Genomic DNA, 970,308 nt, shown 5'->3' with positions numbered 1-970,308 from the left:
AACCCTAACCCTAACCCTAACCCTAACCCTAACCCTAACCCTAACCCTAACCCTAACCCTAACCCTAACCCTAACCCTAACCCTAACCCTAACCCTAACCCTAACCCTAACCCTAACCCTAACCCTAACCCTAACCCTAACCCTAACCCTAACCCTAACCCTAACCCTAACCCTAACCCTAACCCTAACCCTAACCCTAACCCTAACCCTAACCCTAACCCTAACCCTAACCCTAACCCTAACCCTAACCCTAACCCTAACCCTAACCCTAACCCTAACCCTAACCCTAACCCTAACCCTAACCCTAACCCTAACCCTAACCCTAACCCTAACCCTAACCCTAACCCTAACCCTAACCCTAACCCTAACCCTAACCCTAACCCTAACCCTAACCCTAACCCTAACCCTAACCCTAACCCTAACCCTAACCCTAACCCTAACCCTAACCCTAACCCTAACCCTAACCCTAACCCTAACCCTAACCCTAACCCTAACCCTAACCCTAACCCTAACCCTAACCCTAACCCTAACCCTAACCCTAACCCTAACCCTAACCCTAACCCTAACCCTAACCCTAACCCTAACCCTAACCCTAACCCTAACCCTAACCCTAACCCTAACCCTAACCCTAACCCTAACCCTAACCCTAACCCTAACCCTAACCCTAACCCTAACCCTAACCCTAACCCTAACCCTAACCCTAACCCTAACCCTAACCCTAACCCTAACCCTAACCCTAACCCTAACCCTAACCCTAACCCTAACCCTAACCCTAACCCTAACCCTAACCCTAACCCTAACCCTAACCCTAACCCTAACCCTAACCCTAACCCTAACCCTAACCCTAACCCTAACCCTAACCCTAACCCTAACCCTAACCCTAACCCTAACCCTAACCCTAACCCTAACCCTAACCCTAACCCTAACCCTAACCCTAACCCTAACCCTAACCCTAACCCTAACCCTAACCCTAACCCTAACCCTAACCCTAACCCTAACCCTAACCCTAACCCTAACCCTAACCCTAACCCTAACCCTAACCCTAACCCTAACCCTAACCCTAACCCTAACCCTAACCCTAACCCTAACCCTAACCCTAACCCTAACCCTAACCCTAACCCTAACCCTAACCCTAACCCTAACCCTAACCCTAACCCTAACCCTAACCCTAACCCTAACCCTAACCCTAACCCTAACCCTAACCCTAACCCTAACCCTAACCCTAACCCTAACCCTAACCCTAACCCTAACCCTAACCCTAACCCTAACCCTAACCCTAACCCTAACCCTAACCCTAACCCTAACCCTAACCCTAACCCTAACCCTAACCCTAACCCTAACCCTAACCCTAACCCTAACCCTAACCCTAACCCTAACCCTAACCCTAACCCTAACCCTAACCCTAACCCTAACCCTAACCCTAACCCTAACCCTAACCCTAACCCTAACCCTAACCCTAACCCTAACCCTAACCCTAACCCTAACCCTAACCCTAACCCTAACCCTAACCCTAACCCTAACCCTAACCCTAACCCTAACCCTAACCCTAACCCTAACCCTAACCCTAACCCTAACCCTAACCCTAACCCTAACCCTAACCCTAACCCTAACCCTAACCCTAACCCTAACCCTAACCCTAACCCTAACCCTAACCCTAACCCTAACCCTAACCCTAACCCTAACCCTAACCCTAACCCTAACCCTAACCCTAACCCTAACCCTAACCCTAACCCTAACCCTAACCCTAACCCTAACCCTAACCCTAACCCTAACCCTAACCCTAACCCTAACCCTAACCCTAACCCTAACCCTAACCCTAACCCTAACCCTAACCCTAACCCTAACCCTAACCCTAACCCTAACCCTAACCCTAACCCTAACCCTAACCCTAACCCTAACCCTAACCCTAACCCTAACCCTAACCCTAACCCTAACCCTAACCCTAACCCTAACCCTAACCCTAACCCTAACCCTAACCCTAACCCTAACCCTAACCCTAACCCTAACCCTAACCCTAACCCTAACCCTAACCCTAACCCTAACCCTAACCCTAACCCTAACCCTAACCCTAACCCTAACCCTAACCCTAACCCTAACCCTAACCCTAACCCTAACCCTAACCCTAACCCTAACCCTAACCCTAACCCTAACCCTAACCCTAACCCTAACCCTAACCCTAACCCTAACCCTAACCCTAACCCTAACCCTAACCCTAACCCTAACCCTAACCCTAACCCTAACCCTAACCCTAACCCTAACCCTAACCCTAACCCTAACCCTAACCCTAACCCTAACCCTAACCCTAACCCTAACCCTAACCCTAACCCTAACCCTAACCCTAACCCTAACCCTAACCCTAACCCTAACCCTAACCCTAACCCTAACCCTAACCCTAACCCTAACCCTAACCCTAACCCTAACCCTAACCCTAACCCTAACCCTAACCCTAACCCTAACCCTAACCCTAACCCTAACCCTAACCCTAACCCTAACCCTAACCCTAACCCTAACCCTAACCCTAACCCTAACCCTAACCCTAACCCTAACCCTAACCCTAACCCTAACCCTAACCCTAACCCTAACCCTAACCCTAACCCTAACCCTAACCCTAACCCTAACCCTAACCCTAACCCTAACCCTAACCCTAACCCTAACCCTAACCCTAACCCTAACCCTAACCCTAACCCTAACCCTAACCCTAACCCTAACCCTAACCCTAACCCTAACCCTAACCCTAACCCTAACCCTAACCCTAACCCTAACCCTAACCCTAACCCTAACCCTAACCCTAACCCTAACCCTAACCCTAACCCTAACCCTAACCCTAACCCTAACCCTAACCCTAACCCTAACCCTAACCCTAACCCTAACCCTAACCCTAACCCTAACCCTAACCCTAACCCTAACCCTAACCCTAACCCTAACCCTAACCCTAACCCTAACCCTAACCCTAACCCTAACCCTAACCCTAACCCTAACCCTAACCCTAACCCTAACCCTAACCCTAACCCTAACCCTAACCCTAACCCTAACCCTAACCCTAACCCTAACCCTAACCCTAACCCTAACCCTAACCCTAACCCTAACCCTAACCCTAACCCTAACCCTAACCCTAACCCTAACCCTAACCCTAACCCTAACCCTAACCCTAACCCTAACCCTAACCCTAACCCTAACCCTAACCCTAACCCTAACCCTAACCCTAACCCTAACCCTAACCCTAACCCTAACCCTAACCCTAACCCTAACCCTAACCCTAACCCTAACCCTAACCCTAACCCTAACCCTAACCCTAACCCTAACCCTAACCCTAACCCTAACCCTAACCCTAACCCTAACCCTAACCCTAACCCTAACCCTAACCCTAACCCTAACCCTAACCCTAACCCTAACCCTAACCCTAACCCTAACCCTAACCCTAACCCTAACCCTAACCCTAACCCTAACCCTAACCCTAACCCTAACCCTAACCCTAACCCTAACCCTAACCCTAACCCTAACCCTAACCCTAACCCTAACCCTAACCCTAACCCTAACCCTAACCCTAACCCTAACCCTAACCCTAACCCTAACCCTAACCCTAACCCTAACCCTAACCCTAACCCTAACCCTAACCCTAACCCTAACCCTAACCCTAACCCTAACCCTAACCCTAACCCTAACCCTAACCCTAACCCTAACCCTAACCCTAACCCTAACCCTAACCCTAACCCTAACCCTAACCCTAACCCTAACCCTAACCCTAACCCTAACCCTAACCCTAACCCTAACCCTAACCCTAACCCTAACCCTAACCCTAACCCTAACCCTAACCCTAACCCTAACCCTAACCCTAACCCTAACCCTAACCCTAACCCTAACCCTAACCCTAACCCTAACCCTAACCCTAACCCTAACCCTAACCCTAACCCTAACCCTAACCCTAACCCTAACCCTAACCCTAACCCTAACCCTAACCCTAACCCTAACCCTAACCCTAACCCTAACCCTAACCCTAACCCTAACCCTAACCCTAACCCTAACCCTAACCCTAACCCTAACCCTAACCCTAACCCTAACCCTAACCCTAACCCTAACCCTAACCCTAACCCTAACCCTAACCCTAACCCTAACCCTAACCCTAACCCTAACCCTAACCCTAACCCTAACCCTAACCCTAACCCTAACCCTAACCCTAACCCTAACCCTAACCCTAACCCTAACCCTAACCCTAACCCTAACCCTAACCCTAACCCTAACCCTAACCCTAACCCTAACCCTAACCCTAACCCTAACCCTAACCCTAACCCTAACCCTAACCCTAACCCTAACCCTAACCCTAACCCTAACCCTAACCCTAACCCTAACCCTAACCCTAACCCTAACCCTAACCCTAACCCTAACCCTAACCCTAACCCTAACCCTAACCCTAACCCTAACCCTAACCCTAACCCTAACCCTAACCCTAACCCTAACCCTAACCCTAACCCTAACCCTAACCCTAACCCTAACCCTAACCCTAACCCTAACCCTAACCCTAACCCTAACCCTAACCCTAACCCTAACCCTAACCCTAACCCTAACCCTAACCCTAACCCTAACCCTAACCCTAACCCTAACCCTAACCCTAACCCTAACCCTAACCCTAACCCTAACCCTAACCCTAACCCTAACCCTAACCCTAACCCTAACCCTAACCCTAACCCTAACCCTAACCCTAACCCTAACCCTAACCCTAACCCTAACCCTAACCCTAACCCTAACCCTAACCCTAACCCTAACCCTAACCCTAACCCTAACCCTAACCCTAACCCTAACCCTAACCCTAACCCTAACCCTAACCCTAACCCTAACCCTAACCCTAACCCTAACCCTAACCCTAACCCTAACCCTAACCCTAACCCTAACCCTAACCCTAACCCTAACCCTAACCCTAACCCTAACCCTAACCCTAACCCTAACCCTAACCCTAACCCTAACCCTAACCCTAACCCTAACCCTAACCCTAACCCTAACCCTAACCCTAACCCTAACCCTAACCCTAACCCTAACCCTAACCCTAACCCTAACCCTAACCCTAACCCTAACCCTAACCCTAACCCTAACCCTAACCCTAACCCTAACCCTAACCCTAACCCTAACCCTAACCCTAACCCTAACCCTAACCCTAACCCTAACCCTAACCCTAACCCTAACCCTAACCCTAACCCTAACCCTAACCCTAACCCTAACCCTAACCCTAACCCTAACCCTAACCCTAACCCTAACCCTAACCCTAACCCTAACCCTAACCCTAACCCTAACCCTAACCCTAACCCTAACCCTAACCCTAACCCTAACCCTAACCCTAACCCTAACCCTAACCCTAACCCTAACCCTAACCCTAACCCTAACCCTAACCCTAACCCTAACCCTAACCCTAACCCTAACCCTAACCCTAACCCTAACCCTAACCCTAACCCTAACCCTAACCCTAACCCTAACCCTAACCCTAACCCTAACCCTAACCCTAACCCTAACCCTAACCCTAACCCTAACCCTAACCCTAACCCTAACCCTAACCCTAACCCTAACCCTAACCCTAACCCTAACCCTAACCCTAACCCTAACCCTAACCCTAACCCTAACCCTAACCCTAACCCTAACCCTAACCCTAACCCTAACCCTAACCCTAACCCTAACCCTAACCCTAACCCTAACCCTAACCCTAACCCTAACCCTAACCCTAACCCTAACCCTAACCCTAACCCTAACCCTAACCCTAACCCTAACCCTAACCCTAACCCTAACCCTAACCCTAACCCTAACCCTAACCCTAACCCTAACCCTAACCCTAACCCTAACCCTAACCCTAACCCTAACCCTAACCCTAACCCTAACCCTAACCCTAACCCTAACCCTAACCCTAACCCTAACCCTAACCCTAACCCTAACCCTAACCCTAACCCTAACCCTAACCCTAACCCTAACCCTAACCCTAACCCTAACCCTAACCCTAACCCTAACCCTAACCCTAACCCTAACCCTAACCCTAACCCTAACCCTAACCCTAACCCTAACCCTAACCCTAACCCTAACCCTAACCCTAACCCTAACCCTAACCCTAACCCTAACCCTAACCCTAACCCTAACCCTAACCCTAACCCTAACCCTAACCCTAACCCTAACCCTAACCCTAACCCTAACCCTAACCCTAACCCTAACCCTAACCCTAACCCTAACCCTAACCCTAACCCTAACCCTAACCCTAACCCTAACCCTAACCCTAACCCTAACCCTAACCCTAACCCTAACCCTAACCCTAACCCTAACCCTAACCCTAACCCTAACCCTAACCCTAACCCTAACCCTAACCCTAACCCTAACCCTAACCCTAACCCTAACCCTAACCCTAACCCTAACCCTAACCCTAACCCTAACCCTAACCCTAACCCTAACCCTAACCCTAACCCTAACCCTAACCCTAACCCTAACCCTAACCCTAACCCTAACCCTAACCCTAACCCTAACCCTAACCCTAACCCTAACCCTAACCCTAACCCTAACCCTAACCCTAACCCTAACCCTAACCCTAACCCTAACCCTAACCCTAACCCTAACCCTAACCCTAACCCTAACCCTAACCCTAACCCTAACCCTAACCCTAACCCTAACCCTAACCCTAACCCTAACCCTAACCCTAACCCTAACCCTAACCCTAACCCTAACCCTAACCCTAACCCTAACCCTAACCCTAACCCTAACCCTAACCCTAACCCTAACCCTAACCCTAACCCTAACCCTAACCCTAACCCTAACCCTAACCCTAACCCTAACCCTAACCCTAACCCTAACCCTAACCCTAACCCTAACCCTAACCCTAACCCTAACCCTAACCCTAACCCTAACCCTAACCCTAACCCTAACCCTAACCCTAACCCTAACCCTAACCCTAACCCTAACCCTAACCCTAACCCTAACCCTAACCCTAACCCTAACCCTAACCCTAACCCTAACCCTAACCCTAACCCTAACCCTAACCCTAACCCTAACCCTAACCCTAACCCTAACCCTAACCCTAACCCTAACCCTAACCCTAACCCTAACCCTAACCCTAACCCTAACCCTAACCCTAACCCTAACCCTAACCCTAACCCTAACCCTAACCCTAACCCTAACCCTAACCCTAACCCTAACCCTAACCCTAACCCTAACCCTAACCCTAACCCTAACCCTAACCCTAACCCTAACCCTAACCCTAACCCTAACCCTAACCCTAACCCTAACCCTAACCCTAACCCTAACCCTAACCCTAACCCTAACCCTAACCCTAACCCTAACCCTAACCCTAACCCTAACCCTAACCCTAACCCTAACCCTAACCCTAACCCTAACCCTAACCCTAACCCTAACCCTAACCCTAACCCTAACCCTAACCCTAACCCTAACCCTAACCCTAACCCTAACCCTAACCCTAACCCTAACCCTAACCCTAACCCTAACCCTAACCCTAACCCTAACCCTAACCCTAACCCTAACCCTAACCCTAACCCTAACCCTAACCCTAACCCTAACCCTAACCCTAACCCTAACCCTAACCCTAACCCTAACCCTAACCCTAACCCTAACCCTAACCCTAACCCTAACCCTAACCCTAACCCTAACCCTAACCCTAACCCTAACCCTAACCCTAACCCTAACCCTAACCCTAACCCTAACCCTAACCCTAACCCTAACCCTAACCCTAACCCTAACCCTAACCCTAACCCTAACCCTAACCCTAACCCTAACCCTAACCCTAACCCTAACCCTAACCCTAACCCTAACCCTAACCCTAACCCTAACCCTAACCCTAACCCTAACCCTAACCCTAACCCTAACCCTAACCCTAACCCTAACCCTAACCCTAACCCTAACCCTAACCCTAACCCTAACCCTAACCCTAACCCTAACCCTAACCCTAACCCTAACCCTAACCCTAACCCTAACCCTAACCCTAACCCTAACCCTAACCCTAACCCTAACCCTAACCCTAACCCTAACCCTAACCCTAACCCTAACCCTAACCCTAACCCTAACCCTAACCCTAACCCTAACCCTAACCCTAACCCTAACCCTAACCCTAACCCTAACCCTAACCCTAACCCTAACCCTAACCCTAACCCTAACCCTAACCCTAACCCTAACCCTAACCCTAACCCTAACCCTAACCCTAACCCTAACCCTAACCCTAACCCTAACCCTAACCCTAACCCTAACCCTAACCCTAACCCTAACCCTAACCCTAACCCTAACCCTAACCCTAACCCTAACCCTAACCCTAACCCTAACCCTAACCCTAACCCTAACCCTAACCCTAACCCTAACCCTAACCCTAACCCTAACCCTAACCCTAACCCTAACCCTAACCCTAACCCTAACCCTAACCCTAACCCTAACCCTAACCCTAACCCTAACCCTAACCCTAACCCTAACCCTAACCCTAACCCTAACCCTAACCCTAACCCTAACCCTAACCCTAACCCTAACCCTAACCCTAACCCTAACCCTAACCCTAACCCTAACCCTAACCCTAACCCTAACCCTAACCCTAACCCTAACCCTAACCCTAACCCTAACCCTAACCCTAACCCTAACCCTAACCCTAACCCTAACCCTAACCCTAACCCTAACCCTAACCCTAACCCTAACCCTAACCCTAACCCTAACCCTAACCCTAACCCTAACCCTAACCCTAACCCTAACCCTAACCCTAACCCTAACCCTAACCCTAACCCTAACCCTAACCCTAACCCTAACCCTAACCCTAACCCTAACCCTAACCCTAACCCTAACCCTAACCCTAACCCTAACCCTAACCCTAACCCTAACCCTAACCCTAACCCTAACCCTAACCCTAACCCTAACCCTAACCCTAACCCTAACCCTAACCCTAACCCTAACCCTAACCCTAACCCTAACCCTAACCCTAACCCTAACCCTAACCCTAACCCTAACCCTAACCCTAACCCTAACCCTAACCCTAACCCTAACCCTAACCCTAACCCTAACCCTAACCCTAACCCTAACCCTAACCCTAACCCTAACCCTAACCCTAACCCTAACCCTAACCCTAACCCTAACCCTAACCCTAACCCTAACCCTAACCCTAACCCTAACCCTAACCCTAACCCTAACCCTAACCCTAACCCTAACCCTAACCCTAACCCTAACCCTAACCCTAACCCTAACCCTAACCCTAACCCTAACCCTAACCCTAACCCTAACCCTAACCCTAACCCTAACCCTAACCCTAACCCTAACCCTAACCCTAACCCTAACCCTAACCCTAACCCTAACCCTAACCCTAACCCTAACCCTAACCCTAACCCTAACCCTAACCCTAACCCTAACCCTAACCCTAACCCTAACCCTAACCCTAACCCTAACCCTAACCCTAACCCTAACCCTAACCCTAACCCTAACCCTAACCCTAACCCTAACCCTAACCCTAACCCTAACCCTAACCCTAACCCTAACCCTAACCCTAACCCTAACCCTAACCCTAACCCTAACCCTAACCCTAACCCTAACCCTAACCCTAACCCTAACCCTAACCCTAACCCTAACCCTAACCCTAACCCTAACCCTAACCCTAACCCTAACCCTAACCCTAACCCTAACCCTAACCCTAACCCTAACCCTAACCCTAACCCTAACCCTAACCCTAACCCTAACCCTAACCCTAACCCTAACCCTAACCCTAACCCTAACCCTAACCCTAACCCTAACCCTAACCCTAACCCTAACCCTAACCCTAACCCTAACCCTAACCCTAACTCTAACCCTAACCCTAACCCTAACCCTAACCCTAACCCTAACCCTAAACCCTAACCTAACCCTAACCCTAACCCTAACCCTAACCCTAACCCTAACCCTAACCCTAACCCCTAACCCTAACCCCTAAACCCTAAACCCTTAGGCTTCGTTCACATGCAATGTCTATTCGCGCTATCTTATGATCACGGTCTGTGCACTATTTTATTTACTATAGTAAACTGGCTCGCGCTGCCAGTAATTACGCGGCGGGATATTCAGTGCACAGACCGTGATCATAAGACATGCCGCAAATAGAAAATAGAATTTAGAAAATAGACATTGCATGTGAACGAAGCCTTAATGCCGACAAGTATAAAGCTTGTATTTGCTATCTTTTACATATTTCTGTCACAGTTGCGAGTTCTACAAATCCCGTTGTGCAGGTGCTGATATAGGAGGCCGCTGGAAAATTTGCAAGCCTGAAACTCTAAAACCGTTTGTTCTGAATTTTGTACGTCGTTAAAAGCGGGCGAAGACTGTCCGGAAATATGGAATCAAACATTTAGGGATGTGATATTATGTGGTTCGGATGGCAAGGTATACAGGACTAGGTGGGTTATACCTCAATAAGTTTAGAGATTTGATATTATGCGGTTCGGATGGCAAGGTATACAGGACTAGGTGGGTTATACCTCAATCAGTTTAGAGATGTGATATTATGTGGTTCGGATGGCAAGGTATACAGGACTAGGTGGGTTATACCTCAATCTTTTTCTATCCGATGATCCATTGGGTTCATTACTCTGAATGCATAGCAATAAAGTGTCATATAATTATTTCTTATTGCTAGTCAACTACATTGACATAGGTGTGAGTGCTACCTGTGTGTGTATCTACATGGTTGTCTTTATACTTTTGCCAGGTGCCCCGTTGAAAAAGCCAAGTGCGATGACCAGCTGCTGTCTTTTACACATCCTGCAAGGGGCGTCATATGTGTTAAACCAACACAGCCCCCGGTAGATGGCAGTGGCAACTGGAGCAGAGAAGAGGCTTAAGTCTACTGTATCCACTCCTTCAACACGAACTAAAACACTTCAGATACACAAGGACATGAGTCCATAAAACTTATCTGACAAAATGGTTTACATCATCCTCTTTCTCTCTCAAATTTTGTTCGCTAACACTGTCATACAGGAGACGAAAAACTAGAATAATTTCAAATAAACAGTCTGCAGATGTTCTGTTTTTTACGCGCTGAGGCAAATTCTTTTCGATGAAACCTTTTTCAGGCGTACGTGAACGAAATGCAGGCTCTGATTTGGATATTTTTCTTCGGTGTCACTTCATTTACGGGTTTAAAGTATTTAATACAGACACATTTTTCAAACCAGTTGATTTTTTGTCGCTTCGATAGTTATCCCTTACTATCCATTGTCGCATCTCCAAATTTAAAGATTTTTTTCTTGGTCAGGGCATGCGAAGTAACTTTTTCTAAAAACATGTTGCGCCACAGTTCCCATAAGTTGATAAATAACACAGGACTTAGTTCGAATATTGATTTATACCAAACAATTTTCGAACAAAAAATTCTTACGAACTCCCAAACCAAAGAAATCGAGGGGGAAACGATGTAAGCCTACTACAGCCGAGATTTAATTACTGTACCCCGCAGGGACGACGTGTGGGGAGGCGAGTGAGAGGCGGAGAGACTATTAAAAGATTAGGCGGTTTTTCTTTCATGTACGTTCGCCATTTTTAGTACTCAAGATTTGTAAAGCCTGGCTCAATTCGTTGAGAATGCGGCCTTACACTAGTTATGTCTCTTAATTCCATTGTGTATCCGGTACACTAGCGAGGACTGTAGTTCTACACGAGTTATGTCTCTTAATTCCATTGTGTATCCGGTACGCTAGCGAGGACTGTAGTTCTACACGAGTTTTGTCTCTTAATTCCATTGTGTATCCGGTACGCTAGCGAGGACTGTAGTTCTACACGAGTTGTCTCTAATACACTAATATTTATAAACATAGTATCACGTTTTCAATAATTAATATTTTAAATTATGATTCATGTCTTACATCACGACGACCTAACAACAACGTTGAGTCAAAAATAAAACTGAATTAATTCGAACTTGAATTCAGTTTTTAAGGCATATACAGTATAGAAATACAACAAAAATCCACAACTGTCTCAATTTAAATTCAAATTTTAATTTTTACCATGCCTTTACATTATGCAAAGAGCCCTAAATGGTAACGTGTGTTCCGGGTCATTTAATTTTAATACTGCATTCCGATATATTTTGTAGTGAGTCAGTCATGGTAAATTAGACATGACGTAAGGATGTTTTTATAAATATATAAACTGTAACTCAAGGGGCTGCACGCCGTAAGTTTTGAAAAATGCTTACAGAATCCTTTATCTTTCAGAAAATCTTTTCTCTAAATTTGCAACTTTGTCACAGAATCATTCTCTAGAATTGTTTCATAAATTTCTAAAATAATTTGTAAAATGCACACTTGGTTTAAGTTTCTATGATTTTATTCTCCAAACAACACAGTTTCCTGTCTGTAACACAAGAAACACCACAAGGTCATCTTCAAATTTAAACATCTTCTACAAGGTAAAATGTTCACCTTTTGTTTTTATGTAATAACACACCTTCCACCAGGTAATCTTATGCACAAACAAGTTTTGGGGGTACATCCTTTGTATCTGCTAATTAATAGTTTCTCTTATGCACAAACAAGTTTTGGGGGTACATCCTTTGTATCTGCTAATTAATAGTTTCTCTTATGCACAAACAAGTTTTGAGGGGTACATCCTTTGTATCTGCTAATTAATAGTTTCTCTTATGCACAAACAAGTTTTGGGGGTAGATCCTGTGTTCCTGGAAATAAAGTCTCTATAAAGGCAGATTCTGCCATGCCCCAGACGAATGTTGGATTTGAAATTTCAGTATTGAGAATAGTCAATATTCCAAGATCTCTGAGGATTAGCCAGCAGACTAAGATAGTAGACTAGAGGACTAGCCAGCAGACTAAGATAGTAGACTAGAGGACTAGCCAGCAGACTAAGATAGTAGACTAGAGGACTAGCCAGCAGACTAAGATAGTAGACTAGAGGACTAGCCAGCAGACTAAGATAGTAGACTAGAGGACTAGCCAGCAGACTAAGATAGTAGACTAGAGGACTAGCCAGCAGACTAAGATAGTAGACTAGAGGACTAGCCAGCAGACTAAGATAGTAGACTAGAGGACTAGCCAGCAGACTAAGATAGTGAACATTCTGTTTGCAGGGGTTTATCCTGATACCATAAATAACTCCAAGATGAATGATCAGTGCAATTCTCCCATTAACATTTTGTTCTCACATCTGTGTTGTTTGTACTTATTTGTGTATTTGTTATAGGTGAAAACGCACCTTCAATTAACACATTACAACTATTAGAAGTTGACTGTTACAGTAGCTAACATAATTTTTTTTCACAACAGTTTTTGTCAAGAGAGTTCTTCTATCAACTTTTTCTTCTTATTCCGTGGTGGCTGGCTCCCACCCCAATGTTTTTCTAGATGTGATTTGCACACATTGTGGGTCTCATCTTCCACAGCTAAGTTTGCTGAAAAACAAACAAGAAAAAAAATGTTTATATTTGAACAAGAAGTCTGTTGTTGTTGGATGATTTAGTTTCTGAAAGGATATATCAGGCTTATCAACAACAACTTGCTATGAACCATGTACAATCCAACTCATTTTAGCTGCTATAAATACATTATTATTATCATAACTTTATAATGCATGAATATATTACTGTGTTTATAATGGATACATTACTGCAGTTATATGACTTGAATACATTACTGTAGTTATATGACCTGAATACATTACTGTAGTTATACGACCTGAATACATCACTGCAGTTATATGACCTGAATATAATTCTGTAGTTATACGAGCTGTATACATTAGTGTATTATGCAAGTTTCACCTTGTTCAAGTGATAAAGGTGCCACCAGCTCCTGGACACATGAACCAAAGGCCAGGCACCAGCTCAGCAAGAATTCCACCTTCTTCTCTGCTTGGAACAGTTTGTGCCGCAGTTGCTTCAGTTCCTCTAGTTGTGGATCAGCTTTGAATAGTTTCTTTTTGTCTGGAAATAGCAGTATAGGACAAGTGTTTGCCTGATTTAAAAAATATAAAAGAGGTGTTTGTCTGGAAAAAGAAGTAAAAAGAAGTATTTGTCTAGAAAAAGAAGTACAGAAGAGGTGTAAGTCAAACACTGGTGCCCCCAGCAGGCCAAATATTTCTCTAGACTATTGACATGTCCGACTAGGTATTTGTATTAAAACTTTTACTTTAACCTAAAGCCTAAATATCAATAGTGGTTATCTACTTTCTGCTGATCAGTCACTCCTGAAACCCCTCTCTCAGTCAGGCTAGGGAGTCATTTGATGTGTGGGGGTGGCCCTGTCTTGCTGGAACCACTGTCCATCTTGATTTATCCCTCTGAATCATCCCAGTGATGTCCAAAACTTTCTCAGCACTGCCAAATAGTGATTTTAGGAGAGACTAATCAGCAGGAAATGTGATGTTGAGTGGGCACAGCATTCACCAGACTTGAACGACCCCCAATATTTTCTGTGGGGGTATCTCAAGGATAAAGTGTACCAGACCAACCTTCAAATGATGGGTGAACTGTGGGCAGAAACCATAGCAACAATCTGGGAAATCTCACAGAAGCATTGTGTTCCAGTAATTGCAAGTGGCCCCTAATGCCATGGAGGCAATTTGGAGCATATTTTTAAAAAGATCATAGTTTTTATGCAAAGCAACTAAGAAAATTGTAACTTTGAGGAAAGTTCATGCACATATTGAAGTTTATGCCCAGGAAGTTTCTTGAAATTTGATAGATATTCACCCTGTACTTATCCAGCTATATTATTAGACCAGTCTATGACCTATGTAAGGGCTGATAATAGTGATATGTCATATTTATCCAGCTATATTATTAGACCAGTCTATGACCTATGTAAGGGCTGATAATAGTGATATGCCATATTGATCCAGCTATATTATTAGACCAGTCTATGACCTATGTAAGGGCTGATAATAGTGATATGCCATATTTATCCAGCTATATTATTAGACCAGTCTATGACCTATGTAAGGGCTGATAATAGTGATATGTCATATTTATCCAGCTATATTATTAGACCAGTCTATGACCTATGTAAGGGCTGATAATAGTGATATGTCATATTTATCCAGCTATATTATTAGACCAGTCTATGACCTATGTAAGGGCTGATAATAGTGATATGTCATATTTATCCAGCTATATTATTAGACCAGTCTATGACCTATGTAAGGGCTGATAATAGTGATATGTCATATTTATCCAGCTATATTATTAGACCAGTCTATGACCTATGTAAGGGCTGATAATAGTGATATGTCATATTTATCCAGCTATATTATTAGACCAGTCTATGACCTATGTAAGGGCTGATAATAGTGATATGTCATATTGATCCAGCTATATTATTAGACCAGTCTATGACCTATGTAAGGGCTGATAATAGTGATATGTCATATTGATCCAGCTATATTATTAGACCAGTCTATGACCTATGTAAGGGCTGATAATAGTGATATGCCATATTGATCCAGCTATATTATTAGACCAGTCTATGACCTATGTAAGGGCTGATAATAGTGATATGTCATATTGATCCAGCTATATTATTAGACCAGTCTATGACCTATGTAAGGGCTGATAATAGTGATATGTCATATTGATCCAGCTATATTATTAGACCAGTCTATGACCTATGTAAGGGCTGATAATAGTGATATGTCATATTGATCCAGCTATATTATTAGACCAGTCTATGACCTATGTAAGGGCTGATAATAGTGATATGTCATATTGATCCAGCTATATTATTAGACCAGTCTATGACCTATGTAAGGGCTGATAATAGTGATATGTCATATTGATCCAGCTATATTATTAGACCAGTCTATGACCTATGTAAGGGCTGATAATAGTGATATGTCATATTTATCCAGCTATATTATTAGACCAGTCTATGACCTATGTAAGGGCTGATAATAGTGATATGCCATATTTATCCAGCTATATTATTAGACCAGTCTATGACCTATGTAAGGGCTGATAATAGTGATATGTCATATTGATCCAGCTATATTATTAGACCAGTCTATGACCTATGTAAGGGCTGAGAATAGTAATATGTCATACTGATCCAGCTATATTATTAGACCAGTCTATGACCTACGTAAGGGCTGATAATAGTGATATGTCATATTGATCCAGCTATATTATTAGACCAGTCTAGGACCTACGTAAGGGCTGATAATAGTGATATGCAATATTGATCCAGCTATATTATTAGACCAGTCTAGGACCTATGTAAGGGCTGATAATAGTGATATGCCATATTGATCCAGCTATATTATTAGACCAGTCTATGACCTATGTAAGGGCTGATAATAGTGATATGCCATATTTATCCAGCTATATTATTAGACCAGTCTATGACCTATGTAAGGGCTGATAATAGTGATATGCCATATTTATCCAGCTATATTATTAGACCAGTCTATGACCTATGTAAGGGCTGATAATAGTGATATGTCATATTGATCCATTACCAACCTCTGTTCACAGCTTTTCCTCCTAGCTGTAACAGTTGTAGTACATGTGACAGGGCCGCCATCACATAAGCCTGAGCCCTGAACCTGCTTGGTCCAACCAGAATCTTCTGGACATCCTCCACAATTCCAATACTATAAGACTGAGATACAAACAGATCATTTGCTCTCTGAAAGATAACAAAATGTTGTCAGCTAAATAACTATAGTACAATACTATAAGACTGAGATACAAACAGATCATTTGCTCTCTGAAAGATAACAGAATGTTGTCAGCTAGATAACTATAGTACAATATAATAAGACTGAGACACAAACAGATCATTTGCTCTCTGAAAGATAACAAAATGTTGTCAGCTAGATAACTATAGTACACTATTATAAGACTGAGATACAAACAGAACATTTGCTCTCTGAAAGATAACAGAATGTTGTCAGCTAGATAACTTATGTGTTTTCTTTATGGTGCCAAGTTAATTACTTTGTTAATTTTCTATGGTGAAGCACAAACCACTGGACATTAATTATATATATATATATATCACTCTTCTTTTTGTTTTGTTTTTTGATGCACCTATTAATGCAGATAAATTTATTTTCTAACTTAAAAATGAGAGAGAGAGAGAGAAAGAGATAGGGAGAGCAAGAGAAAAGATCCTGTCAACATACCTCTTGTAAACACTGTAAACATCCATGAAGTGCTTCCACAGCATTTGGATAATTTTGGCTTTCATTCAAACTAGGTGATAAAGACAGGATTTCCTAAAATAGAAAATTTGAGAAAAAATATGAAAATGACATATCAGTTGCTGAAAGAGGCAGGCCATTCTCAGCAACCTTGGACCTTCTGCCCTCAAATTGAATAGGGTTCATCTGCATTTGAAGAAAAAAACCCAAATTGTTGTCCAATTATTAGAAGGACAAGAACTGATTACTAACAGACTACCACGTGCAAAGGAGAGGGGTCTTAATTTAAAAAAAAATTAAAATGTGTTGCCAATTAAAATATCAATTATAAGTGTGTGTGTGTAGCTAATTGGGTAGGCGTGACAGACATTTAAGCCAGTTGGTTGATAGCAATTTAGTGAGACTCCCCAGGGAGTTAGACCGATCCAGATGGATTGATCTAGGCATGGGACTCCAGTCTAATATTGGCTAATATTGTACACTCCAACTGATGCTATTATGAAATCAGTTCTTTTAGACGAGATGAATACTGACCTGAGTACAATCCTGTGTAGATACTTCTATGATGAATACTGACCTGAGTACAATCCTGTGTAGATACTTCTATGATGAATACTGACCTGAGTACAATCCTGTGTAGATACTTCTATGATGAATACTGACCTGAGTACAATCCTGTGTAGATACTTCTATGATGAATACTGACCTGAGTACAATCCTGTGTAGATACTTCTATGATGAATACTGACCCGAGTACAATCCTGTGTAGATACTTCTATGATGAATACTGACCTGAGCACAATCCTGTGTAGATACTTCTATGATGAATACTGACCTGAGTACAATCCTGTGTAGATACTTCTATGATGAATACTGACCTGAGTACAATCCTGTGTAGATACTTCTATGATGAATACTGACCTGAGCACAATCCTGTGTAGATACTTCCAAATCTCCATTGTGTAACCTAGCAACATAAGCATAAGAAAACAAGATGTCCACCAGGGAATACTTGACACACTCGGACACTTTGCCTTTCTGAAAGAAAAAGGAGAATACAGGAATGGAATACATCATCATCTAGGCCCAGATTATCCAAATAAAAAATACAAGGTAAAAAAAGAAAAAAAGAAAACAGTTCTACAGCCATATGACCTATACTTCAGTTGTAAAAACTTACAGGCAGCAGTGAAGTTATCTATGGAATGTTCACACCAGTTTTAATATTGTACAGTTCTATAGTTATATGACCTATACTTCAGTTGTAAAAACTAACAGGCAGCAGTGAAGTCATCTGTGGAATGTTCTCTGCTATCTTTGGAAGTGCTGGCCTCAACGATATCCTGTCTTCTTCAATGAGATCACTTTCCTAGAAAATGGAGCACAACACTGAATTTCTAGTGCTTCTGCATTGAAATACAACTACTGATGACTACATTAGACTTTTTTAAAAACTGCCATAAACATCAAAAATATGTCAACTGCCTCCCTTCCCATGTTTCATGGGATTTATCATGTGATATGTGTGTCACTAAGTTTCTTTAAAATATAACACGACGCGAGATGTAGGACTGCACTCTTTAGATGCTAAGACTTTGCTTGCTGGCCTTTCAGACAAAATCCCAGTCCAACTTCAACTTACAACCAAGTCTCGTTTAACTTTAAAGTTCTATATGAAGATCAACATTCTATATGGAAGACCAATGTTCCTCTATAGAAGACCATTGTTCTATATGGAAGACCAACGTCCTATATGGTAGACCAACGTTCCTCTATGGAAGACCAACGTCCTATATGGAAGACCAACGTTCCTCTATGGAAGACCAAAGTCCTATATGGTAGACCAACGTTCCTCTATGGAAGACCAACGTCCTATATGGTAGACCAATGTTCCTCTATGGAAGACCAACGTCCTATATGATAGACCAACATTCTACAAGGAAGACCACTGATCTTCTATGAAAGACCAACATTGTGTATAGAAGAGCATCATCCCATATTGAAATACAATGTCCTATATGGTAGAACATCATCCCATAGTGAAATCCAATGTCCTATATGGTAGAACATCATCCTATAGTGAAATCCAATGTCCTATATGGTAGAACATCATCCTATAGTGAAATCCAATGTCCTATATGGGAGCACATCATCATACCTACCTTTATATTCCACCAAGGGTCCCACTGTTCTACTAAGTTAAGCAGCCTGCCATCTTTAGCCATCTCCTCAAATTCTTGTTTTTCCCACTGAGTGAGTTTTTCCCAAATTTTTTCTGTGTCTTTGTCTAGAATAAGATATAACACATGAGACAAATTATTCAATAATTTGGTAGTTGGATCATATATAGTTCTTATTGAACACAAGCTGAACATAATTTCATGGATAGCTTACTGGCAAGCTAGACATAAAGTTTCAACATAAAGGCCTATGTCCATGTTGGCTGCAAGCTCAATTTAAAATTATTGTGTATTGGACACAGTGAGTGACTTGTTGTAACTACAAGTTAACTCTTTAAGTACTAGGTATCAAGTCATTCTGCTTACCCAAGTCCAAACCTTGGATTCTATCTGCTTACCCAAGTCCAAACCTTGGATTCTATCTTCTTACCTAAGTCCAAACCTTGGATCCTAAGTCCAAACCTTGGATTCTATTTGCTTACCTAAGTCCAAACCTTGGATTCTATTTGCTTACCTAAGTCCAAACCTTGGATTCTATTTGTTTACCTAAGTCCAAACCTTGGATTCTATTTGCTTACCTAAGTCCAAACCTTGGATTCTATTTGCTTACCTAAGTCCAAACCTTGGATTCTATCTACTTACCTAAGTCCAAACCTTGGATTCTATCTGCTAGACTTGGAAACTCTTCTGCTTCATCTTCATTGTCTTCACTCTCTGCAAATATAAACTCAATTGTACAGAATCATGTTTGGCAAATGTGGCATTTACAGAAACATACCTACATGGGACATCTGTTACTTGTGTAAAAAAATCAGCAAATCTTAAATTAAGTGTACAAACATCTTAAGACAATGGGTCACCAACCCTACCTGAGCCATATCCCAGCTAAGTTATTGCTTACCTAAGGTTACCTGTAAATGTTTCCCTATCACACTATTTCAACACACAGGTGAATCATAGCCAAGCTATATACACTCATCATAATGTCTGCACCGAGTTCTTACCATGATCCTCCCCGTCTCCCAGCTGATCTGTGTTTAACCTCTGTGTATGTACCGAGTTCTTACCATGATCCTCCCCGTCTCCCAGCTGATCTGTGTTTAACCTTTGTAGCATGTCCCGAACCTTCAGTTTATCTTCTTTGCTGTTTAAAAAAAAAATTCTTGAAAAGAAATTAACATACTGATGGACCATGTAGGTTACTTTTTAATAGAAAAAAAGACTGAGACTATTCCAAAATGAACCACATGTTCTGTGTAATCTGTTGCTGTGTTTGATGTCATCTAAGTTTCGATATGGATCATTTACTAGATGTTCTGAAGCTGTAGTCTTTATTTTATAAATACTATGGGAGGCAGATATGACACATATTCAACATCACCCTCAGTTAAATTAGGGACAAATCTGAGCTGAGACTAAAATATATCCATCTCCTGGTTACCACTAGTTAGGTTGTACCTTGAGCCATAATCTTTGAGTCCTTCCATGACGCAGTCCCTGTAGAAGCTCTCACTGCAGTTTTCATGGTGTGGGCTCCTGTAGCAAGTCACACTGCAGTATTGGAGGTGACAGCGAGGACATATGTACTTAGAAACAGTCTTCAAACACCTGAAATATATCAAAGATCACTCAATAAATATAATTTGGACCATAATTACAGTAACTCAATATGTCAATGCCCCCCTCCCCCCAACTGTTTTTTAAGAGTACATACCATTTTTTAATATTTTCAATGTGTAGACACTAACTGTACAAGAGAAAACCATGCTTGTGACTTTCTCCCTTTTGTCCCTAAATAAAAATGTGAAGGGACTGCCAGATCATAGAATACACATACATAAGACATGATGTAAGTTATATCAGAAGAGCAAAACTCTAGCAGAAAACAACTTAAATGTTAACTGTATCAGGTGAAGTGAGTTTCACTGCTCCTAAGTTCCGAAATGCAGTAAATGTATGGGCGTTCAATTGGACAAAACACTCCACCCTGTACTCGCCTATTTTATCCTTATGCTTATTAAAAAATCGAAGATTCCTCAGACCAGTTTTACACTGTCTGTGCAAACGCTGCTGTTTACGCATAGAACTTGAAATCAAAGGCCTAAAAATTGTATAATGGCAACCAGTTTGCACGTCCTCCATGATACGGGTGCTCTCAAATCTTTATCCTACCTCTCATCTCCTCAACTCGCAAACTCATGTAAAGCAAACCAATATGCCCGTCCAGCGGGCCATGAGTAGGGTAAAGTAAGCTTCATCTGTCTTTCATGGTAGACCCCCCCCCCTAAAACCTCCACCGCCCAACACCAAGACCATCCTCGCATTAATATCACACCTTTTTCATATATTCTATATATTTTACGCTACGACATCCATACATCTAAGTTTTCTAGAAAAATACGTATCACTGACGTTAGCGTTTACTCACACACGACAAATTGCCTCCGTTTTCGAAATGTTTTGATCGTCCTCCATCCTGTGTTGCAGATATATAGATGGCGATACAGTCGTTTCCGAAATGAGGCAAAAGCAAAGACAATTTTGATTGGGCATTTTTAGTACACAATTTTTATACTATCGTTTGCAAAATTATGAAATCACAACACATTTCTTGATTATATTCGATAGTGTTATTTTTATGTATGTCGTCTATCATATTCGAGATCATATTACTTTACAGTCATTTGTCACCTTTATTTTCTGCGGCACTGCTAGAGTTACGAGTTGTTTTGGTATGGCGAAGATTTGACCAAAGAAGGAGCGAGTAGTTGAAAAAATTCCGTCCATTTGTACGTATGGCAAAGTTTTGTGATAGTTTATGATATATTTTGCTTAGTGTTATTACAGTAGAATTGAAAAATAGTAATTTGATTGAGAGTGTTGGGTGAAAATAGCCACAAACCTTGCTGTCGACGCGTTGTCATACGACGCTTACGACATGTGCGTGATATGGTGTGACATGTTAAAAACGTTAAAATATCCTTTTGACCAAATTTTACAATTAAATTTGCAGTAGAACTGAGTAATCTTCTACGTGTAACTAAATTGTCCTCTGTTATCTGCACTCTCTATTAAACAGACGCTCGTTGTCAATTTTTTTGTACCTGGAAATAACTGACAGTCGTCAAGGAGTGTAAACAGTAGCAAGAAGTCTCACTTGGATGACTAGATGAACAGTTTTTGTGATATTTGATTAATGGTGATGAGCGTAAATGTTCACCAGCATTGTTTATTACTGAAACATGCAAATATTATCGTCTTTTGTTTATTTTTTGGATGGTTTCAAAAGCAATTATGCCTATAGATGGTTTTCATTACTCATTTTAAGTGCTTGTACTTTGTTATAGTTACTGTACATTTTAGTGTGCATGTATTTTACAGATATAGTTTTCTCACAAATTTATTCATTTTGCCAGTATTAGTTTACTAAATGTTGATATGATCTGAGGCCTTTTACTAGAAGGCTTATTTGTCAAAATAAAATAGCCACAGCCTTGCATGGTTATTAGTAACTGTTTGGTAGAAATATTTTGGGATAAGACTGTTTCAGTTGTTAAAGTCATAATAACTCTTCATTTTGGTCAAAAATTGGATTTTCCTGGAGTAAACGGCAATTTTCCCGTACTTACCAATGGTCAGCAACCCCATTCCTGTATTCAAAGTTAATCCAGGGTTTTTTTCCTAAACGTACGGTTTTTTGTTAAAATCTCTTAAGAGATTTTAACTGACGGAGCTCTCTCTGACATCGCATAGTCACTGTTGACCTACTTAAAACCACGGGAAAAGCAGACAACAACAACACTATATAAGATTCATGAGATATATTCGTCTTTTTGTTAAAAATACATTAATATCCACAATGTGTGCCATTCTGGGCTTTTCGTTATCCGACGCACTGTATAAAAACTTGCAACTTACATCTGCGTCTGCATTAATGCGTTTGGTGCCATATGTTATTTTGGTCTCGAATGAATGCGAGAATCTGCGTGACACCATTACGTCATTTACAACAAATGCCTTGATGACTGGGAAGAAAAGCATCGAAAGCCCTATTGACAAGCACAGATTTTAGTTTTACTACAATAACGGCCCTTTTAGTGGTAAAATACAATAGAATATATTTCCATGCGTTGTTTACAATGTATTTCATGCGGAATTTTGATTCTCAAAGGAAGAGTTATTTTTGCTTTAATGTTAGACATTTGTTAACAAGAAATATGATTAGTTTATATTTATTTTTCAGGAACAAGATCCATTATCTCTGTTAAACTTCCGTAGAAAATTTGCTCAAAACAAACAAGATGGCTGTCCCCTTTTCCAACACCAAGCTGCGTGTTCCTCGTGGGTTCCAGAATCTATTGGAAGGCCTTGCACGAGAGGTTCTGCGTAACCAACCAGAAGACATCCACTTATTTGGCGCCAAATATTTTGAAGAGTTGATGAAGATACGGGAAGGTATGTTGATTGATTTTGACATTGTACAGATTGTTTGTTATACAGTGTTTATAGTTATCTAAATAAAGACACAGGAAATCCTTTGACTTCCCATTTTTCATTTACAAAACTTGGCACTGAGTTTATTGTTAAGTGTTGCCTCTTGATAACCCTGTAAATGCATTGTGCTGACACCTCTTATCCTTATTGCTGACAAATATACGAGGTGATATGAGGTGATATCAGATTGTTTTATCAGTTTGGCAAGAAAGATTTTTTTAGGGTTCAAAAGATCTTTGTAAAATAAATTGCCAATTCACCTTACTAAACCTTGTAAAACTGTTTTAAGTTTATCAACCAAATCACCTTACTAAACCTTGTAAAACATTACAAGGCTGCCAAAATGCACAGGTCTTCATTTCTTGTCATAATCAGTAAAGTGAAAAAAATATAAATTTGTATATTTATTTGTCTCTTGCTTTTGTTCCATGTTGATTTTCAAGGAGATGGGGTGGTTTATATATGTGTGTGTGTGTGTGTGTGTGTAATATATCTGATTGTGATGGGAAGATTCTGTGGTATTGATATAAGCCACTATGTGACCATATATGTGTGTAATATATCTGATTGTGATGGTAAGATTCTGTGGTATTGATATAAGCCACTATGTGACCATGTATATGTGTGTAATATATCTGATTGTGATGGGAAGATTCTGTGGTATTGATATAAGCCACTATGTGACCATATATGTGTGTAATATATCTGATTGTGATGGGAAGATTCTGTGGTATTGATATAAGCCACTATGTGACCATGTATATGTGTGTAATATATCTGATTGTGATGGGAAGATTCTGTGGTATTGATATAAGCCACTATGTGACCATGTATATGTGTAATATATCTGATTGTGATGGAAAGATTCTGTGGTATTGATATAAGCCACTATGTGACCATATATGTGTGTAATATATCTGATTGTGATGGGAAGATTCTGTGTTGGTCTCATCTGAAGCAATTCATCTGGGTTATTTTTGACTGGGTTTTGTATTCTCTGTATGTTGACCTTATCCTAATTATACATCACTGAAATAATCTACAGACAATTACTGTAACAATCTTTCAGATACATAATTTTGGAATCAAGGATTATATTTTTTCTATATGGCATTATGGTGCTTTCACTGCATTGAATAGCAAAATACTTTTCAATTTTTGCTATCCCTCAATAGGTATGTTTCACTTTTAAAATTTTATTTCTGAAAGTAGTACAGTATCTATAAATTTCAAAATTTTCCCCATTGCAGAGATTGAGTCATTAACATAACGTTTATATGTCTGGACAGGGAGAGCTAGAATGATAAATATTCTGTATTTGTGATCTTGTTGTATATACTAAACACTGAGACCTTTTTATTCTAAGCGCTAATAATTTGTAATTCTATTCATTTATTTATATATTTATTTATTTATTTATTTATTGCCAAACATGTTTTGAAATTCAGTCTGTTTACAAAATTTTTAATTTTGAAAAGATTTAGTCTGATTATTGAAACTTAGTTTTAAAGAACTGTTATATGACAATTCTTATAGGCCTTCAGGATTAACTTAAATGTCCTACTATATATGTATGCTACCATCCAAAATTACTAATTCAAATTTAAACTTCAGGTATAAGTTTAGATTTGCTCTCTGTTTAACCATTGCTACATAAAACTGCCAGCTGGTATCATTGGCTTCTAGATGTTGCTCATTGCCCTTTTCTATTGTATTAAGGCTTTGTGATGGGCCTCTTTCCCCCACACCTCTTATAAGCTTTTAACTTGTATTTCTACACTCTGTGCCATAGTTTGAGGTTTCCCTATTCTTCTTGTTACTGTGCACATGTGCACTAGAACATCCGCATCCATTATTATGTCAAGTTATCCGTAACAAATGAATAACTATATAATAATAATAATAATAATAATAATAATAATAGTAATAGCCTATACAGTATTTTAAAGTGTTATAACAATTATTCTAGAGTCATATCATTAGGAGTATTCAATTACTCTCTCTACAGTAAAATCCCATCAATGTTAGCACATTTCCCATGACGCCATAGTAATATTATGGCACATTTCACATCAATCTTGGTAAAAGTAATAGGAGATTCAGATTGTCCATATAGGTCCCTCCACACACTAACAAGAGAAGGCAATCTCCACTGGGGAAAATTAATCTAGATTTTTTTCCTGGTAATGTTATTGTGTGCATTAAGAAAATCATTACCACAGGGAATGGCCAAGTCTGGCACAGAAGCATGCAATCTGGACTTGGTGTAATTCCTGCCCTCATCAGATATGCTTGCTGGCCAGGTGCTTGAAGTTAGCTAGAAGTTCAAATGAAGTGGAATAATGTGTTCATTAATTAACAGAGAGAGCCAAAACAGAAGAAAACTAAATGACATTGTGAGATACAATGTATATACATCAAAAACATTCTGTAGGCCAAGACTGTATAAAACTGACACACATAGTACAACTTCAAGTCTGTGAACATTTTTGTTGGAATGAATCTACTTTTTCAGATGGTTGTGCTGGAAAAGTTGAAAATACAGTCTCTGTTGGATTATTTTTATTTATTTATTATTAATTATTTTTTGCAGAACTTTATTTATCACATAGGATGTATCATAGAGGCTGTGACTTTTAAATGACAAGTTAATTAGTTTGTCTTTCAGATATGAAGTTTGAATTATCAGGAACAATGGTTTTCACTTCATGCAATGTCCAAGGTGAAAAGCAATACCCTGACTGGGAACTGACTATGAGAATTGTTATATAACAGTTCTAGCTATTGGAGCTGTCTATAAGATTTGTTATAGAACAGTTGGAAATATTGCTGTTATATTAACATGATGCTGTGACAGGGTTTATTGGAATCTTACATAATACTCACAGTAAAGTAGTTCTGTGATAAGAAGGATTTCCTGGGGTGTCTTCACTTCTTACCAGCGTGAGACTTTAATCATAGGCTGTATTTAGAAATAATACCATACTTAACACTCACTTGTAATATGGCCCACATATCATGTATGGTTATGAAGGTCACTAGTATTAATATGTTCTTTCATCACTGAAGCAAATAAGATTTCCAAGGAGACTTCGATTTGTCTTTGCATACAGTTGGAGTTCTTCAGCTTTAATTTATCATTGAAAGCAAGCAAGTTAGAGCAGCTAACCACCACCATTGGTGTACATTTTCTGTGTCTACTGAACACTGATGATGCTTGTCACTGTAATTAATTCTCTCACTTGATATGGAAGGCATATAGATTCCAGACGCCTTATGTTTGTCATAGAGACCCAGTAGCCAGCAGATCTCAGAGACTTATGTTTGGCCTAGAGACCCAGTAGCCAGCAGATCTCAGAGACTTATGTTTGTCATAGAGACCCAGTAGCTAGCAGATCTCAGAGACTTATGTTTGTCCTAGAGACCCAGTAGCCAGCAGATCTCAGAGACTTATGTTTGTCCTAGAGACCCAGTAGCTAGCAGATCTCAGAGACTTATGTTTGTCATAGAGAGCCAGTAGCTAGCAGATCTCAGAGACTTATGTTTGTCATAGAGACCCAGTAGCCAGCAGATCTCAGAGACTTATGTTTGTCATAGAGACCCAGTAGCCAGCAGATTTCTGAGACTTATGTTTGTCATAGAGAGCCAGTAGCCAGCAGATCTCAGAGACTTATGTTTGTCCTAGAGACCCAGTAGCCAGCAGATCTCAGAGACTTATGTTTGTCATAGAGAGCCAGTAGCTAGCAGATCTCAGAGACTTATGTTTGTCATAGAGACCCAGTAGCCAGCAGATCTCAGAGACTTATGTTTGTCCTAGAGAGCCAGTAGCCAGCAGATTTCAAAGACTCAAACACACTTCTACTTCTTTGTTATTGAGTTACAGAAAATTATAAAGACAGTATCAGACCATCCTGGTGAATGTATCATCAGCAGTAGCCTGGTCATGGGTTGTGCAGCCAGCAGTGCCAGAGGTACTAGTACAGGGGTGCTAGAAAATTCAGCCGCAAGGGAACCTGACCAAATAAGTGGTGCAGAACATGGTGCTATCTCTACAAAAATGCCTGCAAATATCCACACTGGCAATGAGTTGAAAAGAAATGGTAGTAATAGTAGTAAAACGGTTGTGGTACAAAACTCCAAGTTAAGAGGACGAGAGCCCTGTACCCCTGTAAGGGAACTGCAAGCTAAAGGTGACCAGCAATCTGACTGTGGACTTCTTGGTTTGTCTCCCATTGACAGGGGCCAGGCAGGCAGGGGGCAGTTTATTCAGTCAGTGGAAGAGGATGGTGATAGTGGTGATGATGGTGCCTCAAACAGAGTCACTGTTTTCTCTCAGGGATCATCTGAGTTATCCCCAGGTCATGCTAGTAATTGTGAAGGAGATGATCAGTTCACACCATGCAAGATGGTTCGCCTGCCCAATTCTATGTTGGTTTGTTTGCCTTCACAAAGAGACACTGTTTGGTCAGACTATGAGAATGTCACTGATATCAATGAAAGTGTGGAGACTGGGAGGCAACCAGATGAAAGTGGCCAAGTCAGTGAGGTATTACAAGATAAAAGGGATATGTCAGGTAAGTTAGGTGTGCTGTATGGTTATAAAGGGGAAAGGCACGCACTCCCCTTTACTTTCTCTTCACCCCCATCCTCTTGTGAACAAACCATAGAATAGCTAGTAAGTGTCATTGACAAAGGTTTACAAGTAGTATTAAACCATGAATTGTGGCACAGCTCTGCTCAGCCTTGTTTCTCTGTAATGGATCATTTAAGACAAGTTTCCTTTGCAAAACGTGTTCTGTTGGCCATTTCACAGGTATTATTAGAGAAATCACTTTGAGTAAGACCATTTCAGACAGGCCTGCTGTCTTTACTCTTAATAATTGATAGACTATTTCACAGGTCTCATTTGGGTGATGTCATTTTTATGGACCATTGTACAGGTCTGTGTAGACTAATGCATGTTTTATGGGCACTTTTGTGTTAAATAATTTTGTTAATTTGGACAAGAGCTAAGATGATAACACCAATGTGTCTGTCATCCTGTAATGTATTGATTATATTAATTTATATCTCAATTATTTATAAATTCATTCTTTATCCACTCTTCATTGAAACATAATGTGAAGCCAAATAGAGAAGGCTAAACCAAAATTACAAAGATTTTCTTGGGTTTTTTTTCCCAATCCTGCTCTGACCTCAAAGATAGTTCTGTTGATTAAGGGTATGTGAAATCCACAATACAAAGGCATTGGTTTCCAAGAGACCATTCCCACAGATATTTAAATCGATCTGTCCCCCTAGGGAGTCTCACTAGATTGTTCTCAGCCTGACCGGCTTAAATGTCTGTCCCACCTACTAAAGCTATAAGGGGGTAATTAACTTTTGTGCACCTTTGACTCTCGGAAGCTGACGGCAATTTAGCGTGAACCCCCAGGGAATTGGGTTGATCCAGATGGATCGATCTAAATGTGTGAGAACCCAGTCGAAGACTCTCACTCTCTCTCTCTCTCTCTCTCTCTCTCTCTCAACTGAATTGACCTATTCAGCATGCTGTTATAAGAGAGGCATGTCCAAGATAGGTTTGGACCTACAATGCGTAGGACCTTCGTCAGCCTACATTGTAGCTGCTCTTGTAGAACAGTTTCATTAGATAGGTGTTATTAATACACAAATAAAGTTTCATTTGTCCATACTGGAGGGGTTGTAGATGTTAATATCTATCAACCCCTTTATTTCTTTGATGAAGTCCACTTTCAGAAGACAAAATATTTGCTGGTAAATCTCAGTTAACTTTTCCATAGCTTTGTCAGTCTAGCTACTAGTATTTCCATGGTAATAGAGAGTTGGTTGGAGGTGAATATAATACCTATAAACTTGGTCAGCCTAGCTACTAGTATTTCCATGGTAATAGAGAGTTGGTTGGAGGTGAATATAATACCTATAAACTTGGTCAGTCTAGCTACTAGTATTTCCATGGTAATAGAGAGTTGGTTGGAGGTGAATATAATACCTATAAACTTGGTCAGCCTAGCTACTAGTATTTCCATGGTAATAGAGAGTTGGTTGGAGGTGAATATAATACCTATAAACTTGGTCAGCCTAGCTACTAGTATTTCCATGGTAATGGAGAATTGGTTGGAGGTGAATATAATACCTGTAAACTTGGTCAGCCTAGCTACTAGTATTTCCATGGTAATAGAGAGTTGGTTGGAGGTGAATATAATACCTATAAACTTGGTCAGCCTAGCTACTAGTATTTCCATGGTAATAGAGAGTTGGTTGGAGGTGAATATAATACCTGTAAACTTGGTCAGCCTAGCTACTAGTATTTCCATGGTAATAGAGAGTTGGTTGGAGGTGAATATAATACCTATAAACTTGGTCAGCCTAGCTACTAGTATTTCCATGGTAATAGAGAGTTGGTTGGAGGTGAATATAATATCGGGGATTGATTCCAACACAATGGAGATAACAGTATTGAGGTTCAACTGCCATAATCAGGGATTGATTCCAACACAATGGAGATAACAGTATTGAGGTTCAACTGCCACAATCAGGGATTGGATCCAACACAATGGAGATAACAGTATTGAGGTTCAACTGCCACAATCAGAGATTGATTCCAACACAATGGAGATAACAGTATTGAGGTTCAACTGCCACAATCAGGGATTGATTCCAACACAATGGAGATAACAGTATTGAGGTTCAACTGCCACAATCAGGGATTGATTCCAACACAATGGAGATAACAGTATTGAGGTTCAACTGCCACAGTCAGGGATTGATTCCAACACAATGGAGATAACAGTATTGAGGTTCAACTGCCACAATCAGGGATTGATTCCAACACAATGGAGATAACAGTATTGAGGTTCAACTGCCACAATCAGGGATTGATTCCAACACAATGGAGATAACAGTATTGAGGTTCAACTGCCACAGTCAGGGATTGATTCCAACACAATGGAGATAACAGTTTTGAGGTTCAACTGCCACAGTCAGGGATTGATTCCAACACAATGGAGATAACAGTATTGAGGTTCAACTGCCACAGTCAGGGATTGATTCCAACACAATGGAGATAACAGTATTGAGGTTCAACTGCCACAATCAGGGATTGATTCCAACACAATGGAGATAACATTATTGAGGTTCAACTGCCACAATCAGGGATTAGATCCAACACAATGGAGATAACAGTATTGAGGTTCAACTGCCACAATCAAGGATTGATTCCAACACAATGGAGATAACAGTATTGAGGTTCAACTGCCACAATCAGGGATTGATTCCAACACAATGGAGATAACAGTATTGAGGTTCAACTGCCACAATCAGGGATTGATTCCAACTCAATGGAGATAACAGTATTGAGGTTCAACTGCCACAGTCAGGGATTGATTCCAACTCAGTGGAGATAACAGTATTAGAACTAAAGATGCCACAATAAAGGTTGGAGTGTCATTTTTAGTTTTGCCATTTTTCCAGGTACTGTCATGCCTATAATTCACGCGACAACTAATTGATCATTTTCTGACATCTGTATGCGTACATGGTGACGAGATAATTATAGGGCAAAACACAATAGCAATGAAAATGAGAAGACGTCAAGCCCGCCCTATGTTCGCTAATATGCAAATCAACCCCGCTTGTCCATCGGTGGCGGCTTGTCACCCTGTTTATGCTCGACGGGGAGTTAATTGCCGCTTGCTGTAAGCCGACGTAATTACATAGTTGCTTATCTGCCGGTACTGTTCCTTTCTCTAGGCTGACACAGGGCCTATCTCCTGCCTTGCTAACGGGTTTTTCTTCACTTTGCAAAGTTTTGTTTGAAAGATTTAATATTTATTCTACTTGTGAGTTTTTGTCCTGCTATTCACAATTTTCCCACATAACAGCCAACGTTAATTTGAAAATGACGTAATGCAGTATCGGTCACAAACCACGGAGCGTGCCGTCTGAGGTAATGAGGAAAAATAAAATAAACTACTTCAGACGTTGTGAAGATTATCTGTATATTCGCTTCTTTAACGTCTTTTACCGTGACATTATATGCTGATCTCATTTGAAAGTTTTTCGCGTATTATTAATTTCGGTCAACTTATTCTGTCAAGCCATACGGGCCTGTCACTGCACGTGCGCCATCTTGAGTTTTATATGTAGAGGGAGGCAGGTCGACAGCCATTGCGAAAAAGGACTCTGTGCGCGCGGAGAAGTGAAAGTGATACCTTTTTGAAAAACGATATCATTAAAAAATACATTCATAAGAATTTAAACTTTGCTCGTCGGAGGCTGATACCCCATAAAGCGCTCAAGCTGCTTTGCACTGAGTTATTTATAAGTGGGATCTATTTATGTCCTGGAGTGGTTCATCGTAGAAATATAATTTTGTAAAATTGCAGTAATAACAACATTCTAATTCATTGCTTCTTTGTACAAGCAAGATGCTCTTTTCAAATGAATAATGAAATGAATAAATCATGTAATTAAGTTGAGAGAAAGCAGCTCGTTATCTATAAATGGGTCTGTGTTAATTTTTTTTTTTCAGGTCGATCCTTAGATTGTGTCTATTGGCTGGTAATGTAGTTCTGTCTTTTTAAATTGATCAACAACTAGTTTTTAAATTTTCTTTAATAAAATACAAATAACAAGTTTGAAATTGAAAATCTAACATGCATGAAAAGCCAATTATAGTTCAAGTGTTATACTATTAAAATCCTATTTCAGCATGCAAAATATAGGCCCTATATTTAAAAAAGTTTGCATCGATCATGTTTTGTTTGCTTAACCTTTTTGTTTTAGACTTTGAACACATGAATGGAATTTGTAAATATTCTACACAATATAATTCACTTTCATTAGTTTTGAATTTAAATATATGGACAGTATTAATTAGATAAAATGTTACTTATTAAGAAAACGTAAATTTATTGAGAATAAAAATGCCCTTCTGTAAGCGTATTTTTGAGAGATGATTCTGTACAGTATTTACGAGTGTAAATAATATGCGTTTGACAGCATTTTCTTTCAAATGTGATTCTTTAGAAATGTGTGCATTAACTTTTTTTGTCTTACAGACAGACACAGAGAGGACTTAAGGTCCGAAATCAGAAGAAACATTGAAAATACATCTTAGGTCTACAAAAGGCTGCCTCCTTTGTAGGGTCTTATCTAGCGCACGAAAATCTTTATTAATAATGCGATTTGATAAATTATCACAGATGATGATTTAGTCTAATTGGTGTGCTACACGGATAAGAAGGGCGCGTAGAAAGTTGCCTAGGTCTGTAAATATATGCATTTTGGTGTCGGGGGGGGGGGGGGGGGGTGTCTCCTTTACTTGCCACAGTATTTAAATATTTTATCTGGAAATTATTCGATCACCAATCGTCAAGCTGTCTATGCAGAAAGATATTTTTTAAACTAGCGGAGAGCACCTGCATTGGAGAAGACGACCTGGCAGAGAAAGACGGAAGATAAAGATCACTCTCTCATACTTTTTTCCCGTAAATATTTTGATATTAAAGACTCCCGTCCCTCTTCTCTTGTTCGTGTCCTTCTTTTCTACATTTACTGCATTTTATCACTTGTTTTCCCCGAAGTAAGAATGAATTGTTTGAGCAAGCGGGCTTGGTAGAAAAAGAGGGGAGATATGGACATCAATCTTATTTCCCGTAAATGTTTTTAATATTAAGGATTCCCATCACTTTTTCTTGATAGTTTCCTCTCTCCTCTATTTCTTTTCGCTGCACTTTTATCTGTTGACTTCTCTTAAATGAAATGAATCAAATCTAAATAAAACAAATAACGAAGAGCAGATTCTTTGGTGAAATTATTTATCTGTCAAAAACCTTATAAAACGTTAAAACATTCTTTATGAATAACGACCCATGCAGTAGTGTAAAATATCCATTTTGTAGAAGGTTGCACAGGATTAAATTCTCGATGCAATAAACGATTATTTCCTAGTCTTTCATTAGCCTACCAGCACCTAATTGAGAAAATTTTGATTCACCCCAAGAAGTTATAACTTCTTGTTCACCCTGACACTGCAAACGAAAAAGTTCTTTAGTTTACTGGTGTCTCTTGAATATTTAGGCACTGTTGATGGCCTCAAAGATTGAAATTTGCTGAAACCGATGCTTTATCGCTATTGTTTAATGATTAACAATTGCTGCCTGAGAACGCTCTTGGGATGTATACTAGTAGACATAGACAAAGAATGGAATAGTTTGTAATATAAAGGTCACTTACAACCCAGACATTAAGTAACACTGGACAACGAAACAAAGGGGCGACTACCAGTTGTAACTGCCATTGAATGAAATGTAAAAGGTGCGAAATCGGCCACCCCTTAATGCGATCATTAACCAGCAAACAAAGCGTTGTATTGTAATCTCCACCGCCGACAAGCGGGATATCAAAAAAGAATGACAGTCTTTTTACTTCCACCATCCATCCCTAGGACGTACATGTACACATGAAAACAACATTGATTATTATTCTTGTTATAATACATGAAGTAAATTGAAAAAATTAAAACTTTGTTAATTTGGACTTACTTCATACATGATGTTATTGTGTTCACGACAAAGGCTAATCAAATGCCATTTACCCTTAATGATTTGTTTGGGCGAACTCTCCTCCACATCATTTGCACACGTATCAGTTAAAGATCTTCTTTTAAATAATCTATTTCGTAGTTGCAGTAAGCGAATGCAGTTATGTGACCGATCTGCACAAACACTTAGGCCCTTGCCGTTAGGCAAATTGGCACACTCCTAAGTCATTTTTGATAATTTTTTCTAATGCCCAATAAGAATTTTTGCATGGAATTAATTTTCCACCGCTCAGCTGGCATTCAGTAATATATCGCGAGGACATTGCACTAACCGATGAGAGGCTGTGGTTTAAGCTAGATACAACACTCCCACCGAGCTGTACCCGAAAATTACTCAACCTGTGGCTCGACAATACGCTCGTTATATTTCAAGTTCGGCTCTGCGACTTGTATCTATCACTTATTACAATGTCCAGGTAGCTTGCCCAGCTGTGGTTTTATATTATCGCTATTTAGGTTCCTTTCGAAACCAGCTTCGTTTCCACGAAAACAACATACATGTACAGTGTTTTGGATGTTACTCACACGAAGACCTGGCACGGCTTTGTCGTTGGTAATTTCTTTTTATTGTTTAGTGCTATCTATACCCCTATCACTTAACCTGAGAAGTTTCCAAACGTAAGGACAAAGAGAAAAGTGTGATGTATCGAGACAAAAGGGAGATCGGTAGATACGTCCAAAATTAGGGAGACTTCTGCCAAGTTCGGAAGGGTTAATTGGTATGGGCCACAGACTGATCGCTCGAGAAATTCACCAAAACTACAAAAAAATCCTTCAAATGTATTAAATAGCAGAGGCCCATTCCCCTGATTGTAAGAAGCAAACAAAACAACGAGACGGCAGGTCGACATTCAGCCTAGAGCAAGGTGCAATACTGCCAAGTTGAAAGCTGTTAATTAAGTCGGATTATAGCGCGCATCAATTTACTTCCCGTCGCGCTTGGCGAGGACGAACTCCCGTCTCCAAGGGTCGCCCGTACAATAATTTACATATGCGCTCCTCCCCCTGTGCGCTTAGGCCCTGTATGAGTCCACGTCGCTATTGTTTGCTACCCGCACAGGCTTTTGTAGTTTATCAAAACAACCCATTGTCTCTCAGGGGGCGTGAGTACAGAGTTAATACGTACATGGAGTATACGCATACGGATTGTCGCGCGAATTATGAGCACAACCAGTAGTGTCAATTAAAATTTGCCATTACATTAGGATTCAAATACATAGTTTTGTGCCTTTCTTACTTATGGAAGCATTTATAGTAAGTAATATGTCTTTTTACCAATAGAAACATAATCAGACCTTTTTATGTTCTGTTGATGTATTATGAATCCAGTTGGACAAATGTTTACATAGGATGAGGTTTGAATTATTAATTAAGGTGCAGGTTACAGCAAAATCCATACTACATTGAGCTCTGACTAGTTATGGGAGAGGAATTCCCAATAATTTATTGACTGGAACAATAATCCTAACCACTGGATCATGTGCTGACAGTGTAAATTTACACCTCTTTGCTCTGTTGTATTTTGTAACTATTAAAAACTTACAGAAAATGTAACAGTCATTTAAAATTTGAACTATTTTCAAATACCTACTTTCTATCCAAGGAGAAAATGCAGAATTCAATGATGTGAAATGATGGATCTTTACCGTGACATTATAAGTATTACAATATATGGGTATGTGATCCTTTCCTTGACATTATAAGTGTTATAATATGCTTAATTACGTCTGGACATTTCTTCAATTTTGGGGAAAAGGGCCATAAAACAGATTTTCCTTTGCTAAACAACCATTTTCCCATACTTACTAATGGTTATGAATAATCCCTTAAATACAGTTAGTATTATAAAGAATAGGACAATACGATTATGTAAGCTACTTCTCTATAGTTAGATAGATGACTACTAGCAGTAGAAAGTGATTAAATTATCTCAAGTGAGTAACTTTATTTCCACAGAAATCAAATAAATATAATATGCTTCATTTCATATCAGTATGATAAAGGCACTCAATAAATTATGTTGTTAGGTTTACACATTGAATGAACCTGAGAAAGGAGAGAGAGACAGAGAGAAAATGAACATTTTTTTATGGAAAAGATCAGTGGTACAAACATACGAATAACATGTGTCCATTATATCATTGCATGAACTCACACATTACTGTAATTTAGGTCTTAAATTCTCCTTCCTATCCAATCAACATCTGTTTAATAGTTCACTGTAGCCAGATCAATAAGAGCATATGCCTCAGCATGCCATTGGTATTTTCAACTCTTTGTGGACGTCTATTCCCATTCTGCTTATTATATCAGTACTAACTGCCCACTGGGAACATCTTTTTCACCCATTCTGCCAATTATGTCAGTACTAACTGTTCACTGGGGACATTTGGTAAAGCCAGAGAGAGTGGCTGTTTTGTTGATAGGGGTATCCCTTCCCAACATTCTGTTTTGATAACTTTTCTGGTAAAAACTGCTTTTTTCCATTTTTTTTTTTAAATAATAATAACATTTTCTGTTGAATCCTTAGATCATTGACCCTCTAAAGAGTCTTTCCAAATATGGTCAAGATTTGGACAAAGCTTCCTTAGACCACAAAACTGTGTGTCTATTAACCTCAACATTGTCAAGACTATATTAAAAGGAAAAAGAAATCAAACAACTGGATTGGCGGTTGTGTTTGACCTGGATGTATACTTTCCATGTAAAATATTGCTGCCACACAATGTTTAGTCACATATGAAGTAGCATATTACATGTCATTGACAGTGAACTCTCATGCTGGAGGCAGAAAATAAACTCATTCTTGAGCACTCCATACTGTGTTTACATGCCAAGTTTTCATTGAATTGTAGTTCTCCAAATAGATTAATTATTTAGAAGCTCCTAGTCACGGATGGTGGGTATTATTGAATGGAAAGATGGCTGGCAGCACATCAATAATTGACCCCAGTTCAATAGTAATTTAATCTCTTGCTGTGCAGGTCACGAATTGTTTTGGTGCTTCTATCAGTCAGAGTATTTAAGTTTACAACATAATATTTGTCCATGGACATACTTTGTTCACCATTGTTTTGGTGCTTCCATCAGTCAGAGTATTCAAGTTTACAACATAATATTTGTCCATGGACATACTTTGTTCACCATTGAAGATTAAACGTTTCTAAGTATATTTTGGATTTTTTTTAAATGCATTCTTTTAATAGAAATAGAGTTATTGCCTACAATTAAGATGTTTTTGGGAGATTTAGCCCCTTTAGTATTATATAATAATAATTTATTCTGTTGTTTATCAGAGTACCAAATGTACCTGTTACTTTTTTCCCTTTTTTCTGATTCTTTACTTGTGATACCTGAAAACAAAATATTGAAAACTTTATGAAGATGGAAATGAATAATGATTTGTCTGCAGAAGTTCATGTAATTGATTCCTGTTTACATTTTATGAAGCCAACTTAGTCTCCTCCAGATCTTTACAAAAATAGATGGCACTCTAGGAAAAGATCAAGAATGCCACTATTTACTAGAGCTTCTAATCAACTTGACATTTGTTTACAAAAGTAACTGCCATACATGAAGGTTTAGATGGCAAACTGCTGTGCTGTTCAATAACATAAAAGCTACAGTCAGGTGTGTTTCCTGTAGATTACCTTGCAGCCAAGTATTTCCTGCTCTTGACTTCTTCCCCAGCAGTGCAATCAACAGCAGAAACTTGAACAGAAAACCTCATTGAAAGTTCAAAGAACCATTTACTAGTACTTCTAAATAGACAGCAGTGTGTTAGTGCTAAGCATGAAGGAACAGGGCAAGAGCAACCCCCCCCCCCCCCCCACCTCCAACTGGCCAGGTATCAAGTCCTTGAGCTTTGTCCTTCACCAACTTTGTTATTGAGTTGAACATTACTACTGCTTAAGTGTTTTTTCCCCAGTGTTTTCTTACACTGAGCTGTATTTTGTCTGTATTGATACTGCTATAGAAAGGTATAGATCTGTGTCAGTGTTGCTATATAAACCACACAGTACAGTAGTCTCCAATGATGACTTCTTTGGAGCTTAGAGAGAGCTGCAAATCCCAGTAGTCTTACAGAGCCCAGAGACATCCCATTGTTTACTGTACAGATATCAGGTGATACTTGTCTTGTGGTGACAGAATGTAATTTACTAAATAAAAACAAGAATACTAGAGCCCTGTTGGAAGTTTGTTCAGGAATTGATTGGTGGCCATTGGCATGGTATTGTATTGATCTCTCTGTGTTGGTAGTATTGGAGCGTGAGGTGCTAGCAGAGAAGGCTTTGTCCCACATGACTTCTGGTCTGATACGGCTGGTAGAATTGGCCTCCTCACAGCTGCTGGGCATAGAGTACTGAGCAGGTAGGAGGAGAAGAAGCAGAGTCTGATACAGCTGGTAGAATTGGCCTCCTCACAACTGGGCAAAGAGTACTGAGCAGGTAGGAGGAGGAGAAGCAGAGTCTGAAAGGTAAACACCATCTTTACAGCCAGTGGGACTAAAACAAGCTTAGGATCTGACTTCCACTTCTCCCTGACAAATTTTTCAGAGGTGTTCTGGTATCAGTTTGGACATTGAAACACCCCCACATTGTAAGGTTGACATAATTGTGTGATACCAGCTCTCCTAGGAACACTGACTTCGTGGGGAAGACACACACGTGTGGAGCTGTCTGTTAAAGTACATAGGAAAGACATTTCAGACCCTGGGATCTCATTCCTGCTGTCACTATACATATATCATAACATATGGCTGGCCATCTTTGGACAATAAACTTGATAAAAAACTAAAAAGCAGAGCTGTTTGAATTCTAATATTCTTAATATTGGAATTTTATGGCAGGGAATTGTACCAGTTGCTCTCTTTTGGAGTTGTATCCCACTCCTCTTGACTAACCACTGGAATACAGTGACTCTGTTGCTATTGAATAGTACCCAGCATCTTAAAGATCTATAGTCATGTTACATAGCTGTCACAGTTGAATATATCTTCAGGTTGTTATCCATGTACTGTTGTATATGTCACAATTGATACAGACTCTGTGGGATAGATACTTTGGCCTTTAACATACATGTAGATGAAGTTTGGAAAATTTACAGAAAGTATTTCAGTTCATTGCAAGGAGACCACATATTCAGGATATCTTATAATTTTTCTGTGATGTCTACTGATAATTAAGTGACACCACTATGCACACATATTGAAGGTGGATAGTATATCAGTGTTAAGGCTTATGATTCACAGTGAATGGTGAAAAGAAGGATGTCTATGTGAACACAGGCTTGCTAGTAAAATTTCAGGAAAGCATATTACTAGTTTATCTTGAAGGTGCACAGGTTGGAGACTCCATGTAGCCAGAAGAGGCTCTGGTATTAATTCAATAACTTTTAAAAAGTCAATTCCTTAAGAGTGTCACATAAGTCAGTGATGGGGAACAAACTGGACCATGTAAAGCAAGACCTGGAGGACTGGACGGAAGATGTCACGGAATTTAAACAGGAGCTAAAACAAGCTTGGCAGGAGAAAAAGTTGAAACAGTTTTTATCTGAGAGGGTCCATAAGGACTCTAGCTCAGAATATGATGACTCTGGGCCTGAGGAGGAAAGGCAGGGGATGGAGGAGGAGGAAGGAGCTCCTATCTTTTTAAATGGAGGTGGGTCCAGTGATGAAATGTTAATGTAGCCAGGAGGGTCCATAGCAAATCAATCTCTCTCTCTCTCTCTCTCTCTCTCTCTCTCTCTCTTTCTCTCTCTCTCTCTCTGTTCTATAATGTAATATCATGGATTGGTTTTTGAGTATCCCCTGGCATTAATTGTAAGTCAATAAGGCTTAAAGATTTACACTAAGGACTGTATAGAACAGTTGGGTGCTTAATTGATTGAAGTCTCTTGATGTATTGAAGAGTTGGACAGCAAACTAGCATGTAATGTATTGTGTTCATGATGTGAACATGTTCACTACAAATACCATATTATTGCCAGGTACTACACCTGACTTAATTCACCTCCATTACCAGAATTATTGCAAGTTATGCTCACTGCAACTGCATGTAAATATCATATCAAGTATAAATTAGCTGGATTGATCAACCAAAATTAGTACAATAAGATGCACCTTAAATTGTACTTCTATCCAGAGGCAAGGATCCATTTTTGGTACCTGTGAACTCCTAAAGGTTTTAACTTTCCATAGCAGTGCTATTTAACTTTGTTACAAGCATAAATCTATATATATAATTAATGTTTTAAAATGGCTATAAAAGGTAAGTTGTAGTCTTTGCTGTTGGCCTTTGGACCTCTTGAGACCCAGGTATAAGTCTATTAATATAAGTGTTAATAGACACTTTTCTTCTACACCAAACTAGCTGCATACATACATATTCCTAAGTCTGCCTAGGGAATAATGTCACACCACAGACTCTGATTGGAGTGTATTTATAGCTTTTAATTAACTGGCATGGACTTGGCTGTTTGAGCACTTATAGAAAAGGCTAGAAACATTTTAAAGCTGTTTTCAAACATCAGTTTCATTTGCAAACCTTCTGTACGTCTGGCAATAAATCTACACACACATTTTCATAGTCTATTTTGACCATTTTGCTTCAGCATTTTTGGTAATACATGTGTTCTTGATCAAAACTTTTACTATCTAGGACACAGATATTTTTTACCATTAAGTGGGTGATAAACAAATTTTAACTGCCTTGACAGCTAAGATATTTACTTACTTGTTACTAGTGTTTTTTAAAAAAATTTTGTTAAACTTGACTTACTTTTCCCATGCCCTATATATACAGTGAACAGAGCCTGGTTTTATGTTGTTGACTCCATTTACAAAATAGAAGAAAAGCTTTGGTGATAAAAACTGCATTCCCACAGATTTAGATCTATCTATCTATATTGACCTAACTCCCTGGGGGTTCATGCTAAATTGCTGTCAGCCGAGCGTGCACTATAGTTAATTACCCCCTTACAGCTTTTAGTAGGCGAGATAGACATTTAAGCTGGTTAAGCTGACACCAATCTAGTGAGACTCCCCAGGGGGATAGAACAATCTAAAAATTTGTGGGAATGCAGTCTAAGAGAGTAATGATCAGAATGAGAAAAGCTAATAGTGCTGTGTTGATCCTCTTGACATGGTGCTAAGTGTGGTATAATAGAGAGTGTCTACATTGACATGATGTTGAAGTGTGGTATAATAGAGTGTCTACATTGACATGATGTTGAAGTGTGGTATAATGGAGAGTGTCTACATTGACATGATGTTGAAGTGTGGTATAATAGAGTGTCTACATTGACATGATATTGAAGTGTGGTATAATGGAATGTCTACATTGACATGATGTTGAAGTGTGGTGTAATGGAGAGTGTCTACATTGACATGATGTTGAAGTGTGGTATAATGGAGAGTGTCTACATTGGCATGATGTTGAAGTGTGGTATAATGGAGTGTCTACATTGACATGATGTTGAAGTGTGGTATAATAGAGTGTCTACATTGACATGATGTTGAAGTGTGGTATAATGGAGAGTGTCTACATTGACATGATGTTGAAGTGTGGTATAATGGAGTGTCTACATTGACATGATGTTGAAGTGTGGTATAATAGAGTGTCTACATTGACATGATGTTGAAGTGTGGTATAATGGAGAGTGTCTACATTGACATGGTGCTAAGTGTGGTATAAAAGAGAGTGTGTCTACATTGACATGATGTTGAAGTGTGGTATAATAGAGTGTCTACATTGACATGATGTTGAAGTGTAGTATAATTGAGAGTGTCTACATTGACATGATGTTGAAGTGTGGTATAATGGAGTGTCTACATTGACATGATGTTGAAGTGTGGTATAATAGAGTGTCTACATTGACATGATGTTGAAGTGTGGTATAATGGAGAGTGTCTACATTGACATGGTGCTAAGTGTGGTATAAAAGAGGGTGTGTCTACATTGAAATGTTGTTGAAGTGTGGTATAATGGAGTGTCTACATTGACATGATGTTGAAGTGTGGTGTAATGGAGAGTGTCTACATTGACATGATGTTGAAGTGTGGTGTAATGGAGAGTGTCTACATTGACATGATGTTGAAGTGTGGTATAATAGAGTGTCTACATTGACATGATGTTGAAGTGTGGTATAATGGAGAGTGTCTACATTGACATGATGTTGAAGTGTGGTATAATGGAGTGTCTACATTGACATGATGTTGAAGTGTGGTATAATGGAATGTCTACATTGACATGATGTTGAAGTGTGGTATAATGGAGAGTGTCTACATTGACATGATGTTGAAGTGTGGTATAATGGAATGTCTACATTGACATGATGTTGAAGTGTGGTATAATGGAGAGTGTCTACATTGACATGATGTTGAAGTGTGGTATAATGGAGTGTCTTCATTGACATGGTGTTGAAGTGTGGTATAATGGAGAGTGTCTACATTGACATGATGTTGAAGTGTGGTATAATGGAGTGTCTACATTGACATGATGTTGAAGTGTGGTATAATGGAGAGTGTCTACATTGACATGATGTTGAAGTGTGGTATAATGGAGAGTGTCTACATTGACATGATGTTGAAGTGTGGTATAATGGAGTGTCTACATTGACATGATGTTGAAGTGTGGTATAATGGAGAGTGTCTACATTGACATGATGTTGAAGTGTGGTATAATGGAGTGTCTACATTGACATGATGTTGAAGTGTGGTATAATAGAGTGTCTACATTGACATGATGTTGAAGTGTGGTATAATGGAGAGTGTCTACATTGACATGATGTTGAAGCGTGGTATAAAACTTTGCTATATGTTCTTTTTCAGAGGAAGGCATTGACCATGTAGATTCATATTTTATATAAAACTTTGCTATATGTTCTATTCCAGAGGAAGGCATTGACCCTGTCGAGCATGGTGCCAAGCTTGAAGACAGGTTCTATAACAACAAAGCTTTCAAGGTAATGTGTATGTGTATGCATGTACTGTATGTGGGGGTTTATAGTCACCCGTGTCTGCAAGAAAAGGAAAAGGTATCAGAAGAAATGAGGGGATCCACCTTTGTGAGTGATTTAGTGGCATATAGTTGGAAAGAGGTTGGGCAAAGGAGGAACTGCCTTTGTTTTACTTCTTGTGTTACAGACAGTGCAGATATTCTTAAAACATCTGCATGAAACAGTTCTTCACTTAGTATCACTGAGACCTGCAGAATTACTGTAAAATCTGCAAGGCCCTACTACTACTATATTTTAACATTCATACCTGTTCCAACACTTTCAGTGAAAGGTTGAGTTGAATGGATAAGCCTATGGTTTTCACTCTTCTAAATTTCTATGTCTGCAGAAACCTGACATAGACAGTGGCGACCCCCAGCAGCAAGAAGCTGCGGTGAAGATTCAGACCAAGTATCGTCAGCATGCTGCCACACAGGAGGTGCAAGAGATGAGGGAAGACCAGGCAGCCATCATGATCCAGTCAGGATACCGGGGATTCCAGGGCAGACAGAGAGTGCTCAAGATGAAGTAAGTTTGCATGAACACACACACACACACACACACATCAGGGTATTAATCATCATTACTTTTAAGTGAGACAGCCATATTTAGTCCATGGATCTTGTTAGTGAACTTGTTCTGAATGACATCTGTTTGGTGCTGTAAAAGGAACTTGGAACATCTTCTTTGAGCTTTTGTAAATTTGAATTAAGCCTCTTAATTTGTGTTGTGTTTATTTATCTCTGTATAAGTTATAACATTCATGTAGAAAAAAACAGCAAACACTGTGAAGACAGACATTACCTGGATTGTATTATGCTGTCTGAAATGATAATTAGATCCCTTCATAAACAGTGTGAATCTTAATTGTTTGAATGTCTGTGTGTAAAAAGCTCAGATCAAACTATGATTTCTTATGAAGTTGTTTTGTTATGAGGAAATGAAGTTGTGTTAAATTTAGCTTCATGACATTATATAGCTCAGAGGATGAACAGCAAGATGGGTAAGGTGATTTTATTATTATTCCATTTCTGTTTATTTTCTCACAGCAACTTTTTTTAACGTAGACAAAGTCAGGAACAGTTCAGTCACATCGGGTCAGATTGTATCGAGAACTTTGAAAACACTATGTGCTAACCACTGATAATGATTGTGAGAGGAACGGTGAGATGCCTCAGTGCTGGTGTATAGAGATCCCTCTAAACCTTAAATCATAGGAAGATACACATTTCCATCATCTGCTGCTTACTGTTTTTAGACCTGTATCCGTGTTAAAGGCTGTGGCTGCTGTCACCTATCATGTGGAATTGCTTGTCAGTACTTTGATAATTCCGTATTTTTCATAGTGTGACACGACACATTTGGCCATTCTGCAATTATGGCATAACATTGATGATTCTATAAAGAAAACTCAAAGGATTTGTAGTTGACGAAAGTTGTGTCCGTGTTCATGAAAAAATGAAAAAAAAAATCATTCTAAATATTATTGAAAGTTGATGAAGTACCTTCTCTTGATCTTAGCAAAAATGTTTTTATTTTTTATTTTAGAGGCCTAATTATGATTTTGCTTCTTATCATAATTGATATAATATATTTTGCTTTTTATTATAATTGATATAATATATTTGGAATTAAGTCTTTTTATATTTCAGCAGACATTTACCTTGTTTTCACACTGCAAAGTTTTCATACCAGTTATAAGTTGAATGATCTGTCTGATATACATGTAGATGCAGCTAACATCTGCTGTTAACATATAATTGCCTGTTATAAATGTTGTTGAAATATATTATAATTGCCTGTTATAAATGCTGTTAACATAATTTTAATTGCCTGTTATAAATGCTGTTAAACTGTTGTAAACTTGCCTGTTACAAATACAGTTTACATATTATGTTATAAATACAGTTCTAAATGCCTATTTTAAGTGCTGTTCTCATATTATAAAATTCCCTGTTATATGACTTAAAACTAAGTATCCAGTTGTTAGTACCATTTTGGCAAAGTGTTAATAATTAAAAATAAAGGCACCACATAATTAAATAGTTTTATAGTCTGCTTTACTTTTCCAACTAAATTATTTGTGATGGATGCATGATATCCAGGTTAAGGTTAGTAAGTGAAGGTGGAATCGCAATATAAAGAAGAGGGAGAGGGGGATGATATTGCCAAAGTTCAACAAAATAATTGTTATGAAGGAGATAGGCATGTACTTAATTGTTACAAGATTTATTTTCCTTGCAAAGAATGACATGTCGGTAATAGATTTTCTTCTTTATGAATTTTCCAGAGACCCAGAAGAATATGAAAAACAGAAGCAAGCCAGAGATGCCAGGAAGAAGAACAAAGCAGGTGCTGCCCCAAGTGCCGAGGACACGCCCCAGGCAGAGGAGGAAGTGGACATTGACCTCACTGACCCAGAGGTGGAAAAAGCTGCAACAAAAATACAGGTAAGCCAGAGATGGATGTAGAAATGGTCAAATTTATTCTCTCCGAGGTAGAAAATGTTTTCCATATCAATATCAGAAGAAAGAAAATTTCAAAGAAGAGGATTTCTCAAACCAAGTACAATAATGCTTGTATTTCAGGTGAAATTTATAGTAAATGTAATTTTTTACCATTTATTGTTTCTGTGAAAACAAACTATATTTCATTTATAACCACAATTCTTATAAAGCTGTGGAATATGTAGACTATTGTATTAGGTACTGCATAGAGAGACTCCCACATCTTGTAATCTTTGGCTTTCTTATAAAGTGGTGTCCCTGAGAGAAATAATTTATAATAATAATAATAATAAATAATAATAATAATTTATTAAGATTGCAACCCAGTGGGTTGAAGTTGTCCACAGAATGTTAAAAAAAAAAAAATTAAAAAAATAAAAAAAAAAAAAAATATATATATATATATATATATATATATATATATATATATATATATATAATGAGTATAAAATGAATATTTGCATGAATAAAACTGAGTTAAAAGACTGCTAACTGAACTTTAAAATTATTGTACTTAGGATAAAAGACAGCATAATACTATTGGATATTTAAAAGTGCATATGGAATAAAAGAGCATCGGAATCTGTCTGTCTTAAATTTTGGCACTTTGTATCTATTGTTAGATCTTAAAAGACGATTGGGATGCTCAATTAAGATGTGATTCAATTTGTCAGAGGATTCAGTCATTTTGTAAAAGAAAGTTTTGCACAGATCTTCCCTTCGTTTTTCTAAAGTGCTTTACTCCAATACATGAAGGTGCCATTGATTCCCTGGCCTCGAAAGACAATTGATGCCTGTACCAGATAAGATAAACCCATAGGTCAGGGGTAGCAATTTTTTAAATTTTATTGTTCATCAAAAGAAAGAAAAAGAAAAGAAAAAAAGGTTGAAAACTTTTAAGTAATTTATTTAAAAAGCCAAAATAAGACAGGTACATGCTGGTATATGATGGCAGGAAAACATTACAAATTGGCTCCATATATTTTGGATATAGTTCAATCAGTACCTCCCACTGTTGTTAATTTGACATGTGCCTCTGATGTTGACACCAATGTGGCGCAGTGACGTACAGACTGATGTTGACACCAGTGTGGCACAGTAGTTGTACAGACTGATGTTGACACCAGTGTGGCACAGTAGTTGTACAGACTGATGTTGACACCAGTGTGGCACAGTAGTTGTACAGACTGATGTTGAAACCAGTGTGTTGCTGTGACGTACAGACTGATGTTGACACCAATGTGGCGCAGTGACGTACAGACTGATGTTGACACCAGTGTGGCGCAGTGACATACAGACTGATGTTGACACCAATGTGGCGCAGTAGTTGTACAGACTGATGTTGACACCAGTGTGGCACAGTAGTTGTACAGACTGATGTTGACACCAGTGTGGCACAGTGACGTACAGACTGATGTTGACACCAATGTGGCGCAGTGACGTACAGACTGATGTTGACACCAATGTGGCGCAGTGACGTACAGACTGATGTTGACACCAGTGTGGCGCAGTGACATACAGACTGATGTTGACACCAATGTGGCGCAGTAGTTGTACAGACTGATGTTGACACCAGTGTGGCACAGTAGTTGTACAGACTGATGTTGACACCAGTGTGGCACAGTGACGTACAGACTGATGTTGACACCAATGTGGCGCAGTGACGTACAGACTGATGTTGACACCAGTGTGGCACAGTAGTTGTACAGACTGATGTTGACACCAGTGTGGCACAGTGACGTACAAACTGATGTTGACACCAGTGTGGCACAGTGACGTACAGACTGTTGTTGACACCAATGTGGCACAGTAGTTGTACAGACTGATGTTGACACCAGTGTGGCACAGTAGTTGTACAGACTGATGTTGACACCAGTGTGGCACAGTAGTTGAACAGACTGATGTTGATACCAGTGTGGCACAGTAGTTGTACAGACTGATGTTGACACCAGTGTGGCACAGTGATGTACAAACTGTTGGAAAGTAGTGGCCACATGTACAAGTACGTAGAATATTGTATTATTTTGTAAAGTTAATTCTAACTTATAATACTCCCTAATCTGTTAATTACAGGCAGGGTTTAAAGGGATGAAGGCAAGGAAGCAAGTCAGTGATATGAAAACAGTAAGATACCAGTTCTCTTTTGACTTCTGAGCCAGAGACCCACTCTTTATGTTTTCTTTATGTAGATCTCCTGTCTTGTGAATGATCTGAAACTTTCATAGTCTTTTTTAACAGTGTGAATCTGCAAATAGTGTTTTCTAGTGCTCTGTCTGTACGTTTCATGTGGCTGCTGTTAACAATGTGGATCTACAAATATTTAAGTGATTGTTTTCTAGTGCTCTTTCTATACATTTCATGTGGCTGTGGTTAACAATGTGGATCTACAAATATATAACTGAATGTTTAATTTCTAGTGCTCTGTCTGTTATATGTGGCTGCTGTCTTTTGTCTCATCTGTTTTAATTGTTACCACCTGTCACAATGAGTGTCACCATTTCTTCACCAACCCTCTTACCATGGCTGCCTGCTCTCTCTCTCTTGACTTGTTCCTGTAGATGGCCCTATGTCTCTAGTTTTCTATCCTGGTTCCCCTTATATGTTATTTTTGGTGTGTTTAAGTCTGTTCTTGTTCTGTGAATGTTTTTTTCATTCTGTTTTTCTTCACTATTATATAGACTTTTAATATTTTTTCCACAAATTTTATTTTCATTCTTTTAAGTTTTGGTACTTTGCAATTTTTCTGTCAATCTATTTACCGCTTTAACAATTGATTGTTGTAATGATATCAGTTCACTGGTTTACCCATTGTCACTTATTCTGAGTTTGTCAGCATCCACAATTCAACTAAGCTAAGAAATTTCTTGTTTTCAAAGTTTGTTCTGTTATTATTATTGTTATATAAACTTTGTTTTTGTAAAATGTTTACATTTTTAGTGTAAGTGGAATGCAATTAAGCAGACACGTGTTCTTATGTTAAATGCTTGATTTGTATATAAATACATTGTGAGCTACTGCAAAATTTTAATCATTTGTTTGATTGTTTTTGCATGGCTTTGTCTAAATCATGAAAATGTATGCTGTTTTTTTTTTATTTTGCACAAATTGCACATTAACATGACTTGAAATTTTGTTGTTGTTTGCATAATATTATTGCATATATTTAGTTAATCATCTCCAAGTTTTCACTGTAAGCATGTCACCATCCAGATGATAGTGCACTATTATTATATTAACCAATAGCTTTGCATTGTTTAGTATTGTTTTGCTTCTGCTTTTTCCAACCAGTCAGCACATGATGACGCTAACATGGCACCCTCACAGGAGCCTGCTTCTGCCACTGTAGAGGAGGAAGAGGAGGAGATAGATATAGATCTTAATGACCCAGAAGTAGAGAAAGCGGCAACTAAAATCCAGGCTGGCTTTAAGGGCATGAAAGCACGCAAAAATGTGAAGGCTGTTAAGGTTTGTGATTTTGAAGTGGGATGTCTTCTGTCTTGACTGGAGATATGTGATTTTGAAGTGGGATTATCTTCTGTCTTGATGTCCTTCCTGTGCCCTTATGCCAACCCATTTTTTTCACTAACAGTTAGACTGCATTTACATGTACAACGAGTTAAGCCATGGTTCTACAAATCCACGATCTAAATATGGCGGACGTACATGAAAGAAAAACCGCCTAATCTTTTCATAGTCTCTCTGCCTCTCACACGCCTCCCCATGTGTCATCCCAATGGAGCAGAGATTTAATGACTGTACCCCCGCAGGGACGACACATGGGGAGGCGCGTGAGAGGCGGAGAGACTATTAAAAGATTAGGCATTTTTTCTTTCATGTACGTCCGCCATATTTAGTTCGTGGATTTGTAGAGCCATGGCTCAACTCGTTGTGAATGCGGTCTTAGATACATGGATGCAATAATTTTGAATGAGCCACTACTAACACATTGGTACTAGGTTTTGGGAGTTGACAACTATTTGCTCACTTCTTGAATATTTCAGATGTAAGTTTAGTTTCCTGCATTATTTACATTTCAGTGAAGGCATTTATGGATGTTGATATGCATGGGCAGATCAGTTTCAATTTTAACTGATTTTACTTGTCATAAGTAATGTGAAAAATCTGTGTACAGTACATTTGTCTAAAATGTCAATGAATTGAAGGAAATTAAATTTTCAATGATATTCATTGATAGGTACCAATTTCACTCACAACAGTGAACAGGTTGTCTCTGACTTTTTATAAAATGAACAAATCAAGTGTACAATCAAAAAGAACTTAGTGATGAGTTTCTGTTGGTGGTATATACATAGAATCCTAGTTGATTAATTCAAATCAATTATCAAAGAATATAGAACACCATGACTTGTGGATTTACATCATTATACCAATTCTCTGTGATATTAAAAATGCAGATTTTAGTTTTGCATCAACATTAACAGTCACTGTGACCTTACGTGTTATTGTATTTGTCAGGCTCAGACTGCAGCAGTAACAGTAACTGTGACCTTATGTGCTGTTGTATTTGTCAGGCTCAGACTGCAGCAGTAACAGTCACTGTGACCTTATGTGCTGTTGTATTTGTCAGGCTCAGACTGCAGCAGTAACAGTCACTGTGACCTTATGTGCTGTTGTATTTGTCAGGCTCAGACTGCAGCAGTAACAGTCACTGTGACCTTATGTGCTGTTGTATTTGTCAGGCTCAGACTGCAGCAGTAACAGTCACTGTGACCTTACGTGCTATTGTATTTGTCAGGCTCAGACTGCAGCAGCAGTTAAAATCCAAGCAGGCTTTCGGGGCATGAGGGCCCGCCATAAAGTCCAAGCTCTCAAGGTTTGGGAGATACAATTTGCATGAGTTCACTGTTTAGACTTAATATGAAAGATATATCATTACTTTTTTTTTTCTTTTTTTTTTGGCTATTTTCAACCTTGAAACTTTTTTGATTCCCTTAAAAGTTGCATTTTACAGATGTACTAGCTAGCTGTCTCTTGATGTCTTGTACTATTTTTTTTCTTTTTTATTCTTTTGTTTTTCTCTTTTAGGCTTTAAGCTATTCTGTATACTATTTGCTTCTGTCACCATAGGTTCGTAGGTCTGCAGCAGTCAAGATTCAGGCAGGTTTTAGGGGTATGAAAACACGAAGACGAGTCAAGGTCTTGAAGGTCAGATGTTACAGTAATGAGGCTTTTTCAGTGGCACATATCCATTGATTGGCATGTTGAAATATGAAGGGTTTTGGATAGAAAAAAGTCTGCAATATTTCAACTACTTATGCCTTTAGGTGTTTTAGAATGTTGTTTTGCATTTTGATATAATTTTCTCTTTGTCTTTGCAGTTATTTGAACTAGAACTTTGGAAAACATGGTTGAACAACCATCTTACATATGCATGTATGCAAAAGATATTATGCTTAAAAGGGTTTTGGTGGTGAAACACAAAGCAAAGAAACAAAGTTAATTTATCTGAAATTTTTCCAATTTTCTCATAAATACCATGAAATATCTGACACAGATTTTTGAGAAAATTAAGAGAGGATAATGCATTTTTTAGCTCAATTTTAGAAAAATATTACATCTTTTTTTTCCTGGAATATTATTTATGGAATACAGTTTGCATGCCATTTATTCTGTAAATCAAAAGCAGTCAGTTTTGTTTGAGATCATGAACTTAATGCATTACAGTTCGTTGTCAATATGTTTTGTTTTGGTACCTTTCACCAAAATCCCTATTGCTTTAGGTGTATATTGGAACATAATGAGTGGAAAAAGCTTTAAACTGAATGGCCTTTGGTGGATGAATTTTCCATGTCTTGAGCATGGTATTAAGATTTGTTTATGGCTTGGTTGTGAGTTTAATTGAAGTATGCCTAAATTTGAAATGATAAGTTTTAGAATGACATCACAGTGTAAGCATGCGGATGGTTTGCAAATGACATTGAGATTTTATATGGATCATTTTGATACATAGAAAAATAATAAAGAGCCAATAAAACAAGTTATGTTATTGATAAAGACTTGCTGAAAGGTCATCTTGGTATGACAATATAACAAGATTAATTCTGATACTGGTAATTAATTAACTACAATGTATTTTCAGTCAGTGTGACTTGGTATTTTAAATGTTATGAGATGCAACTGCATGTTAAATGAACAGGTATATGCACCTTGTCAATGTAACAGTTACTTGTAATGAAAACATCCACAAAATATTCCATCACTCATTATTCAAGATTTACTTTCAATTTGTATTTTTATTAAGAAGATTAACTTATATAGTAGCAAGTAAAAAATACTTTAATATATTATTTTTTACATGGTAGTCTTTAAATCTATTTTCCTTTGCCTTATTATGGCAATCAAATCTAAATTCCACTGATTTAACTAGCATGAACTTGATAAATATATGAAACACCTTTTATTATCCCAGGCTGTTAAAACAGAAGCTGCAACAAAAATTGAGGCAGGTTTTCGTGGTATGAAAGCCAGAAAAGAAGTCAAACATAAGAAGGTTTGAGAAGCTCTCTAAAACTTCTGCTACATTTGAAATTGATGATATAGGATTTAGCTCTTAAAGAAAAAAGCATTTACAAAAAAATTATATATTGATGCAAAAAAAAAGGATATTTTGGTTAAGTGATAAATTTCCTGAATGATTCTAACTATTCTGTCTCTCATTGCATAAGTCTGTTATTCTAGGAAGTAGAAACAGAAGCTGCCACTAAAATTGAAGCAGCATTCCGTGGAATGCATGCCAGAAAAGAAGTTAAACTAAAGAAGGTTTGAGAAACTGTCTAATACTTGGGGCATGTTTGAAATAAATGAGATAGGATTAAGATTGAGATTTTAAAGAAAAAAAAAGTATTGATGCAAAGAATGATATTTTGGTTTACTGATAAACTACTTGAATGATTCTGTGTAGTCAGTATCTAATATCTTGTTTGTCATCATAGGAAGTAGAAACAGAAGCTGCCATTAAAATTGAAGCAGCATTCCGTGGAATGCATGCCAGAAAAGAAGTTAAACTAAAGAAGGTTTGAGAAACTGTCTTATACATGAGGCATGTTTGAAATAAAAGAAATAGGATTTAGGTCTTAAAGAAAAAAGCATTTATGAAAGAATTATATATTGATGCAAAAAAAGGATATTTTGGATAAGTTATAAATTTCCTGAATGATTCTAACTATTCTGTCTCTCATTGCATAAGTCTGTTATTCTAGGAAGTAGAAACAGAAGCTGCCACTAAAATTGAAGCAGCATTCCGTGGAATGCATGCCAGAAAAGAAGTTAAACTAAAGAAGGTTTGAGAAACTGTCTAATACTTGGGGCATGTTTGAAATAAATGAGATAGGATTAAGATTGAGATTTTAAAGAAAAAAAAAGTATTGATGCAAAGAATGATATTTTGGTTTACTGATAAACTACTTGAATGATTCTGTGTAGTCAGTCTCTAATATCTTGTTTGTCATCATAGGAAGTAGAAACAGAAGCTGCCATTAAAATTGAAGCAGCATTCCGTGGAATGCATGCCAGAAAAGAAGTTAAGCATAAAAAGGTTAGAAAAAAAATGAATTTGAGTTTATTTGTAACAGTCTTCTTGTGCACATTATGAAAGGTTGTATTAAATTCTGAAAAGTAAGAGATACAAATACTTATCTTTTTAGATTTCTTCACTGATAGGTTCTGTCATTTATTTTCACCAATATCCTTTATAATGAATGAGATTACATTTACTTTCCATCACTCACTATAAAATAGTCAGATGCAGGAACTATATATAACAATAAATACTGGGTATCTTTGTATGAAGGCAAGAAAATAATTCAAACACAGAAGGATTTTAAAATACAACAGAAATTATACAAAATAATTTTATTTATAAGTAGAAAGTAAAAAGAGAGTCTACTGTAATATAAGAGTTAAATGGTAGAAACTGTCATTTTTCAAGAATTTTAACCCACTTTTTGTGTGAGTAGAAGACAAAGGTTTTGATGCAAAAGATATTTACTGTTTGCAATCACAGATGGTAGAGACAGAAGCAGCCACAAAAATTGAAGCAGCTTATCGTGGTATGAAAGCCAGAGAAGAAATCAAACATAAAAAGGTGTGAAAATTTGACTAATGTTACATATAAAACTTTCAGGAGATTTGAGTGAAATTCCAAGTATAAATATATCAGAAGAAAGCCTTAATTAAATACAGAGGCACAACCTAAAGCCTCTTTATTTAAATATATACTGTTCTCTTATCTGATTTGATATAATCACAGGAAGTAGAAACAGAAGCAGCTACAAAAATAGAAGCAGGCTTTAGGGGAATGAAGGCCAGAAGAGATGTCCGGCATATGAAGGTTTGTTTTTACACCTACTGAGATACATTAAGCAGACTATTGTTAGGTGGGAATTACATGATTGACTACAGATAACCTGTAATCTGTGGTTTAAAATTAATATCAGCTTACCAACATTTTTATTGATTTAAATGATCCAATTTGAAGTCTTAATTGTACACCCAAATATTGGAATGTCATTGCACACATGGTTCTAAGAATATTTTTGTCTGCAGGGTAAGGTTGCTATTTGGGTTACTATAAGCACTGTGCACTGTTCAGTTAACACAAAAGTGGTATCTTATGGTTGTTAAGCATTCTTCACAGACTTGTGCATATTGTGTTCTTTCACAGCACTATAATTCCACAGAATGGCTGAAAAATATTGACAGATGCAGGTTTCTAGCATTCTCTTTTCAGAACTGGTCATTAATGTTATAACTAATAACTACAGTTATGTGTGCTACCATTGATATCACAGGAATTGTGGAGTAAATAATGATGGTTGTCTGAAACATTTGTTCACTTTGCCACATTTTATCTTCCAACTGGCAAAATATCTATTAAATACAGAAAAATAGTTCTCAGCATAATGTATTTGAACACTTAAACATGGATTTCTGATTGAAAGTATATCTAGCTTGCTTCTTATTAACTTATTATAATTTATATGTACATGCATAATATCAGGTGACTTGTTAAACATTCATACAATAGGAAAGAGAGGTTGAAGCAGCAACCAAGATCCAGGCAGGATTCCGTGGCATGCATGTCAGGCACCAGGTCCAGGTTATGAAGGTCTGTCTCACCTGACACATTGATAGCATGGGACTTAGCTCACCCAGTGTGGTCCTGGGTTATTAAATATCTCACCTGACACATTGATAGCATGGGACTTAGCTCACCCAGTGTGGTTCTGGGTTATTAAATATCTCACCTGACATATTGATAGCATGGGACTTAGCTCACCCAGTGTGGTCCTGGGTTATTAAATATCTCACCTGACACATTGATAGCATGGGACTTAGCTCACCCAGTGTGGTCCTTTGTTATTAATTATCTCACCTGACACATTGATAGCATGGGACTTAGCTCACCCAGTGTGGTCCTGGGTTATTAAATATCTCACCTGACACATTGATAGCATGGGACTTAGCTCACCCAGTGTGGTCCTGGGTTATTAAATATCTCACCTGACATATTGATAGCATGGGACTTGGCTCAGCCAGTGCTGTCCTGGGTTATTAAATACTGAAGTATGCATTTTACTAGTTTTACAAAGGCTTATTTTCTTGAGATTCCTTTTCATCTACATCCTTGAGAGGTCAGTAATCTGTCATTGTTCGAAATTACCACTTTGCATGTGATTATGTATAAAGTGGATTTAAATCCTTTTCCTATCGTGAAAAAGCATGAAAATGGTATTTCACATCATATGTATTTGACAATGAAGTGGATAAAGAAGGTAATTCTGCTTGTTGTCCTTTTGTGTGACAGAATGTTGTTTCTCGTGTGCATTTTCCACTCTGCCCCCGGAATTGTTTGGGTATTTCAAATGGAATTAATTCCAGGATATTTTGATGGCAGGGTAATACTGCTTAAAGTCAAAATATTATCCTTGTTATGTACCCCCTCCCTAAAGTTCTATAGTTTCATTTTGTCTTATATTGAATGATATTGAATATCTGAAACAGTTCCAACTAAACTTTATATATATTTTTCATAAAAAATAACATTTTATCATCTTTTAAAAGAACTAAACGATTACATAGTTTATAGTGTAATATGATGGGTTATGGTAGAGCATATCATATGATATTCTATGCAGGAGGTGGAGTCAAAAGCAGCTACAAAAATTGAGGCTGGTTTTCGAGGCATGAAGGCCAGAAAGGAAGTGAAGAAAATGAAGGTGTGTTTTTTATATTTGGTGGTACAAATTATGATGTCATTTTATTCTTTAGATGCAATGAAATATTGCTACATCTTAAGAACATTTCTTATTGATCTGGTTATATTGTGATATTTTAATCTCATTTCACTTTGCCTTATTATAATATCTAGTATAAAGGTTTCTCTGATAGTAATGATGATAAATTTTTTAATATGCTTTTAATTTAAATCTTAATTCTCCTATACCTTTTTTGAAGGTGAATGGACTGTTTTGATGAATTCAGTCTTTTTCACACAATTTTGGCAATATAATAATCAGAATTATAGGATTTTGTGGAAAGTATTTTGTAACAATTTTCAATCAGATGAAAGCAGGTGTTGTCATTTACATAGGCAGCAGAAAGCCATGCTGCCACAAAGATCCAAGCAGGATTCAGAGGCATGCATGCCAGACAGAAGGTCAAGGTCATCAAGGTCTGTCTCACCCAACAACACATTTGTGTCTCACCTACCGCACTTTTCAAAGTGTTTGTTTCATCTGAAGTCTGTTTTATTCAGTGGGTATTTCAACCAGAGCATGTATGTTATCCCTGGGACATGGTTCCTGATCTCAAACATTTGTCTCATGGTGTGCTGTTTGTCTCAACCAAAGCATTTGTATTTCATCCCAAGAGTTGGTGTTTAATTGGATCCACTTTTGACACAGCTGTCATATTTGTGTTCTATCATTAGGATTTAGTTTTCAACCTTAGTGTATATTTGCTTCTATTTATCCCATATTTTCTCTCTCTTACTCCTTGCTGTTCAGTGTTATGTTGTGCAATATATGATACCATGTTAACAATCCTTTAAAATGACCAATTGAATTGTGATGCCTTGGTCTTTTTAAACCTTCTTGTTGGCATTTCACATATTAACATAACTTCCCTGTCTTACTATTATTTAATCTTTATATCATGTTTTACATTAAAGCATTGGACAGGTCAATATGTTAACATAAGCACATAGCCTTGTTTATTAAGGAAATGCATTGGTTTTGATTACACATGAGCTTTGAGAACCAAGTCAAACAGATAATAAAACAGTATGTATTTAAAGTGTTTAAAAACTGCATTTAAAGTGAGTTAGCATGTCAAATCATTGCCACTTATCCCAACCGAATACTACCATGTAATTTCAAATAACAAAACCAAAGCTCATCCTTTTATATTTCCTGATAAATAATATGTAAATATGCTGTTACACCTGCAGCAGTAATATGCATACATTACTACATCATTTGGCAGACTTTTATAAACTGGAGGAACAGATAAATAAGTCATAATTATCACCAGAATTTTGAAAAAGTGAAGTTTGAACCTCCTATTTTTTTTTTTTTTTTTTTTTTTTTTTTTTTTTTTTTTTTTTTTTTGCTGACTGAGTGATTTATCCCTCTGTATGTGGACTTTATATGAGATTTATAAGTAACTTGTCGAAGTGATTTACATGCATTAAATGCTGTGCTGCCTTCATAAGGCAAATGCGTGTGCCATACAGTTATCAGTAATTTTTGTGAAGAAAGTGAAAGCATGTCTCCCTTGGAAACAAGAGATCTGCATCTTGTGCTGTTGTGAAAATTCTATGGAGAGTGGTCTCCAATCTTCACTTAGCATGCTTCTGATTTGTGAATCTCTTTCACATCGTTCTGATGTGATTTCCTGGACAATCGGTACTTTAATTTGAGGGTAGTTTATCTTTTGTAAGGTGTTATTTGGGAGAGATTAAATGTCTTTGCAAGATATGCACATATACAAATTGTGACTTTTGGACATTTTAAAACTTGCCATTGGTAGTTTACCTTAAAACTACTATGCAGCTCTAAGCAAAATATCCTACTTTTATTTAAAATAATAATAATAATAATAATAACTGTGTTTTTATTTAATGAGACTATAATCCCATGTAATTCATTAGAGATCAATCTTTGGTGGAGATTATGGTTAACTTACTTTTTCATTTCCTGGCAGGAAACCAAGGAAGCAGCTGCGTGTAAAATCCAAGCAGGTTTCCGAGGAATGAGAGATAGAAAACGAGTCAAAGAAATAAAATCTGGTGTAAGAAGTTGCCTTTAATATCCCTTTAAAATGGTAGAACCTAGTCTGGTTCCATGCTGCTTAGCTTCTGCTCCTTGTAGTGACTGCTACGTAATCTATTACCATACGTCCCATCTGGTCATCTGCAATGCTTTCATATACCAATTTTGCTAGTTGTCCAGCATTAAGTATGGATAATGTACTAATTCTGAATTTTAAGTGTATTTATTTTTTAATTGAAATGTATTTGCAGTTAGTAAACTTTCATCATCAAGTTGACATGTTGGGTGGGAAAGAATACCTTTTTTTTTACTTGTCTTACTAGTCTTGGGCTGCTTTATTGACATTTTGCAAGCTTCTGAACATACGCTATAGTGGTACTAGTAGATCATGTGCTGATAAACTATCTGTAGCTGTCGGCAATAGAACATTATATTACTGGATACATTTAGATATCCATTGTTAGGCGCTTTATCTGTATTCTACCTGGATATCCCTGTTATAGTTTGGAGGATGTAGCAATGTATTCTCTCTGCATGGGGTTTAATAGGAAAGTATCCATGTGTATGAGCTAAGCAAATATGGCTTCAGATGTTTTCTCTCAGGGTTTTTCATTATGTACACAATTGTTTGCTGATATATAATTGTTGACATCTCAATGTTTTTCAGTGAGTGGCAAACACATTGCACGGCATTTATCTTGTTGGCACACTGCATCTCATTATATTATATTATATTATATTATATTATATTATATTATATTATATTATATTATATTATATTATATTATATTATATTATAGCAGGCATTTAATAGTTTATTCCAGGAAAATTGTTCACACAGAGGGGGTAGAACTGAAAGGACAGTAAAAAAATCACATACAATACAGGGTGTGGGGGAACTAGAAAAATTACACTATACCTTTTTGACTAAACTTTTCAGTTATTTGTTGAATTATTTTCACCATACATGTGTAGGGTGATTTTCAAGAGTCTTAGGTTTCTTGAAAAAGTGTAATGTGATTAATGTGTGATATGAGTGAATTTGAAGAACTGAAAACAAGATAGCCAAGCTTGATGACTAGAGACAGACTTTTTTTTTACTGATGAATATATTGTTGTTTACAATCTACCATTATTTCCCTTAACAGTTCTTAGTACAGTATTTACACCTCTCCATACAACTGATGTCATGTATTCTGAGACATAGATATCATCAATATTTACACCTCTCCATACAACTCATATCATGTATTCTGAGACATAGATATCATCAATATTTACACCTCTCCATACAACTCATATCATGTATTCTGAGACATAGATATCATCAATATTTACATCTCACTTTACAACTCATATCATGTATTCTGAGACATAGATATCATCAATATTTACACCTCTCCATACAACTCATATCGTGTATTCTGAGACATAGATATCATCAATATTTACACCTCTCCATACAACTCATATCATGTATTCTGAGACATAGATATCATCAATATTTACACCTCTCCATACAACTCATATCATGTATTCTGAGACATAGATATCATCAATATTTACACCTCTCCATACAACTCATATCGTGTATTCTGAGACATAGATATCATTAATATTTACACCTCTCCATACAACTCATATCATGTATTCTTAGACATAGATATCATCAATATTTACACCTCTCTATACAACTCATATCATGTATTCTGAGACATAGGTATCATCACTATTTCTAGGAGGAAAAAGCAGAGGCAGCTGCCACAGAGGCACTTAAGGAGCCTGAGCCTGCTGCTAAAACAGAAGAAAAAGAAGAGATAGATATAGATCTGAATGACCCTGAAGTGGAGAAAGCAGCCACTAAGATCCAGGCAGGGTTCAAGGTGGGAACTGCTGCTGTCACTACTGTCATCTCCTCACTTTAGCTTCTCTCAGTTTTCTCCAGTCTTCTTGTACTGTACTTTTATCTCTAGTTGACCACTCTGTTATCTACACTACTGCTGTCACTACTGTCATTTCACTTTAGCTTCTCTCAGTTTTCTCCAGTCTTCTTGTACTGTACTTTTATCTCTAGTTGACCACTCTGTTATCTACACTACTGCTGTCACTACTGTCATTTCACTTTAGCTTCTCTCAGTTTTCTCCAGTCTTCTTGTACTGTACTTTTATCTCTAGTTGACCACTCTGTTATCTACACTACTGCTGTCACTACTGTCATTTCACTTTAGCTTCTTTCAGTTTTCTCCAGTCTTCTTGTACTGTACTTTTATCTCTAGTAGACCACTCTGTTATCTACACTACTGCTGTCACTACTGTCATTTCACTTTAGCTTCTTTCAGTTTTCTCCAGTCTTCTTGTACTGTACTTTTATCTCTAGTAGACCACTCTGTTATCTACACTACTGCTGTCACTACTGTCATTTCACTTTACCTTCTTTCAGTTTTCTCCAGTCTTCTTGTACTGTACTTTTATCTCTAGTTGACCACTCTGTTAACTGCACTACTGCTGTCACTACTGTCATTTCACTTTAGCTTCTCTTAGTTTTCTCCAGTCTTCTTGTACTGTACTTTAATCTCTAGTTGACCACTCTGTTATCTACACTACTGCTGTCACTACTGTCATTTCACTTTACCTTCTTTCAGTTTTCTCCAGTCTTCTTGTACTGTACTTTTATCTCTAGTTGACCACACTGTTATCTACACTACTGCTGTCACTACTGTCATCTCCTCACTTTAGCTTCTCTCAGTTTTCTCCAGTCTTCTTGTACTGTACTTTTATCTCTAGTTGACCACTCTGTTATCTACACTACTGCTGTCACTACTGTCATTTCACTTTAGCTTCTCTCAGTTTTCTCCAGTCTTCTTGTACTGTACTTTTATCTCTAGTTTACCACTCTGTTATCTACACTACTGCTGTCACTACTGTCATTTAACTTTAGCTTCTCTCAGTTTTCTCCAGTCTTCTTGTACTGTACTTTTATCTCTAGTTTACCACTCTGTTATCTACACTACTGCTGTCACTACTGTCATTTAACTTTAGCTTCTCTCAGTTTTCTCCAGTCTTCTTGTACTGTACTTTTATCTCTAGTTTACCACTCTGTTATCTACACTACTGCTGTCACTACTGTCATTTAACTTTAGCTTCTCTCAGTTTTCTCCAGTCTTCTTGTACTGTACTTTTATCTCTAGTTTACCACTCTGTTATCTACACTACTGCTGTCACTACTGTCATTTCACTTTAGCTTCTCTCAGTTTTCTCCAGTCTTCTTGTACTGTACTTTTATCTCTAGTTTACCACTCTGTTATCTACACTACTGCTGTCACTACTGTCATTTCACTTTAGCTTCTCTCAGTTTTCTCCAGTCTTCTTGTACTGTACTTTTATCTCTAGTTTACCACTCTGTTATCTACACTACTGCTGTCACTACTGTCATTTAACTTTAGCTTCTCTCAGTTTTCTCCAGTCTTCTTGTACTGTACTTTTATCTCTAGTTGACCACTCTGTTATCTACACTACTGCTGTCACTACTATCATTTTCTCACTTCAGCTGCTCTCAGCTTCCTCCAGTATTCTTGTACTATTTTTTGTCTTTTCTACTCTAATTCTTGTCTATTTACTATAATTCACATTATTCTGCTCTACCTGTAGACTTTTCTGCTCTAAATTTATTCTACACTACCCCACTATTCTTCTACCATAGTATACAGTACCATAGTTTTTGGCAAAAAAGTCTACAGCACCATAGTTTATGGCACCATAATCTACAGCACCATAGTTAATGGCACCATAATTAACAGCACCATAGTTAATGGCACTATAATCTACAGCACCATAGTTTATGGCACTATAATTAACAACACCATAGTTAATGGCACCATAATTAACAGCACCATAGTTAATGGCACTATAATCTACAGCACCATAGTTTATGGCACCATAGTTAACAGCACCATAGTTTATGGCACCGTAGTCTACAGCACCATAGTTTATGGCACCATAGTTAACAGCACCATAGTTTATGGCACCATAGTCTACAGCACCATAGTTAATGGCACCATAGTCTACAGCACCATAGTTTATGGCACCGTAGTCTTCAGCACCATAGTTTATGGCACCGTGGTCTACAGCACCATAGTTTATGGCACCGTAGTCTACAGCACCATAGTTTTTGGCACCGTAGTCTACAGCACCATAGTTTTTGGCACCGTAGTCTACAGCACCATAGTTTTTGGCACCGTAGTCTACAGCACCATAGTTTACAGCAATGTACTCTTTAGCACTGTTGTTCACCGCATGCTGTTATTTGTATTAAACATTTCCTTCTTTTTCGTGAAAATGTTTTTTGGAAGATTTAATTTTGAGCAAACTTTTTTTTTAATTATCAGGGATTTAAGGCACGAAAGGAAGTTGAAGCTAAGAAGTCTGAAGCAGGAGCACCTTCTTCTGGGGCGACACCAACTGCAGAGGCAGAGGCGACACCTGCTGACACAGAAGCACCTCCTGCAGAGGAGAAGAAAGAAGAGGAGGAAGAAATTGATATTGATCTGGAAGATCCTGAAGTGGAAAAAGCTGCAACTAAAATTCAGGCTGGTTTTAAAGGTAGTTTGATGTAATTTGTGTATATGTGTTGGGCTGTGTTTGTGCTTCTGATGTGTTGATTGTGTTAGTGTACTAAATATACATTGTGTTCTTCTTTTTGCATCTTGTTTGTGTATCTCTATTTATATACATTATTTTAATTGTGGATTTTTTTGTATGTATCTTTTAGGACTTAAGGCCAGAAAAGAGGTTGCTGCCATGAAGAAAGAGTCTGAACCAGATACTTCCCAGACCACTGAAGGTGAAGGTCAGGGTGAAGGTCAAGGTGAAGGTCCAACAGAGGGTGAGAAACCTGCTGAAGGTGAGAAGAAGCCAGAGGAAGAAGAAGAAATTGACATTGACTTAAATGACCCAGAGGTCGGAAAAGCTGCAACTAAAATTCAAGCTGGATTCCGTGGCATGCAGGCAAGAAAAGAAGTTGCCACAAAGAAAACATCAGAGACAGCTGCTGAGGAGGGTGAAAAAGCTACAGAAGAACAACCTCCAGCAGATGTAGCACCAGCAGAAGAACAACCAGCAGAACAACAACCAGCAGAAGAAACAGCAGCAGAACAGCAACCAACAGAAGAAACACCAGCAGACGCAGCTACTGAGGAGACTGGATAAATATACCTTACCTTAAAACTGACCTTGACCTTGAACAGAAAGTCAGATCTGTATATATGGACATGGCAGTTGATCCACACATGTTATACCATGTGTAGTATCCCTGTACAGTGTACAGGTATATAATTATCTATGGCAGTACACAAGAAAATGGTGCATAGTAACACCATTTACTACTTGCAGAAACCCCAAAACAATACTGCAACTTTATTTATAGTTTAGAAGGTCTTTGTTTTCTGGCTCTTTTCAATAATTTATTATTGTCATTATGATCACTTTTTTGATAATTTCCAACTTATCAAACTTTTGGTTGGGGCAAATGAGAAAAAAAAAACTTTTATTTTTCAGAGATATAAGAAAAAGTGGACATTTCTAGATGTGAACAATTGAAATTTCAATACTTTGTTTCTAATGTTGGTATTATTTTAAATAGTTATGAAATCATGAAGAGATGCAGATTCACTCTCTAAAACTGTTATAAACATTTGATTTAAGGATAAACATTACCATCCAATGGGTCTTTTACCCCAGATAGGAATGTTATTGCACATGTATAGCACCCCAATTTAAATTTTTATTCTCAAATTTCCTTAATTACCCAGCAGTGTTATGGCCAAAGAATTTGGTTATTCTGTTTATTTACATACAGTGGTCAAAGGAAAAAATACCACCTCTCTCATTGTGAAATTTATGATTTATAAATGAACATAAGAGAATTTTAGATTGTTTTGATTGTTGATTTTGGATTGTTTCATGTCTTTGAGGGGGGCAGTAGAAAGTGGCATAAGCCTGCAATCATTTTCCTCATTTGTTGAGATTGAAAACATACTTCAAGTAGCTACTATTTAGAGTTAAATTTTCAACAAAAAAAATCATAAAAATTTAAACAACTGAACATCTCAAACAATTCTCTGACAGTGTAAAACAAGTTTAGCAGTTTCTATCCTTTTTGTTTGTATTTTATATTGTAAAGTATGTGCATTTATTACTATGGGTTTATTTACATTTAAAGACATATTTATGGATTTGGATGTCTATCTTGAACACAGTTCTGTACTACACACAAATTCAAACACTATTCATATTTCATTAATATTTTGTTTTCAAGTTTGATAATTTGATAAAGTATCTTGCCAAAACAAATATCTTCAAATAAAAAGAGGTCACTTTTGCAAACTTTTAATCACACTACACATGTAGCTGTCGTTACAAGTATCTGCAAAACAGGATTTTGGAATTGATTAATCAATTTAAGTTTGTTTAAAATGCCTTTACACCTCACTGGTATAAATAAGAATGCCAGAGACTTCTTCAGACATTTATAGCTACATTGTAAATTGCATATGCTTGTGTTCAATAATTTTGAAAGTTGAAATATTTCATATATTATCAATAAAGTTCCTTTTCAAAAAAAAAAGCGTCTGAATTTTTCACAAGCCATTCTTTCCGATAGGACCCTTTTTCCAACGCAAACTTACTCTCTACATATATCTTTATACCTCAAATGGAGAAGTTGCTTTCTTTTAAAAAAAGCAGAAGCACTAACTTTGTGTTCTGATGTCTACTAACAATAACTGGGGCTTCATTCCACGAAATTTTGGAATGAGAGAGGCCGGGAAAAGCGATTCTGGAGGATGTCAGTGGCATGAAGTCTATTAGTACTTAGATAAGATCGTCGTTCTTTTTCTTAATAAAATATTTTATACTTGGTTCTGTTCTAATGTACTGGTGGGTATCACAAGGTCGCCATTGCTATCGTGCAGTATCCATTTTTTTCCTTTTTTAGATATTTTTATGTACAGACATACTGCCATCATCGTCATAAGTTATTTAGACTACGGCGCTGTATGGACCCCGAATTAGTGTTCTACTGTCAATAACTTTATTGCAGTGAAACTGCTGAACTCTCAAAAGCTCAGAAAATTTTAGTTCAGTAGAAAAAGAAAAGTAAAAAACTTACCTGTGGGCAGGTGGTTGACTGCTGTCAAAGGAAAAGGTCCATTTAGGATCAGCATATAGGATCAGTTGTCACTTATGAACCAAGTTAGTCGAAAATTTATGCCTCCCAGGAGGATATCCACTCGTGAGTTGACGATACCATAATTTTGTAATTTTCGAGAAAACCCCGTTGACCCGTGTTTTGAAAGGTGCATCGCCTCGAGGATGATATTATTGTGTGGAAAGTTTCTTAAATGATGAGGGAATATGACCGCTAAGTCATTTTTCATATTTACTGAATTTTGACAATAAAAGAAATCACCCTTCAATTTTTAAGATCAGGTAATGACTGTAGGAAAACGACAAAACCAAACCTCTCTCTCTCTCTCTCTCTCTCTCTCTCTCTCTCTCTCTCTCTCTCTCTCTCTCTCTCTCTCTCTCGCACACACACACACACACCACTTTCCAAAGGTGAGAGACTCGTTTGTTCTTAACATCTACCATGATGAAGCAGAACAAAATGTTTCAAGTAATATGATTGCGTTGGAGAAAAACACACATAATTAACCTGCGGCCCTTGTAGCGGGTAGATGTTTGTCATCTTCATAAAACACAACACCTTCAGTGTGGTTTTTGCAGGCTTAGACTGGTGAATACAAGCAGTGTATTGGTAAAGTTTGGGCTACTTTTTAACGTAACTTGCTTGGAAAAAAAAACCCTCATTTCACTCAACTGTAGCTTGACATGATAGTCTTTAGAGGACGATACGCAGTTTATACAAATGGTTGGGTAATTTCAAAAAGGTAAATTTATGGAGAGAAAGGTGTTTTTGACATTCATTTATGTAGATAAACAGAGGAAAGCCTTATGTTTGTCTTCATAGATAAAATAAGGAAATAATGATATAGTAAGCTTATCGTAAGGAATGAAGATAATTGTCCGGTAGTTGGCCGTTAAATGTCAGAACGCCGTATGAATGGCGACCGAGAATGACGAGTAGTTGTTTATGGGGCATTAAGTCTTAACATTACAACAGTGAGGAATGCCTAAAATGCAGACAGCTCTCAAAGAAGTATTTTCTGCTTTATTATCAGGTGAGATTTCTATTCTGATAGGAAAATCTTTAATTAGGAAAAAAACGCACTTGTCAACTCGTGACAAAGGGTGCGGTTTTCTTTTCTTCTTCGTGGTAAAATCTGGCATAAAGAAAAGACAAGAAATTGGTTGAAAAGGAACTAATTTTACTCTACACTTAAACCAATGGCCATACATTTCCTAATGTGACGTGTTGGTATGTGTCTTTGAAAAGGGTGTCACTTCAGAGCCAGCAGGCTTCTCTCGGGTAAATGATCAAAATTGTCTTCCACGGGTGCAGGTTTTTAATTTGCATCAAATTTGCGCATTTATTTTTAATGAAGACGTCTAGTAAATGTAACTGAAAAATATTGACAAATTCAATTTCAAAATTCAAAATGATAATTATGTGCAATGTGTAAATACAAACACCTTATGTGATCAACTATCCTTGCCTTTGCTGCGATTTATCTATACTTTCATTGATCGATTTAAAACATTCGCTTCGATGTGGAACATCACACAGACAACCAGTTAATATATGATAAGAACTATATTCAGGTTCAAAATTTTCATCAGCAGTATCTGATTAAGTGTACTCTAAAAGGCGGCAGCTCTGTCGGGCGGTCGAACTGTGTTTTAATAACTTAAATAATCTCCTTGATGTCATTGATGTCATGGTGTTTTGGCACCAATGTGATATCTACTCCAAAAACTGATGCCGTCAATAACCTTTGTCACTCTAGATGCGGTACACGCTTCGTCGTTGGCCTTTTCAGGATGTCTGTAAACTCTACTTTGACTACTTTAGCGGTACAGGTGAAATCTGACCTCAACAAAGAGAGCCACGTGGTTTCAGTGTTCTACTCAGAAACGGTTGTGAGAGAAACGATCATGAGAGTAACAGACGATGACATTTTGTTGTTTACATTGGCTTCCTCAGTGGATTCATTTTAACCTGCTAAAACCAGTCCAGTGTTCGGTTTTGCCCATCATTTTGAACGGAAAAGGTGGTATTCGTTTAGTTGCAGCAGTATATCCGCATAGACAGAGAGTCCTGTATCCTGTATAGGTGGCATCGTCGTTAAATTAAGTATCTTATTTCACATCTGTGGAAATTGTTCCGGAAGGTAGGGTTGATTTATTGTTCTCATTAACGTAATTGGCCGGCCAGGTGTCGGAGTATTTTCACCTGCAAAGTTCAGCCAGAAGAGACACCGTCCTACCACACTAAAGCCGGGGAGCTGGAGCTTTGTCATTAGATAAATAAAGAAGGCGAGAACTATCTGAAGGATCGTGGGGAAATGTTCCTTTTTGGAATTACTTTCAATCCACAATACCTCACTGTTTTAAAAGCTCTGTCCAGGCTCCATTTGTTATGTCCATGTGTACAGCTGCAATGCACTAGTGGAGATTTATGCCTCCTCTGTGTTGTCGTACCGAGGTGTACAGGACCTTCAATATCTGCGGCATTTCTTTAAAAAGTGAAAATTTGAGTCACTCCAGCGATGCAGCAATTTTGTGTGATATATGGATAATAATGACTTGCACCATTAATTTCGCTGTTTTCATTCTATATAGCGTCCAATATAGAAAGAAATCGTCTCAGCGTTCACGTATCTCTCAGAGTAACAGACGCCATGACAACAACTTCATCAGTGGTGACAACCAGTGAACCATGACAACAGCTTCATCAGTGGTGACAACCAGTGAACCATGACAACAGCTTCATCAGTGGTGACAACCAGTGAACCATGACAACAGCTTCATCAGTGGTGACAACCAGTGTACCATGACAACAACTTCATCAGTGGTGACAACCAGTGAACCATGACAACAGCTACATCAGTTGTGACAACCAGTGTACCATGACAACAGCTACATCAGTTGTGACAACCAGTGTACCATGACAACAACTTCATCAGTGGTGACAACCAGTGAACCATGACAACAGCTTCATCAGTGGTGACAACCAGTGTACCGTGACAACAGCTACATCAGTGGTGACAACCAGTGTACCATGACAACAACTACATCAGTTGTGACAAACAGAGTACCATGACAACAGCTACATCAGTTGTGACAACCAGTGTACCATGACAACAACTTCATCAGTGGTGACAACCAGTGTACCATGACAACAGCTACATCAGTTGTGACATCCAGTGTACCGTGACAACAGCTACATCAGTGGTGACAACCAGTGTACCATGACAACTGCTACATCAGTTGTGACAACCAGTGTACCGTGACAACAGCTGCATCAGTTGTGACAACCAGTGTACCGTGACAACAGCTGCATCAGTGGTGACAACCAGTGTACCATGACAACAGCTTCATCAGTGGTGACAACCAGTGTACCATGACAACAGCTACATCAGTTGTGACAACCAGTGTACCGTGACAACAGCTACATCAGTTGTGACAACCAGTGTACCGTGACAACAGCTACATCAGTTGTGACAACCAGTGTACCGTGACAACAGCTTCATCAGTGGTGACAACCAGTGTACCATGACAACAGCTACATCAGTGGTGACAACCAGTGTACCGTGACAACAGCTGCATCAGTGGTGACAACCAGTGTACCGTGACAACAGCTTCATCAGTGGTGACAACCAGTGTACCATTGGCTATTCCAACTCCCAACCTCCCACCCCCACCGACTTTACGCCACCCCCCACCTCACGTTACACCCCACTCAGCCCCAGCCCCACCTTACACCTCCACCCCTAATCATATATACAAGGAACGAGTGGTAACACAATCAGAATCATGACAATATTCTTGGTAAATGTTGCATTACTTAAAAAAAGAACTTTTAGATAAAAAGGTATGCATTCATTTACAGTTAAACGTAAATTACGTCTAACAGTCTCGTTGCATTTCAAAAACATTCCTTGCACGTTAATTTGAACTTTTGTTTCTTGGTTTGAAAACTCAAACACTTGCAGAGATATTGTAAGGTAGCTATCAATAAATTTCTCTCAGCTTGAGGTGTTAAAGTTAAAAGTCAATTGTCAGGACTCTGAATGGATAGAGTGTCACGGTATTAACCAAGGTTTAACTGGACATAGATATTCTTTTGTCGTTAGTTTTACCTTGTCCGCCCGCGAGGAGGGTGGAGAAAGGGGGGCCCCGACGTCTGTACTCGGATATCATACCATACAGCAGCGTTCATGATGTTCACTCACTGAATACGACCAGTCATTGTTTTATCTGTTCTCCGGATTCTAGTCCAGTATACTTTGGGATCCATTATTGTATCGGATATATATGGTATTTTGGTTATAGAAATGGGCGCGATTGGATAATGTTCACTATAAAAAGAAACTGCTACTACATTTAACTTGATGACTAAGATAACCGCATTAAATTTATACATGATATTCTGAGAGACCGACATTGACTAATAGCCAACTCCTGTCTCCCTCTCCTAACCCCCCTCAATAACGGGGGCTTTAAAGCCACACTGTGGTCAACACGTGTGACAGTTGACTGGGTTCAGTTTGCGCAGACGACACCGTCTCTCTGAGCAGACGACATCGACATCGTTGAACGCGGTAGTGAAATAAAGAGCTTCATCTGAGCCTAATACTGATGGTCGACAGTCGGACATTAGCCTTTCCCACGCTGGACGCTTAAAGGTGGTCAAGTCTTTAAGTGACCATTAGTGACCAGAATAAAGCCTGACCCGTAGAGCAGCCCCGTGCCACGCCAGCGACATGTTATCCCAGGGATTTCCTTGGATTTAACAGAAAAACGAAGATAGTGAACGTTCATGTCGTTGCTGTAGCAGTGTCGCAAGAATCAAACGCTGAGGAAAGACACGAAGACAGAAGCAGGTAGGCACGGCAAGTTTTTTTATTTATGTCAAGTGGATCATGTTTGACGGGTGTTCAGCCATTAAAATGGCTCTAAACAAGTTCCAGAAGGCTGTCTCTGTATAGTGCACTAGATAGGATGTACAATCTAATCACGGAATATATCACAGGTTAAACCCCATATTCACATCATGAACAGATAACAGGGGTAGAAATTTCGAGCCCAAAGCGATATTTAATCTAATCCAAGATATCCCTAAACTGGGGTCTACATTGAACTGTCATGTCACGTGTTTATCACCACCGAGATCTGCGCTGTTTGTCCACTTGTGAGTTCTATAGCTTAAAACTTTACAGGAGATTTTATGTTTCAAACTGAAGCAAGTTTAATGGTTGATTACCAACACCATAATTCAAACTGTTAGAAAAGAGCTCGTACTTCCAGCTCACGCCGAGATGTAGGTAATCTGTGGACATTCCATCTTCCACTTTTTTTTATTACACCAACTTAAAATATCAACGCACTTAGACAACCTACTTAGATAGCGAGATTAATTAGATAAAGCAAATTAAGTGGTTTTTTCACTATAATTGTGAAAACAATTAGTTGGGAAACTGATCATTTAAGCCCGTGAATGTTTCGTGCGACATGAATGGTAAAATGGCTGATTTCTTGTGACGTCTGCGACATGCCAGAGACATTTTGCGATGTTCTGGTTGGCAAACATGAGGGGAAAGATTAAACATGTGCTCAGAAAATACATTGGTGGGCATTGCTTTTGTTCTAGTGTAATTCTCTTTCTCTCAGAGTATTCCATTTCTCTCTCTCTCTCTCTCTCAGATTATGGTGCGACATGCACCCGAGGCAGATCATTGCAGTTCCTTGAAGACAGACGGTCGAACAGAAATAAGAAAACTAATGTACAATAAATCTTCGATATCCGTTCTACTTTACAATCGTCCATGTGCTCTGTGTCTGTGGCTTCTGTAGCTAAAAAAGACACAAAAATCGTTTTCTTTAATTTTTTTGATAGCCCACACAATAGCAGATCCAGATGGCCCTGTGGTATAACTACATTTTAACAGCCCAATTGAAAACAGTATGAAGCAGTAAATGTCAGAAGACGCAGGCGTCACAGTAAATCTATTTGACTGCAGACCGCGTCACAACGGTTACTACACGAGAATCGAAAGACAATTTAAGGCTTACGAATTATGGGCTATATTGCGACAGTTATTTCAATATAATTATCTTAATCGTCGTACTATAGAGAGAGTGTGCGGAGTTGAACATGGTGAATTAGGAGTTGTACAATTTTGTGTATTGCAATCTGGGTGTCAATTCGTTTTCCTCAAATGATTGGATCGACCATTATAAAAATGTTTAAATTAATGAAGATGGTTTATTTGACGGTATTTGCTAGGGTAACTTGGCTAGGGCTTGGTTCCCACATGGTACCTGACACACGTACAGATGTAGAAGGGATTTTGGAAGACAGACAAGTATTTCCAACTAAAATTAGGATTTGCTCTTTATACTAAACCAGTAGATAGCGGCCAGACATTGGACCGAGGGGTTGTATGGGCGTATTCAGATTCCAACATCGCACTAGCTGAGGAGTTTTACGCTTGACTGCAATCAGTGGAATCGGTTTGATCAGCGTACGATAGTTAATTACTCCCTAGCTGCTCGGGAAGGCGTGTCAAAAAATTGAACGCTGATAAACTGATTCCACTGATTGCACTTTAGCGATATCCCCTGCAGAGTTGAAACGAACAAGCTGGTAGGATGGGTGGCTCAGAATGCGGTCTTTGTGTCCATCTCACTGGTTGACGCTTTATATTGACGGCCTGTAGAGCGCTTCAGAATAAAATACAATATCTATAAATAATCGAAATACAGTAACAGTTGTAGTGGAAATCACACTCCCATATTTGATTGAAATAAGCTACAACATTATTTCACATTTCCGTGGTTTAAAAGCAAGTCGTCTGTACCAAATCGTAAACACCACAACAATTTCTATTGGTGTATCAAACAAAAGAAAGACCCCAGAGAACATATTTTCATGGCTAAGCTTCTTAAATTGTTCACATCAGTAAGCATCGCGTTTTTTTCCCTTTCGTCACATTGTTGAGCCCCCTACATTACAACGACGGTCACTGGCGGCCGCTGTGAGCCACAGATGATTAAGTTCAATAGTAAGGTCAGGAGTTCAACCCAAACCGGTTCATTGGCTACTATCTTCACGCCAGTTAAGCAGGGACAGCAAGCGCTGGTCACCTAGGCAGGGAGCTCTCTTCACTGGGAGATATGTCAGCGACAGTTTACAATCATTTATGTTCAGCAATGTTGAGAGAGAGAGAGAGAGAGAGAGAGAGAGAGAGAGAGAGAGAGAGGGGGGGGGGAAGAGAGAGAGTAATACGATTTGGATCTACAAGGTATTTTTTAGCGAGAAAAGTTTTGTAAAAAGGAAACAGAAATAAAATACTCAATCCAGGCGTTTTGCAGCGTGAAGAATAACGAAATAAAACCTCATTTTACAACAGGAGAATATTCCCAATAACCAGGCTAACCCAGCAGCGGTTGTATTCTTACCATTCTTTGCTACAACTGTGCTACAGTTTTATTTCTGCAACAAAAAATGTTACTTCTTACAAATCGGTTGTATTACCGGTGTCATGTGTCGGTTTAACTACCGCAAGTTTCTTCTATATAACAAGACGCGCGCATTGAACGATTGACCGTTTTGTCCGTTGTAAAAGGTTTGTCCGTAGAACCCCTCAATAGTTAAATGGGGTTTAAATGCACGACAGAGTCATCAGCGTTTCCTGTTAGAACTCGTTTGGGTGGTAGGTTTTTGGATAGAATAGTTTGAATAGAAGAGTGATACCAAACAGTGTTTCTTGGGCATGGCATGGGCGCTCTCTGCACGCTGTACAGCAATGGCATCTAAAACTGTTGTGGATTAAAAAGGGATACATACACAAAAGCGATAAATGAGTATAAAAGTGAGAATTCATAATCAAAAGAATAAGTATATACATATCTTTAAAATATATTTTCCCTTGATCAGAGCGCACTGTAGGGTGCAGTCACCACAAGGGGGAAAGTGATCACATTCAGTGACACTCTGCTCATACAAATTCATCAGTTGCATGTTTTTTAAAGTCTCTTCACATCACTGATTTCGTTGCATTGCTTCTGAAATCTTTATGACTGATGACTCGTTACTGCACAAAAATGCTCTGAAATTAATGAAAATGTGCATCTGAAAGAAGAGCGCTAAATGGCCTGAATCGACGCCCTAGCTCACCGAACATATGACGTATGAAAATCAAAGGCATCAATTACTAACAATTGTATTTGATAATAAAAGCTTCCATTAAAAAAAATTACTAAAATCGGCGTTAAGAATGCGATCACGAGGAGGTCAGGTATTTTATTGTTATTTTAATATTGTTAACGGTAATATTATGTGCGTTCACAGCTCAGGTGATTTGCTCATTAGCAGGCGGTGAAAGTCAAAGAGTAAACTACAAGCGTAGTCTGTTCCTCTCAATATTTGATTTTGTGTCGCATAATTTACTACAGTTTAAAAACTGCCAATGGCCTCACTGTTATCCATGTAAGATATATATATATACACTCTGAAGTTAACATACATAGTTAAGCATATTCTGAAAGAACCGTGCAAAAAGCCATTAACAACCAGAAGAAAGTTGCGTCTTTAATGTTCATGTCTTAAAATGGCCTCTTATCTTTTCTTGTCTGGTGTTCAGATTAATGTTGAATTAAGCTCACAACGCGTCTTCACCTTTGATGTCGTTATTTGTGCTTTCCCACAGCATCCCAGCAAACAACGAACGTTTTAGAACGGTACTATAACTTTTATTTTTTTGTTATATAAGTGTTTTTAAGGTAATAATAATTATGTTATGTGTTTGCTGAGATAATCTCAGTCAGCGCCTTAAATGTTTACGGTTCAGGGTCAGGTTATTCCATGAAGGACAATTCCGTTGTAAAACGTATTCATTGAAAAATCATTCAGCCAATTTATGATGGATGTTTGAAGAGTCTTTGTCATGGATTTTGATGAAAATTTCGGATTTGGTCAGAAATAGGCTATATTTGGGTGGTGATGTAGTAATTAGTTAGTCAATTTGTATATTAATTATTCAACCGATTAATTACAAAATTGATATATTAAAATAATATGCAAAAATAAGTATTTAGCTTATGAACCAGTCAGTTAATAATTGATTTTTTAATCATGAGAATTGGGTTAATTAATAATTGATACACTAATTAGTAATGATAAATGACAATGATGACCGAGTTTCCATGGCAGACGTCTGCGTTTTCTAAGTGCTTTTCACGTTTACTGATAGTAAGTTTTTTGTAATAGGAATGTAAAACTAAGGTAAAAAGGTCGTCTTGAATTTTGTTGTATTTTTTTATGTATGCAGACGACAGAGCGAAAGGAAAAGATGTCAGTGGTCCTTGTCGACGCCTGTATAACCACAGGGTCCATGCTGTCAACAATATTGCCGTATTTTTATATACACGTATTGCATTTATGTGTGTGTGTGTGTGTGTGTGTGTGTGTGTGTGTGAGTGTGTGTGTGTGTGTGTGTGTGTGTGTGTATGTGTGTGTGTGTGTGTGTGTGTGTGTGTGGTGAGGGGTTGTACGAGAGAGAGAGAGAGAGAGAGAGAGAGAGAGAGACTGTGTCATACACCAAAATTTTAAGATAATTAGTTCCTAGTAAGTTACAAGATACAAGTTGCGGAGTTGCAGATGGCTAGAAGATTTAGTTCCAGCTGTTGAGGAAAGGCTTACATAGTAGGAATAGTATTTTCTAACACCATTAGATAACTTCTGATCATTACAAAATAGCAGTTCAGAGTCCAAATAAATATGATCATGTAAATAAGTGACAACTATAGTGTCATATCGTGGGTCTTCGTTTAGACACAGCAAAATGCAAGTAGTGGCAGTCAGACACGTTGACATTTTCACCGGCGTCCTCTTTTTGTGTTACAAGGTATTGAGTCACGTTATGGGGTACTTGAGAGAAAGATGGTGTAATCTGGAAGTCAAACAAGCTGTGATGTTTGTGTCACTGTGGGGTTACACGCACACTACTTGCTCAGCTGTGGACTGAGGGACCGTGTCAAAATAGCAAGGGTTGAATTGAATTACATTTACCAGTAGGATGGTACTGAAACGTAAACCAAATGGATTTATCTGTGCTGCCGAACTAGTACCAAGAAATAAACCAATGTGAGAAAGGTCGTATTTATTTTGATATCTCAGCAGAAAATATCAATGAATATGAAGCTGATATTTTGATTAAGTCCCTGTCAATCGAATTATTGACTCATGTTTAACTCTTCAAAGGGATAGATTTTACCAATGTTAGTTAAGTGTACCCTTCATTCTGCTTAAGAACGCATGGATTACAGACGCTCCCTGCTCCATGCTGTATTCAGGGGACAGACATATGTACTAAACATGATCAAGTCTTGTCATTAGGTGTGGTCGAGGGACAACAGACCCAGAAAAACCTCGTCTACCACGGCCGTTCTTACTACAATAACCACGGAGAAGACGGTGACTCTGCCCCAGGGCCCAGCTGTGAAAACTTAGAGACATTTATGTTGGTGGTGCTGATATAACTGTGAAGCTCTATATAGAGATAACTCCCGTGGTCCTTGCAGAGGGAGCAGTGGTCCCCATGGAGAGCTGGTCGGCGAGGTAGGGAATATTAGGCCCATTATATTTCGGCAATTTCTATTTTAGGTCATTTATTAATGCAACATTCTCTCCCATTATACCTGTGTGCTAGGCAAAGCTAGAATGACAGGTGACCTGGGTGACATCTTGACCACTGTCAGTAGTGACAGGTGACCTGGGTGACATCTTGACCACTGTCAGTAGTGACAGGTGACCTGGGTGACATCTTGACACACTGTCAGTAGTGACAGGTGACCTGGGTGACATCTTGACCACTGTCAGTAGTGACAGGTGACCTGGGTGACATCTTGACACACTGTCAGTAGTGACAGGTGACCTGGGTGACATCTTGACCACTGTCAGTAGTGACAGGTGACAGGTGACCTGGGTGACATCTTGACCACTGTCAGTAGTGACAGGTGACCTGGGTGACATCTTGACCACTGTCAGTAGTGACAGGTGACAGGTGACCTGGTGACATCTTGACCACTGTCAGTAGTGACAGGTTACAGGTGACCTGGGTGACATCTTGACCACTGTCAGTAGTGACAGGAAACCTGGGTGACATCTTGACCACTGTCAGTAGTGACAGGTGACCTGGGTGACATCTTGACACACTGTCAGTAGTGACAGGTGACCTGGGTGACATCTTGACCACTGTCAGTAGTGACAGGTGACCTGGTTGACATCTTGACACACTGTCAGTAGTGACAGGTGACCTGGGTGACATCTTGACCACTGTCAGTAGTGACAGGTGACAGGTGACCTGGGTGACATCTTGACCACTGTCAGTAGTGACAGGTGACCTGGGTGACATCTTGACCACTGTCAGTAGTGACAGGTGACAGGTGACCTGGTGACATCTTGACCACTGTCAGTAGTGACAGGTTACAGGTGACCTGGGTGACATCTTGACCACTGTCAGTAGTGACAGGAAACCTGGGTGACATCTTGACCACTGTCAGTAGTGACAGGTGACCTGGGTGACATCTTGACACACTGTCAGTAGTGACAGGTGACCTGGGTGACATCTTGACCACTGTCAGTAGTGACAGGTGACCTGGGTGACATCTTGACCACTGTCAGTAGTGACAGGTGACCTGGGTGACCTGGGTGACATCTTGACCACTGTCAGTAGTGACAGGGGAATGTTGCAATGGAAGGTCTGCTTTACTGAATGCGTTCCAATACTGGTTCGAATGAGGACTCGGTAAGTTCAGTACTATACAATGTCAGAAACAGATTCATCTCTCTCTTGCTGTCTGTCTGTCTGTCTGTCTGTTTGTGCACCCATGCATCCATGCATACATTTATCTCTCTATTTGTATGTTTTGTCGACGTTTTCTGATACAGCAGAGGTTTTGGTGAATGAGGTGACACACTCCTCAGAGTATACAGAACTATGTCAACCATACATGTCACCTTCCTGTGCTGTGTTAATGAAGCCCGCAGCTCGCGCCCTGTTTCACCTCACTGCTGTCACTGTCAATGACACCACATTAGCGCTTGTGATACCCGCAGATATGAAAACAAAATAAGTGACTTTTGAAATGATGTTAATGAGGTTAACTTAAATGTAATGGATACCTTGATTAAGTTCAGTACTATACAAATTTAAACTTTTGAAACAATACTCTATAGGACCATTCCCACAGATATTTGGATCGATCTATCTCCCTGGCGAGTCTCGCTAAATTGCTACCAACGTGACCGGCTTAAATGTCTGTCACGCCTAGTAAAGCTATTAGGGGGTAATTATCTTTACCCCTTAGCTGATTCGGATAGCATTTTAGTGAGACTCTCCAGGGAGTGAGACCGATCCAGATGGATCGATCTAGGCATGGGAACCCAGTCTATGACAACAGAAGGTGTGAAGCAATGTTTACTGCCAAGAAAATGATAATCACTGTAAAAATATAATTATTTATATGTCTCTTCTAAAATCGTTATTTGTCTTCATTGTATAGTGCTACAAGTGGTTTTATTCTTTGATTTAAATTCACATTGTTTAGTAAACATGTTTTAGTTCTCTGGATAACAAAGGTCCTTCTTAGCGTCTTGTCTCCGATCCACCTGCTGCGGCGTAGGCCAATTAAGTGAGGGTCGAAAGTTCTCGCCACGATTTGTTCATTGAAGGGGATGATCCTTCAAGTATTTGTAGGACGTTTCTTTTTATTCCTGAAAGGTCATAACATACAGTTTGTGACAGTGTGCTGCCTATTTCTATACCAAATCAATCGAAATTTACGTCAGCAGTTCAGCACTGTGTATAATACCTGGGTAGACAAAGAGCATGTTTATATTTAGTATTTGAGGATGTAAGAATAGCTCATTTTGTGTGCGATTTGTTCCTCCGTGCGTCACTGGATCAGGATAAGCTAAGAATAAATCTCGGTAAATCTGTTTTAATTAACGTCTCAAATGAGCAGTGCTTGTTTAATTGGTGACTTCATCATCCGGGGATTTACTGTTTCAGCGCACCTGGAATGCATCAACAGACGGAGGTTTTATCACGAGTTTTTATTCGACCACTTGGACATTTATAGAATAAATACACAGTCAACTGAAAGGGATAAGCACCTTCATGTCAGTTACTTTATGAATGTCAATATTAATAGTACATGCAAATGAATACGTGTCTTAAATACAAATAAACGAAAATAGTCGTTTATTAGAAGCCATAATTATCCATTTGTGAAGGGCATTTTCATCATTACTTGTTACTGCTCTCGCTTCAGTGTGTGACAAGGTTCTCGTTATCCGCGAGGTGACATGCGGGCAGTGCGTATAAGACATTCTTTATTTGTAGATCTTTGCCCGTAAGATTTTTGAAATTTTATGAATTTTATTATTATTATTATTATTAATTTGTTTTAGAACGAAGACTGCTTACTGATGTAGTGCCATTTCCTCAGACAGAGGGCCATTATATTTCTACTTCAATATTCTCCTCCACATTGAAGATAGTGATTAACCTGGATGACATAAACCTTAATTAAGTACCTCCTGCTTAGCGTTGACACTACAGAACATCAAGAGGTGGTCAACGTAAGATGAATGACCCTTAAACTACATAAATATCGAAACAAACCCCGTTATATCTAACCTCCGCGTTGCGTGACCGACAGAACAGTCTGCCGTCATGAAATTCTTAAAACTTGCTTCAAGTTTTAGGTGAGAGGTGGACGCTTCAGTTTGATGTGGGGGTAAAGAATGTGTACCTGTCTTTCAGGACAGTTTGGACATTGAGAGAGACAGTCAGTATCACGGTCAGTAAGGGCAACTTTGGAACATAGCCGCCAGGCGGCGTTTCTTATGGTGAAGACTTCCATTTCACTTGTTGTTGCTAATGTTACTGGTAGTGCTGTGCTGCTGATGTTTCTGGTAGTGCTGTGTTGCTGATGTTTCTGGTAGTGCTGTGTTGCTGATGTTTCTGGTAGTGCTGTGTTGCTGATGTTTCTGGTAGTGCTGTGTTGCTGATGATTCTGGTAGTGCTGTGCTGCTGATGTTTCTGGTAGTGCTGTGTTGCTGATGTTTCTGGTAGTGCTGTGTTGCCGATGTTTCTGGCGGTGCTGTGTTGCCGATGTTTCTGGTAGTGCTGTGTTGCCGATGTTTCTGGTAGTGCTGTGTTGCCGATGTTTCTGGTAGTGCTGTGTTGCCGATGTTACTGGTAGTGCTGTGTTGCTGATGTTTCTGGTAGTGCTGTGTTGCTGATGTTTCTGGTAGTGCTGTGTTGCCGATGTTTCTGGTAGTGCTGTGTTGCTGATGATTCTGGTAGTGCTGTGTTGCTGATGTTTCTGGTAGTGCTGTGTTGCTGATGTTTCTGGTAGTGCTGTGTTGCTGATGTTTCTGGCGGTGCTGTGTTGCTGATGTTTCTGGCGGTGCTGTGTTGCTGATGTTTCTGGCGGTGCTGTGTTGCTGATGTTTCTGGTAGTGCTGTGTTGCTGATGTTTCTGGCGGTGCTGTGTTGCTGATGTTTCTGGTAGTGCTGTGTTGCTGATGTTTCTGGCGGTGCTGTGTTGCTGATGTTTCTGGTAGTGCTGTGTTGCTGATGTTTCTGGTAGTGCTGTGTTGCTGATGTTTCTGGTAGTGCTGTGTTGCTGATGTTTCTGGTAGTGCTGTGTTGCTGATGTTTCTGGTAGTGCTGTGTTGCCGATGTTTCTGGTAGTGCTGTGTTGCTAATGTTTCTGGTAGTGCTGTGTTGCTGATGTTTCTGGCGGTGCTGTGTTGCTGATGTTTCTGGCGGTGCTGTGTTGCTGGTATTGCGGCGGCAGAAGTGGGTGAGTCCCTACTGATGGTAAGCTCCTCTTTATGACTAGAGCACAGTACCTAGTTAGATAGAGTTGTCATACATATGAAGGAGAATTAATCGTTTTAATGGAAATAGTGAGTGAGAGAGACAAAGCACTTCTCATTTATCATCATAAATTATCATATTCGTATCAAACAAAAATAATAATAAAGCCGGACAGCCCACTTAGATCTACGTAAACGTGAGAACTGCTAATGGCTGTGTTCTTACCTTATAAACAAAACGTACAGCATCCCTTTAAGGGTGCCTCTCAATGAATAGTAATGAATTAAAATCTACGATAAAAGGCGCCCAAAGTCACAGCATTCAGAAAGGCGCATTTTATCGTATTTGTACAGAAACGCCGTCGGCTGTGCAAGGTACTTGAGCCAGGTTGAGGAGAGGTACGACCGAATTGATCGGTTCTATTAATGAATTTTACATGAAATAGAACACAAAACGTATTTCAGCAGTTGACATTTACTATGATACATTAGTGACAAAAACACGTCATGTGGGATGACAATAATGTCATATATGGGTTAACAACTTCACGGTAAATGTGAACATGTCAGTTGAGAGGGTTAAGCCAAGTGTGCGCTGAATAGACGCCGCTGAAACGAATGCCCACACCTAGGTAAGATTCATTACGTATCTAGATATCTCAAGTCGTACAAAATTACAACGTAACAGAGATGAAAGGTTTAGCTGCTTCACAGAGTTTTAAGTTTTATCGCTTTGTGCTATGTTTCTATTTAAGCGCTTGCATGTGTGTGCAGGCAAAGATAACACGGCAGAAAAAGGAACAATTCGTTTTTATCTAAAATCAACAGAATGTAAAACACGTGAAATTATTTTGCTTTGAAGACTTACATCGAGACATTTAAAAAAGAACAATTTACTGAGGTGAGAGACAAAACGTCTGCTAAGATAGTGCTGTAATTGTGCGCGTTGTGAAACTAATATTGTAGTTATCATGCTTATGACGCTATATATATAGGCTAATGTATGTGACACATTTGTCATGTACCAGTACTTACTGAGGTGTATTTAGAGAGGAACAAACGCTTGTCAGCATTCTACTTTGTTAGTTGTAATCTTGGAGATCAAACGTTTATATCAGTAATGCCGCAGCATGCCGCAGTTGAGTATAGGCGGGTTCATGCACCGTAAAATACCCAGAAGTGTGTCATGCTTTCTCAACTTCCCTTACGAGTAATAGTGTGTGTGTGTGCGTGTGTGTGGGTGGGTGGGTGGGGGGGGGGGGAGGGTGAAGGAGGGGTTAAAACTCCACTCCGCGTTCTGAAGGCACGACCTGCCTCTGTCAGCGTGTCATCCGAATATTGCAGGGACTCGTCAACCTACAAAGGTAGATGTTCATTAAGGATGCACTAATTCTAGGTTTGCATGAGACGTAAAACGAACCGCTTCTCTCATTTGTTGTGCTGTGTCTTTGAAGATTTAACTGGTTACCTAAGATCTCATTGTCTTCATACCGGCACGGGAGTGGACATCATTTGTAATTGGTTGTACACGTGTCAGGCGCGCTGTCGCTGTGAAGAGAGTTGTTCATATGATATTCTGATTACATTTGACACGAAAATAAGCAGTTTAAATAACAATATCGTGGTCAAGACAGATAGTGTAATTTAATTACAGTAGGAATTCTCACTTTTGTCTGGGTTTGTAGTCTTTTTGTGAGCGAAATGTTGCACCACTGAACAGGTTGGACAGTTGAAGTGAAATTTAGTAAAAGTTCAGTAAAATAGAAGTTTCACCAACTCTCTCATTAAAATTGCTTTTTTGTCATACCACTAGTCAAAGAAATGAAAAGAAAACTTAGGCCATACTTAAGCTGCCATTTCAGCTGTAACGATTTCGCACCAACGTGAAATGCAATGATTACAAAGCGGCATCTCCTCGACAAAGTGAACGGTGTCCCATTACAGACCAACTAACCATTAATTCCGTTATCAGTATGCGATAAACACCGGTTAGTCATCCATGACACACGACAACGGCACCTCGAAGTAAAAATCTTTTCTGTCGTCAGAATGGTAGCATCTGCCTTTGAAGAGCGTTACGGCGGTGGGATTGTTTGCCGTTTTAGAAACGTGTTATCAACGCCGCACGTGTGACAGCTACAATGCGGTGCCGCGGCAACAGTTACACAACACTGGCGTTCAGCACAATGGACGCTGTCGGTGAGGACTAGACCCCCTACAGAGAACGGACACTGATTGATTTTGACAAGGAAACCAAAAGATGACAAAGATACATTCTTAGTGTCACGTCGGTTGCGTATGTGGATGGCTGTATTAAACAGTTCGTTATACCTCATCTACTGACTGTGCAAAGCTTTATTATAAAGTGCGAAGCTGGAGGGGGGGGGGGGGGGGGGGGCGGCACCGGACAGAGTGGTATGATAGCCCTAACCCGAACCCTAACTATATTTATGTCAACATAATGTATACATATACAACTGTTCTTGCTGTGTTCTCAGACCTTTCCTAAATACCGCCAATTATCACCACCATGTGTAGCCTCCTTATCTCCAGCCAGTATACACCCCCTCCCCCACCCACCCCAACTCCCTGCTCATACAGAGGGAGCGCCAAGGAGGCTGAGTGGTACTTGAAGGCGTGGAGACCTCAAGATGCCTGTTTGGAGTTACAGTGAGATAGGGAAAGATAGCGCGAGAAGAGAAGTCAAGGGCTCTCAAAATTAATTTTTTCACTATAATTGAAAATTTCGTTATTTCACTACTCCCTTTTTTCCCCTCTCTCTCTCTCACATACACACACACGCGCGCGTGCGCACACATACAAACAGAGAGAGAGAGAGAGAGAGAGGTAAGGAAAAAATATAAATCCCGTGGACTGGTGAGCCATTTTTACCACATTGTGTAACGCGATTTCCGTCTACGAACATCACAATTAATTAAGAAACAGTGTGATTACCTTGTAGGTAAGAAAATTATGTAATAATCTATCGAGTCCTACATGTAGGTTTGCGGCTTAATTAGATTGGAATGTATAGTCAATGCATAATGCGTGCTGAAAATGGAAAACAGTGTGGCTGGCAGTCTGATTTTGCCTTCCTTTACGTATTAGAACCTTTGTTAGAATTTCTGTTACTCAATATTGCCTGCAGACACAGATTGGAAAACCGTCTCTAAATATAGACCCTATTCACTGTGTTGCTTCCCCAGCACCAAGGAACAATGAGGCGCAATACCAGCTTTTCAAATTGTTATATTTTTCACCTTTGAATTGTAAAATGTCAAAGGAGGGAAAGGAGATCAGTCCATTCACTAGAATGAATAGTTTACCTCCACCAGATATACTTAACAAACGCATGCCGATACCATGGTTTGATAACTGACAGCATTTGGATTCAAAGAAAAAGATATATTGCGGTTTTGCTCCATTGTACCATTGGAGCAGGTTCCCCCAAGGTGAAGGGGATCCTTGATAACATCATCAAAATTCTGTGATATTATCCAACACACGACGTCCTTTTATCCAAAAGCTCATGTTATGTCGATAAAACGCTCAACCTAGAGCTTTGCTATCAATATAACCCCAGCACACAAAATACTGCTAGTTACAGCAATGTCCAAATTCTATTTTAATAGATCTCTCTTGATACACATAACTCTAGGATACGTTTCTGATAAAACACGGAAAATTGTACAGCATGAATATATATCTGATTCTGAAACGATAGGAGCGAAGGCTGACAGAGGGAGGGCTCCGTCCGCTATCTCCTTGTATTGAGGGTATTCTTCAGATCCGTAGGATACCTCTACATGTACATAGATGATCTTAAGATAGCTAAGTCCATGGTCATTATAATTTAACTATGTGATGTGCAGACGCCGTACCTGAAGTGTAATGACCATTACTATGATGTGTTTGCTGGCAGAGATAGCCGGCTATTCTGTAATGATGTGTTTACTGGCAGAGATATAGCCGGCTATCTGTAATGATGTGTTTACTGGCAGAGATATAGCCGGCTATCTGTAATGATGTGTTTACTGGCAGAGATATAGCCGGCTATCTGTAATGATGTGTTTACTGGCAGAGATATAGCCGGCTATCTGTAATGATGGGATCGATAAGTCCGGGACAATCGCAGGCCTCTGATCACATCGAGTGAGATAACGTGGCGCATCCTCCCCCGGAGATTGGTATCAGGAGGTCAGTAGCCCCGGGGGGTGGCTGATGGAAGGCCTTGTTTTGGGGAGACAAATGTGATCTTGGCTAAGATTGTGTAAGTGAAGTGTTTTACCTGTGGGCTTAGACCCATTCTAGACTGGGGACGCGGACGTGAAGTTTATGTCAGTCGCTTCTGGCAGAGTGGTGCGTGTAGGGGGGGTGTATAAAACAGAGGATTGAGAGAGAAAGAGAAAGAAGACAGAATAAGCGTGGTGAGTTTTGGTATCAGTGGAAACTCAAGATTTTTGGACTTAATATTTGAATACCGTGGCTTACATTAATTGGTGATTCGTCATTTCTGATTAAAGGGAAAATGTCAGTTTCGTAATGTAAGCTTTAATGTCAATGTGAATACTGGATTTTTAATACTCAGTGGTAAAATACGAAACTGAGTCAGTTCGTAAAACCGAAATCTTGTATATTAAATTGTGGAGAAAAAAGAAAACTCGGATATGATGCCAAATTCGCACTGTTCGAATAAAGACTTTTATGGACAGATATGTTTGAGTGGGTTAAATTAAACAAGAAATTTATCTTTTCTATCACCAGAATTACCATATGAGTATCATATTAGTATCAGACTAAGGACGTTCATGGACAGATCTGTATCACTTGGTTAAATTCTGTATTTGTTCACGGCAAGCGCCAATTCTACGTTAGCGAAAAAAAAAAAAAAAAAGAACGGTGCCACTCACCAGTCGTCGACAAAGATCGATCTAGAAAGTAAACACAATATTGACAATAGTGTGTTGAAATTGTGTGTGGCATTTGAATATCATTGTTATCTCCTCTGTAAAGAAACTGTCATCATATCCAGGAGGAGCGGTAATTTAGGTCGCATCGCAGACAAAACATAGTTCCTTTATTCATTGAAAGTTTGTCAACATTTGTTTTGGAACAATACCATTCCCTTTACAACAAATTGTCCAATATCCAGTGTACTGGTGTAACTGGTTGTTTTCCCCGACGGTTTCTTCACTGTCACAAGACAGACCAAGTTAGCGAGTAGTTGGTCGTCTGGTGCGGTGGAATATCAGGCAATTTTCGAAATGTTTACAATTTATTTTAATACCTTAAACTATATTTCTGTAATACCCTTACCTGTGTCAACATCAGTAAGAAAACGAATACTTAACTAAGAACAACAGCAATAAGAACCAAGGATGAAATGGGGAATGGGGCGGTTACATATGGAAAGGGGGGGGGGTTAGGGTTGACGACCCCTTTGACTAAAACTTTGATTTAGGTATGTTTAGTTTAGGCATTTAGATAGAAATGTCATGGCATATTATACATATTGTTAGCTAGTTCAACATATCATCCACATTTGTTAACATTTGTTCGTATATGTCTGAAATGCGGGGGATTCCGTCTCAAAAAAGACACAAACGTACATGCCGCATGCGATGGGCGCTTTCTGGGCAGGACTTTACGGGTCAGGACTTACTGGGCAGGAGTTTCTGGGCAGGAGTTCGGTTCTCACGGTGAAATAGAGTTAATTTTGATCATAAATAATAATCTGCAGTGTGAAAGGTAATGCACTGAGTACAACATCAACGTTGCGCAACTCTTAACCACAAACTTGGACTAAGATATAACGTGTTTTGTTTCTTCCACGTGAGCTGTTTTGATTTGATTGTATTGATATTTTATAGCAGTGTATACTCCACTGACAAGCAGACAGTAAGCGAACTGATATAGAGTTAAATAAGTGGAGTTACCCTGTGTTCATGAAACTGCGTATAACAGTTAACACTCGGAGATGGAAGTTGAGTTACCGACTCCAACATGGCTGCTCAGGTCGCTCACTTCATTTTGATAACATTTTTAGGGCACTGGAGGCAAACGCGTCTAATATTAATTTTAGTATTCTTTTTCCTTATGTGGGTAACTCAGCTAATAGCCCTGGTTGCGCTCCGGGCTTTAGTTTGAACGCTTCCAGTATTACCCGGATTATAAATCCGATCAGATTAAATCAATTGGTCGATAATGTTGGTCTTAATCTCTATGACGTCACGTTGGTCAACGATTCAGCTTATTTGGCTTTGTATGAACTCACTTAAGAAAGTTTGTTGTTTGACATAACAAGGGCATGTCGCTGGCATTTTAGCACATATCAGGAAGGGGTTGTCCTCTTCGCCATGGCGTGATGGAAAATGATGGCAATGTTTTGGCAAAAGTTGCGAAAATACCTGGCTGGTCAGAAAATAGCTGTCTGGGCTAAAAAAAGCGTAAACTGGACAGAATGCTGGTGCGATCCGCAAGCGTCCAGTAGCAATTGGTCAGCTGTTAAGTTTCTCTCCTAGGTGAGTTCTTTGGCTTTTTTTGTCAAAACAGTACTGATGCTTCGGGATGCCATGTATTTAGATCTGAGCAATTGAACTTGTGTTCAAATATTTGATACTGATAAATAATTGACTGTGAACATCTCAAAACGATAATCATAAAGTAAATAGGGGCCTTTGTGAAATTTTCACTTGAAGAGTTGAACATGACATTCTAAATATTTATTGAACATTCAATATTACTAACTGTAAGATATTTCTTGTGCATCTAAAATTTGAGAAATAAAGAATCAGTCAACTTGGTAATTGCTACGACACCAGATAGCATGAACAGGCCACTTAGGTGACTATTTGATCTTAGTTCACTGGTAACCCGATGTCGCAGAGAAGAATTCTGAAATAATCGACACAAAGACCACAGACGCGCTTGAGAGCGTCGGCAGGGTGTCGTATTTGCCAGCACTGTAGTGATAAGATTTAAAACGGCAAAAAATTCGACTTGTCTACTCTCCGTGCGGCGCTAGGATGCCCCTCTTATCCACAACTAACTGGTGTTATTTGAGGTACTTGGCACCTTTACCTCTGACGTAGCTGTTAACTTGTCTGTCTCTGTCACCTCGTCATCCCGCTGTGACCCGAAATACCGCGTGCAGAGATTTCTGTCCATTTTACTCCAACATATCTTTTAATTGCTATTGAATGTCAAGCGACCTTTGATCATTTGAGTCATTTTAGAGTGAAGAGGATTTAGGAAAATGAAAGTATTAAGACTGAGGTGAAGCAGGTGACCGAGCTGGTGTTTAGAATATGAAATATCGGTCCGTACATTTCTTTTATTTTAAGATTGAGCTTTCTACAGTGGCAGCCATCCACTCTAAAGTTGATATTTCTTGTTTTACAGAGCTTTACCAGAACATAAGAGAGTTGACCTTAAATAAGAACTGAGAACAAGAATTCAACCGGAGGTTTTACAAGGTAGGTTTGACATAGTTCATATTTTCACCCTTGATCAGTTTTTTTTTTTTTTTTTGGGGGGGGGGGGGATGGAGCATGCTTGATGATGTTGTATTTACATGGAGGAAAGACGTTAAACAGTGAGAGGAAGGAGAGTTTACATAATAACCCGAGTTATACGTGTTCCCCACCTGGGCAGCTGACGCTTTGATATTCAGTATGTGATTGGAATTACATTTAAGATCGCAGATCGCTCTTCATCAACGTTTCAACACCCGGAGCGACAGATTTGGGGGACAATCTTATTTCAGGAAATGAAAATACTGTTGTTGCATAATATTGAGGTTACTTCTGATCACGGTACTGAGGCATGTTTATACTGGAGTAAGAATTCTAATGTCTTGTGTTTCCAGTCAGTAGAAATGCATCTTATATTTGTCTGAAAGTTATTATGAATATTTGCATCTGGTACATTCGATTACAATTGGTTTTTATAAAATAACGCACACAACTGTAGTCACGTCACTGTCTCCTCTGTGAGTTCGTCATATGCTCTTCAATTTGTCCTTTGTATGATACAAGTAATGGATTGGGTTCGTTTACAGAAAAATGATTTTCACTGAGCAGGAAAAAGATTACCCTTGGCCGCTTTTCTATGAAAGATGTATAATAATTACCCTCTACCAGGGGGACAGATTGATTTTTCACAGATATTCACAGATATGTCTCTAGATAAATAGACAGTCATTTGGCTCTTTCCATTTTTCCCCATATAATGTGCCACCCTGGTAATGGGTATATAATTATTATGATCCCGTCATACGTTGCTTACACCACCACGTAGTTAATGCATAGAAAACATTTTATTCAACGAGCTATGCCTTTTACTAGTTCGCTATATAGTATATAGTAATGCTATCAAATTCCACATTCTCTAAACCCTTAATCATTCGTTCTTTTCAAGTCTTCTGTACTTATTAAAACTTGATAGGGCGTTTAAATTTCACACCTCTGTATTGCTAGACGTTAACCCTGTACCCTGTTAATCTCTAAAGAAAAGAAAAGCACTCACGCGGAGCGTTAAGAAAATAAAATACCTTGGACCGTGGGGATGATGATATTTTACGGTATACAACTAATAGCGTTAGAAATTTCTTTAATATTGTCTTCCTTTAAAGTGTTTTAAGTGCCTACTTACAATGAGGACAGTTATACAAATTAAGCTATGGGGAAGGGGGGATGTGGGGTTTGACGTGCAATCTTTATGTCATGTAAGAGGTCAGTTTTAGATGCAGATACCACGTTTATCTTATCTTGTGAAGTAATTTTTAAATTATGTGCGTTTAACGATTCTGACAAAACACACAGACACACAACAGTGAACTACTACCAAATGTCCCATGTGACCGTTATGTTAGTACACCTGAGGTGCCATAGGACACTGGGTGTAGTTATCACTAACCAGAGTGTATAGCTCTCTCCGTCGTCTTCAAATGTGAAGACTGAGAACAGTGCTGCGAATGCTTTAGGTGTGAAAAGAGCAGCGTGCAGGCATTCTGGTTCAAGTGGTCGTGTTAAGAAGGTTAGTCTGCAAGAGGGCACTACTACTAAGTGGGGAGTAGTTAAAAAGAACGCACAGTTGTTTTATAAGCTGGGTCTAATGTCGTGAAGCGTACCAGCGGGATGTCGGCGTGAAGACGAGGACACGTGACAACTGCAGTGGAAGTGATGGACAAATGTACGTATATTAACAACAGTTATAAATAACAACATGTATATTAACAGCAATTAAGGGACATGAACGCCCCTCTGTATTGAATACAATGTTACGCGAATAGGGCTGTCAACAGCAAAGACAGCATTTGAAAGTTCACCGTCTGCATTGCTGTCCTCTGGGGTATTCCCTCTTCATGTTCTGTTTAATTATTTTCATGTTATGTGAAACCCCGTGTGTCTGTTGGCTTCTTGAATTTGGCTTTCTGGTAATCATTGCTGTTTACAATTGCCAAAGACTTCAGTTCACACTTTCAAAGTAGATTTACAATATATAATCATGGGTTTATCACCGCTCAGTGTGTGAAGTAAGAGCGGAGACGCTTCAGTTGCAGTCTGACAGTTTTGTAGCTGTTGTGGTGTCGTTTAGGCTCAGAGGGCAGAGCGGCTGTCAGAGCCCGGATGTAGTCAGAAGTCAGGTTTTCAACACTGGACTTTCCTTACGACATAACAGGGATTGAAAAGTAAAAAAAAATGCATTTTAGCCTGCTTTACCTTTGTTTTAATAATAACTATTTCACTTGAACAGAAATACTCAGTTGAAACTTGTTAAAACAGGGAGGTAGGGGCCGTTAATAAACCCCACAAATGGCGGACCGCCCTTGTAATGTTACTCGCTTGGACGCTTTTCATGTGCAATTGTTTCAGTCTAGACCATTTGAGGTTTAAATTCAATACGTTAAGTGTGTTAGGAACTAGTTGTTGTGAATTTTAACATGCATCACCAGACTTAACAGATTCAAAGGTAAGGCACACGAGTTGCATCTGAGATTTATTTTACGTTACAAGTGAAATCTTCTCTTGGTCCAGTTTCCCTTCCTTCTTAGTTATTTTTTATTTTGATTTGGATAATAAAAAAAAGAACTGCTGAACCTTTTAGTTTAAAATTTTGAAAAATGATTTCACATAATAAAGTAAAAGACGAAGTGATGCACACTGTGAGATTGTCTTAGTGTGTTGTGATGTTATCTTTCTTCCCAAGGCTGCCGAGGATACAGAGGCCTCTGGGTAAGAGCTATTTGTCACATTTTGTCCTGTGAAAACGGACAACCCTCCTCCGTAACATCTCATGTTTTTACCACTATGTATCTTATATAGACGTAAGTCCCAGTAAAGTCCACTTACCTTGAAGGTAACGACTGGGCATAAACTGACCGGCCTACGCTATTTTCTGGTTTGTTGGAGATAATAAAGTTTTATAAATATTTTATTTATTTTAGTCAACCCTATGTATATATCACTGTCTATTTGATTGCCGCCTTTTTCTTCTCTCTCTCTTTCTCTCTCTCTCTCTCTCACTCACACACACACACACACACACACACACACACACACATTTTGCAATGGAAAGCACTATTCTGTGAAAGAAAAGTTGGCAAAATATCGACAAGTAAAAGCAGTATTTAGCAAACAAGCTACTCAAAACACATTCCAGAATTGAGAAAGAAAAACCAGATACTGGCATCAATTCATTGCTGTGATCGCGAAACTATACCGCATTATTGAATCAACAAAATTCCACCGCATATAGAAATTACCAAAATATTCGCCCTGCCAGCTGACTGTAATAGAGTCTCCGTTTGGCCCACCTGTTTACATTTATGTTATTCTACACTGAGAGGGTATTTTGTTAACTCTACACCAAAAAAGACGCTGGAAACTATCAAATAAATTCCAACCAACCCCTCCACGACCTGGTTTGGATTTACAAACATTGATTTGTAGCCCTGCACCCGGGTTTTGTTGATGTTATAAAATGCAAGCAGCCGAGAGCCGCTGCCTGGGCACGTAAACCGCAGCTCGATCTCGGCAACAGGTGGGTTAACATGCGCACTTTTACTCTCACTTCTTTATAACGTTTCCTGCGCTTGTAGTACATTTTCACACTATTTCCTCTCTGCGTATTAGTATATAAGGTTGTTTTTCCTTTGCAAGGTAAACGTTTACATTAACTATCTCTCCACACTTTATAATAATGATTTTCTTATTAAAAAAAGTATTTATTTTACTGATGTAAGTTTCACAATAACAGATTTTCACATCTTGTCAAGATGATAGCGGTAATGGTAAAAATTTTTTCACATAAGTTCTTCGAGTTCATTGGAACGTTGTTCCAAACATGTCGTTCACACGGTCACACATAGTACGGTGAGAGTAACGGTTCCCCTAGGGCTTGACAAACAGGCCGAGACACTGGCGAGAAGAGAGCATATTGCCCGTGAAAGAGGCTTCTATCAATAGGTGGCAAAGCAACAAACCTAATTTGAGGCTAATTTGGAAATAATGCTTTCTATTGAGGTTCATGTTGACTTGGCTGTCGCTGCCTGTTGTCCGTGCCGTATTCGCGCTGTATGAGATTAGCTCCCCAAGACAAAGGCGTAACTAGCTAGAGTGGCTTTCACAGCACTGGGGCGGACGTTCCTATTCATGTGGCTGTTTTTATTGCGGGATTAGCGACAGCGGTGTATTCTCACCCATGTGTCTGGAATTCACACTTAACAAAGCGCAGTGGTGTACACTTGCCTTGTTTGTTAAATGATTCACAATAGGAACGCACAGATGTTGGTTAAAAGCCGGTTAGTTATTTAGTTGCCTTTCGGACAGCATTGGGACAGTCCACGTAGAGCGTGGCATAGCGTCACGATGAAAGAGGTATAGAGACACGTGGAAATAAGCGATTCACACCGAAAACGTCCATCGGGAATTTCCCAGTCCACTGAAAGGTATGTTTGAACACATTCATATTTTTTAAACAACACTTGATTGACAAAGTGCAGAAAATGAAAATGGTCGGGGTTTTCGTCCCTCACTTTGGGCTATATAGTTTTCCTTTATTGTCTGACTCACAGTGTAGTTTTACAAAGAAAAACCTCGCATTAACAGCCGAGAAAAGAGCGTCATTCTGATGCTTTACACTGTAGTTACTACAGGATACTTTTTACTACTTTTATTATAGGATACTTTTTACTACTTTTACTAGAGGATACTTTTTACTACTTTTACTAGAGGATACTTTTTACATATTGCGAATAATCCAGCCATGTCATGTTATTGACCTACGTGTCTTTATTTATTTATTTATTTATTTATTTTTTTGTTTACTTACTTCTCAATCTGACATTAATTCAAAGAAATCAGTCCACTTAATTTTTAAGTTAAAAACAGGATAAACATGTCTGCTTTATTAAATATCATTTTGACAAAAACATAAACGATTTCTTTTTTTACAAAATAGGCATTATATTTCATTAAATTTTACTAATATTGGTTAATCGTCATTTGAAGTAGTCTGAAATAATTTGTCTAAAAGTAGATACCAAAAGGCTTTAGTAAAAAAAAAAGTAACATTGCAATTGCTTATGTGAACCACATTGATTCAAATCAATGCTATAATTTTTAAAACAAATCACGTTTGGGCAATCGGTAAAGGGAATTCTAAAGAAGCTGGAATGTTAGTCGCATGCACTTACATGATTATGGGTTGGTTATAGTTGAAACTTGAGCCTCGCCCAGTGTGTGTAATTCCTAATTATTCAAAAACGCTTCGTCAAGCATTATGACCTACTCGAAGACGGTAGGAATGATTAAAATGCCGCTTTGAGTGTGTTAAATAACATGCTTCCTCCTCCCCACCTTTTACTCCCCCCTCCTCCCCGCCCCTCTCTCCTCCTACCTTCCACCCCCTCCACCCCCGTCCCTCTCCCCCTCTCCTCTCCTCTCCCCCTCCACCCCCGTCCCCCTCTCCTCTCCTCTCCCCCTCCACCTCTCCCCCCCGTCCCTCTCCCCCTCTCCTCTCCCCCTCCGCCCCCGTCCCTCTCCCCCTCTCCTCTCCCCCTCCGCCCCCGTCTCCGCCCCTCTCCTCTCTCCCTCCACCCCCGTCCCTCTCCCCCTCTCCTCTCCCCCTCCGTCCCCGTCCCCGCCCCTCTCCCGCTCTCGTCTCCTCTCCTCCTAAATTCTCTCCCATATGAACTGGTCGTAGGGTGACATTGAGGGTATATATGACACTAATAAATTCTCTCCCCACCATCCATATCAACTGGTCGGAGGGCGACGTTGCGGACATATATGACGCTTATAAATCCCATCTTTACAACCTGTTATGACCGGGGTGAGTGATGTCTACAAGAGGTACTCACTAATGATAACGGACTAGTGGAGTGTACAGAGGTGTGATTTGGGACGCCTGCATTGTCATCGTAGTTAGAAATCTCTTAAGTTTATTGGGAGATGTAGGAGGGTTGTTTGTAATATATCAAAATCAAGTATCATATCTTGAAACAGGATTATTCAAACCTGACTTTGATTATCTTTATTGGGGAAATAGCATCTTGAAAAGCCGTCAACGAGTAGAAGATATTTTCCGATCGAGATGACAATTACAATTCCTGCGGATCTATCCGCTGTCATAAAATCAATAAGAAGTAGTAGAAATGGTGATAAAAGTATTCACCTTACTATATCAACTGCCATATAGTCCCAGTAAGCTGTATGCTTTCCCATTATTAGCTTCATCCTAATTTTTCTTACATTTAATTAGCATCTTCCTTAGCATCTTCCACGTGCTGCTTGGGACTAAATAAAGTCTCAGTAAACGCAATATTTTAATATAATAATAATAATAATAATAAATGTACTTTATTAGACATAAACCGTATACAGATACATGTTATAGGGTCTCTACTAAATTGACATATGTGTATAAATTACAAACTTACATTTGAAGGTACAATATAGTGGTCATTAACCGCAGAATAGGCTAATATTGACGGGAGTAATAAAGAATCAATTTACAGGATTTGGCGTTTATAATAACACCGCGGGACTAAGTGCGTTCAGACGGCGTGATTAACTGCGCCGAATCTGCCTCCTGTCACTGTGTAGACCTGGAGGAGTAAACGCCGTGTGTTTCCGCAGACATCTCCCCAATTATCAACCTCTCAAGTGAATTCATGTAGCCAAATAGTGCTGTTTGGAATGGACTGTGTTACGTAAGCGCTTACGAATTCTGATTCACGTTAGAACCGAGACTAATATGTACTCTTCCCTCCTTGCCGAGTTGTAATCGACATTAAGCGTTCAAATATTTGCCGATTGCCCGCGAAAATTGATCTTACTCGGGGTGATTAGGACGAGGGGGTCAATAGTGGCAGAACTAGTCAAATATGTGAAATGTAAGTGACGCGGGGTAATGCAATCGGTATTTGCTCCCCCAATCATTGTCTTGGGGGTAACATGCTGAACATAGTTTGGTACTTGTTAAAATGTTTATAGGAAAGTCAACATGAACACCTTAGGCTCTGTGAACGTCCTCCTCTCTTAAATACATACAGGTAAAGGTTTTAATCAGTCACTAGTGGTCACCTTATGCTGGACACTGAAGCAGACGGTTACTTGTCATCATGGTCAGCTCGAGAAAACAAATGCCGTGACTGCAGGTGACGTACGTGTCATCGTGGTACGTGACCACGTGCAGTGTTTTCTAGTCAGGATGCCGCGGCTCAGGTAAAGCTTGGCGTGCAGGGTGGAAATGCATGGCTTAGTACAGAACATTTCATCCTTTTAGCTGCTTATTTTTTCATGTTTTAATAAGTTATGGAGTGTTTAAAGAGTTATTAATCGGAAAGGCAGAATTGAACAATATTTGATTTAAGAAGGGAGTCACCAGAAGATACGGTAGTATTTTTTCCTGAAACGCTATGTAGGGCTGTAGAAAGTTGGTCAAACATTTCGGTTGGTGAGCAAGTGGAAGGTGAACAGTTTTGCATTGTCTTCGAGGTAAAACGCTGATACCCCAGAAAATATTTTACGGTAAGCAAACACAATAAAAGGAGTATCAGATAATACCGGCTAAAGGCACCAGTAATTTATTCTCCAACTTTGTGTTTATTTCTCTGTGTTAGTGCCAGGGGGGGTGTAGGGCGACCTCTGCCCTGCTGTTACATACGGCTGCTGGTGCGTGACTAGCTCGGCATCCTAGAACAACTTCGTCCATTCACAACACTCTGGCACAATATTTGACAAGAAAAGAATGTTGCATTACAAGGATTCGATCTCGTTGTCGGTATGTTTTATGCTGTTGGGTGATGTGTACCGGGTCAGATATGATGTTTGCTGACTTTGGCTTTAATTGATCTTCAGCAAAGTGACTTTCCGACGTCTGCCGGGGGGGGGGGGGGGGGGGGGGGGGGGAGGGAGGGGGGAGGGGGGTCTGTATAGACTCTTGTAGACACCTTGCCATCACGAATTTATTTTAGTAGAATTCAATCTGCTCAATAATGTGGCTCAATAATGTAGTTTTTGTTTTGATTATTGTCTTCAACCGCCTCTGTCATTGTTAACCTAACTGATTTAACATCTCGAAATCAGTTTAAATGATAATAAGAAATCACACGGCTTATCTTAATCAGCTCATCCTGGTTAACTGATAAAATGACTCAACATCGTCTCAAACCCATGTTATTTCCGAATTATAGTAAGCTCGGATTATCCAATTTTAAGTCGTAAAGAAATTGACCAATTCTGAAACTATTTAGGACCCCCCCTTCAAGGAATTTTAAAGTGATTAACAGAGTACTTGACTGCCTGACTCACAGGTGGTTTAATTAAATGTGTTCATAAACTCTCACATAAGGCGGTCGGTAAGAAGTTGAAGGTGAGATGTCATGACGTCAGTTATTGCAGTTAAATCAAGTTTGTGGTCGAGTGACGCAGAGATCCGCGGAATTTAACAAGCAGCTCTGCAGTCGTTATGGCAACGGTCTGAGGATTTTTACATTAGATATCTATCACAGTAAGTTTCACCGGTGTTAATGAAGTAGTCATTTCTACATTAGATATCTATCACAGTAAGTTTCACCGGTGTTAATGAAATAGTAATTTTCAAGTGAGTCATTATGGCTTACATCTGACTTTTGAAATTTCCTCTGTGTGTGTGTGTGTGTGTGTGTGAGTGTGTGTGTGTGTGTGTCACTCTGTATTGGTATCAGTATATCATTTTATGAGTACAAGTACTGGTATGTTTTTCCTATTATCACACGTGTAGATATAAAAGTCACCGCCTTTGCTACTAATTAGGATTTAATTTGATTACAATAGGTCAGTATTAGCCGTTCATTCACTGCCATATGGCAGTACTGGAGTGCTCTGTATCACAGCTAGTGGACAGGACGTTTGATCGTTTTGCTCGGAAGGTAAATCAACTCTTGCTATTATTAGCAGGAAACAACTGTGAAAACCTGAGAATAACACTTAAGAAGAACTCCAGAGATGGTTAATCCGCCAGTTGAGTTTAGATTTCAGCACGTGCCGTGGTTGGTGTTAATTAGCGGGACAGAAGGTGGTTTGTAGTCAATTAATACCACAATAACAAAGCCAAGAAGCCACATGTTTTACAAACTGAGTCGATTTCCATGATCAAAACCTACTACACAACACACGGTCACGTCCTGCAGGTAAGTGGTCACCGCGACCCCAGGTCTGTCTTCATATACAGTACCTGGGAACATCGAGACACAGAGTACACTAACGATGTAGAGCACCAACCTAGTCCATCACAGACGCCGAGATGTTCAGTAGGCTTTAATTAGTCTAAAAAGGATCTTGCGATATGTTATCGGGGTCTGAAGTGTATTTTGATTGCAGAGTGGTTCTGCAGATTGCAAGCAGACGTCTTGCTAGGGACAAATAAACGACTTGCCGAGGTGCTCTCAACTTAGGAGTTTCGTTTACTGGTAAAAGCTTTTTAAAGTGAATCGATTCGGTTGCATATAAAAGACAAATAAATACATAACGTGGCAGATCTTCCCGTCCCCTCGGGGCAGATGAATCATTTGACAGTTACTGTAAAAAACTTGGAAGGTTTTTTAACCGCGGAGTCTGTAAATTTAAGAAAAAAAATTATCATATTCAGATAACTAAAATAGCTTCCCTTTATTTGTTATTTATGTTAAGAAAAGAACTTTTGACTATTCGCCTCACTCTTTATAAATTGAAGTGTTCAAAAGAGGCTTTTAGCTGAACTCTGTTGTACAACACTCGACAGAAGTCATGGTATAAATACGGTTTATAACTTTAGTTTTATTTTAGCTGAACTCTGTTGTACAACATTCGACAGAAGTCATGGTATAAATACGGTTTATAACTTAAGTTTTATTTTAGCTGAACTCTGTTGTACAACACTCGTCAGAAGTCATGGTATGAATACGGTTTATAACTTAAGTTTTATTTTAGCTGAACTCTGTTGTACAACACTCGACAGAAGTCATGGTATGAATACGGTTTATAACTTTAGTTTTATTTTAGCTGAACTCTGTTGTACAACACTCGACAGAAGTCATGGTATAAATACGGTTTATAACTTAGGTTTTATTTTAGCTGAACTCTGTTGTACAACACTCGACAGAAGTCATGGTATAAATACGGTTTATAACTTAAGTTTTATTTTAGCTGAACTCTGTTGTACAACACTCGACAGAAGTCATGGTATAAATACGGTTTATAACTTAAGTTTTATTTTAGCTGAACTCTGTTGTACAACACTCGACAGAAGTCATGGTATAAATACGGTTTATAACTTAAGTTTTATTTTAGCTGAACTCTGTTGTACAACATTCGACTGAAGTCATGGTATAAATACGGTTTATAACTTACGTTTTATTTTAGCTGAACTCTGTTGTACAACACTCGACAGAAGTCATGGTATAAATACGGTTTATAACTTAAGTTTTATTTTAGCTGAACTCTGTTGTACAACATTCGACTGAAGTCATGGTATAAATACGGTTTATAACTTAAGTTTTATTTTAGCTGAACTCTGTTGTACAACACTCGACAGAAGTTTTATTTCAAGGCAAAAAGAAGGGTTCGTGGCGCGTGTTTCGATACATTGCATTTACTGCCTACTGTTTGATGTACTTAATTTATTGTAGAAATATAACCAAACGCGTCTACCAGATTATATTGTTACTTTGATAGAGCGTTGACCCATTACCACCTCTCATCGCTTTCCACTGCCACCATGCCGAAGTTCAGTGAACTGTCTCAACTAAGGAAGGTTTGATGCTTAAACAAGTCATATAAAAGTCACGTAAAAGTTATCAATCACAAGACCTGCTTTATTTTTTTATAGGTAAAAAAGCTCCTTAACTCTATTTACGAGTGCAAGGTTATGAGCAGTGTTAATGGATGAGTCCCCAGGGACAATGATTAGAGGAAGAATCAAAGTTTCGGAAATCTAATTAGCAGGTATATGCTAGCGTGTGTAATGAAGTTGTAAGCTGACGTAACGTGCTCGTGCAGGCTAAGAAGGCGACGTAACTTGTAATGGAGGGGCGGAACGCATGCGGAGTTGTTAATATTCCTAGTCACACTGCCTGAGAGGTCTAAAGAAAGAGTGCCCGGACATCGTGGGGCACACACATGTTTACAACAGACAACGCCGTGAAGATACCGTGTCCCTGGCGAGGAGCACACTGAGCAAGGCATCTGTCACCAAACGCTTTGTGCTGGCATATGTAAGATGTCATATGTTTGACCGACAAGTTTGAATGCTGTCGGCAGAGAAACAGGCGGGTGGGAGGGGCAGTGACAAGCTCACATTTTCAATAAAACATTCGTGGGTTTTGGTATTGGAATAGATATTGTTAACAGACGGAGTTTCCTTCGTCGGCTTTTTAATGCACTTGCACGGGTCAGTTCCTCTGTCTGAAGTGCACCGACCAAATGACCTTTTAAACGTTCTACGTGTTGAGTGGTGCATTGCTTTCTCCATTGACCGTTCACTTGTTCTACGACACTGCCTTTGACCGGTTGATATATCATACTATTCTAACAGAGGTTGTTCTGGTCTTTTTGACACACCGTGTATAGCCCTATGTCGCAGAAAATCAAAGGGAAGGTATCAGTGAACTTGAGCGGAGATAGAGAGAGCACGTAAGTGAAAGTAGCCAGTCCAGTTAAAATGCGTTGTTATAAGGACACGCTTTATGTTTACAGAATATAGGTGCTCACTGATATGTTTTACTACTTATCCCAATTAATGAATTACTAATTTTCAGATATTTCGAATGATCTTAATCTGGTTTTGTTTTCCTTAAATAGGGAAATAAACCAGAAGCCCCAGAATCCCGTGATCTCCCGTATCCTAGAGCCGGGTATCTTGGACACCCCGGAGACCGGAGTCTTAATCCGCTATAATCCCTTCTAAGTCAACCCCAACAGGGTGTTACTGCCCAAGAACTGAGCCAGTGGAAGCAAAGTTGCCAGCAGTTTAACACGTGTATTCTTAAGTCCACCTGATTCTTTGAAAAGGAAGCTGGGTATTTTATGAGCGTCATTTTCATATTTCAGACAGAGGACTCTCTATTCTGCACGACTGTGTGTGCCCGCCGAAGACATTCACAGACGTTTGTGCGGCAACACAGGTAAGATTACACATCGACTTTTTAACTCAGATGTTTGTCAAATTGGTGTTTGTGATAGTTATAATAATGATAATTTACCCAGCTTACAATGTTACATGTTTAAACAATATTCGCTGTCTAGGCTACTTCTGTGTTTTTTACATAAGAGAAAAATAATGAATGACAGACGGGTGGTAATAGATGTATCAGTTAGCTATCGTAAACATAGAGGGCAGAAATTCATATTGGTTTTTGAAGGAGGGATACCCACATTTTGCTTCAAATCCAAACCAACATGGTCTATGATTTAGTGGGGCGAAGTTATCGTCTGCCCGGAAATCTTCCCAATCTTTGTCGTTTACTGAAAACAGCAACATGTCTGTTCTTGTCTGACTGAGTAATTTTGGAATTGTGAGAGAATACAAACCGGTTGTTTTCACAGTTGTGTGCCGACATCAGCAATATGCAATTGTTACGACACCGCAGTGTCAGGTGACGTTCTTTAGATGTTTTACTGGGAGTATTTTACCTATGAACCTAGATTTTTGTGGCTTCCCACGTTATTCTACTACATCAGATAATTTGGTGAAAATTAGCAGTAATTGGCTGTCTTAAGATCGACTAGCTCAGATGCCGTCTGGTGACCTTTGGAAAATGTTATTTTATCAATCTTGGGGTTTGCAAGGTAGGTTGATTTTCACGAGGTTATCAGAGAAGGTCTGGTAGACTGCAGAATAATGATTGAACCGTGGGATTCCAACAAGTAAACAAGTACAGATGCAAATGTCTGTTGTTGGAAATTTTGTCAACAATGCAGCCGCACTCTAACGATGTAGAGCAAAAACTTCGATTTTCTCACACTTGATAATTACGCCGCGAGACTCGATCTATAATATTAAGCCTACTTGACGGTAACCACTGAACAAAGTCAGATTTTCATATCCTTGACGAGGGCAAGATGTCAAAAGAGACGGCTAGAACATGGAGTTTCATAGGCAGAGCTTGCATGTTGTTACTTTCTATGGAACCTTCAGTAATAGCAAAAATACGAGTCACGGTGGTGAAAGTTCTAGTGCGGTATTGCGTAGTTTTAGCAGTGCCACTCTGAAAGTATATATACATATGGTAGTATATATACATATGGTAGTATATATATATACATATGCCCTCTTCTTTACTGGAAAATATCCCATGTCGTTTATAGCTCGTGTTAAGATTGTTCATTCGATTTTAACACTCCAGGGAGTAATGATGGAAATTAACGCTGAAAGAAAGTGTGAAATATTAAACACACCGGAGTGGGAAAGTTGGACGCGATAAAGCACTTGATGAAGGGGAGAACTGGATGTAGGCAGTAAGAGTAAGAAGCGTTGCGGTCGTGCCAAGATGGTTCTATGTTGTGTACTTATAAAAACATGAAATCACGAAGACATTTTGTAAAATATATATCGACATCATTCAGTCTTTTTCTTTTTAAGTCCATCTGTGGCACGCTGCGGGACAATCACACGGTCACACTTGAAAGAGAAAAGTGTGAAAGATGTGACAGAAAATTGATATTCAAAACAGCGTAATTCACTATTTTATTACACAGCGGGCGGTAGTGCTGTAACATCTAAGAGAGTAACACAATCAACCTGCCCCTGCCTCGCTGCCTCCTCCCCCCTTCACCTCCCCCCCCCTCCCCCGTCGATACTGACCTGGCTCCCAGTGCATGACAACATTACGGTATTATTTACACAACATTCTTCATTATAGAGACGTAACACCTGTAAACTGGAGTATTCAGCATTGTCACGTCCCTAACCTGCAGAAGACACTTGTTTATATCCATAAATAGGGCCTGATGGAAATATTGTAGCTATTTTACATGCCCTAAGCATGGATTGTCTTCGTTGACAACGTTTTTGGGATGAAGACGTTACATCATCCATGTTGACGTAGTTAGTGTAGTAGATGGGGCCAGGAATAGGAATATTGGGTTCTTCTCTCACAGCTGCCGTGTGAAGTGGTTTGGGTTTGCAGTGTAATCTGTCATCACTGAGTTATAATAGCCGGATAATACGCTGAATAGTGAACTCAGCCTGGAGAGTGTTTTAGAAGTGGGGCCAGGGCAGGTACATTTAAACAAGTTCAGCTGACGGCTTCTCGGCGGCCACCCAGATCTCTATTTGAAAACAGTACAAGGGTGCTCGATGTAACTGTACGAGGCAGCAGCGGCTTAGAACTGTGTCTCCTGGGGATGAGCAATTTAGAATTTTGTGTCACAGTGCGTCCCAGGGAGAACGAGCGCTGGATAACGGGACATGCAGGCAAGGTAGGTGAGGGAAAGTGAATTACCTAGAACTATATTTGCAATAGATAGGTTGGGTGAGCGACCATGTCGTGTGAGCTGCGTTGTTTTATTCTGCGGTCCAGGGATATATGAACAGTTTTTTTACACGTTAAACGGTTTTCTACTCTGGCCATAGTTCATGCCGTGTTTCCTGTAGCTGTCTCACACTGACCACGAACACAGGGCGTTTCTAACACCAGCATCTGCAGAGCAGCTTAAGCTAATTATTTTCACATTAACAAAAAATCAGCAATTCATCAACTTCCTATTTCTCTAGCAGAGCAGCTGACCGTGTAAGCAAACGCCGGTTGCTAATTAAAAGACAAAGCGATAGTTATAGTGAAATAGCCTTGACTGGTCACTGCATTGTTTTAATGGCCGGATAAAAAGCGAGTGTCCTTCCCATTGAGTCATTAACCAACATGGTTGGTGTTCTTGATAATGGAATTGTTAGTTGGGTTCTCAGTCATGGAAGTCGATTAATTGACCATTTGCATGTTGAAGACATGTAGCAGGATTGGGGGGGGGGGGGAGAGGTGGTGTGCCGGGGAAGGGGGTGCGGGGGGGGGGGGTGCGGGGGGCGTGTGCAGAGACTGGCATGTAGGATTATTGCTTACACCTAGTGTAATGTGTCAGATTTACTCCCAAATGTACCTCCATGAGGGTTAAGGAAGAGTTGTTCCAGTGAACACAGTGCCATTATTTGAAGTCGTACGTAGGAATACATCCCCAAATAGACAACATCTGTTTTATTTTGAACGTGGATTGACTGTTGGGTTTCTACAGGCTCTGGCACACTGTAAAGTATAGAGGTATGTATGAGTATCGTTTGTGAGAATCGCTTATACGCACAATTTTGAGTGTATGTAATCACCCTTTTTCCAGCGTATGAAAACGAACATATAAGCAGCGTATGAAGATGCTCTTGATCATGTTCAAAACATTGTATTTCCCTTCGCGTATGCGAAAATATACCAACGTTTGTTTGCGTACTCGAGACGTATACGACGTAACTCTAATGAACCCCTTGCGTTTGTCTGCGTTATGGACATTTTTCATCTACGTTAGTGCTATACGCCAAGTGTAACAGTACCTGAACCAACTCATGTTTCCTATCAGCGGCTAAACTGTGTCCGTGGACAGCATCTTTGGGGAAACGTATAATTTAAGCAAATCATTGTTTGAAAATTATCATATTAATTAAAAACCCTTCACTATTGCCTTTTAGTTCAAGTATCTAACTTGAAGTTGTTTTTTTTTAATTCAGTAATGGTTGCATTTCGTACCTCTCGAGGCAAACGTGGTATCTTTATTTACAAGTTGTCGCTAAGAGTTAGGAATTTGTGCACACACACACACCTAGGGAGTATTAGTGGACTTAAAGACGCGGTAGTAACACGGTGGACTGAGACATGGTATTAACGTTCATGACAGTCATACCGTGTGCTCAGCGTTTGTTTCATCTTATCCGAAATGGCTATTAACAGCGGGGTGAATTTGGAGTATAATGATCCGTGTGGGTTCCACATGACAGCTCGTGTTTCGTGGTGCAGTCAAGGACCTGCACTGGTAAGTAGGTTGTAGATAGCATACAGTAGGCCTATATAGGCCCAGTAGGCGGGCAGAGTCATGCTTCACGCAGGATTTCCAGCTATTATTGGATGACCCAAAGCAAAGTCAGTGTGAAATCTGCTATCCGCAAAGAAGCCACACAAAGCTGGTCAATGCAGGACGCTGACAAGACTCCATCTCAACTCGGTGTTTGTAAAATGAAGTAATTGTGAAGTCTACCTGCCAATTATGCTTTATTAAAAATTGTACTTAATGATCACTTTGTTGCACCCAGCAGTACCCAGGTTAAGGTACGAGATCTCGTGCTTTAACCACAAATGATGGTACATGAGCACGACCCACGGTAACCAAGCGATTTGTTTCTACCTCGTTAGGATAATCCGACAACTAAATGTCAAGATAAAAGATACAATAGCACTAAGAAATTAGGTGGTAAACCGGCAGCCATGTCGTTAAAATATCAATGGTTTCCCCCCCAGTTCTTGCTGACGTGTGATAATGGAGTTACAGTCGGGCAGGCAGTGTCAATATTAACAGATCTGCGGTCACCCTGCCACATTGTCATCCTGTTGTGTGTTAGCGGTGGTACGCTTCGTGTTACCTCTTTGTCAGAAAGACATTTTTCAATTTTATAAAGATTTCTTTATTCTTCGTACGCAGTGCCCTCGGATAGCGGTCTTCCTGTTTTCCGAGTAACAGCCTCACTGCTCTGATGATCTCGTCACAGGATGATATTTGGCTACTGACAAGAACGAAAAAAAAAAAAAAAAACCCGGGAAATGTCAGTTATGAAAATATGACAACAATAGAGGTATCAGTATCCTGAAGCTTTTTCCATGCCTTAGACCGAGAACAAACCCGCCGTTGAAGCCGTACAAAGAAGTGTCCACCGCTGTGCCGGGTGACGAAGTGCCCGGTGACGTAGTGACAGGGATCGTGGTAACATAGCAGTACCTATTTTATACCAGTCTCAGTGACATGAGGTATATTTACTCTCTACATTGACAAGTTACGTTTAGAACACTTTGCACTTCAACCTCTGCTCCAAGTTGAAAACAGAACAGCACTGTCAGAATGTTGGACAAACAGCAGTGTGAGGTGGGCGACACACATTTATTATAACATAATTTGACAAAGCATTTTTACCTTTATTTCTTTGTCCGGTAACAAATTATAAACTTTAACATGCACATTTGAAACAACAGGGCTGAATACAGTCCCGTAGCCAGGGGGGGTCAGGGGGTTCGAAAGACTACTTTCTAAGAAAAGGTCCACTCTGGGTGATTTTTTTTTTGGCACACATAGGTTTCATGGAAAAAGGTCCACTTTTTCAGAGAAAAGAACCCCCCCTCTTGAAATTCCTTGCTACGGTCCTGGCATAGAAAGCTAACTTCAGATTCCTGTGGCCAAAAAGCAGGAATGGAAATACTGGACATAACTTTATAGTTCGTCAGTGCGTATTTCTTTATAAAACTAATGCTAAACACTATGGCGGTGAAATGCTGCAGGCAGCATCCTGTGATATCATAAAACCCATGTATAAAGAGCAGACGTGACAACGGCACGCGGCGCAATGTGAGCACAATGCTGGCACACCTATCGCAATTCACTCAGCTAGATTCAACGTAGACTTGTCTCTGCCATATCTTATGAAGCAGTTGTCTCAACCAGCTTGAATGTAGCACTCTTGCAAATGGATTAACCAGGTGGAGCATATTGTGCTAATGAACCAAACAAATGTCATATGTAAGCTCTATGTTGTCGGGCTAGTACAGCATATATACATTTTATTGTTACTTAAAGGTCAGTACAGTTTATATTCATGTAGATAGTCATAAGAATGGTCCAGTTAGATCAGCTGTGTTAGGGGCTCTCTCTCTCTCTCTCTCTCTCTCTCTCTCTCTCTCAGCTCAATAGCTAGTAAAATAGCATCACGTACTATGTTTTATAAATCTCCTCTCTGGATTTACCAAAGTTATTCCCACCTTCCCCTCCAGGGGTCGTCTTGGTCACGACATCCGCCGCAAATATGAAAATTGGAGCTGCATCATTTGATGACGATATTTGAGCTGGAAGCGATGAAATTCCACCACTTCGTTTTTCAGGGTGCAAGTAATGCAAAATATTGGAGGATTTTTCAAAACTCGCAGGGTTATTGAGAAAACATGTTTTAAAGCGCTCTTCGTGTCTACGGGTTGTTGTCAAGAGAGTTGGTGTGTGCTGGAAGTGTTTGAAGTGCTCTGAGCGTCTGAGAAAGTTGGTGAAATGAAGGCCGAAGGCTGGACACCAGTGCTGTATCAACATTGACTCTGTTGTTTGTAATGCTGGGATGTCTTTTTTGATAATCTGGACTTAATTGAGTGTTTCATATTGGAGAACGCGTTTCCGTGCTCACTGAGTTAAATGTTATTACACACCCATTGTGCATCATGTTACAGAGGTATTTTCTTCATGATGAACTAGCGCCTTCTTGCAGCCATCAATCACAAATAATAATAACTAAATGTGGTATGTTGTCTTTTTCATTTTTTAAACCGATTCTCAAGGGTGTCGTCAATCCTTATTGAATCCTCAGTGATTCATACATTACTAGGTGGCAGTTCTTAATTAGTGATGATTTCTCTGGTGTCCCATGTCCGTGGGGAGAGTTGATACACCGCATTCAGTTATATATGTCTAATACATTTTACTAACAAAACTATATTATCAGGAACACCCATGGGCGAACAAGGAAGGGAAAGCGAGAGAGAGTGTGTGTGTGTGTATGTGTGTGTGTGTGTGTGTGTGTGTGTGTGTGTGTGTGAGAGAGAGAGAGAGAGAGTGATTTCCGTATTTCAACCAGAATGTATCACCAGTGTCCTGAGTTTTGTCGTGACAGTTACATTCAGCTATGTAGATACGGTAATAGTACAACTTATCTCACAGTTATCACGTCGTTATCTTTTATAACAAACAAAGCGAGAAATCACTGAAAAAACACAGCCACAACCAAAGAAAAAAGTAACCTTTCCAAATATCTGAACACAAAGACTTATGATATAGTAATAAGCAGTTAGATGGCGAATTATATGCTTGGTGGCTGATTTCCCGAAGGTAAGGTGGTAGAGGTCGCTGTTGACGACCCAAAACTTCTCGTGTTCGCATTCTTTGCTAACCAGTCTTTTGTGAACTGTTTCCTGGGGGGATACGTCTACTGGGAAAATAAGCACTGTCTCCGGTCGCTGTCACACTATTCCACGCAGTCAGTCTGCTTACAGGCAGGACCGGCTGGATTGCTTTAACACTGAGCTGGAGACTACATGTAGATGATATCTTAAGGTGATCTCTCTCTCTCTCTCTCTCTCTCTCTCTCTCTCTCTCATTCATCAGGTTTGAAGACTATTAAGACAGTTTGCGCCCATGTAGCATAGGACTGCTTGTTGTCTTGTAACAACGACGGCTGAGAAAATGATCGCTTATCGATCACTTGAGAGGAATTTGATGTTTTCGTAGGTTAATCCTTTTTATTACAGTGTTCTTATCGGAAATATGACAACAATAACAATTCTGTTGATCATTAAGCCAGGATTTAGTGAGGGCAGGTAGTGCAACGTCAGTCTTAAGGCATTAACAGTTACGATATGAGAGAGAGAGAGAGAGAGAGAGAGAGGGAGAGAGAGAGAGAGCACTTGTTGGCGTCCCAAAATCAAATTATTTAAGTTTAAAAGGGAACTCCAGCAATAAACAAATACTTAAACTGTTTTGGATAAAGTAAAAAGGACACACATTTATGTCCTTCTTGAGTGCAAATAAATCAATGCAGTAAAATATTTCGTTTCAATTATTCAGTGTTTTCCTCTGGGCCTTAAGATGGTTTCACGGAGTATAATTCTCCTGAGCTACAGCAAATAAATGCCAGACTGGATCTGTGTGTTCCTGCAATGCCGTCACATCCATCACCTGGTAGCAGTAAGGAAACTAATGTGACCGTGAGATCGCGTGAGGGACTAGGTTTTGTTTTGTTTTGCAAAATAACGGCTTTGATGGGAAAAATAATTTTCCCTACGTTTTGATTTAGGACTCGAATGTCAAAGCTTTTGAAATACAAGTTTTATTAAAAAGTTGTCCATCAGGTGGCTTTGTGTTCTTTAGGTGTTTATAGCACTCCTGGTAGATAGAGTACAGCACATATTTTGCACTTTCATGTTCATTTAATGCGTTGTGAAGGTTATAAATGTCGCTGTTTTTTATCGTGACTGTAATTACATTTGGATATGGGGCTCGAGGAGAAAGTACAGGGCTCTCCAAATTTTTCAACCCTTATTTTCTCTCAAATTTACCCAAAACTATTCAGGATATTTTATAAGTTAGTTAGGCATAAGTAATCTGATCACTTTTTAAGCTCATTGGTAATAGTTTAGATTGTTCATTGCGTAAAACAAAGAGCATGACTTTGGGCACTGTTGACAAACATTTTGGGTCCTGTGTATGTTGCTCCTTGTGGCATGCAGGTCAGGTGGTAATGGGACAGAGTGCAATTATAGGTGATTTGCAATTAATTTCAATTTATCTTCCCTGACATGTGTCTCGTAAAATGGAAGAGCACATGGTCTGGTTTTTTTGTTGCTGGTAATGGACATGTGTATGCGGGATAGAAAGGGGTGGCTTGTTGTTCAGTTCTACCACAGCTATCTACTTCCGATGACTGAAGCCTGGAAGTTCGGTAAGTGCTCGGTGTCATGGCTAGGACAGCAGTCACTGTGGACTTGATGGAGCGATAGTCAATAGATGTACTACCAGTCTTTGTCTTGTTTGTATTCAAAACGTCTTCTTCGTATCAGACGGACGTTTATGAAAATGTTAAAATTGGGAAGCGAACAACTGGGTGGTATGGAGCAGAAATGACCGACTTCTGAAACAAGTTTTTAACCTTAATTTCACATATGTAAAGGGCTTTATTGCAGTGAGAAATAGAGCGCGTCAATACAATTCATGCTGATAGGTTTTTGTTTAATGGCACCCAGGAACGTGATATCCGACAATCGACCAAAAAATCCGATCATTTTAATTAAGGGCCCATCACGTCAACGTCCCATCCATCATCAATACACCTCTAATTACTGCGCGTCCACGACGACGACAGCGTCTGCAGGCACTGCCAGTGCTAGGTAATCACTGCACACACAGCAGCAGCTTCAGAGTATCGTTTGCAAGAAGACGGCGATGATGGGGAAAGTGAAGGGCACGTTTCTTCCATATTATTGTCTTATGTTCTAAGATATGAAGCTCGCAGGCGTGAAAGTTAAATCTGTTAAGTTACGACTGTCGTGGAAGACAAAAAGGGTGCGAGAAAAGCTGGTTTCTACCTGTCCCACCGTGGCAAGAGAGGAGGGAGGGAGGTCCCCACGTGCGGCGTCATGTCACCACAGGTCAAGAAGCCTGGATCTGGGGCAATGGACGCCAGGTGGGTCATTAAGAGGAGAGGAGGGCCTTGCTTGATCTGTTATCTTGTTAATTGAAGCGTGCGAGATGTTAGCCGAGAACGTGACCGCGATGTTGATGGTGTCAGTGCCGCGTTCTCACTCGTATTCTCTGACAGGGGCCTTTGTCTACGACTGGCACTAATACATGCACAGAACCAGGAACATAGATCTAAACTAATCTGGGCTATTTTCAAAGTCTTCATTCAAATACCTTCCTTGTCTCTGCCTTAAATTCATGTGAGAACTATCCGCGTTGTTATTATTTTTACTCGCGTTGACGCAGACATCATCTTCAAATAAGATAATGTCCCTCGGGGACGTCTTGCTTTACTTTGTAACGTTTAAATATAGATGTCACAATTATGTTCCGCTCTAGTATATTGCAGGGAGTTTTTTGTTTGTTTTAAATTTTGTGTCTTTTTCACAAAGTTGTTCCCCTTGGTGTCGTAGTTGGCGGCTTTTCATCCCAATAAACACCATAGATAACGGTAGAGGCGGGGGGGGGGGGGGGGGGGGGGGGGGAGGGGGGGGCGGGAGGAAGGGGGAGGGACAGGCAGAGGAGTCTTATCTTACCAAGCAGATACTCGTAGCTGCATCCACGTCTGCTGTATAACAGATAATTTTAAGTAACAACAGAACTCAAGCACCGAGCTTAGAAAAAAAAAATGTATCAAAGGGAGATACTAGTCAACAGCAAACCAATGTCACAAAAGGATATGTAATAAATAAATGTATTAACAGTAACATGCGTGAATTGTATATGATGTCATGATGTAAGACACGATAACATCTGTAGTGTGGTTTGAAAAGATAAACTCATGACATGTTCATGACATGTTCATGACATCCGTGAAGACAGCCAGAGAGGTGCGGAGAACTGCAGTTTCCTGCTACACTGGTTGTAAACAAGGAGGTTCATTCTTAACTTAACTGCCACCTTAGTTTTATCATTCCTGAAGGCCAAATACATTAATCTTTACGTTCAGAATTAATAACCAAACTGCACCCGGAGGATGCTGGGAATTATTTAACATAAATTAGCTCTAGAGAAACCAACAAGGTTATTTCTGACGTATAAATGACACATTTAACCCGGAAGGCCTGAAAACGTCCAGCCAAGTAGAAAAAGATAATGAGCACCTGTCATATTTTTATTCCAGCTGATTATACTCTGGCTGTGCTCGTATCACTACTGCAGGGCAAAAGGCGGAAAATATTCCAAATACACAGCTTCTCTTTAACTCTCCATATGGATGACTTTACGGTTAGATACCAGATGAAATTCAGGATATACATGATGCTATCAGTGTTATACTAAAGCAGGGCTTCTAAGATGAGACTAACATATGTGGTACGGACCGTGCTGTGTATAGTTATAACCGTCTATTATAACGGTACCTTGAGGCGTGAAATTGTGGTCCCCATATGATCTCATGCTTACTAATATCAGCTGCTCCTCATACAGTGACACGATGACTACATACTAGTAGCTTCAATTTCGAACATTTTCCTCAGTTTTTTATATATGTCAAATTTACCTAGCGCGTCGTTTTCCTTGTTCCTCATTTAATTATGCAGTTTGGTAGCATTGGTGGTATTACTGTGTTATTTCTTTAATCCCACTATCGCTCTCTCTCCTCCTTCCCTGCGTCCAGCCCCCCTCCCCCTTACCGTCCTCCTCCATCCCTCCCACACTCCCTCCATCCCACTCACACCAGGCCACATTTACCCGTGATTCACTGGACGACACTGGACACTTCCCCCGTCCACCATGGGAACTGGCCAATGTCCAGCACTGGCCATTCAGTCTAAAAAAATCTTCCCACAATTATCTTCAGATCCCATAATTGTTTTCGGAACCACAACATATATCGCTACATTGTGTGGCAAGTTTTTTCTATAGGCCTCGAGTACTGCTCATATTTCATGTGGCAGCAGGAGTATCTTCATGGCTCTGTTTTGACCACTGATGGCGCGGGGCACGCAACTCACAGAGACATAATGATACACGACTGGCCAAATATACGGGGGCTGACATACCCTTCTATTGTTTTATTATGTGATATCTTTTGGGTGGAGAAAAATGAATTGTGCCGAGGAATTATATGTGATTGAGCATTTCATACACAATGTGGCTGGTTTTGGGTGGAGGAAGAATATTATGTAAAACCTATCAATTTTACAAACATGATACAAGTACATATCGTTCAAAGTTCTTTTGTTCAGTTAGTGTGATACGTAGAATGTCCCAATGAAAAAGAAACCCGAAAAGGGATGTGTTGTGTAGGCGTATTGCTTATTATGAAATGTAAAGAATGAAAATGATGGTTTTCCTATCTATGACAAAATTGGCGGTCTTTGCTGAGTCTTCAAGGTCGATTTCCTTCCACAACTCTTGGTGTTTGGTTAACATACATCACATATGTCATTTCTACCTCTGTATCGTTACTGCTGCCAAAGAAGTTCAAATGAGTATTGTTACCGATCAGCATGTCACAGTTCTAATGGCTGGCGAAGTCTCGTCATTCTCTCACTGAAAGAGTCAGCAGGGTTGTCTGTGTGTTGAGGGGTGTTCCCATCAACATGCTGTCCACCGTACGTTTTTTTTTCTCTTCCATGTTGTACGTTCCTGGTGGAAATCAGTTCACATGGGCTGTCAGCTGGATATTATCTTGTTTTACACCTACATTGTGGTTTTGTCTGCGCTGTTAAACAGCTCTGCCCAGTGTAGAACCCGCGGCCAGTGGCAGGCAGCTTTGTCCTGGCGTCCAGTATGTGGCCAGTGAGGTCCCAGTTTGACATGTCTCGCTGACATTGTTGACGGACAGTAATTAGGCAGATCTTTTTCTGTGACATTGTTAATGGATAGTAATGAGACTTACCCTTTTCTGTGACAAAGGTGACGGACAATAATTAGTCAGATCTCACTTGTGGATTGTTAATTGGGTCGTTTGTTTTTAGCCTTGATATAAGGACAGGTGGAAAGTTGACTTCAAGGGGTTTATTTATTGGTCTTTGTGTTCTTTGTCTCCTTAGTGCCCCAGGGCTGGTGGGAAAACTGAAGAGCCAGATGCTGCCCCCGCAGTCAATCCCATAGATTCATGGAGGCAGTTTCAATCCGGTGACCTTAGGAAACTTTTAAAAATTAATTTTTTTTGTTTTTCCATCCGTGACGTCTTCTGGTCCCTGTTTTAGGGTAAACCCTGACCATGTAACCTGGATGTCTTCCTCTGTTGACTACGACACTCACCACAATCAGGGTATTTTTATATTATCAGTGGTCGATAAAGATTATTAATACATCTTTACACCGCTGACGGCCCTACCCCTGTCAGTAAAAGCGGTTTTAAACCTTCAGAATGTAACTATTACGTCTAGAGGGCAGGCTAACCCCAGGTCTGGCCACGTCTTTGCTTCCTGTGGGGTCGAAGATTGATGTTTTTTAGGATCTGAAGAAAAAAAATAAACTTTTTTGAGTAACCAAATCAAAACACAACTCTTAGATGTGTAGGTTGAATTGTTAGCGTTCGCAACGACAATCCCTCCATCATTTTTTCACACTAATTTGTTGATTGGTTTAGCGATGTAAATAAGATAGTGGTGACGTCCAAAATATCACACAATTTTTTTAAACATCTTTATTCTCAAGAGGGTTAAATATTGATACAGTATAAATAAAGGTGGCAATTCGCCTAGGCATTATATGCTCACCTTTGAAATTTAATAATAATAATAATAATAATAATAATAATAATAAATGTACAGAGAAACTTAATTACTTAAATGTATAAAATCCACACAAAAGGGACATGCTTGTGTCAACCTATTCCGTTTATTATGCTTGAATTACACCTGTTCTATAGTTACATATTTCGACTTATGTTAACGACTCAAAAGTATTTCCCGTTTGTTTAAAATCTCTGTATTTGGACAATATTGTACCATGTTACTAGCAGTTAAAGTAGAAGACGCCCTTGCCTTGTATGTGTCTGGTATGTCTTGCGACAACCGTCCGCTGGTACTGGAAGTATTTAGATGTCGTGTCTCACTGTGATTCTCGTTATAAATCGTTATCTATTTAAAGGTGTTTTTGAATGAAACACCCTCCTGTGCAAAGTCTGAGTGTTTTTTTTTTACATACTCACTAAGGTTCTAACTTCGACAAGGGAGAACATTTTATACTGGTTCCCTTATTTCATGTATCAGACGGGTCGTTTGCAGAAAATATTTTTCCAGTGTTAGAATGCTGCCGCCTTCGCATATTGGAAACTTTTGAGTTTTCGGAATAAGAGGCTCCAGAAGTTATTTTGCACAGGTGGCAAACTCTTACGTATGTATGACATAAATTCTTACGTATGTATGACGCGAGTTATCATTGCTTCTGTTATTATTGCTTTAGTACCGACCAACTTTAGTTAAGTTTTTGTCAGTCTATGTAAGAATCAGAAAAATAACACCGGGGCATTGGAACATAAGCCTCTCAGATTTTGCTTTATTTTAATTTATTGTGTAGAATTATTTCAAAAACTAAACAGGGCCAAACAAGGTGGGGGGGGGGGGGTATTGTGGCACTTACTGAAAATCCCGGTACGAGCTCAAAACAATGAAAATTTCAAGAAACTGGCACCTGAAGGATTTATATGATGTGGAAGTTAAATGAAGATAAAGTCAACTGCGTTAGGATAATATTCTTACAGATATTAGTAACGTGCCTGGGTGCATTTAGTTCGTCGATGTTAAGTTCTGTTATTGCTCAACAATACAAGACCAGTTTCCGGACATGGTGTCTGCCGTCACACCTGAAATGTGTCTTCTGTTTGGCTTCTTTAGACGCTGTGCGGAATAATCTTATCGCCATGAGTTGCTGTTTTACTACAATTTATATCCCCTTTTTGACATTTCGGTGTGTAGAAGTTACTAGATGGGTATGCGGTATGATGTGTGAGAGATGTTTTAGATTAACGAGGAGACAGCATTTTGAGGAACATTTCTTCAGATTCTTGTAAATGGTACATATGTAAAATACCACTGTTGTTGTACATGCATCATCTGTCACGAGAAAAATAATTTGATCGCAAATAAAAGAGGTTATCTCACAACAAGGGAAAAATTAAAAAACACCCTGGCGCAGCGAGATTATCGTGCAGATTACACTGCCAATAATTGCTAGTGTCACATGACCTATTGTTTGTTTTCCCGGCTCCGTTCTCCCACCCATCCACGCTATGATAATATGTAAGCCTGTCCCCAGCTAGGGAACTGAACATTACCCTTCACATGCAAGACAGGCACCGCGAGATGGTCAACCCTGGCTAAACGTACACCGGGGCTTTCCCTGCTGCAGATCTCCCTATTCATAGCTCTAATAAGTGGAGTAGATCTAGCGCGACAGGTAGGATATGTCACCTGGTCACGTCAACTCTGGCTGTACCAGGTGTACGATAGGTGCGTTTTAACCGTGTGAGGAGGAAAGAACGCTAGCGCGTATCTGAGTCAGAAAATAATAGGTCCCGAGTGTAAGGAGATAGCAATCAGTGGTGAGACACGGGGCTGCTAACAGCCTATGAAGGCTGACGAGGAAGAGAAATGAAAGGCAATTTGTTATTGGTTGGTGGATTCAAGCCACTATCTGTGTGACGAGGACCAGCTGAGATCAGTCATAACGTGGGATTCACTTCACTCTATGGTACACTTTACCTCGAACCTTCACAGAGAGAAGACCTCTAGAGCTCTGAGTCTGGGATAGAGGTTGGATTTGCAAGTATTTCTACAAACTGGAATTGTGTTTAGCTTTTTGAAGAACCAACTCAGGACCAATTGTTTATCAGGTATGCGGAGTGTAAAACAGAGTAGCGCAGTGTACGAGGGTCTTGTTATAATGTGATTGTCTTCTGTTGGAGTATAGAGAGGCGTGAGGTGACTGTAACTAAGGACTCCCTGTTTGTTACAAACAGTGACGTCTTATCAAAGACAATCCCTTGGTGTATTTGTTACAATAACTGCACCAATGTGATGGTTCAGTTGTAACATCTGCCCCAGTTCCAGGTTATTTTGCGTGTTTATTACTGTATTAACCACAAGGTCCAGTGGTGTGTTCTTGTGGTACCTAAAAACTTGGTATAACACCATATACACATAATTCCTGCTGGTTGCCATACTATTCAGATGTCCAGAATTTGTTGAATACATACCAGCATATAAATAATTCACGATCTCGTTTTTATTTGTAGGTTGCTATGGTAACAAGCCTTTAAAGACACACCAATGAAACAAACCAAGATGTCGTCGTCTAACTTGCCCAAACTGATCAAGTGGATCAAGCGCCGGAAACAGCCAAAAGTCAGAATCGCCGCAAACGCCTCCTCAGCAGAATCAGACTCCAGTCTCTCCCCGCAGCACCCTGCTGGTCTTCAATCCTCCTCAGTGCCCGATATGCTGGACACCCGCCGCTCCTCGTCTCAGCTCCAGAACGACCTGTTGATGCACATCTATGAAGAAATCCCAGCGCTCTCTAGGGAAACCTTACCTGACTATCCCGCTGTGGATGATAATAATAGGCCCCCCTTTCCTGACTTAGACTTCTGCCGTGCCGCGGAGGTAGGTCCGTACTTAGTTGTCCCCATAGTTGGGAAGCAGGGAGTGTGTGGTCACACAAGGGAGGATAATGCTACATTTCACACCTCCTGCAGCACAACTCCTGAAAAACCAGACAGAACCAGTACAGTAAGCCGCGTGAACAGCGTCTGCCCGCCAGACTTGGAGTTACGGATGAACAAACAGTGGCTGAGAATGCGAGAACAGCGTATGAAGAGAAACAGCATTGACTCTTGTAAAGATGAGCAAAATCACAACCAAATCACATATGATGCTAAACAATCACATAACGATCAGTGCAATGATCGGTTTGTACAATGTTGCCATGGTGACGACTCAGATATGATGGATCTGGGTTGTCATGGTATCATTGAATCACAGGAGAGTTTAGTTGACATTAAAAGCGAGGACGCGTTCGATGATGAGGAGGAAATCTACTGCTCCATCTCCGGGATGTCAGTAATGACACTGGGGGAGGAAGATGGCGGAGGCGCTGTCGCCATCTTGGATACTGCACACTTTGACAACTCACAGGAGGTTAACAGGCAGTCCGAGGTGACCCCAACAATGCTCAAATCAGACGCTCTGGCGTCCCTACATGAACTCATACGTGAGTCTATTGAGATTATTAATAAACAGAAGAAAAATAATACATCGTTGAATTCTCAGGGATCTGCACCGTCTCCTAGGAAACGGTCACCAAGGAAACGCCACCAAAAGTGTGTCAGAGACACAGGTTGTATGGACAGGGACAGTGTCTCCAGTTCAGACACTGGCAGCACGTACGGCTCTGCAGACAGCAGTGTATCCTCTGGCTCTGACAGCATGGATGCCTACGAATATTTCTTGTCCAAATGTCGCCAGAATTTAGAGCTGAAACAAGACGTGATGCGTATCATACGCGAATCTGAGACAGAAACAGACGACGCGCAGTCGGTGTCTACAACATATGCAACTTACGCTGCGTCGCAAGCGTCCACGGCGGCCGACACGGTCTCCCTGACGACGGTGACCACTGTGTCAGACAATTCCACGGACTCCGGACATTACACAGACTCTCCCCTCTCGGAATTTGACGACTGCAGCCATTATTACGGTGTCAAAGCAAACTCCTGCCAAGATCAAAATACGAAATCAACTACAAAACTTGACACCAAGACGCATGCGCTCACAAAGACTGTTACAGCCGATGTGCATGTCTGTTCTCCTTCCGAGGAAAATAAAACCCAAAGCAAAAGCAAAGACTCGCGATCGCAAATCAAATCAAACAAGCGTTCTTCCAGGGATAAGTTGTATAGTTCTACAATGGATAAACTTTCATGTCGAGCGACAGCGTTTACTCCAAAGACTTTAACGTCGGTAGAGAAGCAGGCAAGAACGCCATCTATCGTGGTGTCGAACTCTGTCATCTACTCAGGCCGAGCAACCTCACATAACAAACTTCTCCAGGACATGATGAGAATCAACCACGACAGGCAGTTATTCACTGTGCCTATCTAGAGAACTTACCAGTGAACATTATTCTGGTGCCTACATGAAGCAGAAACCATGATTGATAGAAAAGACAAATGCCAGTTGGGGTGTTAGTCGGTATTTATGGTGCCCGAAGTTGAAACTCATGTTGATGTGCAATGCCACACGTTGTATTTTATGCATGTTTTATTACTAGTTATACCTCACGCTCAAGTGCTGTGTATGTACTACTTACAGCGGTGAAACTTGTCTACCTGTTAAATGACATGGTGAATTGTGTTTAAAGAGTGGTATAATGTTTATCAGTGTCAATAATCAGTGTTGGTTGTTAAGCAGCTATGAAGAACTGAACAATATAGTAAAAAAAAAAGGTGAACGCCATCAGATTATTTTGATTCATACAGCGTTACAGCAGCTAGACTAAAGTAAATATAAAGGATAACCTCCAAAGGCGGAGGGATGTAATAGTAAGTGTTATAGCTGAAAATGTTTCACGAAAAGATTAAAATTTATGTCGTGTCAAATCGCCAGAAATTTTGGAGGAATCTTGGGCAAAAATTGCCAAACTATCCCTCCTTGTTCCCAAGAAGAATTTCTTAAGAGGGCTGTCTTATCTACATAGTTAAACGCCGTCATTAGGCTAACGTGGTCGGCAATTAAATCTGCACGCGTCGGCGTCCAGAATGCGGAACTTAGTGGACAAAATAGCATTGTCCCAGCAATTAAAATTAAGACTCAGATGCAGAATGCCGTGACTTGTCTTAAACTGCCCTGTATTATTCATACTTAGCTCACAATGTTCCCAGTTTTAAATTTATTTATATCTATCTTGCTGTGTCTCACGAAAGGGAGAGCAAAATTAGATTATAATCACTGTGAAATTAAATCATCAGTTTTACAGAGACATTCAAATGGGTTATCATTTTTCTGTCTGTGTTTGTGGCAGATTCAAGTTACAGTCTCACTTCCACAGAACATTTGGAGGAGAGATTTGCCACTTTTTCATCGCATCACTTTAAACATTCAGAAGCAGTTTGCAATGATATTTTATTTGTGTGAAGTTTGAGGACATTACTCTTAACTACTGTATACTCGACAGCTACCTCAGCCTAAAAATATATCGCAAGAAAAAGAAGTCAGCTCTTTTAAAAAACGTAAATGTAAAAATCCACTATGAATAGTTAAATTCTCACGTCAAAAATAAATACTCTGTGTATTCTGAATATATTCCGTTGTTTGTCTTTGTCAGTCTACACCAACGTGTGTGCGTGTGTGTGTGTGTGTGTGTGTATGTGTGTGTGTGGAAGAGAGAGAGGTTTCCCAACGTCGAAAGCGAACAATTTGCAAGATGTTGAGGTAATTCAGGCGACTGCTCATTAACGGACAGTCGTGAAGAAGAATAAAAAGAATAAAACAAATGTCGTGGCAATAATAACTTCTAAAGAGAAAAAATGATGTATTACGCAGGTTCCGAACAAGAGAAGACGATCAATCACGAGTCTGGATAATTTAATGATAAATATTACATCAAGGCTCTTGTGAAATAATATGTGTAACATCTGCGAACAGCTCTTTCTGTAAATGTAAACCGAGAGTTTGGTGGTCTAACACGAACCTCGACTTTCACGTTATCACACACAATTAACTGTATGGCCACACTAGGAGTTCAAACACACTCGAGGGCAATTTGTCACAACCGTAACTTACGTTCTCTACAAATGCAATGTGAACTCTAGGGCCTGGCAGTAGTGAGATTGCTTTAGGTGAGACACGCTCACATTGTCACATCTGCACTGCTCTGTAGCACTGCGCAGGCACTACACGTTCATGGAAATAAATAAAACATTTCTGCCCATTGTTTTGTACACAAAGTCCGTCAACACTGGGTAGCTAGGTAAACTGGGTAGCCATGCCAGCATCCAATAAACTGTAGGCCATAATATAAAAAATATGAATCAAACTTTGCAGATCATTTATTTAAACGTGTCATTGTCTTCATTGATATTCCGAGGCCTGTTTCCCTTCACCGTTGTTGTCCAAAGCCTGCACTCTCTCCAACCTTTTCCTGGACATCCCGCACCACGAGGCCAGGCCCTGTTCCCCTGCCTGGACTACTGCGTTTGAGGGACGGAGACTGGACATGACGCGGTACTCGGGGATAGGGGGTGGTACGTGGGGGTGATCTCGCCGCTCTCCATGTCTTGACGGCATCAGGTCGGAGGCACCAAGAGATCGTGACCGCCGCCTAGGACCAGCGCCATGGAAAGGTTCGTGATGTTGATACCTGCCGCCAGGGGAGTCATGACAGTAGATGTGGAAGAATTCAGGGTAAAGATGGGCTGGTATCCCCCTGTGGTGACTGGGGTCATGGCGGGGCCGTAACCGGGCCATTGCAGCCTCGCCAATCGTCTCAAGTCTTTCAAAGGAACCCTTGTACCCCTCAGGCGATAGTCGGTGAAGATGGCGCCCAAGGTCAGCAGAAACGTCGATGGAGTGTCGTCTGCGTGCAGGAGCAATGGGAGGGAAGAGACAATCTTCGCCAAGTTTTGCCGTGGGGGTGACGCCCGCTGACAGCTCAGTGACAGTGACTGCGGTCGCAGTTTGTACATCACCAGGACAAACTTCCCGTGTGCGTGTCGATCGTTTCAAAGCGGAAAGCGTGTCTGGTTCATCTTCAGGGATGTTAGTCGTTTGGCTGAGTGTCACACAATGGGTTACGGTATGTGATTTGTGACGTTGCCGAGGAAGATCCCCCTCAGATATGGAATGGCGCCGAGGTTGGACAATACTGTTCGTCTCCATGTCTTGCTGCGAGTTCTCAGTTGGCAGCCCAAGTAAATCCATTTGCATTGTGCTCGATTCTTGGGACCGGCTTTCATTTGGAACCACTCCTTCGTGAGACTTCCTCCTTCTACGGAATCCTCCATGCGTAGAGAGGTTTTCATAAGCGTTGGATATCCTTTCAAAATTATCCAGTGATATTGACGTTGTGCTGCCATCTAGTTTGTCAATGTTGGTGGTCAGTGTCTGCAGCCTAGCCTGGAGGTCGTGGTTTTGTTTGCCTAGCAGACATAACCGCTGGTCTGAGGGGGGTCGGGGGGTGGTGGGGGAACAAGGTGGTGGCATGGTCAGCACATCTGGCTGGAAGTAAAAAATGAAAAAATATGTAACATAAATATTTATCCTTTCTTTACAATAACTCTCTGACTAAATTTGAAATGCTCAGTGAATACAAGCAATCGTTCCATTATATATCTAACAACTGTTCTATTATTTTTAACAAGTACTATCTATTTTAGATGTGGAGGTATAAAATGTATCAAAGTACAAAATGTAGAGAAAAATCGATGCAAAGATAGCAATCACAAGACCTTTACCCGGTATATTGTAATGGCCGCACGCCATGATGAAGCAAAGATTAACCTTTCAGGTACCATTTAAACTTCTCCTCAAGACAATATGCCTATAGAATCATACCGGTTTATCTTATCTGTATTTGCTCTGTCCCCTGTGGCTTAAATTAATTCTCCTGTTCATCAACAGCAACTTTTTCCCCAATCAATCAGATCACGAGGATTATTATGTAAAAAAGAAACGTTAGTTCAACATATTTCTATACTTCTGTTTGATGATATTTTCAGGCCGACCGGCTTTAATGCTGAGTAAGTGTTTTTTTTTCGTTTACAATGTAAGAGAGGTTGTCGCGTCGTATTATGTTCACTTTCACTGTCCAAATAAAGGTTAGATAGGATAAGCTTTGAAAATCGATATTCCTCTCGGCAAGAAGGTAGAAAATCCAAGTAGGCCGATGCACTGTCCGGAAGAATTAAAGGTTAAATTTGGATCAGATTAAGTCGAATCAAACATGTCGGTATTCGCTAATCTAAAGAGGAGCGTTCAAGTGCGATTCTTCTAAACTAAAAGGTGCCTTAATGGCTTATTAATCAATAATCATTTCACGAATAATCTTATCTCCCGCTCATGGCTAGAGGGTTTATATGACAATCATCCACTATCAATATTGCATACTAAGTAACGGCCTATCTAAGGGGTGCATAACTTTCAATTTTATAAAAAAGAACAACGTGAGTTATCAGAGCTTAGCAACCACAAGTGGTGTACAGAAAGCAAAACAAGAACCTACTTTCCTATCCAGCAGCCTATATATAGGTGTAATCAGTTGAAAGACTAAACTAGCTAAAGGTCACCCGCGTTCACCGAAATACGGGTCAGTACGGGGGGGGACTGGGACAGTAACGCCAGCTCTGTGTTTTCAGTAACCCTTAGCGTACTGTAGTGTACTGGTATTGTAAACCGTATACTGTAAATAATAATATCATCCACTGTGTTATGCACCTAAAGTTATGAAAATAATTCAAAGATGTTCTTCCGACATACAGCCTAACTCGCCGGTGAAGGGTGCCTTGTGAGACATTGAAATAAAGGAGTGGTACATTTTAACAATCTTGATCTAAAGTTGTTGTTGGAAAAACATTTTATCATACAACAGAATTGTCTCATCTCTCTCTCTCTCTCTCGTAATGGTACTTACACTTTCTTTCTAATAGTAGCCTTTTTTAAGCTTCTCTTTCTTTTCCACTCCTACTCGAACCCTTTACTTAGTGGTAATTCATTAGAACGCGCGTCATTTCTTAGACTTGTGGATTAAACCGGTGATTTTAATCGATATGTCATCTCAGGGTCAGAGATTGTACGTGATTAGAATCCAACTGTTATCAGGACGCATTGATACCAACCAAAGTAAAACGTATTCTGAGCTTTGCTGGCGTCTATGGTCTTGACCAGACGGTCGACAGCCCAGCAGAATTCCACCTGATCTCTTATAGAGAAATTGGTGGCTGACATGGTATGAAAACTGCAGTCGATAGAAAAAAAACGGTCCAGAGCCTGCTGTATGTTTGGCTGTGTGAGCGAGCACATCTTTATTCAGAAGTGATCAGCAAGGTGCTGGTAATGCAGTCTGTCAGAATGTCAACTTGAAGTGTAGAGTAGGCCTTATCAAACCGAACAAATCAAATTTTGTCGATTATGGAACAAGAGTCAAGAATAATGCGAACACAAGTTGGATTATAGAGGGTTAATATCTTGTTGTTCATATCTTACCCAGTCAAATATCAGTAAAAACGAGATGGGAGACAAGCACAATGTCAACAAGATTGAAGTGAAACAGATATAGCACTTCGTTTTCTCTGTCCTCTGAAGCGTTATGTAGTTCAAACATTAGCGACAACACGACAGGAACACGACACAAATACACGTACACAACTTTATCTGGCTGTACGGTCATGTGGGTCGTTCTCTTATCTGTGAGCACTTTATCTGGGTTGTATTAATAATAAAACGTAAACAGACTATAACTAGTAATAAGTTAAGGTAGCGCATATATGCAACTCCCTTTTGACAGGGAAAGTCAGCAAGCGGAGTTTGATTCGCTATGGGAAGGAATAATTGCAAATGAAGAAATACGGGGTAATACGATTATGTGCTTAATTCCACATGAACTTAAGATAATGAAACACTAGTGTAATGAAGACAAATTGACGGTTTCATTATAATGTCAAACCTTCATTAGGTTTATAAATCAGATTTGTTCGTACTAATTATGCTGTACTAATTAACTGTACTTACGTCGTGCGTACTTGAGACATCGGTTGAATCTGTTAACAGTAGGAGAATGGTCTACAAGTTGGCAGGTATATACTGCTGGGCAGGTTATTGGAGTAGCCTGCACACGCCTGCTCACTGCTTTTGTTATTGCGTTGTTGCAAAGGTTTCGCGGGCAGTTCTTGACCTCATTTCAACTCCACGTCAACAAGCGGGTTATCTCACCCAGCAGATAGAGTGCTTTGGTTGAACAATTGCGCTTGAAGAAATCATTTAGCGATCGCCTTTCACTTTTAAATGTGTGATTGAAAATACTATGGAAATTAAACTTAAAACATTCAGAAAAATGCTTATTTCTTCATAAGACATTTAACGTGTTTCCATGCATCTGTCTGGAAGTTGTATGTGTGTAGTCGTTACTTTAAGTAGTCTGTGATTGTTAAATTAAGCAGGTTACTTTACTTTAACTCTCCCTTATTACATGTTTATCATGTCATTTCTGATAAGTTGTATGATAGCGTACTAAGCAGTAACGCACAGAAAAGCACTAGAAGCTGCGAGGTCAGGTTGTTAGCGTTATCGAGATTAAGGTCACTGCTTAATTCAAGTTAGATTAATGAGATTTTGATTTAACCTTAATGGTCTGTAGTATTTCAAGATCGAGGTTTCTCCAGGAGATGAACAAACTGTAGAGTATATATTGAATTGAAGTTTGTTTAAGGGATAACAGTCGAGTACTTTGGCCCAAAATGGATTTTCATGTTGAAAACGACAATTTTCCCATGCATACCAATGGTTAACGAATTTTCGACATTCAAAGTTAGTACAAAATTTTCTAAAAAGTTAACTTTTTTGTAATAATGTCATAAGAGATTATTACAGAGGTATGGCCATCTATGAAGGTCCGCGTGGTCTGATGGCAAGCACAGATTCCAGAATAATTGTGATAACTGATGTTTTGATGGTAAACTGGAATTAATTATATTTCTATGAATTGTTTACAACATTTCCTATTGTGAAATATGAATTTCATACGAACAGTTGTTATCTCTTTATCACTAAAAAAAAAAAGAAAAAGAAAAAAATCTTGTTGTTGTTAAACGTGAAATATAAAGGTGGACTGACGGAAAAACTCACCTCATGGTAAGCGTGCGATTTCACCGCAGTTACCTTCAGGGTTTATAAACGGATAATACTTGATAAACGGATAATACTTTATAAACGGATAATACTTTATAAACGGATAATACTTTTGCACAAATGGCCAAATTGTTACAATGTTATCGTATTTTTGTAGTTTAATTTTTCCCTTTAAGAACTGATAAAAGTGAGTCGAACCGAGAGTTTCTGAGTTTATTTCTTTAAAGAATGTAGCTAATGCCCCAGGGGTAGGGTGGGTGGTAAGGTGGGTGGTACGGTGGGTGGCAAGGGGGGTGTAGACATCATACGGGAAGGTTTAAGTGTAAGCGGGAAGCGGGCTGTAGTCCACGGAGCTCCAGTGCTGTGCCAGCGGGTTGTCCGGAATGTTGTCCGCCACGGGGTAGTTCGGAATGTTGTCCGCCATAGTGTCGTGCGGAACGTTGTCCGGTGCTGCTTACACTGCGCATACAACTGGAAGATAATACAGACGTATATTTTGAAACTTCTTGTTCGTTAACCTGAACTACAGTATTGTTGTAAAATATTCGGAATCAGAAGATAATATGTATAACAACGGGCAAAATGTGGAACGGGGGATTTATTTTCAATATTCCCTATATATTTATTACCATAGCAGTTTTCTGTTTGTTCAGAAAGGAAATGGTCCAGTCTTTAAGTTTAGCTTTTTGCTTTGAGGAAAGTCAGCATGATAATGTAAGATAACTGAAAGCAGTACATGCATGTATTCTTTACCTACATTGTTTTAGAGAAAGTAACCTCCTGTAGTAAGTAGAGGAACCATGGTGCCACTTATTTACCTTCATCAACTGGTCAAACAGGTTTTTCTTGAATTCTATCTCCAGATCCAGGTCGAGCGGTAAGACAGCACGGCGCCCAATCAGCATGACGTGTTCTGGGGCAGGGTCGACATGGCCACTACACTCTGCCTTCAGCTTCCCTGTGATGAGGGAAATGTGAGCTTCCAGTTGAAATATCTGCAACTTTTTGCTGAAAACATCTTGGTCCCCTCTTACTTGGAGGACGACAAGGGCAGTAATGGCCAGGAATACCGCACACAAATCACTCAACATGGGCAGTATGGTGCCTTCAATGAGATGTACAACTAAATTAAAAGTAAATATCTGGAAGTCGTAGCTGAGGGTGAGAGGAGTATCAGCCTGTCTGCTAATGTCATATCAAACCAATATCCAATTTAATACAAATCTTTGGCCGGCTCACACAGGGTCACTGATAAACCGCTTTCGTCCTATAATGCTTCTCCAGACGACTATTTTAATTTTCAGACATTTGGAAAGCTTTACTGCAGTAGAGTTATTCAGACAGATTGTTGGAGGTAGAAAGCGTGGCTGGGGAGTTATAAGTCTTAAATGCATCAGACGCTTACTGCCGTGTTAAGAACCAAAACAGTTGATACCAAACACGCCTGAAGAGACCTAATGTTGAACTTCGTACGAACTCTTTGCAGTATGCCCCTCCCCCCCTGTACCGGTCAATCTGCTATGTGAACTTTACCGTCTGCGTCGCGTTTGTTGATGAAAATTCGTGAGTGAGATAAGATTATTAGATGACCATACATACTGTACATCCAAGTACAGGGGCGGACCCAGATGTATTTTCTGATAGTCTTTCACATTATCTTTGTTGATCCAACCTCCATTTTAGACCGTCTTCTTACAGCAAACGTTACATGTCCTTTAATGTAAACTAAGAGTTTGACAACTTGTATACCGTGGTCATTGTAAACTAAGAGTTTGACAACTTGTATACCGTGGTCATTGTAAACTAAGAGTTTGACAACTTGTATACCGTGGTCATTGTAAACTAAGAGTTTGACAACTTGTATACCGTGGTCATTGTAAACTAAGGGTTTGACCATTTCTATACCGTGGTCTATGAGACAGCTGTACTAGCCGGTACTTTCATGTCAAAATACTTGATATATCTCAAGAAATAATAAGAGAAGTTTTAAGCGTCAACTACAAATCTTATGTCAAAACAAAATATTAATTGTTTATGAGTTTTTTTTACAGATGATAGACAATTAAGTTGATTTCCGTCACCAAAGGGAAGAGCTATGCTAATAATTGCAGAGATATCCCCATACAGAGATATCCCCATGGTATATCAGAGCGTAAACAGACAAATGTCACACGTACAATCACATAGGTAAGGTTTTTACTGAAACATGTTTGAGCTTTCCAATAATGTAAAAAAATCATTTCTTTGCCATCAATCCTGTGTCTCGGGAGGGGATGAAGACAATTCAACAAAGAACGAGTTGTGAAAAGTAAAATTGGATATATTGAAAACGTACTCTTTGACACCACACTTCAACATTTTGAAAGTTTTCCCTAAGTTAAAATGAAAGCTGGCAGCCATAAAGTACACAGATCAGTCGAGGATGTAGTTATGTTGATAATTACACACCAGCAGAGATTATAGAATCTCTCTCTTCCACAGTACTGAGCAACCGGCCATGTTGTGAACTGAATTAAGTAGTAAGAACGACCACCTTTTTATATATCAAACACCACACGACAATGGAACGCTTTAAAAAACATTTTAACAACGTTGTCGTATTTTTGTGGTTTTATATTTTCCCGTAAGCACTACATGATTGTGAGTCACACCGACGGTTTCTGAATTTATCTCTTATTTCTTATTAAAATGAGGTAGCTACGACAAGTAGTGTACCATTTGTGTGGTGGTCGTTGGCGGGGCAGGTGAACGTGAAGGTGTAGGTGGGGCAGGTGTAACCAGGGCAGGTCTAGGCGGGGCAGCTGTAGGTGGAGGTGTAGGAGGGGCACGTGTAGTCCATGGGGTGCCAGTACGGTGCCAGGGGGTTGTCCGGAACGTTGTCCGCCACGGGACGGCAGTGCGGCGCCAGGGGTTCTTCCGAATTGTTGTCTGCTGTAGCCTGCACTCCGCATACAACTGGAAGATAATACGGACATGTAATTTGAAAGTATTTTTCAATATTGTCGTAAACTATCCAGAATGAGAAGATAATAGTATAACAATTGGCAAAATATTGAACAGTGAAATTATTTTCAGTAACAATTCATTTCCACTACAGTGTTCTTTCCTTTCAGCTTGGGAATGGTCCTGATTAAATTTAAAAAGTTTTTTTTTCGTTGGAAAAAGTATGCAGAGCAATGCATTATAAATTACAGATGCATCAAAAGTCAATTTTTGCCATTAAACTCGTTCAAATGCCGCCATATAGTTCCATATATCATAACTTAATTGCTTCGTTTCCTATTTCCCGAAATAGGGTATTTGAACAAGCCTTTTCTGCTTTTTTTCTTTCTGTGCTATATACATGTATATAAGCCTCAGAGTTTACGGTAACTCATTTTTAATAACTGCAGGTGCAGCAGTAATAATGTGCCATACTTTACTACCTCATTTGACGGACTTTTACGAACTAGAGGGACAGAAAATTCGGTAGCTTTACGACCAGAAATTCTAAAAAGGTGCGGTTTTAATTGTTGCTAATGGCTGATTGAGTGATTAATTTTATTTATGCCTTGGCATGGCGACTTTATTTAAGTCGTATAACAAACCAATAGAAGTGGTTTATACAGTGTATAGGGAATGTGCGCTGACTTCATACGTACTTTATAGTAAATATATATGTACTCATTATCCACATTGCTTTAAAAAAAGGTATTGTCGCCCCTTATTTACCTTTACTAACTGGTCAAACAGGTTTTTCTTGAATTCTATCTCCAGATCCAGGTCGAGCGGTAAGACAGCACGGCGCCCAATCAGCAAGACGTGTTCTGGGGCAGGGTCGACATGGCCACTACACTCTGCCTTCAGCTTCCCTGTGATGAGGGAAATGTGAGCTTCCAGTTTAAATATCTGCAACTTTTTGCTGAAAACATCCTGGTCCCCTCTTACAAGTGGGACAACAAGAACAGTGGCCAGAAAGACGGCACACAGAACACTCATCATAGACAGTATGAGATGTAGAAATGATTTTTAAGTTAATATCTAGATGTTGTAGGCGGGGATGAGAGGTATCAGCCTGTTTGGCCACATACAGAACAGGTGATCCGCTAACTGGTCCACGGATCAAATATGGCATATCCCACTTGAAAGCGACCCTACCACTGCAGGGGGCCTAGCAATTAAACAGATTAAATCTTCGCTCCGAGGTTAAATTGCTAGGACGGCGCGCGTGGGAAGCAGGGGGCCCATTAAATAATAAGCGGCATTTCTTTTAAATGGGTCGGCCATATTTGATCAGTAAGACCGCGGTTAACTTGTTCTGAGAGCGCCCTTTTGGAATGTCATATCAAGAACATTTTCAACTGAATACAGATCCTTGGCCGGCTCACACAGGGTCAGTGATGAACCGCTTTGGTCCTAAAACGTTTCTCCAGACGACTGTTTTAATTTTCAATTTGAAAAGCTTCACTGAAGTACAGTCATTCAGACAGCTTGTTGGAGGAGAGAGGTGGGAAGCTTAAATGGGGAATTATAAATCTTGAATGCATCGACGTAGACGATTACTGTTGTGTTAAGAACTAAAACAGTTAATGCCAAATGCGTCTGAAGAGTCCGAATACGAAGTGTTTGCACTCTACCGGTAGGCCCCCTGTGGGAGTAAATGAACTGTGGGGACTTCACCGTCTGTGTTGCTTTGTTAAAAGACATTCGTGAGTGAGATAAGATTATGAGAGGCCAATTTGTACATTTAGGTGTGAGTTATGTCCAATAAATATGTAGTTTTAAATATAATCTTAGAATCTTATTATAAAACAAAATATTAATTGTTCATGAGTCATTATGATGCACAGGACATTTTCTGTCACTCAAGAGGAGTGCTTCTTTGCTAAAAATATCCCCATACATGGTGTATCAGAGCGTAAGCAGATAAATGTCACATGTACAAACATAAGGTGAAGGCTTTTACAGAGACATATTTGAGCTTTCAATAAATGTAAAAAAATCATTTCTTTGCCATCAATCCTGAGTCTCAGGAGAGGATAAAGGCAACTCAACAAAGAACGAGTTGAGAAGTAAAATTGGATGGATTGAAAACTTACTCTTTGACACCACACCCCAACATTTTGAATGTTGTCCCTAAGTTAAAATGAAAGCTGGCAGCCATAAAGTACACAGATCAGTCGAGGATGTAGTTATGTTGACAATTACACACCAGCAGAGATTATAGATTCTTTCTATGCTCCAGACATGATTAAAAACGCATTTAAGTATTGTGAAACTGAATGCTAAAACAAAGCTATTTAAATACCCTTTACAGAACTGCGAAACAGAAATGGTACGCACGTGACGGAATGTTCATAAGAAACCTCATGCTACCCCATTACATGTGTACAACACTTTCTTTTTCTTCTAATTTATTCTAAAATGCCCATGCTGTAAAATGACGACCCAGTTATCACAATGGCAGTGTTATCTGGTGGAAAAGAAGATACCTTTAACGGTTATTAGATTGACCAGACTGCGGTGAGCATTGCAATGGAGCTGGTTTGATTTCCCCCAGGGCAGTAACTGACGCGTGTGCCAAGACCCAGTAGCCTCTATAAGTATGAGTTCTGGTAGAAACTGGGCGCCGCGTGTCCTGCCATGGACAGCACACGATAGCAAATATACATGTACTACTGTCATTTTAAAATAATCGAGTAACGTTAACAGTTGATTACTTAGCATGATGTATTTGACAGTAATTTTAAGTCATATTTGAAATCGGATCGGTATCTATCTAAATATTATCAATAGTATTAGCTCATTATAGTATTCTTGAAGGGCTAAAGGTGAATCAATACGTTAGGATCTATTTCCTTATCCGGTTAGATTATGCAGAAATAAGCATTGCCGTGTTATAGGGTAATGTTGTCATATTGGGGGGGGGGGGGGGGAGGGTAATTGTGTTTTTTATTTCAAACAGATCTCCCCCACATGAACAGTTAAAGACTCCGGTTTAACACCTATTTAATCACAACAATAACTATTACATCAACAATCTGGTGTTGGGGAATCTTTTTTATAGGCTTACTTCTGATTTTGTCAGACAGAGGCAAAATGATGTTTTGTTTTCTGGAGCTAAAAAATTCAAAAGCAACCACTGGCACCAGATTGTACGGCACACCTTTGTCGTAAAACAATGACCATTTCCATGTTGATATCTTATTTAGTTCCAAACGCAAATCGTTCACTATCTTGCATCGATTTACACAGCGGTTAAATTTACGATAAACAATGGGCAGAGCTTTAAAGAAGAAGGATGGGATGGCATATTAACGTCAGCATGTCTTACAAAATGTACATATTATGGGATAAATTACGACAAATGTTACATGTTTTACATAATATTCACATATTATGGGATAGATTACGACAAAAATAACATGCAGCAATTTTTGCGGAAGTGGACAGAAGTCTGAATTCTAATTACAAGACCAATACATTCAGCAATAATTATACGATCAATGCATACAGCAAGATTATAAGTTAAATCCTAAACAATATTTCTGTAGAAGCAGACATACAGTTATGTTGTGTTGTGTTGTGTTCTGACAATTAATTAATTATAAATAGACTATGAGAATAGAAGCTGTGCATTACGTTAGGTCTGCCGACTAGGTACCACATAGTGGTGAAGATGACCGCTACCAGGACTGAACAGCAACTCTCATGACATTTATAATTCACCAGAGAAGTGACAATGAGATGCATTCTGAGGAGCCTCAAACTTATTGTTAATTAAAATAGCTTGCGTGTCCATTGCTATTAACAATGGTCTGTTTTCTATGGTGATGTATTTTCATTTAGCAGTAAAATCAACATAAATGGCTTATCGCAACTGTTCACGTAGACGTCATGTGCATAAGCGGCTTAGAATCTGAGAAACACCTCCTGGAATATTCACGAAGTGTACCTTTGGTGTGTCTTGGTAGACATGAAGTGGTAATGAAGGCACGTGTGAACGATTTTGCTGTCTGTAGTCTCATCCTGGCACGCTCATACTTGATACATGTACAAAGAGGAAGTCCGCTCATTGCTGTGAACATAATGGAACAAATAAGATTTCCCAACAGTACAGAAACCATGCAGCATTTGACAATGTCTTTCTTTAACGTGTAGTGTTAGTTTTCCTCTTCTTAGTTGATCATATACACTGGCATTATAGAAATCCTTCACAGGAGTGACAGGAATGGTAGTCCTAGGAATGGAAGTCCAGGGGTTGGGGGGTCGTTGACACTGCAGAGGTGCCAGTCTCAGTCGGTTCAGTTTTTTCCCAAATTTATGTGGACATTTTTTCAACTATTCTCCAAATTCAACTTAATGATGATAAACGCATTGATAGCAGGCGATCATTTGGTGTTTAGTTAATATTTTCAGACAAAAAATAGGAGCATCTAGGTTATTACATTTCTTTCTGTGAAATCAAATTCATTTCTGTGTAAATTATCTTAAAGCACTATTAGTTTTAATCTTCCGAGGCAACATTGTCAACAACTCACAGGAAAGGGAAAAGACTTGGTAGCGTGTTAAGATAAGGTTATTAGAAGTTCAAAAGAAAATTAATGCCAAAAATGAGATAACTTGTCCTTCCCTTGAACTGATATCGATGCCATTTTTTTCTTGAGACGCGGAGGAAGCTACTGACTTCAAAGCCACCATGGATCACACAGGCGGTATCACATTTACATTAATACAATTTTAATAACGTATCTTCTATGACCTCCTGTTCTGAATGAATGCTTTGAAGTTTTCTGTTTAATGGCATGTCTCACTGTGTACCTAATGTTCCCAGAGAAGAGTCATGCCCTCGTTTTCTATCATTCTGGTACAGTATGTCATCAATACATCCCACATTGGTCAGGAATTAGAACAGTGCTTAAACCGTGCTTGAATGTGTTTAAACCACGTGAGTTGGGGAAAAACTTTTGCCGGGTTAAAAATATGAGGGTTCAGAGCTCTATAAGTATAACCAAATATGTGTTGTTACATTTGTAAATGCCATCTTTTGAACGAGACACTACAAAGTTTTAAATCAAAAGTGTCACAATATTATCACTATTATGAAGCAGATTAATGAAGCGTTTCGCTGTGGGCGAATAGACGAAATTGATTAGTACCCAGGAACTAAAGTGCCTGGTAGTATAGCTCACACTGGGCCAGTTAGATACACGACGGACACTGTGTTTATTGGGTTCTTGTCTTTTCCAGAGTATTGTATGATTTTAACAACCCTGGTTGAGATTGCAGTTATTACATTTCCTAGAATCTACTGTTATTCAATCAACTTTATCCGTTTCTTAGAACTTGTTTTGTTCAAGGTTACAGCATGAAAACTTATTCTCAGAAAACAGATTTTGAATTGCCCTTAAACTATATCTGTCGCTAATTAATATAGACTTATTTGCTATCAAAGTGAGAATAAAAACTAATTGAATGGTTTGCAACCAAAACCAACTGCTATGGTAGATATTTTCTGTTGCCAGTGTAAATGGAGAATTTCCATTATCAGAGTTACTGCTTTTGTTTTATATGTGTGTGTGTGTGCGTGTGTGTGCATGCGGAGTTTTTAATGTAATTAACACTATTCAGCTGATAAGAATGTCCAGCTGTCACGTTTCTTTTTACTTTGTTCTGTTTCTCACTTCCATTGACATTGTCACGCTAATCAAACTAACGCATATTTGCCTAAAATTTCAAACCATTACCGCAACCTTAAAACGGGAAAAGAATTCATACTATTTCGTCCCAGTGGCCACTTCAAAACTCCCCGTCCCTTTTTTCTGTTCCTTGTTGGCGCATAACTGTTAATATGAGGTATTACATAAGTAAATCAATGACCACGAGCTTTATACAAAACACAGAGGGACGATCTGATCGGGTTGCTTACATTATTTATTTCTCATCAACAAGGCATTCATCTGCGTGGTCGTACTGCAGAACTTTCAGAACTGTCAACTACACTCTCTCTTTTTTCATTGTTCTCCTACCTCCAAGCATCTCCCCAACCTTGTTGATGAGCGTCATATGTATGTATGTGGGCAAAGTGAGCTCCAACCCAAACAAGTGGCCAGACCAACGCTGAGGAAACAGGCAATAAAGATATTTTAAAATATTAGGAAACCTGGGTTTAGCCGAAATCGCGATTATTTCTTTCATTTTTGTTCACTGCGACCCTAAATATCCACAAAATATGTTAAAACATTTTGAGGTAACTTGTCTACCAACAGCCATAGCAACATTGCCCCCATCCTTTGCTGAAGTCACGTGAACAGTGATAGATTCAGAACAATCTATATTCTTGCCCCCATCCTAACCCCCTCCTCTCTGTGTAGCGTTATGTGACCAGTTGAGAGCGCCATGGAAAAGGTCAGTCACCCAACTGTGTGGCTATTATAGCCATGAAATAACCTGATTAATTACCAGTTTAGCCAGAAGCTTTGCTGCAAGGAAAACAGACTCATTATTTACCACAGGACTTATATACATGGGCGTTATGACTCCAGTCCTAAGAATTAACAAGACCTGGGTCTACAGTGATGTGATCCACAATGTATTGTTGTTCCTTCTGCACTGAACTCACATATTATTGCATGTGGCAAACCAGGCACATGGGAAGGTCAATGACTGGGAAATTTGAGATTAATGGCAGGCTAACAAGCCGAAATTACAAAAAAAAGAACTTTCCGTTTTTCTTTTCGGGGTGAACACGGCCAATATGTTTTTAAGGACTAAGTGACTATCAAAAATTCATCGAACAAACTGCCATGAAAGTAAGACACGGTAAGTTTTTGATGTTTCTTTCAGATAGTAATTGTTTTATTGTTGGCATTGACGTGGAAACACGATAAGATTATGTCTAAACCACCTAGTATGCTTCACAAACCCTTTTTGAAAACTCAACGACGCACATGTCAAGCAACCCCAAAGCTTTCCTCATTAACCCCAAATGAAGTGTAACCGAGTGTGCGGGGGGAGGGGGGGGGGTATTCCCAATCTCTTGCTCATTGATGTCCCAAGGTAACGTAATCTAGTGGGCAGTGGGGGGAGGGGGGTCCAAATATCTTACTCATTGACCCAAGGTATCACAATTCAGTGGGCAGTGGGGTATTGATGGTAATCTTTGACACGCTTTGCTTACAGGACGCTATTGTGCCAGAGTACAGTTGGAAGGTGGTTTGCGTTTAAATCTCCATCAAGCTTTCTATTGATAATATCGTTGGAGGTAAATTATGGCAATTTCTAGTCAGAAAGTTTTCATTTATGATAGATCCTGAAATTTTGATTTACCTGTTGACTGTTTTGTCTGTTCACTCTGACAGACGTGGTCACAACTGAATTACCTGTTCAGGTGAAGGCGAATTTTATGCGCGTTACTTTAAATGCGCTTGTCACTTGGTTCAGCGATTTCAAGCAAGATTCAGGCAAAATATTCGGTTAACAGACAAAATGTTAAGAGAGAGTTCTTTACGCCCCAGAACGTTTAGATAACAATATACGTTCTGCTCTGCTTCTCCTCACATCCAAGGCGCTCTTTGATCTGATGGTGGATTAAATCAGAGATTCAAATCATGCGCGCGCAGTTCAGAAGTACTTCACTGTACTGCGACTTCGCCAGGAAGTAAATTTAGACGCAGCGGGTGTCTGTACTTATAGATCTTATTGTTGAACTGTGTAGCGATACATTTGGCTTTTTGACATCGGCAAAAAAACCAACAGAATTTTCTAGAGAGATTAGAGGCTTATATCTCTGGACGCTATCTCGAACTTCTACATGTTCTATTTGGTGATGGACAGTCATCATCCATTTCAACCAGTGCAGTTTTCCGTTCTTATCTGCTCGCTGATAGCATTCCGGAATTTCTCTCAGTACCATGCTCAGGAGCATGAGCGCCAGTGGTAGAGAACGGTACGAGTGCTGGTGGGGGTGTGGCTCTTAGCACCTTTTGTCGACCTGACTTTGCAGTGAAGCGGATGCGACCAGGTAACGTGTACCTTAGTGAAATTATTTGCATGTATTTATAGTACGTATTGTGCACGTCCTTTTAAGGTATTTTCAGTCGCGTTGTGTTTTAAAATAGGCACTCTCAGAAAACTGTTCTTTACCATGATAAGAAAATCAATGTTTGACTTTCCTTGAGCGGGACGACAGAGTGATTTTAATGACCACCCAACGGTTTCGCCCACGGTAAGCTGATAGCGTACGTCCCAGGTAAAACCTACATAACAGAGAGGACTGCCCAGAGTCTTTTGATGGCCGTAAATGATTATGTTTTGAATTATCTCATGTTGAACAGTGCTTGCGTACTTTCTAACCTAGCAAGACACAAATCAAACTAATATATTTAATACACTTATAAATTATAACGATTATATAATTATAGCGTTTAGAGCGTGCTTTAATACACCTTACTGTTTCAACAGCCCACAGTAGGTATAATTAGGCAAATGCTGATCAACACATTTAATTCCTTAAGTGGGGATCACAATATACCATTGTCCCATGTAACGAAATTAACCTACTACTGCCTAGAGGTACAAAAATGATAGTAAAGAGACACGCCTTTGTACGAAGAGCACAAGGTAAGGGAGGCGGGGCAGGACCCGCATGTGATATATGTATATGTATGATTGTAGAGCACATAGCCGTGAACTAAGATACCATAATACGCCACTGTAATGAGCATGTTTTCACTACTTATGTATGGTTTAGAGATGCAACTATACCGACATGAAGCATTATTGTGGAGAAATGCTGGCAAAAATTTATTGGTTTAATATCCATGATCTTAAAGATGCATTTGTAGACAATTTTCGCCAGAAAAGTCGACAAATTGCCACCACATACTTTCAGATAGTACAATACTAAAAGACATCGTTTCATATTACCATGAAAAGATATTTGAATATTTTTTGTGCTATATATTAAAGGAAGATTAGTAGGTCACAGTTATGACCAGAAATCTGAAAAAAGTGCCCTTTAAAGCTCTTTTATGCCTGATCGAGTGATTAATTCGGTTTATTCATTGGTATTTGAATTGCATAGCATACAAATAGAACTGGTTCATATGCATTACTGGAAATCCACGCTTGACCGACGCTTGGTTCAAGTGTTCCTATAAGCTCTGGATAGTTCGTTTTTGTCATGATGGCTATAATCCAGTAGTTTGCAGAGCATAAATAATGTATGATTCTTGCTGGTATTGCGTATTGCGAGCTGATTACACCTGTGGTGATAACAAGCTTAATAAACAATATATCGAGACTATGCTTTTTATACATTTACTACAGCAAGCCCCTTAATGCATTATTTAAAGAGATATTTAATGTATTATATTTTATAGCTTCTAATGTTTTTGATGATGTTATATCTGTTGATAAGAAATGATCACCAGCAAGAATCTTATAACTCATGTCCATATCTGCTCAGTTTTTCACAATTGTCCCGGAAATTGTCTTTTCTCATTCAAAGTAATACAATCCCCCCATGACCTTCTCAGAGCCAGGGTTCAAGACAAGACTCAACACCCATTTTGTCTAAAAGAGAGAAATCAGCCGGGAAAAGTTTTCTTTCTGAGCCGTCTACTCAACTCTGCTATGATGTATAGATAATACGTCAGAAATCATTCACATTTAGCTTGTCTTGTTATGCTTGGCCTCCGACAAGTAGGGCATCTTTATGTAATGCAGCAATGATAACCCTCTGTAGACCAGTCTCATCGGAGAATGAAGATAAGACTTTTTGGCAGTCCATCCAAACACTGTTCCAACTGGCACTTCGCTCACGCAGATAAGGCAGTATTGGTCTAGGGGGACGGATCCAGGTAGATACTTTCCTATGATATCAGTATACAGAACTTAAGTATGAGCCTCTCTGGAAAAAAACCATCAAATTTGACTGTAATGACACTAACTCGCACTTACACCTCTTAAACTGATCAGCGGTTGCTATTTGCCATGATCTGTGTAATCACCCAGCTGGGAATCTGGAGTAAGTCAAAGGCCATGCTTGACTTGTCTTATGTAACATAGACAGGGATGTACTCTTTCAGCACCTTCATGTAGGTGTGAAATCGCCCCACTGACAAATACATATACAAATGGTATATCTGGCGAGGAATGATTCCCGTTGATTACTTGAAATTACACAGGGTGCCATACAGTGGTTTTATGACAGATTACCAGCACACCCAGTGGACAGGAAGTAAGTAGATTCTGCTTTAGGGAGCATTCCCAGACCCTATCGTACTAACTGTGGAACGATCTATCTCCAAGAGGATTTTTGCTAAATTGCAAACAACCTAAGCGGCGTAGATGTCTGCCACGCCTACTGAAGCTTCTAGAGTGTAATTTATTATCGTTGAACTGCTTCAGTAGGCATGCCACACATTTAAGCGGCTTGAGCTGAAAGTAATTTAACAAGCAACACCTTGGAGATGGATCGATCCTGTTAGATCGATCAAGGTATGGGAACCCAGTCTTACAGTGCTCATAAAATGTCAACGACAAATGCACTAGTCACATCTCTGTACATTCCAAATGGCTTCACTCCCGTTTTGTCCGATGGTTTAATTAAGATTGCCCTCCGATTCAAAGGATTCTTCAACCAAAAATTCGATATCTGCAATGAACCAGAATAAAGGGTACGTCGCATCCAAGCGCGTACTTTCTGTAGTGGCTATTGAGATATATGCGTTAACGTAAACGGGTTGTGTCTGATTCAATGTAATGGCAATTCACTCGCAGGGTTTCAATATTTACTAAAAAACAGCAACTCGCTATTTTATTTTTGTCTGTTAAATTTTAATTTTCTGGAGGTGATCTTCTCCTGGATACTGTCAGCTACAGAGGTCTTCACACCAATTGCATCTGCAGTCCTCGTAGTCATAAACAGGCGGCTGTCTTCTCATGGTTATTAATACTTATTACAGTCTAGTTGAACCGTTACTGACAAACTGGCAGGTCCCTGCTTATTAATGTATGTAATCAGATAGAGAAATGTAGGCGGGTTTGGTATAAGGGAGCAAAAGATAATGGCTACTTAAAAACGTCAGTGCGCGTAATGTGAGGTTTGAACTCCAGGGAAAACAAATCACGAATTCATCAGCATCATCGAAAATAGAACAATTATATCAAGTGATTGACATTTATATGACGTTTGGAATAGTGATATGTAAACTTATGTTGTAGTTTCACCCCCAGAAGTTCGATAATTAAGTAGAATACGGCACAGCTTTGTTGACTGTCGGAGGGGCGACATTACTGTACAATGACAACAGATTTTTGCCACGATTTGTGGCAAAACTTTGATCCCATTTTATTGAGAAGATACGTTGTCGCTGCCATTTCATTACGTGACGCTATTATCCTAGACAAGTTAAATCAAATTGTTGAACAATGAGGAATTTTAGTTCAAAGTCAGAGTGTACAGATAACTTTTATAAATATAACTCTGACTACAAAGCAAACCAAGGTCGTTTAGAGTACCAACCCTTGCCATTATGTAAATATACCACGAATACAGAGAAACAGATGTACAGATGGCGTTGAATAATTAAATAATGTTGCAGTAATGTATAATTAATTGGAACGCTTATTGTGGGTATTGTTTTAGCCACATTAAGTGCGCCATTATTTAATAGGTATTATTGTAAAATGAACTTTTGAAAAAGTGCATTGCCGTTTTAAGCGGTGAACGTCAACGGGCGCTGTTCATTACTCTACCTGACAGGGGATCGGTGTGATCATCAGGGAGATAAAAAGCTTAAGACACTGTTGCCTTTGGAAATGAGACTAATGATACATGGAAGCCAATAAGTGAATGGTAAGCACAGCCTCCGTATAGATAATATCTTGTCACCTTTGTAGAGAGAATCACCACACTGGTCAATACAATGACGCTCGTTTCTAAACATTCAGTGTAATATATGGTTTCCTTTATTTATAAATTTCAACTATCTGGTAATCTAAGTTAACTATTTTATTTGTGAATAAACACAGCTGATTTAATATGTATGCATATTTCTCTATCGTTAATGCGCGCTTTTTAATTTGTATGCTAATAGAAGGCCTTCCAACTATGGAATCGTGGTATTTCATTTAAGCAGGTTCTGGCCCCCATCTCATTATATTGATTTCGTCAAACAAAAACAGAACTCTAGTGAGCTTTGAAACACCGAGCAAAAGAAATCCGTTTTTGACCTGCATATGAAGGGTACCCCATTGGTTTCAGCGTGATTTGCCGCTGTTTTCACCACATGGTCCCACAGTGTGGTACATATGGCTCCCGTTTACTCCCAAGATCGGTTCAAAGTGCAGTCCACTTTGATAATGAAGCCACCCAAAGTTCAACCAGTCTGGTATAAACCTGCCTAACCCGGATGTTTTCGTCCGCATAGGGTTCAACTGAAGTGCGTCAGCATCAAATCAAATTTAACACTTTGCTACTGGTCTGTTTGTGGTTAAATTTATACGTGCTGAATAGCGAAGTAAAAATGTCATGCCTTATTATAAATAGTTTCTTTTAATTGGCCTTTACGTGTTAAGATGCTTTGATGTTGAAAACTTATGAAACCATAAACCAGAAGAAATATTTTATTCAAATGGCGTCAAAGAAGAACAAACGGTGTCAGGCAGTGCGCAGAAATCTGCGGAGGATGAAAGTCACGTGACTGACTTCCGGTACGTTATAGCAATATATGGTGAAACAGTGTATTTACAGGTATTGAGAGGACAGAAGTGATATAATATGTCTTTAAGCTGAGACACCAGCCTTTCATCTATAACTCATGGCTTTAAAAGTTAAACAATTACTCCATAAAAATGTAAAAAAGTATTACATCAAACGTTTATGTGTCATTTTAGTAGATATATGTTGCCACAAAATGACGTCCTAGGTGTGTATGCAGTAAACATAATGATTATAATGTTATTTATTGATGAAAAACGTTTAAGTAAGCATAGTAACTGTATGCCAACTTATTAAACTTAGGTAGAATGTGTTTGTGTATGAAGGAGGAAACCACCCGCCCTGGTGTTGAACTTTTAGTTTCTACATATTGCTAGAGTGGAGTTCATTCACTTTCCGTTTCTATATGTAGCTAGCACGGAGTTCAGTAACCTGGTATGTGTCAAGAATGTAAGACAACCGCAACACATGTTAAGCAACCAAAGGAAAACATGAAGACGCATTTTGCGAAAGCAATGGACTTTGACGCCATATTTTTCAGCCACCGAAACTTTTCGATAAAAGATAATAGAAGTAGGGTTGGGGTGGGGTTACCGTGACATCGCCAATCAAACTGAATCATCCACCCGCAAGCCTTAACCCCCTACACCCCCACCAATAAAATACTGGCTATTGTGCAGTCCTAATTTATTCCCCAAATTCCCCAAATGTTAAGTTCTTCACTCTGTCTTGTTTATGATATACCCCATGACTTAAAAAAATGGTTGGAAAATGCCGATCAACAGACGCCATACACTTTTGTTGGCCATACACTTTGAATATACAGGTATCCTGGGGTTCATATATTCCCTTTACATCATTGACGACATACACTTTCAAGTACCGGGTAGAATCCACTAATGTCATTACAAGAAACTCCTCGGGCTGAAATGTTTAGAGTTGAACGCGCGCCCTAGGGATAGCAGCTTTAACTCTTAGTCTATAAGATATCCCTCGATCCCTCGATATAGTTTCCAACCATTTCCATAATTGCGAGTGTAATATATGTTAATACATTTTGTTCAATAAATTCTAACATATGAAATATTGAAGTCCGCTAAGCACGTGAAATATACCAATTTTTCGAAAGTAGACAGCAAAAAGCATAACTCTTTGTCCTTGTACTTTTTAACCAATTGGAAGGTTGATTTGACCATGATCTTTTTGAATCGTCTGCTGATCAGTACTCCCAAGCGATCTCTTAGCTTTCCTTATAATACTAATGGCCAAGATTTCAAACGAGGATGAGACAATTTGACTGCTCCATTTAGCTGGTCAACTCACCACATTGATAAAAAGTCCCGGTCTTAGTGCTCAAATCATGGCATAATGACAACGAAAATGAGGTCAACGGACCCCAAAGTAATTACTTTGGGGCATTTGGGGATTATAATACTCCCAATATTTTACACTTTACACAAAAATGGAATAGCATGTTCATTTCTAAGCGTATTTTCCGGCCATACCTAATGGACTATCTAGCACCACACTATTTGTTTGATGGAAACAACCTAATTAGGGGCTCATATCTCATAAACTAAACAGTATGAGATCAAATACCGGCATGAGATTGTGGTTCGCACCGTAATTGTCAATCGTGCCATTTTTCATGATTACACTTTACTAATTAGTTACGGAAATTGGCGAATAAAGCTTGGCTATGCACACTCTGTGGCTTAGCGGGTTTGTTAGTTAAAGAAGCAAACAAAAAATGGACTTTGTGCTATAATAGTGTTTATTCATCATTTTTGTAATAACATGAAGATAAGTATTTCAGAGAAAAGGATAAGTAAAAACGACTTTTCACAGCCGAGGTATGTGAAGAGTGCATGGAGTTCTTAACATACATCTATACCACTCACGGTGGACACGGGTCTGTAACAATCATTGCATGCCACAATTGAGCTTTGGTTTATAACAATCCAATTACTGAAAATCAAACTAGAAAACAGATAGGGATTGCTGACGATTTGCCTTCAAGATGCCATAGCACCCACCGAGGAATAAATATCGCTCGACCTCAAGAACTGTATTGGTTGAAATGAAATGAATCCTAAAGGCCGTTGATTATGATCGATCACAAAATACCAAAAGAACCCTAGTTACATAACCCTAATAATGAGCCAATAATGCGCCTGTGGTATTCTAGCACGGGACATAAAGTGTTTATTAAAGAGAATCAGTGAAAGATTTACAGATTGAAAGACTGACCATAAACTAATTACCGGAGAGATTGGAGTGTTTTTTCTAAAGGTAGAGTTAACACATAAACGCAGTTCTGAACTGATGCCCTCTGTATTCAATTGGTGATTCTCCGAAGAAAGTAGGTGACGCTCACATGTATTTTCAGGCATTTGCAGGATTTCTATTACCAACAATGCATGCGCACAAAGGATCCCAGGAAAGGTATGTGTATTGTTTGGTGTTTTTTTGGAACAGTTCAAAGTTAACACAGTGGGGTAAACGGTGAAACAACTTCCTGATGTTAATGGAGCATGTTAATGGATGTGCATTGAAGCGACATATAATGTTTCATGTTCTATGTGTAACGGTGACTCCGTGTACAAAACTGTTATAAACATGAGTCCCCAACACCGCCACATGAAGTAACAGTACGCCAAGTGCATCACCCTCCCTTTAAGTTGGATTTTTTTGTCTCTTTTGGTGTCAAATTTTATTTTGTCAACCGATTGACATAACTTCATGAAGAGCTAATGACTATGAAAGAGCCAGTGCCTAGCCGTGTAACGATGTTTAATTGCAGGGTAGCGGAACAAACCAATAGATATGTTATAGCTATTTGGAACCGTTGTCTTGCTTTCTATTAGATATTGGAAACCCAGACAAAACTAATAAGACTACTGTCACCAACCAAATCAGAAAAAATCCGTCTGTTGTCGGAGAGAGACATTAAGGGACTTCATTATGTGGACAGCAGCAATAACTGATTTATTTCAGTCCAACTCAGTCACCAATAGTATAGAATTACCGCTAGTTTATTGGCCTGAAATGATAGTATATTAAGTTTTTGGTCGATTTATTTACAAAGACTTTTGTGAGATATTGGTTCATTTGGGCCAATTATGTAATGGCTTGTTATATTGTTCTTCGCTGCAACTTCGTCCCGTTTGGAAAAAGAAGCATTGCTGTTTGGATATTTTGACAATTATGTACAGTACTAACTGCTTTGACCTATCAAAAAAGTCAAACAAACTAAAATAAGATAAATTAAACTCAAATTAAAATATATTTTATATTGGTAAACAAAATACTTTTGTCGCCATCATGATCACTTTCCTTTGGAATTATGTAAATGGCGGATAAGTTACTTTCGAGCACTATTATTTTATCTGTGCAAAGTTGAGACTGTCAATAAATTAACCTTTATGTACATTAAATGTCCGGGGAGATGAAAAGCACTGGGTTATTTTTCTCCTAATAGCAGCATGGTTTATTCCGTTCACCATAAATAATAAATTGTATATACTGGGTCTTTGATACGGAATGCTTCCTACGTGTGTATCCAGATGGTAGTGGGTGCTATGATGATGTTTTGAGGGGTTTTACATATATTATCAGTGACGTTGATTATATATGTCTGTTATTGAATTATATGTACCATGTTGACGTGAAGATCCACCAATATATTTGATTGTACTTTATTGTACCGTCAAGTAAAGTAAGAGCACTTGTACCATACGGAGTAGTATAAAGAACAAAGGGATGGCCTGACAGATATAGTATTGATCGGCGATACTTTGACGCACCAACTGATCTGATGCCCTGTATATTTATGCTTAAATTATCCGCTATGTTAGCTTTTTAACTTCCTGATGTCAACCATATCGAGAAAGGTAATAGACACTGTTGCGTGACTCAGAAACATCATCCCTAGTTAATTGTTATTAAACAGTATGGCAGATAAGTGCTGATACTAGGGTTCTAAGTAAACACATACTTTCAAAATGGCTACCGTCAGTCCAGATATGTAGTGCACTTCACGTGTGTGCGGAAAGTTAGCAGAAAGGGAACATATTAAAGAAATAAAAAAGACAAAAAAGCGACCTGCAAATGCCCTAAACGCTTTTTAAGTTATAAGAGCCCAAAATGCACCATCCATCCATAATTGTATACAGTAGCAGCATTCGATCTTTTGCTCCGAGGGTCGCGTCTCTACCTCGAAGCCTTTCCTAATGGAGGTAATTAAATTTAATGCCACTAAAGGTCTCTATTAACGTGTCCTAGATGAAAACTTAAATAAGTTGCCATAAATATCGTTTTCGGTAATCGGAATACCAGATTATCCCTTGTGAACGGACAATTGGGACATCATTAAAGTGATCTGAGTTTATTACATAGCAAGGAAACAGGGACAGTTTTCACGCAGTATGCAGGTGACCAAGTGCGTCTTAATAACAGTAAAAAGAGCAAAATTTAAATCAAAATGTTGGCAGTCGAAACCTTAACTGCCAAGCATATCCTTCAATATTGCAAACACTAGAAGTATGTCATGTGAGAAATGCATGTGTTAGAGACAGCTGTGAATTTAGTATGTATTCAAGGTACTATATCAAATATGTTTTTGACCAACTTTGTTTTCAGTGGCTATTGGCTCACAAGTGTTTAGCTAAGGTACCCCCCACAGGCTGTTAACAAGACATATCTCCTTCAGTGTTCACGATAGGTTAAGCCAATTGTCCACAACCTGATTACACATATACATATAGAATTTCCATCACGTTTAAGATCTAGAGGGGAATCACAACAGACAAGAGGATACAAGTGGTATTGTTGCCTCTACACCCGACAAAGTTTATCATAATAGAGAGAAAAATACAGTCTATTGGAATGGTGCCAACTTCGCCATATAATAGTCCTTTTTTAACTGACTTCAAGACATAAAGTTCTGACAGGTAAACAGTATAAATCTACTTAAGTTAAGCATGTTAAAAGTCTTGCAAATTGGATATTTAGTCTTTACATCTCTTCACGAGAGCGGTTGCGGATTAGAGACCTATGGCACTGTTCTGTTTATCATTTCCGCTGGAAATGACTTAATTAAGTGAGGCCCGCAGGCTCAGGTCAATACACTGCTGACTGCAATGCTGGCAATTGTCATGTTTTGAACAATTTGTTATCTTGTAAGTTCTTTTGAGTATGTTACCATTTTACACGCAAAGGGTAATACATACAACCTTCAGTGCGACTCTCGTCTCATGGGAACCTTTGCTGTTTGATTTCATTTCCTTCGACGTACATCATAATGTTGTTGTTATATGTTCTCTGAAAAGGCGAACACTTTGGTGTCTACCTCTTGTGAATGTCCTTGATCAGTGGCAACATGAAGTTTGTCAGTAAATGCCATCCATTTTGTTTCATCAGCAAGAACTTAACAAATCGAATTATTCTCATTTTACTCATTCCGAAACTGTTGATAATAAGAATACCGTGTTCACATACTGCTGTTAGTCCATAATTGAATTGGTAAATAATTCAAGGACATCAACCTGTCAACTTGTTTGCGTGTTTTCCCTGTCGTTTGGCGGTCTTATTATTTGTTTTATTAGATAATCACAACTGATTGAATGTGTGCCGATATGCAAGTTCCACTCGTACAGAACTCTTTACGTTGCAAAACTTCTGGCGAAAAGACGCCTCGTTTCAAATACACGTCATGCAGTCACGTGCTTTACATTTTGTTTTGGTCACAGGTTAACATTGTGTATGGTTGTCATGGAGCCCAACATTATGTCCTGGTCTGCGGTTAACGTTCAAGAGAGCCGTATTGTACGGTTGTAATATAAAGCACAACTGTTGCAATCACACTGGAGATAGCTATGTGCAGCTCCTGTATTTGCACGAAACTAAAAAAGGCGATCAATTCCTGCTGCCATCATCCATGTTATGTCAGAGGAGAAAGTTATTTCCACGTTAGATATTCTGCAATTAACGTCGCCCGTAACAAGATATATGACTGACGTAAACTTGCTTGAAAGCGCAAGCCTTATATTAGCGTCAGGTAATTTTCCAATTCTGCACGGCGATGGATTTTTCAAGATGCTAATTTTTCATTTTGCTTGAGGCTTAAGAAAACTAAGCCCACTTCCGGTTGACGTCATGGTAATGAAAATGTTTACAACGCGGTGTTCAAAGGGTTGAATATTTAAGGGAATGGATTGAAGTTGAAATTGACGTACTGTTGAATAATAAAATCAGGCACGTTACTTCGTGATGGGCATCACTAACATAACTTCCGTTCGGTGTGCTGCATTAACGCCATACTTCCTCTCTGTACAAAGGTTGATGAAGTGAAGAATCCAGTACACCGGTTATTAGCGGATGTTACAGATTTTGAGCTCGGGAAAATATCTAGACTTTATATCCGAACTGATAGACCACCTATTTCATTTGTACTAAACAATGAATGGCAATATTACTAATATAAAGTTCGGGAAATAAGTGCATTTGTTTAGAAAATAACAGAATTACGTGGGACAATGACATTCCTGGATAACCGTGCTATGTACCGTATTAGTGAAAATTTATATATAACGTTGCGTGAGATGAGAATGTTTTGTACTCGGTGTGTATATGTGCCGCTATAAAAGCGAGGACATTAGAGCACAAGAGTAAAGGTTGCGTGTGCCCAAATTATGCAATGCATTACAGCAGCAGTTTGCGGTCCTTTGCCTGTTTATATTGTGGCGCTGTTTGCAGTGGAAATAACTTCATGGGTTTGGTTTTCCTTAGGGTTTTGAATATGCACAGCATTTTAACTCGTACGATTGGTCCTAGGCTTTTCTTATGTTTTTGTTTGTACTTTGCATTTTCTCGTGCATATTGGGTCAAGTTAATGTTAGTGAAGAAAGGGCGATAAATTGTACACAAAATCATTCCGGGTAATTGATGCTCCATAAGATTCCTGGAAAGAAATACAAGAGCGATTCACAAACATTAAACTGATGGCCCGTGAATTAGCTCCGCATAAAATGATAGCAGCATTGTAAATGCCAAAACACTGTACAAGTCTCACGTCTCACAATTCAGTCAATTGTTGGGTTCACATTGACGCCAAGTTTGTACTAAGCTATTTTATCTTATGCGTACGTCTATCCTTTTGCTTTCAGTGATTTGGAAACTTTCATGCATTCTCTGGGCAATCTGTAGCACATAATTTTCTTTTGTGCAATTGAAAAAAAGCACTGCTTAATGTGTGACTACTTTATGTGAAGTGTGTATAATACAAACACATTTCAAAAACCTACTAAAGCCCATTAAGTTGTAACATATACCTGTGTTTCAATTCAAGCCCCAATTCTAAAACCTCGACAATTGATTTTTTTGGTATGAAATATCATCTAAAGTGAGGAAATAGATAACTGTCAACGCGGCCCAAATGATGTCTTTTTGTACACTTGGGAGGTAGAAAAAACACAATACGCCTAGGTGACTGTGAAAAGCAAGAACATTAAAACCCTCTGGCTTGGTCTCATCTCACTGTTAGAAACTACTGGGCATTGGGTTTGGTGTAAAACGCACCAGAACTTGTACATAATAGCATAGGCCGTATTAATAAGATGCTGGGAAGGGAAGTCCTTCTTTGGTGTATTTTGTTTTTAGACGGTTACGTAATTGACGTTGATTTCAAAACTTAACGGCATCTTTCGGTGTGCTCTTTGTTAAGGAACTTATTCTTTGACAAATAGTAAAGCTAAACTCGGCAGACCAAAACACGGTGTCTGCAGATAGTGGGGGGGGGGGGGGGGGTGATTACCAACCTTTACAACCAACGTGTGTAGATGTAACATGGTTCAGGGAACCTTATCGTTTCCTATCTAACACGTCCCGAATGCTCCTTATTCCGCACACTTGTTATGCCTTCATACCAGGCCCAGTGCAGCATTAAGAGACATTGAACGCCATGTGGGGTACTAAGTACAATTGATAATAGAAAGGAAACCACCTAAGTGAATTGGTGCTCTAGTGTATTCTACGTAATGAACCAGCATCTCGTCTTATCCAGAGTGACGGATAATTCAATCGGGATGCTTTGTACTTTGTCATGGAAATATCTACTGGGAACGACACAACCCTTCTTAACATTGACTAGAAATCAACCTATGCGTACCTTTTAGAAGTACGGTTACCTTCATCATAATTAACCTATGCGCACCTTGCAGAAGCATGCGTTACCGTCATCACTCCCCTAGCCTTTAAAATCACCTGGTAATATTCTAAATTATACCATGTTGTCGTCATATAATTATAGTCCTAGGTTGTGATGTCTAATAACCCACTTCTCAGTATTCTGTCCCCGTGACCCGCAAAAATTTCAGATTTAGCAGTCCTCCATTTTTTATCGATTCGTCTAAAAAGAGTTTTTAATTCTGCTTGGAAACCTATGCTGTGTCAGTAAAACGCAATTGCGTTGATTGCTGTTTTATTTTTCGGGCACAGGTATGCAAGGGCAGTGGTCTGTTACAGTCTTTACAGCACCAAATCAAAGCGAAGGTAAATAGTTTCACTGTGGTAGTGGACATAGTACACCACCCTTATTACATATTAATATAGCGATTCGTTCCATGCGTAACAGTTCATCAGAATGAGATAAGATCCAGTGAGCTGAAACACAAAGGAGAAGGCTTCGTAGTAAAGAGGTAAGTTTCATGCATGGTGAACGCCACATACCTGTACCTGTCGTTAGGTGTCGATATGGTCGCGAGGCCTTCACTAAAACACGTCCGTCACTTTGAGAGAGAATTTTAACTACACTGAACTTGTTTCCATGCTTCTCCCATCCATGTAATGTCCAAGGCCTTACAGATAGTTTGTACGTAATAGAAATACCCAACCCTTAAGGGACGTTGATCGTATCTTTATGAACACGGGTTGTATATAATCATGTAAAGTGTTTTAAAGACTGACTTGTGTAGATCATTTGGATATGGCTTTATGGTGCTGTCGGAACTCCGTCGAATCGGTGTAAGTCTTGGGATAGGCAGAAGTAGGCTGAAAAAGCTATGCCATTGGGTACTGTAATAACTGCGTAGAAACATGGGCAGGTAACAGTAACCTTAGTTTTATGTTTATACAAATGTAGAGACCAATGGTCTGGAAACTTATTGTCGTTACACAGCAACTGGCTGACACCAGAGGAAAGTACTGGTATAACATCAACACAAAGCAGGTAAAGGTAAAACAAAGCAGGTAGATTTAATCTACGAAGGGTAGGTGATGTTTTCAAGGCAGAATACAAGTATATACTGTGCATTCAAACCTCCGATCCTAGGGTAAAGATCGAAAGATGTGATAATGGAAGATATGCTATGTTAGATATTTAGAAGTTAGTAGTTTAGATATACTGTGATAATGGAAGATATGCTATGTTAGATATTTAGAAGTTAGTAGTTTAGATATACTGTGATAATGGAAGATATGCTGTGTTAGATATTTAGAAGTTAGTAGTTTAGATATACTGTGATAATGGAAGATATGCTATGTTAGATATTTAGAAGTTAGTAGTTTAGATATACTGTGATAATGGAAGATATGCTATGTTAGATATTTAGAAGTTAGTAGTTTAGATATACTGTGATAATGGAGGACATGTCTTGTTAGATTCCAATATCAACAGATATTACGTCATTGGTAGAAAAACTGATACGCAAAGTGGAAAGCTTTCTAAACTCCATTTTGTGAAGTGCCACACTTATTGAATTTCTCAATCCCCCAAACCTTGTTAAGTCATCTAGGATAGGTATCTTACAGGCATCAAATATGGTGGCAATAGATTGATTTTATTGGTATCCGTGTCCATTTATCTGGCTGAGTTATGAAATTATCCCACCGGCTGTTAGTAATTTTTCCTGCTGACACATTAGTTGGAACAGAAAAGAGATGTTTATGACGAATGATATTTATAAATCCGTGCTCGCCAACCACCTGTAACACTACATCCGCCATACTGTCTAATAATAATAATAATAATAATAATAATAATAATAAACTTTTTAAGGATAAAACATTTAAAGTGTGTACAATTATCTTACACATGGTCCTTTGAGGAATTAGAATAAAATATTGTTTTAATGAACAAAATGTTATATATAATTTAAAATTTCATTAAAAAAATTAAAATTATAAAAATGAAAATCAATATGTTGGTAAAAATATAAAAACTACATAACTTAACAAGAATATGCATACAGTATATAAAATCTGTCAGATGTGATAGCGACTTTCAGCAGTATTTACCATATCTTTATACATCCTGTCTTCTACCCATTAACGTGGCAGGCGAACATAGGTATGAAGAATACGTAACAATGCTGTTGTAGAGCTTCATTTTCTATATGGCCATTATCAAGTCTATAATATATAACAATTAATTCCTCCCTACAAAATGGTTGATTTCTGTTGAATTTTTTCTAAAATCTAAAATATTTTACTTGTAAACTGTGTATAACAAGGCCATACGTTTATGTTTTCCTGCATTTACGTGAAGTAGCAAACATTCCGTGTTCATAAAGCATGCTACAAATACATGTCACCCGTGTTGTCTCAAGCTAGAGTCGTGTTTCAGACAGTGTCTAGAGACATACTGCATCGACAGAATACTGTAGTTCATATTTCTGCAAACGTTCTCCAAAGTGAGACCTTTAAATTTTTTTAGTTCTACTCATCAATTCCCATTATGACACTAGGGCCCTGGAGTGCCCTTGGTAATACAGACAAACACAATTTGGCACGATGAAATCGAAGGTCTTCGCCTACATATAAATGTAGCAAAATGGAAAAATAAAAAGTTACCAAGAAACTGTCGGCAGGATATTGCAAGAAGAAGGTTTTGCTGCAAATTTGCTATATTTGCAAGAACATTTAAAGTTTGCAGCAAGTGTGCAAGATATTTTCTTATCATTTCAAAATTTAAAAACAGTACCTCATTTGCATCGTAATATTTCTGCTTCTTTATTTGCGGCAACAGTTTGCAAGAACCTATAAGTATTGCTGAGGTTTTCCTGTAATAATAGGGCGCAACTGTCGCTTTATTTTTATCAGACAGCGATTCTTCCAGCTAGATAACGTGTATCTTCATTTAATAACATTACCATGGAGGAGGACCAGACTCTGAAAGCCTCCGCATACAAATCCAATTGGAAACGGGCATGTATGGGGACAAAAAAGAAATACGTTTCTCGGTAGTGGGTTATTTTTACTAAGGAAAGGTACTCCACCAGACCGGGGTATGTACTTTTAAACTATAACAACACATCTGTCACTTTCATCAGTAAGTGGATCATTTGAGCGAAGGCACGGTGGTTTGTTCTTCATTTTAGAGGCAGTTGTTTGTCCTGCATCCACATGCAAGTATAGAGGGAAAGTCTTGATAAGCAGTGCTCTGAAGACTTTGATACGTTGGGGAGAACTAGATACTGTCACAGCTGACTTCTTCTTGAAACAACGTACTGTTGTTGTTTTTTTTTTTTAAACAGCAGTCACTGACATGTTTATTCCATAAATGTCACTGCTATTTAGCACGATATAATGGTGTAGGTGGTTCCTAATAACGAGTGGGAAGGGTATCTGAGGTCACATATGTCAACTTAAACAATTATCTCTAATGGTCGACTGATGACCAAGAGTGAACGCAGCGCTGTGTTCTGTATACAGTGGAAAAAGACTACCATGTTGATGACAAAGGTATATGGTGCTCTTTGTAGTCGGCAAAAGTGACAAAAGTAAGACTTCAGAGGTCCTCCACACCTAGTCTTACTTCAGTCACAGCTATTTGTCGATGTTAACTCGAATAATTGATAATTAATGAAATACCCAAGATGCCTGAGGTGAAGTAAAGTCATTTGACATGGAGTTAATCTTTGAGGAAACATCGTCCTTCAGGCAATTTTGAAGTAATTTTGTTGTGCTTTGAACTGCAGTTTTCCTGAACTGTAGAAAAAAAACACGAAAAACATCAGTGATCAAATAAATCCTCAATGCACAGCGATCGCTTGTCCCCCATTATTTCTTATACTTATCTACTTTAAATCCCGTGAAATCTCGTTTTTGAAGGTCACCACAAGGTGTATGCGGAATGCTAGTCCAGTGGCGGGTTGACAGGGTGGTCAAGGGGGGTCTTGGCCCCCATCCCTTCGGTTTCTAAAAAAATCACACTAATATTCCCTGTTGGAATTAGAATTTTGAATAGCTGATTTTTAGTTCGAAACCGCACCAAATGGCACCGTTTGCCATTGAGAGGGGGGTCAGGGGGCCCTGCCCCCCCTTCGGTTTCTGAAAAAATCACACTTATATTCCACCGTAGGAATTAGAAATAGCTGATTTATAGTTCTAAACCGTACCAAAAAGCACCGTTTGCCCTCCAAAACACGCTAAGGGGGCCGAGGGCCGGTTTCTTATCCGAGGCTTGTCATTCCTAAAAATCGGACCCCCCCCCCCTTTCAAATAATCGTGGATCTGCCCCTGTAGCCAGCCTCATGTTAACGTCAGGAGGCTACGCCGACTTTTTGAAACACAACAGAGTTTGTCACAACAACAGCGTTTCCCACCACTTCGTTGAACTGCCTTTTCAAATACGAGACTGAACCAACAGATCACCTAGCTATTTGACATTGATACACATATAATTTGATCTGTTGATGTCATTTCTGTTGTTAAATCTGAAGGGAAATGGACTTCAGTAATTGTTTAAAAGTGAGTTTTGGTCGGCATATCGCTTCTGAGGTCAGTTGGAAACTCAATTAACTGTAAAGGAAGATTCAAGATTTCAGCTCACTGACGTCTCTCCTATGCTAACCAGATTATAAAACAGCGGGTTGTTTTTATGATCAAATAACACTTAGCCAGCAAATATGGTTTACCCATTTATATAACTAATAATGATGATATGCCATTTTACAGTTCAGAGAAACGATATTTCTGTTTTTATCAGTAAGAACAATACACTTGGTCGACATATTAACAGCCAACATCCCGCTGGTTCAACGCGTCCATTATGCAGGCTAGCCATTAGTTTTATTAAATTATCCACAACCCGTGAGTACATTTCTCTCCTCATAAAATAATAAACTAAATCCCTGTAGAATGTTTGCTATCTCAGATGTAAAGTGTATGTGATGTGGTGTAAATGTTAACTTACAACATTAATAGGTGAGGGTAATGGGTTAGGACAGGCTGGTTGTAAACTGTGGAAAGACGCCTCAATAACTCTATGGTAACTTCCGTTAGGGTTTAAGTATAGGTGTTGGGTATTGATATATGGGTTAAGGGTATTGATGATTAGTCAGTGAACCAAAAAAGAGATTGTGAACAGGAATAAACATTAACTTCTTCCAGACAAAAAAGAGGTGGACATTTTTTACAATTGTGAAACCCCTTCGCCGTTTATCTTGCCTAGTTATTATTGAATCTGTTTCATTGAATTTATTAATTTAATAATTTTGTTTGCAACCATTGTTGCAATGTTTTTGCTGTTTGGTATCTGTATATTTGCAAGCTTTGCTGTCTAGTTCCCTCTGACTGTTTATTCTTAGTAGGTACGGTTCCTATTCTTCCATACTTCACTAGATTAACCTTTGTCCACCCATGCGTATGATGATTGACCATGGACATTGCACCGATGCTTTGCACTCATCAGGAGGTTTAATAATGTAGAACCATTGTACACCGGTACATGGAAGCACATGACGTTGTAGACACAGCAAGTACAGTAGTGTACTGCACAGAATATGGGACGTCGATATGGTTTCTCTTTACACGAATGTCTTTTTCAGGGATACACTGATGCTCATAAGTTAAGCAACACTTTCTTATTTCTCGAATTTCTCAGCAACCAAAAATTTTATTGAGGCAAAATTTGTACAATGGCTAGATATTTCTCTTGTTTTTACTTTGACTTACTGGACCTGGACATTATAGTACTATTTACTGTTGGACACGATAGAATATGCAATGGGGGTCCCACTTGCGAAAAACACAGTTTGGCCATGCCATGAGGAGCTTCCAGTTTGGCTAGTTTCATGGGCACAATTTGTTATTATGGACCAACCAATGGTTAGAAGAGGACTCAACGAGGTAATCAGATGGCAAATAATGGGAAGCCATCGTGCTGGGGTGCCAAAGAGACAGATTGCAAGGCAACAAAAAGTAGCACCAAGTCAAGTGTCCAAGCTGGTAGCAAAATGGCGCCAAACTCATCATGTATTGGACAAGCCTTTTTCTGGTAGAATTATATTAACCGACGCAAGAGATGAAGATATCTGGTTCGATTATGCCACCAGGACCAGTTCATATCAGCCAAACAATGAAAAATTGCCACCGAACGTCATTCAAGAGAGGTGCCCCGGTCAACAATACAGAGACGAAAGACCATTGGGGTGCATACAATCACACATTCAAGCAAATCCAGAAAGAAAAATCATTTTGGTGCAGGACAATGCGCCCATCCAGAAAGCATGGTCCGTGCAAGACGCGCTGCAACAGCGCGGTATCCCACATTTGGATTGGCCTGCATATTTACCAATTCTCAATGTAATAGAACATGCTTAGGATATGATTGACAGGGCAGTAAACGAAAGACAACCTCCAGTTAGAAACATTAGAGAGGTCCAGCAGGCAGTAAATGAAGAATGGAACGGCTCTCAAAGCAAGATTGGCAGAATTTGATGGCAAGTTGCAGGAGACAATGTGAAGCTGTTGTTCAAAACCAGGGAAGGCACACCCGATATTTATTGCATAATAGAGGATTAATCATCTATTATCTACAGTCTTCTTTTATTAAAACTGATTCTTAGATGATCGAACTTTATTTTTTCATAATAAGCTGTTTTAATCAGCACGTACTTTTTGCTGTGTGAGCATACTTTTTTGACACATGGTTTGGCATATTTTAGTACCGTTTGGTTAATAAAGTTATTTTGATTATTACAATAAGCTATGTTGTGTATATATTTAACAGAAATATTCAACTTGAATAAGTTATTTATAAAATATGAAAGAAATATGCACAACCCCACCAACAAATGAAATAATGATCATGATAGAAGAAACTTTTGAAAAAATCGGGGTGTTGCTTAACTTATGAGCATCAGTGTATGTGTTTTTATCAAAATATTCAATGTTGTCGATTCACAGAAGTCTGCCCTATGACACTTACATTCTCTCCTTAAAATTCGTGATTCTTTTAGCTAAACTAACCCGAGACCACTGGACAATGATCAATCAAATTAACGTACCCTCATTCTAAAACATATGATCTTTTCATTTTAGGCCACAAAATGAGCGGTTTTTTCCCCATTGTAGTTGGCAAAATTGTAAACAAATGTATTCCCTGGCTTCTAAACTATTTTCTTAAAAGTGGCTTTACCTTTGTTCAGTATTACATGTAGCAATTACACATCTTACAAGTTTCTAAGTTACCCAGATTAAAAAATATGCCCATCTCAGTACCCTTTCACACTTGGGCCATTTTGTACTTTGGCACCTCGCCACGGGCGGATTTTGTTATCAAGTTTTCCGTCTTATATTTGGACATCACTGAACCTATTTATGTTGAGAATCCTGTATTTACATTTTTTTATAATTCTTCTTCAAGTATAATTGAGCTTATTGAGCGGCGCGTAAGTAATGTTAAGAAGGTTGAAAGCCACGTTATTGACTAGTGCCAAGGATTGCCAGTTTTGTATTTTGTCATTTATCTTTAATTATCTGGAAATTATCGTTAGGTTCCAGGAAATAGAACATTAGCTTTAAAAAGGTCGGCTTTATGGGTATGGAGTGATTGATCGGCTATATGAAGTCCTCGGTATTAAATCTCCTCTCACAGACTGTGTGCGGTCTGTCTACCTGGATAACACCTTCTACACCAAGGAATTCATTGGGACATGTACTGTCCCCACTATGGGAATTTGAAACCTGAGGTTTTGCAGTTGAAAGAATGTCCTGCAAAGAAAATGTTGTTGGTTTAATACCGCAGTATTTCTATGTCCAACTATCGTCAAAATTAAATAGTGCCTTTATCTAGAGTAAGATGTAATAGAACCTTTTATCAAAGCAGTTTTCTGTATTCAGACCAATGTCTAATGTACGGCTTCTGTTGTCATTATCATAGGTCTACATATGCTGTAAAAGTACATGCACATCTTAAGGGCAACTTATGCCGAAAATACTATTGTTTTCTTCACCCTCTGACTAACATATGCACAGAACTTGTTTCTCTGAAGTCGGAACATATTGGTACGTATTCATGAAATATCTATTACCAGACACAAACCACTGAAGTATACATACAGATCTTGATCTGTTATTTTCCGAGATTTATAATAGACGGTTCTTTTTGGACACTGTAACTTTCGATTTCAAAAATATTATTCTAAACGAGATGGCAAATTAAAAAATAACATTTACTAGTAAAATCAATGTATTCCACCATGTTCAGTTGAGATGAGCTTTTCTTTCTCTTTGCATACACACTAATATGTTTGATGTAGTTATCAAATAACGGCAATCTCCAAGTGGTCCGTGATCGCCACAGTTCATACTGGATCACGCACTTTTACTTAGCAATATAATTATATGTACAGTTTTATACTTATCGAGCAGCTACTTAGTTGACGACCAATCTGTTGTTGAACTGTAAAAAGTGCAGAAACGCAGTAAAGCTGAAGATGTACATCAGGCTGTCTCAGGTAAGCAGATATGTTTGAAAAGGGATATGTTACAGTTTTTACACACAAAAAAAAAAAAAAAAAAAAAAAACTGATGTTACGTCAACATGACTTGTCAAATTCACCCCAACGTATTTTTGATCTGACAGCTATATGCCATAACATGAGTGTTTATTTTCACTTTGTGTAACCGGATAGGGAAAATTCCTAACACACCGATCTCCCTTAAGGACATAATTTAATATGGCTTCAATGTTTACGTTAACATTGCTATAGTGCTCTGGAGCCTAAAGCCCGAAGAGGCGAGCTCGGTGTGGCTTAGAACAAAAAGGCAAAAAGACGGATCTCATATTTTTAAAATCACTTAAATCATAAAAGGTCACGATTTCCTCTCAGGTATTCAATTATATTTTTGTTACTTCGCTGTTCTTCTGACTTCAGGACATCGTGCTGTGAACATGCTTGCACAATATGGTGAAGCTTAGGTGATTTGCCAGATATTGCGGTCGATATTTTTCAACTGTTTTATATACAAATACAATGACAGAATGCAGGGGAACTGGACATTGTAACCTGATGTATTTTAATTAACATTGTAGAAACTCGGTAAATCAGTCAGATATTTCAGTTAAATATTTGTCTTCCAATGGATAAGACTGCCAATGTCTTCAAGTTCATACAAGTATATACTAAGATCGTTTGGACATTGTCTTTAAACACAGGAACCTTCGCCAATTGACAACGGAATGTCTGTTTTAGGAGAAATATTGCGATAATCAAATTGATAAAATGGTAGTTGAAAATATAAAGGTTTATTATAGGGATAATAGAAAGAAACAAAAATTGGGGGTTTATCTGTAGATAAATGTTTATATACTTATAGTGACTCTTCCTTAATATTTTCAGTTATGGTTTCGCACAAAAAAAAAAGAAAAAAAAAAAATTCGCCAGCTTCATGGCACTATATTAACAGTGCGGCTGCCTCGTCTCAGAGGAGCTATAAAAGAGATATACTGAGCACTTTATTAAGACGCATACTTCTTTTCTGACGATGGTATCGTTTCAATCTAGTTTATGCACCCAACGGGGCATTTGAACCGACCCAGCAGGTGATTGGTAAACTACGATCCTTCTTAATGAAGATATAAAATTGCTGTACCATTTTGCAAGTACTGTTTTCAGGTGAATTACCCAGTTGATTAAGTGCAGATAAATAAAACAGCCATCGTGATCGGTCCAGGGTCTTCCCAAGTAAGATTGAACGAGAAATGGACTGAGTCTTCTCGGAGTTTATGACATTAGTACTTATTTGTGACTTATTATCCTAATATGGATAATTTTGCAAAGTGGTTCTGGTGTTATGGTTAAGTTCGGTTTCTACATCATTTCTCTGTCTGATTGTATGTATGTATGTATGTATGTATGTCTTCATATCTTTCTGCATGCCGTGCTAGTAGTACTTTTAGTACTGATAGTTGCCCGCATTTTTCCATTGAACGGGTAAACGCCGTGCTCTAGTCTTACGGTAGAAAATAGTTCGCTACTTAACCAGAAATGGTTGTACAGTGCCGATACAGTGCTTGGAAAAATATTATTTGAAAAGGTGAATGTGGTTATGTTGCCCAACATGTGGTTGTTCTTTCCTCCCTGAAACCAATTTAATAACTCCCGAGCTGACCACTCTGGGCTGGAAAAGGTGATCCATTTACTAGAACTTGAGGTTGAACTCTGATATAGGGTTCCATGTCTATCAACGTCATCTTTTCACAAAAATTGTTGTGCTACATTTTTTTTATATATTTCATTGGTCTTAGAAAAGTGTCCGGATAAACGTACATGTATTATCGTGTTTCACACTATACCAAAGGGACATTTATTTCAGAGAATGTCAAGGTATTCAGAAAAGGCTCATCAGTATATAATTCCTGGGGGAACCCGATGATACTATCGCAAGAACAATGACTTCGACACACACGTCTACAGTGTCAGGGTTAGGTGTCCGGGGAACAGATTAATCTGACTCTTTTCAGGCGGTCATAGTGTGACTCTTAGCCATAGTAGCACATTTGGTCCACCTCCATTTTCAGAACTACTGCCCATATGCGTATGTGCGAATGCATAGTTCAGCCGTCTTTTGCCTCTCCATGTTGAGCCATGGTACAAAGACATGGCGGCGCATGCAACAAGCGGGAAACACAGCGAGAAGCACCTATTTTATAGAATTTGCTTGTTTGACTGCGGTTCATTATAATGTTATATTTTTAATTGAGCGTGTCTCTACATAGCCTATTTTGATCAGGGGGGTCCAGTAAGGTGAATCCTGTAGACGGAACGGGACAGGGGAGGTGTCCGTATCAGGCCATATACTAAATGTGGACAAGAAAAAATAGTTCATAATGAAACTTCCGTCATGCGTTTTCATAAAAGGTCTTCTTACCACCGGCGTGGTATAATTCAGGGACGCGCGATGACAAAGAAAGACGGCCCGGAGGAAGACTATTTGTTACCAGGACAAGCCCTTTTGGCAAAGTCAAATCTTCGGAGTATTTTGCTGTTATTTTGTTAAAACAATATCTGTCTGTCTGAAGTCTATGTGATTAGATATATCGACTAAATTAGTGTTTTATTGCCGCTATTTGTCTACCGTTACTCCCAAGGGATTACAGGCACCCTAGATATATAAACTGATCTATGTCATGCATGTCTGTTTTGAGGCTTTATGGCACAGGTCTCTCTGGAACACAAACATTCCTAAATATGTAAATAATACTTTTAGTGATATTTAGAACAGGAAATGATTAGATACGAAATACACTCGGTAAATTTGCATTCGTATTTGAAGAGTTGAAGGCCTATTTCAGATATCAAAATACTGTAATACACAATGGAGGCTCTGGTGTGCAAGTGTTTTCACACTAGGTATAAAAAATAATTATATCATTTAACGATGCCATTGTTTAGACAGGAAATGATAAGATCCGAAATACACTTGGTCTCCACAAACCGCTGGCAATCAGGAAATTAACGCCAGTAAATCTCCGTTGTCTACGGTTTCCTTCCTTCTTTTGCGGTGTCTCAACCCTGATAAGGGAGCTGCAGTATTTTTTTCACCTTAGCTCGCTATCGACCACCGTTTTCCTGTCAACAGTTCACGACCCCAGAGACACGCAATTAGTGTAAACATTGCGGTGGCTTACGAAATATGTTCTTGGAAATTTCAATATTTTCCCTAAATCGCGAAAATACAACAAAAACGATTAATAATAAAAAATCTTAACCTGTATTTGAGCTCGAGGTTTCAGATGTCTGAGTCTCTCTCGAAATTAACTGGTAGATTGTTGAATTTAACCCGCTCGTTACAGTAAAAAGTCGAATAGTATTTCCGGCAGTTTAGCCTTTTTATCGTTACTGTATTCAAAAACTGATGGGATAGTAAAGATGCGCTGACTATTAAGGAAATGCAATTTAAATACAACAAATGTTTGGATGATACATCAAAACCGTGCTGATTTGTAAATTGTATGGATTTTCAGCACAACTTCGGGGATTGTGATTGTGTATAGACTATGACTAAAACTCATGAAAACTCTTTTATAATGCGCACACACAAACACTTCCTTATTTAGTTTATTGCTTCATTATATGGAGCAGCTGCCCAAAACTAAATGGCATACGCAAACTTCGAAATCAGAATCATTTCGGTATCCTAGAAAAGGAATTCAAGAGCCATCCATCAACTAAACTATTTCAGTGACTGAACTAGCAAACAATTTATGAACGAACAGGATTAAAGAAAGCAACGCTAGATTTGAAATTACTAAACGAATTTTCACCAAAATAAATTAGAGATGTACTGGCTTTTACGGCCATAAACATGACAGGTAGAATTACTTCATTATTTTTATCGTTTTATTTGTTTATTTATTTATTTAATTTGATTCTTTTTAATATTCAACTATTGTTCATGAACACTACATTTTATTTTAACCCCTCAGAGGGCCAATTTTAAGACAACTTAAACGTGTTTACGCTTAATTAACATGTTTTAGCCCTCTTTAAATAAACTTTATTGTTATTGTTTGGAGAATATATATATATATATTCCAAACAATAATAATAAACTATATAACAATAAAATATATATACTGATGTTCGCCAACCACCTATAACAGTACATCTGCCATATTTATAAAGTTTTTTTTTGGGGGGGGGGGGAGAGGGGGGGAATATCATCGTTGATTTTGTGTTTTGGAGCTTTTTTGTCAGTAAATGTATCTGTTCAGGTCATGATTCATTTCTGCATTTTGTAAAGCAGCTTTAGTAGAAGCTGTTTAAAATCAGCAGCACGTTACCTTTGCCATTATTAAACAATCACATACTAAAAAAACTTTGAAAGTGACTTTCGCTCACTTTATCTTGTTCTGTGTCGTTCCCAACGTGTTACTCTAACAGCGTATTTAAATGCGTCTTGCAATTATATACTCCACAACCTGTTTTGCTACATGTAAAACTTTTATTGTGTAATCAGCTGTAATGCACCTCAGATGGACCGTTCACGGTATAGAAAATGACAAGTAGAACGACATTATTGATATAACACACCTAGAAACATTATCCATTGCTATTTATTTGGTGAAATCGATGTGTTCGCCAGTTGACGTAATAGAAGCGCTTTGGGATCAAATTGTCATTTTCGGGTTTTTTTTTTTTTTTTTTTTTTTTTTTTTTTTTTTTTTTTAGAACAGCCAACAGTGAAATGATAAACAATGTGTTGCCAGAAGACAGGACAACCAAACTTTATTTTGATATTGCAGTCGTCAGACGATTCCACGAACGAGAAGCGTTGTATCTTATTACCGCAGCATAAGATTGTCGCTGTCGACACATGTGCCCCTTCAATTCTGATATGTCCTCAGATTAATGTTAGTGAAAAAACCTGCTCCAGGAAATTGGTGCGACCCCCCCCTCCCCTGCTGTACTCTCCCCCCTGCCCTCACTCCTACCCCTCCCCTCACATCCCTCACACCCTCTCAACCCCCCCCCTCCCCCCCGTACAGTAAGCTATTGCTCCTGTCTTGCAGTCCCCTATTTTTTAGTTGGGATTTCTGTTGTCTGGAATCAGTTCCGACCACAGGGACAGGGGAGATCGTATGATGAGATGGTTGCATGCACTTGTCATATAATACTGAAATAGCGTGATATAGCTATGATTAGGTGCTCAAATTGGAAAGGCATGTATTGTATTTCAGTGAGTCATGCCTCTACCAGCTTTCTCTTTTGTTCATGATGACGAGTGAATACCTCTTTAGAAAACACAAAATTTGATACTTAAGCACAAATATAAGATTAAGTATGTCCCTGTTGTTTGTAACATCGTGAACCAATAGGTAAATGCCAATATATTACCACACGCAAGACCAAATTAATAGGCGTGTGACAGTCAGCACGCCTAAAGCTTTTTTTCCATGCTTTGTTTTCAATTCAACTGAAGCTCCTCCTAGGTATGTCAGGATACTATATGTTATGTTTGTGTCTTGTAACATTTCTTTCTTGATTACGTCTGCAAACAAAAATAATGTGAAATAAAAAGAATACCTAAATGCTGAGTGTCACCTATTACAATACACGTGGACAACAATGCACTCAGTAAACTCATTTCTTCGCTGTGAAACCCCACAGGTTACGTTAAGTCTTCGCCAGAATTTACAAAGACAAATGATTGATTTGAATACGTTTGCAGATAACGCTATAGTCTCCTTAGTAATTTGCGCTTTTTCAATTTAGAATAATCGGATCAAGACTATTTAATAAGGGTTCAGCTTGTGTGTGAAATTAACGGTGGGTTGAATGAAGGGCATAGGCAAGACGCTATGCCTCGGCTACATGTAGTATTTAGTGCTTAAGTAACAGAGCAAAGAAACTACAGTATCAGGTAAGCAATGTTTGTGACCAGTCATAAAGTTAACTAAGGTTTCATGAAACCATGGGATTAGCTAAAACTGCCGCTCTGGTCAACAATAAGGCTTCATATAAAACAGAGCTCCGCAGGTGCGTGCTGCTCACTGGCAATGGCGGCAATTGTTTTACCAAATATTCTCCGCTGCCCTGAATTATATTAGTACTTAGGGTGAACAGGGTGAAAACACTTCTCATAAAGTCATCAAAGTTCACCTAAAACTCGGTTAATTCTAGCATAATAAAAAAAATGTCGGAAGTACAAACCTCCTTGAAGAAATTCTATCATAATATCTTTGAATGTTACTGAAAAAATAAGTTGCAAACTTGCAGCGGTAGTTGATACTTTTTGAACTCTAGATGTCCGATGGCAGCGTTCCTACACAAGCTAATGGTTCACTGTTATTTTGATCTTGCAAACGCCATGTCTTGTAAAATTTTAGGGATTTCCAAGTCCTTTCGTGAAACAGGGGTCTTCGACTTCGACTGAATAGTCTCTGTTATATTACATTGCTCACTGGTTCACCCCGAGGTACCACACAGGACAAACATATTCAAGAACAGGGCGAATTCAATACACTTGTACAAGATCTGGTGAGGGCAGTGTGACACGCTTAAGTTATAGGTCTTTTGTGGTTATAAGCAACATGTTTAGACCATTTAAGTTTGTTAGTGATAAATACACCCAAAAGTTTGCAATGAGACAATTCACTGACTAAGTATCTCTAACATCAACTGACGGGAAATTTGGCACGGACGGGGTAAAATTTACAGGCATAGATTTTCTGTTATGGAAAGTAAGGTTGCTGTTTCATTAAAGCAGTACACAGACATATCTTAAAAATTGGCCCGCTTTCAATTCTTGTTGCATTTGCACACCCTCAGGAAACACAAGTACAATTGCTGTTTGATTGCAATTTAACGGCAAATCAATGTGAAGCATCTTTTATCGTGCATCAAACGTGGTGACTAGAAATCACTACTGGGCACGGAAGTCAACATAGATGTCGTGCCAGTCACTGTTTCTCGGAGTTTGCTCCCTATTTTCTCAACTTTTTCAAGGTCTTGATTTGTTGGTTTTCTTTTTCAGAGCGGGAATTGACCTATCTTTCGGTTGATCACTTTCCGAACTGAGCACAAAGTGTGACAATGGGTTCGTGTGGTTCGACAACACGCTAAGGTCTTCTTGTGTTCACATTACGAGCTGCTTAATGAGAATATAACCGCACTGGCATTTTATTCGATACAGCGCCTCAGTGGAACAATGCTGCAGTTTTTCATCAGAAAAAATGGCAATTGTTATATGAGCTCAACAAAAAGACAGGTACAATAGGAACCACCAGTGTTTACCTGTCTCTAGATTGCTTTGCTGTAAAGGTCATACAATCTACCAAGCGCTAACATGTGGCATATACCCTGGGGACGGCAAAGAATACAAAAATAGGCGTCAGCAGTTACTCGTTACTAGTACGATGAGGTGTGTTCAAGTAATTTGTAAGGAAGCGTTCGTTATACCCCCTTTACACTGGACGGCGTCCTTTCTGCGTCCTCTCTGCGACCATGAAATTTGGCATCGCTGTGGTCTTAATAGGGAGGCACGAGCATTAATTTTGTATCAGAATGAATGCTCAATGATCGGCCAGTTGTCGGCACGTAAAATATTATAATTTTTAAACTCTCAAATGGGGCCGGACTGCTGGACGCAGAAAGGACGCCGTCCGGTGTAAAGGGGGCTTTAGTCTTGAATAAAGCTCTAGTTACTGTTGTCGAATTCCCCCTGGAAGACTCACTGCAAATAATTATTTCAACTCTACTGATATCTTGTGCCTGTTGTTCAAGGTAATTACTTAGACCAAATATCTCATAACAAACAACCGTCTGTGACACGGTTAGTGTTTTTATCCTTCACATTGTATTTCTTATTGCCTCTAGTCTGTAGCCTGACAGCCCACATATTATATTAATTCACTTTAAAACAATATATTAACCTTTCCAGTGCCGACTCTGTTTACCAATGGTAGAATACATTCGGTCGTGTAGAAGATCAAAGTAAGGGGGAATGACGAAGTCATGCATGAATTTTATTATTAGTATATTTGTTATTATTCGTTTGACTCATAGTTTAAATAGTTAAGGCCATTCATTAAACCATCGTGATGGCAACTTACGAGTTCAAATTTGAATTTTTAATATTATTTCCTCTTACTTAAGGGTTAGATCATTTACATCTTCAGTCATCTTGCCCAAGTTGAGGAGGTGATGAAAAAATATTTTTTGTATATCCGTCTATAGGTCCGTCCGTGTTTCTCTCTGTCTATAGGTCCGTCCGTGTTTCTCTCTGTCTATAGGTCCATCCATGTTTCTCTCTGTCTGTAGGTCCGTCCGTGTTTCTCTCTGTCTGTAGGTCCGTCCGTGTTTCTCTCTGTCTGTAGGTCCGTCCGTGTTTCTCTCTGTCTGTAGGTCCGTCCGTGTTTCTCTCTGTCTATAGGTCCGTCCGTGTTTCTCTCTGTCTATAGGTCCGTCCGTGTTTTTCTCAGTCTGTAGGTCTGTCCGTGATTCTCTCTGTCTGTAGGTCCGTCCGTGTTTCTCTCTGTCTATAGGTCCGTCCGTGTTTCTCTCTGTCTGTAGGTCCGTCCGTCTTTCTCTCTGTCTGTAGGTCCGTCCGTGTTTCTCTCTGTCTGTAGGTCCGTCCGTCTTTTCAGTTATTCTTCCATTACATTTTAAAAGAAGGGAAATTTTATAAACGTGCAAATAGTACAGATTATCTGTTACTCATTTCTTCAGCGATACAACGAACAGACAGTCGCGTTTGAATAGCTTATGCAACTTGATATCTTTTCATTAAAGCTTTTACCTTGCCTTGTGAAAATTCACAACCCTAGAAAATCCTTTGCTTCTTTGCTAACTCGAGATTGATATATCTGCATTCTGTGTCATTTAGAAGAAGGAATGAGCGTACTGTAATCATACTTTCCTGGCACTGTCAGTAGATCTGCTCCGAGAAAAGATTGAATGGAGACGGTTTAACTGGAGGTCCACACTACATCATGTATTTATCTGTTTTAAGTTTTCCTTATTTTCTGTTAATAAACCTTCCCTATATTACCTCCACATACCCTTACACTGAATACCTCCTAGACGGATGCTAATCCAATCTTCAAGTTAACGGTATCCCAAATCACATCTAGTAATTCGTCGAAAAATAAAAATTCGGTTAACAGTTGTTTTTTTTCCACACGGCGGTACGTATCACGTGTCAACCAAATTGTTACCATTGAACAGATGTCACAACATGCACCTTAAGTTACAAAAGTTCATCTTTCAACTAATATCACTCTCATAGTCACAGAATTCGATAAAACCAATGCCATTACGATATGTTGCTATTTACGTTACACCCACGAAATACCAGTTTGTAGCCTACCTTCATATACTTTTTTATTTTCAGTCGGCAAAAAGGCGGATTAGACAACAAAGAAGCGCTGAATAAATAAACAGCGACTTATGTGTACCGCACTGTGAACTTAATAAGTACAGGACAGAAAAGAAATATACAAAGTTCCGCTCTCTCAGACAGCATTTGAGGACAAGAGAGCGTGACAGTTATACGGTTTATCTTAGGAGGAGGATTTTGTTTTTTCAGAACACCGTTGCTGCAACGTGACACGCAGCGCTCAGGTTATTTTCCTCCAATCACCATAGCGCTAACTGAAGCAGAGAAGATCTGTCAGATCTTGTTGTCAGTCACTTACAATAACCCGCTGTTTCACAGTGGTCAGAATGACGTCAGCAGCCCACTTAGTGACAAATATTACCAATGAGGTGACACGATGAATAGGAATATTTACCAGTTAACTCGTATAATAACATAACTTCATTCCAAAGAATTCTTAAAGCACAAGTCAAAAAGAGAGAAGTTTCCAGTAAATGAACTCAACATTTTCAGTGAGTTGAAACTGTGATCTGAGCTGAGATCTCTTGCCGTATCAGTGAGCTATGGAGTACCACCAGGAAGTCCTGCCACTCATGTTTAATATCTCTGGAGACACTTCAACAGACTCTAGGTATCTAGCCAAGGGGACCGTACTTGACGACCCTCTTAACGCTAGTGTCACAGGAAACCACTCACACTCTGACCCATACAAGGACTTCTACGTCACTGCCAGGACGGTGACGGGACTCTACTGTTTCCCTGTATTGTGTCTTTTTGGCATCGTTGGGAACTTCATTGCACTGATTGTTTTAAATCAGAAGGAGATGAGGACGTCGACAAACGCCTACTTCTCAGCGTTAGCAGTATCAGACACGGTGAAGTTAATAAATGACGCTCTTTATTTTGTGACTATTCTTCTATATGAAAAGTCGCCCAAGGATGGCCAGAAGTTATACGGTCATCTGTATCCGTACTCTCACTACATTTTCAACATGTCAGTCTGCGTGTCTTCTTGGCTTGTTGTATCAGTGGCAACAGAGAGATATTTTCTTATTTGTCACCCGGTGCTGGCTAAAACTTTGTGCACTCGTCGACGCGCCATTATAGTTAGCTCGTGTATGTTTATAGCAATGAGCTTTATGGCTATTCCCTCTGCCTTGAGATACAAAACCGTTCACTTATTCCGCAACGACACCCAGGAGGTGGTGGACGATGTGGAGTTGACGGACCTGTGGCGGAACACGGACCTGGTGGGGACCTACACCTGGATACAAAACTTACTGCGCTCCGTGATTCCGCTTGTTATCTTACTATTCATGAACACGTGTATCCTGCGCGCAACACGAGCGCACCTGCGCAGTTTCCAGCGCCAAGGCATGCGCTTTGCCCAGGCCCAGTTACGGATCACGGCCATGTTAGTGAGTGTGATCGTGGTGTTCCTTGTCTGTATCACACCTGACGCTTTCATGTCTACTTTCTTTGGCTTCGGCTACCACGAGAGTAATAATAACTTAGTCAAGGGCGTCCGGGAGATCACAGACATGCTGTTAGCAGTCAATGCAGCAGTTAATGTGATCATTTACATGTGTTTTAATCCCCAATTTAGAACATCGTTTGTGCAGGTGTTTTGTATCGGCAGGGGGGTACCTGGCATATGTAGGACAAGGACCACGCAGAATCACAACGGAAACCGTCGGCTAGTCACAAAATACAACACCGTCGTCGAAAATGGGAATAACAATACCCATCCTAGTGATTATAACGGGACCCCTCATCAAACACAAACGCTAACGTTGCCATTAAGATCAGTGGGTCTACGCAATACGTACACTAGTGTCACGCAGTTAACAGACGCCGACTTACTACCCCTACAGTCGACCAGTTTATAGCTTTTAACAATGGCGTTTTCTTCTTTCAAATTTTCCGCGAGGTTTTGTCACTTTAACTTAACGTTGTTTTTTTCCTTTTTTTTGTGTTTAATATGCGAATGAATGTTTCAAAAACGTTCATCCTTTTTAGAGAGACGAAATGTCATGAAAACAAACCACGTCTTATTGGTGGGAAAGTTATAGGGATAACAACCGTTCGTTTAAGATTCATATTTCATATAAAATACACTGTAAAAAACTCACAGAAATATAATAAATTTCATTTTACCACCAAAACAGCGGTTATCGAAATTATTCTGGAATCTGTGCTTGCCATCATACCACATGGACTTTAATGGATGGCTTTACGCCAAAATGATCTCTTCAGATTCTCTTAAGAGGTTATTACAAAAATATTCAGAAAATAAATTGGACTTACTATGAATATCGGAAGATTCATTAACCATTGGTAAGTATGGGGAAATCGTCATTTCCCCCAGGAAAATCTTTTTTTGACCAAAAAGAACGGTTGTTATCTCTCAAATTGTCTACAGAAATAATGTACTATTGTACCATCATAAAACAATGTACAATGAAGAAATGAGTTCGCCCTTTACCTATATATTGTTATGATAAAAGCAATAGAATTTTAATGAGTTTTATTGCACGTCGTTTAAGCGTTAAACATTTCATTGAATAAACATTTTCCTCTGTTAAAACTGTTCGAATAATTTCTCTCTCTCTCTCTCTCTCTCTCTCTCTCTCTCTATATATATATATATATATATATATATATATATATATATATATATATATATATATATATATATATATATATATATATTATAATGTGTGTGTTTTGACAAAAACGTCTGACCGGCATATATTGAAAGGAAAATGCTACACAGAACAAAATTATCCACTTTTAGACGGAATCAGCAATATAGCTATCAAATCGACCCAGTTTTGTGAATAAAATTATAAACTGCTATCTTTGGACGGTCACTGTGGCCTTTTTCTTGAGATCGTCACTTGAGATCGTCACTGACATTCTTTGGAAACAGCCCGTCCAAAAATGAGCTATTTGTGGCACGCTGCAAATCCGTTGTTGGATATGCACAACTATTTAGTAAATAGACAGGCATCATTTTTAATTAATTTATAAAAAAGAAAGGACTAATATAATTCACTGTACATATTTACTCTACAGGCGGACAATGAGAGCTGCATGCAGAGTAAACTGCTTTCAATAAAATACATATTACGTCACACGATCACACTCACCACTGTCCACTCAACCCCAGAAACCCTGACCCCCCCCCCCGCCCCACCATGCTACCTTGGTTGGGTGGACTAGGTGTGCACTCTGTAAGATACCAGCCCATTTACTACAATAACGTCCTGGTAAAGTCTGTATGTTGCTTTATATCTGATGTCTTGGGTAGAATTAGGAGTTTTGCCATGTACATGTACTCTAACAATGCTGTCAACAGTTTATCTTTTTTATTCCAATTAATTAATCTACCTCAGATATTTATGACATGAAGAGAAAAGCACATGTATAATGGCTCTTTGTCGAGTAATAGTAAGTTCGTTCTATTCATTCCATGCAAGTCAATTCATATCATTGCGCCTATGGATATTTGATACAGGAAGTAAAGTGATTAAAAAGAGCCAGCCGCCGTTTCTTACCATGAATTTGCCAGATAATCGACTGAACAATGAGTTTAGTTTCCTATCAAGCATACTATTTCTTGAAGGTCAGTGACTTCATGGACAATTAGACGCAGAGACGTTCAAAAGAAGTTAATTGATGCTATCCATCTTAAAGAAACGTTGCTCTGAAGAAAAAAGTCATGGACATCCACGCTTTGTTTTGGTTTGTGTTTGTTGCGGCATTGGTGACAAGCAAATTTGACTAGAGAATAACGCCCCTCTTTGGGAGAACGCCTCAGCAAACACAGCGTTTTATGACGTTACCACAACGTTACTGGTCAGTACGTTATTTGGGCGATATAAACGCCATGGTTACGTTATTACAACGCTCTGTGTTTGCTAGGACGACTATTATGAAACGTCTGATGCCATTAACGGTTTCTTGCACTCATAAATGCAGTCAGTGACATTTTGACAAAATCTACGTGCAAGTACTGAATGAAGATCATATAGTTTACAGCGCGTCATTTTTCTATCATGTTTGCCATTAATCACTGTACGCTTGAATACCTTCTTCTACAGTGGAATCACAAAGCCGGCAGGAAAGAAAAGCAGGCGTCCCTTCACGCAATGCTATCACGGGGAATTTAGGTCAAAATTCAAAGCAATAAAATCATAATTATCGAGAATGCTAGGTATCATCTATTAACCTTTTTAATGCTGAATTCCATGTCATATATGTTTTTATCCATATCGAACAGAGACAATTATTAAAATCCTTGTATATTATAAGAAAACGTCTATTTGAGATATTTTCATATAAAAAACACCGATGCCGTTACGGCTTGCAAATTATTGCTCACATTGTGTTCATTATGACGGCTATTTATTGAAATATTTGAACTGCTTGCCGGTGACAAAGTAGAAGTATACATTTGTACGTTTTGCATGCAATTGATAGTAGAGAAAACTTGTCTTGGAATGCGGCCCCAATGGCAGAAAGGTTTCTTTATCAAAGGCGTTATACACAACTGTCACAAATAACCTTTCAGCAACCTTACATGTACACTGAAACTACGCCGTTCTCGACATGTGAGAAGATGATCTGTAGTTTGTGTGAACTTTAGAGGTCTCATGCCGCGTTTCTTCTCGTAAGACATGCTTCATTCTAGCCAGTTTCATATCCTGGCCTTGAAGCCGACAGATAATGTCCCGAAGTCCAACGATGATACTCCAGAACCAAGGAAAACTCTGCAGTTCTTTTAACAAGCGTGCCAAAAGATAACAATACTCATTTTATCTAAATTATCTAAACGTAAAATATTGCTTGCTAGCACTTCGTTTAATGGGCATAAGGAAATCCTCATGGGATCAGATTTGTCTGTTATGATTTCTCATTTTCAATACGGTGCTGTCTTTGGGAATTGTATAAATCATTTAGAACCTCACCTGGGAGCGTGTGTGCTACTTCATTCTTGCAGCGTTATTTTATCTTTTGATTAGGTTATCACACAACACGTCTATTTCAATGAGACCGTTATATTTAGATCCGTCCGTAAAAGCTAACAAGGACAGCACTGCATATCTGGTTTAACACATTATAACACTTGTAATATTGTAAACCTCACTGTATTCAAGACAGTGTTCTCAGATTTGGTTTGGTATAAAATCCTTTATATAAACCGGTCACTGAACCAAGGCTGGGGTGATTTTGACCAGACTGACGTCCAATGAGACGTCAGCACACTATGATCTGCAGGGCACCCCACAGTTATGCCCGTGTTAAGTCCATGCGACATTAAATTTTAGAGGGATAACAAGTCTTTATTTTGAAAAAGGTTTCATTAAACGGATTTCCCTGGGGTAAAGACCATTTTTCATACTTTACAATGGTAAATGAATCCGTTCCGAAATTCAAATTTTGTGGATTGTTTTTTAAATGTGCTTTTTATACCTGTAGCCACCTATGACGGTCCACGTGGTCCGATGACCGTTGTTTTTGTGGTGAAATGAAACTTATTTTATTTCTATGTGTTGTTTGCAATATATTTAATGTGGAATTTTGGATCTCATATGAAGAGTTGTTATCGTTTTAGTTGGCTGTGGCTTGGAAGGTGACACTAAATACACTTTAATTTAACGGCTGTATTCGTACCTGCATCAGCGATAGTAACAAAATGTAAGGGAAAATACCTGAAGAGACATTTTATGTTCAGAATATCCCTTTCATTACCTATAAGTAATTTAAATCATGGATACCACAACTATATAGTTCGATGCAACAGTCAAACCTCTGTACGTTGATTGTATAGGTGACAATCTCCTACATGTATGCCTCACAATATTTTTCATATGGTCCTATAAACCCGATATCACTTCACAGAATACAACTTATATAGTTTTGCGGAGGGAGGTTGGGTCAGCAGAAACTTGACAACCTTTCTGCACTTCCTGTCCTTCAAAAAAGTCGGTAATATATGAAAAAATCAGTGCCACACTTAGTAATAAATTAACAATAGATGTTTGCATGTATCCAATGACGCATTTTCTATCGAGTTTCCTAAGATCACCAGAAACTGCGGGTTTATGAAACAAAACCCAACTAAGTTATTATGCAGGCAACCATTGTCCACAAACAACTTAAATGCCATCTCCAGATCACAAGATCACAAGCAGTTCCTAGAAAAAAAAAAAACGCCATGTTAATGATCAAATATCTTATCTGTCGCTGGCATGTCCCTCAACACGGCCCTAAGTGGCAGTGGTATCATCTAGCCAATCAGTGACCAGTAGTTCCTGCCACTCAGGGAGCCACGCCATCTTGTTCTATTGGTCGTAATGTTTACATTCAGTTAAAAGTGGCAGGATAAACTATATTCTTTAACATATTTAAATTGGGCTTATTTATTTATTTCCTCCATGTAAAACGAAAGACAGTTTCAATCATCTCGGGTAATTATTCCATGTCAATGTCCCATACTGTACTTTGACTTGGCCTTGGCTTACTGTAGAATGTTTGAATCTATTCGTACGGTGCGGACCTGCGTTTCACTGTCAATCTAAATGTCTCAATTGTTTTACTTATGGGTTGTATTAGAACAAAATACAGATAAAGAGAAAGAAAGAACAAACTATTCAAAATGAACAAGTGAAAACTGGAACTGTCAGTTTCCATCAATTCACATATTTCACGGTGTTACGGTCGCTAAAAGTGGTTCCAAACTTGATTTCCAATAAATCGATTAATGGAGCGGTCCAAAATTTAATGTCAAGAGCCTTCTCTTTCCCTTCGGTACTGATTAGCCAGTCTACATAGCGGGAGAAAGAGCGTGCTTTGAAATATAATGATATCCTTTTTCTTCTATCAAGGTAGAGCGTCTAATTGTAAATCAACGGAGGACCACTGCGTCCTTTAATACATCAGATAATAGTTCGCAAATTTACGGCAATTATGGCTCCGTTGCTATAACATGTCCTCAATATACCTAATGGTTTTAAACAAGTCCATGGGTCGTGACACAGAGAGTAATCACAGTTTATACATAGGGATATTAGATACGTGTGCAAAACATTTGATCTTCAATCGATGGAGGCGACTATGTTTCTCGCTTTTTCTTCCCTTTAAAATTAAAGTTAAAACAAGGTAATAGGCGGTGTAAGAGCATATATCTCGCAAGACAATAAACTGTAAGATGCCATAACCTCACCCCACTCCAATTAGTATATGGAATGGCCTAGTTAATATTACACAACAAAAATGCATATACATCTACCGGTATGCAAGTGTACTGGATAAATTATCAATAATTATTATATTTATTAAGACTCCCGCCGTGTTAGAAAAAGCGGGTACTTGAAGTGCAGTGTTTTCAGCAGCAGTTCGTGATTGGAATATCATGATACATCCACCCTACAAAACTCAGCACACGCACCCACACAACTTGGCACACGCACCCACACAACTCAGCACACGCACCCCGTACATCTTCGCACATCTTGTCCACAAAACTCAAAACATGCCTTGATGAAGTTAACAAAAACAAAATGGTCGAATGACAAAGTATCTTGTCGGTCGGATTGTCGAGGAAATCATGTTTTTTTTTTTTTTTTTTTTTTGTGCATCGGTGTTATGAGCACTTTTTCTCAGAGTTGTATTGAATTACCAATTATGTATAGGCAATATGACAATTATACGTTATATCCATAGCAACATAAATGAAATGAGGTGAAATTAACCGTCTGCTGCAGGCAATTCGTCAAGTGATTCCAAACCTTTTCCAGTTATCAGGGCTGACCCAGTAATTTGGTAGAGGAGAAGGGAAGTGCGTGTTTGGGGGCAGATATACACCTACAGGCCTACGTATTTGGCACTTCATAAAGCGTACACACCGTATTTCACACAGTGTACACGCCGTACATCAGACAGCGTACACGGCCTATACGCGCAGAGGCCCTCACGTCCACGTCCACTTGACACAGAACAATATTGCAATGACGCACGAATTGCCTACCTTTGGTCTCAAAGCCACTAATTGTGGACAATGTATGATACGATTGGGGATTGGGATGTAAACTGAAAAGTGTAATTGAATTAATATTTCCCTTGTGCAGGAAATTTGTGTGTTGATGATTGGAATTCGTGATGCTGTTTGCACTGCATTTTTTTTTTCGAAAAAAGTGGAGAGAGAAAGTATCGATACATTGAAACATTCACAGCGGTTAGAAAGAGTAGATACAAAATCATCTTGAACGTAAGGTTACAATAACCCGATGGCCACGATTTATATTAACCATGATTTCACCCTGAATGAATAAAGTTAAACAAATTAATTAATTAATAAAATAACCCTAAAACAAGTTCATTGACCTTTTTGGGAGATAACTGTAGTCTTTGATCCTACAAAAGGCGCCATGGAGGCTGTATGGTTGTTTTGATTTTTCTGCTTCAGGCGCCATAGCAGTCTATTGAGAATGCTTTATTGAGGTAAAACTTTGAAGTGCAGGCGACAATGCCGTGAAGCCGTTCTTTAAATTATGGTGGATAGGTTTTCAGGACTAAGATTCGAAAACTGAGACTGTACATTCAGCCGAAAGGCCTTCATTAGAGGGGATCTTACATGGCAATTGTGGAATGTGAATTAATCAAAACAAAGTTGATGGGAAATGTGCAGTCATCTGTTTCACAATATTAATTACAACTCAGCGACGTTATAACGGAATACACCGGAAATGATGGAGATAAATTACAAATAATTCGCCAATGTGTCTTGCTAATGCTGACCAGTGACAGAGCTCATAAAAACTGTAGGACAATTTAGAAATACGTCATTTTTCTTCTTTACCTTATTTAACAGATACCTGTCCTTATCAATTCACATCATCTTACCCGTGCTGTCACGTGACCAAGATAAAGCTCCTCCAAATGTCATTTTTCGTTTATTAACCAATTAACTGCGATTTCTAAGATACAAACAGTTACTTAAAGAAAATATGGCGATCGTGTATTGATTCATATTTCTTTCCACCACAGCCTCTGATCGGGCAGGTGTGATAAAGCAAATATATATTATTAACTACGTACTTTACCAATAGATAAGTAGGCCTACAGCTTCTGCAGTTTATAAATCACATGCCAAATTAGCTATTAACTTTTGTCATGTATATAGGGAGAGCGGGGTTGGTTGGAACAGTTTTCACCTTTTTTGCGATATCTCAGCAGTCAAAGCTTTGGGGACAAAAATAAAAAATCTGATAGGGGAAAATTATATGCCGCACTCATCTATGAAATAAAACATCAAGTAGGTCTTTTCATTTAAGAGTAATAAATGCTCAAAGTTGCCTCCTAAAACGTTCCATCTCACCCCACCCACGGGGTGAGTTGGAACAGGCAGTGGGGTGAGTTGGAACAAGAGGGCGAGTTGGAACGCTTGCATATAAATTCAAAGTATAATTCATTTTAAGAGTAGGATTATCTATATTAATTTCCCAACAAGTACATGTTACTTTGTATTCGTATCTCCATAGTTTGTAAGCATTTTTTACGTTTACAATTTGTTTTCAAATAGTCTTTTCGATGTATAAACCATATCCAGTTACACTTCATTTCATAATGATAACAAAAGTGGTTTAGTTTAAGAGAAAATAAGTTGAATTCACACAACTCAACCTCTCAACAACAGTATGTTAGACCTACAAATAAAAACTAGCTGTATCTCTTTCAACTAAACCTCAGAATCAAAATTGCAGTTCTGACATATGTACACTTGGTCACCTTAGTACAGTCTTCATGTGACCACTTCAGACAAACAATGCATTGTACCCATTTCTCTTTTGGCCAGCTGTTACTGAACGGCTCCCAACAAACCAGACATTGCCACTCTTCTTCTGACTCAGAATAGCTAGTCATCTTTAATATCATTTTTCTTCATTTTCTCTGTCGACTAGAAATCTTTAACTTTTTTTTTTTTTTTTTTTTTTTTTTTTTTTTTTTTTTTTTTGTTGCGCTTGTCCTTTTTAATTTTGTTGGGCTTGGCCTTTTCTTTTTCGAGTAGCTCTTTTTCAGGTGTGTCAGTAAGAACTGCACTGCATCGTTTTCTTCTTTTAATGATTGGACTGCGACGTTGAGCCTTTGGAAGCGGTCTAATTTCTCGAAGTGGTATTGCTGGACTTGAGCTGTTTTGGGGTTTTCTTAAGTGCGCTATAGTGTGCTGTAGCACCTCTTCCGGTGAGGGCAAATGAGATTTCAACTGGATTTTTGCTTAAGTTACGAGGTGAATGTTTGTCTTTTCTGACGGATTCTGTACCCTCGTTCACTAACCATTAAGAGCAACCCCCAATCCATTTCACAAAGCATTTAAAACAATATCGACAGGATTGGTGTTGTATAGTTTATCCATAACGTAGGCTCTCATGTCAGCTAGAATATTTTTTTGCCGCAAAAAACAGAGTAATAATCGACATTTCCTTTCACTTCTAAAAGCAATTTATCGCAAAGAGCCACAATGGACATGCAAACCCCATTTCGACCAAACAGATAGCAACTGCATTTAACAAGCAGTGACCATCCCCCTCCCCCCCCCCCCTTGTATTTTCTACACGCATGTACATTCTGGCACCTTGGAGATGTTCTTTCAGCTGGATTTTGTCTCCAGTTGGAGTTGTACTGGGTGCGTCGCTATTTAGAGAGATAAAAAATTGAAAAACACCGTGCGGGGTAGGTTGGAACACCCCTGACAGTGTTCCAACTGGCCCCATGTCAAATGTTCCGACCAGCCCCCACGACGTCATGGCCAACTTATGACACTGTATTTCTTTAACACGTGTGAGGCGATTAAAAAAAACTACAGCTTTTTGAACATCAAGGTGGTCCTAAACGCTATGCACATTTTCAGTGATATAATCCTTATACTTTAGTTTACAGCACGATGAATGTCAAAAATATGAAAACTTACTTCGAGTGGCGAAAATACGTTTTTTTCGCATAAAACTTTTACCGCATTTTCGATACTTCCAAAAGTTTCCTGGATTAAAGACCATGCCATGTGACATTTTTATGCTGAAGGAGCACATGATCGGTCTCGTGATTTAAGAAATAAAGCCAATGTTCCAACTTACCCGCGTTCCAACCCACCCCGCTCTCCCCTAATTACTTCTAGGATCCTGCGTCTATCTCAGACAGCAATTGTATCTATCTAAAGTACATGAGACGCCACATTTAACACACTGCTATTAAATTATCTTCATTTCTTTGTCCCGGTGTGCCCTATATCGCCATGTTAATGCCTGACTAGCACCTGCCACATGTACATGTAGAGTATTCTGTGCGGGTAAATGAGACTTAACATTGTTATTCTCAAAATCATTCAAACAATTTAATCAAAACATATACCCTGAGTGCCAGGGCACTGTAAAGCTAGCTTGCTCACTATAACTTTTCATGTGTTGGCTTAATATATGAAATCGAGATCGAGCTGGCAATAACGAAATCTAGAACCTATAGGGTATCAAAACACGAAATCTGCAATAAAAAAATAAGTAAATAGGCCTAAATAAAAGTTTGTAATTAACAAGGCCCTACTTAAATTCTTAAATTTAGATATTTGAGACATAAGAACATGAAAATTCTATTTTAGAGACTAGAATATGAAAGTAAGATCGCAAACTTCTGGCAATCACCAATATAAGATTTTCTAAGATGAAATCATCCAAAATTAAACTGGAAGGTAATAAATGACAGAAATGTATCGTTTTTTTCATTTCTACACAATTTCAAGAATTGCTCATTACTCCTTAAATAGTAGCTTTGCGTGTCTTGTTGTCTTTTTATGTGTGAAAATTGGTGTAAATTAACGGGTGTAAATTAAGTGGAACGTAGACCCTTCTTGACATCACCGTGGAAATCACAGCTCTGCCACCTAGCGGTGTGTTATTAAATTATGTTCCAACTGGAAAAGCACGAAGCACCGAAGGACATTGTGTTTGGGAACGGATGGTTTTTTACACCAAAAAGTAAATATCACTGGATATTTAGACCTTGGGACCGTCTTCTTGGATGAATTAATTAAGCTTCTTTATTTGTATCTGCAAAAATGTAGGCCTCAAAACCAGCCCCAATCTATTTTCCATTCAGATTCAGTTTTCATCAATCTTTTCCCATTTTCGGGATTGTTTATTTATTTATTTATTTATTTATTTTTGGTCAGCTGAAAGCTACGATATTGGATACGATATAAGCCGAGAATAGCCGAGTAAGCGCGATTCATTTTCTGTCCTCCAATCATTAGAGATCGTTTAAAGTCGACTCCTCCAGGCCAGTGTGACTGTGGACTGAGAAAATGCAGTTAGTTTATCGCCGATATTGATCGAAAACATTCCCCAGGTAAGATTGTTTTTACAGAAAAGATAAGCGCACGGGCTTACATAACCCAATGAAGTGTGAAATTGAGGGACGATAACCTGAAACTCGACCACAGTACTTTGACTCAATCAGGAGCGGATTACGTGCATTGTAGGCTAGTGAGGTACAAGAAGTACTATATGTAGTTTATGTGAGGCAGTGAAGCCTTAACTTAAAAGCTACAATTGTAAAATTCTTTGCATTTTGTGCCTCATATTTGCCTAATCTTTTTGACAACCAGGATCGTAGCATATACATATCACATGTCATAGACAGTTCTTGTAATTATAATTAAGTTACTAGCTGTAGACTTAGTTCAGGTAAAAATTCATTTAAAAGGTAAAAATTCATTCATCAAAATCTAAACTGCATTACTTAATAGTGAATTGATATTGTAGGATGTAGAGCGTATTATCGATCATGAAATAATTTGAATCAAAAGCAGAGACAGAAATACATCTCTCTTTTGTGTAGTATTTATTTGAACTTGAAAACATACATACCTAGTATGGTCACAATAGATTTGATTTGTCTCCATTCTAAACTGAAATTAACATAAAAAAGATAAATTAATAAGTTCCCTTCACATTTCAAATTGTCCTTCTTCCTCTGTGAAGATGGCCCAGGATGCAGTAGAAGTGAGGAGTGTCTACAAGAGATATGGATCCAAGAGAAATGGCGTCCAGGCTTTACAGGACTGTTCTCTCACTGTACCACAGGGATGCATGTCAGTATGACAGCAGTTACAGCTCTCTTGAACATCAGACAATTTGTCCTAGTAGTCCTTAGAATAAAAACACTGCAGTAGTTGAAATCTGGGAGTAGATGTGTGGATGTACTAGTAGCTTACCTAGACATGATAGCTGTATTTACTGAGCGTGTGGAAGCCATTCATTTATCTATGTCAGAATAAAGCAATACTTGATTAATTGCTGTGTTATCCCTCACTGATGCCAGTGATTTGTAATCAGGTAAAGAAAGATAAATTTCTTTAACATTTGTTAATCATTCTGTTTTTTAGCTATGGGCTCTTAGGTCCTAGTGGGAGTGGTAAAACCACTCTATTACGAGCTCTAGTTGGCCGTCTGGAGGTGGATGCAGGTCATGTGACAGTTCTAGGTCAAAAGCCGGGGGCCAGAGGTCACGAGGTGCCTGGAAAGCTGATTGGCTACATGCCTCAGGTACTTAAAGAGAATGTCATTTCTGTCTACATAAGTGTGTTGTATAAGAGGGGGGGGGGGGGGGGGGTAGCCTGTGACTTCTCTGCTACTCCCTCATACAACCATTACTAATGTACTCCCCTTATACAACTTACTTATGTGCACAGAAGTCACAAGCTACTCCCATACAATTAACCAATACATATGCAACCCCCTATTAATTCTTGGAAGCTTTGATATTTTGCTTTTAAATATATGTTTCTGAACTCAATTTCATATTAAACTAGATTGAGCTCATCTTGCATTTGAATTTTCTGTCCTTTTTTTCTTTTCATTTTTTGCCATTCCAGGACACAGCGCTGTTTGAGAAGTTGACCATTGAAGAAACGTTGGCCTACTTTGGAAGGATTCTCGGAATGTCTAGGGAAAATGCTGTGATAAGAACCGATTTCTTGGTAAAATTTCTGGACCTCCCATCTAAAGGGAGACAAATACAAACTCTAAGGTAGTGTGTGGAGATTAAAAAGGTCACACTAAAATTGTTTGACCAAATATAAGAGACACAATAAACAAAAAATAGACAAAAAGAAAAATAAAGAATAAAAATGATAATTAAATTTATTGACTGTTTGACTTATTAAGTGTTTGATGGGTGAATGGAATATCAGTGAAGGATGAAAATAATTGTTTTTTGTTTGGGCTTAAATAAAGATATTAATTAAATGTGAAATTCAATTATTAATTTGCTACATGAATATGAACAATTTTGTAATTTTAGTGGAGGACAGAAAAGAAGAGTATCATTTGCTTGTGCCCTAATTCATGAGCCAAGACTCCTTATTTTAGATGAACCCACTGTTGGAGTAGACCCCCTGCTGAGGCAGAAGTAAGTGTGGTGAGGTTGTGAATTTTTTTCAAATAAAATGTTGGAGAGAAATGCATATAATCTCCTGTTGCAGAGTAATAGATATAACAGTAATGTGGTATTTATCTTCAGGATATGGGAGCACCTGTTAGAAATAGCCAAGACAGGCCACACTACCATCTTGTTGACCACTCATTATATAGAGGAGGCCAGACAGGCTGACATGGTAAGACTCTTGACTTACTGTGGTATATATATATATATATATATATATATATATATATATATATATATATATATATATATATATATATATATATATATAGAGGAGGCCAGGCAGGCTGACATAGTAAAAATCTGGACTTACTCTGCTATATGTATATGTAATATGTTGTCTTACTCTGGTATAAATTTATTCTGATGTAGATAAAAATTAAAACCTAGTTGTTTTAACCAGAACTCTGACAAGCTGCTAATATGCTTAGGTATATATCAGTTGAGACATGAGCACAGATATATACCTTGTAATGTTGTTATAATCTGGTGAGATGTTGGTATATGGAGTGAGACCTGATCACAGATATATACCTTGTAATATTGTTATAATCCAGTGAGATGTTGGTATATGGAGTGAGATGTGAGCACAGATATATACCTTGTAATATTGTTATAATCCAGTGAGATGTTGGTATATGGAGTGAGATGTGATCACAGATATATACCTTGTAATGTTGTTATAATCTGGTGAGATGTTGGTATATGGAGTGAGACCTGATCACAGATATATACCTTGTAATATTGTTATAATCCTGTGAGATGTTGGTATATGGAGTGAGATGTGAGCACAGATATATACCTTGTAATATTGTTATAATCCAGTGAGATGTTGGTATATGGAGTGAGATGTGAGCACATATTTATACCTTGTAATATTGTTATAATCCAGTGAGATGTTGGTATATGGAGTGAGATGTGAGCACATATATATATATACCTTGTAATATTGTTATAATCCAGTGAGATGTTGGTATATGGAGTGAGATGTGAGCACATATATATATATACCTTGTAATATTGTTATAATCCTGTGAGATGTTGGTATATGGAGTGAGATGTGAGCACAGTTATATACCTAGTATTAATAGGCCCAGTGGCTGGTAGACTTGTAGTGATGAAGTACCTTTAAACTGCCCATATTGCTATTTGTTGAAGTATATAAAGATATCAGTTATAGTGATAGCTGTGTTCCAGGTGGGATTGATGCGACAGAGAAAACTTTTGGCTGAATCCAGTCCTGAACATCTTCTCATAACACACAGAATGGAGGTCAGTATAAGAACAGAGGGCACTGGGAGTTGACCATTAGATTTGGTATGATCTTGTAAAATGGATGTCTCAAAGTAGAGCAATTGTTTAACTGGTGGAAACAGTTGTTTAATATTGTTTTCCTTTATCTGTAGATTTAATCTTTGGACTAGTTCATTTTGGTCCATGCTGTTCTGAGTGACCAGAGGGTTGACCATACAGGCTATATATAGTTCCTAGTTAAACAAGCTAAAACCAACAACAAGATTCCTTTTTTGTAAAGTTTGTATTTTGTTGCTGTTCTAGACTCTGAAAGGTGTGTTTCTGTTGTTGTTCTAGACTCTGGAAGATGTGTTTCTCAAGCTTTGCCAGCAAGACAGCACTCTGGCAGATACAGCAGAACCTGGTGTTACTACAGATGGCTTACTGCTGAACACCACAGACAACACTGTGTACACTGACGACAGCTTGGTCTTTCAGGTAACTGACCAGTATAACTGGGCAACACACTAGGGCATTTTAGTTTTATTTCATTTTTAGTAGATTTGAATGTACAATCTCATGATGTATTCAAGTTATATTCCTGCAGAGTTTATTTTTATCTCTTGAAGTATGTTTGACTTTACTTAATAATATCAAATATATTTACAGAAGTTGCTTAGAAAATGGTTTTGTTTGAGAGTCATGTGGACAGTAGACAAATGTGCTTGCTGGTTCGACTAGAGTTATGTTGTTAGATTACAAAAATTTTGATGACTTAATCTTCAACACTTCCGTCTGTCTTCAGGGTGCTGAGACCAGTGCGTACAGTATAGAATTCCGTCACCATGGAGACAGAAGCCAGCTGTTGGAGGATAGCCAGCGTAGTTCAACTTCCAAACATTATAGACATTTACAGCCTGGCGAATTCTCCACCAATACACATTCCACTGGTAGGTACAGTATAACTGATATCATATCATTTACAACCTGGTGAAACAAATGATTTATGTGAATTAACAGCCTGTATATTTACCCTTCCAGACTTAGAGCACAGCAGTAAGTGTATATTAACAGCCTGTATATTTACCCTTCCAGACTTAGAGCACAGCAGTAAGTGTATATTAACAGCCTGTATATTTAACCTTCCAGACCTAGAGCACAGCAGTAAGTGTATATTAACTGTCTGTATATTTACCCTTCCAGACCTAGAGCACAGCAGTAAGTGTTGTACCAGGTGCTGGTCTTGGTTTTCTCTTCCTAAACCTACCAACATCTTAGCCCTGGTGATCAAGAACCTGATTATCATGAGCAGAAACCTTGGGTGAGTCCAGGAAGACATCTTCTTCAGATTGAACTTGTTGCTTGTCTAAAACATGACTAATTTAGGAATAAAGTAATTTTTCTTCAGTCAACAGCTTAATATTGACGTAGTTTTTACGTCCAATATTTTGATGTCTAGCATAATATCTTCGTCAGGGAATGAGGCTGTCCAGGTGAATAGCCTCTTTTCAAGAATTATACCATTTTAGACTATTTTAGCAATCCTCCTTCACATCACTGCTGTTATAAATGTGTCTTTCCAGGTTTCTATTCTTTGAGTTCATGCTACCTTCCATCCAGATTATTCTGTTCTGTCTGTGTATTGGTCCAGAGCCACGTGACCTCACCGTTGCCATAGTGAACCAAGACCAAGGCATGCTGGGAATGAACTGTGGGGCTATGGTCATAAATCACTTGAGTAATGAGACCTTTGCAAAGGTAGCTGATTCAGAAATAATAACATGTCAAATAGTGATAATGTCAGAAAATTATTGGCGTTTGTTGTGTTGTCAAAGCTTTATGGTGAAATGTTTGAATTTGTTTTTAGGTGGTTATCAGTAAGATATCTGACAATCAAGATTTTAATACTGTAAATAACAGTAAAAAACAAAATTAATGGCAGAGCACGCTGACTTTACATTTTTCTAACATCATTGTAGCATTATAACTGTAAATTCTGTGTCTTCTCTCCTCAGGTCAATTATAGTGATCTTACCTCTGCTTTGAACACTGTCAAGCAAGGAGACGCCTGGGGGGCAGTGTTTGTTGGCAAGAATTTCACTCAGGATCTTTTTCTTAGGTAATTGTTATAGTTTGCCAATGTTATGATGGTCTGAGTTGACGTATCACGAGTAGATATGAAGTTACACACTTTCACAAACTTAGGTTGTGATAAATTATAAAAGTAATGTAATGTGTGTGTATCACATTGAAAAACAGGCTGTACATAAAGATGGGGTTAAATTGGCCATAGTAAAATGAAGACATTAGCACTTTGTTTCCCATGAAAAATGTAAAATAAACATTCTTATGTCTTGTTTTTCCAGAGTTAGTAATACCAGCAGTGTGGACAACAAAACAATAGATGGCAGCAGTGTCAAACTCTATCTGGATATGACAAGTAAGAGAGAATTTGGGGATATTGACAGTTAAAACTGCAAATAACGCTGCATATTTATAATTATATGTAGCATTTTTTACAGAATAAAGAAATATATTGAATCACCTGCCTGATGTTTGTCAGCTAAATGTTGAGGTGAAGTAGATGGTGGATTAAACACATTTTTTTGGTGTTTTCTATGAATGTCATATATACTAGTATTGTGTGTTTAGACCAGCAGATAGCCCTGTCTATCACATCATATATACTGATATTGTGTGTTTAGACCAGCAGATAGCCCTGTCTATCACATCATATATACTAGTATTGTGTGTTGAGACCAGCAGATAGCCCTGTCTATCACATCATATATACTAGTATTGTGTGTTTAGACCAGCAGATAGCCCTGTCTATCACATCATATATACTGATATTGTGTGTTTAGACCAGCAGATAGCCCTGTCTATCACATCATATATACTGATATTGTGTGTTTAGACCAGCAGATAGCCCTGTCTATCACATCATATATACTGATATTGTGTGTTTAGACCAGCAGATAGCCCTGTCTATCACATCATATATACTGATATTGTGTGTTTAGACCAGCAGATAGCCCTGTCTATCACATCATATATACTGATATTGTGTGTTTAGACCAGCAGATAGCCCTGTCTATCACATCATATATACTGATATTGTGTGTTTAGACCAGCAGATAGCCCTGTCTATCCAACAGGAGATCATGACAGGGTTCCAGGCATTCACCACCGACATGTTGAGGAGTTTGGGACTTAATGTTCACGCAGCAGACTTACCAGTGAAGGTTAGTTTTTGAGAGAGAGAGAGAGAGAGAGAGAGAGAGAGAGAGGGGGGGGGAGGAAGAGAGAGGAGTTAATATAGAGAGTAGAGAGTTTGGATGAAAGGGAGGGAGAGTGAGGGAAAGGGTGAAAAAGATACAGAGAGAGGAACAGAGAGAGAGAGAGAGAGAGAGAGATGAATGGGAAAGAGGTGAATGGAGAGAGGGGGAGCGGCATGGCAGAGTGTGTGCCTGTGAATGGGAGAGAGACAGAGAGAAAGTTTGAGATGGGGTTATGTGAGAGTTCTTTTATGTGTGTGCTAAAAATAGGCTGATGAAGGAAATATGGTCAGTTTGAACAGTCATATATATTTCCAGTTGGAAGAGCCAGTTTATGGTGACAGGAAGCCCTCCTTTACCAACTTCATGGCCCCTGGGATAATCATCAGGTAGCAGCTTTAATAGTTTTGAATAGAAGTATAGATATGGAGGTTTATTTATATGTCTAAATCTTTATTTGTTTATTGGTACAAGATATGTATGTTAATAATCCTCATTACTTTTCTACTTATTATTTTATTATAATTATTATTGAGAGGCAAATAATTTAATGTTAAAAAGTTTCAAAGTATAGTTATCATAAATTTAAGTGGCTCTTCTCTAAATGTGTCTCATCTAACACACTAACACAATGTCACACCCAGCTGCTGTTATAGTGATAATACTTTTCCAGTATTACATTCTTCATGGCCTGTGATCTCATCTAACAAACTAACACAATGTCACACCCAGCTGCTGTTATAGTGATCTCATTTTTCCAGTATTACATTCTTCATGGCCTGTGGACTCACAGCTTTGGCATTTGTACTGGAAAGGAAGGAAGGACTGTTGGACAGGAGTCTGACAACAGGTATGCTCATTTTTGTTTGCATGTGTGTGTGTGTGTGCGTGTGTGTGTGTGTGTTTGTGGGTGCCTGTTAACTCACTTATGCAAGAATTTATATTTAGGAAGCCTGTTGATTATTTTAAAGTTGTTACTATTATTTCTAAAACATACTATAACAGGGATGCTAGTCTTCCGGTTTTTACCGGAATTCCGGTTTTTTGCGTCCAGTTATAAAATTTTCTGGTACTATATTTTGTTCTGGAATTCTCGTTTTTAACGTGGTCGCGGACTGGACGAACGATGCGTCAGAGGAACGTCGCATTTCAACCATTGCGACAGAGCTGCGTTTCAACACAATATCTAGTCACAACCGTAGCACGTGATTTATTTATGGCGCTTGATTGGTTGGAAATGTAGGCTTTAATGTCGGCACCCATGTGGAAAGTTTTGACACCGCGTGCGCGGAATTTTGAACTAAACCAAACTAAATGGATTTCGCGGAGAGGGGAACAGACGATATTAGAAACATCGACATTACTGTCAAAAATAGATTTAGTTGGAGTTTTAGAAACTTTGATTAATGAGACTGCAGTTGGAGCCCCACTGTTGCTTGGGCATTACCACGAAAGCCATTACCAATCTTTGAAAATGATAAATGAAAGGGATTAACATTTAGTGACTATCATTATCATGCTGGTGATTATCAAGCTTACGTGAAGGATCATTACTGTCTACTATGGGTGGTAGGTGTTTATGTACTGATGGCACTTCCATCTTGTCAATGTCAAGATTATCCTTGGAAACAACTGTTGAAAATTACCATGAAGTTGTGATGACATATATTGCAATATATTTATTAAATAAAATTTGAAATATAGTAATTGTTTCATAATCAATTTGTACCCCCCCCCCCCCCCCCCCGGTCTTTGCCAAAAGAAAAGTTCAGGTTTTCTTTCCAGACCCCACTAGCATCCCTGCTATAACTTCTGCCTTGCCACAATTTATCACAAATAGATATCACTTATAAATGGCTGTTTCAGTTGTAATATTTTATTGCCTGCTCTTTATGTGAATTAAAAAGTAAACGTAGCAGAGATCATGCTGTCACTGTCCACCAGCACACTCAGTGTCATGTTCTCTGTCTTCCACTGTCAGGAGTCAATGTGATGGAAGTGATGGTGGCTCATGTATTGACACAGTTCCTGGTGCTCATAGTACAGATGGCGCTGCTGTTTGTCTTCACACTGCTGGTCTTCAAGGTAAATCTTTGGATAAATGTTCTCTTTAGTTTGTGGTTCTTGTCTTCAAGGTGAATCTTTGGATAAATGTTCTCTTTAGTTTGTGGTTCTTGTCTTCAAGGTAAATCTTTGGATAAATGTTCTCTTTAGTTTGTGGTTCTTGTCTTCAAGGTAAATCTTTGGATAAATGTTCTCTTTAGTTTGTGGTTCTTGTCTTCAAGGTAAATCTTTGGATAAATGTTCTCTTTAGTTTGTGGTTCTTGTCTTCAAGGTAAATCTTTGGATAAATGTTCTCTTCAGTTTGAGATGTGGTACCTTTTGAAATTATTTTAGTTGAACACTTAAAAAATTTTTATTCAGTGCTGGATACTAGAACAAGGGTTTAAATACTGATATAATTTGTTTGTAATTTCTTACAAAGTATTATTTTCATTAATTACTTTCAGTTACCTTCTGGCACATTTATTAAAATTGCAAAAGATAGTGTGTTTGTACAACATATTTATTTATTTTCCAGGTTCCATCGCGTGGTCCTGTCATCTGGGCAATATTACTGGTGTTGATTGAGGGCTTTGCAGGCATGTCTCTGGGTTTACTCATATCAGCTGTATGTGACAAGGAACAGTCTGCCATACAAGCTGCTCTAGGCACAGCATATCCTGTTATAATACTGAGTGGTAAGGTATTGCTCTCTGTCTCATTTAATTGTGAATCTGCTGGGATAAAAGGAGTTTTTTTCATCAGCCCCAGTCTGTATATGTACATGTGTATTTCAGGTATAATTTGGCCTCTAGAAGCTATGCCACCTTGGCTGAGATATGTCAGTATATGTAGATGTGTATTTCAGGTATAATATGGCCTCTAGAAGCTATGCCGCCTTGGCTGAGATATTTCAGTATATGTACATGTGTATTTAAGGTATAATATGGCCTCTAGAAGGTATGCCGCCTTGGCTGAGATATGTCAGTATATGTAGATGTGTATTTCAGGTATAATATGGCCTCTAGAAGCTATGCCACCTTGGCTGGGATATGTCAGTATATGTACATGTGTATTTAAGGTATAATATGGCCTCTAGAAGCTATGCCGCCTTGGCTGAGATATGTCAGTATATGTAGATGTGTATTTCAGGTATAATAAAGCCTCTAGAAGCTATGCCGCCTTGGCTGAGATATGTCAGTATATGTACATGTGTATTTAAGGTATAATATGGCCTCTAGAAGCTATGCCGCCTTGGCTGAGATATGTCAGTATATGTAGATGTTTATTTCAGGTATAATAAAGCCTCTAGAAGGTATGCCGCCTTGGCTGAGATATGTCAGTATATGTAGATGTGTATTTCAGGTATAATATGGCCTCTAGAAGCTATGCCGCCTTGGCTGAGATATGTCAGTATATGTAGATGTTTATTGTACCACCAGCGTTAGCGCTGGCGGTACACATGGTTTCGGTCCCGTCCGGATCGTTCCGCCGGCTCCGCCGGCTCCGTTGGCTCCGCCGGCTCCGCCGGACGGCTACCGTTACCGCTTCTCCTCCTAGACGGTAAGGGCCCCCGTACCCATCTCATGGATTTAGGTCACCTATAATCTCAACTCGTTCCACGTAAAATTTGGGCTTTGTCGGTATTGGGGTCTGGGTGTGGCACTCATTGCAATGCACCCTTGTCTAAAAATGGCAAAATTAAATGCTAATTATCTACCCTACGGAAGGAGTTATGGGAAAAATTTCTATAGACAGCTTTCCAAAAGTCATATGTGTAGATTTCAAATATACCCTTGGATTTGACCTTTGACCTTTACTTCAAGGTCAAATGGGCCAAAATTTTCAAAAAAATGAAATTTTTTACGAAAAAAAATTTTTTTGCCCTGTTATTCAGACACCACACAGACTTAACCAATAATATTATTGGAAAGTGTTACCCTTCAGGTCATCTTTCATCTCCATGAATTTGGGGTCAATCGGTGCATTTTCACGGGAGTAGCGACCATAAGATACCGAAACTGAAAACTGTCTCTAATTCGGGAACCGTTAATGCTAGAGACCCATTCTTTTTTGCATTTTGTAGAGCATGTAAAGCCCAACACTGGAGGTGGTCTCGGTTTTTTTGTATTCCATACGGTTTTCGAGTTACGCTGTATCAAAAAGTACATAGTAGTGGTAAAAGCATAATGTGCAGTACGGTAATGGATAATAAATTTTGAACTCTGGAAAAATAAAACATAAGGCTTGGCAAAGCAGACAACTTGTGTTCAAAAATGACATTATTTCATCAAATTTGAACTTCTGAAACTTCAGAGCACCTCCTATTTCAAGAATTTTGACCAAAATGACATTTTCTTTATTTTAATTAATTTTTTCTGTACGAAATTTAAGGCACATTATGGTAACTCCAAAATTATAACATTTAGTCCCTTATATCTCCAAAACTGGCAGAGATAGGTCCATAGTTACTATTGAACTTGAATAGGAAGTCATATACTGGCAATCTTCCTATGACCTTGAAAGTGACCTTTGACCTACTTTTCACCATGAACTGAACTTTGCAAATTTTTCTTCCCTTTTATCTCCAAAACTGGCAGAGATAGGTCCATAGTTACTATTGAACTTGAATAGGAAGTCATATACTGGCAATCTAAATGTGACCTTAAAATTGACCTTTGACCTACTTTTCACCATAAACTGAACTTTGCAAAATTTGCTTCCCTTTTATCTCCAAAACTGGCAGAGATAGGTCCATAGTTACTATTGAAGTTGAATAGGAAGTCATATACTGGCAATCTTCCTATGACATTGAAAGTGACCTTTGACCTACTTTTCACCATGAACTGAACTTTGCAAAATTTGCTTCCCTTTTATCTCCAAAAGTGGCAGAGATAGGTCCATAGTTACTATTGAAGTTGAATAGGAAGTCATATACTGGCAATCTTCCTATGACCTTGAAAGTGACCTTTGACCTACTTTTCACCATGAACTGAACTTTGCAAATTTTTCTTCCCTTTTATCTCCAAAACTGGCAGAGATAGGTCCATTGTTACTATTGAACTTGAATAGGAAGTCATATACTGGCAATCTAAATGTGACCTTAAAATTGACCTTTGACCTACTTTTCACCATAAACTGAACTTTGCAAAATTTGCTTCCCTTTTATCTCCAAAACTGGCAGAGATAGGTCCATAGTTACTATTAAACTCTAATAGGAAGTCATATACTGGCAATCTAAATGTGACCTTAAAATTGACCTTTGACCTACTTTACACCATGAACTGAATTTTGCAAATTTTGCTTTCCTTTTATCTCCAAAACTGGCAGAGATAGGTCCATAGTTACTATTGAACTTGAATAGGAAGTCATATACTGGCAATCTAAATGTGACCTTGAAATTGACCTTTGACCTACTTTTCACCATGAACTGAATTTTGCAAATTTTGCTTTCCTTTTATCTCCAAAACTGGCAGAGATAGGTCCATAGTTACTATTGAACTTGAAAAGGAAGTCATATACTGGCAATCTAAATGTGACCTTAAAATTGACCTTTGACCTACTTTACACCATGAACTGAATTTTGCAAATTTTGCTTCCCTTTTATCTCCAAAACTGGCAGAGATAGGTCCATAGTTACTATTGAACTTGAATAGGAAGTCATATACTGGCAATCTAAATGTGACCTTGAAATTGACCTTTGACCTACTTTTCACCATGAACTGAACTTTGCAAATTTTGCTTTCCTTTTATCTCCAAAACTGGCAGAGATAGGTCCATAGTTACTATTGAACTTGAATAGGAAGTCATATACTGGCAATCTAAATGTGACCTTAAAATTGACCTTTGACCTACTTTACACCATGAACTGAATTTTGCAAATTTTGCTTTCCTTTTATCTCCAAAACTGGCAGAGATAGGTCCATAGTTACTATTGAACTTGAATAGGAAGTCATATACTGGCATTATAAATGTGACATTAAAATTGACCTTTGTCCTACTTTTCACCATAAACTGAACTTTGCAAATTTTGCTTCCCTTTTATCTCCAAAACTGGCAGAGATAGGTCCATAGTTACTATTGAACTTGAATAGAATGTCATATACTGGCAATCTAAATGTGACCTTGAAATTGACCTTTGACCTACTTTTTATCATGAACTGAACTCTGCTAATTTCTTTCTCTTTTAACTTCAAACTTGACAGAGATAGGTCCATAGTTACTCTTGAACTTGAATAGGAAGTCATATACTGGCAATTTACTGTGACCTTGAAATTGACCCTTGACCTACCTTACGAAGAACTTAAATTTGATTGTACCATATATATTTTTTGCAATAGTTTAAAAATTCTTGTTGATTGCATTTTTACAGCTTGTCAAGCACAAAACTGGTGGCTGTGTCCCTTATTTTGTGTATGGGGGGGTCTATACGAATGCGCTTGCTCCAGCTGGTGGTACAATATTCGGAGGCGGTATCGCCTCTCTGATCCTCTAGTTTCAGGTATAATAAAGCCTCTAGAAGGTATGCCGCCTTGGCTGAGATATGTCAGTATATGTAGATGTGTATTTCAGGTATAATATGGCCTCTAGAAGCTATGCCGCCTTGGCTGAGATATGTCAGTATATGTACATGTGTATTTCAGGTATAATATGGCCTCTAGAAGCTATGCCGCCTTGGCTGAGATATGTCAGTATATGTAGATGTGTATTTCAGGTATAATAAAGCCTCTAGAAGGTATGCCGCCTTGGCTGAGATATGTCAGTATATGTAGATGTGTATTTCAGGTATAATATGGCCTCTAGAAGCTATGCCGCCTTGGCTGAGATATGTCAGTATATGTACATGTGTATTTCAGGTATAATATGGCCTCTAGAAGCTATGCCGCCTTGGCTGAGATATGTCAGTATATGTAGATGTTTATTTCAGGTATAATAAAGCCTCTAGAAGGTATGCCGCCTTGGCTGAGATATGTCAGTATATGTAGATGTGTATTTCAGGTATAATATGGCCTCTAGAAGCTATGCCGCCTTGGCTGAGATATGTCAGTATATGTACATGTGTATTTCAGGTATAATATGGCCTCTAGAAGCTATGCCGCCTTGGCTGAGATATGTCAGTATATGTAGATGTTTATTTCAGGTATAATAAAGCCTCTAGAAGGTATGCCGCCTTGGCTGAGATATGTCAGTATATGTAGATGTGTATTTCAGGTATAATATGGCCTCTAGAAGCTATGCCGCCTTGGCTGAGATATGTCAGTATATGTACATGTGTATTTCAGGTATAATATGGCCTCTAGAAGCTATGCCGCCTTGGCTGAGATATGTCAGTATATGTAGATGTTTATTTCAGGTATAATAAAGCCTCTAGAAGGTATGCCGCCTTGGCTGAGATATGTCAGTATATGTAGATGTGTATTTCAGGTATAATATGGCCTCTAGAAGCTATGCCGCCTTGGCTGAGATATGTCAGTATATGTAGATGTGTATTTCAGGTATAATATGGCCTCTAGAAGCTATGCCGCCTTGGCTGAGATATGTCAGTATATGTACATGTGTATTTCAGGTATAATATGGCCTCTAGAAGCTATGCCGCCGTGGCTGAGATATGTCAGTATTGCTATGCCCTCCACGTATGCAGCAGAAGCAATGAGGTGTATCCTTAGTAGAGGTGAGAACCTTAATGATTACAGTTGAACAGAAAATATCATGTTAGCATTAAAGAAAATAGCAGAAGCTTTTAAAACTGCCTTTCTGTATTACTGTGCTGCATTATATTTTTGTATAAAGAATAATGGAAACATTTACACCATGTGAAGGAAAAAAAATACCATTCATAAAGAGAACTTTCTAAGAGAGTTACATGGGCTGCTCTTATTTAATCATTTCTCAAAAACATATGAACCAATAATTTTATAACTTGAGACACAGCAGTAAGACTCCCCACCCCCACGTTCCTTCATTCATTCTGGTATTTTTCAGTAACTCAGTGCTTTCCTCCTTCAGGTTTTCATCTAAATTCAGCCCCCCATTCATTCATTCTGTATGTATTTAGTGGCAAATTTCCTACTATAAAATGTGCATTTCTGAACTAGCCACTTGACCGCCCTCAGGTTGATTCCGGTCCACTGTCCACTCCCTCCAACAGCAGCCCTCAGGTTGATTCCAGTCCACTGTCTACTCCCTCCCATAGCCGCCCTCAGGTTGATTCCAGTCCACTGTCTACTCCCTCCCACAGCCACCCTCAGGTTGATTCCAGTCCACTGTCTACTCCCTCCCACAGCCACCCTCAGGTTGATTCCAGTCCACTGTCTACTACCTCCCACAGCCACCCTCAGGTTGATTCTCGCCCACTGCCTACCCCCTCCCACAGCCACCCTCAGATGTGCCAGACCCTCCAACCCCCCCTGTAATCAACTTATTTTTAAAATTATCATTTCAGTATTTATCATAATATGACTTTTTTCTTTTTTTTTCTCAATAATGAATATACATTTATTAGTTAATTGGTTACATTTTAGATTTATTATAAGATGAGGACATATACTTATAGCGATTTGCCATCTCCACATACAGTATATATACTATTTATAATTCTCATAAACTAATAAATGTATTTAAAAAATTCCCTGGTTGTAATTTCAGGCTGGGATATCACCTACATGGAGGTATGGCGCGGGTTTCTGGTGGCTATAGGTTGGGGATGGGGACTCTGCGCCATAGCAGCCATCATCATCAAAATCAAAAAGTGGTGAACTTCATGAAGAACATTTAACATTGCAGATGAAATCTCTACAAAACTTCTTAATTAGAGCATAATAGATCACACACACGCAATGGGTCAGCTTGCGAAACTTGTTGCTGTTATCAATACTTACTGAAGTAAAACATTCATTGCTTGGTATGTTAAAATAAGTTTAAAATGGCAAACTAATAAATAACGGAAAACTACTGTTCATCATGAAATTGACTCTGCTTCTTATGCTGAAAGCTTTCTGGAGTTATCATTATTTACTTTTTTGGCATATATCATGTAAAAGGGGGAGGGGGGCGTGTGTGTTCTTGCTTGAGATATAGGTTGGTATGTGGTCCATATTACTGTCACAGTTTTTATTTCCTGATTTTAGTTGGTATGATAATCAAGTACTGGTATTTATTATTACTTAATATTATCAGATATGATATTTAAAGTCCAATTTTTTTGAAAAAAATCTCATCATGGGTGAAGTGCAATTAATGAAATGTAAACCAAATAATGAAACACATTTGGAAATAGCATCATTGTGTGGATTAACATTTGAACTGTGTACAAAGAGTACAATTTGGGCATATTTGCCAGCTGGAGAGAATATTGTGTGGCTGTTTAGTACAAATACAGACTTATTTATAAGTGCAGATATTCACTGTACACCTACATGCATATACAATGTATTTACAAATACAGCGCAGCATGTTAATTGTGATCGTGATTTTTTGTAGGATTTCAGTATCAGTATTAATGAATGGTCCTCTACACAAAAAAATCTACATACTGGTAATGTATTTATACTTCAGGTTACTTTCAGAAGTACTGTATGTATGTTTTTTAGTTCTAGCCTCATGTGTCTAGTTTATTGTGTGTAGAACTGGAAGTGAATACCAGTTACTAGTACTTGTTTGTCTACAGTTTACTATGTGAAGTACTCTAGGATTGTACTTGGATCTGCAGAAGAGCACGTAGTCACGTATTCAACAGACTTAAGTTCAAATACTTGACTTGACTTAACCTCAGTCTCTAGATTTACTCAGACATGCTTGATAATGAAGTGATAATATTTAGGCAGCTAGTCCTGTATACATGTACTCTGTAACCCAGTGGCAGGGGGGAAGTTTATTTGTTCTTATAATGCAGTATTGTTGTACGCTTTTTAGTTGGTGACAAAAAGCAAAACGTGATTGTGTACAATGCAATTTTTTAAACAAATAAATTTAATTGCATCAAATATTAACGACATTAACATGAGTAAGAGTTTGTGGAGTCTCGTCTTAAAACGCAGCACATTACCGGTAAAATGACCAGTAGTGTCCAGCAGCTTTAGGGGAGGAGGGGTCTACGAATATATATTTATTTAATAATAGGATCAAGGAAGTACTGAATTTCGTCAATGCCTACCGAGCCAGGCTGAAGTCAAGAAGGGGTCAAAATGCTACAGTCTAGGAAGGAATTAAAGCAACCTTTATTTCACAATCTTATATACTTAAAAAGCATTTTAACCTAGATCTACGCGGAGATCCGCAAGTTTGGTGTAACTATGAAAATCGTTCCACTGATATTTTTATGTAGTCAGCAGGGTCACTAACGCTACAAACAAGGATTCAAAAAGAACTGTATGTTGGAATAATCTGCACACAATCCAAAGTCGAACCTGAAACGTAACAATGGCCAATGCGCGTACAAGTTTCCGAGAGCCGAAACCTGATTATATAATATCATATTTAATCTACGATCTTTGTTATAATGGATTTCATACACAACCTTGAGCGACATTTTCTTTGCCTTTCATAAATATTGCTTCGCGCTCAACCTTAGGAACTAGTCAGGCACTGATGGTCACCAGGTGGCAGTAGTGTTCAGGAAAGCCTATTTCCCGCCTAAAAATATGTTAAGACCAATAAACTGAGTAATGCTTAAAAATAAAGTGATGTTTTTTATTTGGATAATAATAATAAGCATTGGAATTGGAGAGTTTAATGTAATAATGTAATGAACATTTTGATGTAGGAATTTACTGACTAGTATTATAAAAGCAGTCAACAAACTTCAACGCCCCCGTGGCCTAATGGATAAGGCGTCGGTCTCCTAAACCGAAGATTGCGGGTTCGAGTCCCGCCGGGGGTAGATGTTCCAACTTTTTTTTCCTGAACCAACGTCAAATTTTAGGGTTGACTATTTATATTGCAATTTGCCGTCAAAGAAGAAAAAAAATCAATTGATTTTGACATGGGTGAAAAAAATTATAACCGTGTACAAAGAATAGGATATTGAAAAGCGCTACTCTGCCGTAGGTTGAAAGTGTAAAGAACAAACCACCGAAAAGGAAAAAAAATCCAACTTGGATCAACTTGGTGTATATAAGAGGCAAAATCCGCCACTGAGTAAACTCCATTCTCTGTGACTTTATCGATAGCCTTGTGATCAGTGTCCTTCTCCGGAGCGGGAAAGTGTGAGTGTGCCCCCGTCCTGTACCTACAGTACCTGTTGTTTCCCCGCTTGGCACTCAGTAATTAGAGATTGAAGCAGAGGTAAAGTTTACACGAGAAGCCTGGTAGCTTAGCAGAGACAGATATTGTTCGTTTGCTAGCTTTCAGTGTCTCGCTAATATTGCATGCAAGGCTTTATCCTCCCCAGAGAGGTGAGAGCGTTTACACCCTGTCTCTATCAGCACAAAAAAAAAAAAAAAAAAAAAAACAAAAAAAAAAAAAAAAAAACGCTACTAATTGTTAACCGCGCTGAGCAAGTGTAGGGCGGTGCTCCGGTATATAGGAAGGTAAATGAACTTTTTAAAAACTTTTTCATTGTAAAATGTTACCTTCTTGGACAAGAAAGATTGGTTCAGAAGGGGTGGAAAGTAATCCATATATGAGCGGAGAGAGCCGCCGAGCCTTAACAAACAGGAGGTAAATGAAGTTTACATGTACAGGGCATGGGGAGGGGGAGGGGGAGGGGGAGAGGGGGGAGGGGAGGGGGGATTAAAGGAATAAGTAACAAGGCCCAGAAAAGATCAGAAAAGGGCGCTTGTATTTTCAACAGACCGGCTGAAATCGCCGAGTGGTAGACGCAGCGCACGTCGTCAACCAGACCAAAACTTTAAGACCAGGATTAGTATTAGATTTGAAATTAAAGGTACTTTATACAAGCAGCTTTTTGTTTCTCGTTGCCGCACACGTCAATTGAAACTTAGCCCACCATTCCTTTTCCACTGGTTTTGGTTGAAGACGTCGAGTGGGTTTTAGCGCAGCGGAGACCGGCAAAAAACCTGTATGTCGACCGGGACGCTAAAACCTCGAGGACTGGTAGACATACCAATAGGGACGTGAATGGTTGCTTCTGGATTTTAAAGTAAAATGAAGTACAGTTCTAGTATACTGCACGCTACATGCCTTCCAGTGCGGGTTACATAAGATGCCTGGTCATTTTTGGACCCGGCACAGATAAAATTGCAAACGTAAACTTAAGGTAACTTTAATTCTCCCAGCGGAACTATAGGCACCTTGGTCCGTTTTCGTGATCTGTATTACGATGTCTCTTACATTCACAACGGTATCCAATCAAACATGAAGTAAAAATCAAGCTCACTATAATTAACATTTGATAAATATCCTTTATTTTATGGAAAATGATACGTAGAATATCGAGAAAAATACATCTTTACAGCACGATGACTCTGAAAACTCAATAACCAGTTTAATTTTCAGAACAAAGCGTCATCATGGCATAAGCATTTACAGCTAAGTGTTTCGGCGAAATGGAAATAAGTTTTATACTTTACTATGTAATCCATACATTTATAATGTTTTTATGTATAAAACTTTCTGCATAAGATTTATTTAAAATATGAAATAAATCAAATCAAATGAAATCAAAACGTCAGTGATCCAATGTTGACATATGGCTACATGGGCCATCAATAAGTGGCATAAATGAAAATGTACAATGATGTTGTCACTATTTCCAGAGCAGTGTTCCACTTCTATAACAGTGTCCCGTATGTTGTGCAGCAGTAGACAGAGTGACAATATATAAGTGAGGCTCATTCGTCAAGGATTTCCAAGTGCACGAATAAACTTGCCATAGGAATATGGTCCCCGTGTTTTGTGAGGAGTTCAACGTGTCGGTAACCTAGAATAACGATAAAGAGAATGTATTTATCTTGCATTTGAATAAAAGTAGCTCCGAAATACATACTTCGGCCTGACAGATTTCAAAATGAATACTAATAAGGTTAATAAGGTAAAATATATATTTTGGAATAACGACGATTAAGATGGAGGTGAAAGGATTTTGGATGATGAACGAGTTAAGACATTTTACGTACAGTTTGGAATATGACCTTTTGAAAATTCAAACACGAAACCTTTTCATTCCACGCAGACACCTGCAACAGCTTTAACACAGCGTCCACACAATGTTAACGTGCTCGTGTATGTTAAGCCAAACTTACCGGGTTGCATACTTGTGACTGGAAAGGCATTATAACCAATGAATTCGTCCCCAGATCGTTTGTCCTTATCACGAATTGTAAACATGATCACAGCCAGATCAGGGCATCTTATTTTGAATTCGGCCTTGTGTTTCCAGATTGGATTCAGACCTGCAAGAGTTAACAGAAATTGTTAAAAGTAATGCAATAGCTGTGTAAGCCGTTATATAGTATGTATAACGAAATGACACGTCATTACACTAGGTCAATTTCCAGGATTCTTACAGTTTGCCTTTATTTTTTGAAAAAATAATCTTGTCCACTTCTTTAAATATTTTTACCGTATCTGTGCGTTTTTATTTCCATTTCGTTATCTTATGAATTGGACTAATAGTGCTTTCAAATTTAATACTGATGTTGTTCCAAACAAGTCAACTGCGAGAAGCTATGACATCCTCTACTTCGTTCGTCCACACGTCACCTTACCGTTATTACTGACGTAGTTTGTGGTCTCCGCCTGACAGTCGCTGGGAATGCCCTTAACGGAGACCTTAACGTAGGGGTCAATGATCTCACTCTTCTCGCTGGCACTCTGAGGCTTGGGCAGCTGCTGTGCACTGAGAATTGTGACAACGTACTTCTGGGGGGCACAGAACTTTGTGAGATCGTTCGAGTTGGGATCGAAGTTTGTGTTTTCTGGAAACCAAAACGCAATTAAAATATTTACTCCGAGAATAGTGAGAGATTGTAAAGCGCTTTGAAGGAGGATGCAATTTGCCTAAAGCGGCGACTGCGAATCCTTCTGTAATTTTCCATGTCATTTGTCTTAAAGCACACTAATTATTAATTTTTGTATGAAAATACAAACATACATTCTCTGTTTTATTGTCTGGCAGGGAATGAAAGCCAGGATGTGCATAGTCATTCTCACCTTTCTGCATATAGGTCGGCTTTAAAATGTACCCACATCCACCATTATCCTGGAACTTGCCCAGGTAGAGACGCATGGGGTAGGCACCTGTCGTCTGGAAGTTCAGCGCAACTGGAAGGCAAAGAAGAATTAAAACATTTATGAGTTCTATCTCATAGCTGATGGCAGTCAAGGTCACAGCACGTGTTCAGTGTAAAAACGCCCTTTCTACAAGGTATTTATACAACATAATCGGATGACAAATACCTTTCTTCTTTCCGTAAAACTAAACGACGTGCTTTTAGTAACTGACAGATGCTACTGACCTATCTGAGCCCCGACAGTCCAGAATGGGTGTGGCTTATAGTTGCTAGAGTCAATTCTCCCGCCCTTCGGGTACGTTCTGACTAATTGGAATGCGCAATGCCGTGTAAATGACAGGGCGTCGTCGTCTACAAGGCCCAACCCTTTCACTTCTGCTATAGAAGACATCTCGTAGAACTTATCTATAAAATAAAAGCATTAAGGGATTTGATTAAACAGAATAACTAGTAGTATTAATATTTATCTCTTTTATTCAAAACTTGAGGATTAATTTATGGAAAAAATATTAAAAGACTCATATGTGATAATTTCCCTCTTGTAAAAGCATTTCTGAATTAATTTTTAGGGTAGGGGAAACATTGCAGAGTGAGACTAACCATTCATACGCAATAGTCATTGTGTTTTGCTTACAATTTTTCCTGGAATGCTCAAAGCTCTTCATCGATACTCCTTTCAGCATCACTAGGTCAGAGAGCTCCTTTGACAGCTTCACTTTTTCCGTCGACTTTTTCTGCACCTCTGTTTGCACGTTCTCGTCGACTTCCGCCATTTCTTCAGCCTCGTCTTCGTCTGACACGTCACCCTCGTCCACAACGTCTGCCGGCAGTTTCTTTCCCTGGAGAAGAAAGATTCGCGTTTTTGCTAAGTATGAATTCTTTTTTCTGATAAGGCTGAAAGATTTCATCACATGATCTAAGATGTACGGAATTCTTTTTTCGAAAACCAACTGCAGATACGACTGAGTACTCAGCAAGGTCATAAAGCAAAGCTGTCATTAACACTGAAAAGATTTTCATTTGCATTGTGGATGCTCTAACCGTCCTGTTTGTGTAAGCCAAATGCAACTGTTGCACCCAAATGGCAGCACATGAGGCGGGAATGAACTGCAAACTTTTCTGTTACTTCACAATACAACCACATTCACCCCACTCCGTAATATACCCCTTCTACTCTCCATGCTTTGCCCGATAGGGCCTATTAGACGAAATACCAAATCTAGGGTTTAGCTGGTCTCCACACCTACCTAACTCCCTGTTACAACAGACATCCATCACAATTTACTGAAGTTAACGTATTTTAAAAACACGCGCTCACAATACAAATCGCACACATCTTACGAGCAAATAACTTTAATCTGTTTCCAGTCACGGTGAACCCATCTCTCTTAAAACGTCCCACATCATAAGTCTGTGTGAACGATAAGATCGAGGCGATGGGATCTAGTCCTTCTGCTATCCCACACACCATCACTTGGCTGAGGTATCAATACTTTGGCCTTCTGTGGGATACTGATTGTAATCAGAATACTGATTGTAATCAGGGATACTGATTGTAATCAGAACTCCAGCTAAGATGGGCATACTAAGTTATGTCGGTTCAACGTGACTGGGAACACTGCTTACCTTTATCACCTCAAACCATGCGTTCGTGCGTTAAATCTTATGAAAACCATTCTTTGCCAGTGCGAGTACAACCCAAAATGAATGATGACACACACTCAAGCTCAAGCATGTTTTTATTTTAAAAATCCCAAGCAAACTTTCACCTCGATTTCCGCATTATACTCAATATTTAGGCGAATTATAAAGTTATAAAACCAAACGCATGCAAATTAGTTAGAGTCACACCTTCATTCCCACAGCTACTAATTTATTATGTAAAATACTCGTGATCCTGCAGTAAAGCCCTACACGCTGATAACCAATGACATGCTTCGCTCTTAGCGGCAAGCACTGCCCGCCTGTTGTAGCGCGCGGTAATATGAACAGGGAATGACGTACCGGCAAATATTAAAGGGTCAAGCCTGGGTTATCAAATTTTTGTGTCACTAACTTTGATTAAAATTTAAAACAATTAATTTCAGCACTACCAGGTAATAAGTAAAATACCAAACACTCTAAATAAAACGGTAATGGATACCGGTAAAGTCAACACATCTAATGTAAACTGGTGGAAAAAATGAACGCATGGCATGGTTAACATGACCAGTAATCTGACACACTTGGGTCCCATACACGTGGACCTGTCTTACCTGAGGCGGCAGTTTCTTTCCCTACAAAGTGGTGTACATATGTTAAATAACGCTAAATACATTTATCATACTAAAACACCTACAACTTAATGCATTGAAACCGTGGTTAGGCTGAACAAGAAAAATATGGCGTTTTAATCCAAACGCGAAAAAATATAATCATTGCAAAAGTGATCAGTTTGCATGGCTTCTAGGAAGAAGTAAAGCGACAATAGGCAAAATTATTTCAAATAAAAATTTAAGCTGGTATTGCAAATATAAAATAGTTTGTTAGTAGATTAATATAGGCATTTGCCAAAAGTAATGCACATGTCAGCCTCTTTGACTCGCTTAACTGCATACAAATTGTGGTCAACAGTGAAAAAGTGCAAAGAAGGCACATACTAGCGTATATGATAAGAATTATATGATAAGAATTATGGATACCTTGATTATAATTTTCTCTATGAGGTCTTCCGGAGAAGGAAACTCTTTCAAGCTCTCAATGCCCCCCGGAGGTGAATATAGGGTGTCTGAAATCACATCAATAGGCTGCAAAATTTCATCATATAATTTAATTCACATTTGTAATGCTAACCACGACCATAATCTTTCTTTTCTGTTGGAGTGTTTTTTTTTTTTTCATGAAAAGGTCATCAGAAGTTCGTAGAGACATTTATATCCAACCAACATAAAAGAAGACGTCAATACGATCACACGTTTCTTAAACCAAGTATTTAGAAGGTGTAGCGTGCCAGTATTATCATAAATAGAAAACGATACAAGGGGGTCAAAAAAGACCCCCCCTCCCCCCGATGAGCCCAAGTTACCTCCTAGGATAGTCTTCATGTGCTTTGCCATTACCGTCTGCTGAGGTACAGAGCAGTGGTTCTCCAGGGACAGGATCACTGGGTATCTGGAATGGGGGGGACAGTTTGTTTTACCATAATTTATAGCAAAGCAACCTAAATCTGGGGCAAATAACACAATTATCAACAAACTTCCAACAATGGCGGGAGAATAATTCAATACAACATGTTCTTGATAAGGCAGGTTACTTTTAATGAAAAAGATTACGGAATCGTACAAGAGAGGCACAGAAATTAACAAACAGTTCTCTTGGCTTTACATTCTTTCATTCCAATACCCAATAATAAAGTTTATAAATACGTACTTTGATGCCACGAACGCAAAGTTCTTAATAGCCACGATGGCGTCTTTGAAGAGGATTTTGGACGTGAGAGTGTGACCGTGGTAGATAATAGGCTCATTATTTGGTCCGTCCCAACAGTCCACTGGAAATGGGATTGAAGCATTTACATTACTCCGATATTTTAAGCAATAGTTTTGTCTCACTTTTTGTTGTAGGTTGGTGTAGTTCAAAGACATGTGCTTTTTAAAAATCTGTTAAAACATGTAAAACATACACCACAATGATCGAATCATAGAACATTATGAGGTGGTAATATTCTCCACCATAAGGAGCCACTTAAGTACCGTTATACCGCAGACAATACATTTCCTAATGATACATTCTTGATCGAAATATATACATATTCCCTAGTTGTTCTAATATTCTTGTGTGAAGGCCACTTACGCTCCACACAACGACAGCCTTTCTGAAGTGCCCGGATGTACCCCTCCACGCTGCTGGGGCCTTTTAACTGGTCTTCAGTAAGATATCTACAAGGAAACATAACGTCAGTAAATCTGATACTCAGCACCAGTTTGACAATTTCAAATAGAAATCGAAAGTATAAAACAGCTGTCATGATTTTATTTCATCTACATGCACATGTTTCAGTGAACCGCATTTTGGTGGTGTTGAGGAAGTGTACTCATGTAGATTGCGTTGGAGAAGTGGCCCTAAATACACTGTTTTACCTAATGAAGAATAGACAGATATTTTATAGGGAAATATCCCCCGCCATGTAAGCTACTTACGTGTTGTGGGAACTGTTAATGAAGTAATGCTGTAGCGGTAGTGTCATGTCTTGATAAATCAACCGGTGTGCAACGTTGAACAAACATTGACTTTCGGACAGAAGAAACTTCTTGAAACCTGCCAAAAAAGGGTAGATTCACGTGTTTGTTTTATTATTATAATTTTTCTATACATACTTTTATATTTATTTAGACATTTCTAACTGTAACGTTTGCTAAACAATTTCTAGAAATATCTTACACTCCACAAAATCTACTGTGAGAGGAAACGTAGAATTGATCTCTGATAAACTTAACAGCTGCTGATGAAGAAAAGTCACGTGACAGGTTGTGCCCTGTTCTACCTTCCACTGTCATGAGGGTCTGGTCGCTGTCTTCTTGACACGTGACAGGTTGTTCTGACTTACCTTCCACTGTCATGAGGGTCTGGTCGCTGTCTTCTTGACACGTGACAGGTTGTTCTGACTTACCTTCCACTGTCATGAGGGTCTGGTCGCTGTCTTCTTGACACGTGACAGATTGTTCTGACTTACCTTCCACTGTCATGAGGGTCTGGTCGCTGTCTTCCTGACACGGGTCAAACTCCTTTATCAGTTTCTCGCAGTCTTCTATGCTCTTTTCCACCTGAAAATACAAAACCACACACACCCTAATAATATGTTCAGATATCTTGTATAATTGTGTTGAAAAAAAAACGGGAATATTGCTCCACTCACTGACATAAAAGAATCACAATTCTTTATACCGAGGGATAAAAAGTGGTATCTTTCTGGTTCTACTCACCTTTTGTTCTGTTTCTAAGAAAGTCTTGAGAACCTCTGCGCTCATATTCTCACCTCCGCCAGTATAACTATAAGCATAGATAAAACAGGGAATGTGTACAAACAAACGCCTATGTCACGGTGGAGTCTCTATTAATTAAACATTGAATTTCAGCACATACGCTGTCGCTGTTCTGCGAGAAATGATATTATAAACATCTTCATCGAAACTTGTATGAATAGTCTACCTTTTCCTGAAAAGCAAATTTAATTCAATTCAAATTATAGACGAGAATTCTTTCTACAAAGCAAATTAAAGTCTTGCAAACCTTTTGAATAACTCTTCCAGCTCTTCCCTGTACGTGAGGAGTTCGTAGAACTTAACGAATTCCTCCAGATCCAGAACATCTCTGCCGTGTTCGTCTTTGTCGTCACGGAAATTGGCTTTCTGTAATCAATATGAGAAGAAGACATTTTAATTCGGTTCCTTTACAACTTGAAGAGCATACACAAACGTCACTGACGTTACTAACAATAAATTTGTTTAAATATGGTTGAATTTCTAACAAATTTGTCATACCCTCCAATGTGTCGCGAAACTAAAAATGATTTATGTACGACTTACATCAAACATTTCAGAAATTGTCACTTTATCTATCCCAGCGTTCATTGCGTCCATCAAGTCAACGACCTCTTTCCTGGTCAGGCGGCCATCTTTGCTCCGATCCGCCTTGCGAAAGCACCGGGCAATCCAGCTGTCATACACTGAGGAAATGTAACCTGTTAAATTCTGATGTGTTTATTAATCAAGTACTCTTTCATGCACAAATTCACAAAAGAAAATCATTAAAGATGCAAAGTGTGATGTTTTCAAACGTGCGGCGTGGAAGAAATACGCCATAAAATACAAGTACTTTGTCACTGTTCATTCTACAGCCTTTTGTGCATAATCAATATTAGGCCTATACCATTGATCCTCTAAGATACCGTGCACTGTTTAAATTTCACAAGCCTGCAGTGGCATCCATCGTTATCAGTACAATTAAATCAACAGATTACACGATAAATTAATCAAATAAATGATGTTGTAATCAAAACAGACAGGCCCATACATATATCGGTTTTGTTGACGTTTAGATCTGACAGACTGATGAAGTTAAAGGATACGCCTTCCGTATATTCTCATAGTCTTTGTGTATTGGCATCTTCTGTTTAAGAAGTTTGCGAAGGCCTGTGACCCAAGCGTTTCGTTCATCGCTATTTCTTGCAATAAAATCGTATGACTTCTTCCCGCGAATTAACGAGAAACAAAACTCGTCCTGTATGGAAAAGGGTGATAAGATTGGCAAGTTAAACATTTGAATATCTATACTGAGAAAGTAAACAGCAAATGAAGAACAAATATTTCAAACTGCAAACAAATGAAATGTATAAGAAATGTATAAAACGTCGCAGAATGTAATTTATATTAGATCACATCTCTGTCGGAGTTTTCATAAATTCATTTTATTCTATCAATCACAAATATATTCTGTTGTTACTTCACTTGTTGTATCAAAAGTCAGTAATTACCCTTGGTTTGGGTTTCAGTTTCTGCAGTGCATCTGTCAACTTGCCTTCCCTAATGTCGTCAATGTCGTTTAGTTTACCTGGAACAACAACAGACCATTGCTGACTGACATAACGACAGACTTATATAAAGGGGCAAATGCTTACTATAACTGAAGTTCTCTGTCACTTAAAATATAGCAAAATATATAAACAGAACAGTTATCACGATAATAATGCAAGTCTCACGCTACATGCACTTTTACAATAGGAATTCAACCATGTTATAAGACATCGGTGGCTTAAAAGGTTTCATTGCGGTGGGTGAAATTAAAATATTAATCTGAAGGAGATATACGTGTAACACCGCTAGTCTTCTCGCGTTATTCTATAATAAGTATAATATAGTACTACCCTGGAAACAATCAAACTCAACAGTGAACTTACACATATGTACAGTAGAATGTCCAAACTTTCGCGACCCTCTGTAGCAAATGTGTTTCATGTCTCTGGCCACATAGAAGAAGCGGCGGTACGTCTTCTTATGTCGAATTTTCAGGAGTGGCGTCCCATTCTGCAGGGTCTTAATGTCACCTGAAGTATACAGACACAAACTGAGCTGCCGCCAGGAAATAATAATAATAATAATAATAATAATAATAATAAATGAGAAATTAGAGCGTGTATGTAGGCTGTAGTCTTTAGGCTGAAATCAGTGGTCGGTTTTTCCCCGTGCATGAACAAAATGCACTTTTATTGCAGAGTACCATCACCAAATGTGGGAAAGCTTCGAGAATTCGAATTCATATGATAACAAATGAAATTATTTTTAATAAAACCTTATCAAACTAACAAGAAAATAATATCTGTATCTGAACTACGGCAATCACTAAAAAGAGAACGTTCTAAAAAGAGAACAAATTAGGTGTAACACGTGAGTCTACAAAACCAAATATAAATATCACATCAGACCGAAACCACAAGGCACTAAAATCAACAAATGAATGTAACGGTTAAAGTTTTTTTGAACAAATACATATCATAGGTTGTTCCTACTAAAGTTCCTAATCTACCTTTTTACTGGTTGCAGTACCTCTGGGAGAGAGGGGGAATACATCACATATTAGTACAATACATATCTAAACATACTTAACTAAATAATAATAAACTAAATATTACACCATACCACCCAATGCTGGTAGTACTGTTAGTAGTGTCAGTAAAGATACGTGTCCGTAACATACACGTGTACTGAGTGGAAGTATTCTTTTCAGCACAAATGGCCCACGCTAGTAAGGAGAAAAATAGACGTACAGAAAAGAGGTCGCCTATATCGCATGAGGACAATTTCCTTATTATTCTTAAAGTAGATGAATTTTGTAATGAGTCAAATTGTACTACAATATAAGTTATGCCGAAACGTCAGATATTCAAACAAAATTTTCATTTAAGGCAATGTTATAATTTAATAGGGATGCAAGTAATATAGGTGGGGTTTCAGAAAACTGGAAAGTTACTGTTCCCGGTGGTTTTCCAAGTAGTGGCATGTTTTATTTTCAATATATCAATTGCTTTTATTACTTTAAGTAGCAAACATTTTACCACTGTATGAACAAGGACATAAAATGTGGGCCATTATCCACTGTAGGGGAAAATATGAGGATAAAATGACATAAAACTGTACAAATGGGTCCCATGGTGTCGGTTTACTGTGTTTTCCACGGTACATTATTATGAGAAATAGCCCTTATACAAAGTGCATATGGCGTTTCACATATTGCTTTCATATCCAGGAGTTTCAGCTCGTTGCTGCACAAACTGCAACAAAATATACAACACGTTAGAACAGCAGGATCCAATATAAAAAGGATAAAAGAGTGTACTTTAGACAAGAAATCACACAAGTGCAAAGAAACGAAGAAAAGATTTAAAAACCATCTGTGATTCCACACGTGTAGAGCGAGTGTGCTTGAAGCAATGCTCAATCACGTGTAGTTTGAACATACGAGGTGTGACGTCATCTGTATCACGTGGTTTTACGGCAAGCAGCAATACTCCATTTTTCTTATGTCCTGGCGTTGGGAAGATAAAATCAACTGAGATAAAATCATTCTAATCCTTCTATATACATGGAAAGCACAGTCTGTCATCATAACTGCATTTACCAATTTTAAGTACGAAATTTCACAATACTTCAAGTTAAAACACAAAAGTCTGAAATAAAACGTATTAAAGTGTTTGATCTCATTTGCTAGCAAGATATAAACGCTTATGCCGGGTGAGGTATAAGGACCACTATTTGCATAAAAAATTACCATATCCATTTTTCATAAAAGTATATGGTTGAAATTATTTAAGAATTTATCATGTTAAATGCGTATGATTAAAAGACAACAAAATTTCTGTGATTTTTAAAAAGGCATTCTCATAGCAAACAGCTGTTTTAGACCCTCTCCCCGTTTTCTGCCACTGGATTGTTCATCAAAAAAGAAATAATAATATGCTGATTAAAAAGGAGATATGAACAAAACCAAGAGCGCTATTGTCAAACTGATGCCAAGCAGGGAAATCTTACAGAACGTTAAACTTAACGCCCTCCGCCCCCCCCACCCCCACCCCCCCCCCCCCAAAAAAAAAAAAAGTCTAGTCCAACACAACATGCTTCATAAAAGTATTTGATTCTAGATATTACCCAACAGAACTGCAGAGATAAAAAAAGTTATGACGGCAGAGAAATGGGACAAAAATTATTTAAAAAAAAAAAAAACAACTGTCCAAAATCAGAATTTAATACTTATTGATATCAAGACTTATATCAAGTTATCATAAAATGAATATCAGCAGGCCAAGAATGCAACCAAATAAATAGATTATACAATACTAAACTGAGATATAATTATATAAATGTTATACAAGCATAAATTGCATGCTTCAAATAAAAGATAAATCACGTGACACGCCAGTATTTGAGACGTATTTGTCATATTGTATGAGCAGTATATGTGTGAAGTGTTTTAGTGCATGTCTAGCGGTCTACATACCGGATCCACGGATATCTGTATATCAAGACAAAGAAATCGAAAAAAATTAGTATAATTATACAATTAAGAGAATGCCACGACGAAATATCTTCCACATAAATGTTGTTACTGTTTCAACCAATGTTTAACAAAATGACTTTCAGAAATGGTGAAGTTATCTATTCGATCTAATTGGGCAGGTTTTATTTCTCTTTCCATTCCCTACTGGGATCTTCAGAGGTTTACGGGTAGACTTGGTCTCTAATGGACTATAACGGAACTGGAGCTCAATCTATCTTACCTATTTTATTACTCATATACTTCGTTGAATCATGCACACACTGTAAACATTACAATCACCTGTCTAAGTGCTCATCATATCCTGTAATCTGCATAAAATGCACTCTGGTTTTATGTCTATTGTTCTAAGTACACACTCCTAATAGTGCCATCAGTGATAAGTTGACAGTGGAAATCTCTACGATAACCTGCGCGGTGCCATTACATTGAGCATTAAGGATTCCCCAGTTCTTTAACCCTAACATGTACATTGCAGCAGCAGAAAAAATTAATGGGGCGAAGTATAAAAGTGTCTGAGAACAGAAAACAAGAAACTACTGAGCGATCGGATACAGATAGTCTTCAAATGCAGCAGTTGAGATCTACGATCAGTAAAAAAAAATGTTGACAACTTATGACATACCACATCATGCCTGGAACCTTATTCAGATTACTGTCTTCCTGCAATAACTGACTTCCATATGGAGAGTTTTTAGAGCGGATATCATGTATTTGAAATGTAGGTCGACAGAAATGAGTTAGCGTATTCCTGCAGTTCGTCTACCAAATTACAGCCAGATTTAGATTCTGCTGCCTTTTTTGTGGTGTGTTCTCTAATTTAAAATCTCTTTTCAACAAATAAACGGTGCATGTTTTGCTCCAAAGTTTGTCTCTTTACGCGGCATGCGGGCCAAATGTGTGTCTTCGTGTTAATTTACTATTCACATCGCATCATGGGCATTTAGTCGTACACATTTTGTACATTATCTTCCCCTATACACCAGTATACTATGTAGATTAAAATACACCACGTACGTGGTTTAAAACTACACGTCACTTCAGGTGTAATAGTAGCACACCTTGTCCCGTAACAGATGTGATATTGTACATTATTGTTAATGACAAGTGTTTGTAAGTAAATTATATGTGCTCGAAATACAAAAACCTGTCACGTAACCCTGTCATGTTAGCCAGCAAGTTGTTGACCTGTGAAAATAGGAGAACCGACAGGCTTTCGTTTGTACTCGTGTCTTGCACACCCATCCACTCGTACTCTCTCTCTCTCTCTCTCTCTCTCTCTCTCTGTTTATAGCTTCTACAGTTCTCAATATTCCCCATCCCACGTGGTCAAAGGTTCACCGTCTCATCGTGCCGGACCTCATTAGAACGGAACACTAAAACATTTAAAATACAAACACTGACCTTTTTTAGCGTCCATTTCGGCAGGTGTCCGGCAGAAATAGCTCACCAGGTACTGTTTGCGTATCTCTTAGCTCTTCTCACCAGTCAAACACCTCGCATCTGGAATAACAAAAATACCAAAACATGAGTACAGTTCCCCAGTGATTACATCTAGGTCACATAACTTGGCTGGTACTCCCTACACGTACTAGTAAACATCAGCCCGCAGTGTATGTAGTGTGTAGAACACGGCCCCGTAGCTCGAAAGCATCGTGCATTGCGAATAGCGATATAGAGGTTACAATGTATTATATGGGACGAGTATGGGCGAGTTATGGAATCAAGACACTTGCGCTCGGTCGCAATGCGCGATGCTTTCGAGTTACGAGGCCCAGGGCCACACACGGGAAGGGGAAGGGTGGTGTGTCAGTATGTCAATAGTTAAGATATCTGAAAGATTTGACTTGGGCAAATGAATGTATACAAATATTCAGGCCCACACATATACATACAGGTGCGCGCACGCAAGCATACGTCTGGAACACGGTCACGTTCAGAGCATGGACTAAGTAAGCAGACGCGCACACACACACACACACACGAACGTCTCCACACTCTGTGTCACAAGACGGTCGTTTTGTCATCCACAGGGAACACGTTGACAAGATGAAAGATAACACAGATATATGGCCGTGACACTTAATAACCGGTTTCTGCTCTATGTCCAGTTTTACAGAACAACAATGGGTCTGTTCCGGTCCGCTGTTGTCTGGACAGTAAACTGCGGCATACTAAGTTCTGCCACGCTCTTATCACAGCACACACTGAATGTGAACGTTGCAGGATATACAGAAGTGTTCACAAGGTTTTAATTATCGGGGGAAAAACTGTGCTGATGGCATTACGCCAGAAGTAGACCCTTCCTGTGTTTTATAACAACATAACAGAGAAAACAGAAAACTTTATACCTCAAAGCAACGAGACAAACCAAAAACCCAGAAAAACGAAAATGTCTGACCTCGTGGGTTTCTTCACACAACTTACTGAAGGAAGAACTGAGTTGTGACCAAGCCTGTCATAGTGAACAGACGAAACTGTCAACAGGTAAATCACATGTGTGAATCTATCATAAATTAAAACTTTTCAATCATTAAAACTGAGATCCAGTGAAACTGTATTTTCACATTTGAGAACTTACAGTGCGCAGTGCCCAACCCTAGAGAATGTTGAATGCTGACGCGAGACCTCTAAATACAGGTGACGATTGCCGGGATTAAGACGCTCATTCCACGCATTAGGATATAATTACCTATGTCATAAGCCAAGTATTTAGTTATTAACATACCTCCACGATGGTCTAATGGTGTTATTTCATAGTGGTATGTGTGTGCTGGTCACTGCAGCAATATTAACCAGTACATATGACGGTGATTGTCCTCAGTTCTTATGACAAGGCCCTCTTAATAAATCATTCTGAAGTCGCATATTCCCAATATGAACTGTATATTAATTCATAGAAGTCAATTATTATCCCACAGAATGAAGAATAACAATAGTATCTCTCTCAGATCAAGGAACTCTATGTTAAAACTCCTTGCTCAGATTCACACACACACAAACACGCGAGCGAGCATCCATGCACGTACAAAAAAGCGCGTGACCAGTGCATTATTACATCGATTTATGCTGTATATGTCCAGTTACAGTATGTGTGCCTTCACCCTGTATACATTGTCTTCAGGGTAAAGATGATGTCCGCCCAGTGATTACATCTGGGAGTGTTGGTCAACATGTTAGCTAGCTTATCCAAGATAATATATTGAACGGGTCGTCAAAGTTTGCCTATGTGCATATTTGCCTGTTGTGTGGGTCCACGGGTGATTTTCTTTCGGCTTAACGATGATAAAATTTAATCTCTCAGTTTCTTAGAAAACCTAAGTATGACATGTAACAGAACTACTTTTCAATAAAAAAGACACCCCGGATAACAGAAATTGTCGAGAGAATTCCACTGAATATATCATCGTGTATCAAAGCTATGGTATTGGTGTATACGGTCCTTACATTAGAATTAAAATTAAAAAGTATTGACAGGCACCTGGTAGATGCTGTCCAATATATCACTCCAATCAAGAGGACGAAAGATGTCACTAATGAACCCTGTTTATTTACATTCCATTATAAATACCTTTGATACACGTGTGAAATTCGACACAAATTGCCTCCACTTTAGCACTACACCGTCAAGAAAGGAAACCAGGGGTTTTACCTCAATTTATTGTGGAGAGCAATGACCTTTATGAATAATAAATTGCCTCCACTTTACCAATGCGCAGTCAAAAAAGGAAACCAGGGGTTTTACCTCCAAGTTTCCTCAATGTATTGTGGAGAGTAACGATATTTATGAATAATAAATTTGATAAACGCTGTTTAAAAGGATACTTTTTTTACGGAAGATAAACATGAAATAAACCATTAAATCGACTTCAGTCTAAGGCCTAAAATGGTTTAAAATCGCATATTCATTAGTGTATGAAGTGTTTTCTTTATTTTGAGCGGCAAAGAAGCTATATTTTATTGGAAGAAATTTGTTGAGGATGCCACAAAAAAACATAAGCAACCTTATTTTATAGCGAGGAAATTAGTAGCCTCATTAGCTTAGGTATTAGACACCCACCCACGTACCCCACCGGGACTAACCACTTTGTTAATTTTCATTCAAATAATCTAAATATTGTTAATCATTCAATCCACTATTCCGTTAGTGTGGCAGACAGAACGGGACACGAGTATTGGCAGGGTGTTATCGTGCGTCAGGAGATCTCCGAGTGAGACTAGCAAACGTGTTGACGCGTACAGCTTGATTAAGTATGCTATTTCTGTCTATTGGACTAGGAAGAGGAATCATCAGCGTCAGATTACCTGAGCCAGTAAATGATATGTTCTCTGCCCTGTGCAGTGTGGGGAATATATAACGTTTCACTAAGAACTGCTAGGTGCCTCTACCTGCTGTGATCCCACACCGATCTGATGAATGCCAAACTACATGTATTAATAATTAATAATAATTTATTGAGCACATGAAATGAGTGTACATTTATAGGCTCTCTACACTACTAATTATAATATACTTAAGTTTAAATACATGTACATAGTAATAATAAAGTTACAGGTGTTATCTCAATTTAGATAGCTTCCGTTTTCTCATAGCACTGTGTATAAACTTTACAAGTGCGGACACACCTCTCTCATTTGTATTATTACTTGTACTTGTACACCGTGCTAACCTCCATTGTTATTTACCTTCGTTTGAACCTTTAGACCTACATAGTGTCAACCATGGAAAAGCTATATCAGACGTAATAGCAAGTGTCATATGGTAGATTACCGGGCGCAATAAATAAATAAGTGTTGACAAAGTCATAGGTGTAGACAACTAGCCAGTTGCCAACTAAGCCCAGACTGAGCGTCTTTCACTTCCTCGTCTTGATCACCCCATCTCAGGGGCGGATCCAGAGATATTTCCTGACAGTCTTCCAAATTATCTTTGTTGATCCGTTCTTCATTTTTGACCGTCTTGCGACAGAAAAAATTAGATACCCGCCAATGTAAACTTGAAAATCTGACCGTCTTCTGGAAGACCCAGAAGACGCCCTAAATCCGCCTCTGCATCTCACCCTTTTCAACAAGCACTCTCTACCAGTGACCAGTAGAGTGATAAGAAGTGCAAAGAACCATCTAGAAAAATATCTGTAAATATCTAGCGATAAACAACAACCTGGTGGGCCTGGTAGAAGGTAGTCAACAGTGCCGGTGTAACGAAACGGAAGGTCCGTGTGAAAGAAAGTCCGTCCTCCATATAGTTACAATGGTTAGGGTTTGGTTAGGGTTAGTCTGACCTAAGTGGTTCAAAACCTAGGGCGAGGTGGGCTGGCAGTGACCATGTTTACACCTCCCCCACTCCACTACCACTCACAGCACTCCAACACACAAGTTACGTAGCTGCTACAAGTTCAACTAATACAATGTTATGTGGGGCACTGTGAAGTCTGTACTCTGATCACTCAAGGCTTACCGTGGCTTATATTGTTTTGTCACCTCTGGACCGTCCCCATCATGCAATAACTGTCCAGTTGGTGACCGCGAGGTGTCAAGTTCTCTGGATATCAACATCATAACAGGTGTGGCACTGAATGTCAATTAGCTGACCGCAACACAAATGATCTGCAGACATCCAGGCCCGGTATTCACAGCGCGTTATACAGGGAGACGATGTGCGCGAATGAGCATGATTCAGTCACAGGTAAACAGGCCAGCTCAGCACTGCTTGTATTTAAATTAAAAAAGAAAGACTGAAAATGATCCACCCCTGTTTCGATACTACGGCGTGGTTTTGCAACCCAAGTAGACACACATCAAATGCCTAGGGACGTTTTGAACAATACTTCCTCAACCTTAACCAAGGTAAATCAGTAATATTACACTTTAATAAATAAATGCGCTGCCGCAAAAATAAAATATTTGACACCTTACTTTGGAGCAATAGCTACTTTGTTTACGTAAACCACTACGGACTGATCCTAAATTAAAATTAGACCAAACCTCTAGGTCTCAAGGTCAAACACCGGTTCCCGGTCCTTATACATATCATAATACAAGAAAGGCACGGTATCAGGAATGTCAGTTTTGAGTGGAAGGTGCACGTGGTTCTAGACACTGGTGTAAAATATACGTATCACCTGCTGAAATTATACACAATGTGCTACCTTTACCAAAGTAAACAGCTAGATCTAGAACAATACACACAAAAGTGTACATAAAAGCTACAGAGACGCCCGATTCTTCGTTATCGCACTCCCACCCAATGTCAGTACGTCAAACTGTTCGCCGACTGCCGTAAAGAACTTTAAGACAGTCTACACTGCTGAGCGTCTGTGGAAGGGGACACGGGGCGCGGTACACGAGTACCAAAAGACGGGGAAGCGGGGGGAGGGGGGGGCTAACCCGACTTGAAGGCTTTCATGATGATTAAAAGTTACGGAAATGAACAACTATTTCTACATAAACGGACGACCACTAGAGAGAAATTGCTCGTATGGAAATTAAAAGTCATTTTTTTAATAAACTAATTTTGACATAGCAAGTACAGCCAATTTCCTTAATATGCGCTTGGACGAATAATGGGAATATCTGCATTATGCGACCACCGTATACGCCTAATATTGATAAAATAAAGTTACACAAACAATGTTATTGATGTTTTCTGCTTATTTTTTACCTCAAAACAACTGAAGCACAGCAACGAAAAACATATTAAAGTTAGCATTAGTTACCATTTGTGGTTAATTGCCTGAATTACTTAGAACCAGGTAAGCACGGCAAGGGTCCGTTATTACTGCCTAGTGACTTCTCACCGAGAGGTTGTTAATGTTTTAATGCCTTTAAACCTGATTATATACCAAATCTCTGTTCAATCATTACACCTGATATTTGTAGAACTGTGTTTAATCGGAATGTTTAGTGGTATACTTCAGTCCATAGGTGAAGAATTTATATTTCAGAGAGATAGGAGTGGAGGAGACGGAGAGAGAGAGGTGAAGTGGAGATAGAGAGAGGGGGGGAGAGAGAGGGAGAGAGAGAGAGAGAGAGAGAGGTGAGACAGAGACAGACGACTTAAGACCCCTGTCATCATATGCCACCTCCCGTGCTTCAGTGACAAGCAATGTCACCTAATACCTGGATAGGGAGTTTTACAGATCTCCACAGCGCCAGCACACGTTAGCTACATTACCCTCTACCAGGGTTTCTGATTTTTCACTAGAAAGCCACAGATATGTCTCTATATTCATGACAATTGCCCTACTGTCCAACGAGATATTTTGCATTTAATTTGTGATTTTGTCCATGGGATCTTTTACTACTACTCGGTGTAAATAATAAGCCCAGACAGCAAGGACTACACCGCTCACCGAGTAACAGAGTATACTTAGGTCCTGCTTACATTAGGAAAACTACAGTTAAAACTGGTCTACTGCCCTCAACACAAAATGTTCACTGTGCAAATATCGATTGTGTGAATTTCTTTACAAGTAGTTCCAACTGTACCTTCGATTATTCAAAAGCGAATATTTCTAGTGTATTTGTTTTAAGAAATATAAACATGTCTGTAAATACGCGGCTAAGAATGTTTTTAGCACTAGTACTATATCCATGCAGTGTTACACGTGTTTCTGTTTGTTGTTAAAGGTGTGTGTGTGTGTGTGTGTGTGTGTGTTGGGGGGGGGGGGGGGGAGGTGATGTAGCCCCAGGCTAAGGGGACTGGGGTTAGCCAGCACGAGACGAGGGACTGTCACTGTAACTTAGGCCTTAGTGGACGGGTACACAGACTACGAATGTGTTCAGATCCTACAGCGGGAGTTTTCACACCATATTAACAGGTTGAATGTATATATAACTCAGAAGAAGGTATTGCTTTCATGACTTCAATAATATAGTGTCGGATAACCCGGCGTGTACCTGGCCGTGGTCACAGTCCAGTTAAACAGAACTGTATAGGTTGTTGTTGTACTGTTACCCACCTGTGAGGTGCCGCAGTCAAACTCTAAACCAGTCTCTGACTTCAGCTCAAGCAGTGCGTCTATTAATCACTGTTATGTCAGGGGAGTGTATGCACTGCAGCTAAAAGACCGCAAGACCGATAAAACTGAATGCACGAAAGAGGAAAAACTGGTTTACCTGATACGATCGTTTAAGTTGCTGGAGTCACAGCGTCCCACGCTACCAAGCTTGTCTACTGTCAAAGTTAAGTAATTGTGCAGCGGCGTTCCTTGAGATATGGTAGAAGATGAGACAGGTGAGAGCGGATACTAACTTAGCAGAAGTGTTCCCCTATGTTTTGATCGTAAAGCCGATCAATGCTCTCTCTCGCAGAGCTCGGGGACTGATGCTGCCGCCCGCTGAAATCTAGGTCACCAAAGCCAAGCCACTCGGTCAGGTGGAAATCTAACTAACGTCATGCTTGGTGGTGACCCAACAGTGGCTCTCCTCACAGATCCCGTCCTCGGGGAAAACTCCTAACATATCACAGGGTTCTTTTATTTTGGGTGGCAAGTAAAACAGATAATAATGATAATAATAATACACTGTAAGACTTAGATTTGCCATATTTTTTTGTCTCCTTTTACACACACACGCACACACACACACACACACACACACACACAAGCAACCATCTCTATTCACCTATAATGCATGTTACACTATAGATGCCGTAATGCCGTATATAAAGAAAGAAATGGCTCTAAAATTTTGACAAATAATTTTAATAGACTTTAAACGATGTGTTCGGAATGTTTTTTAATTAATTAATTAATTTTTTTACTTATTGAATTATAGCTAGATGTTAATGTATTTCTAAAAATAATATAATTATTATAGAAACAGGCCTTCATCACCAAAGCATTAACACAGGTTAATATACAGGGACAATGCCAAGACACGACAAAGCCTTATCTTGATTGCGATAGTTGTGCTGACAGCACGAAGATAGTTTGACTATTTTTATTTCAAATTGTCGGTGAAATATAAGGAAACAAGTGAAAAGCTAATTCAAAACATGGTAGTGGCAAGTGGGCTGAGTAATCATTATGTTTTGCGTAAGCGTTCAGTTTCACTTTGTCCCAGCGGGTTGAGTGCAGGGTAATTCGCCATATGCATTTCAAAACAATTCCGATGTTCAACTGTGTCATTTGCTGTGCTAATTGAAAACAATGGCAAGTAATTTATCATCTCGTGTAAAAGTTAAATCCGAACTACATTTGTAAAACAGTGCTTCCATAACTTAGGTCAAATCAACCAACCACGACAGGAGATGAACTGAAAAAGACTGGGCGGACTTTCATTTCCGATGTCTTCATGGACAGATACCCTCTAAATCTGCTCCAAATGACACCCTCAGCTTTAGCGGGATTGTCGTTCCCCAGCTTGTAGAGGCCGTTCAGATTGGCTCCGTGGCAGTGATCATACCACCACGCACCACTGTGTCTCACCGCGCAGTTTGCTGAACTCTCATCGTTGTCGTTATCCTTGGTGGTAAAGAACTGACCTGTGTGGTGAGATATGGCGTCCCCTGAAGTTCACAGAGAGACACTGTATTACAAACTGAGTATATCCAGTGAGTTAACATGTATATACATACTTTTCATTGAAGTTTTTGAGACATACAGAACGTTCATAGCTTTGCTATCGCGACCCTGAACTGATTCACGTGAATAAAATTCTAACACTGAGAAGTTTAAGCATCAGCTGAGTAAATCTCTAAATTACCAGCGGTTCCGGAATACGTGCCAAGAGACAGGCGGTATTTGGCAGCTTCATCTCCTATAGTGAAGTAGGCGTATTTGGCGTATCTCTTCTCTCTTGTGGCGTCCTCCAGATCCACGCGGAGTTCGTAAGGGGCTTGGTTAGTCAACAGGTGTATAAACTTGTTTCCTAAAAAAGAGCACAGAATGACAGTCAAAGGTATAGCAGCAGGCCCGTAGCCAGGGATTTCAAAAGGGGTGTTCTTTTTCTGAAAAAGTGGACCCTTTCCATAAAAAACTTCATGTACATAGATAAAATTTTACCCAGAAATGGACCTATTCCCAGCAAAAGGGGCAGTTCTTTCGAACCCAAAGAACCTTCCCCCCCCCCCCCCCCGGCTACGGCCTGTCATTCTTACACCTACCTAGCCAATATTCCCCGTTCAGATTCCCAAAGCCATATTTATAAGCTGCCCAGTCTCTGTAGAAATCCACGCTGCCGTCCATACGTCTCTGGAACACCTGGTAACAAACAAAGATTCTGTCAAACTTTGAGCACACAATGCCACGGAAGTGATGTATACACACGGTTGACTTTTGGATCACTCACTGTACACTATATTGAAAAAAAATTCAAACACAAGATATTATAGATTTGTGGTTTACTCTCTACAAGATGTTCTCATTATAGCTGTGGCAAACTTCTAAGAAGTACGTCCTCAGCTGGGGTTCAGTTTTGTACCAGCCAGAAGGGCACCTGCTAGAGAGCACTCAACTGGCTCACCATCCAAGCAGACACGTCCACTGATTGCAATATGTGGTGAAAAACACACAAGTTATGTCATTGAACGTTTTGAGCAGAATCCAGAATTCATCATATCCTTTGGTTAATTACAGGATCACTAACTAGATGTATAAATATGAGTCTGTACATATAAAAACCTTGTTTGGATTTAAGAACCATTGTTTTTCATCTAAGCCGCACCTTACCGTCCACTCTCCACCGTCTGTTTTCATGTCACAGTACACGTCCACGGCATCTGGACTGTATGTGTCCAACCCCTAGCTTACCGTCCACCCTCCCCCGTCTGTTTTCATGTCACAGTGCACGTCCACGTCACCTGCACTCTATGTGTTCAACCCCTAGCTTACCGTCCACCCTCCCCCGTCTGTTTTCATGTCACAGTACACGTCCACGTCACCTGCACTCTATGTGTTCAACCCCTAGCTTACCGTCCACCCTCCCCCGTCTGTTTTCATGTCACAATACACGTCCACGTCACCGCCGCCATTTAGGAGGTTGATGGTGTACACTCCACTGCGGCGGATACCCCCTTTATACAGCTCAGCACAGTCCTTGCCCTTAGCTGCATCATGTAAAAGAAAATATTTTATTAGTTGATTTGTTCAAGAATAAATTGAGTTGTTCACTGCATTTTAATAACATTTGTCAAATCAAACCCTACTAAATTAATTTTAAAAAGCACGACTCCAATTCTGACATTTTGGAGAATTGGTACCCAAAATATAATATAATATAATATAATTCTGACATTTTGGAGAATTGGTACCCAAAATATAATATAATATAATATAATATAATATAATATAATATAATATAATATAATATAATATAATATAATAGCAGAATTCTACTTTTGATGTACAATAATTGTTAGTAGTGGTACCTTTGTAAGAGAAATGTTTGTCATCTCTCTCTCTCTCTCTCTCTCTCTCTCTCTCTCTCTCTCTCTCTCTGTGTGTGTGTGTGTGTGTGTGTGACTTTCTCCATTTTTTTTTCAAACTTAACGTACAATATAGACCTAGGGGTTGATTAAACTGGAGTACTAACCGGTCTGCTGGTCTGTGAGGAGTGCTTTCAGTGTAGTGGAGATATCTGTACACTGTTGTTGAATGCAATACTGGACTGGAGCTCCGGGTCTAAAACGAGAGATTCGGTAAATTAAAGATAGCATTTCAAAACTGCCACGGTTAATAAACTAGTGCTGGCATGCGATACGTCCCTTACCGTAAAGAGCTTCATACTCTGTTACAGAAATCCTACAGTTATATTTCCTGAAATGAATCTTATAAGAGGTTATTTCACATATACTAATTACCTGAAACACAATAAAAATCGATTTAATTGCAACTTTACTATGTTAATCTCACGTTAACTTTTCATAACCGTCCAGTAAAACAGTGGGCAGTTTATCAGTTCAAATAAGAAAATACAATTGAGCTCACTGAAGAGTCGGTGGAATACTTTCACTTGTCCTAAACAAGCCTAAACCGATCACAAGCCAAAAGATAGACATTATATACTTTGTGAACTACATGTAAACTTGGTTCTTCAATGAATACGTCTGCAAGAAAACGGTGTTATTTAATAGGTCTTGTTGAGAACCTGCACACATGTCCTTTCATGACTTCTCAAGTAACCCTTGTAAAAGATACGACGTGAAGGTGGCGTTTCCTCGTGTGACGCAAAACTTGTGCGTGGGCCACTCCAACTGTCACGTGCGTACACGTGCGTGTGTTCCCAGTACAGCCAGCTCTATATAGTATACAACGGTGCGTTCACGGCCAGGTATCTTTGGTTGTTGTTTCGCGATATTAAAAAGTTTGTTTAAAAATGCATATTTTTTCTTTTGTGGTCGGTTTGGGCGTGGTCTGGTTGACTGAGGGCAACATGGATCTTCTATTGTGAGTTGCGTGATATTTTCTGATATTTTCACTGAACATATATAAAATTTTTACATGTAGCTAATATGATTTGGCACTAGGTAGCTGCTTCATAATCGAAATTTTAAGGTTGATTTGGTTACAAAAATATTTGTTTTCAAGTCTTCCCTAAATCCGTGCTGGAGCCACGACGTTTGATGTCTGGGCACTGAAGGCAAGGGTTGCACTGTGTCCACCATCCGGCCTCAGTGCATCTACAGACTTGACATTTAATATGGAATATTTTTTCCAAATCATAATTCTTCAGTTTTTGTCCTATTTGAAGACTGATAAATGAAAATAAGGATTAAAATCGTGTTTAAATAGCTTTTGATAACTTATTTGATGTCATTGTGACATCAGTTCGTTAATTGAATTTGCCAGTGAAGCAAACAAAAGTACGTTGCCTATTCTATGTCATACGACAACCATTAAAAGAGAGATTTTTGATCTCCATATTTTTCAAATTATTGTCTTTAAAAGAGTTACACTCCCCACAAAGGCCCCTCATGTCAGTGTCTAGTCACAGCAATGGTCACTGTCACGCCGGACCTCATCTTGCTGCTACCAGAGCTTGAAAGCGGCAAGGCATTCCTTAGGATATGTTTTCAGAGTTTAATCTGGAATAAAATTCCAGGCAACAATCAAAACCTATCCTGTTTGGTTTAGATATGTTGTAGGACATGCAGGGCGTTGATTAGGCGAGTAATGACCTACGCACATATTGTATATGTGGTTCAAATATGGCGATTTTGATGACCAAGGTAGCTGCTCATTCCCTTGGTTCTGCAAATTATCTGCTATTAAAATTGTTCTCTGTGAACCAGCAATCTCATAGTGCAACTTAAAATTGTTCCTAAGGTACCCTCTATCAAATGGTAGTCTAGTGGTCCCCAGATTATTCCTTTATTTGATCTGGTTTAGGTTTTCATCGATGACTGCCATTGGTGTTTTGGCACCAATGTGGTATTCACTCAAAATATTGACGCTGTCAATGACTCTAGTCACTTCAGAAGGGGCACACGCCTTGTCATAGGCCTCGTCAGGATGTCTGTAAACTCTGACACAATTATCTGTCTGGAAATGTTTGTTTTATTCCGCCATTCTAGCGCATATTAACACTTTTGTAAAATACTGCTTATCTCTTTTTATGGACTGCAAAACCCACCATTTGCATGCAAAATTTCAAATTCTTTGATGCCATAGTTGTCGACATATGGATACTTTTTTGACAGAACCATGCTTCGCCAAAGTCAAGCTTTGACCACCCCAAAGGAGGACTACCTAACTAAATCACTGCATATTAAACAATGCAGTAGTGCAACAGACTTGGTAGTCAGTTAATTGGTAACGACACACCTGAATTCACACTTCTCCAGTCAAATATCTTATATGAGATCCGAGTTTTTTTTAAAAAAAGAGCGCATTTTTACCTATGCATACCTTTGAAACTAAAATATTCCATATTAAATGTCAAGTCTGTTCATGTGATAGTCTAAAAACTGGATCTTAGTTCACTCTAGCTGTCGCTCTAGACGCCAAACTCTGTGATAGGCTTAAACTGGTATTTAGTTCACTCTAGCTGTCGCTCTAGACGCCAAACTTTGTGATAGTCTAAAAAGTCTGTCACTAATTTCGCTCGAACTGTCGCTCTAGACGCCCAATCCCTCAACAGTACTGTAATCTACAACAATGCACAGATATCTCCAAGACGCTGGAGGCACTCTTAGAGGACAAACAATCTGGTAAGTGCGCCGTTTTACTCAAAATTTAGGCGCGTGATAAAGAAAAAGAAAAAAAGGAAATGAAGGAGATGACTCTCCTACTCAGGTACTCCCTGTGCTAATCGTGTACGTCGTACGTCGACGCCTAAAGTAGAAAATATATTGATTATTAAAAGAATTAGGCCAGACAAACATAATAAGTTGGTTAACCTACCCTTATTTTGCAGAAACCTAATTTTTTGGACACTTTTTTAAAACAGGGTATACATTGGGTAAATGGATGTTAAGAAAGAGTTTTTTCCCATGAATATCTTACAATGTGCATCTTCAGCGTAACAATGTTATTATGCCTCTGTTGCGGTTACTATAAGACCTTTTCCTCTATATCTGATCCAGCTAAGGGCAAGGACTGTGCTGAGCTGTATAAAGGGGGAATCCGCCGCAGTGGAGTGTACACCATCAACCTCCTGAATGGCGGCGGTGACGTGGACGTGTACTGTGACATGAAAACAGACGGGGGAGGGTGGACGGTAAGCTAGGGGTTGAACACATAGAGTGCAGGTGACGTGGACGTGTACTGTGACATGAAAACAGACGGGGGAGGGTGGACGGTAAGCTAGGTGTTGGACACATACAGTCCAGGTGACGTGGACGTGTACTGTGACATGAAAACAGACGGGGGAGGGTGGACGGTAAGCTAGGGGTTGGACACATACAGTCCAGATGACGTGGACGTGTACTGTGACATGAAAACAGACGGAGGAGGGTGGACGGTAAGCTAGGGATTGAACACATACAGTCCAGATGTCGTGGACGTGTACTGTGACATGAAAACAGACGGAGGAGGGTGGACGGTAAGCTAGGGGTTGGACACATACAGTCCAGATGACGTGGACGTGTACTGTGACATGAAAACAGACGGAGGAGGGTGGACGGTAAGCTAGAGGTTGGACACATACAGTCCAGATGACGTGGACGTGTACTGTGACATGAAAACAGACGGAGGAGGGTGGACGGTAAGCTAGGGGTTGGACACATACAGTCCAGATGACATGAAAACAGACGGGGGAGGGTGGACGGTAACTAGGGGTTGGACACATACAGCCCAGGTTACACAATAGTAATAAATTCGTTCCAATTTATAGTTGGATTGTACACATTAAGCACTTATTATTGGTGACATGTCCATGTCTCCTTGTCCACTTGATGGATCCCAATTCAAGAATACTCCAAGCTGCACTGCAGCATACCTTATTAAGCCACCACCTAAAACAAACTTTTATATAACTAACACTTATGTAGTTTAGGCATTGATTGGAGCATAACGTCTTACAATAGGCTACTATTTTAACCGAAGGTTTAACAAGTATCAACTGATGTTATGATCCGATTTACAAATGTATGTCCTTCTTGCTGTTCACGAGTAACTGTTTACAGGTGTTCCAGAGACGTATGGACGGCAGCGTGGATTTCTACAGAGACTGGGCAGCTTATAAATATGGCTTTGGGAATCTGAACGGGGAACATTGGCTAGGTATTGTTAAGATTTTTGTTTTAAGGAAAAATTGTATACAACAGGTGTCTTATAAGCCCGAAGAGCTGGGTGTTCTATACACATGACACGCTAATAAATGATGAATGAATGATACGACAAATTACTTTGTGTTTAATCTATATTTATCAGTCTGACAGATAATGAAAAAAAATGAACTGACAACTCGCCTTCTCCTTTGATTTTGTGCCTATGAACACCTTTTATTTGTGTGACGAGCTCTCTCTATATTTTCTTCCAGGGAACAAGTACATACACTTATTATCAAACCAAGCCCCTTACGAACTCCGCGTGGATCTGGAGGACGCCACAAGAGAGAAGAGATACGCCAAATACCCCTACTTCGCCATCGGAGATGAAGCTGCCAAATACCGCCTTACTGCCGGGGCCTTTTCTGGAAACGCTGGTAAATATGCGTTGAGTTACAGAATGTAAAAGCAATCACCCTTACAATTGGGGTTTTAACAGTATTATGATATATTTCTTTCTTTGTTTTTTGCTGTTTTTTCAACTCCTTTTCTTTTTATCTCTTCCATTGCTTGCCTCAATGGCACATAACTGTAGTCAATGAACTTGCCATATATTATATTATATTATATTATATTATATTATATTATATTATATTATATTCGAACTAAGCACGATTGATTATTTCCAGGCGACAGTCTTTCCCGTCATAGTGGAGATCCATTCAGCACAAAGGACCGTGATAACGCAAAATACTCTGTAAATTGTGCGGTGAAGTACAAAGGCGCATGGTGGTACGACTCCTGCCATGCTTCCAACCTGAATGGTTTGTATCTTCTCTGTGACAACGCTCCCGGTGCAGACGGTATCATTTGGAATGGCTTTAAGGGATTTCAACATTCTCTGAAAGCCTCTGAAATGAAGGTGCGACCTATCGGTTTCCAACCAAACGCGGCTGTGCTTGGTTAATAATATTGGATATGTAATGAGTAAATGCATTCACTCTATTTTTTTTTTTTTTTTGTAATATGTTGGTAAATAAAAACGCTCAAGTTTCAGTACAGAGAGTGTGTATTGAGGCAAGCATAGGGGGCATGTTACGTGAAATGTAATAAAAAAGTCGCTGTGATGGTTGACAGCGTCCTTAAGCTTGATACTGACAGAAATGCCGCAGTATGCGATGACAGGTTTTTAGTAGAAATCCCTTTCCCCTCATTGGACAGCCGAACGAAATTCAAGACAAAATTTATTTTTTTTAAAGGACGCCTACGAAAATCCCCGAAACATCGACATCCTGTTTATAGATGGCATTCAACTTTATTCAAATCGCATGCAGCACACGAAATTCTTTCAAGCAAGGTTGTACCCCACCCACCCCCTGATGTTTTCTTGCGTTGCGTTGTTGTATCCACTGCTGGCACGATAGGAAATCTATGAGTGAAAAAAGGCAGACATGGACAATACCTAGGGCAAAAATAAATAATGTAATATAATATATAAATAATATATATTGAGTTGTATTACATGAAGACTGCTTTGTGTAGGACTTGTGTTCTGTCCGCACATTTAATGACAGACACTCCTGTGATACGCTTAAAACAGATGTACACAATGTTGTAGTGTAAAAAGAAATCAAAAGAAAAGACCGTCAAAAGCATTAAGGGGAGATATATACATGTATATCATGTATGCCTGAGAAATATACACGGACATGAGTGAGGACTGAAAAAGAGACATAGAAATCCGAATATTTTGACTTTCCTTTAAACATCAACATTAAGAACATCAGCGTCACGCGCCTGCCCTGTTAGTACAAAGGTGCTAGAGCGCGTGACAATTGTCACACAGCTGTGACAGTTATTGTGATGACATTGCATGTCAAACATTATCTGTGGCGCGTGCAAGTAAACCTCTCCAACAAAATAGCTCTAATACGCCACAATATCAGGAACTAACAGTTCACACCAGCCCAGTTTAATGGCTTCCAGACTGTTTTCCTCTCCCCAATCAATCTCCTGGTCGCTGTTTAGTTCCTTTGTTGTACAGTATATCGTGGTGGTTTTCATGGCGTGTTAAGATAACGAGTCGCATTCAAGCGGTTTGACAACAGATAAGAAATACGTAGAGAACGTAACAGTGAAAAACAGGGGACCCTCTTGGACAGGCGACCCTCTTGGACTGGCAACCCTCTTGGGCAGGGGACCACCTTCGACAGACCACCCTCTTGGCACAGGCAACCCTCTTGGAACAGGCGACCCTCTTGGACTGGCAACCCTCTTGGACAGGGGACCACCTTGGACAGACCACCCTATTGGAACAGGCAGCCCTCTTGGAACAGGCGACCCTCTTGGACAGATGACCCTCTTGGATAGGTGACACCCTTGAACAGGCGACCCCCTTACACCAGCCCCAGGGCCCCTTTGCCCCTTGAAAGTTATGTTAGCATGCCTCGGTATGTTCAAAATGTAGGCTTCAAACGTCAAGTTGACGGTCTTGCACAGCTGTAAAATTAGGGTACAAGAAGTCAATAACATTTAAAAAAATCATTGTTGGCGCGTTGCAGTTTTTGTTTTCATGACCATGTAGTCCGATTTTAGATGGGCATTGGCGTCCTCAGTGGTTTCAGCGGTAGGAAAGGTTCGTGAATCATACCATTTACTGACAGAAAGACCACGTGTTATACCGATAAATGCAGTTTTATCAGTGGAAAAAAGCGAAGATTAGCCCAAGTGCATTGTTCATACAATACTTAAGCCGAACTTTATCACGAGATTCGGGACTGACCTTGACAAGGTATATTTTAGCTTTAAGTTTAGGTAGGTTACGTAAGTATTCACGTTTTTTAACAATCAAAACCATCCACGGTAAGCAGCTTAGAACAGCTAAACACTGTCGCCATTGTGTTCATTGTGGCTGATAGTTCCTCATGCTCCAACCTGCCTTCTGATGGCTAATGTCTTTTTGTGGTCACTTTGTTGAATTTTTTTCAAAAATGCTAAAACGGTTGTTAGAAGATATAAATCTTTTGCGCGTATTAAAGTAAAATTGTGTTTGTCTCTGCCCATACCTTAATAGCTTGCTGTTCTGAATAATAATAAATATTCGTTTAATGATGAAAGCGCTGCACGCTATAGTTAGGTCTACAGGTTCACCATCTAATAGTACGTCGTTTTTTGTTGGTGTTTATTCTGCAAATTCAATTTATAAATGGAAGGAAGAAAAATTTGGAGGCTAAAGTATTAAGGCGAGTTTTGGTGACACCAAGCGACGTTCAGGGAGACTCCAGTAATTACAAATCCGCTGTTCAAGCATCTCTTTACACACATGTACGTGTGTTAACCACGACATCGATTGTTATAGATATTTAATTAAGTCGTCAGATATAGTCTAAACGTACATCAAATATAAAATGATAGCAAGTAATTACGACAACAGATGAGTATAATCGCAATGAGCTAATGCAATTCACGTTATTTGTTTTGATATATGTACGAATTCCAAAACAAAAAGGGCTCAGTTAACATTTGTAGACTTTTCAAAAAAAAAAAAAAAAAAGCGTATTTTTCACATTAGTGTATACGCTAACCAGTTATCGGGTGTTTTCTTTCTTTTATTAGCCTGTCCAGTCAAGGAAATACTTCCATCATTATTTTCGTATACTTCCACGATTGCTCATCTCTACTATTTGTCCTCTTGTACTTCCTCAATATCACTTCAATTATCATGTCCATTGACATGTCCAAGCTGTTCAAATAATCAAACAAGTGTTTTACACGCACACGTTAATCAACGCGTGTGCCGCCCACGAGGTGAAGAATCCTCTTTAAGAATGTTGCTCCTTTTCCTTGTAGTAAATGATGATGTCTTTTCACACGAACGCCGCAGCAGGTGAAATGATCTCTTCACACGCGCTGTAGTGAGGTGTATATATAGGGGACAATTTCTTGATTTCCTTGCTTTGTTGATGTTTGTCACCTGTTCTAGCACGGCAATGGCTTCACTGAGTCTCGTGTTAAGTCTTCTGGTCTTAATGACAGCCCCCACAGCTGATGGCCAGGCACTGTGTAACATCGCTAACAGACTGGCTCAGTTCTTCCCCAGGGCGTTCTCCAACCGTGTGACTACACTGTGCAGAGCGTGGACTTCAGAAGCCATTACAACCCATAGTTTTTCTGGGGTCGGTATCCAGTCCAGTGTTAGGGGAGGTGTAGGGGAAAACCTCCTCCCTGTTTACTCCCAGACGCCCCAAGTCTGTCGCAGCCCCGTGGTTAGGAAAGAGGTACGAACGCTGACAGACGCCGAGTGGCGACGTTTTGTGAACGCCGTTATTCAACTGAAGCGCACCCCGCAGGGACAGAGCAACGCTTACGATGAGTTTGCTATAATTCACAATGCCACCACTGCACCACAGGCACACTTTACAGCCATGTTTTTACCGTGGCACAGAGAATACCTCTTCCGGTAAGTGCGGGCACTCTGGTGACAGGGTAACGGTTCACGACAGACCCTATAAGGGTGCAGTCCTTCGTTAATTTTACACTGATAACAAGTGTCAGCCGTATAATGCATAAATTAATAAATTAAGTTATAAAATTTCTTTTTCTACTTTGACTTCAAGCAGGTAAGGAGTGTTAAATTGTTCGCTTTACTTATTAGCATGTCATGACATTTTGGTGCTGAGCCACACCCTCATGACGCTTTGCATATCTTAAACTGCAATGATACAAATCTATGTCTACAATATATTTATATATTTGTCTACAATTTATTCATATCTATGTCTACAATTTGTTCATATCTATGGCTACAATTTCAGATTTGAGAACGCTCTGCGGCAAATTGATTGTAGCATTGCCATTCCTTACTGGGATGTGACACTAGACGCCCCTCTGCCCGAGGGTCGGGATTCCATCCTCTGGACCGACTACTACTACGGCTCCAGTGTCGGTCCGGTCACTTCAGGCCCCTTCAGGAACTGGCGGATCCCACCAGAAGTGGTGCAGTGGGTGGCTGACACCGGTGTAGAGAGAGGAGAGAACTTCAACTATGGCGACATCTTGTATCGGACCTTGGGCACACAGGGCGGCGGCTTCTTCCCGAATGATATCGTTCAGGAAATCTTCCGAGCTCGGCGTTTTAGGGAGCTGACGTGGGCGGTGGACCCACTGCTGGAGGCAGTTCATGCCGGGCCACACGTGTTTACCGGCGGACACCACGCTATATTGTTGTCGGCCTCATTTGATCCCATCTTCTGGATTTATCACTCGTTTATAGATTGTCTATGGGAGGAATGGAGACAGAACTACCAGCAAGCCGACCCTGAAACTGATTACGTCACTCTGGACAGTGAACTAGCTTCTGACCAGGAGCTGGCCCCGTACGCACGTGCCAACGCCCCGATGTTACCGTTTGGTCCTCCTCTACGAAACAGCGACGGTCTACGCAATATCTACACACAGAGATATTACAGATGTGCCAGGAGACCCACGTGTTCGGCAAACTCTCTGGACTGTGGCTCCCCCTATCTATTCTGCGACACGAGGTCCTACAGCTGTGTGTCTCAGATCCAGCAAGGGGGCAATTGCACTGGGTTTGAAGGGAATTCCCGCTCGTGCTTCAGCTCCGTCTGTTGTAATGGGGTGTGTTCTGCGTCGTGTGGACCTCCCCCTCGTGAGCCTGTCCCTGCCCCGGGGACAGACTGTGACAGAACTGGGTGTAAAATAAACGCTAGGGACGATTATAATCGGCAGAGAACTTCAAATAATAGACCACCGACATTTATGGACCACATTCGTCGTTTAGATAATTTTGTGTCTAATTTGGAAAGAAGAATCTTTTAATGCTCGCAATTTCGTTTTTACAACCGGTATGTGAATTTTTTGTTTGTTTGATGTTTTGATTTTGATAAATAAATAAATAAATATTTCACGTGAAATTATAATGTCTAATTCATATCTGTAATGTAACTTATAAAACGTGAATGGTGTATCGAGATGAAATAAAATTCTTCATTTTGTTACGTATGAAATTTACACAAGTGTGGCAAAGAAGGTGTTTTTAATGTTAACTATAACTGTATGCAAATCATACATAAAATGAAAGTAATGACCGCTATTGCTTTGACAATGCTAAAGCATGTCTTGTTCATTTTTTGGTTATAATTGTCAAATATAATATTGTTTTTCGGTCAAATCGTTTACAATGATTGAAAGGACGTAATGTACCGACATAATGCATATGCATTTGATAACTGGGTTTTAAACCGTAAAATAATTTTGCAGATGACTAAACTGATATAACACTCTCCAGTTCATATAGGACTGCTGATTGCTACAGAGAAGCAATAGTGGCCTCCCTTAACACAACAACTGCAGCCAGGTGATTTCCTCCGCTCCCCGTAACATAAACGCCTTAATGATCAATCATCCATGAATAAGTGGTCTATTTTTATTTCTGTTATTCATTGGGCGAGAGAGAGAGAGAGAGAAAGAGGAAGAGAGCGGCCGAGTTGTTTTGTATAGATCTGATGACTACAAGCCACACGCAGATAAATTGACTTCACCACCGCTGGCTGAGTCGAGTGTAAACCGTACATTTGTTTAAGTCTATGTGCAGTAAACATGGTAACCGCTGGTGTGCTATATAGCTAGCTAAATGGTGGCTGATATTTCCGGGACGACAGTAAGTACATGTTTGATATAACGGTTATGTTCGTCCCCGTTCGAAGTGTGGGTGGGGGGTGGGGGTGGGGGGTGGGGGTGGGGGAAGGAAGGCATTCTTACCGGTGTACGTGTGTCACGCTAGCGGACAGAAACGTGTCATTAATTACTTTTTTCACTCATATAAAGACGGAACCAGATCCGCATTCTGCTCATTTAAGTCATGATCGATCCAAACCTCCATCTGCATACGCATGCGCATTGCAACATATGTAAAGCTACATTGAGCACACTAGTGTATTCGTGGTTTGTGTAACGCAGTACAAGTAACGCAGTACAAGTAAGGCATAACGGTGGTAATATATGTACATTTACTTAAACATAAAGAAAATACCTTGACATGCTAGCGTATTGGATTAACAGTATCTTCAAACAGTTGTATTTAAACCAGTAGGCCCACATAAGAAGGGCCACACTGGGTTTTTTCGTCAAAGCCACATATTTCATTAAGCGTGATTTGTGAATCACCTCATTCACGTGACTCGTGAATACGACCTTTATTCCTCGCCCTCTTTGAAACGAAGTCAATTTTCCCGGTGATTCCTGATTTTCAGGATTTTCGACTAGCATAATCAGTGAGATTTAAATAACGTGTTATTTACTGTAATTTGTGAATGTTTTTTATTTCCCGTGAACTGTGATCACTACCCCTCCCCCATGGGACCCTCTGTAGTCCAGAGGTTATTTCAATATATTAAATTATTGCTGATATTCACATGTATACTTTACATATAATGTAGGGGCGTAGCTAGGGTAAAATGAAGTGTACGCAACATTTTTATGTGTGTAGATTCAAGGACCGTAGGGGGGGGAGGGTTTGGGCATCCTCCCTCAAGAAAATGTTGAAAAATGCAGCCTAAAATGGTGTGTTTAAAAGAGATTTAAGAGAAAAATTTAAGCTAAAATATATAAGCGAATCCACCGCGTGCGTAAAACTGAGAAAATTCTGAAACCACAGTTGGGCAGCAGGGGCTAGTTCTCAAAAATCCGTTATTTAAACAATTTTGCTCTTAGTTGTCCCCGAGCGAAAGCATTTAAACTGTGTTTAAACATTAAAGGGATAAAAACTCTTCGTTTTGGCCAAAAAATGAATTTTCCTGGAGTAAACAACAATTTCCCCATACTTACCAATGGTTAATGATTCCATTTTACATTCAAAGTTAGTCCCTGGTTTTTTTTTCTAAAAAGTTTGGTTTTTTGTTAAAATCTCTTAAGAGATTATAACAGAGTGTAGCCATGAATGGAGGTCACGTGGTCTGAAGACAAGCTCAGATATCAGAATAATAGCTATTACTGCTGTTTTTGTCGTAAATCAGAATATATTATACTTCTATGAGTTATTCACAATGTTTTTATTGTGAAATATAGACCTCACACAAAGAGTTATTATCCCTTTAAACATACTGTTGTTTTTATTACTATGAATGTGTACGCTCGCTGCGTACGAGCGCACGGGGTGCCACGCCCTCGTATTATGCAGGAGCCCCCTACCAGCACCTCCCTCCCAGCACCTCCCTCCGTAACTGACCCCACCACTCCCGTCTTCTTGCCACGTCTTGGGGGATCTAACACCTAAGGGAGCAAAATTCATTTCTCAGTACGCCTCATACTGTTCGCATAATAGATAGATGATAAGATAAATGTTATTTATTTATTTATTTATTTATTTATTTATCTTTTATTTACTTCCAGTTAATGGGATGAAGGTGCTTTCCCTAAACAACAAATTAATTCTCCGCAGGAATTGGACACTGTTACGTGACAACATCGGCGCCCGGGACAAGCCCCTTCTCGGCAGACTGTTCACAGAGGGTGCTATTAGCCAGGATGAGCGGGCCGACATAGAGACACGAGCAGAAAGAAGTACGCTGGAACAGAATGAAGAGTTACTAAACGTTCTCATACGATCAGATGACCAGCGGTTTGAGACTTTTAGATCAGTGCTAGCAGAGAGCTACCCGTGGCTCACCAGCAGCTTGCAGGCTGACCAAGTCAGTGAGGAGGACAGACGTACTTATCTCAGTGAGTGTGAACAGTTCTCATGTCATTAAACCTTCACATATATGCACAAACCACCATGAGATGGTGGATAAATGGAAGTGTCACATTACATGCCAATATGTGTTTAAATTGATTTTGTTTCATGTAAGTAAATATCAAAAGGTTTATCCAGCCCCGAATATTACGCGAAATATTTCACCTAAGAGTAAACATAGCTAGAATATTTCAAACGTTTCTTCGTAGTTTGTCAGCGGAAGATTCACGTACCGGTATAAGTGTACACGTGTTAAGCAATGACCAATTAATGTATCTGTAGCGCTAGCGTTGAACCTCAAGGTTGGTGGCTTCCCGACGATGCACTTCCCAGTTAGATCATTTAAAGAAGACTATAGCAACATGGCAAGTTATGGGGATTCTCCTTCACGTGCAATGATATTTTGTGGATTAAAAACTCCGTGCACTCCAGCACCTGATATCGCCATAAAATGGACGAAATCATAATAACTGATTAAGAAGTTAAAAGTGCAATGCGTGTTGTTATCACAATGTTTTAACCTTGATCCTAACCCCACTTATCAGACTACTTATCACGGTATTTTACCTGTAAAATTGTCATTTCAGGAGAACTGCGACAGAATTCCTGCCTTCCAGATATCCCAGAATATTTTGTGGGCCGCGAGACCGAGGTCAACCAAATCGTCTCGTCCTTCACCGGTGATGGCAGGATTCTGTATGTCGTCCAGGGAGCAGGCGGGTTTGGTAAAACTACCATAGCGTTGGCAGCTGGTCACAGGTTTATGGAGAAGTACGGTGCTCTTGTCATTATGCTAAACCTGGATAACATAGCAAGCGCCGAAGATGTCGTATTGTCCCTGGGGTCCATTCTCAAACTTCAGCTCATTTCCTCGGGGCGGACACTACGGCTACTGCTGTGTGACTTGGTTCAAAGGTTAAACTCCACGCACGATCCTGTCTGTGTTATATTTGATGCCTGTGAGAGCGCTCTATGTGACAAGACAATAGAGGAGGGATTCCTTAAAATACTGGAGACGCTACATCAGAGGTGCCCTAACACCGCCATACTTTGCACCACGCGCGAGGCTCTGACCCCGAGGAACGCCACATTGCACACACAGCAGCTGGTAGAACTGTCAGAAGATGCCTCGGTGTCACTCCTGAAAACATACTGTACCGAGATGAACAGCACGGACGCTGTCACACTGGCTAACAAATGTGGTCACATGCCGCTCATGCTTCACGTAGTGGGGGGTATTCTGTCACATGGCATGAAGCCATCCGTCTTGATTGACAGACTTGGAACCACGATTGAAAAATATCTGAAAGTCCGATCTTCTACTTACTCCAGCGTCCAGGCGTGTATTGACATGTCTTATGATCGCCTGGACAACCCTGAGAAGCAAGATTTTCGGTTTCTGTCACTTTTCCCTGGCTCGTTTACTCTGGAAGACGCACAGCTCCTTTTCCAATCAGATGACTTGGAAGTTTTGGATCTGTTACAGAATCTCTGCAAACGCTCTCTCTTGAATTTTGATTCCAGTGAGAAATGTTATTCCCTCCATGCAATCATACGTGCGTATGGGTTACAAATGCTCGTTTCTGAAGGCGACCATGACGAGGCGCGGTGTCAGTTTATCCTGTCTCTCGAGTCCACTGTGAAGAAACTATTAGCCATGTGTGACGAAAACAACATTCAAGACGCACGACTCTTCTACAACAACCATGCTGTGAATCTCACGGAGGGAGCACGCCTGTTTAAAAGTTTGACAGACTCCAGTAAGGCAACCGCCCGCCATGTTCTCTATCTTCTCTCACGTCCACTGTTTGTAATGGGTTATTTTCCTTCTTTGGGGTATTGTGAAGATTTATTTTCCGCCTACCAGGACGACCCACGCCGGCTGGCAGACCTCCATTTCAGACTGGCTTACGTTAAAGCCTATGAAGTTGATATAGAGGCCGCACATCTTCACAACACGAAGGCGTTAGCTCTGTATGAAAACATTCCTGGCTGTGAAGCAGATGCTGTCAGTTGTTGTTTTGAGCTGGACAGCACACACTACCTCAGGAATGATTTGGCGGCCGCATGTGGAGCTGTAGAGAAGGCAATTCGTATATGTGACACCCAGGGTGACACGAGGCGGCGCAGACAGTTTGAGGTTCTGCTTCATGCCAGACAGTTAGAGCTGACCAGAAGCAATGAAGATCTTCAACAAATACAAGACGCCATCAGGAAACTGCCACAAATCTTCCCGGAAACGGCATCGGAAGCCAGTGTCATTCTAAACAATATTGCCTTTTCTGTGGAGAAATGCAAGCATCCACAAGAGGCCTTGGCTTTCTATAAAATGTCATTATCCATGGGGGAGACCCTGTACGGAAGCACGCACTCCGAAATGGCGATAACACTTTACAATACAGCACGGGTGTTACGGCAGTTGGAGAGAGACGAGGAGGCCCTGGCTCTTTATGAAAAATCTTTCAAAATTCGCGAGGCGGTCCTTGGTGACCACGCCACGACAGCCAAAACGCTGACTGAGATGGCCAGTATATTGGCTCACCGTGGGGACCTGGACAGGTCGCTGGACATGTACTTTGAGGCTTTGGCTATTTGGGAACGGGTGGAGAAAGCAAACGGCGATGGCAAGTTAGATGGTGACATGGGCACCACTTTGTTTGGACTGGCCGATACATTAAAACATAAAGGGGAGCTATCTACAGCGCTTAAAATGCACCAAAGAGCGCTCAAAATCAGACAGCGAGGAGCTGGTGAAAGTTTAGACAGCGTAAAGTCTCTACATGAAATCTCATCCATACAAAAAAAATTGGGGTGTCTGGAAGACGCTGAGGGGGTACTTCAAAAGGCACTTGGCATATGTGAAATCATTTACCAGAAGAAGCCAGACGCTACATTGGCTGACACTCTGGTTCTCCTCGGTGATGTGCACCAAAAGCAAGATAACTTGCAGTTGGCTTTGAACGTTCACCAGAGGGCGCTGGACATACGGAGACAGGTGTTTGAAGTTGGAGACAGTTCCATACTGGAATCTGAGCAAACAATAGAAAACATTCAGTCGCAAATTTCAGAATCTACACCAGTCAAAAAGATTAGATTGACATAATTGCTTAAATAATTAAACAATGTGATCTATGTACTCTTAATAAACTAGTTCCATCCGTTTTCAGTTTTGACTGCGCTTGGTTTTCCGTTTGATCCTGTACAAACATGTAGATGGGGGGTTTGAAAGAAATGATATAGACAACTTATACTGAAAAAAATGTATGGAAAAAGAAAGAAAGTGGAATATGAAAGACTTATTGATAAACTATTTCATTTAACCGAAATTTGAAAACCTAAATACACACGCCGGACGTGTTTTATAAACAAGTAAGAATTTATGTTATCTTGTTGTTTTCGATAAATTGAAAAACTTCAACTCGTAATCAGAAAATTTACTGTAATATGGTTATATCGGTGCATTTATTTTACCCATAGTTGATATAGCCCCGACGTGTCAAGGTCAAGCTACCAGCGATAAGTTTTGTGCTGTCCCATTTAAAGTTAGATCTCTGTAATACACGGCTTTATCTAAGGAGAACGCACAGACGCTAATAGCACTGGACGTAGGTTAGGACAAATAAGATTTGGAGAGACAATGGCGTCGACTCTTAAGGGTATGTTTATGTCCTTTATAAAAGCCACCGTGAAAATGAACACACCCGTGAAAATGAACTGACGATACCTAAATGCACAGCATAAAAATGACCTTATTTAACCCATGTTATGTTTGCTGTCGTACAGACTTGCATGATTACCTGCGCTGTATAAGTGATCTAGGCAATGTTTAAACTAACGTATAAAAGAACGACTGCAAATTGTGACGTCTAACAAGACTGTGTTATCACCGTGGTCAGTGAAGGGTGGCAGTTGGTCACCACGTGCACTCTTTTTTTCTGGTCTCTGAGAAATAATTTCAATACTTAAGAATCCTCAATTACATTCCACCATGACACGTCTGCTTCAGAGGTCATAACTCAAGCTTTTCTTTCCGTATATCTTGTCCAATGATTCAAAAAGTCATTTCATTTTGTTTTGCTTAAACAACTGACTTATTTTCATTTTACCTTTCTATATCCCGTGTAGAGTTCCAAGCATCTGGACAGTTTAAAGTGACCGACGACATGAAACAATGTTTTAAAGACGAAGGCTATCTTTTGGTGAGGTAAAATCCCCCCCCCCCTCTCTCTCTCTCTCTCTCTCTCTCTCTTCGTACACATGCAGCCTTCCGTGTACATATACAGCGTCTCTCTCATTCTATCTGAAGCTTACATAAAGAGGTTCAGTGTATGTGCCTGCAGGAATGAAAGTATTGGCGTATTCATCAGTTTGATTCGATATTAGCCATTGTGGGTAGTTGCCCTCTATTAATACAGTTCTGTTCGCAAAATTCATGCAAGTTCACAATTTCCCAAAACGTGTTGCAAATTGCATTCATTTGCAGAGGTCTTCTGGATGAACAAGAAATGGGGAAAATATTAACCGCGTTTGAAAACGACGATGGAGTGGCAAAATACTCGTTTGGTCGGGATGATGGTCATGGGCGGAAGTCCAAGTATTACGCCTGGAACCAACCCGGAAATGACTTAACAGGAATGGTTGCTAGGAGCGAGAAAGTGGCGGGAACATTTGAACAGGTTCTCATATTAATTCATTGCTTTTCTCGTTATTCCAATATTGCGTTAATGGAATATTTCTCCCCGGTCAGTGTTGTGTACTATATGCACTGGAGTAAATTTTAAGTTTACACTGTCCACTTTTGTATGTGTGTGTGTGTGTAGAATCCATATTATGTACTGTTTAGTCTGTCTGTTTGTCATCTTACCTAGTTACTTGGTGGCGAGGTGTATCACTATCATACCAAGCTTACAATGAAGGATCCGTACACAGGGGGCAGATTTAACTGGCACCAAGATTACGGGTGAGTGTAGAGGCCTATTTGGCAAACAGTGGCATCTAGCGTGGTGCAGGGGGTCGGGTGACAATGTTAACTTGACGGCTCGTCATCTGCTACGTCTGTAAAATAAATAAGAATGACCATTAGAGATGAGACATTTTCAACTCCGCCTATCACCTATATAGCGACGTGATATTTAACGCGTAGCATGGGATGTGGCGCGAAAATAGGGACAAGAACTTATAAACGTGGATTTTTTTTTACTTGCAGTATCTTTCATGCTGTGATTTACTGGGCACAGCAACCTGCTTCCATTTTTCGCCATCTGCTTTAACAACCATGTAAATTTTATTATTATATTATATTATATTATATTATATTATATTATATTATATTTCCCCAAAGAATCTGGACCTTGCACTAGTTATGAAGTATGTTTATCAAATATGTGTTTCACCAGGTACTGGTACTACAACGGGTGCCTGTTCCCAGACATGGGGACTGTCTTCATTGCCTTGGATCACACGGATAAGGAAAACGGCTGCCTGCAGGTAGTGCCACGGTCGCACAAGATGGGCCGAATTGCCCACGTGACCACAGGAGAGGAAGTTGGCGCGGACCTTGAGCGTGTTGAGCAGGTGCTCAAGGTAAGGCAGCACTATACAGTCAGCAGCACTAGTCAGCAGGTCTGAGGATATAGAAATACTGGTGGCATGTCATTCCTGCGCACAGCATGTGATAATCCAACACCGCTCATATTTATATATATGAATGTAGCGCCTCAGAGGCCCCATTCAGAATAGGGAACTAAGACAACAATTAAAACTTGCCATCTAATCGCTAAGAGACACTGAATAGATATCCCGCGGAGAAGTATGCAAGTGGGTCGACCATATTAGTTAGTCCCCTATTCTGAATTGGGCCCGAGTTGCAATTACTCTAGACTGCAAGCAAAGCTCGCCCAAGGACGTTTTTTAAAGATGGAAATATAAATAGATCTACTATAACGATTGTCTTGGTCTTCTATTGCATAAAGTACTCTGGTATGAACTTATGGATGACACTGTCGAGGCATGCAAAAGTCGGCGGTCAGGTTAAATACAACTTACTATGTCTGTGGCGTAGGTTCTTCCAGTGGTCCACGTGGAGATGAACCCAGGAGACGCGCTTTTCTTCCATAGTAACGTGCTCCACCAAAGCGACCAGAATAATAGCGCTAGGCGGCGTTGGGCATACCTCATAGCATATAACCGTGCCAGTAATAACCCCGTCACTCCTCACCACCACCCACAGTACACCCGGCTACACAAGGTGGGTACCTCTCTAAACTCTTCCTCTGTGAGAATAGGTCTATAGATGTACTCCTTCCACTGTGTATCAAGTATTATGCCTGCTGGCTTTAACCTCAAGTTAGCAGAATAGTCTATTCTTTCACTTTCTTTTTCTCCCTTTTCTTTTATTTTTTAGTAATTTTGTTTTTCTCTTTCTTGGTTATTTTCTAATTGCTGTTTTTTTCTCATCAAAACCATTTCTCTTAGCCCTAAATATTTTTTCACCTCCTTTTTTAACCAGTTCACATACCTTTTGAGTCTGCAGTCATTAAGTGGGTGCCTTTAAATACAAAAAAGCGATTTTATACCTTTATACATCTCATTACGTCACCCGGTTACAGGTGCCCGACTCGGCCATATTGGCGGCCAGCCCCGTGGTGGAGGAGGCAGGGAAGGATTACTTCTTAGGAGACGGCACCGAGTACAAGGCACTGACCACCAAAGTTGCTGGTTAATTGGTGCCATGCCGAAATTAAGCACACGTCGATTGTGCCCCAAGACATTCATTTACTTGCAAGTTCTACTGGATATTTTTAGAACAATATTCTTTTAAATGAAATGCATATATAGTTTAAAGGGGACAGTATCATCACACAATACAAAATGTGTGTCACAAATGGCGTGGAAGGTAAACAGAAAATCCCCAATGTTGACATATACATGTGAAACAAGAAAAAGCGTAAGACCTACCGTACGACGTTCATAGGAAACTCTTTAAAATGCCTGTTGAAACTACTGGTAGGCCTATGCTTTTGCTTCTTCCACAATAACTTAAAACGACCACAAAAACTTGAAGTGACCCATACATTTTTACCTATCAAAATTTTGAATAAAAAGCTCATTTTTTTCATATTCCAACCCTTTGTTAATGAATTTGAAAATGCGTAATTCCTATAAATTCAGTCTTCAGATGTCATTATTGTGTTACGCACGGCGCAAGCTCGCGGAACTAAACGTCACTGTTTAACTGTGCGGAATCCACAAGCTGTGCTTTCCTGAGGCTATATAGTCTCAGCCTGCAGTGCATTTATCGTCTCCTTTGTTTTCCGTCCAAAGCAATTAAAATTAATTTCAATCACCATATCTTCGTCACTAAGGCGCGATGTACCGAAAGCTATTACTGTTTACTTGTCATTAAAATTGAACTTCTGATGATTCTCCAACAAGGCTCGCATTTTTAAGCTGTTCATGAAACCCCCTGGTCTCGTCTCCGCGTGGTAACAAGAGGACAGCAACGGAGTCACGCAATCTTAGCGCAACTACTGCAATGACGTACTCAGAGATTTTAATTGATATTCATGCCATTGTTAACGAGGTGATCATGAAGTTAAACTACTATTGTTCATGCAGAGCTGAAAGTTTAATGTGAAAGTAAACATTTGAGTTCTCACTTATTTCACGCCAGGTATCCGATTTCAATCAAACGTCCTATTTAGGGAATTAAAGGAAGTTTCCTCTGGTATGTTGGTCTGCTGACTCAGTTTTACGCATTCGGAAGAGCTGCCGGTATTACCAGGAAGCCTTCGTATCCCGTCTGACTGAGACTCCTGGATATTAAGGACGTAAATTGATAAACACTCTTTGTAAGATCCGCGGAGTAGGTCTGAACACGTTAAAGCTTGTTGGAGAAGAGAGATCGTGTACGTAGTTTGAGCTGTGAGAGATGTCTTGGTTCAGCTGCGGTATATGTTGGCTGCCGTTGGTAACCCTCATGGTAGGAGTCCTAGATGTCGATGGTCACGCCAGGTTACTGGAACCGCCGTCTAGATCCTCCATGTGGAGGTTTGGCTTCGCGACACCGAAAAACTACGATGACAACGCACTAAACTGCGGGGGTTTTAATGTAAGTACCGTTACTTGGAGGTATTCGTGCGAGAGAGAGAGAGAGAGAGAGAGAGCAGGAAATGTTTTGTAAAATGTGTTGTTCATGCACCATGCAGTCTATATTCATTGTTCATTTTTTTTTACAATTTTAATACTAACTTAAATAAGGCATTGTTAATTAAGGGCACCTTTAAGATTACATGAAAGGTAGAAAGCTGTAGGAACAAAACCCATTTCAGCCCAGCTGCATGGCTGACTCCAGTAAGCACCGTAACTGCAGTTTTATTGCTAGGGTTTGAGTCACCAGATGGGATAAACAACATTTGTTTCCTTCATAGTGGAAAAAATTCCAAATCTTACATTTAAAGGCTTCACGCGTCATTCCCTCCGTTTCACGCTTGTCATTACAGGAAATATTTTATAGCAAAGGATATATACTCTACACTTCTGTGCTGATAATATATACTGAACAACACTGAATTCAACAACTGAGATGATTTTAACACAGCCAAGGTTTCCTTCCCTATCAAATTTTAATGAAAAATGGCATGTATTCATTTCTTACAATTAAGGTTCAATGTCAGCGCCCCTACCAACCAAACTGTATTACTGTGTACGCATACCGCATTCCCCATGTAACGTTAATAGCACAAATTGCTGAGTAACACAAGCTCCACACATGTCAAACACAAGTCGGTTTGATTCACATCTGTTCAATGGAACTAATTAACTCGATCTGTGCGTCCCGTTAGCAATGCAACAGCTGATGGATGGTCACTCTCCACGACAAGTGAACAACGCAACAGAAGTGGTTTTATTGCCATATATGAATATATAAACTCTTTCTTGTATATGTCGAAGGCCCGGATCAAATCTATAGCAAGTCCCATGCATAAAAAGCCCAGACCCCATGTTTATTTCGCCCTGGCTGGGCCCGTTCTTTATGGTGTCATTGTTAACAGCATAATGGGCAAGTTAAGTGACCAAGTTAATTGACCAAGTTAATTGACCAAGCTGCCAGTTTGTTTGTATGGCATGTGCAGGGGATTTCTTAGATCAAGGCACAAATGAAGCCCACCTTTAATTTAACATTTCTTTAGTAAATGTTACTAAATCAATCTACATGTCTTTTCTTTAAACATTAAACTTCTTTAATAGTATCATCCTCTGATGTATTTTACAAATCAAAGGTAATGAAATACAAGTATATCTCATTTGCCACACCTGTAAGTATCATAATATGTACCTTGATCTAAGACCTCCCCTGCCCATGTCATACAAACAAACCGGCAGCTTGGCCAACTAACTTGGTCATTTAACTTGCCCATTATGCTGTTATCAATGCAAAGACACCATAAAGAATGGGCCCAGCCAGGGCGTAATAATCATAGGGTCTGGGCTTTTTATGCATAGGACTAGATTTGATTGCGGGCCTTTGACATATACATATTTATACCACAGCGCTTTCAAAGGTGTGGATTCGCGTTCTTCTTAGTCCAGATTTAACCAATTAACTGTATTTTGCATTACATTGCATCAAATTGACTCCACTGGTACAACTTTCGAACAATTGATACACTCTGATTATGTACGAACTTCCATTACGTACTTCTCAATGTATCTCGATTTTTGCAATTTAGCTTATGTTACCGTAATAAGGAACCGGCAAAATCTTAAACTGCGCCATATAAATTAAAGACTCAGTATAGTAAAGCTTAATTAGTATCACTATTTACTTTCACAAGTACTAGAGTTTATGTACCCTGTACTCATGTAAATTATACAAACAGCGGGCCAATATTCAAACGTCTCCACGGCAACGCTCTGACGATCACAAACACCTCTAGCTGAAGTGCAAACTAGTAGAATTTGTGTACGCTCTCTGAATATCATATAGTACATGAAAATACATGTACCACAAGATGTAGAATTTTGATTATTTACCACGAAATAATACATTTATATAAAATTTCTCAACATGTTTATATAATATGTCCATTTGAGCTTCACCTGACTAACGAATTTCACTTTAAAGAAGGTTCACACACTTCATCATGGTTTTTCTAACCACCAGGCAAATCAGCCAAAAAGCGGCAAGGTTGGGTTCTCACAGAATACACTCATTTTGCTCACATTTAATCACCTTTGTGACCTTAATTAAACTGTAAAATATTAAAGCTTTCCGTTGCGTTATTATTGTCAGAAAATTGGGATAAATCCCCTGAAATACAGTTTTGGGGCATAACATTTGGCAGAAGTTAAAAGTATTCTCAGGCAAGTATTTCAGCCCAATAAGGTCAAATTCTGTGAACCCCCACCTTGCCGCACTTGTCTGGTGCTTAAAAAAATTGGCACTTTTATTTAAAATGTAACACCCAGGCCTCGGTCTTGATCATGCGTGATGTCTTTGCTTTGTGTTTGAAAGAGTTGTATAAAATACAGGTCAAGTTTTTGATTTGGCCATTAATGGCACTGTATATGAAGACCTTTTTTGCGATCAATAAAGATAATTACCTATGTCTCTTCCTAGAACCAATGGGGATTGCATGGAGGGAAGTGTGGAGTATGTGGCGACCCCTACCAGGGACCTCGCCAAAACGAGGCTGGCGGGAAATACGCCAATGGAATCATAGTTAGGAACTATGCTCGTGGCCAGGTAAATATATACCAGAAAAAGTAAGAGTTTTCCTCGTCCTTATTTGGAGCGTTTACCAATAAACTATTGAATGAGAACTTACAGCTATCAAAATGCTGTAAGGCAGTTTTTTATGTTACTGCTCAATTAAATGTTGTAAGAAAAAGAATGACACATTCTTAATATTCCAGTTTAAGCATGGCATTGACATTTCAATTCTCAATATACTGTATGTAGCAGTATAGCTTGAACACTGAGTCATACGTATTATCTTTTTCATAAAGGAAATTGAGGTGAAGGTCGAAATAACCGCTAACCATAAAGGTTGGTTTGAGTTCCGACTGTGTCCTCACAACAGTCCTAGAACTCGTATCAGTCAGCAGTGTTTGAATCAACATCTCCTGCACATCACGGGTCACGGCACCAGGTTCACCATCCCCACAACGCTCGGAGTGGTGGCTCTCCGCGTGCAGTTACCACCGGAAGTGACGTGCAGGCAGTGTGTGTTGCAGTGGAAATGGCACAGTGGTGAGTGAGTTGATTAGAGAGTAGATGAGAAATATAAAACGTAGTGATCAGTACTATGCAACACTTAATTTTTTAAGACTAAAGGTAAAAAGCACTTCAAATTTTCATAAATAGCGAAAATAAGCATGTATCTTTGAGTACCAACGTAATTAAAGCCACCCCATGTGTAGAAATGTGCAAATGACCAAGCACATTCTTTGAGAATAGGCCCTATGTCATTCCTAATCCTTACAATTGCTCATCGATACCTAATCCCTTCTTTTTTCCCAGTAAATATAGGTTGTCATTAGTGGTCGGCGAGTGGTGTTGTTGTTTTCCGTATTAATATCAGCAATATGATTTTAATCATAGGAAATAACTGGGGCACCGACCGCCAAGCAGGACAGGGATGTCTTGGGTGTGGGCCCCAGGAGGAATTCTACGGCTGCGCAGACGTATCAATAGGCGGCGACACCGGCAATGGCGGGTTGGTACTGACAGAAACATCCGGTAGCAATGGTGTAAATTCTCTCAATGTGGGGACAAAGATAAAAGAAGGAAGAGATAGCACAGATACTAGAGTATCTCACGGTCACGCGGAAGCTGACGTGGAGGAGAAATTGCGCACTGAGTCCGACCCATCTAGAACGGTCGTTAGAGGGCGCTGTAAAGCTGCAGGTGTATATTGGAATGTAGATGGCGTTACGCGATGGTGCCAGTTGAACTGCGAGTTGGGGTTCTGTCCCCGCACGCACTGCGCATGCATATAGTTGATTAAATGCACCTCACATGATGTTGCTTCAGTGTCCAGAAGAAACCGAATTGAGATGGGTTTTGTCAAAGTGCAGTTCAAGTTTTATCATAGTTAATGTTTATACAAAAATGCAACCGTACAGTGTAAATGACTTCTCATTCACTTTTTTAAACGTATATATAACATGTATGCATGTCTGCTCTATACAAGTTAACATACCCTGTAGTAGCCATGTTTAATTTTGTGAATATACTAGTAATCATTTACTCCTGAATATGTGTGTGTGTGTGTGTGTGTGTGTGTGTGTGTGATGACGAAATACGCGTGCCACGTGTAACAACTTTTTAATATTGGGTTTAATTTATCAGTTTTCTATTGATAAAATTGTGGAAATTGAGATTTAACGGCCTGGGAGAAATTACTTTGTTTCACTGATAATAAAAACAGAACAGTTTATAGAAGTCCTTCACTGGAAGGTTTCAAACGTGGAAATGGCGCAGTTCATCAATTGTATATTGCAAACCCAATGTATTTCATAAGTGTATGGTACGAATTAGTCTAATTTTCCTGTGTGACCTTATGTGAACTTAACATTATGTTGGTGTCTGCTAATATTATCTATGATTTTTATAATCCTTCTCTGAAATGATAAACCCTTTTTGTCAAACCACTGTCACTACAAATAAAACTTAACTTTTTACACCGGAAAAAGAAACGGAATGTCGACCAGCATTTTTGCGGTACTGTCAGACATACTGGTATGCTGTAAAGATCAAACAGGCTTTTCTTTCAAATTTAAGGAAAAAGTAATTATTTGCTGATGCTTTTCAAACTCAGTTGGTTTTATCTTTGCATAAGCAAACACGAAATCAATACATTATTATTTACGGCAATATTTTTTGCCAATTTCGTTCACTTTTTTGTGTCAAATTCATCCAAACTGATCATGTCGTCTCCATTTTTATCTTTCTCTGTAAATTCAGCATGGATGTCCTCAGATCTTGTGTTTCTGTTCAGGTTGATTGCAGCACGAATGTATTCATCTCTGGACAGCTGCTCATTTCTGTAATAAAAAAGTTTGTTATCAAAATCCGTTGTACAGTTCTAGTGAATTATGAGGCATTGCGGCTTATATTTGACTCTTAATTCTATAACTATACACGCCTTAAATGTGTATTTGATCTTCTGTCGCACACCTTTGTCCGATTAATCCAATTTAACAAAATAAACAGAAAGAGGCCAGAACTTCTACGACCCAAAGTAAAAAAAAAAGCCCTGTGTGACCTTCTACAATGGTATGTGTAGAGACTCTTGATTGTATAGGACTACTGTTACACACCTTACACACCTGCTTTATTACAATTTTGCTACATTACTTACCTGTCTGTATAAGTGTTACTGAATACTACACTAGCGTCAATGCTGTAATCCACACCTATATCACTTACCTGTCTGTATCAGTGTTACTGAATACTACACTAGCGTCAATGCTGTAATCCACACCTGCATCACTTACCTGTCTGTATCAGTGTTACTGAATACTACACTAGCGTCAATGCTGCAATTCACACCTGCATCACTTACCTGTCTGTATCAGTGTTACTGAATACTACACTAGGGTCAATGCTGTAATCTACACCTACATCACTTACCTGTCTGTATCAGTGTTACTGAATACTACACTGGCGTCAATGCTATAATCCACACCTACATCACTTACCTGTCTGTATCTGTGTTACTGAATACTACACTGGCGTCATGCTGTAATCCACACCTACATCACTTACCTGCCTGTATCAGTGTTACTGAATACTACACTAGCGTCAATGCTGTAATCCACACTTACATCACTTACCTGCCTGTATCAGTGTTACTGAATACTACACTAGCGTCAATGCTGTAATCCACACCTATATCACTTACCTGCCTGTATCAGTGTTACTGAATACTACACTAGCGTCAATGCTGTAATCCACACCTATATCACTTACCTGCCTGTATCAGTGTTACTGAATACTACACTAGCGTCAATGCTGCAATTCACATCTACATCACTTACCTGTCTGTATCAGTGTTACCGAATACTACACTAGGGTCAATGCTGTAATCTACACCTACATCACTTACCTGTCTGTATCAGTGTTACTGAATACTACACTGGCGTCAATGCTATAATCCACACCTACATCACTTACCTGTCTGTATCTGTGTTACTGAATACTACACTGGCGTTAATGCTGTAATCCACACCTACATCACTTACCTGCCTGTATCAGTGTTACTGAATAGTACACTAGCGTCAATGCTGTAATCCACACCTACATCACTTACCTGTCTGTATCAGTGTTACTGAATACTACACTAGCGTCAATGCTGTAATCTACACCTACATCACTTACCTGTCTGTATCAGTGTTACTGAATACTACACTAGCGTCAATGCTGTAATCTACACCTACATCACTTACCTGTCTGTATCTGTGCTACTGAATACTATACTAGGGTCAATGCTGTAATCCACGTCTTCACCCGCAGACCTCTTGCGTGCACGTTCGCAATGACATTTGCGCCTACCATTGAAAAGAAATTTTTGTTACATATACACAGCATACACAGCATATAAACCACAACCTGTAGTTTCTTACACGACAGCTAGTGTAGTATTCTTTAATTGTTTGTTCGTAAATTGTTTTATTTATGCATCCCTCCAGTTGTTACAAAATCCCACAAATGATGTAGTGCTCTGAGCACATTACATACATGTAGTCATCACTGTCACACCCACGATATGGCATACTTGTTCAAATGAGACTGTTTATAGCACTTAAAGAAAGCATTAACAATTTGTTCAAATATCATTTCTCTTAAAAATGAAACGATAGCCTTTGGTATTTCTTTTGAGTACATTCTTTTCCTCAAAAATATGAAAGCTATGGTGCAAAATAAGCTTTAAGCTTTTTTTCAAGTCATCACTTTCAAAGAAGTTGTTCAATTAACACCATAATGGTTCATATACATTTTCAAAAATAAATTGTTTATAGTACCTACAAATTAAACGCATTATAAATTGAAAAAATACTTCTTTCTTACGACCAAACTCCGGTAACGGTCACTTTTGAGCAACCAGATCTGCATCCTCCTTCACAGTTGCACATCAGTCTGTCACAGCTTCCTACTCCACAATGATACCATGTCTGAAGTTAAAGGAGAAATTCTTAACCCAGCATTCTCTTATCCAAGGAAATAGATTGAAAATAAACTACTTGAAAATTCAAGAAATAATTCTCACTTCCAATTACCATAACAATTTATTCCTAGTGTTAATGGGCAATTTGTTTTCAATGTTATTTTATACGTTGACTTAAAATAAAGATCAATGTCCTTTACTTCCTGGTCTCTGATTTCCAAAGACAAAGTGTTGTTTCCCCGATTATGTTTTGAGGATTTTCTAGGTAGAAAAGGTGTTTTGTGTTTATGTTAACTCAAGTGTAACTGTGCTTCCCCTAACCATTAGCAGTCTTTTTATAAATACAACTTACAAAACTACAGTCCCCGCAATAATCAGACACAACCGGATAGCAGCACACAGCGTCCGCTCTTTCAATTACGATGGACAAACTCACAGTAACTAGGATTGTCACGAATCCAATATACATTTTCTAAAATAAAGGTATTTATATTGTAAAGTCATTTATATAAAAGTCACTTCCTAAAGTAAGAGTTTGAATGTATGCTAGCTTTGGGCTTTCCTTGACGCATTCCATGCCGGTAGCAGAAAACATAACAGCAAAGAACAGTGCATTACAGCATACCCTAACAGAAAACATCCCCGCATAATATACAAGAAAGCATGACAGCATACCATAACAAAAAACATTACTGTTAAACGTAACAAAATAAGACAACATGCTAGAAAGGAAAACATAACAACATGCTATAACAGGAAACGTCACTGCATAATATAACTGACAACACGACAACACACTATAAAATGACAACATGACAACTTACTATAACAGAAAGAAAAACTGTTAACTATAACAGAAAACATGGCAACACATTATGATGTAATGATAGAGCTAAGAGAATGAAATAAATAACGGTAGGTTTTACTCTAAGTTTAAATTATGTACCACATTAGAAAGACCTTAACACCTTACCTTGACAGTTGCATCTAATGCAATGATTCAGTTAGCAGTAAGTGGCCCCTTTATCGGGGTAACCAGCCAATCAGAACAAGCTATTCCAACTGTTGGAATGTGTGTTGCAAACAATATACAGAGGGTGACAAAAGTATTGCATCATCTGTGTGGATAGTCGCTATGTGACGGGGAGGGGGGATCCGTACGTAAAAAAAACATAGCATCAGCAGGGTGGACTGGCCTGCCCTTGCGATCACCAGACGCAAACATCATTGAAAACATCTTGAATGAGGCTAGAATCAAACGCTCTGACTCATAGTTTCTTTACAGATTGGGCCAACAATGCCCCCAAATTTTGAACAGCTATGAAGCTTTGCCCATAAAATTAATGTTTTGTACTTTTAAAGTTGAAGATCAATAGGTGTTTTATATTACCCATGCGACGAAGGAAACTACTGTAGGCCTACATGAGATGTGTGTTGCAGGGTCAAACCTGTCTGTTTTAAAAGTCAGTCAGCTATTAGAGGTTTGAACTAACTGTGGTAATACAGTAAATCCGAGGACGGGGCTTGGCATAGACATTATTTAATACACTAAAACGTCATCTGTGTATTCTGCATGTTCTTTAAGATGTAAAGAGTGACCAGGACCCTCACTGGAAGCAGTGAATGCAAAGGACAAGACTTTACACCATCCCTCGGGTACGTGTAGTTGATGAATTGAATACGTTTGCGCACCTTATATTTCCAAACTTAACTGACAATAAACTTTAAGCATATTTTAATAAAGGAAATATTTCAATTATTGTTTCAAACTTAACTGACAATAAACTTTAAGCATATTTTAATAAAGGAAATATTTCAATTATTGTTTAGAGATTCAGTGACGGTTATATGCATTTTTTTTCTTTTTAAGAAGCTTACTGAATGCAATGTTTTTTTATCAAAAGTCTGCAGCAACACACCGCCATCGCTTTTATGTCGGTGATAGATGCTGGGTGTCTACTATTACCATATAATAACACAAATGAATAGCTGCCCATAGATGAATACATTCGTGCTGCAATGAACCTGAACAGGAACACAAGAACTAAAGACATCCATGATGAATTTACGGAACAAAGACAAAAATATCGACGACATGATCAGTTTGGAAGAATTTGACGCAAATAAGTGAATGGAACTTGGAAGATTATTGTTGTAAATAATATTGTGTTGATTTCATGTATACCTATACGAATATAAAAACCATCTGAATTTGAAAACCGTCAGCTAACGTTTTTTCCCTTACCTTTGAATGAAAAACTTGTTTTATCTTTACAACATACCAGCATGTTTGTCAGTTCCGTAAAATGCTGGTCCACATTTAGTTTCTATTCCCAGTACAAAAACGTATTTACACATTAATTTTAATTTGTTGTGACATTGGTTTGATTAAAAAGGTTTATCATTTCAGAAAAGGATTATTTATATAAATGCCATAGATAAAATTAGCAGAAAACTACAACAACGTTAAGGTCACATAAGGTCACACTGTCAGGACAACAAGGCTAACCAGTACCAGACACATTAAAATGTACTCTAGGGGTCCATGATCCTCCCTACACATTTTCTTGTAAAATTTCGCTTGTCAGGAGAGGGAATATAACAACAACCTCACATCTTCAGTTCCAAATCTGAAGTGTCCTTTATCAATTGTGTTCTACTACTTTATGTGTCCTTTTTATGTTGATGATCAACAGGTGTTATAATAAATTAATCACGTGTTGAAGGAAAATACTGTACATGGGATGTGTGTTACAGGGCCAATAAAACCTGACTGTTTTAAAAGCCAGATAATAGAGTTCTGAACTAACTGTGGTATTGCAGTAAATCCCCAAGATGGTGCTCGACATAGGCATCATTTAACACGCATGAACGTCATCCGTGTATTCGGAGTGACCAGGGGCCGATTTCACAAAGCAGTAGTTAGTTCTCTCGCTCGTTATTGTCTCGTTGTTGCCTTGGATATTTAACGACTGGTCAGACCAGTCGCTAACTCTAGAGTTTCATCGTACGCATGCGTAATGAGTGAAATAAAAAGGTTGCTTAGTTACCGTTGTCTGTCGTCTGTCTTTGTATCCAATATGGCGGCTACCTTTCTTGCTAACCGTACCGCCAGACGGCAACGTAGACTACGACGTTTTCATGAAAGGCAGAATCTATTAGAATATACGCACGATGATGCAATTTACGAGAGGTTGCGCCTAGCTGTGACAAAAAGAGCGGCAAAAAGGTGGTGGAGATCCTTTACGACGACCTCAAAGCAGACGTTCTTATGCATTTCCAGCCACCAAAAATTGGAGAGTTAGTGCTTTCGTGACACTTTTACGCAAGAGTTCCACTTCCGGCAGACGGTTTCGAGACTACGGTGAGTAACGAGAGAACTAGCGACCGAACTTTACGACTGAACTTAGCGATAAGTTAACTACTGCTTCGTGAAACACCCCTCGAAAATCGCTAAGTTTGCTCGTTAGCGAGGTAGTTCAGTAGTTAGTTGTTCTAACTAACTACTGCTTTGTGAAACCGGCCCCAGAACCTCACTGGGAGCAGTGAATTATATGCAGATGACAAGACTATACGCCAATCCTTCAGGTACGTGTAGTTGATGAATTGAATCTGATTGGCCTCCATGTAAATCCAAACTTTACTGACATTTAACTTTAAACATATTTTAATGTAGAAATTATATAATTTATACTTATAATTTATAATTATATAATTTAATGTAGATTTGAATTTATTCTGTAGTAATTCACAGACATTCATATGCACTTTTATTCTTTTTTAGGAGCTTACTGAATGCAATGCTTTTTATCAAAAGTCAGCAACACCGCCATCGCTTTTATGTCAATGTTAGAAGCTGGGTGTCTACTGTTACCAGCATTTAAATCTTCAGTCAGATGTATGATGTAAACATCATTCAGTCTTGCTTTCATATTATAAAACATTATCATACATTTTTTTCTTTTTGTAAATTGGAATGTATAACTGAGTTATTATTGATTTAAGCCTAACGAATTGCATAAATGACCTAACAGATTTTTTTATAAATATGTCAATCCTTAAGCCCTCGTCACACTTATTCGGAATCAGCAGTAATCAAACAGAATGAGCTAAAATGAAGAATTTTCAAAATTCACGCCACGTTTTGGAGGAAATTTCAAATTGATCAAAATTCTTGTAAGAATACCATTGGCATTCTAATCGTATTATAAACTGCACTGTGGTTACGCAATGGTGCCAGTTGAACTGCGAATTGGGGTTCTGTCCTCGCACACACTGCGCGTGCTCATAGTTGATTAAATACTCCCCACAAAATGTTACTTCAGTGACCAGAAGAAACCGAGTTGAGATACATGTATGTTTCATCAACTTGCAGTTCAAGTTTGATCATAATAAATGTTAATACTGTTAATCGATTGCCAATTTAAAAAACCTCTCATTCACGTTTTTTAAACGACGTATAAATTATACGTATGCATGGCTGGTCCTTATCATTGAACATAGTGGCCATGTTTAATTTTGTAGAGCCATTTACTACATGATATATTGATATTGTTCCAAAAATCTATTTTGTACAAATCAAACGAGAAAGTCTGCAGCCGTATGTTTTGCTAATACAGGGGTACATGACTGACCAATTTATGTTACGACGGAATATGCATGGTGCATGTATCGACTTTTGTCATACTAGTTTTCATTCGTTATTGGTAAAATTTTAGGAAATTGACATTTTACCGCCTGGGAGAAATTACCTTCCTTTTCTTTTAATAAAAAATAACAAGTTATACAAGTCCTTAACAAGAAGGTTTGAAACGTGGAAATGGATATTCGTGACTTGTATGTTGCTATCACAAAGTATTTCATACGTGTTTGGTACGGATTAGTCTACTTTTCCTGATTGTGTTACCTTATTTGACCTTAACATTATGTTGGTGTCTGCTAATATTACCTATGTTTTTTTACATAATCCTTTTCTGAAATGATAAACCCTTTTTATCAAATCTCTGTGACAAGAAATAAAAATTAAAATTATGTTTTTATTCTGGAAATAGAAATTTAATATCAACCGGCATTATACGGCACTGTCAGACATACTAGTATGTTGTAAAGATCAAACAAGTTTTCTTTCAAAGTTAAGAAATAACCATATACTGATGATGTTCAAAGTCAGATGGTTTTTTATCTTTGTATTGGCATACATGAATCCAACATATTATTATTTACGGCAATAAAATTTGCCAGTTTCATTCACTTTTGTGCGTCCAATTCATCCAAACTAATCATGTCGTCGCCATTTTTGTCTTTCTCCGTAAATTCAGCATGAATGTCCTCAGACCTTGTGTTTCTGTTCAAGTTCATTGCAGCACGAATGTATTCATCTCTGGACAGCCGCTCATTTCTGTAATAAAATGGTTTGTGATCAAAATCTGCTGTTCAGTTCTACTATGTCATGCACTCAGGTATTTTCAGCTTTTGCCTCTACACATTTATTCCACGATTAATCCAATTCGACAAAAAAAAAATGCTAGAACTGTTTCGACAAGAAAAATTGCTAGAACTGTTTCGACCCAAAGTTACATACTTTCAAAATGAGCTCAGTACGACGCTTTGCAATGATATGTGTGGCGACCCTTGGTTTTATATAGGACTACTGTTATACATCTTACACATGTTTTCATAGATACTTCACTAGGGTCAATACTGTAACCCACACCTACGTCACTTACCTGTCTGTATCAGTGCTACTGAATACTACACTAGCGTCAATGCTGTAATCTACATCTACATCACTTACCTGTCTGTATCAGTGTTTCTGAATATTACACTAGCGTTAATGCTGTAACCTACAGCTACCCCCGTGGACCTCTTGCCTGCACGTTCGCATAGGCATTTGTTTCTACCATTGAAAAAAATCTTTGTTACATATACACAGCATACACAGCATATAAATCATGATCTTCTAAAAGTGGTTACAGAATTACACCTTCTTCAATTGTTCTATGCATCCCTCCAGTTCTTAATTGACGCAAGACTGTGCGCACGTAGTTATTAAACTCACACCTATTTATGGATGTACGCAACCATACTTATTCAAATAAAGTTTTTTAGCACGAAATGAAGGCAGAAAATATTCGTTCAGATATTATTTTTCGTAAAAATGAAAAGATGGCCTTTCTTACGTCCAAGCCTCAACTGTCACTTTTGAGCAACCAGATCTGCATCCTCCTTCACAGTTGCACTGCAGTCTGTCACAGCTTCCTACTCCACAGGCATGATATGTCTGAAGCCAAAGGAAAATTATTAACGCAGCATTCTCTTATCCAAGGATATAGATTGAAAATTCAATGTAAAGAAATGTTCCTCCCATCGGATTACTATAACAGTCTGTTCCCAGTGTTTATTTGCATATGATATGGTTTAGATAAAGAGCCCTTTACCTTGCGGTTCCGAATGTCCAAAGACAAAGTGTTATTTTCCCGGGTATCTTTCAAGTATTTTCTAGGCAGCAAAAGTGTATTTTGTGTTAATGTTAACTCCAGCGTAAGCGTACATCCCATAACTATTGGGAAAGTCTCTTAAAAGAAATACAACTTACATAACTACAGTCCCCGCAATAACCATACACAACCGGAGGGCAGCAGACAGCGTCCGCTTTTCTAATAACGACGGACAAACACCCTAGGATTGTCACAAATCCAATGGACATTTTCTATAATAAACGCATTTACATTAATAAAGTCATTTATATAAAAGTCACTTTCTAAAGTAAGAGTTTAAATGTGAACTAGTCTTGGGATTTACTCGACGTATACCGTACCGGTAGCAGAAATCATGACAGCATATAATAATAGAGTACCCTAACAGAAAACATCCCCGCATAATATACAAGAAAGCATGAAAGCATACCATAACAAAAAACATTACTGTTAAACGTAACAAAATAAGACAACATGCTAGAAAGGAAAATATAACAACATGCTATAACAGGAAACATCACTACATAATATAACTGACAACACGACAACACACTATAAAAGGACAACATGACAACTTACTGTAACAGAAAGCAAAACTACAATCTATAACAGAAAACATGACAATACACTCCTATGTAATGATAGCGCTTAGAGAATTAAATAAATATCGGTAGGTTTTACGCTAAGTTTAAATAATGTACCACATTAGAAAGACCTTAACACCTTACCTTGACAGTTGCATCTGATGCAATGGTTCAGTCAGCAGTAAGTGACAGGTTTATTGGGGTAACCAGCCAATCAGATCAGGTTTGTAGGAATGTGTGTTGTTTATAATATACAGAGGGTGACAAAACTATTGCACTATCGGTGTGAATAGGGTGCTATGTGACGGGGGAACCAGTTGGTAAAAAAGTGATTTGCAGTTTATTGTTCATTTAAACAATGACTTAGACCCCATTCCCACAGATTTTAGATCGATCTATCCCTGTGGGGAGTCTCACCAGATTACTGTCAGCTTAGCCGGCTTAAATGTCTGCCCTGCCTAGTAAAAGCTGTAAGGGGTAATTAATTACCATGCGCACTCGGCTGACAGCAATTTAGCGTGAACCCCCAGGGAGTTAGGTCGATCTGGATGGATCGATCTTAATCTATGGGAATGCTGTCTAATATTCATCCATGTGCACTACAGCTTATAGGGTTTCACTGAAGGTGTAACGCCCTTCTGACTGTCAATTATCTACTATAGTGAATATTCAGTAATTCACAAATAAAAGAAGAAAAAAAATGTACAGTATATTCGAGAGAGGAGGGTATAGATGTCCTCCAGAGAGTCACGAGATATGATGCATCTGGTCAGACTGTATATAGGGTTTGAAGAGGGATGGAGGACACTGTTGAAACCATAAGCAAAAACAGTGACTGTCCGATAACGACTAGTGTCAGAGACAACAGGCGTCTTTCTATGTTGTCAAGTCACAGGAGATTTGAACCGTCCAGCGATTAGCTTTGCAGAAATTGTGGATTGAGGTTAGCAAAAGAACTGTTCAAGAACGCTCCATGCCACAGGAATTCAAACCAGGGTTGACAAGAGGAAACTACTCATCATCATGTAACAGATGAAGAAGAGGGGTATGGTCTGCAAGAAACGTATCATGGACCGCAGGTCAGAACTGGCGCCATTTTGTATTTTCTGAAAAGTCCATACTCAATTTTGACGACTGGATTTGGAAGTGAGACTTTTCTATATGTGCCAGAGAACATGCATTCTCTCGCTTGGCAACCCACTTCAATTATGGTTTTTTAGCTGCATTAGTTTCTAAGAAATTTGTGAACTAAGGTTGATGTATGGAAACCTGAACCACGTGCGCACCATTAAAATTCTGGACCATCTCCTTTATCATTTGTAAAAAACATATTTGGTGACTGGAGTCATCCGTTCATTTCCCAAGATAATAACGCTGCACTCTAGAGGACCAGAGCTGTCCAAAAGTGGCATTTACCATCAATGCATTAACAGGTTGATATAACTGCCAATAATTAAAATGCTAATTGAAAACCTAACAAATCCAGCTTTTGTTTACCTTAAAACAAAATGGTGCAATATTTTTGTCAGCCCTTTGTACATGACGATAGCGGGAAACATAACAACGCCCTTAGATGTAATGAAATAGATTAAATAGTGTTCTACTACTTAATGTTTTCTACTTTTAAAGTTGAAGATCAATATGTGTTTTAATGAATTGCCCATGAGATGATGGAAACTACTGTACATGTAATACGAGTTGCAGGGTCAAACCTGTCTGTTTTGAAAGTCAGATAACACAGTTTTGAACTAACTGTGGTATTGCAGTAATTACCAAGGCGGGGTTTGACAAATGCATCAATAAAAAGAATTGGGCGTCATCAGTGTAATCTGCATGTACTTAAAACGTAAAGAGTACAGAAGAGATCCTCACTGGGAGCTATGTATAGAGTGTAAAGCACAAGATTTTACGCCAATCCTTGAGCTACATGTAGTTGAATATGTAATATGATTGTGCTCCTTATATTTACTGACATTGAACTTTGATTTTAATAAAGGAAATATTTCAATATAATCTACAGTAATTCACAGACATTCTCATGCATTTTTTTCTATTTACGTAGCTTGTTGGATGCAATGCTTTTTATCAAAAGTCAGCAACACCACACCGCTTTTTATGTCAATGTTAGAAGCTGGGTGTCTACTGTTACCATCATTAAAATCTTTAGTCAGTTCGTCTATATACAGGTCTCAGTGGCAGAAGATAATTATCCATATAATAGGTCATTTGGATTCCGTTCATCATTTAAAGGGATGATAACTCTTCGTTTCGGCCAAAAAATGAATTTTCCTGGAGTAAACAACAATTTTCCCATTCTTACCAATGGCTAATGATTCCATTTTTACATTTAAAGTTAGTCCCTGTTTTTTTTTTTCTAAAAAGTTTGGTTTTTTGTTAAAATCTCTTAAGAGTATAACCATCAATGGAGGTCACATGGTCTAAAGACAAGCTCAGATATCAGAATAATAGCTACATTTGTATAACGGCCGTTTTTGTAGTAAAACAGAATATATTATATTTCTATGAGTTATTCACAATGTTTTTATTGTGAAATATAGATCTCACACGAAGAGTTATTATCCCTTTAAGGGAGCCGTCGTTGGGAGAGTAGATCAAATATACTGGAATGTCCGTATATTGTATAGACAAAAAATAGCTTAAAGAGCTTCAACACAAGTTTTATTTGCCGACGAAACTATAAGAATATGGTTTTTACTTAAACAAAAATGTGTAATTTTTAAATGAAGTTTTGGGCACAGCAGTCTGCAGTTCGTTGAGACATATTAATACCATTTCTTGCATAGACGCAACTAATGTATCTCTGAAAGAAACAGATTGAAACAATTTTTAATTATTCTTTGCCTGTCAGATATTCATGTCGCAAGTTTGTAGTCGTCAGTGTGTTTGATGTCGTCTTTTTCTTTTCTTTTCTTTTTTTCTTATTATTATTTATTATTATTATTTTTTTTTTAATGGTCAATGGTTATGAGGATCTAGTTGCAACTGCTGTTGTGGATATCTTTGTTGTGGTCTTCAAAGTCTTCTACTTAAGATAACATTTCTGTACGTATTTACTGGAAATTGTGTCTATTATTAATACCAGTATCATTGCTGGTGCTTAATTTTGTCGGTTTAGGAGCAGTTGTGGTCGAGGGTTTTGATTTCTTGTTTTGCTTTTCTATGAATTTTGTCTTTGTTATTTTAATGTCAATTATTTTCAGTTTGTTTGACAAACAATTTGTTTTTATTTATAATATTGATGTTGTTGGCGTTGGTTGCAATGTGATTCAGAAAAATACGGATCCGCAGCACATCTAATGCATCGTTGATATTCACCATATGTTGTGCCATAAATAAAGTTATTAAGTTATGATAATCAATGCCAAGGGACAGTATGATCGATATTGTCACACAAACATATTTTCTGTATAGTCAAACTATCAGGTCTGCAGCTGTGCGTGTAGCTTATACAGGGGTACATTAAGCCTCGGTCACAGCCGGACGCAAGAATTTCGGGATCGTACCTGTACGTCCCCTGCGATTTTTGGGTGTTGCGGAGGCCGTGGAGGTCGTAGAGGTAGAGTCGCAAGGGCCACATGAGATGTCCTTTCAAGCAGGGACGCTAATTGCAAGGAGCGATGGCTGTAGAAATTGTACTCATTTCTTGAGTTTGTCTTGCTTCCTGTGTACGTGGAACACACTCACCACTTACGTAGGGAATGCAACGCACGGCGAAACTAGTGCCCTTTTGCGTCAGTTTTGCTTCACACTTGCCTCACACGTTTGTGGTGACGTAGGGGAGACCGGGGTTAGTTGGACCCCGGGGTAAGTTGGCCCCCCGTCATTTTATGAAAAAGTAACTACGAGGTAAAGAAATTGGCCACATACTCTTGTAAAGTAACCGTAGCCTACAATGCTAAGGAAGTGTCGGCCGTTAAAAAGTTTTAATTAAGCGATGAGTCCAAATAAACTATTTTTGCACCTAAAAGTAATTTTGTTTAAGAGATTTAAAAATCTATTTTCATAGGCTTTTGATCGAATATAAGATATGTATAGGGCATCAAACTGAAGCTCATTGTTTCAAGTTTTACAGAGATGTATCATCGTTGCGCATTCTAGCACCATAAATGGCTGCCATCCCTTAAAATAAATAATGTGCACCCGGGGCTAGTTGGCCCCTGTAGAGCCGCATTTTGCAACCGACCGCATTTTGCAACCGGTTGCAAAATGCGTTCAGTTGCAAAATGCGGTCCTACTAAGTAGAGCCGCATTTTGCAACTGAACGCATTTTGCAACTGCAACGCATTTTGCAACCAAAGAAAATCGTGAAAACGCATTTTGCAACTGCAACGCATTTTGCAACCAGGATTTTTTTCTAAGTTTCTAAAACAGTTTGAGGTACGAAACAGGTAGAAATGGAGTGGGGACGGGTTTGCTTCGACGAGGTACGCTGAAACTGGTCAGGTTGCCTCTAGGGCGGGGAAAATATATAATCTATTTCACATTGTAATTTCTTATACCATTAGGGTTAGGAAGTTGAAACGTCAGGGAATAATAAAGATATTGTTAGGCATGTACATAGGGGTGTGGCCGTCCCTAGGGGTGGTTGATTGTAATTTTACATTGTATTTTCTGTTATCTACCCTTATATCTTTAGAATTAGGAAATAAAAGCGTTGGGGATTAATACATCATCGTAAGAAATGTGCGTGGGCACTTCAGATTTTTGGGGAGTTGGGGTGTGTTTTTCTCTGGGGTGGTTGAGATCGTTAGAGATGTGCTTGGGCACAACGGAATTTTTGGTGACTTGGGGAGTGGCCGTCCCTGGGGATGGTTACTTGACTGTAATATTTTCACCGTAATTTCTGTCATCTCTTTCTCGACCATTCGAGTTAGGAACATGAGTCTTTGGTGCATGGGTACAGGGGAATTTTAGTGTGACTTTGGGTGTGACTGTCCCTCAGGGGATGGGGTGATTGGTGGCATGTCAGACAATTAAGCTGATTCCACTGATTGCACTTAAGTGAGATCCCCTGCAGAGTTGGACCGACCCAGCTAGTAGGATGTGTGAATCTGAAAGCGGTCTTCGAGTTAAGAATGAAGGTGAATGCAAAGAAAGCAGCAGACAGCACTTAATAACAGACCTTTAGCGGTGTGCTTGGATGTAGGTCAAGTTAATTAAAAACCCATGCAAGACCCCATACTTTCAAGAATCTTTGTGCATAGCCTCTGTATAGCAACACACATGCTAATTACTATTTATGATTAATTAACATGTTTGTTTCGTATTAAGACACAACGGCTAGTTGAATGCCAGGATTTCCGAGTGTGTAGGGCCTTATGGTTGGCATGGATCAAAAGGAGCAGCTTTAACTGGATTCCTTGACCTATATTCATGCCTATGACTGTAAGTCCGTTTAGTGCTATGTGCGCTGCTGCTGTTCTCTACATTCCTCAAAGACCCATGCACATTCATAAAAAGTGACTGGTTTATCAATCCCCAACGTTTCAAGTTCCTAACTCTAAGAGTAGATAGTAGAAATAACGGTGCAAAAATAGAATCAGCCACCCCCAGGGACGGCCACACCCATCAAAAACGCAGAAGGATCCATACATATCCCTAAAGACATGTTTTCAATCCCCATAGCCTTCCGTTCCTAACTTATATGGTCTAAAGGTAGATAGCAGAAATTACAACGTCTAATTGTATTCAACCACCCCCAGGACCACAACCTAAGTCAAAAAAAAAAATTAAATGCCCTTCAACATCCCAAATGATACTGTAGCTACGTTTCATGTTTTAACTCAAATGGCCGATACAATGGGTAGATAGCAGAAGATACGTTGTAAAATTAGAATCAACCACCCCCAGGGACAACCACACCCATGTCACAATAAATTTCCGAAGTGCCCATGCATATTTCTTACGATAGTTTATTAATCCCCAACGTTTTTATTTCCTAATTCTGAAGATATAAGGGTAGATAGGAGAAAAATACGAAGTAAAAAGTACAATCAACCACCCCTAGGGACGGCCACACCCCCAATTAAAAAAATCCGAAATCCCATGGACATGCCTAAAAAAATGTTTATTAACGTTTAGACTTCCTAACACTAATGGATTAGGAAATTACAACGTGAAATAAGTTTTATATTATCGTCCACCCCAGGGGCAGCCTGGCCAGTTTCAGCATACATAGTAGAAGCAAACCCGTCCCCACTCCAATTCTACCTGTCTCGTACTTCAAGCTGTTTCAGGGACTTAGAAAAAAATCCTGGTTGCAAAATGCGTTGCAGTTGCAAAATGCGTTTTCACGGTTTTCTTTGGTTGCAAAATGCGTTGGAGTTGCAAAATGCGTTCAGTTGCAAAATGCGGCTCTACTTAGTAGGACCGCATTTTGCAACTGAACGCATTTTGCAACCGGTTGCAAAATGCGGTCGGTTGCAAAATGCGGCTCTACACTCCCTTGACTCGGGGCAAGTTGGACCCTCATATTACCCACAATCCTTTGCGCTCAACGCTGTTTGAAATAAACAAGAAGTTGTAATTTCTTGAAATAAACAAGTTGGTGAAATTGACAAAGCTTGTCGGTGTTTACCGTCTGATTGATTTTTTTTTTTTTAATTTGCTCTCTGGTGTCTTTTCGAAAATTTATATTAGAAATGTTCTGTTGATTGTATGTATTAGAAAGCAAATCCATTGGACTTTCCTTAGAAAAACATTTATTTTGCCTTAATTCATTGTAAGGTGATTTTATTGTATTTATAGTGTTATATGTGGCCCCAAGGGGATTTTCCATCCCTCCCATTGTTAAAACAAACTCAATGGTTTAAAACTGAATTTGTTACTTTCTTTTAAAACGTAAATTTATTATTCGTTTTCATTCATTAAAAACCTGCTTTATAACATTATTAATTTATTCTTAATTAAAGCAAAACAAATTCTATTGATAGATTTTTTGGCTCTTGCAACACATACCCCCCCCCCCCCCCCCACAACGTGACGTACGGAAACCTCAATAAATCTGCCTCGTTTGAACTATTTATTCATCAAAGACTAAAAAATCAATTTAATAAATTAAAAATGTATAAAAATGTATTTCAAGGCGTTGACATGGGATATATACTTCATTTTCGTATAGGGGGGCCAACTTGCCCCGCCACGGGGCAAGTTGGCCCCCTTGACGTCAACAGCGTTTTTTGTCAAATTTTGAGCCATCTGGCATTAAATTTGAAAAATAATGGCGTTGCATACGTAGCTTAGTTCATGGGGCTTACTTTGAAACCGGTTTTGTTACTCTAACCCATTCCTAGTTGGCTCTACAAGGTCAGAAGTGTCTAACTGGGCCAACTAGCCCCGGTCTCCCCTACTGATGGCGTACGTCAGTTTTGCTTCCTGTTCTCCTCTTCTTTCTTCTTCCTCCTCCCTTTTTTTCTACTATGTAGCCTAAGCTTCTTTCTCTTGCCTTTTGGAGCCATATTAGAAACTGAATTGAGCAAAAGTTTGAAAATTTTGAAAATTGTTGTACACGTTACACAGTCGACGTTCATTGTAAAGACACGAGCGTGCGTCGTGAGCACGCCTTTTATACACCAGGCCCCCGTTTCACAAAAAAACTTAAGTCGGTTTCCCTGACTTAGGGCTTGGTTACCAACGTAATTAAGCCGTTACGTCACTAAGTCCCGTTACACAAAGAATCTAAAAGGTCGCTTACGTCGTTTTTTTCTTAGCTGTAAGTCGACGATGTCAAGCCTCCTCGGGAGGAGACAAGTCGGCAAGCTCAACTAAAACTCGGTAAATGAGAGCATAAACAACAAAAATTTGGAAAGAACATACCTCCTTCAAGATTTTGTGTTATAATATCCTTGAATAGCACTGACATTTATGGAATATTAAAATAAAAAATAAAATTCCACTTTACCCAGCCGATCGCGTGTTTGTTTATGTTTTTGACCGCTAGACGTCCCTCAGTAGTGTCCCACGACAAGCTAATGTTTAACTGTTACTTTGAAGTTGTATTGAAGTTAAACTAATCAATAAAGTTCAAAAACAAACTTTGTTTGTGTTTTGGCAGACTTTTATTGTTGATAAACGATCGTTCTCGGCCGAAAGAGGCCATGAAACGTCATGTGAAACTTTTGCAATTTTACACCTCCTTTTCTTGAAGAGTTTCTCGTGCGCGTCGACTACGGTAAGCACACCAAGCTAAGACGTTAGATTCTTTGTGAAACACTCCTAGTCGACTTCAGCTAAGTCGACCTAGCTAGGCCACCCAGCTCGAGCTAGTCGACTACGGATTTAAGATTCTTTGTGAAACGGGGGCCAGGCGTGGTATGGGGGTGACGCACGCATTCCCGGTGTGCTATCGACTTTGATCGTTAGTTGTGAGGGCGTGCGCCTTTCTCAGCACGCATAGGGCACTTGCTCCTTTATTGCTTGCGACGTGCTTCTTGCAAAACGTGCATCCCTCTTGCTAACTCCGTACGAAGGGAGCAAGTTACGCTTGCGGCTTCGCTGTTCGCAGGCTATTGGTGTCGACATGTCCAACATCTTCCGTACGTGCTTACGGGCTGTCTGCGATCTCGCAATTTCGTAAGAAGGCATTGCGTGGGACATGAATTTCTGCGTAAATTTTGGACGCAAACAGCCCGTAAGAGCCGGTGCGGCCGGTTGTGACCGAGGCTTTACTGACCGTAATTTATATAATGACGAAATATACATGCTTCATGTATCATCTCCATATTGGGTTTTATTTCTCGGCGTCGTATAATTGGTGAATATTGTTGAAATTGACATTTAACGGCCTGGGAGAAATTACGTTTGGTCATTAATAATAACAAGACAAATTTATACCAGCCCTTCACTGAAATGTTTCGAACGTTGAAATGGCACGTTTCAGAATTTTTATATTGCCATCATACAGGTATTTTATAAATGTATGCTACGGGTTAGACTACTTTTCCAGACTGTGTGACCCTAACGTTATGTTGTTGTCTGCTAATTTCATCTATGCCATTTGAATAATCCTTCTCTGAAATGATGAACCCTTTTATCAAACCACTGTCACGACAAATGGCAATTAAAATGTAATTATGTTTTTATACTGGGAATGGAGACTAAACGTCGCCCAGCATTATTTGGTACTGTCAAAAATATATGTTGAAAACATCAAACAAGATAAAAAACATTGAAAAACATTTGCTTGTGCTTTTCAAACTCAGTTGGGTTTATCTTTAAAGGCCTATATGAATCCTATTATTTTAACATCAAGTCAGTTTTGCCAGTTCATTCACTATTTTGAGTCAAATTCATCCAAACTGATCATGTCGTCGCCATTTTTGTCTTTTTCCATAAATTCAGCATGGATGTCCTCAGCTCTTGTGTTCCTGTTCAGGTTCATTGCAGCACGAATGTATTCATTTCTAGACAGCCGCTCATTTCTGTAATGATATGATCAAAATATGCCGTTCTACTGAAACTCTTGTCTTAATGGCTTGATGTTACTTACATGTAAAGATAATGATAAGAACACTACCCGATTATTTTGACGCTGTAACTCCAAAATAACGGTAACCATCTGTTAAAATTGAGTTTATTTAACAGATAATGTAAAAACCTATTTGTTGTGCAGAAATACTATACTATAAATCTACAACTGAATATACACTCACAAATTACTTGTTTGCAAATCCAATTTTAACTTGTATGTAACTTTACATAACTCGATGTACACTATCGTCAATTACCGGTCCACATCAGAATTACAGAATAATACACTAGTTTCAATGCTGTAATCCACACCTACATCACTTACCTGTCTGTATCAGTGTTACCGAATACTACACTAGCGTCAATGCTGTAATCTACACTTACATCACTTACCTGTCTGTATCAGTATTACTGAATACTACACTAGCGTCAATGCTGTAATCTACACTTACATTACTTACCTGTCTGTATCAGTGTTACTGAACACTACACTAGCGTCAATGCTGTAATCTACACTTACTTTACTTACCTGTCTGTATCAGTGTTACTGAATACTACACTAGCGTCAATGCTGTAATCCACACCTACATCACTTACCTGTCTAAATCAGTGTTACTGAATACTACACTTGCGTCAATGCTGTAATCCACACCTACATCACTTACCTGTCTGTATCAGTGTTACTGAACACTACACTAGCGTCAATGCTGTATTATACACTTACATTACTTACCTGTCTGTATCAGTGTTACTGAATACTACACTAGCGTCAATGCTGTAATCTACACTTACATTACTTACCTGTCTGTATCAGTGTTACTGAATACTACACTAGCGTCAGTGCTGTAATCCACACCTACATCACATACCTGTCTGCATCAGTGTTATTGAATACTACACTGGCGTCAGTGCTGTAATCCACACCTACATCACATACCTGTCTGTATCAGTGTTATTGAATACTACACTGGCGTCAATGCTGTAATCTACACCTACATCACTTACCTGTCTGTATCAGTGTTATTGAATACTACACTAGCGTCAATGCTGTAATCTACACCTACATCACTTACCTGTCTGTATCAGTGTTACTGAATACTACCCTAGCGTCAATGCTGTAATCTACACCTGCATTCGCGGACCTCTTGCGGTTGCACTTGCAGCCTCGGCTACTATTATAAATGAAAACGAAATGATAAAATTGTATATATTTTTGCAATGCATAAATGATAATAATGAAGCTATTTTGGTGACAATTTGACTATTCGGTGTCCGTTTCTTTCCTTGTCTTCTATTTAAATCAACAAACATTAATTATATATGGTTTTTCTTTTTTTTGCACTGCTTTCTTCCACCCACCATTATTGTAAAGTAGTTGATAAATTAAAATCATGTTGGGTAAAATTTGGTTCTAATATTGAATTGTTTTAATAGCTCGGATAATTAGACACATTATTAGACGGAGCAAAAAGCTGTTTCTTACAGCCAAAATCCGGAATATCTCACATTCGAGCAACCGGATCTGCAGCCTCCTACACAGTTACAACCGAGTCTATCACATTCCCCTACACCACAAGCATACAATGTCTGAAACAAAAGGAGAATTGTCATTATTTGATCAAACTGACACTGTTTCACTGGAAAACATATTAAAGAAATGCAACTTGAACACTCTGTGCATTACGATGGCTTCATTCAATTGGGTCTACTTTGTTAAACAAAGCAATTTTACTCTAAGGACGTGTTGCTATGGTATTTTGATGGTGCGGTGTGTATAGTACATGTACCATGATGAATGTAGCATACCAATTCTTTTGAAAGATCTGAAGTTGTGACAAGTTTAAGAAATTGTCAAAATCCATATACACTTTGCTATCCCATTTGTTCTAAAACCAGCTACAATATCAAGCTTCCAAATAAGCATGTCGTATTATATACTGCATTGTACCTTCTATTGTTATTCTTAAAAATGATAAGTGTTAAAATTTGACTTTATAGTTTTAAAATGAATGAAACATGGTATCAGTTATTACGGTAATTTGTTCCCAGTGTGAGCACACGCTTTGTTTGTTATTGTCATTCTATACGTGGGTTAAAAGATTTTTTATAACAACTTTTCTGAAGAAATACTTTGTTTTTGAATCACAGGTGCAATGAAACTCTACTGAACAATTCTCATTCGTATCTCTAAACATTTGACTTGTTAATGATGCCTTTTTCATTCTTTGGTGTTAAGTAATAAATCTGGATTTTGTTTCAACGTTTTTCCCAAAACAATGTGCTTTTCCTGGTATATTTCAAGTACAGAGAAATTACATCATATAATTAGAGATCAGGGGAAAAACATTTCTGTATTTTACAATTATCAGCCAAAAGTAAGTAAAAATAATCAGTAATTCGATTTATAATAAATCTATATGTCAACTTTTGATTGGGAACTTACACGGCTGCAGTCTCCGCAGTGATCAGGGATAACTGGACGACAGCATTCAGCGTCCGCTGGTCTAAGAAAGAAGGACAGACTGACGGTTACCAGGATTGCCACGACTCCAATAAACATTTTCTGAAATACACACATTAATATTCATACAAGGTAGTCAATTTGTAAATTTAGGGTATGAAAGTGTTATGGTATTTCCGTGAGGTATATGTGCATAAACTCCTATAGCACACCGGTGGTGGAAAACACAACAGCATTCTTTGATATGACGATACCGCCATGTAATAACTACGGTAGATATTGATCCCGTCCCCATACATACCATCGGTCTAAGAGATAGTCCCAACTCTGCAGAAGCACTTGCTAGGCCTAACATAATGACAAGCTTCCTCTTATTTTCAAAGTACTTGTATAATCACCAGCCTTGCTGTATTCTACTTAAAGCTAGGAGGAGGCGGGTCATTCAGTTAAGCTGATTGCAGTCAGCAAGCGTCCCTGCAGAGTCCATGTTGTCTTTGTGAATGGTGCGGATGTTAAGTTAAAGTTTGAGTAACATAAGAGATACATAAACACCTTTCCTTGGCTGTTGCGTCTGATGAAATATTCCAGCTGACAGTTAGTGCCACATTTAAGGAGATAGTTGGCCAATCAGATCGAGTATCGGCAGATGGCGGCACAAACGTAGAACCATATTTGGGAGCTTGATTACTGTGTTTAAACTGAAAATTTGAAAAATGATATTTTTCTGTCCTCAAATTTATTTAATCCCTCAAATTAATCGAATTCCATTTTTACAAGGGAAAACAAACCTAAAACTCGTGGATAAGTACTGTCGATTTTTCTAATTGAAGAGTGATATGGATAAACACTGGAAAAATAAACGAGCAGGTCAAAACTACGTAACTACATGTATATTCAATCCACAGAGACTCTCGCTAAATGCAATACAGCTACTGTGTACCCTTGTATCAATCATCATTTCAGAAAAGCATTGTCTAAAATGCCCAAAAAGAAATATTTTACAATTTTTATATTTTTAAAACAGTAAAATCGGTTAGTCGGGTGATAGTGTTCTGAACAGATTTATTGGACCTCTTAGGGCTATTTCAGTTGCCGAGATATGCGAAGGACATCGATACGTAGACTTGACAGTCATCTGCATATTGTTTTCTTTTGGACATATACATGACGACATGAGTATTTGTGTATAAAGAGAAAATCTTTCTGATACATCATACAGTAAGAGTTCTTATAGTATACCAAATGTCAATGGAACTGAACTTATAAATGTCTTGAAAGAAATAAGTAACGTATAAAGATATTCTTGAAAATATTCTTGGAGTGATAAACATGCAGTGACTTCGTCCTCAACAGGAGTTGTAATATCTCCCAACCATCATTTCAGAATAGAATTGTGTAAAATGCACAAAAGATAATTTACAAAGACCATCATTTTGGAATGAATCACTTATTTGTCATGGAAACTATCACGGCAAATAATAAAAAAAAATGTTTTTTACGGTTTTAGACTGGCGATAAAAGTGTCTACCAGCATTTCACTGTACTGTCAGACAAATAGGGTGGAAAAAATAATCAAGCTTTTATTCCAAAGTATCAGGAAAAAATAACAACATTTGCAGACGCTTTCAAATTCAATTGATTTTTCTTTGTACGTCTCGATGATGGCAACAGATTATAATTTACGGAAAATGATTTTTGCGTCTTTCATTCCCTTTTTATGTCAAATTCATCCAAACTGATCATGTCGTCGCCATTTTTGTCTTTTTCAGTAAATTCAGCATGGATGTCCTCAGATCTTGCGTTTCTGTTCAGGTTTATTGCAGCACGAATGTATTCATCTCTGGACAGTTGCTTATTTCTGTAATGATACGGTTTATAATCAAAATATGCCGTTCAGTTTTACTGAAGTTCGTTTCTTAATGGCTTAATGTTATTTTTACATTTTAACATAATGATAAGAACACGACCGAAAATTTTTGACGCTGAAATGTATGATATCTCCAAAATGACGGTAACCGTCTGTTAAAATTGAGTTTATTTAACAGATAATGAGAAACTTATTTGTGTAGAAATACAATACTATAAATCTACAACTGGATATACGCTTATAAATTAGTTCTTTCCAAATCCAATTTTAACTTGTATGTAACTTTACATAATTCCATAGCACTATTATCACTTACCAGTCTACATCTGAATTACTGAATACTTTACTAGTTCCAATGCTGTAATCCACACTAACATCACTTACCTGTCTGTATCAGTGTTACTGAATACTTCACTAGCGTCCGTGCTGTAATCCACACCTACATCACTTACCTGTCTGTATCAGTGTTACTGAATACTACACTAGCGTCAATGCTGTAATCCACACCTACATCACTTACCTGTCTGTATCAGTGTTACTGAATACTACACTTGCGTCAATGCTGTAATCCACACCTACATCACTAACCTGTCTGCATCAGTGTTACTGAATACTACACTGGCGTCAATGCTGTAATCTACACTTACACCCGCGGACCTCTTTCGTGCACTTTCGCAATGGCATTTGCGCCTACCAGTGGAAAAAATGTTACATATACACAGCATATAAATCACAACTTCTTGTGTCTTATACGACCATTATCTTCCAAAAGTGCACTTTGATTATTGTTTGGTCGTAAATTATTCTATTTATGCATCCCTCCAGTTCTTAAAAGTCCCATAAATGACGTAATACTGTCCGCACATTACATAGTCATCACTCTCACACCAATGTATGGATGTACATATATAGCTGCGCAATAGATCGCATACTTATTCAAATTAGACTGCATAGGGATGTTTATAGCACGTACAGAGAGCAGGAAATATCCATTAAAAGATCATTTCTCGTACAGATGAAACGATGGCCTTTGGTATTTCTCTTTGTTATAAAATATGAATGTTATATGAAAAAAATTTGGGGGGGGGGATGTGTAAAGAAAATAATTAACATAATTAGGTGACAATTTGAATGTGCAGTGTGCCAATTTTTTATTTCTTTTTTAAGCTCAACAAATATGAAAGCCATTATACTCAATAATAAATTTTAAAGAAGTTGTTCAATTAACAACGGTTCATATTCAATGAAAAAACAAATTGTTCATAGTGCATACAAATTAAACGCATTATTAGTTGGAAAAATACTTCTTTCTTACGTCCAAAGTCCTGTAACTGTCACTTTTGAACAACCGGATTTGCAGCCTCCTTCACAGTTACACTCCAGTCGATCACAGCTTCCTACCCCACAACCATAATATGACTGAAGCAAAAGGAAAATTTTTTTTCTCTAGATATTATCCAAGGAATTATATTGAAAAAAAAAACTATTGAAAAAAATTATATTGAAAAAAATATGTCCTCGCTTCGAATAACTATAACAGCCTATTACCAGTGTTGATGTTTATGCGGTTTAAAATGCCATTTTATACGTTGGTTTTAAATAAAGATCCACGCCCTTTACCTCCCAGTTCCTGATTTCCAACGTAATTTTCCGGGATATCTTTGAAAAGTAGCAAAATTGTGTTTTGTGTTTATATAAACACCAGCGTTAGCGTGAATCTCATGGCTTTTGGCAGAGTCTCTAGATAAGCACAACTTACACGACTACAGTCCCCGCAAAAACCATCTACATTCGGAGAGCAGCAGACAGCGTCCACTCTTCTAACAACGACGGACAAACACGCAGTAACCAGGATGGTCACGAATCCAATAAACATTTTCTAAAATAAACACATTTATACAAAAGTCACTGTCTCAAGAAAGACTTTGTATGTGTACTAGTATTGGGATTTCCTGGAAGTATGCCATACCGACACCAGAAAACATGGCAGCATAGAAAACAGCATACCCTAACAGAAAACAGCCCTGCACATTGTAACAAATCATGACAGCATATCATAACAGAAATCATAACTGTTAAACATAACAAAATATGATAGCATACTATTAAGGAAAGCACGAAAATGCAGTAGTATCGAAGTATCAAAGAAGCAATGTATTAACGAGTAGTGGTGTGGAGCATATTTGCAGTAGAATTGCAGTATGGTCTACTGCAATTCTACTCCAAAAAGTACATAGGTTTGTACAGAGAGGAGCATTAATGCAGTAGATTAGCAGCATGATAGAAGCATGTTTCAAATATGCTAATTAGCTCCGAAATCGAAATGCAGTATGATTGCAGTAGTCTACTGCGCTGGAGTATCTACTGCGTTTTCGTGCGGGATATATATATAATTATATAATGTGACCAACCTTTTGCCTGATGCGCATAACAACATACTGTAACAGGAAATATCACCGCAGTATTCAAGAAAACATGACAATACACTATAATACGAAACATAACAACCTACTTTACAGGCAGTAGAACACACATTAATTTACTCTAGCAGATAACATAAGAACAACATGAAACATAACAACATACTTTAACTGATAACATACATGTAGTAACATACAATAATAGAATACATAACGACACTCTACTGCCGGTATGATGTAATGATGGCGATTAGAGAATAAAATAAATTACGTTAAGTTTTATGCTATGTTTAAATAACGTACCACACTAGAAAGAAACACCTTACCTTGACAGTTGTATCTGATGTAATGGTTCAGTCAGCAGTAAGTGACACGTGTATTGGGGTAACCAGCCAATCAGATCGAGTATTGGCAGAGGTCGGTACAAAAGCATATTTAGAAGCTTGAAGTTAGAAGTTTCGCCACGTTGAATTGAAAACAGAATGGCATGTCTTATTTTCTCTACACAAACTATTCTAATGATAAAATGGTTAAGGTGTAATGACAGCGCAAAGAAAACTAAATAAGTATATAATAAATTTTACATTAATTGAAAGTAACCTGCTACACTAGAAAGTCCTGAACACCTTACCTTGACAGTTGTATCTGATGTAATGGTTCAGTCAGCAGTAAGTGACACGTGTATTGGGGTAACCAGCCAATCAGATCGAGTATTGGCAGATGTTAGCACAAAAGCAACAGGATATTTAGAAGATTGATCCCCATATTTAATTGAAACAGATTGGCAGGGTTTTTATCATTTATCATTTCAGAAAAGCATTGTCTCAAATGCCCAAAAGATATATTTTACAATTTTTTATAAATTTAAAACAGTAAAATCGGTAAGTTAATTGATAGTTTCGGACCTTTTAGGGCTATTTCAGTTGCCGAGATATGTGAAAGGCATTGATGCGTAGACTTGGCAGTCATCTCATCCGCATATTCTGCATTTTTCTTTGGACATAAATGACGTCATAAGGATTGTATATAAAGAGAAGAACATGATCTTTTCTATAGATCATACAGCAGTAGTTCATATGGTATACTTAATGTCAGTGGGATTGGACTTATAAATGTCTTGAAAGAAATGAGTAACGTATAATGATATTCTTGAAGCGATAATCATGCAGTGAGTTCGTCCTCAACGGGAGCTGTAATCTAATAAAGATGATACATTGTCGAGGTTTTCCAGTTAACAGTTCAAAAAAGAATTGTGTAAAATGTCAAACAGATAATTTACAACAACCATTATTTTGGAATGAATCACTCTTTTGTCACTGAAACTATTACAGCAAATAACAATTTAAAAAATTACCGTTTTAGACTGGTGATAAAAACCAAGTGTCTACCAGCATTTTACTGAACTGTCAGACAAATAGTGTATATATTCATCAGGCTTTTATTTCAAAGAATCACTGAGGAAAAAATAACAACATTTGCAGACGCATTCAAATTCGATTATTTTTCTTTGTACGCCTCCATGATGACAACACATTATAATTTACGGGGAGAAAATTTTTGTCCTTTTCTTTCCTTTCAAAGATAATAAAAACATAAAAATCATTTGCTGATGCTTTTCAAACTCAGCTGGATTTATCTTTGAAGGCCTACATGAAACCAATACAATATTTTTAACAGCAAGTGATTTTTTACAGTTTCATTCACTTTTTGTTTCAAATTCATCCCAACTGATCATGTCGTCGCCATTTTTGTCTTTCTCCATAAATTCAGCATGGATGTCCTCAGATCTTGTGTTCCTGTTCAAGTTCATTGCAGCTCGAATGTATTCATCTCTGGACAGCTGCTCGTTTCTGTAATAATACAGATTGTAATCACAATCAGCAGCTCAGTTCTACTGAATTCTGTAGACATACCTCCCGTGATTTTTATCTTTTGCTTCTACACTTTCATTTCATGAATAATCCAATTTAACAAAATAAACAATAGATCTGGCCAGATCTGTTTCGACGGGAAGTAACATACTTTTAATAAACACTATCTGACCATATGTAATACTATATGTAGCGACCCATGATTGTATAGGACTACCAGTGCACATTTTACACACCTGTTTACAATAACACTGAGAATAAAATCGTAGTCTAAGTGACTCCAAACTTGGAGTCCAGCAGTGGTGCCTAAAATAACTCCCAATTGGGAGAAATGCCATCCCAGACCCCAGAGAAGGGTCACAATTGACTCCATTCACACATCCCTTCATCCCTTGATTTATCTCTACAAAAGAGTCACCATGGCCCCATATTTAGGAATCTTTGACTCCTTGGCACATCATGAACAAAAACAACAACATCAGTACCAAGGGGAGAGACTGCAAATATCATTTACTTCAGACTGATGTGTCTCCAGACGGGCTCGAACCCACGTCCTCCCGCTTCAGAGGCAGACATTCAAACCACTGGACCATGCGGTCACATGTGGTGTTGAAGGAGCAATAACAAACAGTTATTAAATCTGGTAATAAACAGCATGACATATATACATATATATATATACACAAATGAGTGAGCATACCTCTCCACTGACATGCATTGGTGGGTCAAACCTACAACCTGGAAACACAACCTGCTGACCTGCATACCAATATATCACATAAAGGGTGTGGCAACTGAAATCCCAGGCCAGTTATACAATGTAATTAAGTGCACGAGTTCTGCATGCAGAAACAGAGAGAAAACCACTTGTTAATGCATAAAACCAACTATGGCCAATAAAGTAATGTTTATACTGACAAAGCAAGAGGAAAACTGTTCTCTCCACGCCGTCTGCTCACTGCCATCACAAGTAATGAAACGATGCTTACTGTCCAGCGAGCGAAACGAGGCGGTGAAAGGGGTCAGTCAGATACTGACCCCCGATAATTTGACTCTGATTTTAGAGTCAGATTGACTCCATGAGAGCCAGGGGGTGATTGACTCTGATAAGAGAGTCTAAAGCTCTGGTAGTGGGGTAATTTGACCCTTATATAGGAGTCAAATTAACTCCATGAGGGTCAAGGGGTGCTGGACTCTGACTAGAGAGTCAAATTACTCCAATTTTATTCTCAGTGAATTTAACTATATCATTTACCTGTCTGTATCAGTGTTACTGAATACTACACTGGCGTCAATGTTGTAATCCACACCTACATCACTTACCTGTCTGTATCAGTGTTACTGAATACTACACTAGCGTCAATGCTGTAATCCACACCTACATCACTTACCTGTCTGTATCAGTGTTACTGTATACTACACTAGCGTCAATGTTGTAATCCACACCTACATCACTTACCTGTCTGTATCAGTGTCACTGTATACTACACTAGCGTCAATGTTGTAATCCACACTTACATCACTTACCTGTCTGTATCAGTGTTACTGTATACTACACTAGCGTCAATGTTGTAATCCACACCTACATCACTTACCTGTCTGTATCAGTGTTACTGAATACTACACTGGCGTCAATGCTGTAATCCACACTTACATCACTAACCTGTCTGTATCTGTGTTACTGAATACTACACTAGCATCAATGCTGTAATCCACGCCTACATTACTTACCTGTCTGTATCAGTGTTACTGAATACTACACTAGCGTCAATGCTGTAATCCACGCCTGCAGATCTCTTGCGGTCGCAAGTGCACGTTGGTGGCCTATCAAGAATTATGCAATTTGATTATAACGTCAATATTTCCTTCAAAACAATTTTTACAGATAACACACCGATAAGAAAATAAGCAAATAAGCTATTTTAGTCTGGGTATTGTTTTAGTTCTTTTAATATGATGTAAATAAATGAACATCATTTTTTTTTCGGATGTTTCCCAAATCAATGAATGGTTTTGGGAAGAGCTTTTCTTGTACCATTTATTTCTTAATTACAAGCACGTTGATTTGGCTGTTTAATGATCACAAAATCCGGTCAAATTCAAATATATATTGTGGTAAATTGATTTATAGAGAAGAGAAACTAGCTGCATTAGCTGGATGAATACATAGAGGTATTTTACTTATATCCTACAATCCTTATATTAGAGCAACCGGATCTGCAGCCTCCTCGACAGTTACACATTAACTTATCACATTTCCCAACTCCACAGCCATACCACACCTAAAACAATTGAAATAAGTTGGAGAACATTTCAATTTGAATGATATTTATATAACAATTTTGTGACATGTACCGTTTACCCCAGAGCCACGTTATGTGTCTTAGCAAATCAGCTTTGCCCATTGCATCATAAGACACAAGAAAGACACACTTGGGACAAGTCCACAATGGAGTCATGTTCCTGCTGTATTGGGGACCTGGCTACAGAATACAGACAGATATGGCTGCACGATATAGCTACAAATTCCTACTTGGTGTCCTACAGGGGTACTTGGTGTGCGACAATGATTTGGCCAGTATGCAGAAGGCTTGCTGCCATGGGCACAATGTGAGAACTCGTAAGGCCACTCTAATATTGATTACTTAAGACCTTAGGAGGAAGATTCGAGTAGGGCTCATCATTAAATTTCTGTTATATTCTGTTTTATAACGTTTAAAATAGTTCAGTCCCTATTCTGGGAATAGAAAGGGATGGGCAAACAGTGGGCAAACAAATTTTAAACGGAATTAAAAACAGCTTAGTCAAAGAACACATACATGTAGCTTAGGCGACTGAATCCCTTGACTCTGGTATCTGTGGTCCAGCACGAAGCAACGATGCTCTGTAAGGTTAATTAACGACAAGGTGCATCAGCCAGAAGAGCACAATTAAGGAGCTGATACCAGTGCCAACACGTGCAATGTCGATCAACCCAAACACCGCCTCACTGTTATCATTGCTGTCGTATCTTAACGGCAATGCAATAAAAACTTAGATGATAATTATTTTTTAAATAATAATATTTTTAAAATAAAAAAGTTATTATCGTTTATTTATTTTATAATGCTATATTTTATTTCTTCATTATGGAAATCTCTTTCGCAATTAAAAACAAAGGCTCTGACAGCATTAAGCACAAACACGGTATTGTATTATTTTGTTTTCGTGTAAGTTCAATGCAGGTTGCTATCGTAGTATAGATTTTAGCATGGACAAATTTAGTGAACGGTGCTGTCTGTCCACAATTATTGTACTTCATATTGAATCGACACTTATTTACAAGAACAAGTACTTGTAATTTCACGACATATACCTAATGGTGTAAAACGCTGGCTGGTCACGGTTTCCTTGTGAAAATCGATTTACAAGCCTGGGGATTACATTTATGATCTGCACACGGTGTATACAAGCTGCAGAACATGCTGTGTGTGGCTGTCTGCTCACAGCCATTTTATTTACTTGGATTTCAGATTATGCAGTCACAGCTTTTAGAGCAAACAAATGCGCTAGCGATATATGTAAACATATTGACTATATCTCCTCAATTCTATTTTGAATGCTTGACATGCTGGTATTGTAAAAAAGAGAATTGGCTATATAATTCAGAATAGATAAAATAACTATCTAGAGGCAAAAGTTGAAAAAAGGCCCATTTCCACTCCTTAACATATTACATGCAGAAAATGGAGAGAAAAATCTTCCCAGTAACAATGTGTTCATATTGCGCTCCGTCAGACCCCCCTTCTCTCTAGGGTGTTTTTCCATCTCTCTGTAATTTTAAGTCTTTGTAAACAACACCAGTTTTTAAAAGGATAATTTACTAGGTATCTTTAACATCTGAAATTGATGACTGCAATCACTTCTCTTCATCATGGTAAAATAAAACTAGGTTGGATTGTAGTATTTTTAAAAATTTGAAAAACAAAGTGTCATTTGTACTAGTGGGGAACTCACGTAACATGGTAATTAAATAGTGATAGGGAAGTCTATGGTGATACAACCGTAGTGGGTACAAGCAAGAAGCTATAATCCCTATTCACATAAATCATTGGTATTAGTCCAAGTACAAGTGATTGTTTGGAAGTGAAAGGGACACTTCGTCCTGTCAGGGTTCAACGTACAAATATAGACCATTATTATCCTAAATTACCACTTAGTAAAATGAGGAAGTGTGACCATGGATCGACGGTGAAGTTAGAACATAAAGTGTGTGACCTACAATGTAAAGTCGGCTATCCCGACATCGGCTTTTGCAAATTTTCTGGGAAACAATCTATTATTACTTCCACCATGGGTCCGTTAAAATATTTTATACTATTAAATTTTGCCTTATTATATTTTACGCATCTTTTGAATACTCTTTCTTTCGGTTGCTTATGATACCTTTTTCATCTTTTGGTGCAAGTTTAATTTGTTTTCAATATTTTTCAACAAAACAAACTACTTCGGCTGCTATATGTGAATTTCTGAGAAATTTACACCAAGTAATTTAAAGTCAGGGAAAGCAAAATACTTCTGTAATTTGTAAGGGTTAAAGGCATCGATAATTTAAGGCAAATAGTATTAAATGTATAAGTCAGCATTCCACTGAGAGCTAAATGACTATTGACTATTGACTATTTACACAGTCTCTGAATAAAAACAACTTACGGGACTGCAGTCTCCACAGTAATTTGTGATAGCCGGATAGCAGCACACAGCTTCTGCTTGTCTTATAACGGTGGAAAGGCAGGCGGTTATAGCTGCGATTGTAACGAATCCAAGAGACATTTTCTAAAATAAACACAAAATAAATGGTCACGTATGTTAAGACTCTCTTATGGTCCTCAAATCAAGTTCGGTCCCTTGGTTCCAAACTGTTTACAAGAAGCTCTGTACATGTTAAGCCTCTCTTCTGGTCCTCAAATCAAGTTCGGTCCCTTGGTTCTAAACTGTTTACCAGAGGCTCTGTTCTGGTCCTACACCTGTTAATGTCCATCATGACGTGTTCAAACGTGCTCCCCAACCGTGTCTTTGGCTGACTCTCTTTTGGGTCCCAAACTTTTTCTGCGGTATAGTCTTCATTTGGAAACCTGCCAGTATGACATTCGGGGGAGGGGAGGGGATTAATTACTTGCAGTTAAGCAACTCAACTAACGGTCTTTGGTTGATTCGCTAGATCAACGGACTAGCTGACTATTATTTCACAGCATAAATTGAAAGATATAAATTGCAGAGTAACCTTGTGTCGCAAGGATACTACTTATAATTATTTATTCCCTTCATGCTCCCCCCCCCCCCCCCCCCCCCACACCCGGACACTTGTAATTGATACTCCGTATCTTGATTAATGTGGAAGAATCGAAAGAGCGCCCAGACTTGCTTTTGACAGGTCAGGTCACGAAGAACGGATGCGGCATTTCAGGCCACAAAATATGGCTTCACAGGGCAGTGAACAAACTCGAGAAATTTCCCTCTCCGAGAAAATTCCGAGCATATATGGTCACCCTGCTTCCTACATGTCTTTACAACAATTCAGTATCATTATACTGAATTCTATTACTGTTCTATTACTGATGTTGTATTCAACCATCTAATAAAATTTGATATTTGAAGAAAATTTTATTGCAGGATTTTACAATATAACTACTTTGCACCATTGCTATTATATGGCGCAGAGTACAGGTTCCAAACTGGTATAGCTGCAAACAGTAAAATTGTTTGATATTGATAAAAATATAAACAATAATGTTGATCATAATAACTAAACCACTCTGCCGGCTAAATGTCTACGGGTTATTGCCAAGATGTGTTTAGTTTATAACACCCTCCTCTAGTTCGGGACATTTACAGAATGTCTTAACCTCTCTCTCTCTCGTCATAAATCAAAGTCTCTGACATTTAACATTAGTATTTAAATTCAGGATATTTACAGAAATGTGTGAACATGATATCAAATCGAGAAAGGGTATTTTATAGTGTTTGTAAATGTTACAAAGAAAATTACCAAAATATATAGTTTTCCATATTGAGAAGACATGTACCATGGCCCATAGGAGCCTACGCGTGCCTCTTTTAGACGCCCCTTTACATGCGAAAACGACAAGGCCTATGCCGAGTTCGTCTTTAACTACAGAGCTTTGAGAGCCGAAAATGACATGGCTGTGTCTCTTTCGCCACTTACTGAACTCCACAGATGCGAGATTGACACGACCCATGTCGCGTTCGTCTCTCAAATGACACTGTTATAAAACATGAAATAGGCATTACGTGTGATTTTCGCAGCTGAATAAGTAGACCCTTATAAACGAAGTTGACGTAACTTGAGAGTCATGTCGCTTTCAACTCTTACAAACCTCCAACAAAATCTATCTCCACACAGACGCGCGCGACATGTACTATTGGACATGGGTCAGTTGAAACCCTATTAACCTAAAGGGCTCATGTTACTTTCAGCCAACTCTTATATGTCAAATCCAATTAATTTGAAACAATGCTGTGCTGTCCCAAAACATTTTTTTCATTTGAATCCCATCATAATTTAGTGCTATCTAGATAACAGTGTGGCTAATTGCTTGTAATAATTATATGGCCTCATATTTTTATTTTCAAGGATTCAAATATAAAGGGGTTTAAGACGGTCCCTCTGTTTCAAATTAATTGGCTGAAAGTAACATGAGCCAGTTAGGTTAATGTCGCTTTCAACTGACCCATATCAAATAGTACATGTCGCGCGCGTCTGTGTGGAGATAGATTTTGTTGGAGGTTTGTAAAAGTTGAAAGCGACATGACTCTAAGGTCACGTCAACTTCGTTTATAAGGGTCTACTTATTCAGCTGCGAAAATCACACGTAATGCCTATTTCATGTTTTTTAACAGTGTCTTTTGAGAGACAAACGCGACATGGGTCGTGTCAATCTCGCATCTGTGGAGTTCAGTAAGTGGCGAAAGAGACACAGCCATGCCATTTTCGGCTCTCAAAGCTCTGTAGTAAAAGACGAACTCGGCATAGGCCTTGTCGTTTTCGCATGTAAAGTGGCGTCTAAAAGACGCACGCGTAGGCTCCTATGGGCCATGGTAGACATGTTCCTCTACTCCCCCTCTCCAGATTTCCTGGCCCGAGGAGCAATATTATTATTATTTATTGCGGTTCAAGTACATTTTTTACAATGACTATGACCTAACAGTATACATAATATAATCATATAACTAAAATTACAATAGTGAATTACAATATTGTTTATACAATAACTGTGATCAGATTTTACAATTGCAGTATACGCTCGTTACTTTGGTTGACTAGGTGGTGGTTGGTTGAGAATATTTTTTCTTTCCTTATTACACATTGTGATATAGTGGGTCACATTCTTTATAACATGTAAATCGTTTGACTGCATTATGCATTTGAATTGACCCTCTGGGGTTTGTGTAGGATCTGGTTTTAGGATCTCCCTGTGTTTGGTGAGTAAGGGGCATTTTAAAAGAAAGTGTATTTCGTTTTCCACTTCATCTGAGCATAACTTGCAGATCCTTTCTTCAGGGGGTATGTATGTCCTAAGCTCTGAAGCTCTGAACGCGCTTGATAGAAACCAGATGTGGAGATAGTGAGATTTTATTGCCCGAGCCAGACTACCGACTTTCCAATCTTACAGGTTGGAATAAGTGTGGGCGGGGGGGGGGGGGGGGGGGGGGGTATATATCTTCTTAACCGACCAAGCTAGATAGTCACGAAACACGATAAAGTATATCAGTAGAAAGGCTCAACTTGACTTTTTTTATTTCAAATCGTTATTTCATAACATAATAGTTGCTATGCCCTTATGCTCCCTTCCCACCCTGAACTCTTGTAATAAATATTCATTTTTTTTTTCATATGAAAGATGAGAGCGTAAATTAACTTATCCCAACCGCTCACGTTTTGCATAACGTTTTTATTAATGTTTCATATTACTTTTAATAACTTCTGACTGCTTTCCCTGTTAGAAGGTGCAATGACATAAACCAGTGAAAGTAATGGAACGTGTCATATATTTATTCTGATATTAAATTAAATAAATGTGGCTCACATTTTCACTTTTTGTTCCAGGGGTCAGTTTGTAAGATCAAAATTCAGGCCAGGGCGCTGTTCTGAATCTTTCCCTTGAAGTGGTAAATTGAAACGGGGATGTTAGCCTTTAATTTTGCCCAAGGGAGTATGGTGTTGTGTAACAGTAAATTGCATTGGTATGCACACTTATACTACGTAGTTATACTGGATCTGTCCTCTACCATTAGTCGATCAAATCGCCACAATGGCTTTGGTCAGATCACTGGGTTTTCATGATATCCCCTTCACTGTACGCTCCTAAAGCAATACAATTGGGATGCTAAGTTGTCATCCTGTAGCAAAACATCACTTGAAAATTATCCGAATGATATGGGATATATAGCTTGTGAAGGCCTAGGTATAAATACCAATAAGGTATGCAGCACGTACATCTCTAAACCAGCCCCGTCAATCAAACACACATTATGGTCAGTTGCGTCTTGGTTTTAACTTTAAATGCAGTCAAACAGGCAAATAGGCTTTAATTATGAATATATTGGGCGTTTATTAATAAACTTTGTTTATTTTAGATCCGCTGATTCGAAAATAATATAATCCATTTCTACTACTTGCACAAAACGCCTACATATTGGCAGTTTTATAGTGACCATACTTAAACCCTAAAACCTGAAAATTGAAAAAAAAATTTGAAAACAAAATGCGTAAAAGAATAAAGTAGCTAGACTATCCTTCATAGGGAGCTCCTTACATAAATTGCAGTATTAATAGATTTATAAAACGTATGCAGTAAAAATCCATTATACTGTGCCTATATAAGGGACTAAGTTCTGATTTAAGCTCTAGATTGAATCACTATAGTTCTTGACAGTCCAGTGGACATTTAGGGAATTCACGGGAATAAAAGCGTACATATGAAAATAAGAACTTATACTAACTTGAAACGGAATAAGGAATGCACGATCATGACAGTGAGTGAGTACCCCCCCCCCCCCCCCACATGCACACAATCACCCACGAATGTAACTGTCTTGAAAACAAGAAGCAGAGAACGCTATAAATATTGTGGTAGTATTAAGCATCCTAAAGGTAGTCACGCAGCAAAACTTTTGTGTTCTTTAAAAAATATGAGAATATATTATAGCAAATATAATACAATTTTAAATAATTGAAATGCATTTCTTTCTAACATTCAGTTTACGTACGTTTTTTGGTAGCCTCTCAAAGTTTTAAACCTCAAATATTGGAGACCATAATAGAGTCAGCCAAGGACACGTTTGGGGAACACGTTTGAACTCGTCATGATTTACAGGTGTAGGACCAGTACAGAGCTTCTTGTAAACAGTTTGGAACCAAGGGACCGAACTTGATTTGAGGACCAGAAGAGAGGCTTAACACACGTACCTTATAAAGAAGCTACTCTCTTAAGTAAGAGATTGAATGTGTGTTAGATATGGGTTTCTTTGACGTATGTCATATTACCACAGAAATCAACAGCACAAAATGTTGTAATGAAAGCACTATGTAGTAAATAAATAACGTTAGGTCTCACGTTAACATACATTCCACACTAGAAAGACATCAACACCTTACCTTGACAGTTGCAGCTGATGCAATGGTTCAGTCAGCAGTAAGTGACACGCTTCTTGGAATAACCAGCCAATCAGATCGAGTATTGGCACATGTTGGTACAAAAGCAACAACATATAAGAGGGTCCCAATGGAGGGTGTAGTGCTCACAGTTCACGGGTAATAAAATAATCAAATCTCAAATTACAATAGACCAAGGTCACTCATTTTTCATTGCAAATGCGTGTCTAGGGAATTGAAAATTGCGAGTAAGCGAGTATAATGGCTTCGTTTCACAAAGTACAAGGAATCAAAAGTGGCATTGACGAGTCACTGACATGGATTATGTTAAATGATACGAAGGTTTTACGAATCTCAGGCAAAAAATAGTGTCTTTCGTAGTGTGTAACGAAAATAGCCAATCGATTCCCTCTTATTAATAATCTTGATTAAAATTGAAAATAAAATAATGTTTTTTTTTTCTGTTCTCAAGTTGATCTTATAATAAGAGGGTTTTAATGTGCGATACAAACATAATATTTCAGCTGTCATTTTGATTTTTTCAATAACAGGAACGTGCTAAGTAGTAAGAAGTCAGGCTGAGGGTTATATGTATCATCGGTGAGTGGATTGGCGTGTGGATTGTTTGTTTGTCTGTTTGTTTGTTTGTTTGTTTGATTGTCTATTTGTCTTTCTGTCTGTCTGTTTGTTTGTTTTTTGGGTAACTATTGCTAGAAATGTTTTTTTAATTGCTTTCTTTTTCAAAACCTTGAAATTTTTTGTGTATTTAATATTTTTGTGACATCATTTTTCTTTGTTTTTGATTTTCAGTCGCGTCTCATCTTATAGCTAGGTAATAGTGCCATGGTGCGTGAGTGACCGTTTTGGCAATTTATGTGATGACGAAATATGAGTGCTACATTCATTAACCTTTTTTCATATTAGGTTGTATTTATAAGACTCACGTTATTTTTAAAATTTAGTTGAAATTGACTTGGGAGAAATAAATTTCTTTCTTTAAAAATAAAAAAAGAACAATTTATAAAGTCCTTCACTGGAAAGTTTCATGTGTATATTGCTATCACACATCATTTAATAACTGTATGGTACGGGTTAGTCTACTTGTCCTTACTGTTTGACCTTAACGTTATGTTTTTGTCTGTTTATTTTATCTATGTCATATGAATGATCCTTCTCTGAAAGGATAATCTTTTTATCAAACCACTGTCACGTCAAATGACAATTAAAATATAATTATGTTCTTATATGGGAATGGAAACTAAACGTCAACCAGCATTTTTCGGTACTGTCAAAATATATGTTGTAAAGATCAAACAAGATTTGTTTTCTTTCAAAGATGATAAAAACATAAAAAAAAAACATTTGCTGGTGCTTTCAAACTCAGCTGGGTTTATCTTTGAAGGTCTACATATAACCAATACATTATTCTCAACAAACAATGTTTTTTGCTATTTTCATTCCCTTTTTGTGTCAAATTCATCCAAACTGATCATGTCGTCGCCATTTTTGTCTTTCTCCTTAAATTCAGCATGGATGTCCTCAGATCTTGTGTTCCTGTTCAGGTTCATTGCAGCACGAATGTATTCATCTCTGGACAGCTGCTCATTTCTGTAATAATATGGTTTGTAATCAAAATATGCTGTTTATTTCTACTGAAGCTCGCGTCGTAATGGCTTATAGTTACTTTACATTGAAATATAATAATAAGAACACCATACTACAAATCTACAACTGAGTATACGCTTATTCGTTGTTTTCAAATCAAAATTATGAAGGGAATCCACCTTTAACTTGAATGTAACTTAACAAAACACCATGTGCACCTTAAACTTCATTTACCTGTCTGTATCAGTGTTACTGAATACTACACTAGCGTCAATGCTGTAATCCACACCTACATCACTTACCTGTCTGTATCAGTGTTACTGAATACTACACTAGCGTCAATGCTGTAATCCACACCTACATCACTTACCTGTCTGTATCAGTGTTACTGAATACTACACTAGGGTCAATGCTGTAATCTACACCTACATTACTTACCTGTCTGTATCAGTGTTACTGAATACTACACTAGCGTCAATGCTGTAATCCACACCTACATCACTTACCTGTCTGTATCAGTGTTACTGAATACTACACTAGGGTCGATGCTGTAATCTACACCTACATCACTTACCTGTCTGTATCAGTGTTACTGAATACTACACTAGCGTCAATGCTGTAATCCACACCTACATCACTTACCTGTCTGTATCAGTGTTACTGAATACTACACTAGGGTCAATGCTGTAATCCACGTCTTCACCCACAGACCTCTTGTTCGTAATGTAGCAATTGCAGGTTCTCCTTGATAAAATATATTCGTTACGCATATAATACACAGAGTGTGGATTCCAAGCAAAGCATATAAATCACATCAACGAATTCTATACGACTAAAATCCTCCAGAAGTGGATTTAAATTTGCAATTGTTTGGGCCTAAATTGCGCTATTAATCCACCCCTCCGGTTTGTAAACGTCCCATAAATGAGTCAGCACATTCACACCTATGAAAGGACGTGCGGATGTACAGATGGCAAGGGACTGGATCTTTTTTTCAAATGAGACTGTCAACGGATGTTAACAGCACAGGAAGAAAGCAAAAAATGAAAAATGTCCGTTCAAATATAATTTCTCCAAAAAATCGAAACGCTTCCCTCCGGTATTTGTCTAAAGTATACTATTGACACGTTATTAATATTATTATTATTATTATTATTATTATTATTATTATTATTATTATTGGGGGGGGGGAGTATCTGTAGCGAAATTAAGAAAATTTGGTGACTATTTAACTGTGCAGTATGTCAATTCTTTTGACGTCTTTCTTTTGACTAAATACATAATTAGCAATGGCGCTCAATAACAAATTTGAACTATTTAAGTCATCACTTTCAAAGAAGTTGTTCAATTAACACCAAAGTGATTTATATTCAATTCCAAAATTATGAGTTAAAAATATTTCTCTCTTACACCCAAGATCCAGAAACTGTCACTTTTGAGCAACCAGATCTGCATCCTCCTTCACAGTTGCACCTCAGTCTGTCACAGCTTCCTACTCCACAATGATACCATGTCTGAAGTTTAAGGAGAAAATCTTTAACCGGCTTTTCTTATCCATGGAAATATATTGAAATAAATCTACTTGAAAATTCAAATGGCCCTCCCTTCCAATTACTATAACAGTCTGTTTCCAGTGTGAATGATCATATGGTTTTTGATGTCATTTTATACGTTGGTTAAAAATAAAGATATACGCCCTTAACTTCCCAGTTACTGATTTCCAAAGACAATTTTTATTGCCCTGGGTATCTTAAAAATTTTTAAAAGAATATTCTTGGTAGCAAAGGTATGTTTTATGTTAACTACAACGTATACGTAAGCGTACATTTCATAACTACCGGTATTGGCAGAGCCTCTTAATAAATACAACTTACACGACTACAGTCCCCGCAATAATTATACAAAACTGGGTGGCAGCAGACAGCATCCGCTTTTCTAATAACGACGGACAAACACCCTAGGATTGTCACGAATCCAATGGACATTTTCTATAATAAAATAAGACATTTATTTAAAGTCATTTTCTATAAATAAAAAAGTTTCCACGTGTACTAGTATTGGGATTTCCATGACGCAGAAAACATGGCATCAGAGTATAGTAGAATACAGCATACCCTGACAGAAAACATTCCCGCGCAATATAACAAAGAACATCACAGCATACTATAATGGAATAAAATAACTGTAAAAAACATACTATGAAGAGAAACGTAACAACAAACTATAAGAATAACAGGAAACATGACAAAGCACTATAACAGGAAATATAACAACATACTTTAATGCAGAAGACAACATACTAAATTTAAACGCATAACGACACACTATAACAAAAACACATGAGCGTACTATAGCAGATAACGATAAACTGTAACAGAAAACATGACGACATACTTTGATGAAATGATAGTGCATATAGAATTAAATAAATTGCATTAGGTTTCACGTTAAGTTAAATTAAAGTGCCACACTAGAAAGACCTTAACACCTTACCTTGACTGTTGCAAATGAAGAAATGATTCAGTCAGGAGTAGGTGACACGTTTATTGGAGTAACCAGCCAATCAGATCGAGTATTGGCAGACGTTGGCACTAAATCAACATCATATTCGATCGCCATGTTTGATTTAAAACATAATGACTGGATTTTTTTCTGTTCTCAAGTTATTCTAATTATAAGTATTGCTTCATCTGTCTGAATAGTGCGCAATGACGCGGGGGACCTGTTAGTAAAAAGTAATTTGCAGTTTAATGTTTCTAACCAGTTGTGAATCTTCATTCATGGGCACTACATAGGGTTTTATTGAAATAAGAAGGCCCTTCTGACTGTCAGTTACCTACCATGGAGAATGTGCAGGAGTTCACAAATAAAGGAAATAAGAAAGTATTTCTCTGGTGGAGGGGAGTATAGAGGTCCTCCTGATAGCCATGCGATATGGCGAGTCTTGTCAGACTGTATTCTTGACCTCAGTGACCATGTTTAATTTTAGCCATTTACTCCAGAATATATATGATCGATATTGTTACACTTATCTATTTTCTATATAGTAAAATGAAAAGGTCTGCAGCCGTACGTTTAGCTAATACAGGGGTTCATGGCTGACCGTTTGGGTAATTTATTTTTTGGTCGATTAAGCGTGCTACATTCATCAACTTTTTCATATGCGTTTTTTATTAACCTCCTATTATTTGGTAAAATGACATTAAACGGCCTTCGTAAAGTTTATACAAGTCCTTCCCAAGAAGGTTACAAACGTGGACATAGTACAGTTTATCATTTGGATATTGCTACCCCACGGTATTTTAGAAGTGCATTGTACGAATTAATTAAATATGTATGGTAAGGGTTAGACTGGCTGTCCTCACTGTCAGAACGTGATGTTGTTGTCTGCTTATTTCATCTATGTCATTTAAATGAACTTTCTCTGAAATGACAAACCCTTTTTATCAAACCACTGTCACGACAAATGACAATTAAAATGTAATTATGTTTTATACTGGGAATAGAAACTTTAAGTCAACCAGCATTCGGAACTGTCAAAAATATAGATTGTAAAGGACAAACAAGTTTTTTCTATCAGTATTAATAAAAACATAAAAAGCATTTGCTGATGCTTTTCAAATTCAGTTGGGTTTATCTTTGAAGCCCTACATGAAACCAAAACAATATTTTTGACAGTAAGTGATTTTTGCCAGTTTCATTCATTCTTTGTTTCAAATTCATCCAAACTAATCATATCGTCGCCATTTTTGTCTTTCTCCGTGAATTCAGCGTGAATGTCCTCAGATCTTGTGTTTCTGTTCAGGTTCATTGCAGCACGAATGTATTCATCTCTGGACAACTGCTCATTTCTGTAATAAAATGGTTTGTAATCAAAATATGATATTTATTTCTTCCTAAGCACGTGTCTCAATGTTTTATGGTTACTTCACATTGAAACATAGCAATAAGAACACGACGCGAATAATTTTGACGTTAAAATGTATGATAAATCTGAAATGACGGTAACCACCTGTTAAAATATAGCATATCAAATGCTAATATAAACACTTCTTTGTTGTGTAGAATTACCACACTTCGGATATACAACTAAATATACTCTTATTCGTTGTTTTCAAATCATAATTATGAAGGGAATCCACCTTTATCCTATATGTAACTAAACAAAACTCCATCTACACTGATCACTCTGTCACTTACCGATACCTGATAATCCACACCTACATCACTTATCAGTGTTACTGAATACTACACTAGCGTCAATGCTGTAATCCACACCTACATCACTTACCTGTCTGTATCAGTGTTACTGAATACTACACTAGCGTCAATGTTGTAATCTACACCTACATCACTTACCTGTCTGTATCAGTGTTACTGAATACTACACTAGCGTCAATGCTGTAATCTACACCTACATCACTTACCTGTCTGTATCAGTGTTACTGACTACTACACTAGCGTCAATGCTGTAATCCACACCTACATCACTTACCTGTCTGTATCAGTGTTACTGAATACTACACTGGCGTCAACGCTGTAATCCACACCTACATCACTTACCTGTCTGTATCAGTGTTACTGAATACTACACTAGGGTCAATGCTGTAATCCACATCTACACCCGCGGACCTTTTGTTTGTAATGTAGCAATTGCAGGTTTTCCTTGATAAAAACATATTCGTTATGAATACACAGAGTGTGGATTTCAAACAAAGCATATAATGTTAAAACATCAACTAATTATATACGACTGAAATTCTCCAGAAGTAGAATTGAAAGTTGCAATTGTTTAGGCTTAAATTGCCCTATTAATCCACCCTTCCGGTTTGTAAACGTCCCATAAATGAGTCAGCACTTTACATCTATGTGGCGGATGTACAGATGGCAAGGGATACTTTTTTCAAATGAGACTGTCGACGGATGTTAATAGCACAGGAAGAAAGCAGAAAATGTCCGTTCGTTCAAATTTTCCCAAAAAATTGAAACGATTCACTCCAGTATTTCTCTAAAGTATACTTTTGAAACATTATTACTATTTATTTATTTATTTATTATTTATTATTATTATTTTTTTTTTTTGGGGGGGGGGGTATCTGTAGCGAAATTAAGATAATTTGGTGGCTATTTAACTGTGCAGTATGTCAATTCTTTTGGCGTCTTTCTTTTGACTAAATATATTATTAGCTATGGCGCTCAATAATAAATTAGAACTATTTAAGTCATCACTTTCAAATAAATTGATCAATTAACACAAAAGTGATTCATATTAAATTCCAAAATTAATTTACAGTGCTTACAAATTTAACGCAATATGAGTTAAAAAATTTTGTTTAAGTTTGAAAATTCTTACCAAAAACCAGTAACTGTCACTTTTGAGCAGCCAGATTTGCATCCTCCTTCACAGTTGCACCTCAGTCTGTCACAGCTTCCTACACCACAGTGATACCATGTCTAAAGTTTAAAGAGAAAATCTTTAACCGGCTTTTCTTATCCATGGAAATATATTGAAATATATTAACTTGAAAATTCAAATGGTCCTCCCTTCCAATCACTATAACAGTGTGTTCCCAGTGTGAATGTTCATATGGTTTTAATGCCATTTTATACGTTGGTTAAAAATAAAGATATACGTCCTTTACTTCCCAGTTACTGATTTCCAAAGACAATGTGTTATTGCCCTGGGTATCTTTACACTTTTTTAAAGAATATTCTATGTAGCAAAGGTATGTTTTATGTTAAAACTTCAGCGTAAGCGTACATTTCATAACTATGGGTATTGGCAGAGCCTCTTAATAAATACAACTTACACGACTACAGTCCCCGCAATAATAATCCACAACTGGGTGGCAGCAGACAGCATCCGCTTTTCTAATAACGACGGACAAACACCCTAGGATTGTCACGAATCCAATGGACATTTTCTATAATAAAATAAGACATTTATTTAAAGTCATTTTCTAAAATAAAAAAGGTTCCATGTGTACCAGTATTGGGGTTTCCATGACGCAGAAAACATGGCAGTAGCGTATAGTAAGCATACGCTGACAGAAAACATCCCCGTGTAATATAACAAAGACCATCACAGCATATTATACTGGAATAAAATAACTGTTAAACTATGTCAGCATACTATAAAGAGAAATATAACAACTTACTATAACAGGAAACTTAACAAAACACTATAACAGGAAATATAACAACATACTTTAATGCAGAAGATACTAACATACTAAAACAAAACGCATAACGACACACGTTAACAAAAACACGTGAGAGTACTATAGCAGGTAACGATAAACTGTAACAGAAAATATGACGACATTCTTTCATGAAATGATAGTGCATACATATTTAAATATATTGCATTAGGGTTCATGTTAAGTTAAAGTTAAATGCCACACTATAAAGACTTTAACACCTTACCTTGACAGTTGCATTTGATGTAATGATTCAGTCAGCAGTAAGTGACACGTTTATTGGGGTAACCAGCCAATCATATCGCGTATTGGCAGACGTTGGCATTAAATCAACATCATATTCAGAAGATCGATCGCCATGTTTTATTTAAAAACAGAATGACTGGATTTTCTGTTCTCAAGTTATTCTAATTATAAGACGGTTGGGATGTGTGTTAACAACTACAGACTTGATATTTTATATGAAATATTTTTTTCCAAATTATTTTTCATCAGTTTTTTCCTATTTGTCTGACTGATAAACGAAAATAAGGATTAAAATCGCGTTTTAATGATATATATATATATATATATATATATATATATATATATATATATATATATATATATATATATATTTTTTTTTTTTTTTTTTTTTTTTTTTTTTTGGTGTCATTGTGACATCAGTTCATTAATTGAATTCGCCAGTGAAGCAAACAAAAATGCATTGCCTATTTTAAGTCATCCGACAACCATTAAAAACGATATTATGTTTTTATACTGGGAATGGAAACTAAACGTCAATCAGCATTCTTTGATACTGTCAAGAATATATATGTTGTAAAGATCATACAAGCTTTTTTTTTCAACGATAATAAAAACATAAAAAGCATTTGCTGATGATTTTCAAATTCAGTTGATTTTATCTTATAAGGCCTACATGTAACCAATACATTATTTTAACAGCAAGTGATTTTTGCTATTTTCATTCACTTCTCTTATCAAATTCATCCAAACTGATCATGTCGTCGCCATTTTTGTCTTTCTCCATAAATTCAGCATGGATGTCCTCAGATCTTGTGTTTCTGTTCAGGTTCATTGCAGCACGAATGTATTCATCTCTGGACAGCTGCTCGTTTCTGTAATGATTTGATCAAAATATGCCGTTAAGTTCTACAGAAACTCGTGTCTTCATGGCTTATAGTTACGCTAATTCGTTGTTTTCAAATCAGAATTTTGAAATGAATCCTTTTTAACTTGAATGTAACTCAACTCCTTGTTCTTTGTTCATTATTTCACTTACCTGTCCACATTTGAATACTACTCTATGCATCTGGCGCCATTGCCTACATCTACAGCAACACCTACATTACTTACCTGTCTGTATCAGTGTTACTGAATACTACACTAGCGTCAATGCTGTAATCCACACCTACATCACTTACCTGTCTGTATCAATGTCACTGAATACTACACTAGCATCAATGCTGTAATCCACGCCTGCAGATCTCTTGCGGTTACACGAGCACTCTCTATTCCTATCAATAATGATGCAATTAGTTGGTGTTTGGGACCATTCAGAATGAGAAGAACCGAGTGCTATCTGTAGCTAGGCCACGACCTAAACATGGCGAACCTACATGAAAAGAAAACCACTTGATCCTGTAATGGTCTCTCCACCTCTCACCTCTGGTCGTTCCTGCAGGGGCACAGTAATTAAATCTCAGCTCAATTCAACCGGTCGAGGGACGACGCGTGGGGAGGCGTGTGAGAGGTGGAGACACCATTACAGGATCAAGCGGCCTTCCTTTCATGTAGGTCCGCCATATTTAGGTCATGGCCTAGCTAGCATTCAGCTCATCTCATTCTGAATGGCCTCTTTGTTCTTGTTCTTTCGAACATCATTTTTCAGACAAATATTTTTAAAACAGTAATATACTTTGTCTTAGAGTTTTTTCCACCAGTCAGTTTAAAACACGTAAATTACGGTGTTTATCGAACACGAAAACTGATCAAGGTGGATTCGTATTGTGGTAATGTGCTTTACAGTGAACAGAAACAAACTGTTTTAGTTAAAAATATACACATAGATATTTTACCACATTGTGCCTGTAACCTTTATCTTAGAGCAACCGGATCTGCAGCCTCCTTGACAGTTACACATATGAATATCACACTCTCCTACTCCACAACCATACCATGCCTAAAACAAAGAGACAATTAGAATAAGTGAAGAATTAGCTGTTTATATCTGAAGGACATGTAAGTTAAAATTAATAGTTGTGGCAGTATACCACAAAGCCATGTTATGCGCCATAGCAACATGCACGGCAACCTACCTTGTATGAAACATTACCATAGCATTTTTGGGTATATGAACGTCTTGGAAACGTAATAAGAACGTGCTGTGTTTGCTGGGATTGCCCAGTGCGCCATAAGACACAATAAGAACTCACTTGGGACATGTCCACAATAGAGTCATGTTCCTGTTGTATTGGGAACCTGGCTGCAGAATATAGATATGGCTTCACGCTGTAGCTACAAACCCCTGTTCTCTTTGGTGTGCGGCCATGAATTGGCCGGGATAGAGTTAGCCTGCTACAATGCCTGATGTCTTAAAGTCACACTGATCATCTATACTTAAGAACTTGGGGGAGGTTACAAGTATAGCATTTAGCATTAAAGACATGGTGGCACTTTGGCACGACAGAGTGGAAAAGCGGTACCCTGATTAATATTGTGGTACAGATTGTTCAGGAGTTTTAAAATGTTAATAAAAATAAATCTTGTTTAAAAGGTATACGTACAACTTCATACCGTGTGCCACGCTTTGTTTTATAAACTAAACACACATTTGTGAAGTTGAGGACCTCTAAGTTCCGTAAAAATTTGGTCACAAAGCCACGGTCACGGAATATCCTACTTTTTTGTCTCAGACCTGTTGCCAGTAATTCTAAATAAAACGACTAATGGGCCATTTGCATCGTAACACATTTTAATCTTTGCGCATTTGGAATTGCAATTGAAAGTTGACTTTTCCAAAAGGACGATTTATTTGCATTTCCAGGACCCCTGACTATTCCCTTTCCCTGCATAAGGACCACTACCTAAATACCGCTGTTGTATATGTGCTTTAACAGCAACTGTAAAATTCACAAATAACGTGGCGGTATGATTGAGTCACTTTTCTTCCAGTTTAATTAAATGAAGCACAAAAATCATAACGCTTTTATGATTGATTTGAGAAACGCAACTTACTTTGCTGCAATCTCCACAATATCCAGGGACAACCGAATAGCAACAGATAGCTTCTGCTGGTCTGACAACGACGGACAAACAGGCAGTCACTATGATTGTCACGAATTCAATGGACATTTTCTGAAATAAAGGTATTTGTAAAGGTAAGACGTACGTACACCTGTATATGCACGGTCAACACTTAGCGTCTGAATGTTACCCAAGAGTATAATTTCCTCGAGGTATATCATAAAGGTAGCAAAAACAACAGCGTACGCTTTGTTTGACAATATCACACCGCCTAGTTAGAACTGTATTATGTAAGATTAAATTGTAGCTTACGAGCGAGACTAGTGAGCACTTCATACCTTGTCTGAACAGTGGCGTCTGATGAAATTGTTCAGTTGGCAGGTATTAAGTAGGCAACCAGCCAATCAGAGGAGAGATACTATACACTGTCTGTAACATTGATAGTCTATTGTCATTAGGACGAGAAGCTTGGGACTGGGTTTAAACCACATTAAAATAAAACCCAAAGAACTTTCCACTATTATGACAATGTATTCTACTGGTCAAGTCTGCGTCCCAGATTAAAGTGCTGTTTAAGTGTTGATTTCTGCTGACAATGAAAAAAAAATGAAAATACACAGTAATGTTTGGAAACGCAGTATTTTTATAATAAGGCACCCCCCCCCCCTTTCACATGAAGGCATACCTATTGTAATCCAACATATTCTGAAGAAAATACAGAAACAATCTCCCAGCAAATGTGATCTATATTGATTCATGTGGCCTTCTGACATTGATGTGGCTAGGTTTTATTCCCAGTAATGATACATTCAGCACATGCACAAAAACTGCCGACATCGAATTTTAACATCACTTACAAGACCTTAATACATTTTACTATCAAAAAAATCTGCAAGTCGATTACTCTACTGGCGCGCGTGTGTGTGTGTGTGTGTTTTGGTCAGCAAGTGTGTACATGATAGTTAGCCCCTGTTTTTAATAAAGTGGGTTTACTTTCTCACTGCAACCATTTAGACTTATACAAGGAATATTAGAAATTCACGTGTTGGATAACAATATTGCCCTCTGAGTGACCAAGCAATATAAGTTAAACCTCTCAACTAATTAGAGTGAAGGAATTCAGTTTTGTTGCCAACACGGCAGAAATTATATATAGCTCTCTATTTGGACGATGTTCTTATGTTTGTTCTGATTGTGTTAGATGAGAAACTACTCACACTGCTCAATTAGATAACGTGTTCAATTATTCATATGGTCAGTTGTATAAAAGGCGATGCCGCACGTGCTCTGCGCGGTCATTTATTACATACTGCCAGAGTGAGGGTATGGTTTGCCGTTACGCCTCGGTCACAACCGGCCGTACTGGCTCTTACGGGCTGTTTGCGTCCAAATTTTGCACAGAATCTCACGTCCCACTCAAGTTCTTATTACGCATTTTCGAGTTCGCAGACAGCCCGTAAGCACGTACGGAGGATGTTGCACATGTCCAAAAGATTCTACGAATAACCTGCGATCAGCGAGGCCGCTAGCGTACGGAGTTAGCAAGAGAGACGCGCGTTGTGCATGACGCACGTCGCAATCAATGAAGGAGCAAGTGCCCTTTGCGTGTTGAGTAAGGCGCACGCCCTCACAACTAACGAACAAATCCGAGAGCACACCGGGAATGCGTCGCACGTGCGTCGTGAGCACGCCTGGTATATAAAAGGCATGCTCACTACGCACGCTCGTGTCTTTACAATGAACGTCGACTGTGTTACGTGTGCAACAATTTTCAAAATTTCAAATTTTTGCTCAATTTAGTTCCTAATATGCCTCCAAAAGGCAAGAGAAAGAAGCTTACACAGTAGAAAAAAGGAGGGGGAAGAAGAGAGAAGAGGAGAACATGAAGCAAAACTGACGTACGCCGTCAGTACGTCAACACAACCGTGTGAGGCAAGTGTGAAGCAAAACTGACGCAAAGGGCACTACTTTCGCCATGCGTTGCATTTCCTTCGTAAGTGGTGAGTGTGTGCCACGTACACAGCAAGCAAGACAAACTCAAGAAATGAGTGCAATTTCTACGGCCATCGCTCCTTGCAATTAGCGTCCCTGCTTGAAAGGACATCTCATGTGGCCCTTGCGACTCGTAAGGCAGACTTTCCTCTACCTCTACGACCTCCACGACCTCCGCGACACCCAAAAATCGCAAGGGACGTGCGATCCTGAAATCCGTACGTCCGGTTGTGACCGTGGCTTTACATGTAGATTGTGTACAAGTTAAATTATTATTATAGTGTAATTTGGATGTACCTTTAATGAAAAGTATCTTTGTATGATATAAATTTTGATTATATTTTACATGTATGTAATAATTAATAAGAATCAGTTATGTAGACCTATGGGCAGTGTGTTTATCAAAGTTTATGTTCATGTGTGGCATTTTCATGAATAATATGTACTAGTATTTAAATGTTATTAATAAATTGCAGTAACATCTCAGATGATCATTACCCTTATTACCGACAATATAGGCCTTCCTTTTGGTTAGAAGGTATAAAATGTTCTCAAAGGACTAACAGTTATGCTTTTTACTGTGGACTACAAAAATTGGCATATGTAATGTGGTTAGTGGTGTTCAATATTTGTTATTTTAGACTTTTTTAAAACAAAATCTAAAAACAAATTACACTGGCGATAACAAAATGATTTGAAACAGTATTTAGGAACACCTTGTTGACGAACATACTGCTGCACCAAAATAACGTCACTAAGGTAATTGCTAAAACAACCCAAATGGCTCAATCAATTCGAACAATAACATTATTTTATAAGATTTTTTTATCGGATAATTTCGACCAGCTTAATCAAGATCCGAAGCTCGTTCATTGGCAATATATAGCCGATTTTTTTTTAATTGGCCAACATGAATCTATAGATTAATGTCACATCTGAGGTTCTAGGCTGAGTGTGCGACATGAATATACAGTGTATGTTGTGCGACATGAATCTTTAGATTTAGTTAAAAACCCAAAAAGTCCCTCTACTTTATAACTCCTATTTCGAATAATGACATGTTAAACCCTTATCGCTTTTATGCTACGATAAACACTAAGGCTTCGTTCACATGGAATGTCTATTTTCTAAAAATCTATTTTCTATTCGCCCTATCTTATGATCACTTATAGTAACTTATAGTAACTGGCTCGTGCTGCCAGTAATTACGCCGCGGGATATTCAGAGCACAGACCGTGATCATAAGACATACCGCAAATAGAAAATAGAATTTAGAAAATAGACATTGCATGTGAACGAAGCCTAAGTCACTAGTGAGTAGTACCAGCATTTTACTCAATTTAGTCCGATTTTTGATGTTAACATCAAATAGTCTTTCTTTCAAATTATCATAAAGAAAAATCGAAAAAAAAATACACTGATTTTACTTTTATTATCTTACATGAAAGCAAAACAAAAATATCATAGAGGGTGTTTTTGCCAGTTTCATTCACTTTGTTGTCTCGAATTCATCAAAATTGATCATGTCGTCGCCATTTTTGTCTTTCTCCGTGAATTCAGCGTGGATGTCCTCAGATCTTGTGTTCCTGTTCAGGTTCATTGCAGCACGAATGTATTCATCTCTGGAAAGCTTGTGATTTCTGCAATAATATGGTTCGTGATTAAAATCTGCTGTTCAGTAATAATTGTGTCGCTAGGGCATATTTAATAATACTGTTCACTTTAACATTTTGCTGGTTTCTGTAGCAATATGGATTTTCAACAAAACTTCAGTACAACTAAAGCACGTGTCGTCACTTTGCTTTCAACATTGTACTTTGAAGTTCACCCAATTTCACAGAATAAAATCTGAAAACAGCAGACACTAAATTAAAACTCTCAAACAATCGCAATGAGACCAACTTTATCTACAGTTACATCACTTACCTGTCTGTATCAGTGTTACTGAATACTACACTAGCGTCAATGCTGTAATCTACACCTGCATACGCAGACCTCTTGTGGCTGCAGACACACTTTTCACTCCTATTAATAGCGAAATTAAGTTTCTTTCTTTTATAATTTAACCATATCGCAATGTTTTTCTTGGTATATGTGGTGATAAATACATGAACACTTTGCCCAAATCTTATGGTTGTTTGTTTTGCTCGAAATTTGTGAAAAGTTAACATCCAATTTAACTCTCTTTGTAAATTTGTTATTTGACCAACACGACAACGAAAATGTTTGTGTTGTATTGCAGAAAAATAATCCACATAAGTAGTTATAAGAAAAGGGTCGTTTCTCACCCAAGCCAGCCGCTTGTCTTCACACTTGAACAACCGGATCTGCAGCCTCCTTCACAGTTACACTTGAGTCTATCACATTTTCCTACTCCACAGGCATACCACGTCTTAAACAAAGGGACAATAGGTATAACTTGCTTGACAGGTCACTCTCTTACCCGCGGAAAATATATTTAAAAGGAACAATAAGAACATGCTGTGTAGTAAGGTATCGATGTTTTAAAGTGTCTATTTTGTTAAACAAAACAATGCGGTTTTAACCCAGTTAAGCTCGTAAGGAGTTAAGGTTGTTCTAGGGACATGCATACAGTAAGTGTACTAAAGAAGAACATTGATGCACGCCTCTAGCAGTCCTACATGTTTGTGCAACCATAAACCCGAGCTGATGCTATATTTTAACGTGATATTATGACGCAAGAGAAAATTTTGATCTCGTATACTATACTATGAAGTTGGCTTCATCGAACGTTAATGACATGTTTTAATACCATATACTATATTAGGGAGGTGGCTTTGGCTGGTATATTTGTATCCCAGAGAAATTCACACCATTGAAAAGTCAGGGAAAGCAAAATACTTCTATAATTTGTAATGGTAAAAGGCGTCGATCATTTAAGGCAAATGTCATTTAATCTTCAAGTCGATATTCTGGGAGCTAAATGACCACTGACACGGTCTCTCATTTAAAAAAAACTTACAAAACTGCAGTCTCCGCAATAATCAGTGATGACCGGGTGACAGCACACAGCCTCCGCGCCTCTGATAACGGCGGACAAACATGCAGTTGTAGCCACGATTGTAACGAATCCAAGAGACATTTTCTAAAACAAAAACATAACAAATGGTCATTTATGAAGTATCTAATTTCTAAGGTAAGAGTTTGTATGCTTGCTTGGTGGAATTTTCTTGACGTACCCTGTATACCACACCGACAGCAGAAAACACAGCAGCATCCTACCCTCTACCAGCGCGACAGATTGATTTTTTTCTAGATAAATAGACAGTCATTTAGCTCTCTGTCACCCAGTGATGAAATCTCAAGGCTAATTACATGCCTGGTAATTGTTAGCACAACAACTGCTCAGGCACTACCACTTAGGGCCCCTTTACACTGGACGGCGTCCTTTCTGCGTCCCTTCTGCGTTCAAAAATGTGGTCAGGACGCTCAACGGTCGCCAAAGCAATTAAATCGTGTCTCAGTGTAAAGGCGTCTGCGTCCCTTGTGCGTCCTTTGAACGACCGAATCTTGATTTTACCTGTAAAACTGCGAGCCATCTGCCTGCCTCCACTGTACGTCCCCTGTGCAAACCAAAGCGTCCATTGCGAGGTTTGAGCGACCATTGAGCATTCTTGCTGCGTTCTCTGTACCTTTATCGGCGATCAGTGGCGTCTATTCTACGATCATTCTGCATCCTGCTTGACTGATGAGCGTTATTTGGGCGTCCTTCTCTATATTCTAACTCATATTTTTCATCGGTTCTAACTAGGTCATCCAATAAAGAACATTTCCAGCACACAAAACAAATAAATGGGAATAAACGATTTAAACTATAGTGATAATCAGCACGATGCTCATTGTTATCCTTATAAGAAGGATGGACAGACGCCAAAAACGAGAAAGTGTGACTGACACAACATATAATATTTGAACCCGTTTTCAAATGACGCATTCTGCAAAAAGTTCTGACAATGCAACTTGTAAAAAAAGGCAAAATATTTTTATAATAACCTCAAAAAAAAAAAAAAAATCGATCGTTTCATGAATTTTAGGGGGGAAAACAATCGGAGGCTGATATGAAACCACTGTTGCCCTCAGAATTCCTGTCTGGTGAAAAATACCTCAGCACGGCCCCGTTTGACATTTAAAAAAAATAATAATGTTCTACGTGCCGAACACTGGACGATCTTTGAGTTTTCATTCTGCAACCAAAGCGATGCGTGTGCCTCCTTTCTACGACAGCGGCGATGCTTGTGCGTCCTCTCTGCGACCACGGCGATGCTTGTGCGTCCTTTCTGCGTCCATTGAGCGACCATCCTCCATCGCGTTCTCTCTGCGATTGTTTTGAACATGCTCAATACTTCGCGGCGTCCATGGCGTCCTCGGCGATGCTTGGACGTTCTTTGTGCAACCTTAGCGATCACTGTGCGTTCTTTGAGCGTCCGACGGCGTCCTGGCCAGTTTCATGGTCGCACAAAGGACGCAGAAAGGACGCCGTCCAGTGTAAAGGGGGTTTTAACAGGCCCAAGCTAAGTCCCCTTGACAGCAATCAAGACAGTTAATTCCTCTGATTTTAATCACTTTTTCCTCTGTGACAGATAAAAATAACCCCTTATGAATAGCATGTTACTTCAGATTGAAGTTAACTAAGGAATCTCCTGTAGTAGCTCTCTACAGAGCGGGTGCAATACCGCATGCGCACGTGCAGATTAAATTGCTTCCATCTGCCCAAAAGTCAAAGGGTGGTTTTTTCCATGTTCCCCTTTACAATCTGCCGCCCTGGTAGAGGGTAGCAGCATCCCATAACCTAAAACAAAACGGCATACAACATGACAGTGCACTGTGTAATAACGATAGCACCTTGTAGTAATTAAATTTCGTAAGGTTAAGTAACGTGCCACACTAGATACACCTTAACACCTTACCTTGACAGTATTGTATCTGATGTAATGATTCAGTCAGCAGTAAGCAGCACGTTTATTGGGGTAACCAACCAATCAGATCGTGTATCGGCAGATGTTGGTACAATAGCAACAACATATGAGAGGGTCCCATTTGGGGGATAGTGATCACATTTCACGGGAAATAGAATCATCAAATTTCAAATCACAGAAAATAAAATTTTGTTCACATTTCATGTAAGTGCGAGTCCGGCGAGTTTAATATCATGAGTAACCGAGTAAAATGACTTCGTTATGAATGTTTCGCACATTTCTGGAAATAAAAAGTGGCCTTCACTGGTAACAAAAAACCCAAAGTATACCTTTATTTTAAAAATCTTGATTTAAATTGAAAATAGAGCAACGTGATTTGTTTCTATTCTATTCTATTTCTATTTCTATCCTCAAGTTAATCTAATTATAACAGGGTTTGAATGTGAGATACAGTGCATACAGAATATAGGATCAGCAGAAGACATACTGTAAGAGCACCCTTAGATATAATGATTTAGTGACACGCTTTAGGAGGTAAATGGCAGACTTACTGGTAACGTTGACTTAGTTTGCGAATCTTCAGTGGGACATGTAAACAGTTTACATCATGTGTATTTATTATGATAGAAAGTTTTATTTACAAGATATGTCTCTTTCACTTTTAATGAAAAGGTAGCTAAAACATATCACTTGACGACAAATCTAAAAGGTAAACTTTACTTAAACAATACGTAGTTCATAAACCAAGCTTTGGGTATATGTCAGTATTCATTTGTATATAGACTAGCTATCCGAAAAAAAGTTCGAGGCTTTACTAAAATCACTTTCTGCAAAAAAAAAAATGCATTGGGTGGGGCGAATGAACAATAAAGGACACGCTGTCTCAATCCAGCCTCCAGGCAAATGCAAATGCATTATGACATCACATTCCAAGATGCACGTTTCAGGTCTTTAACAACGTGTTTCGATGATGCACTATTTTAGCCAATTGTTCGCCAGATTCCAACGTTTAGAAGTTGTTTTTTTTTTTTACTTCACTTTATCGCACACGGAGCAAGATGTTCATAAAACCACCGTGTACTAATGGCTATAACCATTTTCATGGTCCTCAACATTTGGACACTTTAAAATACATCATGTTATTGCATGACTTAACTTTGGTATAGTCTACATATGCAGTGGTCTCATCGATATGATGTTAGGAGAATTTGTAAAGATACGACTCATACCAACACTTGCATATATCCGGACATGTAAAAAATCTTCTGCACCACGATATGCAAAACGCTTTCTCCTCAGTATTCCCACGACAAGACGTGTAATGTGATCGAAGAAGGAGGTACTCATTTTGGTCAGTAATACATTGGCATTGATCTTTAGGACATGTACCAGGCGTACGGCAAAGGTTTAGACACTTTAACCAGGAGTGACGTTCTCGTTTACTGTCACCAACTGGGACTGGAAAGCACACTTTGGGCTTGCGGCCTTTATCTGGCTTCTTCACTACACTGGGTTTGGTTCTTGGAGGCACCGTTGTGATTATTCCATTAGAAGCTGTGGTACCCGTTAGAAATATTTCTGCCGTAGTTGATGGCGCAGGTGAAGTATTTTGGCTTATAGCCTTTGCTGTTGTCCCTGTGGACATCCCTGTCAATGATGTGTCTTCGTCCGTGGCTGATGACCCAGTGGTTATGACAGTGGAAGAGATATCACCGGGAATTGAAACAGAGGGCGCCACTGAGGAAGGTGTCACTGGGTTTGTTGTTGAGGAAAATATCGCCGCGGTCGTTAATGGAGTTGCGTACTCGCTGCTTGCCAGTGAGGAGGGATTTGTACTTGATACGGCTGAAGCTGTCGTCGATGGCGATGTAACATTACTCTTCCCAGAATGGGAAATCGTGGTAGCTCCAGCTTCTCCAGATGTTTTTGATGAAGTTTGTGAAGTAGTTTGTGCGAATGTTGCTGATGTCAGGTGATGATATATTGTAGACTTAGATGTTGTTGACTCCGACCTCGTTTGTGATACGCTAGTACGAGGTACATCAGGAGTTGACGACACGAGAAGAAGATCATTTGGTGTTGCTGTTGCTAGTGGTGAAGTTCCTGCTCCTTCCTGTGTTATAACCTCCGGCGTCGGCACTGCTGCGGTTGAGTTCGTCCTTGTGATCTCCGCTGGCGTCCTTGTTGTCGATACTTTTGTTGTTTGCAGTATTGCTGGCATTGTTGTCTGTCCAGATGTTGCTGTCGTAGATATAATAGCTGTTGAGGTGTTTATTGTCGAAGCGGTTGGTGTTTTTGTTGCCGTTGACGTCGTCGTCGTTGAAGTAGACGTTACTGTTAAGGATTGGGTTATAGTTGCTGGTGCTGTTGTTGGTGTTGTACTTGATGTACGTGTTGTTGTCGCTATACCTTTAGTTGTAACTGTTGCTGTTGGAAAAGATGGCAACACTATTTCTGGCGACGTGGTTGATGTTATTTCTGCTACTGTTGGAATGATTATTGTTGTTGTCCTCTTTGTAACCGCTGTTGGCGTCGTTGACGCTGCTGTCTTAAATGCTGGTGCTGTGGTTTCCCCGTCTGTTGTTATTATCGGTGTTGTTGTTATTTGCGCTAATGTTGTCATTTTGGCTGAGCCGGTGGATGTGGCTGTAGTTGTAGGCTCTATTGTAGTGGAAGCAGTGGAAGATCTTGAGAATGTATCTTTTGTTGTCGACACTGTTACTGTTGCCTGCAATACCTTTGTTGTTCCCGGGGTTGATGTTCCTGTTTGGGTCGCCGTCGTCGTTAATAACGGCGTCGTAGCTATTGGCTTATTGGTTGACACAAGAGTCGTTGATGTGGGCATTGTAGTATGTGTCGTTGTTGATGGTGTTGAAAGTGGTTTAGTCGTGAGTGTTGCTGTTGTTCCTGGTGAAGTTGGTGTGGTAGAATATGCCTTTGTTGACGTTGTTGATGTGGGCGTAGTAGTGAATGTTGTTGTTGTTGGTGTTGATGTGGGCGTAGTAGTGAGTGTCGTTGTTGTTGGTGTTGATGTGGGAGAAGTAGGATGTGTCGTTGTTGTCGATGTATGCGTGGCAGTAATCGTTGTTGTTATTGTCGGTGTTAATGTTGGTGCGGTAGTAATTATTGTTGTTGCTGGTGTTGATGTTGGTGTTATAGTAAGTGTTCTTGTTGTTGGTATTGATGTATGCGTAGTAGTAATTATTGTTGATTTTGTCGGTGTTAATGTTGGTGTATTACTAAGTATTGTTGTTGCCGGTGTTGCTGTTGGAATGGCCGTGTGCGTTGCTGTTATCAGTGTTGAAGTTGGTGTGGTAGAATATGTCGTTGCTGTCGGGTTTGATATTTGTGTGGTAGTTTGCTTCGTTGTTGTCGGTGTTGGCGTTGGGGTGGTGGCATTTGCTGTTGTTGGCAGTGTTGAAGTTGATGTGGTAGTAAATGTTGTTATTATTGGTGTTGAAGTTGGTGTGGTAGACTGTGTTGTCAATTTTGTTGTTGATATGGGCGGGGTAGTAGGTGGTGTTATCGTTGGTGTTGATGTCGACATCATTGTTGTTGGCAGTGTCGATGTTGTTGGAGTCGTCAGTTCAAGTGTTGTCATTATCTGTGTTGCTGTTTCTGTGAGTGTACCGGTACTGTTTAAAGGTGGTGAAATTGTTGTTCTGGTTGATGTTGGTAGTTGTGTCGATGTGAGCTCTGCTGACGATGTAATTGTTGGTGAAGCTGGCATTGTTGTTTCTGTAACAGGAGAAGTTATCGGCGATGTAGTTGATGACGATGACTGTGTGGTAGCTGATTGCGCTGTGCTCGCAGCCCCTGTTGTTTTTGTTGTTGTTGCTGCTGAGGTGGTCGTCGTGTCGCCTTCAAGAATGGCAATATCGGCACAGTTGTAAAACGTCTCCTGAGCGCCACACCCTCGGCAGTACTTCCCCGTCGCTGCATCCAATCCCCAACTATTGGCTGATATTTTAAATAAAAATAAAACATTATTAACATAAAGGTATAACATCTATTTATGCAGATTCACATACATGTACACAAAAATATACAAAAAAAAAATATAGTATTGAATAACTCGAACTTGAATATGACTGCAAAACCTTACTAATGATGAATTGAAATTGGTGCAGTTTTCCATTACCTGTAACGTACTTCCATTGCAACACACAGTGGAACCCATGCACGTCGTACGGTAGTTGTAAACTATAGCTATGATACCCAGTTGTAAAGTTCACAGGTAAAGGGTGGCGTGCACTGCCATCCATAAACCGTAGCAGATGCTGGTCAAGACAAGCTTGTGTCACGGGAACAGTTTCGTTTTCCACAGGGCACACACGGAACTCGATCCATCCCCCGAGTTTGTTTGCGGTGAATTCAATTACAGTTTGTATGGTTTGTCCCTATTGTGATAAACAAAAGAGGAAACTAGACAGCTTATTATAATGTTGACACTGGCTATTGTGCCAAGTGTATATAATAAGACACGTTGACTTAAAACGAAAATACTTATTGTTTTATACTGAAATCACCAACACAGACATTGCGTGTCTTTTGATTTCTCTAGCTGATTCTCTTTAACACTCCGTATATACATGCAGTGGAGATTGAATTGTTTTAGCCAAATGTGTCCTCTCTGCCAACGAGAAAAGAGTAACATGATTACGTCATCGATTTCAGTTCCTCGCCCTACACAACACGGCTCCCACAGTTTCCTGCATATTTACCTGTGTAAAGACAGCAGTCAGGTACCCCGTGACAAACCTGTATGTTTACCTGTGTAAAGACAGCAGTCAGGTACCCCGTGACAAACCTGTATATTTACCTGTGTAAAGACAGCAGTCAGGTACCCCGTGACAAACCTGTATATTTACCTGTGTAAAGACAGCAGTCAGGTACCCCGTGACAAACCTGTATATTTACCTGTGTAAAGACAGCAGTCAGGTACCAGGTGACAAACCTGTATATTTACCTGTGTAAAGACAGCAGTCAGGTACCCCGTGAAAAACCTGTATATTTACCTGTGTAAAGACAGCAGTCAGGTACCCCGTGACAAACCTGTATATTTACCTGTGTAAAGACAGCAGTCAGGTACCCCGTGACAAACCTGTATATTTACCTGTGTAAAGACAGCAGTCAGGTACCCCGTGACAAACCTGTATATTTACCTGTGTAAAGACAGCAGTCAGGTACCCCGTGACAAACCTGTATATTTACCTGTGTTAAAGACGGCAGTCAGGTACCCCGTGACAAACCTGTATATTTACCTGTGTAAAGACAGCAGTCAGGTACCCCGTGACAAACCTGTATATTTACCTGTGTAAAGACAGCAGTCAGGTACCCCGTGACAAACCTGTATATTTACCTGTGTTAAAGACGGCAGTCAGGTACCAGGTGACAAACCTGTATATTTACCTGTGTAAAGACAGCAGTCAGGTACCAGGTGACAAACCTGTATATTTACCTGTGTTAAAGACGGCAGTCAGGTACCCCGTGACAAACCTGTATATTTACCTGTGTAAAGACAGCAGTCAGGTACCAGGTGACAAACCTGTATATTTACCTGTGTAAAGACAGCAGTCAGGTACCAGGTGACAAACCTGTATATTTACCTGTGTAAAGACAGCAGTCAGGTACCCCGTGACAAACCTGTATATTTACCTGTGTAAAGACGGCAGTCAGGTACCCCGTGACAAACCTGTATATTTACCTGTGTAAAGACAGCAGTCAGGTACCCCGTGGCAAACCTGCCCCCTGCCTCGTTATCTCTGGGGCCCTGGAAGGGGTCGCCACATACCCCACAGTGTCCGTTGTTTACCTCCCACAGGTTCTACAATAAACACATGTATATCTATGACTGTTTGTCTTGGAAACATTTTAAATAAAAAAACAAACATATGAACAGGCAAATAAAAAAAAACAAATGTATTATACAAAGCAGATCCTTCATTATTCATTTTGTAAAAGATCTCATTAATTAATGTCCGACGCTTGACTATTTATTTATTACTATATCAAGTATACGACTTCGGTCGATTGCTTACTTTATCGATTCTGATTATACTGGTATATGCAGGGCGTACACATCAGAGGCCCACACTGAATTCAAACATTAACACTTGGTCTAGTTTGGTAAACTGATAGGGTAAAAGGTTACACTTAAAAAAAATGTATATTGCTGGGTACGGGTCATTTAACTTTAGCTAATCCTACTCTTCATCAAATTAACAGGTAAAGGCCTTTTATCTTTTTTCCATCTCCCTTTTCTTTTTTATGGAAATTTGCATGTGAGGGTGCTTTAATATAACCCCAAGACCCCACAATACATTAAATAGTCCTTTTATAATGAAGCCCCAACGGGCTCTCATCTTTGGATAACGCGATCTTCGAAACTGGTTTTAGGGAAATTAAGAGGTTCTTATGTCTTAAACTAAATGATTGAATTAATAAAGATTTAAAAATACTAAATTCAGAGTATTTTCCAAAACAATGGCCCCTGAGATGCAGTGATTTGTGGTTTCACGTATATTAATCACGCACGCAAAAACAAGTCAACTTCAACATGGATGTATACCATAGCTAGCCTTCAGACATGATATTTACATGTACTGTGATTAACTTTATTATCCATTTCCGTGACGTACCATACCGCCTAAACGCCTCGGGCTACAAAGTTTTGAACGAGAGGAAAAGAACTATGAATAACAGTTGCATTTATACATGTGAGTCAGTGAAACGTGGGCAAAAGTTGGTATCTAATAATTATACTTTTGCTGAATTACTTGTTAGTCCATAGCTATTTCATTCTCATTTTAAGACATTGATTTGACTTGTTCAAGGAATTTAACCACAATCTGTTTTACGCGATATCTGCTCCTATATACGGACATAGCATAGACAAATCAACCTCAAGGTTACTATGAATATTAGGCTACAACATCAGGTCAATGACACGATGGGAGTTAATACAATATACAGGGGCGGATTTAGACCGTCTTCTGGGTCTTCCGGAAGACAGTTAGATTTTCAAGTTCACGTTAATGAGTATGTAATTTTTTCTGTTGCAAGAGGGTCAAAATGGAGGCTGGATCAACAATGATATTTTGGATGACTGTAAGAAAATATCGCTGGATCCACCCCTGAATATGACACCCAAGTCTTCCTCTGAACACACATGGAGAGTTCAGATATGGAGGTATCATGACGTAATGATGATAGATCTCCTAACACAAAAACATTGTGTTTTTACTTCTTCTTCACACCTTAGTTGACGTGACGTGACACCCTATAGGTCATTTGTTACAAGTTCTCTCCTCTTGATGCTATCAACCTTGTTTTTACTAAGATACATATCGCAGTTCATGGCCCGAGCTGATTAATAGTCATATTTCATCAAAGTTCACTTTTTTTGCATTTTTTAAAAACTTAAAAGTTGTTATCCATCGGTGCCATTCATTTTTTCTTGTCAAGCATCTGCAGTTTTAACTGTTTAATGAAAAATACCTACAATTACGTCTCAAATGTATTTTTAATTATTTTTCAGTAATAAATTTTTTCGCACAAAACTGATTTTTTTCGTGAACTGAAGATGCGAGGATGTTATTATTTTGGCCTGAAACAGGGGATTTCATAAGATATATCTTAGCATAGAATCGTTGGAAAGCAAACAGACGTTTTATACTTTATAATAATAATGATGTCATTTATGAAATGAAAAAGACTTTTTTTCTCGCCTAATAGTAGGAAAAGTCATTTACGCAGTAAGAGATATACACACTTATCTGGTATAACATGTTCCTCTTTTGTTTATGGTTACACGTTCAATCTATAAACACAGTCCATTTATACATTTCTTAATTTATTTTTTATTTGGTAAATATTAATTTGCTATTGATACAGATCTCATCTATATTTCGAGGAAAGACTTTTCAATAATTATGGTTATTTTATTGATTTCATGTTTTTATAACTCAATCTTCTGGACTTTCGTGGACCGTCATACATCTTCTCACACGGGTGCACACATGCACACACGCACACACGCACACACGCAGCGTGTAATAAAACATACATGTACAGTATGTGAAGTACCAGTACTTACATGCCATCCACCGCAGTTCAGAGCGTGATCGTCGTAATTTCTGGGGGTGGGGAACCCAAATCTCCACGCGCTGGACCTCATAGGAGGGGAGACCAGCCGTCCGTTACCCTGCACGACGTCTACTGCGACCACTGTCCATATGGCGGCCACCAATAATACACAGTGACGTCTACCTCCTCTGTGCTTATAATCCAAATTATTCATTTTGAACACACCCGCCAATCCCTACTGGTGCACTCTTCAGACAAAACTTATCCTCGGTTCTCTTCACGTTTTCAACCTCGGCCAGTTTTGTGTCTCACTTCCTAAGACTAAGTCTTATCATGTGTTGATCGCTGTATTGTATCACACACTAGTTGAACATTGCTGTCACCTGCGTTACTACACCGTTCTGTGTCGACTATTGTATACTTCAGTGACACTCGTCTTCAAACAAGACAAAAGTGGATATATTCCAAAGTATTACCAGCTGCTGTAATAGATGTAAATCAACTGAATTACGATGTAAAGAGGATATGAGCACACAGTCATCCCTTCCCTCCTCTCCCATGACTAAATGAGCACGTATTACCAGCCCCGCCTACTCCCTGCTACCCCCGGGGCAGACCCACCCCTACCTACCCCCGGGGCAGACATAGATAACGCCCGCCAACTGACTGCTCAAATAGGGTATATTAACTTGATATTAACATCATTTCCTGTCGTCACATATATAGGATAAGACGTTGATCGTCATCCCTTTAATTCAATATAAAGATATAATAGACAATACCAGACGCAGTATTGCGTGCTGATACAAAATAGATAATGTAAGTTTAAACTTTGTCCTTTTTGATATTTTGAGGCTATAAATCATCAAGGTTCTGCATACCATAGATCGTGTAGATTTGTTTGTATGTTGGTCACCAGAATACTTCCATTTAGTTGAAATATGTACATGCCTCGTGTTGAATAATACTGCAACAAATGTGAAAAAAAAATCAAACGCTGCGCGACTAAATAATTTTTATTGAAGGATGCTCGAGTGCTAAAAATACGTCTATACGAGACTTTATTCATGGGGTATGCTCTACATTAAGTGACGTATTTGAATAACCTTCAGGATACTACCCATCCGTCTTGCCAACGTTTTCGCGCTTTTAAATGAAGCGTTTATCTTAAATAGATCAAACGGCGCAGAGAGAACCCCAGGTAATATGGGTACAATTGTAAACCAAGTTGTTTCAATTTTTGCATTTTAGCTTGTTCGCTTGTCATCTACTCTGATTTATTTGTCCTTTGTATCCATAATAAGGCCTGCCGAACTTCCGTATTACCCACTGCACCGTTACATTTACACACTGCGAATTCCCTACATAGTTGCATTAAACATTGTTTCAAAAACTTTCAAAGTTCTTCATTTTTACATGTAGTTATTTCATTGTCAGTTTTTTCGGACTTAATTTCATGTCTTGCTCTATCGCCATGTGCCTGTCGTGGTTTTATATCCTCTGATGCAGTCACCTCCTTACGCCGTACCTAGCAACAATTATTTTTTACAATTTTAATTACGCTATAAAATCAACACCATATCTTTTAGTTTACAAGTACAGACCACCATAAGCCCTGGCCTAGAACAGCCTGCTGGGGATTCTGGGCAGAGTTCCCGACACCATTTGTTTGTTCCAGGTCGAGATTTCCATTTGCCTTTGGGTACGCACTCCATTTTGGCACTTTGCGTTTCTGTGGAATGCTCAGGTTTGGGTGTGTCCAGTGTTAGAGGTGGGGGCAATGGTTTAAGGCCGTCTTGGGCGTCTGGACTGCCCTGGTCGTGTGAGTTGTCTACTGGGTAATGTATTTTCTGTGGTATTGGATCAATTTCCTCGCCTGGCGTTCTTAGTTCTGTTGAGTTATAACCCCTGAACGGCTCTGCGCCGCAGAAGCACCAGTTTGACTGAGTTGCGCACAAGGAGGCGAGAGAGCAGTGGTTTCTACAGTAACCCAGTGAGTTCATGCTGCCATACTTCGTGTAAAAGGACCTTCGTGGCCATGGATGACAATGACGGTAAAGTGACCCTTCGTTTTCAGCGCTCATGGTCTTGCACACGCAGTACCTGGTGTCGCAGACGTCAGCCGTGCACGTGTCTCTGCAATATAATTTCGCGCCAAACACGCCATTGTGCTGACCCCGAGGCCGGCCGATGCAGCCACGTGATCCAGACGCTGGCAGGACGGTAGGTGATTGTTCGGAGATGGTGACGTCAGCGCAGTTGATAAAGTTTTCCTGGTTCCCACATCCGATACAGCTTTCTAAGGTCACCGGGTCCCTGCCCCAACTATTGCCTAAAATAACAACATTAATATTATAACTCTATGGAAAGCTTGCCACAGACAATGAAAAGGTGTTGGTTGATGCACTATTACATATAATACCAAATAAATGTCACCAGGCAGGTGATGGAAAGTATCATGAAGGTTACAGAATACCGTATGATGATAATCAAGCACAGTGACAAGTAAAGGTAATATTGGGCTCAATGTAGCTTTTTAAATAACAGTTTATTCAAGCTTTGTACCTGTATTGTACATCCACTGCATAACACACTGTTTTTCACAAAACACGTCCTCCGGTAATTTCAGCAAGATGTAAAAGTCGCTTTGGAAGGGGGCTGTCCTGGGGATGTGCCACCTGGTGCCCGTGCCATCAGCTAGTCTCAGCAGGTGCCTGCAGTGAAAGCAGTGCTCACGTTATCAATATTAATGTCGAAACTTAAATCCTTATGAAATGTAAGTAACTGGTGGCCACGAAGACATGATAAAGTATTCAATAGGACACTAAGAGGAATTGTACCTACTTGACTCGACGGGAAGGAACGCGTTTACATGATTTTGTGAAAGTATTGCATTATATTATATTATATTACAAAAATGGACAATAGAAGTGTCACACCCTGAATCAGAGTAATCAAAGTAGTTAGATCTTGAGCAGTTATAGGCCTAATGCCTGGTCTACTTATAATGTGACTTACGAGTATAAACCGCTGTACCATGGAATTGTACTGTTGGTCTTTTTGTGTAATTTGATGTTAATAAAATGATACCAGGAGCATATCATTCCACAGTCATTTATCTCCCCCAAAGTATTGGTTCAGTAGGGGTAACACTTCTATTATCCAATGTGTGTATATTATATTATATTATATTATATTATATTATATTATATTATATTATATTATATTGTAAACTGTTACCAGGTAAGTTCTCATAATTCAGATGAATCCGACATGGTAACCTACCTGTCTAAACAAGCTTGTGTCACAGTCTTGTAAAAATTGTCATTTGGACAAAGACGAAATTCAAACCAGCCCCAGTGATTGGCTGTCAGTTTCACGTGGACCTTGATGACGTCACCGCGAGAGTATGCCCCGGAGATGATTGGCTGAGCATAGATTCCCGGGGGTTCGTTTTCTCTCGGTCCGTCCCAGGGGTCACCACACACTCCACATTTGCCTCCATTTTGTTCGAACTGAACCTAGGAAGAAGGAAATGGATAGTGATATTGAGTTTCAAATTTAATCTTCCAAATTTGCTCCTATGTAACAGTTTCTTAATCATTGAAAATTATTTCATCCTTATGGCCAAAGGCGACAAAAATTAGAACAGTGGCTAGTCGGTTAATGACGGTTTGCTAAGTGGTGCGTTTTGAAAATCATAATAGTTTAACGACCTCCGCGTATATGTGGATAAACACATAATGATTATATGTCCAGTAGAAAAAGTTTGAATTGCATTTTCTTTTAGCAGAATTCAGATAATGATGACGACCATAAAAGATATAAAACTCGACCACGAACATCAAAACTGTCACATTTTGCTCCATTATCTTCAATCTAATTTACTCGAGGAAACCCGCACATAACACTGACTTTAAAAACAACCACTTTACTGAACCCTCCCGCAATTAGCCGGCTGCATTGTGTTGTTAGACGACCAGAAACATAGAATAGGTCAATTTATTCCTCTTCAAGGCCATTTCAATCTATCACATAGGCCCGGAAAGTGGACATTTATGATTAAAGTTTATGACCAAATTATCCAAAAGTGGTTTAATTTTGATTAGCGTAATTTCAATAAATATAGATTTTGTTCATTTTATTGTTCCGCAAGCCGTTACTATCTTCCCCTGGTTTTACTTGGATTTCGACCAACTTCAAGAATGCCATTTTTTGTTTTTATATAAAAAATATTACAAAGAAAGAGACATATGTAGTGCCTTAATGTTTTTACCCCTTATATCAAAATATTTAGTTTAATTTTAATATTGAGGTTTAGTCTCGAATCTGACATTGAAAATGCTTTATTTTCTACCTTTGCAAGTATAGTCAAGGACAACCTGCCAGTAAAGCAGATTACACAATTGGTAAAATATCGTTATGCTTTATGTTACGTTATGTCAGCATGCGTAGCGCATGGAGTCACTGAAATTACCTAAAAAATAATAGAATATAAAATGCGCGTACAGAAATTCAACCGATGCCTAGGTTTATTTCAATTTAACAAGAACTCCTTGTCCACTGAATGGAGGGGAAATAAATGCGCGTGGCAAAGTAAAACATAATCGGAATTTTATCTCACCCTTACAATTATATCCCATGATATCTAGGCGTCTTAACGGACCATTGCCAAGTTTTCAAGTATCTAAATTCTATTATGTAACGTTTTAAATTAATATTGCTTTTAAATGGCGCATTTTTTTATTTTATTTTATTTTATTTTTATTGTTTTTTGCGCCATTGAATTTTTAAGAAAAAATACCTACAGAAGATAAAATGCAATAACAGCTAGATTATTTCTAAAACAATGATACTTATAAAAGATGTAAAATGATTTCACACGAAAGAAATTAGTTGATATTCACCTGAAATCCTCCACAAAACAGCTGATTATCGTTATAATTTGTTGGCACGTCCCGCCGAAATCGCCACAGGCTGGACCTTTGTGGGGGGTCCAGCAACATCCCGTGTCCTCTGACTGTGTGCAGGAGCTCGTTAAGCACCACCAACAATATCACCATCACTGTAGATTTCATTCTCAAATATTGTAGCTGCATTGATGTTTGATTACGGTTTCGTTCTGCAAGTTTTTCTTAGGATTGGCTTCTTTCAAGAAATGTCCCCTATATGATATTTAATTACCGCGATCCAGGTACATAACTCATCTACGATACTTAACAAAAGGTCTTTTAAAAATTCGGCATCAGGGATCTTTTATACTTGATGCGTCCATTACTTTTTTCGGTGAACCATTTGTTGGGATTTCCGCTGGGATGAACTCCAACATCAACTTAGTTCGAAGTCATAAATGAACAATAGAAGTGTGACTTAAAAACCAGGTTCGCTTCCGCCATTTTTCATCCGTTAATGATGTGTTTTCCCCTTTCCCGGACAGTTTTTTTCACGATTTGCACCATCACATAGGTTGTGTACGTTCAGAAGTGTGCTTGTCATGCTGAACTTATTGACAAGACACCTGGGGCGCTGTGATCGCTGCCAGGAGAGTCACGTGACGTGTGTCACATCCTCTGCTTACAGTTAAAGCGGTTTTTAACAACCCGTATGACATCATTCGCAAAGCTTTGATGTCTAATTTTCACTGCTTTTATCACTTGTTGCCAAATTTTGATGAAATGAGACCATCAACTAACGCTTGTCAAATATGAATGTCATTGTTCACATTCGTTGGATCTGATTCATAAAATGTGACAAAAGCGTTGGATATTGATGCACCCTAGCTTGGAGGCGACACATTAGTGGTCCCCTCTTTATGACTGGGTATTATTTACTGATTTGCACACTATATTTAAGGCATTAGACACCAAGCTTTAAAAGAACATGAGCTCATAGTTCCCGGTAGTGAGTTTGGTTGAACCACACTGTGTCGGTATGGTGATTCAGGTATGGCTCTTGTTATGAGAGGAAGATCAACAGAAAAGAGACAGTTAAGGGTGAGGGTGACAGCATCCCTGATAGTTCTGACCTAAGGTATGGAAAAGGTTTGTAAATATTATATCAGGTCATTGCTGTCTTCTGTGAAAACTGTCCACGATCACGGACGAGATTTATTTCTTCAGCTGTATTATTCATCGTTATTCCTCAAATTAATTATGTGGAATAAAAATTTTAATCTATACGTTTTATGACCCCCTGCTAATTTTAGCGCCAGTAAAAAGATTACTGTCTAGTCAAGGACGGCGGATTGTGTCGATGCATGTGGGAGTTTTATTTGTAGGTGCATGCATCTTTATTTGCAAGCATGTACATTTATTCTTGATATACGTAATATTATTATTCCTCAAGAAGAGGAAAAAAAGAGTTAATAAAAGTTGTTCAATAATTTTGCGCTTTTAAGAATGATTCGTGTCTTGAATACGTGATTGTCACCGAGACGCCATTTGGCTGTTAACCAGTGAAACAATTTTGATTTTTTTTTCAAAATTACATTTGTTGATGAAGCTGTCTTTGTCATAATTAAGTCAAATGATGAAATCAACATAACAAATTTTTTGTCAATTTGGTCGTGTTCACTGGTCCACCACACCGCACACTACACTGGGTGCAGTCTACAAAACCCCGCCACAAATGGCCATGTAGGACCTCACGCTTTCGCAGCAGGGTAAAAACATTTAACTGCTTTTATGTCTCAATAACAGACGCAGTATTGTCACAGGTGGAGTTAATGTCTTACTTAATGTCGGTACCATATGTGACCCGTGTTCAAGTCTGGTTAGTTGACTTAACATCTTTCTTACAAAAAGGTCGTTCAGAGTTAATTTAAAAGTCATGACATGATCAGAGACAGGTGAAAACTGAAGTGATTTACGAACCCCTTCAAACCATATCTGGCCCTTGGTATTAAACAAATGTAGATTGGTTTCTTGTCTAGAACATTTGATTTATTTACATGTATCCAGTTTATGTTAAACATTGCTTAAAAATACGATGCGCTTTTAACATTTATAAAGCAAAAAAAAAAAATCCAGCAATTTCCCTTTAATAGACAAGGTAATCTTATCTATATTTCGGTGGAAATTCTTATCTACAAACCTGTTTCTCGAGTTTTGAATTTTTCTTTTTACCGTTATGAGTGATATTTACTATTTCCCATTTTTCATTTCGAGAGTGGCTGGAAATTCAGAAGTTTTAGATTCAAAATTGGTGTGATCATTCACCTGGCCTGTATTATGGAATAGTAAAGTGTACTCGTGGGATTATGCACAATGTTTTAAATAAGTTAATCAGTTCTTTGCACCTTTTGAAAAAGTGCAAAAATCACGTCGCCAGTCTTGGATCTTCTGGAGCTGCAGGCTTTTATCAGTTTCTATGGTAACGTGACCACTTCCCGTTTCCACATCGAGGCTAACTTTGACCAGCACACTATAAAGCCTGTAATGATGTACAGTATGGGCCTGTGTATACAGGACACACTAAATCTGCATCTATTTCCAAATACCGTCTCTGGGCCATTGCGCTACGTGTGACATCTTTCACAACTAACGCAAACAAGAAACAAAACGTTTCATCCCTATGTTGGATATCGAAAAATTCGACTTTTCCTGGCATAATTACATGAAGTGACCCATTTTCAAGACTTATTAAGCTATCCGAAACCTCAGCAGAAATCACAGATAAGAATGCAGCGTGAAATACTCGGAGACACTTTGAAGAACTAACTACATGATTCAATAAGTACTTATTTAGGATCATACAAGACTGGCGAAATGTTCGTGACAACCTGTTTTGAATTGACGTGTTTTTTCTCGGGGGCACTTCTCAATGCTGACAGAAATGGTGACCGTTTTCCTGCTGCCAGTGCCTTAAAATGTGTTAAGACAGTAATGGGTGTCTAAGTTCTTGCACCTGAGACGTCAACCCCGAAAGCTGCAGGTGCGCAAATTGATGTGTTGTTTCATTTCTTTTCAACTTTCGTCTAGAATGCGCTGTAAAACAAAATAAGTTCTGTGATAATGAATGCTACAATGTACGGTTTTTCTCCAGTGTGCAACTGATAAAAACATATTTTGATTGGTATAAACCTTTTAGTAGCAAAGTGTAATGTAACCTTTAAATCGTCAATCCATTATTACTTTCAAGATCGGGAGTCAGTATTTTATATGGGTATAACAAGACTTGCTGTTACGGTCCTTTGCCTGACTTCTGCGAGTTGGTTTTCTTCTCTTGTATCCGATTCTCCATTTCGCGATAGTATAAAGGTATCACATTCCCTCCTGGCTACAATTCCTTGGCACGCACATTTCTATTCTATGTTAATTACAGCAACCAGCTCCCGCCTATGCACCGACATTGTACAACATAAACGGCTGAGGGCCCCTGAGCCCTGGCTGAACGTCAAATATCTATCAATCATGAACACATTATCATGAACACCAACATCAATTCCTGGAAGCTGAAGATACATCCTGATATATATAGAGAGAGGAGGTTTATATTCCTAGTAATATCTGACAAACATGGTGCTAATTAAACCTAATTCAGGATCGGATATATCTGCAAACATACTCCAGACTGTATCCAGCTTGGGACTGACGTGCTAAAAAAAGGGGGCCGAGACCCCCGTCTCTTCATTCTATTCCCATGTATGCAAGCTATTGCTAAAAGTCAGGCTTTAAATGTTTAATACAGGTGCAGTGCGCCGTGATGACCTGCGTGCATCTTTTATATACAAATGACAAACGGTTCATGTATTCTTATATAAGCTCTAAACCTGTCCCGCTGTAGGGCAAAGTTTAACACACCTGGACGCATGATGTCGCACCAATGACGTCAGTATTGATTTTCCTCATATCTGCAGGTAATTCACGGAACGTCGTAGTTAATTGCACGGTGTACAGCCGTATAGCCGCTAACTGTATGTGCAGCGTTGTTATCTACAGTAACTTCAAATATTGTTTGATTTCATAGAACGCGCTGTGATTAACTGCCTATCAATGATCAAATGTTGCCTTTTGGACACTTTGAAGGTATTAATCCCATTGCCTGTAGACAGACATGGTTAGGAGGAATAACTAGGACCTCTGTCTGTATCCACGTGATAATGAAGGTGACAGCAGTTTTAACCAACTTTTGACCAACATCATGTGACGATATTTTGGTTTGTCTGTGACCCGAATAAGGTAAGTTAATATAATAGTTGATATGACTATCATATGTTAACGTCAACTGCTCGGAGTGTTTCCATTATTTTCTCTTTGTCTCGTAGGGCGTCTTTGCTACCTTTACATCTTCCACCACATTATACAATCTTAAATGTCAAGGAGTGTCACACGTGAAGGATCGCCGCGTTCGTAAGTGTAAAATTGACCCAATGTTAAATCGTGCTGATAATAAGAGTTAGTATAGTCGGTACATTGTACTGCAGTGCGCTGTTTATTAAGTTTCTTTATAAATCAGAGCATTCACACTGTATACACAATTAATCTTTAGTTATTACGACATTCCGGTGTTAACCTTAATACACAGTGTAGACAGCAGAAGACACATGTACAACACGACGTGTTCATCAAACCTGTTGACAAAGCTGGGGCAGAGAGATAAGACTGAAATGCTATTTCAGGAACACACACCAGCTTTATCTACTGTGGGCTGCTATAGAGATTGGAATTGACCCCGCCATATCACAAAACGTTTATGTTCGTATGAGATTGCAAGAGAGTCAATTTAGACTTATTCCATCTATTTCATACGTAACAAGGTAAACTATTCATGAAAGTATTGCCTGCAATATGCCGTGACCGACATAAAGACAATCACCACATCAAAAGCACCCCAGTTTATTCACTGAAGTCAATGTTTCATATTTGATGTTATATCGAGTGTTAACATCATCGTTATAATCATATTCACTCTTAGTCGGGATGGTCTCTGACTGAGAAGAGTTTTCTCCATATCACAGCTAAGTCTGCACAGCTCCAGCAAGAGACCGGTAGTATTGCTAAGAAATAGAACAGGAGAGGAAAAAATCACCTTAAGTCCGTTTAACCTGATTGGTTAAGTATATGAGCGTGAATATTAGGTCTTAATTGCCATAGTACATGTACTCCTTCCATTTTTAACGTATTGCAAAATAACATCAGGCCTGTGAATAGAAACCTGAGTCAACGTAAAGAAAGAGCGACATAATAAGGCCTCATTTCTTTTGAAAAATACATTTACTCAGGAACAATGCTACATTTGCTAAAGCGCTGAGGTAGAAAATGCAGCGCACAGTTCAGGTAAGGTAAGTGTCAACAGAGATGTGAAGATTGGATTGGAAGACTGTATTTTTATATTAACTTTACCACTACGCGGTCTGTATACTAACCGTAGTCTAAGTCGGTCAGGGTGAGGTGAGTGCGGCTTCAGTTTAGTTCACCTCTGAGTTTGCTATTAATCAGGATATACGATGTCTAGATTTAAGCTAATAGGCTAGACAATAGCTTAATCCTCTTATTAAAAAATGTACAATTTAAGAAAACAATGTGTGCAAATTGCTATGTGATATTTCACTGTTAATTGTAACTTCTAAATCTTTAGCCAGAAAACTGGTGTATGGAAGGCGAATCATTATGATTCATATAATATGGAAGTGTTTCCTCGTAGGACTGTGGTTTCGCTTTATCAACCTTTCCTTCTTTAGCGGTACTATTCTTAAGGACAAGCATGTGCAGACAAGGACGACTTTGGACCGGAATTTTGGGCTTACATTTACATTTACACTGGATAGTCTGATAAAAATAAAAGACTCACACTGGGTCGTCCATCAAATCAGTTTGGCCGTCGTTACGGTTTTTAGTCTAGGGTGGTGCTCGTCTTGAGAGAACTGAGGAGAAAATTAGAGACATGGCTTGGTTGTGGCTGAATCTGGCTATATCTCGCTTGTTTTTGCTGCGCTCCACACACCTTCAATGTTTCAAATATTAGGTGATACTGCCTGCAGAGAAAGGAAATAAATAATTGCCAATATCAAAGTCAACGTTGCCCCCCAAAAAATGTGCGCCAAGATTTACACCTATCATTTGCGTCCGTAGTTGATAAAGTTAATAAACTGTCAATTTAACTGTCAAGTGTGCAGTGTAATATCTTCAGACACCGACCTCTGTACAGGAATAGAGATAACACTGACTCATAAAATCAAACACTGGTAAATCGATTTAATCGTCCGTTGACTATAACTAGACCCTAGCTGTACTATTTTAAGTCTCCATCAAAACACTACAATATAAATATAATTAAAAGCTAAAAAAAAAAAAAACAGGTTCAAGTCCCTGCCAGCGGTTTAGAGTAATCGTTTATTGAGGAAGAGATGACTTAGTTTTTTATGCATAGAAGAGGCAAACTACTTACAGGGAAGAATGGGTTTCTCCGCTAGTTGAGGCGTGAAACACAATCTACGTGTAGAGTTTGCATGAATGGCACTGGGAGAAAAAAAAACGGACTCTCTGTTAATGAAGGAGAAAGGTGTGACGAATGTCAGTTGTCTGTGGACTAGACTTACAGTGGGCGGACAGACATGCTTTAAACAGTTAACGCTATGTGAAAATCGTTAGGATCTGGTAAGAGCAAGAACAGCGATCGTCATATGGACCCCGCTTACCAACCACCTGGACTGCTGTGTTTATAAAAAGGTCTAGTTGTGAGGGTTGAGGATTGGACAGCTGACACGTGAATATTTAGGGATCAGTGGCTGATTTAGAGAGGAGGGTCAGGGGGATCCTTACCACCCCCCCCCCCCCTTCGATTTCTGGTCCCCTCTTGAAATTAACATTTTGACTAGCTGAATCATACGGTAGTTGTAACCCCTACTGATTGGCACCGCTCGCCCTCTAAAGTACCAAAATTTTTCGGGGCCCTCCAGCGGTCCCGAACCACACGCCAAGTGTAGGGAGGGGGGAGGGGGGAGGGGGGAGGATCGGCTTCGCATCCGCAGACCTCCTTCAAATAATTCTGGGTCCGTCCATGGAGTTGTTATACCCAGGGTGTTCACAGCTTACCGCACGCCTGCTAGCCCTGGCCCGCAGGTCATAGGTGAACACAGTTTATATTATCTCTAGTCTAAATTGTAAGGGAACATTCACAAGTTATTGACTTGCTTTGTTCTTTATTGATGCAGTGTTTATTTGCAACAACTGTTACAATCATTATTATTTCACAGAGTTTCCATACAATTAATTCTCAATGTTTGCATTTTGATCGTTATTCTTTTCACAAGAATTGCGTGAACTCGTGAGGTTAAATCTACCAAATATAACGTTGATCAATCGTCGACACACAAGTAACACAACTAATATAAGACCATTCCCAGACCCTATCGTACTAACTTTGGAACGAACTATCTCCAAGGGGATTCTCGTTTAATGTGCAATTAACTTACGCGGCTTAGATATCTGTCACGCCTACTGTAAAGCTGATAGGGGTAAAAAAAACTAGGGGTAATAAACTAGCAGCTTTAGCAGGCGTGTTAGAGATCTAAGCCACTTAAGCTAAATGCAATTTAGCAAGAAACCCCGTGGAGATGGACCGATCTTGTCAGATCGATCTAGGGATGTGAACCAAGTCTATGAGAGCTATGAACAGAACTCTCCACTATAGTCCAAGAATTTGGTGCAGAAAAAAGGGTGAATTGTGCATTTTTTTTACCTACAAGCATGAAATTTGGCACAGTGGTAGAGAATGAAATTCTTAGCAATTTTGGATATATGGGCATGTCTGGAAATTCCAATATGGCCGCCAAATCCAATACGGCCGCCACAAATACTCTTTTCAATGAAAACCTCTAATATATAGTCCTATAATGGTTTAAAATATCATTTTATTGCTGGAAAATATCATGCTATGAATGAATTATCAATACCCGCTTCTACATGTGTATAGAATTCCAAAATGACCTCCAAAAGTAAAATAAGCAGTCTACTTACTCAAAATATGCAGTAGTTTTGTGAAATCATCAAGCACTTACAATTACAAGCATAAAAAAATTGGCACAGTTGTGGAGAACATGATTCTAAGCAACATTGGATATAGGGGCATGTCTGAAAATTCCAATATGGCAGTCAATTTCAATATGGCCCCCAAAATACCCTTTCAAGGTTAAAGTTATTTGTATAGTCTTTGATGAAAATATCATCTAATGGTTAGAAAATACCATAGTATGTATGTAACATCAGTATCTGCCATTTTAGGTTTTAAAATTCCAAAATGGCCTCCAAAAGTCAGTGGGCCACAAGTATTGAATTGTAATCACTCGTGAAAAGGCACGTGGGCTTTGCAACTACCTGTATAATCAGCATATTCCTACTTGTGCAGGAGCTATTCTACAGAGTTTGTAAAAAAGCATCAAACATGATACATTTATTATGTCCTGAAAACAGTCCTTCTTTTGCTAAACCAAAATAAGTAGTTTGACTTTTTGCTCTGGATTCTCATTTAGACCAATTCCCAGTTAGCAATCTACTTATATGGCACTCATGGGTGACTCCCCCTTTCTAAGAAAAAAAAGTATCGTGCAAAATCCATAAAATGTGAAAGAAACACAAAAATAACTTAGCCCCAAAGAGGCAAATATAAAAAAAGCTTGGGGTGTACCAATTTTGTCTGTTGGTTATGATTCTTCAGCTAGCTCAGTGCATGGCGCTTCATCAAATGCTCACAAATATAACAAAAATGACAGCTAATCAAACATACAGGTCTCAACAATTTGGTGTAGTGCATTCATAAAGTACTAAAAGCAGGGGCACATTTGAACTCGGTAATCTTATGATGTTATCTTGTGCTTCAAAAGTAAATTAGAAAAGCTTCTAATTTCAAGAAATGGATTTAGTACATTTGCAGTAATGGTTACCTAGAATTTAGTGAAAATTTACGAGCAAAGAAATAAGCAGAGGGCAGGTGTTGATACGTGCTGTATCCAAGAGTTGCATTGCAGCCTTCAAACTTCGTGCACTAAAAAGAAGTACTGGTAGGCGCCAAACTTTGGTTTTCATTTGATCATTCGGCAACTTGTTTAGTTACAAACTTATACTTTCAAATAAATGAACATGATAATATGGAATTAAAATGCTTCAGAAAGTTAATACATATAAAGCTTCAAAAATTCAGGGTGTATTCTGAGAATTATACCAAGAAATTAGTGCAATATGGACTTTGAAAGGTAAAAATTCATCGAGATTTCCGGCATCATTGACTCTGTGGGACAATCCAGAATGAAGCCATGGGGAGTATTCACTTACCCAGATAACAAAATCTACCTTTTGCAGGTAGCTCCTACCACATTTGTTTGTAGTTATGTGTGCAATTGCTAACTGTGGTGAGGGGAGTCAGAAGCACTGGAAGACTGGTCCTATATGGGTTCACACTAGTAGCCTACATGTACTCACGCATTATTGCCCCTCATGCATGTAAACTGATGCTTTCTGGTGTTAAAAATGACCAATGCCTCTTGGTATTTTGTTGGGGAAAGTGGATTACATGTAGAAGCTATAGCTTTAGGCAAATTCTGGGAAAGCTGAGGGAAACACAACTAAAGCTAGGCACACATAAATGAATGAAAATTATTCAACCAAATAAGTAGAAATTTCGGTGTAGCTAGCTGTTATCCTCTGTTGAGATATTGTCCATTTACTAAAGTAATAGGTTGATCACCCATAAAATGTGCAACACCTACTTGAAAACTTATTTGTGAAAATACCTTGATATTTTCATATCCTTGGCATTTACATAATTGCTGCATGTGGTGTCACAACTGGACCAAAAGGAGTCCTGTTCCACTTTTTATGGTCATTTGGATCTTAATGTAACTAAAGGAGCGGTTTTTGATAATTCATCTAAACTGAGCTCTGTTTTCAAATGAAAAAAGATTAAAGATTGTTATAAGTCAGATTATTAAGTAGAATGTTTACTTTCAAAGGGTTTTAGTGGCCATATTAGAATTTTCAGACATGTCTCTATATAAAAAAAATTGCTTAGAATCCTGTTCTCTACAATTGTGCCAATTTTCATGCTTGTAGTTTTAAATGCATGATGACTTCACCATACTGCTGCTGTGAGTGGTCTGTTTTCTAATTTTTGGAGGCCATTTTGGATTTCTATACACCTAAAGAAGCAAATATTGATACTTCATGCATACCATAGTTTTGTTTAACCATGTAATCTTAAGCTATTATAGGATTATATACTTGAAGTTTTAATTTGAACGGGTATGTGTGGCGGCCATATTGGATTTGGGGGCCATATATTGGAATTTTTAGACATGGCCATATATCCAAAATGCTTTGAATCCCGTTTTACAACTGTGCCAAATGCCATGCTTGTAGTTTTTTGCTCGCAAATTTTCACTAAATTCTAGGTAACCATTACTGCAAATGTACTAAATCCATTTCTTGAAATTAGAAGCTTTTCTAATTTACTTTTGAAGCACAAGATAACATCATAAGATTACCGAGTTCAAATGTGCCCCTGCTTTTAGTACTTTATGAATGCACTACACCAAATTGTTGAGACCTGTATGTTTGATTAGCTGTCATTTTTGTTATATTTGTGAGCATTTGGTGAAGCGCCATGCACTGAGCTAGCTGAAGAATCATAACCAACAGACAAAATTGGTACACCCCAAGCTTTTTTTATATTTGCCTCTTTGGGGCTAAGTTATTTTTGTGTTTCTTTCACATTTTATGGATTTTGCACGATACTTTTTTTTCTTAGAAAGGGGGAGTCACCCATGAGTGCCATATAAGTAGATTGCTAACTGGGAATTGGTCTAAATGAGAATCCAGAGCAAAAAGTCAAACTACTTATTTTGGTTTAGCAAAAGAAGGACTGTTTTCAGGACATAATAAATGTATCATGTTTGATGCTTTTTTACAAACTCTGTAGAATAGCTCCTGCACAAGTAAGAATATGCTGATTATACAGGTAGTTGCAAAGCCCACGTGCCTTTTCACGAGTGATTACAATTCAATACTTGTGGCCCACTGACTTTTGGAGGCCATTTTGGATTTTTAAAACCTGAAATGGCAGATACTGATGCTACATACATACTATGGTATTTTCTAACCATTAGATGATATTTTCATCAAAGACTATACAAATAACTTTAACCTTGAAAGGGTATTTTGGGGGCCATATTGAAATTGACTGCCATATTGGAATTTTCAGACATGCCCCTATATCCAATGTTGCTTAGAATCATGTTCTCCACAACTGTGCCAATTTTTTTATGCTTGTAATTGTAAGTGCTTGATGATTTCACAAAACTACTGCATATTTTGAGTAAGTAGACTGCTTATTTTACTTTTGGAGGCCATTTTGGAATTCTATACACATGTAGAAGCGGATATTGATAATTCATTCATAGCATGATATTTTCCAGCAATAAAATGATATTTTAAACCATTATAGGACTATATATTAGAGGATTTCATTGAAAAGAGTATTTGTGGCGGCCATATTGGATTTGGCGGCCATATTGGAATTTCCAGACATGCCCATATATCCAAAATTGCTTAGAATTTCATTCTCTACCACTGTGCCAAATTTCATGCTTGTAGGTAAAAAAATGCACAATTCACCCTTTTTTCTGCACCAAATTCTTGGACTATAGTGGAGAGTTCTGTTCATAGCTCTCATAGACTTGGTTCACATCCCTAGATCGATCTGACAAGATCGGTCCATCTCCACGGGGTTTCTTGCTAAATTGCATTTAGCTTAAGTGGCTTAGATCTCTAACACGCCTGCTAAAGCTGCTAGTTTATTACCCCTAGTTTTTTTTTTTTTTACCCCTATCAGCTTTACAGTAGGCGTGACAGATATCTAAGCCGCGTAAGTTAATTGCACATTAAACGAGAATCCCCTTGGAGATAGTTCGTTCCAAAGTTAGTACGATAGGGTCTGGGAATGGACTTATATTAGTTGTGTTACTTGTGTGTCGACGATTGATCAACGTTATATTTGGTAGATTTAACCTCACGAGTTCGCGCAATTCTTGTGAAAAGAATAACGATCAAAATGCAAACATTGAGAATTAATTGTATGGAAACTCTGTGAAATAATAATGATTGTAACAGTTGTTGCAAATAAACACTGCATCAATAAAGAACAAAGCAAGTCAATAACTTGTGAATGTTCCCTTACAATTTAGACTAGAGATAATATAAACTGTGTTCACCTATGACCTGCAGGCCAGGCATGTCTGAAAATTCCAAAATGGCCGTCAAATCCAAGATGGCCCCCAAAATACCTTTTCAAATTAAAACTTCAAGTACATAGTCTTCTAATAACTTAAAATATCATATAAAGGTTAGAAAACAACATGGTATAAATCCTTCTGGGCCCGGTTTCATCAAGGCTGGATAGGCTATCCTGTGGATAACACTATCCATGGTATAAATCTCTTATTCTCTGGATAGTTATCCTCTGTGTAAATTTGTGTTTCATAAAGGCTGGATAAAGAGCATGATAGTAATACAATGGATAAAAATTTATCCAATACCATATTTGGAAAAAGACATTCCCATAATGCAGTTGGTTGCTATAAACATTATAAAAGCCATGATAGTTTCTAACAAAAAGTGGTCTATACCATATTTGGAAAATAAATAACCCATAATAAACAATATTCTAAGTATATTTCAAGATGGTACATTCATTAAAATAATGGGGAAAATATCTACAGGATATTTTAGTGTCAGTGTCAATAACACATCACATTGCATTAGTTGTGCCTCATGCAATGTTTACACAGATTTGCAGTTGAAGGGCAAGGTCGTGACATACTTTCTACCAAAATGGCTGACTTGGCACATTTGGCAGATTCTGTCAATAGTAGTGTAGACATTTTTCGTCGATTTAAAAGGTATGTTTTAGTAAAATAAAGATAATTGGTTTCTCAGGGAGATTGCATGGGTTTTGTTCGTAGCAGGCGCGATGTCAACTTTGATAAAGTCTGTTACGTAATCTATTGATTCAGCATCACTTAAACCATCAAAAGCAAACGTACATCTAAAATTCTCTTTCTTATCATTCTACTCCTGTGAAATCTCATAGGATTTACTTCCAAAGCGAACAGGTTCGCCATTTTTGATGATTTAACAGCATGACAGCAGATTTATCCCACCTATTTCGAGCGGACAACTTTATCCTCTGGATAAGCTGATTTATCCCCTGGATAACGCTATCCACTGTTGATGAAATGCACTATCCTCTGGACAGCTCTATCCAGAGGATAGCGGCCATTTTTAGCCATAGGATAGCGCTATCCAGCCTTGATGAAACCGGGCCCAGGTGTATAAAATCCAAAATGGCCGCCAAAAGTAAAAAAGCAGACCATTTATTCAAGATATCCATTAGAATGGTGAATTAATCATGCACTTAAAACTACAAGCAAAAAGTTTGGCACATTTGTGGAAAATGAAATTCTCAGCAAGTTTGGATGTATGGGCATGTCCGAAAATTTAAAAATGGCCGCCAAATCCAAGATGGCAAATATTGATACTTCATGCATACCATAGTTTTGTTTAACCATAAAATGTTATCTTAAGCTATTATAGGATTATATACTTGAAGTTTTAATTTGAACGGGTATGTGTGGCGGCCATATTGGATTTGGGGGCCATATATTGGAATTTTTAGACATGGCCATATATCCAAAATGCTTGGAATCCCGTTTTACAACTGTGCCAAATGCCATGCTTGTAGTTTTTGATGAATTCACCACTATGCTGGATATCTTGTATTAGTAGAGTGCTTTTTACTATTGGCGGCCATTTTGGATTTAATGCACCTAAAGAAGCAGATATGGATGCTGAATTCACACTGTGGTGTTTTTTTAACCTTTATATGATATTTAAGCCCTTTAAAGACTATATACTTGAAGATTTAATTAGAAGCTGTATTTTTGGAGGCCATCTTGGATTTGGCGGCAATTTTTAAATTTTCGGACATGCCCATACATCCAAACTTGCTGAGAATTTCATTTTCCACAAATGTGCCAAACTTTTTGCTTGTAGTTTTAAGTGCATGATTAATTCACCATTCTAATGGATATCTTGAATAAATGGTCTGCTTTTTTACTTTTGGCGGCCATTTTGGATTTTATACACCTGAAGGATTTATACCATGTTGTTTTCTAACCTTTATATGATATTTTAAGTTATTAGAAGACTATGTACTTGAAGTTTTAATTTGAAAAGGTATTTTGGGGCCATCTTGGATTTGACGGCCATTTTGGAATTTTCAGACATGCCCATATATCCAAATTTGCTTAGAATTAAATTGTCCATAAGTGTGCCAAATTTCATGCTTGTAGGTAAAAAATGCACAATTTTTCACCAAATTCCTGGACTACTAACGATAATTCTAGAAAAACGTTCTGTATAGCCATGTTTACGGACAGCTAGCTTATCAAGGCTTAGCTGCTGAGTGAATAGCAGCTAGGTTTTAGTTTTCTTTATGTCAACCACAAGCGCGTATTGTAGGGGGGGGGGGTATTGATTTTCAACTAGTCAATTGCAAGACAACTTCCTCTTTCGTGTTGTACTTAAAGTCCCTGCCATAAGTACCAAGCACGAGAGGAGGAATTATCTCAGGTGTGTAAGGAACTGCTGGCCCGTTACCTGGTCCCCTCCCCCAACACAGTGTTACCTGTGACACACACGTCTACATGTCACCTTAAACGTGGTATTAAGCATGGTCTCAGCGTTCAGGTAGGTGGAGACGGTTCTGCTTTGTAAACAATGTCTGATAACCTTGTATTGTCTCGTATGTCACATAGAGATAAACCATAATAGGCTACCGTTTTGTTAAGGCTGGGATTCAATATGTGATATACACAGTGAACTATGGATTGGGTTGTTGATATAAAATAGTATCATGTACTATATCGAGCCTCATGGAAACTAGTCTCCAAATTACAAACTGGTTAAATCCACGGGAGAATGCTACATACACACGAGCGTGCTGGGCACATTGGAGGTTTATTCAGCAGCATTAGAACGCACACTTACACATTAGTAAAGAAAGGGGCGAACACATACATGGTCGCACACGTTCACATACAAGGATTTAAAAGAAAATGTCTTACCATTCCATAAATCCTCCCACATCCTCTTTTATTATAGTTTCACACTTCATTTCGAATTTATTAGAATTCAAGGATGTACAAAGACAAATGCGAGAGACTCTCGGGTCGCACTAAAACAAAAGTATACTTACATTTTTAATCCGCGAACAAATTAATAATAAAAGTTATAGTATATTCTTTAGCACTATAGAATATTCTGCACTGGCGTTTCCGTCTACATCGTATAGCAAACACACCACGCATAAACTCGCACGCGTTCGGACACGCGGATGCACACACAAACACGAACACTCATATGTACACCCACACATACACACACACACACACACACACACACATGCACACACGCATATGTACATGTGCCCACACGTAACGGAGACTACACAGGGTTACACAAAATTACCAGTCATACTTGAGTCTATTCAAAATGCAGGATATTTAATGTTTCAATACGTATGATGTGATATCTATTGTCTATTCTATTGTCTCACCAATACCTCCCCCCCCCCCCCCCCACACACACACACACACACAGAAGAGGACATGTTTTCATCTCCATTTGTCTATTTGATTGTCACCAGCCGAACTCAAATGTTATGGATGGATTTTGTTGAAAGTACTTCATCATGGAAGTGCAAAACACTCATTTTAAACTTACGCAACCAAATAATTTTATATGAGGCTAAGAAGCAATGTACGATTTTATTTTCAAAAGCCATGGGTAAATATGCTGTATGTTATTAATAAATAATAAAGTAATTTATTAAATAACAAATCGTTGATTAAAAATGATAATTCAGATGCCTTGGCGGAGGTTTCTCCTCTCTGAGTGATATCTAGTATGATATCATACGGCAGGTGTTGTTAATTCGCAATGTGTGTGGTCGCAAGGGTGAGCGTGCTGTTGTCTAAGCAGGAAGTGACGAATTGATTGGCAGGTATAGCAGACGGTAGGTAAGGCAGGTATACCAGGCGGTAGAGGACTGCAGCTGAGAAAGGAATATTAAACCGCTGACACTCGTGACGTGAGATCTAATTGACTCAACACCTTTTTCCCGTCATATCGATTTTTGTTGCGGAGAAACATGACATAAAATATTCATATTTATCACATTGTGCTAATTAGCATATTCTCGTCCTCCACTGTTGTGTTAATTCGTGTATTTTATTTCCAGGAAAATATGAAATCCCGAGTAAGACTCAAGACCTACTACATAGCGTCGGCTGTGGTGCTGTTGGTCTACTTCTTGCTGAGGACCGCCATGATTACTAATATCACTACGGACCCAGATGAACAATTGGTTCCCAGGGTTGACGAGGATGATGCTGGTTCTCTGGAAGAAGAATACCCACAGGGAAAAATTCCGTCAGAGAGTTGTCGGAAGTTATTCGAAGGCGATCAAAAAGAAATTCGTCGGATGAAGAAGCACATGTCACAGTTTACTCCCAAAGTCATTACTGATCAAGAGTTCGTTATGTTAACAAAAGATTGTGAGATTTTTCAAAAGGAACATCGATATAGCATGACAGTGAACGAAGAAGAGAAAAATTTCCCAATAGCATTTAGTATTTTACTGTATAAAGACGTAGTCCAGGCGGAGCGACTGTTGCGGACTATCTATAGACCGCATAACGTTTACTGTCTCCACGTGGACGCCAAATCTCAGCCTTCAGTCCTCCGCGCTGTGGAAGGTATTGCTAGGTGTTTCCACAACGTGTTCATAGCTACTCGCCTGGAGGAAGTAATCTACGCGGGATACTCGCGTCTCCAGGCTGAAATCAACTGTATGAATGATACTCTACACAGGAAAGAAGAGTGGAAGTATTACATAAACTTAGCGAGTCAGGCCTTTCCGCTCAGAACAAACAGAGAGATGGTGCAGATTCTGAAGCTTTACAATGGAGCCAATGACATCGAAGGCATTACTGGTGCTCGTCTTCAATCAGTAAGTCAGCGGTTTAATTTTCACTGGAAATTAACACGGAACGGTGCCATTTATAAACTGGAACGCTCAAATATCAAAAAGAACCCTCCGCCCTATAACATCACTATAGTCCGAGGCAGTGCTTATGGAATATTCAGCAGAAATTTTGTAGAATTTATACTGCACAATCCTGCTGCTAGAGCTCTGCTAAGCTGGTCACGTGATACATATAGCCCGGATGAGTTCTACTGGGCCACCCTGCACCACCTTATGTACAACCCGCACCTCAAAACGCCGGGCGGATACGCTGGTTAGTTTATATTTATGTTGCCATAGAGACTACGGATTCTTGTCAGTCAAGATATTTTCTTTTCCAGTAAACTATATTCTAGACGTAAACATTTTCAAGATTATTGTTTCTGTTTCAAAACCAAAGGTAGACATAACTTTAAAGTAACATTCGAAGCGAGCGCTGATTCCCAGTAACGCAAATAAACTACTTCTACTAGCTTATCATACCACTAAAATAAAGACGACATGTTAAGTATAGTAAACCAAATTAATATAATCCTTATTTCATAAAAAATGTCCTATTTATCTTCCCCATTAGTTCGTAAAAGTCCAATAAATGGTAGCGATGCGCACATTGCTCCACAATGGAAATGTGAAACGATGCCCACCGGTGTTCCTCTAAGTTAAACCATTTGAATCTATGTGGTAGCATTTGCATGGTCCGGTTTTGTGGAAAAGATTGACTTCTAATGCATCTTTAATTGTTTGGAACTTTGACAGAGAACGTTCATACCTTTACATGCTATTTCTTCCTACCTGTATATTCCAGGTGTTCCGGACAAGAAGGCTTGGCTGGCTGTATACGCGGCATGGGGAGGTGTGGACCCGTGTGCGGGACGCTGGATGCGAGGGGTTTGTGTCATGGGGGTCGGGGACCTACATCGTCTAATTGAAAGAAAAGAGTTCTTTGTCAACAAGTTCCTGTATGACTTTGAGCCCCCGGCCTTGGACTGCGCCGAGGAATGGATCCGGGCCAAGGCGACGTTTGCCTTTCCATTTGATCTTAATTATTACCGTGCCTTGCCATTTTTAAAGAAGTGACTTTCATTCAGCATAAGCTATTTAATCGGGGTTTTTCAGAATACGTCGGTCGTAAATGTGGGTCTTTTTATTTTGATATTAGTAGAATTCCTTTAGATGAAAGTGGACCACTTGCCGGTCATCTGTAGAGCACACTTAGACTGCGTTCCCGTGCCTAGATCGATCTAACAGGATCGATTTATCTCCGAAGAATTTCTCGCTAAATTGCTTTCAGCTTAAACAGCTTAGGTGTCTGTAACGCCTACTGAAGCTGCTAAACCATAATTAATTACCCCCTTCAAAAGGCGTGACAGACATCTAAGCCGCTTAGGTTAACTGAAATTTAATAGCGTGAATCCCCTCGGAGATAGATCAATCCTTAGTTTGTACTATAGGGTCTAGAATTGGTCCCTTAGAAATGCACACGGCGTAGAACAGTGAACGTATTATAGATGTATACATAAGCGATACATTGGTGCAATTATGGTAGAAATCTAATATTTATTGCTGTAGTAGGGTCCCTACATGTACAGTATAGGTATAGACCCTTTTGATTATTCGTGATATCAGGTTGTATATTATCAGTAGAGTTTTGTCTGTTTTCTATTGGAGATGGTCTCCAGTCACAGTTCAGTCTATTCCTTTGGTGATGAACTCAGTAGCATTACGTCATTTCCACCGTTTTACCTGGAAATCCTCAATATATTCAGTGTGTCATGTGCAACGTACTTTTGCACTGCCTCAAAACAAGAATGGCCTCTGGTTTTTAACAGCATTTTTATCGAATGCCTGATTGTTGTTTAAATTTGTTGAATTGTTGACAATGTTTTTTGTGTTCTGTATTTTATTGACCGAAATATCGGTGTCGTTTTTTTCAAGCCATATTTGTTAAGTAAATTTAGATTCAGGTAAAATTACCTTTGATGATTTTGAGTGATAATCAATAAGTAGAGTTGGTAAATACGTAGACAAGAGAGAGAGAGAGAGAGAGAGAGAGAGAGAGAGAGAGGAGGAATAGGGAGAGATTAATAAAATAATATTTTTAGAAACATCCCTTTGTTTGGCTCGTTTAATGTTCCACTTCAGTATCATAATATTACACTGCACAATCGAAATTATTCTAGGAAATAAAACTTTTTTTTTACCTTATTTTGCCATTTGTTTAATTTGTTCAGCGATATAAACATTACTGCAGGTAGGCCTATAATGTGTTAGTTGAGACTATTGTTTCAAGTTGAATTTGATTGTGTTCGATTGTGCGAATATTCTGAAGTGCGAGTATTTATGCTTTGTGTTTTGGCTTCTCTCTGGTATTTATCTTTTTGTTTAATATTGTCAAAACTGTTTTTGAAATTTCCCTCAAAATGATACACCAAGAATTCGTATAATTTTTCTGCTCTTATTGAGATCTGGTGATGTCATGTCAGTCACATCGGTGTATAGTAAGTGCTCATTAGCGGACGAACATTTTTTTGAGTACTTTTGCCACTTTTGTGCCGGAGAATATTTAAACAATGGATAAAGTTGTCGCAGAACTTGCACAAACGGTGGTAAGAAAGGACACTTTGGAGTTACTTAACAAAAACTAAAAAAATGAAGTTTTAAGTCGTACAGAATTCGTTTTACAATTCGATAATTTGTTTTTGAAAACTAAAGCCGCGTCAAAACACTTTTGACACTTGAAACTCACAGACAGCTTTGTGATATAATGCTTATTTCATTCATTAAGTTTGAACACTGGCAAGAATATTATGATGTGCAATCTGGGGGTATTGAAGTGGGTAATTAAAAAAATTTGCAGGAGAGTGACGATGTTGTTGAGTTAAAAGATACACAGTCGCCAAGAAAAGACGCTCCACCCCACCCCCCTGACCTGGTGCTCATACAACGTAGAGTGGTAATAAAGATGTGAAAAAAATTGTTAGTAGTAAATAAAATACTTCCACTTACAGTCATTTTCTAGGATGAGTTCCTGACACCCCCACCCCACCCCCAAGACCACCTTAGATCTCTTCCACTGTGTATACAACACATCAGACCTAGACTAGGCCATCCTCTCTCTATATATTCCATTTTTTCAGTTGTCTCTAAGTAAACAGGTGAAGTCAAATTTAGTGGCAGTGACAGAGGAATGGGAAGATATTAAAAGAAACACAGCTGGCCAAGATCAAGTAAATGACAGTATTAATTGTTTCATAATAACAATAAAATTTGTGTAACTGTCAGCAGTTTAATTTTTTTTTTTTTTTTTTTTTTTTTTTTTGAATGCTCGCCCTGGCAGTCTTAATGGAAGCAATTAAATGCAAAAGAAAGCTATTATTCTGAAACTTACTAAGTTGTATTTTTTTCAAGAAATGATTAAGATGCAATTTTGATTCATATATACAATATGATTTAAAAGGACCAGGCTTTAAAATTAACTGTTAGCAATGTTATTTTATTTTTAATGACTGATACATAATTACGTAAAGTGAAAGTATCTACTATGAAAGAAAGCAACTTTTTAAAATAATTTGATTTAAAGATAAAAGTTTCCTGTTGTTTCCAAGACCAATAAAGATGCAGTGACCGTGTCAAGAAAAGACTTGACTGCTTTAAAAAGACAGGTTAGAATGCTCCAACAAAACCTGCCCAAAGTTTTGGACAATGATTTCAAGTCAGCATATTCGCAGCTTGCAGTAGCAGAAGAAGGTATTTATACAGTAGCTTACAAGAGGGGGGTAAAGATTGAGGTTGCTTTCTGGGTGTGTGCGAGTGTGCAGATGTGTGTATGCATGCACATGTAAAACAAATCTAAGATTCACTCATGCATATTTCTGTGGTCTGTTTGTTGCCATTAACCGTCTATGTTTGGTAAAACAAAGCTGTTGTAAAAAGTAGCATTTGCTCCTCGACACAGGATAAGAGACAAGTGTGCAGTGAAGTCTTGTGAACATGACTCATATGATATTAGTCATATTATAGTCTGTCAAAATATTGTACTAGTGTACATAATTTTGAGCTGTACTATTAGAATAAAAAAGATGTTTCAAAATTTTAAGTTGTTTATGTGGATAATATAATAATTTTGCAGTAGAGTAACAATGGTGTGAAGTTATGGTGAATGGATGTCAAGAAAAGACCCCTCCAACCCCCACCTCCCCAACCCTCCACCCCACCAACCCCCCACCTCCCCAACCCTCCACCCCACCAACCCCCCACCTCCCCAACCCTCCACCCCACCAACCCCCCACCCCACCAACCCCCCACCTCCCCAACCCTCCACCCCACCAACCCCCCACCTCCCCAACCCTCCACCTCCCCACCCCTCCACCCCACCAACCCCCCACCTCCCAACCCTCCACCCCACCAACCCCCCACCTCCCCAACCATCCACCCCACCAACCCCCCACCTCCCCAACCATCCACCCCACCAACCCCCCACCCCACCCCTCTGACCTGGAGCTTACACAACATAGTGTTAATTTAGATGTAACAAGCAGCTAACGGTATATATATAAAACTGATATACCAAAGTCTTGTTCTCTTATGTTAGTATAATATTTCTAGTTATATCTGTAGACATGAATACTTTGAGAACTGAGAATGAGGAGGCACATGCAGAGAGACAACACTGGCAAGCCAGGTATGAAACCCTGCTAGCAGAGTGTGAGTTAGAGAAACAGGTGATTATAAATATTAGCTATAAAATGAAATTGTGTTCAATATCTCTTTCTTTCTTTTCTTTTTCCCTTTTTTTTCCTTATTTATCTTTATCTATTTATTTAATTTTTATAAATTTTTTGCTAATATATGTGATAAGGTTAACTGTCGGAGCAGTACATGTAAGAGATAATAAATTGAAAGATTTGTGACAGACTCCCATAACATTTTGCATAATTAACAAATTGTGCAGTAAAGTCATCAGTGGCATTTGTATGATATGTCTAACATCTTCACTGGAATGTGGTGCCATCTTTTGGTGAAGTGATGAACTACAGGCCCATAGCCAGGGGGGGTTTGGGGGGTTCTAAAGAACCGCCCTTTTTGATGGGAAAAGGTCCACTTTGGAAAAATTTGATCTAGGTACAAAAAAGGTTTATGGTAAAAAGTTCACTTTTTAAGAAAACTACCCCCCATTTGAAATTGCTAGCTACAGGTCTGAAATAGTAGTAACAGTGTTTGCCATAGTAGCTGTATGTAGCAGCAGAAATGTAGTTTGTACCTGGACTAATTTACCCTGAGATTCTGAGGCCCCTTGGATCTCATTGAGGGAAGACACTTGGTGATAGTAAAGATGTTAGTGATCAGAGACATGTGAAACTCAGGGCGCTTACTTTACAGTATTTGTTCAATTTTAGGAAAAGTTTAAGCTTCACCAGGAGATCCAGGCACTGACAGCAGAGCTCAGTCAACAGTCTGAATACTGTGCAGGGATGGGGTCTGCTGCTTGTACCCTGCTATGGAGGGTATCACAATGTGAGGAGAGTATTCAGTCTATACTGGCTGGGGTAAGTATGGTTATTATTTATAAATTACTCTGCTATGGAGGGTATCACAATGTGAGGAGAGTATTCAGTCTATACTGGCTGGGGTAAGTATGGTTATTATTTATAAATTACTCTGCTATGGAGGGTATCACAATGTGAGGAGAGTATTCAGTCTATACTGGCTGGGGTAAGTATGGTTATTATTTATAAATTACTCTGCTATGGAGGGTATCACAATGTGAGGAAAGTATTCAGTCTATACTGGCTGGGGTAAGTATGGTTATTATTTATAAATTACTCTGTTATGGAGGGTATCACAATGTGAGGAGAGTATTCAGTCTATACTGGCTGGGGTAAGTATGGTTATTATTTATAAATTACTCTGCTATGGAGGGTATCACAATGTGAGGAGAGTATTCAGTCTATACTGGCTGGGGTAAGTATGGTTATTATTTATAAATTACTCTGCTATGGAGGGTATCACAATGTGAGGAGAGTATTCAGTCTATACTGGCTGGGGTAAGTATGGTTATTATTTATAAATTACTCTGTTATAGAGGGTATCACAGTGTGAGGAAAGTATTCAGTCTATACTGGCTGGGGTAAGTATGGTTATTATTTATAAATTACTCTGTTATGGAGGGTATCACAGTGTGAGGAAAGTATTCAGTCTATACTGGCTGGGGTAAGTATGGTTATTATTTATAAATTACTCTGTTATAGAGGGTATCACAGTGTGAGGAAAGTATTCAGTCTATACTGGCTGGGGTAAGTATGGTTATTATTTATAAATTACTCTGTTATGGAGGGTACTCTCTGAAGACATGAGGCTTTTATGTGCACAATTAAGACTCAAAGAATTGTCCTCAAGCTTTATCATTATATGTTAGATAAACAAGCATGTTGTATTTCACCAGCTTGATAAAAAATGTTGTTAACCTCATGATTATCCATGTTCCAGAGCAAGAGCCAGGAATTCCTGGACATGGCGTGTACCACTCTGGACAGTTTCCTGGCTACTTACAGAGAAGATATCCCCCAGGGACAGACAGAGGAAGTCCACTTTGTGTGTGCCTTGTGCGGAATTATTACAAGTAAGATATTGTGGTACAGTAACTATCTGCTGTCATCATTGAAGTTTATAATAATGTAGGCAGCAGCTGGGGCACCATTGTACTAGTACGGTGAAGTTAACTGAAAATATGGACAAAAGTTGTATAGACAAAACCTTCACGTATCTGTCTGTAACTTTGGAGATAATATGGTGTATTCAGGTAGCTTCATGGAACAAAAATTTGTACATTTTTTCCTTCGATTTTTATTTGTTAAATTCCAGACATCACAGCGTCATCTTATGGGCGTGAGTTCCTGATGTCCAAGGATCAAGGTGTTGTGGATACATTTGTGAATGTGTTATCAGAGGCTCCAAATAAATACATCTGGACTAGGATTAAAAAGTAAAGAAATATGTATAAATTGTGTAATGCTTTTAGTAAATTCACTTCAGTAAATATGGGTTTTAATTTTGGATGCACTTTTTAACCATTTTAGATTTAAATGAAATTAAACATATTTTTATTGAAAGAAACGTAAGAAGTTAAATGCAAAAAAATTGTCTTATTTTAAGACCAAACAATGAAAACATGTACATACAAATGAATATATAGATATTTTGCTTTAATAGAATGATAATTTCATATAATGATTTTAACAGCCAGAAATAAGTAGGTGTAACTTTTCACTATATTTCCAGCCTGATGCTGATGACATTGTACAATATCAGCATTAATGAAAAAGGACTAAAGTACCTCAGCAACAGGGCTGGCTTAATGGGACTATTGGCATGGTTGCTTCAAGGTGGGTTAACATTTCAGCTCTTAAAGTATAGAAATCAATTTTTTATCATGTGAAAAACAGGTTAAATAATCCACTATCACAGCTGTATAATTCCCCACAGCTCTGAAATTTTAGTTGTCTAGTTTTTTGTCATTTCTCGTTCTTTGGCCATTTAAGAATAGTAGTTTGTACTCTGAAATCAGTATGTGTTCACAATTAAAGGTGTGTGGAATATGTCAGTTGTGCTAAGGTACATAGAAGTGGATGACATTGCGTTCTACAGAGAAGCTACTCAGAACCGGGGAAGGGGATTGCGTCAGTTGAGATCCTAATTAAGGTTGAGATTATGTTAGGACACACCACATTTCTACTGCCAGTTTTCTGTATACCGGTATGATGTGTTACACGTACTTTAGACTTGGTAAATACACATTTATCTAGATAAATAGTTAAAAATGATAGTTTTATACACATATCTGACACAAAAGCATGCTTTTCTGCCCCAGTTGAGACAATTTCGTAAGTGGTAGTGTTATCGCATGTAACACGCGTTGTACCTGTACCGTCTCTGTACCAGTACATGATCTGAGTACCACATTAAACCATGGACCTGTACCATCTCTGTACCAGTACATGATCTGAGTACCACATTAAACCATGGACCTGTACCATCTCTGTACCAGTACATGATCTGAGTACCACATTAAACCATGGACCTGTACCGTCTCTGTACCAGTACGTGATCTGAGTACCACATTAAACCATGGACCTGTACCATCTCTGTACCAGTACATGATCTGAGTACCACATTAAACCATGGACCTGTACCGTCTCTGTACCAGTACGTGATCTGAGTACCACATTAAACCATGGACCTGTACCGTCTCTGTACCAGTACATGATCTGAGTACCACATTAAACCATGGACCTGTACCATCTCTGTACCAGTACATGATCTGAGTACCACATTAAACCATGGACCTGTAACCTAATTACTCGATATTACATAGTGACATCCTTTAAAATTTAAACCCAATTAGAACTCGTATATATGATGTTATGGACTGTAGAATACTGTCTTGGTGTGTAATTTTATCATTACAGATGAGAGAGAGACAGAGAACCAAGTGAACGCTCTTCGTGTCATTCAGTCCCTGACCTGTGACAAGAGGAACATCAGGGTCCTTGACGAAGCCAGAGATATGGTTTGTTAACGATATCATTACTGTATTATAAAGATAATTATTATTTATATTATTATTATTACACAAGATGAACACCAGGGTCCTTGATGAAGCCAGTGATATGGTTTGTTAACGATATCATTATTATAAAGATAATTATTATTTATATTATTATTATTACACAAGATGAACATCAGGGTCTTTGATGAAGCCAGTGATATGGTTTGTTTATGATCTCAAGATTCTTTTATGTTAAACAATGCATATACCGATATTGTTATTAGTATTACTATATATAATATATTCATTTTTTTACATAATTTGTTTTTTATGGAAGTAGCGTAGAAATGTTGAGAAATATCAGTGTTTTTCATAAACGTGATACTGTGCTGGTCTGTTGTTGATGATTTTCTTTTCTTTTTAGTTGTCCCTGGAATATCTACAGAAGTGTACAGCTGCAAAGAACACATATTTACGAATACTGAGTGCAGAAGTCATGGCAGATTTATATCAATGATTTTATATTGAGAATTCGGAAGTCATGGCAGATTTATATCAATGATTTTATACCCAGAAGTCATCGGGGATTTAGACCAGTGATTTCATTGCCAGAATTCAAAAGTCATGTGGCATTTACATTAGTGACTATCTAGCCAGAACTCAGAAGTTGCGATGGATTTATATCAGTGATTTACAATGGAAAAATATAAGTGCAACCAATTGAGTCTACCAGGAATTGCGAAAACTTAGTCTGTTGACTAGCAAAAATCGTTCTTTGGTACATGTACAAATGTTCTTAAAAAGAATAAGTTACATTTGAAGTCACAACATTTGGTAGTGAGTTTAGTTTTATCTCAATATTTATCTCATCAGCGTTGGATACCTCGTTACTGTGTGGCGTACAGTAGGACTGAAATGCAAAATTTCACTGACTTAAGTTGAAAATGTTCCACCCGTCCAAAACGATGTGTATTGCATTTTAATCATTTGTTGCAGTCAATTTTTGCCGACAGATCGAAAAGTACAGACATTGTAACTTTCTCATTACGATGTAAAGATAAGATTTCCCGCTAGAAACATCAGTCCTTAGAGTCATAAATCTGCCACAGAAACCGTATCTGTTCTTTCTCATGATTGGCAAAGGTTTCTGCGAAGACTTGGAGGAGGCATACACGTTCTGTATTATATCGATCCTCTTAATAAACCAAATGCGTTCACTGCATTTCAACTCCTTCTGTGTTAATGAATGTTTCTTTAACACGTTACCACGCTTTTTTTATTGTTAATTGCCAACAAAAATCCAAGAACTTGAGATAAAGAAACTTCAGGTCGATTAACGTTGTTAACCATTGTGGCGCACATCAAAAGAGGCCATTTAAGTGGAGATAGATAGCTGCCGCATCCACAGAGGTTTATCGATCGCTCTCTGCAGGACTTGTACTGAAGTACCAAGGGTCTTGTTGTCTTGGGAATATTTTCTATTCTGCTGGGTATTTGAGGTCAGTTAGAGTTGAGAGGCGGCTCTGAGAATCTCCTTATTAAGTGCAGCACGTGCGCGTGTACATGTAAGTAATTAGTTCTTAGTAGAATAGCCTTGGGCAGCTAGTTCTTAGAATGAACGATTGCTTCAGAAGTTAACTGTTAACATGTAGGGCTGAGTCTGTTAAGTGTGGGTCCTAGAATCCGTGTAAAGGAGCATTTACATTGGAGATTTGCCGGTCCACCTCTGTAGAACCACACTGGCGTTCTCCGCAAAACATTGTTAGCTAAAAACGACTTCCACTCTACTTTGTAAAAGGAGTCACCAGTAGCAGTTCACTTAGATAAAAAAAAATTGTCTAAAATATTAGTCAGTCTTGTCTCTTTGTCAAATAGACCAGATATTCTGATAAAAGTCTACCATCTACATATACGGTACCATTGGTCACGGTCCTACCCCGTAAGTCTGTAACATATACATGTACTTTGCCACTTTTTGAGAAACTTGAGCCTGCAGTGCGTCTAGTCTTGCTTGACCAAGTTTTATTTCTGTATATACACCAATGTAATACCACTTTAAATCTTGTTAATTGCCAGATATATAAAAGACACAGTAAAATTAGACTCCGCCCAAAAGTGAAGACAATTCAAATTATTTTGAAATAACCCACATAGCTACATGTGATTTCGGTTTTAACTAGGACTTAAAAAGGGGAATGCATAATGTGGAGGGATTGTTGAACAAAATTGTTGGAGCAAGGACACGTCAGTGAAGGTACCCGGTGTAACAGGGATGGAAGTCCGCTAGGAACCGTAGTCCGCTTCCCATGACTTTATACGGGTGACATTCGTCCCCCATATTAACCCCAATATTTCAACTAACCCAAACCTGTACTAATCATATGGGAGCCCGCGGACTTCCAACGTTGGACTGCCATTCCTGTTACACCGGTTACTGTAGATTGGCACACGACCAGCTGTGCCGCATCTGTTCAACTCAAATCTAATAATACTGTCATGCTATATTTGTACAACACCCACGCCAACATAACCATGTATCCAATTAGTTTTTCACAGATAAATGATAAGATGACTAAGCAATTGTCTTTGCAGAGTTTGTGAGAGTGACTCATCTGCCTGACTTTATAAACCCATGACCATACCCATGTTTCGTGGTTGGTTGAAATTTTCCCGCTGAATGTTTTTTTTTTTTTTTTTTTTTTTTTTTTTGGGGGGGGGGTGGTTGCGAATATGGGAATGTTTAAAAAAACATTTGATGAATCGTGCTTGAATGTTAAAACGATACTTAAAATACACACGTTTGGGGTTTTTGTAAATGAAGTAAACCAAGCACCCGTGCATTAAGTCATCTACTAGATGTGCTAGATCGTACATAGAGATTGTATCCTAATTACAAAACACATTAGGCTCACATTGTATCGTTAATTGTTCAACACTGCCAGACGTCTGTGTGACATTAAAAGGAATCATTAATTGCTGGTTTTCACACGCCCTGCTTATTCTGCACCTTTCTGTAATGTCAATAGTTTAGATGCCACATACAAATGATACAATGGCGATTATGGCAACGCTAAACGTCTATGTTTAAACATTTTGAGTAAGTGCTCGGTCACTGCTCTATGGTATTACATAACAGGCAATATTCTTTGCTTTGTGTTCTAAATTTGATTCAATCCTTTATATGTTATATTTGCTTGGGTTAAAACAAATTAATAGTGCTAATGCATGTTTTCATATTGTTCGTGAAGCATCCGTTGGTGCCGTTAGGATCTTATTGTCAGCCAAGGTGATCCAAACTTTGTAGCATTCTCAGGTACCTGTATTATATTTCTTATAACACAAAGCTCAAGATAAATTTATCATTTCAGATTGAAGTCTGGTTTGGCCTACGTATTTCCTTTTTTAACAAAACTGATAAGAATATATGGGTGACCTTGCACATTGATACTGAACGTTTTGATATTCCCATTCCATATCGACCTATTTTGTATAAAATATACAGAACCCCGCTGATTATTGCAGCTAGATACCCGGCATTTCATTGGCAGTTGATTGTCATTTGGTTAGCAAAAAGAAAAAACGTTCGATCGAGTTTGGAAAGTACGGGCGATATACAGCAGCACCATAGAATTTGCCTGCGTATTGGACAATTGTGGCAATAACGGCGTCCACATGTTTCAATTACAGTGAGCCGAACATTGGCTGCGATTTAAAAGATAAAATGATTGTTTAATGACCCGATTGTATACCCTCTATTAAGTGACCGGCAAGCGAACAGGCACGCCTGGATGGGTTTCCTTGAGAAGGACTTTATTTGATTCGTTCTCCATCCAAGGAGCTGTAATTCTATCGAGTCCAGAACAGTTTCTAGTCCAGGCAGGAGAACGCTGTACACAGTGGTTGTGGCAGGTAGGAGCGTTCTCTGAGGCAGGCAGATCGTCCAGATGTCTTTTACTGCGGAATTTAGCTGATGATAAACGGTTACCAATTAAAGGTCACAGTGCATTGGAATGCATCTCTAGATAGGTAATTATATATTCAGGTAGTATTTTGCCTGTTTCAAGATAAGAAAATTTTGTTAAACTTTTCAGACCTCGTGCACGATTCTTAAATAACTGATTTTTAGGAGATGAGCTAAATGTCTACAATTTCCATGTTTTAAATTATTTCGTAGCAGTTGTGATGACTAATAACTTCCACAAAAACGCGCTTTCCATAACAATACAGTTTTAAAGATATATCCATTTCGTGACATTACGTATACATGTTTTAGAGGTTACTACATTAGCTCTTGCACTCTATTTTAGGGTCCGAGCTTACTAAATAAGATCAGTTATTGCCTTCCTATTGTTTCACTGCAAAGTCTTACATTATTATTATTATTATTATTATTATTATTATTATTATTATTATTTGCCTCACCCAAATCATTGTGTGTTAGGTTTTGTCGTTGTAATGTAAATACCCGAGGGATCCATCCTGTGAACCATTTGTCATATTGTGTTTTGTAGAAGCTTTCAATAGCTGTCAAAGAAAACGCAATTTTCGTTTCTTTTAGCGTAATCTGTAGATTTGTTATCAGCATCTGCGGGGTTTTAATAATAGCAAGAGTCCAGCAATCCACTTCATGCGGATGGTTTTCATAACTGATATGGTCTCGGGATTCCAAATCCAGGACACATCTTCTAATTCCCTGCCAAATGTAATGAAAAAAGTCGAGTGCATTGTAAACGAATCTTCCTAATTACATTTGACTGACGGATCTTGTAGAAATGACGTGGTGTAGTAACTTAAATGTTTGTCCTGAAGATTTACTATCCAATAATTCAGTTTGTGAAAGGCGTAGTTTTCAGCGGAAAGTGAGAAGACGGCTGCGTTGTTGTCACGAGGATAGTTGGCGCACAAGTACATTGGCCTCTAAATAGTAATATTCTACCCCTTTTTACGTTTGAAGTTGTATTCATATGGCTTTTATTCTGGTGCTTTTTAATGTTGTTTCACATCTCCCCTGTGGCTGGCAGTATCTCACTGAATCCAATACTTATCAATGTGTTTTAATGGACGTCTTGTGTAGAATCTTTAATGACTTCTGGCAAATAACGCTGGAGATGTTCTGCAAATATATATATTTTTTATACCTATCCAGGGGTTCTTCACACGAATTTAATTTTTTAGGAATATTTTTCAAAAAATGCGTTGATAATTTAAACTATAGTTAATGTGTATTTGTCTAATGATTAGTTCATCCTAATTATATGTTTTTACTATTTTTCAGTCATACTTATTTTCCTCAATCCTAGTCTACTGCAGTAGGCCTTACTCCTATAAAGATAAGTGTACACCGGCTGCCTGTCTTTAAAGAGTATAGTACTTTATTAATATCTGTCTGTACTGACAACGATGTCAAGCCGCTAATTAAGCACTTCACATATCTCTATCAAAACGTTTTCTTTTCAAAAACATTCCTATAAATCCCGTTTCTGCCAGGCATATTGACCCACTCCATGCATTAATTAAGTGTATTTGCAAATCAATGTAACAATGTAGGTTTAAGTCCAGACTTACTGGCACCATCAGCGTCTCTTATGAAGAGTACATCTCAAATTAACTGCCATGACGTCATAGCTGTCAGCGCTGTTGCAACGCTTTAAGCTCACGTAGTGTCCGTCATATTGTCGTTGGTGTCATATGTATGGGTCCATGTTGAGAGGTGAATTGACATCTGGGGCATGAAACACTACTTTTGTGTGTAGAAGAACAGATAGTTAGGGTTTGGCATTAACATAACGGCGAACTGAAACGACATTTATTTGCAGTATGTGTTTTTTTTTTTACTTCTCGCTGATATAAATTCTGCACGGATTAAGGTCTTATATACCATATTCATTGGGTACTTGCCAATTTTTAATTGCAATGTAATCGTTTCTGTTGAGGGTGACATAATTGAACCAGGCGGCTTTATATTTTGAATTTTTATATTATATTTTGTTTTCTTTTCTAATATTTTCAGAAACCATTTGCGTTGAATTCAAGGAACGGCATTGAAGCTGGACACATTTGAACCATAACCACATGCATCGTAAAGTACATAACACCCCGTTAACAGTGCCATAGTGCCTAGATACCGCTGTAAATAGACACATCTCCGGAGGGTTGAAGAAAACCAAAGACGCGAGACCAGTTTGCAGCTGTTAATCGTCAGCTCATTACCCAGTACAATAACGGAGCTGTGATTGCCTGTAAATTGTTTCATTACTCAATCGATGCCAATGCCAGGGAACACTCTGCACAGCAGTTGCCAGAGACTGCACACAGCAATCATCCCCTTGATGAATGTTACATGTGAAGGCTAATATTTGACTGACAGAGACGGTCGATCAAACCCACAACTTCAGTGTACCATCCACATTGTAACCTGGCTCACAACACAGTTTTAAATTAGCCTCTACTCAACATGCAGTTGTACGGTTTCACTCTGTTTGTGTTGGTCGCCTCTGGCCTGGTATTTAAAACCGCACAAAGAGATCCAATGTGCCCTAAGATGTGCCACTGTATTAGCCGCCTTAATCAGGTTAGCGGCGTCTACGAGGACGTCACTGACTGTTCCAGTGCATTACTGTCTGCGTTGCCCCAAGGAGTGCCCAATACCACCGAAATCCTCATTTTAAAAGACAACAGGCTGTCAGATGTTGACGGAGTATTCAGTTTAGAGCTATCACGTCTCGTGACGCTAGATGTTTCCTACAACAAACTCAACCGTCTTTCCAAGATATATCCCTCGGATGAAGTCCCACGGGCACTCTGTGAGCTTACTTATTTGAAAATAGATTGGAATACTATCGATTATCTAGGAGAATCGCTGTTTCGGGGATTGGACAGTCTAAAGGAGTTGTCGATTTCCCATAACATTATCGAGAGAATCCATCCAAAAGCTTTTATTGGACTATTTAATTTGACCCGTTTAAATCTCAGCGGGAATCGTCTGAACGGTATTGTCACCAGTTGGTTCGTAGATCTCTCAGAACTGCTGGTATTAAATATGGCTGGAAATACCATCGATTCTCTTCAAGCCGGCGTTTTCTCTTCCTTAATTAAGTTACAGGTTTTGGATCTCAGTAACTGTGGATTAAGAAGGATAATGCCAGATGCGTTCTCTGGTTTAGAGGTGTTACAGAAGCTGTATATCCAGCACAATAAACTACACAATGTACCAACATTGACTTTACAAGTCTTTGCGGACCTTCGCTTGATGGACGTAAGTTCTAACAGAATAACTCAGTTGGGACCACAGAGTTTTTATTCAATTAATGTGAGCAATTTGATACTTAACGATATGGAAGGTCTGACGATGATCGATACCTTTGCTTTTCAAAACCTGCGACGGCTGTCGACCCTAGAGATCGAGGGCAATCGCAATCTGGAGTATATCGACTCTAACGCTGTGTTAAAAGTGCCAAATCTGCAGCGATTAAAGCTGAGTGGAAACAACATTCAGTCTATACCTAGCAAGCTATTAGGACTCCTTCCAGATAACGTTTCTCTTGACATTCAGCGAAACCCATTATCATGTGACTGTAACATTGGGTGGTTGGAAAATGCTAGGAGAACTGGGCGTGTTATTATAAATGGTTTTGAAAATTTAGAGTGTGTTAGAAACGGGAGCAGGTGGTTGGTTTCTGCAGTGATCGGGAATTCCAATCAAGACGGCTGCTCCCCTATCATAACCCCTCGACTGCCATCAACAATTAAACGGCTCGTGACAAAGCCGGTGGTAATGAGGTGTCTAGGAGCTGGCAACCCTGAACCGGATATCCGGTGGAGACTGCCCAGTGGCTCACTGTGCAAATCTGGGTCAGTTTGTGTCAGCGTGAATGTTGACCAACACGGTACATTAACTATACCTCGCCTGGTCGCATCTCTTCAGGGAGTGTACACGTGTCTCGCTGTAAACAAAAACGGCAACAACCGGGCACCTATCAACGTCACTGCAGAGAAATTCAAAACCCATGCGCTGATCCTGGAAATTGGGTCAGATTTTCTGAAGTATACGTGGACGGATTTAGACTGGGTGAATCATTTTGAGATGCAGTATAAATACGAAGTTCTGTTGATCCAGTATATAAACAGCGACCACGATTGGAGAATCCTGCGCAAATTTGACATCAAGCCGTATATGAAATACAGCACATTTAACGGTCTAAAATCACAGCAGTCCTATGGTGTTTGTATTACAATAGACGGAGAACACGACAAGGCTTTAATGAACTGTAAAAATGTAACAACTCTTGACAAAGTACTGGACGATCATTATAGAATGGTACGTAATTACGTCTTGGGCATCGGATTAACTGTATTATTCGTGGGCGCCGCTGCCACCACGGTTTGTTTAGTGCTTATAAATAGATATAACAGGCGACATGAACGGACGATGTCGTTTCTATGTGGCACTGGACGTCAGTCTAGATTATGTTCCGTTGAAACAGACAGTCCATCGGAAACATTCCCTATTAGTTACGAAAACAGAGGAGCGTCTTCGGAGCCGGTGTTTAATGAGGACGATCTGGAGGAGATACGGGAGTCCATTTCGCTCGCTCGGTCAGGATCCACTGAAAGTCGCCAAGCTTTTTCTGGACACATCGATGAGTAATGTACAGCTGAATAAAGTCTTTTCATTTCAGGGAGCGCTATCAGTTCATGTGCTGACGAATTATTGTGCTTTTATGGAAGATTGACCGGCAAAGCATAAACAGATATTGAGTACTTTTCCTGCAGTGTTTAGCTTATTTTTAAATCTTATGTGCAGTGTCCATTTCTCATCGTTTTAGCTGTTGGGGTTCACTGAGAATTTCGTTGGCAGTAGTCCTATGTTTGGAAGTATACGGGATAAATATCCATTCTTTGCTTTAGCTGAATGATAGTATTGTCCTAGTGAGTTAAATATATCTTTTTTATGGAAAATAATTATGAGTTTGTGGATGATTCATTTGTTCAATAAAAATCTGATTCCCATCCGTATACATTAGCACTTTACGTTTGACATCGAAGTTAAAAATCAAATTAACGGTTGTCATTGTCCGCAGTTAATCATAACTTTAATAGCGCCAGAATTCCTGTCCTTGGCAGCTTCAAATGCCTTCACGGAATCCACGAGATTAAAGCGATGGGTGATCAAAGGTTTAACATCAACTTTTCCACTCTCCAGTAGAGATATCGCTTTTGGGTAACTGAAATAATCAAGATGGAGGCTTTGTCGTGTAAAATGATTGAAAAAGATTTTCTCATATATTTAACATTGTCCCTAATTAAAATGTTAAGCTATATGAACACAATTGTCTCTATACTCACCAGTTGGCGTATCTGAACACACCCTTGATATCCACTTCTTTGGTCGCCGCTAACACAATCGGGATAGCTGGCTGCATCGATCCACGGCCTATCAGTACAACACTTCCACCTGGCCGAGTCGCCTGTAACAACATTATGATATTGATATTGATATTAAGAAAAAGTGCCTCACGTGATAATACAGTCTTAATACAGTGAGTCTAATACCAGATCTGCACTCTTTAATATGTGCGGGCACTGCTTCTCTAGATATTTGAAATTGCGGTACATAAAATTATGGGTATGCACACAGTGAATAACAAAGAGAAATAGTTTCCTTATTATGATATTTCAAAATAGTGAGACGGGATTTCAACGGCCTATAAAGTTCATGGTTGGCAGACTTTAGCCAGCACTCAGCCGTACGTGTATTCCTGTAGTCAGACTTTGGTCAGAGCCACTGCATTCTAGCGTCACGTGGGGGTGACACCCCAGGGTGTCCTGAATAATCCTGGCCAGAGCCTCGCAGTCACCAGTGGTCACTTTGAGGACATGGTCAGCTCCCAGACTTCTGGCGGCTGATAGTCTGGTGTCGTCTATGTCTGGAATACAAAGGGACTGAATACAAGTGCGTGTGTGTGTGTGTGTGTGTGTGTGTGCGTGTGCTCGTTCGTGTTTGCATGCTTAAGTTTGGACTGTTAAACTGGAATAGCCGACAGCGTTAAGTCGACTTTGCGATCGAACGCATGACCCAGAATAAATGTACTTGACAAACCTACAAGGCTTATACACACCACTGAGAGTGAAGGTTATTGTGAAGACACTCACAGTTGTTTCCGAGGCTCATGGCAAACATCAGAAGAACAAGGTAGGCCTACGTCACATTTTGATTTCTTACGGAGACAACTTGTCGACTTAGATGCACAGCCATATATGTTAAGATCGATTTTCGGATTTAAGTCGTTTTGTGAAACAGGCTCCCCTAGCTAGTATTGAAGTTACAAAGGTATGACTTACCAGTAATACATACTGCCGAGGCCCCCAGTGCCTTGGACACCATCATCGCCATTATCCCAACTGGACCTGTGTGAAAATAGAAAGAGCATGTTACGTAATATGATGCATCTTACTCTTTTATTTGTCAAATGTCACTTGATAGCAATTTTCGTGAATAATTTTCATAAAATAATCAGTTTATGAAGCTACAGAGTTCTACTGTTAGGCTCAAACAATTTAAATTAACTTTATGCGATTTTTCAGAATGATTTTTATCAACACGTGGCCTATAATATCATCTCAAAGAAGCGCACGTCACAAACACATCAGCGAACTAAGTCTGTCGATAGATGTCACTCACCTGCCCCGCATATCAAGACGCGACTGCCCAGAGTGACTCCGCCCCGCTGACACCCGTATACACACACTGCCAGGGGTTCCACCATGGCGCCCTCCTCCATACTCAGTGCATCTGGAAGTCTGGAAAGGAAAACGTACTATACTACTCCCAGTAGAGGACCCCATGGTAGAGAGTCCGCTTCCCATTCATTTGCACAGGAAAGCCTCGGCCTAGATTTTGACCCATTTATGTCAGGCTAACCCTAACCATTATATCTGAATTAGAGACATTCATGGGTATGTCTTTATTTGGTCCTTGGTGGTGTTAGCCGTTTTCATACTTGCTGCTAGTTGTCTGCATTTTTTAACTTACTGCATTTTTTTAATTATTTTCACGCTAAGTCCACTTTTCATAATTATACAAAAGAGAAAGAACTTTTCTGTTTATTTTGGATACAACATATTGTGTCGACAATTTATCGTTTGCTAATCCTGTTTAATTATAAATATACAATAATATTAAGACAAATTACCGTCGCCCGACTCACTTAAAGCAGAAGTCTGCAGCATGGACGTAAAAACGGCTCAGATTTCCGTCGATAGGTGGCGTTGCACAGAACTTCACCTCAGGACACAGGTTATACTTGCCCTCCTTGCACAGCTCACAGACGCGGCATGGAACGCCAGGCTCTATGGCAACTCTGTCCCCTGGTGAAATAAAAGTAAAGACGATTTAAGGTGTTTCCAATAAAATACGTCCTACTGGTACCAAGATCAAAAAGACCAAAATGTTATGAATAACTTTTAACATACAATGTTTTAAAGATTTAGCAAAAGTGTCTTTAACTGTTGTAAATATTAACAACTGGTGTTAACACTCTATTTCATGGCAGTCCATCAAATTTTTTACCATCCAGGTTACATGTGCAACTGTTCGCCTTCCGTTGAATGGAATCATCTAAAACCCAAAATGATAACAAGTCTCACTCACCAACAGCGAGATGTTTCACGCCCGCTCCGACTTTGGTGACCACCCCGCTCCCCTCGTGACCTATTATCATCGGGTTCGTCAGTTTAAACCGACCACACTGCCCGTACGCCCAGTATTTGATGTCCGAGCCACAGATACCTACAGACCCCATAGAGAGCTGAACCTCTGGACAGAGAGAAAGGAATGTCTAAATCTTTGATGGGATCACTGCACGATTGGCATTTTTCTCTCTCTCTCTCGCTCGCTCGCTCGCTCGCTAAGACACACACACACACACACACACACACACACCGTACACACAAACACACACACAGAGAGAGAGAGAATGTATCGATGTTTTATTTTTCACTCAGACTAATTTCAAAGCATTTCATTTATTAAAATGGAGTTAAAAGTGATACGGTGTCAAAGGATATTTTGAGTAACCAATCTGATATAGACACTGCTGTGTAACAGAGCGCTGCACTATGTGACCACATAGCTCACCGTTTTCTCCGGGTTCCGGGATTGCGATTTCCTCCTGGAAGTAATCAAATCACTAAGCTCACGTAATCATTGGTGATGTTGAATATCTGTTTATCTGCTTTATCTATAATAGAGTCTATCGGAAAGGAGTGAAGATCACATTTCAAGACTACCATTACAGATTCACATCTTATAATTTGATTCTTAAACCAGTCAGCACATGCTCAATGACTGCAGTGTATAAGAATCATCAACTGCTGCACTTAAGTATTTAAACAGCATGAGATTACTGTTTGGTATTTAAAATACATGTAGATTCTATCGCTTGTATTTCGATATAATTCGTTTGCAGTAACCTGCATAGCAGCAGCAAGGCATCTACACACACACACACACACACACACACACACACACACACACGTATTCACAATTTCACACGCCTTCATTTGCTTGGATAGTTGATAACTTTGTAGGCCTACATGTATAATGCCTGCTAACATTAACTCTGTGCAATGTAGGTCGGGCATATGAAGACCATGCACAAAGCAACTCACCAATCTCAGGTCATCTTTACCGTGAAGAACTGCCGCCAGATTTCTGGTCGCCATATTGTGGACAGTCACCGTTAATTTCCCCCAAGGTAATCACTTTAGACCCGTGACATATCTTGCTTACCTAAGGCCCTATCAGCCAGTAAATACGGTTTCGTGGTTCGATGCTGATAGAGATTTTAGGTTGACCTAAATAGTGGCAAACAATGCGCAGAAGCCCAGCGCACTCGCTGAGGATAATAAATAAGCAGTATTCTTGGTCTGAGTCCCGGTATGGAGGACGTAGTTGACGGTGTGCGTCGGCCTTCAAATATAACGAATCGTTATGACCAGCGACCATCTGCTCCTATGTAAATGACAATATCAAGTACGCTCCGGAAAGTAATTATTTCAAGGGTTCAGTCGTTTTTAAGGTGCATGTTAGGTTTTTTAAAAGCTGTGAATAGCAAAAAATAAGCATAAGAGTTTTCAAACATTTAAAGTGTACCTTTAAACGATATAACTGATATTTGAACGGAAGAAAAGACGATCAGACCGTTCTATAGTCTGTCTGGTCGATAGCTAATTACAGTCCATGAAAGAACGGTGTATCAATTTCAAGAAATTCTTGACAAAACCACGCAGAGCTGAAAGATAAAAATCAATAATAAACTTGTCCAGGGTTGTGAATTAGTTACGCTTTATTTTCTACATAGTCGCTATATCAACACTTGAGCAATTATCAATTTTAAGTAACCATTTACTTTTTACGCAACAGATACATGTACGTTTCCAATTATCTCTATATATTAGACAGAATACTGAAACTGTGGACGGAATAAGACGTATAAGACATGTATAAGAAAATATACTTCTGTTTTAAAAGGAAAAGGAAAAATGCAATATCATTCAGATATTTTAAAATTGGCGTGTTAAATAACTATGTACAACTTTAACCTACATACTGAAAAGATTCTAGAATACATATATTCACATCTGATATGCAATGTTTGACATACATGTTCATGTGCCTAATACGATTGTGTAAAGGAGGTGGTCTACATATACATTACACACATAATGTGAAATTATACATGTACAAATTTAAATTGTCACAAATCAGGTAAACCTCTCGAAACTTATGAGAGAGAGAGAGAGAGAGAGAGAGAGAGAGAGAGAGAGATTTTAAGAGGATCCACCGTTGCTTCACTGAATGCACGACAAGTTCACAAACAAAAGCCTTGGTAATATTTTATATACACTTTGAAATATCTGTTTATCAATCCGAGGTAGAATGAACTTTCAATGAATTCTACAGTATGTCTATATCATAAGGCACACACACTTGATACAATACTGGGGACAACATTACTAGAGACAGGATGAAACTGGAATATTATGTTAAAATAATATATATTTGTTTTATATAAAATAATCTCATGCGACACGCAAAAGATCGGCGACAATATGTATCGAAAACATAACTGAGTCGGGTTAAAAAAACGCACCGAACTTTCGATTTCAGTGTTTCAACATTATACAAAAAAAGTTCAATGGAATTTCAATGTATACTTGTACACGTCGCCTTTGGATGATAAAATTATTTGATAAATTTGATAGATTTAGAATGAAGTTTGAAGCAAATAAGATATCAAAGAACTCACAATGTAGGGAAGTGCGGTGCATTATTTTTTCATCCACTCTGGGTTTTCATAAGAATAAAGAAAAATAGGATGTACAACAATCGAAATAAATACTACAAGGCTGTATTTTCCCCTTCATGTTGTGTTTCCGCGAATACTGGGTTTACACGACTAGAGGCGGCCGCGGCATGAGCTACTTGCTCAACGTCAATTCTCTCCGAGTACAGAGACCAGTTCTCTGATTTCACGCTGTCAGGTTGACACTGTGCCTTGCGCCATCTTCTGAACCCCACCGCAATCACCAGCACCACTACCACAGTTAACACTGACGACCAGATGGTGTTCCCAGTGACTGCCGCCGTCAGGTAGGCCGGGGTTTTCTGGACGATTTCTGGGGCCACAAGTCCACTTGCTGAATGGAATGTTAAACATCAGGTATTACCTTTTTTATATTATACAATGCTTGAAATGGTGTCAGCCATGACATTAAAAAAAAGTTTCTATTAAAATAGAATAAATGCAAATATACTAAATTCACAGGCACCGGAGTTTTGATGCCCTAATATTTCACATTAAGTATAACTGAACATAAAAGCTCGATAATGCATTATATTATAAGTTAAAATTAGTATGAAACTAAATTTGTGCGAAATAGTTTCTCTCTTACATACAAGCGCATACATAAGAGCGAGGGATAGGGGAAGGGAAGGAGATAGAGAAAGAGGAGAGAGAGGGGGGAGGGTATGTATACTGACCTCCCATGCTATCAGATCGAACACAATAATATGAGCCCACTGTGTTCACACAGACCTCGGAGCTGGTGCAGCGACCTGCATTACATTCATTTATATCTGGAAAATACAGACACCACATTTACTAAACCGCAAAGCGTTACATTCATTTATGTCTGGAAAATACAGAGACCACATTACTTAACCGCAAACCGTTACGTTCATTATATATGGAACAGAAAGAGCACAACTTCAGTCTAAATAATCCTCGCTTTCTCCTGTTAACCTCCATAATTATTTGAATGCGCACGAAATATATGCAAATGACTGCATAAATATCACTTAGTCATAAAAAGACGTTATTCGTCAAGTCCAACCTGGTGTAAGGGGAGGTTTATGTGGTTGAGTTTCGTTTCATGAATAACAGAGGCCGTTTTCTGGGCGCATGACTAATTATCAATAATTCATTCATTTGGAGAGCGAATTGTTTATTACATTTTTTTATTGCTAGTTTTGTTGTTCATATCGGGTTCACAAGTAATCCCAGGCAATAAACTCATTACCGAGCAGCGGTCTGCGTTACATTCATTTATATCTGCAATAAACAGAGAACAACGACTGGAGGTATTATATTATAAAGACATATATAATTATTAAATATGGGAGTGGAGTAACCGTCTTCTAATTTTATTACATCGACAAAGGTGTGGAGAAAATTCCAGCCGAAGTCTATTGGCTGTGCGCGTTTAAGTAAAGCGTGATTGATAAACACCAGTGACGTCAGTAAGGATAACCGCCCGCTTTCTCTCGTGACACCTGTACCGATTTATATGCAAATGACTAGATATTATCATTTAGTCATAAAATAATATCTTCTTTTAAGTCCAAGAAAATGTAGGGAGGCTTTATGTGGCTGTGATTCGTTTCATGAAAAATAATAAAAGCCATTTCCTAGGCGAAAGACTAATTTTCAACAATTATTAGCAAGTTTATTATTAATATATTTAATTTGTCCGGTTTTTTAGATACAGGTAACAGGTATGTCAGGTCTCTGTGGCGCAATCGGTTAGCGCGTTCGGCTGTTAACCGAAAGGTTGGTGGTTCAAGCCCACCCAGGGACGATCGTTTTTCGTTTTCGTTCGTTACTAAAACTGTTTTGTAAGGTAAACCAAAGTAAAGTGATTTTGTTGTGCTTTATTGCCGTGTTCGAGATAATATCATTGTACAGATATGTAGTTATAAGGTGTCATCCAATGTCGTTTCAAACCTTTTCTATAATTGCATGTGAATTCATGTTTATAGATTTCGTTTTAAAAAGTCTAAAATAATAAGTGATAAATATCACAAACCAGACTAAATGTGCCAATTTTTGTTAGTTGTCGCAAAAAAAACATAACTTTTTGTCTTTTCAGACCAGTTGAAAAAAAAACAAAGATCTTGACTCACAAAGAGAATGGACACGGATAATCTGACAAATATGTTATCTGCACAGCGGATGTAGAAAAATTACTATCCAAAGTAAAGCTGTCTAAAGCTATAGGCACATAGCAAATTCCAAATTGGGTTCTCAGAGACTTTGCAGGCTAAATGTCAAAACCACTTTGTGCAATTTTCAATAGCTCAGTAAGGGATGGTAGCGCACCAAAAAATTGGAAATCTGCAGAGATAATACCCATTCCAAAAGTGAATCAGCCAAAGGTAATATCACTAACACCAGTTCTAAGTAAAATTTTGGAGTCTTTGGATACAGATGGTCTGCAAATTGATAGAGCACAGTTTGGTGGCATTCAAAATAGTTCAACTACTCATGTCTTAGTCGAACTGACTCATAAATTACTAGGAGGACTTGAACCATCCCCCACAACAAAGTCTTATGCTAAGGTGTTATTTTTAGATTTTGCTAAAGCCTTCGACAGGATTGATCACAATATCTTAATGGAAAAATTAGAAATTCAAGGGGTATCGGACTTTGTAAGACGTTGGATTTATTCCTTCCTTTGCGAACGGTCGCAACGAGTAAATTGCAGTAGCTTTAAATCTGATTGGGTTCAGCTAGTGGGAGGAGTGCCTCAGGGCACTAATTTAGGTCCCATTCTTTTCCTTGCAATGATAAATGACCTAAAAACCTGTTGTTCAGACATTAAGTTTGTTGATAAATACCTCCATTTACGAAATTTGCAAATTTGGCAAAACACCGCATCTACCACAAGCAATAGATCAATTGGCTGACTGGGTCAAGCAAAACAAGGTGAAACTTAATGTAAGGAAGACTAACTCGATCGACATAAATTTTACCAAGAATTGTAATCTTACAATAACAACATTGGAAATAGATGGTGAACGTGTAGAAAAGGCCAAAAAGTTTAAGATACTTGGTGTTATTTTAACTCCAGAACTTAAGTGGGCTGAACACATCCAAAACATGTATGCTAAGGCATGTTTAAAGCTCTTTTATCTCAGACAGCTAAAGAGGGCAAAACTGGACATACAAGATTTATCAACTATCTACCAGTCTGTAATAAGATCAGTTTTAGAATATGCCTGTCCAGTGTGGGGACCAGGTCTGACTGCTGAACAATCTGAATGTCTAGAGTCATTTCAAAAGAGAGCCTTAAGGATTATTTGCCCTGGTCTCAGTTATGATGATACCTTAAAAGTTTATAACATTGACACCCTAGACAAACGTAGACACTTGCTGTATCAGAGGTTTTATACAAAATTAAAAATTGTGAAAAGTTGGGACATTTATTGCCTGAAAGAAACACCCGCCCTTTACGAAACAACACCAAATTCTTACAACCAAAAGTGAAGACGGAACGTTTTAAAAATTCCTTTCTTAATCATTACCTCTTTAACTTGTAGTAATTTATGAATGCCTTTGTAATTTATAGTATTTAGAAATAATTTATTGTTTTATAATTTAAAGTTTATTGTCAATTTTCTTTTAAACATTCTTTGTACAACTTCAACCTTAGGGTTGCAAATTTATCTAATAAATTATTATTATTATTATTAACTGTCAACTCACCTATGCACTCGTGAGCGTCCAGTGCTAGTTGGTAGCCAGTATAACAGCTGCACGTGTAGCCGCCCCCATTAAGACCCTGTCCATAGGTCGTGTCTGTACATACGTGTTGACAGCCACCGTTGTTCACGGCACACTCGTCCTTGTCTAAATATATCAACAAGATATCACAAACCCAGACTTTACACAGTTAGGATGACATGTACGTGCAGTAAGTACTTTTAGATTATGATTAATAAAGCATCGATATATTGTGTACTGATTTGTAGAGATTAAAGTAACGTAACAAGTGGTGGTAGTGCTGTCACAGAGGATGTATGACTTAATGCCCCTTTACACTGGAAGGCGTCCTTGCTGCATCCTTAGTGCGACCAAGAACCTGGCATCTCTGTGGTTGTAAAAAGGAGGCACGAGCATCGCTTTGGTTGCAGAATGAATGCTCAATGATAGGCCAGTTGTCGGCACGTAAAATATTGTATTTTTTTTTACTCTCAAAAAGGACCGTACTGAGAGACGGAAAAGGACGCCGCCCAGTGTGAAGGGGGCTTTAGAAAAGCTGTGTCCGTCTGCTGGAGACGGGGGACAGCTGTCACCCGAGAGGACTTACTTTCACAGTTTGTACTGTTCAACTGAATTACGACGCCGTTGACGTCACACTCACACAACTTCACGTTGGTGGTAGGGTATCTGCATCTTACATTTTCCTCTGGAAGACAAAATTTGCCATATTTTTCTTGGCTAGCATTTCATTCGCACCGATATTATTATAACTATTTTATGTGCGAGGCAACAGAGCCACAGCGTATTGTCAGGTATGTTAGTTAAGAAGCCCATAGAGTTAAAGTGACAAGTTTACAAATTGCCGTTAGTCTTTATAACCATGTCATATGTATTATAGATTTATCCATTATTTTTGAGATCCTAAATTGCAGAAATCTTTCTTTGTTAGTAGATAAATGGTAGGTCTGGGCTTATTGTTTCATTGAATTAAGAAACTAAGGATGTGGCGTTCAGTTAATGTGAAACTAGATTATGAACTCCGAAATCGTTGTCCTAAAAATAACTACAGCAAAAGAGAATTTTTAAAGTAAAACAGCAAATTTCACTTACGAACACAGCAGTCAGCCTGTGCTGCCCCCTGGTAGGGTGCATACTGATTCCCGCCAATATGGCAGGTGCAGCACGTGCCTGCGGCGTCTGTGTTACAAACTGGAACATAAAATTATAAATGGATAGAAATTTTGAAACCATGCCCTGTGAAAAACATGTCATTTTCTTTTCTTTTTCATTTTGTCATTTATGTATTATGTCAGTAACTTCCCTGATCGGGGATTCAATCTTTTCTAAAAAAAAAAGTGTTTACCAAAATACACCATGTAATTTGAATGTGATGCTCAAAAATAGCAAAAGAAAGCAAATCTTTAGACGAAAAATATAAAGAGGTTGAAGGCGTCGGAATGTCTTCTGAAATTACGTGCGTCATTTTTCTTTGTTATCGAAAAAACTTGTCCAACGACAACGTATCAAATGAACTTACCTTGTGCGTCCACGTTCTGTATAATAAATAAATAAAGAAAGAAATATATCATTATCAAATAAAACTTGAAATGAGGTAGAAATAACGCTGATAAACTATGACTATTTTTGAACATTTTTGATTTACAGTTTTCACTTTTGTCATTGTGTAATACATTGTATACTGACGTTAGTGCTGGCACGGACATTCTTGTAAATGACACAATATGCGATACAAATACATAACAAAATTCAATGACCTTGGAAACAAAAATGTAAATCAAAATTTTCAGTTTAAATGCATGGGAAATATTTCAATTTGATTTCAGATTATAATCCTTTTGCCTACTTACTGATGGAGCCTCTTGAAATGAGACCCCTAGCGGGACAGCGTACGACTGCCCGGGTGCTCTACCATATAACATAATCATCATCCTAGCCTGGGCGTTGGAACTGCTCAACACTCTCACCGTCGCTTCGGTAGAAATCGCCACGAAGCCTCCGACAAGGTTTGTGAGGTCTGAGGACACGGGACTGTTATTAATATTGTTCCACGTGACCCCAGATAACTGTGTGCCATCCAGAGACAGAGTGTTCTTGTACTGGTCTTCAATGACTATCATCATGAAATGAGTCCACGTGTAGTCCCCCAAGGCTGGTAGTGTAAACCTATAATTGTTTGAGTAAGCAGTAGTAGGGATAACAGACACCATTGAAGGGTCGCCAGGTTCGCTAGGGTTAAGGTAACTTTTAACAAACTGCTGGACCAGAATCGGTTTATTGGCAACGATCCTTTGGTAGTCATCACTGGGCAGGTCAAGGTCAAGGTGACCGCCAGCAGCAGAGATGGTGTAGGACGTGACGGTTCCGGCGCCGTTAGTGCGCGTGAACTGGGTATTGGCCTCGGACGCTACGACCCTAAACAGGTCCCCGGTCGTTCTCTGTGGTATGGGCACCGTGGCGAAATCCCTGCCCCAGAGGGTCACTGGGGGTATCTGCTCCACACAGTGGTCTCTCTGAGGTGTGGCGGAAACCAGACCTTGCACGTTGGTCCTCACGTTGCCACTGAACACAGCGATGTTCTTGTTGGCTTGGACGCGCGTTCCTGTGAGGTCTGAGAAGGAGCCGGAAGTGGACTGGAGCTGGAGAGCCTGGTACTGGTTCAGGGTCACGACGATCTGGGACCCACTGGAGTACGTGAAGCCGTTGTAGGTCACCGAGACCGCATTGGCGCCAGATGCCGTGGCAGGCAACGTGATCGTTACCGTGGTGCCGTCCTCCACTGCCGCCACGCCAAACTCTGTCTGGAACTTTGGCGGGGAGTAGGACACCGTGTAGTAGTTCGTCCCCAGAGCTTCAATGGGTAAAGCTAGGTATCCGTCCACGGAGTGGGCGTTTTTGTTGTACGACCAAACAATAATATCGCCATTGGCAGACAACCGGACAGCTTTCGTGGCCAAGGTGCTCCCCTGGGTCTCGAGGTTACTATCCAGTAGCTCCTGATGGGCGTCACCGGCGTTGATGGTCCGCGTGACCTCCTGCAGGGCGCCAGCAGTGTTATACCAGCGTATGGTGACAGCAACACTGGTGGAGGACGCGGAGAGGATGTATAGGTAAAGACGACGGTTTTGGTTCTCGTCACCCACTCGGTTCTCCAGGTTCATGATGACAAATTCCCTTCCGCTTGAGGATATTTGTGTGGCTGGAAACAAAAAAGAAACAGTTGCATTGCACTAAGTGTGTGTGTTTGTGTCAATTCTCCATCAGCTGGTATATGTAGCAGAATACATCTGTGTGTGTGCTGAAAAGTTGGTAGGGACGTTTGTTTGCAAATGCAAAACTTTACAGTGCAAATGGATGATGTGGAGTTTTAATCCATGCTTATACATAAATACCTGAATTACACTGCTGTGAATCTTTTAACTGCTGTGTTAATATGAAAGCTGTTTGCCATAAACGCTTTAAAAGATCAAAAGGTCAAAAACGTTAGTTAAATGGAACAGTGTGGAGCTATTCAAATCAGTTAACAATCCACTAACCTGCCTGGCGTTTCTTCCTCCCTGCCTGTACATCTGCAGGACACTGGGTGATGGGGACACGCGAGGGATACACCCGGACGTCTCTAGTGGACAGTTGGTAACCCACATCACAGTAGCAGAAGTATGAGCCTGCAGTGTTGATACACAGCCCGGGGCAGCCGCCATTGTTGGTAGCACACTCGTCCACGTCTTAGGAGAAAAGGTAGAAGTCACTAAGCACATATATTTATACATATTTCATCATAATTCAAGGAATATGGCTGTGTGTTATTAATTATCTTACAATACACAATGTTGTTAAATTCACTCGTACTATCCACGACCAATTGTCAATTTAAAGAAAGACGAGTACATGTATACATTACATAAATCTACCACAGATTGTTCTCAGTTCAGCTTTACCTTGTGGTCCCAATTCACCCTTTTGTCCCGTTGGTCCAGTAGGTCCTATTGGTCCCACATCACCTCGGCTTCCATTAAGACCTACAGGACCCGTGGCGCCGGTGGGACCAAGAGGACCAATAGGACCTGTCGGTCCAGTCGAGCCTGTAGGTCCACCCGGACCCACCACCCCGGCGCTGCCCCGTTCTCCTTTGCTTCCTTGGACGCCCGTGGCGCCGTTACTTCCCTTGGCTCCAGGCTCCCCTTTCTGGCCCGAGGGACCTGTAGGGCCGACAGCACCGGTGGCACCCACCGTGCCGTTAGCACCGACCTCTCCCTGGGGGCCAGGGGCACCTGTCTCTCCCGTGGTGCCATTGGAGCCTTTGTCGCCCTTTGGACCTGTTTTTGGGAAACGTACATTACAAATTATACTTGTTAGATATGGCAGTTTGATTTGGGAAATAGCTGCAGTTGCAAAATGACCCTGATACAGTTTGATGAGATTATATCTCAAGCTGTGTCAAAACAGTAAAAAAAATATTCCAACCTGGTAAGATTTTAACAGAATATAAATTATTATCAAAATGGCAGATGGACTGATTGAATAGGACCGGTTTAGCATCTTCTACTAGTACATATCAGCCAATCAATTACTGTTACATTGAATCAAATCAACACGTAAACATTACAGTCACACCAAATGCCTTAAACGCTATACCTACCTACGTCACCTGTCTGTCCCGTGTCCCCTGTTAGGCCGGCCAGTCCAGGCAAGCCTTGCATACCTCTGAGACCTACTTCCCCTTTGGTACCGTTTGGTCCCTGAGGTCCTGTCTCACCCATTGGACCCGTGGCCCCCGTCGCTCCTGGATGAAATAAGTAAGTTACACAACAACACTGCCTTGTAAATAATAGATATAGGCGGTTGATGTGACTGGTATGAAAAATTTCCTCCTAGACTAAAGCTGAAGAATGTATACATTTGGTGTATAATGATACTGATATGTACTTCTAAATATCGCCAAGAATGACGTTGCAACGTGATTTAAATAGAGTGAGGAGCATGCAAAAATATGAATAAAATTATTGTCATTACAAAAACCAGTGCCTTTATTGTCTCTGTGGTTTCTACCAATCAATCAAAACTAAATAAACAGAACAGTGAAGCAGTTTACCTGTTGGTCCCACTGGTCCCAGATCTCCTTTACTTCCTGCTGGTCCTGCCACTCCTGTCTCACCTCTTGGCCCCTGATTACCCTGGGGTCCGGTAGCACCTGTCGGCCCCCTATCCCCCACTTGACCTGCTGGGCCGGTGGCCCCTGTGGGACCCATGGATCCCTGGGGCCCGGGCAGACCTTGAATCCCCTGGGGGCCCTGGTCACCCTTAACACCCTTATCTCCTTGTTGACCAGCTGGACCCGTGACCCCAGGGGGACCCACCGCACCTACAATAGGGTGGACATTTATATATATATATATATATATATATAGAGAGAGAGAGAGAGAGAGAGAGAGAGAGAGACCACTATTGCATTCAATACAGCATACTTATATATTAGTTCCATATTCTAGCGTAACAATATATAGTAAAAATGACACCATCTTATATGTCCATGTTTGCTGTCTCAGTAAGTATCAATCGTACCTTCTTTTTTATTTAATGGGTGTTGAAATAATGTACTCTTAAGCTACAAAAGCGAAAACCTGTATACTTGAAAATAAATTGCCACAATGTGACACTTGATATACAGGGACAATACTGTTGTCAAAATGTCCCAAATTAACCCCTATTATACTTGAAAGGTAGTGCAGGGGTTCTGACATTGCCCAATCGATCAAAGAAAGAACATTTTCAGTGCTGTGCCGTGTGTTGGAATTGCTGTAAAGCGGTGTTAATTTCTAGTGTGACAGACGGGTTTTTAAAGAGACACTTAGTAAATGACACCTGCGTACATAAAGCGGTCTATGTAAGAAGGAAATCATTCCCACTGATTGGCTTAAAGCAGCTATTTTCAGTTAGATAGCCGTCGGGAATATTATAACCACCAAAGTTCAGGCCTAATCCAATATTGTATTTTAATCACCAACGTGTTACTTTTTTCTCATAGATGTTTTATGTTTTTGATTTTGTAGCTGAATATAACACAACGTTCATCCACTAGTCTATATAAACTTTACCGAAACTAAAGAATGCTTGAAAACAAATATTTGATACAAATGCTAATCTAGACCGTTCTCGAATCCGTATGAATTAAGACATAATCTTATTGACATTAACAACAAACGGTATTTCATTGGCACGCCCAGGGCACCTAAGTATTTTGATGCCGTGCTTAACAAGCGGGTAAACCGCTGCCAGTGACATGAAGTAGACTGTTTGTGGTTAATGTGAATGTAAACCCGGTCCGGGAACGTTTCAAAACAAAATACCATACCCTGAACACCCTGGGGTCCGGTCACTCCTGCTGTTCCCTGGGGTCCCGTGGGTCCTGTGGCTCCTAGCGGTCCGGTAGGTCCTTCCGGTCCTGCAGGACCAACACCCCCTGTGCCTCCGGTGGCGCCAACTACCCCGTTAAGTCCCTGGAATCCTCTGTCACCCTTCTGGCCCTTCTCTCCATTAGTTCCACTGGCACCCGTCGCTCCGGTCGGTCCATTTAGGCCTTGTAAACCTTGAACACCTTTAATACCTTGAGGACCTGCGCTCCCCTGAGGACCCGAGGGACCTTGTAAACCTATTGCTCCTTTCTCTCCTTTAGGACCCTGTGGTCCAGTTGATCCCACTGCTCCTGTGGCCCCAACCGCACCTGAAAAATTGGACCATGTTTTGTTTAAAAAGTATTTTAATTATTTTCAGATTTTCTGATTTAGCTGATGCAGATAATAGCAAGTGTCACTGTTTAATAAAAAGCTATTGCATTTATGATTGGAAGAATTAAGCATTCCTTCCTATGTATTTTTACATTGCCTGAATGCTGGCTGCCATCGTGAAAAAGCAATTCCGGCATTATTCATAACTATTTACTATCACATACCAATAAAGTGATATTCAATATAACGCTCTGTTCATGATACGTCCACTCACCTTGAGGCCCTGAATCCCCGACGGCTCCCTTTGGTCCTGTCGACCCGGCCGGACCTATTGGTCCCGTCGAACCAGTTGCTCCGGTGGGCCCTGCGACGCCGATCGGACCTTGTGGCCCTAAGGCTCCCTGTGGCCCAACAGGCCCTAGGGCACCTTTCTGCCCTTTAGGCCCTTCAGGACCGGCGGGGCCTACAGCTCCTGTGGCTCCGAATTCTCCCTTTTGGCCTTGAGGTCCGGTGGCACCAACGGCCCCCTTTGGTCCAGTGACGCCGTTATTCCCCTGGGACCCAGTAGGCCCTACTTCACCTGGTGTTCCCTTTTCACCCTTGAATCCAGACGGCCCTGTAGCACCCACTGGACCACTTGGGCCTTGAAATCCACGTTCTCCCTTTGCTCCAATGGGCCCGGTTGAACCCACAGGGCCCGCTGGTCCGGAGAAGCCCTGGGCTCCGGTGGCACCAACAGGCCCTGTGAAGCCTTGAGAGCCTACGGCACCCTTTTGTCCCTTTGGTCCGGTTTGGCCAGCAAATCCTATGGAGCCAGTCGCACCGACCGGGCCTGTTGAACCCGTTGGACCCGTTGGACCAAAAGGTCCTATTGCCCCTACTGATCCGACTGCTCCAACATTCCCTTTCTGTCCCTTGATTCCAGATGATCCTTGGTTTCCGGCTTCTCCTTTCTGTCCTTTTGGACCTGCGATGCCCTGTGCCCCTACCTCACCTTTCTGTCCTTTGGGACCGGTGGTTCCCTGGCTCCCGATAGGACCTACATTCCCGACTGGGCCCCGTTGACCTGTTGGTCCTGTCAATCCAGCAGCGCCTATGGCCCCTTTACTCCCCTTTGCGCCCTTGTTGCCTTTGTCTCCAGTCGGCCCAATGGCCCCCGTGGCACCTGTCTGCCCTGCAGCCCCAGTGGAGCCAAATGGGCCTAGTGGTCCTCGTTGGCCAGTGTCACCCTTAGGACCCTGAACCCCTGTAGGTCCTATGGGGCCCACGGGACCTGTCGGACCGAAAGGACCCAGAGGGCCCGGGTTACCCTGGGGGCCGGTTGGACCCGTAGGTCCAAAAGGACCAACAGGACCTCGCGCACCTGCTGAGCCTGGGGGTCCTTGAGGACCTGTAGCGCCTGTTGGGCCTAATGGGGTGATTAGGAAAATATAAATATGTATTCAGTTATATATACTAAACATAGTATATATATATATATATATATATATATATATATATATATATATATATATATATATATATATATATTGAACATTTATATATACGATCACCATCTTTTTCTTTTTATTTAAGGACAAAAAGAAGATCACAAGTACACATAAAATATAAGCCACTTACACATTTAATAGCCAAAAATGAGAATACATCAAACTAAATTCGCAGTGTATAAATGGCATGTGGCAAGGGACATAAATTTATTTCTATAGTATCCCCTGTTTTGAGGGGAGGAACGATTTTCCTTACTTTTTATGCATTATCGCTCCCTAAAATGTATTTCGCATTTCTGAGATTCACTTTTCATTCATTTTATAATATTTTAGCTCTCCATGCTTATTTTGTTATCGGTTGTAAAGACAAAATAATATGACATACAAGGAAACATGACATAATTAAAAGATAAATTATATTATTTTAACTGTTAGGTCACCATACATAGATGTAAAGATAAACTGAAATGTTCACCTGTGTCGCCTTGCCTTCGCACTCGAATCCTTGGCAGATCATCTGGAAAAATATGATGTTAAACAATGTGTTACACTAACGTAAAATAAAACAGAGCCGATTAAGTTTTCGTGGATATAAAAACGTGTTAAACCCTATGCTGTGCGAACGCATTTGGCATTTTTACCACTGTGGAGCGAAATGTGTTCTGACAATGTCACGAAAATTTGTCATGTCAGCGACACAATCAAATTTAACACAAAGTGGCAAATGAAGAGATGTTGAGATCTATGGTTAGCAGAATTGTAATTTTTAAATTATTAAAACATTTCGTAAAAAAGTTAAGCAGCACGTGCATAAATTTCAAAAGTAATTATATTACATGTACGTTTTCGGTACCTGTGGGAGTTATAAAGACTCACCTAAGTCATTGTATCTAGTGTCTGTGTGTGATGCTGAGCGAGCCTCGCTGTGTGTGAAATCTATGACCACAGCGGCCACGACCAGCACCCCTAGCCAAAACACCCTCATAGTCTGCAATATAGGAGAATGACACTTGTGAATGTGTGAGTTAATATACAGATATTTGTGTGTATAGGTATGTGTATATGTGTGAGTTTGTATAGACAAATATCTTTGTGCGTGAGATCGTTAGCGTGAGAGAGAGAGAGTGGCGAGAAAGAGAGAGAGAATGCGCCTTAAAGCGTTCATAAAGTGAAAAATATTTCAGTTGGTAAAGGAGATGACAAGGGCACTTTTGACGAAATAACAAAAAAGAGATAGTAATAAGAAGTATTAATTAACCGCTCCTTCGAGAAATCAACCGGTCGACATTGATCACTTACATATATAATAGCTCTCTCTCTCTCTCTCTCTCTCTCTCTCTCTCTCTCTCTCACACACACACACACACACACACACGCATGCACACACTGCCCTGGCCTTTCAGCCTTTGTTTTATTAATTGACCCTATTAAACAAAACGCCTTGTCGTTTGAACTTTGACTCATAACATTATTATGTACCATTCTAAAAGGTCCGTTGTTTACATAGTGTTCTTACAGTGCTGTACCAAACTATTGTCACCGGTACACCCCACCCAACCACTGAACACAGAGTTGAGTCACGGCTTGAACCTGTGCCAGAACAGATCTAACATTAAGGTACAGACTTTCACGTTCAGTGACGACACCTATCATTCAGTTGTCGCGCACCGTCTATACAAGCTCGAAGGGAGGGTGTACAGCGCACCCATACATGCACTGGTTTGAGCCACCTCTTATAACACGTTATACTCGAATATAGTACACGTGGTTAGCATTAAAGGCAACTGCCGGTTAAGTTTCTAAAATTTATTAATATCTTCGTTCTACAGGTATATCCACCCATGTACTAAGTATGCCTTAAGTCAAAGTTTCACTGCATGTTTGACCGTCCTCTACCCCAGCATGACAGTTCTATACCCAGTCGAGGTACCCGAGCTCGTGAAGGAGGCTACTCCCTAACAGCTGATTATCGAGACGACTTTTATGAAATAATATTTTTAATTCTGTAATAACATATGGGAGGTATACGAGACACTTTCCCTTCACATTCAATGTTACTATTCACAGACTTAAATACTTTCTTTTTCACACGGTGACTCCGTTTCTTACCTTGTATCTTGTTTTACTCGTTGACAGCCGTTGAGATTTGAACCGACACAACAATAACAATCCCCACCTGTTACCTAACCCTCGCCCTACACCTGGAGGATCACGTTCATTTCATCAAATTATCGCATCTAATCATGCGTGGCATGATGATTATAATGTATATATTTCAAAACTACTCATATACATCATCACAAGTATAAGTCGTCTCTTCACTGATGAGATAGTGTATGGTGAAGTGTACATAAGCGTGGGCCGCATGTGACAGAGTATGTGATCCGCGACCGTTAGAAGGATTATTTTTCACATCTCACTCACGACTCACTATTCAATCGCAAACATCTACCTGTCCTTTTACCTCAGTTCTCCTGCGTTCGTAGATATCCTTTTCAATACTGAATGTGATATCAAATTGATTCCCACGACGAATGAAGTTGATGGGGGCCAATAGTTAGAAAACCTGCGTCATTGTGATGGCGGTTGCAGCAGCGTATTCCCCGTACTAAAGGGTCACAAGGGTTTTGTTTACCTCTATTGTTGTGCTTGTATTCATACTGTAAAGCGGTCGACGTGTACCCTCCACGCGGGGGAATTACCCCATGACTGAAGTCCCGTTCTGTCAACATGTACAAGCACATGTCTTACTCCGCCAATTTCTAACACAGCTTTTGTGAGAAAACATTTATGAAAAAAAAATTTTTTTAATTTTAGAATTATATTTCCACTTTCAGTCACTCATCCAATTATAAAGCAACTGTTCAAAGTACTCTTATAACCTCTGCTGAATGATTGAATATACGTGACCACCTGTGCTACCGAACATTAAATGACTGTCACCTTGGGAGACACGATATATTTTACTTTGGCTCTGGATTCACTGGTTAAGTGTGAGATAATACACTGTCACCCTAGCAACACATGCCAGAACACCTCGAGCATCAGCAGGAGACGATCAAGGTGTCGCGACAAGGTGGCAGTGTATTATTTGAGAAAAAATTTATCGCATTTCGCCGAAAAACGCCCCTAAAACCAAATAAAGCACATAACGCCACGGTCATATTACATTCCTAAGTATGTCTCAGCTAATATGCTACATCTGCGTTAAAGGAAATGTGCAGTATTCCTGTAGAAAGCTGTGAGGGTAAGGGCGTGTCCTTTGCTACAAGGAGTGAGCGTCGAACTCTTAACGAGACTGCCTGCTTCTATTCAGATGCGCTGTTATTCAACCGCACCGTTCCTCTAAAAAGCTGCCTGGAAAATCACCCCTGCCACATCCATTTTCTAAACGGTACATTGGGATGCGTTGCGTTAACTTAAAACAATGTTTTTGATAATTTTTCTCTTTTGTCAATAGATAAATAAAATTAACATGATAGGCTACTGCACCCCTTGTCTTCACATTCCGTAGATCACCACGAGCAACTTAAGCTTCGCGTCCTCACACTTTGTCACTTCACCTATGCTAGCTCTTTTGTAGTTTATAAGCGTGTGGATTGATGATATATGTATAAATATAATTATCATCTTATTTACAATCGTATATTTTGAATGGTATACGCCCGTTTTCACGGTACTGTGTGAGGAAAAGGTGAATAGTTCGTGCATATCTGAATATCCAGGAAATACATCAAGGCCAAGACGATGACATCTTGTCAAAAATATGATAAAAAAAGATTCTTTAAAAGTGAGTTTTAGTGTCATTTGTTTGTTTTATCATTTAGCAGGCCCGTAGCCAGCAAATTCAAAAGGGGGTTCTTTTCATGAGAAAGCGGACTTTTTACAATGAAACCTTTGTGCACCTAGATAAATTTTACGCATAAAAGGGCAGTTCTTTCGACCCCCCCCCCCCCCCCCCCCCCTGGGCTACGGACCTGTTTAGCGTATCGTTTATTTATTTATTTGGAGGAAGACTGTTTACTTCGACCATGATTCATAACGGGTACATGTGTACATGGTCATACCAATGTGTATTAGACCGTGGACTCCATAGTTAGACCTGAATGTAGCGACGGCACGCGTGACTCAAACACTCTCTATAAATTTGCTATTATCTTATGACTTATTTGGCCGTTGCTTGGTATATATAAGATTTAAGTCCAGCATTGGGCAGGTCTCTATTTTGATTTGACGGACAAAGACGCAGTCGTATTGCTGTAGAAACAATATGTGGATTGCAGTAATAGCAGGTGCTTGTATCATACTTATCATTACTATACTGTTTTTCCTGAGGGCTACAACCAACGGGACCTCGCTTCCTTTATTCAGGGGACTCAGGATGAGACGCTGGGTGGAACCCCGTGACACTGTGACATGTCAAAGAATCGTGGATGACATGAGGCGTGTGTGTGTAGAGTCAGTGGGTTCAGTCCCCACACACCCCATGTTACACGGAGATATGGAGGCCTTGGGGAAGAGGATTGTTATGATTATCTATCACCACCACAAACCAGTCATGTTTAATGTGAGTACACTAATTTTTTTCATATGGAAATCCTACGTACAGGACTCTATTGGACTCCCTGCGGATTTTATACGATTCTTATGGGAATTTTTATCGGCTATCTTATCGAATCCTACAAGATTTTGGGCCAAATTCCTATAAGATCCTAAAGGACCTATGGGGGTTTGGGCCTATGTCCGGTACGATCCTATAGGACAATATAGGACATCCTGTAAAACCCTTTAGGATTTTGGGCCAAATTCCTATAAGATCCTATAAGACCTATGGGGGTTTGGGCCTATGTCCCGTACGATCCTACAGGACAATATAGGACATCCTTTAAAACCCACTAGGATTTTGGGCCAAATTTTCCATATGAATTCCAAAAGGACCCTAGTGGCTATTTTCGAAAAAATATAACCTTTTGTAAGTTTCGAATTGGTTATATTTGTAAACACTGTGACCTTTGAGTGAACGAGCGCTCACAATGTTATTCATCTGCTACCTTTTGCCAAAAGCCAATCTCTTCGCGATGTCACGCAAGCACATGTGCACAAACACGCACACACACTCATGATCACGTGCACAAATACACATATGTACACTGATCCACTAAAGTAGACCCGCACTAACACACGCAAGTCAGCATATATGCACGCCATCATTGCACGGTGACCCCATAAATCATTTCACTTGTAACGTCCGTTGGCTACAGCCGCAAAATCACTCTCTTTTCGTTACTCCTTCCCTTACGCACCTCTAAAGAATAAAGCGGGCTACGTAGAGTTTGATGCAAACCACCAATTAAAGCCATGGGTTGCAACAAAAGTGTCGTTGGTTCACCTGACAGATAGAGAACAGTGGGAGTGGAAGGGGTTATTCTTCTTCGACATATTCTTACGATAGTGTTTTAGTTTTTTTAACCCACAAATTTCATTTCAAACCATTAATATCTACTGATGTCCCAGTCTCGGTTGCGTAGGAACCAGTGTAAGCTATCATATCAAGTGTGAGCACTTTAGTCAAATGGCACACAGTGGAAGTTCAAAGACTTTGAATGAATAGGTCGTTTGATGGAACATCATTTTATGTTCAACACGACTTTTATGAGATGTTGTAAACTACATAGGCCCTACCAGATTCCTTAAGATAGTCACCAATATGTCTAGATATATGCTGTCAGATTTTTATGCAATGTTGTTTTAGACAAAGGTGCAAATTTATATCACTTTCCTATTTTCAGGCAATTTTGAAGGCTGACGGTCTGGTAGGGTACGATGTTCCAATTTTCCACGTCGGTCTGGTGATGGTAGTAAACAAGATGAAACGCAAAGGTCTCCAGAAATTCTCAGTGCTTAACCTATTCCTACTTTTTCTCAACTACCGCATTGGAACATTTCAACTGACAGACTATGGTCGCTCTGCTAGTGGTCTCCGCCTAGCTAACGACTATCTGGACAACCCATACCCGAACTACAGGAAACCTGATTTGACGCCAAGATCAGAGCAGGTGCTTGTTGCCAAGCACGTGATCCTGAAGCACAAACCAGACCTGGGTGTAGGCCCATCTACAAGACTTAATGTCCAATCTTTCGTGTTGGAAAATGCTCTGACAGAGGAAGAAGGCGGCTCGGCACAGCTAGTTAATGCAATGCAGGACGGAAGGAGTAAAAAAGATGAAATCAACACATTTTTGTTGTCACGTGTTGGTGACAGACAGTATGATGTGTTGCTCTGTATCGGGAAAGCAAGTATCATAAGCGCAATCCTAACTCTGGGAAAGAGGTTTCTGAAGAGAGAGAGGGTTTAACTTACATAAATTTGGCTGAACGGCTTGGGTTATAATAAAGATGTTCTATAATATTATGTACCATGGATGTATTTTTTGTTAACACTGAGTAAATCAAAAGTGTCTTCAGGACATCTAATGATGTAATCAATTCATAGATAAAGTCATAGAACCTAGTTTGCATTGAATAAAACAAAGTTAAAGAAGCTTTATAAGGTCCGAACTCGTGACACTTGGTGTGTTATGTGAACCCAGGTATAAACAGCATTTATTCATTTTTTTTACAACAAACCGCTGAACTCAGTTCAAAAACCACAACTTGAATATAAAACTACTATCCATGGTGTCACATTCACCTTAACTGACTGAACTGTCTCGTGATTCCGCACGAATTTTAAAAAAACAAAGTGATTATAGCTTCTTTCTACTCATATATTATCATATTCTATGGCCGCATTCACATCGAGTTGAGCCATGGCTCTACAAAGCCACGACCTAAATATGGCGGACGTACATGAAAGGAAAACCGCCTAATCTTTTAATAGTCTCTCCGCCTCTCACACGCCTCCCCATGCGTTGTCCCTGCGGGGGTACAGTCATAAAATCTCGGCTCCATTGGGACGACACATGGGGAGGCGTGTGAGAGGCGGAGAGACTATTAAAAGATTAGGCGGTTTTCCTTTCATGTACGTCCGCCATATTTAGGTCATGGCTTTGTAGAGCCATGGCTCAACTCGATGTGAATTCGGCCTATGTCAACGCCGGGGATTGACCTTTACTAGTTTTAAGGCGGGTATATTACACAAAGCCGCTGTTGTACTGCAGTAGAAACAATATGTGGAAGACTATAATAGCAGCTGTTTGTTATAAAATACTTATCATCATCATCATCATCATGCTGTAACCGAGGGCTGCAGCATCAAGTGAAAATTGATGTAATTTAACGGTATTAGTAAAAATAGAAACCGATTAATTATTAAAAAAGTCAGTAGTCCTCATGCACAACCCCTTTTAGCCATTCGATGTAGACGTCACACATATATGTGACTTGGACCATGCTCTCAAGTGTCCTCAGTACGGTGACCTTAATGCAGTGACCTCAACAGAGTGTGTTTAAAGGAGTGTAAGCATTCGTGACTCGACACAGTCTTTACAGAACTGAAATTATTGCTGTTATCATATAAGGACCCAACATAAGGATCCTAGTATCATATTACTTTTACGAATGTGACTTGAAAAATCATTGGCCGTGTCATGTCGCACATACATATACGCATTCTAAGTTCGAATTCAGAATAAGGCTGGACTTAGTCCTTGCCGTACATTTGACGGACACAGGCACGGTTATACTGCAGTAGAAACAATATGTGGATTGCTGTAATAGCAGGTGCTTGTATCATACTTATCATCACTTTACTGTTTTTACTGAGGGCTACAACCAACGGGACCTCGCTTCCTTTATTCAGGGGACTCAGGATGAGACGCTGGGTGGAACCCCGTGACACTGTGACATGTCAAAGAATCGTGGATGACATGAGGCGTGTGTGTGTAGAGTCAGTGGGTTCAGTCCCCACACACCCCATGTTACACGGAGATATGGAGGCCTTGGGGAAGAGGATTGTTATGATTATCTATCACCACCACAAACCAGTTATGTTTAATGTGAGTAGGAACTTCATTTTAATGAAAAGTACAGATTATGTATATCTGGTAACACCTGACATTTAACGAAACGGACTGTGTCTTGCTAGCAGCCTCCTACTGCACACCTGCAATAAATAAACGCATTCAGGCAGGACGAACCCATAAATCGTTTCATTTATTCATTTCTTAAAGTCATGCAACACGGCAAAAATGTCTTTGGTATGAATTTGGAAAGATACACAAGATATCACAGAATAAAAAGAATTATTTTGGTACATTTTGGACTATAGTTAAGGTCCCCGTTTCCTTTATGGCTGTGTAAACCAAACTTCCTTGGAAATTGTTTATTTTCTATGTATAATTCGCCATAAGATATTTATACTTTAATATTTAGGCTATTTTGAAGGTTGACGGCATTGTTGGGTACGAAGTTCCTATTTTCCACGTTGGTTTGGTGATGGTCGTAAACCAGATGAAACGCAAAGGTCTTCAGAAAATCACTATACTCAACGTTTTGTTACTTTTTCTCAACTATCGCATTACTACATTTGACCTCACGGATGCTGGTCGCTCTGCTAGTGGTCTCCGCCTAGCTAACGACTATCTGGACAACCCATACCCTAACTACAGGAAACCTGATTTGACGCCAAGTTCAGAGCAGGTGCTCGTTGCCAAGCACGTGATCCTCAAGCACAAACCAGACTTAGGTGTTGGCCCGGCTATAAGTCTTAATGTCAAATCTTTCGAGTTGGAAAATGCTCTGACAGAGGAAGAGGGCTCGGCACAATCGGTTTATACAATAAAGGACGGCAGGAGTAAAAATGATGAAATCAACACATTTTTGATGGCACGTGTTGGTGACAGGCAATTTGTCGGGTTGTTCTGCACGGGAAAAGCTAAGCTTACCAGCTTAATCCTCTCAGTGGGAGCAAGGTTTATTAAAAGGGAGAGGATATGAGTTTTATGAACAAAGAAAATATTGGTTTGAAGTGGCAGGTTTTTATTAACTCGGTTTTGGGTCATTTTAATTTCTTTAATTAAAATGCATTATTCGTATTGGTGACATATGATTATTGATAACGTAGATTAATAACCTTTTACTGTATTTTTTATTGCTAAATAACAACAATATTTTTTTAATATTATTAAAATTATGTTTGTACAGGTGAGGTATTAGAATCAATAACAATAAAAAATACAAATATTTTAATCTGTGATTTTTAATATTTTATACAAATTATTTTGACTTTTTCTGAATAAAGGGAAACATTTTTAAAACAAGTGTAACAAGAGATATTGATATTTCAAAAATAAAATTCTATTTTCTACTCACAGTTAATTTATTCTATCTAATTCCCCTACCACCGGCAGATCAAGTTCTTTCATATTGAGCCAACAAATATTTGCAGAGTAGTTTCTAACTCCAGCATTAGCTATGCATCCATCAAATTGGTCGTGGAATATTCTCCTGTCTCGTGGATACATGACTTATTAACAATTAATGAAAAATTTAAATTGTCAATGAAATTATACTCATGAAACAAAGCTTTAATAATAATTCGCCCCATACTCTTACCTCAATATTCCAGCCAACCCTAACCTGTACTAATCTTATGGGACCCAGTATTTCCATTCCTAGGACTACCATTCCTGTCACACTGCTAACCCTAACCTGTACTAATCATATGGGACCCAGGACTTCTATTCCTAGGACTACCATTCCTGTCACACTGCTAACTCTAACCTGTACTAATCATATGGGACCCAGTATTTCCATTCCTAGGACTACCATTCCTGTCACACTGGAACATAGGAAGGCGTTGCTTTAACATAAACCAACGTTTTCGAAGTTTTTTTTTCTGTTTTGATAAAATAAAGAAAGAAAGAAAGAAAGAAAGAAATTTAATTAAATTAAAACGATAGGCTACTGCACACTTTGTCTTTCCGTTCTGTAGATCATCACGAGGAACTTAAACTTCACGTGCTCGCATTTCATCACTTCACCCCTGAGCTCTTTTGTAATTTATAAGCGTGTGGTTTGATGATATATGTGGAAAATAATAAGCATCTAGTTTTCAATCAAATATCTTGGATGGATTCGCCCGTTGGCACGGTACTGTGTAAGGAAATTATAAGTAGTTTGTGCATATCTGAATATCCAGGAAATACCTCAAGGCCAAGATTTGACATGGAATTTTTGACAAATAACTATTATAAAAGACGATTCATGATAAAAGACGATGAGGTTTAGTTTCATTTTACTTATCATATAGCTTATCGTTTATTTATTTATTTATTTATTTATTTATTTATTTATTTATAAGGTTTGAGACTATACACCCCGGAAAGTGCAAATGTAGGTGTGGTAGACATATGAAAGAGAATGTCTATTCTTGCTTTCTCGTCGTTGGGGTTATAGGAACCTGTGATTTGGACCGGAATCATTTTTCCAGGGCCAAATGTTACAATGTGCATATACTTGGCCTATCCATATAGAGGGTCTATGATATATATACGGTATATACAGATAGATAGATAGATAGATAACAGGTAATGCTGGCATCGGTATTAATTGTCATGACATGTTCATTTATTGTCATGTTCACCTCTTGGGAGTACCTGGAAACGTATAATACTAAATGGCTGTAGATATCAATTGATTAGGGGTACTGGTGTAACTCGGTAACCGCTGTAGATAAAATCACCAAAATTGCTGTAGGTATATGCAGCACTGTAAGGTACGACGCACTATTGAATAATCGGTGTAATTTAACGTGATTGGGATGTAAACAGAGTAATTGAAAGAAAATCAGTTGCACCCCACTGTAGTACCTTGAGGGAAGTTCGTTTTATTTGTCCAAGGTTCATAACAGGTATACATGTATGTTCATACCAATGTGCATTAGACCGTGGACTCCATAGATAGACCTGGATGTAGTGACAGCACGCGTGACTCAAACACTCTCTATAAATTTGCTATTATCATCATGTGAATGTAAACTTAATAGCCGTTGGCAATATCTTGGTATATATATAAAATTTAAGTTCAGCATTGGGCAGGTCTCTATTTTGATTTGACGGACAAAGACGCAGTCGTATTGCTGTAGAAACAATATGTGGATTGCTGTAATAGCAGGTGCTTGTATCATACTTATCATCACTTTACTGTTTTTACTGAGAGCTACAACCAACGGGACCTGGCTTCCTTTATTCAGGGGACTCAGGATGAGACGCTGGGTGGAACCCCGTGACACTGTGACATGTCAAAGAATCGTGGATGACATGAGGCGTGTGTGTGTAGAGTCAGTGGGTTCAGTCCCCACACACCCCATGTTACACGGAGATATGGAGGCCTTGGGGAAGAGGATTGTTATGATTATCTATCACCAAGAGAAACCAGTCATGTTTAATGTGAGTACACTAAATTTTTTCATATGAAAACCCTACGTACAGGACTCTATTGGACTCCCTGCGGATTTTATACGATTCTTATGGGAATTTTTATCGGCTATCTTATCGGATCCTACAACATTTTGGGCCAAATTCCTATAAGATCCTAAAGGACCTATGGGGGTTTGGGCCTATGTCCCGTACGATCCTATAGGACAATATAGGACATCCTTTAAAACCCTTTAGGATTTTGGGCCAAATTCCTATAAGATCCTATAGGACCCATGGGGGTTTGGGCCTATGTCCCGTACGATCCTATAGGACAATATAGGACATCCTTTAAAACCCACTAGGATTTTGGGCCAAATTTTCCATATGAATTCCAAAAGGACCCTAGAGGCTATTTTCGAAAAAATATAACCTTTTGTAAGTTTCGGATTGGTTATATTTGTAAACACTGTGACCTTTGAGGAAACGAGCGCTCACAATGTTATACATCTGCTACCTTTTGCCAAAAGCCAATCTCTTCGCTATGTCACGCAAGCACATGTGCACAAACACGCACACACACTCATGATCACGTGCACAAATACACATATGTACACTAATACACTAGAGTAGACCCGCACTAACACACGCAAGTCAGCATATATGCACGCCATCATTGCACGGTGACCCCATAAATCATTTCACTTGTAACGTCCGTTGGCTACAGCCGCAAAATCACTCTCTTTTCGTTACTCCTCCCCTTACGCACCTCTAAAGAATAAAGCGGGCTACGTAGAGTTTGATGCAAACCACCAATTAAAGCCATAGGTTGCAACAATAGTGTCGTTGGTTCACCTGACAGATAGAGAACAGTGGGAGTGGAAGGGGTTATTCTTCTTGACATATTCTAACGATAGTGTTTTAGTCTTTTTAACCCACAATTTCATTTCAAACCATTAATGTTTACTGATGTCCCAGTCTCGGTTGCACAGGAACCAGTGTAAGCTATCATATCAAGTGTGAGCACTTTAGTCAAGTGGCACACAGTGGGAGTTCGAAGACTTTGAATGAATAGTTCGTTTGATGGAACATCATTTCATGTTCAACACGACTTTTATGAGATGTTGTAAACTACATAGGCCCTACCAGATTCCTTAAAATAGTCACCAATATGTCTAGAAATATGCTGTCAGATTTTTATGAAATGTTATTTTTAACAAAGGTGCAAATTATATCACTCTCCTATTTTCAGGCAATTTTGAAGGCTGACGGTCTGGTAGGGTACGATGTTCCAATTTTCCACGTCGGTCTGGTGATGGTAGTAAACAAGATGAAACGCAAAGGTCTCCAGAAATTCTCATTGCTTAACCTATTCCTACTTTCTCTCAACTACCGCATTGGAACATGTCAACTGACAGACTATGGTCGCTCTGCTAGTGGTCTCCGCCTAGCTAACGACTATCTGGATAACCCATACCCGAACTACAGGAAACCTGATTTGACGCCAAGTTCAGAGCAGGTGCTTGTTGCCAAGCACGTGATCCTGAAGCACAAACCAGACCTGGGTGTAGGCCCATCTACAAGACTTAATGTCCAATCTTTTGTGTTGGAAAATGCTCTGACAGAGGAAGAAGGCGGCTCGGCACAGCTAGTTAATGCAATGCAGGACGGAAGGAGTAAAAAGGATGAAATCAACATATTTTTGGTGTCACGTGTTGGTGACAGACAGTATGATGTTTTGTTTTGTATCGGGAAAGCAAGTATCATAAGTGCAATCCTTACTCTGGGAAAGAGGTTTCTGAAGAGAGAGAGGGTTTAACTTACATAAATTTTAGCTGAACGGCTTGGGTTATAATAAGTATGTTCTATAATATTATGTACCATGGATGTATTTTTTGTTAACACTGAGTAAATCAAAAGTGTCTTCAGGACATCTAATGATGTAATCAATTCATAGATAAAGTCATAGAACCTAGTTTGCATTGAATAAAACAAAGTTAAAGAAGCTTTATAAGGTCCGAACTCGTGACACTTGGTGTGTTATGTGAACCCAGGTATAAACAGCATTTATTCATTTTTTTACAACAAACCGCTAAACTCAATTCAAAACCACAACTTTAATATAAAACTGCTATCCATGGTGTCACATTCACCTTAACTGACTGAACTGACTTGTGATTCCGCACGAATTTTTAAAAAACAAGGTGATTATAGCTTCTTTCTACTCATATATTATCATATTCTATGGCCGCATTCACATCGAGTTGAGCCATGGCTCTACAAAGCCACGACTTAAATATGGCGGACGTACATGAAAGGAAAACCGCCTAATCTTTTGATAGTCTCTCCGCCTCTCACACGCCTCCCCATGCGTTGTCCCTGCGGGGGTACAGTCACTAAATCTCGGCTCCATTGGGACGACACATGGGGAGGCGTGTGAGAGGCGGAGAGACTATTAAAAGATTAGGCGGTTTCCTTTCGTGTACGTCCGCCATATTTAGGTCGTGGCTTTGTAGAGCCATGGCTCAACTCGATGTGAATTCGGCCTATGTCAACGCCGGGGATTGACCTTTACTAGTTTTAAGGCGGGTATATCACACAAAGCCGCTGTTGTACTGCAGTAGAAACAATATGTGGAATACTATAATAGCAGCTGCTTGTTATAAAATACTTATCATCATAATTCATCATGCTGTAACCGAGGGCTACAGCATCAAGTGAAAATTGATGTAATTTAACGGTATTAGCAAAAATAGAAACCGATTAATTGTAAAAAAAGTCAGTAGTCCTCATGCACAACCCCTTTTAGCCATTCGATGTAGACGTCACACATATATGTGACTTAGACCATACTCTCAAGTGTCCTCAGTACGGTGACCTTAATGCAGTGACCTCAACAGAGTGTGTTTAAAGGAGTGTAAGCATTCGTGACTCGACACAGTCTTTACAGAACTGAAATTATTGCTGTTATCATATAAGGACCCAACATAAGGATCCTAGTATCATATTACTTTTACGAATGTGACTTGAAAAATCATTGGCCGTGTCATGTCGCACATACATATACGCATTCTAAGTTCGAATTCAGAATAAGGCTGGACTTAGTCCTTGCCGTACATTTAACGGACACAGGCACGGTTATACTGCAGTAGAAACAATATGTGGATTGCTGTAATAGCAGGTGCTTGTATCATACTTATCATCACTTTACTGTTTTTACTGGGGGCTACAACCAACGGGACCTCGCTTCCTTTATTCAGGGGACTCAGGATGAGACGCTGGGTGGAACCCCGTGACACTGTGACATGTCAAAGAATCGTGGATGACATGAGGCGTGTGTGTGTAGAGTCAGTGGGTTCAGTCCCCACACACCCCATGTTACACGGAGATATGGAGGCCTTGGGGAAGAGGATTGTTATGATTATCTATCACCAAGAGAAACCAGTCATGTTTAATGTGAGTAGGAACTTCATTTTAATTTAACTTAAAAGTTGCGTATTATTTACAAAGCAAAATAACATGCTGATAAATCCTTTAAAAGTTGAAATGCATCTCTCTACCGTCAGCGTACATATATGATACCTAGTCGGACTTTCCCTGGGCGTATTGACTGGCTTCGCCAAACGTGGACCCATTAACGTTAGTAGGCTACACTCCTAGGAGGGTTTAACCTCTGAGAGGTGATAGTCAAGTAGTCGCCTATTCCGTGTCTTCAATACAAGAATTGAAATTTTTGCATCTATAAAGATTTTTCGTTATTTGTGCTCCCATGGGACTTGAGTAAATGTTGCTTGGTTGCCACTTTGGCAGCTTTAGGCAACTATAACACTGGGTTCCCATATCTAGATCGATCCAACAGGATCGATCCATCTCCAAGTGGTTTCTCGCTAAATTGCTTTCACCTTAAGCGGCTTAGATGTCTGGCTCGCCTACTGAAGCTATTAAACGATAAATGATTACCCCCTAGCAGCTTCAGTAGGCATGACAGACATCTAAGGCGCTCAAGTTGATTGCAATTTAGCGAGAATCCCCTTGGAGATAGATAGATCCACAGTTAGTGAGATAGGGTCTGGGAATGGTCCCTAAATAACCAGGATGACCGCCAATTCCAATAGAAATATTCACCTTTGCATAATAAAGGAACTTGATCTTTGCTACCACCATTTCAGCCCAACCATGCTCCAGAAACGTTTAAATGGAAGTCCTTTTAATGTTTTGTAATCATTTTGGTACCTTGTGGCAAATCCATAAAGACCACCAAGCGCCAAAGGAATGATATTTTTTAGCTAGAATCGGCTTAAAAATTAAATTATTTCACTTTTCAGACGCATGTCATCTCAAAATACAAATTTTAAATATTCGCTGATTGACACCTGAGAGCAGCCCCCTGAGTAGACTCCACGTTGCCCTAGCTTTTGTCGGAGAACCATTCAATTCCAATACACACAAACACCAATTTTGAAATACCTCAAAATGAACAGAAATTTTAAAACTGAAAGTGCATTAATCTTCCATAGAAACTCTAACTCTCTATGTAAAATGCATTTTCAGATTTTGACATGGTAACTACATCTGAATTGCGTAATTGTGTCAGACTTCAATTTTCAGGCAATTTTGAAGGTTGACGGCATTGTAGGCTACGACGTCCCTATTTTCTACGTTGGTTTGGTGATGGTCGTAAATCAGATGAAACGAAAAGGTCTTCAGAAAATCACTATACTCAACGTTTTGTTACTTTTTCTCAACTATCGCATTACTACATTTGACCTCACGGATGCTGGTCGCTCTGCTAGTGGTCTCCGCCTAGCTAACGACTATCTGGACAACCCATACCCGAACTACAGGAAACCTGATTTGACGCCAAGTTCAGAGCAGGTGCTTGTTGCCAAGCACGTAATCCTCAAGCACAAACCAGACTTAGGTAGTAGTCCAGCTGCTACTTTAAATGTCCAATCTTTCGTGTTGGAAAATACTCTGGCAGAAGAAAAAGGCGGCTCGGCACAACTGGTTAACGCAATCCAGGATGGCAGGAGTAAAAATGATGAAATCAACTCATTTTTGAAGTCACGCGTTGGAGGCATGCAAAATGACGCATTGTTCTGCATCGGGAAAGCTAGGCTTATTAGCGGAATCCTTACTCTGGGAAAGAGGTTTTTTGAGAGAAAGCGGGTTTGACGCACTTTGAATTTGAATGAAATATTGAACCAACCACGCAACAGCTTTAACATGAAATCTTGCGGGCTATATATATGAAATCAACACATTTTTGAAGTCACATGTTCGAGACAAAATGACTCGTTGTTTTGCATCAAGAAGCCTGGGCTTGTAAGCCTAATCTTTTCACTGGGAATGATCAGGTTTGTTAAAAGGGAGATGATTTGGATATTATGAACATAGCCAACATGAGGCAGTATTTCTTGTTCTGGAAATTCCTTGAGGAAATTGGTGATAACAATGCCTGATATGACGGCTGGAGTAGAACATTAGAATTATTGCATTTATGACATCACAGAAAGGATATCTACCCATTGATGTTTTCTTTTCCCCGGAAAATCTGGTTTGAATTTGTATTCTTTCTCGTAGCATTATGTTAGTGCATATCCTAGTCTCAACTTCTTTAAACAATTAAATTGCATTTTTTGTGTCGGTAACGGGCATACAATTGATAAGTAATGTCATAGATTGATTACCCTCCTTTCCATCATTTTATTGCTGAATAACAATTTTGTTTATACAGATGAAGTAATCATCCATTAATACCATAAATATAAAAATGCAATCATTTCAATCTGCACCTTTAAATATTGAATATGTATTATCTTGTTTTTTCTGAATAAAGTGAAACCTTAATCTTAAAATAAGTGTAACAAGAAATAATGATACTTCAATAGTGAAAATATATTTAACAATTTAATTATTTCACTTAATGCCACCACCGCTGGCAGATCTGGTTCTTCCACTCTGAACTCAATAACATTTGCAAAGTAGATTTCAAATTAATCATTAGCTAGAAATAAATCAAGTTCGTCGTGAAATCACTAATATTATGAAATCAATAAATTATGAATGAAACTTTGCCTACTAAATAAAACTATTCTGTATATATCCCAGGTAGCATTTTAAACTCTTTTAAATATGTAGAACAATTCTTTGAACTTCCAAGCTACATTATCAAATACTACTGTCACAGCACTCTCTTTGACTTTAACCTACTAACAAAATAACTGGAGTTAAACACGACAGTTGTAAGATTAATACATGCCGTGTGATCAACGAGAAATCTATAGACGGGATTCTCAAAATTATGTGACCATTTTGATTCCAAGATATTATTCAAATACATTATCTTTCATTTAATGGACGTAATAACTTGTTTTAAAGTTCATAAAATTTGATGCAATTACAAAGATTAACAGGTTTTAATGCACATTATTCCAGATATATTAGTAGATCTGATTATTTTACTCAACCTGACCACGTCTTGAAATGATATATTACGTTTCAAAATATTTTTAGTTCTACCTCGCCTTGCAAGCACCTAATGTGTTGATATAGGTCTATTTGCCATCCTGAACAAGGCTTTTTCAAATTCTGGTAACATTAACAGTCACTTTTGTTGAATTAAAATTGTCGAATTTTGCTCCAAACTGCAAGCGTCCCTTAATGGTGTAAAGTATCAAATGGAAATAATAATAATCATAATTTGTATAGCTATATTTTGGATATACAGCTTTCGCCACATATTGCACTGACAGTTGCAGGACATGAAGGTCACATTACGTGTGGGAGGAGATTAATGCCACCCAACCCAATATATACATATCTGAGGGCTTTTTATGTCTTTGGTATTATGAGAAAATATGTCTGATTGCGTCCTGCGCTATGAAAAAATATACCATTTTCCTAATTTGCTAATTTCCTTTTGTAATTTTTTTTTCATCAATATGGTAACGTTCCTCTAAAAATAATCCAGACAAAGCTATTGACTATCTAATTCTTCAAATAAATGCTGTAATTCTTCTAATGCGTCATCCTGTAGGCCAGCCATAAGATCTTCGGAGTTTTCTTCCCATCCTATGATTTCATTCTTGTTTTCCTTCACCAAGAAATCTTGAAGAGGCTTGAAATATTCCAAGATGGCGGATGGGTCAATCTCGCGCTGTCCTGTCAACACTTCCATGGCATCGGGCCAAGGTCTGCTGGAACCCAGGCTCAACATTTTTCTAGAAAAAAATAAGGGAATGATATTGAATATTGCAGAAAAACTAAAACAAGATAATTTCTCATAAATTAAGAAAAGTTTTAAGCCCGTCACTAAATAAGTGAACCTTTGAGTTTTTCTTCCTCACCGATTTTTATTTTCTTCTGGGCAGTATGTGATACACTGTATTCAACAGCCACTCAAATATTTAATAATTTCTATGACTGAAAAATGGCAAAATTAGAAATAAAATGAGTTAGTTTGCGAGTTTTTTTACTTTTTTCTCTTCTTCAACGATTTAAACATAGATACTCAAATGTTTAAATACTAATATCGCGACAACCTCATGTAGCTGAAGTGCGCCACCTTGCTTAATAAAAAGATGCTATTCTGTGTTATTTGCTGTTACATAGTACTAGCGTAGAGGCTTTAAACCAGCGACTGCACTGGAAGAGTGCAGCAGGCTGTTGAGGTACTCACTTCAGTTTCTCCCCAGCTGCCGTAGACTGGTAGATGTCGCAGTGGTGTATGGGGCCAGTATGACCGGCGGCGTCACATAGAGCTCTCTGGAACTGAAACTGGATCAGGAAACTGACGAAATACCTGGAAAAGTAAAACATAACATCTTCTGTCAGTTAGTGACATTAAAGGGATAATAACTCTTCGTTTTAGCCAAATAATTAATTTTCCTGGAATAAACAACAATTTTCCCATACTTACCAATGGTTAATGAATCCATTTTTACATTCAAAGTTAGTCCCTGTTTTTTTATTTATTTATTTTTTTTTTTTTTTGTTAAAATCTCTTAAGAGATTTTAACAGAGTATAGCCAGCAATGAAGGTCACGTGGTCTAAAGACGAGCTCAGATATCAGAATAATAGCTATAACTGTCGTTTTTGTGGTAAAACAGAATAAATTATATTTCTATGAGTTATTCACAATGTTTTTATTGTGAAATATATATCTCATACAAAGAGTTATTATCCCTTTAATATTCCAATGAACCATTAGTCGCTTAAACCTTCAAAAACATTGGAATAAAAATCAGGTCAGATATCTGCCGTTTGAATAAAAAGGTTAATCTGCTGCAAACGGCGCTAACGCGTTCCGTTTCTAAACATTTATCAAATTGATACACCTAAAAGAAAAGGGATTATTCGAAACCCTACACTATAAAAACCAATTGTCCAAATACTTTTCAAAATGATACCCCACTCCTCCTTTAATTGACTTCCTTACCTAATATACGGAACATTAGCTGGAACATGGAACTTAGCACCAGGGTCAAAGTCCAGATCAGAACGTGGCACAGGGGGAGCAATACCTTGATAGCGTAACCTTTACATGAAATCAGAAAACATTCACCTGTTCATTTATGAATAAAGTTTAAAGACATGACGAATTAGTATAATTAAGACTTTGAAATCATACTTTGAATGTTCAAAATGTAAAACCGCAATGTATTTTGTTTTGACATCATTTCGGATCATTACAAAACACATAAATCAAAAAGAATGCGCTTTTAAACTATTAATTAAAGTCTATCAAATGACAGAAAATGAGTGGTGCCAGTCAATGTTACCTGAGGTCCCACCACTTCTGGTTATAGTTAGAGGCGTTAGTGTGCCCCCTGAACACATCCCACCGCCACTTGTCAATTAGGAGACCAAATGGTAAAAATGCCAGCTTCTGTAGCGCCATCTTCATCAGGAAATTCAAGTCTTGCTCTGTTCAGAAAATAATGTACTGGTACAGCACTGGTTATGAGCAATAACACTATGTCGATATTAGTGTACAGTTACACTTATTCATAAAATATGAAATCGCGTGTAACGAGACATTTAACGTCATTCAGACCTTTATTTTGCCTGAATTAAAAGGATAACTAGCGTTTGACAGTAAGTATAGCTGAAGAAATGTGCTCTTAAAAGAAAATCTTGTTAATACCCGTGAATGATTCCTTCAAAGCCCTGAAATCAACTTACTTTCCCTTAATTCCTTATCATCCCCAATATCATCCAACAATTTCAACTTATGCAGATGTTCGGGGGTGGCTACAGACAAAGCAATGGTGTCTCCCACTGCCTCATGGAACCCTGCATTGGCGCCGTTCCTGTAGATATCCGGCTGGTGAGAGTACTGCATGTAATACTGGACGTGGCCCATCTCGTGGTGGATCACGTACAGGTTGTCATAATCTATCTCAGTACACATCTTTATTCTGAAACAGTATTAATTTACACCCTAGATAATACAAACTAATGCTGACCTTACAGGTGTATCAATTGGAAAATAGGGCAGGTAAAATGCAATGGCAATCGCCTGCTAAGAACTTTATCTTTGGTTTCACTAGTACTATATTCCTTGACAATATAAATCGAACGTGCAATTTCTGTCTCCCGTTTCTCTACTTTCCAGACATACCGCGACATTTACTGTTGAATAAGATTTAAGAGTTATCATGAGCTAACAGCCGTTTCTCAAAGACCGTACTAGTTTAGCCATTACCTATAATCGCTGGCATTGTGAAAATCTTCCGCTGAGGCGTGGCACTGGACTTCTCTGCCGTCTGTGGGTTTGACTACCATTGACTTTTCCCAGAACTCTTTTGTCATGTTATCCATGCCGAGAGAACAAAAGAACGCCTCGGCTGTTTTAAACATCTTTTGCACGGTGTAGTTTTGTTTCTTCAAGGCACTGGTGACGTCAACACTTGGCACATTGGGATATGGTTGCAGCAAGTCTAAGATAAGGTCCCATTGTTGTGCCCACATGTTACCTGAAATAAAACGCATCATAAGCTCCATCACATCCTACCAATGGGTAATACAGGATTTAAACAAGTAGAAAGAACAACTTTTCCATGATACGTAGGGCAAAGCGTTAGCGAAACTGCTGTCGCTAGCTAAACTCAATTTGGGAGGTAGCCCATGAAATGGTGAAGGACGAAGCTAAGTGGGTCCGCCTTGCTCAAAAAAGTGACTATCTGACTCACGTCACTGACGCTCATGCTCTGTGTCAAATTTGCACAATTCTGACTTGCCACATTATTCTTGTTTTAAACCTTTCCAATGTGGATAGAAATGACCAGTGATTAAAAGTGATGTGAAACAATAATGCAAATACTACACAAAATATGTCCGTCACTAACGTGACTGAGAGCGTCCCTTTAATGGAAGTACCCCTGTTTCTGCTCTAAGCAATTCTGGCGTATAAGCACCATGTCCAATGCAGATGAGGTCACTCACCCAGTAAATGCGCCGGGATAGGGCCAGTTGGACTGACATATTTCTCTCCGTACTGGTTTATCAGCTTCCTCCTCACGTACGCGTGAAGCTGTTGGTATAAAGGCTTCACTTGGTCGAACAGGCCGTCAACAATCTTATCTAAATTTTTGTCTTCAAAATTCGAAATTCTCCAAAACTCTCCCATATCAGCAAAACCTGAAAATTCAATAAAATCAAGTTTTTACAAAATGAGAATATTAGGCAGAAAATCGTCTAGAAATCAAACTACCGACTCGTCTGAGAAAAGGCATATTCTAGAAAAACATAAAAAGTTCGTAGAGCTCTACAAACCGTCGTAAAATTTAGAACTGAGTAAACATCAGTTTTGAATTCTGTATTCAAAATATGGCACTCAAATACTCGTTTAATTGTGAATACATATATTATATCTCTCACTTAATATTTAACAAAATTGTGTGTGTGTACATGTACGTGTGTGTGTGTGTGTGTGTGTGTGTGTGTTTCGGTGTGTGTGTTTGTTTGAGTGTGTTTTACCTTAAATCTTCAGTCTTAGCATAGAGTTATTTTCTAAACGAAACCATACCGTTCTCCTTTGCCGCCTTATTTTGAAAGACAACAAACTCCCGGTAGAGGTCCCTAATGGGCGGCCCAGTGACGTCACGCCAGCTCTTCCAGGCCCACAGCAGCTCGTCATAGTCTCTGCTGGTCATCATCAGGTTGACCAGGTCCGGTTCCAGCGGAAGGCAGCTGGCCTCGGAGTGGGGCCGGCACACTTTGCCTTTGTCGTATATACTTTCCATCTGAGACAGCAGGTAGGACATGCGTCTGGAAGGAAATTGTCTTTTATAATGGCATATTGTATTGTATATTGTTATGGTGTTGGATACCTTTCATATGGAGAAACCTGCAGATCACGATATCTGGCGAAAGAACCAAATGAAGAACACAACACGACTGTTCAAAAGTATCACATTATTTAGAGTATTAATTGTCAAAGCACCGTATTTATAAGTGACGTCATAAATTATCCATTGTGACGTCATCAATGTTTGCCAGGCAACCCAGTGGATAAGACTGTTTATAAGATTACAAACCTAACGTCGGCATCGTCCCGCAAACTTGCATCCATTGTAATGAGTTTAAACTGCCGGAGAGTGTCTTCGGAAAATTTAGACGTCTTCTTCTTCAACCATTCTCTGGCTTCCTGGGCCTTCTTTCGATTCCATTCCGCTTGTTCAACCTGATTATTCTCAATCTAATTTGAAGGTAAAGATTTGTTTGTTACGTAATAACAAAATTTTCTAACTGGGTCAGTAAGAGTGACGACATTAACCGGATCAGAAAGAGTAGCGTCATTAACCGGATCAGTAAACGTATTGATGCGATCAGAGGAAAATGAAGTTAACTTTTTTAACGGCACAGAGAGAGAGGGTCAGAGAGAGCGACAAAGAGATGCATTTTAAATCATTACGAATATTGTAAAATTCACCATAACGGACAACATCCTTACCTTTTTAGCGTTTGCATTGGATATGTTAGTTTCGTAGTTCCAGTTCAGATTGCACGCTATCCCTGACCTCACGGCCAGCTTCGTGTTGTAGTCCTTCAGCCAAGCTTCAGCCTTTTCTTCAACACCAGCGTCAAACTTGCCATCAGAGAACTTGTCAACTGTAAACAGAGCATTTCATGTCAGTGTTCGACATCCTTACGTTTGATACCACAGTTACGTCTAGTTACGCACAGTTACGCACAATTATCCCTTGGTCGTAATTTACAGTTACCCAACAGGTTATGTTACAGCAGACATCAACTAATATTACAAACATCATATTAAGTTAAGAAACTTATGATAAAGAGAAACATATTATTTGAAAATCGGATAACCACCAACAAAAATGTGTATTTTTATTTAGTTGCTTGTACCATAGTTACCTTTAAGGACAATTATTTACGTCAAAAGGATGGAAGATTGCATCTTTGTCGATAGCAACAGAATAAATTGCAAACATAAAGAGAGGACAGTCATGTTGCAGATATACAGTTAAAAGCTTTGTATCTAGGAAATCCTTTATCATATATCATGCAATAAATTTCCATTCTATTAATAACATGCAATACCTTTGAAAGCATCTTCCAGCATATCTATTAACTGTTCCCGGAGTTCCTCATCAGACCGACAGAGGGCACCAGTTACCAGCAGTAGAGTGAAGATTGCCAGCCTCATTGTCGACGTCTGTCAGCCACAGCTCTGGAAATGAAACACAAGTGGATATATGAAAACCAACCTGAAAGTAACAAAGTGAGGAGTTAAAACACACATTAAGCACACAAACTAAAGTCTGTTGAACTTATCTGAGCCTAAGTGATGATTTATCATATTGTAATAGATAATTGCCATGAATTCATGTCGCATAAAAAAATCAAAATTACAACCTCCAAATAAAATTTGCCGCCAGTCAACCACCTTGCCACAACTTATCATCGCGTTTATTCTAGATGTCAGAGCGCCGACTAAGCTCGACAGGATGGCAGAATTTGTAAAACCATCGCCTACAAGTGGACTAAGAATCTTTCATTTTCCCAAGATTGTTACAGTTATATGGCGAATCTCAGATAAAAAGAATCAAAGGTTGGTTTACCCCAGGGAAATTCGTTTAGTATGAGTTTTTGCGGGAAAGTATGTGTGCATGTTTTGGAAGAGCAAAATTTCATATGTTCTAGTACACATGACATTAGCCTGTAGCATTTATTAATTAAAGTTTTAATTCATTTTGGATTCCATCTTCATCCTTGCCCGATAACTGAAAAAAATATTTCCAAAGAGTAAACATAATTGTCTGCATATGATAACTCCCTCATGGAAAGCTTTACATGTACAAGAATAGTAAGCATAAAGGTGTACGAATATATGTACGTGTTCGCAAATATGTTTTGAAATCATCTTTTCGGAGGTAGAAATGCCAAAAACCTCGCTTAGCAAAGAGGATGTCTTTTGCAAAAAAATTAATACTAAAATGTAGGGAATGGTACACGAACCAGTCGATGAGGTTTGGGCACAAAGAGAATATTTGCCTCAAACCCAATCAGCTGCCTTGACCTTGACAAAACCACTGAAACCACCTGTTTTGGTTCCCTGCGTCAGTTCGTTACCATGATTACTATTTTCTTCAGCTCACATCTCAAATGCACCACATATGTCAACGTTTTCAAGTGACAAAGAGAGACAAACAAAAAAAAACAGATATTCATTTTACAATGATTGTATTCCTGTCTATATTTATATGCACACAATGCAGCTATGGGAGCACCTGTGGGTGTTTTCGGCGGGAATGAGGACACGCACAAGCTAGTAAATTTATAGATATCACGAACATTGCGTAACATTAAAGAAATAACCTGCACTACGTTACGGCTCAGATTGCGGTACACACAATACATTCACCATGTGGTAATTGCGGTTTTACTTTCCCTGTATTCCATGTTCTGTCCTATTGTATCGCTTAGTTGGGCAGATCAGCTACAAAAGAAGTTTTCGTTGAAAGGAAACGCAATTCCGTGTTTATGTTTTCCGAACGCCCCATTCTAAGAAACAAAAAATAGCCAATTTATCGCTACGAAATTTCTTGCGGCGTGAGTCATGCTCTAGACTGTCGCAGCGTTGTCTCACGAAAGTCTTCCTGGCTTTCTCCCCTGGAGACGGATTACCGGGAATCAAAGTTTTAAGCCTGAGTAAAATTTATCTTTTCATGCATACATTTGTTATCTGTTACTACTACATTAATGTAATATCACAGGTTATGTACAAAATGTGCTTGGTTACAAGCATTTTCAATCTAATTACACAAATGACATGCAATTTCTTACAAGTCACATCACAATTAGTAGGCTATAACAACTGTGTGTACATCACCTAACAAGAGCATCAAGCAGTGGCCAGAAGGTACCAGACTAATGTTATCTTATAAGGGCGGACAAGATTTACTTAGGTCTATTCACCAGTTGGTAGAAGGACGAGAGACCGACGACAAACTGTCCAGCCAGGCTGTAATATGTACACTATAAAATGTCGCCCTGTCCTGAGTTTCATAGACTTGGTTCGGCAGAGCCAGATTGATGGTGGTGGTAGATATCTCGAAGCTCGTGGTGTGCAGTTATATGCCCTTCTACCAGCAAGCCACATGGTGCAGAAACAAAAGACACACTTCCAGCCCTACTTCATAGCCTATATCATAATTTTAATTAAAATTAACCATAACACCGAACGCCAAGCTACCCCCATCGTTCCACTGGCGTGCCCCAGTCTAGTACCAAACCTATGACCTCCGGCTCCGGAGTCCCGCCATCTGCCCCGTAACACAATGATGTGTGAGACCTTTATTTTTTTTACTTACCAACATAAAATGAAAAATATTAATTAATTTGAAATACTCTGCAACTCCCTTATCTTTGTTTGGCTGCCAGTTATGCAATTTTACCAAACCGTCTAGGATATGGAAACTGAGTAGAAGAGCGTCTTTATACACCAGGCCTGGAGGCACTCAAACATAACTAACGGTAGAATGAGATAACTACTTATCATGGATATAAACCATTTGATTGGTTTCCAATACCACCACTGAACTGTGTCGAGTTGTACATGTTAAACCGCATTAGGATTCACACATCATACTAGCTGGGTCGGTCCAACTCTGCGGGGAATTCTCACTAAAGTGCCATCAGTGGAATAAGCTTAATTTTCTGACACGCCTCCTCGAGAAGATCGGTCAGTTAAATAGCGTGTCCTGATTAAGCTGATTACATTGATTGCACTTTAGCAAGAATCCCCCACAAAGTGGACCGATCCCGCTAGTACGACGTGTGAATTTGAATGCGCCCTCTCTGATATTAGTTCCACCTCTTTCACTCTCATGCTGCAAACCACTTAACTCAAGGTAGGGCAACTCAAAATATGGAGATCTGTTCTCTTTCACCTGACTGAATACGGCATATCACCCACGCATTATATGGCATCAGAGAACTGATTGCAATAACGTGGAGATAAAGAACGAAAGACAAAGCAAAGACAGCCATATTAGTTCTCATAAACTAATAGCAGCTTCAAGAGCACTGTCACACGAGAGAGCAAGGCAAATCTGTCATTTGTGTTTGATTGGCAATTGTTATCAGAGCTCGTGTCTAGAACAATGAATACGGCACTCGAAACTCGAGGATTGTCGCACGTTTTCCGAGAAACCCCAAGAAAGGGATATCGCGGGAGATTCACAAGTAGTCGTCTGCCAACAGTCCTATCATACACCATATTGACAACTTTGGTTGGGCAGATGTTTGACGTAGTTTGTGAAAGCAGAGATATATCGTATGTAAAACCCAAAGTACTTGTCTATTATTCTGAATCTAGATCTGACTATCTGGTCAAAAATCGAGAGCAAAAGCTGGAGGCAATCCCAGGGATGTTATAACTGTGATATCTTTATGGAAATACACCAGGAAACCACGTGGATAGTTGAAAACCCGATATAAATCCTTCCGTTCACCTACAAACTTCAGAATTATATTGTGTAACAAAAGAATAAACAAGCACAATTCACTGCATCTTATAGTCGTTATTCATACTAGTGTAAATATGCTTCCCAAGTTTCAATCATCCTCGAATTTAGTCATGATCAAGATCGACTTTAAATTTTGGTAACACTCCACTCTTTCTAAATGAAAATATACTTATTGGAAATAAACCTGTCTTCTATACATCGTGGTATGACAAAAACATTAGATTTGTTAATGATCTACTCCTGGACTCTGACGAGTTCTATGACTTCACTGCGTTCAGGGATATCCACGGTATCGACACAAATTTTGTCGAATACCATGGAATTATCTCAGCCATAAAAGAATGGCTTGGTGGTATTCCTGAAAAATTAAGTAAAATTGCCACTCCTTTAATTCCTGATCATATATTGTTGCTGTCAGGTTGTTCAAAAGGCTCAAAGATTTATTATAAAACTTTAAGTAAAGTAGGTGTTCTTGAGATGTCAAAAGGTATGAATAAATGGAAAGAGTTGTTAAATTTGGAGGAAAATGAATGCCCGAAGATTTTCGAACTTCCTTTCACAATAACAAAAGATTCAAAGCTTCACTGGTTCCAATTTCGAATTAATCATAATATCCTTACCACAAATTAACTGCTTTTCAAATATAAAATGGTCGACAGCAGTATATGTTCCCTTTGCAAAGGAGCTGAAGAAACAACAGAGCATTTATTCTGGAATTGTGCGGTTACCCAAAAATTATTGACCGACTTGGTAGAATATATATTATCTAATACTCAAGTTACTTTACCTGTCTCAAAAAGGAATTGCTTAGTCGGCTCTACGAGCCTCTCTCCAATTATTAATCTCATTATGTTGCAATTTGAATTTTATATATATTTAAGAAGATGTTCACAGGGTAAACAAACATTAGGAGGTTTGATTTCATCGCTTAGATATCTGGTGAAAACAGATAAGTCAATCTGTCAGTACAATTCAAATATAATTAAGTTATTTTCAATTTGAAGATTTAGCGTACGACGATGTAATTAACTAAAAAGTGTTATATAGTATAACATCTCTTATGTGTGAGTGTGTGAGCGAGTGTCTGTTTGTTTGTATTTGTATTGTCATGTATTCTTGATGTATTGTGTCAATAAAAAAAAATAAAAAAAAAAAGATCGACTTTAAAGACAGACAGCGAAAGTAAAGCCTGAAGAAGTGTTTGCTTTGTCGAAAATTGGTGGCATATCATACACTGTAATTAATATGTAGGCTAATAAAATGTTTATACCTAGGGCATAAAAATGAATAAATTTAATTCTAATAGATTCTACTGTTAAATCAGGTCTTTAAAAGTAGTTTCAATGATTATATTAATTATATCACAGGATTTTCTATGATATATCTATGAATTTTCAGATTATTGGAGTGCAATTTCTAGATCCAGACCCCCCCACCACCACATAACCCCGTAGATTTCACGTAATCCACCTACTTTGATGGTCTTTGTTTGAGAAAAAAAATAGTTTCTAGGGAGAGAACTACTGCGTCTTAAATACCAAGAAACTATAAGTTTGAACATGACAGATAAATAAAAGGGTGCAACATTTTGGCTCAGTTACAATTATTTTCGTTGGCTAGACATTGGGTTTGATGAGAGACAGCAAGAAACAAACCTAACAAACACAATAAATCAGAATATATTGATAAGAAATGCGCGGAAAGCCGGATATTGAGGGTCGCCTCATACGACTAACCAAACATAATTGGCATCCTCCGCTTTCACACTACGGTAAGATATTGCCTTTTTCTCAGAAACCGCAACAAACCAGAATACAGGCACAGGAAACCCATGTCCATGGAGTAGCACTTGCTGAACACATTTCCTTCTACGACTTCTTCTAGAGCACCTGTCCACACGGAAACCAGCTACATTACCGCACATAAAACATGGAGATGATTGCCAAACACAGCAAGTATCTTGCCAAGCTAATGGCAGTCGTGAGTATGCGGCAACTGTATGGTACTGCACGGGAAAACTCGGGGAACAAAAACATAACATATCCGAGTCTGGCAGTGGCTTCAAACCACTTCAGCGAATGTGATGTGTTCACGATTTGTATATTTGTCAGTATGACCTCTTTCACAAACTAGCTTCTTTTACTAGAAAATTTTGAAAATAGAAGTAGACATTTTTCTTATAAACAACAGATTTTCCCCGATAAGTTGCGGCATCAAGTCCACACGTTCACTCACGCGCCCTACAAAATGCCGTGCAAATGCAGGATTAGCAGCTGAAATACTTTATATTATATTATATTATATTATATTATATTATATTATATTATATTATATTATATTATATTATTATTGTAAAATGAACATTATGCCTCTAATGTACATTGTAGCCGGGTATCTCTAGATCCGATGTATAAATTGCAATAAACTAATCTACATCTAGAATTGGTGGTACATGTATAATTAAGCTACGTACTGGTGATACACATATAAACTACAACTAACATGTATGAAAGTGATAGATAGTGGGGTGGCATTTGAAACTGTACAGGAACCAAGAAACCCTCACCCACACCCCATATTTCAGTCACTCCATCTCAGCCTCAGCTTCAGTCCTCCGCCATCCCCTCCCTACCAAACCCCCGCCCTCTTAAGAATGAGGGTGGAAAGATGTAATTCAAGACCCCAAAAAGCACATTTCATGCACTCAGTGCTGTCAACTCCTACAGAAATTGCAGCACTTTTCTAATTTTCCTATCTATAGAGCACAACCCAAGCCACGCCCCACTAGCGTCGGGGTATCTCTTAAGTAGGACACGAGTAAAACGCTGTGCATTTACTTGTATTCCATGATGTACCGGAGATAAACAGTAACTTGACACAGCTGTTGGTTTTCACTTCACATCTAATATAAGAAAGATAACACACATGCACGTTTACAAGAGCTGAAGAGTCGCGTGTCTTACGACATTTCAGTCCCACTTCACAAAATTCAAACATAAACACTCATAATGATATTTATATTTTTCTTCAATTTTGCCTAATTTAAGATTTCGCTGGAGTGATCTCTCCGTACCGTCTACTTATGTAACAATATTTTTCATTCACCAAACTTGCATGGTTGATTCCGTTTATTATTTTTCCATTCAGTTTAAAAACATTATCTTAGCTGCCTATAAGGCAAACGGGGGAGACATTTCTTTCAGAAACCTCCGCGTTCATACTGGCGTACAACCAGAACTAAACACGTGCTAGTAAAAGTGTAGAAGCGCAGAATCTGGCGTTACTAAAAGACAAGGTGATTGCATGAAAACTATTTCTGCTTCACGACCTGTTCCGGGATGTGATGGCAGGCATTAGTAATGATCAGTGGAAATGGATATATGGTACATTTCTCTAATTTGTAATGTGCATCCTGGAAATAGGTCATCCATGTGTGGAGGGTCGAGATGAACGTTTATGTGTGTGTGTGAGAGAGAGAGAGAGAGAGAGAGAGAGAGAGAACGAGAGAGAGAGAGAAATAGAGGAGAGAGAGAACGAGAGAGAGAGAGAGAGAGAGAGAGAGAGAAATAGAGGAGAGAGAGAACGAGAGAACGAGGGAGGGAGGGAGAGAGAGAGAGAGAAAGAGACGAGGTCAACATTTATCTGATAATAACTATAATAAATATAACTATAATATAATAAATAATAAATAACAGAACAAAGGAAGTTCACTTTTACTAATTGTAAACGATAAACGACGACAGATAATCTGACTTAAATCATAACAATATTTTTTAGATTATGAAAGGAGAGGCGGCGGGGGCAGAGGTGGGCTGTTTATTTATCTCCGAATAAATCAAAGTCTTCAGCACAGCTCGTGCAGGCTGCTATAAATGAACACATGTAACGCTCTATTTTCACTTAATTCCACTTTCCCAGATTTCTTTGTTTAGTTAAGGAGCAATAAGTCATTCTAATTGCAAGTTAGCGTCATTTCTAGCATTAGTATACATAACTTTTCCACCGCAGAACTGCGCTCGTTCATTTACTGGCAATTAAAACTATTAAACAACATGGCCAATCCCATACTAGCTCATATTTCAACTGTGTCACATCGTAACCACTCATATAAAATACAGAGGGAGAGAAAGCTGATTTTTATCAATATGAAACCAAAATAAAGACATTTTATGTTTATAACATCTTTCTTTCGAAGAAAACATGCAGGAGACAGCCCCCAGTTTTCTAAGCACAGGAATTTTAAGTGTTTTTGAACGCTGACACGTAGATTCGTGAGAATGAAAACTGAGGAGCTTTTTTCTTTTGCATTTAATCTCATCGATAAATCCGTAAAAATCAAGGTCCTGAGGAAGAATCGCTGTTACCATCACACCATGGCGCTCAACCTTATCAAAATGCAGGCAAAAATATTTCTACATAAACAACGTGGTACATAATCAGTTTAGTAATATCATTTTCACAGCTCCAAAATATGATGTCTTTGTTAAGATATTTTCTTTTCGTTATTTCTGTTCATCGTGGATCGCACAGAACGCGCGCTTTTTACAAATATTTCCCAACTTGCTTACTTGGAATTAAAGAAAGCTTAGATATTATTTCTGACAGCCAAAACGCTACATGCCACGTGAAAATGTTGAAGTTCACAAGTATACGTACTATGATACACTAAACCTGACCCCTGCGATAAGGTCCACCGACATCTCAAATAAAGAAACAAAAATAAATTGAATACTTCTCTGTGATCAACCCCGACAAAACCAGAAACTGGGGCATTGCAATTTTTGATTATAACAATTCTTTGAGCCAAGTGAATTTTGACCTTTTTTTACAAAGATGTCATTGGTTTCGTAATAGTGCTACACTTAAGTCTGACACAAAACACCGCCATTGGGAACTGCAGCAGCTTCATATTAATTCAATTCAGTAAATTGAGTAAATTTCAAAAATTTTACCCCCGTCTGCCGTTCATGCGCCCCCCCCCCCCCCAAGATCCTCAAACCACAGCTACTTGTAACTTACACAGATACGTGTAACTTAACCCTCGAGCACACTTTCAATTCATCGATTACACTCATTTCTTCCCATGTGTATCATGGTCAACGATATCATAAAATTGATCTACGTATACATCTGATAACTAGAATGTTGACAACCCTATAGACAGTCGCACGCGAAGTACATTTCCTCGTCAAATTTGACGTTTGATCCGTGATGGAAAATTAGCTTTATCATATCTTATCATTGTCAATACATAACCCACCAGTTGCTCATTTTCTTCACTACCACGCCGCGTATTCTTACGTTGGACGTTTTAAGTGATTTTTGTCATTCGGCATTTCATGGGTCGTGGTTGCCATTCACCCCTAACCTGTCATTATTTCCAAGACGCTAACCTGCCAATTTTCAGACACTTAACACAGCTTGTCTGTGGACTACACTTGTACATGTATAAATACGGATAGATGACGATGTGCTATATACTGGTGTTAGTTTTACCCGCTGATGGGAGCGGTACAATGTTATTACGTCTTGAGCCCATATGACCAGTAATTAAAGAAAATATGTAAATGTAAAATTTAGAGGAAAACATGAATAAATAAATAAATAAATAAATAAATGTCCAATTATATGTCAATCCTAACAGCCATCATGCGCGGATAAAACGTACAATTGTATATCTGATGACAGGCCTCGCAAATTAACTGGATGGATGCTTATTTATATAGGTTAGATGAGAGAGAGAGAGAGAGATGATATTTTACTGTCATAAGCGCCTCTCTCCAACTATTTCATTCAAAGATGAGTTCTCAAAAGTTACATGTACACGTATCATCGATTTCACTCAACCAAACAACCAGTCTTCAGCGCCCGTATTTACATTTTAAAGCACGCTTTCAAGTCCCATACTGAATACATAAAAGCGTAAATAAAACTCTAAGTCTGTTATAACCCGTTCTACAATTTTGTACAAAATTCTGTCATTAAATTCAAGGTCGTGATATTGGGCATCTTTTTCTCTATAAATTAGGGATGCTTATGTTATTTGAACGCAGTAGAGAATAACAATGAACAAAGGACATATATTCAGGTCGTATACAATGTATGTTTATACTACGAATATATATACACACACATATATGCTGTGGTATGCGGGCTGCCTCATTGACAACGAGTACATACGCTGTCCTGTGATGGAGAACTAAATACGTACACTGCATATTACACGTGAATTAATAGTCTGGCCGGGTCTCTATCTCTCTATATATAGACACCACATAGACACGTACCCGTGCTTGGTTAACATAAGACTTCCTCTTTTTCAATATTTAAACCAAGACCCAGAAACATTACATATAGTTTTAAACAATACTTCAGCAAACTCCAAGATGCCACTAGTATGTAAAATAATGGGACAATTTAATAACATATAATCATTAAGGACGATAAATACCGCGGGAGCACTGACTATGCCACTAAACGTTCACCACCCCAGCAGCCCTCTCCTATTTCACCAGTTACACTAATATGGCGGCTGTCACCCTGTTCGACTCACCTATTAGTAATGTGACACGTCGTGGCTCTGGTCCAACCCCTGAGGCACCCGATGTTAAGGAGCCCGATGGCGTTCGATCCTTGTGTTCTAAAATCGAACGTATCACCTTGATGCGCCTCGACGTTTGTCAAAGTTTTTGTCGTGATATTGTTAGATAAACTGTTCGACAGCTGTGTCTCCTGCGTTCGTGTCACTCCATCTCCAGTTGACTTTTAACTTCACAAGTAAGTGGGTGAGACTTGAAACACCTGGTGTCGCCAGAGAAGTTCTCGTTCTCAACACGCAGCTGATATTCTGTTGTTAAGTCATGTTAAGACGGTGGACCTCGCGGGCCTACTTGCTGTGTTCACTGTGTTAAGCTCGTACTTGGGGAGAAGCAACAGGTCGCGTGACGTCACGGAGGATTAGAATAACAATAATTAATTGTCATCATAGCGGGTATGGGACGAAGTAGGTTTTAACGCGTGCCATGGGGTGAAAGCACGGTCGTAGCTCAGTGAAAACTGTGCTCTAATTTCGGTTTCCGGTTTTTATTATTTTTCTGTTTTTTATTATTTTTTTGTGGTTTCATTCAACCGTCAGGCAAAATGTTTTAGCATTAGGCCTACAAGTGAACAGATGCCGTTGTTTAGAGAAAACGTCCATTAACGTCCGTTTTCCGGTATACGATATTCCTGTTTAGACATTCTACATGGATAAAAAATTAATGCTTTGGTGGAAAAATAGAACATTATTTAATGAAAAGGTGTGTTCTTTCTAAGGCTCCAAATAGGTCAAGCTGAAATAAAGAGAAATTACTAATTCCTGGTACTTGTTTATGTGAGCTTAAGTAATTTTATACCTTATAATCCAGTACAGCTAACCGACCATCTCTCTCTCTCAGGCCAGTCCCAAACACCGAAATTCTTAGTAAGTTCAGACATTATTGATACAATCATTCACGAACGCAATCGATCCTAATTTTGCGGATTTTTGTTTGTTTGTTTGTTTTTATTTTTATTTATTTGTTTGTTTGTTTTTTTCGAATCTATATTTTCAAATGAAAAAAAAATGATTTCGGTATTAGTTCGATAAGTGACAGATTTTTACAATGGAACCCAGAAAAAAAACTAGAAAGGCATGACAAGCTATATATATGGTTGTAATAGGAGTGCTGGTATTTTGAACTTAACATCATAAGGAAATTAACTGATTATTCTCAGGACGACTCCTCCTAGCAACCAGTACCATCTACAATCTAGCTGATCAAATTCAACCAAGTCTTCTTTTCAAAGAATGCAACACGATACAGCAAAGATTATTTTAGGAGAGCGCTATTGTTTACTGTCTCAAAAGATGAACAGATAACCAACTTTTAAAATAGATTTACGAGAACAGTGCATGAGACGGAGACGCAGTGCATGAGGTCGGGGAATCGCACGATCAAATGTTTAAATGTACCTATACTGACATACTTAGAGGGTCCCATTGGGTGATTTCGAAAAGCCACTTTTTATTTCCCGAGATGAGTGAAACGTTCATCATATTTAGCGTTGTATGCGAAACATCCCATTCCCGTTTCACGTGAAAGCGGCTCTTCATTCATTCCCCTGTGTGACACGGAGTCCTTATACCCGGTGATGAGTGATTTTCAAGATCTTCAACTCGCATAATTAGTGAGATATGAACGAAGTTTTATCCACCATGATACGGTGACTTTATGAATTGGTGACTTTATTTCCCGTGAACTGTGATCGCTACCCCCTCTGCGCATGGGGCCCTCAAATTATAATTTTCAGGGGTAATACATAGGATGTATATGTCTCTGCCTACATTCCTCACTACATTTGTTGTTGTGTAGAACAAGGTAAACACCGTTAAAGTCTTGTTATAGGAGACCTGTAGCAAATAGCACATTAATCTGACAACAGCACCAGCCAGATTTATGTATGTAATTACCACACTCGACCAAACTTAGGCTGATGAAACAAGATTAAATATACTTACCCCGTGTGGTTTTTCATTTCTCTGTCGAAGATGATACTCCAAGACAACTGATTATGATTATGATGAAAATCCTAATTATGACGTCAAAGAGCTTAGGTCAGGTGCAGAATAATAACGTTATGTCATTGCTGAGCCGGGTTGTGACGTAAGACGTCATGACGAAAACTTGGGCGTAACAAGTTTTTAAATCTCCGGTTTACACATCGATTTTGAACACGTCTTTGCACGCCTGGCTCACGTAGATCACTCAGTTGCCCGCACTAACACAGTGCCAGAAAACTTTTGCCATATATATATATATATATATATATATATATATATATATATATATATATATATATATATATATATACAAAAGATAAAGGAAACGAGGGATGATTGAAGTGCGATTCCCCTTTCATCGTTCACGGAAATAAGTAATAAAGAGGTCAATAGTAATTTAATAATTATTATTATTATCGTGGTTATTTTATTTATATTTATTTATTTAGTAACTTAACGTTGGATTGTGCATGCACTAAAATGGAACTTTTATGTAGATATCCAGTGACTTCTGAGGCGAGAAACACAGCCTCTATATTTAGAATCCTGATAAAGTGTACTAGTTGTCAGGTTTTGGATTACATAAAGGAAAGAATTAAGTTTTGTTTCTTGAGGTAGGCCGCAGGCAGGCGTGCCGCCTTGTCAGTGGTTTTAGATGACGCCTGTATCTGCAGTGGTTTCATTTCCTACACGTTTCGTTCTGAGCTCAACATAAAATATAACAAAACCGCGAGTCAAGGACACTCGTCTGAACATCACTGGTCTAAGACTGCGGACAGTGAAAGTATTTTCTTCTGGAAGTGCCAGATTCACACTGAAACGTAGTAAACGTTTAAAAAGCATAGTAGCATAGAGAGCATATAAATTAACTAAAGTCGCGTTAAGTGCTAAGTAATCTTATAAATTTGGGCAAAACTAGAAGTGGACGCACGCCGTGTCCACTGACACTAGCGAAAGAGTGAATATAATAAGATATATTTTATCTTGAATTCTAAAAAGCATAGTTATCCCTTTCGTAAATGCTGCGTAAGTTTTCAACTACCCCAACAGCCTCGTTTCTACAGGGAAGAAAAATCTCGCCTCTTTTCCCTGCACAATTGCTACAGGTTGGGCCGACAAAGGGCGTGACAAGCAACCACATTTTGTGTCAGATTTTCCCGTAAATGAAACAATTTTAAATACAGCGGTATTTATTGAAGGCGACAAGTTTGTAATTCCACAATTCTCTTATTGATAACTAAAATGCAACAAGACAACAAAAAAATTCAAAATTTTCTCGTGTATTTTTATTGTCTTTAACAAAGCACACAATCATGTACCACACAACGTACATGTAAAAATACAAGTTCGTAAAAAAAGATTAATTGGCAAAAAAAAAATCACAATATAAATTCCACACGATTGATCCCGCACTGTTCATGCATGTGACTCCAACAACTGCGATACCAAACATCCAGTTTATAAAAACTTGGTAGCAGATTAATAAGTGATTTCCACCTGCAGCAAAACAACTTGATCTACCTTCCAAACCACGGAAGACGATTTCTTATACCAATGATCCATCTGAGGACGCCAATACATTTAAACAGCGTTCCTTTTTAGTATTCTACAATCTCTGTGGATACTCCTCAACTTTAACACAGGAAGTCTTTCTCTACTCTGTTGTCTCCAGCCACTATGCCAAGGCCATTCTCTGACAGATACCGCCACAGTTGTTCAATCTCGGTACTGACTTTGAAATATTATTATTGATGCAGAACCTTGTTCATGAGATAGCAATCTTGATAGTTTGCACTGTAGTCTCTGTTACCCGTGCTCTCAATAGTATACGTGACCAAGGTCCAACAACTTCAGAGTATTCCTGGGATTACTGAACTAGAACATCTGGAAAGAAAACGTGTCAAATGAAGTTAAGGTGTTTAATAAACCCCATGTAAAACTGAGGTCAACAGTGACTGGAGGATTTGAATGAATTCTCTATTAAAACATACTGTGAAACATACTCAACCATGCTACTCTGCAGTATATATAATATGCATAAAATTTAACTGAAGAAACAGTAATATGGGATTTTGTCATCTTTCATCCTTTTTTCTTTGATATACAGATGGTGGTTATATCTATAAGACTGAAATGCTTTATTTCCAATTCAGAATAATGAAAACTAATACCCTTGGAAAAGGACCACTTCTAAACAAATTGGAGACGTAAAAATATATGTCAACCTTCAGGCTCAGGAAAAAAAATCTCAAATCACAAATATCAAGTGTATTTCCAAGTATGTAACTTGAACTAGTAAAGGCAAAAAAAGTACCACTGATCTCTCCAAGAAAATTTTTTTATTCCCTTTTTCCCACAAGTAAATCTCTCCAAGGGTCCTTTTAAAAAAAACCTCACAGATTTTCTGCGTCACAGACTTACATTTTCTGAACTAGATCTAATGTCGTCTATCTTGAGTATCATCTTGGTAAGCTGGACTGCCAACATGATCTGTGCACGCTTGGAACTCAGGGTCTCAATGACGTGTTGCTCTCGCATGTCTAAACAAGACAAACACCATTATTATTATTATTATTATTATTATTATTATTATTATTATTACAACTGCTACATACACTGAACATCTTCTGTGCACATACATGTTACCTGTTAGTACATACAGCCTCCATTACTAAGTGTCTATATTTAAGACAGGGAATAATATCAGTCAAAGAAGGTGAAAAAGCAACCTATATATGTAATTAATTGGGAGGGGGGAATTTACTCCCCTTCAATACTCGCTTTTCATTGTTCAGACCAAGAGAGGGGCTTCCATATAGGGCACAGTCTTATGTAATAGTCACACTATGAACTGACAATATCTCCAACAGTTTGAATACAGCTAAGTGTACCACACTAATTATAACAGGTCCATATCACTCACCATTAGATCCTTTATTCATACAGTCAATACCCAACCTGGGGTTCTTCTCCGTCACCTGCCTCGATTTGATCTCAGCTACCGTCTGTATGGGAGCCTGGCCGCTGTTCTCTGCCAGGGCTAGGGGAACAGAGTCTAGAGCATCTGCAAACGCTCTCATAGCATACTGTTCTAGAGTGGAGATCTGGAATAATACATATAATACTAATATCTTAAGCCTCATAGAAAAGTAGCATTAAGATCTGTTATTATATTCATTTTGTAGTGGGAGTACAAAGAATATTTCTAAAGCTCCAGAGATCTAGTCATCACATTACAACCCGCAGCTCCAAGACTAAGATCACACTTTTTCTAGTTGAAAATAACCCAGTAACACAATTTATTGGACTGAAATCTGACACCGAGTAAAATGTTCACAAAAGCTTCTTAATACACAAGTGCATATACAGATCCAATATGGATTTCTTACAATCCCTCACCTTGTCTGTCTCTTGACTGATACTATCCTGTTCACTTACCTTTTCTGCCTCTTGACTGACAGCTAGGGACATGGCAATCTCAGCGGCCCCGCCCCCATATACTATCCTGTGGTCTTTGACTAGGTTCCTGACTACACACAATGCATCGTGCAGACTACGCTTGGCTTCTTCTATTATCTGAAAAATGGACAAAAAAGTCCACATCATAACCTCACTAAGATCTTCACTTTCTTGTTGATAAATATTGGCAGCAACAACACTTAGAGACATGAAGTTAACAAATTGAACTGTTGATCATGCCCAGTACTTTTCATACCTATGGATACATGGGAGACATCTTTCATTTGGAAATAAATCTTAGCAGATACTAACTCAGAGTCAAATGGCTTAACCTTTTGCAAAGCAGAATAAGCTTCTTTTGAGTTGTCTCACTAACTACCCAAGTACAGTACACACTTTTTATCTCTAAGTCACTAAAAATTATCTTCATCAATCTACCAAATGTGAATCATACACCTACCATTCTATTTCCTGCTCTAATAAATATGGTAACAGCTCTAGAGTTGTGACATTCTTCTATAACTAACATTCTGTCTTTGGTTGTGCCAAAGGTGAGTTCCCGTACTATGCCAGCCTTGCCCAGCTTGTCTGCCGTCAGCTCTTGGAAACGAGGCACTATTCTACCGCCTGTTGCTATAGCAATAAGCTGAAATACACACAATTTAATAAAGTTCACTATAAAATTCATGTCAGACAAAATAAGGTAACAAGAAAACGTGTCATCAAAATTTCAAACCAGATTTAAACAAATTATCAAGTATTTTCCCTAACAGCATCTACATAGGGAGGAAACAAAGTGTCTCTTATATACCAACCTCTATCTCAGGTCCTCCTACCCACCGTACAGCAGGCAGTTGTCTCTGCAGTAATAAATGATTGGCCTCGTCATCAAATCCCCACTGACAGATGACAAGATTGGCCCCAGTGTCTTTAACCTGGATAAGAAATAGTAATTAGTGTTCGGCTCCAGTGTCTTTCAGCTGGATAATAAATAGCAATTAGTAATAGTAATAAATAGTAGTAATAGTAATAAGGGAGCCACAGAATTTTTCCATGGGATCGTGCTAACAGATCTTCACCTAAAATTCCTCATTTGTTATTTTTTTCCCTTTGGACAAAGAACAAGCCACTGACCTGTTTGACCATTTCATCAAACTTCTCTGTCTCATACACTCGCAGTTTTTTATAATCATCAACTGATGTCACATCCAACTTGTGTTTGGTCTTTGGCTTTGGAGGCTCAAATGGACAGGTCAAAATGGCTATCTTGGCGTCTTTGATTCTCTTTGAATGGAAAACAAAATGCATAAAATTATTAAATTGAAGATATTCATTAAAATGTCAGAGCAAGAAAGAAATTCGACTTTTATCTCCAATTGACAGTGCAATAATCTCTCTTTCTTAAGTCTGAGCTTTCTTCTGTCCTTTGATTCAAAGCCTTGATTTACATGTTTTATGAGAGAGAGAGAGAGAGAGGGAGGGAGGGAGAGAGAGAGAGAGGGAGGGAGGGAAGGGGGGTCTAAGGGGAGGGGAAGGGTGCTACCTTGGGCATCTGTGGGTGACTCATGTCCTTGTCAATGACCACCCCCTTGACCAGCATAGTGTCCTCCAGTTTGCCACCTACTTTACCCTCCATCTTAATCAGCTCAAAGTCCACATCCTTCCTTTCCAGGTCGGCCACGGAGAGCACTGCATCCACAGCGATCTCAGCAAACTGTCTGTGACAGCGGTTCACTCTGGAAGTATCATCTTATCATTATGATATGTACTTTTTATAGTTGCCAATATAACAATATGTACTTATTTTGTATAGATCTAAAATACTGACAACACTCCAAATATCTCTAAGGCTCCTTTCACAACAAGTTTTTGTTTGGACTTGAAGTATAGAGAACTGAGCTACAATTATGACCATGACTTTTTCCCTCTTTTACCAATAAAAAAGATTTTGACAGCCAAATATTCTGAACAGAAACAAGCAAAATATTAATTTAAATTCATCATGCTTGGTCAACTACATATGAAATCTTAAAAACACAACAACCAGGTCCCATTCTTACATCTTGGATCCCAGTGTAGTCATAGCTGTCTCTATCAGCCTCTCTCTGTGAGACTGGTCCAGTGGAAACTGATCACAAATTTTATCCAAGTGACCAATGGCGACCTGGGCAGCCATCTCGTAGCCGTCAGCTATTCTGATTGGATGGATTCCTCTGTCTAACAGCTGCTCAGCCTGCTCTAGAAGGGCACCTGCCATCACTGGAAGTACAGGTATATGATAGCCAGTGTGACATATAGCAGGATCTTTTGAAATGTTTAACATAATTTCAGCCTTCATTCATACTAAAACAAGGTATTGTGAAGAATCCATGCTACTCTCTATTTACCATTAAACCTCCTTTCCCATTCTATATAAATACTACTGATTTTCACTTCCTTAAACACTCATTTAATTCACACCACCAGTTTTGGAGCCAACTTATTTCAGTTTGCAAAGCATTGGTAAGTGACGACCTACCCACAACACCCGTGGTGCCGTCTCCTATCTCATCATCCTGGGACTTGGACAGCTGAACCATCAGCTTGGCGATCTGGTGGTCAACATCCATCATGCTGAGGATGGTTGCCCCATCATTAGAGATGGTCACTTCACCATCTGAACTGACCATCATCTTGTCCAGTCCCTTGGGCCCCAGGGAGGTCCGCAGTGTGCTGGCCACTGTCTTGGCTGCCATGATGTGAGACTGAGGTATAAGGAAAATATATTCACTGAGTTAACATATATAACAATAACATTGTGAGATAATAATCATGTAATACTGATTACGAATGGGGAAATCGCATCCAAGATTTCATGCTCTCAGGAATTAGAAATGGACTGTAAAGAAAAGAAAGGCAGTGCACTGAAAGCGGAGATGTTGAAGGAAACACTTCAGTGGTGGAGGGGGGGGGGCGGAATCTGCCACTACGTGGGTATTTCATGAGAGGCCAGCATGAAGATTAATGCATTAGCACACCTATTTATGTATGTATGTACTGTATGTGCTACCCCGTGAAAGATGTCGGCAGCTCACAAATATTCTGATTAACTCTGACTTCCTCAAGTTTGAAATTTGCCAAAGGCAGGCTGAGATTGAAAGCAACCCAGTGACACCGACACACTGACACTTACATTAACTGGGTAATTTTACAGATCTAGAAGCATCACAGTTGAAAAATTTACAAAAGATCGACATAGAAAATAATTTGCAGGGAGTAAGACATGCAAAAAAATAATAACTTACAAGGCTGAAGACCCTATGCCCCCCCTTCAGTTTACCACTGTGACTGTCATTATTATGGTACCTTGTGAGCTTCAATGCCATGAAGCCGTGATTTCTTGTCCTGATCTTTCAAAATCAGAAACGGTCTTCCAAATTCATCGAAGGCGAGAGACCCCATCGACATCTTGGCTTTTTAAACGTCACTGCTTGAGCCTCGATGATAAATAAATATATACGATTGTACAAGATTTCCAAGTGGTACACAAAACTTTCACGCTGCAGTAGTCCAAGATGGTTGACAAGTCTCGCGGCGAGAACGAGAACGAGATAGCAACAGAGAGTGCATAGCAACCTGCAAGCTCCACGCTACAGGGTACAGGGTTCCTCACAAAACCTGCAGCATTTTAACATCCCACCGTCTGTTTCTCCACCAAGAAAGCAACCATGGCATTCTTTGGTCTAACAGAGATGGGTTACCAGGATACTATAAGGGAAAAGGTGGTCAACCCCACGTTTAACCCGCAGTACGATCCTATGGACAAACTCCCTCCAATCGTAGACCGAGAAAAGCTTCCCCGACCCTCCATCATCCCAATTAACCAGGTGTCTGCATACGGCGCGGGACCCCAGGGATCGTACGTGGAATACACCAGGCAGAGGACGAAACATATCAGAAACCCTAAAGGTAATTTGTTTTCAATGAGGGCTAAGTGTAAAGCTAGCCTATATATATACCGTACCCAGTAGGGGCCTATACATGAATGTTATTGTTATTAGTTACAATGCATGGTGTCCTTTGACCTTCTGAAAATGACACAGTATTTCATGTTGTCCATAGACATGTTTCACAGAATGAATCTGGAAATATGTTCTTATTATTTGGATTATATCCGAATGAATGTACTAGTTCAAGTAGTTCATCTTAATTCACCTTACTAAAGGACAAATGCAAGGCAGAGATCAATGCATTATAACGAGTAACATTACATGCAGTGTTACCTAGATGTGGAGATAGTTGGCTAAGGGTATAGGTATACGTGTATGTGTTTTGTGCCCTGAATTTTAGAGATCACTAGAAACCAATGCCCGTTATAATACCATGTCAGTAGTAATACAAAATGTATGTTAGTATCCATGCAGTGCTATTCTCAGTCAAATATTGCAAATTTGGGATAATGGACGATATTGCTGTGTACAGGTAAAAACCCCAACAGTTTATTAATGTTACCTTATATTTCATATGACAGGTCCACTGGCTATATACAGAGATAAGACAATCACATCTCACGACTATGGCTGGTGGAATAAGGACGCTCCCCTGAAGCAGAAGGAGCCGTGGACACACGTGAAGAGACACGTGTTTGTAAACAGTGAAATGACAAGGTAGGGAATGTCTTGACTGCCTGTGCAGGTATTATCTGTAATTCTGGTCATAGTAGCTATCATTTAGCTGATAGCACGACTGTGTGAAAACGAGTTCATATTCTTGCAAAGAGAAAAGAAGTCAGTTTATTCAAGCATGCAAGTCATAAACAGGGTCATTTAAATAAAGACTGAAACATAGTTCACATGATTTTGAGTATATATATATATATATATATATATATATATATATATATATATATATATATATATATATATATATATATATATATATATATATATATATATATATTTCTTTTTTTTTTTTTTTAATCAGCATTGTCATTTTGCCTGATGACTAAAATGCTCATAATTACTCATACAAGAAGAAAAAATTCCACACAGAATTTGTATAAGGACATTTCTTATTTTTTTCTTTCAGATTTGTAAATGAAATGAGCCTTACCAACAGGGAGTTTTCACTCTTTTAAAAGGATTTGCAAAGCCTCTTATAAAGACATTTTATCTGATTTATGGAAGAAAATTTTGAAGCAAGAAGACTCAAGATCAGTACATTTTGATGGATTACAAAGCATTTGGGATTGAAAATATATTTGTTTGTGATTTAATTGAACAGAAAATTGGAAAGAAATTGGGAAGATGATGATAAAGAAAAGTCAGTGATATTTTTGTATACTGTGATTTTATACAATCTAATGACAGTGAAATGTTTATTTTAGGACTTTTATTCAGTGATCATTATTCGACAATCTGGAAACCAAAAACGACAATTGAGCAATAAGTGTGAAAAAAAACAATATCAACTATTTATAAAGACTTTCATGAGCTGAAATTCCAGTACCAATGGAATGATCTTGTCATGTATTGTACAATCAGATAATTTATCACCTCACATTGTAACTTTTGATATTGTGGTCAACTGCCAAATATCGTTATTTTAGTCACGTTTCTAACAAGCAATGTTTATTTCCTAAAATGAATGACACATTTTGAAAATGAATTGTTAACTTGTTTGAAGGTGGACATGTGTCTTATATTAGCGGGAGTTTCTATACCCTAGCTGTACTGATACTCGCAACTATTTAGGTTATTGTCATACTCTTGTTGTCGACACTTTCCCAACTTGACGTTTACGATTGCGCCATGGTTTTAAGCTGGATTTTTTTGTGTAAAAAGATGTCAGATTTATGAATTGGTCATACCTGGACAGTGAACTGTGGTTGTCGACTTTGAACAGTTTGTGAGTTGTTTAAAACTGTCGCGGTGAACTTCCACTTTCAGCGTAAACTTCTACGCATTCTGATGGGTGCTATTACCAATACACTTTGTACGTACTTTACAGAGATTGCAGTGAGTTAGGCGTGTTTTCTACTTTCGGTGTGTAAATAATATTGTTATATGTAAATGTGGAGGGTTTGATGGATAGATTATTCAAATAACAAGCAATAAATGTAATATAAAAAGAATAATAAATGCAAGTCAGTCTTTCAAAAAAGTGTATTTTGTTGTTGCAGAATTTAACAATACTGTCAGTAATGCGCATTATTATTATTATTATTATTTTACTTGACTTATTATGTTGGCATGTGTTATTCTCATTTTAATAACACGTTAATCAACAGATCTACACAGTTAGACAATTTCTGTTCCATGCACGAGATCAAGCACACCTAACACACTCGGGACTCTCCTTGATTAACCGGCACATCTAACACACTTGGAACATTCCCTGAATATGCTCTTTCCTGCTCTTTCCCTTAAGGCGTTCATCAAAATCGATTCCGGAAAACCATCCATACAAAACATTCATCCGTAATACTATTACTAATAGTCCTAGGCTCTATCTCGATACTAATGATTCCAAGGTAGAATAAAAGTACATATAAATGGAAAGGGGTGTGTAGGTGTAGTCCCTACAATAGACTTACCAGGAGCACTCTGGCGCCAGCCTTGACGCTGTGACCACGTTCTAATAAAAAGCCACCTTTAGATTGCGATAATTGATTAACACGGGCGTAACTCCGGGTTGTTGTTTTATCCTGAGCTATAGTCTAGATATCTCCTCAGGGCATTTTAATAAACCCTAGAGCAGGGTCTGTCGTACAATTTGTTTTAATCGATTTCAGGCTGACATAAAAACTATGACATCCTGGCATTTTAAGGCGAGAAACGAAAACGTACATAAAAAAACCCTGCAAAACGCAAAGATAACAATACTTTTTAATTAACTTTTTCAATCCACGATAAGTAGTGTGCTTATGTGCTTTTTCTTTTCTTCATGCTTAGGCCTATTCAAGAGGTGTCCTTCGATTATTTTCAGTACAGAAGACATGATTATATCTTTTCTTTCATGTGAGAACTTCCTATATTAGTCCTACATGAAATTTATAATATAAATGAGTTTTCCGACGCCATACGCGTGTTCTAGGCCGGGCGTCCTTTCATCATGCTTCATAAAGAACTTTTGTATCAATTTCTTTAGTTTTATTGATGGACATTTTTTTTTCAGCGTATTTCTGGACGTGCAATGTCTGTGGATATACTGTACAAAAGGACTGTGGCAATTACAGCGTTGAGTCTTCCTCATCTTATTAAAACGTGTACAGATACTGTATATTATATCATCCGGATGTGGTGTAATTCCCACAAACCTTTTAGTTTAATGCAGTTTGCTAGTAACTTTTAGTAATATTCCTCGCTGCATTATTCAGTGTTCTGGAATAGTGTATTTGTCGACTCTGTCCATTGACAACGTAATAAAGATAGACGGTGTAAATGCCAAATGGCTTGGTGTGATCGTATCAATCAATTTATGGCGTTTTGTAGAGTGCATTGTTAATACAAATATTGCAAGGCGGTCTCACACGGTCGAATTTCTATATAATTACGTATTTAATCAATCTCATAGTCACGAAAAAATAAGTTTCATCAGTTTAATACAAAAAAAGAATTTTTCTTCTTTTTTTAACTAAAGGAAGCATTTCGGCTATTGTTTATTGGACCTGGTACACCTTCATAAAAAGAAGTCCTGACATTTGAAATGTTCGTTCACTCCTGTCGTTAACCAAAAAGTTAATTTCAAACAAAATTCAGCATTTTACATATATGCCACTATACCTACTACAATTGAAGGACTGCCGCGTGAAATGGTGTTTGTATTAATTATACTCTTGAGTGGTAGCAAAAAAGTCAGACAGACCATCGACTTTTTGATAAAGTAAGGAAATGATTCTCCTTTGTGTTTTTTAACACTGATTTAACTGGGATCATTGCAGTAATTCACCTCTCCTTCCCTGCCGCCTCCATGTCGCGTATGTCATACTCAAGCCGGTGAAGTCATTATTCTTTACACGAACTCTCCGGTAAATGTAATTTTTCTCTACAGAATTTTTATCGAAGCTAACACCTGGCGGTGCAGCTAATTGATGACCTGTCGCAAAGTTTCAGATATACCATACCAGGAAATAATTATTTTTCTCTGAATACTAGTTCGCAGATCAAAGCCCCATTGAAGCAAAAGAATGAAAGGCACTAATCAGAAAAAGAAGACTTATTTAGAACGCATGAAGTGAAGCTTGACGTAACGATCAGAAAAGCCGATCGTTCGAGAAGATCCCGCACGTGAAAGGGTTAAGTTTTATTGCTTTAAGACTAACTGAAGAAGGCAGGATGTTGTTTTTTTTCTCCTACTGAGTGATCATGATCACCGTGAGGTTGAAGAATTATCAAATTTATTTTCATCATCATTTCCGAGAAAGATATCAGATGCTGAGATATGCATGTTCGTTCCTCTTTCTTTCGTAATAAAGTTTTCGATTTGTTTCTACAAGCCTTTAACGACATCGCAATCGATGACTAAATGCTAATATTGTTTCCATATTTTTTGTTTCAGTTTGGATTGTGAGACATTTTTTATTTGTTTGTTTGTTTGTTTGTTTGAACAGTCGCTATTTTGTACATAGAATTCTATGAATAAATCTAAAGTTGAATCATTTACTTTCGAACTCTTCCTTATCTTCGTAGATGTCTTAGATAATGAGGTACTCGTAGCTAAGACTTTGTGTTATTGCTTAATTTTTATCCTTCTTATTTCAGGTGTTCATTTCACAAGCAACAGCATCTGTATTCGGTAGCTATGCTTCATGATACAGACAAAAGGTTGTCATCAATGTACCAAGTTTCATTTTCCTGTTCGTTCACATTATTCCCTACGGACTTGACGCCTACAATGTTTTTTTTTTTTTTTTTTTTTTTTTTTTTTTTTTTTGTGGATACACCCGCTTTATGACAGCTATTATAACAACATTGTGCACTATTATTTGAGTGATAACAATTCCGTTAGTTCATGACAAGGAAATAAGTATGCCGTCAGCTATATGTATGTAGTCGACTATCTGTAGATCAGCTATAATTTACTGTATTCACTACGTCAGCGACTGCCTCTGTATAAAAAAATAAAGATATCAAGCTCTACTGGGCTCCAAACAGTAGATATTTACTATTCAGTTTGAAAATGCGGTCTGTTGAACTCGAAATAAAGTTCAGTTTACGCAAAGGCCAGTTTGCTGAAATAATGGCGAAATTGGGTTTTCCTAAAGCCCCCTTTACACTGGAAGGCGTCCTCTCTGCGTACACCCTAGTACGCCCCCGTTTGAAAGTAAAAAAATAATATCTTACGTGGCCGATCATTGAGCATTCTTTCTGCAAGCAAAGCGATGCTTGTGCCTCCTTTCGACGACCACAGCGATGCCTGTTTTATGGTCGCAGACAGGTCGCCGTCCAGTGTTAAGGGGGTTTAACCTAAAGTGAACTGCTGCGTTTCCGAGATATCAGTACACTTATAATGAACAAAATGCAAGAGCATCTTATCTTGGGTTTCTATAATTTAAAATAATAATTGGAGAGCTTGGGGACTTGCCATTTTAAACTCTTTGATTAAAACGAAATCATCCCCTGAAATGAGAACATTTCTATTAAAATACGGGTGAAATCTTTTTAAAAGGAAACTTCGAGAGCATTTCCAGCATTTTGCTTTTGTTTCGTCAACATGTTGCGCTAATAAAACCTACAAAAGATCTGAAAATTGAGGTGCCATGAACCTCTTTAGGCTATTACGTGTCGGAATTGGGAAAGGCTTTCAAGAGCATATTCACATAAAAACACACTGTTTTCTAAAAATGATCAATAAAAATGCGTTTGTATTAAATGTACGTGATCATCATGATTTGCAGTCCTATTTTTCTAAGTTAAAATCGATTGAATGCTTTGTATCATGTACTGCAATACCTGGTAATTTGCCAGCCAATGTAAACGATAACATTTTTATTTTCATCTCCGTAATTTGATGCCAAACGCTTTAAACAAAAGTAAACTTCAGTTATTGGCGTGTTTATATGCACGCAGACAGGTTTTTGCGTCTCTACCTTACATAAGAGCGTTTGTCACGACATCATCAAATGTGAAATTCCAGTTTGGTAGCTGTGTTATTTTACTTACAACTTAATACAAAGCAGCTTCGTGATGGAGAGCCACTGTCATATATCTGATAGCCTTTTCTTTGGAAAGTTTACTGAAAGACTTCGTATCGGCTAAATGTCGTTATTTTTCACATATCTAAAGGGACGGAAAGCGAGCTTATGTAAAACGTCATAAACTTAACACAGTGCCTAAATCATATTTCTTTCCGTCGGTTCCTTTTTTTTACGGTTTAGATAAATTCAGAACATTTTTCCTCGAAGCTGCATTTCTATTTGTTGTCCATAAAAGTATTGTGTAAAAAAATGCTCAATCATTTTTAAAATTGATATATCATTAGTTATTTGTGTTTGAAATTGTATAAAAAAAGACAAAATATCACATTTTCCCCGTCATGACTTAACTAAAAGACGCCAACCTACAGATAATTTGTGTTATTGATTTTCGGATCCAGGAGCATTCCACCCCTTTTCTCGCACACCCACACACACACACATGCACGCGAACATGCACACACAAACACACGCACACATATATATATATTGTACATAAATCAAAATGATTCGCCTAACACGGAGAAAACTCTCCATGTGCACGTCAAACGCAAGCTTTATGAGTTCAGGACCGCAGAATACTTCAAACAGCACCATTTTTTAGAGGTTGTCCTCCCCTTGAGGAAGTTTTAGGGTGGAGAACTGTCTAACAACCTTTTTGGTATTTTACGTCCTCCACTGCTGGAAAACTGTCTAACAACCTTTTTGATATTAAATACGTCCGCCACTGCTTCGTCTAAGGTCAAAAAGACGGATATAGCCCGGATTTATTTACTTTCACAACACTGAAGTACTTATCCTTATCTAGCTACAAAACAACACCGGAATTTTAACTTTGCAAAAACCCGTACTACCTTCCTGCTTTGATAAGTGATTTTATTGAAATCCTTAACACGCGCTGATCTCCCATTTCTTTACAAGGTGAACAGAGAGTAGCCTTAACAATTTCAATTTCAATTCAATTTCAATTTATTTCTGTACTGGTACATAGATTGTCATGACCTTGTACAATATGATATACAGATGACGATACAATACAGTTAGTGTATTACCATCTTTATATAATGAAGATAAGTACTAGTAAAATTACTCATAAAATATTCTATCTAAGCAATGAGATAAACCTTGGTGTGATTATAAATTTACCATAAACATACTATAAACATGTTACACAAAAAGAATATGTTTTTAAAGAACTTAAAACCACCGTTACATAGCTGTTTACATGGCTGTTTGATGACATTGATAATTACGATTAATGACAATTACATAAGACAAATAAGTAAATAAGTTACACAGATATAAATATTGTGCCATGTTCAGTCCCACTGCCGAGTCACTTCTCACAACAGTGGGACCATACACTGACATTTTAAGGGATATGCTAAGAGTTACCAAGCAGAGCAACCACTTCACTTCTTTTCTTAAATGATTTGATTATAAAGTTGGAGAGGGACACTAAAGTATCTTTGTTGGCACTGTTAAATACATGGCATAATTGACTGTCTGGTGGCCTTGAATCAGCTTTTAGGAATGAGGTTTTACTGAAAAAGGTGACTCGGTCTGTTTTGTACATTGGGCATTGGAATATAAAATGGTATTCATCCTCAATTACCCCTTGTGTGCACAGGCGACAGATTCTGTCGCACCTTTCAGTTTTTGGGCTGGTGTGCCGCCCAGTTTCGATGTGGAGTTTATGGTCACTAAGACGTAGTTTAGCAAGGGTTGATAAGGTGTCGTAATTTGTTATTTTATCAACATAAGTTGCCCTTTCACACTTTTGGTTAAGTATACGGAAAAGAGATAATTTACTGTTGGCTTGAAGTTTGCTATTGCATATTTGGGTGAAGTGGTCAGTTTGTCTTTGTTTGAAAATTGTGGTGAAGTGTTTTGGAGGTGACTGGCTAAGCCACACATCACCAAGGCCAAATGTGAAGAGGATTTTTCGGATACCCTCAGACCATGACATACAAGCTGGTCTGAGTGTGTGGACTGCGGGTGGGACATAGGGTGTCAGCAACTTGTAACTATTTATCTCTTGTATGTATGCTTGTTTCATTAGTGTAGCATCAGACATTTGAATAATTTTACACCATAGTTTGACAGATGCAAACTGTATTTTGGTATAGAGGGGAAGGCGGCCAAGTTCAGTGTATACACCATAGTTTGATACGTTTTGATGGAGGCCAAGGATTTGTTTGCAAAATTTTAAGTGCAACTTTTCTGTAGGGCAGTTATCCGTTGACACCGAGTAGCCCCATATCTCTGAGCAATATGTAAGGATTGGGGAAATGAGGGTATCAAATAATTTCTCTTTTAAGGATGTGTTAACATTACTCTGAAGTGGAAGAGACTTGGACAGACTGAAGAATGCCTTTGTAGCACGTTGTAGGAGATTATTTTTGGTTTCTGTAAAGCTTCCTGATCGATTTAGAAGGAGACCTAGATACATGTATTTGTTGACCTCTTGGATTGGTTTTCCATACAGAAAAAATTAACTACTGTTGTATTAATTTATCTTCCATCACAACAAGAGTCAAGATAAAAATAACCCTAGGGTCCCGTCTTTATTAGATCTCCCATCATTTAGCTATTTTTATATAATTTATATAAATTAAGTTGCCTTTAGTATAAGTTCCATTGTCTATTGATACTGTATTCTATTATTTTAAGTTATTAAATTTAATGCTGTGTCATATCATATTCTGTTTGTTGTACATCATTCTGGTGAGCCAAAAGGGGGTAATGGATCGATGAAATAAAATGAAAATTGTACATTCACTTCTATACAACAGTCTATAACCGACACATTTATATTTTAGCAAAACGACGCTGGATAAAATGCTACTAATAAAATGCTAGGTTCCAGACGGAGAGTTCCACAGCATCTTTACCCCTTGGGCTTTATAACCATTGTCATTGCTGTTGTTATTATCATCATTTATCTTTTTCCTCTGTTTGATTATTTATGACAGTTACGACGTGTTAATCAGGATGATTGGTAGTGGCACAGCTAATTACAGAGGCAGGGGCTTATTCCACTGTTTACCGCCATAACAGGGTTAAAGAAAATACGCACCTTTTGTCTCATGTCTTGTTGATGTTGGAGTGAGAAAATGTTTAAGATCGATTAAATAAACTTTATCAAGAGATTGACACTAAAGTCAATTTGTCAGGGAAATTATGCATAAATTTGGTATCTCTCCCCCCCCCCCCCCCATCTCCACCTCCGTACCAGGACCGGCGTCTCCAACACAGACAACAGACTACAGAATAACAACGGTCAACGTTGATTATACTAGGCAATATATAGAAACAGGTTAAGACCAAAAGAAGTAAAAAAAAAAACAATGGATGTTTATTAACTCCCTTCATATTTACATAAGCGATATCGCCTCTAGTTAGTAACAGAATGCCGTAGTGGTTACTACATGTCCATGTTATCCCGTCCATCCCTGCTAGCACTCAGTGACAGCGTTCAGTTATTGATCACCAGGGTGTTTGCTGGAAAAAGGTGAGGCTGTCTGCTGAGGTCGTCCGTTACTTGATTATCGTGTCAACTTCCGTGAACTTGGTATAGTACATATATAGGACACCAACGTCACTTTACGTGACCTAGATTGATGAATGAAACCAGTGAGCGTCCCCATAGTATACTTGTGAGAACATTAAGATAGTCTGCCCGGAGAACGCGGTTATTTGACCGTAGTTAAAGCTGTTAAGGTGAGTAACACTTCACGTATATACGGGGGTACTGTGACCTTACTTTTTAACACCCTTTCTTCTACGGAGTACAGGGTTATCGGTGAATAATTAGAATCATCAGTTATAACTAAAGTTTATGAGAAAACCACAAACCTTGACTACGCGTCTGTCTGTAGCAGAGACGCAGCGTTAATCGGGTTAATGTTAACACCGTGAGGACATTAACTTTACTCGTAGGCGATACATTGAAATTGTGTTAAGTACTAGTATAGTAGGCCAACAGTTGTGTTTTACTGAGAACAGACGATTTCCTCTGTAACATGTGCGTAGCTCTAAATAGACATCCGTTATTTAAAGCCGGTGTCAAGCTACAAGGGTCTACAAGGAGTGGAGCGGTGAATGGAGAGGGGATCACGAAATAAGGTGACGTTTAATTAGGTCTGTATGAGAAAAAGGTATTATCCCTATCTGGTAAGCTAGTGACATTGAAGGATGTCTATAACTTTAGCGAGGTGTTGCTGTCTATATTCAGTATATACTAGGGTGACCCCTGACTGTGGTTAGTCATAATAATAATATTGGTGACTTAACGATGATGAACTTAACCAAAACATGTAGTGTCTTCTTTAAGTAAAGGCCTTTTTTCGATGATATCACTGACCGATAGCGGTATATTTTAAGCTGCCAATGAGCAATATTCACAGTCATCTCTTGAGTCTTTTGTATAGTCAATAGAAACCCTAGCCCTCTGTATGTAGCGACGTGTTAAGATTTTAAGTAGTCAAATTTAAACGACATGAACACGATTTTCGGATAAAACATCCGTTCACTGAAAACTGTGTATCCTATTTCTTTTATTTTAATTATCATGACCCCGACTGTAATTTATGACTACTTCTGGAGTGAATTGCTTCAAACACCCCTCATTTTGACGTACACAATAGTTATCAATCATTGAAAATCACTTTATTTTGATAAAAGTCTTCTCCTTTAACTATTTCAAGAAAACCTACATGTAATGAGGCTGGTGATAGTGAGGCACACTGTTCAGGTACATGTAGCATTAAGAGCATTAAGAGGCAGTTTAGTCAACAGCTCAGTGAGCATGCAGATGCCTGAAGAAGTGTTTACGGTAGTTTTTATTAAATCTAGTTGTGTTTTTACTTCCTGAAGGAAACACGCCTGATTGGAATTTCAATGTGTTTTTCTACCCTCTGATAACAGGGACTTCTAGAATAGTAAACAAAACAAAAGTATGATCTATACAATAATTTTATAACAGACTAATAGAGTATACCTAGAGGGCAGAGAGTAGTGGAATTCCTCGCACTGTGCAGTGCTGGTCTCTTTACACAGACATCCGAGAAAGATGAAAAAAGCAATAAAGAAAGAAAAAACGAAAGGAAGATATTTATATCCTGTTTTATTCCTGGTCATCTAAATCACTAACCGACTGGTAACGCAAAGACAGACGCGACACGAACCAATAGTCCTTAGTTGGGGGTTGGGGTTATGTCACGTTAAAATGTGACGCCAAGCAGGTATTAGACAGTCTGCCAGGTAGATTATATAATAGAGGAAAGGAAACAACAAGAAATGTCCATTCACCCGGAGATGATAAGTTCATATGGACAACATAATAAAAATGCAAAAGGTTAACCTGTAAATGTACACAATTGTAGATCATTGGTTTATTTACCATGACCTAGAACAACTGATAAGTTTATTCTACGCTTGTTTGGTGGTAGCCATGTCGAGATCTCTGTCACCAAGAGGAACATTTCATATTATATTTTCTAAAACTAAACGTGATCGCAGCATCACTACCCGCCAAGTAGATGGGGAAAGAGCCACGGAGGTCAAAGTGCAGGTGAAAATTTTTAACCCCAAAAAATTTTTAACCGAAGACCAGATGTGGTAGACGACTGCATTGGTCCTTAAGAGCTGTACCTCATTCACCAGCTGATTGACAGACTGGCAGCTGAAGACGCTTTCACCAGAAGAGCTCTTAGTAAAAAAATTAATTATTTACACCCACGGGCATTTGGCAGAGAGTCTAACAGTACCAGGCGCAATAATATTGTTTAATCTTATGAAATACTGGGTCAGGACTGTTTGCAAGAGACGCTGTTCTCGGTTCGAGACATGACTGATCACTCATAATGTTCAGCACATACTGGAACAGTTCAAGTGACTGTCAGGACCGTCGCCTCTCATCTGAAAGTCAAAGTGACATATCATCATCGATCTTGCCCTATGAGGTGATAAAAACTACTGTAGTAAAACTTGGACGACCCAGGAATATTATTCCACAAGGGAGGCGAAGATTAGTGGCTTTATTCCGGCTGTACACTACGTTCTTTTTTTCTTAAAATATATTAGGATATGATGCTTCGTTGAGATTCTGGGTCTAGACTTGTTTCCTGGTGTAGGCTGAAAATTGCCAACACAAAACTCCCCCATAGAAAATTTATGTTTCAATATTCAAAATAAACGATGTAAGGGTAATTTATGGTAGAATGTTATTAATATTTCTATTGATCTTTACTGTCTGTTGATTTAGTGGTGACTTTGGACAGATAAATAACGTCTTACTTTCAATACTTTGTTCATTTTGTCAATCTCACTGACTCGCCTTCGTGTTGCATTGTTGCGCAATCCAAGTATTGTTTTATAGAGGCACCTGCCCTCTACACATGTACCAGGGCCGCAGATTAATTATGTGCACTTTTCTCCAACACAGTTAAGAATTGTGTCAAGAACTAGCCAGAGACATATCTGTGAATATCTAGTGAAAAATCAATGTATGACCCTGGTAAAGGGTCCCACGTTCCTGTACATCAAAACAATCCCGGTGTCTGTTATTATACTTCTAGCACGCATTTGCAGAGAATACAATCGTTAACAGCGTGCTTCTATTTCACTGCTACGTTAAGTCCAGACAATAAATGCTCACTGAGGGAGAAAGTTGACTCTGAAGTTATAAAACCTGACCATTTTTCTCACATGCCTCTCAATATTTGTAATTTAATGAGGGAGTAATATAAGTAACCAGTTATCATTATCATCTGTGATGAAATGTGGCTTAAATTATTAGCACATTAATGTGGCCATACCACAGTTAGCTTTTGTTTCTCTCTCTCTCTCTCTCTCTCTCTCTCTCTCTCTCTCACAACATAGAGAGGGGGGGATAAGAAAGAGAGGGGTGGAGGGATGAGAGATAAAATCAAATGTCAACTGTTCTGTCCGCATTGGTGAAGGCAAACAACTTAGTACATATCGGTCAAATTGTCTGATCTTCAACTCCAGGTAGCAGATATTCAGCCCTCTCCTTTACAACTGTACCTGCCCAGTAATAATGTAATGCTGAGTTCATATATCTGCTATATTCCCAGGAGTCTTATCTCCTCGTTCTACCACTTCTACCAGCTGAAATCATCAAATACACTAGCAATAAAAACCCCTCGCTGCTAGCTGTCATGTAGTAGTGCGGCGGTTTGTTGATTACACTGATAACTGCTGAAATTGAATGGTAGATTTAATCAAATGGGCGACATAAGTGAGGGCGTAGCGTTCTTGATGAAAATGCAATGTGGTGAAACTTTAACTGATTGGTTTTATCAAGAACTTCCATTTTTTTATACCGTATTTTACTGCATAAATGTTTCCTGCGATAGAATTGACTCTGTGTCACAGGTTTTCTTCCTTTGTACAAAGGCCCCATTCAGAATAGGAGAGTTACTAGTCCGAGGGTCAAATATGGCGACCCACTACAAAGCTTGCCGTCTAATCCGCTAATAGACACTGAATAGATATCCAGTTGGGGAGTATTCAAGTGGGTCGGCCATAGTTGACCCTCGGACTAGTTAGTCCCCTATTTTGAATGGCCCCAAAGACTATGACCAGGCACTAGCTATACTGACGTTTTACAGTAACAATCCACGGACGACTTATGCTGTAACATTTTCATTAGTATTAATGCGCCTACTCCAGCCATTGGCACTAGATCAATTTCACTGCTGCTGAAGGCTCATCTGATTATTTTTACATCATAATATATTATACACAATTGATAATTAGCAGTGGCTTATTGGTAAAAGTATCAGGTATGGCCTCGTTAGATAAAATGAAAAGGTGGGTGTTGGGGATGGGGGTGGAGGGGTTCCGGAATTGACAAAACTGATAACGGAGTAAAACTGAGATTTTTGCGTGGGCCAAAATATCACATATCATTCAAAATAAACCTTTTGTTTATTTGACTGAATAGTCACTTACGTAGATGCCATCCGACAAGAAGCTATTCGAGTCTCATTTGTGCTGGGAATTCGTTCAAGGGTGTCACCACCCCCAGGGTCTGCGTCAGTACCCTGGGGATGGCATTCTCAGTGTCTTGACGTTGAAGGAAGTACTTTTCTTTAGTGTCTGCTTCGCCTCTCTCTCTCTCTCTCTCGCCTTCTCTCCACGCACCTGTCAGCTAATTGCAGTATAACGTGATGCTGAATTTAATTACTCTGTCAATTTTGTAATTCAATTTTCCACACGCCTGCAATTGTCTGCAATGTTAAGGCTGCTACCTGCTTTTGATAATATACGGTGATTAATGAAACGGAATTTTATCGAAGTTATAAGGTTGAATACACGAGGTTCGTCCTTCAGGTTTTATTAAGACGTGTGTGAATTAACAGCTAAATCTTTATCATAGAAATGGTATTTTTATTTGTAAATGTATTGGATTATTTTTTTCTTATATCTTTTTTTCTTTTTGGTGGAGGGGGTTTCTATATTTCCGGCCACCATAGCAACAATATCCCTGATTTATGGACAAATTTAAACTAAGTCCTAGCTTTCAACGAGGGCCGTTGCAGCTGTTAAAATCTTCATTAAGAAGTTGATCGTTGTCGAAAACGGCTGAGATTTCTTCTGTATTGGCTTAGTGGAATAAGTAGTGAAGGTCTGCAGTACTAGTGTTATACACATTACGTACTGGTTCACTGCGGGTTGGTGTATGATGTTAGACTTACTCAATGTTACCTAAGGAACAATTACATTTTCTTAGAACAAATATAACTAAAAAATAGAAAAATACTCAAATTTAACAGGTCTGAAATTATATGTTAATCATTTTGCTAACAAAGTAGAACTGATATTAATAAAAAGAGTGTTATCCAGAGGAGGAAGGAAAATCAACAATAAACAGGCCGGCGTTCTTGTCCAGGAACATGATTTGGTTGATAAATACGGTATATGAAGGAGTTAGTTAACGGTCTGCGGCAGTTATCACATGTCTCCCGTAGCTTTAATAGCGGGTGACCACCTTTCAATGAAGTTGTTTGTGATATCTAGAGAGCTTTCAAACGGGAAGTTACATAGATAATAGCCATCTGAGACTGTAACTATTTTTGACTATATCAGCTGAAGCATGGTGCTAGTCAATTAGTCTATGAGAATAAATGCTGAACTCGGGATGACGGTGGGGATTTGGGGTCTCATTCCTGACAAATAAGATAACATTTGCGTACACATGTTTTCAAAATATCCTGCCATCTCCGACTATAAATAAACTGAAAATTCTGAGTATGGTTTTCAAGAATCGGCAACCCTGTTTCAGCGAGTACAGCAGTGTCTATGCGTTGGAGGATTACGTGGCTGTTGACTGGACTACTCACCTGTTTACCTCTCCTCACCACGACACCACGCGCCGCGTTTCCCGCCTGTCCTCGGAAACTTAATCTCACTCTGTGTTCCAGGGACAAAGGAGGAATAATCTGAGTAATTCATTTCAAGGAGCGGAGAGGTCTGCAGGGAAACAGAGAGAAATAGATATAAGTTTGACGAACGTATACGGGACACGATTTGAATATAGCAAAATTTAGGAAAATAACATGTCGGGAGTTACTTGTTGAGGGAAAACAGGTAAGAGGTAATATTATAATGTTGAACGTTGAATGTTGAAAACATATTTATCTATATTAATGGAGCTTGAAAATGGTTATCATTGCTTTGAATTAACGGAGAACACGGACAATGAGGGCAGGGGGTTCCAAAATCGGGCAACTCCTTGAGAAAAATCGTAGCCTGTAGTAGGTGTAGTTTTGGATATGTGTCGTAGATGTTATATTTTCATAAGAAGTTGAAGCGCACTCCAACAAGTTGATGTTTTAGATTGTTAGTTAATCACCAGCACAGCGTTAAAAGGTTGTGGAAACATTGAGGCACCTGATCTGCATATGATTCTAGTTTCTACTCATTCAGAAACGGGGAGTCTATTGCATATGGAAGTCAAAACAAAAAGCCACTAAATTCAAACAAGATAAATATATATTAATACGTGTAACAAATTTGCGCAGTCTTCAGATTTCTATAGAAATGTTTTGTGTTTTGTTGGTTTATCAGCCAGTCAACAACCGAGTTTACACAAAAAACAGTAGAATCATTGGGACATATTATTTTTTATTGAACAGAAATACATCAAGATGCTCCAATAACACGGTACTTAGCATTAATATAAAACACTCATGGCGGCAATAGTAGTGGAACCGGATCTTTATCCCAAATCTGGCAGGTGTTAAGGTTTGGTGTTACGAAGGGGAAAACTGAAAATAAACTCTGGTAATTAGGAAATAAGTGCTATATTTAATACCCTGGCGTGCCATCACTATTAAAAAGGGAGGAGGACACCGATAGAATCACCCTGGATGGGAATAAATATTTGACCTTATCTACCTGTACCGCAAATTTTGCAGAGGAAAGTCGCATATTTTTGAAGTAGCCAGTGCCCTTATACGCCAAGATCAAAGAAAATAATGGTTTAGCAATCGCATGTTTTGCATTATCGTTAGCCACTCTTCATTTCACATCATTTGGTAAAAAATCTTCGCCCTGCGTGCTTCAACCTGACCCTGCAAGAACAGTTCAAAGCTCCGTTTCCAGTCTAGCTGTTCCGGGTTCACTTCGTGCTATCGCAACAAACCGTGGGAATGTGATTATTGACCAATGGGATGCGAATCTAACCAAATTTAAGTTGTCATCGTAGGACTATGGTTATATATCATAATATTTTGGTCTACTCACTAATAACCGACACATCTCAAATGGAAGTGCGCCTTGAAGCTGTTGGTCGATATGAGTACGACAGGCTGTTCTTTGATCTATACCTTGATGAATCAACTTGTACAACTATTTAATTTCCTTGACAGCAAATTACGCCACAACGTCACCATGCATCCACAGATGAAAAGCTATTTTCAATTATTTAAGACCCACAGAACGAAAAGACATTGAAGTATACTGTATATTTCAATAAAAGCATGCACAAAAACCAGACCGAGTTCATTAATGTTTTATTCAAATGAACAATTTAGGAGATTAAACTTTTCTAATCATTCTACCATTTTGATAGGGGTGAACGCTTCCTTTTTGCAAATAGTTCTTTCTCTAACCATTTGGTCCATTGAATAATTAATGAAAACAACAGACTTGGTGATGGACGACCGTTAATATGCATTAAGGGCGAATAGTTGTGATAAAATAGAACGCTGCTGATTAAGCAGGTGTCTGCTTCACGCTGGGGGTGTATTCTGAAACTAGGATTGCCCACTTGACTACCTTGTACAGCAAAACACACGTTTGGGGATAACGTGTCCTTTTACTCGTCTAATCAGTTTTTGATGTAAATCCATCCATCCATCCCAGCCTGTCACGCCAACTGCTGGGGGTGGGGGTATGGGGTGGGGGTGGGATGTGGTCTCCACAGACTTATTGGTTCATTAATGGTCATTGTGTACCCCTAGTTTCCAGATTGAATTGAGTTTCCTGTTAATTTTGAAACCCACGGTGGCAGTGGTGACATAGAGTTGGTGCCTTTTATGTGTGGAAAACTGCCCATGGTGATGTGAAACATAAACTAGGAGGAAAAAAAGAAGCAGTTTTTGAATTGGTTGTGCTATGTAACAGGGATGTAGTGCTTGTGAAACGAGGACCGTAAGTGATTGACCAAATTAAGAGATACTAAAATACTCAACCATGAGAAAAGACATTTTTTTCTATTTTAGATAGGTTTCTGAAGCACGGCAGAATCTCATACTTTCCCCCGGCCACTGATGGCTGACCAAGTAGTTGATTAAATGTGTTCTTCCAGACAGAAACTCATGTCTCCCGGGCTGACTGGGCCTCTACTTAACCATTTCCGAAGTCAATACGACATGTGGGCAGGCAGAGAGGAGATCAATGTTTGTCTCCAAAGGGCGCGGCTGTTTCTGGAAAAAGATGTGTTCCGTTTCAGAACCTCTCAGGCATTTTTAGCGTACATCCAGTCAGGTTTTATTGGGGGAACGTACAAAGCTGCGCTATCGACCCAACAGACATACTGATAGGAAACAATAACTTAGTGTACAATTGAGATTATACCATTAGCGAAAGCTTGTAAAACAATATGTCTCCGGTAGCCTCACCTTCGTTGAACGCCCTCTAGTGTTGAATTATCAGAATCAAGGGTTCAGATTGATGCCTTGAAATTCTTACCGGACAGAGCGGTTTTGGTCGGGTTGTGAATAGTGTGCCGTAGAAATCACCTTGCTTTAGTTATTCGCTATGCAAGATGCGTCTTTTGATGAGTTTCTAACAGTTCATTAACGAGTAGGACCGGTGTGCCTAAGGTAGGTTGTTTATCACGGTATATGTTTCTGTACCCGGAAAGGTTTGTGTTTACATACGGCCACTGAGTTACAGTTCAAAATTTTAGGTAAAGAAATTCATGATAGCGGTGTGATAAACCCATTTTCTATTTTTTAAGCATTAGCACCATATTATTACTCTACCATAGCTGCATTCAACTTTATTTTCCGTCTTTTCGTATTTGCAATTTCTAATAACGCCGTTGCACAACAGATTTATAGCATGACATTACGATATAGACAATTAGTAGGGAATTTAAACTATAATGTGTAAAATTGCGACTCTCTGTGGACCGTTTTATTCATATTAGTGCTTTTCAGAATATTACTGCTTAATGGATAGTTTCTGGCAATTATGATTTATGGTTTGGTTAACCCCCGCTTGGTGTTCAATGTTGCTCTTCTCTTTGTGTTATTTGGTTCCAAGTTTTTGTTATAGACGGTATCTCGTGAACGTTTGGGCTATTCGTGACACATTTTGTTTTATTATTATTTTTTGTGCTGTTGTTATTGTTGTTTATTGCTTGCGTGCTTGCTTGCTAGCAACACCCTTCAATTTGACAGGTAGTGGTTTGATATATGACAAAATGCTGGAAGGAAAAAATACCTTCTTTGTTGATAATATTAATCGCATCAATAACAGTATAGATGATTTCGTGCACACTTTTCTATTGTGATGATTTCTGGCAAAGCATCATCACGAGGATATCGCGGGCGTAATGTGGCGTGAGGATGGCGTAATTGGCGTGAGGATGGCGTAATGTGGCGTGAGGATGGCGTAATGTGGTGTGAGGATGGCGTAATGTCGCGTGAGGATGGCGTTATGTGGTGTGAGGATGGCGTATTTGTCGCGTGAGGATGGCATGAGAATGGTGTAATGTGACGGTAAAATGGGGGTAAAACGACTCAAGGAAACGAGGCATAGTTTTGGACACTATTTCAATTATTCCCCTGATATGCAAAATTAACTTTGATGATCGGTGCCCATTTGTAGGTGCCTTACGTCTTAATATTATTATTTGGGTAATTGTTCCATATTCTGTTCGGATCATCACAATAAGCTGCATTTACTCACAATAGTTGACATTTTGTCAAAATTACTTCATTTATAAATGATGTGCACTATATGGTCATTACGTCACTGTCAGTCAATCCTTCACGGTTGTTTTAAGTGCGCCAATGCCCTGCACGCTAATGGAATACATCCATCCATTTAAAACATCAGCGTCCATTCAAAACATCGCTGAACATTAAGTTAATAAAGATTAATTGACACAATTAACAAATTCACGGACGATGTATTCTGGTATGGACGGGTTATCACATGTGTCCACCTTACCACTGAATAGATGAACATTTGTCAACTGATATCAATGTGTAGTATTTGATATCCTCATGTATTAGATGTACATTAAGATCGAGGAACGATGTGCGATGATGATAATAGCACGATATTTACGTTTACAAAAGCTGGCTAAATGTGTCCATGTTTGCCGATTGCATACTTAATTATATTTTCGAGTATAGCGACCAGACGAATATCTCGAGTGTACAGTGCAATTCATTTCTGTAATAGGTTTTGCGTTTTCCCTCTCACGCCATCATGTGGATGAATACTAGCTTGGTGTTCATGCCACTATTGCCAGCAGAAAAAAAAAACGTAGATAACAAAACATGATGACTAAGTCATAAGGCTTGTCAGTTACTTACCATTAGGTAATACCATTAGTGGGAGACTATTTCACAATCCATTATTTCCTATCACATCTAACTTACACGTTTCGATTAATTTGTAAAACATGTTGAGGGACATTATAGAGGGAACCAACATAGAAAAGAAAGAACTAAGTCCCATTGAAGATGTATAAGTAGTAGAATTTCATTATTAATGTATGTATACAATACAATTAGCGAGCAGAACACACATACAGAAATATATAATATCAATTTGGTTGCAAAAATATGGATACAGTCAGCTGCAGATACATTTGGCACATTGCGGTTCTTGCTTTATTTTCAGTAACAAAGCTGTCGTTATTTCTTGACTGGTTTTTATTTATCGGGTCATCTAAGTAATAGCCAGAGAGGCTCTGTTAAGGCTGCAAGATAGTTATGTCTGAGTACCTGTAATGCACAAGGGCGACAGGAGGCTGCAGGTGCTCAGGCAAAGGTTTGGTTATCGCGATCAGACATACCCAGATGGCATATCACCTTCGTAAACGCCGGCAAGAAACACTGTTAAACAGGTATCTTATTGCAATATCATTAGTGGTGTTTGTTAATGGTAAATGCTGGCACCAGTTTAGGAACCGTCAATATTAACTATACATAGAGACACTTACTAAATGGTCTGATCTAGTGTTTTTGGGTGGGTGGTTTGGATTGATTGATTTTTAATGTTGGTCCAAGCGTCTTGCGTATACAAAACGAGACTAATGAGAACGTTAAATGCAGGTACACAAAAAGTGATTAGTATATGTCATGCGCAGTAGCCTGCCAAATGTTTGTATTTGCCAGACGGTTTTCCGTTTTAAAAGCATCCTTGGTGTTGCAAAAAGAATGCTGTCAAGCATATTTCACTAACATCAAAATCTAAAACGCCAGCTGTATTGTAATGAAATAAATCCGATTTTACTTTAAATTAGAAGTTAGGTTAGCGTCGACTTTGCTCTAAGATTTGTGAACTTGAGGTCTGATAAAGGGGAATATTGACCGATGTCGTGTCGCCAGAAACAGAAACATTAAAATAGCAAAGTTATTCATATATTTTAGTTAGACGAGCAGATGTCTGCGCATGGGTGCAGTCAGACATACTTAGATAATAGCAAGATTCTTCGGTAATTTAGTTGAAAATAAACTGTATTGTGAATAACACAACATGAAGAGAAACTGTTTTACCATTAATAACGTTACCGAAACGCTTTTTGGTTATTTAAACGTTATTGTAACGTTATATTTACATTCAGTGTTTGCTGAGTCTGTTGACTGACTTGAATTGAATAAAACTGAATGTGTCGGTAACTTTCATGAAACTTGAGCGGGGATTTATAAGCCACTGCTCAAAGCTTTTTAATAATATATTTACTACAGGAGTAACGGTAATAAATGTTTAGTGGAGACACCCAGCAATCTTCCTACAACCCTAAATACCTCGATCAGCGTTGATAATGTTCCAGCGCCCACACCTGACATAGTTCTCAGGTGTCAGCAAATCCAGGAAGTTTGGTATTTCTAAGAACCTAATTACCTAAAGACAAACGAAATCTAGAAACGTTTGACTAGATATGTGGTATTTCGGGTATATATAGAACTCTCTCGGCGGGCGGTCGTCTATCTTATAGTCAGTAACAGTTCCCCAGATTGAGTGCGTCCGAGACATTTATGGAGAAACTTTTATGTTGCCACGCGCAATGATTTAATCTACTGTTAAATAATATGCACTATCACCCTAAGTCCTACATTTCATTACATTGAAGTCGGTGATGATAAGGGGGACTTCATATTTGATGTTTAAAAAAAAACATAATTTTGAATTGTGTGTTGAAAGAAATTTAATACATTAAACTCTTTCAAACTCATGATAACATGGCTGACACATGCTGTAATGGCCAGAGAAGCGGATTTGATCAACTTGGCCGACATTACTGGCAATGAGACAAACGTCATCATTCATCATTTTTGTAAGCAGAAGCCAGGCCTATAACACTGTGCAACTATCATGTTAACATGTCTTTGTCATAGCGATGTATCATCTCTTTCCTCTTTTTTTTTTCTTTTTTACCTCTGTGCATAATATAGTTTCATATATTCATATTAACAGATTGTCCATGATAGTATGAACTTCGTTTCTTTCCAGAAAAATCATCAGAATTTAGAAGAAGAATTCAGAAAAGTGACTGCAAAGTACAGCTCAGAAAGCTGTCCAATGGAATAGTACAAGAAAGTTTTGCCAAACAGTTATAAAATTAAACTACCGAACCTGCCGTCTCAACGTTCACATTTTCATATCTTGGAAAACACCAGCAGGACAGTTTACTACGAAGTCATTATCGTAAAATAGGTGCTAAAGATGTACAGTATGGTGTTGGATGTATTGTCGCACCTTCAAACTGGTCGCCTATGTATTTCAAATGGATTACACGCATGAATCTTGGGAGCTCTTGGGAACGTGGAGGTAGCAACAGTGACGTCACTACACGTCACAGCAGTATGACAGACAACGTTTATCATATATCATAAATATATAAAGCATTGGATATTCCAGTACTTCGTGAAGACGTGTCAGTGATTCATATATAAGAACTGGGAACAACGACTACCAATAGGCCTTTCTAGTTAACCAAGCCCACGTTTGGTAGGTTAAGAATAAGAGGCGATACATTAAATATTCAGGAAGAGTTATAAATGTATAGAAACAGTAACGCCGTACCATTGTAGGAGATATAAAAAGCAGTGCTTCATTAGATAGACGGCATAAATCAAAGTGAAACCAACCAAGACAGTTCACCAAAGAGATCAAACAGTGAACAATCTATGGCTCACAAGAAAATATAGATATTATGTCACACTGAGCCACCTCAAAATGGAAAATATTAGCTTCTACATAAACGACACACGGGAAGAGTATAGCTGTTACTCACAATATATCTACAGACCTATTGGTCCTTATGACAACCACATAGAGTACCAGACCAGCCAGTGGCTGAATAAGGTCGTTCCGCCAATATTGCTAATTCTGGGAACAATAGGAAATGTCACATCATTTTTTGTTTTACGGAGACCTTTCATGTTAAGGACTTGGACGGGTTTCTTTTTGCGAGCTTTAGCGGTCTCGGATACAGTCGCCCTGTGGCTAGGACTATCACGACATATGATCAGGGTTTACGACGGCGGTTACGACATCAGGAACTTACATGACGCTGTCTGTAAACTACAACGCTTTACTTTATATACATTCTTAGATTTATCAGCGTGGCTATTGGTTGGTTTGACGGTTGGAAGGTACATTTCAACTTGCCACATTTTCAAGTCTCACCGCTACTGCACAACCAAGCGAGCCAAAATTGCGTTAGCGGTGACAATCGGATGTGCCGTGGCGAAGAATTTGCACGTCTTCTGGACCGTGACGTTGAACTATAACAACAAACAACAACTCTTGTGTAACCACTTCTGCGATTCTGAATACTTTTATTTTTGGAAGAAAGTCTTGCCTTGGGTGGTGTTTTGCGTCTACGCTGGGGGGCCATTCACGTTTATGATGATTTTGAATATATTAATTATAAGAGCGTTGCAGAAGTCTTCCAAATTTCAGGGTGTTGCTTGTAGGCCAGTCATCAAAACCCCAGGTACTTGCAGCAAAAGCTATTATTTCACATCTACTAGTGGATCACGTAAAAATTCCCTGTCTCCGAAGCAAACGCCTCTTTTAACGCGGGTGACGAGGGACCAGTCACCTGCGTTGGAACGCAAAGTGGAGGAAATCTTGTCCAAGTCCCTCAATGGTGCGAAGGAATGTAACAGAAATAAGTTGTTACCTACAGGGGGAGGGTGTCATTCTCCGCCTAACGGCCTCTCTCCCGCCCATACCCCCACGGGATCTCGGAGACCGTCACATATCATTGAGGACATTATCAGAAAACACAGGGAGAGCAAAGATTCCAACAACCACAAAGACTTCCGGTCGAAGTCTACCACCATTATGCTTCTCGTAGTGACGTTCAGTTTTCTTTTATTAGCGAGTCCGAGTTTTATCAATTTGATTGTAGAGCCATATTGGAATGCAAATATAGCAACGCCGAAGGAACAAGCTGTCCAGAAACTGGTTTCTACAGTCGTGTTGTTATTGACCTATATCAACCATTCTATCAATTTTTTGTTGTACTGCGTAAGCGGGAAGCGGTTCCGATGTGAACTTCTGCGCATGTGGAGATGCATCCCCGAAAACGTTCCTGTTCACTCCACCCACTGCCACAGCAGGGACAGCCTACACAGACTCCATCTAGACACCGAAATGAACGCTGGAAGAGGAAGTCCTCAGAGAAGTCCTCATAGAAGTCCTCATTTGAATCGTAAAGCCGCAAATCACTTAGACAATTTAGACAAAATAAGCGTCGTTTAGGTCATAAATGTTATGAAAAAATCACGCACGTTTTAGTCTAGGACCTAAATTATCTTCTATCCTAGTTTTAGTCAAATAATGACTCTATTTTAACTTTGATAGTCAGAAAGAGGTCACATTTATAATATTGTATATTTTTTAGGCGTGGCTCCACATATAATATAATAGGACATTCTACTGTACGTAATGTTCTAGTCAACAATGGCTGTATACCTTTAACTACTCACTTTTTTCGTCGTAGTGTTGGACCAAATACACTGAGAACAGAATATACCGGGTAATAATATCATCATTCAATCGAACCGTTATTCTACCTGCTATGCTTATAATCCATTTCGGTACTAGAGTATTTTGGGTCATCCCCTTGTTTCTCGACCAAAGAGAAAGTTACACGTGCGGTTGAAATGGTTTCTGTCGTAAGCGTAGGCCTGCATAATGTCTCTCCGTATGCATACAAATGTACTTTATGTGGCTGTTGTCTGTTTTCTGTTTAAAGTGTTTAATATTTAATTGTTGTACGATAGTATTATTGTTTTTTACTTTTTTTTTGTCTGCGCACAACTGCACGTTTGACGTAAAAAGAGCCAGCGAAAGAAAAAGATGGCAAAGTTGCGTAAAAAGAACAAACAGTAAAATTAGCTTTCGTCGAATTTAAATTGTCTTAATACTTTTCATCGATATAAATTTAAATATTTATCAACACGAAGTATTCTGCCATTACAATATTGTCTTCTACGTACAGTCCGATTCTACACAATGTATGATGCACGCACATCAGGTGTATCGTGCGACGGGTCCAGTATTAAGCATTTGTTTCAGCGTATTAATCAAAACATGACTTAACATAACTTTTTGATCAATTTATGGTTAATATATTCCCACCACTTGTAAAATTTGCAGTTAACACTTTTCTATGTCATGTTGTAAATTATATTTGTTCGGAACATCTTAAAGCCGAAGAGGTTTTGTTGTAACGTATGCTCCGTCATAAACCGACCAAAATCTACATGTGAATCAGCCCGTCGTCATCAATGTTTATTGTTTTTGTTTTTTTTTTTCATTTCTGTGATTCTGGTTGATACTTACATGTATATAAATGTCAAAAACCAAGGTGTCACTTTTTTATGTATTTTTCATTACAGTATTAAAATTATCGTCCAAAATATTAACGCCGTTATTGTTCAGCGTTTCACACCCCTTCATTTTACGTCACTACAGTCGGTGTTTAACAGGAAGCAAAAATGAACGCACACGAATGACTAAACAAAGCTTGGAAACAAGTAATAATATATCGCCTCACTATTCTAAAATGTTTCGTTTATAACTAAGAGGTCTTAAGTACTGCCCGTTTCGAAAGCTCTACTGGTTGGTTTTATTTAAAGTTAATAGGTGGAGACGTAGAAAAAAAACTTTCCACCGTCAGTGCTAGCCTTGAATGAGATCAGCACGTAGCCATGCGTATCAAAAATTACATGAGAATATTGAATATGTATAGATACACGTAACAATCACACTATTTCCTCACATTCTTTAACATCAAGTAGAGAAAGCATCGGTCCCTTTCCCTGTTTGCGACACGTGACGTCAGTTGTAGTCGGTGACGTCACAGACGTGACGTCAGACGACTGTCTTCTGTAATAAAGGAGAGCTGCCTCTGTGGCGTTGCTGCCATGGCGAGACCTAGATTCTAGGTAGAATTCAACCGGCTGCGGCTCACTAACCGTCGAGGGATCTATCGAAACCTGCCTGGTGTTGTAACGAATGCTACGGCGTTTCTTGGGTTGGGGTTTTAAACAGCCGATAGCTGGGAGACTTTTATTGCAGGCGTCGCATATATAGATTTTGGAACTATCGCACTGAAATATGAAAGGGAAAAGTAGAAAGAATTCGTAGCAACGTAGGTCGTCAGTCAAAAGCAAAGTTGCGTGGCAGTAATATAAATGAGTGCTTTGAATCTTCCATGCATACATGTACATAATAATTTAGTGTGATTGTTGATTTTTCCTTTATTCAAATTAGTTATCAGATTTCGCTTTATGGCGACTGAAAAAGTATAAAATACAAATCAAGAAAAATATTGTTTTACTTTAAAAATTTCCAAAACGTTGCAGTACTTGTTACCTTTATTAAAACTATAATCATAGCCAGTATGGCTAGGGTACCCACGGAGGCAAACCCTATCCCCAGGTAGAGAGCTTTGTCACTGTGGTCACCGCCAGCTGGAAGGGAAATAATATATATCACATCTTAAGTAGGATGCCTTCTTCGGCCTTATTTCCAGGGGTTGACCAAAACTCACCCCTTTAATCAACGTTTCCATGGACTCGAACGGCGCTTTTTTTTTTTTTTTTTTTTTTTTTTGAGTTAACTTAAAACTTACTGCATGATCATATACAAAGCAAATACTCAATAAACGTGCAAAGAAATTTAGGGAAATATATATTTTTCTAAAGGTATTTTCAATTATTACAAACCCCACTGGAAATCTTCATGTCTTTATACAGAAATATTCTTGGAATGAAATACATCCTCAGTGTTTAAAGGTGAATAAACTTCTTACCTGGCGTCGTTTCCTGATCTCCAGTTTTATTGCCAGATAAAATACTAACTTCACGTAGATTCTCAAGATTTCCGCTTGTCTCTGGTGAGTCATATCTCGTATAACTGTCAATGTTGGGCGGAGGGGTTATTGAGAAAGGCTCCTTTGGGTATATTGTTGTTGATAAAGAAACATACATATTTTTGTAATTGATCGCTCGACGTTTGATATGAGACAACAGAGGGGTATTGAGGTTTGACGTCATAGGTTGGGTTGATACGTCACCACGTAACTCGTGACGTAGCACCTCTTCTCTACCATTCCCCTCTGTATTTAATACGAGATTATAAGAGATTTGAGAGACTTTCTTTTCGCCGTTGATACCAGCACATATGTAAACCCCTCCTTCGTGTAATTGTATGTTGGCTATTGAGTGTTGGGCTCCGGTACCAACCCTTCTAATCCCGAATACAGGGAAAGCTCTCTTATAGAGCCACATCAAGCTAAGTGTAGGTTTGACGACTGTTGGGTCCCGCCTCGGTATCAGAGGACTTGACCACGTGCACGTCAGTGTCACGTGGTCACCAACACGTGGATGGAGGGGATGAGCCCGGATCTCAAGGCTAGAAGAACCACTGGGTGGGAAACTCGAGATTAACGCTGAAATGAATACGCTGGAACATTGTCTTCTGATAAAAAATTTTGCCTAGTTCCAATGTGACCAGTCATGAAGTGCAAAACGGCAGCAATCATCGGATTTTAAACCAACACTTGCACTGTATACAAATTAAAATGCAATAAAAACAATTATTATTGTTATTGTTGTTATTATTATTATTACTAAACGGCACATAATGATAGCAAATCTAGATCCCAAGCCATCCAAAACTCTCCAAATTAAAAATATCAAACGCTTAGGGGCTAAGTCCACATTTAAACTACACCATGATTTCTCCAGATATAAACCTTCAACTAGTGTATTAAACGGAGTAACTGCGTGATAATTTGTTTTGCCTATATAAACGAGCTCAGGCACTGTTGTAAACTTGGAGGAATCGTTTTTTGTTCAAAGTTGTAACCCACCACTTTTTCACAAAAACGATACGCCGGAAAAGATGAAGTTGGTATTTAAATCTCAATTAGATGACTGAAAACAAGAACTGATTAACCGTCTTCAGTCCAGGTGTGACAGGAATGCAAGTCCAAGGAATGGAAGTCCTGGGTCCCATATGATTGGTACGGGTAAGGGTTAGTTGGAGTATTGGGGTTAGTCTATGGGACGACTGTCACCTGTACAAAGTAATGGTAAGCATACTACGGTTCCTCGCGGACTACCATTCCTGTTACACCTGTATTACGGCAAGTACTGGACTACATGATAGACACCGTTGAACCTCCAGAGTGTTACCAGACAGACCTACCTATACACAGGCAGTGAGAGATCCAAGACACAGGAAGTAGTGGACGGCGTTCTGTCTTCAGCATTATTCCATTTCATTTTTACCACAATTAATTGAATCCGCCGAGGTTCAGGAATTAGCCCATAGCACCCGAAGATCTGTTCCATTTGGCATTCATGTCGCCAGGCATAGTATAGACCAATCAATAGGCAGCTGGATACGGTCTATGGAGGCCCCCTAGATACTCACTACCCTCGTGTTTAAATTGTCGTGTGAACCCTTCCCATCAAAGATACTCGGTGCTTAAGGTGACATTGCGGCCGTAAAATGCTAAAACGTAAGTGTCGTATGTAGGCAGCTGAGATACAGATAATAAATCGTCCAGATCGCTGATCGGTTATGTTGTCAGTAGGTCAGGAACCAAGGTCTTGTTAAACGTATCATGATTTATTCAAACACGATAAGAAAAAGTGCCAGCAGACCCCTCGTGGCTCTGTAACATGTACACATGCATATAAAGGCTTGTTCTTTGAATCGTGTTCTTCATTTTATTTTTCGTCTTATCTCCGGCAAAACATTACGCATAATCAGTATTGATTAAAAATTTGTAGAAATGTCTGCAACAGTATCAAAGTGATGTTTGAAGAGTCTATAAAGATAACCCTTCAAACTATCGCCAGGTGCCCTAGAAGAGTCTATGTTGTCAACAAAGTATGACCTGGTGTAAATATTTAGTCCTGGGCCTTATAACGTATACGAGGACATGAGATCAAAGTTGAAACACCATTGCCTCAGTGCCAAGTCGGGGCCGTAGCGATAGTCCGAAGGTTCAATAGTCCGAAGGTTCATTGGTCCGAATGTTCACTATAGAACCTTCGGACCAATGAACCCTTGATTAAAAAATAGATGAAAATGTAACCACTTTTCGGACCAATGAACCTTCGGACTATCGAGACGCCCCCGCCAAGTCCACCGTACCTGTGCCTGTACATGTAGGGCCTGGTTAACGGGATTGAGTACGTTCTAGGATTTTATTAGATAATGCAGAAATAAACATCATCTTGCTATGAAATAATGGTGTTGCATCAAAAATTCATCGTTGTGCATTGTGTATTCAAGCTGATGGCGTAACAACAGCGTTTTTACAGCTTTTTTTTTAAATTGTAAAATCGTTGATAAACGCCCCCCCCCCCCTTCACCCAAGCAGCTATCGACACCGAGTAATGCCTATTATATTACAACTATGAGTACTTCAATCCAGTGCTACAGTAGATACTTTTTCTTAAAGATTTAAACCTGACTTTATCAGTACGTACAGAGGCTAATAATCATTGTAAGGCCTGTGTTTAATGGGGGGGGGGGCGTCTCGATAGCCATGCAGTGGGGTAATGAGCGGGAGATATGTAATGTAGGGTATTGGGCAGGGGGGTTAAATTCAGGCAAAGTTCCTTTCCAAAAGCGACAAACAGGCTGACCTGGGTTGCAGAGAACTGTAGAAATTCCTTCACCAACTTCACAATTATAAAAATGAAAGCGGAAAGAGTTGTAAAAACTTGGCGTAAAAAGAAAGTCGCGTCTTGAATGAGAACTCTCTACGATACAGAGATTCCAAATTAAGCGGTTACTGTGGTTTACTGTGGTCGACGTTAGTTCCAAGACTCAAGTCTAAGGTCCACCGCGCACTTGCATTGCGCATGTGACGTCAGTCAATAACAAAAGCATGCTGTCTTCTCAGTTAAGCTTCAAGTAAGAACTTAAGTTTTGCGGTTTTCTACGTTTGATTTGAAATGACGATTTAAACGTATATCTTGTAAGTTGAATGTCCTCTTATTTTTTTAATCTAATTTGAATAAAAGAACTATGTTTTGTCTTTAGTCAGTTTAATTTTGAACTTCATTTTTACCCGTCTCGCGAAAGCGATGTACATGTACATATGTATTCATTAGCGTTTTTGGTACGTACTGTACAGTAGTAGTACACTGTGGTAGTACATGTGCCTCTCACAATAGTCATGGTGTTGCAAATGTCCGTCCAATTAAACATTTTGACGAATTACAAAATCACACAAATATATATATAAATGACTAGAAAAAAAATTAGATGCAGGTTAATTGTTTATTTTCCTCTCTTTAAAAACGTACCCACATTTATTTTAGAAGTACTGGTATTATATTGTCATATTTTAAAAGTCACACTAAGCTAGCCCAGAATGAAAAATTAAAAAAAAATTATTAGATTTTTGTGATGTCCCTTGTTATTCCTCTTCTTCTTCTTATAATTATTATACCAGTAATTCAAGCTGTAATTTTTATATCTACAGTACAGTAAATCATTCCTATTGAAAAAAAAATGAATGTCTTTATTGTTGTATTCTAACCAAAGCATAACTTCCATTTGGATATACCATATTGTACCCATCAATTAAATGTTGTGGACGACATTAACTTTGCTAGTTAAGAAAAAATTAAAGACAATTATTATGACGTTTTAAAAATATAAATTCAAGAAATTTGCCAAGAAACTGCATAGGACTACATTGTGGCAGCATCTGCATCAGGAAGGTATTCAACTCATTTGTTACACAATCTGCATGGTGTAAGCACTCAGCATAGTTGGACCCCTTTGCAAATTTTGGACAAACGATACCCTCTACCAGTGCGGCAGATTATATAGGGAAAAATGGAAAATCCACTCTGTGACTTTTGGTTAGTTGATAGTGAAGATATATATATATATATATATATATATATATATATATATATATATATTCGAAACTTAAGTGTATGTTTCACTTTGCAGAATGATTGACCCCGAACCACATCATACAAGGATTTACTGTTTAGCTGTAGGATTATGTACAAAAGGATAAAACAATTCTTTTTCATGTGTACATTACAGAATGCGTTACTCTTATTTCACCTATATACATTTCAGGTTTCAGGCCCTGCATGTACAAGGTACTGGTACAGTACCTTTGGGTTCACAAAACTGCTGCAATAGTTGTGAAATATCATTCCTCTTCATTTGTTGCAGGCCTACATTTTAGTCTTCAGTTAATTATTAGCTTCATTCACAAGCTAGGATTCACTGCATGGAAAAATGTTCCATTGTATCCTTGTAGATCACTGGACCTGTTGTGATCATGAATTGGGGGAAGAATGCAAATCCTCCTTCAAATTAATTTTTATTGGGGTTTTTTTGCAGTCTGGTTAGTTTCAGAAAACAAAGAGATTTTAAACAGACTTTTATTGAAGTATCCAACAAAGTACCATGTTAAATTGGTCCTGTTATATTTGCTCCCATTAACCATTGCAAGTTAACAGGTACAATCTTCAGGCAAGGATGGACAGAATACAAAGTACTGAACATGAACATGTATCGTAATCAGATTGTACATCATTCGCCTGATCATCAAGTCTGTACAAGTTTATGGACATATTGATTTTTTTCCAAATATTTATGAGAAAATTCAAATTTACAAATTGAACAAAATTCTCAGTTTTATTGAAAAATAGGAATTGAGGATTCTGCATCAGAAACATATTATTAATATTATCATTGATTAAACGTGATACGACTTTGGTGCTACATTAATAAATATGAAATTCCATTGTAAACTGTTATTGCAAGTTTTAAAACGAAATTCAAAATGTGTTAATAATTTAGCATGGCCTGACAGTAGAAATAACTGAAAAAACAGAACCCACAAAACATTTTTTTCTCTCTTTCAGGGTATACTGTACACTTCTAGTTAGTACATGAAATATTGGAACAATAATCTTCCCAACATCTCTTAATCAACCAAGGGAAAAAACCTTTGTAGAAATAAAAAAAAAAAATTAGGTCACCATGTAATACAACAATCACATTGATAGTGCTGATTATAGCTAGAGATAGTACTACTTATAGTACGTGTATTATGACATCTTTAAAATTGTGCTGATTATTAAGCATGACTAACATAAAGTTCACACCAAAAGTTAAACACCACAGATTTTGATTGGTATAACTGAGCAAGGGAACTATTGTATTTACAAATGTGATAAAAATACTTCAGGTTATCTATGATTTAGCAGGAGAGGACCACGTTTCTGACTTCCAGAAGTAGCAGAGGCCCTTGGCCTCTGTGAATTAGGAGGTCAATGTTAATTGACATTGGTAACACGAAAGTATTCCTCAACTCTCCTCAGCAGTAGTTTTACTGCATCTGAGCCATCAGTAGCGTGTCTGCTAACTTTGACAAACATCACTGAACATTTTGAATGATTCTCAGGCATGTCATAGACTCCATGTATTTCAGTGGGCATAAATTCTACATGACTGCAATGTTGAAATAATCCAAAACAAATATATAACTTGCATAAGGCACAGAGAATAAGCAAATCAGATGAGAAAAAGATTTTTTTTATTTGCACTGTTGAAAAAAAATAAGAGGTTTGCAAACATGGATTACATAAAACTGGAAAACCGTAACAACTTATTCATATGTTTGTGCATTTGATTTCGTTTTTCTGTTAAAATAAAGAATTTTTTTTTTTTTTTTTTTTTTTTTTTTTTTTGCATTTGCATTTGCACAAGTAGGCCTACTGCTATCAGGATACTAGAGTATGAAGTTTACTTAAAATCCTTTAAAGCATTACAGTAAAAAAAATGAAATTCTATAACCATGCAGGTTTAATTTTCATATCTCAAATTTCAGGATTTTATTTTCATGATTACTATTTTATACTAGTATATAGTTCTAGTTTGTTAAACTTATCCGAAAAAAAAGATTTTCAAAATTAAAAATCAGTATTCAAAAAAAAAAAATAAATAAATAAATAAAAAAGTCACAAGCCGTGGCTTTGCCACACTGTCACTAATTTTTTACATATTTTATCTATGTTTATAATTTTATTCTAATTCATTATAAACACTATATGTGAAAATTATATTTAAAGAAAAAAAAATTTCGAAGAAAATTTTCACCAGAATTCATACAGAGCTGTGGCACTGCCCTAAAAATCTGTCAATGGGATGTTAGTGCAGGAGGGTCCATACACTTATGTATTAATATTACTGCATGAAAATATGAGACAACATTGAAGGAAAAAAAGAACATTGTATGAAAATTTGAAACAACATTGAATGAAAAAAATTATTGCATAAAAGAATTGAATGAAAAATACTGCAAGAAAATATGAGACAACATAATATTGAATGGAAAAAAGAATATTGCATGAATAAGAAACATTGAATAACAAAAATTTCAATTGAATGAAAACTATAGCGGCAGACTCTCAACGCTGTTATATCCCATTGGCAATTACACATACATGCCATAGTTAGTATTGCGTCATTAGCGATGACCTATTTATATACGACCTTCACATGCGCAATGCAAGTGCGTGGTGGACCTTAGACTTGAGTCTTGGAACTAACGTCGACCACACTGTCACCTTCAGCGGTGAACGAACCAAAAAATAACAGAGAACACCACAATAGATTACCATAATGCAGAATTTATCAAAATTGGTTGATTATTTTAAATCGAATTAAACAAACTCGCCATGCACCCTACTGATGTGTATTTATCACTCCCGCCAAATATTTAAATCTGGGAAAATGCCGCACAAACTCCTAGCACACCACACTTACATTTTTTCACCTCATGATCTGACCATTTCCTCATCACTGGGAAAAGAGGGGGCAGAAATGAGGAATTAAGGGGGTACTCGTACGTACGTTTTAAAAGGCCTTAAGCATGTGATTATTTACACGAAAACGTGTTTGCACGTTACAAGAGGTCAGGTGCCAAAGATATTAAATCATTTGCATGTCATTATCTATAAAAAATGTACTTTGATACTTAAAATACCACTCGATACCACCCTTTCTCACTTGCGGCGTTCTAAAATAATGATTACGGAATCTCGAGCTCACGTGATTCGAAAATGGACGTGACCTAGTTTCTAACAAGATGGCGGGTGTTTTGTTTGAGGATATTTTTGATGTGAAAGATATTGATCCAGAAGGGAAGAAATTTGACAGAGGTAAGAATAACTGATTATTTATAATTAAACTTAAACACGTTTAGAACCATTATACAATCTGTGACATTTTTATATATTTAATTTAATATTTTATTTCTCAATCGGTGTCAACATGGCGCCCACGTGTTTTGAACGAATGTTGGACCTAGGCCAAGAATTATGACGAAGCATAGAGTGAGGGCATCGCTCACAAACAATAGGTAGACACCGGTCGTGAATCATTGCTGATTGATGGTATTTAAATCACGGTATCCATTTTGAGGAGTCATAAAGGCGTTGTTTCCTTGTCAAGCCAGGAAGGTGTGTGACCCGACCCAGTGTCAGCTGATCAGCGTTGTTGATCGTCAGTGTTGTTTTGACAACTTTGTTTACATGTAAATAGACCTGTTATGTCATGCCTGATTTAGTTAACACGCCATACGGGAAAATCTACAGGATAATTGCCTTGTCTCTTGGGCGTAAAATGGCAATTTCAGAGACTTATGCGAATCAAAACAATCCCACGTGGAAGGTGTTTTGTGATTCTAATTTCCTCTGCGTGGTCTGAAAAGAAAAGAAATTATGACAAAGTCTCTGTCACAGTGTCCTGTTCAGCATGACAGGTGTGAAAGGCGGACACAGGTATGTGATTTATAAAATTTGAGTATTTGGTGTTTTTTAGTGATTTTTCTCAAGCAAACGGTAAGCTTTAGATTAGATATACATATAGCCGAAACCAACACATGTTAGGGTGTTTTCTTTTGAATGTCCTGATTACTGAACTAAAGTAAGAGATACATTGAAAGTAGCCTTTTAATGTGAAATTCTAAGAATTTCTTTTCTTTGGTTTATCAAGTGCTTCATTTTCTTGGCACCATTGACATCCAGGTATGTAGTTGTTTATGCTTGATCTGGGCCAGATGTTCCCATAACCTTTGACTGAAACAAGTATTTTATTGCTTATGTCAGCACATCACGTGGCTCCTTGTCCTGGAAAGAAATCTTGCTTACACAAAATAAAATCAGTGCTGTGTATTTGACACTGAATATCTAGGAAGATAAATTAAGGGGAAATCCCACAGGTACAGAAATATGTGTGATTGTAAGAAATGTGTCGGATTCTGAGAATTTGGTTATTGTTTGTGCTCTGTTCATTGTTGCATACATTTGGATTTTCCCAGTTTATGACTTGTATTTTCATAGAGGAAGTACAGGTGAATTAGACTTAAAATGGAAAGTGTGGCGAAATGGACTGTCAGATTTAAAGGAAAATATTGTGTTTGCTTCAATAACAATAAGATGTTTTATTTATTTATTTTGCCATTCAAGAATGGAGTAAAAGTAACTTGATAGCTTCTTCAGTGGCACAGAGGGATATAAATTTTCTTTTTATTTTCCAATTTGTAATTTTTTCCAGCCCATCTGTGGAGAATGAATAATAACAGATGATCTGATGTTATTTAAGTGAACAGCATTTCCAGTGTAGAGTTGCTATATTTATACTTGTTCCTGATTCACTTAGAATGCACTTAATACCATTTGTACTGGGACAGGCAAACTTGTGGAACTGTAAATATTGATGATTCACAGCCTGGAGTATCGGGGAGCAGAGAGAAAAAATTAAGTTTAAACTGGTGAAATGAGATAGCATTCCCAATAGTGTTCATAGTCACCAGTACAGTCTGGTCAGTCTTGCTGGAAGATTGAATTCATTTGCATTCTTTTTACATTGTAGTTTTTATTGGGCTTCCGTGGCTTTTTTATTTTATTTTATTTTATTTTATTCAAATTTTGCCATCTTTTGTTATTTGACAGTTAACCAAATATCATCAGATCTCTTTATCAGTATTATTTCTTTAGTACCATTTCATCATTGCTCTATGAGTACGTATTACTTGTTCATTACTATTTCGTTATTTCTCAAACAGAGAAGAAAGCCATGATAACTTTTTGAAAATGTTTTGTTAAAGATGTAAAATTATTCCCTGTGTTTACAGAAAGTGAAAAGAGATTGTATCGTAGTTGCCAAGTGAGATTGGGGCTTTTCTTGAAGTACATGTTAACCTATTTTTAAAGTAAACATTTGGAGGATGAAAAATAAATCTTGAAATTCTTTCGTTTGATTGCATAAGGCATGAAAGATTTTTTGATAGATTTCAACATAAAACAATACAAACACTCATTCAACTACATCTCACTCGCACACATATATTTGCATGTACATGCATATGTAAGCTAACTTCTCTGTTTATCCAAGAAAGAATGCAATGAAATGCAATGAAAATTTGTATCGTGTAAAAATGAACAATGATCTGATGTTGAAGGATTTCTGTGAATATCTTTCACTGTAGCTTCAGTGATATGGTAAATATTCTGTGTTAGTAATTATTTGTGATCTGTGTTTGTTTGTGGCTGTATATATATATCATATCAGTCTACAGAATGGTGTGTGTCACTGCATGATGCTGTCAGGGAATATTAGTAATACGCACATTGATTTATTTGTCGCAAGCACTATTATGGTCTCGAAAAAAAGTGGGTTAATTTTCTTGAAGCTAGTACATGTGAACTTGAACAAAAGATTGTCTCTTGGTATTATTGACTCACTTTATGCTTCTCTGAAACAGGTCAAAGAACATTTGTAAGGAAATATTCTTTATCTATTTCAGTTTCTGCCAAAGGAGTTTAGTCCTGTGAGAGTTTTGCAGGTTTACATTAAGGCTATATTGCAGTTTATTTCTGAACTTGCCCTTAGGCGTGAAGCACTGCATTCGATCAGTATCTGGCAAGTAATGTGAAAACATGAATGACTGCCAAATACTTGATGCAATTCAATTAGAGAGTGTTGGGGGTGTGCAGTCCATGGCACCCTAATCACTAAGTGTGGTAGAGGTGCCGTCTTAGCACAATTTATTGCTCAACCAATACTGATAGCATTATTAATGTTTTTTGATACAGACTTAGTACTCGTGATTTTGGTTGTTATTATTATTGCGATTAATTGTAGATAGGAATCTAAAAAATAAAAGAAAGGAAAAAAAGAAAGAAAAAGCAAATAACTTGTGCAATAAAAAGTTAATATTTGTTTTAGATTTCTCAACATCTATACTTGTCCAAATGTTTTTTTAAAGAAGTGCAATAACAGTATTTTTATGGTTTATAATGTGTAAAGATTGTGTAAATCTTTGACTTTCTAAAGCTGCTTAATCCCTACATAATCCTCCTTGCATTGGCAGTGTTCTTTAGTATGACATAACATGCCAGTTTTGTGGTTTCCTCACTGCCGTGTCAGTTGCACAGCTTTATCCTGTACACATAGAAAACATGACCAAATAAAGCCATTACCTGGAGAAATTAATGTCCTGAACTTTAAAGGTAGAAGAAGAAAAGTAAATTCTTTGTTTGCATGCTTTTGATTCAATTTATTTTAGGTACTTTAAAAAGTATGAGCAGTTTGTCAAATTTAGGGCCTCTGATTTATTTTATATCACTGTAATTTACTAGTAATTATTTTAATAATGAAAATATCATATTAATTTAATTGAAATTTTCATTGGCTGAAGTTCAACAGTCATTTGGCTAGAATACATTTTACCCTTTGGGAATGAACTGACATTTGAATCATGCCCATTAGCTGATGAATTTTGTAAAAGTATTTAGTGGTAATAAGGGTCTGTATCAGATTTTAGTAAAAAAAGATTCCTAAAAGAAAAATCTACCATGATTAAGCCAACTTTTGTATGTCAGTAATGAGAGAGACCTAATATCAGCATCATTAAAGAAATACCTTTGATTGAAACAGGGTCATTTATTACATGGAATGATGAATAGCAGACATAACCCACCCCTTTGAAGTAAGGTTGAGTTAAACAAATTTTCTTTCTTCAGCCCCAAAAATGTTCAGATTTGGGGATGGGTCCTCCCTGCAAGCTAAGGTACATACTTGTGGTTCTTTTTCCTGTAAATTGACACCGTGCTCTGGTCAAGTTTCTTTATTTTTAATCACAAGGTAGTCTACCTCTGACACAACAGCAACACATCATGTGCCTCTGTGGTCACAGCAGGTCTCAAATGATTAATAACTTTTTGTGTAGCCAAGTATCTTGTTGTACTAGCCTTAGCAAAGAAATGAACCAAATAAATGCTACCTTAAGCAAAAGTTGTCAAATATTTGAAATAATCTGTGGATACTTTAGTATATAGCTGTTGTGTATCATACAGTAATTCTGTGTCTACTGGGACATGACGAAAGTTGCTGGCCCTCTTCACATTATGACAGCTAAACCCCAGCATGTGCTCGTGTGCACGCACGCACGCACGCACACACACACACACTAAATCACACACCCACACTGTCTGGTGCACACACACTTTGACAGCAACCCATACAATGACTCATAGTGATAAATATGACCATATTTATTGACAACTTATCTTTTTAAAAATATTAACGGAATAAGATTGATATTAAAACAGACCTAAATCCTTGCTATTTGTACCACCAGCGTTAGCGCTGGCGGTACACATGGTTTCGGTCTCGTCCGGATCGTTCCGCCGGCTCCGCCGGCTCCGCCGGCTCCGCCGGACGGCTACCGTTACCGCTTCTCCTCCTAGACGGTAAGGCCCCCCATACCCATCTCATGGATTTAGGTCACCTATAATCTCAACTCGTTCCACGTAAAATTTGGGCTTTGTCGGTATTGGGGTCTGGGTGTGGCACTCATTGCAATGCACCCTTGTCCAAAAATGGCAAAATTAAATGCTAATTATCTACCCTACGGAAGGAGTTACGGGAAAAATTTCTACAGACGGCTTTCCAAAAGTCATATGTGTAGATTTCAAATATACCCTCGGATTTGACCTTTGACCTTTACTTCAAGGTCAAATGGGCCAAAATTTTCAAAAAAATGAAATTTTTTACGAAAAAAAAATTTTTTGCCCTGTTATTCAGACACCACACAGACTTAACCAATAATATTATTGGAAAGTGTTACCCTTCAGGTCATCTTTCATCTCCGTGAATTTGGGGTCAATCGGTGCATTTTCACAGGAGTAGCGGCCATAAGATACCGAAACTGAAAACTGTCTCTAATTCGGGAACCGTTAATGCTAGAGACCCATTCTTTTTTGCATTTTGTAGAGCATGTAAAGCCCAACACTGGAGGTGGTCTCGGTTTTTTTGTATTCCATACGGTTTTCGAGTTACGCTGTATCAAAAAGTACATATTGGTGGTGAAAGGAAAATGTACGGAAGCCCACTGGTGCCATATGTAGAAAAAAAAATTATCTCGAAATTTCGAGATACTATTTTGAAATTTGAACAAAAAAATTTACCACCAGCGTTAGCGCTGGCGGTACACATGGTTTCGGTCCCGTCCGGTCCGTTCCGCCGGCTCCGCCGCCATGTTACCGTTACCGCTTCTCCTCCTAGACGGTAAGGGCCCCCGTACCCATCTCATGGATTTAGGTCACCTATAATCTCAACTCGTTCCACGTAAAATTTGGGCTTTGTCGGTATTGGGGTCTGGGTGTGGCACTCATTGCAATGCACCCTTGTCTAAAAATGGCAAAATTAAATGCTAATTATCTACCCTACAGAAGGAGTTACGGGAAAAATTTCTATAGACGGCTTTCCAAAAGTCATATGTGTAGATTTCAAATATACCCTCGGATTTGACCTTTGACCTTTACTTCAAGGTCAAATGGGTCAAAATTTTCAAAAAAATGAAATTTTTTACGAAAAAAAATTTTTTTGCCCTGTTATTCAGACGCCACACAGACTTAACCAATAATATTATTGGAAAGTGTTACCCTTCAGGTCATCTTTCATCTCCGTGAATTTGGGGTCAATCGGTGCATTTTCACAGGAGTAGCGGCCATAAGATACCGAAACTGAAAACTGTCTCTAATTCGGGAACCGTTAATGCTAGAGACCCATTCTTTTTTGCATTTTGTAGAGCATGTAAAGCCCAACACTGGAGGTGGTCTCGGTTTTTTTGTATTCCATACGGTTTTCGAGTTACGCTGTATCAGAAAGTACATATTGGTGGTGAAAGGAAAATGTACGGAAGCCGACTGGTGCCATATGTAGAAAAAAAAATTATCTCGAAATTTCGAGATACTATTTTGAAATTTGAACAAAAAAATTTTTTATCTCGAAATTTCGAGATAGCATTTTGAAATTTGAACAAAAAAAAATTATCTCGAAATTTCGAGATAGCATTTTGATATTTGAGCAAAAAAATTTATCTCGAAATTTCGAGATAGTATTTTGAAATTTGAACAAAAAAAATGCTATCTCGAAATTTCGAGATAATTTTTTTTTTCAACATATGGCACCAGTCGGCTTCCGTAAAAATGTGCAGTACGGTAATGGATAATAAATTTTGAACTCCGGAAAAATAAAACATAATGCTTGGCAAAGCAGACAACTTGTGGTCAAAAATGACATTATTTTATCAAATTTAAACTTCTGCAACTTCAGAGAACCTCCCATTTCAAGAACTTTGACCAAAATGACCTTTTCTTTATTTTAATTAATTTTTTCTGTAGGAAATTTATGGCACATTATGGTAACTCCAAAATTATAACATTTAGTCCCTTATATCTCCAAAACTGGCAGAGATAGGTCCATAGTTACTATTGAAGTTGAATAGGAAGTCATATACTGGCAATCTTACTGTGACCTTGACATTGACCTTTGACCTACTTTTCACCATGAACTGAACTTTGCAAATTTTGCTTCCCTTTTATCTCCAAAACTGGCAGAGATAGGTCCATAGTTACTATTGAACTTGCATAGGAAGTCATATACTGGCAATTTTACTGTGACCTTGAAATTGACCTTTGACCTTCTTTTCACCATGAACTGAACTTTGCAAATTTTGCTTCCCTTTTATCTCCAAAACTGGCAGAGATAGGTCCATAGTTACTATTGAAGTTGAATAGGAAGTCATATACTGGCAATCTAAATGTGACCTTGAAATTGACCTTTGACCTACTTTTCACCATGAACTGAACTTTGCAAATTTTGCTTCCCTTTTATCTCCAAAACTGGCAGAGATAGGTCCATAGTTACTATTGAAGTTGAATAGGAAGTCATATACTGGCAATCTTACTGTGACCTTGAAATTGACCTTTGACCTACTTATCACCATGAACTGAACTTTGCAAATTTTGCTTCCCTTTTATCTCCAAAACTGGCAGAGATAGGTCCATAGTTACTATTGAACTTGAATAGGAAGTCATATACTGGCAATTTTACTGTGACCTTGAAATTGACCTTTGACCTACTTTTCACCTTGAACTGAACTTTGCAAAATTTGCTTCCCTTTTATCTCCAAAACTGGCAGAGATAGGTCCATAGTTACTATTGAACTTGCATAGGAAGTCATATACTGGCAATTTTACTGTGACCTTGAAATTGACCTTTGACCTTCTTTTCACCATGAACTGAACTTTGCAAATTTTGCTTCCCTTTTATCTCCAAAACTGGCAGAGATAGGTCCATAGTTACTATTGAAGTTGAATAGGAAGTCATATACTGGCAATCTAAATGTGACCTTGAAATTGACCTTTGACCTACTTTTCACCATGAACTGAACTTTGCAAATTTTGCTTCCCTTTTATCTCCAAAACTGGCAGAGATAGGTCCATAGTTACTATTGAAGTTGAATAGGAAGTCATATACTGGCAATCTTACTGTGACCTTGAAATTGACCTTTGACCTACTTTTCACCATGAACTGAACTTTGCAAATTTTGCTTCCCTTTTATCTCCAAAACTGGCAGAGATAGGTCCATAGTTACTATTGAAGTTGGATAGGAAGTCATATACTGGCAATTTACTGTGACCTTGAAATTGACCTTTGACCTACCTTACAATGAACTTAACTTTGATTGCACCATTTTTAGTTATATATATTTTTTGCATATTTTGAAAATTCTTGTTGATTGCATTTTTACAGCTTGTCAAGCACAAGACTGGTGGCTGCACCCCTTATTTTGTGTATGTGGGGGTCTATACGAATGCGCTTGCTCCAGCTGGTGGTACAATATTCGGAGGCGGTATCGCCTCTCTGATCCTCTAGTTTTTTATTTTTTGTTTTTTTTTGTTTTTTTTAATTTTTAAGAGAAATATAAATCCAGTGTGCAGTATTTCAAGTAATAGTAATAGTAATCTAAAGGGTTATGCTGTAGTTATAGACACTAGTATTGCTTTGTAAAATCAATATAATTGGACTACTGCTATTTTCAAGAAGCTCAGACATTAAAGTGCTGCATATAACATTGATGTACACAACTTAATATTGAAAATGCCATTCCGAATGATCCCAAGAGCCTTTTCTTTGTTGAGAATTATCAAATTCTTCATCAAATAATTCAGACCTGTGAAAAAGACTCATAGGAATGAAATTCAAGCATCTGGATGCAGGCACCTGATTGGCCAGAGTTTGAAATTTCAATTTAAGAAAGGCAAAAAGTTAGCGTCTCTTTTTAAAATGTTTAAGCGGCAGTTGTAAGGGAGTGGCGCGGGTGTAGATCCAGGCACCAGGGAGTGAAGGAAAGATGGGACAGAGGCAAAAGCTGAAAACTAGGAGAGGGAGAAGGGGATGAGTTTGCAGTTTTATCAAGCCAAATGTGGTGTCTTAGTGGATACTTCATTTAGAATAAGATGCAATGGAGGAGACTGCTCAGTGCTAGTTTTTAATGACTAAGTAACAGACTATTTTTCCAAAAATGAAGAGAATGCAGAAATGGTAGGCTAGTATGAATACCGATGGTTGAAAGTCCATGCAATTTTCAAAGCAAGCAAAGTATTGGGCATCGTGAGGGTTAGAATGTTGCAGCTGAAAATATTTTAGAGCAGTTATTTATAAATGTTAGGTTGTGCAATTTTCAGTAAAATGTGAATCAAAGACATTTCTTAAACAGGTAGTATGCAAAGTGACTGAAGCACATTGGGCAAGTTTTTTTTCCTTGCACTGGTGGCAGTTGAATATATATGAATATTTTCTATTACTTGTGAATTATGAATTTTTTGTAAATTTACATATAACACATTTTAAAAAGTTTATTACAAGCACACAAAGTAATGTGACAGAGGGTTAGTGTGACATCTCTTTAATGTTTCTTTCTCTTCTCTTCCCTTCCAGTGTCCCGCCTTCACTGCGAGTCCGAGTCCTTCAAGATGGACCTCATCCTGGACGTCAACATTCAGGTCTATCCCATGGACCTTGGTAAGGAGAATTAATTCACTTGAAGTATCTCTTTTATGTGAAGGCTGGAAGCGGGAGGGGCGGGGTGAGGTGGGTCGGGGCGGGGCGGGGCGGGGTGGGGTGGGGGTGAGAGAGTATGCAGCTAAGATAAGGTGGCTTTAGTACTAGACTTAAAAACAATACAGAGCAACTATTGAACATTATGAGGGCAGGGTGGTAGGCTGTTGGTATTGATTTCTTCCTGGGCATTATTTCTCCCCCACCCCCCACCAAAAGGAAACTGACCCCTTTCTTCCTTCTTTTTACTTACAACCCAATATCATGCCTAAGTTGTTGAAGCAAGATTCTAGCATTAGGGAAGTAAAATATGGATTGGCTGGAGATAAAATAGGGTGATAATTATGTCATACTCAAAGAAAGAAAGAAAAAAACTGAACCTATTGACCACATCTTGGAATACCAGAGATATTGAGTGATAATCTCTTTTGTGTTGTGACTATTTCTTTTATTGATGAATGTGGCATGTTATCTTGTACCTTGGTTCCAGAGTAACCAAATTATTGGAGCTCATGATTTATTTCTCATGAATACTTAAACTGAGTGATTCGTGTCTCATGCATATCTACATGAAGTGTGCAGTATACTTTATTACTTTGTATTGTATTTAAATTGAATATATATATATATATATATATATATATATATATATGTTTAATGTGGCATAATTTGACCTATGCCCAGAAAACTTTTTGTTAATCTTGAAACACAAAGACAGTTTGAAAATGTCTCTTGGGAAGAGGATACTCCCACACATCCAGATATCAATTTAGATAAAGAAAGAATTGCAAAAAAATGTGTACACAAATTGATTGTTTTGAAAATAACTGTTGTTTTTAGTATTTTTCACAAATGTTACCTTTTGGAATATTGAAAAAGAGAACTGTAAAACTCAAGTAATCTTTAGTACCAAGTGAACCTTTCTCCATGGTGTGTCTGGCTAATGGGTAAGCTATGTATGCATAAGTTCAATGTGAACACGCCTTGTCACAGTTGCCTTCTGGGAATGTTTTTCCTTTTAAAGCATTTTCTACTTTTTCAAATGAAAATGAAATATAAGAAAGTTATGGGAGTTTCAGTAAACTGTTCAGGTTCATAGCTGATCTAGAAAGCAGAGGATCTTTCTTCTCACTTTCATTTATTTCACTTTCATTGTTGGTTTACAAAATGTCATACCTTGTAAACAAAACCTCTGAGGAAGCTGTAGCCAAGGACGGCTGGTGTCCAGATCCAGTTTCCAGAGACTGCGTAGACAAGGTCTTATGTGCTGTGTGGTTATTGATTTTCCAAAAATGAGGTTAATCGGTATTATCATCATAGAAGTTCTGTTTTCTTGGTACTGCGTAGTTATTGTTATTGTCACTCTGATCTGGCATTTTGACTTGCTATAATTGAAAGTATGATAAAGGGGGTGGGATCTCAGATATAAATTGATATCATTTTAATTTAAATGCACAAATTGAAGAAAAATAAATTGAAAGAAGTGATTTATCTAAAATTGAATTCAATAATGATACATTTTCTTCATTTTCAAGTTTTTAGGTTTACTTTTTCTTCTTTTCTTTATTATATTTCCAAACTTATTAAATCAGTATGTGCCAAACAATTCCAAGCAAAATGATATTTCTGATCATGATGGTTGAAGAATCTACTGACCCATGGCAGAAATAGCGGCCAGTAAATGAATAAATTTAGTAGATGTTACTGCCATGGTTTCAGTTTTGCTGGTATTTGGCATAGCGCCAGTGTTCTCTGACAGTTATTATTAGGAATTCTTAGAAATTGGCAATGAATGTACACTGTTTATTCATTCACTAGACGGACAGATGCGCTTTATAAGTGGTGCCAGGACACGTAGCTGACTGACAGAAACGGTGTATCTATCACGTCGGACCACAGCGCAAAATAAAAAACTTAAAGAGATAAGTTCTAGGATATCATCCCAGGTTTCTGTATAGATTAAAAGATGGACCAACAAACGCCAACTCATTGTTGACTTTTCCAAGATGGCATGTGCCTCCTGTCACATCACGGGCTGATATGGGGTCTTCCCATTGTGTATCATGGGCTGATATGGGGTCTACCTGTTGTGTATCATGGGCTGATTAACCAGATGATTGGCACTTCTGTGATTTGATGAACTTGTTGGGATATTACTATTGTTTCTATAGACAGAAGATAGTGGTTGTGTTTACTGTTTTGTGATAGTACATGGGATGCCAGTGTAATTTTAATACAGTCCCAGTTAGAAAATTGCCCTTGTTGAATAATTATAAAATATGGTAACATTCTCTTTACAAGTATATTTAAAACTGGTATATTTTTTTCTTACCAGAACATGGAAGTAATGTTGTTTAGCAGGTATTTGCTTCATAATCATTTCCTTTGTTAGCCATACACAATTATTCCTAAGTGTTTCAACAGATAGATATGATTACCTTGTCAGTCTTGATATTATCAGGTATCAGTCTGTTTATTTGACAGCATTTGCTGACTTACTGCAGTAATCTACTGTTTTGTATCAGTGGCTAAGATAGCTGTTTAGAATGGAGTTTAGTGAGTTAGTTTTGATGATAAAGTTGATCTATTTGGACACAATTGTCATTGTCCTGAGAGGTCAACATGAGTTTTCTGTGATATATATTTAATTGGTGAAATGAACTCACATATCAGTTTCTGTCAACCTATGTGTACAGGACAATATATCCATTTGATAAGATTGACCTGACAGTGATTGTCCCTTGTAAATGTTATATGAATCAAGATATGAGGTTCGACAATAAGGTGCTACTGTTTCTACATGTATCAGTGCACGTCATTTATAAAGCTGTCCCAGTTCTGTAGTTAACATCAAACTAGATATGACTCCATTGTCAATGGGCAAGTGCTGTCATAACTTATCACCTGTTTTAATTATGAAATATCACTCCAGATATGTATGTTGAGTGATAATAATGAATTGCTTGAACTGCTACAAGGGGTCAATTAAGAACTCCACCAGGGCCCCGTAACTCGAAAGCATCGCGTATTGCATAGAGACATATAGAGACTACAATGCACTATATGGGATGAGTATGGGCAAGTTATATGTAGAACCGAGATGCTTGCGCTCCGATGCATGATGCTTTCGAGTTAGGGTGCCTAGGCTGCAGTGGGAGGGGGGGGGGGGGGGGGAACGGGACGTGGAGATATCCCACTTGTACCTGTCTCCAAAGCTAAGATAACCAGGGAGGAACTCCTGTGGATTTTGGCACACGTCTCTGTTTGATAACATAAAGTGATGTGTGTCTAGTGAGTTGATGCTCGTGCCACGTGAGTTGTTCTTTTAGAAGTGTGTGTGTGTGTGTGGGGTGGGGGGGGGGGGGGTGCAGTGAAGTGGTCTGCAGTGGAAAGGGTTTTTTTTTTAAGGTATCAACACTGTGTGTCTCTAGAAGAATACAGTTTGTACAATAGACACAAGGTGACAGCAGTTTTTTTTACTAGTAGTGGCATATTGTAATGACCAATGTTCAGTTTTTAAGCTTTTGTAGTTTGGTGGTGTACAGAAATTTGAATACATTGTCTTCTCCTGGTTTCTAGATGGTGATTATGGTTGTTTAAAGATCAACGATTAGATACTAAATTAAAATTGAAAAATATTTTTAGCCCAATACATCATAGTCCCTGTTTCCAGAAGTGTTCCAAAGTTTACTCAGATACGAAGTGATACAGAACCAGTTCTTATCAGTTGATAATAGCAGGACAATATGTAGTGGGCTTGGTGGTATGAAAACAGGGGAGTATAAAACATGGAGCAGTTCTCTGTGTCTCTCATTACTGGTTTCTGATCAGACAGTGGAACATTAGAGCAGTGTGTCTCTACAAGCTGACCAACATGGTTGGACTCTCAGCTATAGGGACATTAGCACAGAGGAGGTGCAACAGCTCTCAGCAGTTGATGCTCAGTGTATTGTCTTTATATGCGATTAGAACTCTTGGTGATTGGAACGACGAGAGGAAGGCTTTGAGTACCGGTCAATCCTAGCTTTGGCCTGAGTCAAGCAGGGACAGTGATGACCATGAAGTAGTGGACTGACCAAGATCAGATTGACCAGGGTGTGGTCAATGGACACTGTGGGGCTTGGTCAGTGCCCCCTTGAGTGTGATTTGGCAGATTTAGAGGAGGTTGGTTGGGGTATGTGACATGAAGAGAGAAGACCACCAGCACTGCAGTAGATGTGGAGAGTGCTGATGGAGATGTTGTTTGTTATTGGGATGTTTTCCCAGGCATTCTTCACTGTCAGGTAAACTTTTATACTTATGGTAAACAGATATACGTAGATCCTCAGTTAATGTGGGGACAGACATTTTTGTTCACTCGGTCCGAATTTTGTTTATGTCATATTGATGTAAGCCGTGATAAGATTGCTATTTACAAGGTTTGTGCAGCCATGAGGTCCTGTTTTTATTTCATATTCATTGTGATAAAATGAAGTAAAAAAAAACTTTTTGTTTAGAGAAAATGCACTATTGGTACTATTGTGAGTAACATAACGAGTACTAATGACTGTTGTTCTATGTCCATTATAGCCCATGACCTCAAGGGGTGATGTTGTAACAATTAGTAATATACTGAGAACAATTTATGTCCATGTGTCTATAGCCAGGCAGAAACAATGATTGTTTTACACCCCTCTTTACAGGGGACCCCTGCTCGAAATTATGACCCAAAATTTTTCTTTTAGTTAAGCTACCTCTGGAGGTAACGTTGATTTCTGCTACTTGCTAAATGAGGAGTATAATACAAAAAGTTTTCAGCGTGTATGATGAGGACATGTTTCTTCATTTTGTCTAAAAACAACACTAATATCATTGTAATGAAACTCGACAGAGGCCATTAGCTTTGGGCATATCAAGGTCATTGTCCAGTTCTTGGGATTAGAGTTCCTGGAAAACCCAGACTACCAGTCATTTCCTGGAAACATTGATAACCTTGCATCATTGAGGCTCAACTGCTGCATTTAGTCCTTTGCTTACTTCTCCAGAAGATTGAATTGCTTTATATCTTATTTTAATTCTTGATTATAGATCATGACAGTTGGTAGCAGTTAATTTTTTTTTCTGAAAGTGGACATTTTTATGCCTTAACTAGTAGTTTAACCAACTTGAGACAAAGTGGCACAGATTTATTTCATACTTTTATTTTGATGAAAAGAAAGAAATTACGAGTGACTAGTTATTAGAGAACCAGCCGTTGCCAGACCAATGGTGACGCTACCTGAGCAGATCACATGATCTTAGTGACGCCATGATGGCTTGTCTCAGAGAGGTGCGTGGTTTGTACTAGTGCCTGATTGTGGCAACCCAGTTTATTTATGAAGAATAATCATTTAGGAGTTACAGAAATATTTTAATGAATTATATATTATTTATTTTTTTTATTATTATTATTATTTTTTTTTTTGGGGGGGGGGTTGTGAAAGAGGGGGGGTCACAGTTATTCTGCATGTAGACATTTCTGATAATAGATTATCCAGCAGAACAGCAGAGAAAATAGGTCTCCACCTGTCAGTCCTTGTCTGACGAACCCTGTCTCCCTATCACTGGTAGATAACCGGTACTCATACCAGATTACTAATACAATAGAACAATAGTTTACAAATAGCTGACCAAATATCACTGATGACACAGAGGTAGATAGTGCGCTCAATAATTCATGTTGAAGATATCAAGCGGCTAGGAATTGGTTGTTCTGTCGGTTGCTTTCTTCTCTTTCATCTACTAGTAATGAATCTCAGAACGCAAATAAATGGAGCAATTCATTCCTTGATAATATTTCACATCTTAAAATTCATAAACAAGTATCTATGACCAGACTTGTCAATTTTTTTGATTACTATATATAAACAACTTCAGATTGCTCAAGAAAGTCTTTCAAAAGTATTAAAACTGAAAGGAAGTCTCACTTATCAATGACAGAACATCAGCTGCACTAAGACAATAAATTACACCAACAGATTGGCGTCAGGAAAGGGAGGGTTTACTGGCATACTCTGTCAAAACTCTTTTAAAAAATAACTTCAAAGGGCAAAAAAAAATGATAACGAACATGTTATTAAGGTCGTAAAAAAGTTCATTGTTCAAAGAAGAAGAAGAAAGAGTTACGTAAATGTACCTTGGCAATAAACTAGATTAGGATTAAAATTTTAGCAACACGGAGGGTGGGTTTGATGTGAATATAGATACGTGTTTACTAATTAAAACACCAATTATAGTTGGGTATTTCATTTATTCTGAATTGTGAGCAGAAGCACAAGAAATCAAGAAAACATTTTTCTTTTTCAAAATATCAGTAAGTCAGGCATTCAAAATTGAAAATTTGAGAGATAAACTTATTTTCATATATTGCTAGTATTACTATATTTGTTTGCCCAAAATGCTAACTGATGGTGAATGGACAGTAAGTAGAGTTAATGATGTCTATGATTACATCCCTCTATTATTATCTAACTGCTCTCCTGTGAGGTCAGAAGGAATTATTAGGCAGGTGGGTGGGGTGTGTGGGTGGGTGAAGTGAGGGGTAGACTAGAGTCCCTGGAGAGTGGGGGTGGTGGGTGGGTGAAGTGAGGGATAGACTAGAGTCCCTGGAGTGGCACAGATTTAGATGGCAGTCAATCCCGCTGGTTCCTGTACTCAGCCTTACCATTTCTATTCCATCTGGTATGGATAGGATCACTGGCTCTTATTATCCTACTCCTGAAGGTGGTTTCTGGTAATTGCTCAAAGATTTCATGCACCATTTATTATATATATATACACCCCATTTTTTACAAGATTAAAAAATTGGACAAAAACATGTATACAAGATAACATGTTCTCTTGTTTATGTGTACTTGGGTCCAAAATATGATCATGTGTGGGAAGAGCTCATCACGACTTAAATATGACACCGAATTCTTGGAGTTGTCATGTGTTGTGCCGTGATGTCTTGTATCTTGTAAATAAACTGTTTACATGCCAACACTTGGGTGAAACGCTTTCTTTTTGTTCTCCCAGGAGACAAGTTCCGTATGGTAATAGCTACCACCCTGCGTGAAGACGGTTACCCTGATGACACAGACTATAACCCTGCGGATCAAGGACCATCGCGTGCGGACAGTTTTGAGTATGTCATGTACGGCAAGGTGTACAGGATAGAGGGTGATGACAGTGGCGCTGAGACCGGGTCCAGATTGTAAGTAGAAATAATGCATCATTTCTGCTGCTGTACCTGGTATATAGTGTCTGATAATGATCCCTTTCTTCAATAATACACGCTGTCATTTGTTTAATTTCGACTTGATCTTGTGATGTCAGAATGTATGAACTAGTCATTTGTAATAAGATCTTTTTTTTTATTACATAGTGCTATGGAAAATATTGGTACTTGATCATGAGCTCATTTTCAACTTTGACAGCAAATGTTATAAATGTAATGTTTTTATTACTGAATATTTGAATATTTTCAAACATTATATATTTAGCTGTATTCCATATTAGTCATGGGTGAAAGTCTTGCCTGATTTCAGGATTTTCATTTTTTTACAACTTTCACCCATGTATATTATGATATAGTCAAGTGTTATGTAAAGTAGTTATCAGTAAGTGTAGTTTATCTTTCTGTTTGTTTTTAACCTAATTGTACACATTTTCAGACTGTTCTGTTTACTTTGACATAAGGTATTATATATATATATATTTGTTGTCAAGCACCTGTTCACCCTGCGTGTTTGTTTTTCTGTACTAATTCTGATCTATGTGAAAATAGTGTCAACATCTCACACCCTTCCAGGAGTGGGGAAAATTTGTGATGTGGACTTGATTTATTAGGAAGGGTAAAATATTGAAAACAATTGTTTTATTTCATTTTATTGTGCAATAGACTAGTCTGGCTTTTTCTGTAATCTGCATCTGAGGACATCTGGTTAAACAGATACAGATTTTACAAAGTCTTTCATCTGGGGAAGATTATGTGAAAATGGTGAATATTTAACTAGTGTATAATTGTATTTATGCTTCAACATTTGTATTATGAATTTATCCAGTAATAAGCAAAGGATCCACTGATTTAAGTCTTAAATTAACATGACACAAGTATCTCAACACAAATAAAGGATTCAGCTTTTATTCAAACAAGACATCAAATTACAATATCAAACAGCCGGTCTCTCATCTTTGAAGAGCCTGTCGATCATTACCCATAATGTTAACTTTCAGCCAATCAGCTGCTGGCTTGATGCGGTACCAGTCACGTCTGTCGTCTTTGTCGTGTGTCTGGCGTGATGCCACACACCTGTCTTAGGACAATATATGTGCTAAGAATGTAATTAAACTAGGTACAAGGTATAATAACCTGATATCTATGAAGACAAATGACTTTGATAAGATTAAGAAGTTTAAGAGAATTGCAGTGTCCAAATATTTCAAGAATGTAATTGGTTCGGTTTTAATTTTGTGTAAAAGAATGAAAGATTGAGAGTTATAAATGAAAAAAATTAAAATATTTCTTCATTTGTCTAAAAAATTCTTACTAGAAAGATTCTTAATGAGGAAACATAAGTAAAATTTTGAGAAAAGGAAACTGAAATGGTAAAAATTGTATTAGCCTAGTCTAAAAGCCATTTAAGAGGACAGTTTGGATGCATGGATGAACAACTGTTTAAAATCTTTTCCTATAAATTAGATTTGTTCTGTTCACTGATGTGCTTCTTTTTAATAGAAGAGTTTCCAAGAAGTGTTTAAGTTAGTTTTCCAACAGTGCAGTACAAAGTCCCTGCACTTGATAATACTCAGTCTTAGTTGATGTTTAAACTAAAAGATACCAGCCTGTGTCCTTACTGTCCTCGTGATGTAAACACCAACAATAGATGATAGGAAGATTAAAGAAAATTAACGTCATTTATGAATTTTATCTTTCATTGCTAAGTGGTTTGTCTGAATTTGTCACCAGAAACAGCCCTCGGAGGCTGTGTTTATTTTCTTAGTTTTGTTTGGTGACAGGAACACTAAGTAATAAATAATGGATACATCAGGTCAATTTGATACCTTTTGTTCTGTCTGAACTATGAGATAGGAGTGATATGTTTTAGAACAGGAAGTGGGTGGATTTTGAGCAATTAATTATAAATTTCCTTATAATTTAGGGGTCTTTGTGGAAGGTATGATAAAATGCTTAGGTTGTCTTCTTGTGTTGGAAAGTAGTTTTATGGTTCAATCACTTTTGACGTAAAAATATCTGCAGTAAGGAACTTGGACAGAGGAACACCTAAAATGTGCTTTGTCTGTGATTGTTGTTTAGTCAGTGAGTCTGTCAAACTCTTCTGAAGTTAATATTACAGTTGCTGTTGACTTGACAAAAAAAGAGAACTTTTTTCAACAACCTGCTCTTTACTACAGCAGTCAACGTTACATTTCATTTGTAATATCACTACTTGTTAAGTTAATATTGCAGTAATTCATGATAATTTCACAGGGAAAACTGCAGTGGAAAACTGAAACTGTTATTATTTGGTTCTAATGCACTACACATAGCAGGTTTTGGTTTTATTGACAGTTCAATAAGTATTATCTGTGTAGGTGGAAATTGGAGCGTGGGTGTAAAATTTAGTCAGCCATCATTTGGTGGTTAATACCCTAATTGTGAGCTTGAACAAGTATTGGTTTTTCCAATAGTCAGCATTTTTGGTCAGATGCCAGGAAAAGGCAACTCAAATATTACTGCAATGACTGGCCATCACAAGGCGCATAAATAGCCATATAAAATTGATGATGAAAAGTTTTGTAACTGATTCATTTCCAGAAAATATTTTTTAATCATCAGAATTCGTACAAGTCTACCTGTGATAGGATTCTTAATATTTGTAGCACCACTTCAACAATGTAACAAAGCCAACTTGACCTGTTCTGCAATCATTGTCACATATTTCATATCTCAAACTTCCCAATCATGTCAGGACGTGTATTCTCTAAGCTAATAGGTAACTAAGTGAAGGGATAGCTGGGGAGGTGACTCATGGCAGTATATAAAGAGCCGCGACCACAGGTTCTCTACAGTTAATACTGGAGAGGAGAGGAGAGAAGTCAGTCACTCACCCATCCCAGTACTGCCTAGCCTAGTACACTGCACGTGGTGGCTCTGGTGGATTATGTCAGTTATCATAGGAACCATGTGGATAGGGAGAGAGATGATGGGGAAAAACTGGTGCCAGGAGACGGATGAGGAACCAGAGTTTGTGGGGTACAGAGGCCAGGAGGGGGGAGACTACGTCATCAGGACTGGGGGTTCATTAACATGGACGTGAAATTTGGGGAGTAACTTTTTTTAACCTTTTGGAGGAGTTGAGGAATGGTTCAGGAGACTTTTGTGATTTGATGAATGATCAGTTAGGTGAGTGGTCTTCAAGTGCTTCTCTTGGCTTAGAATTAAATTATTATTATTATTATTTATTGGGGTGGGGAGAGTTAAGTATGAGTCTTTTAGTATTGATTTTTTTTCCTGAACTGTGCCTCATTTTAAAAGCAGCTGTATGCATCCAATCAGAAGTCAGTTCTAACAGTACATAGGAACAGCTACTCTTGGTCAGAAGTATTTATTTTCCATGAAGTGTCTTTGTTGAATGAATGTTTGATCTAGAAACCCATGTGGAGTGACTAAGCATGGTATCACGCAGTGCAAGTCATGTGTATCACTTTATGTCAGCTGTAGTAATTGTGACATAGTGTATTCAGGTAATATTACACAGAGATTTATTCAGGTATAATAACGGGGAGATGTCTTCATTGTGGGATGTGTTTTTTATTGGCAGTATTTTTTGTTAGCACACACACATGTACTTGACCTGTCTAAAGAGATGACAACTTTTCTCATTATACTTTATCTGGGATATTATCATTTAAAGGGAAAAAGTACCAGAAAGTAACAATCTATTTTAGCAATTGACTCATGAAGTAAGCATCTTGAAGCATGCAAGTAACTAGGATGTCTTGGAGACAGTGTCATAAGATGACGATTTTTAAACATGCACCGGGTCATGAAAGACACTTGTTAATTAAGAATTGCTAAGTCATCGTATTGTGGTTTAGAAAGAGAGTCTCACACAAAAAGTGAGGTAAGAATAGGCATAATAGTTGACACGTGAAGGTGACGGGTCAGTGGGAACGTAGAACATGTACACAGTTTTTGACGTTACACCAGGAACTGAAGAGCATTTCTAGGTTGAATGTGTCACATGGAATTGTCAGCATATGATAATGTCTTATTATAGCCTGGTAATTGTACTCATTGTGGTTAGAGAACTCATATATATATATATATATATATATATATATATATATATATGCCTGTAATAGCTCTGCCAGTTGTGCCCCCTGAGGGTAGAGTAAAAAAGAGAAAATATGGCTGATATAGGAAAATAGTTGATGTTGTTGTTTTGCAGTAAAAGTGAGATTATCATGCAAAAAGATAAATGGTCCTCCCACCTAATTCTTTAGTTGACATGGTATTTGTTAGAGGCTGTGGGTAGTGCTGTGGTTAATGGGTTAATATGTCAGGACGGGAATGACGTGTGACGTAACACGTCAGGAGGGCAGTGAAGAATTGATGGTGGCGATAGCGACACTTTGTCAAAGTGACCTGTCATTGGTCGTTTGGCGCAAAATGTACGGAATTGTTGTGTTTTGAACACTTGTGGGTTGTAGAGAATAACAAATCATAATGTGACTTTTTTTTTCCATTTCTGTAAGAGGAGTTCTTAGAAAGAAATGAAAAATTACTTCTCATTGAGTGGACTTAGTCAAGAGATGTCACTGTCTATATTGTTTACATGACTAAAGAAAAATGATTGACTGATAGAAATGTGAAGGTTCATCACTAAGAAGATCTCCAGGAAATTTGGTTATTTTCACAGATGCATGCAATGATCTTGTCTGCTAATATTTTAAAAAAATGTTATCACATAAAAATGTGGTACATACGTAGCTTTCAGCTTGTAAAGATCATCTGTGGACAGTGGCATTTCCACACTGGTTTTGGATCGCATTTAGAGCGATCCTAGTGGACCAACATAGGTCCTGATAGCACAGACTCTGGGTTGCATTACATTTCCTTGGTTCAACTTTGATGATATAACTGAAAGATATGCTGCCATTTTGCCCACAGAAAAACCATTTTGGTTAAGAGTGTGACTGCGCCTGCTGTCAGAAAGATAATGACTTTATTATACCACAGCTGGGGCAGCACTGTGTCTGGATTCCTGGAACATGATCTGATGATATGATGAGTAAACTGGACTGACATACAACATGGCATGCCATCTCTTGATCATGTTTACAAAGTCCTTCAATATAGAGTTTAAACATTCAACAAATAATATAATTTGTTTATTGCATTATTATTATTTTACAATTAGTCAAGCTAAAGGCCTACATTTGGCCTTGAAAAATTTCTGAAGATTAAGTGAAGAATTGAATTCTTTGAAAAGAATGTAATGGGCTCATTTAATGCAATCATAAAATGAAATAAATTATACAAATTACATGGATTGCAGCTATTTTCTTTACATTTGTTATGAAATAATAGACCACAAAGCACAGAAAGCATTGTGTGTGAAGGTTTACATAAAGCATGGTTTATTAATCGCGCTGTGAATTCCAGTTGGTTACCATGGCGTGTTGTTGTAACCGCCTGTTGACATGGCTAGTGAAGTAGAGAGGTCACATGGGGTGACGTGACATAATACCTGCCCCTGCTGAGCATTATCACCTTCACCCTGACATAGCTGACAGGGATTGACCATCCATAAACAGGGCCATCTTGGTGTGTATGAGGCCCTGAGAAAGGATGTGCTTGTTTTGTAGAATGAAATTATAGCTGAAGCAGTGGTGGCCGCAGATTATAAGTGATTATCCATTAGTGTTGGTATTTTGAAGAGGGCCAAGGAGAGGACAGGCGGAATAGAGACGTTCTGTTGACTGGCAGGAGGAACATATTACCTATCAACACAGGTAGAACATAGCGATGGTTTAAAGGGGAGAGAGGAGAGATGGTACCTGAATATTATTATAATATAATAAGATACCAGAATAACAGTGTGTGAAGACTAAGATTAAACTAACTGTTTGTTGTAATTTTTTTTTTTTTTTTTGGGGGGGGGGGTGGGGTGGGAAACACTTTTTGGTGTCTTTAATAAATTAAATGTTCTTGTGTTTGTTAACCTCTGTTGAGTTGTGCAGAAACTAAATAAAAGAAAATAGTTTACAAATGGACCTAATAGGTCTTTTTGTCAATCAATGGACTTGATCACTTGACTGACTTGTATCAATGAAAATATATATTAACATAATATAATATAATATAATATAATATCAATATAATATAATATAATATAATATAATATAATATCAATATAATATAATATAATATAATATATTATATTATATAATATAATATAATATAATATAATATAATATAATATAATATAATATAATATAATATAATATAATATGTTTCTCTTTCTGTTGTGTGATGGTGGCAGTTATTTAATGATTTCATTGTTGATAAAAAGCAGCAAGTTCTTTATCAATATTGGGCTGGAGTTTGTTTACTTAATAAAAAGTATAAATAACAGGATCCTGTACTGGGTATTGAGCCTTATTATATGACAGTTTCTCTTTAACCAATTAAGAAAGTCATAAAGAGGGTAAATTGTCTTCCTGGAATTCACCTAATGACCAGTGATGAAGTCATCAAGTTGGAGAATAGGATATGTCATCACCAAGGTGTGGAAGACCCTGTCACTCTGACAGCGAGATGTGAAGAGAAATGAGAGTTCACGCTCATGATCATTGATGAAAACAGAGAAGATGGGGCTTATGTCATCAAAACCTATTGATTAGCCACAATTATTTTTGTACATAACACAGGAACTGTAAGCAGAGAAATGTTCTCTCCATTCTTATGTGAGAGGTTAGATGATATGTGCGGTATAGGAGAAGGTTGTTTTCATAGGAATCTAGTCTGGGTCATGGTGACATTAGATCATGTAGGTGATCACAAGACAGGTGGACAGGGAATTACAGGTAAATATAGGTAAATACAGGGAAATAATCAGTTCGGCTGATTTGACACCGGTTTACATCTGGTCAGTTGGATAAACAGGCAGGAAGTGAGAATATTGTCATTTGATGAAGGAATTGGTCCTGAGATATCTAAGATGGGGGCCCAGAGAGCAAGGTGGAGAGAGGAGACCCTCCATCAAGAGTCTTCTCAGTCTTTTCCAGCTTTTACAAAGCTTAATGACCCCTATGAGATTGAAGATGATCAAGCTGTCTGCTGTTATGTAACTACCTCACCCATAAAAAACTGGCACAGCAGGAAAGTTGTCAACTTGATAATGGCAGGGTTGGTTGTTACAGTGGGGTACCTGGAGAAGGTCCGTGTCAGTGCGTGAAATACGTGACGCTTGACTTACCTTACGTAACACAGACAGGGATATGTGCTACTCTCTACGTGGAAGTTAAACCTTCCACAGTGGGATATGCTAAAGGTTTCTCTAATTACTTTAAAGAAAAATTCTAAAATAGCTGTTTCAGAATAAAGATGTATCAATATTATTTTACGTTCCCAGGTCGTCATTTTAACATCCTAAATCAACAACAACATGGGGGGTGGGGTGGGGGTAATAAACCTGGGGATACTCTGATTTGTGTTTTACCCAGTGATGCATCCATCAAGCAGTCGGAGAAATTGATGAGAAAGAGGGAAATAAGAGTAAATAGAGCTGTCCTTGTTTATTTGCCTCCATTGTCTAAGGACATCTTTAGAATGCCATGTTGTATGTAAACAGAGATAATGGTGGCAGGAGTACAAGGTACTTGTGTGGCTATTTTAGACTTCCCAGTCATTGGACATCATTAATTGGATATAGACTGGTATTTAGAAATAGGCTCAGGTATTTTATACAGGATGAACACATTTCAATGTTATTAATCATGTTAGGAGAGTTATTTGAATAGCAGTACGTGTGTAATATTTGAGGGGAATCTTTGGGTCGTGAAGAATTCCAAGTTGAGCAAGTTCAGCTGAAAATACTTGTACTATCAAACTGTGTTATCAGTTCTTGTTTTTGTGATATTTTTTCTTCCCTGGTCATTCAAGTTCACTGATTAAAGAACTGTGTACTCTGTCACCCACAGCAGTATAAGAGGGAACAGTTTTCAAAAGAGGTACCAGAAATATCTCCCATACGGTACCAACCTGTATTTTAAGTTCAATGTATTTATTTATTTATTTTTGGCAACAAGAGCAAGCCAAAACTTGGCAGAACTCTCAATTAATAGAGCGCACATTTCCAAGAGTTTTCCTGAACTTTCTTTAGACCACTTCTCTAAGTTGTGAAGGTCAGCTGTTAAGTGAAGCCATAGTTGACAAATAGGCACAAGACTTGAAGAAGAATGTGCGTGGGTGAATCACGTGCCTGGCGTCACCTGGATGCGTAGGCCAGGATAGATATTTGGTAACTTCTCTTATTGTTTACCCATTAGGAAGGTGGGTGGATTTTTATTTATTTTGTTTTGAAAAGATGTAGATAACCAGCACTGGCCCTTTAAGAAGTCTTTTAGATATTTTTGAGGGTATGAAAATAAAAATAAAACACAATTTGATTGGGTTAATAATCATCATCTACTAACTGTGTATGATCGCTTTTGATTTGTATTTGGTTTTATCCAAATAATCAAAATAAATGATAAATCAGCAAATCATTGAATGTTAAAATAAAATACAATGTGTTTCACATTTCTAGGCAGAAGATTATCTTAAGTATTTGACAGGTGTTTTGCATGCTAGGGTTGTGGCCATGGTTAGGATAATAGGTATATTTATAATCTAGAGGTGGGGGGGGGGGGGGGGGAGGTGGGGGGGGGGGGGGGGGGGGGGCTATGTGGCTTCCAGAGATCAACCAGAGTGTTTCTGATTTCCTGGAATATCTCCATGTTGACTCATACCCCAGAACAGTGAGGGGTTGCCAAGCACCTGTGGTAATTGATATAACTGATACCAGTTAAATTGGGATAATGGATAGGACACTCTTTAATGTGACAGTTCACTGTTTACTTTACAGGGGGGGGGGGGGGGGAGAGAGAGGGAGGGAGAGAGAGGGGGTGATGAAGAGAGAGAGAGATGAAGATTAGGAAGGAAGGGTTTCAGGATACTGAAAATGTTGGATTTGAGGATTTAGTAGTACTTTGAACCATGAAGTATATTGATCATGTATTTAACTGACCTTCCTGAACTACAAGTCATGTCTTTTGGCTCTTTGCTAAGGTTTTATGAATCCTTAGTGACTGAAAGATGAGTTGAAAACTGGTTGTGATGACTGACCATCTGTGGACTGAGACCGTGATTCAGAACTAAGTATGTCGTCTTGACACTCGTCTGGCTCATTTCTGGTGATTCACAAATCGGGCTGTATATTTGATGGGGTTATTGCTGTTATAATCAATAATCAGAGAAAGAGAGAGGAAGAGTTGAGCAATCCTGCATTCATGAAGTTAAAGAGAGATTAGTTTTACAGTATCTCCCAAGATGACACCAGACGGACGGCACGGCGGACGGTTTCTGAATCATTGTGGTTTTGTTGGCTATGAGTAAGAGATGGAGAGATGAAAGGATGAATATATATATACCATTAAGTGAGTCAGTGCTGCTTGGGTTCACAGACTTGCAAAAGAAAAAAAAAAGGTGTTATTGACTCTGGTCACTCTCCTGATGTACAGGATGACAACTCCATTAGGGCTGATTATACACCAGATGATCAGCTGTATCAATTTTTGTACATTTTTTTTTTTTTTTTTTTTTCAAAATGGAAAGTGTACTGGATGATGATATTACTCATCCATCATATCTGTCTGTGGAGGCGTGTCGTCACACGTGCAGGTGTGAGAGTGTTCGCTTTCATTTACGCTTCTTGTTTACAGACAGACACACGTGCACTAGCAGTTCTTGTTTTTATTTATATATTCAGCTTATACCACTTCACAATGTGTCATAAAATACATACTTCAGCAGTATTGATCATTCCTGCCATTCCATGTTCGGTGCACACAGACCAGAGTAAGAAGGCGGCAGTCTATCGGCAGGCTATCGTGCTGTAGATAGTCGAGGTACGGAATATCACATGGACATGTATTCTTATCAATGAATATGTCACCCCCAGGGAGGCAGAGCACTTCTTGGAAGATCCCTGTGTCAATCTTCAAATCAAAATACAAAGAATTTGAGGAAGAATGTTTTGTGCTGCTGAAAGTATTATGACAGAGGAAAAGAGGGAGTGGGGAAGGTTCATAAAAAGTACATGTGTACCAATGTCAAACCATGTGTGAGTGAGTTATGGGGGCCACTTAATTTCCACTATCACCTTCCCCCCCCCCCCCCCCCCCACCACCAACACACACACACACACACACACACACACACACACACACACACACACACGAGTGTACAAAAATGCATCAGAAGCGATATAATGCAGTAGAGAGGCTAATAGTTGGCTAAGTTACAGCTAAGATCTAATATATCTGTTTATTAGATCTTAGGTTACAGGTAGTAGACTAAGTTCAGCAGCAGTCCTGCTCCTTTTGAACTGTTAACAGGGCATCATTGCCATGTACCCAGTGTAATTTCAGCCCTGTTGATTTGTGACATGTTATATATTATTATTTGCCAGGATTTTTGCCCAGGTTCGGTTCGGCTACATGTACTAGTATCTCCTCTATAGCCACTCCATAGCCACAAAGCATCTGGAATTGTGATTGGTACAAATAGGTGAACCAACTTTGATGTTAGAATCAGGTGCACACAAAGAAATGCCTTGAGCCAAATGTTTATTTTTAATGATTAATGCTGTGCAGAAATGAAGAAACTTAAGCTAGAGATATCAGTGAGTCAGCCAAAAAATGGGAGAGAATGAACATTGTCTTTAATCAATTAGAAAATGACTTCTCTTGTTATTATGTCCAGAATATCAGCAATGGAGTTGTTTGTTTGGCCTTAAAGTAGTTTTCCATTTAGTGAGTGTCAGTGTAATGTGAACTGCAGAACATTCCATCACATCATTTGTTGTTTACTCAGAATTCCAGTCCTAAATACAATTTACTCTCAGGGAGATCTTCACAAAGACTGAAATCTTTTTATCAGTGAACACAAAAGAGCAGATTGTTTTCCTGGTATTACGGGACTTTGTTTGAAGCTGTTGTTCTTGCTAATATCTTTTTATTGGAAGGAGGATGATTTAAGATGTCAAAGCCATTTTGTGTCTGACACAGAACGCTCTTAGAGAAAAAAATCTGAAGAGAAACACAACAAAAAAACAATTTCTGGTTTCACTTCTACTTTAAAGCCACTGTTGACAGAAGGGTTCATTGACACTTTGTGTAATGTTTTTGTTTCTGCTGCTGATGAAAAGTTTCTGACCCACTCTATCAACTATATAAAGATTCAATTTGAACTCTTTTATTAAATGTTTAATTTCACAGAGGAAGTACAAGTGTTGGGGCAGATAAAAGGGACTGTTGATAGTGTCATTTCCTTTATTTTTAATTGAGGGGAGTGATATGGTAGACAAATAAACAATCAAAAGTGTTATTTTATGGCTCTTGGTTGATGGACATAGTATTGCTGGTACTAAGTGGGGAGCTGGGAGAGGCTGTTATTGATGATGTGTGTATTAAGAGATTGGGATGGGTAGGGGCAGCAGGTGTCCTCTATTCAAAAAGAATTCTGTGGAAAAGGTGTGTGTTGCTCTTAACTACAGCAAATTGAGGGAAGTTCATTTAGCGAGTAATTCTTACTTTTAAATAGATTTGTACATGTGTCATTTTTAAGCTCTATGTAGAAAAGTTTAGAATGATAAATGTAAACATTTTTTCAAAATTAAAAGAAAGTTAAAGGTAAAGCATCTCAGTCACAAATATTTCGCATGCTATAAAAGGTATTGGACAGACAGTGCAAAGCAGTTTGTTTCATTGTTGCCTGATCTAATTTGAGAGGTCACTGTTTATCAAGTCAACATGTGATGTGTGTCATTTGTTCTTAATCTGCCAATAATACCTCAGTTGATACATCAAAGGGAGATAAACACTTTGAATTGGGGGGGGGGGGGGGGGGGTAAAGATGGAATCAGGTAACAAAAGCTGATTGATTGCAGTTTCCATGGAAACTACTTTTATGTAGACAGTTGAAGAGAAACTGCATCTCCAGAACTTAAATAATAAATACTGAGCAAAAGTATGGAAGTCCCGTGTAAATTGTTTATGTAACATGTAATGGAGTTTTCCAAATATACCCATGCTAGCACATTGAACAACAAACTTCACTTTGTATGATTTAATATATGAATAAGCCATAGTGCTGATAAAATTTTCAAAGTATTGCGTGGGGCTAGTTTTTATAATTTTGGTCAGCAGCCTTGAATTAAGTTCTTTTCTGACTGTTTATTCAGTAAAAACATAGCTAGAAAGACGTTTTTGTGGCTTCCACTGTTTGCTTCTTAAAAATTTATCCACAATGGAGGTCTGTGTGTGTGGGAGGGTGAAGAATAGCAGGAGTGGGAGAAGTGGTTTAGTGGAAACAGAAAGTGGTAAGTAGAGATTATAAAGACAGGTACAGGCAAGACATTTCTATCATGCCACAGTGTTTGTATGAAAAGATGAGAAAATTGTAGGAGTTTTAGCATGAAAAGTGCGCATGGAAAATGATTAAATTTTGCCAAGAGAAACAATGCAGTGATACAGCACGCGATATTAAGAGGCGGAACGTTGAAAGACGAGCTATCACACGTTGATTTAACAATCAGCTTGCATGAGGTTGTTCAAAAGGTGTATATTTAAAAATAAAAAAAATCTCAAGGCCTTGGCTTATGTTTGATACAAGTTAAGAGTGGAATGCTGTAAAAACAAACAAACATTGACGCCAAGGTGCCAGTCATGTGGCGACCCCATGGCGACCAGCACCGCCTTTCATTTCAGCGTTATCGTTTGATCTCTGACCCAGTCTCTATGGATTGATAATGTGTTGATCTAATCTGGGTAATAGTTACAACTAGATCAACACAGCACAGCAGTGGGGAGACCTGGGGCAGAGAAAGGGGGGGGGGGGGGAGGATGACAGGAAACCTAGTTTTAACTGAGATGTAAAAGCTTTCACAAAAACAGGGCAGAAAATATTTTGGTGTGAGCTTGTACGTGCGCATGCGTGCATGTACAAATATAGATAATATAATCTGACATGCATTGCGTACCCCACACATGCATATATATATATATATAAATACATGAATATGATTATATTATAGCTCCAAGAAAAATAATAGTCAGAAACTTGAAACATCATTGTTAAAGAGAAGATGGGTGGGGGGTGGAGAGTAGGAGGGGGGAGAGGTCGAGGAGAATATCATCTATATACAACATGTTTTCTGTTGACACGAGTCCAGTCATGTGACCGATCAGGAAGGTGAGATACCAAGTATTTTATTGGATATAAAAATGTCGGCTATCAGCTGTGATATCTGAGGACAATGACTGGTGATATAACCTGGTGATATGATGTCTGTGGGCAGGACTCTGATCGGAGAAGTTACATTCAACAAGTGTGTCTGTGACCAGTGTGTGGTGGTTTACTTGGGTTCAGACTGAGACCCTGGGGGAAGGTACTGGTATCACATGATTCAAATACAGTATTGATTAGGCTAGAAATACCACTGTTGTTGTTGAATCACTGGTTTTAATTGATATCATTTGTGATTGAGTCATTTGTCCAGTAATTCATCAGATCAAATCATTGAGTAACGGCTGTTGACTTTTCGACTGTTTCTGTCATTTTCTACAGCACAGGTAAACTTTGTTGTTCATATCCCAGAAAACTGAGTTATCACTGTGTGTGTTCTATTGCCATTGTGTCCAGTATTTTCAGGTATGTCAGCGTCAGGTGTGTTTTGAGGTGTTATGTTTGATTAAGGGGTGTGTTGTAATCACCAAGCTATGAGACCAGGTAAATAATTCATGACATACAGAATAGGGATATCATTGCAGATTGGATGCTAGTTAAGCTCTTTGAGATAAGTGCTGTGTAATTATTTACAAATTTACTGATGTAAGGTTTATTTTAGTTTTTTTTTCTTCCTTTGGTAAAGGGGACGGGTTTGGACATGTATTTTGGTGGTACTGTAATATTATTTCACAGCTAGGCAAAAGCCTGTTAGAGTTAATAAGATTGGTTGTTTTAGGAACCATTTGATCAGAACCATTTGATCCGTGGACTAACTAGTCCTTGGATCAAATATGGGCCGTACTTGATATTGGATCCCTGCTCCCACATGCCATTCCTGCAGGGGCAGAACAAGTAAATCTCGGCATGCTTTTAATTGGGTTGCGCCATATTTTATCCATGGGCTACAAATCAGCTGGTTCTAAACAGGTCCTTACAAGCCTATTGGACTCGGAGTTAGTAAGATTGGTTAAGATTTACATTGTTGTATCAATAATAACCTGCCTGTGGTTACAGGAATTTGAAAACATTCAACAAATTGGACAATATACTTGTAAAGAATTAGACGTGGGAAGAATAAGTGCTTCTTTTATCAGATATTTATTGAATACGGAAAGCACAAAGAGGAAGTTTGTGCTGCACATTCAGATTTGTTTAAATTTTCTTGAATAAGAAAGACAGATTAAGTGCCTTTAAATTAAGAGGTCACTTTACAAGATAGCAACTGACCAGGAACTATCAGCTTCCTGGTTTCTCCTATATATACACAAGGAAACTGATCATTTAAATATTGAGAAATGTGAGGAAGAAAGCAAAAGTTATTTATCGAAATTCCATATTAGGGCCAGGTAAATTATTCCCATAATACTGTGAAACTAAACTTAAACTGAAATAGTTTTTAGAACGGAAGTTAAAGCCATTGGATATAGTTGGGATTCCCAATTTTTCAAAGAAAAACTTGAAAAAGGCTGAATTTTCTTGTGATTGCTATTCAAAGCAATTTCTTGGTAAAAGAAATTTAAAGGAGAGATAATCATAATGGAGCAGGGTGGTACAAAGATACTGAATACACTTGCTGGCTGCTTGCCAACCTATCTGACTTGTTTTGAAGAAAGAAGTTCAGATGAAAGCATAATAAGAGGTAAATATTACGAGCCCTAGTTTATCCATACATTTGGCTCGAGGAATGGAGGACAGTTTATTCTCATGAAGATGAAGGTATCACTGTGTGTTCGCAGTTTTATGACAATCCCTGTGAACACAGCTGGTGGTATCTCTATCTCCATGATGACTTGCAACTTTAGGAGAAACCAGGCTCCATTGGCAGCCATGATGACTGTGCATGCTGGGAGAAAAGTTTTAATGTGTAATATAATTAAGTGTTTATAAGGTTTAAGAAAGTCTGTTTTATTTTTTTGGTCTACCTTGATTTAATTGTGCTTTAGGACAGACCATGAACATTAAGATAATCTTTGAATTGTTTTTTTCCCCGCTGTTTAATCTTTTCCTTATCAAGTATGGGTGTTTTAATAAGTAACTAAAGTAGCTTACCTGATAATTATGTGCCAACTTTGTGTTTGGTTAGAAATAATTTCCATACAATGTAAATTCAGCAAAACTTCATCCATATTAGATTGCTTATTTGTTGCTATTTGAGTGATTGTAAGCAGTGGCAGTTTAAGTCATGAATATTAGAATTTCAGACAATATAAACCTGGTGGATATTATCAAATATGATACAGTATATTTAGTTAACTATGTTTGGCAATGTTTTACCAGCAGTCTAACATTATCCATGCCCAGAATATACCAGTAGTGCATCCTACATGTGACTGTTGCTATGGTGTAAATGCATTATCTGGTATATGACTGGTCCTGGATACATACAGCAGAGGTTACCTTGGAAACTGTTGCTATAGTGTTAATGCATTATCTGGTATATGACTGGTCCTGGATATATACAGCAGAGGTTACCTTGGAAACTGTTGCAATAGTGTTAATGCATTATCTGGTATATGACTGGTCCTGGATATATACAGCACCAAAAAGAAAAAGATGGATATAACATGCACTCTCAGATTGAGAAGAAGATGCAATCTACTGATTATGGCGCTTGGCTTATTTAGAATTTAACCTGAAAATAAAACACATTTTGCTGCATGAAACTGGTTCTCAAGGCTTGCTGAAGCGCCGTCTCTCTCAACCAAGAACCTGCTCTCCTCTGTGGCAGTGTGGTTAGCTGGTTGAGTAAATCCAGTCAACCGCTGACTACACTACCTTAGAGTGGATCAACATGGCTGCCAGAGATTCAAAGTTTTGGGAACTTTCTGCAACTTGATTCACTTGAAGAGATAATTAACCCACAAAAGGAGCACATTTTAAGATATAAATATTACAGAAAACTTTGAGGTTCCAGCTGGGAGTATCTGGAGTGCTGTCTGTGATTGATGATGAAAATGGCCATATACAAAACAGTGACAAGTGCTGTACATTACATAAAATATGTATGAAGAGCTTGACTGTGTGTTATTCTTGGCATTTGTCATGAGAAGAAAAAATTTTGTTTCAGCCCTTCTTTTTTACCTGCTGAGCAAGATGGTGCACCATAACCCAGACGTTATTATTCATGAGTATTTCTTACCCCTTACCTTTTGCACTTTTCATTGACCACACTGTTTTCTCTCTCGTTACAGGGCAGCTTACGTGTCCTTCGCTGGTCTCCTAATGCGCCTCCAAGGTGACGCTAACAACCTCCATGGCTTTGAGGTAGACCAACATGTGTATCTACTGATGAAGAAGCTAGCCTTCTAGTTGTAAGGTTTCACCATGGAGCATATGTTTGGACTGAAGTGACATTGAGCTAGTGGGGATGTATACAGTATGAAGAAATGAGGAACTCTGGAATTCCTCGTGGAAAATCAAATTATATGATATGGATCACATTCCGACCTAGCAAGTTGGGATTGCTGTCTGTAGGAGAGACTTCATGATGGTTGCAGCGTGTTTGGTATTTTATGGTTAAATTGGTCTTAAAAAACCAATATGGCCTTGTTCCATGTGGTTTCTATGAGACAGGACAGTATGATGATACAATATATTGCATTGAATATTTACTGTAACCGTCACCTTGAAGTATTGAAAGTGAGGACTACACACCTGGTGTTTGCTGTAATTGTTACAAGTTACGTTTTAATACTGGAAGTGAGACTGAAAGTTAGATAACAGTATGTATGCATGTCAAATAATAGTCACTTATCACTGCCAAAACTGAAACTTAGCAATATTTTAATTTTACTCTGCAATTTAGTGCAAACTGCCAAATTTTGGCATTTGTTAGTCACGCCCCTTCTAATGGAGTTTTTCCTTTCTTTTTTTTTTCACCGTGGAGCTTCTGTGCAGTAGAGCTAGTAGCTATCATGGCAAATGTAAAACCTTGTGCACTACCCTCACATTCTGCCTTGAAGTAGACCGTAGTCTTCCTTTCTTTTTTAATTATTTTCTTTTTGACTGACATATTGGAAATAGTCATTAAGAACATTGTGCAGGTTTATATACTTTCATTTTGTGCAAAATCATCATCCTTGTTCATAATTTTACAATCTCCAAGCCATGGTTCTATTTATATATGTTTAATAGAATCCAATCAGTATCTATGGTATCAGCAGGCCAGCTATCAGGGTGTCCTGATAGGCCAACATCAATAGGGTATCATGAGATACGGCCATGAATGGGATGTGATACTCAATCACTGATAAGTCCATGCAAGTATAAAATGGAGCAAAGTATTTCCTGATTTTGGGAATAAATTGGTTCTTGTCCTTTGTTTAAGTTTATTATTGTACTGTTGCAATCACTTGTGGAATTTAATACCAGATATGGTCATCATGTTTAAAATTAAGTGTTGAGGAGTCACTGTGTTATATTTTAAAGATAATTATGTACTGTTATAAAATGTTATCAGTCAGCATCATTGGTAACATATTCCTTTGGTTTTGTGCAACTAAAGTGTAATGTTATTTAATGAGTCACAGCAAATTCCATTTTTATCTTTTTTTTTTTTTTACAAATACAATAAATTCTTTTTAAAAAAAGTGCATGTTGTGATTTTTCCTTTATTGCCCTCTGACATATGCCCACAAACATTTCTTGTTCAAGAGTGCAGTTAAGAATTACATCAGTTTCGATGTTTCTTAGCTCATGCCCTAAAACATTTTTCAGTCTAAGTCCCTTTCATAGATGAATGGTAAGCCAATCAACAATAATTTAGATCCATAGAGAGAAAGTTTTAAATGACAGAAATCCCAATTGATGTTGTATATCAACCAAACAACCAAACTGGGGTAGCACTAGCAATTTTTTTCTTTAGCCAAATTGCTACTTTTATCCCCACTTTTTTTCTCCAAATGTCTAAAATGTGACTTAAGCAAGACAAAAAAACCCTATATTGTTTAGCCAATTTAAGTCGATTTTAGCATTTGGCTAAATGGGTGAGTGTTAGTGCTATCCCAGCCAAGCCTGAACAGTTTTATGAAACAAAATGTATCATCCCCATTAATAATTATAGGTGTATCAATCCTGTTTCTTGGTGTCATCTCGGGGACTGAGGTCCAGAGACCCTCCCTCAGACTCTGTACTGGAGGACATGATGTCAAATGTTACCGTTTTCAGTAACTTATTTTCTGGTGGTGCAAGTTTCTGTTCAGTCTCGGTGTCACCCACTGGTTTTGTTACAACAGTGCTTTCCACTGGACTATTTTCATCACCCTTGTCCTTTGTAAAGTCAGAGCTGATTGGTTCACTTTGTTCACCTTTGACCTCTGGTTCTAAAGCCCCCTGAACCATATCTCTAAGAGACAAGGCAGCCAATTGGTCAGACGCTGGCTCAGTTTCTGAAACATTTCCTAGAACCTGTTCTTCTACCTCAGCCTGGACACCTGACTGACCCAGTGACTGGTGTGTGACATCTTCATTTGTCTGAACAACTGTAGGTGGCAGTCCTGCTGCCTCTGAAGTGACTGAAGATGGCACCACTGTAGCCTCTTCTTCTGTTTTGGACTTGTCATCTAAGTTTGAATGTTCAGAAGAGGGTGGTATATTTTCTGCAGCAAGCTGAGGCTCTGGGGGAGGTGGTGGTGCTTCTTCCACTTTTTCAGGCAATAGATGGCGCATTGGTTCCAGAATGTGATCAACATCAAGTACACCAAGACCCTGATAATGTAAAATTTCAGAGTGAACTCGAGTTCTCCATAGATAACTCCAAACTTATTAGTTATAATTGCATCTGAACCATCCTACTTTACACCGAGAAAGCTAAGACAAAAATGGTACCCACGGAAAAAACTATGACTACAAACATATTAATCTGCATTGTGTGAGAAGTTACTAATTCTTCACACAAAATGTTCCACTGATAATTTTCATAAAGAGCAAGAAGTCAACTGATGCCTACAAACTACCAGAACTAAACACTAAGTTTGTTTCCTAATGTACGATGCCCCCCTCCCCCCATGCTTACCATTTTATTAATATCGACAGCGGTGACCCCCAGAGTAAGCCCCAGCTGTGAGGGAGGGAACAGTGCCTGCAGGCACCTGTTAAAATAAGGCACCAACTCCTCAGCAAACAGCTGACAAAACTTCACAAAGTTCTCATGTTCTTTCTCGTTGAGTGCTCCTTCCTCTGCCCTGCAAAACACAACATCACATGTCAGCTTTGGCCAGAAAATAATCTGTTATGAAATCTGTCGCCCAAGTCATATTGAACATCTTTAGTGGCCATATGGAAAAAATCTCTCCATAACTATCATACAGTTATATTGTTTTCCACATCTCTATCTAAGTTTCATCATATTACAAGTAAAACTATGGCTCAATGTTGCAACTAACACAATTACAGCATCAACTTTAAACACAATAATAGAATATACCTGTAGAGGCCAGTACAATGAATGTCCCAGCTCACACATGTCATGTGTAACACACTGTCACATCACTCACCTGTGGAAAGCCAGTATGATCTCCACCACCTTACACAGTGACACCTGGAGGACAGTGGCAACATCACAGGCCAGAGAGAGAGGCACACACAGTCTGAGGTCATTGAAGGCTGTCAGGATATAATTACAGTACAAAGCAAGAGGCTGGTGCTCCATTAGACTGAGAGGGGGGTTCAAAGATGATGCCTGAGAATAATATACATTGTTATTAATTTCAGTGAAATCTTTATACAGAGTAGAAACTGTTTGAAGTGTTATAGTTCTAGAATGACTGACATCAAGTTACTCCCACTGGCTGTACAAACTTCAAGAGATCAACTTAATTTTGTAATTTTTATTTTCATCACATAACTTTCAAAATACATTTACTTTCAGTTCTCACTGGCCATACTGTCTGGACAAACTTCAAGATTTCAACTTAATTGTATTTTTTTCTTTTTATCAGATTTACATAAGAATTCAGATACCAGTCATTGTAAAGTTCCTTTATACAAGTTTGGAAGCGTATATTTATATTCCTTATTGATCAGAGTACTAAATAAGGGAGCACCCCCCCCCCCCACACACACACACACACACACAAACACACACACACACAAACACACACATACACACACCTGTATCCCCATGGAGTATGCAGCACTGGAGAACCCTGCAGACACAAACACACACACATACACACACACACAAACACACACATACACACACCTGTATCCCCATGGAGTATGCGGCGCTGGAGAACCCTGCAGACACCGTCAGGAAGGAGTATGTCTGCATCGTCTCATCAAACCTGGAAGGTGAAAATACAGGAAAATTTCTGTTCTTTCCTGTTTTTGGCGTAGCTGAGCTAAATGTCAAAGCAGCTTAACTTATTATTTTCATTAGTTTATTTAAACTCTTTTTTTCCCTTTTGGAGGGGGGAGAGAGGTGCTATAGTGGATTATTACCTATTGGAGGCCTCATCTACAGCCTGTTGAAATGAAGCCAGTGCAGCTTTCTGGAACACTGGTGCCAGCAGACCCCTGAAGTCTGCTCCAACTCTGCTAAATGACAGCCCAAAGTACATACACTGTCCCAGGACTGAGTCCAGACGACCTCCCACACCACGCTGCAAGTCTTGCTTCAGAGTCTCTAGAAACTGGGAGATCTGGGAATAAGGAGAAGAGTGAATACTAACAGTGCATATAACACGGTACACAGTTTATAAATCCAGTAATCCCTCAATTTTTCACAAAATTTAGTAGACTATGAACTTGAAGTTGAAAAACAAATATTGGGTTTGCTTCATTTCTGTGGTAGACCTACTAACCTTGTGAACCACCCAGCCATGAAATAAGGCTCCTTCATTAGGTCCATCCTCTTTAGTGGTCAGTAATGGATCATCATCAGAGAAGATGGCACGGTACTGCGTGATAATATCAAACAGATGAACACGGCTGGTCTCTATGGTCTTAGTGATGTGGTAATAAGCTGAAGGAAATAGTTCAATCACTGAGATATTTGATAATATTAAACAGGTGGACACGACTTGTCTCTATGGTCTTAGTAATGTGGTAATAAGCTGAAGGAAATAGTTCAATCACTGAGATATTTGATAATATTAAACAGGTGGACACGACTTGTCTTAATGGTCTTAGTGATGTGGTAATAAGCTGAAGGAAATAGTTCAATCACTGAGATATTTGATAATATTAAACAGGTGGACACGACTTGTCTTAATGGTCTTAGTGATGTGGTAATAAGCTGAAGGAAATAGTTCAATCACTGAGATATTTGATAATATTAAACAGGTGGACACGACTTGTCTCTATGGTCTTAGTGATGTGGTAATAAGCTGAAGGAAATAGTTCAATCACTGAGATATTTGATAATATTAAACAGGTGGACACGACTTGTCTCTATGGTCTTAGTGATGTGGTAATAAGCTGAAGGAAATAGTTCAATCACTGAGATATTTGATAATATTAAACAGGTGGACACGACTTGTCTTAATGGTCTTAGTGATGTGGTAATAAGCTGGAGGAAATAGTTCAATCACTGAGATATTTGACAGTTGAGACAGTACTTGTTTTCTTTCCCTAACTGTTGACAATGTACCTGAAAATTTACTAGGCATTTATGAGTCTGATAACATTATTTACAAAAACATGTTGCAAGAAATGAGAATGATAATCATGCTGAATTTGATAGAACTTATGTCCAGTTCAAGTGCACTAATTAGGATCTAAAACACAGAGAGCTGACAGCATGTTTCTTTGAGATAATCACTCCAATGCATTGCCACTTACCATCTTCCGCTGGTATAGCATTCAGCAAACTCTGAAACCAGGTGTCTCTGGCCTGCAAGAGGAGAACACAATACTTTATTTTTAAATATCAAAATAATAAGATTCAAGCGATGCATATCTCTTACAGTGACAGACTTATGTATTATGCTTAATTATAGCAACTGTTTCTCACAAAAAACAATCTACTAATTTCATTACAATCTTAATTATATTTATTACATTATCAAAAAGCTTCTTATCCAAAACATAACTTCCACTTTTGTCAAAGTTTTGTGTAACACAAACCATCACAACCCCTTTCTGATGAAGACTTCTACCTTTACTTCTTAGACAGTTAACATGAAAAAAGTTCATACCTGCAAAAACTTAATCCTGAGCTCAGCCTCAGAGAACAAGTCCATTCTCCTGAGGTAGCCAATCACACGCAGGCAGGCAGGCAGCTGGATGTTGGCGCGTAGCTGCTGTATTAACTGGTTCAACATTAACTGCATGGAATTCTTCACCTCACTGACTATGTTCTGGAGGTTATCAGATGAACAGGAATATTTTGGTAAATAACAGTTACAGGTTAAAACAGAAGTTTTTTAATTGTTTTTTTAACTTTATATTTTGTCTTCAATAGTTCATGTGACACTGAAATTCAATGTTGAATGAAATCTTGATATTTGAAGATAAAATGTCAATATTTTTTTACTTGGCTATAGATAAATTTTATTTAACTGTGCTGGTTATCTTAATATTCTCAGCAAGCATTTAACAATTGAAGTCCTAAATATATTAGCAGCCTAAAATCTGGTCTTGTACAATCACATTATTCACACCACTCACCAAAATCACAGGTATACTGGAATGTTTCTTCTCTAGTCTCTTCACGTGAGCTGCCAGCTCCAGCGCCTCCTCGTAGTACCCATTTCTGACACAAGTGTCCATTAACTGGGGCATCTCCAGGATCTCCAGTAACTGGGTATGACGCTGCAGGGTCAGGGAGTTCATACGACGACTGGAATGCAATATCATTGTACAAAAGCATTCTGGGATACATTGGCAAAATTATGCATTTGAAAATAGTAGAAACAAGTTTATTCCACATAAATATAAGTTATCATGGAAACTTGGAATTATCTATCAATTATCTTGGAATCCCACACAAACTTACAAAGGCATGGGCACACACTTTCACAAACTGATAAATATGTAAGTTCAACAGTTGAAAATTTGAAATATTGAGAAAGAAAAATTACTTTCCACCCACCTAGAGCTGATTTCCTGAGCCTTGGTCAAGAACTGATGACACTGAGTGGACAGTGTTGGTAATTTCTCCAACATTCCACCAACATGCTTCTCTATGATCTGAAACTGAAGAATTCAACAAAATATAGATTCTAAGTTAATAAAAATGTAGCTTGTAACATAACATGTGGCTTTTTTACGAAACAAATGATACTCAGAAAATATTTTCAACTCTTGTGAAGTTAAAATTTTCACAATTCAAATTCCACACCAACGGACCAGTCATACAGAAAGAATTTCTTGAACTTAAATGTCACCATTTTATAATGAATCTAAAATGCGTATTTACATACTTATACAAACATAGTACTTGAGTTTAATATGTCAGTACTGAATTCATCTGGATAGCCTCATTCCCTGATGAAGATGCTATGTTAGACATAGGGCGTATTCCCAGACATTTAGATCGATCTATCCCCCTGGGGAGTCTCACTAGATTACTGTCAGATAATCCGGCTTAAATGTCTGGTAATTAACTTTCGTGCCCGCTCAGCTGACAGCTATTTAGCGTGAACCCCCAAGGAGTTTGGTCGATCTAGTTTGGATTGATCTAATCTCTGGGAACAGGGTCATAGAAATATTGGAGGTAAAACTATTGCAATATCAGGCTGTTGACTGAAGAAAAATCACCTCATTCTTATACATATTAATATTAATTTTGATATGCCACCCTTTTTACTCCCATCCCTTCTAAAACAGCCACACACCCTTGTAAACATGTATGCACATACACAAACACACACTGACACAACATTACCATTCCTTGAAAATAAAAAATTAACAACAATAATAGAAAAGTCCTATATGCTGTTCTACCTACATCCTGATATATGTCTCTAGAGCATTCTGCAGTTTGGATAAAAGTTTTATAATTGTGGAAAGCAAGGTTCTGGGTTTGCTCCAAGATCTGAGCTCTGTCTTCAGCTAGTCTGTCTGGCTCACGACCTGAAAGGAATTTTAAATTTTACCAAAACAGCACTTAATCATTATAACTATAATTCTGTTCAAATGCTCAAAGATTAATTAAACGTGTAGTTATTACTTAGATTTTAATTAACCTCTTAGTTCCAAATGGGATGTAAAATTATATTCAGTTGGACTTTGAATGTTACATGTATTTATCTAAGCAGGATCTATCCCCTGGGACCCTGAGTTACCTAATTTATCCACTCCAAAAGAACTGAGCTCTGCCAGGTACTGTGCAAAGTCTGGGTTGTCCCGCCAGTTGTCTGAAATTGTGGAAAGAAAATCATTTACATACAGCACTGATTAATATTGACATGTATTTACGAGCACATAGATTATTTCACTAAGACGTATCAGGGGACAGCTGCACTGCAAAGGTATCAGCTGTCTAATGAGCCAATATAAAGGTTTTGTGTGGTTAGTAGAGCCATCAACTGGTGAAGATTACAGCCCAGCGCTGGACTCAATAAAAGTCAAAGTTTGGACTAATCTCAAAAGCCTGCCGATACATCATACAAAGTCGTAATGGCAGTATACAAAAGTTACGACTCTGCTATTAAAATTCAATCTACAGTTACACTGGAATAAAGGTATACAAGCCTTGATTAGATCTTACCTGGAAATGAATCCTTGAATATCGTGGAAATAATACTTTCGTCTTCCACGTCAAATACCCCAGCCATTTCCCTGGATCCTCGTCAGCCTGATTGTATGATAGATGGCGCAGTATTCAACGACAATCCTCAACCAGTGTCGTGACAACTAGCTACTCTTGGCTGTCAACTAACTTGGTGAAAGGTACACTCCATTGATTTTGAAATCCCCAAAAATGCCCATTTTTGCCATCCACAGCTTCTTATTAAACCTAACGTACGCCTTTAACATTTTAACCCCTTTAATATTTTAGGAGCGTACCTACGTACGTAGCTGTGTCGATTTTTTTTCTTTAGAGCTTTTATAGGAAAAAGGTTGTTGTTATAATGACTGGCCAGTTATTTTAAGTTAAACTCGAGTTTATAAATCTTATCAAAGACCGAATCCAAACCCAGAGGGGGGGGGGGGGTAGGAAAATGATTCGTGAATGCGAAAAAATTGTTTATTTAACCGGGAAATACATTTCGTTGGTCAAACCTCATGGAGTGTACAGTACATGTACTATTAATGTCCTTTATAGACAACAAAACTACTGAGTAATACCCTAATAGTCAATTAAAAGGAAAAAACGATCAAGATCTTATTTTATCCAATTTTATCCAAATATACAATCTGTCTTTATCTGTGTATTTAAAGAGTCTTTGACCTTCTTAATACAACAACGACGAGTTGGAGCTTTCGAAAGTTTATTAAGCGACTGTTTTTTGGATACCATGGCGCCAAATAGGCCTACATTTATCAACTAGTGCCATATCTCTACCAGAACGTTGAGGTCATGTATTTTTTTTTTTTTTTTTTTTTTTTTTTTTTTTTTTTTTTTTTTTTACATTTAAACGTCATCTTTTGCGTGATCGTAAAAATCATCCATTCTTCTTTTACAATCAAAAGTCCAACATGTAGGCCTATTTATACAGGTACACTGCATGGCAATCCCTGTGAGCTCTTGTTAACTTCTCCCTAAAGTATCTAAGGAATATTTACATGTGTGCTAAACAGTTTGTAGCAAACTTAGGATTTGTGCATTCATTTTTCACATCAGTTAAATGATAATGGTGATGAAAACGAAAATGGATTGATAGCGTAATTTAATAATACTGTATATTATCTACAATGTATAGGTCCTGAAGCTTGATGAATAAAAACAAAATTGTTTAAAATTACTTAGGCCCCTACTAGTAGGCCTACACAATTCATTATATAGCATGAGATATTCCTGACCTTTAATTATAATTATAAATCAATTGATCAACTAATTAATTTATTATTTAATTATATTAATGGCTGTGCCCGACCCCAAATCTTATCACAAATCACGAGTGGGCTTGGCTCCAAATCGTCTCAAGTGACCAGTGGTCTCCCCCCCTCCCACTCCTGGTATATTCCGACTGCCAACACGTACCCACGTAGTTTCTTGACCAGTGCTTTGACCATGCATGAATACTCGTGAACTGATAATGAATATTCATGACCGACAACGACTCAAAACAAATTTCTTATTCTGTTCTAATTATGCAAAAGAAAATTCTAATTAAATCCCAAACTATTATTCCTGTCTTAATACTTAAAATACTGCTGTTTCTTTTTATTCAACGAATAATATAGATATATTTAATACATCGTATATCATGCATCAAGGTACTTTATACTAACAGTAATATTCAAATGGCTTATTAATAATGATGCAGCAATATACAACTACATGTACCTCGGCAACACTCTATACATAATTTTGAAACATACTGATTGGTTTATGAAATTTATATAACAATTAAAATATACGCATAAAGATGGCATATCGCTAGACATAGTATATACATAAAATAACCGATTTTCCAGCTTGAATATAAAATTTACCAAAAACGAATGGTATTTGACGGAGCATATAAGCCAAATAACCCTCTGATAACAGATTATGAGCTGAACCAATCAATTTACGAAAGTCCAACCGTTCTTTATAATCAAAATTTCCACTAAATTAAAACAAAATTGACTCATCGAGTATTGGATAAAAAACGTACTTATTGTTAGTTTAAAAAATTCACCCTTATACTCTGAATGCTTGCCTAAATTCTCAAAAAGCTTTATTGGCAAGGTGACTGTAGTCATTATAAATGGTGTCCACAAACAAGTGAGTCTGACAATATAGTGCATCTGGATTTTTCATAGCTGTTAAATATATGCTAAATCATTATTTACAATGTAAAAAACAAAGACCTCAACTTCACCTACACTTAATAACTTGCGAGGCATTTACTCATTTGATTTCACTTTAATTATTATTTGTGATTCCTGAATATGTACCCATTTAACTTTACAACAGACCTCATAAAAAGTTCAACAAATATCTTACACTTATCAGTTCGATACGAGGGCCCTCGTATTTCACTTAAACAGACAGTTCGTTAAAGAGGAATAAATTCCTTTTCAGTGTACAGCAAACATGTAAGATTTGTTTGATATAGCAATCACGTGCACTCATACGTTTGTTCAATTTCTTCAGCACCTGGTCAAAAGAAACATTTCCTTTTCTTTCCATGCTGTAACCTTTGAGGAGTTGAATGAACTGAGTCATCCACGGCGAACCTACATCGCTTCTCAGAGAGACATGGCCCGGGAGCGTCGAATATATAAGCAAGAAGTCTTCTCTCCATTCTAAACCGCTGTTTTTTTGTCCCTGCCACGAGTATCAGTGGTGTTTTGAGATGTACATCGTGCAATATCCTCCTGTGAAAGAGTCTGACACCGAGAGAAGAGGCCACATACAGCATACATGTAGGTGTCTAAAAGGGGATTGGGATAAGGAGAGACGCTTTAGGAGACGCTAACATACAGATGAAAATCAAAATTTTAATTTTAAAAAATAATTCTCATTTGGTTATATTGACACTGAGTAATATATCTGAAAAAAAAACCAAGGGAGTGTTTTTCATGGATAATCACATTAATATTCGATGAGAGGAATAAAGACAAGATAAGAAAACAATGTCTTCAATAATTCAAAGAAATGCCAGTCAATACTGAAACATATTACTTTTTGACGTCAAACAGTTTGATACAACAGCTCTTGTAGCGAATCGGTGATAAATCCAAAAAAACGCAGTGCTGTTACACTCCGATTTATAGTCTACGGTAATAGTACTCATTGTTCTAAAAATCGAAAATATAAACCTTACCTATGCCCGAATATATGCCGTACATTCAATGTCCCTGCCCTTTTGTCCTTCTAATTATTTCACAGAGAATCGAAACCATGAACAATCTGTTATATCTGGAACCAGTTCGTATTCTCCCCTAGCAGAAAAAGTGTCACTCCTAACGCCATGCGTAAAATGATACAAAATCGTGTAATGAACCAGTGTTCTTTATTCAACTTCTAAAGGGAATTTTTTCACAAAAATTACTGATTGCACCACCAATGAATAAACTAACCATAGTATTTTAGTATTTTATACAGTAAAACCTGGATTCGTAAGCGTCTGCGCAGTGATGGCGTTCCACATACGTTCAAAGATAATAAGAGATCATTTTTGTTTGCAGAACTATCCCTCAGTTATCCATTTCTCCAGTTTTCACCAGTTCAGTACATTTTGGCTGAGATAATTTCATTTCAACTCAGCACAGTTGCCAGTAACAGTTATGTACACTGCGTTAATAAACAGCATTTCATATCCAACGATGACTCTTCGTCTTTTTTATCAGTGAACCGCTACACTCTGGCTTTTGGGGGCGTGGTAAATTCGGTTCACATTCACGATAAACTTCAGTCTTCACTTTCGACCATGGTCTCGCTTCCCGTTTTCATCAAATTTGATGGCACGCAGTCCTCATTTGGATCAAGAAGGTTAGCTAATGCATAGGTTATTTTCGAAATCCAGAGGAACGCTTTGCTACCATTCTTCCTTATAAGAATAAGTGCAGTTCTGAAAGCTGTGCTTATTCCGGCAACACTAAACCAAATTGGTATTTTCCGCACAAGTAATTCAGTTTGCTTCTTCAACATTGTCCAGATACGAGTAGCAAAAGTGTCCGGTTGTTTTATTCGAACAATATATCCGTTTCTTATCTGATAAATCACCAATACTGCACTGACGACTGTCAGAAGAAAACTATATTCCGAAACGTAAGCAAAAAACACTGACATAACATAAAACCCGTAAGTGACTTCACCCTCAAAAAATGTTACAAGCGCAGTTAGGCCAACTAAAGTTGCAATGATACATGCAATCAAGTGACTGCAAGATATTTTGCATTCTCGGTTCTCTCTGAGGGCTTTGGTCTCTTCCGCGGACTTCTGTGTAACTGTTTTCTGACGATTTAACCACAAAATAGTCAAGTACAGTGCGTAAGCTATGACTATAAAACTTCCAGATATGCCGAGGAATCTCAGAAGAGTTCGGATGTAGAACATGATGCTCACAACAGCCAGTGGCATGGTGCACACTAAAAAAAGAATTTCTGGTGATGGTAAATAGAGCCAATGAGAGAGTGAATGTATGTATCACAGACAAGATTGACATCCAGACAGGCTTTAAATCTGCCTCGGCGAGATAATTGTCGTGATATCTTAGGCGTGAAAAACTTTTAGGTAATTTGAACTATTTAAAATAAACTATAAAATTTATGCCAAAGCACATATGGGACTGATATGCAGCCAAAAGGAAACCTATGTGAGGAAAAATAATAGAAACAATTTCATTTGTAACAACTGGATACAAGATACCACGGGTGGTTAAAAAAAAGATGTTCTTAACCATAGATTCTATAACTTAAATGGCGTGTGTGATTGATTTATTCAGAATATAAAATGTTTGTGACTTGGGATTTCAATATTGCCTGTGACATTAAAAGACTGGCCAACTGCAATTCACTAAAATTAATTTAGAAATGTTTTTATTTGAAAATTATGCAAAATATTGCTACCGCCCTATGCACTGCGTTTTTATCACTTATCCCAAAACTGCGTTTAACATATGTTCCTCACCAGCCTTCCACGCCTCAGCTAAGCAAATACTTTGATATCTAATCTCATACCCTTTGAGCCTTACATACACCTTACGTTAAATAAAAAGTCAGGAGCCCATAAGAACCCGTAAACATCAGACAGGAATTATCAAACCTATGCAAAAACATATTCTTGGCTGACATTCTCAAATAAAATAACTTTGATTGGGTTTCCATGCCTAGATCGATCCATCTGGATCGGTCTAACTCCCTGGGGAGTCTCACTAAATTGCTATCAACTTGCCGGCCTAAATGTCTGTCACGCCTACCGACTCAGCTAGGGGGTAATGATAATTACCTCCCAACAGCTTTACTAGGCGTGACAGACATTTAATCCTGTTAAGTTAACAATTTAGTGAGACTCCCCAGGGAGACAGATCGATCCAAATATATGTCAGAATTGTCCCTTTGTTGGTTTATTCCAAAATTAATTATATGAAGTATTAATTATTTTCCCCTTTGAAAAATTTGAGTCATAACCACACCTGAAAAAAACTGAGACAATGGCAATGCAAAGCACCCATTTTTAATTCATTTTTTTTTTTTTTTTTTTTTTTTTTTGAGCAAATGAAAAAGAAAATTCACTTTCGCTGTAGAAAGGAAAAAAACAAGAGAAACCAATTTTCAATTGAAGAATTATCGGGCAAAGAACCCAATCACAAATGGTAGTAGAATTAAATCGGTGGATCAAAACGTAATCAGATGGCAATCTCAACATACCTAGTTTTTGGCGTCCGGTCTGAAAACTATTAAAAAACACTTGCTGGTAGTGCACTTGTCGGATTCAACCACAACAAGTTAGGACACCTGCTTTAGACCCAATAACATGGCTTTATCATCTTATAAACTGTTAACCTCAGGGGATAAACGCTAAAGCCTACACTGAACGTAACTTCTCCGTTCAGACTCCTGCCCACTGACACTATATAGGCTATATTATCCCCATCCATTGTCCTCCGATAACAAGGCTGATAGTCATATTTTCATATCCAATAAAATACTTGGTATCTCACCTCCCTTATCTGTCACATGACTAGACTCATGTCAACTGAAAGTACGCCTATCTTTCTACACCTAAACCCCGCCACCATCCTCACATCCACACATATCTCCTCTTTACCGCACCCATAATGTATCAAATATACCACCATCATGTCTGTGAATTTAACTCCTAGCTGTGACCCTGTGGTGAAATATGTACTGGGAGTAGGTTGATAACATGACTGGTAGTTGTTTGTATAACTACTCCGGAAGTGCCACTTAACTATGCACTGCTAAGTCCCCCTGACAACAATGAAGACAGTTAATTCCTCTGATTTTAATCACTTGGTCTTTTGTGACAAATAGCCCCATAAATTGTATATCCATATATATTGTGTAAATATTGTAGTCTAGAGAGCCTGCAAATGTATTCACATCATTTAGTGCTCAATAAACTTATTATTATTATTATAAAAATAACCCCTTTCAAATAGCTTGTTATTTCAGATTGAAGTAAACTGAGAAATTTCCTGTAGCTCTCTCAGAGCGGGTACAATACCATCTGCGGATTTAATTGCTTTCAACTGACCAAATGTTACAGTGCGCAGATCAATTTCAGTTTTAGTTTTCCCAATTAACCCATTGTAGCCCTCGTCATCAAAACAAACGGCAGCCATACTGGAGGGAGACCGGAATCGTCTGCTGCGCATGCATGATCATGTCTACATGTACAATTTAGTATTTTATTTGTGTTTTCTTTGATATCAAACCGAGTAAAATGATGAATTACTGCAGGGTATATGATAGAGAGAAGATAAATAACTTAACAAGCGTTCACAGACTGCCTGCAGTGGTAACAATCCAAGGTGTAGGGACGAAAATCGTAAACGGAGGAGAGGCCGAGGAGTGGCTTTGAATCAAGACTCATCGGACAAGTAAAGGATAAAACTAATTTATTTTACAGCAAAGAATGAAGACCCAGCTGTGCAGCCTTTACCATAAAAGAAAAAAAAACAGTAGAAAACCAAAGACCGAGGTGCATAAGTTTGGAGCGCACGTACACTGCATGTTACTAGTGCCCAAAAAGTTTGGGTGGAGAGTGTGTTGTAAAAACGTGTGGAAATACCCAGGCAAGTTTTCGACTTTCATTATGAAGACTCACTTCATTGCCTTGGGTGTAATTTATTATCAGTTATGGTGCTCTTCGGATTTTATCTGCTGTCATCGACCTCTTTAATACCTGGTTAGCATTATTGTCAATTAGTGTCAAGGCTACAGTACAATGTACATTTGTACACAGCTCAGCTGGGCCAATTAAATCAATTACCTGTGTCATGTGTATTTGGACGTTAGTGGCTTGATTTTAGATTTGGTGTAGTGTTAAGAGTAAATCTGTTTTGTAAGTATATTCTAGCTCAGGTATCATTTAATTGACATATAACTTAATGAAATGAATTTGAAAATTGTTAAATTCTGTGTTTTCCTACTGTATTTAAAGTTACAATATGAATAAAAATAACTATTGTTATCTTTTTTTGTTAATTTACATTAAGGAAATCGATCTGGCATTTTCCCACCAAGCCACACTGAATGATTGGGTGCAAGTAAATCTTGATTGTTAAAAAAAAAAAAAAAAAAAAAAAAAAAAAAAAAAAAAAAAAAAAAAAAAAAACGGGTGACAGGTACAACAGGCAGCTAGATGGCACACAAGGTAGAATCAGCGAAAGAATATTCTTGTATCTTTGTGACCAGCTGAGGATCTGAACATCAGGAGAGTGAAATTCAGTGCATGACAAGAGTTATTTAATTGGATTTGTTTGTTTATTTAATTGTTCATTTGTCATTTTAAAGTTGTTATCCTGATAGCTTGCATACAACAAGGATAGGTGTTCCATTTATTTAGAATTGTGAGCAGAAGCACAAGAAGAAATGAAAACACTTTTTTTTCTCATATTTTTAAAGGGTAAATGGAAAAGTTTGCAAGACACATAATACTTGGCATGGTGCACTTCTCACAGATGGTCTGATATGCAGAAACAGATGGCTGTCCTGTATCAAGAAAAGATTTAGCTCTTGTAGGTTGCGCATTTTATAAATTGTGACCACCAGTTGTGGAATTCTCCTAAATGAAATTACAAACTGCTTAGTAACACCATCTAAGGACTTATATGTACATACCTACACACAATTATTGCACACAGCACATATCAATTGTGAGTCTTCAATCAAGCATTTCTCTAGACATAGATAAAAATATACCAGACAGGTTTCTCAGATTATGGTGACTTGATTCGACTTAATAATTATGCTCATGTACATGTTGCATTGCATCATTAAAAGTATGGAAATATTTTTCATGTCAGTGTTATCAACTGAAAGGAAAGGGACCCTGATAATCTGTCATTGAATTGTGCAATAATGTCAACAATGTTTTGCATTTTATGTTTACTTTTATTCATACAAAATGTGCATTTTCCTATATTTTTAATCAAATGAAGATCAATTCATGAACTGACTTGTTGTTAAGCTACATTGGATATCATAAATTAATAAGTTTGAAAAATGCCTTGCTTCTATGAATGTCTGGACTAATAATAAATGCTAACAATGATGCTAATGTGAATGGTTGAATTCATAATAAAATATTGAACTCTCAAACAACAGTCATGTTAGATGTACTTCCTAATGAACTAAAATAAAGTACAAGAATGCTGAAATAATTTCTGACATCTTCATGATGTTAAGTTAAATCATATCTGACAGCAATATTTCTTGTTATAAGACAACCCTGCATACTGTCTTCTTTGAGTCCTAAAGGGTTGATCCCAATGGTCAGCTCAAATTTCTCCTTACATCTATCCTTTATGTAAAAAGTTGCTTCTATGAAAGGTTGAACTTATGATAACACATTAAACTTTCTAAAACTATAACTGTTATTATCCAGTGAACAAGAAAAATGAAGTCATGATAACTGAACTAGCTTCTGACAATTCCACGATGTTGGGATAAGTCAGGATTCCTTGTCTTTGGACTGTCCTGAGTTTATATGGGTCGATCCCGCTGATCAGCTGTAGTTTTCACATGTATACACACTTTTCCTTTTGGTGTACTTGATCGCGATATGAATTTTAGTTTATTTCATTTGGTTTACCTATATTTACGCTACTAATCCCCGTCGTTCTTTCCCTCCAGCATGGCTGCTGGACCAGTGTTACGGAGCAAATATGACGTCACTGTAATGGGTTAATATCATTGGAAAGCAATGTTGGCGTTTTAATTTAAGCTCACATGGATCTCATTGTCCTAAAATCTAGTCCAAATGAAAAGGGCACACAGTTCAATTATTTCTTTTTCGACAATATTGTTTCTGATAATTTTAGCTTTATTTACTTATTGGACCTTATATTATCTCCAAAACCAGAAGATAATTCAAATGTTCATTGTATTATTTATCAATTGAATCAAACTTCCGTTTCACGTTTTGAGGCCAGGTAAATATTCCGTCTCGTTGTGTTAACAACGCATGGGATTTGTTTAATATGGCAGTCCTTTGAGCTCATACTTCTAGTCAACTTTTGAATCACCGAAATGAGAGGAATCCTTTTATCTCCCGTCTTCCCTGCGTTACGTTTGAGGTGTTGGCAAAACTGGGTGACCGCCGGTGAACCCACATCATATCTATAGGAGACATGACCAGGAACCGTTGTATAAAGGATCAAAAAGTCTTCCTCTTGGGGTCCGATAACTCTGTCATTTGTGGAGCTTAAGCCGCTGATTCCTGAATCCCAGACCTTTGACTGAGATAACGGCGCTGAAAATACAGGACAAACAATTGCATATAAACCACAGAGAAGTATGAGGCAGAAAATGTGAAAGTTTGACAACTTAGTTACTAGAGCAAACTTTGATGGTTACGGCCCATATGAGATTAGGAAATGGAGTGATCAAATAGCACATTTTGTATACACCTGTAGACGAAGGATCTTTTGTTTTGCATTTTCAGACCTAAAATTTGTTAACAATTGCAAAAGGAGTTTTTTTCAACATTCAATAATATAACTTTTAAAAACCACGTAACATTTCTATTGAAACATACAGGAAGGATAAAAACAAGCACCACACTTGATCTCTCACTCAGTGAAATTTTCTCTGAAATATTTATATAAAATTTTTGAAACAATATCCTTTGTATCAATTGATACAAATTTAAAGAGCAAAAACGTTCTTGAAATTAGCAAATTAGAGGAAGGCCTAACATCTATGCGATTTTACCACCAGTACCCGATCTTTATATCTGATAAAGATATCCTTAGCGATATAAAAGTTTAGATTGAGATGCTTACACTGCTCCTTGTCACCAAGGCAGGCGTCGATGACGAATATTTTCGGCTTGTTTTTTAGTGATGGACATTCCTTTTTGCAAAATGGGTGCATGGCGTCCGACAAAGACACAAGTTCCCCATCTGAACAGTAAATTCCTTCCTCCGATCCGTGAGACATGATGAAACATGTGAAGTAACAGTTTTCAGAATGGTCTTTCTTAGAATACTCATCCAGCTTTTTCAATAACTCCATTTTGGACATGTCCCTGTACATTTCAACAACTGACCCAAGCTCGGTAAGGGTTTTCACTATAAACTCTAAAAGTAGACACATATTTGCGATAAAGCGATTGTGAAAAAAATTTGTGTTAGCTCCTTTTCAATACCACAAAAATGTTGAAACAAAATATTCGAAAAAGTACATGAAGTTCCATCAAATAAGGTTCCTCTGCTTTATCTTTCTGGCAAAGTAGGCGTTAAAAAGTATAATGATGATAATATGTTTATTGAAAAAATAAATACTTAGAAACGGTAATTGCGACAGGTTTTATTTACCATCATCATATTCAGCTCCATCTCTGCGTTTCAACCCTTCCTTAGAGAAGTTAATCATATTAAAGATGAGGGTAAAGCCCCATCTTGTGCCTTTTTTCTCATTGGGTTCAGAGTATGTACTGGCAAGTGAAAGCGTACTGTGCCAAATTTTGAGACCTGTGGTGTTGCCTTCACTAGGGTTGCGATTTATTCCTAAAAAGAAATACCAACTTGATAGTTGTCTTTTACAACAGCAGCATCAGTTTGTCAACATTCAGTTCAATTATCGCTAGAAAAAATTAAAATTACGACTGTTTAGTGTTTTGTGTGTTAAAACTGTTAAAAAACTGTTTGTCATATAAGTAATGTTTTCAGAACTCACTGAACTAACAACATTTATCTAATAAAAAAGAATAATTAGCACAGCAATTTCCTTCAAACACATATATATAAACAATTGCTTTGCCTGCTTCTGTGCCGTCACAATGATTAGCTGCTGAACCAGCGAGAGAGGCAGTGCTATCACTGAGGTAATCTCCTGTAGGGTCAGTGGTACTGCTGGAGACACTGCTGTGCTCTCCGGAGCTAACAGAGACTTTCTCTGGAAATTTAGTAGGCCAAATCGGACCTTCTTTCATCGGTTCTGGATTCGAATCATCCAACTGAGGGATATGAATTGCTGATTCTTCGACTGGAGGTAATGCATCATTGCACGTCGTGTAACTTGATTCTGATTCCTCATCGACTTCTTTTACTCTGGTATGTGGGAATAACGCATTCGGTTTACTTGCAGCCATGGCTTCGTTTACCGTTGTCATCAAAGTTGATGGCACGCAGTTTTCTATACTTGGATAAAGATGAATGGCTAACATATGGGTAAAATTCGAAATCCCGAGCAACACTTTGCTACCATACTTCCTTATACGAAAAGGTACATTGGACTTCTCATGGTCAGCAGACCGACTTGATTGATTGCTGTGTGGACGGTCGGTGGCAAATATAATGGTAAGTTGCGAAACCAAAAAAGATATTCCGTGCTCAATTAGAAGAGTTAGGCCTACAGTTGCAATGCAAGCAATATCGTTACTGTAACCGCAACTGCAACTGCAACTGCAATTGCAAATGCATTCTTTGTTCTCCTTAGGGTCGACAGACTGTCCCTTAAAGTTCTGGTTTTCTATATTCTGACAGTTAATAAAAAAAAAAAGACTCGCAGCCGTGGTTAAGACTAGTAAAATAACTCCATGTTTTCTGAGGAATTTTAGAAACGCTCGAATGTTCACTGGCATGACGTATTCTGAAAAAATTCTAAAAAACACTTGATTATGAATGGTATGTGAATGTTGTTTCGTGTAAATAAAGCATACTCCTTTTATACATGTATACTAGCTAAGTAATGGAAACGCTCAAAGCTAAGCCGGGTTGCTGAAAGTGAAAGCTCTTGTTTTAAACTTATGAATTCCAGCAACAAATACAAATACATAATGATAATATTTACAATGTTGGGGCAGTGGTCATTTCATCAGCAAAGTTTCCTCAACTCCTTTGAAAATTAAAATAGTGCTGCATCTATTAACCCATTGTAGCCCTCGTCATCAAAACAAACGGCAGCCATACTGGAGGGAGACCGGAATCGTCTGCTGCGCATGATCATGTCTACATGTACAATTTAGCATTTAATTTCTGTGTTTTTTTTATACTAAACCGAGTAAAATGATGAATTACTGCAGGGTATATGATAGAGAGAAGATAAATAACTTAACAAGCGTTCACAGACTGCCTGCAGTGGTAACAATCCAAGGTGTAGGGACGAAAACCGTAAACGGAGGAGAGACTGAGGAGTGGCTTTGAATCAAGACTCATCGGACAAGTAAAGGATAAAACTAATTTATTTTACAGCAAAGAATGAAGACCCAGCTGTGCAGCCTTTACCATAAAAGAAAAAAAGTAGAAAACCAATGACCGAGGTGTATAAGATATGAGCGCACGTACACTGCATATTAGTAGTGCCCAAAAAGTCTTGGTGGAGAGTGTGTTGTAAAAACGTGTGGAAATACCCAGGCAGGGTTTCGACTTTCATTATGAAGACTCACTTATTGCCTTGGGTGTAATTTGTTATCAGTTATGGTGCTCTTTGGATTTTATCTGCTGTCATCTACCTCTTTAATACCTGGTTAGCATTATTGTCAATTAGTGTCAAGGCTACAGTACAATGTACCAAGAAGTTATAATGAGAAGGAGTAGAAACAAGGGGTTTCCCTTCATCCTATCCTCGTAACGGGCTTAATCCTAATAATTACCCAGCTTGTGGTCTTAGGGAGAGCTTGTGCCTAATACATATTCAAAAGACCGTTCATGTGGGTTGCTTCAGCCAATTGGGATAAAGCCTCGCGAAGTCTCTAATAATCTCACAGAGAAAACATGGTGGGATTACAGAAAGGTGTAGAGAGAGATTTCAAGCCTGGACGCAACCATTTCGGGAAATAAAACTCAAATCATGCAAGATACACCTTCATTTGATCTAGAGCCGATCAGTTATACAAAAATTAGTTTCACATCAAGAATGTATGAGAACGATTTCACAAACCCACCTTCAAAGCTAAAATTTGCACCTGTAGAAGTCTCATATTTATTTTAAATTATTTTTGTCGTGTAAAGGAAATTTACCTTCATCTAGGAATGACACATTCAATTCACAGCCGTGTACACAAAACAGTAGTACTTGCAATTTCCGTATGCCAGCCTCGTTTCTTTCTTTTTTGGCACATTATTGCTTATATACCAGGTAGAGCTTAAACAGGAAAATTGGGGAAATGAAAATAAGTTATTGCACTTAGTACGATTCTAAATAAAATTTCATTATTACATATTTTTGTTTATATCTTTGTCTATTACATGAGGCCAACTAATAGTAGACTGATAGTTTAAATTCATTAGAAGAAAAAATCAAAGAAATATTTTTATTGATTGATATTGCTTTATTTCAACATTCGAGCAACTTGTATAATATCTAAAACAAAGTACCAGCAATGAAAATATATCAATATTGTTACACCCAACAGTGATTAAAGCAATACAAAAATGGTTAGTTTTTATTTTGATGTGGTGATTATTTTATTTTAAACTTTAGACAATTAGCCAGTGAACACTAAATTCCCTTTTAAAACTCGGACCACTAAATTCCCTTTTAAAACTTGCACCTCTTGTGCACTATAGTTTAATATTAGTGGTGGTAAGAAAACAGAGCCTTGTGCCTCATCAAGTTGCTGCTGGAAACAATCATTTTGCCAGCAAAACTAAAGATCTTTCACCTGCATTCTCTTCAACCTGAAATGAGTAAGTGCGGAATTCATTACAAAATATAACTCTATATCCTAAACGAAACTCTGCAAACATCATATTGCAATAAAAAATTGAAAAAAAATTCCGAGAGTTCCCTGTCATCAAATTTTGGACCCACCATTTTGAAAAAGTCCCATGAAAAGTTGTTTATTTGAAACGATGTTTTTCATCTAAAGGGTTGATTCATTTAATACCAAAGTGATGTATTGTAATGATGCACGTCCTTAACTAACCAGAAAAACATAAATTATCTGCATACACCACGTTAAAATTACCAAAAATTGTCCCAAACTGTCACCCAACTGTCTCTAACCAATTTGGGGACCCGCCATTTTGAAAAAGTCGGATGAAAAGTTGTCTATTTGAAACGATGTTTTTCATCTAAAGGATTGACTCATTTAATATCACAATGATGTATTGTAATAGCGCACGTGCTTAACTAACCAGAAAAACATAAATTATATGCATACATCACGTTAAAATTACCAAAAATTGTCCCAAACTGTCACCCAACTGTCTCTTGTGACCCGCCATTTTGAAAAAGTCCGATGAAAAGTTGTCTATTTGAAACGATGTTTTTCATCTAAAGGATTGATTCATTTAATACCAAAGTGATGTATTGTAATGATGCATGAGCTTAACTAACCAGAAAAACATAAATTATGTGCATACATCACGCACTTAAGAAGAAAAAAGTCCTAAACATGGAGGTCCCGCTGAATCGGCCTCAGATCTTCGAGCTAACGCTGCTTTCTCCTCTGACAAATTTGACTGACAGCCACCGTATGAACATAAAACAATGCTCAAAGCAGATTATCAACTCTCACTCACCTTTATATCGCTCGACTTGGCGTTTTTCTAAGTATAACTTCCAAATATTCGCATTAAACATGAATAAATCAAGACGTATACGCACTGGTTCAGCTTCTCCGTCTTGAGTCACGCGGAGGCGAGCGGAGGATTAGACCAGTTACGAGGATCGAATTTCAAAGGACGCCGCTTTGAAAAGAATGCTGCGATCTGATTGGACGAGAGAGATAATTGATGTCCCGTTTCTACTCCTTCTCATTATAACTTCTTGAATGTACACAGCTCAGCTGGGCCAATTAAATCAATTACCTGTGTCATGTGTATTTGGAAGTTAGTGGCTTGATTTTAGATTTAGTGTAGTGTTAAGAGTAAATCTGTTTTATAAGTATATATTCTAGCTCAGGTACCATTTAATTGAATGAACTTATGAAATGAATTTGAAAAATGTTGAATTCTGTGTTTTCCTACTGTATTATGATGCAAGTTACAATATGAATAAAAATAACTATTGTTACCTTTTTTTGTTAATTTACATTTAGGAAATTGATCTGAAATTTTCCCACCAAGCCACACTGAATGATTGGGTGCAAATAAATCTTGGTTATCAAAAAAAAAAAAAAAAAAAGAAAAAAAAGGTGACAGGTACAAAAGGCAGCTAGATAACACACAAGGTAGAAGCAGCGAAAAAATATTCTTATATCTTTGTTTATTTATTTCATTGTTCATTTGTTGTTTTAAAGTTGTTATCCTGATAGCTTGCATACAACAAGGACAGGTTTTCTATTTATTTAGAATTGTGAGCAGAAGCACAAGAAGAAATGAAAACACTTTTTTCTTTCTCATATGTTTAAAGGCTAAATGGAAAAGTTTGCAAGAAATATAAAATTTTGTATAGTGCACCTCCCACAGATGGTCTGATATGCAGAAACAGATGGCTGTTGTACATGTAGGTTGTCACTGTTGTGCATTTTTAAATTGTGACCACCAGTTGTGGAATTCTCCTAAATAAAATTACAAACTGCTTAGTAACACCATCTAAGGCCTAATATGTACATACCCACACAGCACATATCAATTGTGCGTCTTCAATCAAGCATTTCTCTAGACATAGATTAAAAATATACTAAACAGGTTTCTCAAATTATGGTGGCTTGATTCGACTTGGTATGCTCATGTACATGTTGCATTGCATCATTAAAAGTATGGAAATATTTTTCATGTCAGTGTTATCAACCAAAAGGAAAGGGACCCTGATAATCTGTCATTGACATGTGCAACAGTGTTTTGCATTTTATGTTTACTTTTATCCATACAAAATGTGCATTTTCCTATATTTTCAATCAAATAAAGATCAATTCATGAACTGACTTGTTGTTATATGTTACATTGAATGTCATAAGTTTGAAAAATACATTGCTTCTGTGAAGGTCTGGACTAATAATAAAATGCTAACAATGTTGCTACTGTGAATGGTTGAATTCATGGTAAAATATTGAACTCTCAAACAACAGTCATGTTACAAATACTTCCTAATGAACCAAAATGAAGCACAAGAATGCTGAAATAATTTCTGACAGCTTCATGATGTACAGTTAAATCATATCTGACAGCAATATTTCTTGTCACAACCCTGCATACTGTCTTCTTTGAGTCCGTAAGGGTTGATCCCGATAGTCAGCTCAAATTTCTCCTTATATCTATCCTTTATGTACAAAGGTGCTTCTATGAAAGGTTGAACTTATGATTACACAGTTAACTCTAAAACTATAACTTTTATTACCCAATGAACAAGAAAAATGAAGTACAAGATAACTGAACTAGCTTCTGACAACATTCCACGATGTTGGGATACAGGGGTAGGTCAGGATTTCACGTGTCTTGAGTTAATATGGGTCGATCACGCTGATCAGCTGAAGTTCTCACATGTATATACTATTTTCCTTTTGGTGTACTTGATCACGATATGAAGATTATTTCATTTTATTTGGTTCACCTATATTTACGCTACTATTCCCCGTCGTTCTTTCCCTCCAGAATGGCCGCTGGACGAGTGTTACGGAGCAAATATGACGTCACTGTAATGGGTTAATTGAGCTGCACAAAATTATTGTTGCGGATGACATGCGCAATACATCCGTAAAACATGCACTGTTCTCCGCAACTCAGCTTGCTCAGGGGCGTAACCATGACCCCGTAACTCGAAAGCATCAGCATTGCGACCGAGCGCAAGCGTCTCTATTCCCTAACTCGCCCATTTCTCGCCCCATGTAATACATTGTAGCCTCTATGTGATATCGCTATTTGCAATTACGCGATGCTTTCGAGTTACGGGGCCCAGGCATACGCACGGATACACTGTGCGTACAATTTTTGGGGCCAACCATGATATAATTCTCCATAAATATAGTGTATTTTTCACTGAATATAAGCGCAAATCCCCTTCGATTGTAGGTAAAAGTCAACTGTACTTACAAATCCTCTGTAAAAATTGTATGCGCACCATTGTTCTGACACCCCGTCTCGTGTGTTAGAACTGAGGTTAACAATACTAGTTATATTTAGAAGTCCTTTCATCCATCTTGTCGGAAATTCCTTTACCTGGTGTGCCTTTCAACTGTCAGGTAGCCTTTGTCTTGAGTGAATCGAGCGCACTCTTGCTGGCGATATTTATCTCAGGTAAAAATCTACCTGTACGTTATTTTCAAAGAGCAGCTCCAACAAACATGGGGGTACTACATGTATATAAGATTTGGACATCGGGCTGAATAAGGAGCCAGAGAAACGAGGGAAGATTTTTCCTGCAAAGCTTTAAAGAATTTTGACGAGGACTTGATCCAGCGTAGCCCTCCATTTTTAAGTTTAAAGGGATAATAACTCTTCGTTTCGGCCAAAAAATGAATTTTCCTGGAGTAAACAACAATTTTCCCATACTTACCAATGGTTAATGAATCCATTTTTACATTCAAAGTAAGTCCCTGTTTTTTTCTAAAAAGTTTGGTTTTTTGTTAAAATCTCTTAAGAGATTTTAACAGAGCATAGCCATCAATGGAGGTCACGTGGTCCAAAGACAAGCTCAGATATCAGAATAATAGCTACAACTCTCGTTTTTGTGGTAAAACAGAATATATTATATTTCTATGAGTTATTCACAATGTTTTTATTGTGAAATATAGATCTCATACGAAGAGTTATTATCCCTTTAACTCTGAGTAGATTTATTATTAAGCTGACCATGGATATCATTAAGTGGATATAGCAAGAAAGCGTAATAATACTACCTTAAATGCTGGTTTAATTACTTGTGAAAACTAAGCTTTGATACTGAAATAATTGATACACAAATAATTTAATCTGCCGTTCATCTGTTGCGTCAGTGTATATTTTGCTTTATCTGGGAATTCTGAAATTCTGTGTCGCAACTCAATGGGAAGTGATTGTAACAGATTTCAACCTAAGCACACATAGCGCTGTCAGAGTCTTATTTTGCCTATGCTTATTGTCCATTTTCATTTAATGATTAGGTCTATCTGTTACATAAGTATGAAAAAAAATTTGTTTAGTGTTTCTATATGTCATTATAAAACGATGAATAAATATGATGAATCGTTTAAAGGTCAGGTTAAAAAGTTGTTTTCTGTCGGATAGATAGAACAGAAAATAACAAAATACATGTACCTCAACTTAAAAAAATTCCTTTCCATTCATAAAAAGTCCTTCAAAATTAATAGTTTCTTTCTGATTATTGCATCATTTGAGTTGCAATTCTCGCTTTGCGTTAGCTTGTGTTCATTGTATTTTACATGGTCCACTTTATTGTGATTCCATACTGAAGAAACATTCCCTTTATATACGATTAACCGAAATGATAGAGAGACAAACCGGACTGCCGAGATTTTTATGGGCCCAAATATTCGTATTATTCTTTCTTTCCGATATCAGGTGCGAATCCACAACTGTTATGTTTTTTACTGCGAGATTTCTTCACATATAACTATATAGTTTGCCAACACGCTACAGGCCATGGCACCACATTTTTACCCAGGAAGCTCCATCAATGCCACTACAAATCAAATTTATTTGACATTTACCAATTCAAAAGTTCTTCGCTGGCAAGACATGAAAAGGAAGAACTTATTATTGCTTGTATAAATATACAAACGTTAAACCATGCACACCAAATTCTTTAGTATGGAATCACAATAAAGTCGACCAAGTAAAATACAAGAAACACAAGCTAACACAAAGCACGTACTCACGTAGCTGGTCAGATTTTTTCTCTAGTACATTGACTAGTGTTTACTGGCTTCCATTATGAGTCTGAGTTGACACCCGTGTCAACCCAGAGCTGCCGCTAGATTTCATTACTCACCTTACCTGGTCGTCTTCCAAACTACTGACAATATATTTTCTTCTTTTGTCGATTCAATAAGTGACAGACTTTCAACTTCTTTTGTGCATTATACCCCCGTCACACTTATTAAGGTCGCGCGACAAGGTTATTTTCAGTTGCACCCTGGATTACGCACGCTTGCTCCGCAAGGTGTCGCCTGTTGCGCATGCGCGAGCAGTAAGGAGGAAATTTTAAACGCTCTCTAGAAATGGAATGGAATGGAATGTTTATTGATCATAAAGAACCTTAACATACAAGGTACAGATCATCGATAGCGTACAAGCAAATATAAAATGGTCACAGAAATACAATACTAGATATAATAGATTTAAAAAAAAAAAAAAAAAAAAAAAAAAAAAAAAAAAAAAAAAACTACATGGAACATACGAATTAAACTTACACCTAAGAATGGATATTTTACTGACCGACATCCAACTATAACAAGGCACCATAACACTACTAGCAATAATGACGCACAATTACAATGAGAAATAAATAAATAATTATATAGGTTATATATCCAGCTACAGTAGTTTTTTTGTGTGTAGCATTTCGTTAACCCATACTATCCATCCATCCCGACTTTGCTAATGACACACAGGGATTATGTTAACTAGTGTTCTGGATAGTGAGCAACTTATCCCTAAGTTTTAAACAGCTACCTAAATATTGTACTACAACATATATAATGTCCATCTCAACAGACCCCATTAGAAAGTTGAATATTTCTTTTTCACTAAACCCTTCAAATGATACAAAAGACTCTTCAAATGATACAAAAGACTCATTAGGTTCCGCTGCTCTGTATATACTGGGCATTCCCTAACTAGATGAAATTCATCTTCTATTCTCTGAAGATCGCACAATTTACATAACCTCTGCTCCAGCGGTGTCTTAGGTCGGGTAAATCTCCCCCGCTCCACCTGTAGGGTATGTGCACTTAATCTTATTTTACAGAAGGTGGCTCTTAGACACTTATTCATAATAGTAGTGTAATAGGGAACATCCGAGATAGCCTTTTTTGAACATCTGCGCAGCAGATGACGTCAAACGAGACCTGGATTGGAGCGAGATTTCACGAGAGGTGGGGTTAAAATCTGCCATTGAAACTTCTCTCGCGGTTGTGCACAAGTCTTATGTTATAGGATTGCATTGAGTAAAATTTGGCGTTGTCATGTAATTTGAGATAGAGCAACGCAATGGCGAATTGCTAATGTTGTGTCATAGGGTGCATTGCAGTAAAACCTAACCGAGAAAACCAGGAAAATGACCATGGATGACAGACACGACTGGCGAGAGAAGTGAAGTAAAAAAGGGGAAGTAGTTGGGCTTGAACAGATTAAAAGGACTAAGTGCCGACATATTTAAAGTACAGATCAGGTCGCAGTATTTTTTAGGAAGAAAGGGACCAACTGCAGACAACTAGCACCCGACACGTCACTGGCTTCATGGCATCACCGTATAGACCTATCATCAACGGTCGAGGGACATATTAATAAGTAAGTTTTGTGTGTGTAGTTTACAGGACACCGTGGTTTATTAACGTAATACAGCCCTAGTACTTGTGATTAATAGTCTTTTACGGTAACCAGGCCCGTAGCCAGCAATTTTAGAGGGGGGGGTCGTTTTCTGAAAAAGTGGACCTTTTACCATAAAATCCTCAAGTACATAGGTCAAATTGTACCCAGAGTGGATCTTTTCCCAGCAAAAAAGGTCCCCCCCCCCCCCCCCCCCCCCCCGGCTACGGGCCTGGTAACTATATCAGACAAATTTGCTTATACCATTCCTGTCTCCATATAACGTGTACCTGATTATGAAATACTGGTGAACCTTCCACACCTATTTTAATCTTAAAAGTATACACAATGTTCAGTTGCGTTTGTAACATTCCATGCCAGGTGGTCAGTTATGATAATTGCAAGTAAGATAGAAATTAGAGTTGGTATTGTACAACAACGTTTATCACATAATGATATATATTTCAGAAAAATAAGTGAGTTAATTATTTTTTATTTTAGAGCATGACAGACACAGCACATGTTATTGAACCAGGCAAGAACTGTGAGAATCATGTGGTCAGGATAATCAGATGTTGAAGATTGCTCAGTGTATATTAATCTCTTATGTCCTTAATTATTATGTTGTTGACTAAAATTATATCAGGAATCAACAGATGGCATTTTTGCCTGGGTGTCACTTACAGTATCAGGCATTTTCTTTATTACTTTAAAATGAAATATTTGGTTTATATATATATATATATATATATATATATATATATATATATATATATATATATGCCTATGTATTGTACTGCACTAGTAATTTAATGAAGAAAATAATTTTTCTTGCTAGTATCATTTTTATGTTACTGTAGTGACTTTTTTAATAACTATATGACACCTGTTTTTCATATCATTTACTCGGATCACAAATACAAGTTCGCCTTTGATGTTGTGTTTATTTGTTGTATTTGTGTATAACTGTCAATAAAATGCAATGATTCTGTGAACATTTCAACTTATATGTTGTCCATTTTAATACTTTCTTCTGCCATCTTTCCTGTCAGATTTAAGTCAGATCTGATCACAATAAAACTTACATTTTGTGAATGATATCCACTAGTTCTATAGCATCATTTTCATAAGTAAATAAATGAAGAAAATTAACTTTATGATCAAATTTGAGCTTTTTGAACTAGTTACTATAAATTTAGTGAAATTAAAACAAAGATGCAGGCAAGTCTAATGTTCTGATATGCAATCCATCAGTAAATGAAATGTCAAATGATTTTATTTTACTTCTTTAAAAATAAAGTTTAATAGTAAAACATTTATAAAGAAAAATAAGTTGCAGTTATGAAGCTTTTGTTGTTCAAAATTTAAATTTAGTAATTATGATAACCTGAAAATGAAGCAATTAAGCCCTTGACAGCACTGGATTATTTTACTTACAAATGTCCAATGCTTGTAGAATGTACATGGACCTACTTTCAACATTGATCTCATTGAAAGCAAAACAGTCATGCCACTCCCATAAAGTGACAAAAAGGTTGCAAATGAATCTCACGTCAGTTGTACGTACATATTATATCAATACTTTTTCTTTATAAAGTGAAAAAAGAACAAGCCTGTAGCTCAAAAATTTTGGAAGTTCAGCTATTTTTCAAGTAAAGAAATCGCTGCTCTACTTCCTTGTGGTCTCCATATTTTAACCCCACCTCAAGGCAGATCTCGTAAAATCACGGGGAAATGTGGTCTTCTCGTTGAGAACCCGGACAACCTCTATTCTCACATGAGAATCTGTTTTTGAAGCCTACATATGTTCTAAGTTTTTTACTACTATCTACTGCCTTTATCATCTCTTCCCATTCCTCACTGTAAATGTATTTCTAAATCAAATATTAAGGAGAGGGAAAGGAGAATCGAAGCGATTATATGGTATAATAGACCCACTGGACTATGTGAGTACAAACAGTTTTGTGTTTACGCGACATGCGAATGTAATATTTGACGTGTTTGTTACCCGTCTATCACAAGTGCTTTCGGCCATTAGGCTACTACGCCATCTTGGTCTTTGTTTGAACTCTGAGACGACCTTCGCTGTTTATAATCCCGTCAGAAAATAAAAGATTCTATGCTGTAGCGGCTGGTAGAAACATAGGAATCTTCCTGCAATGGTCAATGGCGCAACAAAGTACAAACAAATTCGCCGGGGCCTGCCATAAAAGCTTTAATTCACTACAGGATGCAGCACTATTTCTGGACTCGTACGGGATTTCCAACGGTCGTGTTTTTGTGGACGAAGATACCAACATTAGCCTCCATGAATACAGTCCTACTTTATGTACCCTGTCAGCACTTGAGGGGAGCTCTAATCCCATAGATCAGACCTACGATGACTTGGTCACCCTAAGCAGACCGGATCAGGTACACTCCTTTTTAGATGAAGGGGAAGCAGACCCTATTAATGATGTTATGGAAATACCTAACCCTTGCTCTCTTTGCAATCGAGAAGATGAACACATGATACAATGCAATGACTGTAAACTGTGGTTACACTATAAATGCACTGAACTACCAGCATACCAATTATCTATTCTCACGCAATCAACAAGGAAATTCACTTGCATCTGTTGTGTTAAAGTTGACATTGAGATTGTTAAAGCCCTTAGTGCAAACAAACAGGATAGAAGTAACAAGATCAATATGGCTACACAAACATTGGCTTCACCTAGCACTTGTCAACACCCACAGCCAACAGTGGACAGCAGGAAGCTTAATTATGCGCACATAGCAACACAGTCAACGGTCATATCCTCCTCTGTTACAACTCATGCCCATTGTCAAACAGAGATTGTGACACCCAAAGTTCTACGGGATGGATCCACGCAAACTGCTAATCTCTTCTCAACCAATGAGACATCATCACAAACAATACATGAGCCAAAACCTAGAACTCATGAAAAATCCTGCCAAGCCACCAGTGAGACAAAACCCTACCTGGAAAATGAACATGCAAACTGCCTCAGCTCTATTCGAGAATTGGAAACCAAACTAGTGGAAAAACTGCACTACTCCATGAAAGAAAATTATGATCTCAAAGTTGCACTCATTAAGAAAGATCTTGACCTCACACAGAGTGAGAACGCAAAACTCCATAAGGAAATTGACCATCTCACAAAGGAAAACAAAAGACTGGCAGCTGAGCTGAGACAACACACGGAAAAAGCCTCCAAACCAGACACTGACCTAAAACCCATCCTGGATAAAATTCACAAATTACGCACAGAAACGGAGCAAACAGCCAAAGACAGACATGTGAAATGGCAGAATGAGAAATCTGACATTCTCACTAAGGTTACTGAGTTATGGAAAGCTGTAGATCTCAGCAAAGTCAAAGCTAATGATGCCCTAATGAAGTTGGAAAAGCTAGACGAAATACAGGATAAACTGTCTGTCTCACAAGATAAGCTGCTTCAATCACAGCACAAGCTTGAAAATCTAATTGAGGCCCAGTGCAACACGAATAGCTTAGTAGATGCACATAAGAAAATTGATCAAGTCCAGAAAAGACTTCAAGAATTGTCCACCCCACCAACTAATGTGAACTCAAAAGAGAGGCCCCGCAACTACGCAGAAGCAGTGGCTGCCTGTACATCAAGCCCAACATCAACACCACCAACAACCCCAGGAAAACACGGTGCCTCCTCATCTGAACCCACACCATCTCCCTTGACCCCCACCATCGGGCACAGCCATCCAAGGACACCAGTGGCTACACAAGTGACTACTGCCGCTCACCAGCAGAAACCTTCAGTCCTCATACTAGGAAACTCTCACACTGGTAAACTAGACAGAAACAGACTGGTTCCCAAAGCAAATGTGTCCATTCAAAGAGCTTACACCATTAATGAAGCTGCCAACTACCTCACCACACATCACTCTGCTAAAGCTGACTGTCTAGTACTGCATCAAATCACGAATGACATCAAAAATGATAACCCGTTTAATGTAGCAAACAACATGGTTAGGCTTGCCAGTACACAAGCAACCAAGAACCCACATACCCAAGTTGTGATTTCATTGGGACCACCCCGCGGGGATAGCGTTGAACACAACACCAAAACTGAGATCTGCAATGCTCTTATCAAACAGGAAATCAGCAAAAGTAACACCCCCAACCTACATTTCTGCGACAATTCAAACTTTCTCCGTAATGGAAACATTCAAGGCCACCTTTTGGCTGATGATAAATATCACCTGTCTGACCAGGGTACGCGTTTGTTTGCCTCTAACCTCAGATCCAAAATAGAGACCTCTCTGAACATTCCCAGACGTCTTACCAACAGAGCCAGGAACACTCCACATCGACCTCAGAATAATAAATGAACTAACATTATGCACACAGCTAATTGTCTTGAATAATCTCAAGCTGTGATCATGCCTGGTCGTGTTAAAAATATTATTTATTTATTTATGTTATATATTTATTTTATCTTATTTTATTAATTTATTAACCTATCTATTATATATATATATATATATATATATATATATATATATATATATATTTTTTTTTTTTTTTTTTTTTTCCCACCAAAGTATGGTGCTAAATCAATCACTGAGTTTAACATAGCCTGTATGTTTACACATACCTGTGAACACTAAGTATAGTAACATGTTTATGTACGTTACATACTAATATTTATGTATGCAAAATTAAGCTACACCTCACCTATTAACTGTTCTGTATATATATATGCTCTCTCTCTATATATTATGTGTTCCAAGGCTTTCATACTTTTCTTTACTCATTCATTTTTTTTTTTTTTTATAAGCTCATACAGTATTGATGTTGTTAGCTGGTGAAATATAGTATATTTATATATAGCCCTTTGTATTCTCCGATCCCCATCTCCATCATATTGTAAATGCCATCCTTCAGTCAGTCGAATCTGCGCATCGGTTCATGGAATATTGATGGTCTACACAAAAGAAAGAACCTCCAAGTTTGATTTTGAGGAGTGTTACTCTTTACTCCAGTCAGTCGATATTTTTTGCCTGTCAGAGACTCATTGCGAAAATACTGACAATCTACTTTTTGCGGGATATCACATCGAGTGCAATCTTAGGCCCAGGTCCCCCAAGTCCCCAAAAGCATCAGGGGGTCTAGCTGTTGGCATTAAAAATGAACTTCTACAAGGAGTAACCTTCCTCAAGATCACCTGCTCTGAATTTATGTGGTTCAAACTTTGTAAACATTTCTTTGGATTAGAACAAGATCTGTATATATGTAATGTTTATATTAGCCCTGTAGGTACAAACTTTAGCTCTACTAGAGAGGATATTTTTTCACTTATTGAAACTGATATTGTTAAACTGTCATCCTTAGGTAGTTGTGTTATACTAGGAGATTTTAATGCGAAAACTGGCACTGAACCGGACTATATAGTGCACGATAACAGTGACTTGCACATTAATGTGGGCTCAGATTATATCTCAGACTCAGCTTTAACTAGAAAAAATCTCGATCAGCACAAAATTGATGCTCATGGTAAGAGTCTATTAGAATTATGTCAAAGCAGTGGTCTTAGAATTGCAAATGGAAGAGTCCTAGGTGACTCTCAAGGTAATTTTACCTGTTTCAGCCATAGGGGAAGCCCAAGTGTGATTGATTATCTACTGTGTAATAGTTCTATATTGTGTAACCTGGAATATTTCAGGGTACACTCTCTAACTCCACTGTCCATCCACTGCATGATTTCCTGCTCACTAAAAACTGGTATGTGCCACTACCCCGACCACAGTCTGCCACAAGACCAAACACATGACCTCCCCAGCAACTATCAATGGTCAAATATCATAAAACAAATTTGGTCAGCCTCACTAGAAACTCCAGATAGCCAGACAGAAATAAATAAATTCATATCTTCATATTCACTTAATAAGGACATGGACATTGACCAACTCACCAACAACTTCTATACACTCCTTACTAATCTGGCCTCAAAAGCAGGTTTCACTAAAAAGAACAATAATAAGAAAGCTAAAAAACGTAAAATGAATAAAAAATGGTTTGACACCAACTGCAAGGAAGTATCCAAATCACTCAAATCTCTAAGTAGACAAATTCGAAAACATCCCCAAAATCAACACCTCATACAAGAATACAATAGGCAAAAAAACAATACTCAAAACTACTAAATAAAAAAAGAAACGACTTTCGTAACCACATTTTCCACAAAATTGAAACCCTCGAGAATTCTGACCCCAAAACATTTTGGAACCTCTATGACCAGCTATGTGAGAATGAAAAAAAAGTAACTGTAACCCTATACCACCCCACTTATGGTGGGAACATTTTAATAATCTCATGAATAGAAGTCTACAACATGAGGACCCCAAATTTGAATCCCTAATTAATGAATTCTTTAATGGTATTAAAAACGGTACTTTCAATGAACTTGACTACCGACTTACTGTAAATGAAATAAAAAAGGCTTCTACAAAACTTAAGAATAATAAATCCTCTGGCCCAGATGGCATACCTAATGAAATGATCAAAGAGGGTATTCACAGACTGGCAGCCCCCCTGTGTATTCTCTTCAACCACATTCTCACAAATGGAACATTCCCTACACTTTGGAGAACAAGCTTTCTAACAGTTATACACAAAAAGGGTGACAAAACAGATCCTAATAACTATAGAGGAATTGCTGTCACTAGCAATATCTGTAAACTATTCTGCCTAATCCTGAACAACAGACTCACAACATATGTAGAAAAACACAATATCATACCCCCAAATCAAATTGGTTTTAAAAAAGGAAGCCGCACCAGTGACCATATTTTAGTATTAAAAACCCTCATAGATAAATATGTTAAAAGGGCCTCTAAATCCAACCTCTTTGTTTGCTTTGTTGACTTTTCCTCTGCTTTCGATACCGTGTGGCGAAACGCCCTGTTCTACAAACTGACAAGGGCAGGCATCAATGGGAACTTTCTAAGAACCCTTCGTAATATGTACTCATCTGTGCGTTTTGCCGTCAAATGCAGAAATAGCATAACAAATAGTCTCTCGTCCTCTGTTGGTGTTAAGCAAGGCTGTAATCTCAGTCCACTCCTCTTTAATCTCTTCATAAGTGACCTGCCCTCAATTTTTAACAACAGATGTGACCCAGTGTCTCTGAATAATCAAAAATTAAATTGCCTATTATATGCAGACGATCTAGTAATTATGTCGGAAAGCAGTGCAGGTTTACAAACTGCAATAAATCAACTTCAGGCCTACTGCAAAAAATGGAAGCTACTAGTGAACATCACTAAAACAAAAGTCATGATATTCAATAAATCTGGCCACAAAATCCAGAAACAAATTTTCAAGTTTGGCGATATACCTCTAGAAATCTGTAGTGAATACTGCTATTTAGGACTTGTCTTTACTCCATCCGGAAGTTTCACCAAATCCCTTGAAATACTCAAATCAAAAGGGGGGAAAGCATTTTTCAAAATCCGCAATAAATTATTCACCAGCCCAGTGCCCATTTCCATGAAACTTTTTGACTCACTCATAGCTCCCATTCTTACCTATGGCTCTGAAGTTTGGGCACCATACTTTGTCAAAAACTCAAGTAAAGACAGCTACTTCCTAATTTGTGACAAACTTTCCATTGAAACCTTACATCTCAAGGCCTGCAAAACTATCCTAGGTGTTAACCGAAAATCTCCCTCACATGCTGTCCGCGGAGAACTGGGCAGCTTCCCAATACTAACCACTGCCTACACACTGGCCCTCAAATACTGGCACAGCCTCCAATATAAAAAGCACCATGACACCACCTCCTTAGTTACTCATGCACTTCACGAAAATGAAAATTTAAACAGACTTAACACCTCAACCTGGTCAACCGGCATTAAAAATACACTGGCGCTCATTGGACGCCCTGACATTTGGGAGGACCCTTTTAAAATATCCATGACCGCACTCTCTTCCATAATAAAACCGCTTATCCAAATCTCTTATAGTTCGGCCTTTAAAGCTCACCTAGCATCCCTGAACACGGAGGGTAAAAAATTACGTACCTACAGTACCTTCAAAAAAGATTTTAAAAGAGAAATATACACACAGTTAATCCACAAACCCAAATCTACATTCCTTTGCAAATTCAGGATAAGTGCCCACAATTTGGCAATTGAAAAGGGGAGACACATGAATCCTAAAATACCCATAGAGAAAAGGCTATGCACGGTGTGCAACATGGGGTCAGTTGAAGATGAGTTCCATTTTATGATGATATGCCCCTCTTATGCTCCACAAAGAACCATATTCCTTAACCAGGTTAAAGATATACTGGGCAGTGCAGCCCCTGAGTCCATCAGTGACCTTTTTATTACCGTACTGCAATGTAATGATTTTGATATTGCAAAATGCACAACTAATTTTCTTTATGATTGTTTTAAAGCTAGGGATATGAAAATTGCATCCATGCTGAATAAAACCTAGATTAACTGACGATGCAGTTTTCATATCCCCCTAAATAATAGTTAGTTTAATATAAGGTTTAGTGTAGCCTATTCTAGTTGAATCAGTTTTTTTTTTAAATTATCCCTATATTGATCTTTATTGAGTAGTACATGTACTTTCCCTGCTTTAGTATAGACATTATATATAATGTATATCAAACTGTATATGGTAATCACTCTGCGGATTACTTCTTGTATTTGTATTTGATCATGCCCGGATGTAGGGCGATTGTCAATAAACTTCTGATCTGATCTGTGGGAGGGCAGCACAGCCCATGTGGATACTGTGGCGAAGGTGGCAGGTACTTCCAAACATTTTTCATAACTGTCATTATTCCTCATTCTTTTCACAAATCTGATATTTACGGCAATGGAAAATGTGGCACTGGCAAAAGTGGGTCTTGGTGCGTTGACAGGCCGCACAGGTGTCCCCAATTAACCGCCGCCAGAGAAGAGACCAGAGATTAAACAACACGACCTGTAGATATTGGAAATTTGGCGAAAGTTAAGCAACTGAGGCTTTATTAGATTTGGGCAGAAATCGAGAAGAATGTCCAGTGACATGCCAAACCCCTAAGTTCAAGTCTTGGCCCTTGACACCAGTAACGCACCCCTTAGTCAAGAATCTGAACAAATCAATTGTGGGCAGGTATGCACTATTTTCTACAGACGTTTTGTGATTTTATCAACTTGATTGTCAAGTGCCAGACCTTTTGTTCCTAGGTACTAGTAGCAAACTTTATCAGATAACAATCTGACACTAGCCATGCAACCATGCTGCACTAACATTGCTGAAAACCCAGTTATCAATGCTGTCATCTTTACCTGTATCATTACCGGTATTATGCCAGTGGTACGTTTGCTACATTTGAGTAAGGAAATATGCTTTGATGCTTATATTTATTTGTAATACGTTAGCATCAACCTGTTAATAAAAACTTGGAAACTTTCAATGTTATTACACAATAACAGTATAACGATGGGAGATGTTATGATTAAATGCTTAGAAGAAATAATAAAAACAGATTATGTGAAATTTAAAATGGATTGATTTTATTTGGGTTATTTATTTATTTCAAACCAATTAATTATCAAACATGAAGCTTATTTTTAGAAACATTAACATATATTACTGCAGTATAACCCTGCTGGTACACAGATCTACAGTTCTAAAATGCAAATACCTTTCACACACCACTGATGAAATGTGAATAAAATATTAATCATATGTATAAAGTAGTAAAAATATCACAAAATGTGTGTAGGCAAGATATTTCTACAAGTAACCTCATTAATCAGTCAGGAAACTTCATAATGCATTCAATAAATGTAGAAATTTGAGCAAGAGAAATTCTACATACAGGCATGACAGATTTACCATATATTGCCACCAACCCTTAACTGAATGGGCATAGAAAGAACAAAGTGAGTCTCCTTCCCATTTAAAATGAATAATAAAAAATAAATATATAAATAAAAAAACAGATACTGTCATTCTTAATACTGAAAAACAATTGCACCTTGCAGCCTTCACTGCCTCACTATTTGCAGACAATGCTCTAGTCACTGTAACTGTGTACTTTTGATGAGGCATAGATGCAAGAATAACTCCTTAGTAAGTATATTGTGAAGGTCTCTTTTGTCATAAATCTGTCACGTATAAGCTGAATGTACATATTGCGATTCACACCACAGCAGCTTGTCTTAGTAAGGACTCAACCAGTTGAAAACTTGTGGCACAGCTTCAGGGACAAGATCACACCATCTACCCTTGCTGTGATGATGGATCTACTAGTACATTATGTCTTGTCCTCCTAGTTTCTCTAATACCATTTCCCCTGATCTATGCTCACATCAATCTCTACAGCTTTACCAACAGCTACACAGTTTTACATCTGAAAGTATAAAGCCAAAACTGTAATAAAGCACTATCAATTTACTTGTTATACATTGATTTGAGGGCAAGAGAAAAAGGCAGAAACCTCATATCATAATCAAGATAATTGAAAATCAAATATGCATAATCAAATAGCTTTAATTGTACATACTACTGATAATTTAATCTTTTAAACTTCAGCATAAATTTTGACTTTCTCTTGTTAAAGCATAGCCACTTTATCAAATGTGCATGAACAAATAATAATAATAATAATAATAAACAGTCTGCACACATGATGGAACATGGAGGTCAATTGCCACAAAATAAGTTGATTTGTACTTGGTAGCCTGAGAAATAATATCAGGTATTAATTTGAGCAGTAATAATACCACAGAGTTAACAACGACACAAGCATATGGTGTTATGTAACAAAATTCATGCATTACTTGCAGTGGCAGTGTCCTCCTCAACCTATCGTGCACCGCAGGTTTTGATTTTCAATGTCATCAAAAATTTTTATTGTTTTTAGTTTGATCTATGTATCTGCTATTCAAATAATATCGTTTGGAAAATAACTAACTGATTTAATTATGCTTTTGCAACATGAAATTATCATTAACTTTGCCGGTTCACGTGTACACAGTAGGCCCAACCTTGCTATCAGTGCTGCTCTTTTCTCCCCAACTCGCCACTGACAGGCTAACCACATCGTTTGAAAACAACGTTGGTATGCTCCTTTACTTTCGGTGTTGGCAGTTTCGCCCCGGGGACATCGTCTTCGGTTAAAAACAACGTATCGTTTTCACCCATCTTTGCATTGCTCCTGTACAAAATGTCCGCTTGCTGCCCCCCCAAGGGAAAAATCGTAGCACGTGGGTAGTTACGCAAGACCTGTGACGTATAACGCGCGCAAGGTTATTGGAATCAGCAGGAATTAAGAAGAATGAGTCTGGGCTTAGGTCCAAGGTCTGGGTGAAGAATTTTAAAAGTTCGCACCACATTCGGAAAAAAGTTTAAATTGACCTTAATTATTGTAAGAGTACCGTTGGAATACTCAGAATGCGCTTGAATTTGCCTGGAATGATAAGTGCACTTTCGGCTGTTTTAGCTCTCAAATGCAGTTCGAATGTAGTTGGAAAACTAGGAATAGCTATAATGCTGTCAGAAGGCAGTCAGAATATTTAGAATATACTTTGAATGGCGTACTAGTGTCGTTCGATTGCTGGCAAAATTAATTTTTCAGCTCATCCGAGGCACATTCGAAACATTCTGGCGGGATTTTATATCCCGTCACACTAGAGAAGGAATGATTAAGAATGAAGTCGAAAATACAATTCTTTGTGCATTCCAGATTATTCGAAGAGCATTCTAAAAATTTTGAGTGCATTCCAAATATTTTTACCCATTCTTGTGGCCGACTCGAAAGTTTTTGTCATGTCAAGAACTTTCGAAGTGCATTCCAACATTTGCAATATGCCTACAATATTCCAACTACATTCGAGCTGCATTTGAGAGGTAATATACCTGGAATGTGCAAGAATCATTCCAGGTGGCTTCGATGTGCATTCTTAGTATTCCAGAGGCATTCTTACAAAGCCGTAATGTTTTATGACAATTTTAAATGAATTTATTGTCGTTTAACGAGTCAACGTAAAATGTGTTAGAGAAGCAATTCAGGTGAGGAAATGAGTTCATAGGGCGGGGAGTTTGACATGCGCAGATTGTGCATTGCGCAATAGTATAAAAGGAAATGTGAGATGAGCATATTTCATCCGAGGCTGTTTCAGCTTGCTGCGTCGGGTCCAAGTAAATCGCAAATATAAGACAAAGAATATTTTAAATGGTATAGAAGTTAGTCAAGAAAGTAATATATCAGAGAAGGCAAAAAAGGGAACAGTTGTGATAAGTTGGAGTATTAAAGGGTATTTGCTTAGTACTATTTATGATTAATAAAGAAAACATCGATCAGTGTAAAATGTACAAAATTGGTAACAAAGAAGAGATAGTAGTTGTGATAAGACATTAGAAAATGGTAGTTTCTGATGTACAGTAAATTCTGGGCATTTACACATTCGGTAATATATATATAAGAATGAAACAGTTCAAATATGGAACGAAAAATTTTATTGAAATATATAAAATGTGGTTGAAAAATATAAAGTGTATAAAAAAAGGGAAAGAAAGAAAAAGAAAAGAAGGGAAAGAAAATAGCAGAAGTAGAGGAAATAAGAGAAGTTGGTAAATGGTTATAGTCGGAGAGTTTGTGAAGGACAATCAATGCGTGGTATGTACGCATCCTGAAACGCAGCCAAGCAAACAACAGCTCATAGCAAGGGTTAACGAAATAAATGATTTGAATTGGAAACGGTGGTTGGTGTTTTCGTTGCGAGTTATTAGACAATAAATGATTTATATGCGATTAAGTGAAACGAATAAGAATATAATTAATTTTAATTTCCCTCCCGAATATGGCACGAATTTTTAAATTCAGTAATTCCGGCTGGTTCTGCTTCATTTTTACTGATTTCGAATAAGTGTGACGGGGGCTTTAAGTCACTTGCCATTTCGAATCTTCTTCTTATGTTATCAGAATGTTTATAATGCTGTCGGAATGCCGTGAGAACATTTAGAATGCAGTCATAGTGCAGTTAGAATACTGTTCAAATGCCATTTGATAATTTTTCACTTGGAATGCACTTCGAAAGTTTTTAACATGAGAAAAACCTTCGGGATGCCACATGAATGGGTAAAAATATTTGGAATGCACTCGGAATTTTTAGAATGCTCTTCGAATATCCAGGAAAAGCACAAAGAATTGTCTTTCCGACGGCATTCTTGCTCATTCGGCCTATAGTGTGACGGGGGTATTACCAAGCACTTGCTAGCAATAAAGGCAATACAAGCCGGAGGGCGAGGGAAGCTGTAATTATATACATATATTTGTTGTGGGTACGCAGACACGTGATAAGTTTTTGTGTGAACGGTCAAGTATGGTCCGAGTAGTGTTAATATCATGTGACTGGTCACTCGAGTAGTGTTATCAAATAGAAGGTGATGAGGAAAAGCAGATTTTAGAGTTGGGTCTTTCGAAGGCTCTTTCGCTTTCCGTGATGCAAGCAGAGAATGTTTATAATTCCCTCCCACCCACCCAATTTTGAAGGATTTTTACTTTTATCAATTAAAAAACTGCTATAAGTTCGTTTGTTTAAATATGCTAATTTTCAAACTCAACCTGCATTTTAGTAAGATTGACCACTCCTGTGAATTTAATTACAATTGGCCGATCTGCTTTTCTTATAGTGTGTTTACAGTGTTGCATATATACTGAAAAAGGACAAAAAAAAATCAGCATAACTACTAAAACAGTGGCCCGATCATGCCAATTTTCGAACTTAACCTGCGTTTTAGTAAGATTGATTACTCCTGTGAGTTTTATGACAACAGGCTTATCGGTTTTCCTTGAAATATGTTTACAGTGTTGCATATATGCTTAAAAAGTGAAAAAACAGCATAACTTATACAATAATGGCACGATCATGCTGATTTTCGAACTTGATCTGCGTTTTATGAATATTCATCTGCTCTGTAAATATAAAGCCAAAAAGTAAAACTGCCATCCACTTGTCGTGTTTACAAGGAGAGTGCACGGCGACGGCGACGGCGACGGCGACGACAGACGCAGGTGATGGCAATATGTAGAGACACATATGTGTCTGTACATAAAAATTAGCTTTGGTCTTAGTTCAAGCTTTTGAATGTTTTGTTTCATATTAAACTGTTTCAAATTTTCAGTTCGGATCCTGGTTCTAAAGGACAGCAGAAGATAAAGCAAGATTGAGTTTTCTTTAAAAAAAAAAAAAAAAAAAAAAAAAAAAAAAAAAAAAACATACTCAAGAACTGATCATTATAATTACTATTTTATTATTTTTTTTAAAGACGATTTTCGTTTTATAGATATTTGATTTTGTTGTTTTGTTCAAAGTTTGTTCAGATATATTAATAATAATAGTAATAATAATTGCAAGAATATATGGAATTCAATTTTCACCAATGACTGACTTTATTATAATACGTTCAACCGGAAATAAAGCACACGGAACGAAAAGAGCCCTTCCGCCCCTAACACCGTGTCTGTGTTTATACTATAAATATTTTATGTTCGTTTGAGTGTAACGAATTAGAACATAAACATACTTTGCACCACACAGATAACAATACCCTAGTCACACAAGAGGCGGGATGAGCTAGAATGTCGTCGAAATCAAAATTCTTTGTATATTCCTTGATTTTTGAAGAGTGTTCTAATACTTCTAAGTGTATTCCAAATATATGGGTCCATTCTTGTGTCCAGTACGAATGTAGTGCATGCTCAAAACATTCGAAGTGCATTCCAGGTGGAGAAATATCGAATTGCATTCGAAGTGTATTCTAACTGCATTATGAGTGCATGTTTAAAGATGCATACAAAGTCATCATGCATAATAGTAACGTAAGTATTGCAAAAAGGGTAAACAGTTGGGTTCTTCACAATGATAGCAGACGAGACAACTGAGTATAGCAACAATTTGTGCTACGCGAAGTTCTTACACTGTAGTGTGTCCAGCTTTGATCTTTGTTGCTTCAAGCATGCTTATTTAGTAAAAGGATTTCATATAATACCCTTTGACTTATATTTCAAAGGCAACTACATTTTTTCTAATAGATTACTCCTTTTAAATTCCAACTTATTAATAATTTTTCAAATGTAATTTAATTAAAATGATGATGATGATGAAAATAAATCACAATTGTTGTACATAATTGTTTCGGGATTTAGAAGTCTGTTAGAAAAAGTGCCTGAGTCCGCCTAAGGATGTCCACAATAGTCCAAGAATTTGGTGCAGAAAAAAGGGTGAATTGTGCATTTTTTTACCTACAAGCATGAAATTTGGCACAGTGGTAGAAAATGAAATTCTAAGCAATTTTGGATATATGGGCATGTCTGGAAATTCCAATATGGCCGCCAAATCCAATATGGCCGCCACAAATACTCTTTTCAATGAAAACCTCTAATATATAGTCCTATAATGGTTTAAAATATCATTTTATTGCTGGAAAATATCATGCTATGAATGAATTATCAATATCCGCTTCTACATGTGTATAGAATTCCAAAATGGTCTCCAAAAGTAAAATAAGCAGTCTACTTACTCAAAATATGCAGTAGTTTTGTGAAATCATCAAGCACTTACAATTACAAGCATAACAATTGGCACAGTTGTGGAGAACATGATTCTAAGCAACATTGGATATAGGGGCATGTCTGAAAATTCCAATATGGCAGTCAATTTCAATATTGCCCCCAAAATACCCTTTCAAGGTTAAAGTTATTTGTATAGTCTTTGATGAAAATATCATCTAATGGTTAAAAATACCATAGTATGTATGTAGCATCAGTATCTGCCATTTTAGGTTTTAAAATTCCAAAATGGCCTCCAAAAGTCAGTGGGCCACAAGTATTGAATTGTAATCACTCGTGAAAAGGCACGTGGGCTTTGCAACTACCTGTATAATCAGCATATTCCTACTTGTGCAGGAGCTATTCTGCAGAGTTTGTAAAAAAGCATCAAGCATGATACATTTATTATGTACTGAAAACAGTCCTTCTTTTGCTAAACCAAAATAAGTAGTTTGGCTTTTTGCTCTGGATTCTCATTTAGACCAATTCCCAGTTAGCGATCTACTTATATGGCACTCATGGGCAACTCCCCCTTTCTAAGAAAAAAAAGTATCGTGCAAAATCCATAAAATGTGAAAGAAACACAAAAATAACTTAGCCTCAAAGAGGCAAATATAAAAAAAAAGCTTGGGGTGTACCAATTTTGTCTGTTGGTTATGATTCTTCAGCTAGCTCAGTGCATGGCGCTTCATCAAATGCTCACAAATATAACAAAAATGACAGCTAATCAAACATACAGTCTCAACAATTTGGTGTAGTGCATTCATAAAGTACTAAAAGCAGGGGCACATTTGCACTCGGTAATCTTATGATGTTATCTTGTGCTTCAAAAGTAAATTAGAAAAGCTTCTAATTTCAAGAAATGGATTTAGTACATTTGCAGTAATGGCTACCTAGAATTTAGTGAAAATTTACGAGCAAAGAAATAAACAGAGGGCAGGTGTTGATATGTGCTGTATCCAAGAGTTGCATTGCAGGCTTCAAACTTCGTGCACTAAAAAGAAGTACTGGTAGGCGCCAAACTTTGGTTTTCATTTGATCATTCGGCGACTTGTTTAGTTACAAACTCATACTTTCAAATAACTGAACATGATAATATGGAATTAAAATGCTTCAGAAAGTTAATACATATAAAGCTTCAAAAATCCAGGGTGTATTCTGAGAACTATACCAAGAAATTAGTGCAATATGGACTTTGAAAGGTAAAAATTCGAGATTTCCGGCATCATTGACTCTGTGGGACAATCCAGAATGAAGCCATGGGGAGTATTCACTTACCCAGATAACAAAACTTACCTTTCGCAGGTAGCTCCTACCACATTTGTTTGTAGTTATGTGTGCAATTGCTAACTGTGGTGAGGGGAGTCAGAAGCACTGGAAGACTGGTCCTATATGGGTTCACACTAGTAGCCTACATGTACTTATATGCCCTACCACACTTTCATATTCTTATTGCCCCTCATGCATGTAAACTGATGCTTTCTGGTGTTAAAAATGACCAATGCCTCTTGGTATTTTGTTGGGGAAAGTGGATTGCATGTAGAAGCAATAGCTTTAGGCAAATTCTGGGAAAGCTGAGGGAAACACAACTAAAGCTAGGCACACATAAATGAATGAAAATTATTCAACCAAATATGTAGAAATTTCGGTGTAGCTAGCTGTTATCCTCTGTTGAGATATTGTCCATTTACTAAAGTAATAGGTTGATCGCCCATAAAATGTGCAACACCTACTTGAAAACCTATTTGTGAAAATACCTTGATATTTTCATATCCTTGGCATTTACATAATTGCTGCATGTGGTGTCACAACTGGACCAAAAGGAGTCCTGTTCCACTTTTTATGGTCATTTGGATCTTAATGTAACTAAACAGGGGCGGATCCAGAGACATTTTCTGACAGTCTTCCAAATTATCTTTGTTGATCCATCCTCCATTTTTGACTGTCTTTTGACAGAAAAAAATTAATAAACTTGAAAATCTTATCGTCTTCCGGAAGACCTTGAAGACGGTCTAAATCCGCCCCTGCTAAAGGAGCGGTTTTTGATAATTCATCTAAACTGAGCTCTGTTTTCAAATGAAAAAAGATTAAAGATTGTTATAAGTCAGATAATGAAGTAGAATTTTTACTTTCAAAGGGTTTTAGTGGTCATATTAGAATTTTCAGACATGTCCCTATATAAAAAATTGCTTAGAATCCTGTTCTCTACAATTGTGCCAATTTTCATGCTTGTAGTTTTAAATGCATGATGACTTCACCACACTGCTGCTGTGAGTGGTCTGTTTTCTAATTTTTGGAGGCCATTTTGGATTTCTATACACCTAAAGAAGCAAATATTGATACTTCATGCATACCATAGTTTTGTTTAACCATAAAATGTTATCTTAAGCTATTATAGGATTATATACTTGAAGTTTTAATTTGAACGGGTATGTGTGGTGGCCATATTGGATTTGGGGGCCATATATTGGAATTTTTAGACATGGCCATATATCCAAAAGTGCTTGGAATCCCGTTTTACAACTGTGCCAAATGCCATGCTTGTAGTTTTTGATGAATTCACCACTATGCTGGATATCTTGGATTAGTAGAGTGCTTTTTACTATTGGCGGCCATTTTGGATTTAATGCACCTAAAGAAGCAGATATGGATGCAGAATTCATACTGTGGTGTTTTTTAACCTTTATATGATATTTAAGCCCTTTAAAGACTATATACTTGAAGATTTAATTAGAAGCTGTATTTTTGGAGGCCATCTTGGATTTGGCGGCCATTTTTTAATTTTCGGACATGCCCATACATCCAAACTTTCTCAGAATTTCATTTTCCACAAATGTGCCAAACTTTTGCTTGTAGTTTTAAGTGCATGATTAATTCACCATTCAAATGGATATCTTGAATAAATGGTCTGCTTTTTTACTTTTGGCGGCCATTTTGGATTTTATACACCTGAAGGATTTATACCATGGTGTTTTCTAACCTTTATATGATATAAGAAGACTATGTACTTGAAGTTTTAATTTGAAAAGGTATTTTGGCGGCCATCTTGGATTTGACGGCCATTTTGGAATTTTCAGACATGCCCATATATCCAAATTTGCTTAGAATTTCATTGTCCATAAGTGTGCCAAATTTCATGCTTGTAGGTAAAAAATGCACAATTTTTCACCAAATTCCTGGACTACAACCAATGTCGCCACTTTCATTTTAACCTTGCCGCCTAAGCATGAATACAAAAACGTCTTCAAATTTCTGTTTTTTACATTTGTTTTGCCCGTTCTTGGATATAATAACGATTAAGGTATACGATATGTTAATGAAAAGATAAATAGGCCTACCTGTAATATACAAATCGGTTATATCATGTGAATCACTACTCAAGGGCTTTGTCAATCTAATGTATTTTTTAATGGCGATGAGGTATAGTGAGAAAACAAACTTTGCACATCATATGATCAATCCGCCGCCAAATAGTCCGACAATCCGCCAAATAGTCCGGTAACAAACTTTATCGCCCTATAAATATGCGTCTCAAGCCTACATTTGACACGGAGGCCGTACGATGAAAACGTATACTATTTTTCGTGCCATTTCTTCGACACCGACGCGACTTAGAGGTCAAGAAGGAAAATTTCGGTTTGTCGGTTGAAAAGGTGGTCGTACATTGACGTGCATTGACGTGCGCCCTCTGCTCGACTTCCTGGAAGATCAGTTAGTCAGCGCAGATCCCTATGGCTTTTTAAAGCCGAAAAAGCTTAAAAGCCGAATTTGTCTATATAGACTAGACGCTGATCCTCATGGGAGACATATAAAGTAACTTTTATTTCCTCTGCAAGCTATACTTGGTTTGACACTGGGTTATGATGGACAAAGTAAGAGGCTGAGCGTCCTATAAAACCAATGGGCCGTGATATTGATAGAGGGCGCTCTAGTCAGCGAAAGGTGCGGAAAATACGCATTTTAGCCGTATTGTCAATATTTGAAGGGTAATTTCGTAAATTCACAGCGACATGGATCCCCAAAATCTATAAACCAATAAAAATATTGCCAACAGTTAGATAAAGGAACAAGGAACAAACGATCATTTCATTATCATTATTGAAACTCTACTTTTCTTTACTATCGCGGCTATTGGTGGTCTTCGGGCGATCACATTTCTTCTATACATATTGCACTGAGAGTAAGACAATTCGCCCTGTTTATTGAAAGGTATATTTCTATTTTGTCATATGAAGTCACATTTGTATTAATCCGACAAATGCCGTAGCAGTGCACTTAAAATATCGCAAATAACAATTCTGGCATATCAAGCCACACTTTTTTACACAATTGTGTAGGCATTTGAAAATCTGTTAGAGTAAGTGCCTAGATTCACCCCTGGATGTCCATAATCAATGAGAAATGCGGTGTAGTTAAATTGCGCAATACACCGCAATACAGAGCAACACAGCGCAATACGCTTGAAATAACAAGTCTAGTTGCAACTTAACACACGAAAGGTTAATTTCAAACTAAATAGGGTGATATACAAGTGAAATGTATTACTTAGTACTTAATTTCGTTCGTACAACTTAACAAATCGGCACGAATTTTTCATCGTCGCGTCGGCCGCCATGTTGACGAGTGGCTCTTTTTGGCAGGTAATATTTCCATAAAGAGCCACTCGCCAACATGGTTGCTGACACGACGGTATTTAAGTCTCGTCGATTTGTTAAGTTATATTAATATGATTTACCTAGTATTAAAGTTTGCTTTTTATATCACTCTACTTTGTTGGGAATGACTGTTTCTTTTGTGTATTTGCAACTGGACTTTTTTTTCAAGTGTATTGCGCAATTCAGCCATAACCTGGAAAATGTACCTATAATATCTGCCGCCCTGGTTGAGGGTACCAGGCCCGTATTCCAAGATGTTCCTTAAAATTGGGCTAAGGTCAACTTTTATAAAGGCTTCCTTTGATGAGGTGTTCCTTGGTAAAGAAAGGCCTAACGAAATTGTAGTCTAAGACCACACTTTAGCCTCTCCTTTGATAAGGAATTACTTTGATAAAAGTCAGCCTTTAGGTAAGGGGCACTGACATAAAGGAGCTCCTTATTGGTTAGAGTAGGCCTTTGTGACACCCTTCTCGTTAAAAATGCCTCAAGAATGTTGTATAATTGGGGTCAACTGATCAACTTCAGTCATGCAACAGCGCATATGGACATTATCACTGCATGTGGATGTTTTAATCTAAGCCAAATTTAGTGAATAAAGCAAGTATGGCAAGAAGAGAAAAGAATGGTTTGGAGGATGAGAAAACCAAAGTCTTGACCCTTTTCTGATATTGAAATAGCAGCTACTGATGCAAGTCAACAGAGAAAAGCTTATCCTCGATCAAATGTATTACTTCCGCCAAGGAGGTTGTTTTCATCCCTGTTTGTTTGTCTGTCTGACTGTTTGTCTGTCTGTCTGTCTGTCTGTTTGTTTGTTTGTTTGTCATCAACATAACTCAAAAAGTTACGGGCCGATTTTGATGAAATTTTCAGGGCAGGTCCGAAATGGGTTATATTAGAAGTGATTAGTTTTTGGTGCTGATCAAGATCAATAATCAATCAATTTCCATTAATAAAAAAACTCAAAAAGTTATGGACCGATTTTTATGAAATTTTCAGGGTGGGTAAGAAATGGGTTAACGTAGAGGTGGTTAGTTTTTGGTGGTGATCAAGATCAAAAATCAATCAATAATCAATAATCACAAATAACTCAAAAAGTTATGCGCCGATTGTGATAAAATTTTCAGAAACTGTCACAAGTGGGCCAAGGAACAGATGATTAGTTTTTGGTGGTGATCTGGATCAATAATCAATCAATAATCAAAAATTAAGGCTCGTATTCCAGAATCTCCCTTTAGCGTTAAGGGAGACTTAAAGTCGGCCCTATACAACATTTGTATTCCAAGACCTTTCTATATCTCACTTGAAAGGAATCACTTAACAATCATCCTTAGCAAAGGAATCGGTCATTTCTAGAATCTGCCTTTGCTTAAAGATTTCCTTTATTTTCGGCTGAGGATTCCTTAAAATGTAAGGTTGGTCTGGAGTAACTTTTAGTCTTCCTTAAGCAGCTATCGTGTACATTTCTCTTGTGAAAATCAGCTCCATGGAGGACTATATAAACCAACATGCCTACCTAAATTCAAAATCATCAAAGTCACTCCGAGAGCAAAGTCTCCACCCAATTTTCATTCTATAATGATTTACTTTATTTATTTATTTATTTATTTATTTATTTATTTATTTTTTTAATTTTTTTTAGGCCCGTATTCCAAGATGTTCCTTAAAATAGGGCTAAGATCAACTTTTATAAAGGAATAAACCAGCCGCTTTGTACTGAACGTACCAAATATCAATATTCTTTTCTGAACTCCAATATTCATTTGAACTTCTGAATTCCCACTGGACGTTCAAGTACACGAGTACAATCGTTAACTCTCACGTCCGGTCGTCCAAACATTCGACAAGTCAACCACAAGGCTAACAAGACGCAGCATTTTTCACGACCCACCCCCATCTGCCCCCTCGCTTCTTACATATTTCCTTATGATATTACATTGTAGATTATATTCTGACAAATACACTATTTAAATAAATTCCTCCCTTTGAATTTTAACTACTGGTGTTAATATTTTGTCAAATTTATAATAATAATAATAATAATGATAACAATGATGATGGTGATGGTAAATGATAATTGTATGTAACTGGGCCGGGATTATTGTGTGTATGTAACTGGGTCAGAAAAAGTGCTAGGATCCGCCCCTTCGTGATGTTTCTACTTTCATTTTACTCTTTGTTTCCTTGTTATAAACTAGACATGCTTTCGAATACGTCATCGTACTTCTGTTTTCACATTTGATTTGCTTTTTGTGAGGAAAAGATATTTACCTGTAACAAACCAATTGGACAAATCTCTGCTCAAGGTTCTTTCAGTTTGCGGTTGGAATGAAAATGAGGAAGTGCTGTGTGTTTTGTAGTTACTTTAAAGTAGGTCAGTATTTTGAAGACAAGTAAGTCAGTGCCTATATCTGATACCTTAAAGGGGTAACAGCTGTTCATTTTGGCCAAAAAAATGAATTTTCCTGGGGTAAAGGACAATTATCCCATACTTACCAATGGTTAATGAATCCGTTCTGACATTCAAAGTAAATCCCTGTTTTTTTTTAAGTTTGTTTTTTGTAATATTCTCTTCAGAGATTATTACAGAGTGTGGCCATCTTTGGAGGTCACGTGATGTGATGGCAAACACAAAAATTCCAGAATAATTGCGTTAACCGCCGTTTTGGTGGTAAAATACAATTTATTATAATGTATTTATTGTGTAATATGAATATCTTAGGAACAGTTGTATTCCTTTAAGATAGGTAGCCTATGTAGTGTTATTAATAAGGAGGAGATAAGATTGTGCCTGCGTCTTGTGACTTAGTGTAAGACGTGAAGTTAGCTGGAATTACGCGTGAGTGTAGCCGTGGGCACGAAGTTGAGGCTGATCTTTAACGGCATGCCAAGATAATCTTTTTTCTTTTGGTATTTTGAGCAGAGAACACTTGTAGAAATATGGAGTATATGATATGAAAACGTGTCACACAACACACCGCATGGTAGTTCTGGGGCATTCTTGCTGGTCGTCTTTTCCTATCTCCTCTGTGGTATTTTAAAGGTATTACAATAGGAAATATGTTTCTTTTTTCATTTGAAGATGTGTGTGTCTTCATCAGGATCACCCGAGTACTCAAGAACGCACTTGCTCCACCGAAAACCAACAGTCATCAAGCTGCACGGAGAGTGCACGTCAACTGAGTTAATAATAATAATAATAATAATAATAATAATAATAATAAGCTTCTTATATGGCGCCTTACATGCTACCTCAAGGCGCCTTACAATAATGGATTATATAACTAAAATAATTAAAATGACTACTTTAACAATATTTAAATCTAAAACACTCATTGGAAACCATTTAAAATTAACACTACTAAAACCTCAATCCTGTTAAAATATATACAAAATCTTAAGATTTAAAAAGGTGGGTCTTAGGAAGGGATTTAAAATGGTAGTTCTGTCAAAGTCTTCTGCTATTCTAATAAAATTTGGTAAGGCATTCCACACTTTGGGGCGTAGATTGTAAAAGTCCGATCACCATAACTTTTGAGAGACCCCTTCTCTAAAACAGATTGTTCTAAAATAAGGTAATTCTCAGTATTAAAACGTGTGGACCGATAAGATCAGATAAATATATTGGTCCTTGTGTATGGATCGCCTTAAAATAATACAAAGTACTTTATAATCAATCCTCTGCTTCACAGGCAGCCAGTGAAATTCTTTCAGAATGGGAGTTATATGGTGTGTACTATTGCACTTTATTTGACAAACCAGTCTTCCAGCTGAGCTTTGAATAACTTGTAACTTTTTAATCTGATAGTCACAAATAACAAAGAGGAGACTATTGCAGTAATCTAATCTTGATGATATAAATGCCTCGGCGACAACCGTGCGCGCGAATTTTAGGATCGCACATCCCCTGCGAATTTTGGTGCAGTGGAGGCCGTGGAGATGTACAGAAAACGTTGCAAGGGCTTTGTCAGAAATGCGTTAGAAAGGCGCAAGTCTGTCTTGCAAGTCGCAGGAGCCACGTGAGATGATTTTTCAAACAGGAACGCTAATTGCAAAGCACAATTTCGCAAGAAAGACCTGTGGCACGTGAGATACTGCACACATTTTGGACGCAAACCGGCTGTAAGAGCCCGTGCGACCGGTTGAGACAGAGGTTTAACACATTACTCCATGTGCCCCCCTTTCAACAGATCATTCCAGACAGAAACGATGTCAAAAGATCGCACGGAACATAGCGAACAATTTTATTTTTTTAAAGTTGTAAGGCCCCGTAGTTGGTTATTACTTACAAAATAATTTTCGCAAGTATGTTGGTCTTTTTGTTCGTTTTTTCGTTTTTGGTGAGATTTTTGTTTCAATTTTTTTTGTAGATTGCTTATCGTATCACATCAAATTGCATGAAGGGAGACTAAGGGTGCATTCCCAGAGATTTAGATTCAGATCGACCTAACTTCCTGGGGGTTCACGCTAAATTGCAGTCAGCCGAGCGCGCACCATAGTTAATTACCCCCTTACAGCTTTTGGAGTGCGGGACAGACATTTAAGCTTGTTAAGCCGACACCTAAGCCGACACCAATCCAGTGAGACTCCCCAGGGGGATAGATCGATTTAAATATCTATGGGAATGGGGTCTTATTAGTCATGACTTTAAACAACTTAGTTTCATCCGAATATGATTGGGACTGGCAATATTATTACCACCATGGAAAATCCCTTTGACGGGCTCTGACACTGGATAGGCAATAGATTGAAGGCACAGTACCGATTGACTGCCTTTTTAACAAGACTGTTCACTGAAAAAACACGCCATTCCTGGACATTTTGTAAGTTGTATTCAGTAAAACTGATTGTTTGACAGTCAAGTTATTTGTTAGATCTCTTGTATTCGAGTTCACAAGTACTACCTATATGGGCAATGTCATTTTAAATCTTGAATGAAAATAGATTTAACATATAGTCACTGTTTGACTGCAGTAGTAGTTTTTAACATGTAAACCTGAAGCAGGGTTGAGACGAGGAATTTTTTCATTTATAGCAGGGGTGAAATATGAGCTCATAATTACAAACAAACAAAAAATAAATTTGGTTTCATTTATTTATAAAAATGCATTTCAATACATTTATAAGATTAAGCAAACATGACTTCAACTGCTGAAACAGTTTTATGGTACCGCTTTTGTAAGTTGATGAATAAACTATTTTTACTTTCAAATGCAAACACTAAGGAACATGACCTTGACATTTATGAAACATTTTGTAGTAAAAGCAGAGTTACTCTTGAGTATATACCGCCCTGTCTTTTACACACAGGTCCAAAACACACACAACTGAACATGTCCCTCATCAAGCACAGTCAAATCAATGACGTTTACATACACATGTAATAAGTACATTCCCCAGTCAACGATGGTGAAAATGGCATTATATACAAGGCAGTAGATGAGTATTTACACGTACACACAATTCCAATACTGACACAGATTGACCGCTTATATAGAAATAGGTCAAACAGTTTCCTTGTTCAGAATGAAAAACAAACATGATGTATTATCATTATGACATAGTATGATGCACTGCGTCTGATCCTGCTGCTGCAAGTTTACAGGATAATAAATGCTTGTAAAAATTGAATAAAATTAAGAAATTGCCTACAAGCCTGTTGTAAAATACTCCTGCAAGATTTATCAATAATACTAGCTTGGTTGCCATTCAAAACTGCATAAAAGAGTAAATAAAATATGAAAGTATTTTAATATACAAATACCAATGTCAATGGCTGAAATTCAAGACTACTAAAAGCAAAAATTCTATGCAAATGCTTGAAGTAAAGACCACTGTATTGTTGAGACTACTTCTTTTAGCCTCTTAAGATACAAAATGCTGACCTTAGCCATAAAAACTGAGGCTTACTTTTCTCTATTTCAATATACATGAATTTTGGAACTGGTTACCCATTCAATTGTCCTTAAAACAACAGCAGTATGATACCATGAAATTCTGAGTGTAAACTGTAGAATTCTACTTAGTCTTAAAAATGAAGATGCAAGCACTAAAATACCAGTAACAGCAAATTCCTTTGCAAATTCTTTGTATTTAAAGAAAAAAATTCCATCAAATCATGAGTTTGCTAAAGCACATATTTATCAGTATTCCTACAATCTCAGTTGTATCTTGCTAACACTATGATGGTGACATAGGAGAAGAGGACTGACTTGTCTGTGAAGGCAGAGAAAACTCTGTGTGACCAGCCCCAGTAAATACTGGTGGAGCAGAAAGCTTACGAAGCATGCTGGGACGTACTATTGGCTCCTCACTGGGCCCGTACCTACGGCCAGAGTAACGACCTTGACCTTGTTCATGTGACAGTCCTCTACGATACAGCTTGCCCAGGCTGTCAGAGTCACCAGGGGTCATGGTGATCAGACTAGAGTCTGAGGTATTGGTACTGTCCTGTCTTGACAACAACACAGAATGTGGTTTATCTTTCTCTTCAGTCAGCTCTTGCTTTTGACTTTTCCCTGAATCAACTGCTTCAGAATCAGGACCACTTTTAGTCTCAAACTGTGACATCAGAGCTCTCACACTGCTCTTTCTCTGCACAAGTGCAGTTCTTTTCGCTCCTGAATCAGTATTGACCTTTTCAGGACCACCAACACTGTCCTCTTTTCCTTTTGACGTGGATGTTGGCTGCTTTTCAATGATTTCCACTGGCTTCTCTATATATCTTCTCATGTCCTCTTTGCTTCTGTCATCCTTACTGTCGTGAAGCGGGGGTTTCTTTGCCCGTCCTTGCACCCTGCCATGTTGGACCTGGATGGTTTTGGGCGTAGACACAACTTGAGACTCCGAAGGAGGTGCAACACTTTTAAAACTTGGGTGAGAGCTGCTGGAACCACCTGAATGATGTCTATGTGGAGAGGAAAAACCTGCAGAGTCAATACTTGGTGTCTTCACACTGTCATCCTGAGCTGTTGGAGTGTATTGGTGTGGTGTTGACAAATCCCTAGATGTCTCCACTTGACCCATTCTTTTGGATCGTCTTGGAAAACTTCCAAAACAACTGTCCTCACTGTCTACTGACTCCTCTATGTTAAAATGATCTTTTACATATGAGCTAGTGTCACTGGACACATGAGGTTCTAACCTAGGTTGCCTATGAACATAGGCCCGTACCTCTCCAGCTTGTGTGCCGTCATGTTTGATCACATTTTGATTTGTGCTGTCTTGACTTTGACTAAACAACGCCACCTTGTCACCAATACTAGATGGTCTTCCACTCTTTGTACAGGCATCGCCATCTTTCTTTTGTGAACTATTTTTCCACCTGTCCTGTCTTCTATCCCTATCAAATTTCTGAATTCCTTTTTTACTCTCAGAACGTCCATAGTCCCAAGCTGGAATATTGTCTCTTTCTAAGCTACTAGAGTCACTACCACTATCTGTGCTTTTATATGACTTGAAGATACTGTCATCTTCATATTCAAAAGGTCGTATTAGTCTCTTGTGTTGAGTTGGTTGATCATTGACTATAGGCGGAGAACTTTCCTCAGTTGGACTTGCCAGCACTGAACTCTCCTGTGCTGGACTTGCCTCTGCTGGACTTGGCTGAGCTGGATTTGCCTGTACTGAACTAGCCTGTGCTGGATTTGCCTGTACAAATGTATCACTAATGTCAACTTGAGTCACCATCTGAGATCGTGGAGATGGGAAACTTGGTGCAGTGATCTCTCTGCGCCGTAGAACCACACTTTCCTCTCGGTGGGGTAGACCTATACCCCTGGGACTATAGAGGGTAGAGTCATCCACTGGGCTGCTCTTGTCTCTAAATGGCAAACCCGAAACATTCTCACCTGACACTGTGTTGTCATCAGACATTTCTGAGTCTGGTTTTACATCTTGAGCAGGTGCTGGTTTTGTATCTGAGTCAACAGTGTCTGGTTTAACAACTAATATTTTCCTAGGTTTCACAACAATAACATCTTCTCTGTCTGTCTCAGTCACAACAGGACTTGGTGCAGGGACTTTATCTACATGTTCATCTATTTCTTCACTAGCTACAGGAGGTTCTGTAGGTTCTGTGGGGAGGGTCTTAACTTCAGCACTTAGATTGTTGTCTTGATCTCCTGTACTAACAGACATGACAGTGCTAACAGGTACCAATTCCTCACTGCTACTTGTCACACATGGTGCCTCATCCCCAATGTTTGTTACAGGGGGCACCTGTTCCTCTATTACATCCCCAACTGTTCCCTCAGTGGTGTCAGTTGTTACAGGTGCTTGCTCTTCACCATCAGCAGTCTCAGTGTTGTCAGGTGCTGGCTCTACTATGGCACTGGATTCAGCAGGTTCACACTCCCCCAGACTACCACCATCAACAGGCGGAGCATCCTCTGTGGTGTTGGGTAAAGAAGTCTCCGCCACATCAGACAGTGGCATGAGCTGACTAAGGAGATCTTCTGAGGCAAGAGAGGAGCTTCCGTCGGGCGTGATCTGGTCCAGCAGTGACCCCAGGGACTCATGTCTGTGGGATATCACGTTGTCGTAATCTCCACTGTGCAAGGAACCCTGGGAACTGTGTCTACGGTTTAATGCGTTATCATATTCACCGCTGTCACCCAGACCTCCGTCTGATGACAGAGACATGGTGAAGGCTGGCCGCTGTTCCAATGGTAATTCCGAGGACTGTGACACAGCGGGGTCGTCAACAGACTCCTGTCTGACAGGTGACACCACCATGTCTGGTGACAGGGGACATGAGGACTGAGATGTTAAAGATGCCACTGGTGACGGTGCTCCATGGCTGTTACTGCTGTCCAGTAAATCAATGTCTGTCTCCAGAAATGTGGTGGTGCTGGTGGTGCTCTCCTTGGACCCCTGTGTAGCTGTCAGACCACTCCCCTCTGTGTTGTCAGCAGTTAAGGTGGTTATCCCTCCTAAGTGGTCAAAACTGGCACCACTTGTTATCAAATCTAAAGTTTCCTTTGGAATAAGTTCTGAATCTGACAGGAAATCTGTCTGTTCTTGGGGTTCTGCCTGATTTCCTTCATGATTACGTGTCAGAGTTCCCTGGTCCCCAACCTCCGAGGAATAGTCTATATGACCCCCAGAATCACTCAGTGTATCAAAGTTACTGTCTCTGAGTGTGCCCCAGTCACTGCGTGTTAATGTCCCCTGCTCACTGTCACGAGACAGGGTGGAAAAATACTCATCGCTTGACTGTGACAGCCGTCGATCCTCATTATTGGCAAAATTCCAGGAATGACAGCTGAGATTGTCGCAGCTTTCAGCTGTTGAGTCTGCTCCTAGTGTCCGAGACCATTGCTCCATGATTTCAGAGTTAATGGTGGATGAGCTGTCCAGGGTTATGACATCACTGTCTGGGGTTTTTAAATCACTGTTGGCAGAAAATAAAGAGTCTGATGACGTGAGCATCAAATTTGGGAATTTATCACTGTCCGGTGTACCCAAGCGAAGTTCAATCTTTAAACTTTTCCTCTGCTCGGAAGGAGCAACAGGTGACTGTTCTGAATCTTCCTTTGTGTAACTGGACACAGAGTCATTTGTATTTGGCACTGACTGGGCACTCGAATCCTTGGAAGCCTCTAACAAAGCTGGCTCACTACTACGGGATCCAAGAATATCGGGACTGGAATCCTTCTGTCCTCTTTCCTGGATGGCAGACTGCACTTCTTCCACCAAGTTATAGTTTTCTGTGCTCAGGTTTTCTATGGATAAATCCAGCGTGCTGCTAGACAAATTACCATCACTCTGACTGGCCTCTAACGTCTGTGACGTGTCTTGACTGACATCTTCCGCGGAGTCAAACTCCGAGAATCTCCGCACAGATTTTCTCTTAGCACCAGGGCTGTGAGCCAGCTCCAGGATCTCCCCAGGCTCCTGGGTCTCATTGGGGACATAGAACACCCCGCTTCCTCCTCCTCCATTCTTGCTTTGAAATTTTTCCTCAAGAGATGCAGAATCGCTGAATGAAAATGACTTGTGGCATAAAGGTGAGGAGCTCTCTGAACTTGGAGGTGTCTGCAATATGGGTGCAGAGACTAAACGTTTGCTGTTACTAGGAGATGGAGTGCTTCTCTTCCGTCGAGCCTTAGGTGATAGAGCTTTTGCAATTTTTTGTTTTAAAGATGGCGACCTGTGGGACTTCTTTGACTCAAGTTCTATTTCAAACACTTTGAGTTCCTGAGGGGTGGAAGGTTCTGATGCTGTTCGCTGTTTCTTTTTGCTGGGTTTCTGAGAGACTGCTTGCTCAGACACAATCGAGTCCTCAGTGACATCTGGAAAGATAAAATACATAGGTCAGTCCTTTGCCGTACCAAATAAATTCTAGTACAAAACCTACAACAATATGACTTTCTTTGCCCCTCACCCTCATTTCTTTCAGCTGTGGAACAATTTCAATGTTTATTTTAATGGTCTTGTAATATAGCATTTGGATGATAAATAACATTACAAGCAAACTGTACTATTTAACTCACAGACTATCAAGGCTTTTAACTCTGACGCCAAAATACCATGGAAAAAACACAAATATAACTACTCTCAATCTGAAATTCCACTGTTTTTCTTTGAAAAAGATTCAAAAGTTGAACAATAAATGAACTGTCTTGTATCTTACCACTCTGAGCGTCAGCATCTATTGGCATTTCAAAGTAGGACTCTAGGGAGTTAGACCTTGGCATGGGGGCCTCTACCACTGTGGTTCCCGTAGTGATACTACTGTCATCTACTGACTTGGGTCGCTCTAACTTGGGACTCTCTTCTGGAATAAATGTATTGACATCCCTTAAAACATATAATAAATATTGCATTCAATGAAATGTATGTTTATAAATGTTTTTGAAGCTTTACAATCCTAGTCTGAGTCCAAAACAGATTTTATTTGAAATGCTTTATATTATAAACTTTTGCTCGTAAACAAGAAAAACATTTGATCATGTTTTTCCTATAAACATTTTAAATTGTGGGAACAAACATCAATTCACCCAAATACTTCTTCACCATTCCAAATTACCAATATTTCTTTACCATTTGAAAATATCAACAGCACAAAAGTACACGAAAATACAACCTCATCTTGTAAACATTTCCTGAAAGTTTCCCCAAAAGAAGGTGTAATATTTCCCTGTGTCTTACCTGCATATGGGTTGGCAATCAGGGCCCCTGCGTGTGGCAGTGCAGACATGGTAGCCAAGGAGTCGGCACTTTTTACCATGCGTAGTTTCCTCCTCGTGTCACCTCTGCTTACATCTGTGTTATGTTGTTTACCGGAAAACTTGGAGGGCACTAGAAAGTTCAAGATGATTTTTTATCATTTAATTTGTTTAATAAGCCAATATACCTTCATTTAGACATACAATTGACCTCGTGACTTTCACTTCTTTATCAGCTAATGAGGCAAAAAGGAAAATACACTCAATTGGTTTAATTAACTTACCTGTGTTCAGTTGTATAAAAGAGATGTAATTTGTAAACCAAAACTTATTCAAATCAAAACTTGTACTAAACCTGTGCTACAAGAACTGACAAAAACACAATATTCAAATTAGAAAACATCCAGAAAATCCAAAATACTTTAAATTAAATTAAAGCACTACTACACAGATGAATACAATGACATAAATACACCAGTTACAGAAATTCCCAGTGCCATGACATGTATCTTAAGAAAGTGCAGAAAACAAAGACAACAAAAGGTGTGACTCACTTATCTCACCTGGGGTGCTACTCTTTCTGTATTTAGGTTTAGCAGCACCAGAACTTGTCTTCCCACCACTGCCTTTGAACAGAGCCTTCCAACCTCCTGACTTCCTGCTCCGCTTACGACTGAAAATATTAGAGAAAACATGTCACTAACTGTCAGCAGCAGTCATACCATTTTCAAAGTAATTTTTTTACAGACTTATATATTCCCGGTATAAAACTTGCCAATTTTCCTTTGAAGAAAAGGTCACCTGAAGACAATACACAATATTGCCAAGGAGGTAGCACCTTAACTCTTTCTACAGTAGTACACCTTTTGTACCTCTATATATGTAGTCAGCTGCCTTTGTTCTGTGTGGATTACTGATTGTTCTGCAATACCTTTATGTTGCAAGCTTGGTATACCTCAGGTTCCATCTAGGCTCTAATCTTTCTACTAAATTTATTATTACTTAGAACTTATATAACATATAACTATAACAAATCAATACTTACGGATGTTCTAGTATAGTGTGGAATTCAGGCAAGGCAGCAGGACCTCCTCCTACTTCTATGTATTTCTGTTTTTGCTGGGCCTCCTCCAGTGACAGCAGTTTAGTGGGCGTGGCTACACATAGGGACTTAGGACGTGCTAGCTTCTTGGCACCTGAAAGAAGACATAGGTATTAATTTAGAGTTAGATCTTTCAGAATGATTGTATTGGGCATGAGGTCTTTTTTAATGGTTTAAAGCTTGCAAATATGAGGGTATGTGACCAATTAAGAGAGAAGTTGAAAGTTGATTAGGAGAAAAAGATTGATGATTTGAAAGAAAGATGGTAGAATAGCAAAGCTGTTTAGATTGTTGAACATTTTAGGTTTAACCTTACCAACAGAGAAAAGATGAACAAATGGAATATTATAAAAGAATTCTGCATTAGCCATGGTTTTGAATCATAACAGGCTAATTTTAGTAGTTCGTGCATTAGAAACATGCAACCATCAAAATGTATCAAAAACAGCATTTTAAACCTTGTTTTATCATCTTAGAAATGAAAGCACAGAGAGAAAAACAACAAAAACAGTAACTTAACTAATTTTGCCATATTTATTCCCTATACAATCTACATGATTATTTGATTGATAAATAAAGATACAGGGATTTTAAACATCCTGCCTATCAATTTAAGTTTATTCTGTCTATAATGTAGAACTTCAACCTAATTTTTACTAGAATCATAACCCATAATGAAAATAGGAATTTACAGGGGACATAATAAGACTAGGATCAAAAATACTTATTTCAAAATTATTCTTATATTTTTAATAATAAAAAAGTACTGAAATATTTTGACTAGAATTAGATGAAATGACTACAATTTGCTACAACATGTGTATATATATATCTTGTAGATAAGGATATTGAAATATGATCTTAGGCAAAGATGGATAGACATTGAAATAAATATATGTTTAAGAAGGAATGTTTGCATAAATTTGTGCTTGAATATAAAATATTAAGTTATACCTAAATAGCTAAGAAAGGACAACTACAGAAATAATACCAATATATATGAATGCATATAAAGAGAAAAAACAAGGAAAGATTCCTATTTACTAAAAGAATACATTATTTTGCATGTTCATCCTCGTATAAAAATCAACTGTACACTGAATATCTGCCAAACAATACATTATAAAATTATACAATATTATGTAAAGTCATGTACAATTAAGATATTCAATTTTGCCAGATATAACAGTTCAAAAATGGGTCAATGTCACTAGGTTTTTTATTGAAAATAAAACAATTTTAAAAATTGACCTCTAACACATATTTCTGTGATTGTTGACCCAATAATGAAAATATTCATTAAACCATCTTTACCCATAAAACGATCTAATATATTTGTGAAATGTGCAATTAATTGCAAAAAGAATGTTTTAAGGGTTAAAAAACATTTGCAAGCCTCAAAATGAACACATTATTTGCTGTCAAATGTTGTTACAGAACAGTGGTAAAGATAAAAGAACAGAAATCAATCAAACTAGCTAAAATGTACAAAAACATAAGCTGAAACCATTGCTGTTCTTTTAGGGTGACAATTTTTTTAAAATTTTGTTTCACATTTTTCTTCAACTGCAAATCCCACTCGACCAGAGCCTTGAAGTGACATTACAGATCACTGAAGACAAATTTAAGTGTGAGGAAACAGTTCATACGTCCGTCAAATATTTATGGGACGTTGACTTTTTTAAACGTTTCCAATGAGATGTGTCCCAACAGAAATAAGTCACATCTCATTGGAAAGATCCCAACACAGTGAAGTTCTGGTAAGTAACACTGTTACAATTTCCCCAATTATGTTGATATAAATACACTTTTCAGATCCATATAAATATGGCAGCAGATCCTCTGTGAGTTGTGCTGAGGGTTTCTTTTTTTTCGTTTTGTTAGTATAATCCTGGTTAGCATGCATATTAGAAAACAAAATTAGAACTACTTCTAAAAGTTGCAGATAAAGATGCAGTACTAGAAAAAGCTCATGCTTTAAGTCTAAGTAACTAAGCTAAAGCCTTAAACCCTGAGAGTCAGAGGGCAGAATGGACTCAATACACAGCCCTGTCCCTTTTTCAAGTTATTTTTGCTAAATATTCCAATGATACAAAGGTGAAGTAAAGCATAAATTCCATTACTTTATATAATACTTTCTGTTACCATTTAAGCTCATCCTTTTATGTCCTATTCCCTAGGATAAGTGGATACAAAATAAGCAAAAATACCCCCCAAGGTTCAGAAAAATGATTGAGATATAAACCAAAAGCTACATATGTTGCCAACCCCCTGATTTCCAGGATTAAGCTCAGCCCGCAGATTCCCAGGGTTAAGTCTAGCCTCCTGATTCCCAGGGTAAAGCTCAGCCCCCTGATTCCCAGGGTTAAGTCCTATATCTAGAGCTAATACTACTACTACCACCACTTCTACTACATCACCACCACTACAATACATCACAGCACAACACACAACTACAGCTAGTCAGAATCTTCTTCCTTACTTTGGTCACCAAAGATGGTCTCTGCATGCTTGATGAGGAACTCAGTGACAACTGCCTGGACGCCCACCCCCTGCAGTGCCGCCGCTCCTCCACCCTGTTCTAGTTCTTTTGATCTGAAATATATAGCCATAGAGGTCAATGATCTGAAATATATAGCCATAGAGGTCAATGATCTGAAATATATAGCCATAGAGGTCAATGATCTGAAATATATAGCCATAGAGGTCAATGATCTGAAATATACGGCTATAGAAGTCAATGACCTGAAATATAGTCATAAAGGACAATGACACGAGATATACAGCTACAGAGGTCATTGACCTGAAATACACAGTCAAAGAGGTCAATGATCTGAAATATATCCCCTGAGGTCACAATGTAATGGTATACAGAGTTAGAGTGCTATAACCCCCCACCCCCATCATACATCCACTTCTGCTTCAGTTTTTTATTACTGGATTACTCAAAAACTAAAGTTAATCTTGGGTTGTTCTGTTGTCAGTCATACTCCATTTCATTAACTTAAAGTGCGGAATTAGCTCCATAGGAACTAACTTCAAACCTGTCTAAGAAAGCTCTAAAAGTCAGACAAAATTTCTGTGATCACGTTACCTAAGCAGATTGGGCGCCCACACAATGGCGAGGTTTTTACTACCCATGCCCGTGTTGTCTCCGTGGGAAGCTATCTTGGCAAGATGGCGTAGCAGGTATGTCGCAGTTCTAGTGGAAGAAAATAAAAGGGTTTGTAGTTTTATAACATGTTGACAAAATGTTTAATTTTTGCTTTGTTCTATATGGATTACTATTAGATGTCTTAGACAGTGGGAATCTATTACTTGTCAAATGTAAAAATATGGAAAAATAACATTATTTTAATAAAACATACTGCTGGTTAGACCCATTGCCCACTGTAGTTTGGACATTACAGGGATGAGACCAGTCCTCACTGAAAAAGTAGGAAAATTGACTGGGGGTCCAGGGTACACGATTCACAAGAATGACCCAAAGGACACTGAAAAGTCAGAATTCCATCAAAAGTCAGAAAAGTCTCAGCAGTGCATTACCTGTAGTGTGGAGGTGGTAGCTGCTGTAGTATATATATATATATTACCTGTAGTGTGGAGGTGGTAGCTGCTGTAGTATATATATATATTACCTGTAGTGTGGAGGTGGTAGCTGCTGTAGTATGTGTATATTACCTGTAGTGTGGAGGTGGTAGCTGCTGTAGTATATATATATATTACCTGTAGTGTGGAGGTGGTAGCTGCTGTAGTATATATATATATTACCTGTAGTGTGGAGGTGGTAGCTGCTGTAGTATATATATATATTACCTGTAGTGTGGAGGTGGTAGCTGCTGTAGTATATATATATTACCTGTAGTGTGGAGGTGGTAGCTGCTGTAGTATATATATATATTACCTGTAGTGTGGAGGTGGTAGCTGCTGTAGTATATATATATTAGCTGTAGTGTGGAGGTGGTAGCTGCTGTAGTATATATATATATTACCTGTAGTGTGGAGGTGGTAGCTGCTGTAGTATATATATATTACCTGTAGTGTGGAGGTGGTAGCTGCTGTAGTATATATATATATTACCTGTAGTGTGGAGGTGGTAGCTGCTGTAGTATATATATATTAGCTGTAGTGTGGAGGTGGTAGCTGCTGTAGTATATATATATATATTACCTGTAGTGTGGAGGTGGTAGCTGCTGTAGTATATATATATATATATATATTACCTGTAGTGTGGAGGTGGTAGCTGCTGTAGTATATATATATATATATATATATATTACCTGTAGTGTGGAGGTGGTAGCTGCTGTAGTATATATATATATTACCTGTAGTGTGGAGGTGGTAGCTGCTGTAGTATATATATATATTACCTGTAGTGTGGAGGTGGTAGCTGCTGTAGTATATATATATATTACCTGTAGTGTGGAGGTGGTAGCTGCTGTAGTATATATATATATATATATTACCTGTAGTGTGGAGGTGGTAGCTGCTGTAGTATATATATATATATATATATTACCTGTAGTGTGGAGGTGGTAGCTGCTGTAGTATATATATATATATATATTACCTGTAGTGTGGAGGTGGTAGCTGCTGTAGTATATATATATATTACCTGTAGTGTGGAGGTGGTAGCTGCTGTAGTATATATATATATTACCTGTAGTGTGGAGGTGGTAGCTGCTGTAGTATATATATATATATTACCTGTAGTGTGGAGGTGGTAGCTGCTGTAGTATATATATATATTACCTGTAGTGTGGAGGTGGTAGCTGCTGTAGTATATATATATATATATATTACCTGTAGTGTGGAGGTGGTAGCTGCTGTAGTATATATATATTACCTGTAGTGTGGAGGTGGTAGCTGCTGTAGTATATATATATATATTACCTGTAGTGTGGAGGTGGTAGCTGCTGTAGTATATATATATATTACCTGTAGTGTGGAGGTGGTAGCTGCTGTAGTATATATATATATTACCTGTAGTGTGGAGGTGGTAGCTGCTGTAGTATGTATATATTACCTGTAGTGTGGAGGTGGTAGCTGCTGTAGTATATATATATATATATTACCTGTAGTGTGGAGGTGGTAGCTGCTGTAGTATATATATATATTACCTGTAGTGTGGAGGTGGTAGCTGCTGTAGTATGTATATATTACCTGTAGTGTGGAGGTGGTAGCTGCTGTAGTATATATATATATTACCTGTAGTGTGGAGGTGGTAGCTGCTGTAGTATATATATATATTACCTGTAGTGTGGAGGTGGTAGCTGCTGTAGTATATATATATATTACCTGTAGTGTGGAGGTGGTAGCTGCTGTAGTATATATATATTACCTGTAGTGTGGAGGTGGTAGCTGCTGTAGTATATATATATATTACCTGTAGTGTGGAGGTGGTAGCTGCTGTAGTATATATATATATTACCTGTAGTGTGGAGGTGGTAGCTGCTGTAGTATATATATATATTACCTGTAGTGTGGAGGTGGTAGCTGCTGTAGTATATATATATATATATTACCTGTAGTGTGGAGGTGGTAGCTGCTGTAGTGTAGATCTCACTCCTTGCCACTTCTCATCTTCATTAGACACATGGACTGCAGACTGAAGTGGGAAGAACATGTTCTACTAATACAACCAGGGATATCCTCAATTCTTTTCTGATACATTTTTACACAGAGACACAAGCAGGTATGTGTGTGTTCATATACACTTCTTATAGCAAACAATGTAAAATACTTTCTACTACTGCAACAGCTTTACAATAAAACATGAACATAATAAACCTCATTCTGCGAACCATGAAATTAGTATCAAATCCAATTCAAAATTTCACCAAGTCTTCCAAATAAAGGACTTGGTGATTCATTTACTGAACCTCTCCATTCTAGTTTAACTTTCATTTATAATCACTCTTTTCTACATTTCTCACAATCTATCTACAGCAGACAGTGGCTCCACCTACCACAAACTTGGAGTAGAGTTGATAGGTGAGGAGGGGGTTGGGTAACTCTCTGAAGTACATCTTCAGTAAAGAGCTGATACTGTGGATGTCTTTCTGGGTCTCTATCTTCAGGTCAGGAGCTGTCCCTTCATCAAACGCTAGCCTAGAGGTACAAGACAAAAAACATTTCACTTGAAAAAGACAGTTTTCTTTGTCTTTGTTGTTCTATTTACTTTTCATTTCATAAGTTAACCTTGTTCCTCAATCTCTTTCTGTAATTTTATTTTCACTACAGTTTTTGTTTTGTAATTTTCACAGCATACCTGAGTTTCTGTATATTGGATGCCACTCCAGACAGTCTGTATATACCATCTACAATACCATGTTTCTCTATCACTTCGCTGCAAATTTGGAGCACCTGTGGCACTGGAGAATAAAAACATTCAGATGTGACATCTCTACAGTGACAGCCTTCTGTATTTTTAAGGACCTTTATACAATTAAGTCACTATTTTTTCTCAGATCTAGCAAATCCATGTCAACAAGAACAATATAGAAATCTAAGCCACTATGTCAATAGACAATCCCTGAATGGACCAACATCAAGAAAACATTAATGAAGAGTTAAGTTAATATCTAAACAACATTTAAAGAATCTATTTTTGGACTGACAACATCTGTTATCAGTTGATTACCATGACTGTTACTGTATGAAGGGGGAAAGTCCTTACGAAGAGGACACGAGGTTGTCATAATTGTAGTGATCATCTACTGACAGACACTGTAGCACTAGAAATATATTATGTTGTGTATATTTTGTTTCAGTCCTCCCCTACCTTCTAGTCCTGAATTGAGCAGATGTTCACCAAGATCACAACCAAACACTCTCTCCTTCACGATTCCCGTCTGCTTCAGGGCGTTCCTGGTGGGACGATGGGTGAAGAAACGGGACAGGAATGATATCACCTTGCCTCGGCGCTGTAAAACTGGGAAACACAAAATAAACTCATCATAATTCAAGTTAAATAAGAATACTTGAAGAAGAATTTGTTTGAATAGGGTATACCTTAGTGATATTGGAAAACTACTGATTTTTCCAGGAAATTTTTTATCATGAAAATATCTTAACATTTCATCCTTCTTAATAGTGCTATTCAAATACGCACATTCATATCTTTGTGATGCTGAAAGCAGTGCCATTAAAATCAATTCCTACCTGGTTTTTGTGCTTCTGCTAGCTTAGCCTCCACTGTTTGTGGCATCTTGTTGTCAGAGCCAATGATTTCTACACACTCTGCTGGGAAGAAACCAACCTGAAATAGTTTACAAATACAGTACATACTAAATCAGGAAGAAGACATCAGCCAATTTTGTGTGTTAAAAGGTACTGAACTTTAAAACCTTAATTAATAAGCAAGGAATTTCAACTGTGACAAGTATGTTTGCAAACAGTAAGGCCCCATTCAGAATAGGGGACCAACTATTCCGAGGGTCAAATATGGTGACCCACTACAAAGCTTGTTGTCTAATCTGCTAACAGACACAGAATAGTTATACCATGGAGAAGTATTTAAGTAAGTCGGCCATATTTGACCCTCAGACTAGTTAGTCCACTATTCTGAATGGGGCCAATGATACCACAGCTCTCACAGTGTGGTGTTCAATACCTCAAATGAAGCCTTCTTTCCTCTCCACCATACTGTGTCCTCTACTGGAGGCATGTCTATCACAGATACAAAGTCACCAACCTGAAAGATAGAGACACAGGAATCACTACCATGGTACTGGTATAACAGTACAGTTAATAATATAGGGAGATAGTGACACAAAGATGGGCACTGAAGGCTTGCTCAACTAATTTAAATCACCAACGAGTATGTTTAACAAAAAGGTTATGTTTGGTAGTCTTGTGCCTTTTATGCATTGGCAGTTTGGTCCAGTAGATGTCAAAAAATGACTGTCAGGAATCAAAACTAGAGTCCAAAGATAATATCTACAGATTTTGTCCAAATTTTGATGAATATAAAAGTGCAATGGAGTGCCCTGTATGTACCTGAGCACCTGTCATTTACACCTGTGACTGTGACTTCAGTTGACATGCATTTCAAACCCTAGGACTTACTTTGAGAGAGAGTTCATCTGTGGCCTGGGCGTTGTGTGACTTCACTACGTGTGCCGCCGCGATGGCTGGGATATTGATGTCACTGTCATCACTGGAGGTTATTAACAGACGGTTGCCATGGTTATCCATCTGTAAACAAACATCAAACTGTAATGACCATTGCATATCAAAACTGGCAATACCATTTCTTTATAGCATTATTCCAAGCCAAGAAAACTGTGAAATGTTCACATGGACTACGAATGATTTGCCAAGCCCACCAAAATATAAATGACAATTCGTAATTTTCTTGCCTACTATTTGACCAGGAATGCCGAAAATAGAATAACAAACAGCAGCCATCCATCAATACCCTGATACCACATATATGTGTACAAATATTCCAAGTGGTAGTCTAATACTGTTATAGGGTGCTGATCATAGTCACCAGAGAAAACCATGGCTGCTGCTTTGACTTTAAATTACTGTGACTCTTGATCAATTCCAAGTCTAGACTCATCTCCACTGCTTGTCATAAATCAATGAATAAATACATAGGAAGATTTAATTATTGTCCTCTGATCAATACACGGTCATGTTGTACCTAGTTCAAACATTTTCTGAATATGAATCAACAGGCAACTATATTAGGTAGCTTCATTATGAGAGACAAATCCACTTGTCTAAAACACAAACAGATTGATCAATTCTCTCTCTCAATTTCTCTCCTCCTCCCACCCTTTCTTTTGCATCTCTCCCTTCCTTCCTCTCTCTCTCTCTCACCATCCTCCTCTCTCTCTCTCTCTCTCTCTCTCTCCCCCTATTCTCTCTCTCTCTCTCTTTCCCTCTCTCTCCCTATTCTCTCTCTCTCTCTCTCTCCCTATTCTCTCTCTCTCTTTATCCCCCTATTCTCTCTCACCTCCAGCCAGTTCAGTATTGGTCCACAGCTGATCATGTTGCCCGCTATCTCACTGAACTTGTTCAGGTAGGCAGCTAGCTTCTCTGGAATGCCCTGCAATTAAAATGATCAACAAATATTATCTCAATGAAAAAATATTATTTTCTGAAAATAAAAGTTGGCAAAAGAAGTAATTATTGGATTGCTTTTAAGTGAAATTGAAATACATATGTAACATGATTTTCAGTTGAGAATTGGGGGCTTCAGCTTGCTATCTTCTGTTGTCTGGACAGTGTCCAGTAAGGAGAAGTTATGGTGAACAGCACCAATATTTACCATCTTTAGAAACAAGTTCTTACGACTTGTCAACACAATACATCACTTCAAGAACCTCTGCATTGCCTTCCAGTATATACCAGTGAATACCAACTGGCCATATCTACTTCACCTACATATACTTCACTGTGGAGAAACCAGACTAACTAACATATCTGTACAAAATATATACATATGAATACACCCAGGCTAGATATCTGGATTCACAATTTCTCTACTGGAGGTTAATTCTGAATTGCATCATAAAAGTATTATAAGTATACTTTAATATTTAACATTAATTGAGGCCCCAATCCTATGTACTGGGAACCATTACCAGTCTTTCATAATATATCCACATGGTCTAGAACTATCACAAGTAGAACCCTGTGCTAGCCTTCTATTTCTATTGCATAGACCAGGACCAGTCAATATCTGGTAATCCTGTATGTACTTTATAAAATCTGGTCATTAGTAAGTAAGTCATCTTCATAATTATTTGTGCAATGACACTAAGTCAACTTAAATCAAAAGTATGACTTTTGAACTTAACCAGTCAGTAAAACCAAACCAGGCTAAAAGATGTCCCCTTCTCTGTCAATATGTGTGAGTTGGGATGGAAGACTGTTCAGTTAAACTATTGGCCTCAGTTAGCCATGAGAACACTGACTAAAAATCCCTATGCCATCTTTCTAAAGAATAAATACAATCCAACTTGTACAATTTTCTAAGAAGACAACCTCTAGGAATGTACCAGATGAACTGTAATCAGATGTCAGTAATAGAATAGTTTTCTGCAGAATGTATACATTTTACTTGCAGTTATTGTTCCTGTTTCTATCATAGTATTGATTTTTGTGCTGGTTGATTACTGTATGTGGAGAGATCCTTCATTTAACATCATTACAAAGTTATTATCTTTCTTCCCAAAATTCTGCAACTAAAATGACAGTAATAAACATGGAAATCATGTCTGGCATGGTACATGTAGGAAAGGGTCAATTACAATGCACAACCATTGAAATAAAAAATTAAATTTAAATAAAATAAAATAAAATAAAATAAAATACTAACTTTTAGAAGAAACTGACAGCAATTAATCTGAGCAAAATAACAGTTGCACAGTGTTGACCAACCTCACTTCTTCCAACCACTTTGTCATAACACACGGTAAACAACTGCCCCTCATCACAGTATTACCACATCCACAACTGCTTGAAATAATTTTTCCATTTAACAACTACAAATGCACGTTCTAGTACACAAATATAGTTATAGGAACACAAATTTTACGATTTTACCTTGTGTGTGTCTAAATAAACCCATGAAGTTTTGAAATATTTCTTTGCTGAAACATGTGCATGCATGCAAGTATGCACACACATACAGAAACATTCTTCAAGTCTTTACTCATCCTCTGGATAGATATGAAATTTTGCAAACTTTAAGGAAATAAGAAAATGTGTGCTGTATTCTAACAACTACAGCAGAAAAAATGCTTACCCCAATTTCTGCAATGTATTTTCCATCTCTTTCCCATTATTTTCTGACATTTTCACTTCCTCACATTTCACATTCACCCAGCATTCAAATGCGGTTTAAAGTATTGATTCTCTCTTATTACAAACAAGGGTCGCGCACAGATGGCATTATTTACGCTTCCTGGCGCCCTCTGCTGGGAAATCTTCCCTGTTATTTCACACGGATGCTGCTCTGGTGTTTGTTTTCTCCCCAGACATGTTGACTTAATACATTGATTTCCTGGTTTTTGACCCCATGTCCGGAACCACGCAATTTTAGATATAAACGTAATTTAGACTTGAGCTCGAAATGCGGACACCGTTGGATATTTTAGTTAGGATAACGCTTTAGTATATAGCCTTCCAGATTCGCGGTCGAAATCTTTACGTCTAGACGCTACAGAGGAAATCCACACTGACAAAAATGACCAGTTTCAATCGTTTAATGTGAACTCGTTGCCTGCTCAGGTACATTCTGATTCTCTATTCAATATTACACACTTTTAGTACATACTCCAGCCAATGGCTTCATGCACTTCTTATCACTGGCTTCTTAATGCGACAGGTACACAAGCCTTACTCAGCCTCTTCAAAATTGACACAATGTATTATGGAGAATAATAAAAGTTATGACTTGAAATTATAGACATCGTCCATGAATTATTAAATGTCTCCGACATATTCCTCCCTTTCCCAAACAAAGAAAAATAGAATATTTATGACATTTTTCTTTCTTAATATGTACTGCATTAAATGGGTTATATTATGTACCTTAAGTTTTAATAATAATGTAAGCAGTGTGTTGAAATTATGTGCCATGAAATATTTACACCAGAATGAAATATTTACACCAGAATAGGTATAGTTAAGTAACAATATAAAGAACAGTCTAAAATATTATACATTGAGAGATAGGTATTACAATAGAAATGTTATCAAATCCGTAAACATATATACAGTGCCAACTTCAATATTTTTAAACATAAGCATTATCGCCAAAAGGTAAATGCATTGAAAGATTCCCAGTTTATAGTGATGATGACGTCGTCCGCATCATGTTCATAGGTACGCTATATGGTTTAAGGATGTTCAATACTTCTATAATTATAATGAGTAAGAGCAAGCAACCTCGTGGAGCAAATGTAAAACGGTGCTGAGAGCCGGCTGCGCCAGCCTCTCCCTAATTTTTTTTTTTTTCATTTTAGGAAGAGGGACATAGGTTTATCCAATGCTCAGACAGCACAAAAAATTATCGAGTTGTCTCTCGACCATTTGCTTTTAACAATTCATTCCTTCTAGAATATGAGTCTTTTGTTATAATCAGAGTCTATATATATTGCGCGTAGCCAATGCGAAATGACGACGTCCAGCCGAACACAGACGAATCGTAGCCCACCATGACGCTCGGAGTACTGATGATAATAGAGACTTGCAGCTGGGATGAAGACCGTCGGAGTGCAGCGTAGGTCACAGACGACACCAATTCACACACTCTGGCGTTGTCACATCGTAGCCCCCGAATTAAAATCTGTCCAAACATGGTGGTTGGTCTGTGGAAATGGGAATTTCCTTGCGCACTAAAAGTACACTCAAAACATTGCATGGTGAATTTCATGAAAGTAATGAAGGTTTAATGGAAAGCAATTATTGGAAGCCGGCATATGTCATCCTTTTGTGTAGTTGCTGCAATTTCTAACGGAAATAAAAAAGAAAGTCGTTAGCGTCGTGTACCGGAATCGCTCTGTCGCTGGGCCCTGCAATTCGTAACGGAAAAAGAGAAAAAAAAATTTGTTCGCGTCAATTACACCAATCAGGTTATCTACCCCACAAGTAATTCGTGATAGTTCATAATTTTACGTGACAAACTGCGGGGTGGGTATACCCGCTCTTGCTAGATATACCCTAAACCCATTTTTACATGATTTAATATTAATGAATCTAATTACGAGCTCGCCATGTAAAGAAAAAATTACTTTACAAATGAAAAGAAATTATTCAATATCATTATATTTTAAAACCCCCAGTGGATCTCTGGAGTACAAGGCGCGAAAGGGTTTCCCCGTTGCAGTCTGCAGTGACACAACATCTTCAGCCAACGGAGGTGCGCTAGGCTGCACTACGGTCAACTGACTCGCCGTTGCTTCCTGGCTGGTTTCATCTATCGTCTGCAGTTTAGCCTCGTCCGTTCTCCGCTTTCTCTGAAAAATACTACGTTTACATTTCATTAGCCAATATCGTTTTGTGAGGAACGCTAATAACCCCAGTACCAGAAATATCAAAGCAAACGTGCCTAGGTAGCCCCAAATATTATCTTGATCGGGTACCCATTTTGTCCAGGGGTCCTCCCTTTCCCACAAAACCTTCTGCAATGGGACCGTAGATTCAAGCGCCATATCCTTTAAATCAAATGATTTAAGCAGTTTGATGGCGTCTTGTTCCGCTATGATGTCTTTCAAATTTAACCTTTTAGTCATGTTTATAGAAATAGGGCGAATTTCGACCTTACCGATTTGATGAATTATGCCCGGTAATGTGTAATCATTCCCTTGTATTTCGCAACCGTTATCGACATTAATCAAGTAAGTACCCGCGTCGATTTTTAAGGAATGTTCTTCCGAATTATCACACCTTGTGTATAACGTTTCGCCCCAACTTATTATTACAAAATGACCGGGATTAATTTCTGTTGCTTTTCCTTTATTTAATTTCTTAGATATTTTAATGTTACACGCTTCCCTATGTTTTACGTCTCCCGTTATGATTGCGCGCTCACATTTTAAACCCGTTTTATAAAAGGGGCCCGACGCACAAATGACTGGATTTTCACCTATGCAAGAATCGGGAAAAAATATTTGACCTGTTTTGGGGTTAAGGCCTACCATTTCGTAAGGTAATTGAACATGTGCTGACAGCCCGCTTGAATTATAGGGCACCGGAAAAGTGAGGATGTTGTGAAGCCAAAATTGAGCACTGTGTGTCAATGGTATGTTAACCCTGTAAATTAATGTGTCAACATCATGAATGGGTGAAACAGTGAGAAAACGGTAATACCAAAATAGATCATTAATAAATCTCAATTCCTTACCGGAAGTTGCCGTTAATAGAATTTCCCTGAGTTTCCTTGGTGGCAATAATAGTTCCGTCAACCTACCTAATTCCAGTGACATCTTTTGTCGATGAAATCTTTCCGAGATTTCCCGCTGATGATCTATATATTTCTCAAAATTACTTACCGCTCTTTCAATATTGAACGCCACCAATAACTTGGTCAAGTTCTTCTGCGTTGTATTTAATCCCTGGATGAGACTGTTGATACGATTAGCTACGCTTTCTCTTAAGTAATGTTGCACCGAGTTAAGGTGCTGTATGTTTGTGTTTAATGTATTGATTGTTTTATTTACTACCGTCGCCAACATACCCACCCGATGGGCTATTTGGCGTCCTTCCTGTCTTGTCTGTTGAACTAACTTACGACATTGGTCAACACTTTTGTCCGTGCTGATGCCAAAAAGGAAACTAGCCGCCGATCCCACAAAGTCAAACAACCCTCTTTTTGTCCGAGACGAATGACGCCCTTCGCCCGGACCGACCGAACCCGCCCTGGCCAGAGCTGGTACGGCCGCTTGAGAGTCCTCTAACTCGTAGAAAAGGTTAAGGCTATTAGTTATCCTCTGTCGCCACTGTTCCCTGTCCTCTGGGGTGATATACTCCCCCCTTCGTGCTCTACGCAACTCGGCTTCAATGCTGCCGAACCGATCCATAATCTCCTCCCTCATTACCCGAGGTTTATCTATGGTTACCAATACCGTCCATACGGCTTTCGTTACCCTCAATGGCTGCCTCTGGGTCACTAGGACACCATCAGGTAGCTTCTGTAACTCCCCTTTTATCCCTGGAGTTAAAATAAAAAACAATAAACCTAAAACTATCGTTTTAGAAACCCATCCTCTTATTTCTGTATGGAGTCGACTTCCATATGCTCCTCCGACCCACTGTCGGTTATCCTTGACATTTTGACTGGCTGGGGACCCCCTGTTTCGTCCCCTTCCACCTGCGACAACGGCGCGTCTCCCTGTTCCGTCGCCTGAAGACATCGCTTTCTAAACCTGGTATTATGTGAATGCGTAGGCGTATGGTGTCGTGTTATGGTGTTGTGCGTGCGTTTTGCATGCAGTGTCGGCCTGCGTGAAGCTGCCTGTGACTCACCTGTAACACTTACCGGTAGCTCGGATTCGTCCCTGTCGGCTATGTGTCTACGCCTGTCGGGCTTACTTACCGCCGTGTGCTGAGTGACCTCTGCCCTGGGAGCGTTGATGTTGACTGGCGTGGTACCAAGTTGCAACTCAGCTCTTACTGGGTTGGGTCGTCTCTTAAATACACGGCGGGCACGTGGTCTTACTTGATCCCACGCCAAACCCCTGTCCACGAGTCTCAATTTGTCCCTGTTTACCACACGTGACTTACCTGTCTGCTGGTGGCTTACCCAGAAGACATTGCCTCTTTGTCTAGTCACTGTCCACATCGGGTCCCACTTAGATCCGAACGTCACATTATCAGGTGCGAAGATAATGACAGAATCACCTACCTCTATTTTGTTGGCGTTCGCCTTAGCATCGAATCGCCTTTTGTTCTCAAGTCTAGCTGCCTGAAGATTATCTCGGGCTGCCGTTAAAGAATCCGATAGGTCACTAAGCCGACCTTTCAGAGGATGGTGATTATTTGTTGCACCTACCAATGTTGACAATGGCATCCTTGGGTTCCTGCCATAAACTAGGAAAAAAGGTGTGAAACCCGTCACTGAAGAAACGCTATTCCTGTAAGCAAACAAAGCATTAGCTATCTGTTCTTCCCAGGTGCGAGTATTGTTGTTAACAAGGCGGGCCAATAATCCTTTGAAACATTGATTAAATTTTTCAACTTTGCCGTTACATTTGGGATTATAAGCTGTAGTCCGCCTATGATCTACACCCATTGTTTGAAGATAATTGCGAAATTCCCCCGCACTAAATTCGCTACCTCTATCTGTGATGATAATTTCTGGTATGCTATGTCTGGGAAAGAAATCTGTAGCTAAAGCCAATTCGACTGCTTTTGAAGACTTGTCCGGAATGGGATAACTTTCGGCCCAGCCTGTTAAGTGACAGATAACATTCAAACAATACCTGTTCCCCTTTGGTGACTCTTGAAACGGACCGATCAAATCCATTCCCACTATTTGAAATGGGTAAGCGGGCATTGGCAATTCACCTAGGGTCGTTCTTTGGGGGGTGCTTTTATGGGCTAGACAAGTCGGACATCGTTTTACCCATTTAGAAATGTGTTTCCTCATCCCTTTCCAAACATAACATTCCCTGACACGACAAAGGGTTTTATAAACGGACATGTGTCCCACATCTTTATGGCAGCGGTCAATGATATTGTTTCTGAACTGTTTAGGCAGCAATAAACGCGGATAATCGGGCTCTGTCGGATTAGGTGGTCTGACCGAGTAAAGAATCCCTTGGAGAATTTCGTAATCTGAGTCTTCGTTTTGGGCTTCAGCTATCTCCGCCGGAAATTCCGCGGTTTGGTGTTGTCTTATATCATCAACATTTAACCCATCGGCTTCAATTGGGATGTTATGTAAAGCCATGCTATCCGGAAATGACCTTGGATCCACCCAATCCTCTTCCGTGTCGATAATGGCTATTTCCTCGCGTTCTGATGGGAGTCTACTCAAAAAATCCGCGCACACGTTTTTCGCGCCTTTTATGTATTCAATTTTAGGATTGTATTCAGCTAAAATTGCCGCCCATCTTTGCAATCTCGCATTTTGCAGTTTAGAAGAAAATAGCGCTTTCAAAGGCTTATGATCGGTGTAAATGGTCAAATCCGCGCCCCACAAATACGGTCGCAATTTGTTGACATTGTACATAACCGCGTAAGCTTCTTTTTCGATGGTAGAATACCTTTGTTGACTGGGTGACAGTTTGTGGCTGACATACTGAATCACTCTATCTTCCCCTTGCTCGTCCGTCTGCACCAAAACACCGCCTATCGCGTGATTACAAGCGTCTGTGTAAAGTTTGTACGGCTCGTTTATTCGCGGGTGTGCCATCACTTTGTTGGACATCAGCAGTTCTTTTAATCTGTCGAAACTTCTCTGATGCTCTTCCCTCCACTCAAATCGCTCGTTTTTCTTCGTTAGTTTGTACAATGGGGCTGCTACTCTCGCAAAATCAGGGACCGTACGCGCATAATAGTTACAGGTGCCTAAAAAGGACCTAACATCTTTCGCTTTCCGCGGCGTCGGCATGTTTTTAATTGGTTGTAATTTGTCGGGATTGCTGCGAATCCCGTCTTTGCTTATGATGTAACCAAGGAGATGTACTTCACCTTTGGCAAATTCGCATTTCTTTGGGTGGATTTTGAGGTTAGCTTCGCGGAATCTTTCTAAAACCTGACGCACATGTTCGACATGTTCCTCCATTGTTTTCGAGAAAATCACGCAGTCGTCTATGTAACAGTACACCGACTTCCCAATAAGGCCGTTTAAAACGCGATCTAACAGCTTCTGGTAGTGATTAGGTCCGTTAACCAAACCAAAAGGGACGCGTTTGTATTCAAATAGACCTTTGTGGCAAATAAAAGCGGTTTTATGCATATCTGCCTCGTCTAACGTGCACTGGTGAAACCCCTGTTTCAGGTCCAGGACGCTAAAATACGCCGCTCCTCCCATGTTGTCAAAGATGTCGCTGATAAGTGGCAACGGGTACCTATCGACCTTTGTTATCTCGTTTATTTTGCGGTAATCGACGCAAAATCTCATGGAACCGTCCGATTTCGGCGTAAGAAGTACCGGGGAACTCCACTGACTGTGGCTCGGCCTAATCACGTCATTATCGAGCAAATTTTGTATTTCCTTTTCTATGAGTTCCCTTTTTGCTAGTGGTGCGCGATAAGCTCGTTGTTGAACGGGTCTATTGTCTCCGGTGTCGATTATCATCGGCAACAGGTCGCATTTGCCTAGGGGATTCTCGGTAGAACTAAATACGTCGCGGTATTCGTTGATCATCGCGTCAATATCGTCATTTCCCGATGACGGTGGCAACTGAACTATTTCCGCGATCAGACCTGGCCGTCCGTAGTCGGTCAAAGACCATTCTTTGCCGAAGAAAACCATTGTTTTTTGTACACAATTTATTTCCGCGTTCCCGCTCTTTAAAATATCGATCCCCAGTATCATTTCATGCTCAATATTCGCGATCACTACTACCTCGAAAATGCTGGCCCCGTCAATTTTTATTCTTGCTTTGCCTTTGACCTCGAGTTTCTCTCCCGACACACTGTAAATTTCGTTTGTCTTCTCTAAAAAACACGTTCTACCCGTTGCTTTGCAGATCTTTAAAAACATGTCTAAACGCAGGCAACTACAACTGGCACCACTGTCAATCAAACTTTTGCACTGCACGCCGCTAACGGATAGTGAAACGCCTAATCTATAACTTAGTGGTTTGGTCATAGCGCCTGCCGTAACTAGTTTAAATGGTTCCTCTGTCGTCTGAGTTGGTAACATTCCGCTTTTTTATGACCCGGTTTGTTACAGTGAAAACATCGTATCGTACTCTCCTCACGCCTGCCAGTATTATCTCGGACCCCTCGCGGTACACTGTAACTTCCCTGCGAACGCGACTGTTGGTGTGGCCTCTGTGTATGTTTGTGCGATTTTGGAGTGGGGTTTGGGGAGTTGTATACGCGCGTTTCCACTTTTGCTATACGCGTTTGCATTTGCTCCTGTGCTTTTAGTGCCTGTTGTATGTGTTTAGAGGTTTCCTGTAGTTGAGATAAAAGCAGTGCAGTATCTTTATTGACCGCGTTAACAGAAGATATGTCCATATCTTCCTCTACTCTGGGTGAAAAAACTTTCTCGGCAAATTTGTTTTGTGTGATGGTGTTAGTTTGCGGCGCGTGGTGACCCTGCGTGGTCATTTGCCTAAAGATTTCTCTCCCGCAATTTTCGTTTTCGGTCCACTGAATGGCAGCCTCCAGAGTCTCAGGTCGGCCCCTGACAATTAATTCCTCAGCCAATTGCTGATTCAACAATCCGCGCGTATAGGCTCTTACTATAAATCTTTCCGTATCCGCGCCACGTGGAGCGGCGTACGCGCGACTTGCCGCCTCCCTAAACCTTCTATTAAATTCCAACAACGTCTCGAACGATGCTTGACGTAAAACCTCCAATTCCGATTTAAGGCGCTCGGATTCATTCGCAGACAAAAAAGAACGTTGGATGTGTTCTTTAATAACTCTCCACGGGGTTTCCAACCTTTCTGGCTGCGTTTGCAAAAACCTCTCTATCTCCCTCCTGAGGGCCCCCCTTGACGTTTTCGTTACCAATTTAACTGCTCCCCCGACAATATCATGTAAAGAAGCATACATTACCTCTAAGTCGTCTAGGTACGATCTTACCTCCGACACCACCGCTCCGTCGCAGACTGTTATACCTTTAGCCGCCTCTTCTATTCTCTTCTCTTTGATAGAACGCACATGCCCTCCTTGAATGTCCTGTGCAATTATTTGCAGCGTCTCCACGAGTTGCTGCATCCCCTCGGCCATTGTGTAAGCTCAGATATTCCTCTTGCGAAACGTAAAAATTTAACTGGCGAGCGACGCCAAAACGTGTCCGGAACCACGCAATTTTAGATATAAACGTAATTTAGACTTGAGCTCGAAATGCGGACACCGTTGGATATTTTAGTTAGGATAACGCTTTAGTATATAGCCTTCCAGATTCGCGGTCGAAATCTTTACGTCTAGACGCTACAGAGGAAATCCACACTGACAAAAATGACCAGTTTCAATCGTTTAATGTGAACTCGTTGCCTGCTCAGGTACATTCTGATTCTCTATTCAATATTACACACTTTTAGTACATACTCCAGCCAATGGCTTCATGCACTTCTTATCACTGGCTTCTTAATGCGACAGGTACACAAGCCTTACTCAGCCTCTTCAAAATTGACACAATGTATTATGGAGAATAATAAAAGTTATGACTTGAAATTATAGACATCGTCCATGAATTATTAAATGTCTCCGACACCCAGTATACTGCCAGATAGAGAGGGAAAGAGTTCAAATGTCCCATGTTAAAACAGGAATGCATGTGCCCACAGCTGGATATGCACATGCAGATATGCTATAAAACAGATCTGCACGTGATTTACATGATAGGCAGACAATTGGATGAGGTTATCAATATTTACCAAACGAAAAAACACACTTCAACCCTAAGGCAATTTTGATGGAAGTTGGGTAAAAAGCTAGGCATGATCTAACATTAAGAGATCTGGTAACAGACCATTATTTGACCAGAAAGATTCCTGCCCATGCTTCACTGTTCACAAGAGAGTGTTTATCAGCAGACCTGCACTTCCTTATTCTCCCATTTGACCAATAGCACAATAGTTTTCATTGGTACTGACCAGTGCTCTAAACTGACCTCAAGAATAAGAACAGATATGGTGGTCATCCACATCACATAGTGCAATGAGAAAGTGACTAAGGGCAGAATATAAAAAAAAAATATATATATATATAATAAAAAAATAAATAAAACCAAATAGCAGACACACACACAAACATACATACACTTTTCATAATAAATCATTCAAAAAAAAAAAAATCCTTCTACCAATTGATGCAGTGTTAAACCAGTGAGTTGTTCACAAGGCTAGTTGGTCATCTTCATATTGACCACTCAGTATTAATCCCATCACAACAGAAAACACACTTAATGGCAGTACCATCCTGAGGGAGGAATATTGACCAGTCCACTTAAATGACCAGTGATAAGCTAATGACTAGCTGGTGGCAATAGGGCAATGACCATCATTTCTGAACAGACTGGAAACATATTTGTGTTTAACATGCCATCCTTAGGTATGGCAGCTGATATATACATATCACATAATCTGAAATGATGTTTTTGCTCTACTAATCTGGTACAAAAGAAACTGTATTATTGCTGTGATATGATAATTCACTTACAAAAATGTGTGTGTGTGTGTGAGAGAGAGAGAGAGAGAGAGAGAGAGAGAGAGAGAGAGAGAGAGAGAGAGAGAGAGAGAGAGAGAGAGAGAGAGAGAGAGAGAGAGAGAGAGAGAGAGAAATTGCTCACCTCTAAATTTTCCTCATCTCCGTCTTCCTTACGGAGCTCTGGCAGCTTGCTGAACTTGCGATCATATATACATTTGTGCAGCTGCTTGTCTAACAGGCGGAAATTTTCAAAAGTTCTTTTTAAAGTCCACATTTTCTCATTAGAAGAGACTTTAATAAAGTAGAGAGGTGTCATAGTGCCGTCCTCATTGTGTTTGTAACTATCGCGGTGACCAGGAAGTAGTGACACCTAGTGAGTAGAAATAACATCACACCATAAATCAGAAAGTAACCTAAACCAAATGAAACACTATACGGACCAGAAGTGCCATAATTTACGAGAACAGTTTTAAGCACTGACTGTGACACAACAAATTACTGAAACATGTCATACACTTAACTGATACTATGCAGGTCTTTACAAGTATTTAAGTATGAGTTATTCCGTTGCTTCAATTATTACTCATGACTTTTATAAATATTTCCATCAGTTTTGGCAATCTTTGATAATACCTGAAGAGGTCCGAGCTCTATAAAATCATAATGGAAGTGAGCACAGTCGTCTATTTTAGGAAATCTGGAGCTCAAATCATGAACTTTTCTGAAATTCGTACAAAAAGAGTGGAATACAACAAAAATACATGTAATCATTTCTGTAGTAGCAACAGCAGGTTTTTTTTCTATTATTGTGCACTTAACCTTCTAATTTGGTAATGGAAAATGTAAAATATGAGTCTGAGAGACGCTTTAAAATGTTAATTGTTTCAAAATGAAAATCAGAACAAGCAAAAATAGCTGTTAATCGACTGAGTTGCACTTGACACAGAATCTGAAAAAAGTTTGCTTCATTTTTTTACAGTCTTTTAACTAAAGGAAATTGTGATTGTCTTGACAATGATTTAAGTGAAGACAATGGCCCATTACATAACGCCAACTACAATTACTGGGGAACCATCACTCTTCTACCACTAGTATAACAAAGTCCACTTTACTGAGTCAGCTATTTCATTTAAGCAGTCTATGCTCAGTTGAACAGCAGCTTACTTTGTCATGGCTTTCACTTTGACATTTACTTTGTCATGGCTTTCACTTTGACACTTACTTTGTCATGGCTTTCACTTTGACGCTCCCTGAGAGTTCTCTGATGCCAGCTCTGTCTAAACTGTCATAGATGGGGATGATGCCCACCTGAAATATGAAAAAAAAATTTTTTTTAATAAAAAATTTAATAGTTATTCTAAACTCGACAAAATTTAAAAACAGGAGAATACTTGCCCTGAAATGAGATTTCCAAAATATAAAATTTTACTGTGAAAATGCTGCAGAAAATTCAGTCAATAAGAAAAACACCCTTCCTTAAAAAGTATAATATAAATAACCGCCAGTGGCCAACATCTAAACATGTGAAACACACAGAGACGGCTCCGTCCAGCATGCATGTTTACACACACATGCAATCACACATGAGCACATATTTGCATGTAGTTCTTTCCAGACTTAAAAGAACATAACTAGTCACAGCAGTTGTTTCATTAAAACTAATTACAGCTTGTTATCACCCTCTACTAACCTCAGCCACCTTGTGACTTCACAGGTTCTAATGTACAAAGATATTTCTGAAGTATTTTGTAAGAGCTGCAAATCACTATTTACGTCTTTTTAAAAAGCCTAAACTTAAGTTGATTTATAGAAGTTATTCTGGGTAAAACACCCTTCATTATCCTTCATCATATCAGAGTAACAGCAGCCCTAAGCCTCCCCCTGCAGACTTCATCAGAACATGTAACATTAATACTAAGGATCTTTTATTATATATATATATATATATATATATATATATATATATATATATATATATATATATATATATATATATATATATATATATATATAAGATTATGACAACTTACTTCTTTTGTTAATAAAAAAAAAAAATTTGTATAATACACATAAAGCAAGTGTTCCCAGTGTTAGGTGACTCAATGAGTTATCAATGTCACAGTCCAAGCCATGACTCTCAGGGTACCAGAGGGCACCTGCCCTGCCATCTATTACCATACTTACATAACTGTTCACAATCACTGCCATGGTCTCCAGACTACCCATCAACTCTGAGCAGGTGCTGGAACAATTCAACACTCTAGCTGTGGAATAAAACAAGGCGCGGTGTGTTATGAAATCACTTCAAAGACGTCTTAATGTCCATCAAAGTAAACACACTGTGTATGGTCCAACACCTCCACGTGTCAATCTGCTGTTTTTTATTGCTCCCAAGACCATTTTAGTATCAAGTGGCAGTAATATTGTAATATTCCACCTGTTTATCCTAAAATAACTCTTTTCAGCAGAAGAGAGAATTTTAATCCTGAGTCCAAGTCATCTACATTGAAACCTATTTAACATCAAACATTTTAACCAGCGTAACTAAGATCCATGTAACTTCACTGAAGAGATCGACAAATGATACAATGGATCACATGACACATCAGCTGTGTAGGAGAGGAGCAACTCACAAATACTCTTTGATATGTACGTCCCCTGGTTTATGTACCCTTCATATACTTGATAGTTTTAGTTCACTTGTCCAGTTGTATATCCATTTCAATATCTAGTTGTACGTGCAGTTGTCAACATTAACTTTTTAACATCCACTTTTTAAAGTCCATTTGTTAACATCCATTTGTTAATGTCCAGTCATCATGTCCAGTTCCCCGCAGCCAGGTGGGTGGGTGGATGACACATGTTAACAAGCTCACACCAGACACAGAACATTCATATCACATACAGTTACATATGTCAACTTAATCTGAACTCTCAGCAAACCATGTGACTGTCATATATATCTCTCGATGTCTTACTGTCACATAACACGCCCCTCCCCGAATTGTAAGTCAGTCAGTTCGTCAGTCATGTGACATACATCTCAGTTGATGCTATCCCGAATTCTTGTCAACGATGATATTTTACAGATAGCATTACACAGCAATTACATGTTACAAATGTCTCCTTTTCTTTCAAGGATTTCAATATTATCTACATCTGCATCATAGTCACCATGGCAACAATATCATTCGCAGTCACTATGGTAACAACATCTTTAGCCAGTTGCTATGGCAATGAAATCTATCCTTACTAGCACATATGGCTATCCAGTGTTGTTTTGGTGTGAAATCCTAGAAGACACACGGACAAATGTGAATCTGTTACAGATTTTTTTAGGTCCAATAATATCCTCATCCATGAGTCATGTTGAAAGAACTGAGGAAAATTGGCCGTCTCCACAGTTGTATTTGTCAGTTTTCACCATGTGGTGTCCAATACTGCAGGTGTAGATAGTGAAGTCAAGTGTTCTACAAACAGCTCCTTTCTATCCCCCATGGTGAAAGGTCTTCACTTATTTCCTGGAGTAACCTCTCAATTACTTCCCCATTACCATGAGAGTTAATCTGGATCAATCTGATGAAATTAGTCAAGTTAAGTCTCGCCTTCCTGAACTCAAAATTGAATAGAATGTCCTAATTAATATCCAATTACCCGGCTGATTCATGCTCCACATTAATCCCATGAAATAAGAGAAGACAAGGCCTGGTTTCTGAGACATCAAATAGACAGTGAAATTCTTCCAATTTTCCCTTCTATAAAAAACTTTCTCAACAGAAAATACCTTTTTTCTCACTAAAAAATTAAATTCCTTAAAAACAATATATCCCAAGTTTGTGCTAAACAGCTACGTCAGGAACAGTTCCACCTGAGAGTGAAGAACACCAGTTCAGTCCAGCATCTCTATTCATCAGAACAGCATTTCTATAAATCCTTGCATCACAGATAACTTAACACAACATGGCAGCATTGGTTCAGTCAACTACCCACACAGGCCTATACTTTACTCTCAGCGAGCAAACAATTGGGAGAAGTGGAGAAAGTAGCAGGTTGAATATCTGGATAGAATCCAATTGTAATCTGGACTAGACTCTATCTAAATGTCACTTTCTATCACACACAATGCATTGGAACAGCTGCCGCTCAACTGCAACACCAACTTCCCTTTTGTTGAACTTTGTTTCTACTCCAAAATTTCACTGTTTATTGAAGTCATTATTCCATTTAGAGTACATTGATAGTACTTCAATGTTGTTGTTTCACTGCTGTTGTAATGGTGTTGATGTCAACACATTATCACTGTTGCTGTTCAACAATTACTGTTCCGTTGTTTTTACAACAATGATTGTCTCTTTGTTACTGCAACAATCACAATCCCCTTGTCACTGCACATAATATCTCATCTGTTTATTACTCATTATTTCTAATCCAAGATTATTCAATACGTGCTTTTCATCACAGGTCATGCAACCACTACATATTATTATATCAGTACCTGCATTAAAACAGCATCATAAGTCACAGCTTGTAACGGTTTCATCTAGATGCCAATTTACTCCTCCACACCTGTCTTCTCATCTGCTCCATCCTTCTGATGTCAAATAGTAGTTTTCTCAGTGTAAGTGTAGCTATCTCAGGGAGACAACATGGAATATATTATAGGGTGCTGCAATATCACTATCTGCCTGATCTTTGCTAATTTCCTTTGATACATTTGATCCATTAACTATGTCCAAACAACCATTAAAACACAATCAAACAGCCAGAAATAGTTCACAAATGGACACCTTTTCAGTGTGGACAGTCTCTCTCTTTTTATCTGTTTCGAAGCAACAGAAATGGTGAATCTCTATCAATCTCAGTACCAAGTGACAGAGGAGACATGAGACCCTGTGACATAGCCCAACACCACTAGTCCACTTGTAAGCAATGTCATTTGTTGGCTGTTATGGAGGCACACACCTATAGGAGCACCTGCTTGGCCATGTCATCTATGTCAATTACCAGGGACAGTTGACATCCAAAGACTGATGACAAATCACAGAATATTTTCACTCCCACATGAAGGAACCAGTTTAACTTGTTCATCCATCCTGTGTGTGTGTGTGTGTGTGTGTGTGTGTGTGTGTGTGTGTTTACAGCAAGGTCCAACTCAATCTGTCTTCAGGATGCCAAATTGGCAAGAACTTTGCTTCTATAGGGCTATTTGAGATTCTATTATGTTTTTTTTTTTAAATCTCAAATTGGATTCTTCTAAACTGGCAACTTGATTTACATCATCGGGCAATTTCCAATGTCACAAATACAGCAACATTTGGTCTAATAAGATTTTTATCACACACAGTACAGATACAGCTGTTTATGACATCTATAGAACGATGTAAAATACTGCTAAAGAGAGTAAATAAATATAATCCTACACAGAAGAGGAATGTAACCAGATCCCTGTTCAAGCCAGTACAGGTATTCTGTAGAAATAACACGCAGATGCTTTCCTAGTTCTGTGTTCACTGGAGCCCAGCAGGTTCCAGAGGTTCTCAGTAGATTCCACTCCAACTGTCTGTATGCTGCCAATATCCAAGTCAAACCAGACTATAGCCACAATGACTGCTAAACCAGGTAGTTTAAACAGCACATTCCGAATGTTGTTTACTAACAGCTGTTTATTTTTTAGCAGATATAATCTCTAGATGAATGATATTCAAAGGCTCTCCCTCTCTTCAGCTCTCCAATGACTGTTTACTGCCACCTTTAACGCCACCTATCTATCAAGGCAGTAATTACCCATTGATTATAAATTACCTAAACTGTGCAGTCAGATTACTAAGTCAAGTCAGTTTATCTCCATTCACTGGTAATGACTGTTAATTCACTCAGTGGAGTAGTTAATTCACAGATCATATCATATTCCAAATACGTTCATTGTATTCACTCATTCACAGAATCTGAAATCATTCATATGGTGGCTGACTGCATGTCTTTGCAAGGAAAAAAACAGTATATGAATACACCAACAGTCCACAATGGTCAAGCAAGCCAATGTCCAGAAATAACAAAAACCATCAGACACTGATGGTCATCTTTATCATTGTGGTCAATGTGGTCAATGTTCAGTTTTTAATATTTATCTTAATCTTGTATCTACCCTCTATGTCCATATAGGGTAGTGGTCACTGGCTCCTGCCTTTTTCCTGTTGACCTAAATGCTTTTTAGCAGGCTGTAACTTCCAATGATTTAACATATCAGGTATATGAACTGTTCAGTTTGGGTTTATAGCTCTTGTGTACTTGTATCTATGTATTCTGTTCACAGGTCTGACAGATCTCAAGTATCTCAGGTATCAATGGTACAGTGTGTGTGGATTAATTGCTGCTAAAATGTTGCTTTATACGGCTATGTCATCCTTTACCTGTTAAATGGCATTGACAATGAAGGTAATTTCTGATTGATGCATCACCTGATTTGCAGTCCTTTGTTCCTAGAGGATTTTTCTCTACAATGTCACGGCAGTTGTTCATAAATCATTCAATGAGTCAAACCTGTCTGTTTTCCTGGTATTTCACTTGTTTGACAGTAATGCCATTCATGGTTGGGTTTTCAAATGGTATCAAAGACTATTCCAGTTCCTGCACTTTGAACAGAAGTAAATTAATCAATGGGTTTTCCTCTTCTTTTCTGTTATTGACTGCCAGTTTTTGTTTCTTGTAACTTTGCTTCCACTTCTGTTTTGATCACTGTGATAAGTTCCCTTAGTCCTACTCCTTTGTTATCCACAGAGTTCTATTACACAGCCAAATCTTCTAAACTCACAGCATTCACATCCCAGTCTTCCTGGTCACAATGTCAAAAGGCACTCCCATCAGACAAAGCAGACCATTGGCTCTCTCATCCAGACCCTATATCCCCTATATCCACCACCAATGCTGTATTATTCCAGTATGAAGCAATGGCCTTCCACCAAGTCCCACATCTGCTGTGAGGAATATTGAATTAACTTCCAGAGTTGTTCAGATTGATGTACAGACGCCTGGAGAGTTTAGAATCTTGGCATTCTCTCCAATATCATCACTGAACTCCTTAATAACACGTGCCCAGGCCCCACTCTGATGGCTTTCCCACTCGGCCTGCTGAAATGCCATTCAATTTTACACGATATTTCCTCACTATAACTTGTATTATAAAACCTGGCCTATAAGCGGAGGTGGATCAGTTGTTTTACTGCACCTGATGCTCCAGATTGTAGGTGTGTGTAAAACTTAAAGCTGAACTAAATGGACAAGCAACACCACTGTGTTTCTCAGTACATACATTGATACCAATTAACTGTAAATAACCCTCATTAATTCAATTCTGTGACATGTTTTCCTCTGTTTTTCTCAGTACTAAATCCAGTTTACAACTGTGCAACAGTTCAAGGTTGTTTTTCCACCTACAAAGTTCTTACTTCTTCCTCAGATCAGTGTACAGCTTGAAATAACCCTGATAATCCAAACACCAAGTCAGCAAATCAATCTATTATAATTGTGTCCACAAGGAAGAAAGACACTGTCTCTGTACACAGAGAATACCATGTACCTTCACACGGGGGAAATCAATCATGGACCTCTCAGAAGATCCGTGGGAGAAAGCCTCCTCCAGTAATATCCATTATAATTCCAGCTCCACGCCTGGGGCACCCTATCCCGCTGAGATTTAATATCTATTGAACATGTCTTTGTGGCTAATTAAAAGCCTCAGTTTACCAGATCAATATTCTCTGTGACAGAGGCTCTTGTCAATGAACTGTCACACCAAACACTCAATGTAATGATCTAAGCCACAATGCCATAATCCATTAGACACTCTCTTCACAAATTGATACTTTCTAGGCACTGTTATGAGGTAATCATTTTGTATATGAAAACCTCAAACTGATAATGACGTGATCACAAAGTATCAAGACAAAAGGCTGTCTACAGATTCTGTGTAATTTAAGTCAATACCAAAATTACTGACAGTATCCAAGTTGCATGTAAAATACGCTCATTCCAAAACAGTTCAAGCATCTTCCTTTATTCCACTTCTTCCAGCCTTTAAAATGCTATCATAGGTATCTTTAAATAGTCAATCCTGTTAACTCAACCACATACACCAATATTGTTATGCTCTCTTGTAGGTTTACATCTACAAATTCTAATGTCAGGTAACTCAACCACATAATCTAATATCAGTCTCCACAACTTAAACCAGAATGCTGACTTCACCAGACCAAGGATGTGTGGCCACCACAGCTTTGTTTACCAGTACACACAGAAATCAATCCTTTACTTCCAGGTTCTACCCAACACTCACTACCTGCATCATCATACACCCCATTTCCATAGATTTTTAGATCGATCTATCCCTGTGGGGAGTCTCACTAGATTACTGTCAGCTTGGCCGGCTTAAGCGTCTGTCCCGCCTACTAAAAGCTGTAAGGGGGTAATTAACTATGGTGCCCGCTCGGCTGACTGCAATTTAGCGTGAACCCCCAGGGAGTTAGGTCGATCTAAATCTTAATCTTTAGGTCGATCTAAATCTTAATCTTTAGATCGATCTAAATCTCTGGGAAAGCACCCTAAGACTGAGTGTAGCAACCTGAGCAGATCTACAGCTAATCAATCTTCTGCCACTTCTTTACATTGTCATATTTTCAATGAAAACATGCTTTAAGTGATCAATAAGCTAAGACCTGTCATATACCACTGGGTCAGACCCTGATGCTGTGGACCGTTTATCCCTCTAATGGGGACCTTATCATGGACCCTCTGGGCCCTGCAACATGTATAAATAAGCCCAAGGTTTCACACAGGTGTTTTAACTGACAGAATATTTAACTCAAGGATGTATTTTTTCCAAATATCACATCAGCCATTATTGCCAATGCAGTGCCGTTTGATTTGAAGTCAAATATATCAGAGAACACGGAGATTGATGGATAAAGATGGAGAGTGAAAAGTCACCCATGATGCACCTGTACCTTTGAAAGTGGATTTAACTTTAGCTGCAAACAATCGATATCATTTATGATCCCTACATCAGAGAGATGAAGTCTAGGAAATCTATAGTCATGGCTTGAGCTTTTAAACAATGGATTTCTTATTTCTATTACTTAGTGATGAGAAGGGGGGATTTTTATATCATCTGGGGTTTTTACTGTTTATGTCTTTTTAATGTGGGAATTAAAATCAACAACAACAACCAACGTAGGCAACTTATCTTTGTCTGCTTCTTTATAACTGAATAATTTATCACAGAATCATAATGAACCATTTTTTATGGCCATTCTTCTCTTCCTTCCCTTTCTTCTAATTATTTTCTCAACTTAAAAATAAAAAGATGTAGATTTAAGCACAACAAACGAGGAATAAAAAGGCCTTAAAAACACTGCAACCATCAAAACTCATTTTTATCCCTGCCAATTAAACTCTGGGGACTATTTTGGACATAATAAATAAAGCCTGATCAAGGATAATGACCACTTAATGGTTCAATAATTCTCTTATTAGACTTGAGTCAGCTGGGATATTAACTGTATATCACAGGAGATGGGTGCTTAGTGAGCAGACTAACATGAAGATGGTCCTGCATTAAAAACGGTCATCCATGGTTTCTATACACACTATAAACTACATAATGTGCTCTAACCTGTAAATGTATTACTAAGAAGACAGCTGTGGTGCTGGGAATCCTGCCACTGTAATAGTAATAGGGCCCTAGGAATGGATTGGTATCCACTTTCTAGCAAACCCCAATGGACAGGGAAGCAGATGGCTATCCAAATATAATTTCTGGAAACCTTATTGAAATTACTGTCATTTTCTTTCAAGTGCTCTGGGTAAATTCACTGAGAAGAAAAAGAAGCCTGGGACCATGATTTTACCTTGGTGCTTATCTTGGCTTGATATTTAAGTCAAAAGCAACATCAACCAACAGCCAATTTAACATAAGAGAGCAGTAAGTCCATTGCTTTAGTTGAGACACAATCTCAATCTAAGTCACAGCACCAATCTACCTGAAATACAGCTGCTCCAAGCAACTTACCTGTCAAATGATGTCTAAAAAAAAAAATCAAAACTGACACAAACTGACAGTAAGTGAAATTTACATTTGTTCTCAGTTATAGCAATATATCACCCAGCAGCTCTATATCAATTGATATATATATATATATATATATATATATCATTTCTCTCCAAACCATTCCTTTGCTTGAGATAAGGGCAATGCTTGACTTCCATGGAATCTTTGTCATCCCATCCTCTGCCACCAGTGTACTGACTTCTTATCACAGAGTTCAAGGAAGGGTGTAAGATGGTTTTGCAATTGAGTGTCCACTATGTACGGTTAAAACTCATTTTTTACAAATATTTCTATTTCTTTTTTCTTTCTTTCTTTTATTTTGATAAAAATGTTCTAAATATCTCCCACTTATGTCCATGCCTGATATGATCAAGATTAAGATCACAGGTGTTTTCTTCCTGATCAGACTTTCATCCCTGTCTCAAGTGTCTCCATCCCATGTGAAGTGCCCCCATTCACTTACACAAACACTGTGAAGTAGTGAAGCTGAAGTGAAGTATCCCCTGTCATCTTCAGAGAGATTATCCCCCAATAAATCACCCTCACTACAATACAGGTAAGTTTACACTGGGGACAGACACGTGCCTCTCTCCACTCTGGGATACCTGGGGCTTAGGTTATCATAACTGTGTGAAAGAGACCAGTCCTTGACATACTTAGAAATATTATCCCTATTCCCAAACAAAGTGACATACATTGATAAGAGAAGAACAGCTGTGTATTCAGTGAGAGTTCAAGTAGTCCCCAAGTTCAAAATCTTACAGAAACCCAGATACCATACACCACTGTACTCCACGGAATAGTAAAAAATATGGCCACAAAATAACTATCATACAGACACGTATAAGGAAAATTGAAACAACAATTATTGACACAATACACTGACTTGTTCCTTATCTTGGATCATAGACAAACAGTCACCATGCAACAGTGTCATTCAACATAACACTTCCATGCTGACAATGCAATCTGTTCACATGCTGACATCTATATTAAGATCATTACAATAAAATATATACACATTTTAAACAATTCAGTGCACTGTTTTTTAATCATCTGGTGGAGAACTTTAAAAGTCTCTCTGAAATTCCAACATGTGAAATATTTTCTAACGCGATAAAATGATAGATTTCATAAATGTCCTAAAAAAAATTAAGAACTTGTCCTGGGAGAACCAAACTGAATTAAAGAATAACATTATCAACAACATCAACACAAAACAGACATGCTGAAACTGTCGGTCTGATCGGTCATGACCGGGAAAATTTGTCTGGACCGGTAAAAAATTGGACGTGGTAGGTCCAAAGGACCGACAAGAATTTTAAAAGCCACACTTTTAAATTTAGAGTCATCATTTGACATACTTCCCTAATAATAAAATTATATAAAACCCAAAGCATTTTTTCCCTTCTATTTCAATCCTATCACATTCACAAACAAAGTAAGCTACCTAATCGCACTGCTAGTATCTGTCTCAAACGAAGAGGGTAATTTTCAGTCTGACAAAAATCCATTCGGTCCAGCAAATTATTTTTCTACTGCCGGTCCAAATGTCCGGCCACTCTGAAAAGATTTCAGCATGTCTACAAAATGCAGAAATATTTAGCATAAAGATTCAGAACAATAACATCAACCAAAAGACAAACATTCCCAGATATAACTTAACAGAAGTCAAGAATAATATATGCTTTCACCTTGTGCTCAACCATCAGGATTTGCAACTGGCATTTTTTTTTAATTGAAAGTTATCACCCTGAGTTTTAAAGAACTGATACTTTCCATAGCAATATGGATATGATTCATAGGTGAGTGTTCAGTTCACATCAAACTCAGGGTGATAATTCTTGACCCATGTTCAACAGAGCTGAAGAGACATATATACTTACCCTAAAGATAGATTCACAAAGCACAGGCTGAGAAGTGGAAATGACGGAAGACCGTATAAGATTTTTACATTTATGAAGTTACTGTTAGGACAAATTTTTAGAAATAGACAGAAAATAAAGATTCTGAACCTGGGCTAAATTCCACTTCCATTTCTTTACTTTTTTGCCAACTTTTAACTAATCAAAATTTAATTTTTGCCATACACCCCAGTAAGACCATAGTGTTGGCAAAAACAGAAATCAGTGACCCCTTTTGTTAAATCCTGTTATAAAAACATAGATCCTGAGCCGTGAAGCTGTCTCCTTACCTTGCTATAGAACTGGCTGTTGCCTGCTTCAGTCTTCATGGTACCTGATGGCAGTTTCTTCACTGTGGGCTCGCTGTTCTCGTCTTCTGTCCCGCCGCCATCACTGATGCTCCCAGAGCGAGAACCTCTGCAAAGACAAAATGATGCCAATATCACATCATGCTGACACCATTGGAGCAGACTACTGGAGCCAATGTAAGGCACCAATAGAGCCATGTTCTCTATAGACTTTTGCATGTTTGGGCCAGCAAGGTACCATGAGGTAATGAGACATCTATGTATGAACACCATAGAATATGTGAGTCAGATATAAAAACCCAAGTGTAACTAAGCACCATTTGATGATCATGTTTCAAGTTGGTGGGTATAATGTGGTCCCCAGGTGCCACATCTCATATTTGGGCTTTTCTCCAGCATATTCCAAAGTGGAAATCATTAAATAACACCACAAAAACTGGTTAGACCTATATGAAAGAACAGTACATTGATGAACACCATGAAAATAGACCAAGCAGAGGTAACCAAGTCCACCCAAGGCTGACATGTATTAGTCACTGTCTACCAGCTGGTATGATGTTGTTTAAGTATCTAACACATTGAATTTGTCAGATATCTTTGAACATAAGGAAACACAAAAAGTAATATGTTTGCCTCATGTTGACAGAGAGCCTTTATCAACATCAGAATGTTATGGATATTTTTTAGTTACATTTTCACTTTCACTTTTTCAATTTCTTTGGTCTTTAACAAGCTCAGGTAGCACTTAATTTGACAGTAATACAAGTTAGTACTAACTGTGTAAAATAAAGAATTTTTTTCAGTTCCAATAAAATTTTTTCAGTAGCTATAAAAACATATCTATGACAGAGAGATCACAAGATCAGCTGTACCTCAACCTTGGTGTCATCCTTACACCCCACATTTCCTGTTTTTACGTGCGGTTTAACATTCCACAGACAAATATTGCCACAAGGTGATTCTATTGTAACATGATACCTCAAATAACAGCTCAATGTCACACACAATGCCAATCATCAAACACTTGTCTCCCAAGTTAACCTGTTATCACTGATTAATAAATAATAAATGTTGGGCCTCTTGGCTCTAGGAGCAGTGTTCAGTGTATATATGTGTGTGTGCCAAGGGGAAAGATACAATGGACCTAAGTGGGTCTGTCAAGTACTAGTACGCTATTATTTGTATAACTCACACACACATCCTACCACTATGGTAAGATTTTACTAACACAAGTTCTGAAAAACTCCCATTACCTAAACCTGCTTCAGCAAATACAGAATAAATATAATACAAGATGCACACTGTTACTTGTCTTCTAACATACAAATGTGTAGAATGACCTTCATTTAAAGCTTTACTGATTAAGACTTAGGAAAAAAAATACAAGAGACTCCACACTATATTTTGCTAGCGTACAGCTGTTATTGAACTGTTCTTGTATTGATCCTAGTTTAGTGGCTCATTGCCCCTGCTTCATTAAGGGAGACAGACAGACAGACAGACAGACAGACAGACTACTATATATATATCCAACAGACAGATTAATAATCAGAAAGACCACACAAAAAATACATTATCTGAGTTTTTAGGATAAACTTCCTCCATGCACCAGGATAATCGTATAATACAAATATAAACCTGCCATGACAAACAAACAAACACCATTATCATAATTTTCACCACAGCCACACATCACCATAATAGAATGAACATCATTCTCCATTTTCTTCACTTAAATTTCTTGTTTGTTCTGAAATAACTACCAATTTACATAAATATACACACACCAGATGATTTACTTCTTAATGTCTTCTAAATGTAAGACATGAACACAAAAATAATTCTCATTAATTTCTCTATCACAACAAAAAACTCTCAGGTACGATAAAGGCGCCATTCAGCAGATCTCATGGCGTCCACTTTATGCCTGGACAGAAGACGGACATCCCATACCAAAGGAGAGATTGCCTGACCACAGCATTTACCAGTATTCCCACAGTATATCTTAACTCGTGCTGCACTTATGTCCCACTGATAATATACTGCTTCTCATTGCTAGCCTGTTAAAGCAGCACCGTCCCATCTTATATACTGGCACTGTATCCTAGAATATATTTGAATTTTTATCACAGTGCCCTGATTTTGCTGTTAATTCACCCGCTCCCATGTAAAAAAGAAAATAATGACAGTTGATGGGTGTTTTCTTTTGCATAACTTCAAATAACTTCAACTGTTAGTTTCTATTCAAATACACCTTAGATTTCTACACCTAGCCAATGCATAACTATAACTTATACTAGTAAGTGGATTTCAGATTTATATCTAAGACAAGTCACGTGATTGTAAAAAAAAATTAAGAAAAAAAAACACATAATTACGTTGCATTACACAGCACTCTCATGATGTTAGGTTAACATTGGTCCAGTCCTCGACCACAGTTCTTGACCACAGTCCTTGACTAGTCCTACAAAAGAGGAACACTAGCTCAATCTTCTATTCCTCCAGCATGTACCTTCTCTCTGTGACCAGGAAGCAGTTGGTGACTTACAGGGTTTCTATTCTGATAACAACTCTGTTCAGCTGACAGCTTTTGGCTTATTATTATTTCACTCAACTTTCCTAGAGCCCAGTCTCTGGGCATTCACTGTCAATCTGACCAACTTCTATCTTAATCCCTGAGTTTTCATCCTATTCAGTTGTCAACACGGTCCACCTTACAGCAGAGTTCCTATCTTCCTGACAAACACAGTCTTCCTATTGTATAGCCTACACTGTTTAACTTGGACAGATGTCCTAGTCGCTGTCCTGTCCAGTTAACGGAATTTTAAACTGTCACTCGCCACTGTCCTCCTTCCAGTAAATTACAGTGTACAGTTACTATAAAAAGTCAGATGACGCAGAGGACAATTTGTCACTGTCCACGGCTGACTGTCACCGTCATCGGCGCTCTGTCCACTACTGCTAAGGCCGCTGACTTTATCAAAGGGATTTATGCATATAATGTGAAATATCCAGTCGAGATGGACATTCTGCTGACCACCAAGTATGACCTATAGATCTTGTAGCCAAGTAGACCATGTCACAGTTTAATGGTGAGCGCTGCAGGGGAGTTCATCCAACGAGTGTCCACTGTAACTTTATATCCTGTTGTATGTATTGTACACTGTTCATCGGAACTACCTTGCTGTTGATGGTAAATTGACTGATGACCAGATGGTACTTCTACTCCTGCAGTGACTTTATGTACCCAAGACCTGTGTAGTAACACGACGTGGCTGTACGACCACTGAGCTAACACCATGGCACGGTTTCCAGGCTTTACGTTGCACTATCTCACTGAGATTATATAAGTTCATCTAACACGTGACTTAAACATGCATCAGTCTCAGCTGAATCTGTACAAACATTAGGATCTAGTTGCAGAATACAAAACTAGAAGACGAATGTTTGAATTGAAATTAGTAGCCAACTGGATTTTCTAAAAATAAATTATATATTTTTTGCTGCTAAAATAAAATTTTCTAGAGCAAGGGTTATCAGCAGCCCTATCTCTACTCAACTGTCAATTTTCAAAATCAATTTGAAAGCTTTATCACTATGATATATCTCTAAGCAAACTGAAACAAAGCCTGTGAATTAGCATGACATCAACTTTTGCTTCCTGTTTCATTCTGAAGCAAAGGGGCAGTACAGCTCTATCACATGATGGTAAGAACTGAAAATGAGGACTCCATGCTTGGTACGCGTGGAATCATTAGTGAAGGCTAGGTATCGTTACCCTGTGTATTTTCTTAATCAGCACAGTATTGTGTACTCTTCCCTAATCTGGCCTCTTTAATCAACAAACATGGCCCTCCTGCCTAAGGTCTTACTATCTTGACTGTGGGTCTTCTCCGTTATCTGGCCTCATTATCAATTCAAACTGCCCAGTTCCTCTCAATCTCTCCCCATATGATCATCAAGTCTTGTTTCGTTATCTGTCTTTACACAAGAAGATGAAGCAATAGCATGGTAAGGCACAATTTCCTTTACACTGGACCTGGGAGGATAATCTTGAAGAAAAGTATTAAAACAATGGGCCAGTTTTGACCAGGCCGTCAGTTCTGAACAGTGGGCGATAGGTTTATCTCTCCCCTGGTGAGGCAACAACCAGATAGAGGCAGGGAGACTGATGTGTGGTCTCCTCGCACTATCTTCACTCCTACATGTACTGGATCAGGATGGATTTAGTGGATTTACATGAACTGCTGTTGATAAAACAGAGATAATTCTACACTTTTTTTTAAGGTTTGGACCCTCTATTATTATTATTACCTCTTTTTGGTAAATTATAGAAATGTTAAATATTAATAATTTGTCATGTTTTCTCTGAGTAGCCATCTGTGCAAAGGAGAAAGACATCCCGACTTCTCATGAGTTTGATTCCAACAGCTCAGAACAAATAGCTTGGCTTGTAATTAATCTGAATCAACTGGGGACTAACTGACATTTAAAACAAATTGATATCTAAATTAAATAGCCTGAATCTTTGTGTAAATGTCTAACAAAATTAAACTTGATAGATCTGATCTGTGAATCTAACATACATGGTGCTGTGGTTATAAGCATTGTTTTCTTCAGGGACATACATGGTCTACAGTGATATAACCTGTGTACTTGTCACATACTGGAACACCATCTTGTTCTCCTTCATCCTTAAAAAACTCCACAGAATATAATGAATCTTTACCTTTTCATTGAAATATATATACACTAACAACAAAGATATACTTAGCAATGTGATCTTTAGTTAAAAGCAGGTAAAGAAAAATTTCAACAATACAGAAGAGTAAAATAAAATGTTGTCCTTGGTTGAACTGAGGTCATAACTCCAGCCATAAGTATCCTGAAAGGACTCCCATTATCACTGTATCTTAATTGCTGGTAACAGTTGACCATGTCATTTCTTATTATCAACACTACTTACTACTGATATTAATGTAATATTTGGAGAGAGGTAGCAGGAATGACTTCACCCCCCCCCCCCTCACCCCCATCATCTAGACATTAATGTAACAGGCTGTAATGGGAGGTCAGTTGTTTTCTGTTATTGCTGAGAACAATTTTATTTTAAACCCACATCATGATGTTTATTTCTGGCCAAAAGATCCTTTTTATTTCCTTCATTTCTACGCTTTTCTATCTACAGTCTGCTTTACGTGTATGAGACTTGTGGAGCCATTTCATTAAAAACCCTTTATGTATTTCTGTTTGTAAACAATAACTGTGGGCCCATAAAAACCCACATCTGCTACTGAATTTTTCTGGATCAAAGTCAACAATTTTTTTAAAACTCAAGTTATTTTATGAGATGGTCCCTGGAATTGATATGACTATGCTAAACAGAGGGTAGGTTGTTCAGTAATTTCACAAACCAGTATCATGTGATGACTGCCCCTATCCTCCTATTAGCCTGCAGATCAACACATGCATTAACTGCATCCCCCTTCCCCTATATTCCTACCTGTCTGCAGTTTATATGTGGGCTTGCACCCCACCCCCCAGGAACCCTATATTTCTACCAGTCTGCAATTTATATGTGGGCTGACCCCCCCCCCCCCCCCACCACCACCACCCAGGGACCTATAATCCTACAGTCTACAGAGCTCCTGTCATCACACCTGAATATACACTTTGACCTTTGACCTGCAGGTGCCAGGCAGATATTTCATACACACTTCCACACTGTCTTCTCTGTATCCATCATCACGCTATTAACTCCTCTGTCAAGTATTGCCAATTTGTAGCCACGCCTCCACATAGACAAGTATTGAAACCAAGACAATAGAAGGTATGTGTGATATGGATAGCAGTGATATATGGGGGGAAAACATGGTACCTCACCCCCACCCCCACCCCTGGCCTCTCTGCCTGCCTCTCTCTCCCTCCTCCTCCCTCCCTCTCTCACTCTCCTCCTTCCTTCTCTCTCTCTCTCTCTTTCTCTCTCTCTCTCAGAATAGAAGAAGTTGGCCCCAGTCAGGCCTGTAGCCGAAGGGGGTTGGGGGGGGGGGGGTGTCAGGGGGTTAAAAAAGAAACCTCCTTTTTGCCGGGAAAAAGTTCTCTCTGGTTAAATTTTTATCTAGGTACACGATGGTTTCATGGTAAAGGTCCACTTTTTCAGAAAAAGAACCCCCCTTTAGAAATTGCTGGCTATGGGCCTGCCACTTCAATGGTTCCTGCATCCTGGTTTACTGAGTTCTACTAACATATAACTGAATCTATACCAGGATCTGGCAAGTCAATGCCAGAAATCTAATTTAAGGGAAACAATTCTAAATCTGGCTTTTTGACAAAATACAATAGTACAGAAGCACTTTTGAGAGTCAGCAGATCAATGCCTCTGAAGAAGTCCTGCCTCTAATGTGGTTAACAAAATACCGGATTCTTTTATAGTTTTACTCAACTTCTCATCATATGTTTAAGTTCAACAACTACACCATGTCTATAAACCTGAAATTCTGTTGTTTATCATTTTGTTTAAAACAGAATATCATCCTGGACACAACAGAGATCAGTGATAAGAAATATACAGAGCCACAGGGCCTGAAGTGTAGGTAACCCCATATACCACCAAGGCTCTGTACTTCCACTACTTGTTGTTCAGAATACCGTAATACAACAGAGAATTCGAAAGAACCCCCCTTTTTGCAGGCAAAAAGTCCACTCTGGGTGAAATTTAATTAAGGTACATGAAAATTTTATGGTAAAAGGTCCACTTTTTCAGAACAAGAACCCCCCTTTTAAAATTTCTGGCTACGGGCCTGGAGATCATCACCAAGTTTCTACCACTGACAGGACAATCATATCTGACCACTTTGTGCTAAGTTAGACAAGTAGCTTGCTAAGCTGGTGGTATAAGATTGGACTCACCCCTCCCACCTGCCATATAATACATTATTATACCCCCTCCCCCCTCCTTAACCTCCCTCCCCCCACCCCACTGTACCCCATGTAGAGCTATTTACCTGCACAGTCCCTCAAACACATGCATCAGCATCAGTCAGTAGTCATGTGGACCCAGTAGTACCCCTACTACACTCTAAATAACTACATCATGCCCGCATGCTGCTGGTGAAGCTACATACAGACCTACAATCCTGAGTCATTCTTCTCAGGGGTCATGTCAAAAGTCAAGAGGGTCAGTTTTTTAAAACTCAGTTTGGTAATATTAACATGACTTTGAAATACACTGTAGTTCAAAAATTTTATTCCACAACTTTTCTTCACAATGAATCATTGTGTAATATTCCAGTCATGAAGTCAAAATTCTGTGTACCTTTAATAATCTTTCTACATTATTCAGCTAAAGGAATTGATTCACGAGGACATATTTTATAAGAAATTCTCTGACATATTTGACACAGTCCCTTTGATGAGAGTTTGCTCTCCATATCCACCCTTTTTCATGCAGTCAAGATGTATTTTGTAGCTTTGTGAAACATTAAACTGGTCTAGTGATTTGATAATGGTGTGACTAGAAGACATTGTATCTGACCTAATGTATACAAACTCTCCTCCCCTCCCCCATGTCCTAGCTGTCATAGCTTCACAACTGAACCCAAAACAGTCTCCGAACTTACTCTGGCCTTAAAAATATCATGAAATCTAATCTGATATTGTGTAGATATGTAGGTCTTCTTTAGAATTAAGTCAAAAGAAAAACATGAGGGTCCATGCTAATTTGCTAAAATTCTCTTGGTAATGGGTTCTTTAAAATACTTGATACTTCATATGAATAACAGAGAAGTTTTACTTATAAATAAACAAATAAATAAATAAATAAATAAATAAATAAATAAATAAATAAGCACTATGATTATTTTGCCCAATTTAACTTTTATAAAACCTCACAAAATATATATATATATATATATGCCAATACACCAATATACTTAAAACATAACTCATACAACCAACCATCTGAAATATGTGGACAAATATGAGGAAAGAAGGTAGAACAGATGAAATATTTACAGACTTCCACACATAGCAATGCCATCCAATCTTGGGTGGAGTGGAAATGAAAGAAAAAAAAAAGGAAACAAGAAAATTATAGCAACCTTCTGACTGGACTTTGAACATGAAAGTATTTTTTTTTAAATAATAAGACAAATAAATAAATAAATAGTGAAAAGCTATTTGTGAAGTTGACTCAGTAAAAGTGATATCAAGAAAATCCCAAATTCTTTGTACCAATCCTAAAAATATAACAACATATTTTTGTTACATAGCAACCTCCTGAATGGACTTTGAACATGAAAGTATTTTTCAAAATAATAAGACAAATAAATAAATAAATAAATAAATAAATAAATAAATAAATAAATAAATAAATAAATTATAGTGAAAAGTTAATGCGAAACTGACCCAGTAAAAGTGATATCAAGAAAATCCCAATTTCTTTGTTCCAATCCTATAAATATAACATATTTTTTGTGCAAAAGAAAAAAACAAACCATGAAAAAAAATCAGTGATTAACCAGCTCAACCTGTTGACTTTTACTTTACTATATGTTTTTATATCCCCTAGTCTGGAATGTAACTGAACTTACCTAAACTTAGATCCCTTTTTTCCTTGAAATGCTAATTTTTTGTTGAAAATGAGTCAGCTCAATGTTGGGAAAAAACATGGGTTTTAAACTTGGCATTAGTCAGAAAACATTAAAGATTTATTTTATATCAAATACTCCCCACTTTACCAAAAATAAATCTAATCAACTTGAAAATTTAAACAAAACTTTCAGATTTCATTTAATTACTTGGTTCCAGACAAGATAAAACTTTCCCAAACACCCCAAAGAATATATGACCATATTTCCAAAAATAAATCTAAAATAGCAGAAAAATTCAGCTGATCTGCAGCAGTTTGTACAAGTTCTTGTAGCTATAACCCAAGCCTTGGTGTGATAATTTCCCATAACATTTCCTTGGCCCTAGCTGCCCTTCATCACTTTACTGCCTCACTGCCACGTCTACTTTGATTAAGACACAGACGCAGGGGCAACATAGTGACATGGGACGTGGGGATGGGGGGGGGGGGGAAGATTAAAGTACTCAAAATGGGAAAACTTTAATGGACTTAAAGTACTTTTACCTGGTATGATTAGATTACAGTGTTGATGCTTTTAATGTTTAATGGACTGAATACTAGGGTCAACTGAGGACAGGGAAATGTTTCATTATCATGGGGAACAGTGAAGTTCTTGAGCAAAATATTTCCTCCCGTTCCCACCATCAATTACTGAAATATAATTGAATGAAATAAACATATATATTTTCATTGCAGGCATGTCTCTCAGTTAGTAATTCATCCATAATTCATCTATAAATAAGACTGCTATTTAGTGAAAAAGTTGAAAAAATGGTGTTGGGGACACCTAGTCTAGGCCAAAGACTTTTTGGCTACCAAAAAGTCAAAAATCCACCAATAGGCAAAAAAATCTCATCCCTGGTAAATAATAGTTGGAAAAAATTATCCCTGGTAAATAAAGATGAATTTGACTTAGAATTTTGACAAGTCATTCAGTACATGCTTGCATACAGCACATAACTGAATCACTGGACACAGCTGACAACACAGCAACCAGATTTTGGATGCCGAAAAAAAAAATCTAATCATTTATAAACAAGTAAGAACATGTGCTAGAACATGTCAAAGTCTCAGCGGGATTTTTACTGACAATTCAAGGTCGGACTGAGTCAAGTTGTTCATGTTCTTAAAAATTTTTCCTACGAGCTGATACTTTCTTACCAGGACATCCCTTATACTTCTGTATAAAATATAGAAATATGTGCACCTAAAAATAAGGCATAGCCCTTTGTGTATATATATATCATCAGCAAACACCCACCACACACACATATATATATATATATTGCTACTAGATATATGGAGAAAAGATAACCAAGTTCAAACAGATAATAATTACCTTATCTTAATGTCATAATCTTTGCTTTCATTTCAATTTTATCAGACTATAAACATTTATCTAATTTCAACTTTCTGATTTAAGTTATAAATTAAAAAGCAGGCTCCAAGAAAACCATCACAACAATTTATTCGCATTTTAGGGCTATTAGGGACTGTTCACATGGAAAGTCTATTTTCTAAAAATCTATTTTCTATTCGCGGTATCTTGTAATCACTCCGAGCGCAGCCGAAAATTAATTACAGCTTTGGAAGTAACTGGCTCATGCTGCCAGTAATTACGCCGCGGGGTATTCAGGGCACAGACAGTGCTCACAAGATACCGCGAATAGAAAATAGATTTTTAGAAAATAGACTTGTCATGTGAACAGTCCCTAATAGCCCTAAAATGCAAATAAATTGTTGTGATGGTTTTCCTTATTCCTATTTAAATCTTGACTCCTCTCCTTTGTGTGTGCTGCCATCATATTACTAACCTTTTCTGAAACATCATAGTAAACACATGCATGGCGAGATCTGGATCCTTCTGATATACATAGACTGCTGTGGGAAGCCAAGAGTCACTCACAGATCAGAAAATATATAACATGTCTACTATAGTACAAACTAATAGTCAGGCCTTAGTTTGGTATGTCTGTGTTCACTTTCATATGACGCTTAATACACAACAATTACTGCACAAGACAGTAATCTCGATTTTGCCTCTGAAGATGATTGTGAAAAATCCTGGGTTCCCTATGTAAGCAAACACAATATAATCCATCAAATCTAGAGACTTGATATAAATGAATACATCATCATCTTCTTCAATTCCAGCCCATATTTTCCAGCCATTCAACACCATCATCGCCAGGTTAACGAAGCAGTCCCATATTAAATAGTAGCAGGATCAGATGAAATCCTTTCCAAACACACTACTTGCTGAGATGTTGGATCCCTGACAACTATATCAGCTTCCAATCATATCCCAGTCAGAGTTCATGGAATTTTCCTGGTATAATAATCTACTTCCTATAGTACATATCCATAGGAGTATTTGGTTAGAAAGAAGACTGGCATAAGAAAGCTAAACAGAGCTGCTAACTTCACTGTCTGTGAATGAGGAGAGAATGGAAACACACATCCTTCAATGAAGGTATAATACAGCAGCATTGATCTAAGTAGCCACTGGGACTGTCTGAACTTAATGTATATTTACTGCACTGTTATATCTATGTACGGCTACAGTATACACATTACTTATCCATGATAAGGGCTATAGCTTGGATCACAGGGGCCCCTTTTGAGGAAACAACTAACCAATTACATTGCAGCATTCAATGTAGCTAATATAGTTAGGCCCATAGCACAATCCATGCTCATTCATGATCGGGGCTACACCTTAACATAAGGGGCCACTTTTGAGGAAACACCTTACAAGTACCAATCCAAGACGTGCATATTACCAAGTTCTAGTCTCTTTTGTGGACATTAGCTGATTTATTATTTTTGTAAAATTGGACTAATGTGCCACTTGTTGTGACTTCAATACACATTCATTACTCCACAGACTTGGCAAGTTAGGAAATATGCAACAAACATTAATTGTATCATTTTCCCTTGGCACTTATTTAAGATATTCAATATTTAATCTAGTATCATCTTTCACTTCAAAACGCATTTTAAATTCAAGCCAGTAATAATCACCACACAACCCTAGGTTAAACATTCAAACATTCCTCAATTATATACTTCAACTTCACCACAGCAATCCACTGCAGAAATGTTGTCATATTCCTAGCTGGTACTATACACAATTTGTGAGGAGCAGTAGAGGTGACCATGATCTTGATTGTGTTAGAGAAGCTGCTGACATTGTGCTGGAGAAGAACCAGACACACTTCTGTGCAATGACAAGCACTGCCATAGGAATACTAACAAGACAAGTCTTACAAAGGAACACCACTAAAATGCAACTTGTTCTGCACCCCATAATAGCAGAAATCCCAAAATACTTTCATACACCAGCCCAAAAACACTGCAATATTTTTTTTCTATAAACTGGGCTCAATATTCCATGATACAAATAATATTTAGCCTAACTTCAGTGTACACTTCCTAGTTTTGGTTTCCACATTAAAAAAGTTCATTGTAATAGCACCCTGAAAAAGTATAAAAATAACACTTAAAGGAGAAATGTTCTTTCAAGTTTTTAGAACGAAATAATTTCATCCAACATTACTCAATGAGAAATGGAACTTAAAAAACAAAAGAACTTTGCCAAACAGACATCACTTAGACATACTTCCTATAAAAGCAGCTGACGCCAACATACTCTTTCCACATAGCAAACAACGAAACAATAACAGAGACTTTTTTATCCTCAGTAGTTGACACATGGTAAATGGAGCTGTTAACAACAGGTGTCACTGAGGGTTGTTTACATATTGTCTGGACAACATTGATCAGAATGCTACTTTTTGCCAGCATTTTCCCTGCTGTTGACTCTGTACATAACATTGATACAAAGAACACAAGTCCACAGAACCAGACTGAGGTGTACGGAGTGATCTGTTGGGGAGATACTATTACATCAGGCTGCTTTTCTTTTAAAGCTTTCTTTGAAAGTTTTACTGTACTGAATTATCACGCACTGTTATAATGCGGTCCCTGGATGTCTAGCTGATAGAGTCTGTTCTGTGAGACAGTTTTTTTTTAAATTTAAATTCAAGTCAAATCAGACTAAGGACAAAAACTCACCCTCTGAAAGTTAAGTGTAGTAAAATGACAGGAACCTCTGCCATCTCTCTCTCACTCTCTCTCTCATCTCAAGCTCCCCGCCTCCCACCCTCTGTGACACCTTAGGCCTGTCACTGAGGCAACCTTCATTAGCTGTACTGTTTCAACCATCATTTATCTCCATTATCCCTGTCTGATAAGATCTGAACATTTCCACTTTACCTACAGCAGCGAAGGGTGAAAACACTCCCTCTAAACACACACGTACACAGCTATGATTCCCTGTGAAGTTTTATAAATTACATCAATAAAATACTGATAATCTAAAACAATGAGGACTAAAAGAAGACAAGGAAATACCATATCAGCACAAAATTCCACTCTCATTTATAACACTTGGCTAATGTTCTTTTCTTCTTTTATCTCTGCAGCAAACCTTAGGATTAAATACAGCAGCACGATGTAAAGCAATCAATCAAGTTATGCAACACACCCATCATCTGTTATCTTACAGGTGGCCCTAAGAAGTGACTGACTAGCTTCATGTGACAGTCATGTACAGAAGTCAGCAGTTTTAGTTTTGACTTTCACAGTTAAAATAACCTCCGGATAGCAAGCAAAGATACTCCTACTTCTGTGACTGCATGGTGAAAGCCGAAATTGTTGATGATTACTTTATCAAATAGTCAATAGAAAATTAAAAAAAAAATTTACACAACATTAAATGCTTACCTGTGCATACCTTATCTAAACCACTGGATAGTTATAGATGATTATCTTAAATCAAAACTCTGCTCTCACATTATCTGCTTCAAGTGAACTGTGTGATCTATTAGGTTATACTGTGGTCAGTACGGCTCCTAACTGAACATTACTGGACACTCACTTGGAGTGTGATAAAGAAACTTGATGATTAAAAGTTACATGAATCATCAGAGGTTTCACTTTCTCCGTCTATTTGTCATAAGCAGGCTGTAAACTGACCCCTGACCTCTACCTGCCTGTAGACAAAGCTGCTCACCTGGGACTGACAAGGTGTAGTAGTAGTATCTGAGCAAGGCACTACTGGGTTCTCTACCATGATACAGGCTGGGTTCAAGTTCTTCCTCATTAAAAAAAAATATCAATTTCTGAAAATTGCAAAGGTTATGAAAACAGTCCCTCCTTGTGTCGGCCAAAACCATCTTTAGCCTGGGTCTAGAACTAAAATATCTACCTGGGGATAAATGACTGAAAACTATGTAATAAAGAGACACCACATCTATCACTTAATCTAAATTAGAGGCTAATCCAAGTATTGAGAGTTCAACAACAGAAAGGTTACAGTACTCTTTCCATCAAAATTTACCCCAAGCTATCTCTTTGTACTCCTTGCTTCCACCCATAACTCACCCAGAGTAGACAATGCCCATACTTACAACAATAGAAGACATTTACCAGTAAAAAGATACCACTTCAGTGATAGCCTTTTCCAAAGTCACCATCCACACATCCTAATTCAATTACCTTCATAGAAAACCAATCTCAGTAATACACTGTATACCATAGACTACAACAACTAGACCTTTCATCTCAGCTATCTCCTTTGCCTTCTAAATCTCTTAGGATTTGTTTTAATGGGCTGTTACAAAGCCCAACTGTTATCAAATTCAATATACATGTATAAAACCCACAGAGACCACCACACTTCTGAACTACTAGAGAACTGAAGATGCTAGGAAAAAGATTTTCTGATATCATGGCCCAAGTTCGAAGTATTTTCAAACCATTTAAAGGTAAAAAAGATAAGTATGAGGACAAACACACATACATGCATGCACACATGCATGCACGCGCACGCACACACTCACTCAAGAGGATTGCTGTAAGATATAGCTCTGGGCCAATACATGTACCATGAAGATAAGGGCATTCTTCCCCTGTGTTAGTTATATAACAGGTCTAGCCAGAGGTTTTCACTTTCTGTGTCTATTGCCTTGATATCAGACTGCTGATAGCAGTCATTTGTGTTGTTAAAGCTGCTTATCCCCATCTCACTAATATCACACTGCCAAACCAGTAGGTTGCACTTCTAGCATCTGCTATTATGTATGGCATATCTTTGTTAAAGAAAAAAAAAATTTTGGAGCTGATACTTATTTTTTTTAAATTCTCATGTTTTAAGAGAGATTTTCATACTATTTGCTACAAATTTTAAGCTGCGTATTAGATTTAACGCTGCACCTATCCCCTGGTGGCTTAGGCTGTATTCCCAGAGCTTTTAGATCGATCTATCCCCGCGGGGAGTCTCACTAGGTTACTGTCAGATAATCCGGCTTAAATGTCCGTTCCGCCTACTACAAGCTGTAAGGGGGTAATTAACTTTCGTGTCTGCCCGGCTGACAGCTATTTAGCGTGAACCCCCAGGGAGTTAGGTCGATCTAATCTCTGGAAATGGGGTCTTAGTTTCCAATACATACCCAGTACATTCAGGGATCTCAGTTTCCAGTACCCTGTGATTTTCAGGGTGCTGGTAGAATACCTTCACGAAGAAACTGTCAAAACATATCTGGTTTCAAGCATAAAAACACCTCTCTTTACAAAGCTGACAGACAGACAAAGCTTTAATGGGAGCAAATTGGCATGGTTCACTCAAATTCCTCCCCAACAATAGGGTACTAAATGACTGAAAAGGATACACAATACGTTTTCTGTTCAATTTATAGAGTCAGCTTGACAAAAATGGCTTCATTTCCAACTGGTTAGTTTTGTGTATCTGTCAAACACATCAAGAATGCACAACCTGATAAAATATGGTACTTAAAAAACAAAGTTTCAAGGGCAGAAGAAACTAGACAAGAAATTATGATGTAAGTGCATCAGAACACTGGCAGAATTAGGAGAAAGTAGTCCCTTAGCTGTTTTGTCTACCAAAGCCATATTCAGATAAAGAGTACTTGAGATCCAAACAGGTCTAACTTACCTCATGAGAGAACAACATATCATAGAAACAATAGAGCCTACTGTAAATGATCATTTTATTCTTATGATAAAAATTAAGTCTCCCATTAGTCTTTGCAATCTTTACTGGCTCAGCGAAACTGCATTATCCCATAAACCCCTTGATGTAGTCCACAGTGTACTCAGTGTTTGTAACAAATGATGGTTTAAGGCTGGGTAAGTTATTTCTAAAATGCTAACAAAAAACAAAACTGTTGCCTGACATAACACTGTATCATAATCTCAATAATAAAACATGTCATGTCAGCAGTATTTTGTATTCTGTAGGTGACATTAGCTATGGGAACACCAGGGAGTTCCTTCAGAGAGTTATACTTAGTGCACAGATATCACTGGTACAAATATCAGTGAAGAAATAAACAACTATCAATGTGCAATGAATCTCAATAAAATTCACACCTGCCTGGAATTCTTATACAAAGTGATTCTCACTGGTTGTGTATAAAAATAGATTCCAGGCTTTCACCTTGTTACCAAATCATTTGAACCATCTTTAACAAGCAGGGTTATCTTAGCCCAGTATCCTGGTTCTTGTTATGTACTGAATGCTGACTTTAGGCATCAATTTCTTTTTCTTTTTACAATTTTTCCTGCCCACCCCCCTCCTCCCCTGATTAAAAAACAAACTTTCAAGCACCTACAAAAATCTCTGCATTAGTTTTCATCTAAAATGCAAACACTGCTAAAACTCTGCCCTTATTTTTTTACCCGAGACACTGATTGTGTAACATGAAATATTCACAACAGGCAGATAATACATGTTCACGCTTGAGTGGGTCTACGCTGTGGCCCCAGAGATGTATAACTGAAGTATGTGCAGGGTTGATGTGCACCTGTTGTGGAAAAAGAAGTGACTCATGAAACATTAACTGTGTCAAGCATGCAGATGTACCAATATATATATATATATACTACTAGGGTATCTACACCTTCTACCAGAGGAGAGAGAAAGTGACAAAGTGTGTGTGTGTGAGAGAGAGAGAGAGAGAGAGAGAGAGAGAGAGAGAGAGAGAGAGAGAGAGAGAGAGATATGGACAGGAAATCTTGAGTATTCCACTGGTGCACTGTTATCTCTAGTATACTGCCTCACTATTTTCTACCAATTTGCTTTATATACAACACAATAAACTGACAAAATGTGTTACAAATTTATGTAACACTATCTAAAGCCATTCAGTCTATTCATGTAGTTTTACACTCTAAAACACCCGTAACGAAGATTCCCATCCTCAGTGAATGACAGTAATACTGATATCTATTCTACATTGATTCTTTTTTATCAAAACCTGTAGCATACAACCAGAGCAGCATGTGTTGTATTAAGAGCTGCTTCTCTTCTTTCTAAAGAAAATGTTAATAGACGATACACCTCTTACAAATGACCTCCTTCATTACATCAAACTATGTCATCTTTTTCACCATACCTGGACAGCATAAGCTGTATTCTGAATCTACTGTAATCTACAACATAATTGTCTCATTTATTCTGGAATCTCAACCCAATCCAAACCAACTTACAGACAATCAATGAAATAATTTTCAGTTTCTCAGCCAAAATCTCCTGTGGTCCACCTCAAAGCCTTCTCTCCATCATCTTCATCCTCCCCAACTGCCCGTTAAGTGACCTGAAGCCTGGCTGAGGAATGCAGGTATGTGACCCAGATAGACTAATGACCACTGTAATCACCCTTAATGTGTCTGCCTTAATTGAAAGTAGGCTGCCTCTAATTGGTGTGATAACAGCAGGGTGTCAGTGGTCACCTGCAGTCACCTGTACAAGACCCCCCAGTGCCATATAGCACTTGAAATATACTAGTACTGGCTTCACACATATCCTAAAACATATCTCAGCTTTTAGACTGATATTTTGGTCCACTCCGATACAGAATAATTCTGATTAGTCCACTTGAAGTTATAATTGATCTAAACATTTTATTTCCTATTTTATTCCTGCATATTGCTATCACCTGAGATTTATATTGCTTACTATTTGAATATAATACCAAGGACTATTGCAATGGTATTCTAAATTTCTCAAACTTCTCATACCAAAATTCCATAAAAAATAGCCACAGCCTACCTGTCTTAGTGGAGACTTTCTGTACAGAGTAACATATCCAGTGTAATAACACTCCAATCACACCTAGCTCAGCTACCTGTGTCAGGTGGGAGAATGAATGAATGGCAGCAGTTTGGCAGGTGAGGTGACAATATAATTGTACAAAATAGCCAGGTGCTTCATCCACCCCCACCCTGACGCCCCCCTAGCACCCACCCTGACGCCCCCCTAGCACCCACCCTGACACCCCCCTAGCACCCACCCTGACACCCCTACTGCCCACTCAAAACATACAATGTGCACTGCTATGAAAACTCTCACAACATGAACGTGTTTAATCACTCAGTAATAAAATAATAAATGTGACATATCAACACAAACATGTGTACTTATTTCTATACAGGGGTTTTGTCTCTTAGATAAATACAGGCCAGACATATAAACACACAGGTCCATGTGTTAGTATATACATACCTGTTGTATTCAATCTAACAGACAGACACACCTGGTGGAAGGAAACAGAAACACACACACCTTCCACCACATGGTCAGCCAGTGAAGTACAACAACATAACATTAAATAACTGATATTTATATTTGGATTGACCTGTGCCAGTGATCAGCATGGTTTGTATTGATAGAAGGAAGAAGTACAAGGTGACACGTACCAAAAGTGGGGATGTACTGGATTCCCCATCATATTATACACCCCCACACATGCAAACAAACACACACACACACACACACAGAGGTAAACTGACCTAAAGATAAAGTGCACAATGTATACTGTCTGCGTCACACTTCATCTGCTATGTAAGCATTCTTTACCACATCTTCAGTACATCACCTGTATTACCCTTCCTGCCAAACACACACACACGCGCATACTATGACACACACACACACACATGCACACACTGACTGTGACACACACACACACACACACACACACACACACACACACACACACACACACACACACACACACACACACACACACACACACACACACACACACCTTATTGGTAAGCTTAGTAAGAGTAAGGGTACTTAGTAAACAGATATCCTCTGAATATCTCAGGTGCCCCAATTTTAACATATGCACTATGTACCTCAACACCTGCTTTGCAGAACCTCTGGAATATTACTACTGATTACTGACCATCAAGTACAAATGGTACATAAGGCAGTTAACACCAACCCTGACCTACCATTAATATAGCAACCCTCACCTGACAGCCATGGATGTTCTCGCCTCCTACAGCGTCTTCCATGTCCCACCCATGAACTCTACTCCAATCAACCCCACGCCCCACTGAACAAGTCAACACAACAGTTCTTTCTTTAGCTCACAGACAACACAAAATCAATAAGGCCACAGGGTCAACAGTAGAAAGAGAGAAGATGGAACAGCCACATACTGGCTACAGCAGACATAGACTGGGTTCCCATACCTAGATCAATCTAACAGGATCGATCCATCTCCGAGGGGTTTCTTGCTACTAGAAAATTGTTTTCAGCTTAAGCAGCTTAGATGTCTGGCATGTTGACTGCAATATAGCGAGATTCCCCTTGGAGATAGATCGATCCACGGTTAGTACAACAGGGTCTGGGAATGGTCTCATAGTCTGACTACAGCAGATTATCGTCTTCAAACTATTTCAACCCCTTTTGGAGCATTTTGATGACCTGGTTAAGTCATTTGTGACAGTCTGACGGCACCACCAAGATAAGAATTAAGACGAGACAGACTTTTGAAGTCTCTACTACCACTCAGCTTTAACCACTGTAGTCCTCTAAATGTCACTTAACACAACCTGTCTGTCACCAGTGTCTGTCACTGAACTAAGTGATTTGAGACAGTAGGAAACAGGACCATTGAAATCTTGGTGTAGCTAAGAGCATTTTGAAGAGATTGTTGAAATCAAGATCCCTTTGTGGTATAAGAACAGCTTTACTATCTTGTGTAGCTATAGAATCAATGATGAGCAGACACTACTGTGTGGAATTTACATGGTAATTTAATGATTATGGACCTTTAGTCAGCTGTATCCGGGGAAAGGGGGGGGGGGGCATTTTATGAAAAGGTGGACCTTTTAACCATAGAGTTTGCTAAAAAAATCTAGTTTAAATTTTGGGTTGTTTCTACAGGCCCCCTTCTACTCCTCAAAAGGCCTGTATAAAGTGCCAAAGGATCCACACAGGACAATATGCTCTGGTGCTGTCTGGCATACATTAATGTGTCCTATCACAACAATAAGCAGTACCTTTTTTATTAGTGTTAAAAACAAGTGATACAAGCTCTTAAACTGTTGCGCCTCCCTCACTCTTTAAAGTTGAAACTATAAATCAAGTAAAATTTAAATTAAAAAAAAAATCTTAATTCATTTCTTAACACAACAATTTGCTTATAACTCTTAGATACACATATTTTGGTACAGCTATATGTACATCTAAACAAGGTGACAGGTAGCTCCTGATGTATTCTTGCAACACAAAACACTAGAGTTGAATACAAATCACTCTACATTTAGATCTATTCTAGTAGCAGGGTCGCGGGGTGTGCAAACTAAAAGGCCCCTCTGGAAATGTCCTTTAATTAAACTAGTGGGATTGCCCAGAGAAATACAGGCAAGGTGTTAAATAGAGGTGCACAAGAATTCTTTTCATGCTCAAGTGACTGGCTCATCCTTCCCTCCAGCAATTTTCTGCCAAGTTGCATCTTCACTGAATTTCAAAATAACGTCATTCTGGTTAACAAACCCATTTGTCTCCAACCCAACAGCTTAGATAATTGGCATATAACACGCAAAGAAAACCAAATATAAAATTGCTTAAAAGAGAAGGAACATGATGCACATGAACAAAACCCTCTTGGCCAAGTTCAAATACATCTAGGTGGTCCAAATGTATGGTGAAAACTTTCAAATTTATTGTGGACTTTAATTTCTATATTCCCTCATTTCCTTCCATTTATAGGCAAGGGAAAGAAAGGAAGGAAGTTGATGTATTCAAGACCTTTAGCTAACCTCAGGCATCATGTCGGCACTATCAAATATGTATGAGGATGTCCGGTATGTTTGTCTCTCTTCCTGCTATATAACACTACATGGTGTGCTGACATGCTACCCTCTCGCCAAGCACATAAACTGCTCAAGTGTTAACTATAATTTTCTTTGCATGAAATATAATACGTCATATTCTTTAAGAACTCTCCAGTTTCTTAATTTCTTTTTTAAATAATTTTTTACTTGAAACAGGACAAAAGTGTGCATTTTTTCATACTTTTACTGTCCGCACTGAAATAGTTGCAACCATTGAGGCACTTTGTATCACATAGGCACAAGACTACAGAAAGAAAGTTACATTATCTTAATTCGATGCCTAATGATTTTCATACAGGCTATATGTACAAAACTTGATCCTTGCCTGACATGAAGTCATATAAAAGTCATGTGGTCATAGAACATGGAAACAACAAGTATTAGTAAATATCCAATGTGGTATGGAAACAACAAATACTAGTAAATAACCAATGCAGTATTCACTGCTTCCACCCTAACCCTGCCCAACAATCCATCACAGTCTTTAATATGCTGTAAACATGATACTGGAACACTGACTGGTATTCTTATGTTGTTTTTGGAAGAATATTTTCATGCATCCATAAATAAGTCCCTATAAAACAAGAGTCCCTGCTGGCAAATGACTCATACAATTTGAATCTGATTGATAAACACCAAATACACTTTTCAGCTCTTTTAATACAGCCTCTCACTTTTTATGCACAGAATATTAAAATCTTAGAAATAAAATCTACAGTCATTTAGAGACTAAAATAAAATTCTAAGGTTCTTTTATGTTTTTTCTCTCTCATTCTATAACCAAATGATCACACACAGGGCTAAGACATTTAGGATTAGAATATTAGACAGAGGTAGCTAGGCCTGGGAAAACTTTTCATGGCATTTCTACCATACAGATACTGACAAAAATATTCAGCAAGATTCAACACAGATACAAAAATGATAATGATTATTATTCATTGATCAATATATATCATAACACCTAATGTATTGGGTCTAATCTACTGTCCCAGAAAGTGTACATGTCACTGTTACTTTTCTGAAAAAAAAAATCAATCAATAAAATCATAATCTCTGCCATAATCTGAACTTATGTAATTGAGTTTGCGACCTTCAAATGCCACAATTAATGCAATGCAAATCAATCTCCTTCTTTTTGCACTCTCACCAGAGCTGATCCCGTCAATAATGTTGTATAAGAACAATACAATTCCCATCACTATGCAATCTGGTCTGTATCCCTCTTTACAGGTCCATCTGTTACTGATGGTAGAACACAGGCTACACAAGATACCATTACTGATATATACACATCCATGTAATGCTTGGTGTCCTATTGATCAGGCAGGGGGCAATGAGCACTGCTTTTATAATTTTCTATTTCAAAATTTTATAATAATTACTACCATCACTATTAATGCATCCAAACCATATTTTGTTCTATATCAAAGACAAGCTAATGATCTAAAAAAGAGCACTAAATAATATATTACTAGTTAAATATATTTTCTTTTTCAATCAGCAATGTGAAATCCTCTGGAGACTTCAGCCCTCTCTCCAATCTCCTGTCCCCTCAATTACTGCTGTGAACAGGGCCTGTGTACTGAAATAGGGGCCCTGAGCAAGGATTATGAATGAAGTATAAAACTATTCACTTACATCCCTCCTGTGGCCATTCTAATCAATATCAGATTCCAGGATCTTTGCCATATCTTCACTGTCTCTCACTGCTCTGAAATGAGAAAACATACTGTAACATACAGGATTCTCAACAATAGCTAACACTGTCTCTTTTGTTTTATAGATGAGACATTCACACCTATTTTACATATATCACTTAATCACCTTTCTAGCAATATGAGTTCCATAATGACATGATATCAAAACATTTCCACCAATCAAGGGCTCTGTGCCTTACTATAAAAGTAAGTAATGAACTAATGCTGAGTTTCCCGATCATCTTTATTCTCCTCTACAAAACGAATAAAACTTAATTGCTTGTAATGTATTTACTATGTATGTTAATGTTCTCTTATACACCAGCCTTGGTACAAGTGTCCTGGGTCACTGCAACTTGACTCAACTGATTTAGATGAATCACAAGAAATAAGTACAATGCACTCATATATATGTTAATGCATTAGGTGCAATGAATGCAAAAAATGCCATGCCACATTCGTTCAACATCCATTATAGCAATATTGATTATGAAAAAATGTGGCAATGGAACACTGAAAAAATCTAGTGCAGCCTGCTTGGAATTATCAGGGGCAGTGCAAAGATAAAAACAACCAATTCCCACTTTATTGTTTATACCTTATTCTTGACCACTAAGACTGTTCAGGACATTTCAAAAGTTTGATCAATATATGGGTAAAATGGGACATAATACATTCAGATATTCTAACCGTGTGTGGCAATGATGAGTCATAACTGTATTGATGAGTCTCCAGTCAATATGTTCACTGCACTCAACCAGGCTGATGCTAATAAAAATGCAAACAATTCTTAATGGTTTAAGACAGTTTAGATAGTATATTAAAAACCTACAGTACAATAATCATTATTATTATTATTTCATTTGTTTTGCCTAGCTTGATCAAGTGCCTTATCCTTTACCTTAAATGCACACAAATCTTTCAAATGAATATAAACTATAAAGCTTCATGCGATTCTTACTTTTCCACTTAATTTTTTTGTAATTTCATTTATTATTACTTCTAACAACCACTGGATTCTAAAATGTGACTGTTTTGCACAATAAATTCATATCAGCTTTTATTCAAGCCTTAAGTGATGATTTTTGGGGTGTATACACACTTCATTCTATGAGAATAATGAACTGATCCATCATGATTCGACTTAAATGGAAAATTTTCATGAAAAAACAATCTGTGCTAGGTATCTGCCATATACCAGGTATGACAATGAGGTGTTCCATCAACACAAAGTAGCACAAACAGAAATAGGGCAAGACGAGTTGCTGTTATTCAATCTGGTTATAATTTCCAGTTAATATTTGGAGTCAATTCAAGGTGCAGTGAGTGACATCGTGGCACGTGAGATTCCAGACACCCACACACAGTCTACTTATTTAACAATGTGATATCTCTAACATGACAAAAACTCCCAATATTGGCACAGCATGATAGCCCCGCCGTTGGGAATTTATAGCGTCACAATCGACTACAGAACTAAGATATTGACAACCGTTCATACTAACCACAAAAGTAATAATTTGGACTTACTACTCACCTTAGTAAATAAAACAAGTATTTCGCAAATAAGAAATAAACCAATATTTTCTTCCGATCACACCTAGCATTCCGGTCCGGAAGCCATTTTGACCCGTCTGGTGAGTCACGTGACTATAAAGTAATGCGAGTAAAATGTCTGTGTTTGACATTATAAAATCACAATTTTTGAGTAATGAAACCCAGAATAATATCTTAACATAAAGTATTTTATAAAATCCAATACAAATTTTTTATCATAAACCATTTTGCTTATTAGTTTATTGTGATATGTGCTAAATATATACACGCGTATTACTTGTTGTGAGTACTACGCCGGAAAATAATATCAAAAGACTAGTCCTCAAAATTTATAGATACAGTTGCATAATAAATAAAGAATCAGTTCTGTTATGATAAAAACCATTTAAATGGAAGCATTTTTGTTTGCTCTAGGGAATGGTGTGCATATTTTCATAGATTTGGAGGTTTATTCACTTAAAGCGGAATGATATTATAGTTATACGTGGCCGCCGCCATGTTGGTCGGATGAGTTGGAAGTCCACGCCGATGACAGAAGTTTAGTCGACTTGCAACATATCTAAACTGACTTGAAGCGTTATACTGCGAAAAAACAGATATCATAATGGTAAGCATATTGGCAAATTAAAATCTGATGTATGCATAGGGAAAATATATAGAAATTAATGCTGAAAGACGTACCGGCTTGTTAAAATGATCAAAGCCACTTGTTAGAACGAAGGTCGGATCATTCATTGCCACGAATGAATATTTGACTCTCTTTCTGAACGATCAAGCGAATAACTTAAGGTTGTGATCCGTTTGAAAATTTGAAATTATTTTAGTTCCTTAATAAAGGCAGTGTTTGAAAGCAGAAGGGTAGTGATCAATCTCTTTCCTGAAGATGTTCTAAATTTGACATCCACTTGTTTTTATTATTGCTAATGTTTCCAAATGTAAAACTCATCAGTACATGACTCCACTTTGTCTTTAATCAAAGAACTGTGTCAGCATGGCAGCTATAAAATCTGAGTTTAGGATCAGGCATGGGTTGATGAGAAAAACAACTTAAGTCAACAATGCCACACTTTTATTTCACCAGTCTTATGTATGTATGTATAATGATAATTAACTTATACACAATAACGAGATTCACTATCTGTTACAGGTGCTTTTGGCAGCTGCTGTCTGTAACAAGACAGGCAAGGGTGAGTTTTTTTTTTTTTTTTTTTTTTTTTTTGTAATGACAAACTATGGCTATACTTGAAGTAGTGGTGAGGTCTGATTTATCACTTAAACTGTACTACACAGGGCTAATATTAAACTTTTTTTTCATATCTACATTACTAAATAAAACTGAAAGGAAATTGAAAATAACTCACAGGAGCTGTTTAAAAGACTTTTTATGGGTCATATGAGCTGCCAAAAACTCCCTTAAATGTTTATTTAAAAGTTTTCAATGTTTCCCTTTTCAGCCATAATCTCCCGTCAGTTTGTGGAGATGACCAGGTCCAGGATCGAGGGTCTGCTGGCAGCCTTCCCCAAACTGATGAATACAGGGAAACAGCACACCTTTGTGGAGACGGAGAGTGTGCGCTACGTGTACCAGCCCCTGGAGAAACTGTACATGCTGCTTATCACCACTAAGGCCAGCAATATCCTAGAGGATCTAGAGACCTTGAGATTATTTGCCAGAGTTGTAAGTAATGGATTTTAATTATTCTGTTGTATTTCATTTTATCGACAAATTAGATCAATTTTCATTTTATAATTTTATGTATAAATATGACAGTAAATTATTATTATTATTAATTCATTTTCTTAATTGTTTTATTCCCAGGATCCTCACTGATGCATTTTAGTTTTAGACGACACATTTTCATTTCATCAGATTTGGAAGAATCATTGTAAAAATCTTTTGCTTCCCCCATCATATTGGTCTTTATATAATATTTGCACTTAGTTTGATCAAGGCTTGATATTGCCCCATAAAAATATGTGCTTTGAATAATGATATATACATTTAAAGTGGTGAAAACTATATCCTCAATATTTTGACATCTTGTACTTAGTGCAAAAGCCAGGTTGTTACTTTATGAGCAATATCGTGTTTGCCTATGATTATCACCAAACTGTTTCGCACCTGAGACAACAGTCATGCTGAACACATTTCCCGCTAATATGAGGCAAACTTAAAGAGAAAAGACAGCATTGTTTGTAAGCGAGATCTTAAACTACAGATTTAGTCCTTTATAGATGAAATTGACCTTGATGCAAAAAATTATCATGCCCACCAATTGTTTCTGTTTAGTAAACTGACCCCTATTCAATTGGTATTGAAAATGAGCAGATAGAAATTGGCTTGACACTTACTCATACCCTTGCATTCAATTTGTCTAGATGTCAGAGAATTTGTTTGGCTTATTTCTCATTTTGAGGCAAAATTACATTAACTGCTGTAAGATGAGTAAGCCAGTAAGGGACCACATTTCACTCTTCCTAGTATTTATAAGCTGTATATATATATATATATATATATATATTTGAATTGCAGATCCCAGAGTACTGCCGAGCCATGGAGGAGTCAGAGATAGTTGACCAAGCATTCCCACTGATCTTTGCCTTTGATGAGATAGTGGCACTGGGATACAGAGAGAGCGTCAACCTCGCCCAGATCAGGACCTTTACTGAGATGGACTCACATGAAGAGAAGGTGTTCCAGGCTGTCAGACAGGTAAAAACATATCTTTAATGGTCTTAATGAGAGTCTGGGATTGAAGTCCAGCTGTCAGACAAATAGTACAGTTTTATGGTCTTATTGAGAGTGGGGTTATTCATCATCACTGATCTGATAGGACAAGTGCACATTTAAGAGTTGTTTTGATCAATTTTCATCTACTGTAGATCACATCTTGGGACAAGTGAACATTGACTTGGACACTTATAAATGAAGGTAAAAGCTTAAAACCTGTTATTTCTAGACACAAGAAAGAGAAGCCAAGGAACAGATGCGTAAGAGAGCAAAAGAACTCCAACAACAGAAGAGGGAGAATACCAAGCGTGGAGGACCAGCATATAAAGGGATTGGAAGCAGCGACTTCCGCTCCAGCTCATCTGTCATGGAGACGGCACTTCCAGAACCAACCAAACCTGCCTATACTCCTCCAGCGTAAGTGGAACTTTTCTAGAAATTATTGCATATTCCTGTGACATTATTCAATTTTTACTATTGCTGACTTGTGTATCATGAGACAGAAACAAATCTGGCCCCAGATTCACAAAAAAAAAAAAAAGAAAAGAAAAAAAGGGTAAAAAGTCAGTTCCCTGGCATAGTTGACTAGGATTTCCATGAGTGTGCTGTAACACTGCTCCTGATAGGTTAAGTTGTGACCATGTAACCTTGGGAATTAACTTCTTAGTCAAGGAACCTGACTGAATTTTTTTGATGAAACTGGGACCTGGTCTAAACATGCTGCTACTACTGCCATTCTGCCCAAGGGCAAAGGATGATGATGGTGTCGATGTCTAAGGTCCTTCACTGTCATTAACAACCTGTTCTCTACCATGTACCAGGCTGGTGTTCAGCGAAGGAAGAACAATTACTCAAACTCGATCACAGGTCTAGACTCTATTCTAGATCTGTTTTGCACAATTTGATACATTTTCTCCTTGTTTTGTTTATATCTTATCTTCATTGTATCTTAGGCCACACTTTTTTAATTTTATGGATGACATCCTGCGCGCGCATGGATTTTCGCCCGTTCTCCAAAAAAAAAAAAAAAAAAAAAAAGCCCCACCCCCCAGCCCCCAACGAAGTCGGTTGTCGCAAACGTTGTTATTGAATTTGCAAGGAAATGAGCTTTCTGCGCATGCGTATTATTGCCACGTGGAAATGCGGCCACTTTGCTGTCAAATTCATCTCTAGGATTACTTTCAAATTACACAACAATAAAAGTCATAAAGAGAACAGGCGCCATCGTTTTGGATTGGTATGCCATCGATATTGGGCATGGAGATATCACCTTTTTACAATTGTGCGAAAGGCTGGCGGCGGCCGAAACATTTCTGTGACATTCTGTTTAAAGCAGCACATTAATACCAGGTTTTCTGTAGCGAAAAAAGGGTCGACAAGGGGCGTCGAGGTATTTGGTGGGCTGAAGGTCGGACAGGCCAGTTTAGCTGCTTCGTGTGAGTTGAAGTTGACAAAATGGCATCGTCTGAAATGACCTTTAATAGATTTGGTAGTATTAAGCATATCTTTGCATCATTTTTTAAACATTTCTGTGAAGTGTTCAAAATGTTTTAATATTCTGAGAATACAAATAAAGACACACTGTTTGATTGATATTTGTTTTATTGATTGCTATACCAAATGAATGCATGAAATAACCTTAAATAGATTTGGTAATATGAAGTATACAGTATCAATTCATGACTTTTTTTTACATTTCTACGAAGTATTCACAATGCTTTAATATTTTGAGAGCATGGATAAAGACATATTGTTAGTTTGATACGTGTTTCTGTGGTTAAATTTGTGTTTCCAGCTGTGTACTGACAGCATTCCTTTACTTAAGCAGTTTTTTTTTTTTTTTGGACTGTTTTTTTTTTTTTCGCCCTCTCGCACCGATTTTGGGGTACCCAGAGGATGTCATCCATAAAAATAAAAAAGTGTGGCCTTAGGTATACAGTAAATTATTCAAGTATATTGTCAACTCTTTTTAGGTGGTATTGGCAAAGTTTCTCTTATACTAATTGAGTATTGTGCTTACTTTCACTGGCAAGAAGATTGAATCAAGTTTTATAGTTTTTATCATCCAAATTTAAAGTGTACTTGCCTTTGCAGTATTTGAATCAGAACCTATGTGCTATTAAACATGATGATGACTGCAAAGTCTTGTTTTCCTCTTCCAGTCGTCCCTCTGGTACTGGTAAAGCCATGAAGCTAGGCAGTAAGACTAAAGATGTGGACATGTTTGTAGATCAGCTGAAGTCTGAGGGACAAAGTGAGTAATTTTACTACGTGTTTCTTACCATTTCTGTGTTATAGTTCTCTGGTGACCATAGAAATAGTTTCCTCTCACTTAAGTCAGTAGCAGTATATTGTAGCTGAGATGGTCTAGGTTGTGCAAATGTCTCTTTACTCTCAAAGCTAGAGCATTAAGTCGGGGCCAAGTTGTTCACTAATAAGACATGCAATATTTGTTTGGTCAGTGACCAAAGAAAGCCACTACCATGCCTGTTGCTTTATTTGCAAGTTTTATTTAGGTAAAAGTTTTATTTAAGGTAATCAATTATGACAAACCTTTTTACAACACAGTTTGACAATTGGTGAAATATTCTGTCCTGCACCTTGACATTTTGCCAGTGATTAATACCAAATTATGTTTCGCACCTGAGTAACAGTCATGCTGAACATATTTCCCGCTAATATGAGGCAAAAAAGACAGTTTTGAAATAATCGAGTTTCAGAAGATGAGGGTGAAAGAAATCATCAGTGTGATGATAGATAGGGCAATATTTTGATTTATTTTGCAGTAATCAAGTGTTGTGAGTTCTACTTTATTACGTTCAAGATTGCGACTCCTGGTGTGATGCGTAAGCAATTCATAAACTAATATACTACACAAGTATGACATAACTGCAGGGATGTTTCCTGCCCAGATGTTCCTGGGCAGTGCCAGTGGGAATTATTATGAAAACATTTCCTAATGTTTAATACGTTTACCTTTTAGATGTGGTGAGCACTAGTTCAGGTAAACCCTCAGCAGTGTCCAGGGCAGCAGTGCCAGAGGTCAACCAGGAGAGGTAAGACTGGACATTGGGGACAGGTGGGGATGGGAGGGGCAGGGACATTGGGGACAGGTGGGGATGGGAGGGGAAGGGACATTGGGGTTGGACAGAAGACTGGACATGGGGGTGGGGAGAGGAGTTGCACACAAATAAGATTGGGCATACAGTACATTAAGTTGGACAGATTGATAAGGCTTAACAAGGGTGGACTTTTGTGTAGATAAGAGTATATTAAAGTGGAGGGTTTCTTAGACACTTGAATATATATGTGGCTGTCTACATTTGCGCACAACATCCTCAGTGGTCAAATTGCACTGAAGACAGCTTAGTATTATGTGGCATTAAATGGAAGCTAATATTTTGTGAGTTAAACATTTAAACTCCATATGATTAATTTTATTTTTGTGTTTTAATATATATGTAGACAATATGCACAAGTATTAAGACTGGTGCGTTATTTGCAGTGTAAACATCAACGTGGAAGAGAAGATCAATTTGACAGCTGGGCGAGACGGAGGTCTACAGAACATGGAGGTCCACGGTCTGGTCACACTGCGCGTCACAGACGAGAAATACGGGAGAATTAAGATAGCAGTCAATAATAGAGACCAAAGAGGGATTCAAGTACAGGTATGGGGTGCTTGTATAGTGAAAGATTTGTTCTGCATTGCTCAGTTTAGAAAAGATTGCTATATGTTTAAGGTTAAGGTTAGGTGAAGATGAAAGGCCTAAAACCAATTATTGCAGCGTCTAAAATTTTTGCATGATAAACTGAGCATCTTAATTCAACAACAACAACAACAACAAAACAATGCAGCGCACAGTTTCAGAGAAAATATACAACATTATGCTTTTAATTTGATTGCAAATTAATTCAGCACAGTTTTTGTCAGAAATTTCTCTTTTAGCAGCATAAAGAAGTTGGTTCTCATTAATGCCAGCATGTTTCACTGTTTTCCTCACTGTATTTTCTCCAGACTCATCCTAATGTGGATAAAAAGCGGTTTGCCTCAGAGTCTTGCATAGCCCTCAAGAACCCAGATAAGTCATTCCCTATGAAGACGGATGTGGGTGTTCTTAAATGGAGGTTCCAGACACAAGATGAGAGCTGTATGCCTCTATCTAGTAAGTCACCTGTGTTAAGAGAACTACAGCCTTGGTTCAAAACTGCTGGCTGTTTATTGAATGCTCAAGTTGCTGAAAACAATATTTTACATCCATTTTCTTGTTTAGAGGAAAGTGTGCGAGGACGTTTATACATTATGAACAATGCTAGTGATTAGAATCTGAGGCTGTCCACATCTAGATTTTTGTGATGAAAAATGTCCAGTTTATTGGACAGGTCAGATAAAACAACAGGATTAATTTTATGCGAATGTGGCCCATTCATCTAAGAAACTGATGGGTTTTTATTAAACAAATATAAAGGACAGATAAGAGAAGACTAGTAAATGAGGATGAAGTAATACTTAATAAATGATGCATTGTCAATCTTTCCAGTAAATTGTTGGCCATCAGAGACCAGTAGTGGGTGTGATGTGAACATAGAATATACACTGGAGCAAGAAGATATGGAACTAAATGATGTAGTTATTACCATACCACTACCGTAAGTATAACAAGAAGATATGGAACTAAATGATGTAGTAATTACCATACCACTACCATAAGTAGTGGTAAGTACAATAAATTGCACAAAAGATAAAGCACCATGCTGGAATGATGTTGAATAAAGCCCTGAACCCAAGGTAGAATTGAAGCAGTGAGAAAATTACAATTTCATGATATTAAGATACAGTTGTATTGTATTGTATAATATCTATAATATTATACAATACAGTTGTATTGTATAATATTATAGATATATTGTATATATATGGGATGTTAACTGGTCATATCCTCTCCACAGCCATGGTCAGTCTCCAGTGGTCAGTGATTGTGATACAATTCTATCATAATAAGATATATTGTATATATATATGTGATGTTAACTGGTCATTTCCTCTCCTCAGCCATGGTCAGTCTCCAGTGGTCAGTGATTGTGACGGAGAGTACAATTTTGACCGGGCAAAGACTCAACTAGAGTGGTCCATTCCTGTCATAGACTCTGGTAACAAGACAGGCAGTATGGAGTTCAGCATAGGAGGTCATCCTGATGACTTCTTTCCAGTCCACGTCTCATTTGTTTCCAAGAAATCTTTTTGTGATATAGAGGTATGTGTTTGGGTGGGCTTTTTTTAACATTGTTGTGTGACAGATGTTGAAGAGTTCATCTTGTCATGGATCTTTGATGATAATTTTAAAGGTTTATAAGAAGTTTAAATAGTAGATTATAGATGTAAATTAAAGAAAGAAATTATGCTGCGTATTTGCTTGAAAAATTGTTGAAGACTGTTCATAAAATTGTGACAGGGATGTGGTATAACTGTTTGGTTTGTGTAACTTTTAAATGGAATTTTTTTAATATTTCAGTTAATTGATGTTCAAATGGTGGACGATGGTACGCCCGTCAAATTCTCCTCACAAGTTCTCTTCTTTGTGGACAATTATGAAATAGTATAACAGATGCATTCAGTATGCCTCCTGCCAAACGGATTAAATCTAGAACAAACTTTAGTTAATAGTGTTGGAATAATTGAATTAACACTGCCGTGCTGAGAGGAAAAGGCAACTCTAGAATACACGACCTTGGATTATGAGGAAAAAAATAAGGAAGGGACAAAATTTGTGAAGTTTTATGCAGCAGCAGCAGCTATTCCATCTTGTTTTCATAGCAGTCATACTATGTTGGAGTTAGATAATGTAAACATGTGGAAAGATGTCAAGAATGGCCAACACATGCTGAATTATTTAATGTTCACATCTTCAAGTATCATTCATCACAACTGGCTGTCACTAGAAATCACTTCATCATTAAGATTACAACTACAGGGTTTTGTTTCCATAGTGAAGGGAGGGGGGGAGTGACAATTGAAACCAGATTAAAAAAATATATATAGTGACAATGAAGTTGAAAGGGCTAGAGTCTGGGAGAGTATGGATCTTTAGAGTTTAGAATTACCAATATGTCAGTGTAATGAGCAGGTGCCTGGACTTCTGTGCTGACATTCTGTGAAGAAAAGATGTATGTGTATTGCCAGGTGGAATAATGGAATTACTGTGGCCATGAAGTGCAGGAAAACTGAGGATTTTGAAAGTAAAAGTAATGTGGGGCATGTTACATTTGATCACAGGAAGAATCCTCGCCTTGGGTAAAGAGTTGTAACATACATATTACAAAAGGACCTGATTGCCTTGCACTAAAATTATTTATATTTATCTTCTTTGTTTTTGCATTCATTTAAAAGTCAAGAAATTTTAAGACGTGGAGTATTGGAAACACAATGAAAATCATACTGGATTTTACTGGTTAAGAAAAAAAAACTTGGTTTGGTGTCAAATTATAGTGCAGACATTGATAAATGATGGACAAGAGACCTTGATGTGGTACGGAAAAGAAGCTGGCAAAATGGTGGAACTTGGTTTAGTTTTTTTGCTGCATCTTTTCTTTATGCATTCAAACTTGTATATAAGATGTATTTGTATATTCCATATATTCTGGGGTTAAGGGTTGGTATGCCCTGAGAAACTGACAAAGTAAAGGCTATTGTTAACAAATCAGTGCAATTAAAATGCATGTACTGTAAACTGTCTGATTTTTGTAGTACTTTTCAGAAATTTTTTTCGGCAATGCTTCTGACAACCTTGCAATTTTGTTACTCGGATCTATTGCAGGGCTTCTGAGGGAAAGTGATAATATTTTGGAAACTGATGTCCTTTCATATTGGGGGCACTGTTGACGAAATGTCTTGAATGCAAGTAATAGGCATTTGAAAACTTTCCATTTACTTTAAAAAGTTTGACATTTCTTCACCCCTTCTGTCTGCCATGGTGAATGAAAAATAGCCAGAGAATGAGGCAAGATATGTTTCAGTTGTCTTTACCATGATAAAGTCCTTTTGAAGGCAAGGCCTGTATAAAAATTACTCTTCTGAAATGCTGTCTGGTTTTATTTTCTAGTTGACCAATTGTTTTGCTTTCACATCAAAACTAATAGTCCTTTTCCAAACAAGCATAACAAATAAAAATTTTCAATGAACTTTTATTTCAATAAAATATCAGTAAACAATCATGTAGGTGAAACTTACTTTAAATCACTGCACTGAGTATGTTTCGTCTGGTAACTTTTTCTCAGAAATATTGGAAAACTTCACATAGTATGAGGTACTGATCTTAATGTGGTCATAATGATTACTATAGCTATATAAAGCTATAATTAAAAGTGGATACTATGACAAAAGTACTTGAATAATTTACTTCCAGTAAGAATGTCAATAATTATCACCAGTGGGATCGTAAGCTGTAATTGTTTTCTGTAGAATAATTAGAAAGTATTAATTTGGAGAATGGAAAAGTTCGTTAGTTGTTTGTTATTCATCAAATGCTATCAGTGGGAACAGAGTGCAACTAATCCTAATTTAAAATTAATCTTGCTTTCATTTTCCTCTCAAAGCTTGAACATAACTGCAGAGGCTATTTACTACAGTACAACATAATATGGGACAAAGATATGGGCAACAACAACAAAAATAAATAAACCAAATATGAAAAAAAATATATATAAGATAATAAATACTGTGATGTCTTATTTTATATTTTCTAAATTTGCAATAATATTGCGGCTCTACGTAATAGATATACACGTCAATTCCACTAACCCTGACAACTTCTAACCGGGATATATGGTGGTAAAAGCAAATGAATATAATCATCACAAAATAAGCAGAAATCGCCTGTAGGGCTCGAAAATAATACCTTTTGGATCATGACTAACTGATCGGTGTGACTGAAATGCGCAGTACAGCGCAACACACTTCAAAAATCAAATCCAGTTGCAATTACACTAAAGAAATGACCATCCCCAGCAATGTAGGGTGATATAAAAACAACCTATATTACTAGGTAAGTAATATTGTTGATATAACTTAACAAATCAGCAAGACTTTTATATTGTCCGGTTGGCAGCCACGTTGGCAAGTGGCTCTTCTTGGATATATTACTGGCCAAGAAGAGCTACTCGCCAACATGGCGGCTGACCAAACAATGAAAAAATTGTGAAGTTGTATCAGCAATATTAATTACTATGTACTATATTTTGCTTTTATATCACCTTATTTTATTTGAGATTACCTTTTCCTGTGTTAACTTGCAACTGGACTTGTCTTATCAAGTGTATTGCACTGTGTTGTGCTGTATTGCAATGTATTGCGCATTTCAGTGACACCCCTAACTGATGACACTTATACTGGTAATAAATAAATAAAAGCTAAGGTAAACTTCACCAGTATCTCTGGACTTGGGTTTTTTTCTGAGAACAGGTCACAGCAATCATTGCACATGGGGCCTTAAACAGCTGATTAGTAGCATGGGATTTTGCAAGACAAGCATTCAAGCAATCAACATAATGTATATGTTCTGATAACAAAATTTGGGAAAAGAAAAATAAGCAACAATATGTATAAATATAATTATAGATACTATAAATGTTTTACAGATATCAATTAACTTTAAGGTTAAATACATATGTATGTAAAGAGATTTATCAAGGTATATAATATTTTAAAACAACACTTAAACCAATGATGATAAAGTAACATGATGCAATTATGCAATAAAAATCAATTATAAAGCTGCAATATAGTGGCACATTGAATACAGCTGAAATAAATTAAATACTTCATTAATAATAACTGAAACATAGGAGTAAAATTGCACACAATATGATTTGACTTATAATCATCTAAAACTTAGTCCAGAAATAGGTCATCCAAGAAAATAACCCCTGCTTTTCATCCATGTTGATTTCAGACTGACCTCATTTCTATCTCTGTCACACTATGTGCAGACCAAATTTAAGTGCAAGATTACATTTCATGTTGAGATCAAATCTCTTCAATAAATTCTGCAAACTGTAAATAAAAAACAGATAACATATGCCTAATTACAAATTACATCATCTGTAAAATGTTTACACTTTGCATTAACAATAAATAACACCAAGCTGAATACTTAGATTTCATATATATTTTGATGTTGTAGCTTTTTTGTTACCAAGCATGTTATATTTGGCATATAGCCTATTCAATATGGGTATGTTAATGTAGAAATAGTTCAATACTGATAATGCTTACAAGGTATCCAATACAACACTAAGTTAAAAGATCAATGGATAAAGCATCTTTGAATAATAAGAATCATAGATCATGAATTCACTTTTCACATAAAGCCAGAATAATAATAAGTCTTTATCACCAGACACCAGTACTAATACATTGTTGTTCTGTAAATATTTCACCGAAGTTTTTCTTTGATCTCTTTAGAAGTCTGTACACAGTACCCCGTGTTTCAGAGTGGAGAACTATATTTTTGTATATTTTGGTTATAGAGGATAGTCTCTGCCATCCTCAGGGTATAAAGCAGCTTCCTATGTCAAAAATAAGTGCATTTTGAGATTAGATTCCTTGTTTTATACAAATTGTTCCTTGGCTCTTAGGCTCAGGTTAATTTCAAGACTTTCCCCTACAACTCTGTGCTTGTTAGCTTTAGGCTGCAACATTCAGGGCAACTGTCATCACCACATCCAGAATAATGTTGTTTATTAATTTATATGTACGATTAAGAAGAACAGAAGATATTCTATATTATGACAAGCAGCAATTTTTCAACTAAATGCAAAGCAAAAGATGAATAATGAAAATTATTAAAGGGGTATGATCCCTTCATCATACTTCTGTCACTAGTATTAGTATATATAATTCACAAGAATGATCATAGGTCTAACCAGTTTGCTTAAAAGAGCACAAACATTGTTTCATATGTATTGCACATGTATCAAAACTGGGAAAATTAATGAAAATTATTTATACTGGAGACTTTAGATCTCAGTCTATCAGCACTTCTATTAGCCTTGCAAATCTTTTATCTTTAACAAATCTATACCAAAATTGTGCTTTTCTGTATCACAAGGTAAATGCGGAGCAGGGTAAATGTACCTGACTGCTTTTAGAAACATCAAATGCATATTTTACAATTGTGCTTTTACTTTGTGTCTATTACCACTGCACATCTACATTACACTACTGCTACATAGGCCACATTCAGACCAGTAGACTTAGGCTTCGTTCACATGCAATGTCTATTTTCTAAATTCTATTTTCTATTCGCGCTATCTTATGATCACGGTCTGTGCCCTGAATATCCTGCTGCGTAATTACTGGCAGCGCGAGCCAGTTACTTATAGTAACTTATAGTAACTGGCTCGCGCTGCCAGTAATTAATTACGCCGCGGGATATTCAGGGCACAGACCGTGATCATAAGACATACCGCGAACAGAAAATAGAATTTAGAAAATAGACATTGCATGTGAATGAAGCCTTACTTAGATAGGCCACAGGTCAAATATAGTAACCAACTAAAAAGCTTGCCATCTAATCCGCTAAAAGACACTGAATAGATTCCCCGTGGGGAAGTATTCAAGTGGATAGAGCATAATGACCCTTGGACTAGTTACTAGTCAACTGTTCTGAGTGCGGTCATAGAAAGAAAAAATGATAGCTACCATAGGTACAGTAGTGCAATTTATAGGTATCAAATGGTATCTCATTTCGTTGAGCAATCTACAACTAATTATGCTAGAACCCTGTTTTAATACTGAGTATGTTCAAGTCAACACTTCTCAATATCTACTGCTCCTCTATGTATCAGGTAACTTAGATCTGTTGCCAAACAAAATGTAAACGATTGCAATTATTTATTTTCATTTTTCTCTCTAATATGGCTTAGATCATAAACATGTCTTTATTATTGCTCACACCAGTTTCTTATCAGTAAATCTGTCACTGCTACAGCATCTTTCCGATGGGTCTATAACCTCCTGGTTCCGAGAATTAACCCTAATCTCTGTCAAAATGTTCCAACAGAGGTCAGCACTGCAAAAACCCCACCAGGTGCCACTACCAGTGTTGAACTTGACCACCAGATGTCACTAGCTTCCTACTGTTCACACTGGTCCGTCTCTCTGCTGGCGGCACTGCAAATAGTGTCCAACTCTTCCACCAAGGTCTCGTATCTAAATGCCACTCGGACATCAGGCAGGTTTGTCTTGGTAATGTCGTTACTAGCGACACCTTCCTTGTTGTAGTTTGGGCCAAGCCAGTGCTGTTTTACCTGAAATATAGAGGGGCTTGAGGTATGGTGACAGCTTCTGAATGCAAAAACATATTGTTATCTTGGTACTTGTATAAATATATAGCTGCAACTTTAGATAAATTGTCTACCCACTGTGCACTACCCAATATACCTAACAGCTCACCTTGTGTGTAAATCCACTCATCACTATACTGTATCTATCCAATATACCTAACAGCTCACCTTGTGTGTAAATCCACTCATCACTATACTGTATCTATCCAATATACCTAACAGCTCACCTTGTGTGTAAATCCACTCATCACTATACTGTATCTATCCAATATACCTAACAGCTCACCTTGTGTGTAAATCCACTCATCACTATACTGTATCTATCCAATATACCTAACAGCTCACCTTGTGTGTAAACCCACTCATCACTATACTGTATCTATCCAATATACCTAACAGCTCACCTTGTGTGTAAACCCACTCATCACTATACTGTATCTATCCAATATACCTAACAGCTCACCTTGTGTGTAAATCCACTCATCACTATACTGTATCTATCCAATATACCTAACAGCTCACCTTGTGTGTAAATCCACTCATCACTATACTGTATCTATCCAATATACCTAACAGCTCACCTTGTGTGTAAATCCACTCATCACTATACTGTATCTATCCAATATACCTAACAGCTCACCTTGTGTGTAAATCCACTCATCACTATACTGTATCTATCCAATATACCTAACAGCTCACCTTGTGTGTAAATCCACTCATCACTATACTGTATCTATCCAATATACCTAACAGCTCACCTTGTGTTTAAATCCACTCATCACTATACTGTATCTATCCAATATACCTAACAGCTCACCTTGTGTGTAAATCCACTCATCACTATACTGTATCTATCCAATATACTTAACAGCTCACCTTGTGTGTAAATCCACTCATTACTATACTGTATCTACCCAATATACTTAACAGCTCACCTTGTGTGTAAATCCACTCATTACTATACTGTATCTATCCAATATTCCTAACAGCTCACCTTGTGTGTAAACCCACTCATCACTATACTGTTCTTGGCCAGTTCACACATATCACATGGGCTCAGCTTCCAGACCTGGGCTGCAATGCTGTACTCCTCCATCAACGGCTCCTACACAATATAAGATAAGTCAACTAAGAAAGGGAGTCATAATCCTGTTCACCTCACCACATCTCTTCTCCTGTGTTGCAAACCTACATCAACTAATCACGGTGCAGTAAAAGCTTCCAAATAGAACTGTTAAAGTTTACATAAACAGAAAATGTCATTAACCTTGGATTCATACAGCAGTGATTATTTCATCTTTAAAAAATTCACTGAAACTTTGTATGTCTAATATCATGCAATGAACAATAAGATCAATAAATAACATATAAGGCTTCTGATTCAAAAGTAACTGCAGTCAAAGATACCTTTGTAAAGTGAAACTGCCATAATGACACCATGACCTTGACCTACCTTCATATAGTGGAACTTCCCTGACACCATGACCTTGACCCACTTTTGTAAAGTGAAACTGCCATAATGACAGCATGACCTTGACCTACCTTGGTATAGTGAAACTGCAGTGGGTCATCAGTGCTGAGGGACACCTTGAGGCCCCTGGCATGGTACTCTGGCAGTGGGTTACGGTGGTAGTTCAGGAACAGTGAGTTGTTACTGAGTGGAGACATAGCAATTCCTACCTGAGCCAGGTAGTATAAATACTGCAGCACTGGGACCTAGAGATAGGAAATCACTCAATTTATTAATTTATCAAAAATAGCAGTGCTGTGCACATATAAGATATTCATTTTAAAATTCAATATCAAGATGTTAGGTGAATTATTGAAGATGTTTTGAACTTATGAACAGTTCTTGGGAATAACTAACACGCAAAAATATATTATGGAATTACAATATGAAATTTCAAAACAATAAATTTTTCATCTCAAATTGACAACATTTCACCTTTCTGAGCAGCAGTCCATGGGAAATATTTTCAGCGACCATGAAAGCCGTGACTAGATGAGTCACATGACCTGCTTCCCCAGAGTGAGGGCGCAGTGTGAAAGTGTTGAAACCACGTTCCCTAAAAATACCAAATTGAATATGTCAAACAAGTGATTTCAACCAAGACATCTATGAAAACAACACTATTTTGAAAACAGATATAAAACATATCATGTTTTAACGTTAGTGTGAAAAAGATGGTAGAAATAAGAAAAGAAGGAAAAACAGAAAACAGCCCTATCTGCAGGACATCCATTTAGACCACTATCATTCAAGACAATCTTATACTAGTGACAGAAAGAACTAAGACATTTACCTTCTGAAGTGATTAAGCACCACAATGTTAGCATACATATAGTAGAGATAGTAGGCGTAAGGTGGGTTGTCAGCCATATGCCAGTTCTCTGGGTATGGTGTACTCTTGTCAAACTTGAACAACTCGGGCTTTGACTCATCGTCAACAGAATCAAACCCAGAGATCTAAAAAATAAGTTGGTACTAATCATTAAGAATAACAACATAAATCAAAGACAACTGGTTTTCACATTAACATCCATATAAGCTGAAGAGAACCATATAGCTCAGGAGGATAACATTTTATATCACTGGTTTTATGACGCAGAAGAATAAACAGGCACTCCTAAGGATCTGGATATTCTGGGCATTGAACTTCAGGTGTTCATTATCTTTCTTCATTCAATAACAAGAGTTTTCATAATAACAGGTACAGTAATAACACCTGTTTATGCCAAAGGATCATATGTTACTCAGGATAGCTCTTGGTATTGCTGGTCTTCAAACAGAGAACTAAACCAAAGGGCCTTTTGCAGCTAGATGTCAAGGTGTCAACTGCTTTTGTTTACTGGAGATCTTGTAAAAGATCTATACTCTGTGATGTCCAGGCAGTTTTGAACACTTTAAAACTAAATACTCTTTTATGCCTGTCACCCCTGAGGTAGCAATAAATAAATAAATAAATAAATAAATAAATAAATAAATAAATAAATAATACTCACATGTTGTAGAAACATGTGTAACTCAGGGTGACTCTTGGGGTCATTGGTGACTTCAAACAGAGGAAGAAACAGGTTCTCAATGATGTCCTGGAAGTTTTGGATCAGATTGTTGCTCTTGTAGATATCACTGAAATAACAGGAGACATACAGAGTGAGAGATGTCAGTGTGGTGTCCTTGTGATGGCAGCAGCTCTTCTTTAACATCTGAGTACTAACTGATACCCTGACTAAATATGGGCGACTCCACTTCAAAAGCAAGGCCCTATTCAGACCACATCAGCCATTTCTATTATCAAATCCATTACGAGTTTAAATAAAGTCAATCAAACATGCATTTATACATGTAGTTTTGCAGACTTAACTTTTCTTAAAGCATTAAAGCATTTTTAATGCAGAAAATTCATCATTACATAAGCGTGAATATACATCTCTCTCACACCATAACTTACTATAATCTGGGCATCTGAATCATCCACCTGTTATTGGGAGAGTACATCTTGTGAGTGACAGCCCACTTGGCGAGGTCGTCCCACTCTGACTGTCTCTTACCATAGATAGACAGCCGCAGTTCCGCATTGGTGTATTTACTCTCCTCTAGGTCACTCAGAACTTCCTGGAGAGGGAGTAGAAATAGTTTATGTTGATTTTAAATTAATTTAGAACTCTTCTCTTATTTGTTAAACAAGCATAATACACACTGCTGATATTTAAATCTTGTTAAATGCTGTTGCTATGGTAGCTGGGTGACATAGGAATCCATATGTGAAAGTGTTGCAGTTGGTCCATCCTTGAATTATAAATAAACTCTTGAAGATTTTTCATTAAAGTCTTGGATAAACTAGTAGGCTTTATTCTTGGAACAATATCTACATTTCAGTAAGTAGCTGAAACTGATCATCAATATTTTGCTACAAAATAACTTTGCTTTGCTTTAAGTTTGCAACAAGGCTCGAAGTATAAAATGAATACGAATCAAGTCAGATATAAAGAGGAGAGATTACCTTGAGCACTTTGGCCAGATATTTGCCCTTACAGAAGTTGTCTGTCTTCAGAAAGATCTCTCTCAGTCTGCTCTCTCCAATAGGGTTGTACTTGGCATTGAACTTGTCAAATCTATGGAACGTGTTACGGTCCTACGCATGGATAGAAACGGGAAGGTCACATACAGGGGCAATACAGGCAAGTGTGTGTGTGTGTGTGTGTGCGTGTGTGTGAATGTGTGTGTGTGCGCGTGTGTGTAAGATACAAACATGAGTCTTATATACTTTCAAAAATGAATATTTTATTTTACATCAAATAAGATTGCCAAAATACACATTCAGATACTCTGATCAAATTAAACAAATTGAATGTAAGAAGAGGTAATGAAAGTAACTAATATATAACAGCTATATGAAACTAAACAAGTTAAACCACTAATTTAAAGCTTAGGCAAAACTGAAATGAATACCAAGAACCAAGATCCAAATCAAAACACTAAAAAAGTTGAAAAGAAAAGGAGGATAAAGATTACTAATACTATGAGCAACAAAAGACTTCTGTGCAATTAAAACCATAACAAAAAGAGAACCTCTACATAAATCCTACTTGTTTCTACTAAACTATTAGATAAGAAACTATGCAAAAGCCTTATAAACTTCTCTTTCAGGGTTTTAGACTGCATTCGCACAGGTTTTAGATCGATCAATCCCCGTGGGGAGTGTCATTAGATTGCTATCAGCTTAGCCAGCTTAAATGTCTGTCCCACCTACTAAAAGCTGTAAGGGGGTAATCAACTTTAATGCATGCTCGGCTGACTGCATTTTAGTGTGAAACCCCAGAGAGTTAGGTTGATCCAGATGGATCAATTTAAATCTGTGGGAGCCCAGTCTTAGAAAGAGGTATTCAATATTTATTTCATCCTGGATGATAATCATTAAAAAAAACACAAATGTCTGCTTGAAAAATTCTCTTGGAAATTGTGCAACAAAAGGTGAACAAATTCAATAGAAATCACACCGCAATTAATCTGTATGTTAATATACCTTAGGTGAACACAAATTCAAAAGTCAAAAACTGTCACATGTTACTGTGAAACTTACGGCATGCACGTCAAGCATGTCAACATTGAGATCATACGCTGTCAAGTTTAAACTCTGAAAAACCTGCAAAATACCAAAATCAGAGAGAAATAGGGTTAATAAGCTGATGGAAGAGAGAGGGTTAACGTGGGTAAGTCATTATAAAACAGTTATTTCTTTAAATCCATTGTGAAAACCCTGTAAAATCACACTTCAAGAAGCACTTGGGGATGTGAAACTGCTGAGAGTTAACATGCGGCTATGTGCAACATAATGGGCATGCAGGGGGTCAATATTCAGGTCAAGGTCATCACACAGGTCAAAGGTCAACCCTCAGGTCAAGGACGATAAACTCACAGCGTGGACATCTAAGGTGTCTATATTCAGATCATACATTGTCAGCCCTAGACCTTCAAACACCTGACAACAGAAATAGCTTCATCATCAACACATTAACCAGGGTTTACAAGGAGAAGCTGATATGAACCTTCTCAACATGGAGAGCTACTGTTTATCACGTGACTAGCGACAGAAAGGCGCCTGGACGCTAAACTAAAATATCTGCTGGTGCTTAGCTGTTCAACGTGAATTTCATTTACATAATTTAAGTATGTACAATATGTCATGCATGAAAATAAACATGGAAAATACATGAAAGACAAAATATATCCCTCCTTGATAGCACCTGGAAATGTTCTCATAAAATGCTAAAAAAACATCCACATGCATGATAAATAATAATATAAACTGAAAATTGTTGGGAAATTAAATGATGTATTGAGCAGAAAAAAACCTGAAAAAGATTTTTTTGTGAAAAAGAGAGAGAGAGATAAAAAGCTCTTTTATCACAAACTTCATAAAAAAACGTAAAAGATTTTCTGTGTAGTTTTAAGAAAACCAGCCCCCAAAACTTTTCAGACAGGTTCTCCCCTAGTTACAGGGAAAGAAATAACTCGTACTCATAACGTACTGCTAAAGAACAGCACTTGTATGTAACATGCATTACAACAAAAGCAGGGGAAGCTTAACTTATAGACGACAGTGAAATTTGTACACAGATATCTCTCATATAAATATTTAATTTTCGTGTCAGCAAAAAGCAATTTACATTTAAACAAAATTGACTGTTTAACATGAGAGAACTGGTATCATGTTTATTTTGTATTCAAAAATAGTAAACTTGATGTTATTTACTAAGATGAGGGCAAATAAAACCCAAAACAAGCATGTTTTTTCCCCAAAATTAAGACTTAACAATTGAAAGAAGAATGATGATGGCGAGCAGTTGTGATGCAAGAAGGAAAACAAACATTAAAGAAAAAGAAAACTTGCATCTCTTTTCTTGTCATCTCGGGAACCTGTCTTCTTTTCTCTGGCAGACGTTACTGACTGAAAGACCTGGAAATGAAGGGAGACGTTCACTGTACCAGAGTTAATGAAGGTTACTGCAGTAATACAAATATAACCTTCCTTCTCAGCTCCATTTTCACCAGAACCACCCCCATTTTTTATAAAACACAATATTGCTTCACCAATCTCCATACTATCACCAAATTAGTGTTGTTACAACATGCATAAGGATATTAAACAGTTGGAGCTGTTCTGAAACCTGAAACAGAGTTGAAATATCATTACTGTCCAAAAGAAGAAAACCACCAAACTTCATGGATAAAGCACAGTACAAGGGGATTACCAAGTTTTTTTAGAACAATTTACACATATTTTCCCCCAAAACACCAGATACTGGTATTCACACATATTATTCTTATCATTTTATAATACAATAATTTGTAGCTGGAGTTATTAACGTAATTTTGCAACTATTTTTAACCATAACTTTTGTGACATACTTTCTTCTTATTACTTGAAAAATTGTCCCCTTGTCAGATTTAAAAAAAAACAAAACTTGTGAATGTGTGTGACTGTGTGCGTGTGCATGTGACCAATTTGCTTCACTATCATCGGTTTCATTACCTCCTCCAGTGTCATCTCCTTGCCATTGTTATCTTTACAAACGACATCGCTGGCACTGGTCCTCATAGTCTTTTTGATGAACCTCAACAGGTGCTTCTGGTTCATACTGGACGTACCATGGACGTGAGTGTCCACCTGAAAGAGGACCAGCAGATAAATCATAAAACCTGGACACTATGTTGTTGTTGTTGGTGGTGGTGGTTGTTAGTAGTAGTGGTAGTGGTAGTGGTAGTGGTAGTTAGTAGCAGTAGTAGTAGTATTGTATTTAATGTCTTTCAAATCCATATCATCTCCTCTTTATATATATATATTTGCTGTATTACAAAATCAACATCAATTAATCAACAGAAATTTTCCTACTTTAAGTGCTATTTTTAAGTCACCTGATCAAATCCAAGTCTAGAATTGACCATCTCAATGCATAATTTTCTTTGTTGATATTCATTCAAAATTACTGAGCATTATTGGAGCAACAAAAGCCTTGTTGATAAATAAATATCCCCTTGTAATACTGCACCTTTCTTATATTATAGAAATCTCTGTGGGGCACTTCCTTCTGTGCCGCTGCCTCTCTCATCTCATTTAGGAGGCTGTGAAGCTGGAACTTGGAGGACAGGTACGACAGACGTCTGTAGCAGAATGACTTCCTGGAATATATGATATAGTTTACACAGGGTAAGTGACACATTTACCATAAAACACAACCCATGAATTAAAATTACATGCAAAAGATTGACACCATCTATGGGCATGTTGGATAACTTGGCTTGAAAGAGTCATCAATAATCTATAATTTTAGACCACTTTGGGACAATATTCTTGTAGCCAAATAACTGGTTATTTTAGCCAAAGAAAAATTAGGAACTATATTCATGATAAATCTGAAACAGTGCAATCTTACTTCTCTCTCTCTCTCTTTCTCTCTCTCTCTCTCTGTCAACCTCTCTCTCTCTCTCAGCTCCACTTACAGAGGTCCGTCAGACATGAGGACACACATGAGGTTATGGTCATCTATGAAGGTTTCCAGGTCAGGGTACGGCCACTCTATGGGCTCATCTCTCTCTACGCACTCCTGGTCTTTGTACACATACATCACACCATGGCGGAGCTTGAAGTGACAGCCAACTGCGTCTGGGAACTCGATGTGGAAGGGATCTGACTGGATGTTTGGGGGCTCCACGTACTCTGCCATGGTAAGATATGGTAACAATTACTGAGTACATAATATGTCTTCTTCTCTTTATAAAGGTGTGGGATGAATTTACACTGTATAGCACAGGAAATAAAACAACAAAACATAAGCTGTATTGGATTGTTTTTGGTGGCATTCATTATTCAATTTATCAATTACAGTATGTGGCTTTCCTGAACTTTAATTCTTTCACTAAGTTTGTAAGTCTGATGAATATCAGAAGATTTGAAATTATAACAATTACATAAGCAACACTGTATTAGGATCCTAATCCAAATAAAGCTAAGCTATATAATACCTCTATCAAAACAAAAATCATTGAAATATTTGCTTTTATATTTAGGTTCCACAAAAACAACAAGTCACTGTGTCAAGGTCAGCAGGTCAAGGTCATCATGTTCAGTTCAACAGGTCAAGGTTATTGAATGAAAAGGTTATTTATCATGATCACTATTAATAGTTTTGCAAAGTTTGGTATGTGGACAAAAAACGTGATATATCAAATGTGCATTTGTTGGGTAACATGCATGAAATTAAGGAAGGCAGGATCAATGTTAATTTAGGACAAAATTAATGTATTGAGCTCTTTATGGTATACATAACAGTCCACAGGGGTATTAACTGGTACAAGATAATTATTAATCAATCAATCAATCCATTAGTGTGAGAGGAACACTTGCTCCTGGAAAAAACTGATAAAATTTGTTATGTTCAAAAATGAGAGATGAAAGGAGAGCAAAAACATATCTCTGGCTATTTTTTTTACTTTTTGTTTTCTTTTTCTTTCTTTTTTTTTTTTGGAGGGGGGAGGGAGGAGAAGTTTAAGAGCATTCTACAATGTTGCTACTCTATTGCAGAACATGAAGCACTAAAAGCTGTTAGAAATGAGCATTTTGCATTTAGGAGAAAAAACGTCAGTTAAAAAATGAAATGTGCTGGTTAAGTGATAAACACAATAAAGAAAATGGAGTGTTCTTCATAAGCTTTTAAAAAATACAGCTGCAATACTGTATTCTATTCTATTAATAGTAAATCACAACTTATTATAAAAAAAAGGATGACATTATTCATAAAAGCATGTGTACTGTGAGTGAAGTGCTCATTCAAATTCACAGACCCTTACAATATTAATGTAAGAATTAACATGTGTCACGCTATTAACACCAGAAAGCAGAATATAACACAGTAAAAAGTTAAGGTCAGTAACTTGATGCAGACACCACCACAATCACTGCACATCTAAATGGTGACGGTGTTTTCTTTGAATTAAACAACTACCTGGATTAAACTGTGCATTATAGTACATAACCCACTTAGCACTGCCACCTGACACGCAAAAGAAGTCAACGTTAACAAAATAAATAAATAAAAATGATAATGAAATTTAAATACTTATTTTTTTAAAATCAAAATAAATTGCAATAAAATGTCTATAAATACAGTATAACACACCATGCCATTCATGCATAACAAGAGGTAAAGTACTGCCTTCATTGAGTGAATACTTCACAAACCTCTGTGATGTCAAACAAACTAAAAACAAATAAGAAGTTTCCAATTTCACTTATATATCAACCCACCTGCTAAGAAAGTGATTTTCAGGACCTTGCTTCCTGGTTTTTTAAGGCTCTTATCATCTCTTTAACGACAACATTGCCATTTTTTCCGGCAATTCTTTCTCTCTCTCAAACCAGACAATATCCATTTTGTTCAATGCTTATTGCCACTCTTAAGACCACATAATAATCACAACTCAGTCCTCTCCTCCACACAGCCTCATTCTGACTTAAACCCACCTTCTCCATTTTTGGCATTGTGTTCAATTTCTTCAAACTCGTCCCCCTCAAAGATGCCTTTGGCCTCCATCTTCTGCAGGTGTCTGGCTGTGGTACCTGGGAAACTCTGTAAAGACATCGCCATGTACTTCTCACGGATCAGCAGAGCTCGCACCAAGCTCTTAGAGGCCTCCTTCAGGTCTGCTAGTGGTACCTAGGGGGATAGTGAGACAAAAGATGTTGATATTACTTTAAAACAAAATTTAGTGGAATACATGCATTGGCTGAGTATAAAGATATAGAGGATCTTGGAATTAAAGACATGGGCCAGTTTTTTCATGGTACCCTCTGGCTCCTTTTACGAGAATATATGCAAAGAATATTTCTAAAAGGAAATATCAAAAACAGATATCACCCTTACCCCACTGTTGTCCTCCCCGCTGATGCTGACTCTCTGGAACACGGTTTCCAAACATTCCGCCTCCACTCTCTCCTCCTCTGCATCCACTGCCATCTCCTGAAAGAGAGAGAGAGTCAAAAGGGACACAGGTCATCTAACAGACTTGGTGTCAGGGAAGTAAATTCTTTGCACAAAAATTAGAGTCACCTAGAATACTTAATTCAATTTTCCAAAAATTGCAAAATTGAAAAAAAAAAAAAAATTAAAAAATGCACTGAAGAACTTGACTTCAAGTCCCACCAATCAAGGGCTTTTATTTTTAATCTGCTGAAACACACAAGTAGTAACTTTTTCCCTACTTCTTAATAATTGAAAACTCTGACCCTTTAATTGTTTTCATTTATTCTTTCACACAGCACCAAATGAACTTGCTATAAAAGTTACACTTGTCACTGAGTGATGTGTAAGTACACACATTACCTGTTCACTGAGCATGGCCAGTTCTTCCTGCATTGTGTGCGCCTGGCGTACGAGTGGCCCGTGTGTGTGTACATGTGAGCCGTGTGTGTGCACATGCATGTGACCCATGTGTCCGCCGCTCTCTGCATGTTGCTTGGATCTTAAACAACAGAATAGACAACATACAGAATTAAGGAAGGAAACCATCAACCATCATGGCATTCTTTCACTTCATGTATTATTTTTAAAGACACAAAAATTAAGTTCTAGTCATTTAATCTAAGACACTGGGTGTGGAAATTAAAAGCAATATTTAAAATATCCAAAGACTGATGACAAAAAATTGAAGGAATAGTATTACTTCTATAAATACACATTTCAGTAGATAATTATCTGGGGTAAAGCTGCCATCAAGTACCCTTAGACTGTTTTAATTTTAATTTCTGTCGAGCATTATTATTCCTTGTACTACTTTACTATTACTGCATATCTTCATACTGAAAAATGTGTACGTCTTTAAATAGAGCACCTCCCTTTTGGTGTTGCAATACAAGACCACAACACAACATCAAATGATGAAACAAACCCAAACCATAACCCAGAGTTAATTTGTTTTTCAGTCCCTTCACTACTACCAGTGTCAAATGTATCACAAAAAAAAAAAAAAAAAAAAAAAAAAAGGCCTGATCACACCACGGTGTCCACACTTATATTAGAGTTAAAACTAACATAATATCTTCAACTATTAATATGCACACCCTCTTTATCTCAAAAATGAACTTGATGCAGGAATTTTAAAGAATTGGGTAAGTATTATGTTACATAAATAAATATTACGTTAAATCCAATGACTTATTTTTACTTATGGGAGACATTAAGCCATTCACTGCATTTTAAATTCACTTAACTGAATAATATCTTATAAAATCATTAATTGGTTAATATGCAGGAGACAATGAAGGGTATGGTGTCCATGTAAAATATCTATATTGGTTGTGGTGTCAGCCAAGTCCTGATATAGACACTTTCATGGACCCCATACCATTCAGTATTCCCTTACCCCTAGTTAGTGGCTATATGTTTCTGCATTATTAAAATATCATATCCCTGAGTTAGCGTTAAATCTTTAAAATAAAACTAATAAAAATATCATAAAATTCCTTCACCAGGCCTTTTTATGTATAAGGCAACCCCCTATGAATCTTGTTTCAATTACTGATAGTATATGACAAAATATTGGACAGACTGTTGCCAAGGTGATAAGATTTAGTCGCTAAGCAACTGCCTAGAGTAATCATAGAGTAACTGAAACGAGGCTCACTGGGGGGTATTCAACATGTCTTGACCAGTCAAATCAGCCAGTGGTGTGATAAAAGCACATTCCAGTTAATTTGCTATAATTAAACATGTCAGTTATTCCAGGAACATAGCTCTGTGAACACTTCTACATCTTCAGGTTGTAATTAAAGCAGGCTCCTAGATACCAGGATGATCAAATTACCCTACAGACTCTTTGACATTTCACTAAGTAGCTGCATCAACTGAAGGCAAAACTACCCAGAGACTTCTGCAGACAATATATGAGCCAACAGCTTTTACAAATATGACACAACATTGAAAACAAACAAACCCATGCGTGTAAATAATAAGGAAGCATGCTTGCATGCGTCACTGCTTACGATTACAATTACGGCAATTGCATGCAGAAATCATAACTTCAAGTCACAAGTGGCAGTCTGCTTCATTTTCCTGAGTGAAATAAACAGTTTACAGTTCTCTTTTCCCATTCCCAACATTTTTTTTCAGATCAATACATTACTTCATTTCACTTCATTAAGCCTTTGCTATGAGTAGAGTATATTTAGTCAATTATTTAAAATTGGGTTATTTTAGCTTCTAAATTACATTGTTAATGCTCTGCTGCTGAACATTAATTAAAGCAATGTAATTAATCTTGCAGGCATTTTCTTTCCAATTCATTCTGAAGTGATTTTCCCCAATTTCTCAATAACAAAATTGGCTAGATTCTTTCTAGATAAAGGAAGAAGTATTTCTGCACAGTGACAGTCGATTACAATCTAACTGGATTGTAACTTGGTATTTTCAATGTTATACATCTACTTAAAACTTCAAATTTCAACCACAATTTATGACTGCTTCCATTTTAACCATCTTTATTTAATTCCATCTAAAATGTGTTAATTACGTAAACAGCAATTCTGTAATGACTACATATTTTGTAAGATAGGTGAAAGGGCTGCCAAAGTTCCATACATAATAATGATAATATAAAAGTTGACGTCATGCTGGTCCGTAATCATTATAACCCAAGATGCACAATATGCTGGTTTCTACTCATCACAATTTTACTTTTTACCTTTTATCAAAACTCCATGTTGAATCAAGAATATGTGTACTGCTTTGGGGCAATTAAAAAAAAAAAAGCGAAAAAAGGAAAAAAAATTCTTTCTGATTATTTCATGTCATTACTATCAGACTGCTCTTTCTTGTATCTTCTAAAGTGAAGTTTCTATCCTTTCACTAAATGAAATAATAATAATAATAATAATAATAATAATAATAATAATAATAATAATAATGCACTATGATATAATCACAGTATAACCAAGTGGTAACAAATCCCCTGCAGGTCAGATATGAAGATAAAAAAACACAAAGCAATGCAATCTGCAGGACCACATACGGCGGTATTCTGTGATGTCACTACCACAGAGGTCATTACTCTTCATGCACACCTGACATCATTTCACACCTGACATTACTGGGACAATGATAACACACCTGGTGTCACCTGTCCCTGCATGCACCGCGTGCACCCCGCGTCTTGTGAAACTGCACCATGAACCACGTGAACAGAAAGACTCCATTCCCACCAGAAATATTTTATATACACTTATGAGGTATCAATTTTATAGATAATGCATTCACTTCTGAATCTGTTACTAGTATAAAAATTTATGGCCAAATGGCCCAACTCTTTTAAGATAATTTCATTTTCTACTTTATTATCATCATTGTTTCATTTTCTGGTGGAAATGTTCTCTTTGTTATCACCAAATTAAATTCATACGAAGAATTAATGCTCTTCAAACTGCCACCAGGGTGAAAGCTACATCTACTGAAGTGAAAGTGAAAGTGGTGTGAGGATAGAAATGCTTCAAACACTCACTCATTGAAACACAGTTTTGAACAAGCAGGCGGAATCCTGAGAGGGAGAAAAGTGAAAGTGGATTTATATTTTAATTATTGAGCACCATCAATGCATCAGAGAATGAAAGACACTCTAATATTTTACAGTAAAAAAGCACAGTTAATTACAATCAAGATAATAAGTAGTATTTATAAGGATAATATTTAGTTATCCTATAGTACACACTACTTTAATTTTGCAAGCTGAAAAGTAAAGGATGGCCCATAAGTTATTTTAGTTACAATGTTCAACAGACTGGTCATCATTTAAGTGAATATATATCTTGAAGAATTTATTAAATTATTAGAAGAATCCAAATATGTTTTCAATTTTGTAACTGAAAAACTTCAAATCTATAATAAGACTGTCAAGACCCAAAAATGTTGCATTTGCTCTAAATTTTGTGACAGAAATAATCTAAAACTCTTAATTGATTAACGCGACTACAAAAATAAAATAAAATAAAATAAAATAAATAAATAAAATAAAATCTTCAGACAGGTTAAGTAAAGGGATGTATAAAACAACAACTCTGATATCATTTCATATCTTCTAAATCAAAGTCAATATTAGACTGTTGAAGAATAAAGGTATAACTTGCTCCATAAGTCATGTAATATGTTATGCCAAAAATTGTAAAAGTCTAAATTAAAAACATGACATATCAAAAGATGTCACACTCTTTTAAAAATCAGTAGTAATTATTTCAAACAATCGCCTATTTCAGTTCTATTTCTATACTAGTAATCAATTAGGCAGCGTAATTAGAGGTACATCTGACCCAAGGAGCAAATGTCATTGATCTCAGCAAAAACATGGCAACTACAGAGATGGCTGAAACAGAATACAAGAAAAGCACAACTCGCTAGAAAATCAATCGATTAAAGCAAAATCAAAATGTGTTTGTCAGACACTTTTAGCTCAATTATGTGTGTACAGAAAGCAATAAATGAGCAAACAATCTAATGTGATTGCATTGCAACATAGATGTTATAAGACATTTTGACCATGACCCCATTCATGACATCATGCTTTGTAGCAGCTACATTAATGGTGGCATAAAAAAATTTGAGGAGTCCTTGACAAAGTTTCCTGTATTTAATTATACTTTTTATTTTGTTGTCAACGATTCTAGCAAAAAAAAAAAAAAAATGTGTATGAAAACTGCGTACTTTTAGATCAACCCAAATTCAGCCATTAACAAGCATCTATCTACAAGTAGTATGACGTAAAACATCTAAGCTCATCCTATCTAAAATGAAATCTCTGCAAAATTCACATTTCTTCCCTGCGAATTAATGATTCTTATCAGACCCAAGCCTGTCCAATATAAATTTGTTTACTCACTTGTGACTAAGTTGGCGTGCAAGTTTGTTCTTCTGTTCTCTTTGTTCAATGGGATACTGTGGAAGCTCATATGGCGCTGAAATTTCATTGGCTAATTCTGGGTCTACCAAAATGCGTTGGTGAAGGTGATCTGCGATCTCCTGAAATTTGTCATCCATTGGAGTGTGGATGTGTTTGGGGAAGCGCAGTTTCGTTGGAGAAAATAACTTTGGTGATATAGCTGTACCTAAAAGATAAATAATAACACGCTGTATACAATGATGAAATCGGCAATGATGGTAAAAAAATTGGTGTTAGCTACTGACAGAAAAAATGAAGCACAAGAATATCTTAGGCTGTGTTCAGTGTAACAGTTATTGGTCCAGCTAGATCAGTTTATCTCAGTGGGGATTCTCACCAAGGCGCAGTCAATGTAATCAGCCTAATTGTCTGGCACGTCCCACACACAGCAACATGAACAACATCCTGGACCATGAAATTTCTTGACTTTACCCTGGTACTTTAAGTTACGAGGGGCATATACTAAAACACTACTGAAATTGCAACAGTTATTTGCCAAAACTAAATACTACATATACACATATCCTTATTTACTGTGTACTAATAAACCACATGTGGCTACAAAAAGAAAATCTGCAAAAGCCTGAGACCTAATCAATTAAGATACCTAACATAAAATCATCTCATGCTTCGTAATTACTATTATAACTCACAGTACTAATAAAATATAAAAACCAAGATTAATTACTGATTAGAAAAAATAGTCATAAATATACCACATACGTCCCTTGCTCACTTCAAATAATATTGTATCCAACTGTTACTTGAAAGTGATCAGGAATTGCGTATTTAAGTACTAGTAGCCTGACACATCCTGTATCATATTACCAGTTTAAATTAAATTCTGTTTCATCTGAATACAAGAAATATCCAACTTCCTCTGAGAATTTAATTGTAATCTTATCTCAGTGAAATACAGGAGATAATAATGGAATCACTGGAAGGTAGTACGTACTTATTTACAATGGATGTCTTATTAAAATGAACACCACCCTTTCCTATATCAAACATGTCCAAATAAGGGGTTTTTGTCCTACATCTCTGTTTTAGTCAAATTCTAATTGGAAACTTATTAAAAATTTTTATCTTTATACATTAGGCCAAATAATTATAATTTTAATTTTTTTATTCTAAAAATATAGCAGGACAGTAATCAACTTGGAAAACAAGGAAAACCATGTTCTAATGATCTTGACTACGGAGGGAAATAACGAGTTACGAAACACCCGAAATCTACAGAAATCTACGGCAAATGAAACCACATGACAACAAGTCAAAAAGAACAATCACCTGACATTTAACAATTACCTGAATCAGCTTACTAGTATTAACATCACCTGTGGTGTCCTAACTTGTCTTGATAACATGGACAGTGGAAACCGTCTGGTTCTCTCCCTATATATACCATGGCCTTAGTGAGGAGGACCTGATTTTCTAAAGGTCATTAGAGCCGGATCAATACTCTCCCATTTCATATTTAAAGCGTGAGCGCAAGAGGTTTCCTGACAGATATTTCACAGGTTTTCACCTTCCTCTTTTTAAAATATTTACTATAATGAATTTCTCCAGGTACAAATCACCTTGAGAGACTTCTGAAGGCAGGTAGTTATTTTTGTAATACATATATATATATTTCTAACTTAATACCTATAAAATTATATTACCAGTATTCAGATAAACCAGGCAAATGCTACAATCTATATATATTTGTTAAGATCTACTTCATAAAATAATATAACTGTATACAGTGATTGCTATTAAATGAATGTCTGAAAATAAAGGGTGGAGTCCAGACCTACCCCCCCCCCCCCCATTTTTTTTTTTTAGATCTTCATTTATCTCAAAAGCGTTATTTTGGTTCTCAATAAGCTGGATATCTGCCAATGGCAGGAAATATCTCATCCCTGATATGTTAGTATTCAGATAAAGCAGGCCAAGGCTACAATGTACAAACTATTATATATATATAAATATATATATATATATATGTTGGCGCCAGCCCTCCACTTGTACCAAATACTCCACTTATCTATAACATGGTGAATGACAGGAATGAATGTGGTAGTATCTTCAAGTTGTCCTGTTAAGATAACCTAGTGACATTTCTACAAGATACATCTTCCAAAGTCTCCTCCTCCAAGATTATAAGATTTTTGCCATTCTGTGCTCACATCTGGAGACTTCAACCACACATTCTAAATTATCTGATGTTATAGAATAGCTATTTTAAATAATTTATGTACTACTTTTCCACCAAGTTTATCATTCTTTAATTTCATTCAACATTAGACCTGAGAAACTATCCAGCAGTTTTGTTTTGAGAAAACTCTGCTTAGAGTAAGCCAAGTCATAATTTGTCAGCATTTCAGTGTCAAATTCATTTACTAGTACACATTATTTTTTCTTTTACATATTTTTCTTTCTTTCTTTTTTTTTTTTTTTTTTTTTTGGAGGGGGGGGGGGGGTACTTTATCCCAGTGGTCTGTTCAAGTATAGTACTTACTGTAATATTTTATCTACAAGACAGATAGTACTAGTACACAAAAAGCCTCTTTTACACAAACTTTTTTTATGAATGACAGACAAAAATGAGAGTTTCTAAAATGTTTTATCATGATGATAAAGAATGTCAATGAGGATATGCAATGCTTAAGTTTGTATCTATCTGTATATATCATGTAGGGAAGAGCTGACAAGGTGGAACAAGTGCCATTAGGTGCCCAATAAGTAACTATCATTATCTCTAAAGTACAGGACCTTTAAGATTTAATTATATAATCTTGAAACCTTGTCCCTGGGGCAGACATTGAAATCCCTTGAGTTGATAAATTATACATCAAATAAAGTCTCTGGCAATGGACATACTTTTTCCTTTAACTAACATGAATGTTTCTTATTTTTTTAAATGCAGACTTCTGCATGATGTAGCATGAGTGGCTTGTTTATTGATTGTGTTAAAAGTAAAATTCATGGCAATTTTCAAGTCATTCATTTAAAATAGTTTTTAAATTGTTGAAATATCCACATCTCCTCCATAATGTGGGGGCAAAGATAGGTGAACTAAAGTTTGTACAAAACCAAACCAACATTTTTCAGTTTTACTTGGGACACATGATGCAGATAAGGACTACTATTTCTCACTGTTTCAAATAAAAGTTAAAAAATGTATATATATATATATATATATATATATATATATATATATATATATATATATATATATATATATATATTAAAAAGCAAACATAGCTCACCGAATCTCTCTTACTCAGATTTCCCTAATGCAGATGTCTTTCCTTAAAATATTTGACTAAAATCTACCTTCTTTTTCTTTCTGGTTTTCCCAGCATCTTTTTATCTCATCTTTCCCATGTTTTTTTACTCAATAACCCAGAAGTTTCCATGATGGTACAAATAAATTAGTTCACGCAGCTATAAAGAAAACACACAATAATTATTACTAGTACAACTATCAAAGGAGAACCATTATGAATAGGCACACGCATTAGTAATGCAACTGTCTGATGGTCAATCATCAGAACATCAAGTACAGAACATCAGGTATGCTATGTCTACTCATAGAAAACAGTCTGGGGGGGGGGGGGGGGGGGGGCTACACCTTTGTTGTTTTTCCATTCATTTAATTTACTGTCACCAAACAGAACATCGGGTACATTATCTCTACTCACAAAGAACAGTCTGGGGGGGGAGGGGGGGGGGTTCATCTCTGGTGTTCTTCCGGTCATTTAATTTCCTGTCACCAAGTACAGAACATCAGACACAATATCTCTACTCACATAGAACAGTCTGAGGGACAGGGTACTTGTCTACCTGCCATTTATTTCCCATAATTGAAAGCAACAAGGCGTTTGATTACACACAGTAGTCTACCATGACATAGACATACCTGGTGTTGTCTGTCTGATTACTTTCCAGTACACACACTGTATCTTCTCTGAACTGGAACCAATCAGTTTACAAAGGATTGCACTCAATGGTTCACTCTCCTAATATAATGTGCTCTAATCATCATTTCTACCTGCCTACTAGTACCAGTAGCCTGCCTTCTGGATCATTTCTCTCAGCATATTAAAAAAACAGTTCTCCATGTTGAAATCAACCATGACGCAAATAAACTGAGTTTCTTTTTCAATGTTAAACAAAGCACGTCACTTAAAATATTAAATTTAAATTAAATTAAATTAATAGCAAAGGCTCTGAGCTATAACCAATATATGGAGATAATTGATGCTATATATATATATATATATATATATATATATATATATATATATATATATATATATATATATATATATATATATATAATCAGAATCAGAAGTTTATTGACAATCGCCCTACATCCGGGCATGATCAAATACAAATACAAGAAGTAATCCGCATAGCGATTACCATATACAGTTTGATATACATTATATAATGTCTAGACTAAAGCAGGGAAAGTACATGTACTACTCAATAAAGATCAATATAGGGATAAAAAAGAGAAACTGATTCAACTAGAATAGGCTACACTAAACCTTATATTAAACTAACTATTATTTAGGGGGATATGAAAACTGCATCGTCAGTTAATCTAGGTTTTATTCAGCATGGATCCAATGGATATATATATATATATATATATATATATATATATATATATATATATATATATATATATATATATATATATATATGAAGTCAGTCAGGCAGTAAATGATGAGCACACAATGGTCTACAAAGAGAACACCAGGTTTATGGGGGCAGTGACCTGCTGCAGAAAAAATGATAAGAGTTCATGTTAACATTTATCACAGGAGAATGAGCAAACTGAAGATTAATCTCCTCCCTTGAAGCACTGAGTGCAGACTCATCATTCCTCTACATTACAGAAAATTTTATCACTCATTTCTTGCTTGATTTCTGCCTTCCCAATCACTGCTTGACAAATAAAAATCAAACCTGACTGAGGACTGCTGGACAGATACACCAATAACAAAATCCACTTTGATGGGAATTGATCTGTGGTAATGTTGCTCATAATGCTATAATTTTGAACTGTTCAATTTCTACATTAGACTGTTCTTTACACACTGTCTCACAACTTCAGTGTGACTGATGAAGTACCAAGTGTTGGGACAAAAGCTTTTACAGGTATGCCTTTAGTTAGTGTTGAAATCCAACAGTTTAAAATTTTCATCATTATGAAAAAAATATATTGTTTCAACATATATAACTCAAGAGTATGAATAAAACCATTTCAAATGGATTCTGATGATGGCCTGATGATCACTCACTGTTTTATGTTCTGTTACAACATATTCTACATGTACCAGTATTTCACAACTGCTCTTCTTTCTTTATGGGAATACAAATCACCTTTGCTTTAGATGGCTAAAATATTGCCACAGACTCTTACTTGTGTTAATTTTAGATGTACAGATGTCTTGGATGTCTTTTAAATCGTGTCACTGAACTAAGGAAAAAAATTATAATAGGGGGTAAACATCAGGTAAAAGACACAAGTCTTAAAACTGGGTTTCTATATAAATGACACGTTTTATTTTAACATACGTAATTATTAAATCTTTCCTCTAAGTACAGACCTTCTACAGATAATACATGCACAAGCGATACCATACAGTACATTTATTTTGTAATTTTCGCAGACTTTCAGTTTCATTTTTTTCTGCGCAATTTCAGTGATGTTTCGTTATGTTTACAGTTTCTATCAAGAGAAAAGAAATGTAGCGAAATATATGAAAATGAGGAAAGAAAAATACAGGCCCAGCGATACAAGTAATTTTTTCAACCACACAAAAATTCCTGACCTTCTGTCTGGTCGGCCGACATTGGTTCGTAATCTCCTGTGGACTGCGGTCGCTCTTTCTTTAAGCTGTTCGTTTGATCAGCCATTCTTATTTCCGGCTGTTTTCAGCTATGAGTCTCTGAATTCCCCTTGAAATACCGCTTACTTTGTTTGTTCGCAATTTATCCTCAGCACACCTTGTTTATTCTGGGGATTCTTGCTCAATGACAAATTTCATTGCGTTTTCAGACTCATATAACTCTGGCTGGAGCTTATAGAAATGACATGTTAGACCGCAAGATGGCCGCTACATGTCAAACCAGACCACAAGTTAGTGGAAATCTGCACAAGAATTATTTCTATCTCTTCTAATTTACAGTTATCAATACAAAAATACCGATAGAAGAATTTTTGATATAAAATGATTTAACAGTACAGAGATATGAAATCTTTTAAGATTAAAGAATAATATTTTAACTTTAATCACCAAGATACAGCGCGTGTCGGAGATCCCATAAAAAACATGAAAAATTCATAGAAAAATTCACAGGAAATATAATGTTAAGATTTTACTTTATTACAAGATACATGTCAATGATGTCATGCATGTAATAAACTCTCTGGCCTGAGACGTCATGTTGAATCAATCTCGAGGTCTCACATGGCACAACTGCCTGCGGCAGCCAGTGGCCTCGCTTTCGTAAATGTAAACTTCCGGTTACTTGGTGGTTTCCATGCGCCGACGGAAGTGAATTCGAACTGATGGCGCTAAGTTTAGTGCGGTCACTTTCTGCTTAAAATAAGGTAATTTCAGATTTTGTTAAAGTCGTAAATGACAGTTTTAGCAATTGGCCTAAAATATACACTGTCGTCTGAGTGTTTAAAGCACGCTCTCTCTCTCTCCTGAACCTCCTCCTCCTTCTTCTCTCTCCGTTTATCTCCATTCACCATTGGTCAAAAGTCTTATCTTACACTACAGTTATTCTAGACCTAATTGTATCGATCTTTTAAGGAAATCACAGTCTAAATGAAATTACCTAGATGCGCATGGATTTTAAATTTTGTGTATATTGTTCAAGATAGTCAAAGTGCAGCAAAATAGACTGCAGAATAACATAAAACAAATTCATTTCAGAATAATTTGGATGCAACACATAACTGAGAGTGAACTCCAAGATGAGTAGTGCTAAGGAAGACCTGGCTGGCCAGCTACACAAGTGGGCCTTGGAGGAGATGCATTTCAGACCCCAGGGAAGACATGTCAACTCCAAACTCCCCTCTGTTGATGATTTCAGAAAGTATGATAACAGTGTTGTATCTCAGGCCTCTAGCTAGAGGGGGGAGGGGTTCGGGAGGTTCGAAAAAAAAAAAAAAAACCTTTTGCCAGAAAAGGTCCCTTCTGGATCTAGGTACACAAAGGATTCTTGGTAAAAGGTCCACATTTTCAGGAAAAGAATCCCCCTTTTGAAATTGCTGGCTACGGGCCTGTATCTGGACGTTGATATTAACATTTGGAACTAGTATTAAAGTTATTTATGAAATTAAATAAGCCATTCATTTATCTGCACTGGGTAAAGAGTTCTTATTGTTATCTAAAAATTAACAATATGTTTAAGGGTGGACGCCTCTGTATCATGAATACTTGCAAGTTGTATATACTAGTAATCCATTAGCTTTTTAAAATGATTTATGTTTTGTTTATATTCCAGCATATGCCGGGGTCAAATGGTTGACATCTGGAAGTTTGTCATACAACATGTCTATTCAGCACAGTGAGTTCATGGCAGCCTATCCCAGGGTTCTTCACTCTAGCTCTCTCTTGAAACTGTATAGAATTAGTAGGAATTTCTGGGGAAAATGTTTTTTAAAAATAGAATAGCTTCTGGTGAAAAATTGTTACAGAGTGAAAAATATAGTGTGGTATGGACACAAAGTGTTCTAAGTTGAAGAAAATGCAAATGATTAGTATTTAAAATATGTGTAATCTGTCAATATCTATTTACTTTTATTTGTTAATCTTTGACTTTTCCAGAACTGTGCAGAAAGTTAAAGGAAACCTTGCCCTGTATCCCTGTCCTGTATTGACATACATGTAAATGAAACTTTCTTTTTACATGATTTAGCTAGTAAGAATTATTATCACTGTTTCTTCATAACAAACCTATGGGTTTTTATCATTGACTTTTTTCTAGTGCCAAAGCCACGCATGCACACACACATGCATACACAGCTGTACATGATAATTCCATCATATCGAGTGCTGTAAATGTGGGTTTGATTCCACTATGATATGCCCCAGTTTTAAGTAATATCAATCCCTTGACTGAGTATCCAGTAAGCACCAGCAGTTGTCCACCCAGTCTTACAGAGTGAAGTACCAAGGAACAGAGCAGTACTCTAGTGAGAGAGATGAACTTCTGGAGACCAAGAGAGCACTTACAGCTGAGCTAGCCAGCCTCAAGTCTGATGTTCATCATGTGGAGAGGGATCTAAGTAAACTGAAGAAGGACATTCTGGGCACAGGTTAGTAGCTGGTGTAGTAAGAAGTGTCCACTCTCGGCAGTATGGTACACAATTGTGTATTAGTTGTGAATAAAAATTTTAGCATGAAATAAATTACTAGTAATGCATAAAATTTTCAATCCATTAAGGCGAATTCAAAACACAAAAATATCTGTAATTAAATGTTTTATGTACCACTTTAACACTTCGTAGCATGCAGTATTTATGTTTAATATATTAATATTAAATAATTCTTTCTTTCTTTCTTTATTATTATTATAATTTTATTTTATTATTTATTTATTTTTTTTTGAGAGGAGGGAGCATTTTCACATTGTGTAGCAAAGTGATATAGAAGCAGGGTAAATAATTTTCTTACTTGACATAACTTGATATTATATTGTATTTCCAAATGAAAAATAAGAAGGTTTTTTTAAATGACAAAGATTGCCTTCAGTTCTAATACTGTGATCTTCCAGAGCAAGCTTATAGGGAGTCGTGTACAGCACTAGGAGAGTTACGTAGACGCAGTGCGCTACTGAAGGCGCACTCACAGCAGTGCGAGGAGCTGCATGATTGTTACCAAGAATTTGAACGACGCATGAACGGGAAAATTGAAAAGTACAAACAGTTGCAGAGGTGAGACATTCTTCTACCATCTTTTAGAGACTGTGTTTGTTTTTATTTTAAAATTTAACTTATTTTCCTCTGTAAAATGAGTTTTATGGAGTAGGTTGAAAGATTTATGTTTACATCTGTGAGAAAACAACTTTCAGAGGAGTAAAGATTGCATGTGATAAGTATATATTATTTTTCATCAGTTGTGCCACACTAGTCTAGTATTGTAATGTATTATTAGTTTAGTTTGCTTGGATTTGTCTTGTTTGCTGTGTACTGATATCATGCACCTGACTTCAGCTATGGACACTGGAGGACAGACTTGCCTCCCAGGTTAGTTAGCATGCTATAACACTCCATTCTTAATCTTTAACATCTCCCCACCTCCATATTATCACTATATTTACTTCTAAACTTGAACATCCTCCCCACCTCTTCTATATTAACACATACCTAAACACGTGTGGTACAGGTTTGCTTCCCAGAGGTTAGTTTGCATGCTGTAACACCCTTCCCCTCCTTATTCTGTTTAACACTCCACTAAGATACACTAACCTTCAGTATGGATTTAACTTTGGGGGTCCATGCTTGCCTCCTTGGTTAGTGTGCATTTAATAACACCCCGCCCCCTTTATTATACTCTGCTTAAAGACACCTAACCTCCAGTATAGGCACCAGGGATTCTGACATTCCTTCCAGGTTAATATACATGTGATAACAGTCTTATCCTAATCTGTAACACATCCTAAGATATATATCTGGCTCACATCTGTATTGATTTATGCATTACTGTAAAAAATTGAAAATTTTTTATCACTTAATAATTAATATATCGTGAATTAATATATATGTGAATCCAACACAGCCTTATTAGGTGTTTGCAGTATGAGTAATATGTTTCGATGACTATTTTTAAAAATAATTACTATTTTGAAAAGAATATTAAATCATCAATGTTATGCTTCTGTGCTTTTTGGTAGATGAAGTATCTCTGTCTCTAAGCCAGCTTTTATTTGTCTGTCTGATTCTGAACTTTATGGATATAAAAAAAATGCCCATGTTACAGTATCCATATTGTTTTAAATTCTTCATATTCTATCAATACTCTATTAGATCTGTAGAAGTTTTCCATTTTTATGGAAATAGTAAGAATACTTTGTTAAAAAACACTTGTATAAAACATCATGCTATAGCCATATGAATATGTATTTTTACATATTTCGTTTTGTTTCCCATTGCAGTAAAGACTTTGTGGAGAGCACATTTTACAGCAAGAAGAGAGAAGAAGGAGAGAGGGAAGTAACAGCAGTGGAAGGGGCATGTGCTGTAAGAAAAACATTGGAAACATTTATCTTCATTCACAGAAGTCAAACTTTTCTTAAATTTTCTCATTTTTTATGAGGTCATTTCACCAATATTTTGAGTGTAAGGACAACAATAAAAACAATTGTCTTTAATAACAAAAGTCAAATTTTTTCTTGTATGTGCTCATTTTTCATGTATTCAGATCATTCTTTTCGCCCATGTTTGAATTGTGAAGCTTTATAGCTTGAGATGTTTTTATAAAATAAATTTCAGAAACATGTGCGTGAAACCTGTGACTCTATTGGTCAGTTTCTACAGCAGGTGCTGCAGGGTTCATTTGGCAATGATAAAATCACTCTGTAAGTACTGTTTGCTTATTTAACAAAAGAACAACAGGAGAAATAATCTTGTTATTATTATTCCTCTCTTTGTTACCCTCTAACAGTTAAACCATGGCTAGTGCGTAGAACAAAAGACTTGGCTGAGCTGTATGTGAAAATTACTAGTGTATTGTCTCACCTGTGGCTCGACAATACACTCTAATATTTCACGTACTGCTCAGCGACTTGTATTGTACCTATCACATATTATATTATTTTATAGAGCACAGAGGAAGGACCTCCTGTGGAAAGACATAGAGATGGTATTCTCAGAGTACCCAGTGAATCAGATAGTGACCTCCCTGGTCTCCAACACACAGGAGTCGTCCCTGTCTCTGAGGGAGAGGACGGCGAGAATTGACATCAGGAGGGACGTGGAGAAACTCAAGTAGGGTTCATTAATAATGATGAAAATTCAAACATCCTCCAAATCTAGATATTTGAATATCTTGTGTACAGTGGCAGTATCTTCTATTTGTTAGTAATTTTTTCATTAGATTTTTAACTAAGGAGTAAGAGGGGAGGTATCTTTTTTAAGTTGATGAGACTCTCTTTTTAAAAAACTCAATGTCATTTTTAATTAATTGTCTAGTGACCTCCATAAAAGTACAAAACATATTGCATTATATATATTTTACTTACTTGATATATCCACAAGAGCCTTGTTGCAGGTTTAAGTATGAAGGCAATGGCAGGCTGACAGATGTGTCCTCTGCCCCATCTTTACTACAGAGTGTCCATCAACTACTGGAGGTAAGCATCAGTGGCCAGCACAGAATTTTGTTTATTTTTTATTTATTTATTTTTATTTCTGTGAGTATTATTTATTTAATTCTCCTTAGAAAATATGATGTGTTTTTAGTTTTTAATATGTATAGTCTGCAATCTCATTCACGCTATTTTAAAATGTCTGCCCATGTAGCAGAGGTTAAGAATTTTAAATTTCCATATTATCATCATCTTTGAAACTGAGATGCACTTTTTACAAAAGATGTTTGTGTGAACTTCAAAAACTGGTCTTGACAATAATGTTTACAAGAAAAATTTTAGTATCAAGATACAAGTGTTTTCTACAGCTAGAAGAATGTTTGCCAAATTATAAGAGAAACTTGATGATTATGTCTACAGGAGTCCCAGCTGAATCACATCAAGAAATTTGTGGAGACAGAGAAACGCAAGAATCAGTGTGTGCGTATCCACCAGCAGTTAGAGCAGCTGAGAGCAGAGGTAGACCTGCAGTTTAAGTCCCAAATACAGGGTAACCCAGGGGCTCTGGACTTGGCCAGGTATCAATTTATGTTTCTGAATTGTTTTGGAGGATTCTGTTGCTGAGACAGATACAACAACAGAGATGTTTCCTTGATCTTTGAATTTATGAGGAAATCCTAGGTTTTATAGCAGAGGCAGTGATGACTTTGAATTTTTAGAATCCATTTTTTTTTCAACCACCGAGAGTTATATGATAGTTGGTGTTTTTAGGTCCTTGTTCGAGACAGAGCTGAGCGTGGCTGGATCGAGGGCAGCTCTTGCTTGCTTGGAGGACAGAAACACAGAGTTAAAACTCCGCGTCAGTCAGTCTGCTAAGGAGAAGGAGATTCTGCTTGCCAAATATCAGCAGATACAGGATTTTAGGAAATTGGCTGTAAGTCTGTGTTTTATTTTTATTTAACCCTGAGTTTTAAGTATTTTATTTAACCCTGAGTTTTGAGTATCTTATCAAATAATTTTGATCTGTTGTTATGGTCATTACTCTGAATGATCGCCTCCCATAATTAATTATATTTATCTCTCTGAAAATTCTATTTTTTGTTAAGACCAACATGTCCTTAGGTTGTATTCTTCAGTTTGATGCAAGGAAATTTGTAATCTTAATAAATAAATAAATAATTAATTGAATCTTTCAGTATCATGTGATGGATTTTAAGTTGTTTTGTGATCTATTAATATAACAGGACAGCAAGCAGGGAGTGATCAGAGTTCTGGTGAAACAGAACACTAATGCTGCCAGCAGATTGGCAGAGCAACAGATTGCGGTAGGTCTTTTATAATGATTTTATTCTCTATTCCCTTTACCTGGTTGGTAAGACTGATTCATGTCCTGAAAAACTTAAATACCAGTATATGCTGTCACCCTGATAGTGATACTTTGTTATGCTTAACCATCTATATTTTCTTCTTGAAAATTCTGGTGTAATTCACTTTGTACTTAACTTTATCCTGACTGTATTTAGGTATTTCATGTTTTTCTTCAATTTTTCTTAACAACTGGTGTAATTATCTTTGTACTGAAGTTTATACTGATTTTATTAAAGTATTTTATGTGCCTCTTGAATATTTCATGACAAATATTGTAAACAGCCAACCAGTTTTTACTTGTCTTCCTTTTCATCATAAAAAGCAAGCACTGACCAGCGAGTTAGTATACGTACAGTATATAAAATAAATATAATCTTCTCTTTCAGATCCAGCAGTATGTCCAAAGGTCACTGTCCACTCATGAAGTGGACGTGAAGACCAATGTGACCCATCTTAAGGATCATGTTATTAAGGAGGTGGACGCCTTTGCTGCCCTGGCCTTGCCATACCTTATGTATACTGTGTTAGAGAGGTGAGGAAAAATTTACTCTCCCCCCCTCCCACCACACACGTGCACAGACTGTCATATGCAGTGAATCATCTGATTGCATATGATTTGTCTGTCTAGAAATATGAGTATCTTTTATCCAGAGATCAACCATTTTTATTTTATCTCTTTTCATCACAATGCCATTCTTATGCATGCATACTTGTTTATGCCATATGTAATATCTGCTCATGTATATCAAATACATCTGACTGACTTGAGCTGTATCTGTTACTCATGTTTCTCATGTTGTTACCCATGCCATGTTTATGTGTATATGCATGTCCCTGCAGTGCCCAGAAGTTGGCAGTGATTGACCTGTCCATCAACAGACTCACCGGTCCTGGCGCTGGCCACAACCAACAGCTACAGCAGGTGCTCAACGCTCTGGAGTTTCCTGTCTTCAAGGTAGGAGAATTCAGTTAGTATTATTGTATAATAATAGACTGTTGGGGTACTATTATTGAGCAGCTTTAATAGGTTTCTTAAATAAAATTATGTAGAAGGCAGAACTTGACATTTACATATATATGGGATATGTTAACCTTTGCTTTAGGCCTTGGTGCTATTTTGTGACCTTGACCCACTTAAACTATTGTTATATATCTGCCTAGGCTCCTGAGTGTCTCCTGAGGAAGGCCATGGAGGTGAAGATGGAGATAGATGACATGAACGCCCAGCTTGAGAGCCATGAAGTGCTAGGCAGACTGCTGAGGGGGGCAGAGAGAGACCAGGCCCTCACTGTGGATCACATAGCAGGTTTGTTCATTGTGGTAGAGGTGACACTGCAGATTGCATTGGATGAGACACATGAAATGGATGCCGTACTACAAATTTTGTTGGGTGTGAGACACTGCAAATTGTGTTTGGTGTGACATTCAAAATCTCGTTAGTTGTTACCAGTATGAACTGTATCTAGTATGTCTTTAAGTGTGTTTCTTAATAACGAATGAAGTATATTTTCCAGGATTATGCCAGGAAGTAGAAGAGAATGACAGGAAGCAACTGGATGCTTTATTACCAGTTCTGCAGAAAAGGATTTCCAGAGCAAGTCAGGCTTTAGCCGAGTGTCTTGAAGTGAAGGACTGTGTGCAAGCTTGGTGAGTCACGTGGTGGACTGAGCAGTGCAGTTGGTGATGGACAATATAAATGTTATATTCACTGGCCTAATGGCCAGTAAATTATTTAATATACTCTCTCTTTATGATAAGATGTACCTTTGCACATTTGACTCTGGAAATTAATCTTCCATATTTCATACATATCACGGTGACAGAAACATCTTTTGTGTGGTCTCTGCCATTTTAACAAATGCAAACACAATGCAAGGCTTACTGTAGTTGTAACACCAGCTTGTATTTGGGAGGTACCATGGATTTGGCCTGGACCATGCGGTTCAGCCTCACATGGCATTTTTAGTCTCTTTATTTAATTAATAAAATAATTGATTTATTACTGAATAATTCCAGGTGGGAGCAGCCTGCCCAGTATTTGGTGCCTTGGCTAAAGATACACGGTAGAACTTACCAGCAGTGGAGAGATCAGTGGACTGTGACTGTCACAAAGTTAAGACAGTTACAAGTACAACAGCAGTGAAATACCTACTGTGACAGTCACAAAGTTAAGACTGTTACAAGTATAGTTACAAGTAATAATACCCCCTGTGAAGAGTTTTGTTACTAAACTTGTCTAAAGTAGCAGAAACAGTGAGGAGAAATTGACCTTCACAAATGTATGTCAGCAATGTGATATTCAACAGTAAAAAAAAAAAGTCTGGGCTTATTAATATAGTGTTTTTGCAAGAAATCTGTAGTCTATTAGGCAGGGCACTTGCCTGGAGTCATGGACTATTTATTTTGAGTCAGGGTTTTTGTGAACTATTTTTCCCCACAATAAGAAACGGAGATGAGGACAAGTTTAAACTGTTGTATCCAAAAATATAACTTAAAATGAAACCAGTTTACATTTTCTGAGCAACAATTTTGCAGATTTTATTACATATGAAAATCAGTTGATCATTCCGACTATAAAAATACACAAAAACTCAATAAAAACAATGGCAATGGCAATTGAATTTTGTTTATTTATCCCTCCATTCATATTGACTATCATTTAGAACATAAAACCAATCACCTTACCCAAGCTTTGAAATATACAACTTGTCCACCAATAGATAATATTTAATTAATAAATAAACATTTGATGCATTTTATTTTGAAGAGCAAAACATCATTATGGCGAAATTGCTCTAATTGTTCTTGCTCTGCTATGTGATGTTCTTTTCTGGCGCCTGTTTGTGAGCGATATACAGGAAGCAAATACTGGAGAGTGCGCTGACCAAGAAGATGACATCAAACCACCTGTGGTAGAAATTAAACTGCAGATCTCCCAAAACATCTGTGATGATAGACCTGAAATAGATGAAGAAAGACATTTAACTAGAAATCTCCAGCTTGTGCTCCAAGTAAAGATTTTATCACCCAGTTAATCCTCTGGGCTGTGGTGATCTAATCATAATTAGATATATTACTCAGTTAAACACATTGGTGGCTATGGGTGGGGCAGCAGAGGGATTAGAATGGTTCCCTTTGAGCAGCTAATCATAATAAGATGTCTATATCACTGCAATTTTATAGAATCTACATAGAAAATATTCTTACCTATATTCAGAAGGCATGTTCATCCTCATCAGCAAAACAGAGGATACAAAATACATTCCCTGAAATGGAATACACTGTCATGTCAAATATGTCAAATCATTCAACCTTTGATCACTGAGTTGAAACAAATCTTAACCATTATGTCTACTCAACCTCTTTTAAATTAGAACAAAATATGACGGATATCATACATGAATTTGAAAAGACCTTCAAAAGTCCCCTGTCACAGTGTCTGCACAATAAGGTGGGGCCACTGTAACAGTATCACTATCAAGCAAAGCAATTCAGTTTGTTCAACAAATGATTAACCCAGCTACAACTTACCATAATCTGAGCAAGAGCTAACACTATCACATTGGAAGATTTGTTACTGGCTATGGCATAGAAAAACTGAAAAAGATGAACCCAATGAGAAAAAAGCCACAATGCTAAATGTTTGGGTTGTATCCATACAAAAAAAGCTGGAGATGGTGTCAAAAATATTTTCAAAACTTTAAACAAACTATATATTTCCACCTACTTCAGAAAATGTAATAGAAGGCAGAGCAGAGTCTGTATTACTTGTCACCTTGTAATTCAAAGCTAATCTTGTGCAAATGTGAATGAACAGAGACTTTTCTACCATAGTAGCTGACATTTACTACCTTTGATGTACTTGAAACTTCAAAGTGCTCAAATTATTGGGTCCCAAAGTGTCCAAGATATACATAGTCTACCATACTTAGGCAATTATCTTCAGAAATAATTTTTTTTCAACTTATGTTGTCCTATTTTGATAGTTCCTGTTTGGGTTGAGAGTGACTGCTTGAACATAAAACATACAGCTTACCTTAGTAAGAGTTATCAACAAACCCCTTATAGATGTCACCACGATGATTCCAACTAAAAAGAAAGATATGTGCTGGGAGAAGAATTTCACCTGAAATTGTTAAGTATCCACATTAACATTCAAATTAGAACCACAGTAACTTTTCCCATCAACTCACAAAATACACCTCTGTGACCATTACATTAAGGAGTTCAAACCAAAATTTTACTTTAACTTAATTCAGGTATGCTTTCATTAAGGATAAATCCATAGTAAAATGCTAAATAATGTCACTATTGATCTAAAGCATCAGCTGATTGATCAGTTTCATAAATCATTTCAGTAAGTGGATTATGATCAAGTAACCTTGGGTCAAGTTCACAAAACTTCAATTTCAGATCAACTCTTTTAATTTGAGGCCAACAATTACAAGGTAAAAACAAACTAACTTTAAGTTCAGACCAACTATCTTTTTGAAGTACAGCTAACAGTAAAGATGAAATCACCACTTACATCAAACTGAATTCCAAAGTATTTGACAGCTATTTCTATTCCTCTAGTCACAGGATCTGTCTTCCCTACTCTGTCAAATACTATATTGATTGTGGCCTGGAATGTACACACAGCATCACGTAACATTCTATGTAATTAATATTAAAAGTTGTCAGTGTACACAGTACAACTGACAGATACACATTAACAATTTTTATTTAAATTTACTTGAAAGAAAATTATTGGTTCAATGCACATACAATTTTAAATTTCATTACTTAACTTTCTTTGTAATTTGTATGTTAATTTAAATCTAAGTTATATTGTCTTTGTAAGTTATAAGTTAGTCTATATTTCTTTCAGTGATGTTGCAGATGAAAAAGAAGTTTACTATCCAATCCTACTTACCAGACATATTTTACAACAACAATAGACTGAGAAAAAATATCCAAGGAAATTAAAATATTTTCCCTTAAAAGTCTTAGAATACTCCATCCTTTCCTGAAATGTAGATAGTATTACTTAATTTTGACAATCACATTCTCCGAAACTGACGCAATCATTATTTTTTAACTTGTTCCCAATCTGAAAAAATATGTAGATACTTTAACTTTCAAACAGATAAAATGCAACATGCCCGTAATATATTAAAATAGATATTTGTATATACAATATAAATATTACCCACACTAGATGGTAGCAGCAGTCAAGACAAGCCACTAACCTGAGTGTTATGTAAATCTACTGTTTCCAGGAACAGCTGTCTACTTAGCTCCTCCAAGGCATCTGCCTCCTGGCGAAGTTGACCTAAATCTGAGTGTTGAAGTTAAGGAAAGTGTATGATATGTCTTGACTGCCTTTAACAGTTGTTACAGTATCTGAAAAGCTCTGAGCAGTTATTTTATATTCTTCCTCATGTTTATCTAGTACTCAATATATCCCGTTTTGCTGAACAGGACAAAGCCAATGAACCAAAATTTAAATCAAAGACACCCAACCCCCCAAACTATGAACACATCTTTTACCCAGCTTGGTCATGAAAGGATACTTTCTCCACTGCCTGCAGAAGCGAAACTTTTCACTAGTCCCCAAATCCCACTCCGGCTCTCCCCTGTGTTGGTTCTCTGCATGGCCTCCCTCTTGGCTACAGCAATTCTGCAACAATAACACATTATCGATTCTTCATTTATCTAGTAATATTTACTGTATTATTATTTCTACATAATAAGTGAGTTAATAAATAAATTCATACATAACAGGCATGTTCACAAACAGAGAGGTAAAACTTTTCAAATATTTCACCGATCTCATTCATTTCAAGACAATTGTAATAGTGTCTAGATAAATTAACATATGACTTTTAGATCGTACCTTTTCTTTTTCATTAAGATCATGTCAATAGTTTGCATAAGTCTCCTCTCTACCATCTGAATGTCTGCATCACTAACTGGTCTGATGAAGGGAAGAGACAGAGAGAAGATAAATCCATTTGACGGAAATTGTTAATTAAACCAATAAAAACATTGTGAACAGCTCATAGAAATATAATATTTTCTGCTGTACCACAAAAACTGCAGTTATAGCTATTATTCTGATGTCTGAGCTCGTCTTTAGACCACGTGACCTCCATTGATGGCCATGCTCTGTTATAATCTCTTAAGAGATTATAACAAAAAAGCAAACTTTTTTGAAATAAACCAGGGACTAACTTTGAATGTAAAAATGGATTCATTAACCATTGGTAAGTATGAAAAAAATTGTTGTTTACTCCAGGGAAATTCATTTTTTGCTCAAAACAAAGAGTTATTATCCCTTTAAGAAACGAGAGGAGGCATATTGTTAATCTGCTTGCATTTAGCAAGAGTCTCTATGGAGTTAACATGAATTACCTAGTAAAACAGTTTCATTGTGAACACAACCTAAATTTTTTTTATTTTCATCATCACACCTTTCTTCTTACCTGATAAAATAAAACATGGATGTGTAAGGATAGTTGACAGCACCAAACCCAGACAACACTGCCATCAGTGTCACTCCTATCACCCCCACTCTGCCTATATACTGCTCTATAGAGATGTAGTCTGGAATATAGAATTTATGTGTCTAGTTCCACCTCTGCGGAATCTGCTTACAGTATTGTGTATATCATACTTGACACTGTGAATAGGAAAGGGGTCGCCTTTCTTCCAGATGAAGTACAGATAAGTGAGCCAATTGTTTCATAATAATAATAATAATAATAATATCATTACCATACTTAACACTGTGTATAGGGAAGGGGTCTCCTATCTTCCAGAAGAAGTACAGATAAATAAGCCAAGCAATGGTGGTCAAACCAATCCTGATATGCTTCTTTTGGGACACTGAAAAGGATACCAAAACAGGATGATTATTAGCAGTTCTTTATAAATTACCATTATAATAGTTTTTAATTCAATCATTTCATTATATATATATATATTGCAGGTCACATATAACGTGTATGTATATATAAAAGTTATACACTTAAAATGAAAAACTGTAAAAATACTCACATCTCATAATTAATCACCAGAATTTCTATTTTTAGAACTTAGATATAGTTCTTTAGGTATAGCTCTAGTTCTTTAATACAAAATGAGTGAAAAAATAATATATGTTATATATTGGCTGTATTATATAATAGTTTGATATAAAATTCAGTACCACGAAGTACTGTTGACCCTTACCAAACTGGACGTTACTGACCACAAAGTAGGCAATGTAATATGGCAGTACAATGATAAGGAACAGCAGCATGGCATACAGACCTACATACCAGTGAAACTTTCTGGAGCTGAATTAGAATTATCACAAAAATAATCACAATCAAGTAGTTAGATTTTAGTTCAAGCTCAATGATATAGAATAAGTGGTAAATGATACTTCAAAAAAAGACAACACATCATTACAACACATATTTTTTTTCTTTTAAATATAAAACAGTTTCTCTATTTCAAATGTAATTGATATTCAAAACATATTGCTTTTTATTGTAAGTTACAGAATCATGTCATCAATGACAAAGAGGAGAGAATAAGCATCCACTACTTAAAATAAGTAACCTGATATACCCTGTTCCTTCACAGCCTACCTTGCATCTAGAACCCCCAAAATTTCAAATATAATCAGTTCAAACATGGCACAGGACAAGGCAAAGGTCACAGAGAAACACAGCAACACAACAAAATGGTGCACCTATGAAAAATAAATAAGTTATAACTGATGTCAATTTGCCGTTCTCCACATCTTCTAATGGAAACGGAGAATGTATTTGAGAAACAAACTGTAGACTTACACTTTGTATGCAGAATGAAATTTTCAAAATTAGATAATCTCTTTCTTTTTATTTATTTTTTTCTTTAAAGTCGTATTTAGTATTTAAAAAGTGAATTTATACTCATGTGTGATAGGGAAAGAAGTCGCAACTCAAACCTCATAATCTCTAAAAAGCTGCTTTAAGAAAAATACCCATCCTCCTGCAAAGAAGATGATCTGAAATAAACAAAAATTGAAATAAAAATACAAAACATAATTATGTTGAGTAGGTCTCCATAATAATAAAGTTTAATGTTCTGGCACTTCTAAAGGAAAACTACACGGATAATAATTTCAAGATGGTGTTTGTGGAAATGAAAGTAAATCACTTTGCAACACAAAAACTGTAAAATGATTAATTAAGATCTGTTTGTGTATGCGTGTGTGTGTGTGTGTTTCAGAAAGATATTTCAGTGCACTGATGATTCATTTGGCTGTAGCTAAGTGAAGGTCCAGTTGCTAGGGCAGAATTCTTTAGGCTGTGAGTTATGAAAGGAATTAAGTACAGCCTAAAGACAGGTGTCACTGCAGTAAACGGTGACACATCCGTCACAGCACGGCATTTCAAATTCACTTTTGTAAAATCCAAACTAAGCTTCGTCAACCAAACTTGTTCTTACCTGAGAAAAGAACATCACACAAGAATCCACGAGAAATGACATTCTGAGTGGTAAGAAAGCTATCTAAAGGGGTGAAAATTCAACAATAATGCCTCAGTTCAATCATTCCATGGGAGGCGCCATGTTTATTAGCCTAGGCTTCTTGAAAAGCTATTGGTGATTGGTTAATAGTTGGTTCACAGAGAAATGTTATTTATCAAAAAGTAAAACATTGATTCTTCTTTTTAAACACACATGATGTAATATATATACCTATTAAGTTTTTATTAAGATTTAGCAAAGAGTTTTCTTTAGGCGCAGCAGACATCATTTATTTCCTCCGTGTTTGTGAGTATGAATGATGAGGTACAGCCAATCAATGTCCAGGTTATGGCGGTGATGATGAGTGGAATCCTTCGGCTCTTCGATCAATTGGACATTCACCTTCAAATGTCTATATTTGATGAAATAAAATGTACGAAAAAAAGGATGAATTGTTAAGACGTCTCCTCTGTTGGGTTTTATTTAATATTTTGTTTACATTTGGGCAGTTTTAAACAAAAAATCGATGACTTTCATAAAGTTCTCTCTGAAGTGATTGATATTGTGAGGGAGCAGTTTTGCTCTTCCGTAAGCGCCATGTTTACAACTCCAACATGACTGTAGAGCAGTCATTGCTACCGCAATCTTATAATAAGAACCAGGTAAGTCGTCCTCTTTATAACTCAGCAACTTCATGTCAAAATGACTAAGCATTAGAGCGAATGTATACTAAATCATAAGCTGTATGCTTCCTCATATCGATAAAACGCGGCGCTGTCTCAGACGCTGGGCACCCAACGCGTTCAGTATTACGCATTGGTGTCGGAAATCCCCTTATATACACTGTCCAGGTTTGACTAATTTATACATAAAAGAAGTTGTACGATTTGTTATGATGTTACCTGCAGATAGTAACATTTAATATAAGAAATCAATAGCATGTTATGTGCTGTATATCAGCAAACTGACCCTACCCCCTTAGTTATATCTTGCACCTCAACTTCAGCTTGCACTTTCAATACTGCAGCTAGTGACAGAGCCTCTCTCCTTGCAGACTAAGATTTTTGCTGCTGAAGTGCAAAAATGGTGTTCAAGTGATGATTTTCAATTTTACTGCAAACATGAAAAAGAGAAGATCTTGCAGTGTTTGTTGTCCACTTTCTATTTGCACCCATTTTGCATGAAGGTGGTTTAATTTGTACAGATTATTTAGGAAATTTTTATCCATTGAAGAACAAACTGTATCAGTTATTACTGTGTACAGTGAAGTTGATACCCAATCTTCCTATACATGCAAAGAATTTAAAGTTATATATTATATAACCAGTCAAGGCACCTGTCATAGAGCTATTACTGTAGATGATGCCTACTTGACCCAAGTTGACCTTGAGGAGGATATGAACTATGTTTACAACACTGGGAGTGAAATGAAGTGGGTGCTTAATAATCTGATATTGCTTGATTGGACCTAGTTATAAATGAATGGACTCAATTTTCATAGCAGAAAAATGTAAACTAGTCTAGTCCTTCACTCCCATCCCTCTAGCATGGGTCAATTACTATGTAATGACTTAATATTTTTCCAGCCAGAAAACAACCTTCTAAGCAGAACAGAGTTTCAGTGTCAGTCCCATGAGCAATGTGATTATACGAGAGTTTGTTTCTGGGTGGAGAAACAATTTCTAAGGAATTTCTCACAAGAAGAAGTCAGTTTGTTGTGGCCATTCCCCCCACCACGAGAGTATGTTTATGATTTTATGATGATAATGCTGTGTTGTTTTACATGTTGTCATTTGACCTGCTGCTATCTCAGTATTGTCTATTATGTCCTTTACAGCCAGAGCGTCCAGTACGTATAGAACCCAATGTGTTAGAGCAGATAAAGGAGGTGACGGGTATTGAGGATGTCAAGGTGATCAGCCAGGCTATATCAGCTTGCTGTACAGAGCAGGGGAAGTATGACTTGTCTGAGGTGGTCTCTCTGCTCGTCTCGGAAGTGGCGACCATCAAACCCACACAGCAGAAACCGGTACGTATAGTGGACAGGATGAGGATAATCCATAATAATCCACATAATAATCCCCGTGAACAAGACAATTGTAACTTTTTTATCTGTGACAGACTGGTTCGCTGGTTCGCCAACCATTGTTTGACCTCCCCTGTGAGGCATTTCATTGAGAAAAAAAAAATTAATTGGGATACATTCTTTGCTGTAGTTTTATTTTGACTTAAGCAACTTATAAATTATTATAGCAATTTTTCTGTGCATCAAAGCTACTTGGTCAAGACCAATCTCCCCTGACTTCATAAACACTGCTGAAGGAAAAGAGTTATTTCAGCAGCTACATACTGTTGTACTGAAGGAGAAGTGTCATTTCAGGAGCCTGTAGAGAAACCAGAGAAGGACACGGAGCAGACGACAACCAAGATTATCACCCAGCCCACGGATGCCACAGATGTCCCTGTGAACACACGCAAATCTAAGAGTGACAGTGCATGTAGGTATCCCTGTGAACACACACAAGTCTAAGAGTGACAGTGCATGTAGGTATCCCTGTGAATACACACAAGTCTAAGAGTGACAGTGCATGTAGGTATCCCTGTGAATACACACAAGTCTAAGAGTGACAGTGCATGTAGGTATCCCTGTGAACACACTCAAGTCTAAGAGTGACAGTGCATGTAGGTATCCCTGTGAATACACGCAAGTCTAAGAGTGACAGTGCATGTAGGTATCCCTGTGAATACACACAAGTCTAAGAGTGACAGTGCATGTAGGTATCCCTGTGAATACATGCAAGTCTAAGAGTGACAGTGCATGTAGGTAGTCCGGTGGAGTCCAGTGGAGTAAATAACTGATAGATAGCATAAACAAGAAAAATTACACAATATATATGCATTGCAGTTTTGAGGCTTCATTTTGATTTGTGAGAGACCTCATGATCATAGAAACAGAAGTTTTCAAACTGTTGTGAACAGTATGTGATAAGGAACACCAAAATGCCATTTTAAGCCCAAAGTGTGCTTATTTATGGAGATTGATTGCAATATGCTACTACCATAAAGATAATTGCAAGACAGTTAGTTTATGCCAGAATAGTAAGAGTATTGCCATTCAAAAAGTCATTGAAAAATCATCAGGTTTTACTAACTAAGTTTTGCATGGTTTGGGCAGCCTGAGATGATGAGATAAGATAAAGATTTATTTAACCATTAGATGTTCAAAAATATACACCACCAGGAATCCATTACACTGCAGCAGTGTTGCTGTGTTGTAAAAAGTAGTAAGATTTAAATAAGTCTTAGAATGCTGCTCCTTTTATCTCCAAGTTTGGTTTTGTTGCAGTAGTGGTTGACCTGACCAATGATGAAGATCAGCTCCAGAAAGCCATCGCTGCCAGCCTGCAGGACAACCAGGGAATTCTGGGAGGACAAATCTCGCGAGAGGAGCAAGATATTAGTAGGCGAGTCTGGAATCTGGATAGTAGCCTATCCCTCCTCTGCCCAATTGACAAGTTGTGTTACTTTTGTAATTAAGATTTTCATGGTGAAAATAGGCCTTGAACATGTGCCGTGATGAAACAAAAGTATCAGTTTATATGAGATAGTTTACATTATTGACAGATATGTGTAATTTTTTCTCAGAAACTGTTTTGACATAAGTTGATGAAAATAAATATATAATAAAATAACACTATTGTTGATCTTGATGATATACTTCAATTGTTTCCATACAGAATCCTTGAGGCGAGTCTGGCAGAGAGTAAAGCTGGCACCAAAAGGAAAAGAGGCGACATTTGGTTTGTTGACCCCCTCAATCCATATGAGAGGAGAAGGAAGGAGGCGTGGCCAGTGGGGCTCAAAAATGTGGGCAACACGTGTTGGTTTAGTGCAGTCATACAGGTAAAACCACTGCAAGAACTGTTTTACAAGATGGATTCAGTCAAATTCTTTTTTTCCTTAACCAGAAAGTGATCCACATTCTTGCCAGTCCCTAAATCGGCTCAATCATTTCTTTCTTCCTGGTTGAGTTGTTGTTTTAGGATTATTGTATTTTATAATTGCAACCCTGAAGAATAAATATTCCAGATTAGCACGCAATGCTTCTGTGGGGTTAATTCTGGTTGCCATAGCAATGTATGACTTTCAACCTTCTCTCTATGAAGTCTAAGGGAGAGTGCAAATGTCATAGATATTTAATGTAACTAATGACAATGCCAAAATAATATTTGTGTCAGAGAAATTCAAATAGAACATAATATTTAATTAGTTTTATTCGTTTTCAATGAAGTCCTTTTCTGAAGTTGGTTTCTAGATGCTGAGTGCAGTTAAAGTTGTCAGTTGTAATAATCAATGCTTTGTTTTCAGTCATTGTTTCATCTTCCTATCTTCCGCCACTTGGTGCTGAATTTTGTCTCTCCAGCAGAGACACCACAGGGAACGCTACAGGTAGACATAGCACACTGGTTTTTATAGGCTCGATTCCATTACTTTATTTTTATATTGATTGGTTGACTTATTTTGATTTAAGTACATTTATACCAGGACTGTGACAAAACAGTACTTACTTTAACTAATGTACTAAAACTTCAATAACAATTTACACACAGATAGCGGTTGACTTAGGTTATAGGTCTTCAGTGAACCAGTAAGACATCATTAACAAGTTCAGTTACATAGACTTGTGGTTAATATTAGCATTTTACTACAGGGTATTGTGTCCAGTATTAAAGATTAACAGCAATTCTGTCTATTTTCCCAGGAAAAGCGTAACCTGCGTTTCATGCATGAGCTGCGGCGTCTGTTTGCGCTGATGATCGGGTCTCAGAGGAAGTATGTTGACCCTTCTAAGGCTGTGGATATCTTAAAGGAAGCCTTCACTTCTCCTAGCGGTACCAGTGACAGTCAACAGGTACTTTTATCATGTTGCAAAAATAATACATAAATAAATTAAAAAATTAATTAATTAATTAATTAATTAAAATGTTTCCATCAGTTCAATAATAGAACTTGTATATATTCTAGGATGTGAGTGAGTTTCAGCACAAGTTACTAGAATGGCTGGAGGAAGCTTTCACATGTCATGACTCCAGACCTACATCACCTACACAAGGGTAAGGATATGGGACTGCCTCTAACCAGACATGCTGAAAATTTTTATAAATACAGTGATAATTTGGACCAGTAGTTAGGAAAACACTAATGACTTTTTATAAGACTGACTGTAAAATCAAAATGTTAGCTTTCATACTCACTCACTGTTTTATCTGGCCTTGAACATATTATTAGCAGTGACTGGTAGGACTGACAGCTAATGCATGTTTGTTCTTACTGAACTTGTTACTCAGCTCATGCCATATGTGTTAGAAATCTTTGTACGTGGCAATTACATGCTAGAAATCTTTTTTTCTGCCAGACATACACCAGAATATTTTTTCCTGATATGAGGATTGTTTATTTTAATATAACACCTGCAATGAAAAAAAAAAACTAAGTTGAACAGTCAGATGAAGTTCTGATATAGAATTCCAGGTTTAGAAATCACTGATTTATCAGAGTTATTGTGTGTATTAATGCTGAGGTGATGTTTAGAGATGTTAAAATCTTATGATTTTCTTATTTCAGAACTAGTAGTGAAGAATCTCTTAGTAGTGCCAAAAACCCCATGATAGATTTATTCTATGGCCAGGTCACCACAGATGGATTCCATGAAGGTAGTGAGCATGGTTTAAGGTCTATTATTGTAACATTTAAGAGGATATTTTCATATGAATTATCTGGTTTTCCAATATTCCTTCGGTGGGTGAAAATTTTTAATTGAAATAGTCACAGACAAAAGTTTTTTTTTTTTTTTAATGAGTAAATATATATAATGGAGCCTGCATATTCCAAGTTTCCAAGTGACCTTGTTTTTATTTCACCTTGTTCAGCAAGCACATGTCAGGGTGCCATTAGTTTTGATATTTATCAACATAATTTGTATATTAATTCACATAATTTGTATATAAAACAACATAATTTGTGTATCAATCCACATAACTGTGGTTTATTTCCAGGCAAAGCTTTCTGCAGACAGGAGACATTTGGTCAGTTTCCTCTCCAAGTGAACGGTTTCCATGACATCCATGAGAGTCTTGAGAATGCCACAGCACAGGGAGAGATTGAGACTGTCACTGGGGAGTCCTCATCTAAATCTGGCCAGGAGGTAAACTATCTTAAAATAAGTCAGGTGCTTTATTTATTTATTTATTTATTTATTTATTTATTTCTCATAAAAGTGGTATATCTGCTTACTGTACACTTTAAATCTTGAAAATTTGCACTGACATTTTATAAAAACTGATTCTAACTATTTTCATTGTGTTGTTGTGTTTTCAGCAATGGTTTACAAGACTTCCTCCTTTCTTGACCTTTGAGCTGTCAAGATTTCAATTTAATCAAACACTGGGGAGGCCAGAAAAAATACACAACAAATTAAAATTTCCTATGACAATCTATATGGACAGGTGAGTCTGGCAGCATGGATTTGCTGAATAGAATGCTCTTGATGTCTTTTTATGTACAGACACAGATGTGTCTGTACATATAGCCATCATCTGCGTCTGTCGTCGCCGTCGCCGTCGTCGCTGTCGTCGCCGTCGCCGTCGCCGTGCACTTTTACCGATAACACGATAAGTGGAAAACCATTTTGCCTTTTGATTTGAAACTTGCAGAACTGATGAATATTCATAATACGCAGGTCAAGTTCGAAAATCAGCATGATCGGGTCACTCTTAGGGAATTTATGCTGTTTTTTCACTTTTTTCAACATATATGCAGCACCGATAACACGATAAGTGGAAAACCATTGTACCTTTTGACTTGAAACTTACAGAACTGATGAATTTTCATAATATGCAGGTCAAGTTCGAAAATCAGCATGATTGGGCCATTTTTAGGGAATTTATGCTGTTTTTTCACTTTTTCAGCATATATGCAGCACCGATAACACAGTAAGTGGAAAACCATTTTACCTTTTGGCTTGAAACTTACAGAACTGATGAAAATTCTTAATACGCAGGTCAAGTTCGAAAATCAGCATGATCGGGTCACTTTTAGGTAATTTATGCTGTTTTTTCACTTTTTTCAGCATATATGCAGCACCGATAACACGATAAGTGGAAAACCATTTTACGTTTTGACTTGAAACTTACAGAACTGATGAATATTCATAATACGCAGGTCAAGTTCAAAAATCAGCATGATCGGGTCACTTTTAGGGAATTTTTGCTGTTTTTATGTACAGACACAGATGTGTCTGTACATATAGCCATCATCTGCGTCTGTCGTCGCCGTCGCCGTCGTCGCCGTCGTCGCCGTCGCCGTCGCCGTGCACTTTTACCGATAACACGATAAGTGGAAAACCATTTTACCTTTTGACTTGAAACTTGCAGAACTGATGAATATTCATAATACGCAGGTCAAGTTCGAAAATCAGCATGATCGGGTCACGTTTAGGGAATTTATGCTGTTTTTTCACTTTTTTCAGCATATATGCAGCACCGATAACACGATAAGTGGAAAACCATTTTACCTTTTGACTTGAAACTTACAGAACTGATGAATATTCATAATACGCAGGTCAAGTTCGAAAATCAGCATGATCGGGTCACTTTTAGGGAATTTATGCTGTTTTTTCACTTTTTTCAGCATGTATGCAGCACCGATAACACGATAAGTGGAAAACCATTTTACCTTTTGACTTGAAACTTACAGAACTGATGAATATTCATAATACGCAGGTCAAGTTCGAAAATCAGCATGATCGGGTCACTTTTAGGGAATTTATGCTGTTTTTTCACTTTTTTCAGCATATATGCAGCACCGATAACACGATAAGTGGAAAACCATTTTACCTTTTGACTTGAAACTTACAGAACTGATGAATATTCATAATACACAGGTCAAGTTCGAAAATCAGCATGATCGGGTCACTTTTAGGTAATTTATGCTGTTTTTTCACTATTTTCAATATAAATGCAACACTGATAACACAATATAAGAAAAACGGATTGGCCAATTGTAATTATACTCACAGGAGTGGTCAATCTTACTAAAACGCAGGTTGAGTTCGAAAATAAGCATAATCGGGCCATTACTTAAGAAGTTATACTGTTTTTTCACATTTCCTCAGATTCAATTATTAGGCATGTTAACAGTCTCATTATTTAACTAATAAGATGCCTAAAAGTGTTTGTTTGATATTTCCTGCATCTTTACAACATTTTTAGTTGATTATGTAAAAAACATGGTAAACTTGTTATCATGTATTGTGTAATAAAGTGTCAAAAATGGAAATAAACTCATATCATTGCAGTTTGTCAGATTCAATCATCCACTATGTTCAGAATCTCAGAATGGAGGAAATTGGACATTTAACACTGTTCTATTGATACTTTTCCCATCTCATCAATATTCTTAGTTGGACATATAAAAATGGCAGTAAAATGTTTATTTTGTTTTATGTTAAAAAAGTGTTAAAAATGGAAATAAACCCATTTCAGAACAGTGCTGTCTTTTTTACATTTTGGCATTATCAAGGCGTGACTTTGAAGTTCCATGGGCCTGAAGACCTTTGCTAGTCACATTTTCTGAATATCTGTGATACAAATATTTTATAATTAAAAATTGATGGTCATTAAGCTGTTAAACAGTATGTAATATTGCATCAAAATTTGAAGAAACCCCCATTTTGGGCACTGCTTCCATGATGACCATTTAAGGAAAATCATGTCACTTACTGTTTTCAAACTTACAGGATAGAAACATGGGACTAAAATACAGCTTCAGTAGGCAATGCAGTCTTTTTTTTTTTTTTTTTTTTTTTTTTTTTTGCAGTTAAACAGTTTTTTGTGAAAATTTAATTTTTCACATATTGGCATTTTCAAGGTGTGACTTTAAAGTTCCATGATCTTGAAGACTTTTGCTTGTCACATTTTCTGAATGTCCATGTTACTAATATTTTATTAATAACATTTGATTGTCATTATGCTGTTAAACATTATGTAATGTTGCATCAAAATTTGAAGAAACCCCTATTTTGGGCACTGCTCCTATGATGACCATTTAAGGGAAATCATGTCACCTACTGTTCTCAAACTTACAGGAAAGAAACATGGGTCTAACATACAGCTTCAATAGGCAACGCAGTCTGTTTGGTAAATTTTTGTGGCAATTTAACAGTTTTTTGTGAAAATTTAATTTTTCACTTATTTGCATCTTTATTTTCTGTTCTTTGTCTGTACATTTGACAGCTTTGCTGCCTTGTTTCACTTTTTTCAGCATATATGCAGCACCGATAACACGATAAGTGGAAAACCAATTTACCTTTTGGCTTGAAACTTGCAGAACTGATAAATATTCATAATACGCATGTCAAGTTTGAAAATCAGCATGATTCGATTATTGTTAGGGAATTTATGCTGTTTTTTCATTTTTTTCAGCATATATGCAGCACTGATAACACAATAAGTGGAAAACTTTTTTCATTTGGCTTGAAACTTACAGAACTAATGAATATTTATAATACGCAGGTCAAGTTTGAAAATCAGCAAGACAAGATCGGGCAATTTTTAAAAGTTATTCTGTTTTTTTTTTTTTTTTTTTTTTTTTTTTTTTTCAATTTTTTCAGCACTTTTATAACACCGATAACATGATAAGTGTAAAAATGTTTTTCCTTTTGGATTGAAATTTACAGAACTGGTGAATATTTATAATACGCAGGTCAAGTTTGAAAATTGGCATAATTGGACTATTTTTACAAAAGTAATGCTGTTTTTTTCCCTTTATTCAGCATACATGCAACACTGATAACGCATTTTAAGGAAAACCAATCAGCCTTTTGTCTTGCAACTCACAGGAGTGATCAATCTGACCAGTATACAGATCAAGTTTGAAAATAAGCTTGATCAGTTAAGTTTTGATGAAGTTATTAGCCTTTTTGTATATAAGTGGTTTTTCTTCAGATTTAATTCTTAAGCATGTTAACAGTCTCATTACGGAACTAATTGGATATGTAAAAGTGTTGTTTTAACATTTTCTGCTTCTTAACAATATTGTTAGTTGATTATATAAGAATGACGGTAAACCTATTATCGTGCATTGTGTAATAAAGTATCAAAAATGGAAAGGAACTCATCATTGCAGTTCGTCAGATTCAATCATTCACTATGTTCAGAATCTCCAAATGGAGCTAATTGGACATTATAAATTGTTCTATTGGTACTTTTCCTATGTCAACAATTTTCCTAGTTGATCATTAAAAAATGACAGTTAATTGATTATGGTTTTATGTAAAAAAGGTGTTGAAAATGGAAAGAAAATCATTTCAGTACAGTTATCTCTTGTTAACATTTTGGCATTTTGAAAGTGTGACCCTAACTTCCATGTCCTTGGAGACCTTTCCATATCACATTTTCTGAATATCCATGATACTTTTATTTTTTTATAAAAAAATTGATGGTCATTATGTTGTTAAGTATTATGTTATATTGCATGAAAGTTAAAGAAAACCCTATTTTGGACACTGCTGCCAGGATAGCGATTAAGGGAAAACCATGTTACTTATGATAATCAACCTTACTGAAAAGACTGAAGTGCAGCTTGTGTTGGAAAACCATCGTAATTGTTTTCTGTTTTGAAAGCAATGCAGTACAGTGCTATTTGGTGCAATAAATGTATATGGATAGTAGGCAGTTAATTCAGGGTTATAAAATAATTTGCTTAATTGATTTTCAAGTTATTTCAGGGTTATAAAATAATTTGCTTAATTAATTTTCAAGTGGGCATTAAATGAGATTACATAAACACACATTGAGATTTCATTGTAAAGTCCCATCGGTTTAGCTTTCTTAACTGTGTCACATAATTAGGAATCGATGATTATTATGCAGGTAAATGTTATTTAATATGGAAAATAAGTTTACAAAAAAAATTTTGTGTAACGCTTACATTAATGCTAAAGATGAATAACAGTGCCTTATTATTCTCAAACTCAATAGGGTTATTCATATCATGTTAGTAATTGTACAGCTAGATTAAAAGTTTGAATAGCAGCTTTATTGGTATTTTTTGTTATGTTTTATTTTACATTTTCTTTTAATTTTTTATGCTGTTCTTTCACTTTTTTCAACATATATGCAACATTAATAACACAATATAAGAAAAACAGCTTAGCCAATTGTCATTATACTCACAGGAGTCGTCAATCTTACAAAAATGCAGGTTGAGTTCGAAAATCAGCGTTATCGGGCCATTATTTTAGAAGTTGTACTGTTTTTTCAAATTTCCTCAGATTCAATTCTTAGGCATGTAAACAGTCTCATTATTGAACTAATAAGATACATAAAAGTGTTTGTTTGATATTTCCTGCATCTTTACAACATTGTTAGTTGATTATGTAAAAATGATGGTAAACTTGTTATCATGTATTGTGTAATCAAGTGTCCAAAACGGAAATAAACTCATATCATTGCAGTTTGTCAGATTCAATCATCCACATCTGCCATGATGACCATGATGGGAAAACTGTGTTACTTATGATTGTCAAACTTTCAAAAAAGAAACACAGGACTAAAATGCAGCCCGAGTTGGAAAAGCAGTCTAATGGGCTTCTTTTTCTGGAAGTTATACATTTTAGTGAAATATTCATTATCTTTTTGGCATATTCATTGTGGGACTCGGAGCTCCCATGGACATGAAGCCGGATGGTAATCAAATTTTCTACATGTTCATGCTATTTATAGTCAATAATCAAAAATTGGTGATAATTATTCTATAATTTATTATGTAATGTTACATCAAAATTGACAATAATCTTTTTGCACTGCTACTGCAAACATTATGAAAAGAAAACTGTGTTATTTATTATTATATTTAACTTAAGAGTATGATTTTTAGGATTGGCATGCAGTTCAAATTAGAAAGCCAGGTCAATTGGGTTATCATTTATTATTGAATTTAATGCAATTTTGTGTGAAATTTCATTTTTCTCATTCTGGCACTTTCTAAGTATAAACTTGAACTCTGATGGGCCTGAAGCCTTATGCTTTTACTTTCGTCGGTGTTACCTGTTGTGCAAAATTAAAATTTGATGTTGACTGTGCAGTTAAACATAATGTTTTATTGCATCAGAAGTGGTAGTCTCCTATTTTGTGCCTTATTGTTTTGTGCTCTTCTTAAGTTGTGACTTATGGGTCTGAAAGACCTTTGAGAGGGTCAGTCTATAAATTTCCCTTGGGTATCATTTTGCTAATTTCAGTTATAAAGTAATTTGCCTAATTGATAGGCTACATAAAGCACACTTGTGATTTGAGATTACATAAAGCACACTTGTTGATATTTCCCTGTAAACTCCCATAGGTTAAGCTCTCTGCTAGATTAATAATAAGGAAGCAGTGATAATTATGCAGGTAAATTTTGTTTAATATTGCAAATAAGTTTTTAATATATATATATATCAAACTGAAAGATTAAAAGTTTGAATAGCAGCTTCATTGGAATTATATTTACCTCTGCTAAGGAGGTTATATTTTCACCCCTGTTTGTCATCAACATAACTCAAAAAGTTATGGACCGATTTTGCTGAAATTTTCAGGAACTGTCAGAAGTGGGCCAAAGAGGACAAAAATCAATAATAACAATTGCTACCTTGGCAGAGGTCTGCACTCTCGGAGTGCTTTTCTAGTTTTGTTATGTTTTCCTTTATAATTTTTTCTCAAACACTTGCATTTGTGACTTTTAACTCTCATCCGCCTGAGACTCTGACATTTCTGTATTTCCACATAAGCAGTTGTATTGTTTTTTATGTCTTTAAACATTATGTTACTTATGTAATATTATTTTATGCACTGTCATCATTTTTCAAATATTGAGACTTTCATCATGTGAATTTGAACTCTCATGGTCCTGAAACTGTAATCTTATTGAAAGGGTAAATTGAGACCATCTTCTGGGACTTCTGGAAGACAGTCAGGTTATTAAGTTTATATTGCCTGGTATCTATTTTTTCTTCTGTTGGAAAACCATCAAAATGGAGGATGGATCAAAATAGATACTTTGGAATACTGTCAGAGAATATCTCTGGGTCCGCTCATGTTATTGACCATTTTACCTGTTGTGCATGATTAAAATTCAGTGTTGACTGATAGTGCTATTATAAGCATTATTTATTATTGCATCAAAATTGACAAATTGACCTTTTTTGCATCTTTATTTTCTGTTTTTTGTCTGTACATTTGACAGCTTTGCTGCCTTGTTAATAAGTATGATACGATTTGTGTGTATTGTGCTCAGTCAAAAACACAAAAGGTCTTGATTGTATTGAGTGATTAATTTTGCATGAAATTCTTTCCAGTAATAACCGTTCATGATATTAAATGTCAATAAAGCTTAAAGCTGTGAAAACATTGTGAAGATAGTGTACATTCATAGTATTGTTGTCCTCCTGTATTGTAGGTATATGGAGTGCAATAAAAGTGTGACAAGACAGAGGAGAGAGAAAGTGAAAAGTCTGAGGGAAGAATTACAGCATTTACACAGTAGATTAGACAGGTTTGTGGCTAGTGTCAGTCATAAAGGTTTTAATAATTATTTGATTTTAAGTTTATTTTATTATTATTAACTTTTGTAGTATATTATTATAATTTAAACTTGATCTTTAAGTTTTTTAAAGGTAGCACAAATCTTCATCAGTTGTACTTGAAATGTTTTCAGCAATTTTATTTGACTTTAATGTTTGTATAGTTTAATATTCAATTTCTATCTCTACTAAGCATATTGTATTTTCAGGTTCACAAACTATGGGTCTGGACCCAAGAGATTTCCCCTGCAAGACGTGTTACAATATGCTCTAGAGTTTGCTCAAACCAACCCAGACGTTGCCTGCTCATCTCCCGCGGGCCCTGCAGCGCCCCCTGTCTGTGATGTTGTACAAGATGTGGAAATGGAATCGCCCAGGTCTCTCAACAACAGGTGTGCTTTGCTGGGTTTATATCACTCTCTTCCAGAGGTTACTGTTGTGATGCTTAGCAAATTGTTATCGTTTTACTAACATATATTAAGGCCACATTGACTCAACCAACTTTGGAAGAATTATGAATTTATTTTTGTTACACTGATTGTATGTTTATTATTTATATTCTCAGGTTGTAAAAATAATTTGTATTTTGTATTATCTATCTATTTATTTAAGTATATGTATTTACTCACACACCAATCATCTCTAGTTACTGGTGTAACAGTCATCTCTAGTTACTGTTGTATACAGGTGCCTGGAATTTTTTTTTTCTACAAGTCCAGGCTATTTGTCGATCAGAAGTTGTTGCTAACTTGTTTTGCTAGTGACCAAGTCCATCACTGTTTGCTGTAAAAAAATGGAACCTTAGTTTTTTAAAATGATCAGTTACAGAGCACAATAATTTTAGATACACTTGATAATTTTCTGGTAACTGTTTTAATTCTCTGGTGTGTTCTTTCAGTTCAAACTTAGAACCCCCCTCCCCCTCGCTTGTGAAGTCATCATCATTACCTGATGTTGCCATGGCATCGCCGCATGGTAAGCTTTCCTCCCCAGCAAAACGCCTTCTAGTCGTGCCAAAGCCTGCCCCGCGGGAAGTGTCCAGTACGGAGCTGGGCGTTCTACAGTCGTGTCTTACAAGATGGAGGACCGAGGTGGAAAGTGACGTGAAAGGTACGGGACAGAGATAAAGCTAACTCGGACTTGAGACTTAAGTTGTCAAAATTAGAGAAAACAAATGAGGTGTTTTGGTTTAAGAGGAAAGATGAAAATAGCTGTCAGCTGCTATGTTTTCAGACAATAGAATTAGTTTCATTTCCTTAAATGAGGGTACATGGTACAAGCACTGGGAGGATGTTTTACCACATTAACAACTGCTATTTACTGCTACATAAAACAAAAAGTTTTCCTATGTGTTGATGTTTCCTTCCAGAATTACAAGATGGTATTAGTCGTCTGGACGAGGAAGTTGGGAACATGTACAGTGATGACATGATGAAAAAGGTTTGCTGCTCTCATATTCTACAAATAATGTGATATTTATGATTTCTTGTCCACAAGTATGCCCTGCTTCATATAAATATATGTGTAGACAGTAAATTATCAAGTAATGCCAAGGCTATAACACTCATGCAGCTCAGAAAAAAATTGGAAATTTACTTTGTTTTTTCCATACATATTTTTAGTTTGTATGTGTTTATAGAACTAGCTGTTCTTTTTATTTCCCTCACAGTTCCCATACAGACTCCATGCGGTGTTAGTTCACGAGGGTCAAGCTGCCTCTGGCCACTACTGGGCCTATGTGTATGACCACGCTAATGGACGCTGGCTAAAATTCAACGACATCACCGTGACTGAGGCATCATGGGAAGAGCTGGAGAAGGAAGGCATTGGTGGCTATCACAACGCCAGTGCATACTGTCTGATGTATGTGGATACTAGCAGAGAGGACCTTATACAGGGTAAGCTGGGGACAGCCTTCTTAACATGACTAAAGAATGAAAGTTGGTCTTAACTTATACAGGGTAAGCTGGGGCTGCTTTCTTAACATGACTAAAGAATGAAAGTTGGTCTTAACTTATACAGGGTAAGCTGGGGACAGCCTTCTTAACATGACTAAAGAATGAAAGTTGGTCTTAACTTATACAGGGTAAGCTGGGGCTGCTTTCTTAACATGACTAAAGAATGAAAGTTGGTCTTAACTTATACAGGGTAAGCTGGGGCTGCTTTCTTAACATGACTAAAGAATGAAAGTTGGTCTTAACTTATACAGGGTAAGCTGGGGACAGCCTTCTTAACATGACTAAAGAATGAAAGTTGGTCTTAACTTATACAGGGTAAGCTGGGGACAGCCTTCTTAACATGACTAAAGAATGAAAGTTGGTCTTAACTTATACAGGTTAAGCTGGGGCTGCTTTCTTAACATGACTAAGGAATGAAAGTTGGTCTTAACTTATACGGGGTAAGCTGGGGCTGCTTTCTTAACATGACTAAAGAATGAAAGTTGGTCTTAACTTATACAGGGTAAGCTGGGGCTGCTTTCTTAACATGACTAAGGAATGAAAGTTGGTCTTAACTTATACGGGGTAAGCTGGGGCTGCTTTCTTAACATGACTAAAGAATGAAAGTTGGTCTTAACTTATACAGGGTAAGCTGGGGCTGCTTTCTTAACATGACTAAGGAATGAAAGTTGGTCTTAACTTATACGGGGTAAGCTGGGGCTGCTTTCTTAACATGACTAAAGAATGAAAGTTGGTCTTAACTTATACAGGGTAAGCTGGGGCTGCTTTCTTAACATGACTAAAGAATGAAAGTTGGTCTTAACTTATACAGGGTAAGCTGGGGCTGCTTTCTTAACATGACTAAGGAATGAAAGTTGGTCTTAACTTATACGGGGTAAGCTGGGGCTGCTTTCTTAACATGACTAAAGAATGAAAGTTGGTCTTAACTTATACAGGGTAAGCTGGGGCTGCTTTCTTAACATGACTAAAGAATGAAAGTTGGTCTTAACTTATACGGGGTAAGCTGGGGCTGCTTTCTTAACATGACTAAAGAATGAAAGTTGGTCTTAACTTATACAGGGTAAGCTGGGGCTGCTTTCTTAACATGACTAAAGAATGAAAGTTGGTCTTAACTTATACAGGGTAAGCTGGGGCTGCTTTCTTAACATGACTAAGGAATGAAAGTTGGTCTTAACTTATACGGGGTAAGCTGGGGCTGCTTTCTTAACATGACTAAAGAATGAAAGTTGGTCTTAACTTATACAGGGTAAGCTGGGGCTGCTTTCTTAACATGACTAAAGAATGAAAGTTGGTCTTAACTTATACGGGGTAAGCTGGGGCTGCTTTCTTAACATGACTAAAGAATGAAAGTTGGTCTTAACTTATACAGGGTAAGCTGGGGCTGCTTTCTTAACATGACTAAAGAATGAAAGTTGGTCTTAACTTATAGACCAAAAACTTCAGTCGACTTTGATCTTGACTGAACAGTTAATGGAGTTCTCAACTTAAATGGAATATTTCCCCTGTGTTGTAATAGAAAGAAGTGACTAATGCATTAGACTGCTCTGGATTTGTCATGAAATCAGTAGGATGGAAATTACTTTTGTGTCTGGTATGATTTGATTTGAGTAACTTTTGAATGTTACCAAATCTGACCTAATGTCTTCATTACCAAATACTATACTTTTCAGAATATCATATTTTATGTTCCTTTATTTTGAAACACAGCAACTTTTTAAAATACCATTCTTTAAGTCCTTTTATTTTGAACTACAGGAATAGAATACGTAAAACAATGAAGCATGTGTTGAAGGTAACTCCTCCCTCTTGTTATCAGATAGCAGTAGTCTAGTAGACAAGGAGACAGGTCAGATCAGTAATAGTACCCAGACTGATGTGGTGAAGAAGCTGGCTCAGGATCTACAGGACTATATCAGTGAGGATAACACTAAGTTCTGTCAGGAGATGGAAGACTGGGACAGGAAACAACAGCAAGCCGCTGCCGCCACTGTCACCACTGCTCCCGCTGCCGCCACTGTCACAACTGCTCCTGGTGCTGGGGGAGACTCAGAGGTCACTATTGTAGGAGAGAAGAAACCTCTTAGTCCTACAGGTGAGTGACCTGTAATTTACCAGAACTGATATCTAGATCAGAGGTGAAATCTTAACATGTATTTCCTCTGGTTTGGTGGTCATTGTGATTGTACTGTAAGTCATTCTTTACTAAGTGCACACTATGCAACATAATGTATTTAAAATATTTGATAACTCTTTGTTTCTTTTCTTTTCTTTTGACTCTGTATTCTTAGACCAGAGAGCCAACCTTGACCTTGACCTATATTTCAGTGTCCAGTTCTGTCCAGAATTCCCAGTCTTACCAGCATGCTCTGCTGGCACTGAGGTCCACTGTGGATACTCTGGAGGCTGTGCTGGGCGCCATGACCAAGGAACAGTGGGAGCAGAAACGTCCAGAGGGACACGTGCTACAGGTATGGGGACACTATGACCCAGCTCGGGTGTTCCAGAGTTGTCATTGTAAACCTTAGTATATAAAACAACAGTCAACAAAGAAAAATGCCTAGAAGTGTGCATGTGTTAGTTTAAGGGAAATTTTATTCTCAACCATAAAGAGGACTCTGCTCAAAGTTTTGTTGTATTGTTTCCAGCATGGGGAAGTAATGATTTTGGTCTCAGTTTTTGTCACAGTGAAAGATGTTATATTGTGGTGGTAGGAGAAATGAATGAACATCAGAAAAATGTATCTTCAAATAGCTCTGGGAACCCAGCAGTGGTGGGATGCTGCTGGTGGTACATACCCAGGAGGCAGTATAGCCTCTTTTATCCTCTGTTTTTACAGCAATTTTGAAATTGTTTACAAGAAAATTTGTCTCTTGAGATAAAAACTCATTTGATGCTTAATTCCTGTGCTGATTTCTAGGTGGCCAATTTTGAGATTAACAAGGCTGAGAAACTGAGTCAAAAACTCCCAGAGATGCTACCTAAGAAAGACAGTAGATTGTCACACATGCTGGTGTATTGTATTGCCTGCAAGTAAGTAATACAGAGAGAGAGAGTAAGGGGGAGGGGGGGGGGAGAAAACTGCATGTGATTTTATCAAAGCCCCAGTTTAATAATTCCATCTATGTGTTACTGGTACACTGCGCAGTATTGCATACTAAGTTATATTTCATGAAAACAAATGCATTTTTGTTGCTTTCTTAGTTAACAGCCTAAGATGTTAAGTCATGGGCAGATTTTGATCAATTCTCAGGATGGATCAGAAAGGGCAGACTTAAATATGATAAGATTTTGTGAAAGTGCTGATCCATTAATCAGTTCATGCATTCATTAATAATGAGATTTGAGCTGTCTTGGCTTAGGTCTGCCCTCTCTCTAAATGGTTTTCCACTAGTAGTGATAATTTTTGTTTCCCCCAGAGCCCCGACGCATTCAGTCATTCACAGAGTGGTGATGGAACAGATCGCCTTCACCAGGATAGGAGACACGGATGCAAAGTAGGTCATGTGTAGATAACATGTCACCAAGGTGTGCAGGCTGTGTTAAGGTTAAAATTCACATCACTAAGGACTTATGCTGTGATTTTCTCCTAGTTTTATTGTGATTTTCTGCCAGTTTTACTACAGCAAGGTGGATAGGGTCCAGATGCTGTTCCTGCACCAAAAACTGATGTTTTATCAAGTGTCGTGTCAGTGTAAAAAGCTGATGATCTTAATGTTATCTTTGAATGAAGAATTTTTTTTGAAGATGCATTTTATTTTTAGTTTAAGGATGAAAATTTAAAAAAATGATATTTACAAAAAAAAAAAACAAAAAAAAAACATTTTTACATGTTTATGAAATCAGCAATGTTTTGATGTCCTCGTGATATGTTTATACTTACGCTGGTATCTGTTCTGTTACAGATTTAAGGCTATAAAGGGAGCAGCTGAGAGAAAGTTATCAGAAATGATATCAGATGCTAGTGAACAAATGAAGAGTGAATACAAGGTATCGTTTAGTAATCGGTGTAGCACTATCAAAGTACTGTTCTCTTCTCAGTTTGCTTAAATTTTTTGGCTGAACCCAAGATCTAGAAAATGGCAGCAGGCATACTGGCTTAGTCCAGAATTGTACCATTAACAATACCAGCATAGTAGTGTTTAACCAGTGATTATACTTTGGATATCTTTAAGTAATTAGTGTTATAAGAATAATAACATGGTCCAAAGATCATTGTTTTTTTACACAACCAGAACCTCATGAAAGGTCACTTTAGTTCACAGCCAACCTGACTTCATCAGACATTGTATATGTTACAGATTGATCACCAACTAATGTAGATAGTCTAGAATAATATGGTTGTAAAGCTACATTGTATTCTATTTGTCCTGTTCAGAAATGGCATGAGAACTTCAGCAATTTCCGCCGTGTCATCATGTGTGTAGTGCTGGGGATAGAAGCATTTCATAAAGAACGGTGAGTGTCTGTACAAATCTGGTTGTCTGTCAGCTTACTGGTCACACCACTTACAATACTACTAGGCTGAATAGAAATTAACTAGGTGATGGAAAAATAAGCTTTAAAAGAAAAACAGTCATATTTCTTCGAGTCTAGTGGGAGTAGCAGCATAGGTTTAATTAGTGTAACTAATTTATTTTCGAGTTTGACACAAAATTTTCTTGGCTGTTGCCTAAGGTTGTTGCCAAATTACACTACTTCACATTGTTTTGTGAAACTTATAATCTCAGGATATTAATTGTTGGGCTATAACTGTCTTGGCTGTTAAACTTTAGAGACTTACCTCAAAATGTTCACTTTGTCTTTTGCTCGTGTTAAGCCAGAGCCAAAGAGGGATTGTTTGCAGTCAGTTAATATGTTTATGAAATAAAAGAAAGCTTTATTTGTGCACATCTGACTTTATAAATGTTGTTTTCAGCTACCAGGAGTCGCTGCCATATCTTCACTATGCATATCTGACCAACCGCTCCCTCATAGCGGACGGCAACAGGATGAAAGGCTTTGATAACAAGCTGATGGCCTATTATCAGAGGCAGTGTTTATTGGTGAGATACCTTACTTAGTGAAAGACATACTTCTCTTATCCATATCCATAAATATAACATTTATATCCACATGTATATCCACAAGGGTAATATCCATATCCACATATATATCATCCATATCCCTTAAACATCAGTGAAACATCAGAACACTAATATCTACATGTAGAATGCCAGTATCCACATGTAGAAATCAATATCCACATGTAGAACTGAGGTATCCACATGTATAGCATTTATATCTACATGTAGAACATCAGTATCAGTGTGTAGAACACTAATATCCACATGTAGAACACCAGTATCCACATGTAGAAATCAATATCCACATATAAAACACCAGTATCCATATGTAGAAATCAATATCCACATATAAAACACCAGTATCCATATGTAGCCCTCCTCGTTTCAGCACCTTAATGACATGGCCCTGCAGCAGTTTGAGGCAGATGAGGACATCTCTGGTGTTAGTATCATCATGAACAACCTGGTGCTGCCGTGTCTACCCTCGCTGTTCCACACTTCGTACCAGGATGACACGCTGGCCGCAGAGGAACTGAGGGAGAAGTGGTGCAATATTCTGGCACAGGAAGTGTCAGGTGAGTAAGATTTAAACTTGGTATTAATCAATTTAAGTAAATGACTGATATTTCTGAGCTAAAAATTGTGTCCCAAGAAGATAAGTTTTGTTACTATTTCAGCTGATATTGAGGCTATGATTTTTAACCATAAACTACAGCAAGCCAGTCTAATCTCTCCATTCACACCCACTCCTGGCCAGCACTGTTGACATTGAGGCCAGTTTTGCTGGAAGATTTTGCCTCTAGTGTTTAGACATCTTGATCTCGCTCTCTTAGATAGTACATAATGAACTAACCCATCCCAGGTTTACTTTAAATACAGCTTAGTCAAACTAGTAGGTCAGGTGGTTTCTTTCCAGCCAGCCACCCTTAATGTGACCCTTCTGGTGTGTATATATTCATTTTAATATTTACAGTTCTACAATTTTTATCTTGGTACAGGTGACAAATTGGAGAAGTTACAAGACGTGATGTCCAAGCTGTTTGACCCACCCTCAGAGACGAGGACAAGCGTGAAATTCCCACAGCTGAACTACATCAAGGACTCCAGTGAATTCCTGGAACGCTATGCAAAAGTCATGGATCTGGCTGAGAAGAACAGTTACCTTGAGATGGCAGAGAAAAGCAAATGATACTGACTAGACAACAGAGCTTTCTCTCTCTCTCTTCCTCTGTGATCTGGACCTCAGCAGGTGCTTACGTCTCTGAGGGTCATTCTCGTCCAACGTGGGATAATGTAAGCTTGCAGCCTCCTCTGCTGCCCCCTAGTGGTTCTTTCCAGCGGTTGTGAAGCATACTAGCTATCTAAGTCATTACCATACCGTCAGCTTTGTAACCTGCTCCATAGCCACAGCTGAGAGACCCAGGAAAGATAGCTTCTCAGTGATCTAGAAGTCTGCCCGGTACCCTGCAGACCATGGATACCGCCATGCAGTGTTGTTTACACCCTGAAAACCATGGGGATACAGATGACTGTTGTGAGGACAACCTTGACAAAAGACAAACCAAAAGACAGTTCTTAGACTAGTTGACAGAGATATAGGGACTGAGATATAAAGATGACCAACAGGGTGTTATCTGTGCCTAGCTACTGCTACGTTGTTGTCGCCTTCCTTGACGTGAAATGACCTTTACCTTCAGTTATATGCTTACCAATTACCACTTCAAAAACTGAATTGAGGCCCTTATTGTGAATTGCTGCAGTCTTTACTGTGATTTGATTCAAGGATGGAAATAGATATTAATATTTTATCTTCTTTAGCCCACTGAGACCCGTGAAGAGGAGTGACTTGGCCTTAAAATGAACGTTTTTATTCTTCAAGCTGTTTTAAACTAAGTTACCCATAGAATCATAATCCATTGTCATACTGGAGCTTAAGTGACATCACTGACAATCAAACTTCAGTTCACATGAAGACGGAATTGTGATAAGGCTGAAACGAAGTCACCTCCACATCAGACCTAAGCTCCATTATGAGATGTAATTCTAATTCCATGTTCACCTTGGTCAGTTGTTCTGTCCTTTTTGTGTGGTGCTCCCACCAAGACTTCATACCTAGGATGTGTACAGATGGACAGTCACTTCTTGTTCACCACTCGGCCCTGCGTTATGAAAGCTGGGACTGTATGAGAAGGTTGTATATAGTTTGAGAAGGCTCAAGACTCTGTCTTGTGTTATGAAAGCTGGGACTGTATGAGAAGGTTGTATATAGTTTGAGAAGGCTCAAGACTCTGTCTTGTGTTATGAAAGCTGGGACTGTATGAGAAGGTTGTATACAGTTTGGGAAGGCTCAAGACTCTGTCTTGTGTTATGAAAGCTGGGACTGTATGAGAAGGTTGTATACAGTTTGAGAAGGCTCAAGACTCTGTCTTGTGTTATGAAAGCTGGGACTGTATGAGAAGGTTGTATACAGTTTGAGAAGGCTCAAGACTCTGTCTTGTGTTATGAAAGCTGGGACTGTATGAGAAGGTTGTATACAGTTTGAAAAGGCTCAAGACTCTGTCTTGTGTTATGAAAACTGGGACTGTATGAGAAGGTTGTATACAGTTTGAGAAGGCTCAAGACTCTGTCTTGTGTTATGAAAACTGGGACTGTATGAGAAGGTTGTATACAGTTTGAGAAGGCTCAAGACTCTGTCTTGTGTTATGAAAACTGGGACTGTATGAGAAGGTTGTATACAGTTTGAGAAGGCTCAAGACTCTGTCTTGTGTTATGAAAGCTGGGACTGTATGAGAAGGTTGTATACAGTTTGAGAAGGCTCAAGTCTTTATCACGTTTGTCCACATTTGACCAAAAGACGACCACCAGATTTGGACAGTTTTGGGATGTTGGCATGGTTTCCTGTAATACCAAGTGCTCTTTAAGTTGATGGATTATTAGTAAGGTCAGCGTTATCTTTTGACTGTAATTATAGAACAATGAAGAGGATTTTCTGTGCAAAACCTGAGAATTTTTTATTTTTTTTTTCATAATTTGAAAAAGAAATGCACAAAGTATTGTACAGAGGTGAATGCTGCATCAATCTTAACACCAAAATAATGTTAAAACATAAGTAAGTACAGCAGGTGTGGTACCAAGATATTGGAAGTGTGGTTGGAAGTTTCTTAATGGATAGGAGAATTTCTAAGATGCATGAATACTTTAGGAAACTATTAATTGTACATTTTTTAAATTTCACACTATTTATACTCAGTAAAGCTGCTGTGAAGGGCTTTATGCAGGAACTGTTTTGTAAAGGAATTTAAGACGGAAAATTGGTCTTCAGTTGAAGATAGGGATTTTTGCGTCTATTTCAGCGTGGGATGAATCCAGAGTAACTAACTTATAAAGAAACTATTTGTCTTTCTATTTATAAAATGATTCATATAACTGAGACATTTTATGTGAAACATTGAAGTTTACTACTTCAGACTTGTTTTAGGTCGAAGTGGAGTAAGGTTTTGACTTAACTTTAGACCAGTTTACTAAACCTGACCTTGGTTTTCACTGTCATGTTTATTCAACATTTGCGCCAATTTATCAGTATGTTGACCGTGCTAGCTGCCTTACTAGCCCTGTGGTGCCATTGATCACGTGAGCAGGTGTGAGAGACGCGTAGGCGCAAGATTCCAATACAGTTTCTGTAAAGTTTGATTAAACATGTGGGAACGATAAATCTTATCACTTAATTGAAATGGAATCGTGCAGATATTTTTACTTAACAGAATTCTACATTTTATTTATTTACCTGTGGATTCCCACCACTGTATCTTGAACAGTAAGCAATATATACCGGTAAAATGCTGTTGAAATGCATGAACACGTCTAGTCCACTCTTTGTTGACAATAATCTTCACTTAATTCCTAATCTCAGTGAGTTCAAATGCCGGTATGTTGCCGTTCAGAATTATATTTATTTAGTAACGATATTATGGCGGGTTACGTGTGTGGAGGACAGCTATTTCAGCACTCGTCTCTCGCCAACATTGAATTCTAGTGGAGGCGCCTGTACATTTTATAAAGCTGATATTATACCCATGGTTCTTATTGACTATTATAAGTAAAATGTGTTAAGGCAAAGAAATAAAAGTTCACACTGAATGATACTTCGTGTGAATGGTAAAGTGTGTTTGTTGATTTTAATTTCAAAATGTGTCGGAGGCAGATGGCCCAGTACTCTTGCAGACAAAAATATGGTTTATTGAAGACGAGCGTTAGTTGCACTTTGAAAGGAAAACAACGGACGGGTATTTTTTCTTTTGTTAAAGATTTACTTGCTTCATACATAATATCCTTTTAAGGCGAAATTGTGTTTAGGACGTCCACAGATATATTAGTGTTTCCTCTCGGCTCTTATTATCACTCTTGACACCGTGCACAGGACGAGATATTGTCATTACACCGATCCAGAGAGGTATTTTGTTACTTTCTCAAAATTAGAAATATTGTCACATGCTATCCACAGTTCCGCCTACCAAGTGTCGTTACAGCTTTCAAAAGTGACGTGAAACTTGCTGACGTGATTTGTGCTGAGAAGTATTTTATTACGGACTAGAAGGCACCGGTTTTGAGGCGGATGTCCAAAGTCTGATAAGAACACCCCTTTTAGTGGTAAATGATATTACTAGGTTATCAAATGCACGTTTTAAGTAGATATAAAATGATGACGTGACAGACGAAATGATATCCCTCCCGTCACCCGTTTCTTATTCCTAGATGCCTACCCGTCTGGGTTGGGATATTTGGCAAACTGTCATTTTTGCTTACTTACATATGATACAGCACGTCTCCTTGCCTAATCTACAAATATTTGTACACATACAGGTACTAGATAAGCTGAACGGCAGCAGTATGTACTGATCTTCGTAAAACACACAGAGATCTAGCGGACTGACCTTAAAAGACCGTTACTCTGCAAAGATAATCTTTCTTGAATATTTAGTTGAATTAGAGAATATCAAGTATTCAAACTGTCAGAAGAATGTCGACCGTGTATAATAAGATAGCTGGACAACTGGTAATGGCATTCTTCATCATCAACTGTGTCCTGAATTCAGCCAGCGGTCAGGATTTACAGAACGTTGCAGCTTGTGAGAGGTTGGTACATATTACACAGCATTGTAGAAATGTCAGCATGTCAGCGGTAGTGATTCTAACATGTTATCTATCAGTTCCCCCCCCCCCCCCCCCCCCCCCCCCCCCCCCCCCCCAGGGGGAAACTTAGATATTTCGGCAATTATCATCACGGGTATAAGAACTTCAGGCAGATCCGTTTTCATATACGCAGGCCGGTCTACAACGACAAAACGGGTTTTTAGAACAATGTGCATGCGGTTTTCCATCACCTGAGAAAATATGACACAATTGCAACCAGTGGGTATCAGTAGCAAGAAAGTGGACACGAACCGCTGCTATCATCTTTCTAACTGCTTCTTATTATACTTCTTATATCTCAGTCAGATTTACTGCGACGGACCCTTACTTGCTGCCATGCAAAATGCGAGGATATATGAAGATTCCAAGACATTTGTTGACTTGAAGATGAAAGCTAGTGAAGGTAGGTAGGGTTTTGTTGTGTGACTGATGCATTTCAGCCTTTAGATTTACACGACAGAGTGGTCTTTGTTTTGTGCTCGATATTTCCAGATTGCTGGAATTTGTATGAAAACAACAGTCGACTTTTTTTACACCAGAAAAAGTCAGCCCATCACTGGCTATTTAAATAATCCCTTTCGATATGGTTATTGTTGATCTCGAAATAGTTAACTGCCACGTATTCTTCTATTGTGTGCTAAGTTAAGCAAATGCACAAACAAAAACACGCATACAAACACAATGATAGAATGTACTCATACAAAGACACGCATGTCATAGAATGCCACTTTTGAAACGTCTGTTCGACTACAAGACAAGCAATAGTGCTGACGCTCGTTGGCTGAAAGGTTTGCCCTTGATCTTAAAACGCAGTCAACTGCAGAGTCTATACCGTATATATCAGCTAGACCAGTAAACGACTTTGCGGTATATTTTGAGAAAAATGGTAAATTTGACACTTGCATTTAAATCCTACAGTAGACCTGTGCACATGTATGTGTATAGCGTTGCACAATTTTACACTGTACTTTCTCCTCTATATGGCACCATGCGATACAAGCTTAATTAATCCCGTCGAAACTGATGCCATTTTCTTCCGAAATTTTAGAGATCATACTACAGGCCTTTGCTGACCTTGGGAAGAGAAATCTGTCCAAGAGGGAAGCGGAAGATTTCAGAAATACGTACTTCGAAGGTCCGAACCTAGAATTCGAAGACTGGACTCCAACTGACTGGAGAGAGAAGTATGATATAGTTCCTTCATTATGTCAAGAGTTATCTCCTTCATCTGTGACTTTCAATAAAGCGGCGACCGTTTTCCATATAAGCATTCTACATACTCGTTATGATACCTATTTTGATATTGATACAAATAAGAGTCTCAAACCGTGGCTTTGGCTCGGGCTCAGTTCATACGCAAGAGTAGGGACCGCAGATGAATGTAGGCCCTATTGCAATATATAACTTTTAAACTAAATTGTTGGCTAAGCGTGGCCAATGGTAATTCAGTATATTCTGCTCAAATGAAGTACCACCTAGGCAGAAAAAAAAGTTTAATACCAGTTGTCACTTTATTTTAGTTTAATCTGCGATTTTTTATATTCTGAATTGAAATATCCGAGATAGACAGAATTTTGGCTTAAATTTCTGTTGTGGAAATGCCTGTAGAGCTACATGTATGTATGTCTATTCCACCAAATTAACAACATGATAAATAGGGAGAGGGCAGGAGCCAGTTGGAAGTTTAGGTTCAAACTCGAATAACAAGCAATTTTTTAAATCTCATAGGAAGAAAAAATAAATATAATACTGGTCGTACGAAGAAAAATCCGGTATTAGATTTATTTCACCGGCCCTTTACTGGATAAATCAGAACATTCACTCTTTTTAAACATCCGTTTCTTCCAGTCCAGCCTTCCTCAGCAGGATCAAAGACAGCAAGTTACGGACCTGGGGTCTCGAGTTACATAAGCTGTGGAAAGTTCTCGGAAGAAAGGTACCCAGAAGCCACTACCCGAACAAGGGTATAGCCGATGAACGAAGGGCTACTTTGACCTTTGAATTTTGGAACGTTTGCCATGCTTGGCCAAATTTAAGTGTTCCTATGTAAATAACTTAATTGTCCATTGTGATATAATTCCGTATATATACTGTAAGAACGGCAACATGCTAAGCAACATACTGGGGGAATATCCTTAAAGCGCTGAAGCTCTATAGAAAATGAAGATATTCTATATAGGTAATTGTTGTCAGAACAAACTGTGTTTCAGATCAGTGATGATGTGAGGGTAAACCAGTCCAGATACTCGCTGATTTACGTACCCGAACCCTTTATTATCCCAGGCGGCAGATTCCGGGAATTTTATTACTGGTAGGTTCAGTCATATTCCAGCTGATTCTTTGAGAATAACATAGCCTAATATGGTTTTGTTTTTTTGTTTTTTTTCATAGCTTCATCACATTTGAAATAAATACTACGTTCTATATGTTATAGTGGCACAATGTTAACATCTTTTCCTGCGTGTCCTCTTTTCAGGGATTCCTACTGGGTCGTTAAGGGTTTGTTGCTGTCTGAAATGACACGCACTGTGAAGGGGATGATAAAAAACTTTCTCAAGTTCGTTGACGAGTAAGTTGATAGTATAACGGCTGATTGATTGCATGTATGTAGGCCCTATATATATGGCATTTATTTGAATATGTCAACATCATCGATAGGTAGAACATGAAGTCGAATCATTTCAGCTCACGCAGCTGCAATTTATTGTGTTAGGAATTGCAACCGTATTTCTCTGAAGCAAGAAGATTACCTATCAATATAAAAATACAGTACAATTTTCTTTCTTAACGTATATTTTTAAGCAGAATTCCACCTGTAGTTAATTTCATTCTTGTCATAAGCACTGTTGAGTTAGTGTTGGATTTGATTACAACGTATATCATAACATGTACGGAGCCTCTGTTTCTCAGGTACGGTCTAGTCCCCAATGGCGGACGTGTGTACTATACCAGAAGAAGTCAGCCTCCTTTCCTCATTCCCATGATGAAGCTCTACTATGACAAAACGAAAGACCTGGCTTTCATTGGCGAAACAGTGGACAGTCTCGAAAAAGAGTATTATTTCTGGATAAATAACCGTACGACAAATGTCGCTAGAAACAACCAGACCCACCGTGTAGCGCGCTACGCTGTGGAAATAGGGAAACCTAGGTAATTAGTGGTTTCTCTTGAAACATTTTAAAAAACAATTTCTCTGATATAAACTACAGCGCTGAATCTTTGATATCATAATATAAAAGTGTACCCCTCTCCCTATTTATTTATTTATTTTATTTTTTTATTTATTATTATTATTATTATTTTTTTTTTGGGGGGGGGAGGGGGTAAAAATATACATGGGCCATTAATATGTTTTAAAAATCTCCAGAATCCAACGTTTGTACTTGCTTATACATGTACTTTGTTTCACTATCAGGCCCGAGTCGTATCGAGAAGATATGGAAACTGCAAGAACCAAGACTGATGCAGGTACGTTGGATTTCAGTTTTTTAGCTGAAAAATGTTTCATTTTACCCCTTTTGTTCACCCAACATAGATGAATTGTGATGCATTTTTCGACCGAAAGAGTGCCCCCTCACGAAACCCCTGCTTACAGGCCTGAGACATCTGCAAAACGTGTCCGTCCTCAAATGTATAAAACTGTACACGCGCTTCCAGCGTGTTTTATCATTATGTCATGCGTACTTGGGTAACGTCGGGAAAACTGTGTGGTCCATGATGTTGTAACATATGTTGCTTTGCGAGGGGTGTGCCAGACAATAAAGCTTGATTGCAAGGACTACGCCTTAGCAAGAATCCCTGCTGAGATAGATCGATCCTTCTAGATCTACAAATTTTATTCTGAACACAGCCTATGTTATTATATATACACGCAATTCCAGTGTTGTATCTCTACGTCATTCAGGTTCCAAGGCAGAACTCTACTCTCATATAGCGTCAGCAGCTGAGTCTGGCTGGGACTTCTCTTCACGCTGGATGAGGTCGGGTTCGATGAGTCTTAGTGACCTTCAAACCAAGGATGTTATTCCTGTAGACCTCAACGCCATTCTCTGTTATAACGAACGGATTTTAGCAGAGTTTTATGGGTTGTTAGGTAAGGTTCCCAACCTGTTACACTAAACTATTCACTCTTCCCACTCTATGAATACACATATAAAGATGTGACCATTACTTGCCCGTATTCATTTTTTTAGTGTCATTATTTAAAAAAACATGAATTTCGAAAGTAAATTTATTTTGGAGAAATGATCGGTTGAAGCTACGTTGTGTAAACTCATTCTTATCATTTAACTACATGTAGGTGTGTAGAAGCGTGTAGGAATCTCACCCCTTCTGCTTAAAAAAATCCCCCCCCCCCCACTCACTGCTGTGTAATCTTTTTTTTATTATAATATGCTGTTCACTACGGGCAGGATATACACACGCCGTTTCTATGTACGAAACCGTGGTTTCAAAGTGGTTTTGATTTAGTTACCAATGAACCAAAACTCCACTAATAAGTGGACAACTTTACTTAGGAAACGCATCCAAGCAAGCAGACTTTTTACACAAAGCGATGACCAGAAGACACGCCATGAACACGCTGTTCTGGGACGATACACAGGGGGCGTGGTTTGACTATGATAGACGTGCCGGTGCTCTGCGAACAACTTTCTACACCTCTAATGTGTTCCCGATGTATTTTGGTTGTTATGGTAACGATGATGGTACAGACAAGGTGACGATGGAGAGAAAAGTACTGCAGTACTTAAAGGTATTCCTGAGTCCTGCTGTGATTCCCAATCAGCTTAAACATGTTGAAGTGCAGTAGCAATGATACTCTTAAAACACACTAATCGATTAAGATGTCTATAAATATAAGTCACAGGGACGGCTTGGAGGGAGGGAACGGCAATATATCACAGTGGCTTTTTTTTCTAAAAGGTGTGTTATAGTAGGTGTCTGCCATTGAGCAACACAAAGCTCTTAATATCATTATTTGCAAACACAGACTGTTAACATATTCCTAAAAAGTAGACATACTCGTTATCTTTATTAAGAGATATATTTTCATATTCCAGAACAAGCACGTGTTGGACATGCCGGGGGGAGTACCGACCTCTCTGATCAACTCCACACAACAGTGGGACTATCCCAACGCCTGGCCGCCATTACAAGATGTCACCATCCAGGCCCTGTCCTCTAGCAGTCTGCAGGAGGCTAAGGATATAGCCAGGAATATCAGTCAGAGGTTTCCCTACCACCCTCTCTGGTTCATTCAGAACAGATGATCCGAGTACTAACTGATCCGCCGACTAAATATGGTCGACCACTCTTCAAAAGAGATGCCGCTGATTCCCGATGGTCTCCCCGCTTCTACACACGCCATTAAACGGATTAAATCCCGGCTCCGAGGTTTAATTGCTAGGTCCCTGCAGAGACGGCGCGTGTAGAGGTGGAGAGACCACCAAGAATCAGCGGCATCTCTTCCGATGTGTGGTCAGCCATATTTTGTCGGAGGGTCAGTTAGTACTCGGATCACCTGTTTTGAATGGGGCCTCTAAGTTACTTATTTGATAAGATTATCGGCAGACACTTAAGGAAAATAAAATCTCTCTCGTTCTCTCTCATTCTCTCTCTCTCTCTCTCTCTCTCTCTCACACACACACACACACACACACAAGTAACTGTCAAACTGCATTTGGCTCAGTTGATTCATACGCCAAGCCTAACCAATTTGATGCTAAAAGCCTAACAAATATCACGTTTCCACTTCAGATGGATACTTACCAATTGGCGGACGTGGAGTCAACCAGGACCAGCACAGGGGCACATGTACGAAAAGGTTGGTAGGGCATCGTGGACTATGTTGAATTAGAAACGGCACATATACTTGTTGTCGTAATAAAACCATCTGTTAGATAAAAAGTTGTTAAGTTGTCTGTAGTACATTAAGTCCATTAAGGTAGAAGAATTCATAATTTATTGAGGTTTTGTTTATTAATTCTAATTTAAAATAAAGTTGCGGTAAACCATTCATCAAGAGTACATAAAATAAAAACTATTTAAGATTGTAAGTGTGCCCAGCTCTATAAAAAAATTAAAGATAACAAGGCCTATTTCCTTCCAGTATGACGCCCGTATAGAAGGACTGCCAGGCAGAGGGGGCGAGTATGACGTACAAGTAGGTGGTGTTCACATGACGTCACAGATATAGCATAATGCAGCCCAATGCAAACGTGCAATAACCTTAAACATATCAACCCGACAAAGTTTTTTGTTTGTTCTTGTTTGTACGGATGCATGCTTATATAGATTTGACATCTGACATATGATTCACTTCTACAACATCAACAAGTGCTCACTTCTTCGTCCAAATCCCCCCCCCCCCCTGCGTAGGGCGTACAGAGGCAGCTATAAGATCCATCTAACTGACCTCTTCCCTGCGGTCAGTTTGATTGGCGAGTTAAATTTAAATCAAACTTCGCGGACTGTCAAGTCCGATAAAATTAAATGTTATGGTTTTGCTTCATAGCCTTGTATCCTCAATAAACAAGATTGACCGACTTCACAATTTACGGAAGTGTACAGAGTCTGTATAAATAGACCTTACCAATCTTGACACGATCTCTTATTATGGACATTTGGGTGGTCAATAAACAAGATGGCGCGCATGAGATCTGAAACATAGGCTATATTTGGCAATGGTTGCATCAAATGTTTCTATCATTCTTGCAGATAGGATTTGGTTGGACGAATGGAGTGGCGATGACGCTGTTGGAGAAGTATGGGGATATCTTACACGCAGACTCAGATGTGACATCCGGTAGCTGGTCGCCTGCAACGTGCATCCGTATTTTGTCACTTGTTGGAATTCTGATTGTAACCGCGAAGTTGACCTTTCACCGCAGCTAATGTGTGGATTGTGGAACAATGTTATATAACTTCCATTTCTCGAGATGAACACTTAACTATTTGGACTGGTAATAACCTTAAATTACGTTGCAGGAGGGACTCCCTCCCAGTAATTGAATCAATTTATGCGGCCGTCCCGGGGGTGGGGGCTCCGATAAGGTGACATTTCTACGTCATAACCAGGCTATTAAGATGTCAATCACTAAAATGGCACGTAACAGAAAAGTGTACCTCACGATATGGAAAGGACTTGAGGACTTGAGTGCGTCATAGCTACGAGCCATAGGGCCTATGTGTTACTAATGCTAGTTTTTGTTGATTCCATCGCCTTTTTAATTTTTCACAAGTAAGTGTGATATGTTCACCCCACCCAAGGTGTGTTTACTTTGGCTGTGAGTAAAGATCGGGATCATCGGTTTTAGATAACATGGATGATTTGAGAAAGTGACTGCCCGGACTTACTCAAGGATATATACTGTTGATCTTCTACGTGGAAAACTGTAATTTTTGTCAGTATTGGTCTTGCTCTGATGAACAAGTTTACAAACGAACACACATGCTTCGCGCTTGAAACTTTATTTGCCATTGAGGTCGTAGTTGTAACTGGGTACATATAACTGTGTTACATTTTGTAAATCATGTTACTGGTTGTAACGTGGGAACTGAATACATGTAACTTTTATTTTTAATAAAATTCAATTTTGGTTGATATATTGTCGAGTACCAAGTGATCTGATCAATGAGGTCTTAATGTTCATTTACCGACGACGGGGGAAAGTAAGCATCTCTCTCCCGTTTATCTTACTGGTTTCCTGATCAAAGTCGTACAGCCCGTAACTCTGTCCTTCTCCATAGATGTCGCTGTAGACTCGCAGGCCTGACACGTAAAAATGGCCGCCTGCATAGGAATTGGGATCTTGTGTCTCGTAGTGAATCAGAACCATGTCCTTGGTCCCATATTCCAGTCCAGTCTGAATATATAAATCCATGTACTAGTATATGAGGCAGCTTCTTCTTTTTCGACAAGAATGTCATAAGAATTAATACAAAAACACTAAATAATAATGATATTAAAACATAAATGTATGGGCCCTCCAGCAATAAAAGACATAAACATATAGATTGTGACAGCGCCACAACTTTGTGAATTCTAATTTTGAACAGCGCCACTGTCCTGTAACAGTTTTGAATTCTGTATATATCACATGTACGTCTTACCAGTGACTGGTATTCTCCATACAAAATGTGTCCTCCTGCTCCCACAGTGCCGGTGTACCTAGAACTGTTGATGGAGGTTTCTTTCATAATCTCTAGAGCCCAGCCGTAATCGTAGAGAGCCGCACGTTTATAAAACCGGCTTTTGTGGCCGTCAGTTTCTGAGTAACAATTAGAATAAACCACCAAAACTTGGTATGAAACAAAGACATGTTAGTGCACCCGCAAGGTGTGTCGAATCTTTAATCTACAGATCTGCTGGAATAAACTAAGCATAATACTAAAAGAAGCAAGGGGGCAATTAGTTTTCTGAGTGACAAATTGTAACAGATAATTGCAGTGAAATGAAGACATGTGACAGGCATACCTTAACCCTGTGGTGAACTTTGACAGTATAGAACTGCTACAATTAAATAAGTTATATATATGCTATGTATAAAATGCTATGTTGTATTTTCTACCCATCATTATCCTGAACTTGGTTTCCGTGTGCAGACAAAAGGGGTGGAACAGTAGGTTGCTGCCCTCCAAGGTCACTCGCCCGTCCAGAAGGTCAAGGTCAGTAATAGTGGACATATCAAACCCATACTCTGTAAAGTATTGGAGAGCTTTCTTGCCTTCTTCTATGATACTCTGGTTGCTGTAAAAATGACATCTACATTTGTCAACATTGTACGTATTCTTTGTCGGACACCACAGCTGCTGCATGAGCATTTATTGTCAAATATTTTGTCAACGTTGTTCGTGTTTTTTCGAACACCAACCAATATTGATATCTAAGACCAAAGTGGCACTTTACCTAAACTGAATTCCACACAAGTCATTTGAAATTTATAAGCGGTTCTGAAAAGATATTGGTTTAACATTAAAAAATAAGCCGTAAATTAAGCTCCATTTGATAAATTTCGGTCTAAAACCTGAAAATACTATGAAAAAATAAAATTGATGTGCTGGCAGCAATGGAATAAATGATGACAAAACAACGCAAAAATACAGAAAAACACTCATCCACTTCAAGCAGTATTTCCTAGAAAACAGATTGATTTTCAATCCTATGCCGGTTGACAGAAGGGAAAAAAGCGGGCATGTTTAAGTTTTTCTAAAAATGAACATGCAGGTTTCATTCAGAGTAAATTTCACCCTGATAAGAATTATTCACTGTAAGGTGTTTTTATCATTGAGTCAAAATTAATTATATTTTGGTTGAATGCTGTATGTGGAAACTACCACACAATTCCAATATGGTGGATGTCAATCAACAATTGTTGAAAGAAAGTTTTGTGATCATATTTGCAGCATACATTATTTTCTAATGCAGGGCTCTGCTAAAGTGAAATATACTATTACTGCATACGATGCATACTTTGCAACCTTTCATTAAAAATTATTCATGAGCATTTAAATTATTTCAATTAATTTCAGTTAATTTTTTTTTCTCTTTTTAGGGGGAAGGGCCATTTAAGATCTTTTAAAATAAGGATATGGCATTCTTCTTTAATATAACCACAGGCCACATAGGCACATACAAGACTTAATTAACACACCAAAAAATACGAATTTTCCCTCTCACTACCCGGCTATAGCAAGTACTTACTCCACTCTTCCAGCACATTTTTGGTGGTGTGAAAACTGTTCAAAATCCTGGTAAATGCCATTAAATATCCCATCCATGACGAAGATAAACGTGTGATCGTATACCCCCAGCTCTGGGCCATCAATGCTACATTGGTTAGTGTTATGTCGGTGAAGCCAATCAAAGTGGTTGGCATCCACAGCAGGGGCGCTCAAAACTACCAACACGAGGCATACGCTTCTGAAGCTAAACATTGAAAAAATGTAATTATGTACGCGGATATTCCCATAAGCCTTAATGTTGTAAAATAAAAGTAGATGTTTGCAGATTTTCTGCGAAATGCTTACTTGTAGAGACAAAATATTGCAAAACGTAAAATACTACATTCACAATTTAAAAAATCGGAAACATTTGTGAATGACGAAAACAAGGTTGCATCCAGTACTTACTGTGGCATCTTTTCAGTCGAGTATACTGTTGGTGACTCTTGCTGATTGTTAATGTTCCGCGCTCGCTTTCTACGTCGCGTGTCTCCTTGTGAATGACTGCAGCAACATATATACACCTGCAATAAAGCGACACGTGGTCTATTTCTACTGCTATATCTATTTTATGGGCTTGCGCATGTGCAACGATTTCCGTTGACATATAATAACCTTGTGGAAAGTTGGTTTGAGCAAAAAGATGATGCTTATCCACTAATTGGATGCTCCAAGATGCAATGGCATTTTTTCTGGATACAACGAGACTTTCATTAGTAATGATTTTAATGATGATCTTACATTCATTTTAATCACTGTTATTTTAAGTTGTGTTTATCAAATAAAAATTAAAATGTTGAGGTGACAGAGGCCCTGTTCACAACCAAACCAAGCGAAATCAAAGTGGTCGACCCACTTGAAAGCTTGCCGCTTAATCCCCGCGGGGAATTTATTCAGTGTCTCTTAGGAGGATCACGCGGCAAAGCTTTCAAGTGGATCGACCATATTTGATCCGTTAGTCAACAGGTTGTGAATGTAGGCAGAGACAGCACGGGTTTTGCTGGGGGGTGGGGGGGTAGGGGTGGGGGGAGAAATTAGGGGTGGCTCGGGAGGCGGGCACGATGATAAAGGTATTTATGCCTTTCTCGAAAAATTAGAGAAAAAAGAAAACAGGAGACGAGTATAATTCTCAAAGAGGTTGTCATACCCTAGAAATATGCGTTTCTCAATTAAACTGATATTTTGGCTTTGTGTACGGGAAAACATTTATATTGTCTTCCACTTTACCTGTGGGCACTGACCTTTGGTCATAAAGTCCCCTTAACCAACAATAACCAGGATCAAATTTGAGCACTTGTTATAGTAAAGGCTCCAAAATGAATGTAATGTAGGGGCATGAAGTCAACTATTGGTTTGTATGGCTATAAATGTATGTTCTGTTCCACATAATGAGCCTAATATCCGTGGTTTGAACAAAGAAGAGACACATCACCAACAAATCGGCAGGAATCGACAGAGGTCTCGACCCAAAAAATGCACTAAAATCCTCCAACACATATTTAGGAACTTGTGAACAGCATGCTCCACTAACGTTGTTGATCTTGCAAATATATATTTTAAATAAATGTATGTAAAACTTTGACATGTTTTCTCATTACCATTTTTGTTGTTATTTTTTACTTAAGCTTTTATTTCCTTTAACACATTACATCTACCTTTGAATTTTGATAAGAACATAATCTCATATTTATGTCTTCTCGTTGTAAGTTGTATCGTGCTTAGTGGTAAATGAATATTGATCATGGGTTGGTGAAATGTTGTAAAGAAGTTTTCAGCTCTGCACTTGCTGTATGTCTATGGTTTTATTTGAAATATCGATTTTCTCAAAAGGATATACATTTTGATCATCAAAAATGCCAGACCTTCAATTTGATTTGTTCACAAACGAGGGCACCAGGGCCGTAGCCTGAGCAAAATGCCAGGGGGGGCAGTAAGCGGACACGAGGGGGCGAAGACCCCGAGTGGGGAGGGGATGTCCCCCTACCAGTGTGGAAAATTCTAAATCCCAGGGGGGGCAGCTGCCCCCTGCCCCCCCGGAGGCTACGGCCCTGGACACGCCCACAAAGATGACGTACTTACCGAGGACACGCCCACTAGTAGAGCCACTGCACTGATCACATGTTTATGTCATCTCGTTGGAAGTTGTATCGTGCCCAATGGTGAATGAATATTGATCATGGGTTGGTGAAATGTTGTGAAGAAGTTCTCTGGTCTACACTTACTGTACGTCTATGATTTTATTTGAAATATCGATTTTCTCAAAAGGATATACATTTTTGATCAACTAGAATGACAGACCTTCATTTTGATTTGTGTTTGTTTACAAATGATCACATCACAGCATAGGCCAAAACTGAATTGTGGCACCATATATTTTGACAAGCACTTGTTTGTTTAATTTAACATGGTTTTAGTAAAAGCTTTCTCGCCAGAACCAGCAATACCAGGAATGACAGTAAGTGAAATTGGTTAAATTATAGATGAGAAGCGTTGAGAAGGTTTGTTTTTTTATCTCCCGTAAATGATATATATTTGTAGATGGTGCGTTGTGTGTTTCTAATTTGACATAATGCTGATTTGCACTGGTAATAGTGTAGAACATTTCCCTATACCTGACAAAAACATCCAATTTTCATAAAATCATCTGTTTGAAATGATGAAGCTGGCAAAAGTGAAGTCAATCGAAACTGCAATGCGCACACAATAATGATACGTTTAAATTGCAATAGAAGTAAATGAATTAATTTGTACTAAATGCCGTATAAATTTTTTATTTTTGCCAATGGCAGAGTAGAGATTAAAGCGGCGGTTCAAATAGCAATGATATAAATGTCACAAAAAACGAACGTTTCAGATGAAATGTTTACTGAGGACGTAATGTGAACCCAACCAAAACACTAATGATTTGAAATATTCAATGGCATCAACCCAAACACACACCTTTGTAGTGCATGGTGCCTGTATCTGTGGGTCCATCAAGTCAAAAGTGTTTACGTCTCGGAACATTTCCTGCGTGGAGGAAATTAACACCCATTGGATAATGATATTTGAAAAAACATAAATGAACCCTCTTCTCTACATATATGATTGTCAGCAATTTGATGACGTCATGGCACCTTTTTTAAACAAGCTTACAGACTGCAGGCCCCAGTTACACTGCTCCTGATAGGGTTAGACTTGTCCATGTGACCATGTCACCTTGGTAATTAAGTTCTTAGCCAGGAGACCTGACTTAATTTTTTTGTGAAACAGGGGCCAGGATAGATGTTAAATGCATGCTGGGAACATAGCTCACGTATAAGGTACTGAAATATTCAAAGAGAGGACGGATAAGAATTTGAAGATGGCAACTGCGATAAATGTGTTGGTTTTTTTGTTAGAATTTGCTCTACTTATATGGTTTGGCTCATCGGATTCTTCAGGTTTATGGTTTCGGGTTCAACCGCAGTCGAGATTTACAGCAGATTTTATTTTTCAAACGACATATTCTGTTTCTGAAAAACACTGTACATTGCGTTGCCTAGAACACGGCGATTGTCGAGCTGCATATTACTGCGGTAACACGAACACTTGTGCCCTGTCTTGTTCTGAAGTTCCGGATGGATTTCTGTTGAGTGACCCAAACTGTTCTTATCTGGAGGCACGCAATCGCACGCCATCTTGTCTGGTAAGTCATTTTATATTCTATCAGTAAAAAAGACCCTGATAAAAACCAAAAGTTGAATTTTATCTGTATTAAATCTACATGTATAGATGGGATTTATAATTAGAATGGGTGGCATATGAACATCGAGTATTGAAATATCTTTTAAAACGCTTCTCACGAATGTATTAAAATGTTAGTTCCGATATTTTTAACATTGTTGGTACAAAAAGAAACAGAACATACTTAGTATGTGCAAAGGTCAACTGTCTCACAGGTTGCTAAAATAGAAAACGTGAAAAAGAACGAAAGACATCGAAGTACAAAATGGCTTAATTATGTGATGTCGGTGGGAAAATATGATGTTACAATATGAACAGGAGAGGTTTAAAGTGTACATGTCTTTTCCAGGATTGTCACGCCAAATCGAATTTTGCTCGACAAAATAAAAATCATATTCCTCGTACTCATATTGGCTGATCCAACTGTGCACGTAAATCCATGCTTTATCCCAATTTAAATGTATTGCTGGCGGTTTAAATGACCGACCATAAAGATGCATTATAGTTGTTAGCCCAGTGTACACATTTATTTCGTTTAAAGCAAAAAAAAAAAAAAAAAAAAAGCAAAAATTGTTTTGATAGTTTCTTAAAATAATTTTACAGAAAATGTGAAGCAAATGTGAATTTATCTGGTCTCTGGGTTTATCTTTTTAGTCATTATCGTCCCTGTTGGAATGATCTCGCTATGTTAACCATGGTATCAAGCATTTAGATTCAAGCATTCTGATCATGAGGAAGATGACAGTTAAGACGGATGGCTTACCATTGCATTTAAGCTCTTAATCTTCAAGTGTGTAAGAGACGCATGGTAGCATTATTGACACTTGTGTCCAAGAAAATCACGAACGTTTTGCTCCTAATTGAAAACATGACACCAAATGCAGCACAACCCACCAATTTATTCAAAACACTATTGAATTACTTGAAATTTTTTTGCGAAATTTGTTTCAGTTTTAATCAGGTGTTAAAGCAGGAATTATCGTTTAACATAAGTTTAAGCTAGAGAACCAGAGAACTAGAGAAAGAGCAGCACGAAAATGTTAATTTTTACTGATTTATAGACCCGTCACCTACGTCTCAACAGTACCACGAGTTGAAAAGTCTACAGAAAGGAGATTTTATTACGACACTTGATGTTTCTAGCATAAAAATTCTATTAAAATTGTTGTCAAATATCTTTCAAATCTCGTTGCAATGTTTTAGAAAAGGTGTTTTGACTAAATGTTTTCAGAATATTATTCAATTGTCAAAGGTACGACATTTTGGCCAAGACATAAGTAAATTTGATAAAACGTTTTCATAATGTAAATAAAATATAAAGAACACTTTTTGAAAATCTTCTCTTAATATTTGTGTGTTGTGTTACAGAAACACCAGAAAAAAGAAACATAAAATTAATATTTGTTAAGACAGATATTGGTGGTTAAAATATCTGGTCACTAAAAACTGCAGTCCAAAAACCCCAACGCTCGAATTAAGTGACTTTGTGTATTTTAGAAGAAAGTGATTTATTTTCTGACCTAGTCTTCTTCTGCTCAAGTTTGCATCGCTCTCGGTTTCTTTTGTGAGTCAAAAACACAATTTTTACCTGTAATAGGAATAAATCTTCCCACAAATCCGAGATATGGTTTATTTATTAGCGGTCGATGAGACTATTATCTTGCAGACAGGGTAGGTCACAATGGTTTGGTTTTGAAATAGTTAATTGCAATTATGGTCAAATTTCCATACGGAGGTAAGTCTTGTGTAATGTTTTTTATGTGTCCTGTTTCTTTGAAACAAACTAAAGGTTTTAAATAGGTCTGTACTTCAGCAAAACGCTCGATGTTCGAACAATTTTAGATCCGGGGTGTTTCCATTTATGAAACAAGTTTCAATAATGTGGGTGATTAGAGCAAATGTAGTTGTTGGTATTGGATCTAAGCTACACGTTGTCTTTTGTTTTGATTTATTGATAATATTTATCATTTCATCAGCAGTTGCCATAGAAAAACTAGTGATGGTGATTGTGGCTCCGTGAGAAAACCTGTTTTTTTCCCAGATAATTGAGTTCAGCATAACTATCACTAATTTTAAATGTGAAAAAGTCACTCATGCTATCTGCAAAATCCTTCAAAGATTCTGCTGCAGGAAGTGTGGCACACATTTTCTTAGGAATATATTTTTTGTTTAAATTATGAATTATGAAATTATTAAATTATGAATTACAGATGCGAGTCTTTGAGAAATTTCGTTTTCTATCCATCCATCTCAGGTATCTCAGGTTTAGTACAGTTTTCTAGTCAGAAAGATCATGCCTTCTCTAAAAATTATATACAAAAAAAAAAAAAAAAAAAAAAAAAAAACAGGAAACGAGTACAATTTAATTGTAATACAATATAACTCAAAGAGGATGTCATATCCTAGAAGAATGTTTATTTTAATTATACTGATATTTTGGCTGTAAAGACGGGAATACATGATTATTTTTTGCCGCTTTGCTTGTGCGCAGTGACCTTTGACATTACCAGGGTCGAATGTGAGCACTTGTTAAAAGTTAAGGCTCCAAAGTAAAGGTAAGGATGTTAGTGAGATGTTTCTTTGTGAGGCTATAAGTATATGTTCTGTTCCTAATATAAAACAGGTCCATATATAAAGGGGACACTAAATCTGAAAATTGTGGCCTTCTGCCGCTAAACTATATTGAGCCGTTGTGGAACTAACTGTCACCACTTTGGGCCGAGGAAGCAGACTTCAATATTACAGATATTGTCCGGAGTTTTTTTTTTATTAAACATGATAGACAAAGAAAGAGAACAATGCACAATGTAAAGAGGGGACACTGAGGTGATAGTCATGTCTATAATCAATGAAGGAAATGAAGGGCAGTAGAACGTATATAAGTAGCCAACGGCGCTTAACCTAAGCTAATTTTCTCTTAACTTGATGGTGCACTTAATCAAAGTAAAACACGATTATAATTATTTATAAAAGAGAAGAACTACAAGCACAGTTTCAATCTTCCATACCTGAAAGCCTTAAATGCTGTCACATGGCTACCTTTTAAATATCAGAAAACAGTCTAAATGAAATCATCAAAAACCGCTGACCAATATAGCAAAATCTTCAGGTTTGAAACATCTGTACGTAATGTCTCTTTCTGTTATAAAAACAGGCTTGGTACACAACAGCATCTTGTAAATAAATCGGTACCATTCTCTCAAAAACAGATCCAGAACAACAATACGACAACACAGCCCTTTTCCACCTGAATGCATCCAACAGACCCACATTCTGCTTATGGAACAACCTTCTAAAACCCAGATACAACCACCCCTAGACCATATCTGAGACCAATCTGGGAAGTAGTTCAAGGAAGAGACCCATCACTAACAATCGGCAGGAATCTACAGCGGCCTTGACCCAAAATGGGCAAGAATCCTCCAGAGTGTTTTTTGGAAGGGGGGGGGGGGGGGGGGGTGCTTGTGGACCACATGCTTAAACACGTTGCGGACCCTCTCCGTGCCAGTTGGAGTCACACACTCTATAAACGTTGTTGGTTGTACACATATAATTTGAAATAAATAAATAAATGAATGTAAATGTTGATATTTATTCTGAACTTTATTTTTATTCTTTTTCATCAGCTATTAAACACACATTTCAACACATTGCATCTTCCTTTGAAATTTTGACTAGGACATGATCACAGTAGTATCGTGCTAAGTGGTAAATGAATATTGATCAAGGGTTGGTGAAATGTTGAAACGAAATTTCCTGCTCTACACTTGCTATATGTCTATGATTTTTCTTTGAAATATCGATTTTCTCAAAAGCATATACATTTTTGATAAAAAAAATGCCAGACCTTTTTTTTTATTTGTGTTTGTTCACAAACGATCACATCACAGCATAGGCCAAAACTGAATTGTGGCACCATGTATTTTGACAAGTACTTGTTTGTTTAATTTAACATGGTTTTAGTAAAAGCTATCTCATCAAAGCTAGCAATACCAGGAATGACAGTAAGTGAAATTGGTTGAATTATGGATGAGAGCCGTTGAGAAGGTTTGTTTTTTAATCGCCGGTAAATGCTGTGTATGTTTAGATGATGCGTTTTGTGTATCTTATGTGACATTATGCTAATGTGCACTGGTAATAGTGTGTAACACTTCCCTGTACCTGGCAAATTGGTTGAATTATAGATGAGAGCCTTTGAGAAGGTTTGTTATTGATCGCCCTTAGATGATGTGTATGTTTAGATGGTGCGTCGTGTGTATCTAATTTGACATAATGCTAATTTGCACTGGTAATAGTGTGTAACACTTCCCTGTACCTGACAAAAACATCCAATTTTTATACTGCCTTCTGTTTGAAATGATGAAACTGATGAAAGTTAAGTCAATCAATCAAAACTGCAATGAACTCATTAAGATGCGTTTAAATTGCAATAGAAGTAAAAAGATTAAATTTTACTGAGTGCCGTATATATTTTTAATATTTGTCGATGCCAAAGTACATATTAAGGCGGCGTATCATGTCCGTGTCTGTGTTATCCAAAGTAGTTGAAGACTCAAATCAAGATGTATACCTATTATTGTGTCAGTGTTTGCTTTTCAACCAAAATTATATTCAAATACACAAAAAAATATTGTCTAGCTATGACCAGTGAAATCTATTTGTGTAACATAATAGGATATGATGTGTGTTTATGTGTGTGTGTGTTATGTGTGTGTGTGTGTGTGTGATTATATGTGAGTGTGTGGGTACAACGAAAATAGCGTTAATTGAATTATCTCCTTTTTGTACACATTTTACATTATCCCTGAATAAAAATTATTACAAAAGGCCGCGTTTCAAAAAGCAATGACATAAATGTCACAAAAAGCGAATGTTTCAGATGAAATGTTTACTGAGGACGTAGTATGACGTCAACCAAAATACACAATGGTTTGGGTTTGAAATAGTTAATTGCAATTATGGTCAAATTTCCATACGGAGGTACGTCTTGTGTAATGTTATTTTATGTGTCCTGTTTCTTTGAAACAAACTAAAGGTTTGAAATAGGTCTGTACTTCAGCAAAACGCAATGTTCGAACAATTTTAGATCCGGGGTGTTTCCATTTATGAAACAAGTTTCAATAATGTGGGTGATTAGAGCAAATGTAGTTGTTGGTATTGGATCTAAGCTACACGTTGTCTTTCGTTTTGATTTATTGATAATATTTATCATTTCATCAGCAGTTGCCATGGGAAAAACTAGTGATGGTGATTGTGGCTCTGTGAGAAAACCTGGCGTTGAGAGATGTGATGAGAATGTAATATTTTTGTTTCCAGATAATTGAGTTCAGCATAAATATCACTGATTTTAAATGTGAAAAAGTCGCTCATGGTATCGGCAAAATCCTTTAAAGATTCTGCTGCAAGAAGTGTGGCACACATTTTCTTAGCAAAATCTATTTTGTTGATGCCACAAGCAATACCATAACTATTATCAAGTCGGATCTGTTGAATTACAGATTAATCGTTTAGTACTGCTGAGGACGCCGTGTGAAGCCAACCAATACTAAAGATTTAAAACATTAGCAAACCAACTGTCTGCCTTTGTAGAACAATGTTTCCATATCTTTGGTTTCACCATGACATAAATAATGCACTGTTTACTCTTTATGCGTAAACTTTATTGTCCATACTATCATATTAGAAGAACTGAGTACAATATAGGTCTACGTTAGGATTTTTAACCCTATTCGTTTAAAATGAAATAAACATCGTCATATGTTATGCATAATGCTGTTACATCAAAATACACCTAAATGAATAAGCTAATTCCAGCACTTTTTTTTGGGGGGGGGGGGGGGGAGGGGGGAGGGGTGAAAACTGTTATAGCGATTTCTAACAATTTGTCCCTTACATAAAACTGTGTTTCAGACATAAGTGCGACAACAATAATACGTGCTACAAGGTGCTGTCTGAAATGTATACTAATTTGCATGGCATAATCAATAAAAAGGTGTAATGATACCTTTATTTAATGAAGCATAATAAGTGATTCTAAGTCGCTCTTTTTTACTGGACTACATAGTTTATAGAGTCGATTCAAATTAGAATTCAAATGAAAATGTTATTAAGGAAATCAATGTACCATCAAATGGGGAAATGCAATTAATATTTTATAAGATAACGAATAACGCGTAAGAATGAGGGGCGAATATGTGAGAGTGAATGATACCATGTCTATTATTTAATTTGTGTATAGAGTATAAAGAAATAATAAAAAATACAAATACTGACATTGGTAACAAAATTTCTACAGGAGGAACCACGGCATTGCTTGTTTACTGTATTATTTTCAGGAATGTGGATGTAAAAATGGCGGGACTTGTGTCCAAATAACTGAGGGGTCTAGTCAATGTACCTGTCCTGTCCTTCACGGCGGATTATACTGTGAACGTAACCGCAATTTATGTCTAGAAACACACCGGCTGTATTCAAAATAAATATTGTATTTCAAGTTCTTGCTTTTAAAGACTTAAGGTTTAATATCCCAGCTAGCGTTTCTAAAATTAGGCCACGTTATCATCATTACTTGCTTACTTGCTTAACAAAGAAAAATAGAACAGCTTTCTGCTGGATCTATTACTATCAGTACAGATATCAATATTCTACCTCCCTTATTTTTGCACCAAGAATATAATCTAGTGATAACGTATGGTGTTTACCAATTTACAAATACAGTAGAAATATAGCATATCAATTGTAACAAATGTTTTCATTACCTTTGACTAGTGACGTGCCCACCACAGTTCGAGGTTATGTACAAGAGGAGTTGCTACAGTTTCAATATGGCACTGAGGGCCAACTTCTACCAGGCCAAGCTACACTGTGAGTCAATGGGAGCCAGGCTAGTCGCCGTAAACGACGAAGAGGAGCACAATTTTATTAGGCAGTATCTTGCCGCAGATGAAGGTATGGAAATTTTTTGATAGGACATCATCTGACGTGGGCATACAAACGATTTACAGCGATACATGTATATCAAACAATAGCTTTCAACACGAATGTAACCATCTGTATGTGTAACCTACACGTACTTTACATCTTCAAAGTTAGCCTTCTAATGCTGTTGTGGCCTTGTATATTGTAGTCACCTTGCAATCTACTAAGTCAGTTATAAGTTGGTACCAACTGCAATAATGTCAGTTATCGAATTTCAGCACGCATGAGGGCCAATTGGTGGACTTCACTTTCAGATGAAGCCTCCGAGGGTACCTGGGTATTGTCTGGATGGGGCGACATTCCAGCACCTTTTATTGCATGGGCCACAGGTAAACAACACGCTTAGTTTCCATTTCATTTGTAGTACGTTTGAGTTATTTTCTTTATTTTTTAGTCTTTAATTATATACATTACATTTGTATGAAATATTTGCAGACTATATTATATACCTTGATTTTTTTTGTTGCCAAACTGAAGTGTTCTAAATTAGAAATGGAAATAAAGCGGCAATGCTAGCATAAAATACGAAATTTAAACTCAAAAATGAGAACGGCTGTTGGAATAAAGACCAATCATTGGTTTTAAATTGATTGAGCTTTCAGACGATCTCAGTCACCTGGTTGGACTGATATCCTATTTCCATAATTTCCCTCGAGTAACAGGGTTTTTATTCCCCTCTTAGTTCAACCAGATGACTATGGGATCGGCGAAGATTGTGCACTATACTTGCAGTATAGCGGGCTTTTTAATGACGTACCGTGCACCCGCATTTTCAACTTTATATGTGAAACGGAGGCGACTTAGACAGCGACACATATTGGAATTATCTACAGTATAACATTCGTGTGACAATTAAGGCGCCAATATGAACACATGAATCTTCTGGGTCGCATTTTATTTATACCTTATGTATTCAGAAACTGTATGGAAGGTAAACTACACTTCTTATTGTTGACTCTGGCTAACAGATGGGCTGTCTGTAAGAGTAAACAAAACGGCCACACATAAATAACTAGATAAAGTATAACGGAAGTACGGTGCCATATTTATCTGTAATATGCCACACTGTCACTTGTCAATATTGGTGACCGTTTCATATTTCACACACCAGAGTAGACAAAAAGCGTCATTTTGTCGATAAAAAACTCCCTAAAAAACTCCCTGTAAAAGACGCTGGGGTATTCTTTGTGAAAGTGCCTTGAGTATAACATTTGGATTTGTTTAGTTGTAGAGAATATATTCAGAGGGCAACTTGGAAAATTCGATCATGTTTTTCGCTGTCAACATAGTTTAAGGAAATATTTTTGATGATGTTTTTTTGTCAATATAGCTAATGGGATCAACAGACTATTCTTCCTGTTGTCAACACAGATTGTGTCCAGAGTGTTTTAAATTTACACTTTATCTAGTATAGGATGTTGTTGGCTTTCGTCTATGACTACCGGATCCTGTTCAGGCACCGGATGGTATGTTTTCTCCTGTTTGGATGTTCTTGATTTTTCTCGTCTAGCTGTATATCGTCTCTCTGAAATATGAAATGTACATATTATGACTTTTTATGACATAACTTTTGATCGTATATTACGGTGTTTCCTTTATTTTTTAACTTCAATTTCGCTGAATGGAACTTTTTTATAAAAAAGTAAAAGGTATTTACAGTAATGTGTTGTACTTCAGTTTCAAAAGGTGTGATAATTTGTCATGGAATTATGCATAGTTTTTCATTTCTATAATTAAAATTGTCAACATTTGTTATTTTTCAACTTGAAATATGTTTTAATGTGGTTGATGAGTCGTTTAAATTAAAGAGAACACGGAAAAATAATAATAACGGTGAAAACGCACCTTTTTCTTATCCTTGGGAACTTCTTTGAAGTAGTAGCTAACACACAGTATACAGTATATCTGAAACGTAAGAAACATAATTTTATCTCCAGGCTAATGTATGTAAAATATCCATGTAAGTCCTGTACAGTGCATATGTTACATGTAGTAAGTACAATAAAGGTGTTATAGTAATAAACAAATGTGTAATAATATGGTCCTAACCTGAGAGAGAGAGAGAGAGAGAGAGAGAGAGAGAGAGATTAACTGTTTGGTATATACTCCAAAGAAATGTGGTTCTTTCTCAACACAGACATTATCTGTTATGCCTAGACTACATTTTCCACTGGCGCCGCTTGATGAGATAGTATACAATTTTTCCGTATGAATTTTTTTAGCATTGACATTTTAAAGGGATAATAACTCTTCGTTTCGGCCAAAAAATTAATTTTCCTGGAGTAAACAACAATTTTCCCATACTAACCAATGGTTAATGAATCCATTTTTACATTCAAAGTTAGTCCCTGTTTTTTTTTATAAAAAGTTTGTTTTTTTGTGAAAATCTCTTAAGAGATTTTAACAGAGTATAGCCATCAATGGAGGTCACGTGGTCTATAGACAAGCTCAGATATCAGAATAATAGCTATAACTGCCTTTTTTTGTGGTAAAACAGAATATATTATATTTCTATGAGTTATTGACAATGTTTTTATTGTGAAATATAGATCTCATACGAAGAGTTATTATCCCTTTGAGTAGCTTCGGACTGCTGCGAGTAAGTGTACAATACATGCGGGTGCCGTGTCATTTCTCCACTATGACCTTGAGGTCACGCGGGAATAAATCGGGTTTCTAGTTGAAAAGTGATTTTAGGGAGCCCTTTCAATCTCAGTGCAGTTGCCGTACGCCTTCCTTGCGGCTTCCTTGATGATCGATACGTTGATGGTGCAGCTCCCAACGATTTTATCACCCATGCTGTCGGATGAAGGATGAAGGAAAATATCGTTGTGCCTTCTTATCCACCAAAGAAGAAAGAAAATAGCAACAAGATCTTCAACCATTATTACGATCACCACAAATCCACCGAACGTTGTCCGGGCGGCAACTGTACAATGCCATCTGCGGCATATAGACTTACGATTTCAAAAATTTGGCAAAGTTTTAGCTTGACAATATTTCAGAGGCCAGCAATCTGTATGATTGTGTGCCATTTTGGACGGCACCGCTTACCTCCGCACAGGCGACGCATAAAAAGGGTATTTACGGGCAGTATACGAGCACCGTGCTGACATCGCTTGGCAAATGTGTCTGCGGTATATTTGAGGTAATGAGGATGTTTGAAGTAATTTTCAGCACAATTGCGATAGTGGAGCAAGCAACGCAATCAATGCTCATCTCTAGCACTTAATTTCCCACCAACAGGACAATAGTTACAGCAACCATAACCCAGTCAAATACTTGTGGCACTGAAAATATAAATAACAGCAAATTGTTACAGTGGTAGTAATAATTTTGTTTCCGTTGTACACCGGTGTAACAACGTTCGAAATGTTTTAAGGTGACTGATAGTAAAAGGTCCAAAGTCATAGAAACAAAGCCCTGGGCTTATAAGTTTTTATAAAAAATTAAAACAAACTTCCCAAAAGGCCAATTAAAGACGGGGATTAAGTGGAGTGTCCAACGGATGACGCTCTGGCGCCAATTTGAGGGGAAAAATGCCGTTTTCGGTATTGGGATTTTCTCTATAACCAAGACAGCTATTCAAGTGATTCAAAAGGCCTATAAAGCTGGGTGAAAGCACTACAGCGGGGTACCAGGGAATTGTCTTAAACTATTTACTTTTGATTTTATCATCTTTTACGTTAAATCAGCCCATATTTCAATGGGTTATTCACTTCAAAAGGCGATAACTTTCAAACAAACAATTTCCTCTTAAACCCCTGATATCATGCTGTAGTCCACATTCCTAACAACAATAGGTGCAACTTTTGTAACGATCGGTTGCTCAGATAGTGAGATATACTTGGCAGCGATTCACTTATCTCGTCAATACAGAAAGCTGTTAAAACAGCCAAAAACGTTCACAGGTTGGTTAACTTACTAACTTCGGTGACAATAGTTGCGATGCTCTAGATCATGGTCACCTCAGGTGGTTTAGATCATATCAAGAGCTGATAGTCTTTAAGATACTGTCATCAGTTGGCAAACTTACTGATTGCTGATGCATTTTAAATGCATTGTAGTTGACCAAAAGCTCGTTTACAACAAACCTGTTAATTATGCACCGCTGCACTTCCCAACCCAGGTAATAACAGGTATCAAAATCGTCTTGGTGGGCTTTCATATTTTTCAAAATATCTCATTTATTTCATGGGGTGATTTTATTGGTATTTGTAAATGACGTTTAATATCAATATTTAAACAATTGAGTTCAAACACCGTCGCGAACATTAATAAAAGTAATTGCTCTCAGGGTAACTTGAAGCATGCGTATGCCCAGGCATTACTTCCGTGGAAGAAAACGTGTTGAAGAACAAACAGAAAAAAAGAGCGGTATATTAAAGAAAAAAATAGGAACTTATGTACTAAAATGGTTCGTAATCCTAATTCGTTTATGCTTTGAGGATTTGTTTCTGAATGTTATTTCATCTGAAGTATAAAATAATTTTAAAGATTTATCATTTTATACCTTGAAATACAAGTTCTGCGTCTGTACACAAAACTTTTTGCAAATTTGTATGCTTTGTCAAACCCAAAAACATGTAGCAGATCAAGGTAAAAGAGCATTGTTTGCTATAAGTAGCATGGGAAATATCATTACTTGAATGTTTACTAAATGTGCAGTTTTACATACGTGAGTATAAAAAATAAAAAAATTCCAAGCACGCACAGCAAAATGTAGACTAACGCAAAACATCAAGAAAGCGTAATCTTAGCAAATGTGCCCCATATAGTAGCTTAATTTCCATTAATAATAAAATCATCATTTAAGTCAAAATTTTTCTGTCGATTTAATAAATGTTCTTATTTATCCGGAACGGTATATTTATTTAAGAGGAGGCTAACTGAAATATAGTTTTATTATTTGTTTATTTTGTATTTGAAAATTGCCCATGTCACCCTGTTAATTAGAAGGTCTAAGCTGGATCAAGTCCGTGCTAAAATTCCTATGAAGCTGTGCAGGAAAAATTCTTCCTTTGTTTCTCTAGCTCCTCAATAAACCCGGTGTTCAGATTTTATCTAGTACCCCCAGGTCTGCGGGAGCTGCTCTTTGAAACTAAAGCACAGGTAGATTTTTACCTGAGATAAATATCGCCAGCCATTTAACCCTCTAATTAAGAGGTAAAGGAAGTTCCAGTTAGATGGTTGATTAAGATGGGACTTGTAAAGGTAACGGGCATCGTTTACCTCAGTTTAAGAAAAGTACCCAAGACGGAGTGTCAGCGGTTTAATAAAATTAATTGAATTTCACAAATAACATGGCCCTCATATGCAATAATCCACAGTACCCTTTACTCATTCAAATGCAGTGTTTTATACAACTTGGGATAACCATAATTAAACGCTCGTTAAAGAATTGACTAGACGGGAATGGTTTTACACAGCTTCATGAGGATTTAGATCCCTCGGGTAAGAGATTTGAATGAGTATTAACTTTTATCAGAAGCCAGAGAAGTCATCTTACAGGTAGACAATGCAGCTCAGTTTGACAGCTAAGCACGCTCTGTTCTCCAGTGGCTCGATTGTCGTCATCGGACCACGTGACCACGTAGCTCATTAACTCCCAGGCCGAGCAAATAGGACGTTTTTTAAAGCCAAAAATTTACAAAATGAGCTTTTAATTTGTGTATTTGGATAAAGATATCGTTAGTTGGGCATGTTTTCTGAAGAATATGTTCCGTTGAGGCCATTCTGACGGTATGAAGCAAATCCTTTAACTCCCAGGCCGATCAAATAGGACGTTTTTTAAAGCCAAAAATTTACAAAATGAGCTTTTAATTTGTGTATTTGGATAAAGATATCGTTAGTTGGGCATTCTGACGGTATGAAGCAAATCCTTTAAACCATGCCTATACAATTACTGCGTCTCCGGCTGCCGTTCAGAAACGCCATGTCGAACATATTTTGCTACAGTGAGAAACATGGTACACTAGCGACTTGTTTTAGATCACTCAAGAAAGAATGCATACGTGCGACATCTAAGGAAAATCAATCAAGTATGCAACTGATCTATTAATAGTAATTGCACAGTGCATGTAACTAGACCTTTGTCCTAACTCAGTAGTTAGGAATCCTTTCTTTTCACGTGCGTCACAACTTTGAGTGTACAGTCCGCCATTTTACTACCCGAGCTGCTGATGTTTACACGCTTTCCCATTGCTCATGAAGTTAGCCGTTTTCTTGTTAAATTTTTACTTGTTGGTTGTTTATTTGTTACTTTTTTAATTGTTATGGAGAAGAAGTCAAGTTCTTACAGAGAGTTGTTATCTGCAGACATTATGACGCCAAGATTGGAGAGATCGGCGTAGCCGTAGACCCGTACATGCTGTCTTCAAAGGACTACACATCAGACAAAGACTCATGACCAGAGGTGAACATAGCAGACAAAATCCACTTTCTGATCTTTCAAAAGTCAGCATACTCTAAGGAGGAAATGAGGAACTATAAGTCGCTGGAAGCTTATAAACTGTTCCAGGATGGATGGGAGAAAGACGTCCTACACAAAAAAGTGAATGGTCTTCACTTGTTGTGATCTAAGGTAATAAAACATTTTGCATAAATGCAGATTAAAACTTCGTGAAATCGATTTGATGTTGTTTTTATTTGCATGAGAGTTGACATTTCAAATTTCTTAATTTTTATCACTGGCAGAAGGGGAGAATACCCTCTTTACTATTGGCTGTAGACACCTCTTAGATTAGTTTTTTCATGTTTCATCATCACTGTGTTAAACTCAGGGGTAATTTGAAATGTTGAATTTTTTCCTGTGATGTGTACAAATAAAAATGATTATAAATTGCCCTCTTTTATGTTAAAGTAGCCCATGAAAAGTAATTAAATTAGACCTCAGTTGACAGTCCTCAAATATGTTCTAAATGTTGCTATATGAACTCTAATATGGCTCTGTCTATTCTTGTTTTCATGTGTATTAATTATTGCTCATTTTTTCCCTTTTCATATTTAAGGTCCATCACTTACTACGTGTAGTATCCTGAGAGGTGAAGACCATCCTCCTTAAAATACGTTTTCCAATTACTCATCTTATGCAAGTGATAATGTATTCAAATGTTGTGAACTTCAAAATATGTGCATAACAACAGTGCAGTGATGTTAAATTATTTTTATTTCAAACAATTTTACTCCAATTTGTATTCTGTCATTCATTTTTTAGTTGAATTTGCCATGTTTCAGTGGAATTTTAGAATGTAATTAAGTTACATTTTTTCTATTCTTAGTTGTAGAAGTATTTTGGTCATGTTTCTCTGTGATCAAGTGGATTTTTTTTATAGCAAAAAATAAGGCAAATAAATTACTTTGAATTTATTTTCATGGGATTTATTTCTTTGTTTTACTTATAATTAAAATACTTCATGTATAGCAAATACATACACACTTCAATCTTTTCTTCACATGTTCCTTCCCTTTAACCAAATGGAACAACAGAAGGACATAAATTTGTGAGACAACAGCACACTTTCACATCTTTGTCAATTGAAGGTACACTCTCTCCACTTTTCATCTTCAAAACCTCCCATGGTATAATGCTGTCAAAATTTTTTAATTTTCTACAAAACAAACCAATAACCTGTTCTACATCAATGCATGCATTTGCAATTTTTCTTGTCTTTTCTACTTCCATTGGATGCAGCTGTGACTTCCCGGTGTGACTGAAATGCGCAATACAGCGCAATACAGCGCAACACAGTTCAATACACTTCAAAAATCAAATCCAGTTGCAATTACACAAAAGAAATGACCATTTCCAGCAAAGCAGGGTGGTATAAAAACAACCTATATTACTAGGTAAGTAATATCGTTGATATAACTTAACCCATCAGCAAGACTTTTATATTGTCCCGTTGGCAGCCATGTTGGCGAGTGGCTTTTCTTGGATATATTACTGGCCAAGAAGAGCTACTCGCCAACATGGCGACTGACCAAACAATGAAAACATTGTCAAGTTAGATCAGTAATATTAATTACTATGTACTATGTTTTGCTTTTATATCACCCTATTTTATTTGAGATTACACTTTCCTGTGTTTACTTGCAACTGGACTTGTGTTATGAAGTGTATTGCGCTGTGTTGCACTGTATTGCAGTGTATTGCGCATTTCAGTCACACCCGTGACTTCCTCATGTAAAACTGGGAATTGCCAATTTAGCATGGTAAAAATTGACAGATTCTTCAATGGAAAAACTATCTGCCATGACAATATCACCAGGTAAAAGATTGTCCAGAAGTCCACTCTTCTGTGACTTGTTTATCTGAAGTTCTACCACCCCACCCTTCAGAAATAAAAGTGATTCAACCTTAAGGGGCTATCTCTATCAGACACTTAATTGTATGGTGATGAGTGTAATTAGATTATGTGTACACCTTGTTCAGAGACTCACTAGGTTTTTCTATTTTGAGTTCGAAGCAATCTAGTAAAACAACTTTGTCATCAAATTCTTTTCTGAACACATGGCATCGGTTCTCTAACATACTCCCTTTCTGGCCAGTGCACCAAAATACTCAGCCTTTTATAAAAAAAAATACTGAGTGTGGAATGAAAACATCCCTGAATTGTGGCAAGTGACACATTTAACTGAACTGACATGTCTTGAAAAGTATAAATCATTCTTAATCTTATAAGGCATAACAAAAATTGGGCAATCCAGTATAAAATTAAACTTCGTTTGGATCTTTTTCATATACTTCAAACCTGTATAGATCACGACATGTAAAGGGCACTCTGCTGTCAGACTCTGCAAGTCTAACTTAATTGTCATTTTCAATTGTTATTAAAGTTTGTGTGTCTTAAGTGATATTTGTGGGTCCCTGTACTTCACAGGTAGTGTGCTAAATATCTTGTTCAATGCCCTCACCAGCGTAAAAGGAATATTCGCCATCACTGATACTCTTATTTTGAAGTTGAGGGTGTTCACATCCTGGCCTTGTTTTTTTTAAAGGTTCATACGTGTAAGTGAAGTTATTGCATCTGCACGTTGCCTTATTCCCCACGCTGACTGGCACACCTATATCTACTGGTGGCTGATACTGGAGTACATGCTGAATGGCATGTTGGAAGCCAGGGTGGGCTGGTACTGTCATGCAGATAGGTTTTGATACCTAGAAAATGACAAAAACAATTCATTGTTAATAAAAACCTATATGTTTATTAACAAATACAGACATTGGATTGCATGGGTATTATGAAGTAAACGTGGTTAAATGTGCATTAAGCAGGAGGCATGTACGTGACACAAATTGCCCAGCATAAACAGGACGTAATACATATTAAGATTGACAGAAAGACTACACCTGACAGGCAGAGCATGTCTAGTTGTCATCGTCACTAATCACACACACACTATGAGTTTGAAAAAAACACAAACAAATGAAATTTATACGTACCGCCGACAATGGTTCCATCCCATTTCTCCTCCGAGGTGATATCTTTCTTGTTTATTGCCACCTTCCATAACCTTCGCCTTTCCTCAAACAACTTTTGCGTCTCCTCGCCTTCAGCTTTGATGGGGCCTATTATGGAAACTAGTACCTTACTGTGAACTCGGTCTATTGGTACATCCAGCTATGCCACATACTTGCATGACTGTACTTTATGATAAAAAGCAACAAACTTCGTCACGTTTTCATGCTCTGTCCTGGGCACGCTCGGCTGGTTCTGGGGTAAAAAAATGGCGGACCCCGGAAGTACGCACGGACTGTGACGCAAGGAGAAAACAAAGGATAGGATGCTTGGATAAAAAGCTTCTATTCAACTCGCTTAGACCTAGGGCGTGATGCTACTATCATCCGCCAAATCAAAGCTGAAACAATAACTGCACCTTGAACCTGTCCATTTTTTAATCGTCAAATAATTTGTGATTTCATTGAACGTCTTTGATCGAAAGCTTTCAAGTGACTATAACCGAACCGTGTGGTGATTATTTATTAAAGCGTAGGTTTATTCATCATGATCTATTTTGCAAACAATACTTGCCTAGATTGTGCTTTGATTGATCATCGTCACTGTTTAGCTACTCGCCTATAATGCGTGCTGAACGACAGACAACTTATAAATATTATATGTGTTACTGTGCAAATTAACACATTTAGTTAAAATATAACGAAGTCGGTGATTTAATCCATCCAACGTATTTATATTTGTTCTTTTAAAACCAGTGTAAGGTTAACGCCAAATCAAAGCAAGCCTTGCAGACTGGTTTTGTTTCAACTGTCGTATATTAAGTAAAGCTAAGTAAAGCCAGTTTCTACTTCGCAGTGTTCATCCCAGCTATAAAACTGCATGAAGGATAACAAGACTCCGTAGCGAATTAACTTTCACAATGCCCTGTGCTTCAGGTTTCCAGGAGTCCCGTGTAACACAATAATATCGAAGAGTATGGCCTGAGAGTAATACAAATATGAGGCCGTGTATGAAAGATTTTACAAATTAGAAATTCAAGAATTTAAACATGCTAGGTACGTGCACATCACTTAATAAGTCATTTCACAAAAATCGCATCTAATTGTTTAGATTAACCTTTACTTTTATCGATCTCATCGCCTTGTTTCAACCACCTAAAAGAAATATAGTGAACATGAGGAAAAGTAACACGTTTACATGCAGGCGAAGGAGTTATACTTCAATATTAATCGCGAACAATATCAACAGCGACTCAAGACCGTTGCCTGTCTTTCACACTTTTACACAAACAAACGAAGGTTTAATAAAGGGAGTCGCGGCGCGATATCTATCTCTTTCATTCGAACAAGCAAAGGGCTGACCCGAAGTAAGCTTTCTAAACTAATGTCCTTTTATTGTATATTGTAATTACTCCACTTGCTCGCCTCCATTGTCTTGTAAAAGTGATAAAGAATGTGTTGTATTCACACATTCACTCATTTGTTAATTTTTGTGTTAACTTTGTATTATAGCTAGATGTGTGAAGCTCAGGCAGATTTGACCTGCTGGGGCTCCAGGCTATGTGTAGAACCTAGGATCCAAAATATTTTGGATCCTAGGTAGAACTGAAGACAAATCCATAGAACTGCAACATGAACGCCTATGAAACCTGTCATATAGAAAGTTAATGTTAGTTAAAGGCTTCCTAAAAATTGATCAATTTGATTAGTGTTATACCCACGGCTCCATTTACTTTCTTTTCTTATCATGCGTGCCCACCGTCCTCCCCCCTCAGCACTTTCCTAGTCATTCATACCATGTAAATATAGTGATTATAATCTGGAAACTTGTAGCTTTGTCATTCGTCTCGAAATAGGGTGGGGGAACAGGAAACCTGTTATGGCGTTTTTTTGCAGAACCCACCTTATGCCATGCTAATTATCAGCTTATTCAGTTACTTAAGATGTATATGTTAAAACCAAAAAACAAACGCTCAGGCACGGTCAGCTCACGACTCCTATCTTCCAATTCAGTAACAGTTAACATAAACTGATCCTGGCATAACCGAGCTATTTCGAACAAATAAATGACATTAATGAACATTGTGTATCAAACGTTTTGATACGATTTAAATAAATGGACGAGGAGGAATACGGTATTAGTTACTATTTACCTCTGGCGTTAACTTCGCCCTGCTATATAAATGAACAAATGTTGCAGACTGTAACAAAAAAAAAAAAAAAAAAAAAAAAAAAATTCTTATAGTGTTTTTATGACATATGATTTACACATTGGAAAGTGAAACACTCCTCGACTTTAACGAATCACCTGACGTAAACTGTCTACCCACGCTCCCCTGAAAAAAACTCAGGTTGAGGTTACAATTACGTCGCTCGCCTAAATCCATATGCTACTGGAATATATATTTAAGGACAAATTAAGCTTTGTAAAGTCCCTATTGTCACATACCGTAGATACTTAATTTTGTCTTGAATGAAAAAATAGCCTCAAATTATCGTTTTGTGCTCAAACCTTTCATAACTTGAACTGATATACAGTGTACTATAGCTACTACTATGACATTCATCAAATTGGGTCTGCTGGAGGAGGGGAGCATTTAAATGATAAACGAGGAAGTCTACCTGCAAAAGCAGCAGCAGCACTCGGCTCCTTTTTCTTTGACAGCAACATGAAAAAAAATGTTTAGGGAGAAAGTCACGCAAAGACCCGACGTTGTTTTGTCTTCAGCATTTCCTCTTCCTTGTTTACTGCAATTAATATCGTCAATTAATGAAATCGAGAAAGCAATTAAGTGACGGCACATTGAATATAGTCACTAGGTGCATTTCGCTGAGTGTTTACAAGATCTAGCGACGCATTTTATCGCCACGCGTTCTAGTCTGATTAATCAGTGGGTGTTTATTATGAATCGGAGAATCAGGAGATACAGTATTCAAGGAAATAGTTTCACGAAATGAACGAGAGTAAAATATAAGTCGGCACAAATATAAGTCATACAACAATGAGTCATGTTATGGGCCATGTCGGATTATAATGGCATACCTTGATGCAAAACAGTCTATCGTTTCTTCCACCGCGAGTCCCTTTATTTAATGTATTGTAGGGAAGAGCGGGGTGGGTTGGAACGCGGGTAAGTTGGAACATTGGCTTTATTTCTTAAACCACAAGACCGATCATGTGCTCCTTCAGAATAAAAATGTCACTTGGTATGGCCATTCATCCGGTAAACTTTTGGAAGTTTCGAAAATGCAGTAAAAGTTTTATGCGAAAAAAACTCATTTTCGCTACTCGAAGTAAGTTTTCATATTTTTGACTCTCATCGTGCTGTAAACCAAAGTATAAGGATTATATCACTGAAATTGTGCATAGCGCTTAGGACCACCTTTATCATTTATGTTCAAAAAGCTGTAGTTTTTTTTATTCACCTCCCACGTGTTTAAGAAGTACATTGTCATAAGTAGGCCATGACGTCATGGGGGTTGGTCGGGACATTTGACATGGGGCCAGTTGGAACACTGTCAGGAGTGTTCCAACCCACCCCGCACGGTGCTTTTCATTTTTTTTTATCTCTCTAAATGTTTTATTTTCAACTTTAAAGAGAGTAGTAATGTAGTAACCCAGTACAACTCCAACTGGAGACGAAATCCAAGATGCAGGAATGTAGAAAATACAAGGGGGGATGGTCACTGCTTGTTAAATGCAGTTGCTAGCTGTTTGGTCGAAAGGGGTCTGCATGCCAACTGTTACTCTTTGCGATAAATTTCTGTTAGAAGTGGAAGAAAATGTGGATTATTACTCTGTATTTCGCGGCAAAATGAAAATATTCTAGCTGAGAGCCTACGTTATGGATAAACTATACAACACTAATTCTGCCAATATTGTTTTAAATGCTTTGTGTAATGGATTGGGGGTTGCTGTTAATGTTTAGTGAACGAGAGTACAAAATCCGCCAGAAAAGACAAACATTCACCTCGTAACTTAGGCAAAGTTTCAGTTGAAATCTTAGTTGCCCTCACCGGAAGAGGTGCTACAGCACACTATAGCGCACTTAAGAAAACCCCAAAACAGCTCAAGTCCTGCAATAATTGGGCTCACCGTCGCAGCCCAAAGATTAAAAGAAGAAAACGATGCAGTGCAGTTCTAACTGACACACCTGAAAAAGAGCTACTCGAAAAAGAAAAGACCAAGCCCAACAAAATTAAAAAGGACAAGTGCAACAAAAATAAAAAAAACAGTTAAATATTTCTAGTCGATAGAGAAAATCAAGAAAAAGGAAATTAAAAATGATCAGCGATTCTGAGTCAACATTAGAAGAGTGGCCATGTCTAGTTTGTGGGGAGCCGTTCAGTAACAGCCGACCAAAAGAGAAATGGGTTAAATGCATTGTATGTCTAAAGTGGTCACATGAAGACTGTACTAATTAAGGGTGACCGAGTGTGCATATGTCAGAACTGCGATTTTGATTCTGAGGTCTAGCTGAAAGAGATACAGTTTTCATTTGTAGGTCTAACATACTGTTGTTGATAGGTTATGTGATATTCAATTTCTTTTCTCTTAAACAACACCACTTTTGTTATCATTATGAAATGAAGTGTAACTGGATATGGTTTATATATCGAAAAGACTATTTGAAAGCAAATTATAAACCTAAAAAATACTTATAAACTATGGAGATACGAATACAAGGTAATACTTTCTTGTTGGGAAATTAGTATAGATAAACCTACTCTTAAAATGAATTATACTTTGAATTTATATGCAAGCGTTCCAACTCGCCCTCTTGTTCCAACTCACCCCACTGACTGTTCCAACTTACCCCGCGGGTGGGGTGAGATGGAACGTTTTAAGAGGCAACTTTGAGTATTTATTACTCTAAAATAAAAATACCTACTTGATGCTTTATTTCATAGATGAGTGCGGCATATAATTATCCCCTATCAGTGTTTTTATTTTTGTCCCCAAAGCTTTGACTGCTGAGATATCGCAAAAAAGGTGAAAAGTGTTCCAACCAACCCCGCTCTCCCCTATTACTCATTACCCATTTCATTTGACACTCTCTCTTTTTCTCTCCCTCCCGTTTCTCTTGTTAGAAGGAGGGTAAATAATTAAGCACTCAAAATCTGCATCATCAATCTTCAGGAAAAAATAAGTCAACGAACCAGTGGCCTGATTCACAACATCCGACACAGCAGAATGAATCAAATGACAGGTAGCACAAATTTATATGCAGTTAGCTATAGTGTCACTACATACATAACCAGCTGCACGCGCGAAGCTGTTGAACAAAAGGATAGTTCGTTACGGGAGACCGTTTGTTTACATAAGTACTCTAAGGGGGCATGGCTACCCAGGCGACCAGAGGATTAGGCTAGTTACTACACGCCGTCAACAATCGTTTAGCGACCCTATCATTATACACCCCCTCTATTGTATTTTCCACCGCATTAATCGCAGTGTAATCTTCAAATGGTCCACGGGGTAAATATACACAGTCTTAATACTAGTACGGTAAATTAAGTAAAGCTAAGTAAAGCCTTTCTAGTTCATCCAAGCTATAAAACTGCATGAAGGAAAACAAGTCTCTGTAGCCAATAAACTTTCGCAATGCCCTGTGCTTTAGAGTCCCATGTTATACAATAAAATGAGTATGGCCTGAGAGAAATATAAATATGAGGCCGTGTATGACAGATGTTTCAAATAATAAAAATTAAGAATTTAAACATGTTAGGTACATGCACATCACTTAATAAGTCATTTCACAAAAATCGCATCTAATTTTTCAGATTCACCTCCACTTTTATCGATCTCAACGCCTTGTCTGATGTTTACATGTAGGCGAAGGAGGTATACTCCAATATTAATTGCGAACAATATCAACAGCGACTCAAGAATGTTGCCTGTCTTTCACACTTTTACCCAAACTCATAAAGGGTTAATAAAAGGATTCGCGTCGCTTGCCTATCTCCATAGGTAACTGGAATATAAGCGCATTTCACTAAGCGCATTTCGCTGAGTGTTAACAAAATCTAGCGAAACATTTTATCGCCACGTGTTCAAGTCTGATAAATCAGGGAATTTTTATTCTGAATCCGGGAATGTCCCTAGATGGGGAGATTTTCGAGGAGACCGGTAGTGTTGTAAGGTCTGAGGAATTTAGTCTGTAAAATGTGAAGGCTAGCATAGATTATCATACAATGAATGGTATCATACGTGCCTCAGATCTTCAGTGTGTGCAATAACGAGTGACGCAAAAACGGCAAAATGTAAGCAAGGAGGGGTGTGTTTGTTTAATGGGGGGGGGGGGGGGGGGCAGTTAGTGCTATTTGTTTGTGTAGTTGGCTAAAATAAAATAGTCCAGAATAGTGTACGTGCACGTTTACGTAGTTGAACATGGAAAAGTTTGGAACACCTTACCCTCTGAAATACAAGCAGCAGGTGACATAGATACTTTAAAAAAGCTTTTGAAAACTCATATTTTTAGAATAGCCTATCAGTAACTATCATATAGTTAATTTTAGTTTTTAATAAGGTGTACTGTAATTTTATGATTAATTTTAAATGTTGTCACTTTAGGTTCTTATCATTTTAGAATATGAATAATTGGTTCTTTAAATTAGTTCTTAGTCCTTTAAAATTGTAATGTGTTCTTATATAAGTATTGTGTTATTTAGCTCTTTTAAGTGAATGTTGTAAGGCGCATTGAGATTTTTAATGGAATGCGCCATAGAAAAATAAATTATTATTATTATTATTATTATTAAAGTTTTCAACTGATAATAAAAAACATCAGGCTTAAAACGAAATAGAATGTATAGAAATTTAAACTGTTACTCTGGTGGCATTGCGTCATGGCTATGAATCTGACATGGAGTTTAGTCCGAAATATTAGTGAATTTAGAATTAATAGCTAAAACGTTAATTGACATCTGCCCTAATTTGTCAGATAACAAAAAATGCCGGTGATCCAAGCGGAGGATAAGCTTCCTGAAGGTAGGGGCGACGAACGGCGACGATGTTTTTTTAAACAACTTACCTGCCTGACAGTGCACGTGTATTAGTTACGAAAAGGCCCTTTTCATCAGGCGTATGTTATTAATTACTTCATGTCACAAAGTTAATTTATGATAAGGCATTAGATGAAGGCATTGTACGCAACCAGACTTGCAGAATGCTGGAAAAACTACATTGCTGCGATGAACCAAGCTAACAGAGGGCTGCGATTTTATGAAGAGCGAAAGCGGAAGCTTCGTGAAGATTAACACTAAAGGTCACCGTTTATTCAACGACTTATTTTTCATACAAACTCACAAGAAATTATATTCAATTTTCCGTACTGATCACACATTATTTGTTTTTGTTCTATTGCCTTTTGGGTGATTAGCTCGTGGTAGAAACATTGAATTACATCGTGTAATGAACTCATCAAACCAAACTGTTTTATCTGTCACGTGCCCTCTTTTGCCAACTTTAAGACAGCTGCTACTCTTGTTGCTTATTAAGAAAATGAAACTTGTGGTCAATAACTCCCCATCATATACTTTTTTATTCTCTAACCATGACAAGCAAATAGTGAAAGATATACATTTAAGATATTAACTTAACGATACATTCTGTAATAGCTCACAATCAGTGTAGATGGACCTTGAATATAAAGTTATTTATTGCAAAATAAATTTATATGCGATTTTACCTCTGTCGTTTGTGTTATTTCAAACAAAACGATTTCCTGAAAGATCAACTTTAAAATGTATGACTATTCAGCAAAATAATGTAATTTAATACAACTATGAGTAATGTATTTAAAGTACGGCCGTATATGCAATGGGCCATGTGGGATTATAATTGCATACCTTGATGCAAAACAGTCTATCGTTTCTTCCACCGCGAGTCCCTTTAATTAATGTATTATATTACTCTTTACCCTTTTTATTTGACACTGTCTCTGTTTCTCTCCTTTTTTCCTTTCTCTTGTAAGAAGGAGGGTTAATAGTTAGTTAAATTGATTTATTTCTGTGACAATGCCGAATATATACAAATATAATACAATAATGTGAATATATAAGTAACGGCCCAGCCCTATGGGCTTACAGAGTCACCGGTTACCAAACATTAGTTGTATAGAGCTTCTTTCTGACCTGAAAGCAGTTAAAGAGAAACCTCGCTGTGCTTCTATGAAAATCTGTAAAAAGCACTTGAGGTCTCTCTTTAACCACTTCCAGGTCATGAAAGATAAGATCACCCACTTTTACTTTTTCAAACCATTTTTTTCTTAAATCTTTATAAATTGGACAATCAAATAAAAAATGATACTCATCTTCTACTTTTTGTGTGTTACAAAGAAAACATAGTCTGTCATCTAATTTTTTGTTAACAAAGCGGCCCGTTTCTACATGTAATGGAAGAACCCCTGATCAAAACGGGGCCATGATCGATCTTTCCGCAGCTTTTAAATTGTACTTAACATAATTTTCCACAAATAAATTTTCCTTAAGTTTTCTGTAGACCCTTAACTTTGGTTTTTTTAATACTGCTTCTTTCCAGGCTCTCTCCTGCAGTTTAAATAATATGTTCTTTATAACGCCAACATCACAATAAACTAAATCAATAAACAAATGCTCCATTTCACAAACAGCTAAAACTCGAGAGACATGAACACACCAATTAATGTTACCCTCTTTTGCCAAGTCATAATCTCTAATGAAAATTTGTTTTGTGATCCTATCGTCACTCATGCTCAAAAGTCTGTTCCACAATCTTATAAGGTGCAACCATCTTTTATACTTAGTATTCATCCAACCTATATCTCCTTCTATGGCCAGAAGCACTCAAAATATGCATCACCAATCTTCAGAAAAGAATGAGTGAATGAACCATTGGACTGGCCCAAAACGTCCGACACAGCAGAATAAATAAAATAACAGCTTTCACAGATTTAACTGCAGTTATCTGTATGGTGTCAGTATAAACATAATCCGCTGCACGCGCGAAGCTGTTGAACAAAAAGATAGTTCTCCATAGAAGACCTTTTGTTTACATAAGTACTCTAAGGGGGCGTGCCTACCCAGGCGACAAGAGGATTAGGCTAGTCACTTTATTCCGTCAAAATCGTTTAGCGACCCTATCATTATCACACTCCCTCTATTGTATTTTCTGACGTTATAATTGTATCTAATCTTCTTATGTTAGATGGCAAAAATGCACACATACATAATATTAGGACGGTAGATTGTTTTATGTAAATTTTAGTTGATTCCAACGCCTCTTTAATATTTTATAAGAAAACCTGATATGTTCATCACACCAAGGTGTGTTGACTTTGGCTATGAGTAAAAATCAGGATCATCGGGATTAGATAACATGGGTGATAAGAGAAAGTGACTTCCAGGATTTATATACAACATTGGTCAAAAAGGTTGTCCCACCCCCCATTCCATGTGCTTTTGTTTACAAATAATCACCTCACAAATTGTCGTAAAAAGTGCATTTTATTCCATATACCGTATCTGACATGATTAATGGTTAAGTAAATACAAATTTGTGGTGACGATATCCATATTTTATGTTACTTTTTCAAGTTTATGACATGTACCCCCTCAAATGCAATGTTTCACTGTGATTTCCACAAAGGTAAAGAAATGTCCATTAAATTTAAAAGATGCCACCAAATTTCACCAAATTTACACACAATTAGCATTAGTATGTGCTCAATAAATGCCACGTGTTTAATAGCGAGTGTGCCAACCACTGCAATTATCTCCTGTAGGCGGCGTAACAACCTTTAAGAAGGGTAACACTCCTGTTGAGGAGTTGGTCAAGGTTATTACGAGGTTACCTCTCCTCTGCATTGCACACCCCAATTCACGCCACAGGTGCTCAGTAGGGTTAATATCAGGGTTCAAAGATGGTTGCCCCATCCTCAGAACAATATGTTTCTGTAACAGACCACTTGCCAGACGAGAGCTGTGAGCAAGCGTGCTGTCATGATGGAAACTGAAGTAAGCTCTTGCAGATGGAGTGAGAAATCAGCTGAGAATGTACGTTTGGTAATCCCAGAAGCACCGGAACCTGGCCAACCGTCAATGGTAGGAATCTGGTTTTGCTGAAAGAATAAAGGTATTTCTTGTATCTCATAGGTGGTCAAATGAGGGTCCGTAGACAGGTTGCAGAATGCCTCTTGAAAGGGTGTGTGAAGAATAATACCGCCTGCGGTGTCAGATCGGTCCGTTTTTGGAGATCATTCCAAGCCCATAGTATTAGTACATTGTTCCCTCTGGAACAGAACGTTACTGGGGCATTTTAACGTAACATTCTCAACAGATATCTCACTCCATTTGGAAGAGGTGACTTCAGGGATGCTACCGACTTCATCTTGACAACTCACTAGACTGGCGGATTTGAGGGGGTTCATGTTATAAATTTGAAAAAATGGTATAAAATGAGGATATTTTCACCATTTCACCATATTGTATTTTCGTAACCATTAACCATGATGAATATTGTATCTGAAATAAAAAGCACTGTTTATAACATTTACACCTGTGAGGTGATCATTTGTAAATAAAAGCACATGACATTGGAGGTGGGACAACCTTTTTGACCAATGTTGTAAGTATATATATAAATCCCCAACCTGGAGACGAAACTAAAACTTTGATATGTATTCTGATCTCCATTTTGGTTATTTTTTTTACATAAGCTTGCACTGTTTAAAACACATTACACCTACCTTTGAATTTTGATAAGAAAATTATCTCATATTTATGTCTTCTCGTTGTAAGTCGTATCGTGCTAAGTGGTAAATGAATATGGATCATGGGTTGGTGAAATGTTGTGACGAAGTTTTCAGCTCTGTACTTGCTGTATGTATGATTTTATTTGAAATATCGATTTTCTCAAAAGAATATGCAGACCTTCATTTTTATTTGTGTTTGTTCACAAAAGATCGCATCACAGCACAGGCCAAAACTGAATTGTGGCACCATATATTTTGACAAGCACTTGTTTGTTTAATTTAACATGACTTAAGTAAAAGCTTTCTCGTCAGATATGACAGTAAGTGAAATTGGTTAAATTATAGATGAGAACCGTTGAGAAGGTTTGTTTTTTAATCGCCCGTAAATGATGTATAAGTGTAGATGACGCGTGGTATGTATATAATTTGACAATCAATTAAAACAGCAATGAGCTCACAATTAAGATGCGTTTAAATTGCAATAGAAGTATATAGCTTAAACTTTACTAAGTGCCGTATACATTTTTAATATTTGTAAATGCCAAAGTACAGATTAAGGCGGCGTTTCAAACAGCAATGCCATAAATCACAATCACAAAAAGCGAACGTTTCAGATTAATCGTTTACTGAGGACGTAATGTGAAGCCAACCAAAACACTAATGATTTGAAACATTCAATGGCATCAACCCAAACGCACACCTTTGTAGTGCATGGTGTCTGTATCTGTGGGTCCATCAAGTCAAATAAAAGTAATGTGTTGTTTACGTCTCGGAGCTTTTACTGTGTGCAGGAAATCAATGTCCATTGGGTAATGCTATTTGAAAAGCATCAATGTATACTCGCCTCTACATTAATGATTATCAGCAATTTGATGACGTCATAGCAACTTTCTTTTAAAAAGCTTACAGACTGCAGGCCCAGGTTAAAAATAAACAAAACCAAAAACAGTTTAATCAATACCCGAGTTAAGTTTTTTTGTTAAACAGAGGCCAGGTTAGATGTTACAATGCATGCTGGGAACATAGCTCACGTATAAGGTACTGCAAAATTCAAAGAGCGGTTATAATCTGAAGATGGCAACGGTGATATATGTGTCTGTCCTTTTGTTAGAATTTGCTCTACTTATGATGTGGTTTGGCGCATCGAATTCTTCATCTTTAAGGTTTCGGGTCCAACCGCAGACGAGATTTAATGCAGATTTCATTTTTCAAACTGCATATTCTGTGTCTAAAAACCACTGTGGAGTGCGCTGCCTAGAACACGGCGGGTGTCGAGCTGCATATTACTGCGGTAACACAGAGACTTGTGCCCTGTCTTGTTCTGAAGTTCCGGATGGATTTCTGTTGAGTGACCCAAATTGTTCTTATCTGGAGGCACGCAACCGCACACCATCTTGTCTGGTAAGTCATTCTATATTCTATCAGTTAAAAGGACCCTGATAAAAACCAAAAGTTGAATTTTATCTGTATTAAATCTACATGTATACATGGGATATACATGTATAATTAGAATGTGTGGCATATGAACATCGAGTATTGAAATATCTTTTAAAACGCTTCTCATGAATGTATTGAAATGCTAGTTCCGATATTTTTAACATTGTTGATACAAAAAGAAACAGAACATACTTAGCATATACAAAGGTCAACTGTCTCACAGTTTGTTAAAACAGAAAACGGGAAAAAGAACGAAAGACATCGAAGTACAAAATGGCTTAATTATGTGATGTCGGTGGAAAAATATGATATTACAGTATGAACAGGAGAGGTGTAAAGTGTACATGTCTTTTCCAGGATTGTCACTCCAAATCGAATTTTGCTCGACAAAATAAAAATCATATTCCTCGTACTCATATTGGCTGATCCAACTCTGCACGTAAATCCATGCTTTATACCAATTCAAATGAATTGCTGGCGGTTTAAATGACCGACCATAAAGATGCATGACAGTTGTTAGTCCAGAGTACACATTTATTTCGTTTAAAGCAAAAAAAAAAGTGTAAAAATTGTTTTGATAGTTTCTTAAAATAATTGTACAGCAAATGTGTAGCATATGTGATTTTATCTGGTCTCTGGGTTTATCTTTATAGTCATTATCGTCCCTGTTGGAATGATCTCGCTATGTTAACCATGGTATCAAGCATTTAGATTCAAGTATTCTGATCATGAGGATGCTAAGATGGCAGTTAAGACAGGTGGCTTACCATTGCATTTAAGCTCTCAATCTTCAAGTGTGTAAGAGACGCATGTGGTTGGCATTATTGACACTTGTGTCCAAGGAAATCACGAACGTTTTGCTCCGAATTGAAAACATGACACCAAATGCAGCACAATCCACCAATTTATTTAAAACACTATTAAATTACTTAAAATATTTTTGCGAAGTTTGTTTCAGTTTTAATCAGTTGTTAATGCAGGAATTATCGTTTAACATAAGTTTAAGATCGCCCGATATGAACTAGAGAAAGAGCACCACGAAAATGTAATTTTTAATGATTTTTGGACCCTGTCACCTACGTCTCAACAGTACCACGAGTTGAATTGTTTACAGAGAGGAGTTTTTATTACGACACTTGATGTTTCTAGCATAAAAATTCTATTAAAATTGCTGTCAAATATTTTTCAAATCTCGTTGCAATGTTTTAGAAAAGGTGTTTTGACTAAATGTTTTCAGAATGTTAATTAATTGTCAAAGGTACGTCATTTTCTCCAAGACATTAGTAAATATGATAAAACGTTTTCATAATGTTGATAAAATATTAAGAACACCTTTTGAAAATGTTCTCTTAATATTTGTTTGCTGTATAACAGAAACAACTGAAAGACAAGGCAGCAAAGCTGTCAAATGTACAGACAAAAAAACAGAAAATAAAGATGCAAATAAGTGAAAAATTCAATTTTCACAAAAAACTGTTAAATTGCCAGAAAAATTTACCAAACAGACTGCATTGCCTATTGAAGCTGTATGTTAGACCCATGTTTCTTTCCTGTAAGTTTGAGAACAGTAAGTGACATGATTTCCCTTAAATGGTCATCATAGGAGCAGTGCCCAAAATAAGGGTTTCTTCAAATTTTGATGCAACATTACATAATGTTGAACAGCATGATGACAATCAAATGTTATTAATAAAATATTAGTAACATGGACATTCAGAAAATGTGACAAGCAAAAGTCTTCAGGATCATGGAACTTTAAAGTCACACCTGTAAATGCCAATATGTGAAAAATTAAATTTTCACAAAAAACTGTTTAACTGCCAAAAAAAAAAAAAAAAAAAACCAAACAGACTGCATTGCCTACTGAAGCTGTATTTTAGTCCCAGGTTTCTTTCCTGTAAGTTTGAGAACAGTAAGTGACATGATTTTCCTTAAATGGTCATCATGGAAGCAGTGCCCAAAATAGGGGTTTCTTCAAATTTTGATGTAATATTACATAATGTTTAACGGCTTAATGACCATCAATTTTTAATTATAAAATATTTGTATCACAGATATTCAGAAAATGTGACTAGCAAAGGTCTTCAGGCCCATGGAACTTCAAAGTCACACCTTGAAAATGCCAAAATGTAAACAAGACAGCACTGTTCTGAAATGGGTTTCTTTCCATTTTTAACACTTTTTTAACATAAAACAAAATAAACATTTTACTGCCATTTTTATATGACCAACTAAGAAAATTGATGAGATGGGAAAACTATCAATAGAACAGTGTTAAATGTCCAATTTCCTCCATTCTGAGATTCTGAACATAGTGGATGATTGAATCTGACAAACTGCAATGATATGAGTTTATTTCCATTTTTGACACTTTATTACACAATACATGATAACAAGTTTACCATGTTTTTTACATAATCAACTAGCAATGTTGTAAAGATGCAGGAAATATCAAACAAACACTTTTAGGCATCTTATTAGTTAAATAATGAGACTGTTAACATGCCTAATAATTGAATCTGAAGACATGTGAAAAAACAGTATAACTTCTAAAATAATGGCCCGATTATGCTGATTTTCGAACTCATCCTGCGTTTTAGTAAGATTGACCACTCCTGTGAGTATAATTACAATTGGCCAATCCGTTTTTCTTATATTGTGTTATCAGTGTTGCATTTATATTGAAAATAGTGAAAAAACAGCATAAATTCCCTAAAAATGGCCCAATCATGCTGATTTTCGAACTTGACCTGCGTATTATGAATATTCATCAGTTCGGTAAGTTTCAAGTCAAAAGGTAAAATGGTTTTCTACTTATCGTGTTATCGGTGCTGCATATATGCTGAAAAAAGTGAAAAAAACAGCATAAATTCCCTAAAAGTGACCCAATCATACTGATTTTCGAACTCGACCTGCGTATTATGAATATTCATCAGTTCTGTAAGTTTCAAGTCAAAAGGTAAAATGGTTTTCCACTTATCGTGTTATCGGTGCTGCATATATGCTGAAAAAAGTGAAAAAACAGCATAAATTCCCTAAAAGTGACCCGATCATGCTGATTTTCGAACTTGACCTGCGTATTATGAATATTCATCAGTTCTGTAAGTTTCAAGTCAAAAGGTAAAATGGTTTTCCACTTATCGTGTTATCGGTGCTGCATATATGCTGAAAAAAGTGAAAAAACAGCATAAATTCCCTAAAAGTGACCCGATCATGCTGATTTTCGAACTTGACCTGCGTATTATGAAAATTCATCAGTTCTGCAAGTTTCAAGTCAAAAGGTAAAATGGTTTTCCACTTATCGTGTTATCGGTAAAAGTGCACGGCGACGACGGCGACGACAGACGCAGATGATGGCTATATGTACAGACACATCTGTGTCTGTACATAAAAAAAGAAATATAAAACTTTGTTAAGAAAGATGTTGGTTAAAATATCATAGGTGACATGTGATAAAATGTTTTGGTCACTAAAAACTGCAGCCCCAAAACCCCAACGCTCGAATAAATGAATTTGTGTATTTTAGAAGAAAGTGATTTATTTTCTGACCTAGTCTTCTTCTGCTCAAGTTTGCACCGCTCTCGGTTTCTTCAAAAACACAATTTTTACCTGTAATAGGAATAAATCTTCCCAAAAATCCGAGATATGATTTATTTATTAGCGGTCGATGAGACTATTACTTTGCAGACATGGCAGGTCACAATGGTGTGGGTTTGAAATAGTTAATTGTAATATGGTCAAATTTCCATACGGAGGTACGTCTTGTGTAATGTTTTTTATGTGTCCTGTTTCTTTGAAACAAACTAAAGGTGTGAAATAGGTCTGTACTTCAGCAAAACGTAAAGTTCGAACAATTTCAGATCTTAGCACCGGGAATCCGGGGAGTTTCCTTTTATGAAACAAGTTTCAATAATGTGGGTGATTAGATCAAATGTAGTTGTTGGTATTGGATCTATATAGGTGCCTAAAGCTGGGGTCACACTGCGCTTGCAACCTTTTGGCAACCTCTTTGCAACATCAGTCGCAAGGAGGTTGGCATAGGTTTTAAAGTGGTCGCATAAGGTTGCTAACAGGTCTCCTGCGATCGTAGAGGATTAAAGACTATATTTTGTGCACCGACAACCAGTGCGACTAAAGATGAAAGATATCGGTATCCTAAAGGTTGCTAACAGGTCTCTTCTTGGTTGTCAGTAGGTTGCTATAACCAGTAGCATATCATTTGCAACGGCACGGTCGATTGACAGCATTTAGTCGACTGGTCGCTTACAAGTCTTTTAACAGTTACAAGTAGTCGGCAGCAGGTCTCTAGAAGGTTGCAATTGTAACTGCATGGTCGATTGATGGTCTTTAGTCTCTTGGTCGCTAACAGGTTTTTTACCGATTGCACGCATTCGAAAATAGGTAGCAGGAAGGTTGCAAGCGACTGCAATAAAATAGGCGTAGAATGATGGTATATTTAGGCAAAGACTTGTTTTTCATAATTTGTCATGTATGCCTTCTAAATATCAAGATAATAAATAATAATGTTTTAAAAAAGAAAACATAATTGCATTTGTTGGCAAGATTTTATAGTAATTGCCAAGGTTTAATATACCACGTATTTCAAACTTACGAAAAAAAAAATTATGTAAAGCTAACAGTAATGTACGATTTTTTGACGCTACGTTTATTTATTTATCATTTTACAAAAATCATAGGTAAAATGCCGAAAACCTGAATTATATATCGCTGTATGTCATTTAAATTTTAGCCTTATTATCAAAGTACCTAATAAAACAAATACACAAATGCAGAGAAAACGGAAAATAAAAGGAATTTAATCAAAAATGTATAATTGATATTTAATATCATAATTTCAACCATAATAATCATCCACAAATAATTGAACAGATCGTTAAATAATCTTAAATAAAAATAGTTTCAACACATACAATTTAACAGTGTTTGGTATCCTCACTACAAAGAGGACAGTGTAAAAAGTAAACGTTTCGCACGACATGTCACGATTTAATTAGGTTGTATTGTAAGAGGCAAACGCCTGGGGTTAAAAAGACAAAGGGAAAACCACATATTCGGTTGCAGATCGGTTGCAAAGCAGTCGGCGACCTGTTAGCAACCGGTTGGATACCACAAGTAGGTTTTCGGTCGCCAGGAGGTTATCGGTCCTGCACCGAAAACCGGCGCAACCGGGTATCAACCCAGCGTTCATTTGGAAACCACTTTGCGAGTTGTTGCAACCGGTCGCCGACCTTTTTGCAACCGGAGACAGTTGCAAGTCGCAAAGAGGTTTTTTGTTCAGTGTGACCGTAACTGCACAGGCCTTGCGACCTCAAAGAGACCAAGTACTTTAACAAGAAAATATTAAAGAGTATTATAAGATTAATAAGGATTAAAACGTATGCAAATTTCGTTTGGAGAGGGTGTAGTCTTGTCAAAAGTTCACAAAACATTGCTAACTCTATTTTTAGGGAGGAAATGAAAACTTCATGATTCTTAAGTCCAAGTTCTTTCATTAAATGTTTGTAATCGCCTTACAAGGGGTGTCTTGCAATACTCGGTCTCACTCAGTATTTCCGAGATTTTTATTCTTTTTACTTCTTAGGTAAGCAAAGCCAATGATTATAGCAGTCCCGACGTTTTGAAAAGAAGCCGTTTTACTAGATCTTTTTTTGTCCTTTGAGAGGGGGAATTTATGAGAAAGTCGCTACATGCAATGTCACAAGTAGGAAACATATATATTCTGTACGACCTTACTGCTACCAGTTGACAAGCGATTGCTACAGTCCTGCAACCGGTTTTCAAGCACCAAGTGGTTGCAGACCGGTTGTTTTTCGCTCGGCAAACGCTGTGCGACTGGTAGCCTATAACTAGAAAATGGCCTATTAGAGGTTGCAGATACCATACTGCAACCTTATGCAACCAGTTTGCGACTGCTTGCCGATCAAAATTGGCCATAGCTTCTTAACTAGCTTGCAAAGTGATCGCATGCGACCGCCAGATTTTGTGGTTGCAAAAAGGTTGCAAAAAGGTTGCAAGCGCAGTGTAACCCAGCCTTAACGTGTGTTGTATGTATTTAAATGCTAAACACTGTCTTTACAGTGTAAGCTACACATTGTCTTTTATTGATAATATTTATCATTTCATCAGAGGTTGCAATGAGAAAAACTAGTGATGGTGATTGTGACTCTGTGAGAAAACCTGGCGTTGAGAGATGTGATGAGAATGTGATATTTTTGTTTCCAGATAATTGAGTCCAGCATAAATTTCACTGATTTTAGATGTGAAAAAGTCACTCATGGTACGGCAATACCCTTCAAATATTCTGCTGCAAGAAGTGTGGCGCACATTTTCTTAGCAAAATCTATTTTGTTGATGCCACAAGCAATACCATGACTATTATCAAGTCGGATCTGTTGAATTACAGATGTGAGTCTTCCAAAAAATATTTTTTCTATGCATCCATCTCAGGTATCTGTATACATCGTACGTTATGTATTCCCAAGGCAACTTAATGGTGTTTTACACTTGTAATAGTGTGTAACACGTATCTATGACTGACAATAACAAACATCAAAGATTCATAACACGCTTTGTTTGAAATGATACAACTGAGGAAAGTTAAACAATCAACCAAAACTAAGAGTAATACATAAAAGTAGGTGCTTTTAAATGAGATTAAAATGAATGTATCAATTTTTGTGAGTGTTGTACCGGTTTATTTTGTCAGTGGGTTTAGTATCAGCGTTTCTAATTGAAATGATATCACATTGTCAAAACAGAAAGTGTTTCAAATTAATCGTTAAGTACTGCTGAGGACGGCGTGTGAATCCAACCAATACTAAAGATTTAAAACATTAGCAAACCAACTGTCTGCCTTTGTAGAACAATGTTGCCATATCTTTGGTTTCACCATGACATAAATAATGCACTGTTTACTCTTAATGCGTAAACTTTATTGCCCATACTATTGTATTAGAAGAACTAAGTACAATGTAGGCCTACGTTATGATTTTTTTAAAATCCTATTCGTTTAAAATGCGGAAATAAAAATCGCCATATGCTATGCATAATGCTGTTACATCAAAATACACCTAAATGAATAAGCTAATTCCAGCACTTTTTTTATTTGGAGGGGGGGGGGGGGGGGTGAAAACTGTTATAGCGATTTCGAACAATTTGTCCGGCACATAAAACTGTGTTTCAGACATAAGTGCGACAACAACAATACGTGCTAGAAGGTGCTGTCTGAAATGTATACTAATTTGCATGGCATAATCAGTAAAAAGGTGAAATAATACCTTTATTTGATGAAGCAAAATTAATGATTCTTACTCGTTCTTTTTACTGGACTACATAGTTTGTCGAGTCGATTCAAATTTTATTAAGGAAATCAAGGTACCGTAAAATGGGGAAATGCAATTAGTATTTTATAAGATAACGAATAACGCGTAAGAATGAGGGGTGAGTATGTGAGAGTGAATGATACCATATCTATTATTTAATTTGTGTATAGAGTGTAAAGAAATAATAAAAAAATGCAAATACTGACATTGGTAACAAAATTTCTACAGAAGGCATTGCTCGTGTACTGTATTATTTTCAGGAATGTGGGTGTAAAAATGACGGGACTTGTATCCAATTAACTGACGGATCTAGTCAATGTACCTGCCCTGTCCTTCACGGCGGATTATACTGTGAACGTAACCGTAATTTATGTCTAGAAACACACCGGCTGTATTCAAAATAAATATTGTATTTCAAGTTCTTGCTTTTAAAGACTTAAGGTTTAATATCCCAGCTAGCGTTTCTAAAATTAGGCCACGTTATCATCATTACTTGCTTACTTGCTTAACAAAGAAAAATAGAACAGCTTTCTGCTGGATCTATTACTATCAGTACAGATATCAATATTCTACCTCCCTTAGTTTTGCACCAAGAATATAATTTAGTGATAACGTATGGTGTTTACCAATTTACAAATACAGTAGAAATATAGCATATCAATTGTAACAAATGCCTTTGACTAGTGACGTGCCCACCGCAGTTTGAGGTTATGTACAAGAGGAGTTGCTACAGCTTCAATATGACACTGACGGCCAACTTCTCCCAGGCCAAACAACACTGTGAGTCAATGGGAGCAAGGCTAGTCGCCGTAAACGACGAAGAGGAGCACAATTTTATTAGGCAGTATCTTGCCGCAGATAGAGGTATGGAAAGTTTTTGATAGGACATCATCTGACGTGGGCATACAAACGATTTACAGCGATACATGTATATCAAACAATAGCTTTCAACACGAATGTAACCATCTGTATGTGTAACCTACATGTACTTTACATCTTCAAAGTTAGCCTTTTAATGTTGTTGTGGCTTTGTATATTGTAGTCATCTTGCAATCTACTAAGTCAGTTATAAGTTGGTACCAACTGTAATAATGTCAGTTATCGAATTTCAGCACGCACGACGGTCAGTTGGTGGACCTCAGCAACCGATGAAGCCTCCGAGGGTACCTGGGTATTGTCTGGATGGGGCGACATTCCAGCACCTTTTATTACATGGGGCCCAGGTACACACCACGCTTAGTTTCCATTTCATTTGTAGTACGTTTGAGTTATTTTCTTTGTATTTTTTTTAGTAATTTTTGTTTTTAAATACATAAGTTACATTTGTATGAAATATTTGCAAGACTGTCTTATATACCTTGTTTTTTGTGTTGCCAAACTGAAATGCTCTAAATTAGAAATGGAAATAAAGCGGTGATGCCTAGCAGAAAATACAAAATTTGAAATAAAAAATGCGGAATTAAGACCAATCATTAGCTTAAATTTATTGAGAATTCAGACGATGTCACTCATATTATTTGACTGATGTCCTATCTGCATAATTTACCACGAGTTGTTTTTCCCATGTTAGAACAACCAGATAACTATGAGAGCAAGGAAGATTGTGCAGTATACTGGGGGGGAAACGGGCTTTTTAATGACTTACCATGCACCATGACTGCAAACTTTATATGTGAAACGGAGGCGACTTAGACAGCGACACATATTGGGAATCTCTACAGGATAACAATCGTGTGACAAGGCGCCTATATGAACACCAAAATATTTCTGGGTCGCATTTTATTCATACCTTATGTATTCAGAAACTGTATAAAAGGCAAACTACACTTCTTGATGTCTATGGTTTGTTGCCTCCTGCTAACAGACGGGCTGTCCGTAAGAGTAAACAAAAGGGCCACATATAAATAACCACATAAGTTCCTACGTATAACGGAGGTAAGGTGCCATGTTTATCTGTAATATGTCACACTGTCACTTGTCACTATTGGTGACCGGTTCGTATTTCACACGCCAGATAAGACGGCATCATTTTGTCAATAAAAACTCCCTATAAAAGGCTCTGAGGTATTCTTTGTGAAAGTGCCTTGGGTAAAACATTTCAATTTGATTAGTTGTAGAGAAAATATGGATACGCTATCATATTCAGAGGGTAACCTGGATAATTGGATCATGTTTTTCGCTGCCAACATATTGTATGGGGATATTGTTGTTATGTTGTATTTGTCAATGCAGCTAATGGGATCAACGGACTATTCTTCCTGCTATCAACACCGGTTGTGTCCCGAGTGTTTTAAATTTACACTTTATCTAGTATAGGATGCTGTTGGCTATCGTCTATGACTACTGGATCCTGTTCAGGCACCGGATCCTGTTCAGGCACCGGATGGTATGTTTTCTCCTGTTTGGATGTTCTTGATTTTTTCTCGTCTAGCTGTATATCGTCTCTCTGAAATATGAAATGTACATATTATGACTTTTATGACATAACTTTTGATCGTACATTAGGGTGTTTCCTTTATTTTTTAACTTCAATTTTGCTGAATGGAACTTTTTTATAAAAAAGTAAAAGGTATTTACAGTAATGTGTTGTACTTCAGTTTCAAAAGGTGTGATAATTTGTCATGGAATTATGCATAGTTTTTCATTTCTATATAAAATTTTTCAACATTTGTTATTTTTCAACTTGAAACATGTTTTTAATGTGGTTGCTAAGTCGTTTAAAAGGAACATGGAAGAAATAATAATAACAGTGATAACTTACTTTTTTCTTATCTTTGGGAACTTCTTTGAAGTAGTAGCTAACACACAGTATACAGTATATCTGAAACGTAAGAAACATAAGTTTATCTCCAGGATAATGTATGTAAAATATCCATTTAAGTCTAATACAGTGCATATGTTACATGTAGTAAGTACAATAAAGGTGTTATAGTAATAAACAAATGTGTAATAATATGGTCGTGACCTGAGAGAGAGAGAGAGAGAGAGAGAGAGAGAGAGAGAGAGAGAGAAAGGGGGAGAGAGAGATTAACTGTTTGTTATATACTCCAAGGAAAGTGGTTCTTTCTCAACATGGATATTATCTGTTATGCGAATACTGCATTTTCCACTGGCGCCGCATGATGAAATAGTATACAATTTTTCCATATGAATTTTTCGGCATTGACATCGTAAGCAGCTTTGGGCTGCGGCGAGTACGTTTGCATTATGTGCGGCTGCCGTGCCATTTCTCCGACATGACCTTGAGGTCACGCGGGCATAAATCGGGTTTTCGGTTGAAAGTGATTGTACAGAGCCCTTTCAGTCTCAGTGCAGTTATCGTACGCCTTCCAAAGTGGAACAAGAGGTTCAAAACATTTGCACGATCACCGAAAGACCACTGATCATTGCCCGTACGGAAAGCGAAGAATGCCATCCACGGCCTTTGGGCTTATGGTCTCAAAATTTGGCAAAAAATTTAGCTTTACAAAATTTCAGGAGCCGGCAATCTGTATGATTGCATGCCATTTTAGACGGCACCGTCTACCTCCGCACAGGCGAGGCACAAAAATGGATTTACGGACAGTATACGAGTATCGTGCTGACATTGCTAGGCAAATGTATTATACACTTTACACAGCATGTTTGAGGTAATTTTCAGAACAATTGCGATAGTGGAGCAAGCAACGCAATCAGTGTTTATCTCTAGCACTTACATTTCCCACCAACATGACGATAGTTACAGCAACCATAACCCAGTCAAATACTTGTGGTACTGAAAATATAAATAGTGGCAAATTATTTGATACAGAAACAAGCTATAACATAACTAACTTTCTTCATCATGTTCATATTCGGTATAATATTTATACGCTCTGTTATAAGGTTTCTGAGCACTGTCTTGTTAAATTTGAAAACAAACAAACAAGCAAACAATCGAACGAACAAATGAACGAACGCACAAAAAATAAAATAAACAAAACAAACAAACAAATAAAAAGCGCTCAGTAATTATCTATTGACAACCAGACTTTGAACTTGGGCAAGGTACACGAAAATGGCGCGCCAGTTAACAAATTACTTATAAATCATGTATGATTTTAATGAACTTGTACTTACCTCTCAAGACAAAGATTAAGATGATATTAATGACGTCATTGATGGCATGGAGGCCAGTGAGAAGCAACCAAGGTATGAACATCCATCGATGGCGCTTAAACGAATTAAAGGTAAAAGGAAATAAATCAACCAAACCTAGTAAAATGGATGTGAAATATCCAGAAAAAAAACATAATATCTAAACATTGGTAGTAGGCTTAGTCAGAACCACAGCACTGATACACTGATTGATCAAAGCAATCAAAGAGAATTCCTAACACCACTTGGACCGGAGACTAGGGAAAGCCGTAGAACATTTTAGCACTGTTAATAAATATTTTTGAATTAAGGCCCTGACTATGTACTAATAGCTAAGAAAACAGGTAAATAACGTGTAAACAGGAGCCTATACAAGCTAAATTTATGTCTTTCGTGTCAACTGCTGGTTGATGGTACAAATGAGTAAGCCTCCCAAAACGCAATGTAGCCATTCTGTCATTGTGACATTAAAACAGCTTCCTGAAACATCGTGAAGTTGTTTTATTTTATATAAGAGGGCCCCCATTTATGCGACTTTCAGAGAGAACATTAAGCATCATTAAATGCTCACTTTGCGTTATCTTAACTTCTTAATCGAGGACACGCCAACAACATGTAATATGATGTTCTTACGAAGGACACACCCACAAATGTGGCGTACTTGCCGAGGACACGCCCACTAATTTGATGTACTAACCAAGGAGACGGCCAGTAAAACGACGTACTTACCGAGGACACGCCCACTAATAGAACCACTGCACTGATGAGCCAACAGGCGCTGAGGATTAAAGAAACCAGCAACTCCGGTCTCGGGAACACAACGTTGTCCTTGACGACGTCTATCGAATGTGTCTCGTTGCCATGGGGATTGGCAAAGTGATTGACTGAAATAAGGACACATGTCAAATTTTGACAAATTGCAATGTCCCAATTTTCACGTTGCCCAGTATGTAAATAAAAACACAAGAAGTAAAATAGGCATTGCAGATTCAGATTAAATGATCTCTAAACCATGCTCCATTCATCAATAGTAGAGGAAAATTAATCAGTATAATGGACATGCCGTATACTACACAAGTGACCTGAGGTGCGCCATCTGATTCTGGTGGATTGTACGAGATTCGTCATATATAAAAAATATTTCAAATTTGCCCAACGCATCATTTAGGCCCACTGGTATAAGTAAAATATAATTGTGATGCACAGAGTCTGTTTCCTACCTGTAGCGATTCCGTAAATAGCATACCCGAATTCCATAATACCCCAGACCTGAAGACAAAGTGTACAATATAAACAGTCCGTCTGTATGAGAACAAAGATGGGGTAGATTGTACATAATATAGCTCGTAGAATATGATCTTATGTTAATTTTACAGAAAAATGGTTAGGTTTTGATACTAAAAAATGTCCCACGTCTTGGAGCTAGCAGGCAAACACAGTACGTTATTAAAACGTTACCATGACGTTATTTGATTATTATAACGTTACCATAGCTTTATTTGGTTATTATAACGTTACCATGGCATTATTTGATTATTATAACGTTACCATGGCTTTATTTGGCTATTATAACGTTAAAAAACATGACGTTATTTGGTTATTCAAACGTTATGGTAACATTACAGTAACGTTATTAAACGTCTCGTGTTTGCCGGATACTAACCAGGGACCAAACACCGCATGCATACGACCCCTGGCGGAGAGTACAGCAGAAACAACAGCACTTCATTTTGGACTGCCGCCCGAGGTTATTTCCGGTATCGGACTATCTTCAAACTAAAGGTGGACTGGTCATCGGGGTTGATCTGCGTCTCTGGAAAAATAGAGAAAAAAGCATGAAATGTTGTACTTCAGTTCTAACATTTCGAAGTCTGCGTATCCTGCAAGCTACCTGTCTTTCCCAATTCAGATCTACAAAACGATAAAACTCCTCATATAAAAGTGTCTGATGTCAATTTTTTTTTGCTGATTTGGAAGGAAAGAAGATGTCGTACCTAACTATTGGCCAATCCTTTTAGAACAAAGTTAATTAATTAGTTAATAAGAAATTGTAAAAAACATCGTATCAAAAGGGTAAAGGCCGAGCAATGGTTTAAGTGTAGAAAATTCTTTTTCGATGAAAACTCGATTTAATGATAAAATCTCGCATAGGATACATTTACATTTAAGACCGATGCATTTAGTCGACCTTAATTGAACAAATGTGATTCAGCATCTGCCCACTCAAATAGAACACTGCGGCTGATTTTTTAAAAGAAAGATGTATCTAAATGGGCCGCACACGGATTCTTTCTACTTGAATTTGGCCAAAATTCTAGGACTTACACACACTGGACAAAAGAAGTGTCACCCCTACTGAGCCAATACTATGGGGGAGATAAATGACTGTGGAATGATATGCTCCTGGTATCATTTTATTAACATCAAATTTCACAAAAAATCACAAAATGAGAACAAAATATACATTCTACCAAAATATGCAATTTCAAGTCCAAAATTAGTACTTAATGGCATAGCCACGTGACCTAATAATAGGTACCAGTATACGAAGCAAGGATTCATATAATTGTCTGATGCGTTCAAGGCTTATGCTGGCCCAAGCATGAAACACTGAATATAACAGAGTTTCTCTGCTTGTTAGACGGGCATTTATCCAAAGTTTTGACATATCATTCCACACATTTTCTATTATGTTTTCAACCGGACTCAGGGCAAGCCACATCACCCTGCGAATGTCCTGTTGGTCAAACCAATCATCAACTGCTCTGGTCCTGTGACAAGGAACATTGTCATCCTGGTGAACAAATGAATAATTCCTGTCACCAAACATGTTAGTAATAGATGGTAGCAAGCTTGACTCCAAAACATCGATATATTTCTAGTGATTCATGTTTTCATCAACCACTATCAATTCGCCCACGCCATGGATCCTGATGCAGCCCCACTCCATGATGAATATGCTGCTCTTGGTTCGAAAATTAAGTACATGTGGTTTAAATGCTTTACCAGCAGTTCGCTAGCATCGTACCCGGCTGCCATCAGAGGTAAGACCAAAGCGACACTCATCAGAAAAAAATATGTAGGACCAATTGTCATGGACTGTCCAGTTCCAGATCCTGTTGACCCTAGTTCACTCTACGTTGCCTGTTTTGTAACGATAAAAGAGATTTCAGTCTTGCTACCCTGCTGTACTCTCTATGAGCATGTAATCGACGCCTAGCAATTATCACAGACACATTCTTATGTGTGAAATTGTTCCACTGTGTTGTCAACTGACAAGCAGTGTCGAACTTTGACAACCTGGACATCAAAATCAGTCGTCGGTCTTTACGGCCAGTAGTTTTTCTTGGACGACCCATCAGAGACAATTTGTCTCTTGATCCAGTGTTTCTATACTGAGACCAGACCCTCTGCACGGTTCTGACTAAACAATTCAATTGTATCGATATACTGACATTGCTTATATTCCGCCTCTTCAGGTTTATAACTTGCACCTATAGCCGTTAGATAATTACCTGTATCTTGCCATATTGGAGGAAGACGGGAATAACATTTGCTGTACATGTACAAGACCAACAATACAATTCCATGGTATAGCAGTTTTATACTCATTTGTCACATTATAAGTAGACCAGGCATTATAAGTACCCAAGATCTGCCTACTTTTATTACTCTGAGTTAGGGGGTGACACTTCTTTTGTCCAGTGTGTGTAGCGTTTAACCTACATTTGTTTTTGTGAAACCGTCTTCTAGAATCGTGTATGTTCATGTGTTCTGTCAAAACATGCAAGTTGACAAAACAGCTATGTATTCTGCTGATAAATACCAAATAAAATGAAACTTTAACTTCCAAAACGTTCAAAATCATTTTCTCGACGGACAACAAAAATAAATTTAAGCCCAATCACAATTGTGAGAGATGTTTTTAAGATGACTTAAAAGGTGCAATTTTGATGCCATTTTTCCAATGTCGATTGGTTTCTTTGCAAGACTACGTGTAAGGGATCATAACTTTGAAAACCTTCTCATTCCCCGCCCTCGTTTCTACTGTCCCGTTTTGCTAATTTTTAAATTCATTCTAACCGCTTAAACATCTTTGAAAAATAAAACTTCCTCTTATCCGCGTGAAGCACCAGTCGTACCTATTTTGGGAGACGTATCTAGGTCGGGATGGCCCCTGTCCCTCAGCTTTTGGCGCCTTAATCTATACTGTCATCTCTAGGACAAACACGCTATACAGCCGTGATCATTTTGTTATTGAATAGCATGTCGAAGATGAAACAAATCAAATTAAACACTGCTAATATATTACTAATACAAACGTGTAAGATCACCATGGGAAATATGTAATTGATGTATCGACTGAGCTTTTTCTTTTCTTAAGCCTTTTGAAATTCAAACGGGTTCTGTTGATTACGTTGTTATGGTCATTGAAGCAAAGTGAACTAATCAATTTAGTGTACTTTTTGTCATTTTCCTAACACGTACCGTTGCTCAGTATTCCGGGTAATTGAAGTCAACCTGCACGTGAACATCCGACCACACATAATCCATCTGTAAGCGGTGAATCTGTCTTTGGTTTGTTCCAGTCTATTAAATATGTGACAATTCGCCTTCAGTGATATTAACGTCCAACAAAATTTTTTTAGCTGATTAATTGTCATTCTAGCAAACGGCAGGCTGGCTCCGGTAGGTAATTCCGGAGGCTCTTATTGCATCCCGTAATTATCAGAAACATGCATTTATCGACTCATTAGAGGAAGTCGAAAGTTTATTCGTGTGCATTTGCAACTCTTCGGGAAATTAAATTAGTTTTTATTCGAAGTATTGTCTGCACCGAGCTGCCGTCAGCACCCTGAGGTTCACAGGACAGTGAGGCCTCACCCCTGTATTTTCCTTAAGTCTCGGTGCCCTGTGAACCCCAGGGCATTGAGGCCTAGCAGATGGTTATAACGTCCAGTCTGTACGACAGTGACAATGTGGGGCAAAGTTTATAGCACTGCGAGGAACAAGAGAGAGTCAATGTCCTTGCGTTCTAAAGAAAAGAGCACGGTAATAATTTCCATGTAAAACTGTTAGCAAACCAAAATGTGGCTACGACATGGTTGCTGCTGAAAAAATGAGCGGGAGAGAACATTTGTGAGAGAAGAGTGGGAAGATTAGCGACGAGAGTGAGATTTGTCCATTAGAATATACTGTGCAATGATGCGCTAAGTTCAATTCCTAGGAAATTGGGTAAATGCAATTTACCCTCAAGGTCTCTATAAGCCATTTATCCTCAGAGTTATCTGACGCGACGTTATTAATTACATAGTAGCATATAACTATTCTCGGTGCGTCTTAATCGCCCTTTTAGATACGTCCCAGAAGTCGTTTAAATTCGTGGAAGTTAATAATTGCTTCCTTTGGGCCTTTGGTTTATCTGAATCCCAGACGAATGCTCTTACTGAATAATCTTCACTTTGTCTAATTGGCGAATAGAGTGCTAGCTTCTGTGGCAGATGTTAAAATGTGTGAAGTAATGACAGACAGAAAGACAGATGGAAAGATGGACAGTCAGACAGACTAAAAGACACGCGGACAGACAGACAGGCAGGCAGGCAGGCACACAGATAGACAGGCAGACAAAAAGACACAGACAGACAGACAGGCAGATGGACTACCAGTAGAAGATGAGATACAATGTGGTAGTTTTACCAAGGAAAAAAGATGGATGGAAACTCGAATCACTCATCACAGTCTTTCAGCGAAATCGATTTTACCTCTTGTTTCACCACACTAAAGTGACAGTATTAGGAAGACGGTAAAACATGTACACAGTATATTCTGTTAGTATTCGTCTTTGACAATTTGTACCAATAGTTGACACCTGTCTTTGTTAATCAGGTTTCAAAGGGATCGTTCAATCATTGCCAATACAATCAGACCCTGGATGTCTGGCTTTGTTTTCTGCATCTGTCGTATTACTGTTTTTTGCCCAAAGCAAAAAAAGTCCTCAGCTAGTTTCTATTTTGATATCCTGTGACGGGTCTTTATCCATTTTAATTCAATGAGTATTCATCATAATGAACTTGGGAACAATAAGTGATGTGAAGACTTTGCAGTTAATTTAGAACTACATCAAGGAAACAGCAAGTGACTAAAACGTAAAATTACGGCAATAAAGACAATGACAGCGGAAAGACTTCTTGAAAATTTAGGATCATGGAGTTGTTGAACTAGGGTATTAATTTTAAATGTTCCCTATCAATATCGACGTAGCAATCACGGAATGATGATAAAATGCATTATTTATTATTCATCTTCCATACCATTGCTCTTTATATTTACTAGTACTGGGTAGTACTGGTTTTCACATAGTGTAAGACACTTGATAACACTGGTAAATTGACCTCCGTTGCTCCCCACCTCTCTTTCTCCCGTCTCTCTCTCTTTCTTTTTTTTTTCTCAGCCAACACCCATACCTGTGTTCTAACTCTAAACACCACGTCCGTTTTTTGTTTCTTACTTCAAGTTGTTCACGTTCACTGTTGTTATTAATTGTGTTTGACCTCTATACACATATCACCCGTTAAACTACACTATATCTGTGTATTACGGAATACTTCATGAAGTTGAACTTTTAACTTAACCATAAACTAAACCATAACAGCATTACCTAAACAATGATTCTGACAAAGTTGTGGCAAGCCTAGTTATTGTAACTCCGGGCTGTCACAGCATACCGAAGAAACTGTTCTGGTGAAGTAAATATTCGCATTTTTCCGATAATGCGTAAATGGCTCAGGTGCTGAACGAAACATGGCTACAGCTACATACACTGTAACCACAAGGAAGATAAAAAACCCATGTTTACATTTCTATTTAGCTTTAAGTTCCAATGTCAACAATGAACGAATAATATTGCAACCCCCGGACTAACGATATTGAAGTCTTTGAATAAATGTACAGTATTAGTTGTACACGTAGAAAGTACCCCAGGTTTACCAAGTGGGGGGGGGAGGGGGGGTAGAGTGATATTCCTCGTCGGGTCTTGTAAGAAAAAGCCTTTCTCTAAAAGTATATGTTTGTTTTGTTAAATTCGTTCTGAAGACTTCCGCACATGGACATAAAGGTATGACATAAACATGGTGGTTCTACCTCGATTTTGTTTTGATCATCTAGTTTATCGTGACCGGCTGTCCGGAACTAACATGGTCTTCATACAGTGTAGAAGATTATTCACCGCAACAAAATCTATGTTGAACTTCAGACTTTATTCACTTCAAACCTAATAACAGAAATACCCTGACCGTGTCGTGGCTCTATAGGGATGATCAACAAATGGTTCTATAATTACATTTCAATTGACAAACTCTCTCCTTGTAGTCAGAGCCTTTGGGAATGTCTTCTAAATGGGGTCACTGATATTCTAGCTATGAGATGAAGTAGCCTCGTCTTTAGGTTTACTTCTGCTGTAAACTAAGATGTCTGACGTGCAAAAATGGATGGACCTGATCGGGTATGGTGGATACAGGTTGGGGTGGGGGTGAGGATTAGGAGTGGGTTAGCTCTCAAACATTTCTTTATTTCTTACATGAATCATTCAGTCATCTATATATTTATTTCTGTTGATAGACGCACCACCCCCTCCCTCTGGCCAATCTTTGTTTCAAATAGAACCTCAAGTTTGAAATCCTGCCCATCTCCCCCCACCTTCCCGAAGCTGATATCTCCCCACGGTTGGTGAACGGTGTCATTAGCCTCTCATTAAATATCGCTTTTTGTACATTGATCTAGTCTTGGCCGCGTTTTTGTAAAGTGTCTCAATGCCGGACTTTAGTATGTGTTGCAACAACAGCGTTCGTGGAATACTTCTCCAATCAATGAATATAGTTGTCCTTATTGTGAATGGCAAATTGAAGTTGTCCCAAAACAATGAAAGCAGGCGAAGTAACGGTATATCTTCGAACAAAAACAGGATAGGCATCCTGACCATTGTGGAAGAAAGTTAGAATACATCCGGATAAGCCATAGTATATCGTTTTCTGTCTCAATGCTACATAAAATGACTTGGAACTTATGACACGTGAACACATGTAAACAAAGCCCTAGCACTGTCAACGTTCTCAATCAAAAGCACGTCTTTCCAAGTCTTTAACTTAACAGGACATAAACCTACCTCATTATTGCACGAATAAGTAAAAGGGTGATCTCGGGGGGAGGGGGGGGAGGGGGGGGGGGACATTCGTGGGTCGCATGTTAAAAAATATTCTGTCTCTTTTGCAGTCTACATAACAGTATGTAACGGCAGGTTCAGGTTCGATATCTACCTTTGCAGTCCATATATATACAGGCGACTACATTACCCTAAGACTAACGACCTACAAGTATGCTTATCACAGTCGTTATCCTTTGTTACTCACAAGAGAGCAATAAAACCTGTAACAACGTTTCATAAAGATAAGAGATAAGAGCTCACCACTTCAAGGCTAAATGTCATGTGTCAGAGTCAAGTCGTACGTAGGTGGGGGAGGGTGGGGGTGGGGGGTGAGGGGGTTGCAATCCGCTCCAATTAACCCGGGAATACCCGGTAGGTCCGCTCTCAATCAAATGTTGTTACTGGGAATATCAGGGATGAAAGTTGTAAAAACTGAATACCCCTAAAACGTAGCTTGCAATTTTCATCGCGTTTAGGCTATAGTTTTTTTTAAAAAAATTGAAGACTAAAAATCCTGATATCAGTCATCCTGGAAACTTCCACCCATGGTATATATCATTTTGGTAGAAGAGTTCTCTTTCATGAAAAAGACCACACCCCCTTTTTTCCCTGGCTACAGATCCGAGCGCACTGGTTTAGACTAGATGACAGTCTCTACATGAATCCTTGGACAAACAGATACAGACTTCCTTTGTTTTATATCCACTTCCATCGAATCAATCAACTAAGTGTTCGCCAACAACGAGTGAAATGTTATAAAAATAAAGCCACACATCTCACCCGGGAAGTACCGCCTACTGCTGACCTATCGACGAGCTAGAGCCGCAGAAACTTCCACACTGTTTTCTCTCTGACATCGCTTAGTGCACAAAGAGTAAAACACACAGTGCCCAGTTTCACCGGGTCAAGCAAATAGAGGTGTTCGATGCGGCCTCTGAGCTTGAACATTGTAAAGGTCGCTCATTGCAAAATACTACATGTACCCTCTACCAGGGCCACAGATCGATTTTTACAAGATATTCACACATACCGGTATGTCTTAAGATAAATAGTGTCATTTGAATTTTGCTTTTTGAAAAATTGCCTATAATATATGGCACCCCGTTAGAGGGTAGCAAAATACTAGAGGGAGATTGATGATAAAAAGTGAAGTGATTTTGACGCATATGTATAAAGTGTGACCCAATTACATCCCGTTGCGTGACGCATTACAACAAACCCGTCTTTAAAATACATATATGTAAGGCAGGTTGTCATATGTGCATGACTGATCTGCCTCTGTTATCTTCAACCCTCTTAGCTAAGTCACAGGCGTTACCGAACGCAAGTCATTTTGAAGCAAAAGAAAAGAAGTCACGTACTTGATAGAGAGCCAAATTGTAAATCTATCAAACAAACCTTTATAGGTATTGAGGGTCGTTTCGTACTCAGGAAGGCCCTCTTAATATATAACAATCCTTTTTTAACGTCTGCATATAGGGAATATATCCACATGACAGGTTGCGAGTGTCACCAACTGTGACAGCCACAGAATACTGTACCACTACTATTGTGGCGTAACAATCAGCAAGCTATTGTCAGTATGTCAGCCTCCCTCTTCGTGTGCTACATGTATCTCTATCCATGGATCAGCTTACCTTCTTAACGACTCCACGTCTTCTGGCATAAAACCTTTATAAACAAAACTGTTTCGCTATCATATGATCGACGTTATTTCACGTGCTTATAATGGCTTCATTCCCTTGGCTGCAGCTGATCTAGCTCTAACTGAGTACAATGTCTATATTAAGCTAGGAATCCGGCTGACATGAGTTACCTACCACTCCATCAACTCTGTGTTTGACATGTAGATCTGAGACAAGGAAGTGGAGGACCCGATATGATTAATAGTCCATTTACACGATCTCTACGCTAGCCAGATGATGTCAATTTCGTGTGTACATTTTCCAATAAGCTGGAGCTATGGGTGGTATTCTTTGATATTTGAACTCTTTCCATTATTCAATATTAGCATGGTATCCGCTTATTATATGACTATGACTGTGAAATAGCCCGTATCAGATACGCATTAAAAATACACGACATGCATATATATGAAAGAGACTAATAGAAAGGGAACACGAGAGAGAGAGAGAAGGGTGAGATGTGTGTGTGTGTGTGTGTGTGAGAGAGAGAGAGAGAGTATCAGAGGAATACACCGTTTCAGAACACTTTACCTTAGGCACGGTCTCCAGCAAGAACCGGCAACAGTACAATATCCCCAATATTCCACGTCGAACGCCTCCAGGGGAACTATAAAGTCAAGAACAGCGACTGAAGCAGGACTTCTAGCTGTGGCTCTTAACCACGGCACTAGTACTGTCCTGTTATATATATTCCTTAACTTGACCCGTTAAAACGCCAGCCCATCTATTGTCAGGGATTCTAACCGGTATGAACCGAGTTTACAACGTACAGTCCGTCTATTGAAACCGAACACGCTGACGATGACAGTCAAGAACGATGGACTAACCTTAAAAGAACGGCCTTTTTCTCTGTTCAGTGCTTGTCAGTACTTCCAAGCTGACGCCTGACCCGTGACCTCATATAGAGGTCAACGTTCCCACTATGATCTACAAGTCGCCTTGGCGGTGTGGTATCTTAACGACGTACGTTTTATGGAAGCCAGTGATAAGAACAGGCATGCGTATATTTGTATCATCACTGCCACGGTCCACGCACTGACGCAGACATAAGAACTCACCTATCAAGATGAACTCGGCCACGACTACTGACAGGAGCCGTGTGCGACTGTTTCCCCTACTTCACTCTGAACAACAACTTGATTAATGCGTGACTCATCGATAAGAGCGATAAACGGCTGCGCGTGCCTGCTCCCCCACCGCTAAGCCAGGCCTGCACGTGTTTGTTTACTTAAATAAAATACATTTCGACCAGATTGATACGGACTGGGGGGATATTTATCGAAGTATAAAGTGCAGCCTGACTAGTTGAATACAAATAACACAGGCACGATCACGTTACATGCAATTAGATGCCTAGTTGTTGATCATGAAAATGTTTAATTTGCTTTTTTTCTGGTTGCTGACAGCACACAAAGTACATTGTAAGCGAAGAATTAAATGTGCAAAAGATAATTGGAGTTCAGAGTCATTTTAAAGTTGGCAAGGATAAATATAGTCATCTGTGGGTAGGGGTGGGGGTTAGTATTGAAAGGTTGAGTGGACATCCTGGTTCTCGTATTTATTTAGTAATTTATTCCTGAACAAAGTTTCTTTTCACATCATGACTATCAACATTCTTCTCTATCTTCAGCGATTTTGTAGTTTACAAAGAGAATGAAGAGTCAGAGAGGGCCAGATAGGAAGGAGAGAGACATTTGCCGGTTTAAGCCTCACGGAACTATTGTTTTCAGAACATTTCCAAGAAATGGAATGAAGCGAGTGCGTAAACCGTTGATAATGTGTGTGTAAGTGTGTGTGTGTGAGTGTGTGTGTGTGTGTGTGTGTGCTTGTGTTTGTGTGTCGCACTTTTGACACCTTTCTCTCACCCTATTAACGTAATTTTTTCCACCCTTTGAAAACTGATTCCTCGGGAATCGAGCTTGGATGAAAAGCCAATTTACAGAGAGCGAGGTGATACAATACACTGGGTATGTGCAGGAAAGTAACCACAAGTCGATAATTCAAGTGACATTTCATCTCAATTTCCATCAGGTCGCAGTCCCAGGGCTGGCTTTTTGCGGATATTTCATTATAATTTGCTTTCCGGGGTATGCAACCAGTTATTAAGCAGAAAATTTTTGCCCTATTTATTACGATTTTAATCAGCGGCATAAAAAGAGTGTCATTTCGTTATTGTGTCATCACCACAGTCACGTGATCAACAAGTCCACACACAGCCGTACTCGGATTATAATAGTCTTATAAGTAAATCGAACAACCTTCTCGGAGAAGTTGGACAGCAGCAGCGTGTAAAAAGCAAGACGAAATGCACAACTCACAGCATCTAAAATGTTTGATATCAACAGGGGCAGTCTTGAATTAGGCCGTCATGTCTTTTATTCATATGAGTGTGTGATTTTAAATTCAGTTACGCCTTAGGTGTTAAACATACCTGTGCGCGCCTTCCACTTTATATTCCAAGGAAAAGACATCACTAGTTTTGTATTTCTGCATACCTCTGGGGATAATATGGGGATATGGTTGTGCATAGCAAATACAATATATACCGTATACTAAAACATAAAATCAATAAGCCATTCTTTCTCTTAATGCACTGCAGCGACCGCAAATCACGCAACTTTACAAAAACCTATTGCAATTGGTCATTGTTATTACCATACGGTGTCGAACTCGCCTCTCTCTTTAATGAAGAAAAATTTATAGAGCAACGAAGAACCGGGGTAAATCACGATGTTGAATCTTCCAGAAACCTCAAACTGTCTATGCTATGTCTTGTATATTTGTAAGCACAGAATAGGTGGAGCACTTCTGTTTCCGTTATATGTCTGTATGCAGGTCGCGTTTACTTTAGGCAGCTATAACTTTAAGTTAAGTGATTGAAGATGGCGCGTCGCTACTTGACTGCTGCCGTGATTTGATAGAAAGAGAAAGTTTGCACTTTTAACCATCTAGTTTCTTAGAAACCAAAGTACGTGTGCTTCAACTCCAATAAGAATCTGTCGCTATAAGCTTAGGGAAAGAAATAAAAGCCCCGATGTTGATGGAGAACTGAAAGGTTTCAAAAATTGAGCCTACGTCATGCAACATTGCGTTGTTTTGGGTTTTTTGATCTCAGCAAATTCACGTTTGAGTTATCTCGGTTATTTTTGAAGTTGCATGATTTCTTTAGAGAGCTCCTTTTCCTTTGGACTTGCTTGATATGGCTTCAAAGAAGAACATTTAAAACAAGTGTGTGGATGAAAGGAGGCAGTGTCTGTCAAAAAAAAAAAAAAAAAAAAAAATTCAACCTTTATCAATGAACGTATGAACTTTATCTGGTGAAATATTTACAGAAAGTGTTCATATGAAAAACGATTTAGGGACTTTAAATATTTAAATTGTCACATTTCGTTGGTGTTGGTAAGGGCACAAACTGTTCACGAAAGTAGTATTAAGAGAGTTTTAAATCCGTTCTTCTTTTATGTGGGTCTACATTTTCTTACAAAAATTACCCCCGCCCCAATATCCTCAACGAGCTCCCACTCCAACACAATTGCTAGGTATCTGATATCCTCGGCTGGTATAAAAAACCTCAAGACTGTGTTCGAGATGTAACGTGGTAGCCCGCAACACGGTTTGCTACCAGTATTGATTAAATGTACACTGTCACCGGCATGTCTTTGTTCCTAGGTTGGGGAGTTTTATGTCACAATTCTATTTCTTCACAGACAAACACACACACACACACTCACACACACACACGAACGCACACAGACATACACACACATACTCGCTCTCTCTCTTTCTTCCAGCCAAGCTGTGGCGATTCTTCTCGTCCATCACCGCGGTGTGTCTGTGGATAACTGACTTAAACCCACAAGTGATAACTATAACCCCTTTGTTACCTTGGTGCAAAGGGTCTCTGGTAAAGTACCGTGACCGTAGGATGAGATCAACTTTATCACGCAAATCTGTATCGTACTTAGTTTCTCTCCCGTTATTTCTACTGGTAGCTCAGGGTTTGTATTTAAACGGTTTGAATTGGCGTAAAATCAACAACAAGAAACCAGTAACTGTGACCATATTATAAAAATATATTTTCTATCTATAGCAAAATAAATAAACCAATATACAAAAATTAACAACAAACAGCAACAATAAAGAGGCAACTGGAGTACAAAAAACGCCATGTTGTCCACTACGGCTAAATACACTTGTAAACAGGCCTGAAAAATGTCTTGTATATCGTCTTGTAGATGGTTCTGAAAAACAAAAATAACAACTTATTGAGGTGGCGAAAACTATACGAAAACTATAATAGCATAGGCTGACTTGTACTAACTTAGGCAAAGATTTATGCGAATTTCGGATGCATGGCCGCTTATGTTGAGCTGTAGTAGCCTACAAGTTTTCTAAACCGTGCAGAATAAAACGACTGACACGATTTAATGCGATTGTCAATTTGATACATACTACGGTGAATTTGCCTTCATTCTACTACTTCTGTCCACAACACTGAGCACATTTATCACATGCTCAAAGTGGAAACATAAAATGTTCAGTGGGAAATTACCTGACTTCCGTGCACGTTTTCCAGCCCCAAGGCCCACACTTTGTTTCATAGGCTTGTTTATATTTTCTCTGGTAGCCTCTTCGGTATGACTCGCTTGTCTGGACGTAACGGCAACGTCTATCAAATAAATAAATAAATAAATAAATAAATGAATAATATACATAAATAAATAAAGAGTCATCATTTCTGAAAAAAACTAACGTAAAGGATGAATGTCAAATTTAATGTTGACATCCGATATGTTAATAGAGGCGCATAAATTTGTTTTGACTCCAAAGCTACATGTACATTTATCTAGCGCTTCTGTTTTCTTATACCTTGCATATTGATACATTTTGCACTAAACCTCACAAGCAAGACTGCAGAGTTGTTCGAAGTTGTAAGGAAGCCTTTTGCTCTCAGATGACCTAGTTTAGTGGCAATTGTGCAACGATTTCTAGGAAGACAAAATCAGTGACTGTCCCTTACTTTTTCTCACATGATTTTCCATAAAACCCGTTTTTACAGCGGCAGTGGCTAGGGGCTATACAGTCCCCTCCGTTGTGACAGCCACGGGGGCAGGTGGCTGGAAAAATGAAGAAAAATCGAATCAAGAAAGCGTTCAAACTAATTTTAATTAAATGTTTAAATTGAAAATTATCACAAAATTGCAGCATTCATTGCAAATTCAAAACGGCAATTTTCTCTCGGTACGTTCAGTAATGACCAGGAAAAAACATTTATGTGTGAAAAATCAAAGTGCTAATGTTGTTGACATGTACAGGAAAAGGAAGACTAAAAAGGCCCTATCATGCTGATTGCAATTCGTCCGCACCTGTCTGGCAGTAGTTTCCAGTGTAACCACGTGGGCAGGAGCACGTGTTCGGTCCAGTGCACGTACCACCATTAATACATTTCGACGAGCAAGTAACTGAAAGAGTAAACATCACTATGAAGTATTTTTGTATCTTTAAATAGTTTTTTTTTCGTACAATATACCGCCACGCGTACATTATTATTATCATTATTATTATTACTACTTAGTTTTGAGAATTCAAAATTAAATGAAGAAAGTATTTTCATAATTCAATGCTACATTTCGCACCAATTTCCTGTATATACAATAAATGCATTATATGTTTATAAATTGTAAATATACATGGCTGAATAGTACCTGACCGTTATGCTAACGATATCCATTATTTGTACTTGAGTGTAACGTTCACTACTTACAAGTCTCACAATATTTCCCCTCACTACCGCTCTTGCATTGGCACGTGTACGGACTGACACAGGAGCCGCCATTTTGGCAGTCAGGAAAACAGATTGCTGGAATCACAAACGTGGGCATTAATCAATGAAGCACGGCACTATTTAGGCTTATTCAGTGCTGACAATCACTTGGACTTTTAATACAGGCATTAACAGCGTAACAATTTACTCAGAGAGCCAGAATTTTGATAAATGCTTGCTCTCTGTCTCTAACACGTACATGCGCGCAAAATCAAACACACAACCATATATCCACGCACAAGCGCACACACACACAAACAAACAAACAAACACACACACACACACACACACACACAGAGAGAGAGAGAGCAGTATACTTACGGGACTGACATTGTCTCCCCATGTAGCCGTTCCTACAGGAGCACCTATTAGGACCCACACATCTCCCGCCGTTAGCACAACCATGTCTGCACACAGCTGAAATATACAGAACAGTCAGAAGATTATCATCTGCCCTGTAACTGTGTCACAGTCACGTAGTCTACATAACCCAGCATGTCTGTAACTTTGTACTGCATCGCAGTCCACATAACAAAGATGAGCAATTGGTTGAATAAATTGCGTTAGTTGAGATCGAGTGCCGCAACACCTCCATCGCAATTGTCTGCAGTTGCACCCCTCTGCTTTTCTCTAACACAATGAGAGCTACAAAAGAAAACTGTTGATGGGTTTCCTAAACGATATCTCTTTCTATTCAAAAGTAAATATTGCACTGACCACAATGTTTGAAAAAAACCACACGGGGCCATTATAATATACCTAGTGGATTCTAAAACTGTTCAAGGCACTGGTACAGAAAAAAAAAAAAAAAAAAAGAAAACATGGAGCACACTCATTCAGTGATCTGACAAGGTAATCGACAGCATCTTTCCAGATTTAATTTTTCTACGAGTCTCGCTAACAAGTACATTCCCAAAGTGTCGCCATCTATCGGTTTACTTACGAGTCTGGCACCTGTCTCCCGTGTACTGCGTGGAACACTTGCACATCCCGGGTGCCACACATTCCCCGCCATTTAGACATCCACCGTCACATATAGCTGTAAGATATACCATGGTGTTACACATACGAGGGATCACGAATTAAGATATTTAGTTTTTTTTCTTTGTAATTATGGCTTTAAAAAATACAAATATACTGTAAATAAACTGCCAGCCTTAAATGAGAAATCAACGAAAAAAAAATAATACGATTGTCATTTACGTAGACTTTAGAAAAATACCATGTGAAATCTGGTCATTGTATTCCTAATATTGTACGTCTCCCACGTGTATGTTATGTAGGGTTGGTACACTTACGTTTACAGTCAGGCAGTCTTGTCCCTGGGGGACAACTACACTGGTTCCTGGCCACACATTTACCACCTTGCTGACACGGGGGAGAACACAGGGCTGTCGAGACAGAGAATGGAGATTAAAAATTATACATTATCTGTTCATAAAGTTTCCCATTTACGATAATCCCCTGCAAACCGCTTTTTAATATTAAAATTATCGATAAATTGGAATGCTTCAGTGGTGTCTGAGAACCTTTGCCACAGGGTATTTGGCCCAATATATGTATGCCCATGCGTCCGTTACTCTTTAATAACAAAGTTTGAAAAACTTCGGTATATTATGACAGACAGTGTTTTTATCTTACCTTTTTGACATCTGTGCCCCTCAAATCCCGGAGGACATAAACATGTGTTGTGTACACAGCGGCCACCGTTTACACACTTCAAATTACACACCTCTGTGAAGAAAAAATAACAACATGTAGCAAGAGCACAATAGCATCAACGTAGCTAGGCAATTGTTCATTTTAAATTGTGTAAATAAGTAATGTGAAATAAATAGCAGTGAATTTTCATCGCATGTTCTGGCGTTTCTGCACCAGAGCTACTAGCTATCTAAACACTCACCTTTTTCACATTTCTCCCTGTAACACGTCCTCTTCTCCAGGCTCGACTTCCCGTGTCCTAGGCACTCCTCTAAAGCCACGGTATTGTCCTTGCAGAACGCCGTCCGTGTCTCCACACCCCGGTCACATGACACGCTGCACGGGCTCCAGCTGGACCACGTGACTGAAATGACAATGACAACCTCAGTACAGAAAAGCCGTTGCATGGGCGTGTTTGCCAGTCAGACTTTATCTGCTGAATGTATATACTGAAATGAAGATGGCTGATATTAGCTGAGTTTCTGAAGGTGTGAAGCATAGAACATGTGAACATGTCTTTTTTCTCTAATATCGCATACTTCCTGATATGTTCCTGAAGATTACTAGATATATTTATCTACACACATACTTTGAATCTATTTATCGACTCTTAATATCTCTCATGTATCCCAAGGCCAAACATCTCGACAGAAATCGTACGTCTTTGACATGTGAAAGATCTTATGAATTCGTGCATAAAATATTTCTGATACATTTGCTCTCATATCGAATTTTTGAAAAAACTCATCTATTACCTTCATATCTTGTTCTTCTCTCCTGAGCTTTGGCCAACTCACTGGCCCCGTTCCCGGCATCGTCTGGCTCCGTCTGTAAGGGCTGCGGCTGTTCGTTCACCACGGCAGCGGCTGGCAATGACGCTTCAAGACTAGTGCTGCCATCTTGCCAGGGTTGACACTGTTGCCTAGCAACGTCAGGGTCCGCTACCAACAGCAGTTGCTCAATCTCACCCTGAAAACGAGATTGTAAAACGGACATGAGGCTCGCAATCACTGCGTTGCATTTGTATTCATTAATTGCTATAGCATCTTAGAATGAATATTTAAGTGTGGACTGCAAATTCCAAATTGTTTCACAACCAATTAAGAATTCAAATAGTATTTTTATATTGACAGTATGTGCTATCCAACAGTTTTAGCTATGCAAAATTTTACATAAAATAAATAATGCAAAAAAAAAAAAAAAAAAAAAAAAAAAAAAAAAAAAAATTACCCACAAAAGACATTTGATATATGATGAGAAAACACACGCTTCTACTTGGAAATATATATACTTTTTTGTTCAGAATAAAGTCACTTACCACAAATTTAGTTTTGGGGTCGAGTTGACCAAACACTCCGCCGATAGAGGTCACAGTGTTGATGGGAATGCTGCTCCACTGATCTCTGGAGAAGGCACGAGAAAATTCGAGAGCACAGTCCACATACAAACTTACAGTTTCCCCACGCACACTGAACGCAAATTGGTGCCACTGTCCATCGACCAGATTTGTCGGGAATTTAGGAGACTTATCTCCCGGCTGCCCTCTGTGATCCGTGTATTCAAAAATCGGGGTTTCGCCCAAGCGGATGCCTAGTCGGACTGTTCCGGTTAATTCCGTAATGGATAGAAGGTAACCATGGTTACCGGGCTCGGCACGTGCTGTGACGACGACGGAGAAATCGGGTGGTAATCCGCGAGGTATGACGTGAATTGTAGGCACGTGGACACTTGAGGTAGCATCGAGGATGAAAGCGTTTGGACGGTCCACAGATTGCATGATATAGGGCGATCGTGGTCGGAGTAGTCTGGAGGTGACGTCGATTAAACCTGTGGATAAATAAAGAATATATTACGGCACCCATTTGAGTGAGCTGTGCACATGACTTGCAACTGAATGTTGAGAGAGTCTCTTTGTTAACATGTAGACAATTTGACTTGCTGTTAATGCCAATATGGAAAGTAAAATTTTGCATTTCAGTTTTGCATTTCAGATTTGTTGTCAGAAATAAAATATTCAACATACAACTGTACAACTTTAAGACTCGAGCTTCTGAAAAAAAAAAAAAAAAACAATTCAAATCCTCCATTTTATATATATAATTTCTTTACATTAATGGGCCCGCTTCAATGCGGTATTTATAGACACGTCAATCTTCTAATAAAACAATAGCAGGGCATGACTCCAAAACTCTTTACTGAGAAAATAGAGCGAACATATTCACGAGGGGGTCACCACGTGGAAAGTGCACTTGGCAACATAGGACCTAATAAAGTGCAGGCCCAGTAATGTTGGTAATAATTTAGTTAAGTACATTGTGTTGTATATGAAGCATGTCTCTTCCCTCCTCAGGCGTGATAACCCATAGTGAACACAGATTTAGGGAGATAGATGCTGAAAATAGATCTTTGTTTATATTCCTAGTCAATGTAGTGTAAGATTTATCCGCGAGAAATGAGCTTCTCTGCAGTTACTTATTTAATTGTAATGGTTTTTTCAAATGCGTGACGTAAGTGATGCGTATTTTCTTGAAAGAACTGACCGCGTTTGTAGCAGTGTGCAAAAAAAGTCCATAAATGAATAAATAAATAAATAAATAAATTGATGGATGAATAAAGTGATAAAATGAAGACGCTTAAATTGACAACCATGACAGTTCAACGTCTGCTCCAAACGGGAAGTCTTTCTATTACAAAGCTAGACCTGTGCGCCAGTATTTGTGTCACGCGCAGGGGAAGGGGGTGGGGGCACGTTGTACTCCAGAATTTGAAGCGTTCTTAATCGGATCTAAAATCACGATGTTGAATATCATTGTGCGACTAACAAAGTACAACAAAATAAAACAACAAGAAAGGAAAATAATAAATATACTTTAACTAACTTTAACTTTAGCTAAATAAATTGTCGTTAGTAACTGAAGTTTTGAGAAAATCATTTTAACATAAAAGAAAATATTATTTTATATTTCACAAAACAACAACATAAAACAGAATAAAAAGAGAGGATAAACCCCTTCTCGTGTTGCATTTTACTTTTAAAATAAAAATCGCCGTGGTAAGATCCCGGCTTATATTGCAAGATGCAGCCATCCATTTCCACGTAATCTGCCCCAAGTTGAAGTGCATGACTTTAATGACGCTGACAAGGCCGGTGCAGTGCCTGAGGAAATTTCATCAAACTGCCAGAGGGCAAAACCGTGTTCCAGATATTGCTTCCAGTCCTCCCAGCGCCCACCGTAAAGTTTGAACACAAGACTGTAGACGGGGATATTAGCAGGTCCTGACACTGGGAGAGGAGGTGTGGGTAGTTCTTAGATACGAAGATGTTTAAAATCATATTACATATGTCAATTTATCATTTACTGCAGAAAAAGGATATTACGATAACAGCCGTTTGGTGTTGTAATGTATCATTTTTGTGCTTGCGGAAATTGGCAGTGGAATTTGGGAGTGGAAAGGTGTTCGTAGGAGATTGAATTTAATGACAAAAAAAGAATAAACTGTCACGAAAAGCAAACGAACTTAAATGTACAAAAAGCGAGGTCTTAAAGGGCACCAACGCTGTTATAATAGTGAGGTAGTGCAGAAAGAAACAGCTGTAATAGATATAAAAAACTGATAATGAGCTCCAACAAAAAGTTTTGAAAATCAATAACCAGAGATAATGCCTTAAAAACAAGTAATGATACGTCCACAAAATGACATCGAAATGGAGTTAGTTATTGGCAAAGGCAGTCATGAATGCCAGGCGTACGCGGGAAACACTACTTTTTATGGATTTGCGTTTTCCACTGTTGTATTTTGATCGCCCCGGTTTGGCGCAAACGTTCATTGCCATGAGCCAGTTTAAGTGCACAGAACTCGGCGTCTAAATTGGTAAAACCAATACGCGTTAACAGCGCAGCTTAATTCAAAATGTTGTCCACTGTAATCAATAATAGCAGAGAATTCCAGCTTCATTTGAACACCACTGCTAACTCATTATACAAAATACCCTGATTTAAAGGGCATAGTCAACCCTGATCGATTTTTTTTCGTTACTAGTAACAAGCCACACGTCAAACATTTACCGTTACACGTGTTAGTTGGGATGATATAATTACCAGAGTGACCAAAGGTCAAGCAAGATAAACAGATTTGTTTACAAAATGTGCTTTGGCGGTCTCCGCCAGCGAGGGGGTGCCCATGGGAAATGGTACCTTAGCTACCTAAACAGCAGGATTTCAAAAATGGTAGGTTCAGTGCAAAGTGTGTAATATTCTGTTGAGGATTAATAATCCTCCCTCAATGAAATGATATTTCAGACGTTTTAGAATGGAAACCTCTCTATCCGATACATACTTCGTGTCAACTGGCCTGTGTTTTAAGCAGTTAAAGTACATCTCACCTTTGGTGCTGTACATGAATTGTATTTATCGCAAATAAAATTATAAAGGGCATCTATGCAGTCAATTTACCTCAAAATTATTTCCAATTACATTTTATATTAAAATTCATTTATCTTACAGAGTAAACTTTAATAACTTGTGTTTATAAACGCTTACTTCACGCTTACAACATGAAGAAATGATCTATGCATATTCATGTAGTCATCTATAAATCTTTTTCCAGACTCAAATAATATGTGCCCCTGCTTTTATGGAGGTGTGTGTGCGATGGCGACATTGCTAGTTTATACACGTGACAGCAGACTACACACAATGATGGCAATAGACCCCACGATTCTTGACGTTCTTGTCCTGCTTTGCTGTTTGGTTGGCTACCCCACTCACTTGCTACTCTTGTGGCCAAGAATATATATCTGTGTGTTTATGTATGTGTGCGTGTGCTATGTTGAATGTGTGCACGCTTACTACCGGTACAGAGTATATAATGTAGGAGCTGTGGAAATGTTCCCGCCGGCAGCCCCATGCTAGTAGGTGTATTCCACCACGTAGGTGACTCCAGCGACTCCGAGAATAGTTCACACATCAACCAGCTTCAAAGAATGCAAAGTAGTTCAAGATGAAAACGACTCCCAGCCACGACCTTCTCTATTCCACTTGCTGCTCCTTGACTTCTCTTTGAAGTTAGCTCTATGCGTCCCTGGATGTGGTGGCCTTGAGAGTGCCTCTGATGTCTTCCAATAAAGGAATTACACGCCCCTTTCTATTCCTAACAACCCATCCTAAATATCAGTGCTAATGGCGGAAACTTATGGTTTTAGTATTTAAGTAAAGTGTTCCTCGTCGAGAAATTAAAAGCGTCATTTTGTTCTTACTCGTTTTTCAAAATTCTCTTAAAAATTAAAAAGTGATCGGATTTTTGGGATATTTAATCATTTAATATTTCATTTCGAATGATTTATTATTTTATTTTCATATTTTATCCCCAGTGAGAAATCTTAAAATATCTTCCACGCGCGTTTGGCAGTCAATTATTTTGACCTTGAACTTAAAGAACGCTGAACAGTGCGCAACTAATACCATATCAGCAGCATTGCCAAGGGTGGCAGTCTCCACGTTTTTTCTTATTAAATGTGATAATCAAAACCTTGAGCATTTCTCAGTTTGCCTTGTCTTTTCATGCACAACTTATCGAAAAAAGAAAAAAAAATCGAAAAAAAAAAAATAATATATATAATAATAATAAAACGTTTGGAAGCGTTACCTAGATTTCTTACCGTGACATTTGAAAATATTGCAGCGTCTCTCTTCTCTTGCCGGACCGTCGCAGCCTCGCGCTTGGCTCGTGCAGTTGCGTTCTCTCACCTGCACGCCCCCGTGACACGTGCTACTGCATGAAGACCACGAAGACCATTCCTTCCATCCTGTAAGTATAAGATAAAAATTATTCTATACCGATAGATGTTCTATATATCTGAGGTGGAAAATCAGTTTCAACTGATTCAGGTGCATACTTGGCTGAACCAAGGCAGCTTCAATGTATACAGTACATGTGGTATTTCTGAAGTTATAAGATATAATAAGTTAAAATATAAAAACACGAAAGCGTTGTAATTGTTTTAAACATGTTTTAACACTTGTATCCAAGGCCCATGGTTTGTTTTTATATTTAACGCATCATTAATGATGGTATTTGAGTTTTTTCGGGGACTGTTTTCAACATACATTGTTTTTTGTCTTTCTTTATTGTCATTTGGATGTTGAATAAAAATTCTATAAACTAACAGAAGTATTTTTAAGATACATCATCTAAAATATCTATATAACCGCACTACCTAAGTGAACAACGCACAAAAAAGGCAGTGCACACAATGGAAGAGGATATACCATTAAACTAAAACATGACATTCCAATTTTGCAAAACAACACAGTTTTCGCTCATTATCTCCAAATTTAAAAATGTAAAACTCGTTACAACCCTGACCCTCGTAAAACACTTCCTATCCGCTCTGAAATTAGACACGACCAGAATATCCCCAGGTTCTAATCCTCACAATTCTCGAATTTCTTTCAAGTTTGCCCCCTGGGGCGGCGGAGGGGTGACATTGATTCTAAGTACAGGCAAACGTGGCAAACAAAGAAAGATTTACGTGGCCAGAATTATGTGAAAATCCTGCCAGGAAAGTTTTGTGCAGTGAGTACAAAGAACTTTCTAAATGATGTTCGTCAATAGATCTTGCTTTATCAACAAGAGAAGAAAGTCAATAGAACTTAGATATACTACGGTTTTTGTTGGGCCCTGTGTTTAAAATTTAAAAAGTAGTAGAAAGTTCCCTCCAGTTTACGACCGAAAAAAAACATTGGTCCACTACAATTTAAGATAAAATGGCGGCTCTCCACCGAAATGAAGTAACGTTCAATTCTATGCATAAGCCATGCAAATTTTCTGTGAAGAAGAATAAATCTCCTCATTTTAGCGGATTTTTCTACTGATTTACTCAATGCTAAAACATGGCACGTTTTTGTTCTCGAAACGGAAGCCATTGTGTAACAGATCCCTGGCACTTCCTAACTATAGAGAGACATTCCTTGCCTTCTTTTACTTTCATGCGTTATAATTACTGCGAAATATGCATGGTTTTCGGTTACTACATATGAGAACGTTTTTTACATTTCTTCCAATACAATGTACACTTTAACTGTATTGTTTATTACCTACGCTGTGGTACTTGTTTTTTTACCTCTGTTTGTTCTTTTGTCACCTGCCTAGCTAAAAGAATGTAGATGGATTTTGGTGAAATTTCCAGGATAGGTCACAAATGGACTAAGCTAAATGGGATTTGACTTTGGTGAATATCCATTAATTAAGCAATCAATGACTAGAAATCAATGGTAAATCACAGTTGATTATATATCTTTGGAGAAGGGTTTTGCTGCCTGAGTGTTTTTCTAGTTAGGGTTTGACTCCTGGTGGTTTTATGTGTACTGCTCTCGAATCAAAGATATTTCAAAGTAGAAAGGTGAAGTGGCACTTTTCTCTCTGTCTCGTAAATGGCCACTCTGTACTGAAATCTCCCCATTGACCCTTGCCTAGTTCACATGCTATCCAATACATCAGAACATGTAGACAAGGAAGTACGACTTGGTGCCGAATATAAGATGCCATTCCATTGAAATATCAAAGACATTAGTGTTAATTACAACATATGTTATATCTCTCAAAGGACGTACCTAAACTAAGCTTTACCCTTTGGAGATTATTTACTAAGAACAAATACATCACTCGTGTAGACCTGCAATAATGTTATGAAATACGTCTTTGGTATTCTCTTATTTTGTGTTTGACCAAAGAACTTCGTTTGGTAAACTTTTCGCGTTAGGTTATGCAAAAAACATTGCATCCGTCTTGGTATCATTACCATACAATGCCTTCAACGGAAACATATATTGCTTTAATTATTCCTGCCTAAACATAATAGCCTTTTGCCATTATATGCCTTCAATAGATACATATACACAAGGCATCAATGGCAAAGATCTTACGGAAGACGCGTGCAATACACACGTACTTTTTAACGCGGAACGGGCACTTGAAAAACAATAATGACTAACTTTATTTAGTTGAAAATTAAAATGTCCGAACTGCATATAATCGTGTTCGTGTTTGACTCCAGTGTCGTGGAATAAGAATGGGGATAACACAACATTACAGTAATGAAATTAGCCACGAACTATGACTTGGCTCTGGTGCCCAATTAACCTGGGTTTTGTCGATATAATTCGTTTACAGACCACAAGGTATGTTGTGAGAACCGTAAGGGTGACCTATCTCACCTCCACCTAACCCTGCGTATGTTAACATGGGCGCGTTTCCACTACTATACTGGTATTGAGAAGATTTTTTCGACAACATCCAGGAACCCTGTCATAGCCTGTGTCATATAGATGGATGTGATAAGACCTTGGTGACAGTACTTGATAAAGCATGTGGCGTTGTGAACACGTAATCGGAGTATCAGCTAAATGCGTGCTTTTTAGCCAAACTGTTTATATGTAAATATGTAATCTTTCTGAAATTCAGATATTATGGATACAGTTCTTCAGTGATGTTCTATGAACAGTTTAAACTTCTTGGTGACTACAAGAATGAGCTAGTTTATTTTAATGTAATTTAGTCATTCCCACGCTCAAATACTTCGGATTATAAATAACTTTCAAATGTGTCTCTTCAAATCTTATTCAGTGGCTTAAGCTGTTGATAATTTCTTTTTTTCTATATATTTTTTGGGGGCGAGGGGATTTTTTCCAACACAGTGTCAGAGACTTCGTGTTTGCTTTTTTCTCTTAAATGTACAAACACCATTTTGTATTCAAAGGCTATGTAAGCATACCACTTGCGACGTCGACTTTTTCCACAAGAGTTACGTAAACAATGCTCCGACTTCTTTGAACTCTTGGTCAACACTCGAAGTTTAACTTAATCGGAATCTCATGCGAATTGTTACAAAAAGAGTGAAAATACCGCTGCTCTGTGTGGCCTGGAGGGATGACCAAATTGCGGGAAAATTACCAAAATAGAGTGGGACTATTAAGCTGCGTCTCCCGCCGCGGAGCACTGAATCACTGCGCCTCAGGCATGGTGAATCAACTGGGACTATTTTGTTGCGTACGCTCGCTTTGCGTGGAAGATTAATGCTTTGTTACTTTTTCATCTCGTAAGTAGATTACGCCCAATCTGATGCAGATTTTCATCAAAGTTATCTCCTGTAAAAAACGTCAACTTACACCAGACCCCCAAGAAAAAACGGCAGGTGTCAGAAAAACAACAGGGAAAGCGCCTGTATTCTTGGTTTGTTCAATGAACTAATATGTAGAAATTAATCCGATTTCGTCATGGCCCCACGCACGCGTTTTTATACGAATTAAGAGCGCTTGCACGCAAAACATTCGTCTGCGCGCACAACACTGTGCTTACATAGCCTGCCTTAGCCGACTATAAACCAGTGTTCATTTTGAAACAAATCTCAGAAAGAAGCAAAATGTATGCGTACAAGTCTATTAGTATATCTCACTTTAAAGAAACCACACCAGCATCCAAAAAGTGTTTAAGTGCCCATCTTTTCTCATAACAATAAAAACTTTTCGTGAGAATTTAACATCTGGCCGTTCAAACACCATTTCCATTAAAAACACTGATGATATTTGTTATATCGAAAGTGCTTTTCTCACATTATCTTTTATTTTTTTCCTTGATTCATTACCAACTTCCATTCTGTGGTAATTTTACCGTGTTACCCTGGGTAGTCATTCCCAGAGACGAGCCGTCTACCCCCCGCCCCCCCCCCCCATGAATACATTATATCAGACGCTGGGATATAAAAACACAGACTACTCAGTATACAGCAAAAACGGTCAATAACATACAATATTAGAAATGCTACTTTTTCTCTTTTACTTAACTTATTCTCATTTTTTTTGGGTTCACACGAGAAGGCATCAAACAGAATTACAGAATCTGTAAAATCAGTGTTTACCTAAATTATTAATGATACACTAACTTTCAGAAACTTGAAAAGCGCAAAGACCAAGAAAGCCATTCCAAAGCTGTTACACGCACTAGTGACGCTGTACGCCTCCACATTGCTAAGCCGATTACGATAACACACGTGATACAAAGACGCTTATAGGGCGGGATCAAAAGTCACATGCTCATTTTGACCAGTACAATGGTCAAATGACCAATGCCAATGACCAAAATGACCACTTAGATGACCGGGTGACCAGTAAGTGACCGGTGGGCAGAATTTATTTATGGACAGGTTTATGAGATTTTTACAGTTTCTTGACGCCTCTGGAGAATGTGTCTGCGTCCACTGAGGCCCTATGTCTCCATCCTAGACTACAATATCCTGATGGTGGTTATTTATTGATAGCACACGCCACCTATTTCATGGGCTCCCTTGCTACTTTTTTATCAGTGGGGTCGGGGGAAAGTGTTAAAATAGCCGCATTCAGAACAGCGGACTAACTAGTCCGAGGGCAAAATATGGCGACCGACTAAAAAGCTTGTCATCCAATCCGCTGATAGACACTGAAAAGATATCCCATGGGGAAGTATTCAAGTATGTGGGCCATATTTGACCCTCGGACTAGTTAGTCCCCTGTTCTGAATGGGGGTCAATGTGATCATGCCATTTCTTGTAAGACTTGTCTGTCAGTGTTTCAATACCACCCGGTGTCGGCGGTGACAGTGGCCGCACTTAAGCCAGTTCTACGACCAGACTGACCGGTGCTACATGGTCAAATCCAATCATTGATTCGGCGTTAAACCGTGAGGTTAAGTCTAATTATAAGCCGATATAGCTGTACGTGTTATATAAGATACATAAATGTCTTTTATGTTTCCTTCAGCAAAGTTAGCGTAGTTTATTCTGTGAAGGGATAATGTGTATTAACATTGGTTTGATAATAGAAAGCCACACAATAAAGCCAGGAAAACAAATCATTCAGTCATGGAGGCAAAATAGAGGGCCAATTCCAAGACGTATTTGGGATTAAGATAATTACGATTCTTTTATTCCGTTTCAGCAAAATCTGATTGAAATATTGTTTGAGTAAATCCGTGTACACTTTCCCACGCCTCACCGTGTGTGTCTGAGAGAGAGAGAGAGAGAGAGAGAGAGAGAGAGAGAGAGAGAGAGAGAGAGAGAGAGAGAGAGAGAGAGAGAGAGAGAGAGTGTGTGTGTGTGTGTGTGTGTGTTAGAGAGAGAGAGAGAGAGAGAGAGAGAGAGAGAGGGAGGGTTAGAGAGAGAGAGAGAGGGAGAGAGAGAGAGAGAGAGAGAGAGAGGAAGGGAGGGAGGGAGAGAGAAAAGCTAACACTGACGTGGGTGGTGGGTCAGCCCGTGGCGAGCAAACGGTTCCATTCTGCCTGCAGCGCCGAGAACAAAAACTCCCACGAGAGATACACAGAAGTGGGAATAAATCTCACAGCGAACCTGAGCCAGAATAAAACAACTACTCATGTCAGGATCGGTTTCAGCAAACTGTACAACTGAAAGGCGATTCTTTGCACAATCGCACTAAATTTGGAACTTAATTCTGCCGTTAATTTTCTACTATTGTAAAAGTAAACAAGTTTTAGGTTCAATCTTCGGATACTCTGATGTGGTTCGACATATCTTCTGAAAAAGAACGTGTCAGGAATTATTACATGTGTTTTGGGCTGTTCAGCGTCTCCCCTCAGGCTGCGACACCCGATAGCATCCCTTTCAATAACGAGAATAGTGGACCACGAAAAACTTTGATTCCATTTTGTCTGTTGAGGTATCTTTAATTAGAAACGGTATCAGGTTATTTGTAAGGTGTAAGAATAAGCTTAATGAGTCTTAGATTTGCTTTATGAAAATCATTCGTGACGGACAAGTTTGAGCAAACTAGTGCTGTTTTGAAAAAGAAATTAGATAATGCCAGCGGCTGCGATATTCATAAAAGGTGTTGGTTTTCTCGCCAAGTTCAATGCATAAATTTATGTTCTCAAATATACATTAAAGTGATATGTATGCTTAAGCCCCGGCACACTTAGCGTCTTATTCTTCTATCATGAACCGATCACTGTTCTGAAAAAAAAAATGCTTCTTAACATATTTATTTATATACCTAAAAATAAAATGTATTTTGCTTTTTTATATTCAATGTATACTTTAATCTAGCATCACTGATTAAAACCCGATGAATAAGAACGTGATTTGATAAATAGTGCGCATTGATTGCACAATAAAACTGAAAACTGCGACTTTGTATTAAGAACGTTGCACTTGCCATACCTTAAAAAAGAGTCTTACTTGTTCAAAAGCAACACCAAATGCGATTTTTTATAAAAAGAGCAAAAAAAAAAAAAAAAAAAAGTTAAACCCAAATGGTCCCAATACGTCAACTCTGACGCCTGCGTACCGCCTTTCTTATTTCTCTCTCAATTTTCTACGCAGGACGTCCGCAAGCTGAAGCCTTGAAGAGAAATCGGACTTGACACTTATGTGTCCGCATGTGAGGAATACTTCATCTGGTTACTCTGTCTAAATATCTGCTCGTAAGGCCACGTGGTGCTGGCACCCAACGATAGCACGGGAGTTTAGTTCAGGCCGCAACAAAACGCGAAGAGGTTTTATGCACAATTCCTTGACAAATAATTTTTAGGTGGAAAAAGTTGAGAGTGCTATCACGCGTGGCAGTTTTTCGCATGTGAAAGTTAAGATCATTTGACAAAGTTGTTTTAACATTTGGCTCTCGTTAGAGCGATTTCTGCCAATTAGTACGGGAAAGAGGTGTCTCCGTGTTTCCTATTTCTAACCTCCAACTCGCAGAAGCATTGTTTTAGCCTGGATTGATTAAACTATCTCAAGGCACCGTACTGGAAATAAAGCAAAACAGTCCTACAAATTGTCAACTTGATCAAAATACACAGTTTTCATTATTCAAACTGTTCGTCTGTCATCTTTAATTTTATTCAATCTTATCCAAATACGGTGCTAAATAATCGACAGAAATATCAAAATATGCGCTGAAATGTTGCAGTTGCTCAACATTACATTAGGCGCTAAGATGCATCTAAAAATGTATCAAAATTATCAAACAAATAAAAAAATGACAAGGCAGACGTTATACTTCTGCTTGTATGCAAGTCTTGGTGTGCGTCATAAGTTATTAAAGGGCTCTGAACACTGGACTCATCATGGTGAGGGGCGAGGGCGGAGTTTAATGTCGTGCACGGTACGCAAACCACTCAGCAAACTGAGTAATGAGAGAACAAAGGATCAACCGCTGAACACTTCAAATTATCTCCACCACCTGCGAGCCTCTTGAAAAGACTTAATGATGGTATAAACAGACAGGGCGCCTCTCTCTCTCTCTCTCTCTCTCTCTCTCTCTCATACCGTAAGCGTTTCGTGGATGCGTGTATCTGCGCACGACAGCAATGTCAAGACCGAGTGAAGAATACACGTGTGTCCAACTGCGCGCGTTTCGTCGTGAGCACACATGAGAAATGTTCAGCTTTTGAGCCGAATTTCGCATGCCATCAAAAAACACACGCATGCATTCAAATTTATCTTCACGTTAAAAATATTATTTCTTATTGAATATTCTGTTCTACACTCATAATGCACTTGGCACCAATCTTCCCGTCTAACTGTTTTGACCGCCAGTTGAGATAAAAACTCACACGTACGTGTCAAAAGCCCGGGATGGGCCCGCCTGCGTGACCGTGCACGTGTTATTTCCTAGGAGAACACACGAGCACGCTCGTCAACATTTCACGGCCCAACAACAACGTGTTAACGCCCCGCCCGCCTTGTTGTACCCTCGCGTCTCCACTTTGAGAGCAAATTAAAAATCATGTCAGCGAATGCTGGAGGGTAATTAACCACGTGCACCTGTGTTGTTTTAGCGAGGTTTACCTGACATTAGCCGTGTGAAAAGTCAGTGTTCACAGAGTCAGGGCAAACACAGGTATGATGAGGAACAGTGGCGTAATGTTACCACATGGTCTCTGTGATTGAGGTTAACGTAGTCTTTGGACGTGGACTCTTACTGTACTTAATTTCGGTTTAGAATATTTATACATTTTTTAAAGAAAAAATCGAGCTATAAAAACATGTATCGTTAGAGGGTCCCACAAATAGCATAACAAAACCACAATGCCATTATTCAGTTGATTTTATAAAGTCATGAAATTGTGATGATTTTAACAAGTTGTTGAACAGAAAATAATGTCGTCTTGAAGTACTACAGGTGCTTAAAAGTTGTAAACTTTCAATGCATTAAAATCAATTAATGGACAGCTTACTCTCGGCACGGTTCAATCCTCCGGCGCTGGTTAGCATGTTTTTCTGAGGCTTTAGATTTCTTTCTATAACAGTGGAGGTTGATCGCTGTTGCATTAGACTGTGGCGCCCATTCAGTTAAAGTAGGTGGGAGAAGTGGACACTAGTTAACGGTGTAACCATCACTAGCCTGGTCATCATTAGCGTCCCAGAGCGAACAGCTCCACATGCTGAGCCCTACACTGTGCTTAAGGTTCGAAAACAAACTGCCCTTTTTTACAGCTTGTTCATTTCCGTGATTGACATCTGACAGAGGCGAGAAACAACGCTAAATAAACGCGGACCGACGCGCCTTTTTTCCTCTCTCACTTTCTCTTGTTTTCGTTTCTTTAACAGTAAGTTTTCGGGTTAAGTTTTCTTCAGTGGAACATCTGTGACCGGGTAGTGTGAATGAATGTTGAGGTGATTGCGTGTAGTTACGTTGTACTTTTTGTACTTTTTGTCAACATTTTTTTTCTTGTAAAAAAGAAGTAATCCAAACTTTGTAATCTGGTTATCAGAAGTCGAAATGCTTACATTCACCTCGTGTGAAATAGGCACCTTTCCTTTAAACATTGAACTATTTTTTTCTCACCATCTATCACTGATTAGCCTTGGAAGTGCGAATAGTGTTTTTCAGCTTACATCAAAAGTCTTCGTTGTTCGATTTAACACTTGGCATTGGGTTCAATCTCTTCTTTTTTTGTAAAGATTTTCTGTCTGGATTTCGTGACTTTGGTGAAAATGTTTGCAATGATGGCGTGAAGCTACAGACGCAGTGCACTGGTCTCTCTGATAAAACTCTATAAATATTGGACTCCGTAAAATATTAATTAGGATCCAAATTTAGTTTAAATTATGCTATGGGTTAATCAAACTTCATAACTTTCTTGAGAAGTCTTAAAGCTAGTCATAAAAGTCGATAAGGACCAAGTCTTGCGTACGTACTGTTATCAAAACAACACGCGTAAAGAGGAACTCGTATTTATCCCGGGTTTTAAATTTCCCATAGCGGAAGGGAGATTTGTTAAAACACACAGTTCTATACACAAATCATGTGTCGCTGTCACCAGAGCTCTCAGTCTACCTGTCACACCACACCTGTCTCTGTGACACCGTCCACATTCTAATGTTTGTTGTGCCAAAATATTGACATAAACAAAGATATTGTCCATGGGGCGGGTGTTCGCGCAGGAGACTCTGCTTGGGGAGTATCGGTTAACGGTCCAGCTTGAATGACATTACCACAACAAGTCAGGTGTCCTGCAATCTATGTGACATCTACATGCTTTACCCTCTTCTACAGATCAATGCCGTAGCTATCTACAGATCCAAGGAGACTGTGCTCTCACCTCTGCCTGTCTGTCTGTCTGTCTGCCTGACTGTCTGTCCGTTCCAGCCTTTCTCAATTTTTTTTTTGTATGGAATTTCACGAAATTTCAGGGTACGTCAGAAATGGGCTAACTGAAAAGTGATAAGGTACTGGTGACGATCCATTAATTAATTGATGGTCAATTATAAGTTAATTATTTGTCTTGGCTGAGGTTTTCCCGCTCTGAGCGCTTTTCCAGTTTTGGATACATTTAACATAAATGCCCTACAGTACTCATGACCACACTACGTGTAGTATTTACCCTGTGCATGAGATATTCCAACAAACTGCACTATTTCGTTGATCTTATATGTACCGGATATTAATCGGAGATTCAAGAAGTTTTTTTCATATAGAAGGGCTGTAGGTAGGCAAACGATAGAAACAACTTCCCTATTTCTATCCATATGCAAAATTCAAAGGGAGGGGGGGGGGGGGGGGCTCGCTTGCACTCTTGGATCCGCCCCCCCCCCATCAACCGCCCACAAACAATTGTGATTTGGAAATTGTGGGCTATCAATAACGCGGTCTTGTTAAAGTATCATATTGATATTGACGACCAATAAAAATGATCTGAAAACGTCATTTTTTGTTCTAAGAAAGCTGTAGTGGTCCTTATTCAATTGGAAGTCAAATTATAAAGAGTATACTATTTTGTTAGTTTTGAATCAACTCCGAATACATGTATATCGTACTAAATGTAGAAACAGGCCTATTCGACATGATGTAGAAGAAAAGCGGTATTAAATGTAATGACGTGCAGGTCTAGCTCGATCCATGCTCATTTGTAACGTAATGTATCGAGGCCAATGCGTGTATGAGAAATCTTAGAAAAAAATATCATCTCTGACCGCGGAATGCCACGGACTGGTCGTAACAGAAAATTAACCCACAATGAGCAACTGAGTAAACACTACGTTGTTAATTCGCTTAAATATAAAAATATGGTCTGGTTAAGTGTCAGACGCTGGGCGTTAAGGAGTGAAACATTGGGGGTGCATTCCACTCTTCTTAATCAACTGTTTGAATGACTTATACGTTGTCTAACGCGAAATAAACCGCCGGGTGATTTTATCAAATACCATCAAACAATGTGTACGCACTACGAACATGTTGCGAAAGCTAGAGAAATATTGAAACAATTTTAGCAGTCAATGATAAAAAATATTTGAGTTACGGACAGTTTTAAAAGGGAGTTTGGCGCCTTAATCTTACATTGTGTTGTGGAGTGTTCATTGAATGTAACAGAGAGACATAAGGGATGCCAAATAACCATACTCAAACCCCTCTATGAGAGAGAGAGAGAGAGAGAGAGAGAGATCGATCTTATGATGTTATGGTTTGGTGGGTTTGCGTTATTTGATTTTGGAACTTTGTCCAAAGGCCAGCTTTTCATCCATAGCTGTTGTCCATACATATAATTGTGACACACAAACCATCACATAGCGTTCCTGGTCGCTGCAGATGTACCCTTCCCTGTGTATTAACCTGTACACACCCCGGCATAGATATTATATGCAGTCTTCACCAGTTATGTATAAAATATTTTGAATAAATCGTTCGGTGCATTATCGTTCAATGCGGCATTCGGGGATAATAAACTGAGCAATGAATGAATGTTTGGGGTAATTAAGCCCGTTGTCCGGTCCATTAGTGGGGTTCGGGAACGCGTGAATGGAAGGGACATTTCCTCTGGGTAAGAGCCAGTGTTTACTGTTGATATGAGCGCTGTATGTGTGTGAAGTGTGGCGTTCCCGGCAAAACACTGTCACTTGTCACACCTGTGCTCAGCGTTCCCGTCCACACACGTGTACCCACGACGCATTAAGGACACTTTGGTGACGACTACACAATTTCTAATACTAGTAGGATATTGTAGGATATTCTGTGCCTATGTTGGCCACAATTTATAGGATATCATCAAGTATGATTCACGTGTAATATATATATCTATATCTAATACAATTACCAGGCAAACCATGTTTGTCTTAGGTTATTATTAACTCTATCCATTTCCACTTAGAAAGGATTGAGGAAAATAGTAATTCTGTTTCATCTGACAGAATGAAGTCCTTGTCGCACACATGGTACGGCGAGATCTCTCATTTCATACACACATGAAAATACTTAGAAAACCCTTCTCTTACGTATTATATTAGTTATTGTTGGAACGGGACCTACAAACTCGCGTGCAATGATTTCCATGTAAAATATTAAGGAGGGAGGCCCGCAGAGAGCGCAAGTGTTTGGAGAGCCTTTTGCTCTCTGCAATTTAAGTGATATCCAACTGTGGGTGCTCGAGAGTTTTACTTCTCTAGTGGAGTGGAAAGTGGCGGATGGAGGTAATATTCTTTGAAAATGGTTAAAAAGGAAGTGTATGTGGTAGTATATGGAGGCTTTTATCTCGGGAATCTAATATTGCAAGGAGAAGAGAAGACGGGAAAGAACTCGAGAAAGACGGTGGAGGGAATAAAGACATCTGAAATGCAGGCGAAACCTCAGTTAAATCGTGAGAGGGGCTGCATTGAGAAGACCCATAATAAAGATGGCACTCTGAAAAAATGAGAGGAATTGAGAGAGAGAGAGAGAGAGAGAGAGAGAGAGAGAGATGGAGGAAAGTCCTGAAAATTTGAACCTAGGTTAGGTCTTTTCTCATGTATTGACCTTTTCGTACCAATAACACTGAAAATATTTTAAGTTAAAACCCTCCGCAGACGGCCAGAAAACGCGACAGGCTGCAGACGAATATAAACACAACATAGGTAAACTATGAGAGAAAACTTGTGTTGTAACAGCTCGCAACGCCATGAAATCTTATCAACCAATCAACGCCTATAAAACGAACGCTTTCTATGATATTTCTCAAGCTTACATCTCAGTTGCCCTCCGCCCTTGATAGAATAGATAAACTCCAAAATAACATCCCAATTCCCTGAAGAAATACGGAACACTTTGTTTCTTTATCCAGCTGATATTCTATCCACTTTTACACCGCTATCTAAGCTGCAAGGCGTAATTACGTTAAGCAAACTACATCAGTGAGCCTAACCCAAGTAAAAATAAAATCTAACTCACCTAATGCCGCCAAGACCTGCCTTTCGTTTTCCCTGCTGTAAGATACAGCGGCGCCGAAGATATCATCGTATTTTGCAGAGAGACGGCCGTCAAATGTTGTAAGAAACAATATATATGTCTCCCCCTCGTGGACATCCGCATAACACATTGTTTTATCTCCAAAATTACTGATATTGTAAAACTGATGCTGCTGCAATTGCTGTAAGTGTTTATGAGAGTGAATGGAGTTTTCCTTCCCCATCCCCGACATAATTTTCCCACCTTTAAGGATACTTAGCAGTTTAAACTGGGCGACGTAGGTGCCTGCCCGCGTGCGACTGGCCTTGTACGTCTTGTCAGCGTACCCCGTGGCCACTACGTCTGCTAACATGGCACGCTCGGGGATTCCTAGGGGCATCCATCCGTTCAGCAGGAGGATACACCCCTCCCCGTGCTGTGCAAGGATGAGAAGCGATAACAAGGTCCAGTACATTTTATGAGCAATTGTCCGGTGACGCCGGGTTATACGGGGCTGAATACGTCCTGAAATCATAATGCACCCGGGCGTTGTTAATACGTGAGCCCGCGTTCGTGTCTATCTTTCTATCAACACAGCCTGGACGTACTGTCGGTTAGCAGTGACCTGTCCGAGGTCTTGGTGCTGGTTTGAAATAGGTTTTCTCTCAGTTTCTGTTTCTAACTCTACGCTGTAATAAATGTTGCTTCCTCATTGAATGACGTCGCAGTTACGGCGTTCAAGATTTTCGAACCTTCCTCTAATTTTGTAACCCTTCTCGTTGCAGTAAGCAGACGGCAATAAACCAGAGAGAGAGAGACAACAAACTTGAAAGACACTGTGAGAACTCAGGAACTCGAAGCAGGAGGACCTCTGAATTGAACATCAGCCAGTTAACGTAAAACTCCCAGGCTAACCAAGCGCTGCCAGCGTGCGCACGTTAACTGGAAGCTAGCGGTGCTCACTTAGGAGTTTACTCGGTGAACCAGGCAGGTATCCGCGTCTGTTTGTGGCTCAGAGACTTAAATTCAATCATTTTTTCACTGACTCACAAAATCTGTTGCTAGTTTCGCCGAGTGACCACTTCGTATGAAAGCGTGCAGCGCAGCTTGTGTGGAAGAGGGGAAGGGTTTTGCATACAATAGCTTTTCACGCGGTGCGTGTAAACTGATTGTTCCTCCGCACTGTTAACAATCTTTGCGTTCCAAGCCTCACGGGATAACCGCTACGGCCGCCCCTTCACAGACGGTCAAAGTAAGCAGAAGATAATGTATCGGATTTTCATGCGGTTTTCCTCCTCTCTGTGGATCTCAGTAAAAACACTCCAGTCTCCGCAGTAGCCTTCTAATAAAAACAATACACTCGGAATGAAATATTTGCACTGGTCTCAGTTCTTCTGTAGTAAGCCTCAAAATCATCAGCGTTTGGTTTCTCTGTAGCGTAACCTCACGTAGACCGCATTAAGACGCTGTGGCTGTGGTTCAGCTACCGGGGTCTCACCACGTTCAGGTAAGCTAACACACGGACCAACTGCTGCCTCAGATATCAGCACATCGACCTCTATCTGCCGTCACCATTAAGGCAGGAACGAACCAGCCAACCAGAGAAGTGGACGGGGTGAGAGGGGAGAGAGGAGAGACGGTAAGGTGTGGGATGTCTCCCCCGTGTTCACACCTTTAATATCAACACGCCACGGGACGATATCGGGAGCACGACATTCTCATTTCCTTTATTTATTGAAATACGCAACATTAAGAAGAAGAAAGGCCCTGCTCGCCTGGCGCCGACGGTCTCGTGCGAGAAGGGAGGTCCCTCCGCGGCCGGACGTCGGTGATTGTCACCTTGTGTTTAATACCGGTCACCCGTGAGAGTGATTGTGCTGGATAAATGTTCCGCTATGCCACGGGCGATGCGGATAATAACGTAATTTTCTCCTGTCTTTTCTCTTCTTTTGATCTGGTGTTTAACACCGTTAATTTAATCCAAATATTCAGAGTCAAGAAACTCCAAGCTGGTCAAAGATGGCGCGTGTGGATCAATTATAGCTCGGACTATGCGTTATTTTAACGTATTACACAATAACAAAGGCCAGGGAGCGTAAACGGCTAGCCCTCTAGACCAGCGTATTGTAACCCCGTGTCCAGCAATGTTTACAGATCCACAGCGTCCCTCAGCGGCAGACCAAGCATGGTCAGTGATTAATAGAACATAACATTGGAATTTCCTAATAAAGACCAGTGGGTGTCCGATCAAAAGGTCACGTCCGGTCACTTTCTTATCAAAAGGAGGACACCCTCTGTTTCACCTAACCATGTAAATTGACTGATAATGGCTTTATAATAGATAACAATGGCCAATGAACACCTCGTCCCCAAGAATCCGCTGCTAGACCGTTAAACATAGGCTTCTCTCTCGTGGAGGGGTCCCCAGGGAATGATTAAGTAAATGACGCGTCCCGCCTCCTGAGAGCCGCCTCCTTCTTTACGCTTAATTTGTCACCAACTAAGGTGTTTGAGTTTTGAGTCACTCGTTGGTTAATCAGGTGACAAAGACAAGGTAATTCCCTTCACTGACTGCGGCCACAAGTCTAGGCTTGAGTAGACGAAATCGTGTTTCCTTTTTAAAAGCTGTCTGTGCTAATTATTCACGTACTGGTCCGTGAACCAAAAGAACAACCAATATTTATGTTCCCTGCTTTCAGTTCAATGTTTTAATTAGCGTATTAACCTGTAATAGAAAATTATATATATCTTCCTTCAACGTGACACTGCCCACGTCTCTATTAATTGGAATTATTTTTGACGTAGAAGTTGCATTTATTGCTCTGATTTTGTAAAGTTGCCAAGATAAAATATCATGTAAGGTAAAATCGACTTGTAAAACATTCATACTGGGATCAGAAAGTTGCATAAGATAACTCAATGTTCTGATACTCTTTGTAGTACGTGTTAAGCAGTATTCTTCGTTCAAAGTTGAAAAACTAAGCTGTTTACAACAGTGTTCAGATGACGCCTTCCATGCGTAGTACAAGTACATGTGTCAGTCGCGGTGGAAGATCAGAAACTTTGGCTGGCTCGCTAGCGCCAGCCTTGCGCGTGATTTACTGTTTTCTGGTTCTTATCCTTGCAGAGATCTTGAGTATGTCCAAAATGTTCCCGTAAAAGTAAAATATTGGGGAGCTGGCGCCCGACACTTGGTTGTTAACTTCGCCTTTATGGCCTGAACGGAAGGGGCCGGCGCGGTGAGAAGCCGGGAGCCTCCCTGCCGCGTCTCTGCTCACTATCCGTAAGAACGTCGTCCACGGATCAGTTGTTAAACCGATGATTAATCTCCATATATCACCTGAGATGGAAGACGCTGCGTCTCCGGAAAGCTTGTAGTCCCAGTGCTCCTACTGTGTACTTGAAATCGCATCTAAATGATCTCTACCTGTTTTCAGTTTTTGTTGTATAAAAAAACTTTTAAAATCCCTGGAATCTTGGCCCGGGGTAGAGTAATCTGTGGCTCAGTGTACTGCCTACCTGATGCCAAACTAAGTTCACTGCTGCCTGTGATTAGATCACGAAAACTTAGACCACATGGTCAACCAATTGTGCTTAATTTGCAATGAATATGCTATGAGGAGCGCCTTATTAGCGCCCACGTGGGAAATAGTATATTTCAAAACCGAAATAATGTTACTTTATAAAAAAGGGGAAATGAATAAAGAGAATCAATAGGGAGTGTAGAAAGCGTTGTGGTGGACAGTCATACTGAAAGCGGGTCAGCAAGTAAACAGCCTTAGAACTCTTAATCTCAGTACATCGAACTGTATTGATTAACGATCCTGATTCGTGTGACTTCAAATACATTCGTTAAGAATGACCCTCCTCTTAATTAACTGATTCCCAACTAATTAACTCGTTTTCTTTGTTCAGCATTGAATTATACATGAACCTCGATAAACTCCGCGGAAAGAAGATTGCTAATTTTCGTTAAACTGGGAACTTAACACGCACGGATTGAAGACAGAAAACGAATAACTGGACTAAATTGCTGTAAATCAACGGGTTATTTTTTGTACTCGGTGCCCACTTTTATTGCATGTTTTATGTTACGAGGGTGACTCGGACCATACCTGCAGAGTTAATCCTCTCCTCTTCACACAGGTTATGTCCTGCAAACGAACTCGGACACACCCGAATATAATGAAAAATAATTAAATAGATATAAATTTACACCATCCGTGGAAGAAAGTTTTGAAGGAAATCAGATGGTCTTTAAATTTTGTTAAGTCAAAAACGATTCCTGAACGCTCCTTCTTTAACATTGATGAGGCAAGATTTCATATTCCACGTAGCGAAATTAGGCACCAGGCTGCGCTGTAATTTGGCACGTGAACTACGCGTACTTTCAACAGTGCGCATTAACTTTAAAAATTCTCCCTCAAACTCAGAAAACACAAGATAAAGAAATCAGTAGTAAGAGTTTTTTTGTTTGAAAAAAAAGTAAAAATAAAAGTGGGAGAGGGGAACAAGCAAGTCATACTATCTAAAGACCTGAGCTTTTTATAAAACCAGGCGTCTTTAACTGCGTTAACTGGAAACAAAAATTAAACTTACTGCTCAGTATTTATTTGAAGAAAAAAATACATCTGCACCAGTGCACTGTTCTGACATCAAAGTGAGAGGAAAGAGGTTTGTAAATAAAGAGACGGGGCAGACTGTCGTAATAAAAACAAGAAGCGCCGAAGAAGCTCCGCGTGCGGTCAGTTTTGCCGTTAGACCGGTGGTGTGTGGTAAATACTTCGAAAATATGGGTGTTAGCCGGACAGATAACGCTTTCCAGAGGAAGACTTAGGTGCAAAAGAACGCCCAGCGCAATCTAATCACGACCTTTTACAATTTTGGCAATGAAAGATGCGTCCAGTGAATCGATATCAGTCACGTTGTGCAGCATGTTGTACATGTATCTTGGACGTTTCTTAGTGGCAGACAGAATTGTTATATATTTATTAGCGTATAGCAATTTTCACTTTTTTCGCTTCATGTCATGGCGTGATTCTCATTTATTTCTGGCAGCTAATATGACATAATATGTTTTAGTAGACACAGACAGACTGTACACGGACAGACGTGTCTGGCAGATATCTTTATGCGTTTTATTTTGGTGACTGCCGTATGCGCTATGTCAGGTTTCGTGTTCGTTATTGTGGGAACAAGTAACACCTTAAGAGGTCTGCTGCTATGTGGCCGGCTGGACAGAATTAAATATTGATCCCACATAACATAACATAACTTAACATAACATAACATAATATAAACGAACAAACAAACACACAAATAATTAAATAAAAAAAAATAAATAGATAAATAAATAAATAAATAAATAAATAAATAAATAAACATGTACATAGATGAATTATTCAGACAAGTGAATCGCATAAAACCAAAGAAATAAAACGAAAAAAAAAAAAAAAGATTAAATTAAAAAAGAAGAAAGAAAAGAAAGCTTGTTGAAATCTACTGCCGATAACTGACCATAAGTATCAATACTGAGCTAAGGTCAAGAAGATAGAGACGGTGTACTTACAGTAAAAACAACAACATCAAGTGCAGGCGGTGAGGAACGCGGAGAACGCTCACGCGCCACGTGGGTCAGTCTACCAGATGGACAGACAGAAACATTCCAAACAAGTCAGGTTTACCTAATTATGCGGTCAACTTTTGAGGTCTATATGATGAAGAGTATGTATATCTAGACATGACGAAGAAGCTTGTAGATCAGAATACTGAAAATACTTAATGTGATTTTATTTGTGATTTTTTTCCACATTTATTAGCGCATTTCCACTGGCATGGGTCAGTTATAAAAAGGTTCATCTCATGCCTGTATTTCCAAGAAAACACTGCAGCAGTACATCTCATGTTTACGTGGCTCTCCAAGAGTGAAAGATAAGGCATCAAGAAATATTCCTACTGCTGAGCTACCCTCTACAGAATGTTTTCATTAGATATCCACGGATAAGATACAGAGTATATATATATATATATATATATATATATATATATATATATATATATATATATATATATATATTTCTATTTCCTTAAACTTCTCTGTACTGTGAAGGTTTTGGGGAAAACTTTATGATTCAACTGGACTCCGATGGAGAATACAACTGTGCTGATTTTCCAGCCTCCAAACTGTATGGAAAAATAAATAAATAAAATATAAAAAATAAAATATAAAATAAAAAGTTCACTCAGAGCGGACCCGTTCTGGTAAAAGGACTGCTCTCTGGAACTCCCAGATCTACCTCCAGCTGCATACGTACCTGATATTCAATGTATTTCTAAACGAAACCGTGTAATAATTGTTACCATTCTGTACAATATAGCAGCCAGTCTTTCCCAGTCAAAATGTGTGATAACAGAGTGATCAGAGTGGCTGTTGGGGGTGGGGGTGGGGGGGTACCCCCTCCATTTTACGATTTAGGTCTCTGCCAATCTGTTTAAACCTAAACATATCATATACAAGGGACTTCGTTTCATGATGGTTGCTTCCCTCAGACGCAATCAATATAGACAGATCATTTAAAGCTTCATTTTCACCTTATGACCCCTGCCTAAGTGGTTCAACTTAGAGCATGTTGTGTTTTAAGTATGCGCTCATGATTCTAATTTGTGAAAGAAAAAAATACCCAGATATAATTAGGTCTGCCTAGATTGGAAGGTTCTGTAGAACACGTGGGGGAAAGTGTCGTACAGTGGCGGGCCTTGTACTAAGAGGTTTGGGGGAGTATTATTAGGGACAAACTGACAGTTAATGTAGATTACCTTTTTTTTTTCAAAACAAGAACATTAACAGGCCATATCTTACTTATTCTTGTTATTTTCTTGTAGTTTTAGCGATAATATTTGGTTAAAGTTTAAATTGTCAATTTATTTCTATGTTTTGTCTGTCTGTCTGTCTGTCAGCTTATCCAGCCAGGTGTATTTTAGTTTAGACATTAGCAAACCCGCCCAGTGCAACATAAGCAAAATGCAGTATATGTACTGAAGTAAGCGTTGCGTTATTTTCTCCTATTATGTATTTTCATCCATCTAAAACCCACGCATACGCACGCGCAATACACATAAAAGCCCTCTTACTTCATGCAATCGGTTTTCCCTCCATTTATAGCCCCAAAAGATAATGTTTCATATTGAAATGCTGTCTTACTTCATAGCCGTCTTACTTCATACAATCGGTTTTCCCTCCATTTAAAGCCCCCAAAAATGTTTCATATTGAAATTCTGTTTTCATGCAAAAAAAAAAAAAAAAAAAAGACAAAATGAGATAACGGTTTTAAAGAGCTTTAAAAGAACAGAAGTTAGTCCTAATGTAAAGGCCAATGAACAAAGACCAAATAAAATACAAGGGTGCAAAACCATTACACCTTACGTAAGCCAAGAGGTTAAACTTACAAAGGTACGCCTCGTACGATGATTTGGCGAATTTGCAGAGAATATATCTTGAGCCAACAGAAATAGCCCGAAAACTAGCAGTGTGTTTCATCAAAGCACTGTAGATTGACGCTGCCTAGCTCGACATTTCCTCTAACATTCTGTTTCGCCTCCACGGTCAATATTTCCGCAGAGTGATCAAAAGACTTGCAGGTCGTTTTTCAATCATACAAGAGCGCCGAGGAATTCAGGGATGAACGTCCCCGACCCTTGCCTCCGGTAGCGCTACGGAATTTGAGGGACGCTACCTCTTTCAGACCAAAATAAGTTTTTTACTCACAAATATATATGCAATTTTTAGGAATTGAGTTGAAGCGTAAAATAGATAGCTTACTTCTAGCTTATTCATCGCTCAAAAATGGTGAGGCGATTTATCTTCTTTCTTAAAATGTGTGATATCCATCTTATAAATATTTTGCATAGTAGACGCAACTGTAAAAGTGGACTGTGTGACGCCTCATAGACATAATACAGTACAGGAGAAGAGGAAGTCCCCGTACTGCGACACCCTAGCCCCAAGTCACTATGTCGCGACCATTCTGTTCAAGAAGTACAATTAGTTATATTTCGCCTCCAAAATCTAATAAACTTTGTTACAATTGAGTGGAAACTAACAAGGAGACTAAACAAGTGAAGTTGTGTATAGGGAAACTATTTCTGAAATTGGAAATTGGTTTTATCCCTACTTTTGCTTTTTTTCAAGAAGCCTTTTTACCCGTTTCTTTTATTTCTTTTTATATTTTGGCGCATTGGTTCGTTTACACCGAATTAATAGAAAAAGGCAAGTATTTGATGCCATCAATATTTTTATTTTAAACTAGAATTCGGACGTTCTTTGTGCCTGTAATTAAATAACTCTCATATTTTCAAAACCATCAAGTATTATTAGCCAATAAACCAACGGACGCGGCGTGATAAAATACCACGTGCACTGTAAAAAATGACATAGGAAAAACATGTTTGGATAAACTGTAAACTAACTGGACTTAAATTGGCAACATTACGCTACGAAACAAGAAGTAAGAACACAAACAAGCCCATTAACGTGGGTATAATATGATACCAGGCTGTCAAGCTGCTATCGGGCGTAGCGAATTTAATCGGTTCTGACAGTAGAGGCTGGAAGTGTGTTTTTAATCAATCGCAGGACCTGAAAAGGGCAACGATGTCGAATTCTTTGTATAGAATTATGTATCAAGCCTATCTCTTTTACTTGAAGGTAATGAAATAAAAATTCCTTCAAAGCGGCCCCCATCGTTTAAGGGTTGGTGGTAGCGTTCGGGCGATTTATAACACGATGCTTACATTCTTGCGGAACACGGGTAAGGATCTATCACGGAGTGCACCCGCGTTAAAAGAAGGCAGATAATGGTAGATGCAAGGTTTATACCTTTAAACACGATATTTGGCTCCATATTTCAAAATCTAGCACAAACGGACTTTTACCTAATGGCCACATGTTCACTCCCCGCGGCCATTCAATAAGTTTCAATCACGAGATGACACAAATAAAAAAATACTGAAAATGCCATTAAAAGCATAATAATAATTCAGTTAAATTGTAAATCTCTGTTAAACAAGTGTGTTAAAGTCAGTATATGATTTTTGAATAATCAACAATGTTAATTTGGTTGAAAAACCAGAGAGCTATGGACGTGGTCTGTCAACAAAAGAGCGTGAAATCAAAGCAATTTCTACAACAGGGAGTGTGCTTGGCTGTTGCAACAGCCCCCGCGGGCACTCCAAGAACCACAAAGTCTAGACCAAATAACCCGCTGGCGGAGATTACCACAGTAAAGCGCTTAGTTTCATTGCGTATAAACTTGTTCAGTGCATTTATAAACATATCAAGTATAAAACCGCTTTCTTTAGTTTATTTTATAATGAATCAAAGATTATTTAAACCTTGAGCGCTGTTTTGAGATCGATATAATTTGTTTAGCTATAAAACTTGACGCACGCATGATAGGAGAAAAGTCTTTTCCTTAATGCACATCAGACTATTATGTTAACGACGCATTAATCCGTCACAAAAATGAATAAACGATAATCGTAATTATAAGCAATGGTCCGATTAGATTCACATTCGTAACAATTTCGACGATTAATAAGACGTCTTTAGCCTCATCACGGCTACAGCGTCGCACTGTCTACCTAAAGTCGGATAATTGATTATTGTATGCTTTATAAACTAGGCAGATTCTTAACAAGGGGTATTACCAAACAAATCTAATTTATTTGCTCGTTTGTCACTGTCGTCGCCACTGGAATATGTCTGAATATTTATCTTCATCAAGTAGCGACAGGAAATGTCAACCCTGTATGTGTAACATCATTAATAACGTTATGAACGCAAATATTGACCTTGTTAAAATTCACAATGAAAATGTCGTGAATTATTATCTTAATGGCCGTCCAAGACGCCAATTTACGGCTACCGGAAACGTAAACAGCGTTCAAAGAGTCACATTGGTGTGTAAACGTCGGTATTGTTGCGAAAACGTGCGTTTGTAAGTTGCAGTCTAAATGCAAACTCTTCCTAACGCTTCTATTACACTGCACTTTCGTTCCTATTGAGTATTTTTTCCTTTTATGATCATTTTATTTTTCTTTATTTGCGTGCGTATGAATTAAGTTATTTCAATTTTACATATGAATGTATCCGGTGTTACTATGAAAAAAAGCTGTGTGTTTCTTAAGGTCCTTGTAATATTTCATGATTAAATCTTTTGCTTCTTTTGCCTTCTTCACTGCATTTCTTTATAACTCCTTTTTGCTGATCTTTTAAATAAATCTGCAGTATTCAATTCTGATTATTTTTTCAGCCAAACATGAATCAATCATCTGCACGTAATGATCAACATTCAGTGCAGTTTACAGAAATGACATCGAGAAAAAGACAAGAACATTTTACATCGTTTATAATTTACGTCTAACTCCAATGGCAATGCCAAAAAGTAAACTGGCTATTACATGTAAAATTGTTTCACTACAAGTAAAAACAGCAACCTCTTTGAGTTCGGAACTTGCACCTCGCGACCTTTCACCCGGCGTTTATGTCAATATAATATTAGCTTTTCATTAGGACTCGAACATGAATATTATGATCCAATTTGCCTCGCTTCAATGCATACGCCAATATCAACACTAATAACGACAACACAGGCCTCGGAGGTCGCCAGAAATCACGCCCCCCTTTAGGCTCGATAGTGTCACTTTGTGTGGAGAGAACCCCTTAGGTTTCCCAGTCAGGCACAGAGTATTGGGTGGAGTGGATGGTGTGTGTAGCTCGGGGAGGGGGGGGGGGCGGACTTGTAAAACATATCTGGCTGGGGAATCCCGACCTCTGCCTGCCCCGCCTGAATAATAAACGTATCTGTTCTCCCCTCCTTCCTTATTTCTTTCTATCTTCGCTTGCACGCGTGTGTGCGTGAAAGTGTACACGTGTTAGCGTGTGTCAGTAAGCTATTGGGGGTGTAAATGTACAAAATACCCATGCGTACCCTTGGTACCTGCATGACCGTACAACAGTATGCTTTGCTCTTCTTCGGGAGCTTTTTAACATGTGCGTGCATGTTACACGTGCATGTTACACGTGCATGTCATACGTGCGTGTTACATGTGCTTCAGTCAAAACTGTCACATCTTTTTTTATGTCACACACTGTTTCATGGCCAGAAATGTGCAGCATTTACGCGATACGCGAGGGCGCAACAGTAGGGCTTCAAGTGACTCAACTAACCAATCACAGTACAAGAATGGCATCGCACACAGACTCTGTGATAAGTGCTCAGCCCATTGTCAGGTAGTGTTAGTTCATGGTAACAAGCGTCTGATATGTGCAGAGAAGTTTATTATTATAATATATATTGTTCTTATTGTTACATTATTAAATCTAACTCTGTATCCAAGTAGTAACTATACTGTACCAAGTCAGGTACTGATGATGTACAGAGGTCATATATTCCAGAATAAGCCATTACCACTGATCTATAACTTTCATTTTTGTTTAATATGTTATTCATGAAAGAGTTCATGAAAGATTATTTTAATTTGTTAAATCGTGATCTTATTCTTTTTATATTCAAATAATTGAATACTGTGGGTAAAATTGGTCTTCCACTTCTTATTTGCATTTTTCCTTTACTACAAGATTATTTTGGAACAGTTGCAGCATTCAAAATTTAAATAAATAGCAATCTGAAAGAAGAATTTTGCATAATTATTAAATGATAATAGGAATTTTGGATTAAGAGATTAGTTAAATACTGAGTAGTGATATGGTCAGTCAATTTATGTAGAATCTGATAATATGATTGAAAATACGGATTGAATTCTTGGCCTTGCACTGGGCAGTTTTACATTTGTGCCAAGTGCTCTTTTTGGATTCCATTGTACAGTGGTAAAAAATCTTCAATTGCCATGAAATTTTTTAATCAGACTCTGTATGTTACTGCTATCAGCTGGTTCTATCGGCAACGAATTAATTTCCCTTTGTTTCTGAGTGAATCTACCGTCTAAAATCACTATAACTGAAAATATTTGCGTTTTGCTGAGGGTAGTCTAGGCAATATACGGCAAATTTCTTAGTACGTGTGTACAACAGAATTTTTTTAAAAACCCTAGCGATATTTGGTCAGGAGTTGCTTGAAGCATAGCACAGCGTTGCTGTCTATCGGCATCAGGCCGTTAGTTTGTCAATTCTCACGAATTACCCACGAATCGCGAACCCATTCATTTTCCTAAGGCAATCTAGCAACTCATTAAAAATGCACGCATGCGCAGTGGGCTAGGCGTGACGTCATGCAGTGCATTTCTGGGGATGATATAGTTTTAAGCTCGATAAAGAAAGCCCTCCCTTACCCGAGAAAAACACACCGTATACGCCTTCATGATAGTTTGTTCTAAAAAGGAGTCGAGTTGAAGGGTCTGGTATATTCTTCACCACATGCGTACGTATTTCGGCGAGACGAGTACGTTAATTTAAGTTATCAAATGAAATTAATATAGGATGTAAAACGTCCATATATTGTTCGCGTTTCCTCAATCCAAGTTTTTTCCAAGAAAAACTTAACAACCCCGTTCCATTTTACGCCTTCTCAGCTTCGTTTCCGCCAGTCGGGCGCTGGATTCGATTTTAGAGTCTAGGACTGCGTTCCTATGCCTAGATCGATCTAACAGGATCGGTCCATCTCCAAGGGGATTCTCGCTATATTGCTCTCAGCTTAAGCGGCTTAGATGTCGGGGACGCCTAACAAAGCTGCTAAACGATAGTTAATTACCCCCTATCAGCTTCAGTAGGCGTGACAGACATCTAAGCCACTTTACTTCATTGCAATTTAGCAAGAATCCCCTAGGAGATAGATCGATCCAAAGTTAGTACCCTAGGCTCTGGGAATGGTCCCTAGGGTTTAGAATGATCAAATTTATCAAAACAGTCACCTTATAATGTCTAAACATCCATTATGCACGTCTTTACCTCAAAAAGTTACGACTTTAGCGGCGGAGTAGAACCTGTGCAATATGTGTAATATGTATAACATTTACAGGGGCAGATCCAGGATTTTTTGAAGAGGGTCGGTTTTGGCGTGGGGTCCGGGGTCAGTTGAATGGACCGGAAAATGTTTGGTATTTTAGAGGGCGAAAAGTGCCACTTGGTACGGATTAGAACTACGATTCAGCTAGTAAAAATTCTAATTTCAAGAAGGGGCCATTGGTGTGATTTTTTTCAGAAATCAAAGGGGGGCCAGGACCCCCTGACAACCCCCTAAATCTGCCTCTGTGATTAACAATATTACCAATCTTTGTCTGTTCAGTACTACACACACACACACACACACACACACACACACACACACACACACACACAGGTGAGGACAGTAGGCCTACTTCAGCAAATAAGGTGTTTGTGAAAATCCAAGAGAAAAAAAGCAAAGTGCGAAATGTATGGTTTTCGTATTTGGAAGAGGTCCATCTCTGGCAGAGAAAGTAACTCTTCACGGGCTATGAAAAAGCAAAGGTTCTTCTTTCGCCACATGAAGTGAAATGACTTGCCAAAATTCCGCCTTTTTGTAAAATCTTAAGTAAGTTAAGAAGCTTGAATTTTGTCTGCAACTCAAAACACATTTTCCAAGACAAATAAATGTATAAAAAATATACCACTACCATAAATTACTACTTTAACTCTTGTATAATATTCTATCCGATTGTGTTTGTTCTAGTGGTAACTTATAACCTTCATTTATAAGATTTGATAAATGTACAAAATATGGTGACCCCTTGGTTCATGTATTGTATTTATTCCCGTCACGTCACGTCAATAAATAAATAAATATTATAAAATACCAGTGCCACCATTAACCTTTCGTGTCATGACTGCAATGTAAGTGGCTGTGTTATCGTCATTTCCTAGTCGTGATAACACTGACTGTGCGCTACCCTCAGCCTCAGAGAAGAGGAGTGAACCTGCCTCCGCCTATCTGACCAAACACACCATCAGAAATAAAAGCAGAGTTCAGTTTCCAGAAGCCAACGAAACCTGGGCTGCGTTCTGCTCGTACTTGTAGCTATCTTATCTTATCTTATCTGGGGTAAAACTTCGGATTATTGCTGTTGTGTGGAGAATTTAATATACACAGCAAACTGATACTTTAAGTTTTCGGCGATTGGAGGTATCAAAATTGATAAATCATACGACCCCACCCCATATGTCATCGTTTAAATCAAATGTTGTTTATGCGTTCTCAGCGCCTCGCCCTCGCCCACACGTATGCACGTGCATGCACGTATACACAACTACGTTTCTTCCCGTTCGTAATATTTCCTCTACTGGTATAAGGGTTTAACTTACAGCTCTAATATCTTCTTATACCGTCCACAGCAACTCGATTCCAGAAGCCAAAACTTATTTAATCACATTTCTTTTGTTTCAGAAACATTCGGATCAAATATGAACGCTAACCGTGCGTGGCAATGAGACCAATGACCGCATGCCGTGATAGAATTACTTTTTCATGTGTTTAAAAACTGCGAATCTTGAATTTAATAACCCCCTAAAGTCCATACCGTTCAAATGTATGGCAAGGAATTACCAAGGTTACGGAAACAGCTATTATCCTAAATTCTAGGTTGCGACCCAGGGTTCGATATGCACCAGCCGGGTAAATTAGACCACTTAAAAAGATGCTTACGCAATGAGGTTTCTTTTACGCAAAAAATGGGACTAGGCTGGGAGCGGAATGCCACAGGGTGGAAGCCTTTTCAAGTCGGCTTTTAGTTTTTATTAACGTTCACCACTACACGCGCCATCGCGTTGTTGCATTGTTGCTCGAGTTTTCATTGCGTGAAACTATTGAGGTGATTTCAGTTATAATACGTTAGCGATTCACGGAAGTTTGAATAGGTAAAGTCTTATATTTCACTTTTCTTGGCATTTTTCCCCTTAAATGAGGTTTCACGAGTAAAAATAAGCAGTCTCTACCTCCCTGTTTTAAACATGAAAGGAAGAGGTGTAACACTGGGCGTGACGATTTCTTTTCAAGTCTTCCGGTTTTGTTTGAAAGGTAAATTTGACATACCTTTAATTCAGGATATCATACTGTGTATGTCAACTACAACCTGGTGTATCTGACCAATAAACAAGTTCTAACATCAAAAGTGAAAATGCAACTTGAAGCAGTTTTTAGTAATAATTTTATACCTGTTAACATCTTTGGCTGGAGATCTTTTGAATGACTTCTACCGTGAAGTATATCTAGAATAATCAGATATGTCATCCACACACATATGCACGAGCGATTTCAAGAAGCGCGTTCAAATCTCATAAATAAAAGACAAATATAGAAACCGAAAACAGAAATTCCTGATTCGCATCAACGAGGGACCGCACGCAGCTAAAGAAACCAAGCGTACATTTCCAGAAAATCTTAATGGGGTTGTGCACGGCCAATACTGGTACAAAGGCCTTATTTTACATCAGAGATTATCATTGAATTATTATTGCGCGATGGAGGTACCACTTTATCCTTGGACATATTATTTACTGCCCCTTACCTCCTTAAAACGACAAGTTCAGAGCACGTAAGAACATACTTTACCACCCCTCAGCGTTCCTGGATACAAACTAATCTAGACAGCGTGAAAGCGGGGTTACTTTGTACTAACACACCTCCGATAGTTGTGGTGAGCCGGTAAAGTAACACATCGTCCCTTCTTAACAAGGCCCAGCTCCATGCAATATTTTTGAATTCTGTGAAAAAACATTTCATAAATCCCCACGGCAAAGTATATTACCACGTTCATTTGTGAAAACATTCTCCGGTCCCCTAAGGCAAATATTTATGGACAAAAATTAAGCGAATTGCGGGGAATAAAGTCAGTTATTAACAGAAGCAATCTGAATCAACACTGCGAGGTGTGTAAGTGTGGATAGGAGTAAACTCCAGGACCTACCAGGGAGCATAGAAAAGTCTGAGGTGATAATTTTATTTGATATTTTTCATTGTGATTGTTCAAAGTTAGTATCAGAAAGCAGATTGCCCTGGTTAAAGAGAGAACTAAATAAGAAACAGTATTCTCCTCGTTATTGGACATCAGCCGCCAGTGAACTGTGGTGTGAACATATTCAACTCTACCGGGAAAGACGTTCTGTACAAAATGTAATATATTTTCAGAATGTACATTTTCATATTCATACAAATATACGCGATAGTACACATCGCAATTATAACAATACCATAAAAACAGCTGTTAGATATAAATACAATCAATCTCTTATTCATAAAGATGTACATGTATATAACAATATATTATTTACAGCTGTTGATGCCTTATCACAGACGACAGAATCAGTGGAAACGTTACAGTTAAGGTCATTTTATGGAGGTCAAGGTCAGAACTATTATACTTGACCTTGACCTCGTAGTGGTAATGATGACCTTCACCCACAATGGTCATTTTTTTATTTCACACTAGAGCAGCAATTTGTTGTCATAAAATAAAGAGACTGGTCCACTATTAATCACTTAGATGTTGGAATGCTTTGAAATATTTCTTAGTGATTACAATTTGATATAATAATTGTTGTTATGCAGGAAATTCCATAGATTTTATACTCTGACTACAATGCATAAAACTTAAAGAAAATAAGATAATATTGATTAATGTCTGTTAGAGTGCAAATTTGTTTGTAAAAAGTAACCTGTATGATAAACACACAATAAAAGACAATTTTCTTGATCAATGTATTAGTAGTCGAGGTATTTCATAATCATAACCCTAGATTGTATAATAGAACAGTTATATATGCCACCATCCAAAGCACCTGTCACTAAGTATATGTCACCAGATATGAGTAGAATATCATTACCCCAGGGTTGTGTTGTGGGTTGGGGTCTCTTCCTTTATACCAGCCATAGTAAGAGACTGTGTTCACTTGTCCCACCTTCACTGCACTGGTTACATCTATGACCTGAAGGAAAGTATCAGAATGCCAGACAGGGTCTAAGAATTGAAGGCAAGTGACTTAGTCTGCTCCCCATAATAGTGGAGTAACCTCACTGAGGTCTTAAATATTGACCTCTCTACCACTAGTATGCAACCACTAACACACTGCCATCTCACCACTATAAAGTCTTCTGGTAATAGTAACAGAGTATTGATAGGACAAGACTTGTGTAGTATTATATCTACAACCACTAACACACTGCCATCTCACCACTATAAACTCTTCTGGTAATAGTAACAGAGTATTGATAGGGCAGGGCTTATATATAGTAGGAAGTCTGCATTATGGTTCAACTCGTTCTTAACAAAATAATGAAACACTGCATGTGAACTTGAAGGGAACCATTAGGCCTTACAAGACTGTTATGAAAGTACATGTACATGTAGCTACAAACATTTGACCAGTGTAGGATATAAAGTCATATAAAGCTAGGACCCAAAATCTATCTTCTGTCCTAGCTTAAAGGTATTTCATATTAGAATCAGAGAGAGAGAGAGAGAGAGAGAGAGAGAGAGAGAGAGAGAGAGAGAAACTACCCAAGGATCCACTTGCTGTCCGTCACACCAGCCATCTCTGCCATACAGCCAGGTGCCATGTTCATTGGGGGTGACCCCCTGGGGGACTCTGTCTGCACACCCCAAGGGGGTCCCTGCAAATATAGTGACCTGAGGTGTACCATACAGGTTAGTATGACTGTGCTACTGTTACAGGTTTTACACACACTCACACACACACTCACACACACACATGCGTGCGCACGTGCACACACTGTGACACACACACATATACACACACACACACTGACCTGACAAATGAAGAAAGTACAGTACTCAGTGTATTTTACATGTACTTGGTAAATATCAGGCAAACAAGTTGTCAAGCATTTTTAAAAGACTGAACCAAGTATGTGTATAAAATAAAAGCAGGGGAATCCAAATGAATGTCCCCAGCTTATCATAACATGAAGATAGTATACAATTCATAGAAATGTACTGGCATAAGCCAATTATATTTTTTGTATACTACATGTAATCCTACAAGTATATATATATCTGTTTGTTCTAAAGTTAGGTTAGAAAATGTAGTTCATAAGTGAATATACTATGTAAGTAAGATATGGAGCTATACTAAACATGATTAAAACACCTATTTTAGTCTGAAATCTACAGTTACCCGCAGTGTCAAATGTTCTGATGTAAGTTTTCCCGTTGACAACAAAGTGGTGCGATGTCGGACAAAACTCTCCACAACCATTCTCATCACTCCCGTGCCCTGTGATCACTGACACCAGCTCCACCTATAGGAGAGAAAAAGTACCAATGCTGAAAAGATGCATATAACCAAGAACTTAGATACCCCCAGTATGTTCCTATCTAGTTTTTTTTTTTTACTGTAAAACACTATACTAGTATATTCAAAAACATTAAAATACATCTATTCTTTTTGTGTTTTCAACCCCCCCCCCCCAAAAAAAAATATATATATATATATATATTTTAAACAATCTAATATGGTTTCTCAAATGTTTTAAAGATTTCATGATAATACTTAAAGGAAGGCACAGCTATCAAAATTATGAAAAATAATCTCAGCTACCATAATAACATTAACATTAGATAACATTATTTAACATTACTAATCAGGAGTGAAGAATTACTGTTCTTTTAAATATGATACTCAACCCACCTTCTTCACATTATTCTGAACATTAAATGAAATAGACTGAAAGTGCTTATTGTAGTTTTTATCAAAGGTTGCCCCTGGCGACCATAATGGCTGAACTGTAGATGGAGCTGGAATCTCATCTGTAATGAAAATGGATGATCAAACATTCCAAAAGATTTTGGAAACAACTTTACTCGTACTGTCATTTTCCCCATAACATTGCCCAGAAAATAAATCATTTTAAAAAATGCTGTTATGTTGGCATATTTAAATGATGATTTAAAATGAAGGATAGACTTACTGGTGCTTGTATATCATAACAGTACATGCATATGGCACCAGTACTTAGAACATCGCACTGCCCTATATCCCATTATAAACTTATATAGATTCCCTCTCATATTTTCAAGTTATATGGACATCTAATATGACAGGTCTCTGAGGACTTACCTTTATTTCTACACAGTCTGAGGTTCAATGAAGGCATCCATGGCAGGGCCCAGGGGGCAGTCTTCATGGTTAAGGTACACTGACCATTGCTGGACTCAAGCAGGGGGCGGAGACTGGACACATCTGTCAGCCAGCGACCAATACGTCTGAGGTATAGATATTAATAAAATAGTGAAAGCAAATAAGGGAGATGGAATCAAACAAGGGATTGAAACTCTGTGATGGAATGAAATCTCTGAAGGTATATTGTAGCACTGTCTTGAAAGTTAAGCATTAAAATGAAGAACTTCCAGTTAATTTAATGTGCAGTTAATTATTCTACATTAATAGCAATATGTTAACTTACAAAAATTAATGAACCAATTATCATGACAATTTTGCAATTTACTTTGTCTGGCAATGAATCTTTGTCATACTTATGTCTCTCTGCTTTTGTAAAAAAATAATTTGTTTCTTCTACATATCCATATCACCCAGGCCAAGCTCTCCTCTCCCCCCCTCTCTCTCTTTCTCTCTCTCTCTCTCTCTCTCTCTCTCTCTCGGTCTGTCTGTCTGTCTATATTATATTTTTCTCACTGAGGAATCTCCTACATGAAGAAATCATGACACCACAAGCCTGTCTCTCTAGCCATACCTCCTGAAAGGGCTAATCCAACGTCCCAGCTCAGCATTACACAGCTGTTGATCTGTGGTATTACAGCAGACATATAACTGGACGGTGTGGTCCCAGTGAGCGCAGTCCACGTCCCGTGTCCCCGGACATGACAGAGACATGTCCAGTTCTATCCTGCTATACTGGCGCAGCTCTGTGATACACAGACGTTAAATAGAGTAAAATAAGCTACTGGTGAAAGAGATATAATTAAGAGATAAATATCTATACTGTATACATTTATAAAGGTCATCAGCCTGTAGTTTACATAATATGTACACACATCTTTATTCTTTTTTTAGACCCAATATATCAGTCAATATATGATAAATACGATTGCTGAAAAAAATGTAAATTTGAATGACCCTGTTGAACTTTTTTGGGGGCAGCATGTTTCAAATTTTGGTAGAGATTTAATTGTATAATATCTATGGTTAATATGAATTATGCTTTGAGCAAAACGTCAACAGTCAAATAAATTTACTACAGGGTAAAAAAAATACATTACACTGCATAAAACTGCCAAGGATTATCCAAAACTGATACAACACATTTCACACTTAATTAATAATTTTACATTAGGCACCACACATGTACGTCATAACTGACCACTGATGTTGGGTAACTTGACAGTTGCTACGGCTCCCTTGGCCCCCTGCATACGGGTGTAGTTGAATACAGGAATTACAGTACATGGACGAGAGAGTTTTTCATCTAGAGACTGTCTGTATGAGAACCTGTAACAACAGTACAAGTGCTACATTGTCAGCTGTATTCAAATCCATAAAAATATTGACAACAGTGTCACTTTACATAAACCTGTGGCAGTAAGAACTGTGTTACATAAAACTGATAAAACAAATTAATGTTGCTACAGGCATTTCATCAAATTTTTGTATCAACTTGCTTCATTGTTTTATCAGAATCTGCATATACAGTACATGTACAACAGCAATATACAGCTCCTATGAAATGCTTTGCCAACTACACTTTTTGACTACTGTTGAAAAATGAGAGAGAGAGAGAGAGAGAGAGAGAGAGAGAGAGAGAGAGGGAGGAGGGGAGAGAGAGAGATACCACTGTGCCTGCCAAGCCAGAAACTGCAGGGACGGGTAGAGGAACCAGCCTGTCTCTGCCAGGAGCCCCCTGGTGTCAATTCCCACATAGAAGTTATCACTTGGTGTGTTCTGGAAGGATGCCATGACAGTCCCCAATTTCAACCTGGAAATATTAAGACAATATCTTACAATATGTCCAGTTGTTAACTTCAATTAAAATAATTTAAAATAACATACCAGTCCTGTACATATTTTCATTGTTTTGCTGGTAATAAATATCCTAGGACCAAATGCTATTCCTTCCTAAATGCTTTACATCGTACATGTACTTATTAATCTATATATGTTATTAAATTGATACATCCTCAATTGTAATCATTTATCCTACTATATACAACGGTAGTAGTCACAATACCCAATTGGAGATAACAACCAGAAATATATCTAAAGTGCTGTAGTAGAGAAGCAAATTAAAGCTTCTCTTCCAATGGTCTCTTTTATTAAACCACCTACTACTCTGTGAAAAGGTAAAAATGCTGCATTATAATTTCACAAACTCTAGGTATGGCTTCACCTGTTTATCAGTGAGCAAAAATGTTCATTAGCTTGGTAGTTGGACCATAAATGAAAATTATCAAACACAAGCCGAAAAAAACTTTCATACCATTAGCTTAGTGTCAACATCTACTCACATCAGTCTGATGAAGGCCTACATCCCGGTTGGCCGTAAGCTAACAGTATGAAAGTTTTTCGGCTTGTGTTGGATAATAATATTTTCATTTATTATCACCTGTTCATCAGTCTGGTATTGTCAGTTCTGACCACAGTGGCAGGTATACTGATTTGTACATCACACTGCTTCCCTACACACTTCATGTCAAACACAGAGTTGTTAGGTTGTGCCTGAACTATCACACCTACTGCACCTGATGCCTCCATACTGCTGATCTGGAGATATACACAGGATGTTATATACATGTTATATATATATGTTTTACATTATCAAACACAGAGTTGTTAGGTTGTGTCTGCACTATCACACCTGCTGCACCTGACGCCTCCATGCTGCTGATCTGGAGATATACACAGGATGTTATATACATGTTATATATATATGTTTTACATTATCAAACACAGAGTTGTTAGGTTGTGTCTGCACTATCACACCTGCTGCACCTGACGCCTCCATACTGCTGATCTAGAGACATACAGGACATAGTATATATATATATGTTTTGTATTATTAAATTGTGTTTTTCATTTATGTCAAATAAGATACTAGATGTCAACTTTATGGTCCTTATAGGACAATCTTGCATGATAATCAATAACAAAAAAAAATGGCGTGGATATAATATAAAATAAATATAATATAATATGATATAAAAAAATAATATATATATATACATATATATATTTAATAATGACAACCTGCCAAACAAGCTAACCCAACATTAACATTTAGAATTTAATAATAATAATAATAATAATAATAATTATAAATTAATTTTCAAAAAGGAGTTTATCTTTAAAATTGCTAAACATTTCAGCCTGTGGCTTGGTGTTCACCACAAACACACCTTATCAAAATAAGAACAATCACTCCCATCTAGGACATAGGCCAGCATTCCTTTCACTGATGGCTCCTTCCTGCAGCCATTACCAAGGCCAAGCATGGATCTCACTGGCATGCTCTTGTTACCAAACACTGACACTGGGGATGGTAGCCAGTCATAGTGAGCATCCAGACGCATCAGAACCTCAGGGACGCTAACTAAAGAGATGATGAACGAATTATATCAAAGTTTAATCTTTATCAACGTGCTGCACAGTTTGAATCTTTTCACATAATGAAATTTGCACAAATTTCATGATTTCCATCAAATCACATACTGCTGTTCAACAACATACTTATTGCAGTGAATAAGGATTTCCATCACCTCTGATAAATATGTCAAAGAAGAAAAAGAAACTAATTAAGGTTGGCGTGGGGTTCGGGACCAAGTGAAGGGCTCCCACCAAAATTTTAATCTTTTTCGAACTATGATTCAGCTAGTCAAAATTCTAATTTCAAGAGGGGACCATTGGTGTGATTTTTTTCAGAAATCAAAAGTGGGGGTCAGAACCCCCCTGACCCCCCCCCCTAAATCTGCCACTGTGTACACACAATTCCAGCCAAATGTTACCTTTGTCATCCAGTACCAGTTGATCCAGTCCACATCCGTGGTCCTGACACTGCCATTCTTTCAGTAACCCAGGGATCCAGTTGCCTAGCTTGTACACTGGGTGCAAGGCAAAATGAAGGTTGGATAACAGCTCTGGTCTGGAGATAATGCATAACATAAGTATATATTCAACAAAAGGAGTATATGGGACCATTCACAATTAATTTTGTCCATCTTACTAATTTTAATCTTCTTAAGCAATCCCTGTACCTCTGGCATAAATATTTTGCTAATAATATCCTGGCTACCATGCAGTACACTAGCTGTACTGCCGTGTAACTCGTAACTCTAAATATCAGACTATTTAATCTAATCATCACATTTTGTAAATACCATGGTGCATGTACTTCTCTTAAACAAATGATGAAAATGGGATAAAACCAGCAATCTTTGGTTTTAAGTATTTTACCCAGACTGACCTTTTTACAGCATGAGCAGCTTTAATCAACAGTCCCGCCATGCTTAAAGCGTCCCCTTCCTGTGCCAGGAACACATAGTGGACATTAACAGGGGTGGAATTCAGCATGGACATGGCGGACGCCAAGGAGTCGTTGCTATTCCACAAAGCGTCCAGAAAGCCCGAATGTGGATTAAAGGCATGGAAAAGGATTGACGAGTTGTGGAAGAGCGGAGAAGGGTACACGAGGACCTCGTCTTTCATCCAACCGTTCACTGTACTCAGTTTAAAAGGTTCTGCTGCGTTTCCTGGGCCGTGTGTCAGGCTCACACTGTGTTGAAAGTTGTGTTTTCTAACACGTTCTTGAATGTTGGCGTCTCCTATTAATCTTCGGCGAGCTTGCGCGGAAATGTGGCCATATTTCTTCTTTAAGAAATTATGAAAAGCGGTTCTCGAACTGATTTCATTCTGTGACCATGCATATTCGACATCATTGACAAAATCAAACCCTTTCTGGTAATCTGTAATCGCTGGAAATGCTAGAAAATCGTGAGTGCCTTCTTCTAGTTGACCGTCCACCCCGATTATTAGAATGTTTACAAAAAAGGCCAAACACAACAGCTCTCTGGCCGTCGCCATTTTGAACAGTCACATGATCAATGGAACGCACTCAAAGAGAGCTCAACAAACGCAATGGCAGGCACTTCGCCGTGCGTCAGAGAATGGCTTGGTGAACAGTTGATAGAAATTCATGCAAAGCTTCGAAATTCGCCCTCAAAGATATATAAATTCTAAGACCAATATTTGTCTGGAATGGGATCTTAGAAGCTAGCTTAATAGGTCTATCGGATCTTTAACCTGAAAATACTGAATTTTTAACTTATTAGTTGGCCTACATATGTAGCCTAGGTCTACTTAATTAGTAGGCCTATTGTTATTTTGAATCCCTGAATTTTGCACTCCAAATTTAATTAATATAGATGTCGGGAATGTAGCTCGGAGGTAGAGTGCACGCTTCGCATGTGTGAGGCCCCGGGTTCCATACTGCTATATTTTTGTCCTATGATAGCCCGTGCTTTTTCACATTGTCAGGTCCTAAAAGAGATCCCTGTTGTATATATATATATATAATAAAAAAATAAAAAATAAATAAAAAATTGGCAGAACCTCCTCAGATCAATTGTTTTTGTGTTGGTTGGATATTCAACAATAGTATAAGACCCCATTCCCATAGATTTTAGATCGATCTATCCCTGTGAGGAGTATTACTAAATTACTGTCAGTTTAACCAGCTTAAGCGTCTGTCCCGCCTAAAAAAAAAAAAAAAAAAAAAAAAAAAAAAAAAAAAAAAAAAAAAAAAACTGTAAGGGGCTAATTAACTATGGTGCGCGCTCGGCTGACTGCAATTTAGCGTGAACCCCCAGGGAGTTAGGTCGATCTAAATCTTAATCTCTGGATCGATCTAAATCTCTGGGAATGCACCCTAAGACTGGGTTTCCAACCCAAGCTTCAGCCCAAGCGGCTTAGACGTCTGGGACGCCCACTAAAGCTGCTAAACGATATTTAATTACCCCCTATCAGCCTCAGCAGGCGTGACAGACATCTAAGCCGCCCAGGTTAATTGCAATTAAGCTGGAATCCCCTCAGAGATAGTTCGTTCGAAAGTTTGTAGGCCTACGATAGTCTCTGGGAATGGTCTCTAATAGGCCCATATCACAATTGGAATCTTGAAGTGGGGTGGGGTCCTTGTGGCTGATTTTGACAGCGCCCAACTACGTGGTGTTGCAGAAAGGGCCTACTCAAGATGAATGCTAAATTCTCACTTACCTCAGCTCAGTTGTGTACGGTGACCCCCTTTACACTGGACGTCGTCCTTTCTTCATCCTTTGTGTGACCATGAAGCTGGCAACGCCGTGGTCGTTGAAAGGAGGCACAAGCAAAATGAATGCTCAAGTATAATGATTTTTTTTCTGTCAAACGGACCTTACTTCGGAACGCAGAAAGGACGCCGACCAGTGTAAAGGGGCTTAAATAATAATAATAATAATAAAAAGATTAAGCTTCCAGATCAGGGGCGGATACAGGATTCTTTGAAGGGGGGGAGGGGTCCGATTTTTCAGGAATGACATGCTTTGGACCCCATTCAGAATAGGGGAGTTACTACTCCCAGGGTCAAATATGGCTATATCACTACAAAGCTTGCCATCTAATCCGATAATAGACACTGAATAGATATCCCTTGGGGAAGTAGGCCTGTTCAAATGGGGCGGCCATATTTGACCCTCGGACTACTAAGTTCCCTATTCTGAATGGGACCTTGGAGAGCAAGCAGTGGCATTTGGAACGGTTAAGGCCTATAAATCAGCTAGTTTGGAATTCTTATTCCAAGAGTGGACTATTAGTGGGATTTTTTAGAAGCCGACGTGGGGGCACTGCCATTATCTATGCTAATGGGACCTTGGGGCTGGAGGGTCCACACATTGATGATCTGCAGTGGCGGATTTAGAGGGGGGGGGGGGGGAGGTCAGGGATCGTGGGGGCAAGAAGAAGTCAAACTCATCATCTCCTGAGACCTTCAGAATATTTTTATTTGTGTATCTCACAAAAGCCTAGCTCGCGCGCGACGAGTCCTTTATTCGACATCAATCATGGTTCCAGCAATTTATATAAGTTCCCGCCATGCTCTATTTCACATCTGTGCGTGTCACGGCTTCACGTCCAACTGCCAATCTGTCATTTTGTCTGAACATTAAATTATTTAAATGCGTTGTGACAGGTTAAGATCACACCTGTACGTATCTGCGCTGTCTCGTAGAAATGCGGCATTTGCTTGTCACTCACAGACGGAAAAGGTAGGTCATTTCAATTTGAACTTTTCTTCGCCGAATGGAAAGGGCGCTTTCATTTTCTTTTTTCATCGGTCGGGTTTAACCTTTACACAGTAAATAGTATTTGTTAAAACATCAATAATATCTATTCTTAACAGTGTTATGAGCAATGTTGGCAATAAACAAAACAGTCATATTAACAGCTGACAGTAATAAAGATGGGGAATCTGGAATAGAATCATGGGCGTCCGCGGGTGGGGGGGTCAATGGAATCACTTGACCCCCCCCCTGGAATTTTGGCGGGCACGTTAATTGCGGGTACCCAGCCGATCATTATCTCCCCCCTCAATGACTTTGACCCCCCCCCCCTGGAAAATTTTCTGATGACGCCCATGAATATAACGCAGTCCTTGTCCATGTAATGCCACGAATGATTGGGGCAGTAACGATGACGCAATGAAAATAGAAAACAACTCAATCACTGGAGAGAAAGGTGAGACAGGAACATATTTAAGAACTAAGAAAGAAACTTTTACTGTAAGCATCATTCGATAAAAGAAGTGCCGTAATGAAGTTAAAAATATTAATATAATTTTGTACCATTACTGAAATAAAATTCACATTTCATGCCTGATGAAACGTACATGTACTGTACATGTCAATGAGACCAACTGCAAGTAAAAGATTCAAACTGTGCGACTAATGGAAAGTACTGGAAAAGCAACAACAAAGATTACTTATGATTATTTTATGAGGAGGTAATGGAAAATCTGTATTAATGGAAGTTGTGAACTTTGGTCGATAATATCTACACCATTGTCTAATTAGACAATTACAACAATTTGTACCATACTGCTCTGCTAATGGTAGTTATCATGGTAGTTATATGGAGGTAATGGCAAATCTGTAATTATTGCATTAATTATTAGACGATTACAATATACTTTGATGGATAGCTTAGTTTGGTAAGTTATGGAAAAATAAATAATGAATTATGTAACAGCACAAACCATCACACCATGACCAAATAGGGGTGTGTGATTAAACTGATGAAAAGATAAGAATGGAAAGTTGTCGAAAACGTTACCGGTACCATCACTTCGTAAAAATTACCATAATTTGGTGGAGGATGCTGAATTACATTAAGAAAGAAGGAGAAACACTTTTCGACCCAGTACACACTAAAATGAAACATTTTCCACTATCAAATTTTTCATGTTTCTTAACAAAGAGTTTAAAGTAAACATGACAATATCAAACGGCATTTAATGTTTTTGTCATAGCATGTTCAGTAAATGTATCTCATAATATCATATTTCATTTCAGGTAGACAACAATAACTTGCTGTTACAATGTCGATCAACAAGGACGAATCTTGGGCTGTCATAAAGAAGCTAGACACGGTGAAGGATTACAAGACCTGTGCGCACGTTTATGATGAAATATTTGATGTATGTATCCTACCCGTATGTAATACTTGTCCTCCAACTCACTACCATTTTCATAAACCTGGTTTACAAAAGGGAATATAATCTGCAATTTCCCGTTAATTTTTGTATTTCTGATAAGCTACAAATTGTTGACAAATGTACTGAATGGAAAATGCAAGTAGTTATACAATTTCCGTTTGCTACACGAACGGATTCTCCAGCTTCTTTACAGCTTACAAATTGGAGGCATGCCTTATGATTACCTACTCAAACAGCAAGTGATGTCATGATGATAATAAAATAGCAAATCTAGAATATGCACCTTAAGTTTCATTTTTTTTATTGAAATATTGATTTATTACCATTTTCAGACACTTTCCTATAGTGCACCAAACCACGTGGCGCGAGCAGTTAATGAGTTGCTAGGCAACAAGAAGGATGCTCTGATACTGGATGCAGGGGCTGGGACAGGATTGGTGGGGAAGGAGGTCAGTGTTGCTATGGTTACTACCATGCTTAGGGGAATTACAGGAAAGGGAAGTGGGCAAAGATATCGCTTTTCACACCTCACAACTGGAACTGGCCTATTTTGAATACACGAAGCATTTAAATCGAAGTGTATTTCACCATAAAAGAAAGACGTAACTGCACTGGGCAAATGTAATGCTATCAAGGGTTTACAATGAACACTTTTTCTTTGATTTATAACTTTATTGTTGGTTTATCATACCGCGCATTACCCTTGTTATCCTTGTTGCTGGACAAAAACCTATAAATTTATGGTCTCATCTTATTACCAGTTGTGGCGTCAAAATATATCGTCACACGAAGTCCCATTGTCCCATTTCTTTGTGACGTACGTAATGCTTCTGTCCCGTTGCAGCTTCACGATCTCGGCTTCACTAACCTCGATGCTCTTGATGGAAGTCAGGAAATGCTTAATATAGCCAATCAGAAAGGTGTTTACAAGAGGACTATTTGTGATTTGCTTGGCACAAATAGATTAGATATATCAAATGGTAGGTATATCAAAAATCGCGTTTTTATCTTCATATCCCTGTTATTTTTGTTATCACCATGACTTCTGATGTTAAAGTGCAGGAAGTTTGTGTGTCTAATACAATAAAAACCCATTCTTTAACATATAGTTAAAGGAAAGAAAGCGGAAATCTCAATCTGCACACCAAAGGATACAGGGTATGTCTCAGTTAGATCAGCATTTGTTTATGAATTAAAAGTAATTTAAGATTTGTTCAATCTGTTTTCATTTCATGATAAGACACGTACTCCTGTGTGTTGGTAGTTGGTACCATTGTTCCTGGCCATGCTAACGCCAGTTGTCTCCCGGAGCTCATTAGAATTACCAAACCAGGTGGGTACCATGGAGATGAAAATGCTTTTAGATTTCAAATATATATGGGAAAATGCACTCCTTTTTTTCTTTGGAAAAGATGGATTGCTGTTTAAGAGTGTAGGTATACGCCTTAAGGCTGAAGATTTATAACATGAACACATTTTCGAGCTGGCAATTCTGTCTATCCCTGAATTAATTCCCGCTAAAATACAGTGTAGTTTGCATTAAGTGCAAACACATCATACAACTACTGCATTCGTTTGGACCACATATTTTAAGTTAACATTTTTACATTATAACTGTAATTTACTCTAAAAAAATAAAATGGTTACTGTCAAATTTCTAGGTGGATTTGTGGTCATAACAACAAGAGACGTTCACGTGCAGGGTTGCGGGCATGCCGGGAAATCTCTGGCAGAGTGGATGGGGATACACGAGAAAAACAAGCTTTGGCGAAAGATGGAGACTAAGAGAGTCGAAAATTACCTGGATGGCCATGCTGGGAGTATTGATATATTTCAGGTGGTTTGAGGAGTCCTGATATCACGTGGCCACTTTAAAATAGAATAATGTGATTGTCACTGGTATATCTCAATAGGCTAAGAAGAGACATATAACAGTTTGACGGAGACATTGACTAAGACGAGTATATATATATTTGCCGGTACATACTATTCTTCATCAAGTCTGATCATTGAACATGTAAAAAAAAAAACAAAAAAAAAAAAAAAAAAACATTAAGCTTCTGTAAATGATTAATTGCAGTAATAAGAAAGCATTTTATGTTAGCAATTTTACCTAAAATGACCTGGCATAACATTCATTTATTCATTTATTTATTTATGTATTTATTTATTAAAGCGTGCTGTGCAAAAAAAAAAAAGCCCCTCGGGCTTATAAAACAATTCGTGATAAGCATAATTTCTCACTCAAAACAAGCATCTTAACTGGAAGATTTGCAAACTGCCTTATACTCCCTCCCCCCGCAAAATATTCCAATAAAATTTTATTTACTTAAGTTCGGAAAACAAGATTATCATAGAATTTACATCTAATCTTTTAGTTCTTTTTTTTTTTCACATATTTAACAAGCGTGTCCATTTCTACATGTAATTGTAACATCCGCAGCGAAAATTCGTTGAGGATGCCTTTTCTTCCCTATCTAAATGGGTATACATCTATGTGAACTAGTTAACAACATAAATCTAAGATTTATATTGCAAGTAAAGATTTTTTTTGTAAATGACTAAATGTCTACTAAGTTCTAACGTAAGACATAAAAGAGACAAAATGTTGCAGTTAAATTTAATGCAAAGGCAAGTTTGCAATAACCATAATTTACACCGTAGTTTACATTATGGCAAAAACATGCATATGATTGTGATATATATATATATATATATATATATATATATATATATATATATTAGCTATTGACCTCATCGTTCATGTCCTTCTGATTCCAATGCAATATAAAAAGAATTGTGTCTTTAACTGTGTCAATAAAACTGTTGGTGTATTGGAAAAAGGTTTTTGACAGAAATATGTCCATCTGCGGAATCATATTGTACACAAATTAAGGTTTATCCAATTCATGCAAAAAAAACAAAAAACAAACAAAAAAAAAAACAATGGTCCTTATGGAGAGATTGGTAAGTTTTATCGTCTAACTATCCAAAGACCTTATAGGTAATTCGGCAGGGATCTCAGTCCCAGGTGTGGAATCTAATAGTGACTGCCATATTTCCTGTTCCTGATCCGTGGAGTCCATCCAGTCTACAGAGTAGCCGTTGTGCTTGCCTGCAAAATATGAGTAAAGTTTCAGACACGCAGACATGAGGTACTGCGGATTTAATATTCATATCATTAAAGGACTCAATTTGAAATTGAAGTTCGTCATGACAGAAAATAATACTAAACATGAAAGAAAAATAATAAAAAGTTACCCTAATAATAAATGACATTTTTATATCTACAATAGACTTAACGACTGCCGTACTTAGGTTTGGCTTGCAAAGAGCATTTAATTTGAATTATATAGACCTGTTCCCATGTTAAGTCTTATTCCGCCAACTGAAACATCCTTCTCAAATCTATATTTTTCCATGACATTTAGTTGCAAGCATTTGTTTCTCAAAGCTTCAACTGAAGGAGCGTGAAACTGCATTGCTCCTTTCCACGTAGGGTTGCATCCTGTTGACGTTTTCGTTTTCAGCGCTTTTTTGTCTCCTTCTGGGTAGACGAATCTGAAAGGAAATGATGTGTTTGCATATAGGTGTAGTGAATTTCGAACTCTTTGGTCAAAAGGATTCTGTCGAATAGCTGCTACTCTCAGCTAATGTGTCTGAATGGTGCATTCTAGATCTCACTTGTATTGCTTTATTAAATGTTCCATTTGGACAGTGTCCCCGCCCACAGCCCTTAACTAAACGACAAGCATGCGTCAATATAATAACCAATCGGATGACTTAAATTGCATCACACTCAGTACCACAATTTTACGCAATTAAATTACACAGTTACAACTTACTTTGATGTATATCTAATACTTTGATATATATTTAATACAACCGTATGGTTGTCTTTAAATGGATGGAAATTGGGCGTTCTTGTGAATACATATTATATGTATGTTTGTTTTTGGCGGCTCTATATACACTGGTCTGCATTCGAAATGAAAATTTAACATTCACGTACTTACCCCGAGCAATAATTATTAGATTTACTTGTCTGTCCAATGATTTGAAGGTCCCTCGCGCTTATTGCTGTAACTACCAGGCACATTGAATCACTTGCCCCACTCACTGCACCTTCTGGGGCTTTGCTCTCTTTTTGGACTAATTTAAGACTGAATGATATGTACTTGAAAAGAAAATGACATACATGTAAACGTCCAAGTAATTAATTGCACAACAAGAATGATAAAAATTCCTTCAAATATTAAACACACACAAACAACAATAGTACTAAATCGTTGAAAAATAACAACCAAAAATTGCAAATAGTTAATAACAGACATGTTTATGTAGTGAATACAGTGACAGTACTGTAGGAGAGAAGACGGACTACTTTGAAGTAACACGTTGTTTAGTCAAAATAAAAGATAACATGACTAGACTGACGTTTATGAGCGGGAAAATTATACACATACCCCTTCTGACCTTGCTACTGTCGCAATTGGTTGCGAACCTGAAGAGATTTAATATAATATAAAACACTGAAAAAATTCACTAACAAAAATATCCATCACTAAGCTCATAATTGCAACAGTTGTGGTATGCAGGTACAGTTATAATTATATATTTTTCAAACGCCAGCTAATTCTATTGGATTTACTGCCATTCCAGTACTTCAATGTCTTAGGGATATGCTCTTGCGAGTCCTCATACCTTATATGGAGTAACATATGCGAGTCCAAGAAGCATAAATGGAGTAACATATGAAATGAAATGCGAGAGGCGAGGTGTATTATGTAGTTGTAACGGGTCCAGTCAAGCAATAATATTGAAGGTAAGATCTACAGTGGAAAGGACAACAAAACAAAATAAACGGAAAACAGGGACAATTATCACGACATCGGTGAAAAAATCGGAAATGCAAAAAACAGTACCATTTTCAGGGGTGGATCCAGGACTATTTAAAGGGCGGGGGTCTGCGGATGCAAAGCCCCCCTCACTTGGCGTGGGGTTATAGGCCCGCTGAAGGGCCCCGAAAAAATTGGTATCGTAGAGGGCGAACGATGCCATTTGGTACAGTTAAGAACTACATGTATGATTCAGCTGGTCAAAATTCTAATTTCAAGAGAGGACAAGAAATCGATGCCCCCCCTACCCCCTCTAAATCAGCCACTGATTAAGTTCCCCAGGCTATTCATACATACATTATATACAATTTTAAAGTCTCTAAAGAAACAATGCAGACGCTCTCCTTTTTTATGTAATTTCTACGTAAGCAAAGAAAGGGGGTAACTGTAGTAGGTAGGGTAGGGATACTCTAACACTTGTAGCCTCTTTAACACTTGACGAAGTTCTTCTTTGTGGTATTGGAATATTTGTGTGGTTATAACTGTAACTTTCAGTAAATTCATATTGCATTGATTGTATGTAAACCATTAAAATGTTGAAACAAAAGTAAAACAGGACATCACCTTCATTTGCTAGATATGATAAATATCAGAAGCAAATGAGCTGAATAAATAAGATCAAAATATATTATTTAGTTTACCTGCAGCCGGTTTAGAAGTAGTCAAACTCTCCCATTCATATGGTTTGCTTCTCTGGGATTCAAGGTTTGCCCAAATTTCCCCGGCGTACTTTGAATTTTCAGAAAGATCTTTAAATGTATGTTTGCGCATTTCGCCATGAAGTTTCACACTTTGTTTTTCTTCTTCGTTGTCTTGATTTTGACAAGTGATCTCAAAACTATCGGCATTTCCCTTAAACTGGCTCCAAGACAACAATATGGAGGTACCTCCAGGCTGGGGTTCGATGACAGGCACATCAGGTGCTTTAATTGGTCCAATAAAAAAGCAATACCATAAACGTGCAATTAAAATCTATCTCGCCAAAATGCTTGATAGTCCATCTGTACATCCTTCCGCCTCACATGTATACATATTATATGAGCAACTGTAATTTCAGAATTAATCAAATAATAAATAATTAATTAAATAAAAAAGATGCATGTCTTTTTTGGAATTAAATATGCATATTAAAACTGCATCATACCTGTTGTAAATGTGAACGTGCATTTCTCACTTTCTGTTTTGTGGCGTATGCAGCATAGTGAGACATTATACTTAGTTCCAGGGATAAGACCAGTTAATGCACGGCTCGATTCCGTGTCAGGTATGTTGCCAATCACTGGCTTCCCTTTATCTGTTTTGTATTCAAGCCGATAGTGATCTACGTGGCATGCAGGACGCGCCCACTGTATGGTGGCTGATTCTGCAGATGGTTGATTCATAAGCTTCACGCCTGTGGGTTTGACTGGCCCTGTAGCAGTGGAAAGATATGTGTTCCCCAAATTAGGACAGATCTATTATATCGCATAACACTGCAAACAGGAAAAAGCAACTGCATCGAATACGTTTTATATTTATATTCTACACATGCAGTGCTGGAACATCACTATCTTATCTGTACATACACAGCTAGATAATTTACTCCTGTGTGTAGTGTGCACTTTCTGAATGGTATAATAGGTGATGTAAGGAGGGGAACTCCCAGCAAACACATAACGTTATTATAACGTTAATTTTACCAAAAAAAAAAAAAAAAGACATGGCCAAGTTATGGTAACGTTATAAAACGTTCTGTGTTTGCCGGACTACACCTGTGTAACGAATAACGATGCTGCTATTGTACATCTTGGTAAGCTCAAAGTTATCCACATAAGTTATACTATATGACCAGGTTCTTCGCCAAGGGTTTCAACTAATTTCCCATTATTATGTATGGTAAAATGTAAAACGTGGATGAGCTCTCAGAACAGATGGATGCAGTAGTAGAGGGAAAAATATCAAAATGGGATATTACAAAGGCTGAATGTTTTAAATCAAAACTACGAGGCTGAGGTAACCGACAATATGATTGAGGAATATGAACAGCTACCGCTATTTGTGAATTTACATAAATGGATGCGTTGCATTAATATACCCTTTAGGCAAGAAAGGTAGTCCAAGAGAGGCAGACAATTACCTTGATATTCCCTTAATTACTTAGTTCCTTTGGAACTATACTTACAAAGGAACTGAACAATAGACTTACTGGGGTGGGCAGATAAAGACGAAACCCTCAAAAAGGGTTTAGGAAGAGGTATTCTACACTGGAACAGATTTTTTTTTTACAGACCTTGAATCAGAAATATTTATCAAAAGGAAATGGGAGATTTCATTGAATGTACATAAATTTCCATAAGGAGATTTCCAAAACGTGTTCAATAGGAATGCAAGTGAAAATGAGAAAGGGATTGATGACTAGAAATCGTTCATGAAAAATACCGAATACCGATAACTACATTTAATTGTGAAGTTTGTACTCAACAGGGCTGCACGACTAGCCCCTTTCTTTTCTGCAAGTATAAAACATGTACAATTTCCCCTGATGTGAAGAAACTATGGTTAAAGGGATCTTCATTAATAATGGATTTCAAAATGCTACATCACTATTTTATGCTGGAACAGATTTTTTCTTTACAGATCTATCAAACATTTGGGATGTAGTATACAACCTACAAAAGCTGGCAGACCGTTTGTTCCAGTTTGGCCAACAATGGAAATTGAGGGTGATAGCGGATAAAAATAAAAAATAAAAATTAATTGTCCTTAGATATGGCTGAACTCTAAGACACAATGATAAACTGTACTTTGTTGGCGTTAAGGTAGATACTCAATATACTGTAAATACCTAGGGAATGTGTTTACACCAAAACAGCAAAGACTAAAGCAAAATATACACTGGTACTACAGTCTCAAAGGGAACTGGCAATGTTCGACAAGCTGTGTAACCAGTTGTGGTTTTTTACCACGTTCTGCATCATTGCAAATGTTTGACACAATGATTAAACCGATTGTACCATGAGGCAGTAATCTGGGGATACCTGATCCCAATTAATTTGAGTTTGCACAAACGAAATTACATGTTTCCTGAGAGTGTGAGTGCGGTAGCAATACTAGGAGAATGCAGTGATTTTCCAATAATATTAATGTTGTATGTTTTGTTAAGTGTGTTAAATTTTGGATAAGATCACTGTACACGAGCATTGATAGACTGCCAAAGGCCTGTTACAACATGTTGCAAAATCTAGACAGAAATTGGAGAAAAACTGTGAAATAAAACACAAGTTTTACTGCCATTTATTTCGCTAGGTATGGGAAAGACAAGGATGTGGACATTTTGAAAAGGTCATTGCACTGAACTAGATAACTTTTGGCAGAACTGGAGCAGAATGGTGCAGCATCAAGAAAACTTCAGTAATGCAATACTTCCAAAACGGAATTAACATACAAGAACTACATATCACTAGTAAAAATAGCTAAGCACAGCCGGTGTATGTCCGAATTCCGAATTTAAAATCACGATTTGAATATTGTAAAAAGGCCGATTTACACTGCTCAAAATAAGTTAGGGAACGCTTAGAAAAACAGATGTTTTTTAAGCATATTATAATTGTTCTTGCAAAATGTAAAAAAAACCCTGTTCTTTTGGCCAACTGGCCTAAAGTAATGAAATAAATAACTTTTAACAACTTACTACTGGGATCTAAACACTTACGTGTAGTGAATTCCACAGTGGTTTCTTTTCCAGAATCATCACCGTCTACCACAACTAATACAATCACTGTGTATTCTGTCCCAGGTGTCAAGTCTGTTAGATAAAGGCTGGGTACATTTATGGCTTTTTTTAACCACTTCGACGATGTTGATGACTTATCTTTATAGTGAACGTAGTACTGTACGGTTCCTACAGTATCGATTTTTGCCCAAGACAATTGTGCCGCAGATTCGGTTATACCATCAACATGGATCTCTCCAGTTTTTATAGGCTCTGAGAAAAAAAATTATTTCAAAACTGATAATTTACCAAACAGATTTAGATTAAGTTTGAGAACAATCAGAATTAGAAAAGAAATTGCAGTATATCATGGCACATGTTATTTAACACCAACCAGACAATAAGTACAGATAAACTATTTTAAGGAAAATAAACTATTTTAAGGAAAATAAACGTATTATGCAATAAAACTGTACTAAACATGAATGAAGTAACAAATTCGAATTAGAAAATTTTAGGCCTGAAGACTTTTTTGCAATCTTCCTGCAAACGTTAGATCTTCCTCTATAATTGCAGCAACTATAATTCTTCTTGCGGCCACCTACAGAGAGTTACTTGCAAACTATTTAGTTCGCAGCAAACTAAATAATTTGCTAAGGGGGTATTTCGTTATAACATAACTGAAATATTAAATTATCCCCTACAATGCCATACCTGTCGTCGCAGACCAATGTGTCCTGTCGCTTGTTTTATCACCGCACACCAGTTCAACATAACCTTCAATGCATGTGTTGGGCTTCAGCTGAGAAATAACCAACTGCTGGGGGTCTCTGGTGGATATACGTTTTGTTTGCTGTGTCGATCCAAGTTGACAATATGTAACTATTGCTTCAGTCACATTTGGCTCATCTTTCTTTCCACTCCATTTCAAAGTGATTGAAACAGGTGTAGTATCAATGTTACCCATAGACGGCTGTGAGGGAACTAGGATAGATAGGAGCATATTAGACTTGGCTTTATGAGTTTAAATATCTTGTTGAATACAACAACTTACTAAGGTGAGAGATCAATATTTTACTGTCAAATTTAATCAATACCGACAATACTAAATTGATGCATACATGTAAGATCGACGTGCTATTATTTCATAACATATAATGACTGGAATTTATACAACCATGCCCTACGCCTGACAGTAAGCTGGTTTACCCCTGTACATTGACATAATTCATTACATTCGCAGCATGTTTTTAATATATGTATGTTTCTATTTTTTCAATCAAACGTTTGGTAATTTCCACTGCCGGCGGGATATGTTACTGGAATAACGCGTCACCAAGCTGTGTGCACTTATGTGTTATCATGGGTTGCCAAGTTTAGAAAAGAATTTATGAGAAACCTGCAACTGTCGATTGTTAACATTACCAGTGTAACGGGTTAGAGAGTCCGACCCCCATTCATTTGTAGAGGCAAGCCTCGCCCTCGATTTTGACCCACTTACAGGTAGGTCAGGCTAACCCTAACCATTATAACTAAATGGAGGTCGGACTTTCCGTCACATGGACCCTCAGTTTCGTTACACCGCCCTTAAATTGTAGTGTAAATGGCCTCTGCAAAATCTAATCTAAGGGCAGCAGTATTTAAATTCTGATTGGTGGTATGTAACATATTCACTTTGATTTGATTTGCCAGGTCTTAGTGGATGGAGCCATCACCTTAAACATAACTTTTGTAATATTGGTTTTTAGAAATCGGCCGAAATGCCGACCATATCGTCAGATTCGTTTTCATTAAACACGTGTTACCTTTCCCCTGACGTGTGTTGGAGGAAGGGGCGCTCGGCAAAATAAACCCGCATACCAGAACTTGACATGCAAATATAGCACGACACACGTTAAGGGGTATTAATATATGAACCCAACTCTCCCTCTCTCTCACCTGTGTAGAACGCTTTTTCATCTGCACCCTGATTTTTGAGCCCTTCGACAACAGATTTCACAACCACAATGTACTTGGTCCCTCTTTTAAGGCCTTCAATTGATCCCCTGTCTGCAGGAGCTTTGACCTTGGTCTTTCGCTTTGCTGATGGGTTGTCAGCCGGCCAAAATGCGACATCATAACCCTTAACAGTTCCCTGAACAGGCGGTCTCCAGGACACATCGGCGTAGTTGGTGAATCCTTCCACGTGTACATCGGTTACACTGGGTGGTTCTGGATAAAAAAAGTAGGCCCTACTGTGTTCATAATAAGTAACCAAAATGGCATCTCACTTTACCCTGGTTAAAATACATCCACGCGAGTTACGCAATCAGCGTTTTAATAATAGTTTCTTAATAAACAACATAACTCAGATTGTGCCAACTCGAGTTCAGTTGTTAGTTGACGAAACTACATTATTTTACTGGTAGTACCGTACACTGCCTTAGTCTACAAATAAACAAGGTCCTTTCTTTGCCACCCAGTCTAATCATATACGGAGTACATTAATTGTAAAACAATAAACCCATTGTAAAATCAAAATAAAACAAACGCACTGAAATACAAATACATGGATACATCTTGCTACCTGCTAGCATTTCTAAATAGTGCAAAACTTGCTTGACAATAACCTGTAATAAACGATTTCCCCTTGAAAGCTTCATTCTTTGTTCCATGGAAGACAGCCCTTACTTGTACCAAGTACTGTGACCCTGGAGTTAATGACCCAAGTGTTGTCTGCAAGGTTTCAGAAAATACCGTTTTTTCACGCCCGTTACTATCCACTTCCCAATACTTGATTTCGAAACTGATGCCGTCGTCTCTACGTTTGTTTGGATACCCCCATTGTATGTTTGCAGTATGCGCTTGAGGATTGATGGAAATGTCCTTGGGGGGCAAAGGAGCTGTAAATGAATGAACAATTACAAAGTAATCCCAAATTAGCAATATCCACCTATTAATTAAGATGCACCTCCCCGAAAATATAGCATCACAAGGATAAAATCTTAACAACCAATAGCGACAAACATGTCACCTTTCATATAGATTTTATATAGATTTTACTTAAAAGTTACTTCCACCTTGCTATAGTCTTTAATATATATTATTTAACATAATGCAATAGTTGTGAATGAAAAAAAAACAAACATTTACAACTGCTCAATTCTTTTAATTCAAAATATCAATTTTCAGTACCTTGATTTTGACTTGTTTAATCTACCAAACATTTATAGTTGAAATATATATTGACTTGACAACTTCCCGTTGCCAATCTCCATGCATTTTTCAAATGTACATATGCATGTATACAGCACATGTTGACAAATAACCAGATAGTGAATTGCCACTGAAATAAGGTTAATTTTCAAATGTATATTTTGTATATACCTGTGCAGAAATTGTAATACTTTATTGCACTTGTCCTTGATCCTTTTACTGTCACAACGGACAAACGGTACCAAGAGGCAGGGTGAAGATTAGTGCAACGATGCTTGAGTTCTTTTATTTGTTTTTCAGATGTTTTTTTAGAAGTCAAGTCAGTGAAAGTGACAACCATGTGGTCATACTGGCCATTCGGCTTGTTCCATTCTAAGTTGGCTGTTGAAGTAGACACAGCCGTAGTATAAAATGTTTCTGGCGGGACAGGATCTGCAAGAACATTTGCACAATAATAATAATAATAATAATAATAATAATAATAATAATAATTTCCTAAAACCGCACTATACTTCTATCTCAGTGCTGTTTACAAAAAAAAAAAAAAAAAAAAAAAAAAAAAAAAAAAAATTAAAAATATAAATAAATAAATAAAAAAATAATAAAGAATTATAATTGTCTAAATATAAAAGCTGAGGTGAATAAAACAGTTAAAATAAATGATTGCTGGTTAAAATAGTAGTAGTTTAAATAATTTTTATGATATATGACAAAATATACAATTTCAAGTATCAAAAATAATTAAAGTACTGTGCAAATGAGAATGTTTTCAATTTTTTTAGAAACCTCAACACTATCCATAGTCCGAATGTACGAGGGTAGTCCATTCCATAAAATGGTAGCTGCATTTGAAAATGCCCTGTGGCCGCAGGTTTTTGATGTTTTTTGTTTTCATTCTTGGTAAAAGCTAAGAGTAGAGGTGGATGTGGTGGACCTGGTGAGATTTGCTTTATTTGGATGTAGCATAGAGTTAAAATATGAAGGGCATCCACCCAGGGCAAACAGCAGTTATTTAAAAACAATTCTCTGTCCTGGAAACCAATGCACCTGTAGTTTGAATAAGATGGGTGAAATGTTTGATCTGAGAAGGGATTTGGTCAGCAGTCGTGCTGCAGCACATTTTGAACGGATTGAAGTTTTTCAGTTGGTACTTAGGAAGACCATACAGTAGACTGTTTCCATAGTCAAGACGTGAAGTTATGAAGGCAAGGACGAGTTACGCAATCAGCGTTTTAATAATAGTTTCTTAATAAACAACATAACTCAGATTGTGCCAACTCGAGTTCAGTTGTTGGTTGACGAAACTACATTATTTTACTGGTAGTACCGTACATTGCCTTAGTCTACAAATAAACAAGGTCCTTTCTTTGCCACCCAGTCTAATCATATACGGAGTACATTAATTGTAAAACAATAAACCCATTGACTATCAAAATAAAACAAACGCACTGAAATACAAATACATGGATACATCTTGCTACCTGCTAGCATTTCTAAATAGTGCAAAACTTGCTTGACAATAACCTGTAATAAACGATTTCCCCTTGAAAGCTTCATTCTTTGTTCCATGGAAGACAGCCTTTACTTGTACCAAGTACTGTGACCCTGGAGTTAATGACTCAAGTGTTGTCTGCAAGGTTTCAGAAAATACCGTTTTTTCACGCCCGTTACTATCCACTTCCCAATACTTGATTTCGAAACTGATGCCGTCGTCTCTACGTTTGTTTGGATACCCCCATTGTATGTTTGCAGTATGCGCTTGAGGATTGATGGAAATGTCCTTGGGGGGCAAAGGAGCTGTAAATGAATGAACAATTACAAAGTAATCCCAAATTAGCAATATCCACCTATTAATTAAGATGCACCTCCCCGAAAATATAGCATCACAAGGATAAAATCTTAACAACCAATAGCGACAAACATGTCACCTTTCATATAGATTTTATATAGATTTTACTTAAAAGTTACTTCCACCTTGCTATAGTCTTTAATATATATTATTTAACATAATGCAATAGTTGTGAATGAAAAAAAAAAAAAAAACATTTACAACTGCTCAATTCTTTTAATTCAAAATATCAATTTTCAGTTCCTTGATTTTGACTTGTTTAATCTACCAAACATTTATAGTTGAAATATATATTGACTTGACAACTTCCGTTGCCAATCTCCATGCATTTTTCAAATGTACATATGCATGTATACAGCACATGTTGACAAATAACCAGATAGTGAATTGCCACTGAAATAAGGTTAATTTTTCAAATGTATATTTTGTATATACCTGTGCAGAAATCGTAATACTTTATTGCACTTGTCATTGATCCTTTTACTGTCACAACGGACAAACGGTACCAAGAGGCAGGGTGAAGATTAGTGCAACGATGCTTGAGTTCTTTTATTTGTTTTTCAGATGTTTTTTTAGAAGTCAAGTCAGTGAAAGTGACAACCATGTGGTCATACTGGCCATTCGGCTTGTTCCATTCTAAGTTGGCTGTTGAAGTAGACACAGCCGTAGTATAAAATGTTTCTGGCGGGACAGGATCTGCAAGAACATTTGCACAATAATAATAATAATAATAATAATAATAATAATAATAATTTCCTAAAACCACACTATACTTCTATCTCAGTGCTGTTTACAAAAAAAAAAAAAAAAAAAAAAAAAATATATATATATATATATATATATATATATATATATATATATATATAAATAAATAAATAAATAAATAAAAATATAAATAAATAAAAAAAATAATAAAGAATTATATTTGTCTAAATATAAAAGCTGAGGTGAATAGAACAGTTAAAATAAATGATTGCTGGTTAAAATAGTAGTAGTTGAAATAATTTTTATGATATATGACAAAATATACAATTTCAAGTATCAAAAATAATTAAAGTACTATGCAAATGAGAATGTTTTCAATTTTTTTAGAAACCTCAACACTATCCATAGTCCGAATGTACGAGGGTAGTCCATTCCATAAAATGGTAGCTGCATTTGAAAATGCCCTGTGGCCGCAGGTTTTTGATGTTTTTTGTTTTCATTCTTGGTAAAAGCTAAGAGTAGAGGTGGATGTGGTGGACCTGGTGAGATTTGCTTTATTTGGATGTAGCATAGAGTTAAAATATGAAGGGCATCCACCCAGGGCAAACAGCAGTTATTTAAAAACAATTCTCTGTCCTGGAAACCAATGCACCTGTAGTTTGAATAAGATGGGTGAAATGTTTGATCTGAGAAGGGATTTGGTCAGCAGTCGTGCTGCAGCACATTTTGAACGGATTGAAGTTTTGCAATTGGTACTTAGGAAGACCATACAGTAGACTGTTTCCATAGTCAAGACGTGAAGTTATGAAGGCAAGGACGAGTTACGCAATCAGCGTTTTAATAATAGTTTCTTAATAAACAACATAACTCAGATTGTGCCAACTCGAGTTCAGTTGTTAGTTGACGAAACTACATTATTTTACTGGTAGTACCGTACACTGCCTTAGTCTACAAATAAACAAGGTCCTTTCTTTGCCACCCAGTCTAATCATATACGGAGTACATTAATTGTAAAACAATAAACCCATTGTAAAATCAAAATAAAACAAACGCACTGAAATACAAATACATGGATACATCTTGCTACCTGCTAGCATTTCTAAATAGTGCAAAACTTGCTTGACAATAACCTGTAATAAACGATTTCCCCTTGAAAGCTTCATTCTTTGTTCCATGGAAGACAGCCCTTACTTGTACCAAGTACTGTGACCCTGGAGTTAATGACTCAAGTGTTGTCTGCAAGGTTTCAGAAAATACCGTTTTTTCACGCCCGTTACTATCCACTTCCCAATACTTGATTTCGAAACTGATGCCGTCGTCTCTACGTTTGTTTGGATACCCCCATTGTATGTTTGCAGTATGCGCTTGAGGATTGATGGAAATGTCCTTGGGGGGCAAAGGAGCTGTAAATGAATGAACAATTACAAAGTAATCCCAAATTAGCAATATCCACCTATTAATTAAGATGCACCTCCCCGAAAATATAGCATCACAAGGATAAAATCTTAACAACCAATAGCGACAAACATGTCACCTTTCATATAGATTTTATATAGATTTTACTTAAAAGTTACTTCCACCTTGCTATAGTCTTGAATATATATTATTTAACATAATGCAATAGTTGTGAATGAAAAAAAAAACAAACATTTACAACTGCTCAATTCTTTTAATTCAAAATATCAATTTTCAGTTCCTTGATTTTGACTTGTTTAATCTACCAAACATTTATAGTTGAAATATATATTGACTTGACAACTTCCCGTTGCCAATCTCCATGCATTTTTCAAATGTACATATGCATGTATACAGCACATGTTGACAAATAACCAGATAGTGAATTGCCACTGAAATAAGGTTAATTTTTCAAATGTATATTTTGTATATACCTGTGCAGAAATCGTAATACTTTATTGCACTTGTCCTTGATCCTTTTACTGTCACAACGGACAAACGGTACCAAGAGGCAGGGTGAAGATTAGTGCAACGATGCTTGAGTTCTTTAATTTGTTTTTCAGATGTTTTTTTAGAAGTCAAGTCAGTGAAAGTGACAACCATGTGGTCATACTGGCCATTCGGCTTGTTCCATTCTATGTTGGCTGTTGAAGTAGACACAGCCGTAGTATAAAATGTTTCTGGCGGGACAGGATCTGCAAGAACATTTGCACAATAATAATAATAATAATAATAATAATAATAATAATAATAATAATTTCCTAAAACCGCACTATACTTCTGTCTCAGTGCTGTTTACAAAAAAAAAATAAAATAAAAATAAATAAATAAATAAATAAATAAATAAATAAATAAAAATAAATAAATAAATAAATAAATAAAGAAAAATAAAAAAAAATAATAATAAAGAATTATAATTGTCTAAATATAAAAGCTGAGGTGAATAAAACAGTTAAAATAATTGATTGCTGGTTAAAATAGTAGTAGTTTAAATAATTTTTATGATATATGACAAAATATACAATTTCAAGTATCAAAAATAATTAAAGTACTGTGCAAATGAGAATGTTTTCAATTTTTTTAGAAACCTCAACACTATCCATAGTCCGAATGTACGAGGGTAGTCCATTCCATAAAATGGTAGCTGCATTTGAAAATGCCCTGTGGCCGCAGGTTTTTGATGTTTTTTGTTTTCATTCTTGGTAAAAGCTAAGAGTAGAGGTGGATGTGGTGGACCTGGTGAGATTTGCTTTATTTGGATGTAGCATAGAGTTAAAATATGAAGGGCATCCACCCCTGGTGAATTCAAAAACAAACAGCAGTTATTTAAAAACAATTCTCTGCCCTGGAAACCAATGCACCTGTAGTTTGAATAAGATGGGTGAAATGTTTGATCTGAGAAGGGATTTGGTCAGCAGTCGTGCTGCAGCACATTTTGAACGGATTGCAGTTTTTCAGTTGGTACTTAGGCAGTAGACTGTTTCCATAGTCAAGACGTGAAGTTATGAAGGCAAGGACAAGCATCTCCATTTGACCTTTGATCGAGGATGCAGGATAGTTTGGAGATTTTTTAAAGACCATAGAAAGCAGTTCTGCATTTTACTGATGTCGGTGGTCATATCGCACCTGTTATCAAAATTACTCTTAGGTTTTTAACCTTATCTTTTACTATGACATTGTTGTTTTCGATTTCTAATATGTCTAATATTTCTGTATCTTATAGAAGAGCGAGAAGTAAAGTGAACTACTTCTGTTTTCATTGAAAACAAGCGAGTTGGCGTTAAGCCATTGGCTCAACTGACTTATACATTTCTGGATATATGGTATCACATCTGATGGCTTGACGCAAACAATATAAATTTGAGGGTCATCTGCGTAGAGCATTAGTTTAAAACCGTGCTTAGAAACAATGCCCTCAATTGGTGACGTGTTAAAAGTGATCAGGATGGGGCCCGAGTACAGAGCCTTGTGGTACGCCACAAGATTGTGGTGTTGATGGTGATTTGTACCTGCCTATCGAGACTGACTGTTCACGCTCAGACATGTATGATTTGAACCTTGCCAGTGCAATACCATCTATATTAAAACATGTACTAAATAGAATGACACAAAATCTGTATGTATACAGCGCATGTATTTGTTGTCATTAAAAAAGCTAAACCATTGTCGGTTGTGCAATTTTACATGTACTACATCTGCATCTCTGTTTGAAAAATTGAAAGTTCACCAGACATGAGAAATATTCTAATGTGGACCTCAAACACTCAATCATGCTAATTAAAATGCCGGGGAAAATTGGGGAAAATTCAGGTTTAGATAAACCAAAATCATGGGGATAGTGGAAAAAAAGTTATATCACTGAATAGTTTGACTTGTGTTTTTTTTTTTGTTTTGTTTTGAATGTGCTTAGCTGTGTTGTGATCCTGTCTTCTATAGATATTTGTTGGTTTTATTAGAAATGACTTACGGGTCGTAAAATCAATCACACCACTTAAACTCGATTTGTCTCCACAGTGGAAAATAACCTCTGCTTCATACGGAGTGCCTGGTTGGAGGTTATTAAAGCTCGTAGACGTGACAGATACATCCTTAGTCGTCTGTAGACAAATAAAGGCATCTCCCCGCCTATATGCCACAGTTATTTTGTCCACACTTGGTTCGTTGATCCTGTTCCAGCTCATTTTTAAGCTATTACTTGATACTTCGTAAAGGACTGCTGGTTTTGATGGCACTGCAATCAAAATTTAAATACAGGTAAGGCAGAATAAAAAACACGGGTTTTCTAACTGTTACCTTTGTTTCCAATTTTAATTCTACAACTTCGATGGTCTTATTCACCCAGCTAGCCATTAACACAAACAAAATACATACGTTATAATAACGTTTCCATTTCGTGCTGATAAATGTTTGCTTAACGTTATAATAATGTATTTTATTTTAGTTTTTTTTCTGTTAATTAGTTTTTCAATAATGTTGTTGTTTAGGACGAGACGGTGATAGAAGCAACAAGAACGAAGAAAATAAATAAATAAATAATTTAATAGCGAATAAATGGGTACAAAAATTGAATGAAAATAAAATTAAACCAAATCGAAATGGATCGCTGTCGGTTGGACTGCTATCGAGAGATACCACTGTCGTAAGCCGCCGGGATGACTGCTGGGTCGTGGGCAGATGAGTGGCGCAGGAGTCGAGTAGACCGATATCGAGCCGCCGGGGTGACCGTCGAGTCTTGGGCCGATGAGTGGAGCAGGAGTAGACCGCTGTCGAGCCGCCGGGGTGACCGCGGAGTCGTAAGGCCGGTGCGAGGTGCTAGAGAGAACCGCTGCTGTCGAGCCGCCGGGGTGACCGCGGAGTCGTAGGCCGGTGCGAGGCGCTGGAGAGAACCTCTTCTGTCGAGCTGCCTGTCGTTGCTACAAGCTGTGGTCGTCGGAGTGTGTTGATGCCGCACTGCATACCGCTGTAGAAAACGTCCAGCTTATATAGCAGCTGGACGCAAAAACTGCTCAGTTACGGTGTTGAATGCGTTCACTATTGGCAGAGTTCATTAAGTAGGGAAGTTGAGTAACTGTCGCTGACATACCCCCTCGCAGTAATACGACTAACTGGAAGCGACAGTGTCAAAAAATAAATATATAATTAATGTTGACTGGAGGCTTCAAGGAGACACAACTTGGCTGCTGGGCGGATCAGTTTCCCATGAATCGTTTGCATTCAGCAACACGGACCTTGCCATCTTTACCAGGGAGAGGTTTGATAATGCGAGCCAAATTCCAGAGTTTTCTCGGCGAATTGTCGTCGGCGATCAATACAAGGTCGTTCTCGTGTAAATTTCGGCTTGTGGCAAACCATTTCTGTCGCTTGGTAAGTTCCGGTATGTATTCTTTCTGGAAACGTTCCCGCAGGTGAGTGATTAAGGTTTGGGCAACTCTCCAGCGTTTGCGGTGACTAACATCTATAAGTGGCCCTGGTGGTGGTCTTGGATCTGCTCGACCGATCAGAAAGTGATTTGGAGTGACGGCCGTAAAATCGTTGGGGTCATCGCTGACGGCGGTCAACGGCCGGCTGTTGACAACCGCTTCAGTTTCTATGATGGCCGTTTGAAGTACATCTTCATACCGTACTAGGATTAAGAATGTGTACATTTACCCCGTGGACCATTTGAAGATTACACTGTGATTAATGCGATGGAAAATAAAATAGAGTGAGTGTATAATGATAGGGTCGCTAAACGATTGTTGACGGCATATACAGTGGTCGGAATAATTTTGTTTCCGTTGTACACCGGTGTAACAACGTTCGAAATGTTTTAATCCCTATCTTGTGAATAGAAGGGGGCGGACAAACAATGGAGGGCCGTATAAATCCCTTCAAAATTCGAACGCACAAACACAATAGCTTAGGTGGAATAACACAATACTTAATACGAGTGAACCCCATGACGCCGGTGTCTGTGGCCCAGCGCGAGCGTGACAATCCGCTGTAACTAGGTGTAATTAACAGCAGGATACATCAGCCAGAAGGTCCCTATTGTTTGTTGCGGCGATAGGATTATAGCTTGAAGAGGCTAAACCCATGCTAAGGCGTGCCACGCGAAGCGAACTGTTTTTTTGTTCACTAGTTTGGCACGCGCAGCTGGTTTTAGTGTTGCTAACAAACTGCTAGTTAAATTTGTTATCAGTTATTTCATCCTATATGAAATTTCTGCAGTCAAAAATTGAACTAATTATTGTTTGTTTGGTTGAAATGCATGAGCGTCAGCATCAATCTGTCTCAAAAAATTCCTATTGCATTAATTTATAAATGTATAATTTATTTATGTACTTACGTTTTAATTTGAAATATCTGCATTCAAGCGTTCAAGTATTTATAAAACATGAATGATAATGAAAGAAGAATAAGGAAATAACATATTACTTATATTATGCTTATATTATAATATTGAAATTAAATGAGGTGCATTGACATAGGCGCAATGACAATCAAACTACAACGTGCAACAGGGGGACGTCGGGCTGTATGATCATACAATATACGAAAGTACGGTCAATTAAAAGTGTAAATCATCAGTTAAAGAGGAGGGGGTCTTACTATAGCTCGCTATCTATTGTTAAACCCGACTGTTATTATCTCTAGAACAAGCTTAAAGCATGCCTATACAATAGCGAGAAGCAACCTATTGCGTCACTACTATCTCATGCATATTAATGAGTTCACTGCTGAACGCGGAAGTCGGACAAGTACAGCAGTCTGCACGTTGAATTTCAATGGCGAAGGAAGGGACACTAACGGTTTCCTTCGTTAGATTGACCGAGGATGATGTCCCAGGAGCAAAATTTTCCTATGAAACAGCAGCTGAACATTCCAATATTCAGTTGAAACGTTGGCTTGCCTGCAGGGGCTTAAAATCCAGTGGAAACCGGAGTGTACTGGTCGCAAGGTAGGTTCAGTGATATTTCTTGTGTCTGTAAAACACGTGTATCGGAAAGAGCCGTTCTTAAATATTCATGTATGTCTATACATCAGTGAAATATGAGTAACTCGCAGTTGCTATTATCGATATCACTGATAGGTTTTCGGGGATGAAATGAATTTAGGCCTACTATAGTTAACATATTACGTGTGTATCAAAATATGCGACCGGACTTACAGTGTCATGTTCAGAAGGCTTGTACTATCGTGTTAATATAACTACGGTGCAATAAAAATATCTTCTTCCTCTACTTGTGAGATGGTTTAGTCTGAAGTTACCCTGGCGTCTGAAGTTACCCTGGTGTCTGTTGCCCAACCTAACATTTTTCCTACATCGCCGGTAAAATCGATACTTGCACCGGAACGTAAATGAACTGTAACTCGTCTCGTTATGATATTATACCCTAACGTGATGTTTGTTTTTCCGGTAGTTGATAGGTCATCGTGGATTGCAGTTATGAGATCATTGACCGTTGGATAGTATCCAGCAGGGACAGTTAATGTATTTGTCTTCAACCCATCGTAATACGTCATGGCACTGTCTTTCACATTTTTCCACGTTTTCGGGTATTGTAGTTCAACTAATGCAACTTCGTAGTCGCCAACTAAATGCAAGGTTGATGACAATTTTGTCTGGAATGACTCGGCTCTGTTGTTCGGAAAATAATTAAAACTGCTATTGGATGGTAAGATAACGTGAAAGGACGAGGCCGTCGTTCAAACTGATCTTTAAGAGCAACGAAATATCTTTTATAGCGTTTTCACAGCGGACGCTTTGACCCAAGATCTGAATATCGCAGGATAACCTAACCATTGAACGAAATATTCCCTCGATTTACCCTCGCCTCTTGATTTAAATTTTTTTCTATCCTATACACATCGTCTTTCATCACGACGCGAATCATTTCAGGTTTGTACATAACACCCTCTATCTCTTCTCCTTCGTAATCTTCCACCTTGTAGACGGGCGGTGACCTGTTTAAACGTTGCGTTATCGTAAACAACTCCTGCGTCCAAGCCTGCTCGTAGCCTTTCGCAAAGGGAGACCTATGTTTGCTCAATCGCACGGTGTCTCCCACGTTGAATTTAAACTTTGCTTTTTCGAAATTCATACCCCCGTATAGTTTATTCCATACGGCATCGAAATCTTTTTCTTTCGAGGCCTCTGTCGGCGACATGCCTATACTCCGGTGTTTAGCCCAGTTGTACCCCGTCAGCAGTTGGTCGAGTGCGTGTAAGTACGTCAGCGTACTGTTAGCGGTGAAATATTTGAACATATTAGATTTCAAGGTTCTGTTAAAACGTTCCACGATCGAACTTTTTCGTTCCGACTTTGTCGTGAAAAAAGGTTATTCCTTGTTCTTTCAGGTATGCCTGGAATTTTCTATTTGTAAATTCTGTTCCGGTGTGAACGGAATGCAGGTCCGGAATCCTACGGGCCACCGTTCCTGAGGAATAGTAGTCCTAATGGGACCTGCATTCCTGATATAATAAAGGGTAGGACTTCTATTCCTGGCGGACCTGCATTACGTTTACATTAGTCAACGGAATGGAGGTCCGCCCTATAACTATGTCCGACCATTTAAAATAGCAACTAGTGAATAATGACTATTGGCAGTAATATTATGCTTTGGTGAGTACATATAAGTACTCCATAAAATCGGCGGTTTGCCAGTTCGTCTCCCTGGTGTAGTGGTAAGGCTGTGCAGTATAATGGATACTGTATAGAGAAATTGTGTAAGTGGATGTTGGTTCGAATTTCGTTTACAGAAATAAAATTATGTTTACTTTTCGTGTGGGTTTTTTTTTCTTTTGTTTTATCCTGGTCGTCATTTTTGCCACGTAGCAAATTTTTTGATTGGTTACATACATATGTCACACGCTACCTTGTTCTACTATAAATACCGCTCATATATGAATACCACACCCTCACTAGACGTTTGATATGGAAGGGACAAGCAGCATACGGACCAGGCCCGAAGTTGAAGTTATTTTCCAATATCTTCAGGAGGGCACGTATCCTATCGAGACAACACCAACACAGAAAAAGTTATTCGGAGAACAAGCAAGTCTAATTAGAAGTAAACTTTCAATTTTAATGATGTTAAATATGCAATATTATTAGAGGTCACACTATACGCAGACATACAATTCCAGGGATGTGTGTCCAATGGACCTATGTACCTTGAATAAATGTCCTGCAGGGGGTTACTATTTCATGGGTATTTATGCCCGGGGGACTACCATTTCTGGGATTTTAGGTCCGGGGGACTACCATTTCTAGGATTTTAGGTCTGGGGACTACCATTTCTGGGATTTTAGGTCCAGGGGACTACCATTTTTGGGATTTTAGGTCCTGGGGCAGCTGTTTACGATTCCTTTTCTCAGTTTTAAACTCGAACAAAATAAGGTCAATAGGTCAATAATTCCTTTAACATCATGAGTACACATATATACATATTGTAATGCTTATTTCAGATTGAACAAGGCAAGCTCTATTACAGAGTTAGCAAGAGGAAAGTGAGGGACGTAGCAGATGAAGGGCATAATGATAATAATGATAATGATGTTGGTGGAGTATGGCGAAAATTTGTAAGAAACAGGGAAGAAGTGAAAAAATTTTGGATACACTGCATACATCACCGCTTGGTAAGTATGTATTAAAATAATTCCGTATTCACAATACCGCGTATACGTTGCTTTATTTAATTGTGTGACATAATTCCAGACATTGAAAAACGTGAAGTGTCTATAAAATGCGATGCATTAATTTCCTTGTTTTTAAATTTAAGCTGGTCACCTGGGACGAGATAAGACACTGGCCAAGGTTGAACAGATATATTATTGGCCAAACATGGTAGAGGACATAAGAAAATTAGTTTTAAAATGAGACAAATGTCAGCGTGTCAACAAAAAGAGCAACAACGGCTCTCCACCGCTTAACCCTATTGCCGTGAACAAGCCTGAGGCGTGGAGGATGGTAATCAAGACAACTTATGGTATCTAAATTAATTTTACAGGTTCTTACCGTGGGAACAAAAGTGTCGAAAAGAAATTTACGAAGGAGTGACAGAAAGGGGGGCAAACAAGAAAACCCCTGGCTGGGGCCCTACGTTGTGAAGGGGACATCCAAATCTGGATCTTACATCCTCCAGATTGAAGGCGGGTGCACACTGAAAGGCGCCGTAAACAGGGCAAATTTGAAAGTTTATGTTGCAGATGAATAAATAAAAGAACTGAAATAAATATATAAAAATGTAACAAGTGTTATTCTTCATAAACCTTTTTTATTCCATTGTATTTGTTTGGGTGAAATATTTTAAAAGTAATTTTTATATTATATTATATTATCTATCTATCACTCACTTTAAGTGCGAGAGAAAAATGGGAGTGGACATATATTCCTAGTGTAAATCAGGATAACAGGTCCCATCCGGACTTAGATTCCTGGCGGTGGGACACGCATTCCTTGGTAACTGTTGTCCTGCGGACGTTAAATCCTAGTAATTCTCCATTCCTAGCAACGCTAGACCTAGGACTTGCGTTCCCAGGACTTAGTGTCCGGTCGGACTTGCGTTACTAGGACTACCATTCCGTTCACACCGGCATCTGTTTGTAGGATCGCCGGTTTTCGACCTCCGGCTAAAATATCGCTAAAAGATTGCAGCACGCTATCAGCAGGTTTTGATTTGATTGGCACGGCCCACGCGTACTTTGAAAATACATCAATCACAGTTAACGAAAATTTCATTCCTTTGATAATTTGCTGAGGTCGGCTAAATCGGCTTGCCATTTCTGATCCGTACGACCAACAACAACGCGATTGGTGCGAAATCGTTTTCTGACGTTAGCGTGTAGCGTATACGTATCTTGCTTGGTCAAAAACTCTTCGATTTGCTTAAGTCCGATTTTCTTTTTATCTTTTCGTGCCGCTTTATATAATTTCAACGCGCTTCCAAAACTAGCTGGATTGGAAGGATCGTAACATATTTTCTTTAAGTAACCATCTATCCTACTGTTTTGTGGTTCACTTTTTCTCATGATGACCTTCTTAGTTGGCTGCGTTTTGTTTCACACTACAAAGTAAAGTTTTGATGTAATGCCATATTCTTGTACATATGCTAGGTTGTAGCTCGGTTTCTTTGTCGCATTGTGTTTCATCTCTTTGGTCGTTAACAACATTTGTCTGTCCCTGACAACATGAAACCACACACTTAATATCGTCGCACTCGATTTTAACGGATGGACTTGCCATAAACAGTTCTCTAAGAATGCAAAACGTTAAATAAACACTCTTATTAAATAACGCCTTTTTAAAACGGTTTCAAGGTCTGTGGAATGGAGTAATATTTTTCAACCAATCAGATCTACACAAAGTCTAATCAGAATAGGCCGTATGGCTTAGGCCACGGAACCTGGTCCACTTCATCAAAGCCTATGTTCAACAGTGCTTTTACTGTACTGGGTGTGTAGTTAGAATTTTTTTCAATTGGGACAAACAGCTGCACTAATTCGTGTCGTTTTTCGGGCGTCAGTGCTACATTTAGTGGATTCTTGAGTCTCTTTTCAACACTATTCATGGTGCATTGCGGACTGTGACGCTCGTGTTCAACGTCCGCCGCATCTCTCAATGGGTCCCAGATTCTAAGACTGACCCGACAGTTAAAGCAAAGAACCGCGTCGTCTGCATTTGACACTTCTTGGTTCCTGTAAAAGCCACTGATGGCTAGAGGTATGGGGTTGATAAGAAGTTTGCCGGACCAGTTTAGAAAACTGAGTATCCAATCGTCTTCCTTGCAAAAAGGTACTCGAAAATGATAGGGCTGGTCTTCGGGAGCACAATCGGTGAATACTTCACTGTCATCCGTACTTTTACTTTCCAACAGAACAACGACCTATGAAACGTTCACTTCTGTGAACAGTGATTTATTGAGAGCTTTTTTTTCAGTAACCAATCAGAAACCAGTACATAATAATCAAATTGTAGTTTCACCTTATTTCTCCCAATCAAATTCTCTTTTACAAAGTCTGTTTTTAGATATGATGTCATAGACATCCAATTAAATTGTCTTGTTTCTTTCAATCAGGTTCACTTTAACAGAATAATCAAGTAAATCTATTATAAGATATGATGTCAAAATCAACCAATCGTGTGTTCCAACCAGTCAAACGAATCAATTTTTCCATATTAACCAATCAGACACAAGTCTCATGTCGATATCACTCTGAACCTTCCTCGATTCCAGGCATACTGCAGCCATGGTATACACGTGCGAGCTATGTGGAGAGATATTTCCTTTGAAAAGGTCTCTCTCTCGCCACAAAGGTGTGCGTGAAGATCTCGTGGGGTGGCGAATTCTTCTGTGCACTCGGGGCAGCTTATATTTGAAACACGGTGGCCGCAGGAATGCCTTTTGGCGTTGTGTGCACGTGTAAATGGCTTTCCACACGTAGGGCATTCAAGCTCGGGTTTCTTCTTGTTGTGCATCAATCGATGTCTGCTGACGTGATCGGCAGATGTTGCAGGTCAAGTGTTAGCTGCCATGAACCATTCCTGCGGCCACCGTGTTTCAAATATAAGCTGCCCCGAGTGCACAGAAGAATTCGCCACCCCACGAGATCTTCACGCACACCAAGAGGTGGCTCACCCACGTCCTGGGCCCTCGGCGAAAAGAAAAGCCGACACTCCAACGAGTGGTGGAGTTAAAAAACACAGACATCAAACGGGGTTTGGCGAGGCAGCTGTCACCATGCCTGACGATCTCTTACCCTCGGACGCCAATTCCTCCCTAAGCGTCGCGTATGCAAACCACTGGAACAGTTTTCGAACGAGATCCTCTCGGGGCAACAAGCTTCAAGACTGGTACAACTTTCGATTGACTACCGTTCAACCAGACGCGCTTCGAGAAGAGCTAGTTCGAATTTTAAACGACCAACGCACCGCCTTTAAAATTAACATTTCGTATGGGTTCTTCCTGAGAAACAGCGAGACGGGGGTGTTGCGGTACTACCATCCCAGCAGCAACAAACACTGTTTTTTTGAAGAACCGTTCGTGATCCGAAACAAAGACGATCTTGACGGGTTCTTCGAAAACGTGTCGTTAACAGACGTTCTCGAATGCGCACGGCAAGAGCGACCAAACTCGAAATGGGTGGTGGATATGGTCACCAACGCCACACTTTATGTGACAAAACTTAAAGGTCACCCGATCGGAGCCGGCATACCTTTACCACGTCACGTTTTGAACAACCGAGGTGTGATCCGGTGCAAGGAGACAAAAACGGGTCGTACAACGATAATTTATGTATCTTTAGATGTCTCGCCTTGCAAAGGGGCTGGCCTGTTCACGGACTTGAAAAGGCGACCAAACGGTTGTTTGAAACGTACGTGGCAGAGACGGGATGTAGAAGTAAAGCATTTAAAGGTGTCCCTCTTCACCATCTCAATAGACTAGAAGACAACTTTAAAGTGAACATCACGGTCTACGAGTTAGAGGAATGCGAAGATGATAAAACCGTTGCTCAACTTGTTCGTCGATCCATGACCAGACACAAAGAGACGATGGCAGTAAACATATACGAAAATCATTTTTCCTACATCAGCGACATGGGTAAATACGCCAATTCTTTCTGCTGCTCAAAGTGCGACAAAATGTTTAAACACAAAGGTCATCTACATGTCCACGAACGGACCTGTAACGGCGCCGTGGAGTAGCGTTTCCCGGGGAAAGCGTACGCGGCACAGCAAACAATCTTCGAACAACTCGAAGACGAAGGCATTGTTGTCCCCGAGGAAGACCGATACTACCGATATCGAGCCACATTCGACATCGAGTGCCTCTTGTCTAAACACGAACACCCCGAACACGGCCAAAAGCTTCGCTTGGAAAACGAACACCAATTTCTAAGTGTAAGCGTGTGCAGTAACGTTCCTGGGTACGACAAAGCGACGTGCATTATATCCAACGGTCAGCCGGCACTAGCTGTGCAACAGTTCATTGCTGTCTTACAGAATATGAGTCGTGCTGCGGATAAGATTCTGTGCAATAAGTTTTCCTGGGTTTTTGAAGAGCTAGAAGGCGAAGATGATGACGATGACACCACTTTAACAAGACATTATTTAACAAAACTAAGCAAAAAGTTTCGCAAGTATTTAAAAGAATTTCCCGTATTAGGGTTTAACAGTGGGTACTACGACTTAAATGCCATGAAAAAGTTGTTTTTTGCCGCTGTTGTTAAACGCAGAAGAGATCCGTTTTGTGGTAAAGCGAAACAACAAGTTTATGGTATTGAAGTCGGATAGCCTTAAAATTTGGGATATTTGCAATTACCTAGCTCCTGGTTGCAGTTACAGTCAGTTTCTAAGGGCGTTTGAGTGCAAAGAATCCAGGGGGTTCTTTCCGTACGAATGGATGGACTCCTTGGATAAACTCGAATGCCCGCATCTCCCTCCCCGAGAAGCATTTTACTCCAACTTGAAGCAAATCGGAATAAGTGAGGAGGATTACGCATTGTGCCAACGGGTGAGGGAGGAAAACAATATGGAAACAATGCGCGAATTTCTCACCTGGTATAACAACAAAGACGTTGAACCTATGCTGGAAGCAGTGGCTAAAATGTTTGACTTCTACCTTGAGAGGGGTATTGATATGTTTAAAGATGGTATTAGTGTACTAGGGTTAACATTAAAATACCTCTTTCAAAACGTAGGAGACGCTTATTTTACTCTTTTTGATGACAAAAATAGCGATCTCCACTACCTACGGAAAAATGCCATCGTGGGTGGCCCAAGTATTATATTCCACCGTTACCACGAAAGGAATAAGACCTTTCTTCAAAAGGCGACCATAAGCACACCCAAGCTCTGCAAGAAAATTATTGGTTACGATGCCAATGCTCTCTACTTGTGGTGCTTGATGCAACCCATGCCAACCGGTACATTTATACGCAGACAAGAAACATCTGAGTATAAACGTGAGTATTCTCACCCACGGGGGCGAGAGGCCACGATGTGGTCGGACTGGGTCGCTCATTCCGAGGGTGTAAGCATCCGGCATCAGTTCAACGGCATCGAAAAGCGTATAGGTTATAAGCCTCGACTGCCTGTCGACGGATTTTGCCGAGAAACGAAGACCGTGTATCAGTATCACGGGTGTTATTTTCACGGCCACCGTTGTCATCTTAACCAAAACAAAGACGGCACCTATAAAGTTATGAATGGCACTAAAAGGGTCTCTATGTCCTCATTGCGAATCGAAACAGAAGAAAATAGCATATACATTCGAGAGCAAGGGTATACTTTGGTAGAAATGTGGGACTGTGAGTGGAAAAAACTTCAACGTGAGAACGACGAAGTGCGTGCCTTTACAAACCGGTACACGCTTCCCACTGAAAGCAAATATAAACTGAAATTTGAAGATATTTTACAAGCCATTAGCAATGATAAGTTGTTTGGATTTGTGGAATGTGACATAGAGGTCCCTCCAGAACTCAGAACCGTATTTGCTGAAATGCCACCTAGCTTCAAAAACACCACAATTACCCGAGACGACATTGGGTCGTATATTAAAGATTTTGCCGAGGAAAATAATATCATGCACACCCCTAGAAAATCGTTGACCGGTAGTTTCTTCGGAAAAAATCGTGTTAGCCGTGTTTTGCGGATCTATCAGAGTACACGCCGAACGCCTGTTTTGAACATTTTGGCAATGCAGTCAGCGAAGCTCGAAGAGAGGGAGACAGAGACAAATCAAAGTCTATCGTTGCCGACACCATGAAACTCATTGGCAACTCGGGCTACGGTAAAACGGTAACAAACAAAGAAAAACACCGCGACACCGAATACGGTGGAGAAGCAAAGGCCTCGTTAAAAGTGTGTGATCCTCGGTTTAGGCGTTTAGACCGAATAACACAAGATATCTACGAAATAGAGTTAAATAAAAAAGTCATCAAATTTGATCTGCCTCTGCATATTGGTGTGATGGTGTATCAGTACGCCAAGCTACGGATGTTAGAGTTTTATTACGACTTCATGATGGAATTCGTGGATCCGTCCGATTTCCAATATTGGACACGGATTCAGCATACATTGCAATTACGGCTGACAGCTTAGAAGCCGTGATAAAACCCAAAATGCGGGACAAGTACGAAACAGAAAAACAGCTGTGGTTTCCGCGTACTGATACCCCTGAACACGAGGCCTTCGACAAAAGAAAGCCCTGGTTGTTCAAGGCTGAGTGGATCGGTGACCGCATCGTTAGTCTTTGCAGTAAAACGTATTACTGTTTTGGAAGTGAAACAAAACCAAAATTCAGTTGCAAGGGTGTAAATAGGAACAACAATGACATAGACAAACACAAATATTTAGACATACTATTGAATAGACAAAGCGGTAGCGGTTTAAATAGAGGTATAAGGCTGTTTAACAACACAATGCATTCCTATGTACAAAAACGTGACGCTTTTTCTTATTTTTATTGTAAGAGAGTTGTATTGGATGATGGCGTCTCCACTGCACCTTTAGACATCTAGACAGCTTGTTTTACAGACTTGACATTTAATATGGAATATTTTTTTCCAAATAATTTTTCATCAGGTTTTTCCTATTTTACAGACTGATAAATGAAAATATGGATTAAAATCGTGTTTTAATAACTTTTAATTATCTCTTTGATGTCATTGTGACATCATTTCATTAATGGAATTCGCCAGAGAAGCAAACAAAAACACATTGCCTATTCTATGTCATGCAACAACCATTAAAAGGGATATTTAAACCTCCATATTTTCTAAATTTTTCGTCTGTAAAGGAGTAAAACGCTCTACAAAAGGACCCTCATGTCAGTGATTGTCACAGTAACAGTCGCTGTTACGCTTGACTTCTTCTGGCTGCTACCAGCGCTCTCAAGTGGCAAGGCATTCAATGGGATAGGTTTTTAAAGTTCAATCTGGAATAACATTCCAGGCATCGGTCAAAATCTGCCCAATTTGGTCCAGTTTTGTTGTAGGACATGTAGGCCATTGATTCGGAGAGTAATGGCCTACCCACATATTGTGTATGTGGTTCAAATATGGCGATTTTGATGACCAATGTAGCTGCTCATTACCTTGGTTCTGTAAGTAAAATGCTATTAAAAGTGCTCTGTGTGAACCGGCAATCTCACTGTGCAACCTAAAATTGTTCCTAAGTTGTCCCCTATCAAATGATAGCCAAGTGGTTCCCAGATTATTTCTTTATCTGATCTGGTTCAGGTTTTAGTCGATGACCACCATTGGTTTTTTTGGCACCAATGTGGTTTCCACTCCAAATACTGACGCTGTTAATGACCTTAGTCACTTTAGACGCGGCACACGCTTCGTCGTTGGCCTCTTCTGGATGTCTGTAAACTCTGTTTTGACTGTTGAGCGGTACAGGTGAAATCTGACCTCAATAACGAAAGCCACGATATTTCAGTGTTCAACCCAGAAACAGTCAAGACCCCAATTCAATAGAGAAACATACAACGATGTTTTGCTGTTTACAGTGGGTTCCTCGGAGGTCGTCTGGTGTTCTAACCTGCTAAAACCAGTTTGGTGTTCGCTAAGGGCCTTGAAAAATGCGTTTTGTTGGTAATTCACCCCTCATTCTGAACGGACTAGGTGGTTTTTGTTTAGTTGCAACAGCATATCTCGAAGGACAGTGGGTCCTGTACCCTGGTGGTAAGATTTCAATACATTGGGTGTGACCTATGTGTAAGTACATCAGTCTGGGCATTACTCTGTAAAACTGTGCGGACCGTTTCGTTTGGCGCAATTACCTGTCTGGCAATGCCTGTATTTTTCGCGCCATTCTGCCACAGATTAACAAATTTGTAAAGCACTGCATAGCACATTTTACACACTGCGAACCCGACCACTTGCATGCAAAATTTCAAATTCTTCTATGCAGTAGTTGCCGACATATGGATACTTTTTTTGACAGAACCATGCTTTGCCAAAGCCAAGCTTTGACCTGCCCAAAGGAGCACTACCCAATTAAATCACTGCATATTACATAATGCAGCAGTGCAACAAACCTGGTAATCAGTTAATTGGTAGCGACACACCTGACTACACACTTCTCCATTCACACATCTTATATGAGATCGGAGTTTGTGAAAAAAAAAAACGCATTTTCACCTAGGCATACATTCGAAACTGAAATATTCCATATTAAATGTCAAGTCTGTATATTCAATAAATAAAAAGAAATCAATTTGAAGAGTGTTCTGCCTTTGTTGTTCCATTCGATTGCAATACTTTTCGATTTTGAAACAATGTCTGATTACAATGTTAATTAATTCATGAAACGATCCTATTGCGTCCGAGGACCATTCTAATTAATTTGAAAACAATGGAATTACGTGATGTTGCGATGCCAGTTAATTTTTACGTGAAATACGTAGTGTCGATGATGTTGAAACGATACATAACAGGTCCCAATGATAACGAACAAAATGATTACGCATTGTTACGTCATAATTACATAACAGGTCCCCAGAGTCCCCCTCCGAAATACGACTTGTTACGTCCACATATACTACTCTTATCAAAGGAGAGGCTTATTAAGTGTGGTCTAAGAATACCATTTTGTTAGGCCTTCCTTTACCAAGGAACACCTCATCAAAGGAAGCCTTTATAAAAGTTGACCTTAGACCTATTTTAAGGAAAATCTTGGAATACGGGCCCATAACTCTTTAAGTAAGTGACAGACTATATTTTGAATTACTTGTGGGTGGACCATCATATGGACAGCTTCGGACGACTGTGGAGTACTGTTCAACGTTACTCATTTCACACACTTTAATCCACATTTGGACTTATTCGTCAAGTTTATTAGAGTGCATTTCTTCAATCAATTCACTAGTTCACAATAAACATCATATAACTATCAAGATTACTTTAAAACACATTCATGATAATTTTGATAAAGTTGATTATAGTACTGACGTTCAGTAAATTTTTTATGAAAGGAATAAACAAAAGAACATCAGGAACATGGCGGTTTTTTCAGTACAATAGATGGTTTAAGCTTTTCTTCATAGGTCGGTTATTTCAGTAACACACTGAGAGTCTGAATTTCAAAGATCCGCACCGTTATAGTCGCCAACCAACCCCAACCCCAATTTGAAATTAGCCAGTGGGTGTTGAAAGTCGCTCGCAGCCCAATTACTTCTGATTTTCATCAAAATTAACAGACGTTAATTGAATGTGCTGGCAACGTTTCAAGGATAACTGATAATAACTGAGGAATATATTATATTTTCAAATACACAAATACACTTAACATCTACATGGCCATATGGGCCTAATTTTTTCATTCTTAAATATTCTCTAAATGTTATTATGCAAAAGTTGCTCAACACGGCTCACAATATTGGCAAAACTTTCCAGTGAGACATTTTTCTGGTGTGAATTTACATAACGTTACAGGGTACCATAACGTTTTTGTTACCTCCGCCAAGGAGGTTGTTTTCACCCCTGTTTGTTTCTTTGTTTGTTTGTCTGTTTGTCATCAACATAACTCAAAAAGATATGGATGGAATTTTCAGGGTAGGTCAGAAATGGGTAAACTTAGAAGTGATTAGTTTTTGGTGGTGATCCGGATCAGTAATCAATCAATAATGATAAAAAAAAGAGTTATGGACCGATTTTGATGAAATTTTCAGGAACTGTCAGAAGTGGGCCAGGGAACAGATGATTATTTTTTGGTGGTGATCAGGATCAATCATCAATCAATAATCAAAATTATCGAAAATACAGGTGTGAAACGGCATTGGATGGAGATTTTGCTGCCTTGGCGCAGGTCTGCGCGCTCTGAGTGCTTTTCTAGTTAATTATAAAACGTTTACAAAACAATATTTAAATTGTATTCCAGAGAGTTATAACAACATTTAAAAATGCACCAAAATAACTGTATTATGGCGAGCTGCAGAAACGTTTTTTTTAAACTCTTTTCTACAGCGTTATTATAACGTTGTTTTGAGACGTCATAAATGTTTTAAACACTCCAAAAGTAACTTTATTGAAATGTTCAATAAAACATTTTTTATCTTTTATGCAACGTTTTTTTTAACGTAATCATATCTTTTTCTTAGTTATGAAAATTTTTCAACATCTTTTTATAATGTTATTCCATAACTTTTAAAATCATTTGAAATTTACAAGATAACAGTATTGTAATGTTTTAGATAGTGTTGTTTTAAATTCTTTTTAAAAACGTTTTTAGAAAGTTACTATAATCAACTGGAACATTTTTTGTAATATAAATTTATACACATACTGTTAGCAAACATAACATTGTTTTGTAACATAACTAGAATGAAACCAATTGATGGTGTTATGAAATGATATGCGTTAGCAGTGTATGAAATCCCACTTTTTCTAGCGTGTAAGGAAGAAAGAATAAGCACGTGCAAAAAGCGTACTGAAAGCGTATTTACACTGTTCAGTTTTCATTGAGAAACGTATGACTGGCGCACTGTATAAGCGTATGATAAGGTATGTCATCGTAAACGTAGCGTCTAATCAACGTAACAGAGTAACAGATGAGTTATGTACGCAATTACGTTCGTAATCGTTAAAGATGCGTTCCATACGCTACGATAACATAATACTTAATAACATAATACTGACGCAGCGTATAATACTGACTAAAAGAAGGAACGTGTCTCTTACGATTTAAAAACGTATAACAGCCGCATATTTACATATCCTTTGCGTATATGACCGTGTGTCGAACGTGTTTTGCGTTTACCTAACGCATGGTTATCGTATGACAACGCATTGAACTGTAAATAGCTGGAAATATAGGCTTATACGAGTCTGTATTCAAAATACAATTACATTACATTCACTTATATACGATGCGAAAAAGAGCTACTTTACCTGTATATATTGTCAACTTTACTGCTTGACTCTTGACTTCCATCTTCGTCCCAAAATAACTGATACTTTTGACCTCCACATCATAAAGACGCCCGGGCTGCCATTTCAACAATTCCATTCTGTCGTCTTTGGACTTGCTAACAAAGTGTTTAGTTTCGTTCATGTTATCATAGCTGGATTTATATGTAACTTCATAATGATCCTTCCTGCCAGTGCATGTGGAGAGTAAGACAAGGATGTTGCTGGATAGGTCGCAATCAATGCTCGGCTTTTCAGGCTCTAGAACATAAAAAGCCACAGATAAAAAGCCATAGAAAGGTCCATATGCACAGTTTTTATCTAAAGTGCCTAAACATAGTATAGCTATGTAGTGAATGTGTATTTCGTGCGGTGGTGGATCTGTATCGTGCACATTTACAACGTAGTCCTGACACGATGCCATGCAGAACTCTCACGTACGTGGTATGAAGCTTTGGGCAAAACTGGTATGTTTGTTATTATTATTATTATTATTATTATTATTATTATTTGTACAGTGCATGGTGTGGAATAATTAAAATTCACAACAAAAGGTAGGTGCAGGTTAAAAAGCACAGCATACCTGTTGCGACTTCTATGACATCACATTTCTCGTATCTGTAACCATCTACCTCAGCGAATACTTTAAAGCGGTACTTCACCCCTGGCTTAAGGTTCTCCAGTGTACTACAACACGTCATTACGATATTTTCATGCACGCACCACCATCGTGTGACCCAACCAATGTATTCATCCACCCGTTGATAATGCAATACGTAGTGCTTTACTTTCCCACCAGGTGGAGTCCAGTGAAGGGTGACTGAGGTTGTTGTAGCCGATATCTTTTCCTTTACAAATTTAGGGTAGCCAGGTGCTAGAAATCAAATACGTCGCCATAACATGTATGTACATTCCAATTTATGACATGCTTTTGAATTTATGACATGCTGGGACATTTTTAATGTGAAAAGACACGGGAATAGTGTTCACAGAGGCCTATGTCAAGAACATTTGGAATAAGAAGAAAGGTTAACTTTCAACAGTACCCTAAAATACACACCTATTGTTTCTTTTTTTAAAACCGCCTTGCTTGCCTTGTCATTGCTTATCGCAACGACACTGAAAACATAGGGTTCTCCTTTTTCAACATGTTGTAATGTATATCTGCAGGTCGTTGTTTGATACGTTCTAATATCTGTTCCCGTTTGCACTGTAACATCATATCTTTCAACATCACCGTCTGGCTTTTCCCAAGTAAGTGTATTGGAGGGTGTATCCCACATCAGGTCGTAGACTGGTTCTGGGCCTATGAATAACAAAAAAAAAAAAAAAAAAAAAAAATATATATATATATATATATATATATATATATATATATATATATATATATATATATATATTAGTGGCACTGATATGAGTACAAATAAAGCGTGTGAAGCGTCTGTAACTGAAAAAACAACCGCATTCACACTTCTGCCGATACACACTGCCATTAAACCTGGTCCATTTATATCCAATGTGATGCTGAAAATTTTGTACACGCTGCCAACAGAGGGCCAGTAGCAATCAAGAACTTAATTCAAAAGCCTGCATCAATGATCTATACATGTACTACTAGAAATGGCACCTACTACTTTATCATCTTTTCGTTTGCCCTCTTAAGAAACATATTGCAGAATCGCTTCATATGCAACTACCGTACTTGACATCATTCAATAAGCAATAATTATATATTTACAAAACGTGTCTCTGTTAATGAAACTTTTCCGTAACTGGTGACGTCGGTCACAACTCCTAAGTGCATATTTATTAGCGACTTTTTATTATACATGCTCTATGAAATTCCATAAATTTGTCAATTTTTATTAGCTTTCAAGAGATATGTTCACAGCTTTGGAATAGTTTATGGTTATCTTCCTAAAAACAAAACGGCGCTTAGGTCCTTTACGACATCACCAGATTTCCGCTATTTAGATTTTTTGTACATGATATTTTATTTTGTAAATTACACTTATTTAAAATATGACAAACAAATACAGACCAATGGAATATATGAAGAAAGGAAAGATACAAAAAATCTAAGAGTAGGATAATTCCGCAGATGACAGTGATTTGAGTGCATCAGGCTGATGATGAAGAAGAGGACCAGATTTTCAAAGTATGAGGCACTGGGGACAGTGAAAGTGCAGGTGCTTATGATCCAAATTGTAACTGTGACGGCGACTGTTACTACAGTTGCTCTCGCTTGCGACAGAGTCATTAATAATAATAATAATAATTATAATAATAATAATAATAATAATAATAATAATAATAATAATTATAATTAATTAAAATTGCAACCCAGTGTGTTGAAGTTGTACAAATTGTTAAGAAGATTATAATGATAATAAAATAATATTTGCTTGAATGAAACTGAATTAAAAGACTGCTACTTGAACTTTAAAATTACTGTACTTAGAATAAAAGAAAACATTATACTATTGGGCATTTAAAAGTGCATATGGAATAAAAGAGCATCGGAATCTATCAGTCTTATATTTTGGAACTTTGTATCTATTGTTTGATCTTAAAAGACGATTGGGTTGCTCAATTAAAATGTGATTCAGTTTGTCAGAGGGTTCAGCTATTTTGTAAAAGAAAGTTTTGCACAGATCTTCCCTTCGTTTATCTAAAGTACACATATTTGCCAGGTTAGGGCTTTTCATAGTGTAGGTCAGAGAAAATAACCTTCAAAGGACGACTTTGGACGGTCTCTAAGAGTTTGCATTGCTCTATAGTTAGTCCTGGATGCCTTGCACATGTCTTTTTTATATGCGTGCTGTCACTTAGCGGTATACAGCTCAGAACCTTGAGATGTCTTGGCAGCACGCAGGTTGAGTTGTGCATAAGGATTTAGATCTCGAACGAGGTAAATTAGTTAATTAGTTATTTAATTAGTTAATCTGTATGAAGGAATTAGTTTCTGTCTAAAAAAAACGAGTATCTTTAGAAAATTGGCTTCACTGTAAATTTAACATTTGTATCTGTGTAATTTGGAGTTTAATGATAAGCACATATGTGCATTTTTTAGTTCCGCGGGTGACAAGAATTTGAATAATGTAGTTGAGACAGGATGAGATTAAGCAGACAGAACTCATTATTTGCCATTCGTTGTTATTCATTTTGTTCTGCATTATAATAGATATCGCGTGCTGCTGCACAGCAGTCGAACATTAAGATAGGAGGCAACATTTTGCAACAAAGAGGGTGAAATATGTCAAATAAGTAAAAAAAAAAAAAGGCGTGGCAAGGATCGGAGAAGAGGCTGCTTCAGGGGTATGGCACAAGACGGGGATAGAATGTAATAAATTAATTACGGTCAGCTAGAATTAATCAAACACAAACCCAAGCCAGTGATCCTGTCATGGCCGGTTTACTGGTTAAATTGAGCACTTTGGAGTAAAGTCCGTCTAGGACAGGGACAAAATCAACAAAATAATTGTGAAACAGACTGTCTACCTTAAGGAACGCTCGGTATATTAGAGCAACAAATTCTGCTCGGATATGATTCCATCTTTATGACTGGCTATCAGGCAAAATAGCCAGTTACTACTACTACTATCCATCTACGTGAGGATAAACTATACTGAAAGCCAGCTGAATGAAATCATTAATTTTATACAAAAAATCTTTAAGAAGAGAATGGTGCTCAGATTTAGCCAGCGGCCTTTGTCAATACTACCCTACATGAAGGCAAAAATCAATATGCAGTCTAGTCCACAGTTAACACTAGTCTTTATATGATCGCTCTCCGCGGTCTGCTTCATATTTATTTATTTCCCCCTTTTTAAATAATGTATCAGCAATGTTTCTGTTTTTATCACTTCAGAATGTCTGATTACGCAGCACTAGTTTTGTTGAGATATATACAGTAGTAATAATAATTATGTTTCCGTTGTACGACGTTTTAAAAAGGTCAGAAATGTTTTAATCCCTATCCTGTGAATAGAAGGGGGCGGACAAACAATGGAAAGCCGTCTAATCCCTTCAAAATTCGAACGCAAAAACACAATAGTTTAGACGTAATAACGCACAATACCTTAGGCGAGTGAACCCCATGACGCTTGTTTCTGTGGTCCAGCGCGAGCGCGACAATCCGCTGTGACTAGGTGTAATTAACAGCAGGATACATCAGCCAGAAGGTGCCCATTGTTTGTTGCGGCGATAGGATTATAGCTTTAAGATGCTAGAACCCGTGCTAACGCGTGCCACTCCCGTGGCCACCTATCCTTTTGCTCATTAGCTTTGCACGCGCAGCTGATCATGTTTTAAGTGTTGCAAGAAAACTGCTAGTTTTATTTAGTATCAGTTATTTAATTCAATATGAAGTGTTCAGTGGTCAAAAATTGAATTCCATAGACATGCATCAGCATCGTACATCAGCATGATCAACAAATCATCCCGTCTCAAAAAGTTGAAAGATGCTCCGCACACAAATTTCCGTCATCGCTACCTGTGTAAAAATATATTACTGTTTAGAAATAACAAAGAAAGAAACATTATTAAAACAATTTATTCACATTACAAGCTGACGTGTTGCCTCAATTACTACATTAAGTTACATTTTATATAAAATAATAGAGCGAATCCGTAAAAGGATAATAATAGATAGTCTTAATAAATAAATAAATAAATAAACAGGCCCGCAGCCAGGGGGAGTTCGGGAGGTTCGAAAGACCCCCCCCCCCTTTTGCTGAAAAAAAGGTCCACTCTGGGTAAAATTTGACATACATATTTCAAATAATTTCATAAATAATTTATAGTTTAATAATTAAATGAATAAATCGCTGTGAAGAAATAATCAACGCGGTGAGTGTCTACCTATTATCAGGGCCACAGATAGACTTTCACTAGTTGCCAGTATAGACAGATATGTATCTGTTTATTTGATGGGACTTTTTTGCACGCGCGTTAGGGGAACGAGCATATAAACTAACTTCTTTTAAGATTAAAGTGAGTGTCCTATCAGTTGAAAGCCAACAAAATATTTCATTCCACATTAGATAAATTAGCCTCATAATTACATTTGTAATTTTATAACCGGGTGTATGTAACTCTTTGCTGTTCAGTAACAGTTATAAAGGAAAGTTAGATTTTGCTTGTATAAAACACACTTTTTATTTTGATAAAAATCGACTGCGCACGAAGCATAATGATACTAGGCTTTCGATGATGATTGTGCATGAAGCGTCAAGTCATTTTTCCTTTTCATAATAGTGCTGGGCACCCAGGTGTTGAATCTTTTACTCGACGTGCATCTCCTAATATTGTATAGGCATGATTTCAGGTTGTTCGGGAGCGATGACGATTGCGTTCAAAATGGGTTGTTTGCAGCGCAAGGCCCTTATGCTTTATGATATATGTGAATAAACCTAGGTTACTAAATAACTATTACCAAAGTAAAGCAGGGCTTTAGGTTTAACAGTCTAAGATTTATTCAATATGGGCAGTTAACTTGGACCAGTCTTGTTTCATTAACTTTGCGAATGAAAGTCTCCGTCGTCAACGTAAATTTCCAATATGATTTTACATCACTTATCTGATTTAACAATCTTATTGTTTAGGTTTTGTTTAAGGTTGTATGAGAAAAGATAATGATCGCGTTTAACAATAGATTGAGGGCTACAGTAAGTCCCTCCTCTTTGGGCGATGTCGAAGACTGTTAATTCAACGTACTTTCATAAACATGTAGTGTGACCACACTGTCAGCCATCCCCCTTGTTGCACGTTGCAAGCGATTTGTCTCATAACTATGACAAGGCGTTCTTTTTTCTCGTTGTTGTTTAAAAACGGACCACTTTGTCAAGGCTAATTGCTTAGCTCTTTGCGCGTCATATTTACCTAGCTCTTTGCGAGTCATATGTAAACGCTAAGATATGAATGTTATAACCGGTAGTTGATTGTTTTGCCCGGGCGCCGCACTTATGCTTTCTTACTAGAGCGATCTAGAACAATTAAGTCGCTAGTTTTCCCTGTTTGTAACTGTAGCAAAATATGTTCGACATGCCGTTTCTGCACGACAGCCGGAGACACAGTAATTGTATAAGGCATGGTTTAAGCTTGTTCGAGAGATAATAACAGTCGCGTTTAACAAAAGATAGTAAGACCCCCTCCTATTTAACTGATGTCTTACACTGTTAATATTGACCGCACTTTCATATATTATGTAATACACTGTCAGACTTTCCCCTGTTGCACGTTGGCGTTGGGTTGTACTGTACTTGTGCCTCTGTCAATGCACCTCATTTAGTTTAAATATTTTTACCGCATAAACCTTTGTGGTTTAGAGTTATTAGTTTAGTAGTAGGAATAGGATGCTTGGACAAAAAGCTTCTAGTCAACTCGCTTAGACCTAGGGTGTGATGCTGTTATCATCCGAGGAAACACCTACACTGAATCCTCTACCTGAAGTCCCCCTAGCTGAAACAAAAAATGCCCCTTGAACCGGTGTGAAAGGAATGCATGTCCCCTCCGGACCTCCGTTCCTGGGAAAACATTTCCTATGGACGTGCGTTCCCTAGGATGTACATGTACTGTCCTACCCGGACCTAGATTCCCAGCTTTATTTATACGCAGGTAGGACATGTATTCCTGTCGGACATAGTTTCCTTTCACATATACACAGAAACGCATGTCCTACATAATTAATGTCCGCACAATAATTATAAACACAGGGCCATAAGTATCGGTAATTTTCGGTCGGCTGGCAGCAGCTTCCACACAGGCTCATCAGTAAGACGGCTGGATGAATTACCAACAGCGTAGAGAAACGTAAGTGAGTTCGAATCCTAAGCAGCGATGTTATTCTATATGCAAATGTTATCCTAATTTACTCTCCATTTCAACGAAATAAACGCACTACATGTTGTTATACTATTTGGATTTTTTTATGAGACGAGATTTTTAACTGTTTGATATAAATATCATCATTTTTAATTTTTAACGTTGTGCTATTTTAGAATTCCTTTAGTAACTCGAGGGTGATTATACGAGGCCGTGGGTGAATTTTATTGGATAATTGTACGCAAAAGAGCATATACTTTCTAATTTCACCAAAAAACACAAAGAATTAAAATGGGAAGTTCGGGATCCATATGCAAGGAAAAATTGCGCTCAAAAGAATTTTAATACTAATAGTAAAAATGCACGTATAAACAATAACAGACACATTCAATTTATTTATCATACACTTATACACGTTTCATTTACAGTCTCAAACTGCATATCATGTCTCTCTAACTACAAATATTCCCAATGAAAATCAAGGCACTAAGTATAAAATAATTAACTTTCACCCGAACGATATGTATATCAGTACCTGAACAGCTCGAACGTCATTGAGAAGTGTTCAACACGCACTTGTGAGTATATCACGAGAGGGTGGCTGTGTATTATTTCACACACTCGTATTTTACCTAAAAACACCCCGTAAAACGTAAAATGTAATGTGATGCGTCTAAGGACAAACACATATTAGTTAGAAATGGGCACGAGCCAAAATCCAAAGCTGTGTTCCCCAGACATACAGTTGTATTTTATCATATTAATCGGAAATAATATATATATATATATATATATATATATATATATATATATATATATATATATATATATGTATATCAATTTGAAGTCATTTTTTTCGTTTACGTAAAATATCTTATGTTAGCCGAATAAAGTATGTATAGAGGTACATGTATACAAATAATTCTAATAAGCGTAATAACATTCTTAAACATCGCGTTTAAAACTTCTAAAATTAACACATCATTCATATGAAAATGTCGGAAGACATCTATTACTAGTCTAGCTGGGAAAATACGTCCGACTAGGACATCGATACCTGTCTGCAGGACTTAGAATACTAAGTAATGGATGTCCACTGGACGTTAAATCCCAGGAAATTATGTCCTAGGACATGCGTTCCTAGGAATGGAAGAGCCAGGACATGCATTCCCAGGACTTAGTGTCCGCAGGACATTAATGCCTAGGAATACATGTCCCACGGACATGCATTACGGCGGACATCCATTCCCTTCACACCGGCCCATTTTTAAAGCGTCGAAGCATTTTTGATATCATTGAGCGTCTTTAAACGAAAGCTTTTAAGTGACAAAAACAGAACCGTGTGGTGATTATTTATTAAAGCGTAGGTTTATTCATCATGATCTATTTTGTAAACAATACTTGCATAGATTTTACTTGGATTGATCATCGTCACTGTTTGGCTACTCGCCCATAATGCGTGCTGAACGACAGACAACTTATAAATATTATCTGTGTTACTGTGTATATGACCACGTTTAGTTAAAATAGAACGGTGTCGGTGATTTAATCCATCCAACATATTTATATTTCTTCTTTTAAAACCAGTGTTAAGTTAACATCAAGACAAAGCATTGATTTTGTTTAAATTTTCGAAAATTAAGTAAAGCTAAGTAAAGCCTGTTTCTAGTTCATCCACGCTATAAAAATGCATGAAGGATAACAAGTCTCTGTAGCCAATTAACTTTCACAATGCCCTGTGCTTTAGAGTCTCATGTAATAAAATGAGTATGGCCTGAGAGAAATATAAATATGAGGTCGTGTATGAAGATGTTTCAAATAATAAAAATCAAGAATTTAAACAAGTTCGGTACATGCATGCACATCACTTAATAAGTCATTTCACAAAAATGGCATATAATTTTTCAGATAAACCTCCACTTTTATCGATCTCAACGCCTTGTCTGATGTTTACATGTAGGCGGTATACTCCAATATTAATTGCGAACAATATCAACAGCGACTCGAGATCGTTGCCTGTCTTTCACACTTTTACACAAACTCATGAAGGGTTAATAAATAAAAAGGATTCGCGTTGCGACATCTATCTCTTTCTTTCGGACAAGCAAATTAATGGCTGACCTGAAGTAAGCTTTCATAACTAATTTCTCTTTGACTGTACAGGGGTATATTGTAATTACTCCACTTGGTCGCCTCCATTGTCTTGTAACAGTGACAAAGAATGTGTTTTCACACGCTAGTTTACATAACTTCTTTGCCTTGTGTCTTTATCAAGGTTATAATCAGTTTGAATAGGTTGTCTTGCCTCACTTAAAAAGGGAGTTGTTCTTCACACTGGTTGTTGCCTAACTTATGCTAACCTACTTTGTACAAATATGGTTTTAATAAATCGCCAAAATAATGACACTAGTGAACATTGTGTATCATACGTTTTGATACGATTAAATAAATGTGCAGGAAGGATTACGGAATGAGTTACTATTTACCTCCCCCCCACGCGCCCCCCAAAAATGCTCTTTTTATTTCGAAATGAATTTGTTTTTAACGCAAAGAAGTCCAATACCCCTTTCACGACTCAGTCATTGTACAGCATGTTGTAATCGATATTTAAAAAAGTTAATTTTTGTACCCCGCCTTTCAGTGTTTATTGTGGTGCTTGCTTTCATCGGGGACACTGCCTGTTGAGGTTACAATTACGTCGCTAGCCTATCTCCATAGGTTACTGGAATATATCTAAGTACACGTAAAGCTTTGTAAAGTCTCTTTTGTCACACATCATAGTTATTGAATTTTGTCTTGAATGAAAAAATACCCTCAAATTATCGTTTTGTGCTTAAACATTTCATAACTTGGACCGAAGTTTGATATACAGTGTACTGTAGCTACAATGGCATTCCTCAAGCTGGGTCTGCTGGGGGAGGGGGGCATTTAAATGATAAACGAAGAAGTCCACCTGTAAACAGCAGCGGTTTAAATGATCGCTATCTCGGTTCCTTTTTCTTTGACAGCATCATAGAAAATGTTAAGGGAGAAAGTCACACATACCCACGACGTTGTTTTGTCTTCAGCATTTCCTCCTTCTTGCTTACTGCAATTATTATCGTCAATTAATGAAACCGAGAAAGCAATTAAATGATGGCACATTGAATGTAATTACTAGGTGCATTTCGCTGAGTGTTAACAAGATCTAGCGAAACATTTCATTTCAAAATAAATTTATATGTGATTTTACCTCGTTTGTGTTATTTCAAACAAAACGATTTCCTGAAAGACCAACTTTAAAATGTATGTCTATTCAGCAAAATAATGTAATTTAATACAACTATGAGTAATGTATTTAATCTACGGCCGTATATGCGATGGCCATGTGGGATTATAATTGCATACCTTGATGCAAAACAGTCTATCGTTTCTTCCACCGCGAGTCCCTTTAATTAATGTATTATATTACTCTTTACCCTTTTTATTTGACACTGTTTCTCTCCCCTTTTCCTTTCTCTTGTAAGAAGGAGGGCAAATAATTAAGCATTCAAAATATGCATCACCAATCTTCAGAAAAGAATGAATGAATGAACCATTGGGCTGGCCCACAACGTCCGACACAGCAGAATAAATTAAATAACAGCTTTCACAGATTTTACTGCATTTAGCTGTATAGCGTCACTATATACATAATCCGCTGCACGCGCAAAGCTGTTGAACAAAAGGATAGTTCTCTATGGAAGACATTTTGTTTACATAAGTACTCTAAGGGGGCGTGCCTAACCAGGCGACAACAGGATTAGGCTAGTCACTATATTCCGTCAAATTCGTTTAGCGACCCTATCATTATCACACTCGCTCTATTGTATTTTCTGACGTTATAATTGTATCTGATCTTCTTACGTTAGATGGAATAAATGCACACATACATAATCTTATGACTGTATCATAGGAACTAGAGCTTATACAACAAACAAAAAATAATCTGAAAAAGTATTTACTTTTTAAAAGAAAATATTCGTTCTAAATCACCTAGATAAATTTATAATTACATTGCAGCTTTCCATGTGCCTTGTAATTTTATTATTAAACAAAAAGCTTTTGTTGTATAGCTACCAAAATGTCGTAAAAAGCATATGTTGCAAGTCAATCTTAAACGTATAGGTTAAACTCAGACAATTCATTTGATGCCTTTTATGCTCAAGGGGCGGTATTATTATATATAAATATATTAAGTGCATGTACCTGTTGCTCCTGTGCAAAACACCTCTTTGCTTGTAGAGTAACCAACTTCATTTTTCCATCCAGTTACTTGAAGGGAAAATTCATACTCTCTGCCGGGAACTAATCCAATGATTTGCACCTTTTGAGCTGAAACCGCATGATCATTTTGGTATCTGTCAAAAGATCCAAAACGACGATGTTTTACCACATATGACCAAGAACCGGCAGCAATAGACGGCGGTGCATCCCACTGTAATTCAATTGAGCGTGTGGTTGGCTCGCTTTCGACCGTTTTGAAATTTTCGGGACACGGTAAATCTGTAATGGGAATAAACACTTTATACCTTTTGCTTATGATCTAATAGTGTTTTATATAAGAAGCAACAGCTTAGAGAATCGAATGCCTATATGATGAATCGTTTTAAGTATTAATTTTCAGATAAGCATCGTCAATTCTTCGTGGCATAATGTAAATATCATATATTATTATAGTTCTATCCCCAAATGCATGCAATAAATCATGGTTATTTTTGTAAAATAACCACCACCATTTTCCATGTGGTTTTTGAAGTGATTACTTTATTTTTACCTGTGGCTGCGATAAACCAAGAAGGGTCGCCTCTCTCCCCGTTACTTATAGCGTACACTTTATAGCTATAAGGTACACCAGGCGATATATCATCGATGACACAATTTGGAGCACTTGAACTCAGTGTTTGTCTAGTGGTTCTGTCTTCTCTTCCGTATTCTATTTCATATCCAGTGACATTGCCTTCACTCACACCCCAGGACAATGATATTGATTCCGCAGAGAGCGTCTCATCTTTGGTAACTTCCCCAGGTTTTCCTGGCTCTGGAATGAAAATATGTGTGTAAATTGCACATACTGTCTTGCTTACAGTGAATGTTCTACAATATCTCGGTATGAATACACACACACACACACACACACACACACATACACACATATATATATATATGCACAATTATACCTGCATGATAACATACAGCAACATGGATATGCTTTGATATTTCTAACATGCTTGTAACGATAACACTTGATTGAAATATTGAAACTACATGTAATATATAACATTAAACATATATACACTCATGCGAAAAATTTGGAGTTTAGAGATATTATCATTATTTCAAATTGTGCTGTATTCATATTATTGCCACATACCTTTTGATATATAGTTCAGCTCAGAAATAGTGAGACGTTACCAAAGGTAATATGGAGCAAATAAAATAACTGTGCCCCCATATTTAAGATTAGTAGAATGTCAGACTACTTGCACATGTTCAGTCACAAGCAAGTCAATTTCAGTCATGTTCATTTTAGTTATATTCAACAAAGTCTCATAGTGGTGATTTCACGACCAAACATTTTAGAAACGTCCACATTTAAATCAAATTAAATCAACATTTGGTAAACATTGTTCAGATGTCTCTGTTATAATGATATTACATAAATATGTTAATTTTATTTTATTAATTGGAAAGAACTGTAATCATGTTTTAAAAAATATGTTTTCAGTTTTTAAAGGATTGAATAACTTCTTTTTTGGTTTCATATCCCAGGTAAAGTTTAATTCAGTCTCAGTTTAATTATGTTACATGTCTCTAGTAACATGTCTTTATTCTATTAATTGGCTTCAATATTTCTGACTTGTTTGAGGATTCACTGTAATGTATTTTGTGTCTATTAGTATATACAAGGTAAGGAGAAGAACTTTGTGTATAGATCAGAAATTGGAGATCAGAGCTCAGAGTAAGTCTGATCAGTCGCACTGATAGCTGGATTGTCCGTGCTCTCCCAGGACACTCTAGATCTCTCAGCCAGAGAAATAAACGTAGAGTCAGTTAAAACGTGCCACCTGCTGGAGAAGTAACTCAGACTAACTACCCCCTGTGATAACAGTACATGTACGGCGATAATGTCTCATCTGAAAGTCCGATAGAACGTCTCGGTGAATTTGTACGGATGTCCTGTTTTGGAGAACAAAGGCCACTACTTAGGGTCACCCAAGGAACTGTCTGTAAGTTCATCCAGTAACAGCATACAAAACAGCATACGTAACTAGGCATCAGCACTCGTCGTCCCGGTAGAAATTCAGTCTGGGTCGTTCGCATATTGAGTCGTAAAGATAACACATTGTCTTGTCTAAGAACAGTGACAAAAAAGTAAAGAGTCTTGAGTTTCTAGATGATAAGTCAACAAGTTTTCTGCTTTGCGGCTTGGACCAAGAACTAATACTATGAACATATAATGAACTTACAGAAGTCTCGATGTTTCATTTCAAGTTAGGGGAGGCTTGCTGAAGACAACGAGGCGGGAATTGTTGCCCAAGAATGCCGTCGGAAAGACAGTTCTTTGTGCGTTCCTGGATATTCGAAGAGCATTCCAATTCCGAGTGCATTCCAAATATTTTTACCCATTCTTGTGGCCGGCCCGAATGTTTTGCCTATGTTAAAAACTTTCGAAGTGCATTCCAAGTGGAAAATTATCGAATGGCATTTGAATAGTATTCTAACTGCACTATGACTGCATTCTAAATATTCTCACGGTATTCCGACAGCATTCGAAACATTCTGATCACGTTCGAGGGAGAACCAAAATGGCAAGACACTTCAAATCCTGCTAGAGAGAACCAGACTGCAACTCGCATGCATCTCGATCCTATTGCAGCCAGCAATCGAACTACACTCGTACGGCATACGAAGTGTATTCTAAATACTCTGACTGCATTCTGACAGCATTATTGATATTCCTAGTTTCCCAACTACATTTGAGCTGCATTTGAGAGCTAATACACCCCAAATACACCCCAAATTCTAGGAGGGTTCAAGCGCATTCTGAGTATTCCAACGGCATTCTTACAAGAATTTAGGTCAATTTGAAATTTCTTCGCGAATGTAGTACGGATTTTTAAATTTAGTCATTCCGGCTGGTTCTCCTTGATTCCTGCTGATTCTAAAAAAATGTGACGGGGGCTTCAGGGAAAATGGGTTTGGAAAATGGGTTTGGAAAATAGTTTGGTATTAACATTATCTTCCAATTTCACAATGTCTCAACTCATCGTGGACTTTATAAGGTAGACGGGACTGATTTTCATATAAGCAAGGTGCGTATCCGGTACAAAGTTACAAAAAAAAAAAAAAAAAAAAAAAAAAAAAAAATCGTAAATTAATTTTCTTATCATGTTTCCTAAGTGCTTATTATCAATGGAAATTTCACTTTTGCTTGTGTAATACGGGTATATATCGACCTAAAAAGAACCATACCCCATAAGGGTGAAGGAAGGGAACCAAGTCCAGTGATACTAAAGGCGGGGAGCTACATCCAATAAGGTTTAGAACGAGAATCAATTCAGTGAGAATATTTATAATGCAGTCATAGTGCAGTTAGAATACTCTTCAAATGCCATTCGATAATTTTCCACTTGGAATGGACTTCGAAAGCTTTTACCACGAGAAAAACATTCGGGTCGGCCACAAGAATGGGAAAAATATTTGGAATGCACTCGGAATTTTTAAAATGCTCTTCGGATATCCAGGAACGCACAAATAATTATCTTTCCGACGGCATTCTTGCTCATTCCGCCTCTAGTTTGACGGGGGTATGAATGTTTGCTCATGTTCAAAACTTTCGAAGTGCATTCCAAGTGATGAAATATCGAATGGTATTCTAAGTGTATTCTAAGTGCACTGTGTGTGCATTTTAATATTCTTAGGGCATTCAAAGAGCATTCGAAACCTGATCGCTTTCGAGGGAGAACCGAAATGGCATCCTGCTGGAATGTTATGCATGTGCCTCAAATGGACCGGAATGCAACTCAGTCATTCTTTGCTAGTGGTGCACTGCAGGGGGGCCATAACAAGAATGTTATTTAAATTTAGATAGCCTCCCAAATTCTCATGACATCGTTGTGTATGTTTCAATAACAAATCAAAGAAGCTGCATGAGCAAGGAGGATGCTGTTATAAAAGCAAAATAAGAGAAAAAGCAGAAAATATATCGAAATTACCCTCAAAATGGCGTCCTTTTTTGTGGAATTTCGACCCTACCTCTATTTAGGAACAGTTTGTTTAGGGTTTGAATGAATTATTGAAGCAGGGAATACACCTACTACAAGAAGATATAATAAACAGAATGTGCAAATGGTTATTTAAATAAAAATTTATTTGAAGTCACTGAAAAATGATCACAAAATTAGCTTAACTTACGATACATGCGGTGTCCCACCCCGATGAAAATTTCATCTAATCCTATCTTTCCGTATTAAAACTGTTCAATCGTCCAAAGTAGTATTTCGGTTAGTTTGTGTCACGAAATCCATGATAATATCAGTTTTCTTAAGAATTTCACATTTATTGCTCAGCAAGGTCGATATTTCTTCACCGCGTCCCAATATTACGTTCGCAACGCTGAAACTTCAGAGATCGATTCTTATCAGACGACTTTAAAATGCCGCGTGAAAATTATACATCGATAGCGATCTTCTTCCATACTCACTAACTGATGACGTCTACACACGAATGGCTTCTTTTACACACTAAAAAAACCAGCTCAAACTGGCGGGTGGCCCATTCTGATAACATGTTACGCAATGACGCTGACGAGATAGGATGCAGGGCACAGGTGTAATTCCCTCGATTTAACCGTCACAGGATTGTTTATTGGGATCTTCTTTGTATGAAGGTGAGAAATAATGAGTTTCGTTTCATTTTTCTTCAATTGTTTCAACATATTTGTGTACCGATTGATTTTTACCATTCTATAAGTAGGGTGACTTCGTCTGAACTTTCGTTTTGCGTCTGTGTCACATGGGGGACTAAAGGTCGGGGTCCACCATATAGATAAACGTCCCAATAAAATATTCGCCCCGATAGATACGTCTCTATACATACACGTCTCAATAGATTTACGTCTCGTTAAATTTACGTTCCGATAGATCCACCAACAGATTCCTATAAACCCACGTATCTTTAGATCCAGGTACCGCTAGATCCATCTATCTGACATCGTAATCGGCTAAAAGGCCCATATCAACTTGCGTTGTGAACTTTAGAACACATTTTTATGTTCTTTTTTGTTTTGTTTTGTTTAGAACACATTTACATGTAAATTCAGAACACTTTTTACGTGTTCGAATGTTGCATTTTGAGAACGCTTTAAACAGTGTTCTGACGCTAGAACAGTAATTAAGCGTTGTGAAATATAGAACACACTTTTGTTCTTTTTATGTTCTTTCACTGAGTATTGTGTGAAAACGATCTAGTAGAATAATATATTGCTGACTGCGTACTGCGGTTTTAAAGAAGTGCATTTTATGTACTGAGTAGTATACCAACTATTTCGAGCAATAGTGTACCTGTAATGGATCTATCGGTATTTGGATCTAAAAATACGTGGATCTATAGGTATGCGGATTTAAAGGACGTGGGTTTATGAGGACGTCATATCTATAGGAACGCAAATATATAGGACAGCAGAAAAAAATCGGATCTATCTGTATTTAAATCTAAAAAGACGTTTTTTCCGTTTTTCCTTTATGTATCTATCGGTAACGGGAGTATAGGGACGTGTAATATTTTGGGACTAAATTTTATCCGTACGTACCCTAAAGGTCATATTGAACATGGTGACGCGGTGATACCGTATTCATGTTCTCTTGTTCTCGAAAACTAAATCATCGAAATTGAATTACTTTTTTTTAGTTTTGTCTTAAATTAAGCTGCTACACTGTATTCCGTGCGTTTAAATTTTAACCGTCTGTAAAAACAGCAATAATGGATTACTAGCAACACTTACGTTACGCAATGAAGCACCGAAAATGGGTGAAGAAAATGTGTCTCAGTAATGCGTGTTTGCCACTCATAATGCACTGTACTTTCTTTGAATAAGCAATAAACTATTTGTGTTCTTAGGTTATCCATTGTTCGTTATCACAGTTAACAGATTCTTTGTGTGACTTTTTTTTTCAGAATCCCAAGAGTGGATGCCTTAGCGAGCACAGAACAGATATCACCATTGGTCCACATATGTCAGGAAGAATGTTATAATTATGAACTTTGTGTTACACTGAACTTCATTTTGTTAAATTTTGTATTTAACTGAACTTTATTGGGTTAAAATAATAATAAAAAAATAATAATTCAGATAAAAAACTACAATCTGGAACTTTCTTTAGATCAACTTTGTTCAGTGTGTGTCCCATGTGACAGAGTTACAGTAAATAAAATATGTGCATTATCCCTCTGTGTTTGTCAATTCCATTTTAAAAGCATGTGAAAGTGGTGTGCCCCTCATGATTGAAGTGTGTATGGATAATAGCAAAAATATTGTTATTATTTACATGATTATAAAAAGTTTTTGTACCCGCGTCAATAACGTTACCGTGACCCACATATTCACCATTTTTATTAATTATGAAATGTGGATTAAAGTCATAATAACTCTTCATTTTGGCCAAAAATTGGATTTTCCTGGAGTAAACGGCAATTTTCCCGTACTTACCAATGGTCAGCGACCCCATTCCTGCATTCAAAGTTAATCCAGGGTTTTTTTCCTAAACGTACGGTTTTTTGTTAAAATCTCTTAAGAGATTTTAACTGACGGAGCTCTCTCTGACATCGCATAGTCACTGTTGACCTACTTAAAACCGCGGGAAAAGCAGACAACAACAACACTATATAAGATTCATGAGATATATTCGTCTTTTTGTTAAAAATACATTAATATCCACAATGTGTGCCATTCTGGGCTTTTCGTTATCCGACGCACTGTACAAAAACTCGCAACTTACGTCTGCGTCCGCATTAATGCGTTTGGCGCCATATGTTATTTTGGTCTCGAATGAACGCGAGAATCCGCGTGACACCATTACGTCATTAGCAACGAATGCCTTGATGAAAGCATCGAAAGCCCGATTGACAAGCACAGATTTTAGTTTTACTGCAATAACGGCCGTTTTAGTGGTAAAATACAATAGAATATATTTCCATGCGTTGTTTACAATGTATTTCATGCGGAATTTTGAATCTCAAAGGAAGAGTTATTATTGCTTTAAATTCTTCAAACCCAGTTTTGAAGCATTGAGACAACACCCCCTTATGATTTAAACTAAAACTGAAAACATTCCATTAGACTTTCATTAGTTTGTGCAAAATATATTACCCAGGGTAACGCGTCTAGGATTTGGTGGGTATAGCTGTTCAACTCTCCTGTGTGCCCTACAAAGGGCAGCTGCTGTTTCCCTTTTTATGAAATGATAAACTGTGATGGTGTAGCTATCACATCGCAAAATTACAGCTTCCCAGAGAAAGTTTGAAATTTTCGGTCAAATTCAACATTTTGTAACCACTAGCAAAGAATGACAGAACTCGAATGCATCTCAATGACTCCCGAAATCTGTTTTAGCCAGCAATCGAATACGCTTGAACGGTATTCTGACTGCATTCTGACAGCATTACCGGTATTGAGAGCTAAAACACTCGAAATATGTACGAATCATTCCAGGCGGATTCAAGCGCATTCTGAATCTGAGTATTCCAACGGTAGGCCTACTCTTACAAGAACTTAGGCCCATTTGAAATTTCTTCCCGAATGTGATGCGAATTTTGAAAATTCTTTATTCCGGCTCATTCTGCTTGATTACTGATAATTCCGAATACGAGTGACGAGGCCTTTAATGGGATATTACGATACTGCATAAACCATTGGATTACGAATTTATCATTTAGTGTGCAAATGGTATTGCATCCACATTATAATTTTCTGCGTTTTGCAGATGATACTGTGCTCCTGGTGAAGAAAAAAGAGAAGGTTGGTGAGCTTGTTGAAAAACTGGACACAGCTGGAAAGAAAAGGCAACTGAGCATGAATGCAAAGAAAACAAAAGTAGGCAACGAGGCAGAAATTAAGGTCGACACTGAGGAGGTTGAAGGGATAAAAATTTTAAGTACCGGTATTTGGGTTCGGTAAAAAAAACATCGATGGGACCTCAACAAAGGGTATAAAAATGTGAATCGGCATGGCGAAGGCAAAAAAAAAAAAAAAAAAAGAACTGGTTAATATCTGGAAGGACAGGAGTATCCCAACAGCGTTACAAGTGAAATAAGGGAAGACCTTGATATGGTCAGTGCACATGTACGGGTGGGAAGAATGGGTTTTCTTAAAAGAGGAGGAAAAACGAATAGATGCAGCTAAAATGTGGATTTATCGAAGAATGTTACGATGGGAAAAATCAGAGTTATTTACATTAACATTTCCAAGCGTCCTAGTAAAGAGAAAACGTGGCAGAAATGGACCAGAAAAAGTTTAACAGAGGTCACGAGAACAGTAGTCGATAGAAAAAAAAGTGATCCATAGAGTGTACCGACGGTATTCGATATGCGGGGGATGGGAACGATGATGATGATGTGCAAATGGTTGTTGGCTGAAGTTGACGTCTAGTGTGTATTTTTCAAGTTCGTCTTTTCTTAATTTTTTATGTTTATGTATTATAAATCCGTCATTGAACCTTGGTGTTTTGGACGGTGCCAAAACTTGCCTCTTGTTCCCATACACAAGGACTAAAAGTGTAAATTATAACATGAGGTTCTTAAGGAAATATACAATTTTTAGAAAGGTATGTGGGGAATATTAAAACATACTTGTCGCCTTTTCCTGCTGCTGTGGCAGACTAGGATAACCATGAGCCATCGCAAAAATTCGGATTTCATAATTAGTGCCGGGAACAAGGCTTTCTAAATTGCACTTGTTCTGCACAGTTGTGATCTTTTCATATCTTGAATCGCTTGCTTTGTCTTCAACAATATCAAGTAAATCTTGATTTTCTTCCCATGTTGGTTCATCTCTGTCACTACCCTGTGTAAGTTGTTTGGTTTGCGTTACAGCACTGTCACTGTCTTGATTGTCGGTAACTGTTTCTTGAATACTTCTGTACATAATAGCATAATTATGAACAGCTCCTGAACCTGGCATCCAATGCAAGTATAAACCCTTGGTATTTGCTTCCGTCTGTACAATGTTCCCTGGATTATCTGGGGCTATGAAGTAAACAAGTCATGTATCAATTACGTGGAAATGTATTCAGCCTTTATACATAGTGTCTTGTCAATCGCTTTATCTCAAAATGGTAAATGCTTAAGTGAATTAGCTGCTGTGTACATATGGAACACCGTTTGTACAAAAAAGATGAAAGTACCATTTTGACCAGAAGAATTTTTTTGCGAGGCGTTAACATCATTTTGAGATCGTCACTTTCATCATTTTGAGAGAAAAGTGTTTTCTACAAAGTCGTTTTATCATTTTGAATGTCGAGTTTATCGTTTTGAGATACCGACATGCTTTGCGCGATATGACGCAGTACCAGGCCCCCGTTTCACAAAGAATCTTAAATCCGTAGTCGACTAGCTCGAGCTGGGTGGCCTAGCTAGGTCGACTTAGCTGAAGTCGACTAGGAGTGTTTCACAAAGAATCTAACGTCTTAGCTTGGCGTGCTTACCGTAGTCGACGCGCACGAGAAACTCTTCAAGAAAAGGAGGTGTAAAATTGCAAAAGTTTTACAAGACATGACGTTTCATGGCCTCTTTCGGCCGAGAACGATCGTTTATCAACAATAAAAGTCAGCCAAATCACAAACAAAGTTTGTTTTTGAACTTTATTGATTAGTTTAACTTCAATACAACTTCAAAGTAACAGTTTTAACAGTTTTAATGTTTAAAAACATTAACTTGTCGTGGAACACTACTGAGGGACGTCTAGCGGTCAAAAACATAAACAAACACGCGATCGACTGGGTAAAGTGGAATTGTATTTTTTATTTTAATATTCCATAAATGTCAGTGCTATTCAAGGATATTATAACACTATATCTTGAAGGAGGTATGTTCTTTCCAAATTTTTGTTGTTTATGCTCTCATTTACCGAGTTTTAGTTGAGCTTGCCGACTTAAGTCTCCTCCCGAGGAGGCTTGACATCGTCGACTTACAGCTAAGAAAAAAACGACGTAAGCGACCTTTTAGATTCTTTGTGAAACGGGACTTAGTGACGTTACGACTTAATTACGTTGGTAACCAAGCCCTAAGTCAGGGAAACCGACTAAAGTTTTTTTGTGAAACGGGGGCCAGGGGTGGTCTCATAACGAACGGTGAGAAAAAGGAACTAACGCATCCAGGTCTGGGTCTCGGTTCACTGTCAACAAATTAAAGTTGTTAGTGCCTGGCCACAAGCCTTATAATTACCCCTTCGTCTCTGAATTTGGCCTTCAGGTGTCCCAAACCAGCTTCCTCCAGGATTTGATCCACATCTACCGCCTTGTGACCTGGCACTAACAACTTTTTGTTGATGGTGAACAGGGAACCAGTCCTGGAGGTCCGTGTATGGCGGGGCAAAGTGATTTCCATTTTGTTAGAAAATGAAAAAATAGCCTTCATTTTCATTTGATAAATGGTCAAAATGAAATGAAAAATCAACTTCGATTTTCGTTTTTCCTTTCAAAATGGAAAAAACGAGATTATTTTTCGTTTCTTCCACTTTTTTTACGACATAATAAAAACAAAAAACGACAGATTTCCAAACGTGATAGAAAATAGAAAATCCCACTAGACTACATCCACTGTAGTCTAGTGGGATTTTTGAAAATAGGCTCTGTATAAGAAGCAAGGGGCATTTTGGGGTTTAAGTTGGGAACCCGGTTGCCAAGCGAAATTTTGCGTTTTTAACTGTCTTATTTGAAAAAAAAAAAAAAAAAAAAAAAAGGCCGCATGCTTTCCAATTTTTTGCAATATCTCTGTAACTAGACGGGAAAATATGACAAATGAAGTGTCTTTACCTATATTTTCAGGGTCGATGAACATTATTAAGATATTTCTGTTAGAATTAGATTTACAGAATTTCCCTAAATATGCAAATTAGGACCGCCATTACTGAAAACCCGTTTTACTTCTGTATCTCTGTTACTAGGCAAGCAAACGTGACACATGAAGTGTCTACACCTATGTTCTCAGATGTCTTGTATGATGGGTAGCGCTGACTTTGTGCGTCGTGACCGAGTACACATTTTATTGTTTCTTCCCTGTATCTGTCAAACACAAGTCAATCAACTCATAGTTAGAACTTGCCTTCAGAACTGCTCTTACTTATGTGTCAGTCAGGCTTTTACAGTGAAATTGCCAGTGCTTGCCCATTAATTATAAGGCAAGGTGAGCAGAGGCGGATCCAGGATTATTTGAAGAGGGGGGGGGGGTCCGCGGATGCAAAGCCGACCCCCCCATCCCACTTGGCATAGGGGCCTGTTGAAGGACCCTGAAAATTTTGGTATTTAAGAGGGCGAACGGTGCCATTTGGTATGTTTAACAACTATGAATCAGCTAGTCAAAAACTATCATTTGAAGAGGGGGACCAGAAAGGGGGGGTCAGGACCCCTCTGACCCCCCTTCTAAATCCGCCACTGGGTTAGGAGTCATTGAGTTTAATTTTATCAGGGCAGACTACATCTTCTTTTAACCTTTCTGCTAATACAGATTTGGTCTCAGCGAAAGCATTCAGAAGCTTAAGAAACTGCTCAGACTTAAAACTTGCTATTAACACAGGAATGTTTTCCGGACAATCATTTAATTGGATTCAATAGAACATCAGAAGATTAAAGCTAAAAAGTTACATGTGTAGCCAGGTATGTTGGTTATTGTTGATAAGCCTGCTTTCTCTGAAGGGCGGTTCTATTGCGTAATGTGTGGCAGTTTTCCTGAGCATTCCTCTTTGACTGGTTACAGAATGCGTATGAAAGGGCAGCAGTTCTGCAGAATAAGTCTCCATATTTAGGCAACGCCCAGTCAGAAGAGTTTGATATTTGCAGACTCTTAGCTGACCTTATGGTACGTGAACTAACGGCAGCAACTTGCCACACTATTGTTACATTATGCCAGAATAGACAGAAGCAATCTGCTATTGCCAGACAGCTGAATATGTCCCAGGGAGCAGTTTCTAACGTCTTACAGAAACACGCCCAGACTGGCACACCAACACAGAGACCACGGCCAGACGTTTTAAAGTCACCACCAGAAGGAAAGACCGCTTTCTTCTGCAGTTATATCTCAACAACCGGACAAAAACAAATCTTCCTCTTCAAAATGAGTGGCAAATTACCATTCAAAAGCGCGTTTCTAGAACCCTAGTGAATGCAAGGCCACTTTTAGCTGGTTACCTCTATTAACAGAGCAACACCAACGTCTGCGCCAATGGTGGGCTAGACACTATTTGCGGTTCCAGGCACAGCACTGACTTCATGTAGATGTTTACAGAGGAGGCAAAGTTTGAGTTCCACCACCGCGATGGCTGAATCAGAGTCCGTAGGCTTCCAGACGAGGTATTGCACGAGGCTTGTGTCACCCTACAGTGACTTGTGGCCGTGACAGTATCTGTGAATTGGCCGGTTTCCACGCTGGAGCCAAAACACTATTGGTGGCAATTGATGGAAACCTCAACCAGATGAAATACAGTGACATTTTAGAGAATGCTTGCCATTTGCAAGATGACAATGCCAGACCACACCGTACCCATGTAATAACTGTTTTTCTGCAAAACCAAGAGATAAATCAGTTGCCTTGACTGACGAAATTCCCCTGACATGAATTCAATAGAAAACCTGTGGGCAGAAATCACTCGCAGAATCAAGAGCTTAACGGTTCTGCCTACAAATCGGCACCAGCTTAGACAAGCTCTGACTAATGCGTGGAACTCTCAGAAACCTTTCTGCAGGAGAGCCTCGTCGAGTAAGGTCTATGTTTGCAGCTATAAGAGACTGCACGCGTTGTTATCCGCTTCAATTTTTTTAAATTTGTCTCGGTGATTCTTTGTGTAAGAGAAAATCCTTACCAACTGATATTCTTGATAATATTGAGTTCATAAGAATTCAATACCTCATTGTTATCAGCTATGAAATTATCCATGTGCTGTTTATAACGCTGATCTGAATATGTATTTTAATTAAATTTGTAATGTATTCATTGGCTTGATTTATTAAAGCTATATCGAACATGAAAACAAGTGTTATTTTAATTCATTGCTAATATAAATCAATAAAAAAATCAAAGAAAATATGTTTGAAAAAAATCCATTGTAAATGTCAAGTCTGTACATTGCATCACATGGATTACTTGATTCAGCAAATCCCTCCATTGCATTAAAAAGGGAATCACTGTTTTCAAATCTAGGCAACAGGGCAGTTGTGTGATCCAATTGGCATCCCAATGGCAGCGCAGTATTTAATTTCCAAATTCAATTCAGATTCGAATAATTGTTACAGTGTGACAGTGTAGCACTTTCTCTGACCACTTTCTCTGACCCTGAAAACATTCGTGTGGGCACTCCATGTGTCACTTTTGCTTGCCAAATTAAAGAGATACAGAAGTAAAACTTTTTTCAGTAATGGCGGTCCTAATGTGCATATTTAGGGAAATTCTGTAAATCTAATTCTAACAGAAACATCTTAATAATGTTCCTCGACCCTGCAAATATAGGTAAAGACACTTCATTTGTCATATTCTCCCGTCTAGTTACAGAGATATTGCAAAAAATTGAAAATCTGGTAGTCATTTTGCTTTTTTGCAAATTAGACAGTTAAAAACGCAAAATTTCGCTTGGCAACCGGGTTAATCGGATTCAGCATGTTAAAATTATGCCAATAAGCCTGGTTCCCAACTTTTACCCCAAAATGCCCTTACTATTCATATTTTGTGGAAATCCCACTAGACTATTGATTTCCCATGTCTAGAGATTGAAAAGTATTAGAAAATACGACCCTTTCTCCTTCTGTGAAGAAATGGAATATCGAAATATCCACGTCCGTTTTTCCATTTTCATTCATAAAATTAAAATCAGAAAAATGAACGGACTTCCGTTTTTCTATTTGTATCGAAAATTCAATAATGAACACTTTTTGATCCTGTCATTTCCTCAAAGACAGAGATACCCCTGCAAATGGGTATTTTATAATTTATTTCACCTTTTAAACACAAGAAAGCACGAAAATGGTCGATATTCATATTTTCTATCACATCGGGGATCTGTTGATGTTGTATTTTGCATTTTATGGGAAAATATAGAAAACGAGGGCAATTCCCGTTTTTCCGTTTTTCATTTTAAATGGAAAAACGAAAATCGAGTTTCATTTTTCATTACATGTTGGCAATTTCTATCAAATGGAAATGAAAAACGGCCGTTTTTTATTTTCTGACGAAATGGAAATTCTAAAACCAAAAATGTAGATACCTGTGTAAGCTACACACGTAGCACTTTCACTTCTTTGTCCATTGAACAAAATAGCTGAAACGCTGCAGTTGTATTCATTTCCAGCCTGTAATCCACGTATTTCAGCAGTCCGTCTTCTGGACTCGACAATTACAGGAATACGTCCAACTCCATCAGCGTCACAGATGATTTCAAAGTGCTTGATATCTTCTCTTGGTGTGTCCCATTTCACCTTAAATGATGTTGATTGCCTTTTTTTGTTCTCCTCTGACCATGTCTGTTTAAAATCTGTTGGTACTGACGGATCTAAAAATAGGTGTATTAATTATCAAAATAGGATGATAGCAATATATTCTGATATTTCGGTAAGAGGGAATAATAAAAAACAAAGACAACTTAATAAAATGCTTTTTCTTCCAGTTCTGTGATTCATTGTAAAAGAATTAAGTCAGATCATTTAGCTAAACTGAATTGTCATATAATTTTATGCCCAAAACTGAGCACCTACGATAACCGTTTTAACCCCAATTTAATGACACTGTTTATAGTACTCCAAAACTCTGCCAGCGATTTTTCTTAAAAGTCTTAATTCAGATCTTATTATTGTGTTTAATGAAAATCTTTAATTAGGGGCTCATAACTCCACAACAAACATTCAATCCAAAATGATGTCACGAGATTGTAGTCTATACTCTGTAAGACAATTCTGCCATTTTTTTTTGGATAAAATCTTGTTCAGAGGTGAAGTTTTGCCCCATACCGATTGCCATCTCACGTCAAAATAGGAAGGTGTTAAATTGACGATTAGAGCTTTTGAGTTGCTTATACATTACAACAAAAAAAATATAAATGCCGATATTTTTTTGAGGGCTTTTTCATTGTTTTAAATTAGCACAAAGAAAGATGCATTATTCAATAATTAGTTTTCGGTATTTGGATGATAAGAAAGAGTTAAAATAACCTTAATATACATATGAGGTGTTTAAATAACACATGGGTTTTAATGTAATTTAACAGCGATGACATGAAGCCATTTTTCGTGAGTTACACGCCAAAAAAGTGGGGACCAGATATAGCTTATTTAATTAGACTCATTTAATATTCATGTGACGGGGTCATTGCGTCATTAATGGGAATCTGAACTATTTACGCTAAGTCCCTGTGCCAAATCTAAATAAGGAACTACAGGTACACGCTAGAATGTGAGTGTGAAGGAAACCATATCATCTGTTATTACATTCTCAGATGACAGGATTTCTTTACACAATGTTGTTTTATGAAAAGTGTAGAGTGTGTTTCTGGTCTTTAAATCCAGATTATTGAACGACTTGTATAGTTCACGTGATAACTCATAGTACTGAAGTTGAAAAGGACACGATAGTAACCCACTACAACCCGTTTCTTTTCCTCATCGAAATATGCGAGGAAAAGCAATTTTTGTTTTTCTCTAGTGTGTTTGCCGTAATTGCTCCCTGATTTGCCCAAAAATATGACAATTATACTCTTAACGTTTATTTTCCATAAAGCACAGGTGCAAAACAGGTGTATGTCTGTGTCTTAGTGTCATTCTCGACTATGAATTAAAAAGTTTAAAAATACACATATATAGTTGTGGAAAAAGTAGACAATTATCTCATACTGATTATTGGGTCCTAGTATGAACCAAACGCGTACGTATGGAGGGATGTTTTTAAATATTTTCTTTAGGGCGTTTCATACAGCATTACAAATTTATACCTCATCCATACCTTAAGTAGGAGCACATTTGAGGTATGCTTTCAGTGTGATTGCAGTAGGTCTACTGCGCTGTATTGCGTCCACAACCTTGTAGAATTTAATTATTTTAGAATTAGGAATATACGAATAATCCCCCTGTACACCAAAAGAGTTTATGTTCTTCCTGTCTATTAGTCTACTTGGTAAGTATAATTTATTGGGCACAATAAAAGGATTCATGTGAGATGAGATTATCAACGTTAGGCAAACTTCCCAAGGAGCTTGGCTCTTATAAAACAAGCTCCAGATGTTTCTTCTCTAATTTCAGTCAAGATGCCTCCTCTTTGTATTTCACACTTAGACTTAATTACTTCCAAGAGGCACATGTGAGACAGAATTAGGGGGTGCAACCTAATTGGACAGTGGTACTAAGGCCAAGAGAGACATCTCTTTGATCAGAATGAAGCAGATTTGAGCATTGGCTAAATGTAGCATGGTTGTATTGATGATAATTAGCTTTAACTCGTTTGGCACATTTAAGTCATTTAAGATTATCTGGTTATCATATGTTTATTGATACATATCATACATGTGAGATTATTACTTTAAAACTATAGTTAGGTAAATTTACTATGCAGGGCAAATATGGCCAAGAGAGACAACTCTATGATTGGGCTGTCAGAGCAATGAGGAAACCTAGGTCCCCGTCCTAAAAAGGTAGGGGTTGCGCAACTCGCTCTCAGCCTAGGCCGACTTTAGAACGTGAATCTCCTTATAAAAAACACTGCCATTTGTGTTCCTTTTTCCCCCCCATCTTTGCTGAAACTTAAAACTATATCTTAAACTTGTAAGTGTAATTTACCAAACATAAGTATCATTCATATGGTAATATATAACTATATGTATTTTGAATTCGCAATTTGTGCATTAATCAACGTACAGTACACATGTCAATAAAATGACATTTTCAACGAACAACTATTTCTGTTGTAATTTAAGAAATCACGAAATTGCTGACATCAAATTAGCCTCAGAGACTCCTCTCAATTCATGCACACATAAATTTACATTGCCATATAGATACCGGATGATTCTTGATACATTGTTTTCAGATCTAGAGTATAGACCTTTTTCATCTTTTGCGGAAATATGAAGTGCGCATGACAGGAACCGCGCGCCACAGGGGTCATGGTAGTCCTCTGCTGTTTCCAGCATGGCAATGCTAGGTATTAACCCATTGTAGCCCTCGTCATCAAAACAAACGGCAGCCATACTGGAGGGAGACCGGAATCGTCTGCTGCGCATGATCATGTCTACATGTACAATTTAGTATTTTATTTCTGTGTTTTCTTTGATATTAAACCGAGTAAATTAATTATTACTGCAGGGTATATGATAGAGAGAAGATAACTAACTTAACAAGCGTTCACAGACTGCCTGCAGTGGTAACAATCCAAGGTGTAAGAACGAAAATCGTAAACGGAGGAGAGACCGAGGAGTGGCTCTGAATCAAGACTCATCGGACAAGTAAAGGATAAAACTAATTTATTTTACAGCCAAGAATGAAGACCCAGCTGTGCAGCCTTTACCATAAAAAAAAATAAATAAAAATAAAATAAAATAAAATAAAATAAAATAATAAAAAAAAAAAAAACAGTAGAAAACCAAAGACCGAGGTGTATAAGTTTGGAGCGCACGTACACTGCATGTTACTAGTGCCCAAAAAGTTAGTGTGGAGAGTGTGTTGTACAAACCTGTGGAAATACCCAGGCAAGGTTTCGACTTTCATTATGAAGACTCACTTCATTGCCTTTGGTGTAATTTATTATCAGTTATGGTGCTCTTCGGATTTTATCTGCTGTCATCTACCTCTTTAATACCTGGTTAGCATTATTGTCAATTAGTGTCAAGGCTACAGTACAATGTACATTTGTACACAGCTCAGCTGGGCCAATTAAATCAATTACCTGTGTCATGTGTATTTGGAAGTTAGTGGCTTGATTTTAGATTTGGTGTAGTGTTAAGAGTAAATCTGTTTTGTAAGTATATATTCTAGCTCAGGTGTCAATTAATTGACATATAACTTAATGAAATGAATTTGAAAAATGTTAAATTCTGTGTTCTCCTACTGTATTTCAAGTTACAATATGAATGAAAATAACTGTTGTTACCTTTTTTTGTTAATTTACATTAAGGAAATTGATCTTGCATTTTCCCACCAAGCCACACTGAATGATTGGGTGCAAGTAAATCTTGATTATCAAAAAAAAAAAAAAAGGTGACAGGTACAAAAGGCAGCTAGATGGCACACAAGGTAGAATCAGCGAAAGAATATTCTTATATCTTTGTGACCAGCGGAGGATCTGAACATCAGGAGAGTGAAATTCAGTGCATGACAAATGACAAGAGTTATTTAATTGGATTTGTTTGTTTATTTAATTGTTCATTTGTCGTTTTAAAGTTATCCTGATAGCTTGAAAAACAACAAGGATAGGTATTCTATTTATTTAGAATTGTGAGAAGAAATGACAACACTTTTTCTTTCTCATATTTTTAAAGGCTAAATGGAAAAGTTTGCAAGAAATATAATACTTTAAAGCAGTATTAAAGTAAATAATAAGATGACATTAAGAATCAAATAAAAAAGATAGATAGAAATTAGATGGTATAAATCATTAAATAAAAGATAAATTATTTTAAATAATTTCATAAATAAATTTTGATTTAATAATCGCTGTGAAGTCTACCCATTATCAGGGCCACAGATAGATTTTCACTAGTTGCCAGTATAGACAGATATGTATCTGTTTATTTGATGGGACTTTTTTGCACGCGCGTTAGGGGAACGAGCATATAAACTAATTTCTTTTAAGATTAAAGTGAGTGTCCTATCATTTGAAAGCCAACAAAATATTTCATTCCACATTAGAGAAATTAGCCTCATAATTACATTTGTAAATTTATAACCGGGTGTATGTAACTCTTCGCTGTTCAGTAACAGTTATAAATGAAAGTTAGATTTTGCTTGTATAAAACACACTTTTTATTCTGATAAAAATCGACTGCGCACGAAGCATAATGATATTAGGCTTTCGATGATGATTGTGCATGAAACATCAAGTCATTTTTCCTTTTCATAATAGTGCTGGGCACCCAGGTGTTGAATCTTTTACTCGACGTGCATCTCCAAATATTGTATAGGCATGATTTCAGGTTGTTCTGGAGCGATGACGATTGCGTTCAAAATGGGTTGTTTGCAGCATAAGTGATGTGAATAAACCTAGCTTACTAATTAACTATTACCAAAGTAAAGCAGGGCTTTAGGTTTATCAGCCTAAGATTTATTCAATATGGGCAGTTAACTTGGACCAGTCTTGTTTCATTAACTTTGCGAATGAAAGTCTCCGTCGTTAACGTAAATTTCCTATATGATTTTACATCACTTATCTGATTTAACAATCTTATTGCTTAGGTTTTGTTTAAGGTTGCATGAGAACAGATAATGATCGCGTTTAACAATAGATTGAGGGCTATAGTAAGTCCTGCCTCTTTGGGCGATGTCTAAGACTGTTAATTCAACGTACATAAACATGTAGTGTGACCACAGTGTCAGCCATCCCCCTTGTTGCACGTTGCAAGCGATTTGTCTCATAACTATGACAAGGCGTTCTTTTTTTCTCGTTGTTGTTTTAAAACGGACCACTTTGTTAAGGCTAATTGCTTAGCTCATTGCGCGTCATATGTACTTAGCTCTTTGCGCGTCATATGTAAACGCTAAGATATGAATGTTATACCGGGTAGTTGATTGTTTTGCCCGGGCGCCGCACTTATGCTTTCTTACTAGAGCGATCTAGAACAAGTCGCTAGTTTGCCCTGTTTGTAACTGTAGCAAAATATGTTCGACATGCCGTTTCTGCACGACAGTCGGAGACACAGTAATTGTATAAGGCATGGTTTAAGCTTGTTCGAGAGATAATAACACTCGCGTTTAACAAAAGATAGTAAGACCCCCTCCTCTTTAACTGATGTCTTACACTGTTAATATTGACCGCACTTTCATATATTATGTAATACACTGACAGACTTTCCCCTGTTGCACGTTGGCGTTGGATTGTACTTGTGCCTCTGTCAATACACCTCATTTAGTTTAAATATTTTTACCGCATAAACCTTTGTGGTTTAGAGTTAATAAGTTTAGTAGAAGGAATAGGATGGTTGGACAAAAAGCTTCTAGTCAACTGGCTTAGACCTAGGGTGTGATGCTGCTATCATCCGAGGAAACACCTACACTGAATCCTCTTCCTGAAATCCCCCTAGCTGAAACAAAAAATGCCCCTTGAACCGGTCCATTTTTACAGGGTCGAATCATTTTTGATATCATTGAGCGTCTTTAAACGAAAGCTTTTAAGTGACAAAAACAGAACCGTGTGGTGATTGTTTATTAAAGCGTAGGTTTATTCATCATGATCTATTTTGTAAACAACACATGCCTAAATTTTACTTGGATTATCATCGTCACTGTTTGGCTACTCGCCTATAATGCGTGCTGAACGACAGACAACTTATAAATATTATCTGTGTTACCGTGTATTTGACCAAGTTAAAATAGAACGGTGTCGGTGATTTAATCCATCGAACATATTAATATTTCTTCTTTTAAAACCAGTGTTAGGTTAACATCAAGTCAATTTAAGTAAAGCTAAGTAAAGCATGTTTCTAGTTCATCCACGCTATATAAATACATGAAGGATAACAAGTCTCTGTAGACAATTAACTTTCACAATGCCCTGTGCTTTAGAGTCCCATGTTATACAAGCAAATGAGTATGGCCTGAGAGAAATATAAATATGAGGCCGTGTATGAAGATGTTTCAAATAATAAGAATCAAGAATTTAAACATGTTAGGTACATGCACATCATTTAATAAGTCATTTCACAAAAATGGCATCTAATTTTTCAGATAAACCTCCACTTTTATCGATCTCAACGCCTTGTCTGATGTTTACATGTAGGCGGTATACTCCAATATTAATTGCGAACAATATCAACATGTACAGCGACTCGAGATCGTTGCCTGTCTTTCACACTTTTACACAAACCCATGAAGGGTTATTAAGGTCGGTGATAGGGTTAAGTACGCTTAAAATCGTGTTTTTGAGTTTTTTGTGTGTTTATATTAATCAAAAAAGTATCTAACGTTGGATGTAATAATTTTTATGAATTTGCATCGCAAAATGCGTCTTTTGATGAGTTTTTCAACCGGCACGCGCCCCAGTCAGGCTGACAACTAAGCCACGCCTCTGTTACTAAGGGCTGTTGCCATGAGGGGGTCGGAGCACAGTTAATGAGTTATAAGCCGATTACGTGTGCGGTAATAGGTCATAAGTCTTACATCAGCTTAGCAGCGAAGAAGTCTAGCTAGTACACTATGGGGAAGAGAAAAGTTCGTGTTAAAAGTCCCTTTCCAGAGGAAAGAAGGAAAATTTTGAGAGTAAGGCCTATGCGTGGCGGTTGGGGAAAACCGGCCCTATTTGTTCAGTCGGATGACTGATTTCTGTATACCTAATAAATGGGTGAAAGAGTTAATCGAAACGTCTAAATTAATTGACAAATGAAAGAAAAATCGATAAAAACATAAATAAAAAAAGCTAAAAAAGGATACTTTTAGCCTAGCCTTTAATTTTTGCGATATATATCGTCGAGCGTATCTGCGACACGTTACGAAACCGGAAATGATTGTTGGTCGCCGTTTGCAAAAGGTAAATCTAATGTTGACAAAATAAAATTTTATTCTCCAAGATATGATATCATGGAGCTTGAGAGACACGCGAAAAATTGTGATTTGAATGGCCAAACAAGAGAAATCCAAGCAAAGGTTGACAGCATGATTAAAACAATAAAAATAAAAACGCATGTTAGCGGCTTTGCATTTTGCGATATTTGGAGAAAAACAATTTCAAAATCACTGATCAAGCGGGAAGAAAGAGTTCAAGTGTCCAAAAATGAAAATCACAAAAAGACCCCGAGAATAGTCAAGGCTAGCAGGTAAAAAGCAAATAGGGTCTAAGTGTCATGTGTGTAAAAATAAAATATTTATTCAAAAGCCTTCTCTCAGCCACTTTTACCGCTGAATCTTGTGCAGCTGAGCGTCTCCCCTTTATCTTAGCTGGCATTTTGAGCGAGACCGCTCTGAAGTAATCACTGGATTTTTCCGTTGATCTGACGACTACCAAGTGCCGTGCAAAATAATCCTGCAGCGTTACCCGTCAAAAAACTCGTATCAACACAAGTGACGGACACTTGCTCTCGACACAGTTTTATCTGATCACTTTGCCGATAACAAAGAAGGAATCTCTCAGGTAAAATTACTCGATTGCCGAGGAAGAGCCATTGAAACGTTCAAATGCAACTTCACACCTCTTAATTGCGGTTAAACGTAATCGCCTTTGTTAGCGCTTCCTTCTACATATCCTTGACACCCTACTGGGCATCACAAGGCTAGGGCCCTCTCCAGAGCTGTCAATCAAAATGGCGGCACGCTTACATGCCTAACGAGTGGTCGGAAAATGTAACAAAAGCACGATTTTCTGCCCCTTCAAAGCACCCAAACAAAATATTTTTAGATGACAATAAGCAATGGTTCCAGCTGATCGTATAACCGATAACAGGTAAATTTGCCAGCTAAGCATTTGACTAATAAGCCCTGTTAACCAACCTGTGAACGTTTTTGGCTGTTTTAACAGCTTTCTATATTGACGAGATAAGTGAATCGCTGCCAAGTATATCTCACTATCTGAGCAACCGATCGTTACAAAAGTTGCACCTATTGTTGTTAGGAATGTGGACTACAGCATGATATCAGGGGTTTAAGAGAAAATTGTTTGTTTGAAAGATATCGCCTTTTGAAGTGAATGAGCCATTGAAATATGGGGTAATTTAACGTAAAAGATGATAAAATCAAAAGTAAATAGTTTAAGACAATTCCCTGGTACCGCGCTGATGTGCTTTCACCCAGCTTTATGAGGCCTTTTGAATCACTTGAATAGCTGTCTTGGTTATAGAGAAAATCCCAATACCGAAAACGGCATTTTTCCCCTCAAATTGGCGCCAGAGCGTCATCCGTTGGACACTGTACTTAATCCCCGTCTTTAATTGGCCTTTTGGGAAGTTTGTTTTAATTTTTTATAAAAACTTATAAGCCCAGGGCTTTGTTTCTATGACTTTGGTCCTTTTACTATCACCGGCCTTAAAAGGATTCGCGTTGCGACATCTATCTCTTTCTTTCGAACAAGCAAATTAAGGGCTGACCCGAAGTAAGCTGGCATAACTAATTTCTCTTTGACTGTACAAGGGTATATTGTAATTACTCCACTTGGTCGCCTCCATTGTCTTGTAACAGTGACAAAGAATGTGTTTTCACACGCTAGTTTACATAACTCCTTTGCCTTGTGTCTTTATCAAGGTTATAATCAGTTTGAATAGGTTGTCTTGCCTCACTTAAAAAGGGAGTTGTTCTTCACACTGGTTTTTGCCTAACTTATGCTAACCTATTTTGTACAAATATGGTTTTAATAAATCGCCAAAATCATGACACTAGTGAACATTGTATATCAAACGTTTTGATACGATTAAATAAATGTGCAAGAAGGATTACGGAATGAGTTACTATTTACCTCCCCCCACGCCCCCCCTCCCCCCCCAAAAAAAATGCTCTTTTGATTTCGAAATGAATTTGTTTTTAACGTAAAGAAGTCCAATACCCCTTTCACGACTCAGTCATTGTACAGCATGTTGTAATCGATATTTAAAAACGTTCATAACTTGGACCGGAGTTTGATATACAGTGTACTGTAGCTACAATGGCATTCCTCAAGTTGGGTCTGCTGGGGGAGGGGGCATTTAAATGATAAACGAAGAAGTCCACCTGTAAACAGCAGCGGTTTAAATGATCGCTATCTCGGTTATTTTTCCTTTGACAGCATCATAGAAAATGTTAAGGGAGAAAGTCACACATACCCACGGCGTTGTTTTGTCTTCAGCATTTCCTCCTTCCTGCTTACTGCAATTATTATCGTCAATTAATTAAACCGAGAAAGCAATTAAATGATGACACATTGAATATAATCACTATGTGCATTTCGCTGAGTGTAAACACGATCTAGCGAAACATTTTATTTCAGAATAAATTTATATGTGATTTCACCTCTGTCGTTTGCGTTATTTCAAACAAAACGATTTCCTGAAAGACCAACTTTAAAATGTATGTCTATTCAGCAAAATAATGTAATTTAATACAACTATGAGTAATGTATTTAAACTACGGCCGTATATGCGATGGCCATGTGGGATTATAATTGCATACCTTGATGCAAAACAGTCTATCGTTTCTCCTACCGCGAGTCCCTTTAATTAATGTATTATATTACTCTTTACCCTTTTTATTTGACACTGTCTCTGTTTCTCTCCCCTTTTCCTTTCTCTTGTAAGAAGGAGGGCAAATAATTAAGCATTCAAAATATGCATCACCAATCTTCAGAAAAGAATGAGTGAATGAACCATTGGGCTGGCCCACAACGTCCGACACAGCAGAATAAATTAAATAACAGCTTTCACAGATTTAACTGCAGTTAGCTGTATAGCGTCACTATATACATAATCCGCTGCACGCGCGAAGCTGTTGAACAAAAGGATAGTTCTCTATGGAAGACCTTTTGTTTACATAAGTACTCTAAGGAGGCGTGCCTAACCAGGCGACAAGAGGATTAGACTAGTCACTATATTCCGTCAAATTCGTTTAGCGACCCTATCATTATCACACTCCCTCAATTGTATTTTCTGACGTTATAATTGTATCTAATCTTCTTACGTTAGATGGAATAAATGCACACATACATAATCTTATGACTGTCAGCTCAAATTTCTCCTTACAGTGGTCGGAATAATTTTGTTTCCGTTGTACACCGGTGTAACAACGTTCGAAATGTTTTAATCCCTATCTTGTGAATAGAAGGGGGCGGACAAACAATGGAGGGCCGTATAAATCCCTTCAAAATTCGAACGTACAAACACAATAGCTTAGGTGGAATAACACAATAATTAATACGAGTGAACCCCATGACGCCGGTTTCTGTGGCCCAGCGCAAGCGTGACAATCCGCTGTAACTAGGTGTAATTAAGGGGACTTATAGTAAAAGGACCAAAGTCATAGAAACAAAGCCCTGGGCTTGTAAGTTTTAATAAAAAATTAAAACAAACTTCCCAAAAGGCCAATTAAAGACGGGGATTAAGTACAGTGTCCAACGGATGACGCTCTGGCGCCAATTTGAGGGGAAAAATGCCGTTTTCGGTATTGGGATTTTCTCTATAACCAAGACAGCTATTCAAGTGATTCAAAAGGCCTCATAAAGCTGGGTGAAAGCACTACAGCGCGGTACCAGGGAATTGTCTTTAACTATTTACTTTTGATTTTATCATCTTTTACGTTAAATCAGCCCATATTTCAATGGGTTATTCACTTTAAAAGGCGATAACTTTCAAACAAACAATTTCCTCTTAAACCCCTGATATCATGCTGTAGTCCACATTCCTAACAACAATAGGTGCAACTTTTGTAACGATCGGTTGCTCAGATAGTGAGATATACTCGGCAGCGATTCACTTATCTCGTCAATATAGAAAGCTGTTAAAACAGCCAAAACGTTCACAGGTTGGTTAACAGGGCTTATTAGTCAAAATGCTTAGCTGGCAAATTTACCTGTTATCGGTTATACGATCAGATGGAACCATTGCTTATTGTCATCTAAAAATATTTTGTTTGGGTGCTTTGAAGGGGCAGAAAATCGTGCTTTTGTTACATTTTCCGACCACTCGTTAGGCATGTAAGCGTGCCGCCACTTTGATTGACAGCTCTGGAGAGGGTCCTAGCCTAGTGATGCCCCGTAGGGTGTCAAGGATATGTAGAAGGAAGCGCTAACAAAGGCGATTACGTTTAACCGCAATTAAGAGGTGTGAAGTTGCATTTGATCGTTTCAATGGCTCTTCCTCGGCAATCGAGTAATTTTACCTGAGAGATTCCTTCTTTGTTATCGGCAAAGTGATCAGATAAAACTGTGTCGAGAGCAAGTGTCCGTCACTTGTGTTAACACGAGTTTTTTTGACGGGTAACGCTGCAGGATTATTTTGCACGACACTTGGTAATCGTCAGATCAGCGATTATCTCATAGCAGTATTTCTCAAAATGCCAGCTAAGATAAAGGGGAGACGCTCAGCTGCACAAGAATCAGCGATAAAAGTGGCTGAGAGACACCCTGAGCTCAGGGTGCTGAGAGAAGGCTTTTGAGTGAAATGGCTGAGTGTGGGTGAGTTTTGAAACCACGAACGTGTTGATTGTAAAAAAGTATCTATTCAAATCTTTTGAAGCATGTAAAAGTTGCGTCGGCATTTTACCGTGGATTGCGTCTAATACTAGATCACACAGGGCACTGAATGAAGTTATCTTATGAATAAGTCTGATGTGTTGAGGTACCACGTGCGTCGTATTTATCATACCTTCCTTTTATTTTTAGGTTTGATGGGAAAGAGTTCGCAAAAGGATTAGATCATACAGTCACAGCCGCAAAAATGAAAGGAAAAACACATATTAAAATTCGTTTCATGCACTACAGCTCTTGGGCAAGGGCATTGAAGGTAAAAAAAAAACACGTCATTTTTAATATAGCAATCTTCAGTATGAGTTCCTTTGCAAAACATTAGGACAAAAATGTTGTTTTTCACTTTTTATTACAAACGTGTAAAATGTGTTGGTTAAAGTATTTTGTAATAGTGTAGGGCTATTTCTTTACAGAGTCTGACTTTTAAAAGGTCAAATAAGATTTTTATTAGAAGTTGACTTTATCCAGTTTCTATCACTTGGTTATAACATTCATTTTTTGTAATTTTTTTATACAGAAGCAAGACATTGGGCCGGACGGATGCCACGAACTTTTCTCTTCCCCATAGCGTACTCGACTTCTTCACTGCTTAGCTGATGTAAGACTTATGACCTATTATCGCACACGTAATCGGCTTATAACTCATTACCTATGCTCCGCCCCCCTCATGGCAACGGCCCTTAGCAACAGAGGCGTGGCTTAGTTGTCAGCCTGACTGGGGCGCATGCCGGTTGAAAAACTCATCAAAAGACACATTTTGCGGTGCAAATTCAAAATAATTATTACAGCCAACGTTAGATACTTTTTTGATTAATAGAAACACACAAAAAGCTCAAAAACATGATTTTAACGTAGTTAACCCTATCTGTCCCCTTAACAGCAGGATACATCGGCCAGAAGGCCCCTATTGTTTGTTGCGGCGATAGGATTATAGCTTGAAGAGGCTAAACCCATGCTAAGGCGTGCCACGCGAAGCGAACTGTCCTTTTGTTCACTAGTTTGGCACGCGCAGCTGGTTTTTAGTGTTGCTAACAAACTGCTAGTTAAATTTGTTATCAGTTATTTCATCCTATATGAAATTTCCGCAGTCAAAAATTGAACTAACTATTGTTTGTTTGGTTGAAATGCATGAGCGTCAGCATCAATCTGTCTCAAAAAATTCCTATTGCATTAATTTATAAATGTATAATTTATTTATGTACTTACGTTTTAATTTGAAATATCTGCATTCAAGCATTCAAGTATTTATAAAACATGAATGATAATGAAAGAGGAATAAGGAAATAACATATTACTTATATTATGCTTATATTAAAATATTGAAATTAAATGAGGTGCATTTACATAGGCGCAATGACAATCCAACTACAACGTGCAACAGGGGGAAGTCTGGCTGTACCCTCTACCAGGGCGAGTGATATATTTTTTACAGATATTCACAGATATGTCTCTAGCTAGATAGATGGTCATTTAGAGCTCAACTCACCCTGTTGAGGAATCCCATGTGGAAACAATTATCTCTGCGCGCGCGCCAAAGGCTTTGTACTTGCTCTGCATGAGCTGAGCTTCACAACGATGTGATAACTGCTCGTTACGCAACCAGTCTAAGGCTCTGCTGTCTGCAGCTATTCACAGGGGGCTATTTTTATCTGTCACAGAAGAGCAAGTGATTGAAGTCAGAGTAATTAACTGTCTTGATTGCTGTCACGCAGACTTAGACTGGACCTGCTAAGTGGCAGTGCCTGGGCAGTTATGCAAACAATTATCAGCCATGTAATCAGCCTTGAGATTTCTCAACAGGGTGAGTTGAGCTCTAAATGACCATCTATCTAGCTAGAGACATATCTGTGAATATCTGTAAAAAATCTATCACTCTCCCTGGTAGAGGGTAGTCTGGCTGTATGATCAGACAATATACGAAAGTACGGTCAATTAAAAGTGTAAATCATCAGTTAAAGAGGAGGGGGTCTTACTATAGCTCGCTATCTATTGTTAAACCCGACTGTTATTATCTCTCGAACAAGCTTAAAGCATGCCTATACAATTACTGTGTCTCCGGCTGCCGTTCAGAAACACCATGTCGAACATATTTTGCTACAGTGAGAAACATGGTACACTAGCGACTTGTTTTAGATCACTCAAGAAAGGATGCATACGTGCGACACCAGAGGAAAAACAATCAAGTATGCATCTGATCCATTAATAGTAATAGCACAGTGCATGTTACTAGACCTTTGTCCTAACTCAGTAGTTAGGAATAGGATGTTTGGATAAAAAGCTTCTATTCAACTCGCTTAGACCTAGGGCGTGATGCTATCATCCGATGAAACACGTAACTGAACCCTCTACCTGAACCTGAAGTCCCTTTAGCTGAAACAAAAAACTGCCCCTTGAACATGTCCATTTTTTAATCGTCAAATGATTTGTGATTTCACTGAACGTCTTTGATCGAAAGCTTTCAAGTGACAATAACCGAACCGTGTGTTGATTATTTTTTAAAGCGTAATTAAGTTTATTCAACATGATCTATTTTGTAAACGATACTTGCCAAGATTGAGCTTGGATTGATCACCGTCACTATTTAGCTACTCGCCTATAATGCGTGCTGAACGACAGACAACTTAAAAATATTAAATGTGTAACTGTGCAAATGAACGCATTTAGTTAAAATATAACGAAGCCGGTATTTAATCCATCGAACATACTTATATTTGTTCTTTTAAAACCAGTGTAAGGTTTACGCCAAATCAAAGCAAGCCTTGCAGACTGGTTTTGTTTAAACTGTCGTGCATCAAGTAAAGCTAAGTAAAGCCTGTTTCTACTTCGCAGTGTTCATCCCAGCCATAAAACTGCATGAAGGATAACAAGACTCCGTAGACCTGTGCTTCAGGTGTCCAGGAGTCCCGTGTAACAATAATATCGAAGGCCTGAGAGTAATACATATATGAGGCCGTGTATGAAAGATTTAACAAATTAGAAATTCAAGAATTTAAACATACTAGGTACATGCACATCACTTAATAAGTCATTTCACAAAAATCGCATCTAATTGTTTAGATTAACCTTTACTTTTATCGATCTCATCCCATTGTCTCAACCACCTAAAAGAAATATAGAGAACATGAGGAAAAGTAACACGTTTACATGCAGGCGAAGGAGTTATACTTCAATATTAATCGCGAACAATATCAACAGCGACTAAAGACCGTTGCCTGTCTTTCACACTTTTACACAAACACACGAAGGTTTAATAAAGGGAGTCGCGGCGCGATATCTATCTCTTTCATTCGAACAAGCAAAGGGCTGACCCGAAGTAAGCTTTCTATACTAATGTCCTTTTTATTGTATATTGTAATTACTCTACTTGCTCGCCCCCATTGTTTTGTAAAAGTGACAAAGAATGTGTTGTATTCACACACGAGTTGAAAGAACTTTGCATAACTCCTTTGCCTTAAGTTGCATAATGTCTTTCTCAAGGTTATAATCAGTGTGAAGAGGGTGTCTTGCCTCATTTAAAAAGGGTGTTGTTCTTCATACTGTTTGTTGCTTAACTTATGCTAATCTTAAACTGTACCAATATGGTTTTAATAAATCGCCAAAATTATGAATTTAATGAACATTGTGTATCAAACGTTTTGATACGATTTAAATAAATGGATGAGGAGGATTACGGTATTAGGTTCTATTTACCTCTGGCTTTAACTTCGCCCTGCTATATAAATGAACAAATGTTGCAGATCGTAACAAAAAACTTTCTTATAGTGTTTTATGACATATATGATTTACACATTTGATAGTGAAACACTCCTCGACTTTAACGAATCACCTGACGTAAACTGTCTACCCGCGCTCCCCGAAAAAACTGTTTCTTTTAATTTTGAAATGAATTGCTTTTAAGGCAAATAAATCCATTTAACCCTTTAGACTCAATATCATTGTACAGCATGTTGTAATCGATTTTTAAAAAAGTTAATTTTTGTACTCCGCTTTCATCGAGGATACCTCAAGTTGAGGTTACAATTACGTCGCTCGCCTATGCTACTGGAATATATATTTAAGGACAAATTAAGTTTTGTAAAGTCCCTATTGTCACACACCATAGATACTTAATTTTGTCTTGAATGAAAAAATAGCCTCAAATTAACGTTTTGTGCTTAAACCTTTCATGACTTGAACCAAGGTCTGTACTAAAGCTACCAAGACGTACATGCATCAAGTTGGGTCTGCTGGGGGAGGGGAGCATTTAAATGATAAACGAGGAAGTCTACCTGCAAAAGCAGCAGCAGTGGTTTAAATAATCGCTATCTAGACTCCTTTTTCTTTGACAGCAATATAAAAAGTGTTTAGGGAGAAAGTCACACAAAGACCCGACGTTGTTTTGTCTTCAGCATTTCCTCTTCCTTGTTATCTGCAATTACTATCGTCAATTAATGAAATCGAGAAAGCAATTAAGTGACGGCACATTAAATATAGTCACTAGGTGCATTTCGCTGAGTGTTTACAAGATCTAGCGACACATTTTATCGCCACGCGTTCTAGTTTGATTAGTTTAGAAAATTAAACAGTTACTCTGGCGGCTCTCCGTCATTGCTATGAATCTGACATTGAATTTAGTCCAAAATATTAGTAAATTCAGAATTATTAGCTAAAACGTAAATTGCCCTAATTTGTCAGATAATCAAAAATGCCGGTGATCCACGCGGAGGGTACGCTTTCCTGAAGGTAGCGGCGACGAACGGCGACGATATTTTTCTGAATAGTGAACCTTTATTAGTTACGAAAAGCCCCCTTTTCAACAGGCGCGTTTTATTAATTACTTCATGTCACTACGTTAATTTATACAGGCAAAACTTTATTCAAGGAAATAGTTTTACGAAATGAACGAGAGTAAAATATAAGTCGGCACAAATATAAGGCATACAACAATTAGTCATGTTATGGATCATGTTATGGGCCATGTCGGATTATAATGGCATACCTTGATGCAAAACAGTCTATCGTTTCTTCCACCGCGAGTCCCTTTATTTAATGTAATGTATTACTCATTACCCGTTTCATTTGACACTCTCTCTTTTTATCTCCCTTCCCCTTTCTCTCGTTAGAAGGAGGGTAAATAATTAAGCACTCAAAATCTGCACCACCAATCTTCAGAAAAACATAAGTCAACGAACCAGTGGGCTGATCCACAACATCCGACACAGCAGAATGAATCAAATAGCAGCTAGCACAAATTTATATGCAGTTAGCTATAGTGTCACTACATGTACATACATAATCAGCTGCACGCGCGAAGCTGTTGAACAAAAGGATAGTTTGCTACGGGAGACCGTTTGTTTACATAAGTACTCTAAGGGGGCGTGGCTACCCAGGCGACCAGGGGATTAGGCTAGTTACTATATGCCGTCAACAATCGTTTAGCGACCCTATCATTATACACTCTCTCTATTGTATTTTCCACCGCATTAATCGCAGTGTAATCTTCAAATGGTCCACGGGGTAAATGTACACATTCTTAATCCTAGTACGGTACATCTATCCTTTATGTTATGACAAAATAAAGTTTTATATGTACTCTCAAATATAATTTATTAATATAAATCAACAATGTCTCTAAATACATAGTCATTTGACAAAATAAACCACGTAACAATCCTACTTATTTCCCGTTCACACGTCTTCATGGAAGCATTGGTACTAAAAGCGGTGAAGGCGATGATGGAGGAGGCGACACGTTGACACAATTATCCGGAACACTAGCTGTCCTTCTCGTTTAAACATCTTCATGGTGGCACTGGTACTGAAAACGATGAAAGCGACGGTGGAGGAGGCGGCATGTCGACATCATTCTCCTTATACACCAGGGAGGTTGAATAATTCGTCGCAAAAGTTACCATAAATGATAAACCGGTCACTGACGTGGACACCGGCGCCGGTGTTACAAATGTCACTGATATGTCACTGTCTTTGTTATCATTTCATAAAGCTCACCATCACTGAAATGTCACTATCTTTGTAATCATTTCATAAAGGTCACCATGCTGGGTTGCTCTATTTCCAGGCTATATATGTTTTTAGTCTATAAATTCCTGGAAACATTAGCTTCCCACGGCGACTCCCTTCCTTTCTCCTTCCCGGCCTCCACTCTTTCTATCTTTTTCCGGTTGAACCCAACCCACACAATCTGACCTTTTCCGGTTGAGCCCAACTAACACAATCTGGGGTTGTTACATTTATGTAAAAAGTTGCTTCTATGAAAGGTTGAACTTATGATTACACTGTCACATTAAACTCTCTAAAACTATAACTGTTATTATCCAGTGAACAAGAAAAATGAAGTCATGATAACTGAACTAGCTTCTGACAGTTCCACGATGTTGGGATAAGTCAGGATTTCTCGTCTTTGGACTGTCCTGAGTTTATATGGGTCGATCCCGCTGATCAGCTGTAGTTTTCACATGTATATACACTTTTCCTTTTGGTGTACTTGATCGCGATATGAATTTTAGTTTATTTTATTTGGTTTACCTATATTTACGCTACTAATCCCCGTCGTTCTTTCCCTCCAGTATGGCTGCTGGGCTAGTGTTACGGAGCAAATATGACGTCACTGTAATGGGTTAATAGATGATGTACAAGGTGCGCATATAAAAAGGTCGTTTGAAGCGTGCACTGCTTTCTGTCAAACTAAAAAGGTTGCTGAAGCACAGAAATGCATAAACTGTAGGCAAGAAAACAGATATTTGGACGGAGAATCAAGCAGTTAAATGTTTTTTTTTCTCAGTTTAAATACGATGCGCTGTACAACTAGACTTCACCTAAGCGTCCAAGCCTTGGCTGCACTTTCAATAGTGATGACGAACTAAAGCTTCAGAGTTCTTTTAAATGCTTCCGATAATAAAGATATGCGAAAGAGACTCGTTATTTTTATATATATAAAATCAAAATAGCCAGTAGACTCGTACACAGCTTTCAAGAGTGTGGACAGGTGCGTAGGCCTACGTCTTCACAATATTACATGTATATATGCAAGCTGTGGCGATATCACCTCATTTACCGGCAGTATCAATTCATTACGATTTTTATGTCTTGTTTGAAGGATGTCTTAAGAGATTTTTGAAGTGATAAAATGAAAAGATTCCCTGCATTGTTTGACTCGTACCTACTGTGTATACAAGTAAAACTGACACGCAGTCGGTGAACTGATTAAATCGTATGGTACCTGATAAGGCATCAGGTGTTACTTGTTCAATTGTTCGGTAAGGGGGGAGGCCACAACTACGACCCTTCCTCTGTAATTAAAACCTTCTAATTAAAAGTGTTAAAGAGGTGAGACAGGAATTCTCGACTCTTTCCCAGATGATAATTAAAGGTTACCGTGTCTAACTCTAGTATATGTACAACATATACAGGGCCGTAGCCTCCGGGGGGGCAGGGGGGGCAGCTGCCCCCCTGTGATTTAGAATTTTCTACACTGGTAGGGGGACACCTACTCCCCCCTTGGGGGCTTCGCCCCCTCGTGTCCTCTTACTGCCCCCCTGGCATTTTGCTCAAGCTACGGCACTGATATACGACAGGTAAAAAATGTCAGGCTTTCGGTCTGACAAGTATGAACATTTTGTCAAACTGAAACAAAACCGTCAGGCAAAAATAAAATTATAGCAATAGGCCACATTATTAGATTTTTAAATGTTTTCATGCGTATTTTCATCGTTTTCAATCAAAGCCAATAAAATCATTCAAAAAAAGTGTTTTCCACACATTTCATACTTTTCAACTATCTAAGACAGTTAAATATACGTGGGCCTACTTTAATACTAAGCATATTTGTATTACTTTATAAATACGTTGTTAGATTATTTTTATTATCCATTTTGTCTTTACCATACATGTATTATGCACGTGTAGCTTACAGAAAGGCTTTTCTGCATTTTTTTTTTTTTTTTTTGTAATTAACAATATATGCCCATTGAATTTTCCAATTCTCTTGTCATTGAGTTCAGAAATAAATAACTTTTTATTTTGCCGATAACGCGTTCAACAAGAGCCGATGTACTTTATTCTTCGTATGTCTTTGTTGATCTTGATAATATGAGCCCCGTTTGTTCAAATCAGTAATACGTATACGGGACTGGATACATAATAATAAAAAAAATTATTAACGTCTCACGTTAAAAAATAGAACCCACCCTACTAAGGGCTATGAGAGACTAAAACCTGTGATAGGCCTACTACATTTAAAATGATCACTTATCAATAAAACACACACAAAAAGGATATTACATGCAAAACTTTTCAAACCTTCTCTTTGTTGTTACACAAAAAGTTGTGAAAGTTCTTGAATTTTTTGTAAGTAGAATCCCCGTGTAAAACTTCACAGCTTTTACTTTTACTTTCTCTTTCCATAATCTCATGCTTAAAGATGCATACAAAGTCATTTTTTGTCACAAAAACCAACCAAATGCCAACATATAGTTTGAAGTAGTATAACTAAGAGAATTGCCAAAAGGCATTGTTTAATTTTAACCGAAAATGATGTTTGCATGGATTTTTCTGCTAGCAATCTATGCTGTATGTCAATGGGGCAGAAAAGTAGGTCACGAAAGTAGGTTAAATTTCTGACCAAAAATTTTTAAAAGGAGCAGTCTAAAGCTCTTTTATGGCTGACCGAGTGATCTATTCAGTTTATCCCTTGGCATGTCGAATTTATTTGAGTTGTATAAGAAACTAGTAGAAGTGGTTTCCATGTGTTACTGGGAATCCACACTCCACCGATGCTCGGTTCGTATGTACCTTTAAAGTCTTTCTTTTTAGGCCCCTATTCTTCATTTTTTTTTCAAATCTTTATAATGTTTTTCTCGCATTGTTTACCCCCGAGTTCTATTTGCCGATAGTTAGTTATATCCGTTGATTAACTAAGCATTTCTTTTTTTTCATTAAAGCACCGTTGAACTCCTAATATTATAGTTTTTCTTCCCGCCTTCGAAATGTTCAACGCAAACGCGGTGCCCTGCTTTTGATCCAAACCTGCTATATTTCCCTTTCTTTCTACCATATTTTTCATTCTAACGGGTTTGTTGGGAACTTATTAAAGCTCATGTGTCGATCTCGCGCACTGTTATTGTAGCAGCAGGACAAAAAGCACGTAAACTCAGACATGGTTTTTAGCACCGCTGTAAAGGCAGGACTCCCCTACCCACAATGCAATTTCCATTTCCGGAAAAGATGGAAAAGGTCTATACCCACAATCACAGTGAGATTCGGAGGTCTTTTTCTTCCCTTCATTTTGGAGAAGAACATAGGGAGAATTCGAAATCAACCATTTCGATTTGTAACGAAAAGGGACACATCAAAACAATAAAATACAGCTTACTGTAAAAACTACAACACTCACCATTTTCGGTTTTTTCAACCGCCCTCCTCCATGTCCAAAGCCATGTCCAAAGCCATGTCCACGTCGATGGCTGGAATATTCTTCCCAGCGCCGCCCACTTGCTGTGCTTCCTCTCTGGTACATGGGTGAGGTGATCTGGCTGCTCTTCTGACCCTGAATACAATGGGACGTTTAATAAATGAAAAAAAAAAGAAAAACTTCTGAATAATTGCAAAATTGTCGGAGCGATTTGTGCTGCAAACAAATATAGCATATGAAGTTGTGCATATCGCAGAAAGCTTATGATATATGTCAATCGCTTTTAATTGAGTCACGGGCATGGGCACGCGGCTCGTAATAGTAATATGATAATAATAATAATTATAATATAATGTAATTGTTCCTATCACTTTAATTGGTCCCAGTCCACTTTAATTTTATCTCACTTTATTACCCCTTTATCTAACGTTACGATAATTCTCGGCCACGTGGTTTTTCACGCAAATACATTTATTTAGAACGAGCCAGGCAGCAGCCTAGCAATAAACAGTTTTTAGATTTTATAACTAAGCTGTGGTATTGTGTTGCTTTTCTCTCCCGGCATAACCCAAGTTTGGAATCGTGGACCGAACCTTGGATCTTCAGTAGACGGAATAGTGCCCTTAGAAAAAAATAAACCCTGCGATACATGTAATAACTCAGTACAAAGTGAAGAATAACCGCACCTTGAGTCAAGTCTAGGACAGAATTTCATACCAACGAAAAAACAAATCACACATGGAAAAATATAAATATGTCAATAAAAAAACAACGAAAAATCCGCATAAACTTTGTCTAACTTACCACAGAGAAATGAGACATTTTAATTATATATATATATATATATCAATTTACTGAGTTTGAGTAGAGAAAAACATACTAACTACATACCTTTTGTCGTCTGAACATGCTGATTTTGTCCAAGGCACATTATCTTTATCTCCGCCTGGCCTTCAAGCACCTGTTTGATTCCTTTTGTAAGTTTTTCTGAGACTCTCTCAAATCCAGCTTCCATTGTTTCGTTCACATCTTTCTCATAATCGCGCCATTCGTCCAAAATGCCCTGGTGTTTCTTGAGTAATTCAGCATCAAGAGGTTTAGACAAAATAGCACCATAATCTTCATTTGTGAATCTGCCCGAGAGACCCAAGAGAATGGATTTTAACCCTGAGAAATGGGCTCTGAAATCTTGATCACTCATCGATGCCTTGTTAGCATGACCATAAACAATATTTCGATATCTCTTAACTCGCCCAATCTTGGCTTCTTTTGATGTGTCTGCATCAGAGGGATTGTCCCATGCATTCCTAGGACATGAATTCAACGTTGTGATATTTCTCAGCAAAAGCACAGTCAGTGTAAGGTCTAAATCACCAACAGTTACTGATGGGGAGGGATTCCTAGCAGGATACAGCTGGTTTCGTTGGTGGTGATTAAACACTTTTGGTGACAATCCAAACAGTGTTGTTCTGACAGTTGCATCACTAAGCACCCCACATAACAACCCCGTATGAGGGTTAAATAAATTGGGATACTTTTTTCTAAGCTCTTCTTGAAGAACATCTTGCAATACCTTCAGGGCAAAATCTACAATTAGAATGTTCATGCGGAAGAAATTTTCCTGGTCGGAGTCGGTGTTTGTCCCCAATGCTGTTGCCATGTTACGTGTCCATTATGAATCCTTCCCTGTCTCAAGGATCTGGAATGTAATGCAAATTGGATTTATATCTACTACTAAATTTTTATATTCCATTACATTCGATATTTATTTACAATGTTCGAAAGCAAAAACATTTTAAATCGTACTATATTGGTGTCACAATGTTACATTAAACGTACGTTTTCAATGCAATATGTAGTATTAAAGCCTGGGTCACACACCCTGAGCTTCAGAGCTAACTTGACACTAACCTCTTCACTGTAGCCTATCTTCATCGTGTCAAGTAACCTCTGACCAGATTCGATTGCCTCCGCCGCCCGCCAATCAAATTTAAAAGCCCGCACTCAATGACTCATTAAACGATCTAGCCAATGAACGCGAACGAGTCAAAGCGCGCTTTGTTCAAATCCGGACCAATCAAAGATAAGGCTGAATATCAGGGACTTGCCGTAACCTGTGGGCAGCACACAAATAACATCGTCTCTCAGTAGAAAATGATGCAGGGCCTCAAACTGCTAGACCCTATGGTTTTAATTCCGATTTACTCATATTTTGCAAAGAATCAAGAGATAACTTAACACATTCTTTTTCGTAGTCACTCGCCTTGCTTTCTTTGTGTACGGTAATACACTCGGAACTACTCGGATGTCTCCGCACTCGACAATAACTTTGTTGTTAGTATGGAGCTTGCGGAATCAGCCGAGGATTGCCGATTGACGGTCAACCAATCAGCGTTTTCACCAAACTTTGGTGAAAAATTTTGAAACATGGATTTGATTGGCTTATATAAACTAGGTCAAACTATTTTCGTCAGAGGTAACTTGACACGATGGAGATAGGCTACAGTGAAAAGGTTAGTGTCAAGTTAGCTCTGAAGCTCAGGGTGGGGTCACACAGCCCTTGCAAACTTTTGGCAACTCAAACACTGTTGTAAGGAAGTTGCCAAAGGTTATAAAGTGTTTGCATGAAGTTGCTACATCTTGCCAGCTAAGGTTAACACATGACGCCATTTTGGTGTACTGATAACGAGTGCGACTAAAGATGAAAAATATTGGTATCTCAAAGGTTGTTTATCGGTCCATTCTTGATTTCCTGTATGTCGCTATAACCAACCTAAAACCAGTTTAAATGTTCTAATCAAAGTAAAAACTGGTGGAGTTATTTGAACTGAACATTTAAGTTGAAGGCTGAAGATAACTCCTTGCTTAATCGTATCGTGCGCTTTAACAGAATGAGTCGAGCACAGAATGGGGTCAGGCAGTGACGCCCCTTGATATAAGTAGCAACATGTGCCTCAATGGAGGCTACCCCTATAAGGGAAAATTAAGCATGTGCAGAATGCGCATATGCGTAAATAAGCTCTGGAGATTGTTGTTGTCAAAATGTCAAACGTTTTTGACTGTTGTTGTCAAAATGTTGCAGATATCATGTTGCAACTTTGTTGCAACCAGTTTGTGACTGGTTGCTAATCAGAATAAGCCTTTTCAGCACGCACAGTACTCGAAAGCGGCCACCAGGATTTTTGGTTGCTAACAGGTTGCCAGCACAGTGTGACCCGAGCTTCAGTTGAGTTAATCTACTATAAAATATTGAGACACTCTAACTTTTATCTATTTGAATCACTCTACCTTTTATCTATTAGATCACACCACCATTTAAGCCTAGATGGCATTTGCCACGGGCGGCGTGTAATGAAATCGTATACAGTTGTCCGTACGATTTTTTGACATCGTAAGGGGCTACGGGCTACAGTTTCTGCGGTTCACACTTGCGTCATATACACATGGGATCAAGAACGTATTGATGGGATCCGTAGACATTCAAACCAATTCGCCGAAGAGAAGTCTCTTCTTCTGAAGCTTCTTTTACAACCACATTTTTGAAAGCTCAAAACGCGAACCATGGCCAGAAGCTGACAAAAATACATGACATTTTTCCCGACATTTACAATATAGGTAATTTACAGAGCGGTATTTCTGTTGCATCTTTTAATTTACAAATAGGGGTCGCTTATTTCTATTTTATACTTTATCATTTCAGAACCACAATGAAACACTTCCCTATACCATGTTTGAATACAATTATGTGTACTCCTTACCTGTTTCAGACTCTATTTTGAACTTTGTCTACATGTGAGATGTCCATGTTAGCCTGAAACAACAAAATATTTTGTTTACATAGCACACAGTTACATATAAGACGTTAACTTTAAAATGCTATTGATGATGCATGGTGGAATAGTATGCAAAATGGATTGTTCATTACCTCCGACAAAAAAAGGACAATGTTTTTGTTACAGATAGTTAGTTAGTTAGTTTGTTTGTTTGCGTGTCTGTGCACAGCATTACAAAAAAGTGTAATGGACTGATTGTGATGAAATTGTTGAGGTCAAAAATGACACAAGGAGGAAATGGTTGGGTTATTGTGATGATCAATTAATTAATTAGGTGAGTAATTAATGTGTAGACCTCGTAATCCCTGCACATCAGTGGAAAATATTAAACAAAATATGCATTTCAATGGTGTAAGCAGTTGCCACTATTGTCTTCAGCCCCCCTTCCCTATTTAAGTATTACACTGACCTTTTAACTAGCAGTGGCGTTTCTGTCAATATTTTCTAACATGAAAATGTTGTTGTCACAATCTTTATGAATCAATTATTAAGTAGATCAAAGGAATAAATAAACGATTAGATATTGCCCTTAATAATTTAAAAAAAAAAAAAAAAAACAAGGGAAAAATGTCATTATAGCTGAAGTCGAACCTTATACATTTTTAGTGAATTATGTTTACGAGAAAAGTAATTGCAATGTACCAATACAACTTCTGCAAATGCTCATAATTTTGTTGATATAAATATAGAATTGACTAAAGTTCTGGCGCATGCGTGACATGATAGTTTTAATTTCACTAAAATTTATGCCGCATTTCCTGGTATAAATCGGTCTATTTTGTTAAATGTATCATCATCAAAAATTCGTGGTCACGCCCAGGTATCAGTACAATGATTCACACACACACACACACACACACACACACACAAAAAAAAAAAAAAAAAAAAAAAAAAAAAAAAAAAAAACGATACGTTCAGTATTGTGAGTCCGAAAGTGCACGCAGACATACGAAACTTGCAAACAAGCACACCCTAACAAAACAAACTAATAACATACACTTAGTGCATACTTCGTAATCTGTACACATCTGAAAAACGTAATGTGCAGTTGAGTGGTGTACAAAGTTCAATGCAGAGAAGGGGAGAGGGGGTCCTTACCACCCCACACCATTGGATTTCTGAAAAATATCACAAGTGGTCCCCTCTTGAAATTGGAATTTTGACTAGCTTGAATCAAACTTTTAAACCGTAGCGAATGACACCATTCGTCATCTAAAATATCCAATTTTCGGGGCCCGCTGAAGCTATGCCGACCTACCCCCCCCCCCCTCCCTCAAATAACCCTGCACTTAATATTGAAAATAAGTCAAATATCAAATTCAAAGGTCACAGGAAGATTACCAGTGTATGACTTCCTAATCATGTTCAATAGTTACCTTACCTTGGATATATCTGTGCTAGTATTGGATATAAAAGGGACTGAAAAGGTAGGAAGTTCAGTTCAATTTGAAAAGGAGGCCATACGTCATATCTAAGGTCACAGTAAGATTGCCAATGTTAGACTCCCTATTCAAGTTCAATATTAACTATGGGAGTATCTCTGCCAGTTTTGGAGATAAAATAAACCTTCTGTATAGTTCATTAGCCTAATATCTGTAGCCCCTATACACGGACTTTTGAACCAGCAATGGCGTTTCTGTCCACATTTTGCCATATGAAACATAGCTAAAGATATCATTAGTATTGTAATGAAAATTTCAATTAAATTATTGTGAACACAGAAAAAAGTGCCTTTAAGTGCATTTGACTCATGCGCTGAATATTTAAACTTAGTTAATGTATAATTTATTCATTTTCAATGTACCAGTGCTGTTGTAATAAGCCCTGTAAATATCTATTGCGGAGATTCAGAAGATTTTCAGAAAACTGGACTTTTCTGCTAAACGGTACACGTTTAGCAGTGGTTCTCTCCCTGTCCAAAAACCCCCTGGGTAAGATCCACCATCCACCCCATTTTCAGCTGTCAAGCACTCGTTGGGTGAAGATTCCCAGACGCAGTAGAGCTACACTCGAGGTTCCGATTGAGAGGACTTGTTCTCTCTGGCAGGTTCACTGGGGCGGTAGTAAAAGCAGTTGGTTGGTGTCGCAGGGTTCACGCCGAGTCGGGACCCTTAGCTGTTGGTTGGTGTCGCAGGGTTTACGCTGTGTCGGGACACTTAGCAGGTGGCTGGACGGAGAACGGGAAGCTGGGCTCTCCCGTGGGTTCGTGCCGTGACGGAACCCAAGGCAGGTGGTTTGTCGCAGGGTTTACGCCGTGTCGAGACCCCTAGCAGGTGGCTGGACGGAGAACGGGAAGTTGGGCTCTCCCGTGGGTTTCTGCCGTGACAGAACGCTAAGTAGGTGATTGGTCGGAGAGTCCGGGCCGTGTCGGAACTCTAGGCAAGTGGTTGGTTGGAAAACGGGAAGCAAGCTGTCCCGCGGGTGTGCGCCGTGCCAGCACCCTAAGTCGTTGATTGAAGGGGGGAAGTCTACCGCTTAGACTCTCCCAAAGGTGCGCACCGTGTTGGCAGTTGTAGCTGTGGGCCGGTAGAAGAGGAGCCACTGCTGTCACAGTCTCCCACCGATTGGAAGTTTATGCAGAACTAAAACTGGACATTAACTGAATTTATCCAAAGGACACATATTTAACGTGGACTTAATAACTGAATATCAGAGTGGGCATTTTTACCACGTTGCATTTTGTTGGATTTTAATAAACATTTTGAACCCTTTTACATCAGCAGTTTGTTTCTTGGATTTGAACCTTTAAAACAATGACGAATCCCTTTTAATACTGTACGGACTGAAGTGCCAACATAAAATCCGTTACAGTATTAATCAATTCTTAATCACATCACAGAAAATAAGTCAAAATTGGATTTGATTTGATTTTGTGCTAAATAAAGATAAGAGAAAAGGAAAAGAGACGATAGTGGGACTTGCACCTAGTGGTGCATGGGTCTCCGGTTCACAATAACCCCCCCCCCCCCCCCCCCGGATTTTTTTTGCATTGGATATTTCAGAGACATGCCAATCAAGTCATTTTCTGTTTTTTATATGGATTAAAAGAAAAATAATAAAATCCAAAAGTAAAACGTATACTGCACCTGTTAAACGTCATAAGATTCACACGGTAGATCACAATAAACTTGCGGAGATTTCAAGGTGTACTTAGGTCCTACAAGAAGACATTTTGGTATACATTTACATACTTAAGACTGGTTCTCATCTTCCGTCTTAAAATGATTTGTGAAGGTGAATTTGTGAAGGTGAATATTTGGCGACCGTCAAAGTTGTCAGGTAATACTGGTGACATTGCTGAGTCATAAAATTTTATCATTGTCGTGCATTAACCTGTTTTTTCCACAACTACTGAGTAATTTCTCTGATCTACCATTGTTATAGATTCGAGTACTTCTATCGTTTTTACTTGTTAACTTTTTACTAACTTGTCAAATATTTGATTCTGTAGACTTTTAGCTGTATTTCGGCGGACAACAACAAGGTCCTGTTATTTGACCCTAAGTGAAATTACAGAATTACGCCCTCTGACTTGCCAACGGTATTGACATAACCACTTAAAGGGAGATAAACACTTCAAAGTTGCTAATAAACTTTGCACATGTCCCTGATCTGTGCACGTGATCCAGGTTAGAACACAGCACATTAGGCACGTGGAGAAATCAGTGAGGGAGAGACCTATCTACGTGTCTTTTTCAAATAAACTGGTGTTTTCTTAATGACATTTATGAAAATTATATTGGGTGTTATTTCAACACTTTTATATGTTACAAAGTAGAAACTAACATTGAAATAGAACTCGCTTTCTTTCTTTTTTTTTTTTTTTTTTTTTTTTTTTTTTTTGTTTTTTTTTGCATGCATGGTTTTAGTAAATTTAATCAACTTTGAATATGGGGATTCGGCAATGGTTTTGTGAAAAGTGATGAATACATACTATCTTCAGGACCGGATCTAGGATTGCTTACAGGGGAGGTCAGCGGATGCGAAGCCGACCCTCTAACCCCCACTTCCTCAACGTCGTGGAAAATTGTGGAATTTTACAGGGCTAACAGTGCCATTTAGTACGGTTTATAACTATGATTCAGCTAGTCCAAAGTCTAATTTCAAGTGAGGAATATTAGTGTGGTTTTCTCAGAAACCGAAGGGGGAGGGGTCAGGACTCCCCTGCCCCCCCCACCATCCTAAATCAGCCACTGAACTTGTAATTTTCTTGAATGCCTAGACGTCCTGAGCGCCTTACATTCTGTCTGGAACATTGCTATAAGAGGGTACCAAAAGAACTAGGCAGTAATAACGAAGAAAAAACATGTTTTATTAAAACAGGTGAGCAAATTAACGGAACTGTTTTCCTGGATTTTAGTTTAAATAAGGTAGCAATACCAGTTAATATTTATGATAAGTGGTCGGAAAAGCTGGGCACTGATTTTCCAATTAAAATTTAAAAAAGTCCATGCTTTCCCCTTTTTCTCTTTTTCTCTATCTGACTTAAGCAGAACAACATCAAATAATGATATAGTACTCCAATCTTTATCCTATACCGCTACCCCGCATAATTAGTTATCATGAATTGAGTGCTAGAAGGTGGAAAGGAGTGTGAAATATTGTTTTAAAACCTTCAAAAACTCAATTACAAGAAGAGATTGATAACTAACTAAGACATGAAGTGTTACAAATTATTCATTTGGGCTTTCCCTACCAATTAAACGGTTAAGTATTACCCATTTGAAAAAGAAACGATAGTGGGAATTGTACCTAGTGGTACACGGGTCTCCGGTTCAATATACCCCCCCCCCCCCCCCCCCAACGTTATCCACTGTGCTCTACAAGCTCTAAAACTGTCTAGTTTTATTTCGGTTATTTCAGTTTGGAGAAAACTGAGGCCCTAACGAATGCTTGACAGAACAGTAACAAGACTTGGGGGGGGGGGGGGGGGGGTCACTGCATTCTGTGTCGCTGTTCTGTTATAAATAGGTATAATTGCTAATAGGGCCTACGCATCATTACCAACATTTGCTGGTCAGGTCTGGGTACCAGTACAATGATTGACAATGAAAATCAGAACGCAGGCTGTAAAGATTTCGGAGTAAACAGAAAAAAAATGATTAAAATTCTTCGAGAATCCTCAATAGGGATATTCCGAAGTAATAAGTTAATAATCAAATTTTCAGGATGGTCGCAAATGGACACATTTTATGAATGGATGAATGGCTGAAAGGAATGGACGGAATTTTGATGAAATTTTTAGGATAATTCATAAAATAAACAAAATTTTATGATGATAAATTGATTAATTTACTAACAATTTAATTTATAAATTATGTATAGCTTTTGATATTTTAAATAGGCCACAAGTGAATCTATCACTTTTGATATTATTTTGCTATTTTATGTTGAATTCCTTCAAATCCCTTCAAATCACCTTCTATCACCAAAACAATACCAAAAATGACTTTTGCACCCCCAAAATAGCAGCAATCGCTACATTACAAGTATATATAATAAAACGCTTCAAAAATCTATATAAAATAGTAAAATTTTGTCCACCTTCAAAATGGCAGATGGCGGCCATCTAGGATTTGAGGCACATAATGGCCGCCAATTGTTTCCATAATGTCAAAAATGGATTCCTTGTCCCTAATTTACTTAGGTTAAAATTATCTATATATGTTTTTAGGCAATAAATAAATAAAAAAAAATAAAAATAAATAAATAGAATAATAATAAAAATAAAAACTGATGAAAAGATTGAATATTATATTTTGGGTCTAATTTGCCTAATTTATACTAATTATGCTAATTTATGCATCAATAGAACGTGGCCCAAGGAACATTTATTCAAAGTTAGACATCTGTACTTCAAAATGCAGCGTTTGGCTAACTTTTGGTCCTTAACTAGCCTTCTAATGCTCTTGATATGGGAAATGTAGTTCGTCTACATTTTGTTTTGAGTAATTTTTTTTTTTTTTTTGCATCAGATATTCAGCGACATGCCAATCAAGTCGTTTTTCTATGTTGTTTATAGGGATTAAAATTGAAATGTATCTTTTGATAAAAGTCAGGAGTAAGCTTTATACTGCACCTGTTAAGCTTCAAAAGTTGTGCGGTCGATCCCATACGCAATTCTTGATAAGTCCTCATCAAGGCAAGGTCGTCTTCACACGGCAGATCACAATAAACGTGTGGAGATTTCAGTTCAGTAAAATCTTACAAGAAGTCATTTTGGTATATGTCCACATACATAAGACTGGTTCTTATTTTTTGTCTTTAAATGATTCTTGTCCCTGAATTCTGTCAGGATTTTTCTCTGTGAAGATGATTAAAATGGCGACCTTCGAAATTGTCAGGTGATGCTGTTGACATTGCTGAGTCAAAATGTTATCAGTGCCGTGCGGTCTTCTGCCTATAACTTATTAACTTTTAACTAACTTTTCAAATATTAGGTCTGTGGACTTAAAACGGTATTCGCTGGAAGATAACGAGGTACCTGTACTGTTATATGGTCCTAAGTGAACTTACAGAATTGCACCCCCTGAATGAGAGGCATACATGAGAACGGTATTGACATAACCGTTTTAAAAGAGATAACCTCTTCATAGTTGCTGATAAACTTCGCACATGTCTCTGATCTGTACACGTGATCCTGGTTAGAAAACAGGACACGAGCACCTGTTATTTTTTAAAAGAACTGGTATTTTCTTTGTGTATTATATTCATGAAGATTTTATTAGGTGCTATTTCAACATTTTTAAATGTTATAGAGTCGAAATTCACAATAGAAATCGCCTTTTTCTCTTTTTCTCTATCTGAATTACGCAGAACAACATCAAGTAATGATATGCACCAATCTTTGTCCATTACCTCTACCCCGCCTAACTTGCTATAAAGAAATTCGTGCTAGCAGATGGGAAGAAGAGAGAAATATTGTTTAAAAATCTTCAAAAACCCAATAGAAAGAAGAGATCGATAAATAACTACAGGGGTAAGTCACGAAGTGTTACAAATAACTCATTTTCACTTTCACTACAAATTAACCGTTAAAGTACTACCCATATGAAATCATATGTAGAGCCTCACCGGGTATAGGTTTTGGTCAGATTTTTTTCATGCAATCGAAATGTGACAACGGTGGTAATCTGCTGCATGCATCTGATACATTCACCCAGAACATGCATGTCTTCATGTATACCTGGATATATGGTTTTTAAGCAAGGTACTTATCAACTGAAAAAAATTTGACCGGCTGTAAAGTTGTCTGTAATTCTTGCGCGATCTGAGTGTTCAGTAAAGCCCCCTTTACACTGGACGGCGTCTTTTCTGCGTCCTTTGTGCGGCCATGAAACTAGCATCGCTGTGGTCGTAGAAAAGAGGCCCATGCATTGCTTTGGTTGCAGAATGAATGCTCACTGGCCGCCAGTTGTCGGCAAGTAAAGTATTATTTTTTTTTTATATCAAACGGGGCCGTACTTGGGGACGCAGGGAGGACGCCGTTCAGTGTAAAGGGGGCTTTAGTGCATTAAGGATACGGTACAGAAAGGCATCCGTCACAAATGAACGTTAGGAAAACAGGCCACCCCGCCGTCTACACCTGCCTCTGATTAGGCCTACCTATGTGAAAATCAGTCTCTAGATATTAGCTTCTTGATGTTGAGGGATACAAAACACAGTGAATGTCATTTCTTATTCACATTTTCGATTAATCAAAGATAGCAGTGTTTGTCTCTAGGGTAGCTTTTCTGATCACAAGTAATTTTTACTCTCACAAATAAGAGACTCCCTTATACACTCTTGCCCAAAATGGTTGGTACACGGAAATTTTGGGATGAATATCGCCCTGTTTCTTTCATTATTATTGATATTACCAAATTAATACTGTTTATATTGTTAAATATGTGAAGCTGGAGGATTGGTTAAGTCCAGGAGAAACAACAAATGATAATGTGAGAAAGGCCTTAATTTATTTAGGAATTTTTTTCTCATGCCCCCAAAAAGAGTTTTTTTTTTTTCCATAACAGTACCAAGTGAAAAATTAAAAATAAATTTATATTGTGATTGACAATTAATATGAATTTAGGGGAAATTGTCAAGAATCATCTTCAGAGTTCAGTATTAATCTCAATAGCTGGTATGCCCACCCCGAGCTTGGATAATGACCGCCAGACGACGTGGCATACTGTGAACTAGAGTTACAGCTCTTTGAAGAGAAATTCTGGTCCATTCATCTTGAAGGGCATCTCGCAGTTCATCGTGCTATTCAGAGGATAAATACTCCCCTTGCAAATCTAGATGAGTTAATTAATTAATTAGGTGAGTAATTAATGTGTAGACTTCGTAATCCCTGCACATCAGTGGAGAATATTAAACAAAATATGCATTTGACTGGTGTAAGCAGTTGCCACTTTTGTCTTCAGCCCCCCCTTTCCTATTACACTGACCTTTAAACTAGCAGTGGCGTTTCTGTCAATATTTTCTAACATGAAAATGCTGTTGTCACTATCGTTATGAATCAATTATTAAGTAGATCAAAATAATACATAAACGATTAGATATTGCCCTTAATGATAAAAAAAAAACAAGGTGAAAAAGGGAATGTCCTTATAGCTGAAGTCAAACATTATACATTTTTAGCGATTTATGTTTACGAGAAAAGCCACTAACGAAATTGCAATGTACCAATACAACTTCTGCAAATGCTCATAATTTTGTTAATATAAATATAGAAATGACTAAAGTTCTGGCGCATGTGTGACATGATAATCAATTTCACTAAACTTTATGCCGCATTTCCTGGTATAAAACGGTCTAATTGGGTTATACGTATCATCATCAAAAATTCGTGGTCACGTCCAGGTATCACTACAATGATCCACAAAAAAAAAAAAAAGAAAAAAGAAACGTTCAGTATTGTGAGTCCGAAAGTGCACGCAGACATACGAAACTTACAAACAAGCACACCCTAACAAAACAAACTAATAACATACTCTCAGAAAAAATGATTGCATAGTTCGTAATCTGTACACATCTGAAGAAATAAACGTAATGCGCAGTGGTGTACAAAGTTCAATACAGAGAAGGGGAGAGGGGGTCCTACCACCCCACCCTCTTCGATTTCAGAAAAAAAATTCACGCCAGTGGTCCCCTCTTTAAATTGGAATTTTGAGTAGCTTGAATCAAACTTTTAAACTGTACCGAATGACACCGTTCGTCCTCTAAAATACCTATGTTTTTGGGGCCCGCTGAAGCTTGCCGACCACCCCCCCTCCGTCAAATAACCCTGCATTTAATATTGAAAATAAGTCACATATCAAATTCAATGGTCACAGGAAAATTGCCAGTGTATGACTTCCTATTCAAGTTCAATAGTACCCTACTTTGGACATATCTATGTTAGTATTGGAGATATACCCTGTAAGGGACTGAAAATATACAGTTTAGTTCAATGTGAAAAAGAGACCATACGTCACATCTAAGGTCACACTTAGATTGCCAACGTTTTACTACCTATTCATGTTCAATATTAACTATGGGCGTATCTCTGCCACTCCACTTTTGGAGATATCAGATAAGATATACCTTTTTATACTTCACTAATGTCTTTAGTCCCCTATTCACAGACTTTTAATTGAGTTTTAAAATCAGAAACTCAATTTAGAATTCAATGAATGTAACTTTAAAAAAGAGAATACAAGTTATCGAGGATGGCACATATACCGACATTAAACAAAGAAAGGATATATATATGTTTTACATATTGATCTTCAAAGCTACTTAGCCCTTGGGCCAAACCGTATTAAGTTGCATTTTAGCTGTAGGCGGCTAACGGAGAATCCAACAGACAGGGATGACAAAGCTTTATAAATTGACCAATATTATGACACTTAACACTTACCGGATTGATTGAGTTGCGGTTACTGACTTTTGGATCGTTTATTGATTGTTAGATTTTGACAAATGATTAAAATGACCAAAACTAATTAAGTAGAATTAAGTTTAGATAGTTAAAGTAGGTTTTTACTGTTCTAACTATTTAAAAATAGTGCCGATAGATTGTTGAATTGACGTCTGCATTTTTTTGCGTGAATGGCGTTCCATAGATTGCACTACTAATATAGGTACACATGTCCGTTATTTAATTTCTTAACGATCGTGCCCTTGAATGCCCTGAAGTGAGCCAAAACAGCGTACAAACCTTAGTATTCTTGGAAGGTGACACCTTTATCAAATCTGCACTAACCATGTAAGTGTTTTTATCTATGTAGCTGGTATTGACAAATGCCTGCCGCGGTAACCTACATATATCAGCTTGTAATCTGTTATAGTTTTGAATACCGTCGTATCTCTGGCTTTATATTTACGTATCCAAAATGTTAGCCAACTACATGTACCTCGATAAAGACTAGGTTTGTTTGTTATTGATAATAACGCCCATCGGCAGGTTATTTTTAAACTCTCCTGGAAGATGCACATACAGGTCCAAAAGCCTGATGTGCGCACAGGTTTACTTGTTCTTGTCATACAACAACCAAAACGTTATAACAGATCGTCAGGCCCGTAGCCAGTAATTTCAAAAGGGGGTTCTTTTTCTGAAAAAGTGGACCTTTTTCCATAAAACTTCATGCACCTAGATCAAATTTTACCCAGAGTGGACCTTTTCCCAGCAAAAGGGGCGGTTCTTTCGAACCCCTCCTCCCCCCCCCCCCGCCCCCCCGCCAACGGGCCTGGGTCGTTCATGTCTATAAAAGTAACCTGGGATTGAAGGGAAGAAGATAACCCTATTTTTTCAGAGGAGGCGCACTCTGATTTGGATGGCTTGTATGACTTTTTTTACTAACCTCGTAACTGGTACTACTGAAATTGATCAAGTTTGGACCCGTGTGATTAAATAAGATTAATAATAATAATAATAATATTTATTTCTTAAAACCGCACTACACTAGCGTCTCAGTGCTGTTTACAGGTAAAATTATTAGGATTACAACTTATTATATATATAATAAAAGCTAAGATAAAAAAAATAAAAAAAAAAAATAAAAATAAAAAAATAAAAAAAAAAAAACAATTAAAATAATTAAAACTGGTTAAAATAGTAATGGTCTGAACAATAAAACTTTTTTTCTGATAAAATGAGAAGATATTAATTAAAATACTGTGCAAATAAGAATGTTTTTAAATCTTTTTTAAAAACCTCAACACTGTCAATAGTCCGAATGTGTGAGGGTAATTGATTCCATAAAATTGGTGCTGAAATTGAAAATGCCCTGTGGCCGTAGGTTTTGGTTGTTTTTTTATTATCATTTCTGATAAAACAAGGAGTGGAGGTGGATCTGGTAGACCTGGTGAGACTGGGTGTACTTGGATGTAGCATCGAGTTAAAATATGAGGGGCATTCACCTCTAGTGAATTTAAAAACAAACAACAGTAATTTAAAAACAATTCTCTGTCGTACAGGAAGCCAATGTAGTTCGAATAAAATGGGTGAAATGTTTGATCTGAGAGGGATTTTGGTCAGTAGTCGTGCTGCAGCATTTTGGACAGATTGCAATTTTTCAATTTGATAGGTAGGAAGACCATACAGTAGACTGTTTCCGTAGTCAAGATGTGAAGTTATAAAGGCATGGACAAGCCTCTCCATTTGACTTTTATCAAGGATGTGAGATAGTTTGGAAATTTTTTTAAGACCATAGAACGCGGCTTTGCATTTTTTGCTGATGTCGGCAGCCATATCGCACCTATTATCAAAAATTACTCCAAGGTTTTTAACCTCATCTTTTACCGTGACTGTACTGTTTCCAATTTCTAATAGTTCTAGTTTTTCCGCATCCTTAGAAAAACGAGAAGTAAAGTGAACTACTTCTGTTTTGCCATCATTGAAAACAAGTGAATTGGCATTAAGCCATTGGCTCAACTGAAAAATACATTTCTGGATAGATGGTATTACATCTGATGGCCTGTCGCAAACAATATAAATTTGTGAGTCGTCTGCATAGAGCATAAGGTTAAAACCGTACTCAGAGACAATGTCCTCAATTGGTGACGTGTAGAGAGTGAACAGGATGGGGCCGAGTACAGAACCTTGTGGTACACCACAAGTTAGTGGTGTTGACGGTGATATGTGAGTGCCTATTGAGACTGATTGTTCACGCTCAGTCAGGTATGATTTGAACCATGCCAATGCAATACCATCTATACCGAAACGATTTTTTAGTCTGTTGAACAAAATTTCGTGGTTTATTGTGTCAAAGGCTGCAGACAAATCAAGTAATAATAAGACCACTTGTTTCTGATCATTGAGTGCCAGAAGAATATCATTGTGCACCTTGAGCAGCGCTGTTTCAGTGCTATGATGTGTTCTATATGCCGATTGAACCTTTGCAAAAAAATGGATGAGTATGCAGATAGTCAGTTAGCTGTGTCGCTACTAGGCGCTCCAGTACTTTTGAAAGAAATGAGAGGTTTGAGATGGGACGGTAGTTCTGCAGGTCATTAGGGTCTGGATTGCCTGTGGCTTTTTTTATGAGTGGTCTGATTAAAGCTTTCTTGAAACACCCAGGGACTATGCCGCTTTGAAGAGATGTGTTGAAAAGCTTTGTAATGGAAGGTAGTAATTCTTCTATGCATTCCTTTGTGAGGTTAGTTGGAAGGATGTCCAATTCTGATGATTTTGGCTTAGAGGCGTTTATCAGCTTTTTTATTAGTTCGGGAGTAGCGATGGTAAAATCTCTGAAAAAACTCGGAGATGTAGGAGGATCAACTTCTTGTATAATGGAGTTGTTAATTCCGCTTTCAAAGGATTTTCGAAGTTTTTCTATTTTGTTATTAAAAAACTCCAGGAACACAGAACAAAGTTGCTCATCAGAGTACAGTGTTGGTTTAATGGTTGTTGCTGATTTTTTAAAACCGGTTAACTCCTCAACAATCATAAAAAGACTTTTGGTATCCGAGTTGTCTATGCGTTTTTTGTGGTAGTCAGATTTCAGTTGATCAGCACGGCGACAGTACTCTAGGCGTTTTTCTTTGTGAATTTGGCGATGGACTTCCAGACCGGTGTTGCGCCATTTACGCTCACATTTTCTAACTGATTTTCGCATCTCAGACAGTTCACTACAAAACCATGGCGCTGTTGACTTACTGCGTGTTACTCGAGTATTGACTGGAGCAAGTTCGTCGAGAATGGTGGTTATGGTGTTGTGATATGAATGCAGAAGATTGTCCACATCTTCTAAAGTAGTGTTTCCAATTGCATTGGTATCAGGTGGGAAGGAGTTAAAGGCAGATTGAAGTTTTGCTTTAAGAACATCAGAGTCAATTTCTTTCAGGTTTCTACGTGAAGTCGTAGTTTTAATTGCAGGAGGACGAGCCACATTCAGACAGAATTCTATAAGACTATGGTCTGAATTCAAGTAGTCTGTTGAGTCAGTTGAAAAGAGAAGATTATCTGATGCGCGAGTTATCAATAAGTCAAGAGTGTGCCCTTTTTGGTGAGTTGGGAAATTGATGTGCTGTTGAAGATCTCTAGAAAATATAATTTCATTCAGAAGTGAAGCATTACGGGAATGAGAATTATCAACATGAACATTGAAATCCCCGGCGATTATGAGATGGCCTGGTTTTGGGACGACTTTTTCCAATAAGGTTGCAAATTCACCGAAGAAGTCCGAGATCGGGTTGTTTGGAGGACGGTAGATGAGAAGAAATTGTAGTGTTTCACTTTTTGATGTAAAAACAATGTCTAAAGATTCTATTGATTTCATGGAATGTTTTTGTTTTTTAACCATTTTGAGACGAGGATGGGCTAAAATAGCTACCCCTCCACCTCTCTTTCCAGTCCGACATTCATGATGGAAGGAATACCCAGGTAAACTTGATGTAATCTCTGAGATGATTGGGTCTCTGTTAGATTTGATCCAAGTTTCTGTCAGGAGAAAATGTCCAAGTTTTCTTCGTAGATGTGGGATGACAAGATTATATGAGCTTATATGCCATTCCCTATCTCTCACACATACCTCTCTCTTACACACACCAAGTTGAAACCCATGCTCACCACGTGTGTAAAGATGTGTGCATATTCTATCTAATACTTTACTCAATTTTAAATTGTGAATCATAACTTAATTTAATGAAAAAATACAAAAACGGATCGTAGAATTCCATCAACGCAAGGAAGTGTTAACAGACCCATGAGACTTACGCCAATATCATCAAGCGTGTTTTTCCATTGTGGCTAAAAATAGCAACAAAAACCCACGCTGACTTGAAATTACCAAAAAAAAAAAAAAAAAAAAAAAAAAAAAAAAAATTAGTATATTTCACTGTATATAAGCACGCTTCTGTGTCAGCCTATCACTAAGTATTTATCAGACACGCACAGTTTCATTTCCAATCTAATTGTTTCTACATAACATAAATTGGTATATATCTGAAGAATTATATTTATATTAGTATTTGTACTCACGTGCATGTACATGTACCAAACGTGGCTGCAGAGCTGTAGTACCGGTCTTCTTTCCCCACAGCAATTATCACAAACTCAAAAGAGGAAATCAGAAGAACGTCAGAGCTGAATACTTCATGGCGACAAGTTCGGAATCCTAGTTGATTATGCTGGGTATGTGATCGTGTGCAAAACTTGGGAATTTCCTAATAGTCTGAGCATGCGTTGCTCAGTTTAATACACGCACAGGTTGACATGGTAGTTTTTTTTCTACTATGTTAGGAACACGTACAATAGCCAACATCCTACTGGCCATCTGGTGGTTGTTCATTTGTTGTGATGGTTATAAGAAAAAAGTGGAATATATGATATAAATGTATTCATTTTACCACTAGTACACCGAATCGTCATGACGTCACTCTTAACCCAGCCTACCCCCTGTGGAGCATACTCAATGCGCTTTGGAGATACCCCAGTAAACAAATCAGGACAAGCAAGGTCTCACTTGGGACTTTCCAATAAAAACGGTGCAAATAAAACCCCCTTTTTTATATTTAAAATATATACAGTGAGTAGGAGAGTGAATAAATGAATATCTTGCTAGAAATATAAATCAATAGGGACACAGAGACGATATTAAAATCTTTCCCCCTACATTTTCACATCTTATGAGACTGTACTTTCTGATACCCCTGTATGACGAAACAGTATCGCAGTATGCGAAACTGGGGATTCTTCAGACATCAGTTCTAAGCGCGTGCGCATGTATCAAAATATCAACACTGGGATTTTTTTAAGTAATAGAAGGTGTGAAAGAAAAAAGTCCCATTGCACGGTCTCTAATATGGACGTTTTTGTCTGAGACAGATGGTTCATTCTATGACTAGTGGTTAATTTGATTTTTGTTATGCAACGATTACCGAAGTAGGGTGAACTTTAGAGATAACTTGAAGTGGCTTTGCCTACAAATATACATGATCAAATGCGCCTGGTTGTAAAATACTAAAACACTCGGGTTACTGCTACTATAGGTGACTGATAGGCCTACAATAGACATGGAGAAATCAACACCCTTAAAAATGGTTGGCCTCTTTGCAACCCCACAATTTGAAATGTGTGCACTATTTGTCTGGAATTATAATTTAAATGTTGATACTTCTGGCGCACACTAAGTTTATATCATCTATCAACATTATCAATGTTTATCAGTAATACGCTTTATTTCTTTTTATTAATGCGACTTCCAATAAAAGCGGCCATCACCGGCCAAATTTCAAACATCACACTTGTGTCTGTTACATTACCTAACGCGGACATATCCTAATTCTTACTTCAACTTAGATCAAGGAGACATAAGCATATAATAAAGAAGCAAATATTTTATCACCCAAACGGCAGTTAACGCAATAATTCTGGATTTTGTGCTTGCCATCGCATCACGTGACCTCCATTTATGACAGCACTCTGTAATAATCTCTTAAGAGAATATTACAAAAAAAAAAAAAAAAAAAAAAAAAAAAAAAAAAACATTTTAGAAAAAAACCAGGGACTAACTTTGAATGTGGGAATGTATTCATTAACCATTGGTAAGTATGGGAAAATTGTCCTTTACCCCAGGAAAATTCATTTTTTGACCAAAATGAACAAAAATAAAAATGAAAAAAAAGAAAGTGATATATATATAATTATAAAAGGGATAAAGTCACTTAGGTCACACTCTCTCCCCGTGTTGTTCCTTCATAAAACATCCTCCTCATGCAGAGGGGTACATACTTCTTTTTATCCTCCTAATGGGCTTTGTAACCTCTCTGTTAGCAGACAGTTCTTGTAAATTGGAGATTTTTATTAGCCATTTTCGGAATGCTCATTATATTGCCAATGTGTTGTTTGGCCATTTTGTTCACAGAATTACGTGTCGATGTAGGATCTGATTGAAACTTGGCAGTTTTGGGGAACTCGTCACCTGCATGTACATGTAGAAGCCCTATCACTTCAAACGATTCGATGAAAGTAGATCCATAATAATAATAATAATAATAATAATAATAATAATAATAATACGTCTTTTTAAATTGTCAGTGGGATTTGCCATTGTACTTTATCAAACCTTCGGAATTTTTTAGAAAAGACAGTAAATATGATCCTTATGGAAATCAACTGGTGTAACGTGGACTGTAGATCTATTAGCAATCTAAAAAAATCTAAGCAAAAATATGCTAATCGCAGGCCAAAAGAATTTTACCACAAACAAATTCACAAATGAAAATAGCAATGGACTTTCGAGTAATGACTTGTTTTGGACCGGCTACTTCTATGCAAGTATATATATATATATATATATATATATATATATATATATATATATATATATATATATATATATATATATATATATATGTGTGTGTATACCTCCAGTCAATATTGGTGTATTTTTTTCATTTTTGCTGGATGAAATACTGAGGTTGAACCTACATGTCCAATGCGGTGTTCATACTGGGGCTGTGCTTAAATTTCCCCAGCTTTCAGCGCATAGAAAGACAACTCTTTCTTTCTTTTTTTTTTTTTTTTGTTACTACTAAGCCTTCCACCACCCTTGTCATTTAACGTTTGATTGCATCACTGAACACGATTTTCTGATGTCTACTCGCTATATCTTGTTCATCAATTTAATGAATTTTAGCTCCATAGAGACTGCCAGAGTATAAATCGATATCACGAAAAGGGATTGCAAATCTTTATAAACATATCTTATTCATTTTCTAGTTAATAAAAATTGTAAAAAATGTGTGTGTGTGTGTGTATAATAGTTTGTTGAACTTATCTCGTATTGTGTTATTATATATATATATATATATATATATATATATATATATATATATATATATATATATATATATATATATATATATATATCAAAAGAAAACTGTAATTTCAGTAGGTTTTTCACAAAATAAATAGACGCAATTTTAAAACAATATATAGATAGTTTTATGAAATAGCCAGCACGGTTTGACAGCTACAAACATCCCTTGATCGCTATGTCAGGTATTGGATCGGCTCCTTACCAGACGCCTAAGTTTTTAACGGCAGCCAAGACCATATAACATTAAGGTAACTAATGAGGGTTAGAGGAAAACAATTCTGTTGCTTTCTGTGATTCATAAGTGTGGTGTATAAGAACAAGGGATTACAGAGCGCCTTTCTGTTTATCCAAAAACGTTATCTTCATTGGTTAAACAAGTTGGATATAATGATCTTGAATCCGTATATTCTGGCCTTTCAGAGGAGAAAAAACCAAACCTACACGGCTGCACATCGCATCATCGTCAAAAGACTACCCTCATTGTATTTCTTTTTATTTTATTTTGACTGGCGTTGTTCACGATAATGATACCGGTGCACAGTATATTTAATGTTACCTTAACAAAATATCTAAAAAGCCACGTAATATCGGCGCTTTTTTTTTCTCAAAATATGTGTCGTATTGTTTTTTCAACGATATCATAAAAATATACTGTCAAAAAATAAAAAATAAATAAATAAATTATACTTATTGTGCAATCCAGCATTTCAGGTGTAAATTGACTTTATTATGAAATATATGGAATATTTTACCTCGTCCGATTGAGTTTTTTTTATTTCAAACGATCACATCACAGTGAACTAAGCGAGCATAAACTTCCCACTGGAAAGCTGTTCACCATTTTATTAGGGTAAACGTAAACAATCATTTTTAAAGAAGTTATTAAGCAATTCAATATAGTCAGTTGTGTATGCATGTCACCAAACTAAATCTTTCATTTACACGCCTAAGCTGACTGAACGATATGTACCGTGTGTGTGTGTGTGTGTGTGTGTGTGTGTGTGTGTGAGAAAGAGAGAGAGAGAGAGAGGGATAGGTCGGCTTGTGTATGTATTGCATTACTATTGAACATTCTTTTCAAGTGTTTGTAGTTATCAATCATCACACACACACAACATATATAACACCTAACGGGTTGGTATCATACTTAAAGTAGAAACGTTTGAACAAGTGTGAACGGGACATGTTTAGTGTTCCCAAAGTTTTGGAATATATACGGATCAGTTAGAAAACAAAAAACAAAGTGTAAAAGAAAAATGCAAAAAAGGCAAATATAAATTAATGATTTGATTCAAAGATGAGCGGTATTACATAACATCTTTCTCATAAACTTTCCCTGCATATTTTATCATTTGACCATAACGGTATTGCAATTGAAAAGGGATGTCTATTCCAGTTCTGTAAAGCTCAAACTTTCAGACGTATGCAAACATAATTAGGGAAAGGGATCCGTTATTATCCCGTAAAGGTGCCCACCTGTTAAACTGTTGCTCACAATCCATAACAAACCGTTAATGAGCAGTTCACCTTTGCTGATGCCGTTGTTGTTCATATCTATTTCATAGAAAATCTCCGGAGATGATTGAGCACGGAATATCTTCAGAAAATGTTCAAACTCATCTACGTCCAGAAAGTTATTTCTATTTGCATCCACAAGTTCAAAGAACGTAAGGTGCCACCCTCTCTCTATTTCCAGGTGAAAACTGTCCAGTACTTTTATCTTGGTTTCGGCTTTTTTTGAAAGAAAGTCGTCTACTGTGACGCTTTCCAAGTTTTCCTCATTCATGATGGTCTGCCACCACGTGTCCCAGATATGGAGCAAATAAAGATTGAATTTGTCTTTTTTCTCGTCGGAATTTGTTACTATCCCTATTCTCTCTGCGGTCTTATTCACAAACTCGGCTTTCTCCATCTTTCCATCCCCGTTGATGTCCATGTGCCTAATGTATGTTCTCCATTTCGCGGCCCAAAAGTCATATAAAGGCTTAATATCTTTAGGTACCTGTAAAGAAACTTTGATACTTGTATCTTAAACTTTATGATCCAATCAATTTCATGCCTTTCCTGTTTTCTCTTATTTCTATCTTTTCAATTGCTTATTATGCACTAGTATACAATTACCGATTTATGATGAGTTCAGAATGTTGATTTGTAGACCTCACAAAAGTCATCTTAAGCTTGATGACCTTCTCTATTTAACCCCTTTCTCATTTTCTGTTTGTTCATTTGATCACCATTGCACTAATACTATTCACTGAGTCCAATATGTTGTTTTGTAAACCTCAGAAAAGCCATGTCGATCTAGGTTCAGCTGAAGAAGATTGGCTAAAATCGTAGAGAGCGAAAGTCAAGTTTTTCATAAAATAGTTTAAACCCTGAACGTCAATCGCATCTAGATAACAATAAGAACAACTGTCATATCTTTGTAACGGTAACATGTCTCTGATAAGTGATCAAGAACGTTTCCTTTATTACGTCATCAGTCAATATTATGTTTTTCTTGATGACGTCAGCGGTAAATATTGAATGCTTTCCCGGACAGTAGCTAGTGCACTATACATATCAATCTCTTTATTAACGCTGCTGTTGTTATTCCCCTACTACGGCCTAGATTAAAATACCAACCTGTTCTGTAGCAGTTTAATGCATTGTCACTACCCGCAAGAAAACGCAGTAGATACTCCAGCGCAGTAGAACACTGCAATCATACTGCGAACATGCCTCAAATCTGCTTCGATTAGGCAGCTAATTAGTATATTTGAAACATGCTTCTATCAGGCTGCTAATCTCCTGCATTAATGCTTCTCTCTGTACAAACCTATGTACTTTTTGGAGTAGAATTGCAGTAGGCTATACTGCATATCTACTGCAAATATGCTCCACACCACTACTGCGTTAATGCCTCTTTGCTACTTCGATACTACTGCATTTTCGTGCGGGTAGTATTTACATTTACCGTGGCTGCCATTTAAGACTCGTGGTCCATTGCCAATTGTGTCAGAAAATACGCAAGGTTTCAATTACGAAACATATATCATGTGCCTGTACATAAATATATAATCGTTGCATAAAATAAACTACACTGTATAAGTGATTGATTTTACCTTTTTACCCCGTGTCACCAGTGTGGAACCACTGTCACTCATCAACATGACAGCAAAACCAATTGTCAATAGACTGAAGAAAAACATAATTCAGTGCGTACAACCTTTATGCACCCAGAACTGAAAACAATTGACGTCATGGCAATACAATGTAAAAGGTTTGTACAATGAATAGAGAATATGCTTATGTTAACAGTATTGTATAGAATGATGAATGTTAATGCACTTGAACCCTGCTCCCCACTTTCCACCGTAGATCTACAACTTTTGTCTCTAAAGCATGCTGCAGATTATGAACAAATCATGAAAAAGTGCAAATCCTCCCGCACGCAAACGAAGTAGATACTCCAGCGCAGTAGACTACTGCAATTCTACTGCAAACATGCTTCAAATCTGCTTCGACTGGGGAGCTAATTAGCATATTTGAAACATGCTTCTATCTACTGCATTAATGCTCCTCCTCTGTACGACCCTATGTAATTTTTGAAGTAGAATTGCAGTTGGCTATGCTACATTTCTACTGCAAATATGCTCCACACCACTACTGCGTTAATGCTTCTTTGCTACTTCGATACTACTGCATTTTCATGCGGGCTGCTAAAGGCCCATGAATGTATGTTATAATAATAATAATAATAATAATAATAATAATAATAATAATACAATTTAGGTCTTAATGCATAAGATGGTCAGTGGACTTTACAGCATTCATTCATAAAATGTTAATAGGTATAAAAATGGTTAAATAAAAAATGAAACTTTAATGCAGTAATTAAAAGTAACAAAAGTAATTAAAAGTAACACACATATATAAGCCCAATAAAATATTTACATTTGTTAGATTAGATATAGACTATTTATAAGGATTGATTGTGGAAGTACGTAATAAATAAACAAATCACATACAAGAACGTCGGCAATGTCAATGTATTGGTTTACCTTGATGTTGCAATCACTCCTGTGTATTCTTCCAACGTAATTCAACAGCAAGTGAAATGTTGCATTATTTCTGATGTCTGATAAACGTTACTATGGCATGAGGGTAATTAGCACGATAAAAGGCGGCAGGTGTATCATTTTAATCCGTCTTTTTTGTCCTATTTCAAAACAAGTCTGCATTCGCTTTCAAATCACGTTTGAACATATACAGGTAATGGGATTTCTACCTGTGTATATAATATAAAAATAGAATTGTAGGTACTCACCAGACAGTAGCTGTACACAAAACAAACTGGTGCATATTACATGTATAATATCTATTGATGTGTTTATAAAATTGCCATCATCGTCGTTGAATAGCTTGACAGCAACGAACTATCTGCTCGTCAATCCCCCTGTCTCAGTGTATGCCTGCTTAGAATGGCACTCAGGACTAGTATTTACAAAATGAGCAACTTTACACAAATGATAGCTTGACAAACACACTGCGGGGCTGATATTACCCTGAGCGTGGGGGTATCAGCACGACGATTTCAGCGTATTTTATTCAAAATTAAGGGGTTTAGGTGGGAATGGTACGATTACCTTTGTATGTAGGGAAAATATGGCACTGATACCTCTTAACCCATTATACATTAAACATGCCAAGATCGTTATCGCTCGGCATGATCTCGTGTATATCGGGCTTGTGGGTAGTGCATTCTTTTGTACTTTTAATATTGGAGATAGTTATCTGTTATGGCTATTCCAGTCAGAAGACGGATGGATACGTTGTAGATCCGCGCCTGATTATAATACATGTAATATAGCTATTCCCGGTGATACGCCCTTTTGTTGTATCAGATAGTACACGTAGGACATACCGTAATGGTGAGCTTATCTTTAGACAGGGTAGTTCGTAATTAACGTCTGATGATACATATCAAAGAAACGAGACAGCACTGTATAGTATACAGGTAGTATATTTATGCTGCTCGACTGTTACCTACAGTCCTAACCCTGCATACGTTTCCTGTGGAATTAGAGTTCCTATTGTTGGTATAGGAAACGTGCGTGTGACAGCAAATTATATAATTAATTAAAATGGGTAAGTATGATTTTTCTTTGCAATAAATATTCATTAGCTTGGCAGTTGGATCATAGATGAACATTATTTAGCACAGGTTGAAGATATTCTTCATACTGTTAGCTTTGGGCCAACCTGGACGTACATGTAGCTAGGCTTTCATCAGACCGACGTGAGTCAATGTTAGGTAGATCAACAGAAAATTTGAGTGAAATAGGACTCTATCGATGGAATTAAGTGGCACCCAGTTCAAGAAAATGATTATATATTAATCGCTCGGACTTCACGTTAGCTGACACATCGACATGTCTGTTAACCAACAGGCTAACTTTCCCGTAGCTTCAACGTGTACATGTTTCCAATTTGTGCAGAATTTGCAAGGATAAAATGATCATCCTTATGGGAAAATGTGTGGCAAGAAAGTTGGAAATATCTTCATTGTATCAAAATTGAGATGGATAGTAAAATAGATCGTTTTGATGGACCACCCTGTACCTGTCTTTAATGCTGGGGTCCTGGTCGTTGTTACAGTGTGTTAGAGGTTTGTTATAGCTGGTAAAGCCCAATATTGTAACATAATACTAGCAGATTCTGTGATCAGAGTGTTATGCCAGCCATATTGTTTATGTATTCAGCTTCCTCATCAATATTTGGCGAGTGTGCCTTACCAACCACCGTCCCACCATATGCACCATTTGATACGAGTCAGACCTGTGCAGCAGGTGGCGGGGTATGCAACTACAACCCATTATTTCTACTCTTTACTGCCTCGGCTTTCCGCTGTCTTTGTCCCTCTGGTACTGTACCAGAGTATACCACTGCTGATGACGTGGTGTGTAGAACGGGTGAGTGGACCTTCTTGTTTATTTACCATCGATGTTTAGAATTGGAAATTTTACTTTGAAAATGAATGTAGGTTATTTCAAGTGGTTTTTGATAAATGTTTGGAAGTAAGAAACCTACATACGTACACAAATATAGCTTAACTAACTTTATAATGATGTAATCAAAAACTATGATGTTGACAAAGACCCACATTTTCGAGGGTGTAAAATATTATAATTGGTATCTCATAATAAACAAACAAAAAAAAAAAACATATAAATTTATAATTTTTCATCTTTCATTTTCACTTACGCCATGTTTTCTAATTTTCTGTGCAAGTTCATATTTGTATTAGTGTACTTCAGTTATAGGAACCCAGTGTCGATCAGATGGTGACTGCAACTCCAGAGCAACGGATTGCCTGGGCATCAGTACGGGCTTTCCAATATATTTTGAAGGCACCGGTTCCCAATCACCATTCTCTGCGGGTTTGGCAACATTCTTGTCTGTAAGTGTTTCCGTATTTAATATAGTGCCATATAGGCGTACTTTGCAATGTATTGAGCATAACCATGCAGAATAGACAGGGTATCAACAGAGAATAACAACAATAATGATGGTGATAATAATATACCACGTACGTCTCGTCAGGAGGAATATTTATTCATATAATTAAATAAACATACAATCTAACGATTGGACATGCTCTACGGTGCGTGTCCTGAAGCACGAAGTAGGGAATATCATGGTGTATATCTATATCTCCATGTTTTCTGTATTATTTATTTATTTATTTATTTATTTATTTATTTATTTATTAATTTTTTGATATATTTATTTTAATTATTTTTTTTGTAATTCTGGTGGCAATTATGAATCAGTGACCACAAACCCCACTGGAGACAAAACACTTCCGGCGAATTCGTGTCCAACGGCAAATTTGATTATAAAATCATCCTATTTTGTATGATTAAAAAAAGTATATTTGCCCTATTCGAATTAACAGTAGGGAATAACAAAATGGAAACATAACGTTTTCATTGGCGTCACATGATCTATTTGAAGATACGGAGGGAAAGATCACGCAATTGGATTTGAACGGGAAAAAAGAAATTAATGAATTAACGAAGGAAATGCGATTCAAGGGATTGAATAAATGAAACAGTACGTGTATTTAAAGATGCAATTGGAATGCTATAAAATGAATCAATGAGATTATATACCTCCTTTAATCCTACAACTTTTGCAGTTCATTATTTTGAAAGTTATGGTTACCTTTTTTTTTCTTTCCAGCCGATTGTCTCATTTTTCTGTAGCTTCAACGACAGACTAGCAGTGGACACATCCAGGGGATACACATGTGAGGGTGGGAGCACTACCAGCGTAGGCGTGTGCAATCAAACTAGCGACCGTAAGTGCCTTTACTTGGCAATATATTATATGGCAGTATGAGTTAGAGAAAAATGCCACTTTCTCTAATTGAGGAAACACTTCAAATTTGTCAAGCGTATATGAGACATGTCCCTGTAAGAGAAATGTGTTGTTCTCCAAATGTAAAAAAAAGGCAAGCGGAAGTGCATTTCCAAAAAAAAAAAAAAAAAAAACAAAAAAAAAAAACTGTATGCTTTCGTTGCTTTAAATATACATTTTACAAAATAATTACCCGTGTGATATGAAAACTACCTGTTATTAAAATCGTTAACACTATTTAGTTAACCGGCACGGTGTTTAAAGTTTTTATTTACTGGTGAGGCTTGAAAGCTGGTGCTAAACGCCGTTTAATTAAATGAGCCTTATAAATTTAATTCATTAAGTATTTATTCGTCTTAGTTTAGTGTAATCTAGTGATTGTTATTAATTGGTGGCGTTTGAACATGAAACTATACGTTTCGTTTAAGTTTAAGTTTATTGATTCTTAATTCTGTTTATTCAGTTCATTCATTATCTAAATATATGCTCCAGTTCCAGCGCAGGCAAGTATCAGTTTCGCAGGTGCTGTCCTCCCCCAGCTACTGCAGCGAGACCTGTGGAGAAGTCTGTTATTTTTAACAGTCTCGTTCAATTTCGGTAAGCCAGTAAATGTTCTATCCTCCCAACCTTGAGCTTTCCAACCCCATGAAATGACTATGATTAATAAGGTTCTTCTTTGTCGATTTTCAGCAATAAGGGATCTGAGACAGGTATTTATACATGGTTTATTACTGCAAAAAAAATAAATTTAAATTTAAAGCTCTCTCTATGGATATGTTCATCTGACGTGTGCATCAAAACTATCAATAATAAAACTGAATTAGACCATCAGACCATTAACATTAGACCAGTACCAAATTCTAAATATGACACACCGACAATAGAAAATAGACAGATGAATCGATGAATATTACACCTTGTGAACTGACATCCGTGGTTGGACTCATGATCACCCGTCATTTTTTTTTCACCCAGACACAGACCTTGCGTGCACTAGTAGCCAAGCTGGCTCCACCTGTCAACTGGACAATCTGTTCTGTAGCGGAAGTTACGTCAGTGGTTTGTGTTTTGGGGCAGCCAACAGGAAATGTTGCGTTCCAGGAGCTGGTAGGTTATATTAAATATGCTATAGGAAATGACTTTTTAAATATTCTGAAAATGCAGTAAAGTGCAATTGACATTTCCATTTTCTCCGTCTTTGTGTAAATTTGTTTAAAATCCATTATTATTTTTCGATATATTTACATAATTTGGTTTCAATGTGAATATTGTACCCAAACTTCCTAGGTGATAATGCCTGCACCAGTGAGGGAGGCACCTGTAAGTACGACACAGAACCTTGCAGTGGTTTTTACACGACTGGACTGTGTGCTGGTCCAACTGCCAGACGCTGTTGCATTCCTTCTCCTTCCCCAGGTAATTTCTTAGCAAATTTACCATTATCTTGGTTGTTATATGAACCAGAAACGTCTGTTGGGCAAGAGGCGCTATGTATTTATAACACATTATAATTTGATCGCTTACCATATCAGACAAACATGATGGTTTAACATAGTTTACACAGTACAGTGAGTCAAGAGTCAACATAGTTTCTGAAAAATACAAATACTGCTGCCGCAGCCAGCAAGAAATTAAATTAGCGAGTCGGAAGCAAGCAGAGTGCATATGGCAGCAGTGTCGGTACGGGCAAGTTTACCTGAGCTGATAAATCAATTCATTGTATACTTACAAACTGATATCATTGGTTGGACTGAATTTTATTATTTCGGGCAGATATCGCGTGCACTAGTAGCCAAGCTGGCTCCACCTGTCAACTGGACAATCTATTCTGTAGCGGAAGTTACGTCAGTGGTTTGTGTTTTGGGGCTGCCAACAGGGACTGTTGCGTTCCAGGAGCTGGTATGTTATATTAAATATACTGTAGTAAACGATTTTTAAATATTTTGAAAGTATGGTAAATTGCAGTTAGTGTTATAATTACATTGTTTTTTAAATATTAGTGTATTCATTACCTGCATGAGTTTATTTCCTTAAAAAATAATTATTTTTATCATCATCATCACCATCATGTTTATTATTATTGTTACTTAATATTTCGATGTATTTACAAATGTTTGGTTTTAATTTCCATAATCTACTCAAACTTCCCAGGTGACAGTGCCTGTATAAGTCAAGAGGGCACCTGTAAGTATGACTCCGCCCCTTGCAGTGGTTTTTACACGACAGGGCTGTGTGCTGGTCCAACTCCCAGACGCTGTTGCAATTCGTCCCCTTACCCAGGTAATTCGTTATTATTTATTTATTTATTTTTTCAAAATGCACGTGTCTCATTAATTATCATTTAAAAAAAAATCTGAAAATTTAGACGTTAATGGTATACACCTTATTAGCTAAGGGTGGGCATTTTATCTACTTATCAAATTATTAATACAGTATCAGTCATCTTCAACAGGATTTTAGACCTGCAGAGATTTTGTTGATATGTGCATTAGTTGAATGTTATATTGTGTCATAGATTTAGACCAATTCTAGTATGCATCGCGTAATTAAGAATTATCAAGAATAACGCTGCAGTGTACAAAGCAGTTCTAAATATGGCACACTGACTATCGAAAAAACACAGAGGAGTCGATTGATATTATTTTGTTGGGCTAGCCTGTCATTTTTTCTCATGCAGATATTGCGTGTAATAATTTCCAAGCTGGGTCCACCTGTCAGGTTGACAGTTTGTTCTGTAGCGGAAGTTATCTCAATGGAAATTGTGTTGGGGCTGCAGACAGGAGATGCTGTGTTCCAGGAGCAGGTGTGTTCTATTGAAGATATGAAAATAAATGATTAAATAAAATAATCGTACGGTACATTGCAATTATCGTTACAACTGAGTAAATAATAACATTGGTATTTCCATTAACTCAATCTTTGTGTTTATACATTTATACTTATTATTATTAATGTCGATATTGTACCCAAACTCCCTAGGTGACGATGCCTGCACCAGTGAGGGAGGCACCTGTAAATTCGACACAGAACCTTGCAGTGGTTTTTACACGTCTGGACTGTGTGCTGGTCCAACTGCCAGACGGTGTTGCATTCCTTCTCCTTCCCCAGGTAAAGTTTGTTATTTGTTTTAGCCATTATTTTGCTCTTAGCTTACAGTGTCTGCTGCTCTAGCAGGCAAACGGAGAGAATTTGAGTCGATTTTACCTCAATGAGTGTAGGCGTAGTTTTGTTTCATTCCCAAATGGTATAAGATACTGACAAATGACTTGTCGTTAGTACCATATTTCAGGGTGCTCCCAGATTATATTCTGATAAAACTTGTCTTCATTGATAAAAACCAGATCAAAAGCGACCTGGTGTGCTTAATTGCTGGATCTGACAAATGGTGATGCCAATCTCAATGGCATAAGTGCAAACGCATAATACATGTATGTAAAGCAATATGTAGCTTATATTATACTCATAACTATTTTTTAGTTGAAGATTTATCAAAATTCGATTTATAATGGACGCTAAGTATTAATTGTTTTATGATCGTGTATTCATTTCATTAAACTATTTCATATTGTTTTTACATATATTTTTGTCGTTTTCCTCTAAAGTGCTAAAACATAAGTTCATTTCTTAAAAAAGAACTGCAACACATATCGTGATTGGCGAGGAATTGTCAAAATGTATATTAACGCAATACCTCATTGCTGGAGACACTTTATTTTTACGGCTGTATACATATATCGTATTTGCTTGTCAACTTCCCTACACAGTATCAGTCATCTTTTAAGTTAAAATATGCCTTTAGGCCTCCAGATATCCTGCTGAAGTTGTAAGCGTTTCATAATATTTGTTACTGCGTTGAATATTATGTCATGATTATAGAATTACACCATTTATCTGTATGGTGTACATCCCGTACATCAGAATTATCAAGAAATAAGCTTAATATAAATGAGATTAATATAAAACTGGACCGATACCAAATTCTAAATATGACATACTGACATTTATCAAATATAGATGAGTTGAAGTACTTTATTTCTTGCAAACTGAAATCAACGGTTGGTATAATCTGCCATTTTTTCACGCAGATATCGCATGCATAACTAACCAAGCTGGCGCCACCTGTCAACTGGACAATCTGTTCTGTAGCGGAAGTTACGTCAGTGGTTTGTGTTTTGGGGCTGCCAACAGGAGGTGTTGTGTTCCGGGAGCTGGTATGTTGTATTAAAGATACTGAACGAAATGACCTTTAAATATTTTGAAAGTACCGCAAATGTGCCTTATTATAATCGAGTTCATTTTAATATTGATTTTTCCTTTACCTCCGTTGAAGTGTTTATTATCACCGTTGTTTGTTTGTTAATTAATTAATTAATTAATTAATTAATTAATTAATTATTTACACTAGGTGACAATGCATGCATCGGTCAGGGTGGCACCTGTAAGTACAACACCGCCCCTTGCAATGGTTCGTATTCTACTGGGCTGTGTGCGGGTCCCGGTCCAAGACGCTGTTGTCTTCCTTAAGAACGCTTCCTCTATAGTCTGGCTTAAAGTTATGACAGGTAAGACACGGTGTATGTGCAGCAGTATGTGGAGTGTGCGATCTTACCGTGATCGAAACACAGTATGTTTTCATTATAAAAATATCATAATTTTACCTAGCCACATTATTGTTCTGGATTTGAACATTCACCTGGCATATCAATAACCGATGGGGCTGGTTTTCTATATTATAATAAGTTCAATCAGAGATCCGTCTGTTATAAGTGTTATTTTAATTGTCAAGAACAGTAATTTTGATTTGAAAGATGGGCATATCATTGACTTCATGAATCTGCCAGTTAAATACACGTCATCAAGTTTTACACACGTATTAAACGTAAAAACGTCCCGCACATGTATATGTTACTCTAGGTTCTAGATTTCAGTTTTCCCAGCTTGATCTTGATTTCTTATATATAACCCATATCAGCAAAAATGACTCTAGCCACTACCGTCAAAATGCGGGCGTGTTTGGCAAAATTTTGGTTGACGGATACCGAAAATTGTCGCTGTTCCTCAGGGCCAGTAAAGCGATATGAATAGTTAACAGACTCTTAACAAGCTAGCTTTACTGTGTCCTGACACTAAGGGTAGCATATGTGTACAGTGTAGGACGTCAAACGTCCTCGAAGCTGTGTAGGTATCATGTAGGTATCGGTTTCCGCAGTGGTTTGATACGCTGCCTTCTTACGTTTGGAGTTTGAATGTGTTTTCTCTTTTCCACACTTCAGTTTATGGTTTCGTATCTCTGTCTTCCCGTTTATATAGGTGTTTGATTTTCTGTGGCTATGCATTTGCGTTAAACTCCTTAATGTAATGCACAGACGAAATCAATGAATGAACCATTGTAAAAACTGTTCGATATATTTGCCGTTAAAGCAACCGTGTAATAAATACATTGGGTATATCTACTGCGTACACTTACAGGTGCAGTGTTTTCCAGACGTGATTCTGAAGAAGGAAACCTAAATTTACACTACTTCTCAAACGTACAGCGCCGCTTTATGTGTACAGCAACAGTACGTGTTCTTTGACAAGTGTAACAGTTCTCACAGTACAAACATTCCAGAATGTGTGAACAAGTAGGAGGCAGCGATCTCCAAAGCTGTGGAGACCCCTCCCGCTTGCGATCTCCGCATATTTGGTTTCTTTACAATTGCTTTTTTACGATATGCTACAAACCTCTTCCTAACAACAAAATTGCTGGCAATCTAATACACCATTCGGCACGTTAAGTGTACAGTTTTCATGCACAACCTAAACGAAGTGGCCCTTTTTACGATACATTACACATATTTTGTAACAGGTGGCAGGCAAAACATTGTGCATGGGTAATAACGGAGTACAATTTACATTAATCGCATCTTGTCGTTATCTCATAACGTTTTAAGTGGAAAGCAGATGTTATAATCATGTATTCCTTGTCCTGTTTTCACATCCTGTTAGACGTGGGATGGTTACAGTTGTTTATACACGTGTACAGTATATACTGAAATAACAAAAATATGTTTTTAAACGACTAATAAATCATGTGGTTAATTTTTTTGTCCATCTGATTTTTATTCAAAAACATCTTTCTTACACACACACACTCCCCCTCTTCACCATTAACTGTGTGTTGTGTTTGTGTGTGCGCGCGTACGTGCAGGAGAGAAAGAGAGAGAGGGGGAGAATTATGGTCTCAAGGAAAAACATCGTCATCAGACGCTACTGGTGAAAAAGCGCTGTGCCATTCCATTACATGACCATACTGCAGTACGTCACCTTGCATTAGGCGGTTGAAGCAGAACTAAGGACATCAAGTTGTTTGTACATGTACTAGCGATTAAATTTCGCACTGTGCATCCACTGCCGAAGCAGGTTAGTGGAGATACTTAAATATCTTGCTTAACCATAACAGATACACCAACAAATTACGTGTGTCAAAGAAAATTATCTACACACATGCAAGCTTTGCCATCCCAGGGCATGAAACATCTTATCATTTTAATACAGGTTTATTATTCAACTTCTTAAATCCCCAATGTGGTATATCAGTCACCTTTCAATAGGATATCCTGAAGACGTTCTTTAAAATTACATCCTGCTGAATAGCAATGTCAAAACATTAGTGAGTTGATAATTGTCTTCAACTGTGGGACTTAACCGTAGCTTTTACTAATTTAATCCCAACATCTTACTTTTTTTTTGTAGTGATTTATCTTTGCTCAATATAGTTGACAATGCACTATTCTACTCGTATTGCGTACTTTTTTCAAGCAACCTAATTGAGAAGGCATTTATAACCCTTCATTACACATTTTTGCCAACAGGTTGCAGAATAAAAACAAGACTAATCGCATTTGACATTTTAACTTGTTTACATGGAAAGCCTATGTAATAGTAACAGTCCGTGTCCTGTTTACTAATTACTCTGACATCCTGTTACATATTGGACGGTCATGGATAGCATATATATGCTGTAATAAACAACATGCTTTTCATCGCCTAATTGAATATGCAGTTTAATTATTTTGTCCATCCGATAGCTTTTTTTTCTCAAAATTACAATCTCTGCCTCTATACCATGCACCGTGTATGTGTACAGTATGCCTTGGCATGTAAAAGTGTACGAGAGAGAGAGAGAGAGAGAGAGAGAGAGAGAGGGAGAGAGGGGGGGGGGGAGAAACAAGCTGAGCATGGACAAAATCTGTTATTAGGTATTAGGTCCAAGACCTGAGCAACAGGATATTGTGGTCTCAAGGAAGAAAACAATAAATGAGTCAGCAGCTTTTGACGTAATTGCCAAAAAACCTGCTGGGTGTCGTGCATTTAAAGTCTGCGGTGTGCCATCACGGCGTCACTCTACACCTTGCATTAGGCGGTAGAAATATGACTTCATTCACCATGCTGTTTGTTCTGGCGATTGTTTCGCTCTACGCATCCGCTGTTTTGGCAGGTTAGTGAAGAGACTTTGGCTGTGATATTTATTTCAGTTCTTTTTCAAACTCATTAATTATTGGTTATCAAGTTGTCGTGCATGTAAGTTTTAGTAATAAAGTAAGAGTATGTTTCATCCATGCAATTACCGTCAGAATAAAGAAAACAGATGAAGCTTTATGAACCAGAAGTTTTACTTTTCGATCAATTGCGTTCTCTCAAAAGTATTATAAACGTGTGTGCAGATATTTTCTGATTTAATTTTCTTAACCTTAGAATATTAAACTACAAATAAAATGCGCTCAGGAAACACAAAGGGCTTCGATAGAACCCCAGGGCATGAAAAATATTATCATTTTAATACAGGTTTGTTATTCAGTCGTGTAAGTACCAAATGTGTCATATCAGTCACCTTTCAACAGGACATCCTGAAGTTAGGTCACAGTGTGTAGATTCTACATTATGTCCTGCTAAATCAGAAACGCAAAACATTCGTGAGATGATATTTTTTTCAACCGTGGGGTTTAATGTTTATATTCTGGCATTCAGAATTCTTAAAGATTAGGTGACATTTAGTTAGAAGCAAGGTTTAGAGAAGGATATTTTGGTAATCGGTAACAACCAACGAGAGTTTGATTGTGGAAACCGAGACGCTGCCTTTAATGGTCAGTCTTACCTTACTTTCTCACGCAGACAGCAGATGCCATAGTTACAGACGCGGTGCCACATGTCAGAATGATGACCTATTCTGTAGTGGTAGATACGTCAGTGGAAAGTGCTTCGGCGGTGCCAACAGGAGATGTTGTCTACCCGGATCTGGTACGTTGTACAAATATAATAACAAAACGTGCTTTTTTTTACGTTTTGCTATAAAGGTGAATTGAAGACATCTTCATTTTAGTATTACTACTTTCATCTGTATTTGATTCTAATTGTTGTACTTGTTTCTTAATTTTAATCTATATCTGTTTATCAGTTCATATCTTCTTCCTATTTTTATTATAAGTGAGCTTTGCTTGTTTGAATTATTTTCGATCACTCTTCTTGTTTTACTTTCCAGGTGACAGACGCTGCACCAGACAGGGGGGCACCTGTAAGTACGACTCCAACTCATGCAGTGGTTCTTATAGGTCCGGGCTGTGTGCTGGACCATCCGCCAGACGCTGTTGTCTGCCTTCATCCTCATCATCTACAGGTAAATTGCAGCAACACCTACACCCGACCATGCGTTGGTCGTAAATAAATCAAGAAAGGAAATGTTGGTAAATTATTCCTATGTTAAGATGTGGGAGTTCAGACACGATGTGCGTGCGGTGGAATTAAAACTACTCATATTCAAACCTACAGAGTAAAAGATATTATTATCGTTCACGTCAACATGCACTTATCTAATGCTATAAACATCTCCACCATGCTGATTAATGAAAATTGCTTTAATAGGCAAAACATAAAATTTTGCCTTGTTCGGCCTTGGTAATTCATAAAAGGGGTAGGTATGTTAATGTGCTTTTACTCTATTCTGTGGAGGTTGGCCTGTTTTCATTGTGAGGATAATATCATTCTATCTTGTTATTCCATCTTGTTATTCTGTATTTCCACTTCCAACAGACTATTATCTCTAAATTACCTATACAGTTGGTTTGCCATTAACAGTAAATCAGAACACGGATCTGGCTGTCATAATAAGTAATGCATCATTAAAATTAATAATTGATTAATAGATAGGTGTAATTTATTGGATTATCTGTAAATTAACCTACTGAACCATCTACAGCTGTAGGATATATAATCGCCATTATGCTCAAAAATATACGATGCCCAGTGATATATATAGGACGATAAATTTTCTTTAAATCAGAAATAATGTATTCTTACCTGTAACGGTTGATTGTGCCATTTCTTTTTCACATCTAAAATGTATTGTTTAATAAAAACATGGTTAATTCTGTTTCGTAATTTAAAGAGATACAAGTATAATACCAATATTATTAGCCGTTACTGTGTTTGTTGGCTGTTTACGCCGTTTCACATCTAGTTTTTATCCATAAATGAGAAGTACATGTATGTAGTAAAAGTTTATATATTAAATATATAAGTTTATATATTAACCTACAAATAAAATGCGCTAAAGAAACAAAAAGTGCTTCTTTAAAAAAAAAAAAAAAAAAAAAACAGTTGTTTAACTTCTGCAATAGTGACTGTTTGTTGATTGTTATAATTGTCTGTTTGACAGGAAGTGGTAGAGGGACTGTTGACTACAGAGGTTACACTGTGTCTGATGCTGATGTAAGAAGCAAGCTTCAGGAAATAGCCAACTTGTATGGCAAGCGAGTCTATTTATTCAGTGGCGACCGACCAAACCAATCCAACACCAAGTCACATGTAAGCTACAACACTTCCATTTGGCATTTTACGAGTAAATGAACACTGTAGATATTTGATCTCAAAAATCAATTTAATTTAAAAGTTATATTGAGAGAAATTGACATTTTTTTCCTTTTGCTGAAAAGGGCAAACATTTTGTTCCAATTTTCTTTTTCCATGGAATAACTGCCACAAAGTGATCTTATTTATTGAATTCTCTGTAAATGATGGATTATTTGTACAAAAAATATGCAAAACGAACATCTGAAACTAATTTCATTCTAAAGATATAAGCTATTATTATCTGTATCACTATTTTATTATTTCGTGCTCCAGCATTATGTTAGACGAGCTGCTGACTTCTGGATCGACGGAGAGAGTTCTGGGCGGGCGATCTGGAACAGGCTGAAATCAAGCGGCATCCTGGCCAGGGACTACCAGGTGATCTGGCACGGTACTCGCACCTGTACTGGAGGCCAGCACATCCACATAGGTCGCTATGGAGATAACAGGAGCACGTGCTGGGTCATAGAGGGTACCTCGTCCAGCAATAAGTGCAAGTACAGATGTCAGTGATACCAGACATCAGAGACGTCAGCTCTCAGTCAAGTCAGATGACAATAACAAAAAGGAACGTTTTGGTATAATTTTCGGCATTTTTCAATACCAACTTAAGGATATGTGTGATTATATTCAGAAATAAAAAGAATGCAGCGAATTTCACATTGATGCTTGTTGTCTTCTACATTATTAAACGTGTTTTGTTTGCTTTTTATTTGTATGCTGGCAAGTATTTGATCTCTTGAACGGGTATTCCAAACTTTCAGCTTATTTTTGGAATCAACTATATAAAACATCAAACCATTTATTGACTGACCTTGACAATGGAAAACATGTTATTAATCTATTCTGGCGTAATTGAAATGTTTTCATTATGAAGACATCACCAGCATCTTTTCATTCCACCTTGTCACAGTTTGTTCCCAGTTTTAACTGACCGCATGTTTTATCTATCATTCGTTGTCATCAAAATGGTTTACTATTAAAAGTTAAATCAGACACCTCATCCGCCTGTTATATTAGTTTTACTTTGAATATATCGAAATTAATGCTCCGTCTATTGTCAAATATCTCGATATACCTAGTACCTATCATGAGTCACGTACATCTCTCTGATATACGCTCTTCATCGAGGCCACACGGACTTCTTGGACTTACACCTTATATTACATAGGACGCTTAAATGTATTTAAAGCGGTTAAGTCCTGTTACAGCAGTCTTATGAAACCCTGTCTCTGTGTCATTTCCTTTCTTGCCTCCTTGTGCATGGGCATATGATGTGAAAACAGCTCTCTGGTTGTGTTAGGAGTGATTGTGTTATTATGATGGAGACCACACCCACACCTGTGTATGATATGTCCGTTTGTATGTGTACTGTTTGTAGGTCTACGACTGCTGCTAGAATATTATAACCACCATTGCAAATTGTCACTGTGTATATGGATTTTCTGTTGAAAAAAGTGTCGTGGCCCGACCCTGACCGTGACTCGAATTCAATATTATGACCACGACCCTTATGCAATAATGACAATTTGCTAATAATATAAATGGTACGATATTTAATTCACCCCCTACCCCTCAAAAAAAGTTGAGAAGAATACAGTTCTTCAATGATGTTGGCGAACTCATCTGTTCGTATCGTTTTTATTTTTCATTTTGATTTTATTTTTTTATAAGCTAGTCATAAAGATTGTCTACTTCAACAATTCTCTTCATGGCATGGAGGTCATGATCATCTCTGAAATACAGGAATACGCGACAGTGTCCATCATATTTAGATACAATTTTATAACCAAACAATATGTAATCATATTTAAAAATTGAAAAACATACCAAATCAAATAATAATAATAATAATAATAATAATAATAATAATAATAAATCTAAACAAAATATAACCAAGCAAACCTCAAAAAATAAATAAATTGGGCAAGAACGAAAATAAAATCATCTTCATTACATTCTTTTTATTTTCCAATATCATTGAATTCACAATATTGGCCATTCAAAATCCATCAGCATCGCACCATCGCCTCTTTGACAACTTGGCCATCGCTGTACATGGGCATCACTGACAATGGTACTTGCAATAGTTGCTGGACGAGGTACCCTCTATGACCCAGCACGTGCTCCTGTTGTCCCCATAGCGACCTATGTGGATGTGTTCTCCTCCAGTACAGGTGCGGGAGCCGTGCCAGATCACCTGGTAGTCTCTGGCCAGAATGCCGCTTGACTTCAGCCTGCTCCAGATGGCCTGGCCAGAACTCTCTCCGTCGATCCAGAAGTCGGCAGCTCGTCTAACATAATGCTGAAGCATGAAATAATAATAATAATAATAATAATAATAATAATAATAATAATAATACACTGGATAAAAAATAATCGTCAAATGTTATTTAGTGCAAACGACAACAATATAAATCAAAATTACTAAGGTAATTAGATGATTATCACAGCTAATAGAATTGATCATACTGTATGCAGCAAATATCAATCATTGCATGCTCGTTTGCTCATAACATCCCGTTCAGCTGATATTGAACATTATGTCGGTGTGAGATGACAATGCTGTAACTTACATGAGATCCAGTATTGGATTGATTTGGGCGATCGCCGCTGGTCACCCAGACTCTTTTTCCGTACAAGTTGGCAATTTTCTGAAGCTTGCTTCTGACATCAGCATCTGACACAGTGTATCCTCTGTAGTCAACCCAGCCACTTCCGCTTCCTGTCAACAACGGCAAGATGTTCAGTTTAAAATGGGAATACATCGGTGCCGCACAGTTTTGAAGTTTATGTAGAAAACATCATAGTCAAACAAGTAAAAGTTCAATAAGTAGGCAATAAAAGTGATGTCCAAATACACAGGATGGCGGGGATGTAAAACAGATTATATAAGTGAGTGAAGTAATTGGCACTTTTCATATCGTCTTTTTATACAACTCAGTTATATCCCATATTCCTACTTTACCACCTCTTACATTTCTCAGAGCAGAAATCGTTCCTTACTTATACCCCCTTTACACTGGACAGCGTCCTTTCTGCGTCCTTTCTGCGACCATAAAATTGGCATCGCTGTGGTCTTAATAAGGAGGCACGAGTACTGATTTGGTATCAGAATGAATGTTCAGTGATCGACCAGTTGTCGGCACGTAAAGTATTATAATTTTTTAACTCTAAAATGGGGCCGTACTGCTGGACGCAGAAAGGATGCCGTCCAGTGTAAAGGAGGCTTTACATAACAACTAAAGAATAAAATGACTGGTAGCTAAAATTTACCAGAAGAAGATGAAGAAACGCAACAGCGTCTGGCGGTTGGTCCGGCACACAGCCCGGACTTATAAGAACCACTGCACGAGTTGGAGTCGTACTTGCAGGTGCCCCCCTGGCTGGTGCAGGCACTGTCACCTAGGAAGTTCATAACAAATCGAATAATAATATTAATAGTGATTACAGTGATTATAAACAGCTAACTGATAAATAAAGAAACATTGATAATAATTACAGTGATTTTATGTAGGTATAACTGATAAATGAAGAAGTAAATAAAAATTATTGAGATAATTCCAAGATTAACATAATGGAACTATTTATGACAAGACGCGCGTAACAATAACGTTCCGTATGTTAAAAACATCTGTCTATCAGTATCTTTAGTATTACATACCAGATCCGGGCACGCAGCACCTCCTGTTGGTAGCCCCCAAACACTTTCCACTGACGTAACTTCCGCTACAGTACAGGCTGTCGGTCTGACAGGTGGAGCCAGCTTTGTAACTATGGCACGCGCTGTCTAGGTGAAAAAAAGTGAAATTTAAAAAATAAAAATAAAAAGAGAAATGCTAGTCCATCAACAGGTGACAATTTGCAAGGAAGATTTTAATAAACATGGTATCAATTGACCCCTTCAAGTAGGAGATCGGTTGTGATTGCATTATGTTTTAGAACTTGAAATCGGTTCATGGTACATTCACACTTATTTCAGTAATTTTATGCTTAAATTTGTTATCAATCCCATTATATATAAAGATATATATATATATATATATATATATATATATATATATATATATATATATATATATATATATGCTGAATTTTAACAGACTATGTAGGTTTCTAAGATGTATGTGTTGATAAATTTCGTTAAGGAGTGCTATGTGTAGGCATATATGCGCTTTGGGGATGAAAAAACAATCAAATGTAAACATATGTGCACCTATTCTGCTTAATAATTTCAATTTATATGAACTGTACATCACGTATCTTAGTGGCCACTGCATGCAATGCAGCTTCAACGTAAAACCATCAGTTTACATAAATTGAAGTTTTTCCAGTAATGAAATATTTTGTTGGTACAATCCTAAATTAAAAACAAGTTATTCGTAAGTTTAACATAAGCTACATATTGTTTAGACCTATAGGGCATACTTAATGCCATCGACATTTTGTCAAAACATGGAACTAGTCATTACTTATTGCTTTTGATGTGTCCATCCCAAAAAAACAAGTAAAATCAGAAGAGAACCTGACACCAACCTGCGATATGTTATTTACGACGAGTCACATGTCAGTATTTGATACCAATTTGAAAATGAAATTAATTTAAATGGACGTAAAATCGACTCAAAATCTCTCCACTTACCTGCCAAAGCAGCAGACGTGCAGATCGAAATAATCGCTAAGGCAAACAGCATGGTGTCTAAAACTCTGCTTCTACCGCCCAATGCAAGGTGCAAGTATGGCGCTGTAGGGGTACACCGTGGGTTTTAAGATATACGCTACCAGCGACCTCTTTTGACCTGTTATGCCAAAGTCTGCTGACTCATTTCTGATACTGGAGGTCACTGTGAGAACATGACATTTCGCTAACGACTTTATCTCTCAGTCACTCAGCACAAGGACAACACCAACAACAAGTCGCTCTCCTCCTCCGTCCATCGAGAGAGAGAGAGAGAGAGAGAGAGAGAGAAGGGGGACCATTGGGGACCATTGGTATGATTGGACCCGCCATTGGTATGATTGGACCCATTGGACCCGCCTGACCCCCACCCTTAATCCGCCACTGCTGGTACTTAACCAAAGCATATCAGTCGTGTTAGCCAATATAATGAAATTAGGTACCACTGTCGTGTGGTGGCCACTGAGATTCACGCTGGCAGATGAGACAATCAGTCACCAATTCAAACGCCAAATGTTACATTTCATGATCAAGTAGCTATGAATACAGGAACAGATAAAACGGATAGGAGTACAACGTAATTGCAACCCCTCTCTCACTCCCTTAAAACTAGCTGTCTTGGCACTTGGGATAGTTAGCCTAATAACACTGCGCATCTACTGTCCTCTGATAACCCTAAAGTCACGACGTAAGCGACAAGTTTAATACAGTATCCGCATATTACCGGTCCAAGTGTAATCACATCTGGCACTTGTCTCATGTTTTCTCACGTTGTACGTGGCCATGACATCAGTAGTGTTTATCACCGAGTTCAGACAGTTACAGGGTCGATTGCCCTTCTATGCAATACATGTAGATGATTACCAGCCAGGGTTCAATAGAGCAATTCTCATTTCCTGAATAATGGTAAATGTGAAACAATTTACTTGTTGGCTTGGTAGCGAGCAACGTGTACACTTAGACGTGAAATACTGCGCCATTTGTCTTGCATATATGATATTAAATAAAAAAGTAATATTATTTTCCAGCAGATTTACGCAAATGATGAATTTGATCTGCGTGCCGTCAATAATGGTCAAATACAGAAGAAAATATAAAAAAGTAGTTGCCATGTGTTCAATAAAGACCTCATACTTTTGTACTTGAAGCTTTTTTTGCCAACCTGGACTTAGGCCTTCAACACACTGATGTGAGTAGATGTTGTAATTCACGTACTGCTAGGTGGTACAGCATCCGTGACCCTCTTATAAATGTTAGGTAGATGGACCCCCTTCCCTCCGTCCATATTGGTATTATTTGTGAATTAACCTATATATATATATATTTATAATGCACATGTTGTTAATCAATGGTTGGAGACTGAAATGCCGTAGTAGCGGTTAAGTGAAAATCACCTTTTATTGACAATGTTGTTACCTCCGCCAAGGAGGTTATGTTTTCACCCCTGTTTGTCTGTCTGCATGTTTGTTTGTTTGTCATCAAGTGACTCAAAAAGTTATAGACCGATTTTGATGAAATTTTCAGGGTTGGTCAAAAAGGGGTTAACCTATAAGTGATTTGTTTTTTGTGGTGATCAATAATCAATCAATAATTAATAATAAAAAATCAATCATCAACATAACTAAATAAATTGGGTAGATTTTGATGAAATTTTCATGGTATGTCGGAAACGGATTAACTTAGAAGTGATTAGTTTTTGGCGGATCAATAATCAATAAAAAATTAATAATAATCTGCCTTGGCGGAGGTCTGCGCTCTCGGAGTGCTTTTCTAGTTTTGATATGCCATGCTCCTAGCTCTGTTTTTGAGAAAAATGCGTCCGCATTGTTTCAAATCTTTAAGGTGTAATATGATTACTACACACTTCGAGATTGCATTAGGTGTCCCGGTGACACTGCGGTTGAGATACGCTTATATACTGAAACAATTAGAAGAAGAAGGAGGAGGAGAAGTAGACATAAGGAATGTAGGATAATGAAGTGATAATCACTAATACACTGTTTTTTATATACATATATTTAAATTTCAATGGAGCTTGTCTTTACCAAATTACTTAGTGGTGTTTTAGTTCGATTACCCACTGGAAAAATCTTTCGAAAAGATGTCCTTTAAAAACCCAAGCATTGTACTTTGGAATGCGCTTCCTAACCATGCAAAAATGTTATAAACAAATATCAGCCAAAATTTAGTTAGGAAGTTTTTATTTGATAGACTTACAAGTTTAGAGTTAGCTCCTTCCATATTTTATACAATAGAATTTAATAGGCCTATATGTACTTAATCTTGTTTTAATATATTTTTTTACTTTTTGACGCTGGACACGTGATCATTCTAGATATTGTTTTTCATATCTTTATCATGGCATTATGTATAATTTACATTTTAAAAATTATTTCAAATGTATTTAAAAATATAAAATGCATCATATCATATCGTAAAGTAGTAGATACCATTAAAGCAGATACATACATATAGCATGGAGGGAATAGGATTAAAAACATCATGCGTCAGCCTAACTCCCTGAAACCATGCCAAGCGAGACTTTGTTTAACACTTCTTGCTTTCCTGTCGGTTTTCATTCAGATCTTTTCAGATCTGACAAGATTATAACCGTAAAAGGACCGGACCCAGCCATAATGTTCGCCACTCTATTGACAATAGGTTACTTGTGTGATGTGTAGCCTTGATGAATATATGATATGAACGGGTAAACCACTCGCAAACCATATGTAAGAAGTTTCTTGATTAAAAAAAAACCTATCGTAAATTTTGCCTTCTGTAACTGAAATTGGGAGAAAATATACAGTCTCTGTTTAAAGCCAACATACAATGGTTTAATGTCAAAATGAATTCCAACATCTTAACTCACATCGCAACTGACACATTTTGATGCACACTGAATTGGCCAAATAGGAGCATAATGAAAGTCGACATCTGTGCTTGTTTGCATGGGCATGTTTACTCTTTTCACATATCATTTTAATGTATTCTACCCTAAAATATGCCAATCGGAAAATGATATACACATACATGTATATATGGCAACCTCATGGAGTAGTTTAAAGCAGTCACAGCGTGGTACGTTAAACAGAATAGAAGCAATATGACGGGGACATACTGACAAGCTAAAAATGTTTCATTCAATCCCATTTTTCTTTGTTTTGGATTCAGTGTAAATTTCTAATTTTCATTTCATTTGCTATTCAGTGCGGGTGATTTTTTGGTTGTGTATATTGCATTGCTGGCTCCAGGCACATTTCTGTCGGCTATATCTGCAGTGGCTTACTTAACAATGATGTTTTTTTTTTAATCACGCATTCAATTCGATTTTTTCTTTTACAACGCACCATACAGAATACAGAATTATTGAAGCAAGTTTTTGATTTATATAAGAACGGTGGATGATGAATTAAATAAGCGTGCTTATTGTGATCAATAATTACCCTAAATCTTTTAAATTTATATCCCAACGACAAGAAGCGTAACTACCATATTGATACTTCAAACTCAAATGATCGTGGATTAACAGTGTATTTAACTGAGTGACAGAAATGTCTGGAATACCTGTGTAGTTTGAGAACACTTAACATTCCAACCACATTGTCAAGTAAAATGAGTTTGTCATATCCTCTGCTTTGTGTTGTTTGTAATTCTTCGGTATTAATTTACCTTTCCGACTTCTATGTACAGTTTCTTTAACTTTGCTTTGTATATCTACCTCTGTCCACCTGTCTGGCAAGTATAAGTACTAGACAAGAATATTGCACAGTGTTTTGCATCTATAACTAGGAAAACTAATAATATTTGCCACCCGTCGCACGCGAGACTTTGGTAAACGATGTTTGTTTTTATGTCGTTTTTTTTTTTAGATCTGAGAAGATTATCACCGCAAAAGGACCGGAACTAGCAACAATGTTCTTCATTTTCTATTGTTCTTCATTTGACAACCGGACTGACTGTCATGCTGATGAGTGACAGTGCTTCCACACTGGTTATACATAATAATAATATATACAGCGAATTACAGCGGCTTTATAGGGATTGCGTTTGTTTGATAAAGCTGATATGTGCATTTGTGGTACATGCACACATTACAGTGGCAAATTTAGAGGGGGGGGGGGTCAGGAGGGGTCCTGACCCACCCCTCGGTATCTGAAATTTTATCACACCTATATTCCCTTTTGAAATCAGAATTTTAACCAGCTGAATCATAGTTCTAAACCGTACAAAATCATCACCGTTTGCCCTCCAAAACACACACACAAAAAAAATTTTCGGGGCAGGCCCGAACACACGCCAAGTGGGCGATGGTCGGCTACGCATCAGATGATGGGTGTTCAGGACCCCGCCTTCAAATAATCCTGGATCCGCCCCTGCATTATGGCATGCAAAAAATGCATCTAAACGGTTATTACAAACGTTTTTGAAAATATAATATATTAGAGTGGAATATCTCTCCACGCAATGCAAAAGGTGCTTGATGTGTATAGTCTAGTTCAATATGTTATTTAATCTGGTAAACCAATCACAAACCATATGATGAACAGTTAGCTGATTAAAAAAAAAAAAAAAAAATATATATATATATATATATATATATATATATATATATATATATATATATATATATATAGGTTTTGTTTTGTTTAGGTGGCTGGCGATGTCGGTAGGCCACGTGACATATGGGCAGTCAAATGGAGAGCACACATTGAACGTTTAGACGTAAACGGTGATGGGAAGATGGAGAAAAACGAAGTTGTGAATATGACGGCAGGGAGAGTAGGAGCAATAACATAGTCTACTGAAAAGGAGAAAAAAATCAAAGCGTTCTTGCAGTACATATGGGTTAAGTGGTGGGGGAGCTTTATGAACGACACAAATTTAGAAAGCATTTCAGCAGACGACTTTATCTCAACCGAGACTGAAACAAGAAAGAAAATGGAAGATAATGATCACATGGTTATTGCAGTCAAATGGATTCTCACGTTCTTTGAGGCGGTAGATGCAGATGAAAATAACTCTCTGAACAAGACGGAGTTTGCCAATTTTCTCAAGATTTTCCGTGCTCCATTTTATTCGAATATTTTTTCTGAAATTGATACCGACGGCAACGGTGCTTTAAGCAAAATTGAAATGATTTCAAATAATTTGTACTGGGTGAAAGGTAACAATTTCAAAAGCGTAGATTTATACGGTAAAATCTTATAATGCCATGTTACCTTAATACTACCCAGGTGACGATGTCCCTAATTAAATAATAATAAAGAACGGATGTAAGCAGAGCACAATATGCGTATTTTGTTTTACTGCAAATATCAAATAAATTTTTCTAAGTTAAAGGGATAATAATTCTTCGTTTCGGCCAAAAAATAAATTCTTCTGGAGTAAACAACAATTTTCCCATATTTACCAATGGTTGATGAATCCATTTTTACATTCAAAGTAAGTCCCTGTTTTTTTTCTAAAAAATATTGTTTTTTCTTTTTAATCTCTGAGCTGGTCTAAAGACAAGCTCAAATATCAGAATAATAGCTATAACTGCCATTTTGTGGTAATACAGAATATATTATATTTCTATGAGTTATTCACAATGTTTTTATTGTGAAATATAGATCTCATACGAAGAGTTATTATCCCTTTAACTCAGCTTAAATCATTTTACGATTTTTAATAAAAACAGACATTGGGGAAACTTTGGAAATACTGAAAATGCTAGGACCCTCACTACAGAGAATGTGCTGGTCCTCCCAATTCTGGTCCAAACTAAGTAATTAATTTCCATCGATCTGTCTTTACATGTGATGTATTTTTATGCCCTTTATTTTCACAAAAAAAAAACTTGCCAGTCCAGAGGACCTGCATTACCGCCGGCATTTCATTTGGTCTTGACTTGATGGACATTAAGCAGGGATGGATCCAGGATTATTTGAAGGGGGGGTCCGGTTTCCCATCAAAATGAACTCCACGTATTCTCCGCTTGGGCGCCCAACCTCCTTTTGGTAACTTAAATTGAAAGTCACCTTTTCCTAGACAGTGGTGTTTTGCTTCCTCGTACGTGTATCGTTGTTACCAAGAAATAATGTATCGGCTCGTTTGAGCTATGCAAGCTTCTCTTTGTAACCCCACTAACGAAATTTGTGCAAAATTGTTTGTAGACAACTTCTGCTAAAATATAAAACATATTTATTTTTTAGAATGAGGAGTTTTGTTAAAATAGTATAGTCGGGTTATTTAATAAAAGCGGCCTTGTTTGGCCAATTCTCGAACGATCTATATTCTTTGATGCCTTCTTGTTATGAATGGGACTATGAAAGTTTGTCGTATACTGGGATGGAGGAGACATAAAAATTATATATACCCAACTCTAGTTGATTTGAAAGTGTCGTTGTAACTAAACTGAGGGTCCGTGTCACACACACACCCCCTCCCCCCAATTTAGTTATAATGGTAAGTGTAAGCCTGAACTAAGTGGGTCAATATCTGGGGCGAGACTTAACTGTGCAGATGAATGGGAAGCGGACTCTCTATCATGGGGGACTCTCTGTCACTGGTAACACTGCGGTTGACCTAATACTTTTATTACAGGATAAAATTTCGCTTATATAATAATAATAATAATAATAATAATAATAATAATAATAATAATAAAAACATTAGTAAACGTAGGATACTGAAGAAACAGCCGCTTATATTGTTGTTGATAACATTATAAATATATAAGTAATATTTTTCAATACCAATTTTATTTTAAAACTCCTTGTTAATTCTAACATTGACGAACAAAAGTTAACCAAGTAAATCACATAAAGAAATTGATAAAGTGTGGATGTCTTTAAAAAGGACCCGGATAATAAGTACAGATAAGTAAACCAAACCTACGTCGAAATGAAACAAAAACAAATACTGGTACCTGTACAGCCTTACGTGGACATAAAAACCGCAGCCAAATGTTAGTAGTAGGATAAGAAATCACAAAGCCTTTATGAAAACTTAAATCTATTTTCTTCAGCCTGAACGGGAATGTTTTTATTGTTTGCAACACCTGTATTGCAATACCTTGTCTTGCAATACGGGAAAACATAAGGCTATATGTACAGTATGTTGTACTGCTTGTTAATTTCTGTAAACAACATCTGTGCGAGTATACTCTCATTATTATGGTAATTAAGAGTACCCTCATGACATAGAAACACTTACATGACAAAAAAGAAAAGATTGAATTTCATTTATTTCTGTGTAGATCACCGTTGTTGGAAGAATACGAAGCAAGAGCTGGAGCCGTACGGTGAGTTATATACGTATATTGTGGGCATTTAACTGCTTTAGATTAGGTGTAATATAGGGGGGTATGATTTACGTATGCTTTTTTATTCGCTGGAGCTTATATTTGGTCTTCATTTTAATATTATTATCAGAGAAGCATTAAAACCTGAGCGCATTGCCTTAATTCTTTTAATGATGCGTTGGTTTTCATGAAGTAAAATAATGACATTGATCTATTTTACGACTGGAAAATGCGTCTTGTCTTTAAACCAGAAGTATTATCTTTTAGCTCCGAGAAGATTACAGCCGTTAAAGAACCACATCAATCAGTATGTTTTTCAGTTTAGATCTATTGACAATATGTCTTGCTACCACAATGATCAGTGAAAGTAGGTCCACACTGGTTATACGAGAAAAAAAGGTATGAAGCATTACCGACATTATGACCTTTTAAGTTTTCTACTTTGTTATTTAATAAGGATTTCAAGTGTGGCAGAATTTGACATAGAATTTAAAATACATCAAAACATGCAATGTCAATTTATTTAGAAATTTAGACTGATGAAAAATTTGAATGATTTTATGCAATTGAAACGTCTTGAAATGATGTCACTTTTCGGCATGTAATCAGTATAATCAGTAGTGACTTCATTTAAGAAAATTCTATATGGCACTTTGTTTCCTCTATAGGTATCTGACGATATCGATGCGTCACGTGATATTTGGGCAATCAAATGGGCAACATTCATTGACCATATGGACGTAGATAGAAATGGAAAGATGGATGAATACGAATATGTAAATGAGACGGCAGCGAGAGTAGGAGCAATAACGAGTTCCATCGAGAAAGAGGAAAAAATAAAAGCCTATTTGCAGGATGCATGGGACAAATGGTGGAAAATTTTAATGAATGATGTTAACCTAGAAAGTATTTCTGCGGACGACTTCATCCTAACCGAAGGCAAAACCAGAAAGAAAATGGTTGACATGAACAACCTAGACGTGGAAATGAAATGGACGCTTACTTTCTTTGAGTTGGTGGATGCAGATGGGAATGAGTCTCTCAACAAAACAGAACACGCCAATTTTCTCAAGATCTTTCGCACTCCGTATTCTTCGGATATTTTCTCTGAATTAGACACCAACAATGACGGTGCTTTAAGTAAAAGTGAAATGGTTGTAAAGCAGTTGACCTTTATAATGGACAACAGTATGGAGGGGGCGGATTTCTATGGGAAAACACTGCAATAACGTGCCTACCACGTGGTCTTAATTAACAGACTATTCCAGTGTGTACAAGTGATCAAGAGTTAAAAGAAAGATATTTACACTTTATGTGTTTAAAAAATCAGCCCAATAAACACATTAAATCCAATTTGCTGCTAAGTGGAATTTTAACACAAATAGCAATTTTGTGGAATATGTAATATTTGATATTTCATATTCATTTGATACCATAAAATTACCTTCCCTGCTGCTGTAAGTATCATTTTAAAAAGTACGACCAACTCCCAAACAGCTTTAATAAGCTAAATAGCTTAAATTTACCTGGAAATAATATGAATAAATAGTGTCGGTGTCACTGTGTGGTATATGGTAGACTTTCACTTTTGTACAGTGACTATATGCTGTATAAAAATAGACTTATATTCAGTTTTTGCTCAAATCTAACGTCTACTTTATTATGTAAATGACCCTCATGCGACGGTAACAACTTCACAGGGTTAAAATTATTGCCTAACATTTCATATAATCTTGCGGTGATTAATGGTCTAGGGAGAACGCACAAGGACTCATTGTTTGGGTAAACCGAAACATTTTCTAGCTTCATTAGCGTCTATAGATTATGTATTAGTTCAATACTATAATATACATAAATTGTGTGTTTATTTGATATACAGGGCCTACTAGCACAGTTACCAGTAAGTAAATGATACGTCTGTGTTGAAACTTTCGAAATCGGACGTCTAGGATATACAATTGAATCATCGCATAATTGTATGTCTTTAAAGTACTCAGTACGGTGATTTTTAATACTGAAATATTGACGTATATTGTTATTGTATATTCTCATATTCAGCTTAAGAATAATAGGAGGACACATGTTAGGTGCGCATACACGTAGTACCAAAATACCGCTTTTTAAATGAGCATAACTGAAGAATGGGAACGACCAAAACATGGGTAGACGACCTGGTTAGGGAAAAGATGAGATTCGCTGGTCATTTTATGAGGGGATTCGGAGGTGTGACATGATGCTACACTGATATTTATTATGATATACTCATTTTGTGCCCAGGTCTGACCCTGCTAAAACTGGCGGCCAAACAATTCTACTCATTGTATTTCACCCCAAATGAAAACCTTAATTATTACCATTAATGATTGCAAAATGTATTTTATTGCAAAACAAACTGTAATAAAGTTGATCTATATAAAAGAAATACGTCTGGATATTTTAAAGACTAGTTTCTTAAAAATGACTCAATGGGCCGGGGTAAACATAGGTGAAGTGTAGGTATAATGCATACATAGTATAGGTAAATTAAACTACGTACAGGGTATATTGAAAACTAGGCCAGACACTCAGCCACATAAATAAGGCCCACATACTAGTTAAGATGATGGAAAGATGATTGAATGAATGAATATTTTGAAATCTTATTTTTCCCTTTAGTTTCCATGTCGATGCCACAAATAGGTGTTTTGTTTACCACACCTGTTTAACTTATACAATGCGGGTAAGCATTTGTTGTTTTGATGGAATAGGGCACACTTCTGCTAATAGTGTCTGTTCAATCCCACCATACATACAGGTTAGACGTTTGATTATGGTAGAGCTGCCTGTAAAAATCGCACTGATGTTTGTTTTATTTATTTATCACTTATCAACAAAACGTCTGGAAGAGATGTGCGAAACAATAATATCGAATTATTGAATAACATGGATTCCCAGGTTTCCTTTTTCTATATCAAAATTTGGGTACATTTTGTACTTGCATGGTCGAAGACATCATGTAAAATATAACAGCAGAAGGGCAGTGAAACATTAACGTGATGAAGATAGTTCTCAGAGCTTCAATTCCATGTTTTTGTTAACAAATGATTACACAACAGCTTGAAACCGTTTAACAAACTTCTTTTTTAAATTTTAATCCTATAGACCATATTTAACATGTCATGTGGCCCAAAAAGCAAAAAACTGGCGAAAATGTCCATTCAAAAAATAAATTAATTAATAATAATAAAAATTTAGAAGAAGCGTGACGAGGCTGTTGTTTATCTTTTGCTGTTACGTGAGGTAGTAAGTACAGAACCGTTATAATTTTTAATGTTATTTACTAACTTCTTTCTAGTTGGTTCCCGGGCCGCTCTCTTTCCATATCTATCTTTACCTCATGCAATCTTCATCGGCCTTCTCTCTGTTTACATTATATTACACGAAGTTGTATGACTATCATAAGTGCATGTCAATAAAATAAGTTCGTCTACAAAACACTCCCCGCTCCTCATTCACTCGTGGCTGTCAATTACCAACATTACACAAGCACCCTTAAACCATGATGTTCCACTTTGGATTCCAATGAGGAAGCAAATGTTCGGAAGTTGAGATAACGCAAGTCATACATTCAGCAAGGATTTCAAATCTGTTCAGAGGGATATTCTTGTAGACAATTGAGCTTCGCGGGGTTGGTACAGATTATTAGAAGGTTGATTATGCTCTGGAATGAGCACTTTCAATATCCTGGGTGGCTCCATAGCTTATTGTGAGAATCCAAAGATGGTTGTTACGATCTCAGACCATTATGTTTTTGCAACAAAACACAGGAATTCTGAGAGCGCCCGTTGCCATAATGATGCCTGTAAATACCCCTGAAGTATTTCTAGCTGTGCTATTAAAATTATATGATGGTGTTTGGCCTGGTTAAATTGCAAATTTTGACTTCATATGTAACTTTAAATGTTATTACTATTCCAGGCTCTTTCAGATAACGCTTTCAGGAGAACAACACCCACTCATCATGCTCTTCAGTCTAGTGACAATATGTTTTTCTGCCACGTTGATGAGTGATGGAGTTTCCACTCTGGCTATACGAGGTGAAAAGGTATAGTTTATCACATACCTTACATGTATTTGACTGTGATATAAAAAGACGTCTAGTTTGAGTACCCATACATATATCACATTAATGGTGTTCATGTTGCCCGGTATATGGTAATGTCAATGTCATGAAAGCCGTCTTAAAACTTGATAGCATTTGGCAGGGTAAATATGATATAAATGCAACTTTTGCTTGTACACAAACGGAAAATCTTATTGTGTTTTGGTTTATTCCTGGGATGTGAATCCAGTAGATAAACCTACATTTAATTTTAGCAAATAAGTTACCATGACAAAAAGTTTTTTTATTATCATTTTAGCTTTCTAACGATGACAATCCGTCACTTGATGTGTGGGCAAAGAAATGGACAGCAATAATTAACCGCATGGATGTGAACGGAGATGGAAAGATGGATGAAAACGAATACGTTAATATGACGGCGGCAAGAGTGGGAGCAATAACGAAGTCTGCCGAGAAGGAGGAGAAAATGAAAGCTTTCCTGCAAGAAGATTGGGACACGGGGTGGAAAAGCTTCATGAATGACAAAAACTTGACAAGTGTTTCAGCAGATGACTTTATTTTAACCGAGGCTAAAACCAGAGCGAAAATGGTTGATATGCAACACTTGGTCTCGGAGGTTAAATGGGCGCTTACGTTTTTTGAGATGGTGGATGCAGATGAGAATGACTATTTGAACAAGACAGAGTATTCTAACATTTTGAAAATATTCCGCGCCTCATTTTCCTCGGCTCTTTTCTCTGAGGTAGATACCAACAGCGACGGCGCTATAAGCAAAAGTGAAATGATAATAAAGGAGTTAGCCTGGGTGATAGGCAACAGTGGAGAGGGGGCGGATTTTTACGGGAAAATACGGTAATTCCATGTCTGCCATTTTTTGCAACGGGTTACATAAAGCGCAGATATGGGTATGGGTTTTACTAGTCATAGAAAAAAAACTTTTCACTTAACAAATGAAATAGATTTGCAAATATGAAACAATTATGTTTTATCAGACTTTGAACGTTAACAAAGATACAATTGCTGCTTGAGTTAACTGGTTACACGAACATAATGTCGTGCATGCATGCAGTCAGACAAACAGACAGACGGACGCAATCTGGCGAACAGACAGACAAACAGATTGTTAGGGTTACCTTTTGAAATCCATGTTTTTTCTGTAAATAATCCCTTTAATTGATATTTTTATCTGGCACTAATGTCACATCTAACAAACGATTTTATGATCGTTGAAAAGTGAATTATTTAGACTTGTCATAAAACGGACGATTCGCTATGGCGTTTTTAACACGTTCATAACACGTATAATAATGTGTCAAAATGTCTAGGTATCTCACGTCTTAAGGACCATTTCATTTATCCCTATGTTGATAATCGATGCCGGAAGTATTTAGATTTAAATGACTTTATTGAGTACAAAATTATATACAAGAACTAAAAAGAGCATAATTAAAACAACTGTCAAATAATAATAATTGTTGTTACCGGGCAACAACCTCAAGTAGGTCATTGACATAAGGTTAAAACATCAGTGGCCCCAAGATTAGTCTGTGGAACTCCAGAAGTTACATCACTAGTATATGAGATTTTACTACTTAAGCATACTCTTTGCTGTCTTTGCGGTTAGATATCTTCCTAGCCAGGCAGTTAATGTACCGAAAGTAGAAGAGGTACGACATCGAACGCCTTGATAAAATCTAGATAAATGATATCAATCTGCTCACCTCTATCTAAATTTTCCCTATTGAATGTAATGCCTGTACTAGTTGGGTGCTAGTTGAACGCTTTGCACAAAAAAAAAAAAAAAACATGATGAGTGTCATTAAGATAAGGTAGGATTAGTTCTGTCAGTTAAGTGTGGATACCGGCCTGTAGTTTTCTACCTTTACCTTGTTACCCTTTTTGTTCACAGGCGTGACATTCGCCAACTTCCAAATATTAGGCAGCTAACCAGTCAACGTACTACACTTAAATAAGAACGCACAAGAGTCAGTTAATGATGCGGTGCATTCCTTCAATAGTTTTGGCGGAATTCCATCAGGACCGTTAGCTTTGTCTATGTTGTGTTCTCCTTTTTCTGCTCCAAGAGTGTCTCAGTCGATTTTTTCAGCGGTGGATATGTACTATTACTATTCTGAGCAATAAATGACTATCGAAAATAATTATGTCACGTTCTTGTCCCTACACATGATTGGTGGTTTTGCAAACCAAGTCTCTATTTTTAAAAGTATAAAAGTGGATTTTTGTCTATAAATGATGCCTTTTGTTCGGAAAGCATTGATGCATTATTTGCATAATGTGTAATTTAGTGGTCGCAAACCCCCATTCAATACGTTTTTCGCAATTAGGTATTTTTGTTTTATTCTCTCTTTTCTGCACCAAGAGTGTGTTAGATGTCTTTTCAAATGTAAATGCGTACTGTGACTACTCCTAGCAATTCACTAACATTAAAATAACATTTCCCGTATTTCGTGTTCATTCTACAGGGGGTGACAAAAGGAATGCAAAAATGCAAAAACTACACTATTTAACATGGGGGACCTGGGCGTAAAAAGTGACTCGCAGTTTATTGCTCGTGTAACCAGTGAAGGATTTTCATCCATTATTAACGATATAAAGTGTGTCATTAAAGGTGAAACATACGTCTGGCTGTCAAATTCCTACCATGGTGTACGTACAGGAGCTGGCAGTGAAGGAAGAAAAGAAATTGCTACTCTGATGGAGGAGAGTATGCCGTGTAGATTTCCCCAAGATTGGTGTGTCTGCTTAGATGATTTATAGCGTTTGTAGAAAGAAAGGACACTTGGACGTTCCATTTGTCCATTTTTCATTTAAGTCGTCACACACGCAATAAAAAACCCAAAGCGTCTTAATTGCCTCTTCTATCCTCTAATTGCGCTATAACTGCATGTAACTCTTGGCAATAAACAATAATAGAAAGTAACTGATCATCTTTGCTGTCTGAAATCAAAATATGCTATTTTAAAAACAAAGCCACCTTTTTCAATTACGAAAGACAGACTTCAGGAATAATATGCTTCCTCCGTGTCTTTTGTTCTGGATAGTTTTGATGTTTTGTTTTTTTTTTAATTTATTTTTAATTTTTATTTATTTATTATAAATATTTTTCCTTATTTTCATTTAAGTGGTCGCACATAAATATATTCACCTGGTTCAAAGGTTTTTGGCAGCTAGGTTTGTATGTTCAGCAAGATTGGTGGTTTTTAGCTATAAAATGATGCCCTTTGTTCGGCGAGCTTTGATGTAATATTTGCAATTATCTGCAGTATAATGGTCGTTAAAACCCATTCAATACGTTTTTGCGCAATTAAGTACTTTTTGTTTATTCTCCCTTTCCTGCACCATCAGTTTGTTAGTTGCCTTTTTTGTCGCGAATACGTACTGTTAGTGTCGAAGTTGCTTTTATCCATCGTGAAAATACACTGTGACCATTTTCAACAATACACCATTATTAAAAATAATATTTTACGTCATATATTCTGATGACTTCAAAATAAGGGCTGGTCCTGCTATCACATTTAAAGAGGCTTTGACCCTTGCCAAAGGTGCATTGGGAAGCTTGCATGATGATTCTCTCATAACCACAGTCATCGTGCATGCCTCCCTTCTCGCTCTCTCACTATATTTCGCAGTTCGAACCAAATATTGGAAAATTTTGGTTATATCAAATTGATAAAATGATCCATTCTTTATCTTATAGACCCCCACAAAAACACACACACTCTCTCTCTCTCTTTCTCTCTCTTACACACACGCGCGCGCGCGCGCGCGCGGTTAATTTGCTATCTTAAAGAGTGAAATTTTGCTTTAAATCTTCAAAAACGCAATTGAGAATGAATAAATTAAGGGAATCCTTATCTTAAAAATACACGCCTCCGGGTGGTTCTGATCCCCCTTCGATTTCTGGTCCCTTCTTGAAATTAAAACTTTGACTAGCTGAATTATAGTACAAAATGACACCGTTCCCGAACCCCACGCCAAGCATCCGCGGAACCTTTCCCCTTTCAAATAATCCGACCCGGAGTGAGTTTATCCATCCCCATCCCAGTTAGCAATACCATTGCATGCAGTTCTGTTCAATTTTAATTTATTAAAAATTAAATTATTACAGTGCCAGCAGTCAAAATTATCAGTGTATGTACTGGTACGTATGTTCAAGACGATATAAGACCCCGGAAGTTCATGTAAACTGTTACAAGTTCAAGAGGCTAGAGAAGTCCTAATGAGTTGCTAGCCTATGTTTATTATATCGTATTTTCTGCAGCTATCATTGTTCTTTTAAGCTTGGTAATCATTTATTAATGCGTTGATAGTTTAACATGCAGTCATTATATAAGTGAGTTTGTCGTGTAAAGAAATGTAAAGCACGTGGCCTTATTTCTCAAGTAACAAGATCAGAATAAGTCCATTTGAAATTTTATTTTGTATATTTATTTCTACCTTATTTCCCTTTGATACTGTATCAGAACGTGTTTAACTATTTTTGGTTCAATAAAAGTTCAAGAAAACAATGAGCGTGTTTCCAAGATATTAGCCATCATAGTACCCTACCTCCCCCCCCCCCTTTATACGTACATGTATATCAAGCAAAACGAGACAAAACCAAGGGATATTTCCACCCCTGTGCCTTATGTTTCACGGGAGAGTCGTAAGATTTGCCGGACGTTGAGAAATTTAATCGTTTTCACCACCACAAACCCCCTCTCTCGAAACAAAACTTCGATCTACCAGTGTACCTGTCAGTCTATGCCTATATTATGTGGTTTATTATTTAGTAAAAAGTCACGTTGAGTCTGATGCAAGAGACAGTGCCCGTATAATAGCGGAAAAGTAAAACACACGAAGTCTGCATTGTTTCCGGTAAACAGATGTCGTGAACAACAGTCATTTTCAGAGCTCATTATCTTTTCCGGTGCCCTGCATTTTCTTTTTCAGTTAGTGAAAAATACATATTTATTGCATGTATTGCTTTTATCCCTTGCGAATACAAGCACGTCCCGTGATCGAATATTTTGATTCTGAAAGGGTTCAATTAAGCAAGGAATCAACAGAATATCCGAATTTGATCTTGTCAGTGTTTCGTATTTTCACAAAGTGTTGTACCCCCTCAGTTGAAATATTAGCTAGGTAACCTCTAACGTATTCCAAAATAGAACATCATACTTAATCTCTGCGTCACTCAACATCCTTAATAATATAGCAAGTTATTACACATATTTTCAACTTATTATGTTTTATTAAATGAATGGGTATATTGATTCGAAAACAAAAGTCGCCGAATATTTGTCGGCAAACCGAAAACCAAAAATAAAGCAAAAGCTATACTCTCCTTCAATTACCACCCTGTCTGTCTTTCCTTCTGTTTCATAATTATTATTATAAATTAATTATTTTTTGCCTTTCTCTTTTTATCCTTGAAAATGAATGGAATCGGCAATTTTACTTTTGGCTTCGGCTAATTTCAAAATAGAGTCTTTTGCTGATAAAAGTGTTCAGTCGTTTAAATGTCGCTTCCACTATGCTCCCCTTACCTCCCGCGATTGGATCACTCTATTTTACCATAAAAATCCGCCCCTAACTTACCGTTGCCACTAATGAAAGACAAATGGTTTATGACCATTTCATTCCTACTTATAGCACCGTTGCTGTTGATATCTACTTCAGAGAAAATCTCTGGAGAAAATGGAGTACGGAAAATCTTGAGAAAATTGGCAAACTCATCACTAACAAGAATGTCATCTCCGTTTGCATCCACCAGTTCAAAGAACGTGATAGCCCATTTAACGTCCATATCCAGGTATTGGTTATGAACCATTTTAGCTTGGATTTCTGTCTTGGCTGAGATCAAGTTTTCAGCTGAAATACTTCCTAAATTGTCGTCATTCATAAGACCTTTCCACCACTTGTCCCATATTCCCTTCAAATATACTTTGGTTTCTTTCTCTTTTTTAGTGGACATTGTTATAGCTCCTACCCTCGCAGCAATATCAGTAACAAATTCGTCTTCATCCATTTTTCCATCTCCATTAACGTCGAGATCTTCTATGACATGTCTCCATTTGGCTGCCCAAACATCACTTGGTGGCTCTTCTTGAACCTTTAAGAGGCATTAATTATCTTATGATTCAGGTTCTATCAACTTTCTACGTTGTTAATGTTCCCATGCTTTTCGTCTGTTATGAATATTTTGTTTTTGTGTTTATATGTCTAAGTAGTCGACTCTTTAGGCATCACTGTTCACCGGAAGAGGTTATAAGCGTGATCCTAAACTGCAAATTCCGACCTTAAAATTTTAACATTCGTTAAGTCAAATTGGAATTTTTTTTCAAACAACAAATATCACATACACGAGAACGAATTTTTTCGAGCCTTATCCGAGAAAGATTTCAATAGGTAAAGAAAAACTTTGGTAAGTCAGCACAGGTAATTTTGATACCTTTTTATCCCGTATAACCAGTGTGGAACCAACGCCACTCGTCAACATGACAGCAAACACAGTAATCAATAGACTGCAGAACATCTTGGTTGGGTGTAGGTTTTCTTACGGCAGTTATATTCTGAAAGATATAAGATTTGAAAGATATCATTTAAAACCTTAGTTACGGAAGCTCACAAAACCATCTCACATTCCCCAATTAATCTAATTAATCAGCGGGCCTATATACAGCAGCTCACTGGTTAGTCTGAGGATGCGTTTCAACACATGAACGTTGAGGCACTTGATCACTCGATCAGTTTTGAGAGTGTGGAGACCTTGGACTGCGGTCCCCTGTGGTTCAACCTAAGGGTGCAGAGGGCCATTTACATTTGGGCCCAGAGATCTTTACTGACAAAGACGGGGGAAGGCGCAGAAATGGTTAAAAATATTAAATTTTGATTGTAATGCCTCAGTCAGTCAGAATTGCTCATTTATCCGATTATTTTAAAATTTCGAAGGGTTGTCGCCAGGGTGACCCACTCTCCCCATACATTTTTCTTTTGTGTACCGAAATGCTCTCAATTTTGATTAAAACTTATAAAGAAATATCAGGTATAAAAATATACACAATGGACATTGGAAGTGTCACCCACTGAATCATAGTAATCAAATAATAATCAAGTAATCAATAATCAAAGTAGGCATATCTTGAGAATTTATAATGCCTGGTCTACATTTTTTTACTTTTTGTGGAATTTTATGTTAATAAAATGATTCCAGGAGCATATCATTCCACAGTCATTTATCCCCCCCCAAGTTTTGGTTCAGTAGGGGTGACACTTCTGTTTCCCATTGTGTGTAGGGAACACTGAATGTAAAATTTCGCAATATGCCAGTGACACCACTCTTATTCTCAACGGCAGTGGATCCTCGTTTTGGGCATATTTTTATACACTAAGCCTATTTTCAAAAATATCGGGTTTAGTAACAAATTAACATAAACAAAACTTATTTGGATAGGTGCAAAATATAACAAATAACAAATAAACATAAAACAAAACTTATTTGGATAGGTGGAAAAAATAGCAGGGAGGTTTTCCATCACGTCAGATGGAATCTTGACTGGGTTTATGGTAGTTTTGACTTACTATGTATTGAATTTACAGTACATTTGATTGAAATGGTTAAAATAAACTTCGAAAAGCGCTACTACTGCTTTTTCAGTCATAATTTGGAACATAATTCATGTCAAAATAAAAGCTGCACGCACACACATATATACTTTTTGATGGTGGTCCAGTGAACCCATGCTGAGGCCCACTGCACCTTAGACCGGTTATCATCCGTTCCTGAAACACACATCTACACACTACATTGAAATAAAATCAATGTACGTGTGGATTGCATTGAATCTTGTCATGAAAATGTCATGAATGGCCCAAAAGAATTGATTCAAAAAGTATCAGAATGATGTTGATAATTTAAGAATTTACTCAAACGTTTTGTGAGCACTATAGGTTCACAGCAAACATACGTATACCTGTCTTTGTATTATTAGCAATATAATGTGAATTTTACACTAAGCAATTTCTGATTTGATTTCGATGAAAAAGAGAAAACCGAGTAAGCCAAGAATTAAAAGATGTAGTGTGGAACACATATTCCGTATGGCGCGTTCAAAAAAAATAAAAATTGAATGAATGTGTGATTAAAAAAAGCCAAACCAGCATTGTGAAGCCACTTCAGATGTCGTCGACAGAAATGTGTCTGGAGCCAGCAATGCAACATGCACAGCCTAAAGACTTGAGAAATTTAGTAGTGATATTACAACATGTTTCATTATGTTAAATACAGACTCATCATTTAAATGATCATGTTTGTAAATATATGCTTATGGAATAGACATAATTTAGACTACGCTTGTCCATAATCTATAGCAAAAGGGACATTATTTTAAAAAAATATTTACCATATGTTTGCGTCCTCCGGTTTTCTCCCGACACAGTCAATGAACACGAAAATAACTGAAATGTTGTACAATATATGTATGGCTTTGAAAGTGGTATCGTCATATGTGGGTCATTAGCATAATTAATACTCCAGGTGTCTGTATGTTATCGCGGTCTGAATTTTCTCACAAAAAAACATGAAATAACTCGTGTGTCAGTGGTTGGTAGATATTAGGTAGGTATTACCCCACTGTATTTCATCATGTTTTTTTTTTTTCTTTTTCTCCAAATTCACTTCATCAGCACTATATACACAATATAACATTGGTCTCAGTAAAACTGGTAGGAATGAAAAGCAATTTCGAGATGTGTAGCCTATAATCTTACATCTTAAAGTTGTGGACAATGAAAAACATTTTATATATTTGCTTAAAATGGAATCTTAGATGTCATAACGATCTGTGATGTAATACTGTCCATTTGTACGTTGTCCTTATTTTTGCATGAGAATGCGTGTGAGTATTTTTGTCTCTTTCGACATATCTTTGGCTAATTTATTTGTCCTTTTTTCGATTATACATCATTTGAGAGTTTTACCATAAAGTCATCCGTATTTTATTAAAACCTTTAAACAATTTATACGGTGACGCTCGTCAATATTAGAATTAACTTTATAAATTCTTTACAAATTAATTTTATGAAAAAAATGGAAAAATATACAGTCTCCATTTTAAGCCAACATACGATGGTTTAATATCAAAATGAATCCCAACATCTTAATTCACATCTCAACTGACACATTTTTGGCTTTGATGCACACTGAATTGGCCAAATAGGAGCATAATGAAAGTCGACATCTGTGCTTTATTTCATGGGCATATTTACTCGTTTCACATATCATTTTGAATGTACTCTATGTGAAAGAGACTAAATGTCAGGGTCATCCATGAATTCAACCCAAGCCCCCTCGGGCTAACTTACATTGAAGTTCACTTTTCATAGACAAAGGTGTTTTGCTTCGCCATACTTGTGCCTCTGATTGTTTGTTCTATATTAAGGGGAGAAATCCAATATATCCAAACTTTTGTATTGGCGTTTTTTATTTGTTCAAATTGCTTTCCATTCCTACAAATTTCACTAAGACCAATGTTACATTGAACACGTGAAAATAGTGCTGTGAATGTGAATTTGGAGAAAAAGGTTAAAAACAATGAATAATACCTACATCTAACACCACTGACAAAGGAAGTATTTAATGTTGTTGTGTCGATTGACTTCAGACCTCGATTACATACAATCAACTGATGCCTTTATTATGGTAATAACCCTCATGTGATGATACCACTTTCAATGCCATACACATACTGAGCAACATTTCATTTATTTTGTGTTGATTGACTGTGTCGGGAGAAAACCGACGGACGCAAACATATGGTAAATATTTATTTAATTGCACTGTTGCTATATATTATGGATAGGTGTAGTCGCAATTGTGCTTTTTCATTTTTATACTGACACGATCATTTAAACGACGTTTACTATTATCAAACATGTGTTATGATATCAGTGCTACATGTACATTATTCCATCCTCCAGGGTTTTTCCTCCAGGGTTTTTGCGTAAATAAGGATAGTTGAACGACTGAGAAATTGGCATAACACTGTCAAAACTTTCAGAAAGCCATCCTTAGCATGTTACAGAACTGTACCATGGGATAAGCTTCGGAGCCATATTAAATGTGTTATAAACATTAATAGAAAGATTTTATTTGGTCGACTAAGAAATTTAGAGTCTGATTCTCGTAAATACCTTTAATTGTATTTACATTGTACAGGGTACTATCACTTTTTTTTTCACTTGTCTCGTATATGTAACATTTTAAATATTTAGTTAATTATATCATATCGTAAAGAAGTAGACAACAGTTCAAGTACAACTATAATATGGAAGATATAGGAACTAACTAAAACGTCAAGTGCCAGCTTCACTGTCTAAAATTAAATATATGTCTTTATGGGTTATAAAACACTTCTGTTAACTATTTCTGAGACATCTTCAACTTCAATTTTCTCTTTTTTATACCTCTTGAAGTAATGAGATATGGATACCTTTGTTTCATGTTCCCTAAAATATGCCAATCAGAAAATGATATACAAATGTATATGCCAACGTCATTGGGTAGCTAAAAAACACACACAGCGTGGTACGTCAAACAGAATAGAAGCAATATGACGGGAACACACTGACAAGATAAAAATAAGTTTCATTCAACCTCATTTTTCTTTGTATGTGAATTTCTAATTTTCATTTCATTTGCTATTCAGTGCGGGTGATTTTTTGGTTGTGTATATTGCATTGCTGGCTCCAGGCACATTTCTGTCGGCTATATCTGCAGTGGCTTACTTAACAATGATGTTTTTTTTTTTAAATCACGCATTCAATTCGATTTTTTCTTTTACAACGCACCATACAGAATACCTGTATGTGTGCCACGAAATTATTGAAGCAAGTTTTTGATTTATATAAGAACGGTGGATGATGAATTAAATAAGCGTGCTTATTGTGATCTAATAATTACCCTAAATCTTTTAAATTTATATCCCGTAACTACCATATTGATACTTCAAACTCAAATGTTCGTGGATTAACAGTGTATTTAACTGAGTGACAGAAATGTCTGGAATACCTGTGTAGTTTGAGAACACTTAACATTCCAACCACATTGTCAAGTAAAATGAGTTTGTCATATCCTCTGCTTTGTGTTGTTTGTAATTCTTCGGTATTAATTTACCTTTCCGACTACTATGTACAGTTTCTTTAACTTAGCCTTGTATATCTACCTCTGCCCACATGTCTGACAAGTATAGGTACTAGACAAGGAGGTTGCACCGTGTTTTACAACAATAACTAGGATAACTAATAATATTTGCCACCCGTCGCACGCGAGACTTTGGTAAACGATGTTTGTCTTTATGTCGTTTTTTTAGATCTGACAAGATTATCACCGCAAAAGGACTGGAACTAGCAATAATGTTCTTCATTCTATTGACAACCGGACTGACTGTCATGCTGATGAGTGACAGTGCTTCCACACTGGTTATACGGGATAATAAGGTATACAGCGAATTACAGCGGCTTTATAGGGATTGCGTTTGTTTGATAAAGCTGATATGTGCATTTGTGGTACATGCACACATTACAGTGACAAATTTAGAGGGGGGGGGTCAGGAGGGGTCCTGACCCACCCCTCGGTATCTGAAATTATATCACACCTATATTCCCTTTTGAAATCAGAATTTTAACCAGCTGAATCATAGTTCTAAACCGTACTAAATGATCACCGTTTGCCCTCCAAAACACACACAAAAAAAAACTTTTTCGGGGCAGGCCCGAACACACGCCAAGTGGGCGATGGTCGGCTTCGCATCCGATGATTGGTGTTCAGGACCCCGCCTTCAAATAATCCTGGATCCGCCCCTGCATTATGGCATGCAAAAAAATGCATCTAAACAGTTATTACAAACGTTTTTGAAAATATAATATATTAGAGTGGAATATCTCTCCACGCAATGCAAAAGGTGCTTGATGTGTATAGACTAGTTCAATATGTTATTTAATCTGGTAAACCAATCACAAACCATATGATGAACAGTTAGCTGATTTAAAAAAAAAGATATATATATATATATATATATATATATATATATATATATATATATATATATATATATATATATATATATATATATAGGTTTTGTCTTGTTTAGGTGGCTGGCGATGTCGGTAGGCCACGTGACATATGGGCAGTCAAATGGAGAGCACACATTGAACGTTTAGACGTAAACGGTGATGGAAAGATGGAGAAAAACGAAGTTGTGAATATGACGGCAGCGAGAGTAGGAGCAATAACAAAGTCTGCTGAAAAGGAGGAAAAAATCAAAGCGTTCTTGCAGTACATATGGGTTGAGTGGTGGGGGAGCTTTATGAACGACACAAATTTAGAAAGCATTTCAGTAGACGACTTTATCTCAACCGAGACTGAAACAAGAAAGAAAATGGAAGATAATGATCACATGGTTATTGCAGTCAAATGGATTCTCACGTTCTTTGAGGCGGTAGATGCAGATGAAAATAACTCTCTGAACAAGACGGAGTTTGCCAATTTTCTCAAGATTTTCCGTGCTCCATTTTATTCGAATATTTTTTCTGAAATTGATACCGACGGCAACGGTGCTTTAAGCAAAATTGAAATGATTTCAAATAATTTGTACTGGGTGAAAGGTAACAATTTCAAAAGCGTAGATTTATACGGTAAAATCTTATAATGCCATGTTACCTTAATACTACCCAGGTGACGATGTCCCTAATTAAATAATAATAAAGAACGGGTGTAAGCAGAGCACAATATGCGTCTTTTGTTTTACTGCAAATATCAAATAAATTTTTCTAAGTTAAAGGGATAATAATTCTTCGTTTCGGCCAAAAAATAAATTCTTCTGGAGTAAACAACAATTTTCCCATATTTACCAATGGTTGATGAATCCATTTTTACATTCAAAGTAAGTCCCTGGTTTTTTTCTAAAAAATATTGTTTTTTCTTTTTAATCTCTGAGCTGGTCTAAAGACAAGCTCAAATATCAGAATAATAGCTATAACTGCCATTTTGTGGTAATACAGAATATATTATATTTCTATGAGTTATTCACAATGTTTTTATTGTGAAATATAGATCTCATACGAAGAGTTATTATCCCTTTAACTCAGCTTAAATCATTTTACGATTTTTAATAAAAACAGACATTGGGGAAACTTTGGAAATACTGAAAATGCTAGGACCCTCACTACAGAGAATGTGCTGGTCCTCCCAATTCTGGTCCAAACTAAGTAATTAATTTCCATCGATCTGTCTTTACATGTGATGTATTTTTATGCCCTTTATTTTCACAAAAAAAAAATTGCCAGTCCTGCATTACCGCCGGTGTCATGTACCAGAAGGTCCCCCATGACAGAAAGTCCGGGACCCGTTATTTCAGAAACCAGGGGTCCGTAGGATGGTATCATGGTAATTGGATATAATATACAGGGTCCCCCGGACCCTGCATTTAACCGGACCCTACGTTTCATGACAGCTATCACGAAACACAGAGTCCGCCCGTCATACAGAAGAACTGGGTCTAAAAGCTAGGGTCCTACTGTAGAACAGTAGATATTTAGTAAAAGCGCTTTATATTGACAATCTGGGTATAGTAGATTTATAATAAAGCAAACCCTTGATGCAAGTAAATATAATATAACAAAACGGCGATGGTTTGCACAACGACCTAGTGGTGTAGTGGACATCGACACTGGTGATGATCCTACTATGTTATCCAATGACAGGGAAGTATGTAGTAATTTAACAATATGTTGGTTCGAGTCCCACACTGGAGTTGACTTTATGACGCCTCTATTTTCAATCCTGTTTTTTTTTTTTAATTTATAGTTAAATATTCAAATTACTGTCCATTTATTGTGTTTCATACTCACTTTTTATTACATTTCATACCTTTTTTTAATTGGACTTACTTAAAATATATTTCACACATATCCCATTGCATTGTGATGCTTAATTAAGACTATATATATACACGTGACTTATTTGAATACCACTCGTACATGTGTGTAAGCAAGTGGTACACAATGAATCGATGCTAAACTGTGCAAAACGTTTCTTTTCTCTAGACTATACGCGTAACTTAGGCTACAATGACTACCACTCATAAATGTGTGACAGCTAGCGTTATACAGTGCATCAATGCCAAGTTGTGCAAAATATGTATTTTCTGGAAACTGACGACATTAATTAGTTATTAAACATACATGCTTATGTAGTGTAATTGAAAATGTACTCATTTAATTTTGTTTAACAATTTATATAAAGTTTTAATTTAAGTTGCATACCCTAAATTAAAATGGAATCAGCCCATAAGGAATGTATTCCATGTTTCTCAATAACATTAGAAATCTTAATTTAAGTTTTTTCCATTGTGTATTATATGGACAACAATAAAGCAAGATTGAAAGAAAAGAAATTAAAAGAAATATCATTATAAGAGATTATAAAGCTGGGGGCTTGAGGATGGTAAGCGTGAGGCATTTTATAAAATCGTTAAAAATTCCGTGGGTAAGAAGACTTATGTTCGAAAATAAAGAATGGAAAAATATTATATCTAAATATGTAGACACTGAAAAACTAATCACATGTGGTACAGAATATATCTCAAAAATCTTGAAAAACATAAAAAATAGATTCTGGATTGATGCCTTAGCAGCCTGGAAAGTATTTTGTGGTACAATAATGGCCAATAAAATCAAGGATTTTGGTGACATTCCACTCTTTCTAAATGAAAATATACTTATTGGAAATAAACCTGTCTTCTATACATCGTGGTACGACAAAAACATTAGATTTGTTAATGATTTACTCCTGGACTCTGGAGAGTTCTATGACTTCACTGAGTTCAGGGATATCCACGGTATCGACACAAATTTTGTCGAATACCATGGAATTATCTCAGCCATAAAAGAATGGCTTGGTGGTATTCCTGAAAAATTAAGTAAAATTGCCACTCCTTTAATTCCTGATCATATATTGTTGCTGTCAGGTTGTTCAAAAGGCTCAAAGATTTATTATAAAACTTTAAGTAAAGTAGGTGTTCTTGAGATGTCAAAAGGTATGAATAAATGGAAAGAGTTGTTAAATTTGGAGGAAAATGAATGCCCGAAGATTTTCGAACTTCCTTTCACAATAACAAAAGATTCAAAGCTTCACTGGTTCCAATTTCGAATTAATCATAATATCCTTACCACAAATTCACTGCTTTTCAAATATAAAATGGTCGACAGCAGCATATGTTCCCTTTGCAAAGGAGCTGAAGAAACAACAGAGCATTTATTCTGGAATTGTGCGGTTACCCAAAAATTATTGACCGACTTGGTAGAATATATATTATCTAATACTCAAGTTACTTTACCTGTCTCAAAAAGGAATTGCTTAGTCGGCTCTACGAGCCTCTCTCCAATTATTAATCTCATTATGTTGCAATTTAAATTTTATATTTATTTAAGAAGATGTTCACAGGGTAAACCAACATTAGGAGGTTTGATTTCATCGCTTAGATATCTGGTGAAAACAGATAAGTCAATCTGTCAGTACAATTCAAATATAAGTAAGTTATTTTCAATTTGAAGATTTAGCGTACGACGATGTAATTAACTAAAAAGTGTTATATAGTATAACATCTCTTATGTGTGAGTGTGTGAGCGAGTGTCTGTTTGTTTGTATTTGTATTGTCATGTTTTCTTGATGTATTGTGTCAATAAAAAAAAAAAAAAAAAAAAAAAAAAAAAGCAAGATTGTATCAACAAGAAAGGATTTGATATCTACATGTACTTAAAAATATATTTATAATGTGAAAGTATGGATTATATTTTTCTCATTTTAGACGAAGCACTGGCACAGATGTTTTATCAAGTTTGCATTATGATGGAAATGCGGGTGACAACGGACAATGAGGAGAAAAAACAATTACTATACTGATTAATAAATTAAACTTTTTTGTAAAATCAGGATGTTCACCAAAGGCACTTATGTATTCTGAATAAATTTATATTTCTTGAGTGATGTTCTTTCTCAATTGCATACAAAAGATAATCCTGCAAATTAAAGTTTATGAAATGCGAACAATGCACATTTATACTACGCGTTACACTTTAACAGAGTTTAATGATGTTTTTTTTACCTTTAATTCTTATAATTTTTCCCTCCATATCAGTTAACATCATGTTCAATTTCATTTTTAAATTGCAAGTTTTAAGTGTGAGATTTCATTATTGCTCTTCAATGCGGACTTTCAGTATTAAAACGTAGGGTCCTAGGACTTTCCGTACTGAAATAGAGTGTCTAGGGGGACTCTACATTTCAGAACATAGAGTCCGGGACCCGTTATTTCGAGACAGGGAGTCCGCCGGACTCTCAGTTTTAAAACACCGGGTCCGCCGGACCCTAGAATGGTAGGACTCTGTGTTGCTTGACACCGGCATTTCATTTGGTCTTGACTTGATGGACATTAAGCAGGGATGGATCCAGGATTATTTAAAGGGGGGGGGGGTCCGATTTCCCATCAAAATGAACTCAACGTATTCTCCGCTTGGGCGCCCAACCTCCTTTTGGTAACTTAAATTGAAAGTCACCTTTTCCTAGACAGTGGTGTTTTGCTTCCTCGTACGTGTATCGTTGTTACCAAGAAATAATGTATCGGCTCGTTTGAGCTATGCAAGCTTCTCTTTGTAACCCCACTAACGAAATTTGTGCAAAATTGTTTGTAGACAACTTCTGCTAAAATATAAAACATATTTATTTTTTAGAATGAGGAGTTTTGTTAAAATAGGATAGTCGGGTTATTTAATAAAAGCGGCCTTGTTTGGCCAATTCTCGAACGATCTATATTATTTGATGCCTTCTTGTTATGAATGGGACTATGAAAGTTTGTCGTACACTGGGATGGAGGAGACATAAAAATTATATATACCCAACTCTAGTTGATTTGAAAGTGTCGTTGTAACTAAACTGAGGGTCCGTGTCACACACACACCCCCTCCCCCCAATTTAGTTATAATGGTAAGTGTAAGCCTGAACTAAGTGGGTCAATATCTTGTGCGAGACTTAACTGTGCAGATGAATGGGAAGCGGACTCTCTATCATGGGAGACTCTCTGTCACTGGTAACACTGCGGTTGACCAAATACTTTTATTACAGGATAAAATTTCGCTTATATAATAATAATAATAATAATAATAATAATAATAATAATAATAAAACATTAGTAAACGTAGGATACTGAAGAAACAGCCGCTTATATTGTTGTTGATAACATTATAAATATATAAGTAATATTTTTCAATACTAATTTTATTTTAAAACTCCTTGTTAATTCTAACATTGACGGGAATGTTTTTATTGTTTGCAACACCTGTTTTGCAATACCTTGTCTTGCAATACGGGAAAACATAAGGCTATGTACAGTAAGTTGTACTGCTTGTTAATTTCTGTAAACAACATCTGTGCGGGTATATTCTCATTATTATGGTAATTAAGAGTACCCTCATGACATGGAAACACTTACATGACAAAAAAAGATTGAATTTCATTTATTTCTGTGTAGATCACCGTTGTTGGAAGAATACGAAGCAAGAGCTGGAGCCGTACGGTGAGTTATATATATTCTGGTCATTTAACTGCTTTAGATTAGGTGTAATATAAGGGGGTATGATTTACGTATGCTTTTTTAATCGCTGAAGCTTATAATTGGTCTTCATTTTAAGATTATTATTAGAGAAGCATTAAAACCTGAGCGAATTGCCTTAATTCTTTTAATGATGCGTTGGTTTTCATGAAGTAAAATAATGACATTGATCTATTTTACGACTGGAAAATGCGTTTTGTCTTTAAACCATAAGTATTATCTTTTAGCTCCGAGAAGATTACAGCCGTTAAAGAACCACATCAATCAGTATGTTTTTCAGTTTAGATCTATTGACAATATGTCTTGCTACCACGATGATGAGTGACTATAGTTCCACACTGGTTATACGGGATAAAAAGGTATGAAGCTTTACCGACATTGTGACCTTTTAAGTTTTCTACTTTGTTATTTAAGAAGGATTTCAAGTGTGGCAGAATTTGACATAGAATTTAAAATACATCAAAACATGCAATGTCAATTTATTTAGAAATTTAGACTGATGAAAAATTTGAATGATTTCATGCAATTGAGACGTTTTAAAATGATGTTATTTTTCACCATGTAATCAGTATTATCAGAAGTGACTTCATTTTAGAAAATTATATATGGCACTTTGGTCCCTCTATAGGTATCTGACGATATCGATGCGTCACGTGATATTTGGGCAATCAAATGGGCAACATTCATTGACCATATGGACGTAGATAGAAATGGAAAGATGGATGAATACGAATATGTTAATGAGACGGCAGCGAGAGTAGGAGCAATAACGAGTTCCATCGAGAAAGAGGAAAAAATTAAAGCTTATTTGCAGGATGCATGGGACAAATGGTGGAAAAGTTTAATGAATGATGTTAACCTAGGAAGCATTTCTGCGGACGACTTTATCCTAACCGAAGGCAAAACCAGAAAGAAAATGGTTGACATGAACAACCTAGACGTGGAAATGAAATGGGCGCTTACCTTCTTTGAGTTGGTGGATGCAGATGGGAATGGCTTCCTCAACAAAAAAGAACACGCAGATTTTCTCAAGATTTTTCGCACTCCGTATTCGCCGGATATTTTCTCTGAATTAGACACCAACAATGACGGTGCTTTAAGTAAAAGTGAAATGGTTGTAAAGCAGTTGACTTTTATAATGGACAACAGTATGGAGGGGGCGGATTTCTATGGGAAAACATTGCAATAACGTGCCTACCGCATGGTCTTAATTAACAGACTATTTCAGTGTGTACAAGTGATCAAGAGTTAAAAGAAAGATATTTACACTTTATGTGTTAAAAAAATCAGCCCAATAAACACATTAAACCTAATTTGCTGCTAAGCTAAGTGGAATTTTAACACAAATAGCAATTTTGTGGAATATGTAATATTTGATATTTCATATTCATTTGATACCATAACATTACCTTCCCTGCTGCTGTAAGTATCATTTTAAAAAGTACGACCAACTTGCAAACAGCTTTAAGCAGCTAAAATAGCTTACATTTACCTGGAAATGATATGAATAAGTAGTGTCGGTGTCACTGTGTGGTATACGGAAGACTTTCACTTTTGTACAATGACTATATGCTGTATAAACATAGACTTATATTCAGTTTTTGCTCAAATCTAACGTCTACTTTATTATGCTAATGACCCTCATGCGACGGTAACAACTTCACGGCGTTAAAATTATTGCCTAACGTTTCATATAATCTTGCGGTGATTAACGGTCTGGGAAGAACGTACAAGGACGCATTGTGAGGGTAAACCGAAACATTTTCTAGCTTCATTAGCGTCTATAGATTATGTATTAGTTCAATACGATAATATACATAATTTTTGTGTTTATTTGATATACAGGGCCTACTAGCACAGTTATCAGTAAGAAAATGATGCGTCCGTGTTGAAAACTTCGAAATCGGACGTCTAGGATACACAATTGAATCTTCACATAATTGTGTCTCTTTAAAGTACTCAGTACGGTGATTTTTAATACTGAAATATTGACGTATATTCTTATTATATATTCTAATATTCAGCTTAAGAATAATAGGAGGACACAAGTTAGGTGCGCATACACGTACTACTCAATTACCGCTATTTAAATGAGTATAACTGAAGAATGGGAGCGACCAAAACATGGGTAGACAGCCTGGTTAGGGAAAAGATGAGATTCGCTGGTCATTTTATGAAGGGATTCGGAGGTGTGACATGATGCTACACTGATATTTATTATGATATACTCATTTTGTGCCCAGGTCTGACCCTGCTAAAACTGGCGGCCAAACAATTCTACTCATTGTATTTCACCCCAAATGAAAACCTTAATTATTACCATTAATGATTGCAAAATGTATTTTATTGCAAAACAAACTGTAATAACGACCATGTAGTTTTTTTTTCTTTTTCAATACATATGGTGCAGTTGATCTATATAAAAGAAATACGTCTGGATATTTTAAAGACTAGTTTCTTAAAAATGACTCAATGGACCGGGGTAAACATAGGTGAAGTGTAGGTATAATGCATACATAGTATAGGTAAATTAAACTACGTACAGGGTATATTGAAAACTAGGCCAGACACTCAGCCACATAAATAAGGCCCACATACTAGTTAAGATGATGTAAAGATGATTGAATGAATGAATATTTTGAAATCTAATTTTTCCCTTTAGTTTCCATGTCGATGGCACAAAAAGGTGTTTTGTTTACCACACCTGTTTAACTTATACAATGCGGGTAAGCATTTGTTGTTTTGATGGAATAGGGCACACTTCTGCTAATAGTGTCTGTTCAATCCCACCATACATACAGGTTAGACGTTTGATTATGGTAGAGCTGCCTGTAAAAATCGCACTGATGTTTATTTTATTTATTTATCACTTATCAACAAAACGTCTGGAAGAGATGTGCGAAACAATAATATCGAATTATTGAATAACATGGATTCCCAGGTTTCCTTTTTCTGCATCAAAATTTGGGTACATTTTGTGCTTGCCTGGTCGAAGACATCATGTAAAATATAACAGCAGAAGGGCAGTGAAACGTTAACGTGATGAAGATAGTTCTCAGAGCTTCAATTCCATGTTTTTGTTAACAAATGATTACACAACAGCTTGAAACCGTTTAACAAACTTCTTTTTTAAATTTTAATCCTATAGACCATATTTAACATGTCATGTGGCCCAAAAAGCAAAAAACTGGCGAAAATGTCCATTCAAAAAATAAATTAATTAATAATAATAAAAATTTAGAAGAAGCGTGACGAGGCTGTTGTTTATCTTTTGCTGTTACGTGAGGTAGTAAGTACAGAACCGTTATAATTTTTAATGTTATTTACTAACTTCTTTCTAGTTGGTTCCCGGGCCGCTCTCTTTCCATATCTATCTTTACCTCATGCAATCTACAAAACACTCCCCGCTCCTCATTCACTCGTGGCTGTCAATTACCAACATTACACAAGCACCCTTAAACCATGATGTTCCACTTTGGATTCCAATGAGGAAGCAAATGTTCGGAAGTTGAGATAACGCAAGTCATACATTCAGCAAGGATTACAAATCTGTTCAGAGGGATATTCTTTTAGACAATTGAGCTTCGCGGGGTTGGTACAGATTATTAGAAGGTTGATTATGCTCTGGAATGAGCACTTTCAATATCCTGGGTGGCTCCATAGCTTATTGTAAGAATCCAAAGATGGTTGTTACGATCTCAGACCATTATGTTTTTGCAACAAAACACAGGAATTCTGAGAGCGCCCGTTGCCATAATGATGCCTGTAAATACCCCTGAAGTATTTCTAGCTGTGCTATTAAAATTATATGATGGTGTTTGGCCTGGTTAAATTGCAAATTTTGACTTCATATGTAACTTTAAATGTTATTACTATTCCAGGCTCTTTCAGATAACGCTTTCAGGAGAACAACACCCACTCATCATGCTCTTCAGTCTAGTGACAGTATGTTTTTCTGCCACGTTGATGAGTGATTGAGTTTCCACTCTGGCTATACGAGGTGAAAAGGTATAGTTTATCACATACCTTACATGTATTTGACTGTGATATAAAAAGACGTCTAGTTTGAGTACCCATACATATATCACATTAATGGTGTTCATGTTGCCCGGTATATGGTAATGTCAATGTCATGAAAGCCGTCTTAAAACTTGATAGCATTTGGCAGGGTAATTATGATATCAATGCAACTTTTGCTTGTATACAAACGGAAAAACTTATTTTGCTTTGGTTTATTCCTGGGATGTGAATCCAGTAGATAAACCTACATTTAATTTTAGCAAATAAGTTACCATGACAAAAAGTTTTTTATTATCATTTTAGCTTTCTAACGATGACAATCCGTCACTTGATGTGTGGGCAAAGAAATGGACAGCAATAATTAACCGCATGGATGTGAACGGAGATGGAAAGATGGATGAAAACGAATACGTTAATATGACGGCGGCAAGAGTGGGAGCAATAACGAAGTCTGCCGAGAAGGAGGAGAAAATGAAAGCTTTCCTGCAAGAAGACTGGGACACGGGGTGGAAAAGCTTCATGAATGACAAAAACTTGACAAGTGTTTCAGCAGATGACTTTATTTTAACCGAGGCTAAAACCAGAGCGAAAATGGTTGATATGCAACACTTGGTCTCGGAGGTCAAATGGGCGCTTACGTTTTTTGAGATGGTGGATGCAGATGAGAATGACTATTTGAACAAGACAGAGTATTCTAACATTTTGAAAATATTCCGCGCCTCATTTTCCTCGGCTCTTTTCTCTGAGGTAGATACCAACAGCGACGGCGCTATAAGCAAAAGTGAAATGATAATAAAGGAGTTAGCCTGGGTGATAGGCAACAGTGGAGAGGGGGCGGATTTTTACGGGAAAATACGGTAATTCCATGTCTGCCATTTTTTGCAACGGGTTACATAAAGCGCAGATATGGGTATGGGTTTTACTAGTCATAGAAAAAAAACTTTTCACTTAACAAATGAAATAGATTTGCAAATATGAAACAATTATGTTTTATCAGACTTTGAACGTTAACAAAGATACAATTGCTGCTTGAGTTAACTGGTTACACGAACATAATGTCGTGCATGCATGCAGTCAGACAAACAGACAGACTGACGCAATCTGGCGAACAGACAGACAAACAGATTGTTAGGGTTACCTTTTGAAATCCATGTTTTTTCTGTAAATAATCCCTTTAATTGATATTTTTATCTGGCACTAATGTCACATCTAACAAACGATTTTATGATCGTTGAAAAGTGAATTATTTAGACTTGTCATAAAACGGACGATTCGCTATGGCGTTTTTAACACGTTCATAACACGTATAATAATGTGTCAAAATGTCTAGGTATCTCACGTCTTAAGGACCATTTCATTTATCCCTATGCTGATAATCGATGCCGGAAGTATTTAGATTTAAATGACTTTATTGAGTACAAAATTATATACAAGAACTAAAAAGAGCATAATTAAAACAACTGTCAAATAATAATAATTGTTGTTACCGGGCAACAACCTCAAGTAGGTCATTGACATAAGGTTAAAACATCAGTGGCCCCAAGATTAGTCTGTGGAACTCCAGAAGTTACATCACTAGTATATGAGATTTTACTACTTAAGCATACTCTTTGCTGTCTTTGCGGTTAGATATCTTCTTAGCCAGGCAGTTAATGTACCGAAAGTAGAAGAGGTACGACATCGAACGCCTTGATAAATTCTAGATAAATGATATCAATCTGCTCACCTCTATCTAAATTTTCCCTATTGAATGTAATGCCTGTACTAGTTGGGTGCTAGTTGAACGCTTTGCACAAAAAAAACAAAAAAAAACATGATGAGTGTCATTAAGTTAAGGTAGGATTAGTTCTGTCAGTTAAGTGTGGATCAAGCTCTCCTTGGGAATAGTACACAACAAGGATACCGGCCTGTAGTTTTCTACCTTTACCTTGTTACCCTTTTTGTTCACAGGCGTGACATTCGCCAACTTCCAAATATTAGGCAGCTAACCAGTCAACGTACTACACTTAAATAAGAACGCACAAGAGTCAGTTAATGATGCGGTGCATTCCTTCAATAGTTTTGGCGGAATTCCATCAGGACCGTTAGCTTTGTCTATGTTGTGTTCTCCTTTTTCTGCTCCAAGAGTGTCTCAGTCGATTTTTTCAGCGGTGGATATGTACTATTACTATTCTGAGCAATAAATGACTATCGAAAATAATTATGTCACGTTCTTGTCCCTACACATGATTGGTGGTTTTGCAAACCAAGTCTCTATTTTTAAAAGTATAAAAGTGGATTTTTGTCTATAAATGATGCCTTTTGTTCGGAAAGCATTGATGCATTATTTGCATAATGTGTAATTTAGTGGTCGCAAACCCCCATTCAATACGTTTTTCGCAATTAGGTATTTTTGTTTTATTCTCTCTTTTCTGCACCAAGAGTGTGTTAGATGTCTTTTCAAATGTGAATGCGTACTGTGATACTCCTAGCAATTCACTAACATTAAAATAACATTTCACGTATTTCGTGTTCATTCTACAGGGGGTGACAAAAGGAATGCAAAAATGTAAAAACTACACTATTTAACATGGGGGACCTGGGCGTAAAAAGTGACTCGCGGTTTATTGCTCGTGTAACCAGTGAAGGATTTTCATCCATTATTAACGATATAAAGTGTGTCATTAAAGGTGAAACATACGTCTGGCTGTCAAATTCCTACCATGGTGAACGTACAGGAGCTGGCAGTGAAGGAAGAAAAGAAATTGCTACTCTGATGGAGGAGAGTATGCCGTGTAGATTTCCCCAAGATTGCCGCTAGATATGGTGTGTCTGGTTAGATGATTTATAGCGTTTGTAGAAAGAAAGGACACTTGGACGTTCCATTTGTCCATTTTTCATTTAAGTCGTCACACACGCAATAAAAAACCCAAAGCGTCTTAATTGCCTCTCCTATCCTCTAATTGCGCTATAACTGCATGTAACTCTTGGCAATAAACAATAATAGAAAGTAACTGATCATCTTTGCTGTCTGAAATCAAAATATGCTATTTTAAAAACAAAGCCACCTTTTTCAATTACGAAAGACAGACTTCAGGAATAATATGCTTCCTCCGTGTCTTTTGTTCTGGATAGTTTTGATGTTTTGTTTTTTTTTTTAATTTATTTTATTTTTATTTATTTATTATAAATATTTTTCCTTATTTTCATTTAAGTGGTCGCACATAAATATATTCACCTGGTTCAAAGGTTTTTGGCAGCTAGGTTTGTATGTTCAGCAAGATTGGTGGTTTTTAGTTATAAAATGATGCCCTTTGTTCGGCGAGCTTTGATGTAATATTTGCAATTATCTGCAGTATAATGGTCGTTAAAACCCATTCAATACGTTTTTGCGCAATTAAGTACTTTTTGTTTATTCTCCCTTTCCTGCACCATCAGCTTGTTAGTTGCCTTTTTTGTCGCGAATATGTACTGTTAGTGTCGAAGTTGCTTTTATCCATCGTGAAAATACACTGTGACCATTTTCAACAATACACCATTATTAAAAATAATATTTTACGTCATATATTCTGATGACTTCAAATTAAGGGCTGGTCCTGCTATCACATTTAAAGAGGCTTTGACCCTTGCCAAAGGTGCATTGGGAAGCTTGCATGATGATTCTCTCATAACCACAGTCATCGTGCATGCCTCCCTTCTCGCTCTCTCGCTGTATTTCGCAGTTCGAACCAAATATTGGAAAATTTTGGTTATATCAAATTGATAAAATGATCCATTCTTTATCTTATAGACCCCCACAAAAACACACACTCTCTCTCTCTCTCTCTCTCTCTTACACACACACACGCGCGCGCGCGCGGTTAATTTGCTATCTTAAAGAGTGAAATTTTGCTTTAAATCTTCAAAAACGCAATTGAGAAAGAATAAATTAAGGGAATCCTTATCTTAAAAATACACGCCTCCGGGTGGTTCTGACCCCCCCTTCGATTTCTGGTCCCTTCTTGAAATTAAAACTTTGACTAGCTGAATTATAGTACAAAATGACACCGTTCCCGAACCCCACGCCAAGCATCCGCGGAACCTTTCCCCTTTCAAATAATCCTGGATCCGACCCGGAGTGAGTTTATCCATCCCCATCCCAGTTAGCAATACCATTGCATGCAGTTCTGTTCAATTTTAATTTATTAAAAATTAAATTAGTACAGTGCCAGCAGTCAAAATTATCAGTGTATGTACTGGTACGTATGTTCAAGACGATATAAGACCCCGGAAGTTCATGTAAACTGTTACAAGTTCAAGAGGCTAGAGAAGTCCTAATGAGTTGCTAGCCTATGTTTATTATATCGTATTTTCTGCAGCTATCATTGTTCTTTTAAGCTTGGTAATCATTTATTAATGCGTTGATAGTTTAACATGCAGTCATTATATAAGTGAGTTTGTCGTGTAAAGAAATGTAAAGCATGTGGCCTTATTTCTCAAGTAACAAGATCAGAATAAGTCCATTTCAAATTTTATTTTGTATATTTATTTCTACCTTATTTCCCTTTGATACTGTATCAGAACGTGTTTAACTGTTGTTGGTTCAATAAAAGTTCAAGAAAAAAAGGAACGTGTTTCCAAGATATTAGCCATCATAGTCCCCTACCTCCCCCCCCCCCTTTATACGTAAATGTATATCAAGCAAAACGAGACAAAACCAAGGGATATTTCCACCCCTGTGCCTTATGTTTCACGGGAGAGTCGTAAGATTTGCCGGACGTTGAGAAATTTAATCGTTTTCACCACCACAAACCCCCTCTCTCGAAACAAAACTTCGATCTACCAGTGTACCTGTCAGTCTATGCCTATATTATGTGGTGTATTAGTTAGTAAAAAGTCACGTTGAGTCTGATGCAAGAGACAGTGCCCGTATAATGGCGGAAAAGTAAAACACACGAAGTCTGCATTGTTTCCGGTAAACAGATGTCGTGAACAACAGTCATTTTCAGAGATCATTATCTTTTCCGGTGCCCTGCATTTTCTTTTTCAGTTAGTGAAAAATACATATTTATTGCATGTATTGCTTTTATCCCTTGCGAATACAAGCGAGTCCCGTGATCGAATATTTTGATTCTGAAAGGGTTCAATTAAGCAAGGAATCAACAGGATATCCGAATTTGATCTTGTCAGTGTTTCGTATTTTCACAAAGTGTTGTACCCCCTCAGTTGAAATATTAGCTAGGTAACCTGTAACGTATTCCAAAATAGAACATCATACTTAATCTCTGCGTCACACAACATCCTTAATAATATAGCAAGTTATTACACAGATTTTCAACTTATTATGTTTTATTAAATGAATGGGTATATTGATTCGAAAACAAAAGTCGCCGAATATTTGTCGGCAAACCGAAAACCAAAAATAAAGCAAAAGCTATACTCTCCTTCAATTACCACCCTGTCTGTCTTTCCTTCTGTTTCATAATAATTATTATTAATTAATTATTTTTTGCCTTTCTCTTTTTATCCTTGAAAATGAATGGAATCGGCAATTTTACTTTTGGCTTCGGCTAATTTCAAAATAGAGTCTTTTGCTGATAAAAGTGTTCAGTCGTTTAAATGTCGCTGGAAAAGGCCAAGGGTCATTCAAAGGGTCCTTCCCCTATGCTCCCCTTACCTCCTGCGATTGGATCACTCTATTTTACCATAAAAATCCGCCCCTAACTTACCGTTGCCACTAATGAAAGACAAATGGTTTATGACCATTTCATTCCTACTTATAGCACCGTTGCTGTTGATATCTACTTCAGAGAAAATCTCTGGAGAAAATGGAGTACGGAAAATCTTGAGAAAATTGGCAAACTCATCACTAACAAGAATGTCATCTCCGTTTGCATCCACCAGTTCAAAGAACGTGATAGCCCATTTAACGTCCATATCCAGGTATTGGTTATGAACCATTTTAGCTTGGATTTCTGTCTTGGCTGAGATCAAGTTTTCAGCTGAAATACTTTCTAAATTGTCGTCATTCATAAGACCTTTCCACCACTTGTCCCATATTCCCTTCAAATATACTTTGGTTTCTTTCTCTTTTTTAGTGGACATTGTTATAGCTCCTACCCTCGCAGCAATATCAGTAACAAATTCGTCTTCATCCATTTTTCCATCTCCATTAACGTCGAGATCTTCTATGACATGTCTCCATTTGGCTGCCCAAACATCACTTGGTGGCTCTTCTTGAACCTTTAAGAGGCATTAATTATCTTATGATTCAGGTTCTATCAACTTTCTACGTTGTTAATGTTCCCATGCTTTTCGTCTGTTATGAATATTTTGTTTTTGTGTTTATATGTCTAAGTAGTCGACTCTTTAGGCATCACTGTTCACCGGAAGAGGTTATAAGCGTGATCCTAAACTGCAAATTCCGACCTTAAAATTTTAACATTCGTTAAGTCAAATTGGAATTTTTTTTCAAACAACAAATATCACATACACGAGAACGAATTTTTTCGAGCCTTATCCGAGAAAGATTTCAATAGGTAAAGAAAAACTTTGGTAAGTCAGCACAGGTAATTTTGATACCTTTTTATCCCGTATAACCAGTGTGGAACCAACGCCACTCGTCAACATGACAGCAAACACAGTTATCAATAGACTGCAGAACATCTTGGTTGGGTGTAGGTTTTCTTACGGCGGTTATATTCTGAAAGATATAAGATTTGAAAGATATCATTTAAAACCTTTGTTACGGAAGCTCACAAAACCATCTCACATTCCCCAATTAATCTAATTAATCAGCGGGCCTATATACAGCAGCTCACTGGATAGTCTGAGGATGCGTTTCAACACATGAACGTTGAGGCACTTGATCACTCCATCAGTTTTGAGAGTGTGGAGACCTTGGACTGCGGTCCCCTGTGGTTCAACCTAAGGGTGCAGAGGGCTATTTACATTTGGGCCCAGAGATCTTTACTGACAAAGACGGGGGAAGGCGCAGAAATGGTTTAAAATATTAAATTTTGATTGTAATGCCTCAGTCAGTCAGAATTGCTCATTTATCCGATTATTTTAAAATTTCGAAGGGTTGTCGCCAGGGTGACCCACTCTCCCCATACATTTTTCTTTTGTGTACCGAAATGCTCTCAATTTTTATTAAAACTTATAAAGAAATAACAGGTATAAAAATATACACAATGGACATTGGAAGTGTCACCCACTGAATCATAGTAATCAAATAATAATCAAGTAATCAATAATCAAAGTAGGCATATCTTGAGAATTTATAATGCCTGGTCTAAATTTTTTTACTTTTTGTGGAATTTTATGTTAATAAAATGATTCCAGGAGCATATCATTCCACAGTCATTTATCCCCACAAAGTTTTGGTTCAGTAGGGGTGACACTTCTGTTTCCCATTGTGTGTAGGGAACACTGAATGTAAAATTTCGCAATATGCCAGTGACACCACTCTTTTTCTCAACAGCAGTGGATCCTCGTTTTGGGCATCTTTTTATACACTAAGCCTATTTTAAAAAATATCGGGTTTACTAACAAATTAACATAAACAAAACTTATTTGGATAGGTGCAAAATATAACAAATAACAAATAAACATAAAACAAAACTTATTTGGATAGGTGGAAAAAATAGCAGGGAGGTTTTCCATCACGTCAGATGGAATCTTGACTGGGTTTATGGTAGTTTTGACTTACTATGTATTGAATTTACAGTACATTTGTTTGAAATGGTTAAAATAAACGTCGAAAAGCGCTACTACTGCTTTTTCAGTCATAATTTGGAACATAATTCATGTAAAAATAAAAGCTGCACACACACACATATATACTTTTTGATGGTGGTCCAGTGAACCCATGCTGAGGCCCACTGCACCTTAGACCGGTTATCATACATTCCTGAAACACACATATACACACTACATTGAAATAAAACCAATGTACGAGTGGATTGCATAGAATCGTGTCATAAAAAATGACACGATTGGTACAAAATAATAGATTTAAAAAGTATCAGATTAATGTTACCCAGCAGGCATAGTTGCGTTGGATCAACGTTGAAAACAGGTTGATACGTTGATCTACCTAAATTCAAGGTAAAATCAACGTTGATCCAGCCACGTTGACTCAACGTTATATTTTGGTCAATGACACAACCTTGCAGTTATGGATTGTAATTAAATATATTAATTATTGAAACATGATACTTTGTTTATCAATACTGTAACTAAATTTATCAAATAATAACAAAACGGTTTTAAAGTAAAAGTGACAGTTGTTTTGTGTCTTTAGTTAACTAGTGAATTTTCTTAACTTGTTATTTAGAAATACATTCCAATAAACTGAATTCCTTGCAAGGTCAGCTAACACTAGGATGAAAAGTTGCTGTAAATGTGATGGAGTTAACAGTTCTTGGTAACCTGCTATTATAGATAGACAGGCTGAGGTGACTGTGAATTTGTTATATATATATATATATATATATATATATATATATATATATATATATATATTGTTATCTAAGGTTGACACAACTTTCAAATCCAACGTTTATACAATGTCTTCTCAACGTTATGGTTCAACGTTGTTTCAACGTTTAAACAATATAATTTGCCCGCTGTGTTAATAATTTGAAAATTTACTGCTTTATGAGCACTATAGGTTCACAGCAAACATACGTATACCTGTCTTTGCACCATTAACAATATAATGTGAATTTTACACTAAGCAATTACTGATTGATTTAATTTCGAGGAAAGAGAGAAAACTGAGTACGCCAAGAATTAAAAGACGTAGTTTGGTACACATACTCCGTATGGTGCGTTAAAAAAATGAATTCAATGGATTAAAAAGCCAAACGAGCATTGTAAAGTAAGACATTGCAGATGTCGTCAACAGATATGTGTTTGGAGCCAGCAATGCAATATAAACAACCAAAAGGCTGGAGTAATTTAGCAGTGATATTACAACACATTTCATAACGTTAAATATAGACTGTTTGTAAATATGCATATGGAATAGACACAATTTAGACTGCACCTGTCCATAATCTATAGCAACAGGGAAATTATAAAAAAATGATTTACCCTATGTTTGCGTCCTCCGGTTTTCCCCTGGCACAATCAATGAACACAAACACGGAGATGTTGCTCAATATATGTATGGCCTTTGAAGTGGTATCATCACATGAGGGTTATTAGCATAATAAGGGCATCAGGTGTCTGTATGTAATTCAGGCCTACCCAACTACCAGACTCGGCACCGAATGATCCTGAATTCACCGGTAGATCAGACCACACTACCCGTTTTCAAGGTGTGAGTCAGTACTCATTTCACAGTATCATACCCCGAACAAATTTTGAGTGGTGATGCAATACTTTTCAAACCCGCTGAGAATCGTCACTATCACATCGCGTACTAGGCAAGAGCGGTGTCGCGTCTGATACTGTGAAATGCGTACTGATACACACCTTGAAAACGGGTAGTGTGGTCTGATCTACCGGTGAATTCAGGATCATTCGGTGCCGAGTCTGGTAGTTGGGTAGGCCTATAATTGCGGTCTGAATTCACTGACAAAACATCATTCCATAATTCGTGCGTCTCTGGTTGTTACATGTAGATGTAGGTATTAACCCTGTATTCTATCTTTTTTTCTTTTTCTCCAAATCCACTTTATCAACACTTTATACCATTTTTACCCTTGGTTCTAGATTTCAGTTTTGCCAGCTCGATTTTGATTTCATATATAACCCATATCAGCACTACGGCTCAGATATGTGGATGACGGCCTGGCAATAATACCAAAGGGTACTACAGCAGCAGTAATCCAACAAATGAATAGCATTGTCCTCTCCAACAGCATAGAATTCACCAATGAAGAAAATAAGGACAACCACATAGCATTCGTGAATACAGACATTATAGTCAGAGCAGATGGGTCCATAAAAACCAAAGTGTATAAAGAGCCAACTCACACCAACCAATATCTGGATTCCACACCCCACCATCCAGTAGCACACAAGTTGGAAGTGGTAAGGACATTGTTAGATCATTGTTAGATCGATGAACTAGTAACTGAACCAGAGGACAGAATGGAAGAGGAAAACATCACAAAAGAGGTGTTAAAACTATGCAATTACCCTAAAAAGACAATAAACGAGGTGAAACGTCAAATGGAAATGAAAAAATCAGGAAGAAAGATATCCAAAAACAAAAACAAAAAAAAAGACCAAAAAAGGGGGAAAAAAAGCCAAAGGAAAGGTTTCAATCCCAAACGTGAAATGAATTTCAGAGAAAAAGCATGAATGCAACGAGGAAGGAAAACGTTGGAGTGTCATGAAAATATCTGGATCTATCATAATGAAAACTTTCTGTCTATCAAAACTGAGATCCAATAAAACTATTCTCACTCTTGAAATATACTTATATTGTTTATTGTAAGAAATTTATTTTACAAAAAATGGTAAAGATCACTTTTTTGTTAGCAACTATCAGCAATTTTACAATGTGTGTAGCAACCAATTTTATTATGGGGAGTCGTCTCCAAATATGGATTACTTTTAGCCTGTTTATTTGTGAAACACGAATTTACACAGAGGATAACTACCCAGAAGATAAGAGATTTACACCATGGATACTGTTATTTGTAAATAAAAGTGCATGAAATTGGAGGTGGGACAACCTTATTGACCAATGTTATGTTGTACATAGCTCATCACGGTCACGGAATAAAACGAGGCATATGTCAACAGGTGTTGCATTTATTTTCAGTAATTTCAGAACATTTCCGTGAAACTATGACAAGGGAAAATGAAACCGATTGTTCAGCATACGACGCTATTTAAATGCTAAATGACATGGAGTTGAAAGTTCTAGTATCACCACAGGTTTTGTTTGGTCATCAGCATTTACTTCAACTTAGCATTTACTTCCTGTGATCAAACATGTTAACATTTTATTAATTAAGTAACCATTATAATATATACATAGAAATATTATTTATATTATATTCAAATGTATAAATTAATATCTCACCATTAGGCCTCTTTCAACTAAATATTTAAATTTCTATTGAGCTTTTCTTTACAAACTTATTTTGCACCCAGAATATGTGTGTGGGAGCATGGAGACTGCTAAATCTTCTACATGAAAATGAAACATCCAATATTTCAAAATATTTTGTATTGAAGGTTTTTATTTGTTCAGATAGAGTTACATTTCTACCGATTTCACCAAGACCAATGTTACATTGTACATGTGTATATGTGAAGATGAATTTGTAGAAAAAAGATAAAAATAATTGTAGAATAAATGCTTATTCTGACAGCCACTGACACGATGTTTTGTGAGTGACTTCAGCCTCGATTACATACAGACACCTGTTGTATTAATTATGCTAATGACCCTCATATGACGATAACACAATATTAGGTAACGTTTCACTTATGTTTATGCTCATTGTCCGTGTTTGAAGAAAACACGAGGACTCAAGCGTAAGGTAAATCACAACTCTTTTTTTTTTACTTTCCAACTGCTATAGATTACGATAGGTATATAGTCAAAAAGCGTGTACATTTCATATGTTATATACTAACATGACCATTGATTGGAGAGTCTATATTTAACATTAAGTAGCATATGTTGTATTATCACTGCTATATTACTCGAGTCTTCAGGAATTTTGCTAAGCGGCAGCGCAAATGAGGATGGCTTTGTGTTTTGACATCCCGTGCTCCAGGCTCCGATTATAAGCTCTACAAAATTTTAATTTAGCTTTGTATATGTACATCTTCCCACCCGTTTGACTAGTATAAGTACTTGAAAAGAAGGTTGTACCAAGTTTTGCGTTACTTACTGTGAGACATATTAATACTTGTCACCCGTCCTTTACGAATTTTATTTATTTATTATTATTACATATTTTTTGTCTTCCTGACGGTTTTCTTTCAGGTCTGACAAGATTATCATCGCAAAAGGTGCATTGAGTTATATTTGAATACGGGTTATCAATATCCATGGTTTTGCAGCGTTCACACATGTGTGGTAGGCACTTAAAACACCCTCTATGTCCATTCAAATCACCTTCTATCACCAAAACAATATCAAAAATGACTTTTTCACTCCCAAAATAGTAGGAATCGATATATATATCAAGTATATATAGACCAAACGCTTCAAAATTCAACATAAAATAGCAAAATTATGTCCACTTTCAAAATGGCGTGTGGCGGCCATCTTGGATTTGAGGCACAAAATGGCCACCAATTGCTTCCAAATTATCAAAAATGGGTTCCTTGTCCCTAATTTAGTCAGGTTTGATAATCTATACATGTTTCTAGGCCAAAAATTAATGGAAATATGAAATATTATATATTTTGGCACCTAATTTGCATAATTTATGCTAATTTATGAATCGATAGAGCACGTCTCTTTGGATAAAAAAATTCTTTTGGCCCAAGGAACATTTATGCCAAGTTAGACATTTGTACTACAAAATGCAGCGTTTGACCCCTTAACAAGCTGGTCCAAACTAAGTATAGCATTATGTTCCGTTTATCTATGTTTCTATGTGATTTATTTACATTTATTGTATTTTCATTAAAAACCTTGCCAGTTCGGATGGTCTGCAATATCAATAATTTTACAGGTACTTCGGCATTCCAGGTGGTGTAAAAAATACATAGACTTAAACACTACAACTGCTTGTTCAAGAGGAGAAATCCAATATATCTAAAAGTTTGTATTGGAGTTTTTTTTTTTTTTTTTTTTTTTTTTTTTTTTTCAAATAGAATTCCTACTAATTTCGCAGAGACAAATGTTACGTTTAACACGTGCTATAGTGTTGCGGAATTCAATTTGGAGAAAAAAAGGTAAAAAAAAAAGCAATAAATAATACCTACATCTAACACCACTGACAGAATTATTTAATATTTTTGCAAGTGACTTCAGACCGTGATAATATACAGACACCTGCTGTCTTTATGATGCTAACGACCCTCATATGACGAAACCACTTCCAAGACCAAACATATATTTCGCAACATTTCACTTATTTTGTGTTCATTGACAGTGTCGGGAGAAATCCGGAGGACTCAAAGGTAGGGTAAATCATTATTTTATTTCCCTGTTGCTATAGATTGTGGATGGGTGTAGTCAAAACTGTCTATTTTATTCATGCACTAACACGATCAGTTAAATAACGAGTCTATGTTTACCATTATGAAACATGTTGTGATATCACTACTAAATTATTCCAATCATCAGAGTTTTACTAAGAGGCAGATCAAATATGGATGGTTTGAGGGATTGAGAAATTAACTTAACATAAACACATGGTCCAGTGTCGCGTCATTTCAGTTACCCAGTGTGAAATATTTTGGAATGACACCCTTTACATGTTAAAGAACTGTACTATAGGTTGAGCTTCCAAGTCATATAAATGTGTCATTAACAAATCTTAGTTTAAAAATTTAATAAGGAAATGTCATTTGTCGAACATAGAAATTAAGAGTTACATCATTTTATATGTCACTAAATAACTGTGATTTCTTTCAGATCCGACTATTTCAACAGTTATTATAAACATAAAAGGCCTGGAGCCAGCCATAATGTTCTTCATTCTATTGACAACCGGATTAGCTGCCATACTGATGAGTGACAGTGGTTCCACACTGGTTATACGGGATAATAAGGTATACACCGCAACATATACAGGGTACAGCGACTTTATAGAGATCTCTTTTGTCTGAGAACGACGATATTTGCATTTGTGTTATACATAATGGCATGCAAAGATGCGTGCTAACAGCTATGTCATTTAAACCGCCGATAAAGTTATTACAAACGTTAATGAATAGATTATTACATTAAAATGGAATTTATCTTTTCACGCAATGAAAATTTGCTTGATTTGTAAAGTCTTGTTAAACATGTTATTTGAGCGGGTGAACCAATTGTATTCCATATGAAGCAGTTTCCTGACTGAAAAAAATAAACTTATTGTTAGTTTCGTCTCGTTTAGGTCTCTGGCGATGTCGATATGCCACGTGACATATGGGCAATTAAATGGGGAACCTACATTGGGCACATGGACGTAAACGGAGATGGAAAGCTGGATAAAAACGAATTCATGAATATGACTGCAGCCAGAGTTTGAGCAATAACGCAGTCCAAAGAGAAGGAGGACAAAATTAAAGCTTTCTTGGAGGAAAACTGGGTGGAATGGTGGGAGGGTTTTATGAATGACAAACATTTAGAAAGCATTTCAGCAGACGACTTTATCTCAACCGAGAGTGAAACTAGAGAGAAAATGGAAGACAATGATCACATGGTTATTGAAGTCAAATGGATCCTCACGTTCTTTGAGGTGGTAGATGCAGATGAAAATGACTCTCTAAACAAGACAGAGTATGCCAATTTTCTCAAGATTTTTCGTACTTCGTTTTATTCGAACATTTTTTCTGAAATTGATACCGACAGCAACGGAGCTTTAAGCAAAATTGAAATGATTACAAATAATTTATCTTGGGTGAAATCCAACAATTTTAAGAGTGTGGATATGTACGGAAAAATCGTATAATGCCATGTTTCCATATAATTCCCAGGCTTCGATGTCCCCAATTAAATAATAATAAAAAACGGATATAAGCAGAGCACAACTTGCGTCTTTTGTTTTACTGCAAATATCAAATAATTGTTTCGAAGTTAACTCAGCTTAAACCATTTATGATTTTTAATAAAAACAGACCTTAGGAAAAATTTGGAAATGCTGAAAATGCGAGGACCCTCACTACAGGGAATGTGCTGACTTCAGGTTCAAACTAAGTAATTTATTTCCAACGATCGGTCTTTACATGTGATGTACTTTTATACCCTTTTTTTTCACAAAAGGCTTACCAGTCCAGAGGACCTGCACTACCTCCGCCATTTCATTTGGTCTTGGCTTGACGGACAGTAAGCAGGGGCGAATCCAGGATTATTTGAAGGGGGTCCTATTTTCCATCAAAATGAACTCAACATTCTTACTGCTTGGGCGCCCAAAACCCCCTTGGGCTAACATAAATTGAAAGTGACCATTTCTTAGACAATGGCGTACCGCTGTTGTCAAGAAATAATATATCGGATTGTTTGAGTTATTCAAGCTACTCCTTGCATACCCCACAAACGAAATTTGAGCAAAATTGTTTGTAGAGAACTTCTGATGACTCGTCAAAATATAATTTTAGCATGAGATTTCTTATAGAATATTTTATATATTTTTTTCATCCCGAAGGCCATAACATTTAATACAAGGAACAATTTGTTACATTGACAAAATTGTTAAAATACTTAGGATAGTCGGGCTATTTAATAAAAGCGGCCTTGTTTTGTGAATGCTTTTAAAAAGGACCCGGGTAATAAGTACAGATAAGTAAACCAAACCTACATCGTATGTCGAAATAAGAAACAAAAACAAATACTGGTAGTACCTTACGTATACATAAATAAAAACCGCAGCCAAATGTTAGTAGCAGGATAAGAAATCACCAAGCCTTTATGAAAACTTAAATTTATTTTCTTCAGCCTGTACGGGAATGTTTTTATTGTTTGCAACTTCTGTCTTACCTTGTCTTACAATACGGGAATGCATTAGGGTATGTACAGTTTGTTGTACTGCTTGTTACTTTCTGTAAACAACATCTTTTTACGTTTCTAGACAGTGTGGGTAGACTCTCAGTTATCAACGTACCGTTGGTTTAGATGCCACTTGAGTTTTGTGGAATAAGTGTGCGCATATTGATATTCAATACGTGTAGAATATGGACACACGGAATATTGCAATTGGAATTGTGGAGTATGTACTATTTGATATTCATACACTTACTGGAGTAGGGCCATGACATCAACTCCCCATCACGGTTAAAAATGCTGCTGTAATTAACATTAAATATACTATCAACCATCAGACAGCTTTAAACGGCTAAATAGCCGTCGTGTACTTGGCATCGATGTATGTTAGACTTTCACTATTGCACAATGACTATACGCTGTATAAAAGTAGACTTATATTCAGTTTTGTTCCAACATAATGTGTAGAATAAGTTCACGCAACAATTCGTGAAGAATGTTAGCACACGGTTTAAGTGTGCCTGTGTAAATCAGATTGGCACCGAGTACACTATTACTTGCTACTTCAGTGATAACTTAGTTTGCGCATCATATAAATTATATAACAACTAACAGACACACAGACAGACAGAGAAACAGACAGACGGACGGACAGGCATACAGACAAATAAAGGAGCGCAGTTGTTAAGCCGTTTATCAAGACATTTAACGTAACGGTTCTCTATTGATATTCATTTATCTAATCCACTGTTCAAATATAATGTATGATAATGTTTTTGTAATATTTTTTTCTCTCTGTCACCTACAGTCTAACACTGATAAGATTGACTGTTTGTGTCATTTAATAGGTGTGATAAAACTGGCAGAATGCAACGACGGGTTTACCCCTATCGCCTTTATTATGTTAATGGCCCTTATAAAACGATAACAACTCCACGGCGTTAAAATTATTGCCTAACATTTCACATAATCGTGTGGTGATTGACGTTCTCGGAAGAAAACACAAGGACACAAAGGTAGGGTAAATCAAAATAGTTCAAGTTTCAATAGTTTCTATATATTACTCATTAGTGCAATACTATTATATACTTAAGTATTGTGTTATTTGATACACTAGTACAGTTACCAGTAAAGCCCCCTTTACACTGGACGGCGTCCTTTCTGCGTCCAGCAGTACGGCCCCATTTGAGAGTTTAAAATTTATAATATTTTACGTGCCGACAACTGGCCGATCATTGAGCATTCATTCTGATACAAAATTAATGCTCGTGCCCCCTTATTAAGACCACAGCGATGCCAAATGTCATGGTCGCAGAGAGGACGCAGAAAGGACGCCGTCCAGTGTAAAGGGGGTATAAGCAAATGATGCGTCTGTGTTGAAGACTTCGGAATAGGACGGCTAGGATACACAATCTCTTTAAAATTCAGTGTTTTCTATCACTGAAATATTGACGTATATTATTATTTATATTTTAATATTCCGCGAAAGAATAATAGGAGGATACAGGTTAATTGTGCATACACGTACTACTCAATTACCGCTTTTTAAATGAGTATAACTGAAGAATGGGAGCGACCAAAACATGGGTAGACGAACTGGTTAGGGGAAAGATGAGATTCGCTGGTCATTTTATGAGGGGATTCGGAGGTGACATGATGCTGCAAGTAGCACTGATATTTATTATGATATACTTTTGTGCCCAGGTCTGACCCTGCTACAACTGGCGGCCAAACAATTATTTTCATTGTATCACGTATTTCACCCCAAATGATAACATTAATAATTACCATTAATGATTGCAAGCTGTATTTTATTGCAAAACAAACTCCTATAACGACCATGTATTTTTTTTTTCTTTTTCAATACATAGGGTACAGTCTGGATATCTAATAAAACATTTTCTTTAAAATGACTTAATAGGTCGGGGAAAACAGGTGAAGTGTAGGTATAGTGAATGTATACTATAGGTAGATTAAATACATACAGGGCATATTGGAAGCAAGGCCGGAGACTCATCGACATAAACGAGGCCCACATTCTAGCTGAGAAGATGGGAAGTTGATTCAAAGTCACAAAGCTATTTTGCAATCTCTTCCCTTTAGTTTCCATGTCGATGGCACAAAGAGGTGTTTTGTTTACCACACCTGTTTAACTTATACAATGCGGGTAAGCATTTGTTGTTTTGATGGAATAGGACATACTTCTGTCAATGGTGTCTGTTCAATCACACCATACATACAGGTTAGACGTTTGATTATGGTAGCGCTGCCTGTAAAAATAGCACTGATGTGTATTTTATTTATTTATCACTTATCAACAAAGCGTCTTATTGATTGATTAGTGATAAAGATCACCAGCAAAAGCTAATCATCTATTCCTTGGCCCACTTCTGACCTACCCTGAAAATTCCATCAAAATCGCTCCAAAACTTTTTGAGATATGTTGATGACAGAAAGACTAACAGACGAACGGGTATGAAAGCAACCTCCTTGGCGGAGATAATCATAATGACGTTTAGAGCCAAATATTTGACTCCATATGTAACTTTAAATGTTATTACTATTCCAGGGGATTTCAGGAGAACAACACCCACTCATCATGCTCTTCAGTCTAGTGACAGTATGTTTTTCTGCCACGTTGATGAGTGATGGAGTTTCCACTCTGGCTATACGAGGTGAAAAGGTATAGTTTATCACATACCTTACATGTATTTGACTGTGGTATAAAAAGACGTCTCGTTTGAGTACCCGTACTCATATATCACATTAGTGATGTTCATGTTGTCAGATACATGGCAATGCCAGTGTTATGAAAGCCGTCTTAAAAATTTGATAGCATTTGGCAGGGTAATTATGATACCAGATCAAAGGAGGTATGCAATATTTGTTGGTAGACAAACGGAACATCTGATTTTGTTTTGGTTCATTCCTGGGATGTAAATCCAGAAGATAAACCTACATTTAATTTTACCAAATAAGTCACCATGAAAAAAAGTTCTGACACATTGTTTTTGTTAATTTTAGCTTTCTAACGATGACAATCCGTCACTTGATATTTGGGCAATCAAATGGGCAGCAGTAATTGACCGCATGGATGTTAACGGAGATGGAAAGATGGATGAATATGAGTACGTTAATATGACGGCAGCAAGAGTGGGAGCAATAACGAAGTCCACCGAGAAAGAGGAGAAAATAAAAGTGTTTTTACATGATGCATGGGACAAATGGGTGAAAAGTTTTATGGATGACAAAAACGGAGAAAGCATTTCAGCAGATGACTTTATTTCAACCGAGGCTAAAACCAGAGCGAAAATGGTTGATATGCAACATTTGGTCATAGAAGTCAAATGGCCGTTGATGTTTTTTGAGTTGGTAGATGCAGATGGGAATGACTATCTGAACAAAACAGAGCATGCAAATTTTCTGACGATATTCCGCGTCCCATTTTCCTCTGCTCTTTTCTCTGAGGTAGATACCAACAGCGACGGCGCTATAAGCAAAAGTGAAATGATAATAAAGGAGTTAGCCTGGGTGATAGACAACAGTGGAGAGGGGGCGGACTTTTACGGGAAAATACAGTAATTCCACGTCTCCCATTTTGTTGGAACGGGCTACATAAAGCAATAATATTGGTATTGGTTTTACAAATCAGAAAAAACAGTCGAGGTCTCTTCACTCCCAAAATGAAATAGATTTTTAAGTATTAAATACCATGTTTTATCAATTTTTTTTTAGCAAAAATACAATTGCTGCTTTAGTAAACTGCTTAGTCGCAGTGTGACGAAGTCGTTGTCTTTATCTTACTGCTGATGTCACGCCAGGTAGCAAATACAACTCAGGTATTATCTTCCTTATTATTTATTTAACTACTGTCCAGTTGTTACCCGCGCCGCTCTCTTCATTTCTATTTCTACCTCATGCAATCTTTATCGGCCTTCTCCTCCGTTTACATTATGTGCAGTTGTATAAATATCACAAGAGCATGTCAATCAACTAAAGTTACTCTATAAAACACCCCCGCTCCTTATTGACTCATGTCACTTACTAACTTTACAGCAGAATACACAAACATAAAGACGGACACATGCAGGAGACAGGCAAACAAACAGAAAAACACATTGATACTTACTGCCTTTTAAATCATTTTTATAGTTAATGAAACACGGTTTTCATCCTTATTTTCATTTATCAGTCAGTGAAATAGGGAAAAAACTGATGTAAAACTGTTTAGAAAATATATTCCATATTAAATGTCAAGTCTGTGCATAATACACACAAAGTTTAGATGAAAAAAGTACACACGCAGGACCACATTGATAAGTTTGCATGGCGAGGTATTGGAGGTTTAAAGCTTTCTGAAGCATGGATTTACCTTTTGCCTAGGTTTAATGTAAACACTGGGTAATTGATGATTAATAACAACATTTGATTAGCGCTTTAGTACCTTTCCATGCGGCAAAACATTCGGACTTTTTTGTATTGCTGGTGACAGAATTATGTTCAAGACATCTGATCTGCTGTTTCTTACAATATGGGTACCTTCTGATACCAGAGCCTCCTAAAACAGTATACAAAAAAAAGGGTATAAGCCCCTGTTGGAAAACATCTAATTTGACTGTCTGGTGTACTTAATCTACCCCACCCCTATCAACCCTTTTAACGCTGGATGAGCAGCAGAAAGGTTAATTGAGGGGTTATTGTTCCGTATTCATAAACCATAGTTACTGTCCATTTAATATTACATATCAATATTTCGACCTGACAGCAATTTCCGATACACAATCATTGTATAATGGTTGTTAAGTCAATGTAGATACCAGTATGTTAAAAAGTGGAACAACACGCTAATTCTGATCAACACCAGACGTCTTTATTATGCTAATGGCCCTCAAGAAAAGGGAGCGTCTCGTCGTCATAATATGTAGTAGGCTACCTTTCACTTATTGGTGTGCTATAATCAGCGGCGTCTAAAGAATACACAGGATTGTTTCGAACCGCAAGGTAAGTCGAAATGTTTCAGTTTTCCATCTTAAATGTATTAGGGCGCTATTCGCTTGTTTTGTTGATCCCATAAGCACTGGATAGCACGAACACTTAAACAACGGATTTATGCAAAAGTAAATGTGTTGAGTCATCGAGTAGAATTAGAATGAGAACGTTCGTACGCATATCCCTTATACTGGGACTATTCCTAGTCGAAAGAGAATGGATCAGGTACCAGCCCATCCAGATCATTAACTAGCGAAACGTCTCAGTTGTCGGAAAGTTGCTAAGTATGTTCCGGTATCAGGGTTTCACAGTATTTTGATATATTCAATGTTAAAACACAATAATGATAATGCGTCTGTCGTGAGTTTATGGTTTGGGGACCAAAGGAAGTCAAATGCATGTTATGCCTTTCTCAATTAAATGGAATTGTCACTTTTGGGCATTATCCACCGTGGCATTATGCATTTGATTATTTGATATGATCGATATATTTAACAGCCATGCTACTGTATATGTCTCTTTCAGATATCAGGACATACGGGCTGTAAAAGGCAAATACCCCACCATGATGGTCCTCAGTCTGTTAGCAATAGGTTTTGTTGGCATGTTGATGAATGAGAGTGGTTCCACGTCGGTTTTACGGGATAAAAAGGTAAATATGCTTCGTGTTTACAATCGAAAACTAGTTTTAACTAAACCATAACACAGTTTGTTCTTGTTTACTTCTATCTTTTAGAGAACAACTACAATATTTAGACATATGTTGAAAGTGACAAAAAATGATTGCAATTGGAGAAAATACATTGATGATAATAAAGAACATAAATGTCAAATTGTAAAAAATGTGTAAAGTCAAAGTGGAGTGAATTCAAGTAAAGTTATGCTCCTCCAGGTGTCAGAAGATTTGTGGGCAGCCAAATGGAGATAACACATTGAGCGTATGGACGTAAATGGTGATGGAAAGATGGATAAAAACGAATTCGTCAATATGACGGCAGCGAGGGTAGGAGCAATAACGAAGTCAACCGAGAAAGAAAATAAAATCAAAGCGTTCTTGCTGGAAAATTGGGAAACCTGGTGGAAAAGCCTCATGAATGACGACAACTTAAAAAGCATTTCAGCAGATGACTTTATTGCAACCGAAGCAAGAACCAAAGCGAAAATGGTTGATGTGAATAACTTGAAGATGCAAAGCAAATGGTTTCTCACGTTCTTCGAGCTGGTGGATGCAAACGAAAACGACTCTCTTGAAGCTGATGAGTATGGCGTTTATCTGAAAGTATTCCACGCTCCATTTTCTCCGGACATCTTTTCTGAAATAGATACTAACAGCGACGGCA

At 38.0% G+C, this 970,308-nt stretch overlaps 65 protein-coding genes, 6 long non-coding RNA genes and 2 other non-coding genes across 168 annotated transcripts; 37 read left to right on the top strand and 36 right to left on the bottom strand.

The window, feature by feature from the left end:
- Positions 1 to 12,282: 12,282 nt before the first annotated feature.
- On the bottom strand, positions 12,283 to 21,817 carry LOC106170352 (zinc finger HIT domain-containing protein 2). Of its 7 annotated transcripts, none has more exons than XM_087016610.1 (11): positions 21,733 to 21,817; positions 20,763 to 20,912; positions 20,309 to 20,466; positions 19,947 to 20,018; positions 19,287 to 19,411; positions 18,401 to 18,493; positions 18,046 to 18,162; positions 17,107 to 17,199; positions 16,442 to 16,607; positions 13,748 to 13,909; positions 12,283 to 13,378 (listed from the first exon to the last, which is right to left on the bottom strand). In XM_087016610.1, exons 1-11 carry the CDS (start codon positions 21,777 to 21,779, stop codon positions 13,260 to 13,262), a joined length of 1,302 nt encoding a protein of 433 aa, XP_086872736.1. In that variant the 5' UTR covers positions 21,780 to 21,817; the 3' UTR covers positions 12,283 to 13,259. The 7 variants fall into 7 exon arrangements, with proteins under 7 accessions (XP_086872736.1, XP_086872738.1, XP_086872737.1 ...); XM_087016612.1 differs by having other exon boundaries at positions 20,372 to 20,466; XM_087016611.1 differs by having other exon boundaries at positions 20,309 to 20,448.
- Positions 21,818 to 21,907: 90 nt separating this feature from the next.
- LOC106162302 (uncharacterized) lies at positions 21,908 to 64,841 on the top strand. 8 transcript variants are annotated; one of them, XM_087016607.1, is made up of 23 exons: positions 21,908 to 22,093; positions 23,548 to 23,759; positions 43,316 to 43,386; positions 43,769 to 43,947; positions 45,710 to 45,869; positions 48,000 to 48,050; positions 49,215 to 49,391; positions 50,683 to 50,760; positions 51,015 to 51,092; positions 52,357 to 52,437; positions 52,626 to 52,706; positions 52,880 to 52,960; positions 53,147 to 53,227; positions 53,401 to 53,481; positions 53,950 to 54,030; positions 54,196 to 54,276; positions 54,973 to 55,053; positions 56,084 to 56,164; positions 56,539 to 56,619; positions 58,152 to 58,238; positions 59,959 to 60,102; positions 62,605 to 62,818; positions 62,988 to 64,841. In XM_087016607.1, exons 2-23 carry the CDS (start codon positions 23,606 to 23,608, stop codon positions 63,422 to 63,424), a joined length of 2,640 nt encoding a protein of 879 aa, XP_086872733.1. In that variant the 5' UTR covers positions 21,908 to 22,093; positions 23,548 to 23,605; the 3' UTR covers positions 63,425 to 64,841. The 8 variants fall into 8 exon arrangements, with proteins under 8 accessions (XP_086872733.1, XP_086872728.1, XP_086872729.1 ...); XM_087016602.1 differs by lacking the exons at positions 21,908 to 22,093; positions 23,548 to 23,759 and adding an exon at positions 26,902 to 28,372; XM_087016606.1 differs by lacking the exons at positions 21,908 to 22,093; positions 23,548 to 23,759 and adding an exon at positions 38,475 to 40,082.
- A 5,423-nt stretch (positions 64,842 to 70,264) lies between these two features.
- Positions 70,265 to 118,584, top strand: LOC106162298 (uncharacterized). 11 transcript variants are annotated; one of them, XM_013539526.2, is made up of 4 exons: positions 70,265 to 70,281; positions 87,696 to 87,769; positions 99,869 to 99,942; positions 115,521 to 118,584. In XM_013539526.2, exon 4 carries the CDS (start codon positions 115,555 to 115,557, stop codon positions 117,382 to 117,384), a length of 1,830 nt encoding a protein of 609 aa, XP_013394980.2. In that variant the 5' UTR covers positions 70,265 to 70,281; positions 87,696 to 87,769; positions 99,869 to 99,942; positions 115,521 to 115,554; the 3' UTR covers positions 117,385 to 118,584. The 11 variants fall into 11 exon arrangements, with proteins under 11 accessions (XP_013394980.2, XP_013394979.2, XP_013394981.2 ...); XM_013539525.2 differs by lacking the exon at positions 70,265 to 70,281 and adding an exon at positions 84,563 to 84,721; XM_087016561.1 differs by lacking the exon at positions 70,265 to 70,281 and adding an exon at positions 86,658 to 86,815.
- On the top strand, positions 98,773 to 99,860 carry LOC147760941 (uncharacterized). The gene is made up of 2 exons (XR_015335342.1): positions 98,773 to 99,451; positions 99,620 to 99,860. It is a non-coding gene; the product is annotated as an uncharacterized LOC147760941 (long non-coding RNA).
- On the bottom strand, positions 116,948 to 123,167 carry LOC106162279 (uncharacterized). The gene is made up of 2 exons (XM_013539500.2): positions 123,007 to 123,167; positions 116,948 to 120,498 (listed from the first exon to the last, which is right to left on the bottom strand). The coding sequence occupies exon 2, from the start codon at positions 120,481 to 120,483 to the stop codon at positions 119,353 to 119,355; it is 1,131 nt and encodes a 376-aa protein (XP_013394954.2). The 5' UTR covers positions 120,484 to 120,498; positions 123,007 to 123,167; the 3' UTR covers positions 116,948 to 119,352.
- Positions 123,168 to 123,310: 143 nt separating this feature from the next.
- On the bottom strand, positions 123,311 to 126,015 carry LOC147760940 (uncharacterized). The gene is made up of 2 exons (XM_087016566.1): positions 124,941 to 126,015; positions 123,311 to 124,593 (listed from the first exon to the last, which is right to left on the bottom strand). The coding sequence occupies exons 1-2, from the start codon at positions 125,211 to 125,213 to the stop codon at positions 124,357 to 124,359; spliced, it is 510 nt and encodes a 169-aa protein (XP_086872692.1). The 5' UTR covers positions 125,214 to 126,015; the 3' UTR covers positions 123,311 to 124,356.
- Positions 126,016 to 126,296: 281 nt separating this feature from the next.
- Positions 126,297 to 128,103, bottom strand: LOC147760939 (uncharacterized). Its single transcript, XM_087016565.1, has 2 exons — positions 127,834 to 128,103; positions 126,297 to 127,077 (listed from the first exon to the last, which is right to left on the bottom strand). The coding sequence occupies exons 1-2, from the start codon at positions 128,101 to 128,103 to the stop codon at positions 126,820 to 126,822; spliced, it is 528 nt and encodes a 175-aa protein (XP_086872691.1). The 3' UTR covers positions 126,297 to 126,819.
- Positions 126,971 to 128,025, top strand: LOC106162280 (uncharacterized). The gene is made up of 3 exons (XR_001238321.3): positions 126,971 to 127,097; positions 127,515 to 127,619; positions 127,879 to 128,025. It is a non-coding gene; the product is annotated as an uncharacterized LOC106162280 (long non-coding RNA).
- Positions 128,104 to 136,749: 8,646 nt separating the features above from the next.
- LOC106162293 (FMRFamide receptor-like) lies at positions 136,750 to 168,512 on the top strand. 3 transcript variants are annotated; one of them, XM_087018430.1, is made up of 2 exons: positions 136,750 to 136,964; positions 165,950 to 168,512. In XM_087018430.1, the coding sequence occupies exon 2, from the start codon at positions 166,498 to 166,500 to the stop codon at positions 167,821 to 167,823; it is 1,326 nt and encodes a 441-aa protein (XP_086874556.1). In that variant the 5' UTR covers positions 136,750 to 136,964; positions 165,950 to 166,497; the 3' UTR covers positions 167,824 to 168,512. The 3 variants fall into 3 exon arrangements, with proteins under 3 accessions (XP_086874556.1, XP_086874555.1, XP_086874558.1); XM_087018429.1 differs by lacking the exon at positions 136,750 to 136,964 and adding an exon at positions 136,996 to 137,344; XM_087018432.1 differs by lacking the exon at positions 136,750 to 136,964 and adding an exon at positions 148,221 to 148,524.
- A 9,640-nt stretch (positions 168,513 to 178,152) lies between these two features.
- LOC106162288 (ABC transporter G family member 23) lies at positions 178,153 to 194,980 on the top strand. 2 transcript variants are annotated; one of them, XM_087017607.1, is made up of 20 exons: positions 178,153 to 178,336; positions 178,972 to 179,081; positions 179,376 to 179,535; positions 179,865 to 180,019; positions 180,293 to 180,400; positions 180,512 to 180,605; positions 181,631 to 181,705; positions 182,024 to 182,164; positions 182,472 to 182,616; positions 182,870 to 182,987; positions 183,250 to 183,424; positions 183,682 to 183,785; positions 184,033 to 184,106; positions 184,796 to 184,911; positions 185,263 to 185,333; positions 185,706 to 185,794; positions 186,926 to 187,029; positions 187,526 to 187,685; positions 192,554 to 192,658; positions 193,633 to 194,980. In XM_087017607.1, exons 2-20 carry the CDS (start codon positions 178,972 to 178,974, stop codon positions 193,740 to 193,742), a joined length of 2,214 nt encoding a protein of 737 aa, XP_086873733.1. In that variant the 5' UTR covers positions 178,153 to 178,336; the 3' UTR covers positions 193,743 to 194,980. The 2 variants fall into 2 exon arrangements, with proteins under 2 accessions (XP_086873733.1, XP_086873734.1); XM_087017608.1 differs by lacking the exons at positions 192,554 to 192,658; positions 193,633 to 194,980 and adding an exon at positions 187,856 to 187,988.
- Positions 194,981 to 195,792: 812 nt separating this feature from the next.
- Trnar-ccu (transfer RNA arginine (anticodon CCU)) lies at positions 195,793 to 195,865 on the top strand. Its single transcript has one exon. It is a non-coding gene; the product is annotated as a tRNA-Arg (tRNA).
- Positions 195,866 to 197,328: 1,463 nt separating this feature from the next.
- Positions 197,329 to 217,115, bottom strand: LOC106162304 (1-phosphatidylinositol 4,5-bisphosphate phosphodiesterase delta-4). Of its 10 annotated transcripts, none has more exons than XM_087016756.1 (23): positions 216,882 to 217,115; positions 210,168 to 210,266; positions 208,707 to 208,721; positions 207,672 to 207,737; positions 206,113 to 206,259; positions 205,690 to 205,766; positions 205,285 to 205,436; positions 204,743 to 204,872; positions 204,447 to 204,565; positions 204,140 to 204,206; positions 203,890 to 203,980; positions 203,357 to 203,474; positions 203,010 to 203,095; positions 202,587 to 202,707; positions 202,243 to 202,328; positions 201,860 to 201,945; positions 201,434 to 201,454; positions 199,813 to 200,017; positions 199,404 to 199,583; positions 199,099 to 199,209; positions 198,654 to 198,863; positions 198,189 to 198,338; positions 197,329 to 197,866 (listed from the first exon to the last, which is right to left on the bottom strand). In XM_087016756.1, the coding sequence occupies exons 2-23, from the start codon at positions 210,181 to 210,183 to the stop codon at positions 197,778 to 197,780; spliced, it is 2,343 nt and encodes a 780-aa protein (XP_086872882.1). In that variant the 5' UTR covers positions 210,184 to 210,266; positions 216,882 to 217,115; the 3' UTR covers positions 197,329 to 197,777. The 10 variants fall into 10 exon arrangements, with proteins under 10 accessions (XP_086872882.1, XP_086872883.1, XP_086872887.1 ...); XM_087016757.1 differs by lacking the exon at positions 216,882 to 217,115 and adding an exon at positions 214,222 to 214,238; XM_087016761.1 differs by lacking the exon at positions 207,672 to 207,737.
- A 577-nt stretch (positions 217,116 to 217,692) lies between these two features.
- On the bottom strand, positions 217,693 to 220,808 carry LOC106162305 (ficolin-1). Of its 2 annotated transcripts, XM_087016767.1 has the most exons (7): positions 220,694 to 220,808; positions 220,299 to 220,387; positions 219,730 to 219,813; positions 219,599 to 219,648; positions 218,872 to 218,968; positions 218,472 to 218,636; positions 217,693 to 218,274 (listed from the first exon to the last, which is right to left on the bottom strand). In XM_087016767.1, exons 1-7 carry the CDS (start codon positions 220,762 to 220,764, stop codon positions 217,997 to 217,999), a joined length of 834 nt encoding a protein of 277 aa, XP_086872893.1. In that variant the 5' UTR covers positions 220,765 to 220,808; the 3' UTR covers positions 217,693 to 217,996. The 2 variants fall into 2 exon arrangements, with proteins under 2 accessions (XP_086872893.1, XP_086872895.1); XM_087016769.1 differs by lacking the exon at positions 219,599 to 219,648 and having other exon boundaries at positions 219,680 to 219,813.
- Positions 219,689 to 225,471, top strand: LOC147760938 (ficolin-1-like). 5 transcript variants are annotated; one of them, XM_087016774.1, is made up of 4 exons: positions 219,689 to 219,822; positions 224,332 to 224,428; positions 224,688 to 224,852; positions 225,105 to 225,471. In XM_087016774.1, exons 2-4 carry the CDS (start codon positions 224,347 to 224,349, stop codon positions 225,380 to 225,382), a joined length of 525 nt encoding a protein of 174 aa, XP_086872900.1. In that variant the 5' UTR covers positions 219,689 to 219,822; positions 224,332 to 224,346; the 3' UTR covers positions 225,383 to 225,471. The 5 variants fall into 5 exon arrangements, with proteins under 5 accessions (XP_086872900.1, XP_086872896.1, XP_086872898.1 ...); XM_087016770.1 differs by lacking the exon at positions 219,689 to 219,822 and adding an exon at positions 223,294 to 223,424; XM_087016772.1 differs by lacking the exon at positions 219,689 to 219,822 and adding an exon at positions 223,483 to 223,586.
- Positions 225,472 to 228,276: 2,805 nt separating this feature from the next.
- Positions 228,277 to 230,432, top strand: LOC112042072 (putative tyrosinase-like protein tyr-3). Its single transcript, XM_024075990.2, has 2 exons — positions 228,277 to 228,874; positions 229,230 to 230,432. Exons 1-2 carry the CDS (start codon positions 228,378 to 228,380, stop codon positions 230,251 to 230,253), a joined length of 1,521 nt encoding a protein of 506 aa, XP_023931758.2. The 5' UTR covers positions 228,277 to 228,377; the 3' UTR covers positions 230,254 to 230,432.
- Positions 230,433 to 230,848: 416 nt separating this feature from the next.
- On the top strand, positions 230,849 to 236,331 carry LOC106162306 (uncharacterized). Of its 2 annotated transcripts, none has more exons than XM_087016754.1 (3): positions 230,849 to 231,094; positions 232,825 to 233,154; positions 233,755 to 236,331. In XM_087016754.1, exons 2-3 carry the CDS (start codon positions 232,833 to 232,835, stop codon positions 236,268 to 236,270), a joined length of 2,838 nt encoding a protein of 945 aa, XP_086872880.1. In that variant the 5' UTR covers positions 230,849 to 231,094; positions 232,825 to 232,832; the 3' UTR covers positions 236,271 to 236,331. The 2 variants fall into 2 exon arrangements, with proteins under 2 accessions (XP_086872880.1, XP_086872881.1); XM_087016755.1 differs by lacking the exon at positions 230,849 to 231,094 and adding an exon at positions 231,290 to 231,412.
- Positions 236,332 to 236,660: 329 nt separating this feature from the next.
- On the top strand, positions 236,661 to 239,918 carry LOC106162307 (uncharacterized). Of its 2 annotated transcripts, none has more exons than XM_013539568.2 (7): positions 236,661 to 236,823; positions 237,293 to 237,366; positions 237,651 to 237,843; positions 238,036 to 238,127; positions 238,564 to 238,750; positions 239,229 to 239,414; positions 239,776 to 239,918. In XM_013539568.2, exons 3-7 carry the CDS (start codon positions 237,673 to 237,675, stop codon positions 239,887 to 239,889), a joined length of 750 nt encoding a protein of 249 aa, XP_013395022.2. In that variant the 5' UTR covers positions 236,661 to 236,823; positions 237,293 to 237,366; positions 237,651 to 237,672; the 3' UTR covers positions 239,890 to 239,918. The 2 variants fall into 2 exon arrangements, with proteins under 2 accessions (XP_013395022.2, XP_013395021.2); XM_013539567.2 differs by having other exon boundaries at positions 237,293 to 237,371.
- A 1,099-nt stretch (positions 239,919 to 241,017) lies between these two features.
- Positions 241,018 to 246,244, top strand: LOC106162291 (uncharacterized). The gene is made up of 4 exons (XM_087016766.1): positions 241,018 to 241,277; positions 243,789 to 243,914; positions 244,178 to 244,421; positions 244,773 to 246,244. The coding sequence occupies exons 1-4, from the start codon at positions 241,098 to 241,100 to the stop codon at positions 245,168 to 245,170; spliced, it is 948 nt and encodes a 315-aa protein (XP_086872892.1). The 5' UTR covers positions 241,018 to 241,097; the 3' UTR covers positions 245,171 to 246,244.
- Positions 245,976 to 248,809, bottom strand: LOC147760937 (uncharacterized). Its single transcript, XM_087016775.1, has 4 exons — positions 248,693 to 248,809; positions 248,244 to 248,347; positions 247,622 to 247,723; positions 245,976 to 246,217 (listed from the first exon to the last, which is right to left on the bottom strand). The coding sequence occupies exons 1-4, from the start codon at positions 248,807 to 248,809 to the stop codon at positions 246,067 to 246,069; spliced, it is 474 nt and encodes a 157-aa protein (XP_086872901.1). The 3' UTR covers positions 245,976 to 246,066.
- A 4,451-nt stretch (positions 248,810 to 253,260) lies between these two features.
- LOC147760936 (uncharacterized) lies at positions 253,261 to 255,046 on the bottom strand. The gene is made up of 4 exons (XM_087018127.1): positions 254,936 to 255,046; positions 254,520 to 254,620; positions 254,135 to 254,236; positions 253,261 to 253,738 (listed from the first exon to the last, which is right to left on the bottom strand). Exons 1-4 carry the CDS (start codon positions 255,044 to 255,046, stop codon positions 253,588 to 253,590), a joined length of 465 nt encoding a protein of 154 aa, XP_086874253.1. The 3' UTR covers positions 253,261 to 253,587.
- A 9,077-nt stretch (positions 255,047 to 264,123) lies between these two features.
- On the bottom strand, positions 264,124 to 268,297 carry LOC106165570 (uncharacterized). The gene is made up of 5 exons (XM_087018067.1): positions 267,652 to 268,297; positions 267,333 to 267,452; positions 266,373 to 266,476; positions 265,963 to 266,061; positions 264,124 to 264,840 (listed from the first exon to the last, which is right to left on the bottom strand). Exons 1-5 carry the CDS (start codon positions 267,703 to 267,705, stop codon positions 264,693 to 264,695), a joined length of 525 nt encoding a protein of 174 aa, XP_086874193.1. The 5' UTR covers positions 267,706 to 268,297; the 3' UTR covers positions 264,124 to 264,692.
- On the bottom strand, positions 268,298 to 271,152 carry LOC147760935 (uncharacterized). Its single transcript, XM_087018068.1, has 4 exons — positions 270,977 to 271,152; positions 270,533 to 270,636; positions 269,806 to 269,907; positions 268,298 to 269,208 (listed from the first exon to the last, which is right to left on the bottom strand). Exons 1-4 carry the CDS (start codon positions 271,091 to 271,093, stop codon positions 269,055 to 269,057), a joined length of 477 nt encoding a protein of 158 aa, XP_086874194.1. The 5' UTR covers positions 271,094 to 271,152; the 3' UTR covers positions 268,298 to 269,054.
- A 1,786-nt stretch (positions 271,153 to 272,938) lies between these two features.
- LOC106150790 (uncharacterized) lies at positions 272,939 to 278,528 on the bottom strand. The gene is made up of 5 exons (XM_087018126.1): positions 278,490 to 278,528; positions 278,201 to 278,323; positions 275,690 to 275,790; positions 275,240 to 275,332; positions 272,939 to 273,487 (listed from the first exon to the last, which is right to left on the bottom strand). The coding sequence occupies exons 1-5, from the start codon at positions 278,526 to 278,528 to the stop codon at positions 273,334 to 273,336; spliced, it is 510 nt and encodes a 169-aa protein (XP_086874252.1). The 3' UTR covers positions 272,939 to 273,333.
- A 6,084-nt stretch (positions 278,529 to 284,612) lies between these two features.
- On the bottom strand, positions 284,613 to 285,538 carry LOC147760934 (uncharacterized). Its single transcript, XR_015335519.1, has 2 exons — positions 285,411 to 285,538; positions 284,613 to 284,771 (listed from the first exon to the last, which is right to left on the bottom strand). It is a non-coding gene; the product is annotated as an uncharacterized LOC147760934 (long non-coding RNA).
- A 2,455-nt stretch (positions 285,539 to 287,993) lies between these two features.
- On the bottom strand, positions 287,994 to 291,490 carry LOC147760933 (uncharacterized). Its single transcript, XM_087018275.1, has 4 exons — positions 290,579 to 291,490; positions 290,122 to 290,222; positions 289,332 to 289,433; positions 287,994 to 288,619 (listed from the first exon to the last, which is right to left on the bottom strand). Exons 1-4 carry the CDS (start codon positions 290,687 to 290,689, stop codon positions 288,466 to 288,468), a joined length of 468 nt encoding a protein of 155 aa, XP_086874401.1. The 5' UTR covers positions 290,690 to 291,490; the 3' UTR covers positions 287,994 to 288,465.
- Positions 291,491 to 291,670: 180 nt separating this feature from the next.
- On the bottom strand, positions 291,671 to 294,373 carry LOC147760932 (uncharacterized). Its single transcript, XM_087018483.1, has 4 exons — positions 294,206 to 294,373; positions 293,047 to 293,150; positions 292,393 to 292,485; positions 291,671 to 292,086 (listed from the first exon to the last, which is right to left on the bottom strand). Exons 1-4 carry the CDS (start codon positions 294,320 to 294,322, stop codon positions 291,933 to 291,935), a joined length of 468 nt encoding a protein of 155 aa, XP_086874609.1. The 5' UTR covers positions 294,323 to 294,373; the 3' UTR covers positions 291,671 to 291,932.
- Positions 294,374 to 297,625: 3,252 nt separating this feature from the next.
- On the bottom strand, positions 297,626 to 299,786 carry LOC147760931 (uncharacterized). Of its 2 annotated transcripts, XM_087017395.1 has the most exons (5): positions 299,407 to 299,786; positions 299,190 to 299,312; positions 298,495 to 298,598; positions 298,133 to 298,231; positions 297,626 to 297,846 (listed from the first exon to the last, which is right to left on the bottom strand). In XM_087017395.1, the coding sequence occupies exons 2-5, from the start codon at positions 299,307 to 299,309 to the stop codon at positions 297,696 to 297,698; spliced, it is 474 nt and encodes a 157-aa protein (XP_086873521.1). In that variant the 5' UTR covers positions 299,310 to 299,312; positions 299,407 to 299,786; the 3' UTR covers positions 297,626 to 297,695. The 2 variants fall into 2 exon arrangements, with proteins under 2 accessions (XP_086873521.1, XP_086873522.1); XM_087017396.1 differs by having other exon boundaries at positions 299,190 to 299,786.
- Positions 299,787 to 301,737: 1,951 nt separating this feature from the next.
- LOC106150787 (uncharacterized) lies at positions 301,738 to 314,795 on the bottom strand. The gene is made up of 8 exons (XM_087018124.1): positions 314,139 to 314,795; positions 312,517 to 312,752; positions 311,797 to 311,945; positions 310,809 to 311,563; positions 309,242 to 309,466; positions 306,851 to 306,970; positions 305,285 to 305,543; positions 301,738 to 305,103 (listed from the first exon to the last, which is right to left on the bottom strand). Exons 1-8 carry the CDS (start codon positions 314,328 to 314,330, stop codon positions 302,342 to 302,344), a joined length of 4,698 nt encoding a protein of 1,565 aa, XP_086874250.1. The 5' UTR covers positions 314,331 to 314,795; the 3' UTR covers positions 301,738 to 302,341.
- Positions 314,796 to 328,809: 14,014 nt separating this feature from the next.
- On the top strand, positions 328,810 to 333,513 carry LOC106150782 (beta-1,3-galactosyl-O-glycosyl-glycoprotein beta-1,6-N-acetylglucosaminyltransferase 3). Its single transcript, XM_013523764.2, has 3 exons — positions 328,810 to 328,970; positions 330,523 to 331,582; positions 332,114 to 333,513. Exons 2-3 carry the CDS (start codon positions 330,529 to 330,531, stop codon positions 332,383 to 332,385), a joined length of 1,326 nt encoding a protein of 441 aa, XP_013379218.2. The 5' UTR covers positions 328,810 to 328,970; positions 330,523 to 330,528; the 3' UTR covers positions 332,386 to 333,513.
- A 249-nt stretch (positions 333,514 to 333,762) lies between these two features.
- Positions 333,763 to 341,075, top strand: LOC106150786 (heat shock factor 2-binding protein). 2 transcript variants are annotated; one of them, XM_087017393.1, is made up of 10 exons: positions 333,763 to 333,914; positions 334,446 to 334,535; positions 334,914 to 335,055; positions 335,914 to 336,029; positions 336,705 to 336,854; positions 337,795 to 337,927; positions 338,170 to 338,290; positions 338,587 to 338,690; positions 339,774 to 339,874; positions 340,278 to 341,075. In XM_087017393.1, the coding sequence occupies exons 1-10, from the start codon at positions 333,879 to 333,881 to the stop codon at positions 340,368 to 340,370; spliced, it is 1,086 nt and encodes a 361-aa protein (XP_086873519.1). In that variant the 5' UTR covers positions 333,763 to 333,878; the 3' UTR covers positions 340,371 to 341,075. The 2 variants fall into 2 exon arrangements, with proteins under 2 accessions (XP_086873519.1, XP_086873520.1); XM_087017394.1 differs by having other exon boundaries at positions 333,764 to 333,914; positions 335,926 to 336,029.
- A 4,729-nt stretch (positions 341,076 to 345,804) lies between these two features.
- LOC106166963 (uncharacterized) lies at positions 345,805 to 348,500 on the top strand. The gene has a single exon (XM_087018137.1). The coding sequence runs from the start codon at positions 346,308 to 346,310 to the stop codon at positions 348,498 to 348,500; it is 2,193 nt and encodes a 730-aa protein (XP_086874263.1). The 5' UTR covers positions 345,805 to 346,307.
- Positions 348,097 to 352,696, bottom strand: LOC106166968 (sorbitol dehydrogenase). Of its 3 annotated transcripts, XM_013545629.3 has the most exons (9): positions 352,523 to 352,696; positions 351,990 to 352,023; positions 351,504 to 351,668; positions 351,061 to 351,220; positions 350,535 to 350,653; positions 350,195 to 350,260; positions 349,604 to 349,779; positions 349,199 to 349,320; positions 348,097 to 349,077 (listed from the first exon to the last, which is right to left on the bottom strand). In XM_013545629.3, the coding sequence occupies exons 1-9, from the start codon at positions 352,574 to 352,576 to the stop codon at positions 348,921 to 348,923; spliced, it is 1,053 nt and encodes a 350-aa protein (XP_013401083.2). In that variant the 5' UTR covers positions 352,577 to 352,696; the 3' UTR covers positions 348,097 to 348,920. The 3 variants fall into 3 exon arrangements, with proteins under 3 accessions (XP_013401083.2, XP_086874265.1, XP_086874264.1); XM_087018139.1 differs by lacking the exon at positions 351,504 to 351,668; XM_087018138.1 differs by lacking the exon at positions 351,990 to 352,023 and having other exon boundaries at positions 352,523 to 352,692.
- Positions 352,697 to 353,177: 481 nt separating this feature from the next.
- Positions 353,178 to 368,816, bottom strand: LOC106150785 (uncharacterized). 2 transcript variants are annotated; one of them, XM_087017318.1, is made up of 16 exons: positions 368,595 to 368,816; positions 367,007 to 367,118; positions 366,606 to 366,647; positions 364,915 to 366,048; positions 364,268 to 364,636; positions 363,008 to 363,277; positions 362,555 to 362,698; positions 361,854 to 362,231; positions 361,452 to 361,640; positions 359,766 to 361,114; positions 359,435 to 359,450; positions 359,008 to 359,106; positions 358,505 to 358,603; positions 357,901 to 358,044; positions 354,897 to 354,992; positions 353,178 to 354,553 (listed from the first exon to the last, which is right to left on the bottom strand). In XM_087017318.1, exons 2-16 carry the CDS (start codon positions 367,113 to 367,115, stop codon positions 354,255 to 354,257), a joined length of 4,737 nt encoding a protein of 1,578 aa, XP_086873444.1. In that variant the 5' UTR covers positions 367,116 to 367,118; positions 368,595 to 368,816; the 3' UTR covers positions 353,178 to 354,254. The 2 variants fall into 2 exon arrangements, with proteins under 2 accessions (XP_086873444.1, XP_086873445.1); XM_087017319.1 differs by lacking the exon at positions 368,595 to 368,816 and adding an exon at positions 368,240 to 368,488.
- Positions 355,920 to 355,993, top strand: Trnan-guu (transfer RNA asparagine (anticodon GUU)). The gene has a single exon. It is a non-coding gene; the product is annotated as a tRNA-Asn (tRNA).
- On the top strand, positions 361,516 to 372,688 carry LOC106150799 (uncharacterized). 2 transcript variants are annotated; one of them, XM_013523792.2, is made up of 3 exons: positions 361,516 to 361,653; positions 370,466 to 370,697; positions 371,920 to 372,688. In XM_013523792.2, the coding sequence occupies exons 2-3, from the start codon at positions 370,512 to 370,514 to the stop codon at positions 372,484 to 372,486; spliced, it is 753 nt and encodes a 250-aa protein (XP_013379246.2). In that variant the 5' UTR covers positions 361,516 to 361,653; positions 370,466 to 370,511; the 3' UTR covers positions 372,487 to 372,688. The 2 variants fall into 2 exon arrangements, with proteins under 2 accessions (XP_013379246.2, XP_013379244.2); XM_013523790.2 differs by lacking the exon at positions 361,516 to 361,653 and having other exon boundaries at positions 370,171 to 370,697.
- Positions 372,689 to 373,549: 861 nt separating this feature from the next.
- On the top strand, positions 373,550 to 375,315 carry LOC106150793 (uncharacterized). Its single transcript, XM_013523784.2, has 2 exons — positions 373,550 to 374,127; positions 374,504 to 375,315. Exons 1-2 carry the CDS (start codon positions 373,831 to 373,833, stop codon positions 375,065 to 375,067), a joined length of 861 nt encoding a protein of 286 aa, XP_013379238.1. The 5' UTR covers positions 373,550 to 373,830; the 3' UTR covers positions 375,068 to 375,315.
- Positions 375,316 to 376,956: 1,641 nt separating this feature from the next.
- On the top strand, positions 376,957 to 379,509 carry LOC106150792 (uncharacterized). Its single transcript, XM_087017343.1, has 2 exons — positions 376,957 to 377,520; positions 378,740 to 379,509. The coding sequence occupies exons 1-2, from the start codon at positions 377,224 to 377,226 to the stop codon at positions 379,304 to 379,306; spliced, it is 864 nt and encodes a 287-aa protein (XP_086873469.1). The 5' UTR covers positions 376,957 to 377,223; the 3' UTR covers positions 379,307 to 379,509.
- Positions 379,510 to 379,936: 427 nt separating this feature from the next.
- Positions 379,937 to 383,894, top strand: LOC106150794 (uncharacterized). Its single transcript, XM_013523785.2, has 2 exons — positions 379,937 to 380,943; positions 382,096 to 383,894. The coding sequence occupies exons 1-2, from the start codon at positions 380,647 to 380,649 to the stop codon at positions 382,660 to 382,662; spliced, it is 864 nt and encodes a 287-aa protein (XP_013379239.2). The 5' UTR covers positions 379,937 to 380,646; the 3' UTR covers positions 382,663 to 383,894.
- Positions 383,174 to 402,150, bottom strand: LOC106150791 (angiotensin-converting enzyme). 3 transcript variants are annotated; one of them, XM_013523780.2, is made up of 12 exons: positions 402,026 to 402,150; positions 390,056 to 390,185; positions 389,448 to 389,605; positions 389,032 to 389,192; positions 388,521 to 388,762; positions 387,938 to 388,132; positions 387,198 to 387,468; positions 386,675 to 386,910; positions 386,272 to 386,416; positions 385,929 to 386,027; positions 385,169 to 385,291; positions 383,174 to 384,710 (listed from the first exon to the last, which is right to left on the bottom strand). In XM_013523780.2, the coding sequence occupies exons 2-12, from the start codon at positions 390,159 to 390,161 to the stop codon at positions 384,467 to 384,469; spliced, it is 1,980 nt and encodes a 659-aa protein (XP_013379234.2). In that variant the 5' UTR covers positions 390,162 to 390,185; positions 402,026 to 402,150; the 3' UTR covers positions 383,174 to 384,466. The 3 variants fall into 3 exon arrangements, with proteins under 3 accessions (XP_013379234.2, XP_013379232.2, XP_013379235.2); XM_013523778.2 differs by lacking the exon at positions 402,026 to 402,150 and adding an exon at positions 400,040 to 400,442; XM_013523781.2 differs by lacking the exon at positions 402,026 to 402,150 and adding an exon at positions 392,329 to 392,488.
- Positions 402,151 to 403,331: 1,181 nt separating this feature from the next.
- LOC106179850 (T-complex protein 1 subunit epsilon-like) lies at positions 403,332 to 409,045 on the bottom strand. Of its 2 annotated transcripts, XM_013563635.3 has the most exons (11): positions 408,872 to 409,045; positions 408,045 to 408,270; positions 407,587 to 407,785; positions 407,070 to 407,262; positions 406,661 to 406,810; positions 406,342 to 406,461; positions 405,987 to 406,172; positions 405,506 to 405,643; positions 404,991 to 405,171; positions 404,489 to 404,607; positions 403,332 to 403,951 (listed from the first exon to the last, which is right to left on the bottom strand). In XM_013563635.3, the coding sequence occupies exons 1-11, from the start codon at positions 408,971 to 408,973 to the stop codon at positions 403,943 to 403,945; spliced, it is 1,623 nt and encodes a 540-aa protein (XP_013419089.1). In that variant the 5' UTR covers positions 408,974 to 409,045; the 3' UTR covers positions 403,332 to 403,942. The 2 variants fall into 2 exon arrangements, with proteins under 2 accessions (XP_013419089.1, XP_086873465.1); XM_087017339.1 differs by lacking the exon at positions 403,332 to 403,951 and having other exon boundaries at positions 404,462 to 404,607.
- A 184-nt stretch (positions 409,046 to 409,229) lies between these two features.
- LOC106150797 (sperm microtubule inner protein 11-like) lies at positions 409,230 to 411,667 on the top strand. Its single transcript, XM_013523788.2, has 3 exons — positions 409,230 to 409,474; positions 410,037 to 410,172; positions 410,594 to 411,667. The coding sequence occupies exons 1-3, from the start codon at positions 409,234 to 409,236 to the stop codon at positions 410,640 to 410,642; spliced, it is 426 nt and encodes a 141-aa protein (XP_013379242.1). The 5' UTR covers positions 409,230 to 409,233; the 3' UTR covers positions 410,643 to 411,667.
- Positions 411,668 to 419,131: 7,464 nt separating this feature from the next.
- Positions 419,132 to 435,358, top strand: LOC106179852 (cholecystokinin receptor type A). Of its 7 annotated transcripts, none has more exons than XM_087017340.1 (3): positions 419,243 to 419,423; positions 425,153 to 425,318; positions 431,934 to 435,358. In XM_087017340.1, the coding sequence occupies exon 3, from the start codon at positions 432,660 to 432,662 to the stop codon at positions 434,193 to 434,195; it is 1,536 nt and encodes a 511-aa protein (XP_086873466.1). In that variant the 5' UTR covers positions 419,243 to 419,423; positions 425,153 to 425,318; positions 431,934 to 432,659; the 3' UTR covers positions 434,196 to 435,358. The 7 variants fall into 7 exon arrangements, with proteins under 7 accessions (XP_013419096.1, XP_086873466.1, XP_086873467.1 ...); XM_087017341.1 differs by having other exon boundaries at positions 425,153 to 425,325; XM_013563642.2 differs by lacking the exons at positions 419,243 to 419,423; positions 425,153 to 425,318 and adding an exon at positions 419,132 to 419,214.
- LOC106150537 (uncharacterized) lies at positions 435,230 to 439,020 on the bottom strand. The gene is made up of 4 exons (XM_087017342.1): positions 438,156 to 439,020; positions 436,756 to 437,394; positions 436,317 to 436,414; positions 435,230 to 436,051 (listed from the first exon to the last, which is right to left on the bottom strand). Exons 1-4 carry the CDS (start codon positions 438,217 to 438,219, stop codon positions 435,704 to 435,706), a joined length of 1,149 nt encoding a protein of 382 aa, XP_086873468.1. The 5' UTR covers positions 438,220 to 439,020; the 3' UTR covers positions 435,230 to 435,703.
- A 4,987-nt stretch (positions 439,021 to 444,007) lies between these two features.
- LOC106179848 (DNA-directed RNA polymerases I, II, and III subunit RPABC3) lies at positions 444,008 to 478,558 on the top strand. Of its 5 annotated transcripts, none has more exons than XM_087017347.1 (4): positions 444,008 to 444,166; positions 453,300 to 453,383; positions 460,455 to 460,632; positions 477,171 to 478,558. In XM_087017347.1, the coding sequence occupies exons 1-4, from the start codon at positions 444,094 to 444,096 to the stop codon at positions 477,286 to 477,288; spliced, it is 453 nt and encodes a 150-aa protein (XP_086873473.1). In that variant the 5' UTR covers positions 444,008 to 444,093; the 3' UTR covers positions 477,289 to 478,558. The 5 variants fall into 5 exon arrangements, with proteins under 5 accessions (XP_086873473.1, XP_086873476.1, XP_086873474.1 ...); XM_087017350.1 differs by lacking the exon at positions 444,008 to 444,166 and adding an exon at positions 444,346 to 444,466; XM_087017348.1 differs by lacking the exon at positions 444,008 to 444,166 and adding an exon at positions 444,473 to 444,787.
- An 11-nt stretch (positions 478,559 to 478,569) lies between these two features.
- LOC106171812 (conserved oligomeric Golgi complex subunit 8) lies at positions 478,570 to 485,790 on the bottom strand. The gene is made up of 13 exons (XM_087017334.1): positions 485,633 to 485,790; positions 485,208 to 485,279; positions 484,871 to 484,995; positions 484,013 to 484,116; positions 483,589 to 483,760; positions 483,117 to 483,278; positions 482,761 to 482,812; positions 481,782 to 481,942; positions 481,420 to 481,619; positions 481,181 to 481,262; positions 480,474 to 480,658; positions 479,993 to 480,161; positions 478,570 to 479,685 (listed from the first exon to the last, which is right to left on the bottom strand). The coding sequence occupies exons 1-13, from the start codon at positions 485,697 to 485,699 to the stop codon at positions 479,047 to 479,049; spliced, it is 2,190 nt and encodes a 729-aa protein (XP_086873460.1). The 5' UTR covers positions 485,700 to 485,790; the 3' UTR covers positions 478,570 to 479,046.
- Positions 485,791 to 493,451: 7,661 nt separating this feature from the next.
- LOC147760930 (caspase-7-like) lies at positions 493,452 to 506,071 on the bottom strand. Its single transcript, XM_087017344.1, has 4 exons — positions 500,682 to 506,071; positions 496,530 to 499,835; positions 495,996 to 496,292; positions 493,452 to 495,463 (listed from the first exon to the last, which is right to left on the bottom strand). The coding sequence occupies exons 2-4, from the start codon at positions 496,585 to 496,587 to the stop codon at positions 495,114 to 495,116; spliced, it is 705 nt and encodes a 234-aa protein (XP_086873470.1). The 5' UTR covers positions 496,588 to 499,835; positions 500,682 to 506,071; the 3' UTR covers positions 493,452 to 495,113.
- A 25,830-nt stretch (positions 506,072 to 531,901) lies between these two features.
- LOC106181974 (uncharacterized) lies at positions 531,902 to 596,450 on the bottom strand. 12 transcript variants are annotated; one of them, XM_087017310.1, is made up of 21 exons: positions 596,296 to 596,450; positions 594,700 to 594,772; positions 572,193 to 572,319; positions 561,119 to 561,204; positions 560,530 to 560,617; positions 560,039 to 560,266; positions 548,066 to 548,158; positions 547,168 to 547,296; positions 546,713 to 546,793; positions 546,262 to 546,358; positions 545,882 to 546,031; positions 545,369 to 545,471; positions 545,067 to 545,208; positions 544,623 to 544,705; positions 542,192 to 542,299; positions 541,580 to 541,692; positions 539,041 to 539,191; positions 538,550 to 538,668; positions 537,979 to 538,128; positions 537,461 to 537,604; positions 531,902 to 537,119 (listed from the first exon to the last, which is right to left on the bottom strand). In XM_087017310.1, exons 2-21 carry the CDS (start codon positions 594,714 to 594,716, stop codon positions 533,005 to 533,007), a joined length of 6,324 nt encoding a protein of 2,107 aa, XP_086873436.1. In that variant the 5' UTR covers positions 594,717 to 594,772; positions 596,296 to 596,450; the 3' UTR covers positions 531,902 to 533,004. The 12 variants fall into 12 exon arrangements, with proteins under 12 accessions (XP_086873436.1, XP_086873438.1, XP_086873437.1 ...); XM_087017312.1 differs by lacking the exons at positions 594,700 to 594,772; positions 596,296 to 596,450 and adding an exon at positions 584,917 to 584,975 and having other exon boundaries at positions 531,902 to 534,399; positions 534,460 to 537,119; XM_087017311.1 differs by lacking the exons at positions 594,700 to 594,772; positions 596,296 to 596,450 and adding an exon at positions 591,187 to 591,355.
- A 292-nt stretch (positions 596,451 to 596,742) lies between these two features.
- On the top strand, positions 596,743 to 605,774 carry LOC106181986 (coatomer subunit delta). The gene is made up of 12 exons (XM_013566590.2): positions 596,743 to 596,922; positions 597,463 to 597,502; positions 597,770 to 597,993; positions 598,849 to 599,028; positions 599,276 to 599,463; positions 601,209 to 601,300; positions 602,030 to 602,102; positions 602,552 to 602,717; positions 603,065 to 603,212; positions 603,588 to 603,696; positions 604,100 to 604,301; positions 604,560 to 605,774. The coding sequence occupies exons 1-12, from the start codon at positions 596,920 to 596,922 to the stop codon at positions 604,647 to 604,649; spliced, it is 1,515 nt and encodes a 504-aa protein (XP_013422044.1). The 5' UTR covers positions 596,743 to 596,919; the 3' UTR covers positions 604,650 to 605,774.
- LOC147760929 (uncharacterized) lies at positions 599,474 to 601,208 on the top strand. The gene is made up of 2 exons (XR_015335435.1): positions 599,474 to 599,999; positions 600,978 to 601,208. It is a non-coding gene; the product is annotated as an uncharacterized LOC147760929 (long non-coding RNA).
- On the bottom strand, positions 605,073 to 631,960 carry LOC106181987 (AMP deaminase 2). 8 transcript variants are annotated; one of them, XM_087017326.1, is made up of 20 exons: positions 631,705 to 631,960; positions 625,811 to 626,036; positions 624,443 to 624,478; positions 623,630 to 623,668; positions 621,274 to 621,412; positions 620,815 to 620,910; positions 620,415 to 620,607; positions 619,897 to 619,944; positions 618,395 to 618,611; positions 617,944 to 618,073; positions 617,427 to 617,561; positions 615,810 to 615,872; positions 614,394 to 614,525; positions 613,842 to 614,005; positions 613,393 to 613,519; positions 612,693 to 612,856; positions 612,335 to 612,455; positions 611,932 to 612,105; positions 611,384 to 611,494; positions 605,073 to 610,353 (listed from the first exon to the last, which is right to left on the bottom strand). In XM_087017326.1, exons 1-20 carry the CDS (start codon positions 631,787 to 631,789, stop codon positions 610,180 to 610,182), a joined length of 2,574 nt encoding a protein of 857 aa, XP_086873452.1. In that variant the 5' UTR covers positions 631,790 to 631,960; the 3' UTR covers positions 605,073 to 610,179. The 8 variants fall into 8 exon arrangements, with proteins under 8 accessions (XP_086873452.1, XP_086873451.1, XP_086873458.1 ...); XM_087017325.1 differs by lacking the exon at positions 615,810 to 615,872 and adding an exon at positions 615,474 to 615,536 and having other exon boundaries at positions 631,705 to 631,959; XM_087017332.1 differs by lacking the exons at positions 615,810 to 615,872; positions 631,705 to 631,960 and adding exons at positions 615,474 to 615,536; positions 627,179 to 627,455.
- On the top strand, positions 631,012 to 641,179 carry LOC106154676 (uncharacterized). 3 transcript variants are annotated; one of them, XM_087017336.1, is made up of 19 exons: positions 631,012 to 631,027; positions 632,818 to 632,980; positions 633,392 to 633,454; positions 633,715 to 633,747; positions 634,018 to 634,205; positions 634,664 to 634,823; positions 635,103 to 635,135; positions 636,044 to 636,128; positions 636,381 to 636,466; positions 636,711 to 636,875; positions 637,159 to 637,240; positions 637,616 to 637,773; positions 637,967 to 638,129; positions 638,440 to 638,520; positions 638,950 to 639,095; positions 639,404 to 639,518; positions 639,725 to 639,869; positions 640,078 to 640,210; positions 640,580 to 641,179. In XM_087017336.1, exons 2-19 carry the CDS (start codon positions 632,859 to 632,861, stop codon positions 640,704 to 640,706), a joined length of 2,085 nt encoding a protein of 694 aa, XP_086873462.1. In that variant the 5' UTR covers positions 631,012 to 631,027; positions 632,818 to 632,858; the 3' UTR covers positions 640,707 to 641,179. The 3 variants fall into 3 exon arrangements, with proteins under 3 accessions (XP_086873462.1, XP_086873461.1, XP_086873463.1); XM_087017335.1 differs by lacking the exon at positions 631,012 to 631,027 and adding an exon at positions 632,349 to 632,486; XM_087017337.1 differs by lacking the exons at positions 631,012 to 631,027; positions 635,103 to 635,135 and adding an exon at positions 632,349 to 632,486.
- On the bottom strand, positions 641,174 to 647,403 carry LOC106155302 (Golgi pH regulator). 2 transcript variants are annotated; one of them, XM_013530195.3, is made up of 15 exons: positions 647,279 to 647,403; positions 646,524 to 646,583; positions 646,183 to 646,286; positions 645,779 to 645,885; positions 645,323 to 645,433; positions 645,031 to 645,151; positions 644,442 to 644,522; positions 644,119 to 644,225; positions 643,795 to 643,883; positions 643,479 to 643,571; positions 643,092 to 643,187; positions 642,600 to 642,689; positions 642,095 to 642,160; positions 641,771 to 641,829; positions 641,174 to 641,521 (listed from the first exon to the last, which is right to left on the bottom strand). In XM_013530195.3, exons 3-15 carry the CDS (start codon positions 646,227 to 646,229, stop codon positions 641,377 to 641,379), a joined length of 1,212 nt encoding a protein of 403 aa, XP_013385649.1. In that variant the 5' UTR covers positions 646,230 to 646,286; positions 646,524 to 646,583; positions 647,279 to 647,403; the 3' UTR covers positions 641,174 to 641,376. The 2 variants fall into 2 exon arrangements, with proteins under 2 accessions (XP_013385649.1, XP_013385573.1); XM_013530119.3 differs by lacking the exon at positions 647,279 to 647,403 and adding an exon at positions 647,027 to 647,254.
- Positions 647,404 to 647,527: 124 nt separating this feature from the next.
- On the top strand, positions 647,528 to 671,846 carry LOC106181978 (ubiquitin carboxyl-terminal hydrolase 25-like). Of its 5 annotated transcripts, none has more exons than XM_087017321.1 (25): positions 647,528 to 647,709; positions 648,885 to 649,076; positions 649,428 to 649,545; positions 650,397 to 650,511; positions 650,785 to 650,950; positions 651,416 to 651,496; positions 651,810 to 651,959; positions 652,073 to 652,161; positions 652,673 to 652,761; positions 653,104 to 653,252; positions 653,426 to 653,553; positions 660,542 to 660,637; positions 660,875 to 661,057; positions 661,564 to 661,775; positions 662,035 to 662,105; positions 662,335 to 662,563; positions 664,440 to 664,715; positions 664,949 to 665,091; positions 665,541 to 665,653; positions 666,040 to 666,117; positions 666,526 to 666,610; positions 666,999 to 667,078; positions 667,539 to 667,665; positions 668,075 to 668,261; positions 668,685 to 671,846. In XM_087017321.1, the coding sequence occupies exons 1-25, from the start codon at positions 647,662 to 647,664 to the stop codon at positions 668,873 to 668,875; spliced, it is 3,396 nt and encodes a 1,131-aa protein (XP_086873447.1). In that variant the 5' UTR covers positions 647,528 to 647,661; the 3' UTR covers positions 668,876 to 671,846. The 5 variants fall into 5 exon arrangements, with proteins under 5 accessions (XP_086873447.1, XP_086873446.1, XP_086873448.1 ...); XM_087017320.1 differs by having other exon boundaries at positions 650,394 to 650,511; XM_087017322.1 differs by lacking the exons at positions 647,528 to 647,709; positions 648,885 to 649,076; positions 649,428 to 649,545 and adding an exon at positions 649,723 to 649,775 and having other exon boundaries at positions 650,394 to 650,511.
- A 135-nt stretch (positions 671,847 to 671,981) lies between these two features.
- On the top strand, positions 671,982 to 680,479 carry LOC106181943 (trehalase-like). Its single transcript, XM_013566511.2, has 14 exons — positions 671,982 to 672,819; positions 673,179 to 673,279; positions 673,925 to 674,060; positions 674,725 to 674,812; positions 675,087 to 675,187; positions 675,353 to 675,445; positions 675,787 to 676,026; positions 676,292 to 676,344; positions 676,781 to 676,969; positions 677,394 to 677,629; positions 677,937 to 678,106; positions 678,634 to 678,700; positions 678,986 to 679,039; positions 679,594 to 680,479. The coding sequence occupies exons 1-14, from the start codon at positions 672,704 to 672,706 to the stop codon at positions 679,768 to 679,770; spliced, it is 1,821 nt and encodes a 606-aa protein (XP_013421965.2). The 5' UTR covers positions 671,982 to 672,703; the 3' UTR covers positions 679,771 to 680,479.
- Positions 680,480 to 680,528: 49 nt separating this feature from the next.
- On the bottom strand, positions 680,529 to 683,273 carry LOC106181944 (uncharacterized). Its single transcript, XM_013566512.2, has 5 exons — positions 683,008 to 683,273; positions 682,580 to 682,804; positions 681,447 to 681,625; positions 680,989 to 681,146; positions 680,529 to 680,741 (listed from the first exon to the last, which is right to left on the bottom strand). Exons 1-5 carry the CDS (start codon positions 683,013 to 683,015, stop codon positions 680,529 to 680,531), a joined length of 783 nt encoding a protein of 260 aa, XP_013421966.1. The 5' UTR covers positions 683,016 to 683,273.
- A 1,431-nt stretch (positions 683,274 to 684,704) lies between these two features.
- On the top strand, positions 684,705 to 694,804 carry LOC106181939 (brevican core protein-like). The gene is made up of 5 exons (XM_013566508.3): positions 684,705 to 686,266; positions 692,640 to 692,736; positions 693,073 to 693,252; positions 693,501 to 693,611; positions 693,965 to 694,804. Exons 1-5 carry the CDS (start codon positions 685,943 to 685,945, stop codon positions 694,084 to 694,086), a joined length of 834 nt encoding a protein of 277 aa, XP_013421962.2. The 5' UTR covers positions 684,705 to 685,942; the 3' UTR covers positions 694,087 to 694,804.
- Positions 694,805 to 700,646: 5,842 nt separating this feature from the next.
- On the bottom strand, positions 700,647 to 703,056 carry LOC106162749 (uncharacterized). The gene is made up of 3 exons (XR_001238371.3): positions 702,728 to 703,056; positions 701,453 to 702,442; positions 700,647 to 700,975 (listed from the first exon to the last, which is right to left on the bottom strand). It is a non-coding gene; the product is annotated as an uncharacterized LOC106162749 (long non-coding RNA).
- An 11,532-nt stretch (positions 703,057 to 714,588) lies between these two features.
- LOC106162748 (perlucin-like protein) lies at positions 714,589 to 723,963 on the top strand. The gene is made up of 5 exons (XM_013540166.3): positions 714,589 to 714,876; positions 722,516 to 722,612; positions 722,940 to 723,119; positions 723,368 to 723,478; positions 723,826 to 723,963. Exons 1-5 carry the CDS (start codon positions 714,601 to 714,603, stop codon positions 723,945 to 723,947), a joined length of 786 nt encoding a protein of 261 aa, XP_013395620.2. The 5' UTR covers positions 714,589 to 714,600; the 3' UTR covers positions 723,948 to 723,963.
- Positions 723,715 to 737,472, bottom strand: LOC106162747 (uncharacterized). Of its 7 annotated transcripts, none has more exons than XR_015335434.1 (9): positions 736,788 to 737,393; positions 728,035 to 728,184; positions 727,592 to 727,640; positions 727,101 to 727,255; positions 726,354 to 726,447; positions 725,951 to 726,009; positions 725,017 to 725,076; positions 724,078 to 724,701; positions 723,715 to 724,044 (listed from the first exon to the last, which is right to left on the bottom strand). XR_015335434.1 is itself a non-coding variant. In XM_013540158.3 (9 exons), exons 3-9 carry the CDS (start codon positions 728,098 to 728,100, stop codon positions 724,552 to 724,554), a joined length of 633 nt encoding a protein of 210 aa, XP_013395612.1. In that variant the 5' UTR covers positions 728,101 to 728,184; positions 736,788 to 736,863; positions 737,084 to 737,394; the 3' UTR covers positions 723,715 to 724,551. The 7 variants fall into 7 exon arrangements, 6 of the variants coding, with proteins under 6 accessions (XP_013395612.1, XP_013395614.1, XP_013395613.1 ...); XM_013540158.3 differs by having other exon boundaries at positions 723,715 to 724,701; positions 736,788 to 736,863; positions 737,084 to 737,394; XM_013540160.3 differs by having other exon boundaries at positions 723,715 to 724,701; positions 737,315 to 737,472.
- A 2,837-nt stretch (positions 737,473 to 740,309) lies between these two features.
- LOC106162727 (uncharacterized) lies at positions 740,310 to 765,215 on the bottom strand. 2 transcript variants are annotated; one of them, XM_013540130.2, is made up of 14 exons: positions 762,468 to 765,215; positions 749,441 to 749,587; positions 745,100 to 745,608; positions 744,537 to 744,750; positions 743,984 to 744,145; positions 743,722 to 743,814; positions 743,379 to 743,471; positions 743,024 to 743,119; positions 742,402 to 742,497; positions 742,021 to 742,116; positions 741,623 to 741,718; positions 741,277 to 741,373; positions 740,809 to 740,925; positions 740,310 to 740,497 (listed from the first exon to the last, which is right to left on the bottom strand). In XM_013540130.2, exons 1-14 carry the CDS (start codon positions 762,997 to 762,999, stop codon positions 740,440 to 740,442), a joined length of 2,406 nt encoding a protein of 801 aa, XP_013395584.2. In that variant the 5' UTR covers positions 763,000 to 765,215; the 3' UTR covers positions 740,310 to 740,439. The 2 variants fall into 2 exon arrangements, with proteins under 2 accessions (XP_013395584.2, XP_086873459.1); XM_087017333.1 differs by lacking the exon at positions 762,468 to 765,215 and having other exon boundaries at positions 749,428 to 749,589.
- Positions 765,216 to 778,417: 13,202 nt separating this feature from the next.
- On the bottom strand, positions 778,418 to 786,565 carry LOC106162737 (uncharacterized). Its single transcript, XM_087018123.1, has 13 exons — positions 785,924 to 786,565; positions 785,466 to 785,602; positions 784,860 to 785,053; positions 784,447 to 784,477; positions 784,070 to 784,196; positions 783,299 to 783,442; positions 782,823 to 782,958; positions 782,204 to 782,391; positions 781,570 to 781,715; positions 781,141 to 781,259; positions 780,628 to 780,751; positions 779,991 to 780,103; positions 778,418 to 779,418 (listed from the first exon to the last, which is right to left on the bottom strand). The coding sequence occupies exons 1-13, from the start codon at positions 786,538 to 786,540 to the stop codon at positions 779,278 to 779,280; spliced, it is 2,217 nt and encodes a 738-aa protein (XP_086874249.1). The 5' UTR covers positions 786,541 to 786,565; the 3' UTR covers positions 778,418 to 779,277.
- A 1,949-nt stretch (positions 786,566 to 788,514) lies between these two features.
- LOC106165403 (methyltransferase-like protein 27) lies at positions 788,515 to 792,396 on the top strand. Of its 2 annotated transcripts, none has more exons than XM_087018215.1 (6): positions 788,515 to 788,757; positions 790,060 to 790,180; positions 790,531 to 790,647; positions 791,043 to 791,178; positions 791,439 to 791,531; positions 791,860 to 792,396. In XM_087018215.1, the coding sequence occupies exons 2-6, from the start codon at positions 790,082 to 790,084 to the stop codon at positions 792,042 to 792,044; spliced, it is 630 nt and encodes a 209-aa protein (XP_086874341.1). In that variant the 5' UTR covers positions 788,515 to 788,757; positions 790,060 to 790,081; the 3' UTR covers positions 792,045 to 792,396. The 2 variants fall into 2 exon arrangements, with proteins under 2 accessions (XP_086874341.1, XP_086874342.1); XM_087018216.1 differs by lacking the exon at positions 788,515 to 788,757 and adding an exon at positions 789,142 to 789,222 and having other exon boundaries at positions 790,056 to 790,180.
- A 41-nt stretch (positions 792,397 to 792,437) lies between these two features.
- On the bottom strand, positions 792,438 to 801,667 carry LOC106162744 (tenascin-N-like). The gene is made up of 10 exons (XM_087018214.1): positions 801,397 to 801,667; positions 800,726 to 800,998; positions 799,502 to 799,771; positions 798,788 to 799,060; positions 796,241 to 796,507; positions 795,738 to 796,019; positions 794,665 to 794,702; positions 794,215 to 794,375; positions 793,557 to 793,759; positions 792,438 to 793,313 (listed from the first exon to the last, which is right to left on the bottom strand). The coding sequence occupies exons 3-10, from the start codon at positions 799,752 to 799,754 to the stop codon at positions 793,180 to 793,182; spliced, it is 1,611 nt and encodes a 536-aa protein (XP_086874340.1). The 5' UTR covers positions 799,755 to 799,771; positions 800,726 to 800,998; positions 801,397 to 801,667; the 3' UTR covers positions 792,438 to 793,179.
- A 17,208-nt stretch (positions 801,668 to 818,875) lies between these two features.
- Positions 818,876 to 820,575, top strand: LOC147760928 (uncharacterized). The gene is made up of 2 exons (XM_087018122.1): positions 818,876 to 819,803; positions 820,136 to 820,575. The coding sequence occupies exons 1-2, from the start codon at positions 818,876 to 818,878 to the stop codon at positions 820,573 to 820,575; spliced, it is 1,368 nt and encodes a 455-aa protein (XP_086874248.1).
- A 15,849-nt stretch (positions 820,576 to 836,424) lies between these two features.
- Positions 836,425 to 846,833, bottom strand: LOC147760927 (fibronectin-like). Its single transcript, XM_087018121.1, has 4 exons — positions 846,710 to 846,833; positions 845,079 to 845,474; positions 837,007 to 837,270; positions 836,425 to 836,735 (listed from the first exon to the last, which is right to left on the bottom strand). Exons 1-4 carry the CDS (start codon positions 846,831 to 846,833, stop codon positions 836,425 to 836,427), a joined length of 1,095 nt encoding a protein of 364 aa, XP_086874247.1.
- Positions 846,834 to 862,719: 15,886 nt separating this feature from the next.
- Positions 862,720 to 863,616, top strand: LOC147760926 (uncharacterized). The gene is made up of 3 exons (XR_015335529.1): positions 862,720 to 862,751; positions 862,959 to 863,079; positions 863,341 to 863,616. It is a non-coding gene; the product is annotated as an uncharacterized LOC147760926 (long non-coding RNA).
- A 31,012-nt stretch (positions 863,617 to 894,628) lies between these two features.
- LOC106165401 (uncharacterized) lies at positions 894,629 to 896,582 on the bottom strand. Its single transcript, XM_087018298.1, has 2 exons — positions 896,461 to 896,582; positions 894,629 to 895,358 (listed from the first exon to the last, which is right to left on the bottom strand). Exons 1-2 carry the CDS (start codon positions 896,545 to 896,547, stop codon positions 894,792 to 894,794), a joined length of 654 nt encoding a protein of 217 aa, XP_086874424.1. The 5' UTR covers positions 896,548 to 896,582; the 3' UTR covers positions 894,629 to 894,791.
- A 2,569-nt stretch (positions 896,583 to 899,151) lies between these two features.
- On the top strand, positions 899,152 to 903,592 carry LOC106165402 (uncharacterized). The gene is made up of 9 exons (XM_087018120.1): positions 899,152 to 899,310; positions 899,646 to 899,798; positions 900,584 to 900,701; positions 901,253 to 901,357; positions 901,736 to 901,867; positions 902,048 to 902,176; positions 902,534 to 902,659; positions 902,912 to 903,103; positions 903,438 to 903,592. Exons 1-9 carry the CDS (start codon positions 899,152 to 899,154, stop codon positions 903,575 to 903,577), a joined length of 1,254 nt encoding a protein of 417 aa, XP_086874246.1. The 3' UTR covers positions 903,578 to 903,592.
- Positions 903,593 to 903,705: 113 nt separating this feature from the next.
- Positions 903,706 to 906,407, top strand: LOC147760925 (uncharacterized). Of its 2 annotated transcripts, XM_087016558.1 has the most exons (4): positions 903,706 to 903,868; positions 904,846 to 904,971; positions 905,166 to 905,322; positions 906,230 to 906,407. In XM_087016558.1, the coding sequence occupies exons 1-3, from the start codon at positions 903,712 to 903,714 to the stop codon at positions 905,282 to 905,284; spliced, it is 402 nt and encodes a 133-aa protein (XP_086872684.1). In that variant the 5' UTR covers positions 903,706 to 903,711; the 3' UTR covers positions 905,285 to 905,322; positions 906,230 to 906,407. The 2 variants fall into 2 exon arrangements, with proteins under 2 accessions (XP_086872684.1, XP_086872685.1); XM_087016559.1 differs by lacking the exon at positions 905,166 to 905,322.
- Positions 906,408 to 908,049: 1,642 nt separating this feature from the next.
- On the top strand, positions 908,050 to 911,308 carry LOC106167438 (uncharacterized). The gene is made up of 5 exons (XM_087018030.1): positions 908,050 to 908,240; positions 908,915 to 909,040; positions 909,282 to 909,416; positions 910,455 to 910,603; positions 910,922 to 911,308. The coding sequence occupies exons 1-5, from the start codon at positions 908,174 to 908,176 to the stop codon at positions 911,159 to 911,161; spliced, it is 717 nt and encodes a 238-aa protein (XP_086874156.1). The 5' UTR covers positions 908,050 to 908,173; the 3' UTR covers positions 911,162 to 911,308.
- A 1,289-nt stretch (positions 911,309 to 912,597) lies between these two features.
- Positions 912,598 to 915,452, bottom strand: LOC106167440 (uncharacterized). The gene is made up of 5 exons (XM_087018031.1): positions 915,291 to 915,452; positions 914,313 to 914,438; positions 913,925 to 914,053; positions 913,225 to 913,373; positions 912,598 to 912,953 (listed from the first exon to the last, which is right to left on the bottom strand). The coding sequence occupies exons 1-5, from the start codon at positions 915,340 to 915,342 to the stop codon at positions 912,714 to 912,716; spliced, it is 696 nt and encodes a 231-aa protein (XP_086874157.1). The 5' UTR covers positions 915,343 to 915,452; the 3' UTR covers positions 912,598 to 912,713.
- A 16,824-nt stretch (positions 915,453 to 932,276) lies between these two features.
- On the bottom strand, positions 932,277 to 933,251 carry LOC147760924 (clytin-like). The gene is made up of 2 exons (XM_087018119.1): positions 933,168 to 933,251; positions 932,277 to 932,828 (listed from the first exon to the last, which is right to left on the bottom strand). The coding sequence occupies exons 1-2, from the start codon at positions 933,249 to 933,251 to the stop codon at positions 932,277 to 932,279; spliced, it is 636 nt and encodes a 211-aa protein (XP_086874245.1).
- An 11,047-nt stretch (positions 933,252 to 944,298) lies between these two features.
- LOC147760923 (uncharacterized) lies at positions 944,299 to 946,466 on the top strand. Its single transcript, XM_087018161.1, has 3 exons — positions 944,299 to 944,346; positions 944,610 to 944,741; positions 945,011 to 946,466. Exons 2-3 carry the CDS (start codon positions 944,652 to 944,654, stop codon positions 945,569 to 945,571), a joined length of 651 nt encoding a protein of 216 aa, XP_086874287.1. The 5' UTR covers positions 944,299 to 944,346; positions 944,610 to 944,651; the 3' UTR covers positions 945,572 to 946,466.
- Positions 946,467 to 970,308: the final 23,842 nt, after the last annotated feature.

This window comes from Lingula anatina, chromosome 7, assembly GCF_051362555.1.
Source record: "Lingula anatina isolate TDL-2025a chromosome 7, LinAna3.0, whole genome shotgun sequence".
NCBI lineage: Eukaryota > Metazoa > Brachiopoda > Lingulata > Lingulida > Lingulidae > Lingula > Lingula anatina.
This window is presented reverse-complemented; position numbering and strand designations above follow the sequence as displayed.

Excerpts from the sequence above, each read along its gene's own strand:
- LOC106170352 (XM_087016610.1), bottom strand. The coding sequence starts at position 21,779 with ATGGAGGACGATCAAAACATTTCGAAAACGGAGGCAATTTGTCGTGT. Across the intron at positions 20,913-21,732 it reads ACGGAGGCAATTTGTCGTGT|GTGTTTGAAGACTGTTTCTA; the intron begins GTGAGTAAACGC and ends GATATATTTCAG. Across the intron at positions 20,019-20,308 it reads GGGAGACGGGGAGGATCATG|AGAGTGAAGACAATGAAGAT; the intron begins GTAAGAACTCGG and ends TTATATTTGCAG.
- LOC106162302 (XM_087016602.1), top strand. The coding sequence starts at position 27,742 with ATGGGTTGTGCAGCCAGCAGTGCCAGAGGTACTAGTACAGGGGTGCTA. Across the intron at positions 58,239-59,958 it reads TCAAAGAAATAAAATCTGGT|GAGGAAAAAGCAGAGGCAGC; the intron begins GTAAGAAGTTGC and ends CACTATTTCTAG. Across the intron at positions 60,103-62,604 it reads AGATCCAGGCAGGGTTCAAG|GGATTTAAGGCACGAAAGGA; the intron begins GTGGGAACTGCT and ends TTTAATTATCAG.
- LOC106162298 (XM_013539526.2), top strand. The coding sequence starts at position 115,555 with ATGAAACAAACCAAGATGTCGTCGTCTAACTTGCCCAAACTGATCAAG.
- LOC106162279 (XM_013539500.2), bottom strand. The coding sequence starts at position 120,483 with ATGCCACCACCTTGTTCCCCCACCACCCCCCGACCCCCCTCAGACCAG.
- LOC147760940 (XM_087016566.1), bottom strand. The coding sequence starts at position 125,213 with ATGTTGAGTGATTTGTGTGCGGTATTCCTGGCCATTACTGCCCTTGTC. Across the intron at positions 124,594-124,940 it reads TGTTTGACCAGTTGATGAAG|TTGTATGCGCAGTGTAAGCA; the intron begins GTAAATAAGTGG and ends ATTATCTTCCAG.
- LOC147760939 (XM_087016565.1), bottom strand. The coding sequence starts at position 128,103 with ATGATGAGTGTTCTGTGTGCCGTCTTTCTGGCCACTGTTCTTGTTGTC. Across the intron at positions 127,078-127,833 it reads TGTTTGACCAGTTAGTAAAG|TTGTATGCGGAGTGCAGGCT; the intron begins GTAAATAAGGGG and ends ATTATCTTCCAG.
- LOC106162293 (XM_087018430.1), top strand. The coding sequence starts at position 166,498 with ATGGAGTACCACCAGGAAGTCCTGCCACTCATGTTTAATATCTCTGGA.
- LOC106162288 (XM_087017607.1), top strand. The coding sequence starts at position 178,972 with ATGGCCCAGGATGCAGTAGAAGTGAGGAGTGTCTACAAGAGATATGGA. Across the intron at positions 179,082-179,375 it reads ACTGTACCACAGGGATGCAT|CTATGGGCTCTTAGGTCCTA; the intron begins GTCAGTATGACA and ends TCTGTTTTTTAG. Across the intron at positions 187,030-187,525 it reads TCACACTGCTGGTCTTCAAG|GTTCCATCGCGTGGTCCTGT; the intron begins GTAAATCTTTGG and ends TTTATTTTCCAG.
- LOC106162304 (XM_087016756.1), bottom strand. Across the intron at positions 206,260-207,671 it reads TACAGATGACGTCACACCTC|GTGACATTAAGACCCTGCAG; the intron begins GTATGTTCAAAC and ends TGTATACTTCAG. Across the intron at positions 205,767-206,112 it reads ACATTCTACTGTACATATGT|GTAAACTAAACGACATTGAC; the intron begins GTAAGTTCACTG and ends TTGTTGTTCCAG.
- LOC106162305 (XM_087016769.1), bottom strand. The coding sequence starts at position 220,764 with ATGTCTATCTTTTGGCTTGTGATCGGTTTAGGCTTGTTTAGGACAAGT. Across the intron at positions 218,969-219,679 it reads CAGACGGGGGAGGGTGGACG|GTGTTCCAGAGACGTATGGA; the intron begins GTAAGCTAGGGG and ends GTTTGTTACCAG. Across the intron at positions 218,637-218,871 it reads GAACGGGGAATATTGGCTAG|GAAACAAGTTTATACACCTG; the intron begins GTAGGTGTAAGA and ends GCTCTTTTTTAG.
- LOC147760938 (XM_087016770.1), top strand. The coding sequence starts at position 223,398 with ATGAAAACAGACGGGGGAGGGTGGACG. Across the intron at positions 223,425-224,331 it reads CAGACGGGGGAGGGTGGACG|GTGTTCCAGAGACGTATGGA; the intron begins GTAAGCTAGGGG and ends AACTGTTTACAG. Across the intron at positions 224,429-224,687 it reads GAACGGGGAACATTGGCTAG|GGAACAAGTACATACACTTA; the intron begins GTATTGTTAAGA and ends ATTTTCTTCCAG.
- LOC112042072 (XM_024075990.2), top strand. The coding sequence starts at position 228,378 with ATGTTTGTCACCTGTTCTAGCACGGCAATGGCTTCACTGAGTCTCGTG. Across the intron at positions 228,875-229,229 it reads CACAGAGAATACCTCTTCCG|ATTTGAGAACGCTCTGCGGC; the intron begins GTAAGTGCGGGC and ends CTACAATTTCAG.
- LOC106162306 (XM_087016754.1), top strand. The coding sequence starts at position 232,833 with ATGAAGGTGCTTTCCCTAAACAACAAATTAATTCTCCGCAGGAATTGG. Across the intron at positions 233,155-233,754 it reads GGACAGACGTACTTATCTCA|GAGAACTGCGACAGAATTCC; the intron begins GTGAGTGTGAAC and ends TTGTCATTTCAG.
- LOC106162307 (XM_013539567.2), top strand. Across the intron at positions 238,128-238,563 it reads AACTGGCACCAAGATTACGG|GTACTGGTACTACAACGGGT; the intron begins GTGAGTGTAGAG and ends GTGTTTCACCAG. Across the intron at positions 239,415-239,775 it reads AGTACACCCGGCTACACAAG|GTGCCCGACTCGGCCATATT; the intron begins GTGGGTACCTCT and ends ACCCGGTTACAG.
- LOC106162291 (XM_087016766.1), top strand. The coding sequence starts at position 241,098 with ATGTCTTGGTTCAGCTGCGGTATATGTTGGCTGCCGTTGGTAACCCTC. Across the intron at positions 241,278-243,788 it reads TAAACTGCGGGGGTTTTAAT|AACCAATGGGGATTGCATGG; the intron begins GTAAGTACCGTT and ends GTCTCTTCCTAG. Across the intron at positions 244,422-244,772 it reads GCAGTGGAAATGGCACAGTG|GAAATAACTGGGGCACCGAC; the intron begins GTGAGTGAGTTG and ends TTTTAATCATAG.
- LOC147760937 (XM_087016775.1), bottom strand. The coding sequence starts at position 248,809 with ATGTATATTGGATTCGTGACAATCCTAGTTACTGTGAGTTTGTCCATC. Across the intron at positions 247,724-248,243 it reads ACCGTTACCGGAGTTTGGTC|GCGCAAATGTCATTGCGAAC; the intron begins GTAAGAAAGAAG and ends TTTCAATGGTAG. Across the intron at positions 246,218-247,621 it reads AGTAGCACAGATACAGACAG|AAATGAGCAGCTGTCCAGAG; the intron begins GTAAGTGATGTA and ends TTTTTATTACAG.
- LOC147760936 (XM_087018127.1), bottom strand. The coding sequence starts at position 255,046 with ATGTCCATTGGATTTGTGACAATCCTAGGGTGTTTGTCCGTCGTTATT. Across the intron at positions 254,237-254,519 it reads GTGACAGTTGAGGCTTGGAC|AAACAAATGCCTATGCGAAC; the intron begins GTAAGAAAGGCC and ends TTTCAATGGTAG. Across the intron at positions 253,739-254,134 it reads AGAAACACTGATACAGACAG|AAATGAGCGGCTGTCCAGAG; the intron begins GTAAGTGATGTA and ends ATTTTATTACAG.
- LOC106165570 (XM_087018067.1), bottom strand. The coding sequence starts at position 267,705 with ATGTTAGGCCTAGCAAGTGCTTCTGCAGAGTTGGGACTATCTCTTAGA. Across the intron at positions 267,453-267,651 it reads GACTATCTCTTAGACCGATG|AAAATGTTTATTGGAGTCGT; the intron begins GTATGTATGGGG and ends TGTGTATTTCAG. Across the intron at positions 266,477-267,332 it reads ACTGCGGAGACTGCAGCCGT|ACATTGTATGCTTGTGGTGT; the intron begins GTAAGTTCCCAA and ends CTTTTGTTTCAG.
- LOC147760935 (XM_087018068.1), bottom strand. The coding sequence starts at position 271,093 with ATGTTTATTGGATTCGTGACCATCCTGGTTACTGCGTGTTTGTCCGTC. Across the intron at positions 270,637-270,976 it reads TTTGCGGGGACTGTAGTCGT|TCATATTATGGTTGTGGGGT; the intron begins GTAAGTTGTGCT and ends CTTTTGCTTCAG. Across the intron at positions 269,209-269,805 it reads AGTAACACTGATGCAGACAG|AAATAAGCAACTGTCCAGAG; the intron begins GTTAGTGATGTA and ends GTATCATTACAG.
- LOC106150790 (XM_087018126.1), bottom strand. The coding sequence starts at position 278,528 with ATGGACATTAACAGGTGTAGGACCAGAACAGAGCCTCTG. Across the intron at positions 275,791-278,200 it reads ACTGTGGAGACTGCAGTCCC|GTGTGGTATGGCTGTGGAGT; the intron begins GTAAGTTGTTTT and ends CAATTGTTTTAG. Across the intron at positions 273,488-275,239 it reads AGTAACACTGATACAGACAG|AAACGAGCAGCTGTCCAGAG; the intron begins GTAAGTAATGTA and ends GTATTATTACAG.
- LOC147760933 (XM_087018275.1), bottom strand. The coding sequence starts at position 290,689 with ATGTCCATTGGATTCGTGACAATCCTAGGGTGTTTGTCCGTCGTTATT. Across the intron at positions 289,434-290,121 it reads GTGACAGTTACTGGTTTTTG|GAAAACCTGCAATTGCTACA; the intron begins GTAAGAATTTTC and ends GTTTTTATCAAG. Across the intron at positions 288,620-289,331 it reads AGTAACACTGATACAGACAG|AAATGAGCAGTTGTCCAGAG; the intron begins GTAAGTGATGTA and ends ATTTTATTACAG.
- LOC147760932 (XM_087018483.1), bottom strand. The coding sequence starts at position 294,322 with ATGTCCATTGAATTCGTGACAATCATAGTGACTGCCTGTTTGTCCGTC. Across the intron at positions 293,151-294,205 it reads ATTGTGGAGATTGCAGCAAA|GCATGGTATGGTTGTGGAGT; the intron begins GTAAGTTGCGTT and ends TCTTTGTTTTAG. Across the intron at positions 292,087-292,392 it reads AGTGACATTGATACAGACAG|AAACGAGCAGCTGTCCAGAG; the intron begins GTAAGTGATGTA and ends AAATCATTACAG.
- LOC147760931 (XM_087017396.1), bottom strand. The coding sequence starts at position 299,309 with ATGTCTCTTGGATTCGTTACAATCGTGGCTACAACTGCATGTTTGTCC. Across the intron at positions 298,599-299,189 it reads ATTGCGGAGACTGCAGTTTT|ACGTGGTATGCCTGTGGAGT; the intron begins GTAAGTTTTTTT and ends CCTTTGTTTAAG. Across the intron at positions 298,232-298,494 it reads AAGACAAGCGGCTGGCTTGG|GAGTGAAAAGTGTGTCTGCA; the intron begins GTGAGAAACGAC and ends CGCTATTAATAG.
- LOC106150787 (XM_087018124.1), bottom strand. The coding sequence starts at position 314,330 with ATGCAGCTACAATATTTGAGAATGAAATCTACAGTGATGGTGATATTG. Across the intron at positions 311,564-311,796 it reads GCAGTGGATGTACAATACAG|GCAATAGTTGGGGCAGGGAC; the intron begins GTACAAAGCTTG and ends TTGTTATTTTAG. Across the intron at positions 306,971-309,241 it reads TGAACTGCGGTGGATGGCAT|AACCTGTGGGAGGTAAACAA; the intron begins GTAAGTACTGGT and ends TGTTTATTGTAG.
- LOC106150782 (XM_013523764.2), top strand. The coding sequence starts at position 330,529 with ATGAAATCCCGAGTAAGACTCAAGACCTACTACATAGCGTCGGCTGTG. Across the intron at positions 331,583-332,113 it reads AACGCCGGGCGGATACGCTG|GTGTTCCGGACAAGAAGGCT; the intron begins GTTAGTTTATAT and ends TGTATATTCCAG.
- LOC106150786 (XM_087017393.1), top strand. The coding sequence starts at position 333,879 with ATGGATAAAGTTGTCGCAGAACTTGCACAAACGGTG. Across the intron at positions 335,056-335,913 it reads GCTTGCAGTAGCAGAAGAAG|TTATATCTGTAGACATGAAT; the intron begins GTATTTATACAG and ends TAATATTTCTAG. Across the intron at positions 338,291-338,586 it reads ATCTGGACTAGGATTAAAAA|CCTGATGCTGATGACATTGT; the intron begins GTAAAGAAATAT and ends CTATATTTCCAG.
- LOC106166963 (XM_087018137.1), top strand. The coding sequence starts at position 346,308 with ATGCAGTTGTACGGTTTCACTCTGTTTGTGTTGGTCGCCTCTGGCCTG.
- LOC106166968 (XM_013545629.3), bottom strand. The coding sequence starts at position 352,576 with ATGGCGACCAGAAATCTGGCGGCAGTTCTTCACGGTAAAGATGACCTG. Across the intron at positions 351,669-351,989 it reads CCCGGAACCCGGAGAAAACG|AGGTTCAGCTCTCTATGGGG; the intron begins GTGAGCTATGTG and ends CTCTCTGTCCAG. Across the intron at positions 350,261-350,534 it reads CGTCTTGATATGCGGGGCAG|GTCCAGTTGGGATAATGGCG; the intron begins GTGAGTGACATC and ends ATTTTCACACAG.
- LOC106150785 (XM_087017318.1), bottom strand. The coding sequence starts at position 367,115 with ATGAGGGTGTTTTGGCTAGGGGTGCTGGTCGTGGCCGCTGTGGTCATA. Across the intron at positions 363,278-364,267 it reads CGGACCCCAGGGTGTTCAGG|GTGCGGTGGGTCCCCCTGGG; the intron begins GTATGGTATTTT and ends ACCCTATTGTAG. Across the intron at positions 354,993-357,900 it reads GGACGCTCACGAGTGCATAG|ATATAAATGAATGTAATGCA; the intron begins GTGAGTTGACAG and ends TGTATTTTCCAG.
- LOC106150799 (XM_013523790.2), top strand. The coding sequence starts at position 370,401 with ATGTGGATTGCAGTAATAGCAGGTGCTTGTATCATACTTATCATTACT. Across the intron at positions 370,698-371,919 it reads ACAAACCAGTCATGTTTAAT|GCAATTTTGAAGGCTGACGG; the intron begins GTGAGTACACTA and ends TCCTATTTTCAG.
- LOC106150793 (XM_013523784.2), top strand. The coding sequence starts at position 373,831 with ATGTGGATTGCTGTAATAGCAGGTGCTTGTATCATACTTATCATCACT. Across the intron at positions 374,128-374,503 it reads ACAAACCAGTTATGTTTAAT|GCTATTTTGAAGGTTGACGG; the intron begins GTGAGTAGGAAC and ends TTTAATATTTAG.
- LOC106150792 (XM_087017343.1), top strand. The coding sequence starts at position 377,224 with ATGTGGATTGCTGTAATAGCAGGTGCTTGTATCATACTTATCATCACT. Across the intron at positions 377,521-378,739 it reads AGAAACCAGTCATGTTTAAT|GCAATTTTGAAGGCTGACGG; the intron begins GTGAGTACACTA and ends TCCTATTTTCAG.
- LOC106150794 (XM_013523785.2), top strand. The coding sequence starts at position 380,647 with ATGTGGATTGCTGTAATAGCAGGTGCTTGTATCATACTTATCATCACT. Across the intron at positions 380,944-382,095 it reads AGAAACCAGTCATGTTTAAT|GCAATTTTGAAGGTTGACGG; the intron begins GTGAGTAGGAAC and ends TTCAATTTTCAG.
- LOC106150791 (XM_013523780.2), bottom strand. The coding sequence starts at position 390,161 with ATGAGGCTGGCAATCTTCACTCTACTGCTGGTAACTGGTGCCCTCTGT. Across the intron at positions 389,606-390,055 it reads GCTGGAAGATGCTTTCAAAG|TTGACAAGTTCTCTGATGGC; the intron begins GTATTGCATGTT and ends CTCTGTTTACAG. Across the intron at positions 386,028-386,271 it reads CAGAAGTGGTGGGACCTCAG|GTTACGCTATCAAGGTATTG; the intron begins GTAACATTGACT and ends TTTCATGTAAAG.
- LOC106179850 (XM_087017339.1), bottom strand. The coding sequence starts at position 408,973 with ATGTCGATGGGGTCTCTCGCCTTCGATGAATTTGGAAGACCGTTTCTG. Across the intron at positions 408,271-408,871 it reads ATGGCATTGAAGCTCACAAG|TCTCACATCATGGCAGCCAA; the intron begins GTACCATAATAA and ends CTTATACCTCAG. Across the intron at positions 407,786-408,044 it reads CGGCACCACGGGTGTTGTGG|TGATGGCAGGTGCCCTTCTA; the intron begins GTAGGTCGTCAC and ends CTGTACTTCCAG.
- LOC106150797 (XM_013523788.2), top strand. The coding sequence starts at position 409,234 with ATGGCATTCTTTGGTCTAACAGAGATGGGTTACCAGGATACTATAAGG. Across the intron at positions 409,475-410,036 it reads ACATATCAGAAACCCTAAAG|GTCCACTGGCTATATACAGA; the intron begins GTAATTTGTTTT and ends TTCATATGACAG. Across the intron at positions 410,173-410,593 it reads GTAAACAGTGAAATGACAAG|ATTTGTAAATGAAATGAGCC; the intron begins GTAGGGAATGTC and ends TTTTTCTTTCAG.
- LOC106179852 (XM_013563642.2), top strand. The coding sequence starts at position 432,660 with ATGGAAAATATTAGCTTCTACATAAACGACACACGGGAAGAGTATAGC.
- LOC106150537 (XM_087017342.1), bottom strand. The coding sequence starts at position 438,219 with ATGCTGAAGACAGAACGCCGTCCACTACTTCCTGTGTCTTGGATCTCT. Across the intron at positions 436,415-436,755 it reads AGATCAGGAAACGACGCCAG|CTGGCGGTGACCACAGTGAC; the intron begins GTAAGAAGTTTA and ends TTTCCCTTCCAG. Across the intron at positions 436,052-436,316 it reads TGATTATAGTTTTAATAAAG|TGCGATAGTTCCAAAATCTA; the intron begins GTAACAAGTACT and ends TTCATATTTCAG.
- LOC106179848 (XM_087017347.1), top strand. The coding sequence starts at position 444,094 with ATGGCGGGTGTTTTGTTTGAGGATATTTTTGATGTGAAAGATATTGAT. Across the intron at positions 444,167-453,299 it reads AGGGAAGAAATTTGACAGAG|TGTCCCGCCTTCACTGCGAG; the intron begins GTAAGAATAACT and ends CTTCCCTTCCAG. Across the intron at positions 453,384-460,454 it reads GGTCTATCCCATGGACCTTG|GAGACAAGTTCCGTATGGTA; the intron begins GTAAGGAGAATT and ends TTGTTCTCCCAG.
- LOC106171812 (XM_087017334.1), bottom strand. The coding sequence starts at position 485,699 with ATGGCTGGGGTATTTGACGTGGAAGACGAAAGTATTATTTCCACGATA. Across the intron at positions 484,996-485,207 it reads TTTTGGAGTGGATAAATTAG|GTCGTGAGCCAGACAGACTA; the intron begins GTAACTCAGGGT and ends AATTCCTTTCAG. Across the intron at positions 480,659-481,180 it reads CATACTCCATGGGGATACAG|GCATCATCTTTGAACCCCCC; the intron begins GTGTGTGTATGT and ends TATTATTCTCAG.
- LOC147760930 (XM_087017344.1), bottom strand. The coding sequence starts at position 496,587 with ATGATTAACTTCTCTAAGGAAGGGTTGAAACGCAGAGATGGAGCTGAA. Across the intron at positions 496,293-496,529 it reads TGGAGCTGAATATGATGATG|AGTTTATAGTGAAAACCCTT; the intron begins GTAAATAAAACC and ends GTCTACTTTTAG. Across the intron at positions 495,464-495,995 it reads CCTTGGTGACAAGGAGCAGT|CGCCGTTATCTCAGTCAAAG; the intron begins GTAAGCATCTCA and ends CTGTATTTTCAG.
- LOC106181974 (XM_087017304.1), bottom strand. The coding sequence starts at position 584,960 with ATGGCAGAGGTTCCTGTCATTTTACTACACTTAACTTTCAGAGG. Across the intron at positions 545,472-545,881 it reads GCTCAATTCAGGACTAGAAG|TGCCACAGGTGCTCCAAATT; the intron begins GTAGGGGAGGAC and ends TTTATTCTCCAG. Across the intron at positions 537,120-537,460 it reads AGATGCTGACGCTCAGAGTG|ATGTCACTGAGGACTCGATT; the intron begins GTAAGATACAAG and ends TTATCTTTCCAG.
- LOC106181986 (XM_013566590.2), top strand. Across the intron at positions 603,697-604,099 it reads GTTATTACCATACCACTACC|CCATGGTCAGTCTCCAGTGG; the intron begins GTAAGTATAACA and ends TCCTCTCCTCAG. Across the intron at positions 604,302-604,559 it reads AATCTTTTTGTGATATAGAG|TTAATTGATGTTCAAATGGT; the intron begins GTATGTGTTTGG and ends TTAATATTTCAG.
- LOC106181987 (XM_087017326.1), bottom strand. The coding sequence starts at position 631,789 with ATGGCTGATCAAACGAACAGCTTAAAGAAAGAGCGACCGCAGTCCACA. Across the intron at positions 618,074-618,394 it reads CTCATGTCTGACGGACCTCT|GAAGTCATTCTGCTACAGAC; the intron begins GTAAGTGGAGCT and ends CATATATTCCAG. Across the intron at positions 614,006-614,393 it reads ATCTGGCCAAAGTGCTCAAG|GAAGTTCTGAGTGACCTAGA; the intron begins GTAATCTCTCCT and ends CTCCCTCTCCAG.
- LOC106154676 (XM_087017336.1), top strand. The coding sequence starts at position 632,859 with ATGAGTAGTGCTAAGGAAGACCTGGCTGGCCAGCTACACAAGTGGGCC. Across the intron at positions 634,206-634,663 it reads GAAGGACATTCTGGGCACAG|AGCAAGCTTATAGGGAGTCG; the intron begins GTTAGTAGCTGG and ends GTGATCTTCCAG. Across the intron at positions 639,519-639,724 it reads TGGAGTTTCCTGTCTTCAAG|GCTCCTGAGTGTCTCCTGAG; the intron begins GTAGGAGAATTC and ends ATATCTGCCTAG.
- LOC106155302 (XM_013530119.3), bottom strand. The coding sequence starts at position 647,068 with ATGTCATTTCTCGTGGATTCTTGTGTGATGTTCTTTTCTCAG. Across the intron at positions 644,226-644,441 it reads ATCTTAATGAAAAAGAAAAG|AATTGCTGTAGCCAAGAGGG; the intron begins GTACGATCTAAA and ends TTATTGTTGCAG. Across the intron at positions 643,884-644,118 it reads TTCTGCAGGCAGTGGAGAAA|ATTTAGGTCAACTTCGCCAG; the intron begins GTATCCTTTCAT and ends TTCAACACTCAG.
- LOC106181978 (XM_087017320.1), top strand. The coding sequence starts at position 647,662 with ATGACTGTAGAGCAGTCATTGCTACCGCAATCTTATAATAAGAACCAG. Across the intron at positions 665,654-666,039 it reads GTGTATTGTATTGCCTGCAA|AGCCCCGACGCATTCAGTCA; the intron begins GTAAGTAATACA and ends TGTTTCCCCCAG. Across the intron at positions 667,666-668,074 it reads ATCAGAGGCAGTGTTTATTG|CACCTTAATGACATGGCCCT; the intron begins GTGAGATACCTT and ends TCCTCGTTTCAG.
- LOC106181943 (XM_013566511.2), top strand. The coding sequence starts at position 672,704 with ATGTCGACCGTGTATAATAAGATAGCTGGACAACTGGTAATGGCATTC. Across the intron at positions 675,188-675,352 it reads TTCCGGGAATTTTATTACTG|GGATTCCTACTGGGTCGTTA; the intron begins GTAGGTTCAGTC and ends TCCTCTTTTCAG. Across the intron at positions 679,040-679,593 it reads GGGGCGAGTATGACGTACAA|ATAGGATTTGGTTGGACGAA; the intron begins GTAGGTGGTGTT and ends TCATTCTTGCAG.
- LOC106181944 (XM_013566512.2), bottom strand. Across the intron at positions 681,626-682,579 it reads AAATGTGCTGGAAGAGTGGA|CAACCAGAGTATCATAGAAG; the intron begins GTAAGTACTTGC and ends TCATTTTTACAG. Across the intron at positions 681,147-681,446 it reads CAAGTTCAGGATAATGATGG|AAACTGACGGCCACAAAAGC; the intron begins GTAGAAAATACA and ends ATTGTTACTCAG.
- LOC106181939 (XM_013566508.3), top strand. The coding sequence starts at position 685,943 with ATGGCAACTGCGATAAATGTGTTGGTTTTTTTGTTAGAATTTGCTCTA. Across the intron at positions 686,267-692,639 it reads ATCGCACGCCATCTTGTCTG|GAATGTGGATGTAAAAATGG; the intron begins GTAAGTCATTTT and ends TATTATTTTCAG. Across the intron at positions 693,612-693,964 it reads TTTTATTGCATGGGCCACAG|TTCAACCAGATGACTATGGG; the intron begins GTAAACAACACG and ends TTCCCCTCTTAG.
- LOC106162748 (XM_013540166.3), top strand. The coding sequence starts at position 714,601 with ATGATGTGGTTTGGCGCATCGAATTCTTCATCTTTAAGGTTTCGGGTC. Across the intron at positions 714,877-722,515 it reads ACCGCACACCATCTTGTCTG|GAATGTGGGTGTAAAAATGA; the intron begins GTAAGTCATTCT and ends TATTATTTTCAG. Across the intron at positions 723,120-723,367 it reads GTATCTTGCCGCAGATAGAG|CACGCACGACGGTCAGTTGG; the intron begins GTATGGAAAGTT and ends ATCGAATTTCAG.
- LOC106162747 (XM_013540160.3), bottom strand. The coding sequence starts at position 728,100 with ATGAAGTGCTGTTGTTTCTGCTGTACTCTCCGCCAGGGGTCGTATGCA. Across the intron at positions 727,641-728,034 it reads CATGCGGTGTTTGGTCCCTG|GTCTGGGGTATTATGGAATT; the intron begins GTTAGTATCCGG and ends CTTTGTCTTCAG. Across the intron at positions 724,702-725,016 it reads TTCCCAAAGATAAGAAAAAA|AGAGACGATATACAGCTAGA; the intron begins GTAAGTTATCAC and ends TTCATATTTCAG.
- LOC106162727 (XM_013540130.2), bottom strand. The coding sequence starts at position 762,999 with ATGATTTCAGGACGTATTCAGCCCCGTATAACCCGGCGTCACCGGACA. Across the intron at positions 743,472-743,721 it reads GGGGCACAGATGTCAAAAAG|CCCTGTGTTCTCCCCCGTGT; the intron begins GTAAGATAAAAA and ends CTGTCTCGACAG. Across the intron at positions 740,926-741,276 it reads GGAAAATCATGTGAGAAAAA|ACGTTGCCGTTACGTCCAGA; the intron begins GTAAGGGACAGT and ends TTTATTTGATAG.
- LOC106162737 (XM_087018123.1), bottom strand. The coding sequence starts at position 786,540 with ATGGCGACGGCCAGAGAGCTGTTGTGTTTGGCCTTTTTTGTAAACATT. Across the intron at positions 785,054-785,465 it reads ACTGGTACTGGATGACAAAG|TTAGCGTCCCTGAGGTTCTG; the intron begins GTAACATTTGGC and ends TCATCTCTTTAG. Across the intron at positions 781,260-781,569 it reads CAGACTGTGTAGAAATAAAG|ATGAGATTCCAGCTCCATCT; the intron begins GTAAGTCCTCAG and ends TTTTCATTACAG.
- LOC106165403 (XM_087018215.1), top strand. The coding sequence starts at position 790,082 with ATGTCGATCAACAAGGACGAATCTTGGGCTGTCATAAAGAAGCTAGAC. Across the intron at positions 790,648-791,042 it reads CAGGATTGGTGGGGAAGGAG|CTTCACGATCTCGGCTTCAC; the intron begins GTCAGTGTTGCT and ends GTCCCGTTGCAG. Across the intron at positions 791,532-791,859 it reads CATTAGAATTACCAAACCAG|GTGGATTTGTGGTCATAACA; the intron begins GTGGGTACCATG and ends TCAAATTTCTAG.
- LOC106162744 (XM_087018214.1), bottom strand. The coding sequence starts at position 799,754 with ATGGGTAACATTGATACTACACCTGTTTCAATCACTTTGAAATGGAGT. Across the intron at positions 794,376-794,664 it reads CAGTAGCAAGGTCAGAAGGG|TACATATCATTCAGTCTTAA; the intron begins GTATGTGTATAA and ends TTTCTTTTCAAG. Across the intron at positions 793,760-794,214 it reads TCTAATAATTATTGCTCGGG|ATTCGTCTACCCAGAAGGAG; the intron begins GTAAGTACGTGA and ends ATTTCCTTTCAG.
- LOC147760928 (XM_087018122.1), top strand. The coding sequence starts at position 818,876 with ATGGACTCCTTGGATAAACTCGAATGCCCGCATCTCCCTCCCCGAGAA. Across the intron at positions 819,804-820,135 it reads TGAGTGGAAAAAACTTCAAC|AGTACACGCCGAACGCCTGT; the intron begins GTGAGAACGACG and ends CGGATCTATCAG.
- LOC147760927 (XM_087018121.1), bottom strand. The coding sequence starts at position 846,833 with ATGGAAATCACTTTGCCCCGCCATACACGGACCTCCAGGACTGGTTCC. Across the intron at positions 845,475-846,709 it reads TCAAATCCTGGAGGAAGCTG|CCCCAGATAATCCAGGGAAC; the intron begins GTTTGGGACACC and ends TTTACTTCATAG. Across the intron at positions 836,736-837,006 it reads TTGGTTTATCGCAGCCACAG|ATTTACCGTGTCCCGAAAAT; the intron begins GTAAAAATAAAG and ends TTCCCATTACAG.
- LOC106165401 (XM_087018298.1), bottom strand. The coding sequence starts at position 896,547 with ATGTTTTTCTTCAGTCTATTGACAATTGGTTTTGCTGTCATGTTGATG. Across the intron at positions 895,359-896,460 it reads TGGTGACACGGGGTAAAAAG|GTACCTAAAGATATTAAGCC; the intron begins GTAAAATCAATC and ends GTTTCTTTACAG.
- LOC106165402 (XM_087018120.1), top strand. The coding sequence starts at position 899,152 with ATGCACCATTTGATACGAGTCAGACCTGTGCAGCAGGTGGCGGGGTAT. Across the intron at positions 902,177-902,533 it reads CATTCCTTCTCCTTCCCCAG|ATATCGCGTGCACTAGTAGC; the intron begins GTAATTTCTTAG and ends TATTTCGGGCAG. Across the intron at positions 902,660-902,911 it reads CTGTTGCGTTCCAGGAGCTG|GTGACAGTGCCTGTATAAGT; the intron begins GTATGTTATATT and ends CAAACTTCCCAG.
- LOC147760925 (XM_087016558.1), top strand. The coding sequence starts at position 903,712 with ATGTCGATATTGTACCCAAACTCCCTAGGTGACGATGCCTGCACCAGT. Across the intron at positions 903,869-904,845 it reads CATTCCTTCTCCTTCCCCAG|ATATCGCATGCATAACTAAC; the intron begins GTAAAGTTTGTT and ends TTTTTCACGCAG. Across the intron at positions 904,972-905,165 it reads GTGTTGTGTTCCGGGAGCTG|GTGACAATGCATGCATCGGT; the intron begins GTATGTTGTATT and ends TATTTACACTAG.
- LOC106167438 (XM_087018030.1), top strand. The coding sequence starts at position 908,174 with ATGACTTCATTCACCATGCTGTTTGTTCTGGCGATTGTTTCGCTCTAC. Across the intron at positions 908,241-908,914 it reads CGCATCCGCTGTTTTGGCAG|ACAGCAGATGCCATAGTTAC; the intron begins GTTAGTGAAGAG and ends TTTCTCACGCAG. Across the intron at positions 909,041-909,281 it reads ATGTTGTCTACCCGGATCTG|GTGACAGACGCTGCACCAGA; the intron begins GTACGTTGTACA and ends TTTACTTTCCAG.
- LOC106167440 (XM_087018031.1), bottom strand. The coding sequence starts at position 915,342 with ATGCTGTTTGCCTTAGCGATTATTTCGATCTGCACGTCTGCTGCTTTG. Across the intron at positions 914,054-914,312 it reads GTGCTGCGTGCCCGGATCTG|GTGACAGTGCCTGCACCAGC; the intron begins GTATGTAATACT and ends TGAACTTCCTAG. Across the intron at positions 912,954-913,224 it reads AATCCAATACTGGATCTCAT|CATTATGTTAGACGAGCTGC; the intron begins GTAAGTTACAGC and ends TTCATGCTTCAG.
- LOC147760924 (XM_087018119.1), bottom strand. The coding sequence starts at position 933,251 with ATGTTCTGCAGTCTATTGATTACTGTGTTTGCTGTCATGTTGACGAGT. Across the intron at positions 932,829-933,167 it reads TGGTTATACGGGATAAAAAG|GTTCAAGAAGAGCCACCAAG; the intron begins GTATCAAAATTA and ends TGCCTCTTAAAG.
- LOC147760923 (XM_087018161.1), top strand. The coding sequence starts at position 944,652 with ATGTTTTTCAGTTTAGATCTATTGACAATATGTCTTGCTACCACGATG. Across the intron at positions 944,742-945,010 it reads TGGTTATACGGGATAAAAAG|GTATCTGACGATATCGATGC; the intron begins GTATGAAGCTTT and ends GTCCCTCTATAG.